Source organism: Lissotriton helveticus, chromosome 1_1 (assembly GCF_964261635.1).
Source record: "Lissotriton helveticus chromosome 1_1, aLisHel1.1, whole genome shotgun sequence".
In the NCBI taxonomy this organism is placed as follows: domain Eukaryota; kingdom Metazoa; phylum Chordata; class Amphibia; order Caudata; family Salamandridae; genus Lissotriton; species Lissotriton helveticus.
This window is the reverse complement of record NC_136057.1, coordinates 1,881,145,155-1,882,298,587: the sequence shown is the minus strand read 5'-3', so window position 1 is coordinate 1,882,298,587 and position 1,153,433 is coordinate 1,881,145,155. Positions and strand designations below refer to the sequence as shown.

Sequence of the window (1,153,433 nt, the reverse complement as noted above, 5' to 3'; positions counted from 1 at the left end):
GATATACTAATTGTATGTTTTTTCTTTGTTCTCGACTATGTTTGTTCTCCACTGGACTTCTCAGCTAGGAGAATGACTCTTCACTATCAAACCAGGTGAAATTTTTCCTTACTCTTTTAACACCACACTAGCAGTAGCGACACAGGTCCTGAGGAATGCAGTGGATACCTCTGGGATCCGAAATTCTGCTGAAACATGTCGACCAACCTGTTGGTAGCTATTAAGTAAAACTACCATTCTCGCTCTTTTTAACGTTAGAAACTCTGAGGTCTGCAATAAACATATTTTCCTCAAAGTTATCTAATTTTATACATCACTACCCTGCACTTTTTGCACTTTACCACACTCCCTCGCACTGCTTTTCAGTAGCCCCTTGAGACCCAGTCATACCATCACTGGTCCTCATGCTGTCAATTTTGACCATATCAAAAAACCATCCTTCATGGTTAGAAGGAACCCACATGATGAAAAGGGCGCCAAGGAAGAGCTACTGATGGGTATTTTTCAGCAACCGCGAATGATGTACCCTGACTAGTGGACAATGGTCACTAGTTTTCTCACATAGTCGTTCTCTTTGAAATTCGTTGTCTTGACCCTCCACTATTATTTGTATTTTGTTCAGTTTCCTCCGGGGAGTATAGTGTTGAGTGGTCATTAAAAATAATCCCTGAGACCCCAACCTACCTTTGTTTAATTAATCCATAAACAATACGGCCATTTCCGGCGCATAAGGACACCCCATTGCTGTGCCCTTCACTTGTACAAAAAACTCGTTCTCAAACTTGAAATAGTTGTTTTTCAATGGAATTTCAGCTAGTTCTATGATGAACGATGTGGGGACCTGATGTGGTCTTTCCCTCATATCCAAGTAGAATTCCATTACTTGGAGAGCCTCATCTTGAGGGATTTGGGTGTACAAAGATGAAACATCCATTGTCACCATTATTTGATCTTCTTCATCGAAAAATGTTCCCTCCACCTTTGTGATAAAATCCATTGTGTCCCTCAGATAGGACTTGACCCCACTTATGAACGGTTTCAGAAAGAAATCAATGTACTTGGAGACTGGCTCCAGTACCGAGTCACAGCCTGAAACAATCGGGCGTCCGGGAGGTGTTTGGCTATTCTTATGAATCTTTGGCAGAAAGTACAGGATTGGTGTTCTTGGTGTTTTTCTATTCAAAAATTCAAATTCCTTTGGACCCAGAAAACCCTGATCTAGGGCAGTTTTCGTTAAGTTTCCAATTTTATGTTGGATTTCTTTTAAGGGATCCTCCTTCAAAGGTCTGTACCATTCACGGTTTTCTACATGGGTTTTACCCTCCTCCAGATACATTGCGCGGGGCCAGATGACAACTGCCCCGCCTTTGTCAGCCTGCTTTATTATGATAGAGCTGTCAGTTTTCAAATCTTGGATAGCTTGGATATGATCCTTACTTAAATTGTTATGAACAAAATGTTTTGTTTTTTCCAACTTTGTGATAGAAGATAAAACAGCCTGCTCAAAAGCATAAATTTGCTTTGGTATATTTTGGGTCGGGGTGAATTTGGACTTGACTCTAAGGCCAGTGATTTCCTGAGTATGGAACGGCTCACTCCCTGCAAAATGGGATTTAAGTCTGATTTTTCTGCAGAAATCTAGCGCCTCTAATTTTAACTTAGTAAAATCAGTGCGTCTACTGGGTACAAACTTGAGTCCTAAACTAAGAATCATTTTTTCATTCATAGTAAGTTGTTTATTGGAAAGATTCACGATGGCAGAATGATCTAATTGTTGTAGTACCTGCTGCGTGTCCTCATTTCCCATGGTTGCTTGAAGCGAACCCTTGATTGCCCTCCCCTGGCTAAAAAAGGCTGATTCGAATTGCCTTGTTTTTTTGCAGTACCCTGCCTTGTGTCCGGAGACGAGTCTGATGATGATGAAGTGTCAGAAAAACCAATGAATCTGTTCTTGGATCGTCCTTGATAGTTAGTTAAGGCTTTTCTAGAATCCGCCTGAGTATAGTAATCCTCTTTTAAGAACGGATAGACCTGTTCTATTTTAAAAGATTTTGAATCTCTTTCAAACTGGGTGGTTTTGGCATTTACTGTATAATCCTTGAAAATCTGGATCTCTTTCTCTATTTTATCAATTAGTGTCTTAGCGTCAGTTATTGTAGGATTCTCTGAAATAGCTTTGATAAGATCATGGATTTCACTTTCTTCCTGACTGCAGAGTCTTTGAGCAGTCTCTATGGTATGCACCATAAGATCTCGGCTACACTTAGTGTTGATGAAACTGAATCCTTTTTTATATTCTATATCTTCGGTAAAAATGACAGGAATATTCTTTATTTGAAGCCCCCATGGGATTGTGCCTGCCCGCAAGTGTTGGAGTAGAAAATAGCCATGAAGTCCAGTTCTTATATGCTTTTTCTGTAAACGGATTAATTTGTCAGTCTCATTCTGTTGCTTTGCAGAATTGCTTAATGATAGTGCTGAAAAAGGACTTGAAGCTATAAGATTTTTAATGTGATCCTCTGTGAAGGACAGTGTGTCCTTTTCGACCATACTAAGCAGTGAAAGCCTCCACTGCTGGTGATTTAATCGTTAACTGGAATGGAACAAGTTTCTAACACCCAATAGGTTACTAATCCGAATGTCAGAAACTTGTTTTCGAGTTGTTTAGATTTAAATCACAACATGATGAATCTGAATGTGTATATAAATAGTTTGTTTGGATAACAACTTTTTTGTGACATGTTGATAATTTTTGAATGTACCAATATTGATGTATTGTTTTTATGTGTAATTTTATCATTAATCTTAGCCGAGATTTTTGTGTAGTAGGCAACAATTGTGTTTTGTAATTATTAGGTTCACATCGATACGATTTTCTGTGTAACTGATGGTGTGTTTCTGATGTGGCCTCAAAAAGTATTGACAAACTTTTTTCTACGAAAATAAAAATAAAATAGGCAAAAGTCATTGCCTTGAGAGACATAATTAATTTGGTCTTTCTTGGTGGGGATCGGAATTTCGATCCTAAATGAATGGAGGTGTGGGTACATTTTCTCTCTACTGATTTTGGGTCCTACCCCCCTCCTACCCCTTCTGGACCAAACCCCTCCCATTTTTTGTGCTTTAGAGCGGGTTGTTACCCGAGTGGGTGTGGACTGACATTAAGGTCTACCATTCCAGTTAACGATTAAATCACCAGCAGTGGAGGCTTTCACTGCTTAGTATGGCCGAAAAGGACACACTGTCCTTCACAGAGGATCACATTAAAAATCTTATAGCTTCAAGTCCTTTTTCAGCACTATCATTAAGCAATTCTGCAAAGCAACAGAATGAGACTGACAAATTAATCCGTTTACAGAAAAAGCATATAAGAACTGAACTTCATGGCTATTTTCTACTCCAACACTTGCGGGCAGGCACAATCCCATGGGGGCTTCAAATAAAGAATATTCCTGTCATTTTTACCGAAGATATAGAATATAAAAAAGGATTCAGTTTCATCAACACTAAGTGTAGCCGAGATCTTATGGTGCATACCATAGAGACTGCTCAAAGACTCTGCAGTCAGGAAGAAAGTGAAATCCATGATCTTATCAAAGCTATTTCAGAGAATCCTACAATAACTGACGCTAAGACACTAATTGATAAAATAGAGAAAGAGATCCAGACTTTCAAGGATTATACAGTAAATGCCAAAACCACCCAGTTTGAAAGAGATTCAAAATCTTTTAAAATAGAACAGGTCTATCCGTTCTTAAAAGAGGATTACTATACTCAGGCGGATTCTAGAAAAGCCTTAACTAACTATCAAGGACGATCCAAGAACAGATTCATTGGTTTTTCTGACACTTCATCATCATCAGACTCGTCTCCGGACACAAGGCAGGGTACTGCAAAAAAACAAGGCAATTCGAATCAGCCTTTTTTAGCCAGGGGAGGGCAATCAAGGGTTCGCTTCAAGCAACCATGGGAAATGAGGACACGCAGCAGGTACTACAACAATTAGATCATTCTGCCATCGTGAATCTTTCCAATAAACAACTTACTATGAATGAAAAAATGATTCTTAGTTTAGGACTCAAGTTTGTACCCAGTAGACGCACTGATTTTACTAAGTTAAAATTAGAGGCGCTAGATTTCTGCAGAAAAATCAGACTTAAATCCCATTTTGCAGGGAGTGAGCCGTTCCATACTCAGGAAATCACTGGCCTTAGAGTCAAGTCCAAATTCACCCCGACCCAAAATATACCAAAGCAAATTTATGCTTTTGAGCAGGCTGTTTTATCTTCTATCACAAAGTTGGAAAAAACAAAACATTTTGTTCATAACAATTTAAGTAAGGATCATATCCAAGCTATCCAAGATTTGAAAACTGACAGCTCTATCATAATAAAGCAGGCTGACAAAGGCGGGGCAGTTGTCATCTGGCCCCGCGCAATGTATCTGGAGGAGGGTAAAACCCATGTAGAAAACCGTGAATGGTACAGACCTTTGAAGGAGGATCCCTTAAAAGAAATCCAACATAAAATTGGAAACTTAACGAAAACTGCCCTAGATCAGGGTTTTCTGGGTCCAAAGGAATTTGAATTTTTGAATAGAAAAACACCAAGAACACCAATCCTGTACTTTCTGCCAAAGATTCATAAGAATAGCCAAACACCTCCCGGACGCCCGATTGTTTCAGGCTGTGACTCGGTACTGGAGCCAGTCTCCAAGTACATTGATTTCTTTCTGAAACCGTTCATAAGTGGGGTCAAGTCCTATCTGAGGGACACAATGGATTTTATCACAAAGGTGGAGGGAAAATTTTTCAATGAAGAAGATCAAATAATGGTGACAATGGATGTTTCATCTTTGTACACCCAAATCCCTCAAGATGAGGCTCTCCAAGTAATGGAATTCTACTTGGATATGAGGGAAAGACCACATCAGGTCCCCACATCGTTCATCATAGAACTAGCTGAAATTTCATTGAAAAACAACTATTTCAAGTTTGAGAACGAGTTTTTTTGTACAAGTGAAGGGCACAGCAATGGGGTGTCCTTATGCGCCGGAAATGGCCGTATTGTTTATGGCCCAATATGAAGACAGGTTTGTTTTCAATAACAATCCTTTTTCCAATAACATACTCCAATGGTTGAGGTATATCGACAACGTCTGGCTCCTGTGGCAGGGGAGCCAGGCGGGATTGGATGCTTTCGCCAATTGGATCAATACGAGACACATGGATAATAAGTTCTCCATGCAGTCAAGTAAATCCAGAATGACGTTTTTGGATGTGTCAGTAGGCCCTGTGGCACAAGCACTTAATACAATACTGTACAAGAAGGAGACAGACCGTAATACCATCCTCCATTATAGAAGTTCACATCCCCAGTGCCCGAAGGAAAATCTCCCGTATGGCCAACTGTTAAGGATTAGAAGGAACTGCACCGAGTTGGTTGAATTTGAGACACATGCCACATCATTTTGTGAAGAAATGACAAAGAGAGGCTACCCAAAAAAACTACTGAGGCACTCTAAGAAAAGAGCGCAATTCACTCCAAGAGAGAGTTTACTGCAGAAAAAAGACAAGACAGGTTTGGACAAACTTGTTTGTGTGTCCACCTATGGTTCCCACACGAATAAGTTCAGGCAAATTATTTTGCGAAATTGGCATTTACTGGAGAACCTTGAGCACCCTATGCCAAAACCGATCTTTGCAATGCGCAAAAATCGTAGCATAGGTCAACAGTTGGTGCGAGCTGACAGTTACATTCCAAAACCAAAAAGTGATTTGATCACCCATTGGAATTTGAAACCAATATGTGGGCACCACAAATGTGGGTGCTGCGTGGCCTGCCCGTCAACGTTGGAGGGAAATGAGTTTGAACATAACCACATCAAATGGAGACATGACAGCTTTACAAATTGTAAAACTAAAAATGTTATTTATGCAGTGGTGTGTAGATGCAACAAAGTATATATTGGTAAAACTTGCCAACAGGTCAACACGAGGATCACACAACACAGATCCCGTATTAGGCGCAAGATATTAACTGCTCCTATGGTTGAGCATTTTATGTCTGCCAACCATTCAGAAAATGATTTTACCTGGACAGTGCTGGCTGTGATAGACTCTAAAAACCGATCAACTAATGTGGAAATCGCGTTATTACGCAAAGAGGCGTACTTAATCATGAAATTCGACAGCATCAATAATGGGTTGAATTGCATGAGCGAATTAAACAGAATCTGAAATCTAAAATGATCTGTTTTTTAATTTCCACTCAGTTCTGTAAAATACAATGCCCAGCATGCACTTCACTGGCTGTTCCCCATGGCTCCTCCACCATTGGTGGACACACCCCATGTGACCCCTTCACGAGCAATTACACGTTTGTGTTGGGAAAGGAACCCTGTTCACAAACATCCTACCGAGGAAGGAGCAACATTCAATGCCAAGCGCCCCTCTTTTTTCTGAATTCGGTAAGCGATCAGGAAAGAATAAAAAATAATGTTAATCCCTTGAAACTATATTACAGAATGCGGCACTGACAACAGCTCGCCCTTTTGTTTTTCAATTTCCCTTAAAGACCGGCAAGATCTAACTTTAACTGGGTGTAACGTGAAAGTGCATACTGCCATATTAAGCAAGTAAGTTCGAACTCGTTGGCCAAACACCATAGAAGTCTGTCATTAAGAAAGCAGAGAGTAAAACTGCTCCCATTCTTTTTAGAATTCACGAACCTTGAAGATTACGACTGATCCGTGTTTTGGACCAAATTCGAAGCTGGTGGCTTAAGGTATTTTTTTAATCCACGCACACGCTGATTCACGACCAGTAGTTAGGCATGGCCTTATACTAAATAGGGGCTTGTTACTCTGTTGCAGACTTTTGTCAACCACCACGCATGAGAATAACCGAAAGCCAGATGTATCCTCTGGCACCATAAAGGTATGTCATTTTGAAACGAATTGACTAGCGAGTTAGGTGTTGTAAGACTTAAAGAAGCTATTCTAAACAACCCCACTTATTTTTTTCTTTTTTGTCAGAAATTGTTGTTCAAGACAAGATTCACCCTGCCCTGATGAGAGTTGGGAATTCACAAAACCCAAACTCGAAACGCGTCGGCATTATGAGATTTGAGTCATAACTAGACTGCGTAACACCTATGAATTCGGATTAGTAACCTATTGGGTGTTAGAAACTTGTTTTCAAGTTGTTTAGATTTAAATCACAACATGATGAATCTGAATGTGTATATAAATAGTTTGTTTGGATAACAACTTTTTTGTGACATGTTTATAATTTTTGAATGTACCAATATTGATGTATTGTTTTTGTGTGTAATTTTATCATTAATCTTAGCCGAGATTTTTGTGTAGTAGGCAACAATTGTGTTTTGTAATTATTAGGTTCACATCGATACGATTTTCTGTGTAACTGATGGTGTGTTTCTGATGTGGCCTCAAAAAGTATTGACAAACTTTTTTCTACGAAAATAAAAATAAAATAGGCAAAAGTCATTGCCTTGAGAGACATAATTAATTTGGTCTTTCTTGGTGGGGATCGGAATTTCGATCCTAAATGAATGGAGGTGTGGGTAAATAAACCCTTATTGCACACAACTATGTCTAATCTTACTCACACCTGTCTCTGTTCCTTTCTTTATGACCTGCTTTACGATGAGGAGATGCCCGTTTTTATTAGGGGTCCGTCCGATTATCTGATGAAAAGTGTTGGGCCTTGCCGGGTAATTGATGGTGGGCTGGACGATGAAATGTGGGTTTGTCATGCAATGCTTTTGTCGCATACACATGGGATTGGTTTACCGTAAATAAGGAATGTTTGCTTGAAGCATAATATTTTGTATAAAAGGGATGGCTGGCTTTGTAAGTTTGAGCAGTCTCCTGAGAACATACACCGTGTTGTACTTCTAGGATATCTGTTACTGGTTGCAGCCAATAAAATTTGATCTCTGACGTCACCAAGAAGTCTCTGCGTTTCTGTAGTCTGAGACAGGAGAATCCGAAGACTTTGGGTGTGTCTCCTGGCACCGCTGGGTTCTAAATAACCCGGTACTTCAATTGGCGCCCAACGTGGGCCAATGTCAGCGGTACCGGTCCAAGCCTGAGGTTTGTGAGGAGCTTCGTGTGAAAATTCTGGAGGAAGGCCAGCCACTTCATCGACCCCTGTATGTCGTCGTGGTCCGAAAGTCTTTGCTGCGAGGTTCCCCGCTTTCCAGCGGCTACGAAGGACTGCTGCCCTGACTATAGCCCTGTCTTGGACCCTTTGATGATTTGTAGAGCGAGACGATAGACGGGTCTTCTGGTGACGTCATCGATACCTCAGTTAAGTATGAGTGGTGCTCCTATGGTTGAGCATTTTATGTCTGCCAACCATTCAGAAAATGATTTTACCTGGACAGTGCTGGCTGTGATAGACTCTAAAAACCGATCAACTAATGTGGAAATCGCGTTATTACGCAAAGAGGCGTACTTAATCATGAAATTCGACAGCATCAATAATGGGTTGAATTGCATGAGCGAATTAAACAGAATCTGAAATCTAAAATGATCTGTTTTTTAATTTCCACTCAGTTCTGTAAAATACAATGCCCAGCATGCACTTCACTGGCTGTTCCCCATGGCTCCTCCACCATTGGTGGACACACCCCATGTGACCCCTTCACGAGCAATTACACGTTTGTGTTGTGAAAGGAACCCTGTTCACAAACATCCTACTGAGGAAGGAGCAACATTCAATCCCAAGCGCCCCTCTTTTTTCTGAATTCGGTAAGCGATCAGGAAAGAATAAAAAATAATGTTAATCCCTTGAAACTATATTACAGAATGCGGCACTGACAACAGCACGCCCTTTTGTTTTTCAGTTTCCCTTAAAGACCGGCAAGATCTAACTTTAACTGGGTGTAACGTGAAAGTGCATACTGCCATATTAAGCAAGTAAGTTCGAACTCGTTGGCCAAACACCATAGAAGTCTGTCATTAAGAAAGCAGAGAGTAAAACTGCTCCCATTCTTTTTAGAATTCACGAACCTTGAAGATCACGACTGATCCGTGTTTTGGACCAAATTCGAAGCTGGTGGCTTAAGGTATTTTTTTAATCCACGCACACGCTGATTCACGACCAGTAGTTAGGCATGGCCTTATACTAAATAGGGGCTTGTTACTCTGTTGCAGACTTTTGTCAACCACCACGCATGAGAATAACCGAAAGCCAGATGTATCCTCTGGCACCATAAAGGTATGTCATTTTGAAACGAATTGACTAGCGAGTTAGGTGTTGTAAGACTTAAAGAAGCTATTCTAAACAACCCCACTTATTTTTTTCTTTTTTGTCAGAAATTGTTGTTCAAGACAAGATTCACCCTGCCCTGATGAGAGTTGGGAATTCACAAAACCCGAACTCGAAACGCGTCGGCATTATGAGATTTGAGTCATAACTAGACTGCGTAACACCTATGAATTCGGATTAGTAACCTATTGGGTGTTAGAAACTTGTTTTCAAGTTGTTTAGATTTAAATCACAACATGATGAATCTGAATGTGTATATAAATAGTTTGTTTGGATAACAACTTTTTTGTGACATGTTTATAATTTTTGAATGTACCAATATTGATGTATTGTTTTTGTGTGTAATTTTATCATTAATCTTAGCCGAGATTTTTGTGTAGTAGGCAACAATTGTGTTTTGTAATTATTAGGTTCACATCGATACGATTTTCTGTGTAACTGATGGTGTGTTTCTGATGTGGCCTCAAAAAGTATTGACAAACTTTTTTCTACGAAAATAAAAATAAAATAGGCAAAAGTCATTGCCTTGAGAGACATAATTAATTTGGTCTTTCTTGGTGGGGATCGGAATTTCGATCCTAAATGAATGGAGGTGTGGGTAAATAAACCCTTATTGCACACAACTATGTCTAATTTTACTCACACCTGTCTCTGTTCCTTTCTTTATGACCTGCTTTACGATGAGGAGGTGCCCGTTTTTATTAGGGGTCCGTCCGATTATCTGATGAAAAGTGTTGGGCCTTGCCGGGTAATGGATGGTGGGCTGGACGATGAAATGTGGGTTTGTCATGCAATGCTTTTGTCGCATACACATGGGATTGGTTTACCGTAAATAAGGAATGTTTGCTTGAAGCATAATATTTTGTATAAAAGGGATGGCTGGCTTTGTAAGTTTGAGCAGTCTCCTGAGAACATACACCGTGTTGTACTTCTAGGATATCTGTTACTGGTTGCAGCCAATAAAATTTGATCTCTGACGTCACCAAGAAGTCTCTGCGTTTCTGTAGTCTGAGACAGGAGAATCCGAAGACTTTGGGTGTGTCTCCTGGCACCGCTGGGTTCTAAATAACCCGGTACTTCAATTGGCGCCCAACGTGGGCCAATATCAGCTGTACCGGTCCAAGCCTGAGGTTTGTGAGGAGCTTCGTGTGAAAATTCTGGAGGAAGGCCAGCCACTTCATCGACCCCTGTATGTCGTCGTGGTCCGAAAGTCTTTGCTGCGAGGTTCCCCGCTTTCCAGCGGCTACGAAGGACTGCTGCCCTGACTATCGCCCTGTCTTGGACCCTTTGATGATTTGTAGAGCGAGACGATAGACGGGTCTTCTGGTGACGTCATCGATACCTCAGTTAAGTATGAGTGGAGCGTCTCCCAGTCCTTAGTTTTGGTTCTTAGTTTTTGGGTATTCCTTGGGATCTTTGATTTGTTGGGATCTTTGATTTGGAACTTGCAAGTACCAACGCCGAGGGACTCGTGTATTCACGAGACTATCGTTTTTGATATTCCCTTGAAGTTTGAAGCTAGACTAGTGAGCGAAGATGCCTGGTCTTAGCAGACTTGGAAATTTGTTTTGTTTGGGTTGTACTAGGGATTCCCGATTGGAGGACTCGTGTCCGGTTCCTCCGATTGGAACTCCAACATATGAGCTCTATGTGAAGCACGGCGTGGGCCCTATCACGTATAATGAAGTATGGGTTAGGTACACTAGGAAAGATGGTGTCCTAAAATGGCCCCAATATGGTAGTTTTGACACGGACATTCTAGACAATTTAGAAGTTAAACTCTTTAAGAAGAAAGCCCGGCCAGCGATGTTTGACTCTTTCCGCCTATGGCGAAAGGAAGCCAAACAGAAAGAAATTAAATTAGCGAAGAGGAATAAAAGAGAAAGGGGTATCTCGATAATGCAGGCTGCCATGCAGTATAAAGATAACGAAGAATAACAAGCGAGTGAACAGTTGCACAGGCAACGTAAAATGGCGATCGATAAATGTTATCCAGTTTTGCCACCTCATCAGCAAGATGCGGCAAAGGAACTTGAGAAAGATCCTCTAATGTCGCATTTGTTGAGTTCGCCACCCCCTTATGCGCAGAGTGCTACAGCACCTCCGCAACCTTTAGTTGTGCAACCTCCAGTTGTGCAGCATCACGTTATTCCACAGCCGCCAGCTCCTCTTCAGCTGGCTCCTACTCTTCTGGCGCCGCCTTCTCAAGGGCCGCTGACTTTGCTACCTGCTCCGTCTTTAATTCCTACGACTTTTCCACCTGTTCTCGCTGCCTCCTCTGCTACTGCTCCTACATTGGCTTCCTCTCAATCCGCTTCATCCCCTGTCCTGTCAACTTCTCCTTCTGTCCGACAGAGAATGACGGATACTGTTACTAGTCTTTTATCTCCTTTCTTTGGGGCATTAACTACGACCCCCGTTTCAGAGCATAAACAGTTACGTAGCCAACTGCCTGATTCTAGAGAAAAGGGAGTATTGGATCATTTGGCGCATAAACGTGTCACCGACCCTACAAGATATGAGTTAGAGTCTGTCATGGATGTCTTCCGCCAATGGGAAGCACCGAAGCAGAGATATGTTTTTGATAAAATGTGTGCTTTCCTTTGTGAAGAATTGGAGGATAATGATTTGGAACCCAACCCGCCTGAGTTGCGCCATGTACGGTTCGAGTTTGCGAAAGGCACGATTGTGGGTCCGATGTTGAAAGAGCAGTTGCGACATTGTTGTCGTTTAGGAGTGAGGCTGTTTCTCGGTCGATGTTTGAGCCTGATCCTTCTGTTAGGAAGAAAGTGAGACAATATCCCATGAGAGAAGTTCCCCCAGTTTGGAGAGAAGGGGACCCAAACGCTAATCCAATTGTTCCGCCACATTTTCAGCGTGTTTGGGTACATGTTCCGTGGAAACGTGCTGAAGTTTTGGCTCTTAAACAGACCTTACCTGACCCTCATAAAAATCCTGCAGGGTATTATAAGGAATTATCACAGACCGCAGACTCATGTGTCATGAATCTAGCTGATATAGACATGTTGTTTGGAAATGTGGTTCCACAGCCTTTATGGGGTTTGATTCGTCACACGGACCATGCGCAGGAGTTAGGTGATACCTGGGTTAATATTGCTGCTGCAGATGGCCGACAAATTGGTGGTGCTAAACCTGAGCCTGTAGTTGCAGAACTTCCTGGTAGGATCGTTACCTACATGAAGACTTTAATGCCTGCTATGCGAGTGAATTGGGACAAATTGTCTGCGTGTAAGCAGAAGAAAGATGAAACTGTGTCCGATTTCTTCAGTAGGTTTGAAGAAACTTTTATCGACCACAGTGGTCAAGACATGAGTACCGAAGGTGGCCAACGGTTGTTTGTAGACAAGTTTGTGCATAATTTACTTCCCGAGTTATGTACCAAGTTGAAGGATTCCGAGAGTTCGTGGGCTGTTTCCTCATCAGCACAGATATTGGCTACTGCGCAGTACTATGAAAATAGGGATAAGGACGAGAAGGATAGAGCAGACAAGGGGGCGTGGCTTGGCGCGCAAACGGAATGGCCGCCTAACTGTACGGCTCCCGTTCCCTGCAACCTTGATCCTTCATTGCTCCTTGTCACCTGAAGAGCAGAGTCTTGCTAACCTAGCGGGATCGGTGCAGAACGTGCTCAGCTACACTCGGTCCAATTCCCAGACCGCTGACAGACATCCGCAGCGAGATACCGACTTTCCAAGAGCCGCCGGTGACACCCCTGGAGCCGCTGTGGTGCGAGGCTCGGCAGCTGCCGCTCACGCGAGGCCGGTGCGCGCCACGCGGCGGTAGGCCCTGGCCAGGAGACCAGCTCCGGAGCTCTGCTGCGTCCCTCACAGCGACTCGACCCCCAGCCCCTGCCTCGGACAGCGACGTCCCGCACTGGAGCACCGCGAGACGCTGTGCCCTTCCGAGCATTGCGAGCATTGTACCCGCTTGGTGACGCCGCTGAACAGGAGCTGTACCCCTCGATATCAGGTACTGGGCAAGGCGGGGACGGGACGATCGGCCTTGGTGGAACTGTAGTCACCTGCACGGACTTTGGCGCTGTGCTGTGAGTCGCGAGCCGCGCCATTAGTAATCTGCCGCCACTATTGTTCACTGGGAGCGGTGCATACAAATACTTGGACTTGCACTTAGGGAGGAGGTGCCTGATCTCCGTGCTGAACTCCCCGAGAGAAACACCGTCCCCCTCCCTACAGAGACTCGCCTGCCTCTGGTGTGAATTGTGAAATTAACTGTCACAGTGCTAGCACTTGGCGCCCAGGAGGCCTGCGACGCCAGAGGCACTAAGCGCTTCAGAGGTGTTGGGTGCGGGACGACCTGCCGCCTCGCTTGACCTGACGACTAAATCTCAATATCTTGGCACAAGCTGCGAAGGTGGCCCAGGAGAGGCGCAGGGGCACGATGGTGCGCCCAGAGCACCGCCAAGCGAAGCTTAGTTTCGAGGGCGCCAAGAAAGGGTCGAAACCGGGCACGGCTGAGCCCGGGCCTAGTGGCACGGGGCTTGTGGATCCACCCTCCCCCTCAGCTGAATTAGATATGCACCGCCTGTTCCAAGAAATGCGCCAAGGCTTTGCTACTGTGGTGGAGAAGGTGGACGGGATGTCCTCCAGGTTGGACGCCCTAGTGCACAAAGTGGATCGGCATGAGGAGAGGATCACTGCGACGGAGCAACGCATTTCGGACAATGATGACCTCACGGCCACGCACACGTCTCAACTTGCTCGTATGGACAATCTTCTTCGGGTTATCGCAGCCAAGAATGAGGAATTGGAAGCCCGCAGCAGACGCAATAACATCCGCGTCACGGGTGTTCCGGAGTCCACAGACACTGGGAGGATGGAGATCTACGTCGAGAAACTCCTCCGAGCTTCAATAGGAGATGAGGCCTTCTCCCCCCAGTTTATTGTGGAAAGAGCGCATAGATCTTTGGCTCCAGTCCCGAAACCTGGGTTGCCGCCCAGACCGATCATTGCTCGCCTGCTCAATTACCGAGACCGGGATGTCGCCCTGAGAGCTGCCCGTAACAAGCAGGCCCTGCACTACAATGGGGTCACCTTCTCCCTCTATCCTGACTTCACTTCTCTTGTGCAGGAGGAAAGACGTAAGTTTCTGGCTGTCAAAAAGAAATTGAGGGAGGCCCAGTTGGACTATGCATTGCTGTACCCGGCGAGGCTGAGGATAACGCACCAGGGCAAGCAGCGCTTCTTCACGGACCCGCACAAGGTCGAGGAATATTTAAAAATGCTTCGCAAGGCGCAGAGGGGCAGACGGGACGGACATGCGGATCCTGATGAGGATTTACCCCTGGTGGACGATGGCAATTGATATGCTGCACTCAAACTGGACTGGTCTGACCTGGTGATACCTCACTTCGCCAGTCTCACTGTTGCTGACTCAGATGGGACTGACATTCCCCTTGGGAGCTGAGACTGTCTGCCTTCTAGTGTTCTGACATTTGCAGGGACCACTCCCCCTACCTTGCCTCCACCGAGGGCGGCACCGTCCGTGAGTCTGTTGGAGGGGTTTGTGGCTGTGTGCCTTTGCTGATGTTCCCCCTACGGGAGTACCCCACTTTTGGAAATGAGTTAAGGGAGTTTTGGGGAGGTGGGGGGTGGGAGGGTGATGGGTTGAATGGCTGCTGGCATGATTGGGATGCAGTAGTGGGAGGGGGGTTGAGTACTGTTGTGGGGGGCTAAGTTTGCTGAAGACAGCAATCGGCTGGCTGGTCATTCTGTTGTGTGGCATTGTTTCTGTGTGGTTGGCACTCTGGAGCTCACAGTAGCAGGGCTTATCTTTGCGATCTTCTATTGGTTATGGCGGGATCGGGGTCTGATGCGCAATTGAAATGCATATCCTGGAACATCCGAGGGCTCAATAATGCTAAAAAGTGCCGAAATGTTATTGCATATTTAGATCGCCATCAGGTGCACCTTGCCATGTTACAGGAAACACACATTGCTCCACAAGCATGCCCTTCTTTCGGCTGTAAATGGGCTACTTCCCGAGCCTTCTCCTCTTACTCCTCTTATGCAAGGGGAGTTGTTATCCTGATTAAGCGTACGCTGCCCTTCCAGGTGTGTGGTGAACTGGCAGACTCGGAGGGCCGCTATGTATTGATGTGGGGACGGTTGGGCCGTGATACTATCACCCTAGTGAATTGCTATGCGCCTAATTTGGATACACCACTTTTCTTTACCACGCTTTGGGGTAAAATCTTGGACATAGGCTCCCGGCATATCATATGGGGTGGCGATTTTAACATAGCGTTGGTGCCCCGGTTGGATAGAGCTGACAGTGCACTGCATTATAAACCCAGATCCAGGGAAGCGTTGGAGGGAGTGCTCTCAGAGGGTAACTTGATAGATGCTTGGCGGCAGCTGCACCCCAACCATACAGAGGGAACCCACTTCACATCACAGACTGGCACGTGGGCACGCCTTGACTATTTCTTCCTGACTAAAGCGATATTTGCTGGGGTCACTGGTGTAGTTCACCTTCCAAGGACATATTCAGACCATAGTCCGGTCCTATTGACCCTTCATGTACCCGGGTGGGATAATCCTAGACCATATTGGCGGCTGCAGCCAGCGGCCCTACTAGATGCGGTTTTTCGCACTGAACTGGGCGATTAGATCACCGCCTTTTTCCCTATGAACAAGGGCTCTGTTGACTCTGTTGATTCTATTTGGGAGGCATTCAAGGTCACGATCAGGGGCCACTGCATATCGAAAAGCTTTGGGGTCTCGCGCGATATACAACGCACGATCCGGAAGCTTGAAGACGAGTTGAGGATGTTGGAGGCGCGGATGGTGGAGGGTGATGGCGCTGCTGCACACGCAGACTTTAGGGATAAGCTCACAAGGTATGAGGAGGAAGCGGACAGGGAGGCCAAATTTAGGGGCAAATATTGGCAGGCAAGGAAATACTGCGAGGGGGACAGACCTGGCAAGGCGCTCACCATGTTGACACGTACACCAAACGCCAATAACACAATCACTGAGGTGGTCACCGACCAGGGACATACTGTTAGAGACGCTGATGATTTACTAGCAACATTTGTCTCTCATTATCGCACACTGTACACCACAGTCACAACTACGGATGTCCAATATGACAGTTTCCTTAGCGACATAGCCTTGTGTTGGCTTAGTGACGTTGACAGGACTTTTCTTGCTGCCCCATTCGAGCTGGACGAAATTAGGGACGCTATTATGTCTCTCCAAAACGGGAAGGCACCCGGCCTGGACGGACTCCCTGCGGAGTTCTACAAGACCTACGTAGACATTATGGCCCCGGTTCTTCGCGAGGTTTTCGATGAGTCCCTCACTGATGGCGTCCTTCCCAGCTCTATGCGCGAAGTTGTTATCACCTCACTATTGAAACCTGGCAAAAAACCCGAAGCCTGTGACTCGTACCGTCCCCTATCGCTCTTGAATTGCGATGTCAAAATACTGGCCAAGGTGTTGGCCACTAGACTATCTCTACTCATGACTCGTATTGTATTACCTGATCAGTCTGGTTTCGTCCCAAGTCGATCCACCTCCCATAACCTGCGCACTTTGTTTTCCTTACTCCACACGGTCCACCCTGACCTCCCTGTTGCAGCGGCTTTTTTGGATGCCACTAAGGCATTCGACTCTGTCGAATGGCCTTACTTGTTCACAGTTCTGGCCCGTATGGGGTTTCCCAAATTATTCATCTCCTGGGTCCAATTGCTGTATACACAACCCACTGCGAGAGTCTTGATAAACGGTTGCCGATTGGCTAGGAAGCTGCACTGCGGATTACTTTACTCTCCCCGGATGCCACTGGCGTACCACCCTGAACTTGAGCTCCTGCAAGAGCGCGGGTTCCGAACACTTTGTGAGACTCTGCGAATCAGGTGCTGGGGCGACCTCTTCACCGCGAGCCGGTTTAAAACTGCGGACGCATTTTTTGCGACGCATAATCGCACCCCGCTTGACGTTTTCTATTATCTGCGACTGCGCCAAGGTATGCGCGCTATCCTTCCTGACTTCCCTGCGGAGCCTGAACTCACGCCTCCGCTTCACTTCCTTCTAAGCTCACAAGATGGCTCTCACCTGGTGTCGGGCATGTATCGCCACATGAGGGTATGCGGCCTACCACCGGAGGCCTCTGCGAGAAGACATTGGTCTACTGAACTGGCTGTTGACCTCACTGACGCCCAATGGTCATACTGTTGCGCTCTCACAGCCCGTATATCGGCTAGCTGCAGACTCAAAATCATACATTACAAATTCTTACAGCGCTTATATTATACCCCAATGAAGAAATACAGATTTCAATTGTCTGACTCTGACCGTTGCGAACGTTGCCGCGCTGAACATGCTGACTTCCTGCACCTCGCCTGGGAGTGCCCCTCTGTACAGGCCTATTGGCAGCAGGTACATAGCGGCCTTGAATCCATGACTGGGACATCTATACCGCCAGATCCCGTCCTGATGCTGTTAGGACACACACCACACATCCCCTCGACATGCAGGAAATTCGTAGACATTGCGCTTCTCCTAGCAAAACGGCGCGTCGCTTATAGGTGGGGCCGTGGCAGGGCCCCGAAATTCAAGGACTGGCTTGCTGATATGACATATAGCCAAGATCAACACACAGTTTTCACTGAATTACTCCCGCTATCTAGCAAGCTGCGAGACATTTGGGGCCCCTTGGTTACCTATCTTCACGCCCAGATGGCCCGAGATGATGGTTTGGAGGGGGACAACAACCGGGATGATAATGATACCCAGTTATGATGTATCCCCGTTCCCCGATGATCTTGCCTTGGTTATGCTGTCGATACTACTTCTGTGCATTACGAGTGACTGTTGCCATCTTCTTCCCCATCGATCCGATTTGGCTCTCTGTTGCCCTGTTCTTTTGTACTCGACATGGAATAATGTATTTCTTTATGGTGTGCATTAGCGCTCTGGATGGATCATATGTATTGTTACTGCTGCCTTGCCGTTGATCACTGTACTGATTCCCTGCCGCAACGCTCCACTAATCCTATGTACAACTTGAATTGATGTGCCATGCTATAACTGATGTATATTTTGAATGCTACTTCCTTTACTTTGTGACCCAGTCACTACACTGTCTTCCCTTTTTCTTATGTCTGTTCTGTGTTTCTCTTGTTTTGATGCAAAACTACCAATAAATAAAGTTTAAAAAAAAAAGGATAGAGCAGACAAGAAGACTAAAGAGTTGAAGACAAAGGTTCTTTTACAGCAAGCGTATCCGCCCGTAGTAACCAGCGTGATTATCAGCAACCTCAGCAGTTTCAGAGAAATTCGCAAAGGTTCGAGTCTTCTCAACCACGTTTTCCTGTAGGCCCTAATCAATGTGCGTATTGCAAAGAAGAGGGTCATTTTAAAAGTAGCTGCCCTGTTTTGTTACAGCGTATGAAGGGTGTTTCTAGCGCAAGAGGTCGAGGTGTTCCACAGGCACCTAGAGGTAGAGGACGTGGAGGGTTCCCCCAGAACGCACGTTCCTTTCCTCCACAAAATTCAATGAATAGTTTTGATCAGCAGAATAACGCGTCTGGTAGGACGACTCAGTACTATGCTGATGACTACTATGCAGAAGGTGAGAATATGGAAGGTGATGATTGCTAGGACAGCCATAGACAAAGAGAGGGAGTGGTTTCAGTTCCAGTAGATCAGAGTGGACCTTATGCTGAGGTGATTACATCAGGTGTGTCAGAACCTTTTCTGTTGGATACTGGTGCTACGAAGAGTTCTATTATGCACTCTAAACTCCCTGGCGCACCTTTGTCTGGCGAGACGAATGTTTCAGTAGGTTTTTCTGGCGCCCCGGTTAGGAATCCGATTTCTAGTCCTATGGCTCTTTCTGTTGGACCTTGTGAATTCAAAGCACCCCTTATCCTGACGACCGGTTGTGGTGAGAACTTGTTGGGATTGGATCTGTTGAAAAGATTGTACGCGACATTGTATTGTTCTCCCTCGGTAGTACAACTTACATTGGGTAAGAAAGTGGTCTCCTCGATGTATTTGTCAAAGGATAGACTTCCGACAGAATTGTCGTCTCTTCCTGATATTCTTTGGGCGACTGGTCCTAATGATGTGGGTCTCCTGGAAATACCGCCATATGTTGTGACACTGAAAGCAAATGTAAAAATGCCACGCATTCCCCAATACAAGATCTCTGGTGAAGGTGAAAGGGCGTTGCTAGCGATCATTCATGACCTGATTGAAAAAGATGTAATTGAAGAAACAAGAGGTAACGTTTGCAATAGTCCTGTTCTGCCTGTCTTGAAACGCACTGACTCTTCTCAGCCACCTGTTTACAGGTTTGTGATTGATCTTAGAGAGGTGAATAAAATAGTTGTGCCACAGTTTCCGGTTGTTCCTGATATCACCGCCTTACTGACCATGATTCCAGCTTCAGCCACATGGTTCTCGGTGATTGATTTGAAGAATGCTTTCTTCAGCATCCCGATTACCGAGGAGAGTAGGGATATTTTCGGCTTCTCTTTAGGAGGTCGAAGCTTTCGGTTCAAGCGCGCTCCTCAAGGCTATTGTGAGAGTCCATCAATATATAGTCAGGCTTTGAAAACACAGCTCGATACGATTGTTTTACCTGATGGTGCTGCTCTTATTCAGTACGTCGACGATTTGTTAGTAGCTGCAGATACTGAGGAGATTTGTAAAGAAGCCACCTTGGCGTTTGCATCACAAAGTGTCTCTTTCGAAATTACAGTATTGTCGACAAGAAGTGACCTACTTAGGTCATCTCTTATCGAAGGAGGGAAGAAGATTGACCCCAGAGAGAATTCAAGCGATTGCAAAATTAAGTGTGCCTATTACACAGAGAGAAGTGCGTGCTTTCGTGGGTATCACGTCATATTGCAGACAATGGATACCGAATTTTTCCCTACTGGCCAAACCTTTGGTGGCATTAACCTGTAAAGATACACCAAACCCCCTCCCGTGGTCCGATGATTGTCAGAAAAGTTTTTCGGAATTGCGCGATGCATTGTGTTCGGCTACTGTGTTGGGTACCCCCGACTACAGTAAGCCCTTTACACTGTATGTCCATGAGAGAGAAGGATGTGCGTTGTCAGTGTTGACACAATCTTTTGGGGACAAGCAGCGTCCATGTGCGTATTTCTCGTCAACTTTGGATCCGGTAGCTAGAGCGTTGCCGAGTTGTTTGAGAGCTACGGTGGCAGCAGCTGTTTCTATTCGACAGTCTGCTGGTTTGGTGATGAATAATACGTTGATTGTAATGGTTCCGCATGCAGTGGATACTTTGTTAAACAGGACCAAGACGCAGCACTTAACTAGTGCTCGATTGTCAGGTTACGAGCTGACACTCCTAGCGAGCCATGTGCACATAAAGAGATGCAACACGTTGAATCCAGCTACGTTGTTGCCGATTGTAGCAGAAACAGATGTTTCTGAACAGCATGATTGCTTTCTTAAGACAGAAGCGGAAACGAAAGGGAGAGTAGATCTTAGGGACACTTCTCTTGTGAAGTGTGATGGTACCTTATGGGTGGATGGTTCATGTTTCAAACTTCCGAATGGTGATACGACTGCGGCATATGCTGTCACGACTTTGCATACGATTGTTGAAGCTGCACGTATCCCACATAATTCAGCTCAAGCAGCAGAGTTGATTGCACTTACGAGAGCATGTGTGTTGTCGAAAGGAAAGAAAGTGACCATATATACCGACAGCCAGTATGCATTTGGTGTGGCCCATAGTTTTGGACGCTTGTGGAAGGAACGTGGGTTCCTTACGTCACATGGGACAAAGATACAGCATGGTCAATTGGTGAATGAGCTCCTGGAGTCGCTTACCTTGCCGTTACAAGTGGCGATTGTGAAATGCAGTGCACACAAGAAGGTTACCGACAACGTTGGTCGCGGTAATGCGTTTGCTGATGAAGTTGCGAAAGAAACGGCAAGAGATGTGATGAGTCGAATGTATGTTGCGGACCCTGCAAGATGGATTGGTGACATTGGAATGTGTGAGGATACAATAGAAAGCGTGAAGTCTATCCAAACTGAAGCTACAGAGAAAGAGTTGAGTGTGTGGAGAGAGAGCACGGGTAAATTAGACTTGAATGGTTGTTGGGTTGAGTTGTCAGAGCATCAGCGATGGTTGTTACCCGATGCGTACGTGCTTGCAGTGGTTACAATGGCACATGGAATGGCTCATATCAGTGTGAAAGGGATTTGTAAGTTTTTGGCTCCAGTATGGCAAAATGCTGGAATTCCTAAGTGTGCAGAGAATGTGGTCAAGAATTGTATGGTTTGTCTGAAATATAATCCTGGTAAGGGAACTCCAACTCCAGCTGGTCATTTTGCGCCTCCAACGTATCCATTTGAGGTTTTGCAGCTAGATTTCATCCACATGGAGAGGTGCAACAACTTGAAATACGTACTCGTTGTTGTTTGTGCCTTTTCAAGATGGGTAGAAGCATATTCCCTGAAAGATAACACTGCCTTATCCACAGCTAAAGCCCTTGTCAAAGAATTTTTCCCCAGGTTTGGTTTGCCGAGAATGGTCTGGAGTGATAATGGGAGTGAATTTGTGGGTCAAGTGATGAAGAGAGTACGTGAAGGGCTAGGAATCTGGCAAAAGTTTCACGCTGCAAATCAACCCCAATCAGCTGGATTAGTAGAGTGTTATAATGGCACCCTCAAATTGAAGTTGGCCAAGATACAAGCGAGATCCGGTCTTAAATGGCCTGATGCCTTGCCATTAGCACTCTTGTCGACTAGAATGACTGTGCACTCACGAGTGGGACTTAGTCCATACAAAATAATTTTTGGCCGCCCGGCCAACATATGGGGAGTGCCGAGGCCGACGAAATTTAGCGAGATTGAACACCCTGTATTGCTTGATTACCTATATGATTTGACGGCTAAATTGCGTGTCTTACACCAACAGGTTCATGATACACTGCCTCAGGCTTCTGAAGATCCCGGACATGCAATCGATCCTGGATCATGGATTCTAATCAAGAACTTCCAGCGGACAAGGAACGTTCAGCCCCGCTGGATTGGCCCATACTTGGTACATTTGTCCACGAGAACTGCAGTGCGAGTGCAAGGAAAAAAGAACTGGATCCACGGCGTACATTGTAAGAGGGTTCCTTTGCCTCTGCCGTATGACCAGTGGGTCCAGAAGGGCATTCCTGATTCTGAGACCGAAACTGTGCCTCATTTTCTGCCTTTTAGCGATGCACGTTTAATTGGGACAAGCTCTGAGCGTGAAAGTGACGATCTTTTGCAAGAAGCCGTGCCACCGCCAATTCGATTGGACACTACCGAGCCTGAACTCTTATTCCAAGACCAGACATTACCTGGAAAAAAACGTTATAATTTGAGACCAAGAATCATGGACAAATAAAAATTCTTTTTGCTATTTTTAAAAGTGCAGCTCTCTCATCTGAGAAACTATTTTGATTTTTGTTTTTCGAACCACCATCCGGGTTCAGCTGTAGGGTCGCGGCGTCAAGTCTTTGGAGTGCAAGCCGAAGACACAAGGTCGACGGTTCTGGTTGGTCCTTGGGAGTTCCCTGGACTGACAGGCGCATTCCTTAGCACGGAACACCCTACCTCCGCGAGCAGCAAGGTTAGAGGATGGAGTTTTTCGAGATGGAGAGACCTGCCAAAGAGATGAATTTTAGAGCCAAAATGTGTACAATGATGACTAGAAAACGTTTTCTGATATTATGCCCTTTCATGTTGCTTAGCATAATGATGTTTTTAATAGGATATGTTTTATTCTCTTTTCAAGTGACGTTTGCACCCACTACACAGCCCATACTCTCTTCTACTGCTTCTTCGCATTCTTTTCATCCTCTGCCTGAGCATGAATCCATTAGAAGATTAGAATTCGCTAATAACTCTTTTGTTCAGCTTCTGCACCAACATCAGCTAGTAGGGAACACAACTAACTGTTGCGTGTGTGGCCTAATGCCTCATACTACTGATAAAGGTATTCCTTATCTGGTCCTGCCATTCAGCTACAATGGTTCTGTGTGGGCATACAGAACGATGTTCATCTATGCTCGCGAAGTCCACCCCCTACGTTCTGTGAAAGATAACCCAAAGAATAGTGCTCTAGTTAAGGGAATAGTCGATATGATTAGGGGAGCTAGTTCCTATGAGACTATCCCGAAAGATGAGACACTAGCGTATATTGGATGGAACGTGACTGGATATGGAGTTAGTCTGAATGAGAACCAGCGAGCGAAAAGATCCTCTCCGATTTGGATTGTACCCCATCAGGGTCATCTATGTCTGCAAGGTAATGGCAAGAATCCAAGAGCCCAGTTAGGGAAGAGCATCTGCACTGAGACGTATGTTTTTGCGTCCCAGACTTCCCCATCGTTCCTAGCAGCTAAGGGTACTTATTTAATCTGTTATGATAGAGCATACACATGGTTGCCCCCTGATTTCTCGGGCACATGTTTTGTCTCGTTCCTGTTGCCTCCCACCTACACAGCTGCAGCAGATTACCACAAGACAAGGGTAGTTAGAGGTGTCTTCAGTAAGGAAGATACAGCAGGACAAGAATTGGGAGATTTCTTGAGGGGTTTTCTGCCATTTTGGGGACCTATGGTTAACAGCAGGAACATACGGCAATTGACAAGGGTGGTTGAGTCCACCGTAGTTGAAACTGCCGGTGCCCTTAGTAACTTGACTGCTGAGCTCCAGTCGGATCGACTTATGACTCTCCAGAACAGAGTTGCGTTAGATGTCATACTTGCAGACCAAGGTGGGGTATGTAAAGTGATCCATTCAAGTTGCTGTGTTTTCATTCCATACAATGCTCCGACAGTGTACCAGGCCATTTCCAAACTGCATAAGATCTCCGAATCTATACACGTGGATAAAGGAGATTGGTTGTTGATGGGATGGTTCTGGGAACTGTTATCCACGTGGGGATGGAAGATTCTGATGGTCATTGGGATGATCTTAGCCATTCTTTTCCTGTTCTGTCTTTGTGTACAGTGTGCTGCTGCTATATGTGGCCTCTGTGCTACATCGTGTGTAAGGAAGCCTGTATCAAGAGACGTGCTAAGTAATAGAATGATGCTACAGCAACATCTTGATGATCTGATGAGTATAGACCTAGATTCAGACTGACATGAGTTTAGGTTATTGCCTATGTAAGGGCAAAAGGAGGGTCTGAGGTTCCGTGAATTCTGAACCCGTTTTATAAACGTCATCGTATCATGACGATTTTGGTATCAGCAGACCGATAATGGCGAGTATAAGGTGTACGAGTGTTTTCGTCATATTCAAGTGACAAGATCACCATGAAATCAGGGATTCCGTTCTGAACCCTCGGGTTCTATTTTGGGTATGGCAGCCATTTTGTGGTTGCCCTCACATAGGCTGATGTTAGTGGCCGAACGAGTCTCCAAGCACACGTACCCTTTTGGCTGACTCCTGTGTGACCTGGGCAAGCTGACTCCATTGCCCGGAGCCAAACCTGTTCTGTCAGTTCCTTTCCCAGTGGCCGATCGAGATTAGGGATCAAGGCACAGCATGCCATAAACCCTTATTGCACACAACTATGTCTAATCTTACTCACACCTGTCTCTGTTCCTTTCTTTATGACCTGCTTTACGATGAGGAGGTGCCCGTTTTTATTAGGGGTCCGTCCGATTATCTGATGAAAAGTGTTGGGCCTTGCCGGGTAATTGATGGTGGGCTGGACGATGAAATGTGGGTTTGTCATGCAATGCTTTTGTCGCATACACATGGGATTGGTTTACCGTAAATAAGGAATGTTTGCCTAAAGCATAATATTTTGTATAAAAGGGATGGCTGGCTTTGTAAGTTTGAGCAGTCTCCTGAGAACATACACCGTGTTGTACTTCTAGGATATCTGTTACTGGTTGCAGCCAATAAAATTTGATCTCTGACGTCACCAAGAAGTCTCTGCGTTTCTGTAGTCTGAGACAGGAGAATCCGAAGTCTTTGGGTGTGACCCCTTGCACCGCTGGGTTCTAAATAACCTGGTATTCAGGGATAGAGAGAAGGAAGAAAGTCGAAAGAATGTCCTAAGTGGATATGTAGAAAAAGGGGAGAAGTGAGCAGGAATAAAGAGGGGAGGTATACAATAAACAAACACACCCCTATATTTCCCAAGTAGACAGCTGTCAATACTAAAAAGAAATTCCCATACGTGATTTTAATAACAGGTAGAGTAGTATAGTACATTGCAAGGTAGTCATGATACTAAAGTATGGAAAGTGACAATTATATTACATACAGATATCACATGGTTGCAGATTGGATACAATCAACTCATCAAAACCCCATTGGTACCTATTTAGGTCAAAAAATGGTGCATTTCATTATCCATGTTAAATCCGTGACTGATACTGCGCAGTTTACAGATCCATTTTGATTCCCTTTGTCTCAGAAGTAACTCTCGATCACCACCCCTAATTGGGGTATGTATTTGTTCTAGAGCATGGAACCAAAAATTAGATTTGCCCTCATGGAATTTGATAAAATGTTCAGCATGAGGGTATCTTATATCCCCATTTATTATGGCCCTTCTGTGTTCCTGAATTCGGATTTTAAGACTGCGTCTCGTGCTACCGATGTATATTAGACCGCAGCAGCATCCTAGTACATAAATTACAAAAGGGGTTGCACAGTTTATAAAGGAAAGAATTTTACATTCCTGTGAGCCATTAAACGAGAAACATTTGGTTTTGTCTTGCCCAAGTTCGCAAATGTTGCAGTTTGTGCAGACATAGAAACCATTGCGTTTAGGTGATAGCCAATTTAGAGATCTTTTCTTCTCTGGTTTTAAGTAGCTTGAGCAGAGGTAATTTCTCAGTGTTTTCCACCTTCTAAAGGTTACTGATGGGTTGGTCGTGAGGGCTGAGTGTATTCCGGGACATCCATCAGGAGGTGCCAATTACTTTTAAGGATTTTAAAAATGGCATTGCTGTGCCTGGTGTATTGAGTGGCAAATCTCACGTTTATCCTGTCATTCCTTCCTCTGTCTTTTGGGGGTTTGACCATAAGTGTGGTTTCTCTTGCCATCCGGCGTGCCCTAGTTTCAGCGTCATTTAGAGTTTTCTCATTGTAGCCTCTCGCTTGAAATCGATTCTTGAGGTCATGCATGTTAGTGTTAAACATGTCATCCTCACTGCATTTGCGTCTTAGATGCACCATTTCACCATAGGGTATATTGTTTATAGTTGAACTGGCATGGGCACTGTCGGCATGCAGCACTGAGTTGCACACTGTATCCTTCCGAAACAATGTGCTCTGAATTCGACCATCCTTAATGTAGAACTTTAAGTCCAGAAAGGTTATGCTGTCCCTACTATAGTTTGCTGTCAGTTTGACATTCATACAATTGTCATTTAGATAGTCAAGGTACTCGAGTAATAAACTCTCCGTCCCTGACCAAAGACAAATAATATCGTCAATATACCTCCCCCAGAACACGATGTAATTAGTCCAGGGGAGGCATTTTTGTTCCATGCATGTCCTCTTTCATATTGTCCCATGAAGAGACAGGCGTATGATGGCGCAAATTTAGTCCCCATCGCGGTCCCTCTCTTCTGGTGGTACCACGTGTTGTCATACAGGAAGTCATTTTTTGTCAAGACCAGCTGTATCATTTCCAATACCATCTGATTTTTTTGTAGAAAGTCAGCTCCTTCCTTGTCAAGATAGTATTCTGTAGCCTTTATTGAAATATCGTGTTGAATACACGTATACAGACTGGTTACGTCAAAAGTGACGAACCATAGGTCTTCAGACCAATCAAAGTCCTGGAATTTAATTAGAATGTCCTTACTGTCTTGGATAAAGGAAGGGAGATCCCGTACATGTTTGTTTAGTCTAAGGTCAAAGAACTCAGATATTTTTTCAGTCGCAGATCCTATTCCCGATATAATCGGTCGGCCAGGAGGGAATTTGCCACCTTTGTGGACTTTTGGGAGTACATAGATGCATGGGGATTTGGGGTTGGAAACCCTTAGGTAGCGCTCCTCAAAGTCATTTAATAGGCCCATGTCCTTCCATTCATTGAGTCTGGAATTGACTTCAACAGTAAGGGGCCCCATGGGATTACTAGGTATTTGTTCGTAGCAGTCCGCGTCTCCTAGTTGTCTTTCGATTTCCTTTTTGTAATCTAGGAGGTTCATAACTGCGGCATTCCCACCCTTATCTGCCTCCTTAATTACTATACTAGTGTCTTCCTTTAGCTTCTTTAGGGCCTCCCTCTCCCCCTTGGACAGGTTGTACAGAACGTTTCAATGCCGCCTACTGTCCCTTTCTAATTTATAGAAGCCTTCTCTCACACGTTCATCAAAGACATCAATATTGTGATGGTACATGTTAGGAACAAATTTAGAATTGGGGCGGAGGCCACTGTCTGCCAGTAAATTTTCCGAGATATTATGTTCGGACCGTATTGTTTCTAAATCGATCTCCCTCTCCTCAGATAGTGTAGCTAAACATTGTAAGTTCTTTATCTCGGCTATAGACATAGACACAGTATCCCTTGTTTCCCCAGTAAGTACACTGCATGCATTTTTACTGCTGAAAAAATCTTTTAATTTTAGTTGTCTCGTAAACCTAAAAAGGTCCACATGAATATTTGCAAAATCACCATCTTGGGTGGGGCAGAACCCCAGACCCTTACAAAGTACTTTGTTTTCGTCTGTATCCAAAGGTCTATCAGAAAGATTAATCACCCTAAGTTCACTATTGAAGGTATCATTTATGGCATCATTTATGATAGTTTCCTCTATTGTTTCACCTGTTCCTTTGTTTTGTTTTTTGCCCTTTCTGATCTTCTCACAGGGTCTTCGACTGGTTCCCCGCCTGCCCCCTTGCCCCCTACGGCCCCCTCTCCTTGTCTTTTTAAAAGTTGGCCCCTCTTTGCCTGGTTCCCGCTTATTCTTAGTTTGGCCATTTCCTTTTGAAATGTTGATGTGCTAACTTCTAAAGGGAGCCCACCAGGGATATTAGTCGAAGAGTTGCTATCCAGTGAGGAGAGGGATGTGCTGCTTGCTGATTTTAGCTCCTCACTTTCTTCCCTTACCCTCTTCTTGTTAACCTCATCAGAGAGAGTGATACTATCAAATATTTTGGCAAAGGTGTAGATCCGCCCGTCCCTATAATCCTTTTCATCCCGTTTAATTTTCCTTAACTTCTTATCTTTCAGATGACATTGGTGACCCTCAATTATCTTTTTTAAGATTTCGAAATTTTTCTCAACTAGTTCTGTGTTCTCACAAGCTTCTATTTCCTTCTCTATACTTTCTATTTCAGATAGTAACTTGGCTCCCTTTTCCACGGCATGTTTTATGAGGATTTGCATCATAACGAGTGATGCTCCTTCCAAGTTTGCCTCCCAATCTTTTAGGAGATCATCACTCAAATCCTTGAAGGTAGGGAAAATAAGGATACGTAACCCTCTGGGCACTTTCTTATTGTTGATATATTGTTGCAGGGTTACACCATCCCACCAACGTGAGAGTTCCTGTTTTTTAAGTCGTTCAAGTTTTAGAAATAAAGCTTGTAGTCCTGATGTATTCTGTCCCGTCTGTGCGATGGAAGTTGTGCTCATGTTCTTTCCAAATAGATGAATAAATGATTTAGCTCATGGGGCGTAATTCTTTTGTCTGATAGCTATGTATAGGGGGAAAGAGGGAAAAAGGTTACCTGGTTTTCAATATTGTGTGGCCAAGATGATTTGTAAGCAATAGACACCAATTGCAGGTCTTTACTTCTGCAAGAGAAATAATACATGCGATTTCGCGGTGTCTGTTTATATAAATTTGAAGCGTGACAACTGAGCGCAAGGTATTTACTTACTCGGCGAAGGGGGCCCAAAGGCGTGGCCCCGCAGAGGAAGGGTTGTGACAATTGACAGTCCTTCACTCTCTTTAAATATAGTTCGTGGCTGCAGGGGCAAAAATGTAAAGGATTTGTAAAAATCGTTTTTGGCTGGAAGCACTTAGATGCAAGTGCACAATGTGTGTTGCTCACCTAATGAAGCTTCAGGCTCAAGGTTTCAAGTGGGGATCTGCCTCCATTGTTGCTAGCAGCTCGCCGAGCAGATTCACACGTCATGTGATGGTGCATCAGTGTCACATGATGCGTTTCTGACCAATCATGGGAGGGGATGATTAAATTGCATTCACAATGACTTCTGGGAGATGTAGTTCATTGAAGTCATGTATTTCAATTCATTTGCCCAAAGTAACCATTTCAATTTCACAAGTCGGTTGTGTTTTCTAACATATCGATATTGATCCCAATAATACTTTATTAGAGAGACACAAGACCTGAAGCTGACAGCAGCGCCATATATTTGATTACAGCTCATGAGACTTCTAAACTCTATTTAGCTCGCTCATGCAGTTGAGGCCCTGGTTGATGCTATCGAATTTCATAATTAAATATGCCTCTTTCCGCAGTAGAGCGATCTCAATACATGAAGATTTTGGGTCAATCCATGCAAGAACTGTCCAACGCAGTTCATTTTCGCTGTGTTCAACAGCTAAAAAGTGTTCTACCATAGGCGCTGTCAGGACTTTTCTCCTAATTCGATATTTATGCTGTGTGATTCTCACATTGATCTGTTGGCTTGTCTTTCCGATATATATTTTATTGCAAGGGCATACTACTGCATAAATGACGTTCTTAGTCTTGCAATTTGTGAAACTTCCATGTCTCCATTTCACTCCATTATGTTCAAATTAACTTCCTTCTATAGTAGCGGGGCAGGCCACGCAGTTCCCACACTTGTGGTGTCCACAAATGGGTTTTAAATTCCACTTGGTGATCAAGTCGCTCTTTGGTTTAGGGATGTAGCTGTCTGCTCTTATTATCTGCTGGCCAATGCTGGGATTCTTGCGCATGGCGAAAATGGGTTTAGCTAAGGGATGTTCCAAATTTTCAAGCAAATGCCAATTCCTTAAGATAATTTGTCTAAATTTGTTGGTATGGGCCCCATATGTTGTGACACATACGAGTTTATCCATTTCTGTCTTTTCCTTTTTCTGTAACAAATTTTCCCTAGGGGTAAACCTTGCTCTTTTTTTGGAATGGTTAAGGAGTTTCTTGGGGTAACCTCTCTTTTCCATTTCCTTACAGAATGACATTGCGTGGTCCTCAAACTCTGCCAGATCTGTACAATTTCTCCTAATCCGCAACAGCTGCCCATTAGGGAGGTTTTCCTTTAGACACTGTGGATGCGAACTTGTGTAGTGAAGTGTGGTGTTCCTGTCTGTCTCTTTTTTATAAAGACTAGTTGTCAATTTTTGGTTATAGGGACATACTGCAACATCAAGGAAAGTCATCCTTGTTTTGCTAGGCTTGATGGAAAATTTGATATCGTTGTGCCTTGAATTCAACCAGTGATGAAAATGATTCAACTCCGTCTGGCTCCCCTGCCACAGGAGCCAGACGTCGTCAATATACCTCAGCCATTGGTGCATGTTGTTTTTAAATGGATTGTTGTTGTGTATAAATCTCTCTTCGTACTGGGCCATATACAAAACCGCCATCTCCGGCGCATAAGGACAACCCATTGCTGTTCCCTTACTCTGTATAAAAAAGTCACCCTCAAACTTAAAATAATTGTTTCGAAGGGATATTTCAGCCAATGTCATGATAAATGATGTTGGTACCCTGTGTGGTCTCTCCCTCAAATCCAAGTAAAGTTCCATCACTTGGAGTGCCTCGTCTTGGGGGAATTGGGTATACAGGGATGTGACATCTAATGTCACCATCATCTGTATGCCATCATCAAATGTTGTTCCCTCTACTTTTGTGATAAAGTCTGTTGTGTCTCTGAGGTAAGATTTGACACTGGGCAAGAATGGTTTTAGAAAAAAGTCTATATATTTCGAGACTGGCTCCAGAACAGAGTCACAGCCCGAAACTATCGGTCTACCTGGAGGCGTTTGGCTATTTTTATGTATTTCCGGTAGAAAATGCAGTTCCGGGGTTCTTGGTTGTTTTTTATTCAAAAATTGGAATTCTTTTGGACCCAGGAATCCTTCATCTAAACCATTTTTTGTTATTTGTGCAATTTTGCCCTGTATTTCACAAGTGGAGTCTTCTCTAACCCGTCTGTTCCACTCGTGATTCTCAACATGAAGTTTGCCCTCATTTAGATACATGGTGCGGGCCAGATCACCACTGCCCTGCCCTTATCTGCCTGCTTGATCACAATCGAGGGGTCTGCTTTTAGGTCACGAATAGCTGTTAATTGGCCTTTGCTAATATTGTTCTGTACAAAGCCCTTAGTTTTTTCCAATTTAGAGATAGAGGATAACACTACTTGCTCAAAGGCATAGATTTGTTTTGGTATGTTCTGAGTGGGAGTGAAGTTAGATTTCACTCTTAGGCCAGTCGTCTCTTGACTCAATGTCGGTTCAGTCCCGGCAAAGCAGGATTTTAACCGGATCTTGCGGCAAAAATCCAAAGCCTCTAGTTTTAACTTTGTGAAGTCGGTCTGTCTCTTGGGGACAAACTTTAACCCTTGAGACAGAATCATTTCTTCGTCTTTTGTGAGTTGTTTGTTTGACAGGTTTACAATAGTTGAGTTGTCTAATTTTTGTAGTACGTGCTGCGTGTTCGCATCTCCCATGGTTGTTTGAGTCGGACCCTTGATCCTCCGCCTCTGGCTAAAAAAGGCTTGTTGGGAGGCCCTTGTTTAGTTGGATTACCAGGCCTTGAATCAGGTGAAGAGTCAGAGGATGAGGTGTCTGAGAAACCTATGAATCGGTTTTTTGATCTACCTTGGAATGTGGTTAGAGCTCTTCTTGAATCTGCCAAAGTATAGAAGTCTTCTTTTAGAAAGGGGTAAACCTGTTCTAGTTTGAATGCTTTTGAGTCCCTCTCAAATTGGGCAGTCTTCACATTAATTGTGTTATCTTTGAAGGTTTGAATTTCCTTCTCTATCTTTTCAAGTAAGATCTTAGCTTCATCCACTGTTTGTTTATCTGAGATAGACTTAACCAGTTCCTCAATCTCTTTCTCTTCTTGGCTGCACAGTCTCTGCGCAGTCTCAATGGTATGCACCATGAGATCTCGACTGCACTTAGTGTTTATACAACTAAAACCTTTTTTGTATTCGGGGTCTTCGGTGAAAATCACCAGAATATTTTTTACTTGGAGCCCCCAGGGGATGGTGCCCGCCCGCAGATGCTGTAGAAGGAACTAACCGTGTAGTTCGGTTCTTATGTGGTTTTTATGTAGACGAGTCAGTTTGTCAGCCTCATTTTGCTGTTTTGCTGAGGTACTGAATGAAAGGGCAGAGAACGGGGAAGAAGCTATTAGATTTTGGATGTGGCTTTCCGTGAAGGACAGCGTATCCTTTTCGGACATGATTTAGTAGTGGACGAGTCCACTACATACGACTTAATTGTTATTAGGTATAGAAATGGACACAAGATTATGTCAATCCACACCCACTCGGGTGAAGACCCGCTCTTAATATTGTCAAAAAAGGAGGGGTTTGGCCCAAAGGATTAGAGGGTAGGTAGGGCCAGTTATACTACGTAAGAAAAAAATTACCTATGCCTCTAATGACTTCACAACACTTATTCATATGAAGTAAGATGAACGCAAACTAATACGTTTACCTTAGCAGTAATTTCTGCCTTTTATTTCATTATTTTTTTTAATTAATATCTTTGATCACAAAAAGAACACATAGTCAACTAAACGAAATACCACATTAGTACTTACACAGTGAAAATGTGTTTTGACATACAATTACAAATAAACTCATAATAATCAAACAGCACTACAAACGAATGAAATGTCACAAAGAACAATCAATATATACACAATATGAAATACAAAGTTGTCATACAAAGTGATAAATTAAACAACTAGCACCCTTATATTTAGGATAAATCAATTCCTCTGAAATATCAGGGACATAAGGGGGTGTATTTGCAATATTTAACCAAGGAGTGGAGTTCCTTTGTCTGCCGAAGCGTTTCGAGTGCCGGTTAAATCAATTGCCGCACTCACATCAGGGCTGGGTTAGTCTTTCTCACGAGCAGACTGTTTGTGACAAAAAAGGGGGGAGAAGGGTTTGAGCCTTTATTAAAAAAGGCGCTTCCCAAACCCCTAATTCTTTCTCTATCTGAACAAGTTAGTGGTCACATACCTGCATTATGCCGGTTTGATGTGACCATCAGCAATATGTAACAAACAGTGGTTGCCAATCTGCAATAAAGTACATTATAAATGATTTAGCTCATGGGGCGTAATTCTTTTGTCTGCTAGCTATGTATAGGGGGAAGGAGGGAAAAAGGTTACTTGGTTTTCAATATTGTGTGGCCAAGACGATTTGTAAGCAATAGACAGCAATTGCAGGTCTTTACTTCTGCAAGAGAAATAATACATGCGATTTCGCGGTGTCTGTTTATATAAATTTGAAGCGTGACAACTGAGCGCAAGTTATTTAGTTACTCGGGGAGGGGGGCCCAAAGGCGTGGCCCCGCAGAGGAAGTGTTGTGACAATTGACAGTCCTTCACTCTCTTTAAATATAGTTCGTGGCTGCAGGGGAAAATATGTAAAGGATTAGGGTTTTTCAAAGTGCCATGTGGTGCACATACATGCCCTTAGGGCATGTATGTGCACCACATGTGCACCCATGCTTATTTCAGGGGTGCAACAGGGTGTCCTTTGGACACCCTTGAAATTATTCTCAATTTGCGATTAGCAACTTGCGAATCGCAAATTGAGAAAACATTCCCATTCCTTCCTATGGGCCTCCTGGCCCATAGAAATAAAAGGGGAAAGTATTCCTTAATTGCGAATTCGCAATTAAGGAATATCAAGAAATCGCTAAAAAATTGCGATTTTCTTGATACATACCAATTTGCGATTCTGAAAGAGCGATTTCTTAAAAAACGCTGTTACAGAATCGCAAATTGGTACCTTGATACATATGGCCCTACATCAGGCTATGCAGCTTTGAATTCTCTGACTGCTTTCCTTTTTGTTCTAATAACTGCTATTTACTTCACTTACAGTGAAGTGTAACAGTTTGAGAAAATTAAAGTGTATTTCGATAAATTTGCGGGGAGGTGGGCGGGGGTTGCATGCCTCTACCTCTACTCTTACCTTACGAACCATGGTGTTAATTTGTCTGAAACAAAATGTTTGAAAAATATCCAAGTTGTATTTGCACGCCTCTCAAGGGTGGGGAGCTTCAGACATTCCATTAAGAGCATCTACAACACGCTCCTGAAGTTGAGCTTTCTGCCTACTATCTTCTTGCAGACAACTCTACAAAAGAGGCAACACCCAGCCTGGCCATGGGCAGGGCTGGAATAAAACAAGCAATGTAATGCAGCTTCTCGGACGGTCTTATTTGTGGAAAGATTTTGGCGCTTCTGTGGTCATTAGCATAGACTATGTAAGAAGGGATGCTGTCAAAGATTGTTTCATAGCATACTATCGATATTCATATTAATTACCTGTTTTGCATTCAGGGGGCTCATGCAATTAGAACAATTGATGGACAGAATGCTGAACAATGTCAGACATTCATCCCAGTACAGAGATCTGGGCCTAAATCCATCTGTTTTTTTTGGCTCCCCTTGCCATTCCAGTTTAAACCCAGTCATATGCAAATCGGTCTTGACCCTGCTTCCCAAGGGAACAGTCCAGGCCGAACTGCCAGGTCAGGTCCTCCATGGACTGGAAGCAAGCATCCTGGGAGCGGTTTTATGTAATCACCCCATATCAGCCAGGATAGCTTGACTCCAATAGCATGGAGAACTCGGGACCCACGTTTGGGCATACCCGTCCCACTCGGAGTGGCAAATGCAAAAAGAACAATGGATGGACAGAATTCTGAACAATGTCACTCACCCCACCTTTGTTTTGGTCCGGGCAGGACCTGGCATGGGCTGGCAGTTCAGGATGGACTGTTACCATGAGGAACAGGGCCAAGGCGGCTTTGCATATGGCTGGGTCCAAACTGAGGTGGCATAGTGACTATTTGACCACATAGAGACCATGAACGGTTGAATCTTCCTGCCATGGCCCACACTCTTTTTTAATCCTGTCCCCTGGATGCCCTAATAAAAATGTGTCTTTAACATACCAGGTAGTTAGTTTTAACTTCAACCTCACACAATTTATCCACGCCCGGCTCATCTGAAGGTTTTAGGATACCTCCCAACTATTTTTTTAAAAAACAGCCCGAGCTCCTCCCTCACAGTGAGGGGGTTGTAGCCCGCACTGTGACCAGGTTCGCAGTGTGCGGAGGTTCCCGATGATGAAGCATGCCACCTACTGGTGGGTGAGGGAATTCGTCCTTCATAAAGGGACTCTCCCGCACTCCGTTGTTGCAATTTTGACCCAGGGTGGCTTGTTTTGTGTTGCCATAGTGAGCAAAAGAACAATGGATGAAACCCAGATCTCTTGACTGGGGTTGAGTGGTTGAAAAGTTTCAGCACTCCGTCGATCATCTTGTTGCATTTGCTATGTGCTTCATGTGACTCGCCATAATTTTTATGTCTGAAAATATGCTCCTACATATATTCTTCACTAGAACAGGACTTGAATATTTTATATAGCCTTATAAAAATGACAGTGTATATTTTGGTGAGGTGTATATTTTGGGGAATAAGTATCAGCAACCCAGTAGGAATATAAATGCATTCCTGGCAGGATATGATTGTTGACCAATATGCATTAACTTCAAGTAAATTGTGGGAGATTCTTGTGTCACAGCTTACCTGTTAGTTCCACTCAGACTGGTCAGTTGGTACATACATGTGCTTGCCTAAAGGTAATGATGTAACTTGTAAAAACGTAACACCAGCCCTAGTCCCTTTTTACCTCGGCCATTTTGCCTGTCATTTTGTGATGGATTCTCACTTTTGATTCCTTCCATCAGTACTTGGGCTCAATGATGACTCAATTACTCTTTTCTGGTTTGTTTGGCTCTTAATTCTGAAAACCTTTACTGGCTTAAGACGTGATGCCTGGTCTCATGACCTATAGAAAAGGACAAGGGTTTCTAACATGCCACGTAACTGTTCCAACCTTATGGGTTTAACTGGCTGATGAATGCCCTAATGTCTCCACAATCTAGCTAAAAATGAGGGAAGGGGATCTTAAGTCGCTCCCTTTTGTTACTGAATCCTAAAGCCAAACATGCTACACACAGATCCTGCTGAAACTGGAAGAACATTCAGGCAGTGACTGCTCTGTCCTCAGATCCTTGCTTGGCATCATCCATGGCCAGCTGGCCAGAAAATAATATTACACTAAACATTAGCTAAAAAGGGGTCATAACTTGTGGGTCACTGGCACCAATGAGTACTCCAGAATGATGGAAAAAAAGTCCTTGGAGTCGCCTTAAACTCTGACCACCTCCTAAAAACTCACATAAACACAGTTGTCTGGACCGCCTCCTATCTTCTGATTTGACTAAACAGAATCTTTCCTTTTCTAGTCTGGAGTATGCAAACGCATGCAGCCTTTATGTGCTCTTATATGTAGATTGGGCATTCTATACAAATCATTACAGCAAGACTTCTGCCTCCTTGGCCACAGGTTTCTCAGCACAGCACTGCCTGCTATAGCTAGGCTACTTCAAGGCGCTCTGCGTTGCCAACTGTGCACCACATGCAATAGGACTGTGTTTCCTCCAGAGGTAAGAGTGGACCTATTTAACCTGATTCGATGAATCTCACACCAAATCACAATCGCGACATACAAAAGATGACGACTTGGAGGATTACAATTCCCTGGGCAGGCATCCAAACTCTGTTTTCACCAGGGGCCCTCGTGATCATTTGGTCTTTTGTAAAGCGCTGAAGTCCTGGCTGTTTCCTTGCACCCATATAGCCCACTATGGCAAGCCCATCGAGAAGGAAATCAGACTAAGACAACAGCCCTGTCCACAATATGAGGTCACAGCAACCCAGTGATTAATTTGTAAAATAAAATAGGGGCACAGCCCCAAAATTATTTTCAGGAGCCCACGGTTGTGTTTGCTGCAATTTAAGTAATTCACTATCAGCCTCATTTAAGCAAAAGTGTCCCTTGGTGAAAAAAATAGTACATATTGAAATAATTTGAATATTCTTCCTAACTGAGCTCATTGCCTGCTGCACCACTTTTGGAACGCATCTCTGGCACTCAATATGGACACTTGGCCACTTCACAATGTGGCAAATGTCCACATCCAGCCTCTTCAGAGCACCCCAAACCGTAACCAACCCCCCCTCAAGTTAGTGCTTTTCCTCCATTGGAGCACAACTCTGGCCCTCACACTTCACACACACACTTGGGCAATACCAGTCTGCACATCACTGCCACTTCGTTGTTTTAACACTGCTTACTCACCACCTCTCAGTGCTATTCACATCACTTGTATCTGCCATGCTTTGCTGAATCTTTCTGAAATACAACTGGAGCACTTCTCTAGTAGTCACCCAACTACACACTGCTCTACACATAGGCCACACCAGTTTGTCACTTGCACATGGCTGCTCTTGGATGTCTTTGAGGGCAAAATGACAGGGCTTCAAGGCCACATTAACCGCAGCAATGCACTATGTGAATAATCACAATTTGCTCCTCTCTTGGGAAAACAACCTGCAGGTTGGAGGTCCATTTAGTCCTCCGTGAACAAAAATGGATTGCAAACATTTTCGTTCATTGAATTCTTCCAGACAGTAAGAAACAGAAGGGGTAGAGACATTTAGAGGGGATCCAAATGGATGAAATAAGAAGAGGGGGAACGAAGTGTTGCATGATAATGCTCATGTTCTACATGCTCTACACTAACTGAGTCACTTGAAGCTTGTGACCTTGTTCAGATGGTGAACAGCACAACACACAAGGCTGGCCATATTCTGGACGGGGTATTTTCCAGTGACTCAAGATTATCTACTGGCCCCCTCTGCCGCTGGTCTGGTCAGACCATCTTGCAGTGCCGCTAGAACTTGCTCTCCCTGCCTCGGCCATGGCTAACCAGGTCGCCACCACATATGCTCTCAGGAGAAATTATAGAAACATCACTGACGAAGCTCTTGCCCCTTACGTTCGGGCCATAGAGCCCTCCCCCTCAAGAGAGGCTGGTGAGGCAGCTCAAGAACTCGCGGACTCCATCATTACTGCAGTTGAGAAGCTTGCCCCCGCCTCTCTCCGCTATGTGGCGAGACAGAAGCCCACTGCTCCCTGGTTCTCTGAACATCTGAGACTTCTGAGGCAGAGCTGTAGGAGTAAGGAGAGAAGCTGGAGGAAACCTTGGAATATGAAGGATCGGGAAGAACACAAGTCCGCTTTGCGGGAATACAAACAGAGAGTGATCATGGAAAAGCAGGAGTATTTCTCCAATCTTACAAGTTCTCTAACCTCATCTAGAGAACTCTTCAAAATTGCTGATTCGCTGTGCTCTCTCCAACTTCCAGATCCAGTGGTGAGCTCACAAGATCTTTGCAATAACATCTCAGATTTCTTTTATAGTAAAATCGCAGATATCCATACTTCTTTAGAAGCTCAACCCCACTCCCTGGACGATGATGTTCCTCTCACTATAGCCAACCTTGATACTTTGGTTGAAGGCCCCTCCGAATCCTTCACCCAATTTCCAGCACTCTCACTGGAAGGACTTAATCTCCTGCTAGACAGGACCAAATCCTCTTCCCCAATGGATCCTGTACCGCTAAAAAAGTTAAAGGAGTGCAGAAACTGCATCCTTCCGCCTCTGCTGGAAATCATGAACGGGGCTATTGTCCAGGGTGTATTTCTGCCGGTGTGGAAGAAGGCTATAGTGAAGCCTCTCCTTAAAAAAACGTCCCTGGACCCGGGCCTCCTTAAAAATTTTAGGCCGATCTCCTTACTCCCTGCCCCGGCAAAGATGTTAGAAGCGCACCTTAATACACATCTCTCCACCTTCCTTGAGCCTAGTGTGTATCTTGATAGCTCTCAGCACGGATTCAGAAAACATCACAGCACCGAATCCGCTCTCACTGTTGTGGTGGATAATATTCGCCGCAAAGTTGACCTTGGCCAAACCACAGTGCTGGTCCTATTAGACCTCACGGCTGCGTTCGATACCCTGTCTCCCGCCATTTTAACATCTCGGCTCAGGGAGGCAGGGGTTACTGGACCGGCCCTGAGTCTTCTTAACTCCTTTCTCCATGACAGAGAACAGAGAGTCATGCTTGGAGATTTCCTCTCCCCTGCCAAGTCATTGCAATGTGGGGTGCCACAGGGGTCGGCCCTTAGCCCGACCCTTTTTAACATCTACGTGGCCCCCCTTGCTAGACTAGTAAGATCGCAGGGGATGGAGGTGGTGTCTTACGCCGACGACACCCAGATCATGGTGTCGCTGGCCCACTCTGTCAGTACATCCGCATTCAGCTTTAGGGCATGCATGCAGCGCGTGGCGGAGTGGATGATCCTTAACTCCCTAAAGCTGAATGGCGACAAGACAGAGGTCTTGGTCTTCGGTAAAGACCAACACGTGTGGTCGAGCGAGTGGTGGCCTTCATCTCTCGGCACCTGCCCCACTCCCTCCCAATCGGCCAGAAATCTCGGCGTCATCTTTGACACTTCACTCTCCATGACGCTCCAAGTGAATAGGACAGTGGCCACTTGCTGGGGTGTTATCAAGATCTTAAAAAGAATTCTCCACTATCTCTCCTTCCAGCCGCGCAAACAGATTGCGATTGCTCTTCTTGGCTCCAGGCTTGATTATTGTAACTCTCTCTATGTGGAGTCCAACAAGGGCCTTATCCATCGACTGCAAACTGTACAGAACGCCGCAGCGCGCTTCGTCCTGGCCCTTCCCATAGCATCATCTGCCACCACTGCTAGGAGAGATCTTCACTGGCTCCCCGTCCAGTTTAGAATCTCCTTTAAGCTCCTATGTCTCACATATAGAGCACTTGCGGCTGGCCCTGCGGACGCACTTGGTACCCTGCTTACCCGCTATGTACCCACGAGATGCCTACGATCGGCCGGGCTACACCAATTGGTAGTGCCCCGCGCTAGGCTGACCAGATGGGGAGCGAGAGCTTTTTCTGTTGCCGCTCCTCAGCTTTGGAACTCCCTTCCGGTGGAGATCAAAACCCTTCCCTCCATTGACCTGTTTAAAAAGGCCCTTAAAACTTGGTACTTCATCAGAGCCTACCAATGAGATATTGCTGTCTGACCTGGCTTGTTCCTTTATTTTAGGCGCCTTGACGCCCATTGGGCTAAGTTTGCGCGATATAAGACACAGTTTCATTCATGCATTCATTCATTCATTCATTCATTCATTCATGTTGGCACGTGCAAGTAAACTGTCTTTGATTCACTAGTAAACAGAATAAATGCACGTGCCACTAACAGATTATCCTGACATCTTTTTAAGTCACAACATACGACAGGAACGTTATGTTTGTTGGATAGAATTCCAATTATTTTATTTGCTTATTATTTTATTAATTGCTCTTATATTTGATCATATGCTTTATCAAATGTTTACGTAAGCTAAAAAACCTTATGTACACAACAAAAATCACATTCTTATTTTCAACAAACCTTCCTATTTATGATAGAGATCGTGGGTCACCCGACCAACAATTTCACCATGTATGTTTTCGGGCCCATAAATTTAATTCACCATATACATTAATCAGGTGACCTCACAAACCTACTACCAGCAACCCTGATTCCTTCCTATTCAGTTCTAGTGTCCCCGACTTACCATCCACCGTTACGGGTACCTATGACCACAATGGATCAGGGAGCTAGCTGTGAAAGAAGGCAGGCAATAATACAAACCCAACGATATAATACTTCTGCATTAAATGATCACAGACAACTGGAAGTTTTAAAGGTTTTATCTAGAAATCAGTTTCGGAAATCATTAGGTTTACAGTCAAAAGGCAATCGATAATCAAGATAACGAAAATCACATAACTATAGAGAAAAAATATAAGGGCAATCATTTAAAGTTGTAAAAATAGTGAGACAGGGAAACAAGCTAAATAGAATTTAAAATGAACCTCAAGAATAGACATCTATAAATGGGCAAGCTTATGCACGTACTAGACTTATACTATGGGGACGTGCTTCATGAGAATGATTTGAAAATTAGGAATCCTATACATCTATAGGAAGGGTGAGAAGTAGAACACGCTATAATTCTAACATCATTACTTCAAAAATAGATTGCAGGAGAAATTGCAAACCACATTTATAATTCGTAACCAGTATAGAGTGAATGTGCTCTAAAAGGTAGGGTAACATAGGAACATGCTATGAAAATAAAATGCAATGGCTTTCATATAGTAGATTGCGGACAGCATGGAAATTAACGTATGCAAGCTATGTCTTTATTAAAGCAAAGACAGAAAAATAGAAGGTGCAGTATAGAGTTCTCAGCAATATATTTACCTAGAATGGTGTGAAAACCAACCCTGGCCACGGATCAGTCAAGGACAGGAAATACCCCCAGGAAGGACAGTCATCAGTGGGACAGCAGGTGCAGAATGGACACCCCAGGACAGGACAGGAAAACCAGATTAGGATCAGGACAGGACCACCAAGGCACGACCAGCACCCGCAGTTTGGAAGCAACGCCTGCGCTCCACCCTCTCTGCAGCTATCAGTCAGAACCCCGATTGGGTTAGCGAACTCCCCAGCAAAGTGCTCCGCCAGCACTTAAGGTTTAGTAAAACCTTTGAGTCTATGATCAAATTCGGACACAGTGCTCCGCAGCGCTCTGTATTCAGTCACATATTGAGTGCGTTGGGTCAGTGACAGGTCAGCTATTCAGACAAGTCGGACAATTTCTCTAGCTAAACCTAGGCTAGTTATACTGTTTTTGGGTCAGTGTACCACCCCCCAATGTTGCAAAGTGTCAGAATCCCCAATTTCGATTGGTCCCCAAGTAGGATAGGTCAACACACCAATCAGAACAGACTTCTACAAGCCTAAATTATCATTTTAGGGAACCGCCTAGCAGGTTTGGGGTTCCCATGAGAGATTTGACAGAATACAATAGAAAATATACAAATGTATCCACTGTAGGACATTTTAGTTTCTCTGGCTGGATGAAGGTGCATCTTCCCAGGCGCATCTTGGCAGAGTCTTTCACTTGGCGCTTTGTCAATGCCACTTTGCCACTTCTGGTCCTGCGCAGCACTTCAAAATGGACTCCCAAGTATCCCATCAACCCTCCATGCCGTGGATACATGAAAAAGTAAGCGAGAACAAATTAAAACATAGAAATAAATGAAAGTACCATATACCATGAGTAACTACTTTATATTTCTTACTTATAAAAATATACTATGCAATTACGGGTTAGCGCAACAAACAATAACACGAGAGCATCTGCGCAAGCTTCACCATGTGAGTATTCAGACAGCCATATTAGAGGCAAATACGCATGCGCACATTTTCCCACCAGAACTGCAACTACGTCACGTCACGTGAGTGTGACTAACGCATGCGCAGTAGAAAGTCCCCAAGCGGCGGCCATTTTAGCGACAAGGGTTATTCGTATTAGTAAAACACATAGGCAAGCATCACTAACATACACGCACATCCAAAATAATAGAAAATTAGTAAGACACACAATTGGATTACAGAGTTATACATAATTCGAGGTTCATGACTCAAGCAAGTCGCGTAATTTGCGAAATCTTGCTCTATCAATCCCCTCTTTGATGATATTTACTATCATCACAAACAAAAGGAACCAGATGCCAACTTCTCTCACACTTTGTGCATTTCAATCTCTTCCAACAGGCGATTCAATTTCTCTTTCACATGCTTGTTAGGGTGAGAATTTTTCACCCTTTTGAAAATGTGATTATTCATTTCTTCCAATTCGAGCTCATTCACACTTCGTTTCACACCTCTCTTATTCATAGTGTACTTCCTTTGGTGTTTGCGACATTTGCAGCAGACAAATATAAGGAATATGATGAAACCTATCACTCCAATTGGCATCAGTACCTTAAACAGTAAACCTTTCCCTAAATTTGCAAACCAATGACCTACATTGGAGAGACCATCAGTAAGTCTCTTCCAGGCACTATCAACCTCCAGTGGTTTGAGTTCCTTTTCCAAATTAGTAATGTTTTTCACATATCTTTTGATCTGTACACTTTTATCTGGTATGTAAGTGCAACAATGTTGCGCTTTCAACATCCGGCAGACTCCGCCCTCTTTTGCTAATAAGGTGTCATGCGCAAGTCTGTTCTGCAAAACCATTGATCTGATCGCAACCATTTCGGTATTGACCAACAGAAATCCATGAGCTGTGTCAGTAGACAACACATCCACTATTGTGGATAATTTGCAAATTCTGTGTGTGTTCAGAACCACTCCCACTCCAGGTATCAGTGCACTAAAAATACTACCCATTATTTCACCTACGCTTTCTCTTTTACTACGCACTAAGCCATTAGTGTTTTCATTGCTTCCAGCAATTTCATTCACATGGTATATTTTCGGGAAGACAATGTCAAAGTAGCAGCTTCCATACCAGTGATCCGGCAATTTGAAATAAGCCTTGTTTCCACATATATAATAGATTCCGGGAAACACAGGTTCTGACCCATTTTTGAAACCCCAACCTCCAATTACCTTGTAATTGTGTTCACATTGACTGGAACCAATGAAAATGTTATTATAATAACTAGTCTTCTCGCGATGAAGACAGAGTTTCCCTTTTCTTTCGAAATCCAGCAACAAAGCAGGGCCACTCCCACCATCTGAGGTGCTTTCCATGTTCTCAGCCCATTTAGGCGTTTCTTGTCTTTTGTCATTTGCCTTTCTTTGGAAACTCTCCCTTCTTTTCTCTGCCATGTTTAGAAACATTTTCTCTTGTTCATGTAATGAACAGGTCAAGTTGTCCCTGTGTGCGTCATTTAGGTCTATGGTACCTATAGTCAGAAAGTATTCTCCCATATAACGTGTAACGTCACTTTTAGTATGTACAGGATTCAGGTTTCCACGTATAGGAAGTTCAGAAAATATTACGTCTGAGTTAGAGTAATAGTACTGTAACGGTCCTCTTTTGTAAAATAAGCTTGCTAAAATACTACAGGAAATTCCATAGGTCAAAGGTTGGTGATGATAAGTCACGCCTTCAGCTACAGAAGTAGGTAGCTTCATGCAGACATAGCAATCTTCTATTTCCATAGTGTCTACATAATGCACTAACAGATTTGCGAAAACATTTAAATGAGTCTGGTTCTTAACTCTGTGATAATGTAGTCCTTCCTCATCTGATGCTTCTAAGTCTCGTTTTGTTTGTCTGAGTGCTTTTTCACGTCTTTCTATACTTCGTGTGGTCAGTTCTTCAGAATCAGTAGTCACAGTCTGTGTAGGGTCAATATTAGTATTTTTGCTTACCGTATAAGGAATAAAAACTGTTAGTCCTATCCAAACTATTAACACTATAGCTACACTACATATACATATTTTACAGCACGTTTTGCAACAACTGCATCTAGGCCTTCCATTCACACTTGAATCAGACATTTTGCTCAGAAGAGGTTTTCAACCCCTCTTTGTAACTTTGCACAGGTAGCTTACTCTGCGCAACTTCAGGTTAGTTCGTCTTCTTCTTCCGCAGACTGATCAGCAATCGGTTCTCCGTCACTTTCGTCAGTTATATCAAGATCCTCAAAATCCTCCAATATTAAATAGGTCCATTCAGGATCTTGGTATTTTTCGTTCAGTCTTTTTATTCGATCACTCCTTCTTTTGGAGCTTTCTCCAGTTTGTTCGGTGATACGAGGACTTTTCCTTCTTTCTGCAAGTTTCTCTTCTACTGTTTTTATACTTAGTCTCAGTCTCTTAATATACCTTGGTTCGATATTTTTCTTTTTCTTGAGTCTTTTAGCTGGCACTGTGATTTGGCTTTCTTCTAATGCTCTGTTATTCTCGTTTGTTTGTGGCACTTCTGTTTCTGTTTCTTCCCTTCCTGTCTGACTAGTCCCAGGTCTTGTATCTATTTCTTCTGCCTGGTTGCTAAGCTGGCCTGGTTCAGGTGAATTTTGGTTTTGGCTTTCGAATGTCTCTGTTTCTGTGTCCTGAACACGTTCTTCTAATTCTATCTGATCCTGTTCAAGCACTTCGATCCCTTGATTTTCTTCTGCTCGAACCTTTACACTAGTTCTAGTCTGACCTCTTTCAATTTCAGCCTTTAGTGGAGGTGTGTCGATTACTTGCTCTGTCCCTGTCTGACCTTCCTCTTCGTCCTCAGATTTGACGTGAATCTCAATAATCTGGGGATCTTCGCCTGTGCCTATCGCGTCCTCTCTATTCCACTCTCTATCTTCGTAGGTTCGCTGTCTTGTTCTGATTGGATCTTCAGTTAGGTCGATTAGGGGTATCCAATCCTCTTGGCTGGTGCTCGGCTGTTCGTCATCAGCTACTTCAGGACCAACGTCTGCAGACCCCTCAGCTGGACAACCTTCAGCTCCAGGTTCCTTGTCTGGAATTACCTTCTGTGTATGGCTGGCATGGATCCACTTGGGAACGCCTGCACACTTCACCGCTGTCGTGGTCACCAGTATTATTTGGCATTTTTCTCCCCACCTCGGTGCAAGGCAACTCGAACGAGTATGTTTCTTGATTCTAACCCAGTCGCCAGGAACCAATTTGTGGACTGGAGTTGTTGGATTGGCGACAGCGTCTTCCCCAATCTGGCGAGAGATAGAACGCACTTGGTCACCTAGTTGCTTGCAGTACTCAAGTACCAAATCATCAGTAATGTTTAACAGTTTGTATCCTGGTACCCATGCTTGTCTCATCACTCTTCCCATCAGGATTTCATGCGGGCTCAGGCCTGTTTTTCGGTCTGGAATACTTCTAAGTCCCATCAGAACAAGAGGCAAGGCATTTATCCAGTTCAAGGCAGTAGAGTCACACATCTTTGCCAACCTCGATTTTATAGTGCCATTTATTTGCTCTACCACTCCAGAAGCCTCTGGACGATATGCACAGTGCAGTTTTTGGGTGATCTGGATTGCTTTACAGAGCTGATCGATTATCTCATTCTGAAAATGTTTGCCTCTATCTGATTCAATAGTGACTGGAACCCCGAACCTAGGTATCAATTCTCGTAGTAACAATTTGGCTACTGTTATGGCGTCACTTTGTTTGGCAGGGTAGGCTTCCACCCATTTGGAAAATAGGCAGACAATGACAAGGACATATCTCTTTCCCTCACAACGAGGCATGGTGATGAAGTCAATCTGTATTCTCACAAAGGGACCCCCTGATTTCCCAATTTTTCCTAGTTCAACTACTGTCCTCTTGCCAGCGTTGAACTGCTGACATGTTAAGCACCTCTGGCAGAGTGATTCTGCTACCTTCCTGAACTTCGGATTATACCATGTTTGTTGGAAAACCAGAACCATGGCATCCCTACCAGTGTGTGAACCTCCATGTATCAGTCTTGCCATAGACGCAAGCAGATGTCTAGGTAACACAGGCATACCATTTGGGCCCACCATGACACCATCCTCACTTCTGGGTCGACAACCAAGTTTCCTCCACTTTTCTTTCTCGCTTGATGGCACAGCATGCTGCCAATCTCTCACCTCTTCCCAGGTGGGCACTTCTTCAAACACCATAAGTTGGCAGCTGTTTCCAAGTCCCCCCAGTTTAACATTTACAGACATGCAATTTCTGACGCAATGTTTGGCCACTTCATCAGCAAAATTATTTCCCAAAGATACGTGGTCAAGGCCCTTTTTATGAGCAGCACATTTGACCACTGCCAATTCTTTTGGTAATTGGATTGCCTCCAGTAAATCTTGTACAACCCTTCCATTTCGAATGGGAGTACCTGATGAAGTCAGAAATTCTCTTTGTAGCCATAATTGGCCGAAGTCATGCACAACCCCATAACAGTACTGACTGTCAGTATATACTGTTATTCTTTTGTTTTTCCCAATTTTGCAGGCTCTTAATAATGCAATCAATTCGGCTACTTGTGCAGACTTCACTCCAAATAAACAGGATGCCTCTTTAATGCTGTTTAAAGTGACTACAGCATAAGCAGCACTTAGGCCTACAAGTTCGTGTCTCATACATGAGCCATCCACAAATAACTCCAAGTCTTCCACAGGCAAAGGCGTTTCTTTAATGTCTGGGCGGGGTTTAGTACTGAATTCTGTCAGGTCAATGCAGTCATGCTCGTTTTCTCCCTCGGCTTCTACTATCATTGAGTCAGGGAGTAGGGTGGCTGGATTCAAGATATTACACCGAGTAATGACTACATTTGCAGCACCCACGAGAATCCTCTCGTATTTAGTCAGTCGACTAGGGGTGAGATACTGAGTCTTGGTTCGGGTCAGCAAAATTACAACTGCATGTGGAACATACACAGTTACAGGATGTCCCATAACAATGGATTCACTCTGTTCTAAACTCGTGCAAGTTGCAGCTACTCCTTTCAGACACCCAGGTAATCCAGCAGCCACTGGATCCAAAGTGGCAGAGAAATATGCCACTGGACGTCTAGTCAACCCGTGCTCCTGAGTTAAGACTGACAATGCGCAGTTGTCTCGTGTGTCACAGAATAGTGCAAACTCTTTGGAATAGTCAGGCATCCCTAAAGCAGGGGCTGTACACAGGCAATCTCGCAATTTAGTAAATGCTGTTAAACTTTCATCATCCCATTCCACTGGGTCCTTTGCTCCTTTCTTTGTCATCTTTATTAAAGGCTTTGCCAGGACTGCGAATCCCACAATCCATTGCCTGCAGTAACCTACCACCCCAAGGAACATTCTGACTTCTTTCTGAGTACGGGGTAACTGCATCTTTTGAATTATTCTGACTCTCTCTGAGGTGACTTTTCTGATTCCCTTTTCTATCTGGTGCCCCAGATATTTCACTGACTTTGAACAGAACTGCAATTTTTCAGGAGCCACTTTATGTCCCTTTTCACCTAGGTCATTCAGTAAAGCAATGGTGTCAATCACACAATCTCTATGACTTTTAGACGCCACCAAGAGGTCGTCTATATATTGCACCAAAACAGAGTTTCCAGGTAAAACTAAGGATTCAAGGCACTTTTTCAGAATCTGATTAAAGATAGAGGGGCTTTCTGTGTACCCTTGGGGTACACGATTCCAAACGTACACGTGACTGTCGAAAGCAAATGAGAAAAGAAATTTGCTGTCTGGATGCAATGGGATCGAAAAGAATGCGTGACACAAGTCAATCACAGTGAACCACTCAGCATCCCAGGGGATCTGATACAGGATTACTGCTGGGTTCGGGACAATAGGACAGCAAGGAACAACGATCTTGTTTACCTTTCTCAGGTCCTGCACTACTCTGTACTTGCCACTAGGTTTCTTGATTCCAATTATGGGGGAATTACACGGACTACTCATCACTTTTTGTATGATGTTGGCTTCTAGTAATTTCTGTATTTCGATGGCAACTCCTGCTCTCACTTCAGCACTCATTTTATATGGCTTGGTATTGGGGTAAACTGCATTTTCTTTCATGGATATATGTATTGGGTCTACATTGGCCATTAATCCTACATCCTTTCCTGTAAAGTCCCATACTTCTGGTTTCACTGTCTTTTGGATTTCTTCGGGTAAATCTTGTATAGTCATTCGTTTAATTTCTGAGTCAGGTCTGATTAACATTAATTTGTATATGCCATCTTCGTCTGGGGTTTGAATTTTGACGCCCTTTGGGGTGCAAAAGATAGTACAGTTCATTTTGCACAACAAATCACGTCCTAGTAAGTTTACTGGACTGGTGTCACAAACGACAAATCTATGCATTTCTTTAAAGTTCCCTATTGTGATCTCCATGGGCTCAGTAACTGGGGTATTAATCAATTGATTAGACACACCCACTACCTGGATTGCTTCTCCCGAGAGGGGTAGGTTTGGAACGTCCGCTGTTCTCACAGTAGAACGGGTAGCACCAGTGTCCAATAGAAAGGTGACATCATTTCCATCAACCTTTCCTTCAATGTATGGCCCTGACTGGTCTACCGGCAAGGAGGCGCCAAGTACGCACTCCTCGTCCTCCCCTCTCAGGCCCCGTCAGTATTGATCGTCGCAGAGAAAAGTGTCATTCAACAAAAACTGCGAAGTTGCTGCATTTCTATTCTCATTGCCTCCCCAGATCTCTATGTCTTCACCCTGTGGCGACTTTCCCTTATAATTCGGTTTTGGCGCTCGAGGCAATTGACTTGCCTTCACCGGATGCTGGGTCTTTCTTGATTTTTCATTCTGCGTCTGTGGAGGTAAATCAGGGGTTTGGGTATTATCATTCTGCAAATATGGACACTCGTCTCTCCAGTGCCCGATTTCTCCGCACTGGTGGCAGGGAAATTTCTTTTTAGCTTCCTCTCTGCTCATTTTTACTTTGGGCTTCCCTCCAGCCCCAGAACCTTGATTTTGGGTGTTCTTATTCATTTTATTTAATAGTTTTTCCTGTTGCTCAGCTAATTTTACTTGTGCCCACATGACCTTCTCCTTCAAAGCCTTACGCTTTTCTGCCATCTCATCCTCACAGTACTTGGCGTACCGTAGGACCTCATCCATTTTCTTAGACTGCCAACAAGTTTTATTATCTTTGATCCACTGACAAATTTCGGGTCTTAAACCGTTTACAAACCTGTAAATGAAATGGGTCATGTCCTTCATTTCGATGTTATCTATTCCACTGTACGTTTTAAACACCTGTAACAGTCTTTCATAAAAGGAGTGTACAGTCTCATCCCTTTCCTGCGTGGTCCTAGCTATCTTGGTCCAATCAGTTTCCTTTGCAGGCACCTTTTGCTTCAGATGTTGAATTACCTGATCATATTTTTTCATCACTTCCTTAGAGGGTTCTCCTGTTTTAGAGTCCTTCGGGTATTCCTCACTAGGCCAAGCTATGGCTATTTTACACTCGGTCCATAAATCTACAGGGACCACAATGTCAAAGAACCCATCCAAGTCTTTCCATAGGCATTTTTGCACCTTTACAAACCTTTCCACCTGCCTGTACCAGTCCACGTGTTTTTCTCGCAATTTTGGGAAATCATTTGTAAAGGACACAATATCTTGTCTGGACCAGGGCACATGTACATATTTTCCACCTGGCACTTCTCGCATAGGGTACAACTGCTCTGGTTTGTCAGCCTCTTTTAGAACAAACTCAGGAGTTACTTGTTTAGACCTGGCCTCATCTTTCTTCTTGGCCCATCTGGCTTTCCATCTTTCTACATCTCCCCATTTCTGCAATACTGTCAATAATTCTTTGACCTGTGCCTTCTTCCCTGACACATTCAGGTTTTCCAAATCTTTGTCTGAGAAATCTGCTCTGTACGGTTTTTGCAAAGGTTTTGATTTTGAAACATCTATTCCCATGCTAGCTGCAGTGTCTGTTAGCTTTTCATGGAGTACTCTGGCATTTCGGGTAAGACTTTTGCAAATAAACAGCAGCTCTTCCTCAGAATAGGTATTTAATCGGTCTAATCCTACGTTTCCTGCCATTAGTTCTTCTATTTCTACTCTCAATTTGTAGAGATCTAAAGGTTTCGTCTGTGGAGTTTGTTTTTCTAATTCTTGACTCCATCTTTCGATTTCTTCAGGAGTCACCAACGTGACACTCTTAGTACCCGAAGTCGATTCCATTTGAATCTCCCTTGTGTTGAAAGGATTATGTCTTTTCTGCATCCTTTTCCCTGTGTCCCTAATGGGCAGATCCATTAGCGAGACCTCAGACTCACACTCACTTGTCTGGTCATCTACGATTAAGGGTTCTGGTCTTGGCGGCGCTATAACTGGGGTAATAACTGGAGTCTTTGGACTCCCTTGTCGGTCCCCATATAACGGAACCACTGGTCCAATAGTTACTGGGATTGTCAAGGCGTCAGGGCTTGTATTTAACTGGGAGATTTTCTGAATTACCTCAGCTCTCTGTTTGGCTAGAGCTTCTAGTTCCCGTTCTTCCAACAACCTGTCTAAGGATTTTTCATGTAATACCTGCGGGGTTAAAGTTGGAGCATACCTCGGGGCCGTGGGGTGCGTTTCACTTGGTCCTTCACCATAACTAGGTCTTGGGAACAAACGTCCTGTACTTAGGGATCTTGGTTCTTCCTCACCTTGAGGTTGTAAGAACGGCATTCCTGAACTTGAGGGTCTCTCCCCAGCTTCGTAGGGAATTCTAGAGCAAAAGTCTCGTTCACGTGAGTATCTCGCCTCTCCACTAGCGGGTATTCTAGGGTAAATATCTCTTGTATCTATGGGTCCTAAATTCCCGGTATAGGGAGGTATTTGGCAACCCCCTCCTACACTTGCAGATCTGGCCTCATCCTGGAGAGGAAGTCTTCGAGAATTATCCCCTTCACTGGAAGGTCTATTTCTTTCATTGTAAGGAGGCGGACTTCTCATAAACAGGTCATCTAATAATTCATCATCCGACTCTCCAATGGGCACCCAATGTTTACACTTTTCTGATTTCTTTTCCCCCCCAGGAGGACCACCCACTGGCATCATTGGAAACAGTCCTTCTACAATCATATTCTGTCTCCATTGTTTCATCTTTTTGTCCCGGGTCTCTTGTTTCAGTTTCGGAGACCATTTTGTTAAACCTTTATCCATGCGGGGCTTGTCTCTTTCAAAAGCCTCAATCTCCCATTCCTCTAATGCTTCGTACTGCGTTAATCTAGGTCTGGGATGTAAATCATTCATTCGGGTCCTCAAATTAAATAAAATCCTGCCATTGAATGTACCCTCTAACGGAAAAGCCAATACTCTGTCATCTTTTGTGTATTCTGCCCAATTTTCCAACCATACACACGAGTGATACCCTTTATCGAACATCATGAAAGATGCGGGAGTATTTGGTGGCGGTATGACAACACCTTCTCTGGTTCTAATCGGTTTGTCCTTTTTGAAATAATTCTTTACCTTATTTACAAGAGACAATTTTCTCTTATTTCCGTACATAATGTCTGTTTTATGACCTTTCCACTGATCGTTCTCAAACCCCATACACCGAGGATCAGGTCTGGTATGTGGTCTATACGAATGCCACATACGATTCCTACGAGTGACTTTTGTTTACAAAATCACTTCCAATCCAAGTGCGTCTTTTATTTTCGTGCAACCAATGAAATGCACGGTTTCAAATAATTTTGACCAATGGGTGCGCGGCCTTTTCGCGAGACAGTTCTCACGCTTCGGCACTCACCCCTCCTTTACAATTCCAGCTCCGCTACACACCCGCTGCGTCTACCAATCCCAGCGCAGTACGGAGTGACGTCAGAGCAGCTTCGCAACTGACTCCCTCCTTCACAAGGTAACGGAAACTTTCTTTCTTTCTAAAGTGCTAGTGCTTGGTTATTTAACAACGAATACACATTCGCCACTGTACTCAAGTGTCTAGACAGTAAAGATTTGTTTCACTGCAAGTAAACTACTTCCATTTACTTTTCACACACTACGGATAGATCTCTTCTGCCTACCCTTCACTCAAGCATTAAGGAACCTGCTACTTCTTTGACTCATCCACTTCTTTTCGGGATATATACTAAGTCTAAAGTTTCACCAGCGAACCCCTTTGCTATCACCCAAGCTCCGATGAACCTGTTACTCCTTCCGGTGCGACCCTTACTAGGTTATATCACAATAGAAGTTTTGCCAGTAAACTCGTTGCTATCATTCAACTATTCATTCAGAAAAACCCTAGTTAGTGCTTCCAGTTCTACCTAACCTGCACCGACTTTCCTTAAGTCAGTGACCTCAAAGCAAGTGGATTCTCTTCACCACTCGCTTATTCAATTCCCCGGGAATTCCCAACAAACATGTAACAGTAACTAACAAATGTGTTAATACATGTATCCTCCTTCGCTGGAGCAGCTGTGCGCCTAATAAAAGTGCATAACATAACATAACATAACATTATAATAGAAAAAACAATTTAAAACATTTCATAAATTTTCAAGCAAACATTTCACGTGAGTGATCAAATCACATGAACTGCTTACCCTTGTAGCAGCATCAACGTTTGTTCTAGCAGCAATAATTTCTCAACTAGCAGCATCCAACTTGTCTAGCTTTACTAGTCCTACCTAACTTTAACTAATCCCTAACCATTACCTCTGCTACCAGAAAATTACTGATAGAGATCGTGGGTCACCCGACCAACAATTTCACCATGTATGTTTTCAGGCCCATAAATTTAATTCACCATATACATTAATCAGGTGACCTCACAAACCTACTACCAGCAACCCTGATTCCTTCCTATTCAGTTCTAGTGTACCCGACTTACCATCCACCGTTACGGGTACCTATGACCACAATGGATCAGGGAGCTAGCTGTGAAAGAAGGCAGGCAATAATACAAACCCAACGATATAATACTTCTGCATTAAATGATCACAGACAACTGGAAGTTTTAAAGGTTTTATCTAGAAATCAGTTTCGGAAATCATTAGGTTTACAGTCAAAAGGCAATCGATAATCAAGATAACGAAAATCACATAACTATAGAGAAAAAATATAAGGGCAATCATTTAAAGTTGTAAAAATAGTGAGACAGGGAAACAAGCTAAATAGAATTTAAAATGAACCTCAAGAATAGACATCTATAAATGGGCAAGCTTATGCACGTACTAGACTTATACTATGGGGACGTGCTTCATGAGAATGATTTGAAAATTAGGAATCCTATACATCTATAGGAAGGGTGAGAAGTAGAACACGCTATAATTCTAACATCATTACTTCAAAAATAGATTGCAGGAGAAATTGCAAACCACATTTATAATTCGTAACCAGTATAGAGTTAATGTGCTCTAAAAGGTAGGGTAACATAGGAACATGCTATGAAAATAAAATGCAATGGCTTTCATATAGTAGATTGCGGACAGCATGGAAATTAACGTATGCAAGCTATGTCTTTATTAAAGCAAAGACAGAAAAATAGAAGGTGCAGTATAGAGTTCTCAGCAATATATTTACCTAGAATGGTGTGAAAACCAACCCTGGCCACGGATCAGTCAAGGACAGGAAATACCCCCAGGAAGGACAGTCATCAGTGGGACAGCAGGTGCAGAATGGACACCCCAGGACAGGACAGGAAAACCAGATTAGGATCAGGACAGGACCACCAAGGCACGACCAGCACCCGCAGTTTGGAAGCAACGCCTGCGCTCCACCCTCTCTGCAGCTATCAGTCAGAACCCCGATTGGGTTAGCGAACTCCCCAGCAAAGTGCTCCGCCAGCACTTAAGGTTTAGTAAAACCTTTGAGTCTATGATCAAATTCGGACAGAGTGCTCCGCAGCGCTCTGTATTCAGTCACCTATTGAGTGCGTTGGGTCAGTGACAGGTCAGCTATTCAGACAAGTCGGACAATTTCTCTAGCTAAACCTAGGCTAGTTATACTGTTTTTGGGTCAGTGTACCACCCCCCAATGTTGCAAAGTGTCAGAATCCCCAATTTCGATTGGTCCCCAAGTAGGATAGGTCAACACACCAATCAGAACAGACTTCTACAAGCCTAAATTATCATTTTAGGGAACCGCCTAGCAGGTTTGGGGTTCCCATGAGAGATTTGACAGAATGCAATAGAAAATATACAAATGCATCCACTGTAGGACATTTTAGTTTCTCTGGCTGGGTGAAGGTGCATCTTCCCAGGTGCATCTTGGCAGAGTCTTTCACTTGGCACTTTGTCAATGCCACTTTGCCACTTCTGGTCCTGCGCAGTACTGCACTTCAAAATGGACTCCCAAGTATCCCATCAACCCTCCATGCCGTGGATACATGAAAAAGTAAGCGAGAACAAATTAAAACATAGAAATAAATGAAAGTACCATATACCATGAGTAACTACTTTATATTTCTTACTTATAAAAATATACTATGCAATTACGGGTTAGCACAACAAACAATAACACGAGAGCATCTGCGCAAGCTTCACCATGTGAGTATTCAGACAGCCATATTAGAGGCAAATACACATGCGCACATGTTCCCACCAGAACTGCAACTACGTCACGTCACGTGAGTGTGACTAACGCATGCGCAGTAGAAAGTCCCCAAGCGGCGGCCATTTTAGCGACAAGGGTTATTCGTATTAGTAAAACACATAGGCAAGCATCACTAACATACACGCACATCCAAAATAATAGAAAATTAGTAAGACACACAATTGGATTACAGAGTTATACATAATTCGAGGTTCATGACTCAAGCAAGTCGCGTAATTTGCGAAATCTTGCTCTATCATTTACAATGATACATTCCTAACATTTCCACATTCAAACATCAGTCATCCCTCAATTATACCAATACGAAAAACTTTTTACAAAAACAGACAAAACAAAGATACATCAATGATTCAATATGTGCTGGAATCAAAGTATTCACAACAAAAGCGAATGACTGTCTTTTATATTTTAAACAAAAGTCCATGATTTAATAGCTCCTATCACTTTTAAGTTTTTGGCTTTTTTGAAAGTCTACGCATTTCGAACTCGCGTCAATTGTGAGTTCTCATCAGGACCATAATCTCTCGCTCTTCAGAGTTTAGAGGAAGTTGTGATGTCCGCGACGTCCAATTGTGGATTCATTTTGGCGTCCTAATTCATTATATAAGGGGGGCTTGGGGGAGGGAGCTGACCGAAGGGAGGTCTCCTCCCCCGGGCTGTTTGGGAGGGTCACGAGGGGTTTGTACAGCGTAGGTGCCAGAATGTTCTGGATTTGGGCTGGCCTAGTAGGACTGGCCAGCCCAATTATAAACCCCCCTGTCCCCGCCCCCTAGCCACCATTTTAGGTTTGGTGACCTGGTGGCTAGGAGGGCTGTTTAGCGTTTTTTGTGTTCGTGTGGTATTTGGAATTTGCGATATTTTATTAGTGTTTCCTTAGGAGGTTTCTGTAGCTATTATGGAGGACTCGCGTGTATTAGAGGCCATGAGGCTGCTGGCTGAAGCGGGACGAATGGATTTATTGGTGGGAGGGGGGCCGGCGCGCCCCCAGCGCCAGGCCTCCGCTGGCGTGTCTGCCGCTGTTCTGGCGTGCGCATCGCCGAAGAGAAGACGCTCTGGTCAGGTGAGTGAGAGGGGCCGGTCTCGTACGACGAAACCGGCCCCTTCGGGTCAGGCGCGTGCAGTGGTGGGGGCGGGGGAAGCGCCAGCGTTGCCTGGCGCTCTTGTTTCTGGTGCGGGTGTGGTGCGCCCGACCCCTTCGCTTTCAGCGGGAGGGGCGCTTGCAGTGGGGGAAGCTCCGGCGGTATCTGTTTCCTCCGCCGGGCTTTCACAGGAGGTGTCAGGCGCTTTACCTAACGCGCTGTTTATGCAGGCGGGCGGGGCTCGCGTGGTGAGAGGTTTTGCAGCGGCAGTACTGGCTGCTGGAAAGCCGGCCGGCAAGAGGGGGGGGCGGAGAGCGAGCGGGAAGCGCTCCGCCTCGGACCCGGTTTCTGAGAAGAGAGCAGAGCGTGTGAAGGGGCAGACAGTGCGTGGAGCGCGAAGAGGCTCCCTTCAGTTTGTAGATCTTCAAGGGTCATGGCAGCAATTGGGGGAATCGGTGGGACAGCCATTAACCCCTTCAGGTCATGTGGTAGTTGAAACTCAAGGTGCAGTTGGCTATGAAGAAGGGTTTGGCTTAACCCCTTCAAGGCAGGTGGTGTCACAGAGGCATATGGTTGCGGGGAATCTTTCAGGCAGGTTTTCTTCAGAGGGGCCAGAAGGTGTTGGGGGTCCGGGTTTCCAGGTGGGCCAGGTTGTATCTGAGGCTCATACAGGTATGTCTTGTCAGGGTTTGGAAGGTAATGTGGGGAGTCCGTTGCTTTTTTCTACTCCTGGTTCTTCAAGAGGTGCTGCTTTGTCTGTAGGGGGGGGGTTCCAGGGGAGAGGGGGAGTGGGCACAAGTAGGGGAGGGAGGTTCAGTTTCTGGCGCTGCTCTGGATCTGGAGGGCTCTCGGCTTGAGGAGGCTGGGGCTTTTGGTTTTCTTGATGTGGATGACCGTTTTCAGAGGAGAGATGGGGGTATGTCACAGGTGAGGCGTGGAGCCTTTTCTTGTTCTGTTGCTGGCACAGGTCAGGTGGACGGGACAGGGAGGTCGGGGCTTGAAGGGGCAGTGGGGCGTGATGCTGTAGGTGTGTCACATCCCGTTGTCGGGAGTTTGGAGGGTGTTGTGTTGCCTGGTATGGTGTCTCAGCCGGAGGGGGGTTTGAGGCATTTCAGTGGCTGGCCGGTACAGGGAACTATGGCGGCTGTTCCTTATGGGCAGGTGGGTGCAGGTGGCCCCTACTTGATGTTTGGTTCTCCGGGGTGGGAACATTTTGGGACTGCAGGTTTGGCGCAGCGTGGCCTTCGGAAGGATGGTGTTGGGCAAGTTTGGGGTTCAAGGGCTACTGCTCATGTTTCTTCGGCGGTGGCGGTTGATAATTTGGATTGCAGTGAGGAGGAGGAGATGATAGGTGACTCTCCGGTCAGGGAGGTGCCTGGCAGGAGGGTATGGGGACGTTCTTTGGATAGGGGGCAGGGCACGTTTGTGGGTGCTACTAGGCAGGAGATGAGGGCTGTGTCAGGTGTGGTAGCCGTTGATCCTAGTACACCAGTCCAAACTTTTTCTTTTCAGGACAGGGATAGGTGCGTCGGTCCAGACTTGGCAGGGCGCGGTCCAGTCCACTTTCGCCAGGGTGAAGCGAGGAGAATGCCTAGCGCGGCCCTCTCTGTTCCACCGAGGGAGCCCGCCGCGGCCAGCACACGAGGGTCCGGCGTGACCCCGCTGGCCCCATCGAGTAGCAGGTATAGGTGTCCTACCTTACCGGCGGCTATGGAGCCGCAGAGTCAGCGCCAGGGGAGGTACGGGCGTGTACAGTCTGCTCCCCCTCATGGAATTTCTACACAAAATCTAACATGTAATATGGCTGATGTTGGGTTTGGTAAGACCCGTGGTGTGATGTTTCCTGATGAACCTGATTCAGTGGTTCTGGATTACGATGAAGATAGTCCCGAAGAGGGAGAGTTGAGGGACGTGGAAAGGGGGGTGCCCTCTCATGTTGTTGAAAGTGTTTTTCAGGCTCCAGTGGTGCAAAAGCAAGTCAAGGAGAGACGAGAACGCGGCCCGTCAGTCAGGGCGCCTCCAAGACGTGACACAGTGGTTTCGGCATCACAGGCGGAGCCGGGGAGAGTGGTCTCTTTGTTGCCAGGTGAGCAGATAGCTACACAGGCCAAACCACGTATGGTGTCTGTGGGCACAGGTGGGACTGAGACTGTTGGGGTGGGTGAGGGGCGGTTGGTAAAGGGACGTTATGTGAAAGACACCGCTGTGGGCACGGATGAAGTGCTGGACACTGCAGGTAAAGTTGAAAATAGTACTGGTACAGAGGCCTCAGGTATTGCTAAAGAGCCAGTGCCAAGCAAAGAATTGAAAATCAAAAAATTGCCCTATATGGGAGTCACAAAGCCTTTGGGGGCACATTTGATGTTGAGTACAAAGGAAAGAATTTGGAAGGGTGAATATGTGGAAATACTTAAGTTACTACACAGAGAAGTACGGTCCAAGGAAGGGTCCAAGGAGGAAGAATTTGAGTTGGCAAAACGACCTAGAGTTCCCCTAACCATTGAGAATTGGACAGCTGCCTTCCTAATATATGCAAGTGTATATTGTGAGAAATTCCCAGAGCGCAGCGTGTCCCTTTTTAAATACATGGATGTTATTCGCAAGGCGCAGCTTACTGGGGGGGGGGTTTGCTTGGTCTCAATATGATGAGGGCTAGAATGGCTTGGGATCCGGAGGCCAAGTGGGGGGAACTGGACACTGATTTATGGCAACATACTATGGGGTCGGCTTCGGGAGGTAAGACGATTTTTACTGCAAGTGGTCTCCCCATAATATACCGGCCCTTTCAGGGCAAGCCCACCAGGGGAGGGGTGGGAAGTAGCTCTAACACACAGCCTGCAGTCGGCACATGCTGGGAGTTTAATAAAGGCTTCTGTACTAGGGAATATTGTAAATTCAGGCATGAGTGCTCAGGTTGTGGTAAGCGACACCCCTTGTCTAAATGCTGGGAGAACAAACCAGCGGGGGATCATCAGGGGTTTCAGTCAGGTGCAGGGGGTTCGGGGACGTCCCAACATTCTACAGGAGGAAGGGGATTCAGAGGTAATCGGGGTTCTGGGTCCAAGGGCTCGTACACCGGTTAAATTGGAAAAGTTGCGCCTTGCACTTCATGACTATGATAATGCAGCTGGGAAACAAACATTGTTGGATGGTTTTGAATTTGGCTTCAAGTTAGGTTACACAGGTCCTAGACAGAGAAGATGGTCTGCTAATTTAAAATCTGCATCTGAGCATGGCACAGTAGTACAAGACAAGTTGAATAAGGAAGTACACGAAGGGAGGATGGCTGGCCCTTTTAACGATTGGCCGATCCTTAATTTAATAGTATCACCTATTGGAGTGGTCCCGAAGAAAGATCCGGGACAATTCAGACTTATACAACACTTATCATGGCCGGAAGGGTCGTCGGTCAATGATTTTATTGATCCAGATGCTGTTTCAGTCTCTTATTCATCAGTTGACGTGGCCATGTCACTTGTTGTGACCGCGGGCGCAGCTGCTGAGATGGCCAAGTGTGATATAAAGTCTGCTTTCCGGCTGCTGCCTGTCCATCCGGAAGACTGGTGTCTTCTGGGCATACAATTCTCAGGAAAGTGGTATGTGGACAAGGCTTTGCCGATGGGTTGCTCTATATCTTGTTCTCTTTTCGAGTGCTTCAGTACTTTTCTACAATGGTACTTTACTCAGCAGTCTGGTCACTCACTGGTAACGCACTACCTGGATGACTTTTTCTTTGTCGGGTCCCCGGGCTCCGCGGAGTGCCAGTCTGCTCTGGACACTTTCCAAGGGCTCATGGAGGATCTGGGAGTTCCTTTGGCTCCCGAGAAAACTATAGGTCCTGACACAGTCTTGTCCTTTTTGGGGATTGAACTTGATTCGGTGGCAATGCGGGCTCGCTTGCCTGAGGATAAGAAAGTGAAGATGCTGGATTTGCTGGACAATATGTTAGCAAAACGGAAAGTGTTGGTGAAAGATGTTCAGGTGTTACTAGGCCATCTCAACTTTGCTTGTAGGGTCGTGAGAGCAGGAAGGACTTTTTGTCGTAGATTAGGCAGGGCTCTTGCTGGTCAACATTTGCCTCACCATAGGGTTCGATTGTCTGCTGGAGTCAAGGAGGATTTGAGAATGTGGAAATTTTTTCTCTCTTCCTTTAATGGTGTTCCTTTGCTTAGGGACGTTGACTTTCAATGGGATGTGCAAATGTTTTCGGATGCAGCTGGCAGTGATGGTTTTGGTCTGTACTGGAATGGAAGATGGTGTGCGGAACGTTGGCCGGATGAGTGGTTGAATGGTGGTCGCAGCATTACCTTTTTGGAGCTTTTTCCTTTGCTAGTGGCTTTGACACTGTGGGGGGAGGTCTTGGCACATAAGAAAGTGCTTTTTCGTGTGGACAACATGGCTGTGGTGCAAATTGTTAATCGACAGTCTTCAAGGGACGAACCGGTCTTGAAGCTTATGAGAGTTTTTGTGCTGGGTTGTTTGAAACACGACATTCACTTTCATGCTTTGCACATTCCTGGGGTGGACAATGACATTGCGGAAGCTCTGTCTCGTTCACAGTGGGGCAGATTCCGTGGACTGGCGAGGGAGGCAGACCCAGCACCGACCCCGATGCCGATTCATCTGTGGCACGTAGGCAACGTCGGGTCTTACAACTGGTGGTAGGTTCTTTGTCTGTGTCTACGCGTTCTGCTTATTCTCTGGCCTGGAGGGAATTTCTGGAGTCTGGCGCTTGTAGGCGTGAGGAGGTTTGGCGTCGTTCAGAGGATGTAGTGAATTTCATTTTGGATCTCATGGACAAAGGGCTGACTAAGGTGACTATCGCCGGTAAATTAGCGGGGATAGCATTTATGGGCAAGTTGTTATGGGGTTATCCTCCGTCGGCAGGGGAGATTGGCAGGAGAATGCTTGAGGGTTGGGCCAGAGAACAGGGGCACACCAGTAGACTTAGGGCTCCTTTATCTTGGCAGATCCTGGCTCGATTGATAACTGTTCTCCCTGAGGTTTGTTCAGATGACTTTGAGTCATGCTTATTTTCCATGTTAATGGCCTTCATGTTTTTTGGAGCTTTTAGGGTTTCGGAGTTGTTGGGTTCGAAATGCAAGTGTGGCCTATTTTGGCGGGATGTTTTCTGTTCTGATGAAGGGGTGCACATCTGGTTAGCCAGCTCTAAAACTGATCAGACTAAGAAGGGAAAGGGTGTGTGGTTGCAAGCGCGTGCTCCTAGGATTACTTGCCCTTTGCTGCTGGCGCGGCGCTGGCGTTCTTTGTGCGGGGGTGGTGATGATGCACTCGTCTTTCAGCATATTGATGGCACCCTGGTTACAGCATACCAATTACGCATGGTTCTGCGCAAAGCTTTGGAACACCTGGGTTTAGATGGGAGCTTATATGGGACACATTCCTTCCGGATTGGGGCTGCAACTGAAGCTTTTAACAGAGGTTGGACTCAAAGGGAAATCATGAGGCTGGGGCGTTGGTCTTCAAACTGCTTTCAGCGCTACGTGAGAAGTCAAGCGGAGGAGGCGCATGCGTCATCTTCCTTCCCATGAGCTCTAAATCTGTTTTCTTTTATAGGTTCTGTTGCTGGGCCTCGTTCTCCGGTGGTGACGGTCTGGATAGTTGGGCATTCCTTCGTGAAGTGGGCCCGAGTCCAGGCAGCACAGAGTTACTTTGGAGAACTTCTGGGTTTTAACGCTAGTATGTTCAATGTGGTTTGGAAGGGGAAAGGTGGGATTCTCTGGAGAGAGTTAATCCCTTGTCTTAACAACAATATGGTGGGTGGGCTGTGTCCTGATATTCTGGTCATCCATCTGGGGGAAAATGATCTTTGTGCTACCAAAGGTGTGGTGTTACTTCGAGCTATTAAGAAGGATTTGGGCCTTATCAAAGAGCTTTGGGCTGGGTGCCATGTCTATTGGACTGAATTGATACCGCGTAGGATCTGGAGAGGAGCGGTCAACCCCAAGGCGGTTGACAGGGCTAGGAAGAAAGTAAACTCAGAGGTTTCGCGCTGCTGCCGTGGTCTCGGTTTTAGCAGGATTTCCCATAGGGAAATTAAGTTTGAGACTGTGGAATTCTTTAGAGATGATGGTGTTCACCTGTCCAGAGTGGGTATGGACCTATACTTGTTGGAATTACGTGAGGTTTTGGCGCGTTCGCTAGCTATGCACCGTTAAGGTTGGTTCGGTTCTGTTTTCGTTTTCCGGTGGGGGGGGCAGAAAGGGAGGTGGTGTAGTTTCTCTCCCCCTCCTACCTTTCTGGGTGGCGGGGTTTTTGGTTGCCCCGGTGCTGTTTATGGTAGATTGTTTGATGAGTATTGGATTGATGCTTTGATTGACAGGTTCAGGGGAAGTTGGTCTTTGTTTGACCGTTCAGGTTTTGGGGGGTATTGGCAGGAGTGAAGGGTCAGGCAGGGTTTATGGTTAAAGAGGGCCTGGCTTTCAATATGGGATTGGGGTTTTGATGAATAAAGGGGTTAAATGATGACGTAATGATTGAATTAATGACGTAATGTTTATTGATGATGTTATGTTTATAATGTTGTTGTAATGTTGTATTGTTGGGTGGGGGAGGGGTCAAAGAATTTTAGGGGAGGGGGTGGGGGGGAGGGGTTTGTAGTTAATTATTTATTTAGTGAGGGATAGTTTTGTAAGGCGTTGCCAAGGTTTATAATTGTAATGTGCACCTGTTTCCTAATAAAGCGGCCTTTTTCACACTCAAAACAATTCTGGTCTGCGTTTCTCCCACCCCTCGCCCTCCCTCCCAAGGGGGGCTTGGGGGAGGGAGCTGACCGAAGGGAGGTCTCCTCCCCCGGGCTGTTTGGGAGGGTCACGAGGGGTTTGTACAGCGTAGGTGCCAGAATGTTCTGGATTTGGGCTGGCCTAGTAGGACTGGCCAGCCCAATTATAAACCCCCCTGTCCCCGCCCCCTAGCCACCATTTTAGGTTTGGTGACCTGGTGGCTAGGAGGGCTGTTTAGCGTTTTTTGTCCCTCCCTCCCTCCCATTTTATTATTATTCTCCTTCATTTCCTGGGTTTTTTTCTTACTCCGAATTTTTGTTTTGTTAGAATTTTTTTTTTCCTTTTTGAAAAATTTTAAAGGCTGTTTTCTTAGATACAGGTGTGCAGGGGGTTTTTTCTTGTGATTTGTATTGTCGCTAGGAACAGGTGCTGGCGGGGTTTTTGGTTGCCCCGGTGCTGTTTATGGTAGATTGTTTGATGAGTATTGGATTGATGCTTTGATTGACAGGTTCAGGGGAAGTTGGTCTTTGTTTGACCGTTCAGGTTTTGGGGGGTATTGGCAGGAGTGAAGGGTCAGGCAGGGTTTATGGTTAAAGAGGGCCTGGCTTTCAATATGGGATTGGGGTTTTGATTAATAAAGGGGTTAAATGATGACGTAATGATTGAATTAATGACGTAATGTTTATTGATGATGTTATGTTTATAATGTTGTTGTAATGTTGTAATGCTGTATTGTTGGTTGGGGGAGGGGTCAAAGAATTTTAGGGGAGGGGGTGGGGGGGAGGGGTTTGTAGTTAATTATTTATTTAGTGAGGGATAGTTTTGTAAGGCGTTGCCAAGGTTTATAATTGTAATGTGCACCTGTTTCCTAATAAAGCGGCCTTTTTCACACTCAAAACAATTCTGGTCTGCGTTTCTCCCACCCCTCGCCCTCCCTCCCAAGTATCTTCTGTGCTCATGCCGGCGTTATTTTAGCAGGGCGAGGCACGCTGCGGTGTACAAGAATGACTCTCAGAGGAAGAAGTCATTCTTGTACACCGCAGCGTGCCTCGCCCTGCTAAAATAACGCCGGCGTGAGCACAGAAGAAACTTATATAATCAGCCTGAGCCTCGCATTAAGAAAGCTGAGAGTCAGGTAGTTTACACATGAATTAGGACGCCAAAATGTGTGAAGTGTGGCGGCGGTGGGGGAGGGGAGGCGGTAATTACGGTACCCGGCCGCAGCCGGTGAAAAGCTGCATCAAGCCCCCCCCCCCCTGGAAAGTACACCGGAGAATAAACTCACGTAACTCCCCGCCGAGCAACATGTGAGGACTGGAGCTGCGGTGGCGGGGAGCGAGAGGAAGAGACAGTTTGCGGTCCGGAGCCGGATTGGAACGCCCAGCACGAGATGCACAGAAACGGCATCTAGACTGCGGCGGGTCGAAGCACACCGGAACCTCTGATCTGCCTGACTACCTCGGCCCGGCGCATATCTCAACCAGTGCCCAGAAAAGAAGTGAACTCACGGTTATTCATGAGAGGTCCCCAGTGGTGCACAGTGCTGCAGGCATCCGTGGGAGATAGTGCCCGGAGTCCTGTGTCCCAGCTTCGAGGAGGTGCAGGGGACCCAGCGCAGGTGAAGGAGTGAAACACCGTGTTGGGAAGACAAGATTGCCGTCCATAGCTGGAAACGCTCCCCTGCCACCCGGTGGCCGTTTCCAAGTACTGCACGCCAGGAGAGATTACAGTGCAAACACACAAAGCAGGGAAATGTCACCAAAACACCGAATGGAGACACATGTCCAGGTTTTGCTCAAGTGAAGGACAGATTATGTGCAGCGACGCCCGTCTGAAGGGCAGGAGGAAGTTGGACTGTGTCTATGGCCAGGTGAAGGAAAACAAAGGGAGAACCGTCAGTGGCATCACCACTCTACTGAAGGAGGTCAAAATGAGACAAGCCTACGACAAGTAAAGAAAGCACATCCAACACAAGAACCCCCACAAGTGACGCCCAGAGACAAATAGAGAAGACACCTGCTGGGAAGTGGATACTCGCAAGAAAATAGGAACGCGCCACAAAGTGCAAGGAAGCACTAGAAGAATTCCCAGGGAAAAGACTGCCATAATCACACGACGGAGAGAGCAGTGACGTCTTGTCGACACAGGCGATTCGATCCAAAGCATCAAGTACCCGACGACACGGACGAACAAAGGAGCAGAGTACACGCCCGGTGGCTGTCGACGCCACCGCAAGGAGTAAGAGGAGGATCTAAAGTGCGACACGGCCAGGAGCTGCGTAAGTGAAAGAGCAGTGACCGTGGTCAAGTGCAAGAAAGCACCAGGAGTGCCGCAAGAAGTAAGAGGAGGATCTAAAGTGCGACACGGCCAGGAGCTGCGTAAGTGAAAGAGCAGTGACCGTGGTCAAGTGCAAGAAAGCACCAGGAGTGCCGCAAGGAGTAAGAGGAGGATCTAAAGTGCGACACGGCCAGGAGCTGCGTAACTGAAAGAGCAGTGACCGTGGTCAAGTGCAAGAAAGCACCAGGAGTGCTCAAAGAGGAGAGCGAGGAATGAAGGTCAGCACCGCGACGCCAGGAGCGACAGGTACTATCCAGCAAGCGTGAGGAAGACGCCAGGAGACAGCGCAGGTATTCTCCAGAAAGCGTGAGGAAGACGCCAGGAGACCGCGCAAGAATGCGACAGGAGTGTAAGAATTCCACACCCCGCACGACAGGACCGCGCAGCACTGCGCCGGAACGTGCCAGGAGAACCAGGAATCAGGCGCACGCGCCAAGGACACTGGGACGGTGAATAGCGACCAGGAAAAGATAGCACAGCATGACTACTCATGCCGAAGATGAAAACCGAACACCCAGGATGGTCGCCAAGGAAAGAAAAGAATCAACTGAGAAGATGGCGACAACCGGTCCAGTCACTAGAAGAAAAGACCAACGTCCGAGAGCCATGCCCAGAACAGAGAGAAACAGGTGGAGTGCACGCTACCTGGAGAAGACTGGCGGGGAAGGCCAAGGCAGTACAGTGACCAGATCACGTCGCAGGAAGGAACAAGGAGAAAAAGGGCGAGACGCCAAAATGAAAATGAAGAAGGAACAGTAGAACAGGTCGCAACGCTAACCCTGGAAGTGAGTGACAAGAAGACAGTGTCCTAGGACAAGACCAGGATGACACGTGCAGAGTGCGCAACTGCATGGGGAAGCCTGGCCAGAGAAGATGAAGGAAAAGGGACCAGGGTACGTCGTGAGAAAAGGAGAAGAGAAGAAGAATGATCGTAGAGGCACACCGCCACCCAAGAAAGGAAGAGAGGAGAAATCGGAATGGCACGCTGCCACTGCAAGAAGAAGTCGCCCCTGCGGAAAGAAGCAAAGTGACACGCACTGGAACACCTGAGTGCAATGGAAGACCAGCCTGGCAAGAGCACCGGCAGCGCAGACCAAAGACAACCACCTACGAGCCATCCATCCACATGGTGATCGCAGGAGAGAGCAAGTTAGACGGTTGGAGACATCTACCTCTGGGTTTTGAGCGGAAGATTTGGATGACGAGACTACTCAGGCCTCTGCAAGTTGAGGACCTGACCTACCTCGCACCAGCCCGTGGCAAACCAGAATCGGAGGCCTCGAGGGACTCTGGTGGCAGCAAGTCCCGCACGGGAGACAGGTCTACCGATGCACGTCTGCAGGACCCAAGGGGACGAAAGCCTCGCGAGCGATGAGAAGAGTCTACAACCCAACCTTCAGGTGGAACTAGGACACGACGGTGAAGCTCGTGGAGCGCCCTGCTCACGGCCCGAAGGCTATGGTGGAGCACCACGACTGAAGACACCAGTCCAGTGGACGCCTGGCAAAGAGGTCCTCCCGGGCATCTGGTGAGAGAGGAATACCGGCGAGAGGGGCATCCTAGTGAGAGGGATGTGTGCACCTACTCTATTCATCTGCCAAGAGTTAACATGAAAGCCCGCCCGGAAGAATATAACGAAGCCAGAAGAGAGAACAAAACAGAAAACTGTCAACACCCGTATCATCTAGTTATCTCTCATCACCAACGGAGCAAAGCAAAGGCAGGGCTGAGAACAGCAGACAGACAGCACAGCCAAGGAAAGCACCCGCCGAACAACTGCGGACCGTGCCTCCTAGAACTGCAAGTCCAGAATACAAGAACTATACTGCCTGCGGTTTGCAAGCAGCCAAAGAAACTCATTTTGAAAACGCAAATCCAGTGTTATTTTCTGTGTCTTCTTTCCCCCACAGGTTTTGGACTTTTTCTGTTTGGTTTAATTTTTAACCAATTTGGGAAGGGATGTAATGCCCAGCATAAGTTAGCAGTCTAGTGCTGAAACCTGTATTCACACTTAACACCCACCCACCACAGCATCAATAAAAGAGACCGAGCGCACGTGCTCTGGGCCAGTTGCACCAGAACTCCAGTGTATCCTGTGTCAGTGATTGTGTGCCTGCTAGCATGTGGGCCTAGGGCCCATCACAGCCCCTTACAGCAATCCATAATCTCTCTTTTCCGCGTGTATAAATACGGCGTACACACACACCTGGCAGCGATTCCACCATTGTGCCCCGGAATCACCACCATTTTCTCGATGAGCGGCCCAGCCCGGGCGTGGCAGGCAGGGGTGTGCTGTTCTTGCTGTTCCTCCGCCGCACATCCCTCGTGTTCTCCAGGAGTGGGTGTATCAAAGGGAAGCGGGCGTCTGCAGCCGAGGCCCGTCAGAGCCGGGCCGGGTGACGGAATCTTCTCAGGCAGGCCTCGCCTAATTATGAAATGGCCATTACAGCTGCTGGCAGATAATTGACTGATTTTACATTTAACGGCAGCAATGGCTAAAGTACAGCAATAAGGCAGTGATCTAGTATGGTTTAAACTGAATCTCCTGTATATGAAAGATGTCTCCTTCAATATCCTTAAGGGGAGAGAGGATGTGGTATAACGGCTAGCGCGACCTACCCTGAGGCTGGGAAACCCGGTGCGAATCTGGCAGTGGGCTCGAGCATTCTGTGATTCCGGGCAAATCACTTAATCTACCCATGCCCAAAATGAATGTGTCTGTCTGTAGTGCAACTGGTGCTCATGTAAAGCGCTGTGATACCTACAAGTCAAGTTCACGCCATATAAAAATGCAAAATAGTAAAAATATTGAGAGCTACCGAAACAATCTGTGCCTGAAGGCCTTGTGCATCAAGAGACAGATAGGTAACCCTCCAACATATTGTTTCAGGCAGCACATCAAATGGTTGTAATTCTGTAATGTAATTGCATAGGAGGCCTTGGAAGATAACTAAACGTGGGCACTGCAGTGTCCTGCGAGACGCGTTCTAGTGAGATTATTAGTGTCGGCTTGGTCCCCTTGGTATTGTCGTCTGGGCGCCTGGGGCGGTTTGTGGCAATGAGGCACGGGAAGAGCGGGGGTAGGTAGCGAGCCAGATTCCACCAGCGCGTGGATAGATGCTTCCCACAGCGCATAGAGGGAGAGCACGTGGCATTATCGCCAGAGCTGCGCACTCCGCAGCTGGGGACCGCGGTTCTAGTCTTGGCTCAACATCTTAAGAGTCGGGCAAATCACTGAATCTCCACTCGCCCCAAAATATGAATCTGACCTTGTGTAATGTGGTGCTCCAATGCTTTTCCCCGAGTATTGTCGTCTGGGCGCCTGGGGCGGTTTGTGACCACGAGGCGCGGGAAGAGCGGGGCGAAGTATCGATCCTGTGTCCCGGAGAGCGGGGTTAAGCAGCGATCCAGTGTCCCGTAGCAAGACCCTTAATAGGTTCGGGGGTTCGAGCACCATCATGGGCGCGGCGTGATTCTTCCACCAGCGCCTGGAGACCCTTGGCGGGGGATTGTGCGCTTTACAAATATGGTTTATTATTGTCAGCTTTTTGCCGTGGCTACCTAAGACGGAATGTGTTTCACGTACACAGGCCGCAAGGCCCAAATAATATCTTTCACTCCGAGTCCTAGCATGTCATCTCATTATCACACACATTCTTAGATGCCACACCGTCCAATATATTGCTTTCAAATAAACAAGAAGCAAATTAGATGTTCGTGTTAATTGTTGAACCCCGCTGGTGCTTGCAATTAAGACTGGCGTTAGAGCGGTGGCTCGGTGCAGCTACACCTGGGGGGCAATAGAGTTTAAAGTAAATTTTGGTTAGAAAACTCGTAAACTTCCTTGTGCGTCCATCAGTTCAGGCAACAATAAAAATGTCATGATAAGTAATGTTCCTACTGGTGAGAGCCCATAATTTTAACTAGAGGCAGTTTTGCTCATCATAAAGCAGCGTGGAGGGGTAACGTCCCTGCTGCAAAGAAGTGAACTGCGAGAAATACTATCAGAATTGAAGCATGTCGGAGATAGGCAATGAAGTGATGAGGTGCACCATTGGAGAGGGGTAGTGAAGAAGTTTATGGAGAAGGAGATTATGAGGGGGTGCCGGAAAAAGACTTTCGCCCCGAGCACCACCAACTTAAAAGTCGGCCTTGCTTGCAATGATATACCGCATGCCGCACGCAAAGCTGCGAACTTCACCCCACTTGACTCATGCTTGTTAGTCCCACACGCAGACGCGCATTTCCTCTAGTTATCTGCACCCTGCAGGCTTTCCACTGCAAGACGTTAATAAGAAACAAAGTGATCGGGTGTGTGTAGCAGAACGATTGGCTGCTGCTGACTCTGGTGACTCATGCACAATGATTTATACAAGCATTGGCATAGCCAATAGGTGCGCCTTTGTGACATTATGAATATTTAGCCCCTTCGAGTACGGTGCCCAATGGGAGGGAACCTTATGGTTCTGTGGTGAAAGGTGTGAGGCATTGAAAGGGGGGGCAGAGGCGAAGCGGAAACGCACGTCCTGGGTACCGGCAAACAGATATTGAGGGTGTGAACAAGAATTGGGAGGGACACGAGACGGTTGAAAGAAAATGTTTGTACAGGACAATTGACGGTTTTGTTGTTCTTTCAGATTACACGTGGAACACGTCGCAAGGAGTAGCAGTTACATAGAAGGAAGGCGTAGATCAACAGGTAACTGCTGAGGTCAAGGCCCATGGGCCAGCCCATTGGACGAAGGGCGGTAGGGTCGCGAAGTACAAGCCACTCTTTGGCAACACAGTGCATCAAGGGAGTGGTACGTCGGAACACAGGTCTCTCACACGGTGTCATGTAAAGGAATGCACTATTGACGCAGGTTCTTTACAGGCACGCTCGCTCGTGATACAGCTTGATGTTGAGTAACGCAGGATGGTTTTACAGATTGTACGCAAGTTCCTTTACAGGTGTGCTCGCTTGTGACCCGGCTTATGTTGAGTAACGCGGTGTTGTTTTACAGATTGCGTTCGGGAAGGCGGTCAAGGATTGGCAGCGGCTAGGATTAGAAGTAGAGCAGGAACCCGGTAGGGCAGAAGCCTTCACGATGAGCACCCGTGGCGCCGCTTTGCCACAGGATGGGCGGTGGGCCGAATTCCTGGCGGTCGCGCAGTCTAAAGGGCCAGCATGGGCACAAGCTTTCATTGAAGCGCGTAGGCTTGAGGAGGCTGGCCGACCTGGGGCCCACGAGGAGGCACCGGGCACCTCGGGAGTGGGAACACGTCGGTCCAATCGCAAGCGGAAGGTCACCCAGAAGGAATTCTTACACATGTAGAATGTGCCAGGAGCTGTTGCAACACACTCACAGAGTACAACTTGCTCCAATGCACAGCTCCTCAACAACCCAGTCTGCTCTCCAACTCGCGGAACATCACAAGTAGGAATGGTCAAATATATAGCAAACTTGCAGTGTCAGGGAAGAGAAACAACAAATGCAATGTGACGGACGGGGTGCAGTCCTCAAAGTTACGCATCGCATCTGCCATCAACCGAAGAACTATGCGGGAATACACTCACCTGACACTCTGATAACATGACCAGACCATCATGTCTAGCTTCAACAGCAGTTTATGAACTGACGGCTAACGGCTCTATTAAGGACTACAATTGCTGGCACATTGTGCAAGCCTCTGAGAAACAGATGGCAGGACAGAGGGACATGTGAAGGGATAGTGGTGGCATGCATGACTTGGTAGCCCGTCCACGTCGCACAGACGGACTTGTGATGCTAAGCTTCTGGGTAGGCTGACCCCTCCCATTCTCAAATGTCAAAGCACAATCTACCAAAAACAGAGCAGGTTTAGCAAGTCGGCCGTTCACTTCAGCATCGATTGACGCTGATCAGGGTAGCCTACTGTCCAAGTATGGGAAGTGTCCACTGCCTGCAGTATCGGTTCAATTACATTAATGGATGGCCCGGTGTATTGTGGGGCAGCTAGCTTACTGCCTAATGCTCTAGATTCTACTAATGGTACAGCATCTTCAGGACCGTTGATGGCCCGTGTCTTGTACGACGGGGAATAGCTAGGCCTGCCCAGCCAACAGTAGCCGCAAGCGAAAGCGTGTTCTAAGACCAACACTGTAAGAGGAGGCCTGGAGTATAGAAAGGTCGGGGGGATATTCAATTGAAGGCAGTATGTTGCACTTCATTATGATTTGAGCGGAACAAAAATATATACAATTCTAATTTAACAAGTTTCGGTTGCTCAGTTCCCCCTGAAAATGGCAAAGATTGGTTTATTGATCTTTCAAATTAAGATACTCCCGTTATATTGGTGGGTATTTGTGATCTAGGGCCCCGGGGGGACTGCACATGGTGCTACCAAAGGAAGAAGCAGTATAGTAATTAACCAATATGCCTACGGCGTGTTGGATAAGAAAGTGTAAGTTAACAATGTGTAACTTGAGTAAGATGAAGCTGCAGACATACCTATATGACTGTGTAAATTTAAACTGTGAACTACAGCAGCAGTTACAATTGTAAGTGCCTTTGAAGGAGGAGATCTTTGAGGTCAGTTTTGAAAACCTGGGAGGATGAGGTGTCTGTGAGATGAGGACTGGGGGAACGAGTTGAGCGGTGACACGAAATCGCGCTCGACAACGACAATTGTTGTTGGCAAGATGCGGCATGTGAATAAGTGACCTAGTCAAGATGCTGCATTACTGCATCTGGCTCCAAACAGGCTTGACCAGGGTAGCGAGTGGGCATTGTTGATCCCTGTTTCATTGAAGAGAATCGGTGGTTGAAAGTGGGGTCAGGGCTTCTAATGAATGTCTTCTGTCTCCAATGCAGGAACCGCACTGGGAAATCACCCACATGGCTCAAGTATCACCTGATGTAGCAGTTGGTAAATTACAACCTCAGATGGCTGTAGGAGGTAGACTCAGTCAGGTTACTTAGAACGAATGTGACGAACATCCAATACACCTTATTGTAAGTCGTCTAGGATATAATGCATTGGTAATAGGGCAAATGCATGTGTGTCATATGTGGGAAGGGGTAATCCATTCACGAAACACAACTCAGGCACTAAGTGCAAGTCACTAGTGACATGCGGAACACTGCTAGCGCAGGGGTATACAACCAATCCAGTGGGCCAGGGCCAATTTGCCAGATATACATGAACATTGCGATTCACAAACTCTGCGGGACATACACAGTCCAAGCGCAGGCCAGGACTTCTCTCTTTATGGAAGGTATTTCAGTTCAAGTTGGGATTGAGTTTCAAGGCGAAGGCTACAGTAACCCCATCACATGATTTAAGTTTGTGGTAAATAAATAAATAATACCCTATTTTTGACTAGACATATATCATAACAGATAGCTCAATAAATAAGAGTCAAGATTCGAGGTAGTAGGAGTTTTGCAGGTTTAATACAGCATAAGGACAGGAACAGGACAACCTGCATAGGAACAGGGGCCCAGCAGCTGCTGGGGCTGGGGTGAGCGCGCTAACTTTTAATAACAATACAAGAGCATATATACATAATGCGAACACATAGCATTACATTGCAGTAGGCGTAGCAGTGGGTGGAGCAGAAGGCGTGACGCGTAGCAGTCGCGAAAGATAAGAGTAAAAGTAGGTGTAACTGGGCGTATACATAGACATGTGGTGCAGACGTAACAGAATATGTCATGAATGGGGCGGAAACATTGGAGGGGGCTACCTAAGGAGCCGGGACCTCTAACCTGGTGGTGCGCGCAAACTGGCAATGACGTGTTACGAGGAGAAGCTGGGGGCTACGAACTCTGTGCTAGGAGCAGAGACTAAAGTCTGGAGGGTCGGAGCGACATGTACCTAAACCCTATCTAGTATCTGATGTTTAGGGAACATGTTGATATAAACTAGAAGTCAGGAGGGGAAAGGCTAACTTGATTCTAAGACTGGACCATGCATTATTCTACATGTAGTGCGTGATGAAGAATATTAAATGACCATTAAATGCAGTATTTCTCTAACGTGGAGCCGCATAGGCTAGACAATGACGGAAACTATTGATGCAGTTCAGTAGCTTAGGAATGCAGAGAAGGAGGACTGAACTGATAACTGGAACTATAACATACTCTTGGCAGACTCAGAGGCAGAGCCAAGCTGCACCGGGCACTGCGAGGCAGGAAGTAAGTGAAAGGTCGAGGATACAGGTGGGGGCTGTATCGCTCCTCAGCGAGGCTTCAGGAGACAGGAGCTGAATCTGATGTCCAGGCCCCTTTGAGGCCTAGAAACGGGGACTTTATAATAGAATAACGTGCACACTGAGAAACGTGGCAACGTAGCTTTACATAGGCCTGATATTCGTAGTATTCACGAGGCCTGGAAAATGACATATCAGAGGAAGGCACAACTGTAAGTGCGTCATTAATCGGACATGGGGAATAACATATGCATATTGGTCATGCACACATAACATATGATGGATGACACGTAGGGACACAGAACATGACAAAATTTACTTTTCCACATTCCCTCCTTGTCACTACGTTTCCATCAGGAAACATCAATATTCATGATACCATCTATCATTTCATACAGTACCATTTGTTCATCTCGAATTGTCTTGGAACGGGATTTAGAACGGGGCTTGGGACTAGGAATACAAGAGGTAGCACACATACCGCAAATCGCAGGGCCACATTGTATACAGAGGCAGCAGCTGAATATGATCGCTACTGCAATACCTAGAAAGGACAGGACTTTCCATCCCCATGCGGAAATTATATTCCAGAACCAACCGGACCATGTCCAGGTGCCTGGATTCTGGTGTAACAGATGGGCAATTTTATGAAGTCTGGTTATAGCTGAATAAACAGACGGCGCGTTATTTGGAATGAAAATGCAGCAACTAGATCCGAGGACTCTACAGGCCCCGCCCCTATCGGCCAGTATGACGTCAAGGACGAGACGATTCTGTAAAACGACAATTCTCATAAAGGATTGCTCTTCGGTTAAGTTACCTAGAGCAGAGGCAGTCTCATCTACTACAGCTTCAAGGGTTCTTGTTAACCTACGAATTAGCTTACTATTTACAACTGTACCTAAATAAGGGAACACACCTTTATCAATATCAATGAATTGTTCTGCAGCAGTTTCAGTATAATCGACAATCGGGAGGTTTCTCTTGTGTCTAGTATGTACTAGGAAGGAATTCCTATGGTAGTCAGGTGGGGCTAGAAAAACAGGTGGTAGTAGGAAGGCAATGTAACAGGTTCCCTCCCAATCGAGGGGCAGACGAACATATGCGGTCTGACCACAAACAAAATAAGAATGACGTGAAGCTTTGAAAATAGATTTCCCACTGTCACTATACTTGACAATAGTAGTACAATCACTATGTCCTACGTGTACGGAACCCTTATTTCGGACACATAATTCGCCTTTGACTGGTAGTACTGAAATAGCAGGTGAGTCTGGAGTAGTATCAGACTGAACATTCAGGACCATGAAATTCGACGAATAATTACCTAAATTATACACTTCATTTTCTAGATCTAAACCTGTTCTGTGGGGGAGACCCTGCTTGTCTGGGAAACATGTGCTGTTAAGAAAAGACATATCTGTTGAGGATGACGTTAACGTGGACCATGCTCCACACGAACCATTATGTGAAAAAGGATAAGGAAAGAGTGGCAGAACTCCCTTCGGTGTCTGGAAAGGGGGAAGTCGACCACACACCCAACAATTAGTGGCATTGCTGGTCTGGTGTGAGTAATGTAACATGCGGATAAATGAGTTATTACGCATAGCAAGGCGATATGAATATTCGTGAGGAGGCAGATCACTAAACGTGTGCTCTGCTGTAGCATTAGCAGGCTTATTTACATGAAGAACTGGAAAACACAGGAAAAAGGCATAACTGGTGCAGGAAATCATAATGCTGATGAATAATATGAAACTTAGAAAAACGATACATCGGTTTGAGTTTTTACTAACTCTCTCACTATGGGGGTCTATTTTATACATGTCAGAAACAGTCTAACCGTTTCACCTAGGGGAGGACTTAGACAATCAAACTGACTGACTTATTTTACTAGACCGTAGTTTTTGCTTATACTCCTGCTGCGGAGTTTTCTCTACCAAGGGAGGGGTTGTATCAATGTCTTTTGCGGGACAGTCCTTAAGAACAATGTTTTGACAAGTCTTGATATCCTGGGAAATGTTTTTAAAGACGGGTTTCAGTCCTTTAAAAAGTTTAACGTGAGAAAGGTGTATCCATCCTTTTCGGCCTTCCAACTTCACGGCTGTACGGGTGGTGAGGAGGACCTGACGGGGCTCTTTCCATCGAGGCTCCAGCGGACTTGATCTGTCAAAGTTACGGACCATCACCATGGAACCTGGAACGATTTCATGCGGTGCCACCTCGGTATTGTCTGGAAATGCGGCAGCAACCTGTGAACGACATGAGTTGAGGGCAGACATCAAGGAAGCTAGGTAATCTGTCAGCATATTACATGAAACATCAGTAATACTTCGGGGTCTAGGAGTACCCCACATGTTAGGGGGGCGGCCGAAAACGACCTCATACGGGGACAGACCTGATCTGGAATGTGCGACCATGCGCATATAAAACAAAGCGACTGGCAGAGCTACTAGCCAGTCCACACCTTTTTCTTTGCATACTTTAGCAATTCGGATTTTCAGAGTCTGATTATGTCTCTCGACTAGACCGGCTGCTTCAGGATGGCGTACACAATGGAACTTCCACTGGTACCCTAACAACAGGGAAACGTGCTTCATCAGTTCGGATGAGAATGGCTGACCGTTATCAGAATATACGACTCTAGGGAGTCCATATCGAGGGAAAAACTCACGAACCAACTGCTTGGCAGTGGTCGCGGCTGTGTAATCTGGGACTGGATATGCTTCTGTCCATCTGGACAAAGCGCATACAACTACAAGGACATACTTGAAACCTCGACATCGCTCCATCTGAATATAATCCATCTGGAGGACCTCAAAAGGGTGGTCAGGAGGCTGGAAACCACCTTGTTCCACCGGGACACTTTTACCTGGATTAAACTGACAACATATCATACAGGTACGGACTTTTTGCTTAGCTGCAGCTCGTAAATGTTTGTTGAACCAAATGTTCTGGATACTGTCTAACATTGCTTTTTCTCCTAAATGTGCTGGACTATGTGCGGTATTAATGATGACTTGAACCATAGAGTCGGGGAGAAACCATGTGGCTCTACCCTTCGTTAACCATCCTTGATCTGTCTGGACCCCTCCTTGTTCGGACCATTTCTTGATTTCATCGGGAGTAGCATGTAACTGGATATCTATGACATCTTGAGTGGGGTCCTTAACTGTCATACATGTAATCGGATCTGGAGTATGTGTCTGTGTCGGATTAGCTTGAGTGTCTGGAGTCTGTGCTGTAAGCTTGGCTGTGCGATCTGCTAGATCGTTACCTTGAGAAATAATGTCAGTAACTTTCGTATGTGCTTTGCATTTCATGATAGCAATAGATGTCGGTAAGTGTATGGCATCTAACAGAGCTTGAATAAGGAGACCATGCTGAATCTTGGTTCCATGAGAAGTCATGAAACCTCTCTCCTGCCAGAGCACTCCAAAGTCGTGTACAACTCCAAATGCGTAACGTGAATCTGTGTAAACATTAACTTTCAGGTTCTTGGCGTGTATACAGGCTTGTGTCAGAGCAACTAGCTCTGCTGCTTGAGCGGACAGGGTATCAATACGGTGTGTTTCAATAACTTCGGTGTCAGTAGTCACTGCATACGCGGCGACTAGTTCTCCTGTACTAGTTCTCATACATGAACCATCCACATAAAGTGTCAGGTCAGGATCTGGTAACGGAATGTCTGTCAGGTCTTGTCTTGGCTTTGTCGTAATGTTGACTACTTCCACACAGTTATGTGGGTCAGGATTTGAATTAACTGGTGGTAACAGTGTAGCAGGATTCAGGACGTTGCAGCGTCTAATTTCTATGTGTGGCTGGAACAGTGTCAATTCATAACCTGTTAAACGTGCAATTGTCAAGTGCTGAGTTTGTGTTCGGTTTAGAAGAACTTCCACGGAGTGTGGGACTTGTACTGTCAAGGAATGTCCTAAGACTATGGAATCACTTTGTCTAATAGCTAGTGCTGTGGCTGCAACTGACTTGAGGCACGCAGGCAACGCCTGGGCGACTGGATCTAATGTGCTCGAAAAATAAGCGCAGGGCTTGTATTGTCCTGCTTGATCTTGTGTGAGAACAGATAATGCTGTACCTTCACGTTCAGTAACGAAAAGTGTAAAAGGCTTACTGTAGTTCGGTGTAGCTAGAACTGGAGCTTGGCATAGGGCTTTCTTTAACTCGTTGAAACTAAGTGTATGTTCAGATGTCCAAGGGAGAACAGTCGATACGGCTGCCTCCTGTGTCGTTAACTGTATCAGTGGCTTGGCTAGAAATGCATACTGGGGAATCCATTGTCTACAATAAGAAGTAAGGCCGATAAAGGCACGTACCTCCTTCTGGGTCCTGGGCTGGGGAAGACTCGCTATCAACTGGATACGGTCTGGTGTCAACTGCCTACCCCTCTTGGACAGCAAGTGTCCTAAGTATACCACTTGCTGGACACAGAATTGAAGCTTCGAAGGGGACACCTTGTGCCCCATCTCGGCTAGGAAATACAGAACCGTCAGTGACGCTCGCTCGCAATCACGTTCAGAACGGGCTGTGATCAGTAGATCATCGACATACTGGAGCAGGGCAGTGTCAGTTGGCATGTGAATATTATCTAGTTGTCTCTTAAGTGCTTGACTGTAAATACTAGGGCTTTCTGTGAAACCTTGAGGAGCGCGTGTGAACATATAGCTCCTTCCATTTAAACAAAATCCGAAAAGAAACTGGCTGTCTGGATGAATTGGAACACTAAAAAATGCGTTCTTGAGGTCTATTACTGTAAAGAACGTGGCTTCGGAATCAATAGCAGTTAATAGGGAAGAGATGTCTGGGACAACTGGGTACTGCGGAATAATACATTTATTAAGTTCTCGTAAATCAATCACTAATCGATATACTGGGGGTGCATTTGGGTCAGTACGTTTCATGACTGGAATGATCGGAGAGTTACATATATTGGAGTCAGTTTCTACAACTACTCCTTGAGCGATGAGCTCGTCAATAATTTTGGATAAGGCTGCTACAGCCTCGGGTGGCAATCTATACTGCCTGATTCGTGGTAACACTACACCTGGTTTGAGAGTCACACGATAGGGTGTGATTTGCATGTATCCTACATCAGTTGGACCTTGCGCCCATAAATGCTGCGGAACTTGAGACAGTCTTGAATCAAAATCTCGTAATACATAGTGACCCTTAAAGTCACGTAGGAACAGACGTATTCCCTCCGGGGAACAACAAATAACCGCACCTAATTCTTTCAGTGTTTTAATGCCTAATAGATTTTCTGGACATGACTTAGTAAGTAACAGGTCAGTAGTACGGGACAATGGACCTACTTCTAGAGTGACTGGCTTTGAAATCTCATTTACGATAGGCTTTCCTGAAAATCCAAGGGAAACATTTCTAGAGCCTGAGAGCGGAGCCCCTGGAACTTCGGCGTGACTAATTGTGGTCCTACTTGCCCCTGTATCAATCAAAAACTTTCTGTCTTTCCCTAATACTTGACTGTGAACATAGGGACCTTCTTGATCTACAGGTATCTCGATGAGAGGCAAGCCTACCTCCCTCTCTAGGCTGTTTCATGAATATGGCTGGTACTCTGGATACTCAGACTGTGCATACTGGTACATCTGCGATGTAACATGCTGTGTTGCAGCGATGGGCTGCGGTGCTGTAACTGTCTGTTGTGCATTCTGTGGCTGAGGAATCTGTGAAACTTGCTCTTGTCTAGGCGGACGTGGTCTTTCTTTAGTCTTACCAGTAGCTATGTTATGTTTCAGAACTGCACACTCATTTATAAAATGACCTGGCTGTTTACAATAATTGCAGTTCCCTTTAACGGGTGCTGCAGGATGACTGGCTTGATTCGGACCCCTCTTCTGACTGTCTTGAGGAACAGATTGTGCAACTAGCACTTTCATTTTCGTGTCTTTCATACATTTTCTTTCGTGTTCTTGCTCTTCCCTGATTCTATTCTGGTGGTACTGGAGCATCTGGAGCATCTGGGACGGAGTATTAGCTTGCCAGGTGCTTTCGACTTTCAAAACTCGATTTTTAATTGGTGGACTTGAATTCTCGACTAATTTAGTAACAAAAAGGTGAGGATATGACTCACTACTTGTCTTGAGACCACTGTTGATACTGAAACATTTTTCAAAACTAGAATAAAAATCACTAATATCTTCATCTTGCTTCTGTTTACAGGCTGAGATTGCATCCCAGTCTTCTTTTCTAGTTGTCAATAATCTGGGTAAAACTTGAATCAATAATTCTGGTAATTCTTTACATTTATCTCCAAGACCGGTACCTGGTACTCGTGCCTTGTCTTCTGCTTCTAGAACTGTCCAATCGATCTTTTTCTCTCCCACCTCCCATTCTTTTTCCTTTAGCTTTTCATACACCCCTGCGGGTAGCAGAACCTTTAACATTTTAATGATATCTGGGTAAGTGTATTCTCCCATACGGAGCATGTCTTTTAATTCTCTATGGAACCCTGCTGGATCTTTGTCATGACAGGGAATTAATTTCTTCATTTCAAGGAGTTCCATCTTTGTGATTGGAGTGTATACAAACACTCGTTGCATTTCGCCACCCGTTCCTTTAACTGGGTGGACTTCTCGTAACGGATTCTGTCTGTCTATGTAGAATGATTTACTTTCTGGGGGTGAGACATGAACAAAATGCGGGTTCAAGAATGTTCTATATTTGTGACGCTGTTCTAGAATGACACTAATTAAATCGGTACCTAGACCTCTCCATCTATACTGGAGTAACTCGTTCAAGATATCATGTAACGGACCTGGATCAGAGTGCTGACCCTCATACAGAGTAATGAGGTACTGAATCATATACATACCCACCAGTCGCTGCTCGGCTGGGGGCATTTTCAGAAACATTTGTGCCACTATTTCGTCTGGAAAAGTGGTAGAATCAGTAATCCATCGGACTGCTGATCGGACTAGTTCTTGTTCATGCATAGTACTTAACTCACTGTAACCGATTCGTGATTTCAGAATGTGATCGGTAGCTTGAAATACTTGTTCTAGGGAACCTTGTTCTGGTGCTGGATGATGGAAAATGGACTTGGGTTCTAGACGTAAATGGCGATCTGGAAATCTAGGTTTCCCTACATACGCTATTCTGGCAGTATTCTCGTCGTCTTCCTCTTCAGGATCAGAGGTACTTTCTTTCTCGCTTACTTGTGCTGCTTTACGCTGTTCGTGTATCTTTATTATCTCTCTACGAATTTTCTTGTACATACTTTCCATGGCACTAATGGTATTGTGCTTTCCTTCGGCTATATTATCACTCCACTTTGTCAGGATTTTCATTTCCGCTGGATCTTTAGACGGGTAATCTTGTTCTCTTATTAGACAATTAATTAAGAACTTTAATATCATACGCTGAATCTCGGCTTTCCTTTGAGACATGGCATCACTAATACTTTCTGGATCATCCCCTGTACGGATGAAACGATATATTCTGTCTAGATCTTCTTTCATATTCGGCAGGGTGACTAGATACTCGGTCACTCTCCTTATGCGTACGGAATATAAAACCATATTAAACTCGCCTGGAACTGGGTCATAGACACATTCGCCAAGGGTTTGCCTGATTTCTGCGACAGACTTATTACTTTTAGGAGTACGCTGTGATGCTTGAGCATGTAATTCGAGTGCTGATAAACGCTTGTATGGCGGCGGAGTTTGAGGAAGACCTCCCCCTGCGGCCCCTAAACTGGAATCATCAACTGATGCTTTTCGTCCTGGCAGGGTCGGTAATTGTAACGTGGGCTGGACTTGTATGGCGGGCTGACCCGGGGGGGCTGTTAAGGGCACCCCGGTGTCTGGAGGAGCAGGAATTACCTGATTTACAGGGACTGGCGGAGCGTGAACAGGATTTGCATATTCGGGGACTATGTCGTCCAAATAGGACGAAATAAAAATATCAGCTGCGGTCGGTTTGTGACGTAGCTTGGTCGGAACTAATGGTGGCGGGAAATTACTGGATGCCTCTGGGGTCGCTTTTGGCAAGCCCTCAGCAAGAAGAGGATACATACCCTTAATGAGGGCATGCCTCTGTCTGTCTGACTGTTCGGCTTTGACTCGTTCACCTATCTCGATTAATTCTCTTTCTTGGGCTCGTTCTTGGGATTCTCTACTTAGTTCTGTCTTTCTGATTTCTTTTTCGGTTCTCTTATGAGCTTCTTTGCGCCATAACTCGATGGCATCTTTCTGTGACTGTCTGGCTTTCTTTTTCCATAATGCCTCTTCTACTCGCATGATGCATTCGGCATCCCATGTACCCGATACGGGCCATCTATACTTTTCTTCTAACTGTTTGGTATAATCTACCCATAAATCTAGATACAATATGGCACTTATGCCATGTTTCTGATACATAAAATGACCTGGACTGTCCCTGGGCGGGACAGGAACTGCTTCTTCTAACAAACCCTTTCTAGTTTTTAACTGACGTAGTCTCGAAAAGAGAGACATTGTAAACTTGAATCGGAACACAATACAATAGACGAGGAACAATAACAATTGGGAAAACAATTCAGGCATACCACGATATTGGAAATACATTGAACAACATCATAACATAACAGTTCGGACGGAATACCTGGAATACTAAGAACAGAAACACAAGAATTTCTCGAGAACGGAACAGACTAGAGTTACTGGATGCACTGCTGAAACAGTACGGAACATACCGGTCCCATAAAGGGACGCATCAAGACCCGTATCCACCTAGGTGAACACTTCGTTAGTGGGCCTGGGTACCACCAACCCACGGACCAGAGTCAATTTAGATTGACCCTGTCTAGATACTACCCCAGCAATGGTACTCACCGGGCAGCAAGAACGGAAAGGCCTTGGACTGGACGGACAACGAACTTCGGACTTCAGTTACGGGTGGGCCTCCGGATACCTCGGACCTTGGACTCTTGGCTTGGGCTCTGGTCGGGACTCGCCGCGTTCCTCCACCGTCTCGTCTGGATGCTGGACCGCCTCCTCCGTCTCCTCCGTGGGCCTGGGGGATACGTGAGCAGAAATATCTGCCACTGCGCAGAAGAGTTCCGTCACGACTGCAGAGGGTCAGGGGGTCGGCGTGGCTTCACCGACGCGTGGGGAAAGGGCAAGTCCCTATTCGGGCGCCATTATGTGGTAAATAAATAAATAATACCCTATTTTTGACTAGACATATATCATAACAGATAGCTCAATAAATAAGAGTCAAGATTCGAGGTAGTAGGAGTTTTGCAGGTTTAATACAGCATAAGGACAGGAACAGGACAACCTGCATAGGAACAGGGGCCCAGCAGCTGCTGGGGCTGGGGTGAGCGCGCTAACTTTTAATAACAATACAAGAGCATATATACATAATGCGAACACATAGCATTACATTGCAGTAGGCGTAGCAGTGGGTGGAGCAGAAGGCGTGACGCGTAGCAGTCGCGAAAGATAAGAGTAAAAGTAGGTGTAACTGGGCGTATACATAGACATGTGGTGCAGACGTAACAGAATATGTCATGAATGGGGCGGAAACATTGGAGGGGGCTACCTAAGGAGCCGGGACCTCTAACCTGGTGGTGCGCGCAAACTGGCAATGACGTGTTACGAGGAGAAGCTGGGGGCTACGAACTCTGTGCTAGGAGCAGAGACTAAAGTCTGGAGGGTCGGAGCGACATGTACCTAAACCCTATCTAGTATCTGATGTTTAGGGAACATGTTGATATAAACTAGAAGTCAGGAGGGGAAAGGCTAACTTGATTCTAAGACTGGACCATGCATTATTCTACATGTAGTGCGTGATGAAGAATATTAAATGACCATTAAATGCAGTATTTCTCTAACGTGGAGCCGCATAGGCTAGACAATGACGGAAACTATTGATGCAGTTCAGTAGCTTAGGAATGCAGAGAAGGAGGACTGAACTGATAACTGGAACTATAACATACTCTTGGCAGACTCAGAGGCAGAGCCAAGCTGCACCGGGCACTGCGAGGCAGGAAGTAAGTGAAAGGTCGAGGATACAGGTGGGGGCTGTATCGCTCCTCAGCGAGGCTTCAGGAGACAGGAGCTGAATCTGATGTCCAGGCCCCTTTGAGGCCTAGAAACGGGGACTTTATAATAGAATAACGTGCACACTGAGAAACGTGGCAACGTAGCTTTACATAGGCCTGATATTCGTAGTATTCACGAGGCCTGGAAAATGACATATCAGAGGAAGGCACAACTGTAAGTGCGTCATTAATCGGACATGGGGAATAACATATGCATATTGGTCATGCACACATAACATATGATGGATGACACGTAGGGACACAGAACATGACAAAATTTACTTTTCCACAAGTTGACTAACAACATCTCCCTTGCCAGCAACATGTAGCTCTCCTAGGGAATATGTGCACTCCAGGTGGGTAGAGTTGCCATCTCCAAGTATTACCATGACCGATCTTGTTCCTTGGCACACTAGAACTGTTTCACGTAATCTTGTGACCCCAACAGGGTACTTCAACAGACTCGAATAGCCACTTCTTAACGGAACTGTCATGCTTTAGCCTTAACGTGAAGGAATGTGCTCTAGGACGGCATTACTCCTTGCAAGCCACTACCCTCCTGTATTTTCAGAGCAAGAATGCAGTGTTGGGAAACCTGAAACGTCAGGAACAAGGGGAGTTCTCGAGGTGTAGGGGGAGGGCATGGAACAATGTTATGTTATTAACAGTGGTACTTCAAAACTTGGAAAGGCACCTAGCAATTAGGCCATAATTTCAAACCGGAAGGACAATTGGACGGAAAATCCATTGTCATAATTACTGCTAATGGCAGAATGAACTTGGTCCATCTAAAGTGTAAAATATTCAGAAACATGTAGCACTGGTTGCAGAATAGCATTACTCTTTTCATAGCGCTTAATGTAATAGAGGCAGAACCACTAGAAACAGATTGTTCAGTGGGTTAGCTGCCATGGTGTACATCCTACACATGAGTACAGGCACTGTAAGATTGCCAGATGTCTTTCTCTGTCCTGGTACTTACCCAAATTACGTTTGATGAAACACTATTCATTCCTTATAGCACTACTCTTCTCATTACAGGATGGTAGAGCGCTTTTAGTAACATGCACATTATACATGTACAATACATTGCGTAAGTGGGTAATAACAGCAGTATACATAGTGTTTATGTGACGGCGAGGGTCACAAGGTACAGGAGTCCCATATCCTTCATAGTCCACGGTGGTACGTTAGAAGGATTCTAGCTATGAGCTGCAAGTAAAGCTATAACAAATACTAATGTAATCAGTCATCTGTTGATACATGATGCGTTTTCACTGCAGGCATTAACGTTATGCCTGTCAGACCCATCTCTTTTGGTTCCTGGGATCAATATCACCGGTGTTCCATTAGCATACAATAAAATCTTGCAAATAACATGCAGAATGCAACAGAGAAGCAGGGACCAAGCGAGGATGTGCGGCCCCTCTTGTAGATATCGACAGCTAATGCCAAACAGCTTAATTCAAACTGCAGGATTCACAAGAGGTGGAGGGCCCTGGGACAGGACATATTAAGCGGGTGCCCTGAGTCAATGAATTATGGGTTATTCAGGTCCCAAGGTGGCGAGAGCAATGTTGGGGTAACTAGTCCTGTGGAGTGGGACCTACCCTTGTAGCATAATAAAGTGCGTACAGGTTCGGATGGGGCGTTACCATGTGACAACTGGGTATCCAGTATGTAATAGAGCACTTGAGGCTCAAACAAGTACAGCACCCTGTGTACAAAGGTGTGTTTTTCTACCTGTACCTACGCATCCCCATTAGAGGTGCGGCTTATGGAACTAAGGGCGTGTCCGAAGAACGGTTGTTAAGATATCTCCATAGTGGTGTGGCAAAGGGGACTATGACAGAGGTGCATGAAACAAAAGGGGAATATGATAGAGGTGCACGAAACAGTGTCAGAAAGTAGATAGGTGGGTGGGGGGCTCTGTCATCGACGGAAGCCTCCTCCAGAGCTGTGGCGGAGTACAGGGCGATCTGGAAGCAGATGGACAGTAGGGGTACCTCTGCGGCAGTAGGATACAGTCTAAATACCTCTGCCTGGCACAGTAGGGTGCCCGAGCCAAGAACCTGGAGCCGAGGGGGTTCCAGGAAACAGCGTCGGCGCCCTGTTAGTCCTTTGGGCGGTCGGGGGGCCTGAACCGACCGGGGGTGTGCCTCATCTCCCGCCCTGACAGGGGGGGCGGGAGTCTAACGAAATAAAGTGATAATGTACTGCACCGTCAGAGCATCGCCTCGCCGTGCAAGATGGCTCCTTGGGCATGCGGGTCAGCGAGAGGCTGCTGCATTGGATCGCCTGTAAGATGACCCACCTATCAGTACCTGTGTTGTACGCTAATAAACCTGCATCACTGGTTTCCCACAAATATGTCTCATGAGTTTCCTTGCTATGTAAGTGTAATGTGCGCAGGGCGAAGCAAGCACTGATGGTGTGGGCACTATGATTCCAGCACATATTGAATCATTGATGTATCTTTGTTTTGTCTGTTTTTGTAAAAGGTTTTTCGTATTGGTATAATTGAGCGATGACTGATGTTTGAATGTGGAAATGTTAGGAATGTATCATTGTAAATAGGAAGGTTTGTTGAAAATAAGAATGTGATTTTTGTTGTGTACATAAGGTTTTTTAGCTTACGTAAAAATTTGATAAAGCATATTATCAAATATAAGAGCAATTAATAAAATAAGAAGCAAATAAAATAATTGGAATTCAATCCAACAAACATAACGTTCCTGTCGTATGTTGTGACTTAAAAAGATGTCAGGATAATTTGTTAGCGGCACGTGCATTTATTCTGTTTATTAGAAGCTTGTGGCAAGCTGTGCCTTTGGGAGCCCAGTTGATTCACTAGAACACTAACCAAACAACTCCTGAGGTTAGTTGTATTAGCTGGCATTTGTATAAGATAATATACTGCCATGAAAGACGAGGAAGGGTGAATTTTTGTATGGGGCGGTTTGGAAGCTTTCAGTCCCACCTACAAATTCCTGATTCCTTGAAACTTTTAGCGTTTACAGTTCCTGCTTATGGTTAGTTCATACTCCAGTTGCCAGGCTTGCACATGTTCTCTCTCTCAATCTCTTGTTTTTTTGGGAAATTGAGGAATTTTGACACAAGCCTGTGGTGGTTTTGTGGAAAAAGCGTAGGGGTAACAAAACTGACGCCACATGCCATTTTCCCTGGAAGACTCAAAATACGTGACAACACACAGCCCTTGAACTTGGCGATGAGCCTTTGGTCTACATTCGTAGAAATTCAAATTTAGACATTTTACTAGTGATTAATAACCATAAAAACAATCCTCAACAAAAACTTATTCTAAAGATGTACTTACTTCTAAGAGGTGTGTGAAGAAACAAGGACCCCCTGGGTAGTGATAGCTAAAGACTCCTAGGGCAGGGTAAACGTGGTATGTGTACAAAAACTTCCTAGGCAATCTGAGTGACAGACTACAGATAATTGGACCAAGTAGACTAGGAATAGGCAAACAATCAGAAGGCAAGAGATCAGAAACCAAGTTCTCTGAAATACAAAGGTTGCAAGCAGTACCATAGGGACATCAAGATGATTAACCTGGGGACATGTCCCTAAACTCGAAGTTTCATTTTTTATCATCCCTCATAGTCTCATCTAACTGTTCTCTATGGGTTTATTTATGATACTCAGGTACACTGGCTATAAGGTTTGTGTCTCCTGTCTGTCACCCTAGAGGCTCGAAATTGGGATTCATAAGAAAAAATGTCAATTTTAGGTATTCCTGAGACTTTATTACGTTTACTCATAGCTCTGCATACCTCCACATGATGCCAGGCGCTACAAGGGGAGATGTAGATCTTTTGTTTAAAATGTATACTGTAAATGGTCTTAAACATGGGTGCTTGCTGGCCCCCTTTGTCTTTTCTTATGGCCCCCGTTGTCTTTTCTTATATATGACCCGCCCCGGGTTCTAAGCAATTGCAAGGGTGATGCACCGAAAATAGATCATCCGATTCCCTGCCTATTATATGAGTACAATATTGACATTTTTGACCTCATGCATAACGGATGTATGACGTTACAACGCATACTTTTACAACGCCTACCTTTACAACGCGGTTTTTACCACGCATACCATTACAACGCATAGCGCTTTGGGGTGCTGGATAGTGAATAGTTTAATTTACTATTCCAACTCCAGTCCCCGTGGATAGTAGGGAAGGTTATTTGATAGTAAATTAACCTATTCCCTATCCTAGAGCGCCCCCCAGCGCAATGCGTTGTAATAGTTTGCGTTGTAAAAGTTGCGTTGTAATGGTAGGTCGTTGTAAAAGTTTCGTTGTAAAGGTTGTATACCATGCATAACAGTTTAGAAAAATTTATGAAATGTCTTCAACAGTATGCAAACCAAATTTCTTTTTTTTAATTATTAATTTGGCTAAAGGCAAGGTAATGATTTTCAAAGGGAGAGGAAGAACATACGTTTTACATGGGAAGTAGGTAAAGAAACATTATAAATTGTACAATCTTACCACAATTAGGAAATATTTTTTTTCTGGTCATTTAAACGAAGAGGATCACATTCAACCGACTTCCAGCAAGGCAATCTCCCATGGTAAGGGTGTAAGATCTATTCACAATGCCTTTGGGCCGTCAGCATTTTGACGAGTTAGTTTTGGTTTATCAGCTAGAAGATCACTCAAATCCTTTATATGCATCCAAAATTATTGAGGTAAATAAGAGGGAATTAATCGACATAACAGGGCATAATCCTATGGAACCTCTGTGACTAGAATACCTTGGCAGTTGTCCAGTCCTTTAGATCAGAATTGATTCTCACAAGTGCGTCTGTACTGGCATTAGCTGCAGTGTTTAGTTGGGGTTATCGAATGCTCAGCAGTGACGTTTTGACAGAGAAATTTATTGCGTAGGGAAGTTTTTAACAGGAGAGGAAAAACATCTATATATTTTTTACATTTCAAACACAGCTAAGGATTTTCCCATTAAAACAGGACACTTTGGGGGTTATGTCCCTGCTGCAACTAAAAGGTTGGTTAAAAGAGCAGGGGGCAGTATTAGTGTGCGTGTTAATATTGAGTCTTGTCTAAAAGAGGATAAGTACAAATTAATTGTTTCATCTTGCACCTTGAAAATACTTCAACCCTACTTAACTTGAAACATTGAGCACGGTGTACAATGTTTACTGTTGCTAATAAGAATTAACATTTTGCTGCTGAAATGTATAACTGATGCTTGGGGAATCTTCCCATAGAAGAAAGAATCTGTGATTTATGTACCAATAATTCAATTTAAGATTCAAACCATGTGATTTGTATATGTCCAGGGTTACACTTTTCTCATCGTTATTTTGTAAAGCCTCTGTTAAAAAGATCGAATCTCTGATATATTGATAAAGCACGGCAGCTATTAATTTTTTTTCTAGTGAATGAAATGTACTGCATCAACATGTTTACTTTTTTTAAAGCGTTTTATGAAATTGTATTACATTTTGTGAATTGAAGAGATAATGGTATGTGGCTCTCTTCAGAGACCCAAACTTATAATAAAAAACGTGGACTCATGTTTTTTACAGTCTTGTTTGCCATTAAATTGCTGCCAGTATTGCTTGATCCAGTGGCTTCTATTTTATATACCGTGATTCTGAATGTAGCCCTATTTTCTGGATTCTGGATGCACCCGCTCGAGCAGTATTCGGTCTTTGGAGCTACCTAGTACAGGATGAAGCTCACATCCAGATTTGGTGAGCATTTAGCTGGACAAGTTCCAAGGTCACCCTCATGTGTATGCTTTATCCTTCGTATATCACGCCTCCAACAGTTTATCGGGTCGCCCAGTTAAACAGGTTCTAAGCATCCGTCACCTGCCTCAATAAAGACTGTCACACAGCTACTGACTGCCATGCTCTGGTCTTTGCCTTTACCCGCTAATATGGATCCAGTCTAGTTCTCGCTATCCCAACTCAAAGAGCAGAAAAACAACACAAAATAGCACTTATCAACTCAGCAAACAAGAGAAACACACATTGACAACCCAAACTTCATTGTGAACCTGGCAACAACTCAATTACTCTCCGACTGCTCCTATATACCACCCTAAACACCACCATTGCAAGGATAAACATCAGACTACATTGCTGTGGGTGGTTCATCATAATTCCCACCCATCTACATTCCACCTACCACATAGTCTGCTCCATCAACTTGTAACATGCTGGAAAATGGCTTTGTGGCTAATAACCGGCTCAGGAATCAAAGACTGTCAAGCCCAAAGCATGGACCAAACTGATGAACCCACAACTTTAGCCCCTCAAATAAGACAAACAAAAAGAGGAAAAATACCCCAACATGCTACTCAAACCCTAGAGGCCACGACCAGTAACTGGGATACCTGGGATACAGGGAAACATAGATGATCACTATGAAACTTTATTAGCCACCAACACCACCAAGAAGTTAATCAGTTGTTTCTGAACTAGACAACACAGTTAAAGACTATAGTTGAGACAATCTACTTGGCAGTCTGACTATGGGTATGCAAAGTCATTTGACGTACGCCTATATATAATTTTATTTAAAATTAGCAAGTTTCACAAAACTTTAACTTATTCCTGGGGTGTTGAGAAGGTGAACCAGCACTGGTGTAATACAATGTCTAGGGCCCCCTAGAGTCGCAGGGTTCCGATTGCTGACTCTGGCACTAAGGACTCAGTCAATGTGCCAACTCGAATCAGAAATCCAGTGAGACCGCAACTAATACACAACCACTGAGCAATATTTGCTCAAGAAGTGTTTCTGATAATGATCAGTCCCTTAAGATTCATCAAGGACAATTAATGGACAGCCGAATCCTCTTTCATAAACGAATATCAAAAAGCACCCTATGTTATGAATTCTAGCGACACAGAAAACGAACAGTAATGCAGCAGAGCAATTTATAAGTAATGAGAATAAAGGAAAAAAATCTAACATGTTATTATAGCCCTGACACTCTTTGTGCTATTTCTTGACGTTAAACTAGTTTAAGGAGTTTAAGGAGATTAGTAAATAAACCTCACAATTCCGAGCCTCAAAAGTGGGTTGCCTTCACATACCCTTTTTCAGAACAATAAGTCCTTATTGGTCAGTCTAGCAAGCCTGCTATCTTAGTCAAAAGCTGAGGAGAAGCTCCCAGCCCACAAGTCGCCTGTGGAGGCCGCCCAACACTCTTCTTGAAACTATGGCCTAAGATATGCGGTTTTATAGGGTTTGATCAATGAACCAAAGAACAAAGACTTGTCAACACAGACAGTAAACATAGTTTATCCAGGGAGCTTGTTGAATAGCATTAGAATAGACATTAAACCAAGCTCGTCGAAGAGTGTTAGAATAAAACTTAACCACGGTTGAGCCAAAGAGCCTGTTGAAACACTTGTTAGAATGAACATTAAACATCAGGTGGCAAAGTGTTCTTGCTCTCAGTAACTTTCCAGTAACTCTATATATATATTAGTAGCACCTAATTGTGCCCTCATATAGACATGTGTAATTATAAGGAATGTATTTGGTTAAGCTTAATTATCTCTGTTTCATGCCTCATTTGCAAAATGGATGAACATGCTAGGAATGTGCATTCGACAGAACCAGTCATTCGCTTGAAATACATTAATGTTCATATTTCTAGTGCTAGAAAAATATATCCACAACAGATTGGCAATGATGGGTAGTCAAACCTCCGCCCTAGAATGTTTCCTAATCCACCTGCCTCCCTTGCATTGCCCCTTTCTGAATAGCTTATCTCCCTCCCCAGCCCTTTCGCACACCCCGTCCTCAGAGCTCAAGGCTCCTGGGTATTAGTTGCCATATTGGCGGCCCACCATTTGTCCAACTGACAAATAATTGTCAGTAAACGGTGAATCAGTTCACTGCACTGTTTACTGAACATAAAAGAGCAGCCACCTGTACCTGCCGCGCCCCTCAGCATTATCTCCAGGCTGAAGATGAGCAGCCCTTTGTGCTTGAGTGAGGCTAAGGTACAGAACAGCCTTTTGTAGTTCTGCCAATCCCCACCAAAGTGCTGTGAGGACATGGCGGAAAATTTCAGTTCTGCTTTGTATATAGAGCCGTGCCAGAATGAGGGTCAAAGGCCATAATCAGTATCCTGCTTTGGACTCCACCTTTTCTCACTTCATAAATTGAGGTAAGGTCAGTGAGTTAGCAAGTCCCAGCTCCACCTTTGAGGCATGATATTGTGTCCTATTAAGCATCTTTAGGGAGATGTTTTATCCCACGAGACCTCTGATCAGCAAGGCCCAATCTTTCTCCAAACACCCCATTCTGCCTCTGCACCCACACTGTTCTGCCTGCGCACCTGATGGAGATGGACAGTTTGTCCAATTAGGCTAAGGAGAAACCTTTTACCTCAGGAATATGCTGCTGCCTAGGTAATTGCTTCATTGACTCACATTGATCCACTCTTAATAATAAACACTAAAGTGATCCCAAAGAAGAGTCGACAAATAGGTAAACAAAGTTGAGTATCATAATCGCTAATTTCAGAGCAGCAACACTCCACAGTTGGGCTCAGAGTAGGAGCTGAGACCGGTAATGTGGATGAGTTCTCCACCATATCTAGACATTTCACTCGATACAGTAGAGCGCAAACACTTTCAGGTGTGGGTTGATTTCCTGATCTTCTCAGTTTAGAATATACTCAATAATGCTTGGGAGAGTTAAGCAGGCCTCCACCTCTGCACTTGATCATTCAGGCTGGCTACTCAAGTACTCTCTCTCCCATGCTTTGACCTGAGATGTCATTGCATACTAGATATCCGGAAGGAGAACAGGCCTGACTGGTGTCTTCAGAGTGCATGTTCACAAAGCTTGCAGGGGAATGTTTTTTTCTCTCTTTCTCAGCAGGTTACAACAAATGCTGAAGGTGGTCCTGCTGTTTGTTGCTGTGCCACATCTGCTATGGTCAGAACTGGTTGTAAAATCCAACTGCACAGTTCCTAAGGCTGTACGCAGCAGGGCTGTCCAGCTAGAGAGAATTGAGTACAGTGAGATGTTGAATGTGATACATGGCCATCATTCATTGAACAAAAGAGGTTAATGTGAGTTTATGGTTAGCTTTGGTTATACCACCCTAAACTATGTTTAAAAAGAACTTGAAATTTCATAATTCACACACCAAATATAATCCTTATGAGTTCACAAGAGTTAAACCAAAGCTAAAAGCACAACATGATTAAATAACAATACATATTCAAACCAAGAAATAATACTGCATTGATTGTTGTCTCTTTCATGTTGTTAAGGGGATAATGACATGTAATCTCATTGTTGAGATAATTGATAACTTGTATTGTATCTGTCATATCCAGGGTGAGGTCATGAGCATTGCATTGTAATTTGAATTACAAAAATAATATACAGAATTCTGATTTTTTATTTACATTTTTTTATAAAATAGTTTAGGGGTATTTTCTTGATATAATGCTGTTATTTATTTTATTTGTATATATTCAATTACTTAAAGCTCTTGTCTACTCACTTAAAATGTTTTTTCTCATCCCTGTTTTATTATGATTACTATGAAAGGGAGTAAGACTAACTCCTATAACCTCCATCGTCTTGAAACATAAAATCTCAACCATCCACCCGCCCCCCCCCCCCACGAATCTGTTCAATATTTCTACAACTTTCCTGTAAAGATCAAATTATAGAGACCTGATGTAATCTTCTAACAAGAATATCCTATATTCCACATCCTTAAAATTAACTCCCTTCAATCCATCATTATAGAATCCATATTACCATCGTTTCTACACTACAGGGCAGATTTTGTTTTTGTATCGTGGCATTAACATGTGCTGTATTTAAAGAGGTCTGCTATGGCAGCAATAGTTTTTTTCCAAAGTGACCAACGGCTAACTCCTAATCTGCACAGCACAGGCTGCTTGAAGTGGGGGGTTGGCTGCCTATGTCATGTTGGGGCAATTCCAGGCCGTGGACAAGGCCCCTTGGCTAACCTGTGTCGCACACAGTCAAAGAAATGGCACATGAAAAAAAAGGCAGTGCATTGAACTCCAAACATGGCAGGTGGCATGAGTTATGTTGTGTGTCTGCTTGCGGGAAAGTATGGTTGTGGTTCCCAGGTTTGTTCCATCCTAATAATAGAAGTAGTTTACATAAATTATAGATGTCCTGAGTTTGGAGACCCATAACCAATTGAAACAAGGAATTTGTTTACAGAAGGTGGAAAAAGCTGGGCAAAATGTTCTTGTTTCGATGCGATTTCCCAAGAGAAAAGGAAAAGTAGGTTGTTGTTTTGGTTAATTCTGTTTAGTATTATTATTATTCTAGCAAAGGCATGAACAAATGTGCACAAGGTCAGCCCACAAGTGTTTCGCCCACAAAGGCACGCAGGCCTGGGGCTTTTTCAAGGCTGTTAGTAGGGGTGTGTTCATGATAGACAGTGATTGAGATTAGATACAAGGTTTGAAGTCAGAAAGAAGTTTCCGTGTGAGACTGAGTTCAAGGATTAACAATTATTTTTAGGAAATTAGGGGGTATGCATTGCGTACCCACTCAACAGTGTGTTCAAGTTGTAGCTAAGATTGTGTATAGGTCAGGGTAAGGAGCGAAAATTTGAAATAGTATATCACGCAAAGACGAAGGATGGCCAAAGCAGAGGCGTCGTGGATTCAGTCAATTACAATAGAATATGTAAAGGCAAGTTAGGAGAAATACATCTGAAAACAACACAATTTACCCAAATTATTAGTAAAAAAGCATATGGAACCAAATGTGTGGTTTAAAGTTGTATCCATATTAGATAACAACAGGAAGTCAGAAGTGCACATATGGTTAATAACAATTGTGTCATTTTGTAGTATATACATACGAGTTCCAGAAATTGAGGGTTTGCATATAGATTTTGAAGGGAGACGACCTTTACTACGCGGGCGTCACCGCATTAGGTTTACAATGCGGGCTTTACAACGAAAGTCGTTTCAATAACTTGCACTGGATGGCACTGTAAGCTAAGGAATAGTACGATTTACTATTCCAACACCTTCCCTACTGTACGTAGACTGGTATTGGAATAGTAAATCGTACTATCCCTAAGTCCAGTGCCCTCCAGCGCAAGCCGTTGAAACGACTTGCGTTGTAAAGCCTGCGTTCTAACGTACCGAGATCAACATGATCGCATAGTATCATCATACATTCGATTCTGAAGGAGCACAGATATCATCAATCATCAAGGATGGTGTTGGAAAGTAAATTGTTAGTAGTGGTAAATATGCATCTACCACTGGAAATAAGGCCACTAACACAGTCTAGGGCTCAGAATAGGTCTCAGAAAATTATTCCTATGCTCAACCCTTGGTAGCTTGGCTGCGTGCAGGCAGGCTTAACTTCAGAGACAGGTATGTAAAGAATTTAAAAACACCAATTCAGTAAATAATTAGGATACAACACACAATGAAAATCCCACACCAATTAATAAAAATAGGAGGTAATGTTATCTTTAAAATGACAGCAAAATGAAAAAAAAACAATGTAGGGAACTGGAGATACGAATTTGTGAAGATTTAGCACTATATAGCACATAGAAACCTATACTGCCCATTGGGACATCTGGTCGCGCTAGACTCAATGCTCTCCACCAGTCCAGGTTCGATGAGGCTTCGCTGCCTTGCCTTTCGCAAGCTCCTGGTCAAGCTATGGAAGTCAGACCTCCGGAGCTTTCCAGCAGGACAAACCAGGGATCCAGGCCGGCTTGTGGTTGAAGGGCGGCTTGACTCTCGTGGTTGAAGCCGGTCAGACATAGTAACGTTTGTGGAGGTTTTTCACCTGGGGTCCCTCAATGCTCTTCACCAGGCCGAGTTTGGTGATGATTCACCAGCTTAGCTTTCGACCAGCTCTCGGTCAAACTGTGGAAGTCGGACATCCAGAGCTTTTCAGGCCGGCTCGCGGTTTAGGGTCACCAGCTTAGTTGGCCAGGTGGAGTTAGTCCACTTATGAAGCTTTTTTTCAAAGTTGCTCCAAACTTCTCTAAACTTATTGAAGTTCCTCTGAGGGTCCCAAAGTGTCCAAAACTTATTCCAAGGATCTGGAAGTACTCCAGGCTGTGGATTCTTGTAGGTGATGGTCCATTTGAGCTCTGTTAACCTGTAGCTTGCAGGGAGTCAACTCTTTATTCCTCTTAACGACAGATAGGTCTACAGGGCTGTTGTTACAGATTGTGTAGCAGGCACAGTCAGTCAGAGTGCAGAGTCTGGTTGTTGCAAAACAAACTTCCACCATGGACCCTTCTTCTTTTGTTTCAAGCAGCAGATCTGGGAGGCTCTGCCCCTCTCAGATATTCTGTGTTCTCTGGGGTCAAGGGGTCAAGCAGGAGGGCACTCCTGTCCAATAAGGTACTATTTCCTCCAAAGTGTGGCTCAATGGTCTCTCAGAAAGCACTATTCTTGCAAACTTCAATGTGTCTGAAGTCTCAAACCAACCTCCAGGATGACTCATCTCCATAGTCACCCTCTCCCCCTGGCATCTACACATTCCTTGCTTAAGTCTCCCATCTGACTGGGTTCAAAGGGAGACCTGTCTTCTTCTGTCTGCCCCATTGTTCCTCTGTCAGTCCCTTTCTTCCTTTAAAGCTCATGGTTCACGACCCCTCCCCCTTGCTCTGGCATTCCCGTGCAGCAGAACCCTCTCCTCCAAGATGGCTCTTCAGCCCAGGTGCCACTTATCACTTCATCAAAGCAGCCTGGTTTATTCACTCAACTCTGTCCAATAAGGGTAGACCACTGGATGGCTGAATTTTGACTTACAGACAAGAAAGTCTTACTTCTTTTATGTACACTTAAGGATACATTCAACAACAGCATATTGTTGGATTTATCAATACCTTCCTCCTAAGTCATTGAATTATATTTTTGGGTTGTCCCTTGCTGTAATCATTAATTCATAAACTACTGCAATGTTCACCTATGTGGCTGGGGCTCTCCAATGGGGAAAATGAAATGTCCAATTTGTCCAACACCAGGGCCTATAAAACTGCTTTTATGAGGACCCTGCTTATAAATACATGACCCCCACCTCTGGGACATCTAGGGGAGGCTTTAGGGCTTATGAATATAGAAATCGTATATAGAGCCTCTCTAAAAAGTGCTCCTAGCACAAAAGTTGATTTTGGGAAACACTCTACTACAATGAGGGAAGTGAAATGTGCAATTTCTTTATCCCCAGTGCATATAATTCCTCTCTTTTATAAGGGTCCTCCCTATAAGTACCTGACCCCCAACCCTGGAACACCTAGAAACCCTGGGGGTAGCTAATATGCCAAAATATTGTAGTTTATCAATTTTAGTGCCCCTAACATCAAAGTCCAGTTTGGGTACAATTTACACTTAAAAGCAGTTCTGCAACACAGGGCTGCTTTGAAAATTACCTCAGGCTCTCAGCAGTGCACACATGCACAAGCAGAAAGGGCTTCTGACCTCTAAACTGCCATGCCCTGTTAAATACTAGGGACTTATAGAGTAGGTCATGCCAGTCAGAGAGGTACCCTAACCCATAGTGTACACCAGTGTGTGTAGGTATTTTCACTGTACTCTAAGTGTGTTTTGAGCACAGCACTGGCCCTGGTTAGGCATAGCCTAACCAGTACCAGTGAGCAAAACATGGGGGTACCCAGGGCACAGGATTATTTTGCAACCTATCCCGCCCAAATGAAAGGTGATGGGTTACTTACCTACACTCTGGTAGTCCTCATCAACTAAGTGGAAACACCTGGAAAGTCTATCAGCATTAGCATGGGCAACCCCAGTTCTGTGTCCCACTGTAAAGTGCATTACCTGTAGGGAAATGGACCACCTCAATAGCTTGGAATTCTCTACCCTCATCTGCATGAGCCGTCTGAGAGGCCTGTGGCCAGTTTGAACATGAAAGTGAGTCCCAAACAAATATTGCCTCAGCTTTTTCAGGGACCAAACAACAGCAAAAGTCTCTCCCTCAATGGGACTCCATCTCTGCTCTCTGGGAAGAAGTCGCCTGCTAATGAAGGAAACTGGCTGACCGAGGCCCTCTTCATTTATCTTTCACAACATTGCTCCAATCCCTTGTTCTGAAGCATCTGTCTGAATCGCAAGTTTATGTGTGCAGTCAGGGGCCAGCAGCACTGGTGCTGAACAAATAGCAGTGTCAAAAGCTTTCTGACACTCTAGAGTCCAATCCACCTTATTGGGCCTCTTCTTAGAAGTCAGTTCTGTTAGGTGGCCCACAATGGGCCCATAATTATGAACAAATCTTCTATAGTGCCCAGTCACACCAAGGAATGCTTTGACCAGAGTATGGGTAACAGGAGCTGTCCAATCCAAAATAGTTTAAATTTTGGCCTGGGGAGACTGTACATGGCCTCCACCTACCAGGAGGCCCAGGTATGCCACAGAACTCTACCCTATTTGGCACTTACTTGCCTTAATAGTCAGGTCTGCCTGCTGCATGGCCTGAAGCACTTCCCCCAGGTAGAACTACATGCAGCTATATCATCCAGATATGCTGCACTAAACTGCTCCAACCCAGAGGTGTACTTGGGCATCATGGAATTGACTTTTTACAAAAACATTCAAAGTCGATATACCAAATTGACCTAAATGTACTAAATAAACGAGTATGATAAATAAGTATGTCGCTCCCCTCTTTTCCTACCCCCCTCTATGTACAATGCCATATAATATGTAAACTTGTTTCTTGCCTGCATACATGTATTACTATTATGTTTTTGTTTTTTAGTAAACCAAAGCGCCGGTTGTATAATATTTTATGTATTCAGCCTTTATTTCTGGATGAAAAGTTTTCAGACAAATACCACAAGCATGCCTACACATACTTTATTATTTCCCTTAGCAGCTCTTATGGTGATCCTTGACATACTTATTTATCATGCATGTTTATTTAGCACGTTTGGGTTGTCTCCCTCTCGACATCCTCTATATCTATTTGATATATCGACTTTTAATGTTCTGTAAAAAACACAATTCCATGATGACCTGGATTTATATAAAGCCCTCCATGCTCTATTCATCCACTAATTGCTACCCTTGCTAACATTTACATAGGCTCCTAAACCACCTGCTGGTACGCCACGGTATTTTTTGAAGTTAATATCCTACCGGGTACCATGTACAATCCCTTACATAGGATAGCATGAGTGGTTTATCTCTGGGTTTTATGGGCTTACTACTTCCGCCCAGCAATTGCCCCTTTATGCAAAGAATTACTATGAAATCCCCTTTTTTCCTTCCTCTCTTTGGTCCTTTTTCAAACTGTCACCCTGACTATTCCAATACCTATCCTTGATGATTAAGGATATCTGTGCTTCTTTGGAATCTATATGCAAACCTCAATTTCTGGAACTCGTATGTATATACCACAAAAAGACACAATTGTTACTAACCGTGTACGGACTTCTGACTTTCTGTTGTTATCTAATATGGATGCAATTTTAAACCAATGCTTTTAGCTCCATATGCTTTTGTCCTCTGAATTTGGGTAAATTGTGGTATTTTCTAATGTAATTCTCCTAACTTGCCTTTACTTATTTTATTGGAATTGATTCACACATGGACACGCTACGCCTCTGCGTTGGGCCATCCTTTGTCTTTGTATTTGTATTATATACTATTTCTAATGTTCAGTCCTTAGCCTGGCCTATACACAATCTTACCAAAATATCGATGCCAAAATTTAGAATGCAAAAATATCGAATGCCTATCTACAAACAGGTAAGTAAAAAAAATTTGAATCAAAAATATCGTTGTAAAAAATATAGTTAGTCAAAATATCGATTCTTTTTAAATGTCTTGAAAGTAATTTAAAATTAATAAAATAATAAATATAATTAACTAAACATACTTAAAAATACTTAAATAACCTTAAAACTATTAAAAAATTGATTTAAGTTATAAAAAAACATACCATTTTATTTTTATATACATATATATATATATATATGTATTAACGTAATATTAATAAAAAATATACAATATTTTTACCGTAGGATAGTGGGAGGGTAACATTTACTATTACCACTCCCGTGAGTACAACAGTAGGGAAAACGTTGGATAGAGTAGGGGTAAAAATTACTATTCCCACTCCAGTGAGTGCAACAGTAGGAAAGCGTTGGATAGCATAGGGGTAAAAATTACTATTCCCACTCCAGAGAGTGCAACAGTAGGGAAAGCGTTGGATAGCGTAGGGGTAAAAATTACTATTCCCACTCCAGAGAGTGCAACAGTAGGTAAAGCGTTGGATAGTGTAGGGGTAAATATTACTATTCCCACTCCAGAGAGTGCAACAGTAGGGAAAGCGTTGGATAGCGAGGGGTAAACATTACTATTCCCACTCCAAAGAGTGCAACAGTAGGGAAAGCGTTGGATAGCGTAGGGGTAAAATTACTATTCCCACTCCAGAGAGTGCAACAGTAGGGAAAGCGTTGGCTAGCGTAGGGGTAAAAATTACTATTCCCACTCCAGAGAGTGCAAAAGTAGGGAAAGCGTTGGATAGCGTAGGGGTAAAAATTGCTATTCCACTCCAGGGAGTGCAACAGTAGGGAAAGTAATGATTTAATATGTTAATAAAAATAAATTAAATATCAATACCAATAAAAAATTCATTAACATTAATTACCAATTTAATATTATGAAATAATTAACCAATTAAAAATACAAATAAATATTAGTTCTTAAAATGAATTACATTCATAATTCATTAACAGTAAATGAATTATCAATACGTAAAAAGTATATTTATTATGTAATTAATTTCAATTAAATTATTTCCCACCCTATTCCCCTATAAACACACAATCCACTACAGAAAATAAATTAATACAACTATCGTAATTATCAATTAATCAATTAATAAAAATTATTACCAATTAAAAATTAATTAACAATTAGGTCAAAATGAATACCAATAAATAAATAAAAATACTTAATTAATTACAATTAAACAACTTCCCACCCTATTCCCCTATAAACCCACAACCCGCTACAGAAAATAAATTAATAAAATTAACATAATTATCAATGAATTCAAATAAATTACCAATTAAAAATGAATTACCAATTAATTCAAAATAAATACCAATACATAAATAAAAATATTTAATTAAATTAATTACAATTAAATTACTTCCCACCCTATTCCCCTATAAACCCACAACCCACTACAGAACTAAAACGCAAAATTAAATTACAAATAATTAGTAATTTCTAAAAATTAATATATAATTTAATATAATTACATTACTACCCACCCTATTCCCCTATAAACCCACAACCCGCTACAGAATTAAATTACGCAAAAATTAAATAACATAAAATGAATTACTTAAAATAAAATACAAAAATATACACTTTTCATACATATACTAACATACAAAACACTATAAAAAAATTCGATATAATAAAAAATTTGATATTTTAACTTTCTGTATCTTAAAAATCGATAATAAATTACTTACCTTCAATTCGATATTTTTCACCACAATATTCTGTCCATTCGATATTTTGTCCATTCTATATTTTGACTTCGATATTTTGTCCATTCGATATTCTGAATTCGATATTTTGTGTAGTAACCTACCACACCCCTACTTTCCCGTAAGCTCACAAATCTATGAGCCCCAACCGTACCTCCTCTCCACAGGAAAGCTATATAAATCTACCTTACGAGACCCACCAGCATTATCCCACCTGAGCTCTTTCACCCATGGCCAGTTGTCAAGAAAGACGCACAACGAGACATATCCGAATCGATGAAGTCTTCACAGCACATCCAAACCCTTTGTTACTCATCAACAAACCCAACCCATCGTCCACACGAATCACGTTTATAGCTCTGGATAAAGTCCTGAAGAAAGTGGTGGGAAGCAGCCTCACTTAAAAAATATTTAGAGATCAACCATATTCGATGAGGTCTAAGAATTCTAAACTTTCCACCCATAGATACAGTAAATCTAGCCCATATTCAAAGATGGGAACAGAACCTAAAAGAAGCATCAAATAATATGCTGAGACAACTGATTGATATCTCTGAGAAGGAGTACGAAAAAGCCAAAAAAGAAGTTGAGGACCTCACCAAAAATATTGAAGAAGCTAACTGGGGGAAGTAACAAAGAAGAATTAGGAAATACTTAACAAATGTATTGACAAATTTGAAAAAGATCTCACCAAACGTAAGAATCGTAAATTTAGGAGGGGACAATTTTGATTATAAATTGGCCAGAGAGTATACCTTCACCAAAAAATAAGATTCCACTACCATACTTACAACCGGCTCAGACCAAATCCACTTGCCATAAGAACTGATCTCAAGCTCCAACATTGAGTCACCTGATCCTGTTCACAGTACCAGCACAACACTATGAAATGGAAATTTTTTCAAGGAGGTTCGCTGTGACCGCTTAGGTATTCGGACGCCAAACATACAAAATACGAAAACATCCACAGAGAATGCACCATACAAGAAAGCAAACCCATCAGCACTGGGCATTACAACTCGGGTATGAAAGATGAAAATGGAGAATAACCCATCCACCTCAACAAACTAGTTGTGAATCTCACCCAACCATAACTTTCCAAAAGTGAATTGGACACTCTCAAAAAGGGTCTGTCTTTCTGCCCACCAGCCACCTGAGGCAGAATAAAAACCCAAACTGACCTTTACAAATTTACCCACAATCTCAAACTCAAGTCTTTTTCTTTGACAAACCACCAAAACCCTAACACATCCAAGAACCCAATACTCCAACCTATCGGTACAAGACCTTAAAGACATTAATCTACTGACTAACCTATATGAAACAGATACTGACTTCAGTACCTTTTTGGATCTAGCAGCCAATCTCGATATTGAAACAGAAGCAACAAAACCCACCTTCCTACATAATAAATCCACCTTCTCCCCACAACCCCCACCAGGTAATAGTATAGATGCCTTCCACCTGACCGATTCAGCAGATCGGGAGCGTGAATTTTCCAATTACACAAAAAAATGCTAAATACCTACCACAGAACCGCTCTGCCTCAGAACGCCAGGCCATTAGAACTCTACAACAACGAAAAAGAGGTGGTTATCAAGCAAGCAGATAAAGGTGGCAATGTGGTCCTAATACACACAGATGAATGTATCCAGGAAGCAAACCGCCAACTAGCTGACACCTCATGCTACCAACTACTGCAACATGATCGTACTCTGGAAATCCAATCACGAATCAAGAATATGCTGGTTGAATGGCACGAACAGACCTTACTGGATGAGGATGAAAATAAATATCTATTTGTGAGACAACCCACTATGTCAACCCTGTACCTTCTACCCAAAATTAATAAGCAAGGCCACGCACCGCCAGGCAGACCTATAATTGCAGGTGCCAACTCAATATGGTCTAATATGGGTGAGTTTATTGATAAGCATCTCCAACCTTTCATGAAAGATCTTCAGTTGTACATCAAAGACTCAGAGGCTCTACTAAGCAAACTACAGGGTATAAAATGGAAACCAGATTTCATCTTGGTATCTATCGAAATCGTCAGCCCTTATACATCAATCAGACACACTGATGACATTGAAGCAACATAACGGGGCCTGGGCACCAGACCATGCAACTACATAGAAACCAACCGGATGATCATAGACATGCTCACCATTTGTCTTAACAATAAAGTATTTGCCTTCAACAAACAGAATTATCAATAACTCTGCAGAACTGCAATGGGCGCACATGTTTTGCTGTTATACGCCTGCATCTTCATGGGGCTTGTAGAAAGATTCTGGCTATGGGTTGACAAGTTTCCGGACTTCACACCACGTATAACCTTTTGGGGATGCCTCATAGATGATATCTTCTGCATTTGGTAAGGTGATGTAGAACTTCCGAAAATCTTCCTCAATCGACTGGATGACAATATGTGGAACATTAAAACAGTCTCGAAGTTCTCCACTACAGCGATAGTATTGTGTATCTCAATATCTAGTTCCAGAACAATGAACTCCACACACTCCAGGGGTGTTGCCTGCATTAGGGCACTGGGGCGATGCCCCACTCATATTTCTCCCCCCTATGGACCCTCAATTAAAAGTACATTTTGTGTATTAACTATAGGCAGCAGTCATCAGCACAAATATTTTAAATGCTTCAGCTGCTAGCTGGAGTGATCTGATCGAGCTCTTCAGCCTTCAGGAGAAGCAAAGCCAGTGCGGTCCTGAAGGGGTGGGGCTTAAATATGCAACAATATAGTCAGTCAGGCACGCACCCGTAGTCACGTACTAGAGAACAGAAGCCAACACATATAAGTGCACATGTCGGTATGGCCGGTTGACTTTCTCCAGACAGCTGGACATGCGCAAAAGGCTTCTCTCGCAGTAGCTGTGTGTGCTATGCACTCACCTGTGACCACAAATGCCCCCAACACGTGATGTCACTGTGGGAAACACGTTTTAATACACACGACCAAAGCTGACAGTCAGAGCAGCCTGACAGATGTTTTGCGCACTAATGGGCAGTCTAGTGCCACTTGAATTCTCACTACATTTTAGGCGCTTGGTGAAGAAAATGCCACACTCAGAAGAGAAATTTTATGTCAATTTATAGCGTGCATACTTATATTTGAACACACATTTTCACTTTGCACAACCACACAGGGGCGAGTATGTTTACTTATGTGTGTATATAACTGTACCTCTTTTTAGCCAGATTTTGCCAAATAGTAGTGTTCGCTTGATGAACAGTTGTCTATCGACACAATCACACAGAAAACAAGCATTTGCAATGCAATCGGTCGCGCCTTAGGAACCTTATATGTATTTAACTATGCAGCACCTTAGCCTGGGTGCTGAAACATCTACTGTTCTTTAACATGGAGGGAAAGTAAGCACCAAACTGCGTGACACACCAGGTATGGGAACACATGGGGAGAAAGATTGCCTTTCAACTGGAAATGGTATAGTCCAAAACCCTGTTTGTAATATAAAATCAGGGCCTTCGGTGGTCATATCACTGAAAGTACAAGATTTAAAAAAAATATTGTTGTCTGCGGGTGCTCATGGAAGACAATTTCTATGGACTGGAATCTAGAGAATGCTAAAGTGATTCTGTTATTTTACTTGACTCTACTGGTCGTTTTCTATCAAGACAGTTTAATAGATGCTGTTGAACACGCGGAAAGAAATGCTGGTATTTTACTGACCTCTACTGGTCGTTTTCTATCAAGACAGTTAAATAGAGGCAAAAAAAGTCCCTAAGCGGAAGCAGACAAGTTGTAGGGCTGATCTCCAGAGCTCACAAAGTACGTACACATATAAATATATACTAAAGTATATACAAAAGGTCATGAATGCTCAACCTAAAAATGGTTAATTGCCGTTTGCTGCCGCAAAGCCTGGCGATGACACCATGCTGAGCGGATCACATTGCTATTTAATAAATGAATTGTGCATTATTCTAATCATTCAGAATTTAACAAGGAACACAGCGTTTAACCCCTACCAGCACAGCTGGGGAGGCAGCACGGAATACAGGCAGACGTCACTTTGACATAAGAGTGGAGAAGAATTATCAGCCTGAACTCATCAGAAGGGAGAAATTTAAGAGAAGTAACCCCACAGTGGAATTTATAGACATAGATATTACTAAACTGTCATTTTACATGATAAATTGAGCTTTCGTGTAATTCGGCTGAATTGGGACCATTTATTGCCACAGTTTTATATATTGCAGGAATGATGGGTGGGAGGGTTAGTTTAAGGGCAATCATCAGTTATGCCCCCCCACCTCCGAGCCGCACAAGAGGTGAGGCTGGTACCCTAAGACCTGTCAGACACATCAGAGTACTTATTGTAGGCAGCACCCCCATATCTTCCTCATTTAAGCCCAACAGCAGCAGCTCAAAAACCCCTCAGCTGCTTAATAGGATCCGGCACTACTACAAGTTCTTTGTATGTGCTTCTCTGAGGAGGTCTCCTTGAGCCCCTTAGCAAGTCTCTGTGTACTGCGGGTTCAGTGAGTGTAAAAGCTCTTTGCACTTGGAGAAGACCTCTGTGTAACCTCAGCTAGGCATGTGGCTCCCTGGATGCTCTGAGAAGCTGTGACGGGCGGTGAGTCACTATTGGAAGGTGTGAGCGCAGAGGAGGTCTCAGTAAAGGGTTTATTTAGAGCAGTGTGTCTGCAGTGCACACATCTCACACTTTACTTCCCTCACCTCTCCTTGGCTTGACTCTGGAACAGAATCTCCACGAACGAACCCATGAATGACATTTTGCACACCCAGGCCCTGTAGCCCCATGCAGTGGTTGGTTGCCAACAAGCTGCAGCCGCAGAGCGGGAACAATCCCAGGCGTGCTCTGGGGCCTACCTCAGCTGATGCTCTTTATGTTAAACTAGCCTGCTTGTTTGGCTGCTGCGTTTCAAGGGCTGGCAGCCTTAAAGAAGTCATTCTCTAGGGATTACTGAGCGCTTCCCTTTTCGAAGCTTCACTTATTTCATAGAATTGCAATAGGAGTTCATGTAATTCATGACTCAGTGTTTTTAGCCCCTAACCTTAATATTATTACATGATGCATTCTGGGAGTTGTAATGTAGGTTCAGAACAATATGACAGAAATGCTAGATTATAGGGGTGTGATAGAAAATCCCTGGACTGGAAATATAATGTTCCTGGTGAAATTAAGTCATATGGCAACACTATAAATAGTAGACGCATTAAGTTAAATTGCCAGGCTAGTCTTATTTGATTCTGTTAGTTGCCAGCAAACTTCTACAGATCCCTAAGCAACTGTCTATGTATGATGAATCTGTATATCTCGCACATGCATTTGTTTTTGTGCACAAAATAACGCTACATTTAGTTTAGGTTTTTCTGTTGGTATTTGGCAGTCAATCATTTCCATAATTCATTTTTTGGTGGTTATAAGCAGCAAATGTTACCTGATGGCTCAGTTGTGTGCCTAATTTAATAGTGTATAAGAGGGAACAACGGTTCCTGTGGACAATGTATGTGGAGAGGTGTGGCTCACTGGTTAGAGGCGGCAGACCTGTAAGCAGAGAACGGCCCCGGGACCAGGGTTCAATTCCCAACGCGGCAGGGTCTTGGACCAGGGTCAACAAATTCGATAATTCTCGCCTCAGTGCCTACTCTAACCAGGGAACACACTCGGTAACTCTGGGCATTAAGCTTGCCTCATCTCTACAACGGCCCCCCACATATGCCGGGGATGCCTGGTTTCACCTTGGAGATACCCAGAAAGGGACTATCTCACAGGGAAAACCAGGACGGGTTCCCCAGCGGTCTACAGCGCCAGGACACTCAGGTAGAGTAACAGTGCGCCTTACAAGTATCCCACATATGTAAAATATGATGGTATTTAGCTCAATGGCAGTATACATGGGCAACGAGATGTCAGAGAGAGACAAAGAAACCATATACAACAAGACAATGTATGAATAACATGCTTAGTCAAATTAATCAAGAAAGCTGGGGGTCCCATAATTAGTTAGCACTAGCATTTTGTGTTCACAAAATAACGTTATATTGAATTCAGGTTTTACTGTTGGTATTTGGCAGTCAATCTTATCCTTAATTAATTTTTGGGAGATTATACACAGCAAAGGTTACCTGATGACTCAGTTGTGTGCTTAATTTAATAGTTCAAAAACAACAGGTGATGGACAGAATGCAGAACAATGTCATACATTCACCCCCAGTACAGAGATCTGGGCCTAAATCCATCGTTTTTTTGCTCACCATGCCATTTCAGTTTGAACCCAGCCATATGCAAATCAGTCTTGGCCCTGTGCCCCATGGGAACAGTCCAGCCGGAACTGCCAAGCCAGGTCCTCCCTGGACTGGAAAAAAGCATCCAAGGACCGGTTTTGAGCTTTCAGCGCTCATCAGCCTGGATAGCTTGATTCCAGTGGCATGAAGAGCACGGGCCATGTCTGAACTGGGGTGGCAGACTGAGCTACAGAATGGTGATGGATTAAACCCAGATCATTTGACTGGGGGTGAGTGTTTGATTTGCTCTAACGCTCCTTCCATCATCCCCTTTTGTATCGCTTTGTTCGCCCTAAGTGTGGCAAGGTATGCTCAGACATGAGTCCCTTGCTCACTTTGCCACTGGATTCAAGATAGCCTGGCTGATGAGGGTTATGAACCCGAAACCGGTCCCAGGATGCTTGTTTCTGGTCCAGGGAAGACATGGCTTGGCAGTTCAGGCTGGACTGTTCCCATGAGACACAGGGTCAGACAGATTTGCATATGGCCATGTCTGAACTGGGGTGGCAGAGTGAGCTAAAGAATGGTGATGGATTAAACCCAGATCAGTTGACTGGGGGTGAGTGTTTGATTTGCTCAAACGCTATGCCCACCATCCACTTTTGTATCGCTTTGTTCGCCCTAAGTGTGGCAAGGTATGCTCAGACGTGAGTCCCTTGCTCACTTTGCCACTGGATTCAAGATAGCCTGGCTGATGAGGGCTATGAACCCGAAACCGGTCCCAGGAGGCTTGTTTCCGGTCCAGGGAAGTCATGGCTTGGCAATTCGGGCTGGACTGCTCCCATGAGGCACAGGGTCAGACTGATTTGCATATGGCCATGTCTGAACTGGGGTGGCAGAGTGAGCTAAAGAATGGTGGTGGATTAAACCCAGATCAGTTGACTGGGGTGAGTGTTTGATTTGCTCAAACGCTCCGTCCATCATCCCCTTTTATATCACTTAATTTAATAGTGCAACACTGCCTACAAATCATCTGATGCCATGCCCATAAAGGGTTGTCTAGATAGACACATTTTTTCTTTTCGTGAAGTTGTTTCCACCACCTGGCCACAACCTTGACTTTGCTCTCATCAGGCCTCTCTTTACTTGGTCCCATGAAGAGCTAGGAGGAGTTTTCAAAACTCTGGTAAAGCCTGAATTACTTATCTTTAGTCATTGTTACTCCTGCTCCTCCTCCTTTCTTCCAGAAATTACACAGTGAAGTCTCATCATATGAAATCGCTCTATTGGTGTCTACACTTTTTACAATTATTTTATTAATCATCTTGCTTTCTCAAATTTGCTTGAATATGCACCATTTTCCCACTCTTTTATCAAACATTTCCCGTGGGAGAACTCCCCTGAATCCCCTTAAGATGATCGGGCTGGCTCGGTACGCTCGCTCGCCACAGGGCACTCATCCCGCACTTTTAGGCCCCACACTTTCAAATGTTAGCAGCCGCCACCAGATTCAGCCAAAAACTCAATACTCCATGCAAACAGCTGCCATACGAATAACAACATATGTGATATTCCAAGAGGCAAACTTCTTCGCATCAGATGAAACTGCAGTGAGGATGACGATTTCCAAATGAAAGGCACCGAACTGATTAAATGCATAGAACACTAGGGCTACAGCCCAACCAAACATAACAAAAGTATGCATGAAATCAACAAAAGCAAACACTGCGGGATCCTTCAAAGCAAACCAAAACTAGTTGAATCTGATCAGCTCTCCCTACGCTTTATCACAGGCTTCCATAATGGCCGAAAACATATCAGAAAATCCCTGAGACAACACTGGCACTTACTAACACAGAATCCCAGTCTGACACACTGCATCCAATTAGCCCCACAAATAGGCTTCAGAACAGCACAACATCTGCAACAACTACTATGTAAATCAGAACTTATAGACGAAAAAATCTGCAAATCCACCTTCTTGGACTGAACGCCTGGCTTTCATACCTGTCATAATTGCAGTATATTTAAATTGGGTCTCAACAAACTACAAACACTCACTTTGGAGACTGGCAAACTAATCAAAATCACAACTTGGATTGACTGCAACAGTAAATTTACTATGTATATAATCTTATGCCCCTGTAAACTACCTTACATTAGCATCACGGTGAGACCTTTGCGACCAAGGATCCAAGAACACTATCGGAACATCTACAAACACACCTCTGGATATCCTCTAACTGATCACTTCCATCATGTACATCCCCACAACAAAACTTTCACCTTCACTGGAATAGAGACAGTCACCAGACCACACAGGGGTCGCAACCGAGAACAAAAACTCAGCAGAAGAGAAAGTGAACTGATCCTTCAACATCAGACTGTGAAATGTTGCTGAATAAAGACGCCGAGATGCACCACTGGCTAGTGGATCAATAGTGACTTTGCAATTAGCGTGCACTACACAAACCTGTTCAGTCCCTCCAGCTGTCCTATCGAGGCACTTCACCTGACTGCTACAAGATCCTTTACCTAACTACAAATTTCTCTGTTGACACTCATGCCTGTTTTGCCCCCCTTCCTTACTTTGCTAATGATGATATCACCAGCAATACTGAGCTAGAATAAGCCTCTTCCATCTTACTTCACATGAGTACCATCGTGCCTAACTTTTCTTTGGCCCTGGTCCTCACACATCTTACGCGTGCTTATGCTTAACTGCTTTCTTCCCGTACTCACCTTTACTTTTCTCTTCCTTGATTATTTCAGGAGTTTTGCCTCATGATCATATATTGCTTCTATCCCTCCTTATCGCTACCCCCTAATCCTTGCATCCTGTACCCAGTACATGTTGTACTATTTGCCAAAATATTATCTATCACTGAGTACGCACATCCTAATCCAGTACTTACCGGCCTCCTATGGCGCCCTCTTGTTTGCTATCCCTCCCCTACTGTACACTGCTAATAGAGATATAATTGCAGTTCTTTATTAATATTTGTCACTGCCTCTATCCATTTAGAATATGCACTTTTGCTTTTCCAATATGGCACCTACATTTGACACACTTCCACTTCCACCTTATGTTGGTTCTCTTTTCTATCACACTCCTGGCTCAGTAGCATTGATGTGTGCAGTGTAGTCTCTTTTCCGATGTGCTACACCTACCAGAGGTTGTTTAATTGCTCTCCAATTTTTCCTATTTCCAGTCACATATGACCTATTCTTGTACTTCAGCGTTTGTTCAATAGGCTGTAGCATTTACCTTTCCTCTTCCAATATGGCAGCCATACTCACCGTGCCTATCTATACTGGCGTCTTCCTTTATATACTTTCGGCTCATGATTACTACCTCACCCCGCCTACCGAACTTCAGAGCTATATGACCGACTCTGATATATAAGGTATACTTCTACAGTAGTGATTGCGAACCTCAACACCCCTTTTCGCACCGTCTTTTATCATTTCACATTTTTTATGCTAGTCTCCCACGTTACCACTAGCATCTAATCTATTCTCGGCCCTCCTTCACAGCCGCAACGTATACATTTCATCAAGTGCCCATGATTTTAGGTTGAGAGTGAGCCAGCGCACAAGCGCTGCTCTGCGAAGTTTTGAGGTAGTTCAGTATGGAGAGAAGCTTCGCCCTCTCCCCCGCCCTTATTTTTCATTGGCTTGTCTGTTTGTCCTTTGTAAATGCTGGGTTTTGATTCATTATGAGGCTTGTTAATCCCTCCTTAGTACAGCCATGTCGTCATTTGTATCCTTCCATGGCTACTGGGTCTTTACTTGGCTGTTAAACAGGGCATGTACTATTTCCTTTCTCCATTAGGCGGACGACGTGCACACGTAGCATCACGCAGCTTTGCCTGTGCCCTCTCCTCTTCTTCCTCAGCCACCCGCCCGCCCTCCCGTTGTCTGTGCCTTCTCCCCCCCGCCCTCCCTCCCTCCCTCCCTTCCAATGTCCATGCCTGCTCCCACCCCCCTTCTTTCCCGTTGTCCGTGATGCCAAGTTGCCAACCATTTGCAATGCAAACGTCTCGCGTAAATTGGGGACCTATTGCATTGCAAATGCTTGTTGTGTCTTCAGGTAAGCTGCGCTGCTTTCCTTTCTCTGACTTCTCTCAATTGATTCACAAGCTGCCGCTCCCACCTGCCTTATAAAATTAAATCCCGGTTTTTACCTAGTAGAGGTACAATGTATTACTATTCCGCTTTTGTTAGTGAGTAAACCAATGTGCCGGTTGTATATTTTATCTTTTCAAACTTTACTTCTGTATGAGAACTTTGAGACAAATACCTCAAGCATGCCTTCAAATACTTTATTATTTCCCTTAATAGCTCTTACGGTGATCCTCGACATACTTATTTATCGTAAATGTTTATTTAGCACATTTGGGTTGTTCCCCTCGCGACATCCTCTAGATCTATTTGGTTTATTGACTTTTAATGTTTTGTAAAAAACAATTCCATGATGCCCCGGATTTATATAAAGTCCTCCACACTCTATTCTTTCACGAATTGCTACCCTTGCTAACTTTTACATAGACACCTCCCCCACCAGCTGGTACGCCACTGTACTTTTTTAAGTTAATATCCTACTGGGTACCATGTACAATCCCTCACATAGGTTATCATGAGCGGTTTATCTCTGTTTTGTACGGTTTACTATTTTCGCCCAGTGATTGCACCTGTATGCAAAGACTTTCTATGAAATCCTCTTTTTTTCCCGTCTCCTTGGTTCTTTCTCCAAACATCACCCTGACTATTCCTATACCTATCCTTGATGATTGATAATATCTGTGCTCCTTTGGAATCTATATGCGAACCCCAATTTTTGGAACTCGTATGCATATACTACAAAATAACACTATTTTTACTAACCATATACGTACTTCTGACTTCCTTTTGTTATCTAATATGGATGCAATTTTAAACCATACGTTTTGGTTCCATATGCTTTTTTACTCAAAATTTGGGTAAACTGTGTTGATTTCAGATATACATATTTTTCCTAACTTGCCTGTACATATTGTATTGTAATTGACTCACACCTGGAGCCATGACACCTCAGCGTTGGGCCATCCTTCGTCTTTGTGCTATATACTATTTCTAATTTTCGTTCCTTACTCTGGTCTAAACACAATCTTACATACAACTTGAACACTCTGTGGGTTGGGTATCCAATCTGGCCCCCCTTAATTCCCTAAAAATAATTTTAAAGCTTTGAACTTTGTCTCACATGGAAATTTCTTCAAACCTTGTATCTAATCTCGCTCACTGTCCATCACTGTCTCTCTATCATTAACAGCATTCAAAAAGCCCCAGGCCTGCACATTATTTGTGGGTGAAACACCTGTCAGCTGTCCATGTGCACATTTCTTCCTGCCTCCAAATGACGGTGGGACGGATTGAGAGTGGTGGGGGGAGGAGAGGAGGATGGGTAATGTAAAAAAAACACGTATCTTTTCGCCACATCCCACATCTCTGCTCCGTCTCTCATCCGTCGGACTCAGGCCAGAACAGCAACCAGGAAGCACACCCAGGCTCCCCAGACCAATCACAATGCTGCGTTGCAGCATTGTGATTGGTCTGAGCGCCGCGCTTCAGCACTCAGACGGAGACTAGGGGCCTGGGCATGTTTTCCAAGCAGGCTGTAATGCAGACTGCTTGGAGAACATGCAAAGTGCACATGACTGTTTGGCCAGCACCAGAGGGCCGGCCAAGTATGCATGCACACTTGGAGTGGGCTAACCAGTCCTCCTGTGCTCTGAGAGCAGAGCAGCCCTGCCCACAAAGCAGCTGGAAACAATGAAATGATTATAACAACTTATTATCATTTTATTTTTTCTTTCGTTACACTGCTTAAAAGCAGTGAGGCGGCACTCCTCCGCCTTACTGAAGGAGCCGCCACTGCCTGCCTCTGCAAAAATAATGATAAACAGAATTAACCAAAACAATTACCGAATTTTCTTTTTCCACTGGGAAATTGCATCAAAAGCAGAACATTTCGTCCAGCTCTGTCTGCCTTCTTTAAACAAATGGTTTGTGTGTCTGAGTGCATTGCTAAACAGAACCTCAAAATGGGGTTTCAGTCTTAATTTGTAATCATATCTGTACTTTAACTGTGTTTAAAAAAAAATTAATACACATAATCACTTTGCTTTGTAAAATAGAAATTTTTAAGATGATTATAAGCTTTAGACTGCTATACCATTTCCAGAAATGCATTGTGTGTAATACCCTCAAATGCTATGAACCCAAAAGCCAAGAAAGTTTAGCCTTCCCAATTATCCTGGGGTCGGTGAATTTAGAATTTTGAGTAACTGGTCAAAAAGGCAAGGGTTAGTGCAATAGCTGAGAGGGCCAATTGTGATGTCATCTGACTGCTGAAGGGGGACATATTAATGCATCTATATGATCCTGGATTAATAGAATACTGCTAGATACTATTGTAATTTAAATACAACTCTGTGTATTCTCGTCTCCATCATTACCAATACAGTAAGGATTTCACTGTATCTTGTTTTGGTACAAAAAAGAGTTTGAGAATGGTGGAACGGTTCTAGATATCTAATGTCCATGCTTAAAGATAATGGGGCATATTCTCTAGGAACTATCGCAGAGTTAACGGCACTTTATCGCAGCCAAAGTGGCAACAAATGTATTGCCCCATTCACAAGCTGGTGCTAACAACCCATATTACCAGTTTACCTGCGATAGCAGCCGCAATAAACATTGCCACAGATGACCCCCGCAACTATCGCTAATGAGAGGCAGAGTAGGCGTTCCCGTGCAAAAAAAACGCAACACCGCTCCGCAACATTCTCAATGAACAGCCAGATCAGCGATAAGATCCCAAAACATGCGATAAGGTGAGTTAGCAGCATGAAATTAACACCTGCTCTGACCTGGTGTAAAGTCGGACGACAGCCTGCACCACAGAAGGGAGCCCAGCCCAGAGCCACACCTGAAGGGCAACAGGTGCCATGGAGCCCCTCATCATGCAGCTCTGCGCCCCAACTGGGCCACAACATCCACCGCCACCTCTCCCAGGACCCCTTCCCCTGGCACACCCCCTACAGGCAAAGACATGTCACATCAACTTCATGAAATCATGTACAAAAAATCCGACTGATGTCGCACAATCACATCTAACATGCATGTGTCGTCCCAAAACTGAGCATCACACATTCACCTTCGAAGTACCATAAGAAAATGTATTCAAAATAAGTAAAAAGAACATCAATGAAGACACATGGCGGCTCTCCTAGGGACAATCGGTAGGTCACAGCCTGCAAGACAAAAAACCAGATGAGAAGGTGCGTCATGCGGCCATCAAAGGACAGAGAGAGAGTGAAGGAGAGAGAGAGATACAGAGAGAGAGAAAGAGAGTGAGGGAGAGAGAAATACGGAAAGAGAGGGAGAGAGAGAGGAAGACGTAAAAAGAGGGAGAGAGAAGAAGAAGTAAAGAGAGGGAGAGAGAGAGAGGAAGAAGTAAAGAGAGTGAGAGAAAGAGGAAGACGTAAAGAGAGGGAGAGAGAGTGAGGAAGAACTAAAGAGAGGGAGAGAAAGAGGAAGACGTAAAGACAGGGAGAGAGAGAGGAAGACATAAAGAGAGGGAATGAGAGACACAGAGAAAAGGAGAGAGGGAGAGAGAGTGTCGACACTGCGCACCCAGGCCTCACTGCTCACCTGCTGGCAACGGTGTGTCTCCAACCACGTGCCGGTATGTAGTGCAGTTCACCAGGTCCATCATCTGAAACAGATCCCACATCTGAAACAGAGTCCAGATACATGAATGGCAAAGTACATAGAATTGCACATGACTTCATCACCTGTCCGCCTATGCACACCCAGGCAGCTGCACCTCAGCCCCTCCCGCCGCCCAACAGTGAATACCTGCCCCTGCGCACCCAGGACTCACTGCTCACCTTCCGCCACCGGTATGTCGCAAAGAGGGCCCACCACGTGCCGGTGCAAGCCCCAAGCCCCGGGCCCGCGAATATGGCACCCTCCACATCATGCAGCTCCGCTCTGCAGGCAACCAGGTCTCACATTTGATTCTGGGTCTTGATTTCACTATGGCAAGGCCTACATGAACACCACACGGATACAACCAGATGGAGAGTGGTAATGGCGTCGAGCACGTGCGCACTGTTCTTTTTATTGGCAGGGTCACATGTCCTGTGACCTGTGTGCTGGATGGGTGTGGTGTAGGTGTACACCAGCCTTGAGGGAGTGGCTGTGGCATTCTGACAACTAAACCTGTGACCAGCTGTTCACTACAGGGAAGACCTGGAACATGTAGCGTTGTTTTCTCTCCCCCTGTGAGCGTAAGTGGGCTGGCCTGGCGTATGATCCAGCGTAGGGTCTGAACAATGACACCGGGGCTCTGGGTGTGGTTCTGTACTGAGCTGGACAAGGAAGAAACTAATGCGTGTGTCACTGTTGTAGCACCACCAGGACCGCATTAGGCAATGTGTCACCCTGTGACCCAAGTTCAACGACATGAGCTACATGGACATAAGGGGGAATCACTGAGCCTACATTCATTCATGCTTCCACACTTAAAAGACAATAGGCATGACTCATCTGTGTGATTATGAATGTTTAATGCACATTCAGTGGAGTGTTGCATCTGGAGCAGTACAGGGCCATGTAAACGCCACATTATGATGTTGGCCCGTGGAGGGCCAGACAGTGTCCTTCAGGGAATGACAAGTCCACAGGAAGAGGAAGAGTACAGTCTGCCGTCGGATTGCTGCGTCATTGGCGACCAAACAGAATATGGCAGTCCATGTCGAGGTACAAGGTGAGTGTCGCAGAGTGCATTTGGGGACAGTTGAAGGTGGTGGTGCGGAGGGCAGAACCAAGCAGAAACAGGCCATATGGCGGAGATGCATGCTACTGCGTCCTTCTCACCATGATGGTAGATTCATCCACATCTTCGTCCCCTGCTGTTCCATGTGCCTCATGTGTGGGTGGTGGTGTTCTGTATCCAGCACTGTGTGGCAGTGCTACCCCAGGGGCCGGAGGTGGAATGTCTGCTGCACTGTGTGGAACTGACACTTCAGGGGGTGAAGATGTGGATGTAGTGGTAGCAGCAGCATGCATCAGTGCCAGGCGTGTGGCAGCAATACCATGAGGATGGTCCTGAGGTAATTGAGGAACCCAGCTACCTCTTGCTGGTCAGCAGTCGTGGCAGCCGCTCTTTCCGCCTGTGTCCGCTCTATGGTCTCCATTGACCTCCGCATGTGTTTCAACACCCGTGTGACATCGATAGTACCACACTGACTGGACAGTTGTTCTATTCTCTGAGGCAGGGCTCCAGCGATGTCAGCCATGGTCCATTGGAGAGCATGGAGTGAACTGTGGGTGTCTGTTAGGGACTGTGAGTGGTCCCTGATTGGACTTAGACACCCACATATGGCATCTAATTTAGCTGCCATGTGGTCGAAGCCCACCCATACCTGTTCAGCCAGATTCTCCTGGCACCCCAACACATGGCGTTGGAAGGCCATGTGTTCTTTGTGGGGGGCCTGGGAGGCAGCTGTGGTGGTGGGTGCTGCCTGCTGCATGGTCTGTACAGGGGTTGGGGCTCCTCGTGGCAGCTGGGCTGCCCTGCTCCTGGAGGTGGGGTGCGGAGGCTCTCCACGAGCTGTTGGAGGGCGTCGGAGCCAAAGCTGTGGTGGTCCTTTTCGTCATCAGAGAAGAGAGGTTCAGGTTGCTCTGCAGGAGGTGTTGATTCTCCCTCTGTAATGTAAAGGGGTGATGCAGTTTAATAATGTGTTCAGATGTATGTTGTCACATTGTACATGTGGCTGTTTGGGAGGAGCTGCCTATTTGATGGGGACAGTGAACATTTAGGCAATATGACGGATGTGTGCTTGTACTTGCACATTATCAACTCACATTTCCCTGCAATGCCAAATGTGATTGGCCAGTTTTTACACCCAAGCGGCACCAGTTGAGTCCTGTGTTCTGTTGTGGAAGTGTTGCGGTTTGTGCCACATTGTTGTCAATGTTGATGTGCTGTGCATGTTATATGTGTGTGTGTGTGTGTGTGCTGCATTTTGGGGGAGTCACCCCTGCAGCTCTGATTTTGGTGCCCCTTATCCCTTTCATGCAGTGTGCCTTTGCCTTCTGTGCTTATGCAGTGCTGACCAGTTGCATACTTGGGTACATTGGTCTCTTGGGGGGAGTTGGGGTCTGGGGCATGGTTTGTCCGCATATGTGCTCTACTTAATTGTGCATGTGTGCCATTGTGCCCATCTCCCCCTGTACCCCCAGTCCCTGGTCATTACTCACCCTGGTGCTGTTGTGTCTGGTGATGTTGAGCAGTGTCCAGTCCCCCTACTCCTGCCACCATCTCTTCACTGATGACTGTGGACACCATTTCCTCCATATCGTCCAGCTCCTCCTGTGGCGCAGGACTCCCATCTCCAGTCTGCATTGCTGTCTTCCAGTTGTTGGCGAGTTTCAGCTTGGTTATGCGCTTGACATCATTCCAGCGCCTCTTGACCTCTTCCATTGTCCTCTTCAGCACTCCAACTCCATTCACCTTGTCCACGATGGACTGCCATAGTCCATTTTTTGTCGCCAATGACACAGTGGAGGTGACGAACAGTTGCTGATGGTGTACTACCACCTCCGTTATCAGGATCCTGTTTTCCTGCGGACTGAACCGCTTCTTCCTACTCTTCTTTTCCTTGAACTTTTACTGACCCCGAGGTTCCCGGCTGGTCCTCCGGGGGGCTTGGGGGTTCTGGCTGTCCTCCGTACTTGCTCCGGCAACATCCATTGTGCTTCTCTGTTGTTTAACATTTGCCAGTTTTTTTCTTCTTTTATTGTGGTTTTTCCCACCTGAAGTGTGTGAATTGCTGGCCTGTTGCTGGTTTTCCCTTATTTTTGTAATGCGAATAGCCTCATCTCAACTTTTTTTGCATTTGTGTTTCTCATTTTTGCGGCGGCGCGTTGACTTTATCGCGGGCATTTGACGCGTTATCATGGTATCACCGTGTTGTGAATACTTGGTAAACACAGCGTTATTTTCCTGCAATAGATTGCGATATGAAGAGTTCCATTAAGCTCAATTTGCGGTACTAATCACACGTTCTTGAGACTATCCCCTTAGGTTCCAATTGGAAAGAGGAACTTGACAACAAAAAGTCAAGCAATAATTTATTTGATGAAAGGTGAATGTTTCTTGAGTAGCACAACACAAAGATTAGCATGCACAGCTAGATGAGCGCGGTGCGATGGGAAGAGAGAGAATTGTAAAACTTGCTTTATTGTAGTTTTTAATGTGATTGGTCTAAAAGAGGCACTTTTGATGTATCAAATTCGAGCTCTTTGAAACAAGACCCACAATATAAAGAGCTACTTCATGTCTTTAAAATACATAAATTGCAGTTACTAAACAAAACATGAACGCCAATATACATTTTGATGAAGGGTTTCCCCAAAAATAAACGGACCTACAAAAAATGAAAATGGCTCTGTGGATTTCACACCAGCAAGTACTACCTAGTTTTAATGCAAATATGTGTGCGTGCGGTTCCCATTCAAGGACGATGTTTTGTTGAATTAAATACGTTCTTAAGCAACTTGCTAAGCAGTGGAAGTCTCCTCTAGGTTAATTGTTTTGTTAGACTGTAATTCCAGGCCATTTCCCCCCAGTATTTATGAAACAAAATGGAGCCATGCTGCCTACTGCCGAGGAAAGTGCATCTGTCAAACGGTGAGGAATGCCACCCACTACAACCCTGCAATGGTCATACACCACTGTGTTACCTGTTAAGTGCTCTGTTGCCATAGGGCTAGGTCCACGCTGTAGAAAGAATTGAAATTAAATAAAAAGGTGTTATAACCTAAATGTGGTGCTCAGTTTTCCTTTGTCGTTGGGGAGTGTTTGTTACTTTTGATGTGGTTTGTTATTTTTGATGTTGTCTTCCCTTGAGTCCACGTTGAGTACAATGTTGATTGAAGTGTCCTGCTTACATGGTAGGCAACCTTGGCAAATTTTTGTTAGACTGATCAATTTTCATCCTAATTGGCATGACGATTTAGGCCTGGATAGTGGCTTGGGGCTTGGATTCTCAAAGGTTACAAAACTAACTTAGATCTGACATGAAATGTTCTTCCTTGTACCATATGAAATGCTGCTCGTTTTGCTTGACTGGTTGATTTGAAATGTTGGCAACTGGGGATGGATCGTTACATCCACCTTTTAAAAGCACATGTTAATTATTTCCACACTGATCATGAACCTTCTTATGAACTAAAAACGTTCTGAGTCATAACCCATGTTATGGCCTCTGTAAAAGCTGAATAAGCGGTTGTAAGAAGACTGAAGTTTATTGTATAGTTAAAATGTAATTTGATAATAATCTATCCAGACATAGAAAAAACAACTCTTCTCATAGCTGCACGTAACAGAGCTATATAGGGCAAAGGATAGACAATCAGTGCACAAGAGTGGAAAGCCCAATGTGTGTGACAGGGTATTTTGAAATGTCATAAATGTGGATGCAGTGGTGGTGAACCTCCTCCTCTACCTTTCTGTGCATTCGTTCAGTCCAACAACTTTCAAAGTCTCCCATCGTTGTTCCCCCGATGAACACTCAACTAAATTCTCCCACCTAGAACATTGTTTTTGATTGGTTTGTAAGTGAGCCCTTTCCTCCAGTACAAAATGAACCTCCTTCCTCTCCATAAACAATCTATTGGAACAATGGTGGAATGTTGAGAATTCCTTTGAAATAAATGGAATGGCAGATAGTAATGATATAACCTTATAGCCCGCAGTAGCAGGCCTGCATAGCAAGGTATCCCAACCGTTAAAGGCCTTCTCAAGGAGGGTCGGACTGGGAACCCAAAGCAGCCCAGGCAATTTCTCAGACAGGCCCTTGGGGAGGCTGGATTCCTGATTTTGTTACTGGGGGTCGCTGCAAAACTGACACCTACCCTTCTAGCCTACCGGGGAAACATCCGATGCCCAGTACGGACAGTCCAGCCCTGTTCTCAAGGGCCAAGCCGAAAGCAAGTCAGATATTCTGACATTATGAACAACAGGAAACAACGATCTTTAAAAAAACGATAATCACAATTGATAACTTGGAACCTCCCAGCAGTGATATACCTTATGCTGCCTTTTTATCTCATAACCAGGGTAATTGACCTCTCCTACACCATAAAACATCCATCTCACTGTACTCATTTGCAAAACAAAAATTGCCGGTTAGGAACTGAAGACTTCATATAACTTTTTTAATCAGGAAAGTTCTTTTCATTGCTTTATCACCCACTAAAAACTTTCCTATAACCTAAAACACAATAACTTAAAGCCCAAAGCAGCTCTTTTACTATTATCTGATATCTCGAACTCGTGACTCCAGAACCAATTATCTAGTGTGACCTGCACAATATTGCACGGATAAGGTGTAGCCATATTGAAGCTATAGATAGGTGTTATAGCTCAACGCAGCAATAAAGAAACAAACACAAAGGGCAGTTGTTCTGCATGGTAAACATTCATATATGTTCTGAAATGGTCTTATTGTGGTGACAGAAGTTAGCCAGATTTGCAGTGCATGAAACTGACTTTTATTTTATTTTGTATTTTGTCCTTGCACTGAAAACCACTTCTGTCTCCTCGGAGCACTATTGGTAAGACACATTGGTAAGACGATCAATAAAAGCAATATAAAGCTGACAGCAATAGCAACATGTAACTGACTATGTTGAAAACATAATGAATGAGCCTAAGAGAGGCATCAATGGGGTCTGAGTGTAAAACACAGTGGGTGGAACTGGTTTATGTGTTTAACCAACAGACCTGGGCCTTGAAAGTAGGCCTGATTGTCAATTTACTAGAAGGTGAGCCATGGGCCTGACTGAAATGCATTTTAACAGCTTTATTTTTTAAAGTGTCGAGCTGCAAAGAGGTCATTGGCTACGGTCATGCTAAATATCTGGTTTGTGTAATACTAAACTAAGCATTGTGTCAAGGAGCAAAGCCAAGCAAGTGGTGTCATGACTCACCGTCAGGTTTGTCTCTGGATTTTCAGCACAAACACTACAACCAGGTGACGTCCTTTGTCCTCTTACACCTGCAGCCTTCTTACTCATAAGATTTGCATCTGGAGAGAGCACACAGATGGGAAATGGACAAAACTGCCCCCTTCGCAGTAACTCGTCACCAGTGTTGATGTTAAGAATGACAGGAACCATCGTAAGAATGTAGAAGGGAGGGGTCGAACTACGGCACACTGATTGGGAATCCGACATGGATTGGTGTATGCAAGTGGAGAGAGCGGTGTATGAAAGCAGGGGATGCCCTGGTAAATAAACTAAAATATGGGGCCCCTGGAACGAAAGTAGAGGTTTTTTTTACCCCATTTAATGATGCATCCTCGGTTATGGTGGAGAATGAGACACTGTAAACTTTTCCTAGTTACATGGGACGATGATACAATTGACTTGCTTTTGACCCAATGTATTGATGTGCTTGAAATGTACTTTCTGTTTTCTTCAGACGTTTTCTACGGCTTGAGACTGCACCTGTTTTGTTGTATATTGATTTATGTTTATTTCTTCAATAAAAAGATTACAAAAAAAAAAGAATGACAGTAACCGGGGGGAACATCCTTTACAACGGAACCGTTACAACGCGGTACCGTTACAAAGCAGGATTTACAATGAAAGTCGTTACAACGACTTTAGCTGGAGGGCGCTCTAGGAAAGGGAATAGTTAAATTTACTATCCAACACCTTCCCTACTATCTACGGGGACTGGAGTTGGAATAGTAAATTAAACTATTCACTATCCAGCGCCCCCCAACGCAAGTCGTTGTAACGACTTGCGTTGTAAAGCCTGCGTCGTAACGGTACGCGTTGTAACGGTACGCGTTGTACCGTCATACATCCGTAACCGGAGTAGTTCGCAGTGCTGCTGTATTGGCCATCCACTCTCCACAACTAATGAACAGCACCATCATTCTAAGGTAAGCTCCAGGTGGAAGAAACCAAGGAGAGGAGAAAAAGGAGGGGGGAAGTTACGCACCAAAAGAGGTAAGAGAAAATAGGAAGATTATAACAGTACCTTTGCACCATGGTGCAAGGGTGCCCTTCGATAGCAGCTGGGACACAACCTTAATGAATACAAACATTGGAGATGAATCTCCCACTCAGCCAAGACGAATACAAGTGCATGGTTGGTTCAGGCTAAATTTTCTGCATCACCTCAAAGTTGCTTGGAAACATGCAAGTGCTCTTCCTTTGCTGAAGAAACCCTCTGCCGACACTTCATGGTCTCCAACTCTAGATCTATATTCCTGTTACCATTCCCAGCTAAGGTCTTACAGAAAATCATCAACAGACACCTCACGAATACCTCAACGGTTTGTCTTCAGACGCAACCAGAGCATGGAAACTGCCCTCATCACTGCCACAAATAACATCTCCATGCCTCTGGACAAAGGAGACACAGTGGCTCTTACCCTCCAGGACCCCTCCGCAGCATTGGATTCAGTCTCCCAATTCATCCTCATTCTACACCTACATGACATCAAAATCTAAGGACACACACTCCGATGGATCTGCTCCTTTCTGACTAGAAGCACCCAGTCAGTCAACCTGGCACCGTACACCTTGGATGACTGAGACCTCATCTAAGGACTTCCACAAGGATCCTCCCTGAGCCCGACTCTCTTGAACACATACATGATGCAGAGGCTAGAGCCCAGCATCATTCGCTCTCCAAATATCAACATCCTCTCTTATGCTGATGACATGCAACTCATTATCTTCCTCATGGACAAGATGCCCAGTACCCGAATCCAGTTAATTGCCTGCATGACTAAACTTGCCCACTGGATGAAGTAACACTATCTGAAAAGCTGAACACCAACAAGACCAAAATCATGCTCTTAAAGAAGACTCCACCTGGTGGCCAACAGAGCTAGAACCGACATCTAGCCACACCAAGAACATCAGGAACACCATCAACAGCAAACTTGACATGACCACCCAAGTCAATGCCGTCACCGCCTCATGGTTCTGTACCCTAAAGATGCTGAGGAAGATTTTTAAAGGTCTCCCAATCAGCACCTGTAAAACTGTCACACATGCCCTGGTCCAAACAAGCTCTTGAATGGAAACACCCACTATGCCGGGATTAACAAAAAACGAACCAGATGGCTGAATACCATTCAGAATTTCCAACCTCCATCACTGCACTCACTTCACTCCATACCTAAAGGAGCACCACTGGCTCCCCATTCGCAAACAAGCACATTTCAAGCCCTGCCTCCACACTTGCAAGGCACTACATAACTCTGGCCCAGCATGCAACAACAAACGCTTCTGCTTTCACAAAGCTTTTAGACATCTCCACTCGTCCGGACTCCTATTTGCACAAATCCCACTCATAACGAAAACAAACTCTGGCGGTCGAACCTTTTTCCACATCATTCCTAAAACATAGAACATCCTTCTGCTACAAATAAGAGCCTCCCACTCACTTTATGAACTCGACAAGAAGTTGAAACCCTGGCTTTTTGAGTAGTCCCCCTTTGGCTAGATGTGCCTACACTCACACCTGCACTGCGCCTGGATACCCACCTGGGTTATGGTGCGTTCTACAAATCTGCATAACATAACATAACAATGGTGAGAGAATTGTGTTGATTGATATTGATGCAAACTCGCGCAAATATACTGCTACACACTGGAGAACTAAAAAACATCAATAATGCTCATATGTTGCTGAGATGAGGGACAACCCATAAACTAAGACCATGGGTCCCTTAGGAACTAATTTATACTTTGTTTATATCTACCAAGCAGCACCATGTCATGTATGACACCTTCAGCAAGTTCTTCTTATTTAGTTTAATGACAAAACCAAAAGGTGATGGGAGGAGTGCCCGCAAAACGTCCAACCAGTTCTTCTTATGCCCACCGTACTACCTCAATTGGGATCCAGCCATATGAAAATCAGCTTGACCCTGCTTCAATAGGAATGGTCCAACCCAAAGAACCAAGCCAGGTCCTCCCTGAACCAGAACGCAAGCAACCCAAGACTGGTTTCACCCTCATTGGGGTTCATCAGTCACATGTAGCTTGGTTCCAGTGTCATAGTTAGTAAACAACCCATGGCTGGGCGTAACCTTGCCACATAAGACGATAGACCAAACACACAAAAGGTGATGGAAGAAATGCTATCAATAAGTCTAACTACTGGCAATCGCTTGGGTAGCAACCAAACCCATCATTCTTTTGCCCATTCTGCCACCTCAGTTTGTATCCAGCCATATGCAAATCAGCCCTGACCCTGCTCTGGCGTGAGAGGTTGGAATGCTATCACAAGCGAATGGCAGTCCTTAGACTTTTGGCAAGCATTCCTCCCATCACCTTTTGTGTCTGTAGCTTACAACATTTTGCATTCTGGCACTTGTTGTTTCACTTTAACCAATATACATATGTACTTAAAATCCCCTCCAAAAAAGTACTATAGCCAAAAGAAAACACAGAAATGACTTGGGTTCTCTCACAAGGCACAGCATAGGTGGGTTAAAGGAGAGTGGGAACTTCATCTGTAGCAAGACATAACAATGTTCTTTGCCCTCCTACATCAATAAAAGCTACACAACTGGCCTAGCAGCTGCCTTATCCTAGCAGCCTTCACCACTGATTCTATTGTGTTCATTTGAAAAACCAAGATGTTCATCTGCAAAAAACCTTTGTCAAGCATGTCTTCACATGGTTCACTACCTTCAAAGGTTCAAGACTCAGATAATACATACAGAAATATTGAGTTTGTGACAACTGGGAGCGTTAGGGTGGGATGGACGTTGATGGTGAGCAGGCATATGCTCATTCAGAGTACAGAGATGGGTGAGGCTCATATTGGTGAGTACCCAATTTGGAACTGAGAAGCATAGAGGGCACCTGAGTGGAATGAATGAAACCGCTTTTTGAGAAGGAACAGTTAGTATAGAAGGTACAGAAATGAATGGTTCATACAAAGGATGTAAGAGAGAGTAACAGTGTGATGTAGAAAAGAACACAAGAGACAGGAAGTTACTGTGTGGTATAGTGGAGGATACAAATACATAACAGGAAGTTCCTTAAGGAGGGGTAAAGAAGAATGGCATGAGGGACTCTGAAGGGAATTGATGGTGATATTGAGACAGCAAAGAGAGAACCTGAGGTGAATGAATGGTGCCAAAGTACAAGGACAATGTATGCAACAATGGAGGCAAGAGAGAACCAGAGGGGGGTGGATGCAGGAATACCTGGAGAATAGAAGAGACATTATTTGTAGATGTGGCAAACAGAGATTACTAGAGCAGCAATCGAGTAGAGGGCACCTAAGATGGGATGGAAAAGAGAGCATGAGGGCAAGGCAGAACAGAAAGTCCTTGTGTGGGATGGAGGAGACATCTTATCTAAAGGTTATGGAAGATGGTCTACATATGATTCATGGGAATCAGAGGAAGTGTATTTGAGCTTAAATAGTAGCAATCGGAGAGCTGTTTCTAAAAACGGGGTTATTGGGACATTTATTTTCCCCATTGAATAACCTTGAAACAGAGGCAATTTTAAGAGGAGAATGCTAACATGAAGTCATTGTTAGCTATAAAAATTTAGAGTCTACTGCCTGAAATGTGTATGTTGAATTGTATGCATAAGATATGCAAATTTCACACACAAGTATATGGCATAAATTGTAATATCAAACACACAAAAGGTGATGGGAAGAATACTTGCAATTTCTCCAACCACTGGCAATCGCTCAGTAGCAGGCAGCATTCCAACCCATCATTCTTTTGCTCACCTTGCCTCCTAAGTTTGGACCCAGTCATATGCAAATCAGTATCTGCCCTACTCCAACAGGAAGTGGAACAGTCCAGCCCAAACTACCAGGCCAGGTCCTCCCGGAGCACAAGCAACCCCAAACCAACTTTGCCCTGATTGGGGCTCATCAGTCGAGTGTAACTTGGCTTCAGTAGCACAGTGAGCACAGGACCCACTTGTGAGCATACCCATGCCACTTAAAGCAGCACATCAAACACACACAGTGTAAAATAGTAATGTCACCTGCTCTGTCAACTTTCTTAGGTCTATGCATGATGTGCTGGTCCTGTCCAAGTTTTTTCTGTGATTTCTGGGACTTTTAGTCTTGTTGCTGACATTATAGAAGAGGACTACAGGTTCCAGAATTCAAAGAAAAACTACGGACAGGACCAGCACCTCATGCATGGACCTGGGAAATTTGACAGCTATGTGTCACACATAAGCTATTTGAAGACATGACAGCTCTGAAAATAGAGTACCTAAACAATAAATCATACGCTTTGCATCAAATAAAAAAAATGGGGAAGAAAACTTAATTTACCAGGATCGTGTTGAAATATTTCAAGATGTCGACATGTTTTTGTATTTTTCTTACAAATCAATTTTGTCTAACAAATAGGAAAGGTAGGGTAGGCATTGTTCTTTCTGCTACATAGATTTCACTTCGAGTATGTGTGACATTTCCATGTTTTGGTATGCTGAAGCGTGACATTTTAATAAATCTTGTGTGACACAGAGTGACACTTTATAAATGAATAAAATAAAGTAGTTAGGCCAAGATGCAAGGTGAATATCACTACCCTCAATGTGCAGTATAATGTTTTAGAAGTGGTCGTCAAGCTGCCCAGCATGCAAAGGGATAATGGTAAAAACGCCAGAACAGACACACGAGTTGGTCCCCGAAGACACTGGATCCCTCACCACCAATGTAAGCTTGGGATTGTCACTTCTACATCACCCTCTGGTATGCACACTGGCACACACACCAACAGAATGTCAAATTGTACAATTTGTTCTGTTTAGTTTGTCGCTAAATGTTGAGCAGCAAACATTAATTTTATTTTCAGCAAAACCACTGCAGTTTGTATTAGCACATATGAAGTGAACCAAAGATCTAAGCCTCAGAATGCATTATGTCATGTTGGCTATCCATTATACAATGATAGCATCAGGAAATTCGTTATCAACAGGAGCCATTCTCTTCACCGGAAATGGAACGAAGGCAGCATAGGCCCCACTGGGATTTTAATGTGTGGTTTTCTCATTATAAACTGATTTTAACTACTCAGCTACTTCATCATAAATATGATAACATTACATCTGAAATAGACTACTATCATACCGAATCTAACTTATGTAACTGGAATGACAGAAAATCTCCTTCAAATATAGACTCAGACACTGAGAAGAAGGAAAGGATAAAGGAATATACACGTAATGAAAACTGTTAAGGGCACTGCGTTCCATGGATTCAGCAGTAAAACTCGTTCTATGCAAATTGTAATAATTTTTTGAGGACTTTGCCTGGCCTGTTGTCAGAGCCCAGCCCATATGTGACCCTAGATCCTGTGCGACACCAGAACGCCCACACTTTTTCTGAAAACAACTTCCTGCATTCTGGGACATGTCGTTTTTTTCTCATATAAATGTATTGGCTTCCCAGGTGTGGCATGCTTGTAATAATGGACGCCATTGAAACATTTCCTGAGGGTCACAAACTGTGCCTCACAAAGCATACAAATGATTGATGTCAGTTCATGAAAATTCCCTGGGATAGTGGAACGACATCACATACATTTGAATTTTACCTTCATATGCTTACAAATACACACACATACTCACATTTCTCTCACATAAAGACACTCTCACCTGCAAGCACACACACAACATACATTTAAAATCATTTTTTACTTACCTTAGCTACCAGGGAGGGCCATATTCCAGCTAATTGTACTCCATTTTACACTAATGAATGAATCAATGAAACAGCTACTCAGAACAGTGTCCCGGCGCTAACAGAAGCGATTAGGAGAGAGCAATGATACGCTGCTAAGTTTTAACAAACCACATTTTTATGTGTTTCTGGAAGACCGAGATATCTGAAATGGAATGTAGGGCGGCTGGGAGCCTGTTCCAAGCCTGTGCCGCCAAGAAACCAAATGCTCTGCAACCCATTCAGGGCAGGCGTACTTTGGGAGTACGAGCAAGGTCGGATGAGGAGGATCTTACAGATCGAGCCGGGATATAACGATTTACTCGTTTGCAAAGGTAGCCCACTCCTTTTCCATGAGGGGCCTTAAAAAAGACAACAAGAGCTTTGAATTTAAATGTCAAATTATATAAAAATATTCACTGTTAGATTTGGGAGTCTCTAGTTGGCAGAGGTAGGTACCTTTGACTAAATAGGGACCCTTTGGTTCTAGTCAGGGTAAGGGGGTACACTCCTAAAATAACCTCTGCTCACCCCATTGGTAGCGTGGCACGATCAGTCGGGCTTATCACAGAGGCAGTGTGTACAGCATTTGTGAACACATACAATAACCCAGTGACAACACTACAGATGGACACCACACAGCTTGTATTATAAAAATAATTATTGTTATATAGACTTAACACAAGATCACAAATGATAAAAAATCCACAATACTGTACTTTAAAATCGTAGAAATAGTTTAGTTCTCTTTAGATGTAAAATGCGACACTTTGAGTTCAATGTACCTTTGGATGCGTAACTCTATACAACAAACGTGTTGCAGGGAAGGTGATGCGTCGGTTCCTTACATGCAAGAACGGTGATGCGTCGGGTCCCTACTGCTGCGTAGGGTATGTGTCGGTTCTTCTCCGCATGGGGAGGTGATGTGTTGGTTTCTTACTGCGCTTCGGTGGCGCTGCGACCAGCAGCGCCATGATGCGATGAAGATCCGGTGCAATGAAACAAAATGGCGTCTTCTTCTTGATGCGACAATGATGCGTGCACGCCCAACGGCCATGTGGCGGCCCAACAATTGTTCTGAGCCACAACAGGCCCTGAGACACGCTTCTCCAGTGATGCGATGGCGTCTGCTGCGACGGCGACACTCTTCTCCGGTAATGCGGCGTCAACGGCGGCGACATGCTTCTTCGTCTTGAGTCGCGCTTCCAACTCCCAGCGACACACAGTCTCTCAGAAGACCCACCTCAACAGCAGGCACTTCAATTCCCAGCAAGGGAAGGCAGGAGAGCTGGTTGGTAAAGACTGATGTCCTTGAGACTTCAGCAGGAGGCAAGCTCTATCTCAAGCCTTGGAGATCCTTTACAAGTTGATTTGAAAGTAGCACAAAGTCCTTTCTCCTTTCTTTGGCAGTCTGCAGGTCAATCCCCCAAACAGCACCCAGAATAGGGATAGTCTCCTCCTCAGTTTCACTGGTTCCTCTCCTCAGCAAAGGTTCTTCTTGTTTCCCAAAAGTGATCTAAAGTTCTGGGGTCTGGGTCCCCAAATTTATACTAGCAATCCCTTTGTTCTCTGAAGTCAAAGGGTCCTGTACCCAGTCCAAACCACTTCTGTGCAGTCCTGGAGCACTTTGTTGACAAGACTCCTTCTTTCATTTCACAGTGTGGGCCAGACACACCACAGGAGGTGGAGTTAGTATTGTGGAAGGCAGGCACAGCCCTAATCAGGTCCCAGATGCACTCCTCCCACCCATCTACATGCATATAGCTCTCTTCAGGCCTGTGCTGACTCACCCTGTCTCCTGGAATCCCCCAGCCCCTGTCACTCAAACTTCAGACAAGGAATACACAACCTAGTAGAGGCAGGCTTGGACAGTTAGGCAAGAAAATACCTACTTTCTAAAAGTGGTATTTTCAAACACAGAATGTTAAAACCACCTTCACTAAAAGATGTATTTTATCAATCTGAGTTCAGGCATACTAAACTCAAATTTCCACCTGGTTCCCTGAGTCAGTTAGGATTATAGGATGTTATAATTAAACTGCCCATTCTGGCCTATAGGGAACAGATAGCCTTGCAATAGTGAAAAACGAAAATGGCTGTAATTCACTATAAAGACATGCCACCCACATCAGGGTATGTCCTACCTTTTACCTACAATGCACCCTGCCCTTGGGCCTACCAAAGGGGTAACTAATATTCAGAAAAGGGAAGGTTTAGGGACTGACAAGTGGGTGCACTTTCCCAGTCAACAAGACAGTACCAGACTGCACACAGGCTCTGCAATGGCAGACCTGAGACACACTTTACAGGCTGCTACTGTGGGTGGCACAACCAATGCTGCAAGCCCACCAGCAGCATTTGATTTACAAGCCCTGGGCGCACGCAGTGCACTGTACTAGGGTCTGACAAGTAAACCAAACCAGCCAATCATGGAGTCACTAATCCATACATCAATTTACAATAGGGAGAGCATATGCACTTTAGCATTGATCAGCAGTGGTAAAGTGCCCAGTGTCATAAAACAGCCAACAACAGGTCAGAAAAAATACAAGACGAAGGCAAAAAGTTCCAGGATGACCCTGCAAAAAGGGCCAAGTCCAACATTCACTATTAGAGTAATAGAATAATGACAGAAAACATGGATAGTGAAGTCCTTACCAAGTATATAAGCAAGAGCTGTCCATGAATTCCTGACACTGATTTTACCACCTATGAGACCAGTGGTCTCAAAGTCAGTGCCAGGGGTTACATGAGGCAAACCAGGGATCGCAGCTGGGCCCCTAAATGATGTACACGATGCGGTGAACAACACTTACAACGCAACTTTTACAACATAGTGCCTTTACAATGCGGTATTTACAACGCAAACCATTACAACGCATTGCGCTGGGGGGCGCTCTAGGATAGGGAATAGATTTAATTTACTATCCAACACCTTCCCTACTATCCACGGGGACTGGAGTTGGAAAAGTAAATTAAACTATTCACTATCCAGCGCCCCAAAGCACTATGCGTTGTAAAGGTATTCGTTATAAATACCGCGTTGTAAATGCATGCGATGTAAAAGCATGCGTTGTAATGTCATACATCAACACGATGCAAATGTTCTTATATTTTTATGATAAAACAATTAAATTGTGCTTTTAACTTGGAACTACTCTGATAGGCATTTACTGAGATATAAAAAAATATAAATGAAGACTACACTGGATTTACCATGATGCATGGCGGCAAATTGTGTGCTTGGATGTGAGGCTCTGTGCTATGTGCTCCCACCCACCTTCTGTTTGAAAAGGCTCCCTTGAGCTACTGTGCTGACGAGCTTGTGTTGATGCATCTGTGCCCAGTGACTGGTACAGAGACCTGAGAAAACTTTGTGCAGATTTCAAGTACCCCCAAAATGACTTGTTGCTCTCTACTGATGAAGGTGTGAATCCAAGAAAATATGTGTAGAGTTACACAGCACAGGCTGCACCAACAACAGTGAACAATTAAATACAACTACTGAAGTGATTGTTATACACTGCATTTACCATGATGCATTGGGGCAAATTGAGTGCTGGGATGTGAGGCAGTGTGCTCCCACCCACCTTCTGTTTGGAAAGGCTCCCTTGAGTTACTGAGCTGACGAGCTTGTGTTGATGCACTTTCGCCCAGTGAGTGGTACAGAGACCTGAGAAGACTTTGAGCAGCATGTTCAGCACCCCCAAAACGACTTGTTGCTCTCTACTGATGAAGGAATTATTCAAGAAACATGTATCTAGAGTTACACCGCATAGGCTGCACCAAAAAGGGTATACAATTAAAGACTACTACTGAAGTAAGTGTTATCATGCACTGCATTTATCATGAGTGCTGGTATGCTCTATTTGAAAAGCTACTGCGCTTATATTGATGCACTTGCACCTAGAGAGTGGTATAGAGACCTGAAAAAACTTGGGCCAGATTTCAAGCACCCCCAAAATGACTTGTTGCTCTCTACTGATGAAGGAGTGAATAACAAAAATGTGTGCAGTTACACAGGACAGGCTGCACCAAACAAGAGTGAACAACTAAAGACTACTACTGAAGTAATTGTCATTATGCACTGCATTTACCATGATGCATTGGGGCAAACGGAGTGCTAGAATATGAGGCAGCATGTTCTCACCCTCCTTCTGATCAAATTCTACAAGTTACAATTCTGGCTTCTGCAGTGCTGCAGATGTTTAACATGACAACATACGCTTAGCATTCTCAGGCGGAAAAGCAATATGTGCTCTAACTTGATGATATGTTTTTTAAGCTTTGTGTGCACTTCATCTACTACAAAGAAATTAAAGTATAATTTCTATTTTACTTTTAATGCGGTGATTGCTTTTTCTTATGCTTGTCAGTGTCTTTTAATTGTTTAGCTGACCATGCTTCTTTGAAGAATATTGTGGAGCTTCGTGACTGATGTGTGCATGCAGCAGTTGCATGCTGTCTGGAATAATATCGCCAAAGCTAGTCCCATAACACAGGCCATGGAAGTGAGTAAAGATCACACCTGGATGTCAGCCACACTGATAAGTGCATCAAAAGGTTAGCCCAAGGCCCCAGTCCTACTCTTTATGATTCTCCTGTCGGCCTCATTTCCTTCCTGAGATGTGCCCAGGCCCTTTTCTTGTGACCTCATACCAAATCAAAGAGCACCCTTTAAAGTGTTCAGGGGAAGCCTGACTCACCCTTTCCTAGTGTGTGTTTCACCAAGCTTACAGGAATGCATCACTACAAAAATACATTGGTGTGATCTCTCTATCTCCTCTCCACGTTTCACCTTGCAGGCCTATGTCTCCCAAAATGGAATCCAGGGTCCTCCAAGTATTGTACCATCCAGAGGTACACTTACACCTAGTGCATGTATACAGCATGCATACACTGCTCAGTACTGCATCCTCTATGTACTGTACTACTCATAGGCACACATACATCCAGCATATACTGCCTGGCACTGTATCCTTTATGACTGAATCATTCATATGAACACATATGTCCAGCATATGCATTTAACATGCATGCACTTCACCCATCATGTATTATGTGGACACTCACATGTCCACATAAACCCTGCACATGCATTTATCGAGCGCACACTGCACACTGCACAGCTCCACATCCGCCATATACTATACCACTCATATGTACAGATACAGCCAGCATACATCTTCACCATGCATGCTCTGTCAGTACTGCATTATCTCTGTATTTTACCCTTCCCAGGCATACATAGACCCTGCGCAGATACACCACTTCTGCTCTGTACAGCACTGAACGGCAAAGCAATGTACGCCAAGGGTGAGATAATATCCCAACAGGTAATATTCAATAGGCAGTTACATATGCATGTGAAAGCATTACACGAACAGAAAAGGAGACAATTATTCAATTGATCTAGAGTAGTTACTCAAATTGTATTTTGAAAGGAAAAATATGCAGGGTCATATTCATACAGTTAGAGCAGCACTGTATTAGACAAATCATATGACAACCATAATTAAACTTGGTGCTCAAAAGGGTGTACTAGTGAACAGTGGCGACGCAAGTGTTGAGAAGGACAGCGAAAGTGGCGCAGTGTGAGCAAAGGTGGAGGTATCATACAGTGGGTGGCTGGGTGAAGGGAACAAATCAAGTGACTTAGGTGTTCAATTCACGATTAGGAAACAGCCACAGTAGAAAATGCGCCAGTTAATATGCTGTAGAGTCGACGGCATTTCGATCCTCGATTATTTGGGATCATCATCAGGACATGGTTGTCTTTGGTAGAAGTGCTGGTTGCTGGCGGAAGAAGGAAGTGCAGCAATGGGCCCCTGAATTTTGAGTAGGCCTTGAGTGAGGATCCGCGAGGTGGGGGACCCTTGTCCGTTTGGCTCCAGATAATGAGTCCAGGCACTGTTATACCTCCTCTCAACTTATTCAGGTTAGACAGCTCGCTGCAGCATGTCCTTTTACTTTCACTTCTGCGGATTTGGGAGGATCTTTTTCGTGTAAGCTCTGTCATTTTCACAGCTGCTGTGATAGATGCTTCTCTCCTGAGTTGGGGGATTGCTATATTAACCAGAACACACAGCCAGGGGCAGGTTTGTCCGCTCATAACTTAGTGAAACTCCAGAGCACATACTCGACCTCTGCCTCGAGTGGGTTTTTAGCAAATGTTCGATCATTGCCTAAACACGCCACTGAACTGTGGGATTTGCTGAATTCCGACTCCCCAGACATAGGCTTCTTAACGGAGACAAGGCTTAAGCCTTACTCACTACCTGATATTGCTCTTGCCCTACCGGATCCATAGACTGGACAGAGTAGGAAATGTGGGAGGAGGTGTTGCCATCATGTATAAAGATGGGCTGAAAGTCTCCGTCATCAACTCCACCTCCGATAACGAAATGGAAATTTGTATTTTTAAAATCAACTTGACCCCCCAGAACAGCCTAAAGGGTGCTCTTATATATCGCCCCCATGGGCCGCTTAAAGATTTATATTTAAAAGTGATGGAAAAAATTGCCTCTCAACACTTCCTGTTATTGGGGGATTTCAATATCTATGGTGAAGACAGTGAGAGCAGAGATGCAGCTAATTTTCTGGCTGATATGGCGGCATTGGGCCTTGCAAAGATCAATTCTGGCTCCACCCATTTGGCGGTCATACTTTGGACATCTTGCTCACTAACTCACCCTATATATCTTCTGATCCCCCTCGCCCTGTGATTTGGTCTGATCACTCATTGATTCCGTTTCATGTTAAGGGTTGTTTCAGAACTCAAGCCCCTGTGTACCAACAGCACAGTCACAAAAGACATTGGCATAAAGTTACTCTTTACGCCTTCAGTAAAAACTTTGTGCCTCTAATATTTGATGATTGCAAAAAGAACAATTGGACAGAATGCAGAACAATGTCATACATTCACCCGAGTACAGAGATCTGGCCCTAAATCCATCAATTTTTTGCTCACCATGCCATTCCAGTTTGGACCCAGCCATATGTAAATCAGTCCTGACCCTGCGCCCAATGGGAACAGTCCAGTCCAAATTGCCAAGCCAGGTCCTCCATGGACTGGAAACAAGCATCCTAGGACCGGTTTTGGGCTTTCAGCCCTCATCAGCCAGGATAATTTGACTCCAGTGGAATGGAGACCACGGGACACACGTCTGGGCATACCCCTCCCACTCCGGGAGACAATTGCAAAAAAGAACAATTTATGGACAGAATGCAAAACAATGTCACATATTAACCCCAGTGCAATATTTGATGAGCATATGGACATTGACAAAAAGATTAGGGTCTTTAACAAGGCTATAAATACATCGATAAACACCATTGTCCCCTTGAAACTACAACAAACCAACAGTCACAAAAAATGTGCAGTTTGGTACACCCAGGACGTAAGTAATGAAAAATCCAAATGCAAAAACCTGGAAAAACTTTAGTGCAAAACCCATATGGAAATGGAGAAACTTAATTTTAAAATAGCTCTCACTTGCTAGCATAAGAATCTGAGAAAGGCACGGAAAGCCCATGTCATTTTAAAGCTCAATCAAGCGGGCAACTCAACCAAGGAACTTTATAAAATGCTCAATACTTTCACCAATACAACCGCCTGTAATTTACAAATTCCCCCTTCCCAAGTACTATGTGACAACATAGCTAACTACTTTGATGAAAAAATAAATGTAATCTATCATCAGTTCCCTCAGGTCTCTAATTCCTTGGATTCCTCAAATTTTCTGCCCTCTACCTTGAGCATGTCTGTGGCTGGCAGAAGCCATGTTGAAAATGGTGAGATCTGGTTCTCCCCATGATGTTATGCCAGCGTATGTGTTTGCATTGCTTGCCCCTCTCCTGGCCCCTGCTATCTGTGACATCCTTAATACTTCTTTGTGTGATGGGGTATTCCCACTTGAATGGAAGACTGCTAAAGTGCTACCTATAAAAAAACCATTCCAGATACCCGTTGAGGTGATTGCTATCTATCACTCTATTTCGCTCCTGCTCATTATGAGCAAAATGGTGGAAGGGTACGTCAACACCCAGCTGATGGGTTGTCTTGAATCTAAAGGTACTGTTGAACCCTTCCAGTCTCAGACCCCACCACTCTACGGAAACCACTCTCATTGGTGTCACAGATAATATTAGAATGGCTCTGGATAACAACAAGGCAGTGCTGTTGGTGTTATTGGATCTGACAGCAGCTTTTGATACTGTCTCTCACCAGAAACTGATCACATTATGGTGGGTGTCCCAGCTATATGACAGACAAAATTAAATCTTACTCTCCGAGCAGGCTTCTCAGATCTGAAGGGAAATGGCTGCTTCTGGTCCCCCGCTACAGAAAATTACGGCAAGGAGGCAGAACCTTCGCTTACATTGCTCCAAAAAATTGGAACAATCTGCCCGAGGACCTGTGCAGATGCCCCATTCTTCTTCGATTCAGGAAACTCCTGAAGACTGAATTATTCTGAGACTGATTTGTGCCTGACCTGTATTTTGTCCTCTCTGAAGCGCAGAGATACCCCTTCAGGGGTAATTTCGGAGCTTTATGAATTCCATTACAATTACAATAAGTGGCTCTTTATACTTCTTGCAGGAAGGGGCGAGAAACAATCAAAGAAAATGAAGCAAGTACCGGGCGAAGACAACACTCCTTAACAACAGAGGACACTAGCAATCGGATAAGTATAGGAGAGTTACAGAAAATAAAAATACAGCATAGTCTACAAACACTCTTTAAAATACCTTCTTTTCCCTTTTTTAGAGGCAGAACACTAGAAAACAAAGAGTTAAGCTGCACTGCATTGCTCGGAGGAACAAATGTTGCGAGCCAATGAAGTAGCACCGAAGAATCTCCTAACCTCGGATGAATACTAAAAACCCGAATGCAGAAGGATGCTTGGAGAGGAACGCAGTATCATCACTGCTCCATGGCATGGAATAAAAAAAAATCGGAAGGTAGGAGAGCAACAACCGGGGAAAAGCACGGGAGGCCTGGCGGGGTCCAGGATGGAATGCAAAGCGCATTTCCCTTGCGGACACCTCCCTATGAAGACCTTAAGGGCCACCACCACCATGTGGCGGGGCTTCCATAGGAAGCAGCAGGCAGGCTCAGAAGGGCTGCCACGGACGGCGCGGCCCGACAATACCTACAACTGGCAGAGGCACTAAAAGGGCCTTTGTCTTCCCTCCTGCCTTAACACTTTTCGGGCAAGATGGAGAGGTTCGACAGAACCTCTCAGTATTTCTGTGCATCCGTGGTCAGAAGAACAGAGAATGCAACCTTTCCTGTTTTTTTATAATCTCTAAGTGTCCTGCTAAAGACACCTCATGAGCCAGCGACAACAGGAAGTTCTCAAGCTCTAAAGGGACCACTAGCCTCTTGCTAGTGCCTGTCTCAGGATTTACTGGCTCAATGTAGAGTACACTATTCTCCCAGCCAACATATTGTTTTCTGACAACTCCTTTGCTGACCTGCAGCTCTGGAAGCTACCCAGCCTGCAGCAAATGGTCCACTTCAGGAGCCCCATCCTCCTCTCCCTCTGAAACAGGAGCTATGACCTCCATGACCACTGCCTTTCTGGAGTCTTCCCTTTCATGAAAACTACCTTGTCCTGGTCCATGCAAATCAGCGAAGAACCAACCTCACTCTGAGACTGAGACTGATTTGCAGCCTGTGCTCTGGTCAACACAGCCGACAATATCCAAGCCATAAAGGCTTCTGATCCTGTCACCAAGCCAGTGCCAATCCGATCATTGCACAAGAGACATCCAACTCCTTTCTGTTCCCTTACACCGACATTTATGGGTGCCTTCCCATTGAGCTCAATCACAACCCTGGCAAGTGGGCACCCCATGCCCTTTCCATTGGCTATGAAACCTGTATCCTTTATTCCAGGGAGGTATCTCCTCAGGCTTAAGGTACTTCCTCTCAACCATAGTGCAGAAGGCTCTAGTATCCCTCAGGGCAGGCACTTTCCTCACATTGATACTAACATTCTGCACAAATACCATTGTGATAGGATGAATGTGCTTCAGAGCACCTGGTTCGCTCTCCCAAATGTCCATAGCTGCTAGGATCAGAGCAACTGGTCTATCTTAGGTACCTTCACCCACACGTAACATTCTATCTATCACAGATTTTGATGGGTCAAGTTCCTTCTCTTGACAGTCTTACTTGTAGTGTCCAACTTGTGGCACCTAAAACAAGTCACCACCCTGGAATTTGAAGGGCTTCCTTGCCTTCCCTTCTCATGATGCTCCTTTCCAGACACACTATTGCCATTCCCATATTTCTAGGCCCTCCTGGAGTCCCATGAGAATTGCCCAGGCCCTTACCCGCCAGTTTGGAATCTGTCTGTTGAGAGTTTTTCTCCCCCTTTGCCTTATAACCATGCTGACCCAGCTCTTTGTGAAATCTGTTAGGCAACCATTTATCAGCTAACACAGCAGGTTTTGTTGGATCCCTCTCTGTCAGATCAAGCAGGAATTGCCTTAGTTGGGCAGAATACTCCTCATTGAGTATCTCTGTCACCATCAACTGGTTAAGGGAAGGAAAATCCTTGGCCTCCATCCATCTTACCCACTCATTCAAATCACGCAACATCCAATGAATCCAAGTCTCAAACAAAACACCATCCGTTCTCTTGCAGCCGTGGAATCTCTGCAGTGGCGTAGAGCATGAGGTGGGGTACAGTGAAGAAGCATACAGTGTTATAGCCTACAGTGGAGTGGGATAGAGTGGAGTGCCATAGAGTCAAATAGCACAGAGTTGAGTGGAATAGAGTGGGTTTGGGTACTGTAAATTACTGTATAGTGAAGTGTCATGGTTTTGAGTAGGTAGAGTAGTGTACAGTGGAGTGGCGTAGACTGTAGTGTAATACAGCGGATTAGTGTTTAGCAAAGTGGCGCAGAGTGGAGTGGGGTAGAGTGGAGTAACGCAGAGTGGAGTGTTTTAGACTGACATAGAGTGGAGTGGTGTACAGTAGAGTAGCGTACAGTGGAGTGTTGAGTGCAGTGGCAAGGCTCAGGGGATAATTTGAGTCGGTGGTTTCCAGTTCTTGACACCAGCACTTAATCGTCAACACCAGCACATATGACAGTTTGCCACATGGTGGCGCTATTTGGCAAATTGAAAGTAGAGCACAAAAACTGTTTATTAATTCAAGATTCATTTAAAATTACTAATACCTGCCACTCATAGCTTTGGGGACCTGGAATAGTCGGAATTGTCACACCTGTAGGAGAGTTAATAGTTGTTTTGGTACTTTCATTTGCAGTGCTGGCAGGGAAATTGGATGGTGCAAGCAGTAGTGGCCTCCTGACTAGGGTCCTGGAACTTATGCCATTACAAATTAAGCATTGGCGAGATGTACAGTGGAGTGAGGTACAGTGTAGTGGGATACAGTTGGACATCATGGATTGGAGTGGGTTGGAGTAAGATAGCATATAGTGGAGTGATATACAGTAGAGTGGTGTTCATTGGAGTGCCATACAGTGCAGCAGCATACAGTTGAGTAGTGTACACTGTAGTGGCATACATATAGGGGCATATACTGGGTGAGTATAGAGTGGAGTAGCTTAAGAGTGTAGTGCCATACAGCGGAGTGGGGTACAGTGGAGTACAGTAGGATGGAATAGTGTATAGTGGAGAGATGTATAGTGGGGTGGCATAGAGTGTAATTGTCTACAGTGGAATAGTGTATAGTGGAGTGGCGAGGAGTAAAGTCAAGCAGGGTGGAGTGGAGAGGGTTACAGTGGAGTGGCATTAAGCTGAATTACGTTCAGTGGAGTTTTATAGAGTAGTGGCATAAAGGATAGTGGCATACACTAGAATAGTATACATTAAAGTGTAGAAGAGTGGAGTGGCATAGAATTGAGTGTGATAGAGTAAATAGCACACTTGTTTTGAAAAGGATCTCCAGGTGTGCCAGTCCCGGGAGCATTGTATAAAAAAAGGAGGGGGGCGCACGGGCCCCCATCCTGAGGCTCTTTGAGCCCCGGGGATCTCCTCCTGCCTGGGGCTTTATTTTAAATTTTGGAGGCGGGCTGTGTTCACACCGGTCCTGGGGTGGTTTCAAGCCCATGGAACATCACCTCCCCAGGGCTAAAATAAGCAATAATGCAGGGGGCCATCTGGGACTGCAGTGGGCGCTTATAGGCATTATGTGGCCCACCCCTTCAAACACTGCTCTGCAGGAGTGCCTCCAACACATTGTAAAGTGAGGATTTGAGTCCCCTAGGGTGGTAAGGTCGGTTGGAGGCCAAGAACACCTCTATCTCCTGTGATGGAATCCCGCACAGTAGGATGCAGTGGGCAATTAAATATATATATATATATATATATATATATATATATATATATATATATATATATATATATATATATATATATATATATATATATATATATATTCACTGAAAAAAACCATAGGTTTCAGGAGTTATAGTTAGGAATTAGCTTTTACAAAACCTTTGAAATTAACTCAAAAAACTATAAGTTTTAGTGGTGTTATAGTTAGCTGGACATTTTATCATACAAAACCATTGAAATTGCTCCTATATAGTTAGTTGTACTAACTATATTTCGCGCACCCGCAATCCACTGCTGATGATGTCACATATTAGATCATTCATGACATGGTCAGTGACATCACTGATGACATCTCAAATGACATCACTGATGACATCACTGATGACAGCATCCAGTGAATGTGGTTTGCTTCGTTATTTAAATATGCATTATATATATAGCAATTTGCATTGAAAAATGAGTGGATATATATAAATAAATATTTGGATGGAGGATTTAGTAGCAGTGTAATTGACTGTTTACTTGACCAATTTATAATGTCTCACTAAATATAGTGGATAGTGACTAAATTGTGTGAATATCTGTATCACTTTGTCAGTTTTTGTGTAAACTGATTCTACAGTTGGTTACTAGCTATGTGAAAGTCTATATTAGTTATTGATTAGTTAACTGAGTATTTGTATGGGAGTGTGAAAGTGTGTGTGGTTCGGTGGGGGGTGCGTGACTGTCCAAAGATGTGTGAATAGTTGATTCAGCAGATATATGAAGTTAAAACTACATGTTCTAACATTTTTGGTGAGGGAATCTCTTTATGGGTGTGGTGATGAGAAAATATATTTCTCAAAGGTACAGGTCCAACAAACTAGAAAAATAAAAGGCAGTGTATGTGTCAGTTGTTGTATATAAATATGTATACATAAGACACAATGATTGTGTGAGTGACTGTATGGATAACTGTATACTTGTAATAATGATTTTATAATTCACTAAGTATGACTTACTATCTAAATGAATAGAAGAAGTGGTGTTTGTATAAGTGTTTTGCTAAGTAAATATGTAAGTATGATCCATTGTTTGCATAAGTGAGTAGGATGACTTCATATGTGAATAGGATGCGTGCTGTTTTTTAATGTCGATATAGATGTATAAGTATTTTTGATAGTGTTCTATTGTTCATTGACAGCATGTATGAGTGAATCCATAGGTTAGTGATTAGATGTGTGTATACATCTATGAATCACTGAGTGGAATTTTAGATACTTGTATTGCTGTGACAATGGATTTAAATATGATACTCTGTATTTTACAAAGAGTGATGAAAAATTGTAATAGTGTATGAAAAGGTGTATGTGATTGTCATGTGGATGATGTCATCAGTGATGTCATCAGTGATGTCATTTGAGATGTCATCAGTGATGTCACTGACCATGTCATGAATGATCTAATATGTGACATCATCAGCAGTGGATTGCGGGTGCGCGAAATATAGTTAGTACAACTAACTATATAGGAGCAATTTCAATGGTTTTGTATGAGTAAAATGTCCAGCTAACTATAACACCACTAAAACTTATAGTTTTTTTGAGTGAATTTCAAAGGTTTTGTAAAAGCTAATTCCTAACTATATAACTCCTGAAACCTATGGTTTTTTCAGTGAATTTCAAAGGTTTTTTAAATGCTAATTCCTAACTATATAAGGCCTGAAACCTATGGTTTTTTCAGTGAATTCGCAAGGTTTTTTAAATGCTAATTCCTAACTATATAAGGCCTGAAACCTATGGTTTTTTCAGTGAATTTCAAAGGTTTTTTAAATGCTAATTCCTAACTATATAAGGCCTGAAACCTATGGTTTTTTCAGCGAATTTCAAAGTTTTTTTACTGCTAATTCTATTAGCGGATAACGTTGAAATATATTAATACCATAGCGGGACCACCAGAGCAGCCCTAAGGGGTCAGGGTGTTTCTACCCTGCCCCCTTTTTGTGTTCTACACGTTTGTTTTTCTGCTTACTTGTGCCTCAGTCTACTAAGACCCAAGATGGATGCCAACACTTCCTGGTTAGAAGTGTTGACAGCCAATGAGCATGCAGCTTTCTCGGGAAGGCATGCTGATTGGCTGTCACTGTCTGTCAACACTAGCACAAGATGGATGCCAACACCTCCTGGTTAGAAGTGTTGACAGCCAATGACCATGCAGCTTTCTCGGGAAGGCATGCTGATTGGCTGCCACTGTCTGTCAACACTCAAAACCAGGAAGTGTTGGCACCCATCTTGTGCCTTGTTAGAACCAAGGCACAAGAAAGCAGTGAAACAAAGGTGTGAAACTCGCAAAGGGGCCAGAGTAGAAGCACCCTGACCCCCTAGGCCTGCTCAGGGGGTCCCACAAGGACCCCCAAGGCAAAAAAAATAAAATATATATATATATATATATATATTACCTACTGGCGATAGCCAGTAGGTATATATAGTTAGGATTGTTTTCCATAGGGAAATCGCAACATTCTATTGGGAATAACTTTGGCGCCGGTTGAGGAATCTTCCTGAAATTTTCCTTAACTTTGCCTCGCGGCGTTCCGGTCCTTCCCTGAAAGTTTGGGGGGGGGATTCGTCAAGCGAGGGCCGAGATAAAAGGGGGGTCCCAAAACGTGTTTTCCCCATGTTAATTTCCATAGGGCGGTTGGACTCACTTTTAGCCCGAACGGCTGAATGGTTTTCCACCAAACTTTGCAAAATTGTAGGGACTGGTAGCCCGATGTGCCTTTGCTATGTCTCAAGATATGTGCTCCAGTGGTTTTTACGAAAATTAACTTTGAAAAAATATATATTGGGCTACATTGGGCTATATATATGTTAGAGCCCAAATGTAGCCCAATGTAGCCCAATGTAGCCCAAAGATGGCCACCAGAGACAAAAAAAACAAATGTAGCCCAAATATCAGCCAGACGTAGCCCAACTATAGCCCAATGACAGAATGTCCCAGAGTGTTCTAAAGAACAACTAGAGCGCTAACAGTCTTACTTATGACAAAAGTATGGCACACCTGAAGTCATCTTGATTGCAATAAAGTGTTAACACTTAAAACATTTAATTTGCAAAGGAACAAAATGAGGGGGTTCATTTTGCCATAGAAATTATGATTAGTGCTGAAGAAAGAAAAATTAGGGCACATTTTGAGTGACTTCTCAAATCCTCTTCTATTTCATTAAAGAAATTCAGACATGCAGACTGACACATGCACTTTGAATACCAGCAGCAGACTTCCCTGGTGAGCAGTAGCTTTACTACAGTGATCTAATGAGCAACTAGAGTGCTAACATTCAGAATTTATGGCAAATGTGTGACACATCTGAATGCCTTCTTGATGGAACCAAACAAGCATTGAAAATGCAATAGATCTCGCCCTCATTTAAGTTAAAGCCATTCTGTTTGTAATGAGGTGGCTTTTTTAGCTTTGCTTTTATTAGTGTTTTTAAAACTTTCATGTAAATAACATGCATATGTATGCATATATGTATATGTATGCATGCATTTATATTTGTATTTATATGGATATGCAGATTATATATGTTTATATATGTATGTATATATATATATATATATACACATACATATATATAAATGCATATGCATATATATGCATATATATATGTGTATATGTGTGCGTGTAGAGAGAGGTAGAGAGGTAGAGGTGTAGAGGTAGAGAGGTAGATGGCCACCAGAGACAAAAGAGCCTGTGCTTAAAAACTCTGTTAGCAAAGCAGGCATTTGAGATTCACTAAAAAAACCATAGGTTTCAGGCCTTATATAGTTAGGAATTATCATTTAAAAAAAACTTGCAAATTCACTGAAAAAAACCATAGGTTTCAGGCCTTATATAGTTAGGAATTAGCATTTAAAAAACCTTTGAAATTCACTGAAAAAACCATAGGTTTCAGGCCTTATATAGTTAGGAATTAGCATTTAAAAAACCTTGCAAATTCACTGAAAAAACCATAGGTTTCAGGCCTTATATAGTTAGGAATTAGCATTTAAAAAACCTTTGAAATTCACTGAAAAAAACATGGATTTCAGGAGTTATATAGTTAGGAATTAGCTTTTAAAAAACCTTTGAAATTCACTCAAAAAACTATAAGTTTTAGTGGTGTTATAGTTAGCTGGACATTTTACTCATACAAAACCATTGAAATTGCTCCTATATAGTTAGTTGTACTAACTATATTTCGCGCACCCGCAATCCACTGCTGATGATGTCACATATTAGATCATTCATGACATGGTCAGTGACATCACTGATGACATCTCAAATGACATCACTGATGACATCATCCACGTGACAATCACATACACCTTTTCATACACTATTACAATTTTTCATCACTCTTTGTAAAATACAGAGTATCATATTTAAATCCATTGTCACAGCAATACAAGTATCTAAAAATCCACTCAGTGATTCATAGATGTATACACACATCTAATCACTTACCTATGGATTCACTCATACATGCTGTCAATGAACAATAGAACACTATCAAAAATACTTATACATCTATATCGACATTAAACAACAGCACGCATCCTATTCACATATGAAGTCATCCTACTCACTTATGCAAACAATGGATCACACTTACATATTTACTTAGCAAAACACTTATACAAACACCACTTCTTCTATTCATTTAGATAGTAAGTCATACTTAGTGAATTATAAAATCATTATTACAAGTAAAGTTATCCATACAGTCACTCACACAATCATTGTGTCTTATGTATACTTATTTATATACAACTGACACATACACTGCCTTTTATTTTTCTAGTTTGTTGGACCTGTACCATTGAGAAATATATTTGCTCATCACCACACCCATAAAGATATTCACTCACCCAAACAACTGTTAGAACATGTTAGTTTTAACTTCAAATATCTACTGAATCAACTATTCACACATCTTTGGACAGTCACCCCCCCCCAACCGAACCACACACACTTTCACACTCCCATACAAATACTCAGTTAACTAATCAATAACTAATATAGACTTTCACATAGCTAGTAACCAACTGTAGAATCAGTTTACACAACAACTGACAAAGTGATACAGATATTCACACAGTTTAGTCACTATCCACTATATTTAGTGAGACATTATAAATTGGTCAAGTAAACAATCAATTACACTGCTACTAAATCCTCCATCCAAATATTTATTTATATATATCCACTTATTCTTCAATGCAAATTGCTATATATATAATTCATATTTAAATAATGAAGCAAACCACATTCACTGGATGATGTCATCAGTGATGTCATCAGTGATGTCATTTGAGATGTCATCAGTGATGTCACTGACCATGTCATGAATGATCTAATATGTGACATCATCAGCAGTGGATTGCGGGTGCGCGAAATATAGTTAGTACAACTAACTATATAGGAGCAATTTCAATGGTTTTGTATGAGTAAAATGTCCAGCTAACTATAACACCACTAAAACGTATAGTTTTTTGAGTGAATTTCAAAGGTTTTTTAAAAGCTAATTCCTAACTATATAACTCCTGAAACCTATGTTTTTTTCAGTGAATAGATAGATAGATAGATAGATAGATAGATATATAGATAGATAGATATAGATAGATATATAGATATACATGTATTTGTGTATATGGCTTCCCTTCCTCCTTGTTGAAAGCCTCCACAGACGACGATGACACACATAGGTGGGATTAAAAATGTCCTTAATTGCGACCTCACATCAAACATGTTTCAGCTATCCTTAGCCTTGTTCACTGATGGTGAGACGTCATCTTTTTCACATATTTAAAATAAACAACCACCCATGTGTCCATGGACAGAGCAAACAGACTGTGGCAAACTCACTCAAATTGGCAAGCACAGTAGTGTTTCATTCAGGCACTTGAAACGTACGGCAGTGGCAGCCACTATAAAGAAAATATATATATTAATTCATCATGAAGATAATTAATTCATCATGGAGATAAACAGATAACACCATTAAATAAAATGGATAAAACCTACTTAGCAGCACTCAATTCTAAGAACAGACAGTCCTAAGAAATGTTTCAAATTCTACAAAACATTGCTAAAAAGCATTACCCAGAATTCTTCAAACCTGAACAGTGAGGTTCTAATTGTCTATGAATATATCTGCTAGAAATTGCAGGTCTTGCCCTCCAAAATAAATTAATGTTTTTTTCCTCTCAACCTCCAACAAATTAAGCCCAAGTGGGCAAATCTTATCTTAAGACTGGCTGCTAAATGCAGGCCATCATCTACATTCATGCCTCTCTACCAGAACCCTACTTTAAACCGCATATATGTAAAAGATAAAAGTGCCATGTGCTAATCACTCACCATAACATCACTGACTTTATATGTCATGGACTATCACCAATATTAAAGCTAACCATTTAAAAATGAATCTACAACACCATATTCCTTAACAATGTCTTTTATATGTTCTTCTGAGACCTATGGGAGATCTTCTTATGACACAGCACCATACAAGCCATCTATAAATGTGTATACAGATCTTCTTCCATGTTAAGGCCTCCGGGAGTCTTGATATTTAATACAATAGTATATCTCGACTCCAGTTGCCTCAACTTTTTTACCCTATCGTCTCCTCACACATTCTTGGGAACTGCATCTAGGACAAAATATGTAAGATCTTCTGTGTTCCCCTTATGGTATTTCTCAAAGTGCCGTGCTAACAGGTAACCCTGATCTTGATTTATGATGTCTCTAAGATGTTGTAGAATTCTTTTATGTACAGGCAAGATTGTATTTCCAATGTAGGCCAACCAACATGGGCATTTCAACGTGTAGACAGCATACTCAGTCTCACAAATATACTGTCCCTTGATGAATTTGGTATGTGATGTGAGGGGAGAGATGTATTGTGTTGTGCTTTTTCTGTGCTGACATGCTTTGCACCTACTACACTTTTGGAACCCTTTTCTCACTGTCAGCTAGGCGTTTTTGAGCTCTTTTCTACTCTCAGAACTGCTTCCCACCAGTCTTATCTCATTGACCTAGCTCAGCTGCAAGTAATGGCCCGCCTCCGTGGAGCTACCTCACTAAGTATTGAATCATTCCTGATGAGGTGGCAGTATTTATATATATATTACTTACTGCCGGTTTCCAGTAGGTGGTTATAGTTAGGACCAAAGTTTTTCAATGGAAACATGGGTCTTTTTTGCCAATAATTTTGGTGCCACTTGACAAAGCTTCACAAAATGTTCACAAAACGTCCTCTTTTTGGTTCAGCTGCTGTGTTGAAAGTTTCAAATGATCTGCCAAGTGGGGGGCCGAAAAAAAAGGGGAGTGCCAAAACGTGTTTTCCCCATGTTATCTATGGGTATTTTTCATTTTTTGAACATGACTATAACCGAACCACTGAACGGAATGACTCCAAATTTGTCAGCAAGCTAGATGTTTGTCAAGAAAGCGTGCTTTTTGTGCTTTCTTCAGATATTTAACTTAAAAAATATAGATATCTGGCGATGCAAGTCATTGCAATGAACTCCCAGATCCAACTAAAATTTCAGTGGCTGCCAACACTCCAAGCCGAGTCCCACAAACAAAGTAAAAAAGAAAGAAAAGGGGGCAGGGTAGAAATACCCTGACCCCCCCCTAAATATGGTGGGGTGTCTTTCAGGGACTCCCTCAGCCCCTGCTGCCCCGAGGATTGCCACCTCCCTGGGGCACATAAACATTGTGTAGAATGCGGGGAGGCCATCCCCGTAAACCGTGGGACTTACTGGAGGTAACAGGAGGGGTAGTTTGCCCCAGGGACCCTCAGGAGCCAAGGGGACATCCTCCCCAAATAGTAATGTGCCAGGAAGAGTGTTTGCAGAATGGTAGAGAAAGGGGGCATTACCTCCAACAGCCTCTCAGCAATCCTACTGTGTGGGACTTACTGGAGGCAACAGGAAGGGGTAGTTGCCTCTCAAGGATGTCCTAGGGGGCCAACTACCCCTCTGTTACCTCCAGTAAGTCCCACACAGCGGCATTGCTAAGAGGTCTATGGAGGCCACATCCCCTTTCTCCACCACTATGCAAACGCGGCCTCTAATACACCACTGGTTGGGGATGAAGTCCACTTCGCTCCTGAGGGAACTTGAGGGCCAAGAAACCCTTATGCTACCGCCTGCAAGTCTACATAGCGGGGTTCCTGAGAGCGGGTCAGAGGCCCGTCCCCTTTCTCCACTCTGCAAACGTGACTACTACTTAAAAAACCATAGAAATTCACTGTAAAAAACAAAGGTTACAGGGATGCTATAGTTAGGAATTAGTATTTAAAAAAAACTTAGAAATTCACTGAAAAAAACAAAGGGTACAGGGACATTATAGTTAGGCTCAGGTTTCATTCATACAAAGACAGTGAAATTCAGCCGTTATAGTTAGTGAGCTAACTATAACTCACGCCCTTGCAATGCACTGCTAATGGCCTCACATATTACATCACTCATGACATGGTCAGTGACATTACTGATGCTGGGACCGGTTTCAGGGTATCATGCAATCCGTTTATCAATTGTTCTTTTTGCATTCATCATCCTAAGTAGGAAGAGTGTGCCCAGATGTGGGTCCCAGGCTACCCATACCACTGGGGTCAGGCTAGCTGGCTGATGAGAGCTGATATCCTGAAACGAGTCCCAGAATTCTGGTTTCCGGCACAGGGAGGTTTTGGCCTGGCAGTTTGGGCTGGACTGTTCCCATGGGAGTAGGGTCAAGACTGATTTTCATTTGGCTGGATTTAGTTCCAGATTTCTGTAGTGGGGGTGAATGTTTGACATTGTTTCAGCATTCCGTCTATCAATTGTTCTTTTTGCTTACTAGAGATGGAGGCAGCTCAAACTCATATCGGGCTAGTGTCCTTATCACAATCATCTCAATATTCCAATTTTCAATTCTAAATAGCATCCACATTGCCCCCTATATTACATTTTTACTTTTTCAACCACAATTAGAAGAAATCATCTTAGTCACAATTCCAGCAGATTACTATGCTCAAATAGCCATTTCAAAAGTTCAAGGAATATGCAAATTTAGCCAACACTCTACCCGTGGTAACCTCTTCAATAATAAAATTTTTGGATGTATATATAACTGATAAAGAGAGGAAAGAAAAAGTGTAAAGTAACGCAGTTATTATAATAACAGAAATCCATCTTATGTATTCCGACATAAATGTTAAAATGACATATCACAGTGGTACTTCTGATGCCATCAAATATCTTAACATAGATAGCAGTTTCAAGTATACAGGAAATGTGCAAATTATACCAACCTCTTGTTTGCAGTAACCTATGCAATATTCAAGGCTTTTATTCACAACTGCCAAAGAGGAAGTGTGCAAAATATTGCTATTATAGCAGCAACAGAAATCCATCTTGCATAGCACCACATAAATGTTAAAATAACATATCATAGCAGCAAATTCATATAAAGTGCCTAATCTACAGTTTACATAACAGCGTAAATAATGTGCAAATTGTGACATAACAGCTATAAGTAATCTATATAACTATGCTGAGGTTATAAATGGCTTAAAAATGCAACACCTCCTTAAAATGTCTAGCAACCAAATAGATAAACGTGTTCTCATTTGAGAAATCTCACTCATCACAGCTAAAGTTCGAAAACCTGAATTTAAAATGGTGGTTTATCCCACATGTACTTCCAACTCCTCCTCTCCTTCCAAGCCTACAGGAAACTTTATCTAGATCTAGAATATATCTTGATTATAGAAGTCTCAATTGCATGACTCTGTTGCCACATCTCACATTGATGGGTATTCTGTCTACCACAAAGAAAGCTAGCTTTTCTGGATCACTATGTGTTTTTCATAAACATTTCTGGCCACAGGGTAAGTAAAATATATTCCTTATTGCCCTGTGATATTCTAATAATAATTTCCCTAAGGGAAAAAATAGTGCTCCCACACACATGAGGGAGCATGGACAGACCAATACACACAGTGATCCGAACTACAATTGTAGAAGCTGTTTATTTTTCTTTATATTCATACGAGGTGGCATATTCCATTTTGTTAGAGACAGTGTTACAAGCCTTGCAGTGTCAACACTTAAAAAAACCTTAGCTTTAGATAACTATGTCTCAGATTTTTGAGCTTTTGAAAAATAGCTGTGAGTTAATTCATCTTTGAGAGTACTCCCTTTTCTATATGTTATAGGGGGAATCATTGGTAATTCTTGTTCTATCACTGAATCACTCTTTACTATTGGCCAATGTTTACCCATCACATGTCTTATTTTATAAGACATGGAATTGTAACAAGTGATAAATCGTACCTTTGAAGCTACCTTATCAGGCTTACTTACAAATGGGTGTATAACAATTGGTCCCTAGTCAATTTGTTTGTTTTTTTGGCTGCTGTGTTCATGGCTTTGAAGTATAACCTCTTTTATAAAATCTCCCTCTTATCCATGTCAACTGTTTAGTGAATTCCTCATCCTGACTGCATATTCTTTTTAGTCTTAGGGTTTCCCTATAGGGGATGCTTTCCTTAATATTCTTGGAAGATTGCATTTTAAAAAGCAAAGCCCTGCTGAGTCTTTACAATGTACAAAAGTTTATATGTTGCCTTCCTATACCTTCAATGTTATATCCAGAAAAGTAATTTCTTCTGAACTCATCGACACCGTAAACCTTAGACTTAAAGGATTAATATTTAGCCTGGCACCATATTCATATGCCCTTTCTTGTGTGCCATTCCATAATAAAAAGAAGTAAGCTATATGACGTGTCCATATTAAAACATTCTGCACAAACTCTTGATTGTCATCCGCCCAGGCCACCTGCTTCACCAACCAGCCCATCACCAAATTGGCAAAGCTGGGGGTGAAGCAGGTGCCCATCCCGGTACCAACCTTCTGTCGACACAGGGCCCCATCGTGCATGACTATGTTTTCTTTCAAACAGGTCTGAATCATATTGATTAGCATCATATTATGTTCAAGGTAAAACGCTGGTCTAGTTTTCCAAAATGTTGCGCAAGCAAGTGTTCCAAACGCATGGTCCACTCCCTTTTAAAGCGAAGTCATATCCAGTGATATCATCAAATAAGAATCTGCCCTGACTAAGTTGTGGATTTTTGTGAAAAAATCAACTCTGTCCTTACAATAAGCAGGGAGGTTCTTCACAAAAGGGAACACAAAGGTTTCAATTTATATGGCAGTATTTTCTAAAAAGCTTTCATTTGAAGAGACAATTGGCCTCCCAGGGGGATTTGTAATACTTTTGTGGACCAAGGGTAAAACTTAAAATGATTGTATTCTAGAATGTTCTGACCTTAAACACATATTTCATCACATTCTAACACTCCTTCATCCCCCGAGCTCTCGATTGGTTTTAAAAACCTGTACAGAGGTTGTGTATTCATCCATTGTAATGATTTCACAGCATGCTCATATTAGCTAGAATCCATTACTACAAAATTACCTCCTTTGTCTGAGCTTTTTATTACTATGGAGGTGTCATTCTCACTTCCTTTGGTCAGGAGTTAGATTATCAGTATTGTGACCATCGTTTTTCCTCAGTGAACTCAACTCATTTACACCCTTATCTTCTGAAACACAACCAAGTTATCATGCGGAGTGGTTGGTATTATCAGTGACTTTGACCTAAAGTCACTATCACTGGCTGTTCTTGTATCAATTCCCAATGATTCCAACACTTGTTCTAGTTCTATGTTGTAATCTACACCTTTACTTTTTTCGTATAGAGCTTTTAACACCATTAGTCCCTCGACCTTCCCAATCTGCAAATCGAAGGTGACTGATCCTCTAGAAATAACATTTGATTTGGGTTTGCCAGTTTATGAATTTTAATCAGCTTTAATTTTCTAATAAAAAAGGTCAATCCTGACCTGATCATAATTCAGTCCCAAGATAGGGCAAAATGAAAGTCCCAATAACACAAGTGAAATTTCATATTTAGTCAGATTTCATTGCGAACGGTGGTTGATCCTTGTTCATTCAGGTGATCATTATCTGTACTAAAGTCCAAACCCGATCCAGTCGAGATCAGATCCTGTCTCTTCCGAAGATATGTGGGGACCGTAAATATTCTTAAGCCTCTCAGACATAGTTCACTTCCAAATAGGAACCGCTATGTTTCACCCCTCGGGGGGTATTCACTGAAAAAAACAAAGGTTACAGGGACATTATAGTTAGGAAATATAATTTAAAAAACCTTAGAAATTCACTGAAAAAAAGACAACGGTTACAGGAATGTCATAGTTAGTCCCACATTTCACTTGTACAAAACCAGTGAGAGTCAGCAGTTATAGTTACTTGAACTAACTATAACTTATGCCTCGCAATGCACTGCTTATGACCTCACATATTACATCACTCATGACATGGTCAGTGACACCACTTTTGACAACTCAAATATGTCAGTGATGTCACTAACCATGTAATATGTGAGAACATAAGCAGTGCATTGTGGGGGCATAACAAAGTGTCACTGTATGGAAAGTTTTGGAATGATTCGTCAAACGGGGCCAAGAAAAAGGGGGAGGGTTAAAAAATGTGGGTTTCCCATGCAATTTCTTATATGGATTTTGAACACAACTACAGCCCGAACTACTGGACAGAATTACACCAAATATGGCAGAGAGGTATCTCCATTTCCAGAAAGAGCCCTTTTCGTTATGTGGGTAAATCTGTTCAGTAGTTGTGGAGTTATTAAATGAACATCAAAATTGTATATCTAGCGACATAGCCCCTCACCAAATCCCCTGCTGTAAATCTGCAAAGTCACGCACCACCAGCAATGCCGTGATTGACTGACTGCAACTTGAATGGGAGGTTGCGGCTTTCATTTTAGGTATCGTGAGTGGCCCCAGGGACTTACAGTTGTTTGGTAAAATAATGAAAAGGGTCGCTCATACTTGGAATCTGATTACTGACCCGAGGACCTGGTGTAAAATACTCTTTCTCTCGCCCTGTGGAACTGCTCGCCTACCCACTCGTCTGCACTCGCTGGTGGGAGCGCCTTCTGCATTCGGCAGAAGTACTCACTGCTCCCAGCTGAGAGCACTGTGGGTCGAGGCTTGAGGGGCCATTAGAACTACACCGACCGGGGGACTGCGAGGACCAGCAATCCCAAACTTGCGCAGCTGGTGCCTCTTCCCCCGGCGGCCACGCCCACCGCCTGCAGCCCTTTACCTTTCGCGACACCCGCTTCGCGGGTGCCGCTCATACTTGGAATCTGATTACTGACCCGAGGACCTGGTGTAAAATACTCTTTCTCTCGCCCTGTGGAACTGCTCGCCTCCCCACTCGTCTGCACTCGCTGGTGGGAGCGCCTTCTGCATTCGGCAGAAGTACTCACTGCTCCCAGCTGAGAGCACTGTGGGTCGAGGCTTGAGGGGCCATTAGAACTACACCGACCGGGGGACTGCGAGGACCAGCAATCCCAAACTTGCGCAGCTGGTGCCTCTTCCCCCGGCGGCCACGCCCACCGCCTGTACGGTCATTACTGACGGACTTCTCCCCGCGACGCGGGACGCGTGCGGGACGAGGCACGGGCGAAGCCCGGGCCAAGGGCGGGCCCGTTTAAGCCCGTTCAAGCCAGGGCAAAACTGGACTGGGCCATACTATTTACCATTTGCTATTATTACCAGGTTTTGTATTTAGATCTGTTATTCTGTTAAAGTATGTCCCCGAGGGGTACCAGGAGCAATAAAGCCCTTCGCTTGGCCCAAACCACCGGCCCAATTGACCAATTCATCGCTAAGGCAAATGATGCCATAAACCAGGGCGTGCTGCTCCTGGAGCGGAGGGTTTCTCAGGATTTGAACGCCGCCAAGCACTCCTCACTGGGCGCACTGGCGACAGTCAAGTCCCCCGTTAACCCTCCTGCTCCCGCTATACTTCTAGTGGATCACGCTGACCCTCCTTCTGTTCCAGCCACAGTGGACCTATCAGTCTCACTTGAGCTTTCGGCCCTCCAGCAATCACAACTCTCTCCCTCCCTAGAGCAAACCCCAGCTCTTTTCACTAGCCCAAGTCGGGTTGATCCTATTTCTACTGACATACGGGGAATTAGGGAGGGTGCGATCCCTAAAAATAAAAAGACAAAGAAGATTCCTCACCAAATCAGGAGTCCACAGCCTAACAACCACTCTTATACTAGGTCTCCAAAAACACCGCATCCTAACCCTCAATTATCCTCCATTCCCCCGTCTATTGAAGGGATTCGCAGTCCCACTCTCACTCAAAATCTTTCCCCTACACCACTCATTTTTAGCCCCCACCCCAGTCCCAGTTCTAATGTAGACTCCAGTAGTTGTCCCTCTGAGTTTAATAACGACCTTCTTGACAGTATTGGGGCACTATTTAAGTCTTATCTTCGAATTTATCCTCACTAACATAGCGAAGCAGTTAGATGTGTTATCCTCATCTATAAAATTAACTAAAGGGCCCTCACCAGCCCAAATTCCGGCACCCAAACCGATCCTTAAAAATTCCAGAGATAGGGTCCCGCCAACTAACTGCTCTGCCACAGCAGTTACCAACTTTACCACAGTAGTAACATCTCAGCCCAATCCTCCACCACCAAAGACAGTAAATGTCCCCACTCCAGTAGTCACTTTCCTTCCTACCCCTGTTTCTTCATTAGTTCGCTCTTCTGTTCCTACCTCTAAGCACCCTAATACCCGTGACCAACAAAATGCTACCATTAGGACTAGGAGGAAAGGGACCCCCCCCATTCATCTTCCCCCCGATGCAGCTCCATTTGTAGTTATTATGACAGGGGTTCCAGAGCTGAATCCAAGCACGGACGAACCTAGTTGGTCCCTTAGAAATAAGGTTCTTCACTGGTTATCAAGTAATAGGCCCCTTCCCCCTTACGCCAACAACAGAGTTACATCAGTACGCCGAGTTCCCTGGTTAGGAAAAACACATAAAACTCTGCAGGGAGACTGTGTAATTGTTAATTTTTAATATCCACACTCTAGAGCACATTTGCTCCTGGGGCCCTCAATACACTTCCGATGGCATTGCCACTAGAAGACTCTCTTATTTTTACCCTCCAGTTCAACATTATAATAACGGACCAGAGTGGAACTGGACCCAAGTAGGTAACTGGAACACAAGACGGGACTGGAATAGTAGGCCAAGGTATGGGGGGAGTGACGTTTTTTCTACATCTGGCTGGGGTGGTATCCCATTGTCCAACAGATATGACTGTTTGGAAATGGTCGATTGACCACCACCTGCTAACCCTCACGTAAATTCCATCCCAGTTTCCCCACTACCTAACCTCCCAGATCTGTGCGATATGGTGCAGACCCCGGTCTTATTACGGTGTACATCTTTTTCCGCTGTACCAATTTTAGATGTACCATTACCAGATTTGTTATCTGCTACGGCCACACTCCCACGATCTCTAATTTCTAACAAATTTGTATCTACCTCCCCTGATGTCCAAATCATTAACACACCTGCTTCTCTTTTTTTTTCGAAATATTGTCAACCTACACCCATCACCGCACCTAATCAGATCACCACCAAGAGTACTCACTCTTCACTCCAATTCTCTGTTTTATTTTGGAATGTAGCGGGTCTCCGCTCAAAACTGAAAATCAAATCCTGGATGGACCTTGTTTCTTCTTTTAAAATAATCTGCTTGCAGGAAACATGGGCTATAGACCCGATACATCTTCAGGGCTACATTACGTTCCATTCACCGGCTAGTCCCACTACTCACGGCAGATCTAAGGGAGGTTTAGCTGTCTATTTATGTAACACTCTACCTTTGTTGAAATCATCTATACTGCATTTTACCCCGAATTTCCAAATTATTACGGTTGAATTCAGCAAAAGTACTGTATATCTTTTTATCAATTTTTATAATAATCTCAGTCCATCTGATTGTATTAAATGTGTAAAAGAAATTTCCTCACTAATTAATGAATTCCGTGATAATCATCCAACATCTGTATGTCACACAATTTGGGGGGGAGATTTTAATGCTCCATTGTGTCCTAACCATAGCAAAGGCATCTGTGGTTTGCTGGATGAAAATGATTGCCCACTAACTCACTTTACTCACTCCTGTCTTGGTAATGCCCTAAATGATAGTTTGGCCGAAATGGAACTTGATTTCGCCAACGTTTTGGTAGATCCCCCAATAGATTTTAAGCCCACCTTCCATGGCAGGGGTATGCTGTCCACTATTGATTTCATCCTATGTTCAATACTGCTAAAAAGCAATCTCCAACGGTTTAATACGGGCCCTGACATTTCAAGCGATCACTACCCAAATAGTATCACTTTGTCCATCCCATTTGGTGGCTCGCAACCTAACAAGATCAGTAACCTAACCCAGCAGTCATTGGCTATGGACAGAGTGAATGGCTTTTCGGTCAAATGGTCCAAAATTGACCCACGAGTTATTAGTGCCAAAGTCATATCTAAATCCCTCCCATGGATAAACAACTGTCTCGCTGAAGATTCTTCTCCACAGTTGATTTTATCTAGTTTCTCAGAGATTTTATCAGTAATGCGTTCAGAGCTATCTAGAAACCATAAACCTGCCACTCAAGGTTTTTTGGGATGGTTCGATAAAGCCTGTCGCAAAGCCTTATCAGCCTTAAAAAAGGCTACAAACTGTACTAATAGAAATCCATCTCTGATAGCCAAACTAAGAAAGGATTACAAGGTGGCCCAACAGACCTGTAAAAAGGCTCTTAAAAAAAACCTATGGGCCCAACTACACGCTAGCTGTCTAGTCAAAGACAGCTCTCAGTTTTGGCGCGTCATTAAAACACCCTTTTTATCAGATGCCAACAGTCCTCAGCACTTAGATGTGGCAGTTCCAGCCGAGCTCTGGGTGTCCCATTTTTCTAAAATCTTTGGGGGGCCCCCAGACTCAGCCCTATCATTGGGCACCTCACCTGTTGTTCCTGGCGGAATTCCAACGTATCCCATCAACTTGCACTTCAGTCTAAGCGAGGTTTTACAAGCTTTTACGCGCTCTAAAACCGGAAAAGCGCCCGGCCCAGACGGTGTCCCTTTGGACATCTTCATTAATAATACTGAATTATGGGCTCCAATCGTCACCCAGGTGATGGCGGCAGTCTCCTCTAACGGCCTCTTGGATTCCTGGTCCTCCTCCATTTTATTGCCGATCTTTAAGAAGGGGGATCGAAATAACCCTGCATGTTACAGACCAATTTCCCTTCCAGGACTGGGCGTCGGTAAACAACATCTTTACTGATCTCCAGTTTGGGTTCCAGGAGGGCCTTGGCACGATAGAACAGGCTTTAAATCTATCCTTATTAATTGGCAAATACGTAGGTGCGAAGCGCGGTAACTTGTATGTAGTCTATATTGACCTCAGTTCGGCCTTCGATTGCGTGATCCACTCCAAGCTTTGGTCCATTTTGAACGATCTCGGAGTGGATCCCCCTCTCGTCAACTTCTTGCGCGAGCTCTATTCTGACGCTACGGCGTGCGTAAGGTTTGGACGAGGTGGAGAATTAACATCTTCCTTCCCTGTTACGAGAGGAGTAAGGCAGGGTTGTGTCCTGGCCCCATTCCTTTTCAACCTCTACACCAACGGGGTTGAGAAGGCTCTGCTAATGGGATGCCAGGACCTTCCAACCATCAACCATCGCCCAATCCCTGCCTTACTGTACGCGGACGATTCCGTTATTTTAGCCAGGACCCTAATACAGTTGCAGAAACAAGTAGACAAATATAATCAGTTCATGTCCTCCTTGGGACTAAAAGTCAACAAGAGCAAAACTTTTGTTATGCACTTTGGTCCTAAAGTCAAACATCCTAAACCTATCCACTTAGAACAGGTCAGATTGGAGCGAGCCAGGGAATACCCCTATCTAGGTATTTTAATGGACGACCAACTAGCCTGGAAACAGGCTGTGGTCTGTAGAAAAATGCAGTTTCAAAGAGCAACCTCAGCCTTGGTCTCCTTTTCGCGCAAACTAGGTAAACCCGCTCCCAAAGAACTATTAAAAATCTACCAACCAAAGTGCCATAGTGTGGCTACCTATGGTGCACCTGTTTGGGGCTATGCCCAGGTTGATAGCCTACAATTAGTCCAAAATAGGTTTATTAAATATATCCTGGCCCTCCCCTCGAGCGCTCCAATATACGGTTCACACATCGAGCTGGGCATTGATTACATAACAGATTCCATCAGATGCCAGCCGATTCTTTTATGGCGCCGTATTTGGACAAACCCTCATTGCCATCTTACTCGCTCTCTTCTCCAGGATTGCCTTACCCCTAGTAAACTGGCAAAAAATTCCCTGGTTATCATATGTTTCAAAAATTTTTACGGATATGAACTGTGCTACTTATTTTTCAGACCCACTGTCCTTGTCCGACATCAGTAAAAAGGCGCTGAAAAATCTCTGTATGAACCATCTGAGACATCTCCGCCTCTATACTGAGATACTGAAGCCAAGTAACTTGCACATGTTATCATTACAATCTACCTTTGGAATCCAGCCCTATCTATCTTTCTTTCTAACTAATTTTGAAAAATTTGTGCTAACAAGATTTCGTTTTAACCTCTTTTTCCGTCTTGTCACTTTTCCCAACGTGCAAAATTGGTCGCACAAACTGGCTTGCTGCCCGTGCGATGGTGTATCCACTGAATCGAACATCCACACCATTTTATTCTGTCACTTTTTTGTCCAACCACGTAAAAGATGGATAATTCCCCTTTTGCGAAGTATGGGGTTGAGAACATGTCGGCCAGCCTTCCTGGCACTCCAGTTGCTGGACACACCCCATGTTGCCAAATGTGTGGCACTCTTTTTGAAATCCTGTTTAAAAACACGTTGTATGATTGACCCTTCTACCATATGAACTGATATTTCTGACACTTTGTTTAAATTACCGTAATTATTGTCTTCTCTTTTTCTTTTACTTATCCATAAAATGTGTATTTTATTTGTATTGCATTTTTATATGTATATTCATAACAACTATTCGACTTGTTAAACTGTACTTTTTATGATTTACCTATCTGTGAATCGAATAAAAGTTTATGAATCGAATCGAAAAGGGTCAGGGTATAGGTACCCTGACCCCATGGGTGTATTAGTGGAGTGTGAGAGGGACCTAAGTTGGGTACCAAATTGAGTAATATTGTTTTTTTTCCCTACCTCGGGAATTCGCAGGTCCCCGTGATGCTCAGCATGGCCCCCCACGTAAATTTGTGACAGATCCATGAATCTTCATTTATTTTGAAAAAAATATTTTTAGACCATCTCACGCACCCACACAGGTACTCTCATACCCGTCTACAGACACACACAGGCATTCACACACCCACTTACAGACCCATGCAGGTACTCACACACCCACACAGGCACTTGCACACACCCACTCACAGACCCACACAGACACTCACACACCCACTCACAGATACATTCAGACACAGACACCCACTCACAGACTCACATAGACACTCACAGACCCATTCAGGTATTTACACACCCAGTGGCAGACCCACACAGGAACTCACAGACCCACACCCACACTCACAAACCCGCTAACAGATCAAAACAGGCCCTCATACAGCCACTCAGACTCACACAGGCACTCACACACCCACTTACAAAACCCATACTGGAATTCACATATCCACTCACAGAACCACAGACACTTACGTACCCATTCATAGACCCACACAGGCGCTCACACACCCACCTGCATATTCACTTCAGCACACACACAGACACTCACAGATGACACAGCCACTCACACACCAATTCCCAGACCCACACAGACACCCACTTACAGACCCACACAGCGACTCACACATCCACTCACAGACACATGCTGGCACTGACCGACTCATTCACAGGCCAACACAGGCACTCACAGGCCCAGTCGCAGACCTCTGCAGGTACTCTCACACCCATTCATAGACCCATAGAGGTACTAAGAGACCCACTCACACACCCACATAGGCACTCATGCAGCCACTTACAGACACACAAAGCCACTCACACACTCACCAACAGACCCACACGTACTCTCATACACACTGACAGAACCACACAGGCACTCACAGAACCACTGACAGAGTCAAGCGTGTACTCACCCACCCATTCAGTAACCCATGCAAGCACTGACAGACCTACTTACAAACCCACATAGGTACTTACAGATCTACTCACAGACCTATGCAGGTACTCACACCACCACTAACAGACCTATGACTCTACTTACACATCTACTTACAGACCCACAGAGGCACACTCACAGACCCACACAGCACTCACAGTTCTATGCTACCACTTTCACACCTACTTAGAGTCCCACACAGGTAGTCATACTCCCACTCGGAAACCCATATAGTCACTCAAATACCAACTCACAGATCTACAAAGGCACTCATAGACCCACTCACAGACCAACTCCTTCACCCACATACCCACTCAAAGACTTATGCTGGCACTCATAGAGACACTCATACCCATGCGGGTACTCACACACCCACTTACAGACTAACACAGACCTTCACACACTCACTCACAGACCCATCCACAAACTCACATACACTCACATACCCACTCACAGACCCATTCACACAGTTACACATCCACATAGACACTCACACAACCACTCAGAGACCCACTCAGACACTCACACACCTACTCACAGACCCACTCCCACTCCCACGTCTAGAGCCTTACAGCCACTCACAAACACATACAAGTGAATCCTAAATGTGCCGCTTTGTATTGAATGTGTGCTTTTGATTTGTGGATTCATGACGGGCTGGGGAGTTGAGAATTTTTTTTGAAAGAAGAACCAGTGTTTGGGAAAACGTTTGGCTTTAAAAGTGCAAGAGCCTTTGTGTTTATGGTGTGTAGATGATACCTACACATAAAACTGGATGCAGTCTTTCAAGTTGTTGAGGAACACCCTTTGTGAAATCATCTATCATTTCTTTATATACCATCAATATCAAAGTGTAAATTGTTGTATATTGAGCCCATGCTGTGGTCTCAGACGAATGCAGAAACAGTTTTATTGACATGTTTCCTAGATTTATCTATCTGTGGACAGAATTTGTTTGACTACTTTCACTTCTGCCTTTGGCAAATGTCGGAGAACACCAAGGCAGTATGTGGGAAAAGTGCCATTAATTTACCAAAGGTATCCTTCATCAGGAATTTTAATCCAATCCCAGTAAGTATGCCTAGGTCATTGTACAATCACCAGATCTGGATGTTGGCAATCTACCAAGCTTTCAATCAAAAGGCAGCAATTGATGCCATGTTAATCCTCTGTGGCCAAGCCAAGTAATGTCTATGTAAACCCAAATCCCTGTCAATGTCACTCTTTCTAGCACTCTCTGTGGGTAAAAACACAACTATGGCCCACAATTCACGCTCTAACCATTTCGAAGGCAAACAGGAGTAGCACACAGGAGAAGGCTGCAGCTGAATGAGACAGTTTTTAAAATGTAAGGCAGTTAAAATGGGGCACTGCATTTAAATAAATAAATAACATATTTGATTGGATGCCAATAATATTCAGGTAGCTAAAAGTAGGTATTGATTTTAAGAGAAAAAGCAATTACTTCTGTAATTTGCTATGGAGAAATAATGCTGTTTGGGATACGCTTAATATTCCAAACAGTCAACCACACCTGCTACAGTTTAATTTGTAGGCAGTATGGTGGTCACAAAAACGGTAGTGAACTTTTGACCTAGTGCTAGGACTCAGTGTTTCAAACATGCTTATCATGGAAACAGAGCCAAAGCTGTAAGTACTCGGCATAACAATAAAATGCCAATAAAAAGAGTTTTAAAAAATCATGGAAACTGAGCCAAAAGTGCTGGGGGGGAAGGGAACAAAAAAGAGTAAAGTGTATATCTGAGAAGCAGAGTGGTATTGAAATATTGTTCATTACGGAGTGTTTGGGTTGCAATTTAGTACTTTTTACAAAGTAAAGGATAAATGCCATGCTTTAACAGCAGATTGTTAAGTGGGTTTACAGGGCAGATTAGTAGATACATTACGATGTTACATGGGGTCACAATGGGCGTGCGGTGGATTCCCAAAAACTGCTCACACCACTACCAAACTGGGCTTCTCAACAGGAGTCTTGCAAAGGGTTAACACAGTGACCCTTTAGAAGTAGTATGACAAAAGTAAAACATGAAAGGAAGGTTCTGATTTGCTTACAACATAAGTATCACTGTAAGCAGAGTGGGAAGGATAGCCTTTAGTAGTTCCTATGTACTGAGAGTTGTATACCATTCCTGTACTACTGACTTTAGTTTTTCCCCTGACAAGAGATTCTAAGTAATACTGAGGGGAAAAAATTGAAGAACAGCAAAGACATTTCACAGGTATATCAGTTGGGGTGTACTTTTAAAAAGTATATGTGTATAAAAAGTCATGAATGTGTATAAGATGCAATAAAATATGTAGGTTATACACAACAGTACAAGGGACAATAAAAGGTAGAGCAGAAACATACTGCACAGCAAAGGAGGAATACAAATGTCTGATGAGAAAATGTAGGTATTTTATTAAGCTGCAATAAATGGATGTGTTTGGAATTAGATGTATGTGATTTATTACACTATATAATTCGATAGTATATCATTTGCACTCTCAAACACAGTGAGGTAGGCACTCATACACTTGGTTACAGTGCCTGAAGTTACTTATGTACGCACCACCAATGTAGCTAGAGACACTGACCACTGAGAGGGAAATCAATAAAAACATTGACATAACCCTTTATTCATTTACATATCTACTTACATACTTATTCTCACAGATATGCATTACTTTCATATCCTCTCAGATATATATAAAGCTTTTCATGTACCCAGTACTCACACAGTAGGAGAGCGATGTACAGGGACATGCATTACAATACATAGCCAGCCAGACAGAGACACTTACAATTCACTCACAATTACACACCCTACTACATACCCTACTACTCACTAACACAGCCAGTAAGCAATCCATACAGCCACTTATCTACACATTTAAAGACCCATAGATTTACTAAGAGAGCCAGTCATATGAGGACATACTTACATGTCCAATGACACACAAAAACAGAGGGACTGATAGACTCATTCAAATAGGTACTGAAGATCTGACACTATAAAGTCACCCATTCAGACAAGCAGCTTTTGAAATATGTCACATGCCTCTGTGTGTGGTGTTTTCCTGCCAGGCTAACTTGGAATTTAAAACCCCTCGAACTACCCTTCTACTGCATGTAAGTCATTCCTAAGGTAGCCGTAGGTAGGCCATAGGGCAAGGTGCTTTGTACTTAGCAGGCCATTTCCTGTTGCGGGCACTAGGACTACCCACACAAGTGAGGTGATATTTTTATCGGGAGACTTGGGGGAAATCTGGGTCGGTGGAAGTTTGTTTTGACAAAAGTTTGAGATTTGCAAGGGATTCTGGGCAAAAAAAACTGGTGGGAGTCAACAATTCATCCCATCCTGGATTCCCCTGGATGTCTGGTTTAATTTTTTTTTACAGGTTTTCTAGGTTTCCGTAGGTGTCATCTGAGTTAGGGCCCAAAATCCACAGCTAGGCACATTGCAAAAAAAGTCAGTCTTCGGTAGAAAAATATAATGTGTCCATGTTGTATTTTGGGCCATTTCCTGTTGCAGGCACTAGGCCTACCCACACAAGTGAGGTACAATTTTAATCGGGAGACTTGGGGGAAAGTTTGTTGCTCCCTGCAGATTGCAGATCTTTTAAATGCAGAAATATGAGAATGTGTTTTTTTTTTTTACAAAGATTGAGATTTGTAAAGGATTCTGGGTAACAGAACCTGGTGAGAGCCACACAAGTCACCCCATCCTGGATTCCCCTTAGTGTGTAGTTGTAAAAAATGTATTGGTTTTCTAGGTTTAACTAAGTGCCAGCTGAGCTAAGACCAAAATCCACAGCTAGGTACATTGCAAAAAAAGGGTCTGTTTTCTGTGGAAAAATGTGCTGTGTCCATGTTGTGTTTTGACCAGTTGACCACTAGACCTACCCAGACAAGTAAGGTACGATTCTTATGGGGAGACTCTCGGGGAACACAGAATAGGACAAAAGGTGGTATTACCAGTTGTATTTCTATGCATTTCTGCCATCTAAATGAAAGACAATGTGTAAAAAAGAAGACATTTTAAAAAATGACCCTCATTCTCCTGCTAGTATGACTATCTACATATCCAGAGATGTGCAAATAACCACTGCTTCTAAACTCCATATCTTGCTCCCATTTCGGAAATACATAGGTTCCTTGATACCTATTTTTCACTCTTTATATTTTACCAAAGGAATACCTGGTACACAAAGAAATACCATTGCAAGGTACAGCTCAGTAATTGGCTCTGGGTGCCTTGGGCATTTCTTGAACCTACAAGTCTGATATATTCCCCCCACCAGAAAGGTCCCACAGATGTTATGGTATATTGTTTTTCAAAAAATCTAGTTTAGTTATAAAATTTTAGAGGTGAAAATGTAGGCACAAATGGCTGGTTTTTGTTAACTCAATTTCAATTTTCTTTTATTTCAACTGTTACTTTCTATAGGAAAGCCTTCAAAGATCTCCACAAAGGACCCCTTTCTGAATTTAGAATATTGTCTTCTATTCAGAACTGTGTAGCTTTTGGGGATCCATTATTGGTTTCATACCCATTTTTACCACTAACTGGAAGGTGGTTGAAAGTGAAAACATTGGAAAAATAGGCTATGTCCCTGTAAAATGCCAAAACTGTGTAGAATTTTTTTTTTACAAAAGGCTGACAGTTCTTGAAATCTGTGAAGATGGTTAATTTAGCTCCACAAATCCTTCATTGATATCATTTGCAGGGAAAAAAACAAACGCTGTCTTCTGCAGCACTTTTATCCCCCAAAACCCCCACATTTAGCTGTATTTTCCCTAATTTCCCAGTCCCCTCCAGGGGAATCCACAAACTCTGGGTAGCTTTTCAATCCTCAGGATGTTGGAAGAAAAGGACACAAATTTGGCATACATACCTTTTGTGGTCAAAAGGTTATGGGGGCCTAAGCGCGAACTACCCAAAATAGCCAAACAAATACGAGGACCAGGGGTGGGGGTTGGGGAGGCCTGGCAACAAAGTGGTTAATGAAGAAAGTTACTTACAAAAGAAAACATTAGTGCATGCAGTTGAAACAATTGGTCGATGATATGAAGTAAAAGATGGTACTCCCATTCAAAAGAATAAATAGTTCTTGGTAATGTAGCTGAAGAGGTACAAGGAAGGTGTAGACTTGCCCCTGTGTATAAATGAAAGTGTAGCAGTATTTGTAGTGTTCACGAGGAATCACTAGATATGTTGGAGAACATTTCTACATCATTTTCCAGGAAAAGTGTGAAGCAGAAAATTGCAATCTTGCAAGGATTAGATCCATGCAAAGTATGGAAATATACTCATTTACAAGGATATTCACTGGTGTGTCTGTCCAAGAAAGTGTGCACAAGCAATTTTCATCATTTCCAAATGTTGACCATTCGTCATTCAAAAATGCAAAATTTTGTTAGAAAAATTTACTTTGTAAAAAGTCCAGCATGTGGGTTAGAAGGAATTAACATTGCACTTTTGTATGGTACAGTATCAGAGGTTGAAAACGTTTGCCAAGATATACAATTCAGTTTCTTTTGTCCTGAAGTAGAGTGTTGGAAAAATAAGGAGTTGGTGTGCCCAGATTTGGAGGAAGAGAATACAGATGTTAGTACTGATAATGTTGCCTGAAGAATAGTAAAGCTTAATGCAGTTTCTACAGAGAAACAAACCTATGTTTGTATATGTTGTCGGCGACTTCAAAGGTAAAACTCAAGATGTTGATAAGTTCTCAAAAAGTGAGCAGGAAAACAGAGAAAAGTGGCTAGAATTTGCAGTTTATTTATTTGTAGTGGAACAGTTTGATTTGTCAACACGGCATGTGTAAGTATTGTGACAATTTAGAAGACAACAAATTGCCTACGAGAGCAATACATGATAAGTTAGAATTGGTTGAAATTCCAGAGGAACTTTGAACCCTAAATGTTAATTAAACAATATTGGTAGAATCTATACATCCATTTCAAGAAACAGTTTGTATGGAACCAAAGACAGAGGAATTACCACAGACCAGCTACAGATAGGCCTTAAAGATAGAGTTGCATACTTACTTTCAGATTTTAAACATTATCTTGAAACTGTGGCTGTAAAGAAAGATATAGATGAACCGCTTATTTTTACGGCGAATGGTAAGGCCACAAAAAACCCAGAAAATTCTGTAAAGAACTAGTGGATGTGAATAAGGTGAAGAATTCTACATTCTATCTGAAACAGAATAATGTGTATTACAAAGATGCAGATGTTCTCACAGATGGAATTACATGGAGGAAGACATGTTACCTTCAAGTGCACAGCTTGAAAAAGTGGACAGAACTAAATCTGAAGAAATCTATGAGCACTACAGTATCCATCCACTGCGTTTCTGGGATCGACCAGTGGTCTGAAGTAAAGACAAGTCAAGTCGTCTATTATGCATAAAGTTTATTATAATCAATGCATAAACGAGACGTATTCAAAATATTCAGTACATTGCTTTTAAATAATGTCAAAAGGACTGACATAGAATCCAGTTGGGAAGTTTGAATTGCTGGGTACATATCTATTCCAAAGTGCTGTTTTCTAGCAACAGTAATAAAATATTACTACACTTAATGTCTCAGAGGTGCCCATTATCGGATTTTATGGCTACTGGCAGTGTTATGTTATCAAATACTTCATTGAAGGCTACCATGCAATGTGTTTTGGAGGAGCATCACAATGTCAGTGGTGCGTCCAAGCCACTGTGCTGCGGCCACTTGCATGTGACTATTTCTGCCCTTCAACGAAAATGTACAAATTCTATTGTCATCATAGTGGTCGTTATGCGAGTGAAAGTCCTTTCAAAGTCCGTTCAGAGATTACATCGGACAACCGAGGCATTTGTTAAAAAATGTTTCTTCAGGATTTCGGCTTGAAGATCGTGGACATTTTAGAGCCACAGGTCACTTGCAAGATTCTAAGGCTCCATGGGGCGACTATAGCAAAAGGGCACAGACATCATGCACAGATTATTCGTTGCAGTGGGTTGCTAGTTCTGCCCAATTTGAGGTGTCGATCCTTCTGACCCACTACTGGCTTTTAACAACCTCTTGGCTTATATCACAAATTTTACCAGCTAGAAGTTTAGCACCACATCATCCAATCTAAAGCATCGGAGGATAGCTTGACACCTGGTTCTCATCCCCTTTTACTTTAGGCCATGGTACATTAGCTGCAGTTTCTCATAAACTGGTTTGGGGCAAAGGCACACAATATGACTTATGTCCTCATCTGCATCCCCACAGAGCCGACACAGTGGCAAATTGAACACTCTATTCCAGGTTGACCAGCGGGCAGTGAATAGTAATATGTCAAGCCGATTCTTTAGGAGTTTTTCTTTCATGTGGATAGAATAGCCTGTGTCCAAGTATGGCTGGGGTTTCAGGAGACTGTACTTGTTCAAAGTCATCCATCCACCCTGTCTTCCCAGAAGTTGTCATCATCTTGTTGTTTTGTTTCCCATCATATTTCATATACTGGTGTTTACTTTGATTGAGCCTGAGCTTTAGCTTCATTGATGATGGGTTCTTCCTTATCTTCTTGAGAGCCCCTTACACATCTCTCTCTGCATCCCACATTATTAAGGCTTTGGCATCCTATCAGTGGTAGTATTACCCTTTGTACCAGGCCTCGGTGGCCACCCACCTGAGTATTTGAGAGGGGGGATTCTGTGAAAAGAGACCAAAGCTCAATAGTGCATGCTTCTTGTAAGAGACATGCTTCAAAGATATGGTCTGAACTGAGTTTGTAAAGGGCGCTTGGGTTTGAAAGGGATGGAGCATGGTGGAAGGCCAGCCCTTAGGTGGCAATTGACATAGACCTCGAGGCCTTCTTTAATAGCACCTCTTCCAGTGTCCTTGCTTTTGAAGCATGTGGAAGGTGATGATATAGGAGTGTGGTTAAGGTCAGGATCAGGCAATGGTAATAATAAAGAAGAGTTAATGGGGTGCTCCAATAGGAGTAGTTAGAGTGACGGCAACATATCGCACATCAGTCCAAGCGCTGGTTGGGCTAAGGAAAAACAAGAACAAACAAATGACAGCACACTGCAACTTTTACACACATTTCTGTAACTTTAAACACTGAGAGAGAAGTACAGCTAATTCTACCACAGGAATTAAAGGACAGGAAGAAATCAAGGTTCAACATACACACTCCTGAATACAATTATTAAAACTCATGGATTATTCTGTTTCTATCCAAAACCCAGGGGGACACTATTTGTGTACCGAGGTAAATAAGTGGTCAGTGAAAATGTTTTCCAATTGGAGCAAAAGCCCTCACCCACCTCAGGAGGAGGCAAGCCTTCATCATCAGGCAGCTACTTGGTGGGCTTGTGCTGCAATGCCAATGTCCCCGTAAGAAGGGGTTATTTTCCGGAGAACTTTTACTCAATTTGCCACAGATGAAGATCTATCTAGGTGAAGAGCTGTTTTGAAAAGTGTAAATTGGTGAGAAAGTGAATTATAAATATTTAACCAAGATAGCCCACAAAAAGTGTTTTTCTTGTTTCGTTCTGGGGGTCCCTGTTAATCGATAAAAACAGAATGGAATGTAAAGGGAAATAATGTTCCTAAATATTCTCTACAGTTGGTCAACATGTTTCTTTCCTATTTTGTCTATGGAGATCTATGACAATTCATCAGGACTGTAATAACCTAATCTGCATACAGTGGGACCATAACTCAATTTCACCAAATGTTTGTAAGCAAGCCTTTCTACCTCTTTATATTCGAAGAGATAATCCAGAACACAAAAACAACCCAATCCCCACTGGAATCAGACCCCTTAGGACGCGCAGGATTGGGAAACCACTGGATGATAGTTTAACAACCTCTCATGGAAACTGCCTTCCTCCTACCCCATCTCTGTGGTCCCGAAGGTGCACAAATAATGTCCCCTTGGGTTTTGGATAGGAACACATACTCTTTGAGCTTTGACAGATCATTCTATGACAGTGTTTTATATGTCCTACAGACAGATTTCTGTGCACTGCAGAAAACCTGTAGCCTCTGTGCTAACAAACATGATTGACAACATCAGGCACATACGTACTGGCAAAACAAGTAGGTCTAGGTTGAATGTGAAAACGCATTTAAATACAGGCATGTAGAAAATGTGTTTCAATTCAGTAGCACATCAAAGGGCAAGGGCAGTCTTCACTATGGCCTTGCTTTTGTTTCTATGCAATTTAGAACACAGACCATGAAAATAATGATGACTCTGAATAACGAGGGAGTTTTCAGTATATCCCCACTTCTTTCCTGCTCCAATGTTTTCAAGTGCCTGCATATTATAAAGTGTACATTTTATACACCTCATAATTGCTTCTGTTTATCACATCTGGACTTCCTTACCCAAATATGGTTTTCCGATGTGTTTAACAAAAAATAGTTATAGGGTGATGCAAGGATCAGGCCCAAAGTTCAAACAGAATAAAGCCAATAAATAATGCTTTGTCGGTAACAGCGGATGCTTGCTGTATACAATGCAAGTATTAGATAAAGAACTGATTGTGACAAACGTGTGCTGATTAATTGTTTTTTTAACATGTAAAGTAGTCCCTCACACATTCCAATGGGAAAACATAGGAAGCAGAATTATGCACCAAGCAGCATGATGGTATGAGAGAAATACTCCTCTGGCCAATCTAAAATGTTATTGACAATGTCTCACGCCAGTGGTTGAAAGAGGTTGATCCAGATTGGTCAATGGTGAAGGGGGCTGACGCAAAGCCCAATTTATGTATATTGTATGCAATAGGTATTGCAGACAACTGTGTAGTCAACGCAGATGAAATACTAAAGGAGGAAAGTGTGATGATATACGTGCTACAGATGTCCACGTGCCACCAGCTGGTAAGAGGTCAGAATGACTGAATCTTTCATCATTCAGTCGGTAATAAAATAAACACCATTCATCTCACATAATGTAACATCTGTCATTAGTGTCGTGAAGCATTTGGATATTTAGCATGCACAAATTACAGTTCTCCGTTTTGACATAACGAATAATATTGATATAAACTGTTTTCCTTCCAGCAGCTGTACCTATGTACCTATGTACTATTTATTCATTTGTAGAATTTCTATAGTACAGACCAAGCCAATGGCGTAATGAAGCAAAGTTTAAAATATAACTTCAAATGCACTGTGAGATCAGAGAGTCACAGAAAGAAAGTTAGGCAAAAGCAGTTAAGGAAACACAGTTGTCAGGGAAGAGCGATCTGGGGTGATTCATATTGAGCCGTACAGATATTCAACAAGCATTTGCAATGCAATAGGTCTCGCATTATTTAAGTTTGAGCTACTAGTACTGTAAATGGCAATGTTTTTATTTTTATTTATGCGCTATTTTAATTTTCTTTGCATAAAAAGGTACATATAAAATATGTGTTGTAGAAAAGTCATTTATGCAGTATTTACATTTTCTTTGCATAAAAAAGTACATATACAATATTTCTTGTAGAAAAGTTAAACATTTTAATGATGTGCCTAAATAATTTTTATATGTACATTCTATTTGCAAACGGATGGGGTGGGGGGGGGGTCTGAAAACTGAAGGAGGGCCTCGGGCCAGAACATCCTAACAATCATATTTTTTCATGTTTCAAATTATTTGTGGACACTTTTTCCAAAACAACATACTTGCAATTTAACAGCGAACAACAGGCTGACTCTATTTGGCCCCACCCCCTTTTGCACCTATGACCCCTGTCCTCACGCCCTTCCCAGTGGAACTCCGGGCAATTTGTGGTATCCCTTAGTAAATCTTTTTAATTTCTAGCACACGAAAGGAGACCACAGTCACTTATGTGCCTGAGTCACCGTGGTGGATTCAAGAAGCTTCCCACGGCGTCCAGTTCTTACTGGAAAGCCGCTGTTATTGGCGAGCTTGCACTGATCCTAAACAAAGTGGTATTTTCTGTGTAACTGGTCCCCCCGGCCAGGGCAGACTGAAGTGGCTCTAACCAGATTTCTACTGCTCCTTGCTCAGTAATTGCTGCTTCTACATGCCGGCTGCAAACCTGAAAACACCTGGAGATCTTTTCCGTCCGTCTGAATTTCTTGAATTTAGCGGTTGTGTTTTTAATTTGCTATATTAAAATATTAATGAAGCACTCAACAAGAGGAACAATAAAAATACACCCTTTACATTTGTTTCACACCATACTATCCCACTGAGACACCCACACTGCCTTCAGCTACAACCCAGTTGTGCCCGGCTATATATACCTGGATGCAGCTCAATTCAAATTATGCACAAGAGTGATATGCTGCCTGGAAAAAAAAATACCTTCCTGGAAAAAGCACCGTTTCAGCAAGAGAGACAGAAAGAGACGGGGCAGCTGACAACGGCAGATGAGGAAAAGCGGACTTCAAAATGAAATTAATCATACCTGAATACACTGGCACCTGAAGAACCTCCGCAACAGAAGCAGGCTGCACGATCGGGCACCGACCAGTTCTTTGCTTGCCGCTCCTGAGATGCATGCTACACGAATCACGGGCAGCCCCCCTGGTCCCCCCACATTGGCAGGCCACAATCAGTGATGGATGCGTGCCACACAGAGACGGTACAGACCTGGCTGCCTTCAGCTCGAGGGGTGGGCGGGGTAATCATGTGCCTGCGGCCTGCGCAGAGGCAGGCCCATTAATCATCGGACCTCCAGGCTCCAGTTCGTGACTGCTGTGCGCGAAGCGCTCAGAGAGGTGTGTGATTGTGGGCTCGTCACCCAGTTCAGCAGTAGAATTGTCCTGCGACCAGGAAGTCAGGCAGGCCGGGGGCGGTACTGCGGTACACCTCTGTGACGTCATTCCCGGGCCGCGCTCTGATTGGCTGCTGGCCCGGGACCTGACGTGCAGGAAGAGGAGCCGGCAGCAGGAAGTGGCGTGAGCTTTGCGGCCCCGGGGCTCCCGTGACCAGAAAAGAGCCCTGGATACTGTTTCCCTTAAAGTCCCGGTCCCGAGATGGGGGACCGGGTGAAGACCCGCGGGGCGAAGCGGGCGCACTGAGGAGGCGGGGCTCCCATGCGGAGAGAGAGCCTGCAGCTGCGGAGGAAGGGAAGGAGCCTGGAGACCCGGGGAGCGCCCGCCAGACACCGGTGAGTGGAGCCGGGAGGAGAGGGGCTGGTGTGTGTGAAGGGGTCTCTGTGTATGCGTGTAGGTGCGGCGGCGGCGACGGGGGGTGTGCCTGTGTATGCGTGTGTATGTGCGCATGCGTGAGTGCTGTGTATGCGTGTGCCTGTGATGTGCGCATGCGTGAATGTTGGTGCGCGTGCAAGCAGCTGAATCCAGCCGGGGAGAAGCGCGTGACAGTTTTTTGTCCGTCATTCCCCCGTGTCAGCTCGCTATAAGTCTCCAGCCTGGACGAATCCTTCGGATGCGATATCCAGGCGAGACCTAAAAAGGAGATTGTTCCTGATTTGTAGAAGTGGATTCACATAACTTAAATTAGAAAAATCAATTCAAACAAAGTCCTCTTAATATGATCTGAACTATAATATCTACATATTTTCCAACCAAGGTGGTAAATAACGATTTTTTTCCACTGCAGTGGAGGATCACAGTTTTATTAAAAATATTGTCCTTGGTGCTAGTCATCATGTTTGAAATTTACAAACTTCTTCTTTTAATGCATTTAGTGCCTTTTAAAGAGTTATCTCTTCTGCTCTTTCATAAACTGGAGCAGGTTTGGGGCAGTCCTCATGGCTAGAGGCATGTTATACCAAATCCTGTGCGCACACATGGATGAGGCCGGTTGCCTTGTTTTTTTCTTTTTTTGAACTTATGTGTTTCCAGTCTAATAGTGTCCTTGTTGTGAGTGTGCCCAGCGTCTTGAAGAGATTCAAACCTTTGCTCTTAAGGACACACACACATGCATGAAATATGTACATATTTATTTATTAAATTAAACGTTAATTTAAAGATACCTGTACTTTAAAAAAACGGCGCCAATGCGACTCTGTTTCTAGTTCGTCTCATATTCACGCTTTGCTTGGCACATCGGGCAACAGGGAAGTGCCAGAAGGAATGACTCAAAAGGCCCTTTTTGGGGGCCAGCCATAAGTGGCTGAATTATTAACTCAGGGTGGGGTAATTTGATAATGGTCAATGGTTTACTACTTGAGTGAGAAGTCTGGTGAAGATGAGCGGGTAAGCTCCTTTCTCTCTTGGGTGGATGAGCACACTTATGTCGTGCAACATATATTTCTGGACACAAATTACCATAAACTCCTTTACTGATAACTTGTCATTGACATAAACATCCTTTTAAACCCTAGCAACGTTTGCCTAATATCATTTGTCCAATGTGATTTAAAATGTACCATCTGATGAAAGTTCCCTACCCAGGTTCTACAAAGGCTGTGCTACAAAAAATGCAAGTCATAATTTGGGCACGGAGACCGCTGGTGATTTATAGGTTCTGGGTCTATTTTTACCCCAGTTCGACATTGTTAATTTTTCCTGCTGGTAGGCTAATGGATTTTATATTATGTTCTGCTAGTTATCTGCGGAATTTTCTAAGCCTAAATCAAGACCCAGGATTATTTAGCATATTAGTTAACCACAAGCTACAGGTCATTGATCGTAGAAAGAGGAATGCAGAGAAATCCACTGACCTTGGCACTCTTACTGAAACACTATGATTATCCTTTAGTCACTTGATTCAAACTTCAATTGTTTATTGTGTTACATTGCAATGGATCACAAAAGTTACACGATTTTGCCATGGTTACAGGATTTACTTTATATTATTTAGGAATCATTGTTGATCGGTTGATGTGAGAATACAGTTGTTACGTGTCATGGCGTTACATATTTATAAGTTCTGAGTAACTATATTTGCATCATAAACCTTACGGAACTGTTTGGAACCAAACATAAGTCCCTGATGGCGCTAACTTATGTGTACAAAACAAGAACCAGTTACATGTATTGTCAAGAGTTTTTACTAAAACGCACGGTTTGCTTAGCAGTGCCATCACGAGGTAAGAGACAGATTTTACAGGAGCTACTGCTAACTTAAGGAGCAGTCCTGATTTTTTCCTGGTTGGTGGCTGCATGGGCTGTTGACTAAAGGTTTTCAGCGACATAGTCAACTCAAGGTTCACCACAGAAAACATAAAAACCACAGGTAGTAATGGAAAAACCCTCAATTTCTGGACGAAATGATGAATCCAGGGGATAATCCAAGGGTTGAATTTCTTCCTGTATACTGTCCCGTGTGTGCTGGAACTTTCAGTGGTAGCATTGTCTCTGGATTTAACATTCCCCCAGAAATCAGAACTGTCCTGCCCCTCCAGGAGTGGTAGTTTAGAGTAGGAAACAGACCAAATTAACTTGCTAGTTACCACTTGCCCTCATTTCTCAAATCTTTATAAATGCATTTCCCATTCTGTTGTCTTAACAAAAGTGTGGAAGGACTTTCCCACCCCTTGTACCTTCCTACAGTCAAAATATTGTCATTTATGCCTGTACAATATATTTTGCAGTAACAGTGTACGGTGCTGTTGTATTGTGAGGTACTGAGCTGTTGCCCTAGGAACCCAGAGAGTACATGAACAGAACAAACAGTGCTGGGGTGTCACTAGCCATAAAGTAGCAGCTGCAAAAGAGGGATCTTGATGCAAAAGCAGTGCAGTATGTTAAAAGAGAAGAAGTGTTGGGGTCTTTTGTGCAGCAGTCCACTATTGAGCCCTCCTCCATCGCAAGAACTCTGCAACTCCCTAGCCACCTTCTTCCACCGCAAGATCGCAGACATCCATGACAGTTTTGACACCCAGACACAGACGACAGACGACGACTCCCCCGACTCAATGCCCACCACCAAACACACCAACCTCCTGCTCTCCTGGAACAACGTCAACGACAAAGACACTATCATAATCATGAACACCATCCATTCCGGATCACCCTCTGCCCCTTGCCCCCACCATATTTTCAACAAAACAAGCTCCATCATCTCATCCCTACTGCGAAAGATCATCAACAGCTCCTTCAAAACCGCCACCTTCCTGGAGAGCTGGAAACACGCCAAGATCAACGCCCTACTCAAGAAACCCAAAGCGGACCCAAAGGACTTCAAGAACGTCTGACCCATCTCCCTGCTCTCGTTCCCAGCTAAAATATTTGAGAAGACCACCATTAGACAACTGACCCACTTCCTGGAGGAGAACAACTTCCTGGACTCCTCCCAATCCGGATTCCACAGCAATCACAGCACCGAAACCACCCTCATCGCCGCCACCAGCGCCTTCAGAACCCTGCTGGACAACGGGACAACGGCGAAACATCCTCTTAGACCTCTCGGCCGCTTTCGATACTGTCTGCCACCACACCCTGCACACACGCCTCCACGACGCAGGGAGCCGTGAAAAACCCTGAACTGGACCGCCTTTTTCCTTACCGGCAGAACCCAGGGAGTTGCCTCCCCCCTTTCTGATCTGAAGCCCCCGGAATCACCTGCGGTGTACCCAAAGGATCATCCCTCAGCCTGACCCTCTTCAACATCTACATGGCACCGCTTGCCAACATCGTCTGAGCGCACCACCTCAACATCATCTCGTACGCTGACGACACCCAGCTGATCCTCTCCTCACCAAGGTCCCGGCCACTGCCAAATCCAACCTTTACGAGGGAATGAAGGCTGTCGCAGAGTGGATGAAGACCAGCCGTCTGAAACTGAACTCTGACAAGATGGAGATCCTCATTCTGGGCTCCACCTCCTGCGCAGGGGACCACTCCTGGTGGCCGGCCTGTGGGGAGCTGCCCCGACACCCACCAACCACGCACTCAACCTGGGGTTCAACCTGGACTCAACACTCTCTATGACCCAGCAAGTCAACGCTGTCTCCTCCTCCTGCTTCAACACCCTCCGCATGCTCTGTGAGATCTACAGATGGATCCCCACCGAAACCAGAAGAACGGTCACCCAAGCCCTCGTCAGCACCAGGCTGGATTACAGCAATGCCCTCTACGTGGGAACTACGGTCAATCTCCAGAAAAGTCTCCAATGCATTCAAAACGCCTCCGCACGCCTCATCCTCGGAATCCCTCGCCACAGCCACATCACCGCCCACCTGAGAGACCTGCACTGGCTCCCGGTCAACGAGAGGATCACCTTCAAGCTCCTCACCCAAGCCCACAAGGCACTCCACAACGCCGGACCAGCATACATCAACAAATGACTCACCTTCTACACCCTGAACCACCAGCTTCGCTCTGCTGACCTCGCCCTCGCCACTGTCCCACCCATCTGCCGAACGACCACCGACGGCAGATCTTTCTCCCACCTACCCGCCAAGACATGGAACACCCTCCCCATCCTCCTGCGACAGACCCAAGACCTGCTGACCTTCAGGAGCCTTCTCAAGACCTGGCTGTTTGATCAGTAGCTGCTTCATCCCCCACCCCCTCTAGCGCCTTGAGACCCTCATGGGTGAGTAGCTTACTCTACAAATGTTTGATTGATCAATTGATTGAATGGGAAATTATAGATTTGCTTCTTCCTATATTCTGTATTGTAAAGGCACACTTTATGAATTGATGTCTGGGTTTTGTTACTTTCAAAAACTGATTTTTCATCTGCGTTTTCTGCTGTATGTATACTAAATAACCAAGTAAAAACATAAATGTGTAGTAAAGAGTTTCAAGTACATATCAATGTGAAATATGAGGTATACATATAGAAATGTTTAAAGCCTGGGAAGTAAGATGTTTAAAAGCCTCCGATACACACAGATAAGGGAATTTGGTGCTTTAAGGGAGGCTGGAAGTATCTTTTCTCTAGTAGCAAGAAATGTCCCGGAAGCACCTGCTAAAATATTTACAATCCAATAAAATAAATAAAATTAAAAGCAATGTGATGAGATTATATAATGAGAATGCTAGTTTTGAACCATTAGTATTGAAGAAGCATGGCCCTGACTCCCTACTGTTTCCTAGTCTAGGAACATGGACTAACCTAGTATAACATTCCGTTGCCAGTGTTTTTTGGGCTAAACCCAGTTGTGACATGTAGGTTTTTGGACACTGGATTACACAGGTCTGATAGAACAAAGTCCTAATCACAAGACATTCCTATTATAGAGTATCCCTCCCAGACACAGTACCAAAGTCCATGGTGATCTCATAGAGAAAGAATACATCACATCAAGCAAACATCCCTGAGCCACTTAATTTTACCGTCTTCACTAACACAAATGGAAACCTGAGTATCAGAGAGATAAAACCATTTGCATGACCACACCCACCTAAGAAAGCGAAGGCTGCTATCAATCACTCAAACACATTTAAAGAATTCTGACATCTGTTCTACACACCCACACTGAGAACAGAATACTTGAAGAATACAGTGGCGAGAAAAAGTTTTACTCACATGTTTTATTGCCCCTACCAGACAACACTGGCATAGCTGAAATGTATAAGGGAAGAGAGCATGAGCAGTCGGGGTCAAATGTGTGTAGTGGCATTAAATTTCATTACACAAATTCGTCTTTAGACATTAAAATAGTCTGCGAGATTCACACACAGCCACGTGTGACTTTTTTTTAGTTTCCCTTCCCCCAAAAGCACCTTCATGATTACCAGAGTATCTTGGCTGCAGTTTTTCGGCTCCCTTTGTTGGAACCTATGTGTCTAGCACACAAAAAACTAGTAAATTATAGAGGTTAGAAAATCCCAACTGAAGTCAACAGACTTCCTTAGTTGGTCATTGGTATAAATCTCTATCCTCCTTTTAGTGCAGAGTACGTGAATGTCACGTCCTCACACAAAGAGCAGGGAATCCCTCTGGTGTCCTCATCAGAGAAATTCTTTTTTCTGTCCCTTACTTCGAGCTTCAAGGTTAGAACTTTCCTTGCAACCTGTGATCCGTATTTTTTTTTACTTCATTGATATTCAGCTTGCTAATGTCACTGTACATGAAACAAAAAATCATCAATGCCTATAAAGCTGCAACTGCTTTTTTGGTTCTGTGGTCCATGGGAGCGCAGCTAACGCACCCGAGCACGTATCACAATGGGAGAGGCACATTTTCTATGGTACCTCTTTCTAGTTGATCCCAGGGAGGAGAATGCTGCCGGAAGGTGATCCTCAAGCAAGGATCCACCCATGGATAATACCAGAAAGTTTATTGAAGGAAGGGAAGAGAGACCTTCCTGCACATAAACAATCTTCCCTCAACGCAGGCACCCTTGCACTATGGTGCAAAGATGTCTGCGTTGGCGCAAGGCTGCTAAATTTAGTGCCAGCACAGGGGGAAATGCATGGCTGCACCAAAGTGTTATAAATGTGGTGCAGACATGCGTTTCAGAAGTCGAGGAGTACGGCGCAATGCCAGGAAGGCTAATGCCGCCCTCCGTCACTTCTTAGTAAATATGCCCCTAGATTTCCTTGACTACTCGCCAACTTAGGCGCAAACATCCAGTTCCTGAAAGTGATGAAAAAGTTTGTGTTTTAGGCAATCTTCAAGAGCAGTTTGACAACTGCACTCCTGCAATAGTGAGAAAGACTCGACAGTGCCGTTGTTGTAGAGTGTGCTCTAAACAGGAAAAGTGGTTGGAGACTCTCTGTCACTGTCCCTAGTGCCCGTCTCAGCCTGGACTATATTTTCCAACTTGCTTCACATTGTACTATCTAAAAGAGAAGTATTGGGAAAATGACTGAGGTGGAACTGTTGTAGTATATACCTTTTAATGGCTGTGTATGGATACATACCTTTGATGGGCCAATACTTCACTAGGAAAGCAACCTTTCAAATTGTTTCCTCTAGCTGAGAAAATATTTGACTTGCTTATGGTCTGCCTAACACCTTTACAAGTACATTACAGTCACCACACTGCACACATGGGTGTACAGAACATTACCTGCATTGCCACAGAGTAACCTGTGCAGTAAAACCTAAAGCTTTTCTTAGTTTTTGTAGTGCTTTTTAGAGAACTTAGAACAGTCTTCCCTAGCATGTTTACCCTACTTTTAAAGGGAACCTAGGACTCAAAGCATCCTTGGACATACTCCAATTTACATCCACAACCTGGACAGAGTTAGATTTAGCACAGCCAGTGTGCTCAAGACACATGAAAGATACATCTTCTTGAGCTTCAGGTAGCTGCCATGGAAGTAATTAGTAAAAGTTTCCTTAGCAAGTATATGTATTTAGGAAAAGCTTAGGCTAGGTGTGCTTTCATAGGGATATCACATAGGGATAAGGCAGACAGCCAAGTTATGAGGGTTACTTATTTTATTTATTGTTAGAGTTTATATAGTGTGAACAGTCCAGCCCGAACTGCCAACCCAAAACCGGACCCAGGATGCTTGTTTCCGGTCCAGGGAAGACATGGCTTGGCAGTTCGGGCTGGACTGTTCTTATGAGGCACAGGGTCAGACTGATTTGCATATGGCCATATCTGAACTGAGGTGGTGGAGTGAGCTAAAGAATGATGATGGATTAAACCCTGATCATTTGACTGGGGTGAGTGTTTGATTTGCTCAAACGCTCCGTCCATCATCCCCTTTGGTATCGCTTTATGCGCCCTAAGTTGGCAGGGTATGCCCAGACGTTGGTCATGTGCTCACTTTGCCACTGGATTCAAGATAGCCTGGCTGATGAGGGTTATGAACCCGAAACTGGTCCCAGGATGCTTGTTTCTGGTCCAGGGAAGACATGGATTGGCAGTTCGGGCTGGACTGTTCCCATGAGGTACAGGGGCAGACTGATTTGCATATGGCCATGTCTGAACTGGGGTGGTGGAGTGGGCTAAAGAACGGTGATGGATTAAACCCAGATTAGATGACTGGGAGTGAGTGTTTGATTTGCTCAAATGCTCCGTCCATTATCCCATTTGGTGTCACAAATAGGATTCCAATAGCTGAAAAAGATGATGAACTGTAATTAATTAATTTGAGCAATGTGGTCATCCATAATTAATTCATAATGGATTCGTTTTTACCTTGAATCTCTCTTGCTAAGACTAACTGTCTTCTGTATGGAATTGTATATTGATTCACACGCTATGGAACTGTACATAGATTCACACACTTGAACGCAAGTGCACCAGTTTCAGGGTCATACATCTCCATTAATGCTGGAGAACCATTGTTACAGAGAAGTGACTTTCACATGTCTCCCACCTAATTCACAGGATTTGCCACCATCTGACTTTCTTTGAAGCTACTCTTGGACCCACATCTTTGAATTCCCGCCTCGTTTTGTTTTCAGCATGGATGATGGATTCCGTTGACAGTCCCACCTCGCTGACCTTTCAGAATCAGATCTGTCAGCTTCTACCCCAAAATGTAGGCATTTCAAATAAAAAAATGATCACGTAAACATCAATGCTGTACTCCTCACTCTCCTGTACCTTTCTCCGTTGTCTGCGCATTGCTCGTCTCTCATAGCAGTCGACCTCTCTTCTGACCCGTGAAGAAATGCCCATAATATTGCACAGGGTGTTGTCCAGTTCATAGTTGGAGTCAGAGTATAATGTGCTGCGTGAAGTTACTGCAGAGCAGGCTCTGGGACGCTGGGGAAAGAGAGGAACCAATTGGTTAGCTAGTTTTGGCAATGTTTGTGATTCTATTGATGAGTCCTATTTTATCAATATAAATTGAATGCCGCTTCCAGGCAGAGTGAGCATAAACAACATCTCTGCTGGTGACACTGAGCGGTGAGGCACAAAACACAGCTGCAGTAATGTGTGGTCAGCGGATCATGTGCTCCATGTTTATGTGTTCTCCTATGACAGAATCTGCCCAGGGGTTTGCCCTGCACCATCCTTAGCACATTGGCGTGTGGGGTAGATGGGTGCATGATGGGGGAGGTAGATGTGTGGGGGTTGGGTGGATGCACGACACAGAAAGGTCACACCCTAGAGACAATTGCAAATGATTTTGATTCTGAGACTGTTTGCACAAGTGAACCAAAAGCCTTTTAGTTATCTATGTAGATCATAATAAAAAACCCTGGTTTCCCAATTAAATAGGGAAATATACATAATGCAGAAGTAGACCAACTACCTTGCTGCCCATTTTCCAAACGTCTCAACAAGGTAATGTTCCTCTTTTGATTAATGTCTTAGATAATACATTTGTTTCCTGACGTACCCAGATCTATTCACTGAAGTGATTAAATCATAGCAATGAGCTTAAAATAATGAATCGTTTTCTCTGTTGTTTACGGATCACTTTCTGCACGTTTGTGTTAGGACAATAATTGATTTAGTTCCAACTACGTTCCTAACAATATAGGGGCACTCACACAAAAATACCAAAGGTAAACAATAAATAACGTTGAAGGACCCCCATTCTTGTTCTAGTATAAATGCCATGCTAAGTAAGAATCCAGCACATCTTAAATGTGACACTGAGCATTGCCCTTTCCACACCAATCAGCGGAGCACTAATGAATCAGTTTACATCTAACACCCAGAATGCATGAGTGAATATATTGTATAGCATAACTTTGCAAATTGAATGACCCTAAGATGCTTCATTTTACATGTCTGCCGTACAAAGGATTTAAATTGTCTTTATGTTTTTTTCTAATGAAGGTGAGTTGGTTGGCGTTAGTGCCAAGAGCCAGTGGACTATGGTGCAGTTACTGTGGATATGCAAAGTGTATACCTCCATTGGAGGTGCAGCATGTGGAGCATGTTTTTGCCAAAGATGTATAATGGATTTCCTGGGGTGTAGTATTGTATTTTGTTGCTGAGGCATTATGGTCCTTTCCCTGGGTAGATTATTGGAAGAGAGTAGAAGTCTAACAGTTGATTTGGGCTCTGTCGGGGTGTCACAATGATTATTTTAGGGTGAATGAGATTTAGTCACATTACTTCTTAGCAGCCAACAGCCTTGTAGCTGTCTTGAGTAATACCTGGAAGCAAATGGTTTTTGTTTGGCGGAGGCAAAACAAGTTATTGTTACGGGTTGCCCAGAGTTGTTCTCAGGGAGTTGATGATCGAAGTCTATTGGCTGACTCCAAATACCTTTATTGCACTTTGCAGGATGTTAGTCCTTCTGCTTCATGTTCATGTGCTACATCATGTTTACACTTACTTTTGTTACTCTGCTTCATGGAGGAGTTGATCCACTGGCTTTAGTGCAGAGTGCCTGTGCAGAGTGCCTGTCCTGCTATTCTTCTCAGAGGGTTATCACTTGTGTTGGTGGGCAAGAGAGTTTTTTGTAGGTTGACTTCTTGGGTGAAGGTGATTATGGGACTGTCTGTCCTTTGTGTTTCTTTGCAAGATGCTAATATGCGTTGTTTTGTCATTCTAGGTCTATGAAACCTTTGAAGTCTTCCCAAAGAGTCACTGCAGCTGGGCCATATATTTGAAGTGGGGGTGTTTTCCCCCATTTTTGTTTCCTTTCAACCAGCCTGTTCTTGTCAGGTGTGAGGTTTGCAAGGAATTTTGGGTAATAGAACCTGGTGAGAGAGCCACACAAGTAATCCCCTCCTGAATTTCCCTGGGTGTCTAGTTTTGAAAAATGTATAGGTTTGCTAGGTTTCCCTAGGTTCTGGCAGAGGTAGGGTTCAAAATCCACAGCTAGGCATTTTGCAAAATAAGGGTTTGTTTTCACTGTAAAAATGTGGCGTGTCCATGTTGCATTTTAGACCGTTTCCTGTCGCGGGCGCTAGGCCTACCCACACAAGTGAGGTATCATTTTTATCAGGAGACTTAGGGGAACACAAAATTGTAGAGCCACTTTTATTACCTATTGACATTCTATTTATTTCTGCCTTCCAAATGTAAAATATTGTGTAAAAAAGAAGTCACTTTGATAAATGACCTAAAATTCACATGCTAGTATGGGTACCGACAATTTCGGAGATGTGCAAATTGCTACTGCTTCTAAACTCTATATTTTGTTGCGATTTTGGAAATACACAGGTGTCCTTGATACCCAGAACAACATGAAAAACCATTGCAAGACACAGCTCAGTTATTGGCTCTGAGTTGCTCTGGATCTTGGTGAACCTACAAGTCCTACATATCCCCACAACCAGAGGGGTCCAGTTGATTTAAGGGTATATTGCTTTAAAGAATCTGTCTTACTTAGAAGAAGTTACAGGTGAAAACATTGGCACAAATGGCTGTTTTTTCAACTCATTTTCAATTTTTCTTATTTTCAACTGTTAGTTTATATTAAAAAAAAACTTGACGGATCTACACAAATTACTCCTAACTGAATTCACAATTTTGTCTACTGTTCAGAAATGTATAGCTTTCCAGAATCCATTATTGCTTTGACACCCATTTCTACCACTAACTGGAACAGTGGCAAAATAGGCTATGTCCCAGTAAAATGCCAAAACAGTGTAAAAAATGTTGATTTGATTTTCTGACAAAAGTCTGCCAGGCCCTGAAAGCTGGAAATATGGTGATTTCAGCACCACAAATCCCTTGTTGATACCATTTACAGGGAAAAAACCAGACGCTTTCTTCTGCAGCACTTTTTCCCCACTTTTCCCCAAAACCCAAAATTTAGCTGTATTTTGGCTAGTTTCTGGGTCCTCGCCAGGAGAATCTACAAACTCTAGGTACCTTTAAAGTCCCCAGGATGATGGAAGAAAAAGACACAAATTTTCTGTGGATACCTTATGTGGACAAAAGATTGCAGGGGCCTAAGCACGAACTACCCCAAATAGCAACAAAAAGGCTTAGCACAAGGGAGGGGGGGGTGTAAGGCCTAGCAGCGAAAGCGTTAAGAATTAGATTCCAATCCGCTGATCATGCCCAGCAGGTTTCAATTAAGGTGAGTCTCTAAACGGACCTAATCCTGTAAATGGATTACCAACCGAAGAGTGTTTTGGACAGGCATACAGATGGTATTGGCTATCACAAAGCCTGTATTACACAAATTGGCATGCTTTTGTATTGCAAAAACTACACTGCAAACATAGCAAGTTGCATTTGGATTTGCAATTCACAATTTCAACATGGCAATTCTTATGCATTGGAAACAAAAGAGGCTGTAAAATCCCCCCCACACCTTCTTTGTGATTTGCAAAAATAAATGCATTTTGTTTCAGGCCATTCTGGAACTTTTTCATGTCTGTTTCAAACCAAAGAGTGGAATAAGAAAGTGCCAAATGGTTGAACCTTTCAGACCATTTGATAATCTTTGAAAACTGGTCAAGTTATATGAAAACAGCGGCTTCAATATGTCATCATGTGCTCTGCTTGCACCCCACTTGAACAGAAGTGATTTCCCCTGGGTGTAATGTAGCTGCATATTTTTGGCTACAGAAAGTGTGAGCTGCAAATATTGGTATTGTCTTAAATTTGGTCACCACTTGTGATGAGACCTTCACATTTATCATTTCAGTAGATGATTTTAGAGAGTACACTGCGATGATGAGAGAAATCCAATGGTGTCAAAACAGTACAGGAAGGGTACAAGGAAAGTGGAAGAGCTGTAGAACACATTCTTGATCCCACTAATTAGCAGGGTTAAGGTTCCAATTAAGGTGGCCAGTCAAATGGAAGGCTTGTGGTTCACCAGTGCTACAAAGCATGATCTCTATTTTTGATCAAGAAAGACAGATGGTTTAGTTCCTAGAAAGAGTTGATTGTGGGGCGTGGCTACGCGGGTAATGGAGTCAGACGCGCTCAGCTAGAGCTCCGCCACAGACTCCCCTTCCAGCTAGAGCTCCGCCACAGACTCCCCTTCCCCGCCACCAATATCTGCCATTTACAGCACTGCCAGTTCGGATATTGGCCTGGTTGAGTTAAAGCCCTGCCCGGCCGGTGCAGGAAAAGTTGTGACTACAGCAGGCTCTGAGCTCTGCGTACTGAGCTACAGCGTTACGCCGCACAGCCTGGCTGGCGGCCCGGACGCCAACACCACGTGAGCCCTGGGATGTGCCCCGCCCAGCAGGCCGCACAATAAGGTGGCGGATGGAAAATTAATGACCCGCAGTCATGGGCTGTTCCCATGAGGCACAGGGTCAAGACTGATTTGCATATGGCCATGTCTGAACTGGGGTGGCTTGGTGAGCAAAATAATGATGGATTAAACCCAGATCTGTGACTGGGGGTGAGTGTTTTGCCATTGTGCGACATTCCATCCATCATCTTGTGTGTTTTGCTGTTCACCCTATGTTGGAAGGGTATGCCCAGACATGGGTCCCGTGCTCACTAAGACACTGGAGTCAAGCTATTCTGGATGAAGACGGCTGATAGCCAGAAACCGGTCCTAGGATGCTTGATTACGGTCCAGGGAAGACATGGCTTGGCAGTTCGGGCTAGACTGTTCTCATGAGGCACAGGGTCAACACTGATTTGCACATGGCCATGTCTGAACTGGGGTGGCTTGGTGAGCAAAATAACGATGAATTAAACTCGGATCTGTGACTGGGGTGAGTGTTTTGCCATTGTGCGACATTCCATCCATCTTCTTGTGTGTTTTGCTGTTCACCCTTTGTGGGAAGGGTATGCCCAGACGTGGGTCCCGTGCTCACTAAGCCACTGGAGACAAGCTTTCCGGTCCAGGGAAGACATGGCTTGGCAGTTTGGGCTGGGCTGTTCCCATGAGGAACAGGGTCAAGATTGCTTTTCATATGGCCATGTCTGAACTGGGGTGGCTTGGTGAGCAAAATAACAATGGATTAAACCCAGATCTGTGACTGGGGTGAGTGTTTTGCCATTGTGCGACATTCCATCCATCATTTTGTGTGTTTTACTGTTCAACCTATGTGGGAAGGGTATGCCCAGACGTGGGTCCCGTGCTCGCTAAGCCACTGGAATCAAGCTATCCTGGCTGAAGATGGCTGATAGCCAGAAACCGGTCCTAGGATGCTTGATTCCGGTCCAGGGAAGACATGGCTTGGCAGTTCGGGCTGGACTGTTCCCATGAGGCACAGGGTCAAAACTGATTTGCATATGGCCATGTCTGAACTGGGGTGGCTTGGTGAGCAAAATAACAATGGATTAAACCCAGATCTGTGACTAGGGGTGAGTGTTTTGCCATTGTGCAACATTCCATCCATCATCTTGCGTGTTTTACAATGTTGGCATACCCCTTAACAAACCTCCTGTAGTACCCGATGAGTCCTAAAAAGGCTCTCACCTGTGTCTGAGCCTTTGGGGTTCCCATGCCAGGATGGTATCAATCTTGGGTTGCAGGGGCGTCACCTGGCTGCTCCCTACCTGGTGACCCAAGTACACCACTGAACCCTGCCCGATCTGGCCTTTCGCAGTGCCATCAACACTTCCCAGAGCTGGCGCAGAAGTTCTTCCCAACTGGCGCTGAACACTGCAATGTCATCCAGCCATGCGGCACTGAAATCCTCCAGTCCAGCCAACACCTGGTTAACCAACCTCTGAAAGGTGGCAGGGGCATTCTTCATCCCAAAGGGCATAACCCGAAATTGGTAGTGCCCATCTGGTGTGGAGAATGCTGACCTCTCTTTGGCCCCATCAGTCAAGGCAATCTGCCAGTACTCAGACGTCAAATCAAACATGCTGCGGTACCGTGCAGCCCCTAACCGATCAATGAGCTCATCAGCTCTGGGGATGGGGTGCACGTAAGTCCTGGTGACTGAATTGAGTCCTCGGTAGTCCACACAGAACTGGAGTTCTGGTGTGGCACCAGGCGCGGCAGCCTTTGGGGCCAACACCACTGGGCTGGCCCAAGGAATGTTTGAGGACTCAATCACCCCTAAAGCAAACATCTTGGAGACTTCCTCCTTGATGTAAGCCTTGACCATGTCAGTCACTCTGTAAGCCTTGCGCTTCACAGGAGGACTGTTCCCAGTATCCACATCATGGACGCACCACTCTGTGATACCAGGAATCAAGGAAAATAGATCAGAGAATTGCCCCAACAGTTGGCAACAATCTTGCTGCTGATTAGGGGTCAGTGTGGCAGGGAGGCTGACACCATCCATTGACCCATATTACTCTGTTGCATATAGGAGGTCAGGAAGAGGCTCGGTCTCCTCCTCCATTCCCATCATCCGTTGCTAGGAGCATGCCCACTTCGGACCTTTCTAAGTGGGGCTTCAGGTGGTTAACATGTAGGACCCGCAAAGGGTTCCTTGGAGACCTCAAGTTCACCAGGTAGGTGAGATCACTCTTGCGCTCCACCGCCTCAAATGGACCGGTCCACCTGTCCAGAGCGCACAAGGCTCTACAGGGGCCATGACCCAAACTTTCTGTTCAGGCTGAGGCTCAGAGTGGCATTCTGATCGTACCACCGCTTCATCTCTTCCTGGCCGGCTTCCAGATTTGCCTGAGCTAGATCTCCGAATCACTGAGTCTCGTTCCTGAAGGCCAGCATGTAACTGTATACATCCTGGGGAGGTTTCCTGGGAGATTGCTCCCAGCCTTCCTTGACCAGACTCAAAGGTCCTCTTACCGGGTGTCCAAACAACAGTTCAAAGGGGCTGAACCCTATGAACTTTTGTGGCATCTCACGGTAAGCAAACAGAAGGCATGGCAAGAGGACATCCCACTTATGCCTCATCGGTTCCTCAAGACCCATGACCATGCCTTTAAGGGTCAGGTTGAATCTCTCAACCAGCCCATTACCTTGTGGGTGGTAAGGAGTGGTGAACTTATAGGTAACACCACAATCCTTCCACAGAGACTTCATATAACTGGAAATGAAGTTTGTACCTCGGTCAGACACCACCTCTCTGGGGAACCCCACATGAGAGAAAATCCCCACCATTGCACGTCCCACAACGTGGGCCGTCACTGTCCTGAGCCGTATGGCTTCCGGGTACTGGGTAGCATGGTCCACCAAGACCAGGATGAACCTGTTGCCCATGGCTGTCTTGGAGTCCAGTGGCCCCACAATGTCAATGCCTACATGTTCAAAGGGGGTACTGACTACAGGGAAAGGGTAGAGAGGAGCCTTGTGCTTCCTTCCACTTTTCCCACTTGTCTGGCAAGTTTGACAAGTCCTACAATGAGTATCTGAACTTTTCCGCATCTGGGGCCAATAAAAGTTGAAACAAGCCTTTCAAAGGTACGTCATGAGTCAACCCCAGTAGGAAGGCTCTGAAGCACTGGGGTACCACCAGCACACGGGTTGAACCAGGCTCAGCAACCTTAGGCTCATTATACAGGAGGCCGTTCTCCCAGTAGATCCAATGTGATCCAGACTGATCACCTGCTGCCTGGTTTGTGGCCTGTTGCCTCAAACCCTCAAGAGAAGGGCGCTTCTTCTGCTCTGCACAAAATTCCTCCCCGGAGGGCCCCCTTTCTTGCTGCCAATGGGTCAGCTCAGGTAGGTTCCTCAGTTCAGAAACTTGCTCCCCTGTAGGATCCATGGCATCCCCCTCAAGGTTTGCTTCCTCCTGGACCGTGGGAACAATGGGGTCTGGTTTCCCGCGCCCCCTACCTCTTCTCTTTAAGGCAGGTTCCTGGCCATACTTCCAGGCTCCAGGATCCCTTGAACACCCTTGGCTGCCATAGACCGAGTGGTCACACACGCCCTCTCAGGCAGACCCAACATCTCTAAATGAGCCTTCTTCTCCACCTTAGCCCAAGGGGAGCTTTCCAAATCATTGCCTAACAAACAATCAACAGGCATGGCTGGCCTCACAGCTACTTGAAGAGTACCAGAGACTCCCACTTGAGCCAATTTGCAATGGCTCTCTGTGTTGTCAGCGGCAACAACTGGGGAGAATGCATTGGGGACTACCTGCTCTTCAGACAACAAGTGACAGTTGACAGCTGTCACACTGGCTCCGGTGTCTCTAAGAGCCTCCAATCTATGGTCATTGATGGCCACCCACTGCCTGTACTTTCTAGTGTTATCAGGCAGCTGAGTTTTGGGGACCATCTCAAAGTCTTGTGGAAAAGTAAATTTTGCCATGTTCTGTGTCCCTACGCCTCATCCATCATATGTTATGTGTGCATGATTAAATATGCATATGTATTCCCCATGTCTGATTAATGACGCAATTACAGTTGTGTCCACCTCTAGTATGCCAGTTTCCAGTCTTCATGAATACTACGAATATCAGGCCTATGTAAAGTAATGTTGCCACGTTTCTTAGTGTGCACGTTATTCCATTATAAAGTCCCCGTTTCCAGGCCTCAAAAGGGCCCGGACATCAGATTCAGCTCCTGTCTCCTGAAGCCTCGCTGAGTAGCGATACAGCCCCCACCTGTATCCTCGACCTTTCACTTACTTCCTGCCTCGCAGTGCCCGGTGCAGCTTGGCTCTGCCTCTGAGTCTGCCAAGACTATGTTATAGTTCCAGTTATCAGTTCAGTCCTCCTTCTCTGCATTCCTAAGCTACTGAACTGCATCAATAGTTTCCGTCATTGTCTAGCCTATCCGGCTCCATGTTAAGAGAAATACTGCATTTAATGGTCATTTAATATTCTTCATCACGCACTACATGTAGAATAATGCATGGTCTAGTCTTAGAATCAAGTTAGCCTCTCCCCTCATGACTTCTAGTTTATATCAATATGTTCCCTAAACATCAGATACTAGATAGGGTTTAGGTACATGTCGCTTCAACCCTCCAGACTTTAGTCTCTGCTCCTAGCACAGAGTTCATAGCCCCCAGCTTCTCCTAGTGATACGTCATTGCCAGTTTGCGCGCACCATTAGGTTAGAGGTCCCGGCTCCTTAGGTAGCCCCCTCCTATGTTTCCGCCCATTCATGACATCTTCTGTTACGTTTGCACCACATGTCTATGTATACGCCCAGTTACACCTACTTTTACTGTTATCTTTCGCGACTGCTACGCGTCACGCCTTCTGCTCCACCCACTGCTACGCCTACTGCAATGTGATGCTATGTGTCTGCGTTATGTATATAAGTTCATGTATTGTTATTAAAAGTTAGCGCGCTCATCCCAGATCCCAGCCCCGGCAGCTGCCGGGCCCTGTCATCCCTGTTCCTATGCAGGTTGTCCTGATCCTGTCCTTATGCTGTAATAAACCTGCAAACTCCTACTACCTCGAATCTTGACTCTTATTTTATTGAGCTATCTGTTATGATATATGCCTAGTCAAAAATAGGGTATTATTTATTTATTTACCACATAATGGCGCCCGAACAGGGACTTGCCCTTTCCCCATGCGTCGGTGAAGCCACGCCGACCCCCTGACCCTCTGCAGCCGTGACGGAACCATACCGTGCACCGGCAGATATTTCTGCTTCAAGTATCCCTCAGGCCCACGGAGGAGACGGAGGAGGCGGTCCAGCATCCAAACGAGACGGTGGAGGAATGCGGCGAGTCCCGACCAGAGCCCAAGCCAAGAGTCCAAGGTCCGAGGTATCCGGAGGCCCACCCGTAACAGAAGTCCGAAGTTCGTCGTCCGTCCAGTCCAGTCCGAGGCTTTCCGTTCTTGCTGCCCGGTGAGTACCATTGCTGGGGTAGTATCTAGACAGGGTCAATCTGAATTGACTCTGGTCCGTGGGTTGGTGGTACCCAGGCCCACTAACGAAGTGTTCACCTAGGTGGATACGGGTCTTGATGCGTCCTTTTATGGGACCGGTATGTTCCGTACTGTTTCAGCAGTGCATCCAGTAACTCTAGTCTGTTCCGTTCTCGAGAAATTCTTGTATTCTGTTCTCAGTATTTTCAGGTAGTATTCTGTTCGAACTGTTATTTATAATGTTCTTCATGTATTTTAATGTTGTGGTATGAGTGCGACGTGATTTCGTGTTTTCATTGTGTATTGTATTGTGCCTAGATTACAGTTCAGTCATGCCCATCTTTTCCAAGTTACGTCAGTTAAAAACTAGAAAGGGTCTGCTGGAAGCAGCAGTTCCTGTTCCGCCTAGGGACAGTCCAGGTCATTTTATGTATCAGAAGCATGGCATAAGCGCCATATTATATCTAGATTTATGGGTAGATTATACCAAACGGTTAGAAGAAAAGTATAGATGGCCCGTATCGGGTACATGGGATGCCGAGTGCATCATGCGAGTAGAAGAAGCATTATGGAAAAAGAAAGCCAGACAGTCACAGAAAGATGCCATCGAGTTATGGCGCAAAGAAGCTCATAAAAGAACCGAAAAAGAAATCAGAAAGTCAGAACTAAGTAGAGAATCCCAAGAACGAGTCCAAGAAAGAGAATTAATCGAGATAGGTGAACAAGTAAAAGCCGAACAGTCAGACAGACAGAGGCATGCCCTCATTAAGGGTATGTATCCTCTTCTTGCCGAGGGCTTGCCAAAAGCGACCCCGGAGGCATCCAGTAATTTCCCGCCACCATTAGTTCCGACCAAGCTACGTCACAAACCGACCGCAGCTGATATTTTTATTTCGTCCTATCTGGACGACACAGTCCCCGAATATGCAAATCCTGTTCACGCTCCGCCAGTCCCTGTAAATCAGGTAATTCCTGCTCCCCCAGATACCGGGGTGCCCTTAACAGCCCCCCCGGGTCAGCCCGCCATACAAGTCCAGCCCACGTTACAATTACCGACCCTGCCAGGACGGAAAGCATCAGTTGATGATTCCAGTTTAGGGGCCGCAGGAGGAGGTCTTCCTCAAACCCCACCGCCACACAAGCGTTTATCAGCACTCGAATTACATGCTCAAGCATCACAGCGTACTCCTAAAAGTAATAAGTCTGTTACAGAAATCAGGCAAACCCTTGGCGAATGTGCCTATGACCCAGTTCCCGGCGAGTTTAATATGGTTTTATATTCGGTACGCGTAAGGAGGGTGACCGAGTATCTAGTCACCCTGCCAAATATGAAAGAAGATCTAGACAGAATATATCGTTTCATCCGTACAGGGGATGATCCAGAAAGTATTAGTGATGCCATGTCTCAAAGGAAAGCCGAGATTCAGCGTATGATATTAAAGTTCTTAATTAACTGTCTAATAAGAGAACAAGATAACCCGTCTAAAGATCCAGCCGAAATGAAAACTCTAACAAAGTGGAGTGATAATATAGCCGAAGGAAGGCACAATACTATTGGTGCCATGGAAAGTATGTACAAGAAAATTCGTAGAGAGATAATAAAGATACACGAACAGCGTAAAGCAGCACAAGTAAGCGAGAAAGAAAGTATCTCTGATCCTGAAGAGGAAGACGACGAGAATACCGCCAGAATAGCGTATGTAGGAAAATCTAGATTTCCAGATCGCCATTTACGTCTAGAACACAAGTCTATTTTCCATCATTCAGCACCAGAACAAGGTTCCCTAGAACAAGTATTTCAAGCTACCGATCACATTCTGAAATCACGAATCGGTTATAGTGAGTTAAGTACCATGCATGAACAGGAACTAGTCCGATCAGCAGTCCGATGGATTACTGATTCTACCACTTTTCCAGACGAAATAGTGGCACAAATGTTTCTGAAAATGCCCCCAGCCGAGCAGCGACTGGTGGGTATGTACATGATCCAGCACCTCATTACTTTGTATGAGGGTCAGCACTCTGATCCAGGCCCGTTACATGATATCCTGAACGAGTTACTCCAGTATAGATGGAGAGGTCTAGGTACCGATTTAATTAGTGTCATTCTAGAACAGCGCCACAAATATAGAACGTTTCTGAACCCGCATTTTGTTCATGTCTCACCCCCAGAAAGTAAATCATTCTACATAGACAGACAGAATCCGTTACGAGAAGTCCACCCAGTCAAAGGAACGGGTGGCGAAATGCAACGGGTGTTTGTATACACTCCGATCACAAAGATGGAACTTCTTGAAATGAAGAAATTAATTCCCTGTCATGACAAAGATCCAGCAGGGTTCCATAGAGAATTAAAAGACATGCTCCGTATGGGAGAATACACTTACCCAGATATCATTAAAATGTTAAAGGTCCTGTTGCCCGCAGGGGTGTATGAAAAGCTAAAGGAAAAAGAATGGGAGGTGGGAGAGAAAAAGATAGATTGGACAGTTCTAGAAGCTGAAGACAAGGCACGAGTACCAGGTACCGGTCTTGGAGATAAATGTAAAGAATTACCAGAATTATTGATTCAAGTTTTACCCAGATTATTGACAACTAGAAAAGAAGACTGGGATGCAATCTCAGCCTGCAAACAGAAGCAAGACGAAGATATTAGTGATTTTTATTCTAGATTTGAAAAATGTTTCAGTATCAACAGTGGCCTCAAGACAAGTAGTGAGTCATACCCTCACCTTTTTGTTACTAAATTAGTCGAGAATTCAAGTCCACTAATTAAAAATCGAGTTTTGAAAGTCGAAAGCACCTGGCAAGCTAATACTCCGTCCCAGATGCTCCAGATGCTTCAGTATCACCAGAATAGAATCAGGGAAGAGCAAGAACACGAAAGAAAACGTATGAAAGACACGAAAATGAAAGTGCTAGTTGCACAATCTGTTCCTCAAGATAGTCAGAAGAGGGGTCCGAATCAAGCCAGTCATCCTGCAGCTCCCGTTAAAGGGAACTGCAATTATTGTAAACAGCCAGGTCATTTTATAAATGAGTGTGCAGTTCTGAAACACAACATAGCTACTGGTAAGACTAAAGAAAGACCACGTCCGCCTAGACAAGAGCAAGTTTCACAGACTCCTCAGCCACAGAATGCACCACAGACAGTTACAGCTCCGCAGTCTATTGCTGCAACACAGCATGTTACATCGCAGATGTACCAGTATGCACAGTCTGAGTATCCAGAGTACCAGCCATATTCATGAAACAGCCTAGAGAGGGAGGTAGGCTTGCCTCTCATCGAGATACCTGTAGATCAAGAAGGTCCCTATGTTCATAGTCAAGTATTAGGGAAAGACAGAAAGTTTTTGATCGATACAGGGGCAAGTAGGACCACAATTAGTCATGCCGAAGTTCCAGGGGCTCCGCTCTCAGGCTCAAGAAATGTTTCCCTTGGATTTTCAGGAAAGCCCATCGTTAATGAAATATCAAAGCCAGTTACTTTAGAAGTAGGTCCATTGTCCCGTACTACTGATCTGTTACTTACTAAATCATGTCCAGAAAACCTATTAGGCATTAAGACACTGAAAGAATTAGGTGCAGTTATTTGCTGTTCCCCAGAGGGAATACGTCTGTTCCTACGTGACTTTAAGGGTCACTATGTATTACGAGATTTTGATTCAAGATTGTCTCAAGTCCCGCAGCATTTATGGGCGCAAGGTCCAACTGATGTAGGTCACATGCAAATCACACCCTATCGTGTGACTCTCAAACCAGGTGTAGTGTTACCACGAATCAGACAGTACAGATTGCCAGCCGATGCTGTAGCAGCCTTATCCAAAATTATTGACGAGCTCATCGCTCAAGGAGTAGTTGTAGAAACTGACTCCAATGTATGTAATTCTCCGATCATTCCAGTCATGAAACGTACTGATCCAAATGCACCCCCAGTATATCGATTAGTGATTGACTTACGAGAGCTTAGTAAATGTATTATTCCGCAGTACCCAGTTGTCCCAGACATCTCTTCCCTATTGACAGCCATTGATTCCGAAGCCATGTTCTTCACTGTCATAGACCTCAAGAACGCATTTTTTAGTGTTCCAATTCATCCAGACAGCCAGTTTCTTTTCGGATTTTGTTTAAATGGAAGGAGCTATATGTTCACACGCGCTCCTCAAGGTTTCACAGAAAGCCCTAGTATTTACAGTCAAGCCCTTAAGAGACAACTAGACAATATTCACATGCCAACTGACACTGCCCTGCTCCAGTATGTCGATGATCTACTGATCACAGCCCGTTCTGAACGTGCTTGCGAGCGAGCATCCCTTACTGTTTTGTATTTCCTAGCCGAGATGGGGCACAAGGTGTCCCCTTCGAAGCTTCAATTCTGTGTCCAGCAAGTGGTATACTTAGGACACTTGCTGTCCAAGAGGGGTAGGCAGTTGACACCAGACCGTATCCAGTTGATAGCGAGTCTTCCCCAGTCCAGAACCCAGAAGGAGGTACGTGCCTTTATCGGCCTTACTTCTTATTGTAGACAATGGATTTCCCAGTATGCATTTCTAGCCAAGCCACTGATACAGTTAACGACACAGGAGGCAGCCGTATCGACTGTTCTCCCTTGGACATCTGAACATACACTTAGTTTCAACGAGTTAAAGAAAGCCCTATGCCAAGCTCCAGTTCTAGCTACACCGAACTACAGTAAGCCTTTTACACTTTTCGTTACTGAACGTGAAGGTACAGCATTATCTGTTCTCACACAAGATCAAGCAGGACAATACAAGCCCTGTGCTTATTTTTCTAGCACACTAGATCCAGTCGCCCAGGCGTTGCCTGCGTGCCTCAAGTCAGTTGCAGCCACAGCACTAGCTATCAGACAAAGTGATTCCATAGTTTTAGGACACTCCCTGACAGTACAAGTCCCACATTCAGTAGAAGTTCTTTTAAACCGAACACAAACTCAGCACTTGACAATTGCACGTTTAACAGGTTATGAATTGACACTGTTTCAGCCACACATAGAAATTAGACGCTGCAACGTTCTGAATCCTGCTACACTGTTACCATCAGCTAGTTTAAATTCTGCCACACACGACTGTGTGGAAGTAGTTAACATTACGACAAAGCCAAGACAAGACCTGACAGACATTCCGTTACCAGATCCTGACCTGACACTTTATGTGGATGGTTCATGTATGAGAACAAGTACAGGAGAACTAGTCGCCGCGTATGCAGTGACTACTGACACCGAAGTTATTGAAACACACCGTATTGATACCCTGTCCGCTCAAGCAGCAGAGCTAGTTGCTCTGACACAAGCCTGTATACACGCCAAGAACCTGAAAGTTAATGTTTACACAGATTCACGTTACGCATTTGGAGTTGTACACGACTTCGGAGTGCTCTGGCAGGAGAGAGGTTTCATGACTTCTCATGGAACCAAGATTCAGCATGGTCTCCTTATTCAAGCTCTGTTAGATGCCATACATTTACCGACATCCATTGCTATCATGAAGTGCAAAGCACATACGAAAGTTACTGACATTATTTCTCAAGGTAATGATCTAGCAGATCGCACAGCCAAGCTTACAGCACAGACTCCAGACATTCCAGTTAACATGACACACACTCCAGACCCGACTACATGTATGACAGTTAAGGACCCTACTCAAGATGTCATAGATATCCAGTCACATGTTACTCCCGAAGAAATCAAGAAATGGTCCGAACAAGGAGGGGTCCAGACAGATCAAGGATGGTTAACGAAGGGTAGAGCCACATGGTTTCTCCCCGACTCTATGGTTCAAGTCATTATTAATACCGCACATAGTCCAGCACATTTAGGAGAAAAAGCTATGTTAGACAGTATCCAGAACATTTGGTTCAATAAGCATTTACGAGCTGCAGCCAAGCAGAAAGTCCGTACCTGTATGATATGTTGTCAGTTTAATCCAGGTAAAAGTGTCCCGGTGGAACAAGGGGGTTTCCAGCCTCCTGACCACCCTTTTGAAGTCCTCCAGATGGATTATATTCAGATGGAGCGATGTCGAGGTTTCAAGTATGTCCTTGTAGTTGTATGCGCTTTGTCCAGATGGACAGAAGCATATCCAGTTCCAGATTACACAGCCGCGACCACTGCCAAGCAGTTGGTTCGTGAATTCTTCCCTCGATATGGACTCCCTAGAGTCGTATATTCTGATAACGGTCAGCCATTCTCCTCAGAATTAATGAAGCACGTTTCCCTGTTGTTGGGGTACCAGTGGAAGTTTCATTGTGTACGCCATCCTGAAGCAGCCGGTCTAGTCGAGAGACATAATCAGACTCTGAAAATCCGTATTGCAAAAGTCTGTAAAGAAAAAGGTGTGGACTGGCTAGTAGCTCTGCCAGTCGCTTTGTTTTATATGCGCATGGTCGCACATTCCAGATCAGGTCTGTCCCCGTATGAGGTCGTATTCGGCCGCCCCCCAAACATGTGGGGTACTCCTAGACCCCGAAGTATTACCGATGTTTCATGTAATATGCTGACAGATTACCTAGCTTCCTTGATGTCTGCCCTCAACTCATGTCGTTCACAGGTTGCCGCCGCATTTCCAGACAATACCGAGGTGGCACCGCATGAGATCGTTCCAGGTTCCATGGTGATGGTCCGAAATTTTGACAGATCAAGTCCACTGGAGCCTCGTTGGAAGGAGCCGAAGCTCGTCCTCTTGACCACCCGTACTGCCGTCAAGCTGGAAGGCAGGAAGGGGTGGGTCCACCTGTCTCATGTTAAAACATTTCAAGGACTAAAACCCGTCTTTAAAAGCATTTCCAAGGATTCCCAGGATTTTAAGGACTGCCAAAACATTGTTCCTAAGGACTGTCCCGCAAAAGACATTGATACAACCCCTCCCTTGGTAGAGAAAACTCCGCAGCAGGAGTATAAGTTAAAGCTCCGGTCTAGTAAAATAAGTCAGTCAGTTTGATTGTCTAAGTCCTCCCCTAGGTGAAACGGTTAGACTGTTTCTGACATGTATAAAATAGACCCCCATAGTGAGAGAGTCAGTCAAAACTCAATTCAATGTATTGTTTTCCTGAGTTTCATATTATTCATCAGCATTTTGATTTCCTGCACCAGTTATGCATTTTTCCTGTATTTTCCAGTTTCTCATGTAAATATGTCTGCTAATGCTACAGTAGAGCACACGTTTAGTGATCTGCCTCCTCACGAATATTCATACCGCCTCGCTATGCGCAATAATTCATTTATCCGCATGTTACATTACTCACACCAGACCAGCAATGCCACTAATTGTTGGGTGTGTGGTCGACTCCCCCCCTTTCCAGACACCGAAGGGAGTTCTGCCACTCTTTCCTTATCCATTTTCATATAATGGTTCGTGTGGAGCATGGTCCACGTTAACGTCATCCTCAACAGATATGTCTTTTCTTAACAGTACATGTTTCCCAGACAAGCAAGGTCTCCCCCACAGAACAGGTTTAGATCTAGAAAATGAAGTATATAATTTAGGTAATTATTCGTCGAATTTTATGGTCCTGAATGTTCAGTCTGATACTACTCCAGACTTACCTGCTATTTCAGTACTATCAGTCAAAGGCGAATTATGTGTCCGAAATAAGGGTTCCGTACATGTAGGACATAGTGAATGTACTACTGTTGTCAAGTATAGTGACAGTGGAAAATCTATTTTCAAAGCTTCACGTCATTCTTATTTTGTTTGTGGTCAAACCGCATATGTTCGTCTGCCCCTCGATTGGGAGGGAACCTGTTACATTGCCTTCCTACTGCCACCTGTTTTCCTAGCCCCACCTGACTACCATAGGAATTCCTTCCTAGTACATACTAGACACAAGAGAAATCTCCCGATTGTCGATTATACTGAAACTGCCGCAGAACAATTTATTGATATAGATAAAGGTGTTTTCCCTTATTTAGGCACAGTTGTAAATAGTAAGCTAATTCGTAGATTAACAAGAACCCTTGAAGCAGTAGTAGATGAGACTGCCTCCGCTCTAGGTAACTTAACTGAAGAGCAATCCTTTATGAGAATTGTCGTTTTACAGAATCGTCTCGTCCTTGACGTCATACTGGCCGATAGGGGCGGGGCCTGTAGAGTCATCGGATCTAGTTGCTGCATTTTCATTCCAAATAACGCGCCGTCTGTTTATTCAGCTATAACTAGACTCCATAAAATTGCCCATCTGATACACCAAGATCCAGGCACCTGGACATGGTCCGGTTGGTTCTGGAATATAATTTCCGCCTGGGGATGGAAAGTCCTGTCCTTTCTAGGTATTGCAGTAGCGATCATATTTAGCTGCTGCCTCTGTATACAATGTGGCCCTGCGATTTGCGGCATTTGTGCTACCTCTTGTATTCCTAGTCCCAAGCCCCGTTCTAAATCTCGTTCCAAGATAATTCGAGACGAGCAAATGATACTGTATGAAATAATAGATGGTATCATGAAAATTGATGTTTCCTGATGGAAACGTAGTGACAAGGAGGGAATGTGGAAAAGTAAATTTTGCCATGTTCTGTGTCCCTACGCCTCATCCATCATATGTTATGTGTGCATGATTAAATATGCATATGTATTCCCCATGTCTGATTAATGACGCAATTACAGTTGTGTCCACCTCTAGTATGCCAGTTTCCAGTCTTCATGAATACTACGAATATCAGGCCTATGTAAAGTAATGTTGCCACGTTTCTTAGTGTGCACGTTATTCCATTATAAAGTCCCCGTTTCCAGGCCTCAAAAGGGCCCGGACATCAGATTCAGCTCCTGTCTCCTGAAGCCTCGCTGAGGAGCGATACAGCCCCCACCTGTATCCTCGACCTTTCACTTACTTCCTGCCTCGCAGTGCCCGGTGCAGCTTGGCTCTGCCTCTGAGTCTGCCAAGACTATGTTATAGTTCCAGTTATCAGTTCAGTCCTCCTTCTCTGCATTCCTAAGCTACTGAACTGCATCAATAGTTTCCGTCATTGTCTAGCCTATCCGGCTCCATGTTAAGAGAAATACTGCATTTAATGGTCATTTAATATTCTTCATCACGCACTACATGTAGAATAATGCATGGTCTAGTCTTAGAATCAAGTTAGCCTCTCCCCTCATGACTTCTAGTTTATATCAATATGTTCCCTAAACATCAGATACTAGATAGGGTTTAGGTACATGTCGCTTCAACCCTCCAGACTTTAGTCTCTGCTCCTAGCACAGAGTTCATAGCCCCCAGCTTCTCCTAGTGATACGTCATTGCCAGTTTGCGCGCACCATTAGGTTAGAGGTCCCGGCTCCTTAGGTAGCCCCCTCCTATGTTTCCGCCCATTCATGACATCTTCTGTTACGTTTGCACCACATGTCTATGTATACGCCCAGTTACACCTACTTTTACTGTTATCTTTCGCGACTGCTACGCGTCACGCCTTCTGCTCCACCCACTGCTACGCCTACTGCAATGTGATGCTATGTGTCTGCGTTATGTATATAAGTTCATGTATTGTTATTAAAAGTTAGCGCGCTCATCCCAGATCCCAGCCCCGGCAGCTGCCGGGCCCTGTCATCCCTGTTCCTATGCAGGTTGTCCTGATCCTGTCCTTATGCTGTAATAAACCTGCAAACTCCTACTACCTCGAATCTTGACTCTTATTTTATTGAGCTATCTGTTATGATATATGCCTAGTCAAAAATAGGGTATTATTTATTTATTTACCACAGTCTCCTAATGAGACAAGGGACATTTCTGCAGGACCCCACCCACCTTGGTCACACTTCTCCTCCACTCCCAAGGCTACACTGGCCATCTGACGGGGGGTACACCTGGTGACACATACTGACACTTTTGGGGACACTGGGGATCATATCAACAGTGTCCCACCTGTTTACACTGAAAGCAGGTAACAGGCCCCCTATGAACAGATTTACCTGTCGGGAGTTCTGACTTTTTCTCAGGGGGAGGCTGGGAACCCTTACCTTGGTTCCCTTGGGAATTACTTTCGGGCCCTTTCTGGAACTCCCTCTGTTTACCCTTTCCCCCCCACTCTTCTGCTGGGGACCCCAGCAGAAGTATTTCTACCACAAAAAGTATGTGGTCGCGTTTGGTCTGCACTCACTAGTAGTGTACACAAATTACTGTATAGAGTCACAAATGCAGGTACAAATCCTCACCACTGAACACCAATATTAGATCTGGGGGTCTCTAGTTGGCAATGGTATACACCTTTGACCAAATAGGGGCCCTTGCATCTAAATCAGGATAAGGGGGATTACTCTCCTAGATAATCCCTGCTCACCCCCTTGGTAGCTTGGCACGACAGGCTTTTCTCAGAGGCAGTGTGTTAAGCATTTGTGAATATACACAGTAATACAGTGAAAACACTACAGATGGACACAACACAGGTTTTATAAAAATAAGTATTCTTCATATAGACTTAACACAAGACCACAACCGACAAAAATCCACAATACTGTACTTAAGATTGACTTAAAGATGGTAAAAGTTACTTGGTTCAAGTTTGGTGATAAATGCGACACAGTTCTCACAAAAGAACCTGGATGCGTAACGCAAAATAAACAAAAGGCTCGCAAAGGGAGATGCCTCGGTTCTTTGCTCTGGGGGAGATGATGCGTCGCGCCTCAATGCTTGCGCAGAGTAGTGGATGCGTCATGATCCTTACTGGTGCGGGGATGATGCGTAGGTTCTCGGCCTGCGGCCCGGTTGCGAAGCGTAAGATGGCGCCTCGATGCGATGCGACAAACCTGGTGCGATACGAGAAGATGGCGCCCTTGATGCAATGATGCGACGACGATGAGTTCACACCCTGGCAGCCTTGCGATGACTCTGTACTTTGGGAGCCGTGACACGCCCTGCAACACGCTTCTCCGGCGATGTGAGGGCGACCCTCTCGATGGCATCACACTTCTTCGGTGATGCGACAGCAGACAGCTTCGATGAAGACACACTTCCTGTGAGATACGGCGGCGGCCGCTTCTCCGGCAATGCGACTACAGCTGCGGCGGCGTCACGTTTCTTCTCATTGTGTCGCGCATCCAGCTCCCAGCGACACGCAGGCTTCTACAGATAGAATTCCCAGCAAGGAAATTGAGAGGGGAGCTGGAAATAAAGTCTTTTGTCCCTGAGACTTCAGCAAGAGGCAAGCACAAGTTCAGGCCCTTGGAGAATATTCTGTAAGATGATGAAAGTCTTTAAAAAGTTTCTTCTCCTTTTCCTTAGCAATAAGAAAACCACTTCAGGCCAACCCAGCAAACAGGACACTGGCAGAGGGGCAGTCCAAACTCCTGCAGCTTCTTTGGTTCTTCTCCTTGCCAAAAAGGTTTGTCTTGTTCCCAGAAGTGATCTAAAGTTCTTGGGTCTGAGTCCCAATATTTATAATAATTTTCTCTTTGTTCTCTGAAGGCAGAGGGGCCTTTGCCCAGTCCAAACCAGTTCTGGAGCACTCTGTTTACATGACTCCTTCTTTCCTTTCACAGTGAAGGGCAGAAATATCAGAAGCCCCACTGGAGGTGGAGCCAGCATTGTGGAGGGAAAGCACAGCCCTGGAGCACTTTGTTGACCTGATTCCTTCTCTTCTTTCACAGTGCAGGGCAGAGACATCAGCCGCTCCCAAGGGGGTTGAGCCAACAGTGTGGAGGGAAGGCCCAGCCCTATTCAGGTCCCAGGTGCAACTCCTCCCTCCCATCTAGATGCAGATCTCCCTATTCACCACTGGGCTGACTCATTCTGTCTCCTGGAATCCCCCAGCCCTGTCACTCATACTCCAGACAAGGAATACACAACCTAGCAGAGGCAGGCCTGGATAGTTAGACAAGAAAATACCTACTTTCTAAAAGTGGTATTTTCAAATACAGAATGTTAAAACCAACTTTACTAAAAGATGTATTTTATCATTCTGAGTTCAGGCATAATAATATTTTGAATTTCTACCATATTCCCTGAGTCAGAAAAGATTATAAAATGTAATAATCTAACTGCCCATTCTGGCCTATGGAGAACAGAAAGTCTTGCAATAGTGAAAAAAGAAAATGGCTGTAATTCACTATTAGGACATGCTACACACCCTAGGGCATGTCCTACCTTATACTTACAATACACCCTGCCCTTGGGCCTACCTTAGGGGTGTCTGATATGAAGAAATGGGAAGGTTTAGGTACTGGCAAGTGGGTGCACTTGCCAAGTCGAGATTGCAGTCACAGACTCCACACAGGCCTTGCAATGGCAGGCCTGAGACACATTGTACAAGCTGCTTCTGTGGGTGGCACAACCTGTGCTGCAATCCCACCAGCCGCATTTGATTTACAAGCCCTGGACACACATGGTGCACTGTACTAGGGTCTGACAAGTAAATCAAATTACCCAATCATGGAATCACCAATTAGTACATCAATTTAACATAGGGAGCACTTGCACTGTGGCACTGAATAGCAATGGCACAGTGCCCAAAGCATATAACCAGCAAAACATATCAAAAACAGAGGAGGTAATCAGTAAAAAATGGACGGGAGACTCACGCCAATGATGCCAGGTCTAACAGCCAGTTACGAAACACATTAGTCAGTACAGGCAGTATTGGTCGGCTTTCCAAGAAAAGTCTAACCCAATGCGAAGGGCATGCTGAATCTACAGGAAAGGAATGTGGACTGAAACATGTATACAGCATATATCCTGACCCAGGAGTGTGAAGTAGCTGATGGCATTGTTAATATGTTTATTTAAATATTATATCTTAGCTTGCATTCTGCTTCCAAACTGTTCGAGTAAGGCGGCGGATAGCTGTAAATACCCTAAATTGGACACAACGACACAGAAAGATACCAAACTGGATGAGACAACTGTTCCGCTCTAGCAGTTATGAGTATTCACTCCGAGCTGTGTGTCTCTTTCAGCATTCATTGTTTGAAGGAATTGGAGAGACAACCAACTATTACTCTGGGATGCATGGCCTCTTCTTCATTGAACTCAGTTTATTTGCAATGCTTGATGCGCGAATCAAGTCATTCTACAAACTCACCCATTGGTTCCCAATTCTCTGCCTTTTTTGTTTGAAAATGTAACTTTCATAGTTGACCTTTGGCTTTGAATTGAACTTGGTGTTTAGTGCCTCTTCGATTTGTGGTACATCACTTCATCACCTGTGGGATTTTCATTATCACTTCTTTTGCTCCTTTACCCACCAAGTTCTTTAGAAATGTAATTATCTTTTTGTCATTTGCTTCTTCCAGCGCATCAATAAAATCATCAATTGTAGTTATTCGTTCACCAATATTCAACTTTTTGGTGGTATCGAGGTTGGCAGTGGTTTTAGGAATGTGGCAGCATCATAACCTGTGGAACATTCTGATGTCCAGTGTGTAACCTGCTTCAACAGCGTCTGCTGCCCACTTGGACCTGCACCATCATTAGGCACTAAAAGTGTGCTAATATTTGGGTCATTGTACCCGTTCTCTGGTTGTGAGGCGCTGTCATCTTCTTTGGCTGGCAGTGAGTACCTGGTTTGTTTCTTGCACATAATCAAATGTTGTTGGATTTTTAGGTCGGCTATCACTGCCTTTAGCACTTCTCTGTACCTGATTGTCACTGTTTTTAGCGTTGTCGTACTGTATGAATGACAGCTCTGTGTTATGTTGCAGTGCAGCATCTCGTTTCAACTTTACCAACAGATTTCTAGCCGAAAACAAACAAACTTTCTGGAAGGCCTTCACGGTCCTCACAGGCCTTGTACTGGCTGGTGTGGCGCTTTGACTCCACATACATCAACTGTCAATGTTCATTTTGACTAAAGCACACATGGCATGCACTAGCCGTTTGCTGGACCACAGCAAACTCTTCGGGAGAGCACTCTCAGTTCTTCGGATTGCCGGGTTTATGTATCTCATCCTGTATCTTGTCACCAGTTGTAGCGTCCTCTTCAGCCCGGGAACATGCCAATGATTCGTCACACACGGAACTCAGTATTGCATGTCTATGTTCATCAGAGTGTAACCGTTAACTGCTCGTACTTTGTCATGAAATTCTTAACCACACCCAAACACTTACGTCACTTTTCTACGGAGTTCGTCAGGGACAGAGTGGTCCCACTATCTCTAACACACACACAACACTACATCACCCTTTTTCATACAAATGGAGCGTGGTGCACTCCTTGTGAATGTCTGTTATTTTATACTAAATAACTTTAGGCCAAGTTAGTTTAGTATTTTCAAAATCTATATAATTGTATCCAAATTCATGGCTCTTCTCATTATTGTCAACTATTTTCACTGTTTCTATTCACATGGAATTAATCTGGTTCCTTGGAATATCACCGTTAAAGCCTGATAGATGCATTTTCAGCCTTGCAAAGTCTTTGTCATGTTTGCATTCATATTCACTTTCTCATTCACAATCCATCTCAGATCATGTTCTATGTGGCGGGTGCATTCAAAGTGTGTTATCATCTTTCTTATGCTGCCCTAGCCATCTAATGTTGCTGCAATATTCTATGATCCTTATTTTTATTTTTCTAGTGGTCAGTCCCACATACTATAGCCTGCACAGACTTGTAATCAGATAAATTACATTTAATGAGTTACAATTTTTGGGGGTTCTCTTTTGTTGGCAGGGAAATTGTCCCTTTACCTGTGGTAGGCCTCCATAGTGCATCTGAATGATGATCTTCTATGTTTGATTTTTTTGGTCTTGTATGGACACATTTGTCTCTAAGACTCATGTTCCCCTTAAAGGAGAACATTGGCTTTTCCAAATCTATTTTATTGCTATTTAGTATGTGCAAATGCTTAATTATCTTATGGGCTGATACTGAATGTACTAGCTGTACTGGTTTAGTTCTCTCTTTGTCTGTTAGTAGGGTTTCCTTATTACTCTATCTTGCTTGTTTTCTTTTGCTCGTGTCATTAGATGTTTTGTGTATTTTGTCCATGACAATTTCTGTGTCAGTGTTTCTCCTACACATGTGTACTCACGTGTATCTGAGCAGTTATGTCTAATTCTCAGAAATTAGCCCGCTGGTAAATTCTAGCATGCATATATGTAAGCAGTCAAAGTGTAGCAAACTCCTTTTGTCAGAAGGTTTTGTCTATAGCTTAGTCGTAAGTATGTCAGTCTCTGCTCTTTTAAGCAAGTGAAGGAAGGAGAGTTCCTGAGTTTTCGTAGTGAGAGGTAAATTGAGGAATTTATTTTGTACATTCAGCCAATGTATGAACTTTTCTGCTGAATCTCTGGAACCATGCCATATTGTGAAAAAGTATCTGTGTATGGTATCGGATGTTCGTCTATATGTGTTCTTTTTAAAACAGGTATACATTAAGGCATATTACGCTTGGCGCAAACATGCCGCCCCTGAAAGTGCTGTGTCTTTGTTCATTTATTATACCTTCAGTTGAAAAAAAGGTTTTTAGTGAGTGTTCATCTTGCAAGTTTCATAATAACTCTGTTGGAGGTTTCCAGGTCCATGTTGTTCCTTGTAGCAATTTTGTTACGACTCAAACTGTATGCTAGTATATAAGGCTTCAACATCTAGGCGAATCATGATTTCTGTACTAGGGTCAAACGGGATGCCTGTAAGTGTATTCAGTAGGTGTTTCATGTATTTGGTGGAAGATGACATTTCTGTCACTGAAGGTCCTTGGAACCAGAGGAGAAAGGTAAGTAGATGTTCTAAAACTGAATCTATCCCAGACACAATAGGGTAGCCTGGTGAGGTGTCTTTGTGACTCACGTTTTGCAATCAAATCTTGTGTTTTTTGTCAGTTCCACTAAGATCCTTATTTCGGAGAGTATTCTCTTGGTAGAGTCTAGGGAGGACCTGGTAGTTTCTTTTGTCAGATAGGAGGGTAATGCAGGCCTGCTCACAGTTCTCCTTTGTTTAAATTACTACTGCTCCTTCCTAATCTTCAGGTTTGAGCACTATCTCCTTTCCATTTTGAAGATTTTTTACTGTCTTTTGTTCTTTGTTATTTAGGTTATGGTAGCTATACCTTTTTCACATCTACTGTCTCAATATGTTTTATGACTGACAGTCCATAGGCCAGTACTTTACTTGGGGGGGTGGAGGGGGGGCTGAAGTCAATGGCGGAATTAAAGAAAATACTTATTCTCAGGGGATGCTGGGGAAAATCAGGAAGCCGAATTTGACTCATATTATCCCAAACAATTTGGCTAATTCACATCATAATGTATCTTTATCTACAAGTTTTGTTGAAACAAACCCAAGCCCCTTATTGAGGATACTGATTTTCTTCTTCAGTCAGGGCAAGTGGGGTGAGATTTACCACTAAAATCCATGTGCTGCTTGTTTCTGGTTTTGGATCTTTTGATTTGCTCCGGTTATCATCTCTACCAGATCCTTCGATTGGACCCTCTGGTGCTGTGACCAAAAACACTTTTCGTTCATGTAAAGGAAAAGGTGCGCTTATTCAGCAATAACTTCATTTGGAGCAAGAGATGTATTAGTAATTTAGAAAACATGTAATGAGGTGTCTCATTACTATTGGTCAAGGCAACTACCTGTGAGAATTCAACGGGTCCGCCTCACACACCCCTCTCCAGGAGGAGAGCCTCACGATATAATTGACTTATGAAGAATGTTCTCAATAAGCCCATACAGCAATAAACAACTAACTATGTAAAATGTTCCATATGCTCACCCGTAAAAACAAAAATTATAAAAACATGACGAAGATTGGCTGTTGGACCATGTGTGTTACCCGAGAATGTTGCCAATGCCTATCCTAAAGTAGGAATATATTTATCAATCAATAGCCCTGTTAATCGGTTTTTGCTTTGTTGAAAACACACTCTGGTATTACACGACCTTCCTCAGTGCATTAAAAAAAAGGGGTCACCTGGCTAAGGTAGTTACCTTTTTAGCATTGTGGTTACCAGTTATTCGTAAGGTATAATAATTGGGCAAATATTTGTTCAAAGTACGCTCATGTAGTGGTGAGAGGCGTAGAATGTGGGGGAAGTAGAAGGAATGGGTGAGTGCTGAAGAGTTTTCAAGTGACTGCAAATGTTTGGGATAGAGCAGTGCAGGGCTTTTGAGAAGCATTTAGCAGTATTTACTTTTAACCAGGACAAATACGACAAACATTAAAAAAAATGGGTAATTTCATGGCAATCCATGCGATTATTTGTTACAAATTACATGTATATTGAACAAAATTATTTAAAAAGGCAGCAAGAGAGAAACCAAATGGTGAGAAAAGAGAAAAGCTACGGTTAGGGTCAGTGATGGGGTTAACGCAAATTTAAGGTGATGATTCAAACCAATGCCAATTTCAATACAAATGGGCCTTTTGGCAGCCACTTGCATTCTCTGCCTTTTATGCAAATGGAAGTTTTCCAACAAATTGCTTTGAACTATTTATATGGAGTCCCATTGTACAAGGATGTTGAGGGAACTGTTCCAAAAACCCACTTGGTAGCTACAAAAGTAGAAAATTAAAATATTTTGAGATGCACAATAATGACCTAACGATTAGAGGAATGTTTAAGAGTTTTCCTGTTAGACAAATCTGCAGATAAACGTTTTCTCACCATCAATAATGTTATTTTTTAAATGTTTCCCACGTTCTTTGACTTAATAAAATGTGTAATGTTTAAACACTGCCATATCATCAAACCATGGATCCTGGACTAGGACATTATCCAAGATTCACTCATTGTTTCTTTTTCAGTTCAAGTGCAGAACTGGTTTGACCGTACAGAGAACTGGAATCAACATCCCAGTCTCTCCCACCACCAGGTGGACTCAGGGACATCTTAAGGATTTTGTGGGCCCTGGGCCAAACATATTTTGTGGGCCCCTTTTCTGAACAGGTTTGAATTAATTATCCTATTACAGCTCTTTCATGCCCTCTTTGGCCAGGTCACTGAGTGCACAGGAATATTTCTCCAAATTCTAAAGTAGTTACATCCAATATTTAGGGAAAGTGACATGTGTTTCTAATATTGTAACACAGCAGCAGCTCACCAATATTACTGTAAATATTATCTGTGACAGCCTCCCATTTCTCAAATGTGAGGTCCTGTTTTGATCTAAAAGAAATTCTTTATGGATGCTCCATGCAACAGAAACACAACATTTCTCTGCAAAATGACTATAATAGACACTTCCACAACACTGACATTAAAAATAAATTGAAGGGAAACAGTGTTCAAGAATTATTCAAGGTCTTCAGGACAAGACTCTCTGCTGAACAGAGCTTGCTCTATCAGGGGCCCCCTGAAAGGCTGGGGCCCTGGGCCAGAGCCCACTTTGCCCATGCCCTAAAACGTCTCTGGGTGGGCTGCAGAAATCTATGGTCTGAGAGATTCATTCCTCAGACCCCCAAAAGAAGCCTTGACAAGACAGTAGAGCGCAGAATATTCCAATAGGCTCATATAATTTGTTGCTACTGGGAGGTAAGTGACCTAGGTTCTATGGCAGACCCTGTTTCACCAGTTCTTCTTCAGAGCTTCCTGTAAAACATATGGCTCTGTTGCTAATAAAATGAAAAACTGAACTGTAATAAAAATCTTTGGGCCATTTATTTGCATTTCTGCCATAGGTAACCCTCTCCCAAAGCCATGAAAATAGGACTCACTCATTGTAATCTGGGCCTAGTATTAAGACATTCGTCAGGGCTGATTTTAGTTCCTTGTGCGGCCGATTTAAAGGTGTGCATTATCTGACCTCACAACTGGACCATATGTAGGAAGATACTATACACTGACTGAGCAGTCATGCCATTACTGTTTTGAGGGTTAGGTGCTGGTATCAGTGATGGAAAGTTGCATAGCAGATTAAAACCAGTAACGGGTTCTGTGAGCCAAGGCTCACTCCAGTAATCTTAGGACCTTCATTGCCGGAAATCGAAATACTGGGCAACCAACCGTTCCTCTCATAGATTTTAGGGAAAGACAGGCAATCTTGAACAGCACTTCATCCAGGGTAGCCACTTCTTCAGCTCAGAGATTTCAACTCTCTCATTCAAGCCTCCTAGGAGCCTGAATGTGGCTTTTAGTACCCTCAGTGAGTGGAAAAGGGATATTTTATGGAGATCACCCAGAAACTTGTAAAAAGCAAAACAGAAGGCGCTCTCCCTTCACCTGTTCACTCATTTGAGGAACCTTGTTTTACCTGTTTGATGATCGAGATTCTACTCACCTTTTATGCTTTTAGTGAGCATAAATGACCAGCAACCATTTGCACCACTCAAGGTTTTATTCATGTCAGAGATAAGTACCCTGATAAGTTTATGTTTCTAGAGATTGAGCAGGTAGACATCTCGTGAACAGCTTTCCTCTGAAGCTGTAACCCGCTTGACCCAGACAGCCACTCACATCCTTTAGGGGCTATACCTTGGCGTTACTCTAGCGCAAAGGACCGCCTAACTAGCTATAATTGTCAGAAACATGGAAAGTGGCCTTATCAGTAGAGCTTGAGCAATTCAAAAACGATCCCGGGGAGGTGAAGCAGGTGAACTCAATCGTTTTTATCTTTTTGCCTGAGTTACCTCTTACAGAGAGAAGAGCACATGTTCTACAAATACAAAACAAACGTTTTTTTAATTTAGTAGGTATCACTTACCTTATCACAAGCTTTAGGCTGTTGACCGGTTTTCATCCCTGTGGTGAAGACACACATGGCCTGGACCCAGATGAAATTAACAGCCCTGTTGACTAAAAATCCTATGACGAATCCCAGAGTGATGATGATCTGGTTACATGGATTAAGCAGCGTGAGGCGAGGGTTCCCGAGCCCGCATAGGTACCTCAGTGGATTCAGTAGACTGTACTCTTCAACCTGGGGTGGTTGGGGAAGTGACTCAAGCTCTTCAAACACAAGCCTGGCCCACGCTGGGCGACAGCTACAGGAACAAACTTCCCATAGAAGGAAAGAAAAACAGAGATGAGCCACTAGATGGAAGCTGCACGAAGGCATGCTCATCAGTGAGTGACTCCACCTCTTTGAAAGCAAAGAAAGCCCCTCACTTTCAGAAAGAACGGCTCAGAAAATCCTAAGACTCCTCCCGGATCAGTGTCTGCAACTGTTAGCGCACTGGTTAACAGGGCAAAGTAACTTTGAGGCCAGTGGTCTTGGTTGTCAGGGTTGGTAACTACAGGTGACATCATAAACCAACAAGTATTCACAATGTTTGGCTGGTTTAGGGAGGTACCAAGTACAAGGGTGGGGGTGAACACTCAATGCAAAAAGTGTTTTATGTTGGTATGATTTTATGAGAGGTACTGGTAAGCGAGAGAAGATTACACTGCTCTTGTCAAAGGACATACAGCTTCTTTTCCAAGTGGAAACGTTTGGAAATTAAAATTGAGAGTTAGGTGAGTTATAAGAAGTATAAACATTTACAACCAAGACAAAGGAAGTTCGTCATCAAGAGTAAACTGGAGCATTTTAGATATAGTTGGAAGCAATAACCAGCATTGGCAATGCCAATAGGTCTCACCTTTGGGTGCTATTAGAGTTGCCAATGGTTTTTAACAGTGTTGTACAGCATAACTAAAGGAAAATGATGGCTGCTGTGGCAGTTTTGTTTTGTAGGTGCAGGTGTCTTCTTTTATTTTTGTTTACTAATCCATGATGGATAGGTACATTTTGAAAAAATTAGAGCAAAGATTTTTATTTTTAAATATTCAAGGAAGGCCGGGTCAGGGGTTTGCGGTCAAAAAATCAACACAGTGGGGAAAAACATGGAGGTAGCAACATAGAGGGGAAGGCAAGCAACACGGACAGCAGGGGCACAGAAGCACACAATGGGCAGGTAGGCAGAGAAGCACATGGAGGGCGGGGATAGAGAAGCACACGGGAGAGAGAGTAATAAGGAGCAGGGCAAGAGGAGTGCATGCTACAGAGAGAGCAACATGAACATGGGTGGGGAAGAAAGGAGCACAGGCAAACGATCAACATGGGCCATGGGGGAGAGAGAAGCGCATAGGCAAGTGAGAGCAACACGAGAGCAGGTGGGGAGAAAAGCATACTGGTGAGAGAAAACAACACAGCTTGGGTGAGGGGAGAAAAGCCCACTAGGGAGACAGCTGAAAAACACTCATTCTCTCATAGAGTGCTTGAGCTAATTGAAAAAAAACTGATAAGAGTGAGCAGATAAATGTAAAAAAATCAAGCCATTTAGAGGAATGATAAGCAAGCTATGTTCCAGGGGAGGGACAAACACAAGATTGCCAAGTTTCAACACGCAAAACCAGCATGTAAGAAGCGTGTAAGAGTGACAATCAAGCAAATCAGTGGTACACAATAGTTGGGCTAAAATATGAGGTAACCTCTCGGTAGGCTCACAATTGGTCTTTTACAACCAGACAGTGGTGCTATCGGGCAGACTCAACCTAAATAGCAACAATTTCCGGTGCAAAGTCTTGTGTAGCACAGGTATTGTCATATAGATGTGCTTTGCCTTCACACTGTGTTAAGTTAGCATGAGCTTATTAGGAGTTTAAACGCCATTTTACCTTTCTGCTGCTTCTGCACACGACACATAACTGTTACTTTAGCTTTGAGCCTAGTAGAGTGTTTTGATTCACACGAGAATAATATGTTGTTACTCTGATATCAGCCTTGCTTGGTGAGCTGTGTCTGTATAGTGAGTGCTGAAGCCTTCAATGATATCTCAACACAGTGGTTGTTGTGAGGTCTGATCTTCGCACGTTCCTAGACATAACATACATGCAGCTGCGGCCAAATCCTGTCTTTAGGCGCGTTTTTATATTGCTTTGCACAGAGCATACACACACACTTGATGGTGCTTCGCATGCAGAGAGTTGGTGGAAGATGATGTGATCCCTTACCACTAGGATCTGAAGTATGGGCCCGCCCTGCTAAAACCCAAAGAGACCTTCTTAGATATAATATAATATACTAGCTAGGGAGGGTGAGAATTACGTATTGTTTAACCTTCTTTGCTTTAGCATTGTAACATGCTTTCACCTTTTGTATTCTATGGACTAGTAACTATGCTGATTACTTTGTTTCGTATAATATGTTTGCTTGTATTAGCCAAGATACTGCGTTTCAGAACACTGCATTAGAAAATAAACATTTCAAATGTGCATGCGTCCTCATTTACTCCTTGTTCAGGATTGAAATGATTGTATAACGAAAGAGTGTTCATGTGTTCCACGTTACCTGAGGTGTTCTAAGTCCATGTTCTGGTTTGTAATAACCAATGAGACACTGTAGCTAGTTTGGTAGGGGATTTTGGGTACTAAGGTGAGTTTTGGCACACCCTAACTTACTGAGGTTCCAAGTCTCTATGCACAGTTCTGTATGAGAACGGAATCCCTGTGACATGGCGCCCAACCGTTGGTGGTCTTATTACATGACACTTGAGTAGTGCAACATTCAGTCCTTAACCCCTTCACTATTGTTTCCGGTTAACGGTGGTGTCGGACAAACCTACCTATATTTACATAGGTCTTTTCAAGATTGAATCTTTCTAAACGGTTTCCTTGAATTACTACCCAGTTGTGCTACAAAGTTTACTTTGTACCTTTTTCTTTCTGTGTCGCTATGGCCACGGTGAACATTCCGCAACATAGTCGCATTGCGGTGCGCAATCATTTGCAGACTTATAATGTTCCCGTGGAAGGCATGGCCGTGATAATGGTGGTGAGTGCAGAGGTGGCTTACCCGTACGAAATTTTTTATTTGTGGGTGACCTTCCCGGCTGTGAACGCGAATACTACTGTGTTCAACATGAACACTGCCACGGCTGTGCCACAGGAATATACTCCATAGAGGGCACAGGAAGTTCCTATTGATGCTTGGCAGCACCGCGTATAATTTGCTGGCGCCCTACCCCACTCTTTGACAGCTCCGAAGTTAGGTCCTTTGTCCATTCCCGGCGCAAATTGGCCTGTTTTGGCTGGATTTACACCTCATCCCCAGCACGGAGTTTGTAAAGTGGCTGACTTAAGACGGCTACGTGTAGTCGCAATTAGCGTGATTAGGTCATTAGTGCAATACAAAACCCATACTCTCCCGGGCGGGGCCCCAGGTGGTGCAGCGCTTCCTGTCGGACAGGGCGGAATGAAGCTAAGTCCTGTAATGGTCAATGCTGTGATGGGCAAGCGTCCCCAAGATAAGGATGATTTTCCTTTCTGGCTTGCCGAAAAGTTTGACCAGCTGGAAGCTGTATTTCCTAACACGACTCCTGGTGAAAAACACAGGATTCTGACAATTAGCTTGCCAAAAGACTTGACTCCCGAGATTGTTGACTGTGAGACATGGGATAAGACCTTTGCGGCAGTATATGCGAGGTGCTACGGCACTCCATCTATGACTGTCCTGCCGACGGTCCTTAAACGTGTTCAGGGTGAGCATAGACCTGAGGCTATGTGGCTCCTTCGATGTGGTTTCCGATCTCATACTTGCAAATGTCAAGGGAGATGCGGTGAACTTTCAGGTAGCCAATGCATTGCAGGCGATTCCCGATGTCGAGAATCCCCGGCAGTTAGCAAGGATTATTGTGGCGGCTTATAAAACCGTGGGCTGTAATAGCGTGGGTCTCAAGCCTTTTTCTACTAAAGAGAAAAAACAACCCCAAGGGCAGAAGTCAGAAACTGACGATCAGCCCAAGACCAAAAAACAAAATTGGCCGAAAAAACAAAAGCAGGGAAAACAACAGCAACAGAGACAGGAGTCTCGTCCTGCGTCTCCATTGCCTGCGCCCCCAGAACGTATTTATGACTTGCGCGATCGCGCGACGATAAAATCGCCTGATCGTTTTCAGGTTTCTGATCAACCCTCTCCTCACTCTGTTCAGGACTCATCGGCCTCGTCGACCGGTGGTGGAGGAGGCGGCAGGGGTCAGGGTGGCCAGCAAGGACACGACCAGCCCCGCCCGAAAGACGGTAAAGGCAAGCAGGACGATTCAACACCGAAGAGACCCCACTTTCAAAAGAAGAAAGTTGCCACTTTAACAGCGAGATATGCCACAGATAGTGAGAACGCAGCTTCGGAATCAGACATGGGCTCTGACCTTGCTGGACAGCGCGGCGGAGATTACCATAGTGCGAGAGGCCCTGCGTCCACTACTGAAGGTGACAGCGACTGACCGTTATGTTGTTGAGGAACCAACTGACACTAGAGTTGCTCCCCCTGACAGACTTTATGAAATAGTCCTGTTCATTGAAGGAGACATACAGCGTACCATAAAAGGGGTATTTTGGGAAAATCTTGCAACTACGTATGATATTTTGTTAGCGGAGGCTGACAGGCCCCCACCTTTTGTTCTCGCAGCTCCAAGAGGGGAGGAGGTGATCCTCCCTAGTTTCGCGCACCCGGTCTCGAAGGAGCATGCGCTGAATTTTGCAGGAGAGTGGGCTAAGGCTCTTGCGCCATCTCTGTACCGTACACACTGTGGTTGGGATACATTTTCCCCACACCACGAAATTCCTTTGCGGTCTAGGCCACAGCCACAACCTCAATATCCCATTAGACGGGAAGCTAAAGCTTCCATCGCAGAAATCCTTGAACAATTGGAATATCAAGGAGTGATTGAAACATGTTTGTCACCAATGAATAACCCTCTTTTTACTGTGACCAAGCCTGACGGATCATATCGTTTGATATGGGATTACCAGCATTTAAACTCGCATTGCCGTACCTGTGCAGTACAGAATACTCACAGCTCTGCCTTAGTGGATAGTCTTGTGCGTAAGCGGTTTAAGACCACGCTTGACATTTCCAACAGTTTTTATGCCCACCATTTGGATGGTCTAAGTTCCCAATGGACCAGTTTTACATGCGGCGGCGAACAAAAACAGTTCAGGCGTTTACCGATGGGCTATAAGAATAGTCCTTGAGTATTTGCTTCCCGCATAGTCTCTCTCTTGGAGAGAATCGACCCTGATGCATGCTCGTATGTGGATGACATTTATCTCACAGACGATGAACTTTGGGAGCATCTGTGTCGAGTGGACTGCATAATTTGTAGCTTTGTGGACTTCGGTTACAAATTCAACTTTGCAAAGTCGCACATTGCAGAGTACACAGTGTTATTCCTGGGCTATGAGCTCAACAATGAAGGTCAAGGATTAGCTCCTCACTTCTTGGAGAAATGCGCACAACTGCGCGCTCCGACAACTCTGAAAAAATTAGTCTTTGCTGGGATTTTTGAATTTTGGGAGGACATACATTCCTGAATATGCCCAGCGTATCAAGCCTTTGTATGCTTTGATACAACCTACTTTTACCAAATCTTGCTGGCTGCCAGAACACTCAGTTATTCTGCAATCTTTGCAGGCTGATCTGCTCGCTTCTAAATACTTACTGACTCGTGATAACCACACCAACCTGGTGATAAGTATCGTCCCTGGGGCGGTGGGTTTCACATACCTTACTTTTAACGAAGGAGATACAGTACCTATTGCCTACAAGTCACACTTGTATACTTCGGCTGAAATGCGATTTTCCACTGTGGAGAAAGTTTTGACGGCTGTACAGCTGGCGACAGGGAAAATGCATGGTGGTTGTTACCCTGTGTCCTGCTTTGGAGGCAGTTACGAAAGCCAGTGTACCTAATTCTAAAGCTTTGCACCCTCGGTGGATACAATGGGCTGCTTCATTGACATCTCTAGATGTCACGTTTATTTTTGATGCCTCCTTACGGTCGCAGGAGTTTTTGCAATATGAATTCGTTCATCCTGCACCTTTGGCTATGCGGCCTTTGGAGGATTTCCTTTGCATCATATACACTGATGGTTCAGCGCAGGTTGCGCATGGTTCTAAACATGCATACGTTTCCGCATGCGCCATAGTGGTAGGTGCCATGGTGTACAATGAGTTCAAATCCAGAGTCGTGCACATGCAGACTCTAGGGGACTGCACCGCACAATTGGCAGAGCTTCGTGCTCTGATGCTTGCATTGGAGTACGCTGATCCTAGTATGACGACTCCTATTGTAAGTGATTCTTACTACTGTGTCCAGTCTTACAATGAGAACTTGTTCTTTTGGATTCAGAATGATTTTCGTGATTCCAAGGGTAGCACAATAAACATAAAATGATCTGTGTCCGAGTGGCTGAGCTTAAAGAGCAGTTGCCACTCATTTTTGTAATTCATACTCTTCGTCCTCAGCACGTAGGAGTCCATGCTGTTGGCAACTCGCTTGCTGATGAGGCAATGAAATCAGCGGTATCGACATATTTAGTTGCAGCAGTTACACGGTCCAAAAGTAAGATTGATGATGATATCTTGGCAGCTGTTGCTGCCACTGAGAAGGGAGGTAAATATCCTCAGGGGTTCCGTTCGAAGTACACATACCACTTAAGTCCCGATAAGGTTCCTTATGTGAAAATACCTAACGTTGGGGAGAGATTGATTCCCAACTCGGATCGCAGAAATACATTGATCACAGCGGCCCATGAAGGTGTTGCGTCTGCGCATGCGGGCGTTTCTGCCATTGTGTCTCAATTACAACAGCGTTTTTGCTGGCGGGGACTGTACAAACAGACGCACAACTATGTCCTTCATTGTGACATTTGCCAGCAGATCAAGCCTTCGACTGCTGCGCGTCCGCCCCAAACACAGTTGTTCATTTCTAATAAACCACTAGGTTGTGTTTATTTAGATCACTGCGGTCCTTTTTCTTCTGATACTGCATATAAGTACGTCTTAGTCGCAGTTGAATTATGCTCACGCTTTCTAGGGTCTGGCCTCACCGCAGAGCTGATTCACGGACTGTCATAAGGGATTTGCGTGTCTTTGTTGGGATTTTTGCCTGTGGTACCTTCCATTCGGATCAGGGTCCTGCTTTCGCCTCTAAGGCGTATAAGTATGCCATGGCTTTGTTGGGGGTCCAAGTCAAGTTTTCGTCTCCATACAGACCTGAGGGTAATATTGTAGTGGAACGAACGAACCGTGACTTAAAGCAATCATTGACAGCTCGAGTTATAGGCACTGGCAGGAACTGGCTGGCACATCTCAATGGCGTGCAGCGTGCTCTTAATAATCTCCCTAGAAGGTCTCTTAGTGGGCGGACCCCATATGAAATGCTCTTTGGTATCAAGATGTATGTACCGGACCTTGACAGTCTAGACTCGGTGGCTGTTGCTGCCTCCTTTGACATAGATGAACATTGCAATGTTTTACAGACTCTACAAAAGACAAGAGACAGTCTTGCAAAGGAACATTTGCCCTCCACTTCGGATGATGCATTGCAGATCCCGGTAGTTGGCTGGCTACCCCAAGTTGGAGAATTGGTTCGGGAGAAGATCGAAAACAAGAAAGAATTTGGTCCCTCTTATCGTGCTCCAGTTCCTGTGCTGGGTGTGAAGGGCACAAGAACAGTCATTTTACCACCACTTCCAAGTCGTAAAGAAAACAAGTATATCTCCATTGACAATGTCAAGATACACAGAGTGGCCGATTCTTCTTAGTATGACACCGGCAGTCTCCTGTCCTTCGATGGTGAGAAATTCTGTATTGGCCACTGCATCGAGATGCCTACAATTTCTAGTCCTTTATTGAGTACATTGCCTGGTACTCAACTTGATGAAACAGATTACACTTACCCAACTGACTTATCGATGCCTGATTTACAAACTCGTTTGGCCACAAAATCCAGATTTTCATTTGACACTGTTTCACATACATCAGGAAAGCCCTTACGTATTGCAGTCTATACAAGTTTATTTAAAAAACATTTTTTGATTCCCCCTCGGACATATATTTGGCTGGTGTTTTTTTCGATTTACCTTTCTATGTCAATTGGTTTTGTGTTTTATTTTTTCCGAATCGTCAATGGACACTATGTAGAAGAGAGAACATGCACTCGACATCTGAATGGAAGATTGGCATCCTTCCTCCTCGCATACTGCACACAGACTGAAGAGAGACTTGGCTTTTGTTAACATCACTGCTTGGCCTGTCCTGGATGGGATTGTATGGGATGCTGTTAAATTTCAAATCCATGGCCCCACTGAGGTTATAAATGTCCCTAATGTGCTTAGAGTTAACATGGGGGATGTGGTTAAACAAAACATACGTTCTGATGATTGGGATGTTCAGGCCGTAGAGGCATTGTTTTCTGATTTAAAATATTATGCTGCCTTTGATGCTGAAGATTTGTATTTAGAATCTGCTAATTATGGTGATTTATTTTGTTTCCAACATTTTGGCAACCACTACCTATATAAAACTAATTACAGGAGGAGCACTGTGAATTATACACAATGGGAACATTGTCCGGCTCCTATGCAAGGCAGTTCGAGTACCTTTTTGAAAAAGTACACTTATTTTACTGATTTTAATCAGTCCAATCCACATCATTTTATTTTAAAATAACAGAAAAGTCCATGTCCAAGGTTAGACTTACCGATACTAAATTATTGTACTCGAAGTCCTTTCTAGACCAACTAGCTGTTGGAGTCTACGAGTTGTGGAAGGATATGGTTGACCTTACATCTGTTTGGGGTTCTAAAAGTTGGCAGGTACAAGGCACTGAGGCTTTGCACCGTGCATGTCTCACCACGAATCATATGTTGTTTTTGAATTCTACCATTTCACAGACAACATGCTTTGGATTGGCTACTTCTAAAAAATTAAATACTCCTTCCTTCCCTGATTTGGAGGAATATTCAGGTTGGGGTAATACTACAAAATTTTCGATCAGGGAGTTGCAAACTCTATTGCTAAATTCGTCCTTTAACATATCCATGTTGGATCCCAAAGGTTGGCTGCTGTGGCACAGAAGTGCTGACTCGTGCCAACATCGTTTTCTGGGTTTAGCTGATGGCTTTACACAGGCCAGGGTGGATCCCCGTTTTGAGAGTGACTATTCTGTCACTACTTATTCAGTAGGCAAATTATGTCAGAATTGGCTCAAACATTCTACCTTGGCGTCAGTTAAACTGCATTCATCTAAACTGACTGACGATGTTGATTTGAATGATTTCATAAAAGGCCCGGCTAGAGGTAGATCTAAGAGATGGATATATGCAGTTTATAATTAAATCTGGAAAACATCACAGATTGAGGCGGCTACCCGCCTTAGGGCTATTGATCAGGCTAATCTGGAAAAAGTTCTTGCGGTTGTGAATAATAGCATTAGCATGCTTTTTTCCCGCATTTACACGTTGGATAATATTGTGTCATCTGTTGTTGATATTGTGCAAGATGATATGTCTGTGTTATACCATGGTCAAAATCAATTGCGTTCTGTTATGCAGTTTGCATGGACCCTGCAAACGCTTAAGGCCGGAAAAGTGCCTTGGAATTACATGAATACCTCTTCTCTTTTTGCCCCGTTTAATTTGACTGATAAGCAACGTTTGCTTTCAATGGGAGATGCATCTTTTTCCATGTTACACATTGAATGATTAGAGTCTTTATCATTCTCTGTGGCGGAGGCCACTACTGCAACGTGGCTTATACACGGTTTGATAACTTTACCGTTTGCTCTTTTCGAATTTAAAATTGTATGAAGTATTTTGCCATTGGTACATACGAGCCGCTTGGTAGTTCCTATCTACATGAAGCCTGGTTGCTTCCTTTAACATACAGATGCCTTAGGGAGGGCAAGGAAGTTTATCTGAAAGGTGAAGAGTGCACCGAAACACCAGATCACTCATTACTGTGTAGACATATTCAATTACACGGCTCTTGTAATCAAGAACAGCCTAATTTAGCCTGTGTTTTGAAAGGTACACCCGTGCCCGCTATCATCCCCACATTCACATTACAGGCAAACAGCAGTTATTTACTTTTAAATATTGAAGATTGCTGTGGGTTAATAAAAGGTATTGCTTATATCGTTACAGTCAGTGAACGTGTGGTTTGCTGTAAAAATGTGTTGTTTCTACCCACGCATGGGAACTTGGATGTTTCCATCTGGCCGAGGATTCCGACCTTGAAAGCAGAGTTCAATAGGATGAGTCGAATAAGGGCTCTATTGTCCCAAAATGAAGTTGCCCTGACATCAGCTCATGAAACATTTGTCCTTCGCGTAGCTAACACCCGCACAGAGATGCATGCTTTATTAAATACTGACCTTCCATTGCATTTCGGTGAACTGATTCATACAATCTTTAACGCGTCCTCCACAATGGGGCTGGCACACTTTTATAAATTAGTCAGCAGTGGTCTAGTGACTTCATTTCAAAAGATATTTGGGGTCATTCCTGCTTTCATTCAATCTTTTCCAGCCTATTTGGTGGATTTCCCGTTTTACTGGCGCTGGCTGCAGGCGTACTTCTGCTGTTTTGTTTCATTCGAAATGGATGCACATCCTGTGTTCCAAGACGAGCTGTCGCGGCTGGCACTGTTTCGCAACAGGATGCTTGGATACTATGGCACGCTGCCGCTCCCCACCTTAAGTGCAGCTTATGGATTATCATTTAGATTTTCCTATTTTACATGTGTCCAGCCTGTCTTTCATTGCCTGAGCTGCGATTTCGACTGGGCCCTGGATTTGCGTCTCTGCAATACGGTGTCTCCCGAGGTGGATTATAACCAACTTATGAGCCCCGTAGTTGCTCATGAATTGCTTTGTTCTGACGGAGGGATTATGGCCTTTGCAGTGATGCATGGAATACTGGGTCGTTGGAATATATTCGCAGTGGCGCAAGATTTCTTGGCACACAGCTTCATTGAGAACCCACCAAGTTGTCCTTTGATGGTGCTAGAGGCTCCTGTAATTGAAGAGCATGTATGTTCTTTCCCACTATTAAATTGGATGGCTGACTTATTTTCGGATGAGAACAGTGACTTCCTTTTGGAAGCTGTTGCTGCTTATTTTGCATATTCTGTGCTGGGCTAAGGTCTGTCGATGCCATGGTTGACATTAAACATTTTTCATATATTTTTTTCGGAAGCTATGGAAAACTTTTTTAGCCCTAGACCTATTGACTTTGATTAAAGTGAACACTGAATTGTCCTGATGGTGAGATTTTGGTGTTTTAGGTGACAAAAATATTTTTTTCTCACGTACTCAAATTTGAACTGACTATCGTTATTGAACTCTGCATTTCAAATATGTGCCCCTTATCTTATCTTATCTTATCAGTGCTCTGATGAAGGGAGGGTGTCATATAGATGTGCTTTGCCTTCACACTGTGTTAAGTTAGCATGAGCTTATTAGGAGTTTAAACGCCATTTTACCTTTCTGCTGCTTCTGCACATGACACATAACTGTTACTTTAGCTTTGAGCCTAGTAGAGTGTTTTGATTCACACGAGAATAATATGTTGTTACTCTGATATCAGCCTTGCTTGGTGAGCTGTGTCTGTACAGTGAGTGCTGAAGCCTTCAAGGATATCTCAACACAGTGGTTGTTGTGAGGTCTGATCTTCGCACGTTCCTAGACATAACATACATGCAGCTGCGGCCAAATCCTGGCTTTAGGCGTGTTTTTATATTGCTTTGCACAGAGCATACACACACACTTGATGGTGCTTCGCATGCAGAGAGCTGGTGGAAGATGATGTGATCCCTTACCACTCGGATCTGAGGTATGGGCCCGCCCTGCTAAAACCCAGAGAGACCTTCTTAGATATAATATAATATACTAGCTAGGAAGGGTGAGAATTAAGTATTGTTTAACCTTCTTCGCTTTAGCATTGTAACATGCTTTCACCTTTTGTATTCTATGGACTAGTAACTATGCTGATTACTTTGTTTCGTATAATATGTTTGCTTGTATTAGCTAAGATACTGCGTTTCAGAACACTGCATTAGAAAATAAACATTTCAAATGTGCACGCGTCCTCATTTACTCCTTGTTCAGGATTGAAATGATTGTATAACGAAAGAGTGTTCATGTGTTCCACGTTACCTGAGGTGTTCTAAGTCCATGTTCTGGTTTGTCTAAACATTGGGAGTTTGTAATAACCAATGAGACACTGTATCTAGTTTGGTAGGGGATTTTGGGTACTAAGGTGAGTTTTGACACACCCTAACTTACTGAGGTTCCAAGTCTCTATGCACAGTTCTGTATGAGAACGGAATCCCTGTGACATGGCGCCCAACCGTTGGTGGTCTTATTACATGACACTTGAGTAGTGCAACATTCAGTCCTTAACCCCTTCACTATTGTTTCCGGTTAACGGTGGTGTCGGACAAACCTACCTATATTTACATAGGTCTTTTCAAGATTGAATCTTTCTAAACGGTTTCCTTGAATTACTACCCTGTTGTGCTACAAAGTTTACTTTGTACCTTTTTCTTTTTGTGTCGCTATGGCCACGGTGAACATTCCGCAACATAGTCGCATTGCGGTGCGCAATCATTTGCAGACTTATAATGTTCCCATGGAAGGCATTGCTGTGATAATGGTGGTGAGTGCAGAGGTGGCTTACCCATACGAAATTTTTTATTTGTGGGTGAACGCGAATACAACACGTACACTGCCACGGCTGTGCCACAGGAATATACTCCATATAGGGCACAGGAAGTTCCTATTGATGCTTGGCAGCACCGCGTATAATTTGCTGGCGCCCTACCCCACTCTTTGACAGCTCCGAAGTTAGGTCCTTTGTCCATTCCCGGCGCAAATTGGCCTGTTTTGGCTGGATTTACACCTCATCCTCAGCACGGAGTTTGTAACGTGGCTGACTTAAGACGGCTACGTGTAGTCGCAATTAGCGTGATTAGGTCGTTAGTGCAATACATAACCCGTACTCTCCCGGGCGGGGCCCCAGGTGGTGCGGCGCGTCCTGCCGGACAGGGCGGAATGAAGCTTAGTCCTGTAATGGTCAATGCTGTGATGGGCAAGCGTCCCCAAGATAAGGATGATTTTCCTTTCTGGCTTGCCGAAAAGTTTGACCAGCTGGAAGCTGCATTTCCTAACACGACTCCTGGTGAAAAACACAGGATTCTGACAATTATCTTGCCAAAAGACTTGACTCCCGAGATTGGTGACTGTGAGACATGGGGTAAGACCTTTGCGGCAGTATATGCGAGGTGCTACGGCTCTCCATCTATGACTGTCCTGCCGACGGTCCTTAAACGTGTTCAGGATGAACATAGACCTGAGGCTGCTGTTGAATTGGGTATGCGCCTATGTGGCTCCTTCGATGTGGTTTCCGATCTCATACTTGCAAATGTCAAGGGAGTTGCGGTGAACTTTCAGGTAGCCAATGCATTGCAGGCGATTCCCGATGTCGAGAATCTCCGGCAGTTAGCAAGGATTATTGTGGCGGCTTATAAAACTGTGGGCTGCAATAGCGTGGGTCTCAAGCCTTTTTCTACTAAAGAGAAAAAACAACCCCAAGGGCAGAAGTCAGAAACTGACGATCAGCCCAAGACCAAAAAACAAAATTGGCCGAAAAAACAAAAGCATGGAAAACAACAGCAACAGAGACAGGAGTCTCGTCCTGCGTCTCCATTGCCTGCGCCCCCAGAACGTATTTATGACTTGCGCGATCGCGCGACGATAAAATCGCCTGATCGTTTTCAGGTTTCTGATCAACCCTCTCCTCACTCTGTTCAGGACTCATCGGCCTCGTCGACCGGGGGTGGAGGAGGTGGCAGGGGTCAGGGTGGCCAGCAAGGACACGACCAGCCCCGCCCGAAAGACGGTAAAGGCAAGCAGGACGATTCAACACCGAAGAGACCCCACTTTCAAAAGAAGAAAGTTGCCACTTTAACAGCGAGATATGCCACAGATAGTGAGAACGCAGCTTCGGAATCAGACATGGGCTCTGACCTTGCTGGACAGCGCGGCCGAGATTACCATAGTGCGAGAGGCCCTGCGTCCCCTACTGAAGGTGACAGCGACTGACCGTTATGTTGTTAAGGAAACAACTGACACTAGAGTTGCTCCCCCTGACAGACTTTATGAAATAGTCCTGTTCATTGAAGGTGACATACAGCGTACCATAAAAGGGGTATTTTGGGAAAATCTTGCAACTACCTATGGCATTTTGTTAGCGGAGGCTGACAGGCCCCCACCTTTTGCTCTCGCAGCTCCAAGAGGGGAGGAGGTGACCCTCCCTAGTTTCGCGCACACGGTCTCGAAGGAGCATGCGCTGAATTTTGCAGAAGAGTGGGCTAAGGCTCTTGCGCCATCTCTGTACCGTACACACTGTGGTTGGGATAAATTTTCCCCACACCACAAAATTCCTTTGCGGTCTAGGCCACAGCCACAACCTCAATATCCCATTAGACGCGAAGCTAAAGCTTCCGTCGCAGAAATCCTTGAACAATTGGAATATCAAGGAGTGATTGAAACATGTGTGTCACCAATGAATAACCCTCTTTTTACTGTGACCAAGCCTGACGGATCATATCGTTTGGTATTATTGGATTACCAGTATTTAAACTTGCATTGCCGTACCTGTGCAGTATAGAATACTTACAGCTCTGCCTTAGTGGATAGTCTTGTGCGTAAGCGGTTTAAGACCACGCTTGACATTTCCAACGGTTTTTATGCCCACCATTTGGATGGTCTAAGTTCCCAATGGACCAGTTTTACATGCGGCGGCGAAAAAAAACAGTTCAGGCGTTTACCGATGGGCTATAAGGATAGTCCTTGAGTATTTGCTGCCCGCATAGTCTCTCTCTTGGAGAGAATCGACTCTGATGCATGCTCGTATGTGGATGACATTTATCTCACAGACGATGAACTTTGGGAGCATCTGTGTCGAGTAGACCGCATAATTTGTAGCTTTGCGGACTTCGGTTACAAATTCAACTTTGCAAAGTCGCACATTGCAGAGCACACAGTGTTATTCCTGGGCTATGAGCTCAACAATGAAGGTCAAGGATTAGCTCCTCACTTCTTGGAGAAATGCGCACAACTGCGCGCTCCGACAACTCTGAAAAAATTAGTCTTTGCTGGGATTTTTGAATTTCGGGAGGACATACATTCCTGAATATGCCCAGCGTATCAAGCCTTTGTATCCTTTGATACAACCTACTCTTACCAAATCTTGCTGGCTGTCGGAACACTCAGCTATTCTGCAATCTTTGCAGGCTGATCTGCTCGCTTCTACATACTTACTGACTCGTGATAACCACACCAACCTGGTGATAAGAATCGTCCCTGGGGCGGTGGGTTTCACATACCTTACTTTTAACGAAAAAGATACAGTAACAATTGCCTACAAGTCACACTTGTACACTTCGGCTGAAATGCGATTTTCCACTGTGGAGAAAGTTTTGACGGCTGTACAGATGGCGACAGGGAAAACACATGTTGGTTGTTACCCTGTGTCCTGCTTTGGAGGCAGTTACGAAAGCCAGTGTACCTAATTCTAAAGCTTTGCACCCTCGGTGGATACAATGGGCTGCTTCATTGACATCTCTAGATGTCACGTTTATTTTTGATGCCTCCTTACGGTCGCAGGAGTTTTTGCAATATGAATTCGTTCATCCTGCACCTTTGGCTATGCGGCCTTTGGAGGATTTCCTTTGCATCATATACACTGATGGTTCAGTGCAGGTTGCGGATGGTTCTAAACACGCATACGTTTCCGCATGCGCCATAGTGGTAGGTGCCATGGTGAACAATGAGTTCAAACCCAGAGTCGTGCACACGCAGACTCTAGGGGACTGCACCGCACAATTGGCAGAGCTTTGTGCTCTGATGCTTGCATTGGAGTACGCTGATCCTAGTATGACGACTCTTATTGTAAGATGATTCTTACTACTGTGTCCAGTCTTACAATGAGAACTTGTTCTTTTGGATTCAGAATGATTTTCGTGATTCCAAGGGTAGCACAATAAACATAAAATGATCTGGGTCCGAGTGGCTGAGCTTAAAGAGCAGTTGCCACTCGTTTCTTTAATTCATACTCTTCATCATCAGCACGTAGGAGTCCACGCTGTTGGCAACCCGCTTGCTGATGAGGCAGCAAAATCAGCGGTATCGACATATTTAGTTGCAGCAGTTACACGGTCCAAAAGTAAGATTGATGATGATATCTTGGCAGCTGTTGCTGCCACTGAGAAGGGAGGTAAATATCCTCAGGGGTTCCGTTTGAAGTACACATACCACTTAAGTCCCGATAAGGTTCCTTATGTGAAAATACCTAACGTTGGGGAGAGATTGATTCCCAACTCGGACCGCAGAAATACATTGATCACAGCGGCCCATGAAGGTGTTGCGTTTCTGCCACTGTGTCTCAATTACAACAGCGTTTTTGGTGGCGGGGACTGTACAAACAGACGCACGACTATGTCCTTCATTGTGACATTTGCCAGCAGATCAAGCCTTCGACTGCTGCGCGTCCGCCCCAAACACAGTTGTCCATTTCTAATAAACCACTAGGTTGTGTTTATTTAGATCACTGCGGTCCTTTTTCTTCTGATACTGCATTTAAGTACGTCTTAGTCGCAGTTGAATTATGCACACGCTTTCTAGGGTCTGGCCTCACCGCAGAGCTGAATCACGGACTGTCATAAGGGATTTGCGTGTCTTTGTAGGGATTTTTGCCTGTGGTACCTTCCATTCGGATCAGGGTCCTGCTTTCGCCTCTAAGGCGTATAAGTATGCCATGGCTTCGTTGGGGGTCCAAGTCAAGTTTTCGTCTCCATACAGACCTGAGGGTAATATTGTAGTGGAACGAATGAACCGTGACTTAAAGCAATCATTGACAGCTCGAGTTATAGGCACTGGCGGGAACTGGATGGCACATCTCAATGGCGTGCAGCGTGCTCTTAATAATCTCCCTAGAAGGTCTCTGGGTGGGCGGACCCCATATGAAATGCTCTTTGGTATCAAGATGTATGTACCGGACCTTGACGGTCTAGACTCGGTGGCTTTTGCTGCCTCCTTTGACGTAGATGAACATTGCAATGTTTTACAGACTCTACAAAAGACAACTTGGTCCCTCTTATCGTGCTCCAGTTCCTGTGCTTGGTGTGAAGGGCACAAGAACAGTCATTTTACCACCACTTCCAGGTCATAAAGAAAACAAGTATATCTCCATTGACAATGTCAAGATAGACGGAGTGGCCGATTCTTCTTAGTATGACACCGGCAGTCTCCTGTCCTTCGATGGTGAGAAATTCTGTATTGGCCACTGCTTCGAATCCTGAGCCATCGAGATGCCTACAATTTCTAGTCCTTTATTGAGTACATTGCTGGTACTCAACTTGATGAAACCGATTAGATTAGAGGTAGAGTCCCATATTTGCGCAGGCCCCGTATAGGGGGATACACTACTCACAGGGGGCGGAGTAACGTCGAGGAGTTAGCTGCTGCTGGGCGGGTCCGGAGGAGGGCCTGCCGACTGCCTGAGGAGAGAGGCGGCACCGCGCTGAAGTCACTGATTACCCGCGCAGGCCCAGAAGCACGGAGCTGCAGCGAATCGACTGAGGCGCCTTGGTGAGGAGCTGAGGTGAGGCGGAATCAGCGGTGCAGTCAGCGAGTGCTCCTCCCTTCCCTGCAGGCTCTGATGCGGAGCGGCCTGGCCTGTGAGGGAGTAGAGGCGGGATACCTGTGTTGGTGGTGAGATTTAAGTTATTTGAGCTGCCGGAGACGGTTCACTTGGAACATAAGCGGTCCTAGCCCAAGTAAGCAGGGATCTGGGGGCTGGTAAGGGACTTGACAACAGAAACCTATGCCTCAGGTCCTGGTGGTTGGTCTGACCGGAGAAACCCTAATGAAATTGTGTGCTGGCCAGAGGAGCCCCATCTAGCAGGACTATACGAATTGTGACTTGATAACTACGCGATCTAGCATTATCGCTGGCTGATTAGTAAAGTGGTACAAAGGGGCCAGTGTGTTTCAGGTCCTCTGAGTCTCTGTAAGATTCCGGCTGATTTTCCTACCGCTTTCATCCAGACAGAGGCGGGGGGGGAGGAGAATAAATTTGACACCTGCTGAGCATTCACCTAGGCTAATTCAGCTAAATAAGTTTACAAGGTGATCTCCAAATTGACCTATTGCATGATTTCGCTAATCTGATGTAATGTGGAATGTTGACTTAGTTAACCTTTATCCAAACAACCTGGAGATGGCCTAATTGAAAGTAACAAGTGTAATTGTTTGTTCTATTGATTCTGGGGGCCAATGTACTGCTGAGACTATATTGATACAGAGAATTAATGGGGAAAAAGGCTAATGTGTGTACCATCTTATAATTAGCGAAACAAGATTATTTAAAGAGCTTTCATAAAAGGTATCCATATTTTTCTAAACTGGTGTGGTGTCATTTATTTTAGTGGCTGGGCGCTGGGTTACTGTAAGTGAGTGATGTAAGCACAACACAATTTGCCTTGTAGTTTAGCCTTCCTACTCTGTGCCAGGCTACCCTATGTCGACTGGTAACCCCAAGTCCAACAAGACTCATTATCTGTGACCAATTCCTTTGGAATCCTTTCTGTTTTTCCATCTACAGGCCCTTTACTCTGCGCCATACTGGAAAAATAACTTACACTTACCATACCAAACAGAATCCGCCAAGCACTCAAGATTCAAGGGCGGACCCAGTCACCTATTTGAAAATCATGGATAGTGTTGCAGGCTTTGGTATCAACATTTTTCTTTTGTATGAGTTGTTGAACAGCAACTTTCCTAAGCATGTTTTGTTTATCCTTGCAAACCAAGCATGAATTATCATCCTTTCTCAACATTTTTAGCCAAGAAGGGTAAAGTGTTCCATTGGGATCCCTCTTTTTAAGAAGCCTAAAGGGAGAAATACCTGTTGAAGAATGAGGCGTAGTAAGATACAACCAAATCTTTTTTTAAATAACTCAACAGGTGCATTAGAGGCTAAAGTAGATTGAATCTCCTCCTTTATAAACCTATTCATTTGTTCCACCAAGCCATTTGCAAAATGAGAATACAAAGCCACTCTTAAATGCTTGATATAATGAGAGGCCAGAAAACTCTCCATTGATGTTGAAATAAAATGAGACCCATTATCTGTGACCAATTCCTTTGGAAATCCTTCAGATAGAAAAATTCTTGAGAGAAACTTAATCACAGATGATGAGTTAGGAGAAGAAAAAAACTCAAAGCTCCATCCATTTGGAAAAATAATCTATTAAAACTAACATATATTTCTTATCGGTAAAAAGAACCTCAAAAGGTCCCGCAACATCCAGAGCTAATTTTGTCCAGGCAACTCCGGAACTGGTACATTATGTAGTGGTGTTTTCATGGTTTTCCAATGCTTATCAGATACAAGACAAGTTTCACACAAATGTATCCAATTTTTTACATCTGACTCCAAACCAGGCCACCAAAAGTTTTCTTTCAACTTTCTAGAGGTAGCTCCCACTCCCAAATGTCCTTCGTGTGCAATCTTAAAAATTTTAGAACGTAGGGATATGTGAGGTCCTGCAAGGTCACCACGCATGACCAAACCTTCTACAACAGAAAGTTCTTGATTAACCAGGGCAAAAGCCTTTAAAGGGGAAGGTAGTGAACGTTCTTTTGGCCAACCAGACACAATCATGTTCTTGACTGCAAGAAGAACCGAATCATCCTCAGAAGCTTTCAGCCAATCCTCTTGAGTGATGTGAGGTAGATCAGTAATGAAATCCTCAACAGTAGCCACCACACATTCCACATCATCAAACCTGGAAGATGAAGAATTATCCTCTAATGATAATCTGGACAGACAATCTGCCCTTCCATTGCGACCTCCAGGTATATACTTTATGATGTAATTGTATTCATGCAATCGTGAGAGAATGTGGACAAGTCTTGCAGAAGCTTTTCCTGTCCCATTCCCATTTAATATCTATATCAAAGGTTTATGATCAGAAAAAAATCTCAAAATGCGTACCCGAAATGAATGCTCTAAATTTCTCAACGGCCCATGTGCATGCAAGAGCCTCCCTCTCAATTGTGCTGTAATTGGCTTCTGCATTTGTGAGAGACCTCAATAAAAAACCAACTGTATTCTCTTTACCATTGACCCATTGACAAAGAACTGCTCCTAAGCCATGTTGTCTGGCATCAACAGATAAAATACATTTATGCCCAGGTGAGAACGGTGAAAGAGCAGGAGCCCCGAAGAATGAGTTTTTTTGATTAACTCAAAAGCTTGTTGTGCCTCAATACTCCATGAAAAATTAGCATTTTTCTTCAACAACACGCGCAGGGGTTGAACCACCTGAGCATAATTTGAAATAAACCTTAAATAGTACTCAGTCATACCCAAAAATGATCTGAGCAAATCCTTATTTTTAGGTACTACAAAGTCATCTATAGCTTGAGTGAGAGAAATTTTTGGATTAATTCCTGAAGCTGAAATTGTGTGACCTACGTAATCAAGAGACTCTACCATGAATGTGCATTTATCAGTGCCTAATGTAACACCAAACTCTTTGAACTTGTTGAGAACTCTCCTTAGAGTTATTATGTGATCAGCTTTATTTTTTGAATAATTAAAACATCATCCTGATAGGCTTGTACTGACACAATACCTTCTAACATATGATCCATAAATCTCTGAAAAACACTTGCCGCTGAGGCTAAACCAAAAGGCAGTCTAAGATACTTATAGGTCCCAAAAGGTGTGACAAAGGTGCTGAGATCAGTGGATGAATTGGATAACTGAATCTGATGGTACGCTGACCTTCAATCAAGAATGGTAAAACAAGTTGCACCAGCAATATTCGATAATAAGTCTTGAATCTTTGGTAATGGATGACAATCTACTACAATGTTTTTATTAAGTGAGCGCAAGTCAGCACATAAGCGGATAGAATTATCCTTTTTCCTTACTATCACAATGGGACTGACCCATTTGGATGATTCAGTGGTTTTGATGATGCCTTCAGTAACCAGTTTGTCTAATAAAACTTTAAGGTAATTTCTAACATTTAGGGGAATAGGTCTAGCTTTGTGTGAAATGGGAATGACATTGTCCTTCAGCTTAATAACATGCTCCACGTCTGTAATTTCCCCTATGTTTGAGGTAAAAACTTAAGGAAACTCTGCAAACATGGTTGTAGCAATATCTGTAAAGTCAGTAAAGGTATTTCCTGAACAGAATAAACAGAAATATTGGTATTGATTTGAACAGGATTATCAGAGCCAGGAACCAACTTTAGGCCATTTTTTGCTAGATCCTGCCATCCAACAATATTCTTACCTTTAGGAGCCACATACACTTTAGTTAAGATTTTACGTTCTAGGCATGTGATGAATTCTGTAAAATATCCAAACATTTCAATGATGTGATCACCATACGCTTTAGAAATAATATCCAATGCTTGTAAAGGTTTCTTAAAAGCCCATCGCTCTTCAAAAAGTGTATTGAGATAATGGTGACCGATGCCCCCGGAATCAGCCACCATATCTACCTTGACATCACCAACAATAACTTCACAGAATGGCTCTTTGACTCTTAGGGTAGAAAGAGCCAAATCTTGAGAGTCAATGGAAAGCATAAGTCTCTCAATGTTGTCAGACAACAATTGATTAGATTCAGCATTATGATTTTTTAGATACTCTTCAGTATCTAGATTACTGACCCTGCCCACTTTGTCACTTCTACAAACTGTATAGAAATGTCCCCTTTTACCACACCTAGTGCATTTTTTTGCTAATGCCAAGCAAACAGGACTATCTCCTAAATGCGATTTTGAGCCACACCTATAACAGAATGAATTAGTTTTGTTTTGTTTTTGTGGAAATTATTTAACATATTTAGACCTTTAATAAACATTGTTAATTTTGAGGTGATAATAGATCTTTCAATGCCCTTAGCAATATCAATGACCTCAGCTAAAAAAGAATCTCTGCAACTGAGTATGCGTTCCTGAATCTTCTTATGAAAGCAGCTGTAGACGAATTGATCCCTTATATAAGAATGCAATCCAACCCCAAAGTTACAATTTGAAGCCAAATTTCTCAGTACTGAAATATAGGGGCAGATGTATGAAGCTCAAATGGGTTCGCAAACGCCGAAATTCTGCGAATTTCGGCGTGTGCAAACTCATTTTCGCTGGATGGTATTTATGTAGTAAAATTGAGTGCAAAATAAGGAATCGTAAATTTGCGATTCCTTTTTTTGCAATTGCATTTAAGGAATCGCAAATTTTGCGATTCCTTAAATGCAATGTAAGAAGCACCCAAGTTGTGCGATTTCTCATTAAGAAATCGCAAATTACCACCAACTTGAAGTTGGTAGTAATTTGCGATTTTTTTCACAAAAGCACTTTTTTTCATTTGTGAAGGTGCCATGTGGCGCACATACATGCCCTTAGGGCATGTATGTGTGCCATATGCGCACACGTTAATTTCAGGGGTGCATCAGGGTGTCCTTATGATACCCTTGCACCCTTGAAATTATTCTCAATTTGCGATTCTTAAATTGCGAATCGCAAATTGAGAATAACTTCACATTCATTCCTATGGGCCTCCTGGCCCATAGAAATGAATGGGAAATTATCCCTTAATTGCGATTCGCAATTTGCAAATCGCAATTAAGGAATTTTAAGAAATCGCAAAAAAAAATTGCATTTCTACATACATACCAATTTGCAAATCTCAAATAGCGATTCCTAAAAAATCGCTATTTGAGATTCGCAAATCTCGATGTTGATAAATCTGCCCCATAGTCTTTAATAGACTCATCTGAGTTCTGCTTCCTTTTCATGAGGTTAAATCTCTCAAACATCACACTTGGCTGTTTTAGGAATTTTTTGTTTAATCTGTCAACAGCTCCAGAGTATCCGTTCTATCCATCTCCTTCACCTGGTGGTGGAATAGATACTGGGAGATTATCAAAAGTTTCACGACCAGCACTGCCTAGAAAGTTGTAAAGAATTGCTAACTTGCATTTGGGTGAGTAACTTTCCGCGTCTATGGCAACCAAATAATTCTGAAAAGATTTGAACCAGAGTTTCCAGGTTTCTTTTGGTTTGCCTGGTCTTGGAAGAAAATGATCTAATTGAAAGATTTGCTGAGAAGCCATTTAAACCAATAGAAATAAATGGCTTTGCTGATGTAGTATAGTATAGTACAGTACTTGTAAAGTGTAGAAGTAGATAACAATTCGTTTTATAAGAGAACAGATAAACTTTGATACATATCTGTAAAATTATATATAGGTTGCGCTGGAGTAAACAAGGTAAATGGAGAAGAGTTAATAAATAAACGTTGCACGTGTAGAAAGCGTGTTTTAACTTACTGGGAATCTCTTTTAAGTAGATTGTGCTAAGATAAACGAGGATAATCGAAGAAAAATTAATTAAATCAGCATTGCGCGCGTGACGAGCGTGTTAGACGTTACCTTGAATCTCCCCAAGCTAAAATGGCCACGAAGAGTCAAAGACGGGGCTCTGTTGCTTTAGCAGGGGAGTATGTGCGAGTGAAGCCAATCACGATACATGTATCAGAGGAGAGGAGGGGTGCGCCTAGTAGACAAACAATCCCTTGCTTTTGGATTGAGGACTTTGCACAAGAAATTCGAGGTTCTCTGTTGGGCAGCGATTGTCGAAGAAGAAGAAAGCAAACTCTCTGCCGATCCAGAAAACCGGTCCAGTAACATAAAAGACACCAGTTACTTTGGCGGTGGAGTAGGAAACTTGTAGTAACTTTAGCGAAGGATGACCAGGAAATCCAGCGAAAATAGGAGGTACAATCTTTGTGTCGTTCCGATGAAAAAAAATATGATGTGAATCGTCACCAAATGAAATGTTGATGCTTCTCATGAAATAAAGTTGAAATGAGAAGAAATAGTTTGAAGAAGAAACAGGTTTTATTTCAGTAGAACAAAGACAACGCTGTAGTACATCCTTCCTCCTTGAAGTTCAAACCGGTATTAACAGTAAAGACCGTTCATACTTCAAGGAGAGAAAGAGATGCACCAGGATGCCAATTTAAATGAATACATATTTACACATCAATAGTACAGCATGCGCGCATAACAGAACAAGCGCGGATGCTGAAGAACAGAATGTGGAGAACAGCCTGAGCTTGTGGAAGCACAAGGTAAACAGCACCAATGAACAGTAAAGATAGATAAGCAAGCATGTACCATACATTACACCAGCACAGAGTATGATATTTGTTCCAGAGGAACATCTCATTGCCAGCCTCATCATTCAGGCACGATATTCATTTGCGTCTAAGCCGGTTAAGCTTGTCCACTTTGTACAGCTTGTAGTAGCTCAACATTGTTCTGATTAATTACATTTTTCATTGCCTATCATACTCTCTTCTTGTGTCTGAGACTGAGTCTGTTCTAGTAGTCTAGTCTCTGGACACTGTCTTCAAGCTTGCATATATAATAATAACAAAAAACAACAAGTGATGGACTGAATGTGGATCAATGTCACACACTCCCCCAGTCAAAAGATCTGGGCCCAAATCCATCGTTTTTTTGCACTCCACACCACCCTGGGTCAGATAATGGCTTTATGCAAATCAGCTCTGACCCTGTTGCCCCATGGGAACAGTCCAGTCCGAACTACAACAGCCATATCTTTCCCAGACCGGAATCAAGCATCCGAGGACCGGACCGGTTTCGAGGTAACACCTCTCTTCAGCCCGGCTAGCTTGACTCCAAGTGGTGTGGAGTGCCTGGGACCCACGTCTGGGCATCCCCAGCGCACTTAGGGCGGCAATTGCAAAAAACAACAAGTGATGGACTGAATGTGGATCAATGTCACACACTCCCCCAGTCAAAAGATCTGGGCCCAAATCCATCGTTTTTTTGCACTCCACACCACCCTGGGTCAGATAATGGCTTTATGCAAATCAGCTCTGACCCTGTTGCCCCATGGGAACAGTCCAGTCCGAACTACAACAGCCATATCTTTCCCAGACCGGAATCAAGCATCCGAGGACCGGACCGGTTTCGAGGTAACACCTCTCTTCAGCCCGGCTAGCTTGACTCCAAGTGGTGTGGAGTGCCTGGGACCCACGTCTGGGCATCCCCAGCGCACTTAGGGCGGCAATTGCAAAAAACAACAAGTGATGGACTGAATGTGGATCAATGTCACACACTCCCCCAGTCAAAAGATCTGGGCCCAAATCCATCGTTTTTTTGCACTCCACACCACCCTGGGTCAGATAATGGCTTTATGCAAATCAGCTCTGACCCTGTTGCCCCATGGGAACAGTCCAGTCCGAACTACAACAGCCATATCTTTCCCAGACCGGAATCAAGCATCCGAGGACCGGACCGGTTTCGAGGTAACACCTCTCTTCAGCCCGGCTAGCTTGACTCCAAGTGGTATGGAGTGCCTGGGACCCACGTCTGGGCATCCCCAGCGCACTTAGGGCGGCAATTGCAAAAAACAACAAGTGATGGACTGAATGTGGATCAATGTCACACACTCCCCCAGTCAAAAGATCTGGGCCCAAATCCATCGTTTTTTTGCACTCCACACCACCCTGGGTCAGATAATGGCTTTATGCAAATCAGCTCTGACCCTGTTGCCCCATGGGAACAGTCCAGTCCGAACTGCAACAGCCATATCTTTCCCAGACCGGAATCAAGCATCCGAGGACCGGACCGGTTTCGAGGTAACACCTCTCTTCAGCCCGGCTAGCTTGACTCCAAGTGGTGTGGAGTGCCTGGGACCCACGTCTGGGCATCCCCAGCGCACTTAGGGCGGCAATTGCAAAAAACAACAAGTGATGGACTGAATGTGGATCAATGTCACACACTCCCCCAGTCAAAAGATCTGGGCCCAAATCCATCGTTTTTTTGCACTCCACACCACCCTGGGTCAGATAATGGCTTTATGCAAATCAGCTCTGACCCTGTTGCCCCATGGGAACAGTCCAGTCCGAACTACAACAGCCATATCTTTCCCAGACCGGAATCAAGCATCCGAGGACCGGACCGGTTTCGAGGTAACACCTCTCTTCAGCCCGGCTAGCTTGACTCCAAGTGGTGTGGAGTGCCTGGGACCCACGTCTGGGCATCCCCAGCGCACTTAGGGCGGCAATTGCAAAAAACAACAAGTGATGGACTGAATGTGGATCAATGTCACACTCCCCCCCAGTCAAAAGATCTGGGCCCAAATCCATCGTTTTTTTGCACTCCACACCACCCTGGGTCAGATAATGGCTTTATGCAAATCAGCTCTGACCCTGTTGCCCCATGGGAACAGTCCAGTCCGAACTACAACAGCCATATCTTTCCCAGACCGGAATCAAGCATCCGAGGACCGGACCGGTTTCGAGGTAACACCTCTCTTCAGCCCGGCTAGCTTGACTCCAAGTGGTGTGGAGTGCCTGGGACCCACGTCTGGGCATCCCCAGCGCACTTAGGGCGGCAATTGCAAAAAACAACAAGTGATGGACTGAATGTGGATCAATGTCACACACTCCCCCAGTCAAAAGATCTGGGCCCAAATCCATCATTTTTTTGCACTCCACACCACCCTGGGTCAGATAATGGCTTTATGCAAATCAGCTCTGACCCTGTTGCCCCATGGGAACAGTCCAGTCCGAACTACAACAGCCATATCTTCCCCAGACCGGAATCAAGCATCCGAGGACCGGGACCCACGTCTGGGCATCCCCAGCGTTACCTCGAAACCGGTCCGGTCCTCGGATGCTTGATTCCGGTCTGGGAAAGATATGGCTGTTGTAGTTCGGACTGGACTGTTCCCATGGGGCAACAGGGTCAGAGCTGATTTGCATAAAGCCATTATCTGACCCAGGGTGGTGTGGAGTGCAAAAAAACGATGGATTTGGGCCCAGATCTTTTGACTGGGGGAGTGTGTGACATTGATCCACATTCAGTCCATCACTTGTTGTTTTTTGCAATTGCCGCCCTAAGTGCGCTGGGGATGCCCAGACGTGGGTCCCAGGCACTCCACACCACTTGGAGTCAAGCTAGCCGGGCTGAAGAGAGGTGTTACCTCGAAACCGGTCCGGTCCTCGGATGCTTGATTCCGGTCTGGGAAAGATATGGCTGTTGTAGTTCGGACTGGACTGTTCCCATGGGGCAACAGGGTCAGAGCTGATTTGCATAAAGCCATTATCTGACCCAGGGTGGTGTGGAGTACAAAAAAAACGATGGATTTGGGCCCAGATCTTTTGACTGGGGGAGTGTGTGACATTGATCCACATTCAGTCCATCACTTGTTGTTTTTTGCAATTGCCGCCCTAAGTGCGCTGGGGATGCCCAGACGTGGGTCCCAGGCACTCCACACCACTTGGAGTCAAGCTAGCCGGGCTGAAGAGAGGTGTTACCTCGAAACCGGTCCGGTCCTCGGATGCTTGATTCCGGTCTGGGAAAGATATGGCTGTTGTAGTTCGGACTGGACTGTTCCCATGGGGCAACAGGGTCAGAGCTGATTTGCATAAAGCCATTATCTGACCCAGGGTGGTGTGGAGTGCAAAAAAACGATGGATTTGGGCCCAGATCTTTTGACTGGGGGAGTGTGTGACATTGATCCACATTCAGTCCATCACTTGTTGTTTTTTGCAATTGCCGCCCTAAGTGCGCTGGGGATGCCCAGACGTGGGTCCCAGGCACTCCACACCACTTGGAGTCAAGCTAGCCGGGCTGAAGAGAGGTGTTACCTCGAAACCGGTCCGGTCCTCGGATGCTTGATTCCGGTCTGGGAAAGATATGGCTGTTGTAGTTCGGACTGGACTGTTCCCATGGGGCAACAGGGTCAGAGCTGATTTGCATAAAGCCATTATCTGACCCAGGGTGGTGTGGAGTGCAAAAAAACGATGGATTTGGGCCCAGATCTTTTGACTGGGGGAGTGTGTGACATTGATCCACATTCAGTCCATCACTTGTTGTTTTTTGCAATTGCCGCCCTAAGTGCGCTGGGGATGCCCAGACGTGGGTCCCAGGCACTCCACACCACTTGGAGTCAAGCTAGCCGGGCTGAAGAGAGGTGTTACCTCGAAACCGGTCCGGTCCTCGGATGCTTGATTCCGGTCTGGGAAAGATATGGCTGTTGTAGTTCGGACTGGACTGTTCCCATGGGGCAACAGGGTCAGAGCTGATTTGCATAAAGCCATTATCTGACCCAGGGTGGTGTGGAGTGCAAAAAAACGATGGATATGGGCCCAGATCTTTTGACTGGGGGAGTGTGTGACATTGATCCACATTCAGTCCATCACTTGTTGTTTTTTGCAATTGCCGCCCTAAGTGCGCTGGGGATGCCCAGACGTGGGTCCCAGGCACTCCACACCACTTGGAGTCAAGCTAGCCGGGCTGAAGAGAGGTGTTACCTCGAAACCGGTCCGGTCCTCGGATGCTTGATTCCGGTCTGGGAAAGATATGGCTGTTGTAGTTCGGACTGGACTGTTCCCATGGGGCAACAGGGTCAGAGCTGATTTGCATAAAGCCATTATCTGACCCAGGGTGGTGTGGAGTGCAAAAAAACGATGGATTTGGGCCCAGATCTTTTGACTGGGGGAGTGTGTGACATTGATCCACATTCAGTCCATCACTTGTTGTTTTTTGCAATTGCCGCCCTAAGTGCGCTGGGGATGCCCAGACGTGGGTCCCAGGCACTCCACACCACTTGGAGTCAAGCTAGCCGGGCTGAAGAGAGGTGTTACCTCGAAACCGGTCCGGTCCTCGGATGCTTGATTCCGGTCTGGGAAAGATATGGCTGTTGTAGTTCGGACTGGACTGTTCCCATGGGGCAACAGGGTCAGAGCTGATTTGCATAAAGCCATTATCTGACCCAGGGTGGTGTGGAGTGCAAAAAAACGATGGATTTGGGCCCAGATCTTTTGACTGGGGGAGTGTGTGACATTGATCCACATTCAGTCCATCACTTGTTGTTTTTTGCAATTGCCGCCCTAAGTGCGCTGGGGATGCCCAGACGTGGGTCCCAGGCACTCCACACCACTTGGAGTCAAGCTAGCCGGGCTGAAGAGAGGTGTTACCTCGAAACCGGTCCGGTCCTCGGATGCTTGATTCCGGTCTGGGAAAGATATGGCTGTTGTAGTTCGGACTGGACTGTTCCCATGGGGCAACAGGGTCAGAGCTGATTTGCATAAAGCCATTATCTGACCCAGGGTGGTGTGGAGTGCAAAAAAACGATGGATTTGGGCCCAGATCTTTTGACTGGGGGAGTGTGTGACATTGATCCACATTCAGTCCATCACTTGTTGTTTTTTTTATATAATAATAACAGCATTAACCTAGTTTTTTTATTTCAGTTTGTTAACTTCCCTTTCGATGAATAGCCCCACTCTCTGAGTACTTATCCTACATTTCTAGACACCTAGGAGGGATTGGAACCTTGCTTCAGTTCTGATGAGTTTGCCTTCAATGTCAAAATAAATGCTAGCAATGCATGCTGCTACTACTACCACCACCATGATGGCACCTTTGGAAACCATGGAGCCCTCTCTTCATCTAATCAGGTAAGAGAAGTGAGCTCTGGTTGATTGATCATTGCTGAACGGCAATCATTCTATACAATGGTAATTCACCCCCTAGGAGTCCTTAGGGGTTAATAATAATATATAGTAGTTGCAGAGTAGACTGCAGAGACTAGGAGCAGAAAGTAGGAGAAGGGAGGGTACCACATCACTATTTTGTTCACACTATCAGCATACTTTTAAAACTGGCTGCGGCAAGGGCAGCACTGAGAAGTAAAACAAACAATCAATAACCCAACCACACTTTAAAAAAAAATCATTCATAATCATAAAATATAAATGTATGAAAAGTGTATTATTCCCTGAACAAAATACCAAACCCACAATTGGCCCACCCCTCTCCCTAACCCCAACCAATGTACAAGTAGTGTCGAAGAAATGTCCATAAATAAAAACCCAACAATCCCCCAACTCCCACCCACGGCGACAGTGTGGTGGTAGGGTGGTTGTTGGGGCCTGGCTAGGGCCCGGGGCATCTGCAGCAGCTTCTGCTTAATCCTCCTCGGCCACAAGTCACTGGTACCCGGCCCTGATGTCTTCCATTTTCCGCCGCCGGGTCCGGGCTGCAATCTCCTGCCTGATCGGTGGAGCAGCAGGAGTAGCTACATATCAAGAAAGAAAAAAGTCAAATTGTAAACAATGCTTTTAGCAAAACACATAGAAAATGATGCCATGGGTATGAAGGGAGGTGATTGATGATGGGTGGGTAGGAAGGATACATAATGTTGCGCTTCAGAATTTCTGTGAGTCCAGGGAGGAGTCTGAAATACCACCTCCTCAACCATTTGAAAAAAAAAACATTCCAGGCAAGTAAAGGTGAGACAACCACCACTACAGATGAGCACCATTATTCCTTATTCTTCTTCCCCAGGATTTTTACATTCATCATTGCTTTGTTCTTTGAGTATTGTATCTGTTATTCTTCACCCTTGGCTTTGCTACTCACAACCATTTAAGTCCTTTTACATTCTCTCAATCCATTCTTCACCATTGAAACTACCCATCCATCCATATAGTCATCCATCCAAAGTTGCAAAATGGATCTCTGTCTCACTCTTGTCTCATGATCTTAAGTTCAAACCTTTCAGCAAAATTCATTTGTCAATTGACATTTACCCACCCATATGTCCTTAATTTTATTTCAATGCTCTCTATCTAGTCATTGTTAGACCTGACATCATTGTCCTGGGTTTCCCCTGTATTTTTGCCTTTGCCTCCTGTGTTTTTGCTGTGTGTTGAACTTCGTTTTGCTGGTCTAGATTCTATGGGCACTTTGCCACTGCTGTTTAGTGCAAAAGTGCAAGTGCTCCCTCTGTAAATTGTTATGATGAATTAGTGTTTCCGTGACTGGTTTAAGCATTTTGGCTTACCAGGAAATCAAATATGCCAATCATAGAAACAGCAATCTATAATAACAATTTACAACAGGAGCAAATGCACTTTAACACCGAACAGCAATGAGAAAGTGCACAGAGACACTAAACCAGTAAAAACAGAGTCAAAACCATGAGGTCAGAAAGCAAAAAGACAAGGGAAACATGGCAAAAGATGCCAAGTCTAACAGTACCATGCAAATCTGGTCTTTTCTTTTGAGCACTAAGCAACTGTTGGTCAGCAATATGTTTCCGGATCCAATTAATTTTACTTGTTATAGATCACCATTTATTCAGGTTTTGCATTGTTACTTTTACAGTCACAAGATACCTTGCAAATTAGATAAATGGCATTCTGATATTGTAGTTCAATATTTTATTCATTGTTCCTGATTAATGATGCATATTAAATATATAAATGTAACAGAAAGGAATTAAAACATACAAACAATGTATACTAGACCTATTGTTCACCACGCCACATGAAGTGGTGCTAAAGCCTTAAAAACATCCTTACATTTTATAATGTATTGCATGTAGACAAATAAAATTCCAACACTTGAAAAAATAGATGAACTGTAATTAATTAATGAGCATCTTAGTCATTCATATTTATTTTAAAATAGATTCTTTTTTTACTCATTATCCCGCTTGGTAATCCTAACTATCTTCTATATCAAGTAATCAATCAATCAAGACATTTGTAGAGCGCGCTACTCACGTGTGAAGGTCTCAAGGCGCTGGGGGGAGGGGGAGGGTGCTGCTACTGCTCGAACAGCCAGGTCTTGAGCCGCCTCCTGAAGGTTAGTAGGTCTTTGGTCTGCAGTAGGAGGATGGGGAGGGCGTTCCAGGACTTGGCGGCGAGGAGGGAGAATGATATGCCACCGGTGGTCGTTCTCCTGATGCGTGGGACGGTGGCGAGGGGGAGGTTGGCGGAGCGGAGCTGGCAGTCCGGCGTGTAGAAGGGGAGCCGTTTGTTGAGGTATGCCGGACCGGTGTTGTGGAGGGCTTTGTGTGCATGGGTGAGGAGCTGAAGGTGATCATCTTGATGACGGGGAGCCAGTGCAGGTCTCTCAGGTGGGGTGTGATGTGGCTGCGGCGAGGAATGTTGAGGATCAGGCGGGCAGAGGCGTTCTGTATGCGTTGCAGTCGTTTCAGTAGTTTGGCCGAGGCTCCCGCGGAGAGGGCGTTTCCGTAGTCCAGTCTGCTGCTGATGAGGGCCTGGGTGACCGTTCTTCGGTGGGGATCCACTTGTAGATCTTTCAGAGCATGCGGAGGGTGTTGAAACAGGAGGATAGGAGGGCATTGACTTGCTTGGTCATGGAGAGTGTGGAGTCGAGGATGAATCCTAGGTTACGTGCGTAGTCGGTGGGTGTTGGAGCAGCTCCCAGGGCGATCAGCCACCAGGAGTCGTCCCAGGCTTAAGGTGAGGAGCCGAGGATGAGGACCTCCGTTTTGTCAGAGTTCAGCTTCAGATGGCTGTTCTTCATCCATTCGGCTACGGCTTTCATACCTTCGTGGAGGTTCGTTTTGGCGGTGACAGGGTCCTTGGTGAGTGAGAGCATCAGTCGTTTGCATAGGAGATGACGTTGAGGTTGTACAGTCTGGCGACGTGGGCGAGTGGGGCTATGTATATGTTAAACAGCGTCAGGCTGAGGGAGGATCCTTGGAGTACGCCGCAGATGATCTTGTTGGCTTCGGATCGGAAGGGAGGGAGACGGAGGCTCTGTTTTCTGCCGGACATGAAGGAGGTGGTCCAGTCCAGGGCATTGCCTCGGATTCCTGCGTCGTGGAGGCGAGTGTGTAGGGTGTGCTGGCAGACAATGTCGGAGGCGGCTGACAGGTCCAGGAGGATGAGGGCCACGGTCTCGCCATTGTCCAGTAGGGCCCTGAAGTCATCGATGGCGGCGGCGGCGGTGTATGGAATTTGTTGGACCATGCCCTTTTTGCAGCGCTACCCCCAAACTTTTTGCCTTCCTCCTCCTATTTTTCTGACACTATTTCTGATTGGCTTTAGAACTCAGGGCACTTTACCACTGCTAATCAGAGCTAAAGTGCATATCCTCTCTCTCCTAAACATGATATGATTAGTCTAAAACTATTTGGAGCATGTAATTTCCTCATAAGTCCTTTATAAAGTGGTATACCATATACTCAGGGTCTGACAATTCAAATGTTACTAGTGGTTCTGCAGCACTTTCTTTCAGCCTTTCAAACCTGTCTCAGGCCTGCCACTGCAGGGCCTGTATGCTAAGTTCACTGCCACTTTGGCTTGGCATTTAAAACTACTTGCCAAGCCTTAAACTCCTCTTTTATCACACAGGTCATTCCTAAGGTAGGCCCTAGGTAGCCCTATGGGTAGGGTGCTGTGTAAGCAAAAACTAGGACATGCGCCTTTAAGTGTGGCATGTCCTGGTAGCGACAAACAGCTTATTATATTTCTCACTGCTGTGAGGCCTACTTCTCTCTTAGGCTAGCATTGGAAATTCCCTTATAAACTTTTAAGTGGTAATTCCTGATCTGAAAGGAGTGCCATTGCCATGTTTGGTGTTTAGAATGATAGGTATAAATCCTGCTTACTGCTGTAGTTGGATTTTACATTACTATTTTAGAAATTCCACTTTTAGAAAGTGGTCATTTCTCTGTGTTTATCACTCTTTGTGCTTTGCAGCCTGACTCCAATCCAGATCTGGGCCTGGGTTACAGCTACACTTTGTGCATACTTTCCACACAGCCACAACACAGGAGGGGCTGGGTTTGACAGGGTTACATCTGCATTCCTCTGCATACTGATGGTCTCCGTCGGCTGGGAGAGAAAGAGGTTGCTCACACTTTATACTTGAATAGGTTGTGTCCTGTCCTCACACAAAGGGCTATTTTATTACCTATTGACATCTGGAGCCAGGGCTGGGTTGAAAGAGAGTGTTGTGAATTCGAAATGGTTCTTTTGAAGTCATCTCTTGAACAAACACACTTTTGTGTATAAGTACAGGGGCTCGAACTCCATGTTTTTGGACACTTTCTGAACATGTAACTAAACTCTGGGAAAGGAGTGGCTGTGGTGCTGAAAAAGTACAGCCTTGGACTTGGGGGAAACTCTGCAGGAGTAAAGAATACTGTGCTGTAGGAGTGCCACTTTGCCTAGACTTATTGTTCTAAGGGACTGCTTCCATGCTTTGCTGAGATGCCCTGCCGCCTGCTGATCTTGCCTTGCTTAGAACAAGTTCCATTTGTGCTGGAAGCCAAAGTGCTGTCCAAGGAATTGTTGGCTTGCTCCCTGTTCTCGCAATCTCAGGGCCATCAAAGATTCCACCCTCTGCATTTTGCTTTTGGCTGGGGATCAGTGTTTTAGCTGCTGGAAACAGCCTGTTCTGCCCTCCTGAAGTGTCAGCTTTGTGTTGGGGAACTTGAACCTGGGACAGATGTACCGTCCCCCACCCCTCTCACTCCACACCTGTTGTGCGCTCTGACTTTGTGGGCCACTCTCCTGAAGGAGATGCATTGCCTAAGCAGCATAGAGGCCTGATGATGTCAGCACTGCCTCAGGGTGCAGAACCCAACGGGGTGTGACCAAATTCGTTGCCTGGCGAGAAGAGTCCACGGTAGGGTGCAACCACATTTTTCTACCTGAGAGATCCCGCTGTGCTTGCCACCTTGATTCCGGTCCCCATAGCAGTATGCAACTTCCATGAGCGCGCAGAGTGAGGTACTGTAACCAATTTGGGCTTTCATCCATCCTGACCCCCAGGGATCCGCGGGCTCTGTGCTAGTGGAGTGCCTGCATGTAACCGACTGGTAGTCTTCCCTATTACTGGGTGGATCAGGAGGGCGACACTAAATATTGTAATTTCCCTAACTAGGGAATGCACTGGCCTATCTCTAAACAGCGCGAGCAGCTTCAGAGAAGCCAATGTCTTGTGCAATCACGTTGTTTCCTTTTAGCATGACTGATAGAGTTCTGATGTAATCTCATAGGGAAGATCGCTGCTAAAGTTCACTGTATGGCCCCTCTGAAAGGGGCAGGTGCCTTGCCTGCAATTACTACTTCATCAGTAGACAGTGAATAATACCCTATACAATCTAATAGGAGAACCGTTGATTCAGTGCCCCATGTTCAAATAGGACATATTTTCAAAAGTACTGGTTGGTTGCCTAATGTTTTGACCTTATTGTGGATAACAGGCTTTTCTTGTAAAAATGCTGATTGCATACCTAAGGTCATGATCCTAGTATGTGTAACATACATATCTTGAAAAGCACTGCTCGGTGACTGTTCACCGAAAGTTGATATCTCATGACCCACTTATTGGATTATTGCCATCTTGATCTTGTTATGATCTGGTTAAGAGTACTATCTCAGGAGTTGCATAGCATGCACAGTATTTATGATTTATGTCATTTTTATTTATTTTATGTACAATATATTATATTTTATATAATTTGTGCGGAGTCTCTTTTGTGGTGTATTCATTGTGTTTCTGAACGAGTGTGTTGCACAAACGCTTTACATAGCTACCTGCTCTGCGCAATGCTACCATAGGGTGAGCACAGGTTATCTTTGATGTGTAACTTACTTGCCCTGACTAGAGTAGTCGTTCTGCCTGGCTTAGGTGCACACACTAGCCGAACAAAGCCCCATTTCTAATAGAATTGTATATAGATTCACACGCTATGGAACTGTACATAAATTCACACACTTAAATGCATTTACACCAGTTTCAGGGTCATACATCTCCATTAATGCTGGAGAACCATTGTTACAGCGAATTGACTTTCACATGTCTCCCAACTAATTCAGAGGATTAGCCACCATCTGACTGTCTTTAACCACATTTTTGAATTCCATCCTTATTTTGTTTTCACCATGGTTGATGGATCACGCTGACAGTCCCATGTCGTTGACCTTTCAGAATCAGTCTCTTTCTGCACCTGCCCAACCATTCAGAAATTGCTAATATAAAATATGATTAGCTCAAACATGTATGTTGTGCTCCTCACTCTCCTGTACCTTCTAGCGTTGGACCAGGCATTGCTTGCCTGTCAAAGCTGTCCACCCTTCTTCTCCTCCGTGAGGGAATGCTCCTCATGTAGCACAAACTTTGGTCCAGTTTACAGCTGGAGCTGGAGTACACTGTGCTGCGTGACGCCGCTGCTGAGCAGGCTTTGGGACCCTGAGGAAAGAGAGGAACCAATTTGTTAGCTAATGTTGGCAATGTTTGTGATTCTATATGCAAGTCCTATTTTATCAATATAAAGTTAATGGCTATTCCAGACATACAGGGTATAAACAACATCTCTGCTGGTCATATTTGAGCGGCAAGGCACAAAACACAGCTGTAGTTATGTCTGGTCAGCAACTCATGTGCTCCATGTTTAACGGTTCTCCAATGACAATCTGCACAGGGATTTGCCCTGCAACATCCTTAGCACATTGGCATGTGTGGTAAATGGGTGCATGATGGGGGAGGTAGATATGACACAGAAAGGTCACAGTAGAGACAAATACAAATGATTTTGATTCTGAGACTGTTTGCACGAGTAAACCAAGGGCCAGATGTACGACTGATATTTGCATGCACAAACATGGGTTTGCGCATACAAAAATCTTTTGGCTCTAAAAATATTTTTAAGGGCAGGCAGTGAGCCCTTAAAAAATGAAACGAAAATGTTTCATTTTTCTTTTTTTAGATGCGTCCCGTTTTCCTTTAAGGAAAACGGGCTGCATTAAAAAAACTTCTTTATTGAAAAGCAGTCCCAGACATGGAGGTCTGCTGAGCCCAGCAGGCCACCATCCCTGGGAGGGCCAGCCATTCCCAATGGGGTCGCAAATTGCGAGTGCCTCATGAATTTGCATGAGGCATGCAATTTGCGACCCCATTGGGAATCACAATCCGTGTTGCAGATACTGTTGTACATACCAATTTGCGGGTCGCAAATTCTGAGTCGCTATTGCAACGCAATTTGCGAGTTGCAAATTAGTTGGTCCTACATCTGGCCCTAAAAGCCTATCAATTATCTATGTGGATCATAAAAACCCTGGTTTCCCAATGAAATATTCAAATGTACATAATGCAGACGTAGACCAAGTACTTTGCTGTCCATTTTCCAAACGACTTAAGGACTTGTTCCACTTTTGGGTCTTAGATAATACGCTTGTTTGCTGCAGTACCCAGATCTATTTACTGAAGTGATTAAATCATAGCAATCAGCTTAAAATAGTGAATCGTTTTCTTTGCTATTACTAATCTCATTCTGCACCTTTGTGTTAGGACAAATATTGATTTAGCTCCTACTACGCTCTTTACAAGATAGGGCACCCACACAAGGACCGCAATCAGAGCTACCAAAGGTAGACAACAAAAAAACTCTGAAGGACGCTCATTCTTGTTCTCATATAAATGCCATACTTCCTAAGAATACAGTGCCTCTTAAAAGCGACACTCAGCATTGCCCAGTCCACACCAATCAGCATAGCACTAAAGAAATCAAGTTGCTTAGACCACACCGAATGCATGAGTGAATATATTGTATAGCACAACTTCACAAATTGATTCATCCTTCGATGCTTCATGTTGCATGTCTGACAGTATAAAGGATATAAATGGTCTTTTTTTAAATGAAGGTGAGTTAGTTTCTGTTAGTGCCAATAATCATTGGAGTGTGGTGCAGTTCCCATTGATCTGCGAAGTGTATGCCTCCTTTGGAGGTGCAGCATGTGAAGCGTGTTTTTTGCCAGAGAAGTGTAAGGGACATCCTAGGATTTATTATTGTATTTTGTTGCTGAGGTATTTTGGTCCTTTCCCTGGGTGGATTATTGGAAGAGAGTGGAATTTTCATAGTTGATTTGGGCTCTGACGGGGAGTCACAGTTATTATTTTAGGGTGAATGAGATTTAGACTCTTGGCTTCTTAGCAGCCAACAGCCTTGTAGCTGTATTGAGTAATATCTGGAAGCAAAAGATTTTTGTTTGGCGGAGGCAAAGCAAGTTATTGTTACGGGTTGCCCAGAGTTGTTCTCAAGGTGTTGATGATCAAAGTCTATCTGGTGACTGACTTTGCTGTCACATGCCCCTCTGGTTTTCGGGGCACCTCCAAATACCATTATTGCACTTTGCAGAATGCTTGGTCTCATAAAAAAGAGGCAGAGTGCTTGGTCTGAAACAAATGTAAGCCCTTCTACTTCATACTCAAGTGCTATATCATGTCCGTGCTTACTTCGGCTGCTCTGCTTTAGGGAGGGGTTGAGCCACTGGCTTACGACCAGAGGGGCTGCTGTGCAGGTGTCCTTACCGCCTGTTATTCTTCTCAGAGGCGTATCACGTGCATTGGTGGGCAAGAGGGTTTTTGTGGGTCCACTTCTTGGGTGAAGGTGTTTATATGGCTGTCTGGCAGTTTGTGTTTCTTTGCAAGATGCTAATATGCGTTGTTGTGTCATTCTGGGTCTATGAAACGTTTGAAGTCTTCACAAAGAGTCATGGCAGCTGGGCCATGCATTTCAGGTGGAGCGGCTTGGTTCCCCATTTTGGTCTCCTTTCAGCCAGCCCCTTCTTGTCAGGTGCTTCCTACCACTTTACTATGTGAATGAGTGAGGTGAGTGTTAAAGTTCTTTGTAGTTTCTTTGCAGTTCATCTGGTTTGCTTTTCTGAGCCAATGAATTATGTGCTTGCGCATTCCAGTCCTTGCTTTAGACATATTGTTGATAATAATGGCCACAGCCCTAGCCTGTTAGTTCCTGTGTTTACCATTCCATTGCTGAACTTGCAGACTAAAAGGTTTTACCTTAACTCCTTTGCATTGATTTTAGTAACATCGGTTTAGCAAAGTCAGACCAGGCCCAGCAGTTTTTAATCAAGGTAAGTCTTTAAATTGGGGTGAACAAAGAAAAACAAAACGTGGTGATGGACGGAGAGTTGACAATACAAACACTCACCCCCAGTCAACTGATCTGGGTTTAATCCATCGCCGTTCTTTAGCTCACTCTGCCACCCCAGTTCAGACATGGCCATATGCAAATCAGTCTGACCCTGTGCCTCATGGGAACAGTCCAGCCCGAGTCTTTAAATTGACCTAATAATGTAAAATGGATTACCAAGAAGAGAGTGTTTTGGACAGGTATGTAGATGGTATTGACAATCACAAAGCCTGTACTAATCAAATTGCCATGCTTTGGCATTGCAAAAAACTACACTGCAGACATTGCAAGTCACATTTGAATTTGCACTTCACAATTTCAACATGGCAATTCCTTGTGCATTGGAAAAAAATAGTTGGTACTAGGGCACATCACCCTTCTTTGCAATTGTCAAGAAAATACATCTTGAGTTTATTTCAGGCCATTTCTGGAACTTTCTAATGTCTCTTTCAAAATAAGGAGCGAAATAAGAAAGTGCCAAATGGTTGAACCTTTCAGACCATTTGACAATATTTGACAACTGGGCACGTTATATGAAAACAGCAGCTTCAATATGTCATCATGTGATGTGCTTGCGCCCCGCTTGAACAGAAGTCAATGGAGGGATTTCTCCATGGTGTAATATATATTTTTAGCCCACAGATAAGTTGAGATACAAATATTGGTGTTGCCCACCACTTGTGATGGGAGACCTGCACAGGCATCATTTCAGTAGTTGATTCAGGATAGTAGACTGCGATGACGAGAGAAATGCAGTGGTGCGAAAACACTACAGGAAGTGTACAGGGAAAGTGGAGGAGCTGTAGAACATATTCCCGATCCTACGAATTAGAACGTTAAGGTTCCCATGAAGGAGGACAGTCCAATGGAAGTCTTGTGGTTCCCCAGTGCTAAAGAGCATGATCTCTCTTTTTGATCAAGTAAGACACATGATTTGGTTCCAGAAAGTGATAATGTGAACGAGGGCACCATTCTGATTGAGTGATGTTCTGTGTCCACCCATTATGATTGTGGCATTTAAATGACTGAATTCCAGGATGATGTTTATAGTTCTATGTGGAGTGTTGAATTTATGGGATGACAAAGCTAAGTTGCAGTAATTAATGATTTGAAAGTGACAGCCACACCATCTCTATGTTGCATAGTTGTGTTCTGCAAGGAGTCAGCCTGCACGGCACAGAACAACCCTCACCTGATCAATCGTCAACATCACATAACAGCAGTAATCAAGATATGACTAAAGCTCACCCTCCTACACAAGGGCCTGGCAATAGCAATGAGTCAATCAGCATTGGACCTCAGGATCTGAAACAGGAAACATATGCCCACACAGCAACTAGCAGTGGCAGTTTGCCGTCCCAACACCAGGATTCTACTACTGCAGAAGTGACTGATACAATAATATTCTTTCCCCAATATCAGTCATGTAGTCGTGTGGATGTTTTAAATAGAGGGAATATCTTACGACTCCTACATTCCACCACATCCTTAGCTAACGTTGGTACTTCTGATTTAATCGCAGTCGAATTCTTGCCAACAAACGCCGGGCAGTGCACCGAATCAACCAAAAGAATATGGCGATCTTTAGAGGTTGCTGATAGAATTCTACATGAAAGAGAGATATTCCAAAACTGGGGGATCATTTTAAAATCAATAACAAAGCCATCATATCCAACACCTTTTCTCAGTCCAGAAGAAAGCTCCCCAAGCCTGGCGACCTTTTCAGTTTTAAAAGGCGCAAGGAGTAGAACACCAGGTAGAACGACTGAGCCCAATCTGAAAATCGCTCAGTTACCAACTGAAAGTCAATCTTCTCTTTTACGCCCATTAACAAGCAGCAACTGGATCGCCACACACCGACAAATAACATCAGTATCTTCAAATTGACACCAGACAGCTGCAGTATGTTAATCTCCAATAGAACTTGAAGGAACGTCTATATGTGTGTGGAACATTAATGGTTTGGCATCCAAAATGAGTGACCAGGAGATATTAAGCTACATGAAAACTTTTGACATAATATTATTACAGGAGACCTGTGCTCGGGAGGTCTGCTGCTTCTAGCCTCAATAACCAGAATAGATGAGTTTTTTCCTATAAAAATACATCTAACACCTCCAAATTTGCATTCTGGCAGTAAAATTGACGCTTAAGTTAAACCAGCTCAAAAAAGATATAGTAATAATGAATGTCTACATACATCCTAAACAAAAAACAAAAGCAGCAAAGGAGCTGTCAAGGGAGCTACAGAGAGTTATGGACGAAGAGAAAACTGATCTCTTTATCTTGGCCGGTGATTTCAACATGCACCTCCTAGAGCAAAGTGACGATGACGATTCAACACAGGCCCTTACAGACGTATGGGGAATCCCATCACAAAGCCAAATAAAGATCATCAAGCCCTCAAGGACTGCGACAAATCTGCTTCGGGACTTAGAACACCTAAATATGAGAGCTCTAAACGGCCGGTTTGAAGAGGACATTCCACCAGCTGCACGTACCACTCGACTATGACATCATCTCATCTAGATTACACCTTTACAACATTATCATTGTTTAATAAAATTGTTACTTTCAAGATAGGCAACTATGAATTTAGTGACCACCTGCCACAAGAGTTGAACCTTCAAGCTCAACCATGTCATATACCAGAAGTCAACAACTCTATTTTTCCGGATGAAACTAGTAATCTTAGAAGAATAAGGTGCAACTCCAATAACATAGAAGAAATATCATCTACAGCTAAAGCTCTGTACAATCAAGGAGATGTTAAACTAGATCATCCCGTGGAAATTTGGGAAAACTTTGTCAAATCTTTAGCAGGAACATTTTCCACTAGGCAGGGCCAGAAATGGAGGGAAGCTGAAGCCAAACCAATTAATATGGCAAGGAGTCCAGTCTCAAAATCGCTTAAGCATTCGATCAATCGAAATTTAAGGCAACAACGTAGAACTCCAAATGACCAGAGCCTGCAAGATACTCTTCGTGCGCTAAAGAAATCATCAAAAAGGAGATGCCGGATTAATAAACGAGCAAAGAATAACGATCTATGGATCCACAACGCAGGCCAGAAAAACAGCGCAAAATTCTGGAAATCAGTTCATAAACTGCAGCGGCCTAATCATCCAGGCGTAGCCTCAAGCATCACAGAAGTCTCTTGGGTTGACTACCTTTTTAAACATTTTAATGACCCAGCAAAAGAACCAATCATTCACCTTCTCCAACTGGGCAATTCTAGTTTTATCAACCCAATAGAGGCAGACACAAATCAATTCCTACAAAGTGAAGAGGAAAGAAGCTCACCAAAGCCAAAACTCAGTGAGACGGATCAGCCAACAGGCTCACAGTGTCAATTAATTGTAGCAGAAAAGCACACTGGCGCACTGGCTTCAGTAATAAGAAAGCAAATTACAAGAGGAAGGTGGGCGGGAGCACTAGGCCCAAATGGTATACCACCAATGCTGTACAAGCAGGATCCCGAGTTTTGGAGTAATGCTTTGGAACCTGTGATAGGACACGCATTAAAGAATTCCCTGAGTCATGGAGAGGTTCGATCATCAGCCCAATATACAAGCAAGGAGGAAGGTCGGATCCAAACAACTATCGCCTGATAGCTCTTATAGTCACAGAGGCCAAATGCGGGTATTATTTTAACCGAACTGACCAGCTGGTCCTCTGCAAACCATAAAATCCCCATCACTCAAACAGGCTTCCACCAAGGGTATGGCACATTAACCAACATTATGACCCTAACCATGCTCATGGACGCCACAAAGCAGGGAAAATACCCTCTATATCTCTGCTTTATAGACTATTCTGCAGAGTTTGATCATGTTGACCGCAGAAAGCTCTGGCAAAAGCTAGACAAATGGGGGATCCCTTCACCTTTATTGCATCAACTCCTTAAACTGCACACCAACACATGGGTTAGAATCAAACTAGGTGCCGGCAAGCACCTTTCATCCAGAATTACTACTACAAAAGGTCTAAAGCAGGGATGTGTACTAGCCCCCATGCTTTTTAGCCTTTTTTTGGCGGACTTACCGGATGAACTGGATAGCTGTCTTTCACATTCTCCGAAGCTAGGGGGCTTGACCTTGACAAACTTGCTATATGCAGATGATCTAGTCCTGATTAGTAGGACTCCTATTGGCCTGCAGCACCTTCTTGATGCAACTTACAAATTCTCGCAACGGAACGCTTTGGAAATTAATTTAAAAAAAATCAATAATCTTGGTAGTAAACCACTGCAGGAAGACAAACCCAAAGTGCCTGCAAGACGCTGTAATTTCTACTGGGGCTGACCTTCAGGACTGGTTGCTCACTTTTCCACGGCCGGGCTTGGCTCCGCCTCCCTGTTCCTGCTGTTTGTTACCACCGTCGACTGGCCGGGCTTGGCTCCACCGGTCTGCTTGCTGGCCGCCTACAAGCCCTAGGATTCTTAGGGGCAGGACGCCGAATCTCCACACGCCAGGAGGCACATAAAGACGCGCTCGGTCCCTCGTCCCGGGCAAAGGGCGGGCCCTCTGTGGCCCTCAGAGGCCAGAGGAGGCCGGGTCGGGCCATATAATTGACATCTACGCCCCGGGAAAACCAGCGCCCCTACAAACTACAACTCCGAACTGGGCAGCGACTAGTCGTATGTCTTAACAATATTTATTTTCCCTGTTTGCCTCGATTACCATATTACTGTGCAATTTCGTAGTATAGGCAACCTAGCACTTTAGTACATCAGCATCCATGAACAATGTCTCCAAAGGGCGCAAAGGCAGATAAGGGTAAGATATCCCTAGAGGGAGGGTTGTTAAGGAGTACGATTGAGCAGTATCTTACAAAAGCTGCTTCGGCGCTTGGGCAGGAGATTGAAATGGCTGAGCGACGTCTATCCACAGAGCTCCAGAATAGACGGTCTTCGCTAGGGCCAATCCAATTAGCCACAACCCCTAACTTGAATAGTAGGAAGAAAACACCTGCTAACAGTGACATCAGTATCCCCTCTATTTTATGCGACACTACCACACTATCAGAGACTAGTACACCTCTTAGTAATAGGAATTCCAGCATAGACCCCTCACTAGAAATTATCCCTGAGGAATCCCTGATACTTCATCCCTTAATGTCTAATCCAAACATTAATCTGCAACCCATACCCCCACCACCAACTAATAAGCCCACATTAAAGAGAAAGAGGGGAGGAAATACCCACAAGGGCAGGCGGGCAAAATTACCTAATATCGCCCGGAATCCCCCAATGATGAGGAAGATAGGAACTGAGAACACAATTCCAGCTCAGACACTGGCTCACCCCTCCCCACATCAAGATCTAATAGGGAACATAGAGCTCCTGGTAAGATCCTTATTATTACCCCTTGTGGAAAGAACTAAAAGGCTAGCAACTCAGCTGGAATCCTTAGAAGTAGCTATCACCTCAAATACAACTCTATTAAAAGGCTTGCTAGCAGATAATAGAAAGAAATATGGAATAGACAACCTAAGTTCAGGGGATAATATCCCTAAACCTACACCTTTAAGTAAAGGGAATAAAATTGCAAAACTAACATCCCAGGTATCGGAAAAAACACAGGCCCCGTCTAAGATTAATACAGACCTACAAACATCTAAAACATCTAGGGCGAAGGAATCCGAAGCACCCCCAAGTAAAACAGCAGACATGGGTGGAGAAAGTAGTGGGGGGATGTTAGATCCCAGGAATTCCAAAGGCTCAAATGTACAGATTGACTTGCCCCCAGAAGCCGTCCCATACGTGGCAATATTGACAAGGGTCCCAGAATTAAAAGCAGGGATGAAGGAAGGGTACACTGACCTAAAAAACAAAGTGATTTATTGGTTAGTGAATAATAGACCCCTGCCTCCGAACATCAATGGGGAAATCATAAACGTGAGGAGGCGTGGGTGGGTAGGTCAGAGGCCTAAAGACACTCAGGGAGATGCAATAATCATTAATTTCAGGGACCGAAGGGTCATTTCGTATCTAAATGATTGGTACCAGGAGTCTGAGACCGGTGGAGAGGGGATAAGGATACACGATTTGAGCTATTTTTATCCTAGGTCACTAATACCCCGGCAACCAAGGATAAGCAAGCCACATTATCACAACACCTTGGGAGGGACAGTTTTTAATATGCAAACTTCAAATAGATTTACCCCCTTTGCAGGGTGGGATGAGGTTGATTGACTCACCAACGTACCATCTACGGCCCTAAGTGGAACAAGAGTAGCGAATACACTGAACGTTCCTATGAGCTCACTATTATCTAGTTCACACCTAACAAGCAGCAGGACCCTTACTGAGTGGAAGGGCACTCCAGAAGAGGAAACTATCGTTCAGCCCTCCACTATTGATACCGAACCAAATGGGTCTGGGGAGGGTAAATCAGGCATAATTCGTATCCTCTCCTGGAACATTGCAGGCCTTAAAAAGAAACTGGATATTCCAGAGTGGCATGAATTTATTGATAAATATGAGATTTGCATGTTCCAGGAGACGTGGAGCTTGGTACCCTTGTATAAGTCTGGTTATTCCACCTTCTTTGTCCCTGCCGTAACTCAAGGCATGGGTCGCCCATCGGGGGGGGCCTACATATATGGGTTAAGGTAACAATGAATTTGGATATTTCTGCCCATAATGCAAATTCAGAGGATATCTTACATTTATCCTTTAAAGGACCCCTGAATGGCAAAAGAGTTGACCTTTTTAATGTATACGCCAGAGGAAGCCCAAGTAATCAAAACTCGGCCACAGTTTTATCCCTGGAAACGACGTTAGCAGGTATCCCCCCACGATCCAATATCATCTTAGGAGGTGATTTAAATTGTACGTACGAACCCCTAAGTAAGGAAGATCTACTGGGGACTAGTGAGGAAGACACGAAATACTCCATCCCTGTATTAAACCTGAGTCCCATTAAGAGATGGACGGTCAGGGCCTTACAGATAAATGCCCTGACACTGGAATATAACCTGCGGGCACTTAACGGGAGAACAACTTCGGACCCCAATGGGGCTATGACATTTAACAGGCTAAACCGCCCCTCACGTATTGATTATATCATCTTAGATTTAAGATTATGGGGGAACGTGGTAGATATGGAGGTCAAACAGATGCCCGATAGTGACCACAACCTACTTTGCGCTGGCATCAGATGGGAAGATAAAGGGAAGTTCACAAACCCTTACCTCTCCTCAAAAGCAGTAGTTCCATCTAACTGCAATTGCAGGTTAAAATGGCACAAGGTGGCATGTCAGGAGGAAACACTGTCTAGTATAGCTTTCCAGGTGTCATCTAAGACAGTGGAACTCTCCCTTTTTAATTCCATGCTTAATCCTATGCCTAGGTTTGATCTCAGTGAATCTTACAAGGTCTTTATATATATCATAGGCTCCCATTTTAAAATTGAGGGGACCAGAGGTAGGAAAAATCTTGAATATAAAAGTGGCAATCCCTGGTTTACCACAGAATGCAGAGAAAGGAGAAAAGCCATCTCTATAGCTCTACGGAAAAAAGATTCTGTGGCTGTAAGGTTAGCGAGACGGGAATATAGAAATATCACGGTATCTGCAAAACGGGCATGGGAGGAGGATCACTGGCAGAAACTTAGGAAGGCGGCCTTTTTAAAAGACCCAACTCTCTTTTGGGATCTAATAAATAAAGTAACTAGAAGGGGAGCTGACTCCGTACCAAATAATATAACCGAACAACAATGGTTTTCCCATTTTTTAAATCTTTACAGTTGTGAGGATGGTTCGGAGCAAATACCGGCTGTCCAACTAGACCTCGAGCCAGAGAGCACGAATCTTGAATCAGTTGACCCCATTACACTCCCTGAGGTTCAGGCAGCTATTAATAGCATAGCCCCTGGAAAGGCTGCTGGCCTGGATGGTTTGCCTGGTGATTTAATTCTTCATGACCCCATTGTTTGGGCCAATTTTATTTTACACTTGATGAATCTCCTGTTACAGGGCCATTCAGTCCCAGATTCCTGGAAAGGAGCGGAAGTGGTTGCAATACACAAGAAGGGGGCGAGAGAGGATCCTGCCAACTACAGACCAATAAGTTTAATTGATGTAATCCAAAAGGTGGTTGGCAGGGTTCTGATCTCCAGAATGGTGGGTTGGTTAGAGGAGGGAGACATATTAACGCACCTACAAGCAGGATTTAGGCAGAAAATAGGCACAATGGACCAAGTATTCAGATTTACAGCTACACATTGGAAGACTGTGTCCATTGGTAAGGGGTCGTTGTATTTGGCCTTTATTGACCTTAAAACTGCTTTCGACCTTGTACCGTGTGCCAAATTGTGGCAGGTGCTGCATGACATGGGCCTACCACGCTATCTCCTTGAGTTAATCAAAAGATTGCACCATGCTACCTATGCGAGAATCAGATGGGGGAGTGCAGGACAATTGACTGAGAGAATACCAGTACAGAGGGGGGTCCGCCAGGGATGTGTGATGGCTCCCACCCTTTTCTCCCTCTTTATAAATGGGGTGGCAGACCATTTGAGGGAGAACCCAGTGGATGCCCCCACCCTGGCGGGTGAAAAGATATCGACCCTCCTCTTTGCAGATGACACCCTCCTAATATTCAAAACCAGAAACTTTTAAATAGGTTCAGTGCCTTTTGTGAGGAACGTGGGCTCACAATTAACACCACCAAAACTAAATTGATGGTGCTGTCTAGCCGCAAGAAAGTCAGGAGGATTAATGTTTCCCTCAATGGCATGTTACTAGAGGAAGTGGTTGCCTTTGACTATTTGGGAGTCAGGATAAACCGTAAAATGAAGTGGGACTCCCACGTAGCTAAAATGCGTTTAAGCCTCAAAAGAGTGGCGGGAGCTATCTCTAGAGATCATCGTGCGACCTCTAGTAGACCCATTAGCCCTGCTTTAGCAGTCTATGGTGGTAAGGCCTTGGCTGCTGCAACTTATGGGTCAGAACTGTGGGGCTTCGACAGAGTCCCAGATCTAGTTAAAGCAGAGAATACGTTTCTGAGAGAGCTAGTGGGTCTCCCTATTTCCACTCCCCTAAAACCATTACTCCATGATATGGGTCGCCACTCTTTTAAAGACATAGTTGGCCTTCGGCCCTTACTTTATTGGGTACACCTTAGAAGGACGCCGGAGCTTGCCAACTATGCTGCTGCCCTTGATGATCTCATTACCTTGAACTCTCCAATGAAGATTGGCTGGCTGAAAAAATTGAGGGACTTGGCGATCAATTTGGGGCTAAGTGAAGAGTGGATCTCGCGGTCACCACCCCCAAAAGAAACCATCAAGAAACTCTATTGGGAGTGGATTCAAGCAAGAGACTTGAAAAATCTAAAGGGGGGCCTTTTAACCGAACAGTTCTTGGACCACAAGCCAGAGAGGAACTAGAACCCTTTCTTGATTTCATTTGAAACCCGAGAGACAGAACATTGTTTTTGAAATTGAGGTATGGAATGCCTTTACTAGAAGCTGGAGATACTTCTCTCACCACCAAGCTACCTGCCCGGGGTGTGCTAATCCTACTGAGTCCCTAGCTCACTTCTTGTTTGCTTGCAGGGTGTACAGGGGGCCCAGGAGAAGATGGTTAAGACCAGTTTGTAGAGAACTTGGAACAAGGCAATATTCAGTGGCTCTCCGCATTCTAACAACAGATACTACATCTATGATGGTAATTTGCGGAGTTGCAAAATTCCTGGGGAAAGCATGGCAAATACGAACAAAGCTTGCTCAATTGTGAATGGGGTAGGACACCAAGCAGTATAGCTGTGTTATTATATCAACTAGCACCTTATTTATTAGCACTTTCTAGCCCTGGAACAAACCAGACTGGACTTGTTTTTATTACTGATGTGTATTTTAAGTCGTTTTTTAACTTGTTTCTTCGCTTTTGTACTTTGAAATTTGTTCTTATCTAATTTTACCTTTCATGATGAAATTGTATTTACTTTTATGATACTTTGTTATCGAATAAAGTATTACAACAGCAACAACAAACCCAAAGTGGTACTTGGCCAGCAAACGTCTCGACCAAGTAGACAACTATAAATATCTGGGCTTTTTACTAGACCATAGGAACTCTTTTAAGCCCCAGTTAGAATCTCTGCGAAGAAAGGGAGTGATGACTTACTTAGCATTAAAACCCTTAAAGACGCTACTGCCGGACCTTACGCTCGAACCTTTTCTAAAAGTCTTGCAAGCAAAACTGCAACCCACACTCATGGCAGCGAATCACTGATGGGCAGAGACGCAGCTACTCTTGATAGCACAATAGCAACTGCCTATCGATCGATCTTCCAGCTTCCCAAATATGTTTCACCGGTACAAATCAGGCTGGAATTTGGCCTTCAAAAGCTGGTGACAGAAAGAAAGGGGGCTTTTATAAAAAGCTGGCACAAAATAGGAACAGCCGAAGTGGGGACTCTGAACAACTATCTTTGGGTAGAGCTCTCACGTTCTGGAAAGCTGACCGCCAACATGTACCTTCAAGAGTACATCAACACACTGGGCTTAACAGATGCCTGGAACACTCCAATGGGTAACCCAGCCTTTAAGAAATTAGTAACCAAGGCAACAAGACTAATATCATCAATAGAGGACAAGAATGCGCTATCTAAACAAGCTCATGGTTGGGCTGTGTTAAACAACTATGGCGTCCTCAAACCCCAACCCTACCTCAAGGCAGGTATAAAAATTGCGACCATGGAAAGATTCTGGAGGCTCCGCCTGGGAGTCGGAGTAATTAACTTGCTTCTACCACCTTGGGAAAGGAGGGGTGGAAACCTGCCCTGTTAATTATGCACTAGAGGCATGGAGAACCTTGTTCACATCATATGCCTGTGTGAGAAGTTAAAAGACCAATGTTAAATGTTACTAAAGCCATTCTTCAATCGGCATGGTGTCAGGTCTTGTAGGCAGGCTGTAATGCTGTGCTTCGATCCATCTTTTGTAAAGCTAAACTGCTGCCTCATAAAAAAATGTGCATTAACTGCTACGAAGCTGAAAAGCCTACCTGCAAATGTTACATCTTTGAGAACTGTTTGCGCCACCTTGTAATACTAGCCTCTCACAATGGAATCGGAACGCTATAAACATCAGATACAGGTTGCCGACTTGCCGTAAGGGATCGTTTCGTTAGTTTAAAAAGAAACTTTCTATTGAGCTGCCTTTAATAGACTCACTGCCGTTTGTGCTCGGGACATATGCACTTTTGACATTATCTTAATACGTTTCATGCATACATAAATGTGTTATTTTAAACTTTTCATAGTTTTATTGTATTAACGTAATGTGACTGATTTATTGTTAAAATGTATATATGCAATGGTTTTAATTAACTGTGAATAATAAACTAATCTAGTAGGACACATGGACCACTAGCAGGAGCTTATCCCCTCTTCAGTTAGACCTACCAAATAGGCACACCGCTCCATGTGCCTTGGCAGCTGATAAGGGGAATAAATGTCTAAGAACAATCTGTAATTCCTTCAGCGCACTTGCTTAGATGGGTCAATTACAGCAGTCCCTTTCACGAGCCAGGCCTCTGGGGTTATCCTTTCTTCCAGCCTCACAGACAGGAGGTATTGGCACCCAGGAGAGTTCAGTGATCCCTCCATCAGATCTGACACAAAGCAATGCTCCCTTGCCTTTGGGGAGTTATCTGTTAGTCCAATGCAAGCCCTTGGCTACTTAGTTGTTCCTGAGCACTTAGTGTAGTACTCCCTAGCTGGTAGATGAAACCACAACAACTTGCAATAATGAGTCTAGGTCTCCCATCTTTACAACAATTTCTCAGATAGAAAATGTGTATTCTAGGTCTGCCTCCTTGGAACTGGTTTTGCTCGGTTCCCCTTTCATGTATCATTGACAGGTCACCTTACAAGGCTGGCCTTCGCCTGCAAGAATGCTCTGCCCAGCTGGTCAGTATCCAGGTGAGTGCCCACCACTGAAGTACAGAGGCTGCACCAAGCTTTTCATGACCTCTCCTCATAGAGAAAGAGAGACACCAATCTGTGCCCCTTCAAATTGCTTCTTTCCCTAACAATAGATACTGCAGGCCCCACCATGCACAGCCCTTGTAACTAATGGCAGCTGCAGACAGAGTCATTTACAGCCTGGTGTATCAGGAAGGGCCCTGGCACTTCTAAAGAAAGCAAGCTTCTTTCCTTACTACATCTTCTGGTGCTTCACACTTTCATTTAGGAGATGCCAGCAAGACCCAGGTGCCTTCTGGAGAAAGAAACCTCTCCTCCATCTTGTACTCTGGCCCAGGCTGTGAGCTTCGAAAATGGAAACCACAGACCTTTATCACCTATACATGTCACACTGTCCTTCCTAGCACATGTGCACATGACAGGATATTGGCCTTCAGAATTCCAGGTTCATCATGAGCAGCGTAACTTTTAGATGAATGGGCCGGGCCTGTAAGCATGAATTCATGTCTCACAGGTAAAATGCCTGTCACTATAATTCACCAGCTATGGTATGCTGCCACCATCCCGCTCCACACCTGCAACAGTGACGGTAGTCCCTTGTCATTATGAAAGTGCACGTGATTCAGGACATGGTCAAGAGCCTATCATTGTGGGAGACTGGGTCTAGGTCAATGTGTGCACACTGGATTAGTGAACAAAAATAAAAAGAACAGGATCACAGGTATGCCGTTCGGGCACAAGAACACAACTGTACATTATGCTGGGGACATTCTTTCCTCAACCTTAGAGTTGCTACATTAGTTTCTTCAAAATCACTGATTTGTGCTACCTGCAATAATTTTTAGAATAACTTTCCAACATGTGAAAAATACTGCCATTTTTGCTTGACTATAAGGTTTTTTAGATCTTGTTCTGTAATATGAATATTTTTTCATGTTTTTTACATTCTTTCCATGAACCCTCTCCCCCCCCCCCCCTCCTCCACCCCCCAACACAATGAAACCCGGATTTGCTCATGGAAATCTGGGTCTAGTATTAAAACATTCTCCAGGGCTTATTTTAGCTCCCAGTATGGTCCATTTAAAGTTGTGCATTATCTGACATCACAACTGGACCATATGTAGTAGGATACGTAGAAATGGACTGAGCAGTCACACCAGAACTGTTTTTAGGGTTTAGGGGCCGATTGAAGTGAGGGAAAGTTGCATATCAAACTTAAAATCAGCACTAATGGCCTTCAGGTTCTGTAAGGCAAGGCGCCCCACAGCAATTTTAGGACATTCATTTCCAGTTTTCAGGTGTCTGGGGATACGCACTTCACAGCATCTCAAAAACAAGTTTCACTTTAGAACATGTGAGTGTTCGCAGAACTTCTGGTCCATCGGTTTACACAGGAAGACCCATTAAGTTCAAATGAGTGAGCCTGCGACTATTAAAAGACACATTCTTTAAACACCTCTGTAACTCGCTCGAGGTTTTGCTCATTGCTTAGGGCAAAGGAAGATTATGCTAAAGCAATGGGCATAATGCCTCACTTTCTAAAGTTGTCAAACTAAAAAAATTGAACAGGCAAAGACCCCCTGAACACAGAATCCTTCCCAGAGAGAGAAATACTGTGCAACTAATCATTCATCTCAGATTTTAGGGAAAGACATGCAACCTTGAGCAGCAGTCTCCCCCTTCACCTGTTCACTCATTTGAGGAGTCTTGTTTTAGCTGTTTGAAGTTCATCGAGAGTTTACTCGCATTTTATGTTTTTAGTAAGCATAAATGAACAGCAGCCATTTGCACCACTTAAGGTCTCATTCATGTCAGAGATAAGTACCCTGATAAGTCTATGTTCCTAGAGGATGAGCAGGTAGTTAGCCTGTGAACAGCTTTCCTGTGGAGCTGTAACCCACATGGCCCAGACAGCCACTCACATCCTTAGTGGGCCCTACCGTGGCAGAGGCGGTGTCACCCTAGCTTGTAAGGGCCGCCTGACTAGCTATAAATGTCAGAAACAGGGAAAGTGGCCTTATCAGTAGAGCTTAAGCAATTCAAAAACGGTCCTGGGGAGGGGAAGCAGGTGAACTGAATAGTTTTTATCTTTTTGCCTGAGAGTTACCCCTTACAGAGAGAAGAGCACATGTCCTACAAATACAAAATGCTTTTTTTTTGTAGGTATGACTTACCTTATCACAAGCTTTAGGCTGTTGATCGGTTTTCATCCCTGTGGCGACACACATGGCCTGGACCCAGATGAAGTTACCAGCCCTGTCAACAAGAATGCCCAAGAGGACTCCGACAAGGAGGAGGATGTGACTCGGGTCATGCAGCGTGAAGTGAGGAATCCTCAGTCCGCATAGGTACCTCAGTGGATTCAGTAGACTGTACTCTTCAACCTGGGGTGGTTGGGGAAGTGACTCAAGCTCTTCAAATACAAGCCTGGCCCACGCTGGGCGACAGCTACAGGAACAAACTTCCCATAGAAGGAAAGAAAAACAGAGATGAGCCACTAGATGGAAGCTGCACGAAGGCATGCTCATCAGTGAGTGACTCCACCTCTTTGAAAGCAAAGAAAGCCCCTCACTTTCAGAAAGAACGGCTCAGAAAATCCTAAGACTCCTCCCGGATCAGTTTCTGCAACTGTTAGCGCACTGGTTAACAGGGCAAAGTAACTTTGAGGCCAGTGGTCTTGGTTGTCAGGGTTGGTAACTACAGGTGACATCATAAACCAACAAGTATTCACAATGTTTGGCTGGTTTAGGGAGGTACCAAGTACAAGGGTGGGGGTGAACACTCAATGCAAAAAGTGTTTTATGTTGGTATGATTTTATGAGAGATACAGGTGTAAAAAATACAGCAAAGATGTTTATTTTTAAAATATTCAAGGATCGCCGGGTCGGGGGAATTGTGTTCGGAGAAACAACACGGTGGGGAGAAACATGGAGGTAGCAACATGGAGGGGAGGGCAAGAAACACGGACAGCTGGGGTACAGAAGCACACAATGGGCAGGTAGGTAAAGAAGCACATGGAGGGCGGGGACAGAGTAGCACACGGGTGAGAGAGTAATAAGGAGCAGGGCAAGTGGAGCGCACATTAGAGAGAGAGCAACATGAGCGTGGGTGGGGGTAAAAGGGACACAGGCAAGAGCCAACATTGACCATGGGGGAGTGAAGCTAAAAAAAAGTGAGAGCAACACGAGAGCAGGTGGGGAGAAAAGCATACTGGTGAGAGAAAGCAATACAGCTTGGGTGAGAGGAGAAAAGCACACCAGGGTGACAGCTGAAAAACACATGCCTTTTCAAAGAGTACTGAAGAAAAAATGTTTACTAAGAGTAAGCAGACAAACATATATAAATCCTGCCAATCAGAGTAATGATAGTTTCAGGTGAGGGACAAACACAAGATTGACAAGTGTCAACACAGAAAGCCAGCAAAAAGAAGCAAGCAAGTAAGAGTGACAATCAAGCCAATCAATGGTACACAATAGTTTGGGCTAAAAGACCAGTTAACCTGTTGGTATGCTCACAACTGCTCTTTTGCAACCAGACAGGAGTGCTGTCAGGAAGCTGCGACCTAAATAGCAACAAATTAATTTGACCAAATATTACTCTGGTGCAAGCATAGGTTTGCGATGAAAACTATTTGATCCATTCTATATCCATGGAAAAAAATAGAAAATGCATCTCCTTAATTTTGATGACGTGCTTCATAGTTCTTTTAAATACTATTATGGAGTAAAACGTGTGTGCTTCATTCTAAGTAGAAACAATGTGCAAAATGGAATATAGCAGATCGTGGTTAACACATCTTCTTTCCAGATCATGCAGTTAAAAATTGGTTTTATATAGCGCTACCGGACCCAAGAGTATCAGAGCGCTTTACAGCATAGGTTAAATATCAAGAAACAGATAACATAGGGCAATTTAATAACATAGGCTAAGGCATTTGAATCTTAGGAGAGTAAAAAGAAAGGTAATTCAGGAATCAGGTAAGGGGAAAGGACTGTTCGATAAGTAGATAGAGAGGGGTAGAAAGCACGTAACGGAGAGGATTACTGTTGAAAAAGTAGATAGCGAGGGGTAGCTAGAGAAGGAGAGAGAATATAGGAAATGGAAGAAAGAGGGGGTGAATAGAGGAGTGGAAAGAGGAAATGGGCAGAGCGTTCAGTCTCATTAAGGACCCGAATATATGTTGAGCAGAAGCATCTTGAGGTTTTTTTTGAAGAGCAGGTAGGAAGGGTTACAGCGAAGATCTTTAGGAAGAGAGTTCCAATTTGAAGGGGCATTGCCTGAGAATGCATGTGATTGAGTCTTTTTACTTTTGATCCGAGGGGGGATTAGGACAAGGGCGTTAGTACTCCTCAAAGATCTAGTACATCCTGCTTTTTGGAGTTTGTCAGAGAGGTAAGAAGGGGTGTTTTGGTGGAGGGCTTTATGAGTGATACAGACAATCTTATAGGTATATCTGCCTTCAATTGGGAGCCATTTAAGGTTTTTGAAGACAGGAGAGATGTGATCATATCGCTTGCAGTCAGAGATAAGCCTGGCCGCTACGTTGAGAACAGATTTGATCGGGGCGAGTTGGACTTTAGGGGTGCCAGCAAGGGTGGCGTTGCCATAGTCGATTCTTGAGAGGACAAGAGATTGTACAACGATTTTAAAATCATCAGCTGGAATAAAGTGGAGTGGTGTGGCTCACTGGTTAGAGGCAGCAGACCCGGAAGCAGAGGACGGCCCGGGACCAGGGTTCAATTCCCGACGCGGCAGGGTCGTGGATCAGGGTCAGCAGACTCGATAGTTCTTGCCTCGGTGCCTACTCTAACCAGGGATCACACTCGGCAACTCTGGGCATTAGCTTGCCTCATCTCCACAACGGCCCCCCACATACGCCGGGGATGCCTGGTTTCACCTTGGAGATACCCAGTAGGGACCATCTCACACGGAAAGCCAGGACGGGGTCTACAGCACGGAGATACCCCATGTGGGGTGATTCATGCGCTTTACAAGACATCATTACATTACATTACATTACATTACAGCTAGATTCATCAAGCTTAATTGCGCAAATTGCTAATCGCAAATAAGGAATGTGTACGAATCGCAATTTATTTAGCAATTCCTACATGAATCCCGTTTTGCAAGTCCTTAATAGCGATTCCTTATGAATCGCTATTAAAGACTCGCAAAACGGCCCTTTCATGAATCTAGCTGTTAATTTTTTTAAGGTGTTGAAGAGTGAAGAGAGCACCTTTAGCCGCATTTTTAATGTGAGGTAAGAGATTGAGATTCTGGTCGATGCTAATGCCAAGGGATTTGACGGAGGTGGAGGTGGAGAGAGAGCAATTAAGTGCTTGATATCAGCAATCCAGTGTTGGATAGGCAGAGAGTTGTTTTTAGGAGTGAAGCGAATGATTTCGGGTTTTTTAGGATTTAGTTTGAGGTGGTTAAGATGAAGCCAGGCTGGGACTTTGGTCAAGGTATCATTGAGATGTAGGATGTCGTTGTGGGATTTGATCTTATATTATAGTTGGGTGTCATCGGCATAAAGATGGTAACTGATTTTAGCTTGTTTGAGAATACTAGTGAAGGGTTCCATGAAGAGGTTAAAAAGAGTTGGAGATAGAATGGAGCCTTGTGGGACAACAAGTGAGACAGGTTGAGGTTTGGAGAGGCAACCGCTGAGCTTAATTTGTTGGGTTCTGTTATGGAGATAAGAGGTGAACCACTTGAGGACATTGCCGTCAAAACCGAAGCGATCCTTGAGAGTTTTAAGTCGGGTGAGATGATGAACAGTATCAAAGGTCGCAGAGAGGTCAAGGAGGATGAGGAGGAAGGATTTGCCTTTGTCAAAAGAGCGATGAATATCATCGGTAATGTTGAGCATTACAGTTTTGGTGCTGCAACCCTTTCTGAAACCAGATTGGAAAATGACTACGAGATTGAATGAGTCGATATGGTTATCCAGCTGTGACAGGACACACTTTTCGAGGGCTTTAGAAAGGAAGGGAAGGTTTGAGATAGGGCGCAAATTGTTTAAGTCATCAGGGTCAGCAGCGTTGTTTTTGAGGATGGGGGAGATTTGACCTATTTGAAGGGAAGTAGGAACACAACCAGTTGCAAAGGAGGAGTTGATAATGTTGGTCCATAAAGGGGCAATGATGTGCTTAAGTTCCTGAACCAAATGAGCAGGAAGAGGATCGTTGGTATGTGAGGATGGTTTGAGTTTGGAGATGATGTTGAGAACGGCAGTTTCAGAAATTGGACAGAATTCGCTCCAAGAAGCATTGTTTTTTGGTTGTGGGTCCATAAAATTGGAATCAAACTGGGGAAGAGCGATGAGGGGTTGTGAGGGGACAAGAAAAGGGGGAGAAGTGGACAAAAGTGCTGTTGGAATGCCCGGAAGGAGGTGTTGGTTGAAGGGAGGCTGGAATGAGGGAGGAGTTGGTTGAGTGGGGGGTGTTAGAGAAGGATAGCTCTATCTTGTTGATTTTATTAGAAAAGAAGCTAGCGATTTCTTCACACCTTTCGACAGTTCTAATAATTTAGGAGGGCCAGAGGAGGTTTGTTTTTTGACAATATTAAAAAGTTCTCTGGGACGAATTCTGGCCTGGTCGAGCTGAGAATGGAGGAAGGAGGCTTTTTCGTTGAAAATATGCTTTTTGTATATAGCCCTGGCCTTTCTAAGGAGTTCTAAGTTAGCAGAGGAAGGTTGATTCCTCCAAGCACGTTCCGACTGCCTGAGAGCACGTCTTTCATTATTAAGGTCAGAGTTGAACCTAGATTTGGGTGGGATGTGTTTTTAGTTGTTTTAGTTTAGTTGGGGCAATTTGGTCAAGGGCTTCAGGGATAGAATTATTGTAGTGATCAGTAAGGTCGGTAGTACTATAGGAGAGAGGGGGAGTAGTAATCTAGTTTTAATGGTAGATTCCAACTCACCAGGGGGAATGAGGTGGAGATTACGAGTAAGTTTCATTGGTAAACTGCTGATTGGGGTAGGACGAGTAGTAGAGCTGTTCAAGGTGAAGAGGATAAGGTGGTGATCTGACCAGTCCATGGGAATGATCTTGGAGAGGGAGGCTAGATCCTTGCTAGTGATAATGGCATCAAGAGTGGCACCTTTAGAGTGAGTTAGAGATTGGCAGAGTTGAGTCAAGTCACAGATGTCCATAGTATCATGAAAGTGGATGACTGCAGGGTTCTCGTTTTTATTCCAATGGATATTATAGTCTCCTAGGAAGAGATTTCTGGAGTTGGAGAGTGATGCTTGAATATTGAGGTCAGACAGTTTCTCGGTAAAGGTGATAGAATTGCCGGGGGGTGGTAGATGATATGAAGGCGGATAATAGGGGAACCAGGAGTAGTAAGATCGGCGCAGAGGTATTCAAAGGTGGATGGGTTCTGGGGATGGACAAGCGTGAGTTTGAGTTCATCTTTAAAGATTAGGGCAAGGCCTCCTCCTATTTGATCACTTCTATCTTTCTTAAGGATGGAGTATCCAGGAGGAGTGAGCATGTCGAGGATAGATGTGGAGTGGGGGTCGAGCCATGTTTCAGTTAAGAATGCAATGTCGATGTTTTCACTGAGAATGCTTTCAGCGATTGCCGTAGCGTGGCAGTAGGCAGATCGGTAGTTAATCAGCATGCAACAGAGGGGTGACAAGTCGGCGTATTGGGAGCTGGGACAAGGGCGGATAGCCGTTAGTTGTTGTGGGGGCCTGGGTGACGCAGGGTAATGGGGGTACCTGCTCATTCCCAAGAGAACTGGGATGGTAGATTGAGGGGAAGGGGGGTTCACAGGAGAGGTGGGGGGTGGGGGGATTCTGTGGAGAACAGTGAAGTTGTGGGGATCCCGGGGAGTTGGAAGGTAGGGGAAAAGGGGAGGGCTTGGGGAGTTGAACGCGACAATTAGGTAGGGGAAGGGGGAGGGCTTGGGGGGTTGAAATTGTTGGTTTTAGGTGGGGGTTGAAATCGTCGGTCTTAGGTGGGGGAGAGACGGGGGAGGTCGCGGTCAAGTTGAGACCCAAGTTCACTGGGCAGGAAGCATGTTGGGGAGGGGAGATCAAAGTTGCGGTGCATGGGGGGGAAGACTTTGGTAAGTTCGGCGGGGTCATGGGGGGGCAGGTAGCTCAGATGGAGGGGTGGACTAAGTGGAGTATTAGTTTTAGAAACTATAGTGGGAGAGAAGTTCAGGGTTGAAATGAGAGGTACCTTGAACTGGGACGCTTTGCAGTTTTGAGAAGGGACAGAGGGGGGGAGTGAGCCGGAGAGTGGTTCCTGGCTAGGAGAGAGACGTCATTTCTGAGGGAGGAGAGTTCTAAAACAAGGGACGAAAGGAGTAGTTCGACATTAAGGAGTGATTGGCTAAGAAGAGAGGAGTGGAGGTGAGAAGAGTTAGTATTGTCCAGAAGAGGAAGATTGGTGAAAGGAAGGGGGGAAGCCTGGGGGGGGAGAAGGAAGTTACAGAGTGGGGGAGGATTCAGAGAGGGGGAGAGAGAAGTGGTGACACTCAGGTTCATTTTGAGGAGGAGGGGAACAGAGGAAGTCGGGGTGGTTGAGGCATTAGTTAAGACCTGAGGAGGAGGGATAATAAAGGACGGTATAATGGGGATCACGAGAATGTTCTGGGGAATGTGAGGAGGAATTGGCTGGGGAGGCAAGGGGTGAGCAGTTGGGGGAGTGTGTAGGGGGTTATAAGAGGAGGGAATGGATTTAGTGCCTCTGGGGGTGGATTGGAGTCGGAGCTAGGAGGAGGAGGGAGGAGAGTAGAAAGTAGATTATTGGGAGGATATGATAGAGGAGGGTAGGTATGAGAGGCTAGAGGAGTGGCGGAAGAGTCGTGAAAGGTGGGGGATGGGGGAGAAGTACTCAAGAGGAGATCGCAGGGAGTGGGGCATACCAAAGAGCATGTAGACGTAGGTGTTGGAGCGGGTGTGAGAGTATGTGTGCAGGAAACAGGAATTTCGGAGAAGTTAGAAGAGGTAAGAGGATGAAGTGGTGCTGTCCAGGGTTGGAGTGGGAAGTGAGAAAGGAGGCGTGGGGACGATGTCAGAACAGGAGTAGATGACGGGGAGAGAGAGCATGGGTGACGAGTGTAGTGGGGAGGGTTACAAGGGTGAAGGGACATGGCAAAGAGGTGGGTGGGGAGGATAGAAGAGCATGATTAACAGATGGGGGGAGGGTGTGGAAGGCATAGGAGGGAGAGGGAGAAACATTAGAGGGGGCTGATGGAAGAGAGGTAGACACACTAAGTGATTGGGAGTTGGGGGTGTCATTACTAGTTATAGTATTGAGAGCAAGAGTAGTCAGTGGTGGTTAGGTATGGACATTAAGGTTGGGGGAAGAGGTGGGTGAATCAGTGAGAAGAGATAGGGGGCGTGGGGGAGTAGGGTATCATTACTGGTTGTAGTGTTGGGAGCTAGAGTGGATAGTTGTGGTTGGGTATAGACATCAAGGTTGGGTGAGGAGGTAGGTGAGTCAGTGAGAAGAGATAGGGGGGCATGAGAGTGTGGAGGTAGCGAAGAATCTAGATGTTGGGGGGGTGGGAGGTAAGGGTTCAGGGAAAGTGAGAGGTTTTGGGATAGTGCACTGAAGTGGTGTTCAAAGATATTGAGGTGTTTTTCCGACGCTTGAATGAGTATGTTTCCAAATTTGAATATAGAGATGTCAATTTCACCAGGAAAAGAGGAAGAGGGAGTGGTGAAGAGTTTCAGACCGTAAGGAATATTGCGGGAATTAGTGATAGGGAGGTGTCGGAGAAATAAGCTTTTCCATTTCGATGGGCGTTTGGTGAAGAAGATGTAATTGGTAATTGTGGAGGAGGAAAGGCTATTGTAGCTGTCGGCAAATAAAGTTTCTTGGTGGAGACAGAGAAGTTTGTGTTTAAAGTTTTTCTTGCCATGCTTGGAGAGATGGGAGGGGTAAAGGATGGGCCAAGAGTTAGGGCCAAGTTTAGAGATAGTTGAATCTGGGATAGTGGGAGAATGTGTGAGGAAAGGCATGATTGGAAGAGTAGTGAAAGAGAGTAGAAGCACGTAGATTAAATCACGAACACCATAAAAATCAGAGTATAGAGTGAGTAATTAAGGAAAGGGGGGAGTAGAGTCACAATTAGCCAAAGCAATTACAATTGTAATAATTGAGGAGTAACATACAGAAGAAGATCTTATGGGAAAGCAACGTAGTCATACAGAGTACACGAGAAAGATAGAACACATACTAAACAAAAATTAAAATTAAAAATTAAAAATGAAAAAGATGTGAATCACAAAGAATTTAAAATTAAAAATTAAAATGATGAAAATCACATAGAGAGAATAAACGCAAAAGAAGTGGGGGGTGAGTAGAATAAATGGCATACTAACAAAAGTCAGACAATATAAGCATACGTATATAGGCAATAGAGATGTTAATTTAATTATAAAATAGTAAGTTATAGTGTAGTAGGGGGTTGTGAGAGTTGTAGGGGTACAGAGCAGGCTGTGACTCCATACCTCGGTACAAGCAACTCTCCTTCAACACTTTCCAGTCTGACGGAGAGTCCTGTCCACGCCGGACATGTCAGGCCTTCAGCTCTGCAGAGAAAGCAAACACCAGTTGTAAGCATTATGAGGAGTCTCTTTCCCTTTCCTCTGCTAGCTCTCGGCTCTGACAGTTAGATCTCCGGGCGCAGCAGTCTCGTCATCACCAAGAGATAGAGCCTTATCAGACTGGGTGGGATCACTGCACATCCCACAGAAAGGCAAGTGCAACCCAACATATGCAGAGAGCTTCTTTGGTTATGTGTTTTTTATTTTTGTTGTGTTCATCATGTATTCAGATTAGATGCAGGTTACAGGCAGTGGAATCATCGTTTAATTTGTAAAAACGAAGGTGCCAGATCTCAAAGTATCCAGTGCAGTTAGCACCACCATAGCCCCTGCCAGGGCTGCAGATAGCCAGTGGCAACATTAGCTCTCTAACCTTCACACTGGTACCGGTATGATATTTTGGAAAATTCGAGGTCATCTCAATCAGCATGGATGGCCTGGGTGTGATAGTTTCATCACATTTCCTAAAGTATATTGTGTTTCATCACATTTTTTAAAGTATATTGTTGTTTTTAATGTGCCCTAAAACAGGGTAGACAGCGCCCCACCATTTAGTGGACTCTGGTTAATGAGTGCAAGTGTTTAGAAAAGGTGCAGTTGCCGAGCACCAGAAACCACTGGCACAAAAATCAGCATTGAGTGACACAAATTTAGTTTCACTGTGTTTACATGTTTTTTTTAAAAAACAATTTTTATTTCGGCTTTTTTATATCATAAAACACATTCGCGGTTGTGCAACTCATACTCAGCATTCCTTCAAGTTCAACAACCAATTCGATTCATTTGCAGCCTCTTCCCGTTAACGAAACAATCTCCGCCCACCTCCCTCTTTGAGTCTGTACTTAGTCTTGTATGATTCATATCTTGCACCCTGTTGTAGGGTGGGGGGAGATAGGTGGGTCACGGAGTGCCACGATAGGAGCTGTTTCCCTCTATGTGTCTATAGAGTCCTGGGATAGCCTTAGTCATGTGAGGGGTCGTTCTGGGAGGCTGTTGGTGAAGATCTCATGGGTGATGTAGTGGGAGTGTCAGAGTCGAGATTAGTGAAGCTATCTACCAGTGAGTCCCATGCCCGGCTGCGTCAATAGTGCCCACTCTACATTTGGCTTCCCGCAAGAGTAGTCTATCCTCCCAGCTCACCCACTTTTCCATCTCTATCCTCCATGCTACTATTCGGGGTCCCCTCGATGTTTTCCAGTTCCTCGCAATTTCTCTCTTGGCCAAGAGGTCTTGGAATTTGTAAGTGATCCTAGCTCTGGCAGTGCGCAAAAACCATCCCAATAGGCAGTGTCCCGGGAAGTTACGGATCTCTCCATCTATAACTGTTGCAATGGTGGACGTATCTTCCTCCAAAAAAGCGCCAAGCAAGGGAGACGTCCAGAGAACATGTAAAAAGCGGGCTCCCTGTGCCCCACATCTGGGGCAAGATGCATTCACTGTACCTACACGTTGCTCTTAACTCCTATAAGAAACTAGTTACCTGTACACTATGGTTCTCCATTACTGATATCTTTCATAGATTCACATGCTTATATCTTACCCGACCTCACGGTGGGAGTCTCACGGTGAATAAATAATAATACCAGTAAATAAAAAAAATGCAAAGAAAACCCATAAGGAAGTATAGAGTTTGATAGCCTATCATCATTATTATGTGGTCCAAACGCCAGCCAATCTACTGCCCTGAAATTACACTCCCCAGCAGAGCCACCTTACCTCAGATTTCCAGCCCCAAGTGTTAGCCAAGGATGTATCTAGAGATAAAAAGTGGTCTACCTGGGAAAACGGGGAAGCGGGCGAGCCACATGTGAACCTATGAAAGATATCAATACTGGAGAACCATAGTGTAAAGGTAAGTAACTAGTTTCTTCTCCAGCATTGAATCTTTCATATATTCCCATGCTTGTTTCAGAATAGAGAGCAGTATTTATACTATGTTGCGTTTCCAGGATAGAAACCTTTTTTCTTAGGGCTCTGCTCCTTATTACCAGAATAGAATAATGACTTATAAACGTGTGCGCATTTGTCCATGTTGCCGCTATGCAGATGTCCGGGAGCTATACTTATGCGAACAAAGCCGCTGAGGTTGCCATCATCCTTGTTGATTGAGCGCGAACTCTGGATCGCAGATTTTTTCCGGCTTTCTTATAGCATAAAAGAAATGGCAGAAGCTATCCAGCTAGAAATACTAGATCTTGACAGAGCCAAGCCTTTTCTGGGCCAGGAAAAAGCCACAAACAGTTGGTTTGTGTTTCGAAAAAGATTTTTTGTGGATATAGAATTTTAGGCACCTTTTGATGTTCAGTGTATGCAGAGATTTTTCCGCTGCAGAAGGGGGTTATTAAAATATGTAGGCAACACAACGTGTTCATTGAGGTGAAAAACGGAGCGGACTTTGGGGATAAACTTAGGATTTGTCCTGAGTATGACCTCATCTATTTGAATTTAAGAAATGGTTCTGGGATTGTGAAAGCCTGGATCTCACTGACTCTCCTGGCTGAAGTGAGGGCGAGCAGCAAGGCCGCCTTCCAAGAAACAAACTATAATTCAGCTTTGTGAACTGGTTCGAACTGAGGCTTCATGAGTTGCGTCAGGACTGTGTTAAGCTGCCATGGAATTGATGGATGCTTAAATTGAAGGAACACTCTGAAGAGCCTTTTTAGACATTCCTTTATCACCCTCTGAGACCAAAGAAATGGACGACTTGGTGTTCTGCGATATCTTGAGATAGCTGCAAGATGTACTTTGACCGATGCATGGGAGAGTCCTGCCTTGGCTAAGTGTAATAGGTAAGGAAGAATTTGCTCTGGAGAAGAGTGAAAAAGGTGCAGAGCTTGAGTGGAACACCACTGGCAAAATCTCTTCCATTTTGCTGTGTAAGTTTTATTCGTTGAAACTGCTCGAGATTGAGAGAGGATAGCTCGGCATTCCTGAGAGATATTTAAGGAATTAAATTTATGCTCATGAGGCTCCAGGCTGACAAGTTCAGTGATGTCAACTTTGGATAAAGAACTAGCCCGTTGTTCATTGAGGTTAGATCTTGAATCAGAAGAAACTGTACTCTGGGGGCCACTGACAACTGGGGGAGCTCTGAAATACAGAACTCTCGCTGTCATGCCGGGGCTATCAGAATCAAGTGGCACGGTTCCGCCCTCATTTTCCATATTACCCTCGGTATCAGAGGGAATGGGGGGAATGCATACGCAAACATTCCGGATCAGCGGAGATGTAGAGCATTTCCCCAAGATCCCGCTTGACGCAATCTGCTTGCAAAATGTTTGCATTTCTTGTTGTTGTGGTGATCCAGAGATGGAGTGCCCCACAAGTGAAATATTCACAAGAGTTGATCTTGAGCTAATTCCCATTAATGGGAAACACTGGCTGATCTGCTTAGGATGTCTGCCCTTGTGTTGTGAACTCCCGGAACGTGCTGAACCTGCAGAGAGATGTTGTGCAGCAGGAGCCAGTTCCAAATCTCTTAAGCTTGTGCCGATAAGGGCTTTGATTTTGTACCCCCTTACTTTAGCAGATAAAACATCGTTGTCGTACTGTTTGTCCTGACCAGTACAGGCGAATCGTGGATTCTGGGGAGGAAAGCCTGGAGGACCAAGAACACTGCCTTTACCTCTAACAAGTTGATGTGAAGCTGAGCTTCTTGAATGGTCCAATGGCCTTGCATTTCGAGGTCTTGGAGGTGAGCTCCCCAACCTTGGAGTGATGCGTCTGTCGTCATGACATAACTGGGACATTGAGGTTCGAAGATCAGACCTTTAGATGAGTTCTCCCTGCTCCTCCACCATGACCGTGCTGCCTGTATTTGAGGAGTGATGGTGATTTGATCCTCGAAGGACCCTTGGGATTGCACCCATTGCATGTTGAGTAGCTCTTGAAGGGGCTGCATGTGTAGCCGGTAATTGGGAACTAAGGGGATGCAGGAAGACATCATCCCCAACAATGATTTAAAGATTTTCACTGAAGTGGACCTTTTTGTTTTTAATTGTGATGCCAGATTTAAGATTTTTGGGGTGCGTTCTTCCGAAGGATTCGCTTTTGCTTCCTTCGTCCGGAGCCTGGCCCCTAGGAATTAAAGAGACTGCGATGGAATGAGAGAATTCCATATTGATCCTTAGGCCTAGACATTGGAAGAGATTCATGCAGCATTGTAGGGATTGCAGGGTGTCTTGGTATGATGCGCCCTTTATTAGCCAATCGTCCAGATACGGATATATCTGGTGGCCTTGTTGTCTCAAGTGCGCTGTGACTGGTGCTATGCATTTTCTGAAAACTCTTGGCGCAGATCTGAGGCCAAAGGGTAACACTTTGAACTGGTAGTGGCGCCCTGCCACAGCGAATCGTAGATACTGCCTGTGTTTGATGTGAATCAGGATATGAAAATAGGCATCTAAGAGATCTAGGGATGCATTGTAATCTCTCCTGCGCAGCATCAGCATGATTTCCGGAAGAGGCAGCATACGGAACTATATTTTTCTAATGAATTTGTTCAAGCCTCTCATGTCCATTACCTGCCTCCATTTGGAAAACTGCTTTTTTCGTATCAAGAAAAAATGCAAGTAAAATCCTTTCCCTCACTGTTGAGACGGCATTTCCTCCTTTGCCCCTTTCACAATGAGGGACAGAATTTCTGCCTTCAATTTTAGGGTATGGTCTTGATGGATTACGCCCAGTACCCATCTGTCCGTTGTTATGGACAGCCATTGATGATAAAAAAGAGAAAGGTAATGGTCTTGCTTTGGGTATGACAAGGTGGTCGGTGCCTTGGCATTGTCACTGTCTCCGATTGGAGTCCTGTGATTTTCCTGTGATTTTCCCCTCGCAACAGACTTCCTTCCGGGCTGTTGCTGGTAGGAAGTGTTCGAGGAACAAAACTGCTGGTTGCTGGATAATTGACGGTACCCCTGTTGATTGTAAGGCTGGTACCTGTTGGACTGGAAGGAGGATCTCTGATTATACTGGCCTCTAGATCCTCTTCTATGAAAAGACTGGAACCTATTTTGTTGTAGCGGCCCTAACGCTCTCGCTGTGTCTGTATCTGATTTTATTCCTTGAAGGGCATCATCGATGTGTTTGCCAAAGAGATTTTCCCCATCAAACGGCATATCAAAATTTTTGCTTGGACTTCCGGCCTGAATGAAGTAGCCTTTAGCCAACCTTCTCAGCGGAGCCTCACTGCTCCAGCGATCTGTCTGAACGCAACCGATTATATGTCCATGGCTATGTCTATGGATTCGGAGACTGGCCTAGCCCCGTCCTGTAAAATGATGGTCGCCTCTTCCTTTTTGTCTTCTGGTAGATGAGATAAAAGTGGTGCGATGTCCGACCACATCTGCCTGTTGCAGCAGCTGATAAGAGCTAGAGCATTTGAAGCTCTAATCAAAGCTGATGCCAAACTGCAAAGTGCTTCCCTGCGCCATCCATCCTTCTTCATTCCCTGTCTGGAGGAGCTGCACTAGCAGAGACCGGGTTTTTGGAATGTCTCTGTGCCGCCTGTATTACCACCGATTTAGGCCATGGATGCCCAATCAGGCACGCTGGGGAGGACTTGGGAGCCCGATATTTTTTCTCAATTCTGGGTACCGAGGTTGCAACCGAGGCTGGGTTCTTCATGATCTTTAAACCCTCGTCCCAGATATGACCAATCATTGGGATCGTTCTGATAGACTTCCAGGATGATTCCTTGAAGTCATAGAGGAAACAATCCGCTTCCTGCACTGGCAGAGGAAGATCAAACCTCTTGGAGGCCCTTTCCATGATGTTGTGGAATCCTCCGATGTCCTCCAGCAGGGAGCTTGCCGGGGATGGCAACGGAGATGGAGTAGTAGGTAGTACATATTGATCCCATTCGTCGCCCACTGGAACCTCTTGAAGAAGTTCCCCTTCTTCTGGCTGTTCTTCCCCTTCTCTCTCCGCGAAGTCATCCCTATTCGTAATGATTGCAGGGGTGCACACTTCCTGCACTGGAGGTGGAGGCTGAACCACTAAATCCTGTGCCCCAGGTTGTAATCCACCTGAGGTGTTGGAGTCAGGGGCGTTAGCATCCGGGAAGCGGCGATAAAAGTCATTAATCATGTGTTGTAAGTCAGACACTAGCGAAAGAGGCATAGACATTGACTCTTCCCTCACATTAGGATTTGTGTCTTCTTCCTCCTCATAATCATACGATTGTTGAAAAACTTCTATCTCTTGGAGTCGGATACTGGGCGGTCTTTAACAGAGAAATCTTCCTGCACATCCTGGCATTTGTTCTCCTCTGTATCCTGGCTTTTAATTTGCAACTGTGAGAGTCTGTAGGCCACTCCATATGGTCCGTCATCTTCCTACTCTTGCATATCCAGAAGATTTGAGGGAGGAAGCAGTGAAATTTTAGTTCATGAGGTAAATGCTGTGTTCTTCTTGTCCGTCGGCGAGCCCGTCGACTGCGGAAACCTCTTTATCAAGATCGTCGTCAGCGATCTTGAAATCAGAAATTTGAAAGTCGTCGTTGACGGAACTCCCGTCGACAAGATTGAGGACGGAGAAACCAGAATGGTCACCGAAGAGGTTGTCTGCATATTCGTCGTCGACCCCCATTGACGGGGTTGTCGACAATCCTATCTTCGACAGCGTCATCTTCGTGATGGTCGTTGTCGATGATGTGGTCGTCGAAGAGGTCGTTGACGTCTTTGTAGTCGTAAGCGCCGGAGACACTCCGGTTTTCGTCGACGGGGCTGACGACACAGCTCTCATCTCTGAGGGCTTCTTTAGAGGTGTATGAGGCAAAGAAGAGGAAGATGATTCCGTGTCTTTAGTCTTCTGCTTTTACAAATCCGCTTTCTCCTCAGAAGATTCTGACTTCCGTTTTTTTAGAGGAGTGTGCCTTAGAATCATCTCCTGAATCAGTCTCTGAGGTGGCCTTCTTTTTCTGAAGCCACAACAGCAAACAAGCCTCTCTGTCCTTAAGAGTTTTAGCAATGCTTGCACTTCTTAGGAACGTGCTTGGCGTGAAGGCAATATATACAATCTTTGTGGAGTCTTCAGAATATAATCTGGCCTCCCCTAAGATCTGCAAGGTCTGAAAATCCTCTTTTTAGAGCCTTCAGACATGTTGAGATAAGAGAGGAAAAGAGTTCCTCAAATTCAGTTGAAAAGACTGTATCAAGAAAGTTACAAATTTCACCAGGGAACAAACTGAGCAAGGCTCAGGGAGACTCCTTCTCAGACGACTGCGGTTGGAAATCTGAGGTATGGTGGCTCTGCTGGGGAGTGTGATTTCAGGGCTGGCAGCTGATTGGCTGGTGTTTGGACCAAATAATAATGAAGATAGGTTACCAAACTCTATACTTCCCTATGGGTTTTCTATGCAGTTTTTTCATTTACTGCTATTGTTATTCATTTACCTTGAGACTTCCACCATGACAACGGGGAAGATACTGGAGAAGCGGGTACTTTCTTAAACTAGTGCCAGACTCCCCGTGGCATACGAACCCCAAATGCCTTATCACAATCAACACATTTCACTCATCATCATCAAGTGAAACAATGGGCTGCAGCACAACAACACTGTTTCTTGGAGCATTTGTATTGTCTGAGCAAAAAACAATGTTAGTTTCCTGAGTTGCGGACCGAGACGTCCCCGCGATCGATTTCTGGCTGTGGATATAGCTCTATGGTTATAGCTCTATATCTACATTTAGTAACTTATGTAGGAGAGCTCGACTTTAAGTCAGAGCGGTCCGCTAGGATTCAAAGTTTGTGTTTTGTTATCACTGGTCTCTGTGCTGTTTTCGTCTTGTTGGTCTGTGGGTTTCTGGTATGTGTAAGTGTGTCCGTTGAACGAATGTGGTTTGAGTTGCATAAGTGATGAGTTTGAGCATCAGTGGGGGTATGTCTATGTTTACTCCTGAGTGTAGGGTTTTTCCCTTTTTATGTATGTATCCTTGGAATGTCTTGTGTTGTGATATGGATGGATATATTTTTATATGGATGTGACTACAATAAACAGTATATATCTTGATACAACTTTAGATGATGACATTGTTGATTCTTTATGTGCTTTTTGAACACAATTGTTGAAAATATATATGTGTATACCATGACTCTGAGATAACTTGGTAAGCATCTTTGAATTATGGTGAGATACTCCGCCAATTGAATTTGTCAGGCAGGTTTTCTATGTGTTTTTTGCTCATGCATTTGTTCCCCTGATTCTTCTGCCTGTTATTTGTTCATTCAGTGGCCCCCTTTTTTTTAATGAGCATTGGTATTGTCTTTCATAATCACACACTTTCAGGGCAGTTGTAATTCGTCTTGCAGACACCCAGGAAAACACAAGGCGTTTTAAGTTGTTTCTGTGATGTTGGATGGGTGTCGGCAAGTTGAGGTACCATTGCACTGATAGTGCACGAATATGGAAAGACAATAATAATTTATTCCTGCTTGATTTCTGCTTAAAAAATAATTTTCGTCAGCAGCCCGTCATTTCATTCCACAATGGTGAGGGAGGTGGGTTGAATGGGATTGTTGCAAACTTACTTAGGAATCCTACAGATATGAAGGGAGTTAAATTTAAAAAAAAACATTTAATAATGCTCATACTCTGCTCAGTTGAGGGACAAACACATTGAGATCACAGGTGCATCAGGAGCTAATATATGCTGTGCTCATATGTATCAAGTAGCTCTATGTCATGTGTGACACCTTCAGCAAGTTTTGCTTTTTAGCTTATCAACAAACAAACAGAAGGTGATGAGAGTAATGCCTGCAATAAGTCAAACCAATCCTTCTTTTGCCCACCACACCACCTCAGTTTGGATCCAGCCAAATGCAAATCAGTCTTGACCCTGCTCCAGTAGGAACAGTCTAGCCCAGATGGCCAAGCCAGGTCCTCCATGAACTGGAACACAAGCAATCCAGGACTGGTTTCGCCCTCATTGGGGCTCAGTAGTCGCATGACGCTTTGGTTTTAGAGGCACCATTAGCACACAACTCATGTCAGGGCATACCCTTCCACTTAGGGCAGTGCATCAAACGCACAAAAGATGATGGAAGGAATTCTTGCAGTAAGTCCAACCAGTGGCAATCGCTTAGGGTAACATTTCAACCCATCATTCTTTTGCACCATGCCAGCTCAGTTTGGACCGAGCCATAAGCAAATCAGGCTTGACTCTGATCTAATCTGGCCTGATGTGTAAAATGCTATCCAGAGTGATTGGCAATGGTTAGACTTTTGGCAAGCATTCCTCCCATCACTTTTGTGTTTTTAGCTCACAACTCAATGCATTCTGGGACTTGTGGCTTCACTTTCGCCACTGAAAATGAGTACTTAAAAATCCCTGCATAGGAAGTGATATAGCCGAAGAAAACCCGGAAATTACTAGGGTTCTCTCACAAGGCATGGGGTAGGTGGGTTGAATCAGAGCGGGAACCTCATCCTTGGCAAGAGATAACAATGATCTTTGACCTCCTACATCAGTAAAAGCTACAGCACTGATCTAGCAGCTGCCTTATCAGAGCAGACTACACCGTTGATTCTGTACTGCTCATTCGAAAAGGCAAGATATGCATCGGTAAAAAATCTTTGCCCATAATGTCTTCACAAGGTTTACAACTTTCAAAGGTTCCGGATTCAAAGAATCCTGACAGGAATATTGTTTTTGAGAATTGGGAATGGTAGGGTTGGATAGACATTGTTGGGGAGCAGGCATAGGAGTATGCAGCGTACCTAGGTGTGTTCGGCTCGGATAGGTCAGTATCTACTTTGGGATTGAGAAGTAATAGAAGATCCCTGACCGGAATGGATAAAAACACTCTTTGAGATGGGGCATTGGGTATAGAAGGTACAGAAGGGGGGTGGATGGTGCTTAAGAAGGATGTAACTGAGAGTGACAGTGTGGTGTAGAAAAGGACATGAGAGACAGGAAGTTACTCTGTGGTATAGTGAAGGATACAAGAGAAGAATAGGAGCTCCTTGGGGAAGGGCTAAAGAAGTACTGCCTGAGTGGCTTTGAAGGTGATAGAGATATATAATGAGACAGCAAAGAGAGAACCTGAGATGAATACATGATGCCAAAATACAAGGACATTTTCTGCAATGATAGAAGCAGGAGAGAACCAGAGGGCAGGTGGATGCAGGAATACCTGGAGACTGGAAGAGACATTATTTGTAGATGTGTCAGATAGAGATTACTTGGGCAGCAATCGAGTAGGGGGTACCTAAGATGGGATGGAAAAGGGAGCATGAGGGCAAAACAGAAAAGAAAGTAATTGCGTGGGATGGAGGAGAAAGCTTATCTGAAGGTATGGAATAGACTACATATAATTCCTGGGAATCAGAGGAAGTGTATTTGAAATTAAATAGTAGTATTAGGAGGGGGCTTAGCTTTGTAAAAACAAGGGCATTTGTGAGGGTTCTTAGCTTTGTAAAAACAGGGGTATTTATGTAATTAAGAGTGAAATATAGATCTAATTGATTCACTTAGCCCGCTGTAAAGTTTAATTCAAAGTGTCACTCTTAAGCTTATATGCCAACATTCTAGAACCTTAAAGAGTGAGACAATGACCAATTCTGAAACAGAGGCAATTATAGGGGGTAGAGAGTAAAATAAAGCCATGTTTGGCTTTAGAAATCGGGAGTCTACTGCCTCAATCATGCGATTGGTATGTATGCATAAGATATGCAAAAATAACACAGAAATATATGGCATACATTATAATTTCAAACACACAAAAGGTGATGGAAGGAATTACCACTGGCAATCGCTCAGTAGCAGGCAGCATTCCAACCCATTGTTCTTTTGCCCACCATGCTAATTCAGTTTGGACCCTGCCATATGTAAATCAGTATCAACCTTGCTCCAATAGGAACAGTCCATCCCGAACTGCCAGGCCAGTTCCTCCCTAAATCCGAACACAAGCAACCCAATACTGGTTTCATCTTAATTTTGGCTTTTCGGTCAGGTGCAACTTGGTTCCAGTGGTGTAGTGAGCATAAGACTCACATCTGGGCACACCCTAGACACTTAGGGAGGTACATCAAACACACTCAAGGTAAAATAGTAATGTCACTCTGCCTCCATAATGTGTAGACCTGGGATAATTGACAGCTGTGTGTCACCCAGTAGATGCACCTAAACAAATAATCATACACTGTGGTCAAATATAAAAAAAGGAAGAAAACAATTTATCATGGTCTTCTTGAAATATTTCAAGATGTAGACACCTTTTGCAAATGCATTTTATCTAATTGCAAAGTATGATAGACCATGTTCTTCTTTCGGAGACATAGCTGCCAAGATTTCAGTTTGAGTATGTGTGAGATTTCCATGCTAGGTGTGCTTAAGTGTGGCATTTTAACGAATCTTGTGTGACACACAGAGTGACGTTTTATAAACAAATAGAATAAATAAGTTATAGCTAAGAAGTAAAGTGAATATTAGTCACTACCCTCATTATGCAATATAATGCTTTAGAAGTGGTCTTCAATCAGCCCAGCATGCAAAGTCTTAAACGCCAGTAAAGACCCAAGAGTGAACCCGAAGACATGGGACCATTTGCCAGCAATGTCATGGGCTTGCCACTCTCAAACCACCCCTCTGGCACACACACTCGCACAAACACCAACATGCATAAACACACAGAATTTCAAATAGTACAATATGTTCTGGTTAGTTCTTTGCTAAGTGTTGGAGCAGCACACATTAATTTTATCTGCAGCAAACCATTGTAGTTTGTATAAACACAAAGGAAGTGAACCAAAGCTACAAACCTCAGAATACATTATGTCAAATAACTGCTCCAGACCTGGCCATGCATTTTACAATTATAGTGTCAGAAAATTCATCATTAACAGGACCAATTCTCTTTATCTCAAATGGATGAAAGGTTGCTTAGACCCTACTGGGATGCTTATCTGTGGTTTTCTGATTATGAACTGATTTAAACTACTAAGCAATTATAAAAATTACATTTAAAATAAGACTACTACTTTTATACCAAATCTAACATGTAACTGGAATTTCTACAAAAGCCCTTTAAATGTAGACTCAGACACGGAGAAGAAGGAATGCATAAAAGAAGGAACATGTAATGCATATTACTTAATGGTACTGATTTCCATGGACCCAGCAATAAAACTAGATGTTGTAAAAAATCAGTTGACTTTGTCTGGCTTACAGGGAACATCTCATGTGACCCTAAATCCTGTGTGACACAAGGAAGTCTTGACATTTTCTGAAGACAACTTCGTGCATTCTTGGCATGTCGTTATTTGTCTAATTAAAGTGCTTGGGCTTCCCAGGTGTGGCATGCTAGTAACACTGGATGACAAGGTAAAGTTTCCTGGGGTCACACACAGACTCTCTAAAAGCATGCAAATATTCTTACAGTTTCATGATAAAATAATTAGATTGTGCTTCTAACTTGGAACACTCTGTATGAGATACTTCAGATAGTGACCTCTTTTTGTGGATATAGACATTACATTGTAGCCACGTTGGATAGAAACAATTTGAATGCACCTCATTTGAAAATTCTGAACACCCTCGGTATTTGGAGGGTTCAAATTCTACAAGTAACATTTCTGCCTTCTGCACGAGACACAAGATCACAAGAAAGCATACTTTTAGCATTCTGAGGCAGAAAAACGATAAGTGCTGTAACTTGATTATTATACTTTCAAGGTTCGTGTTGCAATTCATCTACTACAATGGACGACAAAGGAGTATTTATTCTCACAAAGAAATGGAACAATAATTTCAATTTTACCTTTTCATGAGGTGATGGTGTTTTTCTTTTGCCTGGTCAGCATCTTTCAATTGTTTAGCTGTGTCTACTTCTTTGAAGAATATAGTGGGGCTTTGTGAGCTATGAGGGAAACATTTCCTAAACTTTCACGCAATGCTATCCAACAAGAAAAGTTGCTGCACTGCATTGCATTAAAGGGACAGGGCAGAAATGCTCCATATCTACTAAGAAAAGTGTGGGATTGTGAGCGGTCTAGTAGTTGGGTGGGTGGAGTTAGTGTGCTGGGGGAAGGGGAGGATCCAGGGGATGGGCTAGTTAGTTAGAGTAGGGACGGGGACCTGAGAGCACCTGTTGAATAAAGCTCTTAGATAAATGAAGAAGTAGTCTGTCGTTATTACAAGGAAGACACGACAACTGGCGACGAGGGTGGGATGCACAGCTTGCTGTCCCTGAACCCGCAAATGACATTCGGTCCCGTCCCTAGAAATTGGGAAGGAAGTCGCTGTTGCGACGCAAGTGCCCCAAGAAGAATTGCCGCCCAGAGAAGAGAGGCCAGCAGTTTGTATCGGTTCCGTGATCGGGAGACCTTTGTCACACACCTGGGGTTATTTCGCTACAAGCGATTGAGTTTTGGCATATCCTCAGCAGCGGAAATATTTCAGGAGGCCATTCGTCAAACCATTCACCATATACCCAACGCCTTGAACTACAGTGATGATATACTGGTGTATGGGTCTACCACTCAAGACATGACAAGGCACTAGATCGAGTTTGCCATGCATTGTTGGATTCCAACCTGACCTTGAATCGTGGGAAATGTGAGTTTCACCGGTCCACACTCAAGTTCTTCGGGCACATCTTTTCAGCAGCCGGGATGAGGCCTGACCCTGACAAAGTAGCTGCCATGAATGATGCCAAGAATCCTCAGGACGTTGGAGACATTAGGTCATTCCTGGGCATGGCCAGTTATTGTGCCAGATATATCAAAGACTATGCTACCATCAGTCATCCCCTTAGAACCCTCACCAAGCAGGGTCAGCCGTTTGAATGGACCCCCCAATGTGAGCGAGCCTTCTGTGAGATCAAGAAGGCAGTAGAGTCTGCCTCCGACCTAGCATATTTTGACCCCAGGCGCAAGACAGAAATCACTGTGGATGCCAGTCCGGTGGGACTAGGTGCCATACTTGCACAATACGATAACGACACTGATCCAAGACACATTGTGGCTTATGCGAGTCGCAGTTTGACAGACCCAGAAAAGGCATACTCACAACCAGAGAAAGAAAGCCTGGCGGTTGTGTGGGCGTGCGAACATTTTCACGTTTTCATATATGGCAAACATTTCACGATGGTGACTGATCACCAGGCCCTTGTGACGATATTTGGAAACCCTCGAGCGAAGATGCCGCCTCACATTGAACGGTGGGGTTTGAGACTACAAGATTACATCTATACCATTGTGCATAAGCCTGGGAAGTCGGCCAATCCTACTGACTATATGTCACGCCATCCGCAGCTGTCTCAGATCACTGGGCCATCCATGGCTGAGGAGTATCTTTATTTTGTGGTGGATCAGGCCAGACCACCGGCAGTTCCCCTTGAGGTCATTCAGAATGCCACCAGAGATGATGCAGTGCTGCAAAAAGTCATGTGCTGTTTGTGAAACAACCGGTGGAGGGACATTGATAAGGAAGGGGAGAGTGAGCCGCAGCTTCGGCAAGAACTGCAGGCATTTCAGCACATCAAAGAGGAATTGTCCTCCACCTCCGAGGGACTCCTGTTAAGGAATCAGAGAATCGTCATTTCCAAGAAACTATGCCAGGGAGTCATCAATCTGGCGCATGAGGGTCACCGTGGCATTGTAGCAACTAAAAGGGCGCTGAGAGAAAGAGTCTGGTTCCCTCTATTAGATCACATGGTCGAACTCACATTAAAGGATTGCCCTCAATGTCAATTGGTCAAGTCTGGAGATCTGCCGCCGCCACTGCAAATGACTAAATTGCCTCAAGGAGTGTGGCAGGAACTGGCCATGGACTTTTATGGCCCGCTGCAATCTGGCAAATATGTCCTTGTAGTGATTGACGAATATTCATGATTCCCAATTGCTCAATTTGTATCGTCTACCAGTGCGTCCAGCACAATTGCAATGCTGGATGAGGTGTTTGCTGCCTGGGGTGTTCCTAAAGAACTGAAAACAGACAATGGTCCCCCATTCACTAGTCAGGAGTTCGAGGACTTCGCAAAGCACTTAAATTTCCACCACCGTAAAGTCACCCCGCTATGGCCACAGGCTAACGGCACTGTGGAACGATTCATGGCCACTCTCAAGAAGACTTTTCAACAAGCAACTTTGAACAAGCAAGATCTCCAAGTGGCTCTCAATGAAGTGCTGAGGGCCTATAGAACCACCCCACATGCCACCACGGGCAAGTGCCCAGCGACATTAATGCTGGGTCGACCTATCCGGACCAGAATTCCCACATGGGAAGGTGTGCTGAGGCCTGTGTCCCCTACCCGCATTGATTCCGAAGTCCGAGCTGCCGATGGTGCGAATAAAGAGATCATGAAATCATATGCTGATCGACGCCGGCGAGCCAGACCCTCCTCCCTGCAGGAAGGATATACTGTTGTGGTCAAACAAGAGCAACAAAGGAAGACGGACTGTCGATTCCGAGATGATCCTCTGACCATTACGCGCCAGAAGGGCACCATGGTGACTGCAGAATCGGATAACCGGAGAATCACCAGGAATATATCCCATTTGCCAAAGATGTACTCCAGCTCTGAGAGATGCTCTCACTAGAACAGTTGAACCAACCAGTGGTGAATGCAGTGAGAGTCGTGACCAAGTAAGAGATCCTCCAAATGAGGACACTCAGCCTGAGAATGAGACTGCCTATGATGGAGGCTTCCAACAGCCTCGACGAAATGTTCAACGGCCCAAACGACTCATTGAGGAACTATGAACTAACTGGTTATTCCATTTTGTTAAGAAAGGGGGAGATGTGGGATTGTGAGCGGTCTAGTAGTTGGGTGGGCGGAGTTATTGTGCTGGGGGAAGAGGAGGATCCAGGGGATGGGCTAGTTAGTTAGAGTAGGGACAGGGACCTGAGAGCACCTGTTGAATAAAGCTCTTAGATAAATGAAGAAGTAGTGTGTCGTTATTACAAGGAAGACACGACAAAAAGGAGCATTTCTGCTCTCTACTTGCGATGGCGCACTGGAGTCTTATTTATGAGAGGTCTGTGGCACTGTTACATCACAAATTGTGATGCACTGGTGGAGCAGGTAGTACTCCATATCAACAAGTCGACGCATGTGACTAAACGCATCAGTTCATGTAGGCCTGCATCGGAAAATACCTATGCCAGAACTGGTTGCGCCACACAAAGACTAAAATATGCAAGTTAGGCATTCACCCGTAAAATCCAGATTAAAACCCGCACAGTGATATTTATGGTTTTGTCAATGTGTGGCACATCCTCAGCAAGCATAGTCCAGAGCCTGAAGTGCGTTACAATTCCTGAACATTGGAAACCGACGGTTAGGAAATTACACATTGGCTGTGGTACATAAAGGGAAGCCACACAAAACAGTTTTGCAAGCTCAAATACACCATGGAGGTGCTTATTTTGTATCTGGGAGCTGTGAGGAGACCCCCACCATGTAAGCAGTGCAGGAGAAGGGAGCACGTTTTTCACTAGCGGACTTCCCTCATTGACCTCAGCGTGGATGAAGTTGTCACATACTACCAACTCAGAAGTGAGTCCATAATAGAACTGCTGAACCAGATAGCATCAAGGTTCCAGCCATCAACTGCCAGGCCCACCCCCATCCCTCCACAGGTCAAGCTGATAGCTGCCCTCCACATGCTGGCATCTGGTTCATTCCAGGTCACAACAGCCAGAGCGGTATATCGTAGCCATCTTTTTCTGCCTTCCTATCCTCTGTCCTGGACGACATCATATGCCTATCAGCCCAGTACCTCCTCTTCCCCAAGGCACAACAACAGCAGCAATTGACCAAGCAAGGTTTCTATGGCATTGCTGGTTTATCACATGTGCAATGCACTATGGAGTGAGCACATGTGCAACAGATTCCCCCCACAGCAACATCATAACCTGCACGCGAACCGGAAGCACACCTCCTCTATCAACATCCAGTCTATTGTGGACCTTCGGGGGATGTTCACCAATGTGCGGGCAAAATACCTAGGGAATGCGCATTATGCATACATGTTCAGTCACAGCATCTTCATTGAGCTCTTCCAGAATGGGTGATATGGGAATGGCCTATTTTTTGGTAAGCAAATCTGAAGTACATACTGGACCTACTAACATTAAGAAATGTATGACAAAATATCTATCTCTGTGTCGGTTGATGGAGAAAGGGCCATATATACGTATGAGGGATATGCCTCATTAAAGCATCATGCATCATGGGTTACGTGTAATGCAAACCTTCAAGTCACACGTTAAGACACCAAAGCCACTTTGTGTGCCTTTGAATGCTGTAAAGGTACAGACCACCTATAACACCGGGCAAAATGCAGTGTACCGTCACTGTGTGCAAGGGAGGTGTTCCATGGGCGTTGTGAGGGTGTCTCCATGCAACTACAAGGGTTCATGAGGCATGTCATGTTTCCCACACCAGGTAAACTTTGAAATGTAACAAACCAATTGGTCTCCCCAGGTGGTGTGTAATAAGGAAAAATAACTGAAGTCAACCAAGTTACTCCCGCTTCATATGGGTGCTGTATTCAGTGGCACACATACATAGATGATCAGGCCTCTGAGGGTTCATCATGTGCAAGAAGGTGACCCCTCCTTCATAAAGACCATCCCACAATGTAGGCCCCCGAGCACCATATTGCGAGTGTGCCTGTGTTTGTGCTAGGCAGCACACTGTGTGCCAGTGTAGCCTGAAAGGTTAGGAAAGTGCAGTATGGCCCAAACACTGTACACAATTGCCCTTTCACAGTGACAATGCAGTGCAGACAGGTGACCTGCTGCACTGCACAGTGCCACTTCCCCAAATATCTGGGCCCCGATGTCATGTGCACATAGTGGAAACAACGCACTGCAACGTATAGACAGTGATGTCCCACACTGACATGCACTTAATAATATGCCAGTGGCAGTACCAACAGAACGTCAGTGAGAAACAATGTGTAATTTCACTCTGTGTGGATGTATGGAACCTCATCAACTTCACTTAGTAAAGAATCACAAATGAAATGATGTGGCATGACAGAAAGGCAATATGAGTACAAATGGAACACAAGAGATAACTCTGAGATTAGTTTCTCTTCAATGGCGTACATACTCCTGGTATCAGCCAAAGGTCTACAAGTTCAGTTCTAAGAGAACAAGTACTGTGGAAATGAGCAAGTGTGTCACACATGGCAGTAAACTGGTATGTTGACTAAAGTGTCAGGAGCCAAATAGGAACAAGTAGGTGGAACGCCCATATCTGGCATGCCATGCCAATGTCGGCCCCAGCCATGTGCAAATGTAAGTACTGAAAAACATTGTGATACCAACAGTACAAAACACACATATGTCTCAGCAATACTGACAGTCTACGTGCACACATATTTGTAGGTTGACGGCAGTATTGACTGTTGTAACCAATGTGATGGCTCACCTGTTCTGTGGAGTAAGTAGCCCAAATGAAAAGCATATGAATCCAGCAATTTGAAACTCACTAAGTTAACACAATTCTGCCAAACATGTCATATATTAGTCAACCGAATAAATTCCAACCTGGACAAGGCCACAGTGTACTAAGCATACTAATCTCAGCATTCAATTGCCACAACAATGAGTAAAAAAAACAAGGCACAGATGTACACAATGCCCCACAAGTTAGAGTCATACATGTGAAAAAGCAATGTATTGTGTCTAGTTTTGGAGTAGACAGCTCATTGTAACAACATCAATGTGTCCCACTTAAAGATGGCCCACATTGCAATACATATGTGTCAATCAAAGTGCACCATGACAACTTCTCTGGCAAAAACAATAGTTGGGACCTGACAATAAATAGCATATCAAGCCATGTGACATGTTTGAGCTGCACCAAATGTATGCACCAAAATCACATGTCTAAGTAATTGAACTATGAAGCGATTGTGCCAGTTTTATGTAGGCCATCAACAACATCAGAGGTTTCACAAGGACATATGTATTTGAGAGTGTAAAACATGATGGCAATTCCACAACTTACATAAGGAGGACCAACTAGCCAAATATCTGATCAATAATCTGCCACTTCACACTTGTAGTGAGTGCATGTAACATAGAGTAATCAGGAGCATATCTAAATACCCCACACAGTACGATACTAGATCAACATGAAAGTCAGGATATAGAAGTGTGAAACCATGCTCATCATTTGCTATTACACAGAGTACTGGTAGAAACATATGTAAACCTATGGTCAACTGTATAAGTAACACATATTGTGTCATACCGTACGAAATGTGTATGAATCATTCAGTACACATAATACACATGGACAGGAATGTAGCTGTAAGAGAGAGCTGTAACAGAGAGCAAAAGCACTGACAGTTGTAATGTCTTTTGAACTCTCAGCTGACCAAGAATATGGTCTCTAGCCATGGGTCATGATCCCAATTGGACATCCCCAGACTGAGCCGGAACGACAGTACAACCAGGCACTGGTCGAGACCAGTAACATCGTGGAGAGAACATTTGGTGTGCTGAAGTCCTACCTGAACATATATGGGGGAAGATTGCTATACTCGCCACCTGTGGTCTACAAGATCATCCTAGTATGTGCCATTCTCTACAATATTTGTGTCCCAACAAATGTCCCATGGGACAGGGCCATGATGAGCAGGACCCAATGGAGGATGAGAATGGAGGAGAATTTCAAAATATAGTGGCTGGGAGTCAGGGACACACCCACATCGTGCAGAATTTCTTCTCCTAAAGTACATGCACTTTGATGGATATTTGTCTAAACATAATCGGAAGGTTCAAAATGGAACTAACTGTTTGTATCCATCGTTTGTGTTGGTGTTTATGTCACAGGCCACATCAACACACCCATAACTCTTCAAATTGAAGTAGGCCTCAAAGATGTAATAATGATAACATCAGACCTGTTGAGAAACATGGAGCCAGTCTCGTCTATGAATTGCAAGTACACAGAAATGGAATGTGAAGCAGTGTACTGCATTAAATGTACAGGCCAGGCATGGCTGATTTCCTATTTCAAATTGATCATTACTCTCCCCTTGCACTTGAGCAGTGAAGAGCTACACCATTAGCAGTCTTGCTGTGTTGGTCAGCAGCATAGTGTACAACATATAGCACTCAGTGAAGTTAGGAACACAAACCACCAACTACCATACCAGAGAATAACCTCACATTGTTGTGTGTCTCACCAATGTGTTACCGTGCAGAACAACGGCATTTTGTTAGAACTAATGTTGTTGCAGATTCCATCAGAGATCATAAGTAATGACAAAGGTCTACTGTTATGCGAACATGTAAAGCTGTCACTTGTAAAGAATGCATATATGCATGTGTAGCTGTCCACAAAGCACAGCACATGTGAACTATTTCCTGGCTATATTCACATATACCAATTCATGCTGCAGTAGATGAAAGACACAGGGGCATATTACCAACCAATAGAGATAATTTTTGTCTCTAACTTATTTAGAGACAAAAATTATCGCCGCAAATCGGCGATTTTTATCGCAGATAAACCTTGCTATTAGCAAGGTTTATCGCAAATGCGATAAAAAACGGCCGCAATGCATGAATATCGCTGAAAAGTCAGCGATATTCATGCATTATCGAGCAAATGCTCTTAGCCATGTTATCCACCTCCCATTGGATAACATGGCTAAGAACTGCTCCTGGGCAAGTGTTAGCTTTTGGAGATATTCGCGCTTAGCGCGAATATCTCCAAAAGATGGTAATAGGAGATAGCGATGTTAGCGACTGTTTTCAGTCGCTAACATCTTGGCACGCCCACTTTGCATGTCATTAGTGATAAATATCACTGACATGCAAAGCGGGGCCCAAGATGGTCACTATCTCCTATTAGCTGTCGCTAACTGGTGTTAGCGACAGCTTGGTAATAGGGAGATAATTTTATCTCCGCTTTCTTGGCTTTTAAAGCCAAAAAAGCGGAGATAAAGCCCCTTGATAATATGCCCCACAATTGCCATGCATTGCTCAGCAATGCAATAGGGTACAAAAGCCCTGTAAAAATACTTGCAAGAGGAGATGAAATTGTACAGTGATTAAATGGCCAGAGAAGTATGATGTTGGAGAGGTTATATGCAAACATCTGAACACATTTAGGATACTGAGATGTCAAGAGTGTGATTTCTCTTGGATCATAAGTCAGACAAAAATGCTTGTGCATACACACAACTCATTGAACATGGTCAGATAGAGGGATTTTGATATGAACTTACCTTTGAATGGCAAGAGTTGCGTACCTCAGACTGAGTATACAAGAGCCTAGTTGAGCGGATCACAAATATTGTGTCCACCCAAAGATGAAATGTAAGTTGAGTGTGTGCCATTACATATGCCTGTGTCAGGGAATGCAGTATCCTTGGACCAGGATGCACACACAAAGGCCTGCCGTCAGAATAGATGTACTGTTACTAACGTTGACAGGAGTAAGACAGAGATAATGTGTGAATGGCAGCATCATGTTAATTGAACATCACAAGTAAAATGGACTCTTTAACCATGTTTCACTGCGGTGATGACTAACGGCTCACTAACCTATTCAAAGGTCTGTTGCTGTGTGACAAACCTACATCATATTTTCCGATATATGTGTCCATGATCATACCATGTGCCAAACATGTGTGCCTTTGCAAGACATACACAATAGAAAGTCTGTAAAGTGTAACAGTCTGCACATGCAGAGATTGTGTGTGCTGCTACAGTGTGTTCAAATACCAACACTCTGCCACACTCCAAAGTAAGTGTATTACCAAACAAAGTGTGATGAGTGTATGTCCTGTACTTCATAATGTTTGTTGCCGTCTTACATATGTGAATCACAGTATAGTTAACATGATGTCCTGTGAGTGTAAACATAGAGGCATATAATGGGCATGGCCACACAGTGCAGCACAGATAGTCTCCCTACACCACATCCATGTTTGCAAGCACATAGCAAGAATTGTACAGAATCCAACATAACACTATCAAATGTTGCCTTGTGATCTGTGCTGGTGCTGGATTGACTGCCAAGGCCCAATGCAGGCGCAATTACCCATGAGGCAAGGATGCAACTGTTGCATGCAGGAATGAATGTGACCTTGATGGTGCGTCATACCGATAGCCAAAATATGCTGTCATCCTTAGTGCTCCATCTATGTGTACTGCTACACACAGGACTCAAATCAAATTTAAGTTAAGATAAGATGTTAAGGTCTACCTATGTGTAATCTCACTCCTGTGAAGTGCTTACTGACGCATTTCATGTTTGTCTCGTGTCTTATGTTAGTAAATGCACACATTACCATTTGATGTGAATGGCTTCCCAAAGCAAGGTCAAGAAACCCCTATCTGTGTGGAATATCTGGCGAGGGGCATCTCTGACCACTCACCTCTCGGGTTAGCAGTGGGGGGGAAACCAACAGGGAACAAATGGGAGTGGAGGCTACAGGCTTTTGCCCTGCAAGATAAGGAGATTGCTTATGAGATCCAAATTGAATCGAACTCTACTTCCAAGAAAAGGAGGGCACAGTGTCCTCCGCAGTAACCCTCTGGGAAGCATACAAAATGGTGCTGAGGGACAGGGTGCAAAACACAATAGTCCGTAAGAAAAGGTAGGAGCCTCAGGACATTGAGACACTGGAACATAGGCTATTAGAGCCAGAGAAACATATGAACTCCGACGTTGATAAACACATACTATGTCAGATGGAGATAACAGGGTATATAGAACGCTGGTCAACCAAGAAGTGAAAACCCAACTTTTGGCCACTCAACATCGCTTACTTGAGGTGTGAGATAGGGCGGGAAAAGTGTTGGATTAGCTAAGCAGGAAGGAAAAGGAGACGAGATGGGTACCCTCAATGCATGAACAAGATGAGATTCACACCACCTCCCAACCCACTACTACACAGAGTTATACAGGTCCAGGCCACTGGCGGATAGCACGCAAATTGATTTCTATCTGCACACTATAGAGGTGCCTCCCACTCCCAGGAGGACAGGGACATTCTGGAGAAGGAACTGAGGAGGTAATAGATGCCATTGGCAGGCAGAAATACGGGAAGACCCTCGGACCAAATGGACTGCCTGCAGAATTCTTCGAATGAAATGCCAGCCAACTGACCCGTACCTCTTAAACATGTTTCTGTCTTCCAGGGAAGAGGGAACACTCCCACCCAATCTCCGAAGTGGCACAGTGGTGGTCATATATAAACCAGGGAAACCACCAATGAAATGTGGGTCTTACCGGCCCATATCATTGCTTAATGTAGAAACCAAAATCTTGGCCACCATTCTGGCAACACGCCTCCTGTCGGTGATAACATCCCTCATACACTGGGACCAATCTGGCTTTATGCCACAACGCGGCACTCGACCCAACCTTCTCCGACTAGCCAACTGGCTGGACACAGTGAAGACCAGAGCAACCCCGCAAGTGTTCCTTTCCCTAGATGCCGAAAGGCCTTCGATAATGGTATACTGATACCATTCCTGCGACAAACCCTGTTCGAGTATGGATTCGGCCCAGGCTTTATAGCCTGGGTGGAACTGCTATACACTGATCCAGTGGCCAAAGTCCAAGTCAATTGGGTGACCTTGACGACTTTCCCGTTACAGAGGGGTACTAGACAGAGCAGCCCCCTGTCCCCTTTGCAGTTCACTCTAATACTGGAACCACTTGCTTGCGTAATTAGAGCACACCCAGGAACATCTGGCTTCAACGACGATGGAGAGGCCCTCAGAGACAAGCGCATTTCGCTCTATGCTGATGACATCCTACTATACATCACAAACCCAGATAAGACACTCTTTTACAAACTTACGGCCAGCATGCAGGATATAACATCAACTGGGATAAACCCAGTCTATTCTCAGTGGAGGGACATCTCTAAACATGGGAACTCCCAGGGTGCTTTTGGGTAGCCCAGGAGGGATTCCGATACCTGGGTCTGTACTTCACCACCAATGATATAGTAATCCTCAACCAAAACATTAGATGGGTCACTACAGAATTTCATAGGGACATTGAGAGGTGGAGGTGACTTCCACTAACGATAATGGGCAGAGCGTCCCTATACAAAATGATTATGCTCCAGAAACTACTCTATATACTTCAGAATACATATTGCAAGATTCTCGATGCCATATTCACAACAATAAACACTGACCTACGCACACTCCTGTGGGATGGGGCTCACCCAAGAGTGGCACTGCAGACACTCCAGCAAAACCAATACAACGGGGGACTCGCACTCCCAGACATAAGGTCCTATTACAGGGCGGCCCACCTAGTAGTGGTTAATGAATGGGGACATGCAAAGAGAGGTTAACCCACATATGCCCTAGAACGGCTCCAATTTAGACACCACACACATCTACACTATTTGTACGGGGGCAAAGGAACCCATCGAACGCTAGCGGCCTCTCAACGAACAATAGAGGCCTGGAGAGGTGCGGAGAGACAAATGAAGTGGGAAAACAAACTCACGAGAGAGACCCCTCTCTGGGAGGGATCCCTATTGCCTGAAATTAGTAAGCTTCAGGGGTTCCGACAGAGGGACTTAATTGGGATCTTTAAACTGGGGGACAACTTGGTAGGGGACCCCCAGGCTCCCTTTGACACACTAAAAAACCACATACCAACTATGTGATACTCAAAACTATTCATATCTTAGGCTGCACCATGAATGGAGGGCAGAGGGGATAGATGCCACAGACCTCCCGGAATTTACGCCCCTAGAAGGCAGGCTATTACAAGAAGAACTCGCCACCAAATCCATTTCATGGACTTACAAGGCACTAATGAATAATATTCCTGATAGGCTGGGCCCCTTAGGGCTAAGTGGGAAAATACCGCCAGGCTGCTGATGGACATCGACTGGAAGGTGGCCCTCATGCACCCAAGGCAAGTGGCCATTAAACCACAGCTACGCCTTTTTGGCGGTTTCATATTTTAGAGGTAAGGTTAAGGGGTATTTGTATAGTTTTAAGGGGTATAGAGCGGGCTGGGTCTTGTTGGGGAAGGGGAGAGCCAAGTACCTACCTGCAGGAGAGTTTGGGGGCCTGCATTATGTTGTCAAACCTGATTGCTTCAGGGGGTAGGGTCAGCTAGGGCTAGCCCACCAAGGAGAACAAGGAGTGGTGGGTGAGACTGCAGTGGTTAATGACCAAGGTGTTTGGTGTCAACCGCACTATACACCGGCTCAAGCACCGATGGGCGGATGTGGTGGCCTACTAGGCCGATCTCCTACACCACTGTGGCACTGAAGTTGGTGGTCCCATAGGTAAGTACGCATTTACAATCTACATGTAGTTGTGTGTGTATAAAATAATTTGAAATCTATTTCTCAACAGTAAGGGGCAAATCATTGAGGGGTAGGATGCCAAAATACATGATAAATCTGTCTAATTGTGACACCATGCCCCAGGGGGGTATTCACAGTGACGTAACAATAGCCCCTGCAGCCCCGCAGGGTGGGGCCTCCCCAGAGCTCCAGGGGGCTCCTTCCGGTACTGTGCAGGGAAGGTGGGCCCCTGGCCTGTGAGCTTATAACTGGGTTCAGGGCGTGGGGCCCCTCTCCATGTGCATTGTAGGGGGGACCCCTCAAGTTTCATAACACCACTGACTGGACAAGGTGTTGTGGTCTTGACAAATTATTTCACATGTATGTATTTGGATACATGAACTGAATTCACAGGCATGCTTGTACAGAGCATTAATGGTTGATGTTGAAATATACTGCACAGGCGACATGTAAGGAGCAAAGTAATGATTAATCTCCCATCATGTTGATATTCTAATGTGTGCTGCATTGTTCAGCACACGTAGAGAGCCACCGCTGGCAATGTAATTACTTCTAGATGGTGGCCCTTTCAGGATAGGAATTTGATATAGCCATCAAAGGCATGCTCCCTTGCATTATGTTGCAGATCATTGTGATGTCATAGTACTGTGCATCATATAGACAGTGTGTATTTGCAATAGCCACAAAGCAATGTTACAATTTTTTTTTCTTGTAGGTGGTCGTGCACCATGCACCTGGGGCGTAGTGGAGACCTTCGGGGATCCCAATGCTACTAGTGTGTGTTGGTAGTATATATGGATGGAGCTCCGTAAGGATTGTGCGTGATCTGTGATAGTCATAACATTGTGATGTGTATGGGGTATCATCATTAACCGACAAATTTTAGTTGCTATGATTTGGGAGATATCTCACAAAGGATGGAACCCACAAAGGATGGTACGAACTTGGCACTCAAACAATTGTAGGTTATGCAGCTCTCGTAATGAATGAATAACTATTGCATATTTTATCTATTTGTCCTCAACTACTAGAAGAGAGGAAAGCCCTATTAAAATCTATCTTTAAAGAAAACGGTGTGAGGACTTGTCGTTAAGCAATTACTACTTGCCCCTCTGGGAAATCAGCTCACTTGACCACACAGTTTGTAAAGTTTATTCTTATTGCAAAGACTTAGAGAAAGGCTTCATTTAAAAAGGACCAGCACAGTGGCACTTTACCTATGTTATTTTTCTCTATCATGACTTTTAATTTGGAATTTTAAAATACGGGGCAGTGTAGACAATTCTTATAAAATGTCTTAGAAATTTTAACTATTAGTTTTAAAAATAATGTAGCGTTGTCTTTTGGGGAATTGTGTGAACATTCTCATTTATAATATTAGAAAAGGAATGTCAACCGGAGAAGGTTGGCATCCTTGTAACATTTATATATAAAGGCACTTTGCAGTGGCACTTTAAATTAGGCTCTGGAGGAAAAAATCCTCAAAATTCTGCCTAATTATGGTGTGTTTACTGAATTGAAATATAATGTATCCTCAATGTTATATTATACTTTACAAAGTCTTGCTGTGTCTATGTACAAATTATTTGTTTTTTTTATATATATTTCCAGCTTGTAATGATTTTTATTAATCTACATTAACCTGTAACCAATTTACAGTAAATGTAAAATCACAACTAAAGTTGCACACAGTAAAATGTTAAATGGACAAGGGCATATGTCAATGTGCATGAAGGGGCAATGTATGCAGGCCCACATGAATCATACTTCTTTACCTGCTTGTGATGATGTTTGCCCAGCTACTGTTTGGATGCTTATGGCACATGCACCATGAACTAGCACTAAATCTACAGATGTTCAGAAGTTTTATTGTCTTAGACCCATACCATGGCACAGACATGATAAACTATAGTTCAGTAATTTTTGCAGCAAAATGGGATTAGCTAGGATGAGCTTGTTTGGACACGGTATGCTTGCCTGTGTCCATATAGGAGCATGAGACAAGAGCTTGTTAGGTGTGTAACACGTATTCCAGACAGTATTAACTAGAGTCAACATTACAGTGTAACAGAATCATATTTACAGTTAACATCTTTTTCAGATTGCAACTTATATTATTGTTGTACAGCCTCATAATATGCCATTACATACAGCATATGTTTAACCTTGCTGCCAAAATGAGTTTAGTGTGAAAGACTATAGGCATGATCCGACATTCATGCTGACCAACAACTAAAATGTTTTGCGATCCACACTTGTATCAGTAACTGTCAACATTAAAATTCAGATAAACTTGTGTCAGTAGGCAAGACATCACAAACCAATAATCCTCCCTATGATAGATGCTGCACATGTTGTTGTGAGGGGGAAAAGTAACTTCAAATCATTGATTAGAGTCATCACAGCGGACATATGGTATTTTAAAGTGTGTTGTTGTAATGGTGTAATTACATTGTCAGTAGAAATCATTTACTTCGTCTTACCACTTTTGCCACAATTAACCTCCGGTATGGCAGTAATGGTCCTGCTTCAGAGGTTCCTAAACATCCCTTACAGTAGTCTATATCATACATAAGGGAGATGGGTTGACAGAGGAATGATTACACAGATGCCATGGGGGATGTAAGGATGTAGGACAGCAACTGTATTTTACCATGGTGTTGGAGGATTTATCTTCAGACTGCCTGTGTGATGCACATTGCGAGTGTAGATGTACACATGGCAGGATATATTAATTGTTTATTTATTCAGCGCACGTACGCCCGTGGGCTTCATGGCGCTATTGAACAGTGGGTTCGAAGACATAACACAGCAAGGCATTTTCGGCAGTCATCTATTTAGAGTATGCCTGTTTAAAAAGCCAGGTCTTGAAAGCATGTCTAAAAGAAAGAAGGTTTTCAGTTTGTCGCAGGGATTGTGGCAAGGAATTCCAGAGGGAGGCTGCAAGGTAGTGAAAGCTGCTGCCACCCTGACGTTTTTTCTTATACTGGGGTACCAAAAGTAAATCTTTATGGGCTGAGCGAAGGCTGCGTGAAGGGATATATTTGTATATCAGCTGCCTTATAAATTTCGGGCCCTTATTTTGCAAAGCTTTAAAAATAATACATCCGGCCTTGAATGCGGCTCTCTGCGCCACAGGCAGCCAGTGTAGTTCTTCTAAGCCTGGCCTGATGGACTGCAACTTAGGTTGCTTGTAGATAAGCCTGGCTGCCTGATTCTGCAGATACTGCAGTCTTTTAAGCTGACCAACTGGAAGACCCAGATAAAGACTATTCGAAAAATCAAGGCGGGCTAAAACCAAGGCGATGACTGCCTGAATCAGAGCCAAGTGGGTTAAAAAATGGGCGATTTTCCTTATCTTTCTCAACTGGAAGAATCCAGAAGAGACTACCGTTCCTATCTGGCTTTTCAATGAGAGATCCTCGCTGATGGTTACCCCCAGACTCTTGACGGAGTGAGATTTACCCGGGGGATTTCCCAAGTCTAAGGGCCAAAAATGAGGGCCCCAGCTGATTTCGCTTTTCCCAGGCAAGACAAGTTCTGTCTTGCCCGGGTTGAGCTTAAGATGGTTCAAAGTCATCCAGCTTTGGATGTGGGTCATAGTGGCTTGGAATTCTACAACTGCATCAGGAGAGCTCAGGGAAAAAATAAGTTGTAAATCATCTGCGTAGTTGTATATCGTGACATTGTGATTTTTCAAAGAATACAACAAAGGGCGCAGATACAGATTAAATAATAAAGGGGACAGGGAAGAGCCCTGAGGAACTCCACAAGAGGTACTGATTTTGGGGGCTGTGAAAATACCTAACCTCACAGATTGAGTGCGTTCAGATATGAAGGACTGCAGCCAGCTCAAGGCAGGGCCCCTGAGGCCGGCCTGTTCGACACGGTCGACCAAGATGGAATAGTCAACGTGTCGAACGCTGCCGACAAATCAAGGAGCACCAGAGCCTGATGCAAGTTGTTATCAGCATTGGTTCTTAAAGTATTCTGGACTGCAAGTATAACTGTCTCTGTCGAGTGGCAGGGACGAAACCCTGCTTGATTGAATTCTAGGTATTCAGTAGATTCAATACAATTGGAGAGACAGTTGGTGACATGGGCCTCCAAAATTTTCGATAGGTAGGGTAGAAGGGAAATAGGCCTATAGTTTGTTAGGTCCAGTGGATCAATGCCCGGTTTTTTAATAAATGGGATCAGTAGTGCAGGTTTAAAACTACTAGGGACCTTACCCTGAGTAAGAGATTCATTAAGTAAGGGAAGGATGCTCTGGGGAATGGTGCGTCCTATTTCTTTAAAAATGTAAGGCGGACAAATGTCGTCGGCGACCCCGATTTGACTCGTGTGAGGAGTTCAACAAACATTTTTTGATCAATAATAGGAAAAGTGTATAGTGTCAAAGGATTGTAAAAAATATCATCTAAAGCGGTAGGGGGAGGAGAGCTTGTTATATTTTGTTTTATTTTTGCAATTTTTTCACTGAAAAATTGGTTCAATAAATCACAGAATTTCTGTGTAGGAACTGTGGGGGGAACTGTCCTGTCGTCATTGCACAAGTTGTTCACAATGCTGAATATTTCTTTAGATCTATTCACTGAGTTCAGGATTTTTGCAGAGAAGTATTCAGTTTTGTGTTGAAGCAGAACCTTTTGGTACGCCTTTCTAGCAGAACAGTAAATTACCCTATCAAGTGGTAAATAGTTCGCTCTCCACTTTCTTTCTTTTTGTCTGATTTCAAGTTTTAGTTTCTTTAGGTCTGAGGTGAACCATTTATGTGCATCGTTCCCTCGAGATCTACTAAAACTAATCAGGGGGGCATGACAGTCTGCGGCTTGGCGCAACCACTGAGTGAGCATAGTTTCGGCTGTCTCTATGTCTTGACTATGCACGGGGAGGGAAGAGTTCAGTGAGTTTAAAAATGAGGGTAGGTCCATGGTTTTCCATTTCCGGATTTCTCTGCCTGCTTGTAAAATAGGTTTAGCGCCCCCCTTGATGAAAAATGAGAAATAGATCGTGAAATGATCTGACCAACTGCAAGGGCAAATGGACTTTAGCTGTAAGGGCAGATTAAGTGACCAAATCTGATCTAAACTGTGGCCCTTCTGATGGGTTGGAGTGTGTATATGCTGGTTCAGGTTTAGATCTGTTAATAGATCTGTAAGTTCAGCTGCCTGGGGGTCCAACTTTGCATTATCGAACCAGTAATTTAAGTCCCCGATCAGAAGAATTTTAGAATAATTGGTAACATGAGAGGCAAGTTGTTCTGTTAGAGTTAAAGGAAAAGTGGCCATCGACTGGGGTGGGCGGTACAGCAGAACCAGTACTAATGCTCCACTGTCAGTATCCAGCTTAATGACGATGTTCTCCGTATCTGGAAGGAGTAGAGACGGTAGTTCTCTAAATTGGTGGGATTTGAGAATAATAGCTGCAACTCCGCCCCCGGTTTTCCCAGGTAGGCGGTCAGCTGAGAGAATGTAGTAATCAGATGGTAAAGATACGGGTATGTCTGGTAAAGAGTCTGGAGTGAGCCACGTCTCAGTCAATAAGAGCATATCTGGTTTCTCGGACGTTAATAGGAGAAAGATATCGATCTGGTGTTTAACCATCGACCGAGTATTAAGGTAAATACATCTGAATTCTTGTGTAGGGCCGGTGATAGTTGGGTTCAATATATTTTTAGGTATTGGATCATCAGCTGAGATGTTGGTGTTCACTATCTCCAGCTGAGAAATGCGCTTGAGTGTGTGTGGGGACAGTGGGGGGCGCGAGTTAGCATTAGGTTTGAATGCGATTAACTCAGAAGAGGAGTAAATGTGTATTTAGCCAGAATCCGTGGCCCCTGGTCCCGGACGCTCGCGGACGGGCACAGACGGGCTTAACTCGGGCGCAACTCCGGCGCGCCTTCGTCGCGCCCCCTGCGCTTGTCCGCTGCGCTCCCGTTGACACATGGCGTTTTATGGGAGTGAGCCTCGGGCAACTGGACCGCTGACTCTGGTTCCAGTGCTCTTCAGGCTCCTCCCAATATGGCGCCCGCTCTCTCCACCAGACCGGCACAGGGAGCCGCGGTAGGGGAGCCGCCCTCCACACTAACGGCAGGGGAGCCGCGATGGACCGGGGCAGAGTGGGCCCTAAGCAGCAGGTAGGATCACAAGAATGTTCGGCAAGTTAATACAGTACGGTACAAATCTTAACAGCAAGGCGCCTGCCTTTAGATCTGCAGAGCGCCGCAGTATTGATGAAGCAGAACTTTAAAAGCAAACAGGAAATAATAACAAAATAAGATAAGCAGCCTAAAAGTTAGAGTGCCACAAGTTTAAAATAATTAGATTGTGCCGTAGTAATTGCCCTTAGATGTGCTGCCTTTCCCAGTGGCGCCAAGCAGCTGCCACCAGCCTGGAATCCAGACATATGGCTTGGCAGGTCATGCAAGGATGTAGGGTATCCTAACCTTACATCAATTTAAACTGCCCCATGGTTTTTGTATAGCAGTTCAATTGCACAACTTTTGCCCAAGTTAATACAGGGTCATCCTAGAAGGACATGTTTAGTCGGCTACTAAATGTGCTAAGAATTTCGGCACTACTTTGACTCAAACAGTTTTTTTGCCTTTCATTTAGCATTTCTATCTGAACACAGGATGTTTGAGTTATAATGAACCAGTAGTATTCCAACTATCTGAAGCACTTATCACTACTCTTATGAAATATGTAACCTGTTCTAATTAGGTATGCCGAGTCAAGTACCCAATGAAACAGTTATTTTAATCGTGTTTTTTATAAAATTCCTTTTGCCTTCAATATAATTTGCTCTGTTTAGGAATCCCCAACAATTATGTAGTTGATATGATTTCGTGCAATAACATTGCAATACTTCTTGTAGATAACACAATAAATAAAAACAAATAGTTTAGACTAATATATATAGATATATGCGTATTCCATCCATAGAAATATATTTTCAATTCCAGTAATCAAAGTGATTAACATGGTTTGCAGTAACTAGATTTCTTATAGGATTCCTTGTTTTCTTCACAGATACCCTGCATACATTGAACACTATTTGGTTGGAACCCTGGGCCATATAGGGATCACATACAGGTATTCACCTTCTTTAGCATACACAGGCTTAAAACTAGTTCGATACTAGATAATGTATAAATCTTAGAAAGAGCTTGTTCCGGTCTTTCGTTTTTAGAGCAATATACCTGTGACTGAACCAAACCTTGAGACTACACCAACATAATCCTTGGGTTGCACCAATTTAACTTAAAACATTTAAGTGTTCCGGATATACACTGATTACCAAATAAGGTATATAATCAAACCTACATAATTAATCTTAGTGTTAAAGATCTTTTTAGATCACTTTTAAGTATATATATTCTTTGTTTTCCATAGACTCAGGGACTCTGTGTTTTTTATCAGCTATAAACATGGAAATTAGTTTGACTTTTCTGCCCAATTAAAACAAATAGGTAACTACAACATTATTCTTCTCTGTGCTTTAGCACCTATGCTGGCGCATACGAAATTGACATCTTGCTAACAAACCATCATATAGAGGGGGAGATTTTCACTTTTTTCACCAACCCTTTTCTCTTCTTCTTTTTTCTTTGCTTCATCATCTAATCATTCTTTCTTCCCCTTTCTTAAAATCTTGGTTGTCACCTCACTTCAATGCACGGTTTTTAACCTTTAGAGATTCCCAATAAAACACAACTGAACCTTTAATAATTTAGTCGATTTTATTGTAAACATATTAAATAAATGTATCACAGGACATTAAAAATGTAATGACATATCAGCATAAGTGCATGCAATGTATTGTGTCTAATTGTGTGTCCATTTCAGTGAAAGTTGAGACGGTATCCTGCGGAAGGGAACCTGCCGAAAGACGTGTAGTCTTATCTACCCCCGACCCTCCTTTCTGTCCATGTTGATCTGGACCTTATTGGAAATATAAAACAAAGAATATTGTATCAATTGATATCAGAATCATGTTTGTTTTAATCTAATCTATAACTCATGTGATTACGTCTTATATGTTGTTGATGCATTGTGATTATATGTTGTTGATACATTGTGATTACAAAACATACAGAATAATGTATTTTAGATATTTATGGAAAATAATGATAAAATATTAAATAAAACGAAATAAAAACATATTTTGGATAATAATCAAGCACTATGTTGTTTGTTCTAGTGTAAAATGTCCTGATATAATTTCATATATTCATGCTTATTAGCTTGCTTTTTTTCCCCTTGGGGTATCCTACCTCACTACAGACAGATGAGTTTGGAGTACATGTGGCCAATGTTCCCTCTAATTTATTTCCTCTGTGTGCTGCAATGTAACGTTCCTGTGCACTGCAGCCAAGGCTATGTTCGCTAAGAAAATGACCATGCTTGAAAGAGTTGCCTGGATTTCCACTTCAGGGCAAACAGGCATGTACTCACATGTTTCTTTATTAGCATTTGTTACGTTAAACAGGTTTATGAACCCACATTGTGTGTTACTCCTTCTATTATGCAGCATTTACCTGGAATTCATGTGCATGAGCGGTAGAGGTATGCACAACTAGAAATTCATGGGGTAGGTTGAGCCAGATACAATCCTTTGGAATATCCCACATGAAATGATACAGAAAGTGGCATGCAAAAAATATGACAAAGAATCTTTCAAATTAAAAAGAGATTATTTTGTTAACAGTTGAATTTGATTGTATTCGTAGTACAGTAGATGACAGCACAGCAAAATGAGGATGAAAACTTTGACATCATAGGAATTGGGCAGCAGACTGCCAAAACCCTAAAACCTGACACCTAACATGTTTCCTAACACTGAATAGGCAGCATCAGATTGTAACCCCAAGAGCCATTCTTCAATATCATATCAGGTTCTGGATACCATTACGATAGAATGTTTCAGTTACTACATCAGGCATAACACAACAATGGGACCTAAGACTGAAAAAGGCTATATCTATTGGCTTTACCAATGTGATTTTAGCTGTATCAAATAAATTAATAACAATGATTTTGCTAAGATAATGCAAACTGAAAATATGTGTCCTTTTCTGAAATCTTCAATATGTATATCTTGTACGTCATCTCTTTCTTCTTGTGCATTGTTTTCTCACTCTCTCCTGAACATACTTCATTTAACCTCCTATACTTCAACACCTCCTACACACACACACACACACACACACACCACACACCAACTCACCTGCTGTAAGGGCTACATTTTGTTTCTCTTTGGTGAGGTCTTAGTTGGAAAGCTGAGTAACTCTTCCACCCGTTTTTCCAGTTACAATTGACATATCTATGACCATCGCTCTCTGTGTTTTGAACACCTTTAGGACTCACTGATAGGCACTGTGAGAAACTGGCTTACAAGCCTCTCAATCATGTACCATCATAATCACATGCCCACTGTTTCTACTCAATAAGACTCATGGCTGTGACTCAGTTCACAACATTTGTAAAACCTCACCCTACCAGGTAATGCACAATTAAATAAAACATGTAGTATCCATGCATCTCTATAATTTTTGTAAAATGCGCTGGTAATGGACTGACTGTTACTATAAGAATATGTGTGGTGTGCATTACCAAAACACACGGATTTATTATTGTTTGTACTTACAGTGATTATTACTTCTACATTTATAAAAGCAAACTGTGTTTGTAAATTAAACAAATGGAAAAGTTTATTTCAGTTTGAAGGGAAATCTGCATGAACAAAGAAGAGGCAAGCAAATATTTCACACCTGCTCAGGCAGTGGTGCTGCAGTTACAAATAATAATGTAATTGTTATCTGTGCGAGGTCCCGATAAGATCCACTTTCCTGTCAAAAAAGACAGTTCTCCATCTTTGCAAGCAGTAGTATGTAGCTAACGTTTATTCATATTTTGGAAAGACCATGTTTAATGCTAGAGACACTCCTATGGTTTGGAACCACGTGATGACCTTTAACTACCATGATTTTAATTGACTTTTCGTGTTTTTCATCATTTTTTGATGCATGTGCCTTTCTTCTTGCCCTGAAGATTTGTTTCGTATCTCATGTAGTTTTAAAGTGGGAGAAGTCACAGAGTAGAACAGCTTGCCAAGAACAGAACATGTGGGATGTGCATTTGAAAGCATGAGAGGGATAGAGGTGTGGAATGTACTTTTTGGTGTCGAAGTGCAGTGTTATGAGCAGTGGTGCTCAAATGTGCATTATGCTGTACATTGGGAGATAAAGTGTGTGATACTGTAGGCAGTGGTGCACAAATGTGAATTGTGTTGTACATTGGAAGTATTATGAAGTTCTTACTATTGGCTTTGACATGCCCTCATGTGACCGGAAACAAGCTTCCTAGGACCGGTTTCTGGCATTCCAGCGGTCTTCAGCCAGCCTTGCTTGAATCCAGTGGCAAAGTGAGCAAGGGACTCACGCCTGAGCATACCCTGCCAACTTATGGCGGCAAAGCGGTACAAAAGGGGGTGGTGATGGACGGAGCATATGAACCAATCAAACACTCACACCCAGTCAACAGATGTGGGTTTAATCGATCACCGTTCTTTAGCCCACTCTGCCACCCCAGTCCAGACATGGCCATATGCAAATCAGTCTGACGCTGTGCCTCATGGACACAGTCCAGCCCGAACTGCCAAGCCATGCCATCCCTGGACCGGAAACAAGCTTCCTAGGACCGGTTTCTGGCATTCCAGCCGTCTTCAGCCAGGCTTGCTTGAATCCAGTGGTAAAGTGAGCAAGGGACTCACGTCAGAGCATACCCTGCGAACTTATGGTGACAAAGCGGTACAAAAGGGGGTGGTGATGGACGGAGCATCTGAACCAATCAAACACTCACACCCAGTCAACAGATGTGGGTTTAATCGATCACCGTTCTTTAGCCCACTCTGCCACCCCAGTTCAGACATGGCCATATGCAAATCAGTCTGAGCCTGTGCCTCATGGGAACAGTCCAGCCCGAACTGCCAAGCCATGCCTTCCCTGGACCAGAAACAAGCTTCCTAGGACCAGTTTCTGGCGTTCCAGCCGTCTTCAGTCAGGCTTGCTTGAATCCAGTGGCAAAGTGAGCAAGGGACTCACGTCTGAGCATACCCTGCCAACTTATGGCGACAAAGCGGTACAAAAGGGACTGGTGATGGACGGAGCATCTGAACCAATCAAACACTCACACCGAGTGAACAGATCTGGGTTTAATCGATCATCGTTCTTTAGCCCACTCTGCCACCCCAATTCGAACATGGCCATATGCAAATCAGTCTGACCCTGTGCCTCATGGGACCAGTCCAGCCCGAACTGCCAAGCCATGCCTTCCCTGGACCGGAAACAAGCTTACTAGGACCGGTTTCTGGCATTCCAGCCGTCTTCAGCCAGGCGTGCTTGAATCCAGTGGCAAAGTGAGCAAGGGACTCACGTATGAGCATACCCTGCCAACTTATGGCGACAAAGCGGTACAAAAGGGGGTGGTGATGGACGGAGCATCTGAAACAATCAAACACTCACACCCAGTCAACAGATCTGGGTTTAATCGATCACCGTTCTTTTGCCCACTCTGCCACCCCAGTTCAGACAGGGCCATATGCAAATCAGTCTGACCCTGTGCCTCATGGGAACAGTCCAGCCCAAACTGCCAAGCCATGCCTTCCCTGGATCGGAAACAAGCTTCCTAGGACCGGTTTCTGGCATTCCAGCCATCTTCAGCCAGGCTTGCTTGAATCCAGTGGCAAAGTGAGCAAGGGACTCACGTCTGAGCATACCCTGCCAACTTATTGCGACAAAGTGGTACGAAAGGAGGTGGTGATGGACGGAGCATCTGAACCAAAAGAAAGGAACATTGAAAGATGCCAAAGGATTTTTTCCTTGTGGGCGCTGTAAGGCGTGTGCCTTTAGCAAACGCGTCTTGACCTATGATGTTCGAGGGGTCAAGGGGGGAAGAAAACTGAATACGTTTATGCCTTGCCATACTAGTTTTGCTGTGTACTGTTTGAGCTGTCCGTGTAAAATAAGATATGTAGGCAGTACAATCAATCCGGTCAAGCTCCGAATTTTGGAACATATGAGGGCTATTGCAAATAAGGATTTCTCTTATCCTGTTGCTCGTCATTTTGCTATAAAACATCAGAGCAACAGGGATCTCCTACAATATTTCTGCCTTGATCATGTACCGGAACACATCAGGGGGGGCAACCGACTCCTTAAACTCAGGAGGTTGGAGTCTCGCTATATTGTTGATCTAGAAACCAAGGCTCCGGGTGGTTTTAATATTGGAGAAGAAATGTCTGCACATTTGGGTTAAGATGGAATTTTTTGGCTTCAGGTTGCGAATATGTAACATTTTATAACAACTGTTATATGCTGCTGTTGCTGATTTGAGTTTTTTTGTAGAATTTTCTTTCTGCTTTTCCGATTAATTAACTATTCGAAAATGTAGAATTGGCGGTGATGATGCGGTGTTTCTTGGGATAGGTTATCTCATTAAGCGGGAAGAACTGAGTTGTACAATTTATATTGGAGAACATTGAAGTGATTTTGTATGAGGGCAACCATTGGGTTGCCATGGCCGATCCACGGCTAGATTATGATTCAAATCAATACAATTTTATGGCATATTTAGTTAGGTGGAATCATTGCAACTTTGTCACTTCAATATAATGTGTGGTACAAATTGATTGCAAAATATACTTACGAACTGGGACAAAAAGCAACACTATCAAGCGTTGCAAATGCCGATCCACGGCGAGATTAATATTTAGGATGTATGTGTAATAATGTTGTTACATATCCTTATATAAAGTAGTACATTGTGTTACTATGTTAGAGAAACATGCTCTAAGATGGCGCCCCGTATGAAATACGAGGCTTGGTCCCTTGTTTGTGTTTACTTGCGTTTATTCTCGCGCTTTTAAAAATGGTGCCGCGAAATGCATTGTCCATGACACTGACGAAGGGAGTCTCTCCTGAAACACGTTTGTCTGAATAAAAGTTTGGCGTTCTAAGCTTTTTTTGATCCCGTGAGTGCTGCGTGTCTTTTTGGGCAGAATCAAGGGGACACAGTGTGGAGCTTTAATATATATATATTACCTACTGGCGGTCGCCAGTAGGTAGTTATAGTTAGGATAGTTTTCCATAGGAAATCCGCAACATTCTATTGGGAATAACTTTGGCGCCGGTGGACGAATCTTCGCGAATTTCTCAAAGAAGATGGCCCGCTCCGCTCCTTCCCTGAAAGTTTGGGGGGATTTGTCAAGCGGGGGCCTAGATATTTGGGGGGTCCCAAAACGTGTTTTCCCCATGTTAATTTCCATAGGGCGGTTGGACTCACTTTTAGCCTAACGGGCGAATGGATTTTCACCAAACTTGGCAAAATTGTAGGGACTGGTAGCCCAATGTGCCTTTGGTATGTCTCAAGATATGTGCTCCAGTGGATTTTGAGTAATTTAGGTTAAAAAAAATATATATATCTATAAGTGCGCCCCGGTACGCGCACCGGGGCGCGTACCAGCGCGTAACGCGAGTCCGCGCGCGCAAAGCTGATTGGCTCTCGGGTGTCTGTAAACATTCCAAACAGTCCGGAGTGGCCGTCATCTTGTGTCTCGGTAGGATCGAGACACAAGAGGTGGCAAAAACAAAGGGGGAAATGACCATAAGGGGGTAGAGTAGACTCCCTAGGTTTGATGTTGGGCCATAAAAGGGTCTGGCGGGACAAAAAATGTTTTACTTTTTTTTCCAATTTTCGCGGGGGGAGCGCCCGGTACGCGCACCGGGGAGCGTACCGGGGAGCGTACCACGGGGAAACCAAGTGAAACAGTAAAATAATAATTTAAAGTGCTTAGAGGTAGGGTAGCTCTGCATAGAGTTGTTGTGTTGTGTGGGTGATATAAGTACCAGCATGTAGGTACCAATGTAGAGTCTTAAATTCAACGTAGACTGTCTCCTCTGTAGATAATTTGCATGTTGTTACAGAAGTTATTGTGGTATATGGAATCTATACTATAGTCTGTCAGGAAAGCAGAAACAACATGGAGGCAGGAGATGAAAAAGAGATGTCAAATACACATTGGAGATAATAAAGTGGGAGAAAGGAAGTAACTATGAGCAAAATTACTATGTAACACAAAAAAGTTGCACAGTATACTATAAGTCTCACTTTATATCATAATCATTTTGGTACTACTTCATGAATTACATATAAAAATGAATAATGTCTCGAACAATTTTTGATTATTAAATAAAAATGTATTGCTCTGATTTTTCAAAATTTAATAACACTTCCAACATTATATCGTCAGGAATGTCCTCATTTTCAGTCCATGATTCCATTGCTTCCACACAATCAAGTAATTCATGGTCCATAGACTCATCCATAAAGTCAAAGTCATCATTCTCAGCAATATTTTCTTCAGGGTTGTTTTTTACAACAATTTCGAAAGAAATATTTGCTTCTCCTTCCAAAGAAATATTTGCTTCTCCTTCCATTTTCTTGCTGTAAATTGCATAAAAAATAAATATATCAGTAGAGATAGGGCACTGTTGGGTTTAAGTTCAGACAGGTAGTTTTGATTTTTTAACAGTGAAGTTATCTTTGGGCAGTGTATGGTATCAGGCTGGAAGTAGAAATATAAAAAAGTGTATGTGATAAAGCCTAAGTAAATTCATAATTATACAAGAGAAGTCTAAGTCAATCCATAACTATAACAGAGAAGCCTATCTCAATCTATAACTATTACAGAGGGATAGTATATAACTATCAGAAAATGTTTTCCCAAATTAACTTAAAGTGCACAACATACTTCACTTTCCAAAATAACAACTTACCTTTGTGAAAGCAGTTGAAGTTCTCAGTGAAAATCCTTTTCAAATGTACTTCAGGAAGTAGTAGTCAAAATGGCTGTGTTTTCCTCTCTTTTTTTTTATATATATTCATGTACATAACCAATCAAATGTCAGGAAATAATAGTGGAAAATGAAAGTAACATTTTAATTGGTTGTAAATTCTAACACTTCAGATGTGTTTTTGTCATGTAATTTACCTCAGGATATTTAGACAGGGCTACAGGCCAAATGGATGAATAGAATTCCACCAAATTTGGGAAAATGGTAGGGACTGGTATGTAGTATTGCCTATTCTATATTTGGTGAACTTCTCTACAGAGGTTTTTATGTAAATTAACTTTTAAATTTTTTTGGGGAGCGCTTACCGGTGAGCGCCCCGGTACGCGTACCGGTAAGCGCAACGGAAGTCCTCCATCTTGTGTTTCGGAAGAATTGAGACACAAGAAGGAGGACAAACAACGTTGGGAATGGGTAAAAGGGGGCACGGTAGACACCCCCTGACCCCCTAGGTTTGTTTTCTGAGGGGAGTTTAGGAGCTAAATATATGCCCAAAATTTTTTTTTACAAATTTATTTTTTGCGGGGTGAGCGCCCGGTACGCGCACCGGGAAGCGTACCGGGGAGCGTACTTTGGTGAAAAATAGTGAAAAAAATTATAAAAAGATAATCATTTTGAGTGATCAGAGGTAGGGTAGCCCTGAAAAGAGCTTTTGGGCTTTGTGGCTGATTTAGGTACCTACAAGTAGGTTCCAATGCACAGTCTTAAATTCAGGAGGAATATTCTATTCCCCTCATCTGAGAAGTGCACACCATCTCCTCTGTAGATATCTTGCATGTTGTAACGCAAGTTGTTGTTGTATATTGAACCCATTCCATAGTCTCTCATGTAAGCAGAAACAGATTTATTCACATGTTTCCGTGCTTTCTCAAATTGTGGACAAAATTGGTTGGACCACTTCCATTTCTGTCTTTGGCATATATTGGACTATACCAAGGCAGTTTGTGGAAAAAGTGTCATCAATTGCCCAAAGGTGTCCTTTAAAACCATTTCCAGACCTACCCCAGTCAAAGTGCCTAGGTCATTTCCACCACAGTGCAAAATTATAAGGTCAGGGTGTGGCAGATGGTGAAAGGTTTTCACCAATGGTATCAATTGATGACATCTCAATCCTCTTTGGCCAATCACTTTATGTGCACATTTGGTAAATCAAGGTTGTGAAAATTTCTGATAGCTGCATACCTTTGAGCCCAGTGAATGTAGCTATGTCCAATAATCCAGACAGAGTACATGGTGAGAGGAGGTTCTGGTGCAGTCAGATGAAGAGTAGGAATGAAGTGGCAGTTGGAACAGTAGGAGTTTGCAACAAAAAAAACCTGTGGAGTTTCAGTGCTCTTGAATCACAAGCAATGATTGGTGGATTCAGATAGTTGAAAACTGAAAGTTAGGGTGCATGGTTCTGTTCTGTGAAAGAAGTCATTTGAATGGTCAAGAAAAAGTCATTAAAAGAAAGATTGCACCTGATAAGCTGGTTTATTGATAGGTCAAACATCCTTGCTGAGTTCATTTGCAACATTGTAGAATAAACTTTTAACCCTGAGAGCTCAGTGAGGAGGGAGTTGCTATGGTAACAGGTAGAAAGGGCTGAGGGGGGAAGGGTGTTGATTTGAAAATAGAGAGGGAAGAGTTTTGATTGGTTACCATGAGGAATATGTGTGTAGAATTAGAGGTTTTCTGTGCCATTCATGGTTGCAGTGCCTGGAGTACATACCTTTTGCTCTGCTAAAGAAATATTTGTGTGTGTATCTGACACTGTTCTCAATCTCCCAAAGCATTTGTAAAGGTGAGTTATGATTCATTCAATATAGATAGAGAGTTCAGATTAAGAAGCACATTGAGCTTCTTTGCTGTTGGTTTGTGTGATGCTTTTTGAAAAGGCATGGTATCAATATTTGCAATAGAGAGGAAATGTATTTTGTAAAATAGTGAGTTTTCAGTACTGAAATGGAATGCTTGTACATAGGACCTGCGCTCTGTTTCTAAAATGTTATTACAAAAACGAGTTTGGCGTAAATCAATGGTTTTAACATTTTTGAGAAGGAATAAATAGTGTGTGCATGAATACATAAAAATATTTGAACCTTTCACAATCATGTCACCTGTGTTTCCTCAAATTAGGAAGTGGATTGTGCAGATGAGGTGAGGCATGTCCAGGGGTGCAAAGGAGTTGAGGCCTGTGTCCATGAGTGCAATGGAGAGGACTTACCTCCTATAAACCTTAGACAAGCATTATCTAATCTGTGTCCCTTGGACAGACCTCAATACATTGAGTATAATTGATGGTAACAGGATGCAGATGAGATGAGGCGTGTCCAGGGGTGTAGATGAACTGAAGCCTGTTTCATGGTGCAGATGTGTTGAGGTCTATTCAGGGTTGCAGATGAGGTGAGGATTATCCAGGGGTGCATAGGAAGTGATGCCTGTGTTGAAGAGTGTAGTGGAAAAGAGGTCTGTCCAGGGGTGGAAAGAAGGTGAGGGCTGTATCTAAGAGTGTAGTGGGGGATAGGCTTCATAAAGTCCAGTCCAGTCTTAGACACCGGTCTGACCACCTATGTTCCCCTGGACAGGCCTTACCTCATGTGCACAATTTGCTTACTAATCTGAGGAAACACAGGTGATATGATTGTGAAATGTGCAAATATATTTTTTTAATCATGCAGATACTATCTAATCTTTGTCAATAATGTAAAACCAATTCATATGCCCGAAATATTTTTTTAGAATTATATTTAAAAAACAGAGATAAGGTCATATGTATAAGCATTATAGTGTTTATATTGTTTGCTTATTGTCATTGTTTTGTTGTTTGGTAATAGTGGTCTATAATGATTTTTTTTTTTGTTTACCACAGATTAAAATAAAGATTTCATTAGTAAGGAAATATGCCCTCAAGGGAAAGGAGACGAAAAGATGTTAAGCGGAAAAAAACAAAAACAGGAACGGAATTAAAGCAGTCTCCTGCAACAAATACTTCAAAAAACAGGAAAAAAGCTCCTGGTAAGACAACTAAGTCTTTCTTACGGAACATATGTAGATTAAAAAAAAATGTTGGACAGAATGTAGAAAAAGAGAAGGAGAGAGCAAATTTGAAGAGGAAGGAGAGATCCCTAAAAAATGTTACTACTGCAGCAGGAGACAATAATATGTATAGGAATAGAAGGTAAAATCAATTTAGGGACATTCGTAAACGAATGTTTCGCAATAGGGTGGTTTTAAATTTGTTAAAAAATATTAAAAAAGGTAAACAGAGATCTGCTTTTTATGAGAAAAAGAAAAGTGTAGAGAAGATTGTTGATCAGGCTTTTGAAGTTAAGAAAAAAAATTTTTTTTTAATAATCAATAGAATTAGGACACTTAACAAGACAATTGATGTTTTCAAATCAAAGAGTAGATGCAAGAGAGTAATTAATTGGACTAATTTTTGTAAAGTTTTTTCTGGAGAATGGATGCATAGTTCAAGTTGTGAGCCATTTTTTAATGAGGAGAGTTACTTTCAGGAGAATGATTTGGTGCATGCAGTTGACACCAGTGGTCGAGCATATGAGGTGAAAGATGGTTGTCCGATTGAAAAAGAGAAACTTGTGTCTAGAGATGCAGAAGAGGTATTAACTGATGAAGTTTTAGGGAGACGTACTAAGGGTCCAGTGTACACTTGGAAGTGTAGTAGTATTTGTAGTGTGCGACAGGAATCAATCGATTTGCTTCGTAATTTCTTACGTACATATAGTAAGAAAAGTCTAAAACAGAAAATGAAAATGTTGCAAGACTTAGATCCTTGCAGAGTGAGAGAAAAGACAGGTTTGCAAGGCCATTCACTGGCTTGTCTTTCAAGAAAAGTATGTCAAAGTCTTTTTCATCATTTTAGGATGTTAGCAGTGCATCATAACAAAATGAGGAAATTAGTGAGAAGGTTGTATTATGCCAAAAGTCCAGCACTTAAGCTTAAACAATTAAACAGTGCTCTTTTGCATGGAACTGAATTAGATGTGAAGAAGATTTGTGAAGAAATTGAGATTTGTTATTTTAGTGAAAAAGAGGACAGTGTAGAAATTGACACAGAAATTCAAGGTAATGTGGAAGACAATGTACAGATTTCAAGTACAGAAAAGTTTGACCAGGAAATTATCAGGTTTAAGGTGAAATCAAGTGAAAGGCCGAGTTTTACTTGTGTGTGTTGTCGACGAACTCATTATAAGCATCAAACTAGATTAGTTGATTTATACGTAAAAAGTGAAAAGATAAATAATTATGAGTGGAAGTATTTTGCAACTTATTTGTGGGTGGAGAATTCTTTTGATTTGAGTTCTGATCAGCGTATTTGTAAATATTGTTATGATAAATTAAATCAAAACAGAATGCCTGCTAGAGCTGTTCATAATAATCTTGAGTTGGTAGACATTCCTCCTGAATTGATGGATTTAAATACATATGAGTGTATTTTGATTCAATGTGTCCATCCTTTTCAGGCAATTGTTCGCATCGAGCCTAAGATAGGGAAATTGCCTCCTTCAGATTTACAGAGAGGATTAAAGGGAAGAGTTTTTTATTTGCCTCTAGATTTCAAGAAAAATATTGATACAATTGGTGTAGAGAAAGTCGAAGAGGAACCTCTGGTTATTCTAGTTAATGGGGTTCCGACAAAGAGTAAGAAAATCTGGCAAGATTTAATGGATGCTAGGAAAGTCAAAAAGGCAACGTTGTATTTGGTCAAAAACAATGAGTACTACAAACATGTATGCAGAGGAAACAGCTGCAGATGAAGACAGTGATTGTTCAGCTGGCCAAATTGAAAAAGTTGATGTGTCTAGAATGAAGAAATATATGAACATTATACTGTTCATCCTTTGCATTCCAAAGAAGTAATGGGGAATGCAATTGACTTGTTTCAAATGAAATCAGCAAAAGGAAGTCCCATTAGTGTATGGGAAGAAAGTTTGGAAGCTTGTTGTTTTCCACAGCTATTTCCAACAGGTCGAGGTGGACGATATGACGATCGACCATTTCAAATTCCAGCATCTGAATACCGGACTTTAAGATTATTTGCTGAAGATCCAAGGTTTCGTCAATGCATCCCATATTTGTTTCATCTACTGTATGAAAGTGACTTGTCTGGGCTTTCTTATGCAGTAAACCATATACTGAAAAGTGGAGCACATCTCCAAAATGTTTCGGCGAGGGACTTTATGGAGAAAGTTAATCTGCAAGATAATATTTTGGAATCTCATCTAATCAATCTCATGGCATGTCAGCGTGGTACAAACGAGTATTGGTACCGTCGTCATGGGGAATTGAAATGTATGCTAAGAAACTTAGGAACTCCTACATGGTTCCTCACTCTTAGCTGTGCCGAGTATGCATGGGACGACTTACTTCAATTTGTACGCGAGGCAAATGCAAATATACAAAATATAGAATTCAAAACACCTGGAGAACTGTGTTCTTTGGATCCAGTGAATGTATGCAGATATTGTAATCATAGATTTGAAGCTATGATGTCTTTCATTACCCACAAAAAAAATCCTCCCCTTGGAGAGGTTTTGGATTTCTTTTGGAGAAAGGAGTACCAAGCGAGAGGTGCTCCTCACATACATATGTTGTTGTGGATTAAAGATGCACCCAAATTTGGAACAGATTCGGATGAGACAGTGATGAGCTTCATTGAAGAGTATTCAACATGTGCTGTTCCGAAAACTCCTGAAGAAAACAGTTTAAGGCAACCAGTTTTACGCTTTCAATCCCATCGTTGTGGAAAGTACTGTCGTCGAAAATTCAGAAACAAGGACAAGTTCTACACAAAATGTCGTTTTGGTTTTCCACGAGCAGTGATTTCTAAAGGAAGAGTAAATAATTTGATGTCTTCTCTGTGACATACTGTGACGAGGAAATCAACCAAAAATACATACAATTTAAAAAGAAACGAAGAGTCCAAGTACATCAACGACTACAACCCAGTGATTTTGTCCATGTGGAATGATAACATGGATATTCAATTCGTTGCTGACAACTCTATTGCTGTGGCTCGATATGTGACGTCTTACATCACAAAAAAAGAAAAGACAGAACTGAAGGAAATGTGGGAGGACATTTCACATGAAAAGAGTCTAAGCAAAAAATTATACAGTTACAGTCTAAAGATGTTGTCACATCGAGAAATTGGAGCATATGAATGTTCCGATCGATTGTCATCAGCAAGTCTATATGCCAAATCTAGAACCATCATTTGGGTGAGTCTAGGTCTTGCTGCAACACGAAACCGAGTTTTGAAATCTGTACAGGAAATAGAGTATTTGGCGGAGAAAGAACCAGAAAGTACAGATATTTTGAAGACAAACATGTTGGATACATACTATCCAAATAGAAGTCCTTATCTTGAGAACGCTTGTCTCTATGAAGTTCTGCAAAGATATATTTATAAGAGGAACATCAGAGAAGATATCAATAATGGAATATATGCTGTCATTGGATGTGAAGGATGTCTAGTGAAACAGAGAAAAGGTCATTTGATTAATCATCGAAAATTGAGTTGTGAAAATCCAGACAAAAGAGAATTTTACTATTTGGCTCTTTTGCATCTCTTTAAACCATGGCGTACAGAAGAGGAACTACTTGGAGATTTTCTCTGTTACGAAGACTCTTTTAATGCAACGAAGAATACCATAGAATGTCCTGTTTTTCCAAATTATCTGCAAATGTTGAACGAAGAAATAGAGCAAGAAGCAACAATTGCTGCAGAGATTGCGAGAGACAGTTCTCAAGACAGTCAGAGTTCTGCTTCATTGAGTCAGGATCCACTAGGAGTACCAATTATCCAAAATGAAGCTGCCACTGCCATGGATGAGGTGGAAAGAGCTATGGAGCAAGCTCAAGAGGATGTAATTAATTTAGAAGATTTGGTGAAACAGTTAAACCTTGAGCAGAAACAGATATATGACGAAGTCACAGAACAGGTTGAACATGGATTCACTCACGTGAAAAAAGAGTGCTTATGTACATCATTTAAGCCTGTCCAACTGTACGTGAGTGGAGAAGCGGAAACTGGAAAAAGTTTTCTGATTGCAACTTATCTGCAGAAAAGGACTGAATCACCGCTATCTTGTGTTGTTACCACTCCAACTGGGCTGGCAGCACATAATATTAAAGGGATTACTTTACATCGTTTACTGATGCTGCCAGTGGAGCATGATAACAAATTGCAATACCACAAGCTATCTGGAGATGCGTGTTCCGAAGTTTCGAGAGTCCTGAAGAAAATGAAACTTCTTATCATTGATGAAGTAAGCATGGTCTCAAATCTAATGCTTGCTTTTGTGCATTTGAGAATGCAAGAAATTCTTAGAACAGACTATGATGTCTTATTCGGTGGAAAACACATCATTGTTTTTGGAGATCTACTGCAGTTGACTCCAGTGAAAGGACAACCAGTGTTTAAAATGGTCACGCATGAAGATACCAGGAAGTGCTTAGGAAGCATTGGAAATGTTAATATATGGTTAAATTTCAAATATGCAGAACTACTCCAAAATATGCGGCAGGCAAAAGATGAAGATTATAAAAATATTCTACAAGATGTAAGAATCGGAAAAGTAAGTCAGCATGGGAAAGAAGCTTTACATGGACGATTAATTTCAAATTTGTACCCAAATGAAAACATTCTTCCAGAGAATATTTTTAAGAAAATTAACGAGAAGAAATCTGCCATATGTTTGATGCCAACTCTGAAAGAATGTTCCATGTTCAACAACAAAATGTTAAAGTTAGAAAATGAAGAGATAGTGAAACTGGAAGCTATAGATAAAATAGAGCATATGGGAGCAACAATTATTTTGTCTGAAAATTTTGAAATCAAAATTGGATTCAGTAGAGAAGACTATATCTAAAACTGCTGGTTTTGAAAAGACTCTGAATGTGTGTTTAAATTGTCGTATCATTTTGAGAAGGAATTTAAATGTTGAAAGAGGTCTGGTAAATGGAGCAATGGGTCATGTTGTTGGTTTTGTGAATTACAAAAATAGAGATGGAATTGAAATTTTAAAAATTAAATTTGATGGCATTGACGAAATAGAACAAATTTGTTGTTGTTCAGCTAGATTTTTGCTTGTGAAAGACTTATATGTTCGCGAAAACAGTTTCCTATTTGTTTGGCATATGCGGTGACAATTCATAAATCTCAAGGTTTAAGTGTAGATAGTGCTTTGGTGAACATTGGAAGTTCTGTGTTTAAAGAGGGTATGGCATATGTGGCATTATCACGAGTCAGAAATTTATCAGGATTGTACTTGATTGAGTGTGATGAAACAAAGATTTGTGCTGATCTAGATTGTGTTAAAGAATACAATAGGTTAAGAAGAGAGTATGCTCCACATTTGCCTCAATATCCTCTGTTTGAAAAACGTGTGGTAGGCCGAAAAAGAAGAAATGAGAATAATTGCAGTGAGGTAGTAGCAAAAAGACAAAAAGTAGATGAAACTGTAATTGTAAGTAGAAAGAAAAAGGATTCTGTTGAAGATGTTGTTGGATTTCATTTTGAAAACAGTTCTGGTGTCAACTGCTATGCTAATGTAGTGGTTAACGTTGTTTTTTTTCTTCAAAATTTACAAGAACAGATTGTTGAAAATCGGGATCAAACATTCTGCTGTTTATTGAATTCCGTGTTTGAGAAATGTAGCAGTGATAGAGCAAAAATAGAAAGTGTTTCAGAAATTAGAAATCTTCTAGACATATGTTCTGGTCAAAATCAATTTTCACAGATTATTCAGCAGGATTGTCAGGAATTTTTAATGTATATGTTTGATGTTTTGGAAGATGAAGGTGTAGATATAAAAAAATCTTTTTAGCCTTTCTTATCAATGGCAGCATGACTGTGACAACTGTAGTTTATCAAGTAGTACTAGAATAGACACTGAAAGATTTATATATTTGAGTTTACCAGACTGCAAATCAGTGCCTTTTAATAATCTAGTTAAAGCAGCTAATCACAATATGGTGTGCACCCAATGTAAGTCTGCAATGCTGTCCACATTATTTTTACAAACTTATGGTAAATATGTGATTTTAATGTTCCAACGATGTAGACCTGATGGAAGTAAATTGTCAACTTCTATTAAAAATTTAGTGGCTTCTCAGTTATCAATTTCAGGAAGAACCTTTGCAACTGTAGCTATTATTTATCATGACGGTCCTTCAACAACATCAGGGCATTACACATGCTATTTAAAAAGTTGTAAAGGTTGGACCCAGTGTAATGACACTCATTTGACTTTCAAACAACGTTTGCCTTTTGACTTAAAAAATTCATATCTAGTGTTTTTAGAACCAAAATTTAAGTAAAGGTAATTGGCCTATGAAGACGGGAGGAGTTAATAAAGGTTAGTTTGCTGTTTAAAATTATATTCTGAGTAAAAGTGATCAAGATAATATAAAAAATTGACTTGTCATATAGGTACTGTAAGTGGATCTCATAGTAAGTGATATCAGTATTATACAAAATGATGAACATGAGTGACTCAGAGATGGTTTTACGAATATTTAAATATTGTGAATATGTTGTATGAGCCTTTCTTTCAGAACGTCGGAAAACGGTAATTTCAGAGTTTCTTTTAATTAATTTGAAAATATACTCATACATCTGACACTATTTGGCCTAAAGGAAAAGTAAAGGAATGAGTAAAGAGTCGTGACTGAAAAAAAGGAGTATATGAAAATAATGAAAATATTTCAGATGTTCTTGGAGCTTTTCTTCTAGAAAGTCGATGAAATGGATTTTTTAGTGAACAGCAGAGTACTTTCCAACGAGAAAAGGACCTTCATGATATACTATTTGGCCTAAAGGAAAAGTAAGTGAATCAAAGATTAGTGTACATTTGTCATTTGTCAGTATCTAAGGTTTTTTTTAAAACACAATCTTTTAGAGTGTGGTTTTTTTTCCCGCTGTCATATGATGAGTAATTTGAACTCACTGTTTTAAGTGAAATTCAATATATTCTGAGAACAGCAAAAATAAACTATGTAACATGTTGTACAAGTTATTCTATACTTTGTATTGTGTAATTTAAATTGTATTCCCATTGTCTGACAGTCACTTTCCTTTTTCCATCCTCTTTCAGCTCTTTTTACTCACTTATAATGTCTTTCTCTCACTCTCTCTCACCCCCGTTCCTTTACTCCACTTCTTTCACAACCCCTCAGTCTCATTTCAACTGTCTGCATCGCCTCTCTCCCTTGCATAACTTTTCAGCTTTCAGTCTCTCTGCTTTACTTCCCTTTTCCGTATTTTCCTCCTTTGCTCTTTTAGTAATTCCTCTTTACTCACTCAGCAGTATTGTCGCACTCTATCACTATAAATCACCCACTCTCCCTCGCTTATCTTTATTTGCTCCTTTCTTTTGACCTCTTCCCTCTATTTTTCGTTCACTACCTCTATGTCCTCAGTGCCTCACTCTCCTTGTGTTATGTTCACTTGTGTTTATCTACCTTCTATCATTTCTTTTACAACAACTTCACTGCTCCTCTCTCATCGTTCTTCATCCCATTTCTTTTACTCTGGTTCCATTACTATCCCTCATTTCCTTTCTTTCAGTGTCCTTCTCTTTACTTTCATCACCGAATCATTTTCTCTCAATACCACTGTTTTAGTCCTCTTCTCCTCTCTTTCTTTTTTTTGCTCCCTTACTCATTTCCTTTGCTCACTCATTGTACTCCACTTCACTCAGTTTTTATCTTAGTCTGTCTGTCTACTAAATTCCTCACTCCTTTTCTCTCAATCCTTGTATATTATCCTCTCTCCCTTCATCCCTTCACTCTATAACTGTTCTTCACTTACTCTCAGTTATCTTCCATTCCTCATTCTTCTAAATGCATCCTTAATTAGACTATTTTCCGTCTCAGTCATTATCTTTTTACTTACTACTTTTTCCTGATTTAGTTTGGTAACTCACATTGTTTTAGTGTCTTTCTTACCTTCAGTTCATTTCTCTGTTCTTCTCTTCCTCTCTGTCAGTGAATCTATATGCCTTACTCTTAGTAATTTGCTCTCCTTCTATTTCTTTTTCTCTCTTTTTGTCCTTCTACCTTACTTTATTTCCCTTTCTGTGTCCTTCACTCTTACTTTATTTCTAAATACACTGTTATGTTTTTTAACCTCTTCATTTTTATCTTTTAATTTAAAATACATATTTTACTAATTATAACTTATTTTTTCTTCTCTCTTTCACAGATACAAAGTGTAGTAAAAAATGTAATTAAAGTTACATTTATTATATGGTAAGTGTGAGTAAAAAAATGTAGTTTGTCATCACCCTTTGCTTTAACCTCACTAATATTTTCACAACCAACCTCACTCCTGTTTCTTTACTCTGCTTCCCTCACTTATTCTTATTCTCCATGTTTACTCCCCTTTCCCTATTTCCCCTCTCATATTTAACTTCTTTCAGTCCCCATTCTTTACTTCACTTACCCTCTGTTCCCTTCCTTTGCTTTCTCACTCATTCTCTTTTTCTTAATTATTTACTTCACTTCTACACACACACCTCATCCCCCTCCCAACACATACACACACCTCTGACATACACCCCACACACACACCGCACACACACCTCACACACACACACACACACACACCCACACACACTCCTCACACACACACACACACACACATTCCACACACATACACACATCCCACACACATACCCCCCACACCCACACACCCCTCACACATATGTCACACACCCACATCTCCACCCACACCGAAACACCCCACACACTCACACCCACAGACACACCTTACACACCCACACCCCCACCTACACCCACTGACTCCCTATAAGTCACCCACAGTGCCCTACTTACCTTTCTTCGCTGTTTAACTCAGACCCTTTCAGGCACTGTTTCCTTTACTCTCTCTGTCCTTTCTCTCTGTCACTCCCCATGTCTTATCCTAATTCAATTTTTTCACCCTCTTTCACCCCTCTTTACTTACACTCACTGCTCTTTTCTCACCCACCCTCACCGTTGTTCATTTATCCCGGTTCCGTCACTACCGTTCATTCCCCATTTTTTACTGTCCTTTGTTTTTCTTTCAACACCCACTCACATTCTCCCACTACCTCTACTTTAGTCTTCTTCCTCTCTCTTCCCTTCTTTCGCTCCCTTATTCATTTTACTTTTCTCACTTTCACCCTATTGCACCTTCTCTGTTTTTTACTATGTAATAAACAATCCCTCTGTGTTGCTCCCTCTAGCTCTCTTTCTCTTAACATTACTCTCTCTGTGTTCTTCCCTCATGCTAACTCCTTCATTAATTTTTTTTTTCTTTTTTTTGGGTGCGCGCCCCGGTGCGCGTACCCTAAGGAAAAAAGATTGACAGAGATTCTTTAAAAATATAGGTCTATTTTTATAAATTAAAGGTAGTTCTAAAAAGAACTGTTTTTTTATTGTTTTTGTTGTTTTATATTTTTTTTATTTTTTTTCGAACATTTTTTACTTTTTTGGCTTTTCTGAACAGTTTTATATTTTTTTTGTATTTTTTATGGGGAGAAACAAAAAATAGGGAATTGTAAATGGCTCAACTGGAGCAAAAAAAATCAGGAAAAAATTAGGTGTTTTTCGGGCACTTGTGGTTATCACTAGCACAGAGGATAAGTTTTAGACTTTGCTCACCATAGAAAAGTGTCTTCCCACATAATATGCATACGATTTTAAAATTTGCAAACTTGGGTTGAATTACAGACATTGTCTCTCTTGCCTCTGGATCCGATGGAGTGGGTTGCTTTCTTTGGGAGGTGCTTGGTGAAGATCGAGAAGGGTTCCTGGCCATTTCTCTGACCTCTGCCCTAGCATAATTGTTGGGATGCTTCCGCTCCATATGTCGAATCATGGTATAATTACCAAATGAATATTTTCTATTAGGGTTCCCCCTTGAAAGTTCCATGCCACAGATTAGGCAAGTCACCTTTGGTGCATTGACTTTCTTTTTGCCCTCTCGAATAGAAAAAAACTCCCATACTATGTGCTCCTTTGGCCTATATGGGGTATTGTCTTCTGGGAGGAATCTCCCTGTCCCCTCCTCATCCTCCTCCTCCTCTTCTTCTTCCTGACCACCAATGTGATGTTGTGGTGGTCCTCTCGGTGGTGGTGGTGGTAGTGGTGGTGCAGATGCTCCAGCTGCTGCTGCTACTGTAGCCATTTTAAAGTAGAAAAGATTAGAGACAGATCTCCAAACAGGTCTTCCTCAGTCAAAGGACAAAGTCAGAATAAGGAAAAAAGGTGGGGGCTTTCATCATTTGGAAAACAAAACTGTTCTGTACCAATGAAAAGTGTTATTTTCAAGTCACATGATCCAGGCTTTCATCATTTGGAAACCAAAACTGATCTGCACCAATGAAAAGTGTTATTTTCAGATCACATGACCCGACGCGCTTACGCTACGCGCCAAGGGGCGCGCCCCGGGGCGCGTAGCGTAAGCGCGTTGGGACGTTGCGCGATCGTATGCGCTCGCGTGCTTCCGGGTGCGCTTACGCAGTGCGTGATATGACGCATCACGCGGCTACGCGATACGTCACGATGTTGTTTTCGTTCGCGGCAATAGCGCTAACGGGACGCTCACCGGTACGCGCCCCGGGGCGCCCCGTAACATTGCGCTTACCCGTGCGTTCACCGGTACGCGCCCCGGGAGCGCTCCGGGCAAAAATTTAGAAAAAAAAAAACCTATTACATAATTATACAATATAAAATTTGTTAAAAAAAATATTACTTTTCATACCTATAGAGATTTGCTATTAAAAAACCATTGAAATTCACTGAAAAAACCATAGGTTTCACACCAGTTATAGTTAGGAATTAGCATTTAAAAAAACTATTAAATTCACTGAAAAAACCATAGGTTTCACACCAGTTATAGTTAGCTGGAAGTTTTACTCGCATAAAACCATTGAAATTCCCACATTATAGTTAGTTGGACTCACTATAACTTGTGCGTGCAATGCACTGCTGATGACGTCACATATTACATCACTCATGACATGGTCAGTGACATCACTCATGACATCACTGATGACACCATCCTTGTGACAGAGTGATAGACCTCCTTTCACTGTAATGTAACCCTTGAAACAAATATTCAAAAATAGAAACTAAAATTTTCAAAAAAACGGAGATACCATACCACTTACAACAACCAATTCAATAATTCCACCATCTATATACACATGCACTAATTCACCAACAGTTCTATATAGTCACTCATACATATACTCACTCATCATATGTAGTGATACACCTATACATCCTGTTACACACCGACAGGCATCCAAAAGTTACTCACACACATACTCACACATGCAAATAAACTATTGAACATCCATTTATTTGCATATACAGCTATACACACACTACCACTTTACTTCTAAGGAAACTTACACATACTTACTCTCTTAAACAATCACTTATAGAAGCACATACTAATTTAAACAGGAACTCTTAAAATCCCTCACTCTCATACATACTCACTTATATACATCAATATTCACATATACTAGATTAAAACATATGTAGTTACTGATAAAGACACTAGTGAGATAGTCATTCACTCACTAACACACACATATACACACTCATCCACCCATACAGTCCTGCACATATGCTGTCTTCAAAACACATACAAAGAGAGAGTCAGTCATTCATGCATCTATGTGCTAAGTAATACCCCCACCAAACCATACAAACACTCATACTGATACTAAGAAAAACATCTAATAACCCATATACATACACATGTACCTACTCACCAACCCATGCAGCCACTTATACAGAAAGTGAAACAATAATACATATATTTAAATATTTAAACATTACTCACTAATATTTATTTTTCAGAAAGACACACATTCACTGGATGGTGTCATCAGTGATGTCATGAGTGATGTCACTGACCATGTCATGAGTGATGTAATATGTGACGTCATCAGCAGTGCATTGCACGCGCAAGTTATAGTGAGTCCAACTAACTATAATGTGGGAATTTCAATGGTTTTATGCGAGTAAAACTTCCAGCTAACTATAACTGGTATGAAACCTATGGTTTTTTCAGTGAATATATATATACACACACACACATTTGAATGTTGTTTATTTGACATCTAGGAAAGACTTTCTGTTATGGAGCATTGCATAAATAAAACCCCAAGCCTTATTCTGAGGACAGCCTTTGATGTGCTTCATTTTATAAAGTGAAATCCCTTTCCAGACAGTGTTTTGTTATGTTTATTGCTTCATCGTGTTTAAGCCTCCGTGTGGGATAGTGGTATTCTGTGTTATCTGGAAGTGCGAAGCAATACACCAGGTAAATGCCAGTAGCATAGACATTATGCAATGGACTCTGGAGCAAGCAAGGAAAATGGCCCTTTTGACTGTTGTTGGGATAGGAAAATACATGTACATGGATTCATGGTCCCTGGTGTCACTGCATCTACTGCACCAATGGTAGCTACTTCCCTTATACTAACATCAGTGCATGCCACTACATAGAAACAGTGAGCTGGTACCTCTAAAAGAAAGGGCTACAATTAATGTTGTGTAGACGTGTAGATTCCATTGGTGCAGCAGGTGCATTGATGGGCCCACTGAATGCTGATTATTGCTGTATTTCACAGTTGAAACACCCATTTAGTGGCGGATTTCTACAAAGTGAAATTAGATAACCTTAGATAACCTTGGACAAATAGTTTATTTCAGCAATATGTCATTTTTCACATTATCATGTATATGGCATACAAATATATTGTTTTGATTTACTAGACTATAATTTTGCTCTCTTTACAAGGATTTGGGTCACATACAGGGTGCACATGACCACTTACTTTCCTCATTTCACAAACAACATTTCTACGGGGCAAGTGAAAGACTGGTTCTAAGACCATTGTTAAAAAATTACTTTTAATCAGTTTTGTGCACTGATATAATGTGACATATTAAAGGCAAGGCTTCAGCATGTTAAATAAATGTGCATTTTTGTGGTTTGAAGAGGCTTTATCTTATTTTAGGTGATGTTTGTTACATGATTAATGGCAAGCATTTCAGGGCTCACCTCGTAAAAGGGTCCTGTGCACTGATGCACTAAGAACTATCAGGCTAACCTTTATCCACACGCATCAGCTGTCCCTTCATAAACACAAACAATGTACAGTGCGCTTTAAACGTAACATTATCACCAGGCTTTCGAATAATGCCAATTGATTCATGGAAGTAAAAAATACAATAATCAGAGACCCCACTTCTGCCTGTTTATCCCTGTAGCCCCCACCCATATCAGCAAAACTTATGAAGCTAGGGGCATGTGTGCACCTTGTGACCAGCTCTCAATGTACTTCAGGGTAATTGTTAGCACCCCATCAAGCCCCTGGCCTCCTCCCATCTTCCTCACACCTAATGCCATCACACTGTAATGACCCCCATCCCCATAACAAATATCCACTACCCCCTTCCCCCAGCACTGCCTCTTCCACGGTGAACTGCTTCTCCACACTAAATTGCCTTCACTTCTCTCTGTGGTTCTTCAAAACACAAGTGACCATTTGTTCATGCAGCTTCAGGTTATTAAAAGCAGCTGCAAAAACGTTCTTGAATGTGTGAAGTATGCGCGCTTCACAATTCAGATTGCGTGCTCGGGGAAGTTGGAGTGTGTGAGCATGCGCGCACCTTACAGGGAACACTGCATGAGCCACATGTCACCAATCTGCACATGGAAATGCAGTTAAATGCCTTACTCATGACCTCAAATACCCAATGTCATGTTTCTGGGAAACATTCATACCTAAGCAGGGAGTTGTTGACTTTGATGCAATGTGGAAAGGGCGACATACAGGACTGCACTGTGTCAGCAGCATACAGCTCATTAAACTACTCACCTACTGGTGGGATTACCTCTATTGGCTAGCACCAAGCCTGTCACCCTTGACTCATGTTGCAAGATTACCTGCTAGATACATCACAAAGTACTTGTGCTCATGAGATTTGCAGCATGCATGCGCACAATCCTGGCATCGATAGCCTTTTTGTTAATGTGCATCAAGGAAAGCAGCCTTGCTGACATGTATGGACAGACTCAAGGAAATGTTTAAGGACGCCATGGTATTGCTAATACTGTATACCATAAACTATGTGTCAGGGTTCCCGGCTTTTGCCTTAGTCAACATTGGTAAACTGCCCAAAATGTCTGTTTTAGGGGCGGTAGCTATCCACCCTCCGTCTAAGTTTTGACTACTAGTCAGCCGATGCAGCAATATGTGTTGCCTTGTGTATTTGCCAGATAAGTCACCAATGCAGACTAACTGTAGTTGCTTGACATAACTAATTTCACAGAGATTAATGACCACAAAAATACCCAGCTGAATGCTGCAAAACTAACACCAAAGTGTCCATATGTGGACCATGTGTGCAATTCCATGTGGACACAACATCATGCTTGCAATCCAGTCTCAGGACTGATATGGTTATAAGTGTATTTGCGTTGACACTACCATATGTTATACCTACACTACAGTACTTGAGTATATTTGCCTTGTTTCATTAGGGAGAATATGCGTTTAGAAGGTTTATTGTTCATATCTCTTTACCAATATGTGGTTTTGGACTGATGTGCCACATGTGATGTTGAAAAAATATGAGACTATAATTGCAGACATCTTGTACAATTTCACCTTAAGCTGATACATATGTTGTTTACCTCCTCAGACAACATGACACAGAAGTGACAAAGCAACACCACATCAGATTGGAGCGCTACTGCCACATCCGGCAATGACAAAGGCATACATGAAGATGGCCGAATCCTGTGAACAAAGGAAGGTGGCCGGTACCTAGAACGCAGGCAAGTGGTATCCACAGGGACCTTCAAAGGACAAAGCACATCCGGAAGGTGCACAACAACTGACTGGAGGACCACAGGCCATTTCAGGAACATCTGGCGGGCCAGGACCAGGACAATGCCCAGCCAGAGCAAGCGGTACAAAAGGGGGTGGTGATGGACGGAGCATCTGAACCAATCAAACACTCACACCCAGTCAACAGATCTGGGTTTAATCGATCACCGTTCTTTAGCCCACTCTGCCACCCCAGTTCAGACATGGCCATATGCAAATCAGTCTGACCCTGTGCCTCATAGGAACAGTCCAGCCCGAACTGCCAAGCCATGCCTTCCCTGGACCGGTAACAAACTTCCTAGGACCGGTTTCTGGCATTCCAGCGGTCTTCAGCCTGCCTTGCTTGAATCCAGTGGCAAAGTGAGCAAGGGACTCACGTCTGAGCATACCCTGCCAACTTATGGCGACAAAGTGGTACAAAAGGGGGTGGTGATGGACGGAGCATATGAACCAATCAAACACTCACACCCAGTCAACAGATCTGGGTTTAATCGATCACCGTTCTTTAGCCCACTCTGCCACCCCAGTTCAGACATGGCCATATGCAAATCAGTCTGACCCTGTGCCTCATGGGAACAGTCCAGCCCGAACTGCCAAGCCATGCCTTCCCTGGACCAGAAACAAGCTTCCTAGGACAGGTTTCTGGCATTCCAGCCGTCTTCAGCCAGGCTTGCTTGAATCCAGTGGCAAAGTGAGCAAGGGACTCACGTCTGAGCATACCCTGCCAACCTATGGCGACAAAGCGGTACAAAAGGGGGTGGTGATGGACGGAGCATCTGAACCAATCAAACACTCACACCCAGTCAACAGATCTGAGTTTAATTGATCACCGTTCTTTAGCCCACTCTGCCACCCCAGTTCAGACATGGCCATATGCAAATTAGTCTGACCCTGTGCCTCATGGGAACAGTCCAGCCCGAACTGCCAAGCCATGCCTTCCCTGGACCGGAAACAAGCTTCCTAGGACCGGTTTCTGGCATTCCAGCCGCCTTCAGCCAGGCTTGCTTGAATCCAGTGGCAAAGTGAGCAAGGGACTCACGTCTGAGCATACCCTGCCAACCTATGGCGACAAAGCGGTACAAAAGGGGGTGGTGATGGACGGAGCATCTGAACCAATCAAACACTCACACCCAGTCAACAGATCTGAGTTTAATTGATCACCGTTCTTTAGCCCACTCTGCCACCCCAGTTCAGACATGGCCATATGCAAATCAGTCTGACCCTGTGCCTCATGGGAACAGTCCAGCCCGAATTGCCAAGCCATGCCTTCCCTGGACCGGATTCAAGCTTCCTAGGAACGGTTTCTGGCATTCCAGCCATCTTAAGTCAGGCTTGCTTGAATCGGGTGGCAAAGTGAGCAAGGGACTCACGTCTGAGCATACCCTGCCAACTTATGGCGACAAAGCGGTACAAAAGGGGGTGGTGATGGACGGAGCATCTGAACCAATCAAACACTCACACCCAGTCAACAGATCTGGGTTTAATCAATCACCTTTCTTTTGCCCACTCTGCCACCCCAGTTCAGACATGACCATATGCAAATCAGTCTGACCCTGTGCCTCATGGGAACAGTCCAGCCCGCACTGCCAAGCCATGCCTGCCCTGGACCGGAAACAGCTTCCTAGGACCGGTTTCTGGCATTCCAGCCGTCTTCAGCCAGGCTTGCTTGAATCCAGTGGCAAAGTGAGCAAGGGACTCACGTCTGAGCATACCCTGCGAACTTATGGCGACAAAGCGGTACAAAAGGGGCTGGTGATGGACGGAGCATCTGAACCAATCAAACACTCACACCCAGTCAACAGATATGGGTTTAATCGATCAACGTTCTTTAGCCCAATCTGCCACCCCAGTTCAGACATGACCATGTGCAAATCAGTCTGACCCTGTGCCTCATGGGAACAGTCCAGCCCGCACTGCCAAGCCATGCCTTCCCTGGACCGGAAACAGCTTCCTAGGACCGGTTTCTGACATTCCAGCCGTCTTCAGCCAGGCTTGCTTGAATCCAGTGGCAAAGTGAGCAAGGGACTCACGTCTGAGCATACCCTGCGAACTTATGGCAACAAAGCGGTACAAAAGGGGCTGGGGATGGACGGAGCATCTGAAACAATCAAACACTCACACCCAGTCAACAGATATGGGTTTAATCGATCACCGTTCTTTAGCCCACTCTGCCACCCCAGTTCAGACATGGCCATATGCAAATCAGTCTGACCCTGGACCTCATGGGAACAGTCCAGCCCGAACTGCCAAGCCATGCCTTCCCTGGACCGGTAACAAACTTCCTAGGACCGGTTTCTGGCATTCTAGCGGTCTTCAGCCAGGCTTGCTTGAATCCAGTGGCAAAGTGAGCAAGGGACTCACGTCTGAGGATACTCTGCCAACTTATGGTGACAAGGTGGTACAAAAGGGGGTGGTGATGGACGGAGCATATGAACCAATCAAACACTCACACCCAGTCAACAGATCTGGGTTTAATCGATCACCGTTCTTTAGCCCACTCTGCCACCCCAGTTCAGACATGGCCATATGCAAATCAGTCTGACCCTGTGCCTCATGGGAACAGTCCAGCCCGAACTGCCAAGCCATGCCTTCCCTGGACCAGAAACAAGCTTCCTAGGACAGGTTTCTGGCATTCCAGCCGTCTTCAGCCAGACTTGCTTGAATCCAGTGGCAAAGTGAGCAAGGGACTCATGTCTGAGCATACCCTGCCAACTTATGGCGACAAAGCGGTACAAAAGGGGGTGGTGATGGACGGAGCATCTGAACCAATCAAACACTCACACCCAGTCAACAGATCTGGGTTTAATTGATCACCCTTCTTTAGCCCACTCTGCCACCCCAGTTCAGACATGGCCATATGCAAATCAGTCTGACCCTGTGCCTCATGGGAACAGTCCAGCCCGAACTGCCAAGCCATGCCTTCCCTGGACCAGAAACAAGCTTCCTAGGACAGGTTTCTGGCATTCCAGCCGTCTTCAGCCAGACTTGCTTGAATCCAGTGGCAAAGTGAGCAAGGGACTCATGTCTGAGCATACCCTGCCAACTTATGGCGACAAAGCGGTACAAAAGGGGGTGGTGATGGACGGAGCATCTGAACCAATCAAACACTCCCACCCAGTCAACAGATCTGGGTTTAATTGATCACCCTTCTTTAGCCCACTCTGCCACCCCAGTTCAGACATGGCCATATGCAAATCAGTCTGACCCTGTGCCTCATGAGAACAGTCCAGCCCGAACTGCCAAGCCATGCCTTCCCTGGACCGGAAACAAGCTTCCTAGGACCGGTTTCTGGCATTCCAGCCGCCTTCAGCCAGGCTTGCTTGAATCCAGTGGCAAAGTGAGCAAGGGACTCACGTCTGAGCATACCCTGCCAACTTATAGTGACAAAGCGGTACAAAAGGGGATGGTGATGGACGGAGCATCTGAGCCAATCAAACACTCACACCCAGTCAGCAGATCTGGGTTTAATCCACCACCATTCTTTAGCCCACTCTGTCACCCCAGTTCAGACATGGCCATATGCAAATCAGTCTGACCCTGTGCCTCATGGGAACAGTCCAGCCCGAATTGCCAAGCCATGCCTTCCCTGGACCGGATTCAAGCTTCCTAGGACCGGTTTCTGGCATTCCAGCTATCTTCAGTCAGGCTTGCTTGAATCCAGTGGCAAAGTGAGCAAGGGACTCACGTCTGAGCATACCCTGCCAACTTATGGCGACAAAGCGGTACAAAAGGGGCTGGTGATGGACGGAGCATCTGAACCAATCAAACACTCACACCCAGTCAACAGATATGGGTTTAATCGATCAACGTTCTTTAGCCCAATCTGCCACCCCAGTTCAGACATGACCATATGCAAATCAGTCTGACCCTGTGCCTCATGGGAACAGTCCAGCCCGCACTGCCAAGCCATGCCTTCCCTGGACCGGAAACAGCTTCCTAGGACCGGTTTCTGGCATTCCAGCCGTCTTCAGCCAGGCTTGCTTGAATCCAGTGGCAAAGTGAGCAAGGGACTCACGTCTGAGCATACCCTGCGAACTTATGGCGACAAAGCGGTACAAAAGGGGCTGGTGATGGACGGAGCATCTGAAACAATCAAACACTCACACCCAGTCAACAGATATGGGTTTAATCGATCACCGTTCTTTAGCCCACTCTGCCACCCCAGTTCAGACATGGCCATATGCAAATCAGTCTGACCCTGGGCCTCATGGGAACAGTCCAGCCCGAACTGCCAAGCCATGCCTTCCCTGGACCGGTAACAAACTTCCTAGGACCGGTTTCTGGCATTCCAGCGGTCTTCAGCCAGGCTTGCTTGAATCCAGTGGCAAAGTGAGCAAGGGACTCACGTCTGAGCATACTCTGCCAACTTATGGCGACAAAGTGGTACAAAAGGGGGTGGTGATGGACGGAGCATATGAACCAATCAAACACTCACACCCAGTCAACAGATCTGGGTTTAATCGATCACCGTTCTTTAGCCCACTCTGCCACCCCAGTTCAGACATGGCATATGCAAATCAGTCTGACCCTGTGCCTCATGGGAGCAGTCCAGCCCGAATTGCCAAGCCATGCCTTCCCTGGACCAGAAACAAGCTTCCTAGGACAGGTTTCTGGCATTCCAGCCGTCTTCAGCCAGGCTTGCTTGAATCCAGTGGCAAAGTGAGCAAGGGACTCACGTCTGAGCATACCCTGCCAACTTATGGCGACAAAGCGGTACAAAAGGGGGTGGTGATGGACGGAGCATCTGAACCAATCAAACACTCACACCCAGTCAACAGATCTGGGTTTAATTGATCACCGTTCTTTAGCCCACTCTGCCACCCCAGTTCAGACATGGCCATATGCAAATCAGTCTGACCCTGTGCCTCATGGGAACAGTCCAGCCCGAACTGCCAAGCCATGCCTTCCCTGGACCGGAAACAAGCTTCCTAGGACCGGTTTCTGGCATTCCAGCCGCCTTCAGCCAGGCTTGCTTGAATCCAGTGGCAAAGTGAGCAAGGGACTCACGTCTGAGTATACCCTGCCAACTTATGGTGACAAAGCGGTACAAAAGGGGGTGGTGATGGACGGAGCATCTGAGCCAATCAAACACTCACACCCAGTCAACAGATCTGGGTTTAATCCACCACCATTCTTTAGCCCACTCTGTCACCCCAGTTCAGACATGGCCATATGCAAATCAGTCTGACCCTGTGCCTCATGGGAACAGTCCAGCCCGAATTGCCAAGCCATGCCTTCCCTGGACCGGATTCAAGCTTCCTAGGACCGGTTTCTGGCATTCCAGCCATCTTCAGTCAGGCTTGCTTGAATCCAGTGGCAAAGTGAGCAAGGGACTCACGTCTGAGCATACCCTGGCAACTTATGGCGACAAAGCGGTACAAAAGGGGGTGGTGATGGACGGAGCATATGAACCAATCAAACACTCACACCCAGTCAACAGATCTGGGTTTAATCGATCACCGTTCTTTAGCCCACTCTGCCACCCCAGTTCAGACATGGCAATATGCAAATCAGTCTGACGCTGTGCCTCATGGGAACAGTCCAGCCCGAACTGCCAAGCCATGCCTTCCCTGGACCAGAAACAAGCTTCCTAGGACAGGTTTCTGGCATTCCAGCCGTCTTCAGCCAGGCTTGCTTGAATCCAGTGGCTAAGTGAGCAAGGGACTCACGTCTGAGCATACCCTGCCAACTTATGGTGACAAAGCGGTACAAAAGGGGGTGGTGATGGACGGAGCATCTGAACCAATCAAACACTCACACCCAGTCAACAGATCTGGGTTTAATTGATCACCGTTCTTTAGCCCACTCTGCCACCCCAGTTCAGACATGGCCATATGCAAATCAGTCTGACCCTGTGCCTCATGGGAACAGTCCAGCCCGAACTGCCAAGCCATGCCTTCCCTGGACCGGAAACAAGCTTCCTAGGACCGGTTTCTGGCATTCTAGCCGCCTTCAGCCAGGCTTGCTTGAATCCAGTGGCAAAGTGAGCAAGGGACTCACGCCTGAGCATACCCTGCCAACTTATGGAGACAAAGCGGTACAAAAGGGGGTGGTGATGGACGGAGAATCTGAGCCAATCAAACACTCACACCCAGTCAACAGATCTGGGTTTAATCCACCACCATCCTTTAGCCCACTCTGTCACCCCAGTTCAGACATGGCCATATGCAAATCAGTCTGACCCTGTGCCTCATGGGAACAGTCCAGCCCGAATTGCCAAGCCATGCCTTCCCTGGACCGGATTCAAGCTTCCTAGGACCGGTTTCTGGCATTCCAGCTATCTTCAGTCAGGCTTGCTTGAATCCAGTGGCAAAGTGAGCAAGGGACTCACGTCTGAGCATACCCTGCCAACTTATGGCGACAAAGCGGTACAAAAGGGGGTGGTGATGGACGGAGCATATGAACCAATCAAACACTCACACCCAGTCAACAGATCTGGGTTTAATCGATCACTGTTCTTTAGCCCACTCTGCCACCCCAGTTCAGACATGGCAATATGCAAATCAGTCTGACCCTGTGCCTCATGGGAACAGTCCAGCCCGAACTGCCAAGCCATGCCTTCCCTGGACCAGAAACAAGCTTCCTAGGACAGGTTTCTGGCATTCCAGCCGTCTTCAGCCAGGCTTGCTTGAATCCAGTGGCAAAGTGAGCAAGGGACTCACGTCTGAGCATACCCTGCGAACTTATGGCAACAAAGCGGTACAAAAGGGGCTGGTGATGGACGGAGCATCTGAACCAATCAAACACTCACACCCAGTCAACAGATATGGGTTTAATCGATCACCGTTCTTTAGCCCTCCCTGCCACCCCAGTTCAGACATGGCCATATGCAAATCAGTCTGACCCTGGGCCTCATGGGAACAGTCCAGCCCGAACTGCCAAGCCATGCCTTCCCAGGACCAGAAACAAGCTTCCTAGGACAGGTTTCTGGCATTCCAGCCGTCTTCAGCCAGGCTTGCTTGAATCCAGTGGCAAAGTGAGCAAGGGACTCACGTCTGAGCATACCCTGCCAACTTATGGCGACAAAGCGGTACAAAAGGGGGTGGTGATGGACGGAGCATCTGAGCCAATCAAACACTCACACCCAGTCAACAGATCTGGGTTTAATCCACCACCATTTTTTAGCCCACTCTGTCACCCCAGTTCAGACATGGCCATATGCAAATCAGTCTGACCCTGTGCCTCATGGGAACAGTCCAGCCCGATTTGCCAAGCCATGCCTTCCCTGGACCAGATTCAAGCTTCCTAGGACCGGTTTCTGGCATTCCAGCCATCTTCAGTCAGGCTTGCTTGAATCCAGTGACAAAGTGAGCAAGGGACTCACGTCTGAGCATACCCCGCCAACTTATGGCGACAAAGCGGTACAAAAGGGGGTGGTGATGGACGGAGCATCTGAACCAATCAAACACTCACACCCAGTCAACAGATCTGGGTTTAATCAATCACCATTCTTTTGCCCACTCTGCCACCCCAGTTCAGACATGACCATATGCAAATCAGTCTGACCCTGTGCCTCATGGGAACAGTCCAGCCCGCACTGCCAAGCCATGCCTTCCCTGGACCGGAAACAGCTTCCTAGGACCGGTTTCTGGCATTCCAGCTGTCTTCAGCCAGGCTTGCTAGAATCCAGTGGCAAAGTGAGCAAGGGACTCACGTCTGAGCATACCCTGCGAACTTATGGCGACAAAGCGGTACAAAAGGGGCTGGTGATGGACGGAACATCTGAACCAATCAAACACTAACACCCAGTCAACAGATATCGGTTTAATCGATCACCGTTCTTTAGCCCACTCTGTCACCCCAGTTCAGACATGGCCATATGCAAATCAGTCTGACCCTGGGCCTCATGGGAACAGTCCAGCCCGAACTGCCAAGCCATGCCTTCCCTGTACCGGAAACAAGCTTCCTAGGACCGGTTTCTGGCGTTCCAGCCGTCTTCAGTCAGGCTTGCTTGAATCCAGTGGTAAAGTGAGCAAGGGACTCACGTCTGAGCATACCCTGCGAACTTATGGCGACAAAGCGGTACAAAAGGGGCTGGTGATGGACGGAGCATCTGAACCAATCAAACACTCACACCCAGTCAACAGATATGGGTTTAATCGATCACCGTTCTTTAGCCCTCTCTGCCACCCCAGTTCAGACATGGCCATATGCAAATCAGTCTGACCCTGGACCTCATGGGAACAGTCCAGCCCGAACTGCCAAGCCATGCCTTCCCTGGACCGGTAACAAACTTCCTAGGACCGGTTTCTGGCATTCCAGCGGTCTTCAGCCAGGCTTGCTTGAATCCAGTGGCAAAGTGAGCAAGGGACTCACGTCTGAGCATACCCTGCCAACTTATGGCGACAAAGTGGTACAAAAGGGGGTGGTGATGGACGGAGCATATGAACCAATCAAACACTCACACCCAGTCAACAGATCTGGATTTAATCGATCACCGTTCTTTAGCCCACTCTGCCACCCCAGTTCAGACATGGCCATATGCAAATCAGTCTGACCCTGTGCCTCATGGGAACAGTCCAGCCCGAACTGCCAAGCCATGCCTTCCCTGGACCAGAAACAAGCTTCCTAGGACAGGTTTCTGGCATTCCAGCCGTCTTCAGCCAGGCTTGCTTGAATCCAGTGGCAAAGTGAGCAAGGGACTCACGTCTGAGCATACCCTGCCAACTTATGGCGACAAAGCGGTACAAAAGGGGGTGGTGATGGACGGAGCATCTGAGCCAATCAAACACTCACACCCAGTCAACAGATCTGGGTTTAATCAATCACCATTCTTTTGCCCACTCTGCCACCCCAGTTCAGACATGACCATATGCAAATCAGTCTGACCCTGTGCCTCATGGGAACAGTCCAACCCGCACTGGCAAGCCATGCCTTCCCTGGACCGGAAACAGCTTCCTAGGACCGGTTTCTGGCATTCCAGCTGTCTTCAGCCAGGCTTGCTAGAATCCAGTGGCAAAGTGAGCAAGGGACTCACGTCTGAGCATACCCTGCGAACCTATGGCGACAAAGCGGTACAAAAGGGGCTGGTGATGGACGGAACATCTGAACCAATCAAACACTAACACCCAGTCAACAGATATGGGTTTAATCGATCACCGTTCTTTAGCCCACTCTGTCACCCCAGTTCAGACATGGCCATATGCAAATCAGTCTGACCCTGGGCCTCATGGGAACAGTCCAGCCCGAACTGCCAAGCCATGCCTTCCCTGTACCGGAAACAAGCTTCCTAGGACCGGTTTCTGGCGTTCCAGCCGTCTTCAGTCAGGCTTGCTTGAATCCAGTGGCAAAGTGAGCAAGGGACTCACGTCTGAGCATACCCTGCGAACTTATGGCGACAAAGCGGTACAAAAGGGACTGGTGATGGACGGAGCATCTGAACCAATCAAACACTCACACCCAGTCAACAGATATGGGTTTAATCGATCACCGTTCTTTAGCCCTCTCTGCCACCCCAGTTCAGACATGGCCATATGCAAATCAGTCTGACCCTGGACCTCATGGGAACAGTCCAGCCCGAACTGCCAAGCCATGCCTTTCCTGGACCGGTAACAAACTTCCTAGGACCGGTTTCTGGCATTCCAGCGGTCTTCAGCCAGGCTTGCTTGAATCCAGTGGCAAAGTGAGCAAGGGACTCACGTCTGAGCATACCCTGCCAACTTATGGCGACAAAGCGGTACAAAAGGGGGTGGTGATGGACGGAGCATATGAACCAATCAAACACTCACACCCAGTCAACAGATCTGGGTTTAATCGATCACTGTTCTTTAGCCCACTCTGCCACCCCAGTTCAGACATGGCAATATGCAAATCAGTCTGACCCTGTGCCTCATGGGAACAGTCCAGCCCGAACTGCCAAGCCATGCCTTCCCTGGACCAGAAACAAGCTTCCTAGGACAGGTTTCTGGCATTCCAGCCGTCTTCAGCCAGGCTTGCTTGAATCCAGTGGCAAAGTGAGCAAGGGACTCACGTCTGAGCATACCCTGCGAACTTATGGCAACAAAGCGGTACAAAAGGGGCTGGTGATGGACGGAGCATCTGAACCAATCAAACACTCACACCCAGTCAACAGATATGGGTTTAATCGATCACCGTTCTTTAGCCCTCCCTGCCACCCCAGTTCAGACATGGCCATATGCAAATCAGTCTGACCCTGGGCCTCATGGGAACAGTCCAGCCCGAACTGCCAAGCCATGCCTTCCCAGGACCAGAAACAAGCTTCCTAGGACAGGTTTCTGGCATTCCAGCCGTCTTCAGCCAGGCTTGCTTGAATCCAGTGGCAAAGTGAGCAAGGGACTCACGTCTGAGCATACCCTGCCAACTTATGGCGACAAAGCGGTACAAAAGGGGGTGGTGATGGACGGAGCATCTGAGCCAATCAAACACTCACACCCAGTCAACAGATCTGGGTTTAATCCACCACCATTTTTTAGCCCACTCTGTCACCCCAGTTCAGACATGGCCATATGCAAATCAGTCTGACCCTGTGCCTCATGGGAACAGTCCAGCCCGATTTGCCAAGCCATGCCTTCCCTGGACCAGATTCAAGCTTCCTAGGACCGGTTTCTGGCATTCCAGCCATCTTCAGTCAGGCTTGCTTGAATCCAGTGACAAAGTGAGCAAGGGACTCACGTCTGAGCATACCCCGCCAACTTATGGCGACAAAGCGGTACAAAAGGGGGTGGTGATGGACGGAGCATCTGAACCAATCAAACACTCACACCCAGTCAACAGATCTGGGTTTAATCAATCACCATTCTTTTGCCCACTCTGCCACCCCAGTTCAGACATGACCATATGCAAATCAGTCTGACCCTGTGCCTCATGGGAACAGTCCAGCCCGCACTGCCAAGCCATGCCTTCCCTGGACCGGAAACAGCTTCCTAGGACCGGTTTCTGGCATTCCAGCTGTCTTCAGCCAGGCTTGCTAGAATCCAGTGGCAAAGTGAGCAAGGGACTCACGTCTGAGCATACCCTGCGAACTTATGGCGACAAAGCGGTACAAAAGGGGCTGGTGATGGACGGAACATCTGAACCAATCAAACACTAACACCCAGTCAACAGATATCGGTTTAATCGATCACCGTTCTTTAGCCCACTCTGTCACCCCAGTTCAGACATGGCCATATGCAAATCAGTCTGACCCTGGGCCTCATGGGAACAGTCCAGCCCGAACTGCCAAGCCATGCCTTCCCTGTACCGGAAACAAGCTTCCTAGGACCGGTTTCTGGCGTTCCAGCCGTCTTCAGTCAGGCTTGCTTGAATCCAGTGGTAAAGTGAGCAAGGGACTCACGTCTGAGCATACCCTGCGAACTTATGGCGACAAAGCGGTACAAAAGGGGCTGGTGATGGACGGAGCATCTGAACCAATCAAACACTCACACCCAGTCAACAGATATGGGTTTAATCGATCACCGTTCTTTAGCCCTCTCTGCCACCCCAGTTCAGACATGGCCATATGCAAATCAGTCTGACCCTGTGCCTCATGGGAACAGTCCAGCCCGAACTGCCAAGCCATGCCTTCCCTGGACCAGAAACAAGCTTCCTAGGACAGGTTTCTGGCATTCCAGCCGTCTTCAGCCAGACTTGCTTGAATCCAGTGGCAAAGTGAGCAAGGGACTCATGTCTGAGCATACCCTGCCAACTTATGGCGACAAAGCGGTACAAAAGGGGGTGGTGATGGACGGAGCATCTGAACCAATCAAACACTCACACCCAGTCAACAGATCTGGGTTTAATTGATCACCCTTCTTTAGCCCACTCTGCCACCCCAGTTCAGACATGGCCATATGCAAATCAGTCTGACCCTGTGCCTCATGGGAACAGTCCAGCCCGAACTGCCAAGCCATGCCTTCCCTGGACCAGAAACAAGCTTCCTAGGACAGGTTTCTGGCATTCCAGCCGTCTTCAGCCAGACTTGCTTGAATCCAGTGGCAAAGTGAGCAAGGGACTCATGTCTGAGCATACCCTGCCAACTTATGGCGACAAAGCGGTACAAAAGGGGGTGGTGATGGACGGAGCATCTGAACCAATCAAACACTCCCACCCAGTCAACAGATCTGGGTTTAATTGATCACCCTTCTTTAGCCCACTCTGCCACCCCAGTTCAGACATGGCCATATGCAAATCAGTCTGACCCTGTGCCTCATGAGAACAGTCCAGCCCGAACTGCCAAGCCATGCCTTCCCTGGACCGGAAACAAGCTTCCTAGGACCGGTTTCTGGCATTCCAGCCGCCTTCAGCCAGGCTTGCTTGAATCCAGTGGCAAAGTGAGCAAGGGACTCACGTCTGAGCATACCCTGCCAACTTATAGTGACAAAGCGGTACAAAAGGGGATGGTGATGGACGGAGCATCTGAGCCAATCAAACACTCACACCCAGTCAGCAGATCTGGGTTTAATCCACCACCATTCTTTAGCCCACTCTGTCACCCCAGTTCAGACATGGCCATATGCAAATCAGTCTGACCCTGTGCCTCATGGGAACAGTCCAGCCCGAATTGCCAAGCCATGCCTTCCCTGGACCGGATTCAAGCTTCCTAGGACCGGTTTCTGGCATTCCAGCTATCTTCAGTCAGGCTTGCTTGAATCCAGTGGCAAAGTGAGCAAGGGACTCACGTCTGAGCATACCCTGCCAACTTATGGCGACAAAGCGGTACAAAAGGGGCTGGTGATGGACGGAGCATCTGAACCAATCAAACACTCACACCCAGTCAACAGATATGGGTTTAATCGATCAACGTTCTTTAGCCCAATCTGCCACCCCAGTTCAGACATGACCATATGCAAATCAGTCTGACCCTGTGCCTCATGGGAACAGTCCAGCCCGCACTGCCAAGCCATGCCTTCCCTGGACCGGAAACAGCTTCCTAGGACCGGTTTCTGGCATTCCAGCCGTCTTCAGCCAGGCTTGCTTGAATCCAGTGGCAAAGTGAGCAAGGGACTCACGTCTGAGCATACCCTGCGAACTTATGGCGACAAAGCGGTACAAAAGGGGCTGGTGATGGACGGAGCATCTGAAACAATCAAACACTCACACCCAGTCAACAGATATGGGTTTAATCGATCACCGTTCTTTAGCCCACTCTGCCACCCCAGTTCAGACATGGCCATATGCAAATCAGTCTGACCCTGGGCCTCATGGGAACAGTCCAGCCCGAACTGCCAAGCCATGCCTTCCCTGGACCGGTAACAAACTTCCTAGGACCGGTTTCTGGCATTCCAGCGGTCTTCAGCCAGGCTTGCTTGAATCCAGTGGCAAAGTGAGCAAGGGACTCACGTCTGAGCATACTCTGCCAACTTATGGCGACAAAGTGGTACAAAAGGGGGTGGTGATGGACGGAGCATATGAACCAATCAAACACTCACACCCAGTCAACAGATCTGGGTTTAATCGATCACCGTTCTTTAGCCCACTCTGCCACCCCAGTTCAGACATGGCATATGCAAATCAGTCTGACCCTGTGCCTCATGGGAGCAGTCCAGCCCGAATTGCCAAGCCATGCCTTCCCTGGACCAGAAACAAGCTTCCTAGGACAGGTTTCTGGCATTCCAGCCGTCTTCAGCCAGGCTTGCTTGAATCCAGTGGCAAAGTGAGCAAGGGACTCACGTCTGAGCATACCCTGCCAACTTATGGCGACAAAGCGGTACAAAAGGGGGTGGTGATGGACGGAGCATCTGAACCAATCAAACACTCACACCCAGTCAACAGATCTGGGTTTAATTGATCACCGTTCTTTAGCCCACTCTGCCACCCCAGTTCAGACATGGCCATATGCAAATCAGTCTGACCCTGTGCCTCATGGGAACAGTCCAGCCCGAACTGCCAAGCCATGCCTTCCCTGGACCGGAAACAAGCTTCCTAGGACCGGTTTCTGGCATTCCAGCCGCCTTCAGCCAGGCTTGCTTGAATCCAGTGGCAAAGTGAGCAAGGGACTCACGTCTGAGTATACCCTGCCAACTTATGGTGACAAAGCGGTACAAAAGGGGGTGGTGATGGACGGAGCATCTGAGCCAATCAAACACTCACACCCAGTCAACAGATCTGGGTTTAATCCACCACCATTCTTTAGCCCACTCTGTCACCCCAGTTCAGACATGGCCATATGCAAATCAGTCTGACCCTGTGCCTCATGGGAACAGTCCAGCCCGAATTGCCAAGCCATGCCTTCCCTGGACCGGATTCAAGCTTCCTAGGACCGGTTTCTGGCATTCCAGCCATCTTCAGTCAGGCTTGCTTGAATCCAGTGGCAAAGTGAGCAAGGGACTCACGTCTGAGCATACCCTGGCAACTTATGGCGACAAAGCGGTACAAAAGGGGGTGGTGATGGACGGAGCATATGAACCAATCAAACACTCACACCCAGTCAACAGATCTGGGTTTAATCGATCACCGTTCTTTAGCCCACTCTGCCACCCCAGTTCAGACATGGCAATATGCAAATCAGTCTGACGCTGTGCCTCATGGGAACAGTCCAGCCCGAACTGCCAAGCCATGCCTTCCCTGGACCAGAAACAAGCTTCCTAGGACAGGTTTCTGGCATTCCAGCCGTCTTCAGCCAGGCTTGCTTGAATCCAGTGGCTAAGTGAGCAAGGGACTCACGTCTGAGCATACCCTGCCAACTTATGGTGACAAAGCGGTACAAAAGGGGGTGGTGATGGACGGAGCATCTGAACCAATCAAACACTCACACCCAGTCAACAGATCTGGGTTTAATTGATCACCGTTCTTTAGCCCACTCTGCCACCCCAGTTCAGACATGGCCATATGCAAATCAGTCTGACCCTGTGCCTCATGGGAACAGTCCAGCCCGAACTGCCAAGCCATGCCTTCCCTGGACCGGAAACAAGCTTCCTAGGACCGGTTTCTGGCATTCTAGCCGCCTTCAGCCAGGCTTGCTTGAATCCAGTGGCAAAGTGAGCAAGGGACTCACGCCTGAGCATACCCTGCCAACTTATGGAGACAAAGCGGTACAAAAGGGGGTGGTGATGGACGGAGAATCTGAGCCAATCAAACACTCACACCCAGTCAACAGATCTGGGTTTAATCCACCACCATCCTTTAGCCCACTCTGTCACCCCAGTTCAGACATGGCCATATGCAAATCAGTCTGACCCTGTGCCTCATGGGAACAGTCCAGCCCGAATTGCCAAGCCATGCCTTCCCTGGACCGGATTCAAGCTTCCTAGGACCGGTTTCTGGCATTCCAGCTATCTTCAGTCAGGCTTGCTTGAATCCAGTGGCAAAGTGAGCAAGGGACTCACGTCTGAGCATACCCTGCCAACTTATGGCGACAAAGCGGTACAAAAGGGGGTGGTGATGGACGGAGCATATGAACCAATCAAACACTCACACCCAGTCAACAGATCTGGGTTTAATCGATCACTGTTCTTTAGCCCACTCTGCCACCCCAGTTCAGACATGGCAATATGCAAATCAGTCTGACCCTGTGCCTCATGGGAACAGTCCAGCCCGAACTGCCAAGCCATGCCTTCCCTGGACCAGAAACAAGCTTCCTAGGACAGGTTTCTGGCATTCCAGCCGTCTTCAGCCAGGCTTGCTTGAATCCAGTGGCAAAGTGAGCAAGGGACTCACGTCTGAGCATACCCTGCGAACTTATGGCAACAAAGCGGTACAAAAGGGGCTGGTGATGGACGGAGCATCTGAACCAATCAAACACTCACACCCAGTCAACAGATATGGGTTTAATCGATCACCGTTCTTTAGCCCTCCCTGCCACCCCAGTTCAGACATGGCCATATGCAAATCAGTCTGACCCTGGGCCTCATGGGAACAGTCCAGCCCGAACTGCCAAGCCATGCCTTCCCAGGACCAGAAACAAGCTTCCTAGGACAGGTTTCTGGCATTCCAGCCGTCTTCAGCCAGGCTTGCTTGAATCCAGTGGCAAAGTGAGCAAGGGACTCACGTCTGAGCATACCCTGCCAACTTATGGCGACAAAGCGGTACAAAAGGGGGTGGTGATGGACGGAGCATCTGAGCCAATCAAACACTCACACCCAGTCAACAGATCTGGGTTTAATCCACCACCATTTTTTAGCCCACTCTGTCACCCCAGTTCAGACATGGCCATATGCAAATCAGTCTGACCCTGTGCCTCATGGGAACAGTCCAGCCCGATTTGCCAAGCCATGCCTTCCCTGGACCAGATTCAAGCTTCCTAGGACCGGTTTCTGGCATTCCAGCCATCTTCAGTCAGGCTTGCTTGAATCCAGTGACAAAGTGAGCAAGGGACTCACGTCTGAGCATACCCCGCCAACTTATGGCGACAAAGCGGTACAAAAGGGGGTGGTGATGGACGGAGCATCTGAACCAATCAAACACTCACACCCAGTCAACAGATCTGGGTTTAATCAATCACCATTCTTTTGCCCACTCTGCCACCCCAGTTCAGACATGACCATATGCAAATCAGTCTGACCCTGTGCCTCATGGGAACAGTCCAGCCCGCACTGCCAAGCCATGCCTTCCCTGGACCGGAAACAGCTTCCTAGGACCGGTTTCTGGCATTCCAGCTGTCTTCAGCCAGGCTTGCTAGAATCCAGTGGCAAAGTGAGCAAGGGACTCACGTCTGAGCATACCCTGCGAACTTATGGCGACAAAGCGGTACAAAAGGGGCTGGTGATGGACGGAACATCTGAACCAATCAAACACTAACACCCAGTCAACAGATATCGGTTTAATCGATCACCGTTCTTTAGCCCACTCTGTCACCCCAGTTCAGACATGGCCATATGCAAATCAGTCTGACCCTGGGCCTCATGGGAACAGTCCAGCCCGAACTGCCAAGCCATGCCTTCCCTGTACCGGAAACAAGCTTCCTAGGACCGGTTTCTGGCGTTCCAGCCGTCTTCAGTCAGGCTTGCTTGAATCCAGTGGTAAAGTGAGCAAGGGACTCACGTCTGAGCATACCCTGCGAACTTATGGCGACAAAGCGGTACAAAAGGGGCTGGTGATGGACGGAGCATCTGAACCAATCAAACACTCACACCCAGTCAACAGATATGGGTTTAATCGATCACCGTTCTTTAGCCCTCTCTGCCACCCCAGTTCAGACATGGCCATATGCAAATCAGTCTGACCCTGGACCTCATGGGAACAGTCCAGCCCGAACTGCCAAGCCATGCCTTCCCTGGACCGGTAACAAACTTCCTAGGACCGGTTTCTGGCATTCCAGCGGTCTTCAGCCAGGCTTGCTTGAATCCAGTGGCAAAGTGAGCAAGGGACTCACGTCTGAGCATACCCTGCCAACTTATGGCGACAAAGTGGTACAAAAGGGGGTGGTGATGGACGGAGCATATGAACCAATCAAACACTCACACCCAGTCAACAGATCTGGATTTAATCGATCACCGTTCTTTAGCCCACTCTGCCACCCCAGTTCAGACATGGCCATATGCAAATCAGTCTGACCCTGTGCCTCATGGGAACAGTCCAGCCCGAACTGCCAAGCCATGCCTTCCCTGGACCAGAAACAAGCTTCCTAGGACAGGTTTCTGGCATTCCAGCCGTCTTCAGCCAGGCTTGCTTGAATCCAGTGGCAAAGTGAGCAAGGGACTCACGTCTGAGCATACCCTGCCAACTTATGGCGACAAAGCGGTACAAAAGGGGGTGGTGATGGACGGAGCATCTGAGCCAATCAAACACTCACACCCAGTCAACAGATCTGGGTTTAATCAATCACCATTCTTTTGCCCACTCTGCCACCCCAGTTCAGACATGACCATATGCAAATCAGTCTGACCCTGTGCCTCATGGGAACAGTCCAACCCGCACTGGCAAGCCATGCCTTCCCTGGACCGGAAACAGCTTCCTAGGACCGGTTTCTGGCATTCCAGCTGTCTTCAGCCAGGCTTGCTAGAATCCAGTGGCAAAGTGAGCAAGGGACTCACGTCTGAGCATACCCTGCGAACCTATGGCGACAAAGCGGTACAAAAGGGGCTGGTGATGGACGGAACATCTGAACCAATCAAACACTAACACCCAGTCAACAGATATGGGTTTAATCGATCACCGTTCTTTAGCCCACTCTGTCACCCCAGTTCAGACATGGCCATATGCAAATCAGTCTGACCCTGGGCCTCATGGGAACAGTCCAGCCCGAACTGCCAAGCCATGCCTTCCCTGTACCGGAAACAAGCTTCCTAGGACCGGTTTCTGGCGTTCCAGCCGTCTTCAGTCAGGCTTGCTTGAATCCAGTGGCAAAGTGAGCAAGGGACTCACGTCTGAGCATACCCTGCGAACTTATGGCGACAAAGCGGTACAAAAGGGACTGGTGATGGACGGAGCATCTGAACCAATCAAACACTCACACCCAGTCAACAGATATGGGTTTAATCGATCACCGTTCTTTAGCCCTCTCTGCCACCCCAGTTCAGACATGGCCATATGCAAATCAGTCTGACCCTGGACCTCATGGGAACAGTCCAGCCCGAACTGCCAAGCCATGCCTTTCCTGGACCGGTAACAAACTTCCTAGGACCGGTTTCTGGCATTCCAGCGGTCTTCAGCCAGGCTTGCTTGAATCCAGTGGCAAAGTGAGCAAGGGACTCACGTCTGAGCATACCCTGCCAACTTATGGCGACAAAGCGGTACAAAAGGGGGTGGTGATGGACGGAGCATATGAACCAATCAAACACTCACACCCAGTCAACAGATCTGGGTTTAATCGATCACTGTTCTTTAGCCCACTCTGCCACCCCAGTTCAGACATGGCAATATGCAAATCAGTCTGACCCTGTGCCTCATGGGAACAGTCCAGCCCGAACTGCCAAGCCATGCCTTCCCTGGACCAGAAACAAGCTTCCTAGGACAGGTTTCTGGCATTCCAGCCGTCTTCAGCCAGGCTTGCTTGAATCCAGTGGCAAAGTGAGCAAGGGACTCACGTCTGAGCATACCCTGCGAACTTATGGCAACAAAGCGGTACAAAAGGGGCTGGTGATGGACGGAGCATCTGAACCAATCAAACACTCACACCCAGTCAACAGATATGGGTTTAATCGATCACCGTTCTTTAGCCCTCCCTGCCACCCCAGTTCAGACATGGCCATATGCAAATCAGTCTGACCCTGGGCCTCATGGGAACAGTCCAGCCCGAACTGCCAAGCCATGCCTTCCCAGGACCAGAAACAAGCTTCCTAGGACAGGTTTCTGGCATTCCAGCCGTCTTCAGCCAGGCTTGCTTGAATCCAGTGGCAAAGTGAGCAAGGGACTCACGTCTGAGCATACCCTGCCAACTTATGGCGACAAAGCGGTACAAAAGGGGGTGGTGATGGACGGAGCATCTGAGCCAATCAAACACTCACACCCAGTCAACAGATCTGGGTTTAATCCACCACCATTTTTTAGCCCACTCTGTCACCCCAGTTCAGACATGGCCATATGCAAATCAGTCTGACCCTGTGCCTCATGGGAACAGTCCAGCCCGATTTGCCAAGCCATGCCTTCCCTGGACCAGATTCAAGCTTCCTAGGACCGGTTTCTGGCATTCCAGCCATCTTCAGTCAGGCTTGCTTGAATCCAGTGACAAAGTGAGCAAGGGACTCACGTCTGAGCATACCCCGCCAACTTATGGCGACAAAGCGGTACAAAAGGGGGTGGTGATGGACGGAGCATCTGAACCAATCAAACACTCACACCCAGTCAACAGATCTGGGTTTAATCAATCACCATTCTTTTGCCCACTCTGCCACCCCAGTTCAGACATGACCATATGCAAATCAGTCTGACCCTGTGCCTCATGGGAACAGTCCAGCCCGCACTGCCAAGCCATGCCTTCCCTGGACCGGAAACAGCTTCCTAGGACCGGTTTCTGGCATTCCAGCTGTCTTCAGCCAGGCTTGCTAGAATCCAGTGGCAAAGTGAGCAAGGGACTCACGTCTGAGCATACCCTGCGAACTTATGGCGACAAAGCGGTACAAAAGGGGCTGGTGATGGACGGAACATCTGAACCAATCAAACACTAACACCCAGTCAACAGATATCGGTTTAATCGATCACCGTTCTTTAGCCCACTCTGTCACCCCAGTTCAGACATGGCCATATGCAAATCAGTCTGACCCTGGGCCTCATGGGAACAGTCCAGCCCGAACTGCCAAGCCATGCCTTCCCTGTACCGGAAACAAGCTTCCTAGGACCGGTTTCTGGCGTTCCAGCCGTCTTCAGTCAGGCTTGCTTGAATCCAGTGGTAAAGTGAGCAAGGGACTCACGTCTGAGCATACCCTGCGAACTTATGGCGACAAAGCGGTACAAAAGGGGCTGGTGATGGACGGAGCATCTGAACCAATCAAACACTCACACCCAGTCAACAGATATGGGTTTAATCGATCACCGTTCTTTAGCCCTCTCTGCCACCCCAGTTCAGACATGGCCATATGCAAATCAGTCTGACCCTGGACCTCATGGGAACAGTCCAGCCCGAACTGCCAAGCCATGCCTTCCCTGGACCGGTAACAAACTTCCTAGGACCGGTTTCTGGCATTCCAGCGGTCTTCAGCCAGGCTTGCTTGAATCCAGTGGCAAAGTGAGCAAGGGACTCACGTCTGAGCATACCCTGCCAACTTATGGCGACAAAGTGGTACAAAAGGGGGTGGTGATGGACGGAGCATATGAACCAATCAAACACTCACACCCAGTCAACAGATCTGGATTTAATCGATCACCGTTCTTTAGCCCACTCTGCCACCCCAGTTCAGACATGGCCATATGCAAATCAGTCTGACCCTGTGCCTCATGGGAACAGTCCAGCCCGAACTGCCAAGCCATGCCTTCCCTGGACCAGAAACAAGCTTCCTAGGACAGGTTTCTGGCATTCCAGCCGTCTTCAGCCAGGCTTGCTTGAATCCAGTGGCAAAGTGAGCAAGGGACTCACGTCTGAGCATACCCTGCCAACTTATGGCGACAAAGCGGTACAAAAGGGGGTGGTGATGGACGGAGCATCTGAGCCAATCAAACACTCACACCCAGTCAACAGATCTGGGTTTAATCAATCACCATTCTTTTGCCCACTCTGCCACCCCAGTTCAGACATGACCATATGCAAATCAGTCTGACCCTGTGCCTCATGGGAACAGTCCAACCCGCACTGGCAAGCCATGCCTTCCCTGGACCGGAAACAGCTTCCTAGGACCGGTTTCTGGCATTCCAGCTGTCTTCAGCCAGGCTTGCTAGAATCCAGTGGCAAAGTGAGCAAGGGACTCACGTCTGAGCATACCCTGCGAACCTATGGCGACAAAGCGGTACAAAAGGGGCTGGTGATGGACGGAACATCTGAACCAATCAAACACTAACACCCAGTCAACAGAAATGGGTTTAATCGATCACCGTTCTTTAGCCCACTCTGTCACCCCAGTTCAGACATGGCCATATGCAAATCAGTCTGACCCTGGGCCTCATGGGAACAGTCCAGCCCGAACTGCCAAGCCATGCCTTCCCTGTACCGGAAACAAGCTTCCTAGGACCGGTTTCTGGCGTTCCAGCCGTCTTCAGTCAGGCTTGCTTGAATCCAGTGGCAAAGTGAGCAAGGGACTCACGTCTGAGCATACCCTGCGAACTTATGGCGACAAAGCGGTACAAAAGGGACTGGTGATGGACGGAGCATCTGAACCAATCAAACACTCACACCCAGTCAACAGATATGGGTTTAATCGATCACCGTTCTTTAGCCCTCTCTGCCACCCCAGTTCAGACATGGCCATATGCAAATCAGTCTGACCCTGGACCTCATGGGAACAGTCCAGCCCGAACTGCCAAGCCATGCCTTTCCTGGACCGGTAACAAACTTCCTAGGACCGGTTTCTGGCATTCCAGCGGTCTTCAGCCAGGCTTGCTTGAATCCAGTGGCAAAGTGAGCAAGGGACTCACGTCTGAGCATACCCTGCCAACTTATGGCGACAAAGTGGTACAAAAGGGGGTGGTGATGGACGGAGCATATCAACCAATCAAACACTCACACCCAGTCAACAGATCTGGATTTAATCGATCACCGTTCTTTAGCCCACTCTGCCACCCCAGTTCAGACATGGCCATATGCAAATCAGTCTGACCCTGTGCCTCATGGGAACAGTCCAGCCCGAACTGCCAAGCCATGCCTTCCCCGGACCAGAAACAAGCTTCCTAGGACAGGTTTCTGGCATTCCAGCCGTCTTCAGCCAGGCTTGCTTGAATCCAGTGGCAAAGTGAGCAAGGGACTCACGTCTGAGCATACCCTGCCAACTTATGGCGACAAAGCGGTACAAAAGGGGGTGGTGATGGACGGAGCATCTGAGCCAATCAAACACTCACACCCAGTCAACAGATCTGGGTTTAATCAATCACCATTCTTTTGCCCACTCTGCCACCCCAGTTCAGACATGACCATATGCAAATCAGTCTGACCCTGTGCCTCATGGGAACAGTCCAACCCGCACTGGCAAGCCATGCCTTCCCTGGACCGGAAACAGCTTCCTAGGACCGGTTTCTGGCATTCCAGCTGTCTTCAGCCAGGCTTGCTAGAATCCAGTGGCAAAGTGAGCAAGGGACTCACGTCTGAGCATACCCTGCGAACCTATGGCGACAAAGCGGTACAAAAGGGGGTGGTGATGGACGGAGCATCTGAGCCAATCAAACACTCACACCCAGTCAACAGATCTGGGTTTAATCCACCACCATTTTTTAGCCCACTCTGTCACCCCAGTTCAGACATGGCCATATGCAAATCAGTCTGACCCTGTGCCTCATGGGAACAGTCCAGCCCGAATTGCCAAGCCATGCCTTCCCTGGACCGGATTCAAGCTTCCTAGGACCGGTGTCTGGCATTCCAGCCATCTTCAGTCAGGCTTGCTTGAATCCAGTGGCAAAGTGAGCAAGTGACTCACGTCTGAGCATACCCTGCGAACTTATGGCGACAAAGCGGTACAAAAGGGGCTGGTGATGGACGGAGCATCTGAACCAATCAAACACTCACACCCAGTCAACAGATATGGGTTTAATCGATCACCGTTCTTTAGCCCTCTCTGCCACCCCAGTTCAGACATGGCCATATGCAAATCAGTCTGACCCTGGGCCTCATGGGAACAGTCCAGCCCGAACTGCCAAGCCATGCCTTCCCTGGATGGGTAACAAACTTCCTAGGACCGGTTTCTGGCATTCTAGCGGTCTTCAACCAGGCTTGCTTGAATCCAGTGGCAAAGTGAGCAAGGGACTCACGTCTGAGGATACTCTGCCAACTTATGGCGACAAGGTGGTACAAAAGGAGGTGGTGATGGACGGAGCATATGAACCAATCAAACACTCACACCCAGTCAACAGATCTGGGTTTAATCGATCACCGTTCTTTAGCCCACTCTGCCACCCCAGTTCAGACATGGCCATATGCAAATCAGTCTGACCCTGTGCCTCATGGGAACAGTCCAGCCCGAACTGCCAAGCCATGCCTTCCCTGGACCAGAAACAAGCTTCCTAGGACAGGTTTCTGGCATTCCAGCCGTCTTCAGCCAGACTTGCTTGAATCCAGTGGCAAAGTGAGCAAGGGACTCATGTCTGAGCATACCCTGCCAACTTATGGCGACAAAGCGGTACAAAAGGGGGTGGTGATGGACGGAGCATCTGAACCAATCAAACACTCACACCCAGTCAACAGATCTGGGTTTAATTGATCACCGTTCTTTAGCCCACTCTGCCACCCCAGTTCAGACATGGCCATATGCAAATCAGTCTGACCCTGTGCCTCATGGGAACAGTCCAGCCCGAACTGCCAAGCCATGCCTTCCCTGGACCGGAAACAAGCTTCCTAGGACCGGTTTCTGGCATTCCAGCCGCCTTCAGCCAGGCTTGCTTGAATCCAGTGGCAAAGTGAGCAAGGGACTCACGTCTGAGCATACCCTGCCAACTTATAGTGACAAAGCGGTACAAAAGGGGATGGTGATGGACAGAGCATCTGAGCCAATCAAACACTCACACCCAGTCAACAGATCTGGGTTTAATCCACCACCATTCTTTAGCCCACTCTGTCACCCCAGTTCAGACATGGCCATATGCAAATCAGTCTGACCCTGTGCCTCATGGGAACAGTCCAGCCCGAATTGCCAAGCCATGCCTTCCCTGGACCGGATTCAAGCTTCCTAGGACCGGTTTCTGGCATTCCAGCTATCTTCAGTCAGGCTTGCTTGAATCCAGTGGCAAAGTGAGCAAGGGACTTACGTCTGAGCATACCCTGCCAACTTATGGCGACAAAGCGGTACAAAAGGGGCTGGTGATGGACGGAGCATCTGAACCAATCAAACACTCACACCCAGTCAACAGATATGGGTTTAATCGATCAACGTTCTTTAGCCCAATCTGCCACCCCAGTTCAGACATGACCATATGCAAATCAGTCTGACCCTGTGCCTCATTGGAACAGTCCAGCCCGCACTGCCAAGCCATGCCTTCCCTGGACCGGAAACAGCTTCCTAGGACCGGTTTCTGGCATTCCAGCCGTCTTCAGCCAGGCTTGCTTGAATCCAGTGGCAAAGTGAGCAAGGGACTCACGTCTGAGCATACCCTGCGAACTTATGGCGACAAAGCGGTACAAAAGGGGCTGGTGATGGACGGAGCATCTGAAACAATCAAACACTCACACCCAGTCAACAGATATGGGTTTAATCGATCACCGTTCTTTAGACCACTCTGCCACCCCAGTTCAGACATGGCCATATGCAAATCAGTCTGACCCTGGGCCTCATGGGAACAGTCCAGCCCGAACTGCCAAGCCATGCCTTCCCTGGACCGGTAACAAACTTCCTAGGACCGGTTTCTGGCATTCCAGCGGTCTTCAGCCAGGCTTGCTTGAATCCAGTGGCAAAGTGAGCAAGGGACTCACGTCTGAGCATACTCTGCCAACTTATGGCGACAAAGTGGTACAAAAGGGGGTGGTGATGGACGGAGCATATGAACCAATCAAACACTCACACCCAGTCAACAGATCTGGGTTTAATCGATCACCGTTCTTTAGCCCACTCTGCCACCCCAGTTCAGACATGGCATATGCAAATCAGTCTGACCCTGTGCCTCATGGGAACAGTCCAGCCCGAACTGCCAAGCCATGCCTTCCCTGGACCAGAAACAAGCTTCCTAGGACAGGTTTCTGGCATTCCAGCCGTCTTCAGCCAGGCTTGCTTGAATCCAGTGGCAAAGTGAGCAAGGGACTCACGTCTGAGCATACCCTGCCAACTTATGGCGACAAAGCGGTCCAAAAGGGGGTGGTGATGGACGGAGCATCTGAACCAATCAAACACTCACACCCAGTCAACAGATCTGGGTTTAATTGATCACCGTTCTTTAGCCCACTCTGCCACCCCAGTTCAGACATGGCCATATGCAAATCAGTCTGACCCTGGGCCTCATGGGAACAGTCCAGCCCGAACTGCCAAGCCATGCCTTCCCTGTACCGGAAACAAGCTTCCTAGGACCGGTTTCTGGCGTTCCAGCCGTCTTCAGTCAGGCTTGCTTGAATCCAGTGGTAAAGTGAGCAAGGGACTCACGTCTGAGCATACCCTGCGAACTTATGGCGACAAAGCGGTACAAAAGGGGCTGGTGATGGACGGAGCATCTGAACCAATCAAACACTCACACCCAGTCAACAGATATGGGTTTAATCGATCACCGTTCTTTAGCCCTCTCTGCCACCCCAGTTCAGACATGGCCATATGCAAATCAGTCTGACCCTGGACCTCATGGGAACAGTCCAGCCCGAACTGCCAAGCCATGCCTTCCCTGGACCGGTAACAAACTTCCTAGGACCGGTTTCTGGCATTCCAGCGGTCTTCAGCCAGGCTTGCTTGAATCCAGTGGCAAAGTGAGCAAGGGACTCACGTCTGAGCATACCCTGCCAACTTATGGCGACAAAGTGGTACAAAAGGGGGTGGTGATGGACGGAGCATATGAACCAATCAAACACTCACACCCAGTCAACAGATCTGGATTTAATCGATCACCGTTCTTTAGCCCACTCTGCCACCCCAGTTCAGACATGGCCATATGCAAATCAGTCTGACCCTGTGCCTCATGGGAACAGTCCAGCCCGAACTGCCAAGCCATGCCTTCCCTGGACCAGAAACAAGCTTCCTAGGACAGGTTTCTGGCATTCCAGCCGTCTTCAGCCAGGCTTGCTTGAATCCAGTGGCAAAGTGAGCAAGGGACTCACGTCTGAGCATACCCTGCCAACTTATGGCGACAAAGCGGTACAAAAGGGGGTGGTGATGGACGGAGCATCTGAGCCAATCAAACACTCACACCCAGTCAACAGATCTGGGTTTAATCAATCACCATTCTTTTGCCCACTCTGCCACCCCAGTTCAGACATGACCATATGCAAATCAGTCTGACCCTGTGCCTCATGGGAACAGTCCAACCCGCACTGGCAAGCCATGCCTTCCCTGGACCGGAAACAGCTTCCTAGGACCGGTTTCTGGCATTCCAGCTGTCTTCAGCCAGGCTTGCTAGAATCCAGTGGCAAAGTGAGCAAGGGACTCACGTCTGAGCATACCCTGCGAACCTATGGCGACAAAGCGGTACAAAAGGGGCTGGTGATGGACGGAACATCTGAACCAATCAAACACTAACACCCAGTCAACAGATATGGGTTTAATCGATCACCGTTCTTTAGCCCACTCTGTCACCCCAGTTCAGACATGGCCATATGCAAATCAGTCTGACCCTGGGCCTCATGGGAACAGTCCAGCCCGAACTGCCAAGCCATGCCTTCCCTGTACCGGAAACAAGCTTCCTAGGACCGGTTTCTGGCGTTCCAGCCGTCTTCAGTCAGGCTTGCTTGAATCCAGTGGCAAAGTGAGCAAGGGACTCACGTCTGAGCATACCCTGCGAACTTATGGCGACAAAGCGGTACAAAAGGGACTGGTGATGGACGGAGCATCTGAACCAATCAAACACTCACACCCAGTCAACAGATATGGGTTTAATCGATCACCGTTCTTTAGCCCTCTCTGCCACCCCAGTTCAGACATGGCCATATGCAAATCAGTCTGACCCTGGACCTCATGGGAACAGTCCAGCCCGAACTGCCAAGCCATGCCTTTCCTGGACCGGTAACAAACTTCCTAGGACCGGTTTCTGGCATTCCAGCGGTCTTCAGCCAGGCTTGCTTGAATCCAGTGGCAAAGTGAGCAAGGGACTCACGTCTGAGCATACCCTGCCAACTTATGGCGACAAAGCGGTACAAAAGGGGGTGGTGATGGACGGAGCATATGAACCAATCAAACACTCACACCCAGTCAACAGATCTGGGTTTAATCGATCACTGTTCTTTAGCCCACTCTGCCACCCCAGTTCAGACATGGCAATATGCAAATCAGTCTGACCCTGTGCCTCATGGGAACAGTCCAGCCCGAACTGCCAAGCCATGCCTTCCCTGGACCAGAAACAAGCTTCCTAGGACAGGTTTCTGGCATTCCAGCCGTCTTCAGCCAGGCTTGCTTGAATCCAGTGGCAAAGTGAGCAAGGGACTCACGTCTGAGCATACCCTGCGAACTTATGGCAACAAAGCGGTACAAAAGGGGCTGGTGATGGACGGAGCATCTGAACCAATCAAACACTCACACCCAGTCAACAGATATGGGTTTAATCGATCACCGTTCTTTAGCCCTCCCTGCCACCCCAGTTCAGACATGGCCATATGCAAATCAGTCTGACCCTGGGCCTCATGGGAACAGTCCAGCCCGAACTGCCAAGCCATGCCTTCCCAGGACCAGAAACAAGCTTCCTAGGACAGGTTTCTGGCATTCCAGCCGTCTTCAGCCAGGCTTGCTTGAATCCAGTGGCAAAGTGAGCAAGGGACTCACGTCTGAGCATACCCTGCCAACTTATGGCGACAAAGCGGTACAAAAGGGGGTGGTGATGGACGGAGCATCTGAGCCAATCAAACACTCACACCCAGTCAACAGATCTGGGTTTAATCCACCACCATTTTTTAGCCCACTCTGTCACCCCAGTTCAGACATGGCCATATGCAAATCAGTCTGACCCTGTGCCTCATGGGAACAGTCCAGCCCGATTTGCCAAGCCATGCCTTCCCTGGACCAGATTCAAGCTTCCTAGGACCGGTTTCTGGCATTCCAGCCATCTTCAGTCAGGCTTGCTTGAATCCAGTGACAAAGTGAGCAAGGGACTCACGTCTGAGCATACCCCGCCAACTTATGGCGACAAAGCGGTACAAAAGGGGGTGGTGATGGACGGAGCATCTGAACCAATCAAACACTCACACCCAGTCAACAGATCTGGGTTTAATCAATCACCATTCTTTTGCCCACTCTGCCACCCCAGTTCAGACATGACCATATGCAAATCAGTCTGACCCTGTGCCTCATGGGAACAGTCCAGCCCGCACTGCCAAGCCATGCCTTCCCTGGACCGGAAACAGCTTCCTAGGACCGGTTTCTGGCATTCCAGCTGTCTTCAGCCAGGCTTGCTAGAATCCAGTGGCAAAGTGAGCAAGGGACTCACGTCTGAGCATACCCTGCGAACTTATGGCGACAAAGCGGTACAAAAGGGGCTGGTGATGGACGGAACATCTGAACCAATCAAACACTAACACCCAGTCAACAGATATCGGTTTAATCGATCACCGTTCTTTAGCCCACTCTGTCACCCCAGTTCAGACATGGCCATATGCAAATCAGTCTGACCCTGGGCCTCATGGGAACAGTCCAGCCCGAACTGCCAAGCCATGCCTTCCCTGTACCGGAAACAAGCTTCCTAGGACCGGTTTCTGGCGTTCCAGCCGTCTTCAGTCAGGCTTGCTTGAATCCAGTGGTAAAGTGAGCAAGGGACTCACGTCTGAGCATACCCTGCGAACTTATGGCGACAAAGCGGTACAAAAGGGGCTGGTGATGGACGGAGCATCTGAACCAATCAAACACTCACACCCAGTCAACAGATATGGGTTTAATCGATCACCGTTCTTTAGCCCTCTCTGCCACCCCAGTTCAGACATGGCCATATGCAAATCAGTCTGACCCTGGACCTCATGGGAACAGTCCAGCCCGAACTGCCAAGCCATGCCTTCCCTGGACCGGTAACAAACTTCCTAGGACCGGTTTCTGGCATTCCAGCGGTCTTCAGCCAGGCTTGCTTGAATCCAGTGGCAAAGTGAGCAAGGGACTCACGTCTGAGCATACCCTGCCAACTTATGGCGACAAAGTGGTACAAAAGGGGGTGGTGATGGACGGAGCATATGAACCAATCAAACACTCACACCCAGTCAACAGATCTGGATTTAATCGATCACCGTTCTTTAGCCCACTCTGCCACCCCAGTTCAGACATGGCCATATGCAAATCAGTCTGACCCTGTGCCTCATGGGAACAGTCCAGCCCGAACTGCCAAGCCATGCCTTCCCTGGACCAGAAACAAGCTTCCTAGGACAGGTTTCTGGCATTCCAGCCGTCTTCAGCCAGGCTTGCTTGAATCCAGTGGCAAAGTGAGCAAGGGACTCACGTCTGAGCATACCCTGCCAACTTATGGCGACAAAGCGGTACAAAAGGGGGTGGTGATGGACGGAGCATCTGAGCCAATCAAACACTCACACCCAGTCAACAGATCTGGGTTTAATCAATCACCATTCTTTTGCCCACTCTGCCACCCCAGTTCAGACATGACCATATGCAAATCAGTCTGACCCTGTGCCTCATGGGAACAGTCCAACCCGCACTGGCAAGCCATGCCTTCCCTGGACCGGAAACAGCTTCCTAGGACCGGTTTCTGGCATTCCAGCTGTCTTCAGCCAGGCTTGCTAGAATCCAGTGGCAAAGTGAGCAAGGGACTCACGTCTGAGCATACCCTGCGAACCTATGGCGACAAAGCGGTACAAAAGGGGCTGGTGATGGACGGAACATCTGAACCAATCAAACACTAACACCCAGTCAACAGAAATGGGTTTAATCGATCACCGTTCTTTAGCCCACTCTGTCACCCCAGTTCAGACATGGCCATATGCAAATCAGTCTGACCCTGGGCCTCATGGGAACAGTCCAGCCCGAACTGCCAAGCCATGCCTTCCCTGTACCGGAAACAAGCTTCCTAGGACCGGTTTCTGGCGTTCCAGCCGTCTTCAGTCAGGCTTGCTTGAATCCAGTGGCAAAGTGAGCAAGGGACTCACGTCTGAGCATACCCTGCGAACTTATGGCGACAAAGCGGTACAAAAGGGACTGGTGATGGACGGAGCATCTGAACCAATCAAACACTCACACCCAGTCAACAGATATGGGTTTAATCGATCACCGTTCTTTAGCCCTCTCTGCCACCCCAGTTCAGACATGGCCATATGCAAATCAGTCTGACCCTGGACCTCATGGGAACAGTCCAGCCCGAACTGCCAAGCCATGCCTTTCCTGGACCGGTAACAAACTTCCTAGGACCGGTTTCTGGCATTCCAGCGGTCTTCAGCCAGGCTTGCTTGAATCCAGTGGCAAAGTGAGCAAGGGACTCACGTCTGAGCATACCCTGCCAACTTATGGCGACAAAGTGGTACAAAAGGGGGTGGTGATGGACGGAGCATATCAACCAATCAAACACTCACACCCAGTCAACAGATCTGGATTTAATCGATCACCGTTCTTTAGCCCACTCTGCCACCCCAGTTCAGACATGGCCATATGCAAATCAGTCTGACCCTGTGCCTCATGGGAACAGTCCAGCCCGAACTGCCAAGCCATGCCTTCCCCGGACCAGAAACAAGCTTCCTAGGACAGGTTTCTGGCATTCCAGCCGTCTTCAGCCAGGCTTGCTTGAATCCAGTGGCAAAGTGAGCAAGGGACTCACGTCTGAGCATACCCTGCCAACTTATGGCGACAAAGCGGTACAAAAGGGGGTGGTGATGGACGGAGCATCTGAGCCAATCAAACACTCACACCCAGTCAACAGATCTGGGTTTAATCAATCACCATTCTTTTGCCCACTCTGCCACCCCAGTTCAGACATGACCATATGCAAATCAGTCTGACCCTGTGCCTCATGGGAACAGTCCAACCCGCACTGGCAAGCCATGCCTTCCCTGGACCGGAAACAGCTTCCTAGGACCGGTTTCTGGCATTCCAGCTGTCTTCAGCCAGGCTTGCTAGAATCCAGTGGCAAAGTGAGCAAGGGACTCACGTCTGAGCATACCCTGCGAACCTATGGCGACAAAGCGGTACAAAAGGGGGTGGTGATGGACGGAGCATCTGAGCCAATCAAACACTCACACCCAGTCAACAGATCTGGGTTTAATCCACCACCATTTTTTAGCCCACTCTGTCACCCCAGTTCAGACATGGCCATATGCAAATCAGTCTGACCCTGTGCCTCATGGGAACAGTCCAGCCCGAATTGCCAAGCCATGCCTTCCCTGGACCGGATTCAAGCTTCCTAGGACCGGTGTCTGGCATTCCAGCCATCTTCAGTCAGGCTTGCTTGAATCCAGTGGCAAAGTGAGCAAGTGACTCACGTCTGAGCATACCCTGCGAACTTATGGCGACAAAGCGGTACAAAAGGGGCTGGTGATGGACGGAGCATCTGAACCAATCAAACACTCACACCCAGTCAACAGATATGGGTTTAATCGATCACCGTTCTTTAGCCCTCTCTGCCACCCCAGTTCAGACATGGCCATATGCAAATCAGTCTGACCCTGGGCCTCATGGGAACAGTCCAGCCCGAACTGCCAAGCCATGCCTTCCCTGGATGGGTAACAAACTTCCTAGGACCGGTTTCTGGCATTCTAGCGGTCTTCAACCAGGCTTGCTTGAATCCAGTGGCAAAGTGAGCAAGGGACTCACGTCTGAGGATACTCTGCCAACTTATGGCGACAAGGTGGTACAAAAGGGGGTGGTGATGGACGGAGCATATGAACCAATCAAACACTCACACCCAGTCAACAGATCTGGGTTTAATCGATCACCGTTCTTTAGCCCACTCTGCCACCCCAGTTCAGACATGGCCATATGCAAATCAGTCTGACCCTGTGCCTCATGGGAACAGTCCAGCCCGAACTGCCAAGCCATGCCTTCCCTGGACCAGAAACAAGCTTCCTAGGACAGGTTTCTGGCATTCCAGCCGTCTTCAGCCAGACTTGCTTGAATCCAGTGGCAAAGTGAGCAAGGGACTCATGTCTGAGCATACCCTGCCAACTTATGGCGACAAAGCGGTACAAAAGGGGGTGGTGATGGACGGAGCATCTGAACCAATCAAACACTCACACCCAGTCAACAGATCTGGGTTTAATTGATCACCGTTCTTTAGCCCACTCTGCCACCCCAGTTCAGACATGGCCATATGCAAATCAGTCTGACCCTGTGCCTCATGGGAACAGTCCAGCCCGAACTGCCAAGCCATGCCTTCCCTGGACCGGAAACAAGCTTCCTAGGACCGGTTTCTGGCATTCCAGCCGCCTTCAGCCAGGCTTGCTTGAATCCAGTGGCAAAGTGAGCAAGGGACTCACGTCTGAGCATACCCTGCCAACTTATAGTGACAAAGCGGTACAAAAGGGGATGGTGATGGACAGAGCATCTGAGCCAATCAAACACTCACACCCAGTCAACAGATCTGGGTTTAATCCACCACCATTCTTTAGCCCACTCTGTCACCCCAGTTCAGACATGGCCATATGCAAATCAGTCTGACCCTGTGCCTCATGGGAACAGTCCAGCCCGAATTGCCAAGCCATGCCTTCCCTGGACCGGATTCAAGCTTCCTAGGACCGGTTTCTGGCATTCCAGCTATCTTCAGTCAGGCTTGCTTGAATCCAGTGGCAAAGTGAGCAAGGGACTTACGTCTGAGCATACCCTGCCAACTTATGGCGACAAAGCGGTACAAAAGGGGCTGGTGATGGACGGAGCATCTGAACCAATCAAACACTCACACCCAGTCAACAGATATGGGTTTAATCGATCAACGTTCTTTAGCCCAATCTGCCACCCCAGTTCAGACATGACCATATGCAAATCAGTCTGACCCTGTGCCTCATTGGAACAGTCCAGCCCGCACTGCCAAGCCATGCCTTCCCTGGACCGGAAACAGCTTCCTAGGACCGGTTTCTGGCATTCCAGCCGTCTTCAGCCAGGCTTGCTTGAATCCAGTGGCAAAGTGAGCAAGGGACTCACGTCTGAGCATACCCTGCGAACTTATGGCGACAAAGCGGTACAAAAGGGGCTGGTGATGGACGGAGCATCTGAAACAATCAAACACTCACACCCAGTCAACAGATATGGGTTTAATCGATCACCGTTCTTTAGACCACTCTGCCACCCCAGTTCAGACATGGCCATATGCAAATCAGTCTGACCCTGGGCCTCATGGGAACAGTCCAGCCCGAACTGCCAAGCCATGCCTTCCCTGGACCGGTAACAAACTTCCTAGGACCGGTTTCTGGCATTCCAGCGGTCTTCAGCCAGGCTTGCTTGAATCCAGTGGCAAAGTGAGCAAGGGACTCACGTCTGAGCATACTCTGCCAACTTATGGCGACAAAGTGGTACAAAAGGGGGTGGTGATGGACGGAGCATATGAACCAATCAAACACTCACACCCAGTCAACAGATCTGGGTTTAATCGATCACCGTTCTTTAGCCCACTCTGCCACCCCAGTTCAGACATGGCATATGCAAATCAGTCTGACCCTGTGCCTCATGGGAACAGTCCAGCCCGAACTGCCAAGCCATGCCTTCCCTGGACCAGAAACAAGCTTCCTAGGACAGGTTTCTGGCATTCCAGCCGTCTTCAGCCAGGCTTGCTTGAATCCAGTGGCAAAGTGAGCAAGGGACTCACGTCTGAGCATACCCTGCCAACTTATGGCGACAAAGCGGTCCAAAAGGGGGTGGTGATGGACGGAGCATCTGAACCAATCAAACACTCACACCCAGTCAACAGATCTGGGTTTAATTGATCACCGTTCTTTAGCCCACTCTGCCACCCCAGTTCAGACATGGCCATATGCAAATCAGTCTGACCCTGTGCCTCATGGGAACAGTCCAGCCCGAACTGCCAAGCCATGCCTTCCCTGGACCGGAAACAAGCTTCCTAGGACCGGTTTCTGGCATTCCAGCCGCCTTCAGCCAGGCTTGCTTGAATCCAGTGGCAAAGTGAGCAAGGGACTCACGTCTGAGTATACCCTGCCAACTTATGGTGACAAAGCGGTACAAAAGGGGGTGGTGATGGACGGAGCATCTGAGTCAATCAAACACTCACACCCAGTCAACAGATCTGGGTTTAATCCACCACCATTCTTTAGCCCACTCTGTCACCCCAGTTCAGACATGGCCATATGCAAATCAGTCTGACCCTGTGCCTCATGGGAACAGTCCAGCCCGAATTGCCAAGCCATGCCTTCCCTGGACCGGATTCAAGCTTCCTAGGACCGGTTTCTGGCATTCCAGCTATCTTCAGTCAGGCTTGCTTGAATCCAGTGGCAAAGTGAGCAAGGGACTTACGTCTGAGCATACCCTGCCAACTTATGGCGACAAAGCGGTACAAAAGGGGCTGGTGATGGACGGAGCATCTGAACCAATCAAACACTCACACCCAGTCAACAGATATGGGTTTAATCGATCAACGTTCTTTAGCCCAATCTGCCACCCCAGTTCAGACATGACCATATGCAAATCAGTCTGACCCTGTGCCTCATTGGAACAGTCCAGCCCGCACTGCCAAGCCATGCCTTCCCTGGACCGGAAACAGCTTCCTAGGACCGGTTTCTGGCATTCCAGCCGTCTTCAGCCAGGCTTGCTTGAATCCAGTGGCAAAGTGAGCAAGGGACTCACGTCTGAGCATACCCTGCGAACTTATGGCGACAAAGCGGTACAAAAGGGGCTGGTGATGGACGGAGCATCTGAAACAATCAAACACTCACACCCAGTCAACAGATATGGGTTTAATCGATCACCGTTCTTTAGCCCACTCTGCCACCCCAGTTCAGACATGGCCATATGCAAATCAGTCTGACCCTGGGCCTCATGGGAACAGTCCAGCCCGAACTGCCAAGCCATGCCTTCCCTGGACCGGTAACAAACTTCCTAGGACCGGTTTCTGGCATTCCAGCGGTCTTCAGCCAGGCTTGCTTGAATCCAGTGGCAAAGTGAGCAAGGGACTCACGTCTGAGCATACTCTGCCAACTTATGGCGACAAAGTGGTACAAAAGGGGGTGGTGATGGACGGAGCATATGAACCAATCAAACACTCACACCCAGTCAACAGATCTGGGTTTAATCGATCACCGTTCTTTAGCCCACTCTGCCACCCCAGTTCAGACATGGCATATGCAAATCAGTCTGACCCTGTGCCTCATGGGAACAGTCCAGCCCGAACTGCCAAGCCATGCCTTCCCTGGACCAGAAACAAGCTTCCTAGGACAGGTTTCTGGCATTCCAGCCGTCTTCAGCCAGGCTTGCTTGAATCCAGTGGCAAAGTGAGCAAGGGACTCACGTCTGAGCATACCCTGCCAACTTATGGCGACAAAGCGGTCCAAAAGGGGGTGGTGATGGACGGAGCATCTGAACCAATCAAACACTCACACCCAGTCAACAGATCTGGGTTTAATTGATCACCGTTCTTTAGCCCACTCTGCCACCCCAGTTCAGACATGGCCATATGCAAATCAGTCTGACCCTGTGCCTCATGGGAACAGTCCAGCCCGAACTGCCAAGCCATGCCTTCCCTGGACCGGAAACAAGCTTCCTAGGACCGGTTTCTGGCATTCCAGCCGCCTTCAGCCAGGCTTGCTTGAATCCAGTGGCAAAGTGAGCAAGGGACTCACGTCTGAGTATACCCTGCCAACTTATGGTGACAAAGCGGTACAAAAGGGGGTGGTGATGGACGGAGCATCTGAGTCAATCAAACACTCACACCCAGTCAACAGATCTGGGTTTAATCCACCACCATTCTTTAGCCCACTCTGTCACCCCAGTTCAGACATGGCCATATGCAAATCAGTCTGACCCTGTGCCTCATGGGAACAGTCCAGACCGAATCGCCAAGCCATGCCTTCCCTGGACCGGATTCAAGCTTCCTAGGACCGGTTTCTGGCATTCCAGCCATCTTCAGTCAGGCTTGCTTGAATCCAGTGGCAAAGTGAGCAAGGGACTCACGTCTGAGCATACCCTGGCAACTTATGGCGACAAAGCGGTACAAAAGGGGGTGGTGATGGACGGAGCATATGAACCAATCAAACACTCACACCCAGTCAACAGATCTGGGTTTAATCGATCACCGTTCTTTAGCCCACTCTGCCACCCCAGTTCAGACATGGCAATATGCAAATCAGTCTGACGCTGTGCCTCATGGGAACAGTCCAGCCCGAACTGCCAAGCCATGCCTTCCCTGGACCAGAAACAAGCTTCCTAGGACAGGTTTCTGGCATTCCAGCCGTCTTCAGGCTGGCTTGCTTGAATCCAGTGGCTAAGTGAGCAAGGGACTCACGTCTGAGCATACCCTGCCAACTTATGGTGACAAAGCGGTACAAAAGGGGGTGGTGATGGACGGAGCATCTGAACCAATCAAACACTCACACCCAGTCAACAGATCTGGGTTTAATTGATCACCGTTCTTTAGCCCACTCTGCCACCCCAGTTCAGACATGGCCATATGCAAATCAGTCTGACCCTGTGCCTCATGGGAACAGTCCAGCCCGAACTGCCAAGCCATGCCTTCCCTGGACCGGAAACAAGCTTCCTAGGACCGGTTTCTGGCATTCTAGCCGCCTTCAGCCAGGCTTGCTTGAATCCAGTGGCAAAGTGAGCAAGGAACTCACGTCTGAGCATACCCTGCCAACTTATGGAGACAAAGCGGTACAAAAGGGGGTGGTGATGGACGGAGAATCTGAGCCAATCAAACACTCACACCCAGTCAACAGATCTGGGTTTAATCCACCACCATCCTTTAGCCCACTCTGTCACCCCAGTTCAGACATGGCCATATGCAAATCAGTCTGACCCTGTGCCTCATGGGAACAGTCCAGCCCGAATTGCCAAGCCATGCCTTCCCTGGACCGGATTCAAGCTTCCTAGGACCGGTTTCTGGCATTCCAGCTATCTTCAGTCAGGCTTGCTTGAATCCAGTGGCAAAGTGAGCAAGGGACTCACGTCTGAGCATACCCTGCCAACTTATGGCGACAAAGCGGTACAAAAGGGGGTGGTGATGGACGGAGCATATGAACCAATCAAACACTCACACCCAGTCAACAGATCTGGGTTTAATCGATCACTGTTCTTTAGCCCACTCTGCCACCCCAGTTCAGACATGGCAATATGCAAATCAGTCTGACCCTGTGCCTCATGGGAACAGTCCAGCCGGAACTGCCAAGCCATGCCTTCCCTGGACCAGAAACAAGCTTCCTAGGACAGGTTTCTGGCATTCCAGCCGTCTTCAGCCAGGCTTGCTTGAATCCAGTGGCAAAGTGAGCAAGGGACTCACGTCTGAGCATACCCTGCGAACTTATGGCAACAAAGCGGTACAAAAGGGGCTGGTGATGGACGGAGCATCTGAACCAATCAAACACTCACACCCAGTCAACAGATATGGGTTTAATCGATCACCGTTCTTTAGCCCTCTCTGCCACCCCAGTTCAGACATGGCCATATGCAAATCAGTCTGACCCTGGGCCTCATGGGAACAGTCCAGCCCGAACTGCCAAGCCATGCCTTCCCTGGACCGGTAACAAACTTCCTAGGACCGGTTTCTGGCATTCCAGCGGTCTTCAGCCAGGCTTGCTTGAATCCAGTGGCAAAGTGAGCAAGGGACTCACGTCTGAGCATACCCTGCCAACTTATGGCGACAAAGTGGTACAAAAGGGGGTGGTGATGGACGGAGCATATGAACCAATCAAACACTCACACCCAGTCAACAGATCTGGGTTTAATCGATCACCGTTCTTTAGCCCACTCTGCCACCCCAGTTCAGACATGGCCATATGCAAATCAGTCTGACCCTGTGCCTCATGGGACCAGTCCAGCCCGAACTGCCAAGCCATGCCTTCCCAGGACCAGAAACAAGCTTCCTAGGACAGGTTTCTGGCATTCCAGCCGTCTTCAGCCAGGCTTGCTTGAATCCAGTGGCAAAGTGAGCAAGGGACTCACGTCTGAGCATACCCTGCCAACTTATGGCGACAAAGCGGTACAAAAGGGGGTGGTGATGGACGGAGCATCTGAGCCAATCAAACACTCACACCCAGTCAACAGATCTGGGTTTAATCCACCACCATTTTTTAGCCCACTCTGTCACCCCAGTTCAGACATGGCCATATGCAAATCAGTCTGACCCTGTGCCTCATGGGAACAGTCCAGCCCGAATTGCCAAGCCATGCCTTCCCTGGACCAGATTCAAGCTTCCTAGGACCGGTTTCTGGCATTCCAGCCATCTTCAGTCAGGCTTGCTTGAATCCAGTGGCAAAGTGAGCAAGGGACTCACGTCTGAGCATACCCTGCCAACTTATGGCGACAAAGCGGTACAAAAGGGGGTGGTGATGGACGGAGCATCTGAACCAATCAAACACTCACACCCAGTCAACAGATCTGGGTTTAATCAATCACCATTCTTTTGCCCACTCTGCCACCCCAGTTCAGACATGACCATATGCAAATCAGTCTGACCCTGTGCCTCATGGGAACAGTCCAGCCCGCACTGCCAAGCCATGCCTTCCCTGGACCGGAAACAGCTTCCTAGGACCGGTTTCTGGCATTCCAGCTGTCTTCAGCCAGGCTTGCTTGAATCCAGTGGCAAAGTGAGCAAGGGACTCACGTCTGAGCATACCCTGCGAACTTATGGCGACAAAGCGGTACAAAAGGGGCTGGTGATGGACGGAACATCTGAACCAATCAAACACTAACACCCAGTCAACAGATATGGGTTTAATCGATCACCGTTCTTTAGCCCACTCTGTCACCCCAGTTCAGACATGGCCATATGCAAATCAGTCTGACCCTGGGCCTCATGGGAACAGTCCAGCCCGAACTGCCAAGCCATGCCTTCCCTGTACCGGAAACAAGCTTCCTAGGACCGGTTTCTGGCGTTCCAGCCGTCTTCAGTCAGGCTTGCTTGAATCCAGTGGCAAAGTGAGCAAGGGACTCACGTCTGAGCATACCCTGCGAACTTATGGCGACAAAGCGGTACAAAAGGGGCTGGTGATGGACGGAGCATCTGAACCAATCAAACACTCACACCCAGTCAACAGATATGGGTTTAATCGATCACCGTTCTTTAGCCCTCTCTGCCACCCCAGTTCAGACGTGGCCATATGCAAATCAGTCTGACCCTGGGCCTCATGGGAACAGTCCAGCCCGAACTGCCAAGCCATGCCTTCCCTGGACCGGTAACAAACTTCCTAGGACCGGTTTCTGGCATTCCAGCGGTCTTCAGCCAGGCTTGCTTGAATCCAGTGGCAAAGTGAGCAAGGGACTCACGTCTGAGCATACTCTGCCAACTTATGGCGACAAAGTGGTACAAAAGGGGGTGGTGATGGACGGAGCATATGAACCAATCAAACACTCACACCCAGTCAACAGATCTGGGTTTAATCGATCACCGTTCTTTAGCCCACTCTGCCACCCCAGTTCAGACATGGCATATGCAAATCAGTCTGACCCTGTGCCTCATGGGAACAGTCCAGCCCGAACTGCCAAGCCATGCCTTCCCTGGACCAGAAACAAGCTTCCTAGGACAGGTTTCTGGCATTCCAGCCGTCTTCAGCCAGGCTTGCTTGAATCCAGTGGCAAAGTGAGCAAGGGACTCACGTCTGAGCATACCCTGCCAACTTATGGCGACAAAGCGGTCCAAAAGGGGGTGGTGATGGACGGAGCATCTGAACCAATCAAACACTCACACCCAGTCAACAGATCTGGGTTTAATTGATCACCGTTCTTTAGCCCACTCTGCCACCCCAGTTCAGACATGGCCATATGCAAATCAGTCTGACCCTGTGCCTCATGGGAACAGTCCAGCCCGAACTGCCAAGCCATGCCTTCCCTGGACCGGAAACAAGCTTCCTAGGACCGGTTTCTGGCATTCCAGCCGCCTTCAGCCAGGCTTGCTTGAATCCAGTGGCAAAGTGAGCAAGGGACTCACGTCTGAGTATACCCTGCCAACTTATGGTGACAAAGCGGTACAAAAGGGGGTGGTGATGGACGGAGCATCTGAGCCAATCAAACACTCACACCCAGTCAACAGATCTGGGTTTAATCCACCACCATTCTTTAGCCCACTCTGTCACCCCAGTTCAGACATGGCCATATGCAAATCAGTCTGACCCTGTGCCTCATGGGAACAGTCCAGACCGAATCGCCAAGCCATGCCTTCCCTGGACCGGATTCAAGCTTCCTAGGACCGGTTTCTGGCATTCCAGCCATCTTCAGTCAGGCTTGCTTGAATCCAGTGGCAAAGTGAGCAAGGGACTCACGTCTGAGCATACCCTGGCAACTTATGGCGACAAAGCGGTACAAAAGGGGGTGGTGATGGACGGAGCATATGAACCAATCAAACACTCACACCCAGTCAACAGATCTGGGTTTAATCGATCACCGTTCTTTAGCCCACTCTGCCACCCCAGTTCAGACATGGCAATATGCAAATCAGTCTGACGCTGTGCCTCATGGGAACAGTCCAGCCCGAACTGCCAAGCCATGCCTTCCCTGGACCAGAAACAAGCTTCCTAGGACAGGTTTCTGGCATTCCAGCCGTCTTCAGGCTGGCTTGCTTGAATCCAGTGGCTAAGTGAGCAAGGGACTCACGTCTGAGCATACCCTGCCAACTTATGGTGACAAAGCGGTACAAAAGGGGGTGGTGATGGACGGAGCATCTGAACCAATCAAACACTCACACCCAGTCAACAGATCTGGGTTTAATTGATCACCGTTCTTTAGCCCACTCTGCCACCCCAGTTCAGACATGGCCATATGCAAATCAGTCTGACCCTGTGCCTCATGGGAACAGTCCAGCCCGAACTGCCAAGCCATGCCTTCCCTGGACCGGAAACAAGCTTCCTAGGACCGGTTTCTGGCATTCTAGCCGCCTTCAGCCAGGCTTGCTTGAATCCAGTGGCAAAGTGAGCAAGGGACTCACGTCTGAGCATACCCTGCCAACTTATGGAGACAAAGCGGTACAAAAGGGGGTGGTGATGGACGGAGAATCTGAGCCAATCAAACACTCACACCCAGTCAACAGATCTGGGTTTAATCCACCACCATCCTTTAGCCCACTCTGTCACCCCAGTTCAGACATGGCCATATGCAAATCAGTCTGACCCTGTGCCTCATGGGAACAGTCCAGCCCGAATTGCCAAGCCATGCCTTCCCTGGACCGGATTCAAGCTTCCTAGGACCGGTTTCTGGCATTCCAGCTATCTTCAGTCAGGCTTGCTTGAATCCAGTGGCAAAGTGAGCAAGGGACTCACGTCTGAGCATACCCTGCCAACTTATGGCGACAAAGCGGTACAAAAGGGGGTGGTGATGGACGGAGCATATGAACCAATCAAACACTCACACCCAGTCAACAGATCTGGGTTTAATCGATCACTGTTCTTTAGCCCACTCTGCCCCCCGGTTCAGACATGGCAATATGCAAATCAGTCTGACCCTGTGCCTCATGGGAACAGTCCAGCCCGAACTGCCAAGCCATGCCTTCCCTGGACCAGAAACAAGCTTCCTAGGACAGGTTTCTGGCATTCCAGCCGTCTTCAGCCAGGCTTGCTTGAATCCAGTGGCAAAGTGAGCAAGGGACTCACGTCTGAGCATACCCTGCGAACTTATGGCAACAAAGCGGTACAAAAGGGGCTGGTGATGGACGGAGCATCTGAACCAATCAAACACTCACACCCAGTCAACAGATATGGGTTTAATCGATCACCGTTCTTTAGCCCTCTCTGCCACCCCAGTTCAGACATGGCCATATGCAAATCAGTCTGACCCTGGGCCTCATGGGAACAGTCCAGCCCGAACTGCCAAGCCATGCCTTCCCTGGACCGGTAACAAACTTCCTAGGACCGGTTTCTGGCATTCCAGCGGTCTTCAGCCAGGCTTGCTTGAATCCAGTGGCAAAGTGAGCAAGGGACTCACGTCTGAGCATACCCTGCCAACTTATGGCGACAAAGTGGTACAAAAGGGGGTGGTGATGGACGGAGCATATGAACCAATCAAACACTCACACCCAGTCAACAGATCTGGGTTTAATCGATCACCGTTCTTTAGCCCACTCTGCCACCCCAGTTCAGACATGGCCATATGCAAATCAGTCTGACCCTGTGCCTCATGGGACCAGTCCAGCCCGAACTGCCAAGCCATGCCTTCCCAGGACCAGAAACAAGCTTCCTAGGACAGGTTTCTGGCATTCCAGCCGTCTTCAGCCAGGCTTGCTTGAATCCAGTGGCAAAGTGAGCAAGGGACTCACGTCTGAGCATACCCTGCCAACTTATGGCGACAAAGCGGTACAAAAGGGGGTGGTGATGGACGGAGCATCTGAGCCAATCAAACACTCACACCCAGTCAACAGATCTGGGTTTAATCCACCACCATTTTTTAGCCCACTCTGTCACCCCAGTTCAGACATGGCCATATGCAAATCAGTCTGACCCTGTGCCTCATGGGAACAGTCCAGCCCGAATTGCCAAGCCATGCCTTCCCTGGACCAGATTCAAGCTTCCTAGGACCGGTTTCTGGCATTCCAGCCATCTTCAGTCAGGCTTGCTTGAATCCAGTGGCAAAGTGAGCAAGGGACTCACGTCTGAGCATACCCTGCCAACTTATGGCGACAAAGCGGTACAAAAGGGGGTGGTGATGGACGGAGCATCTGAACCAATCAAACACTCACACCCAGTCAACAGATCTGGGTTTAATCAATCACCATTCTTTTGCCCACTCTGCCACCCCAGTTCAGATATGACCATATGCAAATCAGTCTGACCCTGTGCCTCATGGGAACAGTCCAGCCCGCACTGCCAAGCCATGCCTTCCCTGGACCGGAAACAGCTTCCTAGGACCGGTTTCTGGCATTCCAGCTGTCTTCAGCCAGGCTTGCTAGAATCCAGTGGCAAAGTGAACAAGGGACTCACGTCTGAGCATACCCTGCGAACTTATGGCGACAAAGCGGTACAAAAGGGGCTGGTGATGGACGGAACATCAAAACCAATCAAACACTAACACCCAGTCAACAGATATGGGTTTAATCGATCACCGTTCTTTAGCCCACTCTGTCACCCCAGTTCAGACATGGCCATATGGAAATCAGTCTGACCCTGGGCCTCATGGGAACAGTCCAGCCCGAACTGCCAAGCCATGCCTTCCCTGTACCGGAAACAAGCTTCCTAGGACCGGTTTCTGGCGTTCCAGCCGTCTTCAGTCAGGCTTGCTTGAATCCAGTGGCAAAGTGAGCAAGGGACTCACGTCTGAGCATACCCTGTGAACTTATGGCGACAAAGCGGTACAAAAGGGACTGGTGATGGACGGAGCATCTGAACCAATCAAACACTCACACCCAGTCAACAGATATGGGTTTAATCGATCACCGTTCTTTAGCCCTCTCTGCCACCCCAGTTCAGACATGGCCATATGCAAATCAGTCTGACCCTGGACCTCATGGGAACAGTCCAGCCCGAACTGCCAAGCCATGCCTTTCCTGGACCGGTAACAAACTTCCTAGGACCGGTTTCTGGCATTCCAGCGGTCTTCAGCCAGGCTTGCTTGAATCCAGTGGCAAAGTGAGCAAGGGACTCACGTCTGAGCATACCCTGCCAACTTATGGCGACAAAGTGGTACAAAAGGGGGTGGTGATGGACGGAGCATATGAACCAATCAAACACTCACACCCAGTCAACAGATCTGGATTTAATCGATCACCGTTCTTTAGCCCACTCTGCCACCCCAGTTCAGACATGGCCATATGCAAATCAGTCTGACCCTGTGCCTCATGGGAACAGTCCAGCCCGAACTGCCAAGCCATGCCTTCCCCGGACCAGAAACAAGCTTCCTAGGACAGGTTTCTGGCATTCCAGCCGTCTTCAGCCAGGCTTGCTTGAATCCAGTGGCAAAGTGAGCAAGGGACTCACGTCTGAGCATACCCTGCCAACTTATGGCGACAAAGCGGTACAAAAGGGGGTGGTGATGGACGGAGCATCTGAGCCAATCAAACACTCACACCCAGTCAACAGATCTGGGTTTAATCCACCACCATTTTTTAGCCCACTCTGTCACCCCAGTTCAGACATGGCCATATGCAAATCAGTCTGACCCTGTGCCTCATAGGAACAGTCCAGCCCGAATTGCCAAGCCATGCCTTCCCTGGACCGGATCAAGCTTCCTAGGACCGGTGTCTGGCATTCCAGCCATCTTCAGTCAGGCTTGCTTGAATCCAGTGGCAAAGTGAGCAAGGGACTCACGTCTGAGCATACCCTGCCAACTTTTGGCGACAAAGCGGTACAAAAGGGGGTGGTGATGGACGGAGCATCTGAACCAATCAAACACTCACACCCAGTCAACAGATCTGGGTTTAATCAATCACCATTCTTTTGCCCACTCTGCCACCCCAGTTCAGACATGACCATATGCAAATCAGTCTGACCCTGTGCCTCATGGGAACAGTCCAGCCCGCACTGCCAAGCCATGCCTTCCCTGGACCGGAAACAGCTTCCTAGGACCGGTTTCTGGCATTCCAGCTGTCTTCAGCCAGGCTTGCTTGAATCCAGTGGCAAAGTGAGCAAGGGACTCACGTCTGAGCATACACTGCGAACTTATGGCGACAAAGCGGTACAAAAGGGGCTGGTGATGGACGGAACATCTGAACCAATCAAACACTAACACCCAGTCAACAGATATGGGTTTAATCGATCACCGTTCTTTAGCCCACTCTGTCACCCCAGTTCAGACATGGCCATATGCAAATCAGTCTGACCCTGGGCCTCATGGGAACAGTCCAGCCCGAACTGCCAAGCCATGCCTTCCCTGTACCGGAAACAAGCTTCCTAGGACCGGTTTCTGGCGTTCCAGCCGTCTTCAGTCAGGCTTGCTTGAATCCAGTGGCAAAGTGAGCAAGGGACTCACGTCTGAGCATACCCTGCGAACTTATGGCGACAAAGCGGTACAAAAGGGGCTGGTGATGGACGGAGCATCTGAACCAATCAAACACTCACACCCAGTCAACAGATATGGGTTTAATCGATCACCGTTCTTTAGCCCTCTCTGCCACCCCAGTTCAGACATGGCCATATGCAAATCAGTCTGACCCTGGGCCTCATGGGAACAGTCCAGCCCGAACTGCCAAGCCATGCCTTCCCTGGATCGGTAACAAACTTCCTAGGACCGGTTTCTGGCATTCCAGCGGTCTTCAGCCAGGCTTGCTTGAATCCAGTGGTAAAGTGAGCAAGGGGCTCACGTCTGAGCATACCCTGCCAACTTATGGCGACAAAGTGGTACAAAAGGGGGTGGTGTTGGACGGAGCATATGAACCAATCAAACACTCACACCCAGTCAACAGATCTGGGTTTAATCGATCACCGTTCTTTAGCCCACTCTGCCACCCCAGTTCAGACATGGCCATATGCAAATCAGTCTGACCCTGTGCCTCATGGGAACAGTCCAGCCCGAACTGCCAAGCCATGCCTTCCCCGGACCAGAAACAAGCTTCCTAGGACAGGTTTCTGGCATTCCAGCCGTCTTCAGCCAGGCTTGCTTGAATCCAGTGGCAAAGTGAGCAAGGGACTCACGTCTGAGCATACCCTGCCAACTTATGGCGACAAAGCGGTACAAAAGGGGGTGGTGATGGACGGGGCATTTGAGCCAATCAAACACTCACACCCAGTCAACAAATCTGGGTTTAATCCCCAACCATTTTTGAGCCCACTCTGTCACCCCAGTTCAGACATGGCCATATGCAAATCAGTCTGACCCTGTGCCTCATGGGAACAGTCCAGCCCGAACTGCCAAGCCATGCCTTCCCTGGACCGGAAACAAGCTTCCTAGGACCGGTTTCTGGCATTCCAGCCGCCTTCAGCCAGGCTTGCTTGAATCCAGTGGCAAAGTGAGCAAGGGACTCACGTCTGAGCATACCCTGCCAACTTATAGTGACAAAGCGGTACAAAAGGGGATGGTGATGGACGGAGCATCTGAGCCAATCAAACACTCACACACAGTCAACAGATCTGGGTTTAATCCACCACCATTCTTTAGCCCACTCTGTCACCCCAGTTCAGACATGACCATATGCAAATCAGTCTGACCCTGTGCCTCATGGGAACAGTCCAGCCCAAATTGCCAAGCCATGCCTTCCCTGGACCGGATTCAAGCTTCCTAGGACCGGTTTCTGGCATTCCAGCTATCTTCAGTCAGGCTTGCTTGAATCCAGTGGCAAAGTGAGCAAGGGACTCACGTCTGAGCATACCCTGCCAACTTATGGCGACAAAGCGGTACAAAAGGTGCTGGTGATGGACGGAGCATCTGAACCAATCAAACACTCACACCCAGTCAACAGATATGGGTTTAATCGATCAACGTTCTTTAGCCCAATCTGCCACCCCAGTTCAGACATGACCATATGCAAATCAGTCTGACCCTGTGCCTCATGGGAACAGTCCAGCCCGCACTGCCAAGCCATGCCTTCCCTGGACCGGAAACAGCTTCCTAGGACCGGTTTCTGGCATTCCAGCCGTCTTCAGCCAGGCTTGCTTGAATCCAGTGGCAAAGTGAGCAAGGGACTCACGTCTGAGCATACCCGGCGAACTTATGGCGACAAAGCGGTACAAAAGGGGCTGGTGATGGACGGAGCATCTGAAACAATCAAACACTCACACCCAGTCAACAGATCTGGGTTTAATCGATCACCGTTCTTTAGCCCACTCTGCCACCCCAGTTCAGACATGGCCATATGCAAATCAGTCTGACCCTGTGCCTCATGGGAACAGTCCAGCCCGAACTGCCAAGCCATGCCTTCCCTGGACCAGAAACAAGCTTCCTAGGACAGGTTTCTGGCATTCCAGCCGTCTTCAGCCAGGCTTGCTTGAATCCAGTGGCAAAGTGAGCAAGGGACTCACGTCTGAGCATACCCTGCCAACTTATGGCGACAAAGCGGTCCAAAAGGGGGTGGTGATGGACGGAGCATCTGAACCAATCAAACACTCACACCCAGTCAACAGATCTGGGTTTAATTGATCACCGTTCTTTAGCCCACTCTGCCACCCCAGTTCAGACATGGCCATATGCAAATCAGTCTGACCCTGTGCCTCATGGGAACAGTCCAGCCCGAACTGCCAAGCCATGCCTTCCCTGGACCGGAAACAAGCTTCCTAGGACCGGTTTCTGGCATTCCAGCCGCCTTCAGCCAGGCTTGCTTGAATCCAGTGGCAAAGTGAGCAAGGGACTCACGTCTGAGTATACCCTGCCAACTTATGGTGACAAAGCGGTACAAAAGGGGGTGGTGATGGACGGAGCATCTGAGCCAATCAAACACTCACACCCAGTCAACAGATCTGGGTTTAATCCACCACCATTCTTTAGCCCACTCTGTCACCCCAGTTCAGACATGGCCATATGCAAATCAGTCTGACCCTGTGCCTCATGGGAACAGTCCAGCCCGAATCGCCAAGCCATGCCTTCCCTGGACCGGATTCAAGCTTCCTAGGACCGGTTTCTGGCATTCCAGCCATCTTCAGTCAGGCTTGCTTGAATCCAGTGGCAAAGTGAGCAAGGGACTCACGTCTGAGCATACCCTGGCAACTTATGGCGACAAAGCGGTACAAAAGGGGGTGGTGATGGACGGAGCATATGAACCAATCAAACACTCACACCCAGTCAACAGATCTGGGTTTAATCGATCACCGTTCTTTAGCCCACTCTGCCACCCCAGTTCAGACATGGCAATATGCAAATCAGTCTGACGCTGTGCCTCATGGGAACAGTCCAGCCCGAACTGCCAAGCCATGCCTTCCCTGGACCAGAAACAAGCTTCCTAGGACAGGTTTCTGGCATTCCAGCCGTCTTCAGGCTGGCTTGCTTGAATCCAGTGGCTAAGTGAGCAAGGGACTCACGTCTGAGCATACCCTGCCAACTTATGGTGACAAAGCGGTACAAAAGGGGGTGGTGATGGACGGAGCATCTGAACCAATCAAACACTCACACCCAGTCAACAGATCTGGGTTTAATTGATCACCGTTCTTTAGCCCACTCTGCCACCCCGGTTCAGACATGGCCATATGCAAATCAGTCTGACCCTGTGCCTCATGGGAACAGTCCAGCCCGAACTGCCAAGCCATGCCTTCCCTGGACCGGAAACAAGCGTCCTAGGACCGGTTTCTGGCATTCTAGCCGCCTTCAGCCAGGCTTGCTTGAATCCAGTGGCAAAGTGAGCAAGGGACTCACGTCTGAGCATACCCTGCCAACTTATGGAGACAAAGCGGTACAAAAGGGGGTGGTGATGGACGGAGAATCTGAGCCAATCAAACACTCACACCCAGTCAACAGATCTGGGTTTAATCCACCACCATCCTTTAGCCCACTCTGTCACCCCAGTTCAGACATGGCCATATGCAAATCAGTCTGACCCTGTGCCTCATGGGAACAGTCCAGCCCGAATTGCCAAGCCATGCCTTCCCTGGACCGGATTCAAGCTTCCTAGGACCGGTTTCTGGCATTCCAGCTATCTTCAGTCAGGCTTGCTTGAATCCAGTGGCAAAGTGAGCAAGGGACTCACGTCTGAGCATACCCTGCCAACTTATGGCGACAAAGCGGTACAAAAGGGGGTGGTGATGGACGGAGCATATGAACCAATCAAACACTCACACCCAGTCAACAGATCTGGGTTTAATCGATCACTGTTCTTTAGCCCACTCTGCCACCCCAGTTCAGACATGGCAATATGCAAATCAGTCTGACCCTGTGCCTCATGGGAACAGTCCAGCCCGAACTGCCAAGCCATGCCTTCCCTGGACCAGAAACAAGCTTCCTAGGACAGGTTTCTGGCATTCCAGCCGTCTTCAGCCAGGCTTGCTTGAATCCAGTGGCAAAGTGAGCAAGGGACTCACGTCTGAGCATACCCTGCGAACTTATGGCAACAAAGCGGTACAAAAGGGGCTGGTGATGGACGGAGCATCTGAACCAATCAAACACTCACACCCAGTCAACAGATATGGGTTTAATCGATCACCGTTCTTTAGCCCTCTCTGCCACCCCAGTTCAGACATGGCCATATGCAAATCAGTCTGACCCTGGGCCTCATGGGAACAGTCCAGCCCGAACTGCCAAGCCATGCCTTCCCTGGACCGGTAACAAACTTCCTAGGACCGGTTTCTGGCATTCCAGCGGTCTTCAGCCAGGCTTGCTTGAATCCAGTGGCAAAGTGAGCAAGGGACTCACGTCTGAGCATACCCTGCCAACTTATGGCGACAAAGTGGTACAAAAGGGGGTGGTGATGGACAGAGCATATGAACCAATCAAACACTCACACCCAGTCAACAGATCTGGGTTTAATCGATCACCGTTCTTTAGCCCACTCTGCCACCCCAGTTCAGACATGGCCATATGCAAATCAGTCTGACCCTGTGCCTCATGGGAACAGTCCAGCCCGAACTGCCAAGCCATGCCTTCCCAGGACCAGAAACAAGCTTCCTAGGACAGGTTTCTGGCATTCCAGCCGTCTTCAGCCAGGCTTGCTTGAATCCAGTGGCAAAGTGAGCAAGGGACTCACGTCTGAGCATACCCTGCCAACTTATGGCGACAAAGCGGTACAAAAGGGGGTGGTGATGGACGGAGCATCTGAGCCAATCAAACACTCACACCCAGTCAACAGATCTGGGTTTAATCCACCACCATTTTTTAGCCCACTCTGTCACCCCAGTTCAGACATGGCCATATGCAAATCAGTCTGACCCTGTGCCTCATGGGAACAGTCCAGCCCGAATTGCCAAGCCATGCCTTCCCTGGACCAGATTCAAGCTTCCTAGGACCGGTTTCTGGCATTCCAGCCATCTTCAGTCAGGCTTGCTTGAATCCAGTGGCAAAGTGAGCAAGGGACTCACGTCTGAGCATACCCTGCCAACTTATGGCGACAAAGCGGTACAAAAGGGGGTGGTGATGGACGGAGCATCTGAACCAATCAAACACTCACACCCAGTCAACAGATCTGGGTTTAATCAATCACCATTCTTTTGCCCACTCTGCCACCCCAGTTCAGACATGACCATATGCAAATCAGTCTGACCCTGTGCCTCATGGGAACAGTCCAGCCCGCACTGCCAAGCCATGCCTTCCCTGGACCGGAAACAGCTTCCTAGGACCGGTTTCTGGCATTCCAGCTGTCTTCAGCCAGGCTTGCTAGAATCCAGTGGCAAAGTGAGCAAGGGACTCACGTCTGAGCATACCCTGCGAACTTATGGCGACAAAGCGGTACAAAAGGGGCTGGTGATGGACGGAACATCAAAACCAATCAAACACTAACACCCAGTCAACAGATATGGGTTTAATCGATCACCGTTCTTTAGCCCACTCTGTCACCCCAGTTCAGACATGGCCATATGGAAATCAGTCTGACCCTGGGCCTCATGGGAACAGTCCAGCCCGAACTGCCAAGCCATGCCTTCCCTGTACCGGAAACAAGCTTCCTAGGACCGGTTTCTGGCGTTCCAGCCGTCTTCAGTCAGGCTTGCTTGAATCCAGTGGCAAAGTGAGCAAGGGACTCACGTCTGAGCATACCCTGCGAACTTATGGCGACAAAGCGGTACAAAAGGGACTGGTGATGGACGGAGCATCTGAACCAATCAAACACTCACACCCAGTCAACAGATATGGGTTTAATCGATCACCGTTCTTTAGCCCTCTCTGCCACCCCAGTTCAGACATGGCCATATGCAAATCAGTCTGACCCTGGACCTCATGGGAACAGTCCAGCCCGAACTGCCAAGCCATGCCTTTCCTGGACCGGTAACAAACTTCCTAGGACCGGTTTCTGGCATTCCAGCGGTCTTCAGCCAGGCTTGCTTGAATCCAGTGGCAAAGTGAGCAAGGGACTCACGTCTGAGCATACCCTGCCAACTTATGGCGACAAAGTGGTACAAAAGGGGGTGGTGATGGACGGAGCATATGAACCAATCAAACACTCACACCCAGTCAACAGATCTGGATTTAATCGATCACCGTTCTTTAGCCCACTCTGCCACCCCAGTTCAGACATGGCCATATGCAAATCAGTCTGACCCTGTGCCTCATGGGAACAGTCCAGCCCGAATTGCCAAGCCATGCCTTCCCTGGACCGGATTCAAGCTTCCTAGGACCGGTGTCTGGCATTCCAGCCATCTTCAGTCAGGCTTGCTTGAATCCAGTGGCAAAGTGAGCAAGGGACTCACGTCTGAGCATACCCTGCCAACTTATGGCGACAAAGCGGTACAAAAGGGGGTGGTGATGGACGGAGCATCTGAACCAATCAAACACTCACACCCAGTCAACAGATCTGGGTTTAATCAATCACCATTCTTTTGCCCACTCTGCCACCCCAGTTCAGACATGACCATATGCAAATCAGTCTGACCCTGTGCCTCATGGGAACAGTCCAGCCCGCACTGCCAAGCCATGCCTTCCCTGGACCGGAAACAGCTTCCTAGGACCGGTTTCTGGCATTCCAGCTGTCTTCAGCCAGGCTTGCTTGAATCCAGTGGCAAAGTGAGCAAGGGACTCACGTCTGAGCATACCCTGCAAACTTATGGCGACAAAGCGGTACAAAAGGGGCTGGTGATGGACGAAACATCTGAACCAATCAAACACTAACACCCAGTCAACAGATATGGGTTTAATCGATCACCGTTCTTTAGCCCACTCTGTCACCCCAGTTCAGACATGGCCATATGCAAATCATTCTGACCCTGGGCCTCATGGGAACAGTCCAGCCCGAACTGCCAAGCCATGCCTTCCCTGTACCGGAAACAAGCTTCCTAGGACCGGTTTCTGGCGTTCCAGCCGTCTTCAGTCAGGCTTGCTTGAATCCAGTGGCAAAGTGAGCAAGGGACTCACGTCTGAGCATACCCTGCGAACTTATGGCGACAAAGCGGTACAAAAGGGGCTGGTGATGGACGGAGCATCTGAACCAATCAAACACTCACACCCAGTCAACAGATATGGGTTTAATCGATCACCGTTCTTTAGCCCTCTCTGCCACCCCAGTTCAGACATGGCCATATGCAAATCCGTCTGACCCTGGGCCTCATGGGAACAGTCCAGCCCGAACTGCCAAGCCATGCCTTCCCTGGATCGGTAACAAACTTCCTAGGACCGGTTTCTGGCATTCCAGCGGTCTTCAGCCAGGCTTGCTTGAATCCAGTGGCAAAGTGAGCAAGGGGCTCACGTCTGAGCATACCCTGCCAACTTATGGCGACAAAGTGGTACAAAAGGGGGTGGTGTTGGACGGAGCATATGAACCAATCAAACACTCACACCCAGTCAACAGATCTGGGTTTAATCGATCACCGTTCTTTAGCCCACTCTGCCACCCCAGTTCAGACATGGCCATATGCAAATCAGTCTGACCCTGTGCCTCATGGGAACAGTCCAGCCCGAACTGCCAAGCCATGCCTTCCCCGGACCAGAAACAAGCTTCCTAGGACAGGTTTCTGGAATTCCAGCCGTCTTCAGCCAGGCTTGCTTGAATCCAGTGGCAAAGTGAGCAAGGGACTCACGTCTGAGCATACCCTGCCAACTTATGGCGACAAAGCGGTACAAAAGGGGGTGGTGATGGACGGGGCATTTGAGCCAATCAAACACTCACACCCAGTCAACAAATCTGGGTTTAATCCCCAACCATTTTTGAGCCCACTCTGTCACCCCAGTTCAGACATGGCCATATGCAAATCAGTCTGACCCTGTGCCTCATGGGAACAGTCCAGCCCGAACTGCCAAGCCATGCCTTCCCTGGACCGGAAACAAGCTTCCTAGGACCGGTTTCTGGCATTCCAGCCGCCTTCAGCCAGGCTTGCTTGAATCCAGTGGCAAAGTGAGCAAGGGACTCACGTCTGAGCATACCCTGCCAACTTATAGTGACAAAGCGGTACAAAAGGGGATGGTGATGGACGGAGCATCTGAGCCAATCAAACACTCACACACAGTCAACAGATCTGGGTTTAATCCACCACCATTTTTTAGCCCACTCTGTCACCCCAGTTCAGACATGGCCATATGCAAATCAGTCTGACCCTGTGCCTCATGGGAACAGTCCAGCCCGAATTGCCAAGCCATGCCTTCCCTGGACCGGATTCAAGCTTCCTAGGACCGGTTTCTGGCATTCCAGCTATCTTCAGTCAGGCTTGCTTGAATCCAGTGGCAAAGTGAGCAAGGGACTCACGTCTGAGCATACCCTGCCAACTTATGGCGACAAAGCGGTACAAAAGGGGGTGGTGATGGACGGAGCATATGAACCAATCAAACACTCACACCCAGTCAACAGATCTGGGTTTAATCAATCACCGTTCTTTAGCCCACTCTGCCACTCCCGTTCAGACATGGCAATATGCAAATCAGTCTGACCCTGTGCCTCATGGGAACAGTCCAGCCCGAACTGCCAAGCCATGCCTTCCCTGGACCAGAAACAAGCTTCCTAGGACAGGTTTCTGGCATTCCAGCCGTCTTCAGCCAGGCTTGCTTGAATCCAGTGGCAAAGTGAGTAAGGGACTCACGTCTGAGCATACCCTGCGAACTTATGGCGACAAAGCGGTACAAAAGGGGCTGGTGATGGACGGAGCATCTGAACCAATCAAACACTCACACCCAGCCAACAGATATGGGTTTAATCGATCAACGTTCTTTAGCCCAATCTGCCACCCCAGTTCAGACATGACCATATGCAAATCAGTCTGACCCTGTGCCTCATGGGAACAGTCCAGCCCGCACTGCCAAGCCATGCCTTCCCTGGACCGGAAACAGCTTCCTAGGACCGGTTTCTGGCGTTCCAGCCGTCTTCAGCCAGGCTTGCTTGAATCCAGTGGCAAAGTGAGCAAGGGACTCACGTCTGAGCATACCCTGCGAACTTATGGCGACAAAGCGGTACAAAAGGGACTGGTGATGGACGGAGCATCTGAACCAATCAAACACTCACACCCAGTCAACAGATATGGGTTTAATCGATCACCGTTCTTTAGCCCTCTCTGCCACCCCAGTTCAGACATGGCCATATGCAAATCAGTCTGACCCTGGACCTCATGGGAACAGTCCAGCCCGAACTGCCAAGCCATGCCTTTCCTGGACCGGTAACAAACTTCCTAGGACCGGTTTCTGGCATTCCAGCGGTCTTCAGCCAGGCTTGCTTGAATCCAGTGGCAAAGTGAGCAAGGGACTCACGTCTGAGCATACCCTGCCAACTTATGGCGACAAAGTGGTACAAAAGGGGGTGGTGATGGACGGAGCATATGAACCAATCAAACACTCACACCCAGTCAACAGATCTGGATTTAATCGATCACCGTTCTTTAGCCCACTCTGCCACCCCAGTTCAGACATGGCCATATGCAAATCAGTCTGACCCTGTGCCTCATGGGAACAGTCCAGCCCGAATTGCCAAGCCATGCCTTCCCTGGACCGGATTCAAGCTTCCTAGGACCGGTGTCTGGCATTCCAGCCATCTTCAGTCAGGCTTGCTTGAATCCAGTGGCAAAGTGAGCAAGGGACTCACGTCTGAGCATACCCTGCCAACTTATGGCGACAAAGCGGTACAAAAGGGGGTGGTGATGGACGGAGCATCTGAACCAATCAAACACTCACACCCAGTCAACAGATCTGGGTTTAATCAATCACCATTCTTTTGCCCACTCTGCCACCCCAGTTCAGACATGACCATATGCAAATCAGTCTGACCCTGTGCCTCATGGGAACAGTCCAGCCCGCACTGCCAAGCCATGCCTTCCCTGGACCGGAAACAGCTTCCTAGGACCGGTTTCTGGCATTCCAGCTGTCTTCAGCCAGGCTTGCTTGAATCCAGTGGCAAAGTGAGCAAGGGACTCACGTCTGAGCATACCCTGCGAACTTATGGCGACAAAGCGGTACAAAAGGGGCTGGTGATGGACGAAACATCTGAACCAATCAAACACTAACACCCAGTCAACAGATATGGGTTTAATCGATCACCGTTCTTTAGCCCACTCTGTCACCCCAGTTCAGACATGGCCATATGCAAATCATTCTGACCCTGGGCCTCATGGGAACAGTCCAGCCCGAACTGCCAAGCCATGCCTTCCCTGTACCGGAAACAAGCTTCCTAGGACCGGTTTCTGGCGTTCCAGCCGTCTTCAGTCAGGCTTGCTTGAATCCAGTGGCAAAGTGAGCAAGGGACTCACGTCTGAGCATACCCTGCGAACTTATGGCGACAAAGCGGTACAAAAGGGGCTGGTGATGGACGGAGCATCTGAACCAATCAAACACTCACACCCAGTCAACAGATATGGGTTTAATCGATCACCGTTCTTTAGCCCTCTCTGCCACCCCAGTTCAGACATGGCCATATGCAAATCCGTCTGACCCTGGGCCTCATGGGAACAGTCCAGCCCGAACTGCCAAGCCATGCCTTCCCTGGATCGGTAACAAACTTCCTAGGACCGGTTTCTGGCATTCCAGCGGTCTTCAGCCAGGCTTGCTTGAATCCAGTGGCAAAGTGAGCAAGGGGCTCACGTCTGAGCATACCCTGCCAACTTATGGCGACAAAGTGGTACAAAAGGGGGTGGTGTTGGACGGAGCATATGAACCAATCAAACACTCACACCCAGTCAACAGATCTGGGTTTAATCGATCACCGTTCTTTAGCCCACTCTGCCACCCCAGTTCAGACATGGCCATATGCAAATCAGTCTGACCCTGTGCCTCATGGGAACAGTCCAGCCCGAACTGCCAAGCCATGCCTTCCCCGGACCAGAAACAAGCTTCCTAGGACAGGTTTCTGGAATTCCAGCCGTCTTCAGCCAGGCTTGCTTGAATCCAGTGGCAAAGTGAGCAAGGGACTCACGTCTGAGCATACCCTGCCAACTTATGGCGACAAAGCGGTACAAAAGGGGGTGGTGATGGACGGGGCATTTGAGCCAATCAAACACTCACACCCAGTCAACAAATTTGGGTTTAATCCCCAACCATTTTTGAGCCCACTCTGTCACCCCAGTTCAGACATGGCCATATGCAAATCAGTCTGACCCTGTGCCTCATGGGAACAGTCCAGCCCGAACTGCCAAGCCATGCCTTCCCTGGACCGGAAACAAGCTTCCTAGGACCGGTTTCTGGCATTCCAGCCGCCTTCAGCCAGGCTTGCTTGAATCCAGTGGCAAAGTGAGCAAGGGACTCACGTCTGAGCATACCCTGCCAACTTATAGTGACAAAGCGGTACAAAAGGGGATGGTGATGGACGGAGCATCTGAGCCAATCAAACACTCACACACAGTCAACAGATCTGGGTTTAATCCACCACCATTTTTTAGCCCACTCTGTCACCCCAGTTCAGACATGGCCATATGCAAATCAGTCTGACCCTGTGCCTCATGGGAACAGTCCAGCCCGAATTGCCAAGCCATGCCTTCCCTGGACCGGATTCAAGCTTCCTAGGACCGGTTTCTGGCATTCCAGCTATCTTCAGTCAGGCTTGCTTGAATCCAGTGGCAAAGTGAGCAAGGGACTCACGTCTGAGCATACCCTGCCAACTTATGGCGACAAAGCGGTACAAAAGGGGGTGGTGATGGACGGAGCATATGAACCAATCAAACACTCACACCCAGTCAACAGATCTGGGTTTAATCAATCACCGTTCTTTAGCCCACTCTGCCACTCCCGTTCAGACATGGCAATATGCAAATCAGTCTGACCCTGTGCCTCATGGGAACAGTCCAGCCCGAACTGCCAAGCCATGCCTTCCCTGGACCAGAAACAAGCTTCCTAGGACAGGTTTCTGGCATTCCAGCCGTCTTCAGCCAGGCTTGCTTGAATCCAGTGGCAAAGTGAGTAAGGGACTCACGTCTGAGCATACCCTGCGAACTTATGGCGACAAAGCGGTACAAAAGGGGCTGGTGATGGACGGAGCATCTGAACCAATCAAACACTCACACCCAGTCAACAGATATGGGTTTAATCGATCAACGTTCTTTAGCCCAATCTGCCACCCCAGTTCAGACATGACCATATGCAAATCAGTCTGACCCTGTGCCTCATGGGAACAGTCCAGCCCGCACTGCCAAGCCATGCCTTCCCTGGACCGGAAACAGCTTCCTAGGACCGGTTTCTGGCATTCCAGCGGTCTTCAGCCAGGCTTGCTTGAATCCAGTGGCAAAGTGAGCAAGGGACTCACGTCTGAGCATACCCTGCGAACTTATGGCGACAAAGCGGTACAAAAGGGGCTGGTGATGGACGGAGCATCTGAAACAATCAAACACTCACACCCAGTCAACAGATATGGGTTTAATCGATCACCGTTCTTTAGCCCACTCTGCCACCCCAGTTCAGACATGGCCATATGCAAATCAGTCTGACCCTTGGCCTCATGGGAACAGTCCAGCCCGTACTGCCAAGCCATGCCTTCCCTGGACCGGTAACAAACTTCCTAGGACCGGTTTCTGGCATTCCAGCGGTCTTCAGCCAGGCTTGCTTGAATCCAGTGGCAAAGTGAGCAAAGGACTCACGTCTGAGCATACTCTGCCAACTTATGGCGACAAAGTGGTACAAAAGGGGGTGGTGATGGACGGAGCATATGAACCAATCAAACACTCACACCCAGTCAACAGATCTGGGTTTAATCGATCACCGTTCTTTAGCCCACTCTGCCACCCCAGTTCAGACATGGCCATATGCAAATCAGTCTGACCCTGTGCCTCATGGGAACAGTCCAGCCCGAATTGCCAAGCCATGCCTTCCCTGGACCGGATTCAAGCTTCCTAGGACCGGTTTCTGGCATTCCAGCCATCTTCAGTCAGGCTTGCTTGAATCCAGTGGCAAAGTGAGCAAGGGACTCACGTCTGAGCATACCCTGCCAACTTATGGCGACAAAGCGGTACAAAAGGGGGTGGTGATGGACGGAGCATCTGAACCAATCAAACACTCACACCCAGTCAACAGATCTGGGTTTAATAAATCACCATTCTTTTGCCCACTCTGCCACCCCAGTTCAGCCATGACCATATGCAAATCAGTCTGACCCCGTGCCTCATGGGAACAGTCCAGCCCGCACTGCCAAGCCATGCCTTCCCTGGACCGGAAACAGCTTCCTAGGACCGGTTTCTGGCATTCCAGCTGTCTTCAGCCAGGTTTGCTTGAGTCCAGTGGCAAAGTGAGCACGGGACTCACGTCTGAGCATACCCTGCGAACTTATGGCGACAAAGCGGTACAAAAGGGGCTGGTGATGGACGGAACATCTGAACCAATCAAACACTAACACCCAGTCAACAGATATGGGTTTAATCGATCACCGTTCTTTAGCCCACTCTGTCACCCCAGTTCAGACATGGCCATATGCAAATCAGTCTGACCCTGGGCCTCATGGGAACAGTCCAGCCCGAACTGCCAAGCCATGCCTTCCCTGGACCGGTAACAAACTTCCTAGGACCGGTTTCTGGCATTCCAGCCGTCTTCAGCCAGGCTTGCTTGAATCCAGTGGCAAAGTGAGGAAGGGGCTCACGTCTGAGCATACCCTGCCAACTTATGGCGACAAAGTGGTACAAAAGGGGGTGGTGATGGACGGAGCATATGAACCAATCAAACACTCACACCCAGTCAACAGATCTGGGTTTAATCGATCACCGTTCTTTAGCCCACTCTGCCACCCCAGTTCAGACATGGCCATATGCAAATCAGTCTGACCCTGTGCCTCATGGGAACAGTCCAGCCCGAACTGCCAAGCCATGCCTTCCCCGGACCGGAAACAAGCTTCCTAGGACAGGTTTCTGGCATTCCAGCCGTCTTCAACCAGGCTTGCTTGAATCCAGTGGCAAAGTGAGCAAGGGACTCACGTCTGAGCATACCCTGCCAACTTATGGCCACAAAGCGGTACAAAAGGGGGTGGTGATGGACAGGGCATCTGAGCCAATCAAACACTCACACCCAGTCAACAAATCTGGGTTTAATCCCCAACCATTTTTGAGCCCACTCTGTCACCCCAGTTCAGACATGGCCATATGCAAATCAGTCTGACCCTGTGCCTCATGGGAACAGTCCAGCCCGAACTGCCAAGCCATGCCTTCCCTGGACCGGAAACAAGCTTCCTAGGACCGGTTTCTGGCATTCCAGCCGCCTTCAGCCAGGCTTGCTTGAATCCAGTGGCAAAGTGAGTAAGGGACTCACGTCTGAGCATACCCTGCCAACTTATAGTGACAAAGCGGTACAAAAGGGGATGGTGATGGACGGAGCATCTGAGCCAATCAAACACTCACACCCAGTCAACAGATCTGGGTTTAATCCACCACCATTCTTTAGCCCACTCTGTCACCCCAGTTCAGACATGGCCATATGCAAATCAGTCTGACCCTGTGCCTCATGGGAACAGTCCAGCCCGAATTGCCAAGCCATGCCTTCCCTGGACCGGATTCAAGCTTCCTAGGACCGGTTTCTGGCATTCCAGCTATCTTCAGTCAGGCTTGCTTGAATCCAGTGGCAAAGTGAGCAAGGGACTCACGTCTGAGCATACCCTGCCAACTTATGGCGACAAAGCGGTACAAAAGGGGGTGGTGATGGACGGAGCATATGAACCAATCAAACACTCACACCCAGTCAACAGATCTGGGTTTAATCGATCACCGTTCTTTAGCCCACTCTGCCACTCCAGTTCAGACATGGCAATATGCAAATCAGTCTGACCCTGTGCCTCATGGGAACAGTCCAGCCCGAACTGCCAAGCCATGCCTTCCCTGGACCAGAAACAAGCTTCCTAGGACAGGTTTCTGGCATTCTAGCCGTCTTCAGCCAGGCTTGCTTGAATCCAGTGGCAAAGTGAGCAAGGGACTCACGTCTGAGCATACCCTGCGAACTTATGGCGACAAAGCGGTACAAAAGGGGCTGGTGATGGATGGAGCATCTGAACCAATCAAACACTCACACCCAGTCAACAGATCTGGGTTTAATCGATCACCGTTCTTTAGCCCACTCTGCCACCCCAGTTCAGACATGGCCATATGCAAATCAGTCTGACCCTGTGCCTCATGGGAACAGTCCAGCCCGAACTGCCAAGCCATGCCTTCCCTGGACCGGAAACAAGCTTCCTAGGACAGGTTTCTGGCATTCCAGCCGTCTTCAACCAGGCTTGCTTGAATCCAGTGGCAAAGTGAGCAAGGGACTCACGTCTGAGCATACCCTGCCAACTTATGGCGACAAAGCGGTACAAAAGGGGGTGGTGATGGACAGGGCATCTGAGCCAATCAAACACTCACACCCAGTCAACAAATCTGGGTTTAATCCCCAACCATTTTTGAGCCCACTCTGTCACCCCAGTTCAGACATGGCCATATGCAAATCAGTCTGACCCTGTGCCTCATGGGAACAGTCCAGCCCGAACTGCCAAGCCATGCCTTCCCTGGACCGGAAACAAGCTTCCTAGGACCGGTTTCTGGCATTCCAGCCGCCTTCAGCCAGGCTTGCTTGAATCCAGTGGCAAAGTGAGCAAGGGACTCACGTCTGAGCATACCCTGCCAACTTATAGTGACAAAGCGGTACAAAAGGGGATGGTGATGGACGGAGCATCTGAGCCAATCAAACACTCACACCCAGTCAACAGATCTGGGTTTAATCCACCACCATTCTTTAGCCCACTCTGTCACCCCAGTTCAGACATGGCCATATGCAAATCAGTCTGACCCTGTGCCTCATGGGAACAGTCCAGCCCGAATTGCCAAGCCATGCCTTCCCTGGACCGGATTCAAGCTTCCTAGGACCGGTTTCTGGCATTCCAGCTATCTTCAGTCAGGCTTGCTTGAATCCAGTGGCAAAGTGAGCAAGGGACTCACGTCTGAGCATACCCTGCCAACTTATGGCGACAAAGCGGTACAAAAGGGGGTGGTGATGGACGGAGCATATGAACCAATCAAACACTCACACCCAGTCAACAGATCTGGGTTTAATCGATCACCGTTCTTTAGCCCACTCTGCCACTCCAGTTCAGACATGGCAATATGCAAATCAGTCTGACCCTGTGCCTCATGGGAACAGTCCAGCCCGAACTGCCAAGCCATGCCTTCCCTGGACCAGAAACAAGCTTCCTAGGACAGGTTTCTGGCATTCCAGCCGTCTTCAGCCAGGCTTGCTTGAATCCAGTGGCAAAGTGAGCAAGGGACTCACGTCTGAGCATACCCTGCGAACTTATGGCGACAAAGCGGTACAAAAGGGGCTGGTGATGGATGGAGCATCTGAACCAATCAAACACTCACACCCAGTCAACAGATATGGGTTTAATCGATCAACGTTCTTTAGCCCAATCTGCCACCCCAGTTCAGACATGACCATATGCAAATCAGTCTGACCCTGTGCCTCATGGGAACAGTCCAGCCCGCACTGCCAAGCCATGCCTTCCCTGGACCGGAAACAGCTTCCTAGGACCGGTTTCTGGCATTCCAGCTGTCTTCAGCCAGGCTTGCTTGAATCCAGTGGCAAAGTGAGCAAGGGACTCACGTCTGAGCATACCCTGCGAACTTATGGCGACAAAGCGGTACAAAAGGGGCTGGTGATGGACGAAACATCTGAACCAATCAAACACTAACACCCAGTCAACAGATATGGGTTTAATCGATCACCGTTCTTTAGCCCACTCTGTCACCCCAGTTCAGACATGGCCATATGCAAATCATTCTGACCCTGGGCCTCATGGGAACAGTCCAGCCCGAACTGCCAAGCCATGCCTTCCCTGTACCGGAAACAAGCTTCCTAGGACCGGTTTCTGGCGTTCCAGCCGTCTTCAGTCAGGCTTGCTTGAATCCAGTGGCAAAGTGAGCAAGGGACTCACGTCTGAGCATACCCTGCGAACTTATGGCGACAAAGCGGTACAAAAGGGGCTGGTGATGGACGGAGCATCTGAACCAATCAAACACTCACACCCAGTCAACAGATATGGGTTTAATCGATCACCGTTCTTTAGCCCTCTCTGCCACCCCAGTTCAGACATGGCCATATGCAAATCCGTCTGACCCTGGGCCTCATGGGAACAGTCCAGCCCGAACTGCCAAGCCATGCCTTCCCTGGATCGGTAACAAACTTCCTAGGACCGGTTTCTGGCATTCCAGCGGTCTTCAGCCAGGCTTGCTTGAATCCAGTGGCAAAGTGAGCAAGGGGCTCACGTCTGAGCATACCCTGCCAACTTATGGCGACAAAGTGGTACAAAAGGGGGTGGTGTTGGACGGAGCATATGAACCAATCAAACACTCACACCCAGTCAACAGATCTGGGTTTAATCGATCACCGTTCTTTAGCCCACTCTGCCACCCCAGTTCAGACATGGCCATATGCAAATCAGTCTGACCCTGTGCCTCATGGGAACAGTCCAGCCCGAACTGCCAAGCCATGCCTTCCCCGGACCAGAAACAAGCTTCCTAGGACAGGTTTCTGGAATTCCAGCCGTCTTCAGCCAGGCTTGCTTGAATCCAGTGGCAAAGTGAGCAAGGGACTCACGTCTGAGCATACCCTGCCAACTTATGGCGACAAAGCGGTACAAAAGGGGGTGGTGATGGACGGGGCATTTGAGCCAATCAAACACTCACACCCAGTCAACAAATCTGGGTTTAATCCCCAACCATTTTTGAGCCCACTCTGTCACCCCAGTTCAGACATGGCCATATGCAAATCAGTCTGACCCTGTGCCTCATGGGAACAGTCCAGCCCGAACTGCCAAGCCATGCCTTCCCTGGACCGGAAACAAGCTTCCTAGGACCGGTTTCTGGCATTCCAGCCGCCTTCAGCCAGGCTTGCTTGAATCCAGTGGCAAAGTGAGCAAGGGACTCACGTCTGAGCATACCCTGCGAACTTATGGCGACAAAGCGGTACAAAAGGGGCTGGTGATGGACGGAGCATCTGAACCAATCAAACACTCACACCCAGTCAACAGATATGGGTTTAATCGATCAACGTTCTTTAGCCCAATCTGCCACCCCAGTTCAGACATGACCATATGCAAATCAGTCTGACCCTGTGCCTCATGGGAACAGTCCAGCCCGCACTGCCAAGCCATGCCTTCCCTGGACCGGAAACAGCTTCCTAGGACCGGTTTCTGGCGTTCCAGCCGTCTTCAGCCAGGCTTGCTTGAATCCAGTGGCAAAGTGAGCAAGGGACTCACGTCTGAGCATACCCTGCGAACTTATGGCGACAAAGCGGTACAAAAGGGACTGGTGATGGACGGAGCATCTGAACCAATCAAACACTCACACCCAGTCAACAGATATGGGTTTAATCGATCACCGTTCTTTAGCCCTCTCTGCCACCCCAGTTCAGACATGGCCATATGCAAATCAGTCTGACCCTGGACCTCATGGGAACAGTCCAGCCCGAACTGCCAAGCCATGCCTTTCCTGGACCGGTAACAAACTTCCTAGGACCGGTTTCTGGCATTCCAGCGGTCTTCAGCCAGGCTTGCTTGAATCCAGTGGCAAAGTGAGCAAGGGACTCACGTCTGAGCATACCCTGCCAACTTATGGCGACAAAGTGGTACAAAAGGGGGTGGTGATGGACGGAGCATATGAACCAATCAAACACTCACACCCAGTCAACAGATCTGGATTTAATCGATCACCGTTCTTTAGCCCACTCTGCCACCCCAGTTCAGACATGGCCATATGCAAATCAGTCTGACCCTGTGCCTCATGGGAACAGTCCAGCCCGAATTGCCAAGCCATGCCTTCCCTGGACCGGATTCAAGCTTCCTAGGACCGGTGTCTGGCATTCCAGCCATCTTCAGTCAGGCTTGCTTGAATCCAGTGGCAAAGTGAGCAAGGGACTCACGTCTGAGCATACCCTGCCAACTTATGGCGACAAAGCGGTACAAAAGGGGGTGGTGATGGACGGAGCATCTGAACCAATCAAACACTCACACCCAGTCAACAGATCTGGGTTTAATCAATCACCATTCTTTTGCCCACTCTGCCACCCCAGTTCAGACATGACCATATGCAAATCAGTCTGACCCTGTGCCTCATGGGAACAGTCCAGCCCGCACTGCCAAGCCATGCCTTCCCTGGACCGGAAACAGCTTCCTAGGACCGGTTTCTGGCATTCCAGCTGTCTTCAGCCAGGCTTGCTTGAATCCAGTGGCAAAGTGAGCAAGGGACTCACGTCTGAGCATACCCTGCGAACTTATGGCGACAAAGCGGTACAAAAGGGGCTGGTGATGGACGAAACATCTGAACCAATCAAACACTAACACCCAGTCAACAGATATGGGTTTAATCGATCACCGTTCTTTAGCCCACTCTGTCACCCCAGTTCAGACATGGCCATATGCAAATCATTCTGACCCTGGGCCTCATGGGAACAGTCCAGCCCGAACTGCCAAGCCATGCCTTCCCTGTACCGGAAACAAGCTTCCTAGGACCGGTTTCTGGCGTTCCAGCCGTCTTCAGTCAGGCTTGCTTGAATCCAGTGGCAAAGTGAGCAAGGGACTCACGTCTGAGCATACCCTGCGAACTTATGGCGACAAAGCGGTACAAAAGGGGCTGGTGATGGACGGAGCATCTGAACCAATCAAACACTCACACCCAGTCAACAGATATGGGTTTAATCGATCACCGTTCTTTAGCCCTCTCTGCCACCCCAGTTCAGACATGGCCATATGCAAATCCGTCTGACCCTGGGCCTCATGGGAACAGTCCAGCCCGAACTGCCAAGCCATGCCTTCCCTGGATCGGTAACAAACTTCCTAGGACCGGTTTCTGGCATTCCAGCGGTCTTCAGCCAGGCTTGCTTGAATCCAGTGGCAAAGTGAGCAAGGGGCTCACGTCTGAGCATACCCTGCCAACTTATGGCGACAAAGTGGTACAAAAGGGGGTGGTGTTGGACGGAGCATATGAACCAATCAAACACTCACACCCAGTCAACAGATCTGGGTTTAATCGATCACCGTTCTTTATCCCACTCTGCCACCCCAGTTCAGACATGGCCATATGCAAATCAGTCTGACCCTGTGCCTCATGGGAACAGTCCAGCCCGAACTGCCAAGCCATGCCTTCCCCGGACCAGAAACAAGCTTCCTAGGACAGGTTTCTGGAATTCCAGCCGTCTTCAGCCAGGCTTGCTTGAATCCAGTGGCAAAGTGAGCAAGGGACTCACGTCTGAGCATACCCTGCCAACTTATGGCGACAAAGCGGTACAAAAGGGGGTGGTGATGGACGGGGCATTTGAGCCAATCAAACACTCACACCCAGTCAACAAATCTGGGTTTAATCCCCAACCATTTTTGAGCCCACTCTGTCACCCCAGTTCAGACATGGCCATATGCAAATCAGTCTGACCCTGTGCCTCATGGGAACAGTCCAGCCCGAACTGCCAAGCCATGCCTTCCCTGGACCGGAAACAAGCTTCCTAGGACCGGTTTCTGGCATTCCAGCCGCCTTCAGCCAGGCTTGCTTGAATCCAGTGGCAAAGTGAGCAAGGGACTCACGTCTGAGCATACCCTGCCAACTTATAGTGACAAAGCGGTACAAAAGGGGATGGTGATGGACGGAGCATCTGAGCCAATCAAACACTCACACACAGTCAACAGATCTGGGTTTAATCCACCACCATTTTTTAGCCCACTCTGTCACCCCAGTTCAGACATGGCCATATGCAAATCAGTCTGACCCTGTGCCTCATGGGAACAGTCCAGCCCGAATTGCCAAGCCATGCCTTCCCTGGACCGGATTCAAGCTTCCTAGGACCGGTTTCTGGCATTCCAGCTATCTTCAGTCAGGCTTGCTTGAATCCAGTGGCAAAGTGAGCAAGGGACTCACGTCTGAGCATACCCTGCCAACTTATGGCGACAAAGCGGTACAAAAGGGGGTGGTGATGGACGGAGCATATGAACCAATCAAACACTCACACCCAGTCAACAGATCTGGGTTTAATCAATCACCGTTCTTTAGCCCACTCTGCCACTCCCGTTCAGACATGGCAATATGCAAATCAGTCTGACCCTGTGCCTCATGGGAACAGTCCAGCCCGAACTGCCAAGCCATGCCTTCCCTGGACCAGAAACAAGCTTCCTAGGACAGGTTTCTGGCATTCCAGCCGTCTTCAGCCAGGCTTGCTTGAATCCAGTGGCAAAGTGAGTAAGGGACTCACGTCTGAGCATACCCTGCGAACTTATGGCGACAAAGCGGTACAAAAGGGGCTGGTGATGGACGGAGCATCTGAACCAATCAAACACTCACACCCAGTCAACAGATATGGGTTTAATCGATCAACGTTCTTTAGCCCAATCTGCCACTCCAGTTCAGACATGACCATATGCAAATCAGTCTGACCCTGTGCCTCATGGGAACAGTCCAGCCCGCACTGCCAAGCCATGCCTTCCCTGGACCGGAAACAGCTTCCTAGGACCGGTTTCTGGCATTCCAGCGGTCTTCAGCCAGGCTTGCTTGAATCCAGTGGCAAAGTGAGCAAGGGACTCACGTCTGAGCATACCCTGCGAACTTATGGCGACAAAGCGGTACAAAAGGGGCTGGTGATGGACGGAGCATCTGAAACAATCAAACACTCACACCCAGTCAACAGATATGGGTTTAATCGATCACCGTTCTTTAGCCCACTCTGCCACCCCAGTTCAGACATGGCCATATGCAAATCAGTCTGACCCTTGGCCTCATGGGAACAGTCCAGCCCGTACTGCCAAGCCATGCCTTCCCTGGACCGGTAACAAACTTCCTAGGACCGGTTTCTGGCATTCCAGCGGTCTTCAGCCAGGCTTGCTTGAATCCAGTGGCAAAGTGAGCAAAGGACTCACGTCTGAGCATACTCTGCCAACTTATGGCGACAAAGTGGTACAAAAGGGGGTGGTGATGGACGGAGCATATGAACCAATCAAACACTCACACCCAGTCAACAGATCTGGGTTTAATCGATCACCGTTCTTTAGCCCACTCTGCCACCCCAGTTCAGACATGGCCATATGCAAATCAGTCTGACCCTGTGCCTCATGGGAACAGTCCAGCCCGAATTGCCAAGCCATGCCTTCCCTGGACCGGATTCAAGCTTCCTAGGACCGGTTTCTGGCATTCCAGCCATCTTCAGTCAGGCTTGCTTGAATCCAGTGGCAAAGTGAGCAAGGGACTCACGTCTGAGCATACCCTGCCAACTTATGGCGACAAAGCGGTACAAAAGGGGGTGGTGATGGACGGAGCATCTGAACCAATCAAACACTCACACCCAGTCAACAGATCTGGGTTTAATAAATCACCATTCTTTTGCCCACTCTGCCACCCCAGTTCAGCCATGACCATATGCAAATCAGTCTGACCCCGTGCCTCATGGGAACAGTCCAGCCCGCACTGCCAAGCCATGCCTTCCCTGGACCGGAAACAGCTTCCTAGGACCGGTTTCTGGCATTCCAGCTGTCTTCAGCCAGGTTTGCTTGAGTCCAGTGGCAAAGTGAGCACGGGACTCACGTCTGAGCATACCCTGCGAACTTATGGCGACAAAGCGGTACAAAAGGGGCTGGTGATGGACGGAACATCTGAACCAATCAAACACTAACACCCAGTCAACAGATATGGGTTTAATCGATCACCGTTCTTTAGCCCACTCTGTCACCCCAGTTCAGACATGGCCATATGCAAATCAGTCTGACCCTGGGCCTCATGGGAACAGTCCAGCCCGAACTGCCAAGCCATGCCTTCCCTGGACCGGTAACAAACTTCCTAGGACCGGTTTCTGGCATTCCAGCCGTCTTCAGCCAGGCTTGCTTGAATCCAGTGGCAAAGTGAGGAAGGGGCTCACGTCTGAGCATACCCTGCCAACTTATGGCGACAAAGTGGTACAAAAGGGGGTGGTGATGGACGGAGCATATGAACCAATCAAACACTCACACCCAGTCAACAGATCTGGGTTTAATCGATCACCGTTCTTTAGCCCACTCTGCCACCCCAGTTCAGACATGGCCATATGCAAATCAGTCTGACCCTGTGCCTCATGGGAACAGTCCAGCCCGAACTGCCAAGCCATGCCTTCCCCGGACCGGAAACAAGCTTCCTAGGACAGGTTTCTGGCATTCCAGCCGTCTTCAACCAGGCTTGCTTGAATCCAGTGGCAAAGTGAGCAAGGGACTCACGTCTGAGCATACCCTGCCAACTTATGGCCACAAAGCGGTACAAAAGGGGGTGGTGATGGACAGGGCATCTGAGCCAATCAAACACTCACACCCAGTCAACAAATCTGGGTTTAATCCCCAACCATTTTTGAGCCCACTCTGTCACCCCAGTTCAGACATGGCCATATGCAAATCAGTCTGACCCTGTGCCTCATGGGAACAGTCCAGCCCGAACTGCCAAGCCATGCCTTCCCTGGACCGGAAACAAGCTTCCTAGGACCGGTTTCTGGCATTCCAGCCGCCTTCAGCCAGGCTTGCTTGAAACCAGTGGCAAAGTGAGTAAGGGACTCACGTCTGAGCATACCCTGCCAACTTATAGTGACAAAGCGGTACAAAAGGGGATGGTGATGGACGGAGCATCTGAGCCAATCAAACACTCACACCCAGTCAACAGATCTGGGTTTAATCCACCACCATTCTTTAGCCCACTCTGTCACCCCAGTTCAGACATGGCCATATGCAAATCAGTCTGACCCTGTGCCTCATGGGAACAGTCCAGCCCGAATTGCCAAGCCATGCCTTCCCTGGACCGGATTCAAGCTTCCTAGGACCGGTTTCTGGCATTCCAGCTATCTTCAGTCAGGCTTGCTTGAATCCAGTGGCAAAGTGAGCAAGGGACTCACGTCTGAGCATACCCTGCCAACTTATGGCGACAAAGCGGTACAAAAGGGGGTGGTGATGGACGGAGCATATGAACCAATCAAACACTCACACCCAGTCAACAGATCTGGGTTTAATCGATCACCGTTCTTTAGCCCACTCTGCCACTCCAGTTCAGACATGGCAATATGCAAATCAGTCTGACCCTGTGCCTCATGGGAACAGTCCAGCCCGAACTGCCAAGCCATGCCTTCCCTGGACCAGAAACAAGCTTCCTAGGACAGGTTTCTGGCATTCTAGCCGTCTTCAGCCAGGCTTGCTTGAATCCAGTGGCAAAGTGAGCAAGGGACTCACGTCTGAGCATACCCTGCGAACTTATGGCGACAAAGCGGTACAAAAGGGGCTGGTGATGGATGGAGCATCTGAACCAATCAAACACTCACACCCAGTCAACAGATCTGGGTTTAATCGATCACCGTTCTTTAGCCCACTCTGCCACCCCAGTTCAGACATGGCCATATGCAAATCAGTCTGACCCTGTGCCTCATGGGAACAGTCCAGCCCGAACTGCCAAGCCATGCCTTCCCTGGACCGGAAACAAGCTTCCTAGGACAGGTTTCTGGCATTCCAGCCGTCTTCAACCAGGCTTGCTTGAATCCAGTGGCAAAGTGAGCAAGGGACTCACGTCTGAGCATACTGTGGAAAAGTAAATTTTGCCATGTTCTGTGTCCCTACGCCTCATCCATCATATGTTATGTGTGCATGATCAATATGCATATGTTATTCCCCATTTCTGATTGAAGACGCAATTACAGTTGTGTCCACCTCTAATATGTTAGTTTCTAGTCCTCGTGAATACTACGAATATCAGGCCTATGTAAGTAATGTTGCCACGTTTCTCAGTGTGCACGTTATTCAATTATAAAGTCCCCGTTTCCAGGCCTCAAAAGGGCCCGGACCACAGATTCAGCTCCTGTCTCCTGAAAGCCTCGCTGAGGAGCGATACAGCCCCCACCTGTATCCTCGACCCTTCACTTACTTCCTGCCTTGCAGTGCCCGGTGCACCCCGGCTCTGCCTCTGAGTCTGCCAAAAGTATGTTATAGTTCCTGCTATCAGTTCAGTCCTCCTCCTCTGCATTCCTAAGCTACTGAACTGCATCAATAGTTTCCGTCATTGTCTAGCCTTCTCGTCTCCACGTTAGAGAAATACTGTATTTAATAGTCATTTAATATTCTTCACGCACTACATGTAGAATAATGCATGGTCCAGTCTTAGAATCAAGTTAGCTTTTCCCCTCATGACTTCTAGTTTATATCAACATGTTCCCTAAACATTAGATACCAGATAGGGTTTAGGTACATGTCGCTCCGACCCTTCAGACTCTAGTCTCTGCTCCTAGCACAGAGTTCGTAGCCCCCAGCTTCTCCTAGTAACACGTCATTGCTAGTTTTCGCGCACCATTAGGTTAGAGGTCCCGGCTCCTTAGGTAGCCCCCTCCAATGTTTCCGCCCATTCATGACATATTCTGTTACGTTTGCATCACATGTCTAAGTAAACTCCCAGTTACACCTCTTATTTCTCTTATCTCTCGCGACTGCTACGCGTCACGCCTTCTACTCCACCCACTGTTACGCCTATTGCAATGTAATGCTATGTGTTTGCGCTATGTATATAAGTCAATGTTTTGTTATTGAATGTTAGCGCGCTCATCCCAGACCTAGCCCCGGCAGCTGCCGGGCCTTATTGTCCTATTCCCATGCAGGTTGTCCTGATCCTGTCCTTATGCTGTAATAAACCTGCAGAAACTCCTACTACCTCGAATCTTGACTCTTATTTATTGAGCTATCTGTTATGCTATAAGTCTAGTCAAAAATAGGGTATAATTTATTTATTTACCACATAATGGCGCCCGAATAGGGACTTGCCCTTTCCCCACGCGTCGGTGAAGCCACGCCGACCCCCTGACCCTCTGCAGTCGTGACGGAACCATACTGGCCAAGTGCAGATATTTCTGCTTCAAGTATCCCTCAGGCCCACGGAGGAGACGGAGGAGGCGGTCCAGCATCCGAACGAGACGGTGGAGGAACGCGGCGAGTCCCGACCAGAGCCCAAGCCGAGAGTCCAAGGTCCGAGGTATCCGGAGGCCCACCCGTAACTGAAGTCCGAAGTCCGAAGTCCGTCGTAGTCCAGTCCCGTCCGAGGCCTTCCGTTCCGTGCTGCCCGGTGAGTACCATTGCTGGGGTAGTGTCTAGACAGGGTCAGTCTAAATTGACTCCTGGTCCGTGGGTTGGTGGTACCCAAGCCCACAAACGAAGTGTTCACCTAGGTGGATACGGGTCTTGATGCGTTCCTTTATGGGACCGGTATGTTCCGTACTGTTACAGCAGTGCATCCAGTAATTCTAGTCTGTTCCGTTCTCGAGAATTCTGTTCTGTTTCTGTTTTCAGTATTTTCAGGTAGTATTCTGTTCGAACTGTTATTTATAATGTTGTTCAATGTATTTCCAATGTCGTGGTATGCCTGAATTGTTTTCCCAATTGTTATTGTTTTTTCGTGTATTGTATTGTGTTCCGATTCAAGTTTAGAATGCCGCTCTTTTCCAAGTTACGTCAGTTAAAAACTAGAAAGGGTCTGCTGGAAGCAGCGGTTCCTGTTCCGCCTAGGGACAGTCCAGGTCACTTTATGTATCAGAAACATGGCATAAGCGCCATATTGTATCTAGATTTATGGGTAGAGTATACCAAACAGTTAGAAGAAAAGTATAGATGGCCCGTATCGGGTACATGGGATGCCGAATGTATCATGCGAGTAGAAGAAGCATTATGGAAAAAGAAAGCCAGACAGTCACAGAAAGATGCCATCGAGTTATGGCGTAAGGAAGCGCATAGAAGAACGGAAAAGGAAGTCAGAAAGTCAGAGTTAAGTAGAGAATCCCAAGAACGAGCTCAAGAAAGAGAATTAATCGAGATAGGTGAACAAGTCACAAACCACAAGTCACAAACCGACCGCAGCTGATATTTTTATTTCGTCCTATTTGGACGACACAGTTCCAGAATATGCAAATCCAGTTCGCGCTCCACCTGTTCCTGTAAATCAGGCACTTCCCGTTCCTCTAGACACCGGAGTACCTGTTACGGTACCCCCGGGTCAGCCAGCCATACAAGTTCAGCCCACGTTACAATTACCGACCCTGCAAGCACGAAGAATGTCAGTCGACGATTCTAGTCTAGGGGCCGCAGGAGGAGGTCCTCCTCAAACCCCGCCGCCTCACAAGCGTTTGTCAGCACTCGAATTACATGCTCAAGCATCACAGCGTACTCCAAAAAGTAATAAGTCAGTTACAGAAATCAGACAAGCCCTTGCCGAATGCGTCTATGACACAGTCCCAGGCGAGTATAATATGGTTTTATATTCCGTACGCGTAAGAAGGGTGACCGAGTATCTAGTCACCTTACCAAATATGAAAGAAGATCTAGACAGAATATATCGTTTCATCCGTACAGGGGATGATCCAGAAAGTATTGGCGAGATTATGTCTCAAAGGAAAGCCGAGATTCAGCTCATGATATTAAAGTTCCTGATCAATTGTCTAATAAGAGAACAAGATTACCCGTCTAAAGATCCCGCCGAAATGAGAATCCTGACAAGGTGGAGTGATAATATAGCCGAGGGTAAGCACAAGACCATTAGTGCCATGGAAAGTATGTACAAGAAAATTCGTAAAGAAGTAATAAGGTTACACGAACAGCGTAAAGCAGCACAAGTAAGCGAGAAAGAAAGTGTCTCTGATCCTGAAGAGGAAGACGAGAATCCCGCCAGAATAGCGTATGTAGGAAAATCCAGATTTCCAGATCGCCATTTACGTCCAGAACCTAAGTCTATTTTTCATCATCTAGCACCAGAACAAAGCTCTCTAGAACAAGTATTTCAAGCTACCGATCACATTCTGAAATCACGAGTCGGTTATAGCGAATTAAGTACCATGCACGAACAAGAACTAGCCCGATCAGCAGTCCGATGGATTACTGATTCTACCACTTTTCCAGACGAAATAGTGGCACAAATGTTTCTGAAACTGCCCCCAGCCGAGCAACGACTGGTGGGTATGTATATGATCCAGCACCTCATTACCCTGTATGAGGGTCAACATTCTGATCCAGGCCCGTTACATGATATCCTGAACGAGTTACTCCAGTACAGATGGAGAGGTCTAGGTACCGATTTAATTAGTGTCATTCTAGAACAGCGCCACAAGTATAGAACGTTCCTGAACCCGCATTTTGTTCATGTCTCACCCCCAGAAAGTAAACCATTCTACATAGACAGACAGAATCCGCTACGAGAAGTCCACCCAGTCCAAGGGGCGGGTGGCGTAATGCAACGAGTGTTTGTATACACTCCGATATCAAAGATGGAACTTCTTGAAATGAAGAAATTAATTCCCTGTCATGACAAAGATCCAGCAGGGTTCCATCGAGAATTAAAAGACATGCTCCGTATGGGAGAATACACTTACCCAGATATCATTAAAATGTTAAAAGTCCTGCTACCCGCAGGGGTGTATGAAAAGTTAAAGGAAAAAGAATGGGAGGTGGGAGAGAAAAAGATCGATTGGGCAGCTCTAGAAGCTGAAGACAAGGCACGAGTACCAGGTACCGGTCTTGGAGATAAATGTAAAGAATTACCAGAATTATTGATTCAAGTTTTACCCAGATTATTGACAACTAGGAAAGAAGACTGGGATGCAATCTCAGCCTGTAAACAGAAGCAAGAAGAGGATATTAGTGATTTTTATTCTAGATTTGAGAAATGTTTTAGTATTAACAGTGGTCTCAAGACAAGTAGTGAGTCATACCCTCATCTTTTCGTTACCAAATTAGTCGAGAATTCAAGTCCACAGATTAAAAACCGAGTTTTGAAAGTCGAAAGCACCTGGCAAGCAAATACTCCGTCCCAGATGCTCCAGATGCTCCAGTATCACCAGAATAGAATTAGAGAAGAGCAAGAACACGAAAGAAAACGTATGAAAGACACAAAAATGAAAGTGCTAGTTGCACAATCTATTCCTCAAGACAGTCAGAAGAGGGGTCCGAATCAAGCCAGTCATCCTGCGGCTCCCGTTAAAGGGAACTGCAACTATTGTAAACAGCCAGGTCATTTTATAAACGAGTGTGCAGTTCTGAAACACAACATAGCTACTGGTAAGACTAAAGAAAGACCACGTCCGCCGAGACAAGAACAAGTTTCACAGACTCCTCAGTCACAGAATACACCACAGACAGTTACAGTACCGCAGCCTATTGCTGCAACACAGCACGTTACATCGCAGATGTACCAGTATGCACAGTCCGAGTATCCAGAGTACCAGTCATATTCATGAAACAGCCTAGAGAGGGAGGTAGGCTTGCCTCTCATCGAGATACCTGTAGACCAAGAAGGTCCCTATGTTCATAGTCAAGTATTAGGGAAAGACAGAAAGTTTTTGATCGATACAGGGGCAAGTAGGACCACAATTAGTCATGCCGAAGTTCCAGGGGCTCCGCTCTCAGGCTCAAGAAATGTTTCCCTTGGATTTTCAGGAAAACCCATAGTTAATGAGATATCAAAGCCAGTTACTCTAGAAGTAGGTCCCTTGTCCCGCACTACTGATCTGTTACTTACTAAGTCATGTCCAGAAAATCTATTAGGCATTAAGACGTTGAAAGAATTAGGTGCAGTTATTTGCTGTTCCCCAGAGGGAATACGTCTGTTCCTACGTGACTTTAAGGGTCACTATGTATTACGAGATTTTGATTCAAGATTGTCTAATGTTCCGCAGCATTTATGGGCGCAAGGTCCAACGGATGTAGGTTACATGCAAATCACACCCTATCGTGTGACTCTCAAACCAGGTGTAGTGTTACCACGAATCAGGCAGTACAGATTGCCACCTGAGGCTGTAGCAGCCTTATCCAAAATTATTGACGAGCTCATGGCTCAAGGAGTAGTTGTAGAAACTGACTCCAATGTATGTAATTCTCCGATCATTCCAGTCATGAAACATACTGATCCAAATGCACCCCCAGTATATCCATTAGTGATTGATTTACGAGAGCTTAATAAATGTATTATTCCTCAGTACCCAGTTGTCCCAGACATTTCTTCCCTGTTAACAGCCATTGATTCCGAAGCCATGTTTTTCACTGTTATTGACCTCAAGAATGCATTTTTTAGTGTTCCAATTCATCCAGACAGCCAGTTTCTTTTCGGATTTTGTTTAAATGGAAGGAGCTATATGTTTACACGCGCTCCTCAAGGTTTCACAGAAAGCCCTAGTATTTACAGTCAAGCACTCAAGAGACAACTAGACAACATTCACATGCCAACTGACACTGCCCTGCTCCAGTACGTCGATGATCTACTGATCACAGCCCGTTCTGAACGTGACTGCGAGCGAGCATCACTTACAGTTCTGTATTTTCTAGCCGAGATGGGGCACAAGGTGTCACCTTCGAAGCTTCAATTCTGTGTCCAGCAAGTGGTATACTTAGGACACTTGCTGTCCAAGAGGGGTAGGCAGTTGACACCCGACCGTATCCAGTTAATAGCGAGTCTTCCCCAGCCCAGAACCCAGAAGGAGGTACGTGCTTTTATCGGCCTTACTTCTTATTGTAGACAATGGATTCCCCAGTACGCATTCCTAGCCAAGCCACTGATACAGTTAACGACACAGGAGGCAGCCGTATCGACTGTCCTCCCTTGGACATCTGACCATACACTTAGTTTCAACGAGTTAAAGAAAGCCCTATGTCAAGCTCCAGTTCTAGCTACACCGAACTACAGTAAGCCTTTTACACTTTTCGTTACAGAACGCGAAGGTACAGCATTATCTGTTCTCACACAAGATCAAGCAGGTCAATACAAGCCCTGTGCTTATTTTTCGAGCACATTAGATCCAGTCGCCCAGGCGTTGCCTGCGTGCCTCAAGTCAGTTGCAGCCACAGCACTAGCTATCAGACAAAGTGATTCTATAGTTTTAGGACATTCCCTGACAGTACAAGTCCCACATTCAGTAGAAGTTCTTTTAAACCGAACACAAACTCAGCACTTGACAATTGCACGTTTAACAGGTTATGAATTGACACTGTTCCAGCCACACATAGAAATTAGACGCTGCAACGTCCTGAATCCTGCTACACTGTTACCATCAGTTAGTTCAAATCCAGACACACATGTTTGTGTGGAAGTAGTTAACATTACGACAAAGCCAAGACAAGACCTGACAGATATTCCGTTACCAGATCCTGACCTGACACTTTATGTGGATGGTTCATGTATGAGAACTAGTACAGGAGAACTAGTCGCCGCGTATGCAGTGACTACTGACACTGAAGTTATTGAAACACACCGTATTGATACTCTGTCCGCTCAAGCAGCAGAGCTAGTCGCTCTGACACAAGCCTGTATACATGCCAAGAACCAGAAGGTTAATGTTTACACAGATTCACGTTACGCATTCGGAGTTGTACACGACTTCGGAGTGCTCTGGCAGGAGAGAGGTTTTATGACTTCTCATGGAACCAAGATTCAGCATGGTCTCCTTATTCAAGCCCTGTTAGATGCCATACATTTACCGACATCTATTGCTATCATGAAGTGCAAAGCACATACGAAAGTTACTGACATTATTTCCCAAGGTAATGATTTAGCAGACCGCACAGCCAAGCTTACAGCACAGACTCCAGACATTCCAGTTAATCAGACACATATTCCAGATCTGACTACATGCATGACAGTTAAGGACCCTACTCAAGATGTCATAGATATCCAGTTACATGCTACTCCCGATGAAATCAAGAAATGGTCTGTACAAGGAGGGGTCCAGACAGATCAAGGATGGTTAACGAAGGGTAGAGCCACATGGTTTCTCCCCGATTCTATGGTTCAAGTCATTATCAATACCGCACATAGTCCAGCACATTTAGGAGAAAAAGCTATGTTAGACAGTATCCAGAACATTTGGTTCAACAAGCATTTACGAGCTGCAGCCAAGCAGAAAGTCCGTACCTGTATGATATGTTGTCAGTTTAATCCAGGTAAAAGTGTCCCGGTGGAACAAGGTGGTTTCCAGCCCCCTGACCACCCTTTTGAGGTCCTCCAGATGGATTATATTCAAATGGAGCGATGTCGAGGTTTCAAGTATGTCCTTGTAGTTGTATGCGCCTTGTCCAGATGGACAGAAGCATATCCAGTCCCAGATTACACAGCCGCGACCACTGCCAAGCAGTTGGTTCGTGAATTCTTCCCTAGATATGGACTCCCTAGAGTCGTATATTCTGATAACGGCCAGCCATTCTCATCCGAACTCATGAAACATGTTTCCCTTTTGTTAGGGTACCAGTGGAAGTTCCATTGTGTACGCCATCCAGAAGCAGCTGGACTAGTCGAAAGACATAATCAGACTCTGAAAATCCGTATAGCAAAAGTTTGTAAAGACAAGGGTGTGGACTGGTTAGTAGCTTTGCCAGTCGCTCTGTTTTACATGCGTATGGTCGCACATTCCAGATCAGGCCTGTCCCCGTATGAGGTCGTTTTCGGCCGCCCCCCTAACATGTGGGGTACTCCTAGACCCCGAAGTATTACCGATGTTTCATGTAATATGCTGACAGATTACCTAGCTTCCTTGATGTCTGCCCTCAACTCATGTCGTTCACAGGTTGCTGCCGCATTTCCAGACAATACCGAGGTGGCACCGCACGAGATCGTTCCAGGGTCCCTTGTGATGATCAGAAATTTCGACAGATCAAGTCCGCTGGAACCACGTTGGAAGGAGCCACGTCAGGTCCTCTTGACCACCCGAACTGCCGTCAAGTTGGAAGGCAGGAAGGGGTGGGTCCACCTTTCTCATGTAAAACTTTTCAAAGGACCGAAACCAGTCTTCAAAAACATTTCCAAGAACATTTCCCAGGATTCGAAGGATTGCCAGAACATTGTTTTAAAGGACTGTCCCGCACAAGACATTATTACAACCCCTCCCTTGTTAGAGAAAACTCCGCAACAGGAGTATAAGTTAAAGCTCAGGTCTAATAAGTCAGCCAGTTTGATTGTATAAGTCCTCCCCTAGGTGAAACGGTTAGACTGTTTCTGACATGTATAAAATAGACCCCCATAGTGAGAGAGTCAGTCAAAGCTCAATCAAATGTATCGTTTTTCTGAGTTTCGTATTATTCATCAGCCTAATGATTTCCTGCACCAGCTATGCTTTCTATCTGTGTTTTTCAGTTCCTCATGTAAATATGTCTGCTCATGCTACAGTAGAGCACACGTTTAGTGATCTGCCTCCTCACGAATATTCATACCGCCTCGCCATGCGTAATAACACATTTATCCGTATGTTACATTATTCACACCAGACCAGCAATGCCACAAATTGTTGGGTGTGTGGTCGACTCCCCCCTTTCCAGACACCGAAGGGAGTTCTGCCACTCTTTCCTTATCCATTCTCACACAATGGTTCGTGTGGAGCATGGTCCACGTTAACGTCATCCTCAACAGATATGTCTTTTCTTAACAATACATGTTTCCCAGACAAGCAAGGTTTCCCCCACAGAACAGGTTTAGATTTAGAAAATGAAGTATATAATTTAGGAAATTATTCGTCGAATTTCATGGTTCTGAATGTTCAGTCTGATACTACTCCAGACTCACCCGCTATTTCAGTACTACCAGTCAAAGGCGAATTATGTGTCCATAGTTATGGTTCTGTACATATAGGTCATAGTGAATGTACTACTGTTATCAAGTATAGGGACAGTAGGAAATCTATTTTCAAAGCTTCACGTCATTCTTATTTTGTTTGTGGTCAAACTGCATATGTCCGTCTGCCCCTCGATTGGGAGGGAACCTGTTACATTGCCTTCCTACTGCCACCTGTTTTTCTAGCCCCACCTGACTATCATAGGAATTCTTTCTTAGTACACACTAGACACAAGAGAAATCTCCCGATTGTCGATTATACTGAAACCGCCGCAGAACAATTCATTGATATAGATAAAGGTGTTTTCCCTTATTTAGGTACAGTTGTAAATAGTAAGCTTATCCGTAGGTTAACAAGAACCCTTGAAGCAGTAGTAGATGAGACTGCCTCCGCTCTAGGTAATTTAACTGAAGAGCAATCCTTTATGAGAATTGTCGTTTTACAGAATCGTCTCGTCCTTGACGTCATACTGGCCGATCGGGGCGGGGCCTGTAGAATTCTCGGATCCAGTTGTTGCATTTTCATTCCAAATAACGCGCCGTCTGTTTATTCAGCTATAACCAGACTCCATAAAATTGCCCATCTGTTACACCAAGATCCAGGCACCTGGACATGGTCCGGTTGGTTCTGGAATGTAATTTCCGCATGGGGATGGAAAGTCCTGTCCTTTCTAGGTATTACAGTAGCGATCATATTTAGCTGCTGCCTCTGTATACAATGTGGCCCTGCGATTTGCAGCATGTGTGCTACCTCTTGTATTCCCCGTCCCAAGCCCTGTTCTAAATCCCGTTCCAAGACAATTCGAGACGAGCAAATGGTACTGTATGAAATGATAGACGGTATCATGAATATTGATGTTTCCTGATGGAAACGTAGTGACAAGGAGGGAATGTGGAAAAGTAAATTTTGCCATGTTCTGTGTCCCTACGCCTCATCCATCATATGTTATGTGTGCATGATCAATATGCATATGTTATTCCCCATTTCTGATTGAAGACGCAATTACAGTTGTGTCCACCTCTAATATGTTAGTTTCTAGTCCTCGTGAATACTACGAATATCAGGCCTATGTAAGTAATGTTGCCACGTTTCTCAGTGTGCACGTTATTCAATTATAAAGTCCCCGTTTCCAGGCCTCAAAAGGGCCCGGACCACAGATTCAGCTCCTGTCTCCTGAAAGCCTCGCTGAGGAGCGATACAGCCCCCACCTGTATCCTCGACCCTTCACTTACTTCCTGCCTTGCAGTGCCCGGTGCACCCCGGCTCTGCCTCTGAGTCTGCCAAAAGTATGTTATAGTTCCTGCTATCAGTTCAGTCCTCCTCCTCTGCATTCCTAAGCTACTGAACTGCATCAATAGTTTCCGTCATTGTCTAGCCTTCTCGTCTCCACGTTAGAGAAATACTGTATTTAATAGTCATTTAATATTCTTCACGCACTACATGTAGAATAATGCATGGTCCAGTCTTAGAATCAAGTTAGCTTTTCCCCTCATGACTTCTAGTTTATATCAACATGTTCCCTAAACATTAGATACCAGATAGGGTTTAGGTACATGTCGCTCCGACCCTTCAGACTCTAGTCTCTGCTCCTAGCACAGAGTTCGTAGCCCCCAGCTTCTCCTAGTAACACGTCATTGCTAGTTTTCGCGCACCATTAGGTTAGAGGTCCCGGCTCCTTAGGTAGCCCCCTCCAATGTTTCCGCCCATTCATGACATATTCTGTTACGTTTGCATCACATGTCTAAGTAAACTCCCAGTTACACCTCTTATTTCTCTTATCTCTCGCGACTGCTACGCGTCACGCCTTCTACTCCACCCACTGTTACGCCTATTGCAATGTAATGCTATGTGTTTGCGCTATGTATATAAGTCAATGTTTTGTTATTGAATGTTAGCGCGCTCATCCCAGACCTAGCCCCGGCAGCTGCCGGGCCTTATTGTCCTATTCCCATGCAGGTTGTCCTGATCCTGTCCTTATGCTGTAATAAACCTGCAGAAACTCCTACTACCTCGAATCTTGACTCTTATTTATTGAGCTATCTGTTATGCTATAAGTCTAGTCAAAAATAGGGTATTATTTATTTATTTACCACAATACCCTGCCAACTTATGGCGACAAAGCGGTACAAAAGGGGGTGGTGATGGACAGGGCATCTGAGCCAATCAAACACTCACACCCAGTCAACAAATCTGGGTTTAATCCCCAACCATTTTTGAGCCCACTCTGTCACCCCAGTTCAGACATGGCCATATGCAAATCAGTCTGACCCTGTGCCTCATGGGAACAGTCCAGCCCGAACTGCCAAGCCATGCCTTCCCTGGACCGGAAACAAGCTTCCTAGGACCGGTTTCTGGCATTCCAGCCGCCTTCAGCCAGGCTTGCTTGAATCCAGTGGCAAAGTGAGCAAGGGACTCACGTCTGAGCATACCCTGCCAACTTATAGTGACAAAGCGGTACAAAAGGGGATGGTGATGGACGGAGCATCTGAGCCAATCAAACACTCACACCCAGTCAACAGATCTGGGTTTAATCCACCACCATTCTTTAGCCCACTCTGTCACCCCAGTTCAGACATGGCCATATGCAAATCAGTCTGACCCTGTGCCTCATGGGAACAGTCCAGCCCGAATTGCCAAGCCATGCCTTCCCTGGACCGGATTCAAGCTTCCTAGGACCGGTTTCTGGCATTCCAGCTATCTTCAGTCAGGCTTGCTTGAATCCAGTGGCAAAGTGAGCAAGGGACTCACGTCTGAGCATACCCTGCCAACTTATGGCGACAAAGCGGTACAAAAGGGGGTGGTGATGGACGGAGCATATGAACCAATCAAACACTCACACCCAGTCAACAGATCTGGGTTTAATCGATCACCGTTCTTTAGCCCACTCTGCCACTCCAGTTCAGACATGGCAATATGCAAATCAGTCTGACCCTGTGCCTCATGGGAACAGTCCAGCCCGAACTGCCAAGCCATGCCTTCCCTGGACCAGAAACAAGCTTCCTAGGACAGGTTTCTGGCATTCCAGCCGTCTTCAGCCAGGCTTGCTTGAATCCAGTGGCAAAGTGAGCAAGGGACTCACGTCTGAGCATACCCTGCGAACTTATGGCGACAAAGCGGTACAAAAGGGGCTGGTGATGGATGGAGCATCTGAACCAATCAAACACTCACACCCAGTCAACAGATATGGGTTTAATCGATCAACGTTCTTTAGCCCAATCTGCCACCCCAGTTCAGACATGACCATATGCAAATCAGTCTGACCCTGTGCCTCATGGGAACAGTCCAGCCCGCACTGCCAAGCCATGCCTTCCCTGGACCGGAAACAGCTTCCTAGGACCGGTTTCTGGCATTCTAGCCGCCTTCAGCCAGGCTTGCTTGAATCCAGTGGCAAAGTGAGCAAGGGACTCACGTCTGAGCATACCCTGCCAACTTATGGAGACAAAGCGGTACAAAAGGGGGTGGTGATGGACGGAGAATTTGAGCCAATCAAACACTCACACCCAGTCAACAGATCTGGGTTTAATCCACCACCATCCTTTAGCCCACTCTGTCACCCCAGTTCAGACATGGCCATATGCAAATCAGTCTGACCCTGTGCCTCATGGGAACAGTCCAGCCCGAATTGCCAAGCCATGCCTTCCCTGGACCGGATTCAAGCTTCCTAGGACCGGTTTCTGGCATTCCAGCTATCTTCAGTCAGGCTTGCTTGAATCCAGTGGCAAAGTGAGCAAGGGACTCACGTCTGAGCATACCCTGCCAACTTATGGCGACAAAGCGGTACAAAAGGGGGTGGTGATGGATGGAGCATATGAACCAATCAAACACTCACACCCAGTCAACAGATCTGGGTTTAATCGATCACCGTTCTTTAGCCCACTCTGCCACCCCAGTTCAGACATGGCAATATGCAAATCAGTCTGACCCTGTGCCTCATGGGAACAGTCCAGCCCGAACTGCCAAGCCATGCCTTCCCTGGACCAGAAACAAGCTTCCTAGGACAGGTTTCTGGCATTCCAGCCGTCTTCAGCCAGGCTTGCTTGAATCCAGTTGCAAAGTGAGCAAGGGACTCACGTCTGAGCATACCCTGCGAACTTATGGCGACAAAGCGGTACAAAAGGGGCTGGTGATGGACGGAGCATCTGAACCAATCAAACACTCACACCCAGTCAACAGATATGGGTTGAATCGATCACCGTTCTTTAGCCCTCTCTGCCACCCCAGTTCAGACATGGCCATGTGCAAATCAGTCTGACCCTGGGCCTCATGGGAACAGTCCAGCCCGAACTGCCAAGCCATGCCTTCCCTGGACCGGTAACAAACTTCCTAGGACCGGTTTCTGGCATTCCGGCGGTCTTCAGCCAGGCTTGCTTGAATCCAGTGGCAAAGTGAGCAAGGGACTCACGTCTGAGCATACCCTGCCAACTTATGGCGACAAAGTGGTACAAAAGGGGGTGGTGATGGACGGAGCATATGAACCAATCAAACACTCACACCCAGTCAACAGATCTGGGTTTAACCGATCACCGTTCTTTAGCCCACTCTGCCACCCCAGTTCAGACATGGCCATATGCAAATCAGTCTGACCCTGTGCCTCATGGGAACAGTCCAGCCCGAACTGCCAAGCCATGCCTTCCCCGGACCAGAAACAAGCTTCCTAGGACAGGTTTCTGGCATTCCAGCCGTCTTCAGCCAGGCTTGCTTGAATCCAGTGGCAAAGTGAGCAAGGGACTCACGTCTGAGCATACCCTGCCAACTTATGGCGACAAAGCGGTACAAAAGGGGGTGGTGATGGACGGAGCATCTGAGCCAATCAAACACTCACACCCAGTCAACAGATCTGGGTTTAATCCACCACCATTTTTTAGCCCACTCTGTCACCCCAGTTCAGACATGGCCATATGCAAATCAGTCTGACCCTGTGCCTCATAGGAACAGTCCAGCCCGAATTGCCAAGCCATGCCTTCCCTGGACCGGATTCAAGCTTCCTAGGACCGGTTTCTGGCATTCCAGCCATCTTCAGTCAGGCTTGCTTGAATCCAGTGGCAAAGTGAGCAAGGGACTCACGTCTGAGCCTACCCTGCCAACTTATGGCGACAAAGCGGTACAAAAGGGGGTGGTGATGGACGGAGCATCTGAACCAATCAAACACTCACACCCAGTCAACAGATCTGGGTTTAATCAATCACCATTCTTTTGCCCACTCTGCCACCCCAGTTCAGACATGACCATATGCAAATCAGTCTGACCCTGTGCCTCATGGGAACAGTCCAGCCCGCACTGCCAAGCCATGCCTTCCCTGGACCGGAAACAGCTTCCTAGGACCGGTTTCTGGCATTCCAGCCGTCTTCAGCCAGGCTTGCTTGAATCCAGTGGCAAAGTGAGCAAGGGACTCACGTCTGGGCATACCCTGCGAACCTATGGCGACAAAGCGGTACAAAAGGGGCTGGTGATGGACGGAACATCTGAACCAATCAAACACTAACACCCAGTCAACAGATATGGGTTTAATCGATCACCGTTCTTTAGCCCACTCTGTCACCCCAGTTCAGACATGGCCATATGCAAATCAGTCTGACCCTGGGCCTCATGGGAACAGTCCAGCCCGAACTGCCAAGCCATGCCTTCCCTGTACCGGAAACAAGCTTCCTAGGACCGGTTTCTGGCGTTCCAGCAGTCTTCAGTCAGGCTTGCTTGAATCCAGTGGCAAAGTGAGCAAGGGACTCACGTCTGAGCATACCCTGCCAACTTATGGCGACAAAGCGGTACAAAAGGGGGTGGTGATGGACGAAGCATCTGAGCCAATCAAACACTCACACCCAGTCAACAGATCTGGGTTTAATCGATCACCGTTCTTTAGCCCACTCTGCCACCCCAGTTCAGACATGACCATATGCAAATTAGTCTGACCCTGTGCCTCATGGGAACAGTCCAGCCCGAACTGCCAAGCCATGCCTTCCCTGGACTGGAAACAAGCTTCCTAGGACCGGTTTCTGGCATTCCAGCCGTCTTCAGCCAGGCTTGCTTGAATCCAGTGGCAAAGAGAGCAAGGGACTCATGTCTGAGCATACCCTGCCAACTTATGGCGAGAAAGCGGTTCAAAAGGGGGTGGTGATGGACGGAGCATCTGAGCCAATCAAACACTCACACCCAGTCAACAGATCTAGGTTTAATCAATCACTGTTCTTTAGCCCACTCTGCCACCCCAGTTCAGACATGGCCATATGCAAATCAGTCTGACCCTGTGCCTCATGGACACAGTCCAGCCCGAACTGCCAAGCCATGCCTTCCCTGGACCGGAAACAAGCTTCCTAGGATCGGTTTCTGGCATTCCAGCCGTCTTCAGTCAGGCTTGCTTGAATCCAGTGGCAAAGTGAGCAAGGGACTCACGACTGAGCATACCCTGCCAACTTATGGCGACAAAGCGGTACAAAAGGGGGTGGTGATGGACGGAGCATCTGAAACAATCAAACACTCACACACAGTCAACAGATCTGGGTTTAATCGATCACCGTTCTTTTGCCCACTCTACCACCCCAGTTCAGACATGGCCATATGCAAATCAGTCTGACCCTGTGCCTCATGGGAACAGTCCAGCCCAAACTGCCAAGCCATGCCTTCCCTGGTCCGGAAACAAGCTTCCTAGGACCGGTTCTGGCATTCCAGCCATCTTCAGCCTGGCTTGCTTGAATCCAGTGGCAAAGTGAGCAAGGGACTCACGTCTGAGCATACCCTGCAAACTTATGCCGACAAAGCGGTACAAAAGGGGGTGGTGATGGACGGAGCATCTGAACCAATCAAACACTCACACCCAGTCAACAGATCTGGGTTTAATCGATCACCATTCTTTAGCCCACTTTGCCACCCCAGTTCAAACATGGCCATATGCAAATCAGTCTGACCTTGTGCCTCATGGAACAGTCCAGCCCGAACTGCCAAGCCATGCCTTCCCTGGACTGGAAACAAGCTTCCTAGGACCTGTTTCTGGCATTCCAGCCGTCTTCAGTCAGGCTTGCTTGAATCCAGTGGCAAAGTGAGCAAGGGACTCACGCCTGAGCATATCCTGCCAACTTATGGCGACAAAGTGGTAGAAAAGGGGGTGGTGATGGACGGAGCATCTGAACCAATAAAACACTCACACCCAGTCAACAGATCTGGCTTTAATTGATCATCGTTCTTTAGCCCACTCTGCCACCCCAGTTCAGACATGGCCATATGCAATTCAGTCTGATCCTGTGCCTCATGGGAACAGTCCAGCCCGAACTGCCAAGCCATGCCTTCCCTGGACCGGAAACAAGCTTCCTAGGACCGGTTTCTGGCATTACAGCCGTCTTCAGCCAGGCTTGCTTGAATCCAGTGGGAAAGTGAGCCAGGGACTCACGTCTGAGGCACATGCGATAAAGAACCTACAGGAGGTCACACTTAGGATGGCAGCCATTGAGGTTGAACTCTCAAGCCGGCAGGCCATCATGTTTACGTTGCAGGAGGCAATGGAGCGCATCAGTGCCCAGATATAACACCCCTCAGTCTTTTCCTTTCCCCAGTGGTTTACAAGTAGTTTATTAGGGATAGTAATTTGACCATAGATTAGAAAAGGTTTTAGCATAGGTATAGTGTAGGTTAGTGTCAGTTAGTTAAATATTTTTATAGATAAGAGTTTTTTAGGTGTTTTTATAGATGGGTATGTTTTTTAGTGGATGAAGGGTTGATGAACAAGTTATTTACCTTCGGTAATGATGTATCTATAAGTGACATATTTATGTATAGATTCCTTTACCTTAGAATTACCACCAGGAGTCAGACTGGATCCAGAGAAATATTTTGGTAGCAGTACCCCTGTGTGTCGGTAGGTGGCGTCGGTTGACTCCACGCCCGTCATCGTGGTCGTCGAATGATGATGTTGTGGTGTCTAGTTAGACGCTGCCCCTTAATGCTGACATCATTTCTGACACGACTTTCCACGCCAGAAGCGCAGAGCCATGCAAGACACTGACCACTGGTGCACATAACTAGGGCCCTGTAAGGGAGTCCCTATCCCTAGAAGTCAATTCGCAGGACATGCAAGATGGGTGGTCGGTAAATAATCCATACCTACATATGTCTCTTACAGATACATTGTTACCAAAGGTAAGTAACTTGTTTATCTGAAGGAGACTGTCGTTATAGATTCCTTACCTTAGAATAGATACCCTAGCAATGCCAATCCCGGTGGTGAGTGCTGGAGAACAGAATGGGAGAAAAAGCTGTCTCTCTGGACTTGGCTGTCCAGGCTGTAATGCATTTTAAACGTGTGCAGGGATGCCCATGTGTCTGCCTGGCAGATGTTATCCAGTGGAACTCCACGTCCGAAAGCAGTAGTGGCTGCCACCGCCCTGGTAGAGTGGACACGCAGTCCTACTGGAGGTTCCTTTTTTGCCAAAGAATAGAAGATCCTAATGCATAAGACAACACATCGAGAGATGGTACATTTGTGCACTGACCAACGTTTCTTGGCGTCCGCATAAACCATGAAGAGTTGATTGTCCAACGCAAGTCTTTATTGCGGTCAAGGTAGGAAATCACACGTTTTTGGAAGGGTGCGGAGGCGGGAAGAAAGTGGGCAATGTTATGGTCTGACCTATGTGGAAAGAGGTAACTACATAGACCAGAAAAGAGGGCCTAGTACAAAGGAACACTTTGTCTGGATGGCCAACAAGAAAGGGAGGCTTGGAAGACAGAGCCTGCAGATCACTCATCCGGCGAGCAGAGGTGATGGCACGCAGGAAAGCAGTCTTTAAAGTAAGAAGACGAAGAGGACAATATGTAGTGGCTCAAAGAGAGCACACATAAGATAAGTGAGGATAAGATTTAAGTCCCACTTGGGCATTACGAAAGGAGAAGAAGAAAAGAGATGAGTAATCCCTTCAGAAATCTGTTAACAATGGGGACTTGAAATGAAAAGGCTTATCAGGGAGGAAAAGAAAGGCTAAAATGGCAGAAAGATAGCCTTTAAGGGTGCCCAGAGCAGAGCTCTGCTGGGCCAAAGAGATAATGAAGAGAAGAACCTCTGAAAGAGGGGCAGAAAGGGGATCCACAGACTTTGCTGTGCACCATGCCATAAATGTATTCCATCTACAGGCGTATACCATTTTAGTGGATGGACGCCTGGCTGCCAAGATGACATTCCAGACTTAGGAAGGAAGGTCAAAAGCTGTCAACTGTCGCAGCTCAATCTCCACGCAAGGAGGTGTCTGCTGGACAGGTTTGGGTGGATGACCGTCCCCTGCTGCTGCAACAGAAGATCTTCCCAAAGAGGCGGTCTGATCGGAGGATCGATGGGCATGCTCAAGAGCTCGGGTATCACACTCTCTGTGCCCAGTACGGAGCAACAAGAATCACTTGGACCCGGTCGTGCTTGATCTTCTTCAGCACTCTGGGTAGAACCGGTTTAGGTGGAAAGGTGTACAGGAGGCCGCAATCCCACTTGCGACAAAAGGCGTCACTGAGCGAGTGCTGCTTTGGAAACTCCAATGCTCAGAGATGCTAACATGCGAGTTCTCTTTACTGGCGAATAGATCTAACCAAGGTTCTCCCCACTGCTGAAAGAGACCTTGCACCACTTCCAGGTGAAGGCGCCATTCATGATCCATCATGCACTGGCGGCAGAGTTTGTCCGCCCTGGCGTTCAAGGAACCTGCCAGGTGTTGAACCACCAGGGATATGCCATGATGTTCCAGCCATGTCGAAAGGCAAAGAGTCTCTTGACATAGGGTCCACGACCCACCCGCCCTCTTTGTTGCAGTACCACATGGTGGTGGTGTTTTCTGTGATCACCTGCACTACTCTTCCTTTGACAGAAGGAAGGAGTGCCTTCAGTGCAAGACTGATCGCCCAGAGCTCCAGAAGGTTGATGTGGAGCCCAGACTCCGCCAGAGTCCAGAGACCCCTGATCTCCGCCTCTCCCATGTAGCTGCCCCATCCCAGGAGTGACAGATCTGTCACCACTGTGAATTCTGGTTGGGAAAGTAAGAGGGATCAGCTGTTGACCCAATCCTGGTTCATGAGCCACCACTTCAACAGTTGTGCAGTCCCCTCCGAGATCAGGGTGACTTTGGAAAGATTCCCCTGATGCTGCGCCCACTAGAACTTCAGGTCACAAAGCAGAGCCTGCATATGCCCTCTGGCATGATCTACCAACAGGATGCAGGAGTTCATGAGGCCCATCAGCCTCAGGGTCATTTTCACCGAAATCAGGGATAGAGGCTGAAACATCGGTTTCATAGCCCGTATATCCCAGACTCGCTGCTCGGGAGGATAAGCCTGAAACTGCGCTGTATCCAGAACTGTTCCGATAAAAAGGAGCTTCTGGGAGGGAATCAAGTGTGGCTTCGGCACGTTGATATGCAGTAGGTCTGCCGTAGTCTGGAGGTGGGAGATGACAGCCTGGATCGAGCCCACCTTCAACAGCCAGTCATCGAGCTAGGGAAAGACTGGAACCCCTGATCTGCGCAGATGAGCTGTGACCACCGCAATCACTTTCGTTAATACCCGCTGGTATGCTTAAAGAGGAGCACAGTAAACTGAAAATGCTTGTGGCCTACCATGAACCGCAGGTAACACCTGTGAGCTGGCAGGACTGGGATGTGGAAATAAGCGTCCTGCAACTCCAATGCTAGTCTCCGGGATCAAGGGCAGAGAGGACCTGAGCCAACGTGAGAGTTTTGAACTTCTCCTGTAGTGTAGTTCCTATATTCCCAATAGGCTCTGCACATTGGAATAATATATCCTGTAGTTCAGACGTAGGACTGAGGGCGACTAGGTCTTGTATCTCTCTCTCAGGACTCGATTTCCCAGCAACCCGCAAGGGAAGGCTGGAAACACTGGAGCTGGATTTCTCGGCAAGAGAAAAGACAGCATCTCTCAGTGCGTCAGCTGGAGGGTCGGATTCCTTTGGCACTTGCTGCTACAGGGCGCATCGGGCAAGTAGATAGTCGAACTGCTCCAAACCACCGTGTGTTTGTCTGGGCAAATGTAGGCATATTTATACCTTGAAGGAGCCGAGTTTGACGTATGATTGGACCTAATAACATCATCAAAGACTGAGTTCTTTGAAAACTCCATGGTTTCCTAGATAAATTAGTATTCAGGCAAGGGGAAGTCCCTAGCTGCTGAGGGCGGGTTTTTCTAAGAAATCGTTGTTGATTCTCGGAACTTAGTGGAAGTAGCCATGCCGTATTTGGGCTGCATCGGCTTTGTCTAAATATGGTAGTGATTTCTATTCCTATATAAGGATCGGGTAATTTATACCTTTATATGGGCATGAAACTGGAAAATTACACTAGGGTCCAAGATTCCTACACAACACTCCTCCCGGAGGAAGCGGTTGAGGTCCCTCAGGTCTAAGATAGGATGCAGGCCTTTGTTCTTCTTGGGTATCAGAAAGTAGTGGGAATAGCAACCTTGACCTCCTTCTGGCACAGGGACCTATTCAATAGCTCCTTGGCCAAGAGAGACATAACTTCCTGGCGTAGAAGGGCTAAGTGATCCTATGACACGCGATAGAGTGCTGGTGACATGGAGGAAGAGGTAGTCTCGAAGGGGAGGGAGTAGCCCCTATGGATGATCTGCAAAACCCACCTGTCCGATGTGATGTTTAGCCAGTGGGGGAAGTGATGGCGAAACCTCCCTCTCACTGGCCTCTGGCGGCCCTGAAAAGTCAGACTAGGAAGGTTTGGAGGCTGCCGCAGGGGGTATGGGTGGACTGGCCCACCTGGTGGCCCCCAGACCCACGTTGCTGGGTCCCACATCCGCTGCCACGCTAATCCTGGGTAGCCTTCATGGCCCTGTGGCTCACTTTGATGGAACGTGGAGGAGCACCCCTTCCGTAGCCACAAAAGGGGTGAAAGGCAGCCTGCATGAGGTGAGAGGTTGCTGTGAGGCCCAAGGATCTGGCCGTAGCCTTAGAATCCTTGAAGCTCATGAGCGCCATGTCCGCCTTGTCACCAAACAGGCGACGGCTATCAAAAGGCATGTCCAGAAGGCTGGATTGGACATCCCCTGAAAAAACAGTCGTTCTCAACCAGGTGTAGCGCCTCAGGGCTACCAATGTGGAAACCGTTCTTCCCAGAGAGTCGGCGGTATCCAGCCTACACCGGATGGTGAACTTCGCTGCATCTCAACCCTCAGCCACTGTGCGGGTGAGCATGGCCCGGACCTTGTCCGGGCACTGTGGTGGCACTTGCGCAACCATATCCAACACTGTATGAGTATAATGGCCCAAGAGCCATACAGTGTTCACCGACCGCAGCCCTAAACTGGCAGAAGAAAGCATCTTCTTCCCAAGGTGGTCTAGTTTCTTGGATTCCTTATCTGGGGACAGTAGGGAATGTGCCTTTCGAGGATGAGGCTTGGACCACCAAGCTCTCAGGGTGGGGTGTTGGGAGAGGAAAAGTAGATCGCCAGGAGCCAGGCGATGGCGTCAGGCAATCATCCTGTCCACAGGAGCCAATTGGCTTGGACCAAGCGCCCAGAAGGATGTTGGTGAGGGCTTCATTAAAAGGCAGCAGACGCTCCGGAAAGGTAGGTCCCAGCTGAAGCACCTCTGTCAGGAGGTCAGTCCCGACTGCCTCCATAGGAATCTTGAGGCCCAAAGCCTCAGCCACCCTACACAACGCCACAGCGTGGGAAGCTCCCTCTTCTAAGGCCACGGTAGGGGGGAAATATGCCAAGGTCTGGCGAGGTATTCAGACCATTCGCATCACCCACCTCCTCTCGCCAGTCTGGCTCTTCAAGCTGGTCAGCTAGACGGTCAACAGACCCCTCCCAGTTCTCCTTACCCTCCTTTGTCTGCCACTCAGGGTGATAGAGAATGCCAGGGATGGACAGTGGTACAAAAGTGCCCTCCAGAGCCCGTACCGATGTCGGATGACATCAGTCCGGCACCAGGTTCAAGTCGGAGGTGAGGCTGGAGGCGATGCCGGTTACAGGCCTGGATCCAAGGGGGACCTCCGGTGCAGAGGTGAAGCACCCGGCATCTAAGGCCCAGGGCCCCAGGGAGAGTCTGGGGGGCCCAAAGGCACACCTGCGGAGTCAGGCTGCCCAAAAATACTATGAAGAGCTTTGTAAAAGGCACGAAGTTGGGCAGGGGACGCTCTGGCTCCGGGAAAGGGAGGGAAGCGAGAAGCCGTCCTAGCGGTCTCCGACAACAGAGCCTGAGAGCAACGACACTCGGGTCCCACATCACGTCAGCCAACTGACGGGGAGAAGGCGAAGAGCGAAAATGCTTCTTCGCCTTCTTCTTGTACTTCCACTTACCGGAGGAGAGCGAAGACTTTGAGGATGAAAGGTGATGACTTTGCGACAGGTCCTGCAACCTTCCTCTCGACCAGGACCTCAAACGACGCGGCGCGGACTGCCGGGCCTCCAAAAGTTTTCGGGACCGCTCCTGCAAAGACTTTGGGTTCATGGCCCGGCAGTCAGAGCACGACTTCGGATCGTGGTCACGCTTCAGGCACCAAAGACACACGAGGAGCAAATCGGTGATCAACATTAGCTTGTGACAGGAGTCACAGAGCTTGAAACCGGGCCAGCGATGGGACATCGCTTGTGCACTAGGAGAAGACTCGAAAAAGATGTTGACAGAAAGTCAAAAAAGGTTAGTCAAAAAACAACTAAGGGGCACATTTTCTTGAGATCTGCGCTGGCTGGCGCGGAAAAAGAAAGAACTGACATCAGTGCGCAGGGGCAGTGTCTAAGTAGACACCACGACGTCATCCCAGAGACCACGACGACAGACGCACAGTCAACCGACGCCACCTCCCAACACGCAGAGGTACTGCAACGCAAACATTTCTCTGCCTCCATTCTGATGCCTGAGGGTAATTCTAAGGTAAGGAATCTATAACTAGAGTATCTTCCAGACATATAGTGTGTGTTTTATGAAAACAATAACAAAAATAACAACAAATATATATTTGTTTAGATGCATATGTTTAGGTAGTGTATGTTTAGGATGTGGTTGTCTTCTGTGTTGCGGTGATGTATGTGTTTTAAGTGGGGTGAAGGTAGATGTTTAAGTTGTCATCTGTGTTTAATAGTTAAGATAATATAGGATAAGTTAGGATAGTGTAGGGTTTGAGTTAAGGCTAGGTAGGATAGGCTAGGTATGTGTAGGTAGTTTTAAATAGTTAGTATAGTGTAATGTGTTGTATAGTTAGTTTAGGTTCGATAGGTGTAGTTAGACAAGATTTGTAATATATCTTAATATTTTTTCTACTTTCACTACTTCATCATCATTTTTAAAATATGACTTGCTAACATGGAGTAAGTTGAGTTGAGTACATGAGGTAACAATTACCTGCAGTGTCTTTAGATATATGTTACCTAGGTGACAGGCCTATGGACAAGAGTCAGTTTACCTCACAACTGATTCACTTAAGGACTCTTAACCATACTTTAGGCACTTTCATTGGTCATCTTCATGTGAATCAACCCACAGGTCTAGATTGATACCCACCTGCTGTTGCATAATGTGTGTAAGAGATACTGTATATATAGTAGGTATGGTTCTGTTACTCTAGAGTCCCCATTTCTGGCTATGTTGGGACACACACTGGTGCCTGCCACTTACACACTCACCTTAGCACCATTTTACTGGTAGGTCATTGCTGTTGGCTGGTTAGTTTGCATTAATGTGGCCCACATCTGCCTGGAAACATATAACATCCTTGGAATTAAGTACCTGCTAAGGGGGGGACTTCCTGCATGTGACTTTGTGGAACTACTTACTAAATTAGTAAACCATAAGTCTCACATTTCCTCTTCCCCTAGGATCTGTTGCTTGGTTCATGGGTCTGTAACCTGGCTTCCAATATTTGCTATGTGTGTATATTGTACTTGTTGGACCTGGCCCTTTTGGCAGGCTCACCCCGAAACTTTTTGCTTTTTCCTAGTCTATTTCTGTAACCTGGTGTTGGTGATTTTAGGCCTCTGCGCACTTTTTCACTGTGGTACAGTGTAAAGTGTGTGGGCTCTCTGTGTATGTGTGGTGAGTGACCTGCCCTCCCATAGGAATGAATGGGGAATATGTGTGACCATGGTAGTTCCTGATGTGTGGGGAGTGCAGGGTCGAGTTTGGTATGTGCGAACTCGTGAGATTGAATGCTGCGCGATGATGTGTGCAGCGTGAATGTGCCTAGTGTGGAAGTGCCACTTCTAGACATGGGTGTGCGTGTGTAGTGAGTGTGCTGGCCCGTGATTGGCTGGAGCTGGCTGGTGAGCCTGGCTCCAGGAGTCTGGATGGGTCTGCCCCGGTGGTGAGAGGAGAGATTAACATGCTGATGTGAGGGAGGGGTGCACCTGGGACCTGAATAGGGCTGGGCTTTCCCCACACAATGCTGGCTCCGCCCCCTGTGGTGCGACTGATGACCCTGGCCTGACTAGTGAATGGGAGGGGTGGCTGAGCACATCAAGAGTGCTCCCAAACCAGCTGCGCCTGGTTTTCCCCCCACCCTGCAGACACAGACAAAGAGAAACACTGTATAAAAAGGGTGCTGTGACACCCTGAAGATGTTCTTGTTTTTCCTGACTTGAATCTACCAGGGGCGTGCTGCTGCTGGGGCCCAGGGGAAGGCTTGCCTCCCTGGGCCCTGCCCAGCCCCTGGATGTCTGGAGGTTTTTCCTTGCTGGGAGCTGTGTTGCTGCATCCTTTGATCTCCAGGATTTCTGGGACCTTACTGGCTGCTTTTGCCCCTGCCAGGACCTTCAGCAGCCTTCCTGCGCCTTATTTTTGGACTGGGCGCGCTTTTTATGTACTTATGTACTTTCCTTAGAGAAGGGAGAGCCTGGGGGCTGAGCAGCACGGCGCTGCAGCCCATATCGAGAGAATCCCCCTCGTAGGGATTCCCCCTGTGGGCCCTTGAACGCAGGTGCCCACCCTGCATTATGCCCGCATTTAATTATTTTTATTGACGGGTGCCACCCCGTTTATGTAATTATACGCGTTTCTACTTTTATTTTTACAACCGAGGGTGCCCACCCCTCGTTATGCCCCTTTGTTTCACTGCCGCAGCCCAAGCTGTTGTGCACAACTTTGACGGGCCGCTGCAAATGCGACCCGGAAGTCAGGCACCCTCGCTGGGACATGGGCGTGGCCTCGTGAGGCCTGAGGGAAGTCCCGAGGAAACCGGAAGTGAGGAGGTGGTGGTGCGGGGCTCCCGTGTGCTGGTGGGAGCCCCGGGGTGCAAAATGATGCCCGGTGACGAGAGGAAGTGAAGTCCTCCCGCAGCCCGGGGCTCCCGTAGCTGTGGAGAGCCCAAGGGCCGCCAACCAGGAAGTACGGCCGGCAAGAGAAGTGTTTTTGAGGGCGGCGGAGCTCTCATGCGGAAGAGAGAGCCCCGCCTTTTGTCCGCGGCACCCACAGAAGCTCCGGGTCCCAGGAAGGGGCCCGGGTGAAGGGGGACGACGGCCGATGCCAGCGCGGGGCTCCCGTGAGGAGAGGGAAGCCCCACGCCGAAAGTGTTCCCGCGGTGTCTGGAGGAGGCCCGGCCCCAGTTGAGGGACCCGGAAGCACTAGAAGCCCCCCTGAGAGCAGCCTAGTAAGTTCTGAAGGGCTAGGGGGGGCTCTGCAGGTGCCTTGCCAGGCAGACCGTGGCCCTGTCGGGCAGGGGCTCTTGATTGTAGGGTCTGATTGAGACACAGTCTGGTGGTGGCGGCGGCAGGTATAGCGGCCCCAGATGGCAGTGGGCTGCTCCAACTATAGGGGGCACAGATCCTATGCGGCCCCGTTTTGGGTAGCGGGCCGCTCCAACGACATGGCAAATTGTTTATGGAGCCTAGATGCCTCCAACCAGGGGCAAAGTTAGTTACCAGCCCCGTGGGGGCCAGAGGGCACGTAGTGCTAGGCCTCTATTTTCCTCCACAGCTGCCCTGCTGGTTAGAGGGCAGCTGCCACGTTGTTGGGGGCATGTTTATTTTTAGAGCCTAGAGGGCTCCCACATTCTGCGCATTTGTGTTCAGAGGGCCATTGAGAGCCCGTGCCCCAGTTTCTTATTTCACAGCTGCCCTGCAAGTAGTGGGCAGCTGCACCGTTTAGGCGCAACTTGAGTGAGAGTCCTTGAGAGGGACGGAGATGGCACAGAGGTGCCAGTCCTTTCACAGCTGCGCAGCACTTAGTGCCAGCTGCAGCGTTTAGGCCCCTGTTACTGTTCCTAGCTGCCCAGCAATTAGTGGGCAGCTGCAACGTTTAGGTTTGCGCCGGTGGCGCACCCCTGACTGGCGCTGCATTGGCAGCGCGCCCTGACATTCTGGACACAGGGCATTTGAGCCCCTTCTTGAGATGGCCAGTTGGCCAGGGGGCTGGTATGTGGATAGGGCTCAAGGCCCTAATGTGATTTCTGCGCAATTGCTCTTTGCTACACCTCTGAATGTTTTATGCATCATGTGTCTTTCCTGCACCGCTGAATGTTTTATGCATCATGTGTCTTTCCTACACCGCTGAATGTGTTTGCATCATGTGTTTCCTTCCCTACACCTCTGAATGTATTTTTATGCGTCATGTGTAATGCTTTTATTCTGACGCCCCTAAATGTGATTTATTGTTAGGGGGTAGAGTCTAATGTGTTTAGACTAGTGAGAGATTGCCTAATGTAGTTATACTGTTTAGGTCTAAATGTGATTGCTTCGTAATGTGCTTTGCCTTTATCCTTGTGTTATACTTCTAAAGGTGCTCATGCTTAGAAGTTTGCTTTGCCTAGTATGTTATACTAGAGAGGTTATGTGTCCATGCGTGATCTAGGCCTATGGTTATGAGTATTGAGTAGTGTGTACCTACCTTTACCAGTAGTTACTGATTGTGATCTACAATTGTCAGTTTGTGTTACAGTTATTCTAAGTGCTAGTTCTACTAAGTGCTGATTCTGACAGTGGCCCACGTGGCCCTGTCCTGGTGTAAATAATCCCTTGTGAATATTGCCCGTGCCAGTTGGCACAATGTATATTGTGTGATTACTATCTGATGTGTTTTGACAATACAAAAGTTATTTTTATATAACCTTGTGTGGAGTTCCTTTTGTGGTGTGCTTAGGATGTTGTTGCTGTTGAGTGCGTGCGCAAATGCTTTACACATTGCCTCCGGGATAAGCCTGTCTGCTCGTGCCAAGCTACCAAAGGGGTGAGCAGGGGTTATCTTGACGTGTGACCCCCTTGCCCAGACTAGAATGGTGGTTTCTGCCTGGCTTTGGCGTAAGCCTTAGCCAACCAGAAATCCCAGTTCTAACAGTACTATTGATGTCATGTGTGGTTGCACTCAAACTCAATGCATGTGAGTGCTCTCAGGGGCAGAGGAGCACACTGACCCTACCTATCCCTGTGTGCCTTACAATACCATTTATCAGTTGACACAGGACCACAAATACTTAGGGGCTTATTTATGAGCTCTTGCGTCACTTTTACGCCACCGGTGCGTCCCTTTTTGTGACGTACCAGCGACATATAAAATGTGCCTTGTTGCACCATATTTACAAAGTGACGCATCTAGGTAGATGCGTCACTTTGTAAACCCCTGCGCCACATTATACCTGCGCCAGGTATAATGTATGCAGGGGGGCGTTCCGACGCAAGAAAGGCTCATGTAAGTGATGCAGTGAAATCTATAAGATTTCATAGCACCACTTTTAGGACTCAAATGCGTCAATATCCTACGCCTGCCTCATGGCAGGTGTAAGACAGACGCAGGCACATTTCACATGGAACTTGCCCATGTGTAATGACCCATTGCTAGAGTTGCGTCACTTTTGTGACACACTCCAGCAATGCATCATTTTTGCGCCTACAGCTACGTCAGAAATACTGACGTATCTGTAACTCCTTGCAACATGATGCGTCATACTGTAAATATGACGCATCATTGGTGTCGCAAGGAGGGTGCAAGGAAAAGTGACACATCGCTGTTTTCTCGCAGTGATGCGTCACTTTTCATAAATGAGGCCCTTAGTTGTTATATTTAATGCTTGGTGAAATCCAAGGTGCAGCACTGAACTTCGATGTCCTTCAGTGGGATAGCTATGATGCAAAATCTGAAGGAGTCTGGCCATTAGTATCTGCATGTTGTCAGTGCATGCTTTATTGGACTTATGAGATATCTTTAATGTAAGCATTGAGGCTGACACATGTGCTTGATAACATTGTCGTGATCACTGAGCAAGGTATCTGTGGTTGTGAGAAACTGTGTTAGTGGCTCACATGTCTCACATGACCCTTTCTGTGCAGCTAGGCATTTCTGTGATTAATTTGATTTTTTCACTGTGTGCCAGTAAAGTTACTGATGGTTGTTTTCTCACCATGACGTTCAATAGGTAAATGGGACTTTCCACATAATACCATGGCAGTGAATGTACATCATACTTAACCATGTCCACCTAGAGCATGTGATAGTGAATGTGGCGCAATTACCTTGAGATGCTAAGAAGTGGCTTTTGTATTAACACATTCATGTACATGTACCTACCAAGGTTGGCTGCACAACTAGGCCAAACACCCCACCCTCCAAACATCAATAAGACCTTCCCATTGTTGTTGAAACCTATCTCATCCAGTCACTTCAAAATTCCCTGTTTGAGATCCTCCTGCTTTGACATATGTGGCATAGTCAGACATTTCTTTTTCCAAATCCCACCTGACATGTGCTACATATTCACCAAGGTCCACATCATATGTGGGTTGTAGTACTTCAATGCCCTCTTCTATGGCTTCCCTTCCTAGCTGCATCAGAAGTGTGACACTATCAGACAAAGCAGTGCATGAGTATCACTCAGACTACCTTCAGTACACACGTCACTTCTCACCTCCTTGCTATACAATGTGTCTCCATTCAGATGCGGGACTAGTTCAATGTGCTCAGCACACCTACATTGCACTACATGACCAGGGCCCACCAGACTCACACATCATCGGTTCTTCCAACAAACAATTATGATGCTCTGGTGTGCATCACTTGCATTCACCTCATATAAATGTGTGCATGGCAAGAGGTAGGGTGGTCTCTACCATGGCAGCCAACACCTGGGTGCTCTTACCCCGCACATCGAGACAGCTGCGTGCAATGTAGTTTAATGCTAGAGATTATACACATGACCCTTTGCATGTTCTATGTGGTGATACTTCACAAACATCACACTTGAACCCCCTCTGAGGTGAGAAATTAATACTCTGGCAACCCCATTACATTCCATTCCAATGCTTTACTTCCAGATTTGGTTGCATGGCCCAAAGACAGACACACTAGCCTCATGATGCAAGGGGGCCTGCATTGTCAGTCAAGGGTGGTCAGGGTTCAAGTGTCCATGCATGATGTGTTTTTTTTGCTTTGTATTGGGGGACTCGTAGTCCTGGTCACTCATGTTATACATTCTACTACAAGTCCCAGTATACAAAAGTGATCCTGGGCTGGTGCTGCACATCATACATGGACTGGACAAACTTGACGAAGCTGGACTGGGCTGTGCAGTATGACTTACATTTATATGATGTATGCTGGACATGTTAGGAATTCCAACCCTTTCCCTTGCACTCAGCGCAGTGCAGTGCAGGAATGTAGGTTTCTGGGCTGGACAGCATGACATTTTTGGGCATATTGTTCCTTGTTGTCACTTACCCTGTAGGTCATATTGGTCCTCAAAGCCATCACTGTTGTGTTCTACCACCAACTCTGCTGGGATGACCAATGCCACCTGCCTGCTCCTCCAAGGGGTCCAGCTCCTCCTAGTCCTCAGGTCCTCCTCCTCCAGTCACATGGCAGCCCTCAGGTTGTTGGCCAGTTTTCCCTTGGTTCCACGCTTATAATCATGCAACCTCTTTTGGCACTCAGGCACAGTTCTTTTAGTTTGCCCTACACTATTAATCTTCTCCACTATGGACTGTAAAATTTTCTATTTCTTCCCTAATGGCACTATGGAGGTGACAAAGATTTGATGTTCATGCTTTGTCACCTCTTTTATTAAAATGTGATTCTCCTCCTCATTGAATTACTCTTCCTCTTTCCCTGAGGTTCTATCTGGACATCATGGGTAGTTTTGAAGTTGTTGGGGTGGATGCCCTGACCACTTTTGCCTGCTCCATCTCGCCCTTCTGATGTATAGGGTAATTTTTTCTTTTCAAATATTTCACTTTTTAAGGACTTTTTGACACATGATGCACTCCAATGTGACACTAATGTGATTTGTGGCATGTAAGTGTTGCTTTACGAGCTGGAAAGCAGCTTAGCATCACTTTGGCTGCACATGCATCACTTTTCTCTGCGACAGCTGCCTTACCACAGCGATGCATCAGTTCTCATAAATGATGGCCAGTGTACAGCCTAGGGCCAACTTAGGCATCCGTGCACCATAATGCAAGGGTGCTTGCTTTACAGGCTGTAGTGTAGTTCCTATTTCCTTTATAGGCTCTGCACATTGGAATAATATACACTATTATTTTGGCATAGGACTGAGGTCAGTATGTCTCTATCGAGTATACTAAACTTAATTCCTTTGGGTGCCAGCTAACTCAGAGGTCACTAGAAACTTCTCGAATGAACAAAAAGGGATTCGTTTCTGACAACCGCATAAACATGACAACTTTGTTTCCTGTAGAATTGGAACAGTTCTCAGAATCGTGGAACTAATAGATACGTTTCACGTAGTCAATCATGCATGCTTCGTTTCTGCAGTTACAAGGTACTTAGGAATGCTAGCATTTGACGTAAGGTCGGGCAGAGGAAGACGTCATGAATGAAACCTTAGGGTATAGCGTGCATGCATAATAAATGAGTTCTTGGAGAAATCAATAATCCAAGCAGGGAATGTCCCAATGGCTTAAGGGTCTGATTTCTAAGAACTCGTTGTGACGTGGGATGGATGGATGTAGGTGACCATGCCTGTAATTGGATTGCATGGCAAACCCCTAAATAAGGACTGGGATTCTATGCCTAAGTAAGGGCAATGCGAATTGTGCCTATATAAGGACATGATTCAGTAAACCAATGTACAGGCATCTAAATTGACACACAACACCCACTCCAATTTCGATAGAACAACATTATTAAATGCTAAAAGCTAAACATGATAAATATGTAAAATAGAGTATCACATGATGCACTAAAACATATCTATAAGCATATTCTAAAAAATGTCTTTTAAAATATTGGTGGTGCTGTACATATTCAAGCAAAGTTTCATCCTAAGCATATGGTTATAATGAATGCTAAATGAATGAACATAAATATATACACATGATGAAATGGTTCGCAATTACAGAAGAAAAAGTTTGAAACCATTTAATGTCTGGTTATATAAATGAAATTAACAAGATGACAATGTGTCTCTGGAAGTGTTCAAAGAAATCTATTCTCTATGAATAGTTCTACTGTAAGCAGAGTATTCGAGACAAAAAAATGAAAAAGTCAAATTTTGAAAATAATAATCATAGGAAAAAGTCTTGTCTTTTAAAAATGAAGGCCAAATTCAGAGTCTTTCCGGTACACTGTGTGCTGAATCAAAAGTCAGTGTATGGGGATGAAGAAAACATGAAATCCTCTATTCTAGTGGACAAAAAGTCGTCTACCGTTGTAGGTGAAAGTTGGATTACCTCGTTTAGAAGATTAACCGCACATAGATGCGAAGCATCGCCTTCAGCATTGGAAGCATCAGCAATGTCCGTTTCCGATGTTACCTGCATGCCTGTTGTTTCCTCTCGTACCTCAGCAGTAGCAACTTGCGTCTGTGAGATCTCAATAAATGCCGTCATCAGTATTGGTAGCCTCTGGGGACAACACAGAGCATGGGCCGCTATCGGGTCCAGCAGAGTATTGATATCCATTGGCATGACTGATGGGAGCGTTAGAGAGATGTCTAGCACACATTCTTCACCGCAAAGCAGGCAGCGTAGAACAGGTAAGATACAATCTTGCCAGATTGGTCTGAATGACAGAAACCATGTGGTATTTAATTCTCGTAGACGAGGTAAACCCAAATGTTGTACTATGCGCTCACGACACTTCCTTTCCAGGAGGGCATTCTCCATGGTGCTGGGAGTGACGCCGGTAGATTGGCTTGCCATAGCGTAGCAGTAGGAATAAAAAAAGGAATCCTGCAACGAGTGCTAGAATTAGCGGCAGACCACCAAACACTGAGTGCACGAAGTTTGGAATGATTCCGAGGACTGCTTGAAAAGGTGTTAACAGTCCCAAACACACGTTCTTAAATACATGCACAATACCACTCGTATCAGACATGTTTAAGATACGTCCCAACATTTCTGTGAAATGTATAGGGTAGTTTGTACTTAAAAGGGCCTGTATTTCAGCTGAAGTACTTGCGATTTGTAGATCATAGGTTTCTTTGGCCGAGGTCAAAGGCATGGTTTGTTGTAAAAGAATGGCTTTCATTCTGCTTAAAGTATTAATTCGTATAGAAGAGATGTTCAGTGAAGGCCATAAAGGCGACTCCCTGACTTTGTCTATTTTTGAGAACAAGACTTGCATACAGCAAATGACCCTGGAAGTAACCGTTACTAGATACAGGATGCCTGGCAACATGCCACAGCAGCTGTGATCATTCAACATAATGTAATCTCCATTTGAAAGTTGTCCAAAAATTGGATTAATCATTGCGGCTGGTGAACCTTGCAGGTGACAGGACAAATTTGTACTGGAACCCGTACAAGCCCCGTGTAAATTAATACTCTGACATTTGAGCGAACTGCTTAGTGCATTTTCACAGTGTGTACCGCTAAGAAACACTACTGTAAGTGGGGGAAGAGGAGCACTCTACGATACCCTGGTTTATGTACCGTTAATCTAATGTAAACTAAGGGTGCAAACTGCTGACTGTGTTGGCTGCACAGTATGTGAAAACACTATAAAACGAAGTAAGCAGGGCCTACCTGCAGGATGCACTGTGCCTGGAGAAAACCTTTCTCAGTACATTTAATACAATTAAAGTAAAATGAATACTACATAATCTCTTAACTAGTCTTGATGCTTTCGAATTATAATCTGTGCATCAGTATTTGCCATAATACTTCAATACAATCAATATATACATATAACTGTATCTTCCTACAGTAAATTTCATCACTACTAAATACTACACAAGTTCACATTCCTGTACATACAATATAATTCATGACATATTTCAATGATAACAAAACTTGCAAAGAAGCGTCGCCCAATGCATTTCGGGAAGCCCTGTTCCCTTCCTCAGGGGCGAGTACCTATGGAAACCTAAATACATCAATAAATATAATGTCCTGAATAATACTTTTCATAGTAGATTAACAATGGGGGAATACAAATTCAAAAATCACTACACCATCTGGTAGGTAATAGAACCTCTTTATCATACACATGGTTCACTCCTGTGGAGATGATATTGTGTTATTCAGTTGGCTATACATCACTAATGAAATATGGGGACATAAATGTAACGGACTTAGATGTGTACTGCCTCATGTGCGATGCACATGTTCCAACAATGTGACATACATGCTCATCATGAATAGTAATCATACAGGTCCTAGACAATATACTAAAATACCAGTATTATACTCTTAAGGTATTTGATGGTCGCAGTAATGAAAATCTCTTGCTGTACCTTTAAAACAATATCCTCACTTACATACAAGCTTGGCGTACTGCCTCCCCAGGTACTCGATAAGATACCCTCTATTACAAGCACTAATATCCGAATGGAGACATTTTTAGCACTAAAGTAGTAAGAAGCAACTGACGTATACTGATAATCACGCCATATGTAGTTGCATACCTGTTATATCAATACTACATGCAAGGTACACGATTCTCCATACGAACAATGCAGTTAATTCTAAGAATCAAAAGTTGAAGGAATGCTGCGTGCGTAGATGGCGTTTCCCATAAGCACACCTAACACGGTAAATCATAGCCTACCTGGCATAACAAGACTTCGTGAAAAGAGGAACGATGGGCGCAAATTACAGGTACTAGCGGGAAAGTAGATTCCACTAAAGTAAACAACAGGAAGGTAAAACGTCTATACTTATGGTAACTGGTATTTCTCATTGTTACATAAAATACATGCTGCGTACCTTAGTGTTACTTCAAAACGATGAATTATACTCAGTAGGTCTGGCTGCGTTCGAGCGATAGCTTGCGTGATCTGTGAAAAATCAAAGGGATGCCAAAATATAAACTCTCTGTCATCACTTAAACAGCAGTGTTATTGATTACACGGACGCTCTCTACAAAAACAATGGCTTGCCGCTGATTCCGATAATTACCGTCCTGGCAGAAACTTAATTAAATTATGCTCAAACCAACAGCACGGAGACAAAACGTCTGTATTATGTTGTAACGTGTGTCTAACAGGAAAACGTAAATAACATCCAGCGAACCTTGGTGTTCGTTCAAAAATGATCAGATCTATTCATACGGTCTGTCAGCTTGCATGGTTTCTAAAACATCAAAGAGAAACCAGAATGAAAACTCACTGTCATAATATAGACAGCAGTGTTAATAACTAAACAGGAGTTTTCTTACCGACTGCTAACTGGAGCAGCTTGCTGCTGAAAAAAACGTAGTAAATGCATGGAAACCGCGGAAGGATACCATACGCACCTTAAGTAGTGCCACTGAACATGTTGAGAGTTCAGCGTTGTGGGATATGTAGTCCATTCTAATTATCTTACACTCATAATAAAAAAATGTGTGCAGTCAATAGAATAATGATCTGACTGTCAATCCAAAGTATAAAGGCCGTTAAATTGCATGTATAGTCCAGAAGACATATAATCTGATCTTAACCAAAACCAATATGTAATCACTAGATCATATGGTGACATCACCACGTGATGGAAGATAATATGAGGTTCACAGTTTGGAGTTGTACGATGCATACGTGTCCCGCGTCTAATGGAATGAGTCTCCAGACGACAAAACTAACCCGTACCTGATGTTCAATGAATTAAAAAGGAACAATACCCTGCGATTATACGCAACGATCATAATATGTCATCACTGCTGGAAAAGTAACTCGTTATCTAGTAACTCAACCTCCAAAATGATTGCAACCATACCTCAAATCGATATAATCAAAGATGTGTAACCCTGGATGATAACACTGATATCTACTAATCCCTACTCTCTACCTATGGTAGTCACAATCTACTGCAATATATTTCATGCCGACTTCCCCTTGTGTACATATATGCCAAAGTATAGCACATAGGAAGAACCACTCACTCTAATGGAATCACCAAAGTGTTACCGGTGCATATAATATATCCAAACATTACGATATATCATCATTTTTGAGGGCGTCCCCATAGTACATGTTTCATTGTGCGTAACCTCTACCGATAGTAGTCACAATCTATTCCGTTGTCAGTGAATGCTACATGGGACTGGTATGAGTATCCATCTGTATTTACTGTCAATCTAAGCATAACCCCTAGTTTGCACTTGGAGAAATCAAAACATATACATTATATGTAAACCGTAGGGGTAACTGAAAGAGATATCTATTACATGTCATGACCTAGATGTGTGCCTGCTACGTGTGGTGTTATGTAAAGTAAAAAAAATGTTTTATTGTCTCGAATACTATCCTGCCAATTAATAGTGGAGGAGGTTAATGTAAATTTAAATTCTTAGAATTATGCCAGTAGAGGGAAAGTAGATTTGCTGCTAATTCCAGTTCTATAAGAAACAACTGTAATCAGTTCTATCATTAAGACCTTTCGGTATCAACGTACTTAAATGTTCGATCCAAAACAGTTCCCTCTGGAGAAGTTTAGCATTATTGTCACAACCTTCTCGTTTAGCCACAACTTCAATTATCTGTGCTCTAAGTTGAGCAATGTTAAGTTTTTCATCAATCCAGTGAATGGCAACAGATGTTGTTCTATTTTTACATCTAAAGTTACTTTTATGCTCGGAGAGCCTGGTCTTCAGTTTACGTTCGGTTTTCCCTATGTACAACTTGCCACACGGGCATTTCAGACAATAAATAATGTTTGTGGTGTTGCAATCTCCAGAGTGACGTAACTGTATTTTTTTGCCAGATGTGGGGTGTACAATGCTGTTTCCTGTAATTATATTATTGCAATAACCACAATTTAAACAGCGCATAGTACCCTTATGTCCGTCAACAATATCCTTCTTTTGAGGGGTTCTCATGATATCCATCAGGTTTTTTCCCCTAGTGTAAGCAAAAATCGGTTTCTCTAAGAAGATCCCTTTAAAGTCATTTTCATTTTGTAATAGTTCCCATCTATTCAAGATGATTCTTTTAATTCTACTTGAGGCGGTTGAATATTTCGATACAAATGTGATACCTTTTTTCTGAGGCCTAGGCATAGGGTTCAGTAGTGTTTGTCTGTCCACTATCGCCAATCTATCAATGGTTTGATCCAGGATCTCTGACGGATACCCTCTCTGCTCAAACCTGATGCGATGAGATTGCAACTGTGTGTTGAAGGTATCGGGATTAGCACATATCCTTTTGATTCTTAAAAAGTGTGAATATGGCAGGTTGGTGATAAGGCTTTTAGGGTGAAAACTGGTAAATAGTAAAGTGCTGTTGCGATCTGTAGGCTTCGTGAAAATATCTGTGGAAAGTATATGATTCTGATCGTCTTTTTTGATCTTCACATCCAGATAATTCACCTCACTGTTACTAATGGTATATGTGAATTGGATTCTAGGGTTCTTCTCGTTAAGTTGTGATATTAACCTATGTAATTCTGCTTGCTCTTTCGCCCAAATCAAAAATATGTCGTCGATATACCGACAGTATTGAACGAGACCTGTCTGCCACGCCTCATCAGTCAGAATATGTTCTTCCTCGAATTTGGACATAAATATGTTTGCATACGCTGGTGCCCCAGAAAATTCCATGCTTGTGCCAGTCATTTGGCCATAGTAGGTGTCCTTCCATCTGAAGTAGCTATTATTGAGACAAAAATGTAACAATTTCAAGATAAATACACTGTTCTCTTCAGGGAGATCAAGTTGAAGTAGTGCCCAATCTGTCGCTTCCATACCTTCTTCATGGTTGATGGACGTATATAATGCAGTAACGTCAATTGTACACAGTGTCCAAGCTTGACTGTACACTTCTTGTATTGTCTCTATTTTATTGAGGAAGTGAGTCGTATCCTTAGTGAAGGTGCACCATCCTTGAACAAATTTCTGGAGGTAATAATCTAAAAATGTCCCGACTGGATCAAAGATTGAACCACACCCTGCCACTATGGGGCGGAAAGGTGGGTCAGTGGGATGCTTGTGTATTTTTGGGGTCATGTAAAGATGAGGTCTCTTGGGATTCTGTGTCGTGAGATAAGCCTTCTGGTCGTCATTAATTATTCCTTCTTCTTTTGCTGTCTGTAAATACTCATGCAAAATACTCTGTAAGCTGTTTGTGGGGTCACTGTCAAGGGTGATGTATGTGTTAATATCATTTACATGGTCATCAACTTTACGGGTGTAATAATCCGTGTCCACGACAGCTAGAGCACCTCCCTTGTCGGCTGGTTTCGGTGTAAGTTTTTCATCTTGGGTTATGTTCTGGATAATCCTATGTTCATGCTTACTGAAGGTTCTATTACCTACCAGATGGTGTAGTGATTTTTGAATTTGTATTGCCCCATTGTTAATCTACTATGAAAAGTATTATTCAGGACATTATAGTTATTGATGTATTTATATTTCCGCTAAGAAACACTTCACGCCCCCCACTCCAACATCTGTATGTGTGTAAGGTAAATCCCAGGATGTCTTGATGTATTCTTTACCCAACCTCTCATATGTGCCTGCTAGTATATTTTTTAGGCAATACTGAAAATGGAAAGTTTTAATTGGCAGAGTTATTTTGCCATGAATGATCCATTCAGTAGCTGTTTTTTCTGCTACCGTAAATGGCAATTTTTCTAGTTTTTTAATGCTCAGCACTGTATACTTTGCTCCCCTCTGTGCCAGTTCGACCTGTTTATCAGTGAGATTGAATTCTGAAAACAGAAACGTTGTGTTGATTAAACGCCAAGGCACATGGCCTGCACGCAGGTTTTGTAGCGTCCAGCCAAATAGCAAAATAGATTGTAGTTGAGACTGGCCTTGTCGCAGCATGACCAAGTCTTGTTCCATAATGTCTATGGCAGAGGATACAATGTTGCCCAATGAAGAAATCCTGGATGACAGAGTCGTTAACCTATTGTCGACTACAGGGAGAGATTTCTCTAAATTAATATGATCAATTTCTTGTATTCTTTCTGCAGTTTCTGCCTGGGTAATCTTCCATATTTCATTATAAGCAGCGTAGATACCGGCATATATGAAAAGTTTTTGACGTGGTTTTCTTGGACTTAGCAACAAATCCCTAAGGTCTGCACCTTCTTTAAGTAAAGGTAAGTATTGTTTTACATCCTCTAGTGTAGATTTCTGGAGCTAATCAAGGCATAATTTTCCTACACTGTATGTTGTTACTACCCCTGGATGCTGTCTTTGAACATAGCGTGGGTCTGGCCTATTGAGAGTGAGACCCTGTATTTTGTTCAGGAATCATTATTGCCTTAGGGCCAGAGCAACAATTTTTCTCATTCAGGATCTGATCTGTTGTGATGTAAAATAGTATGTACGTCGACCTCCGCCTGTGTAGTGCTATTACTTGCAGGTGCAGGTATGGACGGAGTGTTCATGTCTTTGATCTTGGCTAACCCAAGGGAAGACGTTTGTTGGACATTGTTATTCAAAATCATTATTTGCTGTGGGATACAGGCTCTAAACAAAGCTTCTATCGCCTGCACTTGCCAATCTTTTGTATCCCAGAAAGATTTTGTGTTAATTGTGTCTTTTCAAGAGTCGAAACCCTGTCTAGACAGTTGGGAAATAAAGGATGCAGAATAAATCTGTTTAGTATTGGTTAACATACTTTTCGTTCCTGTTTTGTTTATATTTTTAAAATAAAACCTTTCTGGATTGGATATGTTGAACCCTGAAAAATATGGAAACTTCATTGCAAACGTTTTTGAGCTACCCTTTGGTGGTGTAGGACAATGCTCCCATTGGTTGTACTTAAATACATTACTAGGTGTTGCAGATTTAGCAAGAAATGATGACCATAGTGGTTATAACAATAAATCTGTTCATAGTCTGATGAACCCTCTAAATATTCATGATTAGAGAATGCAGCTGATTTTTCTAGATCAGACATCATGTTATTAACAGTATCGAAGTCCCAATCATCAGAAAAGGTACTAGAGGTAATAAGGTCACTTAATGAAATTCTAAATAAGTGTGTAATCTTCAAAAGTTCTGAAGGGCCGAATATGTCATATTCAGTTTTGTCTTAAACTATACCATCTTATATAGGCAAGGCTGTGATGTTCACTGCTGACAAATCTCTTGCTTCATGATGGGATGATTTGTGTGGTTTCAGAAGTTCACTCTTTTACTTTCTGTGTCCATTTCAATATATCTTCCATTTATCAGCATTCTCATAGTCATTAATAAAGCTAGCCTAAGCAGAAAGAAAATATCCCAGAAACAATCCATAGTTCAATCCATTGTGAAAACAGGTAAGTCTTTTTCAGAAGATGAAAAAAGTATGTTGCTTGTGCTTTGAAAATTCTTTTTTGCTGGCGTCATTTCAGGTTCTCTGGGATCCTCAGAAAACTAATCAAAGTTATTATTTATTTATTTTTGGAAATTTTATTTATTGGCGTTCTAAACCATACATAACAATAAAACAAAAAGAACTCAAAGTGCCAGTACATTTACATTTGCAATTTGGTAAACACGTGCAGGGTACATGCAACAATGGAAACAGTAATTACAGCAGAATGTCGTGTCGCCAGCAGGAAATATATCATACAATCTCAAGTGGCTTTGGTGATTTACAGTCCGCACCTCAGCATATCTTTAAGTCCTAGGAGCAAGGCCATAGCAAATACAGGGTGAAAATCAACAGTGTTACACATCAATCTCACATCCAGAGAACCGCCTATCTAATCGCCAGTATCACTAGCAGTTTCGGGCTCACCACCATTGTCCCTCTGCCACTGGAGGAACGGTTCCCATATGTCACATGGTCTAGATGTGGCAGGCATCAACTCCCAGCCCAGCTGTGTGTGTCCATAAGTGACATCAGCCAACCAACTCTTGACTGAAGGCACTCTCCTTCTTCCCCAATTCACTGCCACCTGTCGTTTGGCATACAACAGCAGCATAGCGTGCAATTTACGGGACTTGGGCGGGGTGTGTTTTACATAGCCCAAGAGTGCTAACTCTGGGGATGGAGCTTCAGCTCGTCTCAACATGCTGTTAATGGTGTCAAACACCGAGGACCAATAGTCCGCCAACTTAACACATGACCATGCCATGTGTAGAAATGAAGCGGAAGAGTGCCTACACCTCCAACAGCAGTCCTCCTCACGAAGCCCCATTCTGTGTAGGCTGATCGGGGTTCTATAGAATCGATGCAGGTATTTGAAATGGATCAACCGCAACCGGTAGTTGGGGGACAGTTCAGTTAGCTGTCCGCAACAGAAGGACCACTGTTCCTCAGTGATCGAGGAGTCAAGCTCGGCATTCCACTTCTCCAGGGCTGTAATCTGCACCAATGGCGCCACCGTCTGCATCTGTTGGTAGATCCGGGTGATCAACTTGCATGGAGAGGGGGAACTCACTATTGCCTCCAGCGAATGAAATACCGGGGGGCTCGCGGGAAGTCACTGCACATCGCCCGGCAGGCCGATTTCAGTCTGTGATACAAGAACAGGTTGGAGAAAGGGATCTCACTCCCTTCTTTAGCGACAGGGGGAGGCATGAACTCATCATTGGGAAATAGGTCTGCAAACGTGTGGAGGGCCAGCCTCTGCTGCACGCTCTTACCAATGCCTCCTTCAATGCAAGGCAATAGGGGATTTTGAATCAGAGACAGGGACGGTGCATACAAGAGTGGCACATCCACTCTTTTCTTCAGCTCTGCCCATGCCCATTTCAGTGTAGAAAAAATATCAAAGTTAATGAAATAGCCAGAGGCAGTTCTGTTAATGGTTGGAATTGCATCAGGATTCGTTGAAATCGCTGGAACCAATTGATCACGTGTTACGTTGGTGTAGACAGGTGTATCAGGATGAACTGTTATTTGAGTTTCAAAAGGAACTAGTTCCATAGCATTGTGGCATAGTCCTTCATTTCTCACTTCTGACTCTTCGAAGGTGATGAGTCTTTCAGTTTGAACCTCTTGGATAGTAGCTAGAGGTGTACATCTGCTTCTTGGTCTGAGTCCACTTGGCCTACTGTTCAGTATTGTCCACATAGTGTGGTTTGATGTGGTCGATGGATACAAATCTTTTCTCCTTTTTAACAGCAAGGGGCGGCAGAAGTACTGTTCTTGATCCGTGGATGGCTAGGACAGGTACTGGTTGTCCGTAAGAAGGCCCATATTCCTTCTTATCTGCGATCTTCTCTCTGACTAGATCCCCAAGCTTTGGGATCCAGAGAGGCCTTGCTGGGACTGCTGGATTTTCCCCAGTGGTGTTTGGCTCAGGAACACGTTGCTTTGTTTCGACCTTAGTTCATATAAGTTCTGTAAAACAGCCAAATGATCTTTGATGTCAATAGGTTTATTTTCCACCACTGTGCCTTTGTAATCAAGGTCCGGTACCAACATTCTTGTCCCAAACAGGACCTCATATGGAGTGACCCTCCCCCCCACCCCCCGAGAACTTCTTGGCAAATTGTTTAATGAGCGTTGGACCCCTTTAAGATGTTTGACCCACCCGTCACCCGAACCTAATACCCTAGCTGTTATAGACCGGTTTATGTCCTGGTTTTTCCTTTCCACAACAGAATTTCCCTCAGGATGGAATGGAGAGGAGTACCGCAATGCTACGCCCAAACTGGCCATGGCTTCTTTGTAAGCTTGAGAATTAAACGCAGGACCCTGGTCAGAGTGTAGTGTGCCAATTCCGTATGTGCTGATAAAGACTTGCAAATCTTTTATAACAGTTTGAGCGTCAGCCGAGTGCTAAGGTCATATCTATAGGAACCTTGAGCATGAATCCACTGCGACCATGATATATTTATTGTTACCATGCCATTGCAAGGGACCGCAGTGATCCAGGAAAACACAAGCTAATGGTTTAGCTAAATTAACGGGGGTGTCTGCGCAGGACGTTTCACTGTAGAGACTTTCATCTTCTGGCATATTTCACATTCCAAAACATAGTTTTTGGTCTGTTTCCTAATGCCGGGCCACCAATATCTCTTTTTAATAATGATACTGTGGCGGAAACACCTGCTTGGGCAGAGGCTATCCCTTCACGTGCTGCTAGGATGAGTCCTAATCTACGTTCCATGTTTGGAATTACCCTAACACCCACTCCAAGGATTCGAGCAAACGGAACGTTGTTCGCATCAATTCATATATACGATTATTTGAGTGGAAACTTTTTAGGTAACGCTGCACCGCTGTCTTTGCTTGAAGCATTGACAGCCAATAATATCTCACTGTCTATTCTCGTTTTTGAACGAGTGATCGCAGCTACGGAAGTCGTTTGCACAGCCCCTTTCGCGGCTTCGTCAGCCAATGAATTTCCTGCAACGTGAACGCCATCACGTTGATGACTCAGCGTGTGTATCACATGAGTGTTTTGTAGTCCGTCTCGCTATTGAACTACTTGTTCTCAAAGCGTTTTATGTTTGATTGTGCCACCTTTTGCATCTTTGAAACCATTTTGAAGCCAATTCTGTAAATATTCATTATATGATTGAACACAGTAAAAAGAATCACACACTCTGAGTGTGGGGAAATCGCGATCCGTATTTTCATGTGCCAATTCGAATGCTTGCAGTTCAGCTCGCTGAGCTGTACAATCTCCTAGAGATTGAGTTTTTGTGACCATCGTCAGTATAAATGATAAATTTGTACTGGTCAAGAGGGAGAATCTCAATAGGCAGAGGACACTCGTGTTCGTATTGCAGGAATGCTTGTGTTTTTAAATAAGGATCAAAAACATATTCAACATTTGTCGCAGCAAGAGAATTAACCCATTGTATCCATCTTGGATGTGAAGCTTTTGCATTCGGAATGCTTGCTTTTGTAACAGCCTCTAAGGCTGGTACTGAAGTTGCGACAATAATGCGTTTCCCCTGAGCTAGAGCTCTTTCTTTTGCTACAGCGGTTTGAACTGCTGTCAGAATTTTTTCTGTTGAAGTGAAGCGCATTTCCGCTTGTGTGTACAAATGTGATTTGTATGCAATTGGTACTTTTTCACCTTCATTAAAAGTTAAGTAGGTGAATCCGCATTGACCCGGAATGATTCGGATCACTAAATTGCGTACGTTTACGTTTGTAAGTGATTTGTTGCTAACATGTGAGCTTGAAGTGAACGCAGGATATCTGTGTGTTTCTGTGTCCAATTCTTGATTTTGAAATCAGGTTTGATTAATTCGTAGAGGGGTTTAACCCTTTTTGTGTAATTTAGAATGTAAGTTCTTCTAAAATGTATGAAACCTAGAAGTTTTTCAGTGTTTTTGGAGTTCAGAGCAGCGCACACTTTTCTAAAAAGTTACCTGCCCGGCTTTTACCTTCACTTGAAAGCTCATATCCTAGGAAAAGAACATTGAGATGGGCAATTCTTGATTTCTTAACATTGAATTTGTGGCCCTCAGAGACGAAGCCCAGTATAATGGTATTCACCCTGTTCAAGTGCCTATCTAGGTCATCGTCTGTCAGATAGATGTCATCGACATATGACAATGCCTCGTCATCATAATTTGTAGTAACTCTGTTACTCTTGCTGAGAATTACCCTGGGCTGTTCTTGAACCCTTGTGGGAGTCGATGGAAGTGACGTTGGGTTCCCATTTTTGAGAAAGCTGTTAAGTACCTGCTTTCAGGTGCTATGTTTTGACAAAAGAAACCGTTAGAAATGTCTAATGTGGTTTTATATTTTTTTTGCGCACAATGTTATTCATTATTGATGTCTTATGTGCATTTTGCACTGCAAATGTCTTTGAACAAGTGTTTAGGTGTCTGTAATCCAAAACAAGATGATATGTGTTGTCTGGTTTGGAAACAGGAAACAAAGGATTGTTCGTTGAGGAGATGCATGTTTCAATCACCCCTTGGTATTCAAGTTGATATAAGATCTCCCTGACCTGTTTTTTTAGCTTCTTGCTTAATTCGGTACTGCCTTTGTGCAGTAGGTTGGTTTTTTAACTGGTTCTTGTGGTGGGGTGAGTCCTCATCCCATCCTACATGATTTTTATATAATGCTGGGGCCTGGGCAACTGCCCATTTCCTGGCATAAGTATATTTTAAATGTACTGGAACATGGTTGGAAAAGGCTGGCATAATGATGTCTTCACCATGTGGGCACTCCCTGACAAATTCTGGTGGCCAGTCCTGTTCTGCTAGAAGTATGTCATAACCCTTTGAAAGATGCTCCCAAAAGAGTGCTTTCACTTTTCTTGGTATGTATCCCTCCATCCGGAGTGTTATTTCATATAACTTTTGCGGAGAACTAACCCTGGTGTCTACAGTCTCTACTTGTATGTACTCATTCAAGTCCACTGTCTCCAGAAGTTCCTTCAGTTTCTGGCGAGCTATTGTTACTTCTGCTTCACTGTCCAGCATTGTCTGAGCCCATTTTCCGTTTCTTGAGTTGCGTTCTCAGAATTTTCTTCATGTCTGATCTTCAGACATCCTACCTTCTTCTTGGAGAATTGAGGTTTTGGTTTGTTTTTCTGGACGTGTTGATCGTCTTTGGACTTCACACGTTCTTCTTTGTGATCTGACCTTCCTCTTCTTTCCGATGTCTGTGATGATATCTGAAAGGTACAAGAGGAACGTGTATCAATATCTTTATACCTGTCAGGTTTTTCCAAATTATCCCTATTCCTGAGGCTATACCTCTTTTCAGAGGGCTCCATTTGAGGAGACCTACCTCGGGATTGAGAACGTTTCTCTTTTGAATGTTGTTTGTTATTTTCCCACTTCTTTTTAGAAGATGTAGGATTTTGTTTAATAGAGTCCTTCTTAGGACCTTCAGACAGTTGTGGTTTAACTGTTTTCCCACCCAAACTGTCTCTGCCTAATTCTTCATAGAATTTTTCAATTATTCTTGGTAGTTCTTGTTGATGTTCTGTTACATCAAATTCCCTTAAGCGTTGGCGGATCGCCACTGATGCTACCTTCCCTTTAATATTCGATAATATTATTGTTGAGACCTAGTCGAAGTTTTTCAGTAATTTCATACCTAAATTAAGAGCAGGCTCTGCCCCGTATTCGTTTTGAATTTGTTTCAGGACATCAGGTATTACCGCAATAGACGGAACACCATGTGTTTTAGCAAAGACTGTTCCCCAAGTGGTGCAGTCTTCCAGATGTGGTGTGATCCCCATCGGTAAACAGATTGTTAGGAATTTTGTATTTCTCATAAGGGCTAGTATAAGGAAATACTGCTTCGATTTGAGTAATTTTTTGGGCTATCCAGAATGGAATTTGTTCACGTTTTGTGGGCTTTTTACCCATGACTGCGTGTAAAGTCTGTGGAATAATGTATTCCCCTGGTGAGAGGTTTGATTTGGAATGGTTAATGGTGATTGGACTGTGAAAGTCCGCATTACGTATTGGACTAATTGTCTGTACATTTTTATTAACTCTTTGAGTTGAGTGAGTAATTCATCATTTGACATGTCTTCGATGTCAGGGTGAGGTTTGTAGCCGGCTAAAATCGGCCATGTTGCTGTTGGTCTACCTAGTGGATAGAGCCTGGTAATGCGATTGTAATATTTTCGGGCACCTTTTAACCAGAGCTGATGCTCCTGGTATGTGAGTGGAATTTCAACATTCTCGAAAGGATTATATTCCTCAGGTGGTTCACCTTCTTTGTACAAGTGAAACACTTTTGTTACTGGATTTGATTCTGGGAATACTATCCATGAATAGAATACCTCTGTCTGAAAAGATTGATGTGCCTCTATCGCGAAAACTGCTCTACCACCTCTAGGTGTTAGACCATGTTTTATAAGTTTTAGAGTGATGGCTTTCCTTAAATTTGGAGGGATGTTTATAACATCCGCTTCGGTTTCATTAAAACCTGTATGATTAAAAGCTGTTATGACTGGGTCAGCCGTAGCTCCACCGTTCATGGTGTTAGTCTCACTATCAGACATTGTTCAATGAAAAATGCAGATCAAGTTTCAAGGAAACAAAGATAAGGTGGACAAACCAAATAGCTAATACATAGGATTTTCGTCCTACTCAGCTACGGCAGATGTTATCCAGACCCACTCCAGACGTCTTATGGAGTATTATGAGTAGGGGTCTCTGAGAAAAGCGCGACTGAGTTACTTCAGTATCTAGCGTTAAATTAGTGCCTTACCAAACCGTTGGGCGCCATGTAGTGTAGTTCCTATTTCCATTATAGGCTCGGCGCATTGGAATAATATACACTATAGTTTTGGCATAGGACTGAGGTCAGTGTGTCTCTATCGAGTATATTCAACTTAATTACTTTGTGTGCCAGGTAACTCAGAGGTCACTTGAAACTTCTTGAATGAACAAGAAGGGATTCGTTTCTGACAACCGCATAAACATGACAACTTTGTTTCCCTTAGAAATGGACAGTTCTCAAAATCGTGGAAACAAGAGATAACAGATTCACTCAGTCATTCGTGCATGCTTCGTTTCTGCAGAGTTACACAGAAAGAAAGACAGGCGTCTTATTTCTCGTGCAAGAGATATGAGCTGTTATGATCGTAAGATAGTAAGGAAATATAATAAGTACAGCGTGAGAAGTAAGAAGAAATAATACTGCAATAGCATGGTCTTTTAGCTATGACATATATTCATATAAACATACATAAATAACACAGGCTAAAATGTGAATACTCGTCTGGTACTTCTAAATAGTTATACCCCAGTGTACCTAACCTAAGTGTAGTACGAGGTAAGAAGTAGGTGCTGTTTTCTATAGTATAGTTAGCTATAGTTTTGTATTGCCAAGAGTCCCTCTAGATTCTAGTTTGCTCCATACCTTAGAATGAGAGAGGTTGGAATCTCTTTCCGGGTCTCGATCTCTAACACCCCATGAAGGGAGTCAGAAAACAATGGAGCTGGATTCTCTGCAAGGAGGATGACAGCGTCTGGTCAGTATGTCAGGCGGGGACTCGAAATCCTTCCGAACCTGCTGTGGCGAGTCGTGTAGCCGAGCCGTGCACGTATGCAGCCATGACTTGCCATGGCAAGTGAAGGTATATTTATACCTGGAAGGTACTTAGGAATGCTAGCATTGACAAAAAGTCGGGCAGAGGAAGACGTCATGAATGAACCCTTAGGGTATAGCGGCTCATGCATAATAAATGAGTTCTTGGAGAAATCAATGATCCAAGAAGGGAATGTCCCAATGGCTTAAGGGTCTGGTTTCTAAGAACTCGTTGTGACGTGGGATGGACGGATGTAGGCGACCATGCCTGTATTTGGATTGCATGGCAAATGCCTAAATAAGGACTGGGGTTCTATGCCTAAATAAGGGCAATGCAAATTGTGCCTATATAAAGATATGATTCAGTAAGCCTATGTAGGGGCATCTAAATCAACACACAACAAGGCAGGGTTGTTTTTGGTGCAGAAAGGGACACCTTCCCACACCAAAACAACCTTTGGCTGCATTTTCTTCTTTCTATTTATGCTGCATACTGCAGCATACACGGAAAGAGGAAATAACGAGGTGACAAAAATATATTTCTTCTTGTTACACCTCACTGGGGAAGGTGTAGCATTTTGACGCATTTCAAAAAATACAAGTGTTTGTAAATCTGGGAATGCATCAAAATCCATGGGTGGATGCTTCACTCATGAAGCGCCTCACAGTTAAAATGCAACTTAATCCAGCGTGAGCAACTGCCTTGCTTAACATTTCTTTACAAAGCTAACCGAGCCAAGCAAATCAGAACTTGGGTGGCTTTGTAAATACCCCTGATGCCTTTGCTTGTCCCTGTGTCACGTGACACAAGGACAATGGAAAAGCTTCATAAATACGAGCCTATGTTTGCATGCATCTGCTGCATGCAGTTTGGAACAAAACTACGCGGAAAGTAAGAAAGTGCAAGCCCTGCATGTTCAGGTGAGGAAAAATTATTGTTGGTGGTTCTGCTCCTGTAGGGAAAAAACAGCTCTGCTCATCCGAATCTGACGCTCAGTGTGAGCTTCAACAAGTCATGTCGTGGGGTGAAATAAGGCAGTGAAAAGACACTCTCATCACCCCAACCCACAAAACTCCAGCCTCCTCAGGTCCTCCACCCCACCTCTGGCAGCCTATTAACTTCTTTGTTTGTGTTCTAGTGATCATCCAGGGTTGGAGGGACGGTGGGGGGGGGGGCTGTTGGGGCTAGGCCGGGACATACTTTTGTTTAGCCCTCCTAAATTCCAACGATGTCTGCCAGGATGATAATGTGTACATGGAACTGTTGGGATAATTCACAGGCATGATCTGCACTGCTCAGTGATGGTAAAGTGTGGTCGCAGCACAGGATGGCTAAGTGTAGCAAGATCTTGAATTGGGGAACAGAAGGAGACGAGAAGATGGAGAATGTGGAGACGAGTGAGGACGGATGTGATGGACAGACATACGAGCAAGTAGAAGAAGGCAGACAGCAAGTGGAAGATGGGATGGGAAGTGAGCACGAGGAGGTCAGAGGACCTAGGGAAGAGAAAAGTGAAGACAGAGGAGACAAAGGAACTGGAGAGATCAGCGTGAAGGCAAGGACCGTGGGATGGACGTCAGAAGGACAAGGCAGAGCACAAGGCGAAGGAACGAGAACGACGAGAGCTGGAAGAAGTGTGAGGATTCCGGAGAGGTTCAAAGACTTTGAGATGGACTAACAGTAAGATGTAGTTACAGTTAAATGTTGCATAAAGGGGGGAGATATGTGGTGACGGTCTAGTCTTTTACAGGCCGGAACCGGAAGGGAGCTAGCGGAAGCGGAAGGCGGCCATTTCAGTTAGGCGCCGACCGCAGCAAAGTGTAGCGGTGTTTCCCGGCGCTCCGGGTCTAATAAAGAAGTTTACCTCCTACAAATAGCGAGCGGCCTTATTATTTCAGACCTCCACATTGTTTGTGCCAAAATAAGCACAGCATGCAAGCCAAAGCGAAATACATGCTTTGTATTGTTCCCTTACTGTAATATGACAATATTTGTATAATCAAGCATATTCATTTAAAATGGGGTGATTGGCATTTGATAACTTTAAAATATTAAGGCTGTTTAACAGTAAAAAATGTATTACTTTAATGTTTGTGGTCTATAGGGGAGTATAGCCAAACGTAGTCCTGGAAAATGTTCTATGACTAGCTCCGTTTTGTAACAACTAGTAAAGCCTAGGGTGTGCATCTGGCCATCTCCAGGACAATTTAAGAAGTATTTTGCCAAGAAAGGATTGGAAAATAAAACTACTATACAATTAATTTTCAGCACAAAGTTTCTGGTATATCAACTTAAAGGCGAAAGGTTTTACACTGCAACGTGTAAAAAGTATGTAGTCACCCAAAGAACCCAAAACCATTTGTTATCTGCAGCAGCAAATCGTTTGTCAAGAAGAACGCTGTGTGACTTTTTGTGCTTAGTCTAGTCGAGAAAGCTGGCTCATACTCCATCCTACCAGAGGTTATCCCCATCTCCCCTATGCCCGTTTCAGTCCTGGGGCTGATTGGAATAGTGTAATAGTGCATCATTTATAACTAAGCTACACAGCATGACACAAGTGTAAATGCATGACTGGTGCATAGATTGCATAGTCATATTCTTCAACATAAGTTACACCAGTGTGTTAGCATTCACACTCAGCAAACAATTTGGGGTGATTCAGAAATTCGTGTAAGGAAATTTCCAACTTTCTACTACAACCATTGTATACCCAGGTCTAAGTGCTGCAGAAATTTGTGATAGTTGACCAATTATTAAGGGTGTGTAATGTTGTGAAGGTGTTTGTTCATTAATGTTATTACATTTCCTATACATTTCTCAGTCTTCCTTAGCTTCATAATCACAGCAAAATAAAAATGAAAAAGCTTGATGAAAATCCCATTTAAAGTACGTTTGTGGGATAAATCTCAGATAAAAACATTTTTAACTTATCAAGTTTCCTACAAAAATAATGTTTGAAAATGTTCTCACAATGGCAACACACAGCGGGTGAAATTATGAATGTTGGAAAAACTTTGCAACTGTGTGCAACTTGCCAACTTCATCCAGCATCATGGACGAAAGTTGAAACTTTGTAAAACCTCAACAATTACCCCTTTTTTTCGGGGTGGTAAGGGAGATGGCTTTAGATACATTATTACAGTTATGAATTTGTCTGATTTCCTAAAAATACAAATGGGAAGTCTACGCTGTATATGCTTCACACAAATAGGCTTGAAGAAAAAGGTGTAACGTAACTTTGTTTTTTATGAATTTCATAATACAAGTATGATAGCTATGAAATGTGTAGGTTAAATGTGCCTCAGCGAGAACATGTTGAAAACCAACCAAACCGATGTAACATGCGATCACGCACAAGCATAATTTAAACTTGTTTCAATCTACCTCTGTTTTGTGAATTGGGTTCTTACCAGTGGCGGCTGGTGACATTTGAAAGTGGTAGGGCGTAACGGTTCAGGAGGAGTGCCCTATGGCGACGAGGGAGCGTAGCGAACGAGGCTGACCGTCGTAAGAAAAACACATGGAGCTTCAGCCTCAGGTAGCTCCATGTCCTCCTCTGCCCTCAAAGCTCCTGGTGATGGAAGACTATTCTAAAGGTAGGCCTAGTTTTAACAAGAAAAGCTAGCAGATTTTTCAAATGGACTCAATACCTTCGTCAAAATGTAAAAGCCATCTGACAAAGGCAAGAATGATGGATGGTTTTATATGCAGGGCCACTGAAATATGCAGCAACGGAGCATCAATTTAAAAGATAAATTATGAGGCTAAGCACAGCAAGTTATGTGTATAATGTAGCAGTCTCTTATTGACATTTCAGCAACTGTTAAAATTGTCTGGGCAAAGCTGTGCACATTATTACCATCTGAGCATCTGAATATAGCAATATCCAATTGAAAGGTGATGGGTTAAACTTTACAAAAGAAAGAGTTGCCACTGCCTAAGTTTTACATGTAGCTCGTATTTGTAAACTTGTGAAATGAAAAATAAAACGTATGTTCTTTACTTTTTGCCTTTATGCTTGTGGGCAATCAAGGGTTAAACAGGCCGATTGCTGAGAGAGGTACAGAGAGCCTTTCAAATGGAGATGCCAGCGTCCCACTAGTAACGAGCTGACATCAATACTCTCGAGATGGGCACAGTGGGGGGGATAAAAATATGTTGTCCAGAACGTCATGAGCGTGAAGTCCACCAGGGATTGGGTACATATTTAGCACGTAGAAGCAGTCTAAAGCCCCCCCCCCTTTGTAACGTCCACCACCCCCAACTCACGCCAAATCCCTCAGTGATGCCAAATAAGAAATACTCGACCTTAAGACTCGCAAGATGTAAAACCTCTAAGTCACGTGCTCTACTCACACCAGATGAGTTACATATAATGAAAAGGAACCTGTCCTCGGTTTCTGAAGCATAACCATCACGACCTAGGGCAGTGATAGCTTCATCATGAACTTGGCAATCGAGGGCACTCTCATTCAAATTTGACGATGAACTTACTTTCCCTCAAACAGAACCAGGTTACAGGAATTTGCAGCTGCCGCGTTTTCTGCATAAGTGTGGATTTGCTGCATTTGCCACTGCTTGTGAGAGGGAGCAGTGAATGGGACGCCGACGTCGGATCTTTTATATCTGGAGGTGCAAGAAGGATCTGATGCCTGACCCCAATGCAGGCCCAGGAGAGCCGGACCCCGGTCAAATGCCCGCCCAGGCAGGACAGCCGCGCTGTCAGCGCTGACATTCAGTGAAAGGCTGCGCCTGGCCTGGAATGGCTATATGTGCGTGTACCGTGCAGATATCATCGGGGTGAAAATGAAGGGGGGAGGGAGGTGCCGGGGACCAGGGTGCCTCCCACCGAGGCCTAGCTAGCACTAGCAGCTAACTGGCTTGCTTCAGTGCGTATAAAATCAACCTGTCAAGTGCCAGCCTAAGGGGCGCCTCCTCCGAGGCCTAGCTAACTGGCTTCAGTGCGCCACGTCTAAAATAAAGACAAGTTGTCAACTTAGTGCCACTGCCAGCCAGGTCATCAATCTAGTATCATCATCATGATCGGCACACCGCACACCACACGCACTTCTTGTACACAGTCACAGACAAGAAGATGAAGACACTCACTATACTGACTGACTGCAGCAGGCAGGCACGCCACACGAGTCACGACAAGCAGCAGGGGTCAGGTCACGGAGTCACGAGGTCTACTACAGAGTCTGTATACACACACACTCTCGTGACTCTGCCTCGTCGTGTTGTTGTGGCACGCCAGGCGCAGTGACGTCACGTGCGGTGCGAAGCCACATGATTGGCCATACTTAGCACAGCCACCACCCAGCGCGGCACCAGTGCTGAACTTTCTGCACAGTGTATACTCAGCCAATCCTGGCACAGTTTAACAGCGCCCCTGCGCCAGGATTGGATAAAGAGCAGGGTTAAAACTGCCCAGTCCCCCGGTGTCCCTGCCTGTTTGCGAGCTACAAGAGATGAGGAGGAGGGAAGGGACTACTGCGTGTGCGCATGCGTGGGCCAGTCGTAAAAAACGACTAGTCCAAAATGCGCACACACAGTGCTGCCTGCTGCGCTATTTCTGCTCAGCTGGCTGCGCTGTCACTCACTCCTGCAGCCCCGCCCTCACCCTTCCGCGATGTCCGATTCTGTCGGGCTCTCATTGACGCAGACTGTGAGTGCGCTTAGGAGAATTTATTTTTGAATCACATATCTAATTGAATGCGTGACGTGACGACGGTGGCTAGTGGGGCAACGCCCCAACGCCCCCAATGGACCAACCGCCACTGGTTCTTACTATAGGTTCGAAGTGGGTGCACCATACACGGTATTATAACCTCTTCTAAACATGACCCTGTAGAATGAACCAGTAGCGGTGCGTTTATTAGGGCGCTGGGGCATTGCCCCACATGCCGTCCGCGCCCGCAGCTCCCTTGGCGACTCTGAACTTAAGTAAACTGACTTAGTTTACTTAAGTTTAGAGACGCCGAGGGAGAACTAACAATCATGTCAACCAGCATGACGTCGGACCGCCCACCCCCTTCATGCTGACTGACATGATTGTCAATGTCAGACCAGGGGCAAGCAGCAGCACACGTGCGCACTTGTGCTTGCACTGGCTGGCAGCTGCGCATTATAGGAGAGCGAGGGTTGAGCAACGCTGCAACCCTCCTGCAGGCGGGCAGCGAGTACCCCTGCTAAGCCAATCCTGGCGCTGATGGAGCAGCGTCAGTATTGGCTGTTGCATTTTACTCCAGTTGACAAAGCCGAGTTTGAAGGGATGCTGCCCTGAGATTATGAAGATATTTAGAGCTTCTGACTGGAGGCTTGAAAGATGAATAGTGGCGAACTTGTATTGTATTTTTTTGCTCCCAAGCTCCTACAGCATATAAAGCAGCCTCTCTTTTTCTCTTCTGTCCTCTCATAGCTGCTAAGTAATCCATTGCCATAAGACTTAACGTCAGAAAGGACAGTCATTTTAACCTGTAGCACTATTCGTGCTGTCTCTTGCTGGAACTTTTAATTGGAAAATTAAACTACGAAACAAATTTCAAAGATATATATATATATATATATATATATATATATATATATATATATATATATATATATATATATATATTACCTACTGGCGGTCGCCAGTAGGTATATATAGTTAGGATTTTTTCTCTATGGGTTTTTTGAAAATTCTATGTCTAATAACTTTGGCGTTTGTGGACGGAATTGGCTGAAATTTTCAGGAAAATGGCACATTTTGTTTCTGAGCAGCCCCTGAAAATTTTGGGGGGTTCGTCAAGGGGGGGCCGAGAAAAAAGGGGGGTCCCAAAACGCGTTTTTCCCATGTTAATTTCCATAGGGCGGTTGGCCTCACTTTTAGCCCGAACGGCTGAATGGATTTGCACGAAACTTGGCAAAATTGTAGGGACTGGTAGCCCGATGTGCCTTTTGTAGGTCTCAATATATGTGCTCCAGTGGTTTTTGAGAAATTAACGTTTAAAAAAAGATATATATCTGTAACAGCGGACCGGGCAGCGCTCTGGTTCGCGGACTTTTCGCGCAACGGAGCTTTGTGAAGCGAAGCTGATTGGTTCTCCGGCGTCTGTCAACATTCCAAACAGTCCGTAGCGGCCGCCATCTTGTCTCTCGGTAGGATCGAGAGACAAGAGGAGGCCAAAGCGAAGGGGCAAATGACCATAAGGGGGCATAGTACATTGTCGCTCACCCCCTAGGTTTGATGTGGAGGTTTTAAAAGGCCCCAGCGGGGCAAAAAAAAATAAAAATAATAATAATCGAACAGCTGAATGGATTTGCACGAAACTTGGCAAAATTGTAGGGACTGGTAGCCCGATGTGCCTTTGCTAGATCTCAATATATGTGCTCCAGTGGATTTTGAGAAATTAACGTTAAAAAAAAAGTATATATCTGTAACAGCGCACCGCTTCGCGTACTTTTCGCGTTACGGAGCTTTTTGGCTCTCCGGTGTCTGTAAACATTCCAAACAGTCCGTAGCGGCCGCCATCTTGTCTCTCGGTAGGATCGAACAGCTGAATGGATTTGCACGAAACTTGGAAAAATTGTAGGGACTGGTAGCCCGATGTGCCTTTGCTAGGTCTCAATATATGTGCTTCAGTGCATTTTGAGAAATTAACGTTCAGAAACAAGATATATATCTGTAACAGCGCTCCGCTTCGCGGAGATAAAATTATATGTGTATTACCTAGCTGTTGCTTTTGTTGATTATTTTTTATTTTTTTTTTATTTTTTAAGGATTGTTTATTGTGTTTCATAATTTATTAAACTTTCTAACGCGGCGCGTCATATGACGCATTACGCGACAACGCAGGTCCAGAATATAGTCAAAATGTCTCCACCAACCAGCGGACGGCACACAACCCCTTTCAGCAGGCTAAATAGTTCTGTTAAATGACAACAGAAGGGACAGGCAACAAGAACCATCAGTCAAAGAGGGGAGGGCAAGTTCTTCTCTACCGGGTCACGTTGGAGCGCTACCGGAACTGATCGAATTGGTAGTCTACAGTGTTTCTGGATGTTTCAGACTGAAGCTGGCGTTAGCATGAGAGCACCACCATTTCGTAGCTCCGTCGTGGCCATTCCACAAGCAATCATGCTAGGCGCTCCCCACCAGAAGCCTGCGGGAGTCGGGGGCCCCCAAGACTTTTGTAGAATCTTCAAGGATGAGGGGACGCTTTCGAGAATGGAGCCCAAGCTCTAGCAGACAAGCGTCCGAGTTCCAAGGTGTCGCAGGCCCATTTAGTGGACCACGCCCAAATCTGAAGAGATGGCCGCCATTTTGAGAGTCCTGTGGCAGCCGCCTATCGCTGCACCGCAAGAGCGGGAGCAACTCAAGTACATGGTGAGCGAGACGCTGTAGTCGAAAGAGCGGGCGGTAAACAGCTGAATAGCGGAAGAGGCACAGTGTAGCAAAAGCGGGCTGAATGGCAAATGAAACGGAAAAGGGGTGCCCCACTACAGCGTGTCTTTAGGTGAAACGGATTGTGGGACAAGGTGAAGAATGGAAGAGTCACCAAAAGGAAAAAAGTTCCGCTTGACCCCGGGAGCCGGCCACCTATGTCGGGGGCGATCTCAGGCCACACCAGGGCAACACGACTTGTGGAGGGGGCCGGAGCCAAGCGCCCCCTCCGAGTCCGCGACATGACACCGTCCCTCGGGGGCCTCCGTCAAGCGGTTCAGGGTGGCACCGCGTCACAACAGCCCCCACTTACTTTAAGAATAGTGAAGATGAAGCAATTGCAAATAGGCTTCAGACAATGTTACAAGCACTCCTCAAAACTTTGAACTTTCAGAGTGCATGAGTTGGGACAGCGAGGGGTGATTTGGTTTCTCGGACTGTTTTTCTGGTCTCTCACCACTGGCATACTTTAACGTTTTCTTGTTTCTAGGACATTAATAGGTTTTATCATTACGTTATGTTATCGTTTCTTTGTTTGTTGTTTAATAAAAGTTCATGTTCATCAGTGGCCTACTGATTTTCGTTTTCCTATTTTTTTCTTTCCAGGTTGTTTCATGGTAAAGTTTCTGTTAACAGGATACAGTGATCACTTCGTTATTATTGCATATGTCCTTTTCACTAGGGGTGCTCTCTGGTCGGGCCAGATGACGTATCTCTAGTAAATGGTCCGGGTGAAAAAGGTGCATCAATCAGTGGGGAGTAGATAGGCATGACAGATTACAACGGGGGAGAAAGGTCCGCATTACGTACCCTTTCACTACTTGCAAAGATTTTCCTACGTTTATTTGCAAACAGGGAATACCTCCAAAAAGAACTAATTCCCAAACAGTCAATGTTCGGACAATCAATCAATCAATGAGGAATGAAATAGGTACGACGTGTTAAAGGCTTGCGTTACCTACCCTTCACTATCTGCAAAGGGAGAGAGAATATTCCTATTCTTCCTCGTTTGCAGGTAGAGAAGATCCTTAAGAGAATTAACTTCGAACAATTCAATGCTCGATTGAAAAAATCAACAAGGGGTACTGTGAACACAAATGAACGCCGCTTATGTACATATGCATTGCTATTTTCAACAGGTTGTTCCTAATGTTTCTATTTTAGCGAGGTCAAAAAGAGATCCCATTAGTGGCCTACTGATTTTGCTCGATTCCTTTTGTTTTTTTACACGATTTTTCGCTATCTGCAAAGACTAAACAGAGTATTGCGACTCTGTGCTTGTTTGTAAATAGAGAATGAACCAAAGAGAACAATCAATCAAATGGAGAGAGAAGCAGGCACGACGTATTACAAAGGGGGCAAAGGGCTGCGTTAACTACCCTTCACTATCTGCAAAGAGAGAGTACTCCTAATAGAAATGAGGGGTGGGGGGCAGCATTCAAAGCAGATCAGTGTGCATAAACACAAAAATGTTTTTACTTACCACGTACTTGATATTTGCTATTAAAAAACCATTGAAATTCACTGAAAAAACCATAGGTTATAGACCATATATAGTTAGGAATTAGCATTTACAAAACCTTGAAAATTCACTGAAAAAACCATAGGTTATAGACCATATATAGTTAGGAATTAGCATTTAAAAAACCTTATTTTACTCACACAAAACCATTGAAATTCCATATATAGTTAGTTGCACTAACTATATATCGCGCACCCGCAATCCACTGCTGATCATGTCACATATTACATCATTCATGACATGGTCAGTGACATCACTGATGACATCACTGATGACATCTCAAATGACATCACTGATGACATCACTGATGACATCTCATTTGACATCATTCTTGTGCTAATACGATAAACCTCTTCAGACTCTAATATAACCTTAGATACACTCAGTGTAAACAGACACTCACACACTGCCACTCATCCATGGAGTTACTCACACACCCAGTCAGTCATGCAAAGAAACAATCTCACCTCCATTTCTTCAACTATACAGTTAAACACACCTTACTTATTGAAACATATACTAACACATATTTACTCTCTTATACAATCCCTGATACAAGTTCACAATGATCGATACAACCACTCACTCATTCAGTGGCTCTCATGCACAGTTATTTATATATGCCAACTCTCACATGTACTGTGTTTTACATATGTACTTACTATGACATGTAGCATTGAGATATCCATTCACTCATCAATACACTCATGCACACAGTCAACTGCCCATGTAGCTGTTTCCACATGCACTCTTGAACTCATACACCTAGTGAATAAACTGCTCACACATCTATGCATAGAGTCACACACCTTCCAGCCACCCCCACACAAACTCAATCTCCCATAGAAATACTTGGGCAACCAATTAATAACACATATAGCCTCTCGTATAGCTAATGATCAACACATGCAGCAGTTTACAGAACAACAGACATAATGATGCACAAATTAAGACAGTTTAGTCACTAACCCATGCATTCAGTGAGACACATTTAATCACTCACTCATACAGTCAGTCATGCACCTACTAAATCCTTCATCCAGACACTTATACATCCACTCAAGACATATTTTAACTTTACAGAAAAATACAGTCACTGGATGTTGTCATCAGTGATGTCATCAGTGATGTCATTTGAGATGTCATCAGTGATGTCATCAGTGATGTCACTGACCATGTCATGAATGATGTAATATGTGACATGATCAGCAGTGGATTGCGGGTGCGCGATATATAGTTAGTGCAACTAACTATATATGGAATTTCAATGGTTTTGTGTGAGTAAAATAAGGTTTTTTAAATGCTAATTCCTAACTATATATGGTCTATAACCTATGGTTTTTTCAGTGAATTTTCAAGGTTTTGTAAATGCTAATTCCTAACTATATATGGTCTATAACCTATGGTTTTTTCAGTGAATATATATATATATATATATATATATATATATTTTTTTTTTTTTTTTTTGTTTTAAACATTTTGGCTTGAAAGTCACTCTCATGAACTGGGCCCCAGTTAAAAGCTCTGTCTACTTCTTTACTGACCCTTGCACAAAACGCCATTTCTTGGAAGTACTTGTTGCAGAATCGTGGACGGAAGAGACTACTAATAAAACTAGCATTGACAAAGCCAATAGGTCTAGTGCTGGCTACCTGCCTTTTGACTTTGGCAGTTCTTGTCTTGTTCTGTCGAGGCGTTTGTAAATCTTTACTTTTGGGAAAACTGTCAGGCTCCCATCAATTAAAAAAAGAACACTGGCTACTGGCAGAAATATTACCATACAATACACATTACCATATTAGTTCCTGGCACTGAAGGGAGCTACTTTGTGTGTGGATGTGCTACTTGTTAAAGGACAGCATGATGTAAATCACAGTAAAGTCAGCCAATGGCTGAAGTGGTCTGACCCATTGCCCCTTGATGCATGTTAGAGTGGGAGGAAAAAACGTGAAGGACACATCAACAACCTAACAGATTAAATACTGGCTGAAAACACTTAAAGATGCCCTTGTTATGCATCCAGACCTTAAAAAGCTAATCAGTCTGCACTAGCTGCCAGCCTCTTTGCTTGCTAATACTTTTTTGTAATGGTTTTGTAAATCTTTATTACAAATAGATAGAGATCATTGAAAAGTTAGTTTAATAGAGAGGGTCAGAACCCGTTTCAGGGGGGTACAAGGGACGCAGGGTTACTGGGCCAACCGTAGAATATGAGATATTTTATTGTTAATGTCCCGGAGCCTGCCCTACTATGTAACGTGTTCAACTGGGACAAATACCCCTTCTGCACTTGAATCCCAGTCGTAGCTGTGGTCGAGTAGTCAAGGCTCTCTGATTATTTTATTTTTGTAATATACTTCAGGTTATTCCCCATTCAATGGTGACCTCATCTAGGGAATGCACACTATTAGGCTGTACTCAAGAGTTCCATTTGACTCGTTAGGATTTCAGTCAAAAGTGTTTCTGGTGTCGCAGCACCATCAGTGGCGAATCCGTTGGGTCCCACAGTCCCAGTTCAAGCTTTACCCACTCCTACAGCAGGGAAGCGATCAGCCATACAGTGGGTGCCCTGGGCGCGGGCATTCATGAGAACAGATGTGGCTAAGACACGTCAGGCTGCTGGTGGTACACGCAACATCTTCAGGTAGGCACACGCTCCGTAGTGGGGCGGCTGGCTCTCCCCAGTGATTGGAGCAGCTTCCAGCTCGCAAAAATGGGGTAAGTCAAGTTCTCCCTAGCATGAGGAATTCAATACTTCAGCTCCCAAATGGAGTCCCATGACTGTGTGTTGTTTTGCTTGCCGTTCTCCTGTTCCTCAGGTATCAGTCAGGGCAGACCACACAGTGTGGCTAAACCCGCTGGTCGCAGCCTCACTCCAGTCTCGAGCACCAGTCTGAAGTCGTTGGTGCCTTGATTCCGGCAGACCTCCTGGCACACAGGATTCCTGCAGTACCTTTCAGACAAATGCAACTTAGGTGCAATTGTCCTCATCAGGCCGGCCCCTCCTGGCATACAGAGTCACTGCTTAGGCATTGATGAGTTCTATAATACTGCTCTCACAACTACTTCAGCGTTGGCCTCCTGTGGCATACGGGATCACTGACATGAGACCATGTGGGCTTGGCTCCCCCCAATAGTGCTTGATACTTGGTTCAGTCTTCTGCGTATCTCTCCTGGCCTATAATAAGCGACAACCCTATAACTTGCTCTCTCCTGGCCTATAATAAGTGGCAAGGATAACATTTGCCACTACCATGCACTGCGTTCTGAGAAATTATGTCATTTCAGATGTCATAAGTCTTATTATGACTGATATGATTTCACATGCTATATATACAAATGTATAACCAGTCCATGGAGAAAGGGAGAGCTATAGGTGATGTAGTTTGGCATTTGATGCAAGAAGAATATGTATGGAAGTGCACAATGTATAGTAAATTGAAGATGCTGCATAAATTATATACGTAAGTTTTAACTAGTGGTGTGTTCATTTTTTATTTAAGTTATTACTATGACTTTATAGTTTCTCCAGTATGCATAGTTTAAGTTGGCTTTTTATATAAAGAATAAATAAAATTGTCCTAGGTGTAACTTAGCTTTAACCTTTTGTTTTTTTCATTAAATTTAAATGGTTTTTATTTTTTAATAAAAATGTACTTCAAACCATAGTGTTGAGTGTCATTTTAATGAGTGTTGTTGAGTGCAGTGTCGTAGAGTATAGTAAAGGAGTGTGTCGTACACTGGAGTGTCACAAAGACTAGTGTCGTGGAGTGCAATACAGTAGAGTGGCGTTGCGTATAGTGGAGTAAAGTGTTATAATGTCGAGTGGTGTGGGGTGTTGTAGAGTATTGTACAGGGCAATGGCATGTTGTACAGTGGAGTGGCATTTAGTACAGTGCAGTTGAGTATTGTACAGTGGAGTATCATCAACTGTAGTATCCTGAAGTCAGGTGTCATTAATCGGCATTAAGTTGAGTAGAGTGTCATCGAATGGCATAGAGTGGAGTAGAGAGTTTTACAGTGCAGTGTAGGGGCATTCTGTATAGTACAGTGTCGTACAGTGGCATATAATGTAATAGAATGTTAAATAGTGCAGTTTTATAGAGTAGAGTGAGCGACATACACTGGAGTGTCGTACAGAGGGCTAAACTGTCATACAATGTAGTCTACTGGAGTGGTGTACGTAGAGTTAACTAAAGTGGCATATAGTGGAGTGGTGTCTCATATAGTATAGTGCAATGACGTGTAGTACACTGTAGTAGCGTAGCATTGAGTGGAGTAAATTGTTATAGAGATGAGTGGCGTACAATACATTGGACTGGTATGCCATATGGTAGAGTGGAGGAGAGTGTTGTAGAGTGGAGTACAGTGTAGGGGGCATACAGTAGAGTGCAGTTTTTTTCAGTGGAGTGAGGTAGAGTAGATCAAAGTGTGGTACAGTGTGATATGGTGGATTGGGCTATAGGGTTGTAGAGTGTAGTGGCATACACTGCTGTTGAGTGGAGCAGCGTACAGTGGAGTGGCATACACTGGACTATGTAGAATGGAGCGGCCTCAAATGGAATAACATAGAGTGGAGTGGTATACACTGGAGTAGCGTACAGTGGTGCTGTATATAGTGGAGTGTCCTTCACTGGATTGATGTACAGAGAGGACAAGACAGCATTGTAGCCTGAGGACCAGAGCACAGCAGACCCTGATGAGGACCCTGATGACCTAGAGCACAGGAGACACAACAATAGAGCCTGAGAGCAGGACACAGGAGACCCGATGAGGACTCCCAAACTCCACACTGGAGCAGCATGCCAGAAGCTTCCCAACCCCAAACTCTGAATCAGAACCAAGGCACGCAACTCTCACAACAGATGACCAGAGCCCACAGGAAGCACCTCTGCTGGACCTAAACACTAAATACTTGACGCACCCTTCCTGGAGCGTCCATTTCCCCAGGGATCCATAAACCACTTTCCATGCCATTCTCTCTCCACAGACCCCATGGAGCCAATCCAGCAGGAAGACATGGCACAGCCTACCCTGTCACCCTCTCCCCTGTAACTGGCCAGGAGTAGACACACCTGATATGGAGCACAGAGGGAAGAACCCACCTACCAAGGAGGGTGGATCCCAGGACAGAGCCCGGAGCGGGGACACTGCCAGAATAATTGTTGAGTGCTGACTACGGATGCTAGATGTGGAGTGCATGAGGGCTGGACTAACGGCCAGCCGACAATGGGCGAGTAGAGCGCTACAAATCACAGACCAATGGATCACTGCGCATACTGCTCACACCTGCGTACAATCTCCATGTTTCTCTTGAGTCCTCTAGACTATTCGGGTACGTGGCTGGCCTATGACTCTGCAGCTGTGGCTCTGTGGCGCTAGTCCTCCGATAGATGGATCAGTGCAGTAGTGCAACAGACTACCAGAGAGAGCGGAGCAGAGCAACACGGTAAGTGCATGGGCACTAGACGGGTAATCTTTGTGAGTGGAGACGGCCTGTATTCTGGCGTTCGGTTGGTGCAGCTTGCTTACTTAGAGAAACCCGCCAGAATACCGCAGTAATTTGGATCTCACGTCCGTTGTCCGTGATGATCCATTTTACGGACGCCTTTGGTCCGTAAATTTAGGCAATGCAAGGAACAGCGCTATTCCCTGCATGAAGCCTTAGGTCCCTGATGGGCCGCCTCGCACTCATCCTCTGAGTGCAAGAGCAGCCCCACCCGCCCATTGTCTCTGTATGCTGCTGATTGGCACATACAGAATGACAATGGGCCAGCGTGGGCTGCAAATGTGGTGAGCCTCCCCCAGCCTCGGTCTAGGGCAGGGCATTCTGTCAGATGGAAGACGGTGAAACAAGTTAAAAAGAAGGGGCTAGAGTTCTGTCACATCATTTTAGAACTGATGCATTTTCAATATTATATTCAACGAAGCCATGTTTGCTGCTTTTTTATTTTATGCAACTAACAACCATTGACAAAGCCAATAGTTCTGGCTTGATGCAGGTGTAACCTTATTTGTGTTATTTATCTGGACACAATGACAGAAGAGGGAAAATACCAGTCGGGAGGCACACTATACTAAGCTCAGATTTTTTGCTTGGGTGTTTTAAGCCAGTCACCACATGGCCTGGCACACAATGTCACAGTCGTCACATGGCCTGGCACTGTGCATCAAGCATGACTCATGACTTCCACTTTATCAGATTGCCTATGTGCAGGGGTAGAGTGAACCCTACCCCAACCCCACCCCTTGCTTTAGAAACTACAGCAAAGGTGACATTCTTGATGGGCCTCTTCTGTCTTCAACTCTGCGGACAAAGGCTCAGCTCATAATTAATATTAAAAGGTGGGATAGTGAGTAAGTGAAGGGATGGATGGATGGCTGGATGGATTAGTGAAAGGGTGAATGGATGGATAATGAGAGAACGGATAAATGGATGGATAAGTGAGTGAAAGGATGGATGAGAGACAAGGTAAATAGATGGATGAATGGGTGGAAGGGTAGATGGATGGGTCAAAGGGTGGATGGATAAGTGAAGGGATGGATGGATCAGTGAAAGGGTGGATGATGGACAGGTGGATGGATGAGTAAAATGATGGATGGATTGATGAATTGATAATTGAAAGGATGACTGGATGGACGGATGAGTGAAAGGGTGGATGTAAGGATGGATGAGTGAGTCAAAGGGAGGAAAGATGGACAAAAAGATAGATAGATGAGTGAAGGAGTGAAAGGGTGGATGAGTGATAGGGTCAATGTATGGATATATGAGTGGATGATTAGATGGACGAATGGATGGGTGGATGGAAGGAGGGATGGCTAAGTGAAAGGGTCGATGGAGAGAGAAAGGGAGGATGGATGGATGATGGAAAGGGTGAATGGGTGGAAGGATGAGTGACTGGGTGGATGGATGAGTAAGTGAAAGGATAGCTGGATGGGTAAATGGCTGGATGGATGAGTGGATGAATGGGTGGATGAGTGTACGGATGGATAGGGGGAAGGGTGGGTGGATGGATGAGTGAAAGGGAGAATGGAGGGATGGATGAGTGAAATGATGGATGAAGGATACATGATGGATAGGTTTGCAAGTGGTTGAATATGTTTGGATATGGATGGCTTACTTATATAGCATTCTGCGACCTCCTCTGATGTGTCTGTAAAACTTACCTTCTGTCCTGAAGTTTTGCCCTGAATTTTGACCTCCTGTCCTGAATGTTTGTCCTGAATTTTGACCCTTTTTCCTGAATTTTTACACTCACCGTCCTGAATTTGCACCCATGCCAGTTGTTCACCCTAGTATACTGGTTACTACATTGCCTGCCTGATACTTGTCAACCCTTTGGTTTCATTGTGCCACCACCCAATACTGTTGTATTGTGATTTGTGGATTGTGGTGCATTAACCACACCCCAGCTTACACAGAGGGCGGACTAAGGCCAGCCGTCCAGGACCATAGTGTTCATAAGCACCAGACGGATAGATGTACAGAAGGGAGTTTGCACACTTGTGACCTGTTCCCGCCCCTCAACTGCTCTCTTTTCCCCTTGGAGATAGCTACTCTCACATCATGACTTTTTCTTATTAATTTTAAAAACACATCCCTTGCCTCAAGAGAAGACAATGCTTGTACGCATATCTCCTGCCTGCAGATAGAGAGCTGTCGTCTCACAAGTGGTATGTACTAGAATGCTCGTGCCACTTCCCTGTGCACAATTAAAAGGTACAGTGCTCAGTGTGCCCAAAGGACTGGTTAGACAGGGCTAACAGCTCTCTCTCTGTCACTTTGGACGTACCCTCTTTATGTACTAAGTGGGCCTCACTAAGTACCTTACAAAGTACCCCTGCTGAGGCATCTACCATAGGTCCTACGGAATCCCCGTGTTTGATCCTATTAGTAGCTTCTGAATCAACAGAATTATAGTTCATCAAATTTTGGAGCATAATGACAATCAGGAAAATTTACGCCAATGGGAAGCAGGTACCAAGATACTCTTTGTGAGAGTATAATAGACTAATTACGAATCTCCCAAAGGGGAAAAGGGCCCCCTGAGAGAGACATTGGCATTACCTTCGGCCCTCCAAGTGCCCAAAACTGAATCCAGTGCAGCCTCCAAAACAACCCCCAAGCTAATAATAACAAGATTCCTCCAGAGGACCAGCAAGGTAGTGGCACCCAACTCCAACGTAGACTTGGATAATGGAAAGTCTGGTGGCAGTTTATCTAGCAAAGTGAGTGAGCTCGCTTTATTGGAGCTACAAAATAAAGTATAGTTAAAGCCGGGAAAAAAGATAATGATAAAGTCAAAGATAGCGATAAAATAGAATCAAAGCATCGAGTTGAGCTATTGGCAAATTGTAGACGGTCAGCTGATCAAGTGGCTGAGCAAACGGAGCCAGAGAACTGCTATGTCCATTTCCTAGCGAAGTCTAGTATTGAATGCAAAATCTTGAAAACTTCACTAATTGTGCTAATTCAGTGTGCCAAATTCACAAAACTCACAAAACCCACGGATCTTTAAGAAATGAACCCTCATGTGCAGCTCCCCAATTTTCTTTGTCTATACTCTTCCAGATGTGCGTATAAATATTATCAAATCTAGGAAGATGACTATAGTAAGGGTTGGTAACATAGAAGGAGATATAGTCCCTGACAGGCCTGGAGACCCAGACAAGTACCCTCAGTGATTAGCGGAATCATCATTCAGGGATCACAATTAGATGATTCGATCTTCTTGATTATTCTGGCCAACAATTATGTGGAGAGTACTGTCCTTAAGCCTGAAAAGTGTCAAGAATATATCATTCCGGAAGCCATGAATGCATTCTATAGAGCTCTGTCCTCTATGCTTCTACTGTTGGAGAAATCCTTAGGAGGGTCAGAGCATAAAGCATCTTTGCAGAACTCGATACTTTGCACTTTTATAGCAACACGACAAAACACTGAAGCAGCCTCCCAGAAAGAAGATGAAAGCGTTATGATAGAGCAAGAGGCTAAGAAAATAGCCTGCAGTAAACCATCTAATGCAAGTACAGCCAGCAATGATAAAGTATAATTGGCCAGATTGTCAAACCAAAAATCGAGCAAATTCTATAAAAAATAGCTCCTGTTCTGATCCCTGCCTTACCGAAAACTCTAAATCAGTCCCTACTACACTCCTCTGTCCCATTACATTGGAAGGAGGCCGTAATAAGACCTATCTTGAAAAAACCTTTAGCCGATCCTAAATCACTCCCTAACTATCGGCCCATCTCACTCCTTCCCCTGTTTGGGAAGATTATGGAGTCCCTAATAAACAAACAACTCAAAATATATCTGGAGACTAACAAGCTCCTTGACTCCTCACAGTCGGGCTTCAGGGCATTTCATAGTACCGAAACTGCCCTGCTCGAAATTGTGGACAATATAAGAATGGCACTGGATTCCAACCAGTCTGCCATACTGGTCTTGCTTGACCTATCCGCTGCCTTCGACACCATCTCTCATCTCATTCTTTTAGAACGTCTTGCTGAGATTGGTGTCGAGGGCTCCGCATTATGCTGGATAAAAAGCTATCTGACAAACAGGCGGTCCAAGGTCCAAGTTGGTCCTCACTCCTCCAACTTTTATGACAACGATAAGGGTGTCCCTCAGGGGTCTATACTGAGCCCTACGCTCTTTAACCTGTATGTGTCCCCTCTCGCAAAGGTTATACGAGCACACGGTTTTGGGACCGTGTCCTACGCTGACGACACCCAAATATTGATCACAATTAGTTAGAACCCAGACGTAACTAAACGGAGGTTCAAAAATTGCATGGTAGACATTCATGACTGGATGACCAGGAACTTTCTAATGATGAATGCAGGAAAGACGGAGGTCCTGCTGTTTGGAAGGGCCGATAAAATCTGGTCCGATGATTGGTGGCCAGCCTCCCTTGGTTTATGCCCCTCGCCCAAATCCTCAGTGAGGAATCTTGGGGTAACAATCGACAATAAGCTGTCCATGTCTGATCACAATAGCAAAGTAGTAGGCAACAGTTTTGGCCTCATGTGTAGTCTGAGGAAAATCTTTAAGTGGATTCCCCTCTCAGCTCGTATGCCACTAGTACATGGACTCATTGTCAGTAGGATTGACTATGGGAACGCACTTTTGTCCTCAACAAATACTACCCTGCTGGCTCGCCTACAGGTTCTACAGAACACCGCTGCAAGGCTGGTGCTCGACCTTCCCTCCCGCACCCCTTCACTACCCTGCTTAAAAACCTTGCACTGTCTCCCAATACAAAAACGCATTACATTCAAACTATGTGCCTTGTCCATAAATCCATCAATGGGCATGGCCCGGCATACCTAGAACAAAAGCTTTAGGATACCACCCGGTGAGAACGCTTAGATCATCCAGCAAGTCTCTCCTAAGTGTCCCCAGGGTACGTACGGCCAGAAACGGTGACAGGGCTTTCAGCAAAACAGCTCCTGAAGCCTGGAACTCCCTGCCCCTCCAGATTAGGACAGAACCCGACTACCTGAGATTCCGCAGACAGCTAAAAACATGGCTCTTCTAGACCTGCCTTTGCCCTGCCTGGGTCCCTGCCAGGAGGTTTCTCTGCAAGCGCTCTGAGACCTTCGGGTGATTTATGCGCTATACAAATGTAAAAAATTGAAAATGGAATGGAAGTCATCAGTATGGCAGTAGTCAAACCAGCCCCACTAGGTCAAGGGTGAAAGCTGACAAAAGCGAAAGGAAAAGCAAGCACGAGCTAGGGGCCATAAAAACAGGGAAAATGATGATCCTGTACATCACATGGAGATAAGCGCAAACTTAGGAGCCTCTGTAGGTGACGATGAACTAAGAGGAAATAATGGCAAGCGAGGAAAACAGAGAAAAAAGCAGAGGAAGGAGTCAAACTATCCTGTATTGTATCTCGCTATAATGGTTTTTCTTCGACCTTAATATGCACGAAGATATATTTGACTCCAAAAGTGCCATGGGCCTGAAGCCACAGAGAGCTGAGGTGGTCAGGCATCAATTCCTAATTATTCCATTTTCCGCCCAAAGGTTATGCCGGGATCTGAAAGCAAAGCATTCACAGAGCAAGACGGCGAAGTGGGAAAAGACGAGTACAAAGATCCGTTAAAAAAGTCAGCATTGCCCAGGAAAAGGTCGCTGAAGGAGAAACACAGAAAGGGAGTAGAGAGGTTAACAGTAGAAACCATCCCAGAAACCAGCAGCATGGCGTTACCTAATAAAGGTATTAGTGTTGCACAGACTGAGTGCCCAGACACAAGATGTGTTTGGGGCAATACAAGGATTAAATCCACTAGCTTCCTCATTCTATGCAACAGGAAGAGAAGCTGGGGTTAAAACCCCGAGCAATGGCCCCTGTGTCGGTAAAGTGGGCATAAACGACTTAAATGCAACTATTTGCTACTTGGAATTCGCCAAACTCTTTTCCGATGCCGGGTCTAAGAATCCCCTGAATAGACGGAGGCTATTAGGTCTTTTCTATGCAGTCCCAAAGTTAAGGGTAGTGACTTCAAGGAACATAAAAAGAGTAGTACTGGTCAACCAACAAGCTGTGCCAGGGCTGAATAATGTTGAAATAACCAAAGAGGAGTTTGCAGCATTAAGCATAAGTAGGCTAGTCCTAAATCCTCTTGGCGAGTTCTTGGCAATGGGAGCAGATGTTCTCCCATGTTCCCACTTAACATTTAGGGACACAGATTCATCTTGGAATAATCGGCCCCAAAGGGTTGCTAAGCGCAAGTATTCTTCACTCCCCACAGGGACTGGAATGAACTATCAGTTGGGTTCTAAAGCAGTGGACTAATCAGGTTGTCAAGACTGGTCATAGTTAGCCACATCCCTGGCTAACAGCAACAGAAGTATGACAAAAGGGAACCTTGACTGATTAATAAAAAATCAATCATCATCAGCTACTGTTAAGGGTTTATATGGGGCACCTATGGAAAATGATACGAGCTACTTTAATAAGGATTGTTTGTACGTTCTAGCATGGGATATTGCGGGTTTAGCCAGTAAACTGGAAGACAAGCACTGGCTAAAATTGATCAATAATAATGCTATATGTTGCTTCCAGGAAACATGGGCCTTGTCTAAAAGTAATGTAAATGGTGTTTTGGAAGTAAGCGTACTGGAAAAACGCTCTAAAAAGGGGGCCTCTCTATATAGGAACTGATATGGTTGTTATTCTGAATGTCTGTATCCCACCAGGCTGGGTCCTCTGTGGCCCAGTCAATCTAGAGGAATTTTGGAAACTACATTGACCATATTAGAGAAGCGTATGATACCCAAAAGGTGTTTGGGGAAAGTAAAAGAGGTAAGCATTTGATACTGATATGAACTGATTTTAACGTGCATCCAACACCATTGTTAGTAGGGAAGTATTGACTAATCAATTTAAAACATCTAAGAAGGGTCAAACGTTCTCAACATTCTTGCTAAACCAATGACTACTGTTTATTGCCCTGCCAAAATGACCTAGGATAATGGTAGAAGGGCATTGTTAATAGATTATATTATAATTAACGCAGAAAACTGGAAGAATTTTCTTTATTTGGCTGTCACTAAAAGAGTTGAAAGTGACCATGATTCTTCCATAGTATGTATTAAAACAAGCCAGAGGAGGCATCTTGTTGTTGGTATGCACAGTAAGGTGGGTTATGGCCCTGAGATCATTCCAACCAATAACAAGAGACGTTAAAGATGGAACAAAAAGGAAATATTAAAAACAAATCTTAGTCCTTGAAGGCACTATGACAAAATATTGACTGCATCCGACTCCATAACTAAAGAATTGGAAGCACTGTGGTCAAAGCTGATTGAGACCAAGGGGTTCAGATCCATCGATAGAAACTACATTAGTTGGTACAGTTGGTAGGACGCTGAATGTCTTAATGTGAAGAGAGTTGTCTTGCAAGCTCTGATGCAGTGCCATTATAATTTACAGAGTAAAGCATACTGCCAAACATGCAGGCGGGAGTACTAACACCTCCTTATGCAAAGAAATTGGCTCAGCAGAAATGCTATGGGCTGAGCTGAGAGAGAATTCAATTATAAAAAGCACCAAAAGGCTCTGAGAAGTTGTCACTCATGTGAAGCGGTCAGTAAATATACCAGGTTTTCCCAGGGGAATGAGTTAACTCTGTATAAGGCTAATACTAACGGTGCTTCTTATTTAGAGCTGGAGAGAATCATCATGTCCTAGCACCAGAAGTAGAATGAGCACTGATATGTATGTATGAAAAGGCACAATGCACCAGGCCCAGTCTTAGTGCCCATCAACATTTACCAGGAGGACCCCCAGATGCGTGCTAGAGTTCTTGCTAAAGTATTGAACTTGTCCCTAGCTATTAAAAGCTTCTCTTGCTCTTGGCCCTCAGCCATTTTGGTACCCTTATTTAAGAATGGCAATTGAGGTTGCCCTTCCAATTAGCGGCCAATCTCTTTTTTTGGATGGGGTGGAAAAAATCCTTGGCAACGTTATATTAAATAGATTGCAAGGCTGTGTGGACAGGGACAACATTTGAAGTGAGTCTTAAGCTGGTTTTAGAACTAGGGTTGTAAACAAATGTAGTTTCTTATGAGTTTTTATGGCGGAACCCTTTTGGTTCCAATTGGACTCCGTAGAGCTGTGATATAGGAGTTAGAGTGAAATGCACTGAAAGCTTGGTTTAGAATGTTGAGTTTGCAGTTACACACAGAATAAAGATGTGTAATGTCAAGCTCCGTGTATGGCGTAGGACGGTACAACTGGCGACGAGGATGGGAAAAGTAACCCGAAGAAGGATTGTGCTCTCCCATAGAGTTTGCTGTGGTCCAGGCAGATTGCTTATGCTAGGTGTGCACTGTAACTTTGTTTTCGAGATTGCTTAAGTGTGCCAGGTGTGTTGCTGTCAAAATACGGAATTGAAGATTCATGCATGTAGAGTCAAAGTGCAGCTCCAGCACTGTGAAGCAGTTGTAGATCACAAAAACAGGGCAAAAAATCAACTCGACCGTTGAGAACCAGCCATACATGAACGTACTGCGCTGCCACTCAAGATAGAATTCAACATTATACGGAGTTTAACGCTGATGGCAGATTCAACCATGGAGCCATCCATACCGGAAGTGTGTGCCAACAAAGGTGCCAAGTGGGGCTCAGAACAACTTCATAGGTCTTTAAAGAATAAAGAGCCGAGGAAGACTCTCGAAATAGTGCAATTTTTCAAATGACAGTGAAGAAAGCCACATTTCTAGATATTCATAAAGATGATTTTGAGGCTAGCACATAGCTAGGTCTCACAAATGAATTGCCTATACCTAGTCACAGTGATCCACCAGCGGTGTCAGTAAATTCCACACTGGTTTGCAACGCTGCAGTGTTCATGGGACAACAACCATCTTTCGATACCATCAAAAAGCAAAACATTGGCGATAGATGGACTTCTTGGTTAGAGACATTTTATGGTTTAATTGATGCACTTGAAAAAACTGGTAACAAATAGATTATCAAGCATCTCAAAAATCTTGCTGAGCATGGTCTGAAAGAAGCCATAGAGAAAATGCTGTGAACTAAAGAAGAAATCACCTAACGTCAGATTAAAGAAACTTTGAATTTCAAATTCAATCCTGTGCCAAATGTTGATTACGATAGATATATTTTTAGTCAAGAATGACAAAGAGTTGATGAAACCATTTGATGACTTTGTGGAGAGACTCGATACCCTCATCAAACACTGTAAGTTCAATGAATTCAATGATGAAGAAGCTATGCGTCTTAGAGTTATAGATGGATGCTTGTCAGATTCATTCAGATAACGAATGCTGAGAGAAACTCTTAGTCTGAAGCAAGTGTTGATGGCTGCCAGAGCATGCTGAAAGGCAGGCTTCTGACATGGAGGTTGCAGGTGCTCCGAGTGAGTCAGTTATGAGTGTAAAAGGTGAGCCAAAACAAAAGACAGAGGACATATAGTGATGTATACACGTAAAAGGATGTTATGTTTTAGATGTGGATTTTCGTTTCCACATGAAGGTAAATGTCCCGCCATTGGACAAATATGTAAAAGCTGTTGGGAGGAGAACCATTTTGGAACAGTTTGAAAAGCAAAGGACAAAATAAGTGCATCACAGCGCAAAGACAAAATGGACACTAGAACCTTTCAGAAGCAACGTTCGCCGCACGCCCAAAAGGCCATGCGGCAACATCAGTTGAGGCAAATTGACACTGAACTCAGTCAATCATTATCTAAATCATCGACAAACTGTTCATCTGCCTCAATATTGAATGAATGTGAAGAAGATTGTTATGCCATGTTGATATTTACCTCAGGGAAACGTGCTCATGATGGACTGTCCGCATGTTGAAAGAAGATGTCAACCACATACAAATCGGCATGATAAAGCAACAAAAACAAATAAACACTGTCCAAAGATTGCATTCAAAATCGAAGGCTATCCGATACCTTTTATCATCAACAGTGGTGCCTCAATAAACACAATGCTGTAAGAGAAATGTAATGAACTTTCTCCATTACCGCGACTCACGCTTTTGAATACAAAAGAGTATACAGGGGCTGCATCGAGACCCATTAAAAGTCAAGGTTCGTTTCTCACACCGATGAAAAAGAAGAAAAAGAAGGTGTAAGCATCCATCCTTGTGCTTCAAGGGACAGCGTTAAGTGCCAGTCTTCTCAGTTTCAGCACAGCTTCTGATATGGGATTGATTTAATTGAATTGCAATTTGAATGCTCATCACGAAATAGTAAGTCAATTCCATTCATTGTTTCATGGGTTAGGAAAACATAAGACTATGAAAGAGAAAATGCATATTAATTAGTATGCCTGTCTTGTTGCTGAGAGACAGACACAAATTGCTTTCCACTTACAAGAAGCTGTTGAAAAAGAACTTGAATTGTTACCAAAGCATGACATTATCGAGCGTTCTACTTGTCTGACACCATCCGTTTCTCCCATAGTGGTAGTGCCTAAAAAGCACAACTGAAAGGTATCAACATACAGGACCACATATTGCTAACGTGATAAACCAGCTAAACGGTGCAAAAGTTTTCTCTCGTCTTGACTTAAATAAAGGTTATCATCAGTTGGAACGCGAAGAATCTTGCAGGTACAGTACAACATTTTCTACACATGTTGGTTTGTTTCGTTACAAGAGACTAAGGGCTTTATTACAAACTTGGTGGGCAGGGTTATTCCATCACAAATGCGACAGATATCCCGACCGCCAAATTACAACTCAATAATATTTTATGGAACTTGTAATATGGCAGCCTGAATATCCATTGTGTTTGTGACTGAGTATTCCATTCACAAAGATCGTAATCAATCCCTCAGTTCTGGTGTATCATCTGCTGCAGAACTTTCGCAAGACATTATTCAACATCATAAGACCTGCTGTGAATGCATTCAAGTGTAGTGATGAAATATTGGTTTTTGGAGCTACAGAGAAGGAGCACCATAAAGCTCCCACAAATATATCCTCTACTTACTGATGCAGGTTTGACATTAAATGCAGACAAATGTGAGTTCCACAAGATGAAGTTGAAAATCTGTGCCCATATATTTCAGTTGGGGGCATGACTGTCTGGTTAGGCGCTATTCTTGCACAGCATAGTGGACATCCAAATGCATGATGGAATATTTTGGCATATGCCAGTAGAAGTTTGTCCCAGACATAACATGCTTACTCACAACCTTAGAAAGAGACTTAAGCTGTTGTATGGCCTTGTGAATACTTTAATGTGTTCCTGTATGGAAAACCTTTTACATTGATAACTGGTCATCAGGGTTTACTGACTATATTTGGCGAGCCAAAAGCCAAGATGCCTTCTCTCACTGAAAGATGGGGATTGTGATTGCAAGAGTGCAATTATACCATTGTGCATTGTCCAGGAAAGGATCAGAGAATCCTTCTGACTACTTTTCCAGGGTGCCAATGCAAGGTCAAGATACTCCATCCAAGAAGTCTGAGGCCTATTTCAATTTCATTGACAAAATAAATACACCAGCTGCCCTATAATTAGCCCAGATCATCACTGCCACAAGTCATGATAGTGACATGCTGAAACTGAAAGATATAATTACACATCCATCATAGAACTGACACCCTCAACACCTCACCAATGATGGTGAATATACAAAATACAAGAAGTTTAAAGATGGACTGTCCATATCTCAGGAAGGAGTCATCCTACAAGGGTCGAGAATCCTAATTCTGGAGAGTCCGCGACAGAGAATGACTGAAGTGCCTATCGAAGGACATCGTGGTATAGTCACAACCAAGAGAGCTCATCGAGATTGAGTCTAATTCCCATACCTAGATGAGCGAGTCGTAAAGGAACTCAAGGCCTGTCATCTATGCAATGCCCTTCTACAAATGTGACTCATCATATGTCAGAACCCCCTAAGTATGCTTGAGAGAGAAAAGCCATTGATGTATTTGATCCACTTGATAATGGACATCATTTGCTAGTAATTGTGGATGAATATTCCCACTTCCTTTTCACAGAGGATCTTTCATAAACTACTCATGAACGAATCATTGAGAAACTGGATAACATCTTTGCGACATGGGGTGTTCCAGCTATTGTGAAGTCTGATAATGACCCGCCCTTTTAATTGTCGGGAATTTAAGGATTTCCCACAACATCTGAACATAAAGCATCAGAAGAGTACACTTTTTTGGCCCCAGGCCAACTGACTCGTTGAGCATTTTATGAGTACGCTAAAGAAAGCAGTACAGCATGCAACTCTAGAAGGGCCCAAATTGAGAAGTGTACTGAATTCTACCCTACCAACCCTACCAACCTAACACAGCATTCGCCCACCGGCAAAAGTCCTGCAACTTTGATGTTCAGGAGAGCAATGACAACTAAGTTGCCTCAGTGGATCAAACAACAAGAAAGCAGTGAAAGTATCACTCACATAAAGGACTTGGTTAGCAAGCAGAAAATGAAAGCCTATGCAGACAAGAGGCAACGGGCAAAGAACGCCATAGTCAAAGAAGGAGATCTTGTGGTCGTCTGGCAGATGCGAATAAGGAAGCCTAATGTTCCCCATGATGTTGAACCCTTCTATGTGGTATCCACCAAGCGACATATGGTGACTTCCCAGCAGCTTGGGAAACCTGGTACCAGAGACTCTTCTCACCTTTGGCATTCAATTCATCCATCTCCTAATGAAAGTGGTGAACAAAAGACTGAGTCTGAGAAACCAATGACCGTTGTTGTTTCTTCACCGTCTTTGAAGATCTCGGACACTGAAGACAACAGCTTCCACGTTCAGTAACCAGATCAGGTTGTATGATTAAAGAGCCAAAAAGATAAATTGAAGAGATATAAATGTATGTGTATATATGCTGATTTGTAAACAAAAAAAATAGGTTTCTATTTAATAGAGGGGTGAGATGTAGTGTCTTTTAAGATTTTATGATGTGACATAGGTCTTAGAGCTGAATGCACTGAAAAAATATTAGACCTATCACCTGTATTTAATCTATCAAATCGGAATTTAACATCACCGGAAATATCGATTTTAAAGAAGGGACTATCATATGATCCGGTGCGACCTACTGATTTCACAAAATGAAATTAGAAGCTTTGGAATTTTGTAGAAAAATCAGATTAAAAACATTCTTTGCTGATGTGAACCTTCAAACATCTACAGAAGTAACAGGCCTCCGCAATAAATCTTTGTTTAATCCACCTGGCTCGAAAATCCCTAAGGGTGTAATTGCGTTTGAAAAAACATTACTATCAGGAATAGCTTCCCTAGAGAATAAAAACAGTATGTTAATTATAATATATCCAGTGAAGAGAAAGATGCCATCTTTTCTCTAAAAAACGATCGTTCTCTGGTGATTAAGGAGGCTGATAAAGGCGGCGCAATAGTCCTCTGGGATATAAATAAATACAAGGACGAGGTGAAACGTCAATTGGATGACCCTAGATGTTACAGGTTGATCAATAAAGATCCCGTTGATGACTTACAAAAGGAACTTTTTTCCATTCTTCAGGAAGGGTTTGATATGGGTATTCTTGGCCCTAAGGAATTTTCATTCCTTCAAAACAAACACCCAAGAACACCTCTGTTTTATGTCCTTCCCAAACTCCATAAGGACCAAAATAACCCGCCAGGCCGCCCGATAGTATCGGGATGTGCATCGCTGATTGAGCCAGTCTCGAAATACATTGATTTCTTTCTTAAGCCTCTGGTGGCAGATGTCCCGGTACATCTAAGGGATACCACAGACTTTTTGAACCAGATAACATCGGTCCCATTTGAGGAATCAACGCAGCTTTTGGTGACGATGGATGTGACTTCATTATACACCCAAATACCCCAAGACCAAGCTTTGGAAACCCTCCCTTACTTCCTTGATCAAAGGTAGCAACCCACACAAGTCCCTACATCCTTTATTGTACAACTTGCCAAATTTGCTCTACAAAGAAACTATTTCTTGTTCGATAAGGATTTCTACATCCAGACCAAGGGGGTGGCCATGGGCTGCCCCTTTGCTCCGGAATTAGCAATATTGTTCATGGGTCTGTACGAAAAGAAGTTCATCTATAATGACAATCCATATTCTGAGTACATCACAAAATACCTTCGATTTATTGATGATGTTTTCATCATCTGGTCAGGCACACAAGATAAATTGGAGGAATTTATGATTTGGATTAATCATAGGATGGAAGACATAAAATTCAGCCATTGTTCATCGATTAAGACCATCACATTTCTGGACATAAAAGTGTATGCATCGGAAGGCATATTGGGAACAACATTATTCAGGAAACCTACAGACCGGAATAAGGCCTTACATTACACTAGCCATCATCCTAGAAGCCTTAGAGATAATCTCCCTTTTGGGCAGTTTCTTCGCATTAGGAGAAATTGCTCCAATAGGGAGGAATATTTTTATCATGCGACTGAACTAGTGCAGAAACTATCAACTAGAGGCTACCCAAAAAAATTGCTAAAGCACACGTTAAAACGTGTGTGGTGGATACCACGTGAGACATTGCTCCAGAAGAGGATACACCCAGAACAAAAAAGAATTGTATGTGTGACTACCTTCAGTCCCCATGCCAATCTATTGCGGAAAATGGTGACCCAAAACTGGCATTTGGTCAAGGATCTAAACAGTGAACTTAATGAAATTCCACTCTTCGCTTTTAAAAAAGAAAAAAGCATTGCACAACACATTGTTAGGGCATCATTGCCCCAAGCACCAAAAACATCACTTAGAGGCATGTTGGGCCTCCCCCCAATACAAGGACATCATAAGTGTGGGAACTGCTTATGTTGTGCACAAACAAATGAAGGGTCAGTGTTCACCTTCAATGGTATATATTGGAAGCACAACATATTCACCAACTGTCTTACTAAAAATGTGATCTATGGGGTCGCATGTCCATGCCCTAAATTGTACATAGGGAAGACCACTCAGGAGATCCGTCATCGGATCACACAACACAAATCTAGAATTAGGAAGGAGACACCTAATGCACCTTTGGTACACCACTGGATTACTCATCAACACAAGGAAGAAGACCTGCGGTGGACTATAATCTCGAAAATCGAGAGTGATGCTCGTGGAGGCAACATTGGAGAAAGATTGAATCAACGTGAAGCTATGCTAATAATGAAATTCAACACTGCGGTTAGTGGACTTAATGAGATCTCAGAAATCATGAGGGTGGACATATAAAACCACAGTATATTTCTACTCTAGGAGTTGGGTGCCCCTTGGACTAATTATTTAATAGTGCGGTTTTTACAACTTTTCATGACTGTAAGCATTCCCAACTGGATTGTGTAGAAAAGATCGAAATAGAATATACAATTCGGCAACTACGAAGTCATTCGATTAGCTCCTGACCATAACTGGAGGTCGAACTATGTAGGAGCTCTGCATTTAACTAATGTTTGATAACTGGTTGCTCCACCAGCATCCACATGTTGTCTCTGAAAGGCATAGGGTTCTATTGACAAATAGAATTTTTTTCAACGATTGCATATATGTATATAACACCCATAGTGTCTTGTGACCCTGGGGTTGATTATTTGCCACCAGTTCGCCAGTGGGCATAAGCTAATATGTGATGTATCTACGATCTATAACGTTTTATTGAAACTTTCCATCCAGTAGCGCTATTGCTTTAAATCTTTCAGCAGCTTCATGAAGCTCGCGGTCACGTGATAGCACATTTGTCCAATAACAGTGCTTGTTTCTTAGCACTGTCACCGCATACCACGAAAGTCCATTACGGATGAGAAAATTCGCATTTGCCGGTAAGCGAGCGTTCTGTTTCCTTCATTAATAACACACGGTTCCTACCGAGGCGGCACAATTGGTCTAACCCGCGATCGCTTTTTCCTTGTCTTCAGGATTTGGGTGAATAATCTGCACGCACGCCGGCTATTTTCTGAAATTGAATGTTCCAAACATACGGTGAGCGTTCTGTTGACTTACACGTATCTGGTCTGTCTGTACACTGGCTAAACTTTACAACCTCATACATATTTCTCTTTTCTGCAGACAATGTAATAAGAACTCCGATATAGGTAAGTGCTCTTTACCTTACCTGGGTGCTTTTGAGCCTGAATATATAAGATGGCCCACAGGTACAGCCAATTTTAAAAATGTATGTTATGTCTTCCTACTCACAGCTGTCTATCGTCCGTACGCCATCTACTAGTGGAGTGTTTTGTTCACTGCATTAAGGTAGGGTGAGAGGTGTCAATAGGAGTTGGTACTGTTACGTTGAGAATGGATTCTTGAATTCAATAAGTCTTAAAATATGTTTGTTTGTTTTTGTAGATTGTTGGTCCTGAGGAGAACTCCGCATTGGGGAGTTCGAAACGCGTCGACCTGTTGTTGGGTCCTTCTGTCAAAATTTAAACAATACTTTAAATAGGGTCCATTAAAAGGGTCAATTCCTATGAATCACACTAAGTATCAACCTTAGGATGTAAAATTGTATATATGTACACAGGAACAACAAAAATATATATTTTTTGACATTAGACCCTTAGGATTCGTGCTGTTGTTTTGTATGATTGTAGATGAATGAATGGTTTGGCCAGTGTGAAAGTTTAGATGTATTGAAAATTCTGTAAATTGTCTTGTATATTATGAACTATTTGTAAATACTTGATTGTATGTTTTGCTCTGGTTGTATATACACTAAATATAAGTTGGTTATTCATGAAAATAAATTTTGTTCCACTAGTGTTAAAATAAATAAATAAACTAGTGACGTAAATTCAAAAACGGACATTTATGCTTTTTTTCATACAGGTCATTTCCAAAATAGTGAAATAATATCCGGTATTGGCAGTTGTTTTGTTGTTTAGTAAGCTTGGGCTCAGCCTTACTGGTTCGGAGTCACGACCCTGTGTCGTTTTTACAAGTCATGATAGTGACATGCTGAAACTGAAAGATATAATTACACATCCATCATAGAACTGACACCCTCAACACCTCACCAATGATGGTGAATATACAAAATACAAGAAGTTTAAAGATGGACTGTCCATATCTCAGGAAGGAGTCATCCTACAAGGGTCGAGAATCGTAATTCTGGAGAGTCCGTGACAGAGAATGACTGAAGTGCCTCTCGAAGGACATCGTGGTATAGTCACAACCAAGAGAGCTCATCGAGATTGAGTTTAATTCCCATACCTAGATGAGCGAGTCGTAAAGGAACTCAAGGCCTGTCATCTATGCAATGCCCTTCTACAAATGTGACTCATCATATGTCAGAAACCCCTAAGTATGCTTGAGATAGAAAAGCCATTGATGTCTTTGATCCACTTGATAATGGACATCATTTGCTAGTAATTGTGGATGAATATTCCCACTTCCTTTTCACAGAGGATCTTTCTTTCATAAACTACTCATGAACGAGTCATTGAGAAACTGGATAACATCTTTGCGACATGGGGTGTTCCAGCTATTGTGAAGTCTGATAATGACCCGCCCTTTTAATTGTCGGGAATTTAAGGATTTCCTACAACATCTGAACATAAAGCATCAGAAGAGTACACTTTTTTGGCCCCAGGCCAACTGACTCGTTGAGCATTTTATGAGTACGCTAAAGAAAGCAGTACAGCATGCAACTCTAGAAGGGCCCAAATTGAGAACTGTACTGAATTCTACCCTACCAACCCTACCAACCTAACACAGCATTCGCCCACCGGCAAAAGTCCTGTAACTTTGATGTTCAGGAGAGCAATGACAACTAAGTTGCCTCAGTGGATCAAACAACAAGAAAGCATTGAAAGTATCACTCACATAAAGGACTTGGTTAGCAAGCAGAAAATGAAAGCCTATGCAGACAAGAGGCAATGGGCAAAGAACGCCATGGTCAAAGAAGGAGATCTTGTGGTCGTCTGGCAGATGCGAATAAGGAAGCCTAATGTTCCCCATGATGTTGAACCCTTCTATGTGGTATCCACCAAGCGACATATGGTGACTTCCCAGCAGCTTGGGAAACCTGGTACCAGAGACTCTTCTCACCTTTGGCATTTAATTCATCCATCTCCTAATGAAAGTGGTGAACAAAAGACTGAGTCTGAGAAACCAATGACTGTTGTTGTTTCTTCACCGTCTTTGAAGATCTCGGACACTGAAGACAACAGCTCCCACGTTCAGTAACCAGATCAGATTGTATGATTAAAGAGCCAAAAAGATAAATTGAAGAGATATAAATGTATGTGTATATATGCTGATTTGTAAACAAAAAAAATAGGTTTCTATTTAATAGAGGGGTGAGATGTAGTGTCTTTTAAGATTTTATGATGTGACATAGGTCTTAGAGCTGAATGCACTGAAAAAATATTTTAGCATAGTAAGTTTGCAGTTACACTGAGAAGAATAAAGATGTGTAATATCAAGCTCCGTGTGTGCCGTAGTCATTTGTGGGTACCAAGGCTGGGGTGGACGCTACACTATAGACCAAGCAGCATACAATTAAAAGAAAGTCTTCGTTGCATTTTTTCTCTTTGTTGACCTGAAGGTAGCATTCTATCTTGTGGATCAGGAGAAGTTATGGAGATCCTCGGTAGAGGAAGGGGTAGACATCACTCTTGTGCAAGCAATAGTGGTACTTCAAACTGATAACACAGCCAGGGTTAGATATGGGCCGCGGGGAGAGTGCAGAGAAACTATCCCAGTTGAAAAGGGTGTACGGCTGGTTTGCGCATTAGCCTCTCTACTTTTTAGTCTTTTAAAAAAAACATGTAGTAGAATATTTATTTGAAGAACTTATTGACACCCCTATTATAGCAGGATGAAAGGTCCTGATCTTGCTGTTTGCTGATGCAGCAGTTGGCCCAGACAGAAAATGCAATACAAAGATTATTAAAGAGATTTGTAGATTATTGTCATAAGAAGACCTTGACTATTAACTGCAATAGTTCAAAGACTATAGTGTTGAAACCATCCCTCAGATTCAAGAGAAGGTTAACAGAAAATGGTGAGCACGCCGAGAGTGTTAAGCAGTATGATTATCTGGGGATATGGTTTACCAAGAAATTATATTGGAAAAATCGCATACGGAAGGCAACTACAGTCTTACGCCAGAGCTCCGAGGCAGTTTTAAAATGAAAGCATAAGGCAGATGCCCAAAGTATCAGCAGCATCATTAAAATGTATAAGCAGAAGGTAGTAACAACAGCACTTTTTGGGGCTGAGCTTTGGGAGTATGGGAACTTACATCTGCTGCAAGTGGCTGAAAACAACTTTTTTAGTGACATATTAAGACTGGGCCCTGGCACTATCCTGCTAGCACTCTACACTAAGCTCGGCTCACACCAATCACTGAAGGAGCAGCTCTGAAATCAGTGTTATACTAGATCAGAGTGGTGAGTAACCCAAAGGCATCAATTTACCTATAATCCCTGGAAAGCGCTTATAACGTTGACGGTCCCAGTGGCAGTATGTGGCTGGCTCACATGAAAAGTACATTGAATGAATGAATATTACATTTATAAAGCGCTAAACTTAGCTCAAGGGCATCAATGCGCTACAGAGGACTAATGCACAGACGAATAAGAATGCTCATACCAAAGTTTGTGTAAAGAGCCAGGGTTTCAAGGCCCTACGATAAAGAGAATGTGACACAAGACCTGATAACCTATCAGGGAGAGAGTTCCACAGCCTAGCAGCGGCGGTGGAGAAGGCCCTGCCTCTCCATCTAACCTTTTTATACCTGGGAAGTACTAGCAGATTCTTGCTAGCAGACCTAAGCTGCTTGGTAGGGACATAGCGCTGAAATATCGCTTTATAGCATCAGGGCCTAAGCCATGATAGGCATTATGGGTCAGGCAAAGAGTCTTGAAGAGAATTCTGCGATTCCATGGTAGCCAGTGCAAGGAAATGAGGGAGGCCGAGACTGAGTGGTACTTTGGCAAGTCCATCACCAGCCTTGCTGCCACATTCTGCACTAACTGTAAATTACGCACCAAACCCTTATTCATGCCCAAATAGAGGGCATTGCAGTAATCAAGTCTGGACATTACCAAGGCAATCACTGGCTGCTTTCGTGATGCAAACAAAAGGAACTGGGAAATTTTCCTAAGAAGCCTGATTATCCCAAAGCAGGTGGACACCATTCTGCTAATCTGTAGGTTCATGGACAAAGATGTGTCAACTATAACACCCAGATTTTTCCCAGGGGATGGGCAGCTGCCCAGAGTATCAGGCCACCAGAATTAAAATATCTTTCTATAATCTTAGCTGGAACTGGTAGCAAAGAAATGGGGCAATAGCTTTTCAATTAGATAGGATCCAAAGACGTTCTTTTTTAAAGAGGTTTAACCACAGCAGTTTTCCAAAGGGTGGGATACTGTCCCTCTGTAATAGCTATATTAAGTACTAAAGTGAGATGGGGGACAATAACTTCCAAGTTTTAAAACCTTTAGGGGGCATCATCCAAAAGTGACCCAGAGGTAACTCCTTCTAGTAGATGATCCGTCATTTCAGGTGAAATGCAAGGGAAGGCGAGTAGCTTCGGTTCATCTTCCATGGATATTGAAACATTAAGGTCTATTTTAGGAGGAGCAGCAGGTACGGTGCTGGGCGGTGCGTCCATTGGGGCGTAGCCCCCCACCGCCCGCAGCTCCCTCGGCGTTTCTGAACTTAAGCAAACTGAATCAGTTTACTTAAGTTCAAAGACGTCGAGGGAGAACTGACAATCATGTCAGTCAGCATGATGTCGGACCGCCCACCCCCTTCAGAGACTGAAGGGGGTGGGCGGTCCGGCGTCATGCAACTGGCAGCAGCACAAGTGCGCATGAGTGGGAAAGGTGAACGAATTTTTCGCCCGTGACCAGTCATGCGCAATTGTGTTTGCACTGGTTTGCACATGCCCATTAGGAGCCGCTCGGTCTCCTAATGGGAAGGCGGCAGGCGAAGAGAAACCGTGCCCTAAGCCAATCCTGGCACTGCTAGCAGCATCAGGATTGGCTGAGAGGGGCTGCCAGTCCACTTTAGTGTGCCGTTCAAGAAGGCGCCAAGGGGAGCAGAGGTGGCGCGGACCGGCTGTGAGGTAAGTTTTCCGTTTTATAATGATATTTTATTCCCGGACCCCCCGCAAGCCGCCACTACTACTATTAACTGAGTGACTAATAGCTGCACCGAGCAAGCTCAAGTGCGCAGTGCAGCGCTGCATATTTACTATATTGCATTGCATTGGCTGGCTGCTGATTTTAGTTCAGTTGGGACTGGGGAGACGCAAGTTACGAGACCGAAAAAGAGAGGTGGACTCTTCGATCCGACCACACCTATTGTAGGGTGGTAGTGGCAGTGACGTGATGAGGCTCTACTCTATGAAATATTTGCAGAAGTAAAACATTTTTCAAGAAGTTGTGAAAACGCACCCCGCTGTACTAAAATGTCTACTGCTGTATTTTATAAAGTGAACTTTCTTTTTGTTAGTCTTACAATTACTTTCATTATTTCGTTTTTTATAGTGATGCTGGCCTCAGACACATTCCATTTAGGAGCTACCATTTTTACTGGAATCCTCATAAGCTCTTTGCAACCAAAAGCAAGGGTGTTTGCTGAGGCAATACGCAATACAATATTTAACTTTGGCTTCCTGACTTCGAGAAGGGCACATAACTCCTTTTCAGGGCCAATATTTCACAAGCATGTTTTTCCTGCTGCTCGGCTGCTTTTCCCGCTGTTTACTCTAAAGTAGTTTAATTTCCCTAGATGAGTGTGTTTTTGTAAATGGTGTAGTAATAGCAGTTTGTTTGGCTTCTGTGTTTTGATTCTCAAAATCTTTTTTGTATTAGTGCTTGATGTGTACTTTGTTGTCTAATGTGTAATTGTTTTTTTTCTTTCTAGTGGGATATCATTGCTTTTTGCTGTGTCTCAGCAGAGTAGGTGCTGGTGAGTGTAGCTATCTTTGGTAAGAGTTATATTGTTTTGGTGTGTATAGATATTTGTGTTAAAGCCTTACCTTGTTTACTACTTACTTTGCACAGTGTTGGTTGTTGTTGACTTGTTTGTGCAGTCTCCTTTCTTAGTAAGGATAATGGCTAGCCGCAGGATTACTGCTCAGCAGGTTGTTGGTATGCTTTTTGAGTCTTCCTCTGACCTTGGTTCAGAGACTGATTCCGATTCGGAGGCAGAGGTAGGAGGGGAAGATTCAGGCAGTGAGTTTTCTCTTCACATGGAATCATCGGATGATGAAGCTTCTTCTAGTGCTGATGAAGTGCCTGTGTTAGAGGAGGACATTGATGTGCCGGTAGTGGGCCTAGAGGCATCTGGGCTGCTGCCTAGGGCCTACTGCTTGGCTGCTTTTCCCGCTGTTTGCTGTGCATGGCCATTTGATTGCACGTTTGGATTCATCTACGACGACCTTACTGAGCAGGTGGCTATCTGTTTGCCTACTCCTTAGCGTAACTGTGTTAAAATATCCTATTCCAGCTGTAACACTTGTTTTACAAGAGCCTTGGTTTTGTCTGACACAATATGGAACAACATTTGTCATTCGTTATCAGGGGGGATGTATTTGTAGCCTTCAGAGAAACATTTGCTGTTCTTTAATCTCCAGCGTGCAGGCCAATATTCATAGGGTACAGCTCACAGAACCGCAGTATTAGATGGGGCTGTCTGGTCTCAGATGAAAGCTGCCTAGCAGGCCGAAAGAAATGCATTTTTATTATCTGCCATATACATATTTATTTATATCGCTCAAAGTCTTCTTTCCCACCAGGCATACTGCCCATATTGGTAAATATACTCTAAAAGTCTAAACTTTAAACACTATTCTCCTCCCCCCTCCATCTGCAAACTTTTTTTTAAAAAGCTAAGCTTCTAATGGTAACCTTGTTTTAGAATGAATTAATTGAATGTAGCATCGCTGGTTTCAGAACTCGCTGTTGTAAAACATTATAAGAGACTCCACGTGACAGGTTCATCGTGACATTCATCATTTTTGGTGAACAGTGCCAAGGTGCTTCCGTTTGTGTCAAGAGCGGCGTGTTATTCCTGGAGTTTTACACATGGATTAACAGGTGACGAGCTCTAAGAAGTCCAGGTTATTAGACCGTGACCTGAGCTCACTGTGGTAGCTCACTTCACATCTTTGTGATGATCACCCTGGCTGTCAGTGTGTGGGTCACAGAATGCAGGTGAGGGTTAGTGAGGGCACTTCTGAAGCACACCCGCCATTAGTGCAGGTTAGTAGGACGTGTCCTGAGATCACTGAGGAAGCTCACACCATGACAGTATCTTTGTGGTGAGCCGCCTGGCTGATCGTGTGTACGCCTCTCTACCACTCTCTAGCTTCAAACACATAACAATAGAAATGTTTCTGACGCTAGGCCCTGCTGGCACACAGCGAGTATATTGCCCTCCGGTGCGTGGCACTGGCAGGGCCTAGCTTCAGAAACATTTCTATCTACATGTTGTTATATGATGCGAAGCTTCGGCATTGGTGATGAGTACGTGCGGTGGACGGAAGTGCTATATGCGTCAGCGGGCGCTAGGGTGCGAGTAGGGGCGTTGATATCGGATAAATATGCAGTGCTTAGGGGCACTAGACAAGGGTGTGCACTCTCTCCCTTGCTGTTCGCCCTCGCAATGGAGCCTCTGGCAGCACTGGCTAGGAAAGGTGACTCCTACCAAGGACTGGAGGTGGACGGGATTCGTCATTACATATCATTATATGCGGACGACCTCCTACTGTTCCTGGAGAATGCTGAAGAGGCAGTGGTGGGGGCAGAAGACCTGCTGGCGCGTTTCGGGGATGTATCGGGCCTGAAGGTGAACTGGGCGAAGACTTGCCTCTTTCCCCTCCGGAAAGCGGAGAGGTGCCCCATGACCCGTCCCGAGCCCCGCTGGGAGCCGGCCTGTTTGCCCTACCTAGGGGTGTACATCTATCACGAACCCACAGACCTGCTGGAGGGCAATATAAACCGTTGCATCCGAGCGCTGCAGGGCAACATGCTTTTCTGGGCCACCCTCCCTCTGTCGATGACAGGCCGTGTCTCGCTGCTTAAAATGATCGCCCTGCCACGGTTACTGTACTTCTTTCGAACTTTGCCAGTGTGGATTCCAAGTGCCGTATTTCGACGGCTAAAATCCCAAGTAGTGTCCTTTCTGTGGGGAGCTGGCAGGCGGAGAATAGCCTTGGCAACCCTGACCCGCCCGAAGAACGAGGGCGGACTCGCGGTCCCTGATTTCGAGTATTACTATTTGGCCGCCCAGCTGCAATTCCTTACACAGGAAGTGGCAAGGGTATACCGAGGCCCAGAGCAGGAGAGGGACACTGGCACCCCTCGCCATGTGCTGGCGTACATCACCCTGCAGCAGAAGCTAGCACTCAGAGACTTATCTCAAGAGGAGCGGACTTTGAGGCTCTGCTGGAACCGCGTGCACAAGCGCGCTGGCACCGGACACCCGTACGCACCCGAAATTCCACTGGGTATGCTCACGGCGCTGCCGCACGGCGGCGACTGGTCGAGCCTCCAGAGCTGGGAGGAGGCTGGCTTACAGATGGTGGGAGACCTCTTCACTGACGGGGTGCTCGCGCCGTACCAATCCTTGCAGGAGCAGTTCGACCTTCCGAGAGGTGACTATCTACTGCACGCAGCTATGGTACGAGGGATCCAAGCGCACTGGGGCGAGGGGCTGTGTGAACCCACGACATCGCCACCATGTCAATATGTGATGATGGCCGCAGGCACGGTCAAGGCAGTCACGTGCCTGCACTCCAGAATACTCGAGAGCACCTTGCGACCCCTTACGCGCTTGAAAACCCAATGGGAGACTGATCTGCAGAGGGAGATCCCGGATACGACGTGGGCCCAGTTGGTTCAGAGGCCCAGGAAGAGTACCAGGAACGCTCGGTTCCAGTTAATACAGCTATACATCCTTCATAGGGCTTACCTTACTCCGCACAAAATAGCGCAATACTTTGGAGCAGAGGACGCAGCGTGTCCTAGATGCGCACGGTTGGACGCAGACCTACTGCACATGCTGAGGGACTGCCCGCACCTACAGGACTTCTGGAAGGAAGTGGCCGATACCATGAACGCGGTCACAGAGAGGGAGCTAAACTACGATAGCGCAACTACACTCCTACACTGGTTTCCGCACACACGTAAGAATAAACTGACTAGCAAATTTATAGACATGGGCCTACTCCTTGCGAAGAGGGAACTCACTAGGGGATGGAAAGCGAAGGCAGCACCGACACATAGGAAATGGCTGACTGAGTTCCAGAAATGGGCGGCGGCGGAGAGCACGATCAGGTATCAACTGGCTCGACGAGGGCCTGATGAGAAGGCCCAGGCAGCGGCGCTAGCTTGGGAAACTCTAGTCCAGGCACTTAGGGATAGCACGGTAGAGAGCGAGGGGGAGGAAGAGGCAGAGGACCCTGGGGAACCTGGGGTGGCGGTGCCCACCATAGCTCCCACCATGGACACACACACTCCTTAGACATTTCCAGAATCCGCGGGTCACCAACACGCTCCAGCATGCGACAACCTAGACACGAGACACCATTGACCACCGTGGGTGGGGGGCGGGTATGGAAGGGAAGGGGGGGGTTGCAACATTCCACTGACACCGACCTAACAGTTTGAACAGACCGGCTGCTGGAAGGGGGGGGTTGGTGGAGGGGGACAGTAAAGTTAAAAGCAGACTGCGGTTGATCATCAGATAAGCTATTGAGTAGTGATGAAGGGGAAGCACTTGGTGTGACAACTACCACCCAGCCCCGAAACTACCAGTCACAATGATGTGGGAACTTGTATTGCAGAGACTTTGATATTTTGAGACCCCGCATGTACTTAAACGAGAAATAACTGTAATGCTTGAATTATTTTCTGCAATAAAAATTGTTTTACAAAAAAAAAAAAAAAATACATGTTGTTATATGACATCCCTTTATTAATGTAATACCTGCACTTTCACAATTGCATTATTAACCTTCCTGCTTCTCAAATTTCCTTGGAAATGCACCATTTATCGACTCTTTTTTCAAAATTTTCTCCCCCGACCCCTCCTTAACCCAGAAAATGGTGAGCACGCCGAGTGTGTTAAGCAGTATGATTATCTGGGGATATGGTTTACCAAGAAATTATATTGGAAAAATCGCATACGGAAGGCAACTACAGTCTTACGCCAGAGCTCCGAGGCAGTTTTAAAATTAAAGCATAAGGCAGATGCCCAAAGTATCAGCAGCATCATTAAAATGTATAAGCAGAAGGTAGTAACAACAGCACTTTTTGGGGCTGAGCTTTGGGAGTATGGGAACTTACATCTGCTGCAAGTGGCTGAAAACAACTTTTTTAGTGACATATTAAGACTGGGCCCTGGCACTATCCTGCTAGCACTCTACACTAAGCTCGGCTCACACCAATCACTGAAGGAGCAGCTCTGAAATCAGTGTTATACTAGATCAGAGTGGTGAGTAACCCAAAGGCATCAATTTACCTATAATCCCTGGAAAGCGCTTATAACGTTGACGGTCCCAGTGGCAGTATGTGGCTGGCTCACATGAAAAGTACATTGAATGAATGAATATTACATTTATAAAGCGCTAAACTTAGCTCAAGGGCATCAATGCGCTACAGAGGACTAATGCACAGACGAATAAGAATGCTCATACCAAAGTTTGTGTAAAGAGCCAGGGTTTCAAGGCCCTACGATAAAGAGAATGTGACACAAGACCTGATAACCTATCAGGGAGAGAGTTCCACAGCCTAGCAGCGGCGGTGGAGAAGGCCCTGCCTCTCCATCTAACCTTTTTATACCTGGGAAGTACTAGCAGATTCTTGCTAGCAGACCTAAGCTGCTTGGTAGGGACATAGCGCTGAAATATCGCTTTAATAGCATCAGGGCCTAAGCCATGATAGGCATTATGGGTCAGGCAAAGAGTCTTGAAGAGAATTCTGCGATTCCATGGTAGCCAGTGCAAGGAAATGAGGGAGGCCGAGACTGAGTGGTACTTTGGCAAGTCCATCACCAGCCTTGCTGCCACATTCTGCACTAACTGTAAATGACGCACCAAACCCTTATTCATGCCCAAATAGAGGGCATTGCAGTAATCAAGTCTGGACATTACCAAGGCAATCACTGGCTGCTTTCGTGATGCAAACAAAAGGAACTGGGAAATTTTCCTAAGAAGCCTGATTATCCCAAAGCAGGTGGACACCATTCTGCTAATCTGTAGGTTCATGGACAAAGATGTGTCAACTATAACACCCAGATTTTTCCCAGGGGATGGGCAGCTGCCCAGAGTATCAGGCCACCAGAATTAAAATTTCTTTCTATAATCTTAGCTGGAACTGGTAGCAAAGAAATGGGGCAATAGCTTTTCAATTAGATAGGATCCAAAGACGTTCTTTTTTAAAGAGGTTTAACCACAGCAGTTTTCCAAAGGGTGGGATACTGTCCCTCTGTAATAGCTATATTAAGTACTAAAGTGAGATGGGGACAATAACTTCCAAGTTTTAAAACCTTTAGGGGGCATCATCCAAAAGTGACCCAGAGGTAACTCCTTCTAGTAGATGATCTGTCATTTCAGGTGAAATGCAAGGGAAGGCGAGTAGCTTCGGTTCATCTTCCATGGATATTGAAACATTAAGGTCTATTTTAGGAGGAGCAGCAGGCATGGTGCTGGGCGGTGCGTCCATTGGGGCGTAGCCACCCACCGCCCGCAGCTCCCTCGGCGTTTCTGAACTTAAGTAAACTGAATCAGTTTACTTAAGTTCAAAGACGTCGAGGGAGAACTGACAATCATGTCAGTCAGCATGATGTCGGACCGCCCACCCCCTTCAGAGACTGAAGGGGGTGGGCGGTCCGGCGTCATGCAACAGGCAGCAGCACAAGTGCGCATGAGTGGGAAAGGTGAACTAATTTTTCGCCCGTGACCAGTCATGCGCAATTGTGTTTGCACTGGTTTGCACATGCCCATTAGGAGCCCCTCGGTCTCCTAATGGGAAGGCGGCGGGCGAAGAGAAACCGTGCCCTAAGCCAATCCTGGCACTGCTAGCAGCATCAGGATTGGCTGAGAGGGGCTGCCAGTCCACTTCAGTGTGCCGTTCATGAAGGCGCCAAGGGGAGCAGAGGTGGCGCGGACCGGCTGTGAGGTAAGTTTTCCGTTTTATAATGATATTTTATTCCCGGACCCCCCGCAAGCCGCCACTACTACTATTAACTGAGTGACTAATAGCTGCACCGAGCAAGCTCAAGTGCGCAGTGCAGCGCTGCATATTTACTATATTGCATTGCATTGGCTGGCTGCTGACTTTAGTTCAGTTGGGACTGGGGAGACGCAAGTTACGAGACCGAAGAAGAGAGGTGGACTCTTCGATCCGACCACACCTATTGTAGGGTGGTAGTGGCAGTGACGTGATGAGGCTCTACTCTATGAAATATTTGCAGAAGTAAAACATTTTTCAAGAAGTTGTGAAAACGCACCCCGCTGTACTAAAATGTCTACTGCTGTATTTTATAAAGTGAACTTTCTTTTTGTTAGTCTTACAATTACTTTCATTATTTCGTTTTTTATAGTGATGCTGGCCTCAGACACATTCCATTTAGGAGCTACCATTTTTACTGGAATCCTCATAAGCTCTTTGCAACCAAAAGCAAGGGTGTTTGCTGAGGCAATACGCAATACAATATTTAACTTTGGCTTCCTGACTTCGAGAAGGGCACATAACTCCTTTTCAGGGCCAATATTTCACAAGCATGTTTTTCCTGCTGCTCGGCTGCTTTTCCCGCTGTTTACTCTAAAGTAGTTTAATTTCCCTAGATGAGTGTGTTTTTGTAAATGGTGTAGTAATAGTAGTTTGTTTGGCTTCTGTGTTTTGATTGTCAAAATCTTTTTTGTATTAGTGCTTGATGTGTACTTTGTTGTCTAATGTGTAATTGTTTTTTTTCTTTCTAGTGGGATATCATTGCGTTTTGCTGTGTCTCAGCAGAGTAGGTGCTGGTGAGTGTAGCTATCTTTGGTAAGAGTTATATTGTTTTGGTGTGTATAGATATTTGTGTTAAAGCCTTACCTTGTTTACTACTTACTTTGCACAGTGTTGGTTGTTGTTGACTTGTTTGTGCAGTCTCCTTTCTTAGTAAGGATACTGGCTAGCCGCAGGATTACTGCTCAGCAGGTTGTTGGTATGCTTTTTGAGTCTTCCTCTGACCTTGGTTCAGAGACTGATTCCGATTCGGAGGCAGAGGTAGGAGGGGAAGATTCAGGCAGTGAGTTTTCTCTTCACATGGAATCATCGGATGATGAAGCTTCTTCTAGTGCTGATGAAGTGCCTGTGTTAGAGGAGGACATTGATGTGCCGGTAGTGGGCCTAGAGGCATCTGGGCTGCTGCCTAGGGCCTACTGCTTGGCTGCTTTTCCCGCTGTTTGCTGTGCATGGCCATTTGATTGCACGTTTGGATTCATCTACGACGACCTTACTGAGCAGGTGGCTATCTGTTTGCCTACTCCTTAGCGTAACTGTGTTAAAATATCCTATTCCAGCTGTAACACTTGTTTTTACAAGAGCCTTGGTTTTGTCTGACACAATATGGAACAACATTTGTCATTCTTTATCAGGGGGGATGTATTTGTAGCCTTCAGAGAAACATTTGCTGTTCTTTAATCTCCAGCGTGCAGGCCAATATTCATAGGGTACAGCTCACAGAACCGCAGTATTAGATGGGGCTGTCTGGTCTCAGATGAAAGCTGCCTAGCAGGGCGAAAGAAATGCATTTTTATTATCTGCCATATACATATTTATTTATATCGCTCAAAGTCTTCTTTCCCACCAGGCATACTGCCCATATTTGTAAATATACTCTAAAAGTCTAAACTTTAAACACTATTCTCCTCCCCCCTCCATCTGCAAACTTTTTTTTAAAAAGCTAAGCTTCTAATGGTAACCTTGTTTTAGAATGAATTAATTGAATGTAGCATCGCTGGTTTCAGAACTCGCTGTTGTAAAACATTATAAGAGACTCCACGTGACAGGTTCAACGTGACATTCATCATTTTTGGTGAACAGTGCCAAGGTGCTTCCGTTTGTGTCAAGAGCGGCGTGTTATTCCTGGAGTTTTACACATGGATTAACAGGTGACGAGCTCTAAGAAGTCCAGGTTATTAGACCGTGACCTGAGCTCACTGTGGTAGCTCACTTCACATCTTTGTGATGATCACCCTGGCTGTCAGTGTGTGGGTCACAGAATGCAGGTGAGGGTAAGTGAGGGCACTTCTGAAGCACACCCGCCATTAGTGCAGGTTAGTAGGACGTGTCCTGAGATCACTGAGGAAGCTCACACCATGACAGTATCTTTGTGGTGAGCCGCCTGGCTGATCGTGTGTACGCCTCTCTACCACTCTCTAGCTTCAAACACATAACAATAGAAATGTTTCTGACGCTAGGCCCTGCTGGCACACAGCAAGTATATTGCCCTCCGGTGCGTGGCACTGGCAGGGCCTAGCTTCAGAAACATTTCTATCTACATGTTGTTATATGACATCCCTTTATTAATGTAATACCTGCACTTTCACAATTGCATTATTAACCTTCCTGCTTCTCAAATTTCCTTGGAAATGCACCATTTATCGACTCTTTTTTCAAAATTTTCTCCCCCGACCCCTCCTTAACCCCTTCCCTGCTGATGACGAGCTGGACTCGTCATGGCACACAGTGGACGTGTGCTGATGACGAGTCCAGCTCGTCATGGGCCCCACCCTCGGGGGAAGCGGTGGCACTCCCCCCCGCGGGTGTCCAATTTTGCCCCCAAAAAGGGGGACGGCAGTGGAAGAGCTTCCGCTACCTCCCTCTACCCCCCCATGGGAATTCCATGACGTCAGCGCACACAGCGCTCGCTGACGTCATCAGGGAGTCCCCGATGCTCAGGAAGCCATTTGCTTCCAGAGCGTCGGTGGAACGAGGTGAGTTTCCTCGGTCCCAGAGGGGTTTGGGGAATGCATGGAGGCATCAGGGGAGAGGAAAGAGATTTTCCTCTCCCTTGATGTCTCTTTGCAGGGCATTTCTGCCTCACGATCGCGCACAGCGTCGCGATCGTGTGGCGGAAATGCCCCCACAATCACCAGGGATTTGTTTTTAGATTGTAGGAAGCGACCCCTTGGGCAAGGGTCGCTTCCAGGTGGGGGCCAAATTTTAATTTTGATTTTCTGCCCTCCTGGGGGAAAATCTGCCCATTTTTTCAGCTATTTGGCCCCCAGGGGGGGGAGAGAAAATGGCACTAGGCACCAGGGATTGTTTTGGGGCCATTATGTTTGTAATGGAAGCGACCCCTTGGGCAAGGGTCGCTTCCTAGAGGGGACATTTTTTAGAAATGTTTTTCTGCCCTCCCCGGGGGTAAATCTGCCCATTTGTTGGCTGTTTATTGACCTTTCTGGCCCACTAGGCCCTAGGGATTGTGTTTTGTAGTGTATGGAAGTGAGCTTTTGGTCAAGGTTCGCTTCCAAAGGTGTTTATATTTTTGGATGTTTTTTTCTGCCCGCCCCCCTTGGTGCCAGTCGGTCTTTTTTTGTCCTTACTGCCCCCGGTTGAGGGGGGTACAGTAAGGACAAAAAGACCGACTGGCACCAAAGGGGGTGGGCAGAAAAAAACATCCAAAAATATAACCAGTGTCTTGGTGGAAAACCTCACCTAATCCCCATTGGTCTCAGCCCTATTTGAAGGCCCATCTGGCCGAATTTGGGTGGTGACATTGTGTGTTATATTTTTAATTGTTATATTGTTTGAAATGTAATAGTAATTTTTTTATTTCTCTATTTCATTCTAGTTCGAGGCTTTTGCTATTTGGATTGTTGTAGGTTGCGGTTCTGTTACAGGTAGTTTTGCAGCTTGTGTAGTTGCATGTGCTTGGTAAGTGAATGTATTTTGTACTATTTACTCTAAAGTAATTTAATTTCCCTAGATGAATGTGTTTTTTAAATGGTGTAGTAATAGAAGTTTGTTTGGCTTCTGTGTTTTGATTGTCAAAATCTTTTTTGCATTAGTGCTTGATGTGTACTTTGTTGTCTAATGTGTATTTGGTTTTTTTTCTTTCTAGTGGGATATCATTGCTTTTTGCTGTGTCTCAGCAGAGTAGGTGCTGGTAAGAGTAGCTATCTTTGATAAGAGTTATTTTGTTTTGGAGTGTATAGATCGTTGTCTTAAAGCCTTACCTTGTTTATTACTTACTTTGCACAGTGTTGGTTGTTGTTGACTTGTTTGTGCAGTCTCCTTTCTTAGTAAGGATAATGGCTAGCCGCAGGATTACTGCTCAGCAGGTTGTTGGTATGCTTTTTGAGTCTTCCTCTGACCTTGGTTCAGAGACTGACTCCGATTCGGAGGCAGAGGTAGGAGGGGAAGATTCAGGCAGTGAGTTTTCTCTTCACATGGAATTATCGGATGATGAAGCTTCTTATAGTGCTGATGAAGTGCCTGTGTTAGAGGAGGACATTGATGTGCCGGTAGTGGGCCAAGAGGCATCTGGGCTGCTGCCTAGGGCCGCAAAGTTTCCCTTTGGTGTACGTCGGCAAGAGGCATCTGGGCTGCAGGCTGCACCCAAAAGGCTTCACATTGCTGTGGTGCGGCAAGAGGCATCTGGTGCTGCTAGGCTTCCTGTTGGTGTAGTGTGGCAAGAGGCATCTGGGGCTGCTAGGCTTCCCATTGGTGTAGTGCGTAAAGAGGCATCTGGGGCTGCTAGGTTTCCTGTTGGTGTAGTGCAGCAAGAAGCATCTGAGGCTGCTAGGCTTCCCGTTTGTGTAGTGCTGCAAGAGGCCTCTGGGGATGCTAGGTTTTCCATTGGTGTAGTGCAGCAAGAAGTATCCGAGGCTGCTAGGCTTCCCGTTGGTGTAGTGCGGCAAGAGGCATCTGGGCTGCAGGCTGGGGCGGCTGCACTTCCCGTTGATAGTGATGGCCTCTGGGTTGCCCGTGGCATGGTGCAGCCGGCATTGCCAGACTTTACTGGTGTTCCAGGGTGTAGAGTGAATACTGAGAATTTTCTGCTGATACATTTTTTTCAGTTGTTTATGGACGATGTGTTTTTGGCAGAGATTGTAGAGCAAACTAATTTATATGCAGGACAGTTTTTGAGGGACAACAGTGCCAGCCTAAAGCCCCATTCTAGAGCTACCCGGTGGACTCCCACAAATCTTGAAGGGATGAAGAAGTTTTTGGTATTAACTTTTTTGATGGTCTTGCTAAGGAAGCCATCAATGTCTTCATATTGGTCCACTAGTCCCTTGATGGCAACAGCTATATTTCCAGCAGTCATGGTCGGTATTTGCTTTTGCTTCGGATTATGCATTTTGTCGATAATGGTTTAGCGTTGTCACAAGATCACCCTGATTGGGACCGTCTTTTTAAGATTCGGCCTGTCCTTGATCACTTTGTTAATTGTTTTTCTAAGATCTATGCTCCTGGTAAAGAAATAGCAGTGGATGAGTCTTTGGTATTGTTCAAGGGCAGCTTGGTTTTTAGGCAATACATTCCTAGTAAGAGGGCACGCTATGGAATTAAACTGTATATGCTGTGTGACAGTGGGACTGGATATGTCTGTAATTTCAGGGTGTACACCGGTAAGGAGTCCAGCATTAACCCCCCTGGTTGTCCTTCCACTTTTGGAGTGACTGAGAAAATTGTGTGGGAACTAGATAGAGGATTATTTAACAAAGGCCACCATTTATAGGTAGATAACTTCTACACTGGTGTGGGGTTGTTCAAGGAATTGGCCAAAGTGGGCACTGTTGCTTGTGCCACAATGCACTGTAACCGTAAAGGTTTCCCAAAAGAACTTGTTTGCCAAAGGCTTGTGTGGGGACAGTGTAGTGCGTTGCGATGTCAGGAGCTTCTAGCTGTGAAGTTTTCAGACAGGATAGATGTGTACGTGCTGACTACCATCCATGATGAAAGCACTGCACCTGTGACTGTTTGGGGTCTGCTGCTGAAGTGCTCAAACCTGGGTGCATTTTAGACTATAATAGGCACATGGGTGGTGTTTACAGAGTAGATCAGAGGTTGGAACCTTATGCTGCTCTTCGTAAGGCTTACATTTGGTATAAGAAGTTGGCTATTCATCTTTTCCACTTGGCAACCTTTAATGCTTTTGTTGTGTTCCAGAATTCTTGTCCTGAGTCAAAGATGCCTTTTGTTAAGTTTCAGGAGTCTATAATAGCCAGCCTTGTTCTAGTGGAACAGGCAAGTGTTCCTAGAGTTGGAGTGGTGGAGGATGTGGCTAGATTGAAAGATCGCCACTTTCCTGAATACATTCCTCCCACTACCTCAAAAGACTTTTCCGACTAGAAGATGTAGAGTCTGTTGGCAAAGAGGCGTGCAGAGGGAGACTTGTATGTACTGTCCCGACTGTCCTTCTAAACCTGGATTTTGTGTGTAAGCTTGTTTTAAATCGTACCACACGCATAAGAATTTTTGGGAGTATCCATGAGTGGTAAACTGCCTGGTCTGTATTGTTTAATATTTTTTATTCTGTTTCAAGGTTGGCATTAGTGCAATGTATTTAGTTTCATATTTTGTGTTGGTAGATTTGTATGTATTGGCAATTGGTTTGTGTTATTTAAAGGAAAAAAAATTCTAAATGTGATCACGGTGTGAGTAGGCTGGTGCTTGGATTGCGGTGTGCGTGGACTGGCGCTTGGCTGGCGATGTGGGTGGACTGTGGCTTGGCTGGCGGTGTGCGTGGACTGGCGCTTGGCTGGCCATGTGCGTGAACTGGCGCTTGGCTGGCGGTGTGCGTGGACTGGTGCTTGGCTGGCGGCGTGCGTGGACTGGCGCTTGGCTGGCGGTGTGTGTGGACTGGCGCTTGGCTGGTGGTGTGCATGGACTGACACTTGGCTGGCGGTGTGCGTGGAACGGCACTTGGGTGGCGAAGTGCATGGATTGGTGCTTGGCTTGCGGTTTGCGTGGTTTGGCGCTTGGCTGGCGGTGTGCGTGGACTGGCGATTGGCTGGCAGTATGCATTGACTGGCATTTGGCTGGTGGTGTGCGTTGACTTGTGTTTGGCTGGCGGTTTGCGTGGACTGGCGCTTGGCTGGCGGTGTGCGTGGACTGGCGCTTGGATGGTGGTGAGCGTGGATTGGTGCTCGGCTGGCGGTGCGTGAGTAGTGACTTGCTGCTGGTCACTACACACATTGCTAGCTGAGTGCCACTCCACACAATCCATAAGTTTGTGTAGTTGCTGTGTCTGGAATGTGGGCGTGTGAAAGTAATGGGCCCTTGAATGGCGCTGTCTGCTGGTGTGAGTGTTGTAAAGTGATGGGCCCGCGGCTGGCGGTGTGAATGTTTTGTATGTGTCACACGTATGAAAGGTGTATGAAAGGCCTGTAAAGAGGTTGGTGCCTTGTCGTGGCTTTACAGCTCAGGAGCTGTGAGTCAATGGTTCAGTTTCTTGTCCTTTCCATTATTAAAAGTGCATTTCACTTTTGTGAAATGACTTGCTAATACAATTGTATATACTGAATCATCACTCACCCTCGTGCCAAATCCAACCAGTATGTGTGTGTGCTTGAGGAGTAGATGGCTGTGCATTAATATTTGTCTTTTTTGTCTTTTTGAAGCAGGTTGTACTTTGGCCCTTTTTGTAAATGTTGTAATGTCTTGGATTTGTGAATGGTCTTGTGTGTATCAGGTATGAAAGGTGCGTGAATGGCCTGTAAAACGGTTGGTGCCTTGCCGTGGCTTTACAGCTCACGAGCTGCGAGTCATTGGTTCAGTTTTTTTGTCCATGTGATTGACAGTGCATTTAATTTTTGTGAAATCTCTTGTTAATAAAATTAAAGGTACTGAACCATCACTCGCGCTCGTGCCAAATCCAACCAGTATGTGTCGGTCGGCGTTTGAGAAACTGATAGCTGTGTTGGAATCTTTGTCTTTTGAGTCTCTCTGTCAAGGTGTACATTCCATCTAAGAATAACCTCCTAAATGTAGATATTATTGTGAAAATATCTGTGATAGGGAGGGAGCTACCCTTTTTATCAGGAAAAAGGATTGGGTCAACAATCATGAAAAGCAAAAACTCCTTTTCCTGAACTTTACAACCAGTTTCTATTACTATGTCCCATGAAGAGACATTCCACAGGTGGGAGAAGGGGAATCGTCTATGTGCAGGTTACCAAATTTACAAGCTTTTTAAGTGTCAGACCAGGTTCAACATGAATGTATTTCCAAACACAATTTTCTTTTTATAAAAAAGTTTTCTTTCATTTATTAAAAATATTTTTAAAAAAACAACAATACATTGTCTCATGTACATTATACATCTTATTCTACACAAATCAATTTCAAATATCATTTGACTTAGTTTAAAACTTGAATTTCTAAACTTTGCTTATCAGCATAGTTCAAAAAATCTCACTTCAACATATTTTATAAAAACAGAGAACAAACAAACTGTCGACGCGGCGTTTCGGTGCCAAAGACAATCTTGCACCTTCTTCAGGACTTGTTCATTACAATGATATCTAAAAAAGACATGTTGCAATAAATTCCATTAGATCCTGTTTCAGTCTGACAGTTGCACATTGAATGTTTTACATTTTTATTACCTTTCCCCTAACATTTGGTAACCCCGCTAGACCTTATTGGGAGTATTTTACTTCAATTCCCAGTTATACTAAGATCCTACACCTTAGCATTACTAATAAAAGACATACCTAGCAACTTTTACACTTATCACCAGGATGATTAGTCCTCAACTTGCTTGATGGGACACAATTGTAGTGGGCTGCAATTGATTTGCAAAGAAAGGGGAGGGGGGCAGTACAGACCTCTATCCCCTCTTAGTCACAAAGTTCCACCCACAAGGAACACTGTGTTCTTACCCAGGTTTCTATTTTCTTCCTGGCACACCCTTTTCAGTCTTAGGAGCAAGTAGTCTCCAGTTGTATAGGCAGAAGATGTTCGTTGTTTTTCCTTCTGTATACTAGGAAAAATCAAATAGGGGCCCCATTTTTAGATTCCCTGAATTTAGAGTATATTTGCTAAGCTTTTTCTTCCCCATTTTATTTTGTGTAAAAGTAGATTTTATTAGTTTGCAAAATAGAATGAAAGGAAAACATACAAAGAGCGGCAAAGTTACAGCGATATAGACAGGAGCTCTTAAGAGCCTCAGGAGCAGCCTTGAAAGCCATTCGTAACAACAAAGTCCAGGAAAAATGACATAACTGGGAGAGTTCCAGCCAGCAGGCGCCACTTAATGTCCTGTCGCATGTTCCTCGAGGAGGTGAAGCTGCCTACGAAGTGTCGCAAAGTATATGCAAGCGTATAAAGTCCATCCTCCGCGCTGCAGTGCCGCAATACAGAAACCAAACCCCCCCAACTCCCCCCCCATCCTCCCGTCCCCAAGGCCCCCCCTCCCCCCCCCGGGTGGTAGCGCCAGTCTGTATCACCTCACACACTACATACTCAGCATTCGTGCGGTCAGACCTGGAAGAGGTGAAGTGCTCTCAGGGCCGGTGGACAGACAGCCGACGGCAGACCCTTCGACAGAAATCTAACCAAGGGTCCCGAGCGGAACATAAAGTTCTTAAAGTTGCCCATAAAGATGTCCGCCATTCTCTCCATGCTCAGCAGCCTCCATAACTTTGCATGCCATAATGATACCGCCGGGGCCATCGGTTTCTTCCAAGCCGCAGCCAGCGTTAATTTAGCTGCCCCCAAGCACAGCCACATAATACGTTTATCTGCGGTCGTCTGGTGATCCAACAGTGGGTCTCGAAGACCCAGTACCACAAAGGATAGCGAATCCGGGATCGGGTTCCCCAATATATCCTTGATGTGGGATAGGATTTCGGCCCAGAACGGCCTAACAATCGGACAGTCCCACCAGATGTGACTAAAGTCACCCAGCAGACCGCAGCTCCTCCAGCAGCGATCCGAGGTCGCCGGAAAGATGTGGTGAAGTTTTGAGGGGTAGAGATACCAGTCAAACATGGTTTTGAAGTGGGCATCTCGCAAGTCCGCCGAGTGGTTATGAGACTGAATGTCACGCCAGAGAGCCTTCCATTCCGTCTCCGCAATGTCCCTACCCAACTGATTCTCCCAGAGGTCCATATAGAGAGGACGAGGAGAGGTCATAGTATCAAGCAAAAGTTTATATAAGAAGGAGATCGTTCCCTTCATCGTGGCAGTCCGCAGTAAGAAGGCTTCGAACTGCGAAGGAGGTCTTGTCGCGGCCTCTCTCAGCCCAGGCGAAGTTGCCCAGTGGATCAGTTGGGCGTACCGATATCGTTCCTCGGGCGGTAGGCCGTAATCCCGCATGCAATTCGTAAAGGTGAGAGGCTCCCTACCATGAAAGAGATGCGTAAGGGCCCTGCAGCCTCCCTCCCGCCATGGGCGGAAGGGTCCCTCCTGGAGCGCCGGCGGGAAAGCTGGATTGAAGTGTAAAGGAGTGAAGGGGGAGGGGAACGTCGTCCAGCGATCGTCCCCCGTTACCGTGTCCCACACTTTCAGGACTGTGCTCGTGGGAGTGCTGATGTATGCATTCCTAGGCCTATCGGGTTTGGGGCTTCCATGCCAGGTCCCAAATCGCCCGCCCTGCCACACTTCTGTCCATGTGCAGCCAGTGTTTTTCAGATTCTTGCTGTGACCACTCCACCAAGACCCTTAGCTGCGCTGCTTTATAGTACAGTTGCAGGTCCGGGAGGCCCACTCCCCCTTTCTCTCTTGGGCGCCGCAGAACCGCGTAAGAAAGTCGCGCTCGCCCGCCTTGCCATATGAATTTCAGGAGGAGGGTCTTCAGTCGTTGGAAGAAATCCACCTCCATCGGTATTGGGAGGGCCTGGAAGAGGTACAGGAATCGCGGAAGGAGGACCATTTTGATGGCGTGGATCCGACCCAGCCAAGTTATGTATTTCGGCTTCCATTTGTTCAATTCCCCCCGCACAGCTTGTAACGTGGACGGAAAGTTCGCTGCGAAAAGGGAGCCCACAGAAGGTGTTAGGTGAACTCCCAAATACAGCAGAGAGGTCGTCGCCCACAACAATGGCGTAATTGACCGCAGGCCCTCGGCCTCCGCCGGCGGGAGCGTCAGGTTTAGGATATAGGACTTATCAAAATTGACTTTGAAGCCAGCTACAGCTTCATATTCAGACAGCAGAGTTTGGATGTGCGGCAGGGAGTGTGCCGGGTCCCCAACTGAGAGGAGCACATCATCTGCGAAAAGGGAGATTTTATGTTGTTCCCCCGAGAAGGGGAGACCCTGTATCTGTTCCCGTTCCCGCAGCGCAATAGCTAGGGGCTCAATACTTAAGGCAAAGAGCAGCGGCGAGAGGGGGCAACCCTGTCTGGTACCCCTGGTGTGCGCAAAACTAGCGGATCGATGACCGTTTACCATCACCCTGGAGCAAGGGTTGCTATAATTCGCGCGTATCATGGTGAGGAATTGGTGCGAAAAACCAAAGGCTTCCAAAGTGCGGAACAGGAAAGACCAGTCCACTCGATCGAAGGCCTTCTCCGCATCCAACCCCACCAACACCGCTGGGAGGCGAAACCTCGTGGCTTTCTCAATGAGGTGAATCAACCTCCGCAAATTATCGTGGGTTTGACGCCCTTTGATAAACCCAGATTGGTCTGGGTGGATTATGGTCGGCATCAGATCTCGAAGCCTGCGCGCAAGGATCGCGGAATATAACTTGGCATCCACGTTGAGAAGCGCTATCGGTCGGTAGGACGAGCAGCAGGACGGGTCCTTCCCTGGTTTAGGGATTACCGAAATCTTAGCTTCGGCCATAGATACCGAAGACCGTCCCGAGGTAGCCATTTCGTTAAAGAGGGGTATTAAAAACTCGCAAAGCTCCGTAGCGAAAGATTTATAGAAGAGTGCCGTGTAGCCATCCGGCCCAGGAGCCTTGTGAAGCTTAAGTTCCCCGATGGCCTCCAACACCTCCTCTCTAGAGATAGGGGCCGCTAGTAACTCGTTCCATTCTTTCGACACCTTTGGTATGGGGAGGTCCGTTAAGAAGCGATCCTGCGCCGCCTGGTCCAGGGAGTCACCCCTGTATTGCTCTTCATAGAACCGTCCAAAAAGGCGTGCCTTGTCAGCATCGCTATGGTGAAGCGTACCGGAGGGGTCCGTAATTCCACCCACATATTCCTTTTCCCGTTTATCACGCAATTGGCGTGCCAGATGGCTACCTATCTTGTTACCCTGAGAATAGGAAGTGCGTCGCAGCCGGAGCAGCGTAAGCTCAGCACGGTTAGTGTAGTGCGCCTTCAATTTACCCCTAACCGCTGTCAAAGGTCTCAGAGTAAGCCTAGATGGATTGGCCTTGTGGGCCTGTGTGGAATTTTAGTTCGTGTACTGAACATCATCTACTCCATCTTGCAGACTCACGTATGAGCATACACGACAGCCATTTTAGGTACCATGGTCTCCCTGTTCACGATCACCCGTCAGCACACTTCCCTGAACCTTGCAAGCCTTCCCCGCGCCTCCTGGCTGCCCCCGCGCTCACATGCACAAGCCATGAAACCCCCCATGACTCTGTCTCAGGGAATCACACCCCGCGCCTGACCAACACCTCCTTTCCGCCCATGAATACCCCTCCTTTGATGACCCCTTCCTCTGAGCCCGACTGCCTGTACGAACCGCTGGTCATCCCTTAGCCCGAGGATACAGTTTATTGCCCACTACTGCATGCACTCGCCTCTCCTGAAAGAGACCACTATTGATCACGACCTCCCCACCCCCTGAGATTCGATCAGGCGCACACATTCCAAAGGAATCGGCAGAACACTCAGCTGCGTGATAGCCCCTCCCAATCATATGAGGGGAAAGGGCCTCTACTGTTGTCATGTGTTGGAATGGGCCGGAACTGGGGGGTGCCGGGGATGTCGTTCATACTTTACAATGCCCTTGTTGTAATAAAGAACGTTCACATGTCTTAAACCAGTGTATAAAAGACCAGGTCTCAGAGAGGTTGAGAGAGCACCTCGAGACGATACCTTGTTGTCTGATCTGATGTGTTCTACTCCGACGGAATAAACTTGTTTCCTGTCTTCCTGTCTCCAGCGCCTGCCTCTTTATTGAATAACTTCGTATGGTATTAGAGGCGTTTTACGCCGGGCAAAATTAACTTAGGAAACATCTACTGAAATCGCCTGACCATTTTTGAATTGATCTTTATCAATTGGCGTCCCAAACGCGGGGCCCATCAGCGACACGTGGATCCAGTGGGAGAGGTCCAGACGGCAGAGTGAACAACTGCAACGATCGGAAAGAGCTCCTGTCCGATAGACCCTCGTCTGGCAGCCGATCATCTGAACTTCACTGATTCCGAGCTGACCTCTCCCGAGTGATCTACGGTCCTGACTGGGAACCACCAGGAGTGCCGCGATAGCAACAGAGAGTAGAGGACGATCGGGCGCTGGAAGCGGAAGACGAGAAACTGTCCATGCGGTCCGGGTAAGGTCGTGACACACGACAAATTGCGAAATTGATTGATTGATTGTTTGAAAATACTAGTATTACTTATTGACTGTTTCTGAGGAATTCTCTATTTGCAAACAAGCACAGAATCGCCATACTCTGTTTAGTCTTTGCAGATAGTGAAGGGTAGGCAACGCAAGCCTTTAACACGTCGTGCCTATTTTTCTCCTCATTGATTGATTGATTGAATCGAGCATTGAATTGTTCGAAGTTGGTTCTCTTAAGGATCTTCTCTGCCTGCAAACGGGGAAGAATAGGAATATTCTCTCTCCCTTTGCCGATAGTGAAGGGTAGGTAACGCAAACCTTTAACACGTCGTGCCTATTTCGTTCCTCATTAATTGATTGTTTGCCCGAACATTGACTGTTTTGGGAATTGGTTCTTTTCGGAGGTATTCTCTATTTGCAAATAGCGTAGAATAGAATATTCTGTCCAGTCTTTGCAAGTAGTGAAAAGATAGGTAGTGCAGGCTTTTGCCCCCCATTGTAATCCGTCATGCCTATCTTCTCCCCATTCGTTCATAGTTGGGTCAACCCGGACCGCTTATTAGAGATGAACCATCCAGCTCCACTGGAAGGCACCCCTAATAAGGACATGTTTACTAAGCAAGGACTAGTCGCTATAGCTTATAGTAAGTTATGGCATAAATATACAAAAAAGGATCCTAAAAATCAGTGGCCACTGATAGGTTCTTTTGATAAAAATAAAATAAAAACACTAGAAGCAGCTGTAAAAATAAACAAGGCAACGCCCACTATGCTTGATAGTATTGGCATGTGGCGCAAAGAAGCAGAACATCGCAGGAAAAGAGAGGAAGCAAAAATAGTGAAAGAGTTACGAAAAACCGCCCATCTGGCCGCAAAAGAACTAGATGAAGAAATAAGAAGAAGAGAGGAAGTTAAACAAACGCAAGAATCAGGACTGGCAGGCCAATGCCCTGTCAGAACCACCTCTGCGCTCTACCCGGAGATGCCCTCCAAACAGCGGGCAAATGACGAGTTACTACTCGGTCCTCCAATTATCTACATGCCTCCTCCTTATGCTCCCAGCCAGCCTCTAGCACAACACTCACCAGTTCAAAGTGCAGGCGTGGGTGACTCTAGCGCTAGTGCCCCGGCTCTTACGGCCTTCGCACCAGCCGCATTGGTAACAACAGCAGATGAACATGAGACTAGCAGGCACCTAACAGCCAGACCAAATAGGTTGAGCAAAGGTGAGCGGGATGGAATCGACAAGATAGCAAAAACATTGGTAGAACGGAAGGAGAGCGAAGAATATACGATGAATATGCATAATTCACACGCCGGTAGTCACAGACGGCATTTCATCTTACGGTTTAGCTACTACACCCTGAACGCGTATGAGGATAGGTACCAGAATAAAGGTCCTGCCAAATTGACGGCTCTATATAGAAGGGTCGATGTTGGAGATGGAACTGGGAGCGATGTGACGGACCTCTTCATGCAAACGCTTGAGGTCTTCCGCCACCTCGCGGAACAGAAACCAGAGGTCAAGATCACAGTCCCTGAGACGATTGAGCCCTCATTAGAAGCAGCCAACACGATGATGCCTATCAGAGAAGCCGCCCCCTATTGGGTTCCCCCAAGAGGTCAGGGAACAAACGATGATATCAACCACGCAGATGCAAAAGGGAGGGTTGTGTACAACTGGGTTTACCAACCATGGGATCGGCAAGATATTTTAACTTTTAGGCAAACCCTGCCTGATCTACGAAAGAACCCTACGGCATTTTATACAGAACTAGGCACAGCCTTGGGCTCAACCATAATGACTCTAGCGGACATTGATTTGTTTTTCGGGTTGTGTCTGCCGGCTGATGTGTGGAAGCAAATCCGGAAAGCCGACCACACAGACCTGTTTGGACACACCTGGAAACAACTCGATGACCTAGATAGGCAGCGAGAGCCCGGAAAGAAACCTGTAAAGGACATACTGGAACTCCCCGACAAAATAGTGCAGAAGCTAAAGACGTTGATCCCAGAAAAGAAGGTAGACTGGTCGGTAGTCACGGCTTGTCGCCAGAAACCTCAGGAAGATGTATCAGAATACTTCTCACGATTTGAAACAGTGTTCTCCGACTACAGTGGCCAAGATATGACCACCGCAACCGGACAACACCTATTCGTGCAAAACTACGTAAAGGGGCTATCGCAAGAGGTCTCCCAAAAGTTACAGACTAGCGAGAGTAGTTGGGGAGCCTCTAAACCTGCAGCTATCCTTCAGATGGCTCAGTACTACGAACACCAAAAGAACGAGAACGAAAGGGCAACTGAGAAAAAGAAAAAGGACTTAAAGGAACGAGTAATGATTGCTCAATTGCAGGGAGTGACTACAGGAAGGGAACGGTATAGGGGAAACTACCAGTCGAATGTCCCTAGGAATTCGGCCCCTAGAGACCGCAACCCCACATCTGGCGCTCCACGAACCGACCTCGATGAGAACCAGTGTGCATTTTGCAAAGAATTTGGGCATTGGAAGTCTCAATGCCTGGCCCTTCGGGAAATGATTAAAAATAAAGAAACCAGGGACATGACAAATGGCCCCAAAACTGGAGGGCAGGGACGAGGGCAGACCCACGACACCACCAATGACCGATCTGACAGACCAAACACATTTGACCGCCCCGACAGAATCAGTGCCAACAGTCCGACTGCAACAATGCTCACGACTCTGCATAGGACTGCCAGGGGCAAGGGAGGGATCCAGTCGAGCTCTGTGTTGACCAGCAAGGTCCTTACGTCACTGCTAAGGTCCTGGGTACGAAGTCTCCATTTTTGGTAGACACTGGAGCGACACGTAGTGTATTATCAAAACGACTGATTCCAAGGGCACCCTTGTCTGGCTCACACATTACCTCGATAGGTTTCGATGGAACGCCCTCCACTAATCCCCTGTCTGTACCTATCTCCTTTGACCTAGGAAACAATCCCACTGACACAACATTTCTGCTCTCCTCCAACTCCCCTGACGCCATTATGGGTATTGATTTACTGAAACATTTCCGAGCTACTATTAGGTGTTCCCCGGATGGAGTCCGAGTCATCCTGTACGACAACCCGAGCATGTCCAGACCCCACCCCGCACGACATATGTACGCCATAACAGATGCTGACCTATCCTTGCTCGATACCTTACCCCTGTACCTATGGGCCAGAAACGACTCGGATGTAGGACGAATGATGATCGATCCTGTACACATAACTGTTCGACCAGATGCAATACTCCCGAAACTCCCACAGTACCGGATATCGCCCGAAGGCGAGAAGGCATTGGTAGCAATTATTCAGTCCTTGGTAGATGCAGGAGTGGTAGAGGAAGTGGTTAGTAATGTCTGTAATAGCCCTATCCTACCCATTGTTAAGAAGCAAGGTGAGGGAGATGAGAAAGCGTACCGCTTCATCATCGACCTGCGAGAAGTCAACAAAGTGGTGGTGCCACAGTACCCCGTAGTCTCAGACATCGCCACCATTCTGACTCTCCTCCCGTCCACTGCCACCACCTTCACCGTTATTGATCTTAAAAATGCATTCTTCTCTATCCCCATCCATCCAGACAGCCGTTATCTCTTCGGCTTCACTTTAAAAAACCGTTCGTACCGATTTTGTAGAGCTCCCCAGGGCTACACTGAAAGTCCCAGCATCTACAGCCAGGCCCTCAAAAGACAGCTGGACGCCGTCCAGCTACCAGATGGAGTGGTGTTGATCCAATATGTTGATGATATCCTTCTGGCGGCCGACACCACTCCACTTGCAATCACAGCCACTATCCAACTCTTGCACTTTCTTGCGGAGAATGGCCACAAAGTCTCCAAAAAGAAACTGCAGTTCTGCCAGTCCCAAGTAACATACCTAGGCCATCTCCTGTCCAAAGAAGGGAGGAAACTTACACCCGACCGAATCCAAACCATCCTAGACACCCCCATTCCAAAAACACAGAAGCAAGTCCGTTCATTAGTGGGCCTTACTTCTTTCTGCCGACAATGGTTACCAAATTTCAGTCTCATTATAAAACCCCTACTCTCCCTGTTGGCCAAAGATGTTCCGTTCCCACTCCCTTGGACTCCCGAATGCCAAGCATCCTTTAAGGAGTTGCGAGATGCCCTTTGCTCGGCACCCGTTCTAGGAACACCAGATTACTCCAAGCCCTTCTCCCTCTTCACTCACGAAAGGGAGGGATGCGCATTGTCTGTTCTAACTCAGCCCATCGGCGCCAAGCAACGCCCTTGTGCCTACTTCTCTGCCACTCTTGATCCAGTCGCCAGAGCTCTACCTGCCTGCCTTCGAGCAGTAGCCGCTGCTGCTGTCTCTATCCGCCAGAGTGAGGGAATTGTGCTTTCAAACTCCCTCACAGTATTAGTGCCCCATGCAGTTGACACCCTTTTGAACCAGACTAAGACTCAACATCTGACTAGCGCACGACTAACAGGGTACGAACTGACTCTACTTGCACTCCACATCACCCTGAAGAGATGCACGACATTGAACCCTGCTACACTGTTACCCTTGCCCGAAAATGACCCCGATGTGCCCCCTATACACGACTGTGTGACCCTCACGGACGAACAGACTAGGAGTAGAGTTGACCTCCGAGACATTGCTCTTACAGATCCTGATGGAGAACTATGGGTAGATGGCTCTTGTATCAAACTCCCAGACGGCACCACTTCTGCTGCCTATGCAGTGACGACAGCTCGAACAGTAGTTGAAACCGCTCGCATCACACAACGATCCGCACAGGCAGCAGAACTAATTGCCCTCACACGAGCATGTATCATAGCAGCAGGAACTACGGCAAACATTTACACGGACAGCCAGTACGCCTTCGGGGTGGTTCATCATTTTGGGCTCCTGTGGAGGGAAAGGGGATTCCTGACGTCCCACGGTACACCCATCCTTCACGGAGATTTAGTCTCCGCCCTGATTGAAGCAGTTCTTCTCCCCAGACAATTAGCAGTGATCAAATGCCAGGCACACAAGAAGGTGACAGATTTAGTTGGACAGGGAAACGCACTAGCCGACAGCACTGCCCGAACCACAGCTGAGAATAGGACAACGACACGCATGTATGTGACCAGGTCACAAGCAGAAAAATGGACCGACGCTAGGGAAACGATCAGGGACATCCAATCGGCCAGCACACCACACGAATTGACTGAGTGGGCGCGGGTGGGTCTAAGGGACGATGAAGGCTGCTGGCGGACAAAAAACATGAACAAATGGTTGCTGCCTGATGCATATTTGATCCCCATACTGACAATGGCACACTCCCCTGCACACATAGGCTCTGCCCCCATGATTGAACTCATTTCCAAAGTTTGGCACAACAACAAGATCCCCGACTCGGCCAAACGCCTAGTCCAGCAGTGCCTTATCTGCTTACAACACAACCCCGGGAAAGGAACTGTGGTACCCCGGGGAGGGTTTGGGATCCCCGACCACCCCTTTGAGGTCCTTCAGATGGATTACATCCAATTAGAGAGGTGCCAAGGCTTGAAGTACGTTTTAGTCATTGTATGTGCCTTCAGCAAATGGGTGGAAGCCTATCCGACCCGTGATAACACTGCCATGACTACTGCCAAAGTACTGCTGAAAGAGTTTTTCCCTCGCTACGGCCTTTGTCGAATTTTATGGAGCGACAATGGCCCCCACTTCATAGCTGAAGTTATCCAACTAATCCTGAAGGGGTTGGGGGTAAAACAAAGATTCCACGCAGTCTTCCACCCCCAATCTGCTGGCCTGGTTGAACGACACAACGCTACACTGAAACTGAAACTGTCAAAAATAGTGGCCACCACAGGACTTAAGTGGCCAGATGCCCTTCCACTGGCATTACTATCGATGCGCTCCACTCCCACTAAGCACCACTTGACCCCCTACGAAGTTGTGTTTGGGCGGCCTATGAACCTCTGGAATGCCCCCAAACCGACCTCCATTCACGACGTCCCCGACGTCCTGCTGTCAGATTATTTATACAAGTTAACTAAAACATTGTCTGTCATTCATCAACAGGTGCAGCAGGCCATCCCCGATGCTTCCAGGGGTCCCGGTCACGATATCCAACCGGGTGACTACATCCTAATCCGGAACTTTCAACGAGCGAAGAGTCTGGAACCCCGGTGGACGGGCCCCTGGCAAGTACTGATCACCACTCGGACGGCACTTCGAGTGGAGGGGAAGAAGAACTGGCTGCATGCACACCACTGCAAGAAGGTTTCCTCGACCCTGGCCACGACAGACAACGTCAGCACCCAAGAAGAGCTCCTGAACAAAGACCGACCATCACTGAACTGCTATCCTGATACCGAGGCACTTGAACTTGCAAAACACTCTGATCCCACTGTGCCATCTCGAGAAGGGTATTTCCTGCGTCGAAAGGAGGGAGCTTCGGCTAAGTAGGCCACTGACTAAGTTAAAAATCTCAGAACGGTGACCCAAAGCAACCAAGGGTTACCCAGAGAGAAGCTAAACAAAGTCTGTGGTTCTGCCCACTACCGAGCACCTTGAAGATGAAGATGATGGAAGCGCCAGATAAGAAGATGATGGAAGCGCCAGATAAGAAGACGTCGGAAGCAACAGGAAATACCCACTACAGGAACCCAAAGACTGACAATTTGCACAAATCAAAGACAATCGCTTTCTTCATTGTCTTCCTCTTTTGCCTCCTCCTCATGACTTCCTTCTGGATCTTGGAGGAAAGCACACCCGCTCACCAGATGTTGCCAACCACTGTCCAGCCAACCACGAAAGAGCACCACCTGATCACCCTTTCACCTCAGCTCCGAGAAAGGCGTAGGGAGTTCTGGAACAATTCCTTCGTACAACTGTTGCACCAGCACAACCTTGCTGCAAATGCCACGAACTGCTGGATCTGTGGGTTGCTCCCACATGCTACCGGACACTCCATCCCCTTCATCCCTTCTCCTTTCTCAGTTCACGGCTCCTGCCTCGCCTGGTTGATCCTCATGCAGGAAAGCCACAAGGACAACGCCACTTCTGGTCAAACCGTGTCACACTTCTACTATGGGTTCTGGCTGAACAAGACAGGAAAGCCCTTTTGTCCTGCAATTTCAGGTTCAACCTTCCTTACGAACATCCCTGCCAAAGAAAGGGTCGAAATGCAAGTGCTCCACAATCCAGCCAGACCCACCTTCTCCCACCTGCGGAAACAAACGGCTGCCACCCTGACCGTGGCCCTGTCTGTCATCAATGTCACAGGACTCGTATGCCTCGAAGGACAAGGAACGCAGCTGGTGGGTCACAGTTCTTGTCGCATCACCAAAACATTGGTCTCAGCTGACCCCCCCACCTTTGTTGCTTCCCCGAATATGTACTTTGTTTGTGGCACCAAAGCTTACACTTGGCTCCCAAGAGGCTGGAGGGGTACGTGCTACATCGCCTTCATTCTTCCTCCCACGTATGTGGCTTCAGCCAACCACCACCGGCAAAAGCGCGCCGGAGATGTTGAACAAGCCGACTCCACCGGAGCACAGTTCCTGGATGCAGCAAAGGGACTTGTTCCTCTGTGGGGACCAATGGCAAATAGCCGCGCTTTCCGACACCTGACTCAGGCATTAGAAACAACCATTAAAATCACCGCTGGCATCCTCGCCAACAACACGGCTGAGCTTCAGGCCGTCCGCCTGGTGGCTCTTCAAAACCGTCTTGTTCTAGATGTGGTTCTGGCCGACCGCGGAGGTGCATGCCGCATCATCGGCTCCAGCTGTTGCACCTACGTGCCAGATAACTCACCTTCAGTCTACAAAGCAATCGAACACCTCCACAGACTGTCCTCAGAGGTTCACCAGGAGCAGGAAGGATGGTCGCTTGGAGGCTGGTTCTGGGACACTTTGAAGAACTGGGGGTGGAGATTGTTCACGTTTTTATTGATACCAATCATGATACTATGTGGGTGTTGCTTAGGTATTCAATGTTTACCACCTTTATGTGCACTCATTTCCAACTGTATGTGCCCAAAGACTTCGAACTTTAAACCTGAGCACATGAGTCCCCTATACGAGATAGAGGTGCGTGGTCTCATGGGGATTGATCCGAACTGACAAGCTGGCGAGACATGTTAAAGGGAGGACTGTGGAATTTTAGTTTGTGTACTGAACATCATCTACTCCATCTTGCAGACTCACGTATGAGCATACACGACAGCCATTTTAGGTACCATGGTCTCCCTGTTCACGATCACCCGTCAGCACACTTCCCTGAACCTTGCAAGCCTTCCCCGCGCCTCCTGGCTGCCCCCGCGCTCACATGCACAAGCCATGAAACCCCCCCATGACTCTGTCTCAGGGAATCACACCCCGCGCCTGACCAACACCTCCTTTCCGCCCATGAATACCCCTCCTTTGATGACCCCTTCCTCTGAGCCCGACTGCCTGTACGAACCGCTGGTCATCCCTTAGCCCGAGGATACAGTTTATTGCCCACTACTGCATGCACTCGCCTCTCCTGAAAGAGACCACTATTGATCACGACCTCCCCACCCCCTGAGATTCGATCAGGCGCACACATTCCAAAGGAATCGGCAGAACACTCAGCTGCGTGATAGCCCCTCCCAATCATATGAGGGGAAAGGGCCTCTACTGTTGTCATGTGTTGGAATGGGCCGGAACTGGGGGGTGCCGGGGATGTCGTTCATACTTTACAATGCCCTTGTTGTAATAAAGAACGTTCACATGTCTTAAACCAGTGTATAAAAGACCAGGTCTCAGAGAGGTTGAGAGAGCACCTCGAGACGATACCTTGTTGTCTGATCTGATGTGTTCTACTCCGACGGAATAAACTTGTTTCCTGTCTTCCTGTCTCCAGCGCCTGCCTCTTTATTGAATAACTTCGTATGGTATTAGAGGCGTTTTACGCCGGGCAAAATTAACTTAGGAAACATCTACTGAAATCGCCTGACCATTTTTGAATTGATCTTTATCACCTGCTCCAATGCGGTCAACTCCGCTTCAAGGTCCTCCCGCTCCTTCCTCCGCAACCGATTAAGGTTGGCGTTGAGATGTATGGAGGCCTTACATGCATCCCAGGTATTAAAGAGGGAGGTATCTGAGATCGGATTGAGGGTGTGAAACTCCCTCAGAGCCTTACGCAGTTCCCTACAGGAGGTATCATCCCGTACGAGTGCCGGCGGGAAATTACCAATTCTTCACACCATCTCCCCCAGAAGGCCAGAGAAGCGTCAGAACCAATAAGCTGTGATCCGAGACAGAAAGGGGGAAAACACTGGCTGCTCGAATATCCCCTCGAAGTGCCTGGCTCGTAAAAATATGGTCAAGTCTAGAGTAGGAGTGATGGACATGTGAGAAAAACATGTAGTCGCGGGATTGGGGATGCAGGGCCCTCCAGCTATCAATCAAGCCTAGGTCATTAATCAAGTCCTGAGTCTCCAATGAAAACACTCCCGCTCCCGCCCTCTGCATCCTCGAGCTATCTATGGCCCCATCCCACACCATATTAAAGTCACCCATCAGCACAACCAACCCTTCAACAAAGTCCCCCGCTCTATCCAACAGGTCTCGGAGAAAGGTATTTTGCCCCGAGTTGGGTACATACACCACCACAAAGGTACATTTCACCCCACCAAGCATCCCTTTAACCATAAGCCACCTCCCGTCCTTGTCACCGCTAATCCCCAGTGGCTGAAAATGTAATAAAGCCCGAAAGAGAAGGGCTACCCCCCTATGTTTGGTGGAGGCGGAAGCCCTATAAATCAGTGGAAAGTGCCTATGACGCAGCCGAAGCTCGTCCTTACGTGCTAGATGAGTTTCTTGACGCCCCACAACATCCAAATTATGATCAGTAATGTATTTCCAAATCTTTTGGCGTTTCTGTGGGGAGTTAAGTCCTTTGACGTTCCACATCCCTATACTAAGCGGCATACTGGGATACCATCACCCACCACCAGCCAATCAACGCTAACCTCACCTCACCCCACCTCCCTCCAAGAAGCTCATCCTCTCGGTCCACCTGACCCCCCACCACCATTGCTCCATAGAACCGAGAAATCATGTTAGTGGGCAACAGGACGACAATAGGAGTACACTCCACCCAAATGACCAAATCTCGGCTAAACATGTCACGTAGGAACCCTAAGAGGTCAGCCACATAAGTGAAAAAGCACAACATACAATCATACCAGGTGCCACCACCCCCCACACCCCCAACCCCTTCCCAACCAGACCCCCCCAACAGTTCCCATGACCCACCTCCCACCCCAATCCCCAGATCAAAAACAAACATAGATACTTAACAGATTCAACGAAGCGTCCCAGAACAGTGCAGCGCACCGTGAAGTCACTGGGAGGGGGGTGAAAGACCTCAAGAGGGTCTCCCAGGGCCTCGGTCCGGGGCGTCTTCTCACAAAGTACTTGCATACCCACGGAACCAAAGAACGCGGGCCCCTCCGGCCCCATAAGGCCTGCAACCCTCAAGTCAGGCCGCTCCAGAGCTCTGCTGCGAAGACGTCAATGTTGCCGAGGCAACGGAGGCCACCGCTTCCCCTCTTTCCTGCAGGCTGGTCGCTCGATCCGGCCGTCCACGATCCGGTGCCGACCCCACTCTGTGCCATGAGGAGGATCGGTGTCACCGCCTTGGTGAAGGGCTGCCTACCCTCGAAGCTGGGGAGTCATCCCCGATGCCCAGAAGTTCTTTTGCCACCTGCAACGAGCGTATCTGCGCCAGTTTATTCTGCCAACGGAAGACTATGCGGAATGGATGGCCCCAAGAGTAGGAGATGTTGTGGTCACGTAGGAACGCCGTGACCGGCCTGAACTCCCGTCGCTTCTGAAGAGTCGTTGCTGCCAAATCTTGATAGAGTTGCGGGCGATGGTCACGGAACTGCAAAGAGGGAGCGTCACGTGCCTTCCTAAGGATTCTTTCCTTTAGCTGAAAATCATGGACACACACCAGGATGTCCGGTGGCGGACCCCCGCCCCTACGTGGCAGACCAACTCTGTGGACCCAATCCATTTGAATCTCCTGTACCTCCTCGTCGTCCAAAATCTGGCGGAAGAGGTCCTGGACGTAGCCGCGGAGGTCCCCTGCTTCTCCATCGCACGGTACCGCTCGTATGCGAATGTTGTTTCTCCTAGAGCGGTTCTCTAAGTCCTCCGCATGGACCTGCAGATCCGGGTTCTGTTCCGTGAGTCTCAGCACATCTTGTTGCAACTGGTGGACGTCATTTGCCATGCTGAGATCATGGTCCTCGAGCGTGGCCACTCTTTCTCCCACAGCGTCCACGTCCCTCCGCACCTCCCGAAGATCAGAAGTCAACTGCGCTCGGAGGTCTGAGATATCTTCCTTGATGGACTTGAAGAGGTCGGTCATAAATGCTTTAGTGGCCGGTGCCTCGTCATCAGAGCATTTAGGAGAGGAGCTTGGGCCAGGGGAAGCTGGTTGCTGAGTGCTCTTCGATAGTCCATGCCTCCCGTTCTTCCCTTTGCGTTGAGCGTTAGACATCGTGACCCCTTCCAAGTGTCTGGCAGGCACCGCGAACCGTACCCCTCCGCCACCAGCTAGATCCACACAAGAGCTCGAGAGGGTACCCGCACCGGTGGCCCAGGATTCTCGGTACAGTCTCAGGTCGCAGCACAGGCAGTGGCAGTCACTTCTAATAGAGGGTGCCTCAGTCGCCCCCGCTCAGCCCCTACGGCCAGGGAGAACGCAGCGGCGCAGGTCCAGTACAGAGGAAGATAAGCGGGCAGGAGCCCCACAGGCCGCGATGCTGATAAGGGCCACAGCGAGCCCAGGCACAATCCTCGGCGGCCACCCGGTCCAGCCCGTGATCCGACCTTCTCGCTCCCCCGGCGCACCAGCGCCTCAGATCTCGCGCCCAGGGGGGATGGGGCGGAGAACCAGCAATGGCGGGGCCTCTCAGGCGGCGACTGGTTGGCCTGTCACAGCAAAGCACGGAGATATTCCTCACCCGGCCTCCAAACAGCGGAATCCGCAGTTGCAGACCTCCACTGCCCACTCCAGCTCTCCCCCGCAGTACCCTGGGGTCAGGATCTGCCGGCCTTCGCCTGCCCAGGCGCCGTCTCTCGCTAGTGCCGCCACGTGGGCCGATCCTCGCCCACGTCTGACGTCCGCCGCATTCACTGCCACCAATCAGGCGTACTCTCACCTGTGTGGCCAGGGCACTCGCCCCCCGTGCAGTGTTATCGCACAGTCCAGGGGTCCGTCACGATGTATGGGCCCAGGGATCAGCGACGAGCGCTCCCCCCACTAGGCCTCAAACCGCGGCCTCGAGTGGAAGGGCAGCCGCCCACCGCTCCGGGCGCTCGCCGGCAAGAGGCTCCTCCCCCGCCGGGGAGGCTCGGGGAACCAGCGTCAATCCGGCGTCCCCTCGCTGTAGCTCGGTTCCGGCGGCCCTCACCTCACTGTCCAGGTGAGCCCGCCAACTGCTGCCGCTCAGGAGGACCCGCGTCTCCCTCGTGCGCTCTCCTCTCTGCCCCGCACCAGCACCGGTCACCTCTCCCGACTCCGGAGCCGCTCGGACGACTCCCGCGTCTCTGGGTCGTGCACCGCCGATGGTCAACACTCTGCAGCAAAGCCCAAGCGACCCGGTGCCAGAAATAACTCTGGAGCAGCGCCACACAAAGCTTCTGCAGGGCCCGGGCCGGAGAGGACCTGAAACACGTCCTATTCCGCCGCCATCTTGGCCACGCCCCCCTTCCCCAATTTTTTAAAGGGTAGATTTACCTTTGACGTTGGATTCACTAGGTTTCATTTAAAGTTGATTAATAGGGACCATTTTCAATCCTATGTGAGAAAGAAATGTCTTATAGTGCATTTTCCAGACTCAAAGTAGGCTATCTCTACCGGTTTATCTTAAAATTGGGCCTTACCGATCCTTCCTTTTGATGTCACAGGAAGTTTGGGGGACGCCTCTGGGAGCTACCACTTGCTGCTCTTTTATCGTCCTTCTCTATAAAGCAATTTTACAATTTTGACTTCAAGATTTTTATTATTTTAAGCCTAATGCATGCTGCTCAATTCATTTTTTCAGGGCGATCTTACCTTTACTTAATAAGTAGTGGTCTGCTGATGGGTTGATTTCCTCCTTTTCTTTTGTTAAATATGAAATCAGGGACCACTATTTTGGAGTATTATCAATCTACTACCAACTGTGGAGAGATGTTAAACAATATACATATCACTAGTGGGGCAGTATTCTATGCCTGTTGCCTCTTTCTCAAAGTTTATCTACCTAAACTTTCCTTACTTGTTTGTGGTAGCTGAACTGCACGACGTCCTCTCTCTTCATGCGTTTTCTGTGAGTGACTCCCCCTCTGAGATCACTAGTTTATATACCCCCTTAATTGGATAATTACTCGCACCTGGCCACATTATCTGCACCGCGAGCCTGAACCTAAGCGTTCATTGTAAACACGGCGGCCATTTTATAGTGGGTTTTTACCTTTGTGTTGTCTTTAACTTGCACATTATTGTGTGGATATTCTATTTTATTTTTCATCCGCCTCTTCTTCTATCATAATAGATCTTTTCAGAGTATTATTAAACTGGCATTTGCAATTTATCGAGAATTCAATAGTATTGGTCATTTGTACTAGTCGAACTTGGACCTCGGTGTTCGTTGTAAACACGGCGGCCATTTTATAATGGGTTTTTATCATGGGTTGTCCTTGACTTCTACTTTATTGTTAAGATATACTATTTGTATCCTCGTCCGTTTATTCTTTTGTCTTAGATCTTCTCGGAGTATTGTTAACCCTGCTTTTATATTTTCTCGAAGGATCACTAGTATTGGTGCTTAGTAGTAGTCGAACAAACCCCACTTCAATCGTATCTTTTCCGCTATTCCCTCCTGATTATATTTAGGGGTTTTACCTAGCTTTCTGTACTCCACTGTTCTGGAGTCTCCCTTGCCGCGGTACTACGGGTCCCAGTTACACCCCTTGGGCCACTCATGTTTTTTACGGCCGCCATTTTTAAATGAAAGACATTATCCATATTTACATCTGAAAAGTATTTAAATGTGTGCAAATATGTGAGTCTATTGCACCGAGGATTCTTTACTCAGGCTCATCCTTCAGGACAAGTTTCACCCTCCTAATATTCAGCCATTGTTAACAGCATTACATTATCCCGAATCCTGTTGCTTCATACAATGTGCCTCTCTATCTTTCACTCCTTTTGGGAAGCATCCAAAGGCGATGTCGATGCTATAATTCTGTGTCAACTACATCCTCAAAATGTCGTTGCAGTCATTATTTGCTTGATAACCCTAAACCCGGGTTCGGAAAGTTTTCAAAGGTTAAATGCTGCAATTGATATAAGACTTTCCTACACTTCTTTTCTCCTTATTGAATTATTGTTACCGTAACTGGATGCTTCTTGCCATTTAATCATGGGCTATAATTACCTCTCCCACTCCTCTTTATTATTGAGTCCGGATTTGTATGTACTAAACTTCGACATATAGTCTTGTTCCCTTTTCTTGCGTTTGTTAGTTAGGTCTCCACCCCTTTTGTTCAGGCTCACCACTTCTAAGACACACCACCTGAGGTCATCAACCTGATGACCTTTTTCCATCCAATGTGTGACTAGAGGGGCAGTCAATTTCTTTGTGCGAATGGCTGACTTATGTTCGTTCAACCTTACTCTTATTTCTCGTTGGGTCTTACCTATATATGCCTTTCCACAGGGACATTGGATCATATAAATGACATTTTGAGTCCTACAATTAAAAAATGCTTTGTGGGTATGGGTTACATTTCCATATTTTACACTGGGGCCTCTTATTATTAGATTACAATCTTTGCAGGTACCACATGCAAAATTGCCTATTGGTGTTGTGCCATCTATGGTCCTCATTGAGTTCATTTAGTTATTGTTTGGGTAGGTTTTAACTAGACAATTCCTTACTGTTCTGTTTCTTCTGAATGCAAAGATCGGTTTGGGTAATGGGACCTCTCCTGGCTCATTAATCAATTTCCAGTTGCTGTTTATACAGTTTTTTTATTTGTTCGAGATACATGAAAAGTTGGTGACAAATACAATTGGTTTGACCTGTTTTTCTTGTTTAATCTTGGGTTCAAACAATCTGTCCGTATTATAATATTTGGCACGTTTATATGCTTTTCTTACCATTGACTTAGGATATCCTCTCTCTAGGAATTTTTTTGTTAATACTTTTGCATGTTTGTCATATTTATTCTTAGTTGTGCAGTTACGCCGCACTCTTAAGAACTGGCTGAATGGAATAATGTTTTTTTGGGTGGCTGGATGGTGACTTGTGAAGTGAAGCATAGTGTTACGATCAGATGGTTTTGTAAATAGCTCCACTGCCAGTCTGCCCTCTACATTTTTCATCTTAATGTCCAAAAAGTCACAGGCCTCATTGCTATATGTCGAGGTAAATTTCAAATTCTCATCTCCCAAATTGCGCCATGTGATAAACTCTAACAGGTCCCCTTCATTTCCTTTCTAGATGAAAAATACATCATCTATAAAGCGGGACCACTTTGAGATGTTTTCATAAAAGGGCGCTAAGGAATTGAATATATGTTTGCTTTCAAAGTCTGCCACGTATAGGCATGCCAGACTTGGAGCACAGGTAGCCCCCATGCTCGTCCATTTCGTTTGTTTAAATATGTCATCTTTAAATAGGAAAATGTTATTCTTTAGAATCAATTCTACACATTCTATAATAAATATTGAATGTTCTGATAGATCCTCATTCTCATTCTGCAACATCTTTCTGATCATTCTAATGGTATAATTCTGGGGGATATTCGTATAAAGCGCTTCTATGTCAAGCGTTACCAGCCATTGGGTACAAGGATTAAATTCAATGTGTTCCACCTTGCTGATCATATCGGTGGTATCTTTTATGTATGCCTGTTGTTCTGTGACTAATGGTTGTAAAAATGTGTCCACGTATTTGCTGAGGGGTTCAGTTAAAGAGTTAATGCTAGACACTATGGGCCGCATGGGTGGGTCATTGATGTTCTTGTGTACTTTCGGCAGTCCGTAGATTGCCGGAATAGTTGGTGTTTCATTATTTAGGAAATTGTATTCTTCATGATTAATTACTCCATCCTCCTTGGCCAAGAGGAGGAGGTTCTTAATATGTTTCCCTAGGTCTAACCATTCTTGCATGCTTGATTTTTTATAATGATTAGGATTTGAGAGAAGGAGATTTATTCTTCTTTCATAATCTTGGGTGTCTAGTATAACACTACTGCCCCCCTTATCCCCTGGTTTAATTATGATCTCATTGCAGTCCTCCAGATTCCTAAGAGCCTTTTTCTCATCTAATGTCAGATTATTCTTTACCCAGGTCTTTTGCGCTAAAATTTCTTCCAAACCCCTTTCCACAACTTTCTCAAAAATTTCCACATTTTTGTTCACCATGGAGCTCAGGGGCGTCCAAAACTCATGGGAACCCCCTTGCAAAACCAGGTTGGTTTGTGATAGGTAATTTTGATGTCACCTCATTAGGTTTTGGGCCCTGCCTGTTGCGGGTCCTTGACCCACCCACGCAAGTGAGGTACCATTTTTATCGGGAGACCTTGGGGAACGCTGGATGGGTGGAAATCTGTGTATCCACGCAGATTCCAGAACTTTCCAGCACAGAAATGTGACGAAAATTAGTTTTCTTTGTCAACGTTTTAGGTTTGCAAGGGATTCTGGGTAACAGAACCTGGTGGGAGGCAGTCAAGTCACCCTATCCTGAATTCCCCTGGGTGTCAAAGTGAAAAATCTGAACCAGATTCCCCTCTGACACTGGCGACGTTGATGCAAAAGGGTTCTGCTAAGGTTTTGGAGCCGTAATGAATTTGACACCAGAAATGGTGCAGAAGCCGGGGAGGTTTGCACTGAGGATGGATCCACTGGCTGTAACCTGTCTGCGTCTGAAGACACAAGAAGCAGCTAGTGGCTCTATAAAATCGCTACTTGTACCTCACTACAGTACGTAGAGAAGCGCAGGGAGACCCATTACCTACGGTTCGTCCTCGGGGTGGAGTGGTGTCGGACGTTCTTGCCCTACTGGGTTGCCACAACAGTGAGGAAGCTGACTAGGAGAGCCGCGCAGTAACCTGAGAGCTGGGAGAGGCCAGGATCACCTGGGGGCACCGATGTGGCCTAGTCCCAGACTACTGACAGGGGGACCAGGAGGAGCTAGACCAACCAAGGGTGGAGGGCGACCTAGACCCTCACAGAAGAGGCCTGCGAAGGAGTGGCTGCACCAGAAGAGATCTGAAGACTCACAAGTGGGGGTAGCAGGTCTCCCCTCTAGATCGCAACCGAGCCTAAGACAAAAGGACGGCTGCGACACACGGCTAGGGGCCCGGGAGGGCTGTGTGCGGAGCTGATACTCCCAGCTGGGCATACACAGGGAGGTTGGACCCAGGACCAGACGGAAGGGTGTAGAGAGACAGCCTCAACATCTCTGGGACCCAGCAACAGGGCAATGACCCCAGGTTCAGCAGCTATACTGAACTAAGGCGCTTAAGGGGACAGTATGACACCACAGGAGTCAAAGAGAAGAGCACAAGACCAATCCTGGGAGGGACCTGGAGACTTGGGTTATGAACTCCCCCAGATGGGTGCAGACAAAGGGGGCTCCCGCCACAGACCCGCAGCAAGGCATCTGACGTCCTGAGTCCCTAAGTGAAAGCCCTAGCAGGGGGGCAGAGACGGGAACTGGGTTGTTCCACGGAGAAGAGTGACCCTACCCCAAAGACTGGCAGAGACCAGACAGGGGCAGTGAATCACGCCTTTACATATACCCAAACTGGTCCGCAGTCAGAAAAGCAGGAAATAGCCAGGGGCATGGTTCCCAATTGGACGTAACTCAGACACACAACAAGCAGGCAGCGGCGTACCAACATAGCCACCTCCAATGGCCAGAGACAAGGAGCCAAAGTCACAGAAACAGGGGATAGGTATGCGAAGGTTGTGACCCCCTGCCCCAGAGGCAGCGTGCAAAAACTTGCCCATGCCAGACAATGTGACCCTCCTGCAGGCCATACAGTACTCCAGAGAAGCACTGGAGGGAAGAATAGCAGACGTCCGCTAGAACGTAACTCTATTACGACAAGACCTACGCAATGTATCCGAAAAAGTTACACAGTCAGAACAGCACATATCAGAAGTTAAGGATATATCGCACACTCTACGTAAGAAGTTACAAACCTCACAGCTTCCCTGAGGGGGATAGCCTGGAAGGTAGTTGATGCAGAAAATTGTGCGCGCAGAAATAACCTAAGTTTCATAGGCTTCCCGGAGGGAATTGAAGGCTCAGATGTGGGAGCCTTCTTAGGCAAATAGACTCCCTACTGAGGGCTCAGTTCTCGTCATGCTTCGTAACTGAACGTGCCCACAGGATGCCCAGCTCCAGACCAACAGTAGTGGCACCACCACGGCCTCTAATCGCCAACTTCTTAAACTACCAGGATCTGGACCTTATACTGCGCGAGATGGGACAAACTGGGAAGGTCCGACTCGCCAACACCAAAATAATGGTGTCCCAAACTACTCCCAGGAAGTCAAGAAGCAAAGGAGAACCTTTGACTCCGTCAAAGAAAAACTGCAAAACTTCCACAACCAATACATGCTGCTCTTCACAGCGAAACTTAAGGTTATTATCTTTCAGAGCAAATCATTATTTTTCTAGATGGCAGAAGAGACATGGAACTGGATAGAGGAACACTCCCCTCTGAAGCACAGAAACGAATCGCCCGGGACCCCACACCCAGACCCACTGACAGGCACCGGGCCCCGATCACAGAGACAATAATTGAAATGCCAACCAGGCCAGACAAATAAGCCACGCCGGGACACTAATGACCAGATCGGGGTCCAGAGGAAATGGCCCAAACCTCACATGCGGATGATGGACGGATGGAGACAGTGACTGGGAAGAAACACCCTAAGGGTAGTGGGAGAGAGTAGGGAGGGACGGGTAGGAAGGGGGGACAGCACCGTAAGTTGACTCGATGGGTTAGTTCATGGTTTGAAGTGAAAGGAAGAGACAGAGAAGCTACGAGACGAGAAGCAAACTCACATTTCTGGCATTACACACACACAAACACAAGACATGGCAGAAGCGTCAGCACATGCACAAGGTGAGGGAGGATGCACCATAATTATGTGGAACGTCAGCGGTCTTGGTCACAAGATCAAGAGAGGGCTGGTAGCCAAAAATCTCAAAAGATTGAAGCCTGATATAGTCCTCCTTCCAGAAACATACCTCTGCAGTACCCATTGCGCCTTACTTGGGAGAAGCACATACACAACCCTTGCACACCCTTTCTCCTCGGGATCCAGAGGGGTGGTCATCCTCATTAGAAAGACCCCACCCTTTCATATTCACAAACCTTGAGTAGACCCAAATGGCATTTTTGTCGCAGTACAAGGGACCTGGGGTCGAAGGAAACTCACCCTAGTCAGTGTCTATGCACATCCATGATTGCAACAGCAAACACTTGACAAGGTAGCAGAGATACTACTGAAATCCACCTCCTTGACACTCATAGTGGGAGGGGACTTTAACGATGTAGCAGACCCCTGCCTGGACCGCACGAGTGCGATAACCAGATATTGAGGAAGTACACCACTGGCTGGGTTTATACAGACCCTAGGTCTGACTGACCTTTTGCGCCAACACTACCCCATTGACCAAACCTACTCATACTTTTCTGGTGCCCACAAGGTATTCTCCAGGCTGGAGTTCCTTCTTGCCCTGGCTGGAGAAATAGGAATGGTAGACACAGAGGGCACACTCCCAACAGAATTCCGTAACGCTACTGTGGTAGTCATCCATAAAGCCGGGAAGCCCACTATAGACTGCGGGTCCTACCGGCCCATTTCACTACTGAATGTGGAAACCTAAATATTGGCCACTATCCTGGCGGCTCAGCTGGTACCAGTAATTTCCTCCCTCATCCACGACGACAGTCAGGATTTATGCGAAAAAGGTCGACATGGTATAACCTTCGTCGGCTATCTAACTGGCTAAATATGATCAAAGACAGAACTGACCCACATACACTTGTATCCTTTGATGGCGAGAAGGCATTTGATGCCGTACACTGGCCATTCTTGAGGCAGGCCCTAAGGAAGTTCGGATTTGGGTTGGTCTTCTTGGCATGGATGGAGCTACTGTACACTTCACAGCGGGTAAGAGTACAGGTCAGTGGAGCAATGTCGTCTGAGTTTCCTGTGGAACAGAGCACCAGACAGGGGTGCCCCCTGTACCCGCTGCTGTTTGCTCTGATACTGGACGCGGTGAACCTCGGCTGAGGGACACTGTTAGTTGTGTGTTGCTGAATGATTGGAACGAGCTATTGCGGTATCTTGTAAATATTTTAAAAAAGAATCACTCATTTTAATTACTGAATTGTGCCACTGCTCACCTGACCGCGCATTCTCATACCCTGCCAGGCCCCGGTCCGTCACGGCAATTGCCATTTGTGCGGAGGGCCCCAGGGAGAAGATCCTCACTTCCGGTAGGGGCAGCGTTCTAGCTTTGGAGCTCCACACTGTACTTAAACTGTTGGGTAGAAATGTCACTTCTCCTGGAAACTTTAAAACCTGATGCTATTTTCCTATCCGAAACATGGCTGCGAGACGAGGCGGATCCTGCCATCACACAGATCCTACACACAGGATATTCACTTCACAGAATTGACCGGAAATCCGGAAGAGGTGGGGGGCTAGGGATAATTTTCAGGGACTGCTTCCATTGTCGCTCTTCCTCAGTCGAAGTGCCCGAATGTGAACACATATCAAGGGCCATCTGTTAGACGCTGTGCTCAGTAACAATCAAAAACTTCACGTGGGCCTCCCAATTCCCCTCCCTTGGACCGATCACCTGCTTGTGCCACTAGACTGGGAAAATCTGACTCCTCCCCCAGTTCAGACCCCAGCCCGCTGATGGGGAGGAACTGGTCGAACCTCTCCGCTAGCCAGTGGGCCCGCTCATTGACCCACACTCTCCTGTGGCCGGGGCGAAGACCCGGATACGTCTAATAGGAGCTTCAACGCCTGGATACAGACCTCGCTTGACGCCGTTGCCCCTACACAAAAAAACTAAGTCTAGAGAAGCACCATGGTTCACTTCTAACCTGAGAGAGCTAAAACAAAAGTGTAGGAAGTTAGAGAGGGATTAGAGACAGGTATCAGAGGTGGAAAGTAGAAACAACTATAGAGAAGCGATCCGGAAGTATAAGGCAGAAATAAAAACGGCGCAATCCGCATATTACGAGCAAAAGATAAGGACGGCAGCCAATTCCCTGAGGGAAATTTTCCAGATCGCTAAAACACTCATTAATATCCCTCAAAATCCCCCTGACCCCAAAGAGGCCCAAAACCGATGCGACAAGCAGGCGGAATACTTTCACCAAAAAATTCAGCTCATCTCCCTCTCTTTTACCTTAGCAAGGAGCGAATCCAGTTCCCCTGGGCTGAAGAACATCCCCTTAACCACACAATGCCCATTGATGGAATTCCCCCTGCTTAACGAGGACTCATTGAACACTTTGATGCTAAAAGTATCATCTGGTTCTCCTACTGACTCAGCCCCCCCATGCCATCTGTTGCTAGTCGCTGATATAATCAGACCAGTAATTATGAACATTTTAAATGCCTCCATCAGCGCAGGAACGGTGCCGCTGGAATGGAAATGCACCAAGTCAGAGCACAACTGAAAAAGCCCAACCTCGATCCTGCAATCATGGCTAATTACCGTCCGATCTCCCTCCTGCCATGGTTGGGCAAGCTGCTAGAGAAGCATATCAATTCATTCTGGTCAACCATCTGGAGTCTAACAACTTACTCCATGACTCTCAAGTCAGGGTCTCCCAAGACCCTTGTCCTCCGCATGTACTAAAGGAAGTTTATTCTACATTCCCCCGAGGAATACTCCCCCTCCTGAATGAGTCCCTTTTGCAGGGAATAGTCCCCAATTCGTTTAAAAACGCCACGCTGGTCCCATTAATTAAAAAACCTGGTGCAGACTCTTCTAATCTATCGAACTACCGGCCCATATCCCTCCTCCCTTTTGGTGCTAAGATTCTAGAAGCCCATGTGGCTAGCTGTATCTCTAATTTTATAGAGACATCTGACTACCTGGAGCCCAACCAAGCCGGCTTTCGCCAGGCTCACACTACCGAGGCCGTGATCCTCGCTGTCCTGGACACTATGAGGTCTAATGCCGATAAAGGCATACACCAGGCCTTGGTGCTCCTGGACCTGTCGGCAGCGTTCGACACAGTGGATCATACCATCTTATTACACCGTGTCGAACAAGCCGGCCTTCAAGGCGCGGCCCTCGGATGGGTCAAGTCCTTTCTGAATGACCGATTCCAGGCAGCCAAGCTTGAGAACTTCACGGCGCCCAAACTTTCTACCACCTGCGGCGTTCCACAGGGCTCATCATTGTCCCCCCTCCTGTTCAATCTGTACCTCAAACCGCTGTTGTACTCTTTAAAAAACAGGAGGGTCACAATATACAACTATGCGGACGACCTGCAGCTGATATTTCCATTAAATTCAACAGACTCCGTTGAGGAATTTCAGCCCACTATGCTGCACATTCAAGGGTGGATGGAGTTGAACCATCTAAAACTTAACCCTGGAAAGACCGAGCTGATACTCCCGGGTAAAAGTGCAACCAGCTCAGCTGGGGCCCTCATTTTTGTCCGCCTTCAATGGGACCCTCTCCGTCTCCCTCTCTTTCGGTGAAAAGCCTTGGGATCACCTTGAACTCTGATCTCTCACTAAAAAGTCAGGTGGGAACGGTGATCTCATCTAGTTTCCTCCAGCTACGGGAGATTAAGAAAATTGCTCATCTGTTCACGCATTCTGCCCTCATTCAGGTGGTAATCGCCTTGGTCCTCTCCCGTCTAGATTCCATTTATCTAGGCCTCCCCCTGGCTCTTTCCAAACGTCTGCAGATTGTGCAAAATCAGGCGGCCAGACTAATATTTAAAAGCAACGCCAGGAGTTCGGCGAAACCTTTGCTAGCCACTCTTCATTGGCTACCTATAGCCCAACGAGTTACCTTCAAAGTAGGCTGCTTGGCCTTTAAGGCTCTTCATGGTAAAAGACCCAAGTTTATTAACCATCTCATAATCAAACATGAACCGACTCGTCACCTCCGCTCTGTCCACCTGTCCCTCCTCACCTTGCCCCTCTTTAAAAAGAATCGTCTAGGCGGATGCCGATTCGCCTATTTGGCCCCTAAGATTTGGAACTCCTTTCCCTTGTCACTCCGGAGCTGTACCAATCTCTTGGAATTCAGGAGCGCACTGAAGACCTGGTTATTCAAGCAAGCGCACGGTTAGGTTACTGCTTACCATCTTCTCTTACCTCTAGCGCCATGAAACCTCTGGGTGCCCGTGCGCTTTACAAATCTCGAATAACATAACATAACATAACAAGCAGGCTTCCGCCCGAAGCTCGGGACGGAGGTTGCCCTTTTGGCAGTGACTGAATCAGCTCGGAGGTACCTAGACCAAGGCGGCACTACAGCAATTATTTTGCTAGACCTTAGTGCCACCTTTGACACAGTAGATCATAACATCTTGCTCACATGCCTAAGACACCTCGGAGTCACAGGGCTAGCTCTCACCTGGCTGCAATCCTTCCTGGAAGACCGGGTGTTCCAGGTATCGGAGGGTGCCACTTAATCCAAACCATGGCCCCTCAACTGCGAGGTCCCCCAGGGTTCTTCCCTAAGTCCCACCCTTTTTAATATCTATATGGAGCCCTTAGCAGAGATAGTGCGCTCCTTCAGCATTGAAATTGTCACCTATGCAGACGACACCCAACTGGTGGTTGGTTTCAACCATCCCGAGGGCTTGTCTAGCACCCTGGGTAGCTGCCTGGAAGCAGTAGCCGACTGAATGGCACTCTCCCATCTAAAATTAAATGGGGACAAGACAGAACTGATGCTCCTGGGTAAGACTCCATCACCCAGAGTAGCCATTGACTGGCCGACCTGTATGGGCACTCTACCAGAACCCAAAGACCAGATCAAAAGTCTTGGAGTATGGCTAGACAGCTCTCTAGGCTTCAACCACCAAGCCACCAAGCTCTCTGCTACCTGCTTCGGCCTGATGAGGATGCTGAGGAAAATTCTGCCTCACCTCCCCTTCCAGGCCCGTAGGATCATGGTGCAGGCTATTATCTTGTCCCGCCTTGACTACGGGAAAGCCATGTACTTAGGCGCTACGGCGAGCTCCATCAAAAAACTTCAGGTCACCCAGAACTCTGCAGCACGCCTTCTGCTGGGACTGCCTCGGAGGCACTCTGGGTCAACCGCCTTGAAAAAACTCCATTGGCTGCCTATACAGGCCAGGATCCAATTCAAGGCAATGTGCATAGCCCATAAAGCTATGTGGCACACAGGCCCTGCACTGATCCGCTCCCTAGTCACCCCCTACCACCCACCAAGAAACCTACGCTCCAGCACCACCTTCCTGGCAGCAACTAGGAAAATTAAACGAGCTAGATGGGGGGGCCGTTCGTTCTCATGGAACGCCGCCTCCTGTTGGAACTCCATGCCCCGTATTGCTTCATACGGTATGCTAAAACCCCAAAGATATTTAGGAGACTCAAATGGCCAAAGGGCAAAGCTGAAGCTGATGAATCTCCAATTTGGAAATAGCCAATTTCTTGGAGACGCCCCTATATGGAAATTGATGAGTAGTGAGAGGGCGTGTCGCCTCTGTTATTACAAGAGGGAAGACATTTGTCATATCATCTGTAGCTGCCCTGCACTAATAGAGGAATGTAGGAGGCTGTTAAGGTCGGACTTTAATAGTCAAATTATATGAACATGCCGACAAGCAGTCATAGCCAGTTTACAAGGAGAAAGCTTGCAATTCACGGGTAGACTTTTGAAATTTATAGAAGTAGTGGAGAAGAAATTGCTTAACTGTGGACAATGAGGATGGTTTTATTTATATTCGGTTTTATACATTGATGAAAAGTTTCTTTCAATTATGTGGTCTTAATAATGTATGAAATGTAAGAAGAATTGTATAATGTTGTTTTAATTGTAAGTTTTTAGTAACTGAACAATACATTTTTTCATTCATTTTTCATTCCATGCCCCTTACCCTACGCAGCGAACCAGACCTACTCAAGTTTTGCAAAGTTCTGAAAACCTTCTTCTTCCACTAACTGCTCAGTCTAATGGCTGCCTTCTCTCACCTGTCCTAAGCGCTACGAGGCCTCAGGGTAGAAGTGCGCTCTATAAAACCCCATTTCATTTAATTCATTCATTTCATTTCAACTGTTGGCATGCCTAGATATAGGGGGATTTACAGACGATAGAGAGATACGTTGAGATGAATGGATTTCACTTTATGCAGACGACATCCTCCTATATGTCACCAACCCTACAGTGACGTTCCCAATCCTACTTCACATATTCGAGAAATACGGACTGCATGTGGGCTATAGAATCAACTGGGACAAATCCAGCCTATACCCAGTAGGGGGACTTAAATGCACAACATCTCCTGAGTCACCTCCATATCGACAATTAAGGATTCAGGTATCTACATACCCACTAACACCTCACTGAGCCTCTCTCATAATATCCAGAGGGCAATAGCAGAAGTCCATAGAGGCGCTGAACGATGGCAACTGTTGCCCCTGACATTACTAGGCAGGTCCGCTATGTACAAAATAATCATGCTCCTGAACATACTATATATCCTTTAAAATACTCACTATAGAATACCTGAAGACATTTTCAAGGCAATCGATAACGAGGAACGTACACTAATATGGAATGGGTACCATCCAAAGGTAGATACTTTAGTGTAGCCCGTACAGTGGTGGGACCACCCTCCCAGACATACAATCATATTACCATGCAGCAGTCTTGATACCTATTAACGAATGGGGACACCAGCCGGGCGACCACCCCACATATGCCCTGGAAAGGTGCTAATTTCAATCATACACTTATCTACATTACCTCTAAGGGGGCAGGGGACTCAGACAACTACTATCGGAAAACCAGAGTACGATAGAGGCCTGGAAAGGGGGCGGAGCAACAAATGAGGTGGGACAAGAGACTCACGAGGGAAACCCCAACAAGGGAAGGAACACGCCTGCCGGAAATAGGGTAATTGCAGGGATTTGGACCATGGGATGTAATCGGGATATCTAGGTTGGGAGATCTCCTAGAGTAGAGGTCTTCAATCTGTGGGGTGAGACCCCCAGGGGGGCCGTGGAGGTATGGGAAGGGGGTCGCACTCTTCCTTTGCTAAAGAAAATGTACCAGATGTAGTTAAAATGCTTTCCCTGGAGTTTTATTCAGGTGCTGGGAAATCAAAGCCAGACTGACATCTAAACACGCCTTTCTGCCAGTGGGTTGCTGGCATGAAAGAAATGCAAATGTGCATAACGAGTTAATCTGCAAATCTAAAAGATTCGCAGATTAACTTGTTGTGCACATTTACATTTCTTTCAGGCGAGCAACACACTGGCAGAAAGGCGTGTTTAGATGTCAGTATGACTTTGATTTCTCAGGACAGGAGACTGCTGTTAAAGTAAATAGACAGTGGCGTAAAAAAACGTGAGGGGGCCACCTGGAAGATATGCTGAAGTGGCCCGCTCACATGCGGGGGCCTTTGTTAGGCCCCTGGTTGGGGTGAGTAGCATACCCTTCTGCCAAGCAAATGATGGCAGCAGTGACCAATATTCAGCCTAAAGCTGCGCTGAACCCCACATCCTTATATAGGATTATTTTTTGCATTCAATATTTTGTGATTAGAGGAGCAATTTTCTGCATGCTATTTATTTAGATGTAGGCACTTCTAAAGTGCTATAGCCAGGTTGGTACCTCAGCGCTCATTTTTCAAAGACCATTTATGCTAATCACTAACTTGTCATATAGAATCACAGGAGCCTTGTATTGGAAAAGCCTGGTGTTTAGTAGCTCTCTAGTCTAAATCTCAGCACAGAGTGTTTCCTTCTCAGATTCAGTGTACGCCAGTTCCAGAGCATTGCTGCAGCCACTGAAAAACATATTTTCCCCATAAAGTTCTCTGAAACTTGGGAACGATGAATAACCAAGCTTTTTCTGGGCACAGACTGCATTTGGAGGTCTAGAACCTAGATTTGTGGGTAAGAGGGCTATGCCTACCACCATATATTGCTTTATGAACTAAGCGTATGTATTTAAAATGAACCCTCTGAAAAAGCTGAAGCCAACAATGTTTATTTAGGCACTTTGAGAAGGACTGGCGCAGTGTAAGGCAACGCACCGACTTGTGCTGTGTTGCCTTACATCATATCTAGGAGGCCATCAAAAGCAACGCAAAGTGACTTTGCGTGGCCTCGTAGATATGGGTCAGCTCTCTGCGCAACCAGAGCGTCATAAAAAATTACACGCCAGCATGTTTTGGAAGCACCATTTTATCGTAAAACACTTTGCGCATTTTGAAGCGGTCTATATTATACTGCGTGTAATGCAAGTATAAAATAAAGACTTACATATTCACTGTGCTTTCTGTCACAGGCTGTGACCTCATAGCACGAAAAATATAAGTCACTATTCTCCACTGCACTAACCACGATTTAATTCTGTGGCTCTCTGGTTTCACACAGACTTTTGCAGTGCATTAACTAATAGAGGTTTCATAATGTATTATAGTGCTTTTCCAACTGAGTAAGAACTTTTAAAAATGTATTTATTATTCATTGAAGCTGCCTGTGATATTATATATAGCTACCTGACAGTGAAAGACCTAAAAAACCATGTATGTTTTAATTATGATGAATGATGTTCAGTTACCTCCAGTTACAGGCAGCTGTAATTGCCAAGCTGTCAGCATCTCATAAAATATAGTATGGTTTTCCACTATTGCTGTGCATTAAAGTTGCAGATCAGGCATTATTGCTATTACACCCAGGGCCACTGGAATTATGTGATTGTGCAGCCGCATCAATTTAAGCATAATGATAGTTTTGCCATATTTGCCACATAATACAGCATCTGCCACATAATCTGCAGATTTTAACCAAAAAAATGTATATACTCAAAAGGTTTAAAAGTTACTAAAAAGCAGCAACAGGTGTTGCTGCTCTGTAGAAGGCCCTTTGTACAGCTGCACTGGTCCCCATTGTGTTGTTTATAGCTATATTTTGTTTTTAAACTGTGACTAATGAGGTGCAACCACAGATTAACCGTTTCTCTGGAGTTTAGTTAGGGTTGTCAATGATAAGGACTACAAGGTTCTAGAACTTTTTGTCAGGAGGGGGTCCTTATGTCTAAAAAGTTTTGATGGGGGTCTCGGCATCAAAAAGTTTGAAGTCCACTGTCCTAGAGGAAGTATCCCTGATTAAGCCAGCTCCCTTCAGCAGGAATAACAGCTGAGCGATACCCAAAGGTATAAATACCTACAACTACAGCTTGCATAGAGAGAAGAGAGTGTAGACACATCTGACATACTCAAATACGCACCACTGGAGGGAAGACTACTTCTGGGGGAAAAAAACAGAGAAAGCCATTTCATGGACGTACAAGACCCTAATAAATAACATCCCAGATAATTCACAAGGCCTTACGACCAATGGGAAAACACCCCAGATGAACTAGAAGACGTGGACTGGGAAGCCGTCCTAATGCACCCGAGGGAGTTGGCGATTAATCTGAGGTTACGGCTGACACAGCTCAAAATCCTGCGAAGGGTATATTTTGATAGGTCCCACCTACACAAAATTGGGAGGGCGGAAACCCTCAAGTGTTGTCGTTGTAGAGCCGAAAGAGGGACATACATCAATACCCTATGGGAATGCACCCATATACAATCATACGGGGGCAAAATACTAGAAGAACTTAGCATGATTGTGGGGCCCAGCTACGAAGAGACGCCCGGTATGCCCTGTTGGTTATACCCTCAGAGGTCGATGTGTTCAGACATACACTCACACTATGCAACTTAGGACCAGTGGTAGCCAAGAGTGACATTGCTATACACTGGGGTGCCTCAAACACCCCTACAGTTTCGAATGGAGAACAGGTAAGGACCACTATATGGGGGCAGGAAAGGAGACATTGTGAGGGAGAGGGTGCCCAAAGAAATTCTCCAAGATCCGGAGCCCCTGTCTAAGATATCATTGACTGGAGGTGAGTGGAGAATCTAGCAAATCTTGACCATTAATTACAGATTAAAAGAGGGGGGAGGTGAGACCACACTCACCCAGGTCTATAATAGAGGCCTGTACCAGATACGTAAAGACGTTTGATGTGGATTATGTCAGCACTAATTTGCAACTGTACCACTAATGACTTGACTCTATGTATTGCTTCAAGATGCTCTTCACTTGCACTGCAAAATGTTGTATTTTCAGAAAAATATATCAATAAAAATATTCCCCCCCCCCCAAAAAACAGTGGACCAAATTGTATTTGTAGCATCAGCCACCTAAGAGGTTTGGCCTCACTCACCGTGAGATAGACACAGTAGGGACTGTCACTAGGAACCAGATTGCTGAAGGACATAGGCATACGCAGGGCAGACGATGACATTTAGCTGGTGTTTCGGTCAAGCCTCATGACAGTGCTATCTATCAGAGAACACGACGAAGTGCCTGCAGTATGTTCAGATCTTTGCTTCCGAGTCAAGTTTCTGTTACCGTACCGGCCCAATCCTGAAGTTTCTCTGAGTGATCGCACTCTAGTCCATTGCACACAACTTAATTATCTGCTGCACGTCACAGAGGTAACAAAATGCTAGGGGTCCCCCATGCAAGGTACAGAATAATCACCCATACCAGGTTCTCCATACTCACCTGTCATTTTATTCGATCGCTTGTAATACTTCGCTCCAGAGATCAGCTATTGTGTGCCTACGCTTGCCACATGCTTTTCCCCTACACAGGGCGTCTTCCTCCGCCTATATCCACTGCACCATGTCCTTCATCAACCAGTCATTTACAGGTCCACCAGTCATACACAGGTCCTCTTGCAGCTTTCCAGCAAATAGTCAATGCTATGTCGATAAATATATTGTCTATTTATTTTGGGTTAAGTATGGGGAAACCTCTGAGTAGGCACATCTCTGGTTATGAACCACAGTATCTCAGTATAGGGTAGAGACCAGCTGTCGGGTGACAATGTGCGGATAATTTTGCACCTGTGGGCATGTCCAAACCTTGTCCAAATCATATAGAAGAGATCTGCGGCCAATGTATTGCACCAAGAACAAGTCCTTGGGTCTCCACCATAAATATCTCAGTTATTTATTTATTTATTTGCCCTCATTTGCCTTATTTCTATCCTTCTTCTAATGATACCGCCCTGGCTTTTCAAACCTCATTTGCTGGAAAGAGAGGCTTAACCAAGTGCGCGGAGAAAAGTCCCCAGAAAAAACTAGGCGCCATTGGATCTTACTGGGCCGACCCTCCTCCACCAACAACCGAAACCATTTTCTTGTCCTCCCATATATCTCAGTTATGATACAGGCCATGAAGTAAGTCTGGTTTTTATATCTGAACTGGATAAACCTTAATCTAGTATTCCTAGATATCTTCTGGGGGTAATCTATTATCCTATCCCAGTCCCTCTCACTGATATCGTTTCCTAAGTCTGACTCCCACCATGCCTTAATTCAATCAATCAATCAATCAAGGCATTTATAGAGCGCACTACTCACCCGGAGGGTACCAAGGCGCTTGGGGGGGGGGGGTACCGCTACTGCTCGAACAGCCAGGTCTTGAGCTTCTTCCTGAAGGAGAGGTGGTCTTGGGTCAGGCGAAGGTCGGGGGGGAGGGTGTTCCAGGTCTTGGCGGCCAGGTAGGAGAAGGACCTTCCTCCTGTTCTCGCTCTTCGGATGCGGGGGACGGCGGCAAGGGCGTGGTTGGTCGATCGGAGGTGGCGTTTGGGAGCGTAGAAGTTGAGGCGGTTGTTGAGGTAGCTCGGGCCTTGGTCGTGTAGGGCTTTGTGTGCGTGGGTGAGGAGACGGAAGGTGATTCTCTTGTTGACGGGGAGCCAGTGCAGGTCTCTCAGATGTCCGGAGATGTGGCTGCGTCGGGGGATGTCGAGGATGAGTCTGGCTGAGGCGTTCTGGATCCGCTGGAGTCTCTTCTGGAGCTTGGCGGTGGTTCCGGCGTAGAGGGCGTTGCCGTAGTCCAGTCGGCTGGTGACGAGGGCCTGGGTGACCGTCTTCCTGGTCTCGGTGGGGATCCACCGGAAGATCTTCCGTAGCATGCGCAGGATGTTGAAACAGGACGCGGAGACGGCGTTGACTTGTCTGGTCATGGAGAGGGAGGGGTCCAGGATGAAGCCCAGGTTGCGTGCGTGGTCTGTCGGTTTGGGTGCAGTGCCCAGGGCGGGGGGCCACCAGGAGTCGTCCCAGGCGGAGGGCGAGGAACCCAGGATGAGGACTTCCGTCTTGTCTGAGTTCAGTTTCAGGCGGCTGGTCGTCATCCACTCGGCTACGTCTTTCATCCCTTCGTGGAGGTTGGTTCTGGCGGTGGCGGGGTCGTTGGTCAGGGAGAGGATCAGCTGGGTGTCGTCGGCTAGGAGATGATGTTGAGGTTGTGTTGGCGTGCGATGGCCGCAAGGGGGCTCATGTAGACGTTGAAGAGGGTGGGGCTGAGCGAGGAGCCCTGGGGAACGCCGCAGATGACCTCCGTGGCTGCAGATCTGAACGGTGGTAGGCGGACTCTCTGTGTCCTTCCAGCGAGGAAGGAGATGATCCACTCCAGTGCCTTCTCCTGGATTCCGATGTTGCTGAGGCGTTGCACTAGGGTGCGGTGGCAGACAGTGTCGAACGCCGCGGAGAGGTCTAGGAGGATGAGGGCCGCTGTTTCACCGTTGTCCAGCAGGGCCCGGATGTCATCGGTGGCAGCGATGAGGGCGGTCTCGGTGCTGTGGTTGGCTCGGAAGCCAGACTGTGAGGGGTCGAGGGATCCGTTCGTCTCGAGGAAGGCGGCCAGCTGCTTGTTGACGGTCTTCTCGATGACTTTGGCTGGGAACGGGAGGAGCGAGATGGGGCGGTAATTCTTGAGTTCGGTGGGGTCCGCTGTTGGTTTCTTTAGTAGAGCGCTGAGTTCGGCGTGCTTCCAGCTCTCAGGGAAGGTGGCGGTGTCGAAGGAGGTGTTGATGATGTCACGCAGGTGGGGTGCGATGACAGCATCGGCCTTGTTGAAGACGTGGTGGGGGCAGGGGTCGGTTGGAGATCCGGAGTGGATAGAGTTCATCGTGCAGATGGTGTCTTCGGTGCTGATCGGGGTCCAGGCGCGGAGGGTGGTGGTGGGGGGCCGTGGTTCGGTCGTGGCGTGCGTCGGTTGAGTGCTGAAGCTGTTGTGTATGTCCGCGATCTTGTTGTGGAAGTAGGAGGCGAGGGAGTTGCAGAGGTCTTGCGACGGGGTGATGTCGTTGTTTCCGGCGTTGGGGTTGGAGAGCTCTTTCACGATGTTGAAGAGTTCCTTGCAGTTGTGTGCGTTGTTGTCCAGCCGATCCTTGTATGCTGTTTTCTTGGTGGCGCGGATCAGTTGATGGTGCTTCCGGGTGGCGTGCTTGAGGGTGGTCATGTTGTCCGGTGTTGGCTCCCTTCTCCAGGCCTTCTCGAGGGCTCGGCAGTTCTTCTTGGAGCTCTTGAGTTCGTCGGTGAACCATGGGGCCTTCTTGCTGCCGGGTCTGCTAGGCGGGGTCCTCAGTGGGGCGAAGTCGTCTGCACAGTTGCTGATCCATTTCGTGAGGTTGTCGGCGGCCTGGCTGGGGTTCGCTGAGCTGGCGGGAGGGTGCTGGCTCAGGGAAGCGGCGAGCTGGTCTGCTGTGATCTTGTTCCAGTTTCTTCGAGCAACCTGTTGCTGGTGGTGGTGGATCGTGGATCTTCTGAAGGTGAAGTGGACGCAGCTGTGGTCCGTCCAGGGGAGCCCGGTGGCGTGGCTGAAGGCGATGTCCTTGCTGGAAGAGAAGACAGCGTCGAGTGTGTGTCCGACGAGGTGGGTGGGGGTGGTCACCAGCTGCTTGAGTCCGAGGTTGGCGAGGTTGTCAAGCAGGGTGGCGGTGTTGCGGTCGTTGTTGTTCTCCAGGTGGAAGTTGATGTCCCCCAGGAGGATGTAGTCAGCGGAGCAGAGGGCGTGCGGGCTGATGAAGTCGGCGATGTCTTCGCTGAATTGTGTGCGTGGTCCCGGGGGTCGGTAGATGAGGGTGCCTCTGAGGGTGGTCTTGGGGTCCGTGTGGATCTGGAAGTGCAGGTGTTCGGCGGTTGTCAGGGTGTCGTCGGTGTTGGTCGTGATGCGGATGGTGTCCCTGTGGATGATGGCGATGCCTCCTCCAGTCTGATTGCCGCGGTCTCTTCGGGTGATCTTGTAGCCCTCTGGGATGGCGATGGCGATGTCGGGCGCTGAGGAGTCGTTTATCCAGGTTTCCGTGAGGAAGGCGACGTCAGGAGTTGTGGTGTCGAGGAGGTTCCAGAGTTCGATGGTGTGTCTGTGGACGGAGCGGGTGTTGAGTAGGATGCACTTGAGGTGGTTACTGTTGGTGTTCGGCATGGCGGGTGCTGGTGCGGGGCAGGTCCGGATGCAGGAGAACTTGCAGGCGTGACAGCTGAAGGGTCCGTGGGTTCGTCTCGGGGTGGCTCGGTAGCATCCCGGGATTCGGCCGGTGTTGAGTGCGCTGAGGGTGGCGACGTCGTATGTCCGGCGGGGGCCAGGGGTCCTGGCACTGGGCGCGGTCTAAGTTTCTATGCACCATTTTGATTAACAACCAAGCCACCAAATGGCATTCACATTCCATCATCCTTGACAACTGTAAGACCTCGTGTTGTTTGGGTTTCTCCATGCTTAACCTCCATAATGATTTGAAAGTCATGGTCAAAACTCCATATGTTAAGAACTGACCTTGTAGTGAGCAATAACATTCCTCAACTTTCAAAATCCCCACTTCAGGCCAGTGGGAAAGCTGGTGCTCAGTGAAGAAAATGGTGAAGTCACCATGCGGAAGCCTGACGTCCGCAGGGTTGTATGAGGGTTTTTTTGAAGTCCATCTAAGGCATCTCTTACAGCATTTTATTGTAGTAGGCAGTAATAGCATTTGTTTGCCTGTTTTAATTTTTGCCTGCATTATGAGTACAATTAAAGCAATCTGGTTAGGCTCTGTCCCCATCTGGGCCATCTCCTCTGTGTCTTTCCTGTCTAACCACCTTGGGACCCACTGGAAATGGGCCGCCAGATAATATAGGTCATAGCCTACTTAAGCGCTTCCAGTGTGACATGTTGACAACCACTGTTCCATACCAATTCTCTGATCAGGGAATCCAACTGCTTAAACCACGGGGCAAGATCCCACACAAGTAGACTAGGAAGAAAAATATGATAGTGTACACAGAATTACCATCTTGATCAGGGCCACACAAGCCCTAATCAGCAAGTGCAGGGAGCACCAGAAGGACATGCGACCCTTAAGTGACCTCAGCGCCCCCTTGTATTCGTTCTCTAAAGTCATCCAATGCATGATAGCTATGTACTGCTGGATATTTAGAGGTGTAAGAGGCCCATCAAATTCCCTGTTCACAACTCCCCATTAGCTTCCCCATTTGAGATACCGGTAAACCACACATTTTAGAGTTTATTAATCTTAAACCTAAAACAATCCCAACTACTGACAATAATGAGAGCAAAGGTGCAAGTCCACCTCCAGATTTTTAACATATAACAGTAGGTCGTCTGCATAGAAAGATATGAAACTCTAGAGGTATACCCCTTCCTCCCCTCAATCTATACACTATGGCTAATGGTTCAATTGCAATTTGAAGAGGAGTGAGAAGAGGGAACACCTTTCCAAGTGCCACGAAATACGTTTTACCTCTGGGAGATACACTGGATGGTCTTAAACTTAGCTGTTGGGTTGGTGTATAACAGGCAAATCCAGTGGAACCATCCAATCCCAAACCCATCCTCGGCCTGACTGCCTCCAGATAGTGCAACTGAATAGTGTAGGAAGCCTTCTCCAGGTCGATGGAAACAACCATCACCCAGGGGTATATTCTAGTCGCTGTGTTCTGCAACCCCCTATATAGTCTCCAAAGGTTATGGGGCGTATTACACCGAAGGATGAGCCTATTTCTATCCCTGTTGATTAGGGAAGTAAGTTGGGGACATAATCTGTTAGCCAGTACTTTACTAAGGATTTTAAAGTCCAGTTTAAGCATGGAGAGTGGCCTAAAGGAGGATGCACTTTTCCCCAAAGTCTAATCTTGGGTAATGGTACTATCAAGTCTTCTCTTGCTGTCGCTGGGAGTTTCTTGTTCCTCCAATGCCACTGTGTCAAGGAGAACCAGCTGTAGAATGAGACACTCATAGGGTTGATAGAATTTGGCCGGGAGTCCATCAGACACCGGTATTTCCCCCTGGCTAGGTTCTTAATAGTTCCCCTTAATCTTATTGGCTGAAATTGGACCACCCAATCTTTCTACCTCGTCGGGCCCAGAGTAACCAAATGAGCCTTGTCCAGGAAGGACTGCACCCCCCCCAGTGGCACCTCTGTGGGCACCCCATATAAATTCACATAATATTCCCCGATAGTATCACTAATCTCTCATTGATTCTGCACTAAACTCTCCTCCTTTGTTTTTAATTGTGTAATTAAGGCTCTACTGAACCACCTGCAGCACTGATAGATATACCCATTGCCATTACCATCTTGTTTGAATGTGTCTCTACATTTGCGTTTAACCAGTCCTGAATGCAGGAAGGTATACAACATCTTATCAAAGGTGTTCTGCATCCAGCACTATACCAGGTGTGGGAGTATCAATGTGCTTGCCTCTTTCAATAACGTGGCACAGTACCAGTGTATTGCCACTCAATCATCACCCTCTGAAGAATCATTTCTGAGAAGGGTGTATAAAGTCCTTCATTGCCCTTTCTAGTCTACTGGATAGCCTTGTGTTGGACATGGTCCTCTCTGCATGGTTACCCCCAAACCTTTTGCCTTTTTCCCCTCTAATGTTTGCTGAAATTAATTTTTGTTGTCTTTAGGACTCTGCACACTTTATTACTGTTATTCTGTTCTAAAGTGCTTGTGCTAAATCCCTTAAACATGGTTTGATTGGCATATAACTAATTAGCATATTTAATTTACTTGTAAGTCCTTTGTACATTAGTATACTATGTACTCAGGGACTAGAATTTAAAATCTACCAGTGGACCTGCAGCACTTATTGTGCCACCCACTAACGTAGCACCCTAAACATGCCCCAGGTTTGCCATTGCAGCCTGGGTGCAGTGTTACACTGCCATGTCAACCTGGCATTAAACCCCACTTGCCAAGCCTTATACTCCCCTTGTATTACATATGCTACCAGTAAGGTAGGCTCTTGGTAGCCCGGTGGGCATGGTGCTGTGTAATTAAAATATTGCATATGTACTTGTAAATTTTTTATATGTCCTTGAAGTGAAAAGCTCTAAATTTGTTTTTCACTACTGTGAGTCCTCCCCCTCCCATAGGAAAACATTGGGGATTCCTTATTACATTTAATACGCTGTAATAAGGTAGAACCTCTGAGTAGGCACATCTCTGGTTATGAACCACAGTATCTCAGTATAGGGTAGAGACCAGCTGTCGGGTGACAATGTGCGGATAATTTTGCACCTGTGGGCATGTCCAAACCTTGTCCAAATCATATAGAAGAGATCTGCGGCCAATGTATTGCACCTAGAACAAGTCCTTGGGTCTCCACCATAAATATCTCAGTTATTTATTTATTTATTTGCCCTCATTTGCCTTATTTCTATCCTTCTTCTAATGATACCGCCCTGGCTTTTCAAACCTCATTTGCTGGAAAGAGAGGCTTAACCAAGTGCGCGGAGAAAAGTCCCCAGAAAAAACTAGGCGCCATTGGATCTTACTGGGCCGACCCTCCTCCACCAACAACCAAAACCATTTTCTTGTCCTCCCATATATCTCAGTTATGATACAGGCCATGAAGTAAGTCTGGTTTTTATATCTGAACTGGATAAACCTTAATCTAGTATTCCTAGATATCTTCTGGGGGTAATCTATTATCCTATCCCAGTCCCTCTCACTGATATCGTTTCCTAAGTCTGACTCCCACCATGCCTTAATTCAATCAATCAATCAATCAAGGCATTTATAGAGTGCACTACTCACCCGGAGGGTACCAAGGCGCTTGGGGGGGGGGGTACCGCTACTGCTCGAACAGCCAGGTCTTGAGCTTCTTCCTGAAGGAGAGGTGGTCTTGGGTCAGGCGAAGGTCGGGGGGGAGGGTGTTCCAGGTCTTGGCGGCCAGGTAGGAGAAGGACCTTCCTCCTGTTCTCGCTCTTCGGATGCGGGGGACGGCGGCAAGGGCGTGGTTGGTCGATCGGAGGTGGCGTTTGGGAGCGTAGAAGTTGAGGCGGTTGTTGAGGTAGCTCGGGCCTTGGTCGTGTAGGGCTTTGTGTGCGTGGGTGAGGAGACGGAAGGTGATTCTCTTGTTGACGGGGAGCCAGTGCAGGTCTCTCAGATGTCCGGAGATGTGGCTGCGTCGGGGGATGTCGAGGATGAGTCTGGCTGAGGCGTTCTGGATCCGCTGGAGTCTCTTCTGGAGCTTGGCGGTGGTTCCGGCGTAGAGGGCGTTGCCGTAGTCCAGTCGGCTGGTGACGAGGGCCTGGGTGACCGTCTTCCTGGTCTCGGTGGGGATCCACCGGAAGATCTTCCGTAGCATGCGCAGGATGTTGAAACAGGACGCGGAGACGGCGTTGACTTGTCTGGTCATGGAGAGGGAGGGGTCCAGGATGAAGCCCAGGTTGCGTGCGTGGTCTGTCGGTTTGGGTGCAGTGCCCAGGGCGGGGGGCCACCAGGAGTCGTCCCAGGCGGAGGGCGAGGAACCCAGGATGAGGACTTCCGTCTTGTCTGAGTTCAGTTTCAGGCGGCTGGTCGTCATCCACTCGGCTACGTCTTTCATCCCTTCGTGGAGGTTGGTTCTGGCGGTGGCGGGGTCGTTGGTCAGGGAGAGGATCAGCTGGGTGTCGTCGGCGTAGGAGATGATGTTGAGGTTGTGTTGGCGTGCGATGGCCGCAAGGGGGCTTGTAGACGTTGAAGAGGGTGGGGCTGAGCGAGGAGCCCTGGGGAACGCCGCAGATGACCTCCGTGGCTGCAGATCTGAACGGTGGTAGGCGGACTCTCTGTGTCCTTCCAGCGAGGAAGGAGATGATCCACTCCAGTGCCTTCTCCTGGATTCCGATGTTGCTGAGGCGTTGCACTAGGGTGCGGTGGCAGACAGTGTCGAACGCCGCGGAGAGGTCTAGGAGGATGAGGGCCGCTGTTTCACCGTTGTCCAGCAGGGCCCGGATGTCATCGGTGGCAGCGATGAGGGCGGTCTCGGTGCTGTGGTTGGCTCGGAAGCCAGACTGTGAGGGGTCGAGGGATCCGTTCGTCTCGAGGAAGGCGGCCAGCTGCTTGTTGACGGTCTTCTCGATGACTTTGGCTGGGAACAGGAGGAGCGAGATGGGGCGGTAATTCTTGAGTTCGGTGGGGTCCGCTGTTGGTTTCTTTAGTAGAGCGCTGAGTTCGGCGTGCTTCCAGCTCTCAGGGAAGGTGGCGGTGTCGAAGGAGGTGTTGATGATGTCACGCAGGTGGGGTGCGATGACAGCATCGGCCTTGTTGAAGACGTGGTGGGGGCAGGGGTCGGTTGGAGATCCGGAGTGGATAGAGTTCATCGTGCAGATGGTGTCTTCGGTGCTGATCGGGGTCCAGGCGCGGAGGGTGGTGGTGGGGGGCCGTGGTTCGGTCGTGGCGTGCGTCGGTTGAGTGCTGAAGCTGTTGTGTATGTCCGCGATCTTGTTGTGGAAGTAGGAGGCGAGGGAGTTGCAGAGGTCTTGCGACGGGGTGATGTCGTTGTTTCCGGCGTTGGGGTTGGAGAGCTCTTTCACGATGTTGAAGAGTTCCTTGCAGTTGTGTGCGTTGTTGTCCAGCCGATCCTTGTATGCTGTTTTCTTGGTGGCGCGGATCAGTTGATGGTGCTTCCGGGTGGCGTGCTTGAGGGTGGTCATGTTGTCCGGTGTTGGCTCCCTTCTCCAGGCCTTCTCGAGGGCTCGGCAGTTCTTATTGGAGCTCTTGAGTTCGTCGGTGAACCATGGGGCCTTCTTGCTGCCGGGTCTGCTAGGCGGGGTCCTCAGTGGGGCGAGGTCGTCTGCGCAGTTGCTGATCCATTTCGTGAGGTTGTCGGCGGCCTGGCTGGGGTTCGCTGAGCTGGCGGGAGGGTGCTGGCTCAGGGAAGCAGCGAGCTGGTCTGCTGTGATCTTGTTCCAGTTTCTTCGAGCAACCTGTTGCTGGTGGTGGTGGATCGTGGATCTTCTGAAGGTGAAGTGGACGCAGCTGTGGTCCGTCCAGGGGAGCCCGGTGGCGTGGCTGAAGGCGATGTCCTTGCTGGAAGAGAAGACAGCGTCGAGTGTGTGTCCGGCGAGGTGGGTGGGGGTGGTCACCAGCTGCTTGAGTCCGAGGTTGGCGAGGTTGTCAAGCAGGGTGGCGGTGTTGCGGTCGTTGTTGTTCTCCAGGTGGAAGTTGATGTCCCCCAGGAGGATGTAGTCAGCGGAGCAGAGGGCGTGCGGGCTGATGAAGTCGGCGATGTCTTCGCTGAATTGTGTGCGTGGTCCCGGGGGTCGGTAGATGAGGGTGCCTCTGAGGGTGGTCTTGGGGTCCGTGTGGATCTGGAAGTGCAGGTGTTCGGCGGTTGTCAGGGTGTCGTCGGTGTTGGTCGTGATGCGGATGGTGTCCCTGTGGATGATGGCGATGCCTCCTCCAGTCTGATTGCCGCGGTCTCTTCGGGTGATCTTGTAGCCCTCTGGGATGGCGATGGCGATGTCGGGCGCTGAGGAGTCGTTTATCCAGGTTTCCGTGAGGAAGGCGACGTCAGGAGTTGTGGTGTCGAGGAGGTTCCAGAGTTCGATGGTGTGTCTGTGGACGGAGCGGGTGTTGAGTAGGATGCACTTGAGGTGGTTACTGTTGGTGTTCGGCATGGCGGGTGCTGGTGCGGGGCAGGTCCGGATGCAGGAGAACTTGCAGGCGTGACAGCTGAAGAGTCCGTGGGTTCGTCTCGGGGTGGCTCGGTAGCATCCCGGGATTCGGCCGGTGTTGAGTGCGCTGAGGGTGGCGACGTCGTACGTCCGGCGGGGGCCAGGGGTCCTGGCACTGGGCGCAGTCTAAGTTTCTATGCACCATTTTGATTAACAACCAAGCCACCAAATGGCATTCACATTCCATCATCCTTGACAACTGTAAGACCTCGTGTTGTTTGGGTTTCTCCATGCTTAACCTCCATAATGATTTGAAAGTCATGGTCAAAACTCCATATGTTAAGAACTGACCTTGTAGTGAGCAATAACATTCCTCAACTTTCAAAATCCCCACTTCAGGCCAGTGGGAAAGCTGGTGCTCAGTGAAGAAAATGGTGAAGTCACCATGCGGAAGCCTGACGTCCGCAGGGTTGTATGAGGGTTTTTTTGAAGTCCATCTAAGGCATCTCTTACAGCATTTTATTGTAGTAGGCAGTAATAGCATTTGTTTGCCTGTTTTAATTTTTGCCTGCATTATGAGTACAATTAAAGCAATCTGGTTAGGCTCTGTCCCCATCTGGGCCATCTCCTCTGTGTCTTTCCTGTCTAACCACCTTGGGACCCACTGGAAATGGGCCGCCAGATAATATAGGTCATAGCCTACTTAAGCGCTTCCAGTGTGACATGTTGACAACCACTGTTCCATACCAATTCTCTGATCAGGGAATCCAACTGCTTAAACCACGGGGCAAGATCCCACACAAGTAGACTAGGAAGAAAAATATGATAGTGTACACAGAATTACCATCTTGATCAGGGCCACACAAGCCCTAATCAGCAAGTGCAGGGAGCACCAGAAGGACATGCGACCCTTAAGTGACCTCAGCGCCCCCTTGTATTCGTTCTCTAAAGTCATCCAATGCATGATAGCTATGTACTGCTGGATATTTAGAGGTGTAAGAGGCCCATCAAATTCCCTGTTCACAACTCCCCATTAGCTTCTCCATTTGAGATACCGGTAAACCACACATTTTAGAGTTTATTAATCTTAAACCTGAAACAATCCCAACTACTGACAATAATGAGAGCAAAGGTGCAAGTCCACCTCCAGATTTTTAACATATAACAGTAGGTCGTCTGCATAGAAAGATATGAAACTCTAGAGGTATACCCCTTCCTCCCCTCAATCTATACACTATGGCTAATGGTTCAATTGCAATTTGAAGAGGAGTGAGAAGAGGGAACACCTTTCCAAGTGCCACGAAATACGTTTTACCTCTGGGAGATACACTGGATGGTCTTAAACTTAGCTGTTGGGTTGGTGTATAACAGGCAAATCCAGTGGAACCATCCAATCCCAAACCCATCCTCGGCCTGACTGCCTCCAGATAGTGCAACTTAATAGTGTAGGAAGCCTTCTCCAGGTCGATGGAAACAACCATCACCCAGGGGTATATTCTAGTCGCTGTGTTCTGCAACCCCCTATATAGTCTCCAAAGGTTATGGGGCGTATTACACCGAAGGATGAGCCTATTTCTATCCCTGTTGATTAGGGAAGTAAGTTGGGGACATAATCTGTTAGCCAGTACTTTACTAAGGATTTTAAAGTCCAGTTTAAGCATGGAGAGTGGCCTAAAGGAGGATGCACTTTTCCCCAAAGTCTAATCTTGGGTAATGGTACTATCAAGTCTTCTCTTGCTGTCGCTGGGAGTTTCTTGTTCCTCCAATGCCACTGTGTCAAGGAGAACCAGCTGTAGAATGAGACACTCATAGGGTTGATAGAATTTGGCCGGGAGTCCATCAGACACCGGTATTTCCCCCTGGCTAGGTTCTTAATAGTTCCCCTTAATCTTATTGGCTGAAATTGGACCACCCAATCTTTCTACCTCGTCGGGCCCAGAGTAACCAAATGAGCCTTGTCCAGGAAGGACTGCACCCCCCCCAGTGGCACCTCTGTGGGCACCCCATATAAATTCACATAATATTCCCCGATAGTATCACTAATCTCTCATTGATTCTGCACTAAACTCTCCTCCTTTGTTTTTAATTGTGTAATTAAGGCTCTACTGAACCACCTGCAGCACTGATAGATATACCCATTGCCATTACCATCTTGTTTGAATGTGTCTCTACATTTGCGTTTAACCAGTCCTGAATGCAGGAAGGTATACAACATCTTATCAAAGGTGTTCTGCATCCAGCACTATACCAGGTGTGGGAGTATCAATGTGCTTGCCTCTTTCAATAACGTGGCACAGTACCAGTGTATTGCCACTCAATCATCACCCTCTGAAGAATCATTTCTGAGAAGGGTGTATAAAGTCCTTCATTGCCCTTTCTAGTCTACTGGATAGCCTTGTGTTGGACATGGTCCTCTCTGCATGGTTACCCCCAAACCTTTTGCCTTTTTCCCCTCTAATGTTTGCTGAAATTAATTTTTGTTGTCTTTAGGACTCTGCACACTTTATTACTGTTATTCTGTTCTAAAGTGCTTGTGCTCAATCCCTTAAACATGGTTTGATTGGCATATAACTAATTAGCATATTTAATTTACTTGTAAGTCCTTTGTACATTAGTATACTATGTACTCAGGGACTAGAATTTAAAATCTACCAGTGGACCTGCAGCACTTATTGTGCCACCCACTAACGTAGCACCCTAAACATGCCCCAGGTTTGCCATTGCAGCCTGGGTGCAGTGTTACACTGCCATGTCAACCTGGCATTAAACCCCACTTGCCAAGCCTTATACTCCCCTTGTATTACATATGCTACCAGTAAGGTAGGCTCTTGGTAGCCCGGTGGGCATGGTGCTGTGTAATTAAAATATTGCATATGTACTTGTAAATTTTTTATATGTCCTTGAAGTGAAAAGCTCTAAATTTGTTTTTGACTACTGTGAGTCCTCCCCCTCCCATAGGAAAACATTGGGGATTCCCTATTACATTTAATACGCTGTAATAAGGTAGATATGTCATGTTTAGTACCAATGAAATTCTAACGATAAACCTTCTTTAATGGTAAAGTCGGATTTTCATTACAGTTTTGAAAATGCCACTTTTACAGAATGTTGCCATTTTCATGCCCTTTGTGCCTACAGCCTGTCTTGGGTCACATGACTTGGTGTAACTGACAGACTTTGTGAATTTCTCCCAGACAGTCACACAATAGAGGGATTAGGTGTGCCTAAATGGGCCATCTGCTGGCAGGATGAGGGCATGGAGCGGAGGACAGCCACACTTACACTTTAACAGCATTTGCTCTGCCTTTACACAAAGGGCGTAACAACCCTGTATTGTCACTTCAGCCAGCTTGGAGCCAGGGCAGGGGAGTCAGGAGATTCCATGCACCTCAAAGACCCTTCCTAGAAGCTACTCCCACCTTCCAGAAGAAGGGCATCAGGGTATAAAAATGGGAGTTTCAGACCATTTCAGTTCACTACTGGACATGCAGAAGGACTCTCAGAAGACTGCCTACCACTGTGACCTGCTGTGCACTCTGCCAGACTGCTGCTTTATCTGGAAGGACTGCTTTGCTGCCTGTACCCTGCCTTGAATCCTTAGAAGCCGGTCCTGCTGTTGAGTTCTAAAGTGTCACCTGCATCCAGGACTATTAGCAGTGAATACAAGAGCTAGTTTGTCAGACTACTGTTCAGAGCCAAAGGGAACTAAAAGGCTCCCACCATCTTGAATACGCACATGGACCCACCCTGAGTGAGGTCTAGACCCCTGAGAAGTGTACCTTGGTTGTAGTGATAAAGGTGCCCCGATGGCCAAAAACCAAAATTGAGGACTTAAATAAATTATTATAAAATATTGGTGGCAGTGTACCAGCAGTGCCCACTGAGGGTCCAGGTACACAAGGACCTGGTGCCAAGTTATGTGGTGAGAGATGGTATAGATAAATGGGTCTCAGCATATAAGGTAGCTCTGAGGGTACACAAAGTCCCAGAGGAGTACTGGGAGGATAGCTTGTGGAGGTACATGCCCACGGTGGGAAGGGACACACACTCACACTTGAGATAGAGAAGCAAATCAAGTATGCTCCCAAGAAAGCGATTTCTCTGTCCAATTTATGCTGACTCTGGGAAATACTGCAAGAGGTTCAGGAACAGCCACAAACTCCCTAACCAGTCAAGGGTGGACTTTGTAGACTATTTTAGCAAGGCATTAAAGGACAAGGTGAGGGGCAGCAAAATGGATGATTTTGCTGGACTTCACATCCTGATTCTGAGGGAACACATGTTCAATACCTGTTTTACAAAGCTGCGCTAACAACTGGTAGATAAGAAGCTTGCTCATCTCTGGAAGCTTGCTGAGAAGGCAAACCTCTGGGTTAGCACCAGAGTGTCAAAAATGTAGCTGGAGGCGGCCCCAAGAAGGGTGTTTCAGGTTACCCCCAAAAGAGTGAGGGTTAGGTTAAGGGAGCTCCAGCCAAGTCTCAAGTTAAGGGGAAAGGAAAGGGTTCCTATGTCCCTTCTGAGAAGAACGGAGGGAGGTTCTAGTGGGTGGGGGACGAGTGTGCTCCATTTCCAGCCCTGCTGCTTTGATTGTTCCCAGCTAGATCACAAGCAGGGGGACTCTGTCTTTCCAAAGAAACCACCAACTGGTGGGACCTCTACAGGAGTGGCTAATAGGGGTTAGTAGTCCCCAGGGGAAAGAGATAGATCATGTCCTAATCTCTTAGTTGTGGGTAAAATCAGTGGGTAGACTGGTGATTTCTGAGGGTGGGAGTCATCCCTTCCACCAGGTCAAGGTGAATGGGGTCCCAGTGACTGCACTGATGGACACGGAGTCCAGCCAGACCATGGTTGTGGAAAGGCTGGTTTACCCAGAGCAGAAAACCTGTCAGGTGTGTAGGACAATTCAGGCCCAGGGGCAGATCTTTTTCTACCTCATGGCCCTGGTATCCCTGAAGTGAGAGAGAAAGTTCATAGTGTGCCCCCAGGTGTCCACTGACTGTATTCTGGGAAATTAGTTTCCACCTGTGATAGGCGAGCTATGGGGGGGGCGGCCTTCCAGATTGCCCTGAAAGCTCTGATGTCTGGGCGCACCCCTCACAAACAGGGTGGTACAGAGGCCCAGATGGAGGGGCAGGGAGAGGAAGGACTCACCCCTGACTCTGGTTCCGCCTCAGTACAGGCTCTGTGCTGATTGGCCAGTCTCGGGTACTACCCCAGCATTAGTGGGAAGGAGAGTAGAAAAAGGGTGCCTAACATCTGGGGCTGTTGCCTCCCACTGTGAGAAAGCTCAGAGGTCAGGGGAGGACAGGGACCTATCTCTTGACACTGACAGCGGTCAGTGGCCTCTGTTGGTTGCTGTCCTTATGGGCAGAGTTTTCCTTGGGTTGGGGACAGAACTCCAAGGGGTGGAATGAGTCACTATCGCTTTGTTGATCATGGTGGTACTGTCTGCTTATTGGGATGCATCTGTGAGCAAGTTACGGTTAGGTGCTGCACAAATGGGATCCACAGGCGTGGAGAAGAAGTCACCATGGGTCAATTCAGTAGCTCAGAAGAGTGTAGACAGAGGGATCCAACTGATTTCAGAGGGGCTATTTAGAAAGATAACACAGGAGCGTCTAATATCTATACATATAATATTCCTACAAATAAGTACTTGTTTCATAACATTTATGGCATAAAAGCATCACAATTTGTATGCTTTTATGTCATGAAACAAGAACTTACTTGTAGGAATATTATATATATAGATAACAGACGTTCTGGTGTTATCTTTCTCAATAGGCACTTTTTGTGGTGATTTTTTTGGCAATGGGATCACAACCAGTTGAGCGTCTCTTCCAAGATTACAAAAAAATACGGATAAGTACTAGTGCAATGGTCGGGTAGACTTATTGCCTGTTTTCTCTCTTATTCAAATTGATTTCAGGGGGACATAGAACTGGCACAGGGCCAGTGTCCATGTCCTATCACCTGAAAAGGGAAGCCCACCAAGGTATTGGTTGGATTTTGCCCTCTCTGCAGGTTGCCTCCAAACCTTTTGCCTTTTTCTCTCCAATTTTTGCTGAAATGTATTTTTGTTGGCTTTAGTACTCGGTGCACTTGCTAACCAGTGCTAAAGTGCTTGTGCTCACTTCCCTAAACATGATATAATTGGCAAATACCTAATTGACATATTTAATGTACCTGTAAGTCCCTTGTAGAATGGTATGTCATATATGACCAAGGAACCGGCTGGTTCCGAAACGCGTCGGGTGGTGTTTGCCACTGCTGTTTATGAAATAAACATTGCTGCATTGAAAATTGGGGCTCGGCGTTCTTTCTTGCAAAAAACGTGAGGAAACTTTTCTGGAATATATATATATATATATATATATATATATATATATATATATATATATATATATATATATATATATATATATATATATATATATATATATATATATATATATATATATATATATATATATATATATATATATATATATATATATATATATTACCTACTGGCGATAGCCAGTAGGTATATATAGTTAGGATTTTTTTCCTATGGGATTTTTGAAAATTCTATGTCTAATAACTTTGGCGTTTGAGGACAGAATTGGCTGAAAATTTAAGGAAAATGGAACATTTTGTTTCTGAGCAGCCCCTGAAAATTTGGGGGGGTTTCGTCAAGGGGGGGCCGAGAAAAAAGGGGGGTCCCAAAACGTGTTTTTCCCATGCAATTTTCCATAGGGCGGTTGGCCTCACTTTTAGCCTGAACGGCTGAATGGATTTACACCAAACTTGGCAAAATTGTAGGGACTGGTAGCCCGATGTGCCTTTGCTATGTCTCAAGATATAGGCTCCAGTGGTTTTTACGAAAATTAACTTTGAAAAATATATATTGGGCTACATTGGGCTATATATATGTTGGAGCCCAAATGTAGCCCAATGTAGCCCAATGTAGCCCAAAGATGGCCACCAGAGACAAAAAAAACAAATGTAGCCCAAATATCAGCCAGATGTAGCCCAACTATAGCCCAATGACAGAATGTCCCAGAGTGTTCTAAAGAACAACTAGAGTGCTAACAGTCCTACTTATTACAAAGGTATGGCACACCTGAAGCCATCTTGATAAAGTGGTAACTCTTAAAACATTTAATTTAAAAAGGAACAAAATGAGGGGGTTCATTTTGCCATAGAAAGTATGATTAGCGAATATATGACGAAATCCCGCATACCATCAGTCCGCAAAAAAAATCCCGCATGTACTATTAGGCCGCAAATTAAAATAACGAAACTTTTAGAACGAATATGCCTTTAGCATACACTAAACAACTAAACTACCCTAAACCCTAAAACACTACCCCCAGCATGACCCTACACTACACAAACAGTACAACACTACCCTAAACCCTAAAACACTACCCCCAGCATGACCCTACACTACACAAACACTACAACACTACCCTAAACCCTAAAACACTACCCCCAGCATGACCCTACACTACGCAAACACTACAACACTACCCAAAACCCTAAAACACTACACCCCAGCATGACCCTACACTACGCAAACACTACAACACTACCCAAAACCCTAAAACACTACCCCCAGCATGACCCTACACTACACAAACACTACAACACTACCCAAAACCCTAAAACACTACCCCCCAGCATGACCCTACACTACGCAAACACTACAACACTACCCAAAACCCTAAAACACTACCCCCAGCATGACCCTACACTACGCAAACACTACAACACTACCCAAAACCCTAAAACACTACCCCCAGCATGACCCTACACTACGCAAACACTACAACACTACCCAAAACCCTAAAACACTACACCCCAGCATGACCCTACACTACGCAAACACTACAACACTACCCAAAACCTTAAAACACTACACCCCAGCATGACCCTACACTACGCAAACACTACAACACTACCCAATACCCTAAAACACTACCCCCAGCATGACCCTACACTACGCAAACACTACAACACTACCCTAAACCCTAAAATACTACACCCCAGCATGACCCTACACTACGCAAACACTACAACACTACCCAAAACCCTAAAACACTACCCCCAGCATGACCCTACACTACGCAAACACTACAACACTATCCTAAACCCTAAAACACTACGCCCAGCATGACCCTACACTACGCAAACACTACAACACTACCCTAAACCCTAAAACACTAGCCCCAGCATGACCCTACACTACGCAAACACTACAACACAACCCTAAACCCTAAAACACTACCCCCAGCATGACCCTACACTACGCAAACACTACAACACTACCCTAAACCCTAAAACACTACCCCCAGCATGACCCTACACTACGCAAACACTACAACACAACCCTAAACCCTAAAACACTACCCCCAGCATGACCCTACACTAAACAACCACCACAACTCTACACTACACTAACACAACACTACACTACACAACACTACACTACACTACACAATCACTAACCCACGAAAAAATTAACACAAACCCACTTACCTCTCTCGTCATCGTGGTTTTCACAACGCAAATGCATTTACCATACATGCCTTTAAAACGTAATTCTTTGTAAAGGCATGCGCGATAAATGCACATGCGTTTTGAAAAAATGCGGGATAATGGTATGCGAGGTCAATGACCTTGCGGGATAATGGTATGCGGACTGAAAGTCTGCGGGATAAAAAATGCGGGAAAATGGCTGCAAACCATGATTAGCAGCAGACTTCCCTGGTGAGCACTAGCTTTACTACAGTGATCTAATGAGCAACTAGAGTGCTAACATTCAGAATTTATGGCAAATGTGTGACACATCTGAATGCCTTCTTGATAGAACCAAAGTAAACAAGCATTGAAAATGCAATAGATCTCGCCCTCGTTTAAGTTAAAGCCATTCTGTTTGTAATGAGGTGGCTTTTTAGCTTTGCTTTTATTAGTGTTTTTAAAACTTTCATGTAAATAACATGCATATGTATGCATATATGTATATGTATGCATGCATTTATATTTATATAGATATGCAGATTATATATGTTTATATATGTATATTACCTACTGGCGATAGCCAGTGGGTATATATAGTTAGGATTTTTTCTCTATGGGATTTCTGAAAATTCTATGTCTAATAACTTTGGCGTTTGTGGACGGAATTGGCTGAAATTTTCAGGAAAATGACACATTTCGTTTCTGAGCAGCCCCTGAAAATTTGGGGGGGTTTCGTCAAGGGGGGGCCGAGAAAAAAAGGGGGGTCCCAAAACGCGTTTTTCCCATTCATTTTTCCATAGGGCGGTTGGACTCACTTTTAGCTCGAACGGCTGAATAGATTTACATGAAACTTGGCAAAATTGTAGATATGGTTTGCCCGACGTGCCTTTGCTATGTCTCAATATATGTGCTCCAGTGGATTTTCAGAAATTAACGTTTAAAAAAATATATATATCTGTGACAGCGCTCCGGTTAGCGCCCCGGTTCGCGTACCTGACGTGTAACGGAACTTCGCGAAGCGAAGCTGATTGGCTCTCCGGTGTCTGTCAACATTCTAAACAGTCCGGAGCGGCCGCCATCTTGTCTCTCGGTACGATCGAGAGACAAGATGTGGTGAAAAACAAAGGGGAAAATGAAGGAAAGGGGGCAAGGTAGACCACTCCTGACCCCCTAGGATTGATGAGGGGGATATTAAAGTCCCCCACGATTTTTCGCGGTAGAGGTGCTTCCCGGTACGCGAACCGGGCAGCTAACCGGCAGCGTAGCGGGAGTCCGCCATCTTGTGTTTTTGGAGCGTCCGGTTCGCGTACCGGGTAGCGTCCCGGTAAGCGTAACAAGGGGAAAACCAAGAGAAACAGTAAAAAAAAAATTAAGGGAATAGATTTCCAGCAAAGTTGGCAAAATTGTAGGGACTGTTTGTTTGATGTGCCTTTGCAAGGCCTCAAGATATGTGCACGTGTGGATTTTGTCTAATTAAGGTTAAAAAAAATATATATATCTGTAAGCGTGCTCCGGCACGCTTACGTTACGGGTTTTGTTTGCGCTGCAGAGCCGATACGTCACGGTTATGCGACGCGTCATGAGGCGTCTCACGTGGCTACGTGATACGTCACGTAATAAAGAATATATTTTACAGCTATAGATATTAGCTTTTAAAAAACCAATGAAATTCACTGAAAAAACCATAGGTTATAGACCATATATAGTTAGGAATTTGCATTTACAAAACCTTGAAAATTCACTGAAAAAACCATAGGTTAGAGACCATATATAGTTAGCTGGACATTTTATTGACATAAAACCAATGAAATTCCATATATAGTTAGTTGCACTAACTATATATCGTGCACCCGCAATCCACTGCTGATGATGTCACATATTACATCATTCATGACATGGTCAGTGACATCACTGATGACATCACTGATGACATCTCAAATGACATCTCAAATGACATCACTGATGACATCATGACACACCAATACCAGTTACTACATACGCACTCACTGATTCCTACGTCTACACACACATTCACTCATTCACCCATACAATCACTCATACATACAGTCACTCATTATTACAACACTATCATATGCACTCATACACCTATGTAGACACTCACACACTGCCACTCATCCATGGAGTTACTCACACACCTAGTCAGTCCTGTAAAGAATCAATCACACTTCCATTTCCTCATCTATACAGTTAAACACAGAACACCATACTTCAGTGACATCACTGATGACATCACTGATGACATCTCAAATGACATCACTGATGACATCTCAAATGACATCACTGATGACATCATGACACACCAATACCAGTTACTACATATACACTCACTGATTCCTACGTCTACACACACATTCACTCATTCACCCATACAATCACTCATACATACAGTCACTCATTATTACAACACTATCATATGCACTCATACACCTAGTCAGTCCTGTGAAGAATCAATCACACTTCGATTTCCTCATCTATACAGTTAAACACAGAACACCATACTTTTCACACATATACTAACACATACTTACTCTCTTATACAATCACTGATACAAGTACACATTGATATGCACAGAGTCACACACCTCCCAGCCAGCCACACACACACTCAGTCTTCCATACATCCACTCATTCTTCAATATGTAAAACATATTTAAACTTTACAAAAACACACAGACACTAGATGATGTCATCAGTGATGTCATTTGAGATGTCATCAGTGATGTCATCAGTGATGTCATTTGAGATGTCATCAGTGATGTCATCAGTGATGTCACTGACCATGTCATGAATGATGTAATATGTGACATCATCAGCAGTGGATTGCGGGTGCGCGATATATAGTTAGTGCAACTAACTATATATGGAATTTCATTGGTTTTATGTCAATAAAATGTCCAGCTAACTATATATGGTCTCTAACCTATGGTTTTTTCAGTGAATTTTCAAGGTTTTGTAAATGCAAATTCCTAACTATATATGGTCTATAACCTATGGTTTTTTCAGTGAATATATATATATATATATATATATATATATATATATATATGACTCCCAAAATGCCTGCAGCTTTAGGAGGCACTCAACAGTTCTCCGCCATCCGGCTTCTTTATCAGCGCGTATCTCCTCTTTGCACAAAGTGTTTTGCCCGACGCGTTTCAGGGAAGGAATCCGCCTGTGCCGTGGGGAGTGCACCATCACCTGCGTGAAACACAAACCTTCATTGCAACGTGAGGCGAGTGCTCCTAAACTGGTTGGGAGCATTGCACAGAACTCATAATTAAATGTGCAGCGCGCAGAACCTCGAGTGCCACCTACTACAGGTTAAGAAAATTGCCTTATGTGACATCAAACACTCGACTTTACTATAAAGAAAAACGAACCTATAGGCATCTTATTGGACTACAAATCCCAGAAATGATGGTGCGGAGCGGAACTCATCCTGCGCATACCATGTGATTTGTACTAATAAAGTTCCGAGAAACTGAAGATGCCTAATCGTGTGTTTCCTGTTGGCAGCCCCTGATGATGGGATTCCTTCCCTGAAACGCGTCGGGCAAAACACTTTGTGCAAAGAGGAGATACGCGCTGATAAAGAAGCCGGATGGCGGAGAACTGTTGAGTGCCTCCTAAAGCTGCAGGCATTTTGGGAGTCATATATATATATATATATATTTTTTGTTTTTGTTTTGAGAAAACGTGTACATCAGGTTACAGGTAATCAGACAGTACTGCAGCACAAGATAGGGGAAAACATAATCATCGCATTAGTCATAAACAACATAGAGCCAATAATGCAGTAGCGGCACATCTTGGAATGCAAAGTGAAGTGACAGGATGTGGAGCACGAGAAAGGCTTCTAGGGACACCAAACGAGGTGGAGTATAGGCACAAGAGGCGCGGGGGGATGGCAGCAAGCAAGGGGAGGGAGGAGAAGTCCTATTGACCAGCATCAGTGACCGCCACTGGCAGAGTGCCAGCAGGGAGCGCGGGAGAGGTCGCAGAGGAATGGGCATTAAGGGAGAGGAGGTATGAAACGAGAGGACCCCAGATATCGCGCGGCTGACCAGCATTAATTCCCAAAATTCAGATAGAAGCATCTGACATTGCACAGCATCGTAAAGCCAGGCACTAGCCTTAGGTGAGGGCCTCTGACCCCAATGTATAGCAACTCTATGACGCGCACAAATGAGCAGCATGGCCGTGAGCCGGCGGGAGGCATCAGGACAATGCCTCACCAAGTCGAGTAGGCAGGTCAGGGGATCTGGCAGGACAGGTGAGGAGGTGATCTCTGTAATATTAGTGCACACTTCGCGCCAATATGTAGAGACTGAAGGGCACAGCCAAGCCAAATGAGAGAAGTCCGCCGCAGGAGGCGAACACCCGAGACATCTATCACTAGGGGCGAGACCCATTCTAAATAGCTCAGTGGGAGAGCGGTAAAGCCAGTGCAGATATTTAAAATGTATAAGGCGCAGGCAGTAGTTGGGAGATACGCGTTTGGCCTGCTTACAACACTACAGCCAGGCCGCCTGGGAGAGGTTGATGCCTAAGTCCTCACTCAATGCCATGCGGGCACGATCAGTAGATATTAAGGAGGCCGCTAGCGTGGTGGCATAGAGGCTTGAGACCAGTCAGCGGGGGGAGGGAGAGGAGTATGCCAGGTCTAGGGCAGACATCGAAGTGGGGGGCTGCGGGAACATGGGGTGCAGATTCCGGCAAGACGCTCTAAGTTGGTAATAAAGATGCGTGTTTATTGGCCAAGATTCGGCTGGTAGCAAAAGGAAACCACCATTGGGGTAGAGGTCAGATAATGTGGTCAGACTCATGCTAGCCGCCCGTTTTGCCATCCCAGTCATGTGCAGCGTAGGGAACGCCGGGTGATATGTGACAATCATGGTACCGGCAGAGAGCAAGCCCAAGCCAGAATATTTTCGAAGACCGTCCCAGCGCATGGTCTCCACTATGTCTATTTTGCCACATGGCGGCTTGGCAGGGGCAAAGATCGCAGTCTGTAGGGGCAAGGGGGCCGCCAAGTCGACCTCGATCTCCACATGAGGCTGGAATGGCGTTGGGTGCAACCAGAAGTGGAGGAAGCTGGCCTGGGCACTGAGGGCGTATAATTTAAAATCCGTGGCACCCATTGCACTGCTTGCAAGAGGAAGCATGAGGATATCATACGCGTTTCTGCGCTGGCGTCCTGCCCAAACAAGAGAGATGATGAGGGAATGGAGAGTGCAGAAAAAGTGAGCTGTGAGTGAAATTGGCACATTGAGGAACAGATATACAAATTTCAGGAGCACTACCATCTTAGCAATGGTGATACGCCCCGCCAAGGTTAAGAGGAGGGGCATATCTTGGTCTCCAGCCAGTCAACTGCCCGGCCAAAATTTGCTTTCCATAGTGGTATGTCTTATATCCAGGGCCTGTAAATGAATGCTAACTGTGGGCTTGCAGCACCTATTGTGCTACCCACTGAAGTAGCATCTTAAAACATGTCCCAGGCCTGACATTGCAGCCTGAAGGCAGTGCTACACTTCCCTGTTAACTTCACATTTAGACCCCCTTGCCAAGCCTTACACTCACCTTTTATTACATATATTTCTCCCCTAAGGAAGGCCTTAGGCAGCACATAGGGCAGAGTGCTGTGTAATTAAAATGTTGGACATGTACGTTTAAACTTTACTTGTGCTTGTAGTAAATAACCCTAAAATTCTTTTTTTGCTATTGTAATGCCTACCCCTCCCGTAGGATAACATTGGGTTTTGTGAGGAGAGGAAATAATCTAATCTGGCGGCAGATTTATATTTTGCTGAAAAACAGGAATATTTCCGACTATTTGGATGTGGTTCCTGCCATAGGTCTATCAGATCTAAGCCCCTAATACAGACCATCAATGGATTCACCATTCGTGTCTTAGTCTGCTTATGTCTATTGAGAGAAGACTCTAACTCCGGTTTTTGAAGAGAATGTAGGTTTTCCCCAACCTTGATGGTCAGAAAATCTGGATTTTGTTGAAGACACGGAGGCTAACATTATTGGAATCTTTTTTATTTAGCTCGCCACTTTAAAGAACATTTGAAAAGAGAAATTCCAACCTAATAAGGCCAGAACACTCATAACGCTTGCTTCTTTTTTGAAACTTTCCTTAAATTTCTCGAAAGACATAACCATAAACAGATATTCAGCATAAGAGTGTCCAAATAAAATTCAAATCCCCTTCAGAGGAAGGTCTCTTTGCCAACATCAAAGTATCCCAATATAGGAGGATGTCCAATTCATTTATCCTCTTCTTTTATTGTTGATCATGACCTACAATATAAAGAGAAGAGAGGTGAAAAATCATGGGTTGGGTTTAGAGTGGGAATAATATTAGCCTCCGTGTCTTTAATAAAATCCAGATTTTCTGACCATAAAGGTTGGGGGAAATCTACATTTTATGGCAAGACGGGAGGCTAATCTTATTTCAATTTCAAAGCATTTTTAACAGGCATGAAGCAGCATTTTCAACAGGTCTAAAATAAAACTTGCAAAAAAACACGTCATTCGACCAATCAGCAGATCTCAAGATATCATTCAAAGATCCACCTTGCATAACTGCTTGAGAAGCAGAAGCTCCACGAACAGCATGCGCCCAAACAAACTAACATCTACACCAGACATTATCATCACCTCTTTCACCCACCTTGCAAGAATTGCAGATGATACACCCTTATGGGGTTTCACATTAGATCTTTTCTCTTTTTTTTTTTTATTTTATTTTATTTTTTTATTGCGACTCATAGAACAGAAGATACACATTGTTACAAAAAGAAAGAAAACACAAAAAGAATACGCAAATAGACAGAATGAAAATTACTTTTGATACAGAATTCATGAATATAAATCCTAGCTGGAAAGCCATATAACCAAACCAAATGTTGCCGACAATACCAACAACTTAAACACATATTGTATTTCACTTACAAAAAGAATCCCAAATTTTCTCAAATTTCATTAGCGATTTTGTGCCTCTTTGTTTGGCCAGAGCGAATTCCATAACATAGATTTAGTTAAGGAGAGACCACCATTCCATGATATGTGGAGGAGGAGGAGAGATCCAAGCGCAGGCAATTGTTAACTTGGCGCATGACAATATAATAGTGATTAGAATTTGCTGTGGGACATTAACAGAGTAAATATCAAGTAAAATTAAAGGTGCTGTAAGAGACGGGGAGCAAATCAATTTTTGTTTCATTACTTTGTCCAAAGCCGTACAGAATTCTGATAGCATGGGACACGAAAAAAACATATGTTCCAAGTCCGCAGCGGCAAGGGCGCACTTAGGGCATTTAGTTCGTTCAGTATACAAGACATTTGTAGACCATTTTGATATCTCTTCTGGGGTATGATACAGCATACAGGTAGTTTTAAATTGCTGAAGCCTCAAGCTAGCAACATTGCCTCTTCCTCTTGCTGTTGCGAAGCGATAAGCTAATCATATTCGGGGTAATGTTGATCCCCAACATTTGACTCCACTTTCCCGCCAGCTTGGAGCAATCAGCAACCTTATACGTATTAATACATTTATACCCAATACTAGTTAAAGATTTATTCTTGTCAGAATACAAACAGTCCCAAATATCCGAGTCTGATAATTCAAAAAGTTTCCTCTTCCGAATAAATAAATCATATAATTGTATGTATTTAAGCCTCATAGATTCCGTAGCCTTATGTAAAATCTTCAGTGACTCAAAACTCAAAAAACCTGCGCCCCATATAAGTCCCCCAGTGTTTTTATACCGCACCCACCCCAACTATTAGTTGCGCCATCATTAAAAATTTCAGGTAGGCCAGGGTTCCCCCATAGTAAGAGTTTAGGGTGAAAAAAAGAGGTATGACAGAAAACCAAAATATTACGCCAAATTTTAACTAAATCCTTAGCAGTCTTAAATTTCACCCTTTTGAAATAATTAGGATTGTTTACCCTAAACAAAAATAATTTAGAGTCCGAGTTTAACATAAAAATAAAGAAATAAAGTGTATTATCTGTGCCAAGTAGACCTCGTAGGCGTCCTAGAAAAGTTGCCCAAAAATACAACTTAAAATCTGGGAAGTTCAATCCCCTGTTATCAGGTGCAGCCTTAAGCAGCTCCATAGACCGCCGGGTTTTACGATACCCCCAAATGAAGCTGCTAAATATTCCGTCTAGTTTTTAAAAAAAAGATTTACTCAGTAACAAAGGAATAGAACGGAATAAATAAAGAAATTTAGGTAGTATTTTCATTTTTATCAAATTAATCTTACCTATAATATTAAGGGGAATTTTATGCAATTTTTTTAACGACTTTATCGTAGCTTTAACTAAGGCATCATCATTTATAGTTATTATCTCTTTAATTTTGGCTGAAATTTTCACCCCTAGGTATGAGGCCGTCTTACACAATCCGTGTATCACAAACTCTGGTTTATAATTAGCAATTATTTGGGTTTTATTTAAGTTTAATTTGTAGCCAGAGACATCACCGAATCTGCTTGCCTCGCCAATGATTCCCTTAACTGCCTTTATAACATCCGTAGAATAAATGGCGATGTCATCGGCATATGCCGTAATCTTCAATGAATGAGGGCCCCATTTAAAAGGAATAATATCAGATTGTAACTGTAAGGCATAAAGAAAAGGTTCCATAGATAAAGCAAACAAAAGCGGTGACAAAGGGCACCCCTGACGAGAAAAGCTAGTTGAGGTCAGGCCCGCATAGCTCACTTTCGCAGTTGGGTTGTCATACAAAGATTGAATCCAACTTAAACATTTGCCACTGAAGCCAAAACTAGTCATTACCAGCCAAAGATAGTCCCACCCCACTCGGTCAAAAGCCTTTTATGCATCCAGCAGAATCATACCGAGTGGGGTGGTCTCTGTCTCTGCAATGTCAAAGGCGGTAATGGCCATATTAATATGAGCCGTAGTATCTCTACCAATTACAAACCCATGTTGTTGCGGGTTAACTATTTTAGGGATAAGAAGGGTCAGGCGAGTAGCTAAAACCTTGGCAAACACCTTAGCATCAGCATTAACTAATGAAATAGGGCGGTTTGAGCCACAATCCTCCGACGGTTTATCTTTTTTTAAAAAGAAAACTAGCTTAACAACATTCCAAGAACCAGGTGCCTTTCTGTTATCCCCAATAAAGTTAATAACTTGATGAAAAAGAGGTAGTAATTCTTCAATGCAGATCTTATAGATTTCAACGGGTATGGCATCTTCCCCGGACGCTTTCCCTGATGGTAGGGCGAAAATCGCCTGTCTAATCTCTAATTGGTTGATATAGTCAGATAACTGATCAAGCTCGGGTAAGTCTAAGTTTCCTGGAATGTTGTCAGCTAAATAGTCCTGAATATTAGTCGATGTCGGGTAAGTTTCTGGGGTATATAATTTCTTATAAAATTTAGAAAACTGATCTAATATCTGTGATGGTTCTTCATATGTGATATTATTTGGACCAATCAATTTCTTAATCAGAGTATTAGCTCTCTCATCCGCTGCCTTATAAGCTAATAATTTCCCGATTTTATCCCCGCTCTCATAATGAGTAACATGATAATTATGCAATTTTATGCTACTTTTTCCCCAAAAAATTGTCTTAAGAGTCGTTTTTAACCTCCCTAATTGTAATCCTAATTCAAAACCATTAGGTGAACGCACCTGAAGAGCCTCAGCCAGCAAACGCTCTACAGACAGAATCTCATTGATCAGCAATTTGCCTTTTTTACGAAATTCGAAATTCTGTCGGAAAAGGAATCGCTGAGTGAACCCCCGTATACTTGCCTTACAGGCATCCCACACTGTGATACATTTAGTGGAATTAATATTAAGTTCAATAAAGTCCAAAATATGTGCTTTAAGTTGAGATATAAATAAAGTATTTGTAAACAAGTGTCTGGGAAAAGAAAATGCCCGAAGTGTTGGATAATTGCGCTCAATATTTAATGAAAATAGAATAGGATTATGATCTGATGTAAAACGAGGGAGAAGTTCTATAGAGCAAGAATTCGAAAGTATTCGATGGCAAACCATATCAATGCGCGAGCAGAGTCTGTGAGGGGCCGAGTAATATGTATAACCAGGTATATCCGGGTAAATGCTACGCCAAACATCTTTGACATTGTGGATGCGTCCTATTTCTAGAATGGCTGCCCGAGTTCTACGCATGCGTTGAAATGCATCTCGTCTAGTAGTGTCAAGTTGATCATTCATAATGCAATTGAAATCACTCATAATAACTAATTCTCCTTCCCATCCCAACAGTTCCATATTCAGTTGGTCGAAGATAGAGGCTTCATCAGTGTTGGGTCCATAAACCACACAAAAAACGAATTTACGTTTCTCAATCATTAGTTGGACGACAGCCCATCGGCCCTTCTTATCACATATAGATTTACAGATTTCAGTCTTAAAGCGTGTATCTTTAAACATAGCAACTCCCTTTATAGAAGCGTTACAATTAGAACAAATTATAACCTCGTACCCCAACTGACCCAGAATCTTTTTATCCTTATAGGCAATATGAGTTTCAGACAAAAAAACAAAATGAGGATTATACAGTGCTAATTCTTCCCTTACCAAACGTCTTTTACTTTTATTATTGAGTCCTGCAACATTCCATGCTAAACACCTTAACATTAATGACATTTAAAAATAAACTTCAAATTAATCTTTTTATTCTGTAGTATTACTTCGTGCAATCCTGCCTCAATCAGTTTCAGAGAATCTTCCTTCCTGAGACGCTTTTTCCAAAGAAAACCCCGCCATCCCAACCATCCCGCCCCCACCCCCCTCTCACCCAGCTCCCTCCCCTCCCTCAAGAGGGAGCACCCCCCCCAAAACCTGCTGCCGAAGTATTGGCAGCTAACTGGAGAAGCAGCATCGGCTCAACCTACCTTTACCCAGCTAATAAAAAATAAATAAATAAAAATATCAGAAAAAAAACAGGCAGCCCCCGAAAGAGTATAAGATCTATGAAAACCTGACTTTCCTGGCCATTTCAATTAAGAAAATGTGTCTAAAACCCTCTCGGCTTATTTTACATCCATAAACAAAAAAATGTATTTCCTCCTTTGATAACCTTTAGGCGTGCAGGCTCCTGTAGGAACACTTGAGCGCCCAGGGTTTTAAACTGGTCAATAAATTTGCGTAATTGCCACTGTCTGTCCATAGTGGCCTTACTGAGATCTGATCTTACAAAGAAGGTCCAATTTCCTACAGTGACAGGTGAATTTGATTTAGCTTTTAATGAAACTGCCTGTCTTAAAAGGAAATTCCCAAAATGAATAAGGAATGGCCGGGGGAATTTACCCTGCTTATTCCTCTGAACCAGAGGTAGCCTATGAACTCTCTGGAGTTGGGAGTCCCAATCCCAATCAGACAGGTCTGTAAAAGCTTTCTGGAATAAACTCACAACAAATGCCCTAGGGTCCGCCCCCTCGATTCCCTCCGGTATTCCAAAAAGTCTCAGATTGGATCGCTGTTGGCGATTTTCCAAATCTTCAACTTTTAATTGTAAAGCTACTAGCTGGGAATCGTGTTGGCTAATAACAAATTCTGTTCGTGTCGATCCCTCTTCAACCTTAACCACCCGTTGCTGTAACTCATCTATTTCTTGAAACAGTCCCCCAATCTTAAGGGTAATGTCCCGCAAACAGCTCTGTAGCTTAGTATTATCGTCCCGTAACAACAAAAAGGGTTCTTGGGCTTCCTTCCGGTGGTTCGTTAATGTTTGCAGGATAACATCAAAAGATGAGTTAGAAGTTCCCTGCTCTCCTGTTGGTATTGATCCAGTCGCATTTGCAGGTATAGGAGATCCAGAAGAAGTTAGTAACACAGGTGAGGTTGTTGGCATTACCTTAGCAGGGTGTGTAAGGGCATTAAGCCTTAAATTGTCTGAAAACGTTACCCCGGTCGGTATACCCATTTCAGGATATATAGCTTCGGAAATCGACTCCGGGGATACCACTATAAGAACAGAATCTGTGACAGTATGATGTGACAAACCAATGGTAGGTAAGAGGTCTTCTGATAGTCCAATAGGTACCTGGGCACCTTCATGATCAGACGGACTAGTGCCAGATAATCTCAACGTCATACTCTTTACCAACCCCTTGGCTTGAATCCATTTCCTTAAGGGACTTTTCTCCACCAATAAAGATTTCTTAACGAGAGGGGCAGAGATTAATAGAGGAGCCCCTGTGAGACCGAGACCAAGGCCCTTTCCCTTCTTACTTTTCTCAGTGAGATCTTCATCCTCATATTCATCATTCGAGATCTCTTCCCCACCAGCTGCCTCCCCCTCCGGTTGTAAATGAACGGTAGTGGCGTCGCCCGCCCCCGTATTCGCGTCCTGTAGGCTTCCACAAAGTCCAGCATCAGTAGTATCAACAACATCCTCCTCCAAGACATCAGTGGTAGTCAAGATTGTACCTTGCCCCCCTCCCTCTGGTGCCAGCCTGGGGAGAAAAGGCTCCGTATGAGCCGCTTCATGTGCTTCATCCTCCCCAGGGGTCTCCCGGGGTGAAACCCTGGTGGAGGCTACGTCTCCAGGCACTTCTATTTTCCCCCCTCCATTGTTCTTAACAGTCTTGCCATCTAAAGAAGTATCAGAGGCTGCGGCAGTAATACTAGAAGTGGGCGCTACCAATACGGGGTGCGAAGAACTTGTTTACCAACACCAGGTACAGCAATATCCCTTCCCAAAGGTGAAGGTACCTCCTTTATAGCCGCCGTCAGTGATACAGCCCCCTGCAGAGTAGTTAAAGCCCTGACTGCACCTGAGGGCGCCGGCGTTGTATTTTTGATCGCCCGTTTTGACCTCGGCGCATTCTTAGGCGCCATCATCCGTCCAACGCCCTGCGCCGATCCCTTCGGCTCCTTCCACTCCAAGCGCACCTGTGGGGCGAGTTGCAGCTGAGGCCCAAGCCAGCCAAACACCGAGCCCCCGATCAGCCGCGGGATGGAATGCCGGGCAATCAGGGAGCAAGACCGCAACAGCCGCTGCATCCGTTCTCGTTTCTCCGTTTGGTTCACCGCTCCGTTCTGCTCACCACTCTTTGAGGCGGGGAAGTTCGTAATTTAAAACAAGGCAAAAAAACCCCGGTCAGCTGCAATAGGGTCGCCTGTGTTCAAGATTGCATGCTGGATAAAGGTAGGGAGTACCAACTAGCCGCTGCTACTCCGTGACGTCTTCAGTCCGCCATCTTTTCCCCACATTAGATCTTTTCTCAAGCATTTTCCTTTCGTATTTGTTCACACAATGGACCACACATAAATGAACATAGTAATCACAGTAAGGATAGAAAATTGTTTAAGAATTGGATTTTGTTCTATTATTTGTTCTAAACATTTACCCTCAGGAGAAAAAATTATATTTGAAATTTCCAATGCCTTTACGTCGGATACTCTTCTAAAAGAAACTAAACACAGGAGGGTTGTTAACTTGTGAGATAGTAATTCAAGAGTTAATGAATCATTAGTACCCAAATGATCTAAGTACCTCAATACTTTTGAAACGTCGCATAGAGAATTATATCTAGATATTAGTGGTTTTGAAATCCTTATGCTTCTTAGGCCCACAAGCATCAAAGCAAAACCGGTCGCAAACGGGCAGATTATCAGAATCTGCCCCTTTGCGACCGGTATTTTTGCATTTGGAATGCATCATCCCAAATGCAAAAATCGCAATTTAAGTAACCTCTAAATTGCGATTGCTTAAATTGCCATTGCATTTAAGGAATCGCAAATTAAGATTCCTCAGCTGCAATACATTAGAGTAAAAAAAATTGCGATTTCGCTAATAGTGGGCGCAAATTACCATGAAGTTGAACTTCATGGTAATTTGCAAAAACTTTGATAAATGCACTAAAGTGCATTTTTCAAAGTTCCATCCATTTTACACACACACACATGACCTTTGGGAATGTGTGTGTGCAAGATGTACTCTTATGCGGATTTCAGGGGTGCAACAGGGTGTCCTTTTGACACCCTGGCACCCTTGAAATTGCATACTCAATTTACGATTCTCTAATTGAGAATCACAAAATGAGAATGTCTTCCCGTCCATTCCTATGGGCCTCTAGGCCCATAGGAATGAATGGGGAGGTATTCCTTAATTGCGACTCGCAATTTGCGAGTCGCAATTAAGTAATGTTTAGAAATCGCTATTTTTTAAGCGATTTCTTCATGCATAGACTTTTGCTATTCCTCATTAGCGAATCCTTATTTTTCGCTAATAAGGAATCGCAAATGGCATTGTTGATGCATGTGCCAGTTAATAATCTTTTAATCAACACATTTTGATCTACTGAATATCTATTAACCAGGGATGACCAGCAGCAATTGCTGAACGATGTAAATTGATATTCCTAGAAGATAGTCCTTTTACGAACATCTCTGACAGATAAATAGCTATTTCTATTGTATCTACAGAAATGGGATCAAAACTCCTTTCCACGCACCAGCAAACGCATTTTTTGCCAAGCCAAACTATACATTTTACGTGTTCCTGGTGTCCAAGATTCCTTGATAAGATTTGAAACCTCTTCTGAAAGTCCTGGCACCTCCCATAATTTCCTGAAATTTTCCATGCCATCATTCTCAACTCCCCTTTCAACACCAGATTGTGTCACTCTCCTGTTGGACCTAATAAAATCTCTGGGAATACCGGTAACAAAACTGGGTAATCTACCAATATTTCTAACAGCATAGGGTACCACACTTGAGACTTCCAAAGTGGAGTCACTAGAACCAGTGAAACCTTCCAATTGCGAACCATCGTAGCTACTAGTGTAATCTTCAAAAAAGGTGGAAAGGCATATTCTTTCAGAACCCTCCAATCCTGTCTGAAAGCGTCTATAGATATAGACTCCGGATCCGGACGCCAACTGTAAAAAATCACTAATTGGGTATTCAGCCTGTCCACAAACAGATCTACCTGAAAAGGACCCCAAAGATCCATCAATCTCAGGAAAATTCCTCTGTTCAAAGTCAAATTGCTCGAATCCCTGTGATTCCTTCAAAACCAATCAGCTTCCACGTTTTTTATACCAGGAATATGTTCCGCCTGAACAACAATATTCTGTATCAGACAATAATCCCAAAATCTTTTTGCCAAATCTTTCGATTTCCAACCCCCTATCCCATTCACGTACCTCACTGCTGACACAGTGTTCATTCTCAAAATAATCAAGCACTTTGCAGTATCCTTGGTAAAACCTTTTATCGCAGGGGAACCGGCTAGTAGTTCTAAACAATTTATATGAAGGCCCTTTCCTCTCTCTGTCCACTGACCTCCTATAGAAGTTGAACCACAATTCTCTCCCCAACCTGACAAGCTCACATCCGATTCTATGACCAAGTCTGGAAGAGAACCAAAAATTGCTCTCCCATTCCACGCTTCCATATTTTTTCAACACCAGTTTATTTCTTCCCTGGCCTCTTGAGAAAGAATCACCTCCTCTGAGTATTTCAAACCATCTCTTAGTTGTTTGCTCTTCAAACGTTGGAGAGCCTGATAATTCAAAGGACCAGGAAAAATGGCTTGAATCGTTGGAGATAACAATCCTATCACCCTTGCTAACATTCGAAGAGATGTCTTTCCTAATAACAGGATTTTTCGTAATTCCTTTTTTATGTGCTTCAATTTTTCCCTCTGGACTTTCAACTGACCTTTGACTGTGTCTATCATGAACCCTAGAAATTGAGTTACCTGGCTAGGAATTAAACACGACTTCTGTCTGTTTGCAATGAAACCTAGGTCTTCTAACAAGTTTATTGCCAAAGTAGTGTGATGTAAAACCCTTGATTTCTCTTGATCCATTATCAGGATGTCTAGATAAATAATCAGATATACATCTCGTTCTCTCAGAAAACCTGCCACTGTTCAGAGAACCTTGGTGAAACACCAGGGGGCCGAAGAGAGGCCGAAAGGTAGGCAAACAAACTCCCACATTTTTCCAGCCCACCTGAAACTGAGGTATTTTCGATGATCCCTGCAAATAGGTATTGTCAAATATGCATCCTTTAGGTCTAACCTTGTTAGCCAATCTCCCGGTTGTAGCACATCCCTTATTAGATGTAGACCTTCCATTTTGACATGGTGATATTCTACCCAATAGTTCAGACTCTTTAAATTTATAATTGGTCTCATACCTTTGTCTTTTTTCTGAACCAGAAAGATATTGCTCACTTAGGGCCAGATGTAGGTAGGATTGATTTACCGATTCTTAATTACCGAATTTTACCGATTCGGTAATTAAGAATCGGCAAATCTGAGGGGTGGGTATGTAGGTATTCCAGATGTGCTGGAATACCGAATCGGAGAAAAATCGGTATTTACCGATTCGGTAAATAGCGATCGGTAATGCCCATTCATTCCTATGGGCTTTGAAGCCCATAGGAATGAATGGGCATTACCGATTCGATATTTACCGAATCGGTAAATACCGAATTTCACAAGGGTGCAGGGGGTGTCACTTTGACACCCTCTGGCCCCCCCAAAACAGGCTCGGGTGCCATGTGGCAGGCATACATGCCCCAAGGGCAGGTCTGCCTGTCATATGGCAGAGGTGTGCATGCACACATGTGCATGCACACTGGAATCGGTATTTTACCATCAAATTGGATTTGATGGTAAAATACCGATTCGGTAAGGCTTGTGGGACTCAGAAGAGTCCCACCTACATCTCAAATTTACCGAATCGGTAAAAAATACCAATTCGGTATTTTACAGAATCGGTAAATTTACCGATCGGTAAATTTACCGATTCTGTAAAAATAAGCCCCTACATAGCAATTCTTCAATACCGGTCGGTAACGGCCGAAAATACTGATTTTCGGCCGTTACCGACCGACCTACATCTGGCCCAAAGACTTTTAGATTCCCTCTTGATTCTATGATGGCACCTATCTCTTTCAGGTCCTGAACTTCTTTGTTCACTAATTCTGACAGCTCCTTGTTGAACCTTATCATCTCTGGAATATGATCTTGTACAGGTTCCCCCACAAAATCTATGTGGTATCCTATAACAGTTTCTAGCACCCACAGATCTCTAGTTATTTTTAGCAAATTCTTGGAGAACTGAGCAAGTCTTCCGCCTACCTTTATAAGGATAATAGAAAGGTCTTGACTTACCTGATCACCGTGAACGACGTTTTTCCTTTAAAACTTTGTCTTAGGGGGTAGAATCCTCCGTATTAATACTGTGTTTGTAGAGGTTAAGTTTAAATCCTCTATAAAATGAGGTCCTAGTACTTCCTTGGCCTCGGCCGAGGAACCGACCTCTCGTTCGCCTGGCCCCACCAAAAACACATCTGTTGAAAACTTTCTTAATCTCTCTTTGAGATTTCAGTAAGGAACTCAATGCTCCTACGTATTTTGACATCTCTTTTATAAAATCATCGCCAGACAGTAGGCCATTAGCCTCTTGTCCTGCTTCGTTATTCGCTAACTCCACCAATTTAGGGTCTATTTTCAAAAGGATTCTTTTCCTTCTCTCCACTGAAATTGCAGTATTGGCGTTGCCTAGTAGGCACACAGCTTGTTGGATCCATTGTCTTAATTCCTCTATATTGATGCTTGTTTCTCCCACAAAGGTCTACTCTGTCTTGTCAAAAATTCTTGTAGAGGGACCAGGTAGGTCTAGAAGCCTGTCCTGACACATGCGTAAACCCTTATCCAGGCCTTTCTTGGGGTTCTGGCCTACTTTTCCAATGAAGGCTATTATTTTAGCATCCACGTCAGGGGTCTGTGTCACCTTATTAGCAAATAGGGGTATAGGGCATTACGACCATAGAAGTAATCTCAAATCTTTTGGGATTTGTCTCCTAATCCAGAACTGCATATAGTCAGCTACATGATTCGCTGGCAACCATTCGGGTGACAAAGGATGTTTTAACAGAGTGGGATCAAACATAAGGCCCCCAAGGGGGTCAGTTAGTGCTCCATATTGTTCACCCTCTAATTCTATTGTATCAGTCTTTTTTGACGATATTATCTCAGTCTTCTGAATCAAAGTCGGATGAGCAGCTTAATTCTACTTCAGCACTCCCCGAGGAGTCGTCAAAAGCACATTATGTTTGCGTGCTTTTATAATTTCTGAATTTTCAATTGGACCATTGCCATGGTCCCTTTGTGCATCCTCGACACCACCAATTTTCCTATGGATTGAAATCTTTTTTGAATCAGAAAATGTTCCTCTTTTATTATTGTGCACAGAGGGTTCTACATTTGTGTGTTTTCTATTAACCTTGCATCCTCTCTTATTGAGGGGCCCCTAGCCAGCCGACTAGAATCTTTCCTCATCCGATAGTGTGTTCTTATCATTAATAATGGTTTCAAATTTTTTATTTTCTCAAGGTCCTGAGAAAAATTTTCTAACATCTCTTTTAATTTATCTTCTAGGGATTCCTCTGATGTGCTAGGAATGATTTCTTTAGGCATGTCCAAGGATTTCATGGCAAACCAACTTTAAGGTTAAACCAACCAAATGTTTTTTTTACTCTAATTATAATGTGAATTTGTAGCAATTAATAGGCTGTACACAGTGAGGTAACTGTCAGAACAGTTGAGGAGAGAAAAGCTGTGTAACTGTCAGAACAACTGTTTACTCGGTCGTTGAGATACAGTGGAATTGAAGACTCCCAAGCACGCCAAGTCCTGACCTCCGTTTTGAGGCGCCGGTTCACTCGGTGTTCCGAGTGATGTCTTCAGCTCGGTAACGGAACATTAAAGAGCTTTCAGCCCACGATTGGAGAATTATTGGAGCTCCTAGCAACGCGGGTGACACGTGCTCCTAGCAACTCAGTGGATGCCATGGTGCGCTGCTCGTGCTTCCAACCGATCTATCGGTAGGCGCACAGTTTCTTTCATAAATTATAGAGAAAAGTAACTTTAGGATCAAATACTTCCCTAGCCTTGCCGTATGCGGACATGAACCACCTTTATTAATTATTTTTTTTATCTATTCTGTGAGTTTATCGAGAACACTCATAAAATGCTAATAAAAAAGTTACACAACAAATATTGAAATTTAAATAACTAACAACAATCTAATTAAGTTACTACGACGCAAAACATTCAATTGAAAGCATTGAATTCACAATCATAAGAGCAGGAACAAGGGAATACTTATCTTCTTTGCGGAAGCCCCGCCAAAAAAAAGGAAGAGTTATGAGTGTTCTGGACTTTTATTATGTTGGAATTTTTCTTTTAAAATGTTCTATAGTTCTTTAAAGTGGCTCTGGCGAGCTAAATAAACAAGGTTGCAATAAGATTAGCATCCGGTCTTGACTTAAAATTAAAGTCACCACATAAGATCACAAATCCAGCAATATTAAAAAATGCCTGGTATAATTCTATCAAAGGTATTGAATTATCGAAGATCAGCGTATAAATCGCGGGCATAGTGAGTTTAGTATTATTAAGTAAACCACTAATTAGCCCCCATCTGTCTTCTTTATCGGACTGGGAGAAGGTAACTTGGAAAGGAAAATATTTATTGACAAAAACTGCCACACCTCTACGGACGGCGTTTGTGGACGACATGTACTGCTTGATAGACTGTCCATTGCCTAAACATTTCATATGTAGGTTCCCTTTTATCCATATTATGTATCTCCCGAACAAGCAAAATATCTGGGGAGTGACCTCTCACTGGATCATCAATAGCCCGGGCCTTGCATTTATTATTGAGGCTACTGACATTTAAGGTGACAATTTGTATGGAATACTGAGGCAGCTGCATTTAAAACCGCAATAACAGCAATAGCCTTCCAATTTCACTTAAAATATGGTGCAAATAACAATCTAGAGAATATTGATGTCCTTACACATAGTTAGAACTTATTTGAAAAGAAAAAAAATTAAAAGGTGACTGAGTGTATTGTTTTATGTTGAAAGAGCCACCTAGGGTAACAACAAAAAGTTCATCATTCAACCCATACCATACTTTAAATTAGTAGTCTGCCTTAGCCATTCAACTAGGTTGGCAATAAAAAATACAACATGTTTCAAACCTATAATCTTCCATAGCCATCCTCAACCAATCATTCTGCATTTGCATCATTTCGAACTTCTTTTAAGCATGTAACAGAGAGACAAAAGGTCCTCTGGCCCCATATCCCCAGAATAGGCATTTCAACCTCAAAAAGGCTGTACAGGGGAACCATTTACCACCTGTAATGCGTGAAATTTTAAATAACTTCACTAAATCAAACTCATGACTCTAGGAAGGACTGGGTCCATCTCCAGGTTGCCAAAATACCACATACATCTTACTTGAGAACTATAAACTAAAGAAGTAAAGAGATTCATTCATTCAGGTGTGGCATTCTTCCGATCTATGCCTCTTAAGTTTTAATTAGACAAATTTTGGAAAAGCGTCTGAGCTTCTTTTATATCAGTGAAGAGATAAGACTGGCCTTTTGCTAAAACTTTACGTTTAGATTGTTGCATAATCTTTAAATTAACCAATCACCCTAACAAAGTCTCTCTGCCTCCGTGCTGATACAGCCGTCATGTCCAAAAAGATTAAAAACTGAGGCACTTCCTGAGTTGATAGGGTCTTTTTTTCTATGGCTTTGGACAGAATGCTCTCCCTGACTCGAAAGTCGGCATAATTAAATAATAATATTGTGCGAGGGAATTGCGAATTGGCAAGAAGCTGAGCAGGTAACCTATGAGCTCTTGTAATAGGTAAATCAGCTGTTAACTCCAGAATTGCTTTCTTCATCAGGGAATCTACCCAGTCTCGTAAAGGAGGGCCTTCACTTCCTTCAGGAACTCCTACTATTTGAAAGTTTGAGAGCCTGTTGTAATTTTCCAAATCCTGTAATATGCATTCAAGAGCGTCTTTGTTTTTACCAATTTGCTTGACTTCCTGTTCCATGGAGAAGACTTTATCCTCTAGGAATTCGACCTTCAGCCTCTGTCAGTCTTTCCAGAAATGTGCCCATTTCTTCCTTGATCTTTGTCAATCTCGCATGTAGTGCTGCTATATTACGGGACTGCGTTGTTCTTCTATTTTGGCATGGATGAGTTCAAACATACGTTTAATGTACTGAACAGACTCCAGCAGTTCTTGCTGCAAATCCAGGCAATTTACCCTGTTCTCACCTTCCGCAATCACCTGAAAAATATCATCATACTGAATAGCGATCTTAGCTGCTGTCCTGTCCTGAAAAGCTGGCTGTTGATTCATGCCTTTTGCTGCTTGAGGTATTATTGAGACTTCCATCTGAGCCTCCATTGATGTCAAAGATTTATGTTGATTTGAAAAAAGGGGATACTGTTTACATGCAGTGGGGCTTACAGCAGGTTCAGCAACACATACAGCTGTATTGCCCCCCAATATGCTCTTATTATTATCCATTATTTCCAGGGTGGAGGGGTAACCAGATAATTGAAAATCAGAGATATCTTCCCCGCTTTCAGTCTCCGCCCCTTTCTCACTTTCAATTGGATTACTGGAGCTCTCTGTTTTCACTGCCTCAAATAGCTGCTGAGTTCAGTAATTTGCAAGTATTTTTAGATGTTTTCTCTTGGGTACTGGTTTTGCCTCAATTTCTGGGCTGGAGTAGATAATTAACAGGGGCAACGCTAGCATTTGAAGTTTTATGCATAAGCGTGCGCATGCTGTAGACGCTTTGTTCTTTTTCCAGATACAGTAGTAGCAGGAAAAGAAACTGGCATGTAAATTAGAAAGATTATGGCTATGAATAACCTCAGTCATTTATCAAAGGAAAAAAGGACACTTGTAACACTTTAAAACCGTTAGTTTCGGAAAAAGTGATTGGAAACCCTCAAAGAAAACAATGTAATTTTGGGGAGTGCGGTATATGTGTTTCATCCGCCCCACATTGAAGTCATGGCAGTTATCATTGGGTACTCCAAAAAGTGGTAGGTGCCGACCTCAACCAGAGGTACCTTCAGTCTCAAAGTGCAGTGTCAGAGATAGAGGATTTGTTCCCACAAAAAGGTGTAAAAACAAACTTTACAAAAAAGGAAAAAATTGTTAAAAATAGAGGAAAAAGCACCCAAAAAGTTTAATGGGGGTGAGCTCCCTCAAGTTAAAATATGTTCATACTTGAAAAAAGATCGAGTTACTGGATCTATTGGTATTAATAAATTGTCGACATGTTTCAGCTCCTATGGCCCTAGGGGTCTATGAAGCGCAGTGCCGGATCCGGGGGCAGAGCCAGCACAAGTCTGAGGAACAGCCTCGCCGCGGCACTGCGCTTTTAATGGCTGTAACCCCGCTGATGAGAAGCGTTTCTAGAATACAGAAAACGCTGATCCTAGCATCACGATTGGTAAAGACTGACCAATTACAGCATACCGCACAAATCGTGTGAGTATCAGTACCTGTTTGTTAGTCCTGACGAAAGCTTCATAGACCCCTAGGGCCATAGGAGCTGAAACATGTCGACAATTTATTAATACCAATAGATCCAGTAACTCGATCTTTTTCAAGTATGAACATATTTTAACTTGAGGGAGCTCACCCCCATTAAACTTTTTGGGTGCTTTTTCCTCTATTTTTAACAATTTTTTCCTTTTTTGTAAAGTTTGTTTTTACACCTTTTTGTGGGAACAAATCCTCTATCTCTGACACTGCACTTTGAGACTGGAGGTACCTCTGGTTGAGGTCGGCACCTACCACTTTTTGGAATACCCAATGATAACTGCCATGACTTCAATGTGGGGCGGATGAAACACATATACCGCACTCCCCAAAATTACATTGTTTTCTTTGAGGGTTTCCAATCACTTTTTCCGAAACTAACGGTTTTAAAGTGTTACAAGTGTCCTTTTTTCCTTTGATAAATGACTGCTCTAACCCTGGGGAAAGAAAAAGGTACACAGTTTCCTCAACCCTCCGAGCTGATTTAATCATATGAATAACCTCAGCCACTATGTCGAAATCCTAGAGCAAACTTATTCATTTAAACAGAAACGTGGCCTTTTACCTGCCTTTGTAGTCTTTTGTCATTCAGGTTTCTTTTTATTTCACACAGCATCCATAATTCTTGAGAGCCACGTCTTCAGATGATGATCCTTCGGTGTGGTGGATGCCAGGCACTACTATCACCCCCTAGTGCCTTGAGGCAATAAACCTCAATTCTTTATGAGGTGGCCTCAGTGCAACTCCTGAGTCACGTACTCTACAGAACTGGTCCCGTCCCAACAACACACTTGGCAAGGCCGTGATCACACAGTCCACTTGTGGGGCACATAAACCGCCACCAGGAGCTTACCCAGTCTTCAGTCAGATCTAGCACATAGGCACACCTCTCCATGTGCCTTGGTAGCTACGAATGGAAATAAACGACAAAGGTCAATCTGCTCTACATGGCAGTACCCCGATTCCTTCAGAACACTTGCATAGCAGGGTCAATTGTAGCAGTCCCATCCACGAGCCAGACCTCCTACAGGGCTACCCTTTCTTCCATCCCCACAGGCAGGTTGTACTGGTACCCAGAACAGTTCAGTAATTGTTGTTACAGATCAGACTCCAAGTGATGTTCCCTTGCCTCTGGGGAGTTAGGTGTCAGTTCAACACCACCACATTGGCTACTTAGTTGTTCCTGAGTACTCTGTGTAGTAGTCCCTCCTTGGTTGACCACAAAAACAAACAATGATGATTCTTGGGCTCCAATCTTTATACCAACTTCTCAGAGAGAGGATGTGTATTTCAGGTCTGCCTCCTTGGAACTGGTTTGCTTGGTTCCCCTTTCTTGTATTCCTGGACAAGTCACCTTACAGGCCTGACCTTCATCTGCAAAGGTGCTCTGCCGAGCTGGCCAGTCTCCCGTTGAAGCGTCCATTACAAAAGTACAAAGAGGAGTGATCAGGCTGCACCTAGCAATTTATGACCCTCTCCTCACAGAGATCAGAAAGAGAGACACACAACTGTGCCCGTTCAAATTACTCCTTTCCCTGACAACAGATACTGCAAGCCTCACTATGCACAGCCCTAACTAATAGCAGCTGCAGTCAGAGTCATTTACAGTGTGATGTATCAGAAAGGGCCCTGGCACTTCTAAAGAAAGTCTATCTTATCTTTCCTCACTACAGCTTCTGGTGCTCCACAGTTTTATTTCAGTGATGCCAGCAATACCCATGTACCATCTGGAAAAAGCAACCTCTCTTGTATCTTGTACTCTTGCCCAAGCTGTGGTCTTCCAAAATGGAATCCACAGACCTATATCACCTATGCATGGCACACTATCCATACTAGCACACTTGCAATGCACAGGATGTTGACGTTCAGAATTCCAGGTTCATTGTGAGCAGTGTAACTTTTAGATGAATGGCCCTACAAGAATGAATTCATGTCTCAGTTAAAAATCCTGTCATTATAATTCGCTAACTATGGTATGCTGCCACCATCCAGCTACAAACATGAAACCTGCAAAACTGATAATAGTCCCTTGTCATTATGAGGGTGCACGTGGTGCACCCTTCCTGGGTTCAGGACAAGGTCCAAAGCCTATCACCATTGGAGACTGTGCCTAGGTCAATGAGTGCACACTGGAATAGAATGCGGCATGAACAAAAATAAATAAAGAACAGGATCACATGTATGCAGTTCAGGAACAACATTACATGTGTGTTTGTAAAGTGCACACTCACCTAGAAGGGTATCTTGGCACTGAATAATATATGTTTATTTTTACTCAACTCAATGGTACTTGTTTTATCCACCTCAGAAGAATAAAAGCCTGACTGGTCCCAGCAGGATTTGAATCTGTGACTTTGAGTTCACACAAAAGTTTCTACGGCGTCTTTAGTCCACTAAGCCATTTGACCAGGACAAGAGCACAACTGCATATCATGAAGTGAACGTTCTTGTCTCAACAATAGAGTTGATAAATTTGCTTCTTCAAAATCATTGATTCGTGCTATTTGCAATGATTTTTAGAATACATATCCAACAGGTGAAAAATATTGCAGTTTTGAATGGATTATAAGGTTTTTATATCTTTTCATGCTTCAGAGTGCAGGCTTGTTTTAGCAAATAGAAAAAAATGGAGTCTTATACTACCAGCCTTAATATTGCACTGGTCAGTGGCGTAATTAGGCTTTAGGGGGGCCACATTCGAAGTTAATGGAGGAGGCCCCCCACGCTCCGGACCCAGGCAGAAGCTATCAGGCCAGGGGCCCGCCAACCTTGTACAGTGCAGGAGAAGAGCCCCTGGAGCTCGGATCCCCCGCACCGGCTGCGGGGGGCCATTGATACACCACTGTATATGACCCATTCACTACATAGTTCGGAAGGCCCTGTACCCTGTGCCCACATGAAGAGCAACGGGCACCACAGAACAGACACCATTTCCTGCAGAATAGATGTGCCTGAGGACACCTTGACCTTCCACCATCCACCTTGCCTCATGTATGTTACAGCTCAGCCTGCTTTACTGGTGATGTGTGAGTGGGATATGAGTGTGGAATGTGGGCTGTGAGAGTCATTTGGGTCTAACGGGGTGGGCATAGAAGTCCTTGTTCCTGGTGGAGAAACTACCTACATCAACTTCTCTACCTTGTAACATTTGTGGGACCTAACATAATGATATTTCTTACATGAACTGGGAAGTTATGCCTCGTGAAAGCCTCAGAAGGTGCATTACAACACACTGGTCCTTCTCTGCAGGACTGTTGTATATTTAATAAAGACAGTACTTGCACATCTTAGTATTTCTTCCTGTTGCTAGGGCAGAGGTTGAATTTCTCAGCAGAAAAATATAATAAGTTCTGAGACAGCTCCTGCCCCCTTGGTCAGCACCTTTACACAGCTAATCGAATATTGGCACCTCTCAGCAGGACAATTGTCCAAGTTATTGGGACAGTACTGGCCCTTCTCAGTAAAAAATTTACTGAGATAGTTCTGGAACATCAGAGAAGGACTAGCGCCACTTCTCAGTATGTCTGTACCGATGTTACTCCGTAGCGACTGGTGTGCCGTTGGAGTGGTGGGGCGGAGGATAGGGACATGGAGACGACAGACCGAAAACAGTAAAATAAAAAGTAAAAAATAAATAAAATAACGTACCTGCTGCATCACTCCTGCCGAAACGCCATTCTTCTGTTTCTTCCTGCTGCAGCACAGGCTCTCAACCTTCCTTGCGGCCAATCCTGGTGCTGCTCTCATGCTTGAGAGCAGCATCAGGATTGGTCCTAGCGTCCTCAGTTAGCGCTTCCAGTGAGACTGGGAGGCTGTGACTGCTGTTTCCAACCCAGTAATGCAACCGGGGTTGGAGAGAGCTTCACTGCGCATGACTCTTTGATCAGCCTGAGATGGCCGGCCAAAAAGTCATGAGCACTGAACCACAGTGCTCACCACTCTCCCTCCTGCCTTGCCCTGCGATGGCCCTCCCTCAAGCCTCATTCAATGGAAGGAAAATAAAACGTGAATAAAAACTTTTTATTATCATTTTATATTTCATATTTTGAGGCTTGTGGGGGGGTGATGCTCCTCCGCCATAGCAGAGGAGCCGTCGCTGAAGTTACTGAATAGTACCCGCGCTTCATACCTAGTCTGTACTGGGATAATGCTGCAGCATCCACGTTTCTAAGCAGGACTGGTATTGCTACTGGGACAGTGCCGGCACAACTCAGCAGCAGTGCATTTTATCAGGACGATTTCAGTACTTCAGAAGGAAGCAGGCACTTAGTCTATATCCAAGCACTGCAAATGTTACTGTACACCCGGCGAGTTGAAGGGTTCCCAAAAGAAGAGCTGTGATTCAGAAGAGGCCACCAATGTTCTTCTCGACAATGCCTCCTACAGAAGGAAAGAGATACCCTCAGATAGCTAGCTACAGGCCCATTGTGAAAGCAGAAGGCAGTAGTTCAAATTACTGCTTCCTCCTGAAGTGACCAAATATTGTGGTATTAGGGAATACTCTACTTTCCACGAGCATCACTGTCCTAATTAGACTCAGCTGCGAGTGCAAACAAAATTTTTAAATATCTGCCTGTCGAAACATGACATTTATGTCACTTAAGGTGGGGAGCCGCGTCCGGTGCAGGTAAGAGCGGTGGGACAGGGCGGCGGGTGCCGACAGACGAGTTTGAGGGAAAATAAAATGAAAAAAAGAAAAACGCTTACCCTGCGCTCGCTGCATCGCCGACTTGGTCGATGCAGCGAGCGCAAGGTAAGTGGTTTATCTTTTTTTATATTTTGTTTTCCCTCAGTCATCTGTCAAATCCCCTCCCACCCACCACTCTTACCTGCACCGGCCGCAGCTGAATGTGAGTGGTGCTTAGATAATGTCCTCGTCCTGGATCCATGGTTTGATAGATTGGCAGTGTTTGAAAATTGCACATTTGATCAAATCAAAGAAACTGGGAAACTTTTTGTAAATAACAGTATGCATGATGAGAAAAGGTTTGTCTGCAGATTTGTCGAACAGGAAAACTCTTGAACATTCCTTCAATCATTAGATAAATGTTAGCAATTGATTGTGCATCTCAACATTTTTTTTTAACTTTTCTAGTTGTGTAGCTGCCAAGTGGATCTTTGGAAAAGTCCCCTCAACATCGACAAACAATCGGATTCAATATGAATAGTTAAATGCAATTTGTTGGAAAACATCCATTTGCATAAAAGGCTGAAAATGCAAATGGCTGCCAAAAGGCCCATTTGTATTGAAATTGTCGTTGGTTTGAATTGTCACCTTAACTCTGAGGTAACCCCATCACTGACCCTGACCTTAGCTTCTTTCTTTTTTCAGGAACCTAGCTCTTTTCTCACCATTTGGTTTCTCACTGCTTTTTAAAATAATTTGGTTCGATCGACATGTAATTTGAAACACATAATCGCATGAATCACCATGAAATTGCTCATTTTCTTTGTTAAAAGTAAATTCTGCTAAATGCATCTCAAAAGCACTGCGCTGTTCTATCTCACACATTTAGTCACTTGAAAGCTCTTTAGCACTCACCCATTCTTCCTACTTCCCCCAAATTCTACGCCTCTCACCCCTACATTACCTTACTTTGAATAAATATCTGTCCTATTACTATACCTCACTGATAACGGATGACCATAATGCTAAAATGATACCTACCTTAGCCCAGTGACCTCTTTTTTGGATGCACTGAGAAAAGTCGTGTAATACCAGAGTGTACTTTCAACAAAGCAAAACCCGATTCATCAGGGCCATTGACGGATAAATATACTCCTATTTTAGGATGTGCATTGGCAACATTCTCGGGTAACACACATGGTCCAACAGCAAAAGCTTCTTGATTTATGGATTATTATTTATTTTTACAGGTGAGCATATGGGAAATATTACATATGTAGCTATTTATTGTTGTATGCCCTCAAGATCATTCTTCATAAGTCAATTGTATCGTGAGGATCTCTTGGAGAGGGGTGTGTGAGGCGGACCCGCTGGATTCTCACAGGCAGTTGCCTTGACCAATCATATTGAGAGACCTCATTAGATGTTTTCCAAATAACTAATACATCTCTTGCTCCAAATCAAGTTAGTGCTGATTATGAACACCTTTTCCTTTACATGAGAGAAAACTATTTTTGGTCAGGGCAGGTAGGTATGTATTAATCGGCAAATAGTTTGCTCATAAAAATAATCCCACTCCCAGGTGCTCATTCAAGAGCACAACATACTAAGCAACACTACATTTATAGTTTGATAATGAATTGAGCCTTTTTCACAGGATCACAAGCAGTGGCGCAACAATAGCCCCCGCAGAACCCGTTGTGCAGGGGGTTGGGGGGGGGGGGGGATGGAGCACTGTAAGCCTGTAACACCTTTACTTCAAAAGGTCATTTTTTCGACAGACAGATATTTTATATTTAGGTAGCGCTCGCAGCTGAGAGGCTCGTAGGACATAGCGTGTTCCCCAGTACCACAATATTTGGTCAAGTGAGGAGGAAGCAGTAATTTGAACTCCTGTCTTCTGCTTTCACAATGAGCCTGTAGCTAGCTATCTGAGGGTATCTCTTTCCCTCTGTAGGAGGCATTGTCGAGAAGAACATTGGTGGCCTCATCTGGATCACAGCATTGCAAGGTGGATGGTGGAAGGTCAAGGTGACCTCAGACACATCTATTCTGCAGGAAATAGTACCTGCTCTGTGATGCCTGGTGCTCTTCAGGTGGGCACAGGGTACAGGGCCTTCTGAAACAGATAGTGAATGTTTCACATAGAAGTGGCGTAACAATGGCCCCCCACACCCCATGCGGTGTGGGGCCCGAGCTCCAGGGGTACTTTTTTGGCATTGTGCATGGGTGCCAGGGCCCTGGCCTGACTGGGTCCGAGCATGGGGGCCCCCTCCATGTACTTTGCAGGGTGGAGGGCTCAAGTTTCATTATGCCACTGCTCACATTGTTTCTTTTTCAGTTCAAGTGCAGAACGAGAATGACACTACAGAACACTGGAATCTACAACCCAGCCTCATGGGTCTCCCACTACCAGGTGGGCTGCAGAACTCTGTGTTCTGAGAGCTTCACCCATCAGACCCCCCAAAAGAAGCCTTGACAGGACAGCACAGAATATTCTAAACGTTTCAATTTTATTTGATTCAGACCTCAACTGAGGTCAACAAATAGAATTACATAAATATAGAACAGTTATATTCGTGCTTTTTAAAACGATTTTAGGGGGCGTGGCCAAGATGGCGCGCGAGTGAGACATGTCTCCCTTCGTCTCCTGGCTCCCGGAGTCCAATCCCGTCCAAAACAGAGCTTTGAGGCAAACATATCGGCTGCCGTTTTACTGGCCGGTTACTGCAGGAGGTAACGGCACAGAGCAGGAAATTGAGCCCAGGCCCGCCACGAGGCTGCGATGGAAAATGGTGGTCGGAGCTGCCCGGGCCCACTGAATCCGCGGCCCACCTATAGACCAGCTGCCACTGGGGAGGTGCGGTCGCAGGCCTCCGGACGTTGAAGGAAGTCGAGTGGGCGGCGGGAGGCGCGAAGACGAACCGGCGACCAGCAGAGCCTGGGGCTGCTCCCAAAGGGTTGAGAGTGGACACGAGGCCTGTCAGACCGCGGCCCGCGATAGAATGCTCCCCTGAGAGTCAGGCAAGTGGGGACGAGCAGCGCGGACGCTCTGCCCAACGGTGCATTGGCCAGAGCGTTCAGCTGGAGTGTGCGGGTCAGGGTAGCTGCTCGGCAGCTACGGGAGGCAGGGGCTCCGTGAGAAGGCCCTTCAGATAAATGCGCTCGCAGGAGGCACGCTGGGAGCTGGACAGTGCGAGATACGACCTGCGCTGAGGGCAACCGTGGCCCGTGCTTCTGGGCAGTGATGTGAGAGCTGAGAGGGTTATCCTTTGACTTAGTGGAGCGGGCCCAGTGGGCCGGTCCAGAGGCTGCCGGGGCCACGAGAGAGCGGCGTTGCCCCGCCTGCCCGGTGCTGGAGTTCGGACTGCGGCCGACATTGCATCTGGAGGGAGCAGAAGTCGGGGAGGTCTGGCAGATCGTCCATGATACCGCGCTCCCTGAGACAGTCACATCTGGACGGGACAGTAATTTCTGGGGCGGTCGAGTGGCAAAGCAGGACATCAGAGTGACCAGGGCTGGACTGGCTACCGGGCAGTTTGGAATGCTGCTGAGCTGGGGGCTGATTTCGTTCATGGAGACCTGCGTGGGCTAAACGAAATTGGGTTTGCTTCAATTATTTCGAAGCACACGCAGGTCTTAACGAAATCAGCCCCCACCGCAGTGAAATCAGCCCCCAGCTCGGCAGCATTCCAAACTGCCCGGTAGCCAGTCCGGCCCTGAGAGTGACCTCCAGAGAGGGTGTGGAGCCAACCGCGTCTTACAGAGCCCCGAAACCCGGTTGAGCCCACGGTCCTTTCACAGCTTATGGCCCCACACGTGGATCACTGAAAGGGGCCCCAGAAACAATCGCAGGGAGAGCCAGCGTGGGGAGACCCCTGACACCCCATAGAAAGACGCTCAGGACGGGGATCTTCAGAGACAGGCCCTGGGCCCCTTGGAACTCGAGCGGAAGGTGATTTGGGCGCCCCAAAACAGGGAATCAGGATCTGACCAGAGATAGGTCACATCTCCCTTTGGGACAGGGCGGATCGATCCAGAAAAGGAGGGAGAAGAGCTGCGGCCATGACATCCTTAAGGAACAAGAAAGACCGCACGTTAAAAGAGATGTTGACAAAGCTTTTGCCATCCGGCAGTGGAGATGAGAGAGTCTCCCCAACTACACAAACCGGGCAGGATGCAGACCCTCACGTTGCCCCAGTTACCAGTGCCTTTCTGGAATCGCTCTTCGGCACGTTAAGGGATGACTTCCAGACACTGAAAGGGGAAATAACGAGATAGATAAAGAAGGTGCGGCGGGACATTGACGCAGTGAGGGAGCGGGTGGCATCTATTGAGAATCAGGAACAAGCCTGGGAGGACGAGGTAGAGCACCTACAGCAAGAGGTTCTTCGGCTCCAAGGGCAACAGCTAGACCTTCAGGCCCACACAGGAGACCTGCAGAATTGCTCACGCCAAAATAACATTCGAGTTAAGGGAGTGCCGCCTAAAGAAGAAGGGACGAACATCATGCTTTACCTTCTGAAGTGTGCTAGACGCTCCTCCAGGTTAGGACATTAAAATAGATAGAGCGCACAGAGTAGGTCTACCGAGGAGAGCACTGGCCCCCCACCAGCTATCCTGGCTTACATCCCAGACTTTCAGCTTAAGGAAAGCACACTGCGAGCGGCCAGAGATAAGCAACCCATCCTATACTAGGGCCATCCCATCGCCTTATATCAGAATCTGGCTCTAATAACTCTCCAAAAGTGGTAAGAGTTCCGGATTAATGACCACGTATCTCCGGAGCCAAGGCATACCGTATTCATGGGAGCACCCTTTTCGGCTAATCTTGAAGTGGCAGGGCAAACTGCACCAACTTCGCTCACTACAGGACACTTGCCCGGTGATGGGCATTGAGAATATCCAACCAGAGTTGCAAGAGAACCGACCCACTCACGTCCCTAGGGATAGCTGGCATAAGGTCTCCAGCAGGAGATGCACGGAGCGAGCGATGAGACCAGACCCCACGACGATGGCACAAGAAAGGCAATCGGTGCTAGAGACGCTGTCTCATGGGACATCCTCCCACGAAGACGCCCAGAAGGACTGAGGGACATATAAGTGGCATAAGAAGGACTGGAGGGTGGGAGGCGTCACCTGACGGGAGTGGGGGGCTCTGATGCAGACAGCCGGTACAGAAGGGATAAAGCGCAAGCACTGGCGATTGGGCAAGGGAGGGGCGAACAATGGAAACAGGGACATCTCCGACATTGGGGGTCAGGTCAAAAGGATGCCCCCCCCACATTGAGTTACGTCCCACACATTGCTGAAAGTTCGCACTCTCAATGTGAGAGGCCTCAATAACCCCATTAAACGATGGTCCATCCTTTCCTATCTGGAGAACTCAGAGGCAGATATGTGTCTCCTACAAGAAACACATCTCCTCTCCAAGGATTGGCATAGGATGCGGTCTTGAGTTTTCCCACACCAGTTCTTCTTGTCCACCCCGATAAGAAAGAGGGGTGGCTATCTTGGTGGATAGATGATTTAGGGGGCAGTGGGGGAAAAAGTGGCTGAGATCAAAGGTAGGTTCTTGGCTCATGCGATCCAGGTCGGGCGACACACCTTGGTCATAGGTTCTGCATACGCAGCCAACGTAGGCCAAGAAGTGTATCTGAGATCTGCCCTCACGGAGGTCATGCACAGACAAGAACGTAGGACGATTATAGGGGGAGATCTGAACTTAGTTGGATAGGATACACACAGACTGGAGAGATGTCGCAGGAGGGCAAGGATTGGCTTCATTCCATGGGCTTGGTGGATCTGTGGAGGAAGGCGCACCCCCGCGCGTCGCAATTTTTATATTTCTCTCATGCACACAAGACATTCGCCCGTCTGGACTACATGCTGGGCATGATAGAGATCAACAAGATGGTGGGGGATGTGGACATTCTTCCGGCAGCATTGTCTGACCATGGGTGGTGGTGGTCTCCCTACCGGTGCCACTGCAGCGGAAAACACAGGGGGGCTGGAGATTGAGGGAAACTATGCTCCACAAAGAGGCAGTGCATAAGCAGCTCACTGAGTGCATCAAGAGGTATCTCGAGGTAAATGACTACCCTGATATACCCCTGGCTTCACTATGCAGAGCTCTGAAATCGGTAGTGAGAGGGGAGCTAATTGCAATATCGGCGGCGAAAGCTAAGGAAGGTAAAGAGAAGAGGGCAGACCTCACAGCACAGTTAATGGAGCTAGAAAGGGTGCCTAGCCAAACAGGGGCCCCCAGGGTATGGCGACATCTGCGAGCGGCACAAGCCCAACTGGCAGGGCTTGACCTCTACAGAGCGGCGTATACGGCACTGAGACTAAAACACTCCTAGTATAACGGTGGGGACAGAACAGGATGCAAGATGGCACGTCAACTCAGAGCACGGACTCAGCAGATGAGAGTACAGATGATAGAGACTGACGAGAGGGAGGGACTCAGAGAGGACGAGGACATAGCGCAGGCATTTAGGGAATTCTACACAGACTTATACACCAACGAAGATAAACGTGAACGCTTGATATCAGCCTACTTGCACAGGATACACACGTCCCTGCTAGTGAAGGACCAGGCAGAGTTGTTTGAAGCCCCGATCCGGATTGAGGAGGTGATAGGGGAGGTAACACGTCTCAAATCGCTTAAAATGCCGGGGCCAGAAGGTTTCTCGGCGGGTTTTTACAAATCCTTTTGCCAGCTGCTAGCACCAATCCTGACACAACTGTTTAATTCATGGGAAGGGATCCCCACAGATATGTTTGCAGCTTCAATTGTAGTCCTCCCTAAGCCAGGGAAAGATAGGAAGAAATGTAGCTCTTATCGCCCGGTGTCCCTATTGAATGTAGATCTCAAATTGTTCACAGGCATCCTGGAGGCGAGACTGGGCCCATTGATGCCCGGAATCATAGACCCGGACCAAGCAGGATTTATCATGAACCGGCAAGGAGACAACAACACGAAAAGGATCCTCCACTTAATCAACAAGGCCTACCGCACTAATATGTATGCACTGCTGTTGACGGTTGATGCAGAGAAAGCGTTCGATCAACTCAATTGAAATTTTCAGGGGTGCACGTTGGCCACTTCGGACCAGGGGAGCAATTCAGAGCATGGATAGCGATCTGCTATAGTTCCCCTACTGCCTCCATTAGGGTAAATGGGATCTCATCACATACCTCCCCCATTCAACTGGGTACCTGGCAGGGGTGTCCACTGTCGCCCCTTTTGTTCGCCTTTGTCATTGAGCCACTGGCAGAGATGGTACGAGAAAATCCGGACATCGGTGGAATACCATTCGGCGGGGAACGACACGCCATCAGCCTAAATGCAGATGACATATTGGCCTCACTGGAGAAACCCGAGAGGTCCGTCCAGGAGTTTTGGGGGGAACTGGAGGCCTTTGATGAGGTATCCGGCTATGAAGTCAACGTTGGTAAATTGCAGATTCTCACTCTGGCGGGTACTCTGTTGGGCCTTCAACAGGCGGGGGATCGGTTTTTGTGGATGCAAGTAACAAGCTCGATCCCTTACCTGGGGATTGAGCTGGCCCCATCAGTCCCACTAACGGTCACTAAGAATTATGATAATCTCACTAGGCAGATCACAAAGGATCTGCAGGCGTGGAAACGCCATCAGCTGTCATTAATGGGTTGGGTGGCCGCAATAAATATGTCGTTCCTCCCGAAAGGACTGCATTTGTTTCAGACACTTATGACCAAACCACCAGCCGGAGTACTCAAGGCACTATAGAAGGAGATGTTACCTGAGGGCGGAAGAGGGTGGACTCGGAAAACCGAACCTGGAAGAGTACTATAGAGCAGCCCAACTGCGACACTTGGTGGAATGGAGCAGGGAGGAATCCGAAAAGCGGTGGCTGTTCCAAGACAGAGTACTCATTATGGAAGGTTCCCTTTTTGGCAAAGGTGGACAGGCCGCAAGGTTTCATTGGGTCCCCTATCACTAGGGAAGTGTTAGATGCGTGGGATGGGGCGGCTCTGAAGAAGGGGCTCACAGCATTCCCCTCCTCGATGACACCCTTGTTTGAGAATAGGGAATTCTCCCCAGGGACGGATGCTACGGCCTTTAGAGCTTGGCAATCCACGTCTTGTCACATGTTTGCCATTGACGGGATTATACCCTTCACATATTAGAGGCACGACTACGCACTCCCAGAAAGCGAGAGTTACATGCAGCTACAGCACTGGCCCCTACACTCAGATATATGCCCCAAAATGGCTGATTACAAAGAAGTCAGACAAAAAATTGATCTCAGAGCTATATGACATGCTGCGCAAGCCGGCCCCTACAGAACCTACTCCCAGTCAGTAAAGTTGGGTGAAGGAAATAGGCAGGGATCTCCCGAAGAAGGAGTGGGAGGACATCTATTACAGGGCCAAACAGAGGAACACCGCCAGTAAGGAAATCGCCTTTAAGATAGTTACATACTGGTACTTGACACCTGTGCCTCTGAACCAAGGGGACCCGGACCGTAGCCCTACCTGCTGGAGGGGGTGCGGGGCAGATCGGACTCTGTTACATTTGTTATGAGACTGCCCAATTACTGGCCTCAGATTCTAGACGAGATAGATTGATCAGCAGTTTGAGACACAGATTCCAAGATTCCCGGCCTATGTTGTACTAGGCCTACCCACCCCCTAACCTTTCCACTGAAATCCCACACAGGCAAACAAATGGGGATAGCACTGGGGCGGCGTTGCACAACATATTAACACATTGGGGCACGCAGACGGTACTCACACATACGGGATGGTTTCATGAACTATGGTGCGTTTTGGGGATTGAACGCATCCAGGCATCTCGGGCAGGCTCCGGCTTCAGGGAGGTATGGAGGTTGCTTCTGTCCCTGCTGTCTTCTGAATTTAATGAAGTCACGTGTACAAAGTACCTTCGCCTCCTTCGCCTCAAACCGACGGAAGGCGCTTCCCTAACTCAGTAAATACGCTGGGACCAATCTCTTCACAGTGATGGCATGGAAAATGAGAAATCTGCATACCAATCGGGGGGAGGGTAGGGGGGGTTTCATTGTTCTGTGTTATGGTTTTTTTTTTCTCGTCCTCTTTACGCCTTACCTATTCATGTTTCAGCATACGGACTGCTTTGATGGCAATGGGTACATTAAGGGGAACACCGGGGCCAAACCTGAGCTACCTGTATTACAGATCTATTGCTGTTTACTGGTCTCCGGTGCATTAGATAACCGTGCGCCCACTGTATGTACAATGATCTTGCTAAAACTACAAATAAAAAGAGTTAAACCTAAAAACGATTTAAAAAACTCATAGTAAGCTAAAACAGGTTATAGCAATTTGGGGTCGGAAAGTAGAAAATACATGAGTTTGAGACTGTTAAATGTGTGCGCTTTTAAAACTGTTTAAGAAAACTTTTTAAAAACTTAAACAAGTTATTGCATACAAAGTCATATGAGGGAGACTTATACACCGTAATTAAATCTTGAGTTAAAATAGCGTTGTATCTTAAGTAAATATTCTAATAGGCTCATATGATTTGTTGCTACTGGGAGGTAAGTGGCATAGGCTCAATGGCAGAGCCTGTTTTAAGAGTTCTTCTTCAGAGCTTGCTGTAAAACATTTGGCGTTGTCGCTAATAAATTTGAAAATCTGTTCAGCAATATTAATCTTTTGTCCATTTATTTGCATTTCTGCCATAGGAAACCCTCTCCCAATGCAATGAAACTGACTCACTCTTGGTAATCTGGGTCTAGTATTAAAACATTCTCCAAGGCTGGTTTTAGTTCCCAGTGCGGCCCATTTAAAGTTGTGCATTTTCTGACATCACAACTGGAACATATGTAGGAGGATGCGTAGAAACTGACTGAGCAGTCACGCCAGTGTGTTTTTATAATTTAGGTGCTGATAGCAGTGATGGAAAGTTTAATAGCAGCATTAAATCAGCAATAGTTGCCTTCAAGTGCTATGAGCCAAGGCGCACTACAGCAATCTTAGGACCTTCATTATCAGTTCTTAGGTGACTGGGGACATGCACTTCACAGCATCTCAAAATCAATTCCCACTTTAGAACAAGTGAGCGTTCACAGAACGTTTGGTCCATCGGTTTACACATGAAGAACCCATTAAAACTAAAGGAGTGAACCTGCGACTATTGAAACACAAATTCTTTAAACACCTTTGTAACTCGCTAGACATTTTGCTCATTGATTATGGCAAGGGAAGATTATGCTGAAGCAATGTGCATAATTCCTCACTTTCTGAAGTTGTCAAACAAAAGAATAGAAGAGCAAAAAGGCAAAGACCCTCTGAACACAGAATCCTTCCCAGACAACAAAATACTGGGCAACAGTTCTACTAAACGATTTTAGGGAAAAACAGGCAATCTTGAGTCTCTCCTTAACCCCACTAAGGGGAACAATTCCTTCAGCTCACAGATTACAAATCTCTTTTAAGTCTCCTATGAGCCTGAATGAGGCTTTTAGAGCCCTATGTCGGTGGAGGAGGGAGCTTTTATGGAGACCACCCAGAAAATTGCCAAAACAAAACAGAAGACTCTCCCTTCACCTGTTCACTCGTGTGAGGAGCCTTGTTTTACCCTGTTTGAGGTTAATGGACATTTGTACTCCCCTTTTTTGTTTTTAGTGACCATAAATGACCAGTAACCATTTGCACCACTTAAGGCCTCATTCATGTCAGAGATAATACCCCAGGGCTTTAAGTGGGATGAAAAAACTGGGGGTCTTTCAAAAGGGTCGTGGTCGATATAATCAAGGGTGTGGCTTAAAAACAATTAAGTTAACAATCTGTGCTTACCATAGTGTGCTGTCCCATTGGTATTTTCCTGCTTCTGTCATTGCATCCAGACATTTAATACAACAAGAAACATTACACCTACAATAAGCCAGGACTCAAAGCTTTGCCAATGTTCATTAGTTGCATAAGAATAGAGAAACTGATAGGGACCCACCTCAGCACCTGCTTTTTAGAACTGCTGGTGCTGAGCACCGGTAGGACCCGGCCCACTTAAAGCCCTGATGTACCCTGATAAGTCTATGTTCCTAGAGGATGGCAGGAGCTGGTAGATAGCCCATGAGCAGCTTTCCTCTGGAGCTGTAACCCACTTGGCCCAGACAGCCACTCACATCCTCAGTGGGCCCTACCTTGGCAGAGGCGGCGTTATTCTAGCTCGAAGAAGGGCCACCCGACTAGCTATATTTGTTAGAAAAAATGGAAAGGGACCTTATCAGTAGAGCATAAGCATCTCAAAAATGGTCCTGGTGAGGTTATGAAGGTGAACCGAATAGTTTTTATCTTTTTGCCTGAGTTACCCCTTACAGAGAGCAGAGCACATGTTCTACAAATTCCAAACGATTGTTTTTTAAATTTAGTAGGTAACACTTACCTTATCACAAGCTTTAAGCTGTTTATCGGTTTTCATCCTTGCGCCGACACACATGACCTGGACCCTGATGAAACTAACAGCCCGGTCAACAAGAATGCCTAAGAAGATTCCGAGAATGAGGATGATCTGGTGACACGGATCATGCTGCGTGAGGTGAGTGTTCTTAAGCCAGCGTAAGTACCTCATTGGATTGAGTGGGCTGTATTCTTCACTCTGGGGTGGTTGGGGAAGTGATTCAAGGTCTTCAAACACAATTCTGGCCCATGCTGGGGGAGAGCTATTGGAACCAACTTCCCATATAAGGAATGAAAAACAGAGATAAGCCACTAGATAGAAGCTGCACGAAGGCATGCTCATCAGTGAGTGACTCCACCTCTTTAAAAGGTAGCATATGGCTTTAAGAAAGAACAGCCTCAGAAAATCCTAAGACTCCTCCCTAATCAGTTTCTGCAACATGGTAACACACTGGTTATCAGAGCAAAGTATCTCTGAGGCCATTGGTGTTGGTTGTCAGGACTGGTAACTACAGATGACATCATAAACCAACAAGTATTCACACTGTTTGGCTGGCTTTGGGAAGTACCAAGTTGTGCCCCAAGGGTGGGGAAGAGTTTAATGTGTTTGGATGAACACCTTTGGTAATCAAGTTCAGACAGGTTGATGTAGTTCAGGATGATTTATTGTAGATATGTAGATCAGATAGATAAGTCTAGTACAGGTCCTGAACAAGCCCCACCAGGAGCAGCCAGCATGCTGCTCAGCCCATTCTCAACTGTGGCTTTTCTTCACAGACTCCCAACATTCCGTAATACATCATCACAGTAACATTCCAATGGCTGAGCAAGTGGTGGAAAATGGCATACATAAACATAGACAGGATATTAGGATATATTTTATGTTGCTGTGGTTTTGAAAGAGGTACAGGGAGGTGAGTAAGGATTACACAGCACTAGTCAAAGGAAATAGCTCCTCTTTCCCAAGTAGAAAAGTTTGGACATTAAAACTGAGAATTAGGTGAGTTATAAGAAGTACTACACCTTTGGAACAAGTACATCAGGCACCAAGACAAAAGGAAGTTGGGCACCAAGAGTAAACTGGAGCATTTTATATATATTTGGAAGCAAGAACAAGCATTGCAGTGCCTTCAGGTGTTGCCCTAGGGAGCTATTTGGGTTTCCAATGGGTTTGAGCTGTACAGTATTTTTAGTGTACTGTACAGCATCATTGTTGCTGTACAGCATAGCTAACGGAAAAAAAGGTTTGACGACGAGGCTATTGTTGCTGTATTATTTTATAGGCGCAGGTGACTTTTTTCCTTTTTGTTTACCAATCCATGATGGAGAGGTACATAAAAAAACAAAGTAGTGCAAAGGTATTTATTTTTAAATATTTAAGGCGAGCCGGATCGGGGTTTGAGTGGAGAAAATCAATAGGATGAGGAGAAACATTGGGGGTAGCAACATAAAGGGCAGGGGGAAAACATGGATAGCGGGGACAAAGAAGCACAGGGGTGAGAGAGTGCAAAAGGAAGCACGGGAAGAGAAGCACATTATAAAGAGAGAGCAACATGAGCGTGGGTAGGTGGAGAGGAACACAGGTAAGAGAGCAACCATGGGCCGTTGGGGAGAGAACCAAACAGGCAAATTAGAGCAACACAAGAACAGAAGGGGGAGAGGGCATACTGGTGAGCGAAAGCAACACAGTGTGGGTGAGAGTAGAAAAGTACACCAGAGAGACAGCTGAAAAAACATGCTTTCTCATGGAGTGCTTGAGCTAAGAGAAAAAAATTTGTTTACTAAAATTCAGCAGATGAATGTATAAAAATACTGCCAATCAGTGTAATGATAAGCAAGCTATGTTCCAGGGGAGGGACAAACACAAGATTGACAACTTTCAACCCAGAAAGCTATCAATGAAAAAGCAAGCAAATAAGAGTGACAATCAAGCCAATCAGTGGTACACAGTTGGCAGGCTAAAATACAGCTTGATTCGGTCTTCAGGGATGCGTTTTAACTTTACTGATTAACACTAAAGTAGTTAACAGTGCAAAGGTGAAAGTATTGTATATTTCAATTTTTTACAAATAAACCATGCAAAGTAGCTGTAACTAGACGCCCCCTCCCCACCTGCTGATTTCAAAATAATATGTAATGCTGATGTTTAGCACAAGTTTTAATGTCCCAACCTTAATACAATATACTCACCCCTTCTTATTTCTTGTTCTTCCTTATTGTGACTCCCTTTACAATTCCTTTCCTTTTACTTATCTTTCTCCTTTCACCCTACCTCCATCTTGCCCTCATTTCCTTCTCTATTTCCAACTTTCTCTCAATTCCTTTCTTAAACCCTTCGGTGTGAGCGTTCTGGAGACCCCCTTCTGACACAATGGTTCAGATCAGTCATTTTCGATGACTACCATTAGTTCTCCAAACAGCTCCCACCCTAACTACACCCCAGTTCCAAGTTTCATTCTCCAAGCAAAAAATGAATGAGACTTAAAAACAAGACACCAACAAGCATTTACAATGCAACGGTTTCGCCTTTGACAAAGTTAGAGCTATTGGCATTGTAAATGACAAATTGTTTATTTATGTGTTGGTTTTGAAAACAGATAAATAAATGGCATTGTCATTTACAATGTCAATAGCATGAATAACAAAATGTATTTCATTGTGAATAATTAGAATTGAAAATGTTTCAATTCTGAAAATATGTGACTGTGAATTAAACATTACTAAGGTTTATGGATGTGGTAGTGGCCTTCATGGTGTTGCAGACACCCCCGTTCTCCTCTTCACTTTCTTCTGCAGTCTCTCATTGCTAGACACCTCCACCCTTTCAAGCTTTGTTTCTGAAATCCCTTATTTGCATATATCTCACTTTCCCACACTTACCATTACCACATATGATTATTTCCTACATGGGTTCTGCAAAGAGGTCAAGGATTGGATGGGCATGGAGTCTGCAGACCTCTATGGCCCACTGACAGGCACTGTGAGAAACTCCCACTGCCCTCTGCTTCAACTTCAGAGCTCTGAGCTGTGCAGCGTCATACACACCCAGCCACAACCCGAACTTAGACAACTAGTTCAATCAAGCATCATACAAGAACTGTACGCCGCATGATAAAACTGAGACAGAGCAACTGGGAAAAAAGCAAATACTCATTAGAATGAAGTAAACGCATTTAAAATGTGAACAGGGATTGTATCACTGATATGTAAAAGTTTTTGTGTTTTTACAATCATTATTGAGAAACCGATCAGCCTTTTGCCCGTCCTGTTTAAGGACATCAATACAGGATCCGCATCCAAATCGGTCTGAGATCAGGCAGGACCCGCCCAGAATACACAGTTTTAATTTGGTCTGAAGACACTGCTATCAGGGTGTAAATTCCCAGCCCCCCTAACAAACCGCACAATTCTGCACATTTTATGGCATTTTAAATCTTTTGGCTAAGCTTTAAATCGTAGATATCGCTCTACCTGACAGAAACATTACAGCAGGAGGATTAGTGATTTTCAAATACTTCTTGTGCACTCGGCAGCACCATTATAAGACACCTAACCTTTCTCTGCCATTGCTCAGGTTTCAACATGCGCACTACATTCAGTGTCTGCCGAAAAACAGGACATGCTTACAGAGAAGTGTTACGGGACATCGTGTCTGGGAGCTGTAATCCTGCTATTTCCTGGTTTACAAGCACGGGAAACTTATTGGGAAACCGATCAGCCTTTTGCTCGTCCTGTTTAAGGACATCAATACAGGATACGCATCCAAATCGGTCTGAGATCAGGCAGGACCCGCCCACAATACACAGTTTTAATTTGGTCCGAAGACACTGCTATCAGGTGTAAATTCCCAGTCCCCCTAACAAACTGCACAATTCTGCACATTTTATGGCATTTTAAAACTTTTGGCTAAGCTTTAAATCGTAGATATCGCTCTACCTGACAGAAACATTACAGCAGGAGGATTAGTGATTTTCAAATACTTCTTGTGCACTCGGCAGCAGCATTATAAGACACCTTACCTTTCTCTGCCACTGCTCAGGTTTCAACATGCGCACTACATTCAGTGTCTGCCGAAAAACATGAACTATTGGGCGAGTGTTGATCAGAGCACCGATGTTTCTCTAGCAGTCACCCTGCACACCAGAACCCTATTCAAATGTGCAGAATTCTTACAAAACAGAGTGTACAGATTCTTCGTCCAAGGCATTCACGCCAGTTGCTGGTTTGGACGCAGTTCATTTAAGGACGTAGTTTTATGAATAGATGACATCACGATGGTCAAGCCATGTCATTAAAACTTCAATAAATAGTTGCAAGTACAAAACACAGTAAACATTTCTTTCCACCAGGCGAGAATGTGTTTTTGCCTATGAATACATTGCTTTTCAATGCATCCCTGAGCTCTGGGAGTGTCAATAGGCTTGAAATGGCTCACAAGCCTCTTTCACACTCCTCTTTGAAAATGTGCCTTTCAGTTCACATTGCGCTGTTACTTTTGGCTAGTTTCGGCTGATACAATGTTACCATTTTTACACTCCCGTCATCAACACAAAGGTACTTTCGAGGCACTTATAAAAACAAAATATCTTTAAAATGTTCCTCTATCTATGGGTCAGAAGGTGGTTTTCTAACCCAGTTGTAATGTTCTTTTGTGGCGAGTGGAGTTCATCTCATTCTGCTCCTGTATTTAGGAGCCTCATGTAGTCTCTGACTCACCGCGCTACACAAACAGAGATCCCGGCCGGGTTTCTCTTCCAGGGTGAGGTCGGAGCAAGAAGTGTTACGGGACATCGTGTCTGGGAGCTGTAATCCTGCTACTTCCTGGTTTACAAGCACGGGAAACTTCAGGGAGGGAGGGAAAATTACCCTTACTCTGAAAGCCTGTAAAACCGCTTACTGCCCGGCCGCCGTCTTCAGAGAAACGACGAAAAACCATGACGACAAAAAAAAAAACCCGCCCACAGCCGCATGATGTTTTAAAAGGGGCGGAAAGGGAAAAAAAATCGGCGGAACGCCCACCAATCGCCTCAGTAAATGACGGACAGATCTCTCTTCCAATGGCTAGCCTCCATTTATGGAGCTAGCCAATGGAAGAGAGAGGCTGAACTAAAGCGCACAGTGTAAGACATAAGATTTCGCTCTGCGCGAAAGTCTGCTGCGTAGCTTTCGGCGAGGCGAAACCTAAAAAGGCCGCTGTGATGGCGCAGAGTAGCTGAAAGGGGTGGCTGCTTTTGTGCTGGGGGGAAGCACACCAAAACAGGCTTTGCTAACTGATTTAAGGCCCCTACCTGACGCTCGTTGCTGCTCCCTCGTTTTTATGTTTTTAACATTTTAATTCACTTGCTGTTGTGTTTTCAAATACGGACTTTGGCTTCTCTTTTGTTCCGCTCTCGTCACGGCTAGGCTGAGTGATGATTGGTGTTCCTTGTCCAATCAGGAGCTCGACCAGGAGGAGCCAGTTGTGCCCCCGGCCATTTAATGCCTGCCGTGGCGCGGCCACAGTGCTTCGCTAACTGATTTAAGGCACCTCCCTGACGCTTGTTGCTGCTCTCTCGTTTTTATGTTTTTAACATTTTAATTCACTTGCCGTTCTGTTTTCAAATACTGTCTTTGGCCTCACTTTTGTTCCACTATCGTCATGGCTAGGCTGAGCACTGATTGGTGTTCCTTGTCCATTCAGGAGCTAGACCGGGAGGAGCCAGTTGTGCCCCCCAGCCATTTGATGCCTGCCATGGCGTGAACACGGTGCTTTACTAACTGATTTAAGGCACCTAACTGACGTTCGTTGCCACTCCCTCTTTTTTAACATTTTGATACACTTGCTGTTGTATTTTCAAATACTGTCTTTGGCCTCACTTTTGTTCCGCTCTTATCACTGCTAGACAGAGCACTGATTGGTGTTCCTTGTCCATTCAGGAGCTAGACCGGGAGGAGCCAGTTGTGCCCCCCCAGCCATTTAATGCCTGTCGTGGCGTGGATGGGGTGCTTTGCTAACTGATTTTAGGCACCTACCGGACACTCGTTGCTGCTACCTTGTTTTTATGTTTCTCTATTTTAATTCACTTGCTGTAGTGTTTTCAAATACTGTTGTTGGCCTCGCTTTTGTTCCGCCCTCGTCACTGCTAGGCTGAGCGCTGATTGGTGTTTCTTGTCCAATCAGGAGCTCGACCGGGAGGAGCCGGTGTGCCCCGCGGCCATTTAAAGCCTGCCGTGGCGCGAACACAGTGTTTTGCTAACTGATTTAAGGCACCTGCCCGACGCTCGTTGCTGCTCCCACATTTTTAGGTTCGGATGGAGCGAGGTTCAGAATAATATTTTGTTCTGACTCGCAAAGTTAAACTTCCATTATATAACCGTATTAATCAGAGTATGTTGATATGTACTAATCAACCTAGTTTAAAATGCACACACGACACAAGGGACTAATTCATGTGCTTTATGTTGCAAACTGCAAGTTTGTGAAAAATAATAAACTAATCTTGTCTATTGTCTTTGTCAGTATTAAATGCGGCTGTTTAATTAATGGCATGTGCCTATTTTGTGCGCTTATGTTATGTCTTTTTGTCTTTTATGTGGCATAAGTTTGTAAACTCTGTGGCTTGCGCTTAAGCTAGGTAATATATATTAATGGGTTAATATTTAGCAAAGGGGGGTGGGTAACAGAATAAGTTTTAATTCTTTAATTAATTATTGTCTTGTGTTTGTTTAAATAATAGTTTTCGAATGGGCCTAAGAAATGACTGGCAGTGCTGGAAAGAATAAGAAAACTTGACCAGAGTGAAGGTTTAACTCACGCGCAGAAAAGAAGAGCTTTTTGCTGAACAAACAACATTTAATGCAGAAGCCGTTTTGGTCGAGTTGAATGTGTTCTTGAAGAAAAAATCAAGGACAGGAAATTTGAATTGCCTGCCAAGATTAGGAAGTAAAGTTTTGTGCCTGAGCGAATGTAACATTTTCGAGGAAGCCAAAAGGATGGAGAATCTAAGAACAATAGGGGCTTATGATGAGGCCCGGACTTGGTCAGGAGTGAATGACGTAATGGTGGACTGACAGGGCTCAGCCAATGACAAGTTTGGATTTTCAGAAAAGAATGCAAAGATTAGTTACTTTAGCTAGTCAGAAAGGTATAAAAATTGTCCCCATGGGCAGGAGGGCGCCTCTCGCTTTCCGAATCCAGAAGGGTGTGACGTGCTGACGGACATTTGGCGCACGTAAGGATAGTAGGCCTTAATGACTTTTCCTTTTTAGATGGAGTGAGTTTTAGACAGGGAAAATAGAACTTAGGGTTTGAAGAAACTGATCATTTTGTTTAACTCATGCTAGTTGATTATTCTTTGAAATGTCAGTCTAATATGCCTTTCCTCAATTAAATGTTGCTTATTTGCTAATAAAATAATGACTTATTAAAGAAATGCCTTTTCTTTGAAGAATAAAATTAATAAATTAGATTTTGAAACAACAAGCTGGTCTTGTTTATTCATGGTCTAGTTACCATCAGTTGATCCATTTACCTAAGTGACTTAATTAAAATGTTATTTGCATAAAAACCATGGTATGAGATGATAAACTGCAGATGTATATAAATGTGTAAATAGTTTGTGAATAGGTTCTGATTAATTAGGTCACATGATTCAGTTGCCCAAAACTTGTCTCGTTGGTTAATGGGCCTTATGAGTAATTTATGATTAATGGTGAGTATCATGGTGTAGGTAGCGTTGTTGAGACAGTTTTTCTATTGGGGCGCTGCATCAATTTCTTGGTAGCAGAGGATGGTTACTATGGTAACGGACATGCTACATGGTAGTTACACAGGATTAATGTTTAACATATGTTAAGTTTGTCAAGTTGTTATATGTAGTCGAAAGGTTTTTTCCAGCAGTGTGAAAATTCCTGATTTTGTAACGGTACAAGAGTAGTGTAACAGGTGAAGTTGCACAGTGCATTTGTTCTGTTTCAAATAGTGGTATTGTCATATATCACTAGTGTTGTGGACGTACAGCACAAGTATAGGGACTCTAGGTGTGCTACGTAGAATGTATAGTGAGGATTGTCTATGAAATCGTAGCTTTCGAGTATAGGGACTTGGAGCCTGTTTTAAAACTTACTGCAAAAAGAGTAGTAGAATTTATCCAAGCTTGAGTGAAGGGTAAGGTAGTGACGTCTATTCTTACTGGCGAGTGTAGATTTCTATGGTTGGTTAAAGTCCTACCAAGATTTTTGTATGCTTGTTTAAGGTTTTCTTTGTTTGAATGTGCGAAAATGATTTTGTAATTACGTTCGAATTGTCACTTTATGTGCATTCAGAGAGAAACAAGTTAGTTATAACCTGTTAGAAGGGTAGAGTAATCTTACTTTATCAACGAATGAATATTCTGTGAGAATAGCGTAGTCTATTCCACGCAAAGAATACTTGTATGATTGTAAAAGCTATCACTTTTTTTAGCGAAACGGACAAATGATTTGTTTTTCTGGAGTTATTAACTGAATTTCATTGAAAAGTTTGTTTAAAATGGCGCAGTGAAAATATTTTGTGAAGGAGGGGTGAGCTCTAGGAGCGAGAGACGAGAAGCTGCAGCGGCAGTGTACGTCACAAGGTCCGCGCTGTGATTGGCTAACATACGTCACAGCAAGCCCGCTGATTGGTTCACGTGACTAAGACGAGCTGATAGTTGATTGGCTTGTCCTGAAAGCAGTGTTTCTATTGGTTGAGCAAGGTGGTGACGTAGCTTAATCTGTTTGGCTTGTTGGTGAGTTTCGCGCACGGATTGGTTGAGTTTGCGGAACAACAAGGAAATACTTACTATCATTTAGAAATAAATGGATTTGATTAAAAACACGAGTTATTACTACAAGAAAGAGGAAAAGAAGCTTTCATGGCTTCAGAAATTGAAAAATATATTTAAACCTGATAAGAAAATTGAAACGCGAGGTGGAAAGTTACTTCATAAGTACAAAACACCTGCAGCCTATATGAAAGGTGAATATGGTTATCATACTTGTCTTTGGATGGATAATTGGATGGATTATACCAAAGATGATGGTGTATTAGCATGGCCGGAAGATGGATCATTTAATATGAAGGTTTTGTAAAACTTGAGAGAAAAAATGCTGGCTCTTGTGCCAAAGCCTAGACCTACTCAATGTGAAGCTTTAGTTAAATGGGAGGATGAGATGTTTGAACTTGAACGAGAAAACAGAGGTATAACAAGAGGTCCAAAGTTAGACATTAATAGGGAAACTCATGAAGATAGAATGCGTCGTTGGAGACGTGCAGACATGTGTGATGGTTTGTACCCAGTAAGAGTGATGGTTACTGAAGTACCAGGTCAAAAGAATACCCAAAACAAAAATAATAATGTTGAAGAAAGTGATTTAGAAGATCCAGTTTTAGAAGAAATTTATATTACAAATCGGAAGCAGACTCCTTATAAACCAGCTTGTACTTGGCCTTCCCCGATGGTTCCTTCAGGAGCTACTCCAAGTGCTCCTCCTAGGGAAATTATTGATGAGGTATCACCCAGATTACACTCAAATAATGCAAAAACTCCTGAAAGAGTAGAAACCAGAACTAATTCTAGGATATCTGGTGAAAATAGAAATTATGCTGAAACTCCAGTTCACAGAAATGAAATCCCAAGAAATTTAATAAGAACGGAAGGTTATGGGGAAATGCCAAATACTTCAGAATATTTTAGAACAAAAGAGGAATTAATACAACAGTTAACTAAAAGCATGGAAGCAGTAACGGTACCAATAACGATTGGTCCTGTTCAACCAGTATTTGATCAAAGAGAAGTTAGACACTCAGCTTTGACTATTCCATTAAATGCAAAAATTCAGAAAGTAAATGAAAATTTTTACTCAGATTTGTCAGAAATTCACCGAGAAAAAAACATGATGCCTGATTTAACTTTTAATCAAAGTTTGACATATAGAACACTAACTGGTGCAGAATCTGATGCTGATACTCCAGAAAAGAGTATAAATAAAATAGATTTAACGCATACTTCACAAACCCCAAAGACTCCAGAAAATAAATCACTAGATGTTGCAAAACTGAAAGCAGACTTGGAGGAATTGATTATTGGCACAATTGGACCTGACAATTTAAAGCATTATCAGGATGAAGAATTATTATTTATTTGTAAAAGCATACAATGGAAAACTAAAAATAAGTATGAACAGTTAGAAGAATTGGCTATTGAATTGGAAATTGATTTGAGCAGGCAGAAAAATTTGGGAAAACATAGAACTGAAAAAGATATTGAAAACATGAATTCTAATGGAAGAATAGTGCATATAAAGGATTTGATTGTGTACCTAAAGAGATTAGGAGATCTAAGTAAATGGAGAGTAAAATGGACAAAGAAAAGAGAGGAAGAAAGGAGAGAAAGAGGTGAAGTGGCAAATCAGTTCCCGATGAGAGAAATAGCAGGAGGTGGGTATGTTCATGTCCCTTGGACAAGACAGGACATTTTATTATTCACAAATGATTTTCCTCCGCTGAAAGAAAAGCCTGTGGAATGGAATCGACAGGTGGATAGATTTATCAAAGTTTCAAAGGTTCTGTGGATTGATCTTGATGGATTCTTTGACATTGTTGTTCCGTCAGATCTTTGGACAGAATGTAAGGTTTCTGTAAGTTGGCCCAAAGAAGAACCTGCTCGAAATAATATAACAGGTGCTCCATCATCAGATGTTATGGATCTGTATGATAAAGTGATTTATTGTTTGAAAAACAAGATTCCCCCGAAAGAAGTTGATTGGGTTAAAATAGATAGAACAAATCAGGAGCCAAAAGAATCAGTACATTCATTTTATGAAAGGTTACTGTTGGTGTTTAAACAGTACAGTGGCTATGAAAAATTAAGTGAAAAGGACATGAGCCACTTCATATACAGGTTTGTTTATGGTTTAAGACCCGAAATTGGTGATATGATTAGAAATGGAATAGTTGGTTGGCAATCACTCTCAGTTGATGACATTTTGAGAAAAGCAAAATACTGTAGTGACGAGATAGATGCGAAGCAGAAAAAGCTAAAAGAAAAAGCCATGTGGGCACAAGTAAAAGTAGCTGAACAACAAATTGCAAGTTCGGAGAATAAAAATGTTAATCAGAGTCAAGGTAAATTTAAAGGTAATTATAATAAACCACAATTTAATGTGAATATTGAAGAACTTAAGCAAAAACTCCCATGTTTTAATTGCGGCGAAATTGGACACTGGAAGCGCGAATGTAAGAATCCGCCCAGAAATTTTTAAAATGCATCATTAAATCCACAGATGCAGAATGAGATAAATCTGCAGCAACAGCTACAGCAACAGCTACAGCAACAGCTACAGCGACAGGTAGTGAATCACCAGAGTCAGATTCCACAACCACCACTTCCAAATTGTGTGAATGTGCAGAGATACAATACAGAGACGGGATTCTGTGGAGGTGAACAGGTAAACATATCGCAAAGAGTGAATGTGCAAAATGTTACTCAACAATATTTGGAGGGAGTGATTCTGAGGATTACTTATGACGGTGCCTGAGAGAGGAGGAAGAGTGTGTGCTTGGAGCCACTCTTGAGGTAGATCAGTCTGGTCCATTTGTAAGTGGGAAAGTGAATGATGTAGAAATCACTTTTCTTGTGGACACAGGTGCTACCCGTTCTACTGTTAGATCAGTGGAAATAGAAAACCTGCCTATCTCTGGGGACACCATCCCAGTAGTTGGAGCAGCTAATCAACAAATTAAAACAGATTTAACAGAACCTGTCAAAATTGAAATTGGAAAATTTAAAGACAAACATAGATTCGTAGTTTGTAACAGCAGTCCTGCAAACCTATTAGGGAGGGACATTTTGTGTAAGATGAATTGCAAAATATATTGCTCACCGGATGGTATAGAGCTTCAAACACTTGAAGAAGATGGGTTGTACAAGTTAACAATGTTAATGGTTGAAGCAGAGGAAAGTAAATTATTTCCTGCATTTGATAAAGATAATCTTCCAGAAGAATTGAAAGAAACAGTTAATGCTAACATTTGGGATTTGACAGGAAGTGAAATGGGTTTGATGCAAAATGTAGACCCAGTCAAAATTACAGTAAAACAAGGAGTGGATTTTCCAAACATTCCTCAGTATAAAATGAAAGCAGAAACTATTGAAGGTGTCATACCTGTAATTGACAAATTCATAAAACAGGGTGTTTTAAAAGAAATTGAAAGCAGTCCATGTAATTCACCGATTATGGGGATTAAAAAGCCAAATGGAACTTTCAGGATTGTCCAAGACCTGAGAAAGGTTAATCAGATAGTTGTTCCATGTTGTCCAGTTGTTCCAAACCCAGCGGTAATTCTATATCAGATTCCGCATGATGCAGAATGGTATACAGTTATTGACCTCTGCAATGCGTTCTTTACTGTTCCATTGCATCCAGAAAGCCAGCAAATGTTTGCGTTCAGGTTCCAGGATCGCATATTAGCATGGTGTCGTATCCCTCAAGGGTATACAGAGAGTCCATCTATTTTTAATCAGTTGCTACAGAAATCCTTGGAAAATCTAGATTTACCTGGAAAGTCAATATTGGTCCAATACATAGATGAGCTGCTAGTAGCAGCAAAAACACGAGATAATTGTGTGACAGATACCATTACTCTTTTGAATCATCTGGCAGATGAGGGACATAAAGTGTCCCCTGCAAAATTACAGTTTTGCAAACAAGAAGTGAAATACCTGTAGCGATTTCTTGGCGAATTAGGAAACATCATCTCTGCCGCCCTGAGAAAAGCGCAATCTGTAGGAAAAAATTTACAAAACTACATGTCCCAGCATCCTTAGGGTTGACATTAGTGAAGGAAGAAGGCGGTGCATTCTTAAGGGCCGCCCAGAGAACAGGAAGGTGCTTGTCAATTTTCCCTCGAGGTGTTGGAATGGCGGATGGTGCTCCCCGCCGGAGTTCAGCTTGAAGAAAGAAGAAAAACTGTATTTCAGTGTATGGATTCATCGAACTTTGTTTCCTGAAGGACTGCAGAAAAGACTCTGTTTCTGGTCAGATATTCTTGTCAGAGGAAGCCACACGCAGATAATTAGTTTGTGTGAATATTTCTTCACTTTGGAAAAGGCCCCGAGTAGCAGATGTACTTTTAACGCATAGGAGCGTTTAAAAAGACATGAGAGATATCAGTGAAAGTGTTTATTTTAGAGGCGCGCCTGAAGTAAAGACGCCTTCTGTTCTAACGCTTTCCTAGTGACAAGTTCTGTGCAGAGAACAGGAAAGACTGTTTTTCCCCCGTGGCTGGCCTTTTTGTTTATCTTCATCAGACTGTACCTGATAAAAACGAAGATCGTGTCAGAAAAAGGCTTCAGCAATGCCGAGAATTGTTTAGTGTGGTATGAAGAAATACCATTGAAGAAGAAAAAAGTGCTGTTAGCTTCATGCGCAGATTAAGGATTGTTAATAGTTGGAAATCATTGGAAAAGATTATGTTTCTGAAGGGATTGGATTCCGTGGACTCATCCTGCTCCTAAATACTTATATAAAGCAGAGAGTGTTATTACAGAGGCAGCCTGTGGGCTAAGGGTGAGTAGGGAGATGAGCATAGAAAATATGTCCTCCTGTAGTGTGGACATCTTTTGGGGGTCTTCGCTGACGGCTGGCCAGGACCACGAGTGATACACCGAAGCCACAGCTACTTTATTATTTTTTCCCTTTCCCTTTTTTTCCCCTGGGGACACGGATTCACGCAGAGGTATTTATCTAGCCTCTGTGGGGGTTCGTGTTTCGGGGGACAAAGGGGGCTAACATCACACATCGTCTCCGCTTGGCGTCTGGAAGAGGTTAGTGACTATTTTATTATTCTTGGTCACAGGATTGCAAAGGGAATCAGACAGGTGACAATTGAGAGAATTAAAATGATTCAGGGAATGCAACCTCCAAAAACACAGAGACAGGTCAGAATGTTTTTGGGAATGGTTGGTTATTGTCGCCAATGGATTAGTGGATTTTCAGTAATTGCAAAACCATTGCAGAGATTGACAAAAGCAGACATAAAAGATCCGATTACGCTAACAGAAACTGAATTAGAAGCTTTTGAAAAGCTAAAAAGAAGTCTGTGTGAAGCTCCAGCTCTGGGTATGCCAGACTATGAGAAGGGATTTGAGCTGTATTGCAGTGAAAGAGAAGGTTGTGCATTATCAGTTCTAATCCAAAGACATGGAAAACTGAGAAAGCCAATTGCATATTTCTCAGCAGTTCTTGATCCTGTTGCAAAAGCATTACCAGGCTGCTTAAAAGCAGTGGCTGCAACTAGTGTAAGTCTTGAACAGAGTGAAGGAATCATAATGGGATTTCCTGTAAAAGTCTATGTACCTCATTCTGTTGAAATTCTTCTTACAAGAGGCAAAACACAGCATTTGACAAGTAATAGGTTAACAAAATATGAAAAAACTATTCTGGGATCAGATAATGTCTCGATAGCAACGTGTGTGAATCTAAATCCTTCCACATTGTTGCCTGATGGTACTGTAACAGAAATCAGAAACGAAAATGACATTGATCACGAATGCTTGGATATTTTAGAATATTGCACCAAACCCAGGCAGGACATTAAAGATGTTCCATTGCCAGAGTCAGATTTTGTTTACTTTGTTGACGGATCATGCTTGAGAACAGATGAAGGTATTTTGAGAGCAGCATATTCTGTTTGCACAGTTGCAGATGTAGTTGAGGCTTCCTGTCTCGAAGGACTTCGTTCAGCTCAAGTAGCGGAATTGATTGCTTTGATTCGAGCATGTGAAAGAGCAAAAGATTTAAGGATTACCATAGTGACTGATAGTCAGTATGGGTATGGCGTAGTCCATGACTATGGTCAGCTCTGGTCTCAAAGAGGTTATTTAACTTCTGCGGGATCACCAATAAGAAATGCAAAATTGATCAAGAGATTGATTGATGGCATTCAGCTACCAGAGAAAATTGCTGTTGTGAAATGTGCAGCACATAAAAAGGGAAATGATTATATAACTAAAGGTAATGCCTATGCAGATGAGATTGCAAAACACTGCAATGAATAATTTTTCAATCAATCGGGAAAAAGACAATGAACATGTTTTGAATTCACTTATGCTAACATATGTAGTTGAGACATGGCAAGGAGTGAAAGATTTGCAAGATGAGGCAGATGATGAGGAAAAAGGTGCATGGTTAAGAGCAGGTTGTAGACAGAGAGAGGAAGATGAAATTTGGGTTTACAAAGATGACAGACCAGTTATGCCAAATAGCATGATCGCTGACATGGCTAGAATGTATAATGGTCCAGGACATATTGGAAGAGATTCTATGATCAGGTTGTTTAGACAGACATGGTTTAACCCAAAGTTCAGAATAATTGCAGAATCTTTTTGTCAGAGATGCTTAGTCTGTCAACAAATGAACCCACACAGAAAAACAGTTGTGAGCATGGGAACCATAGGACGGGAGGGTGGTCCTTTCACCAGGTTGCAAATGGATTTCATTGACATGCCACCCCACAACAAGTTAAGATACGTACTTGTGATAATCTGTTTGTTTTCAAGATGGGTGGAAGCGTTCCCAACATGTCACAATGATTCAGTTACAGTTGCAAAATTGCTTTTAAGGGAGATCATACCAAGGTACGGTTTTCCAGTGACTGTTGAAACTGATCGTGGAACACATTTTGAAAACAGACTGTTACAAATGATTTGTGAAGCATTGAATATAAAACAAAAGCTACACTGTGCCTACAGACCAGAAGCATCAGGTGTTGTTGAGCAAGTAAATGGAACAATCAAGAATAGGATAGCAAAGATGTGTCTAGCTACAGGAGTTAAGTGGACAGATGCACTTCCACTTGTTTTGATGTCTTTGAGATGTACTCCTGATAAAAAGACAGGTCTAAGCCCTCATGATATTGTCATGGGTAGAGTCATGAGACAAGCATTTGTACCAGTTGGAAAATTAATGAGTATAAATGATAGCGTCATTTTGGAATACTGTAAGAACCTTTCTGACGTCGTGACTTCTGTGTTCCATCAGGTGGGAACAGATGTAATTGCAAGAGACAAGGAAAAAGCTCATGATCTGTTACCAGGAGACTGGGTAAGGACAAAAATACACCGGAGAAGAAATTGTCTAGTACCCAGGTGGCAGAAGGCAAGACAGGTGATTTTAGTCACAACAAATGCAGTAAAGTGCAGAGGATTGAAAAGGTGGATTCACGCTAGTCACACCATTCGTGTGCCAACACCTGAAAATCCTGACGAAGGTGATACTACAACTGATTCACATTCTGAAGAAGAACCTGAAAGAAATCCAGATCCTGAAGATCGACAAGAAGGTCGACATCTGGAGAGTTCAATTGCGGATGGAGCATTGAATGAAAATAATGAAGAAATCGTGATACTAGACTCAGAAGATGAAGAAAATCTGCTAGAAAAAGAAGCAGAAAAGTCTGATCAAGTGGAAATTCAAAATCAGGAGAGTATTGAAAAGCAGATTGGAAGCTCTGAAGGCAGGAACGGTAATTCTGAAACTGGGAAGTTAGAAGTTATTGCAGAAGAAGAAGAAGACGAAATTCCGAGTACCAGCTATAAGGATGATGTTCCTAACAGAGTGAAACTGCCGAGTAAAGAAGAGCCTAGATTTAGAATTGAAATATCAGAAACAGATTCAGATGAAAGTGATGAAGATTCTCAAATAAGAAATTTTAGGAAAAGACCTTGGAGAGCAGAGTGTAACACATCTGAACCAAAGAAGAAATTGCCAAGAAAATGTGATAACTGGCCTAATGAAAATGAGGGACTAAAATTCAAATTTGTGAATAGATCAAAAGTGCAGGTGAAAGAAGTCTCTAGTCAGAAAAGTGACTCTGATAAGACAATTCAAGCAGGAAAGAAAATAGAAGTGCTTAGTAGTAGAGCAAAAAGAGTTGTAAAACCTAACCAGAAGTACAAGTCTCCTGAGTGGACTTATATAATCATCCCACCTGTGGTGGAGGTGAATAGTAGTAGTCAGGAGGATTTAGATGACACAAGTGGTAATGATTAAAGTGGTCTCAGTGAAATTTTGAGGATTTGTTTTGGCATAAGGCTGAAGAAATTGTGTTAGGTGACACAAGGTCGAAGAAATTGTGTTAGCTGAAAAATATATTTGATGTAAGACGCAAGGTCGAAGAAAAGCTGTTTAGAAAGTAGGGTTTTCTTTTAAAAAAAAATTAAAACAGGAAGGTATATTTAGTGATTTTTAAATTTTGATTTTTGATGTTCTTGTAAGGCTCTTGATATAGAGTAAGGATGCCTTATACTAACAATAACTCGGGATGTTCAATATTTAGGAGTTGTTGTAAAATGTCTTTAATTTGTGTGGTTTTAATAATCCTGGTCTGGTTAATTTTAGCTGTCATTTTCCCTTTTGGAATTGACAAGGAAGTGTACAAAGCTAACATGACAAGCAAAGTTATGGCTAAGCAAGATAATCATGGTACAGCAGGTAAAACTAACAGAGTTATTGATCACAAACCAGAGATCCACCAAGATAGATCTGTTGGTGATTTTTCTAGTAATACTTTCTCAAGACTTCTTTCTGAATATGTTAGAGTTATGGATGTTAAAGACTGTTATATTTGTGTGAAACTACCTGCTTCTGTTTCTGAGGGGGTGACCTATAACATGCTTCCCCTTACTTATGGCATCACTTGTAGTGTAATAGCTAGTCTGTTTTATCAAACAGGTCGTTTAGAGTACTATTATTCTAACTACGACAAGATTTTTGCAAATTTAAAGGTTGATAAAAGCTTGAATAAGCATAAACAAGCTAAACAGATGAGGGAATTTTTCATTGTAACAAATGAACTAACATATGAATATGCTTTTAGAAACAATTTAACTTGCAAATTGAGAGCTGAAGAGAAGTCTTTCTTGAATTTAGTTGAGGAGAGAAGAGCGATTTATAAAAGAAATGAAATGCTGAAACAAACCAAATCTAAGTTTTGGCAAATTGAGGATGAAAAGCTTAATAGTAGATCATCAGAAAATGTTGCTATTCACATAGATAAACCAGTTAGTGGAAAGCTTTGCATTAGGAGAAACAATACGCTTTTTGACAATTACTTTGCGGGTGCTAGTCAATGTGAAGATACTTATCAAATCTTGGGTGGATGGGGATTCAAAGGTGGCAAAGATCCAATTTTTCCTGGAATTTATTTTGTATGTGGGGACAAGGCTTACTACAATCTCCCAGACCACTGGTATGGGACTTGTTATGTTGGTTTAGTTTTTCCAAAGATTTTTCATGTAGACAGAAATGAAAAGGGTTCATTTGAAATGAGCAATCATCTGAGTAGATTCAAAAGAGAAAGTTTCTCAGAAATTTTGGGACATATTTTTGGTGCAGTAATACCTTTTGTGGGTATAACCCTGAATGCAATTAAAATCAGAAAATTATCCACAATTGGTGACAGACTGTCCACTGATACTGCTGGTGGTTTCCAGTTGGTGGATACTGAAATTATTGCCATGAGAACCATGGTTATGCAGAATCGTCTTGCCCTTGACATTCTGCTAGCAAAAGAGGGAGGAGTTTGTGAAATTTTACATGTCCATCATTGCTGCACATATATTCCTGACAAGAGCCAGAATATTGAGAAGTACATTAAAAACATTACAGAGCTTCATTCAGAAATAGTTCCTTTAGAAGATGAAGACTTTTCAGAACGTTTGAGTAAAATATTTTCAGAAATCAAAACCTGGTTTCAAGAGATAGGTAGTTCAATTTTAGGCAAGATCTTGACTCCTTTATTGGTCATAGTCTTTGTGATACTTTTGTTGAAAATTAGTTGCATGCTACACAAAAGAAAGAAATACCTAAGGGAAAAGAAGAGGATTTACAAGCTCAGAAAGGAACAAGAAAAGGAAATTGAATTAGAGGAGTTTAGCAGATCACAGAATGAGAGTTACAAGCAGATAGCAGAATCGAAACTTTAGAAACACTAATACAGTGAAAATCAAAACATGTTCAAAGGGTTAAAATTTTGCTAAAATTTTCTTTGTAGTTTGGTGATTTTGAAATCACCAGATGACGGAGTTGATGGAGCGAGGTTCAGAATAATATTTTGTTCTGACTCGCAAAGTTAAACTTCCATAATATAACCGTATTAATCAGAGTATGTTGATATGTACTAATCAACCTAGTTTAAAATGCACACACGACACAAGGGACTAATTCACGTGTTTTATGTTGCAAACTGCCAGTTTGTGAAAAATAATAAACTAATCTTGTCTATTGTCTTTGTCAGTATTAAATGCGGCTGTTTAATTAATGGCATGTGCCTATTTTGTGTGCTTATGTTATGTCTTTTCGTCTTTTATGTGGCATAAGTTTGTAAACTCTGTGGCTTGCGCTTAAGCTAGGTAATATATATTAATGGGTTAATATTTAGCAAAGGGGGGTGGGTAACAGAATAAGTTTTAATTCTTTAATTAATTATTGTCTTGTGTTTGTTTAAATAATAGTTTTCGAATGGGCCTAAGAAATGACTGGCAGTGCTGGAAAGAATAAGAAAACTTGACTTGAAGGTTTCACTCATGCGCAGAAAAGAAGAGCTTTTTGCTGAACAAACAACATTTAATGCAGAAGCCGTTTTGGTCGAGTTGAATGTGTTCTTGAAGAAAAAATCAAGGACAGGAAATTCGAATTGCCTGCCAAGATTAGGAAGTAAAGTTTTGTGCCTGAGCGAATGTAACATTTTCGAGGAAGCCAAAAGGATGGAGAATCTAAGAACAATAGGGGCTTATGATGAGGCCCGGACTTGGTCAGGAGTGAATGACCTAATGGTGGACTGACAGGGCTCAGCCAATGACAAGTTTGGATTTTCAGAAAAAAATGCAAAGATTAGTTACTTTAGCTAGTCAGAAAGGTATAAAAATTGTCCCCATGGGCAGGAGGGCGCCTCTCGCTTTCCGAATCCAGAAGGGTGTGACGGACATTTGGCGCACGTAAGGATAGTAGGCCTTAATGACTTTTCCTTTTTAGATGGAGTGAGTTTTAGACAGGGAAAATAGAACTTAGGGTTTGAAGAAACTGATCATTTTGTTTAACTCATGCTAGTTGATTATTCTTTGTAATGTCAGTCTAATATGCCTTTCCTCAATTAAATGTTGCTTATTTGCTAATAAAATAATGACTTATTAAGAAATGCCTTTTCTTTGAAGAATAAAATTAATAAATTAGATGTTGAAACTACAAGCTGGTCTTGTTTATTCATGGTCTAGTTACCATCAGTTGATCCATTTACCTAAGTGACTTAATTAAAATGTTATTTGCATAAAAACCATGGTAAGAGATGATAAACTGCAGATGTATATAAATGTGTAAATAGTTTGTGAATAGGTTCTGATTAATTAGGTCACATGATTCAGTTGCCCAAAACTTGTCTCGTTGGTTAATGGGCCTTATGAGTAATTTATGATTAATGGTGAGTATCATGGTGTAGGTAGCGTTGTTGAGACAGTTTTTCTATTGGGGCGCTGCATCAGTTCTTAAAATTGTAATTCACTTGCTGTTGTGTTTTCAAATACTGTCTATGGCCTCACTTTTGTTCCGCTCTTGTCACGGCTAGGCTGAGCGTTGATTGGTGTTCCTTGTCCAATCAGGGGCTCGACCGGGAGGAGCCACTTGTGCCCCCTGGCCATTTAATGCCTGTCGTGGCGCGGACGTTGTGCTTTGCTAACTGATTTAATTCACCTACCTGACGCTCGTTGATGCTCTTTCGTTTTTATGTTTTTAACATTTTAATTCACTGGCTGTTGTGTTTTCAAATACTGTCTTTGGCCTCACTGTTGTTCGGCTCTCATCACGGCTAGGCTGAGCGCTAATTGGTGTTCCTTGTCCAATCAGGAGCTCGACTGGGAGGAGCCAGTTGTAGCCACCGGTCATTTAACGCCTGCCGTGGCGCAGACGCGGTGCTTTGCTAACTGATTTAAGGCACCTACCTGACTCTTGTTGCTGCTCCCTTGTCTTTATGTTTTTAACATTTTAATTCACTTGCTGTTGTGTTTTCAAATACTGTCTTTGGTCTCACTGTTGTTCGGCTCTCATCACGGCTAGGCTGAGCACTAATTAGTGTTCCTTGTCCAATCAGGAGCTCGACCTGGAGGAGCCAGTTTTGCCCACCGGCCATTTAATGCCTGCCAAGGCGCAGACGAACCACTGACGCGCCTAAGGCGCACCAAAGGCAAGCCCGTCTGTGCCTAGATGACACCAGACGTTCAGTTTGCACTAAACTCATACTCTCGGGATGACCTAGTGGCTATCAGCACTGGGGTAAGTCCATGTGCATATCAGTTCTGTGTCCCGCTGGAGGGCCCCTTTTGCTGCATGCATTGCGGTTTCAGCACACTGGCTGCCGCAACCTCTATACCTCCTTTGTCGCCTACCGTCAAGCTTCTTTGCTTGAATTGTAGTTCCCTGGTCAGGCACTTCGCTGAAGTGTCAGACTTAATCCAGGATGAGGCTCCGAATATCCTCTTCCTCATGGAGACATGGCTCATTGCTAGTACAGGGGCTGAGCATAGTCTGGCCCTTCCCCAGGGTATATTATTGAGACACTCAATAGAGGGGCCAGGGGCGGCAATTATTTTTAAAACTGGTTATACCTGCGTTTTTATGAAAGAGGTCCTTGTGGGGTGAGAATGTGCATGTTTCAAAATCTCCCTCAACGCCAACTTTGCACGGTCTGGACTCCTGATCTACTGCCCCCCAAGTCCCTCCAAGGAATTCAGGGATGCCCTATCGCTGTATCTGGCATATTAGCCACTAGATCGGCTAATTTCTACATCATTGACGATCTCACCTGCATTAAGAAGCGAGCCAAGACAGTGAGATTGGCAATTTCTTAAGCAGATCTCGCTGCCTTGCAGCTCATGCAGAGTGTCCCAAGCTGTACACACTCAGCTGGGCATCTGCTGGACCCTATTTTCTCCAATCTACCTACTCTTAAAGTCAATATACCCCTTCCTATGAACTGGTACGACCACTATCTGGTATCCAGGGCACTACAGGGAGTACGGCCCCTCCTGGAGGCTCCTCGGAAATCCGTCCTAAAGTGCCCCTGGCATAAACTTGATGCCAATCACTTCCGTGCCCTCCTACTCAGTCAAACATCCAACCTTTCAGATAACCGAAAAAGGGCGGACAGCATCCTTTCTGATTGGCTTATGTATTCCCTTGATACTCTCATCCCCGCTGAGTGGTCCCAGAGTCGTAGAACCCAGTCAAATCCGTGGTACAATGACATTCTGGCCCTGGCCCGGAAAGCCTGTGAAGCCCTAGAACGGGCATGGAAACAGCACTATGATCCAGCTCTGAAAGTACAATATCAAGCAGCCATTAAGAAGTATCATAAGTCCATCCGGAAAGGAAAGAGCTGCCTATTTTGCAGAAAAAATTGGAAACAGCAGTAACCCTCCAAAATGTATTTTTGCCTTGCTTAACGATCTAAAATCCCGAGGGCATCCTAAAACATCCCCTCTTTCCTCTAATCAGCAATGCAAGGAACGCGCTGTGTTTTTCATTAAGAAGGCCGAGGACATTTACAGAACCTTTCCCCACACTGCAAACAAAACAGGCCCCTCTCTTCTGCATAGTGGAGCCCCCACACTTTCAGCTTTTCCGGCGCTCAAAAAGTGATGTACACCATATGCAATAAACTTAAATTCAGAAATTGCTACCCCAGCTTCTCTCTCCTTTGTGTCATCTCATTAATCAGTCTATGTCCTCTGCTATAGTCCCCATTGCTAGGAAAACATGCCAAGGTGGCTCCATTACTTAAAACACCTACGCTGGATGATTCAAAGCCAGGGAATTTTCGTCCAATCTCTCTTCTCCCTCTGATGTCTAAGATTACTGAAGCCTACATTAACTCCGTTCTTACTACTTTCATCGAAGTTAACAACCTGTTGGGCCCCTCTCAAAATGGCTTTCGCCCACGTCACAGCACTGAAACTGTCCTTTTGGCCATAACGGAACATCTGCGGAGCTCACTAGATGCAGGACATACTTCAGCACTGATCCTTTTGGATTTAGCGCTGCATTCGATACAGTGTCCCATCAGATTCTTCTGCAGCGCCTGGAGGATATAGGTATCGGTGGCCTGGCCTTGAACTGCTTCACTTTCTTTTTATCTGAGAGATCCTTCCAAGTGTCTGTTTCCCCTCCTGCTCTCAGCACATACTGTGTATCAAGGGGTACTTCAGGGCTCCGCCATGAGTCCCACTCTATTTAACATCTACATTCAACTGCTGGCAGCAGTAGCTAGGAACAGAGGATTAACTGTGGTATTGTTTGCATACGACACACAGTTGGTGGCAACTCTGCACAGGATGTGCTTAAATTCAACGACTACTAAACAGCTATCGCAGATTAGATGACCTCTAACTGTCTTCAACTGTATGCAAGTAAATCCGGGATCTTGTTGGTGGGTAAAGATAAACATCTGTTGAGCGAGCATTGGTGGCCATCCACTCTGGGCCTCCCGCCTGCCTCGAAGCAGACAGTCAAAAATCTTGGAGTTAGGGTCGACTCTGCTTTGACTTTTCAGGCTCAAACAAAGACAGTAGCCGGTGTCTGTTTTGGGCTTCTACGTGGTCTCAAACCCCTGCTGGTTTTCTTTAGCCTATCATCCGTCAGGTGATCATTCAGGCCACTGTACTATCAGTGAAACAAAAGAGCAAAACATATTACTATTAGTATGGAAGCTCTATGAATAAAAAAATATATATTCAAGAAGGTTTAGATAGTTCATCGGTTAAGGGTTGATGTATAAAAGTCCTTGAAACTGGGGAATCTAGAAAAATGTTTACAGGAGATCAGAGAGAATTTCGTTTAATAGTAAGAGACATTGGGACAGTATACACTCTATCTAGTCTATGATTATAACAAACACAATACCACCATGCTTGAAAAGAGATATGCAGAGCGTTAATTAAATTTTTAGTAATCTGTTGAAATGCAACAGCAATTAATAAGTCTACAATCTGCATATTAAAAGTACAACAATACCAATCATCAGAAAGACTACCTAAAATAAATTAGTGAAGGAGAATGGTATATGTGTATGAAAATTAGACTTGATTAATTTCCACACTTGAAACCAAAATTGATCGGTGGCGTGACATTCAGATAAAATATGTTTAATATCAGAAATTGATGCAGAACAGGACCAACAAGATGATAAAGTGGCGCTATAAAATTTGTGTAAAGAAAAAGGAGTGAATAGAAGGCAGTTATAACTACAAAAGAACGTTTGAGTTGTGTTGGCAGCACATGATGTTTTGTGAATTTTAAGCTATAATTTGTTCCACAAAGGATTAGGAAAGGAGGTGTGAAGATCTGCTTCTTATTGTAATTCTAAGGTTGATTTTTGTCAATCAACAGGGGGAAAGGGAAGGTGGTTATATATATTAGAAGCAGAAGGGGCAGTTAGTAGTGAGGTTGGAATGGAGGAAACAGGAAGAGGGGAAATGGGTAACAAATAAAGTGGTAGAAATAGAAGAGATCAGTGACTGAAACTTATGTTGATATGGAATAGGGAAGTTAAAGATGGATTGAGCCTGTGAAACAGAGATAGGTGAATGGTTATGTACCAATTGATGAGTTAATAATAGACCTTTATCTCTCCAGACTTTCCAAAAGATAGTTTTATTATTAATTTTAATTAACGTATTATACCAGATCGGGGATTGAAAGAACTAATCTAGAGGTGAAAAAGAAGAAATATACAGTGGACGTAACATTCTGCAAGCATTTTTGCGACTAGGAATAGACATGAAAGAAGGGCGTTGAGTAAAGGACAAAAATTCTGCAAAAGAGAAATGCTGAATAAAAGATAACTCCAATTCTGACCATAATAGAGATGGAATTGTGGGTTTGCCATCTTGAAAATGTATTGACTGTTTCAAAAGGAAAGACTGAAAATGAGGAAAATGAACTCCTCCTTTCTGCTTTTGCCTTTGTAATTTGGACAAAGATATGCAATGATTTTTATTATTCCATAAGAATACAGTGAGAACAGAATTTTTAGAGGTGAGTAGAGGTGGGAAAGTTAATTGGAATTGCCGAAAGATAGAAAAGAATGATGGGGACTAACATCATATTTATAGAATCAGGAAGAAATAGCGGATTCCATTGTGAAGTAAGGTTAGATAAAGTAGACAGTAACATAAGCGTTGAGTGATATAGTGTCTTTTATAGAAGTAGTGAATCAAAGGCTCATATATTACATTTTTGTTGGGCTCCAAGGAAATCCTGAAGGGAGGAAATCGTGTTTGATACACCATTTGTTAAATGGAAGGTTTTCACATTTGACAGAATGAAGTTCATAACCTGAAAGTGAGGCAAATGTGGTACCTGCCTTTAAAAATGTTTGTAAAGAAGAATCAGCAGAGGCCATATATAAAAGGATATCATCAGAGTAGACTGAAAATGAGCGATTCCTAGCATCGACACACACGGGTGCAGAAAGAGGTCACAACGGAAGGCTCTGGCGCAACATCACTATCCACGCCTAGAATACCAGGGAGCATACTAATCGATCTGAACGATACTCAAGGGGAGACAGCAGTGCGGGGAGGGGGGTGGGGGTCGTTGTGGTTGAGGCCTTATTGTCAGGAGCGAGGGAGGGGGGTATAACCAATGTGCATAGTCCATAGATAAGGGGAAAACTGTGATCTTTCAAGTTGTCATGTACAGATGGTGCGCAGTGAGGACATCAACAGCATCAACATGTGAATTGGGTGGTATTGCCCGCTCCAGACCAATGTATACTGCTACCTTAAAGGTGTTCGATGTAAGCTTTACAAAAGGCAATACATTTTGTTTAAAAAAAAAATCAGTGTAGACTGAAAATGTAATTTGTTTATCTCCATATTTATATCCTTGTATGGCACAATTTTGCCGAATTTTAGATAGAAAAGGTTCGAGAGCCAGAATGAAAAGAAGAGGTGATAGGGGACAGACGTGTAGTACACCTCTGTGTAGAAGAAAAGGAGAGGAGATTAGGCCATTGGCAAATATACAAGCGGAATGGGAAGAATATAAAAGAGAGACTAAGTTAATGAACTTTTCCCAAAACCTAAACCATGAAAATTTAGAGAATAAAAATTTCCAGTGTATCCGATTGAAAGCTTTCTCAGCATCCAAGGAAATGGCTGCTAAGGAATGTTTATAAGCTTTAGATTTACTCAGAACATCTAAGAAAATCTTTACTATATTTTGGTTTAAGGCATATTAAGGCTTCTTGAAATGTCCCGGTGGCAGAATTGGAGGAAATAAAGAAAGTAAATAATCAATGTAATATAAGGATTAATTGTTTAGAGAAATGGAGGTGGAATTCAATAGGAAAACCATCAGGGCCAGGAGCTTTTCCTTTTTTAATAGAGTTAATGGCAGGATGAATATCACACGGTGAGATATCAGAATTAAGGGAAGAAAAATCAGTATTTAAATCAAATTCCTTATGGATAGAAGAAAGATATGAATTAATATCAGATTCTAGAGGGTCTAACTCTGGTATATATAGATTTTGATATAAGGATATAATTGTCTCTAGAAAGAGGCATGGAATCATCGCTTAAAATAGTTTCTATTAAAGATCGCTCTTTTTTATTTTAAGATAATTTGCTGAGAGTTTACCTGCTTTATTTTGACGACCATAGTATCTGGAACTAGATTTAAGGAGATAAGATTTAGCCTCTTCTGTGGAGAGTTTATTGAAATCAAATTTAGGATTAACTAAATTATCTAAACAAGTCTTGGATTTGGATACAAAGTAGGATTGTTCTAAGGATTTGATGTTTCATTAAGTCTAGTGCTTTAAAAAAAATGTATTTTCTTTTTAGTGACAACATACGTAATGATAAAATCTCTAGAAGCAGCTGTGAATGTATCCCAAAAAATTGGAAATGATAAGTCGGGCGATTCATTCAGAGCAAAACATTCTGTTAAAAAGTATCAAAGCATTGTTAGAAAGAGGTATCCAATAAAAGAGAAATATTGAAGCGCCAACGTCTAACTTTGGGGGGAAGGGAAGGAGGTCTAGATCTAGAATTACCGGTGCATGATAAGAAATTGAAATGGTGCCTATCTCAGCTCATAAGATGTGTTGAGATAAGTGTTTAGAGATAAGAAGGTGATCAATCCTAGACTGTGAGAAATGTACAGGGAAGGAAAAAGTATATTTTTGTAAACAGGGGTTGCAAATTCTCCAGGAATCAATAAGGGATCTTTGTTTGATGGCTGTGGTGAATTGTTTGTGAATGTAGGAAGGGACAAAAGAAGACTTAGAGGAGCGATCTAAAAAAGTATCCATTACCAGATTGCAATACCCACCAAAAACTAAGTAGAATAGACATCTGTTTGGGTGTACTTGAGGGCCAAAATGTTTTATCGGGATGTGTGGGTGCTTAAATATTAAAAACAGATATTGGTATTTTGTTTACTAGTAATCTTACGAAAAGCCATTGACCTTCTTTATCTGATTCTTGTGATAACAAGGTAACATCCAAAGATTTTTTACAGGGAATAACAACTCCATTATGATTCCCATTACCTGGTGAGGAAAATGCATATCCCACCCAATGTCTAACACGTTTTGTGGTCTCCAATTCAGTAACATGAGTTTCCTGTAACAAAGCAATATCAGCATTTAATTTGGCTAAATGAGTAAGAAATCTTTATCATTTAATAGGCGAGCCTAACCTTTTTATATTCCAAGTAATAATGCGTAAAGTTGTGAATAAAGAATTGCAGTGAGATTTGCGTACTCAGTAAATAAAGAATAACAATTACATAAATTGTTTAATCGAGTAAAAACTAAAATCATTAATTTCTTAGCAGAGAGAAAAATATAATAGAAAATAGCACATTGAAAGAGAAGGAGCAAGATGAAGAAGAATAAACAAATTAAGAAGAGAAAAAACATAGGAGAGAGTATGAAAATAGAAGGAAAGAAAAGGAAATACAGATAGAGAAAAGAAAACATGAAAGGGATAAAAGAAATGAGGATGTTGACAGAAACAAAATAAGACAAAAGACATACCAAGTACCAAGCCAAAATAATCGGGAGTGGTGCAAACACAAAAGGGAAGATGACAACAACCGGGTTCCAGAAGCAGCCGGAGGGGAGACATCCAGACCATAGATATGGGTAAAAAAAAAATAAGGATTTGCTGGACACAACACTAAAAGAGGGTACCTTCGAAATGAAGAAAAAGTTATATATTATTATCTTACACAAAGATATACCTATAAAAAACTAATAAAAACATGACAGTAAATGGTAGGTTAACCTAGACATTAACAAAATACAGCAACAACAATGTGAAACTTAAAAAGAAAGTTATATGAAGCCTTCAAGGGAAAGGGTACTTAGAAGTGTCCATTGTTTCCATTTTACAGTTGTAAATACATTTCTACAGCATGTAGGGGATTCTTTCTTCCATCTGTCTGCTGTAGGTTTAGCCGGACCTTGAACAAAATATAATGGGTTTCCTGACCAAGTAACACGTCTTTTGGTTTTTGCTGTGACAAGATCCTGATACTCCAGAAAGAATATTATGCCTCCCCAAGGTTTTTGTGAGGAGGCATGTTGAGATTGGTGACCAAGTCTATTAGCACGTTATATGTTAAGCTTAGTGGATTCAGGCATATCCAAAACTTTTGGAAGAAAACTTTGGAAAAAGGAATTAGGTAGAGAGCCCTCCATTTCCTCTACAAGGCCGTAGATGCAAAGGTTGTTCCGATTTTCTAAATCTTCAGTAACTTCCTTAAGATGTGAGACTTCCACTTTAAGGTGCGCAACATCTTGAGGAGTATCCTGAATATAATGCATCTGATGTTCTATGTTCGCAACTTTATTTTCCATCAGAAACAATTTGTCGTCCAGTCGCTGAAGCTTTGTACTAGTTTCATCCATATAGGTTTCAAGGCGCGAATCCCAAGTAGAAGGAGCTCCATAGAAATAGAGGAAATAGGTTTAACAGCTGATGCAGGATTTTTTGGGGGCCTTTTGTTTGCCGTTAGCGGGGCTGTAGTTGGTATTTTAGAGGGTTACTTAGAAGAAATTGTAGAAGTGCAGGAGAAAGACAAATGAGAATGTTGAGATACCATATCAGAATGTCCCATATTGGATTCCAATGAAGAAAAATAGTTTTTAGTATCCACTGTATACTGAGAGTGAGCTATGTCAGGGGTGTGTAATTTTAATTTCCTACTTTTTCCCATACATAAATATAAATGATAATATAAAGGGAAGTGGTATAGGGAATTATCTCCAAATTAACTGCAGTTAAAATGTAGTTAACACAGTCTCATGTGGCAGTCTATTGCCGTGCTTCAGAAAATAGAAATGCTGACTTGAATAGATAGATTGTTTCAAATGAAACTTCTCAATGGAGTCTACAGCTTTGGAAAATAGAAATGCTAACTAGAAGAGATAAATTGTTGAAAGTGAAACTTCCTTCAGTCTATGGCAGTGCTTCAGAAAATAGAAATGTTAACTTAAAGAGATACATTTTGAAAATTAAACTTCCAAGCACACAGAACAGCAGAGAGATTTATGAGGGCTGCGGAATCAAAAAGTTATGTCATTAGTACAGAAGCTCTGCTCAGTTTAATAAACACCTCATGAGAGGATAATAGGGTGGGCTCTGCTGGAGTTTCCCAACCAAATTGTTGCTCTCAGTAAAGATGATAAAGAGCCCATTAAGCTGTCACCTGTGAATGCAGTTTCGAAAGAATTCTGCTTCATTTGGAAATTAAAAGTTGAAGAATGGTGACAAAATTGTAGGTAAGTGATGGAAAATACCTCACAGCTGCCACAGAACTCAGTTAGCCTGCTGCCATCTTAAGTGGGTGATAAGCCACGCCCCCCCTAGAGCTTTAAGCTTTAATACTGGTCAAATAGTTTACTGGGTAATGCGCTCACTCTAAACAGCTGTGTGTAAAATTCAAAGGTTAAATTTGAATCCTTGCGGATATGACCGTATTTTTTATTTATCTGACATAAATTAAATGGGTGTCTTAGAGAGGGTAGTAATAAACATTGCAGACAAGCTTACATTTTGTCTGCACCTGCGTGCCTTATTCACACAACATGCAAAAAGAACACTTGATGGACAGAATGCTGAACAATGTCAAACATTCACACCAGTACAGAGAACTGGGCCTAAATTCATTGTTTTTTGCCCCCCATGCCACTCCATTTTAAACCTAGCCATATGCAAATCATTCTTGACCCTGCCCCCCTTGAGAACAGTCCAGCCCGAAATGCCAGGACAGGCCCTCCCTGGAACAGAAACAAGCATTCTGGGAACGGTTAGGGGTATCACGCCTGATCAGCCAGGCTAGCTTGACTCCAGTGCCATGGAGAGCACGGGACCCACATCTGGGCATTCCCCTTTCACACGGGCTGAGAAATGCAAAAAGAGAAATCGATTGACAGAATGCTGAACAATGTCAAACATTCACCTCAGTACAGAGATCTAGGTCTAAATCCATCGGTTGTATTTTGCTCCCCATGCAACTCCAGTTTAAACCCAGCAATATGCAAATCTGTCTTGACCCTGCTCCCATAAGAACAGTTCAGCCCGAACTGCCAGGCCAGGTCCTCCCTGTACCGGAACCAAGCATCCAAGGACCGTTTTTGGGGTATCACTCTCATCAGCCAGGCTAGCTTGACTTAAGTGCAATGGAGAGCACGGGACCCACGTCTGGACATTACCGTCTCCTCAGGTTGACAAATGCAAAAAGAACAATTGATTGACAGAATGCTGAACGATGTCAAACATTCATCCCAGTACAGAGATCTGGGCCTAAATCTATCGTTTTCTTTGCTCCCTATGTCACTCTAGTTTGAACCCTCCCATATGTAAATCAGTTTTGACCCTGCTCCCAACCCAAACTCAGTGGGGGCTCCTCCGTTATGGCAGAGGAGCCTCGCCCCACTGCTTTTAAGGAGTACAAATAAAGGAAACATGAAATGCTAATAACTTTGAGAAATTATCACTTTCTGTTTCAGTGCTGCTTGGGGGCGGGAAGGCAGGTGAGGGCGCTCTGCTCTCGGAGCAGGTCAGGGGAGGAGGGGTTTGCCCACTCCTAAGAGCACATGACTGTTTGGCCGGCCCTCTGGGACCCACCAAACTGTCATGTGCACTTTCCCTGTTCTCCACGCAGGCTGAATTACAGCGTGCGTAGAGAACATGCCCAGCCCCCATTCCCTGGCTGAGCTTCGAACCACGATGATCAGACCAATCACAATGCTGCATTTCAGCATTGTGATTAGTTAGGGGGGCCTGGCTGTGCTTCCTGTTCCTGGAGTCCGACGGAGGATAGCAGGAGCAGAGATGTGGGACCCGGCAGCAAGGTAAGTGTTTATTTAAAAAAAAAAAATGTTTACATTGTGCCCCTGTGCCTTCATTGCCACCCGTAAGCCGTGCCAGCAGCCACTACTGCTCCAATCCCACAGTCCGCACAAAAACGAGGTACCTTGCAACTTCCTTATATGCTCGGAAAGGATGGAACTAGAAAAGTTGCTGAATACCCATGAGCAAAATTTAGTTTTACAAAGTTGGAAAACAACTGCTGCGTGTAGACAAATTTCAGCTGAGCACTCCTAATGAAATATGCACCACTACATTTCTGCAGCCACCTATGCCTCTGCATCTCCATTTCCTCCCTCATTACTTCTTATTCCTCCTACATCTCCTCTTTAAAAGTGAGTTATGAGCATCTATTCTGTACATACTTTATTTCCGTAGTGTCCATATTCAATCAAAAGAAACGGCATGTCTCAACCATCTTAGCTTGAACGGCTGACATGTTTCATTGCCCACACTCTTTTTGTCAATTTAATCAGGGCACGGAGACGCATCTCTACCTCACTGATGCTAAAAATCGGTTGGTTGCTGGGGGGACTCCTACCAACAACACACCAAGGGGGCTAGTAATCAGCCTCCACCATTGGGTACAGTACAGCACACAACAACGCACCGCTACACCGGCAGTCCGTGCTCCGATGCTACACAGGTGAGGTGGCGATGCGTCCCCGTGCCCTGATGAAATTGCCAAAAAGAGTGCGGGCATTTTAACATGTTGGCCGATAGTCTAAACATGCTGTTTCTTTTAATTGAGTGTGGACACTATGGAAATAAAGTATGTACGGAATAGATGTTCATATCTCACTTTTAATGAGGAGATTTATTCACTTTTTTACACAACAGGGTATATATGTAGAATAGTTAACACTATTGTTTACACGCTAGTATTAAAATATTCTTCACCACTTCACATGAGTCTAAGGATTAGGTCACACACGTTTCCTTTCTGTCAAGAAAGTTGCCAGTAATGACAGAACGAGCAAACTTGTGAGTACCAACCAGTAGCTCCATAGGTGGTGCTTACGTGAAGCACTTTCTGACTTTTCTCACACTTTTTCTCTCTGTGGTGGGGTGAGATCTGTTGGAGATGATTCTTAATTCTTAATTGAGGAACACTTAGTGGTAGGCATGACTAGATAATTCAGCATATCCTTACCTGTGGAGTATTTAAATGCCCATCATATATAACTTATAAAGGATATGCTGTGTTCTAGATAACAAGGTCTTTTGTGTACTAATTCTACGGGTGGAGGCCGACCTGGTTTGATTCCCTCTTTTGCTCCTTGTTTGTTCACTGACCTTGACAATGCAAACAACATGGCATTGATCCCGGCACTAGAGTCTTTGGCTGTCACAAGGCCCCATCCTCTAAAGCAACCCAATAGAAAGACTGTATCGATCATCTGGAAAACTACTTTGCTTCCCTTGACATATCAGAGAAACAGTGAAGGCTTTTTCTGCGGCACCTGGCAAAAAGGTGGGGCAGAGGCAGGACCACCTACACATATGTCACCCTCACAAATGTTATCACAGCTTACTTTTAAACATTTGCTACAAGAGGTTCCTTCTCTGGCAGACCTGCCAAAATCTGGAAGATTCAGTCAATGTTGTCTTCACCCACAGCAAAGAACTCACCAGCCTCTGCACCGTGCCCAATGAAAATGATGAAATCTGAGCCCATTATTTTACAAGGTTGCCTCTCGTTCAAGCTCAGGGAACACATCCTTCAAAACCCTAACATGCCAATGAAGCACATACTCGCGTTTCACCGATCGAAGAAACTATCCAAGGCCTGAGCCTCCCATTTGGAAACTGTCTTACAACAGTTGGTGAAAACTGAATTGATCAATGCAGTCTTCAAAGACACCTCAAGGGCCAAGCAAAGACCCAGCACAATACCAGCAAACGCACACTCGTGTTTGGTGGTGTGGAGGTCCATACCCACACCAGGGGGAATGCCCAGAAGCCGGGGCAAAGGTGTGTGGCAAGCTTAATTATTGTATGAAGAAATACTCCACTCTGACGACACTTCCGCGTCCGGGGGCAGAGCCAGCACCAGACGCGGAAGACGCCTTCCTTAGCGGGTGAGATAGACGCACGGCGACTAATGGAGCTTTGTAGCTGCCTTTTTAAAAAAATTGGTCTAACATCGATGAAGCGGTAAGCATCTCAAAACCCCTCTTTCTGTTCACAGCCTGGGACCCACGTGTCCGTTAACCCCCCCGAGGATACGAAATTCGTTACTCTGAAAGGTATTGTTTGCGTGAATGAAAGCGATTTGAATGTGTTTAAAAGTAAGATCATGCGAGATTATTTGAAACCACGCTATATAATACGAGCAGGGTTAAACTCACCTCTCACTGTCTTTGATTAACATCTGGTATCTGAATGTATACGATAGTAAGATAGCATCATGTGGAGACAGTATAAACCATGTGGTACAATACGAGTAAACTCACATTCGTAACCCACGTTTTCTAACCAACACCAACAGACTCACTATTACGGACCCAAGAAACATGGTATAATAGAAACCAAAACCTACACGGTTTTTTACCCCTTTGCCTTACAAACACGAGGTTAAATGACTCTCACGATTAATTTTCCTCACTGTGATTCGCCAACAATCCCAAAATATGCTAGCGCTGTTTTTAAAGAATTCAGATAAGCATAACTTGCTCGCACAGACAACTAAAATAGAATGAACATTAAACATGCCAAAGTACATTAGCCACAACAAATATGCAATGTGTTTATTTGTGATCTCTTTTTCAGGTTAAATGAACCTTCAAAGTAATTCACAGAGGGTGCATTGATAACCCTTGACATACTGAACAAAGGGTGTGAGTATTAATTTTAATTTTGTCTTTGTCCTGACGAATGCTCCACAGACCCGGCTGGGCCAAAAGGAGCAGAAACATGTTGACAGTCTTCTCTAAGTGATATACAAGGACCTAGTTACACGATCCGTCTTTATATCCAAAAACTTTTTAATAACAGACCGCATCCTTTTTCATAATAAAGTCTCTTCGGATGACGGTGGTTTTTTAATTCAAACCTTTCCATGTGGCGACACCTTTCTCTGGACACTACTACGCTACTCCAGAGTTGACCTCAGGCTTGAGGCTGGCATGTAACACAATAGATCACCCAATGACAAATGCCACAACGTTTATGTGGGGCGGAGAACCAAGATAAACCGCACTAAAACATAACGTTTATGAGGGTGATCTACATCACTGAACGTAACGTAGTTACAAGTGTCCTAGTCCACTTCTGATAATAAAGGTGTACTGCTCAAGCCAACAGTCAGCAAAACCAAGGCAGAATCAGATACGGGTGGTTACCACCACGCCGGAACCCCAGGAGAGCAGTAATAATGACGTTGGTGATCAAGGGACAGTGCACATCATTCATGCAGTCAACCCTGGCTTTGAACATTCCTGTGCCACCCCCAGGTGCCAGCTCAGCCTCCAGGGTATCCTGGTCATGGCCATCATAGATACAGGAACCACAATCAACCTGATGGCCACTGAGGTATACAAGTCTATGCCAACACCGCCAGCTCATTAGCCCAGGAGAATAAGGGTCCAGGCTTTTGGGAACGTGACACTGCTACAAATTACAGGAGTATTCCATGCACATTTCAATCACTCAATGTGGTGCATTGTAAGCGTGCTACTCACCCATGAGGGACTCAAGGCGCTGCGGGTGGGTGGGTAGCTCTGTTCGAAGAAGAACCAGGTCTTGAGTGTCTTTCTGAAGATGTCCAGGGAAGGGGGAGCATCTGATGTCATTCGGGAGTTCATTCTAGGTCTTGGCTGCGATGTAGGAGAAGGTTCTTCCACCTGTTCTGGCTTTGCGGATCCGTGGGGTTTCGGCGAGGTCGGCGGATAGGAGGTTTCTCTTGGGTACATGGATGTAGATTCTTTCATTGAGGTATTGGGGTCTGGTGTTGTGGAGGCATCTGTAGGCTTGGGTGAGTATCTTGAAAATGATTCTCTCCTCGACGGGGAGCCAGTGGAGGTTGTGCAGGTGCTGGGTGATGTGTCGGGGATGCCGAGGACGAGCCTGGCAGCAGTGTTTTGTATGGTCTGGAGTTTGTGGAGCAGCGACTTTTTGATTCCGGCGTAGAGAGCATGCCGTAGTCATTTAGGTTATCACATCTCTAGCACAAGAGCTAAAGTGTATGTCTTGCAGGAAGTGATGGGGTTCGTCCTCAGCTACCACACAGTGCAAGATCTTGGCCTTGTACAGTTTGCCTTTTCCATGCACATTGCTGAGTTTGACGTGCTGCTGAAAGAATTTGCCCTGCTGTTCCAAGGAATCGGATGGTTAACGACCAAGTCGATGTACCTCCCTATGAACAAGTCAATCCAGCCATTCACCCTTCGCCAGCTGCGGGTTGTATTCTACCTCCACCCAAACGTCAAACAGGAGCTAAGACAACTCAAAGAGGAAGGAATTATCGAGAAAGTCATTGGGCCAACCCTCTGGGTGTCCCTACCCAAACAACCTGGAGCCATAAGGATATGTGTTGATATGAGGATACCCACCCTGGTTATTAACCCCTTCCACGCTCATGACGAGCTCAGCTCATCATGAGTTACGCCTGTCGTACGCTCATGACGAGCTGAGCTCGTCATGATACGCGGGTTTTAAAAAAAGTCAGCGCACAGCGGGAAAACCTGCAGCGCGCATGGGGTTAAATGACAGAGATATTTGACTCTCACAATCAATTATATCATCAGGGAACTAACAGGATCTAAATGGTTCTCCAAAATAGACCTGCAGGCGGGGAACCATCAAATACACCTTCACCCCGACACTCTAGACACATTTCTACTTTTCCACACAAGGGGCTATGGCAGTATAAGAGACTACATTTTGGTATCTCTAGCGACGCTGAATTATTCCAGAACATCATACAGGAAGTACATTTAGGGCTCCCTGGGATGTTGAATGTCAATGATGACATCATGGTGCACGTTCTGACCATCGAGAGTCAGCTGACACGGCTTAATCAGTCTGCCGCTGTCTACGAGTTCATGGCCTCACCCTCTACAAAGAGAAGTGCGAGTTCCTCCGGGAAGACAGTAGTTTCATTGGCTACCATTTTTCAAAAGATGTAATCGCCCCTGACCCAGAGAAAGTGAGAGACACACAAGAAGTTTCGGCCCACACATCAGTGAAAGGTGTCTGCATTTTTCTGGGCATGGTCACTAATTGTGGCTGTTTCATACAAAACCTTGCTAATCACACAACACCACGCCGAGAACTCACAAAAGGTTGGACCCCTTAGATCTGGGGTGAACTGAAAGTGATGATGTTCCAGAAAACCAAGGCAGCACTATCTGGGGAGACTACACTCATTTACTTTGATCCCCGAAAAGCATCAGAACTGGTGGTGGATGTCAACCACACTGGTTTAGGAGCAGTGCTAACTCAGTGCCAGGTGGGAGGAGAATGGGCCTCATTGGGGTGCGCAAGCCACACACTGACCCTAACCAAACAACGGTACTCACAGATCGAGAAAGAGGCTATTGCGGTACACTGGGGATGCAAACACTTTCATTTATACCTGTATGGGAACCATTTTACAGTCCAAATGGACCATAAGCCACTCATTCCACTCTTCAAAGGATCTGCATCTAAACCCCCACTAAAAATTGAGAAGTGGATCCTAGAGTTACAAGAGTATAATTTCATCATCAAGTACAGACCAGGCACACACAACCCGGCTGACTTCCGGTCAAGACATGCTTGAATGAAGGCTGTGACGAAACGGAATCGGAAAGAGAATACGATGATGAGGTTCCGGCCAGCCCCCATTTCGAGAAGACCCAAGCCAATTGATGCATTGGAGAGAAACGCAGAGACAATTACACCCCCACTGACAAGAGGGGGATCCCACAGATACCATCTGTGAGCCAAACCCAAGCCCTCGCCAAATGTACAAGGACTATGTACCGGAATAAAGTAGCACCCGCGTACCTGAAGCACTATGTGACCAGTGAAGCATGTTCTAATGTATTTATTGCTCTGTTTTCTTTGTGTCTCTCTTTTGTTATCCCTGTGGGGAAGAGGATGTTTTCCTTAATGGTTGTAAAGATGTCTTTATTGTATTGTTTTTTTTGGTTAAGGTAAAAGAGCAATATAGTGTTGATCGATGTTCTGGCGGCCATGATGGGTGCCGTCAACTAGAGGGAGAGTCGACAGCCTCACCCCTAAAGGCAAAGACCATGGTTTGGCCTGGAGTGATGGCAGGGAAAATATCATAAAAGGCCCAGTGCCCAATCTAGGGTTCATGTTACACCACGACATCTGTGCAAGTGTCCGGTTGTGTGTACTTGCTCACGTGACCCCGGCTAGCCCACAACATTCACCATCTGCCACACTTATTTCCTGTTCTGCAGTTCTGCCTGTCCCTCCTCATGCAGCTTTCCTACTCCCACTCACGTCCATCCTGAATCTCTGCACCTTGCATGCCTCCTCCTGTGCTTCATTTGCCTCTCGCCTCTCTACCAGAAAATACCTCCATCTACTCTTGCTGTACTCCACACCTCTCACCTATAGTTTTGCGTTTATTGTTTCTCTTTTCCTGCAGCTCTCCCTGCCTTAGGTGCTCTTGCAAATCTCTATCCAGGCTTTCACTTCTGTAGCTCTCATTAACTTCTTGTCCATCTTCTTGTTCCTGTCCTTACACCATGAGCAGTTCTCCTGCTCCACAGAAACCTATTACCCAGCTAAGCCAAAACGTTCTTCCAAGATGGTGCACAATACCCATCATGCATAAAGGGAGGAACTAGTCATGACCACATTCTGTTCCTTTTATCTGCGCTGCAGACTCTTTACATAGCCAGTTAGAAATAAGCATGCTTTCCTTTTCCGAGACTGGCTTTAGAAGTCTCTAGGTACTGTTGGTCAAACCGCCTTGCTAAGCTGGCGTTTACAAGCCCTGTCTTTCTCTTGGGTGGCCCTAGTTAATTGAGTTGCCTGCCTGCTTTCGTCTGGACATTTCCTGACTCCAAGATACAGGCTCCTGCGAGAGCTTGGGCCGTGCTGTTTTGTATCTATAGTAATGTCTTGGAGTTAGGAAATGCACTCAGCGAGGTCAGATTGTTGGTGCATAATGGAGCCTGCAGGTACCTCCATGATTAACACCCTTCGTGTGTTGAACAATGAGGCAGTGCAGGCAGCTTTTAAAGCTAGAGAGCAAGATGGCCCTCCTGCTAAGATTGAGAGACTGAATGATGAGGACTCGCAGCTTGAGGAGCATGAGGATGATAAGTGGGTACATTTTGTACAGGGAGCTGAGCTCTCTACTTTATTCAAACACATTAGGGAGAATCTGTTCAATTCCATTGGAGGATGGAGTGGATGAGGATTTGTTTACTAAATATCAACGCCATGACCCAGAAGGGTTACCCCTGCATACTGCAGTATGCAAAGTACTATCACATAAATGTAAGGACTTTTTTTCCTCATTTACTCTCTATACAGTAACCTTTGGAGGGGTTCTCTGAGGAATTTCAGCCTTCAGTTAAGGTGGATAACCTTATGGCTGGGCTATCTTCGCATGACATGGTAGTCCCTGAGGACACACTCCTACCTGACCAAGTGGATAAGAAGGTGGAGGGTGCTGTCAAATGTACCTACTTTGCTTCTAATTTTTCTATCAGAATGACTGCCTACACTAATTATATGGTACAGTCCTTCTTGAAGGATTTTCAGTGTCTTAAACATATGTTGCATGAGGAGGGCAGATGCGTCATCCCTCTTGTAGGTGATGGAGCTTCAAGTCTGGTTCTTCTCAGACCTTTTGTTTGATAATCCGTGTGCCTCTGCAGCTGCTTCAGGAGCATCTATAGCAGTCAGGCCCCATATTTGAATGCGGTCCTGAAAAGCGGACGCCTCACAGAAATCAATCCTGATGAAATTAACCTTTGAAGGTTCCAAAATCTTTGGTCCCCAACCTGAAGATAGGGTGAAGCAGTTTGTGGAAAACAGAAAATCAATCACTCCAATTCGCCATTCTCCGAGGAATGGGGTGTTTGATTATGGGGGAGGGTTTTATTCTCCTAAGTCCAAGATTAACATCCAGCCCTTTTGAGGCAAGGGCAGTGGCCGTTGCACCCTTTGAGGAGACAAATCACGGTTCAATCTACAGCTGTCTCAACCCCAGCCACTCCTAAGCAATGACTATCTGTCCCTTTGAGTAGGAGGTCTTCGTTTCTTCAGTCACTGGTGACTTTCCATTCTAGATGCTTCGGTGGTTCCGGCATTGTCAACAGGGTATGGAATAGAGTCCTCCTCCCTTCCAGCTCAAACTTTCAGACCCCCATCCCCCGTCAAAGACTTCTGTAAAACAAGAAGCATTGTTGTCAGGAATCCAGTTGATTCTAGAGAAATGGACCATAACACCAGTACCTCCTTCAAAAAGCTGTCAGGGTTATGTGACATTCACAAGTCTCCTAAGAAGTATCTGTATTTTGGTGTGGGGGCAAATCATTACCAATTCCAGGTATTGCCTTTTTTCCTTTTTATCGGCACCCAGAGTTTGTACAAAGCTCTTGGCCCCACTGGTAAGTGTTCTTCATTATAAGGGCATTGAAGTTTATCCCTACCTGGATGATTGGCTTATTGTGTTTCCTTCTTTTCCTAAGATGATAAAACGTGTGCCGAAGGTCTGCAGTCTTCTGGTGGAATTCAGATTCCTGATCAGTCACAAGAAGTCCACGCTCCAACCCACTCGGACTCTGAAATTCATCTTGCCCTTTTCAGAATGGATTTGGAGAAGTTATTCCTTACACAGGAGAGTCAAATCCTATATCATCCAGCATCTGTCCTCTCTTCTGGCTGAATCCCACGCATTGGCTAATCTATGGCTGAGAAGCCAGGGAGAAATGGCATCAAAATGACAGCTTCTCCCATAGGCATGCCTCCAGTTGTACTCTCGGATCCATCATCTCCTGCGCCATTGAAATCTGGATCCCAGGATTACAAGACCCCATTTCGAATTACTCCAGTAATTAGTCTGTTCAGCAGTTCTTCAACTCGTAGTTACCCCAAAGATTCCTTCCTCAAGCAGGTTTTTCCTCCAATCGTCGCCATTGTGGTAAATGAAGATGCAGGGTAGCCAGTAGTAAGGTGATAACAGTATAAGGTTTATTCGTAATATAGCAGTCTCAGGTTACAGGTAAAGATGGTAGTAAGGAAGCCCCACCGGTAGCAGTATCCTTGCTTAAACGTGAATGAATTCAAGTCACTGCCATCAAAACAAGTAATGGTACTTTGCTTAGGAGTGCAGAGGAGATAGCGAGAGAGTTTTTATCCTTTTATACCTCTTTATATTATAAACCTCCCGCTCTGCAAAATGAAGTCATTATTGACTTCCTTAATACTTGTCAATTACCTCATATTTCTGACACTGATAGACTTGCTTTAGAAAACCCTATCGCCATTCAGGAAATAACCACAGCTATCAAAGCATTAAACTCCAATAAATCACCTGGTCCAGATGGTATTTCGGCAGAATTTTACAAATGTGTCCAAGACCAACTGTTAGAAATGGGGGCCTCTAGTTGGCAATGGTTGGCACCTTTGTCCTAATAGGGACCCTTCCTTCTAGTCAGGATAAGGGAGGTAAACTACTGAATAACCCCTGCTCACCCCCTTGGTAGCTTGGTACGAGCAGTCAGGCTTGTCTCAGTGGCAGTGTGTAAAGCATTTGCACATAACATACATTAATACAGTGAAAACACTACAAAAGGACACCACATCAGTTTTATAATCATAACCAATATTTATCTGTGCAAACAAGGCCAAAATGATAATAGATCAACATACAATAATCAAAAATATGTGCTTTGCAAGGATAACTTTAAAATGCAGTTACTTAAAGCTGGTAGCTCTGTCCGCGGCTACCTCGGTGCTGAAAACAACAGAATTCAACAGTTTTGGCCAACCTCGTCTGTGCGGGCCAGTTGTGGCAACCGTTGGTGTTGCGATGTGAAGCGTAGCGCTGTGCCGTGCCCTCAAGTCGCAGTGCAGGCAGCGGCTCGGTGACCGTCGTCCAACGGTGTTGGATGAGACCAGGGCTGCGGTGTTGAGTGAGGCGATGCTTGTTGTAGTGCTGACAGGTCACGGTGCAAGCATCAGTTCCAGTTGATGGGACCTGTGTCGTTTGGCCCAGACTGCGGTGTGAGACAGGGCAGTGCATCGAGTGACTTACGAGCGGTGTCCTCATTACACGTTGCAATCACGGGTGTCGAGGTCAGGGTGCAGCAACATCGTTGCTGAGACCAGGGCAGTGGAGTAAATTGAGGAAGTACGGAGTGTGGTGCCTACAGGTTGCGGTGCCAGCAGCGGCTCTGTGGCGGCGGCAGTCATTGTCATTGGTGAGACCAGGGTTACGGTGCAATGTGCGGCGGTACCTTCTGGGGTGACTTCAGGACAAGGGAGCCAGCAGCGGTGTGGGTAACGGTGTTGGCTGCTTTCCCCCTCTGTGGCAACTGATACCCACAGTTCCAGACGTGGAACCCAGTAGTAAGTGAAGTCTTTGCTGTCCCTGAGACTTCATGAACAGGAGGCAAGCAGCCCCTGAATGAGCGACGTGCACTCAGACCAATCACAACGCTGACTTAGTGGTGGGAGGCTGGCTGCCTGCTTCCTGTTCCGACCTGGAGTCGGACACAGGCAGCCAGGAGAGAAGACACGGGACCTGCTGGCAAGCTACGTTTTTTAAAGAAGCCTGCGCGACCCCCGTAACCCTCACCTGCGAGCCATGCCGGCCACTCACCTGCGAGCCATGCCGGCCATCCCTGAGGAAGTTTCAGTGCATTCACAGAATTCATTAGTGACTTTCAGTACACTTGCCGCGTAGAGTTGGAGGTACTTTAGCCCATATATAATCACCTGACCATAGAATTGTTGTTCTAGGCTATTTCTGATGCCAGCTGTGGCCTAGAAATAACCTGCTTATGGGCATACTGGAATTCTGATTTATTTTTGTGGATTATGATTATAAGTGGAATAGCATTTTAATTGCTGTACCTATCCAAGATAATTGAGTATTGTTTATGTATGATACATTTTTTGACTCTCTGATAATAATATATGGTGCTCAGGGAGGATCAAATTTGAGTTGATAGGACCCACATTCTTTGTGGATCATTGGGGCTGTCTGGTAACCACCCCCTTCCTTTCCCTTTTGAAGCACCCTTGTTAATTTGGCCATCAGCTATAACACTACCCCCATACTTAGTTGAGCGCCCCTACTAAAAGTGGTTACCAGGAATCTGCAATTGTTTCAAATGATATCAAGTGTCCATGATGATTTGAAGAAATTTGCAAGGTCCAAATGTTGTATTCAAAAATATTTTCTGTATTTATCAATGGTCATTAAAATCCAATATTAACAAATTTCATTGAGCCATTTATTGGCTCAATGAAATTTGTTAACATTGGATTTTAATGACCGACAATTGATCAATAAAGAAAATATTTTTGAATACAAAGACAACATTTGGACCTTGCAAATTTCTTCAAATCATCATGGACACTTGATATCATTGAACGTTTATCAATGATCTAAATTGATGTGTGCTGATTCCATTTTTTCTGTTCTTGTTTTTGGGGGTTTTCCCTAATAGGAAGTGTAGAGGGGTGCACTTCCTGGTTTCTTAGCACTATCACCAATACCAGTCAGCCACTTGTAGTGACAGGTGCAGACTCTTGCCTCAACCCTCTTTTTGTGCTTTTCCAGGCCTTGTTATGCCTGGAGGGTGAACCATCAGGGAGCTAAGGGCAAAGCATTTACTTTTGTGTGGGGGTAAGCTGCTACTGAAGCGCCAAAGGTATGCGGTGAACCAACCACTGGGAGTTACATTCTAATTAGGAGCTGTTACTACCTTTATCAGTCTTTTCCAAAGGATAGTTACCAAAAGAGCAGTATCACTCAATAAAACCTTCCGTATTCCACAGCCAGCAACGCCTTTTTTCGCACCCACAGATTCACCCAGGGGTGCAGCTACATAAAGTATGGACGCCATGTTCAGGTAGACTGAGCAGAGCGGCCAGTGGCAGGGACCCGCTCAAGGGTTACTAAATAGTAGGTAAGCAAAAAGAATGGCTTGATGACTCAAAAGGGTTCATGCTACCCCTAGAAATCAGTGGCCTAGTTAGGGTACATTTACATTAGCCTCCTATTTGGAAGGAAGCTCATATCTTTGAATACCCATATAAAGGTGGGGTCCGGGGATAAAATATCCCCTTGGGGAAAGGGTGCATTTGTTATACAAGGACTAGAAGATCTGCTTAAGCAGCAGCACAATCATAAAGAGAGTTAAGGAGCCCTTCAGTGGTAACTCGAAGGGACAACAAGTTCGCCAGTGAACTCTACGCTCTGTGGTGCATTTTCTTGCAGCAGAAATAGTGGTTTTTCCTAAAATGTTGTTATTATACTAAACGTTCCCCTTAGATTTTCCCCCAGTAACAGGTACCCCGGCAGGGGCGAAGTGCTAGGCGGTGTCATGGTGGATCTGCTGGTAAATGGAATGGGGGGCTTTGCCCTTGGTTAAGAGCATTGGCTATGGATAAAGTAAAAAGGGCCTGCTGGCACTGTTGCATTCTGGCATTTTCCGCTGTAAGGGAAGGGGCATATAACGGTGGTGTAGCTGGCACAATTTCAGAGCGGTGCTTTTTTTGTAAGGCTACTTATAGAGGTGGTGATAAGGTACCATAGTGCTAGGTTTCTAACCGGGTACAGAGTTATTAGGCATCATGCAGTACATTATCATAAGTAAATCTACCCTTTATACCCTCGTGGGTACATCTTGCCATGGGTCTTGGCTATGTGGGGGCAAGCACCAACGCCCACTTAGGGAGCCACATCAGTCAGTAGGGGGGAGCTGTATATCAAAGGAAATTGTGGCTCCCAAAAGGTTTCAGTAAGGTGCACATGGCGGTCACCAGCCTGAGATAAGCTTATAGGGCTCCCGACGGGCGAGACAGGGGACTGACCTGCTGGTGGTTCTGGACTTTCTGGCCTCACCCGAAATGCTTGATAAACGTTCTTTAGGTGTGCGCGGGGCTATGGCACCCCGAATCAGACAGTGCAATTTTTGGGGCCCTGGGCTGGGTCATTTCCTCCAAGATGGAGGGTACTAGAAATGGAGAGGGGCTCATTTGGTTGCTGACTTGTCTCTGGTTCTGGGTCGTCTCCTCCGGGATGGAGGGTACTTGAAATGCAGAGGGTGGTCATACGGTTGCTCAATTGTCTCCGTTTCAGGTCATGTTAGCATAGATTCTAGATTCGGATGGAGAGCATTCGAGTGGGACTCCAGGTCAACATATCATTTTCTGAGCTTTGCTGGTGAAGCGTATAAAAAAAAATGTTAAGGAAGCATTCTTGCCCCAGGTAATTGGTCACTTCCTGTTAAGATGATTCTGGATGATGCTGCTGCATGCTACGGCTTAATAACCAACCATTGGAAGGAAAATTGAGGGATAAAGCGTTCTCAAGACCTCAATTGAAAGGCCAGCACTTCCAGAGGGGATAGTTCGGACGGCTTTGGTGAAGCCATAAATGAACAGGTAAAAAGCGGAACCATTTGAGCAAAACAAATTTCGGCACAACTGGCTACAGCCAAAAAAAGGGAGTCATTCCATTTCGATGCAGGGGGTGCATCTGGTTCCACAAAACGGCAGCAGATCATTATCCAGACTATACTGGTCTATCGTGAAGCACAGTCAGTGTCAGGGAGGGGGGGGCGAGTGCGCCAAGAAGCTTCTCACCCTGTGGCGGAGCGCTGACAGATAACAGCAAAGGGGCACGCAGAGCAATGGAGGATCAGCGACTGTATGGACCCCAGGAGGGGGTAAAATAGAAGTGTGCAGCGGGGAGGGGACTGACCTGCTGGTGGGGCTGGACCCTGCCGCCCTAACCCGCAACATATGGATCTGAGTTAAATCTTGGGGAGGTTGCCTGTGTTCAGGAACCCCGGTGAGCCGGTGCACTATGGGGTGCCCTGGAATTCAAGCAAGGAACTGTTTGCTGTAGCGCGTAGGGGCCTGCTGGCACAATGTGCGCAGCTGAGTGAGTCAGCCAAATTCAAGTTATGCGGGGTCCTGGATTTCAAGTAATGAACTGTTTGCTGTGTGCATTGGGGCCGGCTGGCACCATGTGCGCAGCTGAATGGGTCTGCCGAGTCGGCCAAATTCAAGGGTAAGGCCAAGCTGAAGTTCAAGTGTAATGTTGTGCCTAATTTCCTTACGGCCTTTGACATGTAGATGTCGCTAAAAGTCTAAAGCTCTGAATAATGATATATCCAAGTAGAATGCTTTGCTCTCATAATATTCAACTGTTTGCTGTAGCACGTTGGGGCCTGCTGGCACAATGTGCCCAGCTGAGTGGGTCGGCCGAGTCGGCCAAATTCTAATTCAAGTGTAAGGCCAAGCTGAAGTTCAAATGTAAAGTCATGCCTAATTTCCTTACTGCCTTTGATGTGGCTAAAGTCTGATGCTGTGAAATAATGATATATATTCAAATGGAATACTTTTACTCTCGCATTGGTTTGTGGTGAGTCACCTGATTTGATGTGAATAAAAAGTCTACGCCTTGGACAACATAACCTGATTCTCAAAAGTTCTTGCGCTCAGCGGGGCAGAAAGGGGTCAGAAGTGGGGCAGGAGTGAGTGTGACGTTGTATGCATACTATGAGTAGGCGACCCTACGCCTAGGGGAGGGGTGCCCTTGATTGACAGATAAAAGCAAAGGGGCATGCACAGCAATGGAGGATCAGCGACTGGATGTACCCAAGGAGGGGGTAGAATAGAAGTGTGCAGAGGGTAGGCGGGGAGGGGACTGACCTGCTGGTGGTCCTGGACTGTGCTGCCTTTACCCGCAACATATGGACTGAGTAGAATCTTGGCGAGGTTGCCTGTGTTCAGGTACCCTGGTGGGCCAGTGCGCTACGAGGTGCATTGGAATTCAAGTAATGAACTGTTTGCTGTAGCGCTTTGGGGCCTGCTGGCACAAGTGCGCAGCTGAGTGAGTCGGCCACATTCAACCTATGCGGTGCCCTGGATTTCAAGTAATGAACTGTTTGCTGTGCGTGTTGGGGCCTGCTGGCACAATGTGCACAGCTGAGTGGGTCGGCCGAGTCGGCCAAATTCAAGGGTAAGGCCAAACTGAAGATCAAGTGTAATGTTGTGCCTAATTTCCTTATGGCCTTTGACATGTGGATGTCGCTAAACATCTGAAGCTGTGAATAATGATATATAGAATGCTTTACTCTTAATTTGTAAAATATTAAGTGCAGGTGCTGAGTTTTTCGTCTGAGGCCACACCCACTCTCCCGGCTCCACCACCTTCATCCACTGGCCCCACTCACTTCCTGTATGGCTCCACCCACATCCACAAGCCCCAACACATCACAGCCAGCTCCTCACTTCTTGAGTTCTGCAAGAAGCTGAAGACCTGGGTCTTCATATAAGCACCTTTCCGTAATTCCCTGCTCTGTTACTCCACTTCAGAGAAACTTTGCTGCCAGTTATGGGGGCACCACACTTGCAGACTAGGCTGATTTGTGTTAATATGCCCATCAATATTGTGTGTTTGCATGTATTTGTGCTTCCACTATTCAAAAGTCCAACCTATTGGTTTTGCCAGTGCTTATTCTATTTTGTTTGATACTAATAGAAGTCTAATTTCTAAGAGCAGTGAAATGCTGTACAGAGAATACCTATTGTAGTCTAACTTCTCAAACACAAGGAATCAAAACAAATGTATGTGGGGCAGTAGAACTTGTAGGAAAGGAATCGGGCTGTAATCGGAGTAGTATCGCAACCATGGAGAATAAAGCTATTTGCTTACAATTGCAGAATGTGTTGTGAATGAGACAGGATTAAGTTCAGGCCACACCAAGCTGCAAATATCACCTAAGCCTGCTGCCTCTACTAGAGCCTGTACTGTAAAACCACGTGGAGGGTAGTCACAAATCTATGCCAGGGCCTATAAATGGGGTCAGAGCTGGCCACTGGAGAATAGCAGTACAAATTAAGCACTTTCTGCATGGCCGTGTGTATGCTGCTATCAAAGTGTATGCATGTGTTGTGACCTTGTTCTAGAGGGTGACACAAGAGGAACATCAAATAAGAGATTATTGAGCATGTGGGCACTGGTTGTGATCACTATGCTTCTTAATTCAATTTATCTCCAGCCACTAAATGTGTTTCTAACAGCAGATCCTCTAAAACAGAGTTTACCAACAGAGGAGAGCCAGATTCATCTTTTTCCTTCCTGCATTTATCCCCACAAACACAGCATTGTCTTCAGCTCTACTATTTGCAGTTGATTACACTTAGGGCCATGGAGATTGTGCAAGTCTGCAGCTCCAGCATTTTGTGCTTTGATATGAATTTGAAAAACTTCCCACATAATCCATCGCCCTTTGCATAAATTGCAGACATCCTCAAACAACATGTTGCAAGCTAAAATGGGTCACAAATTACTTAAATGTTGCACATGGAAAGCAGGATGCAAATTCGGACACTCTGAGAAGGTCAACTGGTTGCCTTTCGCCGATTGCTTTATTAAGGAATCACAGCGATCAAAACTGTGTCCGGTGTGTACCTTGCTTGGAGTGGTGAGGACGACTGCACAATGACCGACATTTAAGAATCCTATTTATTGTCCAAAACCTCACACATCTGTACAAAACTTGGTATATTTGCTTTTAAACTGTCACTCCACTGCAAAGAAATATAATTCTTACTCATTACTGTGCAGCTCAACTCACTGGCGACTGATTCATAATTTTGTCTGCACAGTACACATACAAAGCAGGTGTAATCGACTAATTTCAGGGAATGCTGGTCTGAAACTGTGCTGTGGCCAAGAGACAGCACAGTGGACACCTACGCATAAACTGTAAACAATGCAGGGGCTTTAATGCTTACCAAATTATATGTGTATTAACAATAGTAAGTGGGAGACTGTTGTAAAAATGTAATGACGATGTTACACGGGAAGCCAATTTAGTAAAGGAGTTTATTCAGTTAGAGCGCAGAAAGACCCGACCAACAGGACCGGGATCCAACGGGCAATAACAGCCGTTAGAATGGAACACTGGCCACGTAATGTAAGCGGGCAGCTCGAGCGCAGCACGAGATGCACGCTGAGGACAGGGGAAAATATAACACATCTCCTTTCCTTAAACAGTGGAAAGGGAAAGCACCTTAAAGTAAATTAAGCAAAACACAGCAGAACACAAAATGAAGATATTGCTTATAACACGTAGTTTTCAGTTTAAGAACAAAAGAAACAATTAAACCATGACCATGTAAATAGCATTGTAAATGGCACTGCTCAGAACATAAGCTTTTCAAGTAACATAAAGCTATGTAACCCCACACCCTTCCTTGGATGAGCAAAATTTACACAAAATCTTTTAAGTAAGCAGGAGCAACTCTTTTGCGAATTGGTCTGCAAGCCTCTTCAGCAATAACCTTTTTGGTGACAGGCACATGAGTGGTTGGCTTGGCCCTTTTCTGGTAAAGCGCTACCCTGCGCAAATTCCAAGTTTGCCCATTCTGCAGCCTAACGTAATTACCAGCCACGGACTTCACCTGGTAAGGTCCTCTAAACTTGTTAAACATACTCTGATTCCCGCCAGGTTTTACCTTTACCAAATCTCCTTCAGCAATGTTAGTGGGGGCACAATTCCTTGACTTACAGTGACTATCTTTCTCTACTTTCCCATGTAGCCAAGTGGGAATCAATTTCGTACCCGCAGGCCTCCCTCTCATGAGTTCAAAAGGTGTAATAGACATGTTACTATGAACAGTTGTACGGTATGCCCACAACATTTCTTTAATCTCCTTCTGCACAGACCGACCAGCGGCCAAGGCAAGTTGCATAGTGCCTTTTACAAGTCTGTTCACCCTCTCGCACAATCCGTTCCCTTGAGGGTTGTAGAGTGACGTGCGCAGGTGCTTTAAACCCAAAAACACAAAATAGTTCTCCATGATTGCCGAGGTAAGTTGTGTGCCATTGTCTGTTAAAACTACCGAAGGGATCCCTTCACGCCTAAATATCTCATCTAGAACCTTAACCGTGGATTCAGCAGTGATGCTCTTCATAAAGGCAACCTCCACCCACCTTGAAGCCGAGTCCACTAACACCAAAGCAAACCTCTCTGAATCCAGCAGGTCATGAAAAGGTCCTATGAAGTCAACACAGACCTTCTGCCACGCACCATCGTCCGAGACGATCTGTCCCGTAGTACCCTTACTGGCACGGACCTGTAGCCTCTTTTCCGACTCTTTGCATGACTGACATTGCTCAACCCAACTCTTCACCTGTACATCAACTCCCGGCCACCAAAAGTCAGCCTTAACACGTTTGCCAGTAAGGGTCTGTCCTAGGTGGCCCTCATGCGCCAAAGCAATGATACGGGGTCTAAGGGAAACAGGTGGTATGTATTTCTCACCCCGCACAAGGATGAACTCAGTCAGTAAAGAAATTTCATCCTGTAACTGTACGTAGGGCCTGAGGGCGGGTGAGACCGTACTTTGCCTAGATACACCCTCCTTGCACATCCTGATCAAACTTTCCATCACAAGATCCTTTTTCATTTCCTGCATCCATTCTGCCTTGGATATGGAAGAAGGTAAGTCACTCTCTAGGTCATCTAAAAACGCGACCACACTCTCAGTCACCAACTCTCTAGGTAGTACCTTAGTGTCAGGCAACCTCGATAAGCAATCAGCAACACTGTTGCACCAACCTGGTAGATATTCCACATTGCACGTAAACTCTTGGACGCTGACAGCTAACCTCGCTAATCGCCCTGAGCAATTCCTAATACCCCCAGGGGCCAAAACTTTCTAGAGTGGCTTGTGGTCCGTTCTGAGTGTGAATGTGATCCCCCACAGATACACACGGAAGTACCGAGTGGCCCAAGCAGCCGCCAATGCTTCACGCTCTATGACCGAGTAGTTCCTTTCGGTCTCAGTCAAGGAACGCGAAGCAAACGCAACAGTGTTCTGTCTACCATTACCTTTTTGAGTAAGGACAGCTCCGATCCCAACCGAACTGGCGTCTACAGTGAGAATGGTGTGAAATGACTGTACAAAACTAGAGAGAATGTTAGCATCCACAATATTTTGTTTGATCATTAAAAAGGCGTTCTTTTGGTCAGCTCCCCATGTAAAACCTTTTCCTTTTCTCATGATGGCACGCAAGGGTTCTACTTTTTCTGCAAAATTTTTAACAAATTTAGCATAGTACTCTACCATGCCCATGAAGGATCTTAGCTTGTCTTTGTCATCAGGTTCAGCCACATTGCATATTGCGCTTACTAGATCCTTCTTTGGCTGAATCCCAAGGCTAGACACATGATACCCCAAATAGTCTACCTCCCCAACAGCAAAAACACATTTCTCCCTACGCAAGGTCATACCAGCCCTTGAAAGAGCAGTGAAAACTTTGTCAAGAATGGCATTATGATCGTCAACGTCTAAACCATAAATCAGGATATCGTCCTGAAAAAATACCACTCTTTTAATGTCTTTCAGGACGTCAGTGATGATTCTTTGAAATGCGCTTGCCGCAGAGCAAAGGCCGAAGGGAAGTCTTTTGAATTGGTATGTTCCTTCCGGGGTGATGAACGATGTAAACTGCTTTGAGTCCGGGTGAAGTTTCACCTGGTGGTATGCACTGCGAAGATCCAACTTCGAAAAAACCTTGCCTCCACCCAAACTTAGAACAATTTCATTTATGTTGGGGAGTGGAAAGTTGTCCATTATCACAGCCTTGTTTAGACTTCGCATGTCCACACAGAAACGCAAAGAATTGTCCAGTTTCTGTGTGATAACTACAGGACTTAACCATTGTGTGGCCTCCACAGGTTCTATTATGTCATCATCCAATAGCTGTTTGATAATCTTTCTGACCTCATCTCTAGCGGACAAAGTGTGTTTTACAGGTGCAACACACCTCTTTGTTTTGATAATATGCTGATAGCCAACAGCTTCCCCCAATTTCTCACTGAAGATGCTCTCATGCCTTTTAAGAATAGCCTCTAAGTCTCCATGAACACTATTACACTCGTTGTCACTATCTATACACATCACAGGTGGGTCTGCTCTCGGGTTCACCCTTATGTTTAACTCGTACTGATGTAACCATCCCAATATAGCAGGGCCGTGTGGTGATACATAAACCTTCCCTCGGGTAATTCTTCCTTTAAACTTAATGGTGGCCTCAAAGAACCCAAGGACACCGATGCTCACCCCTTGATAACCTCTCAAGGTGATGTCGGATTTGACAAGAGTCGACTCTTTACAAGAGGAGTTAAACAAACTCTTTGGAATAATTGTGTATAATGACCCAGTATCCACCATCAAATTTATTACACACCCATTTAATTCAAAGTCTGCTTTTGGGCGAGACAAAATAACACCTTCCATCAATTCCTGGCTCCCAGCAGAAATCATCATTACCTCCGCCTCATCATCAGTGGTTTCACTCTCCACTATGGCAATCTTTTTTGAACTATTTGTTCTACACATGCGTGCATAATGTCCTTTCTTTCCACACTTCAAACAATCTCTGGACAAGGCTGTACAATTTTTTGAGTCAGCCAAGTGAAAAGGGCTACCACACCTGTTGCATGAGCGCGTGACCTGTCTGAATTTGTTTGGTTGCCCACCCTTATTAAACGAGGTTGTAGCCTTCCCCCCTCTATTTGTCTGTCTCCCTTGTAGTAGGTTAATGCTCTCTGAACTATCTGTTTGCAGGACTGCAACATCTTGCCCGCTGGCATGCCCATGTTGTATTCTTTTAAGCTCCCTCATACATCTGTCGCTCTCTTCAGCAACCTTAGCAATTGTAATTGCCTCTGTGAGAGTGGGGTTCTTAGCTGCCCACAGCTTTTCGTGTGTTTTTTTTGCTAAGACACTGCACAATTAACTGATCACGGATCATTTCATCCTGAATATTGCCAAATTGGCACTTCACGGAAAGCTCCCTCAACCTAGACACGAATTCATCAATTGTCTCATTTTCTCTTTGGGGAGCAGTGTAAAACTTATGTCTGCGCATTACAACATTTTCTTGTTTTGCAAATCTAGTGTACAATCTAAACAAAGCATCCTTATATACATCATCAATATCTAAGGGGGGATTCGGTAAATATTTGAAAATTCTTTGCCCCTCCTTCCCTAAGGCACCCAGTAACAAAGCCTTTTTCCTGATGGCAGAAAACTTTGTGCCATCTAGGGCTATGATGTAATTTTCAAATGCTTCACACCAATCATCCCATTCCATGGATGGCTCACCCGGGGCACTCAAGAAAGGGACGGGGGCTTGGATGGTATTGCTTACATTCATGGCTAAACACAGGTTATATTAAGATAAACAATTTATACACTAAATGGTAGATGTTACCCCCATATAAGTGTGTGTGCCACTGCAGTTTTGATTGGTAATGTGTATGACACACTGTGTTTTAAAGTGAGTGTGTCACTGTTGTCTGGATTTCACAAATGTCGTTTCAAATAGTTGTCTGTGCTGGTTCTAAATGCACTTCACCGCGAGTGCGCTATCCTTTCCTGTTAGCCAGAGTACTCCACTTCTTTGTGCTGGTTTTAAATGCACTTCATCTCGAGTGCGCTATCTTTTTTTAATTTGTTATAAGTGCTCCACCTCCTTGAGCGCGTTGCCCTTTTAATTGGTCCCAGTGGTGGGGCTCACCAATGCTGCCTTTTGCTTCAGCAAGTGATTTCCCTTTTTAACCACGACGACACTGGGGCGCTGTTGCTTGCGTTGACGGGCTAAGAGCTTAAAGTTACTGCTCCGTCACGCTTCACCAAAAGCTGTATTCTTCCCCGGTGAGTTATTTTCCCACATACCTTCTAATGAGGCTTACGGTATTTTCAACACTTTGAGCGATCCCTCTCACCGGATCGCGGGGATTCTCCTTCGGTCGGGTCTTCCGTTATTTTTCTTCCTTAACATGGACGTCCGTCGTTGGTTGTCTCTCCCGTCTTCGTCCTCGATCACAAGTCGCCAAAATGTTGTAAAAATGTAATGATGATGTTACACGGGATGCCAATTTAGTAAAGGAGTTTATTCAGTTAGAGCGCAGAAAGACCCGACCAACAGGACCGGGATCCAACGGGCAATAACAGCCGTTAGAATGGAACACTGGCCACGTAATGTAAGCGGGCAGCTCGAGCGCAGCACGAGATGCACGCTGAGGACAGGGGAAAATATAACAGAGACATTAAACTCCAAGGTATGCTCTGTAGCCAGTGACGCCTGTTAATGAGAAAATGACACCTTGTTGCTCGTTAATTTCTTACATTCACTAATGACGCACTGTATTTAAGCATAACAGATTGCCACCTTTGAAACAAATCTCGCAGTTTGCCGAGAACTCACAGTGGAAGGAGGCGGCAAAAATCACACCTGCCGCAATCACTTTGTGCCTCTTCCCCCTCTCCCACCATTCAAGACATACCATGGAAACGGAGCAATGGGTCTTTATAGTGAATGTAGATTACCCCCAATAATCACGCTGCAGCCATAGGGAAGTTCACGGTAATATTTAATTATACATTTCCTAAAGAGCGCCGAGCCGGTGTGTCCGTACCTCGGCTTTCGCGCCACTCAATGCACACTGCGCACTGAGCGCGCAGCCCCAACATGGCCGCCAGCACGTCATGTAGCTATGTGACGTGCAACAACTAGAGCGCGCCACCACAGTCTTCTCTCCGTCTTCTAAGAACAAGCAGTGTCCGAGCAGTAAAGTAAAACTTCTCTTCGTCCCTCGGTTCAACTGTAACTCGACTTCCGCTTCCGAGGCAGAGTCAATATAGTGCAATGTGAGAAACAGAAAAAGGACCATAAAGCAGTGTAACACGGCGGCCAACAAGCATTGGCAGTCACAACCAGTGTCTCGGAGACATAGACCCAGCCCTGAGAAATAAGTGCCGGTGCTAAGCACCGGAAAGCACCGGCACAAATTAAGCACTGCTCTTGTAATATACAACTGTTTGCTGTAGCACGTTGGGGCCTGCTGGCACAATGTGCGCAGCTGAGTGGGTCGGCCGAGTCGGCCATATTCTAATTCAAGTGTAAGGCCAAGCTGAAGTTCAAATGTAATGTCATGCCAAATTTCCTTACTGCCTTTGACATGTTGAGGTCGCTAAAGTCTGATCCTGTGAAATAATGATATATATTCAGATGGAATACTTTTACTCTCGCAATGGTTTGTGGTGAGTCACCTAATTTGATGTGAATAAAAAGTCTATGCCTTGGATAACATGACCTGATTCCGAAAAGTTCTTGGGCCCAGTGGAGCAGAAAGGGGTCAGATGTGGGGGAGGAGTGAGTGTGACGTTGTGCGTCTACTATTGATTTGCTCATAAAGCATTGCAAATTCAACGAGGTCAACAATGCGTCGCAGAGTAATAGATGGTTGCTTTTCTGATTCCTTCAGATGACAAATGCTGAAAGAGACACTCACCTTGGAGCGAGTACTCATGGCTGCCAGAGCGGAAGAAAGAGCTGACAGGGGCGCAGCTAACATGGAGGCCAGAACAACCCAAAATTAATCAGCGCTGAGTGTGAAAAGTAATTTGAAATACAAGGTAGAAGGCTATAAAGTGCTGTTGCCAAAGAAAAAGTTGTGCTTTCAATGTGGATTGTCCTTTCCACATGGAAGTAAATGTCCCACCATTGCACAGATCTACAAAGGATGTGGAAAACAAAAACATTTTGTAATGATCTACAAAGTGAGAGAAAATTATGTGTGTCACGTCGAGAAACAAAATGGATGCCAGAAAGTTCCAGAGACGCTCCAATCATGCCCAAAAGGCCAAGCGGCAACATCAGTTGAGGCAAGTAGTAACTGAATGACATTGAAGTCCATCCAATTCTTCATCTAAATGTTTGTCATTGTCAAGCGTGAGGAAGATGGTTGTGCGATGTCAATTTTGACAGTTGGGCGACGTGCCCATGTAGGATTAGCTTCTTGCCAGGAAGAATTTTGGTTGAAGCTAGGTTTGACAAGTGAAAGTGCAAAATTTGTTTGGACACTGCTTTGAGATCACACTGAAAGTGAATGGGTGCTCCATACCTTTTATCATAGACAGTGGCACGTAGATAAAAATTATGCCAGAGGAAATGTACAATGACTTTCCCCAGTGCCCCATTTAACCCTGTTGAAAACCAAAGTGCATACATGGGCTTCTTCCTCGCCACTGCAAGGTCCATTCAACTGTGAAGCATAAAAAGACGTAAGTCATGTACTGCCAGGTACTTCTTAGAGTGCATGTTTACTCAGTTTCAGCTCTGCTGCTGACATGGGGGTGATTTCTGTGAACTACATTGTCATTGTCTATCATGAGATAGTAAAATCAGTTTCCATCCTTGTTTCATGGACTAGGAAGACTTATGACCATGAAAGTGCAACTTCACATAAATGAGGACATCCGCTCAAGGACATCTTTGAATTGCATTTAATTTGCAAGAGGCTGTTGCGAAAGAAATTGAGACACATTTAAAGCATGACATCATTGAGTGATTCACTGGTCCAACACCATGGGTGTCGCCCATAGTGGTAGTTCTAAAAAAGGATAGTGGGTGAGCCATGCCCATCTGCATTAATATGTGCCAAGTGAACAAGGCGATACAAAGAGAATGAGATCCAGGTCCACACATTGCTGACATGATTACGCATCTGAAAGGAGCTAAGGTCTTTTCCCGCTTTGATTGAAACAAAGGATATCACCAGCTTGAACTGAAGGAGAATTGCAAGTACATTACTACCTTTGTGTCTCATGTTGGTTTATTTAGATATATAAGGCTAGGTTTTGGAGTGTCATCAGCTGCAGAACTCTCTCAGTAAGCCATTCTTTACATAATACAGCCAGTCACAAACTCTTTCAATTACTGTAATGACATATTGGTTTTTAGGGCTACACGAAAGGAACTTGATACAGCTCTTACATAAGTGTGTCTTATATTTGCTGATGCAGATCTTACTTTAAATGTAGAAAAGTGTGAGTTTCATAAAACCAAGCTCAAGTTCTTTGGTCACATCTTTTCTAAAGGGGAAGTGACTCTGGATACAAATAAAGTACAAGCCTTGTCATCCACTTCCCCCCCACAAAATGTAACAATGCTGAGATCCTTCCTTGGTATGGCTAGTTACTGTTCAAGGTATGTACATTTCTTTTCCACTGTAAGTGCCCCATTGAGAAACTTAACAAAACAAAATGTCCCTTTTCAATGGTCAAGTGAATGTGAACTAAACTTTAAGAAAATCAAGCATTCAATTGAGAACACAACTGAAATAGTATGCTTTGATCTAAAATTGCAGACGGAGGTTGTTGTTGATGCAAGCCCAGTGGGGTTGGGTGCCATTCTTGCCCAGCACACTGGACATCCCAATACCCCAAGACACATTGATGCTTATGCTTGCCGAAGTTTGTCAATGACAGAACGTGCCTATTCACAACCTGGGAAAGAAAGCCTTGCTGAAGTGTGGTCTTGCTAACATTTTCATGTGTTCCTATATGGAAAGCATTTTTCAGTTGTCACCGACCACCAAGCATTGCTCACCATTTTTGCCAATCCTAAAGCCAACATGCCCCCTTGCATTGGGAGGTGGGGTTGCCATTGCAGGAGTATGACTAAATGGTTGTGGATCATCCAGGAAGAGTAATTAATTTGATACATTGGAGAGGTCCCAAACGGAAGCTAACACTTAGCAGCTAGGCTACTGAAACCCCATGTTAGCCTATGGTTCTATTAGCCTTTGTACAGTGAAAAAGACAATTGCACGTTTTCACTGTCAGGACATGTGAAACAAAAGAAACATGTCCTTATTTTTAGTATTTGGCACCCTGCCTTATGGTCTACTAAGACCCTCTCCAGGGGAGTCTTCTAAATATGAAAAATAAAGACTTTGACTTGGCAAAAGGGTTTATATTGCCATGTCGGGTTGAGAAGGTTAACAGTTTCCTGACTAGGCTGCAGTGGTAGACCTAGAGCCATGTTTTCACTTTGTCACTGCATAGGTGGCAGAATAGGTGCTGCAGTCCAGTAGTGACATTTAAGTTGCTAGTCATGGGTACATAGCCCTAGGTACACTTTGTACCATACACTATAGACTTAAATCAGGCATTAGTCAGTAACACATACAGGTTGAGGGGTCAGAGCGCATGTACTGGGGCCTGACCACCAAGGGCCCAATGCCCTTCAGAGCGAGAAAACCAGTAGCATCAGTCCACAAATGTGAAAGGTGATCATGCAAAAGGAGTCCTTACTTAAGTCCACCAATAGTTAGTCTCTAAATCAGAAAGTGAAATTCACATTCATAGAGGTTTTTGGGCATTCCTGAGTACTTTCGCAGCTTAATATCTCTTCTAAGAACAGGGTTTGAGCAATGTCTTTTTCTTTGTATGTGCCAGGGACAAAGCCAGAGGAGGGGTAGAATAGTATACAACAGAGAGCCAGACAATCTGCATCGTCTCTTGAAGGGATCTAATATCTTCCAAGACATTATCACATCTTAGATAGGTGTTTGATGTAGTGAAAATTGAGCTGTCTGGAACGGCCTAGAGACTGCATGTGCAAAAAGCAAGCACCTATCTGTACCAGCATAGCGTCTGCAACTGTTGAAAACACGAACCCATCTGCTCCCACCTAGGTGTCACAACTGAAGAAGACTAGCACCTGACTGACCCCGTCATTTGGAGTTTTGTGACCGAGACCCACAGCCAAACAAGGCCCTGTTACTCATTTGGTGCCCTGGCTTTTCCTCCTTCCATCACAAGCAATGTTTGACCTGGTCAATAAAAATCCTTCTGATCTACTGCGTGCCAAGCTGGATGCAGCAGAACATCTGTGCACACAACGTACTACCTGACCAAAGAGATAATCTGCCTGCCACTCACTTAAAGTATTGCCCACCGCCTTTCCATTCCTCTCCATCCTTGCACTCCATAAGTTTAGCCTTACATTAGTGCCTTACGGCCTACTATCCCTCCACCACTGGTAACTCCTGCAGACATGGGTAGAATCAGCAGGATGTCTCCCTTTATCCTACCAACCTCCTACAATGCAGTGACGCTGTTGAGTAGTACCAGAACAGGCAGCCTACTTATCCTACACCCAGTGCCGGATAGACAAAACATAACATCTACTCACTCATTCAGTTCAAGTAGTTGAACTGTAAAGGACACCACATTGCACCAGGCCTTTGAACCACACCCACCTTCTGGAACCTACTCACCTCACATACATTGTTGCTACAGTCCACATTTTGGTGGACTCCCTCGAAGTCAATGGTCTTTCTCACTATGTTAAAAGGAAAAAATACTGGATTATACCTGGGTATAGCCTAATTCCGGAAACAAACCTCTCTGACACAGAGAGTCAAAAACTTAGTAGAGAATGGGTTGGTAGGGAGTACTATGGGAACAAATTCTCCCCAGGCAAAAACAACAGTTGCAGACTGGAACATTTTCCTTGACCTCTTTCTAGACAAATCTGACCACCCACTATCTCATAACGCCTCTGATCAAGGGCTACTGTGTGATCTACTGGTTGATTTCTCCCTAATAGACCCTTGCAGTATTCCACCGGCCACAGAAAGGCATTACACATACACTTCCTGTGTCAATGGGACCCGGTCATGCTTACGCTACTTCCTGGTTCTACCAGTGAGGTTTCCGACCATGATGCCATACACATGAGGCTATAAATGGGAAGTCTTAAGACCCCCCACACACCACACTAGACTGGACATGTCCAGAAATAAGCACTGTGGCGACAAACACAATTTGTAATCTTTCCTCTGGGTTTTCTTAGACTATAAAGAAAGTACAGTGACCTCCCCTAGCACACAATGGGCCGCAGGAAAAGCCACCATAAGGCGGAAAATTACGAGGGATTTATTTAATAGAAAAAGAGACGCTTCTTAGTGTAAGGTGTTCTTGGAACAGGAAATCTAGGTCCTGACTGCCCAATACTCCTCAACCCACTCGTAAGAGACATTGAACGCTTTGCTGGAGGGGAAACACAGCCTCAATATCTTATACACCTCTAGAGTGGAAACAGCCTTCTTCTACCTCAAGCAAAGGCATTTTGAACAGGGGGAAAGCTTGGAAACTGCTCACCCTGCAGATGAGACAACAGGAGGCTGACCTTACTATACTGACAATTCTCAACTGCAGCAATGTCACTTTAACACACATATCTGACATATTTGACACTCTCAGGGACGTCTTCCAAACATTGTCCTCCTCAGAGATCTCGAACTCTCACACTAGGATCCATTATTTCTTTTCCGATATTGGGCTTTCAAAACTTTATCCTGATCAGAGAAAATCCCTTCAGGAAGACATAACAGAGCAGCAGGTAAGATATGTGATTGAAAGTCTCCTGTATAGCAAATCTGTGGGCATGGGTGGATACCCTGCAATGTAGTTTAAACTAGCATAGATCTTGTTTACCCAATATTAGTCAAAGTTTTGGGGAATCCCAGCCATTTTCTGCCATTGTGACTGAGGAAACAGAACCAAGACCACACTAATACATAAACAAGGGAAGGACCCACTGAACTGCACCAGCTATAGACCAATATCACTGCTCAATGTGGATACAAAGAATAAAGCTAAAGTGCAGGAGAATAGACTCAAGCTGGTACTTCCTTCCCTTATTCACAGGGACCAGGTTGGCTTTGTTCTGCACTGTATCTCAGCATTATTCCTCCGCCCCGTGCACATGGCCTCTGGTGGGTACACAATTATTGTGGTGAGAAATTAGAAGTCCCCATTTTTGCTGAACAGGCCTTTGACAAGGTAGAATTGGCTTACTTGTTTTGAGTTTTGCAGTGGGGAGGCAGAGGAGCAAAATTCCTCTTGCAAGTTCAAAGTCTACATAAGCATGCTACAGCACGGGTGACTCGCAATGGTCACATATACCCAGTATTCAACATCAACAGGAGTACCAGGCATGGAAACCCTGTGTCTACCATATTTTTATCTTGGCCCTGGAACCCTTAGCAATCGCAGTCAGACATTTGCCAGACAACCACAGTAAGCCAATGCAAGGGGGCTCACATTAAATCATAGTATATGTGGACAACATTCTGATAACACTCACAAACCCAGCTTCCTTGCTAAGAGCTTTCATAGATCTGACCTCCCACTTCTCCACCCTCTTGAGTTATAAAATCAACTGGAACAAATGCGAGGCACTCCCACTAACTGTCCACTCCACGGAGGAGGCAATAGACGGTCTGCTATTTTGGTGGTCCCATCCAAATGAAATACTTGGGTATATAAGTTTTGTATTGACTATGAAACATGGTGAATTTCAACGTCAACCCATTACACACAACAGTCAAACCAGACCTACCCTTCTACACAAATGGTCCCACCTCAATTGTTCACTATGGGGAAAAGTACAGTTGATGAAAATGAATGTAATGCCCAGGTTTGACTACCTTGTTGAAAATGGCAATGTGTATGTACATAAGCGGCGTTCATTTTGTGTTCAATGTACCCCTTGTTGTAAGCAGAACAGATATCGCTAAAACACTGACTGTGTCATCCCGCTAGCATAGACCCATGCACACACGTACACGACAGCCATTTTAGGTATCATGGTCTCCTAGTTCACGATCGATCATCGGCACACTTCCCTGACCCTGCAAGCTTCCCCCATGCACCCTGACCGCCCCCGCTCTCACATGCACAAGTCATGAGCCCTCCCCTCCCGCATGACTCTGTCTCTGAGAATCGCACCCCGCGCCTGACCAACACCTCCTGTCCCTCCATGAATACCCCTCCTTTTGATGACCTCTTCCTCTGAACCTAATTGTCCACATGGACCGCTGGTCATCCCTTAGCCTGAGGATACAGTTTATTGCCCACTACTGTATGCACTCGCCTCTCTTGAAAGTAGCCACTATTGATCATGACCACCCCACCCCCTGAGATTCGATCAGGCGCACACATTCCAAAGGAATCAGCAGAACACTCAGCTGCGTGACAGCCCCCTCCTATTGTATGGAGGATAAGGGCCCCTACTGTAGCCACGTGTTGGAATATCTTCACACTTCACAATGTCTTGATTGTAATGAAGGATGTGTGTGCCATAAACCTGTGTATAAAAGACGAAGCCTCAGAGAAAATTGTTAGAGCACCTCCCGAAGACACTATGCGAGTGTCCCAAATGACATGCTCTCCTCATGAGTAATAAACTCTGTTCTTGTTTTCCTGCCTTCAGCGCCCGTCTCTTTATTTGGTAATTGTTCAAGATGGAAACTAAGAGTCGGCCTGCACCAGCAGCCTGGGCATCGGGTGCGATGTGGGCTGACTTTTCTACAATTGGCGTCCCAACGCGGGGTCCATCAGCGACATAAGGTCCGGTAAGAGAGGTCCAGACGATGAGGTGAACATCTAAATGATTGGAGTATACCTGCCTTGAGAGGGCCCTCGTCCGGCTGCCGATTGAATGAACTTCACCGATTCCGAACGGACCTCTCTTAAGTGACCTATTGTCCTGACTGGAATCCCACAGGAATGCTGCGGTAAAAACATGGAGAAAGAGAACGATCGGGCGCTGGAAAAAGGAAGGCGAAGAACTGTCCACATGGTCCGGTCCGGGTAAGGTCGTGACACACGACAAATTGCGAAATTGATTGATTGATTGTTTGAAAATACTAGTATTACTTATTGATTGTCTCTGAGAGATTCTCTATTTGCAAACAAGCACAGAGTCGCCATACTCTGTTTAGTCTTTGCAGATAGTGAAGGATAGGTAATGCAGACTTTTGTCCCCATTGTAATCCGTCATACCTATTTTTCTCCCCATTGATTGATTGTTTGAATCGAGCATTGAATTGTTCGAAGTTGGTTCTCTTAAGGATCTTCTCTGCCTGCAAACGGGGAAGAATAGGAATATTCTCTCTCCCTTTGCAGATAGTGAAGGGTAGGTAACGCAAACCTTTAACACGTCGTACCTATTTCGTTCCTCATTGATTGATTGTTTGTCCGAACATTTGACTGTTTGGAAATTGGTTCTTTTTGGAGGTATTCCCTGTTTGCAAATAACATAGGAAAAATCTTTTGCAAGTAGTGAAGGGTAGGTAATGCGGACCTTTGTCCCCCGTTGTAATCTGTCATGCCTATCTACTCCCCACTGATTGATACGCCAGTTTCACCCGGACCATTTACTACAGGTAGGTCATCTGGCCCGACCAGAGAGCACCCCTAGTGAAAAGGACATATACAATAATAACGAAGTGATCACTGTATCCTGTTAACAGAAACTTTAGCATGAAACAACCTGGAAAGAAAGGAATAGGAGAACGAAATCAGTAGGCCACTGATGAACTTTTTATTAAATAACGAACAAGAAAACGATAACAAAACTTAATGATAAAATCTATTACTGTCCTAGAAACAAGAAACTTTAGAAATAAGCCCGTGATAAGAAACCTAAGAACAGTAAGAGAAACCAAGCGTGGCATTGCAACGGCCACAAGGCAACGAGGTTTCATCGCCCCTCACTGCCCCAAACATGTCTGTCCCACCACCTGCCACACCCAATAACGGCAACCTGAGAAAGATACAAAGCAACAGACATCCACCCCATTCTGGAAACTTCCAAAGTGCAACAGGGTTGCGGCTACGCCCAGCCGGAAGCAACACATATAGGGCGGGTCCTGCTGCCAACCGCCGGCCGGAGATCATCACATAGGGTGTAGCCGGAGGAGAGGCCGAGGCCGAAGGGACCCGGCCAAGGGGACTGCTACGACAACCCTGGAGAGTTGCAGGGGGGGGAATGTCTATGTCCTCGACCCTCCCCTCTCTCTCCCAGTCTGGACCAGCATCCATGGAGGGCCTGGGAATGGAGAGGCCACTACACGAAAGGCCCAGGAGAGGCGCCAAGCGCCAAGGTCTGTCCCAAGGATGGACTAAGGGACCCGTTCCTGGGGCCAGGGCGAAGAGCGTCCGGCCGCCATCCACCGGAGGCCCGGCCCGAAAACATGCCAGGCGCCACTTTTTTCTTCCATAATGGCAGCGACAACACTGGGGGGGGGGGTGTCTTGCACATGCCTCCGACCCCCCCTCGTCCTCATCGCCTGGTTTGGCCATAACAAATGTCAAGCGAGACGCCGTGTGGTGCACTGGGAGGGAGAGACGGTGCGAACAAGTCTCTCCCGCCTCCCCAGGTGGAGGCTTCCCAGCTGCACCCTCAGCGCTCCAGGCGCCCGGAAAAGGGTTCTTCCACTGTGGCGATGCTGCAACGCCTCGCCCGGCAGGGTGGAGCCCGTCCGCTCATTTGACCCCGCGATCGCCGGTAGCTGCCGAACTCTCAAAATGGCGATCGACCTGGCAAGAGCGGGCCCAGCATGAAGGAATGGCCCGGTCACTTGTTGACTCCACCATCATAGTTCTCCACGACCTTGAAGATTCTAGAGGAGCCGCGGGAGTCCCCGACCCCCGCAGATACCCCCGATGGGGAATGACTGCCATGATTGCCCACGGAACAATGGAAATGTAGCCGCAGGACGTCGGCGCTTCCATGCTGTCGCCAGCCTCAGTTTGAATGACTAGAATACTGCAGACTACAGTTCGGATCAGTTCCGGTGAAAGCACAGTATGACCCGGTAGGAACATTGTTGCCTCCCTCCCCTTTTGATTGATGGTTCAGACCACCGATCCTTTCTTTTGCCCTTTAACGGAATTTTCGGACTGCCAAAAGAAGCTCTGGGCCAACCACGAGTTAGTAGAAATTTAGACTATGCCTGGTTCTGCCTGACCGCACCCAAAATGGCGCCGATGCAAATGAAACATTCAACTCCTTGTTGTACCCCGATTGTTCAGCCCTGGTGTCATGAGATATGTATGAAGGTTTTTTTTAACCACATGAATTGATATAGGATGTGTACTAATTATATGTTCGGACAATTAATTGATTCAGGATGTGTACTGTCAGTTTCGGAAATGAATTGATATGGGATGGGTACTGGCTATACGTTCGGACAATGAATTGATATTGGGTGGGTACTGATTATGTGTTCAGACGGTAAACTGATATCAGATGGGTATTAATTGAACATTCGGACAATGAATTGTTGTTAAGTTTGGCGCATCATGATTATTGAAAGTTGGAAGCCCAACACTCATGACACTCGTTCACACTGAAGTCTCGACATGATTTTGTTGCACTTGTCCCACTTTTAGATTGTGAAATAAACGACCACCGACTCCATTAAAGTTTTCCGCTAATAAGTATCCCCACATATAACAGTTCCAGCCTGCTCCGTGGCCGGCCCACGGGGTTGTAAGCCCATATTTATGCACCGACATTCTTATTAAAGATTTTTGGAAAAAGCAAGCGTAGTTGTCACGTGTGAATTGGTAATTTTCGAATAAATGACCACTGTTTAAAGGATTAAAAAGTATAGTACGTAGAAATATTGCAAAAATGAAGGGTCCAAGTTTTCGTTGTGTGCGTTTTTCCTTTTTGTGCAGCCAAAAAGCAATCGCTAAAAATCCTGGTGTTTAGCCTATACTTTATGTGCTACCTGTATAAAAAGAGTCACACTAACGGTCCACCGGGGCTTAAAACGCCCAGTTGGCAGAGACTGCATCCCGTGGAGATAGGCCGAGTATGCAGTAAGTAAAAGCCTTTCTGGGTTTATGCACGCTAATGTGTCTATCAATGTAGCCCCTGCCCCCTTCTTTTTCCCTCTCTCTGCAGGTCGCATCGGAATATCGATCAATGTATGAAAACGGTGATCTAACGGACAAAGAGACGGAAAAAAGGGTTTGACTATGGTACCTAACCGCAACAAGCAAACCATGACTATTTTCTCTCTCTGAATTTAGCGCCTGGGAGGGCAGCCTGAAGGGGAAACCACAAAATGTAACTTCGCTTGGCACCCCGAATAGTACAACTAAAATGACGTGCGCTAATGAATAAGCACCCCACAATTAATTAAATAGGGAAAGTTAAGGAATATTTTGGGGTGAGGTACATTTAAAATCTACTGCATCCTTCTTCGCACCCTCCTAGACATGTAACTCCAAGCTGCCCCATTGTTCTCCAACTGACACCAACCGTTGTCTCAGCCTGGAAACGCATTTGCTAAAAATAACTCGAATAAACCACCGTGAGCATTAGCCCGACCAGGTTAGTTCATGACCAATTGCCAAAGGCATAAGTGTGTACAATCAAAGCCACCAGTAAGGGCAGCCGACGGTTAAAAGAGAAGAAAAAGGTAAAAAGAGCTTAGGATGCTAAGAATGCACAGCATACAGAAAGGGATCATTTTGGCCAATAACTGTTTTATGTTTTGTCTTGGATTTTCGTACATAATACATGTACTGTCTTCTCCGCCTGAGTTTGTGTATACGTGATACATGGATCTACGTCATCCCTCTGTCTGTATTTCCGTAGTACTTAATCCCTGTTGTTCTGTGTGCACTGGATGGCCCATTATTGTACACGTCTCTCTCTCCCCCTCTCTTTCTCTCTCCGTGTCATGCGTGTACAGAATGGACCATTTAGAGTGCGATCTCTCTCTCTCTCCCTCTCTCTCTCTCTCTCTCTCCCTCACTCTCACTCTCTCTCTCTCTCTCTCTCTCTCTCTCTCTCTCTCTCTCTCTCTCTCTCACTCTCTAAAAAACCCCCCTGTTCCCTCTTTTCTTGTAATGGTAACGTTGTGCCCCTCCCGGCACAACACCTAATTGGGTTTCCTCGAACACAAAGGTGTTTGGAAAAATTGACAGGAACTAAAACGACTGTAACTTGCCATATTACTACCTCTCCTTTCTGCAAAACAATAGAACCCGAGTTGGTCATGAAAGAAAGGACGGGTCAGACGACTAACGTCCCCTAATCTGGCCTTTGTAGGGGGACTATAACGTCAATGGCCTCCTGTTTTTCAGTTCGCTAAAAATGCAATTCCCAAATGCACAGATTACTTCGCTCCTCTGCACTAAAGGGTGGATGTCCAGAGTACCCCACTTCTCCCGATCGACCCCAGCTCCCTGCCCAAAACGTCCCCGTTTCCCCTGATTAACCCCAGCTTCATGTCATCTACCCTCAAAAGCGAAATTGATGACCTTGATTAACGTTCACTCCCCAAGAAGAGCATGTTTTACGTCCACCCCCTCCCCCTTCTTCATGACGATAACGCCCCACTTACAAGAGTTAGCCGATCCCGAAGGGAGATGTAAGATTGTCGATGCTTGGGTTAAAGGGAAGGGCGAGTCTCTACATAAGGACTCGACTTTGAGTTTGCTATAATACACTGTGTATAAAAGTCCAATTTCTCTCCACGTACGTCACGAATGAGCGCCGAACAGGGTTATGAATTCCATAAGCAATGCACTCCTACAGACTCCATAAATGACGACTTCTGACTGTGACCGATGAACTTATCCCCCACCTACATAGGATTGGGGACGGAATTAAGATGTATAAATGTCTTCTCCTGCCAGTTTTTCTAAAACTTGTTTTCTACCCATTCAAAGATACAATCACCGGAGGAGAGGAGCTGGACGTAACGCACAGCCTGGCCACAGATCATGGAGCACGTGTGACGACCAAAGGTGGAGCCGCAGAGCAACGAGACGCGGGACGAGGCATAACTTTTAAACTCAGCAGATGGAGGAATGAAGGGCTGCCTTGAAGCCCTCGACTCGCTGACCCACTTGTGCCTGAAGTCCCCCGTCCCCTTTTGAGTCCGACTGTTGGGCTTGCCTGCTCGTTGTCCTTTGCTCCCTTGGTCCCTTGGTGTGTTCAAAGATCTGGCCCCGCTCCGCCCTCTCTTCCCTCGATTATTCAACAAACTCTTTCATATAAACTTTTGACTATGGAATGGGATTTTGCCACGGAAAAAGAAAGACACGCAGGTGCCCAGCATGAGGCACCCCTAAGAAAATGAGTTAGGAAACAGGACTGTGATCTAACAGCAGAGGACTGATCGCACCCTGCAACGCGTAAGGATGATTCCGAGCTGGACTTATAGCTCCACCGCCGCAGGTGCTCAAAAGCGCCAACGAAAAGAAAACGGACTACCAGAATCTACCAGTGGTGGCTCGTCGTTGAAAAATACATTTTCACTAAGACCCCCCTTCTTGAACTTTCTACCCTCCCCTTGACTAGTTGTTTACATCGAATTGCATTCCTCCCTCAATTTTTATTGCTTATAAAAATGTTTCGTCGGTCACCCATGTATCTAGCTTCCCAAAGTACTGATAAGACCCGAAGGTATCAGATTACTCTTAATTAATGTCATCGGAGAAAAAGTCTGAACTTGATTCTGTAATGTTTCGGAACCTCTTTTCTTGACTCCGACTAAATATTATGCCGATCTCTAGGCTTGTATGAAGAACCCAACAAATGTAAACTGACATGTAGTGCATTCTGCCTATCGCATCGACTATGTAGAAATTGAACTCGCTTATGTAAAAAAGCGGCGACTGTTGAAAATGGCAATGTGTATGTACATAAGCGGCGTTCATTTTGTGTTCAATGTACCCCTTGTTGTAAGCAGAACAGATATCGCTAAAACACTGACTGTGTCATCCCGCTAGCATAGACCCATGCACACACGTACACGACAGCCATTTTAGGTATCATGGTCTCCTAGTTCACGATCGATCATCGGCACACTTCCCTGACCCTGCAAGCTTCCCCCATGCACCCTGACCGCCCCCGCTCTCACATGCACAAGTCATGAGCCCTCCCCTCCCGCATGACTCTGTCTCTGAGAATCGCACCCCGCGCCTGACCAACACCTCCTGTCCCTCCATGAATACCCCTCCTTTTGATGACCTCTTCCTCTGAACCTAATTGTCCACATGGACCGCTGGTCATCCCTTAGCCTGAGGATACAGTTTATTGCCCACTACTGTATGCACTCGCCTCTCTTGAAAGTAGCCACTATTGATCATGACCACCCCACCCCCTGAGATTCGATCAGGCGCACACATTCCAAAGGAATCAGCAGAACACTCAGCTGCGTGACAGCCCCCTCCTATTGTATGGAGGATAAGGGCCCCTACTGTAGCCACGTGTTGGAATATCTTCACACTTCACAATGTCTTGATTGTAATGAAGGATGTGTGTGCCATAAACCTGTGTATAAAAGACGAAGCCTCAGAGAAAATTGTTAGAGCACCTCCCGAAGACACTACGCGAGTGTCCCAAATGACATGCTCTCCTCATGAGTAATAAACTCTGTTCTTGTTTTCCTGCCTTCAGCGCCCGTCTCTTTATTTGGTAATTGTTCAAGATGGAAACTAAGAGTCGGCCTGCACCAGCAGCCTGGGCATCGGGTGCGATGTGGGCTGACTTTTCTACAACCTCTTTTTCATGATCCCACTGCCCATCTTCCAGCAACTGATGGCAGCCTTAGACAACCCCCTGAACGCATTTCTTTGGGGTTTGGGGGCAGTAACCATGGCTAAACAGAGGAAAACTGCAATCTGCTACACAAAAGGGAAGTCTCAGATTGCCACATATGCCCACATATTGGCTGGTGTCCCACCTAACCTACATCAGATATATTCTGCAGGACTCACTGGACCCAGCTAGCTGGGTGGCAATGGAGAAGACCCTCCACTGGGAGGCATCACAATGCTTACACAGGAGTCCTCCCACTCAAACCTCCCTCATACATCCTGTACTACATGCCCATTACATATAAGATCCTATGGGTGAACCCAAGACGGCATGATCATGCCCCATTTGCAACACTGTATCAGTGACTATGGAGGGGAAAGAAGCCTTTCGGGAGGAGTTTGACTAAAAAGGCATCTGCACTGTCTCAGATCTTCTCACAGGTGAAGAGCATAAGTCCGATGCAGCAGCCCAAGATCAATTTCAACTACAGCTGTGTCACTTTTGGGACTATCAACGGCCATCCAGGTGCCCGAGTAAAGCACATATAAAAATGTTGCCTCAGTGTTTATAAGATCATGGTGGACCAGTAATTCTACACTATCGTTTTGCACCAATTGAAAAACTGGTGGTCATATAGACTGCAAACGCAATACTCTGATGAAGACAAGATGAACCTCATGACCACTAATGACAAGCCTCTCAGAAAGAAGGCCTGTTTGAAATTTTGCTACTTGAAGGTATTGTTCAACCAAGAGAATTGGGGCCCGATGTAGGTGGCCCATTACCGGTCGCTAAACCCGAAATTCTGTAAATTTCAGGCTTACCGACCGGTATTGAGCCATTTCTGATGTAGGGGATTATTCGGTAATTACCGAATCATTATTTACCGATTCGGTATTTACCGAATCGGTAAATGGCATGTAGGAAGCACTTTTAAGAGTGCTTATGTGCTGTAAGGATTCATTATTTACCACCAACTATTAGTTTGTGGTAAATACCGAATACCTTTGAAAATGCAAATCTGTGCATTTTCAACATTGCCATGTGGCAGACATACATGCCCTTAGTATGTGTGCCACATGTGCACACAATCACTATTCAGGGGTGCAACAGGGTGTCAATGTGACACCCTGCCACCCTTGAATGTTTCCCTATTTTACCGAATCGGTATTTACCGATTCGGTAATTCACATTCATTCCTATGGGTCTCTGGTCTATAGGAATTAATGGGAATTACCGAATCGGTAAATATTGATTAGGTAAATACCGAATCGTACCGATTCGGTAATACTTACCGAATTTTTTGCTACATACCATTTACTGATTCTAAAATACTGAATCGGTAAAATTTGGTATTTTAGAATCGGTAAATCTTCATTACCTACAATCTGGCCCTTAGTGCCTCTAAGATACACCCTGGGGCCCATGCTGTCGATGTGGATCACTTGATGGAGACATTGTGCATCTACTGTGGGAGTGCCCCCATTAATATCCTCCCGTACTCATTAATGCCAGAATAGGAGACATGCTAGAGGTGATGGGCCTGCAAAAAACTCGAAGGGTCCTCCATTCATGATTTCAGCCAGTACTCTGAATGACCAACCAACGATCACACTGGCTAGCTACAGCACTGGCCTCTGCCAAGCCATGTATTTGAAGACTCTGGAGATCTTAAGACTGTCCTACTCTAATATCTAGACTCCAGGAGATTTATAAAGTGGCCTCCTCTGAACGAGTCATAGCGAGTTTGAATGACTAACTGGACATGTTTTAGGACACCTTGAGACACTTCATTATGGACCAATGAAACTCTATTACCGGCATTGTGCCAGACACTGAACTCAGCCCACTATCACATTAATGCCATTTGGATCCCTCCTAAATTACTTTGGAGACATTCGGTTTCTCCCAGCTTTGCCAGGGTAGATCCAGGAATGCTGTTCCTGTCACCACAGTCACATAACCTAGGTAACATGGTGAGCAACATGACCCCTTCCCACTCATCCAGACCCACAGGAGTCATGAACTCAGTCCTTCAACTGGTGTTTATGATAGAAATGGCTTCTTTCGTCAGTGTTAAGCATTTTGCCTTTGTGTTCCTGTTTATAAACAGCAGCAGGAGGGACTGTAACCTATATTACAACTTGCTTTAAAACCCTAATAAAGAAATGTTAATACAAAAAAAAAGACTAGCTACCGTCTGCACTGGCCCAGTAGCCACAAATGTTGAAAAAGAGCGTACGTTCCCACCGGCCTGGAGAACGCTATTGCAAAGAAGAGCATCAGTAAGTATGTCTGAGTGGTGTTGAACACCAGTGGCCCCGGAATGAATGACACCATCATCCGCCTTTCTCCTTTGCCAAATCTGATCCTGATGTTTCAAAGTCACTGACCACATCATTCGGTGCCACTGATCCCTAATGCCATTGAGGAGGGAACACTGGGCTGAACTCACACAAGCTTAGAGACTGCGTCTGCTTTATGCAAAGGTGCATCCTGCTGCTAGAAAGGTAACCATTGCCAGTATGAACTTTGCAGGCATAAAGACTATTGAACTTGCAAACAAACTTTCCATTTGTAGTATATCAGTACCTTTGCCTAAGTTACCACAGACATTAGGAACTTTTCAGGGGGGTTAAGAGGGCACAGTAGAGGGCAACGCACTTCACTGAAACTCGTTAATGAGCTCACAACCTTGTAGCGCTATTCACTTTGGCTCAAAGATTAGCATAATTTCTTTTAACTAAAAGATAAGCCATGGGCTGCACAAAACTTTATTGTAAGTATTGGTTGACTGTTGAATGCTGGGCTCTTGCTCACCACACTACCTCCCTGAGAAGTCTTTGACTGCTCACTCTCACAACCCTGAGAGTCAAGTTCAGAATTGACCCAATTTGTAGCCCAATAGTAGAATGGACCCCGGGACACCAGTGGCAAAATACATCAGCCACCATGGTTTGGGCTTAGAAGCCCCTGTCTGCTTGATGGCCCCTTGAACAGGATCTGACCGTCACCCACAATTTTACCTTTCTGGAAGCTCTCATTCTCTGCTACTCCACATTTCAAGGAAAAGTCATTCCTTAGCAAAGCTCCCTTAATCTGGTGCACCATTCCTCCTCACATTAAAAATGCACCCTTATTTCAGAGCCTCAAGGACCTGTTCAGCACCAGCACTCACAACCTCATCCTTTCCTGAGACATCAGATTTAGACACCTCTTTTGTTAATCTCAGGGCTTAATGGTACTTGTATCAAAGACAAATTATTGTCTTATGCAAGGATACAGTGGGAACAGTGTTACTGAACTTCTGCAGCCAAACTTTAACTGTGGGTATTGTTGCTCTCTAGCATAAAAATGCTGTAGTGTTCCTTTTCTTAAAACACGTGATGTCAGACCCAGCCTATAGCTTTTCTTCCTTTACTGGCTAAAGTTACATAGAGCATGAGCAAGGACCTGCTGTCTTAATTCATTGAAACTCCTTGGTTCTTGTTGAGATGCAAGCCAGCTTTCATCAAGACTATGGTAATTGGACTGTCTTTGTCTCAGCCTCTGATGATCTACTCATCTCTTTGGCTGTGGGTGAAGCCATCATCCTCCTGCCACACAAATTATCTACCACTTTCAATACTGTCTCACCTTCCATACTATACTGTACTGTCTGAGTAGAACCTAAGTGCAAGGTGAAGTATTGGACTTCCATCTCTGACATTTCCTAAACCTTTATGTATTAAAGTGAGAAAATAAAGAAAGACAAAAAATCGAAAAAGGCCTAGCCTACTCCTAGCAATGGAAATACGATAGAAATGAAGGCTTGGTGCATTTTGCACCCTTTTTGTGCGTGTCATTTTGAAAACAAGCTGCACAATAATTTTACACACTAGCATATGTGAGTTTAATAAAGGCACATTTTCCCTACATGTCTGTTTTAACTTAAAGAAGTATGTTCATACCTAATGTAGTCTGTCAGCAAAGCAAATACAATTCTAATTTGTCTTTTCTGCGCTATCACCATTGAGAGCCCAGGACGCAAACCACTATCCTTCAGAGTGACAATCTAGCACCTTGGCCACTAGCAATACATGGTTCTTGTCAGTTGCTCTTCAAAACATAAGTATAATGTTTGCACCAAACATTGTGATACATTGATAGTTTGAAGTCCTTGATTTGAGAAACCATTGCATTGTGAATCTCTCTCTCTGGAAGACATTGAGAGAGAGAGACAGGAAGAGTGAGGTTGCTGGAGAAAGAGCTAGAGAGAAAAAACACGTATAAGCCTTTGGGAAAAGATATACCCAAAATGAGAAATTTTTGGACAAAGTCAAAAGAAGAATGCATTTCCCAATTGCTGGGACTTTCCCATTTTGCAGGGTTAGAACCAAATATTTTGCCTCCCTCCGCCTACTTTCTTGACCTTCTTTTTATTGACTTTAGGACTCTGGGCACTTTACCACTGCTAATCAGTGCTAACGTGTATGTGCTCTCTCCTCTAAACATGCTATAATTGTTTTACACCTTGTTGGCATATTGAATTGACCTGTTAGTCCCTTGTAAAGCGGTATTCCTTATACCCAGGGGCTGTAAATCTGTAAATTAAATGCTACTAGTCCGCATAGAACTAGTATTCTGCTTAATTCAGAAACTCTGTCCATCACCACCCCTTGTTGTTAAATATTTTGTCCACCCTAAGCGTGGAAGGGTATACTCAGATGTGAGTCCCTTGCTCATTGCACCATCAGGATTCAAGCAAGCCGGGCCGACGAAGGCTGAAATGCCAGAAACCGGTCCCCGGAAGCTTGTTTCCTTCCCAGTGTAAGAACTGGCTTGGTAGTTTGTTTTGCCCTGTTCCCATCATGCACTGGGACAGGAACAGACTAATTTGCATATAGCCAGGTTCTGAACTGGGATGGTGCAGTGAGCTAAAAAACGGTGTTGGATCTAGCCCTGATCTCTTGACTGGGTGAGAGTATTCTGCTTAATTCAGAAACTCTGTCCATCACCACCCCTTGTTGTTAAATATTTTGTCCACCCTAAGCGTGGAAGGGTATACTCAGATGTGAGTCCCTTGCTCATTGCACCATCAGGATTCAAGCAAGCCGGGCCGACGAAGGCTGAAATGCCAGAAACCGGTCCCCGGAAGCTTGTTTCCTTCCCAGTGTAAGAATTGGCTTGGTAGTTTGGTTTGCCCTGTTCCCATCATGCACTGGGACAGGAACAGACTAATTTGCATATAGCCAGGTTCTGAACTGGGATGGTGCAGTGAGCTAAAAAACGGTGTTGGATCTAGCCCTGATCTCTTGACTGGGTGAGAGTATTCTGCTTAATTCAGAAACTCTGTCCATCACCACCCCTTGTTGTTAAATATTTTGTCCACCCTAAGCGTGGAAGGGTTTACTCAGATGTGAGTCCCTTGCACATTGCACCATCAGGATTCAAGCAAGCCGGGCCGACGAAGGCTGAAATGCCAGAAACCGGTCCCCGGAAGCTTGTTTCCTTCCCAGTGTAAGAATTGGCTTGGTAGTTTGGTTTGCCCTGTTCCCATCATGCACTGGGACAGGAACAGACTAATTTGCATATAGCCAGGTTCTGAACTGGGATGGTGCAGTGAGCTAAAAAACGGTGTTGGATCTAGCCCTGATCTCTTGACTGGGTGAGAGTATTCTGCTTAATTCAGAAACTCTGTCCATCACCACCCCTTGTTGTTAAATATTTTGTCCACCCTAAGCGTGGAAGGGTATACTCAGATGTGAGTCCCTTGCTCATTGCACCATCAGGATTCAAGCAAGCCGGGCCGACGAAGGCTGAAATGCCAGAAACCGGTCCCCGGAAGCTTGTTTCCTTCCCAGTGTAAGAATTGGCTTGGTAGTTTGGTTTGCCCTGTTCCCATCATGTACTGGGACAGGAACAGACTAATTTGCATATAGCCAAGTTCTGAACTGGGATGGTGCAGTGAGCTTAAAAACGGTGTTGGATCTAGCCCTGATCTCTTGACTGGGTGAGAGTATTCTGCTTAATTCAGAAACTCTGTCCATCACCACCCCTTGTTGTTAAATATTTTGTCCACCCTAAGCGTGGAAGGGTATACTCAGATGTGAGTCCCTTGTTCATTGCACCATCAGGATTCAAGCAAGCCGGGCCGACGAAGGCTGAAATGCCAGAAACCGGTCCCCGGAAGCTTGCTTCCTTCCCAGTGTAAGAATTGGCTTGGTAGTTTGGTTTGCCCTGTTCCCATCATGCACTGGGACAGGAACAGACTAATTTGCATATAGCCAGGTTCTGAACTGGGATAGTGCAGTGAGCTAAAAAACGGTGTTGGATCTAGCCCTGATCTCTTGACTGGGTGAGAGTATTCTGCTTAATTCAGAAACTCTGTCCATCACCACCCCTTGTTGTTAAATACTAGTCCGCCTGCAGCACTGATTGTGGCAGCCACAGACCTAGCCTTCCAAACCTGTCTCAGGCCTGCCACTGCAGGGCCTGCGTGTGCATTTTACTGCCACTTTAACGTGGCATTTAAAACTACTTGCCAAGCATTAAACTCCCCTTTTATTACAAATAGGTCACCTCTAAGGAAGGCCCTATGTAACCCTGTCGGCAGAGTGCTGTGTAAGTAAAAGGTAGCACATGTGCCTTTATTGTGTGACATGTTCTGGTATGTGCTAGCCTGCTGCCTGCTGCCTACTCCCTGCTCTCATGCCCTCCAGTGGTCTCTAAGGGTTGGGTGGCTTCCCCTTCCTGTTCTGGCCATCATACGCTATTTAAACCCGCACGTTTGGAGCATCTCAGGAAAGCAATCAGCCTGTTCCCGCCCCCTGGACAGCACCATGTGTATCCAGACCAGGAGGACTGGAACCTAGGGATGCGGGCCTCTGGTCTCTAGGCTTGTCTTCCCATTTACAGGGGTCTCCCCCCTCTCCCATGGTTTTGCATTTAATCTCTCCACAAGGATTGGGAGTGGCTACAGGGCCCAAGGAGCGCCTGCTGACGTCACCACCGTCTTGTCCTTCCTACAGGCATTCCTGGAACCAACAACATGTGTGCTGACACCCTGGAGGAGGGGTGAGGCCATCCCACCTGGCAGCTCTGAGCTATTTTGTGGGGCCATATCTTTGGGTGCAAGGAAGTCTGGTAGTTAAACAGAGGCCACAAAGAAGAGGTGCGGGGATTGCACCTGTGGCAGCAACCCCTGCACCCATGGACTACGACTCTTCAAGAACCAGCGACCGGTTTGAAAAGAAAATTGAACCACTCTGTGACCTAAAGAATTCATCAGGACTCCCTAGGGCTGGAGGTACTAGCCCTCTGCAGTCAGCAGGCATAAACTGCGCTTCCACAATCTGAAGAAGAACTGACCACCAGGCTCTGTCAAGGACCAGCCCGAAAGAAACTGGCCAGGTGTCTTTTGGGAAATGTAGTCCTGAACATCAGCGAGTTTCAGCCCTCTACTATGTTCCAAGGACCTCTGGAAGAAGATTGACCAGCCGTGACCTTTGCTGGGACCAAGGCTTGTTGGTGGTCTGGCTGGCTACCAACGACTTCACTTGATGCCCTCCACTTCTATGACACAGTTGTCAAGCTCTTGCATCCCAAAGAAGGCTTTGTTAGCATGTCTTGTAACGTCTGCACCCACAGTCCTGTTCAGCACCACGGATAGCCAGGCACACCTCTGCACCTGAGACGCCCTGGCTAGGTAGAGCTGTTCTACCTGTTGATTCTTGGTCCAGAGGCCCCACCAAGCTTTTCATTCAAGGGGTTTGTCTGAACTCAACCTGCAAGCAATGTTTTGTCAACACCTGTTTTTGACAGCTCTTGTGGCTCCCATTCAGCACCAAAGATAGCCAAGTCACCTCTGCACCCGGTCTCCCAGGGCAATGAAATTTGTTCCGACTGACAACTGATTTATTGAACACTTTAAAATTGATCGCTCCGGGTATATGCCTTGTATTACTCCCATTTTGGTGTCTAAATGTATATAAAGATGAGCTCTATCTTTATAAATTGGTGTCGGATTTCATGTGCATCATGTCAATTACTTATCTTCCATGTTAGTACTGTAAAATGCTTAACACATGTTCCTCTAAATCTGCCTGTCTGCTCTACCAGAATCAGAACATACACATCATTTAAAAACTAGGACTCAAACGATTAACCTTCAGAGTGAGAGTTTAAGACCTAAACCACTAGACCAAAAGTGACTTTTTACAGCTTTTAAAATATCATGAAAACCTTCTAACCAAAACATTTTGCTATTGTGACCTTTTATTATGGGATAGAAGAGATAGAGATTGTGAGAAGGAGAGGGAGAGAATGACAGAAAGAGAGAGAGGCTTTTGGGAATGATTAACTTAAAATGAGATATGTTTGGACAAATCTAAAAGAACAATGTACTTGCCAATTAAAAAGAATGGAACTACCTTTCACTATGTAACTTCAACTTTTGAAGTTGCGAAGAAATTAGAACCACAACATAACCATTGAAACCCGCAGACTTGAACCCTTAAACTTCAGAATGTGAGCTTAAGCCCTTAACCAGGTAGGCACAAGTGCTCCTTTGTAGCAAAGTGAAAATATGATATGGTATGTCTGGGAGCCTTACTAAGTGATATTAATACAGTATCCAAATGTGGACCTCAGATTCACATTAGTAATCCTTCTCTCAGTTCTAGTAGAGTGGCAAAGAGCAGACAAGCTCACTTAGAGGAACATATGTAAAACATTTTACAGTGCCAACATTGATGATGAGTAAGATGACATGATTCAAAAGAAATCCAACACCAATTTATAATAATAGAGCTTATTTTCATGTAAATTTAGACACCAGAATGAAGTATGCACAGTTCGTATAGCCAGAGATATAGAATTTATACTGATAATAAAATCAATATTTTTTAGAGTTGTCAAGCTTTATCATTCAAGTCAATGTAAGAAATACAAGGTGACACTCTGTGTGACTTGTGGGGTGAGTTCAACTGAACACACTCAGGGTTAAATTCTTGTGGGTCCTCCTACCTGACAGTCACAACAATTTGACCTTACCCAGGGAGTCTGTGTGCAGAGGTGACTTGGCTGCCCTTGTTGCTGAACGGGAGCTGCTGGAGCTATCAAAAACACAAGTTGACAAAACAGTGCTTGCTAGTGGAGTTCTGAGGAGTCCCTTGGAAGTGAAGCTCAGGGGTGCCTCTTAACCAGGAGTCACCAGGTAGAACATCTCTACCTAGCTCAGGCGTTTTGGTGTGAGGTGTGCCCGGTTATCCATGGTGCTTAACAGGACTGCGGGTGCTGACTTTACCAGGCCTGCCAACGAAGACTTCTTTGGGATGCAAGAACTCGACAACTGCGCCACTGGAGTGGAGGTGGGTCAATGCACACGGTTGACTCCTCGTGGAGCGTTGAGTGAAGCAGTCAGTAGTCAGCTCGACCACCAACAAGTCTTGGTCCCTGCAAAAGGTCATGGATGTATCAATTCTCTTCCAGAGGTCCTGGGAAAACTGTAGAGGGATGGGTCTCTCACTAGCCATCGTGGGAGGGCAGAGGTGTGCCCTCCTTCCAGCCCAGGTCTTTTGTCTCCCGTCCTCTTTGAGTGATAGCACTCATAAGCAGGAGGTCAGACTTCTGTCTTGGTGGCAAAACAGCCCTAAAAGCCGACCAATGCACAAGGAACTCAGGGGTATATTTACAAGAATTACAGCTAAGCAGTTTTGACTCTAATTAGCGACAATTTTGTTTACTGCTGTCTATCACCGAAATCCAGCGTCATGTTTGCGACATATTTACAATACATCGGTATATGGCATTAGGATCAGCTAGCGGCGGGAAACGTTGCTGCTAACGCTAGCGTCATGGCGATGAACATCTTGATGCTAGTGTGAAAAAAAAGACGGCTGGCCAATTAGAGGAACGTTATGCAGACGGACACTTTTTTTGCATCTAGCGGGAAAAAAATACACAAAAAAACGCCTCAAAAACCCAAAAGAAAATAACCTGAATGCCAAATGGAGCAGCCTGGACCCAGTTCAGCACCAGACAACAGCCTCCCTAACCCCCAGATTCCCAGATTCCCTGGGGAAAGGAAAAGGAAAACCAGATTAAATCAGGAGGAAAATGTGATTCTGATTGCAGAGGTTACGGAGAATCAACACTAGCTTTTAGTCAGCTCCAAGGTGTCATTGGGGACCATAAATGCCATTTGGCAGTCCTTTTTCAGCAAGGTGAACTCCGTAGCAGAAGTCAAGAGAACAGTGACCGACTGTAAAAAGTGCTGGCATGATGCCAATCGCAAGACTAAGCAGAAACTGACCAGCAATCGACAGGCAGCACTGCAGACCGGAGGTGGGAGTCCAGCACCACAGGAGGAGCTTGATGCCTTAGAGGAACAGATGTCCGCAGTTTTTTGTGACTAGTCGGTGGTTGGAGTAGAGGGACAGGATAGTGCTGAATATAACCAACTACATCAGCAACAGGGTAAGTAACAACCAGGGACGTAAGGGGATGTGAGTAATGTTGTTTACGTCCATCTACCTCTGTCTTATTGCCCTCCCACACTGTGTGCAGATGAAATGCTAGGTACTTGGGAGTACAGTCACATGTCCCTTGAGCTGTTGGTATAATTTCACAAATACATAGAAAGTCACATGCCAATGGTGTGAGGGCCTAGTAATCAAGCACACATGTATACATACAATGTCGACTGACCAGTCATGTGTCTTCTAACTTTGGGGCATATTTACAGTAAAAGTGACAGAGTGCGGCGTTAGTCTCCTTTTTCTTAACGCTGCACTCCGCCACTATTGAAATGAAGGGCTGTGCTGTATGGACAAAAATACGGCTCAGTCCTGTGTTTCACCCTGCACTGGCGATAAATGTAGCTGCCTGGTGCCAACATAGGCACTCTTAAATAATGGTGCAAGAGTAACTGCGTTTGCGCAAGGCGGCTACATTTTGCGCCAGTGCAGGGTGAAATGTCATGCTGCACCGTATTGTTGTAAATACTGTTGAGACTTGCATTTCAAAAGTTGCTGAGCGCTGTGTTAAGCCACGAAAGCAAATGCCACGCTCCGTCACAGCCTTGTACATATGCCCCCAAGTACAGCGTAAAAGTGTGCCTCATTTACAAGCTGTTGCCAAGCCACATCAAGTGGGTCAACACTGCCTAGTAAATATTGCAAAGTTGTTTACATGAAAAGCTGCATATCTCTTGCAAGCACCTTGCGTTGCTGATGGGCACATTCCTTAATGATTATAGATTACATACTGGAGGTGCAAGGTGCATTCAATGTTTGCCCACATGTTCAACATTTTTAAGTATTGTTTACTGCCCCAACATTGTAGGAATGGGTTCATTTAAATATCAACATGCCTGTTGTGTATGCAGTGCTCATTGAACCACACATTCCCCGTTCCTATCATTTTAAGTGAAGGGTGAGAAGGGGCCTCAGTCACAATGTTGCAATTATGCTTGTTATTTGGCCACACGCTGCCTTGCTATTATTTCTCAAAATGCATTTATCCAAAGGAAAGTTGCTTAAGAGGATGTTTCCTCGGCAGTATGTCATTGTATTCAGGGTCCAGGGTTTGGTGGTCAATGACACATATAGAGACATGCGTGGAGCATGGGTCTTAGGTAAAGTCAAACGTGGTTGGGATAAAATGCATAGCTACTGATGTCTGTAAACATTCTTCCAGTAACACATGCATTGAAGGATCATGTAAACTACAGTATGTATCATCCATGTGCTTACCTCTTTGCTGTTCAACAAAGGTCTGCTGTGCAACAATGCACCAATCCTTGACGCCTGCCTCAAAGTCTTATGTCCTCATGCTTGCATTAAGTCATCGTTGCCACTGCTGTGGAAAAAACAAGGGGAAGGTACACACATCTTTACTCTGGCCCAGTTCAGTGTCTGTAGACACTTGCTGGCTTGAACACATTAAGTTGTTGCAGCACCATGTCTATTCAAAATCTGGTCTAAGGAGTATATGTTGTGAAATAACACCATCAACCCAAGAAAGGAATCCCCCGATGTGCTGCATGATACATGTCACCTTCTAACAGAATGCAATAACTTTCTGTTGTGGCAAGCTACAAAATACGCAAGAGTAGTAGCTACATTATCAAACACTCATTAACATGGTCACATAACTGTGTGGCAGTCAGTTGTTTCTCCTGACCTTAGGGGTGCCGCTCGCAGCAGAACTTGGAACTTTGGCGTTTCTTCCCCTTCCCGGGGCTGTTTTGAACCTTCTGCTGTTTCCTTTGTCGTGGTTGCTGGGAGGCTGAGAGTCCGTGGAGTGCCCTGAAAACGAGGATCCACAGCGGGAGCCCGGGACTGCGAGGACCAGCATTGCCCCTACCATTCACAGCTGGTGCTTCTTCCCGGGCGTGCCCCGCCTTCTCTCACTGCCTTATCACTGCTCGCGGCCCCCGCTCCGCGGGCGCCGCTCGCAGCAGAACTTGGAACTTTGGCGTTTCTTCCCCTTCCCGGGGCTGTTTTGAACCTTCTGCTGTTTCCTTTGTCGTGGTTGCTGGGAGGCTGAGAGTCCGTGGAGTGCCCTGACAACGAGGATCCACAGCGGGAGCCCGGGACTGCGAGGACCAGCATTCCCCCTACCATCCACAGCTGGTGCCTCTTCCCGGTCGCGCCCCGCCTTCTCTCACCGCCTTATCACTGCTCGCGGCCCCCGCTCCGCGGGCGCCTCTCGCAGCAGAACTTGGAACTTTGACGTTTCTTCCCCTTCCCGGGGCTGTTTTGAACCTTCTGCTGTTTCCTTTGTCGTGGTTGCTGGGAGGCTGAGAGTCCGTGGAGTGCCCTGACAACAAGGATCCACAGCGGGAGCCCGGGACTGCGAGGACCAGCATTCCCCCTACCATTCACAGCTGGTGCCTCTTCCCGGGCGTGCCCCACCTCCATTTATTGTACTTAATCGAGTTCCCATCGCGCATCGCGGGACGCGGCTAAGCCCGGGCAAAGGGCGGGCCGTTTGAGGCCGTTCGAGAACGGTCGAGACCGGGACCGGGCCACCCCCCTTGCTCCTGTGCTAACTCTGAGTTTGACGATCGCGCTCTAAAAGACGAACTATGGCGACCAGAGAAACCAGGAGCAAGAGTACACTCACTGCTGGAGCAACTAAAGGTACTTTGGATACTTATTTTGCCAAACCTGGGTCTCTCTTGATCGACGAGATAATGATACTGGAAAGGATACTGGACTGGATAACGATACTGGAAATGTGCGTATCCCAAGAAATAGATTGGGTTAGAAGATCTTCCATAGCGCACGCAAAGACTCCGGAAAATAGACTGGATTGCATTATTCCAGACAATGGGGAAAACGCGGCTGGTGGGGCGTCAGTCATATCTAACTTAACCAATTCTATCTTGTAGAATATTGATAATGATACTAGCGCTGCCGACGAGTTTAGTCTTCTACCCCTACCCCAGATCCAAGCACAACAGACCTTCCCCCCTCCCACTGCTGCCATGGCTAACTCGGATGATATCATCGATAGTGCAGGCTGCCTCACGCAGGGGGAAAGGGAGGGTGCCATACCAAAAAGGAAAAGAGGGGCGCTAAATACTGGTGGGCGAAAAGCGAAAATTGCTAAGCATAACTGTATAGTGGAGGGTAGTAGACAAGGACCAAGTAAAAAGGGACCTCCTTTACCAGATAAAACCACGCCTTCACCCACTGTCCTACCACCCTCGCGGATACCAAGTTTGCCAATTTCACCTCCCAGTGTAAATACAGATGCCAATGATCTCACCCTACCCAGGATCGAAGCACTTTTTAAGACATTATTAAGTCCTCTAGAAACACGCCTATCAAAGATTGAAGTCAGGCTAGCGACGATAGAAAAAACAACTGCTCAGCTTGCTGATATGTTTAAAATAAATAATAATATAGCGAATAGTGGGGTAGAGCTTAGGAGTAAGAAGGCCATACCTAAGCCCCCACATAAGGATGCTGGGCTAGTTCCTAAGATATTACAAACACAACCCCCTACAGCACATACTGCCACCCCACAGGCGACTGACAGTATTTTACAAACACAACCTCCGTCAGTACTTACTGCCACTCCTCAGGTGACTGATCGTAATCCAAGATCTAGCCGCCTAGAAAAGGAAGTCGCTGGCACGCAAGGAGCACACGCAATCACCAAAAAACCTGGGCCAATGAACCTGCCGCCAGAGGCGAGCCCGTACACAGTCATTTTGGCTGGTGTACCAGAGTTGAAGTCCGATTCTAACGAATCCGTCTTCGCTCTGAAAAACAAGGTGGCCAATTGGTTTACCATAAATAGACCCTTACCTTATGGAATCACAAGCGGGGTTCTTATGGTTAGGAGAGTCCCATGGTTGGGTAACACAGAGAAATCAATCAATGGAGATTGCGTTATAATTAATTTTAGGGATCCTAGGACTGTTTCCCACATATGCAGTTGGTCGCACTCCGAACAGGGGACATCCATCCAGTCCCTACCCCTATCCTTTTTTTATCCACCATTGTACAATTCATGCGAGGAGGAGGGTTGGCATACAATTCCAAGGAGGGGGAGAGGCTGGGTTGATAGAGCTAGAGGTGACTTCCACTACCCCAGATCACAGCACCCAGATTTCCTTCCAGCATTTAATAGATACAGCTGTCTGGATATGGTGGACTGACATAACCGGGGTAGGAGGCGGGAGGCGGGTGACTGTTATAGGGGCCGTAAAGAAGGAAACACTAGTCCCCATATTGCAAGCTTTTTTAACATTCTGGAGAACTACCACTGTGAGGAGCATAACAATAATAATAAAGTGGCTCATCCAAATATTAAAAGTTCCCCAACTGACTTCGAGGAACCCATAGTTGAAATACGGGAACGAGCCTCTAGTGCTACATCACAGCCGAGTTTAATGGATATAGTTACATCTACTGCTCCTGCCTCGAATTCTAGATCATCCTCACTCAAGATATTGTCCTGCAACGTGGCCGGCCTGGGGAATAAACTGAACTGTCTTGATTGGAGTTTGTTTATCGAGGGAAAAGATATATGCCTGTTCCAGGAAACTTGGGCCAGAGAGGCTCTCCTTCGCACAGGCTTCGCGGCATTCTCAATCCCAGCGAAGTGGGGAGGTAAGGGGCGTCCCTCAGGAGGACTCGCAACCTGGGTGGCTGTCGATCTGGGCTGCGAGGCTACACCCCTCTCTTCAGCTTCCAATGATATCCTTGGGGTCTTGCTGGAGTGGCCAAACTCGAGTAGGTTGGCTGTGGTAAACGCCTACTCCAGACCAGTAAACATCAGACAAGAGTCAGATACCATTGAGGAACTCTCGGTCTTCCTTAGTGATATCCCCCAGGGTACACCGTTCATGGTGGGAGGCGATTTTAACTGCCACTTCGAGCCTCTTCCAGGCTTATTGGATGGGCTATCCCAGGTGGAGGACGCCGCGTGCCTGGTACCTCCTTCGGCAGCTCCTCCCCCCAGAGCCTGGACTCCTCTAGCTCTTCAAATTACTGCCCTGACTCTGAAGTGTGGCATGCGGGCTTGTAATGGACGTATAAGCTCAGACGTCCCACCCAAATGTACATATCATAGAGAGGGTAGGGAGTCCAGACTGGACTATATCCTGGTTCAATTCTCCCTGTGGTCGCATATCACCGACTTCCAGGTGATACTGAGGGAAGATAGCGACCACAACGCGCTAGATTTGGAATACACCATTCCCGACGTAGAAGACAGAAGGGCTGCGTTAGATGATGTTGCCCCAGGGTTGGCGCTGACAAACAATAGACGGCGAGTGAGGTGGAAGAAGTTAGCCTCTAACCCAGAGAAGGTTTGTGGGCTTTACTCCCGGATTATACCAACCCTTGAAAAAGTTAGTATAATAATGGAGCTCCCCACCACCCAGGACATACATAAGGAACTTTGGATGGCACATGAGAATCTCATCAAATCCGCAGCTGAAGTCCTTTTTACCATAGGAAAGAGGCGGGGTGGCCGTTATGACCGCCCCACCTGGTATAATCAGGCTTGCCGTAATGCTAAATCAGATCTTCTGACATCAATCAAGGATGGTGCAGATAGGTCTGTAACCCAGGCAAGGAGAAGGGACTACAAGCGCTTGATCACCCATGCCAAAAGTGAATGGGAACACGAAAAATGGGAAAATCACTACACTACTGGCCATCAGGGACTCCCGCAAATTTTGGCGCACTGTTAACACGGGGTCTGAGGAGCTAGCCTCAGCAATTGAACCCAACATCTCAGCTAAGACCTGGCAGGATCACTTCCAGTCCCTTTACAAAATTGCTGATGACGTCATCAATGACATTCCTCCTAATATTAACATAACAGTGGAGGGGGATCTCTTCACAGCGATGGAAGTGCGAGCAGCCATCGCAGGGCTGGCACCAGGCAAAGCGCCAGGATTGGATGGCCTGCCGGGTGACTTATTCAAGCAGGAGCCTGATGTATGGGCTCCCTATCTGGTCCTGATATTCAATGCTGTCTTAAGGGGTATGGAGGTCCCCTGTACTTGGCTGGGCGCAGAGATTGTTCCCATATTCAAGAAGGGATCCCCTCTGCTCCCAGCCAACTACAGGCCCATTAGCCTCATAGATGTACCCCAGAAGTTATTTGGAAGGCTGATATTAGACCGCCGTCAAGATTGGATAGAGAAATCTACCATTCTTAGTCCCTATCAGGCGGGATTCAGAAGAGGGGTCTCTACTATGGACCAGATCTTCCGCCTGAATCTCCTATTTTGGAAGACTGCTGTAATCGAGGGCGGTAGCTTGTACACGGTATTCGTGGACTTGCGAGCCGCCTTCGACTTAGTACCCAGAGATAGACTTTGGACCGTACTGTCGGAGCTGGGCATTCCTGCTGATATCCTGACTATCCTGATAAGATTACACCAGGGAAACTTTGCACGAGTCAGGTGCGTAAGAAATGGGGCTCTCTCTGGCAGGTTCCCCGTTGACAGAGGGGTGAGACAGGGTTGTGTGCTTGCGCCGACCCTGTTCTGCCTCTTTGTCAATGGGGTAATTGCCCACCTGACCAGGATGGGTGACATTGACGCTCCCAAGTTGAACGGCAGCAGGGTGCCCGCTATCATGTTTGCGGACGACACCCTGCTGCTGTCTAAGTCCCCCATGGGAATACAAAGGGTCCTGGTTGGGTTTTCAGCTTTTTGTGTGGAGCGGGGGCTTGAGATCAATGCTTTAAAAACTAAATTCATGATTCTCAACCCCCCTCCCTCAACACGCCCCAACCCTACTATAGGTCTATTAAGACTCGAGAGGGTTCTTACTTTTGAATACTTGGGCGTAACTATCAATCAGGACATGACGTGGGACACGCACCGGACCAAGGCTAATATGAAACTGGTCCAGTTAACGGGTGGTATTTGTAGGATGGCAACCAGGTCGATCTATAAACCTCTGGGTGCCGCCCTCGAAATCTACAAAATGCAGGCCAGAGGGGCAGCTTTATACCGAGGGGAATTGTGGGGTCATACTTCCGCCCAAAATCTGCAGACTACTGAAAACAAATTTATCAGACGGTTGGCGGCATTACCGGCTATCAACCCGCTTCTCCCGCTGAGACTCGACTTAGGTCTCAGACCTATCTCGGAGGAGCTGGGATTAAGACCAATAACCTTTTGGCGCCGTATCTGGAGCACGCCTGAACTTTTGAACTACAGGAACGAGCTCCAAGAGATTCTTTGTCTACCCAAATCTAGACAAATCCCATGGTTAAGGTACATCAAACAAACATGCAAGATATTAGGTAGGCCAGAATTATGGCTAGATCCATGTAATGCATGCAGTAGGATCCCACGCAAACTCCTTTTGAGGGATTTCCACGAGCTGAAGTTATCAGCCACAAAGGGAAACATTCGGGAAGGGTCCCTGACAGATCTGTTTATTAAATCTAAAGACTTGTACCATCTCGAGTGTGTGCTAGACGGTATTACTCCCATCCTTACCAGAACTCTATTTATGCAATGGCGTTATGGCACACTACCCATTAGGGCATTCACAAATCGCTGGGCCCAGTCACCAACTAGAGAACAGTGCCCGTCATGCTTACACCATCTGGAAGATGAACTGCACATCATATTTTTCTGCAAGGCTTACCAAAGATCTAGGAAATATTGGCTTGCTCCCCTTCTTAAAAACTTAGGCTTTAGCAGATACCTCCCTGCTTACAGAATTTTAAAGACGGATCTCTCACCTCCGACTGTGTTTGCGGTAGCGAAATTTTTAACTGCGATGTGGCACACCCGCTCCCGCATTTTGAAATATGAGTTAGATTCGGGATAAATGAATTTTATTGAAGATTTGTCATTGTAACATATAGCAAATGATTTTAAAACGCTCGTTGTAATGCCTTTTAATCATGTTTATTGGATATCATCTGTATTTGATTGTAAATTGTTTGATCTTCTTTTATGATCTAAATCGATCGAAATAAAGATTGAAATGAAATGTCCTGACCTTAGTCATAAACACACAGAGGGATCAATGAACACTTACACGTGTTCAGAAGGCATACCTACGGTGACTCACATCCTGCTTAACACCTAAACTAAAAGTAATGCAATACAAAGGATGTCAGTGATTACCATTTGAAACATAGGTTATGGTGTAGCCACTTTGTAGTAATCTACACCCATGTGTTTGCAATTGTACCTGTGGGTATCGAAGCTACCTTGCATGAAAAGAGGCACCCTTTGCACTAAAGTGTAAGGGTGTCTTGGTAGTGGGAATGATTGTTAATGAACAGGAAGGTGTTCCTTCCTGCACACAAACATCCCTTCATGGGATTGTCCAGTTTAAATGTGTGCTGAACACATTAAAACACATGGATACATCTAAGATTAGGAGAATCTGAACAAATCTCATTGTCTTTTCCACGTGGAAATCACTGTATCCCTGGGCTCAAGTGCATGAGTGGCCTCATCCTTATGCCACACTTGTAAATAGGTGGCAGTGGCAACATCAAGGGGGGTTCAGTGGAATGTCCTCCTCGAAATTCAGTGACTAACACTCATACAGAAACTGGAGTCTGTAAGGGTGCCTTATACACAATGCGGTGTTAAGCCACGTGAAGTAGCTTAATGCTGCATAGTAAATAAGGTGAAGCAAACAGCACCACAGGAAGGTCTGAAAAGATGACGTAATAGTGGCAGTAGAGGCTTATAAATATGACCCACAATGTTGGCATACAGGTCAACTGTCCGAATCAATGAACAGCCTAAATGTTACATTCATAGACTTTGTACATTGATACACAAAGCTGCGTGTCACAGGTGTACCATGTAACAAAGGAGATTGGAAAGTGTCATGCACTCTGATTGTCAAATGCAAAAATACATGGTAACATGTTACAAACACATACAACAATATCTGCTATTTACATTGCAGAGGATGAAACCTCACATCCTGCACAGCAGCCTGCCCCACTATTCAACGATGATGACGATGTGGATGAAGAACTATCAACAATCGACCATGACACCCTCCAAGAGCTACTCGACACCAAACCCGTGGAGATCCAGCAGCATTTTGTCATCTCCACATGCCCCGCCAAACATCCAGCAGGCACCACCAACCACCACAGCCACAAACCTGGACTCTGAGGACCCACAGATACAAGTTCAGCACCATGCAGTAGGAGTCCAGCGTGAGATGGTAGACCGGCTGCGGGATGGTTTGGAGACCCTGACAGCCAACGATGTGGATGAAGAACTCACAACAATTGACCATGACACCTTCCAAGAGCTACTCGACACCATAGGCAGCCTGTCTCCAGACCCGGGGAGATCCAGAGGCATTGTGTCATCTCCACATGCCCTGCCAAACATCCAGCAGGCACCACCAACCACCACAGCCACAAACCTGGACTCTGAGGACCCACAGATACAAGTTCCCCGCCATGCGGTAGGAGTCCAGAGTGAGATGGCAGACCAGGTGCGGGCTGGGTTGGAGACCCTGGCAGCCAACCTCGTGGGGATCAGTGGGTGCCTCAGTCCCAATAGGGACCACTCAGGTGCCATCGGAGGCACTTACAGTCTGCTCCGTGGCTTCCAGCAGTCCCTGGCTGACATCACTGGTGTCATGACACAGAGGCAACAACAATTGTCCTGCCAAAGTGGCACCAGCGATGTGGCCAAAGAGTTGTGGGCAATGAGGAAGATCTTGCAGAACATGGAGTAGAAGCATGATTCCCACTTGGCTGCCATGGTTGCCTACCACCCTTATGTTGCTGGAGTCCTGCATTCCCTGCAGCTCATTCGTGATGCCTCATTTGTTGGCACAGATGCATACTGCTGCACCTACGGCATCCACATCTTATGCCGCTGATGTGTCTGTGTCTCCCTGGGCTACCGCTAATCCAACATGACCCTCACGGGAGACACCACACACATCATAGGAGGCCTAGCAGTTCGGGCTGGACTGATGGTGGATGATGATGGATTTAGGCCCAGATCTCTGTACTGGGGTGAATGTATGACATTGTTCTGTATTTTATCCTTTAATTGTTCTTTTTGCATTTGCCACCCTGAGTGGGACCGGTATGCCCAGACGTGGGTCCTGTGCTCTCCATGCCACTAGAGTCAAGCTATCCTTTCTGATGAGGGCTGACAGCCCGAAACCGGTCCTAGGATGCTTGTTTCCAGTCCAGAGAGGACCTGGCCTGGCAGTTCGGGCTGGACTGTTCCCATTGGGCGCAGGGTCAAGACTGATTTGCATGTGGCTGGGTCCAAACTGGAATGGCATGGTGAGCAAACAACGATGGATTTAGGCCCAGATCTCTGTACTGGGGTGAATGCATGGCATTGTTCTGCATTCTGTCCATCAATTGTTCTTTTTGCACTTCTCATCCCCTGGCTATGTACACAATTTGGGGGGTTTGCTGTCAAAAGAACTGGTCCAGTGTGACAATTTCTACTTTGCACATGTAAATAAATGCAATTTCATTTGTCTGATGTGTGTTGTTTGTCTGTGACCATCAAACTGGAGAGGCATCAACAATGCCTAATCAGTGTAGCCAGTACCACAAATAAAGAGGGCAGTCCCAAAAATGGGGTCTGCTGAGTCTTTGTCCTTGATAGGCAGTGAGATGACAGAACATGTGTGAATGACACAATGGGTAAAATTACCAAGGCACCATTGCTACTAGAACATCACTCTTCCCAATGTTCAGGTGTTGATAGGGCCTTGGATAACTAATCAAGTCAGCGTAAAGCCACTTGAAGTGCCTCAACCTTGCCTTGATAACAAGGCACACTTTGACCCTATACTTAGTGTCAATGTGGTGGTCACTGGATGTTGTGATGGGTGTTCAGACAAAACCCATTTTAAGATAGATCCTTCACCACATTCCTAAGGATGATGTACAAATTTTGCAGAACGAGGAGAAATGCAGTGTAAATAAAACGGTTGTTGATATACCGATTTGTGCAGCATTTTGCTGGACACATCCAGATAGCAAAACACCATGACTGTCAGTATATGTGCCTTCCAGCACATAATCCAACATTTCCGCTAAGCAGATATCCTTGCATTATAATGCAGGTGTGCATGCATTTGCTTCCATAGTGGGGGGACGCAGCATTAGCCTTCTTTCTCTAATGCTGGTCTACACAACTGTAGTTGTAAATATGCACAAATGGCTCACATAAATTTACTACAAAAATAGTGGTACACTACATTGATGAAATGTCAATGTCTCATCAAAGTATATGCATAAACCAGTCCAACCCAAAGTACAATGTCAAAAATGTCAAACATTGATAAACGTATCTTTGTTGAGAGAGGCAAATGTAGTGATTTACATAGTTCAAGACACAGGCAACTAAGTATCACCCAACAAACGTACATCAGGGAAACAACGCTGTGGGAGCTCAAAGCCTTAATTACTTACTGTGGTTTTCAGCTCAGGGAAATTTTGAAAATGCCAAATTATTCAACGCACTCTCCATATGCAATGGCAGAACTTACCTTTGCTAGCCTACATATCATGCATGTCTGTTAATCCCAATCATTCAGCAGTATGATAGTAGTCTGTCCCTAGAAGATTACTTTAATCACATTTGTGATCACAAATAAATGTTTGGGAATGAATCTGATATATGAAAATCCTTACTCAAAAGTTCTCTGATTCTCATTAAACATCATTGACACCACAAATTACTAAGCACTATACCTTTATTTAAAGAAAATCAAGTATCAAAGCTAAACCTACATATAAAATACTATCCTAACAAACAATATTCTAATCTATGCTAATTATACTAAACACTAACCTAATTACCTTAGCTTAACCTATACACATAACAACATGTATGAAACATCAACCCCCCTCCTCCTTACCACTACATAGTTGGACGTGTCTCCACAGCTACACATTCAGGATTCATGCTGTATGCATCTACTTCAAGCATCTGAGTACTCGTATGTCACAAGTCAGCTATTTGAAAAACAACATGTCATATATTTTGCACATTGGAAATAAGACAGGGAACAATGGTTGAAAGTGTTGTGGAGCAGAACACAATGTCTCAACCTTGTATTTACTTATTCCAGCCAGTTGTAGGTCTGGGTTAGATCACTCATTCAAAATTGTCACTTACACCAGATCCCAACTTGTGTATGAGACTGCCTCATTGTAATGATCCTTGTCATTGACAAGTGTTGCTCCAATCCTCAGTGTCTGCTACATCATGCCAGGGTGTACATGGATTCCATGTCTGGTCATACACATCACCAATATGCCTCCAACATATTGTTGCCTGTATGTACACTGTGAAACACAGATGCATCGGCTGAATTAACAAACACAATTTGCAAATATAGACACTGTGAAAGTGCTACAGGAACTTCACAAGATTCACATACTCACAGAGTCACTACACCACGTGTATTTTGTTTTCTGTAGCCATACAATGTGTACTAATGCTGTCATGTACGCATGCCACACCACCAGGAAGGCATATTCCCTTAGCGAGGTGAAAAAGAAGTTGCAGTTGACTTCACAACACTACGCCCCTTAAAGGTACATGGTGTAACAACTTCACACAGTATTAAGGTCTGTAGAAGCACCAACAGGTCACAGCATCAATTGCAGAGTTGAAGGATAAACCCTATGTGTACCAGTGTAAGGAACATCAAATTAAAAGAATGTATGGGGGTGCCCTTTGAGAAGACTAGTGTAGGGTGATGTCCTTAAAAATTGTTTGACAATCTGCTCCATCATGTAGAGCATGCACGGAAACAAGGATTGTGCCATATTAAAGGGCACCCAGCCGTTTTCAAAGACAACAATGCCATTTTTTGTTGCCTAGAACCAACGCAGGCAGGGCAAAATGCTGGACTGAGCCATATTATTGTAAGTACGGTTCAGGGCTACATTTCCGAAAAGGAGTTGCACCGCGTTAAGCCAAGAAGGCTAATGCTGAGCTTCATCACTTCATCATAATTATGGCCCTAAATCTTCTCATGATGCAGTCTCATCGTGGTAGAGGTGATATCCATGTCACGCACACCCAGAGTGCGTTCAACAACATACCGGACCAGTCATCACAAACAATCTTTTTTGGAAAGCAACATACATGAATTAAAACTCTCACCAGTGGCATGTGGATCCCTGAAGGTATCAATGTTACCTTGAGTGAATAATGGTCCAGCTGTGACACAAGAAAAAGGAGTATTTATCAGTCATAAGGTGGCACATGTGTCATGTTCACTATTGAAGTCATCTACATATTAATAGGAAACTATTATATACATGTCTCAGTTCATGTTGCCTACCTGAAGGGATGTGAATTGACTATCTGATACACAACACATGCCCTCGTTCAGGATTGTGGAGTATGACATGATCTTGCAACAATACATGATTATATTGCGACTACAAATTATGAGACATATTTACAAGCCCTTATCGCCTCCACAAAGTAACTTTTCTTGACATTGTGGTGGCGATAGGGGCTACGCCTTATTCACAAGGCTGCGTTAAGACACTTAGGGGCACATGCATCATTCCTTTTTCCGGGCACAAAGGGGCAGATTTGGAGAATCTGCCCCTTCCCGACTGCAATTTTTGCACTGGGGATGCATCATCCCAAATGAAGAAATCACAACTTAAGGAATCGCTTAAATTGCGATTACTTTAATTGCGATTGCATTTAAGGAATCGCAAATTGCGATGCCTTAAATGCAATGCAATAAATAAACAATTATTGCAATTTCGCTATTAGGAAACGCAAATTACCATTAAACTAAAGTTGATGGTAATTTGCGATTTCTTTGAAAAATGCACTAAAGTGCATTTTTCAAAGTCACATTTTACATACACACATGCCCTTGGGGCATGTGTGTGCGCAACATGTGTAAAAATTGAAATTTCAGAGGTACAACAGGGTATCATTTTGGAACCCTTGCAACCTTGAAATTGCATGCGCAATTTGCGAGTACCTATGGAGTACTCGCAAATTGCGCATGCAATTCCTATTGATTCCAATGGACCTCTAGGCCCATAGGAATGAATGGGAATCAATTCCTTAATTGCGACTCGTAATTTGCGACTCGCAATTAAGGAATTTTAAGGATCGCATTTTATTTGCGATTCCTACATGCATTGTATTTTGAGATTTCTAAATAGCGAATCAGTAAAATTCGCTATTTAGAAATTGCAAAATGTGGGCTTGATGCAAGTGCCCCTCAGCATGGCTAAACGCCACCTTGTGAATAAGTCGCCCATTCACACTACACTTAGCGTGAAAGGGGCGGGCTATGGGTGTTGTGGTAGGAGTTCTGACAGCCTGACATCCCTACTGTTAGACCTGTCAGCCCTTTGGGTGGTCCCTCCTATTTATTTATTTATTTTGTCCCCTTTTTGGCCTCCTAACCCTTGTTTATTTTTGCGTCCACTATAATTTTTGGTGTTGTCCTTGGGGCTTTGGGTGCCTCATCCACTCCACATATCCTGAGGCACAGGTGCTCCTTTAAAATGGAGAGTAGTGAGACACAAAATGGAGGCTTGTAACTGCCAAGTTTTTTACCTCAGGATCCTGAGCCATAGGGCTACAATGGGAAGGCTCCAGAACCTTCCAGCTAGTTCTAGCAACCAGAGCCCAGTCTATAAAAGGACAGAACCAGGGCGGCCATTTTAGAGTGACCAGAGAGCTTGGGTTGGACCTGGTGAGGAGTAAGGCGACATAGTGGGGAGGAAGGCACACTGTGAGGGGTTAGATCGTCCCATGGGCCGGCTGCTCTTCTGTAATGACGTGACCCCCCACCTGTTGACTGAACCCGGCCATTGTGGTATTACCACTAGCTCCATAAACCCCCTTTTCTTTCAATGCTCCTGGTAAAACGACCTTGCCCTACTTCTGGACAGCTGAGGAAAACTGGCCTGGGAACTCAGAAGTAGGGACGTCTGGTTAAAAAGGGACACCAAACATAGCGGTAATATCCAGACTCTTCCTTAATACCGCCTGTAGCATTTTAACCAGCAGTGCTGTGAGCCTCTACTTTACCAGCTCGGAGCGCAGATTACTGCAGACACGCTGCGGGAGGAAAGCGAGGATCTGGCCCTGAAAACGGAAGCAACACTCACCGTGCGAAAGACCCACTGTGCCAGCTGTCATCCCCTTCTGCGCGGGATTGCCCCTGACGCGGAATCCTCCTGCTGTGGTGGCAAAGCGGAGGCCGGCAGACGCAGTTTGAGGATGGCGGAAGCTGATTGAACTCCGAAGGCAAGTTGGCGGCGACGTCGGAAGAGGCGGGGAGAAGCTGGAGGAGGCCGGGCGTAGGCGGAGTTCTTCGCGGGTGGAGCCAGCAAGAGGAGGACCGTGGAAACTCTGTCAAACACCCCCAAAGATCGGCGGAGCGAAGAACGTCAGACTTCAACCTCGTTCAGGAAGGCAAGTCGAGCCAGTTGGTAGCGGAGCCTTCCTCTGACAGAGGACTCAGAACGGGCAATGACTGGAAATTGAAGGACAGAACTACGTTAAGAAAGTAAGCGGGGAACCTAAACCGGAGGGACGGCGGTGGAGAAAATCGTGTCTAGTCCTGAATTGGTGGTAGTGACACACAAGCCTGGGACGTCTTAAACCAGACTAACTGCACCACAGATAGTGTCCCATAAATACCGGACTTGTTCATTCCAGTGACTACCGAATCTGGGCAGGAGTGGTTTGTGAGGGAGAGAGAGTTCCGAGCATAAATACAGACACCAGCTACTGGAGGCCTGGGCAATAGGGCTGACACGGGAATAAGAAAAAGACGGTGCTAAGGGGATATCCTTGTGCAGATCATTCAGGGCTTAGAAGTGTACTGTGGTATCCCAGCCATCCCATGCGGGCATATAGCAAGCTAAATGTCTATATGAATATGATTAAATAACCTGCCTGTTTCCATTTAGAAATATAGCTGCATGAATCAATTTACAAGTATACCATTGGGGAACTGTTTGCTGAGCATCTGTAACTTCCAGTTCTTGTTGACAAAGAGTCCCTAAGGGTAATGTACATACTGGCTTCCTCATAGGAAAGCATTATTTTTGCTTTTAACCTCATCCAAACTGTGATACTATTGCTGAAAAGTGAAGGTGCAAGGGTTACTGCGGAGATCTTTTCATTTTGGGGAAAAAGTGTTAATTAATGCAATGTAAAGCCTTATGGATACCAGTAATTGAAGCTGGAGATATTTACTGTGTTAAGGTTATACACTGTTGAAAGACAAAGACAATCTAAAGATTTTTATAAAGCAAACCGTATTTTTCTAAACTGGTGTAGTGTCATTTTTAGTGCATGGGCGCTGGGTTGCTGTGAGGAGTGTGACGCAAGCATTACACATTTGCCTTTGGAATAAGTCTCTTCACTCTGTGCTAGGCTACCCTATGTGGACTGGTAACCCCAGGTCCAACATAATTGGTGTTCAGCGGTGAGATCAGAGCTTGTGCTTGCGTCCACTTAGCAGTAGCTTAGTGTCCACCACGTACCTACACCTGGAGTTTTCTCCTGGCGGACTCCCTAATTAGAAGTTTTGTTTTTCCAAATTCTTTTCTGGCGGTGGGTGGAGGTAGCCCTTAATTAACGCCCCTTTCTTGAATTCTTCAAAGGGACGGTCTGAGACCCTGTTGGCAAAATGGAATTTGAATTGGAGGAGTTGGAGACCTACACTGCGGCCCAACTCAGGGAATTTTGCCAGAGAAAGGGGGTGTTCTTCAAGCGTGGTGCGAAAAAGGGGGAACTCCAAACCAGCTTGAGAGCATGGGTGGCAGCCCATCCAGATGGGAAGGAGGAGGAGGAAGAGGGGGATCGGGACACTGTCATTGGAGTGGATGTACTGTACCAAACCGAAGGGGGGAACCTACTAACAGGTCCTAGGACACTTTCGAGGGAGGGCAGTAGTGTCTCTGTAAGGAGCTTGACCGAAGCCAAATTAGCTGACCGGAGAGAGAAAAGGCAGTTGAAGTGGGAGCTAGCTAGGTTGGAGGAGGAGAGGAAGGAAAAGAGGATGGCTCATGAATTAAGTTTAAAGGAGTTAGACCTCAAGGCCCTGCAAATGGGGACTCCTAGTACTCCTGTTGGTGGCAGCATACCCAAAGAAATCATCAGGGAACCCAGACCCTACTTGCCAAAAGACGTAGTCGCCAGTTACAGTGTAGGGGGCGAAATTGCAAAATGGTTGGCTGCCTATGAGGTCTCGCTAAGAGCCCATGGGATATCAGAAAGTCACTGGGGGGGTGGCCTGTATAAATATATGCCTCCAGTAGGGAGGGATGCACTTCTAGCATTAGAGCAGGAGGAACAGACTAACTACCCCACCATGAAAGTGGCGCTGATCAGGAAGTTTGGGCTGACTCCTGAGAAATACAGACAGAAATTCAGGAAAAGCCACAAACTGGCTACACAGAACTGGGTGGATTTCCTAGACTATGCCAAGAAGGCCCTAGGTGGGGGACTACGAGGGGTTGTATGATCTAATCCTAAGGGAGCACCTACTCGAGAAATGTTTTCCAGAACTGCGACAACACCTGGTGGACAGCAAGCTGACCAGTCCCAGGAAGCTTGCTGAGGAGGCGGACATCTGGGCCAGTACCCGAGTGTCCTCAAAGGGGACTGGAGGGGATTCCCAAAGGACTGGTCAGGGCGCTCCCCAGAAGAAAGAGGGGGGAGACAAAAAGGAGTTCTCAAAAGGCCCCCAAAACAGTTTCCAAGGAAAGTGATCAGGTTTCACTCCTAGAGCCAACCCACAAAGACCCCCTCATCCTGACCATAGTCAGCAGCCAAGGGTTGTCCGCTGTTATGAATGTGGTGGAGTTGGGCACTATAAAGGAGATGTCAAGTGCCCAAAGAGACCACCCCTCCCACAGGAGGAAAAACCCCGGGAGTAGCTAGTGTAGTGCTCGGGGAGGAGTTGCCCTTAGATAAGGGAGGGGAGTGGGCAGGAGTCACTTTAGTGTCCCTGGGAGACAAAGAGATGGTTCCCAAGATCCAGGTGCCCCCAAATACTACCAAGTATGGGCAATGGGTCACCATCAATGGCCAAAGAGGGGAAGCTCTGAGGGACACAGGTGCCAGTATGACTATGGTAAGGAGTCTTCTGGTGTCCCCAGAGCAGGTGATCCCAAACGTACTCCACCCAGCCGCGATGGCTGATGGCAGACTAGGTCACTACCCTGTGGCCGAAGTTCCCTTTGAGTGGGAAGGGGTCGCAGGTCCTCTTCGAGTTGCCGTAAGCCCTGCCGTGCCAGTCGATTGTCTGTTGGGGAATGATATGGAGCACAATGCTTGGAAGGAGGTGGAATACCGGACTCACTCAGAGATGCTGGGTACACCTGACTGGACCTGTGTCAGCACACGGTCCGCGTCTACCCCAAGGGGGAGTTCGCCAGGGCTGGAGCCTGGGACAAAGGCACAGCCAGCTGCCAAAAAGGGAAAGATCCGGGGACAGGAGGCACCTGCCTCCGCATCCACGCCCCGTGAGATGGATGGGCAACCTGTGATGGTGGACCCGGAGTCCACGGAGGGGGATGTTGTCTCCCTGGAGAACCTACCGATCCCTGCCGATTGGCACGTGGAGGGGGGTCCTACCAGGGAAGAGTTTTGTCAGGGCCAGAAGGAGTGCCCTACCCTTGAGGGTCTAAGGCGACAGGCCGAAGCCCAGGCAGCAGGTAACATTGCAGTGAACTACCACATTTACTGGGAGGATGGTCTTCTCTACAGTGAACCCAAGGCACCAGTGCACGGTTCGTCACGGGCCTTAGTCGTCCCTCAACGTTGCCGAGCCTTTCTCTTAGAATTGGCTCACGAGATACCCTTGGCAGGACACCTGGGTCAGGACAAGACCTTTGCCCGGCTTGTCCCCCATTTTTACTGGCCTCAAATGAGGATAGCGTCCGACACTTATTGTAGGACGTGTGTGTCTTGCCAAGCCAGTGGGAAAACAGGGGTTAAGCTAAAAGCTCCCCTGGAACCACTGCCTGTCGTTAGCACCCCCTTTGAAAGGGTGGGCATCGACGTTGTTGGGCCATTGGACCCAGCCACTTCAGCTGGTCACAGGTTTATCCTGGTTCTGGTGGATCACGCCACTCGGTACCCAGAGGCAATTCCTTTCAGGACCGTTACTGCACCTGCAGTGGCTAGGGCCCTGATGGGGATTTTTACCCGAGTGGGTTTCCCTAAGGAAGTTGTGTCCGACAGGGGGACCAACTTCATGTCAGCCTACATGCGGGCTATGTGGAAGGAGTGTGGGGTTACCTACCGGTTCTCCACCCCTTACCACCCCCAGACCAATGGTCTGGTGGAAAGGTTCAATAAAACCTTGAAGGGCATGATCAGAAGTCTGCCTGAGAGCCTGCGGAGGAAATGGGACGTCCTCCCACCCTGTCTGTTGTTCTCATACAGGTAAGTGCCACAGAAAGGAGTGGGCTTCAGCCCCTTCGAACTTCTGTATGGGCACCCTGTTCGCAGACCTCTCAGCCTGGTGAAAGACGGATGGGAAAAGACTCCAGGAAGCTTCCCCAGGATGTGGTGAGCTACATGCTGGCCTTCCGGAGCCAAATGGCTAAATTGTGGAAGCAAGCTTCTGACAACTTGGAAGCCAGCCTGGCAGTTATGAAAGAGTGGTATGACCACAATGCTCCCCCGGTGGAGTTGGAGCCTGGACAGGCCCCTTTGAGGTGATTGAGAAGAAGGGCAAGGCCACCTATTTAGTGGACCTTAAGACCCCCAGGCAGCCCCATCGGTTGCTCCATGCCAACCGCCTCAAACCCCACCATGAGAGGCCCAAGGTCATCTTGATGATGGTGACTGATGGAGCAGAGGAAGAGGAAAGTGAGCCTCTCCCTGATCTATTTTCGTCTCAAGAAAAGGATGGGTCTTTGGAGGGAGTGATTCTCTCACCATCCCTAACTCCTGAACAGCGGAGGGACTGCCGCCAAGTCCTGGGGCAATATTCCTTGCTGTTCTCCCTTATCCCGGGAAGGACCCACCTGTGTACCCATGATGTGGACACCGGAGACAGCCCACCTGTGAAGTCTAAGACCTACCGGCTGTCAGATAAGGTGAAGGCCAGCATTCACAGTGAAGTCACTTAGATGCTGGAGCTAGGAGTGATTGAACCTTCAAGTAGCCCCTGGTCCAGTCCGGTGGTTCTGGTACCAAAAGCTGCCCCGCCGGGCACCACTCCAGAGCTCAGGTTCTGTGTGGATTACCGGGGACTGAATTCAGTAGCTAAGACTGATACCCATCCAATCCCTAGAGCGGATGAGCTCATTGACCGGCTGGGAGCTGCCCAATATCTGAGTACTTTTGACCTCATATCAGGGTACTGGCAGATCTCCCTTACAGATGGAGCAAAGGAAAGGTCAGCCTTCTCCATGCCTGAGGGCCATTACCAGTTCTGTGTGATGCCCTTTGGGCTCAAGAACGCTCCTGCCACTTTTCAGCGGCTGGTGAACAAGGTCCTCTCCGGGATGGAGGCCTTCTCTGCTGCTTATTTAGACGACATTGCCGTCTTTAGCAGCAGCTGGGAAGACCACTTGTGTCACCTACAGGCTGTTCTCCAAGCCCTGAAACAGGCTGGCTTGACAATCAAGGCCAGCAAATTCCAGATTGGGCAGGGGTCGCTAGTGTATCTAGGCCACTTGGTGGGCAGGGGAACGGTGCAGCCCCTCCAGGCTAAGATTGAGGCTATCATGGCCTGGGAGCCCCCCAAGACCCAAACCGAGGTCCGAGCATTCTTGGGCCTCACAGGATATTACCGTCGCTTTGTGAAGGGGTATGGCACAATTGTGGCCCCCATAACTGAGCTCACATCCAAGAAGCAACCCCGACGGGTAAACTGGACAGAGGCCTGTCAACGAGCCTTTGACACCTTGAAGCAAGCAATGTGCGCAGCTCCAGTCCTAAGGGTCCCTGATTTTTCTAAGGAGTTTATCGTCCAAACAGATGCATCAGAGCATGGCATTGGGGCAGTGTTATCGCAATTCAATGAAGAGGGCCTGGACCAACCTGTGGTCTTCTTGTCCAGGAGACTGCTTCCCCGGGAACAGAGGTGGAGTGCGATAGAGCGGGAAGCCTTTGAGGTGGTATGGGCTCTGAAGAAGCTGCGGCCATACCTGTTTGGCTCGCACTTCCTTGTACAGACGGACCACCGCCCCCTTCGTTGGCTGATGCAAATGAAGGGAGAGAATCCCAAGTTGTTGAGATGGTCCATCTCCCTACAGGGAATGGACTTCCGGGTGGAACATCGGCCTGGAGTGGACCACGCCAATGCAGATGGTCTCTCTAGGTATTTCCGCCTCAGTGATGAGAACTCCCAAGGGGTTGGGTAGCTCTCCCCACTTTCAGCTGGGGGGGACGCGTGTTAGACCTGTCAGCCCTTTGGGTGGTCCCTCCTATTTATTTATTTATTTTGTCCCCTTTTTGGCCTCCTAACACTTGTTTATTTTTGCGTCCACTATAATTTTTGGTGTTGTCCTTGGGGCTTTGGGTGCCTCATCCACTCCACATATCCTGAGGCACAGGTGCTCCTTTAAAATGGAGAGTAGTGAGACATAAAATGGAGGCTTGTAACTGCCAAATGTTTTACCTCAGGATCCTGAGCCATAGGGCTACAATGGGAAGGCTCCAGAACCTTCCAGCTAGTTCTAGCAACCAGAGCCCAGTCTATAAAAGGACAGAACAAGGGCGGCCATTTTAGAGTGACCAGAGAGCTTGGGTTGGACCTGGTGAGGAGTAAGGCGACATCGTGGGGAGAAAGGCGCACTGTGAGGGGTTAGATCGTCCCATGGGCCGGCTGCTCTTCTGTAATGACGTGACCCCCCCACCTGTTGACTGAACCCGGCCATTGTGGTATTACCACTAGCTCCATAAACCCCCTTTTCTTTCAATGCTCCTGGTAAAACGACCTTGCGCTACTTCTGGAGAGCTGAGAAAAACTGGCCTGGGAACTCAGAAGTAGGGACGTCTGGTTAAAAAGGGACAATAAACACAGCGGTAATATCCAGACTCTTCCTTAATACCGCCTGTAGCATTTTAACCGGCAGTGCTGTGAGCCTCTACTTTACCAGCTCGGAGCGCAGATTACTGCAGACACGCTGCGGGAGGAAAGCGAGGATCTGGCCCTGAAAACGGGAAGCAACACTTACCGTGCGAAAGACCCACTGTGCCAGCTGTCATCCCCTTCTGCACGGGATTGCCCCTGACGCGGAATCCTCCTGCTGTGGTGGCAAAGCGGAGGCCGTCAGGTGCAGTTTGAGGACGGCGGAAGCTGATTGAACTCCGAAGGCAAGTTGGCGGCGACGTCGGAAGAGGTGGGGAGAAGCTGGAGGAGGCCGGGCGTAGGCGGAGTTCTTCGCGGGTGGAGCCAGCAAGAGGAGGACCACAGAAACTCTGTCAAACGCCCCCAAAGGTCGGCGGAGCGAAGAAGGTCGGACTTCAACCTCGTTCAGGAAGGCAAGTCGAGCCAGTCGGTAGCGGAGCCTTCCTCTGACAGAGGACTCAGAACGGGCGCTGACTGGAAATTGAAGGACAGAACTACGTTAAGAAAGTAAGCGGGGAACCTAAACCGGAGGGGGGGCGGTGGAGAAGATCGTGTCTAGTCCTGAATTGGTGGTAGTGACACACAAGCCTGAGACGTCTTAAACCAGACTAACTGCACCACAGATAGTGTCCCATAAATACCGGACTTGTTCATTCCAGTGACTACCGAACCTGGGCAGGAGTGGTTTGTGAGGGAGATAGAGTTCCGAGCATAAGTACAGACACCAGCTACTGGAGGCCTGGGCAATAGTGCTGACACAGGAATAAGGAAAAGACGGTGCTAAGGGGATATCCTTGTGCAGATCATTCAGGGCTTAGAAGTGTACTGTGGTATCCCAGCCATCCCATGCGGGCATATAAAAAAGCTAAATGTCTATATGAAAATGATTAAATATCCTGCCTGTTTCCATTTAGAAATATAGCTGCATGAATCAATTTACAAGTATACCATTGGGGGAACTGTTTTCTGAGCATCTGTAACTTCCAGTTCTTGTTGACAAAGAGTCCCTAAGGGTAATGTACTTACTGGCTTCCTCATAGGAAAGCATTATTTTTGCTGTTTACCTCATCCAAACTGTGATACTATTGCTGAAAAGTGAAGGTGCAAGGGTTACTGCGGAGATCTTTTCATTTTGGGGAAAAAGTGTTAATTAATGCAATGTAAAGCCTTATGGATACCAGTAATCAAAGGTGGAGATATTTACTGTGTTAAGGTTTTACACTGTTGAAAGACAAAGACAATCTAAAGATTTTTATAAAGCAAACCGTATTTTTCTAAACTGGTGTAGTGTCATTTTTAGTGGATGGGCGCTGGGTTGCTGTGAGGAGTGTGACGCAAGCATTACACATTTGCCTTTGGAATAAGTATCTTCACTCTGTGCTAGGCTACCCTATGTGGACTTGTAACCCCAGGTCCAACACCTACCTTCACCCAACATCTCCCACACCACAACTAACCCCACTATTAAAAGTAAAACCCAATTAAATGAACAGTAACTCAATATATATAATAAATATACCTTGTAGACAAATACCAGACAAGATTGTGAGAAGTTGGCCTGGTATATGATGTTCACTATTCTAGTGAGCACCTTGCGCTAGTCCAAACAACCCTTATGGTGATGGTTGTAAAGTCAACCTTATAGACCAGCTATCCTAGGGGTAGCATGGACAAAAGCAGTCTTAGGCTAAACTCAAGAGGGCATGTGAAGCCAGCTGTTTTACCATATGCAATCCTTTTAATACCAAATGAAAGGACACCACACAGGTTATATATTCAAAATATATATGTATTTATTTCTAAAACAACCCTCTGAACGCTTTATGAGCACAGAAGTACAAGCGCATAACAAGTAACTTAATATAACATACAAAAGTTGCACAAATATGGATAGGCCCTGGTGGCCCGCTAAACCATATACTAAAATAGTGGTATAAGAACCACGTCATGAACAATGGTAAGGCCTAGGGCCCTGGGAATCACTGGGGCTACACTGGACTAACGGTTGTTAGGGAGCAGGAGGCCCACGGGATGCGGGTGCAGTGTCTAAATGCACACGCGTGCAAGCATAGAAGTCAATCGGTGTGTAATGTTAGAGAGTTAAAGATTTAGGAGTCTTCCGACTGGACTAGAAGCTAACCAATTGAAACTAGGACACTAGGAGAGTTAATCTTTACAGGAGCACCGCAGTACTCGCGTTACCTCACCCACAGGAAGCGGGTGCATAGGTGTCAAAGTGTGTCGGGTTTCGTCGTGGAGTTCTATGGAGCCTTGGAGAAAAGATGCTGCAGGCGACCAGGAGAGAAGAGTCCGGTTGGATCCAAGGGTGGATCGAGGATGAAGAGTACCTGAAAGCAGAGGGGACAGAGTCTGGGTCACTAGCCAGTGACCAGGAAGGAACCAGGAAGGAACCAGGCGATGTCGGATTGCGATCAGGTGATATTCTGAAGCTTGTCTCTGCAGCCACGTAGACCAGGAGGTGTCGACGACAACCAGGAGCTGGATACGGACTGTCCCACAAAGGCTCTCGCTGTTGGCGGTGTTGGATCTTGATTCAGAGTCAACAGGCCTTGGCAAATGCAACCCACGCAGGAATCAAAGATGGCTTCTTACTCAGGCCAGCAAGGACTGAGGGGGTTCTCCTTTGCAGGGAAGCAAGGGCCAGTCTAGAGCAATCAGACCAGCAGTGTAGATTTCGGGTTTCGTTGTCACAGAGGCCACTAGCCAAAGGGCAAGTGACCGGACAGACGCGTCGAGCAGGAAAATGCAAAAGGGCATCACGCAGCACTCCATGTGTGGAGAGGTGATCTTCGGTGCAGTTGCTGCTCGGGGCTGGGGCTTTTCAATCCCCAATGCACAACTTCGAGGGTGCCTCAGAAGTTGCACGGAAAGCAATTCGCTGGCTTTCCAAGATGACCGGTCCCACGTCTCTCGTCGCCTCCACAGGTCTCAGTTTTGCTGTGGCTGTGGATCGGTCTGTTGGATGTCTGGAAGTCTGGGTCTTGTCAGGCTCTGTGTTCAAGCTCCGGCGGGAGCAACAACAAAGCAAACCGTTGAGCGATTGATGGTGCCTGCTTGCACAGGGTGGTCACTCCTTGACTACAAGGGAGATTCTTCAGTCTTCTACGTCGAGTAGGATGTCGAAGGTACAGAGTTTCGTATCAGAGTTTCAGTCAGGATATATCTAAAGTCTTGGGACTCAGCTCCTACCTATATACCAAATCTAGGGGTTGGATTACCTGCTAGGTCCCTCCTATATGTGGGACCCAGGAAGGGGGTGGTTACACCCCTTTCCTTTTGTCCAGTTTCATACCAGAGCTGGGGCTGGAGTGCCCCAGCAGCTGTTTGAACTGGACTATGCATGGGACACCTTGTGTGCCCCAGGCAGTGTCTCATTTCATTCAGCCCTCCCTGCCCCAATACACTATAGCCTGTCTGGGGTGGTGCTAGCACCTCCCTGTGACAGGAAACCTATTGTCCAAGCCTCCCTCGCTGGAAGGACTCCCAGCAGCAGGAGGTCAGACTTGTGTCTGTGGCAGCAGCATCCATTTTGCGATGCTGAGGCTCTGGTTAACTTTAACCGGGATTACTGGAAGTAACATGTCTTCTCCCTCTAGAAGGGTGGAATGCTACCCCCGTTGCCAGAACTGGCGAGGGGGTAGTATTCCAAAGCGTATGACACCTTACACGACATGTTTTGATAAAGTCAAACCAAAGTTAGCATCTGACCGCGAGGTAGATAATGCAATTAAGAGTATATGGTATGGCAATATCCTAGAACAGCTATAATGACATGGTTCCGAAAGCTGCAGACAGGCTCAGCTCATGCTAGAGCACCATCTCACATAAAACCAAGCACTCTGCCTTCAGGATTGTTAAGGTCTGCCATATGAGTGACTTATAGGTGTATATGTGTCCAGATATAAGGTTAGACATAGGAATACTATATCAAAGCAAGGGGTGATTAAACAACCTTGCCCCAGCTGAGTGATCAGCCAGTTGTGTCAGATTGGATGGCCAGCCAGGGGTGGCAAAAGATATGCTGAAGCCCCTGGTAGGCCTTGGATGCACCTATGCCCTGGGTACCTATAGTACACTAGACAGGGGTTCATAAGGTGACCCAATATCCAATTATGTATGTACCTAAGGTACATGGAGCCCATTTTATAGAGAGAGCAGATAGCCTGGGGCCCTGATTAGCAGGATCCCAGGCCAACTAAGTCGAAAACCAACTAAACACAAGGCAAAATATCTGGGGTAACCATAGTCAGGTATCCACCTTCCTACAAAGATCATTTAAAAAAATGCAAAAAACACGGAAATACAGTGACACAGGGCTTGACAGGGACAGTAGGGACAGCAGACTAGACACCAAAGTACTTTTTCACACCACAGAATCACCAGACACCTCCAAACACATCCACAAAGCTCAATCCATACTAACAGTGAAAGTGTACTGCACTCCTCCATGTAACAGGATGCATGCTGAGATCACTTCCTAGCCATTTGCGGTCCTTTTTGTGAGTTGTGAAATATTTTGTCGCTAAAGGGTTAGCAGGAATATTCCATTGTCAACTCAGGTACTTTGCAAGTGTTTTCCATAGTGGGAATGGAAAAATTAACGCCTACGTAAAAAGTGTGAAAAAAATTGATGCTAAGTGCTACGTGATCATCAAATGTAGCATATTTCATGATATTGTGTGTCTACCATATGGCTATGGCATGTGATCTGTGTTGTGTATGTGATTTTCTTTAATCTGATATGTTTTGATATCAGAAATTCTGAGCCGTCAACATGCACTCCTTCCACACATTAATACATATGCACATATAATAATATTTGATAGTTAATGCATGCTTCAGTGGTAGTCATACTGATTACAATTGGTTGGATGTGTGGCTATATATGAGACTGTTACATAACACATTGCTGTAAGGTGTGTACCATTGTAATGGGCTTGCGACACACACTAACTTGCACAACAAGCATTCACTACTTTTATTGAAGATTTATAATAATGCATACAATGCAAATGTTGACTACAGATTCTCATTGGAGTATTTGCATAAGTGGAGGCAATGATGTGCACATTTACACTGGTTTGTGCAAAGGAGCTCAATGTGGCGCAACCCCTTTGCTGCTAGGCCTTCCAACTCCCCACTCCTCCCCCCCAAGTGCTAAGCTTTTTTTTTTACTATTTGGGGTAGTTTGGGATTAGACCCCTGTAACTTTTTGTCCACATAAGGTATCCACGCTAAATGTGCATCCTATTCTTCCAACTTACTGGGAATTTTAAAGGTACCCAGGGTTTGTGGATTCCCCTGGAGGGGACCCAGAAATTAGCCAAAATACAGCAACATTTAATTTTTGGGGGGGAATATGGGGGGTGCTGTAGAAGAAATTGTCAGTTTTTTTCCCCTGCAAATGGTATCAACAAAGAGTTTGTGTTGCTGAAATCACCATCTTCCCAGCTTTCAGGGACAGAAGGAATTTTGGAGGCACAAAGCAGTGTTGTGTCGTCAGGGTGGTGGGTGCGGCATTTTTCAATGCCATTGCATTTGCTTGATTCAGGGCGTTAATGCCTGTGACCTTGGGCGGGATCCACATAACGCCAGAGACAAAGGATACAGGGCTGATTAGGTGTCAGCAAACATGCAAGTCCCTCCCCAACCCCATACGTTGGTATGCTTTTGTTTCAGAGGGCGTGCTGAAGGAGGAGAGGGCAGCAGTGTATTTGACAGTTGATACACCAGAGGGAAGAAGAATTAACGAGTGAAGCAAGGTACGGTTAACTTTTTGCTCGGTTCTACTACGGCTTTGCAGTTTTGGAACCTTGTCCTGTGTGATTTGAAGTTCTGAGTTCGACCCTGAGGAATACAGATGCTTTTCAGCTGCTGTCATTGTTATAGTAATGTTGTGGGGTCCGGGAGTCGCGACCAACCCCCACAACAACCTCCTAGTCCTAATTAAATGATTATAGGAGGGCCACGCATGTGCAGGAACATACAGCGCTGGCATCATTTGTGTAGCAAAGGGCAGGGCCACATATCTCGTTCCGCGCTGCAGCATTTCACAAAGGGGCTCCAACAGCCGTCAACTCAACAGAGCCCTCTGTGTGACTCTGTGAAATCTCTTAACTCCCTCATGCCCAGCTGATTGGTCTGCACCAGCCTGCCACACACAGACATGTTTCTGACTCTCTGAGGTATGAGCCCTTGTGCTCTCGTGGATAGGGTTTGAAGGCTGTTTGGGGGGGAAGGTGCTTCACACCTACTCTCAACCAGGACGGACATTCAGGGCAGTGAGCGTCAAAAGGCTTCCTGCTAGCCAGTGCCTCTCCAGCTAATAGAGATGCCTGCCATGATTGTCCAACATCGGCAGAACCCCTCCATCCACGTGCATCTCCATCTCCACGACTGCAACGGGTGGGTTGGCAGTGGTACCCTTTGATCTGCAGTGACTTGCTGATGAAAGGCGTCAAGAGATCGGGGTTAAATCCATTGTTCCTTTGCTCACCATGCCACCTCAGTTTAGACCCAGCCATAAGCAAATCAGTTTTGACCCTGTTCTTGATGGAAAACTGGAAACAAGCATCCTGGAGCCGGTTTTGGGTTATTGCCCCTTAGCAGCCATCCTAGCTTAAATCCAGTGGCACAGTGAGCGAGGGGCCCACAACTGGGCATACCCATCCCACTTAGGTGAAAAGTGCTACGCAAACAAATGATGGATGGAATGCTGAATAAATCATGCATTCACCCCCAGTCAAGAGACCTGGGTTAAAGAGATTGTTCTTCTGCTCACCATGACATCCCATCATTTGTTTGCATATGACTGATGGTATAGACAGCGGCAAAGACTGTCACCCATGTGTTGCAATCACCTATTCCAAAAACCATTCCATGTGGTAAGCACATCGTTAGAATTATGTGCTTGTCTTGTGGTCCTGTAAGGGTAAACACAGCTTCAATTTGGTTATTCTTCTGGGCAATCAATAAGGGAATGTCTTCACGATTAGTGGCAATTTTTCTCATAAACTGAATGAACAATCACAGGGCTTATTATCGGCACTGCAGGTAACTGGGCTTGCCCTGGCAGGCCAGGTCATGCTAGCACAGCCAACCAGGTGTGTGAAACATCTTGAGTTAAGCGTCTATTTAGTGTAGCTAGAGCACTGTATATGGCGTATACCCAGCTAAATCTGGCCAGGTCGGCTCGTCATTACTAAGGGGACCTAAGTGTTCAGGTGTACTATCATGGTTCACCTGAAGTTTCCACGGGAACAAGAGACAGTAGACTGAAGAATAGGTCCCAACTTCCCACTATCACATAGTCCGCCCAACAGAGTCAAAGCAAGACCAGTCTACAGGGGGAAGAGGGGAAACAAGGAGAGGAGAAAGCTGAAGAGGGTCTCTCTGCACGACCTAGGCAACAAGGATACGTCACTGGAGACTTCTGTGATCCTGTAAATAGAGTATTGTCAATAAACTACTCTAATGAATGATGGGAAACATAGAAAAAGATAACCACTACATGTACATCAATGTTGTCTACCTGATTTGTTCCCCTCTTCCTCCAGTGTCCAATAGAATTGTTTTCAGGAGTCAACAATCATTTCTGCATACAATAAACATTTTTTTTAAAAACAGAGAGAAATCTGTGAGGGTACACTATTCTTTTGTGTGAAGGATTTACACTAAATGGTGCTTACTAGTGTAGGTAACCTTGAAAAGTAGCAAACAGCCCAAAAGTAATGAAAACAGACCCATGTGATAGGCCAGAAGTAGGGTAACAAAAAAATGCAAAACAGTGCAGGCTAAACCAACTTATCTCCTTTAATTCTGGAGTCAGTGATGCTGACTGCTATGCTTTCATACAGCCAGGAATTACTGAATAAAGTGTGTCTCCTTTAATTCAGGAGTTCGTGATGCTGACTGCTATGGTTTCATGTAGCCAGGAAATATGCCACAAAAGAAATGCAGATGCCCATGTATGCCACAGAGATCCCTTCAGATAAGTATATGCTTTGCTAAACCATTCGCAGACGTCTTTCATACACACAAGTGCAAGCGCGTTACCGCCTTTACATGATTCTTTGTGTTTTCTTGTTTTGCAGGAGAGGCCCCCACGAGGACTCTGTGCCGAAGAGAGCGATAAGGAGGAGTACCTGACACGGGGAGTTGGGCGTTGGGAAGACAGACGTACCTGCGAAAGTGCTGAATTGACCTAGGAAGTGAAGGAAACGTTCACAGGAGCTGGAATGCGAATTGCTCCTTCCATCCGGATGGGATAACTTATGCTGGCATAGCTTCACCTCTGTTGCAGATTGCGGCAGGGATAGAGCATTTATGACAGGCACACAGGAACCAAGTTTGACGTTCCCAATAAGATAAAGGTATTTCCATGAGCGCATATGGTCGGTGTTGTACTGGTGGTGCAGGAGTTGTGTGAGTATGAAATATGTTTGTATTACCATTCACAGCCGGATAATTGAGCCAATAATAAAAGATCTCAAACCGAAAAACATTGTTCATTTCTACTACAAGATAAGAGCACCACCTGCATTAGTAAGTCCATGATTTGTTACATGCGCATGGACCGCAGGTCTGCAATTAACAGGAATAGCAATAGCTGCTGGCACTGCCATGAGAAAACAGAGACGGAAACAAAGTGCAACACAAAAATGTGTTATCCTTTTAAACTTTCAAGCTTGAAAAAACACAGAAATTGGTGCTTCCTAAACAGGAGTGGAGTATGGAGTATTAATCCCCAACATCACAAATGTGTCCGGAAACAGGTGTAAGGGTGTTTGAAGACATGCAAAAGCACCACTCAGGAGACTCATAAATAAACACCAGACCAAACATTGGTGGTGCCATTTTGCAGGGATTCTTTTTGGGAACAGAACTATGCCTGGGATCACAGAACATCAGTATGTAGGGATTGAGTCACCATACCACATCAGTACCGCTGGGCCCAAATCCTGACTAGCATGCAGTGCTTTACCTGCCCTCCTAATCATCCCAGGGAAACAGGGTAACCAGTCCTCACCTTTCATCCTCTCACTCATGTATATGCATAGTAAACAGAAATGAAACACAAGAACAGTTTGCAATATTTATTGAAACTATTGTGCCCTATTATGAAGTAACTGTGCTGCAACTAGAAAACATCCAAAACTCAGTAGCGTAATTAGCATTACCATACACAATGAAAAGCTCCATCATTGGTATTGATATATCTGCCTAGGTCTAGCCTCACAATGACATATCAGTGATCTCTGGGAGTGGTACCGGGCCCCATACCTGCCATTTGCCATTAGCTGATCTGCATCTCAGATTGCACAGAGCTGCACGCTCATGCCGGGACCTTTTCTCTCCTAGAAATTATCCTCTTTATTTTCAAAACGGCAAGTCTCGACTTATATGATAGGAAATGCTATGCTCAAAAACAGCAGCTGGGACCTTCTATTATGTCTAGGTGTTGGGATCCAACCACAGAGGAAAAAAAAACAGGGTACAATGTTGTTTGACCTTGTACAAAATGTTCAGACTGAATCCCAGCAGAGGAACTAAATAACAAAACGTGTAACCTATTTCCAGAATAATAGTGTGGCACAAGAACAAACGTGTTACTTCGTAACATAAGTAAAGCAAAAAGCAGCCTGCAACAAGTGTAGTTAGGCTAACATAGTGGAAACTACAGAGGGCTGTGTTAAGCATTTATTGTGTACACTCAGGCTAGAAATGATTGGACGCACTCAAAGACTGAATCCAGACCAATTGTTTTGCATCAAAAATTATTATTTGGTTCTTTTATTTCTAGAGCCAAGAAACATTCAGTTGCAGGTAAATAACAGTTTTCAAAGTAGTAATACTTTTAAAAGTGCAGTAGGAACATTGTCTTCAAGTCTTAGAGGATTTAGGCCAAATCTGGGCAAGGTTCAGTTTAGGGTAGGCTCTGCATCACCAGCAGCACTGGGGCGGCAGGTGCACAAATCACTGACCCCAAGATTAGTCAATGGAGACTAGGGGCACCAGATGGGGTGCGGGATTCAGTATCTACTGTGTGGTGGTCGATACCGGTAATGCTATTTACCCTTGCGGGCAGCGTAGAGCAATGGAGATGAATGGGATTCAGTAGACTGCCAACATCGTTACAGAAGCAGTCGTCGTCGTCATCAGCAAACTGAAAATGAAATCCACCCAGACTCTTTTTCTGGAAATGCACCCAGCATATGGAACTTAGTCCCTAGAGATCTCCAATGCACCCCTCATTCTCCTGCTCTAAAAGGGACCTGAAACTCCTTTTCCTCAACAAATACATTAACATGCACACTTACTGAACTGTGGTCCAATAGCTCACTCTCTTCATGACAAGACCCTTTGTGATAGTCTGTTGTTTGATTGTTTCAGCTTTCTATTATGTCATTTACTCCCTTAAATCATGCTGTTCTAATTGTCCGCATATTGTAACCTCCCTAATTGCCTTACATTTCTTTTAGTCTATATTTATCCTTGTACTTGAATCTAAGTGTCTCACATTACATTTAAAGCTACTATATTCTATTTTTCCTAGAGCTACCGCTATATAAAACCTATAAATAAATAAAACATCAGAATAGTAAAATGTTTTGGCTCGAATGTTGTCATTATATTTCCACACACCTCTGTAAAGAGTCAATTCTGGCTAAGTGGATTAGGTCTTTGACTCTCATTCTGAAGGTTAATGGTTTGAGTCCTATTTTCTAAGTGTTTGTGTATCTTTTGATTTACTAGGATTTCACTTCTAAAACATGCATAGTGAAAGACAATTTCATTCTCTATAACATAAAAATCTTTGCTTCAAATGTCCTGGTTAGGTCTTGACTTAAAATAATGATTACTTGTGGCTTAGTGGTTAAAGTCTTGAGCTCTTACTACCAAGGTTAAGGGTTCAAGTCTATGAGTTTAAATGGTTATGTTGTGTTTCCAATTTCTTGGAAACTTCAAAAGTATAAGTTACATATTGAAAGGTGATTTCACTCTTTCTTTTTAATTGGCAATTACATTGTTCTTTTTGATTTGTCCAAAAAAACCTCATTTAAAGTATATGGCCACTCTCTCTCTCTCTCTCTCTCTCTCTCTCTCTCTCTCTCTCTCTCTCTCTCTCTCTTCTCTTTCTCCCTTTCTCTCTCTCTCTTCCATCCCATAAAGGGGTGAGAGAGACATTGCTAATGCAATGTTATCTCCATATATCTAGTTAAAACTGAGTTGACTGCTTTGGCATCACAATTCGTTAGCACCTGGTCAATGGGTTTAATAAAGGAGCTGCTTTGTTCTCTTGCCATGACACCTGTAATCTGCCTGTGTTTATGAGCCAGTAATTCCACCTGGGGTTTCCATGAAAGAATGGAGGATAGAGTGACAGCTAGATAGTTAAAAATATCTACGCTTTCAAGCGGTGTGCCTGCCAACTCTAATATACCTTTGAACGACTTGTGTTTTTTAAAGGACATAAACTTGGTTTTAGCAGAATTGATCTCTAATCTGCGTTCTGTGCAAAATTCCTCAAAGCGGACTAATGCATGCTGTAGCCTGCTTGGTGTCTTAGAGATCAATAAAGTATCGTTTACGAATAGCAGTATAAGTGTATTTATACCGGCCAGATTAGGGGGGGGGGGGGTAACAGGTGGGGATATAAAGATAAAATGTAAAATGTCATTGGGGAAGAGGGATAACAGGGTGGGCACCAGGATGCAGCCTTGGCGGACTCCTTTGTTAATTAGTAATCGGTCAGTTACTTCGCCCTGGCTACCTAAATTAACCTGGGCATAGTTTCCCTTGTGTATACGAATTAATAGACTCAGGAGGCTCTTGGGGAGACCAATGTCAGCCAGCACCTGCCATAATGTTTTGTGTGGGACCAAATCAAAAGCTGAATTGTAATCGATGAAGGCAACATACATGCCCCCGCAGATCTCACGATCCTCCAATATTGAAGGAGAAAGCGAAGGACCTGGTCCATTGTGAATGTTTTCTTCCAGAAGCCAACCTGGAATGATAATATGATGTCATTCTCTGTAATCCACTCATGTATTTTGCTCAAAACCAGACATGCAATCAAGCTAATTAGTTTGTAATTAAACTGGAGCGATCTATCACTTTTTTATACATTGGTATAACCTCAGCTTCCTTTCAAGAATCCGGTCTTCGGACTCCACGATGAAAACACAAGGAGATGATGGATCGAGCACTGAAACTTTTCAGACACTCACCCCCAGTCACAGATCTGGGTTGAATCCATCATCGTTCTTTAGCTCACTTCGCCACCTTAGTTTAGTTCCAGCTATATGCAAATCAGTCTTGACCCTGTGCCTCATGGGAACAGTCCAGCCCGAACGGCCAAGCCAGATATTCCCTGAACCAGAAACAAGCATCCTGGGACCGATTTCTGGGTAACACCCTTCATCAGCCAGGCTAGCTTCAATCCAGTGGCAAAGTGAGCATGGGACCCACGTCTGGGCATACCCTGCAAACGATGGCATTTGACAGAGTAAGGATATACTGGGTCCAGTTCGCTCTATCCTGCAGAAATATATCTGCTGGAATGCTATCTGGTCCCGGTGCCCTGCCTCTGGCAATTGCATCCACAACAAAGAAAACATCACCTGAATCAGATCAGATAAGGCTTCACATTTATCTGAACCAGGAACCCTTAGATCTTTCTGCGTTGTAATAGGAGGGAGTTGCTGAGTAGAGATTCGTAAAATGATCGACCCAAGCCAAAGGAGCAATGTTATTTTGTGGAATGAGGGCTCACACATTCCTTTCCCACTTATATAGGGCCCAGAATATGGTGGAGTTTTTGGTGGCGCGGGCCATTTTTAGTTCCTGCCACTTTTCATCAACCCATTCATTTTTGGCACAAGCCTATGCCAATTTATACATCTTCCTGGCCAAATGGATTTGCTGGCTGTCCTTCATTCTCAGTACCTTGCCCAGGTTTCTGAGTAAATATCTGCACTTCTTATTGAACTATTATTGGCTCTAGGTGGACACCTTCTGGAGCCATTTGTGGGAACGATGAAATGAGACACAGTTTTTTTTAAACAAATTATTGTGAATGCAAGTAATTGTCTCTCAACCTGGTGCAGATAAGGTGTTTTGGATAATTCCGATAGGCAATCTTGCGGGTCTTCACTTATTGTCAGAAGTGTGTCTGGAGACTCTTGAACCTGAGAGCATTTAATCCATTATGTATTGTTTGTGAGGTTAACATCCCTAGTAAGTAAGTAAGGGCCAGATGTAGGTAGGATTGATTTACCGATTCTTAATTACCGAATTTTACCGATTCGGTAATTAAGAATCGGTAAATCTGAGGGGTGGGTATGTAGGTATTCCAGATGTGCTGGAATACCGAATCGGAGAAAAATCGGTATTTACAGATTCGGTAAATACCGATCGGTAATGCCCATTCATTCCTATGGGCTTTGAAGCCCATAGGAATGAATGGGCATTACCGATTCGGTATTTACCGAATCGGTAAATACCGAATTTCACAAGGGTGCAGGGGGTGTCACTTTGACACCCTCTGGCCCCCCCAAAACAGGCTCGGGTGCCATGTGGCAGGCATACATGCCCCAAGGGCAGGTCTGCCTGTCATATGGCAGAGGTGTGCATGCACACATGTGCATGCACACTGGAATCGGTATTTTACCATCAAATTGGATTTGATGGTAAACTACCGATTCGGTAAGGCTTGTGGGACTCAGAAGAGTCCCACCTATATCTCAAATTTACCGAATCGGTAAAAAATACCGATTCGGTATTTTACAGAATCGGTAAATTTACCGATCGGTAAATTTACCGATTCTGTAAAAATAAGCCCCTACATACCAATTCTTCAATACCGGTCGGTAACGGCCGAAAATACCGATTTTCGGCCGTTACCGACCGACCTACATCTGGCCCTAAGTTCTTTATTCGACCAAATAATGGTCATTCACAAATTTTTATAAAAAGCAAACTTTCTATTAAAATACATTGTACAACAGTAAAATAGTCAGCTTAAAAAGAAATACAGAAGATAACATTTGAAATAGTAAAAATGTAAAAAAAATATATGACCATCAACGTTAAGAAGGAACCGTTACCAAAGGAATCAAAGTGTTCATTTGCATGATAGCCCTTGGCTTGTGTCGTCCTATATTTTACCTTATAGATAGCAACTTAGTCCTAATGCGCCAGATATAAACAAGTACCGTGATAGAGCAAATACTAGCCATTTTGTTGTATCTGATCTAAGTACTCGCAAAGCATCACCTGAACGATAAGAGCCGATATGCAGGTATTAGCCACTTTTCCTGACCTGTACTTAGCATGGGCCGAAGAACATATACTGGCAGATGCATCAAACAAAATAGCTCCCGGTAAAATAGCGAATCGGTAAAACAGGCCGTTACCGAACGCAATACCTGAAAACCCAATGCATCAACCCCAATTCCTAAAAAAATAAAGAATCGCAAAATAACCCCCGTGGTAAATTACCGAATCGCAAATTAGCCAATCGGTAATACCCAGAAAGAAATCAGCCCCCGAAAATACCGAATCGCTATTAAAAAAACACAGCGATAAGCCTCAAAACGCGCAAATAACGAAAATGCCCAAAATCGTTTTTTTGCATGAGCAAAATAAGGGGAATCTCAAACTGGAGGTAAAGTTTTTGGAAGGAAGAAAAAAAAAAAAATAGACAGGTGCATACAATCAGAAACCCTTCAAATATGCCTCTAGAGACCCTGTATGTGTACCAAAATGGCTGCCCCCTACGTGCTTGCTAGGAGGAGGAGAATCAACGCTCTTGCACAGCGCAGGAGGATGATCCACGACAGGGTTTTCAGGGTGCGCACCACATTGCTGGGCCAGACAGAGGAACTAATCTACGACAAGTACCGACTGAACCGGGCTATGATCATGCGCCTCATTGCTGACCTGGAACCACTACTGCAGCACCAGACCCGTAGGACCAACGCCATCCCAGCCCTTGCCCAGGTCCTATGCAGCCTGCACCTGCTGGCGTCTGGAAGCTTCCAGGGGGTCATAGCAGAAGCCGGAGGTGTGTCGCAAAGCGCACTTTCACGCTTCTTCCACAAATTCCTAGATGCCATGCTGACATTGATACATCACCACATCACCTTCCCCACAACCCCACAGCAGTTGAACCGGACCAAACAGGACTTCTACCAGGTGGCACAATTTCCCCATGTGATAGGATGTGTTGACTGGACAAATGTGCCCATCTGTCCCCCCTCAGCCAATGAATACATCTTCCGCAACCGGACGTCATATCATTCCATCAACGTGCAGATCGTGTGCAATGCCAAGCACATCATAACGGACATTGTAGCCCAATTTCTAGGAAGCATACACAACGCATACATATTACGACACAGTAGCATCCACAGGCGTCTGATCAACGGTGAATTTGGAGAGGGACACCTACTACGTACATACTAATGCCTCATCATTAACTCCATCCTCACATATGTTATTGTATTCATGCGGCTAACCCTTTGCTCCCCACCCTGCAGGTGACAGCGCCTACGCCTTGCGGGAATATCTCCTCACTCCCTACCTCAACCCAGCAACAGCTCAGGAGCAGCGCTACAACACAGCACACATCAGCACCAGGAGTGTGGTCGAGCGAACCTTTGGCATCCTCAAGAGTCGCTTCCGGATACTACACAAGACAGGAGGTGCCTTGCAGTATGACCCAGTGACCTGCTGCCGGATAATAGCGGTCTGTGCCATGCTGCACAACATTGCCACAAGAAGGGGGATACCAATAGAGGTAGACGGAGAGGATGACTTACGTGCACAGCAACACCCCCCACAACACCAACAGGCACACGTGCCTAACACAGCTGAAGGCCAAAGGAGGCGGACATACATCACACGACATCACTTCTGAGACAGGTAAGAATGAGCCATCACAACATGATCTTGTTTGCAAATGTTTAATGCACATGAGCACTTGTCAGGTGCATATAAATGAGACGTCAACATGACGCAGATTCAAAAACTAGGTGAGGATACATGTCCGTTGTCATCACAGGAGTATCTTGTGGTAGTGTAGGTGGCCCATGGTTACGTCACCATGGCCAGGGAGCCAATGGAACATGGCTATTTGCTCTTCCCACGTACCCCCAGCCTCCTGTCGCTTGACTTCTCCACATCACCGCGATGTGTGTCAGTGGCTGTGGAGCTGCGCGCACTGCGCCTCCTCTCGCTGGCCTTCGGCACAGAGACGCTGCTAACGCTTGAAGCAGCCTCACTCCCTTCCTCCACTCCCAAACTGCTGGCACTAAAAGTCCCAGACTGCAGATGCTCCACTGCAGTGGTCACTTTTTCCAAGGCCTTTGCCACATCTCCACAGTAATGGCCCAAGTCGACCTGCAGGGACACAGATATGAGTGATAGTACAGCTGTGCTGTAGCACAGCTTTGTGATGGCCCTAATGGAGGCATTGGAATGGAGCATGTTCTGCCGATGCCTCCTGCGCTCGCTCTGTTGCCGTGCTATGACAGCACGTGTGAGATCCTGCAGGCACAGTTTCATGTCTCTGTTACCCTCAGCAACGGTCATCTTACGCACAGCGTCAGTCATGGTGCCAATTTTGTTTGCCAATTTTGATATGTTAATGTTGATAGCACCCATGTGTCTCCCCTGCAGGCGCTGAACCCGCAGCATCCATGTCTCAACCACACCGTAGCCGTGTGTTGGATCCTCAGATCTCTCTGCAGCTCTACCCAGGGGCCTGCCCCGCTGTCGGACTCGGACACGTGCTGGTGTTTGAGCTGGCGGAGTGACAACTGACTGCTGTGGAACATTTGTGGCTGCTGGCCTCTGCTCTCTCTCCATGACCTACAGGGTGGGGACATTTGCCCTGCGGCTTGGTGTTGTTGTCCGCGGTGGTGGTGGTGTTGTTGTTGTCTGCGGTGGTGGTGATGGTGGTGGTGGTGATGGTGTTGGTGGTGTCATGGGTTGACGTCCCTGCGGAGTCTCAGCATCGGTCACTGCTGGGGTTTCAGAGATTATGAGGCGCCCGCTGTCATCTGAATCCAGGGGTGATGCATCTGTGTGTGAAACAGTGCATTGTTATTATTTTGTCTGGATGTATCTGTGTTGCATACTTTCATCTACATAAAGGACATATTTGGACTGACAATTGGCCCTGTGCTGCTGGTCTCATTTCATTAACATTAGGGATCAGACATGCACACTTTCATGATATGACACTCTGGTGAGGGTATATGCATAAGGCACGGATACATGTGCACTGTGTTTGGCCTGGGGGAATGGGCAGGGGTAGACAACACGCTGCGTATCTGAACTGGCATGCATCTTACCTCGTTCTCCTGCCGCGGTGACCCCAAAACAGCTTCAGGCTCAATGGTACCCTCAACGAGGTCCTCGAGGGCTGTGTTTGGTGTGACGTTTGATGTTCCCCCTCCTGTGCCAGCTGCATCCTTCACCCTTTCTGCAATCCTCTCCTTTGCCCTTTTCCCGAGGTCATACCACCTCTTTTTCAGATCGTCTATGCTGCGGGGGGTGACTCCTACAGCATTTACCCTCTCCTTGATGCGCAGCCAGATCTTGCGCTTCTCTACCTCAGGCACCTTTAGGGACAGCTTGCCAAACAGCCTGTCATGTTTGCTGCTCACCCCCTCGATGAGTAGTTCAAGTTCTTTGTCAGAAAACATTTGCTTCCTCTTCCTGGGCGTGTCCTTGTCCTGGGGTGCATCCTTCTCCATCCTGGAATGCAGTGCAATAGCTGGTTTGTACTGTCACTGTATCTCTCCCCAGCTCCTGTGCTCTCCCTCCTCCTCTGAGCTCCTCAGGGCACTGAATGAAGCATGGGCTGTGTTACTTCCTGGTTGTGATGTCATCAACCTGCTTCCGAAGTGACTTTTTTTTTGCGAATTCGCAAATATCGAAATCACAAATACCGATTCGGTATTTGCTAATTCGGTATCTGGTATTCTTTATTTGGAGTCTCGCAATTGTGGTTTCGGATTTATTTAGCGATTTTTTGCGATTCGGTATTTAATACCGAATCTGTTGATGCATCGCGGTATGCGAGTCCTTATTAGCGATTCCTTATTTTTCGCAAATAAGGACTTGTTTTACCGATTTTTGATGCATATGCCCAATAATGGCCTAATGGTTCAGGAATAAGAGTACACGCAGGGCACATCGCGTTAACAATAGCCTGCTTCCATTTACTTCTACTGTAATTCAAGGATAAGGTTTCATACCTAAATTGTAAATACAGTGCACGTGTATATGAGGGTTCAATTTTGTCCATGATTGCCTCAAATAAAAATGTGCATTTAAAATCTTGAAACCTTCCAGTTGGGGTACCCTGTAATGCAACTACATAGCAAGAGTCTTTAATATAAGATCAAACCTGAGCCTTTAAAAGGAGAGCAGCATCTTTTGTCAAGGATTTGGGGTCTTCCCACATAGCCTTCTGCCTCAATCTCGAGAACCATTGCCTCACCTCTCTAAACGACTTCCCCCGTCCTATTGCTCTATCGGGGTTTGTACTTCCTCTACAGTTTATTGTACTGGGATCTGGGTTTTGCAGGCCCATATTCTAACCCAAACCTCTAGGGCTTTCAGTTCTGCTATGTGCTTAACACTTTTTAAGCCAAGATCTAACCAACCCGGTAATCATAGAGTGCCAATTGTGAGTTTTAATAGTGACCTTATAAATTTATTTGCTGCCAGCTCCAGGATCTTCACCTGTTCCAGGCCCCAAAGTTCTGCACTATAGAGAGCTGCCCCCAGACTTCTGGCTTGATATATTTCTAATGCAGGTAAAATGGGGCAATAGACAGATTGATTGAGTTTTTTTTACCACTGCCGTATCAACATGCTGTACTGTGAGAGTGCTCTTTTGGATTTGGTCAATCCATCTCGAGTTACTCTTCAGTCCAACCCCTAGGTAGTCAAAAACCTTGACTTGTTTAAGGATATTTGAGCCCAACGTGATTTTTCCTTTAAAGCAACTGTGGGGGGTGAAGGTTGGAGCAATTTATCTCAAGGCAAAAATCAGTGCAGGCTGTGACAAATGAGTTCAATACATTTTACAAACTCATTGGAGTTTTTGTAATCAATAGTAGGTCATGCGCAAACAGTATTGATGGAATTTGTCTGCTTGTGAGTTTTGGAGTTTCCCCCCCCCGCAATTAAAGAATGCTTTAATTAGCCCATTCATATATAAAAAAATAAAGTTGTGGCCAGAACACATCCTTGGTGTACTCCATTTTAGCACCCATATCTTTTCTGTGAGTTTGCCCTCTTGATGCAATTGAACCTGAGTATAGTTATCTTGGTGCATGTGCACTATGAGTTGTGACAACTCATTCTGCAGTCCGAGATCCCTCAGAGCACCCCATAATTTGGTGTAGTTTATGGAGTCAAACGCTTGCTTGAGATCTACGAACACGACATAGAGGTGACCCTTTCTAATGATACTAGTGGATTCTCCAAAGCCTGCTTGCAGGTGGGACAGTATATTGTTTTCCTCCATCCAATGGTTTAGGTGCATCAAGATCAACTCACAAAAGATTTTCGGAGCCGTATCTATGAGGCTGATTGGTTTATAGTTGCAGGGGTCCCCTTTAGCCCCCTTTTTAAACATCGGTATGATTTCAGCGCCCTTCCAAGTACTTGGGATGTCCCCTCCTCGTGCTATTTCATTTCATATTGAGTGAAGTACAGGTTTCTATATGGTGAGTTCTGAGCGGTAGAGATCCCCAGTTATTTTGCCTAGACCTGGAGCTTTGCCCTTTCTCAAAATGCTAAATGCAGACACAGTTTCTTCTAATGGGAAAGAGACTGTTTCAGCTGCTTCTGTTTCTATTGGTAGACTTGGGCAGACCTCGAAAGTCCCATAGTCTTTGTCTCTGTCCTCCCTGGCACACAACTGAGTGAAGGGCTCCTCCCAGACATGTGGTTGGATAAAGAAATCCTCTTTTGTTACCATATGCACTGCTCCTTTGGCCAGTAAATGCCAAGATAATTTACAGTTTTTCATTCTTGATGCTTTTACTAAAGTGCAACAATTTTCTTACTCTTAACTTTTCTCGGCCTCTGTCTGTATCTTATAATAGGCTCTTCTACAGGCAATAAGAGTGCTGCTCCTGACCTTTACTGAAGTAGTTAGGGCCATCTTGGCTTGTTTACAGTTCCCGTTGAACCAGGGCAAGTCTGTCCCTCTGGAGGTAATGCTTGGTGACTATCTGGAGAAGTGACTCTTAATTGCCTTGAGGAGATGGGAAAAGGTAAGCATGGTACTTATATCATCACAACCCGGTTTGCTCAGGTTTAGGAGGGCAGACGCTACCTATGCATATATGGTAGCTAAGGAGTTCTCATCTGAAGTTACATGGGTCCATGTAAGCAGTCGTTCCTTGTTTGCGGTGACTATGGGCAGAACCACTCCAGCGGAATTATTTGTCAGATAAGGAATATCAACTAAACCCATAACCAGTGCATTCTGATCACTGTCATGTCTGGGTATGATAGTCATGTCATGTACTTTGTGCCTCTGATCTAAATTGACCATTATATAGTCAATCCTTCTTTGAGCGTTCACCCTTTTAAAAGTAAAAGTTGCTTGTGTCAGATTGTGTCTGCCCATTGCAAGCACGTACTCCCTGTGTTAGAGTAAAAGACAAAACTTGTTGTCCCACCGTTGTGCATCTCCTAAGCAGGGGTACCTGTAAATTTTTAATGCTCTTGCTGATTCTTCCTCTTATATGAGGTCCTGAACATAATCCACAGGCTCATATGTTACATTGAAATCTCCTGCTACAATTAAAAAGTTCCCTCTCTCTGAATCACTAAAGAATTGGTCAAAGCTGTTATTGTGGGAGATTCCTGGTTTCGGTTGCTAAAACAATTAAATATATTAATTCACCTTGAAACAAACTTCTCTTTTAGGGATTTGAGGTTGTCACTGTCTAAGGGATCGTATGTGGTGTTAAAGTCTCCCACTATTATCAAATGTGAATTTTTATAATGCATCTCCAAATACTCCTCGAGGATTGGGATAGTTTTGGACCTCAGTCCTTCCACAACTCCTCTAGCGTAAATATTATAAATATAAGTGGATATCCTATTTTCTATCACTAGCTGAATGGCTAAAATGTTGTGGCAGTCAATATATAACCTTTTAATTTTGCAATCCAAGTCTGATCTAATCCATATCCTAATCCTCTTGAGGGTCCCCCAACAGGACCACGTATGGTGGAAATTGAATAACTTAGATACCCAGGTTTAAAAACAGGATCCGTACACCATGTTTTCTGGAGTGGGCAAATATTGTATAGCTCTATAAGATTATTCCAATCAGGGAGTAACATTTTTGATTTAAGGCCTGCGACATTCCAGGAAATTAGGGAGACTCTTTTTTGAGGATGGGTGGCGAACTCCACTCCACCAGCGGAGTTTGCAGAGTTTTGCCGGCTCCGCGCTCCGCTGGGAGCGCGGAGTTCGGGAAACAACTCCAATTCCGTGGCATGACTGAGTTTGCCCCTGCCGCCCACCCCGTGGAGTGAGTTAAAGGGTGAGGCAGATCAGCACTTACCTGGGTCTGGCGTTCTCCGCCGTTCCCGGGCTGCCTTCCTCCTGTCCTTGTCTCCTTGCCGTCCTTGGCGGAGAACGCCAGACTTAGGTAAGTGAAAGCAGGTGGCAGTCTGGGGGTCAGGAATCCTGACCAGGCCTGCTGCCTGCATTCTTTGTAGGGCGTAGCAGAGCAGAATTCCACTGAGTTTTTAAGCAACTCTGTGGAATTTCACGTAGTGGCACTCCGCCAACTCCGTCACCACTGTTCTTTTCCACCCACTGTTGTGGTACGTCGCATGATTGAACTGCCAGGATCCGTTATTTTAAGATTGGAGAAATCACTAAGGGGGGCCAGAAGAGATATAGAACCAACTGATGTAGATCCATTGAATTGCCTATTTTGCCCAACTAGGGGAGCAAAAGTGGTGGGAGCGTTGGAAGTGATCGGAGGGATGTTGCGAATGCCTGGTTCTCGGTTGTCCAGATATGGACTATTCCCTGAACGTGAGCGATTTATGGTAGTAGATGGTTGTTAATCTACCATCTGTGTAAGCGATTTACCAAAATGGTGGTTGGGGGATTGTTTTTTGTCTTGGGAAAAATGGAGAGGAAGAGGGAGTGATAAAGTGTTTGTGTGCGGGGAAGCAGGCAAGCCCAGGTGAATCAAGTTACGAGGCTCCTGGTCCTTGGAGTCCCCCGTCTGCTGCCAATACACTCCCAACAGCGAGCGGCTCGCACGAAGCAGGGGCTGTGAGAAGTGATGAAGCGCTTGTGGGCGGGGAAGCAGGCAAGCCCAGGTGAATCAAGTTACGAGGCTCCTGGTCCTTAGAGTCCCCCGTCTGCTGCCAACACACTCCCAACAGCGAGTGGCTCCCGCGAAGCGGGGGCCGCGAGAAGTGATGAAGCGCTTGTGGGCGGGGAAGCTGGCAAGCCCAGGTGAATCAAGTTACGAGGCTCCTGGTCCTTGGAGTCCCCCGTCTGCTACCAACACACTCCCAACAGCGAGCGGCTCCCGCGAAATGGGGGCCGCGAGAAGTGATGAAGCGCTTGTGGGCGGGGAAGCAGGCAAGCCCAGGTGAATCAAGTTACGAGGCTCCTGGTCTTTGGAGTCCCCCGTCTGCTGCCAACACACTCCCAACAGCGAGCGTCTCCCGTGAAGCGGGGGCCACGAGAAGTGATGAAGCGCTGTGGGCAGGGAAGCAGGCAAGCCCAGGTGAATCAAATTATGAGGCTCCTAGTACTTGGAGTCCCCCGTCTGCTGCCAACACACTCCCAACAGCAAGCGGCACCCCATGTTGGATGTTTCCAAAACTTTGGAAGCCTCTTTATCTAAAATGCTTGTTTCTTCTTGTGATGGCTCTTCTTCTAAGAGGAGGATACGTTTAGCAACTTTTGGGTCCTCCCAGGGCATTTCAATAAAATGTGCTCCTCCGACCCGAGAGGTTTCTAAATCGGGGCCTCCCTCCTCTCCCCTTGTTATTTCCCATTTAAAAGACACTGATGAAGATGAAGATGGTGTGTTGGATGACACGGACAATATTGATGGATTTGTTGATCATAATTTTTACAAGCCTCCAGAGAAAAGGTGTAAACTTTCTCCTTGTGACACTGGTGTGTCCCACGTATGTAGCTTTTTATTTGCGCAATGCCCGAGATAAATCTACAAACAATAAATTATCCTACAAGCAGAGAATAAAACAAAAAATAAGGTGTTAAAAAAAATTAACTAGTGATAAATGGGCGTGTATAAAGAAAAAAGGGGGAGCTGCCAAGAGGCAAACACACCGAGCAAGAGCAGAGAGACAGAATGACGGCCACACTAGGGGGGTTTCCAGATGCAAGGGGCTGTGAGGAAAGAAGTGGAGTGAGAGAAAGCTCAGAGGACCCGAGCGAAACGCTGAAAGAAGCAGGGAAGTAAACAGCTGATAGCCGCCAAACGCTGAGGAGGAGCGCTGCACACAGCTTTCAAGAAGCCTCCCGAACGGTAAGAAACAACTGTTACGAGAAGCGCAAAAATAATGGAAGCATGCGAAACATGCGCGGAACAGCCAGCAACAAAACAGTATTTGAAATGAAGTAACCAAATATATAATAATAAACGGTTAACAATTTATAAGGAAAAAGTGAATAAAGTACTCATATTGACTGCAAGCAGCAAAAAAAGAGGACTTGTTCACAGACAACATAATTATTACGTTACTTCAGTCCGATTCATGTGTTCATTATTGTATTGTATTCTATTGAAATTGCATTTATATAGCGCTTACTACGACTTACCAGGTGTTAAAGTGCTATTTCGGCAAGTAGCACACTACTCCGGAACCCTTAAAGGATTAGTGGTGAATTAGTATAGTGAAATATGAATGGGTCCCGGGGGGGACTTGGCATGCGCCGATGTCCCCCTGGGATGGTTCGCCACAATGCGACCTCCCACGGGAGGTGATTGGTCGGTTGGGGTTGTGGGAGGGGCCTAGCCGCGCTCGGGGCGGGAGCGGGAACAAGACGTCACTCGCTGCGAGTGAGGAGGGCGGCGTGTCGTTTTTGGTGTCAGCTGGCGAACTCCTGTCAGAATTTGACTGGAATCAGCTGGACATCGGAAACGAGTGGCGGAAGTCGTTTTGTAGGCTGGACTTTGTTCGCAAGTCAGTGTGGTGTACATTCTGACATTTCTATGAGGAAAATACAATTGTCCTGTGAAGAAGCTCGACGATGTCGGCGGAAGAAATTGCTAAGGAGGCAATACGAGCCTTGGTGGCGGTGGGGCGCACCGACCTCCTACGCCCTGGAGCTCTGGAAGAAGGAGTTTTCCCAGAGAAACGGGCGCGTCGCGTGGCAGCTGAGGGGGTGAGTCGTGCGGTGGCGGCATGCATGACAGGGGTGAGCCACCCCTCAGAGAAGGATGATGAGACCTCTGTGGCCCCCTTTAGATCACGCAGAGCGCGCTCCGCAGGCAGGAATCCTACGGGGAAGAGAGCGCCGCTTCGCTCTTCCTCAGCCCCGGTTTTTGTGAGGTAAACTCAATTGGTAACTGTACCTCAGGGCAGAAAGAGAGCAGGAAAGCGTGGTGGAAGGGCTGGCATGCCATTGGAAAATAGGCAAGTCAAAGGGGAAAGGTTTGGGTCCTGTGTCTGTGCTGGCTTGGACCACTCAAATCTACTAAACAAAAAAGATGCCAGACAGATTTTATTTTTTCATTTTATGTTCCCACTCAGTCAAAATGTACTGGAGGGTAATCTATTTTATTTTAGTTTTTTTGATTTTTTGAAAAAGCATTCATCACATAAAAAATATATGTCATCAGAAATAGTCATCAAACAGTGAAAAAAATTACATAAGAAATTACATAGAAACAACAGATGTGCAATTCTGTGCAATAGTAAACTGTACAAGTGCTCAAAAGAAATATGTGTAAGTTGATACAGACAACACGAAACAATACACAATCATATAACTAATGATACATTCTCATTAGGAACCAGTCCTTTCTGTTGGATAAGAAAGACAAGCGGGCCTCAAATTACAGGTGAAAAAATTGCCTGTCTTACTAGAGCCTAGAATTAAGAAATCTAATTGGGGGGTTGCACCACTGGGGAACACACACTGTGGATTTAAACAGCCCTAGTGGCACCCTTATTATTTTTCCAGGCTCTGTGTCAACGCGTTTCGAACCACCACGTTAGTATGGGTTCTCCTCAGGACATGGACTGGACAGATGCCAAAACTGAAAGTGACCAGATAAGTCACTGGTATATAGTTGAAATGTCGCTCGGGTAGATGTAGCTCAATTGGAGGTTGCAGTATAATTGGGGGTCTCTCGTGTGGCGTATTTCTCAATATAATGGCGTGTAGACCGCGGAGAAAGATCATGCGCGGTCTCCTGACATAAGGCGGGACCAGACTGAGCTGGAGCCGACCGGCACGGTGACGGCCAGCACCCGAACCCAGGCGTCTCTCAGTTTGTGTCTGCTAGGAATTATTTCACCAATCTTAGTAAACCAAGAAATGACGAGCAGTCAAAACGATCTGTTTGTTGCACTCAGTAGCGGCGTTCAGCTATTGGAAAATAGGCAGCAGCATATGGCATTTTTAATGGATCCCATGAGCGGTGAATTTTGCCAGGAGGACAGTGTGGCTCCGCAGGTGTCAGGTGTTACTTTAAGGCAGGAAGCGGTTTGCCCTGGAAGCATTACCACATTGTCATATTCTGTGGGTGCTATGGACAGTCATGTGGATATCGCGCCTGAGGTCTGGGTGGGGGAGCCGGCTACTGCGCTGGTGGACTACTCCAGTGACAGCGATGAAGGCAGTTGTCAGGAGGTCGCTTTGAGGGATGCAGTTGTTGAAAGGTGTGAGACAGTGCCACCTGCTATCGGCGGACAGACACAGGAGAGAGCAGGATTTCAAAGGGTATTGCTGCCTCAAGTTAGAGGGCCCCCAAAAGTCGTTGGAGGCGTGGAGCCCTGGCATGAGGAGGACATGGCGGACTCTCCACTTGATGAGGATCAACAGGGTGAATTGGGCCTGAGGAGCTGTGGGGCTGGTGACAGTTCTTCTTGGGGGGAGGGGTTGAGGGAAAAGGTTGCTGTACTCAAGGACAGTGATGTGGTGGTGGTTTATCCGGAGTCCAGGCCACCTCCGCGTTGCCCTCAAGTGCAGTTTGATTCGCATAAGGGTCCGCATCAAGGACAATGGGTGTGGGTCAAACATGGAGACTTGCACAAGAAGGTTTTATCCAGAGCACAAGGGTCCCAGGTACTTGGTAAGTTAAAGGCGGTTCCTCGCTGGAGCGGCAGGAACTTGTCAGCGGACGCTGATCACAGGTCTTTTGGCCAGAGTTCAGCTTTTGGTTTGGCAAAGCACAGTGCGGCTTTTGATACCGTTCATCAGCTCCGTAGCGAATCAGGTGCGGATTTTGGGGCATCATCGTCCGGGCGCTCAAGTCAGAGGCCTGTGTCCAATTGGGTAAGTTATGATGGCGGCATTGGCGATGGCGCAATGCCTAGCACAAGTGAAGATTTACATATGGTTCAGGATGATTATATTGAATTTGATGAAAATGACAAAGAAAATGTGGATAACTCCAGGGAATGGGTGGCAGGGGCGGCTTCTGGGTGGGGCGGGCATGAGTTGGGAGTCAGGGGGAGGTCATCTCACATCTTCTAGTGTGTTTCAGAGAACTGGTGTGGTTTTCTCTGCGAATCGGGGTCGACGTGGCGGTCATCATCAGCGTGATGGTCTGAAGGAGTTTCAACAAAGGGCTTCACAGCTGCCATCAGGTAAGGAAGATGTTGTAAATGAAGTCAGCAGGCAGATGTAAGGCTTAACTCTTATTTATTAAGCACCATAGAGAAAAGCTGGTGTTCCCATCAGAAAGCAGGAGCTAACTGACAGGACAGAACAAAGGAGTAAATGACATCAGGGAAAGTGGAATGTTGGACTTAAAGGGATACATAAAACATAAGTGCAGAGAATACAACATATCCTCTTCCCTTCATATGGAGAAACAATAAAAAAAACGAAAGTAAGTCAAACAAAAACATTATAAGACCATGCCCTTCGTTGCAGAGAGAGACCTTACTTGCAAACAAAGTCACGTAGATGAACTGGAGGTCTTCTCACTCTCTGCATTCTACTTGTGCTAATCTCATTGGCCTGTTCTCTGGGCTCTCTGATCCCCACCGGTTCTCGCTCGGCTTTCTTATACAGAGCCACACGCCTCAAGTTCCAACTCTCCCCGTTAAATAAGGTAACAAATCTCTTGTGCACAGACTTGATCTTAAATGGGCCCCTGAACTTCGTCAGTCCAACACCCACACGACCTGGTTTGACCTTAACCCAATCATTCACAGCGAATTTATACGCGCCATCTGATTCGCAAACAGTGTCAGGCTCACCATGACCAGCAGGAGGATCAGCGTTCATGAGTTCTTTCATCCAAGCAGCCACTAGTTTAGTACCCGCAGGACGTCCCCTCATGACAGAAAACGGGACTAAACCAGTCACCCCATTTTCTGTAGTCCTGTAGGCCCACACCAGGTCATTAACTAAACTCTTCACATCCATGCGGGAAGAAACTGCCATTTGAATGGCACCTTTAACCATTCGGTTGGCCCTCTCCACTATGCCATTTCCCTGGGGGTTGTAAAGTGAGGTCCTAGAGTGAATAATGCCACTCTTTCCCAAGAAATTAGCCATTTCCAGGGAGGTGAGTTGTGTCCCATTGTCAGTAATGATCCTTGTGGGGAAACCTTCCTCTCTAAAGATCTCACCCAACATGGCTATAGTGCTGCTCGTGGTGATCTCCCTCATGAATTTGACTACTAACCACTTGGAAGAGACGTCAACTACCACCAACCCAAACCTCATATCCTGATTCAACTGGTGAAAAGGGCCAATGAAGTCGAGACATATGGTGTGCCATGGGCACTTGGGATCAGCTATTGAGCCACAACCAGTATGACTACCCACCTTAAGTCTCTTTTCACTTTCCAAACACTCCGTACATCTCTCCACCCACTGTGAGATTTCTGAGTCCATCCCGGGCCACCAAAAATTGTCTCTAATTCTCCTCTTGGTAAGGGACTGTCCCAAATGACCCTCATGACCCAGCTTAAACAAAGTAAATCGCACATCTTGTGGAGGAATGAATTTGTCATCCATTAAAATCATGAATCCCTCATTGTCCAAGATAGACAATTGGTCCAGAACCTTCAAATAAGGACGAAGTGCAGGAGATAGACAACTCTCTCTCCTTGGTCCCTTCGCTATTAAATCTTTGACTTCACACAACACCACATCTTTGGCCATTGAAGAATTCCACAAACTTCTACTGATTGCCCCAGCACACATATCGACAACTTCTTCTACAGCGGCAACAGAACCCTCTGAATTGAGAGATTCAACCCCTAACTTGTCTACCCTCTCCCAAGGTAGTGGAAGTCTAGAGAGTCCATCCGCTTGGCCATTCTTCCAACCGGGAATGTATTCTATAGTGTACAAATACTCCTGGATCCTGGCAGCGAGTCTAGCTAACCTGGCAGAGCCTTTGCCAGCGCCACCAGGCGAAAGTATTTTAACCAGGGGTTTGTGATCTGTCAATAATGTGAATCTGAACCCCCACAGGTACATTCTATAATACTCGCAACCCCATGCCGCAGCCAAGGCCTCACGCTCGATTATAGAGTAGTTCCTTTCAGCTGTAGTGAGTGTCCTTGAGGCAAACGCAACAGTTTTGAGACCAGAATCGTGTACTTGAGCAAGGACTGCACCAACACCTACAGCACTTGCATCTACTGTCAGGACTGACTTACGGTTGGTATCAAATGGTGTCAAAATGCCCGCCTCGCAAATTTCCACCTTGATTCTTTTGAAGCACTCATCTTGTTCTACACCCCATACAAACTTACACCCACTCCTTAACAGCACTTTGATCTTCTCGGTTTTCTCTGCAAAATCTCTTACAAACTTGGCATAGTACTCGATGAGGCCGAGAAAAGACCTCAACTGATCCTTATCGCACGGAGAAGGTGCATTTCTAATGGAGTCTAATAAGTCTCTTTTAGGTTTTACTCCATCCACAGACAATGTATACCCCAGGTATTCAACCTCCTCCACTGCAAATTTGCATTTCTCTTTCTTTAGAGTCAAACCTGCCTGTTCCATCCTTTCTAAAACGGTTTTCAGGATCACATTGTGCTCTTCAATGGTCGCTCCAAATATCAGAACATCGTCCTGAAAATACACAACATTGTGTACACCTTTTAGTACAACACCCATCATCCTTTGGAATACTCCAGCAGCAGAGGCGAGACCAAAAGGCATTCGTGTGAATTGATATATTCCTTCGGTTGTTATAAACGCCGTAAGTGCTTTGGAGTCTTGGTGTAGTCTTATTTGATGATAGGCGCTACGAAGGTCTAACTTGGAAAAGTACTTCCCCCCTTTTAATGACAGAACCAACTCATTGATGTTCGGTAAGGGAAAGTTGTCCACTACAATGTTTTGGTTCAGGGTGCGAAGGTCCACACAAAAACGAAATTTTCCATCAGATTTGGTTGTAATAACTACAGGGGAAATCCAAGGTGATGTTTCGATCTGCTCTATTACACCCTGGACTAGCATATCCTCTAACATCTTCTTCACTTCCTCACGTGCAATGAATGGAACCTTTCTGACTTTGTGTTGCATAGGTATGGCATCGTCCCTCAACACGATCTTATGCACATAGCCCCTTAACTCTCCTATATGTTCCTCAAACAAACCATTCATCCCTTCCACTATCGAATCAGTGGTTATGCTGTCTACCACCATCACTTGTTGTGTTGCTCTGGGATTTATTATTATCCCAAGGTCATACTGTTGCCCCCATCCTAAAATTGCAGGACCAGACTTAGCTACATACACCTTCCCTTCAGTTGAACGATCCTTGAATGTTATTACACACACCATGAACCCAATCACATCTATGCTTTCACCCTGAAAACCACAGGCATTAATGTCACTAGCAGACAAGTGTGCATCCTTCCAATTTGCCAGGAACATATCCTTGGGAATTATGGTCCATAAAGACCCAGGGTCAACCATTAGTTGAACCTCGATTTTATCAATAAGAAACAATGCTTTTGGTCTGAATCTCCTACCAGGTTCACCCTCATTCGCACCGTCTCCACCTAAACATAATATTTTGTTTGCACCTTCAACACTAATGGAGTCTTTCACTTCATCCTTGTTTTCAACAACAGCAACCGTGTCAACGTTTGTACTTCTACACATTTTTGAAAAGTGTCCTTTCCGCCCACATTTCCTACACATTTTGTCTATCGCAAAGCATCTCCTAAAGTCCGAGTTGTGAAAAGTACTCCCACATCTACTGCACATTCTTCCTTGGAATCTGTTCCTGTCATTACCTGAAAATGTATTGTTAAATCTTTTCTGACTACCTCCTCCTAGGTCCACACTCCTTTTGTTCACAACAGCAACTTCATCATGATCAACACATGAAACATCATTGCCTTGAGCATTGCCTTTAGCGTTATCTTTCTTTTCCATTTCCTTCATGCATGCATTCGATTCCTCAACTACTTTTGCTATATCAATGGCCATTTGTAGAGTTGGGTTTTTTGCTGCCCACAATTTTTCCTGCATCTTTTTGTTTCGACACTGTACTATTAGCTGGTCTCTTATCATTTCATCTCTTATTTCACCAAAACAACATTTTATCGACAACTCACGTAGCCTAGCTACAAACTGGTCCACAGACTCTTCATTCCTTTGAGGTTGGGTGTAAAATTTGTGTCGCGCCATCACAATATTTACTTCTTTTGCATATTGTTTTTTCATCCGAGCTTTAGCTTCTGTGTATACATTAGTTATCGCCCTACCATCTTGGTTGACTGCCACAGGAAGATATTTAAAAGAATGTTGACCCTCCTTGCCCAAAGCACTTAACAAGAGGGCTTTCTTCCTAACTGCACTAAAATCCTTCCCATCTAGCGCCTCGATGTAGTTCTCAAAAACATCTATCCATTCATCCCACTCAATGGGTGGATCTCCTGTGGCTTGTAGGAACAAAGGAGGTGCAATAATATTTAGATTCTCCATTTTTTTTAAAACAGTGGTTTCCTTTCTCTTTTTTTTTTTTTAGAATGGAGAGGTGGTCAAACTGGATAAAAAATGTCACCTCCTAACATTTACTAAAAGAGTGCTTCGTTATTCTTTTTTTTTTTTTCGCTGTGCACTGCTTACAGTCTCGTTAAAAAAAACGATCTTTAAATGATGCTCTCACCCTTTATTTTTTTCCGTTGATGGGGCACGCACGCCTCGTTCCCTCTGCCTGATGTCCGTCTTGCTTTAACCAGTTCTAACTACTGGGTAAACTGCTTGGGGTTATCTAACTATTCGGTAAATTGTTTCACCGAACAATCTCACCTTGCGATATCCGTTGCTAGGATACGCGGTAATCCAAGATGGACGCTGCGTGGTCGCGTCACTGCAGGCACGTTGCTGTTCGAGTCGCGTCACTGCAGGCACATCACTTCCTGCTCCCTTGTTGACGCGGCTCAGTGGAAGAAAGACAATGGTTGAACATCGAACGGTGAGCGTTTCTCGAGGAGTGTGCTCGTGTGCCTGTTTGAAAGATGCAACGCGTATCTCCACTCGATGTGCTGGTGTGCTCGTGCGTCGATTTGAAAGATGCAACACTGTTGGGATCAACAGGTTGGGTACAACGAAAGTCAAAAATTGGGTCACATAGTATGCACACAAGTCATTCCGTTTTTCTTTTGCACAAATCGTTCAGTTTCTGCTCAAGAAGTCGCGTTTACATCCCGATTAAATCTAAGGAGTTTCTCTCTCTTTTAAGAGTGCTGCTTTCACAAACGTGGCGGTTCTTTGGCTGGGTGTAGCCTTTTAGATTAACGTTAAGGAAAGTCACAAGCAGGCACACGACAATCTCTCCAACTCACCGGTCAGTTGGGAAACTTGCAGACTTCACTTCAGTAATGAAAACGTAAATTGATGCAGGCTTCAGGCTCAAATGTTTCCTGGGATAGCAATTTGTCTCTGTTAGTATGGTTCTTCAAAGTTCTTTTCTCTGTTTCTTCAAAAAAAAAATTCGCGTGGTTCTTTTCACCAGTGGAGTTCTTCTCCCTCTATGGTTGTTTAGCTCCTTCTGTTCATCATCGCCATGTGTTGTAAATGAAGTCAGCAGGCAGATGTAAGGCTTAACTCTTATTTATTAAGCACCATAGAGAAAAGCTGGTGTTCCCATCAGAAAGCAGGAGCTAACTGACAGGACAGAACAAAGGAGTAAATGACATCAGGGAAAGTGGAATGTTGGACTTAAAGGGATACATAAAACATAAGTGCAGAGAATACAACAGAAGACTGGTGGTCTGCGTGGACGTGACCTGTATTGGGAGGCTCAAGTGTGGAGCCAAGGGAGTGTGGGCCTGATGGGAGGGTGTCGGTGCAAGGTGGTGGGGGTAAAACCTCACAAGAAACAGCACAGTCAAATACAGAGGGGTCTGGGGGTCACTTGGAGCGGGTTGGTGGTGCTAGTCCTGCCTCCTCCATGGGTTCCTCTGTGTCGGGCGAGGTTCAGGGATGTGTTCGCACCAAGTTACCTTATATGGACACTGTTAATGGCCTAGGTGGTTATTCTCATATGTTATTTCCCTGACCTAGGAATTATCTGAAATCGGTCAATCAGGGGGTCCTTGTTGTTCACTGTTAATGGCCTAGGTGGTTATTCTCATATGTTATTTCCCTGACCTAGGAATTATCTGAAATCGGTCAATCAGGGGGTACTTGTTGTTCTCATTCATGCCTCTGGGCATGCATTTGTCACAGAGAACAAGACAGAGAATTTGAAAATCACGACTACATAGACGTTTTCCGTCTATTGCATAGGGACTTGCAAGCTAGGGAGGGATCAAAAGAGGAATTAGAGTTGTCTCGTCGCCCCAAAGTGCCGAAGACCATCGAAAATTGGATGGCTGCTTTTATCATATATGCAAGTGTTTATTGTGAGAGTTAACCAGAGCGGGCGGTGGCAATATTTAAGTACATTGATATCATCAGGATGGCACATTTTCAGGCGGGAGGCTATGCCTGGTTGAACTACGATGAAGAGTTCAGGGCTAGAGTGAGCTTGTTCAACGATAAACCATGGGGTGAGGTGGATCAGGAGCTGTGGCTCCAATGGATGTCGGGACATCAGGTATCAGCTACAATACATACAGCTAGTGGTTTGCCCATCCAGTATCGGCCCTTTCTACAGCGTCCCGCTCCATTGGGGGCGGGTGGGTCAGGGAGGGGACATTTGCCTGCCACAGGAGCGTGTTTGGGATTTAACAGGGGTACCTGTGTCCGTCAGTATTGCAGATTCAAACACGAGTGCGCCCAGTGTGGGGGTCGTCATGCCATTTTCCAGTGTTTTCCAAACCAACACCAGGGGGAGCAAGGAAGAGGGCAGAGAGGCAGGGGATCCATTCCACCTCTTATACCAAAAGGCGCATACTCCAGTTAAACTTCAGATGATGAGGGACTGGTTAGAGGAATACCCGGATAGGACAGCGGCAGTTAAACTACTTTGGGGATTTCGGGTGGGTTTCAGGATTGGATATCAAGGTCCTCGGTTGCAGCGTTGGGCTGATAATCTAAAATCTGCAAAGGAATTACCCCAGGTAGTTAGAGCTAAGTTGGATAAGGAGTTGGAGCTGGGCAGAATAGCAGGTCCTTTTAGTAGCTGTCCATTGTCCAACCTGATGGTCTCCCCTTTGGGAGTCATACCAAAGAAACCCCAAGGTGAGTTTCGTCTCATTCACCATCTCTCATGGCCTGAAGGACATTCTGTAAATGATTTTATCTCCGCAGATGACACGGCTGTGTCATATGCTTCGGTAGATGACGCCTTGCGTTTGGTACGCCTGGCGGGTGTGGGTGCCCAACTGGCCAAGTGTGACATTCAGGCGGCTTTTAGATTGTTGCCCATACACCCGTTGGACTTTGAGCTGCTGGGTATCTATTTTGAAGAGAAATTCTATATGGATCGAGTATTGCCCATGTGATGTTCCATCTCTTGTTCTCTTTTTGAGATGTTCAGCACCTTTTTGGAATGGTGTGTGAGACGCAAGTCTGGGCATGAAGCTATTTGCCACTACCTGGATGATTTTCTGTTTATTGGTCAGGCTGGGAGTGGGCAATGTGCTAGAGTGTTGGCATGTTTTCAAGAAATGGCAGGCGATTTTGGTGTGCCATTGGCCCCAGACAAAACAGAAGGCCCTGTGTCTCAGTTAGTCTTCTTAGGCATCGAGATTGATACGGAGGCTATGGTGGCTAGGCTGCCCTTGGCCAAGGTGCAGGAGATCAGGCCATTTTTGAGAGACGTTTTGGGTGAAAAGAAATTGCAACTCAGACAGGTTCAGCGGCTTTTGGGGTACCTCAATTTTGCATGCAGGGTGGTGAGAGCTGGGAGAACCTTTTGCAGACGTCTTGGTCTTGCTATGTCGGGGGCTTCTTTGTCGCATCACCATGTAAGATTGTCCAACAAGGTGAAAGAGGATTTGATCATTTGGCTGAGGTTCTTAGACAAATTCAATGGTGTGTCAATTACTTTTGTTGAAGACGACACTGTGTGGCAAGTCCAGATTTTTTCGGACACCGCAGGGGCTCAAGGCTTTGGGTTGTTTTGGGAAGGGCGTTGGTGCGCTGAGAGTTGGCCGCAACATTGGTTGGAACAAGGGCGCAGTATAGCCTTCTTGGAATTCTTTCCGCTACTAGTGGCATTGCAGGTGTGGAGAGAAGAATTCAAGGACCGTTGCGTGTTGTTTCATATCGACAACATGGCAGTGGTAAGTTTGGTCAATGGGCAGAAAGCAAGAGATGTGAGAGTGCTTCAATTACTGAGAGCTTTTATGTTGCAAATCCTCAAGCTGAATATTGTTTTTAGAACCAGGCATATCCCTGGGGTTAACAACTCAATCGCCGATGCTCTGTCTCGTTGCAATTGGCAGAAGTTCCGGTCTTTGGCGCCAAAAGCAGACAGAAGCAAGACGGCGGTTCCTCCGACCATCTGGGACCTGGGGGAGTGAGGATTGTGACACTGGTGGAGCAGTCTATTGCTAAATCCACGCGCAGGAGGTACCAGCAAGCGTGGTCGGAATTTGTCAATTATGCTTTGGCACACGAACAGGATGGCTCAGCAGTTGAAAATGAACAGTTTCTGTTAAAATTTGCATTGCATTTGTATGATAAAGGTTTGTCGCATACCACGATTTCCCGCAAGTTAGCTGGAATCTCCTTTTATAGTCAATTATTGTTGGGTAAGGAAGTTCAGATTGGGTTTTTGTTGAAGAGGATACTGAAAGGGTTTGGGCGTACCAGGGGTGCTGTTAATTCTTTGAGGGAACCTATTACTTTTCATTTGTTACGTAGAATCTTAAGTGTTTTGCCTAGCTGTTGCTATGATGAATGGGAGCTAGCTAGGTTCAAGTTGTGTATGATCTGGATGTTCTTCGGGGCTTTCCAGATTTCGGAAATGTTGGGTTTAAGGAACCGATTGGGGATTCAGACATCGGACATTCTGATCGGGCATTCGGGTGGGGAATGGGGAAGTCTTACAGATCAGGTTGAGACAGTCAAAGACAGACCAAAGAGGGGTGGGAACTTGGATCAATTTGAAAACAAGCGGGGTTGCGGGTTGTTGTCCTGTGGGGGAGTGGGATTCCTTTTCTAAGTCTGGAGTGTTCCGTGCTGGAGTTATTTTTTGCCACGAACAAGGGGGACAGTTGTCTGATTTTCAGTTTTTAGCAGTTTTAAGAAAAGGACTTGCATTGGTGGGTGTTAATCCTCAACTCTTTGGTACACATTCCTTCAGGATAGGTGCAGCTACAGAAGCGGCTCGATTGGGATGGGGGAGGGAGGAGATACAGCGCATTGGGAGGTGGAAGTCCAATTGTTGTTATAGATATGTTCGTTTATAACATGCATTTCTGTCTAGTATTTTTCGTAATTGTGGGTTTTTGCATCATAGGTCGAGTTCTGGAATTCCCGCGGAAAAAACGGACATGGATTGTGGGCCATTCATTGATTAAATGGGCATCAGTTTTTGCAGAACAGCAAATCTGTGGAAGGGGTTTGGGTTTGTATGGAAAAGATCACGAAGTTTTGTGGAAGGGTGTGGGTGGTATGAGGTGGAAAGACCTTTTCCCGTTACTGTCAAAAATGGCTGCTGAGTGGGGAATTCCGGATCTTCTCATTATACACCTGGATGAGAACGATTTAGTGGAACTGTCAGGCCTTACATTGATAAAACAAATGAAGTTGGACCTGGCAGTGCTAAAACAAAACTGGGTTGGAACAAGGGTTGCGTGGACTGGTTTTGTTTACAGGCACCAATGGAGAGGGGCGAGGCTACACTCAGCGGTGGAAAAAGCCCGTCGGAAATTGAACAGAGCGATGTCAGTGTTCTGCAAGGCAATGGGTATCACGGTATTGGTACATGAGCATTTTTCGAGTGAGATGCTCCATTTATTCAGGTGTGATGGGGTACACCTGTCGCAGATGGGTCAAAGTTATTACCTAATGGAACTGCGGGATGTCCTGGCAAAACTGTGGGGGGTTGATCTGTGGTGTTCTCACCAAGCAGTTTAAAAAAAAAAGCATTTTGTGTTTGGTTTTAAGGGCGGGTTTTTTGGGTGAGGCAGGAAAACTCTGGAGGTTTTCCTGGGTGGCGTGTTTTGGGGGATAAGAGAGTGAGCGGACATATCCTTTCTCTCTGGGGGGTGGGGAGAGGGTAGGTGGTTAAGGGTAAAGAAAATTGGAAGAAAAAGCTTTGGTTGGGATATATATATACAGTTTTGGAGTTTTGGAAAAATTAGGAAATCATTGGGGAATGTGATGGAAAAACAGTTGTGGAAAATTTTTGGGAAAAAGGTACAAAGGTTGGTGTTTTAATTGCGGAGTCTGTCTGTGGCTGTCCTAGTAATAAAGTGACCTTTTATGCTTTGAACTGAAATGTGTGGAGTGTCTTTATTGTGCGATGGGTCCCGGGGGGACTTGGCATGCGCCGATGTACCCCTGGGATGGTTCGCACAATGCGACCTCCCACGGGAGGTGATTGGTCGGTTGGGGTTGTGGGAGGGGCCTAGCCGCGCTCGGGCGGGAGCGGGAACAAGACATCACTCGCTGCGAGTGAGGAGGGCGGCGTGTCGTTTTTGCCCACCCACCCGCCCTAGGTTGGTAGGTTGGTCCGGTCTTTTCTGTGTATATGTGTCAATGTTTGTGTTTTTATAAAAAAAAATTTTTTTTAAATAATAAGAAAATATAAGAATACAAGGATATGTCACTTTAGGGCAGCAAGGATAGCGCTCCTGTTCTGTTATATGTTTTGGTAGGCGTGTTTTGGGGGATAGGAGAGTCTAGAGCAGACATATCCTTTCTCTCTGGGGGGTGGGGGGAGGGTAGGTGGTTAAGGGTAAAGAAAATTGGAAGAAAAAGCTTTGGTTGGGATATATATATAAGTTTTGGAGTTTTGGAAAAATGAGGAAATCATTGGGGAATGTGATGGAAAAACAGTTGTGGAAAAATTTTGGGAAAAAGATACAAAGGTTGGTGGTTTAATTGCGGAGTCTGTCTTTGGCTGTCCTAGTAATAAAGTGACCTTTTATGCTTTGAACTGAAATGTGTGGAGTGTCTTTATTGTGCGAAGTAATTTGAGTGGTGGATATGTTAGTCAGTTATTTGGATTGAAAAGGATAGTGGAGGGATAGAAGAGGGAAAAGAGGTTTGCATTTATAGAGCACTTGCTACCACGGTTGGGGTGTTGAAGCTCTTTTTTGGCGAGTAGCATGGCACTCTAGAACCCATAAAGGATTAATGGTGAATTAATATAGTGAAATACGAAATTAATTTGTGAGTTGTCATAGGATGTCATACTGTCATTTTTTTTCATTTTTAATGGAAAGTTGTTCTTGCTTGGCTGCTGTTTAAATAAATCAAGAAAAGACTGCATAATAGGAGCCTCCATGTCTTGTAAATAAAATTTGCATTTGAATGCCATAAGCAGCTTTCTTAAAGCCACATTTAGGGGGGAGCATTAACAATCACATGGGATGCTGTGAAAAAATAGATGTACTGAAAAAAACATATTTATACGCTCTTCGCAGAATATAAATGACAAAGATGTGTTAGAAAACGTTCTTTTCCTCGATTTTCATGAAATTATATTTCAGGATATGGAGTGGACTGTGTTCATCGGAGTTTCTTTTACAAATGCATTTGGTCTAACACGTTTTAAAGGAAGTTTAGAACATGTTGCTCGCTCTAATATAAAAGCTACCCGTTTAATCTATTGTGTACATTTGGGAGCCGAGGTGCAACAACATGACATTTATATTTCAAGCGACTTTAGAGAACAGGTGTTTTGAAAACTGAACTCTCCTAAGATGGCAACCGCGGTCTCCTCTCTTTGAAGCCCTACTTCTATTTCGACCGCCGTTGTTAGGGCAACGGGAAATGCTGTAGCAAGACCGACGTTAGAACGGCACTCTTTCCGCTCTCACTTCAGGTAAGACAGGCTAGTGCAAGGCTCTAAACGGGGGTGTACGGGTGTCAACGGAGTTACCCCGTAAATTTCAGAGATACGCTGTCTCTCTTTGCCAACGGAGACTGTTTTTTCTTGTAAATTGAGGCAGCACACTGCTGCCAGTACTTTGTTTTCTTTTCACTTGTCTCTTCAGGCACACTGTTGTTGTTGCCGATGGTCAATGTATTTAGGAGAAGGGTGGGAGTTTACCAAGATCATTGTGACAGGCTTCAAGGCTTGTATTGGTCTGGAAAATACGATTTTTAAACCTCTCCCTTTTATTTCAATTTAACGTTAATATTGCCTTATGTGCAGCCATGTGAATATATGCAATTCAAAAGCCATAACAGTCTTCTTCCCCATTTGATTGTTAACCATTTCATTGCCCTCTTGTTCCAATCCAATAATATTGCTCGTGCAGGGGACTGGATTCGTTCTTCCTCTTTCAAGCACTGCTAAGGGAGGGCCATTTGTCGGGGAGCGGAGTGGGGCTCAAATCGCGTTTTATTCCAAAATGTGAAAAAAGCAACAAAAAAAACATTTTACTCAGCAAAATCTACAGCTTTCAGTTTAATGGCAGTTGAAGGGCAGAAAATGACCAACTAAATTTTGCGTTGCTGTCTATCCTAGGCCTCCGGCTTCTGCAACACTGTTTTTCGGAGCAAGCCCGACCTTTATGGGCTCATCATTCAACCTAATATTGATAACTAACTGAGATATATGAGTTTCTGTTTCACTTGCCCCTTACCATGTTCTGTGGGGGGTGGGTCTTCTCATTTTGCTTTATGCCACTGTTACTTATACGACTGCCAAGTGGCTTCATATATCTGTTACTGTCAGCCAATGTTGCTTGTCAGCCAACGAGATTTGTCACTCTGGCAGTTATAACTTTGGTATTAACACAAATATGGTCTTCAAAATACCAAAATATAAAGTGATAATTGCTAAAAAGACAGTACAGTCAGAAGGTGTCACGGTTCATAACACCACTTGGTAATTGTTCTAAAATTTCACAAATTGTACTAATCCATTCCAAAATCTTTCTTATGCCTCAAAAATGCAAACTCTGCATATTTTAAAGACCTCATTCTTGCAGTCTCATCATGCTTTAAAACACACACTGCGTGTGCCAATCATTTTAGCTTTTGAATAAAGAAAAGGTTTATACCAACAATTGTAAATACACAATACAAATAGCGCATGTGCAGCATCAGTGCAAGGTTTCCTAAAGGTACAGGGCGACTGGTGGAAGCAGGAAGAGCAGCACACGTTTCTGTTGCACACACAGATCAGAACAGGTAGAAGCAGTGTAAGTTTTCCTTCCTCATACCAGGTACATCTCAAGAAACAGCAGTAAAAGCTTCTGTACCACACAGAACAGGAGAGGTACACATGTATAAAGATGGGTGAACAATCAAATTATCAGCGAGAGTTGAGCCAGTTGCGTGGTTCGGTCTAAAGGTCCATCCATGACCCGAACCAGGAAAATACCCGCACTTCTCAGCAGTGCTGCAATACATTTTAATGCTAGAGTACCAGCACTTCTCAGGAGCCAAAAGGTACTCTAAAGAGTCAGTACCTGTACTTCTATATTTCCGTTTTTAAAGCTGCTTCGTACATCATATATCACTGCATTGAGAAGTACTCAGGAACATTCCTCAGAAACATTCCTGTCCCCGCTCTGACGACAATGAGATTAGTGAACTGACATGTTGGATGTCATGTGTGTGGTACACAAACAAATGATGCGTAGTCCAGTTGTAGTAGAAGATTCCTCTTTATTGATATGTAGCTAGGTGGCAGGTTACAGGATAGGAAGATACAAGGAGAAAACCCCACCAGGAGCGAGCTACCAGCTCCTCAGCCTGGGATGACCAACTGACTCTCTAGCCAGAGTCAGGCACTCAACATTCCATGATGTCACAGGACATTCTGATGCAGTGGTAAAGGGGAATAGATATATAAAGCATTTACCACAATGTGCACCGGATCACTGACATAATATCGAGGGACATAATATCGACTATCAAAAATATCGGCGACAAAATATCGACAGACAGAATATCGACTTTGTATCGACAAACAGGTAAGTACAAAAATATTGAGTAAAAAATATCGTTTACAAAAATATAGTTTATAAAAATATCGACTTTATTAAAAACAATGTTAAATTAAATTAATATTAAAAATTAATTACTAAAATATACTTAAAAATACTTAAATTACCTTATAATAATTAAATAATTAATGAAAGTTATAAAAAAAAGTTTACAATCATATTTGTTAAAACATATATATATAGTAACATAATATAATTAAATAATATCCAATATTATTACCGTAGGATAGCGGAAGTGTAAAAATTACTATTCCTACTCCAGAGAGTGCAACAGTAGGGAAAGCGTTGGATAGCGTAGGGGTAAAAATGACTATTCCCACTCCAGTGGATGCAACAGTAGGGAAAGCGTTGGATAGCGTAGGGGTAAAAATTACTATTCCCACTCCAAAGAGTGCAACAGTAGGGAAAGCGTTGGATAGCGTAGAGGTATAAATTACTATTCCCACTCCAGTGGGTGCAACAGTAGGGAAAGCGTTGGATAGCGTAGGGGTAAAAATTACTATTCCCACTCCAGAGAGTGCAACAGTAGGGAAAGCATTGGATAGCGTAGGGGTAAAAATTACTATTCCCACTCCAGTGAGTGCAACAGTAGAGAAAGCGTTGGATAGCGTAGGGGTAAAAATTACTATTCCCACTCCAGTGGGTGCAACAGTAGGGAAAGCGTTGGATAGCGTAGGGGTAAAAATTACTATTCCAACTCCAAAGAGTGCAACAGTAGGGAAAGCGTTGGATTGCGTAGAGTTAAAAATTACTATTCCCACTCCAGTGGGTGCAACAGTAGAGAAAGCGTTGGATAGCGTAGGGGTAAAAATTACTATTCCCACTCCAAAGAGTGCAACAGTAGGGAAAGAGTTGGATAGCGTAGGGGTAAAAATTACTATTCCCACTCCAGTGGGTGCAACAGTAGGCAAAGCGTTGGATAGCGTAGGGGTAAAAATTACTATTCCCACTCCAGTGAGTGCAACAGTAGGGAAAGCGTTGGATAGCGTAGGGGTAAAAATTACTATTCCCACTCCAGTGGGTGCAACAGTAGGGAAAGCGTTGGATAGTGTAGGGGTAAAAATTACTATTCCCACTCCAAAGAGTGCAACAGTAGGAAAAACGTTGGATAGCGTAGAGGTAAAAATTACTCCAGTGGGTGCAGCAGTAGGGAAAGCGTTGGATAGCGTAGGAGTAAAAATTACTATTCCCACTCCAGAGAGTGCAACAGTAGGGAAAGTAAATAGTTCTTATATTATTTAAAAACAGTATCAATTAATATCTATAAAAAATTTATTAAAAGTAATTACCAATTTAATATAATTTAATAATTCAGCAATTAAAATTACAAATTACAATTAATTTTTACTATTAGTTACCTATTCAAATTAATTACAAATTAACAATTATTTAATTAACAATTAAAAATTAATTAACAATTAATTCAAATTAAAAACAATTAAATAAATTGAATTATTTAATTAATTATGAATAAATTACTTCCCACCCTATTCCCCTATAAACTCATGACCCGTTACAGAAAATAAATTAGTAAAATTAACATAATTAGCAATTAATCAATTAAAATAAATTAATTAGTAATTAAAATTGAATTAATTACCCATAAAAAATTAATTAACAATTAATTCTAAAAAAATAGCAATACATATTTTTACACATTTCATTAATTATAAATAAATTACTTCCCACCCAATTCCCCTATAAACCCACAACCCGCTACAGAAAATAAATTAGTAAAATTAACATAATTAGCAATTAATCAATTAATTAAAATGAATTGCCAATTAAAATGTAATTAATTACCAAATATAAATTAATTAACAATTAAATAAAAATGAATACCAATAAATACATTTACATATTTAATTAATTATAATTAAATTACTTCCCACCCTATTCCCCTATAAACCCACAACCCGCTACAGAATTAAATTACGCAAAAATTAAAAAAACAAAATTCATTAATTAAAATTAATTATAACATAAATACACACTTTTCACACATATAATAACATAACAAACACTACATTTTTTTCGATATTATTAAAAATTCGATCATTTTAATAACCTATATTATATACTTCGATATTTTAACTTTCTATATTTTTAACATTCGATATTACATTACTTACCTTCAAAACGATATTTTTGATGTCTATATTCTGTCCATTCGATATTTTGTCCAGCCTATATTTTGAACTCGATATTATGTCCATTCGATATTTTGTAGTCGATATTATGTCTGTTTACCATGTGCACCTGTGTGGGCCTTGATTCTTATTATACACAGGGCAACATTATAGTCTATTAATTCAAATCCAAGAGGTTTTTGTACAGTGCACATCCTGAACTCAATCATTCTTAGGTGCTCTCATATGTGATAATGAAGAAAAAGGAGGATTGATGAAACGAAATATTAGCCTAGGCTCTTACATTTTGGTCAAACAGGGGGGCAAGATTGATCCAATGTTTTCTGGTTTCACATCGTGCAATTCAGCCACTAAATGGGTATCCTTTCTCTCTCCTTTTTACGATCAAAGTTTAAATATATATCTTTCATTTTTGACACATCAGGTTAGAGCATGCTTGGTGGGTTGAAGCCACACAAAATCACAGCTCGTTTTGGGGTCTAGTGTTCAAAAGGACCTTGAACTCCGGCAGATGCACATGCTATTGTTTGCAGTGCCTGCACATCATACTTTCTAAAGCTCAAGAAATCACTGACCCTGCAGCCTACCCCCTTATAGATCTTGAAAAGGCTTTGACATGGTCCACTGGCCATTCATGTTTAGGGTGCTTGAAAGGGCGATATATAGACCCCTTTTCCGACGACTGGTTGAATCTTTATGCCTCCACGTAGGCGCAAGTGACAGTCAATGGCGTCTTGTCCGCCCCATTCCAAATACAGAGGGATACCCATCAGGGATACCTGCTCTCCACTCTCTTATTTGTTCCTATTCTGGAAGCACTGGTGAGATTCTTTTTTTTTTTTTATAAATTTTTTATTGAAGTCCTTAAAAACAATACAAAATTATTAATAATATACAGTTCATCGACAGTATTTCATCTCATTTAGCCTAAAAAATTACATAGATCTGAAAGAAAAAACAAATATCATACACCATGCATTATAAGAAAAGTTATTAGAATCACAATGTCTGCATATAATATGCTATAGAGCATATAGAAACTACTTTTTCCTGTAATATCAATGACTGCTCTTGAATGTTTTAATCAAAGAAAGTCCCCCAAATCTTCTCAAATCTTCTAATACCCCCCACTCATTGCCCGAAAGTCCTCTCACTAGATTTAACCTGTTTCATATTATGTAGCCATTCATAAAAAGATGGAATCTGCTCTGTACACCATAGTTGTAATAAAAGATATCTAGCCACTGCCATAGCAATATATAGCAATTTAGCCACCTGGTCGGGAAAAGAGAGATCAGGATCATAACCGTACAAAATTAATTTCTCGTTCACTACAATTTCGATACCACATTTGATCTGGAGATGGCTGAAAATCTCTTCCCAAAATTTTGCAATCTTATCACAATAAACCATAACATGTGACCAATTAGCTGAAGAATGATGGATACATCTAAAACAATGTGCAGAGTGATACATTTTAGCAATAGAAGAAGGTGTACGATAAAGTAACCACTTACTAAAAAATAGCATTCTCTGCCAATTCGCCCCCCTTAATGTAGTAAAATTAAATCTATTAATGACAGACCAAACATTCAAAGGCATTGCCTGATTTTCCTGCTCCAACCATTTTTTTAATCGCCTTTTGACTAAGGTTCAGCTTCCTATTTTGAGCAGGATGGTGTTTCCATACCCCCGTTTTTTTATCGGGCACGTCAACTGATAATTCCTTTATTAGCTGACTTTGCTGATGTAACTGAGTAATATCCAATTGAACCAGGAATTTATAAACCGATTTATATGACCCTAATAAGATGAAATTTCGGGTAACTGATTGAGACATTTCTGTCAGGGTGATCCATTTCCCATTTCTCAAAAAGTCTGAGACTTTCGAAAATCCTGTCGCCCCCCAATTAACAACAAGATTTGAGCATTGTGTAACACCCGTCAGTGGGGAATACTAGATAATGAGGATGTTAAGTTGATAATGGGAATAGAACATCTCTTAAACAGAGCCTGACGTTTTTAAAAAAAACACTGAAGGAACTTATAGCGAACAAATTTGGGCGCTTTAAACACATGGAGAGGAGCATGTATCTAATTTTCTTTGCAGATTAGATAAAAAAATGTATTTATAAATAACTTTTTTGTATGAAGTTGAGATTTAAATCTGGATAGGTACTGGGCAAAATAGGCATTATAGTAATCTCTAAGATTTGGCAGAGCAAGCCCTCCCTGATCCAGATCTTTATATAAAGTGCTGAGTGCAATGCGAGGTGTTTCCTTTGCCCAAATAAAGGCTGTAAACATTGATTCTACTTGAGTAAAGAAAGAACCTGACAAAAAACATGAAATAGTTGAGAACAAAAAATTCAAGAGGGGAAGAACAGACATTTTGATCAAAGCCACCCGGCTTAAAATGGATAATGGTAGAGAGTTCCAGCGTGAGAACATCGGTTGGACTCTTCGGAGAAGGGGATTAAAATTCAGATCATATAAATCCCTAACTGATGCTGAAAAAAAGACTCCCAGATATCTCTTTGGTCTAGTGTTGGTACAGGAAAGAATGTTCCGATGTAGCTCCACATCTTCACCCCCACATTGTAGAATGTCCGTTTTTTTTTTAATTATACGGTATTCTCCTAGAATTTCAAAATCCTCGAAAAGCTGTAATACTTTGGCTTGAACTCTAAGTTCCGGTTTTATAATAAGCATCATGTCATCGGCATATAATTTCAATTTTGCCATTGATGGAATGGGGGGGGAATTTCTGCACAGTTCCTCAATCCTATTGCCAGGGGCTCGATGAAAAAGGCAAAAAGGACTGGCGATAAGGGACATCCTTGTCTTGTACCTTATTTTACTAGGACTGACCCCGCCACTGTGGTGTTAACAATTACATTAGCTTTAGCTTTGGATTATAGATTGCGAATCAAAGAAATAATTTTAACCGAAACCCCAAAGTGTCCTAAAATAATAAACAGTGTCTCCCAAACCACCAAGTCGAAAGCCTTTTCAGCATCTAATAATAAAACTAAAGCAGAAATCCCTCGTGTCTCAAAATAATCTAGAGCCTCAATTAAATAATGTGTGTTAGTTGCTAACTGTCTATCCGCAATAAAACCATTCTGATCCGGATGGATCATTTCTGCCATGATATTATTAAAGCGCAATGATAGAAGTTTTGTTACTATTTTGTAATCAGAATTTAGTAATGTTATCGGGCGATAAGAATTTGGGTCCTTGCTGTCCTTTCCCTTTTTAAAAAACTCACTACGTTGCCTTGTCTGAAGGAATCAGGTATCGTACCTCCCTCTAACATAAAATGTATTAATATGAGAAAAAAATCGGCAAAAGTAGAAAAAAAAACTTTAAAAATTCCGATGGAAACCCATCTGGGCCACAAGCTTTACCATTAGGGAGATCTTTTATAACTCTCTCTAAGTCCTCCTTAGAAAATAATCTAGCCATAGACTGTTGATCAACTTCTGAGAGCTTAGGTAGTTCATTATTGTGTAAAAATGGCTTCTAGTAGAAAGGGGTCTACCCTCTGGTGTTGACCATAGATGGATTCATAGTGTTTAAGCATTATGTCCCCTATTTTAACCGGATCATCTCTCTCTGAATCGGTAAGAGGACATTTTAGAGTTTTAATTAGGTTGGCGCAGCATGTTCCTTAGCCTGCCAAGCCAGAAATCTGCCCGTGAAGTTGCTTTCTTCGTATTTCTTTTGATGCTGTTGCCGAAAGACAGCTTCACTCTGAGTATAGTAATTAGCACTAAGATCCCGTTTTTCCTGATCAAGCTGATATTGGTTAGCTCTAGATGAGTTGGGAAGGCTTATAGAGCTAAGTACTTGAACTTTCTGCTCTAGGTTTTCATCCTTAACTCTGAATTTCTTTAAGTTGGCCGCATCCTTTCCGATGATTATTCCACGGATAAAGTCCTTAAGCGAGTCCCAGACAATATTTAGTGGGGCAGATTAATAATTTCGAGTAAGAAATTCTTTAATCTCTACCTTTATAGAATTAACCCAAAGCTCATCATTTAAATATTGTCTATTAAAGACCCATCACTTGGGAATGTTTACCGAGTTTTCTAAATAAATCTCTAAAACTACCATGGCATGATCTGAAAATCCATTATGAAGAAATCTCTGCTGACTGAAACAAAGCTTTCTAGAGACCCAAAAAAAATCTATACGATATGAAGACTTAATTCTGCCTGACCAGCACGTAAATTCTACTTTAGATGGAAAATTCATACGCCATGGATCGTGCTCATCAAGCGTAGCCCCATAATTCTGCTGAATTTTCAATGATTTAGGTTTTAGTTGTCTCCTTGTCTTGGTAGAGGAGTCTATTATCTGATTAATAAGTATATTAAAATCTCCCCCAATTACCACATCCCCTATAACTAGCAGCAAAGATTGAAACAGCTCTTCCTAGATCTTAAAGTTGTCCTCAATCGGTGCATAAAAACTAACAAAAGTTATAGGCCTCTGTCTATGTTTAACTGTACATGTAGCCCAACACCAACGCCCCAGCTGATCCCTTTCAGAATTTATAACCTCTGCTTGAATATTTTTATTTAAAAAGATAGCTGTCCCTCTATGGGATGCAGAGGTACTGGAGAAACCTCGATACGAGGCCCAGGCCTTAAACATAGAGAAATCAGATAATTTTATAGAGGAAATATGAGTTTCTTGGAAAAGAATTACCGGATTTTCTGATTTGATCCACATCTCTATGGCATTTTCTTCTGATTATTTAAACCATTTACATTAAATGATACCACTTTCAGTTGCTCCTAACTAGTCATGAAAGCAATTTAACCAAGTTTTGCAATTGATTGAACCGCATAGGGAGATATAAAAAACCTTGATAAAAAAAAGCAATTCAAAGAAACAAAGGACTTCATCTTTTCCTTACATTTACACCCTATCCACCCCCCCTGTGACCCTCACCCCCCATAATGCTCCTAACCCTACCCCTGTGCCCCTCCCCCCTGAATGTGGTCCTTCCTCCCTCCCCCACGCCAACCACACTTCCCTTCCCCCTAGCAACCTGGGTGTCTTGTTGTCACACTCCGTGAACCCTCCGCCCCCCCCAGCAATGAAAGCGATTTAACAGGCTTAACCTCCAGTGAAAAGTCTTGTGAATGGTACGATAATCCACAATCTAATCTTATTTAGCATATTACATTAAGACTTACTATCATAACCAGGGTAAAGTAAAATAAAGCATCGTTTTTATACTGAACACAGCCATTTGGTTAAGACAGAGAATTCTCTCTCAATTCTACTTCTTTTCATTCACCACTTATAACCCTGCGAAATGTCCTTCAATAGCTCCTGAGCTTCATATAGGTCCTAGAACATGAAAAATGTGCCTTTCACCAAAACTTTCAATTTGGACTTTTGGGCAATAGAGGCCTGAGCTCCATTAGCTTTGAACAGATGTCAAATTTTCGTTCTACGTGCCGCCACTGCAGACATGTCCGAGAAAATGCGGCACTTTGTTGTTTCGTTTACTGAAAACTGTCTTTGCTGTATAGCTTTAGATAGTTTTATTTCATTAATACGAAAGTCGGAAAAGTTTAATAGAATTGTGCGTGGCAGCATAGAGTTAGGAAAGGGGTGAGCGGGTACCCGATGCGCTCGAGTAATAGTCAGGTCCCCTTCAAATTCTGGAATTACTTTTTGCCTAATGAATGAGGTGACCCATTGTACTGTATTGGCCCCCTCTAGCCCCTCCGGAACTCCGACTATTCGAAGATTGGATCTCCGTGTGTAATTTTCCAGCTCATCCAATTTATTTTCGAGTACCTGCTTGCTTTTAATTGCCACCTTAAACTCTTCTTTTACCACCGTCATCTGATCCTCAAGTGTAGAAATCCGAGCCTCAGCTTCTTGAAGTCTTAGAGGGAAACTTGAAATGACATCCTCAATTTTCTCCAGACGCTGATGTATAGAGGAGAGCTCAGCTCTCTGAGTTCTTTTCAACTCCCGAACCTCCTCTAAAATTAGATTTAACATATCTTTGACCGTCATCTGGACCTCACTTGCTGACTCAGTATTCAGACTAAGGACTGGGCTAAAAGGGTCTGTGGTATAAGGTAGCGGAGCGGCCATATGCTCAGTCATCGACAGTGTATCTTCGGATGAGGCGGCCTTCTGTGAATCCAATTGAGACTGTGTCTTTAATTTAGCCGGCAGATACACAGAAGAACCAGGAGGGGTAGAAATGGCTTCCGTCTGGACTAAGACTTGTGCTGGTATGTTGTTTCCTGAACAAAGCTCCTTTTGAACAGTGAGCAGCGATGAATCCTCATCTTGGTGGGATATCAGCCCCAGCAGAGGTACAGTATTTGAACACATTTTCGCTTGTGCGACAACTTCAGGCTTTGACATGGTCCACTGGCCATTCAAGTTTAGGGTGCTTGAAAGGGCGACATGTAGACCCTTTTTCCGACGACTGGTTGAATCTTTATGCCTCCGCGTAGGCGCAAGTGACAGTCAATGGCGTCTTGTCCGCCCTATTCCAAATACAGAGGGATACCCATCAGGGATACCTGCTCTCCACTATCTTATTTGTTCCTATTCTGGAAGCGCTGGCAAAGTAGATTAGTAGAGATGCACAAGTGACAGGTATCTCCGGGGAAAGCTGCGGCAAGGATTAAGTCTTACTATATTTGGACAATATGCTTCTTTATGTGCAAAAACCAGAGATTACAATTCCAGGACTGATTCCCAAGCTTGTAGGGTACATGGATGCCTCCAGATTGAGGATTAACTGGGGGAAATCTACTTTTGTGCCTGTCTACGGTTATATTTCACTGTGCCTCGCCACCTTGAACTTGCAGGTCTTGAGAGTTCACTTCCGCTACCTGTGCACAGAGATTGACAGGTGTTATTACACCCTGGTGAGACTTTGGCATATATGGAGGGGTAAAAATCCCTGTTGCATCAGATGCTCTTCCTATTAAGGCAACCTTTTTGATATGACATGAACATGTCCCTTGGTGATGGTGTACTGGCATAAAATATCCTCAGTTCTTAGTAAGGTGAAAGGTAGACAAATAGAGTTTGTGCCTAAACTAGCAGTACTGGTCCTGATGGACAAAATGGGGGTCTGAGAGACATTGACACTTTTGTGGCGATCAGTTTCCTTGTGGCCAAGAGAGTCAATGCTTTCCATTGGAGGGGTGCCAAAGCCCCCACAATGGTCGAAGGTACAGAGGGTATGGACTTTTGTGCAAAAGCAGAGGATTTAGTGTACCACAAATTTGGCTATGAAAAAGCATATGAAAATGCGGGTAGGGGGAGGATTCACAGCAGTAAAATGTATTTTCTGTCCCATGGCGGTGCTCATCTCCCACATGCTTGCCCTCTTAACTATTTGAACGACATCTTGTCTCAATTCTTCCAATTTGTCTACTGTTGGAACTGGTTTATTTGTTCTGTTGTTATTGAAATATATTCGAAATGCCAACAAAATAATTTATAAAAAAAAAAAAAAAGAGGACCTTGATCTGACCCGATTAATGAATCTGGTTCGATCTTTCAGTGGCTCGCCAACCTCTACACATGGGCAGTGTATTCTTCACTTTGCTACACAACAAGTACATCATGACAGCAGTAGTGCAAGCTTCCTCCCATATATACCAAATGCAGCTCACCAGCAGCAGAGCAAGCTGCCTTGCTGAGAGAAAAGGTACTTCTTAGGCTGTGGTAATGCAAGCGCCCCTCCTCTACATAACAGCTACAAATCTTGCACCAGCAGAATAAGTCTTCCTTCCTCACATCATAGGATACAGTATGACTACAGCAAAACAAGATTCCCTTTCTGACCCACAGTAGCCACAGCTCCAGTTTTGTATCACTGTGGAACAAATCTTGTAAAGCAGGCATACAAAGCCCTCCACGATGCAGGACCTGGAAATTTTAACTACCACCTCTCATTCCACGTACCCGCTAGACACCTTCGCTCCACCCAACTGGCCCTATCCACTGTTCCACGGATGCACAAGACCAGAGCTGGAGGAAGATCATGCACCTACCTCGCTGCCAAGACTTGGAACACCCTGCCTTTCCACCCCAGGCAATCCCCATCACTAACTCAATTCAGGAAAGATTTCAAGACCTGGCTCTTCGACTGAACCCAAGCACCCTGACGGATCATCAAACCCCTCCCCCTTCAGCGCCTTGAGGCGGGTGAGTAGCCGCTCTTTATAAAACCCTGATTGATTGATCCTAAAAGTCCTGTTTAGAGTCACTCTGAATTCTGTTGCCACTACTGGAACTCCTGCTCTTATAGCCTGCATTCTTTCTACTGTCACTGAGACTTAATACGAAAGCCTCCAGCTGGTATTGCTGGCATAACCAGCCACTACTGCTGCTGTCATGGCATCTGACAGGCACCATATGGAGGTCAGGAAGCAAGCACGGGCCCTGGGCCTTTGATAAGGGGGCTGGAGAAGTTTGTCTCTGTAGTATTGGGGTCTGTCCAACTATGCCTCTGCAACTTCGACCAGCATTGGTTATCAAGTCCCATATTATACATAGAGTGCACTGTTCCAGTCTGTTCTTGGTGCAGATGTGGATAATGCGTAAAAGTGAAGGAGGCCCCCTACTGGTAATGATTATGGACCAGGGGAGAACAAAGAACAAAAGAATTGGGGTCCTATGGGGAGCCACAAAGAGTGGTATCCGTGAAGAAACTACCCGTACTCAATAGCACCTTAGTCAATGATACCAATCACACAATGGACAAAGAAACCTCAGAATGTTCAGTTGTGTTTACCTTCTATTTGTCTAAGTAAAACATTTGGTTGGTCCTGTTATATAATATTCAAAAATGATGCATGCAGCAGACTTAGTAAAGTTAAGTACATAAATAACAGTGAAAAACGACAAAAATATTTATCTGGCAAGAATGTTTTTTAATCATAAAGAGTTAATTAATTTATACAAAATAGTACACAGTAAAAAATAATCAGACACAATGCATCATATTTAAAACGAATGAAATAATGTAAAATACTCAAGATGCACACTACAGAAAGAAAAAATGATATAAAAATGTTCAAGAGGAACAGTTGTCGACGCGGCGTTTCGGTACAGTGTTAAAAACCTTCATCAGGACAGTTTCTGTTAAAGAGACAACAAAATTACTTTGTGTATGGTTACATATATCATCATTTTTTTAAAAGTCACAGACAAGCTGTTATGACCCAAAACATAATTCCAAACTGTTTGTTTTACATTTTTTTGTCTCGTTGATTCTTCACATTTTTGCACTGCAACAAGGGGCCAACACAAAAGCAATCGGGCACTGGTTCGAAAGAGGTTTACGTTATTGGTATCATGAAAAAGGTGGGGGTAACAAAGGGAGTGCTAGGCACTACTACTGTGGAATTAAATATATCCTTATTCACAATGTACATGGCAGACTAAAAATACACCCGTACTGACTACGGGTGTATTTTTAGTCTGCCCCTCAAAACGCACTGTGCCAGCAACTACACCTTTAATTACAATTTGGTAATGGCCTTTTCTCTATTATTTTTTAGATTGTTTTTATCCTCAAGCCCAGCCAAAAATTCATGAATTTGGTTGTACTTTTTATGCCCAATATCCTGCACGCTATTCCAGTGCATCATTAAGAACATCATACCTCTTAATGACTGAGGTAAGCATTCCCCTACCATGTACATTGTGAATAAGAATATATTTAATTCCACAGTAGTAGTGCCTAGCACTCCCTTTGTTACCCCCACCTTTTTCATGATACCAATAACGTAAACCTCTTTCGAACCAGTGCCCGATTGCTTTTGTGTTGGCCCCTTGTTGCAGTGCAAAAATGTGAAGAATCAACGAGACAAAAAAATGTAAAACAAACAGTTTGGAATTATGTTTTGGGTCATAACAGCTTGTCTGTGACTTTTAAAAAAATGATGATATATGTAACCATACACACAGTAATTTTGTTGTCTCTTTAACAGAAACTGTCCTGATGAAGGTTTTTAACACTGTACCGAAATGCCGCGTCGACAACTGTTCCTCTTGAACATTTTTATATCATTTTTTCTTTCTGTAGTGTGCATCTTGAGTATTTTACATTATTTCATTCGTTTTAAATATGATGCATTGTGTCTGATTATTTTTTACTGTGTACTATTTTGTATAAATTAATTAACTCTTTATGATTAAAAAACATTCTTGCCAGATAAATATTTTTGTCGTTTTTCACTGTTATTTATGTACTTAACTTTACTAAGTCTGCTGCATGCATCATTTTTGAATATTATATAACAGGACCAACCAAATGTTTTACTTAGACAAATAGAAGGTAAACACAACTGAACATTCTGAGGTTTCTTTGTCCATTGTGTGATTGGTATCATTGACTAAGGTGCTATTGAGTACGGGTAGTTTCTTCACGGATACCACTCTTTGTGGCTCCCCATAGGACCCCAATTCTTTTGTTCGATGTGGATAATGCTCCATATTATGATGAATGCGCTGCCCTAGGGCAGCCGGAAACTAGTGCTGCCTTGGAGGTAGCGCATTCAGTAAAATACAGTGCAGCTAGTAAGGTTGTGCAGGCTTCCACTCGCCTGCACTTAAAAGAAGGCACAGCTTCCCCCTCCAAGTGGGTGCAGTGTGTGATGGCAGCTTCCGGTAGGGGGTGTCTGGGGGTCCATGGGACCCCCTTTCAACCCTCAAGAGAGCTGCCCTCATTGAGCACATTAACAGGGCTTCACCATTTTGTGGAACACTGTCAGTGCACCTCCTAAGGGCATGGTTACCTTAACGCCCACGTCTGTAATTTGGCACAGGCAAAGAGGCAAAGTGGTTCCCTCAATTGTATAGGACCACATCCCTATGCAAAGGAGAGAAACATCTCTTACAATATCGCTGGCTTTGCATGTGCACCCATACTATCAGTGTTACAGATGGGGTTGCGCAATCTGCAGCCCATTCTGTAATACCAAAGACACGCAAAGCAAGCGCACATGCTTGTTGTAAAACCTCAAGTTGGTGACATATCCAACTGCATATATGTATCAATTTTGGCAGCGGGTTTTATTTACCAGTCATTGATACCTCCTAAGGTCCGGTACCTTAGGAGGTATCAATGACAGGTAAATATTTTTTATCTTAGGAGGTATCAATGACGGGTAAACAAAACCGACTGCCATACTTATGGATTAAATAAGCCTCAAGGATATAAGGAATATATATGATCCATTACAAAGAAGAGGAGTATTATATTTTTATTTAATCCACATACTGATGAATTGGTATCAACCCTGGATATACCCTTTATATTCGATACACAAAAGCCCTGACGAAGTTCAAGTGGGATACTTTGAACGAAACGCGTTGGCTGGATGTTTATTGTATATGGATTTCACATAAGGAATGAACGTTAAACATGAAAGAAGACCAAAAACGAAGTAAAAAGGAATATTTATAAAGACTGTTTGAATGATCATTTGGATAAGGACCTTCCCGGTGCACCATTCTATTTCAAGTATAAAAGTTTTGAATATTTTTAACAATTTTACTAACAGTTGCTTGTTAAACAGTTCCACAAATTCAAGCCCTAAGCTAGCTAGCTACTGACATTTTAGTTCCCCCTCAGTGGCACAGATAGCTGAACTTATTCCAAAGATCAAAACAGGATCACCCAACAAACTGTGACCCCCAGAGATTGTTCACCTGGTCCCCGAAGTCATAGAACTTCACCTTTCTGTTATTTTCTCCACCATGTTCAATACTGGCATTTTCCCCACCACCTGGAAAGCAGCGTCAGTGCTTCCTCTTTTAAAGAAACCCACTCTCAACTCTCTAGATTCCAACAATTGCCGATCCATTTGCAAGACTTCCCTTTCCAGCTAAATTAGCAGAAAAATTATGAATCTCCAACTCTCCTCCTTAATTGAAGTTAATCATCTTTTAGATGATACTCAGTTCGGTTTTAGAGAAAATCACAGCTCCAAATCTGCTCTGCTCACAGCTACGGAGCAAATTAGATCATCTCTTGAAAGTGGGGGTAATGCGGTCTTGATCCTGCTGGATCTCTCAGCAGCTTTCGATACAGTCAATCATGAGCTACTAGTTGACCGTCTGCAGGATCTAGGGATTGGTGACTCAGCACTGGTGCTACTTAAATCTTTTCTTTCAGGACGCCAACAAGTGGTGTCACTTGGTACTTTTGACTCAGGGTCTTATTGCTTGCCTTGTGGGGTTCCTCAGGGATCTTCTTTGTCCCCCACTCTATTTAATCTTTATGTTACACTGCTTGCTACTCTAATTAAATCCTTTGGCCTGTCCTTGGCATCTTACGCCGATGACGCACAAATAATAGTCTCATTGGCAAAAAATGAAAGTTATTCTGGCAATATGTTCAAAACTGTATGAGTGCAGTGAGTAGTTGGATAGCCAACAATTGCCTGAAGCTTAACTCCTCCAAAACAGATGTTATCCAGTTCGGCAATAATCCAGATATCTGGTCTTCTAGCTGGTGGCCGTCTGACTTGGGTACGGCACCTTAGCCAACTTCCTAAGTAAAAAACCTGGGGTTTCTGCTGGATAGTGAGCTAAAATGCAAAGAACAAGTCAACCTGATTAATTCCCCCTCCTTTCACTGACTTAGAATTGTAAAGAAAATTTAAAAATGTATTCCGGCTGATCTATTGAAAGCAGTGGTTATCGCCTTAGCTCTATTGCGACTGGAATATTGTAACAGTCTTTATTTCAGCCTTCCAAAAGGTTCACTTAAGAAACTGCAGACCTTTCAAAATGCGGCAGGACGATTTCTCCTAAGAATTCCAAAATGTAAGTCAGTCGGGCCTCTATTAGACAATTGCACTGGCTCCCGGTCTGCCATCGCATTACCTTTAATGCTCTTTGTTCAGCCTACAAAACACTTCATGGAAAAGCCCCAGCCTACTTCAAGATAAATCTTGTGTTGTACATTTCAGGCAGAACGTTGCGCTCTTAGTCAACTAGTCTGTTGAGGGTAGCTTCCTTCAAACGCGCCACCTGGGGGGGGAGGGGGGAGAAGATTTTTCAGAATTACAGCTCTTAATTTGAACCATTTGCCATTTGAACTCGAAACAGCGCTTTCACTCTCGGCTTTGACGAAGAGCCTCAAATCCTGATTATTTAATCAATGATCCTTGCGGACATTACTTAGTTCTCGTCTGCTCCCTTTTGTTCTGTACAGCGCCAAGACGCCTCCTGGTATTTGTGTGCTTTATAAGTTGTTTCATTCATTCATTCATTGTAATTCCAATGTCTCTTCACATTAGCCTTCACAGTAACCATAGCCAACAGGTGTTTCTTTGCAATCACAAATTCATCAGGGCTACAAATGTCAAGAGAAATAAAAGAAAATAAATGTCTAGTCTGAGAATAGTTATTTCAAATTAAAATATGGCACTGATTACCACCACCAGTGGCTTAAATGTGCAACCTGTCTAGCAAGCATACACAGTGAACATTGTGAAGATAGGTCAGACCGCCATATTGTATTTACATATATTTGGTCAGTTAATTCTCTCATTGAAAATAGATGTAAGAGGGCAGCATAATGAATAATGTTATATAACGAAAAGTAACTAGTTACAAGAAAGTTGTGAGACCATCTTTCACAGTGTGGTAAGGCAAGAGGAAAGAAATAGCTATGAAGCCATTAGTTCACTATATAGCCAAACAAGTTATACCTCCTTATATTCGGTTTTCGAATAGAGTAGTGGTTCATAGATGCTGATATCCATCGCTCCACCTGGGAAAAAATATGTGACAATGTAGAAAACATGGGAAATAGAACAAGCATTGGCATAGCCAATAGGTCTCGCCTTTAAGACCTTATAGGTGTTTAGTTATCCTGCACAACATCCTTGGTGCAACAATATCAACTTTTGCATGGCTAAACACTTATAAGGCACAAAAGGCGAGCCCTATTGGCTATGCCAATGCTTGTTTTTAATTGAAAACTGTTACGAGCAGTAAAGGTTACATCCATAAAATAAAAGGGGAAAAGGCTCGAAATGTTAGCTTTTTTCTCAGAGGATGGGGGTGCCCCAAAAGCTCAATTGTTGCATTGAACTTGAAAAATCGTTTCACTTTTCCTGTGTCTGTGCACGTAAAAATGTATAGATTGTATCCTTAGATACTCAGGCAAAACATTGACTAAAGTCCGGAGGTAAAAAATGCACAGCTTTTAAGGTGAGAATGTATTTTTTTTTCGCATTGAGCAACCAATCAATGAGTGCAGTAAGGCAGATGTCTTCGAAAATTGACTTTTTTGCTGTTCTTACTAATTGTACCGACTGACTCGTCCCTCTGACATTCCTACAGACAGAATTGCGCTGGTGTCAGAATTTTATAAAGCACCCGCAGTCCAGCGGTCGTTAATGTGCTCTGAAGAGGCTGGCAGTGATTTATTGAATGGTGACAGGCAGACTTTCTGACTGGCTCGCTCCATCATTACCACGCATTTGTTTTCCTGGACTCGGCTCCTCAGGCCCGGGGCAGCTACGCTGAGTAAAATGCGTGAGTACCTCGGCTGACGCTGAGCGTCAGTGCTGGGGCGTTTTCCTTCAGCTATTCTCAGAAACCTACGGGGAAACTGAAGTGGTCTGGATGTTAGCTGCTGGCAAGATTCCAAATGGCTCCTGTGGAATATTTTCCCATACGACTGTGTAAAGGCAAATGTATTACCCTTGTGACACTAGGCAATCATTCTATCAGTAGGAGTAAATGAGCAGCGTTCATGCTGCTGGTGAAACAAGTGGTTTAACAGGCTCTTTGACTAAATCAAGTAGCTATTCAATTGGGGTTGGCTGCGCACAAGCTATCAATTTGTACTCACTTTGGCCCAGATGTAGGTAAATCTGATTTACCGACTCTAGAATACCGAATTTTACCGATTCGGTATTCTAGATTCGGTAAATCAGATGTAGGTAAAAATTCTGTAATTTTTACCGAATCTGTATGATTCGGTAATTACCGAATCGGTATTTACCGGGCCTACAGGCCCATAGGAATCAATGTCAATTACCGAATCGGTAAATACCGATTCGGTAAAATTACCGATTTTGCAAGGGTAACAGGGTGTCACTTTGACACCCTGTTGCACCCCTGATTTTGGCTTGCGTGCCATGTGACACACATACATGCCCTTAGGGCATGTATGTGTGCCACATGGCACAGGTGTACATGCACAGATGTGCATGTACACAGGAATTCGTTATTTACCATGCAATGGTATTACATGGTAAATAACGAATTGGTAATGGCCTGTGGCACTGTTTGAAGTGCCACCTACATCTGGATTTACCGATTCGGTAAATTTACCGATTCGGAATTTTACAGAATCGGTAAATTTACCGAATCGGTAAATATACCGATTCTGTAATACTAAGGCCCTCTACATGTCAAATATTTGGTGTCCTACATCTGGCCCCTAGTGCTTTTGTCGTGTGCCACGGAGGTATCACTCTCTGACTTCTGGAGTGTGCCTTATATGACTGTACAAGCGTTCTCTAATCATAGGGGACGACCGTTTGGGCGCAAAGGTGGGAATCGCATGAGCGATCTCTATTTCTATTCATCCATCTATTTGTACGTTGTGTCTAGGGCTCCTGGTTTTATGGTATTTATTTTTTAACATTTCCGTCTGTATTTATCCATATTTATTTTGTGTTTTGCGTAAAAATTGAGTTGTAAAACTGTGCATTTCCATTTTTATTTAACTGTGCGCACTCATACTTTGATGTCTGTCATGTTTTCACTATTTAAGCAACCGCATTTTACAAACTAATACATCTACTGGTAAATATTAGCATTATACCACAAATGCATGTTGACAAATGCTATTATTTAAAGAAATGTCATCCTGTTTTTTCATTTACCATGCTGTCTATCTGCTCAGCTGTTGGGCTATAATTCATGAAAGACAGCACAGAGGTTCATTCAAAGAAGCACACATTTCTGTATTTATCCACCTTTAAAAATAAATGCAGACATAAAACACATTGTTTTCTGTATATATTTATCTGTAAAAATCCGTAAAAACGGAAAACAGGGAGCCTTAGTTGTGTCAAACGTTGTTTCAAAACATCTTATTTTAAAGATTCAAACTGATTTGAAAAATATTCTCAATGCATAAATCCATCTATTTGTACGTTGTGTCAAACGTTGTTTCAAAACATCTTATTTAAAAGATTCAAACTGATTTGAAAAATATTCCCAATGCATTTTGTGCACTACTGTGAACTTCTTCAGGGGAAATTTAAATAAAAACCAAAAGATTTGACTAAATGAGGGTCCACTCCCTGAAAGTTCTTATAAATATTTACATATTTTAAAGATGGTATGTCTATTTATGAGAGATATTGTCTGCAAAATAACATGCATTATATAGGTGACTCTTGTTATTGCCATACCAATCACGATGACCCGTTTCACGTTAAATATGAAGGTATCGTGCCATGCTGAAAAATATCCAGTGCTATAAATAGTGCTTGTGCCTAAGATATATTGTGCAAGTCTCGGTGACACGCGGGTCATACCTTAATGTTGCTAATTTTCCAACAACCTTGTTTCCGAGGCTGTCATTACCATATTTTTGTCACCGAGACTTGCACAATATATCGGGCTTGTGGCGCGCCCCTGCTCGCTCCCGAAAGGTGGATGCCGCCACAAGTACGAGTGTGTGCTTGAAAATACACCCAATTGACAACAACTTCTTGGAGCGCACAGCAAATTAAGGACAATTTTAACCAATAAAGTAAGTTCGGTGCTCCAGGTAGAAGTGAGCCTGTTGCCTTGACTCCAACAAGATCAAATTGATCCGACAAAACACAAATAAACCACCGAGCACTCTAAATTCAAATTCAGTCCACAAATAGTATTCTCCTTTTTCTTCAGTCTTTGTCTTTATTTCTTCCTCAATAAATTCCAGCAAACAGCCTACACGTGTTTCGTCTTTAGTCCGTCTTGGACAAGAGACTTCTTCAGGGCTGTAGGGTTACAATATTTACAACTTAGATATGGTCATTTCCATATACAAGGTAGGTTATTCTCATTCTAAAGAGAAGACCACCGAGTTAATGTGTAGTATAGGAAAGACATCTTACACAGACCCTAATGCCAAGCATACAACAAAAGTCACCCAGTGCAGAATGAACATTCAGTAACAACCAAAGATATCCAGTAGAAAAAAATCATAAAGAATTTTATAACACGAACTTATGATATATTATCATAATCCACGTACCAGTTCAGCTCTAGGTTATCTCTATAAGATCTATCCACCAGTTCAGTCTAGCTTTAGCGCTGTAACAACATATAAACAACAGTTTTCATGTCACGAGCTACCTCCCATGCTTTTTTGTGACCTTGTAATTGTCACTTCGTCCCACTAAAAGCTCACCTTATTAGGTTCACTTCGTCTTCAAAACATTGTAACACGGTATCATTATTATATGTAGGTTGCCCTTTTCTTCTTATCTTCTTTATTTGTCCACTACAATAGTAAATGGTAGTAATAATATAAATAGCCGTCTAATTATGACGATTAATTGCACAGTATACAGGTTCACATTATTAGACTCATAAGAGCCCCTAATTCGTACTTTAATTAATGGCTCACCTCTATTAATTCTCCTCGTATTTTGAAATGGTTATTCTGTAGCACGTGGGTTTCCCTTTTCCTTGTTCAATATCCAATCAGCTATAACAATAATTTATGTTGTCAGTATAAGCATCCTTTAAAGTATATAAGGTCAGATCAATAGCGGTAAGTGGGTGGCTGTTAATACGCTATCATATTTTGTTATTATATCACATTATTGAGTAGCATCCAATTGGTATCTGCTACATAATGTATCCATACACATGTTAGGTCAGCTCTAATTATACCGCTGTAATGTTAAAATCTCCATCCCCGTTCTAGATGGTCATTATCCCAGTCTTAACTTATATTAATAGTTTAGTATGGAACTCTATACCCCTGTTCAACCAGTGCCCGTCGCACTCACCATATCTGCTGCTTCCATCTCCGTCCTTACTCGCGTACTACGCGGGCGCCATCTTGTAGTGGCTTTATATAGTCACAAGTGTAAATCTAGTACGGGCGCCATCTTGGCATGGTCATTTGCGTAATTCCGTCTATTATTGTACTACTTAGTTTAATTTCTATTCATCAGACATCATTATCAAAGTGGTGATATGCTACCTTTAGCTCTCACCGTAATCTAAATTATCGATTCCGTTTTTCTTAGCGTACAAATCGGGCGCCATCTTAGAGTGGTCTTCGTTTCTACCAATATAGATAAAGTATAGGCGCCATCTTTGCCTAGTCATTGTCGTTAACATATCCAATATTATAACATTCCTTATATTCACATTATCAATTAGGAATTGTTCATTCAACATGATGTAATTACGAAGAATTAAGGTTGTAGAGCCTTACGAAATCGTATGTTTTTCTTGCCAACTTCAGGCGCCATCTTTAACAGGTCTAAGTTATCCTCAGTTCTAATTTCTATGGTTGTATTGCCCTTTTGGTAATAAATTTAGTTTAGGGATATAAAAGAACCAGAATAGATTATTATTGTAGTGACAATTGCCCCTTTACCACTTATTTATCTCATATGCCCCTGTCATCATGGGACTGCAGTACGCGACATGATCATGCGTTCTATGTGTTAAATTGTTTAGGTTCACAGTAAGATTGCAGATAGATACAAATAAAGTCAAAATAACAGTTTAGTCCAGGATTCATATGTTATAATCGTCATAGTACACCTGTGGGCAGGCAGTTAGGTTCAGGCAGTATGTGTAGGGACTTCAATCTTGGCCTAAATAATACTCAAATTCATTATCTATATTTAGGCCGAGTTCTACCGCTTTAAGTTTCATTAGCCACATAACTTCCCTTCGTCGTAATTGAATCGTTCTATTGCCACCTCTAGGATCTCTTTTCACATGATCGATACCATGGTAGCTAAATGTATGTTTCTCTTTATCACCATGATTTCTAATCATATGTGAAGCTACCGGGTAGCGTGTATCCCCTGTTTTTAGTGCCCTGAAGTGCTCCACCATTCTTTCTTTCAATCTTCTAATTGTGCTACCCACATAGATCTTTTTGCAGGTGCACACAATCACATACACAACAAATGTTGTATCACAATTAATAAAGTGATCAATAATATATTCGCCAGTGTCATTATAATTAAATGACTTAATTTTCTTAACAGCCCATCTACAGGAACTGCATTTTCCACATTTGTGAAATCCTTTTCTGCTGGTAGTCAGCCAGTCAGGTTCTTTGGTACTTATAGGGTAGCTTGGGCTGACATAATTAGAAATTGTACGTCCTTTTCTAAATGTTATTCCTGGCGTCTCTCCTACATAATGGATAAGGTCTTTGTCCAGGCTCAGTAAATGCCAGTGTCTCTTCAGTATACTAAACAGGTGTGCACTCTCAGAGCTGTAATTGGTGATCATTCTTATTCTAGTATGTTTTGGTGTTTCAGCACTAGGTTTTGCACCAAGTGTTTTATTCCTTGTCAATTTCCTTGCCCTCTCAATAGACTTTGTTATTACTTTATTCTGATAACCACGTTTCAAAAATCTATTCGAGAGGTCAACCAAATTGTCTTCAAAATCAGTTTCATTTGTACAATTACGCCTTGCTCTTACCATCTCCCCGTAGGGGATGGCATTCTTTTGACTATTGGGGTGGCAGCTTTTCGCGTGCAGTACGGCATTACAGCTGGTCGGTTTCCTGTACATACGACTACATAGTTTTGTCCATATTAATAGACAATCGTCTATATACCTCCCCCAGTAGTGGATATACTGTATCTATTCTTCGCCAGATGGGCCCCAGATTCTCTCCGCCTCGAACCTCCCCATGAAGAGGTTCGCAAAGGAAGGAGCGAACCTGGAACCCATTGCAGTACCAAGACGCTGTCTGAACCATTGTCCATCAAATAAAAAAACATTGTTATGTAATACAATCTCTGTCATTTTCAGGACCATCTGTGTATGATCATATAATTCCGCAGGTCTCCTGCTCAGGAAATGGTCTAATGCTTTTAATCCCTGATCATGGTCTATATTCGAGTACAAAGACACCACATCTAGTGTGACTAAAATCATCCTTTCATCCCACACTAGATCTTGTAGTAAGTTCAGTACATGCTTCGTATCCTCAATAAAGGATGGTAAATTGCGGACATACATTTGTAAAAATGTATCCACATATTGGGATAATCGTTCTGTGGGCCCCCCTATCCCTGAAATAATAGGCCTTCCTGGGAGATTGTCTCTGCATTTGTGGATTTTCGGTAGAGTATACATACATGGGGCCCTTGGTGCAGTGACCCTCAGGTATGTATACTCATCATGATCAAGTAGTGTTAAATCGTACCAGATTTTAAGCTGATCATTAATTACCTTTGTCAAAGATACTAAGGGATTACTAGGTATCTTTTCGTAGTATTTGACGTCATTTAGCTGTAGCATTACTCCCCTTTTTGTAATCAACAGTGTTAAGTATGACTACGTTTCCTCCCTTGTCGGCTCTGCGTATGGTTATCTCTGGGTTGCAAGTTAATTCTTTAAGTGCAGACCTTTCCCCTTTAGTCAGATTGTCCTTATATTTTTCATGGCGCTTACGTGCAATCTCTTTGTCAATATCTAAGTTAACCGCTCTATAGAAAGCTTCTATAGTGCTCCCAGATGTAATGGATGGTGTCCACTTCGACTTTTCTTTTAGTCCACTCTTCTCACTGAGAAACCTATCTAATTCTAAGTCTTCTAGCAATTTAATCATAGTAACGGGATCATCTTCTTTCTCAGTGATAGAGAGTAGTAACTGAGTCTCTTTGAGTTCTTGAATTGTAATGTTGCTCAAAGGTTTTATTCTTACATCTTTCGGTTTTTCTTGTACATAAGCAAAATACTTCTTGAGTTTTAATTTTCTCACAAATCTGAACAGGTCTATTTTTGTCATATACCAATCAGAGTTAGCCATAGGACAGAAACCCATACCTTTGCTAAGTAAACAGATCATATCAGCAGACAGTTCCATTGACGACAGATTAACAATCTCAATATCTCCAATTTCTTTAACATCAGTTTGAATCATGGTTTCCAGGATCTTGTCCTCACCCCTACTCTTTCTGCCTGATCTCCTACCGCCCCTCCCACCTCTCCTGGTTTTTTTACATTTGCATCCCTGTTCCTCTCCAAATCCCTGTTTCCTCGTCTCAATCTCTGAACCTCGTCTAAAAAAGTTGTCTCTGGTGTAGAGGAAGTTGTTGCTTCTAAGCTATCCTCATTCTCACTGCTTGACACATTACTGGACTCTGGTTCTGCCTCACTAGATGATGGGGTGCCGTTTCTTCGTTTGGTAACAGATGCACTTTTCACTAGGTAATCAAACCTTTTGGCAAAAGTGTAGATGCGACCGGATATATAATCTTTCTCGTCGCGTTTAAGCTTTCTAGCTTTCCTTTGTTTAATATCATTCTGCAACTCACTCAGTTTCTCATCTAAGGTAGTATAGTTTTTAATTGTTGCTTCTGGAAGGTTTAGCTCTTTGATCTCCTCTTCTATTTTAGAGATCTCAACAAGCAACTTCGCAATTTTTCTCTCCGCATTTTCAATCAAAATCGCAATCAGGTTTCTAGCATTAGAATTTAGTTCTTTCTCCCAAGCTATGTATAGATCAGGCTCTAGGTCCTCGTATGTTGGTATCACTTGCAATCTTAATCCTCGAGGGATTCTATTTAATTTTAAATACTGCTTTAGAGTTGCGGCATCCCACCATTTATTGAGTTCAGTTCGTTTTAGTGACTCTAGTTTAATGAACTTAGCTCTAAGGCCTACCTTACTAGTCTGATTAGATGGTCTCACGGCATTACCTATAGATCTGCCTGAGACCAGATTCTCAAAAAGTTGTTCTGCTTCCTTATCTCTATTCATTTTCCTCTGCGGCTGCTCCCAAGTTTAAACAAATACACCCAATTGACAACAACTTCTTGGAGCGCACAGCAAATTAAGGACAATTTTAACCAATAAAGTAAGTTCGGTGCTCCAGGTAGAAGTGAGCCTGTTGCCTTGACTCCAACAAGATCAAATTGATCCGACAAAACACAAATAAACCACCGAGCACTCTAAATTCAAATTCAGTCCACAAATAGTATTCTCCTTTTTCTTCAGTCTTTGTCTTTATTTCTTCCTCAATAAATTCCAGCAAACAGCCTACACGTGTTTCGTCTTTAGTCCGTCTTGGACAAGAGACTTCTTCAGGGCTGTAGGGTTACAATATTTACAACTTAGATATGGTCATTTCCATATACAAGGTAGGTTATTCTCATTCTAAAGAGAAGACCACCGAGTTAATGTGTAGTATAGGAAAGACATCTTACACAGACCCTAATGCCAAGCATACAACAAAAGTCACCCAGTGCAGAATGAACATTCAGTAACAACCAAAGATATCCAGTAGAAGAAAATCATAAAGAATTTTATAACACGAACTTATGATATATTATCATAATCCACGTACCAGTTCAGCTCTAGGTTATCTCTATAAGATCTATCCACCAGTTCAGTCTAGCTTTAGCGCTGTAACAACATATAAACAACAGTTTTCATGTCACGAGCTACCTCCCATGCTTTTTTGTGACCTTGTAATTGTCACTTCGTCCCACTAAAAGCTCACCTTATTAGGTTCACTTCGTCTTCAAAACATTGTAACACGGTATCATTATTATATGTAGGTTGCCCTTTTCTTCTTATCTTCTTTATTTGTCCACTACAATAGTAAATGGTAGTAATAATATAAATAGCCGTCTAATTATGACGATTAATTGCACAGTATACAGGTTCACATTATTAGACTCATAAGAGCCCCTAATTCGTACTTTAATTAATGGCTCACCTCTATTAATTCTCCTCGTATTTTGAAATGGTTATTCCGTAGCACGTGGGTTTCCCTTTTCCTTGTTCAATATCCAATCAGCTATAACAATAATTTATGTTGTCAGTATAAGCATCCTTTAAAGTATATAAGGTCAGATCAATAGCGGTAAGGGGGTGGCTGTTAATACGCTATCATATTTTGTTATTATATCACATTATTGAGTAGCATCCAATTGGTATCTGCTACATAATGTATCCATACACATGTTAGGTCAGCTCTAATTATACCGCTGTAATGTTAAAATCTCCATCCCCGTTCTAGATGGTCATTATCCCAGTCTTAACTTATATTAATAGTTTAGTATGGAACTCTATACCCCTGTTCAACCAGTGCCCGTCGCACTCACCATATCTGCTGCTTCCATCTCCGTCCTTACTCGCGTACTACGCGGGCGCCATCTTGTAGTGGCTTTATATAGTCACAAGTGTAAATCTAGTACGGGCGCCATCTTGGCATGGTCATTTGCGTAATTCCGTCTATTATTGTACTACTTAGTTTAATTTCTATTCATCAGACATCATTATCAAAGTGGTGATATGCTACCTTTAGCTCTCACCGTAATCTAAATTATCGATTCCGTTTTTCTTAGCGTACAAATCGGGCGCCATCTTAGAGTGGTCTTCGTTTCTACCAATATAGATAAAGTATAGGCGCCATCTTTGCCTAGTCATTGTCGTTAACATATCCAATATTATAACATTCCTTATATTCACATTATCAATTAGGAATTGTTCATTCAACATGATGTAATTACGAAGAATTAGGGTTGTAGAGCCTTACGAAGTCGTATGTTTTTCTTGCCAACTTCAGGCGCCATCTTTATTTTTTTATTTTTTTTTATTTTTTATATTTCTAAAGCGCTGCTTATACCCGTAGGCGTCTTGGCGCTATATGCCAATTATTTGTAAATGACTCTGAGCATGAGTGACTATTGGGTAAACAACCAGGTTTTCAGAAGCTTACGGAATTGAAGGAGGGTGGGACTTCGCTTGATGTTGAGAGGCAGAGTATTCCATAGCTTGGGGGCGGCCACCAAAAAGCGGCGATCGCCCCAGGTAACAGTTTTGGTACGGGGGTAACTAATTGGTTAAGGGTGGCTGATCTTAGGACTCTGGAAGGTTTGTGCAATTGTAATTGGTCTATTAGAAACTGGGGGCCTTGGTTGTTGAGTGCCTTGAACACAATACATAAAGATTTGAATTGGATTCTTTTGTGCACAGTGAGCCAGTGAAAGTCTTTAATGCTGTTGGAAATGGATTCGAATTTGGTTTTGCCTGCAAGCAAGCGTGCTGCGGCGTTTTGAATGGTTTGCAGTTTGGTAATAACTCTAGATTGAGCATTTAAAAAGAGACCATTACAGTAATCCAGGGAGGACAAGACAAGAGAGGTGACCAGTGTCTTGATAGCTGATTCAGGTAGAAAAGAGTGTATTTTCCTGATCATCTTAAGCTTTAGATGTGCCGAGGACACCGTTTTATTGGCATGGTCCATAAAATTTAAGGCATCATCAAAGATGATGCCAAGGTTCCTAACTTTGGTAGCAGGAATAGGAGGCATACCAAAGGTCTCGGGCCACCAGCTTGAAGGCCATGCTGGCAGAAGGGTTCCAAAAATGAGTACCTCTGTTTTTGCAGAGTTCAACTTTAAACAGTTAGTTGACATCCAGTCTCCTATATCTAGGAGTCCTTTCTTGAATTGTTCGGCCACTTGATCTCCGTCCCCTTTGATTGCCAACACTAGTTGGGTATCATCGGCGTAGGAGGTTAGGCTCATCCCATGTGCTTTGATGGTTTTAGCAAGGTCCGACACGTAGATATTAAACAGTGTCGGACTCAGGGATGAGCCTTGAGGGACGCCGCATGGGGCTGAGAGTTGGGCCGATTGATAGGGTCCTAGGATGACAGCCTGCGTTCTTTTGGCAAGAAGGGACGCAATTAACAGGTCTAAGTTATCCTCAGTTCTAATTTCTATGGTTGTATTGCCCTTTTGGTAATAAATTTAGTTTAGGGATATAAAAGAACCAGAATAGATTATTATTGTAGTGACAATTGCCCCTTTACCACTTATTTATCTCATATGCCCCTGTCATCATGGGACTGCAGTACGCGACATGATCATGCGTTCTATGTGTTAAATTGTTTAGGTTCACAGTAAGATTGCAGATAGATACAAATAAAGTCAAAATAACAGTTTAGTCCAGGATTCATATGTTATAATCGTCATAGTACACCTGTGGGCAGGGAGTTAGGTTCAGGCAGTATGTGTAGGGACTTCAATCTTGGCCTAAATAATACTCAAATTCATTATCTATATTTAGGCCGAGTTCTACCGCTTTAAGTTTCATTAGCCACATAACTTCCCTTCGTCGTAATTGAATCGTTCTATTGCCACCTCTAGGATCTCTTTTCACATGATCGATACCATGGTAGCTAAATGTATGTTTCTCTTTATCACCATGATTTCTAATCATATGTGAAGCTACCGGGTAGCGTGTATCCCCTGTTTTTAGTGCCCTGAAGTGCTCCACCATTCTTTCTTTCAATCTTCTAATTGTGCTACCCACATAGATCTTTTTGCAGGTGCACACAATCACATACACAACAAATGTTGTATCACAATTAATAAAGTGATCAATAATATATTCGCCAGTGTCATTATAATTAAATGACTTAATTTTCTTAACAGCCCATCTACAGGAACTGCATTTTCCACATTTGTGAAATCCTTTTCTGCTGGTAGTCAGCCAGTCAGGTTCTGTAGTACTTATAGGGTAGCTTGGGCTGACATAATTAGAAATTGTACGTCGGTGGTCTTCTCTTTAGAATGAGAATAACCTACCTTGTATATGGAAATGACCATATCTAAGTTGTAAATATTGTAACCCTACAGCCCTGAAGAAGTCTCTTGTCCAAGACGGACTAAAGACGAAACACGTGTAGGCTGTTTGCTGGAATTTATTGAGGAAGAAATAAAGACAAAGACTGAAGAAAAAGGAGAATACTATTTGTGGACTGAATTTGAATTTAGAGTGCTCGGTGGTTTATTTGTGTTTTGTCGGATCAATTTGATCTTGTTGGAGTCAAGGCAACAGGCTCACTTCTACCTGGAGCACCGAACTTACTTTATTGGTTAAAATTGTCCTTAATTTGCTGTGCGCTCCAAGAAGTTGTTGTCAATTGGGTGTATTTGTTTAAACTTGGGAGCAGCCGCAGAGGAAAATGAATAGAGATAAGGAAGCAGAACAACTTTTTGAGAATCTGGTCTCAGGCAGATCTATAGGTAATGCCGTGAGACCATCTAATCAGACTAGTAAGGTAGGCCTTAGAGCTAAATTCATTAAACTAGAGTCACTAAAACGAACTGAACTCAATAAATGGTGGGATGCCGCAACTCTAAAGCAGTATTTAAAACTAAATAGAATCCCTCGAGGATTAAGATCGCAAGTGATACCAACATACGAGGACCTAGAGCCTGATCTATACATAGCTTGGGAGAAAGAACTAAATTCTAATGCTAGAAACCTGATTGCGATTTTGATTGAAAATGCGGAGAGAAAAATTGCGAAGTTGCTTGTTGAGATCTCTAAAATAGAAGAGGAGATCAAAGAGCTAAACCTTCCAGAAGCAACAATTAAAAACTATACTACCTTAGATGAGAAACTGAGTGAGTTGCAGAATGATATTAAACAAAGGAAAGCTAGAAAGCTTAAACGCGACGAGAAAGATTATATATCCGGTCGCATCTACACTTTTGCCAAAAGGTTTGATTACCTAGTGAAAAGTGCATCTGTTACCAAACGAAGAAACGGCACCCCATCATCTAGTGAGGCAGAACCAGAGTCCAGTAATGTGTCAAGCAGTGAGAATGAGGATAGCTTAGAAGCAACAACTTCCTCTACACCAGAGACAACTTTTTTAGACGAGGTTCAGAGATTGAGACGAGGAAACAGGGATTTGGAGAGGAACAGGGATGCAAATGTAAAAAAACCAGGAGAGGTGGGAGGGGCGGTAGGAGATCAGGCAGAAAGAGTAGGGGTGAGGACAAGATCCTGGAAACCATGATTCAAACTGATGTTAAAGAAATTGGAGATATTGAGATTGTTAATCTGTCGTCAATGGGACTGTCTGCTGATATGATCTGTTTACTTAGCAAAGGTATGGGTTTCTGTCCTATGGCTAACTCTGATTGGTATATGACAAAAATAGACCTGTTCAGATTTGTGAGAAAATTAAAACTCAAGAAGTATTTTGCTTATGTACAAGAAAAACCGAAAGATGTAAGAATAAAACCTTTGAGCAACATTACAATTCAAGAACTCAAAGAGACTCAGTTACTACTCTCTATCACTGAGAAAGAAGATGATCCCGTTACTATGATTAAATTGCTAGAAGACTTAGAATTAGATAGGTTTCTCAGTGAGAAGAGTGGACTAAAAGAAAAGTCGAAGTGGACACCATCCATTACATCTGGGAGCACTATAGAAGCTTTCTATAGAGCGGTTAACTTAGATATTGACAAAGAGATTGCACGTAAGCGCCATGTAAAATATAAGGACAATCTGACTAAAGGGGAAAGGTCTGCACTTAAAGAATTAACTTGCAACCCAGAGATAACCATACGCAGAGCCGACAAGGGAGGAAACGTAGTCATACTTAACACTGTTGATTACAAAAAGGGGAGTAATGCTACAGCTAAATGACGTCAAATACTACGAAAAGATACCTAGTAATCCCTTAGTATCTTTGACAAAGGTAATTAATGATCAGCTTAAAATCTGGTACGATTTAACACTACTTGATCATGATGAGTATACATACCTGAGGGTCACTGCACCAAGGGCCCCATGTATGTATACTCTACCGAAAATCCACAAATGCAGAGACAATCCCCCAGGAAGGCCTATTATTTCAGGGATAGGGGGGCCCACAGAACGATTATCCCAATATGTGGATACATTTTTACAAATGTATGTCCGCAATTTACCATCCTTTATTGAGGATACGAAGCATGTACTGAACTTACTACAAGATCTAGTGTGGGATGAAAGGATGATTTTAGTCACACTAGATGTGGTGTCTTTGTACTCGAATATAGACCATGATCAGGGATTAAAAGCATTAGACCATTTCCTGAGCAGGAGACCTGCGGAATTATATGATCATACACAGATGGTCCTGAAAATGACAGAGATTGTATTACATAACAATGTTTTTTTATTTGATGGACAATGGTTCAGACAGCGTCTTGGTACTGCAATGGGTTCCAGGTTCGCTCCTTCCTTTGCGAACCTCTTCATGGGGAGGTTCGAGGCGGAGAGAATCTGGGGCCCATCTGGCGAAGAATGGATACAGTATATCCACTACTGGGGGAGGTATATAGACGATTGTCTATTAATATGGACAAAACTATGTAGTCGTATGTACAGGAAACCGACCAGCTGTAATGCCGTACTGCACGCGAAAAGCTGCCACCCCAATAGTCAAAAGAATGCCATCCCCTACGGGGAGATGGTAAGAGCAAGGCGTAATTGTACAAATGAAACTGATTTTGAAGACAATTTGGTTGACCTCTCGAATAGATTTTTGAAACGTGGTTATCAGAATAAAGTAATAACAAAGTCTATTGAGAGGGCAAGGAAATTGACAAGGAATAAAACACTTGGTGCAAAACCTAGTGCTGAAACACCAAAACATACTAGAATAAGAATGATCACCAATTACAGCTCTGAGAGTGCACACCTGTTTAGTATACTGAAGAGACACTGGCATTTACTGAGCCTGGACAAAGACCTTATCCATTATGTAGGAGAGACGCCAGGAATAACATTTAGAAAAGGACGTACAATTTCTAATTATGTCAGCCCAAGCTACCCTATAAGTACTACAGAACCTGACTGGCTGACTACCAGCAGAAAAGGATTTCACAAATGTGGAAAATGCAGTTCCTGTAGATGGGCTGTTAAGAAAATTAAGTCATTTAATTATAATGACACTGGCGAATATATTATTGATCACTTTATTAATTGTGATACAACATTTGTTGTGTATGTGATTGTGTGCACCTGCAAAAAGATCTATGTGGGTAGCACAATTAGAAGATTGAAAGAAAGAATGGTGGAGCACTTCAGGGCACTAAAAACAGGGGATACACGCTACCCGGTAGCTTCACATATGATTAGAAATCATGGTGATAAAGAGAAACATACATTTAGCTACCATGGTATCGATCATGTGAAAAGAGATCCTAGAGGTGGCAATAGAACGATTCAATTACGACGAAGGGAAGTTATGTGGCTAATGAAACTTAAAGCGGTAGAACTCGGCCTAAATATAGATAATGAATTTGAGTATTATTTAGGCCAAGATTGAAGTCCCTACACATACTGCCTGAACCTAATTCCCTGCCCACAGGTGTACTATGACGATTATAACATATGAATCCTGGACTAAACTGTTATTTTGACTTTATTTGTATCTATCTGCAATCTTACTGTGAACCTAAACAATTTAACACATAGAACGCATGATCATGTCGCGTACTGCAGTCCCATGATGACAGGGGCATATGAGATAAATAAGTGGTAAAGGGGCAATTGTCACTACAATAATAATCTATTCTGGTTCTTTTATATCCCTAAACTAAATTTATTACCAAAAGGGCAATACAACCATAGAAATTAGAACTGAGGATAACTTAGACCTGTTAAAGATGGCGCCTGAAGTTGGCAAGAAAAACATACGATTTCGTAAGGCTCTACAACCTTAATTCTTCGTAATTACATCATGTTGAATGAACAATTCCTAATTGATAATGTGAATATAAGGAATGTTATAATATTGGATATGTTAACGACAATGACTAGGCAAAGATGGCGCCTATACTTTATCTATATTGGTAGAAACGAAGACCACTCTAAGATGGCGCCCGATTTGTACGCTAAGAAAAACGGAATTGATAATTTAGATTATGGTGAGAGCTAAAGGTAGCATATCACCACTTTGATAATGATGTCTGATGAATAGAAATTAAACTAAGTAGTACAATAATAGACGGAATTACGCAAATGACCATGCCAAGATGGCGCCCGTACTAGATTTACACTTGTGACTATATAAAGCCACTACAAGATGGCGCCCGTGTAGTACGCGAGTAAGGACGGAGATGGAAGCAGCAGATATGGTGAGTGCGACGGGCACTGGTTGAACAGGGGTATAGAGTTCCATACTAAACTATTAATATAAGTTAAGACTGGGATAATGACCATCTAGAACGGGGATGGAGATTTTAACATTACAGCGGTATAATTAGAGCTGACCTAACATGTGTATGGATACATTATGTAGCAGATACCAATTGGATGCTACTCAATAATGTGATATAATAACAAAATATGATAGCATATTAACAGCCACCCCCTTACCGCTATTGATCTGACCTTATATACTTTAAAGGATGCTTATACTGACAACATAAATTATTGTTATAGCTGATTGGATATTGAACAAGGAAAAGGGAAACCCACGTGCTACAGAATAACCATTTCAAAATACGAGGAGAATTAATAGAGGTGAGCCATTAATTAAAGTACGAATTAGGGGCTCTTATGAGTCTAATAATGTGAACCTGTATACTGTGCAATTAATCGTCATAATTAGACGGCTATTTATATTATTACTACCATTTACTATTGTAGTGGACAAATAAAGAAGATAAGAAGAAAAGGGCAACCTACATATAATAATGATACTGTGTTACAATGTTTTGAAGAGGAAGTGAACCTAATAAGGTGAGCTTTTAGTGGGACGAAGTGACAATTACAAGGTCACAAAAAAGCATGGGAGGTAGCTCGTGACATGAAAACTGTTGTTTATATGTTGTTACAGCGCTAAAGCTAGACTGAACTGGTGGATAGATCTTATAGAGATAACCTAGAGCTGAACTGGTACGTGGATTATGATAATATATCATAAGTTCGTGTTATAAAATTCTTTATGATTTTCTTCTACTGGATATCTTTGGTTGTTACTGAATGTTCATTCTGCACTGGGTGACTTTTGTTGTATGCTTGGCATTAGGGTCTGTGTAAGATGTCTTTCCTATACTACACATTAACTCGGTGGTCTTCTCTTTAGAATGAGAATAACCTACCTTGTATATGGAAATGACCATATCTAAGTTGTAAATATTGTAACCCTACAGCCCTGAAGAAGTCTCTTGTCCAAGACGGACTAAAGACGAAACACGTGTAGGCTGTTTGCTGGAATTTATTGAGGAAGAAATAAAGACAAAGACTGAAGAAAAAGGAGAATAATATTTGTGGACTGAATTTGAATTTAGAGTGCTCGGTGGTTTATTTGTGTGCTTGAAAATGATCAGAGCAATGGCTAAAGGTCCTCCTAAGCAGCGCAAGCGCGCTGCGAAGGCGAGACCGAAAAGTTATAGTCTATGCATGACATGTGGTAACATTATTTATGGATGTTAATGTAATCACTCACCCCTAGCGTTAAAGAGACAAGGGGTTTGTGGCGATAATATGATTCCTTAGTAGGTAGATAACTAAACAAATATTTTCCTCAAAGGTACCAATGGGGTTACAATCAACGACTAAATATCTACAGAGTGAGAAGTCAATAGAAAAACAATCTATAAGTCAAAAAATAGATCGCAACTCACCCCGTGGACTCAAAATTTCAGCGTGCAAGGTTGCAAAAAGTAAAGTTCTGTGGTACCCGGTTTCCGGTAAAGCCCTGTAATATAGACAGGAAGGAGGACAAGACATCATAAGTATCGTTCTCTGTCGAGTAAGATAGAATTCTGCTAAATTAGAATAAACTAGCACTATGAGCTGAGGGACAGAGTTTCGGGTAATACCATGTAATCCCAAAAGAAAAAGGGGAAAGATTTTATGTAACACTCAATTGTCAAAAGGACAGAGTTCTACTAAATTAGATTATACTGGCACTATAGACTGGGGGACCCAAATAATATATTTACCTGGAGCTGTATGGAAATCAATGCTGGGGGTATGCAGTGTGTTTTGCGTTCTGTTCGAGCACCATCGTGAAATACCTGTTTTAAACGGAAATAAATATGGACAGCTTTCTCGACGTGCATTGATTTTGTGAAGGCGAAAAGGTACCGCTATATTGGAATTGAGGATAAATGACCGAATACTTAACTAAAGCGATTTGGTGGATCTTCTAGCAGATTCATGGAATTGACTAAAGTTAATACCATTATTCCAGCGATATCAGACATCAGGTGCTATAAAAGGAGACATCTAATGTACTGTTTATTACTTATATAGGAACTGCAATATCATTGCTAAAAATCCTATAGGTATACTCAGAGGTGTGCAGTTCGTATGAAAAGAGAAGGTAAAGGGGACATGAGGTCAGAAGTGCCTGATGAATCAAATCAGGGGATCTGAACGATCAAGACCGGAGCCCTCACACACTCCAAGGGGTGGCATGCTTCATCAGTCAGCTCCCCGTTGGGCCGGAGCAGCAATGCCCAATGGGCCCTACTCGGGGAGCTCTTTGTCAGAGTTCTTTTTAAGCTGCCAACGTGAAGAGTGAGGTGCTATGTGGAAGTGCTGTGAGTGAGTACAATGGTGTGTTGTGAATCTAAAAATAACTAGAGGAAATCACAAAGCGATAATTTAATGTATGGATCCCTCAGTTATACAAAAAAAAATGGTATAGGCCAAAGGTGGATATCATGGTCCAAGTTGGCTCTAAATAGAGGTGGAGGTCGACCTGTTTCTTACCATGTATGTGTCACAAAGATGATTACAGCATTTCGTCAGGACTGTGAAAGGTGCAAACTAAACTACTTAAGAGTAGGTTGATCTGCAGTACATATGTTTCCTAAAGCCTTACCTTACCCCAGCTCATTAACGGTATATAGAATACCTTGAGACAATTGATATAGGAACCGACCTGTTGTGAACATAAAGGGAAAATACTAAGTTAAAGATAACATCAAGCGACAACTCTTAGTTGGTGAATATGTATACATGCAGTGCACATGTTCAGCTGCATGCAGAGGGTAGTACCTCATGAATACAATTAAAACAGTAGTGTAAGGCGTGTCGACTGGTGGGCCATGCGAGCGTAGTCTCACATAAGCAACCACATCTAACCATGAGGTAATGCCCTGAGTGTTTCATGAAATCTATAGGCTCACTCATGCGCAGTTCTGGGATACAATATAGGTTGGTATCATGGGTATTCTAAATAATGATCTGCCTGGATGTTGACTGACCCGACATCCCAGGATGAAGAGTAAGGTCATGTTAAGTGTATACTCACGGACAGTTGTCGCCGCGTCAAGCGTGCGATCTACCCCGGGCTCAGCTACTGCTCGAGTGTGGACGGGGCTGATCAGAGACAGTAAGAAAAGCAGTTGTCGCATGCGCCATTAATAGCTGTGTTGAAACCAACGCTGCAGGTATGCAGTGTAATCCGGCATTCAATTCGGGCGCCATTGTGAATGACCTGTTCTAAACTGAAATAGAGAACGGATACATATCCTGAAGTGCATTGAGTTTGTGAAGGCAGAAAGGTACCATCATGTTGAAATGGAGGATAAACGATATATATGCCACAACAGCCTATTCACTAAAGCCATTTGGCAGAGCTTCTAGCTGATTCATGAAATTGATTAAAGTTAACACCATTATTCCAGCGATATCAGATGTAAGGTGTTATAAAAGGAGACCGCTAATGTACTGTTTATAACTTATATAGGAACTGCTATATCATTAGCAGTAGGCCGAGACGCTCCACCGCGGTCCACCACGGTACTTCTTCGAGGCCGGCCCCTGAGCCAATTCCAATGCCGCATCTCTGGTAGATACACCACCAGTTCCACAACAAAGGGTTAGTTCCAATTATGTTAAGCCACAGCTGGCCATTTCACTGTCTTTGCTTTCCCAGCGCTTCACGCAATCTGCCTGCAAGCGTCACATCCACACAATTGTCCAATTTCTGACCGTAATAGGTTTTTTCTCGCTACTTTCCTTTAGAGCACTCATCGCTTGGGTCCAAACTGAGCCTACCTCCAGTGGTCCCCCACATCGGCCAGGACACTGTCCGGCCCTTCTAGGATGAGTAAACAGCCCTTCAAAGCACTCAGCAACTTTTGGGCCTGGTAGCAACCGCAAGAGTTAAAACAAGCCTGTTAATTATTTCCTAGGCTGTCACCATCTCCCCCAATCCCCCACTCTGCCCTGATGAAGACCCTGCATGACTTCCAAATGGGGCACACTATGGGTTTAAATATTCACGATTACTCAAGGCACAGATTGACCAAGACTCTACACATAGCAAATAAACATTATTAGTGAAAAGAGTCATTGGTGTTACACAATTTCTCTGGCCTATTCCTCACATGTATATAAAACCTTCACCACCTTGTATATATTGTACACTTCTTGAGCACTGAGCACCTGTGTCACATGATCACTCTTTATATAAATATTTACTTTATGTTGACAGACTCCGTTTATTGTAACTGTGATTATCTAGGAATTACTTAATTCTGTTAAACAAAAACAGTACAAAGTATCCAGGTTTCCGTTTCAATTCTTTATTAAATAAGTGTTCTACTTTTCAGGCGTTTGAAATAAGGTTGCTATCCAATTTAAATCAGGGCATTCAGTGCACCATTAAGTAACCTCCCTTATACCCAACAGAACCATTTCTTGTTTAACTACATATACCCAGGTTCTGAGGGACACAGGGTAACCCCATTATTGTTGAACCCTCAATATCAAGGCAAGCAAGTCCAGATAGGGCAGGGAAAGGTTGTATACTTGGGCACCTAGTTGATGGAGGCCAAGTTCAACCATTACATCCCAAGATCCAGACCATTCTGGACTTGGTGGCTTCAACTACCCAGACTTGGTACTATAGGAGGTATGTGAGCGATTATGGATCCATAGAGGCACCCCTCACATAAATGACCTCCAGAAGAATGCCCAAAATGTTGAAATGGAAAGTGAGCTGTCAAAAGGCTTTTGACACTCTGAAGGAAGCAAGGTGCTCTGCACCTGTTCTGAAAGGTCCAGATCATGCCTAGCAATTCATTGTGCAGACGTATGCCTCTGAACATTGGATAAGAGTGGTTTTATCCCAGATAAATGACCAAGATCAAGACCAGCCCGTGGCTTTTATCAGTAGAAGGCTACTCCCCTGGGAACAGTGTTAGAGTGCCATTGAAAGGGAAGCCTTTGCTGTGGTTTGATCCCAGAAGAAGTTGAGGCCATGTCTGTTTGGCTCTCATTTCCTTGTTCAAACCAGCCACAGGCCTCTCAGCTGGTTAATACAGAAGAAAGGTGATAATCCCAAACTACTAAGGTAATCCATATCCCTACAGGTAATGGAGCTTGAAGTGGACCACAGACCTGGGCCTGCCCATGCCAATGCAGATGGCCTTTCCAGGTTCTTCCTCTTTGACAATGAAGACTCTCTAGGGGAAAGTTAGTCTCATCTTCTTTCATTTGAGGGAGGGGGCTCATGTAGGAAGGTGCTTCTTTTGGACTTGGTAAGCCCCAAATATTTGCCTGGAAAATTGTGTGATTTCGACTGGAAGTGCACAGGATCCTTGCCAACCAGGTCCCCTGTGCCACATCTCCTTCCCTAAAACTGTACCTATTGTTCCCACAATTGGCACCACTTTAGCTCACATATAAGTCCCTTTGTAAAAGGTAACCCTGGTAAAAAGGGCCTTTTGGGTAAAGATGGTCCCTATGGGATGCAGAACTAATTTTGACACCCTAAGGGACCCCTCATCTTGTTGCAGACAAAACTGAAAAGACGACATGGCACACATCCCTGTGTGTCATGCCCACAGACAGTGCATGAGATATTTGTAAGTCACCGCTCTATCAGGCCTCAGCGCTAAGGCAGGGTGCACTATGTCTCATGTGAGGGCATTTCTGCATGAGCAGATATGCCTTGCAAAATCCATGTTCTCACAGCCAGATTCCCCAGCATTCCACACCCCAAGTCCACCGTGAGCTCACGTCTCTTGGACTCCTCGACATCGACATTGCCTGCAGCCTCTGCACGGAAAAACCCTTTCTCCATTACTTTACACTGGGCACCTAAGGTTGTGTTGGCACACTGCACCCGGCAACCACTGTGCCGCTGGTGGTGTATGTTGGTGCTGCTTTGGGCCCTGTTCAGATCTTGCCACAAACTGCCGAGACTGGTCCCCCAAGCCACTGCTATTAACCTGTAAGCAGCCCCTTCTGATTGCTCCAGTCCCCATTGATTTGTATTGGGCGCCCAACCTCGAACTTGCAATCTGCACCCAGCTTGTCCTGTGCTGCTGGTGGTGTAGTGTTGGTGTTGAACTCAACCTTGCCCAACACTGACCATGAATTCTGAAGACTATTCTTGTAAGTCGATGTTATCTATATGTATGCTGAAAGTTTTCTTCCTCCCATAAGGTAACATTGCAAAGTTTGAAAATTGCACTGTGTCCACTTTTTACATTGAAAAGTATTTCTATTGAAATACGTATTTACCTAAGACGAAGTTCTGTGGTTCTACAAAATAAATATAACCAAGTATTATTTTTATAAATCTGTCTTGGATTTATTCATTGAGTGTGTGTGTCTTATTTATTGCTACTGTGTGTACAACAAATTCTTAACACTACCCTCTGACAAGCTTAACTACTCGCCCATACTACCACAAAAGAGAGCATTAGTATTATCTACTTTAGCCTCTGTAAAGCCTCTGGGGATCCATTGGAATCTCTTCACACTATACCGCTCTTTGTATAGTATATAGATAGCCATCGTCCTACTCTACGCAACTATCTAGTCCCATGCAACTTCACCGCTGCACGAAAAAGCTTCTTTACCAGACCACTCATAAAAAAGCTTGGTCCAGCCACCTATTGACCAATCCCTAAAGACCCATTTGTAATACAACTAATTTGCAGATCTGTCTACAGCCAGATCTTTGACTTCAAGGAAGTAAGCAATCTACTCACTGACCGACAAACCCGCTTCCAGGCAGACAGAGTCACTGAATCAACCTTGATACTCATCTAGACTGACCTGAAATGATTGTGAACTTAAATGGCATGGCAGCAGTACTACTGTTAGATCAGTAGGGACATTCAAGATACATGCACATTGCTCATTCAAGCTAAGTTCAAAAGATGCACACAGAGGAGAACCCTTCATTCAAGACCAGGGCTCTTAATGTCAATCCTCCCTTAGAAAAGGAAGAAAATTAGGGGGGATCTTGTACAAGAACAAACAGTATGAAACTCTTACCCAGCAAAGGCTAGAAACATCTAAGTCCATCTGAAATTATGGAAGTAAATATCAGGTTTATCCTTAAATAAAAAAGTAGGTTTGAATTGATCGTTTTGCCCCCTTGTTAGAAATGGGATTTCTAGTTGGCACTGAAGCCAGGCAGAACCCATCACTCTAGTCAGGGCAAGTCCGATACACATTAAAGATAAAATGTGCTCACCCTCTGGTAGCTTGGCACAGAGCAGGTACACTTATCATCAGAGGCAATGTGTAAAGTGTTTGCGCAACACACTCAGACAGAAACACAATGAACACACCACAAAAGAGATCCAGACAGGACTGTATAAAAATATTTGGTATATTATACATTACATTGACCAAAAGGACACGGAATCGTGAATACTGTGCATATTATGCAATTACTTAAATAGTACTCGTTATCCTGTACCAGGCAAGAATCAAAATGACATCCATCAGATTCTTAGTGCATGCAATGCAGAATGTGTGGGGTAAATCTCCCCAAATTACAGCGAACACATGGGCGCAGGGCATCTGTGCCCCGATTACAAGTTATATGGTAATTCAGGCTAGTAATCCTCTAATATTCCCCTGTACATACAGTCATAGCGCACCTGCACTCTGTCTACAGGTTCAATCAATCAATCAAGGGCTTGTAAAGCACGGCTATTCACCTGTGAGGGAGGTGCGTATGTGATGTAGGCTAAATGTGTTCAATTGTAAATGTTATGTATATTTTGTATATATTTGTATAGATAATTTGTAGTTTGTCTCGTAAGGATATTATGCACAAAGAATATTGTTTTTTTTAAAAAAGATACAAAAACGAAATTGTAAGTTACATCATTAAATGGTGCAAATGATCAAGCAGACGTTTATGTTTTGTTCATAAGGGTCATTGGAAGAATTTGGTTTCAGTTAGTCTCAGTCCTGGCACATGTGTTGTTCTATAGACATGGATTGGAGTCAGGCTACAAGGCACAAAGAGTCGTAAGCACAGAGAAATGCCCACTTTCTAAAAGTGGCATTCTTAAAATAGTTATGTGATTTTCAACTACACCAGTACGCAGGATTTAAACAGGAAATGCATGGCAGCTCTACTCCTTTCAGATCAGGAATTACCACTTAAAAATATAAAAAATGGAATTCCCAATGCTAACCTATGAGAGGAGTAGGCCTCACAGCAGTGAGAAACACAATAGGCTGCTTGTCACTACCAGGACATGCCACACATAAATGCACATGTCCTACCTTTTTTTTACACAGCACTCTTCCCATAGGGCTACCTTGGGCCTACCTTAGGGGTGAACTATGTGTAATAAAGGGGGGTTTAAGGCTTGCAAGTAGTTTTAAATGCCAAGTTAAGGTGACAGTCAACTGCCCACGCAGGCTCTGCAGTGGCAGGTCTGAGACAGGTTTGAAAGGCTACTTCTGTGGGTGGTACAAGCAGAGCTGCATGCTCACTAGTAACATATAATTTATATGCCCTAGGTATATGGTATACCACTTTACAAGGGACTTCCATGTAAATCAAATATGTCAAACATGTGTAAACAAATCATACCATATTTAGAGGAGAGAGCACATGCACTTTAGGACTGATTAGCAGTGGTAAATTGCCCACAGTCCTAAAGCCAACAAAAAGAGGGTAAGAAAAATAGGAGAAGGAAGGCAAAAAGTTTACAGGAAACCCTTGCAGAAAGAGCCAGGTTCAACACCCCTAAAGGTGAATATTTAAAGAGCTCTGTTTCAATGAAGACAGAATACGCACAAGAGCAATACAAGTAAGGCATTTACCCTGGTTGTCTGTAACCATAGACTACTCTCCTGGGTCCGTATTAAACAATCTGCCCAGGGTCATATTGCACCTCAAGGGCACATTTGTATTACAAAAGGGGTCACTGATGGTTTTGCAACCCCTTCTGTAAGACAGAGTACCCCAGAGCTCCCTTTGCACTGGTGCAATCATTAGAGGGCAGCAGGGGTGTGGAATTTAATAAACTCTACTTTTCCATGGGGCAGGTTGCTTCATATATTTAATTGTCCTGTAACAAAATCCACTTGTCCTTTTGTGCCATGCAATGCTACGACAAATTATGGCAGCAATCTCATTATATAAGAGTTCTGATATAGCATCTCTGATTATGCCAGGGCTCGTACCATAGTAGGGTTTGAATACTAGCAATTCCCTTATGTCGCCCCGTTTCTGCAGGTCTACATACTGGGGCTGAAGTTAGTAGTAAGCAATAGTTCCAGGGTTGGAAGGCCCTTTTGAGTCTGTGCAAACCTACTAAATTGCATGTTTAAGGGTTTTCACCAATCCTTCTCTAAACTTTTCTCATAATAAGAAAGGTTGGAAATGTTCTCTTGACAGTGGCAGAAGTAAAAATTCTTCCAGGGTTAGGAAAAAAGTGGTTGGAGGAAAAGTGAACTTGGAAACTGTTAGATCTGGGGTCTTTAGTTGGCAATGGTGTTCAGCTTTCTCCAAATAGGGACCCTTACTTCTAAGTCAGGATAAGGGGATTACACTCCTTAATAACTCCTGCTCACCCACTTGGTAGCTTGGCACGAGCAGACAGGCTTATCTCAGAGACAGTGTGTTAAGCATTTGTGAATATACACAGTAATACAGTGAAAACACTACAGATGGACACAACACAGGTTTTATAAAAATAAGTATTCTTGATATAGACTTAAACACAAGACCACAAACGACAAAAATCCACAATACTACACTTAAGTTTACTTAAAAGATGATTTAAGTCTCTTAGTTCAAGTTGATGGTAAATGCGACAGAGTTCTCAACAAAGTACCTGGATGCGTAACGCAAAGTGAACAAAAGGCTCGCAAAAGGGGAGATGTGTCGGTTCGTGACCCGGGGGGGAACGGTTGCGTCCTTCCTCAATGCTTACGCAGAGTAGGGGACTCGTCGTGAGCCTTACCGGTGGGAAGGTGATGCGTAGATTCTCAGCCTGCGGGCCTGTTGCGGTGCACAAGATGGCGCCTTGATGCGAAGCGACGATCCGGTTGCGATGCGAGAAGATGGCGCCCTTGATGCGGCGATGCAATGACGCCCTGGCAGCCTTGTGACGACTCTGTACTTTGGAGCCGCAACAGGCCCTGCGACACGCTTCTCCGGTGATGCGATGGCGACTCTCTCGATGTTGTCACGCTTCTCCGGTGATGCGACAGCAGGCAGCTTCGATGAACACATGCTCCCAGGGAGATGCGACGAAGGCTCACTTCTCTGGCGTTGCGATGATTTCAGCTGCGGCAGCGACACGCTTCTTCTCGATGCGTCACGCTTCCATCTCCCAGCGGCACGCAAGTGACTGGAGTCAGAATTCCCAGCAACGAAATTCAGGAGGGAGCTGGAGGTGAAGTCTTTTGGCCCTGAGACTTCAGTAGGATGCAAGCACAGTTCAAGCCCTTGGAGAATATTCTGTAGATGAAAGTCCTTTACACAGTTCCTTCTCCTTTCCCTTGGCAATGAAGCAACCACTGCAGGCCAACCTAGCAAACAGCACAATGGCAGAGGGGCAGTACAACTCCTGCAGCTTCCTTGGTTCTTCTCCTTGGCAGAAAGGTTTCTTGTTCCAGAAGTGATCACATTTCTTGGGATCAGGGTCCCAATATTTATACCCCAAAATCCTTTGTTCTCTGAAGGCAGAGAGGCCTCTGCCTAGTCCAAACCAGTTCCTGAGCACTTTGTTTACATGACTCTCTTCTTCCTTTTACTGTGCAGGGCAGAGACATCAGCCGCCCCACAGGAGGTAGAGCCAGCACAGGGGAGGGAAGATACAACTCTGGAGCATTCTGTTGACATGATTCCTCCTCTCCATTCACAGTGCTGGGCAGAGACATCAGACAAGCCACAGGAGGTGGAGCCAGCATTGTAGAGGGAATGCCCAGCCCTATTCAGGTCCCAGGTGCAACTCCTCCCTCCCATATAGATGCAGATCTCTCTATTCACCACCGGGCTGCCCCAGACTGTCTCCTGGAATTCCCCAGCTCTGTCACTAACAAACCCAGACAAGGAATACACAACTCAGCAGAGGCAGGCTCAAATGGTTAGGCAAGCAAATACCTACTTTCTAAAAGTGGTATTTGCAAACACAGAATATTAAAATAAGCTCTACTAAAATATGTACTCTATTATTCTGAGTTCAGGCATACTAAATTCGAATTTCTACCGTGTTCCCTGAGTCAGTTAGGATTATAGGAGTGTAATAATCTAACTGCCCATTCTGGCCTATGAGAACAGGTAGCCTTCAATCGTGAAAAACAAAAATGGCTGTAATTCACCATTAGAACATGCTACACACATCAGAGCAAGTCCTACCTTATACTTACAACGCACCCTGCCCTTGGGCCTATGATAGGGCTGTATAATATGAAGCAAAGGGAAGGTTTAGGGACTGGCAAGTGGGTTCACTTGTCCAAGTCGACATCGCAGTGCTAGATTGCACACAGGCCTTGCAATGGCAGGCCTGAGACATACTTTACAAGCTGCTTCTGTGGGTGGCACAACCAGTGCTGCAAGCCCACCTGCAGTATTTGATTTACAAGCTATGGGCACACATGGTGCACTATACTAGGGGCTGACAGATAAATCAAATAACCCAATCATGGAATAACCAATTAGTACATTACTTTAACATAGGGAACACTTGCACTATGGCACTGATTAGCAGTGGCACAATGCCCAAAGCATTAATCCAGCAAAACATATCAAAATAGAGGAGGCAATGCGTCAAAAATGGAAGGGAGACTCACGCCAATGGTGCCAGGTCTAACAGAAACATTCAGATTTTCACATGAGCAAATCTACACATGGAAAAATGCAGTTCAAAAATATTTTCTAGGAATACTATTTCCTGGCCTACTTCTGCAAATTCTTGTGAATTCAAGGAAACCGTATAAATGCAAGGATATATACCATGCATGCACTTTTGAAACTTTCTTTAATAATTGGGCCTCTAATTCGGCCTGGCGTTAACCATGACCTTTTGTGTATATTAAAATTCTGCCTGTCACTCTCTCTCTCTATCAGCTGGCATCAATGTGAGTGACAGTATTCTGCTCTTTCACAAGGAGCATATTGACACACAAAGTAGTTTTGTACAGTGCCCAGAACTCCTGTGGCAATGTGTACTTTTTGAGACCAAAACGCTTTTGCTTTTGCCAATGCTTGTTAGAATGGTGAGGGCCCAGCAGCTCCAACACTGATATGGTTTTACAAAAACCATGCCTAAACAAGTCATGCATTGACAAAAACAAAAGACTGACCTCCAATTTCAGACCTACTGGCTTTGCCAATGCTTGTTTACATTTGTTTACTGTAATTGTATTTAAACTGGTTAAACTGATTTTCCATTATGAATATTTTTGGGAAATACTAGCATACATCAACATGTTACTAAATAATGCTGCAAAGATATGGTACCTAAAACCTTACAGTAGTTTAGCGAAATGTTTTTTTTCCTACTTGCCTGTTTTGTGAACATTTTATTTTGAAAGCAAAGAATCATCACATTTACTTTCAAGTGTCTGCAAAAATTTGCATATCATCAGAGAGCATTCTGGGAGCATTATACTTAGCAGCATATTACTAAACTTTGAAAACGTGTGTACACATTTATACTGGAACCCCGTCAGTAGTGCAGTCAGAGCTTACAACATTTACTTTCGGTGCTCATCCTAATAATAAAGTCTTTGCATTAATGAATCTTAAATACAAGTTTGAATAGCATTAACACATGGACACACATATTACCTTACTGTAGACAATGCCCTTCCCTGATCCAAAATGTGGCACTGTAAACTGGCAGCCAAAGTGTTTGTGCTGCAGAGGGTGGGGCCTACTTGTCCCAAGGACAAAATACACATGAAAACGTGTTGCCCTTGACCCCAAACAATACGTCCCGGGCGTTGGGCTATAGAAATTCCACATCCCTGCGGGCATACCCTCATCTGCATGCGGGAGTGGCCAGATTCAAAGAGGGAAACCCTGTCTCTGCTCATGCACCATATTATGAACGTGGATGTAGAGGCAAGGGGCCAGTCACAGGGCGCACTGACTGGGTGCCACAAACAGTTGGACAGAATGAGTGCACCCTCTTAGGGTGCCATCTTCAAAGTAGGAAAGGACATCCCTAGGACCCCCAGACATCCCTCTGAAAGCGGGTGCAGTGAGTGGCTGTACCCACATGCAGGGGATCTTTGTCCCCATTTGTAAAGCAGGATAGCTGCTGCCTGTGCTGTGAAAAACTGAGTGCCTGTTTCAAAGACTCACACTGCCTTTCACTAATGCATCCCACCAGTGCAGCCGCAAGTTTGTATCTGCAAGTTTGTATCTGCTCTGATGGCAGTGCATTATCTGTAACAGGGTGGACTGTCCCAGTTTGCATGTGGCTCACCGAGTTAAAGATGCCCAGTGGCACCAATAGGGAGAGTGTGTCCTTTACATAACGCAACTGCATTTGTTTCTGTCTGCACATAAAAGAGCATTTACCCAGCTACCTGTACCCACTACAAGTTGTGGGCTATTTCATCGGTCGCTCTTGTGTTGACCCTATGCAGCATGTAACTTGGATGTGTGTAACTTGTACATACCAAGTGTTGCCCGCTGTTGCTTCTGGGTGGAAATTTTGAAATCTATTGGACAATGCTAATTCTCATTCACAAAGGGTGGAGTACTACTTGAAGGAGCAGGGTAATGAATCATAGCCCACTAGATTTGTGACTTGGCACACTAGTCTGTCTCCAGTTCAGGGTCTCTGTGGGCCTAGATGCCCATCTCTGACTGTGGGAGCCTGGCCGCCTATAACTGGTACATGCCTTCTTATTCCCCATCTACCACTCGCCGGTAGACTCTAAAGAACATTGTTTGGCTACATTCTCCTGTATATCCCTGTTGAGTACTCCTCATTTCTCATGGACAGACTCTTTAGCTCATTTACAATGGCTGGTAGTGTCCTGCAAATGCTGGCGGACTACTCTACTTAAGCTCCTGGCTAGATTCTAGTTGGCACCTACTCTGGCTGCCTGTAACCAGTATACTCCTATGGGTTGTTCATCTACCTTTCTTTGGTTGACTCTCAAATAGCACTACTATTGATGCTCTTAAGCACACGCCACCGAGCCACACATGTCATGAGTCCTGAATGACTTATAAAAACCATTCACCATGGGTCAGTCTCCGACCATCTGTGTATGATTCCATAGAGCAGCAGTTCCCAACCTGTGGTCTGCGGACCCCCAGGGTTTTGTGACACATTCCCAGGGGATCCGCAGGTCTCTAGCGCTCCCCTAAGCCGTCTCTCATAATTCCAGGCATTGGGACCGGCTGCTGGATAAGGAAAAATCCTCGCGCCCTCACAGCACACAAGGGGCAGAGGGACCAAAATAAAACCAGGGCACTCACTATTCAGCCTTAGGTGCAAGCTGAAGGGAGTCGCACTCACATGGCAGTGCTGGTGTTCCCTTGTGTGTAAATATGTGTGTGTTTGGGCCCAGAGCTTTTTTTAAATGCCCCTGTTCCCTCTCCACTTCTGGCCACCAGTCGCCTGCAAGCAGAAGCGCTGTGCCTCTGGGGGTTTGAGGCTGAACAACAATCGAGCCCATGAGGCTGAACAGCAATCGGGCACCTCAAGGCCTGGGCCAGCAGAAAGGCAATTCTCCAGTTGGGACCGCTCGACAGAACACAAAAGTGTTTTTATATTTGTTGCTTCATTTCTGCAACAGATTTAACTACAAAGTTACTTGTATATCAAGCAGTTTTCGGGCAACAATAAAAGTGTCAACATAACTCTGGTGATTAAAGTACCTGCTTGAGAAAGATGGGAGTTTTGTCTCGTGGTAGTTTTGATTCACCTAAGGTAGTGAAGATGGTTAATATGCCTGCCGCAAACAAATGTGTGTTGTGCATATCAAAGAACAGTATTTTATGTGCATAGCTTAGTGGGGTACTGCTTTTGTCACAGAGATTCTTTTGTTACTGTGCAGTTCATCATAAGTTACAATCGTAATCTAGCACAGTGAGCTATGAACTGCCATCAAAGACCTACATGCAAACTGCATGGTACAAGTTAGAAAGTTATTTTTTTTCCCTTTCTCTCATTATCCTAATGCTGCTAAAAAAGGTTTGTTTGGCTAGAAAGGCATTCTTATTATTAAAGTGAATGCTAACCAGTGTGTTATGTTATGAATTCTGACCAGGCACTCTTAACAAATGCCTACCAGTATGGATGACGTGAATATTACACCTTGTAGTCCCCTTTGCCTTATGTAACATTTTCTATATACGGATTTCCACATGTATGAATATTTGTCTCTGTATGTGTGTGATGTAAAGTGCTCCAACACCCGACACTGGTATGACAGGCGCAATAAAACAAATAAAATACATGTGACAGAATGGCTATTGAGAGATGAGAGGCACTATTGGAGAGTGATAGTTAGGTAATCATTGAAGAGCCCCAACAAAGATTGTCGTATCCTGGTGCACAGTAAGGTCATCATTTACTATGTTTTAAAAGCTAATACAATTGAATATCTAATGATAAATGTGTTGTAGACTGCACCATTTTGTCCCAAATCTTCTTGGGAAGAGACCCCCTCAAAGCCCCCATTTGTAGTGATCAGGCTTGCTCACAGTCTAGTGTAGTTCCTATATTCCCAATAGGCTCTGCGCATTGGAATAATATATCCTATAGATTTGACGTAGGACTGAGGTCACTAGGTCTCTATCGAGTATACTAGACTTAATTGTGAGTGCCAGCTAGCTCAGAGATCACTAGAAACTTTCTTGAATACACAAGAAGGGATTAGTTTCTGATAACCGCATGAACATGACAACTTTGTTTCCCAAGAATAAGAAATGTATCTCTAGAGTCGCGGAAACAATAGATAGTTATTTCACTCAGTCAATCGTGCATGCTTCGTTTCACCAGAGGTGCAGAGAAATAGAGAGACGGGTGTTTTCAATAAAAGGATTTATTGAACAGTCTTCTTTCTCATGCAGAGGAAATGAACTGCTACAATCGTAATACTGGTTGCACAGTACAATGCGTACAGTACGAAGAGTATTATAAAATAATACTGTAAAAGCATGATATGGTTTCTAAGCCATAAAATACATAGAATACATACATTAATAAAGAAAGACTAAAAGTACTCAACTGGTGCTTCTAAAATACGCCTACCCCTGTGTATCTAACCTAGGTCTAGTACAAGGGAAGATGTAAGTGAGGTGTAGCTTAGTTTCAGTATTCTTTGCCAAGAATCTAATCTAAGAATTCTCTAAGGGTCTAATCAGCTCCGTACCTTGGTTTTAGAATGAAGGAGGTCCGGTATCTCTCTCTCAGGGCTCGATTTCCCAACAACCCGCAAGGGTAGGTTGGAAACACTGGAGCTGGATTTCTTAGCAAGAGAAAAGACAGCGTCTCTCTCAGAGCGTCTGCTGGATGGTCGACTTCGTTCGGCACTTGCTGTAGCAGGGCGTCGGGCAAGTAGATAGTCGAACTGCTTCAAACCACCGTTTGTTTGCCTGGGCAAGTGTGGGCATATTTATACCTTGAAGGTGCCTAGTTTGACGTAAGGTTGGACATAATACCGTCATCAAGGACTCAGTTCTTTGAAAACTCAATGAGTTCTTGGATATATCAATATTCAAGCAAGGGAAAGTCCCTGACTGCTGAAGGTGTTTTTTTTCCAAGAAATCGTTGTGGATTTTCAGAACTAGTGGAAGTAGCCATGCCGTATTTGAACTGCATAGGCTAAATCTAAATATGGTTATGATTTCTATGACTATGTAAGGATAGGGTGATTTATACCTATATATGGGCATTAATCGGGAAAATTACACTAGGGTCACAATACGAATCCCACCAAACACTTAAAAACAAGACCTTACACTGGCTAAAAACCAACAGACCCCTTCCCAGGGGTGTTGACGGGTTGATCCTGGGAGTAAGAAGAGTAGGGTGGGTGGGGTATGGCAAAAAGCAATTTGAAGGGGATTGTGTGATAGTTAACTTCCAAGACAGCAGAGTAGCACAAGGTATTTGTAACCAAAGGGATATAAATGGGGGTCCAAGCATTGGTGTAGTGGACCTGACTTACTTTTACCCAAGGCCTGCTGCAATCTTTAACTGTCCACATCCTGGTAGGGGTTGGAGTAGAGGCCATCTCACCTTGGTAATCTAGTGGGCCCTCAGTTCCATCCATGTGCTACATGGCCTGGATTGGAATGGAGCCCTCCTGGATATTGAACCGACATCCACAATGGGGAGGCTACTCTGGTACATAGTACGGTACAGTTGGCGCAGCCCTTAAAGCACCAGCACTGGGTAACAACCTGGTTGACAGCCCAAAGCCACCTATCACTTTACTTGGAGATAATGTGTCCCATGGGAGATTAAGCATGGGCAGCAAAACAGGAAGCCAGGATCAGTTGGAGGGTAGAGATGGCCCCGTATCCCGCGGCGAGAGAGCTGTGGCGGATCCAGTCCTCAGGATTTGCAGCTGGAACGTCGCTGGTATTGATAGGAAGATGGGCCTGCCGGATTGGAATACTCTCGTGGAGGGTTATTCCATCTGTATCTTCCAGGAAACTTGGTGCAGGGAGCCTCGCCACAAGGTGGGTTACTCAACCCACTTTGTCCCAGCTGTTTCCCTGGTGGCAGGGAAGGGACGTCCTTCGGGTGGTCTCCTTATTTGGGTTGGAACTTCCCTACAGTGCAAGGTGGAGGAGCATCCTACTAACTCTCCCGACCTCCTTAACATCACCATAAAGGACTCTAGGGGTTTCCTGCTTTTAGACATCTTCAACATCTACGCCAGAGGAACAAAGGGTGGTACACAATCGGCCACCATTGCTCTTCTGGAGGATCTCCTCAGGCAGTGCGCCCACAGATCACATCTCTTGGTGGCGGGCGATCTTAATTGCACGTTTGAGCCCCTTGATACGGATGATATATTAGGCACAGAAGAGGAGGACTCTAGGCGAGGGATTCCTGCTCTGACCTTGCCCCCCATCAAGAGGTGGACTCAAGTGGCTTTACAGATTAACTACCTTAATATGGAATTTGACTTGAGGGCAGTCAATGGGAGGTCCAAATCAGTTTTCAGAGGTGCCCATACCTACAATAGGCCAAATCATACATCTAGAATAGATTACATCTTTCTTGATGTACGTTTATGGGGTGACTTAAGGGATATGGAGATTATCTCGACCATCGAGAGCGATCATAACCTCCTCTCCCTTGTTCTTTCTCCTCAGTGGCTTAAGGGGAGGAAGAAACCCCTCCCCCATATGGCCCCGAATCCCCAGGCAGTCGACATCTCTAATTGTGGTCGACGGTTGAAGTGGGCTAAATTTACCTTATCCCCAGAGAAAGTGGCAGCCGTAGGGTGTCTATTGCTCGCAGCTTCGAACAAACTAGACCTGTCTTCCCAAGTGTCTGAAGAGGTCTCGTTGACCTTCTGCAACCTAACTAGGGAATTAAGTAACTTATTTATTCTTCCTGGTGGGTGCAGGGGAGCTCAAAATAGGGAGCGACCACCTACCAATCAGGGTTGGTATACAAAGAAATGCAGGGCTATGAAAAAAGCCTTGGTGGGAGCAGTTAAATCCAAATCCCAAGTAGCGACCAGGCTTGCAAGAAAGGATTATTATCGGACGTTGAAGGCGGCAAAAAAGGAGTGGGAGGAAAAGTTCTGGGCGGACCTTTTGGCAGCTAGTATAGGAAGGGATGCCAGGGGTTTCTGGAATCTGGTCAGTAATAGGGATAGGCCGGTATCCACGTTGGTCACATGTAACATTCCAGCCCAGAGTTGGTACAACCACTTTGAGGCCCTATATTCCTTACCTGGCGGGACAAATAGTAATACTTTGTCCACGATGGTTGAGGCAATGGTCGACCCCCCCCGATGCCTTCACTGCTAGGGAGGTCGAAAATGTAATCAAGACCTTGGTCCCATTAAAAGCTGCAGGACCAGACGGGATTCCTGGTGACCTGATACGAGCCTTCCCCAAGGATTGGGGCAAGTTGGTCGCCTCCCTGCTGAACGCAATTCTGGGGGGAGGTCCTGTACCCGATTCCTGGAAAGGGGCGGAGGTTGTCCCGATTTTCAAAAAGGGGTGTCGGGACAGCCCTGCCAACTATAGGCCTATAAGCCTTATAGACTCCTCCCAGAAGGTGGCAGGGAAGGCGATTCTGGGGAGGCTTCTCCAATGGGTAGATGATAATAAGATCCTGTCAGACCTCCAGGCGGGCTTCCGGACGGGAACTGGAACTATCGAACAGTCCTTCAGACTAATGCTCCTGTACTGGAAGGTGGTGGTCCTAGGCAAGGGCAGTCTTTATCTGGCCTTTATAGACTTGAAGACTGCCTTTGACCTGGTACCTAGGGAGGAATTGTGGAGGGTCTTGCAGACCATGGGGTTGCCCCCCTATCTCTTGTTGCTCCTAACCAAACTACATTCAGAGAACTACGCACAGGTGCGGTGGGGCGTAGGGGGGGGGGAAACGGATAGGATCCCGGTGTGCAGGGGAGTCCGCCAGGGATGTGTGCTAGCCCCCACCCTATTCTCCCTGTATGTGAATGGGGTGGTGGAGTTTTTACAACAAGAACCGGCTGATGCACCCTCCCTGGCGGGCATCCGGATCCCTACTCTGCTTTTTGCGGATGATACTCTCCTTATCTCTAAGACCCCCCAAGGTCTCCAAAAGCTTCTTGACCGTTTCCAGGAGTTCTGCTCCCTGAGGGGACTAATGATCAATATCGATAAAACCAAATATTTGGTCATGAACCCCCCCAGGAAATTAGGGCGTCCACCGGTGCTTAATAACTGTCCACTAGAGAAGGTAGCAGAGTTTGACTACCTGGGAATCCGGCTTAGTGACTCCATGAGCTGGTCCCCGCATATTAACAAAATGTTACTTAGCCATAAAAGGGTGGGTGGTGCGTTACTTAGGGAACATTGTTCTTCCCCAAAACATTGTATGGCCCCTGTTATTGATATATATAAAGCTAGAGGGGTCACCGTTGCCCTATACGGGGCTGAGCTGTGGGGTACCTGTAATTTGGAGGTACTAGCCAAAGTGGAGAGCAAATTTTTGAAAGACCTAATGGCTCTCCCTTTGAGCACACCCACAGCCCCTGTATTACTAGATTTAGGATGCAGATCGATTGCAGATCAGGCACGATTACGGCCCTTGTTGTTATGGGCTCGATTGTGGAGGGTCCCAGAATTCGCCTCATATGCTGAGGGCCTGTCCGAGGTGATGGCCTTGGGGGGTTGGCATAAGATAAAGTGGTTGAGGGATGTCAAAAGCCTTTTGGGGGAGTTGGGATTGGGCGAAGCTTGGGTTACTCGCTCTGCCCCGCCTAAAGCCACCTTGAAGAAACTGTACTGGGATTGGGTTTCTTCTAAACTTATTAGCAACCCACTACACTGTAATTCCACTGCAGTTTTCTTAAAAATCAAAGTTGTGGTGGCTTACGAACCCTATCTTGATTTGATTTCTATCGCATTTGATAGGGCTCTGTACTTTAGGTTTAGGGTGGGCACCCTACCAGTGGGCTGTTTGACATCGTGATGGAAATCTACTTCCCAGCGCTCCCCCTATTGTGCCCTATGCTCCTCGAGGGTGGAGACGGTTGCCCACATATTTTTTGAATGTCCAGACTATTGTAACCCAAGAAAGCGCTGGCTCAAACCAATATGCAGATCACTTGGCACTCGCCAATACTCAGTGGCCCTACGCATTTTACTAACAGATACCACCCTCCTTGTAGTTTGTGGCGTCTCAAAATTTTTAAAATGGTCTTGGTTGATCCGATCAAATAGGCTTTCTGTATCCATTTAATTCCTTTTTAACTGTACATACTTTCTAATTCTTTTTAAATTGCACATATTTTAATGTCTTATTGTCTTTTTATTTTATGGATGTATTCCTAGGTATATTTGTTGTATATCTATTTAATCTTTATTGTATGTACTGCTTTTAAGATATTTTCACGTATCGAAATAAAGCATAGCAACCAACCAACTAGGGTCCTAACTTCATATACAACACTAAAACATATCTAAAGCATGTGTTTACAATCCCAACAAAAATACAAACAATGCATTTGAAAAGATTTGCACACAAAACAATTAGCATTTGACTGCACTCATTTAAGAATAGTGTTTTCATATGAAGTATAAAGCATGAAAGCTTTAATACTAACTAAATCAATAATGAAATGTATATTCATGAAATGGCTATTAATAGCAGAAAAAAGTCAAGACTATCCCATAGCAGAATAGTATACTGTTTTGGTTATGAGGACAAGGTCAAATATTGTCTCTAGGAAGTATTCAAAAGGGAATTTCTTGTTCTCTAACCTCTTCCATGCTCATGACGGCTCCCGGCCATCATGAGTCACAGTGAGCGTGTGCTGATGAAGGCCGGGAGCCGTCATGACCACGCCCGCGATAGGAATGTTCAGCACTGCGGCGAAATTCACGCCGCAGTGATGAGGTTAAGAATAGTTCTACTTTAAGCAGATTACTTTGTGGCACACACAAAAAAAAAATTCTTTTAAGTTCTTTGGAAAAAAGTCAAAATTAGCCGTAGAAAAATAGAGTTCCAAAGGTTTTCGGGAGGATTGTTTTTAAAAGTGAAGGCCAAATTCAGAGTTCATGGAACGCTGTGTGCAGATTTCAAAAGTTGTTCTCTGTGTCAGGAGAAAACATCAAATCGTCTAGGCTGGCAAAGAAATCGTCTACCATAGTAGGTGAAAGTGGAACTACTTCATTAAGTAGATCAATTGTGCACAGATGAGAAGCATCGCCGTCAGCGTCAGCTGCGTTAGCAATGTTCAAATCAGATGGTACCTGTGTGCCTGTTGATCCGCGTATCTCACCTCCTGTTATATTCGCCAGTAAGATCTCAATGAATGCCGTCATCAGTATTGGTAGCCGTTGGGGGCAACACAACATGTGAGCCGTTACCGGACCCAGTAATGCATCTGCATCCGTTGGCGCAACCGATGGTAGTGTTAGACAAACATCTAACATGCATTCCTCTCCACAAAGCAGGCATCGTAGAACAGGTAAGATGCAATCTTGCCAGATTGGTCTGAATGAAAGAAACCAAGTGGTATTCAGATCTCTTAAACGAGCCAAGCCAAGAATCTGTGTAATTCTGTCACGGTACCGCATAGCCAGGAGGGCGTTCATGGTAGTCTGGGTATCGTTGGGGACTGGACTTGCCATATCGGAGCAGAAGAAACAAAAATAAAATTCCTGCTACGAGTGCCAAAATGAGAGGCAGGCCACCGAACACAGAGTGCACGAAATTTGGAAAAATGCCGAGGACTGCTTCAAATGGTGCTAACAGCCCCAAAAAAATCGTCTTAAATACATGTGCAATACCGCTGGTATCAGACATGTTTAAGATTTGACCTAACATTTCTGCGAAATGTACTGGGCAGTAGGTTGATAATAATGCATGTATCTCTGCAGAAGTCCTTGCAACTTGCAGATCATACGTTTCTCTAGACAAGGTCAGTGGCACAGTTTTTTGCAAAAGAATGGCTTTCATTCTGCTTAAAGTATCAATTCGTATTGAAGAGATATTCAGTGAAGGCCATAACGCCGACTCCCTGTCTGTCTTGCTTTTTGGATACAGTACTTGCATACAACAAGTGACCCTGGCTGACACACTAACTGGGTACGCTTTTCCTGGCAACATGACACAACAGCTGATCTTAATTGAGCATAACGTAGCTGCCATTGGAAAGTTGCCTGAAAATTGGATCTATAACTGCTGCTGGTGAACCGTGCAGGGGGCAAGAGAGGTTATTTGAAGAACCCTCACAGGCTCCGTGTAAATTATTACCTTCGCATAAAAGTGTACCGCTTAGCGAGTTCTTACAATTTTCACTACTAAGAAACACTTCCTTTCCCCCACTCCAACATTTGTGTGTGTATGGTAAATTCCAGGTTGACTTAATGTATCCTTTACCCAACCTTTCATGCATGCCTGCTGGTATGTGTTTTAAGCAATACTGAAATTGGAAAATCGTCACTGGTATCGTGATGGTGCCATGTATTATCCATTCCACGACTGGTTTCTCAGAAACAGTTAATGGTAATCTTTCAAGTTTTTCAATGCTCAGTGTGAGAAGTTGGCCTGATATATGATGTTCACTAATTCTAGTGACCACCTTGTATCAGTCCAAACAACCCTTATGGTGATTGGTTGTAAGTCAACCTTATGACCAGCTATCCTAATGGTAGCATGGACAAAGCAGTCTTAGGCTAAACTCTTTTGGCATGTGAAGCCAGCTGTTTTCCACATATAACCACTTGAATACCAGATGAAAGGACACCACACAGGTTGTTATGAAAATAAACAATATAGTTATTAATAACAAACACCTCTGAACTCTTTATGAGATCAGAGGGCTAAGCACATAACAATCTCTTAGGAAAAATACGATAAGTTGCACAAAATTACAATGGTGCCCTAGGGGCACGGCACACCATATACTAAGTAAATGGTATAAGGAAATCGATAGAAGGAATGGAGCTGTCCAGAGGCTGTAGGTTTGCTGGGACTACACTATCCTAACCTCAGGTAAGTAATAGGAGGCCCACGGGACGCGTGTGCAGAGTGTGAACTCACACGCGAGATGCGTAACAACGTCTATGGACAGTACAGTTCAAGAAAAGGTGAGTACGGACAATCCTGACTAGTTAGGACTAAAACGACTGTGAATCTGTACACTAGGAGAGTCAAGCTACCCTTGAGCACCGAAATGCTCTTGTTACCTCACCCACGGGCTGCGGGTGCATAGGTGCAAAGTTGTGTCGGGTTTCTGCGTTGAAGTCTATGGAGCCTGGAAGAAAAGATGCTGCAGGCGACCAGGAGGAAGATGTCAGTTGCGATCCACGGGTGGATCCAGGAATAAGAGGACCTGAAAGCAGAGGGGACAGTGTTCAAAGTCACTAGCCAGTGACCGGTGTGGAACCAGGAAGGAACCAGATGCTGTCGTCGCGATCAGGTGAAGAGTGGACGCTGGTCTCTGCAGCCACGTGGACCAGGAGGTGTCTTTGACAACCAGGATGGAGGCACGTGCTGTCCCAAGCAGGCTCTCGCTGTCGGCGGTGTCGGATCCGGATTTGGAGTCAACAGGCCTTGGCAAAGGCAACCCATGCGGTGAGTGGAAACGGCGTCTGGTGCGGACCAGGAGGGTCCGGGGTGCTCCTCTTTTGGAAGGGAGCAAGGGCCAGTCTGCAGCAACCAGACCAGCAGTGTAGATTTCAAGGATCGTCGTCTAGGAGGCCACTAGCCAGCCGGCAAGTGACCAGACAACGCGTCGAGCAGCAATCGAGCAAAAGGGCCCCACGCAGATCTCGTGGATGCTGGAGGGCTGGTCTTTGGTGCAGGAGCTGCTCGGGGCTGGGGCTTCTCAATCTCCAAAGCACTTTCTCGAGGATGCCTCTGAAGTTGTGCTGGAAGCGAAGTGCAGTTTCTCCAAGATGGCCGGTCCCACGTGTCTCGTCGCACCCACGGATCTCAGCTGTGCTGCAGATGTGAGTTGAGGTCGGCGAGGTCTTAAGGTGTCCCAATACCAATTGGTAAATGCACCTAAAGTACATGGATGTTAATTTAGAGAGAGAACAGCTAGGCTGTGGGTCTGATTAGCAGGCCCACAGCCAGGGAAAGTCGTAAACCAGTGAAGCAAAAAGCAAAAATCTGGGGTGACCATAGGATTGCAGACCCCACTCTCTTACACTCAGCACCGTATAGTCTGCTCCTCTTTGTGCCAAAGTGATTTGTATATCTGTAAGGTTAAAGACAGTAAACAATGACGTGGTGTTGATTAGACGCCATGGCACGTAGCCTGAACGCAGATTTTGTAACGTCCAGCCTAGCAGCATTATAGAACGTAATTGAGACGGGCCATGTTGTAACATTAGCAAGTCCTGCTCAATTATGTCAATGGCAGATGATACAATGCTGTCCAAAGAATAAATTCTGGAGGACGGAGCCGTTAACCCATTGTCCACTACAGAGAGAGCTTTCTCTAAATTAATACAATCAATTTCTCGTATTCTTTCTGCAGTTTCCATTTGCGTGACTTTCCATACTTCATTGTAAGCAGAATATATACCTGTGTATATGAAACATTTTTGACGTGGTTTACGAGGTCCAAGTAAGAAGTCTCGTAAGTCAACGCCTTCTTTAAGTAAAGTTAAGTGTTGTTTAATTTTTGGAAGTGTGGATTTCTGTAGTCACTCAAGCCATAGTTTTCCTACACTGTATGTTGTAACTATCCCTGGATGTTGTCTCTGGGAATATATTGGATCTGGCCTGTTCATTTTGAACCCTTGTGTTTTGTTCAGGAATCTATCTTGACAGTTATTCGTGTCTGTGGGCCAGACTAACCATTTTTTCCAATCATGATTAGTTCTGTTCTGTTGTAAAATCTGTTTTACGTCTACCTCCTCATCTGCAGTGCCATTACTGTCAGGTGTGGCTTTAGGTATGGACAGTTTGTTTAAATCTTTTATCTTAGCTAAGCCAAGACAATATATTTTTTGTATAGTGTCATTTAAAAACATTTTTTGTTCTGGGATAATGCAGGCTCTGAATAAGGCTTCTAAACCTTGCACCTGCCAGTCTTTTGTGCCCCAAACAGTTTTTGTCTCAATGTTGTCTTTCCAAAAGTTAAAACCTAATGTAGACAGCTGAGCATAAAAGTTTGCAGAATAAATTTGTTTAGTATTGGTCAGCATGTTTTTCATTCCTGTCTTATTCACATTTTTTAAATAAAACGTTTCTGGATTTGTGATATTAAAACCTGAGAAGTATGGAAACTTTTCATAAAATGTTTTTGAACTGCCTTTTGGCAGTGTTGGACAATGTTCCCATTGATTATAAGTAAAAACATTTCTAGGATTTGCAGATTTGTGTAAGTAATGGTGACCATAATGATTAAAACAATACATTTGTTCATAATCTGATTAACCTTCTAAGTATTCATGTTTTGTGAATTTAGCTGACATTTCTAAATCTGTCATCATATTATTAACAGTTTCAAAGTCCCACTCATCAGAAAATGTGCTGGGTGAGACAAAGTCACTCAAAGAAACCTTAAACTGGTGTGGAATCTTCAACAGTTCCACCGGGCCATAAATGTCATAATCAGTTGTGTCCCATGCTATACCACCAGGTACAGGAACTGCTGTGATGTTCACTGATGACAGGTCTCTTCGTTCACGATGAGATGATTTGTGAGGGTTCAGGAGCAAGTTGATGTTCTTACTTGCTGTGTCCATTCTACTGTATTTTCCAACTATCATCTTTCCCAAACGTAAAACAAGAATGAGCCAGAGTAGGAGAAAAAGTACACCTAACACAATCCAAAATTCAACCCATGGTGAAACCAGATATTTATTTTCAAGTTGATGAATGAGTTCTGTTATTTTTTCTTTGAAGGTTTTATTAACTGGCGTAGTTTCAGGTTCACTGGGATCCTCAGAAAATGTATCAAAGTTGATGAAATAGCCAGAGGCAGTTCTGTCAATTGTTGGGATTGCATCCGGATTTTTCGGAATCGCTGGAGCTGTTTCTTCCTTTGTCATATCAGTATAGTCAGAGGCTATATCATTGTAGACAGGTGTTTCTTGACAAACTGTTATTTGGGTTTCAAGAGGCACAAGTTCCATGGCTTTGTTGCATAGTCCTTCTTTTCTTACTATAGGTTTATCAAAGGTGATAAGTCTGTCAGTTTGAACCTCTTGTATTGTAGCAAGATTTGGACGTCTGCTACATCTTGGGAGTCCACTGGGCCTACTACTTATTATCGGCCACATGATGTGGCTTGACTAAGTCGATGGACACGATTCTGTTCTCCCTTTTTCCAGCAGGGGGGGGCAGTAACACTGATCTTGTTCCGTGGATTGCTAAGACAGGTACTGCTTTCCTATAAGAAGGCCCAAATTCCTTCTTCCCGCGATCTTTTCCCTGACTAGATCCCCAATCTTTGGAATCCATACAGGCCTTGCTGGGACAGGTGGTTTTTCTTCAGTGGTCGTTGGCTTTTGTGTTGTGTTACTCAGGCTTCTTCTTGTTTCATTTAAGTCCTGTAAAGCAGCCAAACACTCTTTGATATCAAAGGGTTTTTGTTCCACCACTGAAGTTTGACAATCAAGATCCTGGATGAACATTCTAGTACCAAATAGTAATTCATATGGAGTGATTCCCCCCAGAGAATTTCTTGGCAGATTATTAAGACTACGTTGGACATTTATTGGATGTTTGACCCACTCGTCACCCGAGCCTAATACCCTAGCTGTTATAGATTGCTTTATGTCACGGTTTTTTCTTTCCACTACCGCATTTCCCTCAGGATGGAATAGACTTGAGTACCGCAATGCAACGCCCAAGCTAGCCATGGCCTCTTTGTAAGCTCGAGAGCTAAACGCAGGACCATGGTCAGAATGTAGCATGCTGAATGCTTATGTGCCGATAAAGACTCGCAAATCTTTTATAAAAGTTTGTGCGTCAGTCGAGCGCTGAGGCCACATCCAAATGAATCTTGTCCTAATAGTTGTTGGAGCGCATCCGTCCATGTTGACGTCTGCGTGTAAAAAGTCTAATGCTGTCTAACAATGGTGTCTAAACTGGTCTGGCTACAATTTAGTCAGGTACCTGGTGGCTTTCAAAGCTATGATCCCTGTAACAGGTATCACAGTTAATTTTGAATTTGTAAACTTCGACGCTCATTCCCGGCCACCAGTACATCTCTTCTAATTCTATTAGAGATTTTAACATCCCTTGATGTGTCAGACCCTCTCCCATATGTGCTTCGTAAACCAAAGCACCTCTCTGGTTCCTGTTTGGAATTACTCTATCCCCCACTCCAGGGATTCGAACAAAAAGAACGGAGTTTGCATCAATTATGTATGTATATCCGAGTGGATAATTTAGAGGTAACGCTGCATAGCTGCCTTTCATTGAGGCATTCACTACTAGCATTGTTTCAGGGTCTATTTTTGTTTTTGAACGAGTGATTGCAGCTACGGAAGCCATTTGCACAGCTGCCTTTGCGGCCTCATCAGCCAATGAATTCCCTGCAACATGAACGCCATCACGCTGATGACTCAGTGTATGAATCACGTGAGTCTTTTGTAGTTCTTTTTGTAATAGAACTACTTGTTCCCAAAGCATTTTGTGCTTAATTGTGCCACCTTTTGCATCTTTGAAACCGTTTTGAACCCAGTTCTGCAGGTATTCATTGTAAGACTGGACGCAGTAATACGAATCGCACACTATGAGTGTGGGGAATTCGCGATCAGTATTTTCAAGCGCCATTTTGAAATCCTATAGTTCAGCTCGCTGAGCTGTACAGTGTCCGAGTGATTGAGTTTTAGTGACCATTGGTCTAAATTTACCTTCGCGCCAGCGACCTTTAACAATCGCGCACACAGCACTATAGGCTTGTTTACCCCCAATTGCGAGCTGTGCTGATCCGTCTGTATAGATTATACAGCTGTAATGTTCTAGAGGCAGAATTTCGGTCGGCAGAGGACATTCTTGTTCGTATTGGAGAAATTCTTGTGTCTTCAAGTATGGGTCAAAAACGTATTCAACGTCTGTTGCAGCAAGAGAGTTAACCCATTGTATCCATCTCGGATGTAAAGCCTTAGCATTTGGAATGCCCGCTTTTGTTACTGCCTCTAAGGCAGGTACAGGTGTAACGATCATTATGCGTTTACCCTGCGTGAGAGCTCTCTCTTTCTCTTCCAGGGGATCCTCATCAATAGTCATAAGCATTAGAATAATCCCGCCCATGTGCGGGACCCCGGAAACACTATATTATATGTGCCCCACATATATATACTCATATATATATAAATACATATATATATATATATATATAACATGCAATAGCAGCCAATAAAAACAGAGCTGAAATATGCTGTGTAGAATTTCCACCATACATGTAATCATAATAAGCATTAGAAACATGAGAAACAACAAAAAAGTTTGTTTAGAAATTGTTTTAATGCTCAGAAAGCAGTAGAAATTCTTATAACTCACTGGAAGCATAGAAAGCTCCCAGGCTGCATTGCAAATACACAGTCTAAAAAGACTGAAAAGCTAACCTGTAGCTGCATAGCAATAAACTGACACCGTGCCTTTAAGGCACTCATGACCCCCAGTATCCCATCATGCCTCAGGGGTGACAGTTAGGTCAGTTGTTCTTTCCGGCTCCTTCAGAGAAGGACCCTGGTTACACAGCTCCACTAATTTTCCTGTTTTTTGACAGAAAAACTCTTCACTTTTGACAATTTTTTGTTCTTACTCGACATTTAACATCTAGTCAAGTAAGATACTGTCTTTTTCAGTCATTTTGGTGAGCATTTTCTCCTGAAAATGCCTTCACTCTTTGACAAATGCCCTTCTTGTGGCAACAAGAAGGCCAAGTCAGACAACCACGACGTCTGTATCCTGTGTCTGCCTGAGGAACATGATCCAGGCACCTGTCCTCATTGTGAACACCTGTCAGGAAGAACTTTAAAAGACAGGGAGAGGATTCGCATTTATGGCCTAGCTCATAGGTCATCAAGAGGAAGGTCTCCGGTGAGGAAGGGCTCCAAGAAGACTCATTCATCTTCCAGAAAGAAGTCTTCACGTCCCTCACCCTCAGCATCGGGCTCGGCGCTGAGAAAAGAACCACTGGTGGATCATTCATCGCCTAAACTACCGTCGACGGCGGGCTCGCCGTCGAAGAGAAGACCAGGTACGTCGACGACGTCGAAGGATCCAGTTCCATCGTCGAAATTCCCTCCGTCGGCGTCAACCGGGCGACGTCCGACGTCGAGGAAGGGAACTCCGCCGCCGTCAACCGGGCGACGGTCGGCGTCGAGGGAGGTCACCCCTCCGCCGTCGTCATCCAGACGTCGACCGGCGTCGAGAAGTGTGACTCCTCCGCCGTCGTCGAAGAAGCGACGTTCGGCGTCGAGGACCAAGACCCCGCCGCCGTCGACAGGGAAGAGTCGATCGGCGTCGAGGATACAGTCTCCGTCGGTGTCTCGTCAGCTCTCGGCGTCGAGGGTGTCCAATACCCCTCCACCGTCGTCGCACAGACATTCGGCGTCGAGGCAGAAATCTCCGTCGACGGCTGATCATCACCGTTCGACGTCGAGAGAAATACCTCCGTCGACGATTAGACATCGTCACTCGACGTCGAGGCAGGGTGCTTCGTCGACGACAGGACATCGTCGTTCGACATCGAGGCTTCCGTCGACGACTGGGCATCGTCGTTCGACGTCGAGAGAGAGGGCTCCGTCGACGGCCGGTACTCGCCGTTCGACGTCGAGACATGGAACTCCGTCGGCGGCTGCTCATCGCCGCTCGACCTCGAGAGACCATACATCCTCGCATAGACATTCAAAAGCCCTCCCAGGCGCAAATCTCCTGTGAGAACACCAACCAGATCTCCCAGAAGGACCCGATCTCCCAGAAAAGAACCAGAGGAGCGGGTCAGGTCTCGCTCTCCTAGACGAGAAGAGCGTTCGAAACGATCAAGAGAGAGGAGGCACAGTGTCCACCGTAGACGTCGACGAACTCCGTCTACTTCCTCTACCTCTTCTTCCAGGTCTTCCAAGAGGGACTACTCCCCTACTTTGACGGACAGTCCTACGTCCCGATCCTCCCCAGTGGATGACATTGGCACGTATCTGGATGTCTTGCAAAGAGGAGCTCAGAAGCTGAACATTGAAATGTCTGTCCCTCAGGTTACAACGACAGTCATTTTTGAGACTTTGCACAAAAAGGCGATCACCCGTTGTTAGACCTGGCATCATTGGCATGAGTCTCTCCTCCATTTTTTCTGTTTGCCTCCTCTGTTTACGATGTTTTTGCTGGTATATGCTTTGGGCACTGTGCCACTGCTGATCAGTGCCACAGTGCAAGTGCTCCCTATGTGAAATTGCTGTATTGATTGACTTCCATGTTTGGCTTATTTGGTTTACTATCAGTCCCTAGTAGAGTGCACCAGGAGTGCCAGGGCTTGTAAATACAAATGCTGCTAGTGGGCCTGCAGCACATGTTGTGCCACCCACAAGAGCGGCCTAGTAAAAGTACGTCTGAAGGTCTGCCATTGCCAGACCACGTGCAGTCTGACTGTCACGAGGACTGCGCAAGTACACCTACTTGCCAGTCCCTAAACCTTCCCTTAACTTCATGTTAGTCACCCCTATGGTAGGCCCACGGGCAGGGTGCATTGTAAGCATAAGGTAGGACAAGCCTGACAAGGTTGGCATGTCCTAATAGTGAATTACATCCCTAGTCGTTTTTCACTATTGTAAGGTAGCCTGCTCTCCATCAGTTAGAATGGGCTGCCAGGATTATTAATGCTATAATCCTAGCGGGCTCGGGGAGCATGGTGCAATGTCGAGTTTGGTATCCCTGAACTCAGGGTTTAATAACGCATCCGTTTGTGTGGATGGTCTTTGGACTCTGTGTTTGAAAATAGCACTTTTAGAAAGTAGCTATTTTCTTGTCTAACTGTCTACCGGTCTCTGCTGGTTCTGGTGTGCGTGTGACAGGAGCTGGGTGGCTCCAGAGAGTCTGAATGAGTCAGTGTGGGATGAGTGGGGCATTTGCATTAAGAGTAGGGGAAGAGTAGCTCTTGATAGCCTGCCCTGCCTGATACAATGTTGGCTCCGCCCCCCTGCCAGGCGACTGATGACTCTGTGCTTGCCTGGGACTTTCCTGGCCCGCCTCCTGCCGGGCAGCTGATGGCCCTGCCCCTGCCAGTGACAATGCTGGCTCCGCTCCTGCTGAGCGGCTGAGGACTCTGCCCTGCCCAGTGAATAGGCCAGGTGCTTCAGCCTGGCAACACCCACAACAAACCCAGGATGGGGGGAAATTCCCCTGCATGGACAAAGGGATCAAAGCCAAAAAGGGGTATAAGAGAAGGACCCCTGAACCAAGAATTTAGATCACTTCTAACAAGGAAACCTGAACCAAGGACAAGAAGCCTGCTGATCTAAGGACTGCCTACCCCTTCTGCCAGAGTGCTGTTTGTTGGGGGAATCCTGCATTGCTTCTTTATTTTTGCCAAGGAACCAGGAGAGAGGAACTGTGTGTGTACTCTCACTCTTTGCTAAAGAAAATCTCCAAGGGCTGGAAGAGTGCCAGTCTCCTGTTGAAGTCACAGGGCTAAAGGACTTCATCTGCTTAAAGTGCTATTTGCTGGAGTTTGTGAATCCAGCACCTCTGAAAGAATCCAGCAATCTCGACGCCGACGGACGCCGCCGAATCCAGCTCGACATCGTGAGTAACGGCTCCAGTGTCCCGCTTCCTCGACGCCGGCCGCCGGGCCCGATCGACGCCAGCAGCAACGCCAGTGAGTAGTGAGTTCGGCTCCAGCTCCAAGTGACCCCGTGTCTGCACCGCTGCTGATCGCATCGACCTCGAGCCCTCTCGACGCCGTGAGCGCTGCTCACTCTTGCAACATCGACATCGACGACGTCGTATCCCGCTTCATCCCGTGAGCGCTGCTCCCGCCTGACTTCGGTCGACGCCGCTGCAGATCGCCCCGACTCCGAGGCCCGATCGACGCCGAAGACGCGACGCCGGACATCTCGACGCCGCTGATCATCGAGTGCTTCACTTTTTCCAAGGTACTGTGTTGTTGGGGTCTGTGCGACTCCGGGCTCGACGTAGCGCTCCTCGCGGTCGACGCCGAACCTTTGGATTAACTTTGCCTCGACGTCGTGTGACTCCCGTGTGGGTTACATTGTTGCCAAGAACTGTGTTTTAGAGAAGAAGAGTTGCTTTTGATACTAAAGACTTTGTGCTAAGAAGAAACCGTGCTTGAACTATTATTTTTCCTTCCAAGAGTATTTATTAAGACTGTGGTATATTTTTGTCGTTATTTGGTCTTGTGCTAAGCCTTATATAAAAATCCTTATTTTTATAATACTACTGTGTCGTGTCCATTTGTAGTGTATTCACTTTATTACTGTATGTGGTCATAAATGCTTAACGCACTGCCTCTGAGATAAGCCTGTCTGCTTTGCCAAGCTACCAAGGGGGTGAGCAGGGGTTATCTAAGTGTGTGATCTCCTTGCCCTGACTAGAAAAGGTGTGTCCCTATTTGTCAGAAGTGTATACCTCTGCCAACTAGAGACAGCCGCTTCTAACATTGGTGGGTCAGCGGTGGGATTTTGAACTTTGCATTTATGACCCATGTGCAGTGATTAGTGTGCGCTACATAGTGAAAGCAGACCATAGCGCAGCCACAATCTGTTTGGTAGGATTCTATTTTTGTTCTCCAATTTCCTGGAACTTGATTTTTGAAACTGCCAGTTTTGACCATGAGTGACGCCGGAGTCACTGCCCCTGTTGCTGTTATTGTGGAGGAGTTTGATAGGAAGAAGATAAAGAAATACAACAGAAAACAACTGGAGCACTTTTGCGAGCAGTTGAAAGTTCCTACAACAGGCCTCAAAGTTAAGGAAGATTATTTTAAAGCATTGCAGGCCTGGTTAGCGGCCAGAGACCCCTCTGATCCGGTGGTGGTACCGACAGAGGAAGGGGAGGAGGAAGTGCCCGTGACTGGGCCTGTATCCCCTCCTGGCAGCAGTGTTTCCTCCAAAGGTCTTTCCCCTGAAGAAAGGGCGAAGGAGCGAGCCTACAACATGGAAATGGCAAAACTTAAGATAAATGGGCAGTTGGAGATAGAGAATGCAAGAGGCAGGAGAGAAGCTGATTTGGAGATCAAAAGGTTAGAGTTTGAAAGGGAGAAGTTAGCTTTTGAGCGTGATACCAAGTTGAGGGAGTTGGAGCTCCAAGCTAAAAAGTTAGAATTGAATCCCTCTGGTGGCAGCGTCCCATCTGTACCTGCAGAAAGTAGGTTTTATTTTCCTAAAGATGTGATCAAAGATTTTCAGAAGAATGAAGATATTGGTCAATGGTTTAAAGCATATGAGTTAGCATTGTTGGCCCACCGGGTCCCTGAGAAGGATTGGGGAGCGGGGTTGTGGGGTCGCTTTGTGAATGAGGGAAGAGATACCCTGTTAGACATGCCTGTTGAGAATAGGACGTCTTATGCTCATATGAAAGATGCTTTAATGTTAAGGTATGGCCTCACCCCAGAAAAGTACAGACAGGCCTTTAGAGAATGTAAGAAGTTGCCTGGTACCACGTGGGTGGAGTATGTGTCATATTTTTGCAGAGCCATGGATGGTTGGGTAAAGGGCAGCAAAGTGGAAAGTTATGATGCTCTTTATGATTTGTTTGCTTGGGAGCACTTGTCTAATAACTGTTTTCCAGAGCTGCGCCAGCACCTTATTGATAGCAAGATATCTAACCCTAGAAAACTTGCTGAAGAGGCGGACCGCTGGGTCAGTACCAGGGTCCACAAGGGTCCAGTGGGAGACTCAGCCAAAGGTGGGCAGGGTCCCCAGCAGAAGAGTGGGGGGGGACAAGGGTAAACAGAAGGAGTTCCAGAAAGGGCCCCAAAGTAATCCCCAAGGGAACCAAGGGAAGGGTTCCCAGCCTCCCCCAGATAAGAAATCAGAGGCCCCGACAGGTAAACCTGGTCGTAGGGGCCCCATGACTTGCTTCGCTTGTAAGCAGGTGGGACACCGTTTTTATGATCCTCAGTGTCCCTTGAAGAACTCTAGTGCACCACCCGGTGCACCACCACGTGCCGCCCCCCGTCAGTTGGCTAGTGTAGCTCTGGGAGGGGAGGAGATGGTTGCCCATGGTGGGGAGGGTCCCGCAGAGATGTCCCTGGTCTCCCTAGGAGACATGGAATTGGTCCCGCCACCCCCTCTGCCTAGTAACACTAAGAAATATAGGCAGTGGGTGACCATTAATGGCCATAGAGTGGAAGCTCTCAGAGACACCGGAGCGAGTGTGACAGCTGTCAAGTGTCACTTGGTGTCCAGAGAGCAGGTTGTTCCCCACGCATTCTACCCTGTGATAGCTGCTGACAACTCCCAGAGAGAGTGTGAGGTAGCTCAAGTTTCCTTTGAATGGGGGGGAGTTTCAGGTACTCTTCAGGTTGCTGTGAGGCCCGCCATGCCTGTTGATTGTCTCCTGGGCAACGATTTAGAAGACTCCCCTTGGGCTAAGGTGGAGAGGGAGACACATTTGAAAATGTTGGGTGTGCCAGAGTGGGTGTGTGCAACCACTCGATCCATGACAGCAAGTAAGGGTGTTGATGGGGTTCTGGAGCCTGAAAGTAAGGCCCAGGACCCAGCTGTAAAGAGAAGAGGCAGGGGGCGCGGGAAACCGTCCCCCGTAGTTCCCGTGGTCCAGGAGGAGGCAGACCTTGAGGGGTATGCCCTGGAACCAACAGGTGAACAAGTTGCTGAACTGGGAGACCTGCCCGAGCTGACCCATTGGCAGCAGGATGGTGGTCCCTCCAGGGAGGAATTCTGTGCAGAACAGAAAGTGTGCCCTTCTCTTGTGGGTATGAGGCAGCAGGTCTCAGCCCAAACCTCAGGTGATCAGTCAGGGTCACATTTTGTTTACTGGGAGAACGACCTCCTGTATAGCGAGCCTAAGGCTGCTGAGCCTGGGTCAGCCCGTGTGCTGGTGGTACCCCAGCGCTTCAGAGCCTTCCTACTGGGTTTGGCTCATGACGTTCCTTTAGCTGGACATCTGGGGCAGGACAAGACCTATGACAGGCTTGTCACCCATTTCTATTGGCCTCAGATGCGAAGGGACACAGATGTCCATTGCAAGACCTGTCAAACTTGCCAGGCAAGTGGGAAAAGCGGGCGGAAGCAGAAGGCTCCCCTCCAACCTTTTCCCGTGGTCAGTACCCCCTTTGACCGGGTGGGGATTGACATTGTTGGGCCACTGGACCCCAAGACAGCCCTGGGCAACAGGTTCATCCTGGTCTTGGTGGACCATGCCACACGGTACCCGGAAGCCATCCCTCTCAGAACAGTGACTGCCCCCGTGGTGGGACGGGCACTGATGGGTGTTTTTTCCCGAATGGGGTTCCCCAGAGAGGTGGTGTCAGACCGGGGCACCAACTTCATTTCCAACTATATGAAGTCTCTGTGGAAGGAGTGTGGGGTAACTTATAAGTTCACCACTCCTTACCACCCTCAAGGTAATGGGTTGGTTGAAAGATTCAACCGTACCCTTAAAGGCATGATTATGGGTCTTGAAGAACCAATGAGGCGTAAATGGGACGTCCTCTTGCCATGCCTGTTGTTTGCTTACCGTGAGGTGCCACAGAAGTCTCTAGGGTTCAGCCCCTTTGAGCTTTTGTATGGTCACCCGGTAAGAGGACCTTTGAGTCTGGTCAAAGAAGGCTGGGAGCAATCTCCCAGGAAACCTCCCCAGGATGTATACAGTTACATGCTGGCCTTTAGGAACCAGACTAGGCGCTTCAGGGATCTTGCTCAGGCAAATCTGGAGGCCAGCCAGGAGGAGATGAAGCGGTGGTACGACCAGAAGGCCACTCTGGTAGAGCTTCAGCCTGGACAGAAAGTTTGGGTCATGTCCCCTGTGGAACCTTGTGCGCTCAAGGACAGGTGGACTGGACCATTTGAGGTTGTGGAGAAGAAGAGCGATGTCACCTACCTGGTGGATTTAAAGTCTCCCAGGAACCCCTTGCGGGTCCTGCATGTCAACCGTTTGAAGCCCCACTTAGAAAGGTCCGAAGTGGGCATGCTCCTAGCTACAGATGCTGGAATGGAGGAGGAGAGTGGGCCTCTTCCTGACCTCCTGTATGCAAAAGAGCAAGATGGGTCAGTGGATGGTGTTGTCCTCTCTGACACACTGACCCCTGAACAGCAGCAGGATTGCCGCCAATTGTTGGGACAATTCCCTGATCTGTTCTCCTTGATTCCTGGTGTCACTCAGTGGTGTGTCCATGATGTGGACACCGGGGACAGCACTCCTGTCAAGCACAAGGCTTACAGAGTGACTGACAAGGTCAGAGCATACATCAAGGAGGAGGTCTCCAAGATGTTTGCCTTAGGGGTGGTTGAGTCCTCTAGCAGTCCTTGGGCCAGCCCCGTGGTCTTGGTACCAAAGGCTGCAGCGCCTGGTGCTCTACCGGAACTTCGGTTCTGTGTGGACTACCGAGGACTCAATTCAGTCACCAAGACTGACGCGCACCCCATCCCCAGAGCTGATGAGCTCATAGATCGGTTAGGGGCTGCCCGGTACCTTAGTACGTTTGATCTAACGTCTGGGTACTGGCAGATCGCCTTGACCGATGGGGCAAAAGAGAGGTCAGCATTCTCCACACCAGATGGGCACTACCAGTTCCGGGTTATGCCCTTTGGGATGAAGAATGCCCCTGCCACCTTCCAGAGGTTGGTCAACCAGGTCTTGGCTGGACTGGAGGATTTCAGTGCCGCCTACCTGGACGACATCGCAGTGTTCAGCGCCAGCTGGGAGGAACACTTGCGCCACCTCCAGGAAGTGTTGTTGGCCCTGCGCAGAGCAGGCCTCACAATCAAAGCCAGTAAGTGCCAGATTGGGCAGGGTTCAGTGGTGTACTTGGGGCACCAAGTAGGGAGCGGCAAGGTGGCCCCCCTGCAACCCAAGATTGATACCATCCTGGCATGGGCACCGCCCAAAACCCAGACTCAGGTGAGAGCCTTCTTGGGTCTCACGGGTTATTACAGGAGGTTTGTCAAGGATTATGGTAACATTGTGCACCCCTTGACTTCGCTGACTTCCAGGAAGCAGCCACGACTTGTGATCTGGACTGACGCCTGTCAGACGGCCTTTGACACCCTGAAAACTGCAATGTGCACAGCACCCATACTCCAGGCACCCGACTTTTCTAAAGAATTTGTTGTCCAGACGGACGCTTCAGAGCATGGCGTGGGGGCTGTTCTAGCTCAGGTGAATGAAGAGAGTCGAGACTTACCTGTAGCCTTCATCAGTAGGAGGTTACTTCCCAGGGAACAGAGGTGGAGTGCGATAGAGAGAGAAGCATTTGCTGTGGTCTGGGCGCTGAAGAAGCTAAGACCCTACCTGTTTGGGACTCACTTCCGGGTGCAGACAGACCACAGGCCCCTCAGATGGTTGATGCAGATGAGGGGTGAGAATCCAAAGCTGTTGAGGTGGTCCATTTCCCTACAGGGGATGGACTTCACGGTGGAACACCGCCCTGGCACAGATCACGCCAATGCTGATGGTCTGTCCAGATTTTTCCGCCTTAGTGATGAGGACTCCCTAGGGTAAGGGTAGTTCTCCCCACATTTCAGCTGGAGGGGACACGTGTTAGACCTGGCATCATTGGCATGAGTCTCTCCTCCATTTTTTCTGTTTGCCTCCTCTGTTTACGATGTTTTTGCTGGTATATGCTTTGGGCACTGTGCCACTGCTGATCAGTGCCACAGTGCAAGTGCTCCCTATGTGAAATTGCTGTATTGATTGACTTCCATGTTTGGCTTATTTGGTTTACTATCAGTCCCTAGTAGAGTGCACCAGGAGTGCCAGGGCTTGTAAATACAAATGCTGCTAGTGGGCCTGCAGCACATGTTGTGCCACCCACAAGAGCGGCCTAGTAAAAGTACGTCTGAAGGTCTGCCATTGCCAGACCACGTGCAGTCTGACTGTCACGAGGACTGCGCAAGTACACCTACTTGCCAGTCCCTAAACCTTCCCTTAACTTCATGTTAGTCACCCCTATGGTAGGCCCACGGGCAGGGTGCATTGTAAGCATAAGGTAGGACAAGCCTGACAAGGTTGGCATGTCCTAATAGTGAATTACATCCCTAGTCGTTTTTCACTATTGTAAGGTAGCCTGCTCTCCATCAGTTAGAATGGGCTGCCAGGATTATTAATGCTATAATCCTAGCGGGCTCGGGGAGCATGGTGCAATGTCGAGTTTGGTATCCCTGAACTCAGGGTTTAATAACGCATCCGTTTGTGTGGATGGTCTTTGGACTCTGTGTTTGAAAATAGCACTTTTAGAAAGTAGCTATTTTCTTGTCTAACTGTCTACCGGTCTCTGCTGGTTCTGGTGTGCGTGTGACAGGAGCTGGGTGGCTCCAGAGAGTCTGAATGAGTCAGTGTGGGATGAGTGGGGCATTTGCATTAAGAGTAGGGGAAGAGTAGCTCTTGATAGCCTGCCCTGCCTGATACAATGTTGGCTCCGCCCCCCTGCCAGGCGACTGATGACTCTGTGCTTGCCTGGGACTTTCCTGGCCCGCCTCCTGCCGGGCAGCTGATGGCCCTGCCCCTGCCAGTGACAATGCTGGCTCCGCTCCTGCTGAGCGGCTGAGGACTCTGCCCTGCCCAGTGAATAGGCCAGGTGCTTCAGCCTGGCAACACCCACAACAAACCCAGGATGGGGGGAAATTCCCCTGCATGGACAAAGGGATCAAAGCCAAAAAGGGGTATAAGAGAAGGACCCCTGAACCAAGAATTTAGATCACTTCTAACAAGGAAACCTGAACCAAGGACAAGAAGCCTGCTGATCTAAGGACTGCCTACCCCTTCTGCCAGAGTGCTGTTTGTTGGGGGAATCCTGCATTGCTTCTTTATTTTTGCCAAGGAACCAGGAGAGAGGAACTGTGTGTGTACTCTCACTCTTTGCTAAAGAAAATCTCCAAGGGCTGGAAGAGTGCCAGTCTCCTGTTGAAGTCACAGGGCTAAAGGACTTCATCTGCTTAAAGTGCTATTTGCTGGAGTTTGTGAATCCAGCACCTCTGAAAGAATCCAGCAATCTCGACGCCGACGGACGCCGCCGAATCCAGCTCGACATCGTGAGTAACGGCTCCAGTGTCCCGCTTCCTCGACGCCGGCCGCCGGGCCCGATCGACGCCAGCAGCAACGCCAGTGAGTAGTGAGTTCGGCTCCAGCTCCAAGTGACCCCGTGTCTGCACCGCTGCTGATCGCATCGACCTCGAGCCCTCTCGACGCCGTGAGCGCTGCTCACTCTTGCAACATCGACATCGACGACTTCGTATCCCGCTTCATCCCGTGAGCGCTGCTCCCGCCTGACTTCGGTCGACGCCGCTGCAGATCGCCCCGACTCCGAGGCCCGATCGACGCCGAAGACGCGACGCCGGACATCTCGACGCCGCTGATCATCGAGTGCTTCACTTTTTCCAAGGTACTGTGTTGTTGGGGTCTGTGCGACTCCGGGCTCGACATAGCGCTCCTCGCGGTCGACGCCGAACCTTTGGATTAACTTTGCCTCGACGTCGTGTGACTCCCGTGTGGGTTACATTGTTGCCAAGAACTGTGTTTTAGAGAAGAAGAGTTGCTTTTGATACTAAAGACTTTGTGCTAAGAAGAAACCGTGCTTGAACTATTATTTTTCCTTCCAAGAGTATTTATTAAGACTGTGGTATATTTTTGTCGTTATTTGGTCTTGTGCTAAGCCTTATATAAAAATCCTTATTTTTATAATACTACTGTGTCGTGTCCATTTGTAGTGTATTCACTTTATTACTGTATGTGGTCATAAATGCTTAACGCACTGCCTCTGAGATAAGCCTGTCTGCTTTGCCAAGCTACCAAGGGGGTGAGCAGGGGTTATCTAAGTGTGTGATCTCCTTGCCCTGACTAGAAAAGGTGTGTCCCTATTTGTCAGAAGTGTATACCTCTGCCAACTAGAGACAGCCGCTTCTAACACCCGTCCTCTACTGCCATTAGTCCCGGGGATTATAGATCCTGTCAAGGAGGTATTCCTAACTCCGGCGGCTATCAGAGCGGTGCCAGCCCGCATCCAAAAGAAATACAAACCGGCCTCTTCTGACCCGGTTTTTGTAAGATCGGACCCGCCAGCAGACTCTGTTATTGTGGCGGCGGAGAGGAAGACACACGCAGTGGCAGGTTCTTCTTCAGTCCCCCCAGACAAGGACAGCAAGACTCAAGACTCCTGGGGTCGCAAAGTTTGCAGCTCAGCTGCGTCGACTCTTAAGGTTTCTAGTGCGGCTGCACTTCTGGGTCAGTACGACAGAGCCTTATGGGACTCTATGGAAAGGTTCAAAGCCAAGCTGCCAAAAGAAGACCAGCAGGACTTTGAAGAGACCGTGACTGAAGGATGTCTGGTGGCGAATCAGATGATAAGCACGGCTGCGGATGGTGCTGTCCTGTCGGCGCATTCCTATTCTCATGGGGTTTGTGCCAGGAGATCGGCATGGTTGCGCTTGACAGGCCTGAAGCCGGATGCTCAACATCGCATCCTTAATCTCCCCTTTTCGGGTTCCGCTCTTTTCGGTGAGCATGCTGACGAAGAAATGACCCGAATGAAGACGGAACTAGACACAGTGAAAGCGGTGGGCTTGGAAAAGAAGAAAGAGTTCAAGCGTCGTTTCAAGCCCAACAGGGGGAGAGGGGCTCAACAGAGGGTTCAAACCCCTCGATGGTCCCAAAGTAAAGCCCAAGGAAAACCCCAGTTTCGAGGTAAACCTGGCAGAGGTAGAGGAGGTCATCAACAATCCTCTACCACTACAAGAGGAGGAAAAGCCTGATCAGTGGCTTCCTCTGGCGCCGTTGCCCACTCCAGTGGGAGGAAGTGCTTCACAACACCTGGCAGAGTGGGTCAGCATCACCAAGGATCAGTGGGTGCTGAATATACTGCGCAATGGATACAAACTACGTTTCCTTGCTCCTCCAAAGAACATACCTCCAAAGAGCGCTTCCCCTCACCAACTAAGCTTGCTCCGAAGAGAGTTAAAAGTCCTACTACAAAAGCGAGCGATAGAGGAGGTTCCTCTCGCTCAAAGAGGAAAGGGAGTTTACTCCAGGTACTTTCTTGTCCCCAAAAAAGATCAGGAGGACAAGTTCAGACCAATACTCGATCTACGACTTCTAAACAAGATCATCATCAGAGAAAAGTTCCGCATGCTGGCTCTTCACCAAATATGCCCACATCTTCAAGTCGGAGATTGGATGTGTTCGGTGGACCTGCAAGATGCGTACTTTCACATCCCAATTGCTCAGCAACATCGCAAGTACTTGAGGTTTGTCGTAGGGAACAAACACTATCAGTACGTAGTGCTACCCTTCGGTCTCAAGTCCGCACCACGAGTCTTCACCAAATGCATGGCAGTGGTGGCGGCTTTTCTGCACAAGAAGGGACTCTTCCTATACCCATACTTGGACGACTGGCTCCTAAAAGGTCCGTCTCCGGTGCGGGTAACAGACGATCTACATCTGTGTCTTCTCCAATTGCACAGGCTCGGTCTCCATGTGAATCTGGAGAAGTCAGTCCAGCGGCCTACACAGTCGATTCACTACCTAGGCTCCGTTCTGGATGGGAAAAGCGTTTCCTTCGGAGGAGAGACTTTTTTCCCTGAACCAGAAATATGGAATTCTGCTAGAATCTCGGCTTCCAACAGCCCGACAAGTAGCATCCCTGCTGGGTTCCATGGCATCCTGCATCTTTCTCATCCCAAACGCCAGGCTGAGAATGCGGCCTCTACAGCAGGCCTTGGAGGATCAATGGGACCAGGCGACAGGTCTTTGGGAGGATCGCATCAAGCTCTCCCAAGCGACGAAAGACGCCATCAAATGGTGGACACGGAGAAAGAATCTGCTGGGGGGGATTCGGTTTCACCAGCCTCTTCCAAGTCAGTCGATAGTGACGGATGCCTCTCTGCAAGGTTGGGGAGCACATATGGGTCCACTTCAGATTCAAGGCCTGTGGTCTGCGCAGGAGCAGACATACCACATCAATATGCTGGAACTCAGAGCGGTATTCCTGGCTCTCAAAGCTTTTTTACCAGCGATAGAGTCCAACTCAGTCCTAGTTCAGACGGACAACACGACCACCATGTTCTATCTGAACAAACAAGGAGGCACAAGATCTCGCCCTCTGTCTCGAGAGGCTCAGGCAATCTGGCATTGGCTCCTCTCTCGAGGCCTCACGATAGTGGCGGTGCACCTTCCAGGCGAGTTGAACGTCAAAGCAGACGCACTCAGCAGGCACTTCGAAGATCAGCCAGACTGGGTGCTAAACGACGAAGTGGTGGACGAGCTTTTTCGTTGCTGGGGTCGTCCAACCATAGATTTGTTTGCAGACGACGAAAACTCCAAATGCCACGCCTTCACGTCCAGGTTCCACCGGCCAGGGACTCAGGGGAATGCTCTATTGATGGATTGGTCAGGGACATTCGCTTACGCGTTTCCTCCCCTGGCTCTGATTCCGAGAGTAGTTTCCAAACTCTGCAGGTCGAACATGGACATGATCCTGATAGCTCCGGATTGGCCACAGCAGTGGTGGTACCCGGACCTTCTACATCTGTCTGTGTGTCCACACAGACAACTCCCTTGCAGGCCGGACCTGTTGAGCAAGATGAACGGGAGGATAATGCATCCCAACCTCCCATCATTGAACCTAACAGCATGGCTCCTGAGGTCCTGCAATATGGGCATTTGAACTTGCCTCCTGAGTGCATGAATATTTTAAAGGAGGCCAAGAGACCTTCCACGAGAGCGTCCTATGCGTTTAAGTGGAAGCGGTTTTTCATATGGTGTAGAGATCATCACCTTGACCCGACTAAAGGACAGGAGGACGTCATCTTGCCATACCTCCTTTCCCTAGCTACTGCTGGTTTGAAATACGCTTCTATTAGGGTGCATTTGTCAGCCATAGTAGCATACAGAAAATCACCAGATCAGGTTTCTTTCTTTCAGGTTCCAGTGGTTAAGGACTTCCTCCAGGGGTTGAAGAAAGTCTATCCCCCAGTGCGAAATCCTTCTCCTCCTTGGGAATTAAACCTGGTGCTATCCAGGTTAATGTCACCACCTTTTGAGCCCATCCACAAGGCCTCTTTGCAACACCTATCTTGGAAGGCGGCCTTTTTGGTGGCGATTACCTCTGCTCGCAGAGTCAGCGAGATTCAAGCTCTCTGTGCGAAAGAACCATACACTATCTTTCATCACAATAGGGTAGTCCTAAGGGCTCATCCTGCTTTCTTACCTAAAGTCATCTCTGATTTTCATATAAATCAGTCCATTTCCCTCCCGTCATTTTTTCCAAATCCTACGACCCCAGCCGAGCGGTCACTTCACTCCTTAGATCTTAAAAGAGTGCTCAAGTTCTATTTGGAAATGACCAGGGGGATTAGGAAAACGGATCAACTGTTTGTGAACTATGGTTCAATGCGAACAGGTTTTCCAGCGGCCAAGAGGTCCATCGCGAGATGGATTGTCTCTTGCATTAAATTGGCTTATCAGCTTGCAGGCAAGCCTTTGTTGCAGTCACCCAAAGCGCATTCCACTAGAGGGAAGGCCGCTACAGTAGCCTTCTTGCACGACATTCCAATGTCGGAGATATGCAAGGCTGCGACTTGGAAATCAGTTCATACCTTTACGAGACATTACTGTCTCGAGTCTGATTCCAGGGCCGATACTCAAGTAGGACAAGCCTCTTTGAGGAATCTATTTGGGTAGCCTACGGCCTATACGAGCTTAGTGTTTACTGGGCTTAATATGGTTTATTACTGTATTGTTACTCCTTTGCCCGCAGGGAGATGAGGTGAGGCTCGCTATTCTATTCTAATGCTTATGACTATTGATGAGGATCCCCTGGAAGAGAAGGATTAGTTACTTACCTGTAATCCTAGTTCTCTTCCAGGGGTATCCTCATCAAAGTCATAAGCAACCCTCCCGCCTCCCCGGGCAAAGGACATTCTTTAATAAGGAGATATTGTTAACCTATTTGTTATTGGGTTTATTTTCAGTCTCCGAAAAGAACAACTGACCTAACTGTCACCCCTGAGGCATGATGGGATACTGGGGGTCATGAGTGCCTTAAAGGCACGGTGTCAGTTTATTGCTATGCAGCTACAGGTTAGCTTTTCAGTCTTTTTAGACTGTGTATTTGCAATGCAGCCTGGGAGCTTTCTATGCTTCCAGTGAGTTATAAGAATTTCTACTGCTTTCTGAGCATTAAAACAATTTCTAAACAAACTTTTTTGTTGTTTCTCATGTTTCTAATGCTTATTATGATTACATGTATGGTGGAAATTCTACACAGCATATTTCAGCTCTGTTTTTATTGGCTGCTATTGCATGTTATATATATATGTATTTATATATATATGAGTATATATATGTGGGGCACATATAATATAGTGTTTCCGTTTTTTTGTGAAGTGAATTCATTTCAGCTTGTGTGTACAAGTGTGATTTGTACGCTATTGGTACCTTTTCACCTTCATTAAAGGTTAGGTATGTGAATTCGCATCTCCCTGGGATGATTCGAATTACAAGATTGCGCACGTTGTCGCTTGTCTGTAACTGTGTTTTTGCTAACATGTCTGTTTGCACTGATCGCAAAATTTCTGTGGGTTTTTTGAGTCCAATTAGTTGGTTTGAAATCAGGTTTGATTAGTTCGTAGAGGGGTCTAACCCTTTCTACGTAATTTAGAACATAAGTTCTACCAAAATTCAGGAAACCTAAAATTGACTGTAAGTTTTTCAGCGTTTTTGGAGGTTGAAGCAGCGCACATTTCTCTAGAAAGCTGGCTGCCAGGCTTTTGCCTTCACTTGATAATTCGTATCCTTAGAATAGGACGTTGAGGTGGGCAATTCGTGATTTGTACCCTTCAGAAGCAAACCCAAGTATTATGGTGTTCACTCTTTTCAAGTGCACGTCCAAATCATCGTCTGTAAGATAGATGTCATTAACATAAGAAAATGCCTCATCATCATATGTTTGTAGTAACTCTGTTACTCTGGCTGAAAATAAACCTGGACTATTCTTGAATCCCTGGGAGAGACGGCAAAATTGTCGCTGTGTCCCCATTATTGAGAAAGCGGTCAAGTACCTACTTCTGGTGCAATGTTTTGACAGAAGAAACCGTTAGAAATACCTAATGTGGTTTTATACTTTTTACGCACAAAGTTATTCATCAGTGCTGCACTGTGTGCATTTTGTACTGCAAAAGTTTTGCAACAAGAGTTTAACTGTCTGTAGTCCAAAACTAGACGATATGTATTGTCTGGCTTGGAGACAAGAAACAAAGGATTGTTCATAGATGAAGTGCATCTTTCAATCACCCCTTGGTATTCAAGTTGATCTAAGATCTCCCTCACTTGTTTTTTAGCTTCTTGCTTAACTGGATACTGCCTTTGTGCAGTAGGTTGATTTTTTTAACTGGATTTTATGATGAGGCGAGTCTTCATCCCATCCTACGGAGATTTTTGTATAATTCTGGCATAGGTGTATTTTTTATGAATTGGAATGTGATTAGAGAAGGCTGGCATAATTATCTCTTCGCCATGTGGGCACTCCCTGACAAATTCAGGTGGCCAGTCTTGTTCAGCTAGAAGAATGTCATAACCCTTAGATAGCTTCTCCCAAAAGAGCGTTTTTATTTTCCTAGTTATGTCCCCCTCCATCCGGAGTGTTACTTCATATAACTTATGGGGTACACTAACCCTGGTGTCGGCAGTTTAAACTTGAATGCATTCATTCAAGTCCAATGTCTTCAGATGATCCTTCAGGATCTTGTGAGCTATGGTGACCTCTGTTGCGCTGTCTAGCATTGTCTGGGCCCACTCCCCGTTCTTGCGTTGTGTCCTCAAGATCCTCGGCATGTCTGAGCTTTAGACTTGCTACCTTCTTTTTGGTGAATTGGGTCTTCTTATTTTTCGGGACGTGCTGTTTGTCTTTGGATTCACGCGTTCCTCTTTTTGTTCTGATCGTCCTCTTCTTCCGGATTTCTGTGAGGAAGTCTGAAAGGTACGAGAGGAACGTGTATCAGTATCTTGATATCTATCAGGTTTTCTCAAATTATCCCTATTCCTGAGGTTATACCTCTTTTCAGAGGGCTCCTGTTGAGGAGAACTTCCTCTGGACTGAGAACGCTTCTCTTTAGGAACTGTCTGTTTAGTGTTCTCCCACTTCTTTTTAGGAGTAGTGAGATTATTTTTAATTTAAAAAAATTCAGTTAGTTGGGGTTTTACTGGTTTCCCACCCAAACTAACTCTACCTAGTTCTTCATAGGATTTTTCAATAATTCTGGCAAGCTCATATGGTTGCTCAGTAATATCTGTTTCTTTTAGCTTCTGGTGGATAGCCACGGATGCTGCTTCACCTTTAATGTTAGCTAATAGTATAGCCGAGACCTGTTTGAAATCTTTCAGTAATTTCATACCAAGATTCAAGGCTGGTTCTGGACCGTACTCATTTTGAATCTGTCTTAGAACGTCTGGTATTACCGCCATGGACGGAACACCGTGTGTTTTTGTGTAGATTGAAGCAAAGACTGTACCCCAAGTGTCACAGTCCTCTACGTGTGATGCAAACCCCATTGGTAGACAGATTGTCAGAATCCTGTGTTCTCGTGAGGTGTACTATCAGGAAATACTGCCTCTATTTGAGTAATTTTTTGGGCTAACCAGAATGGAATTTGTTCCCGTTTTGCGGGCAATTTACCGATTACTGACTGTATAGTCTGTGGTGTAATTTTGTTTGTGTTCCCCTGGTGAGGGGTGTGCTGTGGAATCCTTACAGCAGGTTGGACTGTTAAAGTCCGCATTACATATTGAGCCAACTGTCTATGTATATTAATTGGCTGTTTTAGCTGAGCTAATAGTTCTGGACCTGTCATTCTTTCAATGTCAGGATGTGGTGTATAGTTGGCTAATACCGGCCATGTTGCTCCTGGTCTACCTAGTGGACCGAGCCTGATAATGTGATTTTGATGTTGTAGGGCGGCATTAAACCAGCGCTGATGCTCTTGGTAAGTTAGTGGAATTTCAACGTCCTCGAAAGGAACGTATTCCGCTGGAGGTTCCTCTACTTTGTAGTAGTGGAACTCGTGTGTTACTGGATTTACTACAGGAAACAGAATCCATGAATAGAATACCTCTGTCTGACGATATTCATGTGCCTCTATTACAAAGATTACTTTACCACCTCTCGATGATACTCCATTTTCTATAAGTTTTATAGTGAATGTTTTCCTTATATTTACCGGGATGAGTACAGCATCCGGGTCATTTTGTTGGAGATTTGTGTTGTCTAAAACTACCCGAGCTGCTGCTGCAGCTCTCTCCCTTTCGTTGTCACTATCCGTCATTTTATTGACCGAAAGTTTGCAGAGCAAGTTTCAAGGAAACAAAGATTAGGTGCTCAATATTTTGGAACACTGTATCCTTCAACGTTGAACAAACCAAAAACGAATACATAGGATTTTCGTCCTACTCAGTTATGGCGTATATTATATCCTTTAACCCACTCCAGACGTCTATTGGAGTATTTTACGGGAAAAAGGGGTCTGTGTGAAAAGCACGACTGAGTTACTCTAGTATCTAGCATTAAATTATCGCCTTACCCAACGTTGGGCACCAAGTAGTGTAGTTCCTATATTCCCAATAGGCTCTGCGCATTGGAATAATATATCCTATAGATTTGACGTAGGACTGAGGTCTACTAGGTCTCTATCGAATATACTAGACTTAGTTGTGAGTGCCAGCTGGCTCAGAGATCACTAGAAACTTTCTCGAATACACAAGAAGGGATTCGTTTCTGATAACCGCATAAACATGACAACTTTGTTTCCCAACAATAAGAAATGTATCTCTAGAGTCGCGGAAACAATAGATAGTTATTTCACTCAGTTAATCGTGCTTGCTTCGTTTCACCAGAGGTGCAGAGAAATAGAGAGACGGGCGTTTTCAATAAAAGGATTTATTGAACAGTCTTCTTTCTCATGCAGAGGAAATTAACTGCTACAATCGTAATACTGGTTGCAAAGTACAATGCGTACAGTACGAAGAGTATTATAAAATAATACTGTAAAAGCATGATATGGTTTCTAAGCCATAAAATACATAGAATACATACATTAATAAATAAAGACTAAAAGTATTCAACTGGTGCTTTTAAAATACGCCTACCCCGGTGTACCTAACCTAGGTCTAGTACAAGGGAAGAAGTAAGTGATGTTAGCTTAGTTTCAGTATTCTTTGCCAAGAATCTAATGCAAGAATTCTCTAAGAGTCTAATCAGCTCCGTACCTTGGTTTTAGAATGAAGGAGGTCTGGTATCTCTCTCTCAGGACTCGATTTCCCAACAACCCGCAAGGGTAGGTTGGAAACACTGGAGCTGGATTTCTAGGCAAGAGAAAAGACAGCGTCTCTCTCAGTGCGTCTGCTGGAGGGTCGGCTTCCTTCGGCACTTGCTGTAGCAGGGCGTCGGGCAAGTCGATAGTCGAACTGCTCCAAACCACGTTTGCCTGGGCAAGTGTGGGCATATTTATACCTTGAAGGTGCCTAGTTTGACGTAAGGTTGGACATAATAACGTCATCAAAGACTCAGTTCTTTGAAAACTCCATGAGTTCTTGGATAAATCAATATTCAAGCAAGGGGAAGTCCCTGACTGCTGAAGGCGGGTTTTTCCAAGAAATCGTTGTGGATTTTCGGAACTAGTTGAAGTAGCCATGCCGTATTTGGACTGCATAGGCTAAGTCTAAATATAGTTATGATTTCTATGCCTATGTAAGGATAGGGTGATTTATACCTATATATTGGCATGAATCGGGAAAATTACACTAGGGTCCTAAATTCATATACAACAACAGCACTAGTTCATCACCCTACTGGGGCTGGTCTGACATAATTTGCATGGGCTGCTCTGGGTTCCCAGTCCGGCACTGGTCTGAGCAGGAGCTCCTACCACGAAATAAAAAAAAACATTGAAAATTTTGTCGCTGAGATGCAGCACCAACCTTCCCATTCATTTTTTTTGATTTTTCATATTTTTTCAGTATAAAATAATAAAATCTTTAGTACTTTAAGTATATGTTTGGTGTGTACTTGTTTGTGTATTTTTTGCAAATGACTGTTTTAATGTTTGAAATGTAATTCGTACAAATTGCTTGGGGGTCCCCAGCTTTCAGCAGTGACTCATTGGGGGTCCTCAGGTGTCAAAATCTTGGGAACCACAGCAATAGAGCTTTAGCCTAGTTGCCTGTAAATAGTGCATTCTGCTGTGTTGCTCCACTGTGATTGCTGCATAATCTCTACACCATATACTGTGACTGCACTTCCATGGCAGCCATTACTATACAGTGGATGCCTATGGGTTGCTCACCGGTTTGTGCCGAGTGGATTGTATAGAGTATCCGCCTTGCCTAACTGTGCTATGTGCATACAATAGGCTGCTCTCCTGTTGCCAGTGGGTGAATTCTATAGAGACATGCTAAATTAAAGTATAGCAATAAATTCATGTAAACTGTAAGCATTCTATACTACAGCACCTCTTCCTGCCATTAAATGCCCATTAAATGGTGATCTAGCACCAGTGCTTAATTTGTGCCAGTGATTGCTGGTAGGCCCCACAAGACTGGGACTTATTTAGCGACATATTTAAAAAAAGGCTCAGACACTGAATGCATATGAGCCCTTTCCAGGGAGTCCTGCTGCTCACAGTTTCCTCCAGGTTCCATTGACCTTTGCCCTCCAGCTGTAAGTATTACAGACAATACTCTGTAGAAATGCAAAGCAAAGGCTGCAATAAATGGAGCAGGATGGCAAAAGTTACCGGGTGTACTAAAACTGTCTGCTGCAGCACTGCCTGTGCTAAGACTGTTGGTTCCGGCCTCTACCCCTGTTTTTAACTTTCACGAGGATCTTGGAGCTGGTTTCATTTCAGATCAGATCGCGGTTGCCCCCATAATGTGCTGGCTGAAAATTTGGGCCCAACTGTCACCCAACCTAAATCAGCTGATCATACAAGACTTCATTTTGCTAGACAGGGGTCTAGATATACCTTGGGTACGTTACATCAAGTCTCAGATGGCTTCTCTTGGTTGTCCTGAGCTATTTTTGAGCCCAAGAGCTCTGGGTAAACCAGCCATTAGAGACCTGAAGCGGCAGTTTTTGGATAGATCAATGCTGATTAGGGAGGAAAGGGAATTAGTTAAACCTACAGTGAGAAGTTTTGTCACATTGAGTTTAGGTAGACAGTTGCAACCATATTTAACATACATAAATAGGTCTTATCACTTGTTTGTTTTAATTAGATTTAAGCACAGCATGGTTCCCTGGCTACTAGCCTTCCCTAAAGGTTTTTTTAAAGAAGGTTCGTTAAGACCTTGTCCGTGTGACAAATTCTCAGAACAGAACATTCTTCACATGATATTTTTCTGTGAGCTCTATGTCTCGCTACGTAGGAGATGTATCATCCCCCTCCTAAAAGGCCAAAACTTTGAGAAAGTTAGACCAGCGCTAGCATACCTACAAATGTTGGCATCACCAGTGGTGTGTTTTGGGGTTGCCAGCTACATCATAGGCGCAATCAGGTCTAGGAATAGGCTCATGGTATCATAGATGGGATTATGTTTTAAATTAAGTTATTTATTTAATATCATGTGTTTTTTAATAGTATATTTTGTAAATAGTAAAAAAAAATGTGATTAACGTAGATTTATATCTATGTATTTATCTATCCTTGAGGAAATATTGTGTTGGGTAGGAGTGCGTAAGATGGTTTTTAAATACTGTGCTGTATTCTGAGAATTGGACCAACAAAATATGTATTAATGCATTGTTTTGTATTACACTACTCTGTGTTATGCACTTTGATGGTTTTAATCTAACCGAATAAAGTTAAACTTGACTTGACTTGACTTGACTGTTACTATAAGAAAAGGAATGTATTGCACCAATTTCTCTGCTTTTTTTTAGGATAATGCAAGCTTCTCTGAAGCGGTGAACAGACAGTAACAATGGAAGAGAGAGAGCAGGTATAGCACTGCAATAGCACTGCAAGATTTCCTAATACTTAGATAAAGTGTGGCCATCATTGGTGCCATGGCAACAGTAGCCACGGGTGTGAGTGGACCAATGCAACCTATTTGTATATTGTATTGAATTGTATGTAGGATTTGTATATAGCTCTGTCACCCAAAGGGTATCCTGGCACTGAGATTACCCTACAGATGCTATGAATATTTACAGTCATGCGAGGAGGAAAGAATTACAGCTACAACTGAGCATCGGTTGTCCCTAGGAAAGAGCCATGTTTTTAGCTTCTTTCTAAAATTCAACAAATTCTCGGTTTGTCTGAGGTCAATCGGTATTTTGTTCCACAGACGCAAGGCTGCAGATCCAAAAGATCTGCCTCCCATCTGGGTTTTCTTAAATCTGGTTGTGCTCACTCGTTTAGCTAAGGACAAACGAAGTTTTCTAGCTAGGACGTACCAAGAGAATGTGCTCTGCAGTGGCCTAGGTCCCACTTTGTGCACTGCTTTATGAACAATGCAGAGTGATTTAAATTGTATTCTCTGCAGAATTGGTAGCCAGTGGAGATCCTTCAGAGATAGAGACGCATAGGATCTACACTGTCTCTTTAATGCTAATTTAGCTGCAATTGTTTGAATTATCTGCAGCTTTTTGATCAGAGACATTGGCGCCTCAAGTAGCAAAGTATTACAATAATCTAGGCTGCTCAGTATGACACTCCTCACCACCTGTGCCCTAGCAGAAGATGGCAGCAGCGGAAGTATTTTCCTTAAGGCTCTAATCAGAGACATGCAGGTGCAAATTGTTCTATTCACTTGTGAGTTTAACTGTAGACTGTTATCAAATAATACCCTCAAATTACATACTGTTTTCGACAGAGTCAATGGAGTGTCTGTTGGGAAAGGCCAGAAATCATCTAAAAGCGGGCGAGATATTGTGCCTCTCCATTCCTACCTAAACAGATGCCTACTTTAATATTTGACACTATTTTTTCAAACTATTCTAGTTGAGTACCTTGCATATCCTTCTTGAGGAGGGTGGACTTGCTCGCAACTCAGTTCATGTTTTACATCCAGCTTTGAGGTGTGCCAGGGGAAGAAATGGGTAGTTGAAATGGGTGGTTCCAGTGGTAGAAGAGGGAAGCGGCCTCTTAGGAAATATTTTGGGCACCTGCATTATTCTGATGAATAGCTAACTGTAGACTATTATCAAATAATACCCACAAATTATGTACTGTTTACGACAGAGTCAATGGAGTGTCTGTTGGGATAGGCCAGAAATCATCTGGAAGCAGGCGAGAATTGTGCCTCTCCTTTCCTACCCAAACAGATGCCTACTTTAATATTTTACACTATTTTTTCACACTATTCTAGGGGAGTACCTTGCAAATCCTTCTTGAGGAGGGTGGACTTGCTCGCAACTCAGTTCATGTTTTACATTCAGCTTTGAGGTGTGTCAGTGGTAGAAGTGGGTAGTTGAAATGGGTGGTTCCAGTGGTAGAAGATGGCTGTGGCCTCTTAGGAAATATTTTGTGCACCTGCATTATTCTGATCAATTGCGACGACACAAAATGCCTCTCGCATAGGCCACTCTGTGAGTTAACCCTTACTACCTAGCCGGAACCCTCAAAATTACCCCCACGCTCACAGGCATGCTCCAGGCTGACAATCACTTCCTGGAACGTGGCAGGGCTCAGGTCAATTCTCACATGCAAAACTGAGGTGACCTACCTGAACAAAAGCTACATCATCTGCCTACAGGAGACCTGGGCTTTAACTCCATTGGTTCTATATTGCTACTACAAGCTCTTCCAACCAGCAAAACGGTCCAACTTATTTTGGCATCCGTCAGGGGACTTCTCAATTTTTATCAAGCACTCCTGTAAGATCAAAGCTAAACCCCTTCCAGGTGGAGAGTTGCTACCCCCCTACTTTCTTGCCCGTTGCTAATTAAACTGCATTCCTGTTACCTTAAATCACCACTGACAACGTGCTTTTGGTGCCTTAAAAGGTTGCAGTTTTATTCAACATCACGTTTACACATTTGCAAACATCATGGTTATATCAACTGTACATTTATTATCCATGCTACATCTTTGCATTTTACTGGTCTTTGCCCTTGTTTAGCTCGCAGTATGGACCCAGCCTCCTCAATTTCCCGGGAGCGGAGGGACACCCTGTTTGGGCCTCTGATTTACGGGTCAAGGCTTCAACTTGCTACCGACTTGGAGGGTGTCCGTCTGGACCTGCCCGGGCCGCAAGTGCCGTTCTGTTCGCCCTGTACCCTTCTGTGGGGCCTCCCTGCTCCCGGGGGTTCCTGCTGTGTGGCATCCCAAGGACCTTACTTGAGCATCTACTCTATCTTTCCCGAGGCTGAGTCCTTGTATCTTTCTCCCTCGGTACTCCGCAGTGAGGCATCCCAAGGTTCCTGCAGGAACATCACATCTACTCTTTCTATGGCGGCATTCCGCCCCTTGGCTCCCTCAGTGCCCCTGCCGTGCAGCATCCCAAGGACCCTGTGAGAGCCTTCCATCTACCTTTTAGTAAGTTTTCTCTTTTTACTATCTTCCTTGTGTTTGTTCCCCTTCGCCTTTACCAGTGCAACTGCGACGCCAGCGTTCTTTTGGTGTGGGTGGGTGGGATTATTCTCTCTCCTTGGTGAGGGGGGGTGGTTGTGATTCCATTGTGGCCTGCTGGCCCTCTTATCCCCCCCCTTGCCCTACCTTGCTTGCCCCCTGATTAGGGGGGCCATGATTGTTTGAGGGGTACCAATCCTGGTCGCCCAGTTCCTAGCCCTTAAGCAAATGGGGTGGGGGAGGACTTCCCGCCCCTGTATGGTGTTCCACCCGGGCCCCCATCAGGTCCGGCTTTGCCTTCCCGGACCAGGTTTCAACCCCTTCCAGGTGGAGAGTTGCCCCCCTCTACTTTCTTGCCCATCTCTAATTAAACTGCGTTCCTGTTACCTTAAATCACCACTGACAACGTTCGTTTGGTGCCTTAAAAAGGTCGCAGTTTTATTCAACATCACGTTTATCCATTTGCAAATTTCATGGTTATATCAACTGTACATTTATTGTCCATGCTACATCTTTGCATTTTACTGGTCTTTTCCCTTGTTTAGCTCGCAGTATGGACCCAGCCTCCTCAATTTCCTGGGAGCGGAGGGACACCCTGTCTGGGCCTCTGATTTACAGGTCAAGGCTTCAACTTGCTACCAACTTGGAGGGTATCCTTCTGGACCTGCCCGGGCCACAAGTGCCGTCCCCCTCGCCCTGTACCCTTCTGTGGGCCCTCCCTGCTCCCGTGGTCCCTGCTGTGTGGCATCCCAAGGGCCTTACTTGAGCATCTACTCCTTTTTCCCAAGGCTGAGTACTTGTATCTTTCTCCCTCGGTACCCCGCAGTGAGGCATCCCAAGGGTCCTGCAGGAGTATCACAAGGACACTGTGAGAGCCTTCCATCAACCTTTTTGTAAGTTTTCTCTTTTTACTATCTTCCTCGTGTTTGTTCCCCTTCGCCTTTACCAGTGAGACTGCGACACCTGCGTTCTTTTGGTGTAGGTGGGTGGGATTCTTCTCTCTCCTTGGCGAGGGGGGGTGGTTGTGATTCCCTTGTGGCCTGATGGCCCTCTTATCCCCGCCTTGCCCTACCTTGCTCGCCCCCTGAATGGGGGGCCCATTATTATTCGAGGGGGACCAATCCTGGTCGCCCCTTTCCTAGCCCTTATGCAAATAGGGGTGGGGGAGGGCTTCCCGCCCCTGGATGGTGTTCCACCCGGTCCCCCATCAGGTCCGGCTTTGCCTTCCCGGCCCAGGTCTCTAGCCTTCCACTGAAACATCACAGCCTGGCAAGCTGTCCTAATATCTGGGTGTAAGTAAACAGGCTCTTAATTAAAGTCAGTGACAAGCGTTTTGCTATAGGTGGGCAATGCTTTATTATATATTACACTATATGATTGTCCTTGCGTGAAGAGTAGTCCCATAATTCCATTTTCCACTTGTCTTTCTTGCCTTTACAGATGCTTGGACTACCGGGACCACCAGATGATGAAATTGAGCACTCAGAAGAAAGTGAGACACCACAGGTAAGTGAACGGATTGTGGGGTTTGCTCAACTGCTCCTTTCTTAGGGCAAAGAGGTGTAGGTCAATAACAGGGAAGTCCTCTCTAAACCCACCACCAGTACCCAAAGTGAATCTCATGCCATCTTGTAATCGATAGATAGAAAGGCCAAGTAATATCTCGAGTTCAGTGGGAAATAGGATTCCCCCTCTCCATCCACAGGTTTTCGGCTTTATCCGCCGCCATCAATAGGAAGTTTTAAACCAAGTGACTCTTTGGTAATCTACCCTGGCTATTAATATGCCAAAATGGAAAATGGTGCCCCACAGGAAGAAGGAAGAAAAGTTAAACCAAAGAAATCCCCAGAAACGTGTGGAAGCCTTTTTTGCTGCCCCAATATGATTGAGAGTGTAGTTCAGTAAGATTTCTTATTCAGATCGACCGCATGCTGTACTCCCTTTACCTGTTTAATTACCCACCTCCCATATTTTTCCAGGATACGCTCCCGTACTTGCAGAAGCCACGCTCCTCTGGAAGCGCGGCAAGGCTTTTGACGGATTCGGTGGTCCTCAGGGTCCATTGCAGTTTCTCTCCCTTTACCCACTTCAGAATACTCCTTCGTCTTTGGGTTGTTTTCTTCTCCCTTCCTCCTGGGTGCTTCTTCCTCCGACGCTTCTGCTTCTGCTTCTCTCCATCAATCTCTGGCGTCTGATGTCAGCTCTTTAATCCTCTCGGTTTTAAAGGACCCACCTCCTTTAAATTCCTCTATGTCTCTTTCCCCGTTCCAAGGGAAGTTAACAATGGAGGTGTTTCCGGGGTCTCCACACTAGGTTCCTGACTTGCCCACCAGGTCTGTGGAGAAAAGGCATACGGGTTGGTTCCTGTTCGTCCAGGGACGTGCAATGGGGCTTCTTCATTGGAGTTTTCTACATAAGGATCACTTTCCCTCGCCTCCTCCTAACACATTGATCTCAAATAAAACAAAAGATTTCCCTCTACTCTTAATAAACTGTTATCACAACGTAACAAACACACACAAACTGGCAGCGACCAAACACTTCTTTAAGAGCTTGGAAGATCTCCTGCTAGAGTTCCCCTCATTTAAAATCTTGTTAGTGGGTGACTTTAGCATCAGGGGACTGGGGTGCATCAACAATGCAGTACACAAAACCAGAGTACACCAAACAATAAATACCCTACTGTCTAATTATAACTAAGCTCAGTGGAACAAATCTCTGAGTCACACGACCCTCATATTCATCTCCTCACCACATTCCAGGGTATCTCAACCATAGACTATATTTTCCTGTCAGCCCCCCTGGTATGCCATTTGGTCTAACTGGAGTTTTGAAATCGCAATGAAAGTGACCACAATACCTTGACTGCAACACTAGACCTACAAGCCCCAGCAGCAGCCAACGTTAAAGAAGTGGGGCAATCCTTATGGTCCAAGGCTCACACTCTTTAGTCAGGAGAATCGAATGGCAAGCATCGGGCGTCCCCAAGGTGGGCAAATGGCTCAAAGATGTAACCTTGAAATTCAACAACAATCCCCAGGAGAACTAATCTAATATTCAAGCTAGGAGACCACCTGACATGTCCTGGTGCCTCACATCAGCACCCGAAGAATCCACCCTGAAAGCCCCACAATGGGGCCATTGTCAACGCTCGAAGAGCACTAAGGAGGGAAACTCACTATCACAAGCTAAATCCCACTGTACTCTCTTGAAAAAACGTAGCCAACTTATTCAAACTGCTCAAAAAAACTAACCTGAGAAGCAACGAAGCTCAACGAACAACAGGAATGGATAAAAATACATCAGATGTTAAAAGCACATCATACTCCTGGAACTAGATCAACAAACTTCGATAGTCCAAAAGCACAAGGAGGAACGCGGTTTCGAAAGAATCCTAGGTGCGACATGTTAAAACACAATATAGCAATAATCCCTAAGGCACCTGCGATGCTCTCAGCAGGGGGACAAATGTCTACACTATACCTGCCCAGGTTTGCAGATACTTAAAAAAGATAAAAAAAGAATTGAGCCCCAGGCCCTTACGGCCTTAAAGTCAGCATATTTTCAACCAAACCTTCACTGCAGCACAGATCCCAGTCTACGCCCGGTGTCTTCTCAAATTGCTAGAGGAATTGGTTGTGGAAAACAACATCTTACCTTACTTCCAAACTGGGTTTTGCGCTGCTGCTTCCACAGTTGACGACAAAGTATTCCGCTACACCCTCAGGAAAAAATTAAATGCTTGGGGCTACCCCGGCCCCTGCTTGGAGTTATCATCCCCCTGTACTCAAACATATGGATGCTGATGAAAACGGGCCCCTCCACCGTATCCTCAAAAATTGCTACCAGCGACGGCCTGAAGCAAGGGTGCGTTCTCGCCCCCCTCCCTTTTAACCATTACACAGCTGACCTTGGGGTCTTCCTGGAGCGCAGCTGCATGCTCCCACCCCAATTGAGCCACTCAAAACTACACATTCTAACAATATGCTGATGACATCGGCATTATGGACCACACCCAAACCGAAATCCAATGCGCCTTGAACAGGTTAGAGGAATATAATGACTCCAACTCTCTCAAATTCAACCAGAACAAAACCAAAGTCCTGAGTTTTGTTCACCGCAGAAAAAAGAAATTCCTAACCTGGAGCCCAGGAGCTGCATCTATCAAAACAATAACAAAGTACAATTGTCTGATACTATGGTTCAGTGAGTACTCCAGACCGTCGGTCAAACTAGCCGCAATGAAAAAGAAAGCCAGAGCCATAATATACAGCTTGATCAGTCTCAACCAGACCTCAACAGCGCCTCAGCCGACCCCATATTAGAGGTCATGAAAGCCACTCTTCTCCCAGCATTACATTAATGGCAACAGGTCTTTCCAGAGGCAAGTGCAGCGAGCCTAGACCAAGCCCATGCTGGGCCTACAAGCGAGTTTTTCAACTCCCCAAATACACATGCAGGGCAAGACTACTGCTAGGGCTGGGCCTACCAAGACAATCACTCTCCTGCGAGGCCAACACCTTGAAATACTATATAATTGTTTTAAAAGCTCCAGAAACACTCTCAAAGCACGCCTAAAAGAAACGTTCGAGAGCCCAGGGAATCCTTTTACTGACAAATTCAAAAAGCTGTGAAATCACTAGAAATCGAAGCCTCTGCACTAAAATCAGATTTTATTCCCTACACAGCCTGGAAAAGGGTCATAAAGGGGTCATAAACAGGCAGCTGAAATTAACCTCACACCTGCTGGAGACCCAATCTTCAAAGGCCTTAACCATCTTATCCCCTTTGAATGAGTCCTATTTACCGGGGAAGCCTCAACCATACCACTTAGACAGTCGAAAGCGACTGGTCGGCAGTAATATCTTGTTTATGCTCTGCTAGGCCTGAAAGTGGCAGATTTCAACCAATGGGCCCCATTTTGGTAGGAGGGGGCTTACAGAATATGCAACCATGTGTTCGAATCATGGCTCCACCTCCTGTGCTGTTGCCCCTCACTCAATGCCCCTAGGCGTTCTAAAGCCACCTAAAAAAGGACACCCATTCATGCATGGAGGCATCAGCACTATGTTTTCCCACATTGGCAGACAAACCCTAGCGAGGTGTGGCAAATACCTCTGGTTGCTTGAGGACCTACTCGACTCCTGCCTTGCGCCCCCCAACCTGCCACTGCTGTTCTAAAACTGATAACTGACTGTTTTAAGGTGTGACTCTACACTTCCACCAAGTCCCTTCTTCGGGGACACGAACACTCGCACTTTGCACTTTATCCATCTGAATTATGGCCCAAGGAAGATCGGGATGTCGTAGAGTTTTTTAATCTTAATCTGCATTATGACTATTTCACCTATTGCAGACTTTTACATGCCATGGCTAACACTCATGCCCATAAAGGGCCCTTTTTATCTTTAAAAAACCTAATACCTTTTTACTGTTTCTACTGATTTTTTTATGGTTTTAAGTAACTAAAACAATAAACATATACATAATACAAAGCACTGCCCGACAGTGGCATGCGCTACGTGTTTTCAAATGATATTCGACACCACATCAATGGTTTGTAGCGCAATATAAATGCAACTGCAGTGCTATACAATTCATCCTCAGGTTTGTGAAGCAAACCTGAGGATGAATTGCTCCACTAACATGTTGTGGCTTTGCAGCAAATCTGTTTGGGGTGATCTCCCTCTGGTGAGCACATGCTGTCGTGCAGCTGTAATTGTTTTTATTTCCATCGAGTATTTTACCACAAAGGATGTACATTAAAAAGGCCATTTAGTGAATGATGTCACAATGAATCTCAAACCCCCATATGATATCATCAAACAAATCAAGATTTTTAGAATGCCTATTTTTGGTGATTGTTAGCAATGAAGGGCTGGGAAAAGAGAACTTTATTTGTTTCGTGGAGAAGTGTGGCTCAGGGGTTAGAGGCAGCAGACCCGGAAGCTGAGATCGGTCCTGGACCAGGGTTCAATTCCCCGCCTCGGCGGGTCTTGGGCTAAAAATTCCACGGACTTGATAATTCTCGCCCGGTGCCTCCTCGACTCACGGGTTCACACTCTGCGACTCTGGGCAATAGCTTGCTTAGTCTCCACAACGGCCCCTCGCGGCGGGATGCCTGACTTTCACCTTGTGGATACCCTGCTATCTCACAGGGGAATACCAGGAAGGGTTCCCTAAACAAGCGCCGGGAAACCCACTGCGGGTAGCTGTGCGCTATATAAGCTCAACTACATTTACATTTACATTTCCACTGCACTGAATCGCCACTTTCAGAACAACACCAGGATTGGAGGATACATTTGTAAAGTTTATGGAAGTAATGTATGTATGATGAGTAGAGAAGAAAAAACTTGATTTTTAAACAAGATATGCCAAGATGATGTATTATACGCCATTATTATTATTATGATTTATATGTGGTATTCCACATATCGGAAGGGGTAATGTGGATACAGCCAAGAGATGGGATTGCTCATAGTTAGGGCTCCCGGTTTTATGCTATTTATTTTTTTAACATTTCCGCCTGTATTTATTCATATTATTGTTTGGTATTCTATTGCTATTTATCCATATTTCTTTTATGTTTGGAGAATTAATGAGGTCATAAAATTGTATAGTTCCACATTTATTTAACTGATAAACATGCACTCATACTTTGATGCATGTCACGTTTTAGCAAATTAAGCAGCCAAATATCACAAAACACTACACTGAGAAGTAAATATTAGCATTATGTACAAATACATGCTAACATATGCCTGTATTTAAGGGAATCTTATCTTGTTTTTAAATACCCATGGTGTCTATCTGCTCACAAGAAACACAATTTTCTGTATTTTTCCGCTTTTAAAAATAAATACCAGCAGGAAATAGATTGTATTCTATCTGTATTTATTTCGAAAAAATCAGAAAAAACGAAAACTGGAAACCTTTTCTCATAGGTCATCGCAAAGCACTTTTGTACATCTATCTATTTTCTTTTCCAACCAATTAAGGACAGATATGCAAGCAATGAGTTTTGTCCACTTTCCTGGATCTCCCCTTCTCGAACAAGGATACGTTTGCCAAAAGCCATGAGGTAGCAGATGTCACACATATTTAGGCCCTTTTATGATATCACAGGAAGTTTATGTCCTCTGCCCATTACTACGAGGCATGCGATACATAAAATTCCATGAGTCATATGGAGGCACATGTATTACAGTAGCAGCCCCTTGGCACCCCATTGACGACCCGATTACTTATCGGTAATCTTCATGCCTCCTAGTTCAACTCATCCATGTCCCAGTCAAAGCTATGTGATATAATTGCCACTTCCTTGTAGAGACAGAAAAAACACTGGAATGTTAAAAGAAACCAGACCACCCTCACAAGGCATGTGGAGATAATGCCTGTTCCATCAGTTACTGTGACCACAATGAGAAACCTGAGTCCCCTGCTGGGCCCCTATATTCAAGAGGTAATAAATCAGTCCCTAAAGAAGGGAAACGTGCCCACTGTGTGGAAGAGAGCGGTGGTGAACCCCATCCGCAAGAATGCTGTTCTCCCATGGTCGGAACTTTCCAACCTCCGACCCATCTCCCTCCTACCCTACTTCGGTAAGCTTGCCGAGAAACACGTCAACGCACACCTGTCCAACTACATCGAGGCAGCAGGCGGCCTAGACCACTCTCAATCTGGTTTTAGGCCCAACCATAGCACAGAGTCAGCTCTCCTGTCAGTGACTGATACTATCAGGATGTCACTTGATGGGGGGAGCTCAGTGATTCTGGTGCTATTGGATTTGTCTGCTGCCTTCGACACAGTGTCGCATGACATCCTTCTCGGCCGGTTGAGGGAGGTGGGAATAAAAGGGGCTGCCATGGCATGGTTAGAAAGCTTTCTTGCGGACCGCCAACAAGGTGTCAAACTAGGCTCCTACAATTCCATCTGTAGGAAGCTTACCAAGGGTGTGCCACAGGGCTCTTGCTTGAGCCCTACGTTATTTAACGTATACGTGGCCCCCTTGGCTGACATCATAAGATCCTATGGGTTCACCCCAATCTCCTATGCTGATGACACCCAGCTACTGTTTCCCTTCCAAACCCTTACACCAACGGTCATAAAATCTTTTCAAAATGGTATGCGAGCCGTGGCAGATTGGATGGCCCACAACTTCCTCCAATGCAATGTGACTAAGACTGAAGTCATGTTGTTTGGAGGGGCCACTCTGCTATGGTCTCCCGACTGGTGGCCATCTGAGCTAGGACCTGTTCCGGTACCAAAGCAGACTGTAAAAAATCTGGGAGTGCGTCTAGATCAAGCATTGATCTTAAAAGACCACGTCAATCAAGTCACGGGAACTTGTTTCCGAGTGATAGGGTTGCTTCGACGCATATTCCCCTTCCTTCCTGACATCCATAGGAAGACGCTGGTACAAACATTGGTCATCGGTCGGATGGACTATTGCAATGGACTTCTTATTTCTGCCAACCAAGAACAGCTGGGAAGGCTGCAGGTGGTACTGAATACCGCGGCGAGACTCATTTTGAATGCTTTGCCCCGAACTCCCTCACGCCCTCTCCTCTCTTTTCTTCACTGGCTACCGGTGAAACAGCGCATTGACTTCAAAGTATGTTGTATAATGCACAAATGTATCTACGGATCCGGCCCTCAATATCTAAGAGACATATTTGTCCCCTACTTACCAGGACGTGTTTTACGCTCCAGCAGCACTATGCTGCTTCAGGTTCCTAGGGTGACGAGAGCAAGACAGGGAGGACGGGCCATCTCACTTAAAGGCCCGATGCTCTGGAATTCTCTGCCCCCATTGCTGAGGCACACCTCTAACCATCTGACCTTTAGAAGGAAGTTAAAAACATACCTTTTTTCCCAAGACTAATTGTTCTCTCTTGCAACCGCAGCAGTCTCATGTCCTTGGTTGTTCCATGATACCTGTTCAGAAGCTACGCGCGGAGATACCCCTTCGGGGCTGATTCAGGCGCGAAATAAGCATATAAATAAATAAATAAATGGTGTTTGACACCCAGCTAGCTTTATGGGGCAGATACACCAGGTTACTTCTATTTTCTATTTCACTCTAAGTATTTTGCGGAAGATTTTACTGTTTCTCCCGATGGAGCTGCGAAAAACAGTTGTGATAGCACTCGTTCTATCTCGGATTGATTATTGCAATGCTCTTTATCTTGAGGTGGATAAGAGACAATTGAACAAATTGCAATCCCTACAGAACGTGGCTGCTCGTACCCTACTGAATCTCCCTAAATATAGTCATACGAAGGGGACCATCAGAAAACTTCATTGGCTCCCAGTCAAGGAGCGAATTGAATTTAAGGAATTATGCTTGATTCATAAAACCTTACACGGAGGAGGACCCACAGAATATTGTAAATTATTCCAATGGTACACTCCAGGATGCTCCCTGAGATTAGCAAAGCAAGCACTGGTTAGGATCCCATTAATCAAGAAAGTAAAATGGGGTGGCAGAAGCCTCTCTCATCTTGCTCCTAAACTATGAAATAAGCTGCCAATATTAGATCTTTATCGGCCCATGCACATTTCCGGGCCTTGTTGAAAGCCTGGCTTTCTCCCACCCAGTAACATTCTCTTTTCCTGGCCTTATCATATCTCTGCTATTTTAGCGCCAAGACGCCTCTGCAATCGAGCGCTTTATACATTTTTACTTACTATGTTACAAAATGGCTGACGAGTTCGTTTGTGGTTTTTGCGGGTAAATGGTGGTGCATAGAATTGCTCACATCTCTGGTTCTGTGGTTGCCCAGATGCCAGCAAATGGCTCGTGTGATAGTGCCCACACCATCAGGCTTACTTCGCCCTGCATGCATAACTTACATACCAAGAAAACCATGAGACATATTAGTGGGAAAGCAGTGGTGCAGGTTTATTTCGTACAACACAGGTACTGGTAGGTGGGTCATCTTACAGGCGATCCAAAGCGGCAGCCTCTCGCTGACCCGCATGCCCAAGGAGCCATCTTGCACGGCGAGTCGATGCTCAGACGGTGCAGTACATTCACTTTATTTTGTTAGACTCCCGCCCCCCCTGTCAGGGCGGAAGATGAGGCACACCCCCGGTCGGTTCAGGCCCCCCGACCGCCCGAAGGACTAACGGGGCGCCGACGCTGCTGGAACCCCCTCGGCTCCAGGTTCTTGGCTCGGGCACCCTACTGTGCCGGGCAGAGGTATTTAGACTGTATCCTTCTGCCGCAGAGGTACCCCTACTGTCCATCTGCTTCCAGATCGCCCTGTGACTCCGCCTGCAACATAAAACATGATCATTAAAATATCCAACAGTGCCGACCGCTCTGCAGCTGGGTCAGGGTTCAGGGTGGGTTACAGCGCAGAGCAGCCACGCGGAAGAGAAGGCCGAGCCACGCTGCTGGCCAGGATATAGTTGCGAAAACGCCCTCCCCCGTCCACAATGAGCCCTCCCTATTGGCTGTTGTCCGGGGGGGGCGGCAACGAGGGCGCGCTGCTGGCTGCGCTCGCCAGCTGGGTGGTACTAGGGCGCTGTCCCCCCATACTCCCCTCCGTGTCGTGGTGCCAGCGGCATAGTGCCCACACCATCAGGCTTACTTCGCCCTGCATGCATAACTTACATACCAAGAAAACCATGAGACATATTAGTGGGAAAGCAGTGGTGCAGGTTTATTTCGTACAACACAGGTACTGGTAGGTGGGTCATCTTACAGGCGATCCAAAGCGGCAGCCTCTCGCTGACCCGCATGCCCAAGGAGCCATCTTGCACGGCGAGCCGATGCTCAGACGGTGCAGTACATTCACTTTATTTTGTTAGACTCCCGCCCCCCCTGTCAGGGCGGAAGATGAGGCACACCCCCGGTCGGTTCAGGCCCCCCGACCGCCCGAAGGACTAACGGGGCGCCGACGCTGCTGGAACCCCCTCGGCTCCAGGTTCTTGGCTCGGGCACCCTACTGTGCCGGGCAGAGGTATTTAGACTGTATCCTTCTGCCGCAGAGGTACCCCTACTGTCCATCTGCTTCCAGATCGCCCTGTAATCCGCCACAGCTCTGAAAGAGGCCCCCGTCGATGGCAGAGCCCCCCCACCTACCCAGCTACCGACACCCTGCAGCCGACAGTGCTTCAAGTAGGTCCAGTAGGAAAACATCCATTCCCCACCCCGACAAATGTACTCCATCACTTTCGTAATACCCCTCAATCTTGTCCTGTATCAGCGCATGTCTAATGCAACCCAATCCCCTCTTTTCCAGGAATTTCTGCATTGACCTGTTGACCCTCTTCCGGCCCTGCTCTATCGCCACTCCCGATCGTGCTCCCTTCCAGGCCCTGCGGGGCACAATCTCAGACCAAAAAATTTCCGTGGTTCCCACTTCGTTAGTGATTGTCGTTACATCTTTCTGCATGGCCTCCAATAAAGCTTTCCTCCCCACCTTTACCAAGTCATTTCCCCCTAGATGGATAATCAGAATGCTGGGAGGACCGCCCCGTTCTGCCATATATTTCTGCAATCTGCCCTTCAGCTGGCCCCATCTCATTCCCGGGAAACCCAGCCATAGAAATTGCGTCCTCGCTAGGTTCAGATCCCATCTCTTGAGCCTCGCCCACTGCTCCAACCTTGTAACGTAGGAATGGCCCATCACCCACACGCGACAATCAGCTGCAAGGAAAGACACCATTGGTATTACCTGTTTTTATTAGTTTGACACTGTATTCCGAGTTTCTTTCACATACGATCATACACTGTACTGCGACCCATTGCAACCCATTGGTATTCCCTGCTTGTAATCATGGATTGAGCTGCACACCAAGTTTATTACACCTCTACAGACTGTCCTCCAAAAGGTTATTCATTCTACATTTAACTGCACTGCAAACATTGATCTCACATCTATAATTCAAGGTACACTTGACTGCAAACTTTGTTTTCACATCTACAATTTAAACGTGCACTTCAGCCAAGCTTGTCGGTGATACTGACATTACTCTAACTGCTTTACTTCCAAACTGCACTGCAAACATTGGTCTCACATCCATAATTCAACGTACACTTGACTGCAAACATTGTTTTCACATCTACAATTTAAAAAACGTGCACTTCAGCCAAGATTGTCGGTGATTCTGACACTACTCTATTGCTGTACTTCCAACTCTTCGTGACTGTACTGCGCCGCTACATACCCTCTGCCCTTACACATGAAAGTGCGGCCAATTGTGGCCACCGGACTCAAAGGCGGACATAACGCCGGTAGCAAGAGGATGACCACCTTCCCACCCTCTTGACCCCTTCCTCACCCAACCCAGCCCTGTAAGCAGCGGTGGCCGCCCCTATCCTAAAGGAGTGGCTTGAAAATTTCTGCTCTGTGTTGGGGGCTGACAACCCTGCTCTAGCCATTACTGAGGACATCACTCGCTCTAACTGAAATTTGGTCAATGGCGTGCCGTCTTCATGAATTAAAAAGGTGCCTGCTAGCAAAGGTCTTATTTTTAGGTACTCCCTAACCAAGGAGACCGGGCAGTACCTGGGGTCCTCGAATGCATGTAAGGTGATTGACACCCCCTTCCCTGCCTGATCTGTTTTGGACTTTCGGAGCCACAGCACTAAGGGATCCCTGGCGCAGACGTCGATCATTGCTAAAGCCCTCCCTGATATGTCAGTTTTTGATTTAGCCACCAGTTCGCTGGCCCTAAAGGCCCCAAAGAATGCCAAGCAAAAGGCTGTCGAGAAAAGCTGGGCCTCAAAGCTCGAACTCGTGACGGCCGGTACTGCGTCCAACATGCGTTGGAGGGCTGGGAATTCTATTCCGGACCTTTTGTCGGGAAACTTCACCTCGTCCCTGGCCCACCCCTTCAGTGCTGCCCTGATCTGGAATGAACATGTGGGATCCAGTCCGCCATTCAATTGAGTATCATGCTTTACTGCTGCCAAATGGCCACACACCCAGGAGTGTGATTTGCCGGCCTCCCTTGCCCACACCACAAAAGTCTCTACTTGTTCTACTGTATTGAGTGCTGATGCTCCCAGGGACCGGATCACCTCGCTGAACGTTGTCCGTTGCACCGCATATCTTCTCATTGTCGACGGGGCCAGGGAGCGTTGCCCCATCCTCTTCAAACGCTCCCCCACTGAAGGAGTCGCCATAGGATAGGCGGGAATGGCGTCATCTCCTTCCCTGCCTGCGGCCATGCTTCCCGGAATCGTGACAGCTGAAAGCGAGAGAGAGCATCAGCTGCCACATTCTTGACACCTTGAACATGCCGAGCTCTGAATTCAATGTTGCTTCCCAACCCTGCCCTCACCAACTCCCTCAGCAGACTCAGAACTAGCGGGCAATTGGCACTCAGGCCATTGATGGCTTGCACCACCGCTAGGTTATCCGACCAGAAAACAACCTTTTTGTTGGCCAGTTCACCTGGCCACAAATGCATAGCAGCCACAATAGGGAATAGTTCCAGGACAGTTATATTTGTCGTTACTCCCTTTTTGCGCCAAGCATCGGGCCACTTCATGGCACACCATCTCTCTCTGAAAATTACTCCAAAGCCTACGCGACCTGATGCGTCCGAAAATAGACATAGTCCCTGGCTACTCTCCCAAGGCGCCCTCCATATCACTGTACCATTGAATTTCATGAGGAACTCATCCCACATTCTCAGATCAGCTTGCAAACCCGGGCCCAGTCGTACGAAATGATGCCCCTTTCTCACCCTGGCCGTCGCCTTTGCCAGCCTGCGCGAGAATACCTTGCCAGCCGGAATTACCCTTGCTGCAAAGTTCATTTTACCCAACAGCTTCTGAACCTCCTTGAGCGTCGTCCTACCCTTGCCCAGCATTCCTTTAATGACTTGCCTCAGGTCATCCACTTTCTCCAATGGGAGTCTGGATTCTCCTTTCAGTGTGTCAAGCTCAATGCCCAGGAACGTCAATACCTGGGCGGGCCCTTCCGTCTTTCCGGGTGCTAATGGGACACCTAAATGTTCCATCATGCCTTCAAAGGCCTGTAAAGCCTCTGCGCATTCCCGGGAACCTTCTTTGCCAAAAAAGAGGAAGTCGTCGAGGTAGTGAGTCACTTGGTGGACCCCATGCCTGTACGTGAGGGCCCATTGGAGAAAAGAGCTGAATGTCTCGAAGTAGGCGCATGAAACCGCGCAGCCCATGGGCATGCAACGGTCGTAGAAGAATGCCCCTTCCCACTTGAAACCCAGCAAGTGCTGACTGTCTGGGTGGACCGGTAGGAGGCGGAACGCCGACTCGATGTCGGCCTTTGCCAACCAAGCTCCCTTGCCTGTTCTTCTGATCAGATCAATGGCCATATCCAGCGAGCAGTATGAAACCGAACATGACCCTTCCTCCAACCAATGATTCACAGAGTTGCCCTCCGGGTAGGATAGGTGGTGAATCAACCTGTAAGCTCCTTGCTGCTTCTTCGGAACAACTCCTAGTGGGGATATTAGGAAATTGTTCAATGGGGGAGCGGAGAATGGACCTGCCACCCTCCCCAAGTCAACCTCTTTCCTGATCTTGTCGCTGACCACCTGTGGAAGGTCCCTGGCCGATTTTAAGTTCAAAGCGTCCCTGGGTCCCAGCGGGCCTTTGTATGGAATTTTAAAGCCGTCAACCAACCCCTCGACCAACAGTATTCGTTCTTCCACTAGCGGATACATTCTTAGCAATGGTAGGATATTCTGTAGTGCAATGGGGGATGGACCTTTGGTATGCTCTGCCCCCCTGACTGCTTCAGTAATGACCTTATCGCCAAACCCCTTGCTGATTTTCATCTGTCCTAACACCTGTACCTCTATAGAAGGGTGGACCTTGGTGAGCTGTGACCGCACTCTGTGCTGTGGGGGGGAGTTGGGACCTGCTTCTCTGATCTGCGCACTCTTACCTGTGGAAAGTGGGCCTGTAACGTGGTCTAATTGCTCTCTGCTTTGTGAAGGAAAATTGCCTCTCTCGTTGTCATACTTGGTCTGTCTTATGTGCTGTTCCTGTAACCTATTGACGCGCGCTATCTGCTCCTTGGGACGAGGAGGGGGGGGTGTTGTGAACGCTGGTGCAGGCGATTGCTGCATGTTGGGCACCACATTTGTTGCATTCATGGGCAAACTTACAAGCCCTCCCCCAATTACATACTCCATTATTGAACATTCTGCATGTTCCTGAGTTAAAACGTCTTTGTTCGCCTCCGTGCCCCCTCCCCCGCCCGCCCCGAAAGGGCTGTTGAAAGGACCTCCTTGGATACTGCTCCCACCTTTGCTCCTGCTCCCACTTCTTGGGCTCCACTTCGTTTTGTACCTTCTGCAATGCCTCCCTTTTGGCATTCCCAGTCCTACACATATGCTTGAACCAGAGGTGTATGTCAGTGTGATCCCAACCCATATCCGGGCAACTTGCCATTGACTTCCTGAATTCTTGGTCATAATAGAACCACCCCATCCCTCCAGACTCCCTTGCCCCTTGCTGAATAGAGTTAGAATACTCCATCAGGGCCTCGCTCTGAGCTGGGTCCTTCTGTACAATTATGGCTGCCAATATGTTGAATGCCTCTGTCCAATTTTCAATGGTTTTCTCCGGCCAGCGTTGGAATCTAACCTTATCCTCCTCTTTCTTACCCATCCTCCTGGTGTCTGCGCCCGCGTTGTCATGCATTAGTAAAGTTAATATGTCGATATATTCCCTCCTCCATATACCTTCTTTAGCAGCCTGCGGTACCTGTCTGGCCAAGGAACCCCCCCCTTTTAATTTCGAGCCGGGTTTCGCCATGCCTACCGGTGAATCTGTGGTTGCCCCTCCCGATGGAAGTGGAGCCGCCCCCCCTGACCCCGCCCCCACACTCGTGACCTTCTTCGTACCAGCTGCGACCCCCTCTCTCGACTGCCCTTGACCCGCAGCTGGCAGCATGGGCGGGGTGGCAGACTCATTGATATTCGGAATGCCCGTTTGAGGGACGATGCTAGTGACACTTAGCGGTACGATGGGAGTGGCAATCTGTTGGGGTACTAATGGTACGCTCGGCATGCTGTCAGAGACGATACTTTGAGGAACCATGGAGGCTGCACCCTGTTGCGTGCCGGGCAATGTTCCCCGGGTGTTGACACTGCTGCCAACCGGGTATGGGAGCCCCGCTGGCGGTGTCTGCGCCCATACTTGGCTCACCGCGTCCACCGCCAATGGTGGGACCGACCCTTGTACTGCAGACATAGCGTCTAGGCGTCTCTGAAACATAGTCATCAAATCCAACATATCGTCGATTGTCTTACCCATTTGGGCCAAGCTTGAAATTCCAGCCGCTGTGTCATGTACCACGGTCGGCACCACGGGCAACTCTACAGGTAAGTCCCCCGCCGGGGGAGGAGGTAAAGTCGGCCGACTGTTGCGTGGCGCCACCACAGCGGGTGGTGGTGGTGAAATCGGCCGAGAGTTCCGTGCCGGTACGGCCGGAAATTCCTTCTGGGTGCCCTTCCGTTTGCGATTGGATCGACGTGCTCCCTCTCCCGAAGTGCCCGGAGCCTCATCCTGGGCCCCAGGTCGGCCATCCTCCTCAAGCCTACGTGCTTCAATGAAACCTTGTGCCCATGCTGGCCCTTTAGACTGCGCAGCCTCTAGAAATTCAGCCCACAACCCATCCTGTGGCAGGGTGGCGCCCCGGGTGCTCATCGTCACGGCTTCTACCCTTCCGGGTTCCTACGGATGTAAAAGTACAAGGGGTAAGGCACTTATCACTGCGTTCGCTACCCCCCACGCCTCGGCCTCCGTAGCGTGGTCTGCTGACCGTGATCCGTCGTCCCGCTGACCCAACTGCCCTTGACACCTCTTTCGTTTACGTGCATTACCTGTTCTACTTCCAATCTAGTTGCTGCCCAACCTTGCCGCCTTCCCGAGCCAATCTGTGGCTCCGCCCTCCTTTTAGTGCGGAGTGTTCCTCTCGTCGAGTTCGGAGTGTAGTCTGAAAGAGGAACAAGATTGTCAATGTCATACACTCTGCCCTTGCCTTGCCCGACAATGTCATCACGCTGCTCTTATCTTGCCGCCGTAACCGTATTATCCGGCGTCCCATGTTCTTCCCCGTGGGCAAGCACTATGCACTCCCATAATGATCTGACTGTTTCCAGGCACTCGTATACGTTGTCACTTTTTACCATATGACAACACCATGATCACAACTGTAACTTAACTGTTTAATCTTTGCACGGGCTGGCCCTATTACCCTTATGACCAAGTTCCGGTGCTTGACTGTGTTTCCTTGGAATCACGAGTGAGTGGCCAACCCCCATTGTAGTGACCTGTTGGTACAACCTTCCGCCCTGGCCTTCTCACCCCGGAGAAGCGACTAATAGCGACTAATACAGCACTAAGCATATCTAGAGACAGAGGGTATGTCATGACCTACCGATCTGCAGTGCAGAATGTCCAACATTGCTTATGACATTACCGGACTGGCCGGACACGGTGAGTGCGACGCCTGTTTGCACAGATGTGCTTTAACGTCTTTCCCCTGTCTGTTCATTCGCTCCTGGAGCATTAAGAATAACGTCCATCTTCTTCTAAGGATACCATTATCACCATTGTGCGAACACTCCTGTTAGGAGCTATTTGAACAGTGCTTGGTATTGAACCGCATATATATTTTACTTAGTGGCAATGGTACTGCCAATAAGTCGATAATATTTGATTAGCGGCAATTGGTAATGCTGATAAGTCGCTACTTATGACCTCGGGTGACAGAAGCACTTAAAACTGGGTAACAATGGATAACGCTCTTTTATCACTGAACTTGTACCTGAACGCAGATAACCATTAGCTAGGGACAACCGCGCGAGAATTATACACTGCCAGAGTGCAGTCCCACGAATGTGCTCGCCGCCTATGAGCCCCCCACCCCACACTATCTTCCCCGCCCCAACCGGTACCAACACCGCCAGAGCTCCGAATGCGGTGACCCCGCTGGCTTCCCTGCACCCGTGCCCACGCCGAGAAGCATCGCGGTAGGCAAGCCGGGGCCAACGCCGTTGTGTAGAAGGCGAGAGGGGACCCGGCGGGCTCACCACAAATTGCCCTACAGGGCCTCTCCCCGTTTCAGGGCTTACGCCGGCTGGAGGGGAGGCGCGCTGGCCGTTGCCCCTTTCGGGCAGCCCACCCCCCCTTCCATGGCGGCCTCTGCCCGCCATTGCCGCTTCGCCTAAGTGGGAGGGGGAGACCCGCACAGCCCCACGCTATCGTGCCTGGTGCCACCGGCAGGCACAGGAGGAGTGCCCCATTTCGCAGCTGCTGGCCACTGAACGGGGGTCGCAACATGCAGCAGAAAGAGGGGGGGCCGTCAGTACTGACCCCTGGTGAACCCACGGATGCTACCCCCACCCCCTCAATGCTCACACCGTAAGATGCTATCTCATAGTTGGCACAGGCCCTCTGTGGCGTTTTCTTTTTTAAATCTAAAGCTGCAAACAGTTACACGGGGGATTGACAGCCGCCTACTCTCCTCTTAGACACTCACTGTCACTGCTTCTGATTTCTTCATGTTTTCATTTTACATTCCGCTCAGGTGTGCGCTGCAGCCTTTCCTCCACGGCGGTTCTGTGGCGCATTGAAAGCGCGGCGACGCCTCCCTGCCTCCAGGCGCTGCGTTGCAAGCAGTGAAGGAAAGAACGGCAGGTAGGCGCTTGCAATGCACCGTCACACAACCTGCACCCGCACACATCACTGTGCTACAGGGCGCTATATGAGCTTGGTTCCGGGTAGTTTTCGGCCGAAATGTGTGCAGTAGAAAATGCCTATGGAACGAATGGAATGGGGAAGGCAGTAAACCAGTTTGCCCCGTACAGTGAAAAAGTGCGCCTACAAGAAAAACCGCATACTAGCGCCCTGTCCCTGGGCATGACCAGGTTGCACGGGGCCCCACCGGGGGAGTGAGAGGTGGCCTCGCTAGTCGTGGGTGCGTGCGCAGCTGGGGCAGTGTAGGCCGGTCTAGAAGAGGTCGGGTTTTGGGCCTTGGGATGGACGGTCTCCCGGGGGGCCTGGGTCACCGGGCTCTGTTAGGGAGGGCAGACTCCACCGCATACTAGCAGGTTTGCTTGCTACTGTTGAGGTGGGGGGGGGGTTGCCGTTTTTAAAAGTATAAAAGACCTTCCACCCACCCCACACGCATCCCCGCATCTCTCCTTCTAAGCGCGCTTGCCCTCGCTGACTGCTGACAATGGTAAGTTTTCATGGCACGTCTGGGCAGGGTAACGGATTTTGCCATCTGGGGGCGGTGGGTGTGTTTTCATTGGTGTGCAGGCGCGGTAGGTTGTTTGACTGCTCTGAAACCCTCAGTTTTGTCAGATTTGCAATAACCCGTGCATTCCGTGCTACATCAGTTAAAATGTTACCACAGTGCGAATAGGCAAAGTTTTCTGCAGGAATCGGCACAGCATTTCCGAATGACGGGTTTGCCGAATACCACCCAGCAGTGCTTAATTTGAGCGGGTGTTTTCTGGAGCTCGGCTCCCGCCATTAATTGCTAAAGCCGGCACTTGTGACTGCTGCCACGTGGTGGCGCTGTTCGTGAAATACAACGATAAGAAGTGCAACAGTTGCTTATTGACTAATACCTGCCACCTCATAACTTTGGGGACCCGGAATAGTCCGAATTCGCAACATCGCGCACTATCGCCCACGCCAACGCCGTCCCCATCGTGCCAATGCTAAGGAGGGGGCTCACCAACTAGAGGTGTGCAGCTGGATCCCTCTCCCTTGAGTGGGACGTTGCGTGACGGATGCTCCCAGGTAGCTGGTCCCGATGCCTGTTACTCGCCGATGCTGAAAGCATCCTGTAGCGTGCCGATGCTCACATAGGCCCTAAATGGGCTCCCCCTCCGCAAAGGAGGGGGTGGGGCGTAATAATTTCCTTGCCGAATGGACCCACTATAGGTTCCAAAAGCCTGAAGATGCCGAGAGTGGGGGGGCCCACCCCACAGAAACAGCCTCGGCAAGGTCGCCTGGGTGATATGGGACCTACCCTGCAAGTGAGCTTGGGACCTTGCCGCTAACAAGCGACAGCTGCTGCCCGCGGGACCTCGTCCTTCAATCCCTGCCCCCGTCCTGCTCCCTAACCTCCGTACCCCCACGCCCTTCACCACTTGCAATTGCGCGAGGCCGAGGCAGGAGCTGGGACGGTGACCACCACGGGCCAGTGAGAGACCCCTACTAGGTCGGGGAATGAGGGGGAATAACACACGGCCCGCACTGACTGACCTCATGGTCAAACGACCTCGTTGCAGAGGCAGCAGCAAACGGCGTCAGGGGTCACCGACTCGTGGCCGGCAATGGCGGCGGGTGCCTCGTGGCCGGCAATGGCGGCGGGTGCTCGCAACCCGTCATGGTGCTTCTATTATTTGCGGCCGGAAAAGGCCAAAGGGGGCCATGATCGCTCCACTTGCTCCCCCCTTACTGCACCATTCTGGCCAAGTTGCCGGTAGCAACCCCCTTCCGACCGCCGCACCTCACTCCGGTATAACCCTTCCCACCCAAACCGTTCTAAATTTATCTCGAAAAACGTGACCAGCAAACCCCGACCCCCCCCGTGATCAACATCACAGGGCCCAATCAACCTGAGCACGTCCAGGGATCGGGCCGGGGGGAGACCAGGCGGATGCAACGTACCTTTGAACCTCGACGATTGTACGACGGCGCGGGAGATTACAGCGCAGAGCAGCCACGCGGAAGAGAAGGCCGAGCCACGCTGCTGGCCAGGATATAGTTGCGAAAACGCCCTCCCCCGTCCACAATGAGCCCTCCCTATTGGCTGTTGTCCGGGGGGGGCGGCAACGAGGGCGCGCTGCTGGCTGCGCTCGCCAGCTGGGTGGTACTAGGGCGCTGTCCCCCCATACTCCCCTCCGTGTCGTGGTGCCAGCGGCAAAGCCGAGAGTCACAGGAAGTTGCAGCTCCTGGTACCCCCTAAATCGAATGAAGGGCTTGGCTTCTCCAGAGACTTTCTCCAGTGACAGAATAAACAGCAATGTTTTCAATGGTATAGCAGAAAGTTCTATGTGAAAAGAAAGAGTTCAGAAATATCTTATGAAAAAATATAAACTCCTAATATAGACAATCAAAATAAAATATTCTATAAATTTCTGCCTCAAAATATTAGCCATGCAGTTGATTCCTGAATGCAACCAAGCTCGCTTTCCACATTTGTTTAGGATTTCTACATTGCACGAACTCGACCCCGAAGGTATGAGAGCGCTTTACATGAGCACTAGTTTTGTTACAGACGGACACATTCATTTTGTTTGGGGAGATTAAGTGATTTGCTCAGAATCACAGGATGTTGAGCGTCCCTCCCGAGATTCGAACCCAGTTCCTGAGCTTCGATTAGGGTAGGATTCATTTAGTATTCTAACTCTAGCCCTTGAGCATTTGGGGTTGCTTGCAGCCTGATTTTTGTGCAGAATGCTGTTCGTGAGGGTGAGATTCTGGTAATGTTTCCTTAAAAGATGTTGTAATGTATGTTTTCACATGCAAATATACCCGGACATCCCTCCAAACTCTCCCTCAATGTCCTACAATTTTTTTTGCATGTGCCTGGCAGGATGCAATACAAAACAATAATTAACCTATATCCTTTGCAATGTGTGCAGGAGCCTATGGACACACTGGTGCCAAAGCCAAGTGAAAACCCTGTACTCAGCTACGCATTGGCTGGGGACATAGAGGGTCTGAAGAAGCTCTTAGAGGACCCTGAAGATCCGACTCATGAGAAGGTCGATCAGATGCTGTCTAAGCAGGATGTGGTTGGGAGGAGTCCATTGTTCCTTGCCTGTATGCTAGGACGCAGCGAGGTGATTCGAGAAATGGCAAAGCATGGAGTGGACCTCAATCAACGGACGCCTAGAGGTAGGCTGCGACAAGCCATGCGATCTGGTAGTGATGTTTGTGACAGAGGCTCTTCCAGGTTGGCTTGCCCTGCATCTTGGCCAAAGGCTGCATGGCCTTCATCATTGAAGATGATGGCTTTCCTGTTCTTTACTGTGGTTTATGCTTTAATGTATGCTTGCATAATTGCACGCCAGATCCATACCACTACCAACAAAAATAGACCTGCCTGATCTTGAACAACAACACTTATCTTCAGATCAGTCAGGTCTATTTTTGTTGGTAGACTGTTGAGTGGGGGGCGACCTGACTGCTTCCCCATTGTGCTCCTTCTGTGTTGACAGATCCGTACATCGACATTTGATCGACGAGATCCCTTTATTTACCACTTCGGCGCTGATGACGAGCTCAGCTCGTCATCAGTTGCGCCGCTCGCATGCTGATGACGAGCTGAGCTCGTCATGTAACGCGCGTTTTAAAAAAACGCCGCGTACAGCGGGAAAAGCCGCCGCGCGCATGCGGTTAATAATTTCCTAGCTAAGCAGGACATTTGTCTCAGACATTCCCGTCGTACAACAGATGTGCGACGGGAATGTTTGAGACAAATGTTTAACCGATGCATATAAATACTTTAGGCAACATTTTTAACGTGCCAGTGCTATTACAGAAGGAGACAAACAATATGCAAATCAGTACAATTCTGCCACAGAAGGAACAGTGTAGCCTCTAATGTGTTTGGTCTTACTGGACTCCTCCAGTGGCGTATGTCTCCTGCCTGATGGAAATATACACATATGAATGCTGAAATAAACTATAAAAAAAACACCTCACAATACTGATTTAAGATTAAATGTGTAAAATAAAATAACCTAACACAATCTTGTAAATGTAACCAAACATTTTCAGTTTGTGTTATTACTAGAGAACAAAGAACAGACATGACAATAGAAAAGGGGTGCCAACAGACATATTAGTGTGAATGGTTATACAGAAGCCTGCCTGACAATAGTGAAACAATTAATTTGTCATTGTCAAATATGGAAACTTAAATCTAAGCCAAATTCCTAAGCCAATGTTGATAGTTTGACACCTCATTCCTTTAATGTGGGAATGACAATTCTCCAAGGTTTAGTGAGGAGAATTTAAAAAAAAGAAATGTGATCTAGCACTATATATGACTCTTTATTTGTCACTCCTCGCAGTTCTTTAAAGCACATTGATGATAAAGTCAAGTAACCTTTAAAATCAGGAGTCACTTCTTTCTTATCCTCTTTGAACTCCAACGTTCTTCCTTTTAAGACACCGACATCCTTCATTCCTTCCTCTTATTCTTTCTTTACTTGCTTTAGTCCTTCTTCTTCTTCTCTACTGTCCTGCCAACATAAAACAGACCTAGCAAGTTAGGTAGGCAAACCCTACAAATAGGATGGGGGTAATACTAACCTCTGTGACTTTAATATATTTAATATTCTCCTCTTCTCAAACCTTGAAGAATCTGCATTGTATGTTTAGACTGAGGCTAGCTCTATGCATTTTAAAAGTCTATTAAAAAAGAATTTGTGACATACTCTGCTAGTCTTAAGTAATATCTCAAAAACACACCCATATTCGCCTGGTCTGCCTCCTTCAGGTGTCTTTCAGCCTCCCTCAATTCAGGAAAACTTTACTCGCCGTAGATTCTCAAACATAATGGGCTTTACACATAGACACATCCAAACCAGCCTCTGGCACTACTGTTTTCACCCACCCCTTAATTATTGCAATAGGACCCTTTTCAATCATTCTCAAATACAAAATCAACAGTTGTGTCTCACCATCCGGTCTGAACTCCATTTGTATTTCATACCATTGTATGCACCTCACTGCACATAACTTCAGCTTCTTATGAAAACCTGGTTAAAAATCAACTCACACATTGTCTTTGTCGGACACAACATTGTTACCAATTCACTACCCGAAGTAAAAAACCTCCTACTCACTTTCAACGCCTGAACATCCAAAATTGTCCTAAAAGACATTAAACAACAAAACTGCTAACTTCCAACTTAACTTCTTCAAACATAGATATCTGTTAACTAGATTCTCTTCAGATACTGCAGACATCTTTTTGATGTTCCACAAGGAACTGCACTCAGGCTGAGGGGCTTTTTAACTTCATAGTTTTTATAACCCTGCACAACAAAGCTTATTTAGCAATAGATCTACCATTAATAATAATAATAATAATAATAAAGCGTTTTGTAAAGCGCATGGCTGCACAACTGTGTATCCCCGCGCTGATTGCTGACAAAACTCCCTACGGCCCACCGGAACAGAGTACAGAAAGATGTTAATGGGGGAAGAGATGAGTTTTAAGTTTAACTCTGAAGAGGGTTTCTGATGGTTCCATTCTCAAATGAACTGGGAGGGCATTCCAATGTTTTGCTCCAAGGAATCGAAAGGAGCGACCACCCAGTTTTGCTCTATAGATCCGGGGAAGTTTAAATTGTGACATACCCGAGGATCTGAGGTTTCTGGTAGGGCGATGGATAGTGAGAAGATTTCTCAAATAGGTAGGACCTTTGTTGTGTGCAATTTTATGGGCATAGCAGAGACTCTTGAATCTAATTCTTTCTCTAACTGGGAGCCAATGTAGCTTAGACAAGGCTGCAGAGGCGGATGATCTTTTTGGTAAACCCAGTACCATGCGGGCAGCTGCATTTTGAATGCATTGAAGCTGGTGCAGTTGTTTTTGGTTCACCCCTAATAGGAGAACGTTTCCGTAATCCAAGTGGGGTGTTATTAGTGCATGCACTAAAGTTTTCCTTGCTTCAGTGGGAATCAGATCGATGGTTTTTCGCAAGATTTTTAGCGTGCCCATACATTTGCCTATTGTTTTATTGACTTGTGATTTTCCCGACAAATCCGAGTCAATCATTATCCCTAGGTTTTTGACTTTTTCGACTGGGTGGGGGTACTCACCCAGTGTAGTAGGCCACCAAGCCTGGGACCATATTGAGGTTTTGTTCCCTACCACTAGCACCTCCGTTTTGTCACCATTTAAACGGAGGCAGTTATTATCCATCCAGGTGGCGACCGCAGCCATGCAGCTAGAGAAATTGGTGGCAAATTTCTCGCTATCTGGAGTGAGCTTGAACATGAGCTGGGTGTCGTCAGCATAGCTGACAATGCCCACCCCAAAGTTCTCTACGACTCGAGCCAGGGGTTCCATATAGATGTTGAACAAGGTAGGGCTCAAACTAGAGCCCTGTGGAACCCCATAGCTGATGTCGCGAGAAGATGACTTGAAGGGTGGGCAATGTATTTGGAATGATCTTTTGGAGAGAAAAGATTTAAACCAGGCAAGAGCATGATCCCTCACTCCAATGTCCGATAGTCGGGACAGCAAAGTGTCATGTAGCACAGTATCGAAAGCTGCACTTAAGTCTAACATGACAAGTGCAGCTGTCTCCCCCTCATCTACCATCTTGCGGATACACTCCGTGGAGTAGAGAACCGCGGACTCCGTGGAGTATCCAGGTCTAAAACCTGATTGTGTGGAATGAAGTATGTTTCCTTCTTCTAAAAAAGTCATAAGTTGTACGTTGACTATTTTTTCAATGATTTTAGCACATTGTGGCAAGAGGGAGATGGGTCTAAGATTTTGATATTGGGTAACCGGAATATTAGTTTTTTATTTGAGAGGGATGACTTGTGCTATCTTCCAAGCCTCTGGAACGTAGCATTCTTGGAAGGACAAGGTGATCAAATGTCTAATTTGATCAATAAGACCGTTATTCATGATGTCTTTAATTTTAGCTAAAGGGCACACATCATTAGGGGATCCTGAGTGGATACTATTGATAGTGTTGATCAAATTATCTTTGTCGGGAGTAGTAAAGCAAGTAAGAGTGCTCTTTTGTGTAAGGAGTGGTACCTTTCCTTCAATAATAGATTTAGAAAAAGTAGCATGTATTTTCTCAACTTTATTGACAAAGAACTCAGCTATCTGTTCACATATGTCATCAGAATATGTGTCCTGCATGTCTAAGGTGGTGGTATCTGTAAGTTCCTTATAAATGCTAAATAGTTCTTTCATGGGGTTGGTTGTCTCTTCAATTCTTGTCTGGTAGAAGGAACTTTTTACCTCTCTAACCATTTTCTGGTATGATTTTAACTCCAGTTTATATAATTCCTTGAGTTCAGGAGAATAGTTTTTCCTCCACTTGCGTTCTATTGCTTTACAGTGTGTTTTCGCAAGTTTTAATTTTTCTGTGTACCAAGGTTCAGATTTGGTTCTTCTGACTGGGGGTTTGGAGGTCCACGGTGCAATTGTATCTAGTGCCTTACTCAGCCATATTTCATAATTGTTCCAAGTATCTTGTAAGGAATATCCTATAGGCGGGGTGTGTTTCTGTAATTCGCTGATCATGCGTTCAGGGGTGTAGTCTTTCCAATTTCGTCGTTTTGTGAACAAAGGTTTGTTGGGGGCTGGCTTCCTCTTATTAATGGGGATATTAAAAGTAATTAGGTGGTGGTCGGACCATATAATTGGTAATGGGGGGGACATTTCAATGCCCTCCCAGGTGGCAAAAACTGGGTCCAGAAGGTGTCCCTGTTGATGCGTGGGGGAGGTTGATAGCAATGATACTCCTATCGCATGTAGAGCAGTCCTAAGTACTTGAGCTTCTTTAGCGTTGTTATCTTCAAAATGAAGGTTCAGATCACCTAAAATCAAGAAGTTATGGTGTTTTATAGCTAATTGAGTAGCTAATTCTAAGAGCTGATTGCAGAAAGAAGTAGCGTTTCCAGGGGGACGATATATAAGAAGACCAGTAACGGTCATCAATGGAGTTATTTTTATTGAGAAGGTCCCACATTCACTATTAGTATTAGCTGTAGTAGTGAGTGTGCATTGTAATTCCTTTTTACAAATCAGTGCAATTCCACCCCCACGTTGTTTAGGTCTGTCGATTCTTAGAAGGCTATAGCTCAAAGGTATCGCCTCTATGATGTCGGGGGCAGAAGATTCCTCTAACCATGTTTCTGTGAGAAACAGCACATCATAGTCTTGTGACTGTAATAGATCTTGTAATTCCGTCTTATGTTTTACCATAGATCTGAAATTTAGCAGCAGCATTTTTAATTTGGGTGTAGGAGCCTTATGTGGTAAAGCATTGCTGAATGAGTAGTTACAAATATTACAGTGTGGCGGGATACAATTGGGGTCAATAGAATGTAAACAGGGTTTGTTAGTGGTCTTACCCCAATCAAATAGAGTCGCGCTAGAATAGCGGATTCTCGGCTGGTCTACCATCTTGTCAAAGCACGAATCTATGGTAGAGGAGCCAGAGTGTCCTGCCCCGCGCCACCGTCGGTCGCGGACGGGCGCAGACGGGCAGGACTCTGGCTTGACTCCGGCGCGCGATCGGCGCGCTCGCAATGCGCGTCCGCTGCGCGGAGCCATGTACGTATGTTTTTAAGCGCTCGGTAGCGCGACGTGCAGCGTGAGCCCTCAGTAAGATGGCCGCTGCCTGACCCTCGAGTTAGCCTAGACCCGCCTGTTACCGGTCAAAGAGTCGACCGTGCTCCCAGGGCAAGCAAGTGACAAGCCTGACAATTATTTTTAGGCAAATCTGCGCTATTGTAGCACACAGGACAAAATTCTATCAGTGCAAGGGGGAGGGAGCGGACACACGGGTAAAAGATAAAAAAGATCGGAACACAATTTTAAAATGAAATCCTCCCGGCTCAAGCCTCAGGAGTAAGTGGTAGCAATTCTAAAATCCCCACGAGCCTATCCTGCTTTTAAGCGCTCGGTAGCGCGACGTGCAGCGTGAGCCCTCAGTAAGGTGGCCGCTGCCTGACCCTCGAGTTAGCCTAGACCCGCCTGTTACCGGTCAAAGAGTCGACCGTGCTCCCAGGGCAAGCAAGTGACAAGCCTGACAATTATTTTTAGGCAAATCTGCGCTATTGTAGCACACAGGACAAAATTCTATCAGTGCAAGGGGGAGGGAGCGGACACACGGGGAAAAGATAAAAAAGATCGGAACACAATTTTAAAATGAAATCCTCCCGGCTCAAGCCTCAGGAGTAAGTGGTAGCAATTCTAAAATCCCCACGAGCCTATCCTGCTTTTAAGCGCTCGGTAGCGCGACGTGCAGCGTGAGCCCTCAGTAAGATGGCCGCTGCCTGACCCTCGAGTTAGCCTAGACCCGCCTGTTACCGGTCAAAGAGTCGACCGTGCTCCCAGGGCAAGCAAGTGACAAGCCTGACAATTATTTTTAGGCAAATCTGCGCTATTGTAGCACACAGGACAAAATTCTATCAGTGCAAGGGGGAGGGAGCGGACACACGGGGAAAAGATAAAAAAGATCGGAACACAATTTTAAAATGAAATCCTCCCGGCTCAAGCCTCAGGAGTAAGTGGTAGCAATTCTAAAATCCCCACGAGCCTATCCTGCTTTTAAGCGCTCGGTAGCGCGACGTGCAGCGTGAGCCCTCAGTAAGATGGCCGCTGCCTGACCCTCGAGTTAGCCTAGACCCGCCTGTTACCGGTCAAAGAGTCGACCGTGCTCCCAGGGCAAGCAAGTGACAAGCCTGACAATTATTTTTAGGCAAATCTGCGCTATTGTAGCACACAGGACAAAATTCTATCAGTGCAAGGGGGAGGGAGCGGACACACGGGGAAAAGATAAAAAAGATCGGAACACAATTTTAAAATGAAATCCTCCCGGCTCAAGCCTCAGGAGTAAGTGGTAGCAATTCTAAAATCCCCACGAGCCTATCCTGCTTTTAAGCGCTCGGTAGCGCGACGTGCAGCGTGAGCCCTCAGTAAGATGGCCGCTGCCTGACCCTCGAGTTAGCCTATACCCGCCTGTTACCGGTCAAAGAGTCGACCGTGCTCCCAGGGCAAGCAAGTGACAAGCCTGACAATTATTTTTAGGCAAATCTGCGCTATTGTAGCACACAGGACAAAATTCTATCAGTGCAAGGGGGAGGGAGCGGACACACGGGGAAAAGATAAAAAAGATCGGAACACAATTTTAAAATGAAATCCTCCCGGCTCAAGCCTCAGGAGTAAGTGGTAGCAATTCAAAGAATACCTTGCTAGAACCACAGATCTACAACAAATCATGATTCTATAACTTAACTTAAATGTCATAAAATCAATGAACTTCACCACGAAGGCCTCTTTGGGTTCCAATCCTTTCCAATCAACATTCAATGCAAACATGCCATCCTTCTCCATGATTTGTCCTCGGTCTTGGGGCACATGACTCCTGTAGGAGTGCTGCAGCTCCTCTGGAAGGCGTTCAACCTGTTCAGATCCTCTGATATTTTCCAAAAAATGAAATTCAGTGGTCTGCTCTCTACCAAAGGTTGTGCCTCCCCTACTCCTTTCAAACATCCTTTTCCTGCATTGAAATAGCCAGGCTACTCCACCACTAACTCCATAACTCCGGGAAACCATGGTTGTGAACCACAAATGGAGTTACCTACACCATTGTACAACTGTGTGTTGTACATTTACTTTCCAAATCATCGTGAATGGTGGAAACACATAGCCCCAATTCTTGCTCCAATCCTGTCAAAAAGCATCACCCCTAATGCCTCTAGATCTGATCTCTAACTGTAATACTTTCTAGCGGTGTGGTTGAACTAGAAGCGAAACGATTTATCTCTAGCGGGCCTCAATTCAACTGGATTTCCTGAAGTACCCTGGATTGAATTCTGCTGTTATCTATCAAGAACCTGTCATTTCAATACACAACAACGTTCTCCTGAACTGGTAGCTGCTCTACTTTGTGGGATATGTTGTCTTCTGCAAAGAACTCTGAAAACACTTTAAACCAAATCAACCTCCCTTTATCTCTAAACACTTTATATTTTGCGACCTCTCTTCCAATCTCGGTTTGCCACGTGTCTCCTGTTTCCCAAATCTAGCCCCATTATGAAGAAAATTGCATCTGTGTCCAAAACAAAAGAAATTGTGATGGACGGATATTATAGTATGGCACCCCGGCAGTTCCTTCAACCACAGACAGATCAAGGCAACGTCTGGTTACCATGGAACATTGGCCTCCAATGCTTAGAGTGGTCCCAATCCCATTTCAACATCTAGGTATCCAAATTGTACGGCTTGTTCATTCTGAATTTTCATTATTTTTTATTCATTTTTATAATTTAGCCTGTCAAAGAGACAAAAGAAGTAGTATTAATATTTTGTTCAGAGCAATTGGAATACTGAGGCAAAGGTCGATTCATGCTCTTAACTGATTCAATCTAATTGTATGGGGGGGTTATTTTAAGATTGGGCTTGGGGTTATGTATAAAATCACCCATTCCTTCCCACTGTTACAGCTCCTTGTCAGATTAGAATGGATGCTAGAAGGATTAAACTATATAGCAATTTAACGGAGCGTGACCTTTGTAACTATATGGAGCTTAATAAAAAGAAGTGACTCAACCCTCTACGTTTATTGGCTATGACCGGGGGACTAATATTGACTATTTCTTTATCTCATGGACCCTGCAAACATTTGTAACCACTGGAAAATAGCTATAGTGATCCCAATCACAATAATTTAGTTCTATGTGTTCCAGTGTACAATAGCATGATACAAATTGTGGGACTAACCAGTCTCTCTACAGCTGATACATGGTTGCGGTTTAAATAGCGAGCTAGAGTCAGAAGGCCTTATTTGGTAATACACTCAAGCAGAACTTGGTGTTGATAATGGAGGAATTATTAACCGATCATCTGCCCAGCCCTATTACTGTAGAAGACTCTGAGACCATAGATCATAATATCCATAACCTACTCACAGTACCCAGCATGCGATTAAAGGGTAACGAACCAGGGTGATTTGATAGGTCATGTAGGGATGCCAAAAGATGCCTGAGGTTAGCCCACCACAAAACACATAAGCATAGGGCAGTTGTTATCATGGGTAGGGGTGAATATAAGCAAGCAATGAAAGAAAGAAAGCAGACCATGAAAAATTGAATTTGGGCCAGGTTAGTCAATGCTTGTGAAGCCAAAGGTTGATTTTGGCATATTGTTAACTCAGGCGATCCTTTAGCCAAGTTTTCAGACGGTTTGGGTACTAGTATTCCAGTAGATTTGTGAGCTGTGCGTTTTAGGTACATATACTGCTTGGGCCCCCAGGGAGACTCTAAACAAGATGCCCACTATTTCTCATTTCCTCTTAATATTATATTTGAATATGAAGAGTTCATGATTGCTATAGCCCAAAGCCTATCGGATAAAGCACCTGGACCTGATGAGGTCTTGGTGGACTTGTATAAGCCAAGCCTGATTTTTGGGTGCCTGTTATTATCTACGCCCTAAACTCGGCAGTAAACTGTACGTTTCTGACTACACGGCGGACCACACTTATTCTCCCAGTATGCAAGAAAGAAAATAGACAGGACACCGATGCTATTGGTCCATCCCCCTTTTGGACTCCATAGTGAAAATCGCTAGACTCATTGCCCTGCAGGTGATTTTGACCTTGGCCAAGGCTTTTTAACAAAATGTCCTCATTACAGTAGGTCTTCATGGAGGGCATAGGCACTCCGGAGCAGTGCCTCAAACTAATGTTTCTTATTAATATATATATACAGTAGCCAAGAAGGGGGTTTATATCTTTCCTTTATGGACTTGAGCTCTGCTTTTGACTGGGTAAACTAATCTAAGTTATGGGGCAGCCTTGTGGACAATGCCTTGGAATCAGGTTTCATAGATTTTCTTCGAGCCCTTCATTCATGCACAAGGGTATGTGTTAGGTATGGACCCGAGGGGGGGTAGCACCAATATGTTTGAGTTACAACGGGGAGTTCACCAATTATGCATGCTGGCACCTGTTTTGATTCTATCAAATATAAATGGCTTTAATAGGCATCTATTTTCTTCAGGCAGAGATACGCTGACAGTTGAAATACTCCCTGTACCATCTCTATTATATGAAGATGATGCCGTGATCCTCTCTTGAACTCCTCTAGGCCTCAAGGATCTGACTGTTGGATTGGTAGCCTATATGTGTATGTTTTATTTAGAAACTAACCTCACCAAAACATATTACATAGCTGTAAGGGAAAGGCCTTCCATAATAAGGCCAATCTATATTAAGGTTAAGCCTATTGAAAGGGTATACAGTTTCTTTTCTCTTGTCTATGGGGTGCTAGGAGTTAAATGTATCTCAGATCAAATAAAACTAGCCCCCTTGTTATTATGGCTGTCATATGGGCTAATAAGCAGCCCATTTTAAACAGACATAATAGAGGAGTGCCCAGCATGTGACCAGGGTATAAAATCCCTTGGCTTAAGTATGTTAGGCAATTGTCTAACAATCTTGGGAGGCCCGATCTGTATCTCACGCCTTCAAAAATAACCCTGAAAGAAAAGGCCTGGGCCGGACAGCTTTACTGGGAAAGGCTGGAGCTGAATAGGGAAGCAATAGAAATGAGTAAGCCCATGGTGCGTGAGTACCCTATCATTCAGATCTCCTCTATTGTAAAACTTTATCTCAATTTGGTGAATAATGTGTGGGAAAGTAACTTACTGACACAATTTCGTATTGGTAGTATAAGAAGAAGTCACCAGCCTTCCCTTCGGCCAATATAATGTAGTTACAATTAAACTATGCCCATGCAATGAAATTTCAGCCCAAACATTGTCGCACTTTGGGGGGAGGGGAGTTGTACGTTTTATAAACCATTAACTTGTCGATACCTGATGTCGATCCTCAAGTGGCATAGCTTTTAAAAAAAATGTAAATCTACACTTTATTTTTTACAATCCTTTTTGTAATCATGATATTTGCTTCTCGGTCGATTTTTTTTTTTTAATTTGCTGGTCGAATATGTACATTTAGTTGGGTGCAGATTTTGAAATGCATTGCACCCGGACTATAGTGGTAGCTTTAGGTCACACAGAAGATCTTCCGGGTGCAATACATTTCAAAATCTGTCGTGTCACTAACTATTCAGGACCCAACTAACGGCACCGGGAACAGTCGTCTGCACACTTTAAAACAAGCATTTGCAATGCAATAGGTCTCGCAGCATTAAAGTTTGAGTTATTGGCATTGTATATGACAATGTGTTGCATTAGATTTTTAGCAAAGTCTGTATTGGTGTATAAAGATGATTTGCAAGATGATAGCGATGGAGTGGGGGATAGACTGCTAGTTTTGCAGTTATAAGCATATATTGTAAGTATGTGTTTTTATGATAAAATGTGTGTGGTTGTGTGTGTAGTTGTGTGTGGTAGTTTGTGTGCTTGTGTGTGTGGTTGTGTGTGTGTGGTTGTGTGTGTCGTTGCGTGTGGTTGTGTGTGTGGTTGTGGTTGTGTTGTGTGTGTGTGTGTCATTGTGTGTGTCAAGGGATAAGCACATTACAAGTTGGCGTTTCTATATTGAAATACGTAGCTAACAATCAAAACGGAATTATGTCACTGACTCGAATACTAATACGTAATTAAAGCTGTGCTTGGAAATGGGAAAAGTACGGTAGGAAGAGCTCTTGTTAAACAAGCCCAAGATAGGTGAGTGCACTAAAATTCCATACTAAAAGACTCTTAAAAAATATTCTGTTGGAGAAGATCGGTAAACCATAGACTAGACACGTATCGGAGAACAAGCACACCTGGGAAATAAGGGTGTAATGTGGCCCGGAGAACAGCAGACACATCACGGAAGAGGGGACATGAACCACACTGAGATGTGATATGATGGTATGGAGGGAGAAAGGGGTGAACCGCGGGGCGGCCAGGACAGGTATGAAGTGGGCAGGAGAATTACTAAAGAAGAGGACAGGGCGTCGATAGAAGAACACCTAAGGCCGTGTAGGGTGGGAGGATTAACAGGCAAGAGGTAGTACTACGGTTTGGACTTAGTACGGTCAGCGGTGGGCTCCTTAGAAAACTTTTTTCCGTTTCCTTGACAATTATTTTTGTATTCATTTTATTTAATTACAAGTTAAGCACTAGATAACAGCTATATAATTGCAAAAAGAACAAGCGGTGGGTAAACACGCACTTTGTTCTATAGTCCTTGCTTACGAGAAGCAAGAATAGCAGTTAAGAGGTGCAGTTACTGCCAGCCTTGCTTCTCGTAAGCAACGACTAGAAGTACAAAGTGTGTGTCTACGCACCTCTTGCGGATCAAAAAACATAAATAAAAGGCATTGTAAAGAATGCAAGACCTATTGCATTGCAAATGCTTGTTTCTTCAGCATTGCCAGTGATATTAAATACAGTCCTCTTTCTGGAATTATAAGGGATGCTGTTGGACTTGATAGGCACACAGATAGACCTCACATCACGTTTTACAAGACACAGTGAACTATTCAAGGAGGAGGACTGGGTGCCCCTAATTATAAAGTTTACTCTCTGGCAAGCCATTTGCAATGGATGATGAGATGGGTGGGAGATCACTGTAACTAAGAGTAAGACAACATAAAAGCAGCACTACCTAGGGGCATGAAACTGGGCTGGCTACTGAGTGCTACAAGACTTCCACCCTCTCTCCAGATCTTGTTCCGAATAGCTAGAACCTGTTGGCATTGTTTTCTATAGTGGGTGGGTAAAACTGTACTGTACTCGCTGGACATCCCTCATTAGTGTCTACCCATGTTTCACAAGACCACAAGCACAGGATAACAGACTGGGCTAGAAGTAGGCCTTACAATAAAGAGGGACATATTCAACCAGGGACAGTGCTTAATTTGTAAAAGTGCCAGGGCCCTTCTCTGGAGGCCACTGCATCTTGCACCACCCATTGCCTCTGCCAGTGCTGCCAATGACAGACCCAACACAACTACTAAACCCCACACTCCAACAAGTGTGACTGTTCAGACTTTTCCAGCAACCCAAAAGGTATGAGAATGGTGTGGGTGCAGGTAAACATCATTTTAAATGTATAGTGACTGATTAAACAAAAGTTGTTCTGCACATCTCAAAATAAGACAGCGGCGCCACCATGTGGCAGACTGTCATAAAAGCTGGTGCTGAGAATTAAGTGCTGGTGCCAAGCACCAGAAAACACTGGCTCACATTGAACTATGAGCAGGGATCTCTACGCATGTTTGATAATGTGCTAGTGATTTACCAAATGCAAGACAGACACGTTTTAACAGAGCACCCACTGGAACTTTTCTACGCGCACGTACTTTCTGCTCACACATGGACAGAGTAAAAAAGTCATTATCGCACTATGCACCACGATACTATCTCAATACGTGCATGAAAACAGAAGTTTGAAATGGGAAACGCAGGCTGGCTGCACGATTTAGGAAAGCTAATCGATGAAACGTCTAGATACACGAAAACTGTTTCCACAAATCCATGGTTGAAGTACACTCAGTTTAACTACCCCCATCATATATACTTGTCACACAAATGCATTAGTCAATGCATGAGGGAGCGAACTAGGAATGTCCTGGGTATAGAACAGCGGATGCAGACTTCTACCATACAGTATGGGCATTCCCTGCTATTATAAAATATTGGGAGTAAATACTTAAGTAGTGTTGGAAATAACAGACAAGAATATAATATTCAACCCACTAGTACTAAATCTTGCAATTGAAAGAAAATAAAAATATATAAATTTGTTGACCTTATTATAGTAAAAAGGATAATAGTGATGACTTGCAAAGTAACTTATAGAAGAAGGATGTTAAAATGGGCTAAAGCTGAAGACAGACATGCTAAAGCGTATTGAAAATCGAGAAGGCAAACGTGTGGCATACTACCCCTGGGATGTGCTGATGATTAAATTAGAAGCAAAGTCAGATAAACGCCCTCAATGAAATATTGGATCGTTGATATATTATTTATTCCGGTGATGAGGAAGAATGAGTATGCATATATAAATTGCCTTCATTTATTTTTTCTTCTTGCTCACACATGATAATCTTGGAATACAATAATGTAAACATTGCTAAGCATGTGCATATTAAATTATATGAAGATTATAGCCGTATACCTGGGACCGAGTGTTTGGTGTTATAGAAAAGGGTTTGTTGAACATGGTGATGTATGGCTCTCGAACATGTAACAAGTGGAGTCACATTTGGGCAAGAGAGTAGAACTTGCTATGTGTGCTATAAACGTACAAAAATGAATAAAAAGCTGTGAAACAAAAAAAACTTATGTGACTGAGGAAAAACGGCCTGATTATGTACCGTTAATCTTCATTACTCTAAGTCCTACTTCCACTCAACCCAATCATTACCTATTGTCCACATCCTTACTATGTGAGGCATACCAAAGCAATAAAGGACTCTTATTTAAAAGAATCGTTCTCACAAATATAATGCAACAAACATAAATTTAATACATAAAGGTGAAACGACATCTGACACCATTAAAAGAGCAAAATCAATCCTATTTCCAGCTCTTAATAAACAAACGTGAAACAATATTAAGCTGCTGTATGATGCAAACCCAATGCCAAAGTTCTCCCCAATAAACAAACGTGCAAACTAAATTAAGCTACTGCATAATGCAAACCCCACGCCAAAGTTCTCCTCAATATTAAAAATATTCTGCAGGGAATGCTATGTCCTATACAGCATCTAGCTTAGGTTTAAGTTCAATAATCAATCAGAGACCAACTGTCACAAGCTCCAAACAGCACCATAGTAAGGGGCAACTGTCCACGAGAGTCTAGCGTGTGCATCTCACCCACCTCAGTTCTTGTCCCTTACGATCCACAGGCACCGGCTGCAGAAACCAGCTGCTCCCGCATCGGACCCAAACAGACAGCACAGGTCCCCCTCACCAATCACAAGATAACCAAGACGTGTAAACGTCACGAGACCTAAAAAATGAAGACGTGCGTGTGACGAAAACTACCGTAGGGCGGGTCTTGGTGCACACGTGTGTGTGTGTGTGCGCGCGTGTGTGTATGTGTGCGACGGCGCGGGGGGCTCGGTGCACTCGTGTGTGTGTGTGCGAGCGTGTGTGTATGTGTGCGACGGGGGTATGTCTCTGTATGTATGTATGTGTGCGTGCATGGGCGCTTGTGTGTGTGTCTCTGTGTGTGCGCATGCATGTGTGTTGGAGCTTCCCAGGAGACAGGAGATGGCCACAGCGAGCGCGTTCGCACGCGCGTGGCCAGGTCCTGTCTCCGGGAAAGCTGCTTCGGTAACAATAGGTCTCTGGCGAGACCGCGCTTTCGCGCGGTTAACGCCACGAGACCTAAAGAGCTAAGGCAAGTAATAGTTTCAATGGCATTGTTGTTTACTGTTTATTATCGCACTCGCGTAGAGTTAACGATTCCCTAACGTTTTCAGCTAATCTTCTGGATACCGTAAAACCGTGGAATAATTTTGTCAAAATGCAGTTCGGAGTAAGTTTGCATGGTTACACTCTTCAAGTGTTCAGTTTGGATTTACAATGCACACGCTGGATAAGACACCGTCCAAATCTTCGTTTCAATATACTTTCATGTTCGCATATCTGGAAGTACTAAACTAACTATCCGAATTCAGGCATGACTTTCAAACTCATCATTAACCCACGTTTTGTAAATCCGGTGACACCACGGCAGAATGCAGGATTTTCCTCCACCTTGTTTTAGATAATAAAAATTTTTGTTTTATGAAATCGATGAGAGTCTGTCCCACAACTTCACGTACTCTTTAATCAAACTTTCACTGAATTTAGCATCATAACTAGGCCTGGGCGGTAAATTCCGTTCTGCTCATGGAATTTGCGGAATTTGGGTAATTTTGCATTCTGTGGAGAATGCGGAATTACCAAAAATTCCGCAATCCGCTGCTTCGTGAATTTTTTGTTTGTTCACGCTTTCAAAATGCGTGTTTGCAGGATATTTCCCCCCGAGCACGCAAACAGCATCCGCGAAAAGGAGAAAAGCATCGCGAACGGGCGGAACAAGCAATTCCGCGTGCTCGTGGAACTCTGCGCGCTTGCGGAGATTATTTACCGGAGCTTTGCGTAGCGCGACTACGCACATTCCGCCCACCCCTAATCATAACACTCGCATGTGGACTCATTGTTTACCATTTAACTATCACAGACGAGAGCCCTTACTTTCTGTGTATTTATCACCCGCTTTTCACATAACAAATCGATTGTTAAGTTATATTTCTTAACTTCAACATGATCTTTGGCATGTTCGCCATTCTTAGTACTGAGCTCGAGTTTCTTCTATCTTTCAGGTTAAAGCACCTGATGAAGCGCAATAGCCCGAAATGCATTGGGCACATGAGCATAAGTAAAACTTAGACATCTGTAACTAAGCGCAAATTATCGTCATGAATAAATAATGAACGAAATAAATGAAGAAAAAGTGACAACACAATAAAGAAATTTGAAAAGAATTTTACAAAGATTGCAATCGTTTATTTACAAGTTATCATCGAGTGCAAGTTGGAGACGCCCCTGATTCCTTGAGGTCTGTGCTTTTAGTGTAGCCTATCATTGACCGCATTATTTGAAAAGCAATAGGTGATCGATCAATTACCCTCCTGCAAGCAGGAAATGAAAAGTGTTTCTCTGGGATTGTGCCTCTTCCAGAATGCAAATACTGCTATGTCCTCACTGTAATTTTCTCCTGTCTAACTGCCTTTGCTTGGGCACACATAACTATGTTGTTACCGTCGTGTGCATTACTTTTTTGCACAATTACTGAAATGTTATAGCAATTTGTATGACATATATTAACGTATATATCTTAACCACGTCATGTGCTAATTCACAAAGAAGCATGTAAAATGTGCTTTCTACAACTTTTACCATATTTCACCACAAAGATAAACCCAAGTTTACAACAACTGAAAATCCCAGGTTCCTACCTCACATTCAATACTACTCGATTGTCAAATATCCACAACGTTCACCTTCTCACAAGATCAACACAAAGCACTTATTTGTCAAAAAGAGCAGCTTGTAAAGAGAGAGATTGTTAGAGTTCAAAGGAGTGAAGAAGGAAAGGACTCATTCTAGTTCAAAATGTTGCTTGGTGAATGATTCTATCATACTGCCTATGCTTCTTCCCTCGTGAAAATTGGCCCATGTAGAGCCTATATTGTAAAACCCATGGGCAGACACTACTGTGCTGGCCAATTAGAGGTCTATCACTTTTACCACTCCCTACTTAGGGGCATATTCTCAAGAACGGCGTTAGAAATTATCGCTGGTTTAGTGGCAGAAAACTGCAGCTAAAGCGGCGATAATGGGCTTGATAATATGCCCCGGAGAATTCCAATAGAAGCCCATGTTCACACCAGAAAATGGACTTCTGTTGGATTTCTCAAGGGCATATTATCAAGCCCATTATCGCCGTTTTAGCTGCAGTTTTCTGCCTCTAAACCAGCGATAATTTCTAACGCCGTTCTTGAGAATATGCCCCTAAGATTTTTGGGGCAGGCCATCAGTTGCCAATTGTCTAGCTTTCTGGAAGAGCACCATCTCTTGGATAATTCTTAGTCAAGATTTTGTTGACATTATAGTATGGAACCAGCATTATTAGCAATTTCTAAACGTGCATGCTATCATGGATAAAGTGGCCATGTCACATTAGTCATATTGGATCTTTGTGCAGTGTTTGGCACAGTTTCTTATGTCATCTTGCTAGACTACCTATCTCTTATGCTAATCAAGATTGATCTGCATCAAAATGGTGGTATTTCTTTCTATTCGATCGGTCCCAGACTATTGAGCTTGTTTACATCGTCTATCTTGTGACTAAAAAAGGAGTGCCTCAGGGATCATCTTTAAGTCCTATTCTTAAAAATATGTATTTTGCTCCATTGGCTTGAATAGTGCAGTCTTTTGGGTTCTCTACAGCGTCTTACATGTACACCACACAGCTGATCATGTCGATTTCTGAGCGAATCTCCCACACTCAAAAGTTGTTTAAAGACTGTCTCTGGGCAGTGGTTAAATGGATGCATATAACCTGCCTCAGCTCAAGTCAGAGAAAATGGAGTTTTTCGCATTTCGCGAATGTGTTCCGGGTGTGCTTCAACGCCTGTTTAAAGCGGAGCTGGTTTCGTGGTGAATGAGTGTGCAGTGATAGCGTGTGAGTGTGAATTAAAAACTGTCCTTGGGTCCCAATTCCTATACTAGGTAATTTTATTAGCGGGCCCTTGGCAGTGTTAAAAACAAGGCAATAGATGTGTTGTGGAGTTATCTATGGTCTCCCTCTCCTGTGCGGTCAACATGTTTCAGCCAGGCCTTGGTAATGAGCTGGCTTTCTTCAGGACCTATGAATGTGTGAAGTGCTCGTGAAGTGATTTAAAAAAAAAGGCAGGGTCAGGAATTGAGTGTAAGTGACCCGCTATGTGTTGCACTCGCTAAGGTGCAATATGGGTCAGAGGGTGCTTCCCTCTGTGCTTTGTACTTTTGAGATGATCAGAGCAAAGCTCCATGAGTATCCGGCATTGGGGTCGGCTTAGAAACGCCTTTTGGGTGAAGCTCGGCCCCTGCCCCAGCACCTACTTATTATGCATTGGATCTCTGTGTAATAATATTTCTTTCTTCCGTACAAACACACTATCCCTATGCCCTTTGATGCTAGTTCCCATTGATAATACATATATTTCAGGGGAAATGAACTAGTCTTCCTGTTCCTCCCTCTCCCCTTGATACCTTATAACATACTTGAAGTTAGTTACTTCCTATTTCACTGTGATTTTTTGTTTTTTTGCACAACCGTTTGTAGACAAATGCTGCTTTTCTTGGGTTAATGTAACCTGAGTGGTTCGTGTACATGTGCAGCACCTGTTCTCTTCTTGAAAGACCCTGGTAGTGAATATATAATTAACTAGAAGTGTGAAGGGTTGATTCCTGGGGAACAACGAGGAAGAATTTTGAACGACACAATAACTATATTTGTTGAGTATCCAGGTATTGAGAGGTCCTCCTGCCTACAGACACTTGAAGCAGAGAAAAACCCTCCTGTACCTAGACCCATAAGGCTTACTCCACTATGCCCGAGAGCTTAGAATTGAGTCCAAACACTTTATTTAGTAACCTTATATGACAGACATGTGACCAGCACAGACTCCTTCTGTGCCACCAAGTTGTAGAGTTATCTCCACCATAAGTAATGACTGACCAGTCATCCTATCTAGCGTGGATGATCAACCACCATGCAAAGCATAGATACATCTGAAAGACCACCATGACATTGATTGCAAACTCTTATTTAGAAGTTTGTAGGATATCCCAAACGTTGCTAGACTCTTAGGGAAAGCAAACAGGTGGTCAATGACAATGTACCCAGTTACATTGCGAACATTCAGTGACATTTATTTTGCTAAGAACATCCCCAAACACATAGTCTTATTTAGTTTGGAAGGCTTGTAAGAATGTCCAGAGAGTCTGCTCAATTGAGCTGAGAACTGCCCCTCAAGAAACAGTCAGGCTCAAAATGAACATGGAGAATCTAGTTTTGATTGGCGAAAAAAACCCTACAAATACTCACTCCAGAGAGCTTAATAGTTAGAGAAATTGTGCTCTCCTACGTTTTATCGAATCCAGTTTTGTGGGGGGATTTTGGTACATGTGTAAAAACTGTAAAAAAACAAAAAACGGGTTTATCAATGAATGTTAATCGGATAGGGTAATTCCTGTTTCTGGTGAAGTTGGACCTGTCAACCATTTATGTCACTACTGAACATTAATTAGGACATTCCTAACACACTGGAGGCGTGGGTGAGATTCAGGAGTTTGTTGTTGATCTGGTCTGAATCCTTCCTTGCCAAAGATACAACTCTTGAAGATAGATGGGTCTACCTCTGCACAAACCGCTGAATGTTCCTTTGTCCCTCAGGGTTCCATTTTGTCTCTGTCCTTGTTCTGTTTGCGCGTGGATCTCCTGGGTAAAAACGTGTCAAGTCACCTGCAGTTTGTGGCCGTCACTTGCATTTGGGACTAAAGACACCTGCATCAACAGTAAATGCAGTGAAGCAGAGGGAATAACTTTTTTCTCATCTCTGCTTAATGATGGATGAAGAAGGGTGTACAACTGCAACGGACTACATATGTCTGCAGTGTGTAGCAGCTGGTGGAGCCGGAGCAAGCAGTCAGTGCTTTCCAATGACCCCCCAGCAGTCTGCAACAGACATTATGAAAGTATTTATTATTAATTAGTCTAGAAAAGCAAATATGGGAAATCAACAGCACTTTAAAAGAGCAAACAACTGTCTGGACAGGAATAGTTTGATCAGCCCCAGGGCAGTACTGGAGCTGGCTGCTTGTCCAGACTCAGAAAGTAACCAAGAGGTGACATACAGAAGAGTGTTGAGTCCTGGACCTGAACCAGATACTTGAGATAAACGTGTTCTTTCAAACCCTAGTCAGTGTCAGAAATCCTTGAGACCAGGGCATAAAGATGCCTGAACTCATAGTTTGGTGCGGCTGTACCAATGGTATACAGTCATATATAACTCCATAGCAACATAACAAGATACAGACACTTGTTTCTTAGAAGCCCAGTCTCATTTGTTCTCGTCTCATTCCTATTTGACCCAATAAAGAAAAAAATAGTAAGTTACAGGGTATTGGGTTTGCAGTATGCTGTTGTGCTGTGCAAACTCCAACATCTATAGTTTCTGTCAATCGTGCTTTAAAAAGCAACACTGTCCCAAGCTTTCCACTACTCAACAATGCCTTCATGTTTGTGACCTGGACCCGCAGAGGGGCTCACAAACCTGCAAAAGGTTGACCATTATTTAAGGATGGTTTTCATACAGTGGATGCAGTTTATGGAAGGATTCAATCTAGGAGGATTAAGCTCCTGACGTTTCCTTGCCCTGTGCTGCTTTGGCTCCAGGAGGAATCTGTTAATGGGATTGGTCCGCAAGTAGTTCCCCAACCCGCGAAGCCGATAGTGTTGTTTTTTTTTTTACAGGTTTTGGAACTAAGCATACAAACACACAATAAGTGCACCTGCTAGCATGGATGTGCATTTGAATTTGTTAGGAAAAATAAAAGTGGCTCAAGGATGTAGAGTCATCCCTTACTCCCCTCTTCAATGCATTTGTATGGATGTAAGTCCTCACATTGTGAGGTTAGCCTGGGCATTTCTGCACTCTCATTGAAGTTTCTTGCTAACCCCTTTATTTGTCCCCGGCAGAGGCACTCGTGAGGCTATCTGAGTAGTGCTGTGTGTTAATGTTGCTCACACAAGGTTCTGCATGATGGAAGGTTCACCCAAAGTGCAACCCCACACTAACCAGGCTACAGGGGTATTGATGATTGGTGGTAGTGTAGATTCCATTGAGGAGCTCAAGCCTTTTATGCATTTAACATAAGGAAGTAAATCAATGTCGCCATCAGTTACTTTCTTCTTTTGTCTTCTCCCCAGGACTCCTTGGGAACTCCATCCAGGGAATAGGCATTGTATTTCCTACCCTTTACTTCCTTGGTGAAAACACAAGTCGAAAACTGGTGATGATCCTCTTCTTTGGTGTCTGTGGTTACGATTTTTACCGACACTATTTCTTGAATGATTTTGGTTGCCTGTCAATGCCACACTTTAATATAAATAGACCTTCAAATTGAAAGGGTAGATTTTATTGGTATGTATGTCTGTAGTGGACTGACGGTTGCCATTTCACGACTAGTAACAAACGTAGGAAGCCCTGCTGCTGTGATCTGCACTAGAAAAATGGAAGCTGTAGTGCTGAGGATGGACAGGACCTCACCCTTGGGCAGGAAGATAAGCAAGGTTCAACAGACTAAGGCCTGCATGGAGTTTGTCTATGTGATATAAGCCACCAAAAAGCCACGAGGACCTTGCAGCCCAGCTGCAAGTGACACTAAGAACTGTTTCACAATAGGGCTGAGGACTTGTAGAAGTCATTTCAGGGCTGCTAATGTGGCGAGTCTGCATCTTCTTGACCCACTCAAAACCATCCCTTAATTTGCAAGAACACAAAATACCATTTGTCCTGCCTGAGAAGGGTAAAAGGTTTTTCCTTTTCACCTTGGACTTTAGGATAGTGGGCACTTCGTTTATGCAAGTTGCCCTGACTCTGGAACTGTTGCATCCTCTCTCTAACCTGTTCTGTTTGAAGGTAGAACTTGACCTCTAGTGTAAATCCGCGATTCTTCTAAAAATCTATGGAGCCAGGGAATAACCCCGCTAATTGGAAAGTTTGATTCTAACAAGCCATTCTTGTGACGGTGCCTTTCAAGGCATGGTGGAGCCAGGGATCTGTCTTTGTCTATTAATACATTTATGATTTTAAAGACTAGTTAGAGTAGAACCCCTTTGAATTGTGTCCTACACCTTCCCGTCAGTGACCATTGGATCACGCTGTCTTTGTTAAATAGACAATGGCACTTTGACTTTAGATCCATTCTTAAGCACCCTAAGTAGAATTTTATGTGGCGTTGGGTGGGAACCCCGTTTACATTGGGTGAATGGTTTTTATGCTTTTTTGTTTGTAGATATCCTGCTGCTTAGGCTTATCCATACTGGACTATTCACTTCCTCCACATTGAGCTACATTGAAAGTAGAGCAAAGGAACGACATATCACACCAATGTAACAGGTTGTCTCACAACTTTTATTTCCATTTACCAGGGGCCATATACAAAGCTAAAAGTATGTCGACTTTGACCTGAAGGTTTGAGAGAAAAGCATAAAATTCTCAAACCAGGCCCTATTCTTAACATTATACCTAGATGTCCATAATAATTAAATGGTACCGCCTCACTTTGTAACCAATGCAAATTTCCTTTGTCCTGTGTTCTGGGAGGTGCTCGAACCTTCTAATTTGTTTTGTTATTTAATATTTTAGCTGTTCTTATTTTTTTACCTGTAAATGAAAGCTTGCTCCTTTTAAAAGTTATAGCTGTGACTCGACATTGAGTTCATCATGAGTCATTACAGTGTCAAACTGTATCTGAGCTCCAAAACTACTTCCGGGTTTAGGCATCAAACTGGTCTCTTGATTTGTCCTTCAAGGATCAACTATACAAACTAAGTAACTTGGTTGTCCAGTTGGAGTATCTATCTGAAGCCCTGAAACTCCAATAATAACCACTATAGCAACCATGGGAAAAGCCCAGTAACCACCAACTTCTCTAGATTCCAGAGAAAAAGCCAAACACCACTTTACACCCAGGCTGGTAGTCACAACATGACCGTTTTATCATGAGATTCCAGTCCTGTGACTGCGGCATTAGTTCCTGCTGGAGGACTAACTGCTTTATAAGATTGGCTGGCAGGTCTCTTTTTTTTTTTTTTTTAGATGCATCATTTCTATTTTAATGCGTTATGCGTTCACATCAAAGAGGTTATCATCAATTAAGCATATAAACATGTTAAGGAACATATGCTTATTATTAGCTTTTTTTTTTTTTTAAATATTTTTATTGACAACACAATGTGTGTCCGGCCTTCATGCCATGTGAACTCAATTGCGCCGCATCAAGGGGCACGCTGGGGGCCTTGAGAAATGCTGGGGGCATCTGCTACGTTCCGCCCTTCATGCCATGTGGGTCGTACATTAATCAGAAGATCGTCTGCTGTGGCCGTGTGCTGGGGGCGTGTCAAATGCGTTCACCTGGAGGCCTGTTAAGTAACGTTACTGCAGCCTCTCCTGCGCGCTGTTACTGAACTCTCTCATTCAACGAAATTACACGCACCTCCTACCATCAACCAGGGCTCTAGCCGGGCTCAGGTGCCGGATCAGTACACTAATTACGCGCGCCTGATAACATCAACCAGGGCTGTAGCTGGGCCTCAAGCGGGGGAACACGCGCCTGCTAACATCAAACAGGCCTGCATCTGGGCCTCAAGCGGGGGAACACGCAAATGAGCATGTCTGCGGGGACAATTACTGCAGCCTCTCCTACTTGCTGTCACTCAACTCTCTCATTAAACGGATTTACACGCGGCTGATAACTCTCTCATTCAACGACATTACACGCGCCTGCTAACATCAACCAGGGCTGTAGCCGGGCTCAGGCGGCGGATCACTACACCAATTACACGCGCCTGCTAACATCAACCAGGGCTGCAGCTGGGCCTTCTCCGTCCCTATTCTAATGAAACAAAAAATGTTGTCTACCGTGAGATTTTAAAATAAATTGCCCTTGCCAAATACACACATTACACCCATTCTATTTCATACCCGGACAACGTCGGGACGGGCTGCTAGTAACATATACAATCAGAGAAGTAAGCAATAAAGTATTAACAAATCCATACAGAGATAAGATTTTAGCCAGATCAGAAGAAGACAACCAATTATGGTACGACATTAAACAAAAGAGAAAAAGATAGATTTTTAGCAATCACATTCATTTAAGCCTTAACATTCATTAGGCGCGAGGAGTGTTTAAAACAAAATTAAAAAAGGTTCCCCAGATTCCATCCAATTTCAACATTGATCGCACTCCCCTTATTTTAGCTAATGCGGACTCCATAGTGTAGATTTCATTCACCAAAGACCACCATTCCATAATGTGCGGCGGTTTCGAGGATACCCATGCCCTGGCAATAGTCAGTCTGGCACACGAGAGTAAAATAATTATTAAATCTTTCTTTTTTTGTTTTTTTTTTTTGTTTAGATTGTCCTCATACCACCGTAAGCGTCTGCCATCGTAACATTAGACCCCGTTTATCCTAGGTGCCCTGGGTCCATGTTCCTGCATACACTACGGACCGCCAGGCCTGCTTCTTTGTACGAGGCTTGGTGTAATCCTTGGACGATCTTAAACCAACCTTAGTGCCTTCCCCCAGCACACTAAGGGCGCCCAAACGTTGCCTTCTGTACGATCAAGCCGTGCCATTGCAAATGCGGCCCGAAGCCACTTCTCATAAAGAGGAGCAGCTGGATCTTTCCATAATATACATATTTCCCTATGGGCCAATAGAATCAAATTTAAAAAGAGGCCAGTCTGTACTTTAGATATGCAATATTCCAGTGAAGAATTTAAACCAAAAATGACCAATGCAGGGTCTAACTTAACTTTGTAGCCTAATATACCCCGTTAGTGCCAGCTCTACATTCTGCCAATACCCTTTTAATTGGGAACAATCATAAAAAAAAAGGGAGATCGTCTGCCTTGAGCATGCCACATTTAGGGCACCTAGGGGTTGGATCACTGACAAACTTAGCTACTTTATAAGGGGTATAATAAATCCTATTGATAGTAAAAAAATAGTTTTCCTTCAAAGAGGCTGATTTTACGAACTTATAAAGGTTAGAGATAGATGGAAGATAAAACTCTGCAGCTTTATTTTCTAAAATTGATGTTCTCCAAAACAGATGGGGAGGGGGAGCTCAATATCTTCTCTATCTAGCAGGCTCCTGTACCATATCCCGACTTCCTTTTTAAGGGGATGGGGTTTTGGAGTTTAAACTCTATTTCCCAATTTCCGCCAATGTTGTTCTTTTCTGCAATGTACCACGAGCGTAGTTGTAAAAATTTAAATCGTGAAAAAGAGTCTCCAATCCTTACTTTCAAGACATCCCAAGGTAAAACCCCATCTACTGAGATTAATTCGGACAATGTACTTATGCCTGCGAGTTCAATTGGCACTGCCAAGCTGTCCTTCAGGCAGTCAGGAAGCCCTGGAGAGCCCCAGATTGGGGCGAAATCCGAATAATATTTTATACCCCACCTGGTTTTCAGATTCTGCCATGAGTTAAGTGCTGCCCGAATTACCTTTAGGCAGACTTTCTTGAAGAACCTTATAGCTCCAAATTTGTACAGAAACCATCACCGCCCCCCTCATGTGTTGCCATTACCTTCAAGATCCTCCCCCAATTATTATCACTAGGGCAGGACAAAAGACTGCAAATGTTTTTAAACTGAAAAGAAAGACAATAACAGAAGATGTCAGGTAATGCTAGCCCCCCCTTAAGTAGTCTCCTCTTCAGCTTCTTCCAGGATAATCTGGAGTTCTTATTGGCCCATATAAAACTACCTATCTTACTCTGAATTTTCCCAATAAGCTTAGAGGAAAATTCAAGGGGAATGGCGCTAAAAAGGTATGTTAGCTTGGGTAAGATTACCATCTTAACTATATTTATTCGGCCATAAATTGTAAGTTTGATGTTTCTCCATCTAAGGAAGAGATGGTCAATTTCCTTTATTACTCTATTTAAGTTAGTCAAGGGGATGTTCAACAATTCTTGCTCTATACTAATTCCCAAGTATTTAAATCCAGGTCTCCCTTGACTTTCCCAGCCTTCAACTCCCCAGCACATTATCTCGGTCTTAAGAGTGTTCACTGAGTAGCCAGAAAATCTTCCGAACTCGCTTAAAGAGTGCTCGACCTTTGGGAAGACCTCGATAGGGTTACAAGTATAGACTAGCAGATCATCCGCGTACAGAGCAAATTTGATATTTAGGTCTTGAATCCGAAAAGGGGTTATTTGGGGATCTAACCTGAGCATTTGCGCCAATGGCTCTATGTAAATGTTAAATAATAAGGGTGAAATGGGGCACCCCTGTCGGGAGCCTCTCCTTATTTCGAACCTAGGGGTTAATTTTCCGTTTAGGAGAATAGTAGCAGATGCGCCATCATAGCATTTTACTAATGAACGTATGAGCAGAGGACCAAATCCCATAACCCTGAGGGTTTCCCAGAGGAAAATCAAGCTAACGCGGTCGAACGCTTTAGCGGCGTCATACGCTGCCACTGCAAGCGGTTCTGACCTTGCTCCCGCAAGATCTATACAGCCAATCAGTTGTAATGTCTGTTCCTGTATAAACCTACCCGGAGTAAACCCCTTCTGCTCCTCCTCTATCACCTGTGGTATCACCTTGACCAATCTCCCTGCCAAAACACTAGTAAAGATCTTATAATCTGCTTTTAGCAGGGAGATTGGCATATAGGAGTCTGCCTTCAGTAGGCTCTTACCGGGTTTCAGTATAAGAACAATTGTTGCTTCCTTCCAAGACGGGGGTACCTTCCCCCCCCTCTATGTAGATATAATTAAATAGCTCTAGGAGTCTAGATATGATAACATCATCAAGAGTTTTGTAGACTGCCCCTGGAAGTACATCCGTCCCCGCTGCCTTGTTCTTTTTAATCTTGGCAATATGTTGTTTAATTTCTTCCTCTGTTATAGGTCTTTCAAGTAGTTCTTGACTGTCATTGGCCAATCTCGGCAGATCTTTATTATGAAGCCATGTTTGAATGCTATCAATGTCAGGAACTACCTCCTCTTTATATAGCTCCGAAAACAGATTGACCAGGCATCACTGCATATCTTCATGCTTGCATGATGTTGTGCCTACTTCATCTAATATTAATTTATTAATGTTGTTTTTAACCCTGTCAGCTTTTAGCTTCCAGGCTAGTGTGGCGCTTGCTCTCTCCCCATATTCATAATGCTCCATTCTGTGAACATTCCATTTGGCTTTCACTTTTTCCTCCAACTTAGCTCTGTAATATGAGCGGATTTGTTCTAGGTCTTTTAGAATAGAAGGGAGGATCTCAGGTTGACATTAGAACCTTACGTTCTCTAATCTGGATATCTCTAATTCCATTTTATGGAACTCTTGCCTATTCTTCTTGTTTTTAAAAGAAGTGAAGCTATGAAATTCCCCTCGAATATAGGCCTTAAAAGCCTCCCATACCACATCAGGGGGATGTAGACCCTACATTGTCTAAAAAGAATTTGTTCGTTGATTCCTTAATGGTAATAATTAATTCTGGGTCTACCAATATACCTCTGTTTAACATCCATCGGGTGGGAGACTTAGCTTTACTACCTAGATATGTAAAAGTTATGGGTGCATGATCCGAAAGAATAGATGGCTGAACAATTTGAATTTGAATTTGAATTTGAAGGGATTTATATAGCGCTCGTACACCTGGCGGTTTCTTGGCGCTTACTGGCAACAGCTACTCAGCGAAGCGGAAAGGGGAAAGAGGTGAACATTCAGGATGGGAAGGCTTGGGTGAAGAGGAAAGTCTTGAGGTCTCTACGGAATTGGGGGTACTGGGTGCAGGTTCTGAGGGCCAAAGGGAGAGAGTTCCAGAAGGCTGGACCTGTGGTAGCAAATTTTGAACCACCCCACTTCTTCCGTTTGAAGCGGGGAACCAAAAGAAGGTGGTGAGAAGAGGATCGAAGGTCTCGTGAGGGGGTGTAGGATTGCATGGCCAGGTTAATGAAGGAAGGGGCAGAGCCTGTCCGGGCTTTAAAAATGGTGCAGCCGAGCTTGAATAAGACGCGTAGCCGGACCGGGAGCCAGTGCAGGGAAAAAAGAAGAGGGGTTACATGGTGTGACTTAGAAAGGTTAAAAACCAGCCTAGCGGCCTGGTTTTGAACAAGCTGAAGACGTCTCATGAGGTAGTCGGGCATGCCATGGTAAAGGATATTGCCATAGTCTAGGCGAGATGTTATCATGGCTAGAAGAATTAGTTTGAGCGCATCTGGGGCGAAAAATCGAGAGACTCTGCGGATAGTCCTGAGTGAAAGAAAGGCTGAGGAAACCACAGCCGAAACTTGAGAATGCAGAGAAAGTTCGTTGTTGATTTTGAATCCAAGGGTTTTGACAGAGGATACAGGAGTGGGGGGGGAACCTAGTGAGGGGGGCCAGAAGGAGGAGGTCCAGGGACTGGAGCAACCACCTGTCAACACCAACTCCGTTTTATCGGGGTTGAGCTTCAGGTGGTTGAAGTTCATCCAGTCCTCTATATTTTCTACTCCTACTGCGTCCGTTAAAATGTAATCTAATCTAGAGGAATGGGCGTGTTTTTTACTAAAGTAGGTGAACCTTAATCCTGTTCCTCCCTTGGCTTCCCACAAGTCCACCAGGCCAAGATCGTGGATCATATTGATCATTGTTCTCCAAGTGCGTGGTGCAATAACATATTTACTATGATTCGACCTGTCCCTGACAGGGTCTAAAAGAACATTGAAATCGCCCCCTATTATGATTGAGGTTGTGACTTCTGTTAGTATGGCCTGAACTTTAAGAAGACAACCAGGGTCGTCTATATTTGGACCATAATAGGATACCATGGCGATCTCATTCCTCCCCAGATATACCTGCAGCAAGATCCACCTACCGGAGGCGTCAGTTTATACACTTTTGATAGTATTTATGGCTCCCTTCCTTATTAGTACTGCCACCCCCTTGTTATGTGTCATATTTTGGGAGCAGATAGTATGCTCTATCCAATTATATCTACCAAAGACTTCTTTGGTTTCTACATAGCTTAGGTGGGTTTCTTGAATAAGGAATATCTGGGCGGGTGACTGCTCAAGATATTTCATGATCAGGCGCTGTCTTCTACTGCACCGCAGGCCATTAACATTCCACGATAAAAACTTTAGCCTTTCTTCAGCCATTTTGTCTATAGTAATCCACTTCCCTGCTTACATCAATACTCCAAGCTAACATGCTTATCGCTAGCATAACTGGGTTTGAGGACAATTTCTTTTTTTTTCCCACTGCGACCCCACCCGTGCCACAACCACCCCAACCCCAAGTGACCCCTCTAACCCTCTACCCCCTGGGGAACCCTCCCTTTCTTCTTGGGCATACACCCTTTGGTGGAGCCCCCCTCAATGTGTGGCTATTTAAAAAAAAGTGATGCTTTACAATATAAACAAAGTAATGTCGGCGTCAATTTAAATTAAATTTTACACTCAATTACTCTGTATCAAAGGTTTTTCTTTTTACCTCAAGTACAGGATCAGCTTATAATTCACTCTTTACGGACTACCTCACCCCCCCACTATCCTGGTCTCCTCCTACTCCTCCTCCTGCCCCAGCTCCTTTTCCTCCACCCTTTTTGATTTTATCTATAAGGGAGTCCACCTCTTCCAGGTGACGCATGTTGTACATGTGGTTATCCCACATAATGCGAAGAGAGGCAGGGAATCTAAGTTGGGTTTTGGCCCCCAGCTGATTCAAAATAGCCATCCTTTTGCCCAGTTCCCACTGTCGTGTGGCAGTCCTATGGGATACATCCGACCGAATAGAAAACGTAAATGGGGTGGGAGTCAGATTGCTTTGCAATTGGCCAGACTTTAATGCAAGGGACAGGATTTTCTCTTTAAGGGAATACGTAAGAAAATGTACTAGTATTTTCCTCGGGCGTTCTCTCCCAGGAGTTCTTCTATAGGGATCGCGATGGACTCTTTGTATGTCGATTTTTAGATCCAACTCTTCCTCAGCAGGTGAAATTAATGTCCTCAGGAGGGATACCACAAAACTCTTTATGTCGCTCCCCTCAATATCCTCTGGAACATTCAATAATTTTAGGTTATTTTTTCTAGAGTGGTTCTCCAATCTCTCTATTTCATCATATAGTTCTTGATTTTGCTGAGTCAACTTCATAACTGTAATGGATGAGTATTTTATGCTTTCCTTGATTTTGGGCACCTCGGCTTCAAGCACATCCGTTCTCTTTGAAACCGCCTCTACTTTTTGTGACAAAAGGTCACAAGAGGCTCGAATCGCCTCCTGATTGGCTTCCGATGTAGAGAATCTCCTACCTATGTCATCAAATCTCTTTCCTAAGTCATCACGTATACTCAGCAATATATCAGCCAGTGATCCAGGGGTAGAGGTATGAGTTGTGGGTTAGGGTAGAGAAGATGCCTCGGGAAAGTTTTCAAACATGTCATGGGCCTCAAAGTCCCTCGAATGATCAAAGTCCTTCAGGGGCTCGGGGTATACTCCAGGGCGTCGAATCATAGTCTCCTATGGCCTAGCCCCCTTCTCTATAGGGATACCAGATTTACCAAGCGCACCGGGCAGATTTTCCATGTCAAAATCTCTCAATTCGAGGGCCGAAAAACTATTTGAGAGCTCAACTGATGGGTGAACTTCTACGTGCTCCTCCTGCGGATTAGACAGAGGGACCTCCAACGGGGGCTCTAACGCAGTACCAATAGTACCAGTAATACAAGTAGATTCAATGATAGTTCCAATGGTGGTGTTAATAGGATTACATGAGACACCCTGGACTGAGGCCTCTTTCGCATGTGGAATGGCGAGGGGAGTCACGGACATTACTGCACCGGAGCCAGTGGTAGGGGGGAGAGAGGTAGTCAAGTCCAAAACCTCCTTCGTAGCCATATCCTGCTTAGATAAGGCGGATGTTGAAGCGGAGGAGGTAGAAGTAGTGCCACAGATTTTATAATAAGATTTTAGTGATGGGGTGATTTTTTAATTGGTTGTAAGACCAATCTTTTTCTGCCTTTTGTTCTTCCGCTTCCTTCCCCCAGGAGAGACTTGTGGGTCTCGAGAGTTCTCTTGTATGTCTTTATTCTGCCGTGTATGGCTAGTACCTGCTTTCACTACCACCACCTGTGGTGCACCCCTTATTAACTCAAGCTGGGCTGGGGAGCTAACCAAAGCTCTGTTCCGGAGTGTATAGCGCCCCACCTTCGCTTTAAGTGAAATGTCGGTCTTAGCGTTGATCGCAGGTTTAATCACACTACTTGCAGGTTGAGCCCACTCCACCTCCTCAACCCCCCCAGCCTCCTCCCTGTTCTCCATACACACCAGGCTATTGCAGTCTCCTCCGGAGTTACACAGGCTGCTACTACAACCAATCACCAAGGACTCCTCTAGAGGCTCAAATGGCAGCTCATAATTTACGTCCTTCCGCCTCCCGCTCACTTCCCCCACTCCTACCTTGCCGCCATATGCATTCAAGACACTCCAACCGTGAGGAAAAGAAGAAGCTGCCACAACAGATGTTGCAGTTGCACTGCCCGCTGCTGCAGAGGGAGCCGAGACTCTCACCACCCTGCTCCACACACTGGGGCAAAGCCGCTTCCACCTCCTCGCGGCTTCCAGCAGTCTATAGCCCAGCAGCTCCGTGGGTAAGGACGCGAGAAAGGGTGCGTTTGAACACACCATCGGGGATTGCCTCTCGCCTCCCGGTCCCTGCGTCTGCTGTCTGCCACGCTATTTCCGTGAAGAGAAAAGAAGTGCCTCGCCAAGAATCGAGGAATCAAGGGGTAGAGGAAACAAGGGGGAAACTTCAGTTAGGCAAGGAGACGCCGATCTGCCGACATCGCCGACACCGCCGTGCAGAAAGCATCAGGAGAATGCGCACGCACCACACATTGCCGGGACTCCTCCTACGGCCGTTAGCTTCCGGACGTCATGCTCCCCCTATTATTAAATCTTTATGTGGACTGTTTGATGGTTGTATGCCTAATAATACCGTTATTACTGAAAAAGGGACAAAAGCTATTTGTTTTTGATTCAGAATATTTTCCAGTCCAGACCAGAACTCATACAATGCCGGACATGAGAAAAGCATGTGTTCGAAATCCGCCGCAACTAAATCGCATTTGGGGCACTTGGAGCGGTCGCTTGGTTGGCTACTTTGAGACCACTTTGATATTCTTTGCGGGGTATAATATAAAAGACATATTGTTTTATATAGTTGAAGCCTTAAACTCGATGACTGTACTACATTATTGATGCTACAAAGTGTAGCAGACATCTTATTAGCAGTTATATTAGTACCTAATCTTGTGGTCCATTTCATAGCAAGTTTCAAGCAATCATCAGCCTTATATTAATTAAGGCATTTATAGCCCTCGCTAATTAATGATTTCGTCTTTTCAGAGTAAAGGTAAGTCCTGATGTCCGAGTCAGAGACTTCCCTCAGCTTCATCTTACGTAAAAAAAAGTCCAGAATTTGCATATATTTAAACCGCATAGGTTCAGTCAATTTTTAAAGAAGTTTAAGTGTTGCAAAATCCCAAAATCCATCAGTGCCATAAAGATCCCCTAAAGGATTAATACCAAAGTTAGCCCATGTAATCCCTGCTCCGTCGCTGAAAATTCCGGGAAGTCCCGGATTGCCCCACAGCGGTAACTTAGAATGAAAAAAAGAAGTCCTACAAATAGTCAGTATCGAATTCCATATTCTGACCGTCTCCCTCGCAGTCTTGAACTTTACCCTTTTAAAGTAGTTAGGGTGGTTTACTCTTGCTAAAAATTGATTAGAGTCTGTGCCCAACATAAATTGATGAAAGTAAAATTGATTATTGGAATTGAGCAAGCTACGAAGGCGACCAAAGAAAGTTGCAAAAAAATATAATCTGAAATCCGGGAAATTGAGCCCACCTTTATTGAATGGAAGTTTAAGTAAGGCAATCGATCTACAGGCTTTTTTATACCCCCAAATAAAACTACTAAGAATCCCATCTAATTAAAAAAAAAGAATTATTAACGCGTAAAGGAATTGATCTAAATAAATAAAGGAATTTTGGCAGTACCTTCATTTTTATTAGGTCGAGCTGATGTTGCATTCATGCGAAGCATGAATGCATCAGCTCGACAACTTATGCTGCCCGTATTTAGGAGAGTGGACAGCTACCAGACGCGCGCTTTGACGAGGTCGGATTTCACCTCGGGAGCGAGCGTCTGATAGCTGCGCATGCGTGGTGCAAGCCCTGGCTCTCACACAGACACAGACAGCCCCCACCCCTCTGCATGCACGCACGCACACACACACACACACACAGGCGCGCGCATGCACACGCAGGCATACGGCACACATACAGGCAAACATACAGGCACACTATCCCCTACCTCGCATTCTCTCTCAATCACACACAGTCACGCATGCGCAGACATTTTCCTTCGCGCACACACTCCCACCTCCCCACCCCCCCAGGCATACACACAGGCACGCACGCACTTCACATCAGCCCTGGGCCCCACTCACCGACTGCGCTCTTCCGGCGGGGCTCCTCACGGCGCGGCGCGTCTCATCCTCTAAATCGGGGCTCCCTCAGGTCAGAGGAGCCCCGCAACAGGCGCCACACTCCTCCTTTTCCCCGGCCCCCTCCTGGGGACCCGGGCTACCCCGGACGTCAGGGCGCTCCATGCGCCGGTAGCTCGCAGCTCGCGGACCTCGGGAGGCGGGACTTCCGGTCGGCCGCGAGCGGATTGGCCGGCCGGGCAAGAGCTTCCGGGTCGCCGCAAGATCAGCTTTCAGCGGCGCCGGCACACGGAGCTCGCTTCTCCAGGCTCGGACTGCCCCTGTGACTTGGATTTTGCCCACCAGGACCGTCCGAGGGAAGGCGGTGAGGACTCGTTTTTAAAGGTAGTTGTATTTGTGATGAAATGCAGGCTGTGAAGACAAAAGTTCCACAATCGGGTGCCTGAATCTGAATGTCTCACTCCACATGTGCAAGTATTAAAGCAACCGGATAGCAAACACAATCACAGTCATATGAAAACGAAGGAAGTACTTCAGAACATGGGTAACAAAAATATTTTTTTTTGGATCCATTTCACGGCGAAGCCTGCAACACATCTTCCTGCCAGCAGGTCTCCCAGCCTGTTCCCAACCCGTAGTTATCTGTCAGCCCTTCTCCCAGCGCACAGCTCTCCGAGCCCATACCGTTTCCTGGCCGCACAGTTCCCTTTCCCAGTTTCTGCCCACATGTCTCGGTCTGCACCCCTCCATGCCTGTACCTCTCCCCGGCTGCTCCGCTCCATCAACCTTCGCAGCCCATTGCTCTTCCTGCCCACACATCGCCATACATTTTCCCAGCCGGTTCTGCCCTTTCTTCCCTCCTCCTCCTTTCCCCCCTTCACCTCTACCCTGTGCTGTCCTGACCTACTCCCTTTTGTACCTCAGCCCCAATGCCTGCTACTCCCAGCTCCATTCACCGCGCCTTTTCGCCTCCTTCCTCAGGTAATAATAACTCCTGCGTCACATAGCGCTTCATAAAGCGCCGCTGCCATATCTAAGCCCATGAAATAAGAGAAGGTAAGAGATGGTACTATCAGTGAGTGCTACTCTCCGGTTTACTTTGAAAACATGGTCACACAACTCGGGGGTTTCCTGCAGCTTGTGTTGGGGTCCTCCAGCCTCAGTGACGTGTGGGCGCCCTTCACTGGAGCAGGCTCCCAGGGTCACACACTGACGCAGCGCTTGCACTGCTGCGGGCACCGAGGGTGCTGCACTGACTGTGGTGGTGGGCCTGGGCCAGGCCAAAAAATAGCCGAGCTTGAGTTGTGTACTTCCCTCAGATTCATCCAGTGTTTTTTTAATGACCTTTGAATCCTCCTGGCATGCGGCTTCCTGTGTTTCAGGGGGAGGAAGAGGGAACAATGGTGGCTGCGGTGCTCTTACCTCACTTTTTCTCAGAGATAGAGGCTCAGCTTTATCTCGTGGGCTAGGTGGAAAGTCTTCCCCAGAGAAGGCTCCGGGGACCGGCCTCTCAGACACACACTGGCTGGTGGTGGTGGAGTTACTCTACGCCCAGAGTCTAGCCTCTCAGACAGAGTCAAACACGGCCTCTGTGGTGGGGTTACCCGGCCTCTCGGACACAGCCTTAGTAGTGGGGTTAGCCGTCCTCACGCACAGTGACTGTGGGTTCTCTAGTGAGAGACAGTGCTGCGGCACTGCGAGTCCTCTAGTGAGAGTGCTGCAGCAGTGACTGAGTGCACCAGTGAGAGAGAGGGATGCAGCACTGTGAGTGCTCTAGTGAGTGCTGCAGCAGTGACTGCGTGCTACAGTGAGAGAGAGTGCTGCAGCAGCGACTGCGTGCTACAGTGAGAGAGAGGGATGCAGCAGTGAATGATTGCTCCAGTGAGAGAGAGTGCTGCGGCACTGCGAGTGCTCTTGTGAGAGTGCTGCAGCAGTGACTGTGTGCTCCAGTGAGAGAGAGGGATGCAGCACTGTGAGTGCTCTAGTGAGTGCTGCAGCAGTAACTGCGTGCTACAGTGAGAGGGAGTGCTACAGCAGTGAATGAGTGCTACAGTGAGAGAGAGTGCTACAGCAGTGAATGAGTGCTAACGTGAGAGAGAGTGCTACAGCAGTGAATGAGTGCTCCAGTGAGAGGGAGTGCTGCGGCACTGCGAGTGCTCTTGTGAGAGTGCTGCAGCAGTGACTGAGTGCTCCAGTGAGAGAGAGTGATGCAGCACTGTGAGTGCTATAGTGAGAGAGAGTGCTACAGCAGTGAATGAGTGCTACAGTGAGAGAGAGTGCTACAGCAGTGAATGATTGCTCCAGTGAGAGGGAGTGCTGCGGCACTGCGAGTGCTCTAGTGAGAGGGAGTGCTGCGGCACTGCGAGTGCTCTAGTGAGAGTGCTGCAGCAATTACTGAGTGCTAGTTTTAGTTAGTCATACACCATATGAATGTTACAGTCTCTTAAAGTGAAACTCCCCCAAAAGGAGTGTTATCTTCACAATATTGAGATTACAGGGGTATCCTAATAAACATAATATTGGCTGGTGATCAGGAGCGATCTGCTTCTACTCTTGCCCTTCCGGAGCAGCTATGCCAGGCTGTCTAGGGTATCTCTTTTCCAGTTTCCTAAAGTGTGTATATCTAAGATGTCTTTTATATTTGAGTTTTATTTATACCATTATTTGCCGCATTATTGACAAATATATATGATTTAGTATCCTGAAGGCATGCCTTACTTCTCTTCCCATTTAATAGGCTGTTCAAATACACTGAACATAATCTTCACAAAAGTTATTTACAAAAGTTTAATCTATTGCCATTATAAATTACAATAACTTTTATTTAAGTATTAATAAAAAAAAATTAAAAGCCATTGTTATTTTTAATATCAATACATCTAAGTCACGTAAATACAACACATTGCATTACAAATGCTATAGGTATCACATTTGCGAAAGTTAAAACTATTAGCATTGTAAATGACAAAGCTATTAATTTCGCTATTTTCAAAACCAACACATAAGTAAAACATTTGTCATTTACAAGACCAATAGCTCAAACTTTCCTAATGCGAGACCTATTGCATTGCAAATGCTTGTTAAATTAATCCAGCCAACAAGACGTAGGGGGACCTTATGCCATTTTTTTTACCAAAACTTACACTTCCTTTAATAAAGCATCGTAATTAAGTGTTATTATATCCCCTATTTTAGATGAGATTTTAACACCCAGGTATGTAGCGGCCCTACATATCCCTTGAACAGGAGCCTGAGGATTATAGTTCACTATAACCTGTGTTTTATTTATATTTATTTGTATCCAGATATTGCCCGAAACTATTAGCCTCATCAGTTATACCTATTAGGGCTTCTACCACGTCTGTAGAATATATGGCAATATCGTCAGCGTAGGCTGTGATTTTAAGAAAATTAAGACCGAATTCAAAAGGGACAATGCATGGTTGAGTCTGAAGTGCATTTATGAATGGCTCCATGGAGAGTGCAAACAGCAAGGGTGACAAAGGGCACCCTTGCCGAGTGCACCTAGATATTGTAAACTTAGAAGATGTCATACCGGCATAACTAATTTTCGTGGTAGGACGATCATATAGAGCCTGTACCCATTTTAAATATTGGCCCTTAAAGCCATACACTGTCATCACTGCCCATAGATAATCCCACCCCAATCGGTCGAAAGCTTTTTCAGCACCCAGTAATATCATACCAAGTGGGGTGGAATTATTCGCCGCTACATCAAAGGCGGTTATCGCCATATTTACATGGGCCGTTGTATCCCTGCCCATTACAAATCCTTGTTGTTGTGGATTGACTAGTTTTGGCATAAGAGGAGCCAATCGGATGGCGAGATCTTTCGCGAATGCTTTTGCATCCGCGTTGATGAGTGAGATGGGCCTATATGACCCACACTCATCAGCAGGTTTATGCTTTTTTTAAAAAGAACACTATTTTAGCTGTGTTCCATGAGTTAGGGACCCTTCCACTTTCTCCAATTGAGTTAATGACTATGCAAAAAAGAGGGAGTAATTCGTCAATGCAGATTTTATAAAGTTCTATAGGAAGCATATCCTCCCCAGCAGCCATTCCAGAAGGAAGAGAAGCAATCACAAGTCTGAGCTCTGTAGTAGTAATATTCTCAACCAATTGCCCCATTCCTTCTATTTCTCTATTATTTATCATATTATTATCAATATACGTTTGTATACTATTCATGGTAGGATAATTTTCAGGAGTATACAAGTTTCTATAATAATTAACAAATTGTTCGATTATCTGTGCAGGTTGATTGTAGATGATATTATTAGGTCCCTTGATTGATTTGATTAGTGTGTTGGCCTTATCGTCAGCAACTTTGTATGCCAAGATTTTCCCAATTTTATCACCGCTCTCGTACTGAGACAATCGGTATTAATGAAGTTTAACAATACTTTTCTCTCTGAGAGTGTCTTTCGTGGCTCACTAATTTTAATCCTAATTCAGCTATATTTTGTGAGCCTTGGCGAAGGGCTTCTGCCAGATGGTGGTCTAGTGACAAAATATTGGAAGTCATACTTTTGATCTCTTTTCTATGCTCTAAATTCTGTCTCAGAATAAACTGCTAGACAAATCCCCTTATACTGGCCTTACAGGCGTCCCAAACAAAAATAGGTTAAGTAGAATTAAGATTCAATTTTATAAATTCTGTGATGTGTTCTTTAAGTTGTAAGATAAATATTGACACTAATAATAGATATCTGGGAAATGAGAATAGCCTTAGGCCTTGTTTCCTTGATAAGATGTTAAAAACAAGAAGGATAGGATTGTGGTCTGATGTGACCCTTGGGCATATCTCTATAGTGCTAGAATCTAGGGTCTTTTCAGATACCCAAGCCATATCTATATGTGAGCATAGTTTATGGGGTGCTGAATAATAAGTATACCCTGCTAAATTAGGGTGAACAGTTCGCCAGGCATTCTTTATATTATGTAAGCGGCTTAATTCTCATATAGCAGCTCGTGTTTTACGCATCCGTTGAAAGGCACTCCGCCTGGTAGTGTCCAGCTCATAGTTCATTATGCACATAAAATCTCCCATAATTATGAGTTCTCCTTCACAGTCCAACAACTCAATATGTAACCAATCAAAAATAAAAGGATCATTAATATTAGGTCCATAAACAACAAAAAATACATATTTACAGTTTTCTAAATCTAATTGAACGATTGCTTATCTACCCCCCTTGTCCACAGCTATTTTGGTAGCTTCTGATCTTAATTGCTTTTGTTTCAAAATGGCAACCCCTCTAATAGAGGCATTTAATGTTGAACAGTCTATTACCTCATAACCCAGTTGCCCCAGTAGCTTCCTGTCTTTATAACAAATATGAGTCTCTGTTATTAACACTAAATGGGGGTTATACATTTTGAGCTCCTCCAGGACTAATCGTCTCTTATTCCTACTGTTAAGGCCTGCAACATCCAGGCTAAGCATCTCAATCGATACATTTCATGAGTGTGCTGCCAGGTTTCTAAAGCGATTCTCCTTAATCACTCTCAGGCTTCAAGGATGGCAGTCTCTATTCACATTCAACTTCTCTCAACCAGTTACAATTTACCAGGTTTTCTAATCAGAAATCCTTCTCCACTCACAGTGATTGTGCCTCTTTGGATTCCCTTCCCTAACTTAATCTAATTATTCCTAACCACCTGCATTTTAGGAAGAGACTCAAATCCATCATTATTATGTAATTCATTTTTTAATTATTGTTATTCTTTTATTCTACTGCATTTTTATGAAAATGATTTCACTTTATTTTTTTAATTATTTTTTAATTTGTGGTGGTTTTCATTTCTATTGTTCTACATGTACATATTAATAATTTGAAGGTGCTTCAGTGGTTTAATTTTCACTCAGAAAGTCTGCTAAATATTTAAATAACTATCAGGATAAATATCTGGGTAGAGTAAATATGTGAAGCCATTATTTAATAATGGAAGGTTTGTTTGGTAGTTATCAGCAAGTATTATATGTCTCCAGATTTTTCTAGAAGATTCTCAGTATGCCCTGTAAATGATTTTCACGGTAGCAGCTGAAACACTGTTGCCCCCACTTGCTATTTTCAAGACTGTGCTGAGACATACATGTTGTCTTATGTGTTAACAGGTTACTCGCCCATCCACTGTGCAGCTGCCTGGGCCCAACTTGACAGCCTCGCGACCCTGGTGGAGCTGGGAGCAGCCATCTTGGCCATCAACTTCCGGGGGGAGAAAGCAAGGGATGTTGCCCTCAGATACGGCAAGACAGACTGTGCAGAGTTCCTGGATTTGTCAGGTAAGGAGCAATACCCTTTACTAATATTCTCTCTTAACCATTGTAGCAAATTACTACAACAGAATGTGAATAGTGCGGAGTCTACCCATTGCTTTTTTGTTTTTACAAATGTATTCATACTTCATAATTATCTTAAGTTTTATACCAAAGTCCCATGCATTAGTCGGGGGTACTGTATATGTTTAAACCTAATTAAGCACTTAATTCATGATGATGCCTGGGACACTAAACCAGAAAACCTAAAGTACAGGTTGGATATTACAGGGATAATAACTAGAGGGATAATATACAAATATAACAGTATGTCAAAGATATATTATGATGGCAAATACAAATAGGGAATCTACACACTACTAGTGAAAAGCTGCAATGTCAGTATATATACCTGCTAATGAGTCTTCCAGGCACCTTTTCTTTTTTAAAGTTTAAAGAACTTTATTGAATATAATAAGCATTGTAAAACATCATTACAAAAAATATGGCATTGAAAAGAAGATGGAATAGAAATAAAATAAACATGCGAACAATTCAATCCCAAAAAGGGATATATAAACTATATCAGGATGTAAGATTCTCCAGGTGTCTCTTAGACCTCTAGAAGAAATGGCTTTATAAAAGGTTTTCTGCATCTTATTGCAAACAAATCTGGTTTATGATTTGTGGTCCAGAAAGGGATCCATGAGTTGGTTACAGTCACCACCTACAATTAAGTCTTCTACCGAAAGAAGAGTGGAAAATTTGTTCCAAAAAGCTAAATCAATGCCATTTGGGCCATAAACAATACAAAAGGAAAGTTGTATATTGTTAACAGTAGTATTTAAAAACAACCATCGACCATTATTATCATGAAACTCATTTTGTAACTGAACATTTAACGACTTATGAAACAAAATAACAATACCATTTTTATTATTCACTGCTGGGGAGCAGAATATTTCTCCTACCCATTACTTACGCAGTAAAGACAGATCTTGCAATTTGAGGTGTGTTTCTTGCAACAGTGCAACTTGACATTTCAATCTCGCTAAATGAGATAAGACACTTTGTTTTTTAACAGGGTTGCGAATACCTTTAGCATTCCATGAGATAACACGAAGACCATTCATCTGTGGGGTTTGAATATAGGTAGACTTGAAAATAAAGAGAAGTCAAAGAAGGGAAAGAGTAGAGAATAAAAAAGTGAAAAGAGGAAGAAAAGATGAAGATCGCAAGGGACATCAAAAGGAGAAGAAATTGTAACAAATAACCACCCTAGGAGCAGGATGAGAGAACAATGAAGAACCATAAGCTTAAATGGAGGAGAGGAAGATTTAGAAAGAGATAGAAAAGGGGAATGTTGCCAGAAAAGCAATAGAGGAGGGGAAACCAGTCACCTGAGAAGAGTTAGAAAAGAAGAGATGGCAGAAAGCCAAGTGGCTTTAGCCATGACAGACCAGAGAACAGTAATGTGGGAGGGGGAACGGCAGAAACCAGGACGGCCACTCCACTGGGAAGAACACCGAGAGGAAGGAAACTAATATACCAAGACAATCAAGAGAGAAGGGAGAGAAAACTCAAAAAAATAAAAAATGATAGACAAATTAAACAAAAAGGAAGGGAACTTACCAAACGTAGCAGAGAAAGAATCGGGATAAATCAGACGTGATAGACAAACAGGTGATGCAGGGATGAAACTTCAGCAACAGATCAACAAAGGGAGAACCTAAAAGATATGAATGAGACACAATCAAGGTGAAGAACAAGACATACCACGCACAATAAACCTAAGGAAGAAAAACGAGCATAGATGACAAATAACAAGACCATCAATGATTGCTAAGTTCCATAAGTTCTCCTCGATGAGAATGGATGAACTTCCGGAGATCAGCTGGATCCTCAAAGGAGAATGTTCTGTCTTTGTACGTCACTTTGAAAAAGCAGGGGTGTATAAGGTCATAACGAGCGTTCATGGATTTCAAGGCTGGTCTGAGATCAAGGAATTCTTTGCGTCTGCTAGCTGTTGGTTTAGAAATTACCTGACTAAAGAAGATTTTATGTCCAGACCATAGCATCTGTTTATGTTGTTTGGTAGCATTGAGGATCGCCATAAGGTCAGAATACAGCAGAAAATAGGCGATGATACCTCTTGGTTTGGTAGAAGAGGATAGATTCTTAGGCCCCAGTCTGTGCGTTCTTTGGATTTTAAAATCCATTGATTTTGGAAAGCCAACGATCTGCAGAACTTGAGATTTCAGGAAAGAGATCATGTCAGAACTTTCAAAACCTTCCGAAATTCCATAAATGCATAGGTTATTACGCCGGTTGCGATTTTCCAAATCCTCTGTAGTCTTTTTAAGTTGGGTAACCTCTTTGGTGAGGCTGTCAACTCTAGCAACGATGTCTTGTGCGTCACTTATCTTCTGCGCAACATCAGAAAGTCTTAAGTCAAGGCTGGACAGTTTGTCCTCAATTCTCTGAAGGGTAGCGGTGGAATCAGACATAAAGGGTCGAATGAGGCGTAACTCATCCATAATGTCTTCCAGCGTGAGGGGAAGAGGTGATTTAGGTGGAGAGCAAGGGTACTTCTTAAGCTGGTTGCCGGTATTAACTGTTGAGTCTTTATGCCCTCCAGGAGAAACCTCTGCAGCACCATGAGGCTTAGTAGAATGCAGATGATCCATGATAATCAGATGATTGAGACGAATTCGAGACTTCTCTTATGAAACGCTGAGAAAAAAGGCAACAGAGTCACTTTAGATTAAGGTAATGGAGAGCAAAGGCAAGAGAGCGCGAAGCCCGCAGCCCAAGCAGTATTTCAAAAACTTTTTGTCGCAGAAAAGCGCAACAGCATGAAAGGTAGTAAAAGACGAGGCAGCCAGCAGATGTGCAAATGACCTGAAGTACCAATACAGTAGAAGATGAGTGGTGATGACAATATACAGTAGGATTGAACTGTGAAGGCAATACATTGCTGTGAAGAATCTAAGTAGACGAGGATTATGTTAAGCGATGTTGTTATGGCGAGGCAGAAATGCACCAACTGACAAAAAATATTGCAGGGAAAGTGGCAATGCTGCCATTGTGTTGAAGAGAAAAAAAATTCCAGATGCTGAGGAAAAAAGAAAAAAACATCTCTTTAAAATGCTGAAAGAATGTCTCTCTTCATAAACATTGCAAATGCCAATATAGGAGCAGGGTCAAGAAGCACAGCATACGAACGCTGAAAGGAGCAGCATAGAGATTAATAACGCGCCAAAACGGGAATGCGCGAAATGGCGGCCGCCATCACTGAAGGAGCTGAAGTGAAAAAATAGGAAACACAGAAAGGAGGGTTTAAATGTTCATAAAGTCAGTCGGAAACTTGCCCGAGTACTCCTAGCAGTTTCCGACGTGCTGGCGTCCCTTTTAAAAAATCTGTGTTGCGATTGAAGAGACCCTTTGAAAGTAAACGAAGTCGGCGTTGCGGAGCTTCTCAGGGTACGGCAATCCTGTCGGCGTCGCCACGCGCCTCCCCAGGCACCCTTTGTTTTGAAGTGGAGGGTCCAATAACGACAAGTCTCTCAATGTGCTGTTTCGGGCCTCTTCCACACTGCAACATTTTGACATAACCATGATCTTTCCTTTGCTTGCATCCATACACTTGTTGTTATAAGCAAGAACACTAGAATTATGTGACTCAGCAGCTGCAACTTTTTTCTCATAATAATGGATTTGCTACATTTGCCACATAATCTATCATTTGCTGCATAATGTAAATAACACATTTGTTTCTAGCTCAAATGCCCCCAAAAGTTACTGAAATTGATCGGATATGTATTCACGCTGAGGGGTAGGTCTTTTGCAAAGGGTAACTGGTCCTCTTTCAGTTGCTTACTTTTACTTTTGATTATTTCACTGGTACTAATGAGCTGAAATATTTGCCCATACAGCATTACCACATATAAAAATGCCGAAATAATGAAGTAATACTTAAAACAAAAGTGACACATTATGCCACATAATTTGTCTTTTCTGTCTACATAATTTAGACAACCTGTCCACACTATTTGATTCTTCCCGGCCGATTTCTGTGTCCCTGGTTATAAGGGTGTTACAATGTTACAGGCATGAGCCAGTGGTCTGGGGTGAACTTGTAAAAGGAGCTTGGTCGAAAGGGGATGGAGCATGGTATGTGGCCAGCATCTCTGCCCGTGGGTGACAAGCGACATAGTAGCTCCAGGCTTTCTTTAACGCAACCTCCTCTGGTGCCCTTGATTTTGAAGAGAGAACTCAGGTCATGTTGGTACTGGAGTGGTGTTACGGTCAAGTATCCAGCCGCAGCTTAAATAAAGGAGAGTTATTCAATTAGTTGCCCCTATGAGAGTAGGACAGCAGTATGTCAGGTATTTGTCTCTCTGAGGATGCTGGTTGGACTAAGGGAAAATAAGAACAAATTACAGCAAACTGCAAAATCTACACGAACTTCTGTAACTTTAAATACTGCATGAGGCACATATAATCCTAAAACATTGTTCATATTACCTACATGGAACTGTAAATGTGCATTGCAGAAAAGTTTTAGCCTCTGTGCTCATATTAACGAGTGACAACTTTATCTAAACAATTATTGGCAATGAATGTGAAAATGCATGTATGTACAGCCATACAGAAATTATGTTCCCATGCAATAGCATATTAAAGAGTAAATTAAGCCTTCATTGTAGTCTTGCTTCTATTTCTGTGTAAAACACATGGCATGAATAAATGAACTATGGATACCGAGGGAGTTTCATTATAGTCCTGCTTCTGCTTTACATTTTGCTTCATCATTTATATACACCGTATGAATCAGGTCGTATTATTTAATTTTCTAAGTCGGCACAGACCCCTTGAGTAGGTATTGTGGACACTCAGCGATCCTTGGACCACAGATTAAAAGACGCTACTGTAGTGCTTTCACCATATTATACATATAGGTGAACTCTGCCTAAAAGTGCAGTTTTGTTCCACTTACTCCTACACAGTCCGGCAAGCTGTCAAACTGTGGGTAAAAAATGCATGCAGAGTTTGAATATGCAGGTCCCACATCTTATGGGTTGTCACAAATTGTCATATTTCTCTTGCTCAGCTCATAATCAGATTCCAGGCCTTTGTCCTACCTGCTGACTCAAGTTAATTACTCTGCTCTCCAGCTGAGAGAATAAAAGCCTCCTGAAACTAGGGGAATAATGATCAGTGATTGGGTATGAGGGAAATCTGCATTTGATAATTTGATTGTCATAATGTAACTGAGCTGGAACAGCTGGGGCCCACTGAATAAAGGAGGAAGCCAGACACCTGGAGACAACACAGGAGGGGCACACCTTTGAAGTTTTGGTAGGAAGACCTCTGGCAGTAATTTCAACTATGGGTAAAGCTGGGGGCCTCAGAGGACCTCTGCTAAGAGAAAACGTGTCCCAGAATACTAAGCAGGAGGATAGGGGCAGGAGTGGAGGGATGATGTAGCATCCGAGGATTAGCCAGTGGTGCTTGGCATCTAGAACTTTCCACCCCCCACTTATAAACCCTTGCACAAGGGAGGGACAGAGAAAAAGATCCTGAATCTTTGTGGTGACAAAAGCAGTAGAATGGTGAGCTGGAAATATGAGCCACCTGATGTCCTGCAAGGTGGACTAAGGATATTTTCACCAGCTGACCCCTTGGACTAGGATGGGTCTCTCCAGGGCCAATGGCACTTGCTCCCTCATGCCTCCTTAGGATCAGTTGGGGGAAGACCTGACTTTAATGCCCCCCCCCCTCCCGGTTCCCTTACAGACAGCAAGGAGGCTACGGGACCTGGGGAGTGTGGGCAGGAGGGTGGTCTGCTGGCTGATACCTGCGGGCTGCGCAAGATGCCCCCACCAGCAGGAGCGGAGAAGACTGGCATATGGAGCCAGTAAGTCCAGCTCCCAGCAAAGTGCGTCCCTCTAGAGACCACGAGGCCATTGAAAATAGTCATAGCGGCTAGAACCGAAGAGCAACAAAGTGTGGCAAATGGGTCCTCAGTTATGGCACTGGAAAGATTTGACCTTTGACCCTCAAACTGAGCATGTGGCGCTCTGCCGCTGTTTCCAAAAATATCTCAGAGGTGGGCCTGAGTCTGGGGGTCAGCGCATTGATATTTAATTGTTTTGCTGGGGTAGTGGGCTAGCATGGGGCCCCCTTCATCGAATGCTGGTGTCCCACAGGAGCCCCTATCTGCCCTGGGGTGGCGCAACAAAAATCTTGATGAGGAAGATGCAGCAACAAAAGCAGGAGCCCCTGCAAAGATGGCTCCTTATTGGTGGGCCTGGGGACCAAAAACAGCAGAAGAGGGCAGGGTTGCCCTGCTTTTAACAGCAGCTACCACCTTGTAGCACAAGGAGAATTGTTTCGGACACTGGGGCAGAGAACACAATGCAAGCTCAATAAGTATAAAAACCAGTGATGGATGGAAGGCTTGAATTAATCGCAGCCACTGGTAAGCACTCGGGCCGTTTTCCAATCCATCTTTATTTTGCACTCACTGACACCTCAGTTTAGACCCATATATATGCACATCAGTCTGGACCCTGCTCCAATAGGAACAGTCCAGCCCGAATTGCCAAGTCAGGTCTTCCCTGAACCGGAACACAAGCAACCCAGGACTGGTTTTGCCCTAGTTATGGGTTCATCAGTAAGGTGCAACTTGGTTCCAATGACACAGTGAGCTGGCTGGGATCTATGCAGCAGAGGGTGTCCCAATAGAGGTCTGGGGATCTCTACAAATAAGGCAAAAGACGCGCAGTAAGGCCTCACAACAAGAGGAAAAGAGCAGGCAGACCCTCTCATTAACTATTCACTGCTGATGGCTGGAGTGCACCATAATGCTCTGCATGGGATTAGATTAACATATTTTACTTCAGGTAGTGCCCTGAGGAATGGCGGGGGCACCACCAACAAGCTAACTGGTAAAAGCCATTGACGCTTCTTTGTATATATTGTTTGTTCTTTTGTTGAATACTAACACTGTACAAAGTTGTAAATTAATGTATATATGGCTGATTTGTAAATATTACCCATATAACGTTTAAAAAGTGTCAAAGACGTACTGCACATGCAGAATGAAATGCAGTACAACTTTTTGTTGCCGTACATGAATGGATATGTGGAGTAATACCTATACAATATAAAAAAGTATATGGTCTGAAAAATCAATATAAAAAGAAAAGATTTTGTTTGATACCATTGTCTCCTGAGTATTGTGATTTCATGCTCACTTTTGTGACTAGTTATAAATTATAAATAGTGTTAAATTATTCCTTTAGGAACACTTGTTGATCTGTTATTAATGATACCCAGTTCCTTGGGACTATTGGGTTGCCCTATTGTTGTTTAACTGGTAAGAGGGCTGCACAGGGTGCAGCAGCCTCCCAGGAATGTCCAGCAAAGTCTCTGGGCACAGGAGATTTTTACAGTAGATTTAAAGCACTTTCAGAGCTAAGCATTTGCTTTCATGCTCTGGAGTGCAGGGACCTCTAGTGGTTGGTTCTATTGCTACATGTTGGGACCTGTTGAGTTGAAAGAAAAACTCTTGATAGTATCTTTATTGACAGTATCATTAATGTATTCGAATCTGGTTATTGATTATATAGGCTTTAATGCTGAATCCTGGCATGTGGTTATTGTTTTATTAAGATGGTGACTACTTGACAAATTCTTCAAAAACAACAGGAGGGAACCCTTACCATGCCTAGCCTATTTCTCCAAACCCACTCAATGGTGTTAAATGGACTCTCACCCACTGGTATTCTAAGTGGCATGCCTCTTCATAGAGTCCTCGCCCAGATATCTAGTGTATCTAAACAGGCTCAACCTTGGTAGCCAAGGGAGCACTTTGGTTACTGGGTGGGATCCTGGATTTAAAATAGTCTATGGTGTTCAAAGGGTTAATTTTATTTTCAAAGGGCACCCTGACAGATTGGATAACAGGTGGGGAACCACTAAGGAAATTAGTATTCTCTGTATCCCTGTGTCAACATGTTTCAGCCATCACATAAATTCCTCGCTGGGCTAGATGGTTTTAGTCAGGACCTCACAAGCATCCAGTTAGTATCCTATTTGTGTGCATTCAATTGTTCAGCTTCCATTCTCACATATATGCAATACATACCAACTCATTTGGTCTCTATGTTTTCATGTCTCTGTTGGTATGAGAGAGACAGAGATAATTAATTATGCACAACATCATTAAATATATGTGTGTCTATCCTTATACATATCTCCAAGTGATCACTGTGATCATTTCACGTCAAGTAGCACCAGTGAAAAAGTGGTACAAACTGTGAGCCGCAATCACTGTTCCTCTAAAAATCTGCACATACTCTCCATGCACAAGGTTGGTATACAGTGTGCAAGTATTATCCTTGAGATTACCAAGATATTGTTTGTGCTGCACTCATCATGCATATAAAGTGTGTTTTTTGATAATCCCCTTTACATATTAGTGTTCTATTTTGATCTCCATGAGGGTAAGGAGGCAGGTGGAAATTGTAGTCAAACTCTGTTAACATATAGGTAAAAGAACATCTATATGAGTGTCAAAGTCTATGCCCTCCTAGCCAGAGGAACCATAAAAGCCTCCTCTTAAGCTAAAGCCCCAAGTACTTTGTCAAAGGTCTCTTCCCTGCTGTGAACCTGTTTAGTTCCACCTTCCCCGCATCATAGAAGTGGGATATTTTCCTGGCCTTAAATGCCCAGTGTTCCTCTGAGTCATGTGGCCCAGGTGCTTCATATCATGACAATGTGCTGCTATCTCATTGGGCAAGTGCTGCGAGAGGGTCGTCTGCTGCCAATTTGTCTCGTTTTGTACAGAAAAGTGCACAAATGTTCTAAATGTGCTGTCTAGGACAGCACAATTTTGCCTTGGTTACAGGATTTTACTTTTCAGCTATTTAGGATTCATTGCTTGTCAGTCGATGTGAGGATCTAGGTAACTCTAAATACAGATGGATGAATACCAACAAGATGGCCAACAAATAAATATGGATAAATAAATGGAAATGTTGAAAACGTAAATGCCATAGAACCAGGAGCCCTAGATGTAACATGCCTATATCCTCACATTGACCAATTGACTGACAAACAATGAATCCTGAATAACTGATTCTTTGTTTCTATGAAGGCTTTCTGGTATTTCAGGTTTTTGAAAAACAAGGGGGCAGATTTACAAGCCCCATGCGCTGCCGGCGCATCACGTTGCGTGACACACCGGTGACGCAGCCTGCTAAGGGATATTTACAAGCACAGGTAAAGTCACCCTGCGTGACTTAACCTGTGCTTGTAAATATCGCCCCTGTTCACGCAGCACTTTGCATGTTAGGGGCGGGACATGGGTGTTGCTGTGGGTGTTCCCGTGCAACACCCATGTCCACTGATGCATTTCCAGATTTACGAGAAATCGTAAACTTGGAAATGCGTCAGTTTGCTGCGCCACCATAGGGGTGGCGTAGACAAGTGAAACGAGGAGAAATGTTTTCATTTCTCCTCGGTTTTTCCTCTTTCAATGCGTGCTGCATTCTACAGCACGCATTGAAAGAGGAAAATGCCTGCAATGATTGCTTTTGTGCTGGAAGGGGCCCCTTCCTTCACAAAAGCAATCTCCCCATGGCGCAGGCTTCCTTGCACCATGGTGCCAGGGTGCCTGCGCCGGCGCATGGCAGCTGTTTCTGCGCAAGCGCTGGGGAGAGCACAGAAATGCGACATATCATTGTAGATATGTTGCATTCCTGTGCTCTAAAAGTGCCGCAGCGTGGCTCAGCCAAAGGGCTTGCGGTGCCGCGCTGCAGCACTTTCTTGTAGATCTGCCCCAAGATTTTTAACAGAAGTTTAATTATTTGCTGAGCTCTCTTTTGATGTTTGAGACAGTTTGTGCTTAAGTATTCATAACTCTTTTCCACAAAAGATAACCAGATCCCATTTGCTTTCGTTTTGTAGCACAATTTGGGGGGGGGGGGGGGCTGTAAAGATATCCTGGGTTTGTGATTCCACCCAGAAGGACCTGAGAAAATAGTCTCAATGTGACAATATTTTTTTTTTCTGCTGGTTTGCACATGTCGAACAGCCCATCCTAGTCTATCATCCACACATATGATTGAAACGCAATGGAGAGTCAATAACTGGAAGCTACTCAACCACTAAGAGCATTGTAAAACCACCAAGCCTATTTAGATCTCGTCAAGGTCATCTACTATATATTCAACACATGAATGGGAAATTTGAATCATTCCTGGCAGAAACTGGTTTTGTCTTGCAGCTACAAACCAGGAACAAAGCATTGTTAAGGCCAATAGTTCTGGTATTGGCTGCCTCCTCTTGGCTTTCTCAATGTTTGTGTTGTTTGTAACTGCTTTCTGTCAAATTATACAAGGGGGATTACTTTATGTGTGTAGGGTCACATTGTGCAAGGACAGAATGCAGTCACTCAGAGGTAAGCCAGTGGCTCTAGTGGGACGACCCATTGACTCATGGTGTATGTGGTGGTGGGGCGGAAGAAAATGTGAATGATACAAGAGTAGGCCAATGGCAAAAGAGAACTGGCTGAAACCTGATACTAACTAGTAAGTATATTACATATATCATTTTGTTAAAACTATATTACTTTTATTAAAATCAGAAGGTCTTGGCTAAACCAGACCTAAAAATCAAGATTGCTGTTGACATTAATGGCTGCTACTGTACAACTCATCCCTTACCTCACGAGGGTACTGCTAAGCCAACTGCATGCTTTGGTAAAAACCTTTGCCAACAGAGCAGACCACGCACCAAACTGTGTTTTGTATAGATAAGGTTGAGCCATTATGTTCAGTTCCAGATAGTTCTTTCTTTCTTTCTTTCTTTCTTTCTTTCTTTCTTTCTTTCTTTCTTTCTTTCTTTCTTTCTTTCTTTCTTTCTTTCTTTCCTCAATATGTTAAGCCTAATTCTGGTAAACCATTTGCAGTGCAGATTGAAGTAGGGTTTATGATGCAAATATAGTTACTCAGAACCTATAAATATGCAAGGCCGTGACATGTAACTAAGGCTTCCAGTTTTCCATTTTTACTGTCCCAAATATCGACTAAGGGCTCTTCACTGAGGGGAAACCCTCAGCAATTAAACGTCTGTTAAAAATCTTGCTTTTCAAAAACCCGGCATAACACAAAGCCTTAATAGAGACAAAGGAAGACCTTCTGCCATTGCAAAGTAGAGTTCTTCCACTCGCTATTCAAAGTGCCGGATTTCAGTAAGAGGAGAAGGAGATGTACAGTCTGCTAATCAGGAGGACCATGAGAGAGTAGTACAAGAGGTTAAAAACAGCCCATTGGGGAACCAGGATTGAGATATAGCAAGACCATGCAGAGGAAGGTGATCGGGACAGTGAAAGCGATTGGCCAGGATAAGCAGATTTGGCCAAAGGAGAGGGTAAATGGGACCAGTCAAGAGGTACAGGTTAAGGAGAAGTAGGACGTCTTTGAACAGAGTGGGACACACACCCATGGCTATGAAAATGGAGAGCGAGAAATGTTCCTCGGGCAACAAGGGCTTTGTATTTAGAGATTCCCACAGAGGAGTATTGTGAGGGTCCATGAAAGGAGACGCAAATATATATTTTAAAGAATAAAAAGATAATTGGGCAAATTATAGCGAAAGGAACAAATATCATGTGCAACTATAATAAACTTGGATTTTTTGTCATATCAACTCTTTATGAGTTTTTAAGCCCATTTGCAAGCAAATAGATTAATCAGAAATCATTTATAACTGCTCACCTGAAATTTCATTAATTTAACCTCTTTCACTTTGTTCCCAATACACAGTAGTGTGAGGAGGTAGAGGGATATACTTTTGTTTATGTGAGTCTCTCAGATCTTCAGCAATAGGGGTAAGCTAAATTTATGTAGGTAAGTATAGATTTACTACTCTTAACCACACATCTACCTACCATATACTTTGATGTGGAATTGAGAAGAGTAAATCAGTACTTACCTACATATACATACATCACATACCTATAGTACTGTTTTAATCAGTATGCTGGCTGTGATATTGTTTGAGGCATAATATTTCAAATATGATATTTTGGTAGAATACGTTGTAATGTACTTTTTTTATGTAAGTCCTGACTATTGTATTAGAGGAGTGCAGCTTTCATCTTCATCCTGTACTTGATTTTCCATGCATCTGCTTCAAACGGTATGCAATTGTATTCCTGTCTTATCTTGCTATATATGTTTTTATATAACTTATTATATGTTAAGTGGTACCTTCCAAATCTTGTCTTTTGTTTCAAGCACAAAAAGTCATCCGCCTAACCAACTAATTTTACTTATTATAGGCCACCATTTTGTCTGGTGTTGGGTTCTTACTTGTACACACATAAAACACCTTGCATGATAAAAGTGGATAAATTGAGATTTTCCTAGTCTTGGTGTCAGAAAGGCTAAATGTTATTAAAGACATGGAGGCGAGTATAATGCTGTCTTTTCTTGTTTTTATTGAAAAGCAGCCAAGTAAAAACAAAACTACATTACCCAGAAAACCTAGATAAAAAAACTACAAACAATGACATCACAATAGAAGCACCAATAGCACGTCGTGTAACCTAATAATTATCTTGACTGAAAGCAACAATTCCTCATTTCTTGAAGTAAGTTAATCAATATGAGGCATGAAAAGAAACAACAATACTGAACTAAAAGAAATCATAACTGTCAATAAATCCATAAGGCAGGCCAACTTCAGATGAGGAAACATCCTTCAGACAGGAAAAAAGAATCCATGAAGAGGTCCATCGAGTTCCATTGTTGAAGAGAATCCAGAAGATTAGGTAGAAGTGGAAGCACTGGAAGATGGCATCGGAACTGCAGAAAAAACAGAGCAGGACGGTTTAATGATAAGTGGTGGGATAACACTTCCCTCTGTGTCTTTAATTAAATCTATTCTTTCTTTCACCAAGGCTTGGAAAATGTCCCTTTTATTACAAGACCGAAGGCTCACTTTCTGCATTGAAACAACAGAATCAGATACATGTGTAATAGATTTACAGTAAAAGGTTCTGAAAGGATTAACGTTCAACCAATCTGCAGGTTTGAGAATACCATGCAAACTAGCACCTGCCCAAAAGGCCCTAGAGGCCATAGCTCCTCTGGCTGAATGGGTGCCAAAGGAATCAACATCTCTAATATCTAAGGTCATAATCCATTTCACCCAGCAGGCTAAGGTGGAAGAAGATATGAGCTTATGGATTTTTTGGAAAGAAATAAGCAACTGGGTAGCAGAGGGAGATCTCAAATCCGCAGTTCATGAAACGTAAGATTATAAACAATTCCCAACACATTGTTTTTGTTGAGAAGGGAAAAAAGGATAATGAGTTGTAGATAAATTAGTCTTGGTACACCTCTGAACCTGAAAGTAAACACTAAGGAGAGAATAATGGAAGGAGGACACATCTAAAGCTTTAACATCAGAAACACGTTTTAATTAAATTAAACACAAAAGCATTGTCAATTTTGCAGATAATTGTGTGAGATAAAGGTACATAATATCTTGCAATGAGATAAACACAGTTAACACCAAATTAATATCCCACAAAGTATTGTATTTGGATATCGGAGGATTAACAAATACTCCCTTTAACAAACGACATATCAAAGCATGTTCACCAATGGGTCTTCCTTCCACTTTAAGTTGTTCAGCAGTAATAGCTTACTTGTAAGTATTGATTGTGCTGTAACCTTTTGCCTGAGATGCAAGAGAGGCAAAAAAATTGACAAGAGTCACATCTGCTGAAACGGGATCTGAATCCCTGTCTAGACACCAGCTACATGTTATGATGTGTGCCTGGTTTGTGTTCAATGTCTCGAGTGTATGTCTCGTGAGGGTGTGTTATATTCTACATTGGAATACTCTTCTCAAGAGAATGTTAGGCTGATGACACTCGACAGTTGTCAGTTGCACTGGACTGTGGAGGTGGTCGGATGCCAGGTTGTGTTCTACCAATAAACTTACCTTCAACTTCCTTCTGCATGGCTGTTTATTGAAGAATCATCACAACATATTTGGCGACGATTGTTGTTCCGGCATCTTCAATTGTGTTTTCTGGCTCTATACACAACCTGGTGATCAGCGACTCCTCTTTTCTGCATTTGTGTGCACCTCGTTTGATTGCTGAAGTCTGATGTGATTTCCGGCTCTTTTGTGGCGTATTCCTTGATCCAGTTACTGTTTGTGAGCATTTTTACTGTTTCTTTTGGATTTCCGTCGATGACGAGTCGCGAGTCTTTCTTAGTGGCTGAGCGCTCGTCACTCCTACGTATGACGTGCCGCTGGAACGCACGTTTAATCAGCAATGGAACGCATTTCTAAGCGTGCATGACGTCTTGCGTCATCAACGTGCCGCCATCTTTGTTTTCCCATTGTTCCCTGGAACTTTTCCACAGCCGGTTGGATTTTTCATGTTGCTCGGTTGGCACAGGTATTGTTTATGCTTTAGGATTTTAGTCTTTCCATCGTGTGTGCTATCGATCCTACAGTTATTCGCACACTTAATTTGGGACACTGTCTTGGCACCTTGTGCAAGTTCTTGTCGGTGATTTGCACACCTTTTTTGGAATACCTCACCTTGGATATTTGTTTACGGTGATTTGCACACCTTTTCTCCAGCAACCTGATTTTCGGTGCACGTCATTTTACGGTGATTTGCACACCTTATTTGTACTTTGCTGCTTATATCATTGCTACATTACTTTGTTTTTGAGTGCCATTGGTATACTTATACTCTGGGTTGTTCACCTCACACCTTTATTTTCTAAGGCATTAGGCATGAATACAAATGTGGTTACTCCGCCTATGTTTCTCCCTCTTCCTGGCACACCTACTATAGACTGGGAAGATTGAGTAGAAATGTTAGACATTTACATTGTTGCTCTCGATGGGAAAAATGTTCATCCTGAAAGGAAAAAAGCGTTGCTTCTCAGTACTTTGGGAAGTGAGGGACGGCGTATTTTCAAATACTTACCAGTGGCTATGGGTCCTAATGGACAACCAATGGATGATGTCTATAAAGAAGCTCTTAAAAGACTTGAAATTAGATTTGCTAAAGAAGTAAACTTAGTAATGGCAAGATACAGGTTTTACACGCAACCCCAGGCTGAAAATGAAAGCATTGATGACTTTGTTTCTAGGTTGCGTGAGTTGTCCATAAAGTGTTGTCTTGGTAATATGACCGACAAATTAATTCGTGACCAGCTTATTGTTCAATGTCGTCATAGAAAGATTCAGGAGAGGCTTTGGGCTGCAAAAGATCCGTCTTTAAAAGATGCTGTAGATATGGCCAAAGTTATAGAAGAATCTCAGAAATGTATAAAAGAACTTGAACGTAGAGATAGGAGTTCTTCTCAGATTGTGAATGTCGAATCAGATGAGGAGAGTGTTGATGTTAATGTTGTTTCAAAACGATTTAACAAAGGTAACAATGCTGTGAATTTTTCTTCCAAGCCTAAAGGAAAGGAGTGTTGGCGTTGCGGTAGTCAATTTCATACGGGGGATTTCAAGAAGTGTTATGCTATTGAACAAGTTTGTAGGAAATGTGGACGCAAAGGCCATTACTCTAGGATGTGCAAGCAAAAGGATCATTCAGACAAAAAACAAATCTAAAGTTAATGTGTTACAATCCTCTGACCATTCTCAAAGCACAAATAGAGTATTGATTGTACAAGAAAACAATGATTGTCTTCTTGCTGAAGTTGATGTTGATGCTCGTAGATTACCGAGACCTTGTGTAGAGTTCACAGTGTGTGGACAGAAGGTGTTTTTAATGATTGACTCATGATAACTTTTTACAATAATTCCTGAATCCTTGTTCATTACTTTGTAGAAAGGTATAATTTTATCAGAAAAAGACATTAGTCCAGTAGGCTATCAAGGTCAAACTGTTGATATTTTGGGCTACATGTTTGGGACCATTGCTTTTGGAACTAGGAGTGTTGAAGGGAAAGTGTATATTGCCAAAGACGGTCCACCAATTTTGGGGTGGATGCACCAATTTGATTTACATATCATTATCAATCCTAGGTCACCCAATTGTGTTATGGTTGTTGATGATGACATGCAAATTGGGGACATTTTGAATGGTGCACGTGGGGTCTTTGAAGACAAATTGGGGTGTGTTCAAAATTATTTACACAAAATTATTTTGAAACCCAATGCCACACCAATCCAACACAAACTTAGGAAAGTACCGTTGTGAGTTAGACAAGGTCTCAAGGATTTGCTTCATGATTTATTAAAAAGTAAGGTTATTGAGCCTGTTGAAGCATCCCCATGGATTTCCCTAGTTATTTTGACACTTAAGCCGGATGGCCGCCTTAGATTTTGCATTGATCTCAGGTCACTTAATCGTGACATAATTGTTGACACTTTTCCCCTTCCCAATATCAATGAACTTTTACAGTCAGTGGGTGGTGGTAGGTACTTTTCGAAGATAGATCTCTGAAGTTCTTACCATCAGATTAGGTTGCATCCAGAGTCCAAACCACTTACTGCGTTCATCACAACAGAAGGCACATTTCAGTTCACGCGAATGCCGTTTGCCTAACCTCGGCCGCGAGTGTTTTTCAACGCATGATGTCGAATATGTTTGAAGGGCTATTAGGGGTAGTCTATTTCCAAGACGACATTTTAGTGTCTGGCAAGACTGTTAATGAACATAATGCCATTTTACGCCAGGTTTTTTGGAAATTGGAAAACACCGGGTTGACTGTCAACAAAGACAAGTGCGTATTTTTATCTGAAGAGATCGAATACTTGGGTTACACCAGTGTTTCCCAAACTGTGGTCCGCGGACCCCCAGGGGTCCGTGAGACATTCCCAGGGGGTCCGCAGGATTCGAGTGCCTGTCGTAGTGAAAAATGAAACGCCCATGCGTCCTCACAGCACACAAGAGCTGTGAATGTTGGTGCAGGGGCGGCGAGAACTCAACAATACAATTGGGAGGTGGGGGCAGCGAAGGGGCAGTGGGCAAAAAACGAGTGGAACAGAGGGCAGAGGGGCACAAAAAACGAGGGAAAAACGAGTGGAACAGAGGGTAGAAAGGCACAAAAAACGAGTGGAACAGAGGGCAGAAAGGCACAAAAAACGAGTGGAACAGAGGGCAGAAGGGCACAAAAACGAGGGGAAAACGAAGTGGAACAGAGGGCAGAAAGGCACAAAAAATGAGGGGAAAACGAGTGGAACAGAGGGCAGAAAGGCACAAAAAACTGGTGGAACAGAGGGTCGAAGGACACAAAAAACGAGGGGGAAACGTAGTGGAACAGAGGGCAGAAGGGCACAAAAAACGAGTGGAACAGAGGGCAGAAGGGCACAAAAAACTAGGGAAAAACGAGTGGAACAGAGGGCAGAAAGGCACAAAAAACAAGTGGAACAGAGGGCAGAAAGGGACAAAAAATGAGTGGAACAGAGGGCAGAAGGGCCCAAAAAACAAGGGGAAAACGAAGCGGAACAGAGGGCAGAAAGGCACAAAAAATGAGTGGAACAGAGGGTAGAAGGGCACAAAAAACGAGGGGGAAACGAGTGGAACAGAGGGCAGAAAGGCACAAAAAACTAGTGGAATAGAGGGCAGAAGGGCACAAAAAAACGAGGGGAAAACGAAGTGGAACAGAAGGCAGAAAGGCACAAAAAACGAGTGGAACAGAGGGCAGAAGGGCACAAAAAACAAGGGGAAAATGAGTGGAACAGAGGGCAGAAAGGCACAAAAAACGAGTGAAACAGAGGGCAGAAAGGCACAAAAAACGAGTGGAACAGGGGGGACACACAGGTACTCACCTGCTAACACGCCGTGAGGGCAACGGCTATCATCTCGCCCCCAGGACCGCCGTGAGGGAAACGGCTCACACAGCACGCCAGACCCACCAGCAGCAGCGGGAGAACCACAACTCCCAGCTGCCCCGGCTAGCCTGTGACGCGGCAGATGCGCACGGAGGCGCTTGAAATCAGCGGAGCGCCGAAGCGCTCAGGGGGACACACAGGTACTCACCTGCTAACACGCCGTGAGGGCAACGGCTATCATCTCGCCCCCAGGACCGCCGTGAGGGAAACGGCTCACACAGCACGCCGGACCCACCAGCAGCAGCGGGAGAACCACAACTCCCAGCTGCCCCGGCTAGCCTGTGACGCGGCAGACGCGCCCGGAGGCGCTTGAAATCAGCGGAGCGCCGAAGCGCTCAGCGGGACACACAGGTACTCACCTGCTAACACGCCGTGAGGGCAACGGCTATCATCTAGCCCCCAGGACCGCCGTGAGGGAAACGGCTCACATAGCACGCTGGACCCACCAGCAGCAGCGGGAGAACCACAACTCCCAGCTGCCCCGGCTAGCCTGTGACGCGGCAGACGCGCCCGGAGGCGCTTGAAATCAGCGGAACGCCTCTTGCCCCTCGAGTCGCGCTTGGGAGCTGCCAGAGGAGGCCGGGCCGCGCCACCCCCCTGACAACCGATTCCCGAAACATGGGTAAGCAAAAACTTTATACATCCCAAGAGCAAGGGGGAGGAGAGGCAGAAATCCCTAGGAAATCGGCATCCATCATTTCCTACTTGACATCGACAGTAGGAGCTTTATCCTCGGAGATAGAATCTGCTGAGAAAGAACTGGGTTTAACACGAAATACTGAGGGTGCTCCTATCCAGGATCCAGTTGTTCCAAAATCCCGCATTCCCCTGGAACCTGAGATTATTATCAATCGCCCTAAAGCTACACAGCATGAAAGTTGCATCAGACAAGAGGCAAACGCTTCCCAGACCACAAGTCAGCCGATGAGATCGCCCCCGAAAGCTAAAGGGGCTTCTAATAAACCATCGATTAAACCCAGCCTAGCCCCAAAGAAATTATCCAAGGAAAATCAGAGGTATGCCAAAGATAATAAAAACACTGTACCCTATTGCGAGGTACCGTTAACGAACCTATCAGAGCAGAATATCCGGGACCTGATAGAAGAACTTTTTTCTACCAGACTAGAGAAAGCGTTGACTAACATCGCTAAGGACATCATTGACACTATGAACTTGTGTGTTTCTGATCTGTTGGGGAAGTGTGATCGTATCAACAAGTTTCTAACTCAACACGAGTGTACCGATAGACAAGTAGGAATGCCTACACAATTAGACAAAATTCCTGTGGTATGCACAAAAGGAAATGTTGTACCTGATTATAGGCCACTGATAGGAGCCCCGCTGCTGGTTAAACCCTCACTTCTTAACACTGAGAAACCCAGGGAACAGCGAAATATTAATGAGGACAAGGAATTATACTCTAGTTCATTAAGCTATCCTAAGCCCAAAAATATCCCAGCCGCCAACACCCAAAGGGGGTCAGAAGGTAGTGATTGCTCTGGAGGTAAAACACTAGCCCAACCTATCATTAATCTCCCTCCTGAGGCCGCTCCTCTGGTGATTGTACTAGTCGGGGTGCCACCCTTAAACTTGGGAGAGAAGGAAACACCAGAGGCCCTTATGTCCACTACAAAGAAATGGTGTGATTCCAATTGTTCTGGATGTAGTAATATTACTCAGAATATTATTATGGCAAGACGTGTGGGGTGGCTCGGGAGAACAACAAAAAGTATTAAAGGGGACTGTGTGATTGTTAATTTTGACAATTCCCTTACTGCCACCCGGATGCTATGGGATGGCTCGGAAAGGGTTATTGAGGATGGTAACATCAGGGCAGTCCCCTTGGGATTTTTCTATCCATGCCCAGGACCTCAAACAAAAAAGTTCTCACTCCCCCCACAGTACCCTAAACCAGGATATGCATTGCAGTCCTGTGGTGGCCTCAAAATACCCCGTTTAACAACAGGAAACTTGCCAGCAGCCAACAGTTTAAACAACTCTCATAGCGCCTGGGACACTAGGAGTAAGGGTAGTCTCACTCTAACTAACAGGTTCTCTGCACTATCACACCTAAATGAGAATGATTGACTAGGGTCATCTGCCATACCCATATTACAACACTCTCATGACCCCGACCCTATCACAACGGCTGATCCCAATTTTAAAATACTTAGCTGGAATATTGCTGGGCTAAGGTCAAAACGGGAGGATCTATCATGGCTGAGTTTTATCAAAGCCAATGATGTGGTAGCTCTTCAAGAGACATGGGAGCTGCAGAATACTTTTTGGGTAGATGGCTTTACATCCTTTTTCCAACCAGCACGACCATCTGTTTCAGGGAGAGCCAGGGGAGGTTTATTGTTTCTACTCTCAGTTAAACTCAAAGGAGTAGTTAAGATCATAGATTCTGTTTCACCCAACTGTCTGATCATTGAGATCTCCTCTGAGACTAATGAGAAAACTCTGTTAATAAACTTTTATAATTCAGGGGAGACAGATTTTCGTGATGAACACTTGTGTTTTTTAGAACAGTTCATTGTAAACTATAAAGTCCAACAAATCACTTTTGTCGATATTATCCTAATGGGTGATTTTAATATTCATCTTTGTAATCTTAACTGTCAATTTAACGAAGGGTACTGCCCTTCATTCACGCCCCCCCACATTTTGAACACTCTCAGAGGGGAACGGCCCTTGGAGATCTTTTATCGAGTGTCGATCTCTACGAGCCATCTTTCTTTGATAGTCGAGAGAGGGTAGTAACTTTCAAATCCAGGGAAAGTGAGTTGATTATTGATTATATATTTTTAACTCCAGCACTGATGGGTTACGTAATTTTCTACAACGCAGTTAGTTCTCCTTTTAGTGATCACAATCCGGTCAAACTGGTGCTGAATGCAGGTTTTTCCCGCTCTGTTAACGTCAATAATGCTATATCCCAAGTAAGTGTGAACACTAGCGATCAAGGGAGAAGGCTGAAATGGGAAAAAATAGTACCGGGCCAATTTCTAGACACCCTCCAAGAAAAAATGAGCATTGACTTTGGAAAATGTGCAGATGATGCGACCACGGCCGGGGAAAATATTGTAGCCTTCGAAGCAATGTGTAAGCAAATTGCAATTGACCTAACAGTTCCTGCCAGACCAATAAGAAAAAAAGCGAAAAGATGGTTTGATACTAAATGCTCTAGGGCCCATCGTATCTTAATGGAATCATTGAAGGTTTTACCTAGAGATAAAATTTTGATAGCTAATTGCAGGAAGGAATATAAATTATGTACCCAAATACGTAAAAACGAAATTAAGTCAGAGGCTTGGGAGAGCCTTATGTCAGATTCAGTCCTAAAGGATAGCTCCAAGTTTTGGGCTACCGTTAACAGCCCGTTGCTACAAGGAGAAGAAAATGAAAAGCTTGAACTAAACATTTCGGAGGAAAATTGGGTGTCACATTTTGAATTAATTTATGCCAGTAATGAAGTATTTGATAGCTTTATTCCACCTGCTGGCATTTCCCCCATATCCAACCTAATGTTTACAGAGGGGGACGTGGAAAAGGCAATAAATAGCACTTCAGCAAATAAGGCCTCCGGCCCAGACGGCGTCCCTGCAGATTTATTTAAGGGTAATGCCAAATTTTGGGCTGCTATATTAACAAAAGTTTTTAATTCCACTATTACTCATGGTTTCCCTGCCTCATGGGCCCTTTCCATCATTATTCCCATTTTTAAAAAAGGTCATAGAGGGGATTCGAGATGTTACAGGCCCATTTCCCTTATAGACTCCTCTGTCAAAATTTTAGGTAAAGTTATTTTATCTAGAGTGTCTGAATGGGTTAAACAGAAGAACATTCTTATAGAATCTCAATATGGATTTAGGTCAGGTAGAAGCACTGTCGACCAGTGTCTTAATTTGTATTTATTAATTAACAAATATACAGTGGCCAATAGGGGGTCTGTCTTCTTGGGTTTTATGGACTTGTCCACAGCCTTCAATCTAGTTAATAGGTCGAAGCTGTGGACAATCTTACTGGACATGGGGATCGATCCAAGTTTGGTTTGTTTTATGGCAGATCTCCACCGGGATTTATATACTACCGTTAGGATGACTCAAGATGGCATTTGCACTAGGCATTTTAAATCTGGGAGAGGGGTTAGGCAAGGGTGCATCCTGGCCCCTCTCCTTTTACACTATATATTAATGCCTTAGAGAAAAGCCTGGAAACCGCTACCCTGGATGTCCCGCGTATAGGAGGCAGTACCATCCCAGTCCTCCTATACGCGGATGATGCTGTATTACTAGCACGCACTCCGTTAGGACTACAGAGGCTGCTGAACTCCTTCGGGGAATTCATGGCCTCGCTGGACTTGGTGGTTAATTCCGCAAAAGTCGCATGTCATGGCCGTGGGCCCCCGAAGGAGCAAACCAAAAACATTCTATTGCAGAGGGGTGGAGGTCCAAGGAGTAAGAGTTTTTACATACCTGGGGCTCCTGTTTGACAACAGCTGTAGCTGGATTCCCCAGAGGTTAGCGAAAAAGAATGCCCTGGTACGAGCAGGATCAGCATTGCTGAATCTGACTCACCGACTCGGAGGGAGACCATTTGATGCATTGCTGGCCATTTATAAAGCCAAATGTCTTGCCGCGAAATGGGGTTACATTCCGATGGATGATGTACAAAGGGCTGAAAACAACTTGTTTCGGCGCCTCTTATCTTATCTATCCCTCAGTCTACGCCAACATTTGCTGTTCATCAGGAGCTGGGGATGGGGTTTGATGGTGACCTGATTGGTTTAGCCCCCCTTATTTGTTGGATTAAAACTTGGCTTAACCAAGAGCTTTCATTAAATCATCACAATTTAAAAGATTGTATTAGTCTAGATCGAGGAGATCAAATTAAGTGGCTCTCATATGTCAAAAGAATGTTTGTGAAACTAGGGCGGCCTGAAATTTATGATTACCCTGACAAAATTGTTAAAGGTGGCATATCGTGGGTTAAAAAAAAAATTTTGTCCTGGAGCGGGAGTCGAAGGAACTACAAAAGCCCACGGTGAGATCTCACTTCTTATTAGTCACCACTCCTTCTATTGAACCATATTTAAAAGTGGTATCAAAGCCTTACCATCGCTTGTTGTTAACAAAATTTCGGTTCAACCAGATCCATCTTTTACTTGGTTCATATAAGGGATGGTCAGTACCCAAAAAGGCAGCATTCTGTGACTGTGATAATTATTCACTCCAAGATTCTATGAACTTTATGTTCTTTTGCAAACATTACTCATTGATTGGGAAAAAGTTTATTATCCCACTTTTTAGAGGTTTGGGTTTGCATCAGGCTAAACCTGCCTTAAATAATACATGGAACATGTTTAATATTGCTAGTTATCTTGTTGCAGCCATAAGATCTAAGAAACTAAGAGACCGGAGAATAACTGAACTATGAATTTCACTGTAGCCCTTTTTTATCTGTACATATATGAAACAAGTATTTACTATCATATGGATTTTTTTTTATATTGTATATATGATTGTGATTTATCTGTGTACTTTTATGATTTTAATTATTCGAATAAAGTGATTTGATGATGATGATGAGTGGAACAGAGGGCAGAAGGGCACAAAAAATGAGGGGGAAACGAGTGGAACAGATGGCAGAAAGGCCCAAAAAACGAGGGAAAAACGAGTGGCACAGAGGGCTGAAAGGCACAAAAAACAAGATAAAACGAGTGGAACAGAAGGCAAAAGGGGCACAAAACGAGGGAAAACAAGTAGCACAAAGGGCAGACCGGCACAAAAAACAAATGGCACAGAGGCAAAATACAGAATACAGAAATATAGGGGCAGCTAAGAACAGAAGGCAGAACGGGCAGAGAGGCACAGGGGCAGCGAGGGGAACAGAAGGGAAAACCGGGCAGAGACAGGGGGCAGCGAGGGGTACAGAAGGAAAGACCAGGCAGAGAGAGCACTGGGACAGCGAGGGGAACAGAGGGAAGAAAAAGGGGCATGGACCACGCACAGGCAGCGGGGGAAGACAGACAACAGCAGTCACAGACACAACAATGAAAATACAGGCAAAACAATAAAAGCAATAAAACGTTGAAAGGCACATGTGTATAGGTTACCGTTACTTGGCAGGCAGGTAAAGATAGATGCAGCCAGGATCAGTAGTAGGATTTTCGGGCTGCTGTCTGATTGCTCACTTTCCACAAGCCCTTGGGTACCACTAAATATTACACTGCTGTATGAAATTGCCTCTGCTTCAAAAGGCGTTTTTAAAAAGAAATTTAAATTGTAAAAATTGCTTGGGGGTCCCCGGCTTCTAGTAGTGATTCAGTGGGGGTCCTCAGGAGTCAAAAGTTTGGGAACCACTAGGTTACACCATTTCCAGTGGTGGGATTTGTCCCAAAAAGAATTTGTTGGATGCAATTGTAAATGCACCTCCTCCTAAAGACAAGGATCAACTCAGGTCTTTTTTGGGCCTGGTTGAATATTATTCGTAGTTTGTTAGATGCTTTGCAGACATTTCTGAACCATTAAGAGCCTTATTACGAAGAGGAAATAGGTTTGTCTGGGACCAGGCACAAGTTGACTCTTTTTGTCGAATTAAGAATGAAATTTGTGGGGGAGGAGTTACGCTAGCAACCAAGATGGCCGCATAAGCTCCCGGCTCCGCCGACCTCCGCCAGTTGCTCACAAATCCTGGCGATTATCCTGATTTCTCGCCGGACTCCCGTGCAGCTGAAGTGTTCCTGACTCTAAAGGAGCAATCCCGGAATTTCTAGCTGCTTAAATAACGAAGATACGCCGTGTTCCATTCTCGGCCTAACCCAGAGTTGAAGCCGGGGACTCGATTTCTAACCCAGCCGGGTTGGAGTTGAATAACACCGGCCGCGGGACGTGGGTGGCGTCCGGTCTCCCGAAGTGGAGTGTTTCTTGTCCGTTTTGGATGGTGGATCGGTGGCAGTTTTATCTCGCAGCTATGGCGGCGTGACGCATCGTTTGCTGTGGTCGGGGATCCGCTGCCCGGAGGCCCCGTTGAGCTCCCAGGGTCGATGGGCTTGGTTCCTCGCTGGCGGCGACGGTGTTGAGATCGCGCTTTTGAGAGTGCCCACAGTTGTCATCGGCTTCACCTGTGCCTGGTGCCCCGGAGTAGTCGGCCTCCGGGGTTCAGAGACCTGCTCGGTCGCTTCGTGAGGGGCGATGGAGCGGGTGGAATGTATACCGTCGCTGCATACTGTAATGGCCGCCATTGGGGAGCTCCATTCACAAGTCACCGCCATCGTCCAGAGGATGGTCGTAACGGTTGATATCATCTGCCGGAGACCGGACTCCGACCCTTTGTTGGTTCTGGCACAAGCTGCTTTACCCGCGGAGCAAGCTCCGACTGTTACAGAGGGCCCGCGCTGAAGTCAGACTTTGTATTCTTCTTCGACTCCCGAACGGCAGCATGCGAGCCCGGGATTATCAAAGGTGCATCCTGCCCTACGCCGATACCGCCCAAGATGGATATGGACAATCTAATATTTCAGAGTGAGTTCTTCGGTGACTGTCGGACTGATACCTCGCCCTTTTTCTCCCAGATGGTTCAAACACACTCTGGCGACCTATTTCTGGTGGGCAGTGACCTCCGTTTGACTTTTGGATTTCGTGTACCGCTATCCTGGTCTCAATCCTTCCGTACTGACTTTGAACTTTTTCTATATTTTGATTCTCCTATTGTGATGGCGGTTCGAGCGGACAGGGCTTGCATGAAGACTCGTAGCGGCCAGGGTTGACTTTTACTTTTACTGGATGGGTTTGAAAAATGACTTTATTTGACACGGGATTTGTATCTCATACTGGCGCGGGAGTGGGGTGGTTCTTACAAGCTTCCCCCCGTTGGATTTTACTTGTTGCATTCTATCATTCTGGAGATGTGTGAGGTGGGTTGCTGCTGGCGGGGGTAAGGGAGACCGGGGGCCTGTTTGATATTCCCTCCTCCACTCCTTTTTCCTACTTTTAGGTCTAGTTCCGGGGCGACAGGCACGCTGCTAGTGGGGATGGGCCGTAGCCATTGCAGGGGTGCAGGGTGGGGGGAATGGGGAGGGGTTTGTTATTTTAACTTTGTTTAGTTCTATGGCCTTTTTTTTTCTCTTTCCTTTCTTCTTTCACAAGAGATGGGTCATTTATCCTGTATCGATTTTCTTACTTAGTCGGGTGTCTAATTTGGTCTTCACTATCCTGAATCATGGGTGGGCGAACTTTGCAGGCTGTTGTTTTGTCAGATTGCTGATCGTTTCTCCTCTTTAATGTATATATCGTTGCTACAGCTACATACTTCTGTGAATTGATTTCTATGCATTTGTATACTCGCTCGCCTATTTGTATATTGTATTCTGTGTATGACACCCGATTTATGTAAATTCTCGTCTTCTTCAATAAAAACCTTAAAAAAAAAAAAGAATGAAATTTGTAACACAGGGATTCTGTCTCCTTTTGATCCTGCATGTAAATCGTATATTACTGTAGATGCCAGTCTTACTGGGATTGGTGTGGTATTTTCTCAGTTGCAGCGTGGTGTTGAAAAGACTACTACATTCGACTCTTACTCAGGCCGAGAGAAATTATTCAGTAATAGAGCATGAAGCTCCTGCTGCAGCCTGGGGTGTTGAACATTTTATCTTTGGGGAGTGAAATTTATACTAAGAACAGACCACAAGCCGTTGATGAAAATTTTGTCTGCTGGTGGCGCAGGAAAGGGTTCTGCACGCCTTGCTAGGATTGCAAGAGTATCTTTATGATGTTGTGTTTATTCAGGGATGGCGAAATGTGCAAGCCGATTGTTTATCTCGCATGTCTGTGGATTGGGAGAGTGTTGACAAAAATCTTGCTGAAAACTCCTACAATGAGGAAGCTGTTGCCTTAGTGGATGATGTTTGTAAGTGTTCTCTAGGTGCGTTCTCAAAAGCTCACTGGATGAGTGAAATGAAATTGGATTCTACATTACAAGAAGTGGTTTCTTTGATTTAAAAAAGGGGCTTCTTGTGAGAGCATGGAACCTATTTCGGTCAGACTGTTTTGGAAACTGTTAGACGAATTGCCTCTTTCTGGTTCTGATGTAATCATGAGAGGAGAACGTTTTGTGCCACCTTGTGGTTTAAGGTTACATATTTTTAATTTGGCACATGAGGGCCATTTAGGTAAAGGTATGACCATCAGAAGAATTAAACAAGAGTTTTGGTGGCCAGGGATGGATGAACAGATTAAAGGTTGGGTACAGGTTTGTAATCCTTGTAAAGAGAGCGAGAAAAGATTAAAAATTGGTAGTCAGAGTACCCTGGTTTAACATTTGTTTAGATTTCATAGGCCCTCTGTCTGATTTGTCGGGCGATATGCGTTATGCTGTTGTGGTGGTCGATGTTTATTCTAGATGGTTATGTGTTGAATTCATGAAAGACATTACCACAATTTCTACCATTAAAGTGTTTGAAGGGCTTTTCCTGTTTGAAGGAGTTCCACACATGATTTTGACAGACAATGGAACACAGTTAACTTCCAATGAGATGGAGTGTTTTTTTGAATAGTGGGAAGTTAAACACTCGTGCACTTCACTCTACAATCCCATGGGTAATGGAATTGTCGAAAGGCTAAAGAGACTAATTAAAGGTACCGTCCAACTTGCTGTGGCTAATGGCTTATCTACAAGAAGTGTTATTCAGGATATGATTTGGTCTTATCGAACTACCGTTTATAGCGCCACTTTAAAGTCTCCTTTTCAGCTTATGCGAGGACGTCTTCCAGGCTCAAGATTAGTACCCGCATGGTTGAAGGATTGGGTGCATTCTGCTGGTGAGAGTGTTCCTGAAGTTGTTGGAAATAAGATTGAAATAGGTGACTGGGTTAAAGTGAAATCTGGCAGAGTCAAAGCTGGTTTGAACAAATTTAAGGGACCTTTTCGTTTTGTCAATGTAGGGAAATTCTTTGTGGTTCTGGATGGTGGTGAGAGTTGGAATCTAAGGAGAGTGGCATTGTATCAAAAGGGAGGTATTTGTGTCAAACAAGTTTGTGAAGATGATGAATGTTCAGGTGCTATGTTCATTCCTGATTTATCTTCCAATAGTTGTTCACAGCAGTCCAGTGAAGTTTTGTCTCAATTGTCGCAGTGTGGAGATAATGAAAATGGGAGTGGAGTCAATCCTGGATAGAGACTGCGCAGACCTCCTTCATATCTCAAAGACTATGTTACATTTTAATTTTGTTTTTCCTTGGTTGGTTAGCCTATTTTACTTCTTTGTTGTGTTTGTTCACTAAGGAAGAGGATGTGTTATGATGTGCGCCTGGTGTGTGTTCAGTGTCTCGAGTGTATGTCTCGTGTGGGCGTGTTTTATATTCTACATTGGAATACTCTTCTCAAGAGATTGTTAGGCTGACGATACTCGACAGTTGTCAGTTGCACTGGACTGTCGAGGTGGTCGGATACCAGGTTGTGTTCTACCAATAAACTTACCTTCAACTTCCTGCTGCGTGGCTGTTAATTGAAGAATCATCACAACATTACACCAGGCCACCCAGGCTGATTTGTAGAGTTTGGAAGCGGCCCAATATTGCTGAATGGAGTGGATATCATCCTCTCAAATTCCTGGGGACTCCAAATCCTCCAAACGATGAGAAATAGAGAGTCCTCTAGAATCAAGTTGTGTTGAAGTCCCTGAGGATTGAGCAATAGATCAGGGAAGTGATCAAGGAAGCCCAAGGACAGCTCCAACAGAGTTGGAAACCAAGGAGGGGCTTGCCAAAAGGAGATGATCAGAACTAGGGAAGAGAACTGCCTGTGAGTCTGAGCCAGGTCATGCGCAATCAGGCGTAGAGAAGAGTCTGCAGCCGGACTGAAGAAAAGCAAGCGTAGCAAGAACTTGAGGATCTGGTCTCCAACTGAAAAAAGGAGGGGTTGGGTATTGAGCTGAGAGTCAAAAAGGCCAATTGACATGGTGTCAAAGATGGAAGAAAGACAATTGAATACTGAAGGGTGCAGTTGCCAATCACTTGAATCTTTAAGATGTCTGGAGTACCAATCTGCTAAAACATTCAAGTTTCCAGGGAGAAAAACTGCTCTGACATAGATTTGCCATTGAAGACAATATTCCCGAAGATGCCTGGCGAGATCTACCAAAATTCTGAACCTTGTGCCACCAAGATGGTTTATATATCGGATCACTGTTAGATTATCGATTCGTAAGAGAATTACATATTTGGATTTGTCTTTTTAAAGGACTGGAAGGCAAAGGAACCTGCAAGGATCTCTAAACTGTTGATATGCAAGAATGACTCCTGAAGAGACCGTGCACCTCTAGTCAAGAATTGACTGCATCTTACTCCCCAACCCACCTGACTTGCATCAGATTCTAAGACAAGATCTGGGTGGCAGATAAAATCATTCTCCCGTTGCAGGTGTCTAAGTAAGTCAGCCACCAAAGAAGTTTGGATCTAAAGAAACCAGGTCAGAATAAGCAAGACCTCTGTGAAGATGTTGGATCTTTAATCTTTGAAGTGCCCGATAGTGAAGAGGACCTGGAAAAATTGCCTGAATTGAGGAGGCTAGATTGCTGGCCAGACGGTGATGAATTTCTTTTTTGATGAGGGCGACATTGTGTTGAGGGATTTGCAGAATTGACCGAGAGGTATCCATCAGGAAACCTAAAGATTTCAGCTGACGAGAAGGAACCAGAGCAGATTTCTGAACATTGACTAGAAATTCCAAATGAAGATCTTGGCAAATTTGGAAATGAGAAATTAACACATTCTTGTCCTGAGCCGTTATCAGAAATTCATTGAGGTAGAAAATCAGTCTGATTCCTTTTTGCTATGAGAAAAGCTACAATAGGTTTGAGAATCTTGGTGAAACACCAAGGAGCTGAAGAAAGGGCGAAAGGAAGGGCTTTGAAGCAGAAGAAGGAAATTTGCCATTGGAATTGATTGAGATTTTCTGTGAGAAGGTTGTATCAGAACTGAGAGGTAAGTGTCTTCTAGATCCAATCTGACTAACCAATCGTCCTGAAGTAAGATATCTCTGAGATGGAGAAAGGATATCCATCTTGAAATGATGGTACACAACAAAATTGTTGAAAACTTTTAGATTTCACACAAGGCAAAACCTTTTGTTTTTCTTCGACACCAGAAAGATGGGGCTGAGAAAACCTGAGGGAATTGAGATCTGTTTGTTCGATCACCTGTTTGTCTAGAAGAGAATGGATTTTGTCTTGAATTAAAAGAGATTGGTCCTGTGAGAAAGAAGAGGACGAGGAAGATGCAACTGCAGTTGAGGTTGATGTAGTTCTATTTGATAACTTTGAACGGTTTGAATTTCTTAGGGATCTGTAGTGAGAGAAAACCATGCATTTAAACAAAGACCTAATCTGCCTCCTAAGGGAGGTAGGCCAGAATTGAAAAGTCTTATCTGAGAAGTGCTCTCCTTTGTTCCATTATCCCCTGGAATTGAACCCTCTGGATCGATGGTGATAGAACTGGGGTTTGTATGGATTGACCCCTTGTGGAATAGCGGTTGGCAAAGCGACCTCTACCGTTTGCTAGCCCTGGCAAAAACCCGAGAAAAAATTGCTTTTGGAGAGAAAGCTGAGCCTTATCCATTGTAGCAAAAGTGGAGACATACTTTCCAAGTTCCTTAATAAAAGATTGTCTTAATGAAAGGCCATTAGCCAAAGGACCTTCTTCTTTAGTGGCCAAACTACTAAGTTTGGGAACTATTTTGAGTAATAGGCTTTTCCTCCTTTCTTGGGAAATATTGGTGTTGGCATTGCCCAAAATACATATTGCCCATTAGGCCCAATTAGATAAGGTGTCACAATCCACCTGCATGCCTTCCAGCTTTCCCTTTTTGGCTAAATACAAAATTTTGGTCAGAGATTCAACCAAATCTAAAATCTGATCTTGACAGATGGATCAGGCTCTGTCGACTCCTTTCTTTGGGTCTTTGCCATACTTCATAAAAAACATATTAGGATCAGTAACATGAGTGGAAGTAATATTGTTGGGAAGGGAAGGGCGGGGACATTTAGATTTCAACTTATTACAAGAGGCTTTATCAAGAGCATGGTGAAGGTTAAAGGACACAAATCAGCCACATGCTCTGAAGGGAACCACTCAGTAGAGTTGGGGTGGTCAATAAGGAAGGGGTCAAACATGAGTTACCCAATATGGTCCACTAAATCATAAGACACTGGGTGAGAAACACCACCATCAGTAGGAGAATTTTTCCACCTTTTCTACAGGGGCCCATCATTTGTAGGATCTAAAGATCCATCAAAATTATTAGTCTCAAGCATGACATCATCATCATCATTAGGGTCTTTAAGATGGGTAATATGTAGGGGAGAAGAAGGGAGCCCCGAAAAAGAAACCTCTTGGGTGGGAGGGCCAGTGCTCAGAGAAACGCCTTTTTTAGCGATACCAGAGGTGGCTGCATGTTTCTTGCCTTTTTGGAGGGACCTTCAGAGGGGCAAGAGGGCATTTTAGAAAGGCGCGCATCTAAATTCTTTGACACATCCAGCATAGAAACTACTATAGCCTGCTGAACAGAATCCCTGATAAAGGATTTTTAAATTGTCTTCTTCTTCAGAAATAATGAGAACGTTATTTAATTATTTATAAACTATGAAAATATGTAGCAAAAACACCCCAGAAAAAAACAACTTAATTACCTAAGCTGTAAGGTTATCCTAAATGGGAAGAAAAGAGTTGACAGAGAAGAAAAGAGTATAGGGGAGTGTGTTAAGGACAGTTGCCCAGGCAAGGAGGAGTGTCCGGGGAAGGAGAACAGCCAAAGGGGATGTTACTGCGTAGCCGTGAAAGAAGTCTCTTCACAATCTTGATAGCCCTACAGGAGGCTGGCAAAGGTGATGCACGTCTGAGGCAAACAGAAGCTCTAAGGTAGAAACGCCAAGCACTCTGGAAGAAACAGCACGTTGAAAGTGAGCGTGCGCGAGAGAGAAGTGGTAAGCAAAAAACAACAATCTATGAAATATTAAAGCAAATTCACCTTAATAGAGCAAAAGGTTATGCAAATACTATCAATGTGAAGTGAGAATAATGTGAAAAGAATACATATCTTGACTGCGAGTAGCATGAAAAGAGAAATTGTGCTCTCAGTCAAGATAATTATTAGGTTACTCAACATGCTATTGGTGCTTCTATGTAATGTCATCGCTTGTAGTTTTTTATCCAGGTATTCTTGGTGATATATTTGTGTTTTTACTTGGCTGTTATTTAATAAAAAGCAATAAAATACAGCATAATATGAGCCTCCGGTCTTGTAATAAAATGACATTCAGAATTTGCAGTTCAGGAATTTATTTATTTTTGTATGATTAATGGTGTATATTAAATGCATAAAAGCAACTGAAAATACTTAAAATATGCAAATTATACCAGACCCAAAGTTCCCCACTGCATAAGTGGTGTTACAAGCCTTAAAAACATCCTTGCATTGTGGTGTGCAATAAGTTTACAAATAAGATTCCAACACATGAAATAATGGAGAACCACAGTTCCAGCTATGTAACTTTCGCCTATGTTTGCTGACTAATTTATATGTTGGCCACCATCTGAATTTCTTTTTATGATATTGTCTTGCATTCGATTCTCATTTTATTTTCACCATTGATCCTGCCGAGGGCCCACCTTGATGATCTTTCATAATCAGAATCCTTCTGTTTCTTCTCAACCATTCAGGCTCTGCAAATAAAAAATATCACACAAACATCAATGCCATTAATTCTACTTGCTCTCCTGTACTTCACCTTTTTCCATTAATGGGTGTATTGTTTGCCTCTCAAAGTGCTCCAGCGCTCTTCTCATTATTGCGGCAATGCCATCAAGTGGCGAAGGTGTTGTCGAGTTCAGGGTTAAGCTCGGAATGGAGCGTGTTGCATGACGCCACTTCTAGCAGGCTTTGGAACTCTGAGGAAAGAGGGGAAGTAAGGGGCATATTATCAAGAACGACGTTAAAATTATCGTCGGTTTAGCGGCAGAAAACTACTGCTCAAGCGGCGATAATGGGCTTGATAATATGCCCTGGAGAATTCCAATAGAAGCCCATATTCACACCAGAACATGGGCTTTTATTGGAATTCACAAGGCCATATTATCAAGCCCATTATCGACACTTTAGCTGCAGTTTTCTGCCGCTAAACCGGCGATAATTTTTAACTCCGTTCTTGATAATATACCCCTGAGTTCCTAGCTAATTTGGGCAATGTGTGTGGTTGTACAGTTGAGTCCTATTTTATAAATAGAAGATGAATGTTTCTTGCAGACATAGGGAATATAAACAACAGCTCTGCCAGCAACATTTAAGTGGCTAGGCACGAAACACAGCTGAAGTAATGTATGGCCAGTGCGTCATGTGCTCCATGTTTATGTGTTCGCCTTTGATGGAATCTGCATGAGGATTTTTCCTTGTTCTTTAGCACACTGTCATGTGGAGAATATGGGTGCATGGTGGAGGAGGCAGATAAAAGGGGGTAGGTGGGTGCATGACACAGAAAGGCTATCACTCATCTATGTGGATCATAATTAGGCTGTGGGGTTTTAGGTTTAAACCTATAATAACTGATAAAACCCCACTGAAAGAAAAATAGCCCTCACCAGTGAAAACATATAAACACTGAAAAAACACCTGGACAACCACAAACTAAATGCCATTCAAAGAAAGGAAAAAGAGAGTGAAAGTCATTTTTTTATTCCTGAAGGGGGCAATACAATGTAACTTTGTTATACAAGTAGCAGTAAGAAAGACTGGCTAACATTATTCTGCTTGAGTTTTGTTCTTTAGGGATGCTACTAAAATATTGTTTCTTTTTCCTTTTCCTTTTTCAGTTTTGTGGCCTTTGGTCCAAAGATGCAGGGTTTAGTTTAATGTTTTAGGTCTAGTTTAATTATTTTATAAACTATAGAGAATCAGGAAATATCAAACTCATATTTGATATTTTGGCTGCATTTGATTTTTTCACCGACAGGTAAAATGGCGGGTTTCATAAAAATCTTTCCTAATATGTGTCATCACATTTACCCACAGAGAATGGGTAAAACCCTTAATACATCAGACTATAGTTTCTGGTGGGCCAGTATTGATTTTTTATTTTTTTTTATTTTGTTTTTATTGCAGAATTATCAACAAGACCTCGGGGTAGGTCAACCATTACAACCATGACACTTCGAAGCATAGGAAAGGCAATAAAGTCGTACACAGCCATTCAGCCCACATCCCGGAGGCTGGGCGGCGCATCAGATCGTCCCTGCAAAGAAAATGTCACAGCAATCATCCCCCATTGGTTGCTGGTTAACAACACTCTTCAGTATCTGCTTTTTTTATGCACATCAGACTCCCTCCCCCCTAGTCACCATCAAGAATAGCTAGTCTCCCTCTGGGGGCGAGGCCAATAACCCCAGGATCTGCTCCAACATGTCCATTTTAGTACCCTGCTACTGCTGTCCACCCCAGGGTCGAGCAATGACAACTCCACAGGAGCCCTCAATATACCACCCGGGGACCCTACCCCTTGGGACCGGCTATGCATCCTAGTCGCAGGCATCTTCTAGATGGATGATGGTGCCTAATAACACCCCACTACCCTTCCCCCCCCCCAACTGCTACTGATGTGGGCGCACTCGTGTGGTCTGATGGAATAGTACGCCACTTGTCGGGTATTGCATTTGTGTTTTCCTGCCCCATGGAAACCCTGTCTTCAAGTGTACCTATTCGTCGTCCCCCACCATGTAGTCACTTAACGCTTGCACTATCGAATCCCAGGCCCTTGCCATCTCCAAGCTCTTATCGTTGTCAGGTCTGGTAGCCTGTCGCAGTCTAATCACGCTTTCGCACCTGGACCATTTCAACAACTCATTCATCCATCTCCTCACCGACGGGCCCTCCTTGGATTTCCAGTGCCAAGTAATCTCTCTCTGAGCTAAGATGAGCCCTAGATCTATAAATTTGCTCGTGATTTTTGTCTTCGTCGTGTGAGGGAACCAAAGCAGCAGGCATGCCGCCATATCAAACTCCACTTCCCTGTCAGTGACCGCGTTCAAAAGTTCTCCCACTGCAGGCCAGTACGCCCCCAATTTTTGGCAACTCCATAACAAGTGGTCCAGCTCCACGTCCGGTGCCATGCACCTAGGGCACACTGCATCCTGCACCCCAAAATATCGTTTGATTCTCCCCGGGGTCAGATAGGCCCTATGAAGTATGAAAAAGTGCACCTGTTGGAAGCGGGTATTTCTAACACCCTTCCACGTCCGTGTCAATACATGACCCCAGACTGTGTCCGGTATGGGCTTACCTATACTGTCTTCCCACTTCGTCTTCAGTGCAAGTAGCGGCTCTAGTGCTTCATGCAACATTCTAGAGTGGAGGCAGGTCACCGCCTTAATGGTGCCCGCAGCCATCACCACATATTGGCAGGCCATAGTCGTGTCTGGTTCCACTAGGCCTCCCTTCCAGTGCTTCTGCATCGCCGCTATCACTGCTGCATGCAAGAGATAACTCCCATCAGGGAGGCCAAACTGCTCCTGCAACGCCCGAAAGGGGGCCAGCTTCCCATCAGTATATAGCTCCCCCACCATCTGTTGACCCAACTCTTCCCATTCTGACAGCGGGGACCAATCGCCCCCGTGTGGCAGCGCCGTCAGCATCCCCAGTGGGATCTCCGGCGCGTATGGTGGGGCTATCTTCGCTCTCTTCAAACCTTTATGCCAGCACGTCCGAAGGGTTTTTTCCTCCAAGGTGAGACCCCTCAGATCCAATTTCTGTTGCATGATTATATATGACAAGACATGTCGCTGGATACCGGCCCCCCGATCGTGGTCCGGGCCCCTAAATTCTCTGGCAATGTGTTGCGTTAACATCTGCAGCTGAGCCGCCAGGTAATATAATTCAAAATCGGGGACCGCCATCCCCCCTCCAGTTTGGGCCTGAGAAGAGTAGTCAGCGCCACCCTACGTCGTCCATGTCCCCAGAGGAAGCCAGTAATCATCGCCTTCAAGTCTTTGAAGATCCGCTGAGGGATCCATAGCGGCAGGGTACGGAAGTAATAGAGTAACCGTGGCAGAGCCACCATCTTCAACAATGCCACTCGGCCCAGTACCGACAGAGGGAGGGAAGCCCAGAAGGACATGCACCCCCTTAGTGCTCTTATGCAGCGCCCTATATTTCCCTCCAGCAAATTCTCCGCCCCGTGGTAAACCCGGACACCCAGATAGGTGAAACACGTGGGCTCCCACACCACATCCACCTCGAGAGGAGGATACGGCGTGTCCGTCCGCAACGGGAAAACACAGGTTTTGTTCCAATTGACCTTAAGGCCAGACAGTCGGCCGAAGCTGGACAACATCCCAACAGCTCCTCTCAGAGCCTGTTCGGTGTCCTCCAGGTACAGCAATAGATCATCTGCATAGAGCGATATGTAATGCAAGTCCCCACCATGTCTAATTCCATTGTACAATGCGCCCAGCCTCGCCTGGGCTGCGAGTGGTTCCATCGCTAAGGCGAACAGCAGGGGAGACAGCGAGCAACCCTGCCTCGTCCCTCTGCGCACCGGGTATTCGGAGGATATAACTGGCCCTTGCGGTAGCAGAGGAGTAGAGAACTTTCGTCCATCTTCCAAACCCGTCCCCAAGGCCGAACTTCACCAACACCTCATCTAAGTATTTCCACTCAAGACTATCGAAAGCTTTTTCGATGTCAACCGACAACACTGCTGGTTTTCGGTCCGGGTCCACAGCGCCGTCCAATATGCGGACCAATCGGCGAACGTTCATGGATGTGTTCCTAGTAGGGATAAACCCTGCCTGGTCCCTGTGTACCAGCATGGTCATGTGCGGTAGCAGTCTAGTGGCCAAAATACGGCTCAAGATCTTATAATCCGCCGTTAGCATTGACAAGGGCCTATACGACGCCACATCTAAGGCCCCCCTTCCTGTTTTCAATAACGGCACTACTAGCGCTTCCCTCATTGATTTAGGCAGATGCCCCAGTGTCAAGGCTTCCGAGTACACCACCAGTAATCTGGGCGCCAATATATCTATATATTTCGAGTAAAATTCAATCGGCAAGCCATCCACACCCGGTGTTTTATTTCTAGCCATCTGCTTAATGGCCGCCCGGATCGCTGGCAGTGTGATGGCGCCGCCCATGTCTTTCGCTGCCTCGCCATCCAGCACTGGGAGAGGCACGGGCTCCAGGAATTCCCCTATCTCAGAAACCTCTACCCCCAGCTGACTCTCATATAGCTCCGTGTAATAAGACTGGAAGCGCGCCAAGACCGCGGGCTGCGAGTAGACTATGTCCCCCGCCTCCGTTCTTATGCTCATTATCGAGCAACCTCTAGGTTCCGGATTGGCAAGCTTAGCAAGTAGGGTTCCCACCTTATCCCCCTCTGCATGAGCCTTGGTGGCGTATAGCTTGTAGTCATAGCATCTCAGCCTCTCCGTTTCAGTCGCTATCACCTCCTTTGCTTCTAGTAACTGCGCCTGTAAATCCGGACGCTCTGGCCTACGCCGCTCTAGATCCCTCAACACACACTCCGCCTTCTCCAGATCGTCCAAGACCGACGTCCTTGCATTCGAAAACCTGCCCATACACTCGCCTCTCACTACCACCTTCATCGCATCCCACTCTATCGACCTCGTGGCAGCTGAACCCTCATTCACCTCAAAGTAGCGCTCGATGCCCTGCAGGACCGTGGCACTGAACACCGGGTCCTCTAACGTATCAGGTCGCAGCCTCCATGTTGGGATAGCAGATCTCGCCTGTTGCCACTGCACTACCACTAGCAAGGGGTTATGATCTGAAATGGTCCTGGCTAGGTACTCCGTATGTGTTATCATTGCTGCCAGGAGGTCACTACAGAGAACTGAGTCTATTCTAACATGTAGTGCATGTAACGCTGAGAAAAAGGAATAATCCCTAGTATCAGGATGGTGTTCCCTCCATACATCTACCAGTCCCCACCTCTCCTGCCAATCCTTCCTGTGCGCCGCTAGCCTGCATACCGGGGAGTAGACCAATGGCGGATGCGACCTATCAAGCGCCACATCAATGATCGAATTGAAGTCCCTGCCCAGGATGATGGGGCCCGCTAGGAAGTGTGCCAACGAACCTGTTAGGCCATCGAAAAAACGGGCCTGGTCAGCATTGGGGGCGTAAACACTACATAAGACCACATCCCGGCCATAGAGCCTCCCCTCCACCACCACATATCAACCCTCAGGGTCTACTAGCTGGTTCGTCGCTTGGAATGGGACCACCGCTCTCACCCATATCAACACCCCCCTGGCAAATGCTGAATACGTGGTTCCAAACACTTGACCCCGCCACCTCCTCTGCAACGCAGTGCATTCCTGCTTGGGTAAATGAGTTTCTTGCAACAGTGCAATGTGGACCCCTCGCCTCACCAAGTAGGCGTGCACCTTGTGTCTTCTCGACATTGCTCTCAGTCCACGGACATTCCATGTAAGGCATTTCAACTTAGGTAACGTCCCCATAGCAGTCTTCTCCCAACCTATTCAATAGCAACAATTCGCTACCCACATCCTTGCAGTATACCCCCCTTACCAGAACTCCCCAACAAACACCCCAACCCCCTCTCCCCAGGACAGGACCCAATAACACAGCATCAGCCCCCATCCAAACCTGTAACACTGCACACATTTCACTAATCTGTGATCGCCACCACAGAAAGCCTTAAGGGCAACAAGAGGGTGAGTCAGAGCCGACCCAGGGCAGACAGGGCCCTCCGCCCCGCGCCCAAGATCCCTTACTGCTTACGCAGCACCATACCTGCCAACTGGCCAAACATCAGGACAATCCGCTCCAACTGGGGCAACGGTCATGAGCCTCAAATTAAACGTCACTCATTAAATAGTCCATCCGCTGTCTGTGGGGTGACCGCCGGCCCCGGCGAGCTGTCAGCCTCCGAAACGTCACCTCCAGATTTTCCTCCATCTTCCTCAGATTCCGAGCCCATCGATGCCGTCTCATGTTGTGATCCAGTAATAATTGCCATTGCAGCCAACGCTCCCTTCTTGTCCGCTGCCATCTGGCCATCCTGCATCGCCCTCTTGAGTCTATTGGGTTTGCGGATGCGCTGTGATTTTCGCACCTGAACCGGTTTTTGTCTCTCCCTATCGTTTTTACCCCTGCGGTCCGTACCAGCACGGTATAACTCAAGCCATACCCATACTTCGTCCGGGGTCTGAAAGAAGTGGGTCTTCCCATCTAGGATCACTCGTAGCTTGGCTGGAAATAGTAATGAGTATTGTATCCCCTGTTCCCTCAGTTCTTTCTTCACATTCAGATAGGATGCCCTGCTCCTCTGGACCTCCTGAGTGTAATCCGGGAAGACTGTGACCGAGCTGTTCTCCACCTGAAAGGGGCCAGCTGAACGCGCCCTCTGTATTAGTAGATCCCGGTCCTTGTAGTGCAATAGTCGAACCACCATCGGTCGTGGCGGTCGGCCCTGCATGGGCGGGCGGGCCGGGACCCTATGCGCCCGCTCCAGGGAGAAGAAGGGAGAGAGACCTTCCGGAGCCACGACCGTTTGAAACCAGTTCTCCATATAGGCCACGGCATCATCCCCTTCCACTTTTTCTGGCAGGCCCACCACCCGTACGTTGTTCCTCCTATTGCGACTTTCGGAGTCCTCCGCACGCTTCTCCAGTGTCGCCAATCGACCCAGGATATCGGTCAGTTTGTGTTCCACAGTCACTACCGCTGGCTTGAGCTCCGAGAGCAGTACCTCGCTGTCCTTCACTCTATCAGTAAGTTTGGCATGGTCCGCCTTCAGGAGACCCAGACCCGTCGCGACCTGCGCTATATCCTGATGGAGAGACTCCTTGGTCGCTGTTATCGCCTCCAGTATACTGTCTAGTCGCAGGTTCAGCCTCTGTTCCTGTGCGGACGTGTCCGGGGCAGTATGGGTTCCATTCTCCGCAACCGGCATGCCCGCCTGATCGTTACCCAGCTCCAGGGTCCGACCACCGCCAGTGGCGGCCATCTTGGTTGCCTCGTGCGTCGTCGTGAAGTCGCCTCTAGGGGAATTTCCCGTACCAAGTACCCCCCGTCGGGTGAAGGCGATCCTCCTTGTCCTTTCGCCACTCAGTGGCCTCAGCGTTCTTTCCCAACCGCGGTCCCTGCCTCCGGGGCTTGTCCGTCGTTGGCTCGGAGGCCTCTCCTCCCGGCTCAAGATGGCCATCCACAGGTCCTCTTTCCTCTCAGCGCGTCCGCAGGCCCTCGATTGCTCAGTGGGACCTTCTGCGCAACCTGTCTCCGTCCCCAGCTGGGAGCCACCACCTCCCCAGCGCAAAGTCAAGGGAAGGCCCAGTCCAGGCCACCAGGGGACCCCGCAGCGTGCACCCAGCGAGGCAGGCGGTCGCCAGCGAGAGCCGCACGCCCGGTCCGCCTATGTGCACTGTTCTGCAGTAGCCGATCGCCCCAATGACCAACTCCTCAGGGGCTCATCACCACTCCTCCCATATGGCCTTGTTTATTGGACTCCGGTTCCCTGCAGCTTCTACCCGTCCACCAGCCACGTCCAGGTCTGATCACCGTACTGCACGGTGAAGACCGCCTCCGCCGGCCTGCAGCCCCAGGATTCGCATGCCAGCCGGGTCCCCGCTCAGGGCAGCAAACAGTCCCAGCGCCGGGGGTTCGGGCCGCTCACTCCTGCAGCCGCTCCGTCTTGTGGAGTCCTCCGCTCGCTGGGGGGCCGCCGCCCAATCGCGCCAAAGGCCCAGCCGTCACAAAGCCAGGCGAGCAGCCGCAGAGCGGGATTCTCCCCACTCGATCGCCATGTCAGGTGTTGGGGGATGGGCGCCACCACCGCCGGGCTCCACAATGGCAAGGAGCGCTCCCCACCTCTGTTCCGCTCGCGGCGTTCCGCACCGCCTGGCCCCTGCACCTCTCTCCTCCTCCGGTCGCGGCTCTCACCCCACTCCAGCTGCAGACCGCCTCGTCCCGCATGTCCGCCTCCGTCGCTTCAGACCGCCGCCATGTTCTGTCCGATTCAGAAAAGGGGGTGGTGATGAACAGAGTGTCTGAATTAAGCAGACCACTCTTACCCAGTCCAAAGATCAGGGCTTGATCCATCACCGTTATTTATCTCACTGCCCCATCCCAGCTCAGAACCTGGCTATATGCAAATTAGTCTGTCCCTGGCCCAGTGCATCATGGGAACAGGGCAGACCAAACTACCAAGCCAATTCTTCACCAGAAAGGAGACAAGCTACCGGGGACCGGTTTCTGGCATTTCAGCCTCTTCGGCCCGGCTTGCTTGAATCCTGATGGAGCAGTGAGAAAGGGACTCATGTCTGAGTATACCCTGCCACACCTATAGTGGCCAAAAACGATTCAGAAAAGGGGGTGGTGATGAACAGAGTGTCTGAATTAAGCAGACCACTCTTACCCAGTCCAAAGATCAGGGCTTGATCCATCACCGTTATTTATCTCACTGCCCCATCCCAGCTCAGAACCTGGCTATATGCAAATTAGTCTGTCCCTGGCCCAGTGCATCATGGGAACAGGGCAGACCAAACTACCAAGCCAATTCTTCACCAGAAAGGAGACAAGCTACCGGGGACCGGTTTCTGGCATTTCAGCCTCTTCGGCCCGGCTTGCTTGAATCCTGATGGAGCAGTGAGAAAGGGACTCATGTCTGAGTATACCCTGCCACACCTATAGTGGCCAAAAACGATTCAGAAAAGGGGGTGGTGATGAACAGAGTGTCTGAATTAAGCAGACCACTCTTACCCAGTCCAAAGATCAGGGCTTGATCCATCACCGTTATTTATCTCACTGCCCCATCCCAGCTCAGAACCTGGCTATATGCAAATTAGTCTGTCCCTGGCCCAGTGCATCATGGGAACAGGGCAGACCAAACTACCAAGCCAATTCTTCACCAGAAAGGAGACAAGCTACCGGGGACCGGTTTCTGGCATTTCAGCCTCTTCGGCCCGGCTTGCTTGAATCCTGATGGAGCAGTGAGAAAGGGACTCATGTCTGAGTATACCCTGCCACACCTATAGTGGCCAAAAACGATTCAGAAAAGGGGGTGGTGATGAACAGAGTGTCTGAATTAAGCAGACCACTCTTACCCAGTCCAAAGATCAGGGCTTGATCCATCACCGTTATTTATCTCACTGCCCCATCCCAGCTCAGAACCTGGCTATATGCAAATTAGTCTGTCCCTGGCCCAGTGCATCATGGGAACAGGGCAGACCAAACTACCAAGCCAATTCTTCACCAGAAAGGAGACAAGCTACCGGGGACCGGTTTCTGGCATTTCAGCCTCTTCGGCCCGGCTTGCTTGAATCCTGATGGAGCAGTGAGAAAGGGACTCATGTCTGAGTATACCCTGCCACACCTATAGTGGCCAAAAACGATTCAGAAAAGGGGGTGGTGATGAACAGAGTGTCTGAATTAAGCAGACCACTCTTACCCAGTCCAAAGATCAGGGCTTGATCCATCACCGTTATTTATCTCACTGCCCCATCCCAGCTCAGAACCTGGCTATATGCAAATAAGTCTGTCCCTGGCCCAGTGCATCATGGGAACAGGGCAGACCAAACTACCAAGCCAATTCTTCACCAGAAAGGAGACAAGCTACCGGGGACCGGTTTCTGGCATTTCAGCCTCTTCGGCCCGGCTTGCTTGAATCCTGATGGAGCAGTGAGAAAGGGACTCATGTCTGAGTATACCCTGCCACACCTATAGTGGCCAAAAACGATTCAGAAAAGGGGGTGGTGATGAACAGAGTGTCTGAATTAAGCAGACCACTCTTACCCAGTCCAAAGATCAGGGCTTGATCCATCACCGTTATTTATCTCACTGCCCCATCCCAGCTCAGAACCTGGCTATATGCAAATAAGTCTGTCCCTGGCCCAGTGCATCATGGGAACAGGGCAGACCAAACTACCAAGGCAATTCTTCACCAGAAAGGAGACAAGCTACCGGGGACCGGTTTCTGGCATTTCAGCCTCTTCGGCCCGGCTTGCTTGAATCCTGATGGAGCAGTGAGAAAGGGACTCATGTCTGAGTATACCCTGCCACACCTATAGTGGCCAAAAACGATTCAGAAAAGGGGGTGGTGATGAACAGAGTGTCTGAATTAAGCAGACCACTCTTACCCAGTCCAAAGATCAGGGCTTGATCCATCACCGTTATTTATCTCACTGCCCCATCCCAGCTCAGAACCTGGCTATATGCAAATTAGTCTGTCCCTGGCCCAGTGCATCATGGGAACAGGGCAGACCAAACTACCAAGCCAATTCTTCACCAGAAAGGAGACAAGCTACCGGGGACCGGTTTCTGGCATTTCAGCCTCTTCGGCCCGGCTTGCTTGAATCCTGATGGAGCAGTGAGAAAGGGACTCATGTCTGAGTATACCCTGCCACACCTATAGTGGCCAAAAACGATTCAGAAAAGGGGGTGGTGATGAACAGAGTGTCTGAATTAAGCAGACCACTCTTACCCAGTCCAAAGATCAGGGCTTGATCCATCACCGTTATTTATCTCACTGCCCCATCCCAGCTCAGAACCTGGCTATATGCAAATTAGTCTGTCCCTGGCCCAGTGCATCATGGGAACAGGGCAGACCAAACTACCAAGCCAATTCTTCACCAGAAAGGAGACAAGCTACCGGGGACCGGTTTCTGGCATTTCAGCCTCTTCGGCCCGGCTTGCTTGAATCCTGATGGAGCAGTGAGAAAGGGACTCATGTCTGAGTATAACCTGCCACACCTATAGTGGCCAAAAACGATTCAGAAAAGGGGGTGGTGATGAACAGAGTGTCTGAATTAAGCAGACCACTCTTACCCAGTCCAAAGATCAGGGCTTGATCCATCACCGTTATTTATCTCACTGCCCCATCCCAGCTCAGAACCTGGCTATATGCAAATTAGTCTGTCCCTGGCCCAGTGCATCATGGGAACAGGGCAGACCAAACTACCAAGCCAATTCTTCACCAGAAAGGAGACAAGCTACCGGGGACCGGTTTCTGGCATTTCAGCCTCTTCGGCCCGGCTTGCTTGAATCCTGATGGAGCAGTGAGAAAGGGACTCATGTCTGAGTATACCCTGCCACACCTATAGTGGCCAAAAACGATTCAGAAAAGGGGGTGGTGATGAACAGAGTGTCTGAATTAAGCAGACCACTCTTACCCAGTCCAAAGATCAGGGCTTGATCCATCACCGTTATTTATCTCACTGCCCCATCCCAGCTCAGAACCTGGCTATATGCAAATTAGTCTGTCCCTGGCCCAGTGCATCATGGGAACAGGGCAGACCAAACTACCAAGCCAATTCTTCACCAGAAAGGAGACAAGCTACCGGGGACCGGTTTCTGGCATTTCAGCCTCTTCGGCCGGCTTGCTTGAATCCTGATGGAGCAGTGAGAAAGGGACTCATGTCTGAGTATACCCTGCCACACCTATAGTGGCCAAAAACGATTCAGAAAAGGGGGTGGTGATGAACAGAGTGTCTGAATTAAGCAGACCACTCTTACCCAGTCCAAAGATCAGGGCTTGATCCATCACCGTTATTTATCTCACTGCCCCATCCCAGCTCAGAACCTGGCTATATGCAAATAAGTCTGTCCCTGGCCCAGTGCATCATGGGAACAGGGCAGACCAAACTACCAAGCCAATTCTTCACCAGAAAGGAGACAAGCTACCGGGGACCGGTTTCTGGCATTTCAGCCTCTTCGGCCCGGCTTGCTTGAATCCTGATGGAGCAGTGAGAAAGGGACTCATGTCTGAGTATACCCTGCCACACCTATAGTGGCCAAAAACGATTCAGAAAAGGGGGTGGTGATGAACAGAGTGTCTGAATTAAGCAGACCACTCTTACCCAGTCCAAAGATCAGGGCTTGATCCATCACCGTTATTTATCTCACTGCCCCATCCCAGCTCAGAACCTGGCTATATGCAAATAAGTCTGTCCCTGGCCCAGTGCATCATGGGAACAGGGCAGACCAAACTACCAAGCCAATTCTTCACCAGAAAGGAGACAAGCTACCGGGGACCGGTTTCTGGCATTTCAGCCTCTTCGGCCCGGCTTGCTTGAATCCTGATGGAGCAGTGAGAAAGGGACTCATGTCTGAGTATACCCTGCCACACCTATAGTGGCCAAAAACGATTCAGAAAAGGGGGTGGTGATGAACAGAGTGTCTGAATTAAGCAGACCACTCTTACCCAGTCCAAAGATCAGGGCTTGATCCATCACCGTTATTTATCTCACTGCCCCATCCCAGCTCAGAACCTGGCTATATGCAAATTAGTCTGTCCCTGGCCCAGTGCATCATGGGAACAGGGCAGACCAAACTACCAAGCCAATTCTTCACCAGAAAGGAGACAAGCTACCGGGGACCGGTTTCTGGCATTTCAGCCTCTTCGGCCCGGCTTGCTTGAATCCTGATGGAGCAGTGAGAAAGGGACTCATGTCTGAGTATACCCTGCCACACCTATAGTGGCCAAAAACGATTCAGAAAAGGGGGTGGTGATGAACAGAGTGTCTGAATTAAGCAGACCACTCTTACCCAGTCCAAAGATCAGGGCTTGATCCATCACCGTTATTTATCTCACTGCCCCATCCCAGCTCAGAACCTGGCTATATGCAAATTAGTCTGTCCCTGGCCCAGTGCATCATGGGAACAGGGCAGACCAAACTACCAAGCCAATTCTTCACCAGAAAGGAGACAAGCTACCGGGGACCGGTTTCTGGCATTTCAGCCTCTTCGGCCCGGCTTGCTTGAATCCTGATGGAGCAGTGAGAAAGGGACTCATGTCTGAGTATACCCTGCCACACCTATAGTGGCCAAAAACGATTCAGAAAAGGGGGTGGTGATGAACAGAGTGTCTGAATTAAGCAGACCACTCTTACCCAGTCCAAAGATCAGGGCTTGATCCATCACCGTTATTTATCTCACTGCCCCATCCCAGCTCAGAACCTGGCTATATGCAAATAAGTCTGTCCCTGGCCCAGTGCATCATGGGAACAGGGCAGACCAAACTACCAAGCCAATTCTTCACCAGAAAGGAGACAAGCTACCGGGGACCGGTTTCTGGCATTTCAGCCTCTTCGGCCCGGCTTGCTTGAATCCTGATGGAGCAGTGAGAAAGGGACTCATGTCTGAGTATACCCTGCCACACCTATAGTGGCCAAAAACGATTCAGAAAAGGGGGTGGTGATGAACAGAGTGTCTGAATTAAGCAGACCACTCTTACCCAGTCCAAAGATCAGGGCTTGATCCATCACCGTTATTTATCTCACTGCCCCATCCCAGCTCAGAACCTGGCTATATGCAAATTAGTCTGTCCCTGGCCCAGTGCATCATGGGAACAGGGCAGACCAAACTACCAAGCCAATTCTTCACCAGAAAGGAGACAAGCTACCGGGGACCGGTTTCTGGCATTTCAGCCTCTTCGGCCCGGCTTGCTTGAATCCTGATGGAGCAGTGAGAAAGGGACTCATGTCTGAGTATACCCTGCCACACCTATAGTGGCCAAAAACGATTCAGAAAAGGGGGTGGTGATGAACAGAGTGTCTGAATTAAGCAGACCACTCTTACCCAGTCCAAAGATCAGGGCTTGATCCATCACCGTTATTTATCTCACTGCCCCATCCCAGCTCAGAACCTGGCTATATGCAAATTAGTCTGTCCCTGGCCCAGTGCATCATGGGAACAGGGCAGACCAAACTACCAAGCCAATTCTTCACCAGAAAGGAGACAAGCTACCGGGGACCGGTTTCTGGCATTTCAGCCTCTTCGGCCCGGCTTGCTTGAATTCCCAGTGTAAGAATTGGCTTTTGTAGTCTGGTCTGCCCTGTTCCCATGATGCACTGGGCCAGGGACAGACTAATTTGCATACAGCCAGGTTCTGAAACTGGGATGGTGCAATGAGCTAAAAAACGGTGTTGGATCTAGCCCTGATCTCTTGACTGGGTGAGAGTACTCTGCTTAATTCAGAGACTCTGTCCATCACCACCCCTTGTTGTAAATAATTTTGTCCACCCTAAGCGTGGAAGGGTATACTCAGATGTGAGTCCCTTGCTCATTGCACCATCAGGATTCAAGCAAGCCGGGCCGAAGACGCCTGAAATGGCAGAAACCGGTCCCCGGAAGCTTGTTTCCTTCCCAGTGTAAGAATTGGCTTTTGTAGTCTGGTCTGCCCTGTTCCCATGATGCACTGGGCCAGGGACAGACTAATTTGCATACAGCCAGGTTCTGAAACTGGGATGGTGCAATGAGCTAAAAAACGGTGTTGGATCTAGCCCTGATCTCTTGACTGGGTGAGAGTACTTTGCTTAATTCAGAGACTCTGTCCATCACCACCCCTTGTTGTAAATAATTTTGTCCACCCTAAGCGTGGAAGGGTATACTCAGATGTGAGTCCCTTGCTCATTGCACCATCAGGATTCAAGCAAGCCGGGCCGAAGACGCCTGAAATGGCAGAAACCGGTCCCCGGAAGCTTGTTTCCTTCCCAGTGTAAGAATTGGCTTTTGTAGTCTGGTCTGCCCTGTTCCCATGATGCACTGGGCCAGGGACAGACTAATTTGCATACAGCCAGGTTCTGAAACTGGGATGGTGCAATGAGCTAAAAAACGGTGTTGGATCTAGCCCTGATCTCTTGACTGGGTGAGAGTACTCTGCTTAATTCAGAGACTCTGTCCATCACCACCCCTTGTTGTAAATAATTTTGTCCACCCTAAGCGTGGAAGGGTATACTCAGATGTGAGTCCCTTGCTCATTGCACCATCAGGATTCAAGCAAGCCGGGCCGAAGACGCCTGAAATGGCAGAAACCGGTCCCCGGAAGCTTGTTTCCTTCCCAGTGTAAGAATTGGCTTTTGTAGTCTGGTCTGCCCTGTTCCCATGATGCACTGGGCCAGGGACAGACTAATTTGCATACAGCCAGGTTCTGAAACTGGGATGGTGCAATGAGCTAAAAAACGGTGTTGGATCTAGCCCTGATCTCTTGACTGGGTGAGAGTACTCTGCTTAATTCAGAGACTCTGTCCATCACCACCCCTTGTTGTAAATAATTTTGTCCACCCTAAGCGTGGAAGGGTATACTCAGATGTGAGTCCCTTGCTCATTGCACCATCAGGATTCAAGCAAGCCGGGCCGAAGACGCCTGAAATGGCAGAAACCGGTCCCCGGAAGCTTGTTTCCTTCCCAGTGTAAGAATTGGCTTTTGTAGTCTGGTCTGCCCTGTTCCCATGATGCACTGGGCCAGGGACAGACTAATTTGCATACAGCCAGGTTCTGAAACTGGGATGGTGCAATGAGCTAAAAAACGGTGTTGGATCTAGCCCTGATCTCTTGACTGGGTGAGAGTACTCTGCTTAATTCAGAGACTCTGTCCATCACCACCCCTTGTTGTAAATAATTTTGTCCACCCTAAGCGTGGAAGGGTATACTCAGATGTGAGTCCCTTGCTCATTGCACCATCAGGATTCAAGCAAGCCGGGCCGAAGACGCCTGAAATGGCAGAAACCGGTCCCCGGAAGCTTGTTTCCTTCCCAGTGTAAGAATTGGCTTTTGTAGTCTGGTCTGCCCTGTTCCCATGATGCACTGGGCCAGGGACAGACTAATTTGCATACAGCCAGGTTCTGAAACTGGGATGGTGCAATGAGCTAAAAAACGGTGTTGGATCTAGCCCTGATCTCTTGACTGGGTGAGAGTACTCTGCTTAATTCAGAGACTCTGTCCATCACCACCCCTTGTTGTAAATAATTTTGTCCACCCTAAGCGTGGAAGGGTATACTCAGATGTGAGTCCCTTGCTCATTGCACCATCAGGATTCAAGCAAGCCGGGCCGAAGACGCCTGAAATGGCAGAAACCGGTCCCCGGAAGCTTGTTTCCTTCCCAGTGTAAGAATTGGCTTTTGTAGTCTGGTCTACCCTGTTCCCATGATGCACTGGGCCAGGGACAGACTAATTTGCATACAGCCAGGTTCTGAAACTGGGATGGTGCAATGAGCTAAAAAACGGTGTTGGATCTAGCCCTGATCTCTTGACTGGGTGAGAGTACTCTGCTTAATTCAGAGACTCTGTCCATCACCACCCCTTGTTGTAAATAATTTTGTCCACCCTAAGCGTGGAAGGGTATACTCAGATGTGAGTCCCTTGCTCATTGCACCATCAGGATTCAAGCAAGCCGGGCCGAAGACGCCTGAAATGGCAGAAACCGGTCCCCGGAAGCTTGTTTCCTTCCCAGTGTAAGAATTGGCTTTTGTAGTCTGGTCTGCCCTGTTCCCATGATGCACTGGGCCAGGGACAGACTAATTTGCATACAGCCAGGTTCTGAAACTGGGATGGTGCAATGAGCTAAAAAACGGTGTTGGATCTAGCCCTGATCTCTTGACTGGGTGAGAGTACTCTGCTTAATTCAGAGACTCTGTCCATCACCACCCCTTGTTGTAAATAATTTTGTCCACCCTAAGCGTGGAAGGGTATACTCAGATGTGAGTCCCTTGCTCATTGCACCATCAGGATTCAAGCAAGCCGGGCCGAAGACGCCTGAAATGGCAGAAACCGGTCCCCGGAAGCTTGTTTCCTTCCCAGTGTAAGAATTGGCTTTTGTAGTCTGGTCTGCCCTGTTCCCATGATGCACTGGGCCAGGGACAGACTAATTTGCATACAGCCAGGTTCTGAAACTGGGATGGTGCAATGAGCTAAAAAACGGTGTTGGATCTAGCCCTGATCTCTTGACTGGGTGAGAGTACTCTGCTTAATTCAGAGACTCTGTCCATCACCACCCCTTGTTGTAAATAATTTTGTCCACCCTAAGCGTGGAAGGGTATACTCAGATGTGAGTCCCTTGCTCATTGCACCATCAGGATTCAAGCAAGCCGGGCCGAAGACGCCTGAAATGGCAGAAACCGGTCCCCGGAAGCTTGTTTCCTTCCCAGTGTAAGAATTGGCTTTTGTAGTCTGGTCTGCCCTGTTCCCATGATGCACTGGGCCAGGGACAGACTAATTTGCATACAGCCAGGTTCTGAAACTGGGATGGTGCAATGAGCTAAAAAACGGTGTTGGATCTAGCCCTGATCTCTTGACTGGGTGAGAGTACTCTGCTTAATTCAGAGACTCTGTCCATCACCACCCCTTGTTGTAAATAATTTTGTCCACCCTAAGCGTGGAAGGGTATACTCAGATGTGAGTCCCTTGCTCATTGCACCATCAGGATTCAAGCAAGCCGGGCCGAAGACGCCTGAAATGGCAGAAACCGGTCCCCGGAAGCTTGTTTCCTTCCCAGTGTAAGAATTGGCTTTTGTAGTCTGGTCTGCCCTGTTCCCATGATGCACTGGGCCAGGGACAGACTAATTTGCATACAGCCAGGTTCTGAAACTGGGATGGTGCAATGAGCTAAAAAACGGTGTTGGATCTAGCCCTGATCTCTTGACTGGGTGAGAGTACTCTGCTTAATTCAGAGACTCTGTCCATCACCACCCCTTGTTGTAAATAATTTTGTCCACCCTAAGCGTGGAAGGGTATACTCAGATGTGAGTCCCTTGCTCATTGCACCATCAGGATTCAAGCAAGCCGGGCCGAAGACGCCTGAAATGGCAGAAACCGGTCCCCGGAAGCTTGTTTCCTTCCCAGTGTAAGAATTGGCTTTTGTAGTCTGGTCTGCCCTGTTCCCATGATGCACTGGGCCAGGGACAGACTAATTTGCATACAGCCAGGTTCTGAAACTGGGATGGTGCAATGAGCTAAAAAACGGTGTTGGATCTAGCCCTGATCTCTTGACTGGGTGAGAGTACTCTGCTTAATTCAGAGACTCTGTCCATCACCACCCCTTGTTGTAAATAATTTTGTCCACCCTAAGCGTGGAAGGGTATACTCAGATGTGAGTCCCTTGCTCATTGCACCATCAGGATTCAAGCAAGCCGGGCCGAAGACGCCTGAAATGGCAGAAACCGGTCCCCGGAAGCTTGTTTCCTTCCCAGTGTAAGAATTGGCTTTTGTAGTCTGGTCTGCCCTGTTCCCATGATGCACTGGGCCAGGGACAGACTAATTTGCATACAGCCAGGTTCTGAAACTGGGATGGTGCAATGAGCTAAAAAACGGTGTTGGATCTAGCCCTGATCTCTTGACTGGGTGAGAGTACTCTGCTTAATTTAGAGACTCTGTCCATCACCACCCCTTGTTGTAAATAATTTTGTCCACCCTAAGCGTGGAAGGGTATACTCAGATGTGAGTCCCTTGCTCATTGCACCATCAGGATTCAAGCAAGCCGGGCCGAAGACGCCTGAAATGGCAGAAACCGGTCCCCGGAAGCTTGTTTCCTTCCCAGTGTAAGAATTGGCTTTTGTAGTCTGGTCTGCCCTGTTCCCATGATGCACTGGGCCAGGGACAGACTAATTTGCATACAGCCAGGTTCTGAAACTGGGATGGTGCAATGAGCTAAAAAACGGTGTTGGATCTAGCCCTGATCTCTTGACTGGGTGAGAGTACTCTGCTTAATTCAGAGACTCTGTCCATCACCACCCCTTGTTGTAAATAGCCATGTTCTGTCCAGCGGCTCGGCTCCCTCCGAGTCCGGAACCAGGTCGTCGCGCTATGCCGGCCTCGCGCTGACCCGCAACTGCGTTCCTCCGCTCCTCCAGTGCTTCGCGCCGGGTGTCTGCGCCTCAAGTAGCACCTATGGCAGGATTTCCAGGAGTAATTGCGGGATCAGGCGCGGAGCTGCAGGCTCACGCCGCCATCCCGATCGGCGTCCAAGCCACGCCCCCCAAGTGTGCCAGTATTGATATTAGGTGAATAGCCAACACCTCAGGCTTTAAACATTCAGTGCAAGGTATAGTGACAAGTATATATATCACCAAGCATCTGGGATAGTGGTGAAAACATGACACCAGACTTTTGGAAAACATGGAACGAAGTGTCACTTGTAATGCTCTGCAAAAAAGGTTCTTTCCAAGTTCAACAAAGATTGGAGTGATATTGTTTGTATTTGCAGTGATTCAGCTACGTGTATAAAAAAGTTGTGTGAGGACCTGTCAAAATTGATACCCGAGCTGAAGTGATTCCCTGTAGTAGATCCTTGCCACTTGTTAGATGGTATGCTGAAAGCATCTTTACAATCTTAAGAGTTAATGAGGGATGCTATTGACTTTTTAGTCCATTCTGGTGCACTGGTTTCTAATGCACAGGAGCTAAAACGCAAATATTTATCATTTTGTGCTTTATGTGGCATCAAAGAAAGAGTCATCCCAACTGTGTCCCTTAGCTGATTGTTCTCAGCCCAATGGGCTAAGAATGCTGAGAGGGCCTTTTCACAGAAGTTTACATGGGAAGGAAAGAGCGAGCGCACACGACCCAAAGACTCACTGATGAAGTATTGCATGGTGTACTACAATAATATTAATTTGCAAAAATCTATTTGGACCTCATATACACTGTCTATATACCATGTTCTTTTAGTGCAGAAAGCAAGCAATAATAAAAGCAAAACGTTCCATAAACACCGGAAAAACACTTTTTCTGTTGTTTTTAGTGGCGCGAAAATGTTTAACCACTGATAACAACTGTTTTTTAAGATATCGAAAACACTGAAAAAAAACACCAGAATTTACCAAAAATAGAAACTGAAAACAGGAAAGCCTAATCATAATCAAAAAACCTGGTTTCCCAAATAAATAGTAACATACATATCTGGCGATGCACACTAACTACTATGGTGTACATTTTCAAAATGACTTCACAAGTTAAACTTGGTGGTAAGGGACAGTAATTAAAAACATAATGGCCCACACACACCATGGGAGACAATCATTAGTTTTACTCTTTCCAAGAACAAACTCTAGCTTTGGGAATTTGTCGTAGTGTTTGACAGAGCCGTCAGTCAAACCTTTATAACAGTGACAGGAATCCCTGTGATGGCGGTTCTTGCCAATGTTTAGAGTTGTCTGCAGGGCTGGCTGACAACCCTAAATTTGGTGAACTGAGTGCACTCACTTTGGCGGGGTTAAAGCATCCTGCATACAGACGGACATACCGCCACCCACCAAATTCTAAAGAAGCCCCCAAGTCATAGTGATCAGCCTAAAAGAAGGACTTGTTTTGTCCGTTGTTATGATCAAATTCTGCACAATTGTGTAAGAGCATTTATTTATTTCCTAAGCTTTTCTACAAAATAGGGGCAACGACACTTAGATGTCAATAAGAGCTAACAAAAGTAAACAAATCACTTCAGAGCAACTCCATTCTAGTATAAATGCTGTGTTTTCTAGGAATAGACGTCTACCCCTTTCGATTTAAATGTGAAACTCAGCATTGTACTTTCCAGAAAAATCAACTTTGCATTGACAAAATCAGTTTGCATAGTACACCCTGAATGTATGAATGAATATATTGCTTTGCACATGTCTGCAAACTGATTCACCTTAAAATGCTTTTTGTTGCATGTCCGACAGTACTAGGAATTTGAGTCTTTTTTCTATTTTTTAGGTTGAGCCCTGAGCCAGCGTGCAACTCTGCTCTGGGGTTAATCTGTGGTATTGAATACGGGAGAGAAGCCCCGCCCACACCCCCGCCCATCTTTTTCATTGGCTTGTGTCTTTGTCATACCCAAATTCTGCCTTCCGATTGGTTTATAGGCTTGTTAGTCCCTCCTTATGACGGCCATGTTGTCATTTGTATCCTTCCATGGCTACTGGCCCCTTTACTTCAAGTGTTGTATGGTATGTGTTATTTATATAGTGAGCCCTATTTTCTTTAATAAGGTTCTGTGCCGTCTCCTCCCCTCCCGCAGTCCGTGCCTTCTCGCCCCCGCACTTCCGTTGTTAGTGCCTTCTTGCCCCTGTGTCCCCCACTCACCCGCACTTCCGTTCGCAATGCAACAGGTCTCACGTAAATGCGAGTCATATTGCATTGCAAATGCATTTTTTTTTTAAGGTAAGGTGGTTGGTGTTAGTGTTAATGGTCAAAGGTGTGTATTGCGCAGTTGACCTAGGACCCACAAAGCTATGCATCCTTTCATGGTGCAGCATGTGTATGCATTCTGAAGCATGTTTTTTGCCAGACAAGCACAAAGGACATCCTGGGAGGTAGTATTGCATTTTGTTGCTGAGGTATCTTAGTTGGCTTTCCTTGGTTGGATTATTTTAAGACAATGAGAATCTTAAAGTAGATTTGTGCACTTACAGGAGGTCGCAATGGTGATTTTAGGGTCAATGAGATTTAGTCTCAAGGCTTTTTAGCACCCAAGAGCCTTGCAGCTGCATTGAGTACTGCCTGGTATCAAAAGATTTTTGGCCGACAAAACAAAGTGAGTTATTATTACGGGTTGCCCAGACTTGTTACGTTTTGTTATATTGATTTGTATAGCACACTATTCACGTGATAGGGTATTCAGGCGATTGGGCAGGTGTATAGGTCTGAGATGCCCGAGGGGCTTTTATGACGAGCTTTTTGCGAAACTCAAGAAGTAAGGAGGAGGCTCTGATGTGTTGAGGGAGCTCGTTCCATGACTTGAGTACAATGTAGGAGAATGAGCTACCTTGTCCTAATGGGTTACAAGGTGGAGCTAATCAAAGTCTATCTGGTGTCTGAGCCTGGTGTCACATGTTGTTTTGATTTTTGTGGTATCCATACACCTCCAAAGACCGTTGTTGTACTGCACAGGTTGTTAGTTCTTATACCAAAATGCAGAATGCTAGGTGCCATACAGATGTTACTCCTGGTTTATGGGCACATGCTATATTGTGTTCATCCTTTCCATTGCTGCTCTGCTTGATGGAGTGGTTTAGCCAGTAGATTACGTGCAGTGTGGCTCTTTGGTATTACTCTTGCTATTCTTCTTTGAGGTTTATTGCTTAGTTTGGTGGATGTGAAGGCTTTTGTGAGTCCACTTGGGCAATGCTGTTCATGAGATGGTCTGGTATTCTGTGTTTCCTTGCAAGATTCGAATTATGCAATCGTTTGTGTCATAGTATGTCTGTGAAACCTTTGAAGTTTCCCAATATAGTCATGGCAGTTGGGCCATTATTTTGAGGTAGGGGTGTCTTTCTCCATTTTTGTCTCCTTTCACCCAGCCCTTTCCCAGCAGGTGCCTCCCGACCTTGTGCGTTGTGAATGAGTGAGGTGTTATGTTCATTGTAGCACAGTTTCTTTGGTTTGCTTCTCTGTGCCATTGTTTATTTGCGCATTCCAGTCTTAAAAATGTCCAGTGCCCTGGCTTAGTTCTGCCCTGCCAATTCATTGCACAACTTTCAGGCTTAAAGGGTTCCCTTTGGCTCCCCTGTATCAGTCTAGCAAGAACAGGCCTTAATAATCTGATTCCATTCCGCTAATCACGCCCAGTGGTTGCAATCAAGATAAGTCTCTAAAGAGACCTAATCAAGCAAATGGATTAGCAACTGGAGATGTGTTTTTGGACAGGTATATGGATGGTATTAGGAACCCTAAAGCCTGTGTTGCACAAATTGGCATGCTTTTTTATTGCAAAAACTACACTTTGAAGATAGCAAGGCGCATGTGGCTTTGCAACTCACAATTTCAACATTGCAATTCCTTGAGTTCTGGAAACAAGAAGGGTAGTAAAAGGGTGCCCCACCCCTTCTGTGTGATGTCCCTGAAAATATAGCCACACAGCGACAGCTACTAAAGGTTGCCGTTTTCTGAGAGTAGTCTTTATCCATTTGCAAAGTGGTAGCCATTGTGAAGGACAGCCTCCACTCCATGGTCCCACGCAATGTACTTTTTGCGATATGCCCATTATATTTGTTATTGAAACCACGATAATTTTATAGGACATTAGTGCAAACCCCGTAACTTTATGGGACAGGGACTGCAATGACTGGACTTTGTTGGCCACCCTTTCTATGCACAGTCATTCACAATGATTCACAGAGGGAATCGTTCTAAGATGTAAATGGGACAGGATTTCTCCCAAATCTTTGTAAATGACCACCATGTACTTTGCCAGATTAGTACAGCCGATCAACACAGTGATATAATAAAGACTGTGTCACAGAATTCCTAATGGAAAAATACACATGATAAAACAGGAAAAAATTAAAGGAAATGGGCTGTGTCAAAAAACGAAGTTAGAACAACTCAGGCATAAACAGTTATGACCAAAATACAATCAACAGTTGGGCCACAAAGCATAGTGAGAGCACCATTGCATCAGTATACAATAGTTATATTAAACGATTCTGAGTCAAGGTGCTATAGTCAACGGCATTTCAATCACTCAAGTGATAGTGAGATCATCATCAGGACAAGGGCATGTTGCCTGAGAGAGATGCCTACTGAAATGATTAATAAATAGAAAAGGAAGAAGGAGGGGACAAGGAAAGGAGGGATAAGGGAGGGAAAAAGACAGAAGAGAATAGGTTGATAAAGACGATGAGGCTTTTGTAAATGGTCACGCGTTCTTCAGAAAATAAAGAAACAATTTGTAGCACTAGCCATTGAGAGATGGTACAGTGGAGTCAGGAGTAAATGGTGGTTTACACTGTTGTTGGGTGGTCCTCATGGCTAAATATTATGAAGAAGATAGAGTGGGTGGGGTTTGGCAAGTTGATGTGCCAAGCACCGATCTAGCCTAGAAATCAAGCATCATTTTTGAGTCAAGAGAGACTTGTAGGGTTTTGAGCTCGGAGTTGATTGTGGTTGAATTGTTGCCATCAAGGCACAGGTGCAGTTCCTGTGGCCCTCACCACAGAATTTGATAGTAATTTGAAAGAAGCAGGACTAGAGAGGGAAGATGTAAACTCCTGCTATCAAAGAGAGGCAACAGATCAGTGTCTTGTGGTCAATTTGTGTTGAATGCAAGTAAGTAAGTAAGTATTGGACTTATAAAGCGCGAACTAAGCCCAAGGGCGTCAAATCGCTAAGGCAACTAAGAGGTGGCTGTGGACTAGACAACAAGCTCATACTGAAGTATGTGAGAAAAGCCAGGTTTTTAAGCTCATACGGAAGATGGAGTGAGAAGATTGACCAGAAAGCTCTTCCGGGAGTAAGTTTCACAGCCTGCCGCAGTCAGGTAGAACGCTCTACCTCCCCACCTAGATTTTCTAAACTTGGTAAGTGCTAACAGGTTTTTATTAGAGGAGCAAAGAGGTCTGCTAGGGACATATGGCTGAAACATCGACTTAATGCCCTCAGGACCTAAGCCATAGTAGGCCTTATGAGTCAAGCAGAGGGACTTGCATAGGTCCTCACCTATACCGCAAACCTCCTCCCTGCTCCAACAACACCACTCCCTACCTCAATGACTCCCTACCTCAATGACACCCCCGCCAAAAAAACTTTCCTTGGGGCCCATTCCACGGAGCCTAGCACGGATACCAGCCCCCTCCCGACCCGCATGTCTTCTCCCAGACTTTGAACTCACCCCTGACGCACCCACCCCCCACCACCAGCACCTATCCCACTATGTCCACCCTCACCCAGATCAAAGAAGACATTCACAACATCAAAGAACTACTCGCCACACACCCCAAACACCCTTTACCTTCTACCACCTTCCCTCCCAACAGGTCTCCCTTCCCTCCGGACGACTCCCACACTCATCACTCCACACACCGTGCTTCAATTCCTACTCGCAATCGCAGAAACCGCCCCAACAGGCCCCCACCCTTCCTGTTGATCCTCTCACTCTACACTCCCCTCACTGGACCTCAATCCCTGTTCGCAATTGCAACAACCGCCCTTATCGCCCATGCAACCCTCTTACGGAACTCGAAACCCACACCCTCCTCAGCTCCTATGACCCAGCTCCCATACACCACTCATCCGCCACACACCTCACTATTCCCACGATACACTCCAATCCCCTCAGATACCCTACACTAAAGAACAGAAGCTTGATACCTAATAACCTTAGAAAAGTCCCCCTCTCTCTAGTACCCTCTACCTCCCTCGACACACCACGTCTCAAATGCACTCTCCTCAACTGCAGATCGGCCTCTAGACACTCCTCCGCCATCGCTGATCTCATCTTATCATTGGACCTTGACCTAATCATCATGACTGAAACATGGCTAACTGAATCCTCTACACCTATAATGGACATCCTGGTCCTGTCAAACTATCACATCATTAGACTTGACAGGCCCGGCAAAATAGGTGGTGGAATCGCATGCATACACAGGAGCAACCTCTCTGTTCTGAAAGTCACCTCCTCCTCCCTTCCCTCCCCAACTTCATGTGAATACATATGCCTCGATATTATTAGTGAGGGCAAACCGATATGCTCTCGTCACGGCATTTACCATCCACCCGGGGACAACGCTATCTTCTCCCAACAAATCATGGATATGATCTCAACCAATTCCGGACGGCAGCTCACCCAAATATACCTCGGTAACTTCAACCTCCGCTGGAACGATAACAAGGACGCGGTGGTACATAGTCTTAAAAATTTCCTCAAGGCCCTTGACCTAACCCAAATATGCAACAGCCCGACCCACGAGAAAGGCTCTATCCTCGACCTTATCATCTCCAAAGAAGACTCTATCCAACTCGAATCGATCCAACCCTGCGACTGGTCAGATCATCATATTGTCACATTCTACATCAATGAAAAAGTCAAAGTTAACCCGGCTCAAACCATTAAGCCCAAAATTTGGAAAAGAGACCTGAAAAACTCAAACCAAACTCTCTACCCCCTAACAGCTGCAATCTCCTAGCTCCCCCTGCCGGCATCTCGGACGTTCAATCCTTGACTGACCACTATCTCAACGCAATGACCACAATAATTGATGAGGCTGCACCTTTGCAACTAAAAAGAGTATCTTCCAAAATGTCCAACCCATGGTACGACGGGAGTCTCAACGAGGACCGACGAGCCATGCGAATGGCAGAGCGCACCTGGAGATCAGCTCCCTCTGCACTGCATCTAAAAACACTGAAGAAAAAGAGAAACGCCTACTTCAGGAAAATTAAGCGCGCAAAAACAGTTTTCTTCAGCCACCACCTCGACCAAGCAAGGAACAGGCCGAGGAAACTGTTTGAACTAATCAGAACTCAATGCAAGGAACAACCCCAGCCACACAGCAATATGCACGAGGCACCCTCCTGTGAAGACTTCTCCACTTTCTTTATCCAAAAAACTGACAACATAAAGAGCGATCTCATCATTGACGCATGCCTCTACTCCAAGCCTCATTGCATAGCGCCCACTGAACGGAAAAACAATGCCACATGGTCATCCTTTGTCACCTACTCTGACGATGAAATAAGGAAACTGCTCAGCACCATTAAACCATCCAATCATCTCACGGACCCCCTCCCTGCTAACGCTGTAAAGGACTTTATCCCTCTGCTCCTCCCACTCTGGACTAAAATTATCAACAGTTCACTTCAACAAGGAACAATCCCTGACTCCCTCCAAGTAGGACAAGTCACGCCTTTACTAAAGAAACCAACAGCCGACCCCTCTGATTTAAACAACTATCGTCCCATTACCAATATCCCCACTCTCGCCAAACTGTTGGAAAAATGCGCACAACTACAATTGACTAAACACATTGACCAGTTTGGCCTCCTCAATCCGCACCAATCAGGCTTCCGAGCGGGGCACAGCACTGAAACGGCTATGACTCACATAATTGACGACGCCCTTCAAATGTTAGATCAAAACGATACCTGTCTCCTCATCCTTCTTGATCTCTCTTCAGCTTTTGACACCGTTAAGCATGAGAAATTTCTCGAACTACTAAACACAAGAATGGGGCTATCTGGGACAGTCCTCAAATGGTTCACTTCCTTTCTACACAACAGGTCGCAGAAATTCAAGAGTAACAACCTGATGTCCTCGCCTATACCTGTTTCGTTAGGCGTCCCACAAGGTTCCTCCCTATCCCCAACTTTGTTCAACCTAGTCATGGAACCCCTCACCACCTTGTTACAAGAGTCCAATATACACTTTCACATGTACGCTGATGATACCCAACTATATCTCAAATTACAATCCCCCAAAGACATTTTGCTCCTGAACTCAACGATCAGAAGCACCCAATCCTGGCTTGCCGATAATCATCTCAAACTCAATGCTCTGAAAACAGAGTTCCTTCTTATCTCACCTCCCACCAAGATCTCTACCACACAACTCTGGCTTAAAGACCTAACTGCACTCAATGTCCAACCCACCATCGTAGACTCAGCAAAATCCTTAGGCATTACACTTGACACCAATCTCAACATGCAGCAACATATCAGCAAGGCAACCAAGGGAGCGAACTTCCAAATAAATACCCTGAGGAAACTTAAACCCTTCCTCCCTGCCAATGACTTCCGAACTGCAGTACAAGCACTAGTCATCCCTCGAATAGAATATGGCAGCATCGCCCTCTGCGGACTCCCCCTAACTACTACTGCTCCACTAAGAGCTTCTCTAAACGCTGCAGCGAGACTCATCACTGGTTCAAGAAAACACTCACATATCTCCCCTGACTTTAAAAACCTGAACTGGCTGCCTTTCGAAGCCAGAATACATCTGAAAATCGCCTGCATGACGCATAAAGCTGTCCACATGAGCGCACCAAGCTATCTCACTCAGAAGCTGACAATCTCTGGTGGCTCTAGAAACACCAGAGGCACAAACAATCTTCTGCTGAAGCCTCGAAGATTCCGGAAGGAAAAAACTTATAAACGCTCCTTCTCAGGAATGGCACCCAGGATCTGGAACTCACTCCCCCCTGAAACGAGGCTTATCTCCTCCACTGCACTGTTTAAGAAAGAAGTAAAAGCTATATTCATGGCTAAATACACCTGAACTGCTATTCTGAACTTTGTTAAGACTCCGCGCTGCTCGGTACTCCTTGTTCGACCCCGTGGCTTATTTGTTTTATATGTATTAATGTTTTATGTGATTTTCTTGGTTGCCACGTGTTTGTACTACTAGCATTTTTACTTACCTGTTTGACTATGTTCCCTCATGCTCCCCTTTCCTATGTGAAGCGCTCTGATATCTGTAAAGATCTTGTTCACGCTATACAAAACTTTCAAAATAAAATAAATAAATAAATCCTTTGGTCAAGAGGCAACCAGTGCAGTGACCTGATTGCGGCTGTGACTGGATTAAATTTTGGAAGATTCATCACCATTCTAGCCGCAGCCCTCTGCAGCAACTGCAGACGTTGCACCAGACCTTTGTTAATGCCCAAATATAGGACATTACAATAGTCCAGTCTGGATGTTATCAGTGCTACCACAGTCTGCTTGCGTGCTTCAAAGGAAAGAAAGTGGGCAATTTTTCGAAGGACCCTAATAATGCCAAAACAGGTGGAGATGGTCCTACTAACCTTGCACTCCATGGAAAGAGAATTGTCAAGAATGACACCTAGATTCTTTCCATGAGAAACCAGACAGGGGCAGGCACCTAGGCTGGAAGGCCACCAGTCAGTAGACCAGATGTCCTGATTACCACCGAAGATCAGTACCTCTGTCTTGTCTCCGTTTAATTTCATGTCATTTTCCACCATCCAGGAGGAAACGGCCTGCATGCAGAGCTTGAAATTAAGGGCAGAATCCCTGATGTTGTGGGATATGGAGACCATAATTTGGGTGTCGTCCACATGGGACAGCACCTCAAGCCCAAATGATCTAACAACCTTTGCCAGGGGTGCAACATAAATGTTAAAAAGTGTTGGGCTCAGGGAAGAGCCCTGAGGCACACCACAAGACAAGGATTTAGAAGCTGAGTAGAAAAGGCCAAATTTCACAGTTTGGGCCCTATCACTGAGAAAAGAAGAAAGAAGCCTCAAAGCCGAGCCTCCGATCCCTATCTCCCTGAGGCGTTGAACCATCCTTTGGGGAGACAGGGTATGAAAGGTAGCGGTGAGGTCAAGAAGAAAGAGCAAAGTTGTATGCCCTTCATCCACTTTAGTACAGATGTTATTGAAGACGGTGGTGAGTGCGGTTTCCGTACTGTGATGGCTTCTAAATCCGTGCTGAGAAGCATCAAGCAAAGAATGATCCTTAAGATAAGTACTAAGATGGGCGTTTAGATGAGCCTCCAGCATCTTAGCAGGGACCGGCAGGAGAGAGATCGATCAATAGTTTTTCAGTTCTCCCGGGTCCAAGGAAGGCTATTTTAGCAATGGCTTCACTAAAGCCGTCTTCCATAAGGTGGGATACAACCCTTCAGAAAACGCCATATTGAGAACAGCCGTAAGGTGTGGAAGAATGACTTTGCGGGCGATTTTTAACACCTTAAGGGGACAGGGATCCAAGGGAGAGCCTGATTTGACTAAATCTAGGAGGCGATCAGCCTCCTCCGGCTGCAAACTAGGAAACGTGAGAAGCCTAGAAGAATCCTCAAACGGAAAGGCATCGCTAGAATGGAGGGCGTTGTGAACAGAGGAGCCAACCATAGTGTTGGAGGCTTCCAACAGTGAATAGATGTCTGTGATCTTTGATAAGAAAAAAATCAGATAATTTATTGCAGAACTCTTGAGATAATTCAGAGGGGTCTGCCACATGAGGAGAGATGAGGGAGTTAATTATTTGAAACAGATCCCTAGAAGATTTCAATGACCCTGTGATCTTTGAATAGTATTTTCCTTTTTCCTCCACGATGGCAGCCTTATAATCCTCAAGGCCCTGTTTATGCAATTTCCTGCCTGATGGCTCTAGATTGGAATGCCAACGCCTCTCCTGTCTGCGGCAGTCCTGTCTCAATTTTCTGAGTCTTTCCGTAAACCAGGGGGGCAGAGGGTTTTTTCTTGCTGAATAATGGCTGATAATAGGGGCAAGGGTGTCCATTGCTGCTAACAAGTGTTGTGAGAACTCAGCAGCTACAAGATTTACATCCAGAGACCTAGCAAGTTCAAAGTCTTCGAAAAAGTTCAAAAACGAATGTTCTCTAATGAGGCTCAGATTCCTCTTTTCCTCCACCTTTCTGGGACCAAGAGAAGGCAACCCTGATGTCAACAGACCAAAGTCAAAGGGGAGGGCGAAATGGTCAGACCAGGCCAGGGGGATAGGTTCTCCGGCCGTGATACGGGGATCATTAGAAAAAACCCCTTCCAGAATATGCCCCGCACTGTGAGTGGCACTCCTAGCCAGCTGAGAGAATCTACAACCCCTCATAGTATCTACAAAATGTTGAGTGTCCTTGCAGTGCGTGTTATCTAAGTGAAAGTTAAAATCTCCCAGAAGGGTGAGATTAGCTCTATCCAAAAATGGTTGTAGGAGGTTACTAAAATCAAGGCTAAAAGAGGCCCTAGGGCCTGGTTGCCGGTAGCATAACACGCCCGAAAAACTCTCAGTGGGGTGCAGATTGATTGAGAAATAGAGAGCCTGAAAGGGGTGGGATGGAGTAGAGAGAGTGGAGGTCTGGCAAGCCAGATCTTTTCTATGGAGGATGCCAAGGCCCCCTCCCCGCCTACCAACCCTGTCTAGTCTAACAAGGGAATAGCCGGTGGGTATGGCGTCAACAAGGTTGGGACCGGAAGCATCAGAGGCCCATGTCTCAGTGATAAAAACCCATATAGGCTTCCTCAATGAGACGAAGTCCCTAAAGGCTACCTTATTCTTGATCAAGGATCTAACATTGATAAGGTAACCTAAAGCCTAAACCTAAATGCCACACTGAGATCTAGAAATAATTACAGTCATGTCTTGCCTTCCTTTGCCTGTCTGAGATAGTTGTGCTAGACTTGGACAAGGGCTGTTTTCATGCCAGGCCTTAGGCGAAAGCTTACCTTTAGTGACTCAAGAACCCTATTATTAAAATGAGCCTGAAGTTGGGCAGCAAATTGCCCCTCAATGATCTTGGATCTAAAGGCAAGGCAGATGGAAATCAAGCCAGATGTTACAGATGCTATGCAGCAAATCATGTATGTTCAGAATTTATAATTTTCATGTTTCATATGGGACTTGTGCTACATTTTGGCAGCTTCAGACTACTTCACAAATGGGGAAGGAGTTTATCGCAAGTTATATCCAAATATAGGGATATACAGTCTCGAAAAGGTAAAGTAGGCTTTCCTTCTGCTTTGAATAAGAAACCAAAATATAGCACTCATGTGGAGGGCTGACTTGAGTCTGAGTTTAAGGGACTGGATGAAGGACATGGATTGGTGTATGAAGGCTGAGAGAGGGGTTTATGAGGGCAGAGGTTGTCCACCTAAGTGGACCATGATATGGGGAAAGTAAAACACATACAGGGGTAACTGTGTGAACCTATTAGGACTGCAACTCATGGAATTCTGTAACAAGTGGAACCTTGACTCTGACGTTCAAATATGGAGGGGATGATGCTATAATGGTCTATTGCAGTGTGTTTGCTCTGTTGAACAGATGTCTCTGTACGTCTGTGTCTATGCCTCATAAACCGTAATGTCACCAGTCACTGTATGACTTGTTTTTTTACAATAAAAAGATGTGTAAAAAAATCATTTTTCAGGCCATTCTGAAACTTTCTAATGTCTGTTTTAAAGGAAAGGTCAGTGAAGTAAAGTGCCAGAGAGTTGAATCTTGCAGACCATTTGATTGTTTAACAGTTTTGGACAACTAGTTATGTTACATAAAACAGATACTTCATTATGTCATCATGTGTGTGATGATGAAGGGCGTTGTGTAACAGGCAGAAGCTTTGGAATACCACCCTTTTCTTGACCACTGCTTGAACAGAAGTCAGTGGAGTTATTTCTGAATGTGTGACGTAGCTGAATATTTTTAGGCCACCTATGAGGTGAGCGGTTAATGTTGGTGTCAGCCTTAGTATGGCCACCACTTTGGATTATAGGCCTTCATAGGTATCATTGCAGTAGTTGATGCAGGAGAGGACACTGCAATGAAGAGGAAAATTCAGTATTGTGAAAACAGTACAGGGGGGTAAGAGGAGCTGTAGACCACATTCTTGGTCCCACTATTTAAGAGGGTTAAGGTTTTCCTGAATGGGGCAGTCCAATGGAAAGTTAGTGGATCCCCTGTGCTAAAGAGCATGATTTCTATTGGTGATCAAATGAGGCAGATGATTTAGTTTCAGTTAGTGTTAGATGTGAATGCGGGCTTCCATATGGATTCAACAATTTATGTGTCCTCCCATACATTGTGACTGTGAAGATAAAATCAGTGAGTTTCAGATATTTTGTTTGGGGATGATGTGTATGATATTGCTGGAAGACCATCTCTTCCTTACATGACTCTCTTCTACCTGGATGGAAACTTTGTGGTATTTAAGTGCAGGATAAGTATGTTTCCTTTCCATGACAAACATGTAGTGCAAGAAGTGTCACCATCCAAAGATGGCTATCTGAACATACAGGAAAAGCTCAATGAAAGCAGTAACAATTTTACAGAAGACTTCCTAACTTTGTAGCATTACAGAGACATAAATTAGAAAAGGTTGCTTGTAGTTGTAATTGAGCAGTGTATTAAGGGAATTCCTTGGCTTCTAAAATGATGATAAAGAATCCACAATTATTTGCTGTTCTGCAATCGGTGATCACCATACATCAATGAGAAGGCAGTTATGCATTTATACTTAAAGAACATTTTGATATATTCTCTTTTCTTAAAAAAAAAAAAAAAAGTAGCAACATTACATCCCATGAATTCAGGCATATACACATCTTTAGCTAAATTAACTGGTAAGCTGAAAGTATCCTAGAAATGTTTTTGACAAAACAACTAGATATACATTCTGTTTAGGGAGATCATCAATAATAACATAACATGTATTTGTAAGGCACACATTCATACAAAAGGGTATCTTGGTACTGAATCCAAGATGTTTATTTTGACCCTTGTCGTTGGTACTTATTTTATGTACTTTGGAAGGATGAAAGGCTCAGTCATGCTTTTAATCAAGGAAAGGTGCAGCGTTAGCATTGTTAGAAGCGAAAGATTGTTTGTTAGAAGAAGCTGATATGAGTCCAATTTATCTTGCAATGCTGTCCCTATCTGCAACGTTTGATGCCATCAATTATGCTATACCTTGCAGGAGACTGGTTTAGCTCATTCGTGAAAGAATATTAGATGAGTGTGACTGTTGAATGTACCTAATTCAAGCATTCTATCCATTGCTTTTTCAGTTTTTTGCAGTGACTAAGTGCGGAGGGTATGCCCAGACATTGGTCCCGTAGTCACAGTGCTGTAGGACTAAAGCTGCACCTCACTGGTAAGGGCCAGCAACGGTGGAACTGTCTGAGGCTTTGTTTATTCCAGTTCAGAAAGGTCATGGACTGGAAGTTAGGGCTAGGCTGTTCCTATCGGGATAGGACAAAGGATGATTTGTGTAAGGTTGGTCCCCGTGTAGAGTGGCACAGCGATCAAGAAAGCAATGGACTGGAATACGGTCTAGATTAATTCAGTCATTGGGATTAAGTCAAGCAATCCACCACCACTTTTTTGTTTTTGCTGAACTCACGGACACAAAGCCCACTAAAATGCATGTGGTGTGTTCAGGGATCACCATTATCCCCAAGTCTATTTAATGTGTAGTTTCAACCACTATATGCATTTTATAAATCAAGAGTGGGGATTTTCATAATCTATACTCCACTGTTTTAGTGGCGTGTATCTACAGCGCTACAGACTCTTTGAGATCCCAATAAAGCAAAAGATGATTGGATGACTACATGTTGGTTATTTAGCAGAATCTAAGATCGTGTTAAAGAAGAATTGTTGTGGATCCTTCCAAAAAGCAGTTTACAAAACCCTTATTCTTGAGCAAAGAAAAGATTTAGAGTGACTCTTGATTTTAGAGGTCTAGGTAATGGGTTAGAAATGGATATACAGATTACATTTAATCTAGTATTCTTGTGCCAGGACTGTAGCAGAAATATGTGGTAAACCGCATAATTTCTGTATCTTCCACAAAGTGCACTGACTACCAGTAGATAACAGGATCACATTCAAGGCAGTAGCACGAATCCAGAAAACTATATAATAGTAGGATCTAATTTTCTAAAATAAATCCTCATAAATTACAAAACAAAGAGACCCTTAAGATGACATCTGTTAATTTAGATACATTTGCAAATATCTATTATTGGATGCTTGGCAGTAAATGGATCCACACACTAGACCAAACTGCATCTGATGCTAAGAAATGAAGCAATCTTTTAGTGTTTTGGGGTCAAACAAATCAGAACTTTCTGTTCCAATAATGATCTATTAGGGGTAATTAGAGTGGTATTCTCCAAAGGCAAAGCTCTCGGATACCAGTATGGTTGTAGCACTATATAAAGACCAATTCTTCCTGATGCTGTTGAATGGTGAATTTGCGGACATAATGGTTGTTTCAGAGTCCTATACAAGCTATTGAGAAGAGACCATGATAAATTACACACTAGTGAGGGATATATTTATGTTGAGTATATCATATTTGCTCAGGATTTTACAATGGTAAAATAAATATGGATTTATTAAAGCTATTTATTTCCAGGGCCAATGAAACTATGGGGCAGGAAAATGATGTGGCATAAAAGGCAAATTATGTAACCTAATGCAGTACATATTGTTGTTGTATTGCTTCTTCATTGTGCTATTTATTCACATGTTTAAATGTCTGGGCAAAGGTTTCACCTCAGTAGGGCCAGTTTAACATCCAAATACAGTAAGATGGCAAGTCAACCTTAGCATAGGATTTCCCACTGCATGGCTGCATGGGTCACCACACTTTTAGTACCTTTTGATCTGTTTGAACAAGAAACATTTTTTTTGCTAAAATCCACAGATTACCCAGCAAATGATGGATTATATGACAAATGCAACAAATTCACAATTGTGGAAAACGACACTATGGCAGAATGCCATGATTCCAGTGGCTCTGTTTTTTATGCACAGATACTTCCAAAAAGTCTAAGGTAAGAGTGTAGATGCTCACCTTCAATCCAATACAATTCCGTCACATGTGAACTGGACTGACCATCTCACCATCCCTTTCTCCCTCCTTCATCGACACCGGTGTGATAAAAACAAGCTCATGGCTCACCTAGCCAATCAAAACGCTGCACTGAGTGTTGTGATTGGTCTGACTGCTGTGGTTCGGCACTCAGACGGCTTCCCAGGCTGTAAATGCATCAGCCCCTAACTCATTGACACAAACCTCAGGAGCCTGCCAATTTTCAACAAAAACTACAATTTCTTTGTTTTTTCCTGTCCCCTGCTGAGCACCTCATTTCTTACCCTGAATGTACTTTCTGCTGTTTAAAATACTGTTTAGCGAAAAATATCTTTTACGGTATTTCAGGGGCTGCTGGGTGGAGGTCTCTGATAAATGCACTTAATCCAAGAGAAGTTGGAATTGTAGAGTAGCTTTAATGTACAACCATCAACAGGAGACAGAAACAGCAAACTGACAACTTAGCATTGGAATGTCATCATTCTAACAATGATGTAATCAGCCAGGAGAAACTCTTAAAGATACAGTGAACATAACACATCCCCCATTCATAGTAAAGGAAATAAATCAAGGTTTGGTAAGACAATGTAGAGCATCAATAAGAAAGAGAACATAGTAAATAATTAAACTATAATACGGAATATAATTAAACTAATGTAATATATAATCATTGAACTTCCTAGGAAGCTGTATGGTTCTCCTAGGGTTAACTCTCTGAAAGCTAGTAGAAGGAAGAGAGCTAGGATCAGTGGAGAGACTGGAATTGTTATTGAAATGATGTCTGACATCATTGCATTTGGCTAATTTGGACATGTTCCGTGTGCAGCCATTATCTAAAGTGACAACATTTTTTCTAATGGAAACAATGGTGAAAGGCCCTGTGAAATTTGAAACACCTTTGTGACCAAATTTTGGTTTTTTAACAAGTACACTGTCACCTACGTTCCATTTCTTGAGTTTGACAAACATCTTAGCATCATAGCGTTGTTTATATCTCTGCTGATAGTTAGTCAAAGCTTCTCTCCTTTTTGCTACCTTTTCAACACCGTCATCACTCCTTTTCTCTGGAAGCCAAGCAGGATTGAGCTTAGAGCAAGCTAATCTACCCCTTAAAGCCTCAAAAGGCGATTTTTGCATCACAGCATTGGGAGTCGTGCGATGTGCCCACCACGTCTCCCTCAAGACACTGGTGAAAGAAACTTTGGACTCTAAAGCCTTCTGTGCACAACTCTTCACTACTCTGTTCATCCTTTCAGTGAGACCATTCGCTTGAGGAGAGTAAAGAGCTGTCTTCTGGTGAATGATCCCCAAGCTATTCAAAAAACAACTCATCTCATTAGAGGTGAATTGCACCCCATTATCAGTGAGTAAATATTTAGGCACACCTTCGGACACAAATACTTCTTTCAAAAATTCAATTACTGTCTTAGAACTAACAACACTCATGCATTTTGAAACTACCCATTTGGAAGTGTAATCTACCAACAACACAACAAATCTCTCATGAGAAGGCATCAGTTCAAACGGACCTGCAATATCCAGTCCTAACTTGGTCCAAACAGTTGTTGGAACCTCAACAGGAGAAAGTGGAGCCTGACTGGTGGTGTGTGATTTGTCATTGACAGCACATAAATGGCAATCTTTGACTACGGACTCTACCATTCGGTCCATGCCAGGCCACCAGTATCTTTCTCTCAACCGGGCCTTCGTGAGATTTCTACCCAGATGCCCTTCGTGAGCAAGATTAACCACCCTATCTCTCAAACCACTTGGGGGCACTATTCTGTCACCTCTCAAAAAATTACCCTAGAAAAAAGACAATTCATCCTTCACTGTCCAATAAGGCTTCAAAACAGACTCAAGGGTATCATGATTTGGCCATCCGTTCTTGACAACATTCTTCAACAAACAAAACGCATCGTCAATCTCAACACATTGAAACCATTCCTCCTTAGATATGCTAGATTCTAACACCCAATTTATACATGTTGTGACATCATCAACAACACAATCACTTTGGATGGGAAGTCATGATAAACAGTCAGCTGGTTTATTATTCTGACCAGGAATATATTGCACTCTGAAGTTATACTCCTGCAAACCTTCACTCCATCTTTTTAACCTAGGTGTCATATGATCACTCTGATGACAAGAGAAAATTTGGACTAGAAGACGATGATCAGATTTAACAATGAACGGTATTCCCCACAAGTAGAATTTAAAGTGGAGTACAGCCCAAAATACAGCTAACGCCTCTCTCTCAATACACAAATAGTTAAACTCAGCTTCCTTCAAAGCTCTTGAAGCGAAAGCCACCACAACCTCTTCACCATTCACGACTTGAGAAAGTACAGCACCCAAACCTTTGAGGCTGGCATCAGTTGTTAAAATGGTCTTAAGCTTGGTGTCAAAATGACCCAAAGTAGGCATTTTACCAATTTCTCTTTTTACCAATTCAAAAGCCTTGTCACAATCAACAGACCACAAAAATTGAACACCCTTCTTTAACAGAGATCTAATTGGTTCAACTAGACTAGCAAAATCTTTAACAAATTTGGAATAAAATTCCACCATTCCTAAGAAGGATTTAACTTGTTCTTTATCCACGGGTGTAGGTGCGTTCACAATGCTTTCTGCCAATTCTAATTTAGGCTGAATCCCATTCTCAGAGATTACATGTCCCAAGTACGTGACTGACTTCAGACCAATATGACATTTTTCTCTTTTGACAGTAAGTCCACTAATATTTAGCTTATCCAACACTGATCTTAAAACTCTGTCATGCTCACACTCATCTACTCCATTAACTAAAATATCGTCTTGAAAAAACATTACGTTGGAAAGGTTGCCAAGGACCATTTTCATTACTCTTTGAAAACACGCAGCAGCCGAAGCTAGACCAAAAGGCATCCTAAGAAATTGGTATGCACCTAAGGGTGTGACAAAAGAAATTAAGTGTCTGGAATCTTTATGTAATACAACCTGGTGGTAGGCTGAGGAAAGATCAATTACACTGAATATCTTTGCTCCTTTCAAAATGCTAATACTCTCTGCTATGTTGGGTAAAGGTTGTCGATCCACCCAGATGCATTCATTCAAACCACGCAAATCTACACACATCCTGATAGACTTTCTCCCATCCTTGGATGCCAAAACTACGGGACTTAACCACTCAGAGGATTCAATTTCTTCAATCACTTTCAAACTCAACAATCTTTCAATCTCAAGCTTGAGTGGCTCCAGCATCATGTTAGGTACTTTCCTGACTTTGTGTACACATGGTTTGGCAGACTTCTTGAGAATGATCTTGTGTTCAAATCCTTTCAAACACCCCAAGGCATTAGAAAAAACATTAGGATAATCAGCAAAATACTTATCAGTTCCGCTCACTAAATTTACTTCAGTGGGAAGAAGACTCGAAAGAAATTCTTCCATCAACATGACTTGGTTCTTGGGGTCTTCGGCTCCAGGATTAAGAATGATACCTAAATCATGTTGATGTCTCCAACCAAGCAGATTGTCACCTCTGACAGCAACATAAACTTTACCACTGATACTTTTGCCTTTGAAAGAAATGTTGGCCACAATGTATCCTAAAATTTCTATTTTAGACTTATTATAGCTTATAGGAGAAATGTCAGGAGGTAAAAGTTGAACATTATCTAAACCTATAGCTTCATCCCAAATTTTGTTCCCAATTAAAGTAAAAGGAGACCCTGAGTCTGCCATGAGCTTAAACTCAAACCTGTCAATTCTAATATCACAGAACGGCATAAAGATATGTTCCGTGTCAACCAATTCATCCTTAACATTGGAAACTATGACAGTACGTATAACATCAGAATTAGTATTAAACTCATTGGCGTCCCTTTTCTTACCAGACCTACACACGCGTGCATAATGTCCTTTGATGCCACAGTTATTACAGATACTGTCCTTTGCAAAACAATGAGGAAAATTAGAAGTGTGGGAATAACTACCACACCTAAAACAACGTATTTTTTGATTGTTAAAAGGGCGCTGTTGACGAAAATCACGTTCCTTAGACAAATTGGGTTCTTTAGAAGAAAGACGATTTTCGAAGGGACTTTTCTGAGGCACAGAAGTCTTCAGAGACGGTTTGTTTTTAGGACCAGCACTGACTTTGGCAATCTCCTCACGACTCTCACTAGTGAATTCATCTTCATCCAACATGTGTACAGAGTCTGAAGTCTTTTTTTTATTTTCACTAACAGTATGACCTTCATCCTCTTTATTTTTCCTTATCTCCTTGACCCAAGTTGAAGTGTTCTCCATGCCTTCAACAATATCTACAGCTTCTTTCAAGGTGGGGTTCTTAGACAATAATTTCTCTTGAACCCTAGAACTGTTTGTGCAACGAACAAGTTGGTCTCTGACAACAGATTCGGCTAAATCTCCAAAATCACAGGTACGAGATAGAGTTTTCAAAGAAGCAACATACGTCCCAACACGTTCACGAGAACCTTGAACACGAGTAAAGAATCTGTGTCGTTCAAGAACAACATTGATTCTTGGACCAAAATATTGTTCTAACATAGTCATGGACATTTCAAAAACATCAGCAGGTTCACCATCAGCTCCTCCAACAGCTATACTGTCCATGCTATCATAGGTATGTCTGCCCTCAACTCCCAAATTGTGTAACAAAATGGCTTGTTTCCTAAAAGATGAAAATTTTTCTCCTCCAATAGCAACTAAGTAGGAGTCAAATAAGTTTCTCCATCTCTTCCAAGGAAGAATAGGTTCTCCTTCTTCCGAAAGAAATGGAGGTGGTTGTGACATACTAGATGTCGTAGCCATAATTGGGAACTAATGAAAGAAGACCAAAAAAAAAACAATTGGTGAAATGTAGTAACTTCCAAGAAAGAAAATTGGTCCCTAGGAACAGTAACTAGTATCTACTAGTCATACTAAATTTATCAAAATGTGATTGTGCAGAAAGAGATAAAACGTAGTGATGAATAATGTCTATTTGTGTACACTAATGTAAAATAAGTGATATAAATTAAACTAATCACTTGCAAATATGTTCACTAGTGTGTGAATTACTATTCAAGATATAATAAATGTTTAGCTGTGCATATCAGCGTAAAATCCGCAGTCCAAACCTAAAAAGATTTGATGTGCAGCTGTGCACATCAGCGCATAGCAGGTGACCTGTCTTGTAAGAGAGGGTTAGTTTTCTTCTGTGTGTGTCCTCGATTAAGAAAGTCGATGCGCAGCCGTGCGCATCGGCGTGAAAGTCAAATTGCGCTTAATCAGTAATTACACACTGTTGTGTGCATCGGCGTGAGGCACGTAACCAAGGAAACGTAGGTGGATGATAACGCGGTGATCCAGGACGTTGTTTTGACGCGGAATGCGTAACCAAGGAGATCCAAAAATGGCCGCCAACGTGATGACGTTGCACGTTGCACGTTGCGTTGAGGCGTTGTGAGAGGATGTCAGACGTTCGTGGTTCCACAGAGAGGCTGTACTCGCGCAGACTGTACTCGCGCAGGCTGAAACTTCCGAATGCCGAATGGAGGTCGCGAAGGAGATGTCTCCTGCATGCGACGTGACGCGAGGCAAGTGTAGCGTTTTAATTTAAAAGTCAACAAGGCTGTACAAGATCACTGAAAATCGGAAATAAAGCCCAGAAAGTGCGTAAAATGTCAGAATTTTCCTAGGGCAAGCATCAATCACCTTTAGTTTAGCCAGGAAACGTTGACATAGGAAGCATGTACACCAAGATAATCCAAATTCGTTTTTTTTGTCATTCTTTAAATCCAAATACAATGTAAGGAGATTTTGAGTAAGATCAGATCAAGTAATCCAAGAGTACAGATGGAGATAAAAGTCCAAATTAATATTTTGTACCTGAATGAGTCCAAGAGGAAGTCCAAATCCAAATAAAAATAAAAGTTCAAGATTTTGTAAAAATAGGTCCAAATTCACGTCTAGGGGAGTTGATGGTTGTGGATGCCTGTCCCCAATCAAGCCTTGACCCTCGTCGCCAGTGATAAATGCATTTAATCCAAGAGAAGTTGGAATTGTAGAGTAGCTTTAATGTACAACCATCAACAGGAGACAGAAACAGCAAACTGACAATTTAGCATTGGAATGTCATCATTCTAACAATGATGTAATCAGCCAGGAGAAACTCTTAAAGATACAGTGAACATAACAGTCTCATTTGGCTTGCGGTGGTCTGTCATCCACCTTTACCTCAACTAAGATATTTCTGGTTAAATCTTGTTTGCTGCTACAACGCAGGCATTCTTCTTCTTGGACTATTATACAATTTGGGATGAATACTCCTTGTTAGACCAAGGCAGAAATTTTGCAGGAAGAGTCCCAAGTGAATCTGAACCTCTTCATCTATCCGTGATCCTCCATCACAGTATTCCCATTTGTTTTAGAGGACTTCCTGGCTTCTACAAAGACCCATCAACGTTTATAGTTACCTATCAACCTGTGATAACAAAGAAACCACAATCTGCATTCCTAATGCTTTCCTTACTGTACGTGTTACTAAAGAGACATGAGACACCTGTTCCTGTGCACACTTTTGGCACTACAATCATAGATTGCAGCATGAGAGACTGTACTAGATCGGGAGAAGTGGTTGTGTCATTTAGGGCTACCATATGTTGACGACAAGCCATTTGTCTCTGTAGGTCACCTTGTTTCCTTGTGGCGCCCTGTCCATTTTTGAATGTTTACTTCTGTTGCAGGATCTGTGGCTATATTAAACTCATAGCAGTAGGAAATCTGCCAAGATAGTTTGTGGGATGAATTCTAGGCGTCACTGTCATGACTACTTTCTTCTGTGCTTCTTAGTCCATTTTATTTGTAATTTGGGAAAATCAGACCTGTTCTGCTTGAGGTCATAGACCCTTCCTTTCATCTTCAGCTATTCTATAATGTTTAATTGCTTTTTCATTTAATATTTGTGATGTATGACGATTGGGCTTTTTATTCAGGGGTATTGTCTTTAAAACAAGAGAGACTCCCCTGTTCCCTTTCTCTACTGCGCTGTCCGTACTTTTGACAATGCATCAGTTGGTGCGCGAGAGCGTGTCATGCCCCCTCAGTAAAGTTCAACACGCAGTCCTCCGTTTTGCCGGGGGCCACCGACTCTGCAGGGCGGGCTCAGAAATGGCAGGAACGGAGATCCTGTCTGTTTAAATGTTCCAAGGAGATAGAGCCCCACTCCGACTTCCATGCAAAACACGACACTAAAATATGTCTGAGACAGCATTTATTTACTCAAGTCCTGACCGGTTTCGGCGTTTGCCACGCCTTGCTCACAGGTGAGTAACATCATCTCCATGTGGTCACGAGGTCGTAGGTGCTACTACACACCCCAGCATGCATCATTGTTGCAACCTATTCATGCGGCATTGTAAATAGTCATAATTTTGCATGATAGCGTTTTTAAAACAATGTCCCAGCAACATTCCAAATAAGACTGCATACACGTTCCTTATTTTCTAGCAAGTGCACTTTCATGCTGTCTGTAATCCTGATAACAGTCTGCAATGCGGAGGACTGCATGTTGAACTTTACTGAGGGGGCATGACACGCTCTCGCGCACCAACTGATGCATTGTCAAAAGTACGGACAGCGCAGTAGAGAAAGGGAACAGGGGAGTCTCTCCTCTGGTAAGCTCCGCATTGCAGACTTAAATTAAAAAATTCAACTTTAAAAACAAAGTAGTTCCCTAAAAGTAGCGCTGGCCGCGACGTAGCACTGGCCGCGACCTAGCGATGTCCGCAACGTGCGGGATGACGACAGGCGGGGAGGAGCGGTGACGAGCAGCGAGGAGTGGCGGTGAAGTCCGGAGCGCGGGGAAGATCGGCGGCTCAGGTAAGGCAAAGGCGAGGCGGGAGGCGGGAGGGAGGCGGGAAGCAGGAGGCCGTCTGGGCAATGTCGGGGTGGGCGGGCGGGGGCCAGGGCGGGAGTGCACCCAAGCCTGAAATGTTGCCCACAGCTCCCTTCCGCCCCCGGCAACGCTGCCGCAATCCGGAAATGCTGCCTCCAGCCCCCTTCTGCCCCAGGCAACGCTGGGGCGGGCTGCAGGAGGCGGGAGGCGGTCTGGTCTGGGCAATGTCGGGGCGGGCGGGGGCCGGGGCGGGAGTGTACCCAAGCCTGAAATGTTGCCCCCAGCCCCCTTCTGCCCCGGGCAAAGCTGCCGCAATCCGGAAATGCTGCCCCCAGCCCCCTTCTGTCCCAGGCAACGCTGGGGCGGGCTGCTAGTATATATATATATATATATATATATATATATATATATATATATATATATATAGATATATATATATCTATATATATATCTATATATATATATATATATATATATATATATATATATATATATATATTTATATCTATAAGGGGATTGCAGTGATAGACGGCAGAGCGTCCAGGAGGGCGGCAGGCGGAGCGGGGCTCGACCGAGTTGGATACGAGCGCAACAAAAAGTGAAACTGACCACCACCCAACCACAAATATGAACATGCTTAGTGAAGCAGAGCGTCGCGCTCTCGCGCAGGACATGTTTAGAAAGCGCGACAAGCCACATACAGCGACGGCCTTGCCCTCAGACACGGGAACGGGAAACAGTAAACTGAATGAGACAATGTTTAAATTGGAGAAGTTGCACGAGCGAGAGATTCGGAAATGGTGGGAGGCCACCAGCTTGAGCAGCTACATCGAGGAGAAACGGGTACCACGGGGGCTGAGGGTGTATACGGTGCCCTCATACGAGCATCCAGACCCCCAATTACTAACGGACTGGCATGAGCAGACAGCATTGTACTGTGAGGGCATTCTTAAGCTCTTGGTAAAATACGCATGGAGCGATAGAGACAAGGCACTGGCTGAAATCAAAACCTTGGAAGACGAGATCGACAAAGAGGAGGATGTAGCCAAGGGACAAGAACTTAAGGAGGCAATGAAAATACGCCTGATCAGATACCAACAAAAGATAATGACGCGCAAACAGGAGAAGTTCGAGCGCGATGAAAATGATTACCGCCAGGGACGTGTCCTAACGTTCGCTAAAAAGTACGATGCATTCAGAAAAGCCATGTACCAGGGAGCTCAAGCTACACCCAGTTCGAGTGTAGCAACCTCAGAATCTGATGTAACAGCTGGGGAATCAAGTGATGAGCAGCGGGACCCCGTACACGAACGCAGAAGAATAGCTGTTCCTTTTCACGCCGAGTTCCAACTAATACGACAAAATTGGTTGAGGGGGGGGGAAGAACAAGCCCCCAGAGCAACAAGAAAAAGGAGAACCAGGAGATCAGGGGGTGGCGGCAAAAGGAAGAGGAAGAGGCAGAACAAAACCCCAGAACTGGACCGGCCGCAGCAAGAAGAAGTAAGGGGTAATAAGCAAGCAGGGTTGACCAACTTGACCGTGGTCAACCTTACGAACAGAGTCCTTACCAGCGAACAACATGAACTCCTGAGCCTGGGACTCACCTTTTGCCCGAACACCAATTTGGAATATACGCAAACCAAAATTGATCTTTTCTGGTTTACCAGGAAATTGAAATTACATAAGCATTTCAAGTTAAGACCACCTATCAAGGGACCATCGAAACATGGGACGAGATTGACGGCCACTGATGCTTTGATAGGCACAGATATGCCATGCATTGAAGCTATGGAAGCCCTGAGAACTGAGATGGAACCGATACATGTTAAAAGGCATGGATATGGTGCAAAGGGCGGCAATACAGGGGATTGAACAAGAGAGGGATGGAAGCCATTTTAAACCCCTTTCTACATTTATCCCACAGTCACCATGGGACGCTATTGATGCTTTTACAGAGGCCATGACGATGGATCTGGTAAAACATAGGAAGGTTACCAGTACGAACATTCGTAATATCACAGAACCCCAGAAAAAAGCCCTGCAAGAGTTGATGAACGACAAGAAAATCGTCATAAAACCCTCAGACAAGGGGGGAAATGTTGTTTTGATGACGAGAGACTATTACCAACAGGAAGCAATGAGGCAACTCTCGGACAAAAAGTATTATACCATCACTACTAAGGAAGCTTATGAATCTAGCATCAGGGAATATGATGATTTGGTTCTAAAGTGTTACAACCTTTCCATGTTAGGGAAGGATGAACATATCCTCCCTGCGCAGCAACAACCCCATGACGCCAACATTTTATCATTTGCCCAAGCTGCACAAAAACAATATCTCTCCTCCAGGCCGTCCCATTGTGGCTTCCATCGATGGATTGACAGAAAATATGTCCAGATTTGTGGACAACTACATCTTTTCCCTTGTCTTGAACTTGGAATCTTACATTCAAGATACTAAAGACTTTTTAAACAAAGTGGCTGTTATGGACTGGGAGCCTGACTATCTATTCTTGGTGATGGATATCACCAGTCTTTATACCATCATTGACCATACTCACGGCCTAGCTGCTATTGAATACTATCTAGACAAGCGTCAAATCAGTTTTGCACAACACAATATCATGATCCTTGAATTCATGCAGTTCTGCTTAACTCATAACATATTTTTGTTTGAAGATAGGCTATACAGGCAAATCTCTGGTACGGCGATGGGCACCTGCTTTGCCCCCAGCTACGCAAACTTGTTCGTTGGCTGGTGGGAGGAGCGGGTGCCCAGAAGCTGGAATGAAGGCCAGGAAAGTGGGAAGGTGGTACACTGGTACCGCTACATCGATGACTTGTTCATCGTGTGGCAGGGGACCGGGACACGGCAGACAAGTACATCGAATCTCTCAATAATAACAGCTACAATGTGCACCTGTCTGGGACAATTAGTGGGGTGGCAGCCAACTACTTGGACCTACGGGTATACGTTGAGAATGGCCATGTCCACACCTCGCTGTACCGTAAGGAGACAGCGGGGAATTCTATCCTTTTCGCCAAAAGTGGACATCCACCAAAACTCATCAAGAGGAATAGCACCCAAGATCGGGAATTTGAGGCGGCTGCCTCAGACTGCCTGGCCCGCTTTTGCCTAAGAGGGTATGATGAACCACTATTGCAGAACACACTGAGGAGAGGTAAGAGGATACCCAGGGAGGGCATGCTCAAAAAGAAACAAGGTGGGAAAAACACTAATGAAAAGGGTATATTTAGGATGATAACACCTTACTCCACGGGGGCCGGCAACCTCAAAGCAATGATGCGCAAGAATTGGCACATCTTGCTAACTGATGAGGTGCTGAGAGAAGATCTGCCACCACATCCGTTAGTGACCTTTAGTAAGGCTAGATCTCTGGGAGATATGTTGGTGCATAGTCATTTGGAAGCTCCTACTATCCAGCCCAATACCCTAAAGGAAATGAGTGGGTTCTTTCCCTGTGGAAAGTGCAAGGCGTGTGCCAACAGCCGGAGGGTGCTTCACTATGATATCCCGAATGCAGGCAGAACCAATAAGATCCTCAAATTCATTCGTTTATGCTGTGTGCTGTCTAATGTGCCCATGTGGCTTACGCTACATCGGTAGTTCTATCAACCAACTTAAGCTAAGAGTGCTCGAGCATCTTAGGGCAATAGACAGAGTAGACCCCTCCTACCCAGTAGCCCGGCACTTTGCGGAACACCATAACAAAGATAGAAACAAATTACGTTTCTTCAGGCTAGATCATGTTCCATACAATCCACGGGGTGGGGACAGATTGAGAAGGCTGCGACGCCTTGAATCAAGGTATATCATTGACTTGTCCACTAAGCACCCGAAAGGTATGAATAGCGGGAAGGATATTGCAGTTCACCTTGGTAAATAATAATAATCTCCATCTACTGTACCAGATAAGGATGACTGCTTATATTATCTGGCTCTGCTCCTACTGCTAATGGCCATGAACATAACTGTATATCTTAGTTTAGGACTATGTTCCGAAGCTGTGATCCGCAGATATTATGCTGATGTCTTGATTAAGTCCTATTTCGATTTATCTGATTGAACCGTTGCATTGATTATGAATTATTTCTCAGGAATTGTCTATGAAATTCTCATTATGAAATCTTCTCTTATTTTCTTGATTAAGTATTCTAGTTTTTTCCTTTCCCAGTGGCAGGGGCTTGGCTGTTTTTGCTTTACGGTGGTTATTTTATCCTCTGCAATTGCCTGCTTATATTTATACAATCATGTACTGCAGTCGATTAATGTCATATGAAATGTGCTGAATATCTCTGCATAATTCCGAGCATGTGAATGCGTGTTTATATATTTTTAGCACGGCACGCCTCTGTAAAGGGACATATGCCGATCCACGGCTTTATGATATGTATTTGTATATTATATTGTTTAAATGCCCATCTTTCTTGTGAGAATACCGATTCCCGGTAGTATTCCACATTGGTTCCCAATTTAGGAACCCGTTCCAAGATGGCACCCATTTTGGTGTTTGTTGGGCTGGTCCCTTATTGATGTCTACCCTTGCAACAACACTTTATTTAACTGGAATTGTGTGTTGTTGGTCAGAAACACTGACGAAGGCTAACGCCGAAACGTTTGTTTGTTGCTGAAATAAACCGCTGCTGTCTGCCGCCACCGGAGTGCTATTTTCCTTTCCCGATGTGGGAGGATTTTGAGCGTAATATATATATATATATATATATATATATATATATATATATATAAAAATGTTCCTGATTCACCACTGCTCGGCGACCACAAACCCAGGTGCGGACCTCATAGCCAAATCCTGTCGTTGCAGCGAACAAGTTCAGAAAAACGAGAAGTCCTCAAATGGATTGCAGAGTAAATAGAATTTATTTAGAACCAAATCAAAGGACTAGTGTCCATCCCAGACGCGTTTCACTCCTCTAGGGAGCTTGATCACTTGAAACGCCCAGAATGGTTTGCAAATATATAGTAAACATAAAAGTGGGACAAATTAGGATCGTACACGCCCTCGACGTGTGAACAATAAAAATAAATAAGAGACTAAAGTGCAAAGCGTATTTTTCATATAACGCAATGGTGAAAACAATATCACAATTTACAATTAAAAGCCAGAGTCTGTACATAATCCAATACATTTTTAGTATATTTTTAGTTAAAGACAAGTGTCCAAATGAAAGAGAATTACTAGAAAAATAGCACAGTGTTTCTGTATATATCTACAGGCTAGGCATATGTTCAAAAAAGCGAAAAAAGCAATATTGTAAGTAAGAGCCATAAAGTATTGGTCTAATTTTGTTTCGCCAAATGAACAGTGAATTCTTGACAAGTGTCATGAAAATATAAGCCAAAAAGAATGAACTTGGACAAGTAAATTCTCCATCAAGATCATCTAGTGGTAAAGTGCTTAAGTAAACTCTCTACAATGTTTGTACAGACCTAATAAATTCATTTTAATTAATTGCGATTCAAAGTTTTAAAAAAAAAGGGGTGCACAAAGGTGTAAAGCAAATTAAAAAGCATCTTTTACATGATTCAACCCACAAAAGAAAATATGTACAGTTTATAGCCGATTGAGCCAAAAAAGAGAGCCTATCACAGTGTATCTAATATATATTCTCTGCTAATTCCAATCATATCGGAAAAATGTAATGATGTTATATACAATAGATTAATTCAAATATAGCAGGAGAATCCAAAAAACACCAAAATAGATATAACCTGAAAGAGACTAAGCAAAAATTCATATTCATAAAAAGTTATTCAAATCTTCTGTTAAATTCAAACCATTTGGGGCCTTAATATCTAAAGCTAGGATAAAGTGTGATTCTTTTTGCCTAAGCAGTTTTTCACGGTCCCCACCCCGTCCGGGCTGGGGTACTGAACATAAAACTGTGTATATATATATATATATATATATATATCAGAAAACCACGAATGGCGTTCTTCTGCCGCTTCCACAGCGGGCGCTCGACAGGGTCGCCAAACCTTTAAATGTTCGAATCCTGGCGTTATCCTTATACACAAAGACACCAGAGTCGAGGCCCTTATCAAGTATTCAGTGCTTGGGTTTATTTGGCAAAAACAAATAGCCCCTACGTGTTTCGAGGTAAGCCTACCTCTTGCTCACGGGTGGAGTACAAATGAAAACGCCATTCTTTTAAAGTGAAACCGGTACATTCAGTCATGTACCACGTGTGACAAACATAAAAGACACACTATAGGGCAACAATGTTTCTGTTCGTGTATGTATCGTTTCTGTATTATTTCCAGCATGTAAACAAAATATACATAAACAGTGAGTAAATGCATGCACATTGCTGGTGATTACTATCAAGTGAGTTATCAAAACAATTATCATTCCAACTCCATAGGTTTATAGGCATATCAGCGTAAATCAAATTTAAATTCAATCTTGCCCAAGTGGGCTTATGCCGTCAGATACAAAGTTCATGTTGTGGAACACAAAATCACAGTTTCGCCCCAGTGGGCATGAAGTCCAATACCTGTAACAAGAAACAATAAAGTTTGAGCGTGCGTGTCCTAAAAAATTGTGCTAATACCAGTGCATGTTAAAATCCTACTACTTTAAAAGTTGCAGTGTTAAACAGAGATGCATCAACAAATTACTAATATATAAATCAAGATCGCACATCATCGAAGAACACATGAGTTATTCGAATTATTCATAAAGATGGACAGCTAATTCTTCCCCAAGATTATGACCAACGGGTTGGATGGTATTGTATTTAATTATATACTTGGACTCCAATTTCCTGAGATCAAGCCATCGATTGCCTCCTCTTAGTTTGCTCGCCACACAGTCCAACACCGTACATTGTAACAAATTAGGGTTTTGGTTATGTACTGCGGCAAAGTGTCTCGCCACAGGATATTGGTGGTTAAGATTTTTTATGGCCCTAAAATGTTCCAGGACTCGCAGTTTTGCTTGTTTGGTGGTGCAACCAATGTAAAATTTGTCGCATGGGCAATATAACGCATATATAGCGTATTCGGTGGTGCAACGTAAGTGTTTGGTGATTTTATGTGCCTCCTGTTCTTGAGAGATTTTTAATGATTTACAATTTTTGCTGTTTTTACACGCTTTACATCTTTTACATGGAAAAAATCCCTGTATTGCGTTGGGTTTCGGACATTGTCTAATTAATGTTGTACTTAGAGTGTCCCTCAATGATTTGGCTTTTTTGTATGTTACTGAGGGCGTATCGTGTATAACCTCACGTAAATCTGTATCCAACTTGAGAACATCCCAAAATTTGTGCAGACTACGTCTCACCTCCCATGACTGGCAGTCATAATTGGTTATAAAGCGAATTTTGTCATCTTTCAGACGTTGTTTTGGGATCAGGAGGTCCCCCCTGACACTCTGAGCAACTCTATTTTCAGCCTGTTTTATGATTTTCTTGGAGTATCCCCTTTCCAAAAATCTTTTTTTCATTATTTCCTTTTCTCTCTCGTAATTATCAGCTGTACTGCAGTTACGCTTGGCCCTGATTAGTTCTCCAAGCGGTATACTGCGTATAAGTGTAGTTGGATGGCAACTATCAGCGTGTAGCAGACTATTCCCCGCAGTTTTTTTACGAAATAAGGAGCTTGTAAGAACCCCCTCCTTTACTACCAGGTTAACATCCAAAAATTCAAGTTGTGTTTGACTCATTTGACAAGTGAATTGTAAATTGAGACTATTGTTGTTAATAATTGTCTCAAATTCCTTGGCTTGACTCTGAGTGCCCTGCCAGACACAGAAAATGTCATCAATGTACCGTATCCAAAGGACGGCGTGGGTACTGAAGTGGGAGATGTTCTTCACCACCAGCTCCTCCCACCAACCCAGGTACAACCCTGCGAAACTGGGGGCGAAGCAAGTACCCATCGCCGTCCCACGGATCTGCCTGTACATATTTTTATCAAATATGAAAAAGTTATTGGTAAGGCATATTTGCATCATCTCAAGTAGCATATTGGTGTGTACCAAATGGGAGATGGAGCGATTCTTGAGAAAGTATTTACACGCCTCTATCCCCAGACTTTGTGGTATGCTGGTATATAGACTGATCACATCGAAACTGATCAACCAGTAATCAGGTCTCCAAGTGAAATTGTTAATTAATCTCAAAAAATCAGATGTGTCCCTCACATAAGACGGTAAAGCCTGTACTAAAGGCTGCAAAAAATGATCAATGTATCTGGAGGTGTTTTCCAGTAAACTGCTTACCGAGGAGACTATTGGTCTCCCAGGTGGTTTTTGACTGTCTTTATGTAACTTAGGCAATAAGTATAATGCTGGTATAAGGGGATATTTACACAGAAGATATTTATACTCTTCATCTTCAATTGTGCCTATTTCTTTCCATTCCAACAATTTATCAAAATACATTTGCTTCATGCTTTCATATTCATGTTTGGTAGCTATGACATAGTTATCATGATCACTCAATTGCCTAAGTCCCTCCTTAAGATACATGTCAATTGGCCAAATGACCATGTTTCCCCCTTTGTCACTATTCTTGATGACCACGTCCGCCCAACCTTCCATATCTTTCAAAGCAAGAGACTGTTTCCTACTGAGGTTCATGTTAAGTTTAGGTCTCCGTTTATCAATTTTGCGCATTTCTTCCAGCATACCCTGTTCAAAACTATCAATGTAATTGTTCACAATATGGGGTACAAAAACTGACTTGGGTTTAAATCCGCTCATGCTAGACAAGTCAACTCTTTCTGATTCAACCAAGTTAAGCAATGGATCAGTATTTATATTGTCACAACCTGCTAGTTCTTGAAAAGTCTGCAATGTTTCTGCATCATTTAAAGTCAACATGCTAGGTTTATCTTCAATGTGATCTTTTTTTAAACGTATTTTGCTCGCAAACCATTTTTTTAACTTGAGTTTACGGGTAAACTTAAATAAGTCAATGCACGCGTTAGTAAAATTAAATCTCGCTGTAGGGCAAAAGGATAGACCACGTGATAATACCTCCAATTGGTCAGGTGTTAAAGTACGCTTAGATAAATTTACCACAGTTTTTGCCATCATTTCTTCGCAGATTTGCCTCGTGTGCGCATTCCCACCGGACTGGCCACATTTTTCGCGATTCCTCCTCCACTGGCCTTGCTTCCTCCTCTGCCGCCTCTTCCACGATTTCTTGGGGGCGTGCCCATTTGTCGACCTTTTGCTAATAGGGCAAATTCTTTTAAAATTCGGTCTTTTGGTTGGACCGATTCTGATACCTCAGAGATATCACTTTCTCCAGATTCGCTCTCCATTTCTATTGGTGCAACTTCATCATCAATCTCTGCGGTTGCATCCAACCCAACAGTTTTTTTTGGGGCCTGTTTAGTTTTGGGATTCGTTTTAGTGGAGTCTCTAAGGGCATCAAAGCGTTTCGCAAAGGTCAGAATTTGTCCCTTCTTGTAGTCGACCTCATCTCGGTGGAATTTCACTTTAAAAGAATGGCGTTTTCATTTGTACTCTACCCGTGAGCAAGAGGTAGGCTTACCTCGAAACGCGTAGGGGCTATTTGTTTTTGCCAAATAAACCCAAGCACTGAATACTTGATAAGGGCCTCGACTCTGGTGTCTTTGTGTATAAGGATAACGCCAGGATTCGAACATTTAAAGGTTTGGCGACCCTGTCGAGCGCCCGCTGTGGAAGCGGCAGAAGAACGCCATTCGTGGTTTTCTGATTTAAAAGTGAAACGATTCTGCCCGCCGGAACGAGATTGCCGAAAAATCTGAGGTACGTTCATCGCTGAGGTTAAAGCGGTAATCAACTTTAAGACCGCAGCTTGTGGACTATTGTATACGGAGCTGAGAAGATTTACGTTTTTGACTCTGTAACTCCACCCCAGCAGTAACGTGATCGAAAATACCTCTTAAAGCCGAAAGTTGAATCGGCGGCTTTGCGTTGGGCGAAACAGCAGTTTTTCAGTGCTCACAGCGACACGCCGGGGGGCACGCTGTAAGGGTTATAATGGCTGATGTCAGAAATAGCAGGAGAAGGGAAGCAGCTGACAAATTATTCACCCATGCTGGGACCAGCTATGAGGACAAAGTAAGTGAAAACGCACCACCAAATAAAACTGTGGACGAATTGAAAAAATTATGGGACATGCTGTGGAAGGCTTTAAAGCGTGAGCAATCTAAGTGGTGGGAAGCGGCTGCCCTCACCAAATACCTGGAGTGTAATCGGATACCAAGGGGCGTACGCACATTTATCATACCTACCTTCCAAAAACCGGACCCAGAACTGATCAGCGAGTGGATGGAAAATAACAATACTTGCTCCACTAACATGTTGAAAATATTGATTAAACATGCAGAGAAAGAGTGTGCTAAACTTGGCGAAGAAATTGAAGCACTAATAGGCAAATTAAAGGAGAAACTATCTGAAGAGGATTTTTCAATGGAAATGGGTAAAATTAACAAACGTTTGGAAAAAATTGAACAGGAAATAAAAGAGAAAAACAAAGAAAATTCCCCCGAGACGAGGTCGACTACAAGAAGGGACAAATTCTGACCTTTGCGAAACGCTTTGATGCCCTTAGAGACTCTACTAAAACGAATCCCAAAACGAAACAGGCCCCAAAAAAAACTGTGGGGTTGGATGCAACCGCAGAGATTGATGATGAAGTTGCACCAATAGAAATGGAGAGCGAATCTGGAGAAAGTGATATCTCTGAGGTATCAGAATCGGTCCAACCAAAAGACCGAATTTTAAACGAATTTGCCCTATTAGCAAAAGGTCGACAAATGGGCACGCCCCCAAGAAATCGTGGAAGGGGCGGCAGAGGAGGAAGCAAGGCCAGTGGAGGTGGAATCGCGAAAAATGTGGCCAGTCCGGTGGGAATGCGCACACGAGGCAAATCTGCGAAGAAATGATGGCAAAAACTGTGGTAAATTTATCTAAGCGTACTTTAACACCTGACCAATTGGAGGTATTATCACGTGGTCTATCCTTTTGCCCTACAGCGAGATTTAATTTTACTAACGCGCGCATTGACTTATTTAAGTTTACCCGTAAACTCAAGTTAAAAAATGGTTTGCGAGCAAAATACGTTAAAAAAAGTTCACATTGAAGATAAACCTAGCATGTTGACTTTAAATTATGCAGAAACATTGAAGACTTTTCAAGAACTAGCAGGTTGTGACAATATAAATACTGATCCATTGCTTAACTTGGTTGAATCAGAAAGAGTTGACTTGTCTAGCATGAGCGGATTTAAACCCAAGTCAGTTTTTGTACCCAATATTGAGAACAATTACATTGATAGTTTTGAACAGGGTATGCTGGAAGAAATGCGCAAAATTGATAAACGGAGACCTAAACTTAACATGAACCTCAGTAGGAAACAGTCTCTTGCTTTGAAAGATATGGAAGGTTGGGCGGACGTGGTCATCAAGAATAGTGACAAAGGGGGAAACGTGGTCATTTGGCCAATTGACATGTATCTTAAGGAGGGACTTAGGCAATTGAGTGATCATGATAACTATGTCATAGCTACCAAACATGAATATGAAAGCATGAAGCAAATGTATTTTGATAAATTGTTGGAATGGAAAGAAATAGGCACAATTGAAGATGAAGAGTATAAATATCTTCTGTGTAAATATCCCCTTATACCAGCATTATACTTATTGCCTAAGTTACATAAAGACAGTCAAAAACCACCTGGGAGACCAATAGTCTCCTCGGTAAGCAGTTTACTGGAAAACACCTCCAGATACATTGATCATTTTTTGCAGCCTTTAGTACAGGCTTTACCGTCTTATGTGAGGGACACATCTGATTTTTTGAGATTAATTAACAATTTCACTTGGAGACCTGATTACTGGTTGATCAGTTTCGATGTGATCAGTCTATATACCAGCATACCACAAAGTCTGGGGATAGAGGCGTGTAAATACTTTCTCAAGAATCGCTCCATCTCCCATTTGGTACACACCAATATGCTACTTGAGATGATGCAAATATGCCTTACCAATAACTTTTTCATATTTGATAAAAATATGTACAGGCAGATCCGTGGGACGGCGATGGGTACTTGCTTCGCCCCCAGTTTCGCAGGGTTGTACCTGGGTTGGTGGGAGGAGCTGGTGGTGAAGAACATCTCCCACTTCAGTACCCACGCCGTCCTTTGGATACGGTACATTGATGACATTTTCTGTGTCTGGCAGGGCACTCAGAGTCAAGCCAAGGAATTTGAGACAATTATTAACAACAATAGTCTCAATTTACAATTCACTTGTCAAATGAGTCAAACACAACTTGAATTTTTGGATGTTAACCTGGTAGTAAAGGAGGGGGTTCTTACAAGCTCCTTATTTCGTAAAAATACTGCGGGGAATAGTCTCCTACACGCTGATAGTTGCCATCCAACTACACTTATACGCAGTATACCGCTTGGAGAACTAATCAGGGCCAAGCGTAACTGCAGTACAGCTGATAATTACGAGAGAGAAAAGGAAATAATGAAAAAAAGATTTTTGGAAAGGGGATACGCCAAGAAAATCATAAAACAGGCTGAAAATAGAGTTGCTCAGAGTGTCAGGGGGGACCTCCTGATCCCAAAACAACGTCTGAAAGATGACAAAATTCGCTTTATAACCAATTATGACTGCCAGTCATGGGAGGTGAGACGTAGTCTGCACAAATTTTGGGATGTTCTCAAGTTGGATACAGATTTACGTGAGGTTATACACGATACACCCTAAGTAACATACAAAAAAGCCAAATCATTGAGGGACACTCTAAGTACAACATTAATTAGACAATGTCCGAAATCCAACGCAATACAGGGATTTTTTCCATGTAAAAGATGTAAAGCGTGTAAAAACAGCAAAAATTGTAAATCATTAAAAATCTCTCAAGAACAGGAGGCACATAAAATCACCAAACACTTAAGTTGCACCACCGAATACGCTATATATGCGTTATATTGCCCATGCGACAAATTTTACATTGGTTGCACCACCAAACAAGCAAAACTGCGAGTCCTGGAACATCTTAGGGCCATAAAAAATCTTAACCACCAATATCCTGTGGCGAGACACTTTGCCGCAGTACATAACCAAAACCCTAATTTGTTACAATTTACGGTGTTGGACTGTGTGGCGAGCAAAGAAAGAGGAGGCAATCGATGGCTTGATCTCAGGAAATTGGAGTCCAAGTATATAATTAAATACAATACCATCCAACCCATTGGTCATAATCTTGGGGAAGAATTAGCTGTCCATCTTTATGAATAATTCGAATAACTCATGTGTTCTGCGATGATGTGCGATCTTGATTTATATATTAGTAATTTGTTGATGCATCTCTGTTTAACACTGCAACTTTTAAAGTAGTAGTATTTTAACATGCACTGGTATTAGCACAATTTTTAAGGACACGCAGGCTCAAACTTTATTGTTTCTTGTTACAGGTATTGGACTTCATGCCCACTGGGGCAAAACTGTGAATTTGTGTTCCACAACATGAACTTTGTATCTGACGGCATAAGCCCACTTGGGCAAGATTGAATTTAAATTTGATTTACGCTGATATGCCTATAAACCTATGGAGTTGGAATGATAATTGTTTTGATAACTCACTTGATAGTAATCACCAGCAATGTGCATGCATTTACTCACTGTTTATGTATATTTTGTTTACATGCTGGAAATAATGCAGAAACGATACATGCACGAACAGAAACATTGTTGCCCTAAAGTGTGTCTTTTATGTTTGTCACACGTGGTACATGACTGAATGTACCGGTTTCACTTTAAAAGAATGGCGTTTTCATTTGTACTCCACCCGTGAGCAAGAGGTAGGCTTACCTCGAAACGTGTAGGGGCTATTTGTTTTTGCCAAATAAACCCAAGCACTGAATACTTGATAAGGGCCTCGACTCTGGTGTCTTTGTGTCTAAGGATAACGCCAGGATTCGAACATATATATATATATATATATATATATATATATATATATATATATATATAAACATCCGGAATATTCAGTTTCCTAGCCCAGTTGGTTTCGGTTTTCTCTAGATCGTTTGAGGCGATATTAAGTAGTGTACCATAGATGTGCTTTATCCTGTTACTCCTCTCAGCAATGGTTTCTATTACTGATATTTTCTCCAGAGACATAGCTGGTCGACCGGTGGCAAAAAATTATCTGATCTGCAGATATTTAAAATAATGCTTTCCAGACAACCCGTTGCCTTGCTGCAGTGCGGAGAAGGGGCATAGTTGACCTGATTTATATAAGCCCCCTACAGTGACTAGGCCTGCATGTTCCTACTGTCTTCCCATTTTGTCATGAAAGAGGGGCGGAAAGAGAGAGGATCGCCACAAGGGGGTATACTGGCATCATTTTGGAATTGCCATGGTTTTAGGTACTTTATTCCAGATTTCCCAAGCGCTGTAGACCACCTTAAATCGAACTTTCTGATAGTAGCTTTGCTCGACCTGCCGCAGCAGCAGCCCCCGGCCCCTGCTTCTCTCCCTATCGCGAGCTCATATGTTGATGGGATTCTGACATATCTCTCATCTTCTGTCCCTTGGTTAATGTCCACACAAAATAAAATAGACATCTGGTGTAAGGGTACTGCCCAGTCATAGAATGTGATGTCAGCCCGCCACATCCTTGTGGGAGGGTCAGGTATTTTAAGGAGCGTCTCATAATATTAAATGACAGGCAACAAGTGTTCTAGGGAGAATACCATAGTTTTAGGTATTTATGAGCATGGTCACCACTTTACAGTTATTCAGGCTAAAGTAAAAAGAGGCGAGACAAGTGACAAATTCCACACTGTAGCATATTTTGAAAATTGTATTGCTTCTCTTCATCTCTATATATGTTTTATTCTCCTACGAGTAAACAGAGGTTTTAACCACTTTTCTGGTGCTTTCAGTGGAGTCAATACAATGGTCTTTAAGGGATTGTCCTCTGAGACTAATGCCTTGATAACAAGTGGGCCGAAGAATTCTGATACATACACAAGCACCTTTTTGCATTATAATCAACATTTTGACTACTATAGTCATTACAACACCTCTACAATTTTCTCAATGTTGAATTTTGGAACTTTGAAAGCATGCACCAACTCCACGTGTAGTTACAAATTTCCAGAGGAAAACGTGAAATAAATTGTATTTACCACACCTTGTAAATACTTCACCCTGCTGTGTCCATATTTACATGGTGCAGTAAATGCCTCATCCACTACCAGTCCATGTGGAATCAGGGCTGATTGCTGACTCAGAAACCTTAACTCCCCCCTCACAAGCAGAAGCTCCGGCCATGAAACTTAAAATACTGGGGACGAAATTAAGGAACCTTGAGGCCCAGCCAGCTACTCTTACTGTATCCCTGCAACTAGTATGTGAGCCCCTTCAGTAAAGAACTCAGCAGTGCCACCATAGAACTGTTATGTGACACGTTTAACTCCATTTTAGAGAACAGGCTTCATCCCATGTATGCCGGTTTGGAGTCCACAGAAAATTACTTGTCTTTGTTAGGGATGGTTGGAACTGATGTGGCGCCCCACTCTTTAATCACACCAAAATCAGCATCTATTTCAGGGTCAGCCCAAACATCCTCGCCCTAGAGTGTGGATACCCAGAGAAGGAATCAGGAGGTCATTCTACTGATAGCACTTAGCCCCATGGCCTGCAGTCTACTCAGCAATCAGAGGCCACGGGAGATCCCATGACATCCATGTGAATCAGGATTATGAATATAAGTTGCAGGGGCCTGAGATCCCCTTTGATTGCCACTTACCTCCAGCGGTGTACCCTCATGTTATCGTATTGGCAAACGTTCCACGGTTGGCCCCTCAAGCAGCGGAAACAACTGGCCAATTGATAAATAAGGTAATTCACTGGCTCATAGAAACATTCAAATAAATGCTCAATTTTTTAACAAGACTTTGTGCATAGGATTGGTTTGGTAGGGCCTTTGAAGGAGGAATTCAGTGGCGATTGTAGTATTGTTAATTTGAGACACCCACAAATTGCGGATGGTCTAGTTCAACGATCATATTCAGGGAAAATTCGACCAGGTCCTGTGAAGCTATTGCCCCTAGGATTTGTTTTACAGAATGCAGAACCAGTTCTGATGGAGCAGCCACTAAGTCCCCATCGTCCTCTCCCTCTCCCTGAGGCTTTCCATCTTCCCACTGTCAGTCATTACTCTATACTCTCGGATTTGTCCGAGAATGACTGACTGATAGGGCATATGACCTATCCTACTGATAATCCATCTACGTTATCATACCAAGAAGTTTGCTCTGTTTTTCCAGCACTAATGTCTCAGAGTTGAAAGCCTCTTCTGTTGTGAGTGTATCAGAGTCCCAGTGGTGACCTGAACTCTATAAGATACCTACTTTACTGTCACCTACGGACCGTAGTCCGTGTAACGTAGTTGTAGTAAGCTCTAAGCTGTATCTGGATAATTAGGTGTATTACATTGGTTGAAGACTACATTTGATTGTTCAGTTTCCCCAGGCCCCACCCACAGTGGGTTGACTCAAGACTTCCATCTTAGGTGATCACATCATTTCAACTAGGTCATCATTCATTTAAATTACAATAATTGTTCAACAGTAGCTAACGTCAACTATCGCTTACTTTTTGATTTTATTGAAGAGCTTGATAACAAGCACTCTTACCTGGGTAGAGGGTTCAGTTTGGTGCTTGCAGGGGACTTGAATGCCAAGCTTGGTGATTTGTCTACTCCAACAGTATTTAACACAGTTAGTGTTGAGTGATAATTATCACAACAAGGATCCTAGGGGTAATAAGCTGTAGTCTTATTTACTGAATTATGATTTATCCAGTGTGTTAGAGCTGGCAGCATCATCCCACAATACTGTTGCTACTTACATTGACAGGGGCTGTGCCTCCGCTATAGATTATATCTCTGTTTCCAGGAATTTATTAAACCTAATCGTTGAGGGTGTTATTCATTCGAGTGCCTACAGTGACCATAACTCGCATGTCATCACTTTAGTAAACCTTCACGGAGAACCCAAGAAAGGGATGGGGGATTGTTTTAAAATCTCAGTTAAAGATAATGGGTCAAGATTGGTGTGAAGAACAGCCAATATGAGGGATATTTTGAGTAAGCTACTCACAGGTCACCAGGCCTTGGTTAATTGTTGTATTTCAACAGACTCCAGTTCCTCCCTAGTTTGAGGCCTTTGTACTACTGGGAAATAATATCAGGGCCTTGCTAATGAAGCCCCAGGAAATCCCCAGTACAAAACAGCCTTCCTGGTTCGACAGTATATGCAGAAGTGCAAATAAGCAGCTAAAAATGCCCTGAATACAGTCCTTAGGGATAGATTTGTAATTGCTATATTTATAAGGTATTTTAAGCCAGGCCTCCAAAAAAGGATGTTGGACTTGCAAATAGATGTCTGGGAAAAACTGGTTTGTTCCTGCAAGTTAACAAACACCCAAATGATTTGGACAAAAGCTAACTCAAACACTTTACAACACTACAATGAAAGGTCTGGACGCGTGTATAGGCCACGACCATTGGTTAGCTCATTTAAGATCGATCTATTGCTTCTCAGCAAAATATAGTGATGCCCCTAGCCTGGTTTAGACTCAGTTCCGTCTCAATATAGACATCTCACTGGAAGAGGTGACGGAGGCAATCAACGAAAAACCCATCCAAAAAACCTCCAAGCCCAGCTGGGGTGCCTATGTATTATACAAAAAGAATACCAAGCTGTGGGCCTGCTTCTTACTTACAGCAAAAACGCAGCCTGTAAATCTGGTTCCCGCAGTCCTAGCAATTGGATATTATAGTCCCAATTTTTATTTTATTTTTAAAAGGGAATTGTCAGGACCCCCATTATTATAGTCTTATTTCCTTACTAGATTCTACAGTGTAAGTGATTGCTGGGATATTTTTGACAGGCTCATGCTCTGGACCGCTGAAACCAGTATTCTATCTGAAGTACAGTATGGGTTCCAGACAGGTCTGGGGATGATGGAACAGTGCCTTATTTACATATGCTGATATGCAAATATACCGTTGCTAAACGTTGTGCCATACATCTAGCCTTCATGGATCTCTAATACGCCTTTGATAGTGTTAATAGATCAAAGCTGTGGGTTATCTTGGAATCTATGGGGCTTGAAGGGGGTCTGGTGGACTATTTGTGGGCCCTTCATTATGATATTTCCGCCTCAGTAAGATATATATGTTGACAGTGAGGAAGTTGGTTTGGGCTGGGAAGTGGTACGGTGCTGCGTCTTCAAACAAATCCTTTTCTTATTGTAAATCAATGGGTTGGACGCTATTCTTGGCGGCGAAGGGACGGGACATGCCAGTTATTAGGAGTAAACTTGACCTGTGTTACTACACGTGGATGATACGATCCTTCTCTTAAAAACTCCAAATGGCCTTTAAATGTTGTTGGATGTCTATGTAGCTTTCATAAGCTACTTGAATTTAGAAACCAATCTTTATTATGGCTTGAGGTCCAAAGACTCATCAAGAGGATTTACGAGTTTCCCTATCTTGGAGTAACTTTTGACTAATTGCATTCCTGGGCTCATATCTCTTTAAGGAGACAGTGCTTTTCACAATCGTTTTTTAATTTTTTTTTTAATTTGGTATCTAATAAAAGTAGAAGTCCAATTGTCCTTGTTTTGGAAGTTTACAAAAGGAAATGCATCCCAATTTAAACTTATGGTGCAGAAATATGGGGGAACAAAGAATTTTGTAGCCTTAAGGCAGAGGAAAATGGGGTATGTAGGCTATTTTCCGGCCTCCCTATGAGTAGCCCTAATAACGCTGTACACCAGGAGCTTGGTCTAGAATACGATGAGGACAAGATTAATTTAGCTCCTTTCCTGCTATGGTCCTCAATCTGGTGTGATGCCCTCGCCCTGTTCAATAAAGATGTAATTCTTGATTGCCTTTCATGTGACCCGGGCAACCAGATACATCAAGCTAACTTGTTCCACACTTGGTAGACCATCCATTTTCTACACGCCACTAGAGTTAAGAAAGGCCGCCAGGGGATGGCTTTCAAAGCATTCTTCAATTTAAGACAGTGTAAAAGGGAAAGGGTGGAGCTGTTAAAACCCTCCAGGCAAGATTATGTCTTCTCAGGCCTGGAGCCTTATCTGGACCTTGTGACAGATTTATGGGAAAGGATGCTTTTGACAAGATTTTGTTTGGGGTCGAGTCGATACCAGCTTTGCTTCTGACTGGGCAAGTATGGCATTGCTGCTATAGATACCTGCCCTTATGATTAATCTTCCCCCCCCCCCCAGAGTATGCTACATTTTATTTCATGAAATAGGCTACACAACATAGATTTTTCTTTTTCTTTTTTAGCACTGGGTGGAGTTATAGTTTTGCAATGCTCTTAGGAATTTCAACTTTGACTCAATATCGATGCTCTGTTGCCAAGTGCAATGGTTTTATGTTTTTTAATTATTAGTAATATTGTGTATTTTCCTTTAACTGAGCTTGTTAGAATCGCTTGTCTTTTCATATCGATGCTAGCTTGCCTGTTATGCAAGCTTTGTCTGATTTTTTGCTGTTGACATGATTATGGTTTTGTAATTATTACTAATGACTGATTAGAGAATGACTATCTTGCTATCTTGTGGACAATCAAAATGTGACAAGACCTGAGAGACATGTTCATGAACTTATACTCAAAATTATTTTCTTTTTTATCTAGAAGCTAAGCAGAACCTGAAGTTGTACATCACTCAAATTCAGCAAACTATTACAGATTCGGAAAAGGGGCACGCAAAACTTAACAAAGGAGACAAGGTATTTTTGGAAGGATGTTGGCCAGGTCTTTGTTCCCTGAAGATAGAAGTAAAGAGCAGGGGTAGATTGACCATCATACTTGTTTATGAAAAGCTAGAATCAGAGACTCACTCTGGAAACTGTAGAGGGCATGATGCTTAGGGAACTGGTCTAAGGCTGTATTTAGTAATTTAATCAATTTTACGGATAAAATTATGGACACCAAGCAGTGGTGTTAAATATAATTAAAGTCGAAGAGTGAGGCTTCTCAAAAGTGAGAACCTTGAGTATCTCATAATATTACTATACAGAGATGTAGTTATTCCTATCTTTTTTAAATTTTAACAGAACAAGCCAAATGCATCTCGGATTGTTTGAGCCAATAGGATTTACAGCAGTCTTGACTATATTGAACTAACCCTTATATTCCAAATCCCACCCCACAAAAAGAGAGAAATCCTGCAAGACTGCACAGGATTGTGCATTTTGCACAAGCCCGTGATGGTACCTAACGCTAGCCACTTCACATTGGCCAAGCCCGGTAGGGGGAACCAATCATGGCTGGCGGGGCGGAGCTTAGAGCAGTACACAGCAAATTAATGCCGGCTGCAGTGCGGGAGCGATTAATATAGGTATTGCTGCTGCTAAAGACTTACTCTACTTATTTTTAATACTTTGCACTGTTGAATTAGATTTTGTGTGTTATTTGGGAATCTTTATTGTTCCACTTTGCATTTTGCACAGGCCTTTGTCATTACCTGACGCTAGCCACTTCACATTGGCCAAGCCCAGTAGGAGGAAACAATCATGGCTGGTAGGGCGGAGCTTAGAGCAGTACATGGCCATTTAATGCCGGTTCCAGTGCGGGAACGCAGCAGATGCACGAAGCGGATGCGCCAAAGACAAGCCCATCTGTGCCCGTCCTCGGCTGTCTGGGGCTAGTCATTATGCCCAATTTTTCACCTACTCCTCACTCGAATTGACACATTGTTACCCTAACAACTACTCTCTCAACCCCACTACTCTATCCCGATTAGCGGGGATTTTAAACATTAGGGATCATATCCCTGAACCTAATTTACAGTGTTCTATTGAAGACAACATCCCTAAGCAGGCTAACCACAGGATGACTCAATTAACAATCATCTATCTGAACACATGGTCAATGGTGAAACATCAATTAGAAATATTTCAATCACTAGACTGCAAAACCGGACGTACTCCTACTAACAGAAACCTAGATTTCCCCTGAGCCCAAGCCAGACATCCTTGCAGCACTCCCAAGTAACCATTATATTCTTCAGACTAGTCGGGCTACAGGAAAAAGTAGGCAGAGGAGTTGCTGCCATAATCCCATCGGGTTCTGAAGTTTACCACCCTCACCGCCATAGATATTATTTCAGTAGAGAGATTAGTCATCAAACTTGACCCTTCCCTCACCCCTCTGATTTGTGTACTGATCTACAGCCCCGCACCACATGCCTCACTTCCCCAACTTATTGGGGGAACAAATATCCCACTTAGTAATCAACCATGCTAAAATGGTACTTATTGGAGACTTTAACTATTGGGCCTTCTATGAGATGGGTGGCCCAAGCTCATTAGAAATAACTGACCTACTAAATTAGTTGAATTGCGACCAGCATGCTACATCCCCCACTCATATAAAAGGACATACCCTTGATCTAGTTTGGATCTCTAACCTCATTGTGTCTACCCTGACGGTCTACCTTTGCGCTTGGTCCGATCATTTTCTAACAAAACATACCCTTAGCAATCTGACCATTTCCAAACCCCCAGCTAGGGCTATGAACTGGACTTGCACTAAAATCAATGCCTTCAGAACTCTTTAGCGTCCACCATGCCTATGAAATATTCCAATATCAATCTAAACAAAAGAAATATCAGAATATGGGTGGCAGATGCCAGCAGCATCCATGCTCCCCTTAGGAAAGGGAAAACGGCCAGGCACCACAACTCTCAGAGATGGTTCACAGAAGCCCTAAAACCTAACAAATTAGCCCTGTACTGCACTGAACGCATCTGGCGAAGAAAAGATTCTCCAGATAAAAAAGATATCTATCAGGCCCAACTTAAGCATTATAGAAATCCTATACTACTTACCAAGGTTACTTACTTCTCTAGCAAGATTCTGAACTCACCAAACAAATCTAAAGACATTTTTGCGATTGTTTCTGAGTTATCCAAACCTGACAGAGTAACAGTAAAATTACCTCCAACTCAATCTTTCTGTAACACGCTAAATTCTTTTTTCAGTGACAAAATTATTGCCTTTAAAGCCAATATACTCGCTAATGCCCTCCCTGGTAATCAATCAGTTGCTCTCAGGAATCCTCATTTCCTGACTGAGCTTCCCATAATCAGTAAAGAACTTTTTTTCAATTTGTTGACTAAAGTCGAATCCAGCTCTCCTCTTTTTTGTTTAAATCTTTTTTATTGAATTTTTTTCATTTTAATCATACAACATGAAAAATGCATAGATACCATGTATAGTTACTTTCAAGTGCTGCGATATCCAGTACAGTACGGTATAAACAAATGAGTTATTCAACAGAATACTGAGAGAAGACTCGTGATAGAGTCTGTATAGAGGGCGTATCAATGCCCGAGAGTCTTACCATTGACCAATCCTTAGGCATTTCAGACATGGTATATCCTAGGCCAAACTGTGGACATAGGGTACAACAAAATGAGGACAACATAATCAAAGGAGGGGTAAGGGAGTCGCTTGAGACCTGCTGCCGTATGTGGTATAACAGAGTGGACCAGCTCTATCAGGTCCCAATGACAGTGACATTATGAACCGGGGCCATACATCTCTGGAAGGTGGCACTACTCTACCCATGTGCCCATGGAGGGTGAGCGCTGGGTGTCAGGCCTGGATACAGTCTCGAAGCTCTCCAGTGTTAGTAACTATGTGCTGTAAGTTCAACACCAAAGTATCCCTTTGAGACGCTAGGGGCAACTTACGGTTACCAAGTAGGTCCTCTCTGCGCAGAGCTATTTCCTCCGTCCTAGCCCAGTTAAGTAGGGACTGGTGCCAGGCTAATGTGTGAGGTGCCAGAGGGGATTTCCATTGCTTGGTGATCAAGCGTTTTGCCACTCCTAGGCCCAGATCGAGAAAACAGGTGGTATCCCTGTGTTTCTTATTCCTGCTGAATAGGTGCAGTATATGCACCTCCTACCTGGCTGGGACAGCGCGAGATGTGCAAGTTGCCATTGTGGTTGCCACGCTACTCCAATATTCCTCTATGACAGGGCAGTGCCACAACATATGGAGGATGTCCGCATCTAGCTGACGGTATGAGGGCAGGACGCATCTGGGCTGAGGAAGTACTTACTGATTTGAGCTGGGGTGAAAAATCCAGCTCTCCTCTTGGTAGCTGTCCCCCTCATATTCTGAAGGAAGCATTTCCTGCATTCTCTGATCCTGCTCTTTCTTTACTAAATGATTCATTAACACAGGGCTCTCCTTCGAGAGCCTTTAAAGAGGCAATAGTAGTTCCACTAATTGAGAAAACCCACTTGTCCTCACCAACTATCGCCCCCATCTCATTGCTTCCCTTCCTGGCCAAGGTGTTGGAAGCCCACATTGCTAACTGCCTCTGTTCCTCTGTTGAGCAATCTCAATTCCTCGATGCATCAGGCCGGCTTTCGTCCTTCATATTCAACTAATGCAGCAGTTCTGATTGTGCTGGACAAAATGAGGAAGAAGGCTGACAAGGGAACTACACAGGCACTGGTGCTCCTTGATCTATCCGCAGCTTTTGACTCGGTTGACCATGAACCTTTGGTGGGTCGTGTCAGGCCGCTGTGTTCAGGGATCAGATCTTGAATGGTATTAGTCCTTCTTGGATGGATGCTCCCAATTGGTTTAACTCTCTAAAAGATAGGTCTCCCAAAGGTAAACTGACCTGCGGCATGCCACAGGGCTCATCTCTGTCCCTGCACTTGTTCCATTTATACATTCTTCCACTGGTACAGTCCCTGAGGAAAATGAATGTGTGCACCTTCAACTATGCCGATGATATGCAATAAATTTTTACAATTGATAATGCTCCTGACTTAATCTTGAATTTTCAAAGAACCATGCTGTTTATCCGTAATTGGATGAACCGAAATCATTTAAAACTGACTCCAGACAAGACAGAACTTGTCTTAGTCGGTGGCTCTCATAACCCATGGAAATCTAATTTTTGGCCCTCTGTTTTGGGTACTCCCCCCATACCCTCTACCTCAGTGAAGAGTCTCAGAGTTACGATCAACAACAATCTTTCTATGAAGCCTCAGATTGGGTCTGTAGTATCCACCTGTTTCTTCCAGCTCCGGAAGCTGTGGAAGATTAGCAGATTCCTTACCTCTGAAGCTCTCGTTCAGTTTGTTCTCTCACAAGTCATTTCCCACATTGACTATGCAAACTCTCTCTACTTCTGCCTCCCGGAATATCCAACAAAAAGATTGCAACTGGTACAGAACCAGGCGGTCAGACTCATTTACCAATTGCCTAGATGGGGCAATATCACTCGCTTAATGAGGAAACTGCACTGACTACCAGTAAAACAATGTAGTGCATTCAAGATTGGGTGTCTCATCTTTAAATCCTTGCATGGCACCTGCATCTCTACTCGTACCAAGAGGTATATCCCTGCTCGGAATTTGAGATTATCCCACCTCAACCTCCTTGTTATCCCCACTTTTAAAAAGAAGAAGTTATGCAGAGCTAAGTTCTCTGTTCTGGCCCCTCGTTTTGGGATTTCACTCCCTTCGAATATCAGATTTTCCTCATGCAATCTTCAATTCAGAAAACTCTTAAAAACATGTCTGTTCTCCCAAGCATATGATTGAATCAGCTAGCTGCATGCTATTCCCTACATTCAGCACCATAAAAACGGTTTAGTGTATGTGCGCTTAACAAGTAATTTTAATATAACATAACAACATTAATAAGTCGTGGAGATATGCACCTATACATGAGCCTATCTAATAGACTCTCCATCTCCTCCTTAAGAAACCTACTCCTCCTCAGACCTTCTAAAGGTACCCATTACTGTCCATTGTGGGGGCAGTGCACCAGTCCCGCATCCCTTGAAGAAGATTTTCACCAGGGAGCCTCATTGTCCTTCGAAAACAGGGTGAGTGCCTTCCATGGCAACTTCTACATGACAGCCTGTCCCTTAGTCTCTGGTACCATTGATAGACTGTGGGAGAATAAGAACTCTTCCAGTAGAAAGCAATAGTTTATTTGCCCGCCAAGCACTGTAAAGCTGTGTACCATCCATGTTTTAGCTAGTGTGTACTATCAGGTCTTACGCCTAAAACAAATGACTTTGGATTAAACGGGATGGGGAATCCAAGAACCTCTTTCAAGGCGTCAGCAGTCTGAGTTAAAAAATGTATAAGGGTTAGGACATCCCCACTAGACATGTACTGTGTCTCTAATTGAGCCAGAGTTTCTTCAGCAGGGGCTGATTGCTCTGGTATACATTGGAAAGAAGACTAGATCACAGCAGTGTTCTAGATACAGCACGCTCAGCGGTGCACTAGGCTTCCATGTACACAATTTCTGCCAATTTAACAAAACCACAAAGCAATAAATAATATTTTGCAATGCAAACTGTAGTTTATTAGGTTGGGTTTAGAATTAATGTCCTATTCACAAATGTTACATCACATTTGCTGACGATGAAAATACAGCGTCTTTAACAAAAGGCGAATTTCCATCAATGTTGCTCCAAAATCCCAATGTATTTCGGGTGGAAATCACCCTTCCTCAGGAGTAACTACAAGTTAAGGAAAATTATTGATTACATTAAATCCCTCCATAGGTTCAACAAAATTGGCAGACAGAGAAAAGAGAAACGAAAATATGACACATCTCATGTTTCAACATGAACAAGAAAACCCGCACCTTGAGGGTGCCTCCTTGGTGCACTGGTGACATAGATTTATGCAAAATAGTATCCCAACATCAAACATGATGACTTGAGTCTTTTGGTTTGAATATGTAAAATGTACTAATGTTACGTGGAAACCGAATGTGCTGGTAACTGTTTGTGTATATGAAGAAGAACTGGTATAACAAAACAGCTGGTGGAGAAAACAGCAAATTCCAGCATGCACTTGTGATAGTATTAAAAATTGGCCAAACACAGAGACAACTGGTGTGGGGGTTAGGCCCCGGATCGCCATCGCTAAACTGTCGCTCCCGTGGTACGACGGTGGAATTGCTTTGCCTGATATCCGTCGCTATTATTGGGCGTCTCAATTGGGGGCAATAAATCATTGCATGTATGGCCCTTGGCCGAATCCGGCCTTCGAGATGGACAAATGGTTGTTGCCGGGGGGTGACTATAATAGAGCCCTCTACTCGAGACTCACCCCTCGAAACGTAACGGGCCCCACTAGGACGGCTGTCCAGGTGTGGAGACATGCTTCCATGGCGCTTGGGTGGACTGATAAATTAACTCGTGCCACTCCACTGTATGCATCCGATAGACTTGGCTCTCTCTGGCAGTCGAAGGGGTTTGATAGGTGGGACTTGATAGGTATCAGCAGGATTGATGATATTCGGACTAAGGGGAGAATGAAGACGTTTGAGGAATTGAAAACTGAATACGCTCTGAGCGATCGCGAATTTTTTCGCTATGCGCAGGTCCGCCACGCGGTGCTCTCGGTCTTCCCTTCGGGTGTGGAGATTCCGGAGTCGTCCCCGCTTGAGGACAGGGTACTGGACGGACATGTTCCGGATAGTACGATTTCGCTTATTTATAAAAAGTTGATCAACTCCAGGTCTGATCTCCTGCTTCGCCTTAGAGAGGTCTGGATTGGTGATGGGCTGGAGCTGGATGATGAGGACTGGCAGGCGGCGATCTCCTCCCCTAAAGAGGTGGCCATCCAGGCGCGCCTTAGATTTGTGCAACTTAAAATCCTACATAGAGTGTATGTGACTGGTCCCCGTTTGGTGCACATGGGCTTTTCTGTGGATGGTTTGTGTCGGCGTGGATGCGGTCTCCTGGGCACCTTTTTCCATATCATTTGGGAGTGCCCTGAGGTAGTGCGATTCTGGACCCGTGTGCACGAGGTGATGAGTGAGGTTACGGGGGTGCTATCGATGCCGGAAGCTAGGAGATGCTTGCTGAATGTATGGGAACCGAACGACTACTCCGTTTCGCAGCTTCGATGGGTGACCTTGGGCAATATGATCGCTAAAAGAGACATTGCGCAACTGTGGGGCGCTCAGGGACCACCCGGGATTCGGAAATGGAAACAAAACATGGACTGGTGCATGTTCAGGGAAAAAACTGTGTATATTTCTCGAAAATGGGGGAAGATATGGACTCAGTGGAACACTTACCGTGGCGATATATGTTCCCCCCCTCTCCCTGACCCAGATGTTGCACCTACATCCCCGTAACCCGAGGGTTCCTCCACTTACTACTGTATATTGGATACATTTTGTTCCTTCTGCCCCCCCCCTCATGCGAGATTCTTTCTTGATAGAACATACGCTCATTGGTTGACCTTCCCGCTCTCACACCATGTAATGCAACGTTGTTTATATTGCTGTCTTTTCTTTCTCTTTTTCCTTGCAAATTATTTGTGTTTGTATTTATAAAATTAATAAAAAGTTAAAAAAAAAAAAATAAATTGGCCAAACGAGAAGTAAGACATGCTTCCACCACCAAGTGAAACTGACTGAGCGCAAATGATACCAGATACATAGCGGACCTTGATACAGATCGTGAATATAACTGATGCTATCCTGCACATAAACAATCATAGGCAATTTACAGTTTCTGTGTGTGCTACACAAGACAAAAAGCATTTCTCCTCGTTTCGCCTGTGTAAGACAAGGTTTTCCCTGGTCTTAATTTTGCACTGCCTCCTATTTACACTGCCCTTGTAAACAGAAGGCAGCGTCACATTCAATGGGTGTTGGGATGAAACGCCCATCACAATGCCCATTGCCTGCCCCTTACACTCTAAATACAGCGTGAAATGGGGCCTTATATACAAGGCAGCGTTAAGCTATGTTAAGGCGAAGCACCTATCGCCATCACAATGTCACTAAAAGTGACGCTGCGGTTGCAATAGGGGCTTGTAAATATGCCCCTTAGTGCGACAATCAACATGCACAAGGAAGCAGCAAAAGGGAATGGTGAAACCATACCGTTAAAATGTCATAAAGGGGCGCAGTGCTCCAACATGTTAGTGTTGTGTAAGGCATCCAAGATAAGGTAACTACAAATCGGGAAAAACAACAAACATGCAGTGGTGAGGATCTCCAATACCGTAGTTATAAACACAGTGTACAAAAGGCTAAAGTTAATTACCTGTGGCAGATTATGCCAAGCTCACGATAACTACACAAAGGCAGCCAGTAATTCTGTGAGTCAAAAACCTGGAGGTGTTAACACTCACAAAGTAGCCAGACTCTGAGAATTACAAACAGGGCTGGCTTTAGGGCAGTGCGACTGGTGTTGTTGCACTGGGCGCTGACCTGGGGAGAGGGTTATGCTGTTTTTAGCAATAACTTATGATCGAAGAGATGAGGGGCACTTTTGCCTGATGGTAAGGAGAGAATCCGAAGAGGCAGTAATAGGGTGTGGGGGTGCCAAAAATGATTGCCGCACCGGGGCCCACCAGTGCTAAAGCTGACCCTGATTACAAAACGGTGTACTAACATGTTAAACTCACCGAGAACTTACTGAGATACTGGATGGGATCCCAGTAACCGAACACTGGAAACAGGCGCGTATTCACTGAAACTAACCGCAGGTGATATGAGCCACTAATTGGTGACACTGACACAAGCGCGTGACCGGCGTATGTGGAAACCAACAACAGACTACACGCACTAGAGAAAAGGTATGCCTGTGCCATGGATCATAAAGTATGCTCTGGTACGGTGGTACTTAGAGCATTTAAAATTGGTGTTAATAAATACAAAATGTGACTGCCTCGAAAAGAAACCACTCACCATTGTGAAGCATGTATATCCAGATGTGAAGCAGGACTAGCTCTGTTTACAATGTGATACTGTTGACAGTATGGTACTTCTATGGAGAAATCGCTTACACCATTCACATACCATTCAGAACAAATAAAGCTTGTCAGGGTGTGTGATTCCCGCAGGAAACATTATGATGACAAGAAACGATTAATTTAATAATAGAATATATAAAAAGAATGTAGAACAATTCGATCAAATATTGCAAAAGCACAGTGCATGTGTAGAAACATTCTGTATCAATAAATGTGTAAATGTTATAGCCACAGGTCATCATGCAATGAGAATCAATACACAATGTCAGTATTTACTACGGCATCATGTGGGTACAAATGTATTAACAATGGAATTTTAAGGGTGCTAAAGGTCACATGGTAAATATAAGCAAACAAGCGGAACGTGTCACAATTGTTGGGAAATGCATGTATTCAACTAACATCAATGTGTTAATGTTTACTGAGGGAAACTACTAGTCACCATTGAAGGAAAGTGCAGCAATTTGCAGGGTGGGAAACCTGATACAAAAATTAGGCTATGTTAAAGAACTATGTAAAGAAAGCATGCTAGTTCCAGCTTATCATTCAGACCCCTGGGGATAAGGTTGTTCAAGTACTTAATCAAATGTGTTTCAAGTTGCGATAAGTGTTTCTGTGTATTCAATTCTGGATTCTCAGATATAGTTTCCAATACCATGAATCTGAGTTGTGCAATACTATGATTGTTGTCCATCCAATGGCCCAAAAAGAGCTGAGGTCCTATTCTTAAGTCTGATCATGCTATTGTGCTCAGTAATGCACACCTTGACTCTCCTCTCTGTTTTGCCCACGTAAAGTAATCCACATGGGCACTTTATAGTATACACAGCCATTTGAGAATTGCAATCTGCTGAGTGCCTTAGTCGAATCAGTTGTTCAGTTTGAGGGTGAAAAATGATGTTGCCTACAATGACATTGCCACAGTGGAGACAATTGTAGCACCTCCTCATTCCTTTGACTGTATTGTCATGCTTCATTGCTGGTCATGACAACAGCTCTTTCATGTTCTGGGTGCATGTGTATGCAAGGAGTGGCTTATTCAAGAAAAGGCCTTTGAAGTTTCATCAGTGGGGTAGCAAGGAGGGTGGGGTGGTCTGCCCCTGGCGACACGAGTTTTGGGGGCAGCAGCCTCACCCACGCTCGTACCTGTGACAGTTGTGGGCGGCAGACACGTGGGAATCGCCAGCCCCCGCTCTTACATGCAGGCCGCCATGGGGCGGCAAACTCTGGGGCAGCCATGGGCGGCACAAGATCTAGCTAGCCACTGAGTCTGATTCTGTTTGCAGAGCTCCCAGCAGTGTAAGATGACATGTTTATTCACAGTCGATTGAGTTGAAAATGTAGATTACAATTTCTAATGTATTTATTTTTAATCCCAATACTTGTTTTGTGTATGCCCATTCTTAGTGTATCCCACCCTTTTTATTCAGTTTGTATATCAGCTGTTTAGATCATCTTCTCATGTCTGACCATTCATTTACCAGATTGACCTCTAACAACAGTGTGTAAAGCTTTGATATCACCCCTCTCGAATTAATCAGTGTACTCCTTCTTTAGAGGGGAGTTCTCTCAATTTGTGGTTCCTTTGCAATAGGGTGCAAAGTCCTAGTGGCAAAGCTGAGCATAATGGGCCAGGTCTGATTCCTCCAGGCCAAAATCTTGTTAGCATTGAATAAAAGATTTTAGATCAAGGCCATGGAATAAATCAGAGGTCATTCAGCAACTTCCTTCTCTCCAGTTTGCAAAAGGACCCGGTACAATCACAGGTGAGAAACTAGTATTATAATGTATTGATGTGAAGGGCCAAGGGAATGACGTAAGCCCTAATCATGTTGCCACCATATTCCACACCGTTGGTCGTGTTTACTGGTATCAGGACCAAGCATTCCTGTGCAACCAGATCACATCCCCCATTGGCCATCATATTATTTTGTGGTAAATGCAGTGCTTAATTTAAGCGGGCCCACCACAACTCATTTATGAAAAACAGAAGAGGGGGGAGATGACAGAGTGCAAAACAGTGACAAATGAAGAAGGCAGGGAAAAAAGGAACCTACAAGAGTGAAATAAAGGGACAAAAAGTGTATGGTGGGAATGAAAGAGGCATGAAGTGGAATCAAGATTACACAGTCTTGATATCCCACAACCTTGACATACTGCAGCACCAGCATCAGGCTTCTGAGATCTTTCTGAACACTAGCATTTATGGTATGACACATTATGCTACCAAACAAAAAACGGTTCAAAGCCGGAGGGTCCTAGGGAAATTTTAAAGACCACACAGGATTTAATTCCCAACAATTATTCACTAAACAGTACGAAATCCTTGGGTCTATTACAAAAATCAGAGAGTGTGGCGAGCCACTACTAAATAATTTATGAGCAAAATCACTACAGAACCAATAACTATACACCACAGAACTAACTGGGGGCACTTCCCTTTTCAGGACGAAATCCCTCACTCACCAGAGGTGACATGCTTCGTCATATGGGATTCTCCTCTTAGAGGAAAAACCTACTTCCTCTGAGGGCTACAACCCCCTCTCTAAGAGGGAGGAGCTCAGGGATGTTTTGAATGGCTGATAGGATATTCTAAATCCACATATGAAGAGAAAACTGTGTGAATGAGGGTGCAGCGCATAGAAACAAATAATGTGAGGATAGTGAGGTTAAAACTAGCTAAGGAGCGTAAAAATGATATTACTTATTCAGATACACCCCCTGCCAGGATTAACAAACAGTGCACTAGCGGTATGGATTTAAACCCCAACGTTAGATGGAAAATAATGGTCAACATGTTTCAGCCATAAACCTATATGTAGGTGAGGCTTTCATCAGGACCTATGATGCTGCTGCGTGATAATGTAAGTGACACAACAAAAAAGGATACAAAGACAGAAACTGTTCTTAGTCTGTCTGTTCCATAGGGAAGAGTTACCCGCAACTGCTGGGTAAGCAACCCTAACTCTACCTGACGACAGCTCAGGAAAGGAGCACCGCTCTCTCCTTCGGTACGCCAACTCGGATTAAGCCTGTGACCAGTTGCTTACCCAGCAGTTGCGGGTAACTCTTCCCTATGGAACAGTATCATAGGGCCTGATGAAAGCCTCACCTACATATAGGTTTATGGCTGAAACATGTTGACCATTATTTTCCACCTCACCGTTGCAGTTTAAATCCATACCGCTGTTGCACTGTTTTTTATTCCTGGTAAATGATTGACTAGTTCATCTATTTTATGAAAGGCTTTTAGAAATTACTCCGTAATTTATGCTTTGTTCATTTGTCTTATCTCGTCCATGGTAATAGGGTCCTTTAGCGATTCTTTCAAATTATTTTGTAAGTGTAGGGAGGGGGCTTTCTTTTAAATATTACGTTTGTGATTGCTCATTATACCAGCTTTTGGAGTAGTCACTCATAAAAATTCTTTAAAGAAATGGTCTTTATCTTTGTCTGCTTGTAAGATCTCTCCTCTGGTAGAAGTTAGCTGCTCCAGCACCTTGAGACCCTCCCGGGTGATTTGCCACACTCTTAAAATCCCAAATTGATTGATTGGTAGATTGAATTTCTCATTTACTCCATCTTCCATTATCCTTTCAATCACTTCATTAGGTGTGGGCCTATTTTATGTTGTGCAACATATGAATTTGTTTTCGAATATAGACTAACTCTTCTTTGTTCATATAGATGTAACTGAACTGCCCCTCCCCTTAACGTTGTCAGTTTCCTCAAATCAGCTATAGAGGGCCTTTCACTGTTATTAGTCTCTCCTTCTCCTATCTCCTTTCCTAATTTTAGAACCTGAGCCATCAAAAATATACATTTCCCTCTCATCACTGCCTTAAAGTTCCTTGGATAAAGATCTCTTCATTTCTCTTTAGAAGTAACGTAGTCCTCAATTTGTGTGGGTAAATCAGCTCTTAGGATCGTGTCTATGAGAATTCAATTATATGTGCAGTTTCCTGCAGGTGTCTGCTTATATTTTAGTCTCAACTATTTTAGGTGCATCCTCCGAAACAGCGATTCGACGGCCAGCATTGTTAATGGCAGATAATAAAGGATTACTTACTAAAATGAGATTTATATGTATATAAGTGCAGTGAACATGACAGAAATAAGTGTAGTCTCTGTCGTTTGGTTGTAGTTCCTGGCAACAGTCTCTCAGTCACAGCCCCCGTAGGGTTGCATTGAGTTTATTAGAGGAGGCGCCTTTCCCTCTTTTCCCTAGCCTGGATCTTTCTAGTCTGACCTCCTATGCCAAATTGAAGCCTCCCATCTGCATCAAATTGCCAGCCACTATTGCTTTAAGTGTTGACAGGAAGACAAATATAAACTTTCCTGCGTTGAGTTTGGAGCATATTTTGGCACAATTATGAGAGGATGGCGTTCTAGTAGTACTATCACATATCTCTTCTCCTTATCTATGTTAGTGTTGATCACTATCACTGGCAACTCCTTACAAAATTCTTTGGCAACCCTGTTGTGTTTTCGGGTATACACCCTTGATATGCTGTTGGACAGACTTGGTGTTTCATTTTTCCTTGGTCAGATCTGAGGAGATGAGTCTCCAATAAACATAGAATGTCAAGTCGGTGTGATCCAATTTCCCTTAAGATCGTTCAGCCTTTAATTGGGGGAATTTAGCCTCTTAACATTGAATGAGCATATTTTGACCATAGTGGGTGATGAGTGGTTACTTGGATGCATTTGAGATGATGCAATACAGTTCTTATGCTGTGGAACCCCTTTCATTTGTTTAGTGAGCAATTACATGACATTGTCCTTGGTGGAGAGCATTTCAGGGCCCCTCTCTTACCTACTTGAACAAACCATCAAAACTATAACCACTTCTAAACTCAAGCACATTGACCTTCGTGTCGATTTAAGATTGTAATAGCTATCTCCACTGTTCATGGAGCCATGCTCCAGGCTGGACTCTGAAGAGTAAGCCTTCAAAGCTTCTGACCTTTTGTCTTTTGCTGTGTATTTGTGCATATTCAAAAATTAGCCACATGTACTGGATTGTCTCGTCTCTCAGAATTTGTAGCAAAGTGGATCATTATTTGGCGTAGCCAAGTGTCCACCTCAAAGTATAAGGCCGCTACTTGCTAGATGTCACTCAAATTAAATAAAATAAATGTCTTTGCACAGTCCCTTGTAACATGACATAAAACAGTCAGGATTAAATCAAAGGCAATGTGCAAAGTATTTAAGCAGTGCATACACATTTGAAAAGGTCACACAAAACACAATAAAACACCACAACTACTTTCAAAAGAAAGAGAAACGTTAAGAGTAAAATAAGACCAACACAACAACAATCCAATAAGGGGGAACCGGAGATATGATTTTTTTTATTTAATTGAAAATTGCACCAAAATCAAAAAGCACTAATGATAGTCAATAGAAGTAGTAGACCAGCCCTTAGGTTTGATTGAGACGGACCATGATGGAGCTCTGGCCAGATATAAGGAGCAGATTGGTCACAATGAAAGTTTAAAAGTCAAAACGTTTGCAACATTTCTAAGTCTCACTTCAAAGAAAACAGAAAAACATTGAAATTTCTTTTCAGTACCGAGGCAGGTAGGTACTCTGTTACATGTTGAAAAGGAAAATTCTCTCAGAGTGGGCTGTCACAGAACCAAAGGCTGGATATCTGAAGCAGGTCGATCCCTCTGCTTAGGATATATATTTTCGAAAATGTCTAAGTCTCAAAGCAGAATGGTACTTAGTTGTTGTTTTGGGAGGTGCTAGGAGCCTTGAGTGAGATGAAGTTGAAATTCAATCTGACATCATGGAAATACTGGATACTTTTTTCCACAGGTTCCCCTGAAGTTCTGGAGTAAAAGTTCTTAAAAGTTTTGAAATGTTCTTCTGGTGCCCAAACAACCACAGAAGTACAGTTCTAAGGCCCCTAGGACATAGGGGGAGGGCACTTAGAGACTCTCAGGGTGTCAGGTGGAGGTCAACAGCAATGTCTAATCCAGGTCCAGTTGACACTGGTCAGCTGGATATTTCAGAGAAAAAGCCTCTTGCAGCTTACTGTATCTGTGTAGCCACAGAGGAGGTCAGTCAGCTGGCCAATGAAGTCCACTTCTTTGTCCTGGGTACAGGAGGGCAAGGCCCAGTCCTTCAGGACCCAATCCATATAATAGTCAGCAGGTCCAGTCCTCTTCTGATCTTCCTTAAGTTTAGGAAGTGTTTGGAAGTGAGTAACTAGATCTGCCACATTTATGCCTGGCATTTACTATTGGGCAAGAATAACTACTGGGCATGTCCTAACTAATGGGGTAAAAGTTCCTGGGGCCAACCCTACCTACGTTTTCAGAAGCTCCTGTTTTCCCTATTGCAAACAACCCCGCAGCACCCTCACTCTCAGTATTCAAGATGGTAACATCCTTTTTCCCTTGTCCAGCGCATCTGTTCTTACCCAGTGGTAACAAGCAGTCCCTTCCTACGTAGTCACTCAAAAACTGGTCTGGGGATAGCTTTCCTCCCACAAGGTTTGGTGCTAGCCTGACTTCAGCAGACAAAGACTGGGGCCTTTTTAGGTGTCACCTAACCTTTACTTGCAACAGTGCAGGCTCCTCTGAAGTAGTTTTAGGTCCTGTGCCCACCCCAACTTGGAACATGGCCAAATGTTATAGTTTAAAGTGTTTAATCAATATCTTGATTAAACACTCCTGGCCAGGGACCCGCTCTCTGCCCAAACAGCTCGGACGTAGCCTCACTTGCCACTGCCCCAGACACCTCTCTCCTGGTAGGTGTTCGAGGCCCTCCTCCACCCACAGGCTCCTGCCTGCACCTCATCCCTGGTGGTCCAGTGGGAGAGCCTTGCTCTTCTGCTGCTCCACTTCTGTCTGTCTGCCTCTGTGTGCCCATTTTTCTGTTGTAGTGTCTTTTCCTGTCTCACTGCCATTTTCTTACTGCTTTTTTACTGTCTTGCTTATTTTGTCTCACTGTTTTTTCTGTGCTTGTATTTGTTTTTGTCTGCCCTTCATTTTTGTGTGTCCTTTGGTTCCCGACGCTGCCCTCAGGGCCCCTGCCATTCTCACACCCGCCTTCCAGCTGTGCTTCCCTCCCCCTGCCATATATAATGCTGGCTGCTGCGCGGGCCCGCCGCTGGCGTGCCGGAGGCAAGCTCGTCTGCGACCATCCGCGCCCGGCCGTGACAGGCCCAGGAACCCTGCATTTCCCAACATCCATCGCTATGACGACGCCACCCTCCTCGCACTCGACCCCAGAAGGAGCAACAACTGCCAGCAGGCCACGCCGAGCACCAAAAATGGACAGTTCTCTTGTCACTGCCACCATACCTTCACCAATGCTCGCACCCTCACGGCCACACTCCCCACCCCGAGCGCCAACACCACAGAAGCCCTGAACTGCATCCTCCTCAATGTACTCTACCTGCACAGACAGGCCGTAGAGATCTGGAACCTCTTCGAGACCCTCTGACGAGATGTCGCCTTCTTCAGCGAAACCTGGACAAACGCCGCTTCCGCCCCTGACAACGCCACCGCCATCCCTGACGGATTTAAGGTCCAGAGGAAGGACCGCCCCAACCACCCAGGGGGAGGACTTGCCATTGCAAACAAGAGCTTCCTACGACTATCCACCTCCACCACCAGTGACTCCTTCTCCACCACTGAACACCTGCACTCCATATCCAGACCAGCCCTAGAACCACACTTCCCAGCACCCTCGCCTACAGACCCCCCCGGACTGCGTGCCCTGTTCACCACCACCATAGTCGACCACATCGCCCCTCAGGCCATCGCCCCATGGACTACATACTCATCGGAGATCTGAACTTCCACCTCGACAACCCCAGGGACCCTAACTCCACCACCCTCCTGGACAACCTCGCCAACATCAGACTGAAACAGCTCATCACCACACCTGCCCACAAGGCAGGACACACCCTGGACCCCATCGTCAAAGGAGGTAATAACAGCCACTTCAGCCAAACCATGCCCCCATGGATGGACCACCGCTGTGTACACTTCTGCGTTAAAAAAACACACACCACCGAAACCTGCACCTCCCATCCACAAAGGAACTGGAGCAAAGTCACCGAGGAGCAGCTCAACTTCACCCTCAACCGAGACCCCCCTCCACCCAGACAGACGCCAACCTAGCAGCCAAGGAACTCCACAAATAGATCTCCAACGCGCAGACGAGACTGCACCCCTATGTAACCCCAACAGACAGCGCCCCAGGAAGGCCATATGGTTCACTGCCGATCTCCACGAATCCAGTTCCTCTTGCAGATGCCACAAGAAGAACTGGAGAAACAGCAAAACGCCTGACAGAACACCACCAACGCATCAAATCCACCAAAAGTACCTTCATCCAGAACAAGATCCTAGCCAAGTCCAGCAACTCAGAGGAACTTTTCTGCATCATCGAGGAATTCACCAAGCCCCCCAGTGAAACCGCGGACATCACCCCCTCCCAGGACCTCTGCAACAAGCTCGTATCCTACTTCCATCTGAAAATCAAGGGCCTCTATGAAAACTTCAGTGACAAAACGCCTAACCCCGAAACTACATCCTCCTCCAGCAATGCCAGCCAGCCTACCATCTCCTCCTGGACCCCAGTCACCACCGAAGACACCACCTAAACCATGAAAGGCATCCACTCAAAAGCCCCACGGATCCCTGCCCGCCACACATCTTCCAAAGAGCCGCCACCGCCATCGCTCCAGAACTACGTCACACAATCAACACCTCCTTCAAGACCGGCATTCATCCTGATGACTGGAAACACGCTTAAGTCAGACCCCTGCTCAAAAAGCCCTGAGCAGATCCCACGGACCTCAATAACTACCGACCCATCTCCCTCCTCCCATTCGCAGCCAAAGTAACTTTAGAAGACCGTCAATGCCCAGCTGACAAGATTCATTGAAGAAAACTCCATCCTCGACCTCTTCTAATCCGGATTCTGCAGCAACCACAGCACCGAGACTGCTCCACTCGCCGCCACAGACGACATCCGCACGCTCCTTGACCAAGGACACACCGCAACATTGATCCTACTCGACCTCTTCGCAACGTTCAACACCGTCCCCCACCGCACACTCACCGACGGACTCCACGAGGCCGCAATACAGGGAACCGCCCTCAACTGGATCCGCTCATTCCTCACCTTCGAAACCCAAAGAGTCAGACTGCCACCCTTCCTCTCCGAACCCATGGAAATCAATTGCGGAGTACCCCAAGGATCGTGACTGAGCCCCACGCTCTTCAACATCTACATGGCCCCCTCACCGCCATCGTCAGACAAGACAGACTCAGCATAGCATCCTATGCCGACGATACCGAGGTCATCCTCACCCTCACCAAGAACCCCATCACCACCAGGCTCAACTTCCAGGAAAGAATGAAGGACGTTGCATCCTGGATGAGCAGCAGCTGCCTGAAGCTCAACTCGGAGAAGACAGAGGTCCTCGTCCTCGGACCGTACCCCTCTACATGGGACAACACCTAGTGGCCCACCACCCTCGGCAGCCCTCCCAGTCCCAGAGACCACGCCCTTAACCTCGGCATCGTACTCAACTCCTCCCTCTCCGTGACCAGACAGGTCAACGCCGTTGCCTCCAGCTGTTTCAACACCCTCCTATTGGTGGTAAAAGAGTAGATACAAAGAAAAGTCCTCCGAGCACTCTGAATCAGTAATAGATTGTCAATGAAAGTCTTTCTTCAGATGTTAAGGTTCAGTCGGCACAGTAGGTACATATTTGTCTTCTGGAAGACATATTTGTCTTCTGGAAGACAAATATGTACCTACTGTGCCGACTGAACCTTAACATCTGAAGAAAGACTTTCATTGACAATCTATTACTGATTCAGAGTGCTCGGAGGACTTTTCTTTGTATATACTGTTTATCCACTGGTGTGGATTAATTTGGGGTTGTGGTAACCAACCCCTCATCTTCCTGGAGCACCATTGTCGTACTATATGTTGTTACTTTTCCCTGATTTGCTGTGCGCCTGTATTGCTTAACTGGTTACCGATATTTATTCATTGGTGGTAAAAGAGGGCAGGGCCTCAGACGACTTGCCTTTATTTTCTTTTTTAGGGGCGGCTGCATGGCCCCCCTTCCCTGGGTCAATTTGGACCCAGGGGACCCCATGCCCCAGAACAGCCCTTTTTTTAATAGGGGAGGGGGGCTGGGCGGCCACCTACCTGGCTGAGTTCAGCCCCTATTAAATGAGCTATTGCCCAGAGTCACATAGTGCTGAGCTGAGGTGCTGTTGGAGCAGGGGATTAAATCGTGAGCTCTGTGCTCTGAACTCATGTTTTCTGGCCGCTGCGGCACACCTGTCCAAGTAGTGTGAGCATATGTGCCTAAGTACTAGGAGGAACTTTTGTTTTAAACAGTGTGACGTCTGTAAGGCGATTGGGGGGTGCTACAGAGGGAGTGTAAAGTACAATTGTGCCGTTTCAAATCAATACGGTATTTGTAAAGTGCAAACTACTCAATCTTACGGGTCTTCAGGCACTGGAGGCCGGCGTGGAAATTAAGTAAGCTATTGCCCAGAGTCACATGGTGCTATCCTGAGCTGTCGCTAGAGCCGGGATCAAAGCGAGAGCTCTGTGCTGCAAAATCAGATGGTCTGGTGCTGCGCCTCAGCTGTGTGGAGAATAGATTTTGGCGAGGGTCCGTGAGTTGCCGTTTCCTGGCCCTAAAATAGCGGGCCTAAGTTGTCAGTTATAGGGTGGCTCTAAAAAGAGCCCTTGTGTTCATTAGTTGGATCTACATATAAGTGCGGCTGCACAGCTTCAAGTTATTCAGAAAAACTTGATTTCCCTGATCTGTCTATTGTACTCCATCACTTCTGTAGATATCAGCCATATCAAAACGTATGTTGTTGTTGTAGATCAGAGGTCTTCAAACTTTTGTAGCTTGAGCCCCCCCAGCTGAATTTTTTTAGATGTTGGGCCCCCCCACCACCTGACAGAAATTTCTGGACTCGACCGCCACGCGCACATTCCGGGTATATTTAGCTCATGTCCCGGTTTTTGGAGAGGGTCGACTAAAAACAGGGGGAGGTGTTTTTTTAGGTTTTACAAAGCAGGGATAGTTAGCAGTTGTACCTGATTAACAATCCACTGTGGGCGGACCATTTCCCACTGGGTGATAAACATTTGATATTCTTCAAATATTTTCTGTAAATCCGAGCTCCCTATTCGGGTTAATGCCTTTAAGAGGGGCGGTGGTGTGTGTTCTTCCCAAAGTTGCTGCCATGGTCTCCTCAGATGTAAAGACCTGTTGGCATTCGATCGTCCCCCTCCCGCCTCGGTCAGGCCAACCCATGGTCTCTTTACCCATGTGCCCAGAGCTGATAATCTAAGTAACCGGGGCCCACAGCGCTGCCACTAGCCAGATCAGACCCCCTCTGCTGCTGGGTGCTAGGGTTGCATCTTTAGTAATGGTGCCCTGCGCAGGGTTGCCTTACCACCTGAACCTGTCCCTCCCATTGAGGTGAGGTGGTCTTGCTGGACACAGTCCTTAAGCCCAGTGCGGTGCCTCCTGCCAGTCTTCACGCAGTGGTCTCATGTGTGTTCCGATCTGTGCATCCCAAACTGCCCACAGCCTCTCTCCACCCAGGCGTGCCACAGATTCTCCCCATTTCAGCCCCGCAGTCTCCTCTCAGGCTGGCACAGCTTTGCATTTCAGCCCCGCAGTCTCCTCTCAGGCTGGCACCGCTCCGCATTTCATCTCCACATTCTCCTTGCGCTGGCTCAGCCTGGCCCTCTCCTTATGGCACTATCTGGCCCTGTTCTTATTTGAGTCCCTGGGTCTCCTCACGCTGGCCCTCCTCCTTATTTCAGGCAGCTGTCTCCCCAAGCTTGTTCTTCATTGCCATTCCCCTTGGATGGAATCTACATGGCATTTATGAGGGTTTCCCCAGTCTGTTGCTGTTAATAACCTTGATTGTCCACTTACAACAGTACAGATTTGGGGACTTCAGTGCACTTTTAAATTCAAGCCACACTATTGTCCTCTGTTGAACTACCAACCATCTCCTCCTTTGTACTTTTGGCTTCATGCTGAGAGAAAAGAATTGAGATGTGTGAATTGGCGCATTCAGAAGTAGTCAGAACATGTCCGAGCAGCCTGAACACGTGGCATTTATGTACCAGGCTCTCAAAATCTTAACTTATGCTTCGCAAGTTATATTCCAGTTCCATTGCCTGTGTGGAGTTTGGACTTAATTCCAGGCAAGTTTGAAGTGTACCTTGTACTATTTGGAACGGCCTTAGGTGTCCTTCTGAAGGATTGAGTGGCAACATTTGTTTATCTTTGGATCCCTCTTGGAGCAGATGGAGTACATGCAGATGCACTTTCTCCCATAATGGGTTCTCTGCAACCCTGCCTGGGAGAAAATGCAGCATAATATAGTGACATTTGTGATCTTTCTCCCTGTCTGCAGGTGCTTTTCTGGTCCCTTATTTCGTTTCTTTGCTGCCACTGGTGAGGCTTACCAGTCTCTCAGTAGCCAGTTTCAGTGCACATATGTAGACCCATCAAGCTACTTAAATCAAAGACTGGTCTATGGAATTGGTGTCTATTACTATCCCTGTGTTTGAGTAGCATCCCTCTGATACATTGACCTAATCTGCATGTGTTGACTCTGTATTAGTCTTGTCACCTGATTCTTTAGCCACTTGTTTTTGTTAGGCGCAGGGAGATTAAGTGATTTTCCCAGAATCACAGGATGTTGAGCTTCATTGCAGAGACTCGAACTCTGGAAACTTTGTCTCCGTTCTGGGAAGAGCTAACTCACCCAGGAGGGGGTTAATTCAGCTGCAGTGGGAGGCAGTATGTCTCCTCTGCTAAAACTGAAAGCAAACAAAACAGACACGCTTTCAGTTTTAGCAGAGGAGACCCCTCGCCTCCCACTGCAGCTGAAGCTGTCAGCTCGTTGAATTAACCCCCTCCTGGGAGAGATAACAGGACAAAAGAACGGGCACCTCCTGCCCCATCGATCTCCTCCCTCCCCCTTCCACATACCGGAGTCTTCTTGCACGGACGCAGGGAACAAAGGTGAGATTGAAGTGGAGTGCGTGCACCTGCTGGGAAGGTGTCGCGCCCCCCCCCAGGGGGGCGCGCGCCACAGATTGAAGAACACTGTTGTAGATGGACCCCATTCTATGCAGTCTGAGGTATACAGACACAGCTTTGTTGACTTTCTTCCTAGATTTTTCAATCTGAGGACAAAATTGGTTTGACCATTTCCACTTCTGTCTTTGGCATATATTGGAATATACAAAGACAGTTTGAGGGAAAAGTAACATCAATTGTCCAAAGGTGTCCTTCATAAGCATTTCCAAACCTACTCCAGTCAATGTGCCTTGGCAATTTCCACCACAATGCACAGTCATGAGGTCAGGGTGTGGAAGATGCAAAGAGGTTTTAACCAAAGGCAACAATTGGTGACACTTTAATCCTCCCTGTGCAAACCATTTAATGTCCACATTTTGTAAACCTAGGTCTAAGTCAATACATCTCTGTTCTGCATACCTCTTGCACCAGAAAATATAGCTATGTCCTACGATTCACACTAGCATTCTGAAGTTATGGCTGGACAGTATAGAAAGATGTCTGTAGCTCATGCAGTTCCTTCGTAGAATAAGAGATATGTTTAAAGATGGGAACTACTTTTTTTTGACCATACAAAACGATACCTGATTGGGAGATGAAAAGCATTGTTTTTTCAAAAGTAGGGTGCACATTCGTTTTGTGGAAAAGCATCTTTGTGATTGGTTAAGAAAAAGCAGTTTCAACGTGGAGTACATATCAGGATAAAATTTGCTCAAGTCAACCACACCTGCTACTTGCATTTGGAAGGCACTGTTCGAACTTAAAACAAATGCGAACTTTTAACCTGCACGTGCCGTTAAATGTTTGAGAAAATGTTGCAAAAAAATATCGTTAGGTTTAAAAAAATTGATGAACATTTAACCTGCACGTGTTGTAGAATGTTCTAGAAAGTGTGTTGATAGAATACGTTGCACTGCTGACTTCTTTGTGTCGTTGAATATGAAAAAAACTGTTTATATGGAAAATTAAAAAGAAACCAATAGACAGACGTTTCTGAAACCTAAAAGAATCAAGGAAGTATTCTAATTTGTCTTTTACATGTATTTATGTGTGGAGGAACAAAATTATAGAAACAACAGCACCAGAAAGAGGAAGAAGCCGGGAATGGGGGAACGGGGGGCAGTGGCGTTGCTAGAGCTTTTGGTGCCCGGGGCTATTCCTCAGACTGCCGCCCATGGCCGGTAGTGGGGGGCGGGGGGTGCTGAGGAAAAAAGACAACGAGCACTGGGAAGAGGTGATGCTAAAATATATATAGTATTTTTTATAATATCCGCTGAAATAAAATCCTAGTTTGCGTTGGATCAGTACACAAAAAGAACCACCTAGCTCCTGATTTTTTTAAACGAATTTCCAACATGAACAAAACTTATATTTAATGTAAGTACCATCCTGTCCTCAAAACAATCACTGAAAGTAGATTGGAGAGGGAGGAGAGAGAGAGAGAGAGATCAGAGAGGGGGAGAGGGAGAGGAAGATCGTCGAGGGAAGGGAGAGAGATTGGAGAGGGGAGAGAGAGAGATATGGAGAGAGGGAGATCAGAGTGGAGAGAGCGGAGAGGGAGAGATAAAGAGAGGGGAGAGAGAGAAAGGGAGAGAGAGTTCAGAGATGGGGTGGAGAGAGAGATTGTAGAGAGAGAGAGTGGGGGAGATTGGGGAGGAGAGAGAGAGATTGGGGAGGAGAGAGAGAGATTGGGGAGGAGAGAGAGAGATTGGAGAGGAGAGAGAGAGAGAGAGCGATCAGAGAGGGGAGAGTAAGAGAGTGAGATAGAGGGAGAGAGGAGAGGAGAGAAAGAGAGAGAGGAGGGAGAGAGAGAGAGATTGGAGAGAGAGAGAGAGATCAGAGAGGGGGGAGAGAGAGAGAGAGAGAGAGAGAGAGAGAGAGATCGGTGAGGGGGAGAGAGAGATTGAAGAGGGGAGAGATAGGGAGAGATGCAGAGAGAGAGACATCAGAGGGGGGAGAGAGAGAGAGCAGAGAGGAGGGAGAGAGAGATCGGCAAGGGAAGAGAGAGAGAGAGATTGGAGAGGGGAGAGAGAGATATGGAGAGAAAGAGAGAGAGATCAGAGCGGGAGAGAGAGAGCGGAGAGGGGAGAGGGAGAGATAAAGAGAGGGGGATAGAGATCGGTGAGGGGAGAGAGAAAGGGAGAGAGAGAGAGAGAGTTCAGAGATGGGGGTGGAGAGAGAGGTTGGAGAGAAAGTGGGGGAGATTGGGGAGGAGAGAGAGAGATTGGAGAGGAGAGAGAGAGCGATCAGAGAGGGGAGAGAGAGAGAGCGATCAGAGAGGGGAGAGAGAGAGATCGGAGAGGGGAGAGAGAGATCGGGGAGGGGAGAGGGAGAGAGAGAGCAGAGAGAGAGAGAGAGATTGAAGAGGGAGAGAGAGAGAGAAAGAGAGAGATCGGTGATGGGGACAGAGAGAGATTGGAGAGGGGAGACATAGAGAGAAATGGAGAGAGAGAGAGACATCAGAGGGGGGAGAGAGAGAGAGCAGAGAGGGGGAGAGAGAGATTGGAGAGGGGAGAGAGAGAGAAAGAGAGGGAGAGAGAGATCAGTGGGGGAGAGGAGAGAGAGATATCAGAGAAGGGGAGAGAGGGAGAGAGAGAGAGAGAAAGAGAACGGAGAGGCGAGAGAGCGATTAGAGAGGAGAGAGAGAAAGAGAATGGCCTAGGAAAGAAAGATACAATAAAGAGTCAGAAATGCATTTATGTGAGAGAGCAAAAGGAGAAATTGGAGAGCAAAGTTTAGGGGGGTTTACAGTGACAGAGAGGGAAATTGGAGACCAAAGTGACAGAGCTAGAGAGAGAGAGGGGTTATAAAGCTACAGAGAGAGAGACTAGGTTATAAAGCGGTAGGTGGTAAAAAAGCTGAACAGGAGTAGATAAATGAGAAACAGGAAAGACGACCAGTGGAAGATGAAAGAGCAGAGGAGAATGAGAAAATAAGTTGCAAAGGGACATCTAAGTAAGTGCGTGTATGTGTGTGATTAAATAACGCAATTACACCACAATGTGTAATTAATCACTGTTTGCAGCAAAAATTTGGTGGGAGTTTTTTCTGTGTTATTGTTTAGTGCAAAATATGTCCTCATATTCACAAGGCATATAAAAAGGCATTTCGCTTTAAAATATATCACGTGAAATAAATGCGGTTTCGCTTTTTCCTCACTTATGCATCATTTTGTGTCATTTTCTTAAATTTTACATAATTACGCAAAAGTAAATTATATGAACTTCCCACACCTCTAGAGAAAATGGCTGATAAGAGAGAATGTAGATTTAAGGAGTGGATATATACGGCAGGATGAAGTATGGGAGAGGTGTGAGACAAACATCGCATCAGGGTGAACAGTTAGGGTAGAGAGGGGAAGGAGACAGGAAGCAGGAGGAGTTTGCCATTTAGCACCACATCATCTCTTTTCAACCTGCTATTCTGAGGGTGAGGGTCTGAAGTTGTAGCTCCACCTCTTCAGTGCATCTCCAGACCCTAGGAGTAGAAGGAGAAATAAAACACAAAGGGCACGTCTGATGGGCTGTAGAACCATGCTCGTGCGTGAAAGCTGTCCCGAAGTACCGGCTTGTGAGCGGGGTCATAACGAGGAGTGGGGAAGCAGCCCTGTGGCGCGTGTGATGCATCACTGCTGCGTTTTCGGCGTGGGGGCTGGCCAAAAACTATGCCCAGGGCCGTCATTGGTAGCGCCTTCGCGATTCAAGATTGACAGCCCTGGGACCTACAACAAACGCGGTACGTCGCGTACTTCAGTTCACACATAACTGCACGTCACGTGTGCATTTGCTCCGGGCTCAGGGGTGGTGGGTGTACCATGTACATGACATCACTCACTGTAGGGGGGCCGGCTTTATAATTTATTTAGGGACAGTGACAGTCAGTGAGTGTCCCCAAATAAATTATAAAGGCCGCCGCCACGGGCCACCAGTGTTGCGGGGCCGCCGCCGTAAAACTAGTGCCGCCTGGGGCGGACCGCCCCCACAACCCCCCCAGCTACACCAGTGTGGGGAAGATGGGCACAATGGCACACATGCACAATCAAGTACAGCACAAGTATAGACAAACAATGGCCAAAATGAAACACAACAACAAGGAGCACAAGTCACACAACCCGCCAACATCACACCACTGAACGAGCATAGAAGTGAAAACCACGCTGCAGTCATACAGAATGTGTACAAAGTTGACAAACGTTTACGTTGACAAACAGCTGCTCCTCCCTCCCACAAGCCCCCACACTTTTGCACGGTGCACTGTTGTATCCTGTGCATTCGTACAGCACAGCATTGTAATGCCTATTCGGGCATGTCCTGTGGTATTCCAACTACACCATGAGAGTGCCGTTTGGTGGTGGTGCATGCTACTTTACAGTATCGTCTGCTACGGCCCTTGTGGCAGGCCACACCAGAACACATAGACACACTTACCGCACTTCCTGAACACGGATATGTCCGAGACACCCCATTCCCCTTGCCGGTTAGGCACACCCCTGCGCTGAACTGTGTACGCCGGACCAGCACACGCCTGTTGTGCATGCAGTAACTACATGTCCAGGGTCACTGCCAACACTGAGGTGACATGGTAACCTCTGCTGAAGACAGCAGACAGTGATGTTGCAGGGCCCGTGGCTATCATGCTAACACAATGACCACAGGGACACACTTGCTCAGATGCGGGTTTGGGGGGCGTTGGCGGTCCTGGGGTTGTTGCGATAAGTCTTGTGGCCCTCATGTGTATCCCTGTATCATGCTCATTGACTCTATGGCACATGTGGGTGTTTTGGTGTGGCTCTTGGCTGTGTTTCCTTTCATGCTGCAGGAACTCATTCTGCTTAACGCCAGTAGAAAGCAGGTGTAAAATCCCTGGTGGTAACGTGGCTTATCGCCGGAATTTGTTTCGCATTGCAGTTGTTGTGAAAGTTGTTATGTGATTTTTTCGTGTAGAGAACAATATACGAACTGGGCAGTGTATCCTGTCAAGATTCAGCACCTGACGCACTATTCCCAATCAATATAAATACAATGAGATTTCTTTATTGATTTTGTGTGTACAGTACACTGTAAGTGCAGCCACTACCTCAGTGCAATTCAATACAGGATTTTAGTATTTAGAATAAATCGCAAAGGTGCACCTCGTGTCTTTTTGCACGGGAACGGCTAGTCTGCATTTCATTATCAGCACTTTAATGCAACTAAAGTTGAGATAAATGTAACACAGTATTGAGAAGTTGGTGCAAACTGCAGACGTCACCAGTATTCCCGCGATAAGTGCCCCAAAATGTAACAAGAAAGAGTCCCACAGCAGTTAAGAAAAAAACCAAAAAGGTTATTAATTTTTTTTGTGAAGCTTTTTTTCAAAAACATACATATATATATATATATATATATATATCCAAAAACAGCGTCTCTCTCCACGCGCTCAGGAATCCTCCCAGCAAGGGATCACGCAGACACGGACCAGTTAAGTGCTAAAGTTTTTTTATTTAGTGCAAGGTAGCCGCATGACGTTTCGGCTCAAAGGAGCCTGGTTCACATGACAGTGATCACAATCACGACGAGTTCTTTTAAAGTGCCAGTAATTGGTTCTTGCCTAGTCACGTGTAAGGGCTATAAGTAAACATGGTAGACATACTGGGGTCTTTATATCGTTCAACAGCGTTAAACTCACATCCAGTTGAAAACAGTATAAATTACATTTTGGTTTAAATGCAATAGAAAAATATGCTGATAATTTGGCTAATTGACAAAATGCAAATCATGGTAAAATACCTATAGATTCTGCATATACGTGTATGTATTCGGTTTACGCAGTTCGACATGGCAATATATAAATAATAATAGTTTGCCTATCCAATATTCATGTTGATAAAACTAAAGTGCTAGTGCTTGCTATAAATGTGCAAAATACGCATTAGTGCAAATTTCAAAACTTCGGAAATGTGATTCCAAAAACTTTTTTTGTGCAAAATACGCCTATGTGCAAAATAGCAAATAAAGTGTCAAACACTTAAACACAGAATACCTGTTTTCCTTATGAATAAGTATAATCATGTTAATGTCCATTTTATATATACATTGTCAATCACATCAAGTTAAGATAGCCCATAGTCGCATAGTTACTGAAAATGTATACTGTACCATTGTAATGACCCCTAATTGGCAGACCATGTAGTGTTTAAATAAATGAAATAAAATATAATTGAATTTGCATCATACAATCTGAGCATCAACTATTGGGGAATAAGGACCCTCATAGTTTAAACAGATATGATGTGCCCTCATTGTGTACAAAAATTTCAAATCTTATAGCAACAGCTTCAGCAAAAAAGTCCGACCTGTCTAAATAATTCTTTTATCTGTGTTCCCAATCGTGGTGTTTCCTAGCCGGGTACAATCTCACGATGGGACATTGTTCCCATTGTGTGTAATTCAAGCTCATTACTGTGAATTAAATCGTTATTAAATGGCTCATGGGAGACAAGTGTACATATCCTCTGTGACATTCAATCCACCTGGAGCCTTGGTGTCAAGTAAGAGAATGTAGCGTGTTTCCAATTTTCGTAGCTTTGCCTCTCTGTCACCGCCTCGTCTACTTGCATTTATCGTGTCTATCACAAAGTATTTAAGTGAAGTATTGATACTCTGGTGGTGGTCACGGAAGTGTCTCGCCACCAGATTAGTATTATCCACATTAGTGATAGCTCTCAAATGTTGGAGAATACGTTGGTGCACAGGGAGTTTCGTACTGCCAACGTATTTTAGTAGACAGGGGCATTGCAATACATAAATGGCATATTCAGTTTTACAGGTTAATACCTGTGTAATTTGATGTTGTACCTCACTAAAGCCATCAGTATAGGTTTTGGTATTGATTCCATGATTGCAGGCCTTGCAGGTCTTGCATTTGAAGAACCCCTTGTTATTTTGCCACCATGCGGTCTTCATGATGGGTTCAGGATTAGTGTCTACTAGTTGGTCTCTGAGGGAGGGTGCCCTGCTATATGTTAATGACACCCTTTTAGGTAGACCAGCACCAATAATAGGGTCACTTTTCACTATGGGCCAGTGTCTGTTAACTATCCTGTAAATTTCACGGTGTTGTTTGCTGAAGCCAGTGATAATTCTAAAGTTCTTAGACTCCTCTGACTTCTTTTCACTCACATCTGGCTCAGTACCAGGTTGGTGTCTGATACTGTTAGTAAGGAGTTCCTCTCGGGTGAATTTCATGGATTTAACCCTGGCCTTTTCAATAGTCTGAACTGAATAGCCCCTTTCAAGGAAACGCTCTCTACTTTCCAATTGGGCTTTTTCCATGTCTATAGGATTGCTGCTCACACGTCTCATCCTTAGCATCTCCCCATAGGGGATGCTTGATATGAGATGCATGGGATGTGCACTGGTCGCATGTAAACTGCTGTTACCAGCCGTGGCTTTGCGGAAAATCCTGGATTCAAGTCGATTTTTGTCAATATACAGCTCAGTGTCTAAAAATGTGACTGCACTTTGACTAAGTGTAGCACTGAATTTGAGATTCAAATCATTCTGATTGATGTTAACAATAAAATTCAACGCTGCTTCCTCACTGCCTCTCCATATTACAAGTAAATCGTCAATAAAACGATACCAAGCGATCACATTATTTTCATCAGTTTGTTGGTGTGTAGCCCTGAGTACCAGCTCCTCCCAAGCTCCCATCTGCAAACATGCGAAGCTCGGGGAGAAGCTGGCCCCCATCGCCACCCCTTGTAATTGCCGGTACATTAGGTTGTTAAACATAAAAATGTTGTTTGTTAGACAAAATTCTAACATATCCAATAACATTTCATTATGATCTCCAAATATAGGGGCACGTCTTGATAGATAATGTTTTACCGCTGACAGTCCATGTATATGTGCAATACTGGTATATAGCGAAGTAACATCCAACGCTATTAACCAATCACCAGGTACCCAATCAATGTGTTTCGTTTTCACCCAAAAATCACCTGTGTCTTGCACATAGGAATCAAGTTTTTGTACATAGCCTTGTAAAAAGTAGTCTATGTATATCGATGTATGTTCAAGCAGGCTGCCTCTTGCAGAAATGATCGGCCTGCCAGGCGGATGTAATGGATTTTTGTGCACTTTGGGGATAAAGTACATGATGGGTGTAACTGGATTATCGACTTTAAGGTATTTGTACTCAGCATCACTGATTAGTTTTGTTGATTTCCAACAAGCTAATTTTTGATGGTATTCCAATTTGATGGCTGTCAAAGTCTGAGCCTTAATGCGCTCATAACAGTCTCTGTTATTTAGTTGGGAAAAAGCCTCCTTATCATAGTTCATTTTCGTCATCAGTACTATGTTCCCGCCCTTGTCACTCCCTCTTATAATGACTTCTTTTTCTTTGGATAGGCGGGTTGTGAGGGCTTTGTATCCTTGCGATAGTCCATCATGTTTTCTTTTGGTTTTAGATATGTTTCTTTGTAATTCTTTCAATTGTCCAACAACATTCTCGTGAAAGATGTTAATAGCATCTCTTGGAAGTACCGGGGTGAATATCGAAGGGGGTCTGAATGGAGTTTTAACTGATGATCTATTGCCTAATTCATCCAATTCACAAGTTCCTCTTATAGTTTGTGAAGTTCCTTCATAACCTGCCCCCTCCGTCTCCCATAATTCCGTAATAATCCTAGTACCTTGGGATGCATTACTCACGATATCAACATTTCCACTGGGGGGCAGCATTGCATCTTTTGGCTTAGCTTTAAGTGCATATAATTTTCGCAGCTTGAGTTTTCTCACCGCTTTATAAAAGTCACATCTTGTCGCGGGATAATTGAAGTTACACTGTGGAGCAAAAGATAACCCCAGATTAAGTATGTCATCTTCCTTTGGAGTTAAACTTAAAGGGGTTAGGTTGATAATTGTTAGATTCTTACCTCCAATTAATTTTGCTGGGCTGCAGGTCCCTGCCTCCCACCTCTCTTCCTTTTCTGATATCCTCCTCTTGGCCGCCCTGTGCCTCTGGCGCCTCCTGAAATTTGCCCGCTGTTTGCGTGTTTTTGCTGTGTGCCCGATCTCAGGGTTTGAAGCCTCTCCTGGCATAAAAAAAAACCACAGTATTGAGAAGTTGGTGCAAACTGCAGACGTCACCAGTATTCCCGCGATAAGTGCCCCAAAATGTAACAAGGAAGAGTCCCACAGCAGTTAAGAAAAAAACCAAAAAGGTTATTAATTTTTTATGTGAAGCTTTTTTTCAAAAACATACATATATATATATATATATATATATATATATATATATATATATATATATATATATATATATATATATATATATATTCACTGAAAAAACCATAGGTTATAGACCATATATAGTTAGGAATTAGCATTTACAAAACCTTGAAAATTCACTGAAAAAACCATAGGTTATAGACCATATATAGTTAGGAATTAGCATTTAAAAAACCTTATTTTACTCACACAAAACCATTGAAATTCCATATATAGTTAGTTGCACTAACTATATATCGCGCACCCGCAATCCACTGCTGATGATGTCACATATTACATCATTCATGACATGGTCAGTGACATCACTGATGACATCACTGATGACATCATCCAGTGACTGTGTGTTTCTGTAAAGTTTAAATATGTTAGATATATTGAAGAATGAGTGGATGTATAAGTGTCTCGATGAAGGATTTAGTAGGTGCGTGACTGACTGTATGAGTGAGTGAATAAATGTGTCGTACTAAATGCATGGGTTAGTGACTAAACTGCCTGAATGTTTGCTTCAGTATGTTTGTTGTGATGTAAACTGCTGCATGTGTGGATCATTAGCTATACGAGAGGCTACATATGTTATTGATTGGTTGCCCAAGTATTTGTATGGGAGATTGAGTTTGTGTGGGGGTGGCTGGGAGGTGTGTGACTCTGTGCATAGATGTGTGAGCAGTTGATTCACTAGGTGTATGAGTTCAAGAGTGCATGTGGAAACAGCTACATGGGCGGTTGACTGTGTGCATGAGTGTATTGATGAGTGAATGGATATGTCAATGCTACATGTCATAGTAAGTACATATGTAAAACACAGTACATGTGAGAGTTGGCATATATAAATAACTGTGCATGAGAGCCACTGAATGTGTGAGTGGCTGTATGGATCATTGTGAACTTGTATCAGGGATTGTATAAGAGAGTAAATATGTGTTAGTGTATGTTTGAATAAGTAAGGTGTGTATAACTGTATAGTTGAGGAAATAGAGGTGTGATTGATTCTTTGCATGACTGACTAGGTGTGTGAGTAACTCCATGGATGAGTAACAGTGTGTGAGTGTCTGTATACACTGAGTGTATCTAAGGTTTTATTAGAGTCTGAAGAGGTTTATCGTATTAGCACAAGAATGATGTCAAATGAGATGTCATCAGTGATGTCATCAGTGATGTCATTTGAGATGTCATCAGTGATGTCATCAGTGATGTCACTGACCATGTCATGAATGATGTAATATGTGACATCATCAGCAGTGGATTGCGGGTGCGCGATATATAGTTAGTGCAACTAACTATATATGGAATTTCAATGGTTTTGTGTGAGTAAAATAAGGTTTTTTAAATGCTAATTCCTAACTATATATGGTCTATAACCTATGGTTTTTTCAGTGAATTTTCAAGGTTTTGTAAATGCTAATTCCTAACTATATATGGTCTATAACCTATGGTTTTTTCAGTGAATTTCAATGGTTTTTTAATAGCAAATATCATAAGCTGTCGAATGTCAAGTACGTGGTAAGTAAAAACATTTTCGTGTTTATGCACACTGATCTGCTTTGAATGCTGCCCCCCACCCCTCATTTCTATTAGGAGTACTCTCTCTTTGCAGATAGTGAAGGGTAGTTAACGCAGGCCTTTGCCCCCGTTGTAATCCGTCGTGCCTGCTTCTCTCTCCATTTGATTGATTGTTCTCTTTGGTTCATTCTCTATTTACAAACAAGCACAGAGTCGCAATACTCTGTTTAGTCTTTGCAGATAGCGAAAAATCGTGTAAAAAAACAAAAGGAATCGAGCAAAATCAGTAGGCCACTAATGGGATCTCTTTTTGACCTCGCTAAAATAGAAACATTAGGAACAACCTGTTGAAAATAGCAATGTGTATGTACATAAGCGGCGTTCATTTGTGTTCACAGTACCCCTTGTTGATTGTTTGAATCGAGCATTGAATTGTTCGAAGTTGGTTCTCTTAAGGATCTTCTCTGCCTGCAAACGAGGAAGAATAGGAATATTCTCTCTCCCTTTGCAGATAGTGAAGGGTAGGTAACGCAAGCCTTTAACACGTCGTACCTATTTCATTCCTCATTGATTGATTGATTGTCCGAACATTGACTGTGTGGGAATTAGTTCTTTTTGGAGGTATTCCCTGTTTGCAAATAAACGTAGGAAAATCTTTGCAAGTAGTGAAAGTGTAGGTAATGCGGACCTTTCTCCCCTGTTGTAATCTGTCATGCCTATCTACTCCCCACTGATTGATGCACCTGTTTCACCCGGACCATTTACTAGAGATAGGTCATCTGGCCCAACAAGAGAGCACCCCTAGTGAAAAGGACATATGCAATAATAACGAAGTGATCACTGTATCCTGTTAACAGAAACTTTAGCATGAAACAACCTGGAAAGAAAAGAATAGGAAAACGAAAATCAGTAGGCCACTGATGAACTTTTTATTAAATAACAAACAAAGAAACGATAACAATACGTAATGATAAAACCTATTATTGTCCTAGAAACAAGAAACGTTAGAAGTAAGCCCGTAATAAGAAACCTGAAAACATCGCCCCTCACTGCCCCAAAACGTGTCTGTCCCACCGCCTGCCACGGCCAAATAACGGCAAACTGGGAAAGATAGAAGTCAGCAGACATCCGCCCCATTCTAGAAACTTCCAAAGGGCAACAGGTTTTCGGCTACGCCCAGCCGGAAGCAACACATATAAGGCGGGTCCTGCTGCCACGCCTCGGCCAGGAGATCATCACGTAGGGTGTAGCCGGAGGAGAGGCCAAGGCCAGCGGGACCCGGCCAGGGGGATTGACAACGCTGGAGAGTTGCAGGGGGGGGAATGTCCGTCTCCTCGACCCTCCCCTCTCTCTCCCAGTCCGGCCGCGGTGGCCCTTGACAGTTGCAGGTAGTCCCGCCACATTCTCTACCGGTCCGGCCACCAACGGCCGGGGCCGATGGGATCCGGCTGCAGCCGATAAACCAAGGAACCCGTTCATGGGGCCAGAGCAAGGGGCGTCCGGCCGACATCCACCGGAAGCCCGGCCCGAAGACGGACGGGACATTTCTTCTTTCTTCAATAATGGCTTTGACAACACTGGTGGGGATGTCTTGCACATGCCTCCGACCGCCCCCCCCCCTCGTCCACATCGCCTGGTCCGGCCATAACAAATCTCAAGCGAGACGCCGTGGGGTGCACTGGGAGGGAGAGACGGTGCGAACAGGCCTCTCCCGCCTCCCCAGTGGAGGCTTCCCACCTGCACCCTCAGCGCTCCAGGCGCCCGGAAAAGGGTTCTTCCACTGTGGCGATGCTGCAACGTCTCGCCCGGCAGGGTGGAGCCCGTCCGCTCATTTGACCCCGCGATCGCCAGTAGCTACCGAACTCTCAAAATGGCGATCGACCTGGCAAGAGCGGGCCCAGCATAAAGAAATGGCCCGGTCACTGGTTGACTCCACCACCGTAGTCCTCCACGACCTTGAAGATTCTAGAGGAGCCGCGGGAGTCTCCGACCCCCGCAGACACCCCCGATGGGGAATGACTGCCATGATCGCCCGTGGAGTGACGAAACTGTATCCGCGGGACGTCGGCGCTCCCATGCTGGCGCCAGCCTCACTTTGAATTACTAGAATCCTGCAAACCTCAGTTCCGGTGAAAGCACACTGTGACCCGGTAGGAAAAATTGTTGCACCCCCTCCCCTTTTTGACTGATAGTTCAAACCACCGATCCTTTCCTTTGCCCTTTTACCAGAACTTTGGACTGCCTCCCCCTCTTTTACATTTTCTAGAGAAAACAAAACATTAACCACTACATTAGCATAGCAGTTGACACCAGAACTGTTTTCAAATTGAAAACCAACAACATCTTCAACAGAATCCTTTTTGTTTCTGCTGTGACCCTGCTACAGCACAGGCATTGTCCCCAGCAGTAATTCTGCAATGCCGGTAAGAATAGCTGTGGTGCCTACTGGACTCACTCACCCCCGCGGCGTTATTTGCTGGGCGGCAACTTACTAGACATCACCTTCGTGCCATCTAGATTTCAGCGCGTTCTGCTGCCTTCGAACTATTCGCACAACAGACTGCTACTGACGACCCACCCCCAGGCAACATCTTCTGAATTTTCATAATTTGAAAGAACTAGTAACATGTCCTGATCAGGAATTTCCTCATGAAAAGTCTGCAATGATGATTCTTGTAACTCTATGGTCTCCAAACATTCGATAAATTCGCCATCAAGAGATTGATCAAAAAAATCATTCAAATCATCTCCTCCTTGTGAGAATATTTCGTTATTGGTGCTGTCAATTTCAATAAATGTATTGGATAATTCAAAAGAAATTGCCACGGTCTCTTCGTTGTTTAAATGTTTTTACTGTTTTTGTTTTGTTGTATATATTTATAAGTTATTAAAGTTTTATAATCCTACTACTTTGTTGGAGTGCTATATATTTTTAATGTGACACATAAATGTAAAAACTTTGATGTACAAAGAGTCATCCCTGGAATCTTCCGCTTCAGGCTCGGTCCCCTCCCCAATCACAATACAGGATGGTTTTCAGATAGTAGGAACACGTGTGGTGTGACGGATCTCATCGGGTGTGGGCCTTGATCTACTATAACTCCTTTGAAGAGAGGTGATTCTTTACAGCTGAGGCCATAAACTACATCTGCAGGGCTAGCTGATAGCCTGGACAATCGGACACAGAGGAAGAGGAGTGTCAGAGGGTGCGGTAGTGAATAGGGCGAAAGGGAGGTGTCGGGCGGGCACAGGGTGTGATTCTCAGGGAAGAGCAGCGCAGATGGGGAGAGGTTTATTGCCCATGCATAACACAGAGAGCGGGGGTGAGCAGTGCCTGGGGAAGATGCTTGCGAGGGTGAGCCATGCTACGAATCGACAGCGTGCAGAGAGTGGGTCTGGTCAAGGCATCTAAAATGGCTGCCGTGCACGACAAAAGTGTGGCATTTCAAAAAAGGCAAGATGGCGCAAACAATGTTTTTCAACACTTCCTCATTTCCTTCGAATCGAACGTTAACAGACGTTGGTGCATATTACCAAAGTTAAGCAATATTTATCGCTAACGATGCTTACCAACGAATTTTTTACCGCTAAGCATCGTCAGAAATTATCGAAGATAAACCTTGCTATTATCAAGGTTTATCGCAAATGCGATAAAAAACGACCGCAATGCATTAATATCGCTGAAAACTCAGCGATATTCATGCATTACCGAGCTAATGCTCTTAGCCATGTTATCCACCTCCCATTGGATAACATGGCTAAGAACTGCTCAGGGCAGGTGTTAGTTTTTGGAGATATTCGCGCTTAGCGCGAATATCTCCAAAAGTTGGTAATAGGAGATATATATCTTGCATGTTGTAATGCAAATTATTGTGGTATATGGAACTCATACCGTAATCTCTCAGGAAAGCAGAAACTGATCCTTTTGGGACCGCCTGAGAAGGCCTAGGGGGTGAGGGGTACTCTACTTTGCCCCCTTTTCACGTTCCGAACTATTTTATTTTACTCTCTTCTGTAATTACACAAAATGGCAGCGATAAGATGCATCAGAGACAGACAGTGAGAGAAAGGAGGCCGGAGATGAAGAAGAGATGTCAAATACACATTGGAGATAATATAGTGGGAGAAGGGAAGTAAATATGAGTAAACTTACCATGTAACATAAAAATGTTGCACTCTATACTATAAGTCTCATTTTATACTACAATCACTTCGCTACAACCTCATAAATTAAAAATAAAAATGAATAATGTCTCAAACAATTTTTGATTTCTAAATATAAATTTATTCTTCTGAATTTTCTAAATTTGAAAGAACTAGTAACATGTCCTCATCAGGAATTTCCTCTTCAATCATCTCATCTGGAATCTCCTCATTAAAAGTCTGCAATGATGATTCTTGTAACTCTATGGTCTCCAAACATTCGATAAATTCGCCATCAACAGATTGATCAAAAAAATCATTCAAGTCATCTCCTCCTTGTGACAATATTTCATTATTGGTGCTGTCAATTTCAATCAATGTAGTGGAATCATTCAAGTCATCTCCTCCTTGTGACAATATTTCATTATTGCTGCTGTCAATTTCAATCAATGTAGTGGACAATTCAAAAGAAATTGCCACGGTCTCTTCATTGTGAGCCATTTTATTTTGAAATTGCTTGCTGTAAATTGCAGAAAAAAATAATCACTTTCATTTATCGTTTTTAGTAATACATAATATAAAACTAACTTTATCAAGTATTTAGTATAACAGAACGACTGCAAATAAATAACAGAAAACATTTTTCAAATTATCTTCAAGTGTACAACATAGTTCCCCTTACAAATTAAAAACTCACCTTTTTAAAAGTAGGAGAAGTGTTAGTACTGTGTAAATCAAACACCAGAAATTCACCACCAAAAATTCCTCACAAATGTACCTCAGACAGTAGTATCACAAAATGGCTGTGGTTTCCTCTCATTTGAGATATATACATAACCAATTAACTTTCATCACACACAAATACAAAACCAAAGTAACATTTTAATTGGTTCTAAATTTCAACACTTTCAAATGTGTTTTCCCCATGCAATTTTCCATAGGACATTTACATACGTCTACAGCCTGAATGGCTGAACGGAATTACACCAAACTTGGCAAAATGGTACATCAAACCTAAGAGGTCAGGAAGGATCTACTATGCCCCCTTATGGTCATTTGCCCCTTCGCTTTGGCCTCCTCTTGTCTCTCGATCCTACCGAGAGACAAGATGGCGGCCGCTACGGACTGTTTGGAATGTTTACAGACGCCGGAGAACCAATCAACTTCGCAAAGCTCCGTAACGCGAAAAGTACGCGAAGCGGAGCGCTGTTACAGATATATATCTTTTTTTGAACGTTAATTTCTCAAAATCCACTGGAGCACATATATTGAGACCTAGCAAAGGCACATCGGGCTACCAGTCCCTAATATTTTGCCAAGTTTCGTGCAAATCCATTCAGCCGTTCGATTATTATTATTATTATTTTTTTTGCCCCGCGGGGCCCTTTTAAAACCTCCACATCAAACCTAGGGGGTCAGCGAGGATCTACTATGCCCCCTTATGGTCATTTGCCCCTTCGCTTTGGCCTCCTCTTGTCTCTCGATCCTACCGAGAGACAAGATGGCGGCCGCTACGGACTGTTTGGAATGTTCACAGATGCCGGAGAACCAATCAGCTTCGCTTCACAAAGCTCCGTACCGCGAAAAGTCCGCGAACCGGAGCGCTGCCCGGTCCGCTGTTACAGATATATATCTTTTTTTGAACGTTAATTTCTCAAAATCCACTGAAGCACATATATTGAGACCTAGCAAAGGCACATCGGGCTACCAGTCCCTACAATTTTGCCAAGTTTCGTGCAAATCCATTCAGCCGTTCGGGCTAAAAGTGAGGCCAACCGCCCTATGGTAAACTCAATGTTAAAAACACGTTTTGGGACCCCCCTTTTTTCTCGGCCCCCCCTTGACGAAACCCCCCCAAATTTTCAGGGACTGCTCAGAAACAAAATGTTCCATTTTCCTGAAAATTTCAGCCAATTCCGTCCACAAACGCCAAAGTTATTAGACATAGAATTTTCAAAAATCCCATAGAGAAAAAATCCTAACTATATATACCTACTGGCGACCGCCAGTAGGTAATATATATATATATATATATATATATATATATATATATATATATATATATATATATATATATATAATAAACTAATAAACAAAATTTAACAAAAATAATACAAAACAACAAGGCGGAAGACTCCTGTGGGGACCATGGATGTCGACGACAGAGCCTGGAAAAGAAAGTACAAAATAAGGACATGTGTAATGCACATATCAAAAGGACAAAGAGAGAGAAACAGAGAAGGAAAAACAAGCCAGAGAGAAAAAGAGAGGGAAGGGAAGAAAGGGAGTGAGAAAGGGAGAGAGAGAGATAGAAGGAAAGGAATGAAGAGAGGGAGAGAGAGAGAGAGACACTAGCCTCTGCGCATCCATGAGCAAATAATTACCTGGTGCCACCGGAGTGTGCAGCAGTGGGCACTCCACATGCCCTTCAGAACTCCGCTGACCACATCAGCTTCTTTGTGGACCTCACAGATGACGCTGAGTCCTGAGTCATGAATGGTGGAGACCACATCAGCTTCTCCACAGATCTCACAGATGTCGCTGAGTCCTGAGTCATGAATGGTGGAGACCACATCAGATTCTCCGTGCATCTCACAGATGTCGCTGAGTCCTGAGCCATGAATGGCGGAGACAACATCAGCTTCTCCGCGGATGTGACAGATGTCGGTGAGTCCTGAATGGCGGAGACCACATCAGCTTCTCTGCGGCCTGGCAGATCTCACACATGTCGCTGAGTCCTGAGTCATCAATGGCAGAGACCACCTCAGGCTTTGGTGCCGCTAAGCCTGTGGAACTCAAGTCCGTGCCACGTGGTGGTAGGCCCTTGATGGCCACATGAGTTTCGGGTGGCACTAACCCTATGCATATGAAGTCCGCACCAAGGGGATGATAGGCCCCTGACGGCCATACAGCTGAGGGTGCGACTAACCTTCCGTGCAACTTTTCATGGACTCTTTGTAGTTCAGACCAGTGGAGCATCCGCCATCCGGTCAGCACCGGTAATAAAGGATGTGACGTTGTGGATCTATTATATGTGCGTGGTCACATGGCCTGTGACACATGTACTGGATGGGTGTGGTGTGTGTGCAAACCTGCCCTCAGGGAGTGGCCGTGAGATGTTGAGAACTAGACCACTGACCTGCAAACCAACAGTGAGTACGCCTGCGACAGGTAGCTATGTGGGGCCAACATCACAATGTAATCGGAGTGGCATGGAATGGCGTACGACGGAACAGGGCAGGGATAGTCACAATGACGCGGGCGGCTCGTAGTACTGCGTCTGTGAGTCGAGCGCACGGGCCGCAGCTGTCCCTCTGCGAGCCTGGGTGCGAACTGTTCATAACTCACACTACATAAGTATTGAAGTATCATTTTGTGATTCAGTCCGTCAGCTGGCATCTGTCCGAGGCATTTGTGAAAACATATCGGAGTTCTTTCTGTGATAGATACCCCTTTGACGCTGCCTCTTCCCACATCAGCAGGTAACACACCCTCTTCCTATATTACCAACATACCCCTAACAACCTTCTTGGGCCCAGAAGTGTCCCTGTGCGGTTAGACAAAGAAGAATCTTAGTCATGTATAGATTTACATATGAAAAAAATGTATTTGAAGAAAGAACAACAAATAAGACTGAAGGGAGTCTGGTGCTGTGGTCGCTGCCACGAAGTTGGGATCACTGCCATTCAGGACTCAGGACACAGTTATACATGTGGGATTGGTTTGTGTTAAATAGGGTTAGTGGCACCAGAAGCATTGAGACTGTATGAGCCAGTGATGATGCTTGGTCCGGACGGGTTGCACTGAGAGCAATGTGTCTTGCCTACTGGAATGCGGGACTCTATGTGAATTGTGAGGCCTACTGACCATAGTATAGGCCAGAGGTAGCGATGAGGAAGGGCCCACAGTGCCGTGCGTACGTTGGTGGCCGCACCGGCCTGCGTAGTGCAGGTTCAGTGGCACCACTTGTCGCCAGCCTTCAATATGCAAATGCTCCTCACTAATCGAAGGGAGTCAGGTGCTGTGGTCACTGTCACGAAGTTGGGGTCACTGCCATTCAGGACTCCGGACACAGTTACACATGTGGGATCGGCTTGTGTTAAAGAGGGTTAGTGAGACTACGTGTCGCCGGCTTTGCATATCGAAATATGGCTCACTGATCGAAGGGAGTGTGGTGCTGTGGTCGGTGCCACAGACTTGGGGTCACTGCCATTCAGGACTCAGGACACAGTTACACATGTGAGATCTGCTTGTGCTAAAGAGGGTTAGTGGGATTACGTGTTGACGGCTTGCATATCAAAATATGCCTCACAAATCGAAGGGAGTATGGTGCCTTGGTCGGTGGTACGGACTCGGGGTCACTGCCATTTAGGACTCAGGATACAGTTACACATATGGGATCGGCATGTGTTAAAGAGGGTTAGTGGAACTACGTGTCGATGGCTTGCATATCGAAATATGCCTCACAAATCGAAGGGAGTATGGTACTGTGGTCGGTGCCACAGACTTGGGGTGACTGCCATTCAGGACTCAGGACACAGTTACACATGTGTGATCGGATTGAGTTGAACAGAGTTAGTGGCACCACGTGTCGCCGGTCTTGCATATCGAAATAAGCCTCACTGATCTAAGGGAGTCTGGTGCTGTGGTAGCTGCCACGGACTTGGGGTCACTGCTATTCAGGACTCAGGAAACAGTTACACATGTGGGATCGGCTTATGTTAAAGAGGGTTAGTGGCACCACGTGTCGCCTTTTTTGTATATGATCGAAGGGAGTCTGCTGCTGTCATTGTCTCACGGATTTGGGGTCATTGTCATTCAGGACACAGTTACACATGTGGGATCGGCGTATGTTGAAGACGGTTAGTGGCACCATGTGTCGCCGGTCTTCCACAGTGTAGGCCAGAGGTAGCGGTGAGCAAGGGCCCACAGCCACGTGCATACATAGATGGCCCCACCGGCCTGGGTAGTACAGGCGATCGTGCAGTGCATTGCGGGGGCGCGAGTTATAGTTAGCTCAACTAACTATAACACGGGAATTTCTATTGTTTTGTATGAGTGAAATGTCCAACTAACGATAATGTCCCTGAAACCTATGGTTTTTTCAGTGAATATATATATATATATATATATATACTTGAAGATGAAGGATCACAATATATATATATATATATATGAAGTTCGTGGCCCATTGACAGGTGACGAGTCGTGCCGGGCAGGTCTTCCGGCAATTTACATAACGCACTGCAGTCTTCTTCAAAGAAGGACTCACGCTCAGAATAAAAACAGAGTTTATTCAGGAAGGTTACACGTTTCGACAGCAAGATGTCTTGATCACATAAAATAATCCCGGTTGCTGGAAGACTTTACATAGGTGCTGACACAAATGATTTATTTATTTTGAAGGTTTTATGTAGCGCGAACAAGATCTTTGCAGATATCAAAGCGCTTTACAAAAAACAGGGGGTAGGAAAAACAAGAGAGGGATTAACAAGCTTTTGAGCAAAGAATACTTATAGGTAATAGATGAGTAGCAAAATAGGGTAGATACATGAGGGAGCATAGTCAGTCAGCTAAAACAATAATACAAGTAGACAGTCAGATAAACGAATATTAAGACTTTTCTGTTTACCCTTCCTGAATAAATTCTTTTCTGCTCATTCACATGTTTTTCCAGTTAGCGCCAAGAAACCTTCGGGTGTTAGTGCGCTCAATAAGCCTCAATTAACATAACATAACAATATTACAAAGGTGAGGAGTCTCAAATAGTTCCAAAGTGAAGTACAAGTTCAGGTGAATTTAGCCATGAGGATAGCTTTCACTTCTTTCTTAAAAAATGTAGTGGAGGTGATAAGTCTGGTTTCTGGAGGGAGAGAGTTCCAGATCCTGGGTGCCATTCCTGAAAAGGAGCGCTTATATGTTTTTTCCTTCCGGAATCTACGAGGTTTCAGAAGAAGATTCTTTGTACTTCTTGTGTTTCTTGAGCCACCAGAAATTATCAGCTTCTGAGTGAGGTAGCCAGGTGAGCTGTGGTGTATAGCCCTTTGAGTCATGCATGCAATTTTCAGATGTATTCTGGCCTCAAAAGGCAGCCAGTTTAAGGATTTTAGGTCAGGGGAAATATGCGAGTGTTTTTTTGATCCAGTGATAAGCCTCGCTGCAGCGTTCAAAGAGGCTCTCAGGGGCGCAGTTGTAGAAAGGGGGAGTCCGCAGAGGGCGACGATACCGTAGTCTAAGCGCGGCATGACTAGGGCTTGTACTGCAGTTTGGAAGTCCTTGGCTGGGAGGAAGGGTTTAAGTTTCCTCAAAGTATTGATTTGGAAATTAGCTCCCTTAGTTGCCTTGCTGATATGCTGTTGCATGTTGAGATTGGCGTCAAGTGTTATGCCTAAAGATTTCGCTGAGTCCACGATGGTAGGTTGGACATTGAGGGCAGTTAGGTGCTTAAGCCAGGTTTGAGTGGTGGAGCTTTTCGCGGGAGGTGAGATCAGAAGGAACTCCGTTTTCAGAGCATTGAGTTTGAGGTGATTATCGGCAAGCCATGATTGGGTGTTTCTGAGCGTTGAGTTCAGCAGTTTGATGTCTTTGGGGGATTGTAATTTCAAATATAGTTGGGTGTCGTCAGCGTACATGTGAAAGTGTACATTAGATGCTTGTAACAAGGTGGTGAGAGGTTCATTAAGTTTGAATCTATCTGCTGTATGCACAAGTAGTTTCTGGGTAACTGACAATGTAAATTTGCTTCTGTAGATGTCTGACAAAGAAGTGTAACCCAAAATTCAAAGAAAAACACTCTTTGAAAACAGCACATCATATATTCACATATAAATATTTTTACATCTTCCAATGCCTTGCTAACTAAAGGTTTAACTCTTAATCTACAGTTTTTTACTACCAATTATACCATGTAGTAAACAGCAAATGTACAACATACTAATTCAAAGCAAAAGATTTTGAACCATCTTCTCACACACCTAGGGGCTCATTAGGATGGCGGACGGACCTTCGTCCGTCCGCCACCCCAGAAGAGGAGGGACCGTCCGCAGGGGCAGCGGCGGTCCCTCCGTGCTAATTAGGATGTGACCGCCACCCTGGCGGTCACATCCTGTATTTTTAACATTGCGGCGGGTGCTGCTTGAAGCAGCACACGACGCAATATTAAAAAAACGTGTTTTCCTTTGCGTGCACGAAGCTACAGGCACCACGTGGTGCCTGCCGCTTCGTGCACGCAAAGGCAGGGGGGTACCATAGGTACCCCCCATGTGCACCCCCCCACCCCCACTTCACCCCTGGGGGCCCACAACGGGCCCCCAAAGAAAAGTCCGTATGCCTTTGCACGGCGGAAATGCCGCCGTGTAAAGGCATAGCACCGCTGACATCCTAATATGGCTGGCGGTGTCTGATAGACACCGCCAGCCATGTTAGTGCTTTTCCGCCGCGGACGGAAGGCGACCGCGGCGGAAAAGCGGCGGACGGAAAAAAGATCCCCCAGCCATCCTAATCTGGCAGGGGGTCTTTTTTCAGTCCGCAGCGGTTAATCCGCATCCTCCGGGCCGGCGGTGGCTTCCGCCGGCCCGGAGGATGCGGATTAACCGCAATCCTAATGTGCCCCCAAGTCTGCACATCAGACAAACTGTCACATTCCCATACTCATAATTATAAAGCATCCTACTTTCCTGTTGTTAAACATATAAAGCCTCTCTCAAAATAACGTAAACATTACCTCATATAGTTCCAATATTTTCTCAAAAATATTTGATACTCTCTTATAACATTCCCACACACGTATATACCTTTTCAATCTTTTTTTCTCCAAACTAAATGTAATTCCCATACCTGAAAATTAAGTTTGCTCATCAAATATTATTTTTTGGTCTTATCAGATAGATACAAAACTGTCAGGAAATGTAAAAGCTAAGCATAAGAATGGCACACCACTCTCACACAAAGCAAGCATTAATGGCAATGTTTTCAACTTTGCATCCTCTGATAGTGTGGAAGGCATCAAATAAAAACATATCTTTCTTTTTTTATATTGTCCCTCCATTCCTGAATAGTTAGTATGTGTTAACACTTTCATGCACTTTTATGAAGAAGCCCTATATTTGTGGGTGTTTTGCACACTTAGTGAAGTAGTGTGGCTCACTGGTTAGAGGCGGCAGACCCGAGAGCAGAGGACGGCCCGGGACCAGGGTTCGATTCCCGGCGCGGCAGGTTTCTGGACCAGGGTCAGCGGACTCGATAATTCTCTCGCCTCGGTTCCCACTCTGATCAGCGATCACACTCGGCAACTCTGGGCATTAGCTTGCCTCATCTTCACTAACGGCCCCACCAGACCGCCGGGGATGCCTGGTCTCACCCTGGAGATACCCATTAAGGGACCATCTCTCAGGGAAACCAGGAAGGGTTTCGCAGCGGTCGAAGCGCCTTGGGACCCTACGGGTAAGTAGTGCGCTATATAAATGCCTATACATTTACACATTTACATTTACATTTACACTTCTGACATAGGACTATACTTGGGCTACATTTGGGTGATATTTGTGCTACATTCGTCTCTTTTCTCTATGGTGGCCATCTTGGGAGACTTATGTGTTTTGAAGCTCCCTAATCTCCTCATTTACTGCTGTATCCTCAGTAGAAAAATTCTTTCAGTTTTCTACTTCGATTCCATCAAGATGGCAGTCAGATGTGACACACTTCTGGCATAGTTTCTGAGTTGTTGCATTTTAGTTTCTCATCAGAACCTGGTAGTAAACTGCTGATCGCCAGGGAGTTAACTGGCAGTCTGCTGCTGGTGTTAAAAGTGCATGTTTCAGTCTACATGTCAGACTGTTTCAATGAAATAGAAGAGGGAGATATTTGAGAACTCACTTAAAACATGTCCTAATTTTTCTTTCTACAGCACCAACCATGATTTCTATGACAAAATGAAACCCTTTATTTTGTTCCTTTCTAAATTAAATGTTGTACGTTTTACCAGTTTGATTCAATTAAGATGGCGGTATTTTGGTAGCCCGAAATATAAACTTGATATCCTTATACCATGCTCCAAATTCCAGACCATCAAAGAGAACTCACACCATAATGAAGCAAACTTAACTTGTACTTACAGACGCATATAATTTGATAGCATAAAAAAGTATAGGTCTGCTTGTTTTCTCACTTCTTGTTTGCTATAATACTATCATCGGTCCCATGGAGGTGTGAAAGCAGTGACTCATGTCCAGGTTAGCCCGCTAAGCCGCAAGGTTTTAGTAAGACAGCCATGAACTAGATTTAAGCAGTGATAGGATTGAAACACCACTATCATGCTTTGGGGGAAATTTACACAAAAATGACTCAAATCAGCACAAAATAATTATTTTTCAATGTACTTTCCAGCGATAAGCTTGTTTAGTGCGGGAAATAACGGAAAGTAACCCGAAGGAGCGCATAGCACTGCTTTACATTACTTTGCGCCATGGGGGCGTACCAAGGGTGGAGCATGGGCGTTCCCATGCACCAACTAAGTTTTCTCACGCTAAACCCAATTTACTAAGTAAAGTAGATTGGGTTTAGCATGAGAAAACTGCACCCTTTTCAAGTAGGCGCAAGGAAGGAGAAATGCTTTAATTTCTCCTTCCTTTTCTGACTTTGATTGTGTGCTGCACTGTATCATATGCATACAAAGAGAGAAAAGGTTTGAAGTGAGTCTCAGCATAGTATTTTGTACTGAAAGGGTACCCTTCCAGTACAAAGTCTATGCTAGACTCACAGAGACACCCTTGCACCATGGCGCAAAGATGTGTCCATGGCGCACAGCAGGTGATTTCAGCGCTGGTGCTGGTGAGACGGCACACTTGTTTTTGTTAGGCGCAGGGAGATTAAGTGATTTTCCCAGAATCACAGGATGTTGAGCTTCATTGCAGAGACTCGAACTCTGGAAACTTTGTCTCCGTTCTGGGAAGAGCTAACTCACCCAGGAGGGGGTTAATTCAGCTGCAGTGGGAGGCAGTATGTCTCCTCTGCTAAAACTGAAAGCAAACAAACAGACACGCTTTCAGTTTTAGCAGAGGAGACCCCTCGCCTCCCACTGCAGCTGAAGCTGTCAGCTCGTTGAATTAACCCCCTCCTGGGAGAGATAACAGGACAAAAGAACGGGCACCTCCTGCCCCATCGATCTCCTCCCTCCCCCTTCCACATACCGGAGTCTTCTTGCACGGACGCAGGGAACAAAGGTGAGATTGAAGTGGAGTGCGTGCACCCGCTGGGAAGGTGTCGCGCCCCCCCCAGGGGGGCGCGCGCCACAGATTGAAGAACACTGTTGTAGATGGACCCCATTCTATGGACTCTGAGGTATACAGACACAGCTTTGTTGACTTTCTTCCTAGATTTTTCAATCTGAGGACAAAATTGGTTTGACCATTTCCACTTCTGTCTTTGGCATATATTGGAATATACAAAGACAGTTTGAGGGAAAAGTAACATCAATTGTCCAAAGGTGTCCTTCATAAGCATTTCCAAACCTACTCCAGTCAATGTGCCTTGGCAATTTCCACCACAATGCACAGTCATGAGGTCAGGGTGTGGAAGATGCAAAGAGGTTTTAACCAAAGGCAACAATTGGTGACACTTTAATCCTCCCTGTGCAAACCATTTAATGTCCACATTTTGTAAACCTAGGTCTAAGTCAATACATCTCTGTTCTGCATACCTCTTGCACCAGAAAATATAGCTATGTCCTACGATTCACACTAGCATTCTGAAGTTATGGCTGGACAGTATAGAAAGATGTCTGTAGCTCATGCAGTTCCTTCGTAGAATAAGAGATATGTTTAAAGATGGGAACTACTTTTTTTTGACCATACAAAACGATACCTGATTGGGAGATGAAAAGCATTGTTTTTTCAAAAGTAGGGTGCACATTCGTTTTGTGGAAAAGCATCTTTGTGATTGGTTAAGAAAAAGCAGTTTCAACGTGGAGTACATATCAGGATAAAATTTGCTCAAGTCAACCACACCTGCTACTTGCATTTGGAAGGCACTGTTCGAACTTAAAACAAATGCGAACTTTTAACCTGCACGTGCCGTTAAATGTTTGAGAAAATGTTGCAAAAAAATATCGTTAGGTTTAAAAAAATTGATGAACATTTAACCTGCACGTGTTGTAGAATGTTCTAGAAAGTGTGTTGATAGAATACGTTGCACTGCTGACTTCTTTGTGTCGTTGAATATGAAAAAAACTGTTTATATGGAAAATTAAAAAGAAACCAATAGACAGACGTTTCTGAAACCTAAAAGAATCAAGGAAGTATTCTAATTTGTCTTTTACATGTATTTATGTGTGGAGGAACACAATTATAGAAACAACAGCACCAGAAAGAGGAAGAAGCCGGGAATGGGGGAACGGGGGGCAGTGGCGTTGATAGAGCTTTTGGTGCCCGGGGCTATTCCTCAGACTGCCGCCCATGGCCGGTAGTGGGGGGGGGGGGGGTGCTGAGGAAAAAAGACAACGAGCACTGGGAAGAGGTGATGCTAAAATATATATAGTATTTTTTATAATATCCGCTGAAATAAAATCCTAGTTTGCGTTGGATCAGTACACAAAAAGAACCACCTAGCTCCTGATTTTTTTAAACGAATTTCCAACATGAACAAAACTTATATTTAATGTAAGTACCATCCTGTCCTCAAAACAATCACTGAAAGTAGATTGGAGAGGGAGGAGAGAGAGAGAGAGAGATCAGAGAGGGGGAGAGGGAGAGGAAGATCGTCGAGGGAAGGGAGAGAGATTGGAGAGGGGAGAGAGAGAGATATGGAGAGAGGGAGATCAGAGTGGAGAGAGCGGAGAGGGAGAGATAAAGAGAGGGGAGAGAGAGAAAGGGAGAGAGAGTTCAGAGATGGGGTGGAGAGAGAGATTGTAGAGAGAGAGAGTGGGGAGATTGGGGAGGAGAGAGAGATTGGGGAGGAGAGAGAGAGATTGGAGAGGAGAGAGAGAGAGAGAGCGATCAGAGAGGGGAGAGTAAGAGAGTGAGATAGAGGGAGAGAGGAGAGGAGAGAAAGAGAGAGAGGAGGGAGAGAGAGAGAGATTGGAGAGAGAGAGAGAGATCAGAGAGGGGGGAGAGAGAGAGAGAGAGAGAGAGAGAGAGAGAGATCGGTGAGGGGGAGAGAGAGATTGAAGAGGGGAGAGATAGGGAGAGATGCAGAGAGAGAGACATCAGAGGGGGGAGAGAGAGAGAGCAGAGAGGAGGGAGAGAGAGATCGGCAAGGGAAGAGAGAGAGAGAGATTGGAGAGGGGAGAGAGAGATATGGAGAGAAAGAGAGAGAGATCAGAGCGGGAGAGAGCGGAGAGGGGAGAGGGAGAGATAAAGAGAGGGGGATAGAGATCGGTGAGGGGAGAGAGAAAGGGAGAGAGAGAGAGAGAGTTCAGAGATGGGGGTGGAGAGAGAGGTTGGAGAGAAAGTGGGGGAGATTGGGGAGGAGAGAGAGAGATTGGAGAGGAGAGAGAGAGCGATCAGAGAGGGGAGAGAGAGAGAGCGATCAGAGAGGGGAGAGAGAGAGATCGGAGAGGGGAGAGAGAGATCGGGGAGGGGAGAGGGAGAGAGAGCAGAGAGAGAGAGAGAGATTGAAGAGGGAGAGAGAGAGAGAAAGAGAGAGATCGGTGATGGGGGACAGAGAGAGATTGGAGAGGGGAGACATAGAGAGAAATGGAGAGAGAGAGACATCAGAGGGGGGAGAGAGAGAGAGCAGAGAGGGGGAGAGAGAGATTGGAGAGGGGAGAGAGAGAGAAAGAGAGGGAGAGAGATATCAGTGGGGGAGAGGAGAGAGAGATATCAGAGAAGGGGAGAGAGGGAGAGAGAGAGAGAGAAAGAGAACGGCGAGGGGAGAGAGCGATTAGAGAGGAGAGAGAGAAAGAGAATGGCCAAGGAAAGAAAGATACAATAAAGAGTCAGAAATGCATTTATGTGAGAGAGCAAAAGGAGAAATTGGAGAGCAAAGTTTAGGGGGGTTTACAGTGACAGAGAGGGAAATTGGAGACCAAAGTGACAGAGCTAGAGAGAGAGAGGGGTTATAAAGCTACAGAGAGAGAGACTAGGTTATAAAGCGGTAGGTGGTAAAAAAGCTGAACAGGAGTAGATAAATGAGAAACAGGAAAGACGACCAGTGGAAGATGAAAGAGCAGAGGAGAATGAGAAAATAAGTTGCAAAGGGACATCTAAGTAAGTGCGTGTATGTGTGTGATTAAATAACGCAATTACACCACAATGTGTAATTAATCACTGTTTGCAGCAAAAATGTGGTGGGAGTTTTTTCTGTGTTATTGTTTAGTGCAAAATATGTCCTCATATTCACAAGGCATATAAAAAGGCATTTCGCTTTAAAATATATCACGTGAAATAAATGCGGTTTCGCTTTTTCCTCACTTATGCATCATTTTGTGTAATTTTCTTAAATTTTACATAATTACGCAAAAGTAAATTATATGAACTTCCCACACCTCTAGAGAAAATGGCTGATAAGAGAGAATGTAGATTTAAGGAGTGGATATATACGGCAGGATGAAGTATGGGAGAGGTGTGAGACAAACATCGCATCAGGGTGAACAGTTAGGGTAGAGAGGGGAAGGAGACAGGAAGCAGGAGGAGTTTGCCATTTAGCACCACATCACCTCTTTTCAACCTGCTATTCTGAGGGTGAGGGTCTGAAGTTGTAGCTCCACCTCTTCAGTGCATCTCCAGACCCTAGGAGTAGAAGGAGAAATAAAACACAAAGGGCACGTCTGATGGGCTGTAGAACCATGCTCGTGCGTGAAAGCTGTCCCGAAGTACCGGCTTGTGAGCGGGGTCATAACGAGGAGTGGGGAAGCAGCCCTGTGGCGCGTGTGATGCATCACTGCTGCGTTTTCGGCGTGGGGGCTGGCCAAAAACTATGCCCAGGGCCGTCATTGGTAGCGCCTTCGCGATTCAAGATTGACAGCCCTGGGACCTACAACAAACGCGGTACGTCGCGTACTTCAGTTCACACATAACTGCACGTCACGTGTGCATTTGCTCCGGGCTCAGGGGTGGTGGGTGTACCATGTACATGACATCACTCACTGTAGGGGGGCCGGCTTTATAATTTATTTAGGGACAGTGACAGTCAGTGAGTGTCCCCAAATAAATTATAAAGGCCGCCGCCACGGGCCACCAGTGTTGCGGGGCCGCCGCCGTAAAACTAGTGCCGCCTGGGGCGGACCGCCCCCACCACCCCCCCAGCTACACCAGTGTGGGGAAGATGGGCACAATGGCACACATGCACAATCAAGTACAGCACAAGTATAGACAAACAATGGCCAAAATGAAACACAACAACAAGGAGCACAAGTCACACAACCCGCCAACATCACACCACTGAACGAGCATAGAAGTGAAAACCACGCTGCAGTCATACAGAATGTGTACAAAGTTGACAAACGTTTACGTTGACAAACAGCTGCTCCTCCCTCCCACAAGCCCCCACACTTTTGCACGGTGCACTGTTGTATCCTGTGCATTCGTACAGCACAGCATTGTAATGCCTATTCGGGCATGTCCTGTGGTATTCCAACTACACCATGAGAGTGCCGTTTGGTGGTGGTGCATGCTACTTTACAGTATCGTCTGCTGCGGCCCTTGTGGCAGGCCACACCAGAACACATAGACACACTTACCGCACTTCCTGAACACGGATATGTCCGAGACACCCCATTCCCCTTGCCGGTTAGGCACACCCCTGCGCTGAACTGTGTACGCCGGACCAGCACACGCCTGTTGTGCATGCAGTAACTACATGTCCAGGGTCACTGCCAACACTGAGGTGACATGGTAACCTCTGCTGAAGACAGCAGACAGTGATGTTGCAGGGCCCGTGGCTATCGTGCTAACACAATGGCCACAGGGACACACTTGCTCAGATGCGGGTTTGGGGGGCGTTGGCGGTCCTGGGGTTGTTGCGATAAGTCTTGTGGCCCTCATGTGTATCCCTGTATCATGCTCATTGACTCTATGGCACATGTGGGTGTTTTGGTGTGGCTCTTGGCTGTGTTTCCTTTCATGCTGCAGGAACTCATTCTGCTTAACGCCAGTAGAAAGCAGGTGTAAAATCCCTGGTGGTAACGTGGCTTATCGCCGGAATTTGTTTCGCATTGCAGTTGTTGTGAAAGTTGTTATGTGATTTTTTCGTGTAGAGAACAATATACGAACTGGGCAGTGTATCCTGTCAAGATTCAGCACCTGACGCACTATTCCCAATCAATATAAATACAATGAGATTTCTTTATTGATTTTGTGTGTACAGTACACTGTAAGTGCAGCCACTACCTCAGTGCAATTCAATACAGGATTTTAGTATTTAGAATAAATCGCAAAGGTGCACCTCGTGTCTTTTTGCACGGGAACGGCTAGTCTGCATTTCATTATCAGCACTTTAATGCAACTAAAGTTGAGATAAATGTAACACAGTATTGAGAAGTTGGTGCAAACTGCAGACGTCACCAGTATTCCCGCGATAAGTGCCCCAAAATGTAACAAGAAAGAGTCCCACAGCAGTTAAGAAAAAAACCAAAAAGGTTATTAATTTTTTTTGTGAAGCTTTTTTTCAAAAACATACATATATATATATATATATATATCCAAAAACAGCGTCTCTCTCCACGCGCTCAGGAATCCTCCCAGCAACGGATCACGCAGACACGGACCAGTTAAGTGCTTAAGTTTTTTTATTTAGTGCAAGGTAGCGCATGACGTTTCGGCTCAAAGGAGCCTTGTTCACATGACAGTGATCACAATCACGACGAGTTCTTTTAAAGTGCCAGTAATTGGTTCTTGCCTAGTCACGTGTAAGGGCTATAAGTAAACATGGTAGACATACTGGGGTCTTTATATCGTTCAACAGCGTTAAACTCACATCCAGTTGAAAACAATATAAATTACATTTTGGTTTAAATGCAATAGAAAAATATGCTGATAATTTGGCTAATTGACAAAATGCAAATCATGGTAAAATACCTATAGATTCTGCATATACGTGTATGTATTCGGTTTACGCAGTTCGACATGGCAATATATAAATAATAATAGTTTGCCTATCCAATATTCATGTTGATAAAACTAAAGTGCTAGTGCTTGCTATAAATGTGCAAAATATGCATTAGTGCAAATTTCAAAACTTCGGAAATGTGATTCCAAAAACTTTTTTTGTGCAAAATACGCCTATGTGCAAAATAGCAAATAAAGTGTCAAACACTTAAACACAGAATACCTGTTTTCCTTATGAATAAGTATAATCATGTTAATGTCCATTTTATATATACATTGTCAATCACATCAAGTTAAGATAGCCCATAGTCGCATAGTTAGTGAAAATGTATACTGTACCATTGTAATGACCCCTAATTGGCAGACCATGTAGTGTTTAAATAAATTAAATAAAATATAATTGAATTTGCATCATACAATCTGAGCATCAACTATTGGGGAATAAGGACCCTCATAGTTTAAACAGATATGATGTGCCCTCATTGTGTACAAAAATTTCAAATCTTATAGCAACAGCTTCAGCAAAAAAGTCCGACCTGTCTAAATAATTCTTTTATCTGTGTTCCCAATCGTGGTGTTTCCTAGCCGGGTACAATCTCACGATGGGACATTGTTCCCATTGTGTGTAATTCAAGCTCATTACTGTGAATTAAATTGTTATTAAATGGCTCATGGGAGACAAGTGTACATATCCTCTGTGACATTCAATCCACCTGGGGCCTTGGTGTCAAGTAAGAGAATGTAGCGTGTTTCCAATTTTCGTAGCTTTGCCTCTCTGTCACCGCCTCGTCTACTTGCATTTATCGTGTCTATCACAAAGTATTTAAGTGAAGTATTGATACTCTGGTGGTGGTCACGGAAGTGTCTCGCCACCAGATTAGTATTATCCACATTAGTGATAGCTCTCAAATGTTGGAGAATACGTTGGTGCACAGGGAGTTTCGTACTGCCAACGTATTTTAGTAGACAGGGGCATTGCAATACATAAATGGCATATTCAGTTTTACAGGTTAATACCTGTGTAATTTGATGTTGTACCTCACTAAAGCCATCAGTATAGGTTTTGGTATTGATTCCATGATTGCAGGCCTTGCAGGTCTTGCATTTGAAGAACCCCTTGTTATTTTGCCACCATGCGGTCTTCATGATGGGTTCAGGATTAGTGTCTACTAGTTGGTCTCTGAGGGAGGGTGCCCTGCTATATGTTAATGACACCCTTTTAGGTAGACCAGCACCAATAATAGGGTCACTTTTCACTATGGGCCAGTGTCTGTTAACTATCCTGTAAATTTCACGGTGTTGTTTGCTGAAGCCAGTGATAATTCTAAAGTTCTTAGACTCCTCTGACTTCTTTTCACTCACATCTGGCTCAGTACCAGGTTGGTGTCTGATACTGTTAGTAAGGAGTTCCTCTCGGGTGAATTTCATGGATTTAACCCTGGCCTTTTCAATAGTCTGAACTGAATAGCCCCTTTCAAGGAAACGCTCTCTACTTTCCAATTGGGCTTTTTCCATGTCTATAGGATTGCTGCTCACACGTCTCATCCTTAGCATCTCCCCATAGGGGATGCTTGATATGAGATGCATGGGATGTGCACTGGCCGCATGTAAACTGCTGTTACCAGCCGTGGCTTTGCGGAAAATCCTGGATTCAAGTCGATTTTTGTCAATATACAGCTCAGTGTCTAAAAATGTGACTGCACTTTGACTAAGTGTAGCACTGAATTTGAGATTCAAATCATTCTGATTGATGTTAACAATAAAATTCAACGCTGCTTCCTCACTGCCTCTCCATATTACAAGTAAATCGTCAATAAAACAATACCAAGCGATCACATTATTTTCATCAGTTTGTTGGTGTGTAGCCCTGAGTACCAGCTCCTCCCAAGCTCCCATGTGCAAACATGCGAAGCTCGGGGAGAAGCTGGCCCCCATCGCCACCCCTTGTAATTGCCGGTACATTAGGTTGTTAAACATAAAAATGTTGTTTGTTAGACAAAATTCTAACATATCCAATAACATTTCATTATGATCTCCAAATATAGGGGCACGTCTTGATAGATAATGTTTTACCGCTGACAGTCCATGTATATGTGCAATACTGGTATATAGCGAAGTAACATCCAACGCTATTAACCAATCACCAGGTACCCAATCAATGTGTTTCGTTTTCACCCAAAAATCACCTGTGTCTTGCACATAGGAATCAAGTTTTTGTACATAGCCTTGTAAAAAGTAGTCTATGTATATCGATGTATGTTCAAGCAGGCTGCCTCTTGCAGAAATGATCGGCCTGCCAGGCGGATGTAATGGATTTTTGTGCACTTTGGGGATAAAGTACATGATGGGTGTAACTGGATTATCGACTTTAAGGTATTTGTACTCAGCATCACTGATTAGTTTTGTTGATTTCCAACGAGCTAATTTTTGATGGTATTCCAATTTGATGGCTGTCAAAGTCTGAGCCTTAATGCGCTCATAACAGTCTCTGTTATTTAGTTGGGAAAAAGCCTCCTTATCATAGTTCATTTTCGTCATCAGTACTATGTTCCCGCCCTTGTCACTCCCTCTTATAATGACTTCTTTTTCTTTGGATAGGCGGGTTGTGAGGGCTTTGTATCCTTGCGATAGTCCATCATGTTTTCTTTTGGTTTTAGATATGTTTCTTTGTAATTCTTTCAATTGTCCAACAACATTCTCGTGAAAGATGTCAATAGCATCTCTTGGAAGTACCGGGGTGAATATCGAAGGGGGTCTGAATGGAGTTTTAACTGATGATCTATTGCCTAATTCATCCAATTCACAAGTTCCTTTTATAGTTTGTGAAGTTCCTTCATAACCTGCCCCCTCCGTCTCCCATAATTCCGTAATAATCCTAGTACCTTGGGATGCATTACTCACGATATCAACATTTCCACTGGGGGGCAGCATTGCATCTTTTGGCTTAGCTTTAAGTGCATATAATTTTCGCAGCTTGAGTTTTCTCACGGCTTTATAAAAGTCACATCTTGTCGCGGGATAATTGAAGTTACACTGTGGAGCAAAAGATAACCCCAGATTAAGTATGTCTTCTTCCTTTGGAGTTAAACTTAAAGGGGTTAGGTTGATAATTGTTAGATTCTTACCTCCAATTAATTTTGCTGGGCTGCAGGTCCCTGCCTCCCACCTCTCTTCCTTTTCTGATATCCTCCTCTTGGCCGCCCTGTGCCTCTGGCGCCTCCTGAAATTTGCCCGCTGTTTGCGTGTTTTTGCTGTGTGCCCGATCTCAGGGTTTGAAGCCTCTCCTGGCATAAAAAAAAACCACAGTATTGAGAAGTTGGTGCAAACTGCAGACGTCACCAGTATTCCCGCGATAAGTGCCCCAAAATGTAACAAGGAAGAGTCCCACAGCAGTTAAGAAAAAAACCAAAAAGGTTATTCATTTTTTATGTGAAGCTTTTTTTCAAAAACATACATACATATATATATATATATATATATATACATACATATATATATATATATATATATATATATATATATATATATATATATATATATATATATATATATATATATATATATATATATATATATAATAAACTAATAAACAAAATTTAACAAAAATAATACAAAACAACAAGGCGGAAGACTCCTGTGGGGACCATGGATGTCGACGACAGAGCCTGGAAAAGAAAGTACAAAATAAGGACATGTGTAATGCACATATCAAAAGGACAAAGAGAGAGAAACAGAGAAGGAAAAACAAGCCAGAGAGAAAAAGAGAGGGAAGGGAAGAAAGGGAGTGAGAAAGGGAGAGAGAGAGATAGAAGGAAAGGAATGAAGAGAGGGAGAGAGAGAGAGAGAGAGAGACACTAGCCTCTGCGCATCCATGAGCAAATAATTACCTGGTGCCACCGGAGTGTGCAGCAGTGGGCACTCCACATGCCTTTCAGAACTCCGCTGACCACATCAGCTTCTTTGTGGACCTCACAGATGACGCTGAGTCCTGAGTCATGAATGGTGGAGACCACATCAGCTTCTCCACAGATCTCACAGATGTCGCTGAGTCCTGAGTCATGAATGGTGGAGACCACATCAGATTCTCCGTGCATCTCACAGATGTCGCTGAGTCCTGAGCCATGAATGGCGGAGACAACATCAGCTTCTCCGCGGATGTGACAGATGTCGGTGAGTCCTGAATGGCGGAGACCACATCAGCTTCTCTGCTGCCTGGCAGATCTCACACATGTCGCTGAGTCCTGAGTCATCAATGGCAGAGACCACCTCAGGCTTTGGTGCCGCTAAGCCTGTGGAACTCAAGTCCGTGCCACGTGGTGGTAGGCCCTTGATGGCCACATGACTTTCGGGTGGCACTAACCCTATGCATATGAAGTCCGCACCAAGGGGATGATAGGCCCCTGACGGCCATACAGCTGAGGGTGCGACTAACCTTCCGTGCAACTTTTCATGGACTCTTTGTAGTTCAGACCAGTGGAGCATCCGCCATCCGGTCAGCACCGGTAATAAAGGATGTGACGTTGTGGATCTATTATATGTGCGTGGTCACATGGCCTGTGACACATGTACTGGATGGGTGTGGTGTGTGTGCAAACCTGCCCTCAGGGTGTGGCCGTGAGATGTTGAGAACTAGACCACTGACCTGCAAACCAACAGTGAGTACGCCTGCGACAGGTAGCTATGTGGGGCCAACATCACAATGTAATCGGAGTGGCATGGAATGGCGTACGACGGAACAGGGCAGGGATAGTCACAATGACGCGGGCGGCTCGTAGTACTGCGTCTGTGAGTCGAGCGCACGGGCCGCAGCTGTCCCTCTGCGAGCCTGGGTGCAAACTGTTCATAACTCACACTACATAAGTATTGAAGTATCATTTTGTGATTCAGTCCGTCAGCTGGCATCTGTCCGAGGCATTTGTGAAAACATATCGGAGTTCTTTCTGTGATAGATACCCCTTTGACGCTGCCTCTTCCCACATCAGCAGGTAACACACCCTCTTCCTACATTACCAACATACCCCCAACAACCTTCTTGGGCCCAGAAGTGTCCCTGTGCGGTTGGACAAAGAAGAATCTTAGTCATGTATAGATTTACATATGAAAAAAATGTATTTGAAGAAAGAACAACAAATAAGACTGAAGGGAGTCTGGTGCTGTGGTCGCTGCCACGAAGTTGGGATCACTGCCATTCAGGACTCAGGACACAGTTATACATGTGGGATTGGTTTGTGTTAAATAGGGTTAGTGGCACCAGAAGCATTGAGACTGTATGAGCCAGTGATGATGCTTGGTCCGGACGGGTTGCACTGAGAGCAATGTGTCTTGCCTACTGGAATGCGGGACTCTATGTGAATTGTGAGGCCTACTGACCATAGTATAGGCCAGAGGTAGCGATGAGGAAGGGCCCACAGTGCCGTGCGTACGTTGGTGGCCGCACCGGCCTGCGTAGTGCAGGTTCAGTGGCACCACTTGTCGCCAGCCTTCAATATGCAAATGCTCCTCACTAATCGAAGGGAGTCAGGTGCTGTGGTCACTGTCACGAAGTTGGGGTCACTGCCATTCAGGACTCCGGACACAGTTACACATGTGGGATCGGCTTGTGTTAAAGAGGGTTAGTGAGACTACGTGTCGCCGGCTTTGCATATCGAAATATGGCTCACTGATCGAAGGGAGTGTGGTGCTGTGGTCGGTGCCTCAGACTTGGGGTCACTGCCATTCAGGACTCAGGACACAGTTACACATGTGAGATCTGCTTGTGCTAAAGAGGGTTAGTGGGATTACGTGTTGACGGCTTGCATATCAAAATATGCCTCACAAATCGAAGGGAGTATGGTGCCGTGGTCGGTGGTACGGACTCGGGGTCACTGCCATTTAGGACTCAGGATACAGTTACACATATGGGATCGGCATGTGTTAAAGAGGGTTAGTGGAACTACGTGTCGATGGCTTGCATATCGAAATATGCCTCACAAATCGAAGGGAGTATGGTGCTGTGGTCGGTGCCACAGACTTGGGGTGACTGCCATTCAGGACTCAGGACACAGTTACACATGTGTGATCGGATTGAGTTGAACAGAGTTAGTGGCACCACGTGTCGCCGGTCTTGCATATCGAAATAAGCCTCACTGATCTAAGGGAGTCTGGTGCTGTGGTAGCTGCCACGGACTTGGGGTCACTGCTATTCAGGACTCAGGAAACAGTTACACATGTGGGATCGGCTTATGTTAAAGAGGGTTAGTGGCACCACGTGTCACCTTTTTTGTATATGATCGAAGGGAGTCTGCTGCTGTCATTGTCTCACGGATTTGGGGTCATTGTCATTCAGGACACAGTTACACATGTGGGATCGGCGTATGTTGAAGACGGTTAGTGGCACCATGTGTCGCCGGTCTTCCACAGTGTAGGCCAGAGGTAGCGGTGAGCAAGGGCCCACAGCCACGTGCATACATTGGTGGCCCCACCGGCCTGGGTAGTACAGGCGATCGTGCAGTGCATTGCGGGGGCGCGAGTTATAGTTAGCTCAACTAACTATAACACGGGAATTTCTATTGTTTTGTATGAGTGAAATGTCCAACTAACGATAATGTCCCTGAAACCTATGGTTTTTTCAGTGAATATATATATATATATATATATATATATATATATATGAAGTTCGTGGCCCATTGACAGGTGACGAGTCGTGCCGGGCAGGTCTTCCGGCAATTTACATAACGCACTGCAGTCTTCTTCAAAGAAGGACTCACGCTCAGAATAAAAACAGAGTTTATTCAGGAAGGTTACACGTTTCGACAGCAAGATGTCTGGTTCACATAAAATAATGCCGGTTGCTGGAAGACTTTACATAGGTGCTGACACAAATGATTTATTTATTTTGAAGGTTTTATGTAGCGCGAACAAGATCTTTGCAGATATCAAAGCGCTTTACAAAAAACACAAAAAACAGGGGGTAGGAAAAACAAGAGAGGGATTAACAAGCTTTTGAGCAAAGAATACTTATAGGTAATAGATGAGTAGCAAAATAGGGTAGATACATGAGGGAGCATAGTCAGTCAGCTAAAACAATAATACAAGTAGACAGTCAGATAAACGAATATTAAGACTTTTCTGTTTACCCTTCCTGAATAAATTCTTTTCTGCTCATTCACATGTTTTTCCAGTTAGCGCCAAGAAACCTTCGGGTGTTAGTGCGCTCAATAAGCCTCAATTAACATAACATAACAATATTACAAAGGTGAGGAGTCTCAAATAGTTCCAAAGTGAAGTACAAGTTCAGGTGAATTTAGCCATGAGGATAGCTTTCACTTCTTTCTTAAAAAATGTAGTGGAGGTGATAAGTCTGGTTTCTGGAGGGAGAGAGTTCCAGATCCTGGGTGCCATTCCTGAAAAGGAGCGCTTATATGTTTTTTCCTTCCGGAATCTACGAGGTTTCAGAAGAAGATTCTTTGTACTTCTTGTGTTTCTTGAGCCACCAGAAATTATCAGCTTCTGAGTGAGGTAGCCAGGTGAGCTGTGGTGTATAGCCCTTTGAGTCATGCATGCAATTTTCAGATGTATTCTGGCCTCAATAGGCAGCCAGTTTAAGGATTTTAGGTCAGGGGAAATATGCGAGTGTTTTTTTGATCCAGTGATAAGCCTCGCTGCAGCGTTCAAAGAGGCTCTCAGGGGCGCAGTTGTAGAAAGGGGGAGTCCGCAGAGGGCGACGATACCGTAGTCTAAGCGCGGCATGACTAGGGCTTGTACTGCAGTTTGGAAGTCCTTGGCTGGGAGGAAGGGTTTAAGTTTCCTCAAAGTATTGATTTGGAAATTAGCTCCCTTAGTTGCCTTGCTGATATGCTGTTGCATGTTGAGATTGGCGTCAAGTGTTATGCCTAAAGATTTCGCTGAGTCCACGATGGTAGGTTGGACATTGAGGGCAGTTAGGTGCTTAAGCCAGGTTTGAGTGGTGGAGCTTTTCGCGGGAGGTGAGATCAGAAGGAACTCCGTTTTCAGAGCATTGAGTTTGAGGTGATTATCGGCAAGCCATGATTGGGTGTTTCTGAGCGTTGAGTTCAGCAGTTTGATGTCTTTGGGGGATTGTAATTTCAAATATAGTTGGGTGTCGTCAGCGTACATGTGAAAGTGTACATTAGATGCTTGTAACAAGGTGGTGAGAGGTTCATTAAGTTTGAATCTATCTGCTGTATGCACAAGTAGTTTCTGGGTAACTGACAATGTAAATTTGCTTCTGTAGATGTCTGACAAAGAAGTGTAACCCAAAATTCAAAGAAAAACACTCTTTGAAAACAGCACATCATATATTCACATATAAATATTTTTACATCTTCCAATGCCTTGCTAACTAAAGGTTTAACTCTTAATCTACAGTTTTTTACTACCAATTATACCATGTAGTAAGCAGCAAATGTACAACATACTAATTCAAAGCAAAAGATTTTGAACCAACTTCTCACACACCTAGGGGCTCATTAGGATGGCGGACGGACCTTCGTCCGTCCGCCACCCCAGAAGAGGAGGGACCGTCCGCAGGGGCAGCGGCGGTCCCTCCGTGCTAATTAGGATGTGACCGCCACCCTGGCGGTCACATCCTGTATTTTTAACATTGCGGCGGGTGCTGCTTGAAGCAGCACACGACGCAATATTAAAAATCTTGTTTTCCTTTGCGTGCACGAAGCTACAGGCACCACGTGGTGCCTGCCGCTTCGTGCACGCAAAGGCAGGGGGGTACCATAGGTACCCCCCATGTGCACCCCCCCACCCCCACTTCACCCCTGGGGGCCCACAACGGGCCCCCAAAGAAAAGTCCGTATGCCTTTGCACGGCGGAAATGCCGCCGTGTAAAGGCATAGCACCGCTGACATCCTAATATGGCTGGCGGTGTCTGATAGACACCGCCAGCCATGTTAGTGCTTTTCCGCCGCGGACGGAAGGCGACCGCGGCGGAAAAGCGGCGGACGGAAAAAAGATCCCCCAGCCATCCTAATCTGGCAGGGGGTCTTTTTTCAGTCCGCAGCGGTTAATCCGCATCCTCCGGGCCGGCGGTGGCTTCCGCCGGCCCGGAGGATGCGGATTAACCGCAATCCTAATGTGCCCCCAAGTCTGCACATCAGACAAACTGTCACATTCCCATACTCATAATTATAAAGCATCCTACTTTCCTGTTGTTAAACATATAAAGCCTCTCTCAAAATAACGTAAACATTACCTCATATAGTTCCAATATTTTCTCAAAAATATTTGATACTCTCTTATAACATTCCCACACACATATATACCTTTTCAATCTTTTTTTCTCCAAACTAAATGTAATTCCCATACCTGAAAATTAAGTTTGCTCATCAAATATTATTTTTTGGTCTTATCAGATAGATACAAAACTGTCAGGAAATGTAAAAGCTAAGCATAAGAATGGCACACCACTCTCACACAAAGCAAGCATTAATGGCAATGTTTTCAACTTTGCATCCTCTGATAGTGTGGAAGGCATCAAATAAAAACATATCTTTCTTTTTTTATATTGTCCCTCCATTCCTGAATAGTTAGTATGTGTTAACACTTTCATGCACTTTTATGAAGAAGCCCTATATTTGTGGGTGTTTTGCACACTTCTGACATAGGACTATACTTGGGCTACATTTGGGTGATATTTGTGCTACATTCGTCTCTTTTCTCTATGGTGGCCATCTTGGGAGACTTATGTGTTTTGAAGCTCCCTAATCTCCTCATTTACTGCTGTATCCTCAGTAGAAAAATTCTTTCAGTTTTCTACTTCGATTCCATCAAGATGGCAGTCAGATGTGACACACTTCTGGCATAGTTTCTGAGTTATTGCATTTTAGTTTCTCATCAGAACCTGGTAGTAAACTGCTGATCGCCAGGGAGTTAACTGGCAGTCTGCTGCTGGTGTTAAAAGTGCATGTTTCAGTCTACATGTCAGACTGTTTCAATGAAATAGAAGAGGGAGATATTTGAGAACTCACTTAAAACATGTCCTAATTTTTCTTTCTACAGCACCAACCATGATTTCTATGACAAAATGAAACCCTTTATTTTGTTCCTTTCTAAATTAAATGTTGTACGTTTTACCAGTTTGATTCAATTAAGATGGCGGTATTTTGGTAGCCCGAAATATAAACTTGATATCCTTATACCATGCTCCAAATTCCAGACCATCAAAGAGAACTCACACCATAATGAAGCAAACTTAACTTGTACTTACAGACGCATATAATTTGATAGCATAAAAAAGTATAGGTCTGCTTGTTTTCTCACTTCTTGTTTGCTATAATACTATCATCGGTCCCATGGAGGTGTGAAAGCAGTGACTCATGTCCAGGTTAGCCCGCTAAGCCGCAAGGTTTTAGTAAGACAGCCATGAACTAGATTTAAGCAGTGATAGGATTGAAACACCACTATCATGCTTTGGGGGAAATTTACACAAAAATGACTCAAATCAGCACAAAATAATTATTTTTCAATGTACTTTCCAGCGATAAGCTTGTTTAGTGCGGGAAATAACGGAAAGTAACCCGAAGGAGCGCATAGCACTGCTTTACATTACTTTGCGCCATGGGGGCGTACCAAGGGTGGAGCATGGGCGTTCCCATGCACCAACCAAGTTTTCTCACGCTAAACCCAATTTACTAAGTAAAGTAGATTGGGTTTAGCATGAGAAAACTGCACCCTTTTCAAGTAGGCGCAAGGAAGGAGAAATGCTTTAATTTCTCCTTCCTTTTCTGACTTTGATTGTGTGCTGCACTGTATCATATGCATACAAAGAGAGAAAAGGTTTGAAGTGAGTCTCAGCATAGTATTTTGTACTGAAAGGGTACCCTTCCAGTACAAAGTCTATGCTAGACTCACAGAGACACCCTTGCACCATGGCGCAAAGATGTGTCCATGGCGCACAGCAGGTGATTTCAGCGCTGGTGCTGGTGAGACGGGAGGAGAGTGCCATATTTTAGTAAATAGGGCACTCTCCTCCTGTCTCATTTTTGCGTAGTGCAGCGCTTGCGGCTGCTGCAGTGCACTACGTAAAAAGTAGGTAAATCTTCCCCTCAGTCTACTATTAGACTGAGGCAGATGCATGCATTCCCATTGGCTTCCATTAATTTCCTCTCACACTGACAATGCTGTCTGAAAATTATGTTGTCAGATTGCTGTCTAAATTTTCAATTGATCAAAACTAACCACAAACCGCCCCTCTGACCAATAGAAAGGAGTCAACTGCAGTGCCTAAATTGGCACCCTTGTCAAAGCCTGACTTTGAAATCTAAATTACCCCCAGGCATCAGACTGGATCCGGATAATTTTTCTTCAGCAGTACCCCTGCGAGTCGGTAGGTGGCGTCGGTCAAATCTGCGTCCGTCGTCAGAATCGTGGTCACCGGGATGACGTTGCAGTGCCTACTTAGATGCCGCCCCTGTGCACTTACATCAGTTCTTTCTTTTTCCTTGCCAACCTATCGCAGATCCGGAGAGTGCTTGCCCCTTTGTCACTTTTTGACTAAACTTTTGTCAACTTCTTTTTTCGAGTCTTCGACTCCTGGTGCGCGAGGGATGTCCCATTGTCAGACCAGCTTCGAGCCTTGCAACTTCTGTCACAAGCTGATGTCTGTGACGGACCCGCACCTCGTGTGCCTTTGGTGCCTGGAGCGCAACCACGACTTAAAATCGTGCTCTGGCTGTCGGGCCATGAATCCGAAGTTTTTGATGGAGTTGTCCCGAAAGCTTTTAGAGGCCTGGCAGTAGGCTCCACATCGCTCCCTGTCTTGCTCGAGGGGGAAGGACTCGAGACTGGTCGCGGAGCCACCACACCTTGTCCAAGTCTTCGCAGTCTTCGGGTAAGTCTAAGCACAAGAAGAAGGCAAAGAAGCACTGTCGCTCTTCGCCTTCTCCGCGTTGTTCGGCTGACATGACGTGGGATCCGGAACGTCATCCCTCTAAGGCTCCGTCTCCAGCACCAGGGACGACTCCACGTCTCCCCTCATTTCCGGGAGCCGGGGCATCCCCTGCCCAGCTTCGTACATTCTACGAAGCGTTCCACTGTGTACTTGGGAAGCCTGACTCTACTGGTGAGCCTTCAGGCCCTGCGGAGTCGGTTGGAGGCCTGGGGCCTTAGATGCTGGTGGCTTCGGCCCAGACGGCCCCCGTTCATCCAGGCCTGGATCCAGATTGACCTTACTCGATCTTCCCCCGCACCGATTCCGGCGATGAAGCCTCTGGCGCAGGCCATGCCCCCAGCCAACACCTTCCCCAACCGCAGCCTGGAGATAGACCCGGACTGTCATCGGCCAACATCGAATCCGACGCCGGAGGGTAATTTTGTTCCCTTGTTCATCCCAGGTGTTCTATATCACCCTGAGGGTGGTGATGAGGACTGTGAGGGGTCGCTGGACTCTTTGACAGACCAGCTGGAAGAACCAGACTGGAGAGAGGAATTGGGTGACACCAGTGATCTGGACACCTCCCCAGGCCTTGGCATGCTTTCTCCCCCTACCGTGGTTACATAGGAGGAAGCGTTCTATGCAATGGTGGTGCGTAAGGCAGGCGAGGCCAGGGACCTGGAGCTCCCTACAGTGGCAGTCAGGACTAACCTCCTGACAGAGGTGTTTCAGCAGGCGGCAACATCCTCTGAACCCCTCTTGCCCTTCAATGAAGACCTCAAGGATGTCCTTCTGGGCATTTGGTCCAAGCCCAGCGCTGGGGCTCCTGGTGTTGGGTACTCACTTTATTTTTCAGACAGACCATAAGCCCCTCTTGTGGCTTAAACAGATGAAGGGTGAAAATCCCAAACTTTTGAGGTGGTCCATTTCCCTACAAGGGATTGAATATTCAGTGGAACACAGACCATGCCAATGCATTTGGACTCTCCAGATATTTCCACTTAGAAAATGAAGACTCAACTGAGCAAGGTTAGTCTCATCTCCTTACGTTTGGGGGGTTGTGTAGGAAAGTAGGGTCTGCTTTTATGGTTACCCCCACTTTTTGCTTGATGTAATGCTGTTTCTGACTCGTCTGACTGGGATCCTGCTAATCAGGATGCCAGTCTCTGTGCTTTCTCCCCTAAATTGGTTTGGTAAGTACTTACATCCCAAAGTGAACACTGGTGCACCCTTATCAGTCCCTAGTATATGGTACTAAGGTACCCAGGACAGAGATACACCAGGGTTCCCCTATGGGCTGAAGCATGTATTATGTCACCCATGGGAGACCACTCAATTTTTAACTTCAGGCCTGCTTTGCAGGCTGTATAAGCTGGTGCTAGCACCCCTTACAAAAGATATAGGTTTCCCTATATCTAAGGTCACTGCACTTAAAACCTATAAGTCACCCCTACAGCAGGCCTTTGCAATCCTGAAGGCAGGGTGCTTAGTTCTAAGTATGAAGGTGTCCCTGCAGGAGCAGGACACCCCCATGACCTACTGAGTCCATTCTCCTGGGTTGTAAGTGAGGCAGACATATGACATATAGAGGGGCACCACGTAATTACACGGTGACCACCTCGAAACTGGCTGCAACGAAACCCCATTGGGTTCGATTGTGCTTTCCGACGCCACTTCACACCTATGCACCCGGCTTCCCTGGTATCGGTGTCCTGGTTCCTAGGGTATTCGCAGGTGGGGTGGCTCTCCAACTATCTGTCTTCCACGGGGTTTCTTCAGGGTCCACTGGGAAGGGTCCTTCTTGAAAATTGCAACTGCGACTTACATTGATCACGCAGTTTTATTCCCTCTCTGCACATGGCCTCCGTGAGGCTCCTAGTTACTTACCTTGGGTGGTTCCTTGGGTCCATGACACTTTTGCATCTTCTGGGTATAGTCTTGACTCGAGTTGTGGTTCGCATTCCACTATTTTAGTATATGATTGAGTCCCCCCTGATGACCACTGTGTATTACGTGCTACTTACCTATTTCTATTGAAAAGTATTGTGTGCATTGTGTGTATCTTGAGTGTTATGTAACAAATACATATTTTATAAACACACTGTGTGGTTCTTTTTCACTTAATCCATATCAAAAAGATTATGTTGTGGTAAAACAGCTGCTTTACACTCCTTCTCCACTAAACCAGCTCTCCACAGCTACCACTTAGACAGCTTTCTAAGGTTGTCTAAGACCACTAAATTCACCATAAGTGTTGTCTGGATTGGTGCAGGGTGCCCACTTACATACGTGTGCATCATATACCAAGCAGGCTTCTTACATTGGTGTGCAGCGGTTGGGATTCAAGTCTGTATTTTTTTACCAGATAATCTTGGTGTGGATTAATTGATAAACCATCACTAATATTAGGCACATATAATACATCTTAGAATACGTAAGTTCTACTGAACTTAGGGTTGGGTAGTTAAGGGTATAGCACAACCCTTTTTCCAACCTCAGTGAGTTTAGTTTTCACTATGTTAGGTAGGTGGAACGCCTCACTACACCTAGAACCATATTTTCTGATGGATACATCTGCCAGTGGATTCCTCACCTTGTGAATATCCCCTGCGCAGCAGCCATTCGGAAATTCTTTGTAGCTCTCCACGCCAGCGAGGTCATGGGCGACGTCACAGAGGGTACGACTTCGCTCATGACCCCGCTGACGTCACTGGATCCATAATAGGGCCTCGTCGGCGCGATGACGTCAGTTCCCTTTTTTCCGCGCCGTTTACGCCAACAGTTTTTGGGGACTCTCCGTAGTTACTTTGTATATCTAGCTGTTTTCCTCTGTTTCTCTTGTTTCTTTCGACGATGTCTGCGAGGAAATCGGGTTTTAAACCCTGCAAGGAGTGCGGTAAGCAGATGTCCATCACTGACCCGCACGAAGATTGTGTTTGGTGCTTGTCTTCCGAGCATGACGTCGATGGATGTCCAAGCTGCAGGAAGATGAACCCAAAGGCGTTGAAAGAGAGAGAGGCAAAGCTTTTTATGGCCAAGATGAGGAAGGATAAGAAAGCAGGTAGGGAAAGGTCGAGATCGAGGTCGAGGTCTCGTTCCGAGTCCAGGCCGGGCTCGAAGTCGACGTCGGGACACTCGAAGCCGAAAAAACATAAGAAAAAGAAGCACTCTTCAAGACATCGATCTGATAAAGAAGCAGCGCTGAGATCGACCTCGCCTCGACGTCACAGAAGGGATTATGTCTCTCCTTCGTTATCGAATCCGGTTTCGCCAGAGAAGTCGGCTTCACCTGAAGTCTCTCCGCGTTGTTCACCGACGCCGGCTCCATCACCGAATTCGGTCCATTCTCCGGCTCCAGATCAAGAACACCCTGTGCCGGAAGAGCAGGTAGATCCAGAAGAAGTTCCGATATCGGCGCCAGCTGGCCCGAATACAAGAACACCTGCTTTGGAGCCAGTACCAGAAGCTTACCCTCCATTCCCAGCTCCAGGACAAGACCCTTCGCATTACCTTAATACCATGTATGGGGTATTTGCAAGGGCAATGTACCCCTCTGGTGCACCTGCGGGTCCCAATTGTCCATTAGCTTTCAATTTGGGGGTTCCTCAGGCCTATGCCCAGGCCCCCTTCATGCCTTTCCTTCCGACTGTGCCGTCTTGGAGTTTCCCGGCGCTGAGGGCTCCGACGCCGTTCCCATCTTCACCAGCGCCGTCTGTTCGGCCTCTTCGGCGCAAGCGGCGCCATCGGATCCGTGCACGGCGCCGGCTCCGAATCCGATGGAGTCGGTTATGGATCCGTCGACGCCTGTGCCGAGGATTCGTTCCAGGAGAGAGGCCCAGAGGGTTTTAGAAGAGAGGAGGTATCGTGAGGCAATGGAAGAAGGTGAGCTGCGTGATTCAGATGAATACTTTGCTGAATTGAGAGAGGCCAGTGGCCTGGACATTTCTCTTGAATGGGAGTTTTCTCCTGATTCTGATGCTCTTTCAAAAGATGTAGCCCCTTATCATGTGGTTGTTAGAAAGGGGGCTAAATTATTGGACATTCAACTCCCTACCACTGAGTTCAAGTCAAATTTGTTAACGGATGTACTCCATTTGCCTTCTTCGGTTGTTGAGCCTCTCTTGCCTTTCAATGAGGCAATTCTTGAGCCTGTGCTAGAGGTTTGGCGAAAACCTCATTCTGCGCCTCCAGTTTCCAGGTCTATAGCAAGAAGATATAGAGTGGCTCCTGGCAATCCGGAGTTTTTATCTGCTCATCCTTCTCCAGAGAGCCTAGTGGTTCAGGCTACATGCTCAAGGAGATCTTCGGGAGCTTTCCCTCAAGTTCCAGCTGACAGGGAATCAAAAAGGGTCGATCAGTCTGCCAAGAAGGTATTTTCCTCTGCAAGCATGGCGTTGAAATCTACGAATGCTACCTGTTTGATGGAAAGGTACATCCATGCTTTGATGGACTCATCTAAACAGTTGCTGCCTAAACTGTCTGAGGAAGACAGGAAGAACTTTCAGGAAGTTTTGGACGATACCCAGTCTGCTGCACGTCAGGTCATTCAGACTGGGCTAGACACGGCTGACTCAGTGGCCAGGATTATGTGTTCTGCAGAGGCTACTAGAAGGGGTGCCTGGTTGAAGTCTACGGATTTTTCAACAGGTGTGCAAGCTACTCTGTTGGACTTACCATTTGATGGTTCAGGACTCTTTGGTAAGAAAGCGGACGCTGCCCTAGCGAGGTTTAAGGATAGCAAAGCTACAGCAAAATCACTTGGCTTGCAAGCTCATCCTAGAGGGTCTTTTCGAAAATACAGAGGATTTGGGAAGTCATCCTTTTGTTCATATGGCCAGCCTCGTCAGCAACAACAACAGAATACTCTATACAAGTCGTATAGAGGAAAAAGTAGAGGTCGTCTCCGAGGCCGTCAGCCCTCCTCCACCTCTTCCTCTACCTCCCTGGTGTCTGATGGCAAATCATCTGGCCGGAGTTCTGAATGTGCGTGCAGTCTCAGTCGGCAGTTCTCAGCCGACCACGAGTGGAGGCGTCATCCAGAGGTGGTTAGTCACGTCTTTCGGACGTGGGGAACCCCTCAGGTGGACCTGTTCGCCACTCACGAGAACGCTCACTGCCTGTCATTCTGCAGTCTCCAGTATCCGATGCAGGGAGCTTTGGGGGATGCGTTTCAGTTGAGTTGGGGCTCACAACTCCTTTACGCGTTTCCTCCCATACCCTTGATTCCTCGGTTTCTGAGGAAGATTCGACAAAACCGGGCCCAAGTCATATTTATCGCCCCGGATTGGCCAAGAAGGGTGTGGTACACAGATCTTCTCCATCTCTCCTCGTGCCCGCCGCTCCGTCTCCCTCTCAGGGCAAACCTTCTCTCTCAGATGGAGGGGCAGGTTCTACACCCCCACCTCCAGAGCTTACACCTTCATGCCTGGAGATTGAACGGGGCAACCTGAATTCTTTTTCTCTCCCGCCTGACATGGTGGATGTTATTCTTTAAGCCAGGCGACTTTCCACCATATCAATTTATTCTTATAGATGGTCTAAATTTGTTTCATGGTGTGGAGAGAAATCTATTGACCCCTTAAGAGCTCGTTTGTCCAATATACTTCAATTTGCTCTTTCTTTGGCCCAGCAGGGTTTTGCTGTGGCAACTGTAAAAGGTTATTTATCGGCCTTGTCGGCATTCCTTTGCTTGCCGGACTAGCCGTCTTTGTTTAAATCACCTATTGTGTTACGTTTCCTTACGGGTCTTACCAACAAATTCCCTCCTACTCCTTTTATTGTGCCTCAATGGGACTTCAATCTTGTGTTAACCTACTTGATGGGTTCACCGTTTGAACCTTTGCACAAGTGTCCCTTGAGACTTCTGTCTTTTATGACTGTTTTTCTTGTGGCAATTACCTCGGCAAGGAAGGTAAGTGAGCTTCAAGCTCTTAGTTCGAAACCCCCATTCTTGACCATTCATGTTGAAAGAATGGTACTCCGGACCAGGGCTGATTTTCTACCTAAGGTGGTAACTCCCTTCCATCTGGGTCAGTCCATTACCCTCCCTACCTTCTATCCTCCCCCTCACCCTTCCAAGGAGGAGGAGCGGCTTTACCGTCTGGACCCTAAGAGGGCGGTGAGCTTTTATCTCAATAGGACTAAGGACTATCGTGTGGACGACCAGCTCTTTGTTGGATTTGCTGGCTGCAAGAAAGGAAGAGCGGTGCACAAGCGCACACTTTCAAGATGGATTATCTTGTGCATCAAGATCTGCTACGCCCTGCCTGGTAAGGAACCTCCAGAGGGTATAAGAGCTCACTCTACTAGAGCAAAGTCTTCTACATCTGCTTTGTCTAGGGGTGTTCCTGTAGAGGACATTTGCAGAGCGGCAACTTGGGCCTACCTCCACACTTTCGCGAAGCATTACTGCTTGGATTCCGAAGTGAGGAGGGACGGCCACTTATCGCGTTCTGTCCTCCAGGATTTTCTGGTATAGGAGAGTGAACACCCTCCTCCGGGAGTGGGGACTGCTGTGGGATTCTGTTCACAAGGTGAGGAATTCACTGGCAGATGTATCCATCAGAAGAACAAGTTACTTACCTTCGGTAACGCTTTTTCTTGTGGATACAGTACCTGCCTGTGGATTCCTCACATGCCCACCCGCCTCCCCGTTGTCCACTCTTCTATATCAGCTAAGTGTATATGTTATATTTGTAACTTTCAATGGAAGTGTTTATTGTTCTTGCTTATTGCGTTGATTTAACACTATGTGTGATGATCTGAATACTGTACCTATTTATGTCGGTCCGTCCGTGTGCCTCGGGGGCACGGAAAAAAGGGCAGAACTGACGTCATCATGCCAACGAGGCCATATTATGGATCCAGTGACGTCAGCGGGGTCACGAGCGAAGTCGTACCCTCTGTGACGTCGTCCATGACCTTGCCGGCGTGGAGAGCTACAAAGAATTTCCGAATGGCTGCTGCGCGGGGGATATTCACAAGGTGAGGAATCCACAGGCAGATACTATATCCACCAGAAAAAGCGTTACCGAAGGTAAGTAACTTGTTCTTTAGTTGGCGATCCTAGTGTACCCCAGTCTGCTAAATACAGTGGTCTAAAGTTCCAGGAACAAAGGACCCTGTGTAGTCTTAGGATACAGAGAGGTGGCAACCCCACCATTATGCTGCTCTTAGAGCTGCTGCATAAGGATGATAGTCATCCTGTGAGGGCAGAAGATCAGGAAAATGTGGGTGGGGATACTCCCGAAGAGGGAGCATCAGGAACTCTTCCTAATGAACCCAATTCTGAGTATGAGCAAGAGGAGTCAAATGTTTCCAACCTGCCCAACTCTGATCCCGCAGGGCACAGTGCAGATAGCACAGAGGAAACACCATGTGTTCCTCCTGGGAGGGTCCAAAGTGGACTGGGGAGGTCTAGATCCTCCTCTGGAGAATCCAATGTTCCAGGACATTCTATAGTGACCTCAATGTCTAGTAAGAGGGACAGGTCTTTTGACAGGGAGTACCAACTACTTGAGCTTGAGAAAGCAAGGCTTAGGCTCAGGAGAGATCAGTTGGCCCTTGCAAAGAGTCCCTAGAAGTCCAGAAAGCTAGGAAGGAACTGGGACTAGAGTCCCATGGTGGCAGAAACAGTGTCCCTAGAATCATAAAAACGTCTTTTAACAATAGGAACCTCAAAAGGATAGTCCCGGCTTACCAGGAGGGGGATAATATACATAAATGGATCCCTAATTTGGAGAAGGCCCGTAAAGTTCAGAGGGTCTCTCAAGAGCTCTGCGCACCTATCCCATGGCTCTCCTTGGCTAACAAAGGTAGAGATAAGCTCCTCGCTGTTAGAGAAGAGGATGCTGACAATTACTCAGTACTGAAGAGTGCTCTCATAGATGGGTTTAGCTTAATCACTGAACAGTACAGGATTAAGTTCAGAGACACCCAGAAAGCACAGGCCCTGGACTGGGTGGATTTTGTAGACAGTGACATTATGGCTCTGGAAGGCTGGCTTCATGGAAGCAAGGTACAGGACTATGAAGGAATGTACAATTTGATTATGAGGGAGAATATATTTAATAACTGTCAGAATCTGGTTTGCATCTGTACTTGGTGGGCTCAGATCTGACCTCCCCCCAAGAATTGGGAAAGAAGGCAGATAAATGGGTGGGAACCAGGGTTAAGCAGAAGAACCATCGTAATGGAGGTGCCCAGGAGAAGCAAGATTCTTCTAAATCCAAGGGTAAGGGTGGTGATAAGGGCAAAGGTAAGAAAGAGTCTTCTCAAGGGCCCCAAAACCCTGCATCTGGAGGTGAGTACCAAAATTCCAAGAAAGGCAAGAAGAAACCTTGGTACTATGTCTGTAAGGTAAAGACCCATTGGACAAAGGATGCTGATTGTCCAAAGGCCAAGGAAATTCCTGCTACCACTGCCCCTAAGGAAACTGCGCCCCCTAGCACCAGTACAAGTGGTAGGACAGCAACCAAGGGATTAGTAGGGTTAACCTTGGATTCTAACCCTACTAATCCCTTGGTTTCTGAGATGGGTTCTGATTTAGTGAGAACTCCAGCTCAGGCTGTTTTAGTCTGTGATGGTGGCATAGATCTTGCCACCTTACTAGTCAGTCCACTAACCTGGGCAAGTACAGACAACAGCCTTTAATTAATGGAAAAGAGGCAATGGCCTACAGGGACATAGGGGACAGTGTCACTATGGTGACAGAGAAACTTGTGTCTCATGGTCAGATCATACTTGGACAAGTGTACCAAGTGACCAACGCTAGCAATGTGAGGACGGACTATTCCTTGGCCGTTGTGAACCTCAGCTGGGGAGGGGTAACTGGACCTAAAAAGGTTGTGGTATCTCCAGAACTACCTGTAGATTGTTTGCTGGGCAATGATCTAGAAACTTCAGCCTGGGCTGAAGTAGAGTTCAGGACTCATTCAGAAATGTTGGGCATCTCTGCTAGTGCGTTTGATGTCACCAGGGCTCAGGCCGAACAGCTTACCACTGAACAGACCCTGGATCCTGGAAAAATGGACAAGGCGCCATCCAAGAGAAGGAGCAGGAAGGATAAGGCTTTATCATCCTCACAGACTCAGAGTGAAGATCAGCCTACTGAGGGAGATGATCTTATCCCCTATGAAGGTACTGCCCGAGAGGAACTTGGGCCTGCTTAGGCTGAGTTCCTGGGGGCAGGGGGACCTTCCAGGGCAGATTTGAGCTGGGAGCAGCAAACCTGCCCCTCTCTTGAACCCCACGGACAGCAAGCTGCTGCTGAGGCAACAGGAAATATCAGTGGGTCCCATTGGATCTACTGGGAGGAAGGACTTCTGCACTCAGAGGGTAGAGATCCCACGCCTGGTGCCACCAGGTAATACACCAGAAGTTTAGAGGTTTCCTCCTCTCCCTAGCACATGCTATTTCCCTGGCAGGACACTTAGGGCAAAGTAAGACTTGGCACAGGCTTGACCCTCACTTTCTCTGGCGCCATATGTCTGAGGACACCAAGGAATTTTGTCACTCCTGTGCCACTTGCCAAGCCAGTGGTAAGTCAGATGGCATCACAAAGGCCCCCTTAATTCCACTTCCAGTGGTTGGGGTTCCCTTTGAAAGGGTAGGAATTGGCATTGTTGGTCCCTTGAATCCTCCAACTGCATCTGGGCACAGTTATATCCTAGTGGTGGTGGACCAAGCCACTAGACACGCAGAGGATATTTCCCTTAGGACCCCTACAGCTCTTGTAGGCCGTCCTGGGAATCTTTTCCAGAGTGGGCTTTCCTAAGGAGGTCTTGTCAGACAGAGGTACAAACTTCATGTTTAGTTACTTTACTGGTATGTGGAAAGAGTGTGGAGTGAACTACAAGTTCACCACATCCTACCATCCACAGTGCAATGGGCTCGTTGAAAGATTCAACAGACCCTTAAGGGTATGATCATGGGTCTCCCAGAAAAGCTTAGATGAAAATTGATGTCCTACTACCCTGCCTTCTCTTTGCCTACAGAGAGGTTCCTCAGAAGGGGGCTGGGTACAGCTCATTTGAATTTCTTTTTGGACATCCAGTTAGGGGTCCATTGTCTCTAGTGAAGGAAGGTTGGGAGTAACATCTCAAACCTCCTAAACAGGACATAGTGGACTATGTGCTTGGCCTGTGGTCACGCAGGGCTGAGTATATGAAGAAGGCCAGCAAAAACCTGGAGGCCAGCCAAGAACTTCACAAAGCTTGGCATGACCAAAAGACTATCTTGACTGTTTACCAGCCAGGCCAGTAAGTGTGGCTGTTGGAGCCTGTGGCCCCAGCAGCTGTCTTGAACAAATGGAGTGGACCCTACACTATACTGGAGCAAAAAGGTAAAGTCACCTACTTGGTGGACCTAGGTACCCCAAGAAGTCCCCATAGGGTACATGATGTGAACCTCCTGAAGCCTTTTGTTGACTGGGCTGACATGGGCTTGCTCATGGCAACTGATGAGGGACAGGAGGAAGAGAGTGATCCTCTCCCTGATGTCCTCTATCAGAACCCTGATGATGGATCAGTAGATGGAGTAGCCTTGGCAGGCAGCTTCACTGATCAACAGCAGACTGATTGCATGAAAGTCCTTAACCAGTACAGGCATCTGTTCTCCCTGATACCCAGTCAGACCACCTGGTGTACCCATGAAGTGGCCACAGGTGATAGTCTGCCTGTTAAGAATAAAATCTACATGCAGCCTGACCATGTCAGAGATTGCACCAGGACAGAGGTCCAAAACATGCTGGAGTTGGGAGTCATTGAACCCTCAAATAGCCCTTGCGCTAGCCCAATAGTCCATGTACCCAAACCTCACGCCAAGGGTGGAAAGAGAGAAATTAGGTTTTGTGTAGACTGTAGAGGTCTCAATGCAGTCACTAAGCCTGGTGCTCATCCAATTCCCAGGGCAGATGAACTTATAGATACTGTGGCCTCAGCCAAGTTTCTGAGTACATTGGACCCGACTTCTGCTGGCTACTAACAAATCAGACTAGCTGAAGATGCCAAGTCGTAAACATCATTCTCAACCCCTAGTGGGCATTATCAATGTATAGTGATGCCCTTTGCTTTGAAGACCGCACCTGCCACATTCCAGAGGTTGCTGAATAAAGTCCTAACAGCCGGGAAGCCTATAGTGCACTCTATCTAGATGATAAAGCTGTCTTTAGCTCCACCTGGGAGGATCCCCTGGTCCACCTCAAAAATGTTCTGGAGGCTCTGCAGAAAGCAGGCTTCACTATCAAGTGCCTGATGGGGCAGAGCAAGGTTGTGTACTTGGGCCACCTGGTAGGTGGAGACCAGGTTCAACCATTACAGAGCAAAATCCATACCATAATGAAATGGATTGCTCCCACTAACCAGACTCAGGTCAGAGCTTTTTTGGGCCTGACTGGCTACTACAGAAGATTTGTGAAGGGATATGGGTCCTTTGTGACTCCCCTGAATGATCTGACATCTAAGAAAATGCCCAAGAAAGTTCAGTGGATAGTAAGCTGTCAAAGGGCATTTGATGACCTTAAGCAGGCCATGTACACTGCTCCCATTCTGCAAAGTCCTGACTACTTTAAAACTTTAATTATCCAGATAGATGCATCTGAGTTAGGGGTAGGGATTGTGTTATCACAACTTAATGCAGAGGGCCAGGATGAACCAGTAGCTTTTATCAGCAGAAGCTTGACCCCCAGGGAGAAACGTTGGTGTGCCATTGAGAGGGAGGCCTTTGCTGTGGTCTGGGCCCTGAAGAAGTCGAGGCCATAATTGTTTGGCACTCATTCCATTGTATAGAGAGACCATAAGCCCCTCTTGTGGCTTAAACAGATGAAGGGTGAAAACCCCAAACTTTTGAGGTGGTCCAATTCCCTACAGGGGATGAAATATTCAGTGGAACACAGACATGGGAGTAACCATGCCAATGCAGATGGACTCTCAAAATATTTCCACTTAAAAAAAGAAGACTCAACTAGGCAAGGTTAGTCTCATCTCCTTACGTTTGGTGTGGGGCGTTGTGTAATGAAAGTAGGATCTGCTTTTATGGTTACCCCCACTATTTGCTTGATGTCATGCTGTTTCTGACTAGTCTGACTGGGATCCTGCTAATCAGGATCCCAGTCTCTGTGCTTTCTCCCCTAAATTGGTTTGGGAAGTACTTAGGTACATCCCAAATTGGACACTAGTGCAACCGTATCAGTCCCTTGTATATGGTACTAAGGTACCCAGGGCATCAGTACACCAGGGTCCACCATGGGCTGAAGCATGTATAGTGGGAGACCACTGAATTTGTAACTACATGCCTGCCATTGCAGCCTGTCTAAGCTGGTGCTAGCACCACTTACAAAAGATATAGGTTTCCCTATATCTAAGATCACTACACTTAAAATGTATAAGTCACCGCTACAGCAGGGCGTTGCAATCCTGAAGGCAGATTGCTTGGTTCTAAGTGTGAGAGTGCCCCTGCATGAGCAGGACACCCCTATGACCTACTGAGTCCATTCTCCCAGGTTGTAAGTGATGCAACCATATGACATATGGAGGGGCACCACATGATTACATGGTGACCATCTCAAAACTGTCTCCAACGAATCCTATCATGTTTGGTATCAAACATGTTGGAATCATACCCCATACCGTAAACGGTGTGGGAGTTATGATTCCATGAGCCATAAAGCTTCTTTGGGAGGCCCTCGGGGCTCCCGGTATCAGTCTTCCAAATCTGGAGCGCAAGCCACTGCTCCTGCCGGCCAGGGACAAGTTTCTGCCCTCCTGCTGCTGAACCAAGCTTGGGCAGGGGAAGGTAGAACAATAGGAATCCTGTCACAGGGAGGTGTGACCACCTCCCAGAGCGTATTTAGTGTATTGGGGCAGGGTGGGAGTGCTTACCAGTGTCACAGTCTGCGTGCAGGGAACCTTTGGTTCCCTCCATGCATAGTCCAGTTCAAACCAGTTCAGGGAGCCATTGACTCCCACTCCGGCACAAAACTGGACAAAGGAGAGGGGAGTATCCTCTCCCTTGTCCAGCTCCTCCTTTGGGAAGGACCCCTGAATCCCTACCCTTTCCTTAGGGTATAAGGGCTTACCTGTGGGTGGGTCCCTAGATTAGTTGTGAGACAAGATTCATTTCTGACACCACTTCTTCTTCGACCGTCTGGGCATTCTGGACTTCGCTCTGGACATCAAGGCTGCAACTAGGAAGACTCCTGCTACTCCTGATCTTGTCGCCCTGCTCATCTGCCTCAACTTCTGTGCCTGTGCACCAAACAGCAACCTTCCAAGGCCTGTGGGTATCCAAGACACCTAAGGAATCTCCCTTGAAGTGAAGGAGTCACTTCCCTGCATCTGCAGGCACCGCAACTAAGCTGATCGGTCGGCTGATCCTGGGCTCCCACAGACTCCGACATCCCTTGAGGCCTGCCCTGTCCTCTCACCAAGTTTGAGGCCAGTATCCCTCGTCGGAGCTGCAGGAATTGAACCCCTTTGCACCGCGTTGACTTGCAGGTGGAAAGGCTTGTTGGCTTCCTTCCACCAAGATCTTTGGGCTCTGAGTAGCCCCAACCTCAAGTATCTTCAGTGAACAAGATCTTCACCCTCACCGCATATCTTACATCGTGGGCTTGCATCCTTGGTGAGCTGCTCTTGCGACTCCAGTGCCATTGCCTGTGGGTACTCTCGAGGGTCATCTTTGTATTCTTTGGGCACCCCTGATTGCTCGGGGCCTGCCCTGACTCCCCTGCTTGTGGTGAGTCTCCTGGACCTTGCTGGTCCTGACATTGCACCTTTCTCCACTTCCACGGTGGTTGCAGTTGCCAAGGCTTGTTGGTGCTCCTGCCGGACACCGACCCCTCAACTCTCGACTTCCGACGTGCGACAGCTTGTGTATGGCTCCTGGTCTTCCACAGTGTCACCTGGTCCACACAGCTGCAGCTCCAAGGCCACCGTCAACTCTCCTACAGAACCCGACATTGGTGGGCATTCGTCTTCCGTGCCTCCTGGCCACTTCTAAGTGGCATACACTCCGTCCCCTCTGCTTTCAGGTACTTCTCGACTTGAATCCACCTTTGGGTTCCACCAGACACTTTCTCCTTCTCCAACATCTTCCTGAAGTCCTCCATTGGGTTCAATGGCCTTTTCCAACGCCACTTCAAACCTACATTACCGAAGGTAAGTAACTTGTTCTTCGAGTTGACAGCAGACAATTTAGCCTTGATATGTGAAGTCTAGATGCTTGACTTCCGGTAGGCATTAGCGTCTCGCCCTACAACGTAAATGGAGGAGAAAGCAAACATTTTTGGCACCATTTATAAGTGATCTAATGGCTGTGTATGATGTGGACCCCGATGAGAAGGTTTGAAACCTGTGCTGCACATTTGACCAAATCAGGTGAACCTGTGCTAATCACTAAGGGCCTGATTACGATGTTGGTTAGACCGTCACCGTCAGCCTGCCGGTGGCGGTTTCACCGCCATCATAAGCAGGTTTCACACCTGCCATATTACAATGGCGGGCATTTTGTTGGCGGACGGTTCCGAGGGGCTCAAGGATCCTGTCGGACCGTCAGAGGGGAATCATATCCCCAACACGTTGACGGTGCCTACCAGGCACCGCCACAGGGATTATGATGTTGCTTTCCACCTGCCAATCCGCCATTAAAAGGCAGGCGGAAAGAAGTTTGGGGGCCGTGGCAGGCCCTCCTTCCCCCTTGGCCCTTTGATATGGGCACTTGGGGGCACCTATGGTGCCCCGTACATATTCCTGCACCATGTGGCAGGCATTGCATGGTGCCTGCCACATAGTGCGGGGATATGTAAGGTGTCCCTATTTTGCATTGCGGCGGGTGCTGCAGCGAGCAGCACCGGCGCAATGCAAAATATAGGCATTGCGATCGCAATGGTGGGGGCGCATTGTAATGCCTCTTAAGAACCCGCCGACTGCATGTAGGGCAGTCCCATTTCTGATACAGTCCGCCCTCCATCGTAATCAGCCCCTAAATATTTATTTGTTCACTCCCTTTTTTGACAGACTTTTGGGCTAAGTCCCAGTGTTAGGTCATACATTTAAAATTAGATTAGAATTAGTAGATTTGAGATTTGCAGGTAATTATCGACTTTTTGAGCAGATATGGGTTTCGTAATCAGCATCAGGTAGATTGTCGGCCAGAATATTAGACTTTTAAATTAAGGAAGACATGCTAGCTGAGGAAGAGTAGTGCAAAGCGATCCACTATTGACAAAGGTTATTGTTTTCACGGAAGCAGTTTCCTATATATCTAGTCAATTGGGTTTGGTGCTTTTCCAAACCCAAAAGCATGCTAAAAGCTACGTTTTTTAAATTATATATTCAAAAACATTTCTGCTCAGAAGGCATTGCCTTTGAAAAGTGTGGTAGCATAATAGCGGTAGTGCCCTTGAAAGGTACAGTGACACCTTAAGGAACTTCTCAGCCACAACGCTACTTCACCCCCATTTTCCAAATCAAGCCATGTCTAAATATATTTTTTGTGTGCTTTATTTCAGAAAACAGTACTGAATGCCATCAAAGCCAAATCTGAGTGGATAGAGAATGCAAAGAGCCCCACAGTCCAGGACTTTGTGGATCAGAAGATTCAGCTGGAAACAACCATCACTCCCATATTCAACAAAATGAATTCCCCACGTGAGTACCGTAGGAGAGGACAATAAAGGAAAGGCGATGATCTAGGAATTGGTGGAATATTCAGAAAAACGAGTTTACCAGCAAATGTACTGCCACTGTGAAGTGTTCTATTAGTGGAGAGCTGTGTGCAGGAGTGTCACAGAGAAGTGCTCAAACTACCAGGCAAGGGGGATGTGGAAATATGTCCCCAGTTCCCACTTTCAGATATTTAGAAAAATGCACATATTTAGCACCTATCTTTTCAAGAGCATTTCCTCATGATCATCGAACTTAAGATCTTCTTAACATTTCTGAACGCACAGCAGGATCATGGTACATCTCTAAAAATAATATTTAGAATCCAAATATGTTTGGAAGATTTAAAAAAAAAACATTTTCACTTTAGTTAAAATGATTCTGCAAAGTCTGCACAGAGAGTCATGTGCTGCATCATTCTTGTCACCCAGTTCTATTTTATTGTTGGGCCGAAAAGTATTACTGATATTGAGAATTTTCTAAGAGCCTTGGGGGTATATTTACAAGGGGATAGTGCCACCAGATCATCACTTGTAGCGACGTTCTGGTGGCGCTATGCCCTTCTACATATTTACCAAGCGCCATTAAGCCTCTTTTAGTGGCCTAATGCCACCTTCTAAGTACGGTCCCTTTACACGAATCACTTAGCGTGAAAGGGGCGTTTAATGGATGTTGCTGTGGGAGTTCCACTGAAACTCTTATTGCTTTTTGGCGCTGCCCCAGATTTATAAGGATGCGTAAATCAGAGGGAGCGCCAGAAACTAACGCAATGCAAGAGCAGGCGTTAGAATGGTGAAACGAGGAGAAACACTTTTATTTCTCTTCAATTTTTTTTTTGTGTGTATCACAAATAGAAAGAGTAAAACCCCATTAATAATTATTTATGTGCAGGAATCATTAAATAATGATGACTTGCTACTTCTATGTTTGCTGCATTCTGCAGCACACATAGTAGTAACAAATCACTATTATGGTTTATGTGCAGTAAAGGACACCTTCCTGCACATATACAACCAGTCCCTGCAAAGCAGGCACCCTTGCACTTTGGTGCAAGTGTAGCTGCGTCGGCACGAAGCAGCTAATTTTGTGGCCAGCGCTAGGGAAAACACAGGGGTGCGCAGTGTTTTTATAAATACAGCGCATTCTTGCGTTTTAGAATTGTTGGAGCACACGGCTGCCAAATTTGGCTCAGCGCTCCGACATTTTGTTGTAAATAGGCTTCTTGGTTTTTTAGAGAATGCTTTTTGAGGACTTTTAAGACCTTTGTTCATAGTCAATTTTACTTAATTTACAATGGTCCTTCCTTTCAAGAATGGGTCCTACTTGGGAGCAAGAAAGACAAGCTCTCGGATTTCTAGATCAGTGGTTCTTAACCTTTTGATTCCTGAGGAACCCCACGTAATCATTACTGGAGCCTGGAAATCCCACTAAATCATTGCTGGAATGACACTGCAAGAGAAATGTAGAGGAGAGAGAAGGAAATTGGAGATAGAGATGATGTAGAGAGATAGGTGAGGCCCTTAATACTAATCACAAGGGGCCCTTAATACTAATTCCAAGGGGCCCTTAATACTAATTCCAAGGGGCCCTTAATACTAATCCCAAGGGGCCCTTAATACTAATCCCAAGGGGCCCTTAATACTAATTCCAAGGGGCCCTTAATACTAATACCAAGGGGCCCTTAATACTAATCCCAAGGGGCCCTTAATACTAATTCCAAGGGGCCCTTAATACTAATACCAAGGGGCCCTTAATACTAATTCCAAGGGGCCCTTAATACTAATTCCAAGGGGCCCTTAAAACTAATCCCAATGGGCCCTTAATACTAATTCCAAGGGGCCCTTAATGCTAATTTACCTAAGATTTATAATAAGTTATTTGTTGGATTAAAGGAGTTTTTCAATAATAGCATGTCAACTAGGAAGAATACCACCTACAAACCTAAAACTTGGTATAACGATTCATATAGGTCTGCCCACAAGGCCCTAGTTGAAGCTATTAAAAAAAGGAACTATAGCTCCATTAAACAGTCCAGGATCACTTATAAATCTACCCTCCACAAGGCAAAGAGACTTTGGGATGAGGAGCGCTGGCAGGATTTACTTGCAGCTTGTAAAGGCAGGAATATGACCCAGTTTTGGCAACTGATAAAATGGGGAAATGGGCAAAGGACTAATGTTCCCTCTAATAATGTGGAACCGCAGCAGTGGGTTGCATATTTTGAATCACAATTTAAGAAGGGGACAAGTAGTGAGATTCCTGTCCCGCCCTTAACCCCAGATACAACTCTGCTATTTAATACCAAAGAGGTTGAGGTAGTCTTAAAGGTTATTCCCAACGGCAAGGCTCCTGGGCCGGATGGGATTCCAGCCGACTTGTTTAAGCAGGAACCTGACCTTTGGATCCCGTATATCACAAATCTAATTAATGCGATTGCAGGGGGAGCACCAATTCCAGCATCCTGGTGTGGAGCGGAAATATTTCCAATTTATAAGAAAGGTGATCATTCCATGCCGGCTAACTATAGGCCTATAAGCCTCATTGATGCTGTACAGAAGATTATCAAGCAGGAAACGGAAATGGGCCTTGGCTCATAACCAGTCAGGCTAAACCAGATAAATTCTAAATAACAATACGTGTGCCAGGACTGATGGTTTCTTTAAAGAAAGCAATTTGATAATGGTCTTCATGAATAAAACATAAACACCTGCTTCAACATTTGCATCATTTAATGATGTAGCTCAATCTTTTTCTTTATCACAATTTTTGAAGAATATTTGCTGTGTGAGAAAACACTTTAAACAATCAATACTATATACAGATATATACAGAATGTACAACACATTAACAAGTGAACAAATTGCACTTACACCACATCCATACCTCTTACAAACTTTACATTCAAACTGCACGATTGTCCCTAGGAGCACCACAGTACAATTGAGATACAACACAAAACATATTTCAATAATGAGAATTAATTACACCATAAATGTTTGTAATAATTTTACAATTTACAACTAACAATCAATTACAATCAACAATGATCCCTTCTTGATGCAGGTGACCTGGGACTAGGTCGACGCGTTTAGAACCCTCAAAATGGTGTGGTTCTCATCAGGACCAATAAGACTCTACAAAACACAAAAACAAAACCAATTTGTTGGAGGAACTATTAAAAAAATCTCATCTAAGGTGCCTGCCCAATAGAGAACTTCCCTACCTTAAGTCTTCTACAACCAATCCCATGCGTGGTATAGCTGTGTTGGGATCTGAAATTTAAATAAATTCAGTGTCACCCATTAGGTTCATCAAAGAATCCAATCATCCAGTCATAGAACATTGGTTAGTAACACTCGGCACTAGCATCTCTTGTTCTTAGAGACTCACCCCTGTGAAAAGCGGTCAGGGTTCCACTGTTCTGGTTCTCACACCGTATCCTAGCAATGCCGTGGACTATTCATTAGGATCCATGCCTTTCATTCCTTCTTAAAAGTTACCTGTGGGGAAACAGGGACGAGACTCGTTTAATTCTACATGCTGCCGATGTATTATTTATCCTTCATTTCCGCGTGTCAATCAATTGACTTGGAACACTTTTTGTGCATGGGCCGCTAAAAAGCTACTTCACTGCGCGCAAAGTTGCATGTATCAGCGGTGAAGCGTGGATGGCTTTTAACATAGTTGCCTAAATCCAATGTAATGCGTTAACCGGGACAAAGGCTGTCAACATGTGGGCATGATTGCCACTGACTCCCGCAGGGGATGGCGTTTCTTGTTAGAAACAACTGGTGGTTCACGCTAAGTGAACGGTTTGGAAAATTTCAATTTAATGCGTTAGCCGGGACATATACTGTCAACATGTGGGCATGGTTACCGCAGGAGATGGAGTTTCTTGTTGGGAAACAACTGGTGGTTCACGCTGAGTGAACTATTTGGAAATTATCTATCCTTAAAACCCTCGGCGAGATGACTGTCTCGCATTCGGGCGGGGCACAACTTAAGTGCTCTTCGCAGATATAAAAACGGCTCAAGCGGTTCAGCGCGAGTCGCGCTGCCAGGCGCTGTCTCTTACCTGGGGTCAATTCTTTTCACACGGAGTGGAGCGGAGTACCAAACATTCGGGACACGTACTCTAGTTGCATGGGCGATGCTGGGAATGAATTGTCCGATGTGAGTTGGGGATTTTACTTCCTGATTGTCACATGGTCCAATAGTGGCCAGGCTTTCTGGGAGATGTAGTTTGGTGGGTGCAAATGGGAGTTAGGGGTTTCACTCCCTGGCGTTCTCAAGGACACCAGTAGATGAACTGTCTGGGAATGTAATTAGAGGCCTGAGTAGATGATTCCGTCTCTGGAATACGGAGTCTGGAGTTGCAACCGGACATTCAATGTTTAAAAATTTCGGAGATCTCGTTGAGGCCATTAATTGCTGTATTATATTTCATAATGAGCATTGCCTCCCTTTGATTCAGCCTTGCGTCCAGATCACTCCCTCGTTTGTCCATTTCAATTTTAGAAATCACCGTCCATTTGAGTTCCGATTCCTTATGTTTTGTTGCCATCCAATGATTCACGAGTGGTGCGTTTGCCACATTTCTTCTGACCCTTGATTTATGTTGGGTGATCCTCTGACGTATCTCCTGTGAGGTCTTACCGATGTATAACTTTGGGCAAGGACACAATATACCATAAACCACATTTTTTGTTTTACAGTTAGTAAAACTCTCGTGTTTCCAATGGATACCGTTGAAAGAGAAGACTGTTCCCTCTAGTGTCTGTTCACAACATGTGCAAATGCCACATTTATGATGTCCAACTATTGGTGGAAGGTGTAGCATATTTCTAAGATTTAGTGGTTGTTCCTGTGGCAGGGCTGCCCTTACCAAGTGGTTGGCAACATTCATGTCCTTTTTGAAGGCAAACATGGGTACTTCAGAAAAATCTTCATGCAGATTTTGGAGTAAATGCCAGTTGGTATTAATAATCCTTTTTAGTTGATGTGCGTTAGGACAAAAAGTAGTAACACATACAATCCTACTTGATTCCTGTTTCGTTCTCTTTTCTAGCAGGGTGTCCCTGGGCACCCACCAAGCTCGTTTTAGGGCATGCTTAACAAGTTTCTTCGGGTACCCTCTCTCCATTAATCTTTCTGAGAGTTGGCCTGCATGTGAGAAGTATTCGTCCTTGCAACAACAATTCCTCCGTATCCTCAAGAATTGTCCATATGGCAAATTTTGTCGAAGGCTTCTTGGGTGATAACTGGTGTAGAGGAGGCTTTTGTTTCTATCCGTTGTTTTTCGATATAACGTAGTGCCTAAGCCACCCTCCCAAGGAAATATTTTGACGTCCAAGAACGTAATTGTTCGATCTGATGATTCTGCGGTAAATTTAATGTCCTGTGATCTTGAGTTCAACCAAAGGACAAACTCATCTAGTTTTTCTTGAGTACCCGTCCAGACGAAAAAGACATCGTCTATGTAGCGCATGAATTTCGAAATGCTGGCTGAGTACGGATTGTCCTTATAGATAAACTTTTCTTCATAGAGCCCCATGAAGAGGACCGCCAGCTCTGGTGCAAAGAGGCAGCCCATGGCTACTCCTTTTATCTGGAAAAAGAATTCTGAATCAAATGTAAAAAAATTCCTCTGTAACGCAAATTTAGCTAATTCCAACAAAAATTCTGTGGGGACTCTTCTGGGGCGAGGTCTAGTCTCCAGAAAGTACTCCAAGGTCTCCAATGCTTGCTCCTGTGGAATCTGAGTGTACAGTGAAGTGACATCCATTGTCACTAATAGTTGTTTTGAGCTGTCAAATTGGACTGTCTTGAGTTGGTTTAAGAATGCAGTAGTGTCTTTCAGATGTGCTGGTACATCATTGACAAATGGCTTTAAGAAGAAGTCTATGGGGTCCATTAGGATGTCGGGCGGATTGCCCCCGCCAGGGTGGCGGTGGGCACCGCCACCCTGGCGGGGGCAATCCGCCCGACATCCGCATTCTAATTCCCCCCCGCCATATTAGGATGGCGGGGGGGACCGCGGCGGACGAAAACACCGTCCGCCGCTTTTCCGCCCCGTTCGCATTGCGGCCGGGCGGTAATGGAACCATATGGTGGCGGTGTCTATCAGACACCGCCATCCATTTAAAGGGGGCCTGTCTGCAGCTGCTTTTCCGCGGCGGCACGGGGATTGCTGCGGGGCCCCCCTGCAGGGCCCCCAGGTTCACGACACTGTCAGGGGGCACATGGGGGGTACCTATGGTACCCCCCCCCCACATTTGCATATGCAAAGCGGCAGGCACCGCGCGGTGCCTGCCGCTTTGCATATGCAAATGCAAAAAAGCATTTTTAGCATCGTGGCGGGCGGTGCAGAGTGCACCGCCCGTCTCAATGCTAAAACTACAGGATGTGCCCACCACTGTGGCGGGCACATCCTAATGCCCCCCACGGGACCCCCGCCCTTATGGCGGGCAGTCCCGTTTCCCACTATAGTGACGGGCAGACAAAGTCCGCCCGTCATCATAATGACCCCCTATATATTTCGCCACCGGTTCTATGAGCGAGTCACAGCCCGACACAATCGGGCGTCCAGGCGGGTTGGTCTCGTTTTTATGTAACTTCGGAAGAACATAAAACACAGGTGTTCTAGGATTCTTATTTTGAAGATAGAGGAATTCCTTTTGGCCGAGGATCCCAAAATCAAAGCCTCTCTGGATTATTGCAAAAAGTTTGGCTTGTAGATCATTTGTGGGGTTCTTACCGATCCTTCGGTAGCAGTTGGTATCATCAAGTTGCCTCAATATTTCTTCCTTATATTTATTTACATCCCAGACAACCACTGCTCCTCCCTTATCAGCCTGCTTTATGACCACTGTTTTGTCATTCTTCAATGACATTAAGGCGTCTTTTTCACTCTTCTGAAGGTTGTATTTTATATATTGTTTTTTGTGTTCCATTGCTGAAATCCCCGAGAGCAAAGTTCTTTCAAACGCTAGGACCTCTTTTGGAATTTTGTATCCAGGAGGAATAAAAGTAGACTTTCTTTTGAGTCCCGCGACTTCCACACAGTTTACAATTGATGTATCTTTAAAGAATGTTTTAAGTCGAATCTTGCGACAGAACTCCATCGCTTCCAATTTCATCCTAACAAAGTTAGTAGGTTTTGAAGGAACAAATGATAATCCCTTGTTTAATATGGCAATTTCTGGTTTGGACAAAACTCGTGATGACAAATTAAAGACTGCCGAAGGTATTAATTCTTGTAATATTGGTGGCGCGTTGTCATCTCCCATGGTTGTAGGTTGTAGCGCATACGCCCTCTGCCTCGCCATTGGCCTCTCCCTAAAAAAGGAATTTGATTTTGTTGTTGTTGAGGAGGTTGTTGATTTTGTTGGTTACCTCTTTTATTTTGATTATTCCTTGTGTCACCAGAGTCTGACTCTCCTCCTGATGAGGATGATGAAGTCTCAGAGAAGGTTAGAAACTTATTGCGGGATCTACCTTGATTTTCCCCAAGGAAACGTCTCGATTCAGTTCTTAAATAGAAATCTTTGTGTAGGTATGGATATGTTGTTTCCAGAGAGAAGTTAGGGGAGAGGTGTGGCGCCGCGGCCAGGGCGACTGACGCTGGAATCTGGGGATCATGGTACGATCCCCGGCCCCGGCGGCAGGTTAGCCCAGCACCATGTAACTCTGGGCAATAGCTTGCTTAATCTTCCCGACGGCCCCCAGCGCCTAGAGACCCTTACTGGTGATTGTGCGCTTTACAAATGTGGATTATTATGTGGATTATTAAGTTCTTTTTGTCAAGTTCGAATTTGTTGCTTTTCTGATTAACCGTGGAGTCCTTGAACTCTAAAATTTGTTTCTCAATTTTGTCCGTTACTGGACAAAATTGAGAAAGAAATTTTAGAGAACTGAATCGAGACGTTTCCTTGGGGAAAATCTAGGTAGATCCCGCAATAAGTTTCTAACCTTCTCTGAGACTTCATCATCCTCATCAGGAGGAGAGTCAGACTCTGGTGACACAAGGAATAATCAAAATAGAAGAGGTAACCAACAAAATCAACAACCTCCTCAACAACAACAAAATCAAATTCCTTTTTTAGGGAGAGGCCAACGGCGAGGCAGAGGGCGTATGCGCTACAACCTACAACCATGGGAGATGACAACGCGCCGCCAATATTACAAGAATTAATACCTTCGGCAGTCTTTAATTTGTCATCACGAGTTTTGTCCAAACCAGAAATTGCCATATTAAACAAGGGATTATCATTTGTTCCTTCAAAACCTACTAACTTTGTTAGGATGAAATTGGAAGCGATGGAGTTCTGTCGCAAGATTCGACTTAAAACATTCTTTAAAGATACATCAATTGTAAACTGTGTGGAAGTCACGGGACTCAAAAGAAAGTCTACTTTTATCCCTCCTGGATACAAAATTCCAAAAGAGGTCCTAGCGTTTGAAAGAACTTTGCTCTCGGGGATTTCAGCAATGGAACACAAAAACACAATATATAAAATACAACCTTCAGAAGAGTGAAAAAGACGCCTTAATGTCATTGAAGAATGACAAAACAGTGGTCATAAAGCAGGCTGATAAGGGAGGAGCAGTGGTTGTCTGGGATGTAAATAAATATAAGGAAGAAATATTGAGGCAACTTGATGATACCAACTGCTACTGAAGGATCGGTAAGAACCCCACAAATGATCTACAAGCCGAACTTTTTGCAATAATCCAGAGAGGCTTTGATTTTGGGATCCTCGGCCAAAAGGGATTCCTCTATCTTCAAAATAAGAATCCTAGAACACCTGTGTTTTATGTTCTTCCGAAGTTACATGAAAACGAGACCAACCCACCTGGACGCCCAAATTGTGTCGGGCTGTGACTCGCTCATAGAACCGGTGGCGAAATATATAGACTTCTTCTTAAAGCCATTTGTCAATGATGTACCGGCACATCTGAAAGACACTACTGCATTCTTAAACCAACTCAAGACAGTCCAATTTGACAGCTCAAAACAACTATTAGTGACAATGGATGTCACTTCACTGTACACTCAGATTCCACAGGAGCAAGCATTGGAGACCTTGGAGTACTTTCTGGAGACTAGACCTCGCCCCAGAAGAGTCCCCACAGAATGTTTGTTGGAATTAGCTAAATTTGCGTTACAGAGGATTTTTTTTACATTTGATTCGGAATTATTTTTCCAGATAAAAGGAGTAGCCATGGGCTGCCCCTTTGCACCAGAGCTGGCGGTCCTCTTCATGGGGCTCTATGAAGAAAAGTTTATCTATAAGGACAATCCGTACTCAGCCAGCATTTCGAAATTCATGCGCTACATAGACAATGTCTTTTTCGTCTGGACGGGTACTCAAGAAAAACTAGATGAGTTTGTCCTTTGGTTGAACTCAAGATCACAGGACAATACATTTACCGCAGAATCATCAGATCGAACAATTACGTTCTTGGACGTCAAAATATTTCCTTGGGAGGGTGGCTTAGGCACTACGTTATATCGAAAAACAACGGATAGAAACAAAAGCCTCCTCTACACCAGTTATCACCCAAGAAGCCTTCGACAAAATTTGCCATATGGACAATTCTTGAGGATACGGAGGAATTGTTGTTGCAAGGACGAATACTTCTCACATGCAGGCCAACTCTCAGAAAGATTTATGGAGAGAGGGTACCCGAAGAAACTTGTTAAGCATGCCCTAAAATGAGCTTGGTGGGTGCCCAGGGACACCCTGCTAGAAAAGAGAACGAAACAGGAATCAAGTAGGATTGTATGTGTTACTACTTTTTGTCCTAATGCACATCAACTAAAAAGGATTATTAATACCAACTGGCATTTACTCCAAAATCTGCATGAAGATTTTTCTGAAGTACCCATGTTTGCCTTCAAGAAGGACATGAATGTTGCCAACCACTTGGTAAGGGCAGCCCTGCCACAGGAACAACCACTAAATCTTAGAAATATGCTACACCTTCCACCAATAGTTGGACATCATAAATGTGGCACTTGCACCTGTTGTGAACAGACACTAGAGGGAACAGTCTTCTCTTTCAACGGTATCCATTGGAAACACGAGAGTTTTACTAACTGTAAAACAAAAAATGTGGTTTATGGTATATTGTGTCCTTGCCCAAAGTTATACATCGGTAAGACATCACAGGAGATACGTCAGAGGATCACCCAACATAAATCAAGGGTCAGAAGAAATGTGGCAAACGCATCACTCCTGAACCATTGGATGGCAACAAAACATAAGGAATCAGAACTCAAATGGACGGTGATTTCTAAAATTGAAATGGACAAACGAGGGAGTGATCTGGACGCAAGGCTGAATCAAAGGGAGGCAATGCTCATTATGAAATATAATACAGCAATTAATGGCCTCAACGAGATCTCCGAAATTTTTAAACATTGAATGTCCGGTTGCAACTCCAGACTCCGTATTCCAGAGACGGAATCATCTACTCAGGCCTCTAATTACATTCCCAGACAGTTCATCTACTGGTGTCCTTGAGAACGCCAGGTGGTGAAACCCCTAACTCCCATTTGCACCCACCAAACTACATCTCCCAGAAAGCCTGGCCACTATTGGACCATGTGACAATCAGGAAGTAAAATCCCCAACTCACATCGGACAATTCATTCCCAGCATCGCCCATGCAACTAGAGTACGTGTCCCGAATGTTCGGTACTCCGCTCCACTCCGTGTGAAAAGAATTGACCCCAGGTAAGAGACAGCGCCTGGCTGTGCGACTCGCGCTGAACCGCTTGAGCCGTTTTTATATCTGCGAAGAGCACTTAAGTTGCGCCCCGCCCGAATGCGAGACAGTCATCTCGCAGAGGGTTTTAAGGATAGATAATTTCCAAATCGTTCACTCAGCGTGAACCACCAGTTGTTTCCCAACAAGAAACTCCATCTCCTGCGGTAACCATGCCCACATGTTGACAGTATATGTCCCGGCTAACGCATTAAATTGAAATTTTCCAAACCGTTCACTTAGCGTGAACCACCAGTTGTTTCTAACAAGAAACGCCATCCCCTGCGGGAGTCAGTGGCAATCATGCCCACATGTTGACAGCCTTTGTCCCGGTTAACGCATTAAATTGGATTTAGGAAACTATGTTAAAAGCCATCCACGCTTCACCGCTGATACATGCAACTTTGCGCGCAGTGAAGTAGCTTTTTAGCGGCCCATGCACAAAAAGTGTTCCAAGTCAATTGATTGACACGCGGAAATGAAGGATAAATAATACATCGGCAGCATGTAGAATTAAACGAGTCTCGTCCCTGTTTCCCCACAGGTAACTTTTAAGAAGGAATGAAAGGCATGGATCCTAATGAATAGTCCACGGCATTGCTAGGATACGGTGTGAGAACCAGAACAGTGGAACCCTAACCGCTTTTCACAGGGGTGAGTCTCTAAGAACAAGAGATGCTAGTGCCGAGTGTTACTAACCGTTGTTCTATGACTGGATGATTGGATTCTTTGATGAACCTAATGGGTGACACTGAATTTATTTAAATTTCAGATCCCAACACAGCTATACCACGCATGGGATTGGTTGTAGAAGACTTAAGGTAGGGAAGTTCTCTATCGGGCAGGCACCTTAGATGAGATTTTTTTAATAGTTCCTCCAACAAATTGGTTTTGTTTTTGTGTTTTGTAGAGTCTTATTGGTCCTGATGAGAACCCCACCATTTTGAGGGTTCGAAACGCGTCGACCTAGTCCCAGGTCACCTGCATCAAGAAGGGATCATTGTTGATTGTAATTGATTGTTAGTTGTAAATTGTAAAATTATTACAAACATTTATGGTGTAATTAATTCTCATTATTGAAATATGTTTTGTGTTGTATCTCAATTGTACTGTGGTGCTCCTAGGGACAATCGTGCAGTTTGAATGTAAAGTTTGTAAGAGGTATGGATGTGGTGTAAGTGCAATTTGTTCACTTGTTAATGTGTTGTACATTCTGTATATATCAGTATATAGTATTGATTGTTTAAAGTGTTTTCTCACACAGCAAATATTCTTCAAAAATTGTGATAAAGAAAAAGATTGAGCTACATCATTAAATGATGCAAATGTTGAAGCAGGTGTTTATGTTTTATTCATGAAGACCATTATCAAATTGCTTTCTTTAAAGAAACCATCAGTCCTGGCACACGTGTTGTTATTTAGTACAGAAGATTATAGCAAGAGTTATTCTGGGCAGGATCCAGTCTTGGATGCTCGATGAGAATATTCTTACCCCGCTGCAGGCAGGGTTCCAGGCCCACATGGGGACCATTGACCAAGCTTTTAGATTTGTCTTGTTATACTGGAAGGAGGTCCTGCTGGGAAAAGGTATGATTTTCGCTGCATTCGAAGATTTAAAATCTGCGTTTGACCTGGTCCCAAGATCTAAATTGTGGAATGTTTTACTAGGGCTGGGAATGCCTAAGGAATTGGTTTCTTTGTTGATAAGGCTTCATAGTTCTAATTACACTCAGGTCCGCTGGGGCAAACCAGGGGAAGTCACCGAGAAATTTGCAGTAGAGAGGGGCGTCCGTCAAGGGTGTGTGCTCGCCCCCACTTTATTATCTTTATTTATTAATGGGGTCGTGCGCTACTTTGAAAACTACCCTACGGACGCGCCCATGCTTGCCGGCCACAGGGTACCCCTGCTCATGTTCGCAGACGATACCTTGATTTTAGCCAAAACGAGGCAGGGGCTTCAACTGGCCCTGTCTCGTTTTGAGGAGTTCTGCAGCGATCATGACCTGGTGGTCAATGTTGAGAAGACTACATTTATGGTTTTGCACGGGACTAGGCCCGTAACTTCAAGAGTCTTCATGAGCGGAAGGCTCTTGGAGCAGATAAATGTCTTCACTTACCTGGGCGTTACTTTTGGCGAAAGATTGAGTTGGTCACCACAATTGAAGCTAATGGCGCTTAAACATTCACAATTATCTGGGGCACTAATTAAGGAACATAGGCAGTCACTCACTAAGCCTATAGCCCCGGTTGTTAAAGTGTACAATTCGATAATAATCCCCGCAATTCTTTATGGGGCAGAGATATGGGGAGCCAGTAACCTGTACCCACTTGCACTAGCCCAGAGTAAATTCTTAAGATCAATTGTGGGCCTCCCAAAATCTACCCCACACATCCCGCTTCTGTTAGATCTGTGTTGTCATGCCATAGAGGACATTGCACGATACAGGATGTTGGCTTTCTTGAGAAGGCTCGGGATAACCCCGGAATTATTTTTATTTGCAAAGGGTTTGCTAGAAGTCAGGGGACTGGATGGCTCGAACAAAATCGCTTGGTTTGTTAGCATTAAATCTTTACTTACAGATATGGGGATGAGGGACTTGTGGGATTGTCCAGAGTCTGCTGCATTTCCAACTAAAGAAATGCTTAGAGCAGCTTACTGGAATCTCATTAAAATTAGGAGGTTCTCCGCTTTGGTTAGCCCCTCCCTGACTAGTGAATTCTGTGAGTTTAAAGACGAACCTAGTATGGAAAGCTACTGGGATCTAATAACGAAACCTAGGGATCGTAAGCTTTACCATCAGTTTCGAGTTGAGTCTCTTCCATTAAAGAAGTTCACGTGTAATTGGGCAACTGGTTCAGGGGACAAATGCCCGTTTTGTCCTGAATATATTGAAAACATTGGGCATCTCCTTTACGCTTGTCCTGCTTACCATGAACCACGTAATAAGTGGCTTAAACTCCTTTGCAGATCCCTGGGAACCAGTTCAGCCCTGTATGCTAAAAGGCTGCTGAAAATTGGCTGTAATGACATTCTAGTTGTAGGGGTTGGTACATTTTTTAGTTGGTCTTGGGCCATCCGGGAGAAAAATAGGGGGGCTCTTACTGTTGGGTAGATCTATCCTTGAATATGGTATTTTATGAATTGATGTCTTGGTCTTTTAATACAAGTTTTTAATTGAAAAGTCCTTGAATGCGATATATTAAATCTGGTCTTATTGAATATTTTAATATGTAATATTTGCTATTTATATTTTTAGTGTGATTAGTTATTTTTTCATAGTGCTTAAGGTGTATTGTATGGAATATGTACCTGTATTTTTGTATGTCTTTTAAGATGAAAATCGCAATAAAGACTTTTTGAATTGAATTGAATTGATTGGTGAGGCAGAGTGAGATGTAAGGTTTAAAGCGTAGGTTGCCCGAAAGAGACACTGAGTTAGAAACAGGTACATAAGGAAGAGTAGAGAGACAGATATGGTTTTTGAGTGAGGTATAGAGATGAAAAGAGTTAGAGGTATCAAAATGTTGGAAGGATGAAGGATGGGCTTTACTGAGGTGGTGAGGAAGAAAGAGAGGCAAATTAAAAAGAACTATAGTGTGAGTGAATCAAATGTGGTGACAGAAGTATAGAGAGATTCAAGGTAGAGAAGGAGCAGCAAGGTAGAGAGAGGGGCCACACGAGAACTGCTATATCAAAACAGCTCAAGCATAGAGAATAGTGAGGCAAACAAAGGTAGAAAGAGCAGTAAAGGTGAGACAGAGATGATGATAGAGAAATAGATAAAGGTGATAACAATAGGGTGAACAAGAGTGAGTTGTAAGGTAAAAAGAGAGATAGAAAGGTGAGGTACAAAGATTTTTAAAGAGGTACCTAAAGAGGTGAGGTACACAGAGTATTTGTTTTATAACTTAATTTTTCATTTTACCATACAACATTAACTGTTGATGTCTCAAGATAACACATCATAATAATATAATAAACACTGTGCGTTCCACTCCTTAACTTCCTTTAACTTGCTGAATGATTGCTTGATCGCCCCATACATTCATTGAGAACTATGACACCAAGGCAACTTTATTTCCAAAATATTAGAATCGCACGTAGACTATTATCACCTTATGAAGAGTAGTACTTCTTTATGTGACCTCGGGTTGCAATATGCGCCTCCAGCTGAGACTTCAGATTGGCCCAACTGTAGTATGTCCACAACATATGTGTCAACAATGAATCCTCTTAGAAGCAATGTGGTTCTAGCCATCTTCCTCTGGGGGTTTATTAAGTTAGCAACTTCTTCCCACATCTCTAAATCTTCAGTTGCTCCTTTGTCTCTTCTGATCTCTCTTATGCGTTACTCTTTGGCCCAGGCCCTTTCCACTGTCTCCCCTTCCAATGCAGGCACAGTGTAGACCCTGGTGGATTGCCAAAGTATTGCTGTTGTACACTTGCCTAGCAGTAGACCTAGAACAGCGAATCTATATTGGATCTTTTGCTTCTTAGGTTTTGGGATAATGCAGGGCAGCATGGATGTTTGGTATTTTCAAGCTTGATAGTAGTTACCCACCTCAATATTGCATTCACTACTGCCCAAAATTCAGCGATAAAACCGCATGTTCATGCCATATGTAAGAATGTGGCGTCTCCCACTCCCCGCATTTGGGACTAGGAGAGTATGTTTGCATATATCTTGTGCACCCTAATGGAGTAAGGTAAGTATGATGCAGAAAATCGAAGAGTGCCAGTTTAAATCTGGCATTACTTGCTATCTTCTGCACCTGACATATTCCACTACGTTTGTGAGGCTCACCTGCAAATCCTACTCACTCTTCTGGTAGGCTTTCAGGGGTGGTAGATTCTGTCTTCTTTGAGAGCCTTGCTCAGTTGCAGCACTAAACTACAGTCATGATCAACCTCCAGCAGAACCTCGATTGGGGCAGACACCTTTGGTGTGGTGGAGGAATCTGTCCCTATCTCTCCACAGTGTTTCTGAGCTCAGTATACAGTAAGAACTGCCCCCCCTGTCCCACCTTGAATGATTCACATCACTCTTCTGATGTGAGAAATACGTTAGCGCAGTGCTCCTTAAACTTTTTAGAACCACTACCCACTTTTTAGAGCATTAAACTTTCATGACCCACCTTGCTTAATAGAAATGGGGCAGGTAATTTTTTTATTGTTACTAAAGCATCATTTAGTAGCACACTGTCACTTACAAACAGCATATTTTCCAGAGAAATAGTCACTAAATTTGCACAGACATACAGCATTGCTGATACAACTATATTGCACACAAATGATAATGTGTGGAAATCGGGTTTCAGTGAATATTTATTATTTGTGCACCACCAAGTAAAGTGTCTTGAATTGTTCTGATTGTATTAAAACCTTTGTTTCTATCACACTTGGGAATTACAAAATAATGTGTTTCATTTTTGCTTGGCTGAATTTATACAGTTAATTTACAGGTATGTCCATTTTGTTGTGTATTACGGAAAAAATACATAAATGACATTCTACAGCATTTCCTTTCACACTCAATGCACCCCCAGCAAGATTGTCACATAATTCACTTTACTTTTCTTCTTCTTACTGCAAAGTGTGAGTAGTTTTTAGACATCAGCCCCCATATTCAACAAATGAACAGCAATTTATCAGAAACATTACTTGACATTTGACCAGCGTCTTTGAAGCACAGCAAATGTGAAAAAAGAAATGTAGAATTTAAAGGTATCTTTATTTATTGCTTGGACATTTACGACCCAGCAAAATTTGGCTCAGCAAAACTGCTTTAAAGGGATACAGCTCTCCCAGTGTGAGGCAGCCTCCATCCTTTTATTGGGCCATAGACATGATGTGGTGGTGGGGAATGATTGAGGCCATCATATTTGTAGGAATGAGGAAAAGGGTGGATCCTCATGACCTTCCTGAATGTTATTTCCCAAGCTTGAGCCACTTGGCATACATTCTGGGGGCCCACACTCTCAAAAGATTGCCTCCTCCCTGTGAAGGACATTCCAACAAGGTCACCACCTCCGAATTTCTATTGAGGAGTCTCTTCATACAATTATCTTTCTCTGAGCCCCAGTGTGACACATGTTGCAACTTAGTCAAAATATAATACTATTCTAGGTCAGGTAGCCCTGACCCTTTTTTAGATTTCAAGTTGTACTCTGCTCTTTCTACTCACCCATACAAGCAATACAAGCAGGGTATCTATTTCTTTAAAGGGCTAGTATTAGTGATTGTGCACATAGAGTTTTGAAATGTATACAGAGCTGAAACTGAGGAGGTGGAGAGGGATGAGAGAGTGAGACAAAGTAATGATAGCTACAGAAAAAGATGTAGGCATAGAGAAGGAGGGGCCATATTATCAAGAAAGGTCGATATATTATCGCCGCTTTTATCGGCAGGAAACTGCCGCTAAAGCGGCGATAATGGGCTTGATAATATGCCCTTGTGAATTCCCATAGAAACCCAGGTTAACACCAGAACCTGGGTTTCTATGGGAATTCACAAGGGCATATTATCAAGCCCATTATCGCCAGTTTAGCGGCAGTTTCCTGCCGATAAAAGCAGCGATAATATTTCGACCTTTCTTGATAATATGGCCCAAGATGTATTGAGAAATAATTCAAGTTGTGAGAGCTGAGGTAGAGAGAACAGATAGAATAGAGAGGAGCGGTAGCAAACAAATGGCGGGGTAAATTCAGAGCTTTAGTGTAGGAGGTGGGGTAGTGAGAGATGAGCTACAGAGATAGATGTGCACTGTACAAATTAGGTAGAGTGAGAGATAAGAGACCGGTAAAGAGTGTTAAGGTGAAGAGAGATGGATGAAATTAGGAGAGATGAGGTTGAGAGAGGTAAAATAGGTGGAGAAGAGGTACACTGAGGTGAGATGGAAACAAAGCAGTAGGATGAAGCAACAAGGGTAAAGTGGTGAGAACGTTTGGAGACAGGAAGTAACGAGGGTGAGATGTAAAGGTAGCATAGAGAATGGTAGAGGAGAGACCAGGAGAGAGGGTTTTTGAAAGGTGGAGTAGATAGAGGTCTATTGAGAGAGAGAGGTGGACATTGGTGAAGTAGTGAGAGCTGAGGTAGGTACAAAGGTAGAGATAGGCAAACAAAGGGATGAAGAAAGGAGTGAGGTAGAAGAGGTGAGGTAAATTAAGGAAAAGGCATGAGACAAAAATGATATTTTTTAATTTTACTGCCACAACCACCTACGAGAAGGAGAGTTAAGCTGGGCAGGTTTAGTGTCCCACTAGGCTTTTGTGAAGTAGGCATGCCACCTTCAAATTAAAAACAAAATAATCTTATTTTATGCACACTTAATACAGTGGGACTTTTGACTGTCTGAATATTTTTTCCTAAAGGGGCCCTTGGAAGGTGGGGCCCCAGGTTAATTACCCATTTTGTTCCTTCCTTAAAACCTCTCTGCACAACATAAATAAAAGTGTGTGTTTTTTAAACCTGGTCTAAGGTTGAGCATTTGACAGTTTGTCCCTCATTTTGAGGTGAATAGTAAAATCAGCCACTTAAAATGTACTGGAAAATACATTACTGAATTGTCTAGCTATTGCCCTGGAAACCAGTAAAACCACATGTTTACCTTCTTTTATGTCTCCTACTGAAAACTTGTGACCTAAGAACAAACTGTGGGATCTCTTTGTTTTTTTTTAAAATTTATATTTTCAATGATGAACAATATACAGATTATACTTTTGCTCCATTTCAGACAGGACCCCCCGCCCCCCCCCCCCGGCACCTTCTCACAACATTTGCTTGCACTGGTTCCCTTTCATGTTTACAGACAATAAACGGAAAGGAAAATAAAATAAGATCACAGAGAAAGGAAACAAGAGGAAAAAAATAAAAAAAGGAAAAAAGGGAGAACAGCAAACATTTCCCAATAAAAAGTTACTACATAATACTCCAAAGTAGTTAGAAGAAAAGAATATTTTTGCCAGCATGCGGCTTAATTCAGCTTTGTGTACCATATGGCCATTTCTCTAGCTGTTCCCAGAGCGCGAGGCCCTTCTTTCTGGCCTTTTTCCCTTTTTTTGCATAAATTGCCTTTTCCAGTTTATAAATCGCCAGCAATCTGGCCTGCCACTGTGTGAATGAGGGCGGGTTAGGGTCTTTCCAGTGTGCTGCAATACAAATTCTGTAAATAGTCATCGCTACAAAGATAAATGGACTCCCTGGCCTTGTACTTCCATCATACCCTAACAGTAATTCAGCTGGTGTGAATTGTATCCCTTGCTCTAAAACCGCCCCTACAAAGAGTTGAATTTGCTGAATGAGTGGATTAAGTTTTGTGCAGGTGGCAAACATATGAGTCTGATCTGCAGAGTATTCTTGACATCGAGGACATATAGTCCCCGCCCCATTCCCCCATTTAGCTATCCTGCCCGGTTTAATGTATAGGAAAAAAGCTGTTTTATAAAACTGTGCCTGCAGTTTAGTGGAAAGTAAAATCTTTTGGTACAGAACCAGAGCATTGGTAAAAATATTTGACTCTATATTCAGTTTTGTTTGCCATCTCAACCCAATCCTTTCTAAATCATCTGGCATTTTATCATTAAAACTGGAATAAATAGTTCCTATCCTAGGCGGATTATTTGAGCGCAGTCTATCCATGATCTCATTTTTCTTAAATCCGGTCGGTCCACCGGTCTTGTGATCTAAGAAACTTCTAATCGCATAGTATTGAAATAATTGACTCTCTTCTATCTGAAACCGTATTTTAATGTCTTGAAAGGTCCGAACCCCTTCTTGATTAATCAGGTCGCCCAATTTGATAACCCCCGCGTTGTACCATTTGTAAAGATATGATCCTTTAAAAATTGCTGGAAGTATTGCATTATCTTTAATTGGAGTGTAGTAATTTAGTCTACCTAGCCCTACCAGTTTCCGTACTTTGGTAAAAACCCGGTAAATATTTATTAAAGACTTGAACCGCACCCGCTTAAAATAACCGAATTCGAGTTGTCTCCAGAGAATTCCTTGAGCATTCACTCCAATTAAAGCTAAATAAGGAGATGGAAGATCTGAGACGGACTGTATGTCGTAATCTAGCAGTAACACAGGACTATACTGCAAAACGACTGCCCAATAGTAGAGTTTAAGATTCGGTAGCGCCCAACCACCTCTTTCTTTTGATAAAGATAGCCATTTGTCAGACCTTCCTATGGTGGAGTACGACCAAATAAACTGGCAAAAAATTTGCTCAAATAGCTTAGAGGGATAGTTCTAAGGAAGTACAGTAGATCTTTATTACGTTGCTTCGGCCAACTATTGTTAGGTGTAGATTATCAATTCTTTTTAATGCTTTTTTTGTATCCTTGGCAAGTGGGTTCAGGTTATTACCTACTATTGCGTCTAAATTTGCAGTGATGCTTACCCCCAAATACTTTGCTTTTGTGACGACTAGGGGTCTGCACAAGCTTTTTTTTCATTTATAATTATCTGGGTTTTTGTTCTATTTAATAAGTAACCACCAGCTATCTCTCCGAATTCCTGTGTCTCATATTCCAAGGCCCTGATGGACTTCTCGGGATCGGGTGTAACTATTGCCAGGTCGTCCGCATATGCCATGATTTTAGTTTCTACCCCTTGCCTGACATCCGGCATAATATTTGGGTTTGCTAAGATTTTTGTGATAAGTGAGTTTATGTACAATGCAAACAGCAAAGGGGAGCATGGACAACCCTGCCGGGTGCCCCGAGTGATGGTAATTGGATTGGTCAAGTTTCCATTGATCATGATTTGAGCCCTGGGTGTTTGGTATAGTGCCTGAATTGCCTCTAGCATATTTGGGCCAAAACGTGACCTTTTTAGTACCTCCCACAAGAATAACCAGGAGACCCGATCGAATGCTTTCTCAGCATCTAACAATATTAAAGCAATCGGGTCCCCTGTTACCTTTGCTGCATCCATTAACATAATAACCCTCCTGACATGTTCTGTGGTACCTTTGTTGGGGATAAACCCATGCTAACAATTAGAGACTAGTTTCTGGATGTTTTGTGAAATCCTGTTGGCTAATATTTTGAAGAATATTTTTGAGTCGGTGTTAATTAGAGTGATCGGTCTATAAGATGCCATTTCTAGAGGTGATTTTTCTTTTTTGGCAAAGACGATAATTTCTGATAGATACATCTGCCGTGTGGATTCCTCACTTTGTGAATATCCCCTTGCATCAGCAACATTCGGAAATTCTTTTTGTAGCCTCGCGCCGACGTGGACTTGGACGTCATAGAGACACGACATCGCTCGCGACTCCGCTGACGTCACCGACGCCTACAATAGGCCCACGCCGACGTGATGACATCAGTTCCCTTTTTTCCACGTCGTCGACGCTAACGGTTTCGGGATACTGTGTAGCTTCTAGTAACTTTGTTACTATATTTCTTCGATTCTCCATTCTCTGACCTTTTTACTCGGTTGTCATGTCGACAAAGAAAACAGGTTTTAAACCCTGTAGGGAATGTGGAAAGATGATGTCTGTTACGGACCCACACCAAGACTGTATTTGGTGTCTGAGCTCTGACCACGACGTTGATGGATGTTCATCGTGTCAAAAGATGAATCCGAAGGCTCTGCGAGAAAGAGAGTCTAAGCTTCTTGTGGCCAAGCTGAAGGCGGATAAAGTTAGAAGGTCTTCAAAACACTCGAAGAGGTCAAAGTCGAGATCCAGATCGAGGTCTCGAGAGGCGTCGGCTTCGAAGTCGTCATCTGATCACGCTTCCAGCTCTCGTAAAAAACATAAGAAGAGGAGGCATGAGTCCCGACATCATTCGGATGATAAGTCTGGCTCAAGATCGAAATCTCACAAGAGGATGAAGTCAAAGGTAATTCCTCCACAAGTATCGGATCAGGAAGGTGAGGCCTCACCTTCGGAGTCGCTAGTTCATTCTCCGACTCCGGTTCCTGATCCGACGCCGGCTCCGTCTCCGGCTCCATCTCCGACTCCAGAAGACGCCGGTGGAGTTCCTGTTGAGGAAGAGACTTTGACTCCTGTTATTGAAACAGATTCGAATCTACCTCGAGGTCAACCTGAGCATCCACCTTTTCCGGCTCCAGGTCAGGACCCTTCTGCGTTTCTAAACGCTATGTATGGTGTTTTCTCAAGATCATGGTACCCCTCTGGAGCGCCTTCGGGTCCCATGGGTCCAATGACATTTAATTTGGGTGTACCTCACTCATATGCCCCGGCACCTTTCATGCCGTATATGCCAGCCCCGACCCCGCTGTGGCAGTACCAGGCTCCACCGAGGTCGACGCCGATATCGACGCCGGCTCGACCGAAGTCGACGACTCCGGCTCCGGCGTCGCCTGCTCCAAGCAAGTCTATGGAACATCCTTCTAAGCCTTCGGATTCGATTCCGATGTCGGCTCCGGCGCCGTCGGATTCGGCAGTGGATCCGGCTGCACTCCGCGTTAAGCAGAGGTCTAGGAGAGAGGCTCATCGTCTCCTAGCAGAACAGAGATATTGTGAGTCTCATTCCAACTTAGAAGAAGGTAGAGCTGGATGGGAGTTATTTTGAGGACCTGGCAGAGGCGAGTGGTCTTGAATTTTCTCCGGAGTGGGCTTTGCCATTAGGCCCTGATACATCCTCCAAGGATGTTCAGCCATATCATGTGGTTATGAGAAAGGCATCGGGACTTTTGGGTTTAACTTTGCCTACTGTCGAATTTAAGTCAAATTTACTGACTGAGGTTCTTCATTCTCCGAACTCTGCTGTGGAACCTTTGCTCCCTTTTAATGATGCTTTAACTGAGCCCATTATGGAAGTATGGAAGAAACCTTTTTCTGCTCCTGCAGTTTCGAAAGGTGTGGCTAGGAGGTATAGAGTGGCTCCTGAAGATCCTGCCTTTTTGTCATCTCACCCTTCTCCTGAGAGCTTGGTGATTCAGGCAGCATGTTCTAAGAAGTCGGTTGGCGCTTTTCCGCAGGTGCCTGGTGACAAAGAAGCTAGAAAGCAGGATCAAGTGGCCAAAAATACTTTTTCTTCTGCAAGTATGGCATTAAAATCAACTAATGCCACTTGCCTTATGGGTAGATATGTTCATGCACTTATGGACTCTATGCGTTCATTGATCCCTAAGGTTCCAGAAGATAGCAGAAATGACTTTGAAGAAGTTTTATCTGACACTAAAGCGGCAGCTCGTCAGGTCATCCAAAGCGGCCTCGATACTGCGGATTCTGTGGCAAGAATCATGGGCACGGCGGTTGCCACAAGGCGTTCAGCTTGATTGAAATCATCTGATTTTTCGGCTGATGTACAGTCTGCTTTGTTGGATCTGCCTTTCGATGGTGAAGGACTCTTTGGCAAAAAGGCAGACACGGCCTTGGAGAGGTTCAAGGATAGCAGGGCGACTGCTAGATCTCTTGGTCTTTAAGTCAGAGGTTCTACGACCAGGAAATTCAGAGGTTTTGGTCGCTCTTCCTTTCGTACATTTAGGCAAGGTCAGCAGCAGCAACAACAACAGCAGCAGCAGAATACCTTGTATAGGTCGTACAGGGGAAAGCAAAGGGCACGTCCTCGAGGGCATCAGGCCTCTTCCTCCTCCACCTCCTCCAACCCCCCAGCCACGGAAAAGCAGCCCTAGATCCGCCATTCAGGATCATGTGGGTCCTGTGGGGGGCAGGCTTACTCATTTTCTACGGGATTGGGAATCTGTTACATCAGATCTTTGGGTTCTCAATGTCGTAGAAAATGGGTATGCCCTTCCCTTTCGGGAGTTCCCTCCTAATTACCCACCTTGCCAGGGATATTGCTCAGAGGAACATCTGTTGCTTCTTCAGGAGGAAGTTCTTACTCTATTGAAGAAGGGTGCAATAGAGGTGGTCCCGGAGCAGGAAAGGGGTCAGGGATGCTACTCCCGGTATTTCCTGATACCCAAGAAGGATGGCAGGCTTCGTCCAATCCTGGATCTCAGGATCTTGACTTTTTATCTGAAACAGGAGAAGTTCAAGATGCTCACCCTTGCTCAGGTTCTTCAGGCTCTGCTGGAAGAAGACTGGATGGTGTCGCTCGACTTACAGGATGCGTATTTTCATATCCCAATCCTGAAGTCGCACAAGAAGTATCTCCGTTTTACGGTGGGATCGCAGCACTATCAGTTTGCGGTCCTTCCGTTTGGTCTTACTACTGCGCCTCGAGTCTTCACCAAGGTGATGGCAGTGGTGGCGGCGCATCTCAGAAGATCAGGGATTCCTGTATTCCCTTATTTGGACGACTGGCTGATCAAAGCGGAGTCGTCGGAGAGAGTGCTCCATCATCTGCAGGAGACAACCCAGTTGTTGTACAGGTTGGGTTTTTCGATAAATGTACCCAAGTCTCACCTGGTGCCCTCCCAGCGCAACCTGTTCATAGGTGCGGTACTGGACACAACTGTATGTCGTGCATTCCCTCCCCCTCAAAGGGGGACAGTGGCAGTGTTGGGGGACAGTGGACAAAGGGGGACAGTGGCAGTGTTCCCGGACCCGCTGGCCTGCTTGGGGCTTTCAGCCTGTGCCATCTGGAATTGCGTGTTGCGAATGCATGGCATTTTAAAACTTGTAAATTGTGAAATTTGATTTTAAAAATTTAATACATCTGTGACACTAGAAACTAATAGTGCACACACTCGCACACACACGCAGTAATTCACCTGAGCGCTCGCTTCCCCGTGATTGTGTTCCGGGGAGGGAGAACACCACTTCCGGTTTCGCAGAGCGGTTAGCGCTCTAGCGGACAGGGCTGACGGGGCTATTTAGGCTGAGCCTGGTTGTTCGCGCGCTGCGGTAGGGGGACAGTGGCAGTGTTCCCGGACCCGCTGGCCTGCTTGGGGCTTTCAGCCTGTGCCATCTGGAATTGCGTGTTGCGAATGCATGGCATTTTAAAACTTGTAAATTGTGAAATTTGATTTAAAAAATTTAATACATCTGTGACACTAGAAACTAATAGTGCACACACTCGCACACACACGCAGTAATTCACCTGAGCGCTCGCTTCCCCGCTTCCCCGTGATTGTGTTCCGGGGAGGGAGAACACCACTTCCGGTTTCGCAGAGCGGTTAGCGCTCTAGCGGACAGGGCTGACGGGGCTATTTAGCCCTCGCCCCCTCCAGAGCGCGCAGCGATCGCACGCAGGAGAGCCGAAGACAACGCCGAAGACTAGCCAAAGAGTGGCCCGTCTGCGCCCGTCCGCGACAGGACGGGGCCAGGGGCCACCCACTCTGTCCTTGTTACTATGGACTGCCCCATGTCTACCCCTTGTATCAGGTACGCACCACATGCTCTCAGGGCGCTGCAACCCCAGGGGAAATATAGCTGTACTAATAGAACTCTTAGATGTCCCGATGGTCCCTTTTCCTGCATCAAATGCGGTTTTCAAGCTACAGACTCTCACATCATTGCCGGACGGCCTATAGATAGCACAGAGTCTCAGGGAGGCTGGAAAAGCTTTTTGTTAAATGTCAGATCACTCCCTAAACATTACATACAACTATGGGACACCATCTACAGTATTCAGCCAGAGATTTGTTTCCTAACTGAAACATGGCTGAAACCCCATACTATCCCTACTATCACCCTCGGGATACCCGTGGGATACAAAATTCTTCGTCTAGACCGCCCTGTGAAGGTAGGAGGTGGGATTGCCATTATATATAGAGACATATTGAATATCAGAGTCTTAGAACAAGTGATGCTACCTACTATGGAAGTATTAATCTTTCATCTAAAAATCAGCCCCAAGGTACATTGGAAAGGAGCACTAGTCTACCGCCCGCCTGGACCTAATGCCGGGTTTTCCCTTGCTCTTACTGAACTGCTAGCCCCCCACATGAAAGCTAACGGGAATTTTATTTTACTAGGAGATTTTAATTTTCACATTGACACTGATGATCATCCGGATACTATTTTATTTCTGGCGGACCTTGCTCTCCTAGGTCTATATCCGAGAAATAGTGGACCTACCCATTCGGGTGGTCACACTTTGGACCTGATCCTTACTACCCATCCCAACGTTCACTGTCATCCCCCTAAGCACATCTATTGGTCCGACCACAAAATGGTAGATTTTTCTATACCGCACTTATCTAACCCCATGAATCGCCCGGCTACTCAGTCCACTAAACGTAGACCCTGGCATAAAATCACTTCAGTTAAGCTCACTCAAACATGGGAACAGCCGATATTCTCCAATTCCGATGACATCGATACTGCTCTCTTCAAGTTTAACTCCACACTGCGGACAGCTATTGACACTCTTGCCCCTCAGAAAAATGTGAAAAAACCTACCATGGCTAAAAGGGAAGCATGGTATACTGAGGCCCTTAAAACAGAAAAGCAGGGATGCAGGAAACTGGAGAAACTTTGGAGACGAACAGGTAATGGGGAAGATAAGAACCGATATTTGGAAGCTATGACTTCCTATTATAAAAATATAAAAAAAGCAAGGAAAATAAGCCTTACCACCCAAATTGCAGAGGCGGGCAACTCTACAAGAGAGCTATTTAAAATCATTCAGACCTTCACCAATCCTGAAGTGTGTGAGAGTCCAGATACCTTCACCCAAGTCCTATGTGATGAAATATCTCAGTTTTTTGAGGACAAAATAGAAGGGATATACAAAAAAATCACTGTAGTTTCAGATCCCTTGAAAACTGAGGCCCCTGAAATTCCCCCTATGTTGACCTCTGGAAAAACTCTTCAGGCAATTCCAGAAATAACCATCAAGGACCTGACTACACTCATCAACCAAATAAAGACTGGCTCTCCTACCGATCTGATACCCGCCAAACTAATCTCCCCTTTAAATGAGATATTAGGACCTCCTATTCAGAAATTGCTTAATCTCTCCTATGCTGAGGGTCAACTCCCACTAGCCTGGAAGGAAGCGGTATTGAACCCCATACGTAAAAATTCCACCTTGCCCTGGTCAGAGCTCTCCAACCTCCGCCCGATTTCTCTCCTTCCTTTCATCAGCAAACTGGCAGAGAAACACGTCAATACCATCCTCTCCAGCTTTATCGAGGCGACAGGGGGCCTGGACCAATCACAATCTGGGTTCAGGCCCAACCACAGCACTGAATCGGCCCTTCTTTCTGTGACAGATCAGATCAAAATGTCACAGGATAGAGGTGGCTCCATGATTCTAGTGCTGTTGGACCTGTCAGCAGCCTTTGATACCGTGTCTCACAACATCCTTCTCAGCCGTTTGCAGGGAGTAGGAATCGGAGGCTTAGCACTATCATGGTTGGAGAGTTTCCTTTCCGGAAAATCGCAATCTATCAGCCTGGGCCCATTTCGTTCCATCTCAAGGGGGCTCACGAAGGTGGTGCCACATGGCTCATGCCTTAGCCCTACATTGTTCAATGTATATGTGGCCCCCCTTGCTGAGATTGTGCGGAAATATGGGTTCATACCGGTTTCCTACGCCGATGACACCCAGCTCCTCTACCCTTTCAGCTCCCTTGGCCCCAAAGTCAAGGAGAACTTCGCTGAGGGTATGAGGGCGGTGTCACATTGGATGATGGTGAACTGCCTCCAAGGCAATGTGACAAAAACAGAGGTCATGCTCTTTGGCAAGGCAAGCATCCTTTGGTCTCCTGACTGGTGGCCAATAGATCTCGGCCCAGTACCCACATCCAAACCTCATGTAAAGAACCTTGGGGTGAAGTTGGACCAAAAGCTGACCCTGAAGGAACACACCAACTACATCGCAGGGTTGTGTTTCCACACCATTGGCCTACTGAGACGGGTTTTCCCATATCTTCCTGCCACCTATAGAAAGACACTTGTACAGGCCTTGGTGACCAGCCGCCTGGACTACTGTAACGGCCTGCTGACACTAGCAAATGCTGATGTAGTAGGTCGTTTGCAGGTAGTCCAGAACACGGCAGCTAGACTGGTCATGGGTGCACCAGCCAGGACCCCCTCTAAGCCCTTGCTGAAAGAACTGCACTGGCTTCCCATACGACAGCGCATTAACTTCAAAATCTGCTGCACGGTTCATAAATGCCTTTATGGAGCAAGTCCTAAATATCTATCTCAATCCTTGGAGCTGTATCAGCCCAGCAGGTCTCTTCGCTCAAGCAACCTAGCCCTTTTAAAACCCCCGGCCACAAAGAAGTCTAGACAAGGAGACCGGGCCTTCTCCTCAGTTGGACCTGCCCTGTGGAACAAACTTCCCTTTGATGTAAGAACAACCACCAATCACCTATCCTTCAGAAAGACATTAAAAACCCTTCTTTATCAAGAAGCATTTCTCTCCATGTAACTTCCAGGGATGCACTACCTGACAACTCTATAGCTGGCAAAGCGCGGAGATACCCTTACGGGATTGATTCCTGCGCTATAGAAGAAAAATAAAATAAAAATAAAATAAAGGATTCGCGACATACAGGAGATGATTCCTTTATTTTACAATGGAGCGGTCGTTCCAGTCCTGAAGGTCCTTCGCCTGCTCGGTCTGATGGCTTCTTGTATTCTGTTGGTCAACCATACACGCTGGCACATGAGGGCGCTCCAGTGGTGCCTCCGCAGGCAGTGGTATCAGCACAACGGAGATCTCAGGGAGTCAGTGAGGATCTCCAGAGAAGCTGCGGCGGATCTGTCTTGGTGGGGCGTGGAAGGCAACCTGTCTCAGGGGAAGCCTTTTCAGTTGCCTCCTCCGGTGGCCACAGTAATAACGGATGCATCCACTCTAGGGTGGGGTGCTCATCTGGGGGACCTGGAGGTCAAGGGTCTTTGGTCTCCAGAGGAAAGGTTGCTTCACATCAACCTTCTAGAATTGCGGGCGATACGTTTGGCGCTCAAGGCCTTCCTCCCTTCCCTTCGCGGTCGTTCGTTCCAGGTCCTGACGGACAACACGACCGCGATGTGGTACATCAACAAGCAGGGAGGAGTGGGGTCGCAGTGTCTCTGCAGAGAGGCTCTGCGTCTCTGGTCCTGGGTTCAGGACCATCAGATTTGTCTGATGGCAAATCATCTGGCCGGAGTTCTGAACGTTCGTGCAGACAGTCTCAGTCGGCAGTTCTCTGCCGACCACGAGTGGAGGCTTCATCCGGAGGTGGTTCACGGCATCTTTCAGATGTGGGGGACTCCTCGGGTGGACCTGTTCGCCACTCGCGAGAATGCTCACTGCCTGTCGTTCTGCAGTCTCCAGTTTCCGATGCAAGGAGCCTTGGGGGATGCGTTTCAGTTGAGTTGGGGAAATCAACTCCTTTACGCTTTTCCTCCCATACCTTTGATTCCTCGGGTTCTGAGGAAGATTCGCCAAGACCGGGCCCAAGTCATATTGGTCGCCCCGGACTGGCCAAGAAGGGTGTGGTATACAGACCTTCTCCACCTCTCCTCTCACCCGCCTCTCCGTCTCCCTCTCAGGGCAGACCTCCTCTCTCAGATGGAGGGGCAGGTTCTACACCCCCACCTCCAGACATTACACCTTCATGCCTGGAGATTGAACGGGGCAACCTGAATTCCTTTTCCCTCCCGCCTGACGTTGTGGATGTCATTTTATCCGCCAGGCGTGACTCCACTAAGTCTATCTATTCTTATAGATGGTCGAAGTTTGTCGCGTGGTGTGGGGAAAAGTCTATTGACCCTTTGAGAGCCCATTTATCTGATGTTCTCCAGTTTGCCCTTTCTCTGGCGCAACAGGGGCTTGCAGTTGCCACAGTGAAGGGCTATCTTTCAGCGCTGTCTGCATTTCTCTGCTTGCCTGACCAGCCGTCTCTTTTTAAGTCTCCTGTGGTTTTAAGATTTTTGAAGGGCCTCACAAATAAGTTCCCTCCTTCTCCTTTCTTTGTGCCTCAGTGGGACTTAAATCTTGTATTGACTTTTTTGATGGGTGCTCCCTTTGAGCCTCTTCACAAATGTCCCATGAGACTTCTTACTCTTAAAACAGTCTTCCTCGTTGCAATAACCTCGGCAAGGAGGGTAAGTGAGCTTCAAGCTCTTAGTTTCAAGCCCCCTTTCTTGACCATTCATGCTGATCGAATGGTTCTTAGGACCAGGGCTGCTTTTCTGCCTAAGGTGGTAACTCCTTTCCATTTAGGACAGTCCATTACCCTACCTACCTTCTATCCTCCCCCTCACCCTTCTAAGGAGGAAGAGAGACTACACCGTCTGGACCCCAAAAGGGCGGCGTCTTTTTACTTGGACAGATCTAGAGACTTTCGTTTGGATGACCAGCTCTTTATTGGGTTTGCTGGCTGCAAGAAAGGAAGAGCGGTCCATAAAAGAACCTTGTCGAGATGGATCGTCCTCTGCATTAAGATCTGCTACTCTTTGGCCGGTAAGGAACCACCAGAGGGTATAAGGGCTCATTCTACAAGAGCTAAATCTTCTACCTCAGCATTGGCTAGAGGTGTTCCTGTAGAGGATATTTGCAGGGCCGCGACTTGGTCTTCCCTCCACACTTTCGCGAAGCATTACTGCTTGGATTCCGAGGTGAGGAGGGACGGCCACTTCGCGCGTTCTGTCCTCCAGGATTTTCTGGTTTAGGAGAGTGGACACCCTCCTCCGGGAGTGGGGACTGCTGTGGGACTCTATTCACAAGGTGAGGAATCCACACGGCAGATGTATCTATCAGAAGAACAAGTTACTTACCTTCGGTAACGCTTTTTCTGGTAGATACAATATCTGCCTGTGGATTCCTCACTGACCCATCCCGCCTCCCCGTTGTCCACTCTTCTATACCAGAGTTACTGTAATGTAATGTATATATATTTTGTTGTCAGGGAAATGTTTCTATTGCTTTCCTGCATTTGCTTTACACTGTGTGTTTTGCCCTTACTATTGTGTACTATGTATACTGTATACCTTTCTACTGTCATTGGTCCGTCCGTGTGCCTCGATGGCACGGAAAAAAGGGCGGAACTGATGTCATCACGCCGGCGTGGGCCTATTGTAGGCGTCGGTGACGTCAGCGGAGTCGCGAGCGATGTCGTGTCTCTATGACGTCCAAGTCCACGTCAGCGCGAGGCTACAAAAAGAATTTCCGAATGTTGCTGACGCAAGGGGATATTCACAAAGTGAGGAATCCAAAGGCAGATATTGTATCTACTAGAAAAAGCGTTACCGAAGGTAAGTAACTTGTTCTTTTGCAAGTGACCAAGAAGCAGGTGGTGACGTGCCTCCGAATATTGACCCCACTACCAAAGAAAATATCTCCTTAATCTGACTTTCAAAGATTTTATAGAATTCAGCAGGGATAGAATCAAGGCCGGCCGCCTTTCCGTCTGGAAGACTTTTGATTGCGTTATGTATCTCCTCCCAGGTAGGAGGGAGTTCTAACTGCTCTTGTTCAATTGAATTTAATTTAGGTGTATCTATAGAGTCTAAATAGCCTGCAACGTTCAAACTCCGATCACCTATGGGCCTGACATCCTCCTCTGTATATAGTTTACTATAATACTCCTTGAAAGCTCTAAGTATTTCGGTAGGATCCTTAGTCAGCCCTCCCGTGATTATCTCAATTTCCGCTATTGTGTTTAAGGTCGTTTGTTGTCTTATCGTTAGTGCCAATTGGTGTCCGACATGTTCCCCACATTCGTACAGTTTCCCTTTGGTTGCCGCCCATTTGGACGCTGTTCTTTCAGCAAAAATTGAGGCAATCTCGGCTTTTATCACAGCGACTGCATATTGGATTTCCTCGACATTCCCTCCTGCTTTTATTACATGTACTAGCTTGGTTTCTTCTACCCCTAGTTTCTCCTGCAATTCCTGAACCTGTATCCTCTCAACTTTGTTTCTCCTGACAGAAAAACTCAAAGTCTCCCCCCTGACCCCGGGCTTGAAAGCATCCCAAACCACCATCAAAGGAGCAGAATCTAAGTTTATCTCCAAAAACTCCTCTATCCATTTCTTCATATGTGCCTGATATTTGACATCGTATAGCAATGCTTTCTCAAAGGACCAGGTTGTACTCTTGTTTTCGATTTTTAGGCCATCAAGACGCAGTATTAGAGGATTATGGTCTGACATAAATCTGGGCACCATGTCTATACTAAAAGAGCTAACCAGTGAAGAAGAGATAAAGAAGTAGTCTATTCTTGTAAGTTTTACATGAGGAGCTGAAAAAAAGGTGAACCCCTCCTGTTTAGGTCTTAGCTCAGACCAGACATCCCGTAAGCCATGAGTCTCTAATAGATTCAGTAGAGATTGAAACACCATTGGCTTCCTCCCTGAATTACTCCAGTCCTTGTTCGAGCTCCAGCCCACGGGTAGGTTTAAGTTTAGATCACCGCATAATATTATGGGTGTTTGCCAGTGGGCTAGCTCCCCTGATACCCAATCAAGGATCCCTGGCTCGTCTAAGTTGCTACCATATATTGAGCATAGTGTAAACTTGCAGTTCAAATCAACAGTGCACCCTATAATGGCCCATCTGCCAAGAGGGTCTGTCTTTACTTTATCCACCTGCACTTTGAAACTGTGACTTGCGAGTATTGCTACTCCTTTAATCTTGGCCCCCTGTGTGGTGGCAGCTATTACCTTTTAGCCCAGCAAGGAAAGAAGATGTTTCTGTGTCCCCACCACATGTGTTTCCTGATGGCATATCAGATCCGGGCCAAGTGAGCGTAAGCCATGTGCCACCTTCTGCCTTTTAGCCTGATCATTTAAGCCACATATGTTGCTAGACAAGATTTTAATTTTGCTTAACTGTGTCATCCTGTCTTAGTATTTGTTTCAATCCCTATAAGACCCTGCCAATTCACGATCCCCTTCTCTGCCCTTTGCTAGCGTGCGATTTTTTTTAAGTGTATTTTATAACATGCCGCCCCCTGTGTGTTTATGTCCTCTATACCTTTAATGCCATTAGTGCTCTTAGTGTCCCTGTTTCTTTCCCTTGCGTTTCTATTAGGTGCCCCCCCTCCCCCCTCCCTGATTGAGCAGTCGAGATGTCTCGTTTTGATAGTGATCAAGAGTGAGGCCCAGCCACCCAGCCACTTCTGCAAAAACAGAGTAATGAAATGTGTGATCCCTGGTTATTCTTACAAAAAACCCATAACGTCCCAAATGCCAATGTCCAATTGCTTGGTTGCCAGTGTATTCTAACCAAACAGTCTTAAAGCTTCATTTCAATTCTTCCGTCTTCTATCTTTAATTTCTTTTAGAAGTTCTTCGGCTTTGATCTCAGAAAGAAAGACCCTCGTTTTTCCTTCAATTATTACTTTTAGTCTGGCAGGGTTCATTAAATAGACCTGGGCGCCTATTTGTTGGAACGGGGTTATCAGTTGCCGTAATTTCCATCTGCGCTCCACCGTTGCATGGCAGAAATCCGGTTTAGCGAAAAATTTGACCCCATTAGCTTCTTTCTGTGCATTGGGTCTTGCTTTATCATAGACCAGTTGTCTCAAAAGAAAGTTTCCGAAGAATACCAGGAAGACCCTAAGTTTGTCGTTGAGGTTGCCGTCGCCCCTTTTATGCTTCAAGTTGAAGGGGAACCTGTGCTCTCGCTGGATTTCCAAATCCCAGTTCCAGGCAGTTTCCGAGGGAAACGCAGCTTGCAAGAGCTTTACTATGTAGCCTCTAGGGTCCTCCCCCTCAACTCCCTCCGGAATTCCTAGAAGTCGCAGGTTGTTGCGGCGCTGCCGATTTTCTTGGTCCTCCAGCTTGGTCATTAGGTCTACCAGGCATGCCTCATGTGAGGTCCTTTGCTCCTTTGCCTCTGCCACCTCCCCTTCTAAAATCTCAGTCCTGGTTTCAACCATAGTCAGCCTTGGGTCTTGGTTTATCATAGACCAGTTGTCTCAAAAGAAAGTTTCCGAAGAATACCAGGAAGACCCTAAGTTTGTCGTTGAGGTTGCCGTCGCCCCTTTTATGCTTCAAGTTGAAGGGGAACCTGTGCTCTCGCTGGATTTCCAAATCCCAGTTCCAGGCAGTTTCCGAGGGAAACGCAGCTTGCAAGAGCTTTACTATGTAGCCTCTAGGGTCCTCCCCCTCAACTCCCTCCGGAATTCCTAGAAGTCGCAGGTTGTTGCGGCGCTGCCGATTTTCTTGGTCCTCCAGCTTGGTCATTAGGTCTACCAGGCATGCCTCATGTGAGGTCCTTTGCTCCTTTGCCTCTGCCACCTCCCCTTCTAAAATCTCAGTCCTGGTTTCAACCATAGTCAGCCTATCGCCAATGTCTGTGCAAGCCTTATTAAGTTTTCTCATCCCGCTTTGGAGTTTTTTGGAAGCAATCTTAGCGGTCAAATTGTCAGACCGTACCTCTTCCTGGAATGCTTTGATTGAGTTCAGTATGGATACCAGGGTAGGATTTTCGCCAGCCCCAACGCTTCCTGCGTCATCTTTCTGGAGTGAGGTGGTATTAAATGCATTAGATGCGCTGGAGGCTCTGTGACCATCAAGAGCAGGTAAGCTCGGTGAAACGTAGTGAGCCCCCTTGAGCTGGTTGCGCTTTCACCTGGAGTGTCTTTTCCTTAATACGGTATCGGGTTCAGGAGCTTTATTGGGGAGGCTTTTTTTCTCAGACTCGTTATCTTCTGACTGCCCTTCTGCAGATGAGGTCTCCTCACTACAAGAGCCTGATTCCGAGAGTGATCCATCAGTGACCGAGTAAAAGTTCTCGGTGTTGGGTTCTGAGCCAGGAGGCTGAGTAGGCCCTGCGCCGATATCTTCTCCCTCACCGGACACCTGACCAGGGTACAAACTTGCGATTCCGCTAGAGCCGGTTTCCATAGGCCGGGTATCACTCTCCCCTATAGCTATCGGTGTTGCCTGCACCTGCGCCCCACTTGGGGTAGATATTTCAGGATCCGGGGGAGGAACTTGGGGGCTAGAAGTGGTTGTACTCTTATCATTTCCATCAGCCCCCCCCCTCCAACGAAATTGAGTTAGCCGGCTTAACCACAGGGAAATGGAGGCTGATGGAGGGGGAGATGCCTGCACCCGTAACAGTATTAGTGGAATCTCTTTGTTTTGCTAATCGATTTAATAGATTGCATTAGAGTGTTGAGCCACTCAGGAAATAGTTTGTTAAGTGCGGGGAGCCAACAATATTGGCATAATAGGATGGGCCTCACCTTTAACATAGTCCTATAGATACAGCACTGATGCATTTTTAATTCAGAAATTGCTGGTTTGCCCTTTTATGTTAAACTATTCATTCTCCTTTTTTGCTAGTCTCTCATTTGAAATCAAAATTGGATTATTATTTGGGATAGACAGTTGCCCACTATAAGGACCAATCACAACTCTTGTCAGGGTGAACCCTCAAGGTCACCTAATAAACCTGAGCTCATCTCCCTGGTACATATGGCACAGAAGAGACATGCTTAACTTAGGGCAATGTGTAAGTATTTATGCCGTTCTAAAACAAAGTCAAAATGCAAAATAATAAAAATCCCAAACGGTATTAGAAAATAGAGTAAATGTTAATAAACAAAGTGATGACAAAATTACAAAAATCCAATTAGGGGAACCAGAGATATGCAGTTTTAAAGTTTCAAGTAAAAATACCACCAAAAAGCACAAAGCACCAATATTAAGCATTGGTTGTGGTAGGCCAGGACCTAGGTGTGATTCGTTGCTAACTGCAATGGAGCGTGGGTCAGATACACCTTCCAGGTTCATCCTAGTTAAAGATTTTACCTTCTGTCTTTTAAGTCCCAACCAACCACAGTGGAAGAGGTCTAAGGACCCCAGGATCTCAGGGGGTCCACTTAAAGACTCACAAGTTGTAATGCACAAGCCAACAGCAGGGTCCAGTCCAGGTCCAGTAGCCACTGGCCAGCTGGGTATTTCCAGGAAAGGGCATACTACAGATTGATGTCTCCCTGTAACCACATAGGAGGTCATCCAACTGACACTTGGAGTCAACTTCTTTGTCCTGGGAATACTAGGGGCAGATCCAGTTAATCAAGGTTCCTCTCTGGTCACAGTCAGCAGATCCAGTCCTCTTTTAATCTTCCCCAGGTCCAGATAGTGTTCTGAAATGGGTGTTTGAGGATGACACATGTATGCCCAGTGGCTTGGTGCTAGTGCGGAGCGGTGACTACTGGCTCCTCCCTAACCAATAAGGTAAAGGTTTCTGAGCCAACACTTCCTACTTCAGGCATTTTCAAGCTGGCGAAGATCTCTGACCAAACTAAACTTGGGCTCTGAGGCTGTGAGTAGGGAATGTACTATGGTAATCTACTTTCCGCCCACATCCAAAGTAAAATGAGGTTTGAAACAGGCACTGTGCCCACTCAAACTTCGAGACAGAAGTCAGGGTCCTTCACCAACCATCCTGGCATCCTGTTCTCTCCCTTTTTAATTGTGCCCCAAAGTGTTACATGTGGCTCAGCATATATGTCAAGCAGGTTTCGACACTGTTCTGTCAAAATGAGGCCCTCAGACTGCCCGCCATTCCCCTATGCATATTCTGTTGAGCTCAGATGAGTCAGCTCTGCCCATTCAGGTAAGTCTATTGTTTGTTTCTGGGAGACATTTCACACCTTATTCATACCTGCTCAAGACTGAGCACAGGAGAGTTGCATGAGGTGTATATTAATTAGCTTACTTACAGTTCAAGCACGTAAAGGGATTTTTCTAAAAGTCACTTTTCCTTAATATTTATTAAAAATCCATTTCACCATTAAATTGGATTTTTAATAGCTATAACAATTAGGTGTTTATCTGTCTAGCTGTCCCCTTTCCTGAGTTAGTAGTATTAGTATTTTAATCTGCACCCTGTTTTTCTACATAGGACAGATAGGCTTGCCACAGTGAAAATAGCTTTTTCGTTCTTGTTCCTTTAGTACCTGGTAATGAACAAGTTACTTAACTTCGGTAACAACTTTTCTGGTAGTGGCTATCTAACTTCAGATTCTTCAGCTTGGGAATTTCTCCATGCAGCTGACTGGATCCTAAAACTTTGATGGCAGTTCCCTTGCACATCGGTAAATGGCATCCTGAGCTCCATTTTAGATTCGTCTCACCAAGGATGTATCATAGGGGCCACTGCATGTGTGCCGCTTCAGCATTCTGATCTCTGTCTGCGCTGTTGAACTCAGTGTGCTGATCTCTATGTTGGAATGGTATTAGTGCACTGTGTAATTCCATTCCATAGAACAGGGAGGAGGGTGGGTCACTGAAGAATCTGTAGTTAGATGGAGTCTCTACCAGAAAAGGCATTTCAAAATGTAAGTGACTTGTTCTTCTGCTAGAGAATTTTAACTGCAGATTCCTCAGCTTGTAAATAGAAACCAAAGCAGCACATCCTCATGTGGTGAATCTGTGGAATGGTTCAGACCAGGAAATCCTGCTGGACAGATTGGGCGAATTGCCTATCCTATCAGACCTGGGCTGTCCAGGCAGTTGTACTTTGCGATTGTGCTAATGAAGTGGGAGAATTACAATAGCAGTAGTTAGCAGTGAGATATCCGTAAGGCCCATGGTAATACTAAAAGTGTGGTGGATACAATAAGGTCAAATATAACTTGCTTAGATTAAGTTCAGGCTCTGCATCAATTTTCTCTCAATTAAAGTCCAATTATCTGAGGGCCTATTACTCTATTTTCAGGGAATGAAAAGCTGATTGTGGGCCTTATTGTGCTAAATGTGATGCTGGTGACCCACATGTGCGTCATGGCACACTAGGGGCCTCATTTATGAGTTTTGCGCTTCCGATGCGTCACTTTTTGTGACGCACCGGCGGCGTAAAACATGCCTCCTGATGCGCACTATTTACAAAGTAACGCATCTAAGCAGATGCGTCACTTTGTAAACCCCTGCGCTACATTATACCTGCGTCAGGTATAATGTATGCAGAGGGGGCGTTCACCCGCAAAAAGCCTCGTAATAGTGGCGCAGAGAAATCTATGAGATTTCACTGCGTCACTTTTAGGATGCTGTTGCGTCAAAATCTTGCGCCTGCCTCACAGCAAGCGTAAGACTGGCGCAAGCCCTTTCACATGGGCTTTCCCCATGTGAAAGGAAGCATTACTGGAGTTGCGTCACTTTTGTGACACACTCCAGCAATGCGTCACTTTTGCGCCTACAGATACGTCAGAAATACTGACGTATCTGTAACTCCTTGCGACATGATGCGTCATATTATAAATATGACGCATCAATCATGTCGCAGGGAGAGCGCAGTGAAAAGTGACGCATCGCTGTTTTCACACAGCGATGCGTCACTTTTCATAAATGAGGCCCTGAGTTTCCATTTGTGATGTAACCCAAGTTGGAAAATGTAATTTTTCCCAGGTCGGAAGAGTAAGTTCAGATGGTTGGTTATCCACCCTATGTACAGAAAGTATACATCGAAGAAGTGCTGCAGTCTGCTTTTGGAGATGGCATGGTAATGCAACATTAACAAAATTAATTTAGCTGATGCTGAATATGGGTGAGTGCAAAGTCCTCTCATTAAAGGGACTTGGAATCAAAGGGACGGCGAAAAGCCAAAAGATCCTGTTAAACATGTGTGCAAATGTTACTGGCCATGTTGCAAGAAGCCCCCAATCTTCCAAGGCCCAAAGATCATTTTGGAAGAAATACGTCCCTTGCTAAAATTTGGCATCCTGCTTTCTCATCATCAGCCTGCCGAGTTCTGATCTGGGTGTGTGTATTTCTGTATTTAAACTCAAGAAGATTTAGAAAGTAAAGGAATAGCTATGTTGGAGTGGAGTGGAACTCAACTTGCAAATAAGCATCTTGAGGTGGTACATCAGCAAATTAAATGGAGAGTTGAACGAGGGGCTGTTGGGAGTGTCTGACTTGGTCCTAAGTGTTAAAGCACGAGCGAAGACTACAAAGACTTGGATTTGGTATGCTGACATATCATATACAAAATTATAGGCATTTTAAAATTCAGTGATGTTTATTAAAAGTTTCAAAGCATACAGGAATTCCACCCCAGATGCCCTGACAACACTGAAATTAGTGTACAAAATCAGTTTGTCATATGATCAGGGATACCCAAGCTATAGCTTCAGAACATCATAGCAGGGATAAATATAATTCATTTAAACAGATATATTTAGCAATGTGAGTAAATTGATTGTGTCTTGGAACGTCTAAATAACCCTGTAGTAGTTTTGGTGGGATCAGGGCTTGTTTAGAGACTATGCACAGGGGGAATAAAATGATAGTAGACCTTGGTAGGAGAGTAGTAGGTGAAGTATAGAGGTTGTGTTAAGTAGATGGTTAAGTGCCCAGCTGTGAGAGGGAGTTTTTGGAGAGGGACTACGCCTCTCCCCTGTTACTGATTTCACGGGGGATTGTAGATAAGCCATTTGGCACCCCGCAAATCCCAAATTGGTCTGCGAGGGCAACGCCATGGTCAGAGTTGTAATGCTATGTTGTCAGCTCCGCTAAGGAAGGTGATCCATTTTTGACACATTCGGAATGATATAGACATAAAGTTTTTCCAATTACTTAATATCAGTTTCCAGGCTAAGGTGAGCATAAGATCTAGTAGTTGGTGATCACAGTCCTTCTTTAGTTGAGGGTCAAGTGGGCCACGGAGGATGTACGAGAATTCTTAGGAGGGTGTAATGTTAAAGGTATGTTTAATGCAATCAAGGATTTTGCTCCAGTTGGATCGGGCACTCGAATAGCATGTGTGATAGGTTACCCTTGTGCTGTTTGCAATTCCAGCAATTGGAATTTTGGGTGAGACCAACTTTAAAGAGCCTAGAGGGTGTCCAGTACGTTCTATTAACAATCATATATATTGTCAGGGAGAGGATTGGTGATAATTTATTTGAGAAAGGGGATTTGTTAATGGAATCCCAGTCGAAGGTAATGTTACTTTTGTTTTATTCTGATTCCCATTTTAGCTGATTACTGAAGAGATTCCTATTTTGGTTGGGCAGCAGGAGTTTGTATATGCCTGAGACCATATGGCCTGCTCTGAGCAGGCGTCCCAATAAACTAGGGAGAGACGGAGCTGTTGTCGTGAAGGATTTTTTCGTAATCTGCACTTTTAACTGTTGGAGTTTATAAGAGTCTAGATTTTTAAGGTTGAATCGATTCTGTTGTGATGAGAACGGCAGTGGTGAGGTGCCTTCGTAAGTGTCTTTTATTAGATTGATGCCACTATTCGCCCATTCAGGCCAAAAAATTGGAACACCGTCAATTTTGACTTTAGGGCTATTCCATAAGGAAGCAAGATTCGAATTCTGAAGTTTCACTTGTGATTGGGAGTCCAATCGGAGGAGGGCATTTTTTGTGTTTTATATAATATTTCTGGAGTGTGGCAGATGGGATGTGTGCATAGTTGCCAGAGCTGCAAGCGGTACATTCTTAATGAAGGATTTTTCTATTGCTAACCATGGAGGTTCGTATATTGGATTATTAATAAACCAGTTAGTACCCTGTTTACAGAGATAAGCAGTTTGAGAATTCCTGAAAATGGGCAGGCCAAGACCTCCTTTGTCTTTGGCTAATTTGAGTTTATTTAGCAATATTCTAGGTTTCTTTCCTTGCCGCAGGAAATTAATAAAGGACTTTTCTATCTTGTTTAGGATAACTTCGGATAGAGTCATAGACAGCATTCTGATGATGTAGTTAACTAGTGGAGTTATCATAATTTTCAGAGTTTCGGCTCTACCCCACCAAGAAAGAAATTTCGGGGACCAACCTTCGAATAACGAATTAATTTTTTTAAATAGCATTTTTTCGTTGGCATGTAGGGTGGTGTTTGGTTTGTTAGTGAATTCTAGCCCTAGGTACTTAATGCAACCCTGTTGCCATGCTAATATGTCTTTATTACCATGCTAGTTGAAAAGTTTAACTACGGATTTATCTTTTATGAGGGAGTACCCAGAGACCTCAAAAAATTGTAGGATTGATGACATTATAGCTGAAATAGCGGAAGGGGATTTTTGGTGATGAAAAGTACATCATAGACTACTGTTCCGACTTCCTAAGTTCTCTTCTGTATCAGGGTGTCTCCATGAGTTACACTGGTTATCAGCGTCGAATCGGGTCAAATTTAAAGCGCTGTGTTACATGTTTAAAATCAAAATAGGGCTGGCCCCAAAATATCTACAAGACTTGATGAAACAGCATAGGCCGCTTTGCCCCCCTGTGCTCTGCTCAGCAAATTCGTTTTGTTGTACCCAAAATCCGACAGGCCTGTATGAAAGGGCCGGTCATTAGCCTATCTAGGGCCGGCCCTATGGAATTCTTTGCTAGCTACTCTGCGAGATGAGACCGCTCTGCTCACCTTTCGTAAAGGTCTGAAAACGTAGTTGTACTTAAATTAGTTTGATTCATAACCTTCTCTACTAGCCTATCTTGCTCGGCGCCGGGAAACCCTTTGGGGTAGCTGTACGTCTTACAAATTCTAAATAAATTACAAATTTAAAAATCATCAGCATAAGCGGCAAGTTTGACAGTGGTGTTGCCAAATGTGACACCTGTGATGTCCTGGTTTTCTCTTAGATGCTGGAGGGAGGTTCTCGTGCCAGTGCCAGGAGGAAGACTGGGGGAGAAAGAGGGCAGCCTAACCTGGTGCCTTGTTTTAGGTTGAATGAGGAAGAAATAATGCCACCCGCTCTGACTTTGGCGCTTGGTTTGTAATATAGGGCCATATTCATCTTGATAAGATTATCACCTAGGTAAATTTCTCTAGGACTGCAAGTAGATATCTCCAGTCCACCTAATCAAAGGCTTTTTCAGTAACTAATGTGATCGCTACTGTAGGGGAATTTATTAATTTAGCTTTCTCTATAGTGTGGCATTGTAGTCTTGGATAATCTGTGCTTTAGAACGGCCACTTGTGAGAGGTGTATACGTTTGGAAATATGTTGTTGTAATAGTTTAGAGAGAATTGAGGCATAGATCTTACAATCAAGATTTATCAATGAGATCGGTCTATAATTCTTCGGTAGGAAAGAGTCCTTCCCTTTTTTAGGTAACATTGTTATGATTGCTTTGGCTGGAGTGCCTGTAACCTGGCCGGTTTTAGTGAAGTGTGTGTATAGTCTCCCGAGAGGTGATACTAAGGATGGGGAGAATGTTTTGAAAAATGTGCCATTATACCCGTCGGGCCTGGTGCCTTACCGGTTTTGAGGTCTTCGATTGCATCTGTGATTTCTTCTTCTGTGATTAGACCGTTAATGGAGATTATTTCTTCCTCTGTGAGCGAAGGTAGTTTAATACCATTGAAGTTGTTTTTGCAGTTTGAGTGGTTAACTTCAGTTTTCTCATCGTGTAAATTCTGATAAAAGGCTTTAAATATGTCGGCTATTCTATCTGGGTTAGTGGTGATCTTCCCCTCCTTGTCTTTCATGGAATTAATGGAGTATTTTTGAAGTTTGAATTTTAGGTAAGAAGCTAGGGTTTTGCCAGCCTTATTTGATTCACATAGTTTAATGCTCTTCTGTTTGTTAACCCAGATTCCTGCACGATTACTAATGATTTTGTTATGCTCGTATTTTCTATTTAAGATTTTATTGAGAATGGCCTGTACATTGCTTTGAGCGGAGAGGGTCTCATCATTAAACAACCAGAGTGGTAGTTTTTTGTTTGGTGAGGGGTCCGAGATGGAAAGGGTGATACAGGAGTGATCGAATATCACTCTAGGTTCTATTGTGGTTTGGTCTATTTTACATAAAGTGTTACCCGAGATCAAAATGTAGTCTATACAAGAGTACGATTTATGGGGAAAAGAATAGAACGTAGAGGCTCTTTCAGAGGGGTTCTGGATTTTCCATGCGTCTATCAGGTAAAATGTTGTGCACAGTTTCTTGAGTGGGAATTGGTAACTCCTAAAATTTAGGGATTGTGTAGCGTCAAGTTTGGTCTCCTGTAAAAGGATTACATCTCCTTACTGTTTGTTTAAGTAGTTGAGGATCTTTCTTCTCTTAACTGGATGGTTGATCCCTTTCATATTTAGGGATACTATTTTAATGGTTTGGTTTATACTAGTTATCAGTATGGGTGAGATCTAGTATTCTTCATAACTTCACCTGCTTGGGGACTATCATTGTCTGTGGTTGAAAGGTTGAGGGAATAGCTAAGACAAGTGGTATATTGTGTTTCTTTCTCCTGGGTATATTGGATAGAAATAAAATATAAGACACATAAATCAAAATGCAAGAGAGCAAAAAAACAATACAGTGAAATCCTGAAAAAAACCATCCCCTGTAGATCCCCCACCACCCCCTGCCCCCCAACATAGCCAACAGGCATGGCGATAGGAGGAAGAACTGCTCCTCCAGAGTACAAACTGTTAGAACTTCATATTTACTTAGTACGGTATTTTGTCATTAATCATGACATGCAGACTGTAATATGTGCGAGTTATTTTGTTGTAGAAGGGTGAATTAAGTTGAGTGTTGGTACCTCATAGGGAGAATGCAATGTAAGTGCGTAATTTATGACGTATCTCTAGATATGAGCACATTTCCATTTATAATTATGTCGTGTATTGTTGACCCTTATAGGGTTTCTTACCAAGTCTGCCTGATTTTACTCATGTGTAGCCATACCCATACGCAACCCTGGAGTCGATTCAAGCTACATTTTAAACAGAGACCAAAGACTATGAGCGTATGGTAGACCACTTGATTTCTGATGTTCGGGATGTCACTGTTCCTCAGAGGGATGTCCAATGTAGGAGTGTTGACTGGAATCCGGCTTTGGATCTCTGGAGTTTTTATATATCAGTGTGTATCGGGTGTTCAGAGTGTCTTTTTGTTAGTCACTAGCCTTTCGAGGGATAGCCCCATGTTAGGAGTGCAGGTTGGGTCCAGCCCTTGGGTCTCTGAAGATTGAGGTGTCCATCAGAGTTTCCCCTTTGTCTTCCAGAAATTTCTTGAGGATTTTAGAATCGTTGAACACATGTGGGTTGCCTTGTGCTGTGATTCGGTATTTGGCAGGTCCTATGAATGAGCCTTGAATGTTCATAACTTTCACCTTTGACCGGAGGGCAGGAAAGCCCTTAGGGGTTCCGCTGTAGCCTTCGAGTAGTCTTGTGAGATAAAGATTTAATTGTCATTCCAGAGGATATGATTATGCTTCCTCATGTGGGATAGTATGAGCTCAACATGCTGGTATCTCAGGTGCTTGCTGACAATGGGCTGCGGTGTCTTTTGATGCTGAGGTATCTTTGCTGGGACTCTATGAGCCCTGTCACATTCATGGTCTTTGTCGAATTTTATGTTAGTTGCTTGAGAGAACCATTTTTCTAGAAAGAGGATGCAGGAATCTGCTGATTCTTCTTCGAGCATCCCAAAGATATGTAGATTGCCGTGTCTATTTCTGTCCTCCAGCTTTGAGAGTTCTCTAGAGATTGAGTGGGATGCATTGTTTAGTGTTTGGAAAGGTTTTTTGGTTGTAATTTCGCTGTCTTCCAAGTTGCTAATCCTGCTCTCTGTTTCCGCAATTCTGTTGTTAGTTTCCCTGATATCTTGACTAATTGCTAAAATTTCTTTTTGCATAATATAAGTGTTTGTTTTGGTTTATTTGGCCAAGTTGTGGATGTCTGCAAGCTTTTTGAGGATAATCTCCATTGTCGCGTTGAGATCTTGCTTGGCCTTTACTGGAGATTCCGGGTGAAGAGGATCTGCTTTCACCCTCTTCAGTGATAGTTTAGTTTCTTTTTCTGCCATTTTTACACTTGAAACAGACTTCAGAGAGAAGTTATGATGATGTACAGCTGTATCGTCAAGATTGAAGTCCCACGTTGCTGGATAATTTTAGATTGTACAGCTCAAACAAGTATGTAGAGTATTTGTATTCGTTGTGTAACCAAGGAAGGACTTGCAGACAGAGGTTGTGTACGTTTGTGCACTGGTAGTCGAAATTGACTCGCTCAGAAGTAGGAGGAAGATGTCTCAAGTTGTTCATGTACTATGAAGTGTGAGCCATCTTATGGTCAGGCAAAGAAGGCCTGGTATTGTGGAAGCCCAGTCATCAAGGCAAGAAATCTCCTTAGCTCCCCTTGGTGTTCATTCTACGTACATTGCAGGTCGATTATGTGGAGTGGTGTGGCTCACTGGTTAGAGGCGGCAGACCCGTAAGCAGAGAACGGCCCGGGACCAGGGTTCAATTCCCGACGCGGCAGGGTCGTGGACCAGGGTCAAAACCGACTCGATAATTCTCGCCTCGGTGCCTACTCTAACCAGGGAACACCCTCGGCAACTCTGGGCATTAAGCTTGCCTCATCTCTACAACGGTCCCCCACAGACGCCGGGGATGCCTGGTTTCACCTTGGAGATACCCAGAAAGGGACCAACTCACAGGGAAAACCAGGACGGGTTCCCCAGCGGTCTTCAGTGCCAGGATACTCCATGGAGTCGCAGTGCGCTTTACAAGTACACCCACATTTACATTTACCTGAGCATACAGATGAGCTCTTATCGGTATCTGGGAATATTCCGAGAATATAGATGAGCTCCTATCGGTATCTGGGGATATTCCGATTATCCGATTTTGAGGTTGTTTGGCTGTGGTGAGTTGACTGTCAGTAAGTGTGGTTGTAACCATCCTTAGGTAGTATCCAACTTCTTCACCGGCTGCTACCCTGATTGCGCTTTTATTGCTAAGTAAGCCGCCGTTTTCGGGTTGGGAGCCTGGGTCAGGCAAGTCAGTGAGTTACTGGTGAGACGTAGATAGGCGGGCTCAGGGAGAATTAAGAGATTAGGAGATAGTAGGTGCTTCCTCTATCGTGCCGGGTAGGTCAATCTGCCGCCTAGACCCATGTATACTCGTTTTTTGAGTCAGGGACGGTCGTAGGACTTGTTCACGGTCTCGCTTGTGTGTCATGTGGCCCCATGCGATCCCTCACCGCGTCTATTGCCACGATGATCTGCGTTCTCCTTTGTGCATTGCTCGGTGAGTGGATCGTCCTAAGTCTTTGTATTAATCCACCGTCTGGATTCAGTAGTATGGAGAGCCTTTCAGACAAACAGCAGCTGGAGTCTGGTGAGACTAGTAAAAGGCTATGCTAGGTCTTACACATGGGTGCCTGCCTTAGGTGTTCCGAGGTGCACTTTCGCCCTTAATTTCTTATGTGTTGTCCCACGCTTACATACCAACTTGGAAGCAGGGTGCTTGTGGCCATTAATGAGCTATGTACTTCTCCGGTTTAGCACGGAATCTCAGGGCCTTGTTAATTCCCCTTGCCACATGGGTCGTATCCGATCTGCCCTTGCTCTTCTTACATTTCACAGGTCGGGTCCGAGGCATAGGGGCCTCCTTTTAGATCGATAGAGACTTGCGGTGATTATGTGTCATAATCCTCCTTTCCTTGTCCTCATACTCTGTTTTGGCCTCGGATATGCACCAATGTTTGTCCCTCCGGAGCAGAGCTGTGGGCTTATGCTGCCATCTTCCTCTCTCTCCAAACCATGCCCCCTAGGGATGTTCTTCAGCAATAGATCTGGTGCCACTGGCCAGACTGAGAATGAGGCTTCTTCAAGAAGAACTACAGAAGCAATAGCAGCAAACCTCAGGATCCTTTGAGGATTTAATACAGATTACAAAACGAATGGTAGAGACACTGCAATGGTGGTTTCACGCGCCAAATCTATTAAAGGGCCTTACTTTCTTCCAAACTATCCCAGACTTCATACTTACAACAGACACGGCCATGGATAGCTAGAGAGGCCATCTGCAAGAGTTACAGATATAGGGCAAATGGTCCTCTGCGCAGAAACAGCAGCACATCAACAGGCTAGAGCTCAAAGCCATTTTCCTATCTCTCCAGGGGTTCTTGCCAAGGATAGCAGGTTCCTCCGTGCTGGTTCGTACAGACAATAAGATCAGCATGTACTATGTCAACAAGCAAGGGGGGACCAAATCCATCACGCTATCTCAAGAAGCGCAGTAGCTATGGGATTGGACGGCGCAGCACGGGATCTCGCTCAAGGCTGAACATGTCTGAGGTCTGCACAATACTCTGGTAGATACATTAAGCAGAACGCAGTCCAGTTGTCATGAATGGGAGCTAGTGCAGCTCCAGCTCAACAAGGTGTTTCAGATATGGGGAAAACTAGGTTTAGACCTCTTCGCAATGAGGGAGAACGCCAAATGCCAGTACTATGCCAGCAGGTTCCCTTTGCCAGGGACAAGGGGGAATTCCCTTTTAATGCGATGGTCCAGGATATATGCTTACGATTCCCCCCCCATCCCGTTATTCTAAGAGTACTGACCAAGATGAAGATGGAAAGCTGTCGCACGATATTGATAACGTCACGATGGCCCAGCCAGTACTGCTTCCTGGAGCTTCTCTTTCTGTCAGAGTCGAGGCCCATACGCCTACAACCATCTCCATCTCTTCTGACTACAACGGTCTCCATCTCTTCTGACTAGAGACAAGGGACAAGTACTTCACCTAGACCTGGAGTCTCTTCATTTGCTCGCATGACTCCTGAGTTCCTAGAATTCAGGGACTTGGATATCTCACAGGAATGCAGGGAAATTATTGTAAAATCCAGAGCTGACAGCACTAACAGGACATACCACCTTAAATGGAAGCGTTCCGCTTCTGGTGCCAACAAAACAACTTGCACCCTTTTCAAGAACCTCCTAAACAGATTTTGCCATATCTCCTCTCTTTGGCAAAGTCAGGTCTCACTTTCTCTTAAGTGTAGGTTCATCTGACAGTGATTTCCCGCTACAGGAGATCACCTCAAGTTCCCACTCTCTGGGCCATATGTATCAACATTCCATTTTGCGATTCCTAAATAGCGATTTTTAAGGAATCGCTATTTAGAAATCGCAAAATGGTATGTATGTAGGAAATCGCTTCTTTTTAGCGATTCCTTAACATTTCTTAATTGCGATTAGCAAACTGCTAATCGCAAATTTCCCATTCATTTCTATGGGCCAGGAGGCCCATAGGAATGAATCGGAAATTTCCGATTAGCAATTTGCTAATCGCAAATTGTGCATATTTTCAAGGGTGGAGGGGTGTCTCAAGAACACCCTGCTGCACCCCTGAAAATGACATGTGTGGGCATATGGTGCACATACATGCCCTAAGGGCATGTATGAGCGTCATATGGCACCTTTGGATTTAAAAAAAATTGCTTTTGTAAAAGAATTCGCAACTTACCACCAACTAGAAGTTGGTGGTAATTTGCGAATCCTTATGGGCATTTTTGAAGTAATTTTTCTTTGATACATTGCATTTAAGGAATCGCAAAATTTGCGATTCCTTAAGTGCAATTGCAAAATAAGGAATGGCAAATTTTGCGATTCCTTATTTTGCAGCCAAAATGTTTCATACATACCATTTCGGCCTTTGCGAATTTTAATTTGCTTGATACATATGGCCCTCTGTGCTTTTACTTTTGTAAAGCAATTCATGAGGGGCCTCTTCCACTCCTTTCCTCCCGGGTGTGCACCCCCTCCTGAATGGAAGCTCAACTTGGTCCTTGCACAGCTAATGAGACAGCCTTTTGAACCAATTCACAAAGCAGAGCTAAAGTTTCTCACCTGGAAGGTAGCCCTCCTACTGAGGTGGGTTAGTGAAATCCAAGCTTTTGCAGTCAACTAACTATTTCTTCATTCTGCTGATAACTATGTAGCTCTGAGAACGAACCCGACTTTTATCCCAAAAGTCTCAATGCAGTTCCACCTCAACGAACCAGTAATACTTTAGTCCTTTTTTCCAAACCCATCTAGTCCAGCAGGACAAGCGTTACTCACTCTAGATGTTAAAAGATATTTAGAATTCTACCTGCATAAGACAAAAGACATAAGAAAAATGGATCAGATGCTGGTGGCTTACGGACAGGGCGGAGAAGGAACAGCAGTAACTAAGGCCACTGTGCCAGATGGTCCTCCTCTGCTATTCAATCCTGCCATGACAAGGCTAACAAGCCCTTAACAAGAAGAACTAACGCACACTCCACCCTAGCTGTTTTTACATCGGCAGCTCTGTTTACTGGAGTAACACTAGAAAAGATTTTCTGTGATGCAACATGGAAAAGAGTTCACACTTTTGCGCAGCACTACTGTCTACAATCTTTGCAACATGAGGATGCAGTTGTGGGCCAAGCGGTACTACGTCATCTCTTCAATTAAGGTGGGCCTCTTTTCTGGTAAAAGAGGAATTTTATATTTTATTAAAGTTGCGTAGCTTTGCTAACTAACTGTTGCTAATGCAAATTTTTTAATAACTCTAGACATTAAAGAGTGAATTGTTCTATTATTTGTTTACTAAACACTTCATTGGATGCATCCTGAATATAACAGCATGTTTAAGGCTTCATGTTTTGTTTATAGACATTTCTAAAAGCTGTCTAGAATTGAAAGGGTATGTGCATGTTTACAAATGTCACTTCACTGTTGTATTGGAATAACTTGTGGGATTTATGATGTCCTTCCACTAACGACAGTACAAATTTGGAAATGTGGGTACTGCTTGCTATTCTGATTCAAGCATGTGAATCTATGAAAGATACCCTAATACTGGATAAGAAAATAAGTTACTTACCTGTAACTGCGGTTATCCAGTATTGGTATCTTTCATTGATTCACATGCAACCCACCCTCCTCCCTTTGAGGTAGTTCTCTTTAATCTATGGAATCTTACTTCCGACTTGTGTTTAGAAAATCTGAGGAAATCTGCTTCTGCTGAGAGTGTTCTAAAGGGTGCTGACAGCTAATTGGCTGTGTTCCAACATTAGGTCCTTTTTTTTTTTTAAGGACATAGATATGCTACTAATAACATGGCTGACGACCATTATAGCCTATGGAATGTGTTAAACAATGTTTGATTATTTTACAGGAAGACTCCCATCTCGCCAACGGGGAATGATTCAAGCATGTGAATCTATGAAAGATACCAATACTGGATAACTGCAGTTACAGGTAAGTAACTTATTTTTTCTCTGTGAAGGAGAAAAAGCGCAAAGAAGGGTGATGTCCAGTACCAACTCTATGAACTGGAGTCATTGGGAGGACTACAGGTTAGATTTGGGCTTGTTGATCGAAAAGCCCAGGTCGAATAGCAGAGATGCCGTTTTCTGCATATGATGCAACCCCATCTCTGGCGAGCTGGCTTTGATGAGGCAGTAGTCCAGGTACAGGAAAGTTGGTATAACCTACAGTCTGGGTAAGTCTGCAACCACTGTCATCACCTTTGTAAAGACTTGAGGTGCCAATGTCATACCAAAGGGTAGTACTGCAAAATTGGTAGTGTGTATAACCCACCACAAACCACAAACCCGTCAGATGGGATCACAGGATAGGAATATGTAAGTACGTATCCTGCAGATCCAGTGACTCCCATCCAGTCTCCAACACCAGGAGAAATGAGCTAGGGCATCTTGAACTTCTCCTTTTTGAGCGAGAAGTTCTGGCTTCTGAGGGCTAGAATAGGACACAGGTCGTTGTTTTTCGTGTGCACCAGGAAGTAACTCGTGCAGAAAACTTGGCCTAGCTCCTTGTCTGGCACTAACTCCACTGCCCCTTCAGAAGGACAGCAGCCATATCTTACTGGAAATGGTCAGGAGGTGGGGAAGACGGAGGAGGTAGGATGGAGGGTGGAACCTGAAGTAAGGGAGGGTGTACCCCTTTCCTATGATCTGAAAGACCCACTGGTTCAAAGTAATGGCCTTCTAGGCCAGAAAAAAATGAGACACCCACCCTCCTAAAGGCTCTGTGTGAGGTTGGAGAAATAAACTAGGCCTGATTATATTGATGTGCAGGGGAGGAGGAATAAGAGGAGGAGGAAGGTTGCAATGTGGATCCACAGCTCAGTCATCTGTAGCTGCCCCCGTGTTGTCGAATGAGGGGGTTAGGTTGCTTTTGGAGTGTCTGGTACTGCCTGGGATGAAAGGAGAATCCTGTGCTGAAGCAATGAAAGCTGTGAAAGGACCGGAAGTACTTGAATGGTGGAAGAAGCTTAAGGGTCAGTGATCGTGCCATGACTTTAGAAGTTTTACATTTCTCCAGCACCAAATCTGCTTTATCACCAAAGATGAGTACTCCAATAAAGGAAAGGTCCATCAGATTGGATTGAACATCTGAGAATTTGGCTGTCCGGAATCAAGCATGGTGATGGATGAAGATGGAGTTCTCCATGACATGGGCAATGGAGTCAGCTGTGTCTAGTCCGGATTTAATGATATGGCGATAAACATTCTGACTAGGGTGACCAACATTCCGTAATTTTCACGGACTGTCGGTTATTTGGATCTCACGTCTGTTGTCCGTGACGGACGCCTTTTGTCCGTAATTTTGAGCATTGCAGGAAACATCACTGTTCCCTGCAAGAAGCCCTTGCAATCTTCCTCTGAGCACAAGATCAGCCACACCTGCCCATTGTCATTCTGTATGCGGCTGATGATTGCCACATACAGAACGACAATGGGCCAATCTGGGCTGTTACAGCATGGGGTGGCCTCCTCCAGCCTCTGTCTAGGGCAGGGCATTCTGTCAGATGGAAAAAATGTGCAAAAACGCCAATGCTGCTAAGGAATCCAGTTCATGAAAAGAAGCTGGTGAAAGAAGTTAAAAAGAAGGGGCTAGAGTTCTTTCACAGTCTCATCATTTTAGTACTGATGCATTTTCAATAATATATTCAACAAAGCCATGGTTGCTGCTTTTTAGGTCGATCCTGAGCCATCGCGCATGCGTTGCTCTGCGAGGCTTCTTGTGGCTTCTCCGCTTTCTCCGTGTGGGTATGACTGCTCCCACACATTAGTTTGGCTTTTGCGTGTGTCTTTCAAGAATAAAAGCATGCAAATGGCTAAAGGCGGGTGCATGTCCCACCTCTTCTCCAAAAGTTCACTCCCACGGCGTTTTGCTCTCGTGAGCGAGCAGCGGCGCGCAGGGTGACAGCTGCATTCCTTCCACAGCGGGTGCTTAACGATTGTGTGCTTCTGGGAGGGGCGGCTTGGGCTTTGAAGGTGTCTGTTTACAGCGCAGGGCTCTTGTTATATAGCTCTACCAAGACACATCTCTCGGCGACAAAGCGCTTTGCAAATAAAACTTAAAACAAAATTCTTCTAGCAAACATATACGGCCGTAGGAGCAAACTCGTGGAAATGAACAGCGCTGACGTATTATAATGAGAAATGCGCTTATAAACGTTTTCCGGGTGAACAACCTCACTAAGGCAATACAAAATAGTTAGATCATTCAGTTGTTGTGACTTCTGAAGATGTCTTGTGAGCCCCATAAATAATACATTGTTCTTACGGACACTATCTCTGAAAACCGAAGCACTGCCCTCAGTCTAGTTTCGAACTTCCACGTAGAGTAGAATACATTGAAAGCAGGGAATGCTTAGATCAGAGAGCCGTAAAAGTCCCTTTTGTGCACCCAACATGGGGAAATTTAGGATTGCGCCTCTCCGCGATAATTCCTTTCCCACCCAGATCACGTTCACTTTCATTGTGCATCTCGATAAAGCGCTTATTAAATTCGAGTTTCATGAAGAGCGGCAGCCGTGTTGATGAAAGAAAGGTGCACAGCTCCCAAGCTTCATCTTTCAGCATGGTGGCTGCACCTTTCTTTTATCAGCGCGGCACCTGCTTGTTGTTTTAGGAAGGTAAGAGGTAAGAGTGAAGGGTGCGCTGGGTTTCTTTATACGAGTGGTTAATCTCAATGGAAGCTTTATGGGGACATTTTTTATTAATTCACAATAAACTTTGTGGGAATGTGCACACGTGCTGCTTTATGAGTTGCCTTATTTTCCGTGTTACCCCTCCCACCCTTCCATTAGTATATGGAAAGAATAGCTGTGCTGCTGTACTAGGGGCCTCATTTATGAAAAGTGACGCATCGCTGCGAGAAAACAGCGATGCGTCACTTTTCATTGCGCCCTCCTTGCGACCCCAATGATGCGTCATATTTACAATATGACGCATCATTGCGCAAGGAGTTACAGATACGTCAGTATTTCTGACGTATCTGTAAGCGCAAAAGTGACGCATTGCTGGAGTGTGTCACAAAAGTGACGCAACTCCAGCAATGCGTCCTTTCACATGGCGAAAGCCCCATGTGAAAGGGCTTGCGTCAGTCTTACGCCTGCTGTGAGGCAGGCGCAAGATTTTGACGCAACAGCGTCCTAAAAGTGTCGCAGTGAAATCTCATAGATTTCACTGCGTCACTATTATGAGGCTTTTTGCGGGGGAACGCCCCCTCTGCATACATTATACCTGGCGCAGGTATAATGTGGCGCAGGGGTTTACAAAGTGACGCATCTACCTAGATGCGTCACTTTGTAAATATGGCGCAACAAGGCGCATTGTTTACGCCACTGGTGCGTCACAAAAAGTGACGCACCGGCGGCGTAAGAGTGACGCAAGGGCTCATAAATGAGGCCCTAGGGGCCTCATTTATGAAAAGTGACGCATCGCTGCGAGAAAACAGCGATGCGTCACTTTTCATTGCGCCCTCCTTGCGACCCCAATGATGCGTCATATTTACAATATGACGCATCATTGCGCAAGGAGTTACAGATACGTCAGTATTTCTGACGTATCTGTAAGCGCAAAAGTGACGCATTGCTGGAGTGTGTCACAAAAGTGACGCAACTCCAGCAATGCGTCCTTTCACATGGCGAAAGCCCCATGTGAAAGGGCTTGCGTCAGTCTTACGCCTGCTGTGAGGCAGGCGCAAGATTTTGACGCAACAACGTCCTAAAAGTGTCGCAGTGAAATCTCATAGATTTCACTGCGTCACTATTATGAGGCTTTTTGCGGGGGAACGCCCCCTCTGCATACATTATACCTGGCGCAGGTATAATGTGGCGCAGGGGTTTACAAAGTGACGCATCTACCTAGATGCGTCACTTTGTAAATATGGCGCAACAAGGCGCATTGTTTACGCCACTGGTGCGTCACAAAAAGTGACGCACCGGCGGTGTAAGAGTGACGCAAGGGCTCATAAATGAGGCCCCTGGTCTTTATCGCTTGCTCACTAAACACACACAGTGTCCCCTGGCTGTTTCTGTGTTGGCTAACTGCTCAAATCGTGTGAACACTTGTTTATTTCCCCCTCACCCTTCCTCATAATAACGGCTGCTTGTCCCATGACAGACATACTCACTGCCTGAATCGGCCACTTTAGATTTATACTGCAAGCGTGTTGGTACTAATAGTGCCAGAAACGCGCATATTGGCGTTGGTCTCCCTCTTTTAAAAAGAGACAGTAGTCTTGGTGTTCAGAGTGAAGATAGTGCCGTTCTGCCCTGCTTACGGTAATGGCGCATCAGCTGCGGGCATATGTTTTCTTCAGTTTTTGCCTTGTTATATTTTCATTTCTTAACTCAGTCTTACCCCTTAACAAACCCCCTTAAAAATGTATTGTTGCAATTGAACTGTGCTGGGTCTGATTAAAAGAGGTGCACTTTTTATTGTATGCAAGGCAGACGAACAAATCCCACTCCTTTGGGCTGACCATACTTGTGATCATTACTAGATCTCTTTTTAGGTGGAGCCTGTGCTCTCTGCTTTGCGAAGGACTTCTTGGGTTAATTCTAAAAACCTCCTTGGGAATAAAATGAATATTTGTATGGTTTCTAAGCCATATAAAAATACATACATAAATAACATAGACTAAAATACTCAACTGGTGCTTCTAAAATACGCATACCCCAATGTACCTAACCTAAGTCGAGTACGAGGGAAGAAGTAAGTGTTGTTTAGCATAGGTTTAGTTTTGCCAACAATCTACCAAAGGTTTCTCTAGGTTCTAATCAGCTCCATCCCTTGTAAGAATGAAGGAGGTCTGGTATCTCTGTCTCGGGGACTCGATTTCCCAACACCCCGCAAGGTGAGCCGGAAACATTGGAGCTGGATTCTCGGCAGGAGAAAGGCAGCTTCCTGATCAGTGCATAAGCTGGAGAGTCGGCTTCCTTCGGCACTTGCTGTAGCAAGCTGCGTCGGGCAAGAAGGTCTTCGAAATGCTCCGGACCACCGTATCTTGCTATAGCAAGGGAAGGTATATTTATACCTTGAAGGTGTTTAGGAATGCCACAGTTTGACGTAAAGTCGGGCATATGAATGTCATAAATGAACCCCTGGGGAATAGTTGTTCATTGTAAAGTAACTGAGTTCTTGGAGAAATGAATATTGAAGCAAGGGGAAGGTCCCTTTCTGCTTGAGCCGGGTTTACTAGAAATCGTTGTGACGTTTGGTGAACGGATAGAAGTAGTCATGCCTGTATTCGGTTAGCATGGCTAAATAAGGGCTTGATTTCTATGCCTATATAAGGGCAACGAGAATTGTACCTCTATAAGGGCATGAATCGGGAAAATGCAATCGGAGCCTAAAACGCCACACAACATGCATTCTGCCCATTACTTACAGTTGGCTTCATGTTTTGTAATTCACAGGTGCATATTCTCAAGAATGTGTGATAACCATTGCAAAAGTTACTGTGTTAACCAAGCATTCTCAACACGGTGGTACCATGCGATAGTCTCCAGATAACGCGTCAAATGTCAGCGTTAAATTCAATGCCACGCCACAAAAATGCGAAACGCGAATGCCAAAAATCCTGCAATGAGGCCAATCACGGTACAAACAGCAGAGAAAACCAGCGACAGGCCTGACAATCCCACGCATCTGGCAGGAAAATGCACTATAAAAGCTACAAATACAGCACACCAGAAACAATCCAAAGTGCGTAGCAACATGGATGCACCCTGACCGAGCGCAGAGGCCGACGCAAACCCCTCAACCCCCACAGACCACCAGCAAGGAACAACGGGGTCAGGGAAGGCCAGGGAGAAGACGGAGAGGAAGATGGGGTGCAGTCTGCAGGAAAACCAGATCAGCGTCACGTAGGTGACAGAACACTACCATCAACTGGCCCACAATTAGACTACCAGGAATGCAGTCAGAGTGTGAAGGAGGCCAAGAGATGCTGGCATGATGTGAAAATCTAAAACAGGCACAAAGCCTCTGTCAACAGGAAGGCAGCAACGGCGACAGGAGATGGGAGTCCTGCGCCACAGGAGGAGCTGGGGGAAACGGAGGCCACAGTCATCAGTGTGGAGACGGTGGAAGGAGTTGGAAGTCTGGTCACAGCTCGGGAGGACCTGACACACCATCAACAGGGTCAGTAACCACCAGGGACTGGGGGGACGGGGGGAAATGGGCACAATGGCACACATGCACAACGAGGTCTAGCACATTGCACACCCACAATGACCCAGGATCATGTCCATGTTCCCTATAGCACACTCTAGCACACACACATAGTAAGAACAGCACACCCACATTGACGACAATGTGGTACAATGCGCAAACACAACTGCATAACAGAGGACACAACTGGGTCTGCACATGTGCAGAAACAGGCCTACTACATCTGACAGAGCTGTAAACTGTGAAATGGAAATATAAGCATACAGCCTCACATCCGTCATGTAGTCCAAATGTCCCGCATCCAAATCCTGCACCTCCCAAACAGTCACAATGTACATTGCCTGATAGTCTGCATGTAAACAAGAACAATGCGCCAACATACATGTCAACACAATGTCATCATGCATCTCCTCTTCACATTGCAGAGGGACACACAACACCTCCAGAAGAGCAAAGAAAACCACACATCAGTGATGCCAGAGAGGACCACCACACCTTTGACACCGATGCCCTACAACAGCCCATGGACATCCCAGGCAACCCACCACCAGGACCAGGGCAGCCAAACTACGCAGAGGAAAACACAGACCCTGCAACAGACCACACAGCAGGAAGCACCCGCTAGCATGGCTGGCTCACATCACTTCACCGAGCCACACATGGCATCCCCATGCCAGGTGTCAGAACACCAAAAGGAGGTGGCCGAACAGGTGCGGTTGGGGTACGAACCCATGGAAGACGAACTATATCACAGATGTGGGTGTCCATTATCCTTCAGGGACCACCTACACCCCACAGAAGAGACCCACACTGCCATTGACACGTGAAGATGCACATACCCAGTACATAAACACGCCCATGGGCACGCAAGCATCAGTCACTCACCCACGTTGGTTCTGCGTACGACAGCCCAGTCCACTCCCCTTACGAATTGAGTGGTTATCAACAAATCTACATCTCCAAGCACCAACTCGCTGCCTGCGGTGACATGGTTGCATCCGCTGTACACAGCACTTTGTAATATGGTATGTCCCGGGGCCCTCATGCATACAACAAGACCACATGGACACACACAGATATCATGTTGAACTGGCTACGGGCATGTGCGCCCTGCCCCTTTATTGGCAGGGTCACATGTACAGTGACCCCTGTGCTGGGTGTGTGTGGGGTGAGTGTAAGCCGGTCTGCACGGAGTGTTTGGTGCTGGCAAAAACCTGAACAGTGGACACCAGTGCAACAGAAACATAGAAAACTGCATAACAGAGTCTACTGCTGAGCAACATGGAGGGAGCCAGAGCAAGTACAGAGGTCACCCAACATACAAACAGAAGTGTCCGTGAGTTGCAGTGCACTGAGGTAAGGGCACTAGAGCTGAGCACACTCATGTGAAGAAAATGTTGTGTTTTGTGTCCCTTCGGGATATTCCTGATGCAGACACAGTGGGGTGTATCAGACCTGAATCATCTCCCACATCAACGTCCCAGGTCTCCCACACTGCCTGAGGTGACATTGCTGTGCAACCTCTCCACAGCACAAAACTCAATCAGTGACAGTCCATGGTTTGCGGTGCACTGAGTTAGTGGCACCTGGAGTGCTGAGCAGGGTAACAGGCAGATGATGGCATCCACGACATGTGCGAGCAACTCCGTTAGTCTGTCCCTACCACTATTTCGACTCTGACAGATGGCGGTTGGAGGTGGTCCTGGTGATGGTGGAGTGTGGCTCCTGCGCTGATGCGACGTCCGGGCCGGTCTGGACTCGATGTGATGTGTGAACCCTGGTGGGCCGCATTTGTGGCCGGAGGCAGCGGACAGTGCAGGGCCACAGACACATGGCGTTGATGACCCCAGACACATGGCGTTGATGACTCCAAGACCATCGCCTCAGAGGTCATCCAATATCTCAGAAGAAGGGGTCCCGGACCTGACCAGCACAGAGTTAGTGTCCCCGAATGCACAGCGGCCGGCACAGGCACCCCGCCACGGGACAGTGACTTGTGGTCCACTGAGGTAGGGCCACTCGGACTGAGCTGGTCCTCGTCGAGGTCCAAGGGGAATGTGATAGAGGGTAGCGGGGAACAGTGGAAGGTGTCCTCCAGGGCATGATGCAGAGGTTTGATCTTATCCAGAAAAAGAAAATGGGGATTGGAAAGCGACAGCCTCGTTGCCACCAACAATTCGGTGTCAGCTGCATGAGGATGAAAACTACCCCCTAGTCCATGGACTCAGATGCCACCCATGTTCGACCAGTGAGTGTCCATGAATTTCGGCAAACAGACTTAGTGGCACCGGGGCTGAGAGGGTATGCAGTCTGCGATGATGCTGGTACCCTGATATGAACTCCACCATTGCTAAATCAGGACTCTGTGACCTACCGGACCGCAGTGTAGGCAGAGGCAGCAGTCAGCAGTGGCCCACAGCCACGTTTCATAGGCTCACGGTGCACAGAGTTAGTGACATTAGGGCAGTTGTCGGTAGTATTCGATCACCTCCGTAACGATGATCCTTTTCTCCTTCCAAATGCAACACTTCATCCTCTTACACCTCTCATTGCGTGCATTGATATGTACTCTGCCTTTGAATCATCGATGTCCAATTGCAATTCTGTGACCTACTCGAGCGCAGCATAGGCCGCGGGCAGTAGTCCGCGTGGGCCCACATGCACGTTTGGTTGTGATGCTAAGCACAGACTTGGTGACACCACATCGAAAGGAGTATAGTGATTTCAAGTCAGCCATAAGCATCGTCCTCTGCCATGGTGTAGTCAAGACTCAGTTCCAAATGTATGACCTACTAGTCCGCTGTGTCAGCCGGTAGAGTAGGTAAACGAGAGAGGAGTCCTGCGCGCCTTGCTCTCGGAGGCCGTGATGGTCGTAGCATGTTGCCAGGGTCACAGGCATCAGGCTTGGAGCGTGCACCGGCACGTGGTGGGCCCTCTTCGACACACGCCAGTGTCAGCAGGTGGGTATTGAAGCCTGGGTGCGCAGGGTCGGGCAGGACTGGTTCGGGTACCAGTGTCCCAGGGTCCAGTAGGCACACAGGATCGCAGGCAACACCACTGACGGCGACGGCCTCGTGGTGAGAGGCACCGCCCTGGCAGAGACGTTGTGCGTTCCGGAAGAGGACCACATCCAGAGTTACGTGCCTTTTATTCACACCCCTACGCTGGCTTGGCTTACGCAAGGCCAGCCCACTCCGCTCACGCTTACGGGGGGGGGAGCATAACAAGCTACAGTCCCGCGATCTTCCCCACTGGCTGTTGTGACATGCTTGCTTCCACTGTAAACTAAATTCCAGATACCAGCAGTGTGTGTCGACATGGATATGTGTGTGTGACCTGCATACCGCAGTCTGGCTATCACATCCACGCCACACTTGACATTGTGTACATTCTCACTCATGGCTGGTCCCCACCGCTTCCGACATTCTGCTATTGAGTGGCTGAGGTGCCATGCCGTTGTTGGCTAATGTACATGGCTGGGCCACGTTCCCACAGTGAGTTGTGCGGTTGTGTCTGTGCATGTTGTATGTGAGCTTGTGGCGTGTTCATTTCCTGTGTTGTGAGTTGCATGATTGTGAACTTGAGGTGTGTGGTCTGTGCATTTGGTATTGGCCAATGAGCAGTGCATTACCGTGGGTGACATCCTGGTGGCGCAGGTTGATAATGGACTGTCGGAGGTGTATGAATCATGCACACTGCCTGGGTAGTTGGCGGCGACGGCAGAGATTCCCCGGTGGTCCACTAGTGCCTGCATATTGGTGGGATAAGTGCGCTTTCTGTACCGCTTATTGTGTGCAGTGTTGCCAGGGGGCAGAAGTGGAACATGTGTGCAGTCAATTGCCCCCTGACACGTGCGGGAATCCAGTTGTGGCATATATGCCCTGCTTGGTCTCCGCTTGTTCCTGCGCAGTATGTGGGATGTATAGATATGTATAGATAGTGGGGTACCAAGCTGATGGTGTCATCCATGACTCTTGTGAGGGATTTGGATTGGCCTGGCTGTGTGACTCCACCAACTCGAGCGGTTGTTGTTTGGTGGGTATCAGAGGCCAACAGGTGCATCTCGGCCAGCATCTTTGTCTGAGGTGGGATGTTGGTTGTCCACTGTGTTGGTACCATCAGCTGGTGGCCAATGGTGGTCAGGATGCGGATGTGGTTTGTCCCTTTGAGCCTGCAGTGGGCAATTACATTCTCTGGTGTTGGGTCTGTAAGGTTGGTGCATTTTCTGGGGTCCCTGTCTTTGTCTGCACTGCCTCAGTGTTGGTCTGGGGGTGCCAGGGGGGTACCGGGGGGCACCAGGGGGGTCCCTGGGGGTGGTGGCGGTGGGGGTTGTGGCCCTCTTGGGTGTCCATCCCGCATGTTCAGTGGCTCCATGGCATCTGTTGTTCTTCAGGTGTGGCTCTGGGCTCGGCTCCCTTTTGTGGTGCAGGCTGTGGTCCGACTCTGCACCAGGTCAGAGCAGGTGTTAGTTTCCTGCTGCTAACATGCCTTATCACATGTTCCGTGGTCTTTTCGCCGATCTGGCTGGTCATTGAGAATGTTGCGGAGTAGTGTTGTTGCGGCTTTTGGCACGGGAACCCCTACTCTGCATCTCATTAGCGATAGTTGCCGAGGTCGTCTGTGGCGATGTTTTTTGCGGCTGCTATCGCGGGTAAACTGGTGCTATGGGCTGTTACCACCAGCTTGTGAATGGGGCAATAAATGTATCGCAACTTTGGCTGCAGTAAAGTGTTGTTAACTCGGCGATAGCTCCTTGAGAATATGCCCCATAGTTGCTTACTTTCTGTTTGCTGGCTTTAATTATTTTAAGCTGTCCAGCATCTAGCATCTCTTTGTCCCACCCATGGCGCATAGCCTGTTTCTAATGTGCTCCATAACTAAACACTTATAAGGTCCCAAAGGCGAGGCCTATTGGCTATGCCAATGCTTGTTTATTTTATGCAACTAACAACCATTGTCAAAGCCAATAGTTCTGGCTTGTTGTAGGTGTAACGTTACTTGTTGTGTTATATATCTGGATACAATGCCAAGAGGCAAAGTACAAGTTGGCCGGTACAGTATACTAAGCACAGATTTTTGGCTTAGGTGTTTTGCGCCACGCCCTTGATTACATCGAGTACCCCCTTTGGAGATATCCCCCAGTTTTTTCATCCCACTTAATGCCCTGGCAACAACACCATGTCACAGTTACCTCATGGCCTGGCACTGTGCATCATGCATGACTTATGACTTCCACGTTTTCAGATTGCTTATGTGCAGGGGCATAGTGAACCCTCACCCACCCCTTGTTTTAGGAACTACAGCAGGGGTGAAATTCTTGATGGGCCTCTTCTGTCTGCAACTCTGCAGACAAAGGCTCAGCTCATAATAAATATGAAAAGGTGGGCGAGTGAGTAAGTGAAGGGATGGCTGGATGGATTAGTTAAAGGTTGAATGGATGAATGAAAGGGTGAATGGATGGATAATGAGAGAAAGGATGGATGGATAAGAGAAAAGGTAAATAGATGGATGTATGGGTGGATGGATAGATGGATGGGTAAAAGGGTGGAGTGATGAGAGAAAGAATGGATGGATGAGTGAAAGGGTGGATGATGGACAAGTGAATGGGTGGCTGGATGAGTGAAATGATGGATGGATTGATGAATTGATAAGTGAAAGGGTGAATGGATGGACAGATGAGTGAAAGGGTGGATGTAGGGATAGGTGAGTGAGTGAAAGGGAGGGTAGATGGACAAACGGATGGATAGATGACTGAAAGAATGAAAGGATGGATGAGAAAAAGGAGGTATGGATGAGTGAAAGGATGGATGAGTGATGGGATGGATTCATGAGTGGATGAGTAGATGGGTGGGTGGGTGGGTGGATGGATGGAAGGATGGCTATATGAAAGGGTCAAAGGAGAGAGAAAGGGAGGATGGATGGATGACTGAAAGGGTGAAAGGATGGCTATATGGGTGAAAGGGTAAATGGCTGCAGCGTGAATGAGTGGATGGATGGGTGGAAGAGTGGATGGATGAGTGTGCGGATGGATACGGTGAAAGGGTGGATGGATGGATAATGGAATGATGAGTTAAAGGGTGAATGGAGGGATGGATGAGTGAAATGATGGAAGGAAGGATACATGATGGATAGGTTTGCAAATGTTTGAACATGTTTGGATATGGATGGACCTCCTTTGATGTGTCTGTAAAGCGTATCTTTTGTCCTGACATTTGTGTCCTGAATTTTGACCTCCTGTCCTGAATTTTTGTCCTAAATTTTAATCCTTTATCCTGAATTTGCATCCATTCCAGTTGGTCACCCTAATTCTGACCATCTGAGATCACCTCCTGAAAATGCTCCTTCATGTCCTCGGGGATGTATGTCAGTATAATTTGGGTCATGTCCCATAATGCCCATAATGCATTGGTATAACAGGCGAGATGGCTATTGACGGTTAACGATTTCAGAGCCATACTCTCTGCCAAGAAGGCTTTGTTGCCGCAAGCCTCCAGTCTTGTTAACTTTCTACCTGAAGGTACAGTATGGAAGTGACCACCCAATCCCATACTGGAGCAAGATGATTGAAAATCCAGGCTCTCTGGTGACGGGTGTGTGAAGAGAAACTTTGGGTCGCCTAGCATGGTACGATAGCGGCGGGCCACAAGTCTGCCCAACACTGGTGTAGATGATAACTTTTCCCAAGCCACCATGACAGGTGCCAGCAAGGCCTCATTGAAGGGCAACAAAGGCTCTGATGTGGCTGATGATGACAAGAGGACCTCAGTTAGAATGTTGGTCGTTGCCTCTGGTGAAGGAGCTGCAAATCAAGGTCTCTGCTGCCTTTAATATTATCTTATGTAGAGATACACCACCTCAGACATTGGTGGTCTAGTTGGGAATTCCATGGCCAGTTCCAGCAAGGTATCCAGGCCACTTGCTGATGACAGGCCTTGAAATTATTGGAGGGGCTTGTTGTCTAGGTCGACGTAGGACAGAAACTCCACAGGGTCTGAGCCTGTGTCAAAGATTGTGTGGAGGTGTGTCCTGTAAGCCTCCTCTTCCAACAAGCTTTGTGCCTCCCTGTAGGAATGGAACCAAGGATCAACATGGGTCTGCAGCACCGGCGATGCTGTATCTGGAAGTGGGGGTGGCGCTGAGAAGTGGAGCGACAGATCAAAGCAGGGAAGCATCGACACTGAAGGTACGGTGCCGACCGGTGTTGGTTGGAAAGACAAGAACAGCAGAAGCTGTGGTGGAGCTGACGAGGCTCCGTGAGATACGCCGCTGGAATTGGGAATTTGGGTAATTGCGGCATCAGAGGCTTAGGCAGGGGAACCAGCACTGAGAGCTCGGAACACTGTGGAGGTCTATCTGGAGCCAGCCTCGATGAAGGAGAAGGGCTGCGCTGAGGACCCCCAAGTGGTATCTTGACTAATTCTGGTTCCATGGATGAAGCTCCTGTGGAATCGGAGAGTGCCTGGGAGACATTCCTCTGGAGAGCTTCTTTGCCTGTGTTTGGTGTTTTCTCTGTTTGGTGAACGAGGAAGATGGAGAAAGGGAACGATGTCAAGAACACTTTTGATGTCAGTGGTCATCCTTTGCCCTGGGCATGCAGGGCTTGCCATCCTGCTCCTTGATGGCCTTGGGGTTCATGCTGAGGCACAAGGAGCAGGTCTTTGAATCTTGGTCAAACCCCAGACACCACAAACACACTGAGTGGAGGTCTGTTGAGAGGTGATGTGGATCTGCTGTTTGTTAAGTTGGTGTAAGGAATTTCCTTATGGTTAAAAGCTACAGATCAATGTCAAAAGCATGTTAAACAAGCATTGGCATAGCCAATAGGTCTCGCTTTTGGGACATTATAAGTATTTAGTTTTGCAGCACAATATCCTTGGTGCAACAACATCAGCTGTTGCATGTCTAAACCTTGTATCTTATTAGTGTTTAGCCATGCAACAGGTGATGTTGTTGCACCAAGGATATTGTGCTGCATAACTAAATACTTATAAGGTCCCGAAAGTGAGACCTATTGGCAATGTCAATGCTTGTTTTTGTTGGTAAACTGAAACGAATGACAGCAGTGGGGAAATATTATCCGTGGGGTGAAAGGTGGCTTACAAAACAACAATTAAGTTTACCCAAGCAGAGGCACAAGAACAAACCGTCATTTCTGAAAGAGTAGGTGTACTTAATTATACTTTTTGTACATTGACATTCAGCAGAAAGAGGGTGAATCATTAATGTTTCAAGTAATAGCACAAACTGACAATTATGTGGCCTTCTGATAACGGAGGAAGAAGATAATATAGAGAAATCCCACCTAAGTGGAAAATGAAAAATAAAACCCTTCTAAACGTTATTTAGTTATTTCGCAGTTGGCTCTGGTAGCAACTGAGGGTAACCATAACAGGGTTCTGACAAGGATGACATTTCTCCTATGACCTCATCCCGATCAGAAAAAAACTTGTGCAAATGTTTCCTACTTTATTCGCTCTCATGTAGTGGTAACGGAGGTTTGGATTTTGCTGCACTCCCACAATTACCGGCCTTGCAGTGCAACCATGCTAGTTGTTTCTTTTCCTTTGTATAGAGATCCGTTTTTACCACAGAACAAAACAAACAGCTCTCTCAAATTTAACAAGTAAGAAAATATACCACCAATGCCTAAAAAATGTGGCTAATGTATCAGGTTTTTGAAGGTAAAAAGATTTCTTCGCAAATCCTCTATTTTACTCGATCAATACCGAATGACTGTCAGTAATCATAATCTATTTTTACCCACGTCTACGCAGAAAGTTACACAGAAAGAACACAATACCTCCAACTAAAATGCCTGATTGGGTATTAATGACCAGGGCAGGATGATACGTGAAAGAAAAGTTTGTGAATTCTGCCAAAGAACAGGGTTAACCATTATTCAGTGACGTCTCACATTGCCGTGAGAATAATACCACCATGTTCTGGCAGACCATAAAGAAATATCTACTGCATATACAAACCTACGGTTCAGGCCACACACAAAGAGGAAATAAACACCCTTTTACTCTACAGACCTCATGAAAATGAATCTGTGCACAGCACTTAGAGTGTCCATAGTGCGGCTAGTGCACCAGATGCCAAGCTTCAAGCCCAACCCACTTCAAACGCCAGGTTAAAGCGCAACGGAATTTAATGTCCGTCCACCTCTATAGGATGCATCTTAACTTTACAGCACGTTTGTGTTACTTACCTAGAACTACGCCTCTGGGGCGGCAGATTCTTATGCGGACTACTGGAAGGTACATTTCCCTCCCCATTTTTATGAATCGTTTTTTTGGGCCGTGCTTCCCATGTCTGAGCGATTTGATCTGAAACTGAACAGCGCCATGTGCATGATGTTCTCAACAGTGTGCTCACATGTGTTCTGAGCTTCTTGCTAATAATTATTCTGGGGTCAGATAACAGACATTTTAACATAGATGATCGAAGTTCACGTCTCCTTCCCCATGGAAAATCCGTTTTAAAATTTAGCCATAAGTTTTTTACCTACAAAATGCGACTTTAATTCAGACATTTTCCAAACGCCCCACGAGTAACCACAGAATGCATCACTAACTTTTCGCCGCGTCTTCTGGAACTTCACTGCTGCCAGGTTGAGTAGATTCATACCGTACAGGTTGTAGTCGATAAAGAGTTGCAGGAGGTATGGGACATGGGCTTCGTGGGGCTGGTAACATTTGTTCATCACGGCTTTTCCTTGCAGAAGCTCACATACTCTGCACAAAAAATAACACGAGCAAGTAGGAGGTGGGTGGGGGGTTGTGCGGCCGAGAGCAGGCAGTGTTTCCCTTGCGGGAGCGAGCGTGATAACTACTACCATATGGCGCCGCTTGCTCCCGCAAGGGAATCGCCAGACGTGCACGCATTGCCATTAGAAGCAATGCAACGAGTGCACGTTTTTGCCAGCAAAGCTGTGCCGATGACTAAAGGTCTCTTTCCTATGCAGCGCATGCGCGCTGCGTAGGCGAGACCTAAAAAGAAACGGAATTTAATGTGCAAAGGTGGGTGCTTTATGGCCTCAGAGACATCCCCTGATGTCACGTCAGGCGCCGACTGAGTCCAGCACTCTCTAACAGCAGCATTGTGACTGAAGTTTTCCAGATCCAGTCTGATGCCTGTGGTTACTCTACAGGTGAGGAATCTGCAGGTAAAAGTATCCATCAGAAGTTTGTATTTCAAGAAGTTTAAGACAGTGTCACTTTCTTTCCTATGGAGCGCCGGGACACCCTACGAGCAGCTTATGCGCTATACAAATGCAATTCATTCAGTCATTCCTACTGTCAATTATGTTGCATTTTCCTTGATATCACACAAGAGGTGAGTTGTGTTTTTCCTCATTATTTACAGTATAACACTGGAATTTTAAGAATTGTATTGAGAATGGCATGGGGCCAGGCCAATAATGGCCAGTATAGATCTTCTGTTTCAACATTCTAATTTTTCTTTGTTTCTTCATTTTTATTTTTGAAAACTTTACCCTATATTCTACTAGCATTATAGTCCTTCTGCCATGGGCTTTAACAGTTGTTAAATACGTTCTTTCTCATTATAACTCAAGTTTAGGGCCTTTAACAACTGGTATCACAATACTATACTAGAACACTGGATTGTGGAGAGTGACACTGATTAGAATGAAGTGCTCAGTATTATTAATTGCTGTTATACACTTTCTTCTCCAGGATTCGAATACTTATCCTTCTGTCTCTCCCTGTTTATCTTAAAACACTCTACACTCAGTGAGTGGAATGTTCTAATGGCATCATAGCCCTTCAGCCACTGACTACAGTGGTTATTGAAGGCCCTTTCCTTTGTTACAGGCTATAGTAATAGCATGAAGGTTAATCGTTTTTCTTTTCTTAAGAAGTCCACCAACAGTTCTCATAAAGAGGACCCACAATTGCTCTCCACTGACATAAGCAAGAGGCCATGCCTCCAACCGCTCCAAAGAGTGCAATTGTTTGTAAGACTGCCTGCTCCAAACCTAAAGGTACAGTTAACCTCTTGTGGCATAAAGATGCACACTGCCTCACATACCTGCCACTAGGTCTCCTGTTGCCTTTTCCACCAGTCTTGCAGAGCTGCAGTTTGACAATCTCTCAACTGAGGCCGGTGAGGGAAGCAACCTCACCAATTCTGATGTCTTGAGTCCTGACCACCTGTACTCAATTCCCACCTACAGAGCACCTACTGACTTCAATTGCATTCATCCCCACCTGTGGGCACTAATTGTGGTGGGAGAAAAGAGGAGGGAGAGCCCTGTCCAAGCCATGGTTGATACCTACCAAGTGCTCCAAACTCTTTCACTATTCTAGGGGCCTTATTGTAGAAAGTGTCCCAGGGACGCAACAGGCATGTGCGCCCCCAGGGCGCTTTGGTATTGCAGAAGGGGCCGCAGATGTTTGTGCAGCTCCTTCTGTAATACAGATAGCGCTGACGCACATGTAGTAACAGCGCTATCTAAAGAGTGTGTTCCCTCATTTGCATGGGGACGTAGCCTTATGAAAATGAGGGAACCTCTTTACCTCTGTGCCGCCACCGTATTATAGACGAAGGTGCAAAGGCAAAGAAGCTTTCACGAGGTGCACTGAAAGTGCGTCACAAAAGGGTAACACATTATCAGTGCACCCCCTGATGGCAGCCCTTTGGAGGTGAGGGAAAGGGATCCCATGGACTCCCCAGATATCCCCTTGTAGGGGGTTCAGTTGCTCACTCTCTACCCCTATTGGAAGTGCAAGTGGGTTGCATAGCATAGTTGAAGCAGCCGTTCCGGACTTCACTTGAATGCTCTGCCCCAGGGCAGCACCTGTTTGCGGCTGCCCTGAGGGCAGGGTGTTTAACATAATAAGGCACACTTTCCCTGTTTGCAAACTTCACACCTGTTTGAAGGTGCACCGTGGCGCAAAAAGGAAAAGTGTGCCCTGTATGTAATAGGGCCCCAGGTCTGCTTCAGTCATGCAGCAGCCAACACAATAGAATTTCAATTATCTCCTTGAGTTAAGTATAGTACCCAATTTTGAATATACAGATCTACACACTTAAAATATATTTTCTCCATATAGTTAAGGTAGGTAGTTATGGCATTAGAATAGTACAACCTGTACTTTCCTACTTAGCGTTACTCCAAATTTACCAAGCTGCGCTTAACTTGACTTAAGTATGCCATTGCCCTTGTGTCACCCTGTGTGACGTACAGGCAATGCAATCCTTGCATATATCTGGGCCTTGGTCTGCAGAACTTTTAAGGGTAATAGGAGTAACTTGAGCTTACCACCAAAGATCACTAGTAATCACTGCAGGGGCATAAAGTAGGCCCTTGCATCTCCTGCATAGCAGGCAAGCCTCAAACCTCATGGGACCCTTTACTCACACCAAGGCCTTTGCATAGCTCAGCCAACCAAAGTGATATATACTGGAAGGCACCCACAACATTTTGCAAGGTGATCCCATCTAAAACAAATTTTTGAAAACGATTATTATGCCACTGATCAATGCTGATTGTACAGAATTTGGATTTATGAACTGAAAATAATAGTCACATTTCAGCATCAGAACTGCGGTAGTTGGGCTTGCTCGTCAAGTACAAGGAGGCTTTTCCAAATAAGCCATCCTCGTATATCAGGTACTTTCAAGCATAGACCAGCATAGACCAGGGATAGTGAGTCAATTTCTAACCTGAAAAGATGCCCTCAGTTCTTTCCATGTCTTTCCATATTGGATTCTTACACTTTGATTTCCTCTTTCAGGTCCAGGAACGGGGAAAAAGAGTAAACACTGAAACCCGAGGTATCCAGGTCAACCTCCAACTGCATTTTTTCTTTTGTTTTTCCCCATGTTCCTTTTTATTGTGCTGAACAAATGTTGTTCAGGCTAATGCTGGAAAGTTCAAACAACGATCTGAAATGGAAAACAACAACAAAATATACAACTGGAAAATTAAACATATAGATGGTCCTAGAGCCTGGTACCTGTTGATCTAGAACACAAGCCAGAATTGTTTTGCCTGGATGAGGATTGCAGTGAATAATGTAGAATGTAATGAACACTCAATAAACAATATATTATTTGTGTTTATTTGCCGTGAACTTACTTCTATATTGAGAAAGAGACAAATGTGTTCATCTTTGCCAAAGGTGCTAATGCTGTCGGCAGAAGCACTCATCAAACCGCCTGCTAAAGTGTAGGGAAGTCAAAATAGGAGGTCTCCGGCATGTCTGCCGAGGCTGCGCTTGGAGGCTTTTCTGCCCACCCTTCTCAAAACGACCCTCTACGGCCCTAATTACAAGTGCAGGGTTAGATTCCGATCATTCAGGAAACCCTGTTTGCACAGGGATCGGAATTACGGGGTCTATCACATGGCGGGTGGACCGTACGGAAAAAGGGACCGCCCCCCATATGTGCATCGGTCCCGTGATTCAGGTTAGGATGTGCCCACCACACTGGCGAGCGCATCCCACATTTTTTACATTGCGGCGGGCTGTGCTTTCAGCAGCACCCGAAACAATGTAAAAAAGGCATCTTGTGCATTTGCATGCACAACGTGGCATCCACCGCGCAGTGGCTGCCATGTTGTGCATGCAAATGCAGGCGGGTACCAGAGGTACCCTCAGGTGCACCCCCCCCCCCCCCCCCCCCCGACATCCTGGGGGCCTGCAACGAGCCCCCGAAAGTGTTCTCCGCATGGCTTTCCAGGGTGGTGTCTCCGCCATGGAAAGCCCTGCCCCAAGGCACATCATGATATGGATGGCGGTGTCTTGCAGACACCGCCACCATATCTGAGCCCTTTTTCTGCTGATCGGTGGAAAACCGGTGGACGGTCTTTCCGTCTGCCGGGGTCCCCCCCCCCCCCCCGCCATCGTAATATGGCGGGGGGAATGGTAGGCGGGCATTGGCGATCCGCCCGCTATGATAATGACCCCCCTCAGAGTTGTGTGATGAATATCGAACCCTCGTAGTTTTGCCCTGATAAATTTGAGCAAGTCAAGCCTGCCGAAATTTAATCGGTGGTGTCCCGGGAGCCATCCACAAAGGAAACTTACACTTTTGAATAGTTTACACATGTAATTTACTCTTACTCAAAAGAATAAGTGTAAAGTTAATCAAAAGAGTAAATTCATGGGTGTACTTTATCACTATTCCCATGCCCTTAAATTTGGTAGAGTTACACTTTTGAAGTAAGTTTACACTTTATTTTATGAATCGTCAAAAAGTAGTAACCTTATGCAAAAGTGTAAATTACTCAAAAATCTAAGTTACCTTTGTGAATCAGGCCGTCTGTGTTTACTGTTCTTTACGGATCTGTGAAATGGTACTACTGTTGAGGGAGCTCTGCAGAGCGCAGTTTAGGCAACAAGCTTTCAGTCGGGGTTTAAAAATTCTGAAGGCAGAATTACCTCTGTCATACTAATCCCCTGACGGAAACATTTTAACCAGGAATTCTCCTTCAAAAGGAAACTCTCTCCTTCCTGCACTGTTGACCAAACTCGAGCGATTAGCCATCAGAAATCTACGGCAATGGGAGTGGGGAAGGGTCGGGCAGTAGGGTTTTGACTGCACCTAGGAGTATGTGGTAGGTGGTTTTTCCCCCATTCTGACTGACGTTCGTCAGAGCAATGCGCCTCCTCTCCTGGATACCTTAAAGAGTAGTGGGGTAGATTGCATTTTGTTGTGTGTGGTTAGGATAAACTGTGTACTGATAACTTTATGCCTAGACTGCTTTACCTTTTCCATTCCCTCCCTGTTGAATCCCCTCAGAGGTCCTTAACCCCCTAACTCAGAAGATGTGGGCCTTTAAGGGGATAACAAGCCACCATGGTTAGCCAGGTCTCTTCTGATGAGGAGACCCGAGGAGGGGGCATGGAAGTCCCAGATATCGAATGTTATATCTTGGCTGCACAGATATCACCGGCACTGGTATGGTGCTTCCTGGATGCTGATAAACCCTGGTGCCTCATAGAACAGGAACATGGTATGCTTCTTCTCCACCAACTGCTGTGTCTTCCCGTGAAAGCCTGTCGTCATCCAACTGCCCTAAAGTGACCCACGACAAATGTAGTCCAGATGAAGGGGATTATGATTTACCCCTTCCCCCTGAACCCAGCATTAGGAAACCCAGACTTCCCACTTGACTGACTGCCAAGAGATACCTATTTTGGGAGGGGGTCAACTATACATAGGGGGCGTCCTTAAGACCAATGTGATAATGTCATTTTAGTGAGTCGCAAGAATTTATATTGCGCAGCGTGACAGAACTCCTGCTTTTGGCCAGGCAGCCCAAAGTGCGTGCACAAACGGCGAGGGACACCACCATAGCTGAGGATATGCTTTCAGAAGGGGGGGCACCAGTAGAATGATGTCCTGGTCAGGCGTGCAACGCCCATAGTGCTAAAAAGCCTTTAGTCTCCACATCCCCGGTCGTGTCTCTCAGCCCGGGCTGCTGCAGCTTGAGCTGCTGTCACATCAGCTGGACAGTCTGGAGTCTTATCACAGCCACACCAGAGTTTTTCACGGGTCTTTAAAAGACCATTTCCCCACCTTTTGTGAACTTGTTAAAGAGGCTTTTTTTATTTTTTTCACTGGTTCCAGTACCCCCTGGGTCCCCACTCAGCATATTCCTTACATTTTTTTATTATAGATTTAGTGCCACAGTGGGAGACTGCATTTGGTGAAAAGGCCTCTCAGGAGTAGAGATGCCACCTTTCCAAAAGAATTTTGTTGTTTAAACAGCCTGTAAAGGCCTGGCCTTGACACTAAATAGGGTTGTAAATAAAATGGTATACATTCATTTGTAACATGATATTTTCTTTCTTTGTTTCCTTTAATTATTATTAGTTATGGATCATTAATGCAGCCCTTTAACACGTTTAAAAGTGCTTTCGATTTATAATTGCTGTTTGAAGTATGCAGAGAGAAGTGCTAAAAAAAAATAACGGGTTTAGGTGACTTTGCTTATTTTTGCACTGGCTGCAACATCAAAATACCAGTGGTGCTTCTAGAAATCCAATCATCTGGCAACCCTAATCAGAAGACTTACATTTTGTTGCAGAATCAGCACATTATTTATTTCCTCCATCCCTGATTGATGCCATAATAGCAATAGCTAAGCTTATATCTGAATCCCTACGGCAGCTGTCAATACAATGTTGAGTTACTCTAGGTGTCTGGGAATACATCCTGCATTCAGACAACTCATTCTCACTGCTCACCCTTCCCTTTCACGCTCACCCTGCACTCACAGCGTCCACACTGCAGTCATGCACCCCACCATGAACTCACGACCTTCTCCCTCCACTTACCCGTCGCATAAGCACACAGCTCACCCTGCACTCGCAGTGATCACACTGCACCCACACCACTCACCATGTTCTCATATTTTTCACCCTGCGCCAACACGAGCACACTACTCACCATGCACACATGTGGCACTTTACTCACCTGTCACTCTCACTGACTGCTCACTCTGCAATCTCAATCAAACAAGCACACCACTCACCATGCCTTCATTCCATCCACTCTGCACTTTCACCCATACCCAAAATCGTATGTCACATTACTCACCCTGCAGTCACTCCTCTTACCCTACTCTCATTGGCTCATCGTAAAGTAGCGTGGAGGGTTAATGTGCTTGCTGCACAAAACGTGTACTATGCAGATCACAGAACTGAATGTGAGTGAACTATGAGTAGCACTATAAACAAGCATTGGCATTGCCAATAGGTCTCGCTTGTGGGACCTTATAAGTATTTAGTTTTGCAGCACAATATCCTTGTTGCAACAAGGACATTGTGCTGCAAAACTAAATACTTATAAGGTCCCACAAGCGAGACCTATTGGCAATGGCAATGCTTGTTTATTTTTACAGGTAACTACAAAACAACTAAAGGCAACAACGTTAAGGGGGAACAACAAAGAGTGGGGGATGACATAAATAGAAGCTAGGAAGGCACGATAGAAAAAAAAAAAAAATGACAATGTGTGCTCTGACCTCATGGTTTACCCCCTTCAGAGTAGGAGAGATTTTGGGATAGAAGTTTCAGTACACAATGGGTGCAGGTACAATAGACGGGAAAAAAAGGACTTCCGTTTTTTTATTGTGTGTATGTAAAGCGCTCTGGTACCTACGGGTCAAGCTAGCGCTATATAAAAACTTTTAAAATAAAATTAATAAATTATCGTACAGGTGATGCTATTTAAATATTTTCATATGTATTTAGGAATGTGCTGCTTATAACCTTTCGGACACTTAAGCACTTCGGCATTGAGTGCACATAAGAGAAAATAGACGTAATGCCGATATTCAGAAAATTAACCCATTCGCTTCTGCAAGCATAATGAGCTCTGAGCGCCTTTGACGTGAGCCCAGCATTGACGCGATACCAGCAGTCTCCAGACGAAGAGCCGATATTACACAATTACCACGGACGAGCTGAAAGCCCTACACGAGGTTTTCCAGCTTGCGTGTAGAAACAATGCACAATTGACACCCATTACAGATTTTGCAGCTTCCCTGGGGCACAGAATCGTAGCTTCAGAAGTCTTTTGTTTCTGTTTTAGGACAGGGTATCAGTGCGAATGTTGTTTGATTATACGAGGACAGTGCCTGGCGAGTGTAGTGCTGGGATTCAATGGTAAACACACGCAAAACCTCCCGGACATATGTTTTATGCGAATGAAGCCTGACGGAGGCGGTAGCAAAAAAAAAAAGCCTTTGATGCAGCAGGGGGCGGAGCGGGAAGAGCTGCTGGTGTGGGAGGGTGATTGATGGGATACAAGCGATTCCCTTAAGCAAAAGCAAATGGTGGGGGCCTGAAGGAGGAGGGGGTGCGAGGGATGAGTGAAGATGGGGTAGCAGGGGAGGGAACACGGCCTGGGGGAAGCTGGCTGGGGAGGGGGAGGAGAAATCCAAGGAAGGCTGCGTGCGGGGAGAGAGGGGAGGAGAGAGGGGAGGTGCTGGAGCTGAAAGTATGGCCGATAGGAGGGAGGGAGGCTGATGCGCGTTCGTGTTTGATCACGTGGTTCACGTGAACTTGATGAAAACCGCCAGCAAAAAGCTGGTGGTTTCATGAGGATTTTCGCTACTTGAATTCTCGCTCCGCTCGATGCGCATGCGTGCATCGATGGGTCGCGAGACCTAAAAATTATATGTACGTCAGAGAGAGGCTATGTAGAGATGAGGTGCTGTGTTGGTGAGGGGTAGTGAGGGAATTCATGGTGGAGAAGGAGGTTATAGGGGAGGAGCGTGCCAAAAAGACTATCCTTACAGCCGCCACCAGTGCTCGAGCCAGGCCTGACTGGGAGTGTTAGCCCCTCCCCTCCACCGAAGTTCGGGTCTGCTTGCATCTCTGGTCCTGGCTGCACAAAACATTAGACAGAACTATCCCCACAATACAACTTTTATAAACAATGAAATGTGACGAAGACCTAGATTTAGAATTTACGGATTCTGGCTGAATCTTGATTTGGAAAAATCAGCAAATCATCTATGTGTCTTCAGCATAGGGCCAATGCTTTCAAAATTATGTTACGTTGGTATATGATATCCATATGCATGAAAGGGAGAGCTAATTGTTCTGATGCCTGCTGAAGAGATTATGGGTCAAGAGGAACACATATACGGTGGGACTGCAGACACACAAAACAGTTCTGGGTCCAGGTAATTGGTGCTAATTTAATACCTTACATATGTAGCTCTGCCAGTGCAACCTATATTAACCTTACTGGGGATGGTTGAGGTGTGTCCCTTCTCTGCACCTGGGACTAAACTGTTATACTTTTTGCACTTGGTAGCCTGTCTGGTAGTGGTGCAAAAATTGCAGAATCCTGCATCACCATCACTGGATATGTGGTGGACTAAAGTTTGGAAAATTCACTCAATGGAATGGCTCACAGCTGTGCTAGAGATACCATGACCCGATATGATAAAATATGGACTCCCTTCCATACTTATGTTAAAAGAGACAAAGGGGTACTCCGCCCTCCGCAGCTGGTGCAGAGCTCAAACCCTATAGAATGAGGAGGACATGCTTGGCTGAATTGGGAGGGGTTATAGAGGGGCAACCTCTTATTAGGGAGGTACATTGGCCTTTTCTGGTGAATTCTCATGATTGATGTAATCAATCTTTACTTTACAATGGCCTATATGCTATGAGCTGCACATATACATTTATGCCACTAAACTGCCCTTTCTAACACCTGGGGAGTAAAAGTTTAAATAAAGTCATTAAAAGAAGAGTATTCACTAACAGGATTTAGCACTTCCTGTACAAATCCAAGCGTTTGATATTACCAATCAATTATAAATCGGGTCCTCCTTTGCCAAGTCGTACACTACGTTTACTCTTGGTAAGTCAAAGACGATCGTTAACGGAAAGAAACCCTTTGATCAAAACCATATTTGATACTCCTGTTCAAACAGAGCAAGTTCCCCAATATGTAACTTACTATCCCAGAACTACTTTTTTCTTTTTACATTATAAGAAGCAAAAAGGCTGTTCAGTACTGCGTGAGATGTATCAAAGCACTCTCAGAGCTTGTCCCCGAGACTCAGTTATTGGTTCTAGCTCAGGGTGCAAGGTTAGGGATAATTTTCCCAAGGTGACTCCTTGCCTGACCGTACATATGGCGCCAGATTTATGAAGGGATTGCATTGCCCTAGCGTTATGCCGGGTGTCACAAGATCAACGCAATCCCAAGTCAGATTTACCAAGCAACGCAAGGCCACCTTGCATTGCCTGCATTGCTTCGTAAATCTGGAGTAACACAAGGCAATGCAAGGCACTGCTGCTTTACTCTGCACTGGGAAGGCGTTTCATGGGTGGAGCGAGGGTGTTCCCAGGCATCCACCCGTAAATGTTGGCACGTTGCCAGATTTACCAACACTGGTAAACCTGGGAGTGGGTCAAAATGCTACACCTTCCATGGGGAGGCACAACAAGAAGAAATATCTTTATTTCTCCCCATGGTTTCCTCTTTCTAAGTGTACTGTTTTTGTGCAGGAAGGTGGCCATTCTTGCACAAAAACAACCCTGCCTGAAAAGCAGGCACCTTTGCACCATGGTGCAAGAGTGTCTTAGTTGGCACTAGGCAGCAGATTTTGCGCCGGATCAGGAATGCGCCATATAGTGGTAAAACATGGCGCATTCATGGCCTCTTCCTTTCACGCAGTGCAGCAAGTTGTCTTACTGTGTTGAGTTGCTTTATCCTTGATAAATCTGGTTCATGGTTTTTACTATATTTCAGTAAACAGTTATTCCATGCATGCCTATAGACCACCTGCAAAGCTGTTTCATCGCAACTAACAGTATTACTACATCATGTATGTTAAAAACAATGCACATTTTGAAACTTAAGTTGACATTTTTTGGTGTGTGACAATACCAGGGCTGGTTTTAAGGCAAGGTAATGTAAAGCAATTGCCCACAGTATCACCAGCTGGTTGTGCCATACTACAGCCATCAGGAGCACATGTAGCTTATTGCTGTGGGAGGGGCACAAACATATTTCTTTACCTAGGACCCTGGTTACAAGTTTAGTGGAAACAGCAATTACAAGACGGTCTTAACCATGCATGCAATTACAACGAAAGCTTAAAAATGCATGCGTCTTAACCATGCATTGTTTTTTTACCACAACCTGTCTTTACAACGCATGCCATTACCAAGCAAAATGTAAGCCTAAAGGTAACTGTATTATATGTATATGTATTCCCTGAAAGAAAAAAAATGTTTCAGGGACGTTATAGTTAGGATTAGATTTTACTCGTACAAAGCCAGTAAAAACCAGCAATTAAAGTTACCTGATCTAACTATAACATACGCCCTGTAATGCACTGCTTATGATCACACATATTACACCACTCATGACATGGTCAATGACAACACTGATGCCATCATCCATAGAACCACTCACACACCCACTGACACCCCCATACAATCACTCTTATGCCCACCCACACAACCACTCAAATACCCATTCATGGGCCTATACAAGTACTTACACAACCACTCACTTATCCATAGAACCACTCTCACAGTGTGCAGCTGTCTAGGCTTGGGACCTTATTAATAGAGTCCAATCACAGAATGGGGAAGAAGGGAGTGTCGTTGGGGAATATGTGGCTAGATAGTCTCTACCAGAACGAGTGTTACTGAAGGTAAGTCACTTTTTATTCTGACAGAGACTTCTAGCTGCAGATGCCTCACTTTTTGAGTAGATACCAAAGCAGTACCTATTTGGAGGTGGGTCTGTGAATAGACTCAAACCAGAGTCTTGCAGGACCAAGCAGGCAAAATGCACCTCTCAGCGAACCTGACTGTCCAGGCAAAAGTGCTTTAAGAATGCATGGAGGGATGCCCACTTAGCCACCTGGCAAATGTGTAGGACAGGGACTCTCTATGCTAACGCAGTAGTAGCAGCTTTGGCCCTGGTGGACAAGTTACTTACCTTCAGTAACACCTTATCTGGTAGAGAAATGATCTAGCTGCAGATTCCTTACCTTTGAACTTCCATGCGCCAGGCTGGATCCAGAAGATTTTTTATAGCAGTACACCTGCGCGCCGATAGGTGGCATCGGTCGACTCTGCATGACGTTGTAGGAGTTGTTTTCATCATCTTCGTGATGTCCACATCATCTATACAACTTTCCACACCAGAAGCACGGAACCAAGCAGTGACTGACCGTAGTGTGTTAAAAAAAAAGGCAACTAGGGTACTGAAAGGAAATAGCCCTGGATACTAGAACCAATCTGCAGTGCGGGGAGGATGGGTGGGTTGGTAAGGAATCTGCAGCTAGATCATGTCTCTACCAGATAAGGCGGACCGAAGGTAAGCAACTTGTCCATCTGATACAGAAATCCATCCGCAGATTCCTTACCTTTGAACAGATACCCAAGCAATACGATTCTCAGACGAGGGACTGTGGAAAGGTTTAGACCTGGAAGTCCTGAAAGACACAGTGACAAAACAGGCCTTCTCTGCGAACCTAGGAATCCAGGAAGTAGAGTCTGGCAATCGTGTGCAGTGATGCTCACGTGGCTGCTTGGCAGATATCAGAAACAGGAACACCATGCTGGAGAGCAGTGGTGGCCACTTTTGCCCTGGTGTAATTGGCTCTAAGCCCTTAAGGAGGATCTTTCTTCGCTAAGGCGCAACAGATTTTGATACAGAGGATAACCCAGCAGGATATAGTCCTTCTTTGGAAAGCACACCCTTTCTTTGCACCCACTTACCGTATAAAGAGTTGGTCATCCACCTCGCACTCTGGTTCGATCGAGACAGAACGATAACGCTCTTTTTGGGTCCAGGCGATGAAGGCACTCCTCTTCCTTGGAAGGGTGCGGAGGTGCATAGAAGGTGGGTAGAGTAACCAACTGCCCCATGTGAAAGGGTGTTACCACCTTAGGTAGAAAGGATGCCCTTGTGAGGAGTACCACTTTATCTGAAAAAGACCGTCTGGTAAGGAGGCTGTGATGACAGTGCCTGCAGTTCGCTCATCCTCCTGGTAAAGGTTTTTGCCACTCAGGAGGCTGTTTTGATGGTGAGCAACTGTAGTGGGCAGTTGTGCAGCGGCTCAAATGTGCACACATCAGAAAGAACCAAATTAAGGCCCCACTGTGACATAATAATGGGTGAAGGGGAAAATGGGTGGGTTAACCCCTTCAAGAATCTCTGCACCAGAGGGGATTTGAAAAGAGAAGGCTGATCAGGCAGCCAAAGAAAAGAGAAAGATAGCCTTCAAGGTGCCCAGAGCAGAGCCCTGCTGGGCCAAGGAAAGTATGAACAGTAGGATATCAATTACAGTTTCAGATAGACGGTCAATAGACCGGTCTGTACAATATTTACAAAACTTGGACCATCAGCAGGCATACACCGCCTTCGCGGACGGACACCTGGCTGCCAGAATAAGCTCACAGACTTCTGGAGGAAGATCAAAAGTTGTCAGCTGGCGCCGTTCAATCTCCACGTAAGGTGGCGGACAGTGGACAGGTTTGGGTGGAGAACCCTTCCCTGCTGCTGCGACAGGAGAACTTACCGAAGGGGCAGCTTGATTGGAGGATCGATGCTCATTGCCAGAAGCTTGGGATACCAGACTATCTGTGCCCAGTCCGGAGCCACAAGAATAACTTATGCCCTGTCACTCCTGATCTTCTTGACCACTCTGGGTAGGAGTGGTATGGGTGGAAAGGTGTACAGGGGGCCGGAGGTCCACTCGTGACTAAAAGCGTAGCAGAGTGAGAGCCACCTTGGAAACTCCAGCTCGCAAAACTGCTGACATTGCACGTTCTCTACGGAGGCGAACAGATCTTACCAAGGCTCTCCCCACCGCTGAAAGAGTGCTTGCACCACCTTCAGATGGAGACGCCACTCGTGATCCGCTAGGCACCTTTGGCTGACTTCATTTGCTCTGGCATTCAAAGAACCGGCCAGATGCTGAACCACTAGGGTAATGCCCTGCTGTTCCAGCCAAGTCCAGAGACGCAAAGGCTCTTGACACAGGGGCCTCTGATCTCCCCCTCTCCCTGATGGTCGCCCCACCCCAGAACGGATGCATCCATCACTACTGTTAGGTTTGGATGGGGAAGGGAGAGGGGTCTTCTTCTGACCCAATCGCGGTTTGATAGACACGACTGCAGGTCTTTTGCAGTGCCCTCGGAGATCTCTACCAGGTCGGTGAGATTTCCCTGATGCTGCGCCCATTTGAACTTCGGGTCCTATTGCGGAGCCTGCATGTGCCATCTGACATAGTCCAAAAGAAGGACGCAAGAGGCCATGAGACCCAGCATCCTCAGAATCATTCTCACCGAAAACCAAGATCGAGGCTGAAATATCGGCATCATAGCCCGAATATCCAGGACTTGCCACTCTGGAGTATAAGCCTGAAACTGCACCATGATCAGAACTGGGCCGAGGGAAGCGTCTGAGGGGGAGTCAGGAGTGACTTCGGCATGTTGATAGTGAACCTCAGCGAATGCAAGAGGTTCGCCATAGTCTGGAGATGGGAGATGACTGCTTGGGACTAGCCTGCTTTCAACAACTAGTCATCGAGATAGGGGAAGACTGGAACCCCTGATCTCCGCAGATGAGCTGCGACCACAGCAATCACCTTGGTGAACACCTGTGGGGCACTGGTGAGGCCAAAGGGGAGCACAGCAGACTGAAAGTGCTCCTGGCCCACTGCAAAGCGCGGATAGCTACGATTGGCCAGCAAAACGTGAATGTGGAAATAGGCGTCCTGCAAGTCCAATGCTACCATCCAGTCTCCCAGGTATAGGGCAGACCGTACCTGAGCCAGAGTGAGCATCTTGAATTTCTCCTTCTTGAGGAAATAGTTGAGGGCTCTGAGGTCGAGGGTAGAACTCTCTCTATAGCTCCCTTGGCCAAGAGAGCCTGGACTTCCTCGCGGAGTAGAGCAAGATGATCCTCCGTCAGCCTATCGTGAGTTGGAGGCATGGAGGGAAGGGTAATCTCGAAGGGAAGGGAGTATCTCCTTAGGACTATCTGCAACACCCACCTGTCTGAGGCGATGTCAAGCCAGTAGAGGAAGTATCCTGCCACCCACTGGACGCTCGTGACCCTAAAGGACAGAACTAGGAAGGTTTTGCGGTGGAGGAGGGGGTGGTGGCTTGGCTCGACTTCTGGCCTCCCAACCCTAGAGGACAGGATGAACCGCAGCCACAGCCCGCAGTCGTTGCTGAACTTGCGGAACCCACTGGCTGGAATAGGGTTGGCGTGTTTGGAAGCCCCTTCCACAGCCAAGAAAGGAGCGAAAAGCAGATGCAGGCTGGGTTGCAGTACTGAGGCCCAGCCTGGTCTCCGAAGAGATGTGAGCCATCAAAAGGCATGTCCATGATACTTTCCTGGACAGCCCCTGAAAAGCCAGACGTCCCCGCCATGCGTGGCGCCTGATGGCCACCATCAAAGAAATCAATCTGCCCAGCGAGTCCGTTGTGTTCAAGTCATAGCAAAGGGTGAACTTCGCTGCATCTCTCCCATCTGATATTGCTTGGGAGAGCAGGATCCAGTCCTCCTCCGAGACCCTAGGCAGCACCTGCACAACAGTATCCCATATAGAATGGGAATAACGGCCCAAAAGGCATGCAGTGTTCACCGACTGCAACGCGAGGTTGGCAGAAGGGAACATTTCCTTACCAGAGGTCTCCAGCCGTTTGAATTCCCTGTCCGGAGGGGCAGAAGGGAACGTGCCATGGGAAGTGGAAGCCTGAACCACCAAGCGTTTGGGGGTGTGGAAAACTGGATTGGACTGTGCAGGGCGATGGTGGTGGGCAATTGTTCTATTCGCAGGAGCGCCTGTGCTGATTTGGACCATGTGCCAAGAAGAATATCCGTTAAGGCCTCGTTAAAAGGCAGCAAGGGTACCGATGAGGAGACACCAGTCTGCAGGACCTCCATCATGATATTCATCTTGACCGCCGCTGTAGGGAGCTACAGGTCCAAGACCTCAGCAGCCCTACGCACCACCATAGCAAACAACGTCCCCCTCCTCCATAGCCAGGTTAGGGGAAGACAGCATGCCAAAATCTGGGGAGATGTCCAGGCCACTGGCATTACCCAGCTCCTCATACCAGTCCATGTCCTGGGGCTGCGGGTTTTCTAAGGGATCCTGCTCCTCCTCCCAATCTTCTTCCTCCAACCCTAAACCTAAACCTTCAGAAAGGGGCTGGTCAGATGGTATGAAGCTGTACGGCTCCGTTAGCGTCGGCCTCGGCATCAGTGGATGCCAGACCAGCTCTGTATCGTCTGGAATTTGGACGGGGGAGCCACCACCTGCTGAGACCTCAGCTCCGGGGAAGGCCGCTGTGGAGGTGCGACCAGCGCAGGTGTGGACCAGGGAACAGGTCCGATAGGAGACTGCGGGGCGAGGCTGGAGCCAAAGGCACAAGGTCCACAAGATCTTCTTCACCTCTACCTGTGGAGCCCGAAGGCGCACAAGCAGGCTCAGGCCGCCCAAACACGGCGCACATGGTGTTGTAAAATTCCTTAAGTTGGGCAGGGGTCACTCCTGCCCCCGGAAATGGAGGTAGACGAAGAGTTGTCCCAGGGGTCCGCTCCGTGGAACAAGCCTAGAACGCCTAGGCACCTCTGTCTCGCCATGTGGCCGACGGGTAGAAGTCGAAGCAAGCTACGGCTTCTTGTGGTGCCTCTTACCTGATGACTTCGACAAAGAGGATTTCGAGCCCCCAGACGATGCTCAGAACTTCCTCTCGAACGAGATCGATGAGGCGACCTCCGTGGTATGTGCCGGGCGGCGAGAAGCTTCTGGGACCGTTCCATCAAAGCATTTGGCGCCATCGCCTGGCAAACGGAGCACGATTTCATGTTGTCACCTGGCAAGCGGAGCATGACTTTGTGTCGTAGTCTCACTCCGGGCACCAGAGACACCCAAGATGGGGTCCTTTACCAGTGACAGGCGCCGCATGGCTTGAACCCAAAAGTCTTCCTACTGGACATTACTAACGCACCAAAGGGAGTCTACAAAAGGTTGAGAAAACTGTCAAAAAGTGACGGGGGTAGCTCTCTTCAACATATCGGCGATGGTCTGGCGCGGAAAAGAAAAGAACTACCCTTTTATTTGTAACTTGTGCATGCCCAACATGTCACAAAGAAAAGATCAGAAAATAAATGTTCAAATGTTTTTTGCAAAGCTCTAATATTTGTAATTAAAACGAACTGCGATTATCAAAAAGACACATTGCATTATTAGGATGGTAAAAAACACAAACAATTCAATGTTAACTGTTAATAATGTATCCAAGATTACTCCTTTCTATCACTACTACCTCTATGCTAAAGAAAGCATATCAGGAGTGCCCATCTGCCAGGCCTATTGTTACCTTGTTACTGTATGTCAGGAAGGTGTGACAGGAAGAATGGAAGGGATGGGCATGAACCTTGCAAAAGATCTGTAGAACTCACCTGTCCAGAGTTTTTGCTAGCCAACCCGGGTAGAGCTTTCACAGGTTGGCTGTGCTCCTGTAAGGGCAATATAAAGAGGTTTTGGCAGATGGGGCTGCAATAGACTGGGTGGCCCTATGACCCTGCCACAGGGGAAGTGGGCACGTTGGCCACAAGCTCGCAACGGCGGGTTCCTTACAGAGGCTGACAATATGGGGCACCTTGGCCAAATCTGCAAAAGGAGCAGTGGAACTATTTGACCATAAACAACTTAGTTAACTGTTTCTGTTGCATGACTTAAGGCTGCTGAATTGACACTGCTGCTGTTAGATGCACAGTTTCTGACTGGACGCGTGAGAGGCGCCCTGAAAACATTGCTGCGCAGCCCGGTTGATATCCCACGTACCACAGAGGCCTACTCTGCCGTGGAAGGAGCAGGAGAGAAAACCAATTGACAGGCAGGGGCGCCCACGACGAGGGAAAGGAAGGGACTACAGGGCATGGTGGCAGGTGTAGTTACCAGTGCCCATTCCAAGGTGAGAGCGGACGAAATAAACTGTGTAGGGAGCGCACACCTGAGTGGTACGGGGGCCGGAAGGGTGTAAGTGACCCAGCTGGCGAGTGCTCAACGCCAGTGATGGGGGTAAGAAACTCCTCTGCCCGCGGGTGAGAAACAGCCGGAGACCCCACAGAGGTGGGAGGTGGTGAAGAAAGGCGGCGGTGCAGATACATCGGGGACGGCGAGACACCCTAGCGGCTGGCTCCAGAGAAGTGCCAAGTGAGTCAGATAAGCCGACAACACAGAGCCATTGACCACCGAGAGGTCTGCACCCAGGAGTGGGGAACGGCACAATGAAACCGAAGAACGCGACAGCAGCGAAAACAAACAAACTAGACAAGTATGCGGTCCCGTTGGCGGCCTCCCAGACCGGGGGTGCAACGGGGGGACAACCAGCTCCCGCGGAACCCTCCCCGGCTTCCATCATGGCGGCTATCCAAACACTGGGAACCACCTTGGAATCAAAAATCAACAAGATGTCAATAGAGATGAATCTCATTCGTACTGACCTTCACAAGACATTGGACAAGGCCAGAGCCAACGAGAAAGATATCCAGGAACTCCAGGCATCCTCCAAACAGCTTGAGCAAAGGGTCAACGAGCTTGTGCACCAACATCGTCAGGTAGCCCTAAGGCTGGAGGACCAGGAACGAAAGGCCCGCTGGAACAACATCCGCGTGGTGGGCGTTCCGGAGGGTTTGGAGGGGCCCAGTATGGACCTTTTCCTGGAGGACTTAATCCTTAATTATCTAAAGCCCAAACATCTCTCCAATATATTCACCATTGAAAGGGCGCACCGCGTGCCGATCCCCAAGCCCAAGCCGGGAGCACCACCAAGGACAATTATCACGCGAATTCTCAACTATAGAGACCGTGACGCAATCCTGCAAGCCGCCAGGCAAATGGGAGACCTGCAATATGAGAACAGGACCATCCGATTCTTCCCAGACTTTACACTTAAAGTTCAACAGGACAGACACTCCTTTGACGGGGTGAAGGTGGCACTCTGGGAAAGGGGACTCAAATACATGATGTTCTTTCCGGCCAAGCTCAAAATTATAGCCGGTGACAAATGTCTCTTCTTCACGACGCCTGCGGAGGTACAGGACTGGTTGGACAGAGGATCGGCACGGTCATCCGCATCGACAGCTGGAGCCAAATGGAGGGGCACCCCAGAAAAGTTGCCGGGCTCCCTGGATGGAAGATCAGACACAGACCGACTGAGTCAGCAATCATGGCGATCAAGATCTGCTAGCCCCGATATGGGAGACCCCCAGAAACGCCAGTGAACTCGAATAGCTTGAGGGACAGCGAATATTGCCCAGGCGAGCTGTAATGTAATGTATGCATACTTTTAATAATGTTTGGACATCGGTCCTCCCTGGGAGGGAGCTATCTGACTGGGTGGCAAGTTCTCTGGACCTGAGGTGGGCAAGATCATGGGTGAGAGTGATTTCTGTACCTTTGTTTACCCTTCCATCTTGGGCGGACAGGTCCAGCCAGTGCATGGGAAAGTAAGGTGAGCACTTGGCGGGAGGGGGGAGTGTGGTAAGAGCGGCGGAAGAGGTTCACACGAACATGTGTGTACATGCTTGACAAATTTTTGACCTGTGGGGAAGGGCGCATTGCGGTAGGAGCTGGGAATGGCGCATCTCGCCCACTTTAAGCAGTTCTTGTAGGGAGGGTTTTTCTCTCTCCTTGGGGGTGTGGGACGAAAGGCGCACTGCTAGTTTGGGGATGTGGGTCATTAGAAACCTATGTGGCAGGGTAGCAGGGAGGCGGGGTGGGGGGGGAGTTATTGTTTGGCTTTGTTGGTTGTCTTACTTTTGGGGAGAGGCGGGGGGAATGGGTTGGTCACAAAGAAATACGGCTGGGCGGAGGGGGGTTGGAATGGTCACACAAGGATTGTTCAGATGTGCTGGTAAGAAATATTGGGAGTCACAGAAAGAACGCTACAATAACACGCACAGATGACTATGAAGTGGGACAAAAGCCTCAAGGTGATTAGCTGGAATGTCAATGGGTTAGGGGACAAACTTAAAAGGAGTATAGTGCTTCAATTTGTTAAACGACACCTCCCGGATGTGGTTCTCCTGCAAGAAACCCATCTGGTAGGGAACACTTGCCACGCGTTAAACAGATGCCGATACACACTGGTGATTTATGCCGGCTTTACTTCAGGGTCACGTGGGATGGGGATCCTGCTACGCCGTAACTTTCCACTTGTCATTGACCATACAGATACAGATCCTCTGGGACAATTTGCGACGCTCTCAGGGAAGTGGGAGGGACGCAGGCTCAACCTGGTGACGGCCTATATCCCGCCAGGTCTCCAGACTCGGGCGGAGACTTTAACGCAGTGGTGTCGGGGGACTTGGATAGGCACCCTCCTCGGGACATAGTGGCGGGTCACATGTGGCTCTCCAATCTCCTGAAGGCGTTTGGGTTAATTGACCTCTGGCGCCTTCGGCATCCGAACCTAAAACAATACACTTTCTTTTCAGGTCCGCACCACACGTTTTCGCGGATTGACTACATTTTGGCACCAATACAGCAGGACACCACAATCCAAGAGGTCAAACACCTAGCAAGAGGTATCTCAGATCACTCCCCTGTATGGGCACACCTTACAGTTGGGAATCAGAGGGTGGGAAGTGTAGCACCAATGAATGCCTGGTTTCTCTGAAACGAGGAGAACATAAAGAAACTCATTCTCTCAATTGACCAGTATTTTCAGGAAAACGTTGGGACTGTAGAATCACCGGTAGTACTTTGGGAAGCCTTTAAAACGGTGCTAAGGGGGGAAGCCCTTTCCGCAATCGCTGGATGCCGTAAGGAGCGAGAGGCGCAGATGGTAACCATGGAAAGCGATCTTCTCGCTCTAGAGGAAACAGCGCAAAGGGACGGTAGTTTGGAAATCCTGCACCAGATGCAACTTAAAGCAGCAGAATAAAAGGCTTTGGCTACCGACGCTGCAAAGACCCTAGCAAGAGATGGGGAGGGCCGGTTATATGATCAAGGGGACAAAGCGGGCAAATTAATAGCCTGGCTGGACAAAAAGAAACAGGAGCAGAGGGTGGTGGCCGAGCTTAGAGCTGAATCGGGGACCCTCTTTACTGAACCCCGGGAGATTGTCAGAGAGTCCGCAGGGCATTTTCAAAAAGTGTACAGCAGGGGGTCCGATTGTTCGGAAGAAGATTCAATCGCCCTACTGACCGATATCAAGCTGCCTGCACTCTTGGATGACGAACGAGAACATCTGGAGGCGTCACTAACTACGGAAGAACTGACTAGGGCCATCCATGACCTCCGGCCTGGAAAGGCCCTCAGGCCCAATGGTCTTCCTGTTGAGCTATACAAGCTAAAACCAGACTGCCTGAGCCAGCACCTAAAACACATGTTCGAGGAAAGTAGGGAGCGAGGCATACTGCCAAGAGACCAATGCATAGCCACAATTGTGGCCATTCCTAAGGAAGGGAAACCGAAAGACTTAGGTACCTCCTACAGACCAATATCACTATTAAACGCCAAGCCTAAAATCCTTGCAAAAGTACTTGCTAACAGATTCAAGCCGGTACTCAGCACGTTGGTCCATCCGGACCAGTCGGGATTAATGCCCCACCGCAATACGGCACTTAAACTGCGCCGTCTCCACAGAGTATTAGGACGCTGCCAACGATTCAAGAGGATGAGGTGGTGGTCTCATTAGACGCCGCAATGGCGTTTGATACGCTTGAATGGCTATACATGATGGCAGTTCTTCAGAAACTGGGTTTTGGTCCAAACTTGGCTGGGTGCGCCTTCTCTATACCGAGCTTCTCGCCCAGGTGGTCGTGAATAATAACATTTCGGAGGTTTTTACCCTAGAAAGAGGGACGCGACAGGGGTGTCCCCTCTCACCTTTGCTTTTTGCCCTCTCTCTTGAACCATTGGCTGCCTGGATATGACAGGATCTCTCTCTAAGGGGGCTTCGATGGGCTGACGGGTGGGAGGACAGGATTTCGCTTTATGCGGACGACATCCTCTTATACCTCGCGAATCCTCATAAGTTCCTTATCGTGGCCTTGGACGTTTTTACCAGCTTTGGGAAAAATTCAGGGTACAGTATTAACTGGGCAAAGTCACTCCTTTATGTCCTTCATGGGAACCCCCCAATAATCCCGCGCAACTGCCCACAGAAGGGTTCATGTATCTGGGAATCTTTATCTCCAAGGAGAAGGCCATCAGATACGAGAAGAATCTCCTCCCGCCCTTGCGACGGCTGAAGAGAGACACCATTACTTGGAAGAAACTCCCGCTGTCCCTACTGGGTCGTGCTGCGCTCTTTAAAATGATGACACTGCCACGGTTTCTCTATGCCCTCCAAAATTACCCAGACCTAGTTCCGCAAAAATATTTTGCAGCCATCGAGGCCACCCAAAGGGACCTTATGTGGACTGGAATGCCCCGAATATCCCTTCTGAAACTCACACTAGGATGGTACGACGGAGGTATAGCCCTTCCGGACATCCGACAATACTACTGGGCGGCGCATCTCTCCGCCATAAACCAGGGCACTTACTGTGACGGAAATGACCCCGGCTATGGGATGGACAGATGGCTCCTCCCGGGCGGAAACTTTGAGGCTGCACTCTACTCTAGGCCTAACAGATACCCTCTCACAGGACCAACAAAGCATTCGGTCCAACTCTGGCACACTGTTAACAGAAAATTGGGATGGGCCGACAAACTTACACTGGTCACCCCGCTGTGGGCCTCTGAGAAGTTAGGTACACTGAGCCGCACCGAAGGCTTTCACAATTGGGACCTGATAGGGATCTCTCGCATAAAAGACTTATGGGGTCCTGATGGGGTGGTTACATTCGTTTTGCTTCAACACACTTACGATTTGGCGCACACGGAGCACTTTTGTTACTTGCAGGTTAGGCATTCCCTCCAGGCGAACATCCCACCGGGGACACAGCTCCCGGAATCTTCCCCCCTCAAAGACAGGCTGCAAGATGGCCACCTCCAAGAAAAGGCTATCTCCCTCACATACAAAAAGCTTATCAACCACACCCAGACCCCCTGCTGGCACTTAGGGGCAAGAGGCGGACGGACTTGAAATTGACGAGGAAGAATGGAGAGAGGCACTCGCATCCCTCAAAGAAATAGCAATATCGGCTAAATTGAGGTTGATACAGCTGAAAATACTCCACCGAGTTTATATTTCCGGCACCAGGCTGATGTTGATGGGCCGAAGTGAGGATGGGCTCTGCAGGAGGAGATGTGGGGAGACGGGAACTTTCTTTCACTTACTATGGGAGTGCCCTGTGCTGCAAGCTTACAGGAAGCGGGTACACAACTGTATGCGGGAGGTATGGGGGGTAGAACTGCGTCCACAGGTGAAAAGGTGCCTTCTGAACATTTGGGAGCCTACAGATCTCTCATCAAAAGGCAAAATATGGGTAACATTAGGATTGGCAAACGCAAAAAGGAATATAGCACGACTGTGGGGAACGGTAGCACCTCCAACGCTCAGCTCCTGGAAGAAAGATATGGACTGGTGCATGATCCAAAAAAAGACGGTTTATGAGGCCCGGGGGTGCCCCCGGAAGTGGGTAGGTGTATGGTCCAACTGGAATGAGTATTGTGGCAATCTGTGTGAACCACTCCCTTATTACACACATTGACGACCTAATCACAATGTAAAGACTCCTGCATTGATAACATCCAATGAAATTCTCTTCCAGCCATGATCTACTTGCATTATGTTTTTACAATGATATCTTTGTGTAACCTGCATCCCTGTATGTGATGACCACCCATTTTAATTGCTTTTACCAATAAAAAGATTTATAAAAAAAAAGAAATGTCTCTTCTATTAAAAAAGGTAATTCCAAAATTGCAGACCAGGTGTGTGCATGCATCATAACACGTGTGCAAGAGGCAGCTGGCATGACTATAGGGATGTGAAGCAGGGGGCACATAAAACAATAAAAAATAGAAGGTGCGTACCTTTCCTACAAGTGCAAAGTCTTCCTTGATCCTTCCCCCTCCAAAAGGCAGGCAGGCTCCCAACTCCCAAGCCAATCCTAGCGCTGCGCTCATTCAGCATGAAAGCAATGCTAAGATTTGTGGGAGCCGCCTCTCTCAACCCTCACAAGAGTACTGGAGGCCTTTGCTGTCCCTAACCCAGCTGTCTCAGCTGGGTTAGGGAATCCTCCTTGCACCATGCACATTCCTGGTTGGCCGTCGCAAGACGGCCGCCCAAAGAGGCATGCGCATTTTAAATTCGAGAGCACAAAGCTCCCTGCTGCCACTTGGCAGCAATGGCCCACCCCATCCTGACGCTCAGTTCAGTACGGGTTGGTTGCTGAAAAATAAAATGGAAATAAATAAGGAAGATGCTACTTACCAGTATGCATCTGTTCTTGGCATGCAGAGCTGCAGAGATTCATACGACAGCATAGATCGCCATCTGGTGTTGGGTTCGGATGCTTGCACCTTGTTGTTGTCTTGGAATAAGTCTTTTGTAGTCACAAGATAGGCGACTCCTTCCTTGGGTGATAGTGCGCAAGGGCATCAATTCCATCCTCAGATTGTTTTTCGCCATGAAGGGAAATTATGGAGTTAGTAAGAAACTGAAGAGATGTCCATGTGAATGTATCTAATTAAGATAATACTGGAACAGATACAGGTTCCAGGTAGGTGGGTGTGTGTATGAATCTCTGCAGCTCTACATGCCAAGAACAGATGCATACTGATAAGTAGCATTTTCCGTTCGAGGCATATGAGCTGCAGCATTCATACTACTGCATAGACTATACAGCAGTGTCTACACTAGCAGTGCCCACCTGTATCCATTGCAGTGAATTGAAAAAGTGTCTTAAGAACAGCTTGGCCTACAGAAGCCTGTTGCTTTGCCTGCATGTCAACACAACAGTGTTTGGTGAAGGTGTGTGTTGTAGACCATGTTACTGCCTTACAGATGTCATCTAAGGGAATGTTCCCTAAGAATGCCATGGAGCCCCTAGTTTGCATATTGAGTGCGCTCTAGGGGGAATTGTTAATGTGAGTTTAGCCTTTTGGTAGCATATCTGAATGCATTTGACTATCCAGCTAGCAATCCCAGTTTTGGAGATGGGGTGTCCTTTATGAGGTGGTGAGAAAGCTACAAGCAATTGTTTTGTCCTTCTAAAGGGCTTACAGCCTGATTCATGAAGCGAAATAGCGCCCGCAATGGCAGCGAAAACGCAATTGCGGGTGCAAAACATGGAATCGGCATTCATGTACGAAATAGCGAAATCGCTAAAAAATAATAGCGAGCGGAATAGCGATTACGCTGTAAAAGTCGCAGACTCCGGGAAGTCGAGCATTAGCGAAAATGAAATAGCGACCAACCACGGAATCTGCGAATTGAATAGCGAAACGCAATACTGTCTCAATCGGCATTCATGAAAGAAAAACATTAGCGAAAAATCGCTAAATCGCACATTAGCGCGGCGCAATTTAAGGACAACTCAAAGCAGGTGGTAACCATAAAAGCCATGATTAACCAAATTTTGAAAAACTGTTAGCCAATCACCAACAGGTCCAGGCCTGACCAATCACACATAAGGACATTCAGCAGCAGCAATAGGCGTTCCACAATGCCTGGGATGTACATGGTGGTGAGGCGGCGAAGGCTACAGCGAGCAGCACGGAGGAGACGCATGAGGCAGGCACGGATTTACCGGCAGCGGGTCACCTTGCTGGGGCAAACCAGAGAACAGATTTATGCCAAATACAGGCTGAATGGGGAAATGATCACCTGGCTGATACAAGAACTCGACCCCATCATGCAGCACCCAACAAGGCGAAACAATTCTGTGCCCACACATGTGCAGGTATTGTGCAGCCTGCACCTCCTGGCATCCGGCAGTTTCCAGGGCATAGTAGCCGCTGCTGGGGGGATTTCCCAGCCCACCATGTCACGCTGCCTCCACACTTTTGTTGACGCCATGCTCACCCAGCTCCACCAGCACATCACATTTCCCACCAGCCAACAGGATTTGGACCTCACAAAACTACAATTTTATAATGTTGCCCATTTTCCCCATGTCCTTGGCTGCATAGACTGTACCCACGTCGCCATCTGCCCACCAGCTGGCACGGAGTATATGTACCGCAACAGGAAGTCCTACCACTCCCTCAACATACAGATGGTCTGCAATGCCAAGACCATCATCACTGACATTGTGGCCCAGTACCCAGGGAGTACCCATGACTCCTTTATCTTCAGGCACAGCGGACTCCACACACGACTGATCAGGGGAGAGTTTGGGGAAGGACACCTACTTGGTAAGTACACTTTGTCGACAATGTCACATTGCTATGAAGTAACTGCGCTGCACAGGCAATCAACATCTGCTCCTCTCATTCAGGTGACAGTGGCTACGCCCTACGGGAATACCTCCTGACCCCTTACCTCAACCCTGCCACACCTCAGCAACGCCGCTACAATGTTGCGCACATCCGGACAAGGAACTGTATTGAAAGGACATTTGGCCTGCTCAAGAGCAGGTTCCGTATACTGCACAAGACAGGTGGGGCCATGTATTACAGTCCTGCAGCGTGCTGCCGCATTGTGGCTGTCTGTGCAATGCTTCATAACATTGCAACCAAGCGCCGGATACCTGTTGACATCTCAGGCAGTGAATCTGAGGGGGACGACCGGCCACCAGCACATGCGCACCATGCACGCGGGGAGAACCCAGCTGAAGGCCACAGACGTCGCAACCACATCACAGCTAACAATTTCTAGCCCACCCCCTTCCCCCACCCCACATATCACAATTGCATGCAAACTGTAATGATTACACAAGGCGTATGTGTGCACCAAAATAAATGTATTTGTTTGAATCACAAAAAATATAAATGGGTGTTCGTAATAACTATATACAAAAAGCAGTATTCATGCATACTGCATGGGACGCTCCATTGCAGGCTTAAGTTCAGCCTGCGTCTGTGTCCCTGTCACAATGTCATTGCCGTCTCCGGCGCACAAGTTGCTGGCGCCTGGGAGCCTCTTCCTCTTCCTGGGCAGCTGGAGGTGGGGCAGCCCTTGCGCTGCGCCTAGGTGGGGGGGCCTGCGTGGCAGAGTGGCTGCTGACACTAGAGGTACCCTCACTAGCATCATCACCCCCCACAATTGCCGGAATCACAGGTGCGTGCAGTGCGGTGACCGCGGTTGTCAAGTGCTCCAGCACCCGGGTGATATCTTCGCAGCACTGGACGAGTTGGTGCTGCTGGGTTAAGGAGCGGCGCGCAAGCAGGGCGGTGGCATTTGCCGAGGAATAATTGGAGCGGCTGTTGGTGGACAGCCGGCTCAGCAACTGGTGGTGGCGCCTGCCAGCAACACTTCGGTGCTTCACCAGTGCAGCGGTGTTGTCTTCCATTGCCGTTGTCATGCGGTCAATGGCCGCCGTCATGCGGTCCACCCTGTCGCCCACTCCCGCAACATTGCGGCCGATCTTCTGCAGCTGGAGCTGGATGGCTCCCTGCTGCTGCGACTGGCGCTGGTGTAAACGCAGCATGCGCCGCTCCACACTCATGCATGCGTGGAAGTGGCCATTGCCCCTCCTGGTGGTCGGCCGCTGTGTAGCCGATGTGGCTGGCCCAGATGGTGGTGGACGAGCTGCAGGTCTTGCAGCAGCTGGTGTTGCAGGTGCGGCAGGTGTGGTGGGTGGCCTGGCCTTGGCAGCCGGTGGGCCTGAGGCGGATGCTGCAGGCAAGGTGGGTGGCCTGGCCTTGGCAGCCGGTGGGCCTGAGGCGGATGCAGCAGGCAAGGTGGGTGGCCTGGCCTTGGCAGCCGGTGGGCCTGAGGCGGATGCAGCAGGCAAGGTGGGTGGCCTGGCCTTGGCAGCCGGTGGGCCTGAGGCGGATGCAGCAGGCAAGGTGGGTGGCCTGGCCTTGGCAGCCGGTGGGCCTGAGGCGGATGCAGCAGGCAAGGTGGGTGGCCTGGCCTTGGCAGCCGGTGGGCCTGAGGCGGATGCTGCAGGCAAGGTGGGTGGCCTGGCTGCTGGTGATGGCGCTGGCGCAGGGGCTGGTGGCTGGGTGGCAGGTAGGGATTCCTCCTCCTGGGCCTCCTCGTCGATCAGCAGCCTCTCACTGTCGCTGCTATCTCCTGCACCTGTGAGGGTAAGTGGATACTCATTAGGTGCATGTGACTGACAGACGTGCAGATGTTACATGCATGCTGGGTGTCATTCCCTGGGTGGCTGTGTATTTGCGCACTTTGGAACCTTTCGGGCCGCATTGTGGTAGTACTACATTGTGGACATACTACGTCTCCCACAATGCTTCAGGGCATTTCCTGATGCACGGCATGACTAAGGGCCAATGAGTGAGCCTATTTGGTCATGGGCGGTCATAGGGACAGGGTCGCAGTCGCATGCCACTTACCTTGGGTGTCTTGGGTGGGGCGGGAGGAGTCCAGAGGGGTGACGCCAACACACGCCTCCCTCTCCAACGTGTCCTCTACCCGGTCCTCCAGGGGGGTGTTGGGTGGGACAGTCGGGCCACCTCCTCCGGTGCCTGATGCCTCACCAAGGCGCTCCGCAACCCTCTCCTTGGCACGCCCTCGGAGGTCGTACCACCGCTTCTTTAATTCCTCAAGGGACCTGTCCGCAACTCCCACAGAGTTCACACTTGCCGCAATCCCCACCCAGATCCTCCTCTTCTCCTGCTCCGGGACCCTCCGGGAGTTTGCACCAAACAGCTGGTCGTGGTTGGCCACCACACCCTCTATGAGGTTCTCCAGCTCCTGTTCCGAAAATTTCAATTTGCGCTTTCGGCCAGCGCTGTTGCTGGGTCCTGCCTGCGGGTCCTCTGCCATAGCGGTCGCTATTTCGGCGGGGTCGGGATGCGCAAACGGCGGGTTGGTGGCAGCTTTCCGTCGTGGACAGTCGACTGTTGGCGTCACTGTGGTGTTTGGGGGTGGGATTTGGCTGCTTCCTGGTTGTGATGTCATCACGGTGCTCGGAATGCGTCTTCCCGTTTTCCTGATCCCGCGAGAATGCGACTCGCAATCCCGTGCAATCGGGATTGCGAGCGCAATCTCGTGCGATCGGGATTGCGAGTCGCAATTCCCGTTCGCAGGTAGCCGGAAATAGCGATTATTCTGCGTTTTTGGTGGGTCGCTAACGGCTTTAGCGCCCGCATGCGAGTCGCTATTTTTTCTCAGATAAGTACATGAATGCCGTTTTGCGTTTCCTCAATAGCGAGTCGCTATTGATCGCTATTAGGGACACGCAAAACGGCCCGTACATGAATCAGGCTGTTAGTCCTGTCAATATAATAAAGTAGAGCTATTTTGACGTTAAGTTTATGAAGAGCTCTCTCTGTTACAGATTCAGTTTTTTTGGAAAAACACTGGTAACTCTATGGATTGGTTCAAATGAAAAGCAGAGATTAATTTTGCAAGGAATTTTGGATTTGTTCTAAGAACCATCTTGTTACGATGTATTTGTAAGAATGGTTCTTGTATGGTTAAAGCCTGGATCGCCATTACTCTCCTGAGAGAGGTGATTGCAACTAGGAAAGCTACTTTCCATGTAAGGAACTGCAGTTCACATTTATGTAGAGGTCCAACTGGGAGACCCATGATCCGGGTAAGGACAATGTTTAGATTCCACACCAGAGAGGGTGGCAGTCTGGGAGGAATTATTCTTTTAAGGCCTTCCATAAAGGCTTTGATTGCAGGTACTCTAAACAGCGACAGGTGTTGTCGGTTTTGTAGGTAGGCTGCAAGAGCAGCTAGATGTAATCTTATGGATGAATATGCCAGATTACATCTTTGTAAATGCAGCAAACAGCAAATGATGTTCTGGATTGAAGCATCCAGTGGATCTTCTTTATTATTATTGCAGTAAATGACAAATCTTTTTCATTTTCCTGCATAACAGGCTCTAGTAGTAGGGAGTCTGGCTTCCTTGATGATGTTCATACAGTCTGGTGGAAGGTTAAGGTAACCGAACTCAAGGACTTCAGGAGCCAGATTCAGCTGACCTGGATCGGGGTGTCTTATCTCTCCATGGTTCTGCGTTAGTAGCTTCAGGGAGAGACACCATTTTTGGTGTGGAACCACAGAGAGTTCGAGAAGTGTGGTGAACCATGGTTGCTGTGCCCATGTGGGAGCAACTAGGATCATCTTGAGAGACTGTTGCCTGAGCTTGCGTATTACTAGCGGAATGAGTGGGAGTGGCGGAAAAGTGTACGCAAATCTGCCTGACCAGT

General features: G+C 45.2%; 1 protein-coding gene across 4 annotated transcripts; it reads left to right on the top strand.

The window, feature by feature from the left end:
- The first annotated feature begins 624,487 nt into the window (after positions 1-624,487).
- ANKRD45 (ankyrin repeat domain 45) lies at positions 624,488-1,126,778 on the top strand. 4 transcript variants are annotated; one of them, XM_078642302.1, is made up of 9 exons: positions 765,895-765,937; positions 766,064-766,156; positions 817,343-817,401; positions 821,415-821,480; positions 841,596-841,851; positions 881,617-881,784; positions 977,160-977,254; positions 1,057,767-1,057,905; positions 1,126,453-1,126,778. In XM_078642302.1, the coding sequence occupies exons 3-9, from the start codon at positions 817,384-817,386 to the stop codon at positions 1,126,482-1,126,484; spliced, it is 774 nt and encodes a 257-aa protein (XP_078498428.1). In that variant the 5' UTR covers positions 765,895-765,937; positions 766,064-766,156; positions 817,343-817,383; the 3' UTR covers positions 1,126,485-1,126,778. The 4 variants fall into 4 exon arrangements, with proteins under 4 accessions (XP_078498445.1, XP_078498419.1, XP_078498437.1 ...); XM_078642319.1 differs by lacking the exons at positions 765,895-765,937; positions 766,064-766,156 and adding an exon at positions 624,488-624,544; XM_078642293.1 differs by lacking the exons at positions 765,895-765,937; positions 766,064-766,156 and adding an exon at positions 731,002-731,063.
- Positions 1,126,779-1,153,433: the final 26,655 nt, after the last annotated feature.

Coding starts and splice junctions, on each gene's coding strand:
- ANKRD45 (XM_078642319.1), top strand. Junction 841,852..881,616: donor CAATCAACGGACGCCTAGAG/GTAGGCTGCGAC, acceptor ATGTGTTAACAG/GTTACTCGCCCATCCACTGT. Junction 977,255..1,057,766: donor AACTTAACAAAGGAGACAAG/GTATTTTTGGAA, acceptor GCTTTATTTCAG/AAAACAGTACTGAATGCCAT.